The sequence below is a fragment of the Schistocerca piceifrons genome, chromosome 3 (assembly GCF_021461385.2).
Source record: "Schistocerca piceifrons isolate TAMUIC-IGC-003096 chromosome 3, iqSchPice1.1, whole genome shotgun sequence".
Lineage (NCBI taxonomy): Eukaryota > Metazoa > Arthropoda > Insecta > Orthoptera > Acrididae > Schistocerca > Schistocerca piceifrons.
In genome coordinates, this window is record NC_060140.1 from 479,275,361 (window position 1) to 480,428,793 (window position 1,153,433).

Sequence of the window (1,153,433 nt, forward strand, 5' to 3'; positions counted from 1 at the left end):
CAAGCATTCTAGAGCGACGGTATCAACAACATTGTCTCTCATTAGGAGAGACATGTTTGTCACAAGGGTGACTATGTTGAGAAATAAATAAGTAGACATTAGGAATAAAGACGTAGGGTGTAATTAACATATGTATTATTTAAAAAACATTAAGAATTTTCACATAGAAAAATTGCTAGACATTACTTTTCAGCATGTACTCGTGTACTGGCACACAGGGTGAAATAATAGATGTTTCAGCATATTTTTGGACCAAAACTTATGGCATTACAATGATCAACTATGCTTAGTATTGAGTCAAAATAATTTTTCATTTATTCCATGAACTCTGGCTAATATTATCAGGATATTGCTGAATTACACTATTCATTATTAAATGTAATCTGTATGAATAAAGACTGAATTCTCCAAGATAATTTCATTTATTCATGGAGAATGAAGAAACATTAACGTTAAATGTTCTTTAGAAGTTGAGCACAAGCTTCAGGAAGAGTTGGGATGGGGGAGGAAATTTGCCATGATTGTTTTCAAAGGAACAATCCCTGCCTTTGCCTTAATCAATTTACGAAAACAAGTTTGGAGACAATATTCTGCATCCTGTTTCCAATGTTAGCTGAGTTTTTGTACGTCCATCCTTTTGACTGATGGACTGCAGGACTTTGTCATTCACTTACATAATAAAATGAATCACCTGCAGCCCTCATTTTGATGTTATTTTATTATATTGCAACCAGTTTTTGTGAATCAGAATACTACCTTCAGACCTTAACTAATGCAGGGGTGGGGTGGGGCGGGGTGGGGTGGGGGGAGTGAACTCCAATCATTTACACGATCCCATCAGTGGCCAACATCTATGAACTGGCTTCAGTGGAATACTATAACAGTGATGTTGTGTATACAACCATCAATGACCAACTACCAGTCAGTCGGTAGTTCATAGTTGCAGACACAAAATCACTGTTACAGTATTTTACAGAAGCCAGTTCATAGATGTTGGCTACGGATGGGATCATTTAAATGATTGGAGTTCACCCTCCCAGCATTAGTTAAGGCCTGAAGATGGTATACTGAGTCACCAAAACTGGTTGCAGTATAATAAAATAGCTTCAAAATGATGGCTGCAGGTGTTTCATTTTATTATGTAATGTTAGTTAAAGTTGCAAAATGCCTTCTTAGTTCATTAGTTGTTTCACAGACCAGATTCATAGTAACTGTTATTGGTTCAAATGGCTCTGAGCACTACGGGACTTAACATCTAAGGTCATCAGTCCCCTAGAACTTAGAACTACTTAAACCTAACTAACCTAAGGACATCACACACATCCATGCTCGAGGCAGGATTCGAACCTGCAACCGTAGCGGTCGCGCGATTGAAGCGCCTAGAACCGGTCGGCCACACCGGCCAGTAACTGTTATTATGTGGAATGTGTCAACAGAACATACATATGGAAAAATGTTTATATATCTGCATTCTGGCCTTTTACATGTTCAGTCTATGAAAATAACTAGTTATTTCTATTCAATAATTCAGTTAGTTTCTCTTAAGGAGAAACATCTTTAATCTACATTTCAAAACACTTCTGCTATCTGTCAGGCATTTTACTTTACAGGGTGGATTGTCAAACAGTTTTATAGCTGCATCTTTCACCCCTTTTCCTATCTATGCCAAATTTACATTCATTAAAGAGTGATACAGCTCATTTATCCTTCAAGTGTTGTAATTGTGAATACCTCTGTTACTCTCAAACTCTGACAAATCATTTACAAATTTCATAAGCGAATAAATGTTCCACAAGACTGTGGTTATATAGCCAGCTGTGTGAAGAGATGCCTGTAAGATGTTAGTGTGGGGACCCACACAATTTTAATCACTTTCTTCTTTCTTATGAATATTTCTCACCAAAATGAAGACTTACCCAAGAATAATATATCTGTGAATGAAAACATGCAAAATATGTTGACTTGCTGACTCCTGTATTCCAAAAGCTGGCAATTATTTTTATGGCAGAAGTAGCTGTACCTAAATATTTTAGCAAAGTACACACACTTCTCCCACATGTGCCACCATTGTGGGAAGCATGCCGAAAAAGCCTATTTGGGAAGTGAGTTTAGCTCAGCTGTCACTGCTGCCATAATGTCCTCTCATCTGAAATCACACTCGTTTCAATGGCCTCTTGAGTTTCGGGAACAGCCAGAAGTTGCAGAGAGCCACATCATGAGCATAAGGAGACTGTTGATGCTCAGGAATCTTGTTTTTCACCAACAAAGTGTGAATCAAGCGCGAGGTATGTGCTGAAGCATTGTCGTGACGGAGGCACCATTTTCCTGTTGACCACAAGTCCATCTCGCCGTGCCACACAGCATCATAGAGGCAATGGAGGACACTGCTGCGGCACTCTTTGGTGATTGTTTGACTCTATGCCTCTATGGTGTCTACTTGTGGAGTACCACACTGCAGGAGTCAAAGAAAGCAGTCAGCATCACTTTGATGTTGCTGCGCACTTGGCGGGCATTCTTTGGTCTTGGTAACAAGAAATGCTTCCACTATGACGACGGGGATTTGGTTTCCAGATCATACCCATACACCTAGGATTCGTCACCAGTTCAAAATTTTCTTCAGTTGGAGACTGGGTGTGTGCTGTACTAATCATTTTTTCTCAACTTTATCTATGCCCAAGTCACTGAAGTAGAAGAAATACCGAAGCCGAAAAACTACTTGCACCAGGTGACCAAACACCGATTGGGTCTTCCAGGTGCTTGGGAATGTTGTTGTTGTGGTCTTCAGTCCTGAGACTGGTTTGACGCAGCTCTCCATGCTACTCTATCCTGTGCAAGCTTTTTCATCTCCCAGTACCTACTGCAGCCTACATCCTTCTGAATCTGCTTAGTGTATTCATCTCTTGGTCTCCCTCTACGATTTTTACCCTCCACGCTGCCCTCCAATACTAAATTGGTGATCCCTTGATGCCTCAGAACATGTCCTACCAACCGATCCCTTCTTCTGGTCAAGTTGTGCCACAAACTTCTCTTCTCCCCAATCCTATTCAATACTTCCTCATTAGTTATGTGATCTACCCATCTAATCTTCAGCATTCTTCTGTAGCACCACATTTCGAAAGCTTCTATTCTCTTCTTGTCCAAACTATTTATCGTCCATGTTTCACTTCCATACATGGCTACACTCCATACGAATACTTTCAGAAATGACTTCCTGACACTTAAATCAATACTGGATGTTAACAAATTTCTCTTCTTCAGAAACGCTTTCCTTGCCATTGCCAGCCTACATTTTATATCCTCTCTACTTCGACCATCATCAGTTATTTTGCTCCCCAAATAGCAAAACTCCTTTACTACTTTAAGTGCCTCATTTCCTAATCTAATTCCCTCAGCATCACCCGACTTAATTAGACTACATTCCATTATCCTTGTTTTGCTTTTGTTGATGTTCATCTTATATCCTCCTTTCAAGACACTGTCCATTCCATTCAACTGCTCTTCCAAGTCCTTTGCTGTCTCTGACAGAATTACAATGTCATCGGCGAACCTCAAAGTTTTTATTTCTTCTCCATGAATTTTAATACCTACTCCGAATTTTTCTTTTGTTTCCTTTACTGCTTGCTCAATATACAGATTGAACAACATCAGGGAGAGGCTACAACCCTGTCTTATTCCCTTCCCAACAACTGCTTCCCTTTCATGTCCCTCGACTCTTATAACTGCCATCTGGTTTCTGTACAAATTGTAAATAGCCTTTCGCTCCCTGTATTTTACCCCTGCCACCTTTAGAATTTGAAAGAGAGTATTCCAGTCAACATTGTCAAAAGCTTTCTCTAAGTCTACAAATGCTAGAAACGTAGGTTTGCCTTTCCTTAATCTTTCTTCTAAGATAAGTCGTAAGGTCAGTATTGCCTCACGTGTTCCAGTGTTTCTACGGAATCCAAACTGATCTTCCCTGAGGTTGGCTTCTACTAGTTTTTCCATTCGTCTGTAAAGAATTCATGTTAGTATTTTGCAGCTGTGACTTATTAAGCTGATAGTTCGGTAATTTTCACATCTGTCAACACCTGCTTTCTTTGGGATTGGAATTATTATATTCTTCTTGAAGTCTGAGGGTATTTCGCCTGTTTCATACATCTTGCTCACCAGATGGTAGAGTTTTGTCAGGACTGGCTCTCCCACGGCTGTCAGTAGTTCCAATGGAATATTGTCTACTCCGGGGGCCTTGTTTCGACTCAGGCCTTTCAGTGCTCTGTCAAACTCTTCACGCAGTATCGTATCTCCCATTTCATCTTCATCTACATCCTCTTCCATTTCCATAATATTGTCCTCAAGTACATCGCCCTTGTATAGACCCTCTATATACTCCTTCCACCTTTCTTCTTTCCCTTCTTTGCTTAGAACTGGGTTTCCATCTGAGCTCTTGATATTCATACAAGTGTTTCTCCTTTCTCCAAAGGTCTCTTTAATTTTCCTGTAGGCGGTATCTATCTTACCCCTAATGAGATAGGCCTCTACATCCTTACATTTGTCCTCTAGCCATCCCTGCTTAGCCATTTTGCACTTCCTGTCGATCTCATTTTTGAGACGTTTGTATTCCTTTTTGCCTGTTTCACTTACTGCATTTTTATATTTTCTCCTTGCATCAATCAAATTCAATATTTCTTCTGTTACCCAAGGATTTCTACTAGCCCTCGTCTTTTTACCTACTTGATCCTCTGCTGCCTTCACTACTTCATCCCTCAAAGCTACCCATTCTTCTTCTACTGTATTTATTTCCCCCATTCCTGTCAATTGCTCCCTTATGCTATCCCTGAATCTCTGTACAACCTCTGGTTCTTTTAGTTTATCCAGGTCCCATCTCCTTAAATTCCCACCTTTTTGCAGTTTCTTCAGTTTTAATCTACAGGTCATAACCAATAGATTGTGGTCAGAGTCCACATCTGCCCCTGGAAATGTCTTACAATTTAAAAGCTGGTTCCTAAATCTCTGTCTTACCATTATATAATCTATCTGATACCTTTTAGTATCTCCAGGGTTCTTCCATGTATACAACCTTCTTTCATGATTCTTAAACCAAGTGTTAGCTATGATTATGTTGTGCTCTGTGCAAAATTCTACCAGGCGGCTTCCTCTTTCATTTCTGTCCCCCAATCCATATTCACCCACTATGTTTCCTTCTCTCCCTTTTCCTACACTCGAATTCCAGTCACCCATGACTATTAAATTTTCGTCTCCCTTCACAATCTGAATAATTTCTTTTATTTCATCATACATTTCTTCAATTTCTTCGTCATCTGCAGAGCTAGTTGGCATATAAACTTGTACTACTGTAGTAGGTGTGGGCTTCGTATCTATCTTGGCCACAATAATGCGTTCACTATGCTGTTTGTAGTAGCTTACCCGCATTCCTATTTTCCTATTCATTATTAAACCTACTCCTGCACCGAGCGAGGTGGCGCAGTGGTTAGCACACTGGACTCGCATTCGGGAGGACGACGGTTCAATCCCGTCTCCGGCCATCCTGATTTAGGTTTTCCGTGATTTCCCTAAATCGCTTCAGGCAAATGCCGGGATGGTTCCTTTGAAAGGGCACGGCCGATTTCCTTCCCCATCCTTCCCTCACCCGAGCTTGCGCTCCGTCTCTAATGACTTCGTTGTCGACGGGACGTTAAACACTAATATCCTCCTCCTACTCCTGCATTACCCCTATTTGATTTTGTGTTTATAACCCTGTAGTCACCTGACCAGAAGTCTTGTTCCTCCTGCCACCGAACTTCACTAATTCCCACTATATCTAACTTCAACCTATCCATTTCCCTTTTTAAATTTTCTAACCTACCTGCCCGATTAAGGGATCTGACATTCCACGCTCCGATCCGTAGAACGCCAGTTTTCTTTCTCCTGATAACGACATCCTCTTGAGTAGTCCCCGCCCGGAGATCCGAATGGGACATCTCTATACCATTTACTAACATTTATCCCATCAAAATTTGACAGATTACATTCAGATATTACATCACTGTTATTTGTATAATACTGAAAAATTAGGATTGAAAATAGACAACTCTTAGGGTGCCAGTTTTTGAGAAATGCACTCAGTACACACACGCACACACACACACACACACACACACACACACACACACACACACACACAAAGCAAGCAAGCAAGCACACCTCACACACACATGACCATTACCTACAGCTGCTCCAGCCAGACTTTTTCAGAGTCCAGAGCTAGCAGTCACGTGCGTGTGATGTCTGCTTGCTTGCTTGCTTACTTACTTTTGTGTGTGTGTGTGTGTGTGTGTGTGTGTGTGTGTGTGTGTGTGTGTGTGTGTGTGTGCGCGCCTTCTTTTCAAAAGAATGCTTTGGCCGGATGATCAAATGCGTAATAGTCTTTTCACTGTGCTTGTCTGGAACTCAACGTGTCATCTTTACAATGAGTAGCAATCTACCCTTTTCATAGTGTTGTTGCATATACTCTCAGCCACTCCAGCCATAACAGTCAGCTCGGGATATGACAGGATATCATCTCCAATTCCCAAACTGTTTTGAAAAGTGTACATTACATGAACATTTACTTTATATATTTGAGATTGATGTAATTATACTGAATATCAATTGAAAACATAAAAACCCATCTTAATGGTACATTATGTGTGATTTGAATAACCATCAAGCAGATTTATTTAAAGTGTACGTATCTAGGTGTTGCTAAGTTTCATGCTCAATTTTGGGTAACCAGTTTTGTATCTCCACAAGGTGAAAACTGGAAAATGCAACTGTGCGCAGTTTTTCAAAAGTAACCTGTGTCCACTAAAATCAGGCAAAAACAAAACTTACATTACAGTCTGTAATTATTAATTCAATTCAACTGAAGACACAGAAATGATTTGAAATTCATCTGAAGTAAAAAGATATATGAGGATAGTAGCATACTTTCTTCTTGTATTTCTTAGTTTTCCCCTCCCTATTGCTGGAAACCTTAATCATTTCAGAAGATGTCTTCAAAGAAATGTAAATTAATGCTACCAACACAACTCAATGTCAATCACCTTTTGACACTTGGAAATGCATAACTTTGTCTGAATCAATAAAATTCAGCTTTAGTTTGTTATCACTGCACAGTGGTAGTCATGAATATTTATTGGAAGTTATAGCTCTATGCGTAATACTCCTCAGCACCTTCTACCCAAAATCATATAATGATATGATATCACAAGAACTGCTATTTATATATAACAGTTCTGCCTTGAAAACAATTCATGAACTGATGAAAAACTATGGCAGTATAATATGTGCTCACACAATGTTAATCACTGGTTTCCACAACATTTAACAAACTAACATAGTTTCATCTGTTTTAATAACTTTTCTACATTAATACTTCAATGAAGTCATATTTGTCTGTTATTTGCCAAATCCACAATAAGTACATATTTGCAACTAATTTGAAGTGCTGAAGGAAAACACTAACTTTTCACACTTACAATTAGGATTCTTATTACACCAACAGCCCTACTATTTAGCTAATACTACATGTGTCTTAAAAACAATAAACTTAATAAAATGGTATCACAAGCACTAATGGTCCTGACTTGTATCTTCAAAATTAGCTTTCACTGACTAGCATCATGAGTAAATTTTATTTATTTTGGTGCATATTGTAATATCATATAATATATCACAGAAAGATGCAGTCACAAGAAAGGACTGTTAAAATTGTACAACAGTCCATGTGCCAATAAATTACATTCATTATCACAATTTTTCATCTTGGATTCTGCTTAAAATTAACTGAATAGCCACCAGAGTTTGGATCTTTCTTGAGTTCAAAATTTTCAGTTGAAAGGTTGAATGGTCGAAGTATCATGTTACCCAAATCCTTCAGTTTTGCTGAAACAGTGACAATACTTCCGTTAGCTTGTTCTGTTACTTTTGTTCTCTCGGACAATAGGAATTAATTTTGCTTTACTTACATAGCATCTCCGTTTTCAATTTTTCATTTCTCTGTTCTATCTCATATGGTAATCTCTGCAACACAGAAAATTATTATACAGTGTGGATGTCAAAAAAGGTACTTCAAACTCTGTGAACTGAAAACAGATCTATCAATGCAATAGCTTCAATAAATATGATTGGGAATTATGTTCACAAGAGACTTTGGCCAGATGTTTTTAGCTATGACTGAAAATGAGACCATAGGTAACATCAGTTTTGGTGAATTAGTTATGTTAAGAAATAACTTTTAAAGTAAAGTTTTCATATCAACAATATGGCAAAATTTTCTTGATTATCAGCAAAAAGATAAATTCACCCCAATACAATGTTTCAATAAATATTCTACTCCTGTTCTGGTGAAGTGGAAGCTGTTATTTATAGATTCTGGATTACACCTCTGCTTTCCCAACAGAACACCAGATGGACCAGTCACACACTGCCCAATGTGGTGGTGGTGGTGGTGGTGGTGGTGGCAGTGTAATGTGGCAGGGAGTTTAATTTAGATGGAAATTTCTGTTCTGCTTCAGCAAATCACTTTTACACTTACTCCCACTGCTTCTTTTTGATCACAAGAGGCTCAGAACTAATTACTGGTAACATCTGAGCATTCAAAATAAGGTAATATCTTGACAATGAAATTACAATGCTATGTTGGCCCTATATACTGGGGTCCACATTCATACCCAGTTCTGTACACACCACACTGTCCACAATTCAAACGAATTTAAGCCAAACTTCCACACTGTGCATGGTGAAAAAGCCAGAAGCACCATGGATTGCTAGTAGTTGTTGGCTGAGGCACTCACATCATTCCAAGCCAACTCTTCCCTTGTCATTCCATAACAGCTGTCCATCAGTTGAGTGCAGCACTTATAACCATCTCCCCCTTGTTGCGCAACACAGTATTATTCATTTCCACGTTAAAGAAGATGACAAATACGATGAGACTTTAACAAGACGAAACAAAGTTTGCAGCTGCTCTATTTGGAAAGACCGAAGTGTTTGAATGGGTCAGTGATGTTTCCACTGTCATGACCATGTTGAAGACAAAGCTCACTATTGTCCTTCATGGTTGGGTATGACTAATGAAAACATTGTCACTGACCATAACAATATAGAAAATTACCAATGCTCAGCTGATGTCAACATCTCACTGAATGTGAGAGTGTTCATACTATTATCAGAAAAAGATCTTTGATATCACAAGATATCAATAAGGTGGGTCCCATGTGTCCTCAGTGAGAGGAAGTGACTTTCAAGTGACAAGATTCAGGTTTTCACTATACACCAGAAAAAATAAGACAAATTTAAAAGGGGAAAGGGTGTGGGGGATATTGGGAAAAGGTGTGGGGGATATTGCAGTCAAAGCCAGAACAAACCCGTTAGACACACAACTTCTAGCAACTGTCATTCAGGATACAAAATGTGTGTTGCACATTGATTTTCATTGTGATGGAAGGCTGATGGATGCAGAATAATATTGCAGGTAGTTGGTTAATACGGAACCTACCTACTGCAAGAAACTATACTGCCAATATTATTGAATAACAATCTTCAGCTGCACACAGCAGCTTTAACCAGCTAAAAAATCAAACCAATTCACTGATCATATCTCAAACGTTCTTTTTCGCTCGTGTAGGAGGCTCAGGTGGGCAAAACTTCAGTAATGGTAAAGTAGTCAACAATAAATGTGTAATAGGTTGCTGAAGTACTCATATTTTTATGAGGAAGCTGCCATTCTGGTAAATAAATGTGTTGAAGGACAAAAAGTATAAAAAGAAAAATATTGCTTTTGTAACATTACCTGTCACCAAAAAAGCAATTCAAATCTGAATTATCCTTGAATTTATCTACCTGGGCAGTAAGCACTTTTGCTTAAGGCTAGGAATGCCAAACCCATGTTCTTTTCATTGTCCTATTTCACCTTTTATTTGTCTAGAAAGCACAAATGATTTGGGTTTCGAAGTTTCATTCTTGTGGAGAGTTTTGTACAAGTATGTAAACTCTGTTGTCAGGTAGTTGATTGATTGATTGAGAGAGTATCGGACCAAACGGTGAGGTCATCAGTCATGCGATTCCAAAGTGGGTTATATAAGAAAGAGGGTCTCCTAAAAGTGGATGGATTCAGGTAGAGGAGTCGAATTATAAAAGAATGAACATTAAACAAACACAGTGAAAGCATAAAAGGTGAGACTAAATCTAAAAACTGGGGGAAAAAAGGGGGGTGATGATGGGGTCTCAGACTGTGAAAGCTGCAAAAGGAGTCCCAACCACAACTACCCTCTCCTGCTCCAAGACTAAAGGAGCGCCTTATATCTGGAAATAAAACCCACTTTCACGGAGTAAACCGACGACCAGGTCAACCATCCGTGGATCGTCTGCTAATATTAAACTTAAGGAAGCAGGACGACTATACTTAGCATGAAGGGTCGAAAGAAGGGGACATGCCACCAATATGTGAGATATTGTCAGTCCGACACCACAACCACATTGTGGGGGTGGGTATTACGTAGCAGGAAACAATGAGTGAGACGGGTGTGGCCAATGCGTAAACAGAATAAAACAGTGGACTCCTTCCGAGAGGGGCAGAGAGAAGTGCCCCATACTGCAGTGGACTCCTTGACTGTGTGTTGTTTATTATTATGATCAGTAGCACTCCAGATGGCATCCCACTGTTGGGCAAAGTGAGATTTGACATTGATCCCCATATCCGCAGCTGGAATCATGAAAGGAAATGGGGGTATGTATCTGCTTCTTTAGCCAAACGGTTGGCCAATTCATTCCCTGGGATGCCCACTTGACTTAGGACCCAGAGAAAGACAATGAACAGGTGGCATGCTCAATGGCAAAGAGAAGGTCATGGATAGCAGAGACCAAAGGGTGACAAGAGTAGCATTGACCAATAGCCTGCAGCTGCTCGTGGAGACTGAACAAATTAAAACACTGTGGAGGGAGGCCTGAGAAACAAAAAGGAGGGCCACGTGAATGGCTAGCTCTGCTGTGAACACACTACATGATCCTGGCAGTAAATGGTGTTCGAAGCCAGTAGAAGGCATGAAAGCATATCCCACCTTATCGATGGTCTTAGAACCATCAGTGTAAAAGATGGTGGCACCCTGAAACTCTGCAAGGATGGCACAGACAAGACGCTGGAAAACTATAGGAGTGACAGACCTTAGGACCCTGGAATAGATCAGTCCTAATCTGTGGTTTAGGCACCATCCAAGGAGGGAGGTAAGGGAGGAAAGACATGGGGTACAGTCCAGTGAGTGGAGATGGAGATTCTGAGAGAGGGAAGTGAGGAGCATGCCAACCGGCAATCCCACCCATGGGCAGGTGTTAGGAGGGAGACATCCCTCATTGGCGAAGAGCACAGCGTGTATGGGATGGTCAGGGAATTGGTGAATGGTGACTGCATAAGAAACAAGGCACCCAGCATTCCTTTTTACTTAGCTTAATAAGGTGGAGACACTTAAAAGTGAGGAGGTTGGGCTGTGAAGGTTATCGCTTCAATTGCTGCAGTGCCTGTTGGTGGTCATGGACAGTGACTGTGACATCCTTGGTGCACCGCGATACTGGTGGGTGACGAGGGGGACCTGAAGATAGGGGGACAGCAGTGCCAGCAGCATAAGGAAGAGAGGCAGAGAAGCTTTGCACAGCTACAGCAATGGAATTTGAGAAGGCAGTGTTAAAGTGGACAGCCGACATATATAAAGGCCAACTGGCCCTGCAGAATGCCCAATGTGTGGGCCTGTCTGCCTGGCAGCAGCAGGGGGAACGATAAAATCACTGGAAAGTGGTCACTGTTACGAAGGTCATCATGTGATGACCAATGTAGGGAAGCCATGAGGGCAGAGAAGGAGATCGTGAGATTGATGGCAGAAAAGGTGCCATGAGCGGCACTAAAGTCGATAGGGGAACCATCACTGAGGAGACACAAATCGAGGTCCGTGATAAGTTGATCAATTAGGATACCCCTACCCACTGCAGTGACACTCGCCCACAGTGGATGGTGGGCATTGCAGTCCCCAAGGAGGAGAAATGGGGGTCGGAGTTGCTGGATTAAGGTAGACAGTGCAACATAAACAAGTGGCCAACCTGGAGGGAGGTAGACATTGCAAATGGTGATTTCCAGAGTCGTTTGCACTTTAACCACTATCGCTTCCAAGGTGGTACATAGGGGGATCCAGTCACTAATGACATAGGAGCGAACCAAAGTGCAGACCCCGCCATATGCCACCCCAGGACCAGCACAGTTCTGACAGAATGCCCAATAACCATGAAAAGTTGGAGAGTGGTCATCATGGAAATATGTTTTTTGAAGAACGAGACAGAATGCAGAATAAGAGGAGACAAGACATTGCATTTCCTGTAGGTGACGATAGTATCCATTGCAATTCCATTGGATGATCCTGGGTCCAAGGTAGACGTGAAGAAGCCGAGGAGGTCAGGTCACTTGGTCGTAGTTGTCACCTACAGGGATGGGGTGACATCCATAAATAACATGTCAGACTCTGGTTGCGAGGGGGGAGATGGCACCTCAGGGGCCACGGGGGTGCCTTGTCTAGGGATTTATGTTTCTTCTTCTTCTCTTTCTGAGGTGGAGGGGGGCAGGGCACAGGATGAGTACAGGAACCAAAAGAGAGCAGGCAACCTTGGGGCACACAGATGGTGCACCTCATGGCCGAGTGGTGGTAACAGTCTTTTGGCCTGAGATATGCTGGGGAGAGGGGTCCTGGGAGGGAGCGCCATCACCGGCAGATGTTGAAGAAAGGGGGCGCTTCTTCGGCCGGAAAGGGGGAGCAGCTCCCTGATGGGAGGTTGTGGGAACTGCAGGGGAGGGGGAGTGGAGAGTGGGATGGGGCTGGGGTAAGGACGAGGGAGGAAGTGGAGGAAAGGAAGTAACAGAGGCAAAATTTGAAGATAGTGACACTGGATGGAGTCTCTCATACTTCCGGCGAGCCTCAGCTTAAGACAGGCAATGCAGGGACTTGTATTCTTGGATCTTCTTTTCTCTCTTGTAAGCTGGGTAATTCGGCAAGCGAGGGGATTGGCAGTCAGCAGAATTGACACACACACACAGGCGGCAGAACAAAGGGACCGCCATACAGCGGAAAGACATGTGCCTAAAACAGAAGCACCGAAAGCACAGCATAGGTGGAGGGGTGTACGGCTTCACCTCACATCTGTAGCACATAACCTTGACCTTCTCTGGGAGGGTATCACCTCGAATGCCAGAATGAAGGCACCAGTATCAGTGCAGTTGTCTTTGCAACCCTTCTGCACACATAGAACAAAATGAACGCCAGATTAGCCCAAAGTTCCTCATCAGTTTGCAGGATGAGGTCCCTATGAAAAATTACTCCCTGGACCATATTCAGGGATAGGTGAGGAGTGACAAGACACCGGGACATTGCCAAGATGATTACAGGCATGAATAGCTGTGGATTGAGTGGCAGAAGCAGCTTTGATCAACAGGGAGCCCGAGGCATCTTACACATAGACTCCACTCCACTAAGCTTGTCCTCAATATTTTCCACGAATAACAATGGCTTTGTAGTGGTGAATGTGTATCTATCCATCCTAGTACACACGAGGTAACGGGGAAAGGCTTTCAGCCCAAGATGGCGAGCTCGGCCCTCCTCCCATGGTGTAGCCAGTGAAGGGAAGGCTGCCTGATCATACGAAGCAGCAATCAAGGATCCTTCACCATTTGAAGAGACGGCCATTTGAGAGAGGCCAATTTTTTGCAGCTTGATATGCTTCATGCACCAAGTATCTGCCCTGATACCACCCACTCTGACCAGGGGCTCTCCCCTTGGATGCCACCCAGCCTCAGCAAGGGTCCTCTGGCACAATGGTCATTGCCGGGAGTTCCGATGCTCCAAGACGATAAGCAACCACTCCTTGGCATAAAAGGGGAGGGTTGGGTTGCTTGGGGAAGGAGACCAGACAGCAAGGTCATCAGTCTCATCAGACTAGGGAAGGACGGGGAAGAAGTCTGCGGCACCCTTTCAAAGGAACCATCCTGGCATTTGCCTGGAGCAACTTTGGGAAATCACAGAAAACCTAAATCAGGATGGCTGGATGGGGGATTGAACCGTCGTCCTCCTGAATGTGAGTCCAGTGTCGTACACTGGGAGGGAACAGCTCAGGTATCAGTAGTGTGATCCCTGTGTTGTCAGGAGGCTCAGCCATATGGGTACATAACAGCCCCACCACACAGACTGGCTACACATGCTGGTGACCTACCATGGTGGAAGTGGGCTACAGTGGGGAAGGGAGAGGGGAAGGAAGGTGGGTGGGTGAGGGATCCACACCTTAGATACTACGGAGGGAGTACTTCCCCATATGGCTCACACTAAAAACAGGAAATTCTGAAGTAGAGGTCAAACCTCAAGTGGTGACTTTAACACCAAAAGCACAAAAGAACAGGCAAAAGGAACAAAACTGCAACCCATACAGGAAACCAGGGGAATAGCCAGGTCGACATAAATCAGAACTCCAGGAGAGGGGAAGGAGTGGGGATAGGCAAGGAGGGGTTAGGGAGAAGGAAATGCAGCTAGGAAATGAAGAATGAGATGCAATAGCTCGGGGCCCCGTGTGCACCATGCACAAACTCAAAAAAGAACCGTCACTTTGCCATTTCCAATCCAAAGCCCAGATAAAAAAGAATGAATAGTACATACAGAAGAAGCGAAAAGAATTTGAACACGTTTGAGTAACTGACTTTGAAGATTCTCTTCAGATGAATTTCTGGGCTGAAAAACACAGACTTCATGCGTTTATGATGCAGTAATATCTGTTACGAAGTACACAAATGAAACCCAGCAAACATTTTGTCAATGAAGCACAATTGTACTTAACTGACTACTTCCAATGTGTAACTATTACTGGGGCACCAATGAAAAGGGCTCAGATACATTGATTTTTTTTAATTTTGAAGGTTACCTAGTGAAATTTTATTGGAATTATATGCTAAAAATGTAATGTTATATATTTGAAGAGTTTTTTTCTAGTACTTAGACATCTCCCTTGAAAGTTGTTTATGGAGGAGTTACTGTGATCGTGTAGTATCACCATTTTCTCTGTCTTTTTTTTTAAGAGCAAATGTTTTTGCGTAACTGTGTAAGTCATCTATACGGGTCAAAGACTCATTACAACTGTGAAAGACAGATTATCTATGACTCTTGATATAAAAACTTTGTGGATATAATGTGGAACATTACTTGTACAATGGACAGGTTGACTTCTGATTAGAATTGTGGAGAGTAGGATTGCAGTGGAACTGTAATTAGCGGCATTGTTGTAAGCTGCCATTCTGAATATGGAATGAAATTTAATTAATTATGATAACATTTCATCTCATACAAGAGGATAATGTAGCCTGAAATGTAGCTTTGAAAATCATTTATGGAAAAATATAATTTCATTAATGGAAAAGACACATTTTATTCGTTGGGTATTTTAACTTCTCCCTTGTCCGTGGCTCAGAAGAACATTATTTGATACGTCGTAACTAGTAGGGAACTTTGTATCCTAGAAAATCAGTAAAGCCTGCAACACATTCATTTATGCTCTATTTTGAGAGATTAATTTTTGGACTTTTATTGAAATTAATACACAACTTTGACACTGATTCCCATGCTGCAGAGTGAATACATCATAGCACCCAAGACGGCTTCCCCATGGCATACGATTGTGCCTCTGACTATGTTATGAATTTTCAGAGTCAATGATTGCTGGCATTCTGCAGAGCTAAAGAAATTTTATTCCAGGTGCTAACCTCGATATCGAGAGGCAGACATAGTATGATTATGAACTGTAACTGTCTAATAATTTTGGTATGTGTATGTGTGGATGGATATGTGTGTGTGTGCGAGTGTATACCTGTCCTTTTTTCCCCCTAAGGTAAGTCTTTCCGCTCCCGGGATTGGAATGACTCCTTACCCTCTCCCTTAAAACCCATATCCTTTTGTCTTTCCTTCTCCTTCCCTCTTTCCTGACGAGGCAACCATTGGTTGCGAAAGCTAGAATTTTGTTTGTATGTTTGTGTTTGTTTGTGTGTCTATCGACCTGCCAGCGCTTTTGTTTGGTAAGTTTCATCATCTTTCTTTTTAGATATGTCTAATAATTTTGTTTTATACACTTGAGAATTCAATTAGGAATTACATGTATAGCAGGAAGTGTGGCATATATCTGTGCTAAAATAATGGAGGAGCGACTTCTCTTGCCCAAAAGTTTCCACTCAAGTAACAAAATATAATTCAGTCATAATAATTTAACTTCAATTTAATGGGGAGAGAAGTTAAATTAGCACTGACGAACAGGAACTGTTTGACATTTTGGATTCTGGAGTGTTTATTTCAGATTGGATATATACATATATATATATATATATATATAAAAAAAAAAAAAAAAAAAAAAAAAAAAACAACATTAAGCATCACTGCTCAAAAGAAAGTCATTCGTAGATAGTCAACTATTTAAAGTTCACAAAAAGTAAATCAAAATTAAAATAGCATTTTGATTAGCTACTACCCAGGGCAGCAATATTTGTGCTTTACTAACACTATTTACACAGTGTACTTATTGCAGCTGGAAAATATATCCTTTGATTAAGCCCTCTGTTATAGTTTAAAGAATAAATTATACATAAAATGACAAAAAGCTCACATGAAATGTATTCAATAAACTGGAGTGAAAAAGTTTATATTGTGGTTCACAGTAAATGCTGACATCAGAGCAATACAACAGATGGTCAGTACATCCCTTCCCCTTACAATTAATGTACTATGATTTTTTCACCAACAAAAATATCCTCAAGTAAGTTGTGATTTGTTTTACTATTCCTTCAGTTAAAATAGCGAGGAATACATGGAGAGGAGCAGATGGTAAGAAACACTGGCCAAAGGTGAGTGTTGCTTTCATCATAAACTACTAAAATAGTAGTAGAAAATATTTAAGTTAAGGAAATAATTAAAATAACTCTGAGTTTTTCAATTATTTATATGCAGTGAAGTTTCAGAGTCAGAAACTTAACTGTCTGAATAACTGGCACATTCATTGTATCTATGTTGTATCGGTAATGGCTAAACTCAAAGAAAATATTCTGCATGGAGCAACATAGGTCATTCTGGGTAATTCAGGTGCAGGTAAGCTGCAGTGCAAGGCACTTGTCAAGCAGCTAGCTGGATTACTGATGACGATGCAACAGTCAAGTAGCAAGCATGTCCGCCACTTTCAAAGGGTTAAAAATAACATTCACAAATTATAAACAAAAATTCATACAGCTGTTTACAAGTTATGACTGGTTTTTATAGCCATAACAAACTCAATAACTGTTGATCAAACATTAATGATGAGATGCATATCTCTATTAATTCTTTCCAGATGACAAGTTTATTTGATAGTGACAAGCATAACTCCAACAGAATGCTTGGACATATTGAGAAAATGCACGGAAAAGTTTTTGCCTTTTTAATGACACTGACAAAATCATTACATGTAAGGTATGTCAAGCTTTAAGGAGACAGGATTACTTTTTGGTCACAGGAAATACATAAATGTGTGACACTTGAGAAATTTCTTGTGTATGGACGAGTAATGCAAACTAAGATTATGTGGGCTAGAAAAAGAACCACCTAACACTGAGATCGAAACATCTAATTTTACACTTTTTTGAGGTGAGTATGGAATATTTTGAAGAAAAAATAGCAATATCTTTTTCAGTTTTCTCTAGTTGTGGTTAATTTTTTGCAGGATAAATGGACCAATAAACCAATGTATATGATATTTTTATTTTCTTCCAATATCCATCACACATATGATAATAGTCATTTCTCTGTGGTGACTAGTTTTGGTACATCAAGTCCATTTTCAAACCATAGCACTAGATGTAAGTGTAATCATACAGTCCATCATTGTACATGTGAGTAACCAAATGTTCATTATTCATCACCAGTAATCACTATATGAAAACAAAATTTTAAACTTCATGTGAGTATACATTGCAATTCCTTGCCAATCAAACACAGCAAACCCATTACATTGGAAAGAAATCACACTGTATACTCATATGAAGCTTAAAATTTTGTAACTTGAAGGGGGAAGGGCAAAGAGGGAACGGGGAAGGGAAGGGAAGAAACTATTGATACAACTGTGTCAGGACTTTTTGCAGAATCAGCGGCAGTGAGTGAAAATGTGTGCCGGATCTACTTTGCCACCTGGACACAGTGTTTTTGTCGCAAAAGCGAGGACTATCTCGGCACACTCACTGGCTGACCCACATTCCCACCCAGCGCCACCTATCCGCAGTACTTGGACATGTCTGAAAGAACAGACACCATGCAAAATCCGCATCTGTGATACACATTATAGTATGTAACGTGATGTAGAAAGGAAATGAAAGGGAAGGAACTATTGATATCACTTGCATTGGGGCTTTATGTAGAATAAGTGGCATTGGGACTTTATGTGGAATCAGCAGCAGTGCGTGAAAATGTGTGCCAGACTGGGACTCGAACTTGGGCTCTTCTGCTTACCAGGCAGTTGCATTAACCAATGTGCCATCCAGACACAGTGTTTATCATAAATGTGTGGACTACCTTGCCATGCCCCTTGGCTGACCCACATTCCCACCTAGTGCCATCTATCCGTAGTCCCCATCCATGACCTCCTAGCTCACTAATTTTAGACTGCCACAGGAGGTTGAACGAAATGTGCATCCACCCGGGATATTGTGGACACTTTGCCCACTATGGCAAATCAGTTATATGAATGTGCAGTGTGTGTTCTTTCAGACACGTAAGAAGAACAGACACCACACATTCATATAATTTAACATTTTTAATTCATGTAATGATTACCAGTGACAAGTAATAAAAAATTGGTTACTCACATATACAAATTGGTGGACTGTACGATTACGTCTACATCTAAGACTATGGTTTGAAAACTGATGCTGTGGTTCGAAATTAGTAACCAGAAAGAAATAACTGTTATCTCAACTGTGACAGATATAAAAATAATGAATACCGAAGTTATTGGTCTTATCTTCCATCAGTAAGTTCGAACTTCATAAATGTTATTGGATTTTGTGGTTTCACATCTGTGTCTACAGCTGAGCTGTCAGTAATTGTGGCTGAGGCACAGGGGGACCAGGTTTGTTTCCCGGTTCTGCCAAACTTTTTCTTTAGAGAGAAGCCTAGACCAGAGTACAGGGTTTGTGAGAGCAGAGAGAAGTGATTTTTTTGTTGTTATATGACAGTCTCATTATTTCTAAGCCATTAATACTAGTGAAAAATGTTATATGCATTGAAAAGTTTAATCACTTGAACAGCTGCCTTTGCTTCTTTGTGGCTTGGCTCAATCTCAAGTATTTTTTTGTAATCCTCAAAGGCTTCATCAAGTTTCTCTAGTGACTCCTGTGCCTGTGCCCTACGCAAGAGTGCTTTCACGTATGTTGGATTTAGCTCAATGGCTTTACTGCAATCTTCAACAGCTTCTTTCTTCAAGTCCTGTAGAATAATGAAAAACTTATTAAAATAATGATACAACTTTTTACAACAAAATCATTAGTCAAAACTGCAGAGGTAATAGATAACATTATTAAAATATAATGCAAGTGCAGTGACGAATTACAGAAAAATGTAATTTCTATCCTAGATATTGCCAGTGACAAATGCCTCAATCATCAAGAAAAATAATTGCTTCAATCCAACACACGTAATATCATAAGTTCTTTCAAGTATATCATAAAGTTTTATGAATTTGGACAATCACAAACACCTAAGAATACGTTCTGCCAACAGTAACTTGACTAGCTCAGTCTCTAAATTGTCCCCTTAATATTTGCGTATTTTCATAAACAAAATTACCGATGTCCATCATTCACTAAGCATTTCCAGAATGTAGACACACGTTACATGCAATTACTTAAAACCCATATCAATTAACATCTATCAGGTCTGTTCACTCAAGACTGTGTCACACACACACACACACACTTGTATAGAATCTCTCTCTCTCTCTCTCTCTCTCTCTCTCTCTCTCTCTGCAAGCATGACCACTGAAAACCTATCCTATTCTTATTCTTGAAGTAATGGAAAATAAATTGCCAAATAGAAATTAAACATAAATATCCCAACAACAGCAATGCAAAATACTCATAACTATATACATTTAGTTTATACTTAACATTCAGAGAACTGTCACTGTATTTACAAATTATGAGACCAGTGCAACTTAAGTTCCAGCTAGCTAAAGTATTGGGTGGTGGAAATGATGTGACAAGCTTGAAGTCTTAATAAAGTTCAAAGTGTATACCATCACTGTACTTGGCAAGAAAGCAACTAGTATTATGTATTGTAGCCATATGACCTAGTACCCATGATAAAGCTATTTTGTACTTGAAAATAAAAGCACAACAGGAAGCCTAGCAATGTACAACACAATCCAGAATCCCATAGAGTACCGGTGAATCCTGCTTCAACAAGTGATTGTCCAATGGGAGGAGGAAAAACAAAAATGTAAAATGCATGCACAATGAAGTAGTCATGCTTGGAGTTATACTAATTTCAATCTTGAATTACTATTGCTGGTTTTGTGGGCTAATATGCAATTTGATCTGTTACTGAAACTACTGGAAAGATTTTGATACAGCATACGCAAATATTACAACCAACAACCATAACAGAGTTCAACCATGATACAGTTAGCACTTGGTACTATTGTTAATGGTTTGGTCACACTTCCTACACCAAAAAAACTGAATGATAGGACTTCTTGGTATTCTCCACATTCAGTTAAAGTTCTGTTAAATGCCACAAAAAATCCTGGAACAAATAAGGAGTGTGCTCCAAAACCTTATGATTCATAGTCAAACTTAACATGGGGAACCACGACACAACATAATATCCTTATCTAATATAAATATGAGGAGGACAGGATTAATTCACAATAAACATATGTAACTGGGAATAACACATTTGCACACTCTCAAATACAAATCTGGAGGTTTCTTCCACACACAATGAGCACAAAAAAAGAGAATAACTGCTGATTTCAAAGATACTGGCCTTCAGACAGTGTTTCATTGCATCCATGACTCTATACAAGGCAGTGTAATAGCACTACACAAATGCTTCAAAGAACACAAAATTTGAATTATGTAACAAAAAACTCTGCTCTTGTTTTCTGACACACAAAATTCTTCTGATGGATTTTATGGCTCCTATTAGAACAATTAAAGCTGATGCATAATGTCAAGTCTTGAGACAGTTAAAACTTGCCTTTCAGAAAAGAAAATGGGATGTATGTCTTTGACAAAAAACTCTGCAGCAGATCCCATCACAGAAAAACTGAGAAGAAGTCAGATTTTACAGCTCAAACTTTACATGTTTTGGTTTCACATATTCTGTAAAAATGGAAGCCTTACATGATCACTTTGTTGTCCATCTGTCTGTCTGTCCGACTGTTAAGAACTCTTTTTCTCATGAACAGGTGGATGTATCAAGCTCAAGTTTATGTTACACATTAAAGTCTATGGTCCCTTGCGGGTATAAAAATTTTAAGCTTCTAAGTCAATGCAATAAAAAATATATGGCCATTTATGTCACATACTTTGATACTCAAAAACTCGCTAATCAAAACCTATAGACTGGTTCCCGTTGACCTAGAACCTCAAAATTTGGTAAGAAGCAACATTTCACAGTACAAATGCAGGAAAAAAAAAAAATCAAAAAATTGTTAATTTGTAACTATATAACACACAAAAATATTTTTTTTTCATTTTTATCCATCTGTCTGTCTGTCTCTATCTAAGACTTCTGAAAGATATGTAAAAATCTGCCAACCGGTTCTATCTAAGACCCTTTTTTCTAGTGGCATATCAAGTTCCAATTTATGTCACATACCAAGGTCTATCGTCTCTTGGTGGCACAAACATTGTAAGCTTCTAAGTCAAAGATGTCAAACCATACCGCCAGTTATGTCGCATACTTCGACACTTGAAATACCACACATCAAAATCTATATTGTCCTTCCTGTTGACTTGGAATCGTGAAATTTGGCACAAAGCAAAGTTTCACAGTACACGTAAAGAAAAAAAATCTGAAAATTGCTAATTTGTGACTATATCACACACAAAAAATATTTCTTTGGTCTTTTTTAACCCATCTGTCTTTCTGTCCATGCGTCTGTTAAGACCCTTTGTCTCTGGAACAGTTTGGTGTATCAAGTTCAAATTTATGTCACATACTAAGGTCTATTGTCCATTAGCGACACAAAAATTATAAGTGTCTGAATCACAGCACGCAAAAGATATGGCCCTTAATGTCATGTACTTTCATACTCGAAAACTCACTCCTCAAAACCTCTAGTGTGTTTCCTATTGACCCATAATCATGAAATTTTGCAAGAAGCAAGGTTTTGCGTACAAGTAAAGGAGAAAATATGAAATTGTTAACTTGTATTTATAACAAACAGAAAAAAAATTGTCATTTTTTTATCCATCTGTCCATCCATCTTTTAAGACCCCTTTTTCTCTGGAATATGTTGTTGTATCAACTTCATTTTTATGTCAGATACTAATGTCTATAGTCCCTTGGCTGTGTAAAAAATTTAAGCTTCTAAGTCAATACACTCAAAAGATTTGGTCATTTATGTCACATATTTTGATACTCGCAAATTCACTCATCAAAACCTATAGGGTACTTCCCATTGTCCTAGAATCAGGAAATTCTCCAAGAAGCAAAGTTTCACAGTACAAGTAAAGCAAAAAATCTGAAACTTGTTAACCTGTAATTACATCAATAAAATATCTCTTTTGCCATTTGAACATACATATCATTTATCATCTGTCAAAAGCACAATAGACAAACATTACTGGATGCAAACACAAAATGTAAGTTGTAATCATGTTTTAGTGTGAAAATATTTTTTTTTTATTAAACCACCTCTCTCTGCCTGTATGAACTGAAGTACCCTATTCATTTCTTTTTGTACATCCGGGCTGGGCTGAGGAACTACTGTAAAGATTTTGATAGGATCTTTGAATTTCTGGGACCAATATCCTGCCAGTATCTATATCGATAACAGGCAAAATGCTTTGAGATACTCAATTCACAGGATGATAAAAATTTGTATGGAACCCTTAGTGCACATGTCCTATTTGCACTTGGCCAATGTTTTTTTAGTGTGACTGAAATTCATTGGATAAACAGATATGCAGGTTTGTTTCGAAGACTGTGGTTTTATAAGTGGCACTTTGTTAACAAATGTCCCAGCATAGCAAGGATGAATGTAATTAACTCAGCTGCATCACAGAATAATATTCTATGTATTTGTACATCCAGGATGAAGTCAAAGACAATGAGGTAGATTGATTGGTATGTAATTGTAAGCAAAGGTACTCATTGTACTATCGTGACAATGTAGATTCTCTGTGTCAGGTATACATGATAGCCAGTACAAGAACTTTTGAAGAGAGTATCAGACATCCAAACACAGTTTTGCAATATGTCCGTGTGAGATTCAAACTTTTGTATGATATAGGACAAAGTTTAGTTTTGATTGGAACTACAATACCTACCACACAATGGGGCACAGGCTCTTGAAATTACTCTTCTATGGATCTACAGCCTCTTCAACAATTCTTTGTCTGATATCACTGTTCAACAATCGAGTTTTCCTTGTACACTCCATTTTCTGCTGGTCCTCCCTGATTCCATCTGGTCCTTGGTTGACGCTGTCCTCTCTGACACCCCTAGATTTCCATCTACTATTATTTTCTTTACTTCCATATTACTTATCCGTGCCATGTGCTCACCCTATCTCCACTTGGCTGATTTCACTATTCTTCTAGGAGGAGGATCTTTATATATACTGTACAGCTCATGACTGTACCTCCTCCATTTTCCTCTTTCACAGATTGGGCCAACACTTATTCGAAATACCTTCTGTCAAAGGCATCTAGCATTCCAACACCTTTTAATTATAATGATGAAGTTTCTGAAGCATATGTAAACACTGTTCTCATAAGAGTTTCATTAATTGTTAACTTGATACTATGAGTTAAGAGTCTTGAGAAAAATAGTTTTTTAATGTAAAATAGGCTTTGTTGGCTGGTATTAATCTCTGTTTAATTTCATAAGAGGTGTCGCTGAAGTGCCTGACTGTTTTCCCAGATACTGAAACTGCTCAATTCTCTCAAAAGTATAATCGCCCAATGTTACTGGGGGTGGCACTTTCTTTTTGTTGATATTCAGTCCTATATTCTCACCGGCCTTCCCAAATGCTGAATGTCTTCTTCATTGCCTTTATAGTTCTTGTGACTATATCTACGTTGTCGGCATAAACTAAGTAGCTGTACTGATTTACAAAATATCATTTCCCTGAACAGTAGATTTTCTTACGTACCACATACATTGTCATTCTCACAATCCTTAATGATTTTCCAGTAGTTACAAGTTTGGCCAAAGCATAGTGCAGTTGCTATCTGTTTAGGCTACCATATGCTGACTTGTAGCTGATGCAAAGGTGATGCATGCCAATCCAGAATTCAATTCTCTTTTCTAAAATTTGTCTTAGGATGTCTACCTGATCTAGTATTGATTGCGCTGGTTAAATTCACATTGATATGAGGCAGTCTCTCTGATCAATTGGGAGGAAGTTGTCGAACAGTATGTTGGAGAATACTTTATATCCCAAGTTTAGCAGCATACTTCCTTGATAGTTGTCACATTCCAAACTATCTTCTTTCTAGTATGCAGAGCACATATTTCCTTCTCTCCACTACTGGGGGATTTTCTCCTCATTCCATACTGAAATGGCCAGTTTTAGGAGAACTTGTTCTAATCTAAGGGCGCCTTGCCTGAAAAATTCTGCCAGAATATTGTGTGTTCCTGGTAACCTATTGTTCATCAATTTCTTCAAAGCAATTCTCATCTCTTCTAGATCTGGTGGGCAAGTAATTTTGTCCAACTCATTCAAAATGAAAACAATCAATTTTTGAAAATATAATGTAACTGGACGGTTAAAAAATCTACTCAGCAAGAGGCAGCACAAGAAAACACAAATAAAAATATTGAAATTTCCAAGCTTTTGGAGCCAGTGGCTCCTCCTCCTGGCAGAAGGGTTGAGGGGGAAGGAATAGCGGTGAAGGAAAATGCTGGTGAGGTTTAGAAAATGGAGAGCACTGTAAAAGTCACCTGGAAGCCTGGGTCAGGAGAGACTCACCGGACATGATGAGAAGGGAAGACTGATTGTTGGGGACTGCACGGGACAAGCTTTGAAAACCTGTGAGCTTAAAGGTGGAAGATAGGGTAACATGCAAGAGAGAGATTAGTGACAAAACACCGTGCAAGCTAAGTATGTGGTAGAGGTGGAGGGCAGGGAAAAATAGCCAGGTCAGAAAAAAAATATATAGAAAATGAAAAGGGAGTGAAGAAAGGAATAGTTACTGAGAAAAAAAAGCTGAAAGTGTAGAAATGAATGGAAATTAAGGCTAGGTGGGACATGGTGTAAGGCCAGTTCCCACTCGTGGAGTTCTGAGAAACTGGTGTCTGATGGAAAAATCCAGATGGCACATATAGTGAAACAGGCACGAGGGTCATGACTGTCATGTTGTTGAGCATGTTCAGCAACAGGATATTGTGTGTTTCTAGTATACATCCTCTACCTATGCCTATTTATACTGATAAATTGGTGGTGGTCATGCCAATGTAAAAGACCAAACAATGTTTACACAACAGGTGGTACACAACGTGTCATTTCACAGGTAGCTAACCCTGTGAAACGACACACTTACTCCGAAAGCTTGCACATTTCAATAGCATTATGTATGTTTTCTCCTGCTGCGTGTTGAGTAGATTTTTATCCATCCAATTAAATTTCATTTAATCCTTGTACTTCACGAGATCTCTTGGAATCATTCCATGGTTTATCAAAATGTCAGCACCATCTCTCACCCGTCTCTCTCCCTTCACTTATGATTTTACCTGTTTCATCCTTTACCAAGCTAGTTTTTCCATTAAAGGATTTGCAGGCAGCATTTACCTTCCTATAAAATTTTTTCACATCATTCTCGTTATTCTGAAACTCCAGTTCTTTGATACAATATTGCTGTAGCTGTGCTGTTCAGAAGTATGATGCATCCGAAGAAACATACACAATAGCAGCACTATGAAATTCGTGAAATCTATTCACAATTGTTAATACTGACAACCATCAGGTGTATAATGGAATAATGACAATGGAAATTTGTATTGGAACCACTATTCAAACCCAGATTTCCCACTTATTGCAAGTGGTCCCTTTAGCATTAGGCTATTCAAGCATGCTCCACAGCCAGATTCAAACCTCTACATGTCATCAGCCATGTGTCTACAACCTGCACTCGTACATTCCTGTACAGGGGAGAGCATTGTATTTCTGAACAACACAAGCACTGCAATACCATATTTATCTCCCAACATTGGGCAAGTGGCTTTCAATTAAAATTCTCTGTACAGGAATATCCATAATGGATGCAAGAGTGCAGGTTGTAGCCACATGGTTGATGATATATGGAATTTTGGATCTGGCCGTGGAGCATGCTCGAATAGCCAAACGGTTAAAGGTGACCACTTGCGATAAGTGGGAAATCGGCTCGCAACAAATTTGCATTGTTGTTACCCCATTATACAGTTGATGGTTGTCCATATTTGCAAATGCAAATACATTTCACACTAGTTCTTTAATGTCTGCTTTCATAGTTCCCCCCACCCCCCACCCCCTCCAACCCCACCTCAACTTCCATTTATGCTCTTATACAATTTGACTGTAGTGTTGTTCTATATGCTACATTCTTTGCCCCTGTTGCTATCTCACACCCAGTATCAAGCCATGGACGTCTTATGCACCTTGCTTCAGTTCCCAGTGTTTCATTTCCTGACACCACTGTTACAGTCTTTATTATTTTCCATTTATCCTCAGAGTTGTCACACTCTTCAGTCCTTCCAAGTTTTCTATCCTAGCTGCGCCAATTCATCAACTGCGGGAATTATAACAACCACAAAGAACAGGTCAGAACACAAGCCAGAACGTCAACCACAAATGTAATCAAGAGATCAAAGAAAAAGAGATCCCCTAAACATGCAAACATAAATGCTGCTGAGCTACTAAACATACAGCTGACTCGAGTCAGCATACACCTTAACTTAGTATCTTGGAAACTAGAGGCTCTTTCTTGTTGATGCTTGTCCAGAAAGTAATGCACCGCATTTTTTCCTTCAACAATTCTTTATTGAACATAATGAGAATTACACACATGAAAGAATGGTGTTTTATCTACACACCCCATTTTTCCACGTAATCTACATCCCATTCCTCCAGCGCGAAACAAGTGTGTGTGTGCCCTGTCAGTACCAATTCTTATCCTGGTGGCAAAGACAGTCCTTCACTGCGTGAATCACCTCCTCATCGTTCTCAAAATGTCTTTAACGAACAGCATCCTTTAATCTGTCCTTGAGAATGACATCAGCTGACTGCAACAAGTCAAGTGTGACAACTGAGGATGATCTCCCCGACTGCTGCAAATCTTGGAGCTCCGTCAAACCACAAATATTGGAGCTCCGCCAAACCACCTTCTGATGACCTCACCCTCCATGCCCAGCGACTAACTGTACTTCTATCCACAGCAGATGCTTCACAGAATTTACACAAGGATTTGTGAATATTCCTCACAATTCTTTCTCTGCAGTGAAAAATTCAATAATGGTATGTTGCTTGTAACATACATCACCTACAGACACCTTTTTGAAACTGTCCTGCAGCTACCCTATCTGTCAGAAGTGACGGAAACTTGGCACGCTCAATCAGGAGACTTAAATATGTAACGTTTCGCATTTTTAGCATTGTTTTTGACTGAGAAAAAAATTCTGGTGCATTACTTTTTGGGCAACCCTCATACATATAGTGTGGGCACCCCCTGTCAACAGCCATCATACCCAGTTTGCTGGCTGCCAAAATTGTTGGTTCCGTGTCCTACATTATCATAGCATTATCAGCAGGTGTGGGTACCAACCCAGGGATCTGTGATTTTATTCCTGGTGCTACTTTCTAATTGTAGATGATTCTAGAGCTATTACATTGTGTTCCTGTTTGTTGGTTTTGTTTCCTTTACTCGTATTGAAAATTCCAGCCCTCACTCAGGCCCATAGTAAAAAGTGGTCTGAATCTACATGTGGGCCTCTGCGGCTCCCCAAGTCCAAAAGGTCCTACTTGCACCTTGCATCAGTCAACACATGATCAGTCTGCTTAACAATGTTCCCATTTCATGACTTTCATGTTACTTTGTGTATATCTTTGTATGGGAACAGTGAAGAACCAACAATAATATGAGCACTGTTCCATTACCACTACTTGTGATTTGTTTACTGTGGGTTCCAATCACTGGTTTAAAAATCTTCCCTTCCCATTTGAGTATTTAGATCACCAACAACTATCGTATTTACTCGAATCGAAGCCGCACTCGAATCTAAGCCGCACCTGAAAAATGAGACTCGAAATCAAGGGGAAAAAAAATTCCCGAATCCAAGCCGCACCTGAAATTTGAGACTCTAAATTCAAGGGGGGAGAAAAGTTTTAGGTCGCATCTCCAAATCGAAACAAATTTGGCCCATTGTAATATGAGACACAATTTAGGTCCAATGAATAACGATACAGCTACAGTAGTTCGGTTAGAGTCGTAAGCTTAGCAGTTAAGCTTTACCAGGTAGCCATTGCTATGCGTCAGGTGCTCCGTCCGTATTTATATGGGTACGCTTCCTTTTTCATGTGCTTCGTCTGGTTTGAATTGATTGCTTATTTTTCTTTGATCTGATAAGCGCCGTTTTCTTTGTTATAGGTGTTTACGTCACTCTAAGCTGAAAATGCATTACTGTACTGTGTCATGCATTGTTTGTCGCATTCTGATAGTGCGTGTTTACGGCCTGTCGCCGCTCGCGGCATAGCTTGCTTTTGTGCTCGCTACCGCCGCTTACGATTTAAAAAAAAAAATGAAGAGAGAGAGAGAGAGAGAGAGAGAGAGAGAGAGAGAGAGAGAGAGAGAGAGGAATCGTCTCATTAGCGAAACAATGGCAAGAGACTGCTATTTGTTGTTACTTACACTGCTGCTTTCTTTGATAACGGTCAACAAGAACCAAATACTAGACTGCGTATGATAGAAGATGTTCTGAATTAAAGTTTAGCGAAAATTTTTCTCCATTTGAAAATCTTCGCAGGCGCCTCTTTAGTGCATTACATTCTGCACAGGAATTAGATTTATCTTAGATTTAAAAATCTAGTCAATTGCCGTGCTTCATTTCTGACTGTATCACTATTAGGCATAAGAATAGTACGAATATAAACATGACATGATATGTATATTCTTCCACGTTTGCTGTTGTCTCACTCTAGTTTTGTAGTTTATTAGGCAGACAGGATTTAAATGAGATAGCAGCAAACACGAAACAATACATGGCAAAATGTTTATTTTCGTATTATTCTTATGGTGAAGAGAATACTGCATGTGATTCACAATTCATACAAGTTCCTATTAGCAACCATCTCTTCTCACAGGTAGGAAAAAACTCAGAACGCAGTTTTGGCCATATTGACAAACATCCCAGTCTTGCCAGTCGGATCTTCGTAGTATATTGAAATGCTGCTACATTCTAAGATGAACAATACGGAATTTGTATTTACTTCGTTGGATAATCTATGAAAATGCTGTTGTCGAAACTAGGGGCGGAGAAAAAAAGCTCGTCTTCCACCTTTTTTCTTTTTTAATTTATTTACTGACGCAGAGGTTTTGGTGCCAGTTTTATCTTTGTGCCTACAAAGCATGCCTGTGTAGCGCTACATATATTCGATGGCAGAAGTTAGTTTTTCAGAACTTCCGCTTGCTTTGCACTCGATTCTAAGCCGCAGGCAGTTTTTTGGATTACAAAAACCGGTAAAAAAGTGCGGCTTAGATTCGAGTAAGGTTGTACACAGGGCAGTCATCATATGTTCTTTCCAGTTCATAGAACAGATCGCTTTCTTCTTGCGCAGCTGGGGCATGAGCATTTGCTACAGAATAACTGAAAAATTTTCCACTTCATCCTGTGTGTTGAGAGCCTAGGACTTTCCAAGTGAGAATCAGACTTACAAACACAATTTTGTGATATGTTCGTGTAAGATTGAGATCTGTGTGTGGTATGGAATAGAATTTACTTTTGACTGGGTTTACAATGCCTTCCACATAAAGTATAATGGGTTCCTGAAACACTTAGAGCAAAATGCTGACGTAAAAAATGTAAAGAAAGCATTGTTGCGTGACTAGATCGTTTTAAGCATTGATCAAGTAGAAGCAGAGAAAAAGAAGTTTCTCTCTGGTTCCATAAATATCATTACTGTGAAAATGCATTTATGTTTTCTGGATGAATATTCAACACCTGAAAAAATATTCAAAACATGTCCCCTTGACCTGACAATAGGTAGGTCTCTCTTATCCTGGTATTGGAGTAACTTGCTTTTCCTTTTCAATCTTTCCCCACTCTACAGCTCTCCGCTCCTCCAGGAGTTCTGAAAGTTGGAATAGTGTGTGTACTTTTCTCTGTGTCTATCAGCAGCACTGACATTTCATCTCCTGTAGGTACGTACTGGCCAACAATTCAACCACATATCTCCAGAATGAATTTTCAGTCTTCAGTGTGCCCTGATTTGAAACTTTATGGCAGATTAAATGTGTGTCTGAGACCAGGATTGGAGTGCTGCACAAAGCAAACATCAGCAGTGACAATCTCAGGAGCAATTTTGCCCAAGTTACAAGCAATATCATACGGCTAATACCATCCTAAACTGCCGTCAGTCCCTCCCACAATTTAATCTTCCTCAAACATTGTGCTTAAACTTTCTGTCAACTGGCTGAGACCTGTGGAATGAGAATATTAGTGATTTTCAACAAAGTTTAAATTCAACAAACACGGGAATGATTCGCTTGTCGCAGCATCTCAGATAAAATGCAAGGGTGCTTAACAATCTACCTCTCTTGAGGTGTAACTTGAACTCACATATGTTCTTTGGCATCTCCTCTCCATAAGAGTACCAGATGTGACTCTTCAAGCTTTCCCAGAGGATATGTTGTAAACAGTCTACATGGGTTTACTGCCAGATGATGATGTGCAAATTTCACAATATTTTCTCAGAGCAACTGTCCGACACCTTCAGGTGGTTGAACCTTGCTCGTGGCTAGGTACGACTGACAGTATCCACATGTCAACGTGCCTATATATAGAACACATGCGCGAAAAACGCATATGCACAGTGACTGGCAGATAGATGGCGCCGTACTCAAACATGTCAATGTTGAGTGGCATATATAGGCCAGACATGTCACATAGTACAAGACCCGCTGTGATAAACATCAACTTCATACATACCTACACCAATTGGAGAAGTCGGCAATCACAGAATACTGTCTGAATATAGGAGATCGCATTATTTATGAAAAGACGGAGGTTTCACCCCCAGCATCATCTTTCAAGGATTGCGTCATTAAGGAGGCAATATTTATCTGTACAGCTGATAATCTAATCAAGAGGGATATAGGATCTCCACTGAGAACACCTGGAACCCTGCATTGGGTGCTATTAAATGATGATAAGAAAATCACAAGATTTTTCAATAACAGACCTGTCATAACAACGGTCTAGTACGGTTTTTTAGTGAGTAACGTCTGTCCGCACTGTCAGTGAACATAGCGCATGCACAGGAGGGCTGCTCCAGAATTTTCAGCAAAGGGCATTTGAGTATGGCCCCATCTATCTGCAAATCATTGTGCATGCGTGATTTCCGCACTTGGACATTCTTCGTACGCATGTTCTATATACAGGGGTTTCGACTTGCGGATACTGCCAGTCACACCTAGCCACCAACAAAGCAGCAAGGTTCAACCACTTGAAGATGTTGGACAATTGCTCCAAGGAAATATTGTGAAATTTGCACAATGTCATCCCGTGGCAAACCCTTGAAGACTATTTGCAATTTCTACTCTTGTTGACAAACACCTCCAACCAACTGCAAAAAACCCTGGCCTCCCACAGCAAATATACTAACCACTTCCTTCACTGAATTTCAACCACCCCCCAACCTTTACCTCCTGGATCCCTACTCATCACTGCTGATGCCACCTCCCTATACAACACCCCTCATGCCCATGGCCTTGCCGCTACTGGACAGTACTTCTCCCACTGTCCTTCAGACATCAATCCCACCACTTCATTCCATGTACACTTTACCAAACACATCCTGACCCACAACTACTTTTCCTTTGAAGGAAAGGTATACAAACAAATCCACACCACAGCCATGGGCATCTCCATGACATCCTCATATGGGCCATCTGAAGGAAACCTCCCAACCCCTAGTCTGGTTCAAGTTCATTGTTACCTTCATAGGGCCAAGATAACCATGCACATTCCTTCGCAAATTCAACCTCCTCTCTCCCATTCACTTCACCTGGTCCTCCTCTAAGCAACATACCACCTTCCTGGACAGTGACCCCCATGTCTCTGATATCTCCACCCATATTAAACCTACTAAACAGCAACAGCACCTGCATTGTAACAGATACCATCCTCCCCAAATGAAAAAGATCCCTTCCACCTTACCACTCACGGACAACATATCTGCAGTGACAAGAACTCCCTTGGCCAATATGCTGAAGGCCTCATGAAGGTCTTCCCAGGCAGACAATAGCCTCTACACCTAGTTTACAAATTATTTTCCCAGGCTGTATACTCACATAACCCTACCCCCACCCAAAAAATGAGAAAAAAGAACATCTACAAAGGAGGCCTCTCTCATCAACCAGTATCAACATGTACTGGAACAACTGAACCATATTCTTCGTCAGATTATCACTCACCCTGCTCTGAAATGAGGAACATCCCACGGAAGATCATTCCCACCCTTCCTTAAGGTGGTGTTCTGACACCCACTCAACCTAAACAACATCCCAGTCCATCCCTAAGGCATTTGCACTCCCAGTTCTTTGCCACAAGGATAAAATCCCTGTGGAAAACCATCCATCCAGTCCTGTCATAAGCTTATTCTAGTCATAAGTAGCCAGGCCACCCATGAGAGCAGCCTAGTCATATACCAACTCTGCTACAAACACTGCACAGCCTTTTATGTCAGTATGACAATTAACCAGCTGTCCACCAGAATGAAGGGCAGCTGTCAAACTGTTGCCAACAACAAAGTTACCGCCTGGTGGCACAACACGCAGTCGAGCCAACATGCTGAATTTCAATGGCTGCTTCACAACCCAGGCCATCTGGATCCTTCCCTGCATCATCTGGTCTCTGAACTATGCAGATAGGATGTTTTCTTACAACACATCCTCCACTCCTGTAATCATCCTGACCTCAATCTAAGGTAACACACTATCCTTGCACCCTCCATCCAACAATCTCCCATTACTCCGTACTGTCACCCCTTGCCAATCCATGTCTCCACACTGCCTTCAGCGTGTGTTGTTCCCCGCCGGCCCCTACAATTGTGCATTACATGGCTAGTTCATATACCTGCCACTTCTCCTCTTCACATTCCTAGCCAGCAAACCGACTGCCTACCTCCGAGCTGCTAGCCACCCACATCCATTCCCCCCCCCCCCCTCTCTCTCTCTCTCTCTCTCTCTCTCTCTCTCTCTCTCTCTCTCTCTCTACCCATCCCACACGACACTACCCTCACCATACCAATCCACCTACTGAGAACCAAAGCATTGGCACTGTTAGTCCAGCTGGCACCATGTAAGAGCAGGTGTGTGTGTGTGTGTGTGTGTGTGTGTGTGTGTGTGTGTGTGTGTGTGTGTGTGTGTTCACCTATCAGCAACTCATGGCACCATGTAAGGGCAGGTGTGTGTGTGTGTGTGTGTGTGTGTGTGTGTGTGTGTGTGTGTTCACTTATCAGCAACTCAACACTTCTGCTTCATGGTGAGTGGTCTTCTTTACTGCTACGGTATATGGTGAATTACAAGGATATAGTAACTTGTAGGTAATAAGTCTCATGCAACAGAGGCTATGCCTAAATGCTTAAATTCACATTTTGCAGATGGTAAAACACATAAATCACAAGCAAAACAAATCTTATTTTCAACAAACCATTTTAATTTTTGCTGCTGCTCGATTGGAGTATAAGATGGCTCTGTCGTGCTCATACTTTAGTGGACAAGTCCGTAAGGCAAGAGTGTATTTTAAAGCAGCTTCCTTGTGTTTGCCTTCTTTAAACAAATCATTTGCAGATAATTTTATTTTCTCTGCTTCATCTTTCTTTTCCTGGAAAAAAAATACCACACTTATCTTTGGTTCTAAGGGCACATTTATTTATTTATTTATTTTCCTTGGACCATTTCAAATCAAAAATACACTACAAACAATATAATTGCATGTAAAAGTAAAGTTGCACAGTTATATGAAAATATGAGGGGAAAACACACACTACAAGGATGTGAAAGTAAAACTCTGCTCTGGCATCTTCAAAGGAAATTAGGGAAAACCACAGAAAAGATTATCAATATACTTGGACAGGAATATAAAGCCCGCACATCATAATCACATTCAGTGACTGCATAGCAATATCACAACACATAGCTCCCTGCAAATCCAATCACTATCTTCTGAGTTACTCAACATGGCTAAGGAATTCCCACATGCTTTTTCAACATGTGAGCATTGTTCATCCATGACATATGACGTCAGGATGGATTATTACAATTGCAGATAATACGCCTGAATGTTTCTCTATAGCACCTCAATGTTGAAAAAGACTGTACTCTGATGGTTCATCAATTGGAGCTAAGCAGGTTGAGTCTCTTAAACATTGCAGCATATCATTACAGGTTATATCCAAATGCCTTGGATTAAACCACAAACCTCTCAACAGCAACTTAGTGAGTCGAAGCATATAATCCCTTCAATGGCGACACTAAACTTTGTTGGCTTCTTTGAGCTAATTGAGATTAGAATAATGTGTGCCAACATCTTATTTTGCTCTGTCTTCCACTGCAGCATGAATTCAACATAACATTGTCATATGCAAACTCGCAATGGAAAATTCTGCTGTACTCTAATTCAACCAAGGTGGCACTGTACCCAATTCTCACTACCATAGCTTGGAAATAACTAATATCCATAGTTGGTCCTGGCAGCCATTAAGCAGTCTAACATGCATGGCATAATGACAGTCATCACATGGTTGGAAATAACTAAATTTTAGAACCCAAAGAGGAGAGGGACAATTATGATACCAAAATAAAAATTATTCAAATAATTTAAAAGTTATAAATGATGCATCAAGCTGCCACCTGCTTATTGCATCCAGTATCTTCGCCTGCATTTAGAAGCGAGACAATGGAAACATCTTTGCAACCAGTGGCTTCTACACAGAGATCTACCGCAACACAGTGCAACAAGTTTAATTGATTTCCACTACCAATTAAGGGATCATCAACAGTTCTACTGGACGAAAACAACCATACTGCTGAAAGCTTTGAATTTTGCACCAGTACCAAGAGCATTACATAAACATGAGATCATTAGCAGCATCGAGCAAACCATTAGTGATGTCACGGAAAAAGTGAGAAGGAAGACCTGCAGGACCATTGAAAGAGCCAAGATGCCAACACCAACATCTCGGTGAGGGTGATAATGTAGTGGTACCAGCAACAGAGAGATATAGTGCCACATTTGATACGATTCACAAGCTTTTGACCAGTGTCATGGGAAACATGTGACAAATGCCATAAACAATATGCTAACTATAACTTTTATGTTTTTGGCAATTTTTCTAAACGGCATCAGCACAGATCAGTCCATCAGCATAACCAGGGTTTTTTAGTATCACATTCGTTGGCTTCACCTACTCACAACCAAACTGTCATTTCCCAAACTAATCTATATGTTGTGTTAAGCTACACACCAGTCAGTCACCACAACCATTTTATTTATTTATTGCTTTCATATTCATTGGCTTCACCAACTAATAAAACTGTGAATATACAAACCAAAAGTGATGTGGCAGCAGCCATTAAGATTACATCACTGGCCAAAGCTGACAACTAAAACTGAATATTCCCCTTGACCCACAGCAGACAAAAGAGTCATGACGGTGTTATTAAGGTCAGATGATTACTGGATGAATACAGACAATTACTACAGCATCTGGAAAACAAAGAAGTGGATAAGGATTCTACACCACCTATGATGCAGAAGACCACACCACACCTAAACAGCTCAGCTTAAGAGAAGGATAGTGTCACACTGCTTTACTCCAGAACACAGGCACCACCATGGCTTCACGATCTCCTGAAAATACGCAGTGAGAGAGTCCCACTACGTCCTATAGTGAATGCAATAAATTCACCAACATGTGGTGCAGCTGGTGATACGTCTCACAGATCATTACCCACAACAAGTCAAGAATTCGACAGAAATTGTAAAGCTGCTCCTGAAGATTCACCTGCACCTGCAACTGCACCTGAACCACCTAGTCAGCTTCAACATCACGTCCGTCTTCAGACAGGTGCCAATGAGACACTCCATGGTACTGTTCAAGGGTCACTTTGATAAGGGAACAGTTAAACTGGTCCGACATGCACTAACAACCTTTTACTTTCAATGTGGTGTGAAATCCTGTGAAGAAAGAGAACATCACAGGTTCACCATGGAGGCAGAAGAAAATGTATGCCTACTCTTACTGGTCATTATGATGAAGAAAAACCACGACGGCATGTTGGGGCAATCTTTCTACAGGAAGAAGACACACATGGACTAGCACCATAGTGCTAATAGTTGGCACCAAACAGCGCAAGAAAATTCTGAGCTCACACCTCAGTATAAGGATCAAAGGATCAAAAGAACATTTTCAACAAGAAGAGTCTGCCTGTCAAGTTACAGTATCTGCAGGAACCTTTATATAAGAATGGGTAAATGATGACCTAAATAAGGTGTGCATTCTGGCATAACAAGAGGAAAAAAGAAAAGACCGGAAGAAGAAACCACACACCTGATGCTCGTTCTGTGTGCAGAGCCACCCACACCAAAGATTAACAGGATCATGGAGAAAGACCACATACTTGCCTCAGTAAAAGATCAACTAGGACTATGAACACCTGACACTTATAGTATCAGGTGCGAGTTTGATAAGTAGCACTGCAACTCATAGTGCTGCATATAGCATGTCAGGGGAGTCTGCCTCAGCCAAACAAACAACTTCATGGTAGCAGAGCACAGCATCAACAGAGGACATATATTTGGTTTTGAACAGATGAAGGGGCTGCGCCACACCATTAGGCTCTGGAACTGTCTTCAAAGACACAATGGAGATATAAATATATGACAATCTTGTCAACTGGGACAATTGTTTTCAACTAATATGTACATGGTATCTGGCAACAGCACAAATCCATCAAGACAACTTTATTCAAAGCAGAAGAAACAGCAGACAGAATGGACAGGCTACACGAAGACTTGACGTCAAGACATCTCTGCTACCCTGGTCATGAACTCCCACCACCAGCTGTGACATACTTTTCTGGAATCTTACGTCTGACCACACCAGTTATACCCTGAGCAGAGGAATCAGTGTTACAGCAGTTAATAAATATCGCACATCATAGGAACCTGACACTTCACTTCAAAGTGCCAAGCAGGAAATTCACTGAAACTTTGTTACAAGACAACAATGCCACTCAGCTGATATAGTACAAGATGGAGCAAGATAAAGGATAGACTAAAAACTTTAAATAACACTATCAGTGCACAAAAAGACAGTACTGCAACATGTTTGAGACTTCTCACATTACATTTCATTATGAAGAGCAGCACATTCCAGACAAGACAACAGTGGTCTGTTGGCTTAAAAATCTTTAACAATGAATATACTTGTGATACAGAACACTGTCAGAACCAGTTTGTGCAGAAGTGCATTTAAACAAATGAAGAGGTATAGGCTAATGATCAACCACACGAAACTAATCTGAAAAAATTCAAGGATGATGTGAACTGATGAAATATGATGGTGATGAACGGTGCTATAGAACATCTCTGAAAAACAAAAATAATAAAAATACATTTTTTCAAAAGAATTCACACGCTAACATTCTTTCCGCAGATCCCAAGTGAGATTATGCTTAACGAAGCAGAGAATGTAAAAAATTACATGTTTAAAATGTGTGCCAAGTACAGTAAAACTAAAAACAACTCCGTCCAAACAGGCCTTGGAAGGCCCAATGGTAGAGACAAATCATCAATAGGCATCACTAGATGCAGATTCAGACAGGCATGTGGTCAACACACAGCTCTCCCAGCTGTTGTTAATTTTAATGACTGGAGCCACTACTTCTCAGTTGCGTAGCTCCTCAAATGCCCTCACAAGGGATCAGTGCGCCATGCTTGCCAACAGCACTTGGCACACCCAGATGGTCACCCATCCAACCACTAGCCAAGCCCAATAGTGCTTGACTTCGGCAATCTGGCGGGAACTGGTGTTACCACTTCCACTTTGCCAAGGAAGTTGGTGTGCCGAGTGCAGTAGTTGTGCCAATACTTGCCATTAAAGGGAAACTATGTGTGTTGGGGGGTGGGAGAGGGGAAGAGGGGGGGAGGGGTCAGTGTTCATTAGAAAAGAAGTTTTGGACTGCTGCAAGAAAAATGAATTTATTGTTCACATTCAGCATGCAACAGGACTCAGCAATATGACTATTGGTGATTGTTCAGAATCAATCGTAAAATCAGTTTAATGTTCCAACAACCACAGGGCAATGAACGTGAATAGATCAGACACAGGGGCTTCTCAAAAGAATGGAAGAAAAACTTCAGCCACTGACTAGCACATTCCTCTTTCTGCAGCTGCAATTGAAATGAAAGTTAACAGTTAGTTTGCAGATCTCACTAAAGAACAGGGGATCCATCACTTTTACATGGCAATCAGGTTGTGTAAATCATTACAAGCATTAATTTGGCTTCCCTACTATTAAACTATTAATGGAGGCAGTTGTACACGTAAACTCTGATCAAATGAACTATTAAAACTGAAGCAAATAGTGACAGAAAACCTTTACACATTGAAGCAGGTTCATTTTGAAACTAATATCTAACCATATGTGCATTGTTGTTGATGAGAAAACAGTTCCCAGATTTAAAGGCGCTAAGTTCAATTAACTTTTCGAGAAAACCATTCAGGATATTATTAATTAAAGCCTACTACACTCTACCAATTAGAAGAGGTGAGGATACTAAAGGCATTTGACAAGAATAAGTTACCCATTCTCTGAAGATCAAATAATAGATACTGGATGACATACCCAATATGGAATCACTCCTGAATGTATAAACAGTAAAAACCGATGCCTCATTCTCTATGAATAGTCAGTGAGATGTCCAGTACAACTGAAAAGGGGTCGACAGAAGCGTCCGATCCCACGCGTCGGCTTTGACCCGTGACGTAAGGGTGTTGTCGTGTGTGACGTCATGACGGCGCGGAGTTTGGTTTGAGTGTGGCTGTCTCCAGTTCTATTTTATCTTATTTTATTTACTTTTCTGATCTGTTCGTTCTATCTCGTGAGATTTTTTTAAAATTTAAAAACACTTATTACTTATTTTAATTATCTGTTTCCTCGAATTTCTGTTTTAGTTTATTATATTTATCTTTCTGATCTGTTTGTTCTATCCCATGAGATTTTTTTTTAAAAGACAAAAAACACTAATCAGCTACTGAAGCATCTTTATCTTCTATGGGTTGCAGGGGTTACGACCCCTGGGGAGGTGGGTGGGTATTCATGCATGGCTGTCTTCACTTACACGTTGTAGCTACGCAAGGCGTCTAAATTTGTTTATATTTAGTTTGCCCCCCACCCAAAACACCCCATTTCCCGCGCTTGTCCCGTTAGTGTCATTAGGCTTCTTGTGGAATGTGTGTGTGTTTGTTTTTGATTCCGCCATATTTGTGACGTCATGGGTCAAAGCAGACGGGTGGGATCGGACGCTTCCGTATTTCCCTGAAAAGCAGATTGAGCATTGAAAAACAAACTAGTTTCACGGATGTTGTCAAAGAGAACATATGAAGTTCTAAGCTCTTATCTCAATAACTGGGCAATAAGGATATAGTGGGTACTGTTGTTGTGATCTTCAGTCTAAAGACTGATTTGATGCAGCTCTCCATGCTACTCTATCCCATGTAAATCTCTCCATCTCTAAGTAACTACTGCAGCCTACATCCTTCTGAATCTGCTTACTGTATTCATCTCTACATCTCCCTCTACAACTCTTACCCCCACACTTCCCTCCAGTACTAAACTGGTGATCCCTTGATGCCTTAGATTATGTCCTACCAACCAATCACTTCTTCTAGTCATGTTGTGCCACAAATTTCTTCATTAGTTATGTGATCTATCCACCTAACGTTCAGTATTCATCTGTAGCACCACATTTCAAAAGCTTATACTCTCTTCTTGTCTGAACTGTTTATCGTCAAATGTTTTACGTCCATGCACGGCTACAGTCCATACAAACACCTTCAGAAACAACTTCCTGACACTTAAATCTATATTCGATGTTAACAAATTTCTCTTCTTCAGAAATGCTTTCCTTGCCACTGCCATTGTAGATTTTATATCCTATCTATTTTGCTGTCCAGATAGTAAAACTCATCTACTACAGTGCCTCATTTCCTGATCCAATTCCATCATCATTAGCTGATTTAATTCCACTATCCTTGTTTTGCTTTTGTTGATGTTCATTTTATATCCTCATTTCAAGACCCGACCATTCTCTTCAACTGTTCTTCCAACTCCTTTGCTGTCTTACAGAGAATTACAATGTCATCATCAAACCTCAAACTTTTTATATCTTCTCCCTGGACTTCAATTCCTACTACAAAATTTTCTGTTGTTTCTTTTACAGCTTGCTCAATGCACAGATTGAATAACATCAGGTATAGGCTACAACCCTGTCTCACTCCCTTCTCCACTGCTTCCCTTTCATGCCCTCAACCCTTATTACTGCTACCTGGTTTCTGTACAAGTTGTAAATAGCCTTTTGCTCCCTGGATTTTATCCCTGCTACATTCAGAATTTCAAAGAGTATTTCACTCAAAATTGTCAAAAGCTTTCTCGAAGTCTACGAATGCTATAAACATAGGTTTGCCTTCCCTTAACCTATCTTCTATGAGAAGTCATACCATCAGTACTGTCTTACGTGTTCCTACATTTCTCCTTAACCTAAACTGACCTCCCCCGAGGTCAGCTTCTACCAGTTTTTCCATTCTTCTGTTAAGAATTCATGTTAGTTTTTTGCAACTATACTAAACTAATAGTTCAGTAATATTCACATCTGTCAGCACCTGCTTTCTTTAGAATTGGAATTGTTATATTATTTTTTAAGTCTGAGGGATTTTGCCTGTTTCATACATCTTTCTCACCAGATGGAAGAGTTTTGTCATGGCTAGCTATCAGCAATTCTAACGGAATGCCATCTACTCCCAGGGCCTTGTTTCAACTTGGGTCTTTCAGTGCTCTGTCAAATTCCTCTCCCAGTATCATCTCTCCCATCTCATCTTCAGCTACGTCCTCTTCCATTTCAATAACATTGCCCTCCAGTACATCTCCACTGTAAAGACTCTATATACTCCTTCCATCTTTCAGCTTTCCCTCCTTTGCTTAGGACTAATTTTCCATCTCAGCTCTTGATATTCATATAAGTTGTTCTCTTTTCTCCAAAGACCTCTTTAATTTTCCTGTAGGCTGTATCTATCTTTTCCCTAGTGATACATGCTTCCAAATCCTTACATTTGTCCTCTAGCCATTCCTGCTTAAGCATTTTGCATTTCCTGTAAATCTCACTGTTTAGACGTTTGTATTACTCATCGCCAGCTTCACTTACTGAATTTTTATATTTTATCCTTCCAATAATTAAATTCAAAATATCTTACATTGCACAAGGATTTCTACTAGGTCTTGTCTTTTTACCTATTTTATCCTCTACTGACTTCACTATTTCATCTCTCAAAGCTACCCATTTGTCTTATAGTGTACTCATTTCATTTGTTCTGTTTATCATTCCCTAATGCTCCATCTAAAAATTCCAACAACATCTGGTTCTATCAGTTTATCCAGGTCCTATCTCCTTAATTTCCAACCTTTTTTGTAATTATAGGTATTATGGAAGGTAATAAGAAAGAATTACCTGAAGTTAGGGAGTTCAACCTGCAAGAAACAACAAAGACAACAAAAGCATCCTGAAAGGTAGATGCAGCAATAACAATTTCTTAAGACAATCCAGAGCTGGAGCGAAGCACTAACGTGAAGACGAAAATGGAAACACGTTCTCAAATTCCTGAAATTTCTGCGTAGCTAGACAATGAGAACTACTCAACAACTAAACTTCTTTTCCATAACTGTTTTACACTTCAACCAAACCTAGAGCACCAATTACACAACAAATGCCTCTTCTGAAAATTAATATACACGTAGCGTCAAATGTTATGTTACCAAAATTTTTAACAGTTGATCCAGAAACTATATATGTTGTGAAATGTACTACACACAGAAGAACATTTTTGTGAGAGTCATCATTAATGCAATGTTGCTTACATAAAATTTAGAGACATTTGCTAATAGGGGTATCAAAATTGTTCTTAATATGCATCTAGCATCTTAATTAAATTTTTCAATGGGATACTCAGTATAATGATAGAAGTGCCTCTTCTGCAGCTGACACGTTGGAAGCACCCTAGCATTCGATATAAATAAAAAGAGAAATTACATTCTTAATTTCTCCTGTAAGCGTCCGGCTATCTAATCTTATAGAACACTATGGTGAGAAACAGTACTGTCTGACAACAGCACATCACCACAGGCGCAGTAAATCGTTTTGTTAATGTAAATAATTTTTTTGTCATGTAAAGAGTACCATATTAATTAACATCAAATAGGCTAATAATTCGATAATATTGCTCGAAGTTATCAAAGCTGTTTCGAGGGCTTCAGTGAATCTATTAGCTGTTATTTATTAGAGCTGGTAAAGAACAAACTGTGACAGAGATTAAACTATGAACATCAAGAATTATAAAAATTATGTCGACATGCTAACAGATTTGCAACTGGTGACTGGAAGATTTCTGCTTTATAGTACATTCACATCAAGTATACTAAGTAAACCATAAATGCAAATGTGACTTCTGATGGGGTGCCGTTCTCATTTTTGAGGATACTTACATAGCACAGCAGAACATGACACGTCACAGCGTGTTTTGCCTGACGATATCAAATGCTTCGTAAAGGCACAAAGTTGTATAACACGCACCCTCTAATGAATAACTGTACCAACACGTACCTCCAGGAACTTAGGCCTAACCTTAATCTAAAATGTGAATAAGATTTTATTCTGTAAAAATGTAACAACCTTCTTCTCGTCGTCCGAATAAGTAGCTTCTGCGATTTTAAGAGCCTCTTCATCAACTGTATCATAATCGTCGTGCAGGATTGATTCATCATCGTCCGACCTATAAGCATCATCTGTTACCTTGCCTTCTTTCGCTTTCTCGTCCGAAACACTGCTGATAATTGCGCCATCACAATTTACTGGTGTAGTCAATATAGAGTCAACACTACCATGCTCTACTGTAGATGGTGTGTCACCGTTCACAGAATTCGTTTTAACTGCGCACTGTTCCAGATCTTTAGTTAATTCCGCTATAATTTCCTCGTTACTTGGCACATTACTTGAAACCTCACACGGTGCCTTTGACATTCTGCTAACAGTATTATCAAAAGTTCTCTTCAATTTACTGGCACGGAAACTACTTCTGTAGCAGATATGCCATCAAACTCCTATGCGCGCTACAAACGTTTTCCTCTACCTTTCAACAGCATTTACCACAACAAACATGATTTAACAGACCCAAAGCTCTTCAACACAAAAGATCACTCACTTCGCCAAGCCACTAGGTTTTCACGTCAAACTATTCATGTCAACAAAGTTTCTCACTATTAGACTGTGCTGCTACTATGTTATTACTATTTTTTTAATTATTTGACTATGGACGAGGCACCATTTTGCCAGAAATAATGGTCACGTATAGCTATTTACGCTACAATTATTCGTAACGTAAATTTGTTACGGAGTCATACGGACGAATAAATAAATAAAATGTTTTACATCTCTGCTCATAGTGTTAACTGCTTCGGCAACAAGTGTTCCATATTTGTGTTTACATTTGTCGCCAACATCTCTGAAACGCGCGTGTATTGTACAGTGATTCGAAGGCACTATGTTGTGTAAACAAATTATGAGTGATATAATTTACGGATGGTAGCATTAAAATCTGGCATTCAGAGTTATTCTTATATTTTGGAATGTGAGGCTAGCTTTTACGTAGACATGATTTCAATTGTTGCAAAATTATCTAGGTACTTACTAGGTTCCACAGATTCGGAATTAGAAACTTCAGAAAAAGATTTTAGTGTTGTTGATCTTCTGTCTTCATTAGAGCAGAATGCAGCCACTAATGAATCGTGTGCTCCTTCAGAAATTGAGGGTAGTGTTGTACAAGACCTTTCCAAAGACAGTTGTTGCTGTTATAGAGTGGGAGTAGTAACTCATGTACATTCGGATTATGCCCTGATTGATGATGAGGTGTATTGTGATTTAAAAGATCCTGCATACCGCAATATAAAGGTCGGAAACAAATTGGAATATCTTGCCTTCCGTTTAAGGCCGTCGGACGAATGGAGAGTTAAGAAAATTTACTCCATACAAGAAGAAAACTGGGAAAATTCTGAGCCATTAATTGAAAAGCGAGAGACCCTGTCGAGGAGTATTGTTGGACAAGTAATGAGCAGAGATGGCAGAAATGTCATTATATCAGATAAACTCAAATTTAGCTTGGATGACGTCTCTTGTGACTTCATACCAGTTGAAGGTTTGTGTATTACAAAGGATATTCCATTACATCCAATGTTAGTTTGTGTATTTTTTTAAACGCGTTTTCTTCGTGTCTGATTTCAGGAGACTGGATACTAATTGATGCTCTTGTTGAATTGGATGGTAGTATAGCAAATTTGGAAGGAGAAATTTTACATTTATTTTCCGTACGAGCGTTGCGATCACGTATTGTCACCGGACGCATAACAAATTACGAAAGTACAGGTGATGGTCTCGTGGACAAGTCGATATATTTCAGCAAGGAAGTCTGTGAACCAGGTTACGTTCCTGAGTTACGTGACGAAGTTATAGTTGAGGCGATTGAAAGTACAAAGCAGTCGGTATTGTGGCGTGCTCTTAGCGTTGTCCCATTGCATACAAGCAACACAGGACAACACAACTACAACAAAACTAAAGCAGAACAGAAGAAACCTGTTTTGGAATCAATCTCTGTAAATGGTGTCACTGTTACTCCTGCTGTTCTACAATCTGGCGAACTGAAGATAGGCGAAGAAAAAGAAATCTCAGTTACTTTGCTGAACACTGGACAAACAAAACAGGTACTGAAATTTTGTCAATTTTTAAGTCAAATGTCATGGTCACAGCTTCGTTTGAAGTCTCCGAGTATTGATAAGCTTATAGTGTTGCACCCTGGAAAAAGTTTTTCCTATTATTTTATTTGCCATGGAAGATATGCAGGTTGCCACACAGAGAAATTCAGATTTGTTTTTAAGGGCTTCAAAATAGAGATTGCAGTGGAAGTGAGGGTGAGAGATGATTCACAGAGTAATAATTTTAGAAATTCACAGTCTGGTAAAATGAAATTTGATACATTAGATGCAATCAAACGAGAGAATGATGTAAGTGGCAGATTGCTTATTACAGGTGTGAAGCCTAAGAAGGCACCTCCTTTTGTGCCTGTTCGAATAGGTCAATATGTAGTGCCAAAATATCTTTGGCAATTTGTTTATACAGTTGAAAGTCAAAGAAAAAGTGGCATTGAACGAAGTGAAAGTTTAACAAGTGTTGTTCCATATTTATCTGACATTCTCAGTTTTATAAATTACAGTGATTTTTTCCACACACTGTTGCACCTGGAAGAAATTTCAGAAACAATTAAGATGAGGCAGTATGACCTAAAAAATGTGACCTTCAGGATTACTGGCCCAGGTGCAGAATTCCTAGCACTAGAAGTTCCTGGTTTAGCTGAGAAAAGACCATCCCTTCTTGTTGGTGACAAAGCTATTGCTGGGCTAAGTTCAAACAAAGGTGAGTAATACAGTAAGTGCCTACATTCTTCTTTGTGTTAAATAATCATACTGTTAGTAAGGCCTAGTTAATTGTAAACTGTTATTGTTGTGGCAGTGATGGTGGTGGTGGTTGTGGTGGTGATCTTCAGTGTGAAGACTGGTTTGCTGTTCCTCTCCATGCTACTCTGTCCTGTGCATGGCTCTTCACCTCAATATAATGACTGCAAGCTACATTCCTTCTGAATCTGCTTATTGTATTCATCAATTGGCCTCCCTCTACAACTTTAACCCCACAAATTTCCCTCCATTACTATTTTTGTTCATGTTTCACTTCGATACATGGCTACACTTCAGAATCTTAGATCTATGTTCTATGTTAACAGATTTCTCTTCTTCAGAAAAACTTTCCTTTCCATTGCCAGTCTCTGTTTTATATTCTCTACATCATCAGCTATTTTGCTGTCCGAATAGAAAAAACTCATATAGGCCCACCACTTTTAATGTATTGTTTCCTAATCTAATAATCAGCATCACCTGATGTAATTCGACTACATTGTATTATCCTTGGTTTGCTTCTGTTTATGTTCTTCATATATCCTACTTTCAACACATTGTCCATTCCATTCAACTGCTCTCCCAAGTCCTTTGCTGTCTCTCACAGTATTACAATGTCATCGGCAAACTTCGAAGTTTTTATGAATAATATGTTACAGGATTCATTTGTGTGATGACCTAATAGATCTTAAAAAAAAAATTGTTGTAAATAGTCAATTCCTATTTCGAGATGTCAACTGTAGAGCTAGGAGTGTTGGTCACATTTTAATCTGTTTGAGTATATTCTGTTCAAATTAAAATGTGAGTTCTAACATTTATTCGGATATCTTCAACAGTCAAGTTTTTATGAATAATATGTTACAGGATTCATTTGTGTGATGACCTAATAGATCCTAAAAATAAAAAAAAACATAAAAAAATTGTTGTAAATAGTCAATTCCTATTTCGAGATGTCAACTGTAGAGCTAGGACTGTTGGTCACATTTTAATCTGTTTGAGTATATTCTGTTCAAATAAAAATGTGAGTTCTAACGTTTATTTGGATATCTTCAACAGTCAAAGCGAACTCATTTTGAGATATGCCATTCACTTTTTTCCTTGGGAAGATGAGTGTATGTAGTCGACTTCAATTTAGTGCCATTTTTTTTCCTAAGAGTGTAAAATGTGTGTATTGCCCACTAACAAATTCTTATCGAAAGTGAGATACTGATGTATCGTTGATGAATTACATTAATGCTCTGACATGAGGCATTAGCTAACTGTTCATTTCAGTTACACCCAGAATAAAAGTAATACTCTTGTTAGTAGTATGGAAGTGAGAAATTTTTTTTATTTAGCATATCCTCTTTCTTTATTTGTATTAGTTCAGTTTACATTTGGATGGGGTTAAGGACGTTAGTCACAGATACGTTGATTAATGACCTAAGCATACTGTAAAATATACACTAAAGCCCCATATACTTTACAGGTCGGTTGAACCGATCAGTATCAGATTTTAACTTTGGTAGGATCAGTTGAAATTAGCAATATTTTAATTCTTGCACTCATGCAAAAAATATGATTGTTGTTTTAGAATAACATCAAAATGGCTTAATTTTTAAGAACAATATGTTAATGTTTCTATAATGAGAAATAACAATGCTATCGAAAAATGTAGCACCATCATAAATATGAATAACACTGAAATATTGGTGAATGCTGCTTATGATATTACTTGTTTTTGGAGACAGTGTTGTCACAGCAAGCAAACTTTATCAATGTGATAAGCTTTTGTATTTATTTTTGGCATTACTTTTCATTCTTGTCTTTTCTATATAGGCTTGTTCCATCACACTGATGCCAACCTTTCTGCTGCATTTTAATTTCATTTCTTAACTTAATTTCCATCAGTGTTTCAGTTTTGGTGCTCTGGTTGGATTATTGCTACGATTGGAATGAAAAAACAGAAAAAAACCTTATTAACAGCAACTGTCAACTGTCGGTAACTTTTTCTTCAGGCTGCATTCAGCCTCTTGTTTCCATTACACAGGTTTTAGATGTATTGTTCTCATACTTCCAAATTTTACATGACACGTTGTTTGTAAACTAATGAATATAAAAATTCCAGTGCTTCAGTGGAACTGGTAGCATGTTTGCTTTCTTCATAGATTACTCAGAACTGAAGTCTTAGGTGATTCCTTGCACAATTTTTGTTTTCATCCAGGAAGCTATTATGTGTCATGTCACATATTGGTGAATGTTTTAAGTCATGTAAGATTCAACCAAAGAACCTTTATGCAGTAGTAATCTGTATTCAAAATTAAATTTGTTCAACACAGTGTTCTTTGTCAGTTGGTTTACAGAAGCTACTTTACATTGCTTCGACTGTAGCCTCTCTCTTCATGTTGAAGTTACTGTTACATCTTTTATCCATTTCCAGTATCTCAGTGAATATCTGCCCAAGTCTTTGTCTGCTGTTCTCTCCTTCCTTTGTACCATCTAGTATTATTTTCATCATGCCTCCATATTGTTGTCTACAAATCTGGTTTTATTCCATTTCGTCTCTGCACCCAGTATATATTTTGGATGTGACAATGTACTACATTTCATTGGCTTCAATCCTTTGCCTCTTCCGTGCTTCCGCTGTCCTTGTTTTGCTCCCATCAAACAACACACACTTCACAAATGTCTTCAGTAGATTCTTTTTTTATTCTTGCGTTAATACCAGACATGTTTCACATTATAGTAAGAGAGTTTTGAACACAGCACTTTCACTGCATGTAATATATTCACATTTATGTGTTGAGAACATAAAAATGTGATTATATTAATTGAGGTTAATGTGCTGTGTGCAAAAACTCAACACATACATATAGAAGATGAAGAGGGAAAGAAAAGAACACCTTGATCACTAAAGAAGCTTTAGAATAAAGTGAAATGCATCTGGTCTTAATAAGCCTTTTATTACAGTTACGAAAGACAACAATTAACCCATAAAACTTGTATTTTGTATGTTCTATTTTTCATTGTAGACTCTTTCTTGAGCAGCTTATCGTTTGATTGTCCCTTATTTTCTATCAATATTGGTATGGCATCTTAAAATCTTAACATTTTGTAGCAATCTGATTTCCTCTTGTGATTTTTGGATGTGAATGTTGAATAATATTGAGAAGCACCCATTCACGTGCCTCTCCTTGTTCTGACATACTGTTCTTGCTATATAAAAATCTCACTGCAATCATATCTCCTTCATACAATTTCTCTTAGTATCTTGAAAACGGTATTCCCATGCCTCAGTGCCAGAAGCTTTCAATATATGCAAATCCTTATTCATTCTCTTTTTTAAGAAATACCTAAGTGCTAGCACTGCTTCTGTTGTTCTCTATTTCTTCTGAAATGGATCTGATCTTCTTTATGGATAGCTCCTACTTTATCCTCCACTCTTGAAAGTATCACTGTAGGCAGAATTTTTGTTATGATGTTTTCAAATATAAGATCATTGTTCAGTATTGAGTGCATATGTTGGTAGAAACTGTCTTTTAATGGGAACTCTAATACATTTATGAAGTATGCATGTAACTGGCTGAGTGTATAAATAACACATTCCTGTTTATACATTTGATAATGTATTTCTTCTGCCATTCCATTCAGAAGTCCCGTAGTTATTTCATCAACCCCTTTTGATTTATTGTACTTCAGTTAGTCTAATTTCTTGTCAGATTCATCTATCTGTATGCTACCCACTCCTTCTTCAGAGTGCATTTCTTCCTCAGCTTGCATTATTTCATTCATATTCAGCTTCTTATTTCCAGCATATAAAAGATTACATTATATCACTTTACACATGCAAAACTAATAGAGAAAAGAAGGAGTTGTTACATATTTTAAAACAGAACACAAGTTCAGAAACATTGAGGTGAGTATATTTTGTAGTGATCAGCACATAGAAGAGTGTACTTGTGAATGAATACTTTTATTGTAACAGTATACAGGTCCCCACTGGAAAATTTTGCACTGTTTATGAGGAATCTGGATTCCTTTCTGTGCTATCTGTCAGACAGCAGCAAGCACTTACTAATCTGTGGTGACTTCAGTGTAGATTTTCTGAAGGATTCTGATAGCAAAAATTATCTGGAAACCTTATTTAGATCATACAATTCGATCTCAGTAATTAACTTTTAACTTTCCAACACAAGTGGATGAAGACAGTAGAACCAAACAACCACATAAAAAAGCATGACTCACTAGAGAGCTTAACGTATCTTGTGAAAGGAAAAGGGAATTTTATCTGTTTGCAAGAACAAGTTAAGAATCCTGCAATAGTTGCAAACTATGAAAACTACTCAAAATTACTAAGAAAGGTTAATAAAAAGTCAAGAAACACACATAATGCCAGAAAAAACATAATTCCAACAAAAGAATTAAGGTTATATGGACTGTAGTGAAATAAGAGACAGAACAACCAGCCACAGAACAAAGTAACATCACTATTGAACTGAGTTGAAGGGCTATAAATGAGGAGTAACACGAAGCAAATATATTTAATAATCATTTTTTAAATACAGTAGAAAGTATAGGGACAGGCAGTTCAAGCGAAAAAACACAGTAGTATATTGAAAAAGTAACTCTTATAATATTCAGTGATATGATTGCATCATCAACTTCTCCTTCTGAAACTAAGAAAATTATTCATTCCAGGAAATAAAAGCTCGTATGATTTAGATGGTGTTTCCAATAGAGTACTAAAGATTTGTTCCCACATAACAACCCAGGTCTTATCCAAAATGTGTAAAGAATTATTAACTCAAGGAATTTTTCCAGAGAGACTGAAATATGCCATTGTTAAACCCCTCCTTAAGAAAGGTATAGGCAAGATGTCTGTTACAATTCTGACATCATTTTCCAAAATTTTTGAGAAGGTGGTGTTTTCTAGAATATTACCTCACCTTAGCAACAATGGTATCCTTGGAAAATCACAGTTGGGGTTTCAGAAGAGTTGCTCTACAGTTAATGTCATTTACATGTTCACTCATCAAAATTTACAAGCATTAAATAATAAAATAACACCTGTTGGTACTTTCTACAACCTACACAGTATTCTCTTAGATAAATTGAAGTTTTATGGAATTGATGGCATAGTCAACCAATTGATAATGTAATATTTAACCAAAAGAATGCAGAAAGTTGTGCTTAGTAATTCATCCAATATAGATCAGAGATGTAATTCTGGCTGGGAAGAAATCACATTTGAGATTCCATAGGGATTACTCTTGCGTCCACTATTATTGCTCATGTAGGTAAATAATCTTCTGTCTAATATATAACAGGCAAAATAAGTTCTTTTTGCAGATGACACTAGTATTGTAATCAGTCCAAGCATACATACAGAAGCAGAAGAAATGGTAAACAATGTTCTTTAAAGTATCATTCTTTGATTTTCTGTGAATGGTCTCAACCTCAATTTTAAAAAGGGACAATGTATTCGGTTCTGTACATCTGGGGGCACTACACCAATGGTAAATACAACACTTAGTGAGGAAATAATAGATAGAGTGATAGCTTCGAATTGCTTGGACATCCATTTTGATGAGAAATGAAATTGGAAATATCACATTTGGGCACTCCTAAAACAGCTTAGTTCAACCATATGTGCATTAGACTCATTACAAGTTTGGAGAACAGATAAATCAGTAAGATGACATACTTTTCGTATTTTCATTCAATAATGTCGTATGGAATTATGTTCTGGGGTAACTCATCTTTAAGAAACAAAGTCTTCATAGCTCAAAAGCATGCTGTAACAATAATGTAGTGCTCACCCTTTCACCTAGTAGACATCTTTTAAACTGGACTCGCATTCAGGAGGACGACGGTTCAATCCTGCGTCCGGCCGTCCTGATTTAGGTTTTCCGTGATTTCCCTAAATCGATCCAGACAAATGCTGGGATGATTCCTTTCAAAGGGCACGGCCGACTTCCTTCCCCGTCCTTCCCTAATCCAATGAGACTGATTACCTCACTGTCTGGACTCCTCCCCCAAAACAACCAACAACAACAACATCTTTTAAAAAAGAGTTGGGCGTCCTGACTACTGCTTTACAGTATATTTATTCCCTCATGAAATTTGTGATAAATAATCCACTACAGTTCAAAAGGAACAATACTGTACATAATTACAATACCAGAAAGAAAAATGACATGTATTGAAAAAGAAGAAGAAAAAAAGACGTATTAATGTTCAGCACCTAGCCAGATTCACAGATTAATTTGCAATGGAATGGAAAATGATTTATTCGACATCATTATGACTTATCATGCAAGATAAACCATGGAACATTAAACTAACTAATTTTACACTCCACAAACCACTGTGAAGTGCATGACAGAGGGTAATTCCCAGAATGTCACATGTTCCTCACGTATATGGAACACAGGAAGAACTATTATTTCAGTGCCTCTGTGCACACTGTAAGTAGTCTAATCTTGTCTTTGCATTCCCTCCAGAAATGATAAACAAGGTGATTGTAGTATATTAGTAGATTCCTGGTTCTTGAAACTTTGTTAGTATACGTTCACAGGATAGCTAGCACCTATCTTCACTTTTCGTTGTTTGAGCATTTCTGTGACACCATTCTAAGTATCAGACAAACCCGTCAAAATTCATGCAACCCTTACTTGTATACATTCAATATCTCCAGTTACTCCTGCTTATTATGGGTCCCAAATATATCATCTGCAAAAAGTGTGATGTCACTATTATCCTCCCCCCCCCCCCCCCCTCCTCCTCCTCCTCCAGTTGTCCCACTGATTGCGCTGTTAACTGACCATCACTTCTGGTCAGCTTCTCAAAATAGGCACCAGCTCTTCCTTGCGTCAATATTTGTCTTGCCACTTGTCCCCCCCCCCCCCCCCCTCATCCCTATGTTGTGGTACAGTCATGCCCATAAACAATTTAGTCAGAGTATGCCTGGCTGTTGTACAGAATAGAGTGTGCGACCACTCCCTTTCTGATTATTTTCCGTCACTTTGTTCTTCATTAACTCTTTGTTCATGGTCAAATGTCTTGTATAAAAAAGTATATGCTTCCAGGAACAATGAAAAAAAAAGTCATCATTCTCTAGAATTTTTGCCTAAAAAGATGAGGTTCTTCAGCATTTGGTTATCAGAAAGGCCAAACACTTGTGTATATATGTAACCACAATAAATAAACCAGTTATTTGATGTCAAGAAAGCATGATAGTTGAGATATAGACATGAAAGTGGAAAAGCAGATAATATTCTGGAATATAATAGGGCCAAAGATGGAGTGGACACATTGGACAATGCGATTCATATATTGGAGCCAAAACAACAAGAAGGTGGCCCTTATCAACATTTTTCACCATTACAAATATAGCTGGAGGGAATACACAGGTGATATATGTAATTCTAAAAGGAATTGAAAGACCCATTTTATGCAGAAATTTCGTGAGTATGTGTTCCCTTGAATTAATGAAGGAACATGTCTTTAATTGTGCTTGTCTGCAACTTACCATGTCATCTTTACAGTAAGTAGCAGTCTATCTTTTCCTACATTGTTGATCTTCCAGAAGAAAAATTACCTGTCTCCCAATACACCTGGAAGCATTTCTACATCTCCAGTACCCACCATCCTCAACTTCAGTTTCATTGAGTCTTCAAGAAAAAGAGATGCATCAGTTACGCAACGTCTGTGACAGGTAGTAAAACAGCTCCACAACAATGGCATGCAGTATGTCTGGTCATTTTGTATGCAAAACTCGCTTTTAAATAAAAATTGTTTGCAATAAATGCCAGTAGTGATGATTTATGATTGTAAAAAAAATTCAGTTGTAATACAAAGAACAATAAATATTTCTTGTTTTAAATTTTTTATGTGAATAAATATAATAAAAAAGTGTAACATAATTACATATGAAAAGCACTATACTTTTAACTTAAAATGGTTACAATATGTTATTTGTTGTAACATTGTATAGACGCAATATCAGAGGTAACACCAACTATGTTTTATTCTGCTTCCACAGGAAGAGATCACAATAATGCTGAATGAAGTATAGAACCGTACAAAGTATCATAACTATATAACACATCAAAATGTAGTATTAGGTGAGCATTCTGTAAGCAAGTAAACATAAATGAGGCCGAGGTACTGGCATTCTGGGTTTATATTGGGCTGTTGCGCACATGACACAGCACTTGCTGTGCCATCTGTCCATGTTGTGAGGTAGCCTCTCTATGCTGGTTATGGAGCCACTTGAATTGCAAGGTTTGATTATGCATGCTCACACTATAGGGTTACAACACTCCTTCCCCTTTGTGGAAAAGTGTTCACTGTGGAGATATCCATCTCTTCATTGGCAGGTGATGACCGCTGGAGCAACTGTCGTGCTGTCACAAGGGAATGTGGTCTGGAGTGGTGCAGGCAAGGACAGGTACAGTGCCCACTCTGCAAGAGACCATAAGGGAGCACTGGTGAAGATGGTGCTGTATCCATGTCCACATCTGGGCAGTCACTCGCTGATGGTGACACCTTAGAAGATGGCGGTGATGACAGAGTCTGTGGAGATGGAGGCAGCCCAGCACTGAATACTCCACCCAGTGATGGCACCAGCCAGAGTGCAGACAGTGCTGGAGCCAGAGGTGGCATGAACCATACTAAGGATCAGACAGGGCATATCCACTACAGTTTTATAGGGCTTCCATGCATTTGTGGCTAGACTATGAATGCACAGTGTATAACTCAGTGAGGCCTTTTTACCTGAGGGCCATTGATGTTATCCACCATGATGGAACTATGCTGGCCATGAGTGCTTATAGGACCAACACCATAAACAGTCCCTGTGCTGAGGCTGGGGAGCCATCACTCACCATGTGGCAGCAGCTCCTCATGGTGCATCAGGCATGTAAGTTCCTCACAGCTCAGACTTCACCTGCATACTGTACTGTTGCTTGTTGACCTCTGGAATGCCTTTTTGCCTACCATCCATGAGGAATAATGAATGCCGTATGGGATCAGTATGCAGTGTGTGCTGGAATCACTTGTGGAGCAAGTTCAATCCCAAATTGAGGTTTTTAATCACCTGCCACCGTGATTACTGCATAGACCCAGAGTAATTTTAGATTTAGTGTAGTACAGGAGAGATTTCAACCCAGCATATGTTTTTAATACATGATTTTATGATATTTTCTATGAGCACCACAGCTCTGGCGGTTGGCCAGGGTTGGCCACAGCTGATGAAGCAGTGTATGGGGCTGGTGACTGTGAAACAGCTCCATCAGGCTATGGTCGCCGATTGGAGTGAACATATATGGACTCTAGAATCTATCAAGGGCTTCCTTGGAAGAAGATTGAGCAATATTATCTGGGTTTTTAGCATACGGACCAGTTGCTCCACCTCCCTGTTGGACTGAGGTCGAAATGGAGGAGCTGTAACATGCTGGATGCCATTCTTTGAACAAAAATCTTCCAAATCTTGAGGCACAAACTGTGGGCCATTGTCTGTAACAAGCATATAAGACAATCCTAAGGAAATCAAATAGTGGAAAATCGAGGATGGAATATAACAATATTATGAAAAGGTAAGTTGCTACTCACCATATAGCGGAGATGCTGAGTCGCAGATAGGCACAACAAAAAGGCTGTCGCAATTAAAGCTTTTGCCCAGTAAGGCTTTTGTCAAAAATAGATGACACTCACACACACACACACACACACACACACAGACAGAAACAAAACTCACACACACGCACACACACACACACACACACACACACACACACACACACAGAAACAAAACTCACACACACTCTGGCAGCTGAAGCCACACTGCGAGCAGCAGCACCAGTGCATGATGGGAGTGGCGACTGGGTGGGGGTAAAGAGGAAGTTTGGGGCAGGGAGGGGGAGGGATAGTAGGGTAGGGGTGGCAGAGAATGAAGTGTTGCTGGGGAGTGCTCAGGGCGAGGTGGAGAGAGGGTAAGGCAGCTATTAGCAGTCGACGGGGGCAGGGGAGAGGTGGGGGGGGGGGGGGGGGGGAGCGGAAAAGAAGTAAAAAGATTGGATACAATGGTGGAATGAGGGCTGTGTAGTGCTGGAATGGGAACAGGGAAGGGGCTGGATGGGTGAGGACAATGGCTAATGAAGGTAGAGGCCAGGAGGGTTATGAGAACATAGGATATATTGCCTGCAATATATTCCCTGCATTATGTCCTATGTTCCCATAACCCTCCTGGCCTCAGCCTTCGTTAGTCATTGTCTGCACCCATCCAGCTCCTTCCCTTGTCCCCATTCCCACACTGCACACGTGTGTGTGTGTGTGTGTGTGTGTGTGTGTGTGTGTGTGTCGTTTATTTTTGGCAAATGTCTTATTGGCTGGAAGCTTTATTTGTGACAGCCTTTTCATTGTGCCTATCTGTGATTCAGCATCCCTGTTATTTGGTGAATCCTAAGGAAATAATTTCCGAGAGGGCCATATCTGCCATGGACATGGACAGGCATCTAACCACAGAAGCAAATTTTAAAAAACATCGACTACTACAAGCCAAAAGGAGTTAAGGAATGGATCTACAAAACCGCCATGAATACTCTCCCAGGGGTGCTGGGGGTGCAGGCCATGGGAAAAGAGAGACCCTTGATGGCACATGATGGGTAGAGTACTGTCACAATGCGCAAGATCTCCTTGTCAATACCCGGCCAAAATATGTGATGGTGGGCCAGCAATTTTGTTTGTGAAACATGCCACGGTCCATGTGGAGTTGGTGCATGACACCCCATCATAATGCACATGGGATCACAACCCTGGATGCTGAATCTTCAGTAGCCAATAGTAACACACTGTCAAGAACTGAGAGATGGTGGCAGAGAGCATAATAATTATGCAAGGAATCCAATGCTCAGCCCGGTGGTTTACCCAGCCAGCTATGGTGGACAAATTGTGCAACCTGATGTAAGACAGGATTTGCTGCAGTAGTGAGGCCGAGGCTGTTATGGGCATGTCACAGCGCTTGCTGCACCGTCTGTCCAGGTTGCGAGGTGACCTCTGTAGGCCATTTGTGGAGGCACGTGTATTGTGCTCTGTTTGATCATATGCACTCACACTGTAGGGTTACAACATTATATAACACAGTTAACCTAAAGTAACACCAATAATTGAAACAAACAATGTGTTGTGCTTTGTCTAATACACTACCACTTGTACAGATATAGGTGGGACCAATGGAAGGTTAATACTGTCTACTAGGTTATTAATGTGCAACATGAACAGCAACAGTCCTGCCACAAAAATCTGGGAGGTGCCTGAAGTTCTTCTACATCTATCAATGAAACTCAAACCGAGATAACATGTTCCATCCTCCATATCAAGAAATCCTCAATCAAGTCAAAAATTTTGTTTTATACCTCATATGATCATACTTTAGTTTATATGGTTCCAAATGTTGTTCTAATGTTAAGAAATATTGCAACTACCCAGTAACTTTGATCCATGGTGTTCAGGATGTCGTGCGCGGAACGGTCAGGTTGGCTTTCGCATGACTGAAATTCTCAGAATCCATGATAGTTGACATTGAGGGGGTTATACTGACTGAGATACCTCATTATGTTTGAGTTTGTTGATCGCTTCGGTTAATGCTTCTTATAGTCAGAAATGATGTGTTCTTTCCTCCAGCTATCGGGCACAGCTTGTTGTTTGAGGGATGTATGATATATTATGATTAAAAGAACTAACTCAGTTCCAGATCCTCCGTAGAACACGATCGGGAGTCCATTGGACCCTGGGACAATGTTCAACATCAGCGATTTTAGCTGTTTCTCACTGCTGCTGACACTTTTATCAACATCTCTTATTTTGCAATAGTGTAAGAACTAAACAGGGACAGTACTGGATTTTCCTTTGTGAAAGAATACTTTAAAGCAGAGTTAAGCATTTATGTGTTTGCTTCGCTGCTCTCAGTTTTAGTTCCTATGTCATCCATGAGGGTGTGGACACTAAATGTGGTGCCACAAACAGCCTTTACTTGTAACCGGTTTCTTTTGGGTCTGTGAGAGATATATGGTAAGTTTCTGTTATGGTAGTTTCTGTTTTGACAGACAATCGTGTTTCTGTTAAAATCAGTGAGAGAGCCAAATGAGATATCGTATACTGTGTAAAGATAAACTTTCAATTCAGTCTGTCAGATAACATGATTTGGGTCTATGCAAATAGACAACAGTGTTTGGCTCTTACACATCAAGAAATTAATGAGGTGGTTTGCTACTCCCACATGCATTTTACTTTTGTTTATCTTATTGGGTCTCTCTGTCAGTTACACAGCATCACTGAAACAGGTCCAGATGTGGTGACAAACAGTTGAAGTGTGAAAAATAATAAGCAAATGATAACAATAATAATAATAATAATAATAATAATGAGCATAAGAATATACTTAATTTTACAAAGCCTAACAGTGATGCCCGAAACAAGATCTTGTTGGGAATTCCCTATCAGCAGTAATTACCCCATTATTTATACAGAGTGATTTGAGAAAATTAAGATGTTTGCATGAAGTAAACAGGTTTGAATTCTATTTGCATAAATACTACCCAACCACAGTATTATTGCATTTATTCTCCCATGGCCGTTAGCAGAAACATACAGTGACATTACAGTAAACTAATACAGTGACGGCTGAGGAAAACACAGCACATTGTGGATGATTTTAAGCCAGTTGTTCTTATACTATGAAGCAGTTCAATGTGTCCTTGTGAAATATATAGAAAGTCTTGATAAGCTGTTCTGTGTGTCCTCATTCCCAGGTGCAATAATCTTGTGGTTGACTAATAGGTATTTTATACTATAAAGTTTATTCGAATGAGTTACAATTGTCATAACTCAAACTGACCTGAAGAATTCACGTGTGAACAACATTTTCTCTTCTTTCGTAACAGAACTATGAATCTAAAGTATCCCTGCAGGAAGTAGGTGAAATTCACTGAGTGAAAAGCATTGAACTTGGGTTTGAAAATCTGCATTTTGTCACACACTGCCTTTAGTGCTTATGGAACAGATTTATGCTGCAGACAGCTCCAGTTATCTTTCAACAATAATTAAATATGTGCTCACAACAAAAAGACCATTCCTTTGTCTTGTGATCACTAATTGGTGCTGTTGTCCATTTTAAAGAAGTTCATACACCATCCTAATGGGAGATGTTAATGGAAAAGTAGGACAAAAAGTTAAGATTGAATCTTCAGCTGAAAATTTCATGTATCATACTGGGAATGACAGATGTCATTAATTAGCAGACTTCACCAGCAAGAATAACATGTTCACCCTAAACACACTCTTTGGTGTATGAAACTAGAAAACAGACTTGACAGAGACCATGTGGAATGGGATATGAAACTGACTATATTTTATCAAATACTAAGGAATTGTATTTCATGTGAGTCTTGAATTGCTTTAAAATTTAGAGTGATCATGTACTAGAAAATCTAGGATGAAAATGGACACACTGATTGAAAGTAACAAACCTATACAATAATAAATCAGAACTGTAGATGTTAATTTATCTAAGTATAAGGAGGTGTACCAGATCAGATTAAATAAGTTCAGCATTTCAGAAAATATGGAGATTGTACCAACTTGGATGAAAGAGGCAATTATTTAACAAAGGTACTTATACAAACACCTTAATACGTTACAGATACAAAATAATAAAACAAAAGAAAATCTCAAATGAAACTAAGTAACTACTAAAGATAGTACAAGAATTTTGAAGGGACTGGTTCCTGAATACCAGGGGAAACCTTGAAGAAATGGTCAGTTTTCTAAACAGTGTAACTCAAAAAATAAAATTTGTAAGACCATTTAATGCCTACCATATTTTAAGACATCTTTTTGGGAACACTTTTATGTATGAACCACAGCTTTGGCTCTCTCACTTTTTTTAATTGTAGTTTTTTGTTGCACGTGAAATAAACCATGCTAATTATTTATGTACATCATAGGTACACATTACTCAACATACAAAGAAAGTTGAAGGTATATTTTTTCCTGTAAGTTCTTTACACTATTATCTTTAAAGCAGACTATTGAAAAGATGGGGTTGTCATTAATTGTGGTGCAAAAAAATTTTAATTATGTTTATCAAAAATTTTGGAAATGAATTCAGGGTTTTTCTTCAAAAAAGCATTTTATTTTCAAAGTTAAGTCACAAGACCAGTCTGCTTATTAGTTAACCATGTTTTAAGACAATATACAAAATTCCGTTTCTCTATCTTTAATAGTTTTTAGTCAAAGTGTATCAGAACATGAAATAATTTAACTTTCAGGAAATTCAAGTTAAAGTCAAAACTTGCTTTTTCTATTAAACTTGCATGGCACTAATGCATCCCAGGTCCATATTCATCTTGTTTCCTGTGTTGTTCTTCATCCCTTCTGTTTTTCACACTTGTCCTTCTTATTCTTGCCTCTTTGGTGGCTTCCAACACTGATTTTACTGCTTCGGAGAGTCTTCTTTGGTCAATGGATACTAGAGTTCTATGCACATTTAGCCCACTAGGCACTCCCATCAGTTCCATAACGTTAAGGGGAGTAATTCTTTCGTAGGGGGCAAAATATTAATTTTTTTTCTCATAAACATTCCTTGGAGTGTATTTTACTAGAGAGATATGTTTTCTAAGGGCATTTTAGCCATTAAAGGCTTTAAATATTCTTTTACTTTAAGGGCAGCACATGTTGCCATGCCCACCTTTTGCCTTCTGTCAGCTTCTTGAACTTCAAAAACGTAATTACCTGATTTGTGAAAATATTTTGTGCTCACAGTTGGCTGCCCTGTTCGTACACTACTTTTGCTTGTTCCTTGTCCTTCCAGAACCCAAATGAATCATTTAACAGTGTCATATGGTCAAGAACTCCTAAAACAGTATTTGTAGGTAAAGATACATTGAATTTCAGAGTTTATGATGCAGTTCTTTCATTTAATGATGGCAATGTGGGGAGAGTTAGGCTGCTTCAAAAGTTAGACATATAACCTGGGGAAAATACAATGATGGCACTCTCCGAATTGGATGCTGTCCGTGTGAAGAAAGTAGATTATGATAGCTAGGAAGGCAAGAATGCACTCAAGGAATGCTAAGAGAGCCAGCGAGGATGAAGAAAATGCAGATGACCCAGGATATGGTGCAGGGAAGTTCTAAGATCAGTAACAAACTATGTTCATCTTAGAACAGTGAAACTTACACAATTTACAGAAACTGGGCTGAACATCAATGATTCATTTTTAAAAGAAGTTCAGTTTAATATTGTAGAAATTTGCAAATGGAGAGAAATTCTTCCTCCACCAGGCATTAAAATTTTATATCATTCTCATGAACCATTCACGAGATAAATGTACCTAAAATTGACAAATTTAACATTGTAAGTATATAAGGTACAATCTCCCCTTAATCCTTGATACTGCACCATCATTGAAACATAGAACAGCATCTAGCACACCTATTTTTGAAGTATTTAGTCCTAGTAGAACAGTTTATAGTATCCGTTCCCAAATACAATTGATGAAACTTTCATTTGGGTTTTGAGTTCTACTGTGTTAATGTTTCTCTAATAATCTTGTGTCACTAAGATCCCTATATATATAGATTTTACAACATCCATTACAGCAAATGGCAAAGAATGTTTGTGGTTGTAGGTCTCACCTTGAGTAGCAGCCCTCTGGTAGCCACACCATGAATCTCTGCCTGGTGGACAGAGTGCATGATATGGGTTGTCATCTGTGGAGGATTTATGAGAGATGGTAGCCCATTCGGCCTTTTTCATTCCCTCAAGGTCATTTTTACTTTGTTTATGGCTCGGCCATGACAATACTGAAACCTGGCTATTTCTTCATCTGTAAGCTGATCACGTCCACTAGTGCACTTTAGCTCCTTCTACCACTTTCTTCCTGTATCATTCAAGTTTTACTACTGACGCCACACTTCATCCCCTGCTTCGGTGTGAGTCCACATATAGTTTTCCATCCTGTGTTACATGTGTTTTGCTTAGTGTTTTATCTTTCTGTACTGGGTATTTTACTGACTCTCATCTCAATCTGTTTTTGTGTAGGCACTAAAGACCTTGCCATCATGCACCCATACCACCATCCCCATCCCCCACTAATGCACTTATCATCAGCTAATTTCTTTCCTTTCAAATTCCTCTTCAATTTCCTCAGTCTTGTACCTAACCTTTTCTGGACACGTCCAACACATCCCATTTTTTAAATTTTTGTGTTTTCATAAGGTTTGGATTCACAAACTTTTTGGTACCCTTTCGAATCTCCATCTCTTAGGTAAGATGTATACATCACACCTTATTTCTCCACTGACGTGTGAAATATCTTCACTTCACCTTCAGATTCTGTCCCTCCACTATAACCACTAGAATTGATCAATATTTATGATTTTGCTTTCCACTAGTACAACCATGATGGTACTTGGTAATACATTCCGCATCAGTGACTTTGCCATTATCCATGAAGGTAGCTGTCACTACACCTTTTAGGGAACTAGGGCATCTTTATTGCCAGGATGCATCCAGGGCTGCAGACATACACATATTGCTGTCATTCATGTCTACACTTTCCTGAACAGCATTTTTCATATAATCATTTGCTACCGCCTTCAAAGTCTTGTAACGTACCCTCTCTGTTATTGTTATTGTAGTTGTAGAGATATGAAATTATTGTAGTGGTTTGCTTAGTCAGCTGTACTTCGGAATTTTTTGACATTAAATGGAGCCTGAAACTTGCGTAATAAATACTTCGCGTGAAGCGCGATTTGCGGCATAAACAAAAATTAATTGCGGAGATGCAATCCACAGAATATTAACAGAAAAGCTTTAGAACAATGTGCACGACTGACTAGACACATTCAGAGGGCACGTACATTCGCGTACGAGTGGTTGCGATCTGATGAGAAAGATCTATCTTAAATTTTTTTGTGTAAAATAATTACTTTGTAACACACTCGGAGATTGCGAACGTACAATCAGGGTAGAGGCACGTTCTTTCTATCATTCCCTGTGGCCTGGGTAAAAGAATTGCAATTATTTAAATTTAAGAATATTTCTTTTTCAATCGGACTCCTATTTTTATACGAAAAGGAAGATTGCAGTTTCTGAATGTCTCGACAAAAACACATCAAAATTAATCTTAGCGGCCACCAAAGGAAAGTAGTGAGCACAATCACGTACCTCTATTGTTGAGCAGTGCCATCGTAAAGATCGTCGCCTCCATCTAAAATTCGCCTTCTCGAATTAACAGAATCATTTGTACTCCATTGGTATGAGATTTAGGCTTGATCTTGACAGAAATTATAAAACACATTTTTCATCATTTAACATCTTCATTTAACACACACATAGACATAAAACTATACAGTACGTCTTTACGCCAGCACATCAGAACAAAAAGGTAGTTAATACTCGAAGTAATAAAAGAATCTCGAAATTAGTCCTTTGCCTCTCAATGATAAAAAAGTTTTTTTAGAGTATTCCTCTGGTATGACAGTCGAACAAATTTTCTTCTTGTATCTTTGAGATTAAATTACAACATTTTTTAGTTCCTTTTCAGTCTGTAGAATAATTTTATTGTACCTGTCAGACCTTGTAGGAGGAGATAAGTCCATTAGAGCACAGAAAATTTGTGCATTTCTGTAACCTTTGCCTATACACTGCATAGTATAAGCATGTTTAATATTTGTGGTATACATACTCTGTTTAGTTACACCACAAGTATAACCACATTCGTTTAAATCACAAAAATTACAAACAATTCTTAATTTCGTTGTGGAACCTCTTCTAGCATGTATCTCCTCAACTACCTTCACACCACTATTGCCACATGCCTTATACTGCAAAGCTTTATTTATTAGTTCAGATAGAGCAGAGCGTTCATGAATAACACAACCTGTATCAATAGTTGGTGCCTCTTATTATCAGCATTAATACTGTCAAGCTCAATGCCCAAATATCTCAGTTTTAGCTTCGAAGCACTTGGAGTAGTTGAAGCTGTATTGTATTCCAGTATTAGCAGAATTAATCCATGTGGTGACTCAATTTCCATAAAATGTACATTATTTAACCCCAAACTTCTTAATTCTTCCCTTTGCTTTCAAGTGGAATAAGAAACTTATGCACACTATAAGAAACTCACACACACAATTACTTTGCTGTAAACAAAATATTAGTGCCAAAACAATGACTAAACTCTCTGTATAAATAAAAGATAAGCAACTGTAAAGCTTTTGCAGGTTAGCCAGCTTAAGGGACTAAAAAGTCATAAAAATGAAACAAATGAGAACAAAACTTTATTTTTAACAGAGTTGATTATATGCCTTGGGGACGTCATGGTGCGTGCAGCCACTTTTAAATTCCTTTACTTTTGGTACTTTCTGTGGTTCATTTCCCTGGAAGTAAACTTTTTCTTGTTCATAAAACTACAGAGAATTTTTTAAGACAAAAATTTTAAAAAATCCATTTTTTGACAGTTGTTCACATACAAGTCCCCTTAAGTACATGAAAAAAGAATATGCTGAACTGAACAAAAACATCCATTTGTGGCAAGTACAATTTTGTAAGCTGTTATGTTAGTGTGTGCCACTCTGTGATCATTGACAGGTGATTAGTGATATTTTTGTCTGTTTAATAAAGATACTCTAGATGTAAGGTACTGTTGGTAGCTTCATGTTGCAATGACAGTAAACTCTTCAGTACTAGAAGTAAATGATAGGACTTTCTAACTTTAAGTGTCCCGCCATCTTTTGCTTGTGAGTCTGAATGGACATAAATAAATGAAATATATTTATACTGAATACTTTCATCCCCTCTCTTCATTTGTTTGATTCTGTATTTCCTATTTTATGTGTTGTTTTGTTCTCTTTTGTCCTGATTCTCTGCCACATACTTTGCCCATTGCAATTTCAACATGTGTGAAACTTCTTGGCAGATTGAAACTATTTGTTGGACCAAGACACAAACTCAGGACCTATGCCATACACGGGCAAGTGTTCTATCAACTGAGCTACCAAAGGACAACTCACAACTCGTCTTCACAGCTTTACGTCTGCCAGTACCTCATCTACTACCTTCTAAACTTCACAGAAGTTCTCCTGTTAAATTAACAAGACTTACACTCCTGGAAGAAAGGATATTGCAGATACATAGCTTAGCCACACCCTGGGGGGTGTTTCCAGAATGAAATTTTCACTCTACAGTGGAGTGTTTGCTAATATAGAAATTCCTGGTGGATTAAAACTTTGTACCGGACCAAGGCTCGAACTCTGGACCTTTACCTTTAGCGGGCTAGTGCTCTCCCTACTGGTCATGATTCATACTTCAGTAGTTCAGTCAGTAGAGCACTCACCCACAAAAGGCAAAGGTGCCGAGTTTGAGTCTTAGTCCGATACACAGTTTCACTCTGCCAGAAAGTCTCACATCAGAGCACACTCCAATGCAAAGTGAAAAATTTTGTTCTGTTCAACATTTGTGTTTGCCTGCCCCTAACATTTACCATTTATCTTTCCTTCTGGCTCATCGAGTGCTGTTTCATTTGTGAAGATAGAGATGGGCTGACCACAACTTCTTCATGAGACAAAAATCGTAGTACAGCCATTAGAAGTGCATTAATAAATAAAATACCATTTCTCCTAGCTTCCAAATTTTCTGGGAAAGGTATTGGGAAAGATGAAAGTGGAAAAGAGGGATGAGATCAGTCAGGTCACTCGAATCCCAGATTTGCAGAGAACCTTGAGAAATAATGGAAAGAGAAACAAAAATTAAATAATCTTACTCCATTGAAGAGATCAGTAAAATATTTCACTGAACAACAAAAGTGTTTACAAATATGGTATTGAAAGTTCTTGCAGAATGTGATTAATTTAGGAGTAAAGTTAACAGCTCACGGAATAATAGAGGCATTGAGTTGTCGACAGGCACACAAACAAGACTGAAAACTTTCCTACTTTTAGGTCAAATCCTTTCTCTCTCTCTCTCTCTCTCTCTCTCTCTCTCTCTCTCTCTCACACACTCACACACACACACACACACACACACACACACACACACACACACACACACACACACACACCAGTCTATTGTGCTGGCTAAATAAACAGTCCCAGTGGTGTTTATTCAGCCATCACAATGTAGCTGTATGTGTGTGGGTAGGGGGGTGGGGGTCGGCGCACATTTATCTGTGTATTGTTGCCCAAAAGAGGATTTGCTCAACAGCTAGCAAAGTTTTCAATCTTTTTGTGAGCCTGCTGGCATCTTAATACCTCTACTATCTAACGAGTTGTTACCTTTACTTCTAAATTGATCACAAAAAATGACTGCTAAATAAGAAGGGAAGGTCACCAATCAAAGAAAAAATGATACTAACTGGAAAAGATTGTTGGAGAGAAGGAAGAGCTTGCCCGTCAGTGTTGTGAGGTGCAAATGAGGTAGAACTTAATGGAAATTAGAACATATGACAGCCATCAGTGATTAGTAACATCCTGTAGTTCATGAGCTACTACCCGCTCCAGCAATGTTCCTCCTGTTAATGGTTGCAGACCTCATGTGCTTCATTGTATATCTTTATTTTCCTTTTTTGTGCTATGTCATACTTGACATGGCATTTGTGGTGACTACCGTCTCTTGCCATTAAAGCATTCATATAGTTTTCCCTTCTTCATTTTCTTTATTTCTTTCATTGGAGGAACTTCGATTTAAAAGATATGAAATCTGTCACCATTTGGTATGTAGCTGCTGCTACCTCTTGTGCTAGCTAATTTAAAAATTGCTAAGTTTTATTTGCTTTGTGCTGAATGGTCCAAACTTGATTTTTCTATTTTCTTTTGTTTTCTTAATCCTTTTTAGGAATGGAATATGAAGGATTTGTTCATGAAGTTTACCAGAGAGAAGTTTGGTTGAAGTTCAATAAAAATTTTCACCTCGCATATAATGGAGAAGAATATGATGTAACGTTTCGAATAAGCCGTAGTGGATACATGAGATGTCATGCTGCAGTTGATCTTGCAGTTAAAAACCTTGGTTCTGACATGCTCTTCCCAACAACAGTTACTCTAAAATCACCACAGCTTCATATTGATGATGATGATGATGATGAAGGGCAGCACCAGAAGAGAACTTCCAGCACTTCTAGTACAAAGGATAAAATTGATTTTGCAAGGCGTAAAATACAGTGGTTTAATAGAAATCTAAATATTTATCAAAAGAAAGCAATAAAATGTATTTTAAAAGGAGAAGCCCGTCCCCTTCCATATGTAATATTTGGTCCACCAGGAACAGGCAAAACAGTCACACTGGTAGAAGTTATTCTTCAAATATTTCATCTGATACCTGATAGCAGGTGAGTATTGCTTAGTTAGTTTAAGTGACATATTTTCTCTCAACAAGGATTCTGTTCATTATGTATTTCTATCATGTACAAAATTTCAACTGATTTACTCAAATTATAATTTTTTTGGTTTTATTTATTTAATCTTTTTATCAACATTCTGTTGGCTGATTAGATGTAGGCTGCTGTGATTTCCTCTCCTGTGACAATATGTTCATCTCAGAGTTGCACTTATAACCAACATCCTAGATTATTTTTTGCATATATCCTTATCTCTGTCTTCACTTACAATTTCTTCCCCTCTTCTCTTGCGTCTGCATACCTTATCATTGTGCCCTTTCTTCTAGTTGGAGTTTTTCACATATCTTTTCTTTTCCAGTTCTGCAAATAACCTTCTCATTTCTTATAAGTCCTCTTAATTTTCAGCGTCCTTGTTAGTGATACCAAATCTATGTTTGAACTGAGAGAGACAAAAGGAAACTGCAACCCTATGTCCATCTTTCCTCTAATTTCTTAACATTAAAGATTCAGGTGCCTATCAACATTTATTGATATCTTCTGAGTAAAGAAATGATTTATTTCAAAATTAGTATGCCGTTCATATTACACAACTATTCATCTGTATGTTCAACTTCCATTAAACATAAAATTTCCATATTTTACGTTATAAATTTATCTCAATGCATAAAGCTGAATTCATTATGGTGTAGTAGCAAATAATGTAATTCTGTTGTGCAGATTAAACTGCCAATGTTCCAGTGCTCTTCAGGTGATATAATACATTACTTCTGGTGTTAGATCGGTTACCCCAATGAAGCATGGCTTCAATGGGACTGTAATTTTGCCATGTAATGTGTATTATGATATTGAGCTGCTTTGGATGTACTCACAGAAAACCCAAAGTTTTTTGAACTTGGTATAGGAACTGTGTACATGATAGTGACTGCTTCAAAACTTCCAGTAAATATGCAAATGATACCTATTTCATTCTCCTGTAACATCCTTCTTTCATGTTTTGAATTCCATGTATGGTCCACTGCCTTTTATGTTGGTGTTCACAGCTGAAAATCTGTGGCAGGTATTTTGATTTTGACCTATTTCTGATGCACTGCTTACTTTCAGATTGGTTGTTGCTACGCCATCAAATAGTTCTGCTAATCTTGTGGCTCAGCGATTACTGGAGTCAGGTTTGCTCCAGCCTGGCGATATGGTAAGACTTGTGGGTTATCGGTACCTGGAGGAGGGTGGAATGCCTGAGGATCTCATTCCTTACTGTCTCTGTGCTGAAGTAGAACAATCACATCTGATGGGAAGACATCGGATTACTGTAGGTACTTGTGTTGCACTTGGCCAGTTGTTCGTTGCAGGATTACCTCGTGGCCATTTCACACATGTACTGGTGGATGAGGCTGGACAAGCACTTGAACCAGAACTGCTTATTCCTGTTGGTGGGTATGGTTAACTTAGTTATTTATATTACTATGTTTATCCCTTTTACTTACTTTGAAAGTTGTGGGTGGGTTATTGTGGTAATTTTGTGCTTTGAAATCTCCTGTGTGCAATACACTTTATTCATTCTGTAGTTTGTTAGTGTGCATTGCCCACAAGTACAGGAGCTTTTATTAGGCATTGTCAAGTTGTCTAAAAGTTTTGTGTTCTCAGTATAATTTTTTGGGCATAGTCTTACTTTTTATGCACTTGTGTAGAAGAGATGTGAAGTATGACACTTCTAAGCAATGAGCTCAACTAATGTTTGTAGAAATATTTGTGTGCTGTAGATTCCAGTGAACAAGTTTGATAATTGACATGGAGATTTCAAATAAGCATATACAGGGTGTCTCTAACCTTTTGGGCATATTTATAATGTTGTACACATACACAGCATAAACCGAATAACAACAATGTAGCTTATAATAATTGTTCAAAGTGATCACCACCAGTGTCAACGCATGCATGGCAGTGGCATATGAAGTTCTGTTACATTCGCTCAAAGATTCCTGGTGTCTATTGCACCAGGAGACAGGATCCAACACCATCTCCTCAAAGGCTTGTGTTTGGACATGTGTTTGGTCGGACCATTTGTCGGCTTCTTGTAGTGTGAACACCCCGTCTCTCATAAGTTGGTATCTGCAGAGATAAACATCTTCCAGTTAGGATGATGACTTTGAGGAAAGCATTCTCTATGCATTTATGCTGGTTTACGGGCACTACATCCTGCCACAACTCACATTAAATGAATGTTTGCCAACTCTCCTGATGAGTAACGTTCAATCTTTGACTAGGCATCATGCACTGTTCAAAAGGTTTGAGACACACTGTATGATATATCTTTTTAAGCAAACAAGTTGTCAGAACAAGAGATTTTTTCTTTTAATTCTTTTAACCTACAGTTAACAAACTATGTAACATTTCAAATAATTAAACTAAACTGTAAACCCTACCCCCATGAACAATAGACCTTGCCGTTGGTGGGGAGGCTCGCGTGCCTCAGCGATACAGATGGCCGTACCATAGGTGCAACCACAATGGAGGTTTATCTGTTGAGAGGCCAGACAAACGTGTGGTTCCCGAAGAGGGGCAGCAGCCTTTTCAGTAGTTGCAGGGGCAACAGTCTGGATGATTGACTGATCTGGCCTTGCACCACTAACCAAAACGGCCTTGCTGTGCTGGTACTGCAAACGGCTGAAAGCAAGGGGAAACTACAGCCGTAATTTTTCCCGAGGGCATGCAGCTTTACTGTATGGTTAATTGATGATGGCGTCCTCTTGGGTAAAATATTTTGGAGGTAAAAATAGGCCCCCATTCGGATCTCCGGGTGGGGACTACTCAAGAGGACGTCGTTATCAAGAGAAAGAAAACTGACATTCTACGGATCGGAGCGTGGAATGTCAGATCCCTTAATCGGGCAAGTAGGTTAGAAAATTTAAAAAGGGAAATGGATAGGTTAAAGTTAGATATAGTGGGAATTAGTGAAGTTCGGTGGCAGGAGGAACAAGACTTTTGGTCAGGTGAATACAGGGTTATAAATACGAAATCAAATAGGAGTAATGCAGGAGTAGGTTTAATAATGAATAAAAAAATAGGAGTGCGGGTAAGCTACTACCAACAGCATAGTGAACGCATTATTGTCGCCAAGATAGACACGAAGCCCATGCGTACTACAGTAGTACATGTTTATATGCCAACTAGCTCTGCAGATGATGAAGAAATTGATGAAATGTATGATGAGATAAAAGAAATAATTCAGGTAGTGAAGGGAGACGAAAATTTAATAGTCATGGGTGACTGGAATTCGAGAGTAGGAAAAGGGAGAGAAGGGAATATAGTGGGTGAATATGGATTGGGGGAGAGAAATGAAAGAGGAAGCCGTCTGGTAGTATTTTGCACAGAGCATAACTTAATCATAGCTAACACTTGGTTCAAGAATCATAAAAGAAGGTTGTATACATGGAAGAACCCTGGAGATACTAGAAGGTATCAGATAGATTATATAATGGTAAGACAGAGATTTAGGAACCAGCTTTTAAATTGTAAGACATTTCCAGGGGCAGATGTGGACTCTGACCACTATCTATTGGTTATGAACTGTAGATTAAAACTGAAGAAACTGCCAAAAGGTGGGAATTTAAGGAGATGGGACCTGGATAAACTGACTAAACCAGAGGTTGTACAGAGTTTCAGGGAGAGCATAAGGGAACAATTGACAGGAATGGGGGAAAGAAATACAGTAGAAGAAGAATGGGTAGCTCTGAGGGATGAAGTAGTGAAGGCAGCAGAGGATCAAGTAGGTAAAAAGACAAGGGCTAGTAGAAATCCTTGGGTAACAGAAGAAATATTGAATTTAATTGATGAAAGGAGAAAATATAAAAACACAGTAAATGAAGCAGGCAAAAGGGAATACAAACGTCTCAAAAATGTGATCGACAGGAAGTGCAAAATGGCTAAGCAGGGATGGCTAGAGGACAAATGTAAGGATGTAGAGGCTTATCTCACTAGGGGTAAGATAGGTACTGCCTACAGGAAAATTAAAGAGACCTTTGGAGAAAAGAGAGCCACTTGTATGAATGTCAAGATCTCAGATGGAAACCCAGTTCTAAGCAAAGAAGGGAAAGTAGAAAGGTGGAAGGAGTATATAGAGGGTCTATACAAGGGCGGTGTACTTGAGGACAATATTATGGAAATGGAGGAGGATGTAGATGAAGAAGAAATGGGAGATACGATACTGCGTGAAGAGCTTGACAGAGCACTGAAAGACCTGAGTCGAAACAAGGCCCCGGGAGTAGACAACATTCCATTGGAACTACTGACAGCCTTGGGAGAGCCAGTCCTGACAAAACTCTACAATCTGGTGAGCAAGATGTATTAGACAGGCGAAATACCCTCAGACTTCAAGAAGAATATAATAATTCCAATCGCAAAGAAAGCAGGTGTTGACAGATGTGAAAATTACCGAACTATCAGTTTAATAAGTCACAGCTGCAAAATTCTAACGCGAATTCTTTACAGACGAATGGAAAAACTGGTAGAAGCCAACCTCGGTGAAGATCAGTTTGGATTCCGCAGAGATGTTGGAACACGTGAGGCAATACTGACCCTACGACTCATCTTAGAAAATAGATTAAGGAAAGGCAAACCTACATTTCTAGCATTTGTAGACTTAGAGAAAGCTTTTGACAATGTTGACTGGAATACTCTCTTTCAAATTTAAAGGTGGCAGGGGTAAAATACACCGAGCGAAAGACTATTTACAATTTGTACAGACACTAGATTGCAGTTATAAGAGTCGAGGGGTATGAAAGGGAAGCAGTGGTTGGGAAGGGAGTGAGACAGGGTTGTAGCCTCTCCCCGATGTTATTCAATCTGTATATTGAGCAAGCAGTAAAGAAAACGAAAGAAAAATTCGGAGTAGGTATTAAAGTCCATGGAGAAGAAATAAAAACGTTGAGGTTCGCCGATGACATTGTAATTCTGTCAGAGACAGCAAAGGACTTGGAAGAGCAGTTGAACGGAATGGACAGTGTCTTGAAAGGAGGATATAAGATGAACATCAACAAAAGCAAAACGAGAATAATGGAATGTAGTCGAATTAAGTCGGGTGATGTTGAGAGAATTAGATTAGGAAATGAGACACTTAAAGTAGTAAAGGAGGTTTGCTATTTGGGGAGCAAAATAACTGATGATGGTCGAAGTAGAGAGGATATAAAATGTAGACTGGCAATGGCAAGGAAAATGTTTCTGAAGGAGACAAATTTGTTAACATCGAGTATAGATTTAAGTGTCAGGAAGTCGTTTCTGAAAGTATTTGTATGGAGTGTAGCCATGTATGGAAGTGAAACATGGACAATAACTAGTTTGGACAAGAAGAGAATAGAAGCTTTCGAAATGTGGTGCTACAGAAGAATGCTGAAGATTAGATGGGTAGATCATGTAAGTAATGAGTAGGTACTGAATAGAATTGGGGAGGAGTTTGTGGCACAACTTGACAAGAAGAAGGGACCGGTTGGTAGGACATGCTCTGAGGCATGAAGGGATCACAAATTTAGCATTGGAGGGCAGCGTGGAGGGTAAAAATCGTAGAGGGAGACCAAGAGAAGAATACACTAAACAGATTCAGAAGGACGTAGGTTGCAGTAAGTACTGGGAGATGAAGAAGCTTGGACAGGGTAAAGTAGCATGGAGAGCTGCATCAAACCAGTCTCAGGACTGACGACAACGACAACAACAACCTGTAAACTTCAAAGCTTTCTTGGTGTGATTGGTAATAAACACATTTCTGGATGACTGTTTATGTTGTGGATTCAGTTTTGATATATACTGTTTCAATAGTCACTTCATTTTCACGAATCAGATTATATAAACACTGATCTTTGATGTGCTTGCTGTTGATGAACAAAAAGATTGTCATTATGACCATAATGTCATATAATTTGAAACTATTTATTTGTATGGTAATGGAAAGCCCCTTGAGGAGTGAAAATAATGGAAGGAGTAAAGGTAACAACTAACTGAGTAGTTAAGGCATTGAGTCACTTATAGGCAAACAAACAAGGCAGAGAATCTTACTGCTTTTGGATAGATCCTTCTCCAAAGCTTTAGTGTCCTCTCACGACTGTGTGGCTACATTATCCTGGCTGATTACATTGTGCTGGTACTGCAGCACAACTAGCATGAGGGTTTATGTCTGATGGAATGGGTGGTGGGTGAAATGCAGCGGGGGGGAGGGGATTCAGGAAGGCTAGTTGATGGCTGAGAGGGAGAGGCAGCAAGACACTGGATGGGAATGTGCCACCAGTGAGCTCATTCTGACCACAGGCAGAAGCAGTTGTGTGCAGCATACAATATAGAGGAGTATATTAACTATTTCAGACTTGAATTTATTCTGGAGGAAGGAAAATTGTTTATGCAGTTATGCTCTTAGGTGATTCAAAATTATTTTAAATGCAAGATTTATACAAAAATGTGTATCTGTTTTCAAAACATAGTTTGCACACTTGGGCTAAAATAACTGTTTATGAGATAGTGTCTATTGTAATAAATAGTAAAATGACCTTTTAATAATTGCCATGCAAAATAACAACAACAGTATTCAATTATACAGTGGAATATAGTGAACCAACAACATCCATGCATTCAGGTGGTCATAAGCTGTTGTGCACTGCTAGAGTGACTTGCTGATATTTTCATAGTAATGCCCAACAATTGACAGCACTTGCACACGATACAACAGTGGAACATTCACAGATGTGTACCTGACGTTTCCATTTGAGGGGGGGGGGGGGGGGGGGGAGGGGAGAAGCTTGTGTTGAGGATAAATACAATAAAAGATGTAGCCAGAGGGTGTGAAAGGGTTAGAGGAGGAGACAGAACAGAGAAACAGGAATATTCTGCAGAGGAAGTTGTGAGTGCAGGATGAGATGAGTTAGGATCATGGGGCAGGGGTGGAAGTGGGTGTGTTGTAGGGACTAATGCAGATAAGTGCCAGGAGGAGTATAGGATCGAAAGATGTGTTGCAAGGGCAGCTCCCAACTGTGTAACTCAGAGAAGCTGATGTTGAGGAGAAGGATCCAGATGCCCCGGGTTTTGAATGAGCCGGTAAAATCAAGTGTGGACTGCTCTGCAGCTTGTTGCACCATTGGGTGGTGAACTGTGCTCTTGGCCATAGTCTGTCAGTAGTTATTCAGTCAGGTGGACACCCGATTAATGGACTTGCTCACATAAAATGCTGTGCAAAAGTCGTAGCAAAACTGATATATGATATGACTGCTTTCACAAGTGGTCCTGCCTCTGGAATAGGATGTTTGGGAGAAAGGGTGAGGGGGGGGGGGGTGTATTTGCTTGCAATTAGGTCTTCCTCAGAGGTATGACCCATGTGGCAGGGGTTGAGATGTGCTGTAAGGATATTTTCTAGATTGAGTGGGGTTGGAATACCATTTTGGGAGAGGTGAGTGATGTTCCTCATTTTTGGTCATGGTGATAAGTAGTTGAAGCCATTTTGAAGGGTATGGTTAAGTTTGTTCCAGTCCAGGTTGGTATTGGGTGTGAGGGGTGGTTCTTGGAGGGTTGTCAGAGCATTAGGGACATTTGCAGATATGGCACTATTTTATTCCAGCATTCTAAAATTCTAGCTATTCTTGTATCATACACATTGGCTGCATATCCATGAATGTCTTTCTTGTCAAATGTCAGTTTAATTGAAATAAGACACTAAAGTAAACAATTCACGTTTCTTAACAAAGGAAAATACAATAATTTTCACTTCATTTTCTACATAATTACCTTGTTATTTACCTCTGTCAGATATTTTGATCCCCATTATTCTCCACCTGGTTCATTTAGCTATAGTTACTCATGGAATTTATATCCTGTTTATTCAAATCCTAAAAAGATCATACTAGTACTGTATAGGCCAGAGTACTTAGAGCCATTGGGTAGAGAGACAATGTTTGTGTTGTATGACTGACATGACTGCCTCTCTGTAGCCAAACAAAAATAAAATAAAATGATAATTGAGTGATAAGTATTGTCTTAAACTTTGTATCAGAAGTTTGCCTGTTTGTACTCCGTAAATAGATTTCCTAAATCTTCTGCATGATTTACCAAATTAATAGTCAGAGTTCCCTAAAATTCCTGTTTTTCATTTTACATCACAATACACCAGTATATGATGCATTCATAAAGAGCAGAACTGAAATATTTCTTCTGTTAGCCTGAATATTACAAGTGTTGTGATTTCGTTTTGTCTACAGCGGGATGCCTTGATAAGAAGTTGGGTCAGGTGGTTCTGGCAGGTGACCCGCAACAACTGGGCCCTATAGTATCATCAGCTGCAGCCAAGGAATATGGGCTTGGCGAGTCATATTTGTCTCGTCTCCTACACTGCCCCCCCTATTTGCGAGACACAGCTGGGTTTCCTGGCACAGGTTATAACCCCCGACTTGTAACAAAGTTACTGTACAATTATCGTTCACTGCCTGAGATTCTTGAAGTGCCTAACAAAATGTTCTACAACAGTGAGTTAATTGCTCAGGTAAGTAATGGCTTCTTTAATTAAATTGGCTAGATGTTATTCATATCTATTACTTAAATCATTGAGTTATTAATACTGGTATGTTTAATCTCAAAGTACCTTTAATTCTGAAATATATTAGAGGAATAAATGAAATATGATAATTGTAATGCATGGGTGATACCAAAAAAAAAAAATCCTTTAAAGAGGTAGTTCAGAGGTTTATACTCCCAAAAATTGCTATAACAACTATGTAGCTCGACATTTTTTCAGTGTAGTATTTGGTGTGTTGTTTACAGTACAATATAAAATTGGCTATAATAAATGAAAACTAATGCCATGTCGTTAGAAAAACAGGAGGCGCAGTACCTGGCAATAACAAAATGTTTATAAGAGATCATTACTATAACACACACACTTGATGAAAAACCCTATAAAAGTTGCACCAAAACGTGTCTTTCATAATGCTAATAAATCAAATAGACAAAACAACTACTTTGCTCAAAAAGAACAAAATATTTCATTCATCAGATAATACACGCTTTATGACAATCAAATTCTCACAGAAATGTCAGTATACAGATAAAAAGTTTCTGTCAATGTAAATTTATACTTTTGCTGTTACGTTAAGTTGAACTAAATTTGTGAAGAATACACATATTTATTATTTGATAATACCATATTTGCCTGAATATAAGCCACACAGTTTATTCTGTGTGTGTTGGGGAGGGGGGGGGGGGGTCTCATTGAAGAAAAATAGTGTCAAATTACCCTTTTACAATATCTGTACACAATGTGGTCACTCTTACACTACTTGAATGCTTTTGTGATACAATCTTGTGATATTGTGTACTATGGAGAGATAATGATAATCCACTCACATATAACTCTGACTGATGAGTTTTTAATATTGACAGATGGAGTGAGTGCATGGTCCCCATATAAAGTCAGTCAGAGTAGTCTTTTAAGAGATGGTGTTTAAATGGCGTCTTCACGATGACGTCAGGCACCTGCAGTTTTGTAGTTGTACTTGCAGCCTTTTTGTAGGCAACAAGTCACAACCTCCATTTGGGAAATATTCCTTGGGCAAATATTTACTCTTCAGAATAACGAGAAGAGGGAGAGGGGAGCTTTCATACCTCTGCAGTAACTACTAACATCATGTTTTAGAATACTGCTGCGCGGTGTGGGATCCTTACCAGGTAGGACTGATGGAGTAAGTCGAAAAAGTTCAAAGAAAGGTGGCACATTTTGTATTATCACGAAATATGGGAGAGAGTGTCACAGAAATGATACAGGATTTGGACTGGAAATCATTAAAAGAAAGGCATTTTTCGTTGCGATGGAATCTTCTCACGAAATTCCAATCACCAACTTTCTCCTCCGAATGCGAAAATATTTTGCTGACACCGACCTACATAGGGCGGAACGATCACCACGATAAAATGAGGGAAATCAGAGCTCGTACGGAAAGATATAGGTGTTCATTCTTTCCGCGCGCTATACGAGATTGGAATAATAGAGAATTGTGAAGGTGGTTCGATGAACCCTCTGCCAGGCACTTAAATGTAGCTATAGATGTAGATGTAATGCTTTCATTTTTTTCGTTCCCAGTGTTCTTAATTGTATACTTCTCACTCCTTTATAGTCCTCCGTCATGTTGCTTGGTTTGTCCCAAAAAAATGTTTGTTGCTCATCTGATATATGAGGGTAAGAGTGTCACTGCCATATTTGGACTGCCTGCATTTGAAAGTAGCTGAGATTCTTGGTAAAATCCTCTGCCATTCTCTGTGTATGTGAAATGGATAACCATGCAGCTCCAACCAATACTACCATAGCACTCTGCCCATGGTATGGTTAAGGCCTAGCTTCAAGTTTAGGATATTTCCTAGCTTTTTCCCATCTGTAGGTTTTCCTTGCTGAAACTGTGGTGTGTTGCTTTTTCTGCAATATGTTCAACACCAATCATTACATTCATCCAAACCATACTTTTTGCCAGCTTCTTAGTTAAATGTATTCTTTGCAAAACAGGAATTCTGAGCTCGAACTTTGCGTCATAACTGCACCGAGTTTGCGAAATTTGTTGATGATTTTCTCTCGATGTTCCAGATCATTGGTGCACACATAATTTTCCTTTAGTTGGAGAAAACTTTTGCTTGTTCTGTCATGTAAAATAATGGAACTGTGAAAATGATAACAGTGATTGCCTAAATGAAATGTCAATAATTGAAGATGGTTACATTGTTATCTCATACACATTGATTAATTCTGAACACTATTGATACTATTGCTCTGTTTCTAACTTAGGAATGAGTGCTACAGCGAATATTCTGTGACACAAAAATATTATCATGTGCATAAGATCATGAGGATTAACCATTATGTAATTTTTCATGGCTGAATTTTGCTGAAAAAACTTGACTTACATTTAGACAAATACAGTATGCAAAGAGTCGATATTATCTTTCAACTATCATGGTCTATTTAAATCCTGTTTTGTACGGCATCTCTAGTTAATCATGAGTAACATCAAATGGAGTACTAGAGTGTGAACAAAGTAAGATGGCTATGCACAGAAAATGTATATGCTCTCTGTGTGTTCAGCAAGTCCATCTCTGTGATATAAAGAAGTGGCCACCTTAGTTGCGTGTAGATTGTTGGCTAATGCACATAGACTATTTTCATTGTTATCTCTGTCCTATACAGAATAGGATTGCAGTTTGCAAGCACAGTAGATGCAGTGACAGCATTTTATAATGGAGGAAGTCAGGTTGTGCATACTGTCAGTTTGTCCTCTTCCCAGCACAGACCAAGGTATATCACATGAACTCTAACTAAGTAGTTATTGGTATATTTCAAAGAATAGCTACATTATTGTCTGGTGCAGAAACATTTAGTAGTGTATGTGGATACTGTCTGCAAAAAGTGTTGCATACAGACTTAGTAGTGAAGTGCCACACGATAGTATACCTTGTGCAGCCAGATAAACTTTAGAAACATTTCTGATGTTGCAAGAGGCAGGACAGAACAAGTTAATAGCCTGGTGAAATTCCAGCGAAGAAGAACCACTGAATTGCAGTGAACACAGAAGCGATTGCTACACATTAATTGAGCTGGGTGCCCAAGCCAGCAAAGCACCAGAATAACAGTGTGTTGACAGAAAGATTCTGTCACAATGGTGACCGTGCAAAGTGGAACGAGAAAGCGTAAGTTAGATGTAAGAGTAAGTAGTCAGTGTACTGACACAGCAGAAAGATTCTCTGAAAGGTAAAGTTATGAAATTCTGACCAAGCAAGGAAAGCAGACCAGTGGATGTCATTGCCACCCTACAGTAGCATGATGAATGTAGGCCATCGTCAGTTCCAGTGGAGGTAGGCTCAGTGTGCAACCAACCAGCCTGGCCGTAACACCTATGCTGGCCTGCTGTCTAGTCGTGTAGCTGTCAATGTGCTTCTGTGGAACAGCATGTCCCACTCTGGGGCTCTGACACTGCCAGTCACATTGCCGTCATCCATGCTGATACAGATGGGAAGAACTAAGATGCCTTTGACCTGTGGTCTGTATGGAGGGTTCGACTATGGCTGCTGCCGTCTTCCATACTGAGTGTCTCTGGTTCCCATCTAGAGAGATGCAGCTGTTCATCCGTCATCACAATGGGAGAGCCAGTGTGGCTGCTCCTGATGACAGACTCTATTGCCATGGCTGCCTCTCCTGTTCACAGTCTATGACAGGGTCATGGGTGGCTTGGTCATCATCTCCTGGAAACTGTTAGCACCTTGGCAGTGCAGATGATACAGCGTATGCTAACTTCTTTGGAGCAATGGCCATGTGGTGACATTGGTACTGCCACCGTGACTGCGAGGCACATCTGATTAGCACAATAAGGAGTGGGCGCCTACTGCCTGCGCACATGCCAATGCTAGCTGCCTTAACATTGATATCTCAGCTGTTGTATTTGTGTGGACAGGAAATATATGATGCTTAATATTGTTTCAGTAACTACTTTGGGCATGAGGCAGCATGTACCCTCCGAGTCTACTTTAGCAATTTCTGTGTGGTGTTACGTTGACCTGACATTGAAGCATCACAGCCAAAGTATTCACCCTGATGGCAACTCCAGTTGTAAAGAAGCAATAAATTAAAACTTCATGACTGATGTGGCAGCTCTACTGCATGAACAGCAAAAATGTAGTAAACAATATACATTTTTTCCTTCATCATCTATGGTTGGGGGTGGAGAGTCAGCTGGAAAAAGTATCGTAAAGATTTGGAGAAGAGGAAATTTTGTACATATATACATTTCTTTGGGGCAATGGCCATGTGGTGACATTGGTGCTGCCACCATGATATGGAAGAAGTAGACGATAAATTACAAGACTTTTCTATATCTTTGCATTTTTAGTGGGACTCCTGAGATCCATGGAAACTAAAAAAAAGATCAGACTTGTTTCCAATTGTTCACAACATTAGCTAGCAAATAATCCTGTATGCAGTAGTATTGCAATAGCTATTCTTGAATCCTGTATTTCATTTACCGTAGTATAAAAACACATTGGAAAATCAGTTTAGAATCTCTCAACTCTGAAGTTTTTGCCTTGCGTAATACATGGAAGTATACAAAAACAATTCTTGTGTATTCCCTTTCTTCCATTCCTTTGCAGTTTCTTTCTGTAAACAGAACATGTGGTTTTGAAAACCAGTGATTTTGTTTTTTACTCATTTGTATGTGTGTAGCCACCTGGTAAGCAGAGACTTTTACATCTGTATTGGATTGTCGTTTTATTTTGGACATTTTTTGAACATAGTCTGTTTACTAGATGTGCTAGTTCTGCTTGGTCAGCTGGAGACGTTTGTCCTACTGCATAACAGAAGAAGAGAGTTGTTCATGTATACAGAGTGAAGAAAAAATGTTACATTTGGTGGTAGGCATGTGATTCCTCATCCTAATTCAAGACAAAAGTGCATTTAAACAAAACCTAGTCCTGGCAATAGGTTTAATAGAGATGTGATTTACAAAAGAAGGCTCAAGTAATACTGTAACTCGGCTAGTCCCGGCGGAGGTTCAAGTCCTCCCTTGGGCATGGGTGTGTGTGTGTGTGTGTTTGTCCGTAGGATAATTTACCGTATTTACTTGAATCTAAGCCACACTTTTTTTCTGGTTTTTGTAATCCAAAAAACTGCCTGCGGCTTAGTATCGAGTGCAAATCAAGCAGAAGTTCTGAAAAATGTTGGTAGGTGCCGCCACAACTAACTTCTGCCGTCGAATATATGTAACGCTACACAGGCACGCTTTGTAGGCACAAAGATAAATACTGGCGCCAAAACCTCTGCATCAGTAAATCAATTAAAAAAAAAAGTTAAAGACAAGCTTTTTTCTCTGCTTCAAGTTTCAACCACTGCATTTTCATCATTATCCAACAAAGTAAATACAAATTCCGTATTGTTCATCTTCGAATGTAGCAGCATTACAATGTACTACGAAAATCCAACTGGCAAGACTGTTTGGGATGTTTGTCAATATGGCCAGCTCTACGTTCTGAATTTTTTTCTATCTGTGAGAAGGGATGGTTGCTAACAGGAACTTTTATGAACTGTGAATCACATGCAGCATTCTCTTCACCATAAGAATAATACGAATATAACCATTTTGCCATGTATTGTTTCGTGATTGCTGCTATCTCATTTAAATCCTGTCTGCCTAATAAACTACGAAACTAGAGTGAGTCATGTTTATATTCGTATTATTCTTATGCCTAATAGTGATACAGTCAGAAATGAAGCACGGCAATTGACTAGATTTTTAAATCTAAGATGACTCTAATTTCTGTGCAGAATGTAATGTACTAAAGAGGCGCCTGCAAAGATTTTCAAATGGAGAAAAATTTTCGCTAAACTCTCGTTCAGAACATCTTCTATCATACGCAGTCTATTATTTGGTTCTTGTTGATCATTTACAAAGAAAGCATCAGTGTAAATAACAACAAGTAGCAGTCTCTTGTCATTGTTTCGCTAATGAGGCGATTCCTCTCTTTTTTATTTTAATTGTAAGAGGCGGTAGCGCGCACAAAAGCAAGCCATCCCGCGAGCAGCGACAGGCCATAAACACACACTATCAGAATGCGACAAACAATGCATGACACAGCACAGTAATGCATTTTCAGCTTAGAGTGATGTGAACACCTATAACAAAGAGAACGGCACTTATCAGATCAAAGAAAAATAAGCAATCAATTCAAACCAGACGAAGCACATGAAAAAGGAAGGGTACCCGTATAAATACATACAGAGCGCCTGACGCATAGCAATGGCTACCTGGTAAAGCTTAACTGCTAAGCTTACTACTCGAACCAAACTACTGTAGCTGTATCGTCATTCATTCGACCTAAATTTTGTCTCATATTACAATGGACCAACTTTGTTTCGATTTGGAGGTGCGGCCTAAAACTTTTATCTCCCCTTGAATTTCGAGTCTCAAATTTCAAGTGCGGCTTAGATTAAGGAAATTTTTTTTCCTTGATTTTGAGTCTCATTTTTCAGGTGCGGCTTAGATTCAAGTGCAGCTTAGATTCGAGTAAATACAGTAGATTAAGTAGTGTGTAAGCTTAGGGACTGATGACCTTAGCAGTTAAGTCCCATAAGATTTCACACACACAGTACTGTAACTGTGGATAACATGTCCATGAACAAGAAGCATGAACTCTATGCTGTGCTGCAGCTGTCCCATTAGCTAGGTGAGATGAGGCAATGCCTTTGTTCACCAATGTTTGTGCCAAACTTCCCCCCCCCCCCTCCCCCCCCCCCCCCCCCCCAAAATTAAAGCATCAAATTGTATCCAATTTACACTTCGACAGTGCAGTATAATAAATGACTGCTTGGTTTTGTCCTTGACACAAATCCAGTAGGAAACAGTCATGGATACAGTGACATCATCTGTATCTAATCAGACACAAGAAACACAATAGCTAGGCTAAGCTAGACTGCACATTGTGCTACGTGCAGTAATTCCATTCGGTATGTTTGATGTCGAGGCTTATCTTAACAGAGCCTATACATACTGGCACAAGCAACATTCACTTCAGAGAAGATGTTCAAAGTGACCATTGTGCATTTGCAAACACTTCACCACTCACTAAATCATACTTTGCTGGACCCTAAGCAACATATCTGCCTCCACATTGCTGAAGTGGCATGCATGTGAGCTATTAAGTCGTATACAGCCATGAATGGAGTACAATAAACTTGTTCCTTTAAGAGTTCCAACAAATAAAAATCTAGTGAACTAAGGTCTGGGGAATGTGAAGGCCTAAACATTGGGCCTACTTGACCAATCAATCCATTTCCCTAGAAACACTTCATTTAAATAGTTACACACATTTATTCCAAAGTGTGGTGGTACACCGTCATGCTAAAGCCATAGCTGTTGATGAACACAAAGTGGAACATTTTCTAATGTGTCAAGCAAACTATTGCAAAGAAATGTACATTACAGGGCACATTCTACTTGTCTGACAATAGGTAAGGGCCCAAAAGCACTCACACAGCTCCAGCTCACAGGTTTTAGCTGAAGTATGCCTGAAAGCCACATTCACAGGTGGCATGGGTTGTGTTCCAACAAATATTGACTGTTGTGGAGACTGAAAATACCTTCATGAGTTAAGCTAGATTCATCAGTCCATATCGCATTATTTATGAAATGTTCATAATCTTCCACTTAGTGCAAAAGCCATTCACAAAACTGTAATGTCTAAAGTGATCTCGTGGCCACTGGTGCTGAGGTAACAGGTGATGACAGGGATGCAGTTCTTCATCATGCAGCACCTCAACAACCAGTCTTTCAGATATCTGGAACTTCCTTGCAATATCACAGGTACTTTGTGGAAGTGATTGGTGAATGATTTCAAGAATCACACCCTCTATTTGTGGAGCACATGCAGTCCTAGGATGACCTTTTTCCATTGCTTGTGGATGAAGATTACCAGTTTCCCAAAGACATTGCTATGGAAAATATTCTTATCAGGATGGCACCTTTGAGGATACTTAGCATCATATGCATGAGCAGCTGCCGCAGCATGGTTGTCAGATGCACCCAGCACCAAAAGCATATTGACGTGTTCATCGCTTGTGTGCTCCATCTGGAGCCGCCCTACATGGGCTTGACAGTACCATTTATATTTGGGCAAAGCATGGTTAGTAAATACAGACATGTAGATTAATGGAGTCCAGTGTCATGTGACAGGCTATTGTCATGTGGCCAAATGATGGCCTGTTTGTAAATGACGATAACTAGGGAACGCATGTCTGAAAAATGAAAAAGGAATCTGATGATGATTCAAACCATAGCTCCATGGTGGAGGAGGGTTTGATGTCCCAGCAGTGTACACAGTGAGCCACAAATGCTGGTACAGTAGTGTGGGTTGATATACATTCCTCTGTACATTCCAATGTACTACGCGATGTGACAGTGCTGCCAGCTCATCTTTTTTGTACTGATGTTTCCAAAATGCAATTGATCTGATTTTGCTAGATAAACTCTTGTCTTGAATCTGAATGAGAAATCACCTGTTGACCTCCAAATGCAGCATTTTTTTCTTCACCCCTTACATTCATGTATCCAGTGTGTGAAGTATATATTCAAATAACTATAAGGACACAATTGAAATTTCACACCTTTATCAGATTTTAAGGTATCACATTGATAACACATCACAGATCAAGGGCTTTTATATTGGAATGATTTCTTTGTACTTCAGTATTTTTTTATAAACTCTCTTTTGCTTTAGAGAGAAGAAGAGTTCCCTGGACTGTATATGTGAGGTGCAAATTTATGTGCAGTTTGTGTACTGCCGCTAAGAAAATTTTTATTTGACTTTTGAAACTGTGTGTGTGTATGTGTGTGTGTGTGTTTTTGCATAATTAGTGAAGAACTGTATGACAAAGAATCTTAAGAATCTCTAGAAAAAGATGGGAGGCATAGAAAAAATTTCCTTCAACAGTGATGCATGTTTGAAGTTTGACCTTCATTTTCTGATTGATGCTGCCTACTGTTGAAAATTAAGCACTTTATGTAAGTCAGACTACTCTACATGCTTCTTGTTTGATGTGTTTAGTTTTGGCACCCTGTGATAGTGTGGTATTGACTAAGATTGAAGAACTGTTTTTCCCCTTTTTTGAAAAAATGCTTGAGTAATTAATTTTGAATGCTGTAGAAGTCTTCATCTGGTTACAGTGAAAACCTATTTCGTTGGTTGTTATGAAAAAACTATTTAATGTCGCATTTATTATCTTAGTAGTAAAAGCACATTACATACCTCAATGCACCAATCCTGATGTACTTGTTGCAAATATTTACATATCTGCATTCACACTGTCTTAGAGCACAGCTGCACATTTTGTGTAAATAAGCATAAAAAGGGAATAATAACTATTTGCAATATGTGTACTTGCAAAGGTGGACGTAAACATGAACTGAGTCCTTTCAAAGTTTACATGATAAAACAAGCAATGGAAAATCCGGGATGGAATGTAACAATATAATGGAAAGGAACGTAGCATCTCACCATATAGCAAAGATGCTGAGTTGCAGATAGGCACAACAAAAATACTGTCACAAATAAAGCTTTCGGCCAGTATGGCCTTCACCAAGAAGAGACAACAGACACACACGCTCACACTCACTCACACAAATGCAACTCATGCACGTGATTGCAGTCTCTGGCAACTGATGCCACTCTGCAAACAGCACCAGTGAATGATGGGAGTGGTGACTGGGTGGCGGTAAGAAGGAGGTGGGGAGGAGGAGGGATAGTCAGCCACGGGTACAGACAATGACATGCTGCTGGGGAGCGCGCAGGGACGAGGTGGAGAGAGGATAGGGCAGCTGTGTGCAGTCGGGAGGTTAGATGGGGACAGGGGAGAGGTGGGGAGAGAGTGGGGGGGGGGGGGGGGGGGACAGGAAAGGAGAGAAGTAAAAATACTGAGTGTGATGGTGGAATGAGAGCAGTGTAGTGCAGGAATGGGAACAGGGAATGGTGGTAGATGAGAGAGAACAATGACTAATGAAGGTTGGGGCCATGAGGGTTATGGGAACATTATGCTCCAGGGAAAGTTCCCACCTGCACAATTCAGAAAAGCTGGTGTTCATGGGAAGGATCCATATGCCACAGGCTCTGAAGCAGTCATTGAAATGAAGGATGTCATGTTTGGCGGTGTCCTCAGGAACAGGGTGGTCCACTTGTTTCTATGCCACAGTTTGTTGGTGGCCTTTCATGCAGACAGACAGTTGGTTGTGATGCCCACATAGAATGTAACACAGTGGTTGCAGCTTCGCTTGTGGATCACATGACTGGCTTCACATACAGCCCTGCCTTTGATGGGATAGGTGGTGTTTTTGAATGAACTGGAGTAGTTTGTGGTGGGAGGAAATGTGGGACAGGTATTGCACCGAGGTATGTTACAGGGGTATGAGTCATGAGGTAAAGGGTTGGGAGCAGGGGCTGCATAGGGATGGAGTAGTTTGTGGTGGGAGGAAATGTGGGACAGGTATTGCACCGAGGTATGTTACAGGGGTATGAGTCATGAGGTAAAGGGTTGGGAGCAGGGGCTGCATAGGGATGGACGAGTATATTGTGTAGGTTCAGTGGACAACAGAATATCACTGTGGGAGGGGTGGGAAGTATAGTGAACAGGACATTTCTCATTTCAGGGCATGACAAGAGGTAGTCAAAGCCCTGTTATTCAGTTGTAATTCAGAGAATGTAATTCAGTTGCTCCAGTCCTGGGTGGTATTGAGTTACGAGGGGAATCTTCCTCTGTGGCCGGATGGTGGAACTTTGGGAGGTGATGGGAGACTGGAAAGATAAGGCTCGGCAATTGATTCTTGGGTGTACTACAAAACTAACAGTGCCATCTATTTTTTCTTTGGTGTACTGTGCTGTCACTAAGATAAACATCTGAACTACCTATAGAGCAAACTCTTAAAAATTAAAATTATGATATCTTTTTTCCTCTGTGATACAATTTTCTGTGCTCAAGTTACCTGTGAAAATACAGAGAAAATTTGTCTAGTAGTTTTGCATTAGCTTGTTCAGACATACAGACATTACAGTTTTGTTATTAATATAGATAAAATCAAAGTCAAATTTCTTTCTTTTTGCACCGTTTTCTTTTGTTGTGAGTTGTGGCACGTGAATAAGCTCCATAATGGAACAAAATATGTATTTTGCTGCAAAACCCACTATCCTAAAAATTAATAACCTATGTAAAATTGTTTTTAACTTCAATGTTTCTTAATCAGAAGTGGATAATGTGCCATGTATATTTGTGTGATATCAGGCAACAGTTGTAGGAAAAGACTTAGTGAAGAAAGATGAGTATCTGGCTAATGGGTAACAATCAGAGCAACAGTGGAGGATGCAAGTAACATTAAAACTACTTTCCGTGCTGTGTATTCCATTGTCGAATTTCACCTGTCCAATTTTACATCTAGTCGCTGCTACTACCAACCTCCCAGTTATTTGGCACACTTCTTAATAGTTATGTTTATAATTATCTGTAGAACGGTGTTTCCATAACCAGTTATGTGCTACTGTCAACTAAAACACAAAAAAAATATTTTTTTTTTTTTAACACATACATACACGTGGTGCGTTTCATAGTATGAAAATTGATTGTTGGGTTTTGTGTAGCACATTAAATGAAATTAGGGTATGACTGTTGCTTTTAACCAAGCTGTGTGTAATTGATATTTTTCAAAAGTTGTAGTTGAATGATTGCATGGAATGCTTTTTGTTTATAAAACAGATATCTGAAAAAGAAAGCAATGAGGCAAAACTTCTGGCATCAGTTGAGTCTATACTGCCATCACGTTCATCACCACCTGCAGTTGTATTTCATGGTGTTATTGGCACAAACTATCAGGATGCTGAATGTCCATCATGGTATAACCCAGAGGAAATTGTCATTGTAACTTCCTACATCCAAAAACTTTACAAATTGGGTCTGACCACTGATCAAATTGGAGTCATCACACCATATCAAAGACAGGTACTACTGTTACTATTTAGGTAATTTTTTCTTTAATGTAGAGCTACATTGTATAGTTTTTATCTGTTGTCTCATGAACTGAAACACACAATTCATTGATGTATAGCCTTGGACATGTCTTTTTTGGTTCCATCAGCCAATTGCTGTTTGATTCATAATCTGGCATTCAATGAGTATGAGGGGCTGGTGTTTTCACCAGTTTTTGGCTTTGTCACCCTTGTAACATGTGCAAGAAGAATATTTGTGGCGCCATTACTCAGACATGAGTGCGAAGTTATGGATATTCTATGGACCACATAAAATGTAACAAACCCCCTCAACTGATGAAATGATACCTTTAAAGAAGATATTCCAACCACTGTCTTAGTGCCATACATCCCCTGCATAATTAACAGAATTGGACATATACTTTGAAAATTGTTTAGACTGACTAAGAAAAGCAGTGAGTGCCCCAAATGCCCAAAAACAAATGAAACCCAATTAGAAAATCAGAAGATTACTAAATAACACCCACTTGCAACAAAGTGTGTATCACAGTAATAGGAAAAACCCATTAACATCGGGATAACAGAACACAAGCAAAATTGCAAGCTGACAGTCCAAGCCCGGGCACCCGTTGAGTGATACAGAACATTGCACACATACCAAAAAAAGTTTTTCATTGCCCCGGTTCCCTGAACTCCTGAATATAGACGTTGACTGTGTTATTGTATCACAGACACAGTCCCTTTGATTGTTCAGAGATGTCACTAAACCCGCCCAAAGATGTAAACAACCATGCATGAGCAGCACCTATTAGACGGAGGGGGTCCGACAGTCGATCAGTACCCGTCATTCCACCAGGAAGGAGGTACACGGTTCGTGTTGTCTGTAGTTCAACCATGCCTAGATGGTCAATACCGTGATTCGATCACATCCGCATTGTTACTTTGCACCAGGAAAGGCTGCTCAACAAGGGAAGTGTCCAGACGTCTCAGAGTGAGCCGAAGCACTGTTGTTCGGACATGGAGGAGATACAGAGAGACAGCAACTGTCGATGACATGCCTCGCTCAGGCCGCCCAAGGGCTACTACTGCAGTGGATGAGCACTACCTATGAATTATGGCTTGGAGGAACCCTGACAGCAATGCCACCAAGTTGAATAATGCTTTTCGTGCAGCCACAGGACGTCTTGTTATGACTCAAACTGTGTGCAATAAGCTGCATGATGCGCAACTTCACTCCCGATGTCCATGGTGAGGTCCATCTTTGCAACCATGACACCATGCAGCGCAACACAGATGGGCCCAAAAACATGCCGAATGGACGACTGAGGATTGCCATCATGTTCATCATCACCGATGAGTGTCGCATATGCCTTCAACCAGACTGTCATCGGAGACATGTTTGCAGGCAACCCGGTCAGGCTGAACACCTTGGACACACTGTCCAGCAAGTGCAGCAAGGTGGAGGTTCCTTGCTGTTTTGGGGTGGCATTATGTGGGGCCAACGTGCGCTGCTGGTGGTCATGGAAGGCACCATAATGGCTGTACAATACATGAATGCCATCCTCTGACCGATAGTGCACACCGTTTTGGCAGTATATCGGTGAAGCAATTGTCTTCATGGACGACAAACCGCATCCCCATCGTGCACATCTTGTGAATGGCATCGCTCGGCTAGAGTGGCCAGCATGTTCTCCAGACATGAACCCTATCGAACATGCCTGGGATAGATTGAAAAGGGCTGTTTATGGATGACATGAGCCACCAGCTGCTCTGAGGGAATCGCCGTTGAGGAGTGGGACAATCTGCACCAACAGTGCCTTGATGAACTTGTGGATAGTATGCCTTGACAAATATGGGCATGCATCAATTTAAGAGGACATGCTACTGCGTATTAGAGGTACCAGTGTGTACAACAATCTGGACCACCACCTCTGAAGGTCTTGCTGTATGGTGGCACAACATGCAATGTGTGATTTTCATGAGCAATAAAAGGGGCAGAAATGATGTTTATCTTGATCTTTATTCCAATTTTCTGTACAGGTTCCAGAACTCTCGGAACCACAGTGATGCAAAACTTTTTTTGATGTGTGTATAAAGTTTCCTGAAACTCAAGTTCTGTCTGTGAAAACTAATGACCTTATCCTATTCTTAGAAGTAATTGCAATCTAAAAGCACAGTAACAACTTCAACAAGAAAGAGGAAACTTTCAGGCTAATAAAAGGTTAAATTTCTATCTTACAGAGAATCATGGCGTATGGTAAGAAGACATGCCAACAATGGCCACAAGAAGGCCCTCCAACAATTTTGTCATTAGTACATACAGCTTCCACCCATGAGCTCAAGTTCAGTCCTCCATGGGTAATGGAGAATAATACTTTGAGAATGCTAGCCACTTCTTCTGGCCAAACATAAGATTATTAATGAAAGAACCATCAGCCAATGAACCCAGAACTGTTGCTTGAGGCAGTATGCCAAGAAGTGGTCACAAAAACTTCAGTGGTTATGTAACAGAACTTAATACTAATGTAAAAAAATCATCTTTTGTTTCAGGTTAAACGACTCAGGGATGTTCTTAAACAGTTGGAAACATCTATTCCTAAAATTGGCTCAGTAGAAGAGTTTCAAGGTCAAGAACGCATGGTGACTATTCTCTCAGCAGTTCGAAGTAATGCATATCATATTGAAGATGACATTAGGCGTGCACTGGGGTTTGTTTCATCACCACAGAGATTAAATGTGGCTATTACAAGGGCACGAGCTTTGCTGGTAGTTGTAGGCAATCCAGTTCTCTTAGCACGTGATCCATTCTGGCGAATTCTGGTATCATTCTGTATCAGCAGAAACTGTTATATTGGATGTGATTTGCCAGTGAGTATTCAGAACATGTGTGATAATCAGTTAGACAACACATAGTTGTTATTGAGTTCAAAAGCTTTGTTCTCCCATATGAAATGTTTGGCCAGTACTGTACAACCAGTGTGCAGGATTGTTCTTGATTTCTAACAAATATGTAAATACAGGATAAGTATATGACTTGAAGTGGCACTGTGCTGCCATATGTGGAAAATGCGTGTCAGACACATGTACTGAGAAACAGTGATGAACCATTTTTTGTTAGCATTAACAGAGAGATAATTTAAAGCTTTTTTTTGTAATTTTTATACTTTGAAGCCAGTTGCCAGACTGGAAAGATTTAACTGTCATTTTAATATAATTACAGTGATGACTTATCAATTACTGATCTGTATCTGTCCAAGTTCCTCAAATTTTCATTATTTACTTCAGTTCCTTATATACTTTGTAACTATAAGATGCAGCTTCTCATGCTTTGTCTGTGATTTGATTATTTTTGTTAGTAGTTTCATGGCATGTAAGTTGGCAACATTAATTTTACTTTACAATTCATAAACAATTTGAACTTTGTCAGTATGTTTGAAGAATATTACATAAAATAATGATTTGCTGTATTGTGTATAGGGTATCAGCAGAGTTATAAGCATTTATACTAGCAAAGTAAGTGTATAATTTGCAGTCATTCATTCATGCATATGTTCACCATGTCTCTTAGAACTGATTATAAATGAGAACCTTCTTCATGAATGTGAATCAAGTTATAGTCAATAATGGAGTAAGCAGCCATCTGTTAGCATTAACAGTTTATTTATTCCTGCCTTCATCAACACATGTATAATAGGTGATGCTTTCAAGAATTTCCATTTACTTAAATTGCCTCTCACACAAATAGCCTGAACTAAGAAGTAATTATTTACATCTCGATAAACAAATGAATAGGTAGATATTCTAAGCAAGCAAATTTCAAAATATATAAATCTTTCAGCTTCTAATTTGTCTAAGACTCTTTCATCATACCTATACTAAGAAATATGTGGATAAAAGAATCCAAAGTATGACACTCATAGTCATTAGTGCCCAGCAACTGTTACCTTCCACATTCTTAATATGTTCATTCAATTCTGGTGTAGAATCAATCATTGTTATCATCACCAGTTTTCTGCCCTGTGAGCAGCTTCGTGCTGTACTCAGTTTTTGCGACTGATTGCTTGCTTCATCAGGTTGGTATATTTACTTCCATTGAGTAGATCATCAGGATTTCAGTCCTTTCTGTATCTTCCCTTCCTCATATCCTTCTAAAATGATTTTAAAATTCCTTCACATTTTCTCAGTACATACCATATCCAGTTTCATTTTCTACATTCAGCTACATCCTGTAATTGTATGTATTCTACCACTTTCTTCAGAACTTATTCATTTATCACAGTTTCACCCATTTTATTTTTTCTATTATCCACTGTACGCGTATTTCAAAAGCATCAAGCCTCTTCCTGCCTTTCTATCTATGGTTCACGTTTCAGTGTGGTGCGTAGAATACCCTAGACAAAATATTTCCTTTTCCAATCTTTTCCTTAATCTCATTTCCATACCACTGCAGAAAATCTCGCATTTGTTAGACAGTGTCAGTATTGCTGAAGTATTCAACACTGACTTGAATGCTCTGATTTATTTACAAACTGAAGGACAGTATATAGTAAGTGAAACAGTTTGTAATCTGCCCATGTCGAGTAATTTAGTAAATAGAGTAAGTAAAGTAGTAAGTAAAGTAGTAAATAGTAATTATTATTTTAATTTTAGTTATTTAATTTCCCTACCCACCAGTTACCCACTATGTACCCTAATCCTATACCACATTATTTACACTCATTCCGGAAACATGCATTCACCGTAGCCAAACTGCAATCCCACATACTTTTCCTCCGGTCCTGCTTAACCTTTGGAATTACCCCTAAAGGACTTACCTTAAAAGTTCCCATCTCTGGGTGCAATTCCTCCTTCCACCAGTCTCTCCTGGACTTCCAGAACCTTCAATCCTTAGCCCTTACCCAACTTGTCCTGAATCTCTACACTACTTCATGTAACCACCACTCCCAACAGCTCCTATCTCTCTTCAAAGTCCTCCACCTCTCAAACCCTTGTTTGGAGAACACACTCAGGAACATCATCCTAGAAGCCTGCTGCAAGAGTTCCATGCCACACACCACCTGAAAAAACTATCCACAGTGCTAGTGCAACACCTAAGAAGTGGGGTCACTCTCCCTATCCCTCACAAACACCAGCCACAACAGAACCTTCAACAAACCCCCCTCATAGCCAACAAACCTAGCCTAGCCACCCTACTCAATCTCCCCATCCCAGCACATACCCCACACAGACCAAATCTCAACTATAACCACAGTCAAATGCCACATATCATCAGTCCCAATTCAGTTCTAAACCTCTCATCCAGATCCCTCTCTCCTCCAGAGACATCTGTTCTATCAAAAGGCTTAACCTTTAGCCCCACGCCTAAATTCAACCACACTGCCCTGGTTAAAGACCTCCTCTCATTCACCCGGAACCTCAACTGGAAATATCACTTCGCTACCCAAACACAGCCCCCAAATACTAGACCCAGTGTTGAACCCTATCTAGAACAGTTCCAACTGCCTTCTCAAAGGGATCCTCCTCCCCTCCCCCAAAACCTTCCCTTGCAGACATTTCAGGAATTCCTCACATCCAGTGTTGCCTCCCAGTCCTTCTTGAAGAACATCCCGACAACCCCCAACATCACCCCAGCTGAATCCCGTGCCATTAAGGAGCTGAAAATAGACCGCTCTATTGTCATCCTCCCGGCGGATAAAGGCTCCACAACTGTCGTACTTGACCTTGTGGAGTATGTGGCAGAAGGACTGCGCCAACTCTCCGACACCTCAACCTACAAAGCTGTTACCCAGGATCCCATTCCCTCCATCCAGACTGAGCTGCAGAAAATCCTAAAAATCCAAGGTCCCTCACAAGGCCTCACAACGGCTTCCATAGACTTACTCACTCCACCTGAGCCACATACCCCTACCTTCTACCTATTACCCAAAATCCACAAAGAGAACCATCCTGTCCATCCCATTGTAGCAGGCTTCAAAGCCCCAACAGAACGTATCTCAGCTCTGGTAGACCAACACCTCCAACCTATCATCCGCAGACTCCCATCCTACATCAAAGACACAAACCACTTCCTAGAACGCCTCAAATCCATTCCCGCTCCTCTCCCACCTGAAACCTTTCTTGTCACTATAGATGCTACATCCCTGTACACAAACATCCCATATACCCATGGTCTCTCTGCCCTTGAGCACTACCTCTCCCAACGCCCACCCGAAGATCTTCCAAAAACCTCGTTCCTTATCACACTTACCTACTTCATCCTCACCCATAATTACTTCACTTTTGAAGGCCAGACCTACAAACAAATCAGGGGAACGGCCATGGGAACCAGGATGGCTCCATCCTATACCAACCTCTTCATGGGCCACATGGAGGAGGCTTTCCTGAAGACCCAACGGCTGCTTCCCCTGGCCTGGTATAGGTTTATAGATGATATCTTTGTGGTCTGGGCTCATGGTGAAGAAACACTCCGTAATTTCCTCCATAACCTCAGCTCCTTTTCGAATCTGAAATTCACCTGGTCCTTCTCCAAAACCCAAGCCACCTTCCTGGATGTTGACCTTCATCTTGTTGAAGCTCACATCCACACCTCTGTCCATATCAAACCCACAAACAAACAACAGTACCTTCACTTTGATAGCTGCCATCCATTCCACATCAAACGCTCCCTTCCCTACAGCCTAGGTATTCATGGCAAACGTATCTGCTCCAGTGACGAATCCCTCAACAATTACACCAATAACCTGACCAGTGCTTTCCTCTCCCGCATCTGTCCTGCAGACCTTGTCCACAAACAGATCTCCCGAGCAGTACATTCCTCCCCATCCAACAACAATGTTCCTACCCCCAGACCACACAGAAGCATCCCCCTTGTCACCCAATATTATCCTGGCCTCGAAAACATCAACAAATTACTCCGCCATGGATATGACTTTCTCAAGTCAACCCCTGAAATGACATCATCCCTTGACAAAATTCTCCCCACACCACCCGGAGTTGCCTTTCGTCGCCCCCCTAACCTCCGTAACATCCTTGTTAAACCCTACAATATTCCCAGACTACCTTCTCTACCCAGCGGTTCCTACCCCTGTAACCGACCCCGCTGCAAAACCTGCCCCATGCATCCCCCCACAACCACCTACTCCAGCCCCGCTACTGGTAAAACATACACAATTCAAGGCAAGGCCACATGTGAAACTACATATGTCATTTATCAACTGACATACCTGCACTGCACAGCCTTTTACATCGGTATGACAACAACTAAACTGGCTGAGCGCATGAACGGACACAGACGAACTGTCCGCCTAGGAGATGTCCAATACCCAGTAGTGGAGCATGCCCTCCAGCATAATTCTAGGAACCTGCTACACTGTATGTGCCATTTGGCTTCTCCCACCCAACACCAGTCCCTCTAAACTGCGGAGATGGGAACTTGCACTCCAACACATCCTTTCATCCCGCCATCCCCCTGGACTGAACCTACGTTAAACAACCTCACTCCCATTTACTCTTCAGTCTTCTCCTCTTTCCCTTTCCTCTTTAGCCATTCACGCATCTTTTCATCCTACATAGTTGTTTTTTATCTTTATACTATATACCTCTTTACTTCTGTATACATCCTCTTTGGTTTGAAGCTGGCACAGTACTTACAGTAGAATATCTTTGGCTTCCCTCTGACAACCATGCCTCCATCCTTGCCACCCTCCCTGTTTTCCTTTCCCTGTTGCTTCATAACCTGGGTTGTGAGTAACTGAATCTACTTTCCCTCCTTCCCTTTCTTTCCCCTCTCCTCCCTGATGAAGGAACATTTGTTCCGAAAGCTAGGAATGTAAATTTTCGGTTCTGTTTTTTGTGTATCTATCGGCTGTACTGAGCTGAGGTAAGTACTGGCCAGCCCCTCTATCTCTTTGTTAATATTATTTATTTATCGTATGGCGATACAGACACATAAGAAAGACACAGACAAATCACTAATATAACAAATGTTAATAATTGCAAACAAACGTCACTAATATAACAAAGTTTAAGGACTACAAACAAATATCAAGTCTATTAATATAATCTATCATCTGTGGAGTTGTGAGCAGGAAGTTGTTGGGGTCCCCATTATAGGCTCTTCTGGGACACTCTTCAACAATCTGGCTGATGGTCTGATTTTCTCCACAGTCACACTGAGGGGATGGTATTTTACCCCATTTATACAGGGAGTAAGCACGTCTGCCATGACGAGTTCAAATCCTATTTAGAGTGGACCACATTTTGCATGGTAGGCCAAAACCAGGTAGCTTTTGTGTGATGCAAGGCATGTTATGACTTTGCCATGTGTTCCATTTTTCAAACCATGCGTTTGTGATACTGAAACCTTCTTGTACACAGGTCCTTGCTGTTGGTGGGTTCCTAGATCGAAGCCTATTAGTGTTTGCAGCCTCAGTGTCTTGGTGGATTGGCGGGCTTCGATTTCCCACGATGTTTTTGTATTCACGTACAAGGGCATCAGTATGTCGCAGGTGTGGTGGCAGGATGTGGCTTAATATTGGGAGCCATTGTGTCGGAGTGGGTTTAAGTACTCCAGAAATCATCCTTACAGTGTTATGCAACTGGACATCCACCTTTTCTTACATGTGAGCTGTTTAGCGAAATTGGAGCACAGTATTTGGCAGCCGAGAATACAATTGCTAAAGCAGAGGTGCGGAGAGTGGAGGCCGTTGCTCCCCAGGTAGTACCACAGAGCTTTTGAATAATGTTGTTTCTTGTCTTTAATTTTTTGGCAGTCTTTGTTAGGTGCTCTTTAAAAGATAGTGTTCTGTCCAGCGTCATGCCCAAGTACTTCAGAGTTTTTTTGTGCCTGAGAATGGTGTTTTCAAATCGAATGTTGAGTTTCTTTCCAGCGAGTTTGTTGTTGAGATGGAAGCAACTAACTTCTGTTTTGGAAGCATTTGGTTGTAGTCCACCTACAGAAATATTCTCCCATTATCTTCCAGGTCTTTTGTTAGGATGTCCTCAGATGCTTCAATTGTGCTACATCTTGTAGCAAGGGTCCAATCGTCAGCTTACCCGAACTTTCTTGATTGTGTTTGAGACAGGTCTGAAATATAGAGGCTAAACAGCAGTGGTGCGAGCACTGATCCTTGCGGTAAGCCATTCTCTAGTTTTTTGATGGAGCTGTAGTCGGTGCCCATACTTATTTGGAACACCCTATCATTGAGCATGCTGTCTATTAAGCATGCTATAGATTTGCAAGGAATTACTCGGAGAATTTTGTACATGATTCCTTCTCTCCACACAGTGTCGTAAGCTGCTGAGAGGTCATTAAAGGCCACTGATGTTTTCAATTTTCTCTGGAATCCCGCCTCAATGTAAGTAGTGAGTGACAACACCTGCTCAGTACAACTTCTTCCAGGCCGAAAGCCTGCCTGTTCAACTGGGATCATCCTGAAGTGACATATGTCTTTATTAATGACCAAGTGAATATTTAATTAATTAACCAATAAATCTACATAGTGCGCTGGAAAATAAGGTTTGGTTTTTTTGCATAATATATCTCATTCATCATGAGTGTACATATGGAAGAGTCGTCTTTCTGACACATTTGAATAATTTACAATAATTAAAACATGATATAATTCAAGCTGTATAATAGTGATGTGACATGCAGTTATGGTAGATGCATCTTCAGCTATCATCTGACACCTTGACTGTATGCTGTTCTAATTTTTTATGGGTTATTAATTTTCAAAGGTTTAACTAATATTGTTCATATTTCGTGCTGGCATAATTTTCATGATTTTTACAATATAACCATTATTAAAGCACCAATGCAAGCTCCTCATTGTCATGATCACCATTGTGTACTCAGATTTTTTATGAAATTTTTACAATTTATTATGTAATTTTGTAGTGTTTCAGGGTGGTCATTACTTATCATAATGCAAGGTCAACCATCTTTAACATGCAAACACTCTTTACCTTGCTAACTGTCACTCCTTTGCCCCAGTACTCCAGGAAATTGAAGTAACATTCTGCTTTCATGTCTGCCCTTCCTCCACCCAGGACAACTCGTATTGGCAGCTCAACAAACAGGCATTATCTCACAGCCCACACTGGAAAGTCCACAGAGTAGCTTGGGCAAGGTGGATGTGGTGATGAATGCATCTCGGTACAAAGATCTACCAAGGTATATTGTCAGTGGGTGTGGAGTATCTCTCACACTCGTGAATTGGAGTGGTGTAATACAAAGAGAGGAATCCCACCAGGAAGTCCTTCTTGTTGCTGACTTAGTCATTGGTTTTTTAAGTTGTTGTTTGAGCGTACGAATCAAGCAGTCTGCTTTGCCGTTAAAGACCTGGTGGAACAGATGTGCGAATAAGTGGCCAATGCAGGTACAGTGACCGAATGAGTTGGCATGGTGATTAGCACACTGGAATCGCATTTGGGAGTATGACAGTTCAAACATGTGTCCGGCCATCCTGATTTAGGTTTTCCATGATTTCTGTAAATTGGTTCAGGGATATATCGGGATGCTTCCATTGAAAGTGCATGGCTGACTTGCTTTCCCATCTTTCCCTCATACAATGGGACTGATGACCTTGCTGTTTGGTCCCCTTCCCCCATCCAACCAAACCAAAGCTGGTACAGTGGCAACAGGAGAGAAATTAGCAGGGGCAAATGATGCGTCATTGTCTGACAAGAGACTCCAAGGACCTTAAATGAAAAAAATACTTTGAGGACTGAGATGGTGATGCAAGTAGAAGAGTGCATATGTGCCACATAATGGAATTTTGAGTGAGCATTACTCAGTCACATATTTCCAACAGAAGGTCATGCAAAGTCCATGTGAATGAGGTTCCACAGAGCTGGTGGCCCAGGCTGCATAGCACAGTGGTAGAGTGGCATGCTGGGCGGAATAGGCTGCACAAGTGCGGGCTGTGCATACACATCTGTCTAGTCCCAGCCACTAGACATGACTGTGTGCTGTCACCTTCATGCAAATGGTGACCCTGTGATCTACATGGAGCATCTGCAGGATGAAACAGTAGAGTGATTGAACCACAACTACCTTGCATTCTTTATTAAACAAGAGGTATGCAATGACTGACATCATTGGTGACCTGTAACTGGCACTTGAGAGAATGACTTGTGTAGGTCTGGGAAGTATGTGTGCGGGCCAGCCATGAGTAATAAAATAACATACTTGATCAAGTAGGGGGTTATCGCTGGTTGTTGTAACAACAGCTCCTCCCTTGACTGAAAAACCCTGAATAGTTTCACTGATGGTGTCCTTGATTTGATAGGACATAGGCTCCAGAGAATCGAATGAGGAATCACACCCCTTGTAGAGGCAAGAGAGTGCATCAGTGTTTGCTTGTTGAGGTGGTGGACAGTAATGAATGTCACAGTGCTATTCACTTTAAAAAGACAGCTCAGTGTTTAAGTTATTGATTTAGGACTGGTATATGACAAGTTACTACATGAAATTTGGTACCCTATAAGAATGTGTGAAATTTTTAAGCACCGGAAATACTGGCAAGAGTTGCTTTCTCAATTTGACTACAGTTGACTGGTGCAGGGGCAGATTTTTAAGGGCATAAGCAATGGATTGCTTGGATCTGTCAGGATTTTTCTGGGACAGAACACCTTGATGCCATTTGGTATTGTGTCAGTGCCTAAGAGAGAAGTTTCACAGGATCAAAACTACCTAAGCAGTGAACCTGTTTAAGGGCCAATTCAAATGCCGCCTGACTGGTGCTATTCAAACATTCCGTATGCCTTTTTTCACAAATTATTCTGAGGTTTAGTAATCTTTGATGTCTGCTGTATGAATTTAGAGTAGTAATTTACTTTCTCTAAGAAAACAGATAGTTCCCTTAAGCTTGTTGGTGCAAGTAAATTAGTAATGACTTCTACATTATTTTGCATAAGTTCTAAGCTTGTACTGCTAAGGGTGTAATCTTGGTGTTCAGCTTCAGCTTTGAAGTATTCACATTTATCGAAATTGTACTGTAGACCATTTTGCTGGAGTGTGGTAGTAAAGCAGGTGCAGATTGTGAAGGTGTTGAGTTTCCGTACAGCACATCGCAATTATATCATTCAAGTTCGAAGGTCGTGCAATAAATAATCCCCCCAAATTTTTTGCAGTCATTAATTTCTTTTTACAGTTGTTCATAAACATAGGAAAATGTCCTCTTAGCTGTTTCAAATCTAATGTTTCTTCCGCACGTGTGCAAAGTTTTGAACAATTTCACTAAATGCCAGAACTGTAGTGAGGCATCAATATGGCATCTATGCATGACACTCATTACAGTCAGTATGCTATAATTTAATTCTTTGCATTGGAAAATACTACAGTCAAACTGTGTTTTCACCAGGGAAGTTGTGCGGTAGTTTTGATTCTTTCCATTCTATATGTTTTTTGGGGTTCTGAAAATGACATTTGCCCACAAAATTTCATGGCACATCTGTGAAAAAATGCAAAACAAAAGATATTAAAACCTTATTTTTTGCCAGATTTTTGCTTATAACCTGGAAACTATAAACTTAACATGAATAACCTCACTACTCTAAATGAAAGTACATAAAATTTCCTTCAAATTTCACTATTTAGGTTTTATTCTCCCACAAACCATTGGGACTCAAGTGCCAGTTGAAAACTGGCTTATTTCACCTGTCTCCACAAAAACCCTCTTTGTCCACTCCAAAACTCAATTCACTGTCTCTCCATTCTTCCGAGTTCTCTACACATACATAATTTGGATCATATATGTAAAGGTAAATGTCATTTTCTTTCTTTCAAAAATTACATAATGTTCAGATTCTTTAATTATGCGCAAAATTGTACAGATTTAATCACAAAAAAAGTTGAAATTCACATGAAAAATTGTGAAAAATTATTACATCTTTCATATTATATTACATATGTTTATATGTTACATTGTTATATGAGCAAAAATTGTGTGCGGCTTTGCCAATTGGAGGGTCATGACAGATTGAAGGCAGCAGGTGCTGGCGGAGTTGTTCTACGACAGCATCTGGTCTTCATCCAGAAAATGAAAGAGGTGGTGCGAAACAACCTGTGATTGTATCGCGAGGAAAGGTGAATGCTTATGAAATAGATTGTGAGATCTGACTTAACTTCCACATTATGTAAGAGTCTTTCTTAAATCTGTTCTCGATCTATTTCTTCACTTTCTTGTTTGTCTATGTCAGTGCTGTCTTCTGGGGTTCAACATTCGTGAATAGCCTTTCGCACAATGTGCAGGTTGTGAAGCAATGAAGGCCTGCCTTGCTGCATCCACAATTGTGTTGGCAGCCTTTTTTACATTTGTGGGAAATCTGCCAGAGTATCGAGTCCAGTATAGACTGCCTGGCACTGGCTCAAGACCACTCTTTTTCCACCCCCACTCATTCAAGTCTCTTTGTTGATCATCAAGTGTGGTTTGACTCGAGAAATCGCTACTGCATGTGAAAGTAAACTTTTAGTGAATGTTGTTGTGCAGCAGCTTTGATGAGAGGTGGTAGGGGGCAATATTGGTTTTACTTTTGTACAGTGAAGATACATATTGCCTGCATTTCAAATTTTTCAGGCTAGTCTCATGTCTTTCCCCATACAGAGCTACGAGAAATACATTTACTGCTTTGACAATCTCGTCATTGTGTGCATGAGGTTCTTTGAAAGCATCAATGATCTTGAGAAATCTCAGTTTCTCCTGATTAAACAGAGCAGGAATGGTGTCAGAACTACTTGATGCATGCAGGAACAATGTATGGTCTTACAGGGTTTTGTCAGTGGCAAAATTGATTGATTGATTGATTGATTGATTTTTATTGTTGTAGAGACCTCAGAGATCATCTGAGGCATTACAAAAGTCAATATTACATAGTATAAATGTTACACAACTAATTACAAAAGTAAGAAAAATATTACAGAATATAAATATTACACAATTTATTTATTTATTTTATTTTATTTATCTACATATTCCATAGATCCTGTTAAGCGTATGACGCTAGGATGTAGAACGACTTGAGTTATATATGTTCACAGACCATGGTAACAATTAGTTTACAAGAGCAGAACTGGACATAAATTACATAAGACTTGCAAAAATAATAATGAACTAAAATAAAGTCGTAGGAATAATACATTATGCAAAGTTTATCACATTGTAAAAGTCTATTTGTCACAGTAAGTATATGGTTACAAATAGGAACGAAAAGAACATAAACAAACAACAGTAAATATAAATACATACAAAGACTACTTTTCTCTGTTGAAGTATTCATCAAGTGAGTAAAACGTTTTCTCGATTAAATATGTCTTTAGATTGTTTTTGAATGATGCACTGTTACTGCGTAGACTTTTTATATAGCTCGGTAATAAGTTAAATATTTTGACACGGGAATAATGCACTCCTTTCTGTACCCGAGTTAAACCTTTTAGTTCAAAGTGGTGGTCAGCCTTCTTTCTTGTATTGTGATAATGGAACTCATTAGGGAAAAAATATACTGGCAGGTTGTGGAAAGTATTCCAAGTTTTTTAAAAGAGCGCACGGCAGGAGGTTCTCGGGGGTACTCTGCACATTATACGGACTACTTTTTTCTGCATGAGCAAGATTTTTTTAGATGAGGGTGAATTGCCCCAGAAGATGATGCCATAACACATAATGGAGTGGAAGTATGCAAAGTATGTGGACTTCATGACATTTATAACGGCAAAAATTGCTGAGGACAGTCTTTTTACAGTCTCGAGGACATGGTGGTCCCAGTTCAGCCTACTGTCTGTGTGGAGGCCTAGGAATTTGGTGCAGTGTACCCTTTCTATCTGATTATTGTTATTTAAAACAGTAATCTCCTGGGGGAGTTTGTGGTCAAGGCTGAAATGGATATAATTTGTGTTGCTCAGGTTTACTGTGAGCGAGTTCACTTGGAACCAGGTTAATAGTACTGTAAGTAATTTGTTGGCATCAACCTCTATATCAGTGAGCTGTTTGTTACTAATCAAAATGCTGTGTTGTCAGCAAACATGGTGAACTTGCATGTATTGCATGGAAAAAGTAGGTCATTTACGTATATCAGAAACAGCAACGGACCAAGGACGGATCCCTGGGGTACTCCATGGAGTACAGTGCTCCAGTCTGACTCTACTACCTCTCCCTCTTTATTGCTCCCAATGAGAATTACCTTCTGCTTCCTGTTTTGGAGGTAGGATTTTAGCCAGCTTCCCAGTGATCCCATAGTGGCGTGCTTTGTTGAGGAGTATTTTGTGGTCCACACAGTCGAAGGCTTTGGACAGATCACAAAATATTCCAACTGCCTTCATTTTATTATTTAGGAATTCCAGTATATCATTTGTGAAAGAAAATATGGCCTCGGTTGTGGACATACTTTTCCGGAAACCGAACTATCACTTATGATTCCAAAGTTTTCTAGGTGCCTTACCATTCTGCAATGCAGTAGTTTCTCAAGGACTTTAGCGAAAGTGGACAGGAGGGAGATTGGACGATAGTTTGAGACTTGCGTTGCGTCTCCCTTTTTGTGGAGAGGCTTCACTATAGCAAGTTTCATGCCCTCTGGGAAAACACCTGGTACATAGAGGCATTAAATACAGGGCTATTACAAATGATTGAAGCGATTTCATAAATTCACTGTAGCTCCATTCATTGACATATGCTCATGACACACTACAGATACGTAGAAAAACCCATAAAGTTTTGTTCGGCTGAAGCCGCACTTCAGGTTTCTGCCGCCAGAGCACTCGAGAGCGCAGTGAGACAAAATGGCGACAGGAGTCGAGAAAGCGTATGTCGTGCTTGAAATGCACTCACATCAGTCAGTCATAACAGTGCAATGACACTTCAGGACGAAGTTCAACAAAGATCCACCAACTGCTAACTCCATTCGGCGATGGTATGCGCAGTTTAAAGCTCCTGGATGCCACTGTAAGGGGAAATCAACGGGTCGGCCTGCAGTGAGCGAAGAAACGGTTGAACGCGTGCGGGCAAGTTTCACGCGTAGCCCACGAAAGTCGACGAATAAAGCAAGCAGGGAGCTAAACGTACCACAGCCGACGGTTTGGAAAATCTTACGGAAAAGGCTAAAGCAGAAGCCTTACCGTTTACAATTGCTACAAGCCCTGACACCAGATGACGAAGTCAAATGCGTTGAATTTTCGGCGCGGTTGCAACAGCTCATGGAAGAGGATGTGTTCAGTGCGAAACTTGTTTTCAGTGATGAAGCAACATTTATTATTAATGGTGAAGTGAACAGACACAATGTGCGAATCTGGGCGGTAGAGAATCCTCACGCATTCGTGCAGCAAATTCGCAATTCACCAAAAGTTAACGTGTTTTGTGCAATCTCACGGTTTAAAGTTTACGGCCCCTTTTTCTTCTGCGAAAAAACGTTACAGGACATGTGTATCTGGACATGCTGGAAAATTGGCTCATGCCACAACTGGAGACCGACAGCGCCGACTTCATCTCTCAACAGGATGGTGCTCCACCGCACTTCCATCATGAAGTTCGGCATTTCTTAAACAGGCGATTGGAAAACCGATGGATCGGTCGTGGTGGAGATCATGATCAGCAATTCATGTCATGGCCTCCACGCTCTCCCGACTTAACCCCATGTGATATCTTACTGTGGGGTTATGTGAAAGATTCAGTGTTTAAATCTCCTCTACCAAGAAACGTGCCAGAACTACGAGTTCGCATCAACGATGCTTTCGAACTCATTGATGGGGACGAGCTGCGCCGAGTGTGGGAGGAACTTGATTATCGGCTTGATGTCTGCCGAATCACTAAAGGGGCACATATTGAACATTTGTGAATGCCTAAAAAAACTTTTTGAGTTTTTGTATGTGTGTGCAAAGCATTGTGAAAATATCTCAAATAATAACGTTATTGTAGAGCTGTGAAATCACTTCAATCATTTGTAATAACCCTGTATATGGGCTAATACTTTGCTTAATTGGTCAGAGCAGGTTTTTAGCAGCTTGCTGGAGATATTATCTACACCAGATGATCCCTTACATTTTAATGAGGCAATGGCTTTTTTAATCTCATATCTGGTTACGGGGGATGTCCTTATCTCGCTCACTGGAATGGGAAAACTGTGCCTCAATAGATCCAAGGCACTTTCTAAGGATCCATTGCAACCTATTTGCTCTGCAGCACTTAAGAAGTAGTCATTGAATGCATTTGCAATAGTCTCTTGGTCGCTTACAGTATTGTCATCAATGTTTAGTGCAATGTCTACTAGTTTACTGGCACTGTTCGTACCAGTCTCACTCCTTATTATGTTCCAGATTGCTTTAATTTTATTACTGGATTGGTTGATTTTGGATCTAAAATATATGCTTTTTGAAAGTTTGGTTACCTTACTCAAAGTTTTACAATACTTTTTATAATGATTTATTTGACTGGGGTTTCCTGATTCTTTTGCTGTTATGTACAAAATTCTTTTTTGCTTGCAAGAAGTCTTAATCCCATTTGTTATACATGGTTTTTTTTTTGTGTTTTCTTTTGGTAAATTCCTATAAACTTTTTTTGGGAAGGAGGTTTCAAATATTGATGCAATTTCTTTACTAAACAGATTATACTTGGAATTTACATCTGTTTCGGAATATATGTGACTCCAATTTACATTATGGAGGCATGATTTGAATGTTTTGATTGTTAGTACATTTATGGGCCTGAATACCTTCCACGTTGGCTCAGTTTTATTCTGACAAACATTTATATTTTTGATGGTAAGTCTTTGACCATCATGGTCAGAAAGACCATTTATTGTTTTACTAACGCTGATACTGCCCAATTTCTCTTGGTCTACAAAAATGTTGTCAATTAGTGTGCTTGAATATGAAGTTACTCTGGTGGGAAAATTGACCACTGGCAGAAGGTTGTAGGTGTACATCAGATTTTCTAGGTCTGTCTTCCCACTACTATGTGTAAGAAAGTTGATGTTGAAATCTCAAAGTAGTACAACATCTCTTTTATAGTAGAATAAGTGCAATAAATGCAAATCGAGCTGCTTCAAAAAGAGGTCAAGATTTCCTGAAGGTGCTCTATAAATTGCCACAATTAATAGTGTGGAATTACTTACAGAAATTTCGATGGCACATGATTCAAAATGTTGCTCTAAACAAAAATTTTGACCATACATTTCTTTGCAATTGATACTGTTCTTAACAAAAATTGCAACACCACCACCTTTTCTTTGGTTTCTGCAGTATGAAGACGTCAGGTTGTAGTGAGGTATTACCAGTCTTTCCATCCCTGAGCAGGCATGATGCTCAGTGAAGCATAGTACATGGGCATGATCTATGCTTCCATTGTCTTGCACATTGACTGAGAGTTCGTTTAGCTTATTAAACAGGCCTCTAATATTTTGGTGGAAGATTGCAAGTTGATCCGTTACAGAGGCTGTTACAGGGTTTTGCCTAAAAAATTATTCTTAACTGTCGAGTTCACGAATGCACTCTTGTCCTGTATTTTTTTTTTTTAAATCCATTTGTTTATTGTAGTTTGTTTACACCAAGTGCATCTCATAGAGTTGAGTTGTTCTGTCATTGCTGCTTTTAGGAGAATACCTAGTGCTCTCTTTCCTGCCCAGTTTAGGTGCATACCATGTTTTGTAAACAACTCTCGTCTAAAACTGCTTACATCTACAACACAACTGTTATTAAAGCGATTGCAAGTCTTTGTCAATTTATAGTTTGTTTGCGACATAGCTTCATTGACACATGACTGTGGTTCCAAGTCATGTCTTTTCGGGTTGTTTACAACAAATAACTTGGAGCGATTTAGCACTGAGAAATTCTTTTCCAGCGTTTGTATCACATCGTGGCCTTCATTACAGGCTACATTGTTTGCACCACCGATTATTATCACATAGTCATTTTTAACATTCTCAGGATCGCAACCCGATAATACTTCCTCGATTTTTGCACTAGGTTTCACTATTCCACACACTTCAGCGTTGCTAAGATTGCTTTTTATGATATCTGCTAAGCCTCTACCATGACTGTCCGCAAAAATGTGTACATGTTTGATAGATTTATTTGGAGCAGAAAGTTTGTAGTTGTCAGAACTCGAACGTTCATTTGATGAAGATATAGGCTTTGGCTTATCAAATGAAACTTCCTTGTGATAACTTTCACTTTTAGGGACTTTAACATACGATCTTAGTTTTGATTCTGCGCCAGTCACTGATACACTGTTACTAGGAGCAAATTTATTTACATCCACCAAGTTTGTGTCACTTACTGTTTGTGAAGTATTAGCGCCCGGTGATCTGCGTTTGTTGTTGACTTTCCTCCATGCCGTAGATTTATCCATTTTATCTTGTTGGAGTAAAAGCACGTTTACCTTCGTTCTTAGTTGTACATTTTCAAGCTTTTGGCTGTGGTTTTCTCTTCTTAGACCATCAATAACGAAATGTAAACTTGAAATGCATTCACTAAATTTCGAGAATTCACTTTTATACTTTACACACGCTTCTTTTTTGACTGCATTACTATAATTCATTTGAGCGTTAAAGTCAGGTACACCTGTACCTGCCGCCATTTAGCTTTTAGACTAGACGATTATGGTACCTTCACACAAAAACAAAACAGAGAAACTTCTGGTACAAATTGATATTTCATAGTAAATTTAGCCAATTACAGACGTACTCATATATAGAAGCATATAAAAACTGATCACAAAGTGTAGTCATACCATATTCTTTGCCTCCCTTAAAAATTCATCAGTTTCATAAATGCTGAGCTCAAGAAGAAATTCTTTTACTTTTTTTTAATTGTTGAATTGGAAGATCCCTGATATGTTGGGGTATGATATTAAAAAATTTTATGGACTTGTATGAGAAGCACTTTTGTGTTTTTTATAATTACATCAGAGAGAAACTAGGTCTTGCTTGTTTCTTGTGTTATAAGTATGTCGCATGTCATACTGTTTATAACTTGGATAGTTTTCCTTAATATGCATTACACACTGTAGTATAAATATTGACGGCAAGGTCATAATCTGTAATTTTTTAAAGCTTGGCCTACAGTGAGCTCTGGGTGCCAAGCTACATATCAGTCTTATTGCCTTCTTTTGTAGTTTGAAGACATTAGCTGCCTTGCTTTGATGTCCCCACAGTATTGTACCATAGGAAATGTGACTGTGTATTAAAGCAAAATAAACCACTTTAAGTACTGGCACGTTTAGACAAAGACGCTGCTTCCTTAGAGCAAATATTCCTTTGCTAATGCTGCTTCCCACTTTTTCTATATGGCTACCCCAGGATAATTTTGAATCAATTGAGATTCCAAGGAAATTAACAGCATTTGAGCTCTGCTCAAGTTCAGTGTTATTATTCCACGATACATACAGGTCTTGTATTTTTTTTTCAGTTGACACAAAGGGAATTAGCTTTACACCAATTTTCAACTTTGACAGTGCACTGGTCTGCTTCATATTTCACCTTCTGTGCTGTTTCTGCAGTTATACAGACTGCAAGATTATCTGCAAATAAGTAAGTCCTAGTTGACGGCCCAACTATGTTACATGGTAAGTCATTTATATAAATAATAAATAGAATTGGGCCAAGTACAGAACCTTGTGGGACATCCATGCCCACAGGTAAGTAATCTGATTCTGCACCATTAAAAACCACCTTCTGCACTCTATTACTTAGATAAGATTTTATCAATTCCAGAGCACTTCCTGTAAAGCCATAGAATTGCAGTTTGTTCAATAAGATTTCATGAGACACAGTGTCGAAAGCTTTTGATAAATCAAAGAGTTTATTCTGAACCACTAGCTTGCTTTCTAGTTGCTTCACACACTGTGTTATAAGTGATAAGACAGATTTAACAGTTCCTAACCCTGATCTGAAGCCAAATTGACTATCAGTGAAGACTTTGTTTTCTTCAAAGTATTTTACTATTTGATTATTTAATATAGCTTCTATCACTTTAGACAAGATTGGCACAATTGAAACAGGCCTAAAATTATCACAACTTGAGAGGCTGCCTTTTTTGTGTATTGGGGTGACTTTAACAAACTTTAGTGCCTTTGGGAACTGAGCCTCCAAAATACATGTATTTACTACATGTGTTATCAATTCTGGCAGTTGGACTGAATCACACTTTAACATGGCTGAACTTAAACCATAAATGTCATTACTAAAACTGTTCTTCATTTTCCTCAGTATATTAGTAACATCCTGTACCTTGACCAGTTTAAAGCTAAATGTACTTTCAGGTTTGTGGTGTTTCTCAGGTAGTACACTGCTGGCCACCGTAAATGCAACACCCTGAAGGAAGCATCCGAATCAAGTGAAATTTACACCATGGGTTTGCAGCGATGAGATGTGCAACTGATTAGAATTTCAGCGCAGACGCACATCACGCGCGCCTGTGGCGCCACCTCATAGCGCCATTTAAGGCTTGGCGATTTCGACGAGTGTACGTTCGGCATGTGTGTTTACCTTGTGGTTGTTTCACAAGACGATCAGTTATGCCTCGTAGACAACAGCGAACATCGTTTCATCAAGTATCCGAATTCGACAGAGGAAGGATAGTGGCTTACCGAGATTGTGGATTATCATACAGAGAAATCGCTAGTCGTGTTGGACGAAACCAAACAACTGTAATGCGGATACGTGACCGTTGGATGCAGGAGGGTACAACGGAGCGACGTGGTCGATCGCATTCACCTCGGTGCACCACTGCACGTGCTGATAGGCAAATAGTGCGCATGGCAGTGACGGATCGCTCAGTGACATCCCGAACCATAGCACAGCACATTGCGTCTGTAACGCATCATCCAGTGTCTGCGCGTACCATTCGACGCCGTTTACAGCAGAGTGGTCTGTCCGCAAGGCGTCCATTGCTTCGTCTACCGTTGACGCAGAACCACAGACGTCTCCGTCGCCAATGGTGTGATGACAGACGGATGTGGACGGCAGAATGGAATGACGTCTTTACTGACGAGGCACGCTTCTGTCTGCAGCACCACGATTGTCGGATTCGAGTGTGGAGACACCGTGGAGAGAGGATGCTGGACAGCTGCATTATGCACCGCCACACTGGTCTTGCACCGGGTATTATGGTATGGGGCGGTATTGGATATTACTCTCGCACGCCTCTAGTACGCATTGCCGGTACTTTAAATAGCCGGCGCTACATATCCGAGGTGCTGGAGCCAGTTGTCCTTCCTTACCTTCAGGGCTCGGCCACAGCCATATTTCAACAGGATAATGCGCGACCACACGTGGCATGCATTGTCCAAAGGTTCTTCGTCAATAACCAGATTGAAGTGCTTCCCTGGCCGGCTCGCTCTCCGGATCTTTCGCCGATAGAAAACATGTGGTCCATGGTTGCTCAACGAGTGACCCAGATTACATCCCCAGCTGCCACACCAGATGATCTTTGGCAACGTGTGGAAGCTGCTCGGGCTGCTGTACCCCAGGAACACATCCAACGTCTCTTTGACTCAATGCCGAGACGTGTGGCAGCGGTGATCTCCAACAATGGCGGCTACTCTGGCTACTGATTCTGGCAGGAACCACATGTCACAGACGTCTGTAAACGTAATCATTTCATACTTGGTCAACATGTTATCTACAAAATAAATTTTGTTGTGCTACCTCTTGTCTTTCTTGGTGTTGCATTTACGGTGGCCAGCAGTGTATTTATGGTCAGTGGCTATATTGGAAGTGCCAATCACCTTTATTATTTCTTGCACCTTCTCAGTGAAGAATGTATTTAACTGTGCAGCATTCAGATTACTGCTTTCAGCCTGTGAAGTCATTTTCCTGTTGCACTGACTGTTAATGATATTCCACATTGCACTTGTCTTATTTTCAGATGTTAGTATTATATCTTCATTTTTTTACACCTAGCTTCCTTTAAGGCCTGTCTTAATCTTTTCTTTTTGACTGTGAGCATGTCTTTAAATACTTGAGAACCTGTACTTCTATACCAGTCATAATATTGATCACACTCCCTCTTGATCTTGAACACCTTTTCATCCTTGACCTTATTTACTCTAAGTGCCTTTTTATTCTTTAGTAACTTAATAGGAAAGGACATCTTAGCATATACAGAAAGAGTAGATATGAGTTCTTCCACCTTTCTATCTATTGCATGTTCTCGATAAAGCTGCAACCAATTGCCTTTATCAGTATGAGACTTAAACATATTTAGATTATCATAATTGACCACACATACTTTCTTTCCTGCCATGTGCACTGAGTCAGTGTTACAATTTCTTTTTATATCTGTTCTAAGAAGTAGTGGCCAGTGGTCAGATACCCAGGTCTTAATTACCTCTGACTTGAGATGCACTAACTCATTTGATACAACTATATTGTCAATATCTTTATAATGTGGCCTTGTTATTTCAGTGGTTGTAATATAAAGACCAAAAGAATTTAATAAATTATTTACATATGAGTTATAGATAGTGGACAACTGAAAATTCAAATTTAAATCTCCACAAATTAGTATCCTACACTTATACTTACAGACTGTCACACAGAAAGACACTAACTTGTTAACAAAATAATCTGTTGAATTGCCTCCAGTGTTACTTGAGTACAAAGCTACAACTATTAAATTTAAATCTGTTAACCTAACAGCTGCAATTACACATAACATTTCTAGAGATAATGCTTTAACTTTTGCTATTGGTTGATATTTAATCCCTTTTTTTAGAAATATAACACACTCACCATGATTTTTATTAGTTCTACAATCTTTGTCAGCTAGGGTGTAGCCCTCAGGGCAGTATAGATCTATTTCATCATGCTTTAACCAGTGTTCTACGAGACAGACTACATCTAAGTGATAAGTCTCTATGACATCTTCCACTACTTCCAACTTATTAGATAAACACTATACATTCCAGTGAAGGACATTAAAATTGTCTGATCTGTGCCTGAGTCTGTTTACCTTGAGATCATGTAGTTTCCTGGGCCCAGAGTGAATGGTTTGAAGATTATTTTGATCCTGCTGGAGCATATCTGTTAAAGTTTTGCCAGCAGGCTTTACAGGTTTCCCTGATCCAGCGGTATTACTGTAAAGCTGGCCATTTCTTTAGTCACGGTTTTGGTAATTAGTTTTGAGATTAATCTTCTTCCTTGGTTGTTGAGGTGGAATCCTTGTCGTGTATAGCACTCCCTGTCAAACTCGCTAGCTTTAATGATTGTGGTATTTTTGAATTTCGAACACAGGTGATATAGCCGTTTGTTTACTTCCAATACCTCGCGATTTACGCAGGATCGTTTTGTAAGATCATATCTAAATGGAACATCGACAACAAACACGTTTTTCAATGTGATACTTGGTAATGTGCTTCTTAAACCTTTTATTAAGTTCGCGCTGTTGTTTTTCGCTATGTCATTTGTTCCAGTCATAATTACGACGACATCAGCTTCAGAAGCCTTTTTGTTAGTGTTTTGCAAGACATCCTTGGCTTCTGCTGAAGGATACACATACCCCAGATACTCGAGATTTACGTTTTCATTAAGGTAACTTGAAACATAACGACCTTGGCTATCACTCAATAAGGTAATTTTACAGTTTTTACGTACTGAACTTTGACTATCACACTGTTTCACTCCTGTTTGAATTTGTTTCTGATATTTATTAGCACTATTATGTTTCACTGCATGTGTTTCCTGTTTGCTACTTTGTTCATGAAACTTGCTAACATTCACACTGCAACTACTTATGCTGTTTTTGGCATTACGCCGTTTTGCTGCGAATGGTTCTTGTTCATCACTTCGTTCACAAAAATTACTTACGTTCACTGTACAGGTTTTTACAGTGTCTTCTACCGGGCAGAACTGCGAATATTTGTTTACATCGGCGAACCTTACCCTTCTCGGTGTTTATTTACTGCTGCTAAGCTATTATTATGGCGAACCGTTTCGCAGAGCGGAGGTTCCTTTACAGTACAGGTTACCTTCGATATCTGCGATTCGTTATTTACTGCTTCTGAAGTCCCACATGCTCTCTGAGTGAGTCGCAGCTGCTGATTTTCTTTCTTCAGGTATACGATTTCTTTATGCAGGACTTCCACAGTTTTCTGCAGACTGATTATTCGTTCGTTTAGCTTCACAGTAATATCACTACAAGGCACATATTTGTTGTTTTTTACTACTGAACTATAACTTTCATACACACGCGAATTACAAACACTACCAGTTGCCGAGGATTGTAGAAGGTTTGAGACACCTTTCCTGGTCCTGCTCTCAAAAGGGAGACATTGTTTATAAAAGGACTCCACAGGCCAATCAAAATCACTAAAAGGTGTATAATATCCCCCCACCAGCACTGTTACATATTCATTTGAGGGAGCCAACATGAGAGCTGTTGTGATAGTTATGATATACCTTCCACAGCTTTCTGTGAATCAATTTTTGCACCATCTGTTTTCCATTACACAGATAAAGCATCCACAAGCTCCATCATGATACCCATCGAAAATGATAAGAGCATTTTATATATGGTACATTATTTCTGTGTTGGAGTGGACAAAGTCGGTTTTTGCAGAGACATCCGAAATAGGTCAACTTTTCAAACAGCATTTGGGCCCCAACTGTACGTGGGAGAAGAAAAAAAAAATAGTGAAATCTGTAGGAAATTTCATGTTGTTTAATTTAGACCAGAGAGGTTATTTAAGAAAAGTTGATAGGTTCTGAGTCATAAGCTAAAAAGCACCAAAGATGACTCCCCCCCTTCCTGAATTTGCATCATGAGATTTTGTTGGCACACCCCAGATTCAGATTCAGCACCCCAAAAACCAAACAGAATCGGAGAAATCAAAACTATCCCATGATCCCACAACATTCCTGCTAGTGCCCCTTCTTAACACAAATTGACTATATTGAAAGGAAACTGGTGAACATCCATAAGCATTTGTGCACAGTTTATGGTAATGATATAGTTGATAGGAGTACTTTTGGTTGGTGGGTAAAGAGGGTTACAACATCAGGAAGTGCAGAAACTGAGCTCCAGAACAGGCCATGTTTGGGACATCCTGTCACAGCCACTGCTGCCCTCAGTTGTCCCTGTTTGGGCTGCTTAAAGGTTCTCTAAATGGTACACACTATGAAGATGTTGAGAGTGTAATTCATGCATTGAAAACATGACTACATGCACAGGAGCTTTTACCAAAAGAGAATACACACAACACTGGCGTAAGACCATGGATCATTTCAAGAGATTTTGTAGAAAAATAGTACATGTGAAAGAGATAGTAATTGGTACTGTCACCATATCCAACTGTTAAGAATAAATTTTCTGAGAAAAAAATTGTGGGGCATTGTTTGTTGAACAACTCTTATAATTGCTACAACTAAGTCTCAGGTAAGTGCTTTTAGATAGTGCTGAAAATCACCATGATGCTAGGAATGCTAAAAGGCAGACGATAGCAACAAATGGTGTGTTAATGAGTGTAAATGAGGAGGAATCAGGTGGAAACTGGAGATGTGTATCGGCCAGATTGATTTTGGGTTACAACTGTGAGTTTGGTCACAAGGTCTACTGGGTGAGATATTGAATATGGATTCACCACAAATTGAGCATTGATAGTGGATTTGACTGATGACCTCAGAAGTTAAGTCGCATAGTGCTCAGAGCCATTTGATAGTGGATTTGAAATCACTTCAGAGGCGAAGTTTGCCATTAGGCTCCTTTATAGTGTCTAGAGACATATCCCATTGGTTGGATGAGAACAGTGTGAGAATATGTTGTTACTCGAGGCAAGCAAGGTCTTGTTTGAGAGGTTTGTGGAGAATGACAGAATAGGCTGAGTGGAGTAGATTTTAGGTGTCATTCTGTGTTGTGTGATATGTGCAGGATAGTCAGTTGCACAACCCAACCTGGTGTTAAAGAGAGAAGAAAATTCGTCACAGAATTCCTCTAGAGTGTCAAAGGGAATGCCTTGTAAAACATTATCGACTATATCATCAGTCTGAAAACTGAAAGCTTAAAAGCATTTAAGCTAAAAATGTTATGTGCTCAGGCAGAAGCAACAACCAAGGTGGAGAGTGGTATAAGATCTTTCTTGTACATTGCATCCAAATAGCAAATTCTAAAGAGTGGGATAATTTGTTCACTGTTAACAACAGACCTGCAGTAGATTTGATGGCAAGGGCAACAGCTTTTCGTATTTGAGTGCATCTATTAACAAGTGTGGCATCTGTATTATAATTAAATTGGACAGGAGTCTTATTAATGGTAAACTATAAGAGGTTCTAATTATGTCTTTCTGTGAACACACTGAGCTATGTAAACAACTAATTGAGATGTTTACACTGCAGTGGTCGGGGGAGTTAAGTGTGAGCTGGTCATGGCAGGCAGTGACTGGGGCTGAGCCTGCTCCATAGTTTAATTTTGCCACAGTGATCATGTTTCTTGTTCCAGATGGGACACTGGGGATGAGAATGATTAATGAAACACTTATGGAAACCTGGAAAAACCTGTACAGGTCTTGTTTGGGAATTGAATCACATGGCTCTGGTATGTGCTCTGCTTGTCTATAGTTTTTATTAACAGACAGAGGTGCTTTATTACTGCTTGTTAATGAGTTCTGAGAATTCTAACCATGTGAGGACCTGTGTGGCCAGGAATGACTGTCATGAAGGCCTATCTGGAGACTTCTTATCCCAGTGAGTTTTACGGGAGAGAGCAGTAACACTTGTTGACAAGTTGGCTTGACAACATTGTCTGCTTTACAGTACAACAGAAAACAATTCAAATATGCTTCCCACTGTTCTAGCATCCTGTCAAAGCCAGTGAGGGGGGGGGGGGGGGGGGGGGGGGAGCTGGGACAGTCACCAACAGCCTCTGCTGCTGCAACTGTGACAGTAACTCAAGCTGCCACTATTGTTTCTGCAACTGATCCAGAGTTGTTGCTGATGCATTTGTTGAAGCTACTGCTTCTGTAGCACCATAAATTTTTCCATGATGGAAGGACATGTGTAGGAACTACCTTATTGTGTCTTTCGTATCCCCATGGATGCAAACATGAATTGTTCCTTACAAAACATGCACTATTGCCTATTCCCACTCCACATGTCATGAAGTAAATTTAAAACTGGTGTGGAACATGTTCACAGATGATACAAACTGGGAAATGGTGGTGTGTGACTTTACTCAGGAAGTTTCAAGGTGATAAATTCCATAATGGATGCAAAACCCATTGTAAGCCACACATTAATAGTCTTAGTCATGTCCGGATTGAAATCCAGATCCACAGAAATGGAAACAACTCAATATATTAATGGTGTTATAACGGTAGTATGGTGATGTAAGTGCTGTTCTGTCACCTTCTCAAGGCTGCTTACAATCTCACAATTTCTACTCTTACAACTATGTTTAGTACTTCAGATGTTATTCTAGCTTTAGTAACTGAAGCACTTAAACACAACTATCTCCTTAACAACCACTAGTGACCTCAGATACCACGTAATGGATAAAGCTCAGTCAAATGTGAAGTTATCGTATAATCTTGGTTGCAGCTTTTCTATTCCATCAACTACTTCTTGCAAGTGATAATAATACTGAAAAACACGGTCGCCAGCCAAAATGATGAATCAGTTGACATTATTCAACAAATTTACCAAATTTGGTCTTTACTATATTTTGGTTCTCATTAAAACTTTTTCTCTTTTAATAATTTCTATATCACTGAAGGTACAGGCTAATGCACGTGGATTGCTGAATAATGACGGCTTTCAGAATAGGTCACACACACTTAGAAAGTTTTGGACGATGAAAACCACCAGAATGACAATAATACCTACTTATGTTTCTGAAGGTAAGATCAGCAACACTGCCTCTAAAAACATGTATTATACACAACAAATATTTTATGATGCTTCTGTAAGTATCGAAATGTTTGCAAAAGGTTTTATACTTGGTTTTTCTCAGTTTTATTGAAATAGTTACTTTACGTGATTTCTTCGACAGAAGGTCCCAATAACCAAGTTGACACACTAGGCAGAATTGTTATTTACTTTACGTACTTTCAATGCAGTCTACAATTCTCCACATTTACTTTAATTGCTGCACTTGAGTGATAATTTAAATTTACTTTGAAAGAAAACACTCAATTGCGCAATAATGTTTCACACCAATGGATTCTCGGTTTCTTTCTCTTGAGTATAGAAAAGGATCCCTACTTGGAACATTTTAGGTTAAATGAGTCATTTTGCATTTAAAAAACAATTAAATGATTATTGAATAAAACACACAAAAACTTGTCAACACAGCTCGTATACAGAACTATGGATGGTTAATTTCATTATTGTCGTCTTTAGCACAGTTGCTGGAGATTTAGGTGCTTTGAAGGCATGCACCGTTTTGCAGCAACAGAGAATATTACTTGTCTTCATGGCATCAAATTATGTGACTTATACCAGTGCAATTATGAGTTTGGCTCTCCTGGCGATCTGCATCGGTCTAAGTAATGGATGCCTTAGACCTTTCCCATCCAGGAACGAACACTCATTGCAGACATCATTTTATATCTTCTCTAAAGTGTTGCAAACATGTACCTTAGCATTTCCCCTTCACTCACGTCTATTAAGCAGTTAAATTTTTACCTTTGTTTAAACAATAGTGTGGAGTACAGCGCGCATCAACTTTCATCACCTGCCTCCACAGTGTCTTGCGCCTGTCTGACCCGCTCCGCTTCTCCCCTCTCCTACCTGCTTCCGTTAGCAGCAAAAAACATCCACCTTTTCTGACCTTCCAGAACATTGGTAGATCCCTACTGGTTTTCACCTATATTTAGCTTTAGCCCTGAGCTGTTGTTGACTTCACTTTACAAACAATTATACATAGTTAAATAAAAGATAGTTATTGTTACTTACATAACATTGCAAACATTTGTTAATTACATATGCACATTTAGCTTCACATAGTCAAAGAATATTGTCTTCTGCAGACACTCGTATACACTACACAGTGTACATATCTCATTCTTTGCTTCATTAATGCAAAGTCTCTCGAATCTCAAAAGGTTGATAGTGTTACAGTGTGCAAAGTAGTCTTCATTTACAGTATGTAGATTGGTTTCCTGGCTATGGTGCATGTTTACTTAAATTGCCCAAGAAACCATAAAGTTTTCCCATCTAAGTCACATCTCCTGGTGACCTCGAGTTCCACACAGCTCAATTTCTATGCCCCACCCCCCTATTTAGACAACTAATTGATTCCATTCCCATATCACAGTATGCTATTGGAATATCCTTGTTGTTTCTTAGCAGAGATGCAAGAAATGATTAAGTGGAATTTTTCGTTGTAGGTATACATGTGAAACTTATTAACATATTTTTCCTCATAGTTGACCCTGTATTTATCATTTAAATTTATGAAAATCGGGATGTTTTGCCCCTTTTCTCCGAATTATGTAACTTTTTTTTGGGAATTCTTTATAAATCTTACTGTACTATTTATTGAGGTGATGAGGACTGAAGATAATATTGTTTTAGAAGTTTTTGTTGCTGTGGTATAACTGAAAACGTTCAGGCATGTGCAGTGCCACAAGACATTTCTCACACTCAAACCATGTGTCACTTTTCCTCTTCCTTGCTTTTCACACTACATGATTTGGTAGGATTTGGGGGTAGGGGAACATAACAAAATGTTCCCACTTTGCTTCTAGCACTCTAATGGGAAATTCCAGATTGAGGCCACCACAACTGGGATAGTCTGGTGGTGTGATCTGCTCTATAATGTCCACTGCCAGGTGAATTCTAAACTGATTGAAACAAGATTATTTTCCTGTCACTTTGTGCATTAGGGCATATTAATTGAAAATCCCAATGGCCTCAGGTAGAAGCAAATATTCTTATATCCTTTGGCATAGCTTTTCAGGAGAGGGAAAAATGACAACCACTGGTCCTATCCGTCAACTCTTTTTATTGAATTATTATACTGTATAATTGCTCATGATTCTGGACTGCGGTTTTGATTTTCATTTCAGTTTATCTTGTTACTTTCATATTGATATCTGTATGGATAATGGATAGAATATTTACTTCTTTTTTATCCATCTACTTCAGAGTCATGAACTTGTGTGAAAATAACATGAAAGAATGTTTTATGTTCCTTTCTATACTTGTAAGGGGCATACATGCCTAAGTGGTGTGCTAGTGAAGGAAAATGATAACAAATGACAGGGTTTGCTGAAAAACCCAAGAGGACTAGTTCTAACATATTAACCTAAAAGCTAAAGACTACAGTTAAATTTAACATGCTAATACCTCTTAAGCGACAAGGACCCTCGCACAGGGTGGAGACTCTGGACTGGGTGGACCATGAATGGCTTACAGCCTTCATTTGGTGTCGTCTGGCAGCACGGGAAGACCAGCTTCAATGGCGTGCTTGGTGGCAGAAGGGTACCAAAACAGACCGGGATAGAATGGTAATAAATCCGCCCAGTACTCCTGGCATGCACTGCACTATTTGCACTACACTGCACACAGTATTGCAATTGCTGATGCCAGGAGGATAAACTAGGTGTCTGGCATCAGGCTTAGTACATGCATAGTCAATAGAACCACTTCGAGGAAACGCAGCTTGGGAAGGTGGCGTGGAAAAATTCAGTAGCACTCCTCTCGGTAAATGAACTGCGACAGAAGACTGACACTGAGAGTAGGATAAGAATTCTGCAGTTCATGCATATCCCAGCAAAATGCGACAGACATCGACATGCACCACATGGCATTGCACGGGCAAGCTGCTGAAGCAATGGTGGGGGGTGTTGCGTCGTTGGAGTGGAACGAGTGACCTCGAGTGATGGTTCAGCATGCCTCACGTCTGGAAAGCGCAGTTGCCTCCCTCCGGTAGATGTGATCACCGAGGGTATTGGGGCGTTGGTTTCCAGTCTACGTCTGCTGCTACAGATGGAGGCGATGCAAGGAGTCGCCACACAGTTCCCCCCTTTCAAGAGAAAAGCACCAGTGTCTACCGCGCAGAGTGGTGTTTGATGCTGACTGGCAATGCTTGCTGAGTGGCATACACAAGTTGTTGCTGCTGTGCTCGTGCAATGGTTTCCGGTGAGAGGCATGGGCAGCTCCTGCGTGTAGTGTTGGGAACTTGTGAAGTAGCATCGCTGCTCCAATGGTGCAGATGCTAGCAGCGGTGGTGATGACACTGCTGGGAGTGGTGGGTGCCTGTGGGGGCAGGGTTCTCCTTACATCATCTGGAGGCTGCGAAAAGGGTAGTGTGGTGGCGATATCTGGGTCCCAGGCACTATGGGGTGTGTCACTCATATAGTTGGTTGGTGGCGGACCAGAGGCAGTATCGGCTGGTGGTGTGTCAGACACGGCATCTTGGGTGGCTTCGGCTGATGGCATGTCAGGATCAGCATAGGGGACAGCGTTGGTCTGCATCATATTGGGTACGGTACTGATGTTGAGGATCACTCCAGCTTCCTGTAGGTGGGAAAAAATTTCATGTAGTTGTTGGTGATGCTCAGTAGGGCCTCTGAAGTAGATGCCATGTTTGTGCGGCATTGCAGAGGCGGATTGTTATGAATGCTCTCTTGAACAGGCCAAAAGGTGTGATTATGGCTGTTTTCTAAATGTCCTCTGGGGCGACTGGGATTTGTGTGTAGACTTTAGTGCAATCTATTTTACTGAAGATACTAGCGTCATTGTAGGTACGGAGGAATTGGACCGGATAGCAGTTAGGGATGGTGTGGGTGTTGAGTATATGGTAATCACCAGAAGGAAGCCAGGAACTGTCCTTCTTGGGGTCAAGGTGAAGAGCTGAAGCCCAAGGGCTTTTGGAAGGGCGAAGTACACTGGCAGCGAACAGCTCTTCAAACTCCTTTTGTGCAATTTTGCACTTGTGAGGGGATGGGCATGGTGGAAAACTGGGGGTAGTGGCAATGTAATGCATAATTTCATGCTGAACATTCTGAGGGTCACTGGGTGGCTGTATGAGGAGGGGGATTTCTGCAAGGAGCTGAGTGTATGGGCTTGATAGTGCCACCTGTTTCATGGCAAAGAATGTGGCAGGGCAGACAGTCCTACCAGGGGTACCATCAACTGAATGGTGCTTCACTACTTTGGCCAGTAGGCTGTAATGAGTGAGGAAGTCAGCGCGCAGAATGGGGCCGATAACATCTGCTACCATGAAGGTCCACGAGAGTTCGTGCTGGAAGCGTAGGTCAGACAAGTGGGTTTACACCCTGTAAGTAAGGATGGCTGAGTTGTTGGCAGAAATGTTTAGGAGGAGAAAAGGGGGGGGCGGGATTTAGAATATTTTGCAGAGGAATATGAATGAGTCAGAGCCGGTGTCAACGAGGTGGTGTGCAGGGGGACTAGTGTCATAAAAAAACCCGTATTAATAGGTGCTGTGAAGTGGTACAGCAACTGGGCGCACCTGCTACCAGTGGCTGCCAGGTTTTGAGATGAGTAGCACAGAGGTCTGCAGTTGGTCGCATTCTTGCCAAACCACTGGTGGTATCAGCAAGCTGTGCCTAGTTCGCAGTGGTTATTGTTGTTGAGGGGGGGGGGGGGGGGTGGTTATAATTGTGCCTGGAGGGGTGGTTGTTTACGCGTATGCCGGCATCTTGTGTTTGAGGGTAGTCAGGGGCCTGGCGATGGGTGCACAAGGTTTAGGCTGGTGACACTGGTTACAAGTGCTGCCATCTTGGAACTCAAGCATTGGAGAATGTGGTAGTGGTTGAGGGCCAGCATGCTGGGCGAAGGGTCGTTTGCAGCAGATGGCGCGGTTGACATCGTGATTTGGGGTGGGGCAGGAGAATAGTCGGCCGGAGGCGTAGAGTAGTAGCCAGCGTTCCATGCTGCAGCCACAGTGGGGAAGGAGTTCAGGATTTTGAGCAGTTTATTGGCCAAAACCATTGATCACCTAATGATAAATGGGCATGTGAGGCCAGGGCAGCCCATATGGGGGGCAGGAAGGCACATGAACCAGCAGTTTAGGAACAGGTGTTCAGCGAGTGCTCTGATGTGATGCAGCAACAGGGACAGGCACATGACGTCATATTGCTCTCATGATAACAAATTATGTGACCATTGCAGCTCCAAGGGTGCAAAGCTGGATACGATGGGTTCTTTTTTGTTTACTGTAGTTGTCGGAGGGAGGTGGGCGTAAAGTAACATCCTGGACTTGGATGGCAGCAGTTGTGTTGAGGAGGTGGCCAACAACCACCCCGAATTTCATTGTGTTGCACTTGATAGAGCAACCTGCAAAAACTGCCTTGTGCTGGGGTAACAGGGAGCTGCTGGCTAGAGAGCTTGTTGGGCATGACCAATATAGGGGTGGGAATATGCGGCAGAGGTGTTGCAACTTAACCATGCAGGCAGCGTGTCATGGTAAGTGGGATGGTGCTGGCAGGCAATGTTGCGCAGAAGACAGGTGGGAGACACACAGTGTGAACCATGAAATATAATCTCCACCATGTGTTGTTGCGGGAAGGGGTGGTCAGCTCATCGCACAGTAACATTGTAGCTTGTCAAGGTGCATGTCTTGGGCTGTTGGAGGGTCATAGTGGCGTGTGTGGTGGGACAGTGTACATGGAGGGGCATGGGGAAGGATGTGGAAGGGGAATGGCGGTGAGTGCGAATGGAGGGGTGTAGGAGAGGAGCAGTGGTGCATGTGGAGGATTGTCGTGTGTGGAGGGGTGTGGGAGGATGGAGAAGGCAACGGACGGGTGGGAGTGTGAGCGGGATGCGTCCGGCCAACCTAACAGGAACTGATTTTGCAACCACGTGGTTTCCTCTAATCAGGATAAAAAAGAAAAACCAGTGTGTTTCGGTAAGACTCAGTGCTTTGGTTTTACGGGTGGTCACTAGTGAGGGAACAATTTATGTTTACTTCTATACTCCTAAGGAGCATACATGCCTAAGCAGTGTATTAGTTAAGAAAAATGACAATAAATGACGGCATGCTGGACGAGTCGTGCAGGTTACTTCTAACGTATTAACCTAAAAGCTAATACCTCTTAATCAAGGAGCACTTCCACTCGGGGTGGAGACTCTGGACTGGGTGAACCACAGATGGCTTACAGCCTTTGTTTGGTGTCATCTGTTGATGCAGGAAAACCCGCTTCAATGGCGTGCTTGGTGCGAAGGGGGTGCCAAAATGGCCGGGGATAGAATTGTAATACAAGGGCTGGTTTTCTTTTTTTCCAGCCCCTGATAGGCTGTAAATAAGACAATAGAAAACAATTATTTTATTACCAAAAGTTTTGTACACTTATGGTTACTTTCAGCATAATCACTGAAAAGATTGAGACATTTATCATACCTGTGGACAAGCTTTGCAATACTCTCTTCAAAAAATGTTGCTGTCAATGATTGCTAATGTGCATTGACATTGTTTTGAAGATCTTTGTTGGTTTGAAAGTGCTGCCCTCCTAGCCATGTCTTCAGTCAGCATTCCTCTTCATTTGTTTTGAGTGACCAAATTTGCATTTGTCTTAAGGAATTGTGTCGGTCCATGACAACGCCCGTCCACACACTGCTGGCATAACCCAACGGCTCCTTCATCAGTTTCAATGGGACCTTTTTTGATCATCCGCTATACAATCCTGACCTGGCACCCAGCGACTTTCACCTTTTCCCTGAACTGAAGACGTGGCTAGGAGGGCAGCACTTTCAACCAACAAAGATCTTCAAAACAACGTCAATGCTTATTTGCAATCATTGGTGACAACATTTTTTGAAGAGGGTATTGCAAAGCTTGTCCTCAGGTACAATAAATGTCTCAATCTTTTCAGTGATTATGTTGAAAAGTAATCATGAATGTACAAAACTTTTGGTACTATGGTACTAAAATAATTGTTTTCTATGAACTTGTCTTTTATTTATAGCCTATCAGAGGGTGGGGGGGGGGGGGGGGGGAGGCCCCTCATAAATCGGCCTGGTACTCGTGGCATGCACTGCGCTTCACTGCATGTGCCATTGCGTGGACAAATTGCTGATACTGCAGCCAGGGCTGTTGCCTTATAGGAGCAGAACAAGAGACTGCTTGAGCGATGATTCAGTGTGCCTCGCATCCAGAAAATGTGGCCATCTAAATTCTCCCTTCAATGGAAGTAACCAGTTAAGAGTTTTTGGGAGTGCTGGTTTGCAGTCTGTCGTCTGCTGCCATAAATGGAGGCAATGGAAAGGGTCGCCACTAACACAAGAGTCTCTCCTTTTTATTACGTTAGATTTTTGGAGTTGGTCTGGCATATTTTGCCTGTCCCTGTGGCATTTGTGCTCCTTTCAGTGAGCCTTACGAACAGTGACAGGGAAGCGTACCAGTTGTCAACATATACTGTATGAAAATTGTCCAAATATGGTTGCATGAGGTCTGTAACAACAGCTTCACTAACCAGGATTTCTTTGTTGCTTGGCTCAGGTTTCTTCCTTGGGTTGATATTAAATCCTGAACAGTAGACACTATTTGGCTCACAAATTTGTAAGAACTTTATTCCAAAAAATGTCCTTTCTTGGCAATTGAATTGAATGCAGCAGAGTATACCTCTGAATTTCATGAGGCTTTCATCAGTTGCAATATCTTCTTCAGGTTAAGAAATACTTTGGAAATATTATTTGAGATGGTCAGTAACAGACTGTAACTTCTTCAGACAGTTTTCAGGATCAGCATTTCCATTACTTACAAAATGAAACAGCCTAGAAGCATGTAAGAATATTTTACCTAGCATGACATCAGAAAAGAAAGGAAAATAGTATGAACTGATTTTTTATGGAACAGATTGACTGTATTGTTGGCTTCTTTGCCCGTGCCCTAAGAATATATGAAGCAAAAATGCCAAAGCATTTCATCAGATGTAGTAGGAAATCAAGGATGATTTTCAAATAGGACATTTTTATAACAACCTGTTGCGTGTCTATTTGTTTCTATTGCAACATCCACCCAGTGTTTCTACTGCTATGTCCACCCAGAAAGACACATGAACCATTTTTTCTGTACATATCTAAGGGGGTTAGTTCTTGAGAGTATCGTCTTTGAACCCTAGGATTGATGCCACTAGAACCAGAAAATGAAATTTTGGAGCCTTGATCTTGATTTATTCCCCATTTCCATTTTTCTGTCTTCTGTTTTTTAGCAACACTCGCACTTGTTGCTGCAACATCACTGTCACTACCTGTTTCATTTGCCTCACTGTCACGACTAGTACCATTTAAGTCACTATCTTCATTACCAGAACTATTAGAAATATCACTTTCAGAAACATCACCGTTACTTTTATTCAATAGACTTTTAATTTCCTCTTCAGAGAGATACTTTTTATAGTGTGACATTGCTTGCTACTTCATAGTTGATGAAAACCCTGAAAACAATTGCTTCTTGCAAACTATCAAAAGAAATTTAGTGTATTTTAGACCACTAAATAGATTGATTTCACAACATTCCAATGGTATATAACGTCTCATACCATCTATTTACCGAGCGAGGTGGCGCAGTGGTTAGACACTGGACTCGCATTCGGGAGGTCGATGGTTCAATCCCGCATCCGGCTATCCTGATTTAGGTTTTCCATGATTTCCCTCAATCGCTCCAGACAAATGCCAGGATGGTTCCCTTGAAAGGGCACGGCTGACTTCCTTCCCTAATCCGGTGAAACCGATGACCTTGCTGTCTGGTCTCCTTCCCCAAAAACAACCCAACCCAACCATCTATTTACAGAAAAAAGGAACACTAAGAAGAAGCTATAGCTGCCTGGCTCTTCTCACAGCCAGTAATGTTATAACTAGTGTTCATATCGATATGCACTTAAAACCCACGAAATATGCCCTAAAACTCCTAGAAATATGCAGTTAAAATAAGCTCTTACTGCCAGTATATGCCTTTAAATATGTAGCTAAAAATCTTTAATTATGCATTTCTCTTAGATAAATTCTTTAAAATATGCATCGTACTTGGGAAAATTAATGAATAACCATCAAATATTTTCAATAATGGCTATAATTCAATGAATAAAATGAAGTATAATATAGGTACTTACATGATAAGTTTGGTAAATTCTAAAAATTAGAGTTAGTTTGAACTACCAACATTTTTTTTCCATATTCTCTACATGAAAACTTTTGCTGTGGTCAGATAATAACATTTTCATTCTTGAAAATGATCGTTCAACATCACATGACACTACAGGTAAAAATTTAAGAGCAGCGACATAGGACGATGTGAAATCATCTAAATTCTCGGAGTATTTCTCTTCTTCCAGTAACTGAGCAACCTTCCAATCGTAGACCAATCAGGATTTCTGTGAAGAACTGCATCCAATTTTCTCCTAAGTCTCTCACTGATTGGACCTGACCAACTCTTGCTCTGTGTCCTGAGTCCTTCAACGAAAGCCACTGCCTTCGTAACTTCCATGTTACGAGTCTCAAGTTTCTCAATTAGGTCTCGAAGGCCACCAAGTGCGCTCGGATGAAAGATAGGCTGTGTAACACACTGGAATTCTTCAGGGTGTCCTTGGCTTTTGGTACGGCTAAATTTTCGCTATCTTTAAAGCCCCCCATGAACCACGGACTGATTTTGGTGGGGAGGCTTGCGTGCCTCATCGATACACATAGCTGTACCGTAGGTGAAACCACAACAGAGGGGTATCTGTTGAGAGGCCAGACAAATGTGTGGTTCCTGAAGAGGGGCAGCAACCTTTTCAGTAGTTGCAGGGGCAACAGTCTGGATGATTGACTGATCTGGCCTTGTAACACTAACTAAAATAGCCTTGCTGTTCTGGTACTGCGAACGGCTGAAAGTAAGGGGAAACTACAGCCATAATTTTTCCCGAGGGCATGCAGCTTTACTGTATGATTAAATGATGATGGCGTCCTCTTGGGTAAAATATTCCGGAGGTAAAATAGTCCCCCATTCGGATCTCCGGGGGGGGGGGCTACTCAGGAGGACATTGTTATCAGGAGAAAGAAAACTGGCATTCTACGGATCAGAGCGTGGAATGTCAGATCCCTTAATCAGGCAGGTAGGTTAGAAAAGTTAAAAAGGGAAATGGATAGGTTAAAGTTAGATATAGTGGGAATTAGTGAAGTTCGGTGGCAGGAGGAACAAGACTTTTGGTCAGGTGAATATAGGGTTATAAATACAAAATCAAATAGGGGTAATGAAGGAGTAGATTTAATAATGAATAAAAAAATAGGAGTACGGGTAAGCTACTACAAACAGCATAGTGAACGCATTATTGTGGCCAAGATAGACACGCAGCCCATGACTACTACAGTAGTACAAGTTTATATGCCAACTAGCTCTGCAGATGACGAAGAAAATGATGAAATGTATGAGGAGATAAAAGAAATTATTCAAATAGTGAAGGGAGACGAAAATTTAGTAGTCATGGGTGATTGGAATTCAAGCGTAGGAAAAGGGAGAGAAGGAAACATAGTAGGTGAATATGGATTGGGGCTAGGAAATGAAAGAGGAAGCCGTCTGGTAGAATTTTGCGCAGAGCATAACTTAATCATAGCTAACACTTGGTTTAAGAATCATGATAGAAGGTTGTATACATGGAAGAACCCTGGAGATACTAAAAGGTATCAGATAGATTATATAATGGTAAGACAGAGATTTAGGAACCAGGTTTTAAATTGTAAGACATTTCCAGGGGCAGATGTGGACTCTGACCACAATCTATTGCTTATGAACTGTAGATTAAAACTGAAGAAACTGCAAAAAGGTGGGAATTTAAGGAGATGGGACCTGGATAAACTGAAAGAACCAGAGACTGTACAGAGTTTCAGGGAGAGCATAAGGGAACAACTGACAGGAATGGGGGAAATGAATACAGTAGAAGAAGAATGGGTAACTTTGAAGGATAAAATAGTGAAGGCAGCAGAGGATCAAATAGGTAAAAGAACAAGGGCTAGTAGAAACCCTTGGGTAACAGAAGAAATGTTGAATTTAATTGATGAAAGGAGAAAATATAAAAATGCAGTAAATGAAGCAGGCAAAAAGGAATACAAACGTCTCAAAAATGAGATCGACAGGAAGTGCAAAATGGCTAAGCAGGGATGGCTAGAGGACAAATGTAAGGATGTAGAGGTTTATCTCACTAGGGGTAAGATAGATACTGCCTACAGGAAAATTAAAGAGACCTTTGGAGAAAAGAGAACGGCTTGTATGAATATCAAGAGTTCAGATGGAAACCCAGTTCTAAGCAAAGAAGGGAAAGTAGAAAGGTGGAAGGAGTATATAGAGGGTCTATACAAGGGCAATTTACTTGAGGACAATATTATGGAAATGGAAGAGGATGTAGATGAAGTTGAAATGGGAGATATGATACTGTGTGAAGAGTTTGACAGAGCACTGAAAGACCTAAGTCGAAACAAGGCCCCCGGAGTAGACAACATTCCATTACAACTACTGACAGCCTTGGGAGAGCCACTCCTGACAAAACTCTACAATCTGGTGAGCAAGATGTATGAGACAGGTGAAATACCCTCAGACTTCAAGAAGAATATAATAATTCCAATCCCAAAGAAAGCAGGTGTTGACAGATGTGAAAATTACCGAACTATCAGTTTAATAAGTCACAGCTGCAAAATACTAACACAAATTCTTTACAGACGAATGTAAAAACCGATAGAAGCCGACCTCGGGGCAAATCAGTTTGGATTCCGTAGAAATGTTGGAACACGTGAAGCTATACTGACACTACGACTTACCTTATAACAAAGATTAAGGAAAAGCAAACCTACGTTTCTAGCATTTGTAGACTTAGAGAAAGCTTTTGATAATGTTGATTGGAATACTCTCTTTCAAATTCTGAAGGTGGCAGGGGTAAAATACAGGGAGCAAAAGGCTATTTACAATTTGTACAGAAAGCAGATGGCAGTTATAAGAGTCGAGGGGTATGAAAGGGAAGCAGTGGTTGGGAAGGGAGTGAGACAGGGTTGTAGCCTATCCCCGATGTTGTTCAATCTGTATATTGAGCAAGCAATAAAGGAAACAAAAGAAAAGTTCAGAGGAGGAATTAAAATCCATGGAGAAGAAATGAAAACTTTGAGGTTCGCCGATGGCATTGTAATTCTGTCAGAGACAGCAAAGGACTTGGAAGAGCAGTTGAACGGAGTGGACAGTGTCTTGAAAGGAGGATATAAGATGAACGTCAACAAAAGCAAAACTAGGATAATGGAATGTAGTCTAATTAAGTCGGGTGATGTTGAGGGAATTAGATTAGGAAATGAGACACTTAAAGTAGTAAAGGAGGTTTGCTATTTGGGGAGCAAAATCACTGCTGATGGTCGAAGTAGAGAGGATATAAAATGTAGACTGGCAATGGCAAGGAAAGCGTTTCTGAAGAAGAAAAATTTGTTAACATCGAGTATAGATTTAAGTGTCAGGAAGTCATTTCTGAAAGTATTTGTATGGAGTGTAGCCATGTATGGAAGTGAAACGTGGACGATAAATAGTTTAGACAAGAAGAGAATAGAAGCTTTCGAAATGTGGTGCTACAGAAGAATGCTGAAGATTAGATGGGTAGATCACATAACTAATGAGGAGGTATTGAATAGAATTGGGGAGAAGAGGAGCTTGTGGCACAACTTGACTAGAAGAAGGAATCGGTTGATAGGACATGTTCTGAGACATCGAGGGATCACCAAATTAGTATTGGAGGGCAGCGTGGAGGGTAAAAATCGTAGAGGGAGACCAAGAGATGAATACACTAAGCAGATTTAGAAGGATGTAGGCTGCAGTAGGTACTGGGAGATGAAGAGGCTTGCGCGGGATAGAGTGGTGTGGAGAGCTGCATCAAACCAGTCTCAGGACTGAAGACCACAACAACAACAACAACAACAAAGTCCTTTAGGATTTGGAACAAAACAGTAGGAATCTAGTGAATGTTGATTTCAGGCTGGAAACTACTGTACAGAGAAATAAGCTTAATATTGGAGTTCTATGTTGCGTTCGTTTTCTTTGCTTATTCAATTTATCCTGAACTACATCCGCATCCATACCTCTTCAACTTTTCTGTGGTTGTCTGCATAACAGTTTGCAGCTTGAAATCCACATTCCCCACCTCGTCAAGACTGGACGGTTTGGGTGAGCAGTCTTGAAAGCTTTCACTCAACTTGGTGCCTTGATGAAAACCTTCTTTGCTGAAGATATAAGGCTGTTGACCTCTGGCAATGCGGCTCTGACCTCTTCAGCAACTCGGTGGAACCCATGAGCCAGACACACGAGGTGAATAATTTTAGGATAAAACACCCGGAGACACTCTGCGGCCTTCAGCATATATCTACATCTATATTTATACTCCGCAAGCCACCCAACGGTGTGTGGCAGAGGGCACTTTACGTGCCACTGTCATTACCTCCCTTTTCTGTTCCAGTCGCGTATGGTTCGTGGGAAGAACGACTGTCTGAAAGCCTCCATACACGCTCAAATCTCTCTAATTTTACATTCGTGATCTCCTCGGGAGGTATAAGTAGGGGGGAGCAATATATTCGATACCTCATCCAGAAACGCACCCTCTTGAAACCTGGCAAGCAAGCTACACCGCGATGCAGAGCGCCTCTCTTGCAGAGTCTGCCACTTGAGTTTGTTAAACATCTCTGTAACGCTATCACGGTTACCAAATAACCCTGTGACGAAACGCACTGCTCTTCTTTGGATCTTCTCTGTCTCTTCCGTCAACCCGATCTGGTACGGATCCCACACTGATGAGCAATACTCAAGTATAGGTCGAATGTGTGTTTTGTAAACCACCTCCTTTGTTGATGGACTACATTTTCTAAGGACTCTCCCAATGAATCTCAACCTGGTACCTGCCTTACCAACAATTAATTTTATATGATCATTCCACTTCAAATCGTTCTGCACGCATACTCCCAGATATTTTACAGAAGTAACTGCTACCAGTGTTTGTTCCGCTATCATGTAATCATACAATAAAGGATCCTTCTTTCTATGTATTCGCAATACATTACATTTGTCTACGTTAAGGGTCAGTTGCCACTCCCTGCACCAAGTGCCTATCCGCTGCAGATCTTCCTGCATTTCGCTACAATTTTCTAATGCTGCAACTTCTCTGTATACTACTGCATCATCCGCGAAAAGCCGCATGGAACTTCCGACACTATCTACTAGGTCATTTATATATATTGTGAAAAGTAATGGTCCCATAACACTCCCCTGTGGCACGCCAGAGGTTACTTTAACGTCTGTAGACGTCTCTCCATTGATACAAACATGCTGTGTTCTGCTTGCTAAAAATTCTTCAATCCAGCCACACAGCTGGTCTGATATTCCGCAGGCTCTTACTTTGTTTATCAGGGGACAGTGCGGAACTGTATCGAACGCCTTCCGGAAGTCAAGGAAAATAGCATCTACCTGGGAGCCTGTATCTAATATTTTCTGGGTCTCATGAACAAATAAAGTGAGTTGGGTCTCACATGATCGCTGTTTCTGGAATCCATGTTGATTCCTACAGAGTAGATTCTGGGTTTCCAAAAACGACATGATACTCGAGCAAAAAACATGTCCTAAAATTCTACAACAGATCGATGTCAGAGATATAGGTCTATAGTTTTGCGCATCTGCTCGATGACCCTTCTTGATGACTGGGACTACCTGTGCTCTTTTCCAATCATTTGGAATCTTCTGCTCCTCTAGAGACTTGTGGTACACGGCTGTTAGAAGGGGGGCAAGTTCTTTCGCGTACTCTGTGTAGAATCGAATTGGTATCCCGTCAGGTCCAGTGGACTTTCCTCTGTTGAGTGATTCCAGTTGCTTTTCTATTCCTTGGACACTTATTTCGATGTCAGCCATTTTTTCGTTTGTGCAAGGATTTAGAGAAGAAACTGCAGTGCGGTCTTCCTCTGTGAAACAGCTTTGGAAAAAGGTGTTTAGTATTTCAGCTTTACACGTGTCATCCTCTGTTTCAATGCCATCATCATCCCGGAGTGTCTGGATATGGTGTTTCGAGCCACTTACTGATTTAACGTAAGACCAGAACTTCCTAGGATTTTCTGTCAAGTCGGTACATAGAATTTTACTTTGGAATTCACTGAACGCTTCACGCATAGCCCTCCTTACGCTAACTTTGACACTACTATCCGTCAAAATGGCCGAAACCTTGTTCTCCCCACGTTTTTTATCTTCACTTCTCCATAGCACGCCTGAAAGAAAATGAAAGGATTTTAAAATTTTACAATTTATTTTTTTTTTTTTTTTTTTTTTTTTTTTTTAATTGGCTCGGGACATGATGTGAAAAACTAATTATTGGTTCGGGATATGATGTGAAAAACTGCACTCTTATATTACCTATAATTTATTTTAAACTATTCAGTATTGGTGAAACTTACACAATGCTTCCTGCACTGTGCGTGCAATCGTGGCGTGTGTCGTTCGTTCCACTTCTTTGCACAGTGTGAGGTGTTCTCATCCAGCCTAGTCAGCAGAGAGTTTTACAACTATGACGTGCACCATATACCGACTGCAAGAATCAGTGGTTTCGTCAATGGATAGCCAGACTGGAGAATCACCAATGTCTTTCCTAATATTCTCCAATGTCTGTAATAGAGAAACTAAATTAAAAAATACACATAAACATGTGGACACTACATAGGAGACATACACACGAAAACAAACTATATCCGTTTTAACACCTACCTACATTTTGACAATTTTCGTATGTATACAGTGATCAAAATAGTAGTCATTTAACTCGCACAAAAAATTATATTCCTTAAAAATAAATTTACTTTCCTTTTTGCAGTGAACGCTTCAAGACAGGCTGTCTCCTTCTCAAGTCCTTTCTTCATTTGTCTTTTGCTTTCCTGAAAAACTTCACTCACTTTAAGTTTAGTTTTTTTTACGTTCAAGTAACAATGTTCGGCCCATGTATGTACCAAATTATATCCATTGACTTTCACATACCTACGTTCATAAAAATGACCGAAAAACCTTACCTTTTCGTGCAATGTGTCTACATAGTTCTTTCTGAGCGTTGACTTGTGAGGAATATCTTTTCCTGTGTATTTTTTTTTTTCAAAAAGGTCCCTAATCCTTCATTCTCCAGCTTATTCAAGGGGATGTTTGCTTTTATTAAAGCCTCGCAAAGATCGTCATTGAACTCATTTTTGTCGTCCGTATACTTTGAAAATGAGGAGATCAGTGGTTGCTGTAAAGTTTTTAACTGTGTCTTGGCTACATTGTTCTGGTGCTGACATGTCTTTTTATACTGATCCAGTTGAAATTTCTTCTCAACCCTGACCTAAAGCGTTGGAGGAGTCAATAAATATGTACAATTGTACAAAAATGTAAGTGAACAGTGTGTATCTGTGAGATGGTCACTCAAAAAAGTGAATTAAGGCTACAAATAAGTTTCTAAAAATTGGAACTTCAATCCCCTCACAACATTTTTAATTTGCAAGAACACTGAATGTAATTCCTAAAGGTTATTTTTTTTTTTTTTTTTTTTTTAGTTTCTTCCCATTCATACATAGAAAACATGCATGCAAATTTACAAATGAACTTAATAATTGTTTTAATTTCTTGGAAAAATTATCGAAAAAGAAAAAAAAAACAAAATTAAACTTACCTCTTTTTCACATAGTTGACAGAATATTATTTTACTGTTTGTTGTGAAAGCACAATTGCTCCTGATCCATTTCCGTACATTATTGGTTTTTGGCCTGGTATAGATTTTGACATTGCCATTTTCCGTAGACTCTGTTTTTTCTAATTGATTAGAGGCAGCTAATAACTAATATAGTTACTCTTGGCTTAACTTATGGATGGAAGGGGTTATGGGACTGGAGTTCTTGACCTCGTGTGGCCATTTGGAGACCACTCATCACTGCTATGACACATCAGTTACTTCTGCACTCAGCACCAATGGCAGCCATGTCATAGCATCATCATCTTTCTGCTTGTAATGTCCAAAGTCATTGAAGGTGACATCCACTGGACAGTCGCCACAGTCACAAAAAAATATGAACTTTTCTCACTTTCTGCATCACTTAATATCACCTCTTTCCATTCCGTTTACCTTTTCTATGGCTACTGACTTCACTATTTTCACAGACTACTTTCACTGTTTTTCTCGGCTGATCTGATGCACCATATGTGGGGTGGCAGAATTTTCATGGTCTTTAAGCCACAAGGTCTTGTAAATTACTCTGATGACCATCCAGAAAATAGACTGAAACTTGATACTTGTAATCTACATTCCACCTGTCCGCATTTAATCTCACCAAAACTGAAAAATAGTCATACTCATTACTGTGGAAATGAGTAAGGTAATAACAGCAAAATATTAAAAGTTCACTGTCTTCAATAATAAAGTATACTCAGAAAATATATTGTTTCACACATACTGGATCTTTTAAAAAGCATTTTAGTTTTTACTACTCTAAACAGCAACTGGCACAGTTCAGAGCTTAAATCTCCTCAGAATTCCATTTAATGTTAATTACTGTTCTGAAACAAATTGTTCTAAGAATTCAAAGTACTGTTCATTTCTTGCCAAAAAATGGTAAATTTGAATACTCCACTTACCAAGTGAATTTAGAATACTATCATTAGTGGACCGACCATATTAGACCAAAAACAACATGCATTTCAAGTATTGCAGTTCAGTTCACATTCCCAATTGTGGATAGCATCCCAACACTATTTGTAGTGCAGTTGAGCACTGCCCTGTTTGATGGAGACATACACTGTTGGCAAAATACTTTGAGTGAGTGCACCACAAGGTAGCTGTGCGGTTGCTTATATAGTCTCAGTTGAGTCTGGAGAGGACCATGAAATGGAAAGATCACTACTGAAACATCAGGGCCATTTTCTGTGTTAATAAAAAGCTTCCTTTGTGCACACTGAATTATTATTAATAACTTCTCCAATAGAGATTGTATTGCATCTGTAATTTTTCCTGTTGTAAATCTATACTTAAAAAACATTTAACTTTAATTTTATTTTCATATTGTATTAATTATAATTGTTACTATTTTTTGAATAGAATATTGAGTGGACTCTACCCTCTGAACTGTCCCTTATGTTATCCCTGTACCCTTGTAAAATCAGTCAAATCTATTGTAATTTGGTATATCTTTATCATGTCTTATGTTGAATATCGTAGTGCTGTACTTTCTGTGCTCTGGCGTATATCTAACTATTAAGTTTTTCTCTCTCTCTTATTTCAAATTCAAATTTCTATAAAAATCTTGAAAAGTATTAAAAGAGAACTTTACCAACCCTTCTGCATCCTATTATTGTGTCAAAACACATACACTGATTGTCATAAAAAGAGCTGCAGCTAGAAGGACCCGACCGATCCTCTGCAAATTGGATGAGCATTTTGCACACCATAAGCTATGCCAATGATTGCTTTCGCATGGTCAGCTGCACACTTGGGGAGTGTGGATGGGGCCATGACATTGTGCCCATTGGTTGATGTAAGAGAGCCTAAACGGTCAGACCAGACAATATGAAGGCAGGCAGAGTCACCAGAGAGAACATCATCAGAATGTTCATTATGTCCAGGCGACTTGTTAGACTGCAAGGTGCTCAGCTAGACGAATTCAGGAGGGGCTGCATCATGGGGATGTGAGAGGCTTGGTGATCCTACCAATATATTACGAGCCACCATGGTCATATGGACACCACAATTGCCCATTATTGGCAGCAGTGGTTATAGGAAGGCACACATGCATGACCTATGGGAATTGGATATCCAGCATGCACCACAAGGATGGAGGACTGGCAAACTGACAGCCATGTGTGAACAAATCCAAGGGCAATGAGGGGGGTCATTCAGCAAGCTGTCCTGTATTCTGCACTACATTCCATGAGTGCTAATGCATTTGCAGGCAGTTGCAGGACACAGGGTTCTGCCGCATCCTGACCGCTATGATGCCTGCCCTCATGCCCCCCACAACGTTGTATCTGACTCGCCTGGTATCAGCAGCAATGGACATGGGCCCCTGCAGACTGGCTGCAGGTCATTCTTAGCAACAAATCCTTTTTCTGCCATGGAAGTGACGACCACCGGTCCCTGTCCCAAGGCACAGAGGTGAGCGCCAAGAAGAGTGGTTTGTGATCTCCCATAACACATTCTGCTTGCCTGGCATGATGGTGTGGGGAGCAATACCCTATAGTGCCCATTCATCATTAGTGTTCTTAATGGTTTCCATAACTGCAGCTCAGTATGTGGAGAAGGTCCTGGGACTGATGGCTCTGCCCTTCATTAATGGTCATCCCCAAACCATATTTCAACAGGACAATGTTTGTTCTCATACCTTTTGTCTTTATACTGCTCCCACCTCCTGAGTATACTATGGATACTCTGCCATGGCTAGCCAGCCTCATTGCCCGATCTCTCTCTGATTGAGAATGAGTGGGATTCCATGGAGCATGTCATCAGGCCTCCGCCTCCCCAACAATGTGCGGATACTGTGCGCTCAGGTGCAAGTGACATGGGATGGAGTATCACAGGAAGACATCTGAGACCTGTATAACTCCATGGTGCAACATCTGGATGCTTGTATTTGTAACTATGGAGGCTCAATGCCCTACTAACACTTATTGTGTTGCCATGTAGCACTGTAAACGTTGATCCCTCAACTTTAAAAGTGTAGGGCAGTACCTTCTACTTGTCTGCCAACAGTGATCACAATCCACCTTGTCCTTCTGGGTGCAGCTCTTTTTATAATGATCACTGATATTCTCAAAGTTTCAGCACATTTAAGCCAAATGGAAGACATTTAAACTGATATGTTCATCTTCCATGGAGCAATATAGTCTATTTCCTGCACTTGGGTGGAAGTCTCACCTGTCAATAACTATGTATGAGGGCAGTGCCGATTAACACTCGTTCCTCATTAAAATGTTGTGCTGCTTGCTCCATTATTTCTGGTCTGTTGCCCACCTCAACTACATTCTTATCAACTTCTTTGCATCTGGTGTGAGATGCATGGAATCATCTTGTTTCAGCAGTAGTATTATTGGATTGTTATACTGACTGCAAGAATGTGTGATATCTTCCAGAACAATGGACTGTATCTCATTGTCTAATACCTCATGTTTTGCAAATAGAATGGAATAAGTTTGCATGGAAGAGAGCATTTCACCTCAAAATTGCGCTCATGACCTGTATGTCTCCCACACTCTGTGAGGAGACCTTTCGTGGCAAGCTGAGAGTTGTCTTAAATGCACTTGTAGTGGCCAAGGTCACCTCTACTCAGTGTAGTGCACTGTTGTGTGGTGCCGCGAGTACTTATTCACATTGTACTGTCAAAATATTTTCATGCCAGCCACCAAGGGCACTGCATTCCTCAGCAACATCTCAATTACTCTTAGACAACCTTTTTACCTTTCTTGATAATAAATAGTTCTTATTAACAGGCTAATTGTCTTGTCAGTTCTGTGTAGGGATAATTCTACCATAAAGTAAAACTTGACAATGCTGTATTCTCAGTCAACAAGATTTTTTCTACCTCTACATGGGTGAATAAAGTATTAAGAATCGTCTTGTATGAGAGTGAAACATTTCATATGCCAGCTGGCTAGATTGCAACACTTGTGGTAAATTGATCGGATGGCCTCTCATTCACAACCACTCCAAAATACTCTTTATCTGTCAATACTCCATTTTACTTTCAAGAGTGTCGGCCAAGCTTACTACCGTTAGTTTCAATTACTTGTTGGCTCATTGGATTTGAGTATCGATACATGATGCTCAGTCACTTCATTTCGTTCTGCCCAGCAACTGAAGTGAATTAATTTGTTCTGCTCAATGACTCTGATAAGGTTACTTGGACTGCATCGATTTATGCCTTGTTGCTTGTTAATCAACCTGTCCCTAGAATGACGGGTATGCCTAAACTAGATTCTGCAGTCATATTCAGTTTTAATAGCTGCCTATTGACAGCAAATTCAATCAACACCTACATTCTTATGTGCCTACATTTGGAAAGAACAGTGTTCACTAATATAATTTCTCTCAACAGCGACTTTGGCTACAGCTTCTCAGCCTCTTAACATTGCATGTGCATTTCCTGTCATTGCTTATAGCTCTCTCCCACAATTCAGGATTGCGGTGCATTCCTGATTGCCTATCCAACACTTGACACAGAATGTACTACTTCATGAATGGTTAACTCTGTCTCTTCCATTAAAGCTATTTTAACCTCATCCATGCATCACGTCCCTTTCGTCATGATTTCCTTCATCTCTTTCTGCTTCCCTTGTGTGTGCCCTTTTACATACCTTCTCACTCTGGGTTCTGCCCTTTCTCCTCTATTTTCGAATCATTGTGGTTGATTCCCATTTCCATTCTGACATTACTTCTTTGTTCTTGTGTGTGCCTCTTTTGTTACCATCATGTACTAGCATTATTTCTCTGTTCCCCTGCTTGCGTACAGTTAAGTATATTCGTAGTAGTCAAGGTGTTCTGATCCATCCACAAGACCTCCCTTATCTGACATAGATATTGTTACTAAATTTTCTTGCACATCTGTTGGGCACTTAGTGTCACTGGATCTTCCAGCTCTTACAGTTTCTGAGAAATACATATTAAGGTCCAGAACCAGGTTCTTCCATAGTGGGAACGGGGAGTGTTGCCATCAGTTATGTGTAAAAGCATCTCCAGTCCTGGGTTGAAGCTTTTGAATTGGGGTGAAGATCCATGTTGGAATGGTTGGGGGTGAGGGGAGGTTGAGCTAGGAGGGTTGCAGAGGTGAATGTCCTCCTCTACTGTTAGCACCCAGTCCAGTTTAAGCCAGTGGACAGATACAGTTGTGGATTTGTCCTTCTGAGTATTGAGAATGTTTGCTACCCCCATTGGAGTACTTTGTATGGGCCGGCGTACAGTTGCTGGAGTGCAGTGCAGACTGTGTCATCGCCTAACGTTACTTGAGAGCACTCGCTTAGCTCTTTGTGGAGAAAGATTGGTCATAACCTGTGGGAATGTGGCAGAGGTATGAGGATATTGTCAATGTTGCATCAGACGTTCTCTACTAATGCAGGTAGCTTTGCAGTTGAAAGTTGTGACAGCAGCAAGAGAAAGTCTGCTGGGAGGGTATGACATTTGCCATACAACACCACCCCCCCCCTCCCACAAGTGATGACTTGCGGTTATCCTTACATGCTGCCCAGGTGCCTTGAAGAACCCAGGGTAAAGTGCCTGTCCATTACAGATCATGGCACATTAAGAAGGCCTTCAAAATCCAGTGATATCTTTGTTGCTGTGTAGGTGGTAAGCCATTGTATAGAACAGATGCACACCACTGTACTGTTCAGCGTAGAGGGCAGATTGAAATTTCTGGTCTTGGTCAATTCAGCTGGATGGGACAACAAAAGTGGGAACTCCAAAGTCCTTGCCGTTGAATCAGCTGTTTATCATAAAGGGGTCACTTCTATCCTGCGGGTTGTGTGGTTGAAGCCAATAACACGTATTTGTAACCTCTGGACTTGGGAGAGGCTGACTAAGATCAAGTATACATATTGGAAGCATCCCTTAGGAACCGTAAAAGTGATTTGTGGAGGGGATGAGTATTGTCAAGTCTTGCTGTGCATCATGGAACACAACCCTCACCCATTTCCTGCAATCTTCTTTAATCCCCGGCCAAACAAAATGTTTTGTGGTGAGCCCCATAGTTGGGCGAACTGTGGGGTGTGACAGGTTATGAAGGCTGTCAAAAATTGATTTCCTTAGTGAGATAGTCATCTGTGGACATGGTCTTCCCTGCAATGTGTTGCACCAAACTTTGATGAGAGTGTCATGGTGGCTTATTTATTCGTGTTGCAGGCCATTGTTGGGGTTATCTAAGAGTTCATGTAACTGTTCGTCATGTAATTATGTGTTCACTAGGTCCTCGTAGTTGATTAGGATACTGATGGTGTGAATAGGGAACATGTAGTCCACCACCATGTTTTTCCTCCAGCAAATGGGTTGTACCAAAGAGTGGTGATCAGTGAAAAATGTGAGAGGGTGTCCCTCAGTGTTCTCTCTGAAATGCATTACTGACTCGTAGAGGGCACATAGTTCGCAGTTGTGTGCAAACCACAACTTTTGCAATATCTTCAATTTGTGTGAGAAGAGTTGCAAGAGTTGGTGTTTGCTGTTAGCTGTTGGCTGTAGGACAGCGCTGATGGTGGTGTCATTAATGTCAGCAGTAATTTACAGGTAGGCCATTGGTGAAAGATGGGCCAGGGTCACAGCCCTCTGTACTGACTGTTTGATTGCCTAGAAAGCGTGTGACGTTTATTCCAACCACAGAACAGGTTGGTTCTGGAAAGGGCATTGGTTATTGGTGCTTGGATTTCAACTGCTTGCAGAATGTTTCACCATTAGAAATTAGCCATTCTTAGAAATCTGCATAGCTCTTTGTTGGTAGTGGTCCTGGAAGTGACTTGTATTAGTTCCTTCCTTTCTTCTGTTGGCCTGATCCCTGCTGATGAAACAGGATAACCTAAGAATGTTAGGCTCTGCTGACACAAGTGGCATTTTTCATTGTTGATGACTACACCTAGCTATTCTAGGGTACGAAAAACCTGTCATATGTGGCCTTCGTGGTCTTGGGGCATAGGTAAACATATCAAAATGTCATCCATGCAAGGGATGGGAATTTGTGTGGATGGAATGTATGAATTGCTATTGTGTTCAAGCCATATGATTTAGTCTGAATGACATGAACAGGTACTCAAATAACCCAAAGGGGTTGATAATGGGAGTTTTAGGAATGTCTTCAGTCACTTTTGGTATTAGCATATGTGCGTTTCAGCAGTCAATGATGCTGAAAATTGTTGCACCCGATAATGCATGTGCAAAGTTGTGGATGTTAGGTAACAGGTACAGTATCAATTGAGAATTGTCAGAGTATTGAGGTTTCTATAGTCCCTGCACGTTCAAAAAATGCTATCCTTTTTGCAGGCCATATGTACAGACAAAGCCCAAGGACTGTTTGAGGATTGGATGATGCCCAAGTTAAGCAACTTGTCTACATTTGCCATGTCTTGGGGGAGAGACGGTGTGTATGGAGGAGATGGGCAGTCCCTCTATTGTTACAATTCTGTGCTCCATCCCATTAGTAATGCCATAGCAGGGAGGAGGCTGGGGTACATACGGGCAGTAGGGAGTGGGTGGATATGTCTGTCGAAGTCACTTGAACTACAAACATTTGACTGCACTGTCACTTGTTTCACTGGTTTTAACCTGTTCATTCATAGTATTTGTTGAAGGTGATTGCTTGCTGTTGGTGAGAGGTAGCGTTCATGGAGACTCAAGCAGATTGATGTGACATTGGATGGTATTCACTGTTTCGTTGCAGTGGCAGCAGTGTCCGTGGAGTCCAGGATGAGCTGCATCTGGGTCAGTGATTTGTCAAGATGATAGTGTTCGTTGTCGTCACTAAGACTGGTGGAGAATTGCTGCACTCTAGTATGGAGGTCCTCCACCATGGGCCATAAGTCCATTGATTTGTGTCCTGAGGTGGTAGTTGTTTCACAGTGGTGGTAGGTGAGGTCTGAAGACCCTAAGTTGTAATTGTGTTTCCACTAACTGATTTTGATGCTCATGCAGTAGCCTCTGAAGGAATGAGTTTTCCTCCTGTAGTGTGAGGCATTCTTTCCTTGTGTGAATGTACTGGTGGTTGGTTGGTTGCTGTCAATTGATTCTCAGTGAAGGATCGTAGAAGTTGAAGCCCATGTACCACTGAAAGGTAGGTGTCCTCATGTTGTGGTGTAGATGGGACCGGTGGTCGTCTGATGGTACCTTTGATGGTAACATTTTTTGGTCTGCAGAACAGTACTCCTTCCTGTAAATCCAGGTAGAGATGTAATTGCCATAGGAAATCAACCCCAATCAATGGTTAATTGACATTAGTGGGAAGAAATGTCCATGTGAAGTGTTGGCTGCTGCCGAGGTTAATGACAGTTCCATAAGTGGCAATGATGGATCTGTTTGTTGCTTTTAATGTGGGTTTGAGTCGGGAATGTGAGGGGGTGGGGTGGTATTTGAGATGTATTGATTTCCAACCCTGAGTCTACCAAAGAGTATTGTTTGGTGTGATGATGTTGCATGTAGATCTGAAGTTGTTGCCAATGAGTGGATGTTAACTGGGTATTACATGTGGCAAACCTTTTTGAAGCCATGGCCTCTGATGCCTAGTGAAGGTCACAGGAGATATTTTGGTATTGGCAGGGCTGGGAATACACATGTGCGGTGGTAAGTTAGTGGGTGTGAAACCAGCACTACTGCATGGTCTGTTGTTTGTTGGCCATATCCTGTGGTGTGGGTGGCACTGCATTGGCTGCTGTCATCAGCTGTGGGGGTATGGTGTGTCCAGCTGGGGATAGTAACAGGATGAGGTAGCATTGGGCATCATTGGGAAGGTCCAGTAGCAGTGGGTCTTGGCCTGCTGGGCTGGGAGGTAAGATGGCCGCCGCTGCCCCATGCGTGACATGTCGCAGAATGTTGGGTGAGATCGACACTGTCAGATAGTGGTGTCCTGGAGAGGGCAAGATGGTTGCAGCTACCGTGTACTTGGTGCATTAAGTACCTCTGGAAGAGGTCAGTGTCATTTGGAAGCCATCTACTAGCACGGTGCGCAAAAAACTGTCTGCAACATGTAGTGCCAGTGGGTGCTGGCTAGCATGGGTGGCCATTTTGTAAAACTTACGTGTGATCTGCAAACTGTAATTAATAGTCCAATGAGATTCCTTCATTGCATATTAGCACAGGTTGGATTTCATGTGACAATTTGCCCCACAGTGAAATTTCAGGCATTAATGAGGGGCACACTGTGGTCTGTAAAATATGCCACAACAGCAAAGCTGGTCATCCATTTCATTGTTCCACACGCATGGCTTCAACTACTTGTTATTTGCAGGTCTTGGCTAGTCTCGGGAGCAACGCCATCTTGCCTGGCCTGAACTTGTGTTAAATCTACATGGAGACATTATGATGTCACTAATTGTGTTGCTATGTTCACCTAAATAACACAATAAAGTCCAGTACTCCAATGCATCATCAAATGTGTTGTGTGTGGTGAACACTGATTCAGCAATAGTGAACCTGGTATGAGACTGATCTGCTAAGGATGGAGGCAGGTTAGGAGGTGTAAGCAGCACTGGTTAGGTGTTCTAGGAAAGGTACCCATAGGTGACTATTTGATTAGATCCAAGGGTAGTGGTGTGCAGAACCCTGTTTCAGCATGGTAGAGCGACCAGAAGTGTTCTGATATGACTCGGCTGGCCAAGTACCCCGCTATGTAGGAATGGATTCATTGCTGAGAGCTCAACATTGTAGCACAAGTTTCGGTCGGGATGGAGAGGGAGAGAGGGACCTGAACAAGTCTCGCATGTGATCACTGGCATCCCGCGGAATAGAATGGTGGTTTACACGTGTTGATTACAGAAGATTTTCAATGGAAGGTGGGTTGATTTGATCTGTTGTCGTAGTGGCAATGTGTGACACTTGCGGATGATGGTTTCAAGTGCACACATGGGAGAGTGGAATAAGGAGGATTTTAAGTGCACATGTGGGAGAGTGTAAGAAGGTGGTTTTTGAGTGCACACATGGGAGAGTGGAAGAAGTCACTTTTGCTAACATTTTGTTGTTTTACATGTCCCGAATCACTCATTGCACTGTGTAGTCCATGAAGAATATTGTCGAGGCCATTAAAAGATCCAATAATTCTCTGTTGGTCACTGGTTTCCATTGTCCTGATGGCGATTTGCATGTCCGTTATATATGTGGCAAATGTACTATGGGTTGGGGTCACCAGTGTGGGAATAACAGGTAGCCGGGGTTGAGCAGAATAATGTACAGATACCTTAGCAAAGTATTTCACACTTCATTGCTGTGAACATAAACGGAACATACAAGAAACATTATCGTGGTACCCACTGTTTGTGAGGCAAGTGGGAACTGACAATCAAAGATTGTGAGCTTTATGCTCCTGATAACCCATGTCCATAGTTGCTGCGGTCAATATGTTGGTGAGCGTCAATACTAGGAGTCAATGTCACCACACAAATATGAAAGCAGCCAGTGTCTTACCCTCTTCTGAGAGTGAGTAGCCATTACTCTCACTGTGCAGAACTCCTGAACTTAACACCAACTTGACAGAATGAAATCTGTGCATTGAACATGCCAGTTTTCATTCGGTTGCTACAAAATATGTCACAACAAGTATTGATGATTACCTTAATCTTTGTATTGCCTCTGTTGGACTTTGCACTGTCAAATCGAGATTATTGTCCAGTCATGGACTTCGTGGTGCAAGCCTCTTTTCCTGTTGTTGGTTTTCTTACTGTTGTATTTTGTCCTTGAATGTTCATTTTTTGGCATATCTCACATTTCCTTTTCAGTTATTTATTTATTTATTTGTTTGTTTGTTTGTTATAAGCACTTCACATATGTGGTACATTGGGCATTTAAATTAATCCAGCTGCGTGGCTGAGAAAACAAGTGCATCAAGTGTTATGTCTGTTAGTTACAAAATATATGTAAACTATACAGTCAAATGACCAGCATAACATGCAGTGCAATGGGCCGTAAAATTAGCAGTAAAATAAGCTGTACAGATAGCCAACAAAAAGGAACAATAATGTAAACAGTATGATGAACAACTGAATAAACATCAAAATCATCAATATAAACCACATTAAAATGAACAATAAAAGAAATAATAAAAAGTATAAAAAATGAATGAATGAATTTACACTAGAAAAATTGACAGTGGCTAAGAAATATGGACAGCAAGAATAATCCTTCAATATTAATGTCTACACCATGCAGCTTCGCCATTGTATACTACTGGGTCTAAATCGACGTTTATTTGGTACTGAGGCTACTACTTTAAGTGCATGAAACCTCTCCTCAGTGTAAATAACTTATAACCGATGCATTTTTGCACGTTTATTCTAGCCTTGGCAACCTCACAGTCACGATGGGTACTGAATTTGCTTTGCCGTTGTAAACTACAAGGTCTAAGTCGACGTTTATTTGGTACTGAGGCTCCTACTTTAAGTGCATGAAACCTCTCCTCAGCATAAATAACATGTAACCGATGCGTTGTTGCATGTTTATTCCAGCCTTGGCACACTTGCATTGACGATGGGTTACAGAGATTGGTCCATTGTCTGGTGCAGAGCACCATAGCCACACTGAGAACTTGATGTTTTACCCCTTTTGAACAGAAAGCATTGGCAGACTTCATGTGATGTTCAGATTCTGTTAAGAGCTTTCCATGGTCGGCAGGAAAGTTCAAGTCCAGTAGGCCTTTGTGTGGAGTCTAAAGTGGGGTAGTGAAACGTGGTGCTCCAGTCTGTCCAGCATGGCACATTGGTATTGAAGTCTGCACCTAATATTTGGTGCAATAAGGGTAGTGGTGGTTTCCTGGGCATCAAACTTCTCAGTGATATATGAGAGATGTTGCTTATGCACTGGCAGTTCTGGTTCATATTGAATTTTCTTCAATTGACCGACCAAGAAGTTCTTTAACCAGAGTGGAGACACAACAGTGTGGCTCAGCACAGGTAACCATTGTAGCAGTGTACTGATTATATGTATCATATTGTATAGTTTGGCATCTCCATTCATTACGTGGTTGTGTTCAGTGTACAGAGGAGCAGTATTCTGCAACAGAATATACGTGTCCTAGGGTTGCCTGAGTGTGGTGAAGTAGTTGTTAGCTCACTGGACCCGCATTTGGGAGAATGACAGTTCATATCTATGTACAACCAAACAGATTTATGTTTCCTATGATTTCTCCAAGTTGGTTATGCCAGATGGCTCCATTAAAGGGCAGGGCCATTTCCATCCTCATACTTCAATAATCTGAGCTTGCACTCTGTCTCTAATGACCTTGTTGTTGACAGAACGTTAAACACTATACTTTAGCTGCCTTTGCTTCCTGCCAAGATACTTAGGGAACATTAGAGGAGATAAACTTCTTTGCTGGGATCAGTAACTGGTTTCAATTATCAATGTTACCATCTTCAGATCTGTGAGCCATTTGTACAGTTGTAATATACAGTATATTAAAAAAAGAAGACAGACATACTACATACCTGGCGGACAAGTTGTTGCATATTTCTTAAAATAGCAGTAAAAGTGCTCTTTCTCATCAGTTGGCATGTACATAACAGACTATAAGACTGATGTATCATCATGTCAAAATGAAAACAACTACATACACAGTTACTCACCACAACGTCTGTCTCATGTCACTCACAACAGGGCACATCATTACAGGCAGGGCGCCACTAGACTGGCAAATGATGTCCAGTGAAGGATAGACATTGGCAGTTTTATCAACAGGTATCGCTAATGTAGCATGTACATTCTTTCTTAAAATAATTTATATGAATACATACAATGTGCTAGCTAAAAGTGGATGAAATTAATCTAACCATGTGCTTACAAAATTATTGACAGTAATTAATTAAGGCAGGCTCCAAAAATTATTCTAATTGTGTTAATTACACAGTGTGGTTGTGTAAAAGCTGACTGTATATTTGGTATAGTTAGTGCAAAATGACTTACAATAAATTACTTCTCACAGGATTTAACAGTTTACATAAACCACAGACACATTTACAGTGCCATTAAAATATTTAATTTTTTTAATTTACAAATCCTAAAAAAGCAAAAGCAAAAATTACCTCTGGGCTTCTACAATGTCGTGAAAGAAGCGGTGTAAGCTGTGGTTTCATCCAAAGTGGAATACCATAAAGTGCGGAAATATAATTATCAGCAGGGCGTACACAAAATCAGTTGCGTAATCTGGGATTCTACCATGCCATTTAAATAGAGGGTAAGCTATGGTTATGCCCAAAGTAACGACAATGTTCTCAATAGGAGTATAGCAAAAATGAGAATAAAAAAATTTAAAAAGTAAGCGGAATCACCAAGCCAGGCGCGCCATTAAGAGAAGTGTTGAAATCCTGGGAAACATCCGTAACAAAAGGTGTGAAATGTGTCATTATAGGTGGAGGAAACGACATTTATAGAAACGAAAGTATCAATGCAAGAAGAGTACTGAGGGAAACTCTAGGGAAAGCTACTCATTCTGAAGTACATGTGCTAAGCATTCCTCAAAGACATGACTTGATGGTCGAGTCCTGCGTAAATAAAGAAATTACCAGAACAAATAGGATATTTAGGAAGATATGTAGCAGCTTCCCAAATGTGACTTTCATAAATGCAACAAGCTCACAAAGAGAGCATTTCACAAGGCATGGTTTACACAGAAACAACTGCGGAAAAACTATTCTGTGCAAAGAAATTTTGGAAAAATCTGACAAACTACAAGGGCAAACACACACACCCATAATACTACCAATGAAGGAAGAGGCAGGAAAGTCTCCACTGTGCCATATAAAAGAAAAAGAAACAACCGCATCACCAACAGAAGCAGACCCACAAACCTCACCATGCCCGATAGAGGAAAAAGAAGCAACATCATCAGCAACAGAAGAGGACCCACTACCCCCACCCCCAAAAGAGGAACAGATAACGCAAACAACAGAAAAAGAAGTAAGGTCATCAGAGACCCGACAGATAAGATATGGGAGGGGAGAAAGAAAAAAGAAACCTATCAGGGATCAGAACTTCCTATATAATGAAGCCGGAAACCGGCCAACCTATAAGAGGCTGTCATCGAAGGAAACTCAGGATTTTCACGGGCCCAAGACCAGCAATGCCACAACATAGCAGACAATCTGAGAAGCACACCAGTACTAGAGTGTCAAAACCAGATGCACCCGGAGACGACAAAACCGGGAGAAAATGAAGGGAGAAAAAACATGAAGATAATGTTATGGAATGTAGAAGGATTGAAAAACGCAGCATGCATAGCTCCAACAGACTTTCTCGAAGGTTATGACTTAGCAATATTCACAGAAACTTTTCTCACAGATCATTGGCAACACCCTAAATTCTATAGCATAAATATGCTGGCAAAGCAAGGAGAAAGGGGGCGACCCCAAGGGGGAATAACAGTCCTACTGAAACCGTGGATAACACCAATTATAGCGACAACAGAACTAAATCACTCCATTCTAATAGAAGTAAAACACATCACAATATTAGCAACCTACTTCCAGCCAAGCGAATCGGCCATAGACATAATCGATGAACTGGGCCAACAAATAAGACGGAGCAAGAAAGACATCCCTTTACTTATCACAGGGGATTTAAACTGTCAGTTGGATTTACAGAATCACAAAACAAAATTAGTAATTGAATCACTACAAGAAGAAGGCCTCATCCTGCTAAACGACACAAACGTCCCTACATACTTCTGCCATAATGGCAAAAGTGCTATTGATATCGCCCTCATAAGAGGAAACATAAAAGGGGACATAAGCCCACTTTGGAATGCAAACCACACGCCTATAAGAAAATGCATCCCGATGAACATAGTCATACAAAATGATTGGAAGGCAAGAGAGAACCAAGAGAAGAGACTGCTCACAAGGAGACTGGATCCATGGAAAGTGGTAGAATACCGCGACCAGATAGAACAAATTGAGTCCTTAATCGACAACTCAAAAGTAGAGGAGGCAGCACTTGAACTGGAGAAACTCTTAAAGCAAGCAACTACCCCCAGGAAAGTGAGAAGAGCTAAACCATGGTTCGATCAAGAGTGTTATCAGCAAAGAAAAGAAGTACTCCAAGCTTTACACCGACTAAAAACGGACACAGATAATCACTCACTACTACAAACATATGCTGAGAAAAGAAGATCCTACAAAACACTAACAAGGGAGAAGAGAATGGCACACAGGGAAGAAGAGGGAAGAAGACTAGCTGAAGAAGCCAGGAGAGACCCATTCATTGCAATCCGCCCCCGAAAGCAGGCACAGTCACACTACATAAGCATGGAAGAATGGATGAGACATTTCAAAGACATTCTCAACAAAGATGGTAGAGAAGGAGCACAGGTAGCAAGTCAAGAGCTCACACCGCAAGAGATGGCAGTCTGGTCCCCACTCACTCCGAATGAGGTCCGAAACATCATTGAATCAACAAAAAGGAAGAAAGCAGCGGGACCGGACATGCTTTACAACGAATACCTTAAAGACACAGCCCATCTGCTAGCACCAACCTGGACAAAACTTTATAACAAATGCATTGAAACAGCAAAAATCCCAGGCCAGTGGAGAAAATCAATAGTAATGGTAATGTACAAAGGGAAGGGCGACCCAAAGGACACAAACAAATACAGAGGAATAGCCTTGGAAAACAACCCTTTTAAGGTATTCACAAAACTAATCACAGGAAGAATAAGACACACTTTGGAAGAGTACCTCCCAGAATCTCAATTCAAGTTCAGGGAAAAAAGATCCACTATCACAGCAGTGGAGCTGCTTTTAAAAAAAATATGGGAAACCATCGATAAGAAGCAAAAATATTATGCTGTATTCATAGACTTCACAAAGGCCTTCGACCTCCTCGACCGATCATTAGTAAAAAGGATGCTCGATGAAACCCTGGGAAGAGACAGCGTCTGGACAAGGATTATAAACTCCATAAATGAATGGAATGAGATAAGGATCTCGGACAACCTCGACCTGTCTGAACCAATAAGGCAAACAAACGGAGTACTCCAAGGAGACCCACTAAGCCCGCTCCTGTTCATTCTGGCAGCAAAGGACATTATGGAAATCACTCATGACGAAGATGTCGAAGCATATGCCTACACGGACGACATTGTGATAGGCTCAAAAAACTTAAAGAAACTACAGGAGACTATAGAAGACGTGGAAAAATGGTGCAGAAAACACAAGTTTGTAATCAACACCGGCAAAATGGAAATGATGCTATTCAGACCAGGCGGGCAAATCCCAAAAACGACAAGAATTGCACTACAAGGAAAGCAAATATCTATCACAAAAGATTACAAATATCTAGGGATAACACTCCAGCCGTCCGCAAAGTGCTTCACTAAACACACAACAGAGAAAGCGACACAGGCCATCAGAGCGATAAACGAAATAAGTTCCATCAGAACACTAAATCTAGACACAGCTATGGCAGTCTTCAAATCAAAAATAATACTGATACTGGCTTATGGGATAGAAATATATGGATGCACCTAAATGAAAAGAACTTAGAAACATTGGAAAGAGTAAAAGCAACCTATATCAAAAGAGCATTAGGGGTAGCAAAAACCACAAGATCAAAATTAGTCTACCTTCTCACCCGAGAATCTTTCCTCATCGAGGATCTAAGGACAATGTTCTTACTTCCCAACACATCAGCATCGGAAAACCTACTAAGATCACTACTCAAGAAAAGAGAGGACGTACCAACGGAATTCTATGGATCCGGGGCCATGACCGACCGCACTTGGACAGCAGCAAATTTTGAGATGAGACACGTACTTACAAGACTCGCAGTACACGGATTCCACCATGAAATTTGTGCAAATACAACATACCACGAACCGTCAAACCTTTGCAAGTGTACACTATGTGGACAGCCTTGTGAGAGATACCATATAGAAATATGCAACAAGAGGACCAGATCAATTAGAGACTATGCAATAAATGGTTCAAATGATAATCTATTATAATACCTGCACTGAATGTAATCTACAAAGAATTATGCAGACACTCAATACATCCTTGTAATTCACTCTCAAATGATTGTAATCTAATGTATAACTATAATGGCTATTTTGCTGCAATAAATTGTTTACAAAAATTTTAAAAATTATTTTTTTTAAAGATCTGAAGATATAGTTATCAGCAAGGCTTGCACATGTCTTTTGAGTGACCATCCATGCTACAGAAAAACCTGAGTGAAAACAATGTGAGCCAAAGAGGAATAATTACAGCAATAATGGTAACACACTTAGTTCATACGATATTGCAGTGCCTGCGTTATTCTGAATTATGATGCAATGTTCCTTCGAACATGCATGCATGTCCGAAGGAACAGATACTGCAACGACTACAGCTATTATGAAATATGTGAAATTTATTCACAGTTGCGAATATGGACAACCATCAGCTGTATATGTAAGGACAGATTTCCCACTTATCACAAGTGGTCGCCTTACCATTTGGCTACCAAAGAATGACTCATGGCCAGACCCAAACTTCCACATGTCGTCAGCCATGTGTCTACAACCTATACTTGTGTAAACATTATGTATATTCCTGTACAGGGCACAAATTTTACTTTCATTGTCATCATTCCATTATACAGCTGGTGGTTGCCCACATTCGCAACTATGAATACATTTCACGTATTTCATAATAGCTGTAGTCGCCACAGTGCCCATTCCTTTGGATGTGCATTCATGTCCAAAGTACCATTGTGTTGTATTGTATTTATCCATTGACATCGGGCCAGCAATTTTCAACTAAAATGTCTTTCCTGTATGGGAATATACGTAATGAATGTGTGATTACACATTGTACACACATGGTTGATGACTTAGGGAAGTTTGGATCGGGCCTAGAGTTGTGCTTGAGTAGTCAAACGGTAAGGCAATCACTCGCAATAATCAGGAAATCCGGGTTCAAGTCGTGGTCCAGCACAAATTTTAATTGTCATCATTCCATTAAGAGCTGATGGCTGTCCGTATTCGCAACATTGAATACATTTCATACACTTAGTTCAGCGTGGTAGCAGTAGATCAGTGATATGATCACCTTACTTCAGAGACACAGTCTATCAGAACACTGTAATTACATTACAGTGTGAATGCCAGTAATGCGATAGATTTCTAAAAGCATGTTTTAAACAATATTGCCAAATAACTGTTGGTTGCATAGGCTAAAAAATTATTCTTAAGTCAGTCATTACGTAAAGTACCTATATAGAAACTGGATTAATAATTGGTGCATTTACCAGAACTGATTACAATTAATTATGTAATACATGTTTAGTTATTTATAAAATCCATAGATGATTTTACAGCCATCAAAAATGTGTAAAAAAAATGTACAAATTTCTTGTAACTCCAAAAGTTACATATGAAATGTTACAAACCAGTCAGCCACAAAGTCATTTGAGCAGCATTGTATGCTGTGGTTACAGTCTGAAACTGTCCTATGTAATCACATATTAAAATAAAAAACAAAAGTTTTTAAACAGTCTCGTCATTTGTGTATTTAATTGTTCAGCATTTACACTTAGTGTAGGACAGCTGTGTAACAGTCTGTAATATGAGTGTTTATAATATAACTGTTAATCAGCAGCAACACCCCTAACCTTAAGGTTGACTAGAGACTTTACGCATGCCCATGTACTGACATGGTCTTCAATATACAACACAACTAATGGATGAGTCATAATAACAGCAACAACCTGTGTCTTAAATCCCTTTGTGCTTGTCACAGCTATTCACTCACAATCTCTTCACTCAGTAGTTAGAAGCAAGTGGCACAGTACATGTACTTGCAGCAAAACACATTCTACTCTATTCTGTTTTTTCTTCCACTATCTTTCCCCAACTTTCTTTACTTTAATTAAGAATAAATTAGGACCATTTAACATATGCAGGTAAGCTGAAAATAACTTCAGTCAGTAAATGGCAGATAAATTATCAAAGTTTGATCCTCAGTACAAGTATTTATTTCTTTTGCGTTTGACCAATACTAGAGGGAGATCACACACTCATGTATATACAAATTGTAGTAAGAAAAAAACAAGTTCTCTTTGCAACCCAGTTACATTATTGGTGTTCTTGCTTTCATGAATTAATGTCCCACACATACTGCTGTACCTCCAAAATTACTAGTGATATTTTTTTCAGTTATGTGACTATGTAGACTTCCATGGCCAGTGTCAAGATGATTAAAATTCATCAATGTGTTGAGCCATTTCATTGTATAAAATATAAAATACTTTAAAATAAATAAATTATGTAACTGACTTTTTAATCGTATTATAAAGGCTTTCCGCAGGGCAAGAATGGTTTTACGGGAGGAAAGGAGCCCCTGTTTGGTATGAACTAACAGTGCTGGTATTTCATAGATCTGGAATATAAATGGCTAGTCATGGCGAGAGGGAGGTGTAGGAAGGAAGATATTCATGGACTATCTGGCTTGTTGATGACTGGCACCTCTCTGAAAATCTGAATTTGGCTTCTGGTGGGCATGTTTTGTTTCTGGTGCACACAGAAATGCACTAACATTCCTATATATCTGTTAGTGTAGGCTGTCTCATCTGTGTCCAGTGAGCTTTCTTTCCTGCGAGTGGGAGAGCTGGCAAACAGGATGCTGAAAGTCTCTAGCTATCCTGTCTATTGGTGTTGTCAGGTTGGAACAGTTTCAGTTGCCTCTTGTATTTTGCATTTGCACATCCACAACACTTTTGCCACAGGATGGGCTTTGTACAACTTAATAAGTTGTCCACAATCACAGTTATGTTCTGCTATCTCTTGTATCACCTGTAGTGTTCATGTTCTGCCAGGCAGGTGCTGACTGGCCTCTCTGCCTCCCCTATGTAGGCAGCGCCATACTCACAACATAGCTCACATCCTCCTGTAGTATCAAGCTTTTTCACTGCATTCTCGGTGGAACCTATGATGTCATGGACACTGTGGCTGATGTGGAAAACCAGTTTGAAACCTCATCGGCAGCAGACATTGCCTAGCTGTTGTACTGGGTCCTCCTTTCTCTTGATGTGGTGATATTATGATGGTGAAATTTTATGTATGAAATTCTTGCTTTCTTTGTGAGGAGGGCGAGTTATTTACCATATTTGTGGGTGCTCTGATCTTCGTGTTGTTGGTGGAGAACTGTGAGACAAGTAGACACAGCCTGCCTTATTGTCACTTTTCACTTGGGGTGTAGCAGGAAAGGAGATACTTTAAAATGCTTGCAAATCATACAAAACCCCGCAATGCCTGATGCTAGACAACAAGCTGTGTTGATTATTATCCAAGCCTACACTAAAATGAAACAATTCATTTGTTTCCAGTTTGTTTAATAAGGTTCTGTTGAATTATCTACCCCACAAATCTAGCAATAGGCAAATTAGTGATCGTATGAAATGTAATAATGTTTGTCCCAGCTAGCTTGATTGGCAGAGAAACCAGAAATTCTAACTGTTATTCCCTTCAAAAATCACTCAGTTGAAGCCATGAGGTGCAAAATGACACAAGTGTAGTAACTATAGTTTTGATATACTCGAGATTTTTTTGGTATAGATGTAATTCTGCTCGTCCTACATTGAGGATTATTCTTTTAAATGGAGATAATGTAATTATTTGTAAGAAGGTAAAATTTTATTGGATATATTAAATGTGTTTCACAAAGTTAATTTTTGATAATCATGTTTTATGTTGTTTTGCATCTCAGAATTATTTCATTGATTTGTTTAACTGTTTCTGTAGAGTAACTTGTTTCATTATTATATATTTACATAATATTTATTGTACATGATGAGTGGTCATATAGTTTACATACACTCAGAGACAAGGGGAACATGGTCTTTGATGTAAAAGTAAATTTAAATGTAAAATTAGGAAACATGTTCTCTTTTTCTAACATGGCTTTTAAAACATTCAGGTCAACCTAAGTATGGCTACATATTATTATTTTATTATGTCCACTTCCATCCTTTAATGATTGTACAAAGCTTTATTTTGAATCGCAGACCTCACTTTCTGACTCAATATGCAAATCAGTTTCCACGTTATTTGGTGCATTTCTGTACCTCTGAATTAGATGTTCAAATTAAGGTCAGTGTTGAGGACCTAATACATACTTTTTAATATCCATACGCTTGGTAGTTTTCGATGGAAATATGCTGTCTGAAGTGATCTGAAGTCAACAGACCATTTATCTTTAAACTGAAACTTCTCAGTTACTATTCCACCTGCTGTGGTGCATATTGTTATGATGATGTGTCGATATTCCAGGAATTTGTATGTTGTTATCTGACACCTTTCCTGATGTATTGATGTTGGCACTGGAGCTTTTCCCTTGGCAAATAAAGTCTTATAAACCTTAATAATTGGTTGGTTCACATTGATACATCTTATCTTATGCTAAGTCTCTTCCATTATTTGTATCCACTGATTGGGAATGTAAACTGTGTCCTGTTTTCTCTTTTTTGGTTCAATGTGTGCAAAATCCCAGTCACAAGATAAGTAGAAATGTCCTTTCACACATGTCAAATATATTTAAATCGTCCACTTTTGGTCATATGTTACAAATATTTAACAATGTAATTGATATAAATAAAATAGAAAGAAACATTCCACATGGGAAAAATATATTAAAAACAAACATTCCATGACTTACCAAACGGGAAAGCGCTGGTAGATAGGCACAATAAAAAAACACACAAACACACACACAAAATTTCGAGCTTTCACAACCCACAGTTGCTTTATCAGGAAAGAGGGAAGGAGAGGGAAAGATGAAAAGATGTGGGTTTTTAGGGAGATGGTAAGGAGTCATTCCAATCCCGGGAGCGGAAAGACTTACCTTAGGGGGAAAAAAGGACAGGTATACACTCGCACACACACACATATCCATCCACACATATACAGACACAAGCAGACATATTTAAAGGCAAAGAGTTTGGGCAGAGATGTCAGTCGAGGCGGAAGTGAAGAGGCAAAGATGTTGTTGAATGACAGGTGAGGTATGAGTGGCGGCAACTTGAAATTAGCGGAGATTGAGGCCTGGTGGATAACAGGAAGAGAGGATATATTGAAGGGCAAGTTACCATCTCCGGAGTTCGGATAGGTTGATGTTAGTGGGAAGTATCCAGATAACCCGGCCGGTGTAACACTGTGCCAAGATGTGCTGGCCGTGCACCAAGGCATGTTTAGCCACAGAGTGATCCTCATTACCAACAAACACTGTCTGCCTGTGTCCATTCATGCGAATGGACAGTTTGTTGCTGGTCATTCCCACATAGAAAGCATCACAGTGTAGGCAGGTCAGTTGGTAAATCATGTGGGTGCTTTCACACGTGGCTCTGCCTTTGATCGTGTACACCTTCCTGGTTACAGGACTGGAGTAGGTGGTGGTGGGAGGGTGCATGGGACAGGTTTTAGACCGGGGGCGGTTACAAGGGTAGGAGCCAGAGGGTAGGGAAGGTGGTTTGGGGATTTCATAGGGATGAACCAAGAGGTTACGAAGGTTAGGTGGGCGGCGGAAAGACACTCTTGGTGGAGTGGGGAGGATTTCATGAAGGATGGATCTCATTTCGGGGCAGGATTTGAGGAAGTCGTATCCCTACTGGAGAGTCACATTCAGAGTCTGATCCAGTCCCGGGAAGTATCCTGTCACAAGTGGGGCACTTTTGGGGTTCTTCTGTCAGAGGTTCTGGGTTTGAGGGGATGAGGAAGTGGCTCTGGTTATTTGCTTCTGTACCAGGTCGGTAGGGTAGTTGCGGGATGCGAAAGCTTTTTCAGGATGTTGGTGTAATGGTTCAGGGATTCAGGACTGGAGCAGATTCGTTTGCCACGAAGGCCTAGGCTGTAGGGAAGGGACCGTTTGATATGGAATGGGTGGCAGCTGTCATATTGTAGGTACTGTTGCTTGTTGGTGGGTTTGATGTGGACGGATGTGTGAAGCTGGCCATTGGACAGATGGAGATCAATGTCAAGGAAAGTGGCATGGGATTTGGAGTAGGACCAGGTGAATCTGATGGAACCAAAGGAGTTGAGGTTGGAGAGGAAATTCTGGAGTTCTTCTTCACTGTGAGTCCAGATCATGAAGATGTCATCAATAAATCTGTACCAAACTTTGGGTTGGCAGGCTTGGGTAACCAAGAAGGCTTCCTCTAAGCGACCCATAAATAGGTTGGCATACGAGGGGGCCATCTTGGTACCCATGGCTGTTCCCTTTAATTGTTGGTATGTCTGGCCTTCAAAAGTGAAGAAGTTGTGAGTCAGGATGAAGCTGGCTAAGGTGATGAGGAAAGAGGTTTTAGGTAGGGTGGCAGGTGATCGGCGTGAAAGGAAGTGCTCCATTGCAGTGAGGCCCTGGATGTGCGGGATATTTGTGTATAGGGAAGTGGCATCAATGGTTACAAGGATGGTTTCCGGGGGTAACAGACTGGGTAAGGATTCCAGGCGTTCGAGAAAGTGGTTGGTGTCTTTGATGAAGGATAGGAGACTGCACGCAATGGGTTGAAGGTGTTGATCTACATAGGCAGAGATACATTCTGTGGGGGCTTGGTAACCAGCTACAATGGGGCGGCCGGGATGTTTGGGTTTGTGAATTTTAGGAAGTAGGTAGAAGGTAGGAGTGCGAGGTGTCGGTGGGGTCAGGAGGTTGATGGAATCAGGTGAAAGGTTTTGTAGGGGGCCTAAGGTTCTGAGGATTCCTTGAAGCTTCGCCTGGACATCAGGAATGGGATTACCTTGGCAAACTTTGTATGTAGTGTTGTCTGAAAGCTGACGCAGTCCCTCAGCCACATACTCCCGACGATCAAGTACCACGGTCGTGGAACCCTTGTCAGCCGGAAGAATGATGATGGATCGGTCAGCTTTCAGATCACGGATAGCCTGGGCTTCGGCTGTGGTGATGTTGGGAGTAGGATTAAGGTTTTTCAAGATAGATTTACCAACACTGTGATGCTTTCTATGTGGGAATGACCAGCAACAAACTGTCCATTCGCATGAATGGACACAGGCAGACAGTGTTTGTTGGTAATGAGGATCACTCTGTGGCTAAACATGCCTTGGTGCACGGCCAGCACATCTTGGCACAGTGTTACACCGGCCGGGTTATCTGGATACTTCCCACTAACACCAACCTATCCGAACTCCGGAGATGGTAACTTGCCCTTCAGTATATCCTCTCTTCCAGTTATCCACCAGGCCTCAATCTCCGCTAATTTCAAGTTGCCGCCACTCATACCTCGCCTGTCATTCAACAACATCTTTGCCTCTTCACTTCCGCCTCGACTGACATCTCTGCCCAAACTCTTTGCCTTTAAATATGTCTGCTTGTGTCTGTATATGTGTGGATGGATATGTGTGTGTGTGCGAGTGTATACCTGTCCTTTTTTCCCCCTAAGGTAAGTCTTTCTGCTCCCGGGATTGGAATGACTCCTTACTCTCTCCCTTAAAACCCACATCTTTTCATCTTTCCCTCTCCTTCCCTCTTTCCTGACAAAGCAACTGTGGGTTGTGAAAGCTCGAATTTTGTGTGTGTGTTTGTGTGTTTTTTTATTGTGCCTATCTACCAGCGCTTTCCCGTTTGGTAAGTCATGGAATCTTTGTTTTTAATATAACAATGTAATTGGGTAGATAAAAGAAATCTACTCGTCAAGCGGTGGCAGGAGAACACACACACAAACCGTTTTAACTTGTGCAAGCTTTCAGAACCAGTGGTTCCATCCTCCAGCAAAAGAGTTGCAGGGGTGAAGGAAAAGGACGGGAAAGTTTTAGGGAAAAGGGTACAGTTTGCAAAAGCCACCCAGAGACTTACCAGACGGGATAAGAAGGAAAGACTGATTGTTTGGGTCTTCTCCCAATCTTCTTTAACTGATTTATTTGCAAATTTGATAGCTATTTTCTTTCCCACCCTCCTCTTACCTTGTTTATATGCGATTCTTTCACATTTTTGTGCATTTGTGTTTTGCCAAACCGCTCCAGTCTGCTTTTACTGATGTCTCCTTCATTACTTTATTTGTCAAGCAAAGTACTTTACATTTTCTCCTGTGACTTTCTCTTTCTGTTTGCCCATTTTTAAAAATCTCTCTCATTTCACGACTTTCCCTGTCAATTTTTTTTTCTTTTCCAATCATTTTTTCGTATTATATAGACCATTCTTCTGGCGAGGAATTTCTCACCCACTCATTGCCTCTTGTTAACCATTGTCTGTTCTCACAGTTTCTGTGTGAATTTTTCTGAATTTTTTTCCTTTCTTTTCTTCAGTTTTTCTTTGTTTTTCCACCGTCTGCCTCTCGTTTTTACCTCTCGCACCATTTCTAACACTCCAAACTGTCATCTCTTGTTATGATGAATTCCATCACACATTACATCCATTCTTTTTGAAAACTTGCTTTTGCACTATCAAAATTAAGGTCCCATATTCTCTTTCTTGAAACCTTCTTGTTCCCAAAGGCCTGACATTGAAAGTCCCTGTTTCTGGATGCAGTCGTAGTCTACAACAGGCTCTATTACCGTTTCAAATACAGCAATCTCTTGCACTTACCCAACTAATCTGTGTCCTACATGCCTCATCTGCCAGTTTCCAGTCCACCAGACTTCTCTCCTTTTACAAAATCCTGCAGTTATCTGCTGCTCACATTCCCTTGAATAGTATCATCCACCAAGCCAACTTCAGGCTGCAACAACATGCCAGACTTCACCTCAAAAAGCTATCCCACCTTTTCCTAAACTTCCTGAACAGCAGTGTTTCCCTTCCTGTCCCTCTGTAGCTCCCCAAACAGCCACACATCAACCACCACTCCTCTCGTACAAACTGAGCTTGGCCAACTTCCTGAACATCCTACAGCCTTCACCACTGCCTGACAGACCAATAAAACCTCATAATCACAACTGTAGTGTTCTCAACCTCTCATCTAAAGCACTCTCCCGTTATGAATTATCTGTATTATTCGAGGGTCTCACTTTCAACACTAAACCTACATTTAATCATGCTGCTTTGGTGAATGACTTTCCTTCACATGTAATGTCAACTGGAAATATCACTTTGCCATCCAATCCCAAAACCTTTCCAACAGCAAACCTGACATTGAACCCAGCTTTGAACAGTTCTGACGATGATCCAAACTTGATCTGCCACCACTATCTCAAAATCATCCCATACAAGCCTACCAAGAATTCCTCACAGCCAGCATTGCTTCACAACCCATCCTCAGGTCCCTACAGCATGACCCTAACCTGTCCTCTGCAAAACTCCAGGCTCTATGTTCCCTAAAAGCTTATGACTCAATCATTATTGTCCCGGCAGACAAAAGATATACCTCTGTGGTACTTGTCTGACAGGAGTATGTTAGTGAAGGTCTATGCCAGCTGTCTGACACTTCTACATACAGCATCTGCCATCAAGATCACAGCCCTGCGATTCAGAGTGACTTACAGTCCATCCTAAGAACCTCAGGCCCCTCACAAGGACTTACACCTTAATCCATAGAACTTCTTACTCCACCCAAAATGCCGAGTTGGGTAGCCATGTGGTCTGAGGTGCCTTGCCATGGTTCGTGTGGCAATATCCTGTTGCAGAGCATGCTCTACAACATGACAGTTGCTACCTCAGTGCCTCTTTCACCGCACGCACTATCTGGATTCTTCCCCTAAGCAACAGTTTCTCAAAACTCCACAAGTGGAAACTAGCACTACAACATGTCCTTGGTTCTCGTCACCCACCTGGTATTAATTTACATTAATTCCTTCCATCTCAGCATTTCTTCACAGTGGTTACTCCTTTCTTCACTCCATTTTAGTTTTCTACATCTTTCATTTTCTGACCTGTCTGTTTTCTGCAGTTCCCCCATCCACCTCTGTTACGTACAATGTACTCAGTTTTTCACTCTTAGTAACATGTGCACGATGTTTTAGTAGTAATCTCTGTCTTGCATATTACCTTGTCTTCCACCTTTAAGCTCTCAGGTTTCCAAAAAAAGGCAGCACCCTACAACCAGACTTTCCTTCTCATCCCGTCCAGTAAGTCTCCCCTGACCCGGGTTCTAGGTGACTTTTCTGAACTGTACCCCTTTTCCTAAACTTCTCCAGTGATTTTTTTATCTATCCAATTATATTACACTGTCAATAATTGATTATTTTCGTTGTTAATTATTTAACAATGGTGGTGTTCTGATTCTGTGAGGTACAGGCATCTTTGAATATATGCAACCATTTTGTTGTTTCACTAACGTAATTTGTAAGACGGTTGTCCAATAAAGACACAGTTTCATTAGACATCTTCTTACCAATCAGCTCAGCATAGGAATAAATAAAAGTTTGATCATCAAAGCGTATAACCAGAGCTGTCTGGCATAGATCTTCTCTGTCATGGGATTTGCCGGATATGGAACATTTTGCAGAAAATCAAATGCAATACACTCTAATGTACGATGCTCTGTTTCTCCCTCCTTCACTAATAGTGTACATTCTTTCATATCATTGTAGAATCTTTTAGCTCCAGTTTTATGAAGTTCTTTTCGGATTGTCTCTGAGTGCTGCAATATTTTCACATTGGATGTCTAGTTCCAGTGTTTCGTATTATGAACAAATGTCAGTTCGCAGATGTCCAAAGGGATAGTTGAAGTTATCACGTTAGAAGCGAAGGTAATATTCATGGTTGATGTCTGGCGTAATATCACTTTCAGGATTTTGTAGAGACAGATATACTTCTGGTTCATGTGTTTGTAAATATAGTTTCCATGTTGTTATTACACTGGGTTCTGGGTTTAAATATCATGTCTTTTTCCCTGATTTTCCATTATGAGCTTCTCAGCATGGAAATGATTTTATATGGGCCGTCATATTTTCTTTTGCATTTTTTGGCTTGCAGCATTTTTCTTGTGTACTCCTTGTCAATCTTTGGGAGATGATACACCTTCAGCTACCAATGAAGTGACCCATCGAAGTCTTGAATTAGAAATCCCATGCATAGTAAAGGGTCAAAATATATTGTGATATTTTATTACTTATTTTATGAATACATGACTTAAATGATAATGGAAAGCAGAGGAATGATTCTTCGTAGCATCATGTAGTCATTGTCTGCGTCTAGCTGGTGGACAAAGTGATATTGAACCAGCTAAACATGTATCCTGTGTGTTCCTCAAATCCATGTTGTTAATTTGTGTAAGTAATAGCTCCTTGGCAGCATGAGATGTGTCATCCATGCATTTACGCCTTCATCTAGAAAACAATAGAAAAATGTATTATTATTATTATTATTATTATTATTAAAGGTATGTACATTAGTCATTGTTTTCTAGTGACTCTTTGAAAATAGGATAACCCTACTCTGTGGTGAATGACAAACACTAACTTCACTTAATGAAGGTTTATTCAGCACTTACACATACAAGAGTGCAGAGTGAACTGCCTCCAGCCAGAACACATACGGTATATATATATATATATATATATAGCTACAGAACATTCCGAACCGAATATAGAAATTAAAATTCTACAGTCTAGGTGAGTCTTGAACTCACGACCCTCCGTGCAACAGTTATCATAACCACTACACCACGGTTCTACTCAGCTTCTTCTGCGACAGTGTCTCGGTGTTACATCCTCCTAGTCCGGGAATGAGTCATCGGTCCTGCGTACTCCGACTCCCAATGACTGATGCTCGCCCTGGTGATGATCTTTTTAGAACTTATTTTGCCGCTACGCTGCTTGTCACCTTTCCGCTTATTGCCTGTCGCTGGAGCTTCAAATTTACTCTTGGTTGCAGGATCCTTGTAGGGCTTCATTTGAAAGACGTGGACCGTAACTCTGATCTTTCATCATCTTGTGTCGGGGCGAAATCTTCAACTTCATAAGTAACATCAGACAACTGTCTTACAACCTTATAAGGTCCAAAGTAGCATCTGAGGAGCTTCTCGGAGAGACCAACCTTCTGAACAGGAGTGAAGATCCAGACGAGGTCACCAGGCTGGTAGACAACAGGGCAGTGGTTCGCGTCATACCGTCAGCAATCATTTTCTTGAACCTGCAGCGTGCTACCTCAGCTCTGGTTAACACCTGGCCGATGTAGTCGTCGTCCACGCCATCAGGATGTAATGGAAACACAGTGTCCATCATTGTAGTCGCCTCACACCCATGCACCAGAAAAAATGGCGTAAATTCTGTGGTGCCTTGTTTGGCCATGTTGTAGGCAAACATCATGAAAGGTAGCACCTCATCCCAGTTGCTCTGCTCAACATTGACGAACATTGATAGCATGTCGACCAAGTCTTAATAAGGCATTCAGTAAGCTCGTTAGTTTGCGGATGGTAGGCTGTCATCATGTGATGAGTAAATTTGCACCAACGTTTTATCTCTGCCACAAGATTCGATTGACAAACTTTCCCTCGATCTGTAATTAACAACCTTGGGGCACCATGTTTTAATACAATGTCTTCCACAATGAATTTGCCTACCTCGGATGCTTTGGCTGTTTTCACGGCTTTTGTAATGGCATAGCATGTCAGATAATCAGTGCAAACAATAATCCATCTATTGCCACTAGCAGACATTGGAAATCGCCCGAGGAGGTTAATCTCAACACGCTGGAAAGGTGTTTCGGCTGGTGGAATTGGTATGAGACAGCCAACTGGTTTCTGAGGAACTGACTTTCTCCTCTGGCACTCTTGACAGTGCAGCACATAGTGATGGACACTTCTAAATAAACCTGGCCAGAAAAATCTCTTGCGGATTCTATCGTATGTCTTAATAAATCCTAAGTGTCCTGCCTCAGGTGTGTCATGGAATATTTGTAGAACATCTAAGCGCGTGTGTTTAGGAATCACTGGTAGCCACCTCTTTCCAAACAGATCAAAGTTTTTCTTGCAAAGGAATCCATTAACTACCTTAAATTGTCCTTTCACATCCTCTGATCAATTTAAGGCAAGCATAATTTAAGATATCTTGGCGTTCTTCTTCTGCTCAGCAGAGAGATCCTGGAGTGCAGCGAGACATTCATCAAAGTCTTGATGATCTTGCACAGGGTTTCTTGAGAGACAGTCAGCATCTTGGTGTTTTCTTCCACTTTTGTGCACTATGGTAATGTCATACTCTTGAAGATGTAGTGCCCACCTGGCGAGTCATCGTGTTGGATCCTTAAGACCTGTCAGCCAACAAAGAGAATGATGGTCTGTAACAACTGTGAGTGGCGTTCCATAGAGATACTGTCTATATTTTCACATGGCCCCGATCACAGCAAGACATTCTCTTTCTGTAATTGAGTAGTTTCTCTTGGCTTCTGTAAGTGTCTTAGAAGCATAGGCTATAACCTTCTCTTTTCCATCCGAAATTTGCACCAGAACAGCACCAATCCTATACCCACTGGCATATGTGTGTAGTTCTGTAGGTGTTCTCTCATCATACAGACCAAGTACATGGTCAGTCGTCAGAGCTTTTCGCAGCACATCAAAAGAATCTTGTTGAGCACCACACCAGATAAATTTAGCTTCAGCTTTTAACAACTCTTGGAGTGGCCTGGCTTTGATGCTGTAGTGTCGCAGACTAGTAAAGAGTTGGGAACGTGGAATATTGTCAGAGTTTCGTTGCCTATGCCGAGAGCCAGAGGCAGTAGGTTAGCCAAGAGGTAAGAGGATTGCACATGTATCGGAATGTGTCGTTACGCAGGGGCAGTGGCCTGGTTACACACAACAGGCGAGAGAGAATTGCTTAGCAGTCCTGCTGTCCGCCGCCGAGCCGGGCGCCACCAGCCACGCGCGGCCGAAGTAAGGGCATTTCACCGCTATGTCACAGCACGCGGCGCTGCACTAGCAAGACTGGTGTGGCCCGGAGCTGGTGTCATCGCTCTGAGTCAGCGAGGACTCGGGGAAGGTCGTTGATATCACCAAACTCAGCCAGCCTGTGTTACACGGGCCACATTGTACTCGGCAGGAATAAAGGTGTCATGAATTAACAATGTTTCTTTGGCATTTCTGACGTGTCCACAGTCATTTCATAGCATCCTGACAACTGGAGAGGTCACCGCTCTGCTTCCAGTCCACCATAGGTGACCGAGACCACCAGGGCACCTACAATACAAAAGTCTTTGATAAAATGGTAATAAGAATATAATCTGAGGAAGCTTCTCACATCTCTAATACTTTTAGGAATAGGAAATTCCATTATAACACTCACCTTTTCTGGGTCTGGCCGCACACCTTCGTTTGACACAAGATGTCCAAGTATTTTGATTTCTTTTGCTCCAAAGAGACACTTTCTTGGATTAAGTTTCAGTCCGCCTTGTTGGAGACACTTAAGAATGGCCCTGAGTCTTTTTATATGTTCATCAAATGTCTCTGAGAACACTATAATGTCATCTAAATAACAAAAACATATTGTCCACTTCAGGTGACACAGATTATCCATCATCCATTCAAAAGTTGCTGGTGCATTACACAAACCAAACTGCATTACCTTAAACTCAGACAGGCCCTCAGGGGTGATGAATGCAGTTTTCTCACAATCAGCCTATCTACTTCGATTTGCCAGTATCCTGAGTACATGTCCATGGTTGAGAAAAACTTAGCCCCCTTCAGACAATCTAATGTATTGTGAATTCGTGGAAGAGGGTAAACGTCCTTTTTAGTTATCTTCTTAAGCTTCCTGGAATCAACACAAAAGCGCCAACTGCCATTCTTCTTCCTGACGAGGGCCACTGGTGATGACCATGGGCTCTGTGAAGGCTGAATGATGTCATTCTTCATCATTTTCTCTACCTCGTCGCAAATTATTCGATGTTCCATTGCTGACACATGGTATGCTCTCTGGCTTATTGGTTGATGGTCTCCAGTGCTAATCCGGTGCTTCACCATCAATTTATCTAATTTGCTCTTCACCTGTGGATTGAAGCATTCAGAGAACTCTAGAATTGCAAGCAACTTCTTCTGTTGTTCCTTATTGAGATTTGGTGATAGTCGAGCTAGAAGATCGTAGTGGTAGCGCTAAGTTCGCCCACAGACTCGGCATGGAAGGTTTCTATGACGCTCAGCTGTTCTGCAATTAACAGCTCAGTGTTTGCTATCCAAATGTGTCTTGGAAGCATCTGCAGTTCTTGGTGACAGTTAACTATCCACAATTCACTGAATCCGCTCTTAAATGAGACAACAGAGGCTGGGATGATCAAGTTATTCTCCAGTGGTATGCTTCTCTTACATTCCACTACACGATCCATGGATTGATGCATGGCATGACACATGACAGTCACCTTTCTAGTACTGACTGCAGGAATTATCACTTCATCCAGCACACATAGTTTCCACATGCTCGGATGCGCATCTTTCTGTCCACAGTATCTCATCTTGTCGAGCATAATCTTCGAGCAACCACAATCTTTAATTGCCTGAGAAGCTTTCAAAAAGTCTCATTCGAGAATGGTGCTATGAGTACATTCTTATAAGACGATGAATTGTAAGGGCTGTGTATGGCCACTTATACCCACACGAATGGTACATCTTCCTGTAGGTTTTAAATATTTCCCATTAGCCACATTCAGCAGAGATGCTTTGTTGTCGACAAATACAGTTTTCTGCAACTGGCAACATTACTTCTCCAAAATGACTGAATATGATGCTCCAGAGTCCACAAGACCTTGGGCTGGTTGGCCATCCATGAGGATATCGACGTAGTTTCCTATCATATTTGTAGTGATCAATGGAGGAGGATTTTTCTCTTTGGTGGCCACATCTCCAAGGAAGGTCGCACCCTTTAGTTTTCCAGGTTGCAGCAGCTGGGTGATCGGCTGGAGCTTCTAAACGGCGATGGAGACTGGCATGTTGGGGAACGTCCTCACCAATGGCTAGCTTGCAGCGATGGTGACCTACGTCGTCCTGCACCCACATCTTCTTGTTCATCATCGTCGTCCCAAAGTTGGCATCAGCTAAGATTGGTCTGCTATCTTCTTTCTGGCACGGGCGTCATCAAATATCCGCTGCCTTTCTCGACAATAGCGCACCTCATGTCCCGGTCGTCTGCAGTGGAAACATACTGGTTGGTTATCCTGGGTCCTCCAGACGTCAGTCTTCCAGGTTCCTCATGCGGCATTGTAGGAACGTAACTCTGCCTAGGTCTCGACTTTTTCTCCGTTTTAAAGGGAAATGAAGGACGAGAGATTGCGTTCAATGTCTGTTCCATTTCTTCACTTATGACCTCTTGAAGCGTCTCGGTTTTTTGCTCGCCGTGCAATCCAAGTGCGTTCTGAACTTCCTCTCTCACTATCTGACAAAGAACACTTGTGAAATCAGTTGCTTCCTCCATCACAGACATCGATACGATGTTTGGAAGCCATTCAAACTTCTTGCGTGTAATTCTTTTTTGATGCATTGTCTCGATATACTGGCACCATTTTATGAAGTCGTCTGCTGTCAAAACCACCTTCAGGAGTAGGGCTTGATACATGTCCTCAGCAGCACCCTTCATGAGATGTGCAATCTTATCTTCCTCCTTTATTCTAGGGTCCACTATTTTACACAGCTCCAAGATGTCCTGAATGTTGGATGCTGTAGTTTCTCCTGGACGCTGTGCCCTGCACTTTAATTTATCTTCAGTCTTGCACTTCTGTTGTTGTGTGTTGCCGATGTACTTGTGCAGTTCCGCGTGGAATACTTACCAGCTTGTGAACTTCTCCTCATTGTTCTCATACCATTGCTTGGCAGTGCCCTCCAAGTATAAAAATATGTTATCCAAACATGTGGTGTCATCCCATTCATTAAATTTGGCTGTAGACTCATATACCTTCAGCCACTTGTTTGGATCTTGGCCATCATCACCAGAGAACCCGAAAGGATGTCTCATGTGGTGGCACACAGTAGTTGTCATCGTAACGTCCTCTTCTTCTTCTGTTTCTGGTAGATTGCAATCTGTTGAATATGGCTCGGGTTTCTCGCCATGTAAACGGCGACTCTGTCATGGCATGATGGGCGCCACTTGTCATCGATAATGTGCGCTATCACAAGTTTCAATACCCCGCACCTCCACCAGATTAATGTCATGTAGAAGAAGGTGTAAATAGCTGAACGACTAACACTAAATTCACTTAACGAAGGTTTATTCAGCAGTTGCACATACAGGAGCGCGGAGCGAACTGCCTCTGGCCAGAACACATACAGTATATATACAGCTACAGAACATTCCAGTACAATGATTTTGACATTTGTGGATACTTTTAGAATGTACTCAAACCGAATATAGAAATTAAAACTCTACAGTCCAGGTGAGTTTTGAACTCACGACCCTCCGTGCAACAGTTTAGTATCATAACCACTACATCACAGTTCTACTCAGCTTCTTCTGCGACACTATCATTTACCTAAGTGTGTTAATAAAACTTAACATTAGCATAAGTTTAAGCCACCTATATTTGTTTTATTCTCATAACATCAGGCTATTTATTAACTGTAGAATTAGAAAATGTTTTTTGTCAAATCATATAAAAATGTTACTACTCTTGATACTTACTTGAGTTTTCACCAGTACTCCTCCCCAGATGTGACAGTTCCGTCATTGTGTACATAAAACTTGGCAGATATGAGACTGGTTTTTTGCACATTATGATTCCATTTTGAGGGATTTGACTTTTGTTTTGGAACTGGGATATCATTATCTCTGTTGTCACCCATTTTACTATTATTGGTGGTATTAAAGTTCAGGAAAACTGTAAATAAACACTACATTTACAGAGGAATCAAACGTTAATTACTCGGACTCACTGTGCATAAATAAAATGACTGTTGCCTCAGTCATGATTCCAGGTGGGAATAAGGTGATCTATGAGCTTGTGTTGTTTTGAATCTCATTTGCTTCATTAGATGTTTCATGAATGACATACAGAACAACACATGTTACTGGACTTATGATGTTATGACTATAAGTGACTCTGTAATTGTGTAGAGAATCATCTATTTGTGCTGTTCTGACTCTCAGAAGATAGCCCTGTGTAAGACAAATGCAGTGATATCAATACCTCATATATTGCCAAAAATTGGACTTGTGCTGTTTTGCATCTCATGGCTTCAATTGAGTACTGTTAGTGTAATGCTCGCTATGTTAAAATTTCAGAAAGTAAATATCAAGTATTATCACCTCAGTGCTTTTCACTATCCATATTCTTTGTCTGTTAATAATTTAAGTCTCTCTAGCTATCTCCAAAAATAAGTCTTTCTATTTCTTTAACTGATTTATCAGAGTTGGGGAAGAAAATTCTGATCTTTGGAATCAATACTGACCATATTTCTCTTTTTGGACAAATCAGGTAAAACATAGCTTTAATAATACTGATATATTGTTTCAACTTCTAATTCATATTTACACATCACATTGAAGCAATTAGCGCTAACGGACAAGGTTTTGACAGAACAGATCTGAATACACACACAGCGTTCAATGAATATTTTCGTCTTATATATCATAAAATAAGCTATGACATTAAGCTTTAATTTCTTACAGTACCTCTACTCTTAGTTATGATCCATTTCCTATTAAATACTTTTTATTGAAGTTTATTCAAATACCTTTAAAAATGTTTTGTTAGAAAAGGGATGACTTGAAAACTGTCTGTTATTATCCACCGATATGAGCGAATAGTTACACCATTCGCTGAAGCCCTTCGCATATGGTAAATGCACTAGTAGAAATATCTCATCCTTTCCATCTTCTCTTGTTTCATTCCACTTGGCCTCGGTTGCCTTTCTTACAGTGTTGTTGTGAGACCCATTGGTGTGAAAGATGTGGTATAGCCCTCTCAATTCTTCTTTTATATTGTTAGTGTTACTTATCTGACAGGTATGGGCAGTCAGTGTATGCAGAACAGAATACCTCTGAGATAAGTGATGGTGGCTCTGTGTGTTGACACCAGTTAGTGTCTGTTGGCTTCCAGTATGCCTGTGTCCCAGTCTACCACTGATGGTTTGATGGTTCTGTACACTTCCAAGTCCACACATACTTGAATCATGCTAATTGATAGCAACAGCTGTATTGTAATTTAACGTCATTTATTCAAAACATGCTACCAGTTTTGATACCAAAAAACATCATCTTCAAGCCCCTGTATGGGGAAACACACATAACATGATAGCAAAGTATGAGTGAACTGACAACAAAAAATCACAGTTGTGGACTGAAATGGGGATTTATTAAGTAAGATGGCGGCTGCATTGTAACACATGTTAAGTTCGGCTCATGAAATTTAGTTGAATTCGAAGGTGCTCTCGCAGGTGGTGTTGTCTAGTACCAGTGGAAATTGTATAAACAACAGTGTTCTGTACAGTAGTGCTATTTTTTTACTGTTCTCCACCAATATCTACGAGAAAATGGTAAACAGAAGAGTCAACAGCAGCGGGGGAGCAGCAGGTGCGGCGGGCCTGCTCTTGGCGGAAGGTGTGGCCGCGGCTCCCGGTATAGCGGAGCTGTTCCGCTCTGAGGTAAAAGCTGCACTTCGCGATAAAGACAATCTCGATCTGATAGCAGGCACTATATCAGATACAGTAACGGCAACAGTATTGGCTAAAATGCGTGAAACTGTTGAGGCCAATACTGCCAAAATTACAGCACTAAAAAAGTCTGTGTCTGAATACTAGAAAAAGGCACGAGAGTTGGAAGTAAAACTATCTACCGCAACAGACGAGCTAGAACAGTACCAAAGGTGAAATAGTCTACGACTGTTTGGAGTAGTAGAAAATGAGGAAGAAGACACAGACAACCTGCTTATACAGGTTGCGCGTGAAAAATTAGACGTTGAAGTGACTGAGGCAGACATTGACAGGAGCCATCGGGTGGGATGAAAACTACCAGGTGCTACCAAACCTTGTCCAATAATAATTAAATTTGTCTCATACCGAAAAAGGGCAGCGATCTTTACCCAGAAGAAGAGGTTAGCAAGGGCAGGGCTTACAATAAGGGAAGATCTGACACACGAACGGCTAAAGATGTTAAACAGTGCCATATCCCATTCCGGTCTTCAGAATGTGTGGACTCAGGATGGCAGAGTAATCATTAAGACAGCAGCTGGAAAGAAGACAGTCACAAACATGACAGAACTGAATAGTATTAAGTGAAGCTACTCGAGCCAAAAGTGCAAACTTAACACCATTTGCAAATTGTAACAGCCCTATGCTCAGATATTCTGTCTTGTAACTGTATTAACTTTTTAATTATACCCATATTTGTACCTTCAACTAATTGTTTTTGTAACTGTACTAACTTTTTACTATTTCTGGTACCTGTAGCTCTAACATTTACTTAATTTTAGTTACTGCTAATACTTTTTTAATTTTTTCAGTTTATTCTCTTCCGTTCTGTAGTAGTGCCATTACAGTTATTAGTCTCTCCTTTAGTTCGTTAATCACCCATCTCTTTGGTTTAAATTATTCATAACAAAAATCAATATCAGTATCACTTTAGCAAATTTCAATCTAATTGTAGCTTCCTACGATAATCACTACCAGTAGCACTTTAGTAAATTTCAATTTAATTCTAGCTTCCTATGATAATCTATTAGTTATTAATCTTACTTCTCTCTGCTGGCAGCATCGGCCTCTTAAATCACTCCTCTTTCCCTTATTTCCACCCTAAGTTGTTTCAAGTACACTTATTACATTTCACCTCTAACAACAGAGGATACACAGTGACACACAGCCGTCACTATTTTGGTCATGTTCTCCTTGCACCGAATACCACTAATCCATTTTCTTTACTCCTGAAACCTCAGGAAATCTCTTGTGGTCGCCTTTCTTTTGGCACTCGCGGAGTCACAAACAGGTCACGCAAATTCTCAAACACCCCTGTGTTATGTCACTTGGCGGAAACAGCAGCCAGTGCCCCTCGCGGCCGGTAGTGCCTAACAAGGCACAAACCAGTCTGCTACACTACTCCAGGCTGCTCAGCATAACACATCAGAGCTTTTAGCAGCTCACCGCAACATCCAGTCTTTACCTGCACATTACGAAGAAGTTAGCCTCCTCTGCAACCAACTAAACTACCACGTAATCCTCTTATCCAAAACGTGGGAAAACCACACATATCCTCTGCATCTATTCATCTCCCAGGGTACACATTTCTTAGGGCACACAGATCAAATAATCGAGGTGGCAGGATCAGCGCATATATACGAACAGATCTCAAAGCGAAAGTCTTATGTATGTCAAACCCTGCTGAAGAAAAAGAGGCTGAATTCAAGGTCATTGAAATAAACATACAAAGTCGGAAGTTCTTGACTGGCGTGGTGTACAAGCCGCCAAAAATAAACTCAGTGAGTTCGTTTCAGTCGGAATTACATTCACTTCAGTGTCAATATGAACATGTCACTGTCACATGTCACAATGGGTGACTTGAACATAGACCTGCTAAGAGACACTCCCTCCACAATAAACCTAAGAAGATTGTTTAGTTGCAATAGCATGAACATTCTTCCATTACAACCTACACTCCATACGGCGCACAGTCATACTCTTATAGATGTAATCGCAATGAAACAGACTGACAAAGTAAGAGATGTTGGTCAAACATCGGCCCCTGGCCTCTCGCACATGATGTAATATTCCTAGCCTACTCTGTGCAGCCGCCAAGGATCAAATCGCATTACATAACTTGTAGGAACATGAAACGTATTGACCTTGATGCTCTAACAGCCGAGCTTTTGACACTGTTAACTTTGACATATTGCTCAGAAAAATGTAACAGCTTAATTTCTCAGATAGTGCAATGAAATGGTTTGAAAGCTACTTAAAAGACAGACAGCGACATGGTGTCTGCGTAAATGAAAAATCTTCCTGGAAACATGTTTCCTCAGGAGTGCCACAAGGATCAGTCTTAGGGCCACTTTTGTTTTCTTTATATGTCAACAATATATTGTCGGTTCTGTCCTCCTGTAAATATTATTTCTACGCCGGCGACCTCCAGCTCTACTTAAGTGTCAGACCTGAAGATATAAACACTGCAATTGCTCAGATGAATGATAATCTGTCTTCAGTAGTGACATGGGCGAAAAACCTGGGGCTTAAACTAAATACAAAAAAGATGCAAGTAATCTTAATAGCCCATTATAAATTAATAAGTTCAGATTTCCACGAACAGCTGCCTCCTATTCTCCTCGACGGTACTCCAATACCATATCAGAAAACAGTTAAGAACTTGGGTGTAACTTTGGATGAGCATCTCAATGGGGCGGAGAATACAGTTGCAGTGTGCCGGAAGACATCTGCTTGTCTCTATGCTCTCAAAAAGTTTCGGAACATATTTCCACAGGACTTGAAACGCCAGCTAGTGCAAGCACTCGTTCTACCGAACCTCCACTATTGTGATGTAATTCAACAAGGTATGAGTAGTGAAAACAAAAGACGGCTAGAACTAACCATGAATGCCTGTGTGCACTACACCTGCAACATTCACTGATATGATCATGTAGTGCCTCATACTCCCAGCTAGGGTGGCTGTGGCCGGACAAATTGCGTGACTACCACACTTATGTCTACTTCACCGACTCCTCGTTGCCCAAGCACCCCAGTACCTTACTTGAGAGATTAAACACCTGTCATGCCATCATAATCAAAACACGAGGTCACTCTTATTTGGTATCCTAACTGTGCCCACTCACAAAACAAAAACTTTTGCAAACTCCTTCTCAGTTGCCGCTGTCCGCCTCTGGAACAAACTGCCCCTTACCTTGCGCAAAATTCAATCCCCTGCTGCTTTTAAAAAGAAGTTGAAGAATTTTCCTACTATCATCCTCATAACGTTCTCCACAAAATTAATGTACAAGGCCAATCCTCTCCTCTGTCAAATAGCAAAGCTAGTGTCTCCTATCTTGCTCCTGAGATGCCTTCCTCTTCATCTGTCCCTATTAACCATGCAATCTTCTTTTCCTTTATATTTCCTTAATTATGTTTCATCATGTCTCTCTTCTTCTCCTCCTTTCACCATCAGCCTCCCTCATACGCCCTGCTGCTAGCACTCCTATCTAAAATCTGTCTCTTCAATAATGTCTAATTATAACAGTACTTATGATCTACGAATATAAACTCTATATGTATGTATTTTTCCTGGTGTGCCTTTGTAATTGTTTATTTCACTTTTTGCACTGGATGTAGTTTAACATGCCTATTAAAACATATGAATGTAAAATAAGTAGACTGCCTGGTTAGATGTAAGAGAGGGTCTGATGGCCCTAATCTTGCCAGGTTAAATAAATCAGTAAATAAATAAATAAATAAATACATCACAAACTGATTTTTGTTTTCAGTACCCTCATACTTTGCTGTCATGCTGTGTATGTTTCCACATACAGGGGCATGAAGATGACACTTTTTAGTGTTGAAACTGGTAGCACATTTAGAACAAAAGACGTTGGATTACAATCCAGCTGTTGGTTTCTGTTATCATCATACAACTACTTCATGTCCAGCTGTTGACATACTGCCCTCGCTGGATTACCAGAGAAGTCCAAAAGTTGTGTCATACCATTATTTTCGGTTTTGTGAGTGAACTGTATATTAGTATGCAGGTTTTTTTAAGTACAGAAGGAAATTAGCAATTAGATGAAGTGACAGTGGGCTCTCCCCAGTCACCCTGGACTTCTTCATGGAAACTTTGAGCAAATGACCATAACTTCTGCACTGTTATGCCCCTGTTGTTGGATACAGTATGTAGATGACATTCATTATCTGGTCACACAAAGAAGCAGACGCAACAGACTAAAGGAACAGCCATATAGGAACTGTTGGCGTATTTCCACACACATCAGAAAGAAAACATGCCCATCAGAAACCAAGTGCTAATTTGCAGGAAGGTGTAAATCATCGACAACCCAGATAATCTACAAGTAGCCCCCTTTGTACCCTCTCCCTCTCATCATGATTAGTCTTTTATATTCTAGAGCCAATAAAGTTCCAGAAATGACATATTGACACCAATAGTTTGCAATAAATAGTGGCACCGTTCTTCCAGTGAAACCAACCTTACCCTGAGGGATGCCATTGTAGTACAATCGAAATGCTGGTTTTATAATTTATAGATCTTAAAATATTTTATAGAATAACGTGATTTTATAGAATAACATGATGCAACTCCCTGAGGAAATTTAATCATCTTTAATCGATTATTCCATGGACTGTGATTATATTGACTGCTTTAGTTTCTCAAATCCTTCTTTTACCAAATTCTGCCCATTTGCTTCCTATCAGAACAATGACTTCAAAATCCTGTTTAGCCATTTATTGAACACTCATGATAACTGTGCAATCCACGTTACATGTAATTTTATTGTGGAACTGCATCTTTCTAGACTGTTCACATGTCATGGACTCCATATGCCCTTTCATATTTATTCATGATACCAACATTCATTAGTAATATTGTGCACTGGGCATTTTTCCCTATCCATTTATATAAACCAAAGATTGTTTAAACAGCTTTCTCTCTCAATCCAAAAACAGTTTACCAAACTGAATTACAATTAACATTTGTGCAATCAAATTTATAGTTAGTTCCTCAAAATGAAACTGTTACTTTTGTGTATAGTTATATAAAGATCATCTGTGGATGCTGATGAATCAATATTGCTGTTGGTTCCGTGTGGTGAACACTGGTATCACTTAGCTATGTAGTTGTTCTCAGACCTTTTTTTTTTTTTTTTTTTTTTTTTTTTATGCAGAATGATGATCTTGGGGCAACCATGAACCTATATCTTGCTAGGTGAACTGAGTAATTACAGCAGTGCAGTAGTTGTCCATAGAAGCATAGATGATATAGGTGAAGTAAGTATAAGATTGATTTTAGAAAAACACCTTTCACATTCACTAGAAAATATTGCAATTGCACCCAAAGGGTGATTCAGAGAAAGTAGTATATTTGGGAATTTATGTTGTTGAAGATATTTGTGGAAACCAAAAGCTGTTTCTTTTTCATTTAAGCAAAATTTGCTAGGTGGTTTCCTAATTTTGGCTTCACTAAATATCATGCTTCCCAGGATTTTCTGGCACGCATTTTCTGGAATCTAAAATTTTGCTGTATTCGAGCTAATCAATGTCATCTCCTTCAAGCAGACACGTACCAAAAAGCTTCTTTCAGACTTTTATAAAAACCAAATGAACTAATTGTAGGACTGTGTCTTTCATTTTTGTGGCATTCAATGCTTGTAACGTAATGGCCTCGTTGCTTTGAAGAGAGATACTGGTAATTTCCAAGAAGCCATGGGTACTGAAGTTGTGCCATCACTCTGAGCGATATATATTGAATGCCCAATTTTTCCAAAACATGAAGTAAGTGGAACAGTGTTTTTTAATTAAACAATGAGAGAAAGTAGCTGGATCAATGTTTATTAATAATAGAGTCACATGTTCGATATATTAACAGACATTGCCCCACCTACCTCCTCCCATGATTTAATTTAAAAAGATGACTGTTAAAAATGTTATACCACATTCCCTTTCCAATTTCTTGCCTCGACAGTCAGACGTTCATTATGTATTGCTCGCATTGAGAGTGTGACTTCTTGGAAATTACTGAACATTGTAATAGTAGTTACATTTATGTCACTTCTCGGAGCAGACGATGTCAATTGTAGTATAGGCAGCCAGGAGCATTACTTTTTTTCTGTGCCCTTCATACACTTGTGAAATGTCTCTCAGAAATATGGAGTGGGTGTCACATGGAAGAGATTTCGCTGACAAGCGTAAATTTTGGAAGTGGAAGAATTGGAAGATACATAGTTCATCTCTGTGCCCCGGTTGGCCCTCTCTCTTATTAATTGATTATTTCAGTGATTTCCACAACCATTCTGCACTCTGTGTGTGCACTGACGGATCGTCAGAAGATACAAACTCTACTGAGTGGTTGACAAATTCGTATTTGATACCCTCTTGTTTCAAATTTTGATATAATTTCCAGCAATGTGTTATCACTTTCCTACCTGATAAAATGAAATGCTTCGTTATGGGCTCATCTCTAGAGTGCACTCGAAGTATGAAACAGTTTCTTGATTCCCTTTCAGTGCTGCCAAAATCCCAAATATGTTCTACTTCATTCTCAATGAGATGTCTCTGCCATACTTATGAGTGGCAGTGTGCAGCTAATCAACTTCTACAATTTGTTATAACCACTGATAGGGAAATTTTCATTTATCACAATAACATAGCAGGCCTCATGGTGAAACCCATGACAGTCGTTCATGGTATTCACTGGGGTTTCACTTTTTGACACAGACCCTTGTAATGTCTAATCTTTTACCCGGCACAAAACGATAATTATATTCTTTTCAATGGTGTACTTTGCACTATCAAACCAAGTGTTTCTTTCTTATCAAAGTCCTTTTCTTGAATTTTTTATGGTAAAGCTTGAAAGGAAAGTCTACATCAGCAATCTTCTTGTACAATCTTACACATGTTCCACCATGACAGTCTACACAATTCCTCCGATCCTGATTTGGTAACAAGTTACATTCCCAACACAACTCTTAGCATTTCTCTTTGCTACATAATCGAGGCATTAACTTCTTCCATTTTAGAGTATCTGAAGTGGATATTGGAACAGATTCACTCATGACTATTAACAACATATACCACATTCCCTGGTAATCACACAAAACAATACCAAAACTTCAGGTCTTCAATATGTATCACTTGCAGTGAGGGCAGAACTTCATTACCCAGGTTTCTTGTAAATTAGTAAGATACTGTAGTGTGGACAAAGATTTTCAATTCTTTCTTCGAAAATCTGTGCTGTATTCTTTATCCTCCTGTACGCTTTATACAAGACATCATTTCTCTCTTGTAGACGTAGACTTAGTTCACTAAGTTCTCGTAGAGCATCACACACAAGGTCAAAATTGCGAACAAACTCACATGACTTTACTTTTGTCAAAAGATGCTTAAAGAGACAATGATCTGTTTTGCTTCTTTTACTGTCTTCTTGTACCTTCTAAAAGTGATGGACAAGACTTTCACACTCTTGCCATGCAGCGGAAATGGTATGAAAGTTAGATGCAACCCAGCAAGTGCTTAAAATTCAGGCAATTTTAAGGAGTTAAAGCTCTAGAATCATTGCAGAAACCAGGCATTTCCTGAAATTCTTAGGTGAAGCATGGTGAGTTACACAACATTTGTCCATAAGATTCCTGAAGCAGTTGGCTCCTGCCACACGGTTCACCATGTCACTAACAGACAATTCAAGGTGATTGTGAGCACAGTGCCAGAAAATAATACTATGAAACTTCTATAGCATTATCTTCTTTACACCAGTACACACACCAAATAATGCAGCTGCACCATCTCAAGTTACAGGCAATAAATACTCTTTTAAATCCATTATTTTATCCATTTTGGTTAGAGAACACAGCAACTGTTTCCATAATTTACACTGTAGGAAATATTGCAACCAGCTGCAAGGTTTTTTCTTTAAATGATTTTAGTGTACTGTTACTATTTTCAGGCCTGAGCCTACTGCATGTGGTCGTGTTAACATCTTTACAAGTTTTATATGTGTGCCCTCACAAAAATTTTGTTATATTTTAGGACACAAATGTGAAGTTTGCAATGATGTAGACACCATCATATGGCGGTGGACTCAGGTGTGAAACTGATAACAATGCAATAAAATCATTTAAAAAAAACTTGTGGCTGGTTGCAGTATTTCCTACAGTATAACTCCTTTCAGTAATTGTCACAGAGTCCTAAATTCTGAAGGTGACTAATTAAAGACTTTAGAATTCCTTTTGCAGTTGCATCTGATAATTCTATTAATTCTAGAAGACTCACTGGAGCTGAAAATTCAGGAAGAACTACACAAATAATAACAGTTTGTGTGAATCTGTTATTCATAGTTGTTGAATCCTCAGTAAGCAATGACACTTTGTTCTGGAACTGCACTAAATTGTGTATCAAAGTTTTTCTCATTTCATTTTCAAGTGGCTCAAAAAGTTAATGCATACATTTGTAGAATGAAGAATATATCCCATGCCACCACTATCAAGTTCTCGTAAATTTATTTTGCCTTCAAACTTATTAAATTTTTGTTTTATCTTTGCAACTTAATAAGTGATTCAAAAATGTTTTCTGTTACTTCTTCATTATGAGACAAAGTACTTAAGAAAACTTTCTCCAAGGTTTTATTTTTTTCCTTCAGATATTATTTTTTGGCATGTTTTGTGTCAAACACTCTGTTGCGTAATGGTATATCTTTTTTCTCAGTGACACTAATCGTTGTTCCCAGGACTCTCCAAAATGACTGATTTAACCATTTGTCTACTCCACTGAAATTTCATTCCCCTCCGCTTACCAATGGCCCAACTTTCAACATCACGGCAAAATTTACAGGCCAACATTTTATTTTTGACAGCTGCTCATTTCTGTCACAAAAGGCAGCTTTCAGCAACTGTGTCCAACATTCGGGCTGATCATAATTAGAATCTTTCTTGTCTTGACCAAGTGTAGTTTCAACTATTTCTCGTTCTTCAGCCTTCGTTTTTTTCCTAGACTGCAGAAGGGAACTACTTATTTTACTCATTTTGAAGAATGATCTCTAAACATGGCACGTGCTGAACATTTATGAGTTTGTGTTTATTTTAATTTACAGATGTGAGTTAGTAACTCCTACCCACCAACTTTTGCACATTACAATAGAAATTATTCTGTGGAGTAGAAAGAGTTGTTAATGAGAAACTACTTTAGTTTTTTTTCCAAATTTTACTTTCCTATCTGTCAGACATTTTATATCACTGGGTAAGTTATCAAAAATTTTTGTTACAGCATTGTGCACTCTTTCTTGTGCTAAAGACAACCTTAATGCAGAGTAATGAATGCCATTTTTCTTTCTGGTATTGTCGTTATGTACATTGTTGCTCCTTTTGAATTGCAATGGATTATTTACAACAAACTTCACAAGGGAATAAATATACTGTGAAGCAGTAGTCAGAATGCCTAACTCCTTAAACAGATATCTACAAGCTGATCGTGGATGAGTGCCACATATTTATTCTTATAAAACATTTTTGAGCAGTGAAGACTTCATTTCCACCCTGGAACATTATTCCATATTACATTATTGAATGAAAATATGCGGAATATGTCATCATACCAATTTGTCTCTCCCCAAGATTCGAAATTATTCAGAATGCAAATGTGTCTGAACTAAGTTGTTTTAGGGGTTCCAAAATGTACTTTTTCCAGTTTAATTTCTCATCAGTAAAGCCACACAAGAATTTTGGAATTCCCACCCTATTTGTTATTTTTTCACCATGTGTTACACTTATCATTGGTGTAGTGCACGTAGATGCACAGAACCATTCACAGAAAACCAGTCAATGATACTTTTAAGAACATTGTGTACCATTTCTTCTATCTCTGTTTGTGTGCTTCAATTGATTACAATATGAGTATCATTCTGCAAAAAGAACTAACTCTGCTTGTTTTATATCAGACAGAAGGTTTTTTACATATATAAGGGACAGTAGTGGGCTTAAGATTGAGGCTTGGGGAGCCCCATACTTGATTTCACCCCGGTCAGAATTTTGTCCCTGGTTTGTTTTGATTGAATTATAAAGTACAACTTTCTGCAGTCTTTTGGTTAGATATGTTATCCATTGGTTGGCTATACCATCAGTCCCATAAAACCTCAATTTATCTAGGAGAATACTGTGATTCACACAGTCAAATGTGCAGATAGATTGCAGAAAATACCAACTGGTGCTATTTTATTATTTAATGCTTGTAAAATTTGGTGAATGAGAATGTAAATGGCATTCTCAGTAGAGACACTCTCCTGAAACCCAAACTGAGATTTGAAGAAGACATTATTGTTGCTAAGGGGAGATACTATTCTAGAATACACCACCTTCTCAAAGATTTTGGAAAATGATGTCAGCAATGAAGCAGGTCAGCAGTTATGATATCTCACTTACCACTTTCTTAAAGAGGGGTTTAACAATGGCGTATTTCAGTCTCTCTGGAAAAATGCCTTCAGTTAATAATACTTTACGTATTTCATATAAGACCAGGCTTATTGTATGGGAACAAATCTGTAGTACTCTATTGGAAACACCATCAAAACCAGATGAGTTTTTATTTTTGAGATAATATATAATTTTCTTAATTTGAGAAGGAGGAAGTTGGTGGGACAGTCGTATGATTGTATTTGAAGAGTGATACTTTTTCCGCATACTGCTGTGATTTTTCCCTTGAATTGTTTGTTCTGATACTTTCTTCTGTTTTTAAGAAATGATTATTAAATATGTTTGCTACTTGTGACTCATCATTTATAGCCCTTCCATTCAGTTCAATAGTGATGTTATCCTGTTACGTAAGCTCATTTCACTACATTCGATATAGCTTTAAGTTTGTTGTTGGAATTACTTATCTCTACCATTATGTCCATGTTCCTTGATTTTCTGATAATCTTTCTTAGTAATTCTGAGGAGTTTTTTTAGTGTGCAGCTGCTGCAGGATATCTACTATTTATTGCCAACAGATACATTTTCCTTTCACAGTATACTTTAATCCTTCTAGTGATCCATGGTTTATTACATGGCTGTTTAATGTCCTTTCTTATTAACTTATAGGGAAAGCTAGTTTCAAATAATAAGAATTTATCATGGATTAGACTAAATTTTATTTTAGTATTTGGTTCATTATAAATTTCATCCCAGATCATATCTTGTACACTGTTCTTAGAAATATTTATCGTGGAGTCATTAATTATTCTAACTGATTTCCATTGAGTAGTATCTATACTTTAAGGTACTATGTTATTTATCATAAATAACTGTGCATCGTTATAAGAGAGTATTCAAAAAAGGATCGACAGAAGATAATGGGGAATTACTGCCCTATCTGTCTTTTGCCAGTCTTCTCTAAAGTGTTTGAAAATATTACAGCAAAGCAAATTAATAAATTTCTTACTGTAAATGATATAATTTTTAAGAACCAGTTTGTATTCCAACAGGGTAAAAGCACTGTGAATGCTATAAATGAGTTTATCCAAAAAATATGGTCCACATTAGATAAGGGTAAAAGGTCACAGGAATATTCTGTGATCTAACTAAAGCTTTCGATTCAGTGAACCATGCATTACTTCTCCACAAACTACAGATGTATGGAATCGGGGACACTGCTTTAAAATGGTTTAGCTCTTACCTGTCGGATAGGAAACAAAGAGTAATTTTAACTTCAAATGGAACCAATTATTCTTCAGACTGGAAAACAGTTCCCCAAGGAGTCCCCACAAGGTTCGATATTGGGATCCTTTCTGTTTCTTTTTTACGTAAATGACCTATGACCTACCACTTGCTATTGATATTCATTCAGTCTTATTTGCTGATGATACATCAGTTGTAATTGAAAATGAGGTATCTGAAAGTATTCCAGAAAAAGTCAAAAATACTTAAGAAAAACTCGAATCTTGGTTCCAGCAAAACGGACTAAAACTGGATGTAACTAAAACCAAAATGATGCAATTTGAAGCTAAATCAGTAGAAAGGACTGAAATAAAGATAACTTGCAATGTTCAGGATATCACAGAAGCAAACCATGTGAAGCTCTTAGGCCTAAATCTTGATAAAAATTTAAATTGGAAGGTACACATAGATACTTAGCAAATAAACTGAACAGCTTGGCATTTGCAATGTTTATTTTGTCTGGTGCCGCAAACGTGGTACCAGAAAGATAGTTTATCACTGCTACTTTGAATAGTTATTTGTTATGGCATAATGTTCTGGGGAAATTCAGCAAATGTCACTAGGCTCCTAGTATTACAAAAGAAAGTAATTAGATACGTGTGTTGCAAAAAAAAATTAAAAAATGGGAATCCTGTTGATCTCTGTTAAAAAATTTAAAAATACTATATATCCCCTCACTTTACATATACGAGGTGTTGGTGTTCTTATATAAAAATCAACATACACTAGACACTTTCCGTTTTGACCACAACTGCAGCACTCGTCGCAGAGATAATTTCAAACTTCCGACACATCGTTTAAAACTTTATGCCCAAACACCAGAGTATATGGGGTTAAAAATTTTCAATAAAATAAAAGGCAGTAACATATTTAAGATGGAGCTTGGTGTTCACGGAAAAGATTGCTCTTTACTCTTCTGGTGGAAAAGTGTTATTATCCTGTCGCAGAGTTCATTGAGGACAGCTTCACAGTCTGAACACATGCATTGTATTACATGTATTATTTTATGTACTTGTGTAGCTGTAACTTAGAAATTTAAAGTATAATGTAAACTTTTGTATTTCTCTTAAAAAAGAAAAAAAAGTTTCTTTTTGTAAACCTTGGCATGTCTCCTGTACATCAAATCAAATTATTTGAAATTTGTATGTAATGAGATGAATAAATCACATATTTGTTACTGGGCAAACACTTATTTTCTTGCTTAGAGCTTCAAGTAAGAAAACATTATCTATTAGTGTCCTAGTGTCTTTGTCCACCCATGTTGGAAAGTTAATTACTGAGATCAAATTGTAGTGTCCAAATCCAATAGCAAGTTAGTTGGCACAACTTCCTATTTCTAATACCAGCAAATGAAACAAAAAATGTTGTGCCATCTTTAAAGGAATTTCATTTACGAAGACAGTGCCATCTGCTGCGTTATTTTTAACATACGCTGTAAATGGATCGAACACTTTCTGCCCTTAATACCAGTATCGTGTACCATTGTGTACTGCCAGAAAAAAGTGTTGGTTGCTCTAGATAAAGCACAGGCGGCTCTGGCATATCTTCTCAGATGTTCTGTATTGGGCAAGGTCCCACTCCTTAAAAATATTAATTCAGCCACACTATTACAGATGGCATGGTCATGCCATTACTTCATCCTTCATGTATGCATTGGCACCTTAATATGTTACCATAAATAACGTTTTTTTGCTGAATGTTAACACAAAACTTCGTTGCGATGATTAATGAATGACTGAACCCACTCTCTTCCTGGAAAATTGTTGGAAAACGTGTAAGGTTACTGAGCTGTTTTTATTTCACTTGACAGTTAGTCTTGTTGATGTTATCTTCCTGAATTATTTGATTTAGTGACCTGATTGTTAAATGAATACACTGTAGAGGTTAACTTGATGTCTTTTTCACATTTATCGATATACAAAAACATTATGATGATCATCTTCTATTTATGGATTTATATAGTCCATGAATCACAAGCTAGTATCTGCATTTTTCATTTCTTGAGGTGGCAATGTATTTATGGAAAAATTTGTTAATATAATCAATGCATCTAGTAGCTGTACACACAAACAATTGATATGCAGTTTGCAAATTGATGATTAATTGCAGAATGAATCACAACATAGTAGTACATTTGGCTGGAATCATTTAGCTGACCGAGAATACATTTTTAGCTGGGAGAAACCATAAGATGTTAACCAGTTGATTACTTAACCGACTGAGTGAAGGATTGTACAGTACAACTATTTGTAGAAATGTGTGTGAATAAAACTCAAAATTCCTTGTTATATTTTACTTTATAACAGAAAAGCTAATAAAATTAGTGGACATTTATTTATTTATTTCATCTGTAGGCAGAATACAATGCATAGATCGGGCAAAATTGTATTACATGCATTGATAAATATACCTTGTGTACTAAGGATTTAACAAATTATGATTTTTACATTAATATTCTCGGCCTACTTCACGTTAAATTACAATTTTATTTACATTGTTTGTATTATGTGTGCTTGTACATATAATTTGCATTTCTTTTTATATAGTAATTGCATTGCAATTGCCTTAAACTTCAGTGCACATAAGATTATTCCTACTGTAGTAACAGTTTTCTATCAAAAATTTTTGAGATTTTCAAAAATATTTTTATTGTTTATCTCTCTCAACTTTGAAGACTTTTTTCTGGGTTTGTGGTACTGCATATGATAGCTTTGAGTTGTATCTCATAGTGTTGTGTATGGTCTCATGGAAGAGGTTCCATTTCCTTGTGTCTGGGTTGTGTTGTGTCTTGTTATCTTGTGTATCAGGAGCATATTTGAATTTTGTCTAACATAGGAGTTTGTATAGGTATATACTTGGGTAGTTTTAATATCTTAAGAGGTTTAAATGCTGGCCTACATGATTCTCTCGACTTAAGGTAGGCTTTTTTTTTATATATATAATTTGATACCTTTAACGTAATGTCAAATGGATTACTGCATAGTATATCATTAGCATAATGTGTATCTTTTAGTTAGTTGAATTTGTGCAACACATATGTCTTTAACTCGAGTTTCCCATTTATATATTATATGTGTTTATCCAGTCGACAGTTTCATCAATTACTATTCCAAGAAATTTTGTGTATTTGGAGTTCCTGCAATGCACTCATCTATGCAAATGTTGTTATCTTCACTGTTATAGTTTATGTAAATTGAAACTTAGACAATGTGTTTTATTATTATGCAGATTTAATTCAGTAAATCTTTGAACAGCATTATTTACTTCCATGATGGCTTTTATTCCTAGATTTTCTGTTTCTTTATCCATAAAATTTTCTGAGTTGAATAATTGACAAACTAACAAGCTTTCTTAACAAAACTAGACATTTTGGAGATGAGAAAAATCAGGGCTACAAAATTATGTACCAAATTTTAGAAGTAAACATCAGTTAAGAATCAAAAGTTCTGGAACACAAAAACTTTGATTTCAATACTTTTTGGAATAGAAAGTTTTTGAAAAAAAAGATGTTTATTAAAAAGAAGCGGGTGTGAGCTTTAAACTGAGTTATAACACTTAAGTCAGAGCCACCTATAAGCTCACTACAAATTCCGTTTCCACATGTTCATGAAGCATCTTAAATTACAAAAATTTGTTTATGCAAATTACTTTCAGCTAAACTATTAGAGAAACTATATCTTGAACAGTGATTCCTGATGAAATGCGTTGTGAATAGAAAGTTACTTAAATTTGTTTAACTGTCCCATATGTGCCCTGTAAGAAAGAGATCAAATAAAAGTGTATATATATTCATCATGAGTAATACAAGAACAAGTGGATGGTTCTACCATGCTTTGTTACAATCAGTATTTCTTTCTTGTCATGATAGTCTATGTAGGCTTCATTGATGAATCATACTTGAAAAGCTGTTGCTGTTAAAGCAAAGGTGATGTAATTATCTGACCAACAAACATTGCTTCTTCTTCTTCTTCTTCTTCTTCTTCTTAAAATGTGCATAGATCACCAATGTTCTTTCGTTCAGTTTAAGCCACAAAGTATTTCTGCAAATTCCATATGCAAAGAAAACAAAATAATGACGAAATTACACAAATAATTTCAGTCTGTACATATTCATTATGTATTTATGATGAACATTACATAAAAGTGCATCATTGATGTTCCACATGTCACAACATTATCTGATTTGATTCATTTATTGCCTCCTGAGGCAGTTTCTCTCTATAATTTCAATATTGCCAAGCCCTTAGATGGTATTTGTGAGACCATACCATCTTGGTCTGATGTCTAAGGGAAACAAGATGATGTCTAAGGAAAAATATCTTCTGTATGTGGTAACATTGCAACAGCATTTTGTACCACAAAGTTATGGAATGTGAGTTTCATAGATATGTATCAGTCGTTATAACTCACAGACATCTGTTACCCAGTCAAAAAAATGAATATGTCATATTTATAATATTTATTTTTGTTTGCAATATTGCTTTTTTACATAATGTGCAAATGAAGGTATTAACTCTATACATGATGTTGCTAGAATCAGATCTCAGCCAGAAATCGAATGAGATGGCACAGCAGCAAGACAATGGACTTACAATCAGTGGGACGACAGTTCAGATACCTGTTCAGCTGTCCAGATATAGGTCTTTGTCTTACCTTAAATTGCTTGAGGCAGATGCTGGGATAGTCCCTTTGAAAAGGACATGACCAGTTTCTATTTCCATCCTCCTCCAATGCAAGCTTGTGCTCTGTCTCTAATGACCTTGTCATCAACGCTGGCAGACGTTAGCACTAAATAATTCCACAAAATACAATAACCAATGTTCACATGCTCTTTACAAGCTTACAGATATAGATGATCTAGATATATATATACACAAAGAAAACCACCCTCTTCCTCAGCTGTCAATACATCAAATTACACACACTGGAATTGGGTTAAAACTGTTGGTTTATGTAATGGAATACAGAAACAGCCATTAATTTGTGAATGTACATTCTCCTCATGCATACTATTGATGAAAAGCTCCCAGATTTCCAGACGGTCTGTAGTGTTGGAATATTGTGCCATTTCAGTGAGCGTAATACTCATCATCTTCCGTTAAGTGTTGAGATACTTTAGATGTCCATATACTATATTTATATGCAACAGGAGCCACCCCCTCCACCTAGATGTGGGTGTCTGGGTCTTATGTGGCTGATGGATGCAATGGGGCCAGATCGGGTGCTGGGCAGTGGGCTTGGGAGTGGAGGCTGCATTCAAATCTTTGTGCATGTACTCTTGATCCATCTCACATGCTGCCCACTGCTGGTGCACACTCAGGGTTCAGCTGATAATGAAAGATTTCACATCAAACTTAGTTGATACCCTTCATCCCTGTTGACAAGATTCTTGTGGCTTTAGTGATGAAAGATTCCACATTGAACTTGATTGTACCCTTCATCCCTGTTGACAAGATTCTTGTGGCTCTTTACTTCTATAGATTTGTTTACTATGCTTTCCCGATAGTTGTAGGCTCAACACAGTATCCTTGATGTTCACAAAATCAGGCATATATTCTTCATTTAGGCTGTGCTCTGCTATTGCTGATTTCTCTGTGTATGCCAGAAGTACATGTCTAATGTGTTCCTTCCAGAATTTCAGGTTAGAGTGCTGAGTTTGTCCAATGTAGTGATAGACACATTGAACTTTTGATGTTTATATCCTTGGCATATATTTTCCAAGCAGCCTATCAATCTTTGCTGAGAGTGACCCCATATAGGAAAGAAGAGTGAGTTTGTTGTCTCCATCCTCTTCTTTCTGGTTTGATTCATCTTTTATTTCCTTGAATGCGCTTCTAATCTGAGCTTCACTGTATCCCTATGTGGTAGAACTTGCTTCAGGTGCTTTAGTTTGGCTAGGAGGTTTTCTGTGTCACAGACTATGTGGGCCGTATAAATTAGGATGGCTAGCATTGTATCCCTCTGTGCCGGAATGTGTCAGCTTGTTGCCATGTGACCCTAGCATCACTCGAGCTGCACGCACTCTCTCTTCTCTTTAGTCTCCCTACTCCTCTGTTCTATCTGTCTTTCCCAACCCACTTGTGCACATCATTGTTGTGAGCTATGCACAACTCCACTGCCTGAGGCCAGAACAAACACCTGTTGTCTTTACCTCCTCGTGGTTAGCCAATCTTCTCCATCCTTCTGTCCCACTTACCACCTCCTCCCTCCCCTGCCTCCCTCCATGTAATACAACCCCTCATCCCTCATGTTAACTGCAGTGCCAATGCAATGTAGTCAGCTGAGACAGTGTAGTGTTTTTCCATTGCCATATTACTATCTTCAAATAAGATGATCTGACAAGAGTACTGTAAACAGAACGACTAGTGTGCAAAAATAGGTAGTTTGCCATCGTAGTCAGCATCAGTTGGTGTTAGACTGTAATTACCGTCATCTCCAAATAATGGGATTGAATAAGCTGAAATGAATTCCATCTCCTCTAATATGGCTTCATTGTCCTTGCTGGCTGTATTGTGCTGCTGCTGCTGCTGCTGTGGGGTTGTGTGGAGCAGGGAGGGTTGGAAGGGAGGTAGGCTAACAGCTGAGAGGGGGTTGAATAATAATGTGATATCAGCGAGCCTGTCCTGGTGCAATCAGAAGAAGTAGTGGATTACACTCAAAGTGGAGAAATGGGTTGGAAAGTGGAGAGATATAGAAAAAGACTAAGAGGGAGACCACAGAAAGAAAAACCTATATGCTGTTGAAATGGACTGCACCAAACAGTTTTAGTAACAGAAGTAATTCAAATGAAAGATGTATGAACTATAAATTAGTTGTTAGTGCTGTTTATGACACATAGATTATTTTAAAAAACATATTGAGTTCTGTAGCACTGGAAAACAGAATTTTTTAGTCTGTTGTGACTTCACAATGAGATGCAGAACTGTCTGACTGCAGGATCCATTGAGCAGTGTTTTCAAGCACAGGTACAGGCCACCTGAAGCGTTAGTATCTACCATATAGAAAGCATCAGTTTTTCTTATGCCTGACATATAGTGTTTGCAAACTTCGGAAGTGCTAGCTAGGCTCATTAAAATTAATGAGAATTTTGAAGTGATGAAATAAAAAAATATAGTATATACTTAAAAAGTTTAATGCTTGTTTTATCTACATCTACATCTACATCCATACTCCGCAAGCCACCTGACGGTGTGTGGCGGAGGGCACCCTGAGTACCTCTATCGGTTCTCTCTTCTGTTCCAGTCTCGTATTGTTCGTGGAAAGAAGGATTGTCGGTATGCTTCTGTGTGGGCTCTAATCTCTCTGATTTTATCCTCATGGTCTCTTCGCAAGATATACGTAGGAGGGAGCAATATACTGCTTGACTCTTCGGTGAAGGTATGTTCTCGAAACTTTAACAAAAGCCTGTAACAAGCTACTGAGCATCTCTCCTGCAGAGTCTTCCACTGGAGTTTATCTATCATCTCCTTAACACTTTCGTGATTACTAAATGATCCTGTAATGAAGCACGCTGCTCTCCGTTGGATCTTCTCTATCTCTTCTATCAACCCTATCTGGTACGGATCCCACACTGCTGAGCAGTATTCAAGCAGTGGGCGAACAAGCGTACTGTAACCTGCTTCCTTTGTTATCGGATTGCATTTCCTTAGGATTCTTCCAATGAATCTCAGTCTGGCATCTGCTTTACCAACGATCAACTTTATATGATCATTCCATTTTAAATCACTCCTAATGCGTACTCCCAGATAATTTATGGAATTAACTGCTTCCAGTTGCTGACCTGCTATTTTGTAGCTAAATGATAAGGGATCTATCTTTCTATGTATTCACAGCACATTACACTTGTCTACATTGAGATTGAATTGCCAATCCCTGCACCATGCGTCAATTCGCTGCAGATGCTCCTGCATTTCAGTACAATTTTCCATTGTTACAACCTCTTGATACACCACAGCATCATCTGCAAAAAGCCTCAGTGAACTTCCGATGTCATCCACAAGGTCATTTATGTATATTGTGAATAGCAACGGTCCTATGACACTCCCCTGCAGCACACCTGAAATCACTCTTACTTCGGATGACTTCTCTCCATTGAGAATGACATGCTGCGTTCTGTTATCTAGGAACTCTTCAATCCAATCACACAATTGGTCTGATAGTCCATATGCTCTTACTTTGTTCATTAAACGACTGTGGGGAACTGTATCAATGCCTTGCGGAAGTCAAGAAACATGGCGTCTACCTGTGAACCCGTGTCTATGGCCCTCTGAGTCTCGTGGACGAATAGCGCGAGCTGGGTTTCACACGACCGTCTTTTTCGAAACCCATGCTGATTCCTACAGAGTAGATTTCTAGTCTCCAGAAAAGTCATTATATTCGAACATAACACGTGTTCCAAAATTCTACAACTGATTGACGTTAGAGATATAGGTCTATAGTTCTGCACATCTGTTCGACGTCCCTTCTTGAAAATGGGGATGACCTGTGTCCTTTTCCAATCCTTTGGAATGCTACGCTCTTCTAGAGACCTACGGTACACCGCTGCAAGAACGGGGGCAAGTTCCTTCGCGTACTCTGTGTAAAATCGAACTGGTATCCCATCAGGTCCAGCGGCCTTTCCTCTTTTGAGCGATTTTAATTGTATCTCTATCCCTCTGTCGTCTCGATATCTACCATTTTGTCATCTGTACGACAATCTAGAGAAGGAACTACAGTGCAGTCTTCCTCTGTGAAACAGCTTTGGAAAAAGACATTTAGTATTTCGGCCTTTAGTCTGTCATCCTCTGTTTCAGTACCATTTTGGTCACAGAGTGTCTGGACATTTTGTTTTGTTCCACCTACCACTTTGACATAAGACCAAAATTTCTTAGGATTTTCTGCCAAGTCAGTACATAGAACTTTACTTTCGGATTCATTGAACGCCTCTCGCATAGCCTTCCTCACACTACATTTCGCTTCGCGTAGTTTTTGTTTGTCTGCAAGGCTTTGGCTATGTTTATGTTTGCTGTGAAGTTCCCTTTGCTTCCGCAGCAGTTTTCTAACTCGGTTGTTGTACCACGGTGGCTCTTTTCCATCTCTTACGATCTTGCTTGGCACATACTCATCTAACGCATATTGTACGATGGTTTTGAACTTTGTCCACTGATCCTCAACACTATCTCTACTTGAGACAAAACTTTTGTGTTGGGCCGTCAGGTACTCTGTAATCTGCTTTTTGTCACTTTTGCTGGTGCCTCAGGTAGAGAATATGCACTTTGCATCCACTGAATACATGACACTGGCAGCACATTGCTATAAAGACTAAAAATTGTTGCATTTGTAATAACAGAGGTAAGCATTTGTCAGAGCCACACATTTATCTGTCAGCAAGTAGAGAGAAAGAATTCATCATTGTTGCCTACTCTCATTACATAAGGAGCCACTTGCTGTAGAGTTAATTCAGGGACAGCAAGCACTGTGATGCAGTTGTTTCATGTTAAACTTATGTTTGGAAGAACTAGGGAAGGGTGTTTGTTCTGCACGGAAACACAGGTTCAGTGTCTTGCCCAGATATTTCTAGTCAATGGTGTAACTGAAATGGCAACCATTCAGTTTGACAGGGAATCCACATAAATAATTGTATGTATATTTTAACATACAGAATTAACATTTGTTCTCCAATGTAAGAATACAGAACATTTGGTAATAATGAAAAATCATGGAACTTACAAGAAAATGGCAAAGATAAAAATGAATTCAGATTGGTCACATGTAAATTTCACTAATCTCATGATACAGGAGCACAAAATCGATCACAGCCGCTGCTGTCCCCCATCCATAGTGCTGAGTACCGGGAATGTCTTCATGCCAAAACTGTCAGCTGCAGCACAGGTATATCTGCAGGCTGTGAGGTGGGGTTGGTTGATCCATTAGGTGTTATCCGATGCATTTCCATGTGCATGGAGTGAGGTGGGCTGTCCATGGGAGATGCTGATGTGATGCACTGTATTGTACACCATACTGTTGCAGGATGTCTGTATCTGTAAATCAATTGATGGTTTAACTGTGTGGTTCTCAGAAGCCCTCTCTACATGAGCATTTCTGCGTCTCAAAAATTGCTATCTCAACCTTTGTCATCAGCAACTACTTACTCATGGCAGATAGATTTGCTTTCAGGCCCTGTTTTTCTCTTTAAATGTCTTCTTCCTTAATAAATCATGGCAGTCAATCACCAGTTGTCTTTGATTTTCAATAATGCATGCAGAAAAGTTACGTTCCTGGGTATGTGTGCGTGAAAGCCCTGAAGGAGCTGTGATGTGTTCCTCAAGGGCATAAGCCATGTCTGTTCCCTGTAGTGCATTATAAATACAGCGGCCCCTGGCCCCTGATACTTCACTGTTGTCAGTTGTGTTTACTAAGCACTTTCCCTGCAGGTCAACTGCTAGCACAAAGTGTGTGGGGAAGTAGTGCCTAAATAGGTTCGGAGACATCAGTCATTAGAAATGACCAAGTGAAAGGACTGGATAGACCGATGTCAAAAGCGAACACTTTATGGCTGTAAGTGTTGATCGTGGAGTTGTTAACTGCTTTCACCCGTGTCTGAACATCCTGTTTGTTGTCTGGTGCTTAGCACAGGCAGTATACTGAACTCAGAGTCAGTGTCTATGACTGCACTGCACCATGGACACACTGGCTATTTGAATGACTGTAGGGTTAAGTACACTTTGCAGAGTGTTGCCAAAAACATTTGTGGTATTGGCAAAAACCATGGTTATTGTTCCACTGCCGTCATAGTTCTCATGATGTTGGTCCCAGGTTGCACTGGTCTTGGGTTTGACTGTTGGCACCTGTTGCTGCTGCTTCACTTGTATTTGTGTTGCCAGCATTGCCATTATGCTTCATAAACTTTGTATTTTCTCGGGGCTTGGCGCAGGTGAGCTCATTAGGCATTGTTCAAGTGGCTAGTGCACCAGTGTTGTCAAGGTAATTGTTGTGGACGACTCGAGCATTATGTAGATCCTGTTGGTGACCTGCAGCAATTTGTTGGGTGATTTATTGCCATATAGTGCCAACACTGTTTGTACTTGTGCCAGTTATTTTTGCTGTCAAATACGCAAATATGTTGTGGAGAGGTCTGCTAAATCAAGTAGATATCACCAGAACTCTTGTCATTGTGCTTCTCTTGATATATTACTTGTCTGATCATGAGCCCAGTGGATTTCGTACAGCAAGGAAACAACACATCCTTTACTTTGTTGTAAGCTTAACCTGGTGGTGGTTGCACAATAATGTCCAAAACTAATGCTGTGGTTTAGTGGTCCAAATTACTAAACATTAAAGTAAATTTGTAGTGGTTGTTGGTTATTTGTTGTTGACAGAGTGTTTTCCTCTGCCACGAACCAAGTTTGTGGTTGGGTTGGTATAAATGCCAGAGCACAGTGTGGATGAACTGCTGGATCTGGTGGACGAATAGTTCATTGTTTCAAACTGCACAGGATGGATAAGGTCACCAGACTAGTAAAATTCCTGAGTCTGACATGACCACACACTCAGTCTTAGTGAGAAAATTCACTGAACTATCATATGGAACTGGTTGAGTTACTGCATTCAGAGCTCTCTTGTAGAGTTCAATGTTGCATATGGTTGTGACATGGTAGAATTTATCAGGACCAACAGAGTTTTTATGTTCAGTTTAACATCACTTTCTGCTTCGACAAAAATGTACACTGTACTGTAGTGTGGAGACTTTGCAGAATTAGTGACACTTTTGTCGCACACCATAGGGTTTATGTCCAGAATTGCCAAGAGAGCAGGTTCAAAAATCTGTATGTTGTTGCGGAATTTGTCAAGCTTGTCGACGAAAGTGTGGAATAGCCTGAGCAGTGGTTCTCTTTCTACAGCATTTTGAAACTGAAACTTTAATTATGGACACCCTTTACTGTAATATAAGGAATTAACATTTGTTTTCCAGCATAAGAACACAGGAATGTTTGGTAAAGCAAGATAACGCAAAAGCATAGAACTTGCAAGAGAACAGCGAAAATAAAAATGCGCATCAGAGAGGTCACTTGTTTGTATCACTAATCTCGCAATACACAAACACTTCCACACAGGTAGTATAGCACATAGTTGTATGGCTTTCTGCTTTTTTGTGCGAAAATTGCAAAAATGAAAGACACTTCTTAAATGCAGTGCTAGCCTTAATATTCTCTCCATACGAAGTATTTAAGTGACTGTAATGAAAATGACATAATTCATACTCATTTGCCATCTGTGCATACAACAGTGTCAATAACAGATTGTAAATAACAGTACTCATGACAAATAATAGTAAACAAACTGCAAATGACTGTGAGCATAAAATTTTTAGTAATAGTTTGGATACAAAAGTAGTGGGAGCATGGCCAAAGTAACAAACAATGGATAATAGTACTTAATTGTTGAATGTAATTAGTTCAGGTATGGCACAATACTGTATGCTAATACCCATCCTTACTAAAATGTGTCAGTGGTTTGTTTTCCGTATAATGAGACCAAACACTCATTACTATTTACATGGACACCAGGAACTGGCAGGATTCTGCTGAGCATCAATTTTTGCACAGAAAGTGCCTGGAACAGAAACTGTGTGAAAATTTGCATCCCTCAACCACCTCAGTCATAATGTAGGTAAATTTAAGATTCACAGCAATTAATAATACACATCAAACTCATATCAAATAGTTAAAACTCATATCAAATAGTTAAGCAAGAAGTTAATCAACCGAACTTGTTGCACAGAGGTAGGAAGTGGTTAACATATGGAGTGGGGGCACTTGAGGAGGATAGTGCCAGTGAATTGTGTGGCTTGTGGTATTCTAAAGAATAAGTTCACTGTCCGCACCTTTGAAGAATAGCAGCATATTATACATGATAGTGGATCTACAACTGACATCAATGAACGAATGGCAGGTGTCCTCACAGTAAATGCCCTCCTAGCTTCAATCTCTACCAGTAACTACTCCACACTCTCCAGCTTTGTCCCCAAACCTCTCACTTCACTCCATTGATCTACATACACACTCTTCGCTCCATTGATCTACGTATACACTCTTCTCTCCATTGATCTACATATACACTGTTCTCTCAATGGTTTCCCTCTTACTCTTTTCTGTCCCTCTCCCCTTTCCACCCCATTTCTCCACTTTGAGTGTAACCCACTGCTTCTTCTAACTGCACCAGGAGGGCTCACTTATATCACATTCTTATTCCACTGCCTCTCCCTCTCAGCTGTTAGCTTCCATCCCCCCACTCCTCCCTCCTACACACAACTCCCACGCAGACTCCACACTTGTATAAATGTGTATAAAGTAGCAGCAGGTCTTATTTCAATATATTTGTACCTCGATATATACAGTATTACTCTGTTTACTACAGGAGAGTGAGAAAATTTATTGATTTCACGATGTAACCACTTTTACATACTTGGTCTGATTATTCTCTGATTTACCCTTCCTGGCACAAAACAGAAGGAATCTCTTGCAAAGTGAAAGAAGTAGCTTTAATTTTAAGTAAATTATGGATTTGGTTAAAAGTTGTGCAGTGCAGACTTGTATAGTCATTCCCTATGATATTACCTACTGGAGTAATATAAAGATTACTCGCATTTCTAAAAGTTTGAAGTACCACTACCATAATAAGATTCATTGATTGAACGTCGCAGATCATAATTTTAAAAGCTATACACTGAGCCTTTGTAATTATTTTTCAGTTTTCATTCATTAAGAAACATGGTATTAGTGCAACACCAAGAACAAATATCATAAAGTTATTTAATCCATGCAGCATCTCATGAACTCCACAGCTGTTAAAGATTGTTGGTGCAAAATGCAAGTACTCACAAATACTTTTAAAAACTCTGAATTTCAATGCTATAACCAGTTCTGGGCTATTGTTCCCATCTTCAGCAACATGTCATCTGGTCATGGCTGGAAGCTCAAGAAAATTTTATTTAAATTTATATCTGTAGGCTACATTGAATGCAATAGATAGTGGTAGTCCTGTGATGTTATATGCACTCAGTGTCTGCTCAGATTTAATCAATTATAAATTTGTGTTCTATTGTGCACCAATTTTCTATTGTAAAGGAAAATGTAACGTTTTATGTAATAAGTTATGAAGGGTAACTATGTATAAATTTTGAGAACATTGGGAGAATGTGTAACATTGAAAGTACAAATTTTGTTCATGGGGTTTGTGGAAAAATTGTCATCAGATGAATTCCTGCATACATTACCTGATTCTGTCATGCCTCAGTTGAGGGAGCTGGATATACACAAAATTTCATAAGTAGTGGTAGTAGATTTTAAGTGTCATTACTTGATAAGATTTGTGAGGTATCAAGAAAATTGTGCAATAACTTTCACACCATCAATTCTCGATGATAAATTCAGAATGAAATTTTTACTCTGCAACGGAGCCTGTGCTGATGTGAAACTTTCTGGCAGATTAACACTGTGTGCCAGACTGAGACTCGAACTCGGGACCTTTGCCTCGGCAGGCAAGTGCTCTACTGACTGAGGTCCATAAGCACAACTCACGGCGGCCCATCCTCACAGCTTTACTTCTGCTAGTACCTCGTCTTCCACCTTCCAAACTTCAGAGAAAACCTGTAAACTTGCAAGACTAGCACTCCTCGAATAAAGGATACTGCAGAAACATGGCTTAGCCACAGCTTGGGGGATGTTTTCAGAATGAAATTTTCATTCTGCAGCGGAGTATGCGCTGACAAGAAACTTCCCAGTAATGAGTCATGCTTGGGGAGCTCAGTTGGTAGAACACTTACCTGTGGAAGATAAGAGTCCTGAGTTCAAATCTCAGTTTGGCACACAATTTAGCTTCATGGTAATAAATTGCCTAGCTCCATAAGTAAATTGAGAAATAGAGAAGACAAGTGTACAAATTGTGTAAAATTAGCTATATATTGTGATTGGTGTATTATGTGTTACATTGTATGAAGATAAAGTTACGAAGATGGAGGCAAATAGAACAATGAATGTTGTAGAGTGTGCAGCAAGCACATCTTCATATAACTGCTCTGATGTAGTTTTAGAAAATTTGAAGTTAGGAAATATGCTTCTGCAGAATCAGAGCAAACAAAAATATGATATCCTTTAACTCATTAAGGGTAGGTGGTACAACATGTGTATCATGATTCCCCCTAGCTTAAGTGCACGATTGGTACAAAAAAACATCCTGACTCATCAATGTGTGGTGACCATTGTTTCCCACAGTGTTGCTGGTCTTTGCCCTCTGCATCCGAGTGCATAACTGTTTCCATCTTCATGTGATATGATGTTGATTTAGCTCTTTATTACAGATAAAAATAATGACTTGGACACATTCAGAATCACTGTGGAATTCACAGTTCCACATTCTACAGGCAGTGACTAGTTCATGAATAATTCAGAGTTCATAACATGTACCACCAAGCATCAACAATTCTCCAATACGCTAGATAATGTATGGAACATTGAGTAGTGTTTACGTTTTTTGTGCAGGAAAATTGCATCGTAGGATACATGAACTTCACATTTTTAATTAGAGACAGTATCTTCCATTTCAGTTTATAATGTAGTGCTGTAGGGAAGTACTGAAAGATGAAGAGATAATGGCAACACTTCATGCTGAAATACCTTCAGCTCAGAATTCGTGAGATGAAGATGCAGATTTTAGTGGTGATGACCCAGATTACTGTGCACTTCATTCAGGAATAACCATTTCCGTAGATGAACGTTATTCCCCAGAGAAAATACACACTCAGACATTGGGTATCTCATCTTTCTGTTCTGATGAAACTGCATCCAGTTCTACTGCTGATCCAGAACAAGTACCAACTCGCAATGAAGGTGATGAAAATGTAACTCACACAAATGACATGCCATGCCCTTCTTCCTCAGTAACTGGTCCTGCTGCGCATGTGAGAGACTTACAGGATCCCACTCACTATAATTTGTTCAAATTGTTGATATTTGATGCTGTAATTCAGTGGATAGTTATGCAGACTAACTTTGTCACTGAATGGGGGTACCAGAAAAATGGGAAGCCTTACAAACCAACAACATGAGGTAAGATAAAAACGTTTCTTGAATTGAACATTCTCATGAGCATAAAACCGCGGGCAAGTTACAGGGATTACAGGACCTTAGTGCCTGATCTTCATGATAGTCACTGAAGTGTTTTAATAGAGGATTCTTGAGGGTCCGCAGCTCATGGTCATGCGGTAGCATTCTCACTTCCCGCGCCCGGGTTCGATTCCCGATGGGGTCAGAGATTTTCTCTGCCTCATGATGACTGGGTGTTGTGTGCTGTCCTTAGGTTAGTTAGGTTTAAGTAGTTCTAAGTTCTAGGGGACTGATGACCATAGCTGTTAAGTCCCATAGTGCTCAGAGCCATTTGAACCATTTTTGATTCTTGAGGTCAAACTGCTTGGAACAACTTCATGTATGGACCTGTCATCCTGATGCTGTTCATAGTAAAAGTTACATTATTCAATCTTGATAGTCGTCTTGTGTTTTCTTGATGCTGTGGTTCTGTGAAGCAGTGCCACTAATTTTGACTGCCAAACTTTGTCTCCGTCTGAGATACAGATGGTGAGTCAATAAGTAAGTCCAAGAATATTTTAAGAAGCTTCTTTTGTTCCAGTGTGAAACCATTGTTGACCAGACTTGTTCTTCTTTGGAGTCTACAGCATCCCCAAGTTGCAATGGCAAGGTGTAAACAACTTTTCTGTTGCAAGTAAAACCCCTTGCTCATCATCACATCATGTTAATGCACTGTGCTCAGTTTCTCTCTTCATGTCTGTGCATAATCCACATACAGTATGCAGTCCATTACTTAAAAGCTACTAAAATACATTTTCAACTCCCAACATCTTTCATTGGCCAAAGAGGATAATAGTGGAACATGTTATTCCAGAAAGTCTCATGTTACACTACAGATTCCCCCACTTAGACAAAAGAAGTCATGAAACTCAACTTAGACAGTTGATTACATTCTTTCATCATTGTCTACTAGGTCTGATGCAATATTATCTTTACAAAAATTAATGTCTCTTGAGATTAGATTACATTTTATTTTTCACATAAAAAAAAGTTACATTTTGGTAGAAATATTTATTATTTATATCAATCGATAAAGCAAAAGCATCACATCCTTTTAATATTCTCTATTTCATAACATAACATGTTTACCATAATTGCAAACATTTATTTCAATATGAAGCTGATTCATGTATTTCAGTCTGGTCGATGACTTCTATTATATTTTTACTAACAGCTCATTATTTTGCTCTTATGTCCATTGCATTGTTATAAAAAACTGTGTGAGTACTTACCCTAATTTATCAGGCTCAACAAGCTTTCTGCTGTCTTAAAATCCTTGTACATAACATTAGCAGGTTTTCAAATTTATTGAGCTTGAGAAAGAGGGCAAGCTTTTTTTTACAATAAAGAGTTACATGCCGACACACACACACACACACACACACACACACACACACACACACACACTCTCTCTCTCTCTCTCTCTCTCTCTCTCTCTCTCTCTCTCTCTCTTACATGATCTCAGGTTTGTGATAAGCCAGGAGATATGGAAATGAAATTTAAAGAATCCTTGAGTAGCCAGGTCATCGTCACATTGTAAATTACTATATTACTATCCTTGTAGTAGCTATATTTCACCTCTTTCTTCAAACAGATACTGTACACTTCCCCTTTCCATACATCTGCCTACTCTATACTCTCTAGCACCTACATAAAATTGAGTCCACTCCATCTCAAATCTTTGAAATTGTGTGCACAGCTTAATACCTGTTCTTATAAATATTCCTGGCAAAGTTTCTCCATACCCTACTGACTTTACCCAACTGTTATGAACATTTATTTATGCACTTCACAACACCATATGGAATACATTATTAACATATTTCATCCTAGCCATTTTCTTTTATGTTCTTATCAGTGAGGATTTGTTCAAACGGAACCTATGTGCTGCTATTGGATTATGATATTTTGTTGCATTTAATATTATTAACACAGTTACAAACCACTTACTTTCAAAAATTCGGTAGAAAGCAAGTGTTTGTTTTCTTTGATTTTCTGTGTTTTCTTTTTCAGTTATCAGGACAAATACCATGTACATGTATGAAATCCTAACTTGCTAAATCCCAGTAAGAACATTTCTTAGTTCATTATAAATTTCCTTTTTAATTTCTTTTAATAATAATCAGGAACAAAACCTTTACCTAATTATACTTTAGATCTTTTGCCGTTCCAAAAAATGTGAGAAATTACAGTATTACCATATTTTTCGTACATCTCCTTAAATCTTTTATACACTAGCACACACTTCCCATACGTGATGTGAGTTTTTAGAGTGATTTGTCACCTCACTTGCTAAGACAGCTGATAAGTTCACTTTTGTAGATAATGCTAATGCCATCTATTGTTGCAGCAGCCAAATATTTCATGTGTCATGTCTTCGCATTGCTATGTACTTGCTAGAACATCAGCTTTCAACAATTCGTGCTACCTGTTGTTTTCTCCCCTTGTCCAGTTGTTGTTACTATTTGCACTATTATATTCACTATTTACACTATTATATTCACGTATGTTTGTGCATCAAAACAACTCACTGCCTATGCTGATACGCCTAATTTGCAGGTTAGGGATTTTCTTTGCCTGGGGACTGGGTGTTTTTGTTGTCATTTCATCATCATCATCACCATTTGTGACAGTGGCTCGATTGGATTGCGTGAAAAATTGGACTGTGTAAAAATTGAGACTTTGTACGGGCGCTGGTGACTGAGCAGTTGAGTGCCCCCCAAAACAAACATCAAATGCCTAATATGTGTCACCCTGAATCATCTCTCGGCTTTACTTGGAAAACAAACAAGTTGTATTTACCACAATGTGGCATGGGTAAAGAAGAGCAACTGGTATTCCTGTTAAAGACTGAAAAGGAAAATATAGGAATTAGTGTTCTAGAACTGAAAAAAATAAAGAAGATAGTTCCCCAAGAACAGAATCTCATACCAGCCCCCAACCGAAGGTTCTCTTCATGTTGAGTAGTTAACCATGATGCCAGAGGATGGAGAGTGGTCGATGTACCCTACAGAATGAACTTTTCATAGTTTCACTTGTACAGGCCCCAAAAATTGACTAAGACACCTCTATTAATAACCATATATTGGATAACTACATGTCAGTCATCAGTATTAATCAGTCTTCGAATCATCAGTCTGTAAGCTAGTGGTCACCCACAGCATTTTACCACTATGAAATGTATATATTGGATTATAAATACCTCTTTACTTAATGACAAAATAATTTAATTGGATAGTTAAAAAAATCTACTCATGAAGCACAGCTGAAAACACACATAAAAGAAGCTTAAATGGACTGGAAAAGGGGTAGATTTCAGGAAAGTCACTGAGAACCGTGGTCAGGAATGAGTTACACTACATATTTAATACCTTATATGACCACACCTTCCCCAAACATGCAACCTTTCTTTTGCGTGTACTTTTACTCTGTAAGACAGGACATTAAAGAGAGGGATGTAAATTATAGACAACATAATAGTTAAAGAGAATGAAATTTCTCCATGGAAAGGTAAATGCAAAATAATTAAGCAGTTAACTCAGAACCTGGCAGTCATCACTGTGCCTAATCTGCAGAGGTAGCAGATTCTCCTGATGGTTTAAATCCTTTTATCACTGTTATATAGCTTAGTTTACCTTACACCTCACTGAAATGCTTTCCAGCAACTATTAATTTGATATCCCCCTACAATATAATGAATACCCTTGTATATTGTGCAGCAATGCTGCACTCCCATATAGAAAGCACCCAATTCATCACTAATATCAATCGTCAACAGTTATTATATTTATTTAGTATGTAGATCTGACACATCGACTATCTGATATGATCCACAGTAACACCTCAGTGCATGTGAAATATTTTATTGAACTTTGTGCACCTATTTTGTTGGTAACCAATGTTACTTTTAATTCCAACTTTTCCGCATCCATAGATTCAAATGAATGAGCGCATCATAACATTACTTACTTTATGTAACCTTTGTCATTTAATTGCCATTGATTCATGAACCAGTAAACAAAAAAAAACATTTAAGGCTATGTTTGCCTCAGGTAAGCAATAATAATAACGAAAGCATTCAAATCACAGTAACTGACTTACGGAGTTTTAGGAGAACTCTGCTTCCAACTATTGTACACAATTATTATAGTAGTCAATATTTTATTGGTTTTCCTCACTACACACAGGAAATTGCTACATCTCGCACAATAGAATATTAACACAGTAGTAGTCACGAAAGAACATAAAGTCATATAATCAGATACAAAAATAAATCTCATTTTCTATCACAGCTAACTCACAAATCACTGCTTGCACTCATTCCATAACGACTGTCCATGATTTATTTCCGACACATCAGCCCCCGCCCCTTTTTAGGAGAGCTTTAGCTCAGCAATTAACGTCTATAGCAGTGTAGCAAGTGCTTTCTAATCTAATTCCCTCAGCAACACATGATTTAATTTGACTACATTCCATTGCCCTCGTTTTGCAACACGATTGACTGAGATAATGCTTAGCTGTCAAAATACTACAGAATAAAGCAGCTTAAACCAAAGCCATCAAAGGAATAAGTGTGTGCTTCCCATCTGAGAAACAGGGAAACCACCCGCAAGTTAAAGATAGAAATGTCAGGGGTTAAATTGGGACACTATGACACTCCAAAATACTCAGGAATAGCACTTGACAGATCTCAAACATTCAAAAACCACTGCATGAATTTCAAATAAAAAGTCTCCGCCAGGAGCAACCTACTTAGAAAATTGGCCGGATCACAGAGGGGCAGTCAAGCTGAAACCATCCGAACTTCTGCGATGGCAATATGCTACTACACTGTAGAGTATGGCTGTCCTGTTCGGTATAAGTCAACACACACCAAACAGGTGGGTATTGCCCTAAATGATACATGCAGAATTGTAACAGGCTGAGTTGTTTTAAGTCAACTCCAGAGAAACGGCTCTATCATCTTGCAGGAATTGCACCACCTCCTGTTCAAAGAGAAAAGATTCCTCAGAAAATCCAAGAAACTAACAACCACTGATGAGGAAGCCAGGCTGCAACTATGGAGGGCTGAGATATCCCACCTACCTGGTTGGAAAAGCTTTTCAGAATCTTTACCCCCTGGTCATGATAAGAACTGGCCAGTTTGGAATTACTTGAGTAGGCTGAGGTCAGGAGTGGGCAATCACAATTTAACCTGGAAAAATGGGGAGACATTGAAGAAAACAAAACCCAGTGTGACTGTGGGAAAGAACAAACTGTTCAACATATGCTTTAGTGTTGACTGTGTCTAGCCACCTGCACAGAAGATGACCTTTACCAGGTAACAGAAAATGCACTGGAAGTGGCCAAATTTTGGTCAAATATTATATAAATTATGTTGATCTGTCAACAATACTACAAACTGTGTTTTATGTATGTTTCTGACACAAGAATAATAATAACTCACATGGTCTGTCACTTCCATCAACTGGTTTGAAATTGAAAAATGCCAGGGCCCTTGGACCATGGGTGTTGATGAAGTACTTGTCTGCCAGACCATGTAAACAAAATTGGCTTTTCAGTTTGTTAAGGGAGATAAATGTTTCTGTCCTCGTCTAAAATGTCATGGGGAATATAACAATTGGGCTCTTTTACTGAATAGTTCCTCCGGACTTGTTTTGGAGTATGCTGGCTTTAAGTCAGTCAAATGACACCCTGTCTTGTTTGCCATTTTTTTCCAAATATAAATGTTTTGTCACCCCTGTCAACAATCTTAAAGGGCCCCGTATATGGAGGTAAGATGAACATCAATAAAAGCAAAACGAGGGTGAGGGAATGTAGTCAAATTAAATCATATGTTGCTGAGAGAATTACATTAGAAAATGAGACACATAAAGTAGTAGGTGAGTTTTGCTATTTGGGCAGCAAAATAACTGATGATGGTCAAAGTAGAAAAGATACAAAAGGTAGACTGGCAATGTCCAGAAAAGCATTTCTGAAAATGAGAAATTTGTTAGGAAGTCTTTTTGGAAAATATTTGTATGGAATGTATCCATGTATGGAAGTGAAACATGGACGATAAACAGTTTAGATAAGAAGAGACTAGAGGCTTTTGAAATGTGGTGCTACAGAAGAATGCTGAAGATTAGATGGGTAGATCACGTAACTAATGAAGAGGTACTGAACAGAAATGGAGAGAAAGGAAATTTGTGGCACAAGCTAATTTGAAGAAGGGCTTCATTGGTAGGACACAATCTGAGACATCGAAGGATCGAATTTAGTACTGGTGAGAAGCATGGGGAGTAAAAATCGTAGAGGGAGAGCAAGAGATGAATACAGTTAGCTGGTTCAAAAGGATGTAGGTTGCAGTAGTTACTCGGAGATGAAGGGGCTTGCACAGGATAGAGTGGCATGGAAACCTGCATTGAACCAGTCTTCGGATTGAAGACCACAACAACAATACACAGAGAGGCCAGAGGAAGTCTACCATCATCGTCTCGTATCCATACAAAATTGCGTTGAACTACTCTTTCTGGAAGAAAATTGGTTCGTCTCCTTGTTTCGATGGACTGATAGGTTTGAGGAGTTGCATATGAGTTTGCAGGGTGTGTAAAAATATTGCATATTTCCTGGCTGACAGATTGGAAGGGGGAGAGGGTGAGAAAAATTCGCCCATTATCTTAGTTACTCTCCATAGACTAACTGGTCTGAAGAACACCCTAAGTCTTCTTTAATTACTGTGCTGAGTGCTAGAAGCTGTGCTGTCTTCAAGGATTCCACATGGCAGGCTAAAGCTGTTTTCAGGTTGCGGTGCATCTTCCTTCCCATTGCTGGTGTGATGATAGTGTGCATCTTCTGTCCCGTTACTGGTGGGATGGTAGCTTGTAGTTTGTTTGTTTTTGCACCCGTGTAGTCTTAAGAGCTCCTCTAAAGTGCATAGCACTGTCCCTGGTAATAATTTGAGGAAAGCCAATGCTGGAGAACCAAGTGGAGATCAAGGCTGAAGTGACAGAAACTGTTGAAATATCCAGCACTGGCACAGCCTTAGGCCACCTAGTGAATCTATTTACCATGGTAACTAGAAAACAGAAGCCTTCCGAGTGGGGAAGGAAACCCACAAATATCCAAATGCAAGTTGAGAATTTCCATGAAACAGACAAGAAGTTATCCACCAGAGCAAAGTTGTGGCAACAGATTCTACAACCTTGACATTGCGTGCAACATTGTGCCCATTGTTTTTAAAAAACTTTTTTTTAAAAACTTCGTAATGTCTACAACATTTCACAAATTTTTGTAAAATAATTCAACAAATAAAATTCTTTTGCAATAAGCTTTAAAATTTGTCTCGTATCCCTGTGCATGAAAGAGATACATGGAAAAGTATACATCATCTCTGCTGTACAAACACTGACAAACAGACAATCTGATCCTGTTGAGAATATGAGGGCAAGAAATTAGGCCTATATCTTAATGAAAAAACTCATTTTCGAAAATATTTCAGCATTAAAACAAAAACTACTAAAGTATGAAACATAAAGTGAATTGGTAATACATAATAAATAATAATTGTAGTAGCCTAAGCACAACTAAAGATAATGAAAGTGATCAAACAAGCCTTTTTAGGATAGGCTTGAAAAGAAAAAACTGGTACGATATGCATCTTCTTCAAAAGTCTTGTTTTAGTATTGATGTGAGAATGCACAACAGAATGTTGTTCCTGCTCATCTCCACAGATCACTATTTTGACATGTCTTTAATGACACATTATTATGAAGTATCATCAATAAAAACATAGTGAACCTCAAAAACTATTTTTCATTCAAGTATCTGACTAGCATTTATTTGCAGAGTTTATCTACAAAATCCCGCAAAGCACAGGATAAATATTTAGTTTAATCCTGCACACCACCTATTGGTTAAATTTTGTTCAATTTTTTTTTGTTCTATGATGTAGCCCCATGTCAATAATATGCTGTTTGAATTTGATGTCATTGTGAGCTGTGGTTCTCTTTCCACAGCATTTACAAACTGGAATTATGGGTCCCCATTTATTAACAACCTACCAAAGACATTCAGCAGAAATCAATAGTATTTGCAGATGACACAAACAATTTAATTAAGGGAATGGATCTAGAAGATATTACAGATGGAGTTGGAAGTGTATTATGCAGACTAAAAAACTAGTTTAGAATAAGTAATTTGATAATAAATAAATAAACTGATGAGCTTTAAAAGAAGTTAACCAAATGACAATGAGTTACTATCAAAAATGAAGGAATACAAACTTGGACAAGTAGACTGTGTAAAATTTCTGGGTCTCCATCTTGATGATAAACTGACATGGACAGAGCAGATCAATAATATAAACAGTAAATTAAATTTAGGCTGCTATGCATTACGGAAGTTAGCCAAAATTGTAAGTATTTGAGTCCTCAAAATGTTTTACTTTGCACACTTTAAATCAGTTATGTCATTTGGAATAAAACTATGGGGCAGTTCAGTTTAAAAATGTTCAAATGTGTGTAAAATCTTATGGGACTTAAACTGCTAAGGTCATCAGTCCCTAAGCTTACACACTATTTAACCTAAATTATCCTCAGGACAAACACACACACCCATGCCCGAGGGAGGACTCTAACGTCCGCCGGGATCAGCCGCACAGTCCATGACTGCAGCGCCTTAGACCACTCAGCGGAAGTTCAGTACATATGAAGAAAGTACTCGTACAGAAAAGGATTATACCACATGCATAATGCTTAACGTGAAACAATGAACAAGCTGCAGATCAAAATTTAAACTGCTATTACACACTATGAAAGACATTAGTAATTTTAAGAAAAATGAAGAGGTTCATAAATTTGAAACAAGAAACAGTTTGAAACAGAGAGTAACCCAACAAAGGACAAGTCACTGTGAGAGAAGTGTAACATACTATTCAAATTCCTTCCAAACAGTATCAGTCATATAAAGAACATCAGTATCTTTAAGCACACAGTTACAGAAATACTGGAGAAAAATCCATCTTATTCCTTAAATTAATTTACTAATTACAACGAAGAAAACCCAAAAATGTGAGAAAAGCAAGAGAGATGAAAAAACAAAAAGTAACCATCATTCAGTTAAAAAACTATATATAAACATACACATGTAAATTCAAACATAAGGTAAATAGTCGCATATTGTGAAAAAGAAGTCAATACACTGCAAAATAAATATGTATTATGGTGTAATCTGCACTATAAATGCACTAAGTTGAAGAATACAATATATAATTGTTATTGTATAATCAAAAAGTAAAGGCCTATATATAATGACACAACAGATATCAATTGAAATACATGAAACAGCTAAATTAACTGAATAAATTATGTGGGAACATTTTTATTTGAACCTGCTAAATTTTATTTTTATGTTACACCACACAAAAAATGTGACAGTGTATTAGAGGTACATAAAATTGCTTACATTTTGAGTAATTGTATTTAACATCACATAACAATAGGTGGCAAATGTTGTTATATAATTGCTTAGCGATTCATTAATTATAGTTTCATCCCATAACAAATAAGTATTTTTTTACCAGATATATCTATATGGGAAACTATATTCACAGAACCACAATTTTTGCATATTCTTTGGTTTAGACATGAACCGCATTCTAATTTTTTAAAAAGTAAAACAGTTATCTCTAGTTTTGGTGTCCTTGCACAATCCAATATGGGAAGTTTTTCCTTGGACTTTTACTACTTCTCTGTCAGCAGTCAAAATGTATGGGTCTGGAATTGCCAAGGACAAGAATTCCTGATTAGCATCACTAATTCTGCAACAGCTTTCATTAGAAAAGACTATCAGGAGGTGTCAGAATGAGTTATACAAGGTATGGGCATCGATCATAGACAGATCTAGAATGTTATAGAACACATACAGGCCAGCACCTCGTCATGGCTGTTATGCAATATTTGCGTGACATTTGATCTGCCATATCTACAGTGAATTTGGTGTTATAAAAACTAACTGTCTCTGGAGTTTCTTTTTCTCCAGCCTCATTGATTGTTACATTGTACTGTATAGAACTAAGAACAAGCACATTTTTCTTAGTCTTCCCTTGGTAAGATGTTCGAGTAATGTCATCAACCTTGTAAATAACACTTAAATAGAATATATATTGTCCTTTTATCCCAGTAAGTGGCACCTCCCTTCTACTCCTGTTCAAAATGCCAACAATGCTCATATCCCACATTTTCAGCTTTTTTGGCAGAAGTGAAGAAGCTGTCTGAAGTAACATGTCTCTCCTTTCATAAGTAAGGTTATATGAGTAGGGTAATATATTCTCCCAGGCTAGTATCTGCAACCTTGTTTCAACTTTTCCGAAATAGGGAAAACCATTCACAACATAACTTAAGTGTCTGTTAGCAGCCTATACTTTATGTTCAGCTTAAGCAAGGCCATGACTGTGATAGCAATCCACTACAGTTAGCAGTTGAACTGTTAGTGGCAGCAAGCAGATGGACAAAAACTGTGCAACATTGTAAGAAATTCATCACGTAACAGAAGTGCCAAATAAACTTAGATAAAATGCTTTTCCGTAAGAAACAGTCAATTGACCACCATTAGGATACAATGCTAAATGTGTAATTAACTTAAAAATTTAGAGTTACAAAGCAAAGCAGTTAAGACAAATTAAACCTGCTGTAAAGAAATAAAAAAAAACATAAAATCACAGGAACAGACTATTTTAAACACCAAAGTAATTTGCCTCTCAAAATAAAAAAATGGCGAAGCGATGTCCGCCAGGCATTCTAGTGTTAATTGTCAAAAATGACAAATCAGAACCCTTGCAAAGCTTCACCAATGTTGACTGAATTTATACTCTTATAGCACTACAGGAAAAAATTACCAAAGGCATCGATATCAGTGCCATCTCTCTGACAGGAAAAGAAAAATTTTCTCCTTTCCTTCACACCTTACTGTACAGTTAAAGAGTTAGAAAAAAAATATATTTGATGCTATCGTACCATCCCAGTGCGATAATTTAAAAAAATCATTTATGAATTTGCAGAGGTCTTGCTTGTAAACTAGATTCTAGAGACAGGATTCCGTACTATCCCATCTGTGGTGTTCAATAAACTAGACTGCATGAATGTTGATCAAAAATTTTCTCCTTTGATAATGTGTGGAGCATAACAGACAATGTGCTCGAAACAAATTATCTGTTCAGTCAGCCACAATCAACAATTTTGTGTGTCTCACAAAAGTAATTGGTAAATTATTTGTATGATATGACGTCTGTAACCTCTTCTAATTACTGAAGTTGTCACTTTTGTATCAGGAAATTTCATTAATCTTACACTTTAGAAATTCTTATTGTTTCTATTGTAAAAATGCACAGCATTAATAATACTGTGTGAAATTGTTTCAGACTATACCCTCGTAGATTCTTGAGGCTCCATTTTAATAGCAAGTTTAATAAATGCAGAATAGTTTAATTTTAAAAAATTATTTATTTTTGTTCTTGAATTACAGTAGACCAGCAGAGCTATTTGCTTTCCTCGGCACAAATAATTTGTACTTTACTGGAATTACTATACACCAGTCAAATGAATCTCATATCACACATTCATTTGGCGAATGTTTAATGTAAGTTGGTTGTACTTCCAACATAAAGCACTCATATTTAATAGGTTCTCCAAACATACATGAGCAATACATGGTACAAAATCTATGTACAAGAGATATTCAGAGAAATAAAGGAACAATACCAGTAAATTATTTACAAAGCATTTCATTTTAGAGTTGATCCTTTTATTGCACTTCGCCAGAAGTACCCATGCTTGTTCTCCTTAATAGCTTTCAATCACATCAGGTATACAGTTAGTTACATGTCCTACTTCTTCTTCATCAAGTTAAAAGTTACCATGAAAATTTTCTCTACCTGTAACATATGAAATATGTTTTCACTGCACCTGTTCATTTCTTTTATGAATGCTATCAGTGTTGGTCACCACTAAGGGCACAGATCTTCTGGGTATCTATTTTGTGACACAATCTGATAGATCTTGTTCTCTGAGATGTGTGAATTAATATTCTCTGACAAAAGTAAGCTGGAGTTTTTGGCAGGCAATCAGGCAATGACACTGCCCTGTAATGCTAAAGTCACAAGATATAGCTGATATCTCACAATCATAAAAATTGTTATTTTTTATGCATTTACATTTTCTCTCACATTTATGCATTTACATTTTCTCCTCACTGCTGCAGTCTGAATGTAACTTGTACAAGTCCTGTACATTTCATTTTTTTTTTAAATACACATGTACACCAACATCCTCACATAGTTAAGTAAATTCACAGCAAAAGTCATTGTCATGAACCACTACACACAAAACCATGCCTATCTCTTCTCAGGCATTAATAATAATACAGACACACTTACATATAGAATTTAATTCACAAGTGACTATTGTATAATGGATATAATGTTAAAATTTACATTTCTATTCTATTGTCAATTCCCTAAAAGCTTTCTTGGAAAGCAAATATGACAATATCTTTTGGTACTGCAAAGAGGTCTATTTTTTGCATTTCTGACAATTTTTGTGAGTATTTTTTAAAGCAATACAGTTAAAAAATACAGGTTTTTGCGTGTGCTTACAGTTTAAAAAAACTATAACTCTGTAGAGAGCATAAGAACCAGCAGACAAAAATATTGTGCAATCTAAGGAGCACAATAAATTCCATATTTAAAAAAAACTGACTTTTAAGGCAGTCAGCAAAGCTTAACTCATGCAAGGCTCTCATAACATCAAATTTAGTGCAGTGTAGAATCATAATATGTTGTAGTTGGCTTTAATATGCAAATGTACCATTTGCTCACATTTTCTTTAACCCTGACCACATAAGATGGAGGGGAGGATTAACTCCATACCACCATCTTATTGTCATGGGGAAGAGAGGAGCACGCAATACTGACAACTTAATCTAAGAAATGCTATCTGGGTTCTGTTCTTCATTCAAAGCAATTATGCATTGTATTAAACGTGCCTAAGGGTAACAAATGCTTAAATTATCCATCTAAATTGAAATATTCAAATACAATACTATGAAACAGCAGTCAACTCTTAAGGTTGTTACTGCAAAGGTTCACAAACTGGAAAGCATGTACATTATTCATCTGAAGACTTCCAACTTCTGCTGACTCTTATCTAAAGAGCTGTACAATAGAAAAGTGAACAAACACTGTGGAAACAGTTGTAACAAGAGTTGTAAGAAAGAATGGCCTCACATCTGACAGAAATAAAGTGGGACATACATTCTCAAAGTTTCTTCATTGCTGAATGAAATCAGCTAGCATGTTTCAGTAAGTTATACATTAATGAGTTGGTAAATATTCAACCAGTTGTAATAACTATTAAACACTAGTTAACAATGGTGAGTGCCATGACTTGTTCCCTGAGTCTAGACCCATACAAAAAAGTACAGCCTTTATTCATCCACTTTACGTTTTAGAAATGTCATGAGTTATAAGCATATTTGGTTGGTGGTTTTCTTCCCCACATAAATGTGACACGAAGCTCAATAAGAATACAGAAATGAATTTTTTCATACTCTTTCTTTGAGCTGCAAAATGATAGGAAACACTTGTCAAGACTCCTCCTGAACCCTCACATCCCTACTGTTACTGTGATTAGTGGTACTACACTTTGGGGTTAATAAAGGAAGACACTTTGAGGTACTGAAAAGTAAGATTTAGATCTTGGAATGCCAGTGTTCTATTTAGAACATCCTTGTAAACTTGTGAGGGGCCACTCCGAGCAGTGTGCAATAACATACCCACCATCATTCCAATACAACCAACAGAGAAAATTCATGTACTCTTGTCTCACCAAGAATGCTCACATACTTTTTGTCACTGGATTTGTTAAGCACAACACATAGCATTGGGCATTTAGAATAGTAGTAATAGTAAGTAGAGGCAGTGGGAGGAGTCAGTGGTAACACTGAGGAAAATGACTTGAGTACTATCCTCAGATTCCATGATGCAACAGTGTAAATAAAATGTTGTACACAGAATAATCTAAGAAGAAGATGTCCATACAACTTGCAAATATAAATGATGTGCAGTAATCAACAATGATGTTAAGTCACTCTAGGTACAAAAACTATTGTGTTGTATTATATTGTATGGTAACCAGGGACCAAAAAACGACTGACAGGTTCCGTCCCCGCCGCAGCTGCAGTGGTCCATAACGACTACCGCACTCCACTTCACCCCTCCGCCGCCTCACACTGAACCCAGGGTTATTGTGTGGTTCGCCCCCAGTGGACCCCCCCCCCCCCCCCCAGGGAACGTCTCACACCAGATGAGTGTAACCCCTATGTTTGCGTGGTAGAGTAATGGTGGTGTATGCGTACGTGGAGAACTTGTTTGCGCAGCAATCGCTGACATAGTGTAGCTGAGGCGGAATAAGGGGAACCAGCCCGCATTTGCCGAGGCAGATGGAAAACCGCCTAAAAACCATCCACAGACTGGCTGGCTCACCGGACCTCGACACAAGTCCGCCAGGCGGATTCATGCCGGGGACCAGGCGCTCCTTACCACTCCGGAAAGCCGTGTGTTAGACCGCTCGGCTAACCGGGTGGGCTAGAAAAAGTAAGTAATCATTTTAAGGATGATGAGTATATCCAATAACTGACAGACAACATTTTAGGAATAATCAGCTAGTGGAAAATCACCATATCTGCACATGGCTGTCTGCAGCAAGATCTATCTGAATTTGAGACCACAGTATAGAAAAACATCAATCTTTATTAAAAGTAATTTTAAACGTTATTTTATCATTCCTTAAAGAAATTTTGTTGTGGATTATCTCACATAATACCCAGTTTCATCTTTTGTGTGGAATATGGAACAGTCCTCCATAGCTGAAAATACAGTGACACGAAGTTCATCTAAACAAGGAGGGAGGAGATAAAAATAGAAGCATCTGTTTAGAATAAAATACAAGCACTAGTGAGAATCACAGAAGTGTGAAAAGTGATGCTCTGTAGCAACACATGATTGTAGTACATGAAACACAGGTAACTTTTGCAAAGAAATTCTCATGACAATTCTGGCCAGATGCTTACAATGTTGTACACTTGCAATACAATTTCTAAAATAAGTATCTACAACACCTCATAATTTATTACAGGAACCTGCACATTCACATCGTTGCTGAGGTTTGTAATGATAAAAAACTGTGTAGTTCTGACGATAATCTCTAGGCATGTCAATGCCAATAGCATCAGCTGCCAGGTATGTGGCTCCAACTGCCATACTTGTGGTAAGTTTAAGCAGAGAGAGCTCACACACTGGCTGGTCACACTCATTTTGTGGAGGTTCTTGCAGACGTGATACAAATCCATTCTTCAACAGGTCCCAGCTGAGCCACACAGATCCAACACAGACAACAGGCAAACCACTGTCTGCTAAGAACAGATCCTACAAACAAACAAACATATGGTTCCATTATTTCTTATGTGTAAGTACACTTGTAAAATTCTATAATCATTCACCCTAACTTAAAGCATCTAGGAAATAACATACACAATGATAATGAGTGCACTAAAGTGTTCCCTGGCAACATTATATTAACAGTGTTACAGATACAAGACATACAGGAAAACTGACCATGCATCTTGTGTGGCAACAGCTGCCAGTGGAATAGAGACTATCAATACGGGGTGTGAGACCCTCCCATGGCAGTGCAGGATACACAGCAGTTCTCCATACGGACACATTGTCCAACAACATTTACAATAATATCTCTCACTGCTGGACACAAGCCCACAGGAGGTCAGCAGTTGTCCATGCTGGTTGTGTTAGAGGTATATTCCTTCAGGTCAAAGTGTCCTTCAGGTCAAAGTGTTCCACATATATTGATTTGGATTTAAGATATGGGAATTAATGGGTCTTTCTAGATATATGTTTTAGGTAGCCGTCCACCAGGGCAGATCTGTGTTGTGGAGCATTATCACTCATCATTTGGAACCGAGCTCTATACACATAATTAAAAGTGTTTGCATACTGTTGCAGAAGGTCATTCCTGTACACTGTAGCCACAACAATAACCCGAAGGGAACAATGCACTTGCCTACATTTTCCTAACATGATGCTGCCCAGACAAGAACTGCACTACTATACTTTAAGGCAATATTATAGAAAGGAAAGAGGAAGTAGATGAGATGAGATGAGAGGCATGATACTGCAAGAAAAATTTTACAGAGTTCTGGAAAACCTAACTCGATACAAGACCCTCAGATCAGACAACATTCCCTCACAATTTCTGAGATACTTGGAGTAGCCAGTTTGACAAAATTATTCTCCTAGTCCACAAATTATGTGGGACAGGTGGAATACCCACAGACTTCAAGAAGAATGCAGTAATTCTATCTAAGACAGATGTTGATAAGTATGAATATTACTGAATTATCAGGATAATGAAAAGGATAGTTGCTACTCACAATATAGCAGAGATGCCAAGTCACTGAAAGGCACAGCAAAAAGACTGTTGGAAAGTTAACTTTTGGCCAACAAGGCCTTTGTCAAAAATAGATAACACACACACACACACACACACACACACACACACACACACACACACACACACACACACACACGACCACAGCCTCTGGCAGCTCGAATCAGACTGCCAGAGACTGTGGCCACATGTGTGCACATTGCATCAGTGTGTGTGTGTGTGTGTGTGTGTGTGTGTGTGTGTGTGAGAGAGAGAGAGAGAGAGAGAGAGAGAGAGATCTATTTTTCTCAAAGACCTTGTTGGCTGGAAGCTAATTTTCCGGCAGTCTTTTTACTGTACCTTTCTGCAACTCAGCATGTCTGCTATATGGTGAGTAGCAACTATCCTTTTCATTATGTTGTTATATTCCATCCTGGATTTTACTGAATTGTTAGTTTAATAAGTCTTATTTGCAAAATGCTGTTGCATATTATTTACAGAAGAATGGAAAATATGGTAGAAGTTGATAACAGGGAAGGTCAGCTGAGGTTCCTATGCTCTTTGAAATTCTGAAGGTAGCAGGGATAAAATACAAAGAACCAAAGTTTATTTGTAACTTGTACAGAAAAACAGACTGCACTGTTGCTGTAAGAGTTGAAGGATAAAAAGGGAAGCAGAAGTTGAGAAGGAAGTGAGACAGGTCTGTAGCCTGTCCCTGATGCTATTCAATTTATACGTTGAGCAAACAGTAGAGGAAAGCAAGGAGAAATTTGGGAAGAGGAATTTAAGTGAAGGAGGAAGAAATAAATGCTTTGGGGTTATTCAATAAAAATGTAATTCTGCAATGGAGAGCAAAGGACTTCAAAAAGCAGTTGAAAGGAATAGATAGTTTCTTGAAAGAGATTGTAAGATGAACCTCAAGGAAAGTAAAACAAGGATAATGGTCTATAACCGAACTAAATCAGGCAATATCAAGTGAATAAGACTTAGAAAATGAGATACTAAGAGTAATAGATTAATTTTGCCACTTGGGAAGTAAAATAACTAATCATGATCAAAGTAAAGAGCATATAAAATGCGAACTGGCTATAGGGGGAAAAAAATAAATAAATATAAAAAATAAAATAAAATGCACTTCTGGAAAACTGTTCTCGTAATCCATAAAGGAATCTCCAGATTAGTAATGAAGGGAATTGTGGTCACTAAAAGTTGTAAAGGGAGACCAAGGGGTGAATACTGTGAGTGAGTTAAAAATCAATGTAGACTGCAATAGGGATTCAGAGATGAAGAGGCTTCCACAGGATAAATTAGCATGGACTCTTAAGTTAACATAACAACCAAGGTGTCAGATTACAGTAGGTCGACCTAGCCGATACTGCTGTTGAATGTTTTCTGCTGCAATATTAATAGTCTCCACAGCTGTGTAGTGACACTAAAAGCAACATTAAACTCCCAGCCCACTTCTTGCTGGTCTTTAATCTACCAATGATCTGGTCTTGTGTGATATCATCCAAATGTGTTAACTGCACTTCAGTTGTGTTTCAGTATCATATGACGTGGCGTCAAAACCATTACAGCCAAGTCTTCTGTTCACATGGACTGTTGGTGGCACACTAAGTGGTCTCAAGTGACTATGCCTTGTATTTTACTAGGTTTCTATGTTGTCCCACCACAGTTTAGACAACACAGTGCCACTACAGCACTTTGCTTTGGAGTGAATCTGTAACAGACTGTAACTTATAAGAAACTAAATACTACAGGCTCAAATATTTATGGACTAATGCTGAAAAAAAGAGATCTATAAATGTCCTCTACACCAACAATCAATTTGCTACATATCTCTGAATTAAACAAAAAATTAATTTTAGCTTGAGTACCTTATGAGCTGCAGGCACAAGTGCTCGTACCATAGTGGCAAGAGCACGACCTGTCTGTTCAAACAGCCAAAGACACAATGGATCCCCTGCTTTAGCTTCTTCTGCCAATTTCTTGCACAGCGCCGCAAACTTTGGTTTATGAAACTTGGAGTAGCAGTGTTCCAGCAGATCAAATCTTTAAAAAATTAAATAAAAAGGAGAGCATCAGTGATATATATTTCCAAGCGCCCCCCCCCTCTCTCTCTCTCTCTCTCTCTCTCTCTCTCTCTCTCTCTCTCTCTCTCTCTCTCTGTCCCCCCCCCCCCCCCTCTCACCCTCCCTACACACACCTGTGAAAACTACAGAAATAAAAACTTTTCATTAAATGCAATAAATAACAAATATAAAAAATATTCAGTATCTATCATGTAACATGAGCCAACTGTAGATAACATCTTATTTATGGACCAAACCTCCCTCAATTATTCTACATCAGCTTTTTTATCAAGTGATTCATTGCCATAAAGTTTTGGCATTTGTTGACAATGGTCTTGGCTTTTGTGGTGGCAACACGCGCCCCTACATGGTGCCACTGGAGTCTAGCCAGCTCCGTGTGTATGTGTGTGTATACAAAAATGTAATTAGAAAAGCTTGAGTTTCATTAATTTTAATGATCCTCAGTCAATAAACAGTAAAATTATGTACAAGAATTAAAATTAAACTTCTAATATTTACAGGTTTAATACTTACATCTGCTTACATTAAATCCATCATTCACACAATAGCTAGTTACCTGGCTATTACGACCAAGTATTGTCAAAAATTAAAGTAAATTATTCATTTTAGTGATCCTCAGTTAAGAACAGTCAAATTATGTACAAGATTTAAAATTAAACTTCCACTATTTACAGACTTAAGACTTACATCTGCTTTCCATACATCCATTATTCACACAGGAGGTAGTTACTTGGCTGTTACAACCAAGTATTGTTATTAAAGTATAATAAATTTTCATTAAAATCGTCTACTGCACTACTTGTGAAATTCATGGATGAAACAGAAGGAGTTGGTCACCAAAAATTCTTTTAAATTATGTTTAAATTGTGCCTTGTCTGAAACTAAACTCTTAATGGTTGCTGGTAACTTATTGAAAATATGCGTTGCTGAATACGGGACTCCTTTCTGGGCAAGAGTAAGTGATTTTAAATCTTTATGTATATTGTTCTTATTCCTAGTATTGATACTGTGTACTAAGCAGTTAGTTGGAAAAAGAGATGTATTATTTACAACAAACTTCATTAAGGAATAAATACACCGAGAAGCTGTGGTTAGTATGCCCAATTCTTTGAATAGGTTCCGAAATGATATTCTTGGATTTACACTACACATTACTCTTATTATATGCTTCTGTACTCTAAAAATTTTTCTTGGTTTGTGGAGTTACCCAAAATATGATACCATATGACATAATGGAGTGAAAATAAGCAAAATATGCCAGTTTTTTTAATATTTATATCTCCTATGTCTGACATCATTCGCATTACAAACACAGACTTGTTCAGGTGCTTTAGCAGTTCGTTAGTATGGCACTCTCAACTGAATTTATTAAGTTGTAATACCAATAATTTAACACTCTCAACTTCTCCTATTTCCATGTAGTCATATTTTATACACACACTATAAGGAAATCTCTTGGGAGTTCTGAACTGCATATAGTGGGTCTTTTCAAAGTTTAATGTCAGTGAATTGACTATGAACCACTTATTAGTGTCAGTAAAAATTTGACTAGCTGCCCTTTCTAAATTTAATTTTATTTACTATTTATTGCAATGTTTGCATCATCTGAAAATATGACAAACTTGGCATCTGGTAATGTAACAGATGACAGGTGATTAATATACACAAGAAAAAGTAGTGGACCTAGTATGGAACCTTGGGGAACACCACATGTAATTTCTTTCCAGTCAGATGATGTCCGATTGCCTACTGCTGAAGGCATGTAAACTACCTAGCAACAAAACTTTCTTTCTCTTTGCTGACTTCCCTACATTCTTATTCAATTTTCTACTGAAAGTTTGTTGTGCCCTCTCTACACCTACCTCTGTCTGAGGCTCATTAGTTTCTAACTGAAGCAACAGGTCAAACTTATTCTTCACATTCACCACAAAGCTGTCTGACAAAATTCTAGGTCTGTTCTTCCTGTTACCACTTCCCACCTCTCTTTACCCTTCTCCCTCCTTAAACTGTTCAGATCTTCCCTATCCACCTCTAACTGTGCCTGAAGGGCAGCAATTTTTCCCTCCTGTTCCACTATTTTTCTATCTCTACTGCATATCCCACAGAACCACTAATGAGTCTGATCCACTTCCCCATTTCCCACATCGCTACAGTCATCCCAATGGAAAAAACTACTGCAGCCATCACACCAAACCCCGCAGCTAACAATTCTATGGCACGTCAGGCACTTTTCACTTACGTTAAAAATCTTACTTTAGCGAGAATAAGTCAAATTAAATTACTGAAAAACAAGAAACACATCTACGAAAGATTCGGTCTAGTTTCAGTTGTATGTAAACAAACTTACTTTAGTGACAATAAGTTAAGATTACAAAAAAACACGTTTACAAAAATTAGGCCTAGTTGCAACTGCATGTAAGCAAAGCTACTACCATACTTGCAAATTTTCCAGATACTGGAACTTAAAATTTACGGTGTGTTTTGCAAAATAAGAGTTAAGCAACAAAGGGATACACTTTTCTTAACTTGCTGGAATGGAACAGAACAATTAAATGAGATTCTATAAGTTTTACTGCGCTACAATGTTCCTTTCGCATTTTCTGGAATAATACACAAAGAGAAGTGAAACTTTTAATAGTAAGTTTGCAAAACACACTAATACATGTATTAAACTAGTTTCCTGAATTAAACTGATTTTTATTACAGTCTAAATCACGTATCTGTATGGGAGCACAAAACTCACGCATCTCGCCTGGTGCAGGCAATGATTATGGTAAGAGCAAGAGCGTGTCCACTATAACAGCAGATTGGGGAATCAACACTGTTCCATGGGACGGACCTGATCAGCTAAAATGGTTACATAATCCATGACAGTAATGCAGGCTTGTAGGATAACCATGAAGCCCACTGAATACAACAACATGGCTGCCCAAATCATCACTGAACCTCTGCCATGTTTCATTCTTCAGATGTAAACTCAGCCAGAAGTTGGAAATCGTGTGAAACAAGACTATCTGACCAAATTATTTTCATTTATTGCTCCCTAGTCCCAGTTCTATGGTTTCAGCACCATGTTTTCCTGTTACAGGCATCTGTACCTCTGACAAGTGGTTTGGGAATTCCAGCTCTCCCAGCTTACAGAGCTCCCTTCTGGTTGTTTTGGTGCTGACAGGCTCTGAGAAGGTGACACTGAGTTCTGCAGTGACTTTTGCAGCTGTCATCATCATATTCTTCGTAACAATCCTCTTCAAAGACTGTCTGCCATGATCACTCAACCTGTACTTTTGTCTACATTTTTATTTAGTGAATGATGTTTTTGTGCTTTCACTGTATGTGATATAAATTTTGATGCAGTGCCTCTTTAAACACCGAACACTTCAGCTACCTTAGTTATGGAAGCACTTACCATATGAATACCAACAATTTTCCAATGTTAAAATTCATTAGCTCCGACATAATGCACTCACTACTACACAGAAGACTGTTCTGATCATGACACATTTGAAATGTGTTGAGGACATTGCACAGGTGCCGTTCGTGGTCAAATATACAGCACCACCTACAGGCTTTGCTAGAATCTGTATTCATGTTCAAGTGTACATTTCTTGTGGTACTTTTGAATGCATTATGGGAACAGCAGTGATCAATGTCTTGTAAATAATTACTATTAAAAACAGTCTAATTATTAGAGTTGTGATTCTCCAACAGAAAGGGGTTCCTACTCAATGGTCTGAAGATGACCACAGTAGTGGTCGAAACCGGTCACCTTGTTAAATAAATCGTGATCAAGACTGTTTTTAATAGTAATTATTTCTTGTGGTGTTTCCATGTTTCTGTCCAATCCCTGTGCTTGCAAATACCATGCTACTTTTCTTCAAGATATGTTCTCGAAATGTATAGACAGGCACTGAAAAGCAAACTGTAATCTTAAGGTAACATATACTAGACAAAAACATAATGTAAAAATTAGCAAAGATCTAGTGTCCATATATTCCAAATTCAAAAGACTTATCATATATTTTCAGAAGAAATAATTTAACAAAAGCTGAACATATCACAGTAGTAGTAAAACATGTTTGTTTTTATCCAGACGTACATTATGTGAAAGTGGCAAAAGACCTTAATAATTTGGTATGACTTTTGTTGATATTCATCAGTTAGATGTGGGGAAAAATCCACATTTCTCGAGACAACAGCAGTGTAGTCACAGAAAAAACAGCAAAACTACAATTAAAGAAAACAGCTGAAAATCTTAAGAATGTTTATAATTGGTCTATATGTAATTAATTTTTGGCCATAAAGAAAACAATCTGATGAATTTTAGTTTGAAAGGGACTAATATCATTTATTTTTTTATACACATATGATAACTCCAGTAAATATGCAACAAACACAGCTTTTTAGAGATAAATATATACTTTCATGAGAAGGAGTGAACAGAAACATACTGAAAAAGATAATGCCATAAGGATGTTATTTATTTAGATTTTTGTCATCACTGTGTAACAGTTAGTGCCCTGCAGTTACATATTACTGTTTTTACCCAAGAATGAGACAAACCTGAACAAAAGATGACAACTTTTTTAATTTTTTATTTCAGAGAAAGGGGGGGGGGGTGCTTTGAGAGAACATTATATTCATTCTAAACTTATGCCATTTATTGATTGTGTACTCTTTAATACAAAGAGAAATAAAATTAAAAAAAGAAATGGTTTACATTAACTTTTACCTCCACTTTCTTGTTTGCTTACTATCTAGGCCAGTCATCTGGTGTATCACTATTTTTGGATCCAGGCTAGACCAGGGCCAGCGCCAGTCATGGCAGTGTTTCTCTACTGCTTCAAAGGCTGACTGACATCAGTTTCGCATAGCCAATGGCTGATAGTTTAACATAACCAGTGAGAGGCGACAAAAGACGCAATGAATTTCTAGCCCCCAATTTGAAACCATTTTCTTCTTCACTGTTGTCACAAAAATAATTGACAGTTTTTTCTGAATATGTCACAAATTATCAGGCTGTGGTTATGTGGGGACCAATAAACCTTATACTGCTATGAATCAAGCAAGTAGCAATTAAATTTAGAATGTTGGTTGTCACAAATATATGGTTGTTTTTCCTGAATATGTTTCAATTTATGAGGTTGTGGCTACAGTGGTATTTGTCCAAATTTAAAATAAATTCAGTTCAAACTAAAATGGATTCAGGCAAACTGCACTTTAAACGTGGTAGATGTTCATAATAAGCCAAGGTAGTCAGTATACATTCCCATGGTTAACAGGGGCACACAATCCGAAAGCCACCACACAATGCACGGTGGAGGGTACTCATACCACTGCCAGCCATTTCCTTTCTTCTTCCACTCACAAATGGAGTGAGAGAAAAACAACTGTTTATATTCTTCTGTAGAAGTGTTGATTTCTCTTGTCTTGTATTTTGGGTCCTTACATAAGATGGATGTTGGTGGCATTAGGATTGCTCTGCAGTCTGTCACAAATACTTGTTCTCTAAACTTTCTCGATAGTGTTCCACAAGAAGATCATCATCTTCGTTCCAGAATTTCACATTTGAATTTCACATAGCACATCCTTAATATACGTAAGTTGATTGTAACTGGTAACAAAGCTATCAGCTTGCCTCTACACTGCTTCACTGTCTCCCTTAATCTGACCAGGTAGGGATTCCTGACAGTGAACTACTACTCAAGAATGGATCACACATGTGTTCTGCACAAGGTCTTTATAGATCAATTTTACTTTCCTACAATTCTCCCAATGAACCAAAGTCACTATTCACCTTCTCTACAAACAATTTAACATTGTCATTCCATTTCCGAATCACTTTGCAACACTAGATATTTTATCAACGTGACTGTTTCAAGTAGCAGACCAGTAATGCTCTATGTGAACATAATACGATTGTGCTTCCTACTTATCTGTATTTGCACATTTCCAACACACACACACACACACACACACACACACAGACACACAGAGTTTTGTTATGGGTAATACCTCAGTTTTCGGTTAGTGATATTGAAAAGCTTCTAGTGAAGTCCAATTACTAAAGATAATGCACGTAAAAATATGTATGCAAAATAAAAAGCACACAAATGCAATGGTGTATCAATCCACTTGATACTCTGCCCTCATGGTTCAAAGGTCACACGTCATGTAACACAACACAGGACTCAACCATGAGACCCAGTATCTTGGGTCAAAGAAACAAGTATGTTTGTCAGCTAGCTAAAGTTCAAAAGTTGGTACAGTGCTGTGAGGTAACGGGCGAGTTGTGGCGCCCTGAAAATATTCTAAATTTGGAGTTGGCATGGCCGCACAGCCCACTCTGGCAAGCCAGGGCTCGTCAGCAACCACGTGGTGCCGAGCATTAGCCGGAACAAGAGGGGTAGCCCCAGCGTGAGGTCCAGGCCGACTGCGTGGCTAGGAATTTCATGTTGACGCTGCATCGAGGACTGTGCTTTGTGTCGATGAAGGAGATTTGTATGCAGGGAGTACCAAAGATGGCGGACTTTGTGAAACCATAATGGCAGACATTTAACAGTTCATGTAGAAATTAATAATAGCCAGAGTAATCATGATACCTTAGAAAGAAACATGTACATTACCATTATTTGCACGACAATTCTGATGGTGTAATCAGATTTTCAAAATCTTTATTAGTTTAAAGTTTAGCATCTGACTGTAAATTATGCAAATTTCCAAAATCTAAACGTTCCATCCGATTTTGTCGATCGACATGTCTTTAGAAAGCTATTAGTGTAAATCTAAATTGGTACGAATTACATGCATGTAACTTGAATAGTACACGAGTTATTGAAGGTCAAAGTGGCCGATTACAACTGATCGCATCAGGCCATAAGTACTCCACAGTTACACGAAAAAATGGCAGCAGTATGCTTATAAATATATTTATTTGTCTATGTCTTTGTTAAAGTAGGACAGAACAGGATGGTCACAGGAAATACTTGGACAGTGTGGAACAGTTTACGCATGTCTGGAGATAGAAATATTACGTAGTGCCGGCTGGTGCACTTGCGAGATTTCCGTGGCTTCTGCAGTGAAGACATAGTATGCATTTAGAAGTGAATTTCTTGTGAGCTATGTTGTTGTTCATAACTAATTACGTAAAGTAGGAATCTATTGCTTCCCTGTTATTCAACTAATATTTTATTTAATTGCTGGACCATTGACACCAATAAGTGTTTTGCAGTAATAAATAGCATTTTTAAAGGTACTTCTGCTATCGTACTCATCATTTAAAGTCGTTATAAATAGTACCTGCAGATTTTATTTAATTGCAGTCTTTCACTTATAAATTTCTATGTTACATTCAAAATTCGCAATTGCCGAGTCATAGGAACTTTTGACCATTCGATTCATGTGTATGTTCATATTGTAAACTGTAGACTCAGCAGTATTTGGCTTGTAATGTGGCAACTACGTATCCCAGACCCTAGACAACGAAACCAGCCAAAAAACTTCTAATATTTCAACTCTGAGTCTGTGGGTACGTAGTCGAGGGCCACCATTAATTTATTTTTGAAAGCCCACAGTGCAGACATTTCAGCATGGCAGCTTCAGTTACCAAGTGTTTTGAACTGAGGTTGCATCAGGTACTAGCAGAGGTCAGGCCTAAACTACCACTGCCAACATCAGCAAGTAATTGCTTCGTAGTGCTACTGAATGCTGTCTGTTGCTCATTGTTTTCTTTTCTTATTTTGAAATGAGTGAAGGAACTATTGCTGGTACATCATGGAATTCTCTTATGATAATCAAAACACCAGAAGTGCCCTACGGGCATGTGTCAAATTCTGCTTTCACATAAACACAGAATGCAGGTGTAGGCTGGTTGCCCTGTGAGAGAGCTTGTTTCCCTGTACCGCTTCTCTGTCCTTTGGTGGTCAAAATTCTAATTTGTTTATCTTCACTGCCTACTGCCGGTTTATAGTTTCTGCACTATGCACTATAGACCTATTGTGTGTCATTTCTATCAGTAGCGTTGTACGTATGGGCCACACGGCTATGAATACACATGAAAGGACGAAATCAATGCTCTGAAGATTTTGTAATTATCAAATTGAGAAGGAAAAGAAAATTAATGTTAAGAAGCACCGTAAATCAGAGGCATGAAAATGGTGTGCTTCTCAACAGAAACAATTACTTGTTGAAAACATAAATAGAGTGAAAAGAAGAAAACAAGTAAAGATCATTTCACAGAAAGCCTGCTGACGTTTTTGCAAAAGCAAACATTCCAGTCAAAAAGTTCCCAAATCAGTGCCTTTACTTTCAGTCCATTCAAAGCACTAGGGCTTTGGCTTCAGGCATGTAGTGTGATAACCTTTTAAATTTGTACTCCTAATTATTTATAAACAAAAAAATTTAGATGTGAATTTTGCCAAGAAAGCTGCAAATTTTGTCAAAAATTGATGCTACATTTTCACGTCCTTACACATCTCATTCATTACGCTGTGGCACTGTCTTAGTTTCCCAGGCAGACAAATGGGGTAGCAAGATTGTTATGATCCCAAAATTAGCAAAAAGTGTGAGTGTGTGAGGGAGGGGGGGGGGGGGGGGGAGTCTAGGGAAGGGGGCAGGGCATATGCAAGAGTGCCTCGTAAGTTATGTGAGCAGGCAGGGAAATGATGAGATTTGTATCAGTAGAGTATTATTAGCTTTGACATTATCAGTTAACTTTTTAGAAAGTATATTTGTACAAAAAAAAAACAATAACAGACACTTGCAAAGCTAAGTTTTTAAGTAGTTACACAACTGTGAGTAAGAATTAGCTAACTTTGAACTAGCTTTTTCATTGTAATAAAGTGATACAATAAACTTCATTGTAAAAATGACCTGTGAATGAGTCAACAGCTGACTGACTAAGTATACACAGTGGTGTTAGTTACATTTACATTACCATAATGACCTAAAATTCAACATAAAGACAATCTACATAAATTTTCAGATATTTATACAATTTCCCCATGAACCATGGACCTTGCCATTGGTGTGGAGGCTTGCGCGCCTCAGCGTGGTGGGGAGGCTTGCGCGCCTCAGCGATACAGATAGCCGTACCATGGATGCAACCACAACGGAGGGGTATCTGTTGAGAGGCCAGACAAACATGTGGTTCCTGAAAAGGGGCAGCTGCCTTTTCAGTAGTTGCAGGGGAAACAGTCTGGATAATTGACTGATCTGGCCTTGCTGTGCTGGTACTGCGAACGGCTGAAAGTAAGGGGAAACTACAGCCATAATTTTTCCCAAGGACATGCAGTTTTACTGTATGGTTAAATGATGAAGGCGTCCTATTGGGTAAAATATTTCGGAGGTAAAACAGTCCCCCATCCGGATCTCCAGGGGGGGAGGGGGGGGGGACTACTCAAGAGGACGTTGTTATCAGGAGAAAGAAAATGGGCATTCTATGGATCGGAGCATGGAATGTCAGATCCCTTAATTGGGCAGGTAGGTTAGAAAATTTAAAAAGGGACATGGATAGGATAAAGTTAGATATAGTGGGAATTAGTGAAGTTCGGCGGCAGGAAGAGCAAGACTTCTGATCAGGTGAATACGGGGTTATAAATAACAAACAGCATAGTGAACATATTATTGTGGCCTACCATAGTAGTTCAAGTTTATATGCCAACTAGCTCCGCAGATGACGAAGAGATTGATGAAATGTATGATGAGATAAAAGAAATTATTCAGATGGTGAAGGGAGGTAAAAATTTAATAGTCATGGGTCACTGGTACTCGATAGTAGGAAAAGGAAGAGAAGGAAACATAGTAGGTGAATATGGAATGGAGGTAAGGAATTAAAGAGGAAGCTGCCTGGTAGAATTTTGCACAAAGCATAACTTAATCAAAGCTAACACTTGGTTCAAGAATCATAAAAGAAGATTGTATACATAGAAGAAGCCTGGAGATACTGGAAGGTCTCAGATAGATTATATAATGGTAAGATAGAGATTCAGGAACCAGTTTTTAATTTGTGAGACATTTCCAGGGGCAGATGTGGACTCTGACCACAATCTACTGGTTATGATGTGTGGATTAAAACTGAAGAAACTGCAAAAAGGTGGGAATTTGAGGAGATGGGACCTGGATAAACTGAAAGAACCAGAGGTTGTAGAGAGCTTCGGGGAGAGCATTAGGGAATGATTGACAAGAATGGGGGAAAGAAATACAGTAGAAGAAGAATGGGTTGCTTCGAGAAATGAAATAGCAGAGGATCAAGTAGGCGAAAAGACAGGGGCTAATAGAAATGGCTAGAGGACAAATGTAAAGACATAGAGGAGCATATCACTAGGGGTAAGATAGATACTGTCTACAGGAAAATTAAAGAGACCTTTGGAGAAAAAAGAACCATTTGCATGAATATCAAGAGCTCAGATGGAAACCAAGTTCTAAACACAAAAGGGAAAGCAGAAAGGTGGAAGGAGGATACAGGGTGTTACAAAAAGGTACGGCGAAACTTTCAGGAAACCGCTTACTTTCCATGTTAGAGCTCATTTCATTACTTCTCTTCAAATCACATTAATCATGGAATGGAAACACGCAGCAACAGAACGTACCAGCATGACTTCAAACACTTTGTTACAAGAAATGTTCAAAATGTCCCCCGTTAGCGAGGATACATGCATCCACCCTCCGTCGCATGGAATCCCTGATGAGCTGGTGCAGCCCTGGAGAATGGCGTATTGTATCACAGCCATCCACAATACGAGCATGAAGAGTCTCTACATTTGGTACTGGGGTTACGTAGACAAGAGCTTTCAAATGCCCCCATAAATAAAAGTCAAGAGGGTTGAGGTCAGGAGAGTGTGGAGGCCATGGAACTGGTCTGCCTCTACCAATCCATCGGTCACCGAATCTGTTGTTGAGAAGCGTACGAACACTTCGACTGAAATGTGAAGGAGGTCCATCGTGCATGAACCACATGTTGTGTCGTACTTGTAAAGGCACATGTTCTAGCAGCACAGGTAGAGTATCCCGTATGAAAACATGATAACGTGCTCCATTGAGCGTAGGTGGAAGAACATGGGGCCCAATCAAGACATCACCAACAATGCCTGCCCAAACGTTCACAGAAAATCTGTGTTGATGACGTGATTGCACAATTGCGTGCGGATTCTCGTCAGCCCACACATGTTGATTGTGAAAATTTACAATTTGATCACGTTGGAATGAAGCCTCATCCGTAAAGACAACATTTGCACTGAAATGAGTGTACCCGTGGAGGCCAATCAGCTGCTGATAGTGCCTGCACATGCTGTACATGGTACGGAAACAACTGGTTCTCCCGTAGCACTCTCCATACAGTGACGTGGTCAACATTACCTTGTACAGCAGCAACTTCTCTGACGCTAACATTAGGGTTATTGTCAACTGTACAAAGAATTGCCTCGTCCACTGCAGGTGTCCTCGTCGTTCTAGGTCTTCCCGAGTCACGAGTCATAGGCTGGAATGTTCTGTGCTCCCTAAGACACCGATCAATTGCTTCGAACGTCTTCCTGTCGGGACACCTTCGTTCTGGAAATCTGTCTCGATACAAACGTACCGCGCCACGGCTATTGCCCCGTGCTAATCCATACATCAAATGGGCATCTGCCAACTCCGCATTTGTGAACATTGCACTGACTGCAAAACCACGTTCGTGATGAACACTAACCTGTTGATGCTACGTACTGATGTGCTCGATGCTAGTACTGTAGAGCAATGAGTCGCATGTCAACACAAGCACCGAAGTCAACATTACCTTCCTTCAACTGGGCCAACTGGCAGTGAATCGAGGAAGTACAATACATACTGACGAACCTAAAAGGAGCTCTAACATGGAAATTAAGCATTTCCGGACACATGTCCACATAATGTATTTTCTTTATTTGTGTGTGAGGAATGTTTCCTGATAGTTGGCCGTACCTTTTTGTAACACCCTGTATAGAGAGTCTATACAAGGGCGATGTACTTGAGGACAATATTATGGAAATGGAAGAGAATGTAGATGAAGATGAAAAAGGAGATATGATACTGCGTGAAGAGTTTGACAGAGCACTGAAAGACCTAAGTCGAAACAAGGCCCCAGGAGTAGACAACATTCCATTAGAACTACTGACAGCCTTGGGAGAGCCAAGCCTAACAAAACTCTACAATCTAGTGAGCAAGATGTATCAGACAGGTGAAATACCCTCAGACTTCAAGAAGAATATAATAATTCCAATCCCAAAGAAAGCAGGTGTTGACACATGTGAAAATTACCGATCGATCAGTTTAATAAGCTACGGATGCAAAATACTAACACGAATTCTTTACAGACGAATGGAAAAACTGGTAGAAGCCAACCTCGGGGAAGATCAGTTTGGATTCTGTAGAAATGTTGGATCACATGAGGCAATACTGTCCCTACGACGTATCTTAGAAAATAGATTAAGGAAAGACAAACCTACGTTTCTAGCATTTGTAGACTTAGAGAAAGCTTTTGACAATGTTGACTGGAATACTCTCTTTCAAATTCTAAAGGTGGCAGGGGTAAAATACAGGGAGCGAAAGGCTATTTACAATTTGCACAGAAACCAGATGGCAGTAATAAGAATCGAGGGGCATGAAAGGGAAGCAGTGGTTGGGAAGGGAGTGAGACAGGGTTGTAGCCTATCCCTGATCTTATTCAATCTGTATATTGAGCAAGCAGTAAAGGAAACAAAAGAAAAATTTGGAGTAGAATCAAAATCCATGGAGAAGAAATAAAAACTTTGGGGATTGCCGATGACATTATAATTCCGTCAGAGACAGCAAAGGATCTGGAAGAGCAGCTGAACGGAATGGACACTGTCTTCAAACGAGGATATAAGATGAACATCAACAAAAGCCAAATGAGGATAATGGAATGTAGTCGAATTAAATTGAGTGATGCTGAGGGAATTAGATTAGGAAATGAGATGCTTAAAGTAGTAAATGAGTTTTGATATTTGGGGAGCAAAATAACTGACGATGGTCGAAGTAGAGAGGATATAAAATGTAGACTGGCAATGGCAAGGAAAGCATTTCTGAAGAAGAGAAATTTGTTAACATCGAGTATAGATTTAAATGTCAGGAAGTCGTTTCTGAGGGTATTTGTATGGAGTGTAGCCATGTATGGAAGTGAAACATGGACGATAAATAGTTTAGACAAAATAAGAATAAAAGTTTTCGAAATGTGGTGCTACAGAAGAATGCAGAAGATAAGATGGTTAGATCACATAACTAATGAGGAGGTACTGAACAGAATTGGGGAGAAGAGAATTTTGTGGCACAACTTGACTAGAAGAAGGGACCGGTTGGTAGAACATGTTCTGAGGCATCAAGGGATCACCAATTTAGTATTGGAGGGCAGCGTGGAAGGTAAAAATCGTAGAGGGAGACCAAGAGATGAATACACTAAACAGATTCAGAAGGATGTACGTTGCAGTAGGTACTGGGAGATGAAGAAGCTTGCACAGGATAGATTAGCATGGAGAGCTGCATCAAACCAGTCTCTGTACTGAAGACCACAACAAAAAACATACAATTTCAACTCTAATCTTACACAAGTGCTGTCCCAACTATCCACTCCACAATTTCTGATAGAGTTTTATTTCCCAATTCCATTTGAGGCAGACTCATCCAAGGATATAAACAGGAACTAGCCATGACTTTGTAGTAAAATACAGCCAAGTAGTTACACAGAGAGATACATAGAATATGCACATACAAAGCAAAGTTAATTTGAGAAAGCTATAAAATTACACGGAGACAGAATAGGTGGTTGATTCTTACCTGACGGAGGTCAAATTCTAAGTGCTGCCAACAGACAAAGGTAAAAGTAGTACATTTCTCAGGGAGGATTGGTGAATAAATTGGGGAAGGCTACAAAGGAGCAGCAGATCACAGACTAGTTTATGAAGAATCCACCAGTTGCACGGACAAGCAGAAACAGTGGAGGGGGAGGTTTCAGAGACTGTGAGAAGTCAGAGATAGTTCACTGGTTAGCATTGTGCCAGTTTCAATCCAGAGTAATAGGAGGACACAGCGAGAAGTAAGGTGAAGATAAGAAAGCAAAATGTATCACAGAAATTAAGTGAGAAAATTTTTGGAAAGGCTAGGTACAGACCGTCCCAACAACTTACTTTTGTATGTCTTAATAGTCAATTAAGCTGGTACACAAAATCTACCTGGCACACGCTGTTTACAAATATCTTTATTCAACACAACACAAAAGAAAAATATCTAGTTAGGTGAAGCACCAAAGAGAAAAGCTTTACATGCGAGTAGAACAGTCTCTTTTTTAGGAATAATCTGTAACTATGTAACTACTGAAATCAAAGGAATTGAAAATTGTGGATGGTGAAACAGAGTGCCACAGAATTTGATAAGTTGGATGAATATATCAGATTAAAATTGGCAGCTGCTGTCTGTTGTGATGTGTAGTGGGCAAGCAAAATGAGATATCCAACTTGACACAATGGCAGAAGCTAGAATTTCTGTTGAAATGTTGTCAACTGAAACTGCTTCCGGCCAGTGAGTGAAGTGATCAATCAAGGTAGTGAGCCAACAATGTTGATAAGTATGTGGGCAAATCATGAAGTTGAGGCAGGGAAGTCTCCCACTGGTACCTCTATGTGGCAGGATACCTTGCTGTACTGACACTGGACACAACCACAAGTCCATTTGCAACGGTCTTTTTGCATTCCAGGCCAAACACACTATTTCAAGACCAGGCGAAATGATGGTCTGATGCCAGTGTAGCACAAATTATGCAACCTGTTGAAGGCGCTTTTGCGGGAAATAAATGGTAAAAAGGGATGAAGCTTTCCATTTGAGATTTCGCAGTTTAACTTAACACCCACACCAGGAACACCAACTAGTTGCAACTCTAATGTTGATGATCCATCATTGAGGAGATTCTGGGGCTCATGGTTTGTATGTTGGGCCTTGGAGAGTTCTGCGAAATCAATAGCGCTTGACACATTGGAAGACAATCAGCTACCACATTGTCAGTGCCCAAAATATGCTTGATATTGGTACTGAACTGGGCAATAAATTCCAAATGGTTTCACTGTTGTGGTGAGACTTGTTGGTGTTTTATCAAAAGGCATTGTGGGGTGGCTTGTGTTCTGTGAAGTTGGTGAACTTTCTGGCTTCTAACTGTGGATGAAAGTACTTGAATGCCTCATAGATAGTGAGAGGTTTTTCATCATACATGCTCCATTTTTGCTGTGATGGTGACAGCTTATGCAACTAGAGAGCAAGAGGCTGCCATGTGTCATTGTGTAATTGTTGCAAGACTGCACCGAAAGCAGTCTGGCTCACATTTACCACTAACACAAGGGATGCATCCATTTGAGGGTGTGCCAGGAGTGTGGCATTCACTATGCTCTGTTTTGCTGCATTGAAGGCAGAGCTCATCATGTCTGTCCACTGAATCAGAGAACTTCCTTTAGTTTTTGTACCAGCAACTGCTGCAATTACCAGCTAGCAGTTCCTGTAATATGGCTGAAAGCAGCAAATGGCGACGGTAAAAATTCACCATGTCCAAGATGTGGCATTATTCCTTAACAGTGCAATTTTCAGAATGACTTCTACTTTTTCTGGAAATGGTTTGAGCCTGAAGAGGCCTAGAAAATTAATTTGGAAGTCACCAAACATACATTTAGCATTATTCAAAACCACTCCATGCTGTTCTAAGCATTTAAAGACTTTGATTAGGTTTTGTTGGCACTGTTCCCCAGTGGCTTAAAAGGCAAGGCTGTTGTCCACATAGGAAAAACAGAACAACAGACCCTGCAGTACTAAGTCGTGGCTGTAGAATTACATAGGACAAATGTCATAAAAATATTCTCAAATAAACCAAATGGAGTGATGGTGGCTGTTTTAGGCATGTTCTCTTTGTCCACCAGAATTTGCATTAAGGGGTCCGTCTAATTAAACATTCTGAACACAGTTCTGCCACATAAAGTGTAACTGCAGTCGCACAACACAGGTACCGGATAGTGGTCTGGCACTATCTAAGCGTTAAGTGCTTGACAGTTGCTAATGGGCACCATGCGCAGCACTTCTTAGGCACAACATGGAGATAAGATGACCATGGGCTACATGATGGATGAATGATGCCTTCCTTGAGCATGGACTCAAATTCTACCTTCAAAATGGCCAGGCAGTTGGAAGCTAATCATCTAGGTCTACACGAGATATATGAGCCATGGGTAGTCTTAATATGGTGAACAGTGATACAACATACCTCTTTACAATCTCCAAGAGGTCACATCAAGGCTGGAAGCTATCACAGTAGATTTGTGTGCTCACTACTTGCCACTTGGACAAGTTCAGTGAGCTGCTCCGGAAACCCATAGCTGTCACGCCAGTGATGCTGTCGACAAGTCTTGCACTTGCCATGTCTGACAGCTGGTGGTAGTATTCCAAGAAGTCAGCTCCATTTATCAGTTCTGTGGTTTAAGCAATTTTTAAGCCCCATGTGAAGGCACAATGCAGTCCCACATCTAATTCAAAATGCTGCATATCTTATATTGATATTTAAGAACTGTTTGCCGCACATAAGCAGAACAAACTCAGTGGTCAACAGGCATGCAACAAGGTACATGGAAATATGCAAAAATCTGATCTGGTATCCACTAAGAATTTCTGACCTAACTTTCAGTCACCGATGAACAGGCACTGTGACTAAGCTTAGCAATTGGATGCACCTATGCCAAATGTCTAAGTGCAAGGTGAGGTGCACTTCCCCGCCTGATCCCCAAATTTTCTGTGATACCAAGAAGTGGACTGCTGTTCTACACCAGGTGCCAAAGAGTTTGTTGAAGAAGAGCAACATGACCTCTTGCGGCAGAAACACCTGCCACTGCTAGAGTCCTGACAAGACAACAGTTCACTGATTTTTTTTGTTAACATATCAAACTTGGCTGCAAGAGACTCATAGTTCGCATGTGTAACCACTGATGCTAATACATTGTTAAATGGCACTGTTATTGTACTGATATCAGTCGGTGTCATGGCATTTGTATTTTGTCAGTCAGGTCTGCAACTGCGCCTAAAGGCATCTCTGTCTGCGACACTATAATAGCCTTGACTTGCAGTGCTAGGCGGCTACTCCGCAAGGTACACAGCAGGTTGTCTGTTACATGCCAGGGGTGCTGAAATGGTTTCCGATCGTTTATGTCTTCCTGTGTCAAAACATGGCATATGCACTCTTCCTGTGCTGAGAGATTCTGTGAATCAGTTCTGCCTCGAGTTTTTCATAGGAGGTAGTTGCATGTGGTCCCGTTATCATGTCCACGACCTCTGCATGAAATAGTGGTCCAGTTCGCTGACCACTAAGGCACTCTCCATGGAATCTGTTGATATTCCAGCAAAATGAAAGCTTGCCTCGACTTTCGCAAACCATAGTGTGGGGTTTTGCAGCCAGAAAGGCAGCAGTCACATGGCAAGTCTGGACACAAGGTATTGTCATAGCCGGGTATGGATGTTTTTGCCTTTTCTGTGGTGCTTATGCTGGCTGGTCATGTTGGGGCCTCCAGTTTCTGAAAGGCTAGGTACTGGTGGTTGTAATATTCAGCCAGGCTGGTGCATGAAAAATATCTAGTTAACACTTAAGAGAAGCTTTATGTGTGAGAAGACCTGTCTCTTTTTAGGAATAATCCATAACTATGCAACTACTGAAATCAAAGAAAGTTGCACTCTCAAGTCAAAAAAAATTGTACATGCTGAAACACTGAAAAAGAGAGAGAGAGAGAGAGAGAGAGAGAGAGAGAGAGAGAGAGAGAGAGACCGGGAGAGAGACAGAGAGGGGGGGGGGTATACAATGGTATAGAAAGGATGGAACACGTGTAACCTCTAAAGTCAAACTTTATTGCCAGTTGTTTAATGAAAGGCAAACTTATGTTTACAGCTTTGTAAATTTAGAGAAAACTTTTGACAATGCTGACTGGAATACACTCTTCGGAATTCTGAAGGTAGCAGGGATAAAATGTAGGGAAGCTACAAGTATTTACAACTTGTATGGAAAAAGAGACTGCTGCTGTAAGAGTCAAAGGATATAAAGGGAAGCCATGGTTGAGAAGGGAGTGAGACAGGGTTGTAACCTATTCCTCGTGTTCTTCAGTATTAAAGGAAACAAAGAAGAAATTTTTGAAGGGGATTGAAGTTCAGGCAGAAGAAATAAACACTCTGAGGTTTGCGTATGACATAATTCTCACAGAGAGAGCAAAGAACTTGGAAGAGCAATTGAACTGAATGGATAGGGTCTTAAAAATGTTACAAGATGAACATTAACAAATGTAACACAAGGGCAACAGAATGTAGCCAAACTAAATCAGGCAATGCTGAGGGAATTAGACCAGGAAATAGAAACTAAGAGCAGTAGACCAGACCAGTTTTGCTACTTGGTTAGCAAAATGGTTGAAGTAAAGAGCATATGAAAACCAGACTGACTGTTATAAGAAAAATGTTTCTGAAAAAGGGGAATTTGTTAACATCAAATCGAGGGAGCCTTTTCCAAGGGCATTTTTCTTGAGTGTAGCCTTGTACAGAAATGAAACATTAACAATAAGCAATTCAGACAATTATCAAATAGAAGCTTTTGAAATGCACTACTATAAAAAATTCTTTAGACGAAATGGGTAGATCAAGTAACTAATGAAGTGGTACTAAATCAAATATGGGAAAAAAGAAATCTATGACACAACTTGAGTAAAAGAAGGGATCAGCTGAGAAGACACATCTTAAGGCGTCAATGAATCATCAGTTTGGTAATAGAGGGAAGCGTGGGTGGTAAAAATTATAGAGGAAAATCAAGGGTTGAATACAGCAAGCAAGTTCAAACAGATGTGGATAGCAGTCATTCACAAATGAAGAGGCGTAGACTACCTTAGAGAGCTGCATCAAGCCAATCTTTGCACTGAAGACCAAACAACAACAGTCAAAGTTTGAATAAACTTTTGAGGCTAGTACGGACATTGTTAGTTTCAAAAAACAAACAATTTGATTCAGTATTTGTGAAGTAAAGAACAATGACCTTCAGTCACAATGCTGACTTCCTACATGATGCATTTCAAGTGCTGAGGGCCCACCTTCAAGTGCTTTGACAGTGTACATCATTTTTTTCCAAATTCAGGTTAATTCTGGTCTGTTTCCAGCAGTGGAAACGTGTTTCAGCATAAATATCATAATAACTTATAATGACTGAAATCAGAAGTAGGAACAATGAACAGAAAATCTGCTTGATTATGTTTTTAATACAGATAGTCAATTTCTTTGTAATCATTATTACTGTCAATTAAAATCTGGATATCATCAAAAAATGTAGCGCAATTTCACAACAACAATGCTCTTTTTTTTTGTCACTGTTCCTTTTGTTACCTCAGTGTAAATATGCAACATCACTTGGCAAATAATTGCAGAATACACAGCTGAAGCAGCCTATGCCCAGTAAAGAGACAATACTCAGCCTCTTTCTATTATATATATTTTTCTATCATAAGAGAAGAGAAAAAGTATCAAAGGAAGTTGAAAGCTATTCTTATACAGTATCAGGATGCTCCTTACCTGTTACTGACTTGGAAATGGTCCTTTATAGTCTGCCAAACTATTGAGGTATCATATGGTGCCTTAGCAAGATTATCTTCATCATCAAAGTAGATTTTCACAGCTTTGTGGGACACCCAGAATGCTGCAAAACACCAATGACAAAATTCTATAGCAAAACTTTATTGGACATTAGAGCATGATGTTTTGATACAGTTTTGCCAAATTCATTAGTGACTCCAGTTCACTGTAACAGCTTAAGTAAGTCTAGCTTACAGATTACAAATGTTAGTTTTGTAGTGGTTTTAGGGGTGTTAACTTACCAGAAACCTTACTAAAGCATGTAAAATAAGTAAGAATAACAAACAGTAATGCATGCAAGTGCCCTTACAACTATAGTGGGTAATAAAATAAAGTTCTCACAATAAAATACAGGAAAAATATTCATGTGATAAACCAAGAAGAAAATGTAAGGAATGGTAGATTTAAAGACAGAAATGGAAACAGCGTCCCATGCTCTGTGATGTGCAGACATAATGATAACTTCTGTAATCTATGTGTTTGGCTGTTAAAATCTAGCCTCTGCCTCCTACATAATAGGTATTCATTCCATGTCTATTTTCCTACTACTGTTTGTCACAGACAACAATTACCACATGGCAACTGATGGCAACAAACAAATGTGTGGTTTCAGTTCCCAGAGACTGCAATCGTATGAAGGAGTTGCGTTTGCTGCCACTCATACCTCACCTGTCATTTAACAACATCTTTCCCTCTGTACTTCCGCCTCGACTGACATCTCTGCCCAACCTCTTTGCATTTACATATGTCTGCCTGTGTCTGTGTATGTGCGGATGGATATATATGTGTGTGCGCGCACGAGTGTATACCTGTCCTTTTTTCCCCCTAAGGTAAGTCTTTCCGTTCTCAGGATTGGAATGACTCCTTACCCTCTCCCTTAAAACCCACATCCTTTCATGTTTCCCTCTCCTTCACTCTTTCTTGAAATTTGTGTGTGTGTGTGTGTGTGTGTGTGTGTGTGTGTGTGTGTGTGTGTGTTTTTTTTATTGTTTTTTATTGTCTCTATCAACATACCAGCGCTTTCTCGTTCGGTAAGTTACAGCATCTTTGTTTGTGTGTGTGTGGTTTTTTTTTTTTTATAAAGGCCTTGCTGGCTGAAAGCTTATTTGTGACAGTCTTTTTGTTATGCCTATCTGCGACTCAGCATCTCCACTGTATGGTGAGCAGCAATTTTCCTTTTCATAATAGTGTTACATTCCATCCTGGATTTTCCATTGTTTGAAATGTGAAATTTCAAACTTTTGGAACCAGAGATGCCTTCTGTCCACTCAGTAAGTTGGTGTCCTCTACCTACACTGTGGAATATTTTCAGTAATTGATCACTTCCAGAGGCAGAAAATTTCACTGACATTAAATCAACAAAGCAACAAGCAAACAAGATATGCATAAACAGAATAAGACTGCCTTGTCATTCTTGATGTACTCTGAGAAGTTCTGACTGAAATCTCTCCACAATAACACTTCCGTTTTATGGCAAGGAAAGGGAAATTAATGAACAAATAATATTCACTACACATTCCAGTAATATTGGCTGCCAAAACTAAAACAGAAAATCAAATTAAAAAAATGATAGTTCATCCTCCAATGTAAACATACTGTTGCAGAACAATAAAGCAATGACATACTGTGAAGTAGTTAGAAGAGACATAGCTAGAATCAAAAACCCCTCAATGTTTGTTATTGTTGTGGTCTCCAGTCCAAAGACTGGTATGATACAGCTCTCCATGCTTCTCTATTCTGTGCAAACCTCTTCATTTCCAAATAACTACTGCAACCCACATCCATTTGAAGCTGCTTACTGTACTCGTCTCTTTGTGTCCCTCCATACAAAACTGACAATTCCCTGATATCTCTGCATGTACCCTATTAACTGGTCCCTTTTTTGACTAAAGTTGTGTCACGAATTTCTGTTCTTCCCAATTCCATATTCAATCTTCTCATCTAATCTTAAGCATTCTTCAGTAGCACCACATTTCAAAATCTTCTATTCTCTTTTTGTCTGAACTGCTTTATGTCAACATTACACTTTCATATATGGCTACACTCCACACAAATGCCTTCAGAAAAGTTATCCTAACACTTAACTTTGTATTTGGTATTAACAAATTTCTCTTCTTCAAAAACACTTTTCTTGCCATTGCCATTCAACATTTTATATCTGGTCTACTTCAGCCATCGTAAGTTATTCTACTGCTTGAATAACACAACTCCTTACCACTTTAAGTATTTCATTTCCTAATCTAATTCCCTCAGCATCACCTGATTTAATTCAACCACATTCCATTACCCTTTTTTGGCTTTTTTAAATGTTCTTCTTCTATTCTCCTTTCAAGACACTGTCAATTTCCTTCAACTACTTTTCCATCTCCTTTGCCGAGTTTGCAGTTTGCCAATGACATTGTAAGTCTGTCAAAGTATTTATTTCTTCTCCCTGAACTGTAGTCCCTTTCCCAAATTTCTGCTTGCTTTCCTTCACATCCTGCTCAATGGATAGATTGAATAACACTGGAATAGGCTACGACCCTGTCTCACGCCCTTCTAAACCATGCTTCCCTTTCACGTTCTTTGACTCCTATGACTGCCGTCTGATTTCTGTGCAAGTTGTGAATAAACTTTTGCTCCCTGTGTTTTACCTCTGTTACCTTCAGAAATTTAAAGAGTGTATTCAAGTCAGAACTTTCCAAAGCTTTCTCCAAAACTACAAATGCTATAAATGTAGGTTTGCCTTTCCTCGACCTCTCTTCTAAGGTAAGTCACAGGGTCAGTATTGCCTCACGTATCCCAAGATTTCTCTGGAACCCAAACACGTCTTCTCCAAGGTAGGTTTCTAAAACTTTCTGAATGCTTCACCATTCTTATGTACATAATCTGCATCACTATTTTGCAATGACTTATTAAGCTGATAGTTCGGTAATATTCACACCTGACAGTATTTGCTTTCTTTGAAATTGGAATTATTACATTTTCTTGAAGTGAGGGTATTTCCGCTGTCTCATATACTGCAAACCAGGTGGAATAGTTTAGTCATGGGTGGCTCTTCCAAGGGCATCAGTTCTCAGGGAATGTTGTCTACTCCAGGAGACTTGTTTTGGCTTAGGTCTATTAGGGCTCTCTCAAATTCCTTTCGCACTATTTTATCTCCCATCTCACATTCACCTACTCCCTCTTCCCTTTCTATAAAACTGCCTTCAAGTTCATTTCCCTTGTATAGCTCCTGTATATATTCCTTTCACTTTTCTGCTTTCCCTTCACTGCACAATACTGGTTTTCATCTGCTTTCTTGATATTCATACATCTGCTTCTCTTTTCTCCAAAGGCCTCTTCAACTTTCCTGTAGACAGTATGCAAATTGAGGAACAAATCTCCAAGGTCATGGAACGTGTCAGTACATAAAATTACAACATAAAAGTAATAACAGATAAAATAAAATGTTTGTGAACCCAATAAAAAGACAAGCCATAAGTTTATATAAACACAGGCAATCAACAATATAACACAGGAATCACCTTATTTTTTCAAGGAACTCCTTGACAGAATAGAAGGAGAGACTCAAGAGGAAATTCTATATTTTGATCTGAAAGTGTGCGGATTACTGCTAAGATTTTTAAATTCTTGTGGTAGCTTATTGAAAATGGATGCAGCAGTACACTGCATACCTTTCTGCACAAGAGTCAAATAAAAGTGATCCAAATCCAGATTGGTTTTCTGTTCGTTAGTAACTGAATGAAAGCTGCTAATTCTTGGGAATACACTGATATTGTTAACAAGAAACCAATATATATATTGAGAGGCCAATCTCAGGTTACCCAGACTAATGAACGGGGTTGACAAAAGGTTTGCGAACTGAACACCACGTATTGCCTGAATCCACTTGTTTCTGAGCCAAAGAGATCTTTTGAGAATGGGAAGTGTTACCCCAAAATATAATACCATGTGTCATAAGTGAATCAAAAGACGCAAAGTAGACCACTTTTCATGACAAATTATCACTTACTTCAGATACCGTTTGAACAGTAAAAACGGCAGCTTTAAGTCTTTGAACAAGATCCTGAATGTGGGCTTTCCATGACAGTGGTGTGTTGGTATGTGCTCAAAATAGAGATCACATAGCACACTGTTTATGCCATTCAATGGATGCGGCTTCAGTTAAGTGCTATTCATCCATAAGACAGTCAACAGATCCATTTGATTGCAAACAAATCAGTGATGTGTCACGCAAGTCATGTCTGAACTGTTACGATGAGTGTAACCACAAATACTGCAGGCAATGTGCAATGCTTGCAATAAGAGTGGACATCTGGTCGCTGTTTGGATGGATTCTTCAGTGGCAATGTTAGAACATACGTAGTATAACATGAGTTTCTTTGGAGTAACATGCTCCACTATTTTCCTCTTAGGCCAACAAAAGATATTAATGAGAGCAGAAAACACATTTAGGTAATTATTAAGTTGAGAATGTTCCACTGTGCATTCCCTTGTTTTACTGTAAATAATGTCAACACCAGATATCAGCAAGGCATTATGGCAAATAAAATGCTCCACTGCTACAGCAGTGCCTTGGAAGACAAGGAGCAAAAAGAGGAGCACACGAATGTCTACAGAGAAAACAAATGATGAATAGTTATTAGCACTCTCAACTGTTGGCTAATGTCAAAGCAAGATGTTCACTGAAATTGTCTGTCTGCCCAACCAAAATTGTCCCTGAAGTTGTATATAGAGAAAAAATGAACATAAAGTACAGAAGTTAACAGTACACTGTTTACATCATTTTGTAAATAGCTGGCATAGATCTGAGCTCTCCTACAGCCCTTGATCCTCTGCAAATGGAGATGAAGTAACATAGTCAGAAGTAGCGACAGTCCACAGCAGTTCCACAGCATCACGCAAACATCAAGTTCAAATATGGTAAAGGTTGGGTTGGGTTGTTTGGGGGTGGAGACCAGACAGCGAGGTCATCGATCTCATCAGATTAAGGAAGGTTGGGGAAGGATGTCGGCCGTGCCCTTTCAAAGGAACCATCCCAGCATTTGCCTGGAGCGATTTAGGGAAATCACAGAAAACCTAAATCAGGATGTCCGGACGCTGGATTGAACCGTCATCCTCCCGAATGCGAGTCCAGTATGGTAAACGTGATCATGGGAAGAAACAGCATGACAGGTCAATTGTGAACTGAGGATATAGGTACAACCTGTAACCAGTGACCCTTTTATTTCACTTCCCACAATTTTCCACTCCTCAGCGTCTGGCCAGTGCTCACCAACAGGTGTGTAAACTCCCAGCAGTTATTAATAATGTTGGACATCAATAATGACAAAGTAAGGTTCCAAGTGGACATGGATGTGGCAGTGTCTTTATCATCATAGTGGCGAGTGATGTTATGCAGCAAACAAACTAAGCTTTCAAATTATGGTGCAAGCTATGTCCAAAAACATATGTAGATCACTAACATTCTTAGTAGTAGCTTCACCTACAGCTCCTAACAATTGTGGACTTTACGTATGTTCATTGTTCTTTTTCCATTCAACAGGAATATATATCTTAGGTTGCAAAGCAAACCATTCAGTGCTTGGAAACACTGTGTTGAGATTATAAACAATGATCCGAATCTCAACTCCTCTGTGCTGAAACAAATCAGTTCACATTTCTTTAATAGCATTACAAAGAATACCACACTGCACAATTAAAACTACTTGCAAACTAAAAATGACGCACTAGATTTAATTTATTGCATGAAACAGTTACAGCTAATCACCAATCACAGTCCACTGATTACCCTGTCTGGCCCATACTCAAAGCTCCCAGAGGAAATGGCACAAACACAACAGCAACGGCCCCTGTTCCTTAGCCATTAAAAATATGAGGCACACCTCCCAACAAGCTAATGCAAATGCACTGTCTTGCCTAGCTTGGGAGATCAGATAAACAATTTGACACACAAGAAGCACAAAGTTTTCTGCTCGATGACAACACGAGAATAGGGCCAGATGAATTGCATATCATGGCTAGTGAAGTAGGCCAATCCATGAGGTGAGACACACTACTTCACAGGCTGTTGTATTTGGTTCACAAGGACAGGTAGAGCAGTTAACAGAAGGAGCAAACCTGGTACAGCACTTCTATTTCTGTCTTCTACACTATCTAAACATGCAAGATGGTGTCTCATACTGTCCAGGGAAAAAAAATAGAGTGGCGCATCATCATTCCACCCGTTCTACACACAAATCCTCCACTTGCTCCACCTTTCACAGGGGGGAGGGGGGGGGGACAATTGCCAGCACTAAGGCACTGGTACATCACCACATACATTTAAGGAAACCAGAAAAGAAGCCTTTACTAACCCCACCACATGTGCAAATTAATGATACAGACATATCAATGCATTTCTGGTGAGGACACCTGTTGCGAGAACACAGCAAATATTGCAGGCTGGTCACACGAGCTCCCTTAGTGAGCAAGTATATGGCCACCCTGTGGCAATCTTTCTCAATTGCAGCCATGTGACTTGCCTCTAACTGAGGATTCTGCACACCTTGGCTATTTACAGTATGTGTAGTGCTATGAATTATGAACTTACAGTTTCCACAACTGGTAGCCTATATGGAGCTTTGACTATGAAACATGCTTTTGTTGACCAAGTAGTGCTTGGACTTTATTAACTAATCTGGAAGTCTTCCATATTTATTTCTATGATAGCTCAGATCAACTATTTCCCCCAAGAACCATTACTGTTTTGTTTGTGGACTAACAGACAATTTTACATTACTGTGACAGATGTTACTTGTGTTCAATAGATGTTGTTGGCCCTCAGTGAGCATTATAACAAAACTTAAATCTACTTTTAGCTAGTATAAATGAGTACAATGATTTGGCCTCTGCTTTACCTCACTCAGTATACTTTTAGAATATTTCTTCTAAATGTAGTAAGAAACATTAATAAAAAGGAATAGCTTTTACTCATTCATTCATTTCATTGATTAATTACTTAGTGTGAAAAGAGCCCAAGAAGAAGAACCTACATGAAGCAACTCTTAGAAACTTAAACTGCAAGCCATATTAATATACTAATACTACGCTGCTTAATCCTGTTTGTCTTATCACTAACTAAATTTAATCAAGAAAATTACAAAAAAGGTCACTACTTTGAAAAAAGTACTACTTCCTTAGTTGTATTGATTAGCTGTTGTTTTCCTTTTAGTGGTGACCCAATATTTGCCTGAATACATTGGTATCACTCAACCAACGAAAAGCTACTCGAAATTAATTGTGAAGAAGATAAATACACAAAATTCACATGGAAAAAATGTTCCTATTTATCCCAAGCATACTACCTTTAGTGAGAGTTTCAAAGAACTTCTGGGTCTGTAATACCAATATAAAAATGGAAAGTAATTTAAAAAAAACACTGAAAACCTGTTAATTTTATATACTGCAATCACAAAGGTAACACAAGTATGTTTTAAGTGAAGCATGCATCATTAATAGTTGTAAATCAAACCAGAACAAAGTATACTAATTATAATACACTGTGAGACAGTGCAGAATATATCTGAATCTTGACTTTTAGTCTATTGCTATACCCCGTGCACTGGGTGTAGTCTAACCCAAGGATTAAAGCAAATTTTTTTAATTGTGCATTTATCTCTTCTTTCTCATATGAAAGAATTTTAGAATTGTTACAGGTTAAATTAAAATAGTATATATTAAATATAAATAAAACAAATTTTGTTCTCTATTAACCCTGCTCTGGCAGCTGGAAAGTAGATGTTCCTACTCAGTGACAGATACTAATAATACATAATATCCACTACTGCAGAGAATGCATAAACATGCAGATTTTGAAATCCAAGATAATCTTCCATTTGAAATTCTCTTGAAAATTCTGTTAAATGGGTGATATCTGACAATTTTTTAGGCCCTAATAACAATAAACAGAGAGGAAATTTTGTTTTCTTAGTCTTCAATCTTGTTTGGAAGGTGCACATTAGAGACACACACACACACACACACACACACACACACACACACACACACACACACACACACACAGAAAGAAAGAAAGAGAGAGAGAGAGAGAGAGAGAGACATTACATTTCACTTACAATACACAGAGATTAAGTAGCATATTTATATTAATTTTACTTTGAGTAATCAACATTAGGATAAGAATTTTTGTTAGCATTAACCCTATATGACTAAAAATATGTAAAGATGCTGAAGACTCACCGCTTCCTTCATCACCCAGCATGTTGCCCCAGCCACCACATCTGCTCTGAGTCCCATCTGGATTCAAGAGAAGAGCATTGGAGCCAGTTCCAGCTATCAGTACCATCCCACCTGTACCACAATGAAAAGAAACTTTTTGATGCAAACACAAATGGCAAAGCATTAGCACAAGAAAGTATTTTCCTTTTACTGATAATATTTGAAATCCAGCTGATGGTACATTCATTTAACACGTATGTATCACAAACATTAGTCGGAGACTCAATCATGGTGTTATGTTGACGACTTTCACAGCATTTTGAAAGTGTAATGGGAAATGTATGGATTGCTGTAACAAAATGGTCTGACCAAAGGTTTGAAATTGGTTTCAAGATAAGAGTCCAAAATATTGAACTATACCAATTTACATAGCAGTGAAGAATATTGTGGAGTCTGACAGAATAAAGACATACAATGGGAATAAAAGTCAAAATTTCTGTCATTTGTGAATTTTTCTTTCTTTCATTGAGAAACATATTCAGAATGAGGATGCTGTCAGAAATGGCAAGCAATACATACAAATTAACATATAATTTTAAACACTCAAAAATTACAACACATTTTGAAGGCTCTTTAAGAGAAATTAGAAGATATAATTCATGCTGAATGAAGGTTTATTTATAATCACTGCCAGTTCTGGTGAGATTAGATTAGATTAGATTCAGTTTGGTTAAATAAATTAAGATTAAACTATAAAGCACATGTGATAACAAAAATGATTTATGTAGTGGTTTTTTTAATACATGTTTAGTAATAGTAAACATAAATGGTGTGCCTTAAGGTGTCCAGCTTCATTGTCAATTTCATTTTTATGAATGACATTTCACTGCCTGGACTAGTCAAAGAGTTCACATAATAATACAAAATCACAGCACTTAAATAAGATCAATGGGCCAGTTATTGATACATCATGCAACAAATGGAATCAAAAATTTTGTTGGGTCCAAACCCACACCACGGTGAGAAAACATGAGAAATTACAGTAGTAAATCTCCAATAAAGATTATGTGTTATTTCTCAGCAAATAATAAATGTAGTTAAATTCAGATAAATCTCGGTAAAAAAAATTGAAACTACACGTATATCGACACAGCTTTCATTATCAGTAACAAGATTTTCAACTTTATTCTTAGCATGCTACTAACCATAAAATGAGCAAATATCAGCTGTTGTGAAAAAAATCTCATCAGCATATAAAGCGAAAGATGACTTTGTAGGATGTTGTAAATTTACATTAAGCACAATGGCATTAAATATCTAAATATATCAAAAGGAAAATTCACTTAGGAAGTCTATAAAGTTGATACAAAGGAGCCAAAGTTTTAGTACTGCTGACAACACATACATATAAAACTTTTAAAACTATTAATTCCATCCCCACGGAGGAAAGAGGGATAGGGTGGCAAACACTAAAAAGGAAGATAGGTCACTTAGACCAGGGCTTAACAACTGGCCGGTTTTGGGCGCGAGTACTCGCGTCTGCTCAGGCACGTGCTCGCGAGCAGATGCAGGGGGGAGGAGTAGGGAGGGAGGGGAGGGAGGGGAAATGAGCGCGCACGTTTGAATAGGGCCGCAGCGTATCTATTGAATTCGCGCCGACTGTGTAACGTTTAAAGTACTACGATCAGCTCTAACACTCGCTTCGCTGGTTAAGAATCATGTCAAGTCGCTGTTGTGTAACCCCAACCATGCTTTCGAAGTTCAACCCCCATTGGGAGGAATTGTATCTGTTTACAGAAAAAGAAGGTGTTGCAAAATGTTTAGTATGTCACAAAACGCTGAATTCTTTCAGGAAATTTAAATTGCAGCGACATTATATGTCGTACCACGCGAAAGACTACGGAAGTGGATAATGTGATGGACCAGATCGTGCACAGGAAGTTATTAAACTTAAAAGGAAGCTACCCAAAGAAGATCTGGACAATGAAGAAAAATCAACTGAGTGAGTTACAAAATTGCTTTGCTTTTAGCAAAATCCCTGCGCCCCTTCACTGATGGCGATTTAATAAAAGAATGAATGGTAGTTAAAGCGGAACATTTGTGTCCACCTCAAGTTGAACAGTTTCGGATTGTGCCATTATCTAACATGACCATTATGCGTCGCATACAGGACATGGCAGACGACATCCAGAGCCAGCTTGCAAATATCTGTAAAGATTTTATGGCGTATTCTCTAGCTCTGGACGAAAGTATTGATATCATTGGAACAGCGCAGCTTGGCATATTTATTAGAGGCGTTAATAGAGATCTTCAGGTGAGGGAGGAGCTCCTCAATGTAGTAGCCATGAGGAACACTACAACCGGAGGTGATATTTTAAGTAGTGTTGAAGAAAGTGTTGAAAATATAGGATTGTCGTGGAATCTTTTAGTTTCAGTGTCTACAGACGGTGCACCAGTGATGACAGGGGGAAAAAAAAAAAAATCAGGTTTCGTTGCACTGATGAAGGAGAAAATGCAAAAACTGACCATGCCGAATGAAATAAGGGGCGTTCACTGTGTGATCCACCAGGAAAACTTATGTGCAAAGAGTATCACTCTAAAAAATGTGATGAGTGGTGTTGTTCGTACAACCAATTATATAAGGAAGCATGGGCCACAACACAGGCAATTTAAAAGCTTTCTTGAGGATGTAGAAAGCCTGCCTTATTACAGCGAGGTCCGCTGGCTTAGTCGTAGCGAATTATTAAATCGATTTTTTTGCCTATTAGATGAGATAAATATGTTCATGGAAATAAATAACGTGTGTTCCTGAATTGAAAGAGCCTTCATGGAAATGTGATCTCACTTTCTTAGCAGATTTAACTAGCCATCTGAATGCTTTAAACATTTCCCTACAAGGTAAAGATCTGCTAATTACTCATTCCATAGATCGAATACGAGCTTTTAAAATGAAATTGACACTTTGGGTGAGTCAGCTGGAAACAGGAAATCTAGCCCATTTTCCTAAATTATCATCCATGCAAGATGTTCACAAAGACTGTGAACGTTATTCACATAGTTTAGTTGCCCTTAAGGAAGAATTTGATCAACACTTTCAAGATCTGACAGCACTAGACAGTGATTTTTATCTGTTCTCCTCTCCATATTCAGCGAATATTGAAGAGATTCGTCCTGAGCTGCAACTAGAAATTATTGACCTGCAGTGTGACAGAATACAGAGACAACTTTCAGAACAAGAAAAACATTTTGGAATTCTACAGACACTTCCCTCAGGATAGATTTCCTCGTTTGCACAAACTGGCGGCTACAATAATATCAATGTTCGGTTCCACGTATGTTTGTGAACAACTGTTCTCTGCAATGAAATGTAACAAGACGCGCCTGAGAAACGCATCGACTGATCGAAATTTAAACTGCATGCTGCACCTACAATGCACAAGAATATATACTCCGAACATAGACGCAATTGTAAAGGGCAGAAAGTACAAGATAACCGAGAATCCCACACTTCAGTGACACCTTTTATTGTGTAACAGTTCACAAATTAATACGAATGTAGAGGCATACACTAAGCTAATAAAATTATGTGGCACGTGTACATTCTCCTTTATTTGTTTCATTTGTCGCAGTAATAATCCGTGAGTGATATCTCTGCAGGTGGCCGCGGATTTACATTGACTGGCGGCAGCTGTTGTGTGCCTCACGTGACTCTCCCCACTCTCCGCTCTGGTCCGGTAGTGGGGGTAGCGTGCTCGCGCTGCTCCGTGCTCACGCCTTGCTGCTCACAGCTTGCTCCGCGAGCACTTATGTTGTGAAGCCCTGACTTAGACCCATGGATGAGACTGATCCCATCTGTTGTGAGGACAAGGGGAGACAAAGATAATGATGGAGACATCGGAAGAGGAAGTCAAAGAGTGACTGTGCCAGCTTCAGTCCATAAATGATGAGGACAGACTGAGAGGTAAAGGTAAATTAGGGGAAGAGAAAGGAAATTAATAGCACAATTAACAACTAGTCAGAAAATGAGAAGGGTGAAAAACCAATTAAAGAGAGAGGGAGGAGGGACAAGGAGAAGAATAAAGATGAAAAAGCAATAAAGAAAATAATTAAAGAAGAAATAATAAATAAAAAACATCCATAAATAACAAGAAATAATGAAACAGGGGCATGAAATGTTGGAGAGCAAATTCCCACCTCTAGAGTTCAGGAAAACTGATACTGGGTGGAAGGATCACAATAGCCTGAGTGTCGCAGCCATGCTGGAATAGATAGAACTGATGTTTGGTGCTCTTCATACACGCATGTTGCTCAAACTTTCTAGTGATATTGGCTCTGTATTTGCATATATTAATCAAGTGTCAAATACAACTTGCTCATTCATTTGCATTAATAAATGTGTATCTTAATTTTTCAAAATAAACTAATACATAAATAAATGATTGAAAACATGGTTCAGTCAAAATTTTGAACTTTTGCTCATCTTGCAATCTAGTGATGTCCATGATGGGTCTTGCCACTGTAATTTATTCTCGCAACAACAATGAGTCAATTTAATATGATTTATTCAATTTGTAAACATTTCATTCTGGACTTATTTTCTTTCTTGTTTCATCTTAATGTCACCACATCATCTAGTAAAAACTCAGTAAAGCTGGTAACATTTTTACCTGATATTCTAATATGTAAACAGTGACCAAATTTATCACTTGCACATCAATTTGGTAAATCAATACAGTCTCTCAGTATGAGAACTTTTGTTGAAAACCTGTTCAGATAAAATAAGATTTTATAAGATGATAAGAGTTTAGTGCTATTTCTTCCTGTGTTTCACAATATTGCCCAATTTTAAGCAGAGCAATAGATTGTTTTCTCGCGCACATCCCTTGCACTAGCACCATGTGAGTCAAATGTCACGTGACTGTTCGAGTAACGTCTATTCTGTACAGAGCGCTTAGTCGTATCTAGAAATCTTGACCCTGTTTATGCGCAAATAGCATTTGCTGACCCTTGCCCTTCCAAATTTTTCAAAATAAATCTCTGCATAATGTCAATAGCCAAAGCTTCATCTGTAGATGTATGGCGACTTCTGTTCACTCTATGAAACAACGTAAAAACGTTGACCTCAGCAGCAGTAATTTAATCTGCAAATATAATACGACCTTGTATTTTTTGAGTGATGAATTTGGGAAAAGACCTAGTATTATAATCAGGTAAATATGGTGCAAACAGTACACACATCATGGAGTACAGGCATATGTTTTTGCTTACAGTACACTTAAAGATTTTGGTCTAGGATACTAAATGTGGAAATAATATGATTATTTATTTGTTCCCATACAAGATGCTATTAGTTGTGTATGCTGGCAGCTTTATATCTACCATACATTTTACAGCCTATCATCTGCAAACAACAAGACGTTTTCTATTTTTCGTTCATGTGGTTAATCAGACAGACACCCATTTATCTGAACAAGAAAGCAGTCCACTTGAAAAGGGTCCTAAACATAAAACAAACACTGTGGCATCCCACAAAATAATAGATGAGTTCATAAGAGAAACCGAACACATCATAAAGCAACAGGAAAGACTGAACACACTTTAATTCAATGCAGATCTGACCAGAAAAGTAGATGCCAAAGAAGTAAAAACACATAATCAGAGACAGCAAAACAACCACAAAATACAAGGAGCGTTCAAGAACGATTTAATGTAATAGGTTCTTATACCTTTCACGACCTGCTGAACTGTGAACCACCTGAAGAAGAGCAGGAACTGGGGACTGACACAGAAGAGAGAGAGCCACGCCTTCCAACCAGGAATGAAGTCACACATGCCATAAGTAATCTAAAGAATAATAAGGTAACTCGAGAAGATTGTATAGCAGATGAGATGATAAAGTGGGGAGGCGACAAAGCAATACACAACATGACCAACATAATTCACCAGATCTGGAGAACAAAGAAGTTGCCAGAATGGTGGAAGAATGCAATTGTAGTACCAATACATAAGAAGGGGGACAAGAGAGAATATCACTACTAGAGGTCGGATACAAGGTGCTGTCAAAACTATTGCTCAAGAGAGTAGAAGAACAGGTTGAAAGTACAGTTGGCAACTGCCAAGTGGGATTCAGGAAGGGAAGAGGTTGTATAAAACAGATATTTATCCTGAAGCAACTGACAGAACATAGGGCCTTAAAAATCAAAAAGACAGTAATAACCTTAGTGGACTTCACAAAGGCATATGACTCCATCAACAGACAGACTCTCGTTAGGATCCTGAAGAACAGAGGACTTGATGGAACTTCACAAGAACTCATAAAAGAAATTCTGACAGACACAAAAGCAAGGGTGAGATTCAGAAGAGCACTGTCAGAAGAATTTTAGATCAAGACTGGTGTTAAACAGGGAGATGGATTGTCACCATTGTTGTTCAACATAGCACTGGACAAAGTGATCAGGCAGTGCAGAGCAATAAACGAGGAAATGGGGATACCAAAGACCCATGTGGTAGACAAAAAGGACAACAGGGCTCAAGTGAACTGCCTAGCCTTTACAGATGACATAGCAATAGTAAGCGAGATAGAAGAAGACGCAAAGACCCAACTCGACAACTTAAGTAAAGTAGCCAGAAAGGTGGGACTGAGGATCGCCTATAACAAGACAAAGACATTAAATACCACAGCAGACTGGGAAACACCGGAAGGCACAGTGCAAATGGTGGACAAATTTAAATACCTGGTTGATTTTATACCAGGAAGGAACAGGAGCAAGGAGGGAATAACAGAGCGGATAAAGAAGATGAGGTCAGCCTTCTGCATGATGAGAGAGATATACAATAAAAAGAATATATCCACAGAGGCAAAAATAAGCCACTACAAGGCAATGGTGAGGAATGCAGTATTATATGCTGCTGAGACGATGACACTAGGAAGAAATTGGGCAGAACAACTAGAAAAAGAAGAGAGAAAAATACTGAGAAAAATACTAGGTCCCAAAAGAGGTGGAGAGAGGTGGATGCGAAGACCTAGGGAAGAATTGTACCGGAACATGAGAACAATATCCAGGGAAATCAGACTCAAAATGGTAAAGTTTGCTGGACATGTAGTTACGATGAGTATGGATAGAATGATGGAGAGAGTGTGGGAAACAACAGGGAGGACAAGGGGGAAAACAGGAACCAAGTGGGTTGTTGAACTTTGGAAGGACTGTTTGGAATTGGGGATCAAGGTCGAAGGAAAGGAAAATTGGAGGAACAAATATACACCAACCAATATGCCGGAGATAAATGACAGAGAAGAATACAGGAAAAGATTAGAGTGTCACCAGTGGAGCCGACAGGAGAAATGGACGCTGAAGATCCCGGAAGAAGAGCGTGAGAGAAGAAGAGAAAGAATGAAGAGGTTCTGGGAGAAGAAGAGGAAAATGCAGTCCACAAAGGGGTAACCCATGTCCTACAGAGGCCGTAACGCAAGAAGAAGAAGAAGAAGGTTCTTTTACCTTCTTTATTAATGACCATGGGTCAACATACATGAGATCTTTCAATATACTACCCACCTATGTCAATACGCCACTGCCACCTTCCTGGAAACTTCACTATTGTGTTGTAGAACCACTGTTTCAGGGTACCAGGCACCCACTCATGGACAGCAGCAGCATCTAATTCTTCATGGTTGCCAAACCTCTTACTTTACAGCTAGTCCTTCATATTATCAAATGAAGTATAATAATAGGGAGTGAGATTTGGTGAATATTATGGGTGTGGCATAAAAGTGAAATCAGTGGCATTGCTGGTGTAGGACCATGCATTGTCATGCTGGAGGAGAGCTTCTTTTGGCCACTTTCCTTGTCATCTTTGCTGAATCCTATCTCCAAGTCATGTAAGGGTGTCACAGTGCACACTGCCATTGACACAACCTCAATGTTCTCCAGAGACTGTATGAAAGAAAGTGAGTACTGATCATCCATCTACATTGCAAATTCCTTCCACTATTGAACCCAGTGATCCAACTGTAAACAGTCATTTGTGCACGAGCTTCCTGACCACAAACCACAATTAAAAGTTTATAAATAGCTGATGTTTTGACTCTTTCTTTCCACAAAAACTATGCTGTCCATGGTAGTCTATCTTGTCAATAGCTTTCTCTACTTAATAGCCAACAAATACTATCCTTTCACTACACATGGTATTCACAACTGCCATCTAGCATCTGTATTGTACACTAGAATCAGTTCAACATCCTAGGAGATGGCCCATAGTTTGAGCGGTATTTATAAAGAAACACAATTTTAAGTCATTTCTGATTGTCCCTTGTAAAACACAAACACAACCGAAGAAAAGACCAACAGACGACTAGTGAAAAGCTAAAGCAGGCTGAAAGGGCAACACAGTTGGAATCAAGAAGGAGACAAAATACTTTGACAAGACATTACAATTCATCCATAGTAACAACATTACAGAACTAACAAGTGATCCAAAAAACAGATACCAAGGAAATGTGCAGAAAACTCTGAAAAACATTGAAACAATCTTCACACAGACACACACTCAAAGAATGATACATAAAAATTACAAAGCCCAACTCTGAAATCATTACATAAAATTCACAAACCGGACATCCTAAAAAGATCTATGTTCAACTTCACCGAAGCAGCAACCAACTGTTTAGTCAAACAATTACACACGTTTGCTACACACAATATATAAATACACAGAAAACAGAAGCCTAAAGAACTCAAGTGAACTAACAGATGGAATAAGAAATGGAACATAACAAACACAGTAACATTAATCTCATCTGAAAAAATTTCCATGTATATACACATTCCAACAGAAGACTCTGTCAACATTATGGGACAACATCTGCAACACTGGCAACAAACATATAAGGGATATCAGTCACAATCATGCTCATCAGAAAACAAAACTATTTTCTTCAGCAACAAGTTTTACTCTCAACAACAATGACTACCTATGAGATCCACAATCCCTCGCCTCTTTGCCGAGATATTCACGAATCACACAGAAAACCAAATCTTTGACAAAATTTTAAAACCAAAGCAGTACAAAATAAAATCCAGAATGAAATTTTCACTCTGCAGCGGAGTGTGCACTGATATGAAACTTCCTGGCAGATTAAAACTATGTGCCCGACCGAGACTCGAACTCGGGACCTTTGCCTTTCGCGAGGAAGTGCTCTACCATCTGAGCTACCGAAGCACGACTCACGCCTGGTCCTCACAGCTTTACTGGCAGAAGTATGTCTGCTTGTGTCTGTATGTGTGGATGGATATGTGCGTGTGTGCGAGTGTATACCTGTCCTTTTTTCCCCCTAAGGTAAGTCTTTCCGCTCCCGGGATTGGAATGACTCCTTACCCTCTCCCTTAAAACCCACTTCCTTTCGTCTTCCCCTCTCCTTCCCTCTTTCCTGATGAGGCAACAGTTTGTTGCGAAAGCTTGAATTTTGTGTGTATGTTTGTGTTTGTTTGTGTGTCTATCGACCTGCCAGCGCTTTCGTTCGGTAAGTCACCTCATCTTTGATTTTATATATAAAATGACAGGTAAAGACGTACAACAATAAAGTTACACTCAAGGTGGGCAACACACAAAAAAGAGGCAAAGTCTCAACACAGCATATCAAACTAACAACACAATACAGAATAGATTTTGAAGGCAAACCACCAACACTGATAAATGTACCAAATCTGGTATCTGTTAAGCAATTTGTAATTGTTGTCAATTTGTATATGTGGGCCAAACATGTAGGAATTTTAGAACCAGATACACAAAACATCTCAGAGCAATAAAAAGTAATAGCTCCCCCACAATTTTTTGTCATCACCTAATAACAGAACATAAGAAGTTATCTAAAAATTCTTAAAACTAGTAACAGCTTGAACCAAAAAATCAACAGGCCAACAAACACCACATACCTATAACAACAAGTGAAACAGCATCTGAAGCCTTGTGCTTTGCAATAAATTATATTAAATGTGTTTGTGCAACAATAATAAATGACAAAAACAGCAAAAGAAATAAGTGCTCTAATAGATCATGCAACAGATAAGCAAGGACATAAAAAAATGTAAGTAATATGCTAAATGACATGGCATATAGCGATTGTCAGACTAAAATGAACCAAAAATAGGAAAATAGGAAAAGTTTCATTGTTTACAGATAACAGGCTGTAGAATGTATTGTACATACAAGACCACCAGTATAAACGGCTAACAGTGTCAGCTGGGTATAGGAACAAATATATAATCATATTATTTCCAAATTTAGTATCCAAGACCTAAATCTTTAAGCACAGCAAACGCGAAAGACATATAATGCCTCAACTCAGTGATATAAACCTTAAGTGTGTACTGTAAGTAAACTAACATAAAATATTTGACACTTCATAATTGGTGTCTTTCTGAATGTAAATACTTTTAGCTAAAAAATTCATATAACCTACATGAGAGGTTAGCATGCAACAAATAATTTTCAGAAGAAAAAAAAAAAAACCACTGAAGGTAGCACAAAATGTTGAAACACATTTAAGTAATAACAAAATTATAGACGGTGTCTCTCATCACGAAGAACTGCTCTCCAGTTTTACACAAACCACTATCAGATATCTACATAATGCCAAAGTCAATGTCTGTTTAATATAAACATCAGGGATATGTGGAATTTACAGTCCTGAGTTTAGATATTACAATTAGAAGGAGTGGCTAATGAGATAATGATGAGCCACAGACAGCAAGCATATTTAACAACCATTTTTTAAATGTAGTAGAAATTATTGGGACAAACAGTTCAAGAGAAAAATTACAGCAGTATGCTTAAAAAGTAACTCCACAGAATTCAATCATATGAATGAATCACCAACTTCTCCATCCAAAATTAAGAAAATTAAATATTCTCTCAAAAATAAAAACTCTTCTGATTTTGATGGTGTTTCCAATAGAATACTAAAGATTTGTTCCCATATAATAAGCCCTCTCTTATCTGAAATATGCAGTGCATCACTAACTCAAAGCATTTTTCCAGGGAGACAAATGCCACTGTCAAACCAATCCATAAAAAAGGTGGTAAGAGAGAGATGTCATTAACTACCAACCTGTTTCACATTTTACAAATTTTTTGAAGGTATTCTAGAATAGCGTTCCACCCAAGAAACAATAATATTTTCAGCAAATCACAGTTTGGATTTCAGAAATGTTTTTCTACTGAGAATGCCATTTGCATGTAAACTCTCCAAATTTTACAAGCATTAAATAATAAAATAGTGTCAGTTGGTATTTTCTGTGACCTATTTAAGGCATTTGACTGTGTGAATCACACCATTCTCCAACATAAATTAAGTTTTTTTGGAATTTACGGTACACCCAACCAATGGATAATATCATGTCCGACCAAAAGAATGCAGAAACTTGAACGTAGACCAGAGACATTAAACTAATGGGAAGGAATCATGTATTGGGTACCCAAAGCTCCATTTTAGGTCTTCCATGGTTCCTCATATTGATCTTTCACTTAATATACATGAAGCAGAATTAGTTCTTTTTGCAAATGACACTAGTATCATAATTAATCTAAGCAGAAACAGGAGAAATAGTAAACAATGTTTATAAAAGTACCACTGACTGTTTTTCCACAAATGTTATTACCTTCAATTTTCAAAAGACACAGCATATTCAGTTCTGCACATGTAGGAGTACTACATCAGTGATAAGGGTAACACATGTTTAGGAAATAATAAATCGGGTAGAAACTTCAAAATTATTAGGTGCCCATGTTGATGAGAATTTAAAGTGGAAAAAGCATATTTTGGAACACCTAAAACAAATTAATTCTGCCACATTTGCACATAGAATCATTGCAAATCTTGAGGAGAGACCAGTCAGTAGGCTGATTTTGCATATTTTCACTCATTAATGTTCTGGGTAACTCATCTTCAAGAAAGAAAATCTTCATTGCTCAAAAAGTGCTGTAAGAATAACGTGTTGTGCAGACCTATGATTATCTTGTAGGCATCTGTTTAAAGAGTTGCACATTCTGACTACTGAATCACAGTGCATTTATTCCCTCATGAAGTTTGTTATAAATAATCCACTGCAGTTCAAAAGGAACAGTGAAGTATATAATTAAAATACCAGAAGGAAAAATGACATTCATTACTCTGAATTTACGTTGTCTTTAGCACAAAAAGGTGTGCACAATGCTACAACTAAAATTTTTGATAGCTTGCCCAGTGATATAACTTGTCTGACAGATAGTAAAATAAAATTTGAAAAGAAACTGAAGAAGTTTCTTCTTGACAACTCCTTTTATTCCACAGAAGAATTACTGATACTGTAATGTGTAAAATGTTATGGGTAGGAATTATTAACTCACATCTGGAAAAAACACACATTTATAAATGTTCAGCATCTAGCAACATTTAAAAATTAATTTGCAATGTGTATGTAGCATGATTCATTCTCCTTGACAACTACATCTATTCCCTCTTCCATAGAAGAATTTCTACTACTGTAATGTGTAAAATATGGTGGATAGGAATTACTAATTCACGTCTGGAAAATGCCTTTATAAATGCTCAGTAAGCAGGTATAATTAAAAATTAATTTGTGATGTGTATGTAGAATGACTTGCAAATGATCCATGGAATGTGAAACTAATTAACTAACTTGATTTTTAATATCTGGGGATTTTCAATTCCCTGCCTGATGTCTGCCAGTAAGCTGTTATAAATTTTTATACCACAATATAAAACTACATTGTGAACTCTACATAGGCACACATAGCAAATGTGGACAATGTTTTTGTGGAAATCATGTATGGTTTGGATACAATAGAAATGAGGTACAAAATGGTACATTAGACTTACACTTTACTGGACAAATGCACGCACAGGACACAAACATGGACACACATGTGGATGCTAAGAATCAACTGAAGTCTCTTACCAAGTCACAGATATTCCACTTATAGTACATCAGTAATGTGTGCTCAGTGTGCAGAGCATGGAAGGGAAAATGAGAGTGGGGTCTGCGATTGTTGACATGATGGGTACAGATGTGTATACCTTGCTGGCATTTTTGCGAGACAAAACTGGGCCTCTTTTCGAAGTGATGCTGCGCAGATGCATGTAACCAATTGTGTCAGGGCTGGTACCTTTGTGAGACATGACTGGACCATTTCTCAAAGTTGCAATGAGCATGGCATGAGCGCTGAACAGATGGTATTGTTGTAGCGGACACAGGAAGTGTCCGATGTCTCTACACGATACCAGTGGTATGAGGAATAGATGGGGGTGGGGATTTGGTGACGACTGATGTCACATGCCAGAGAGACTTTGATTTGATCAAATTGGTGGCATTTGTTGACGGGGAAGTGCAGCTGATGTGAGTGGCTAATTTATTTGCTGGAACTAACTTCGATGGACAAGGTCTCCACAGAGGTCATCCGAGGCAGAGCAGGGGCTGTTGGCAGGCAGGAACGCAGGATACCAATGTGTTTCAGATGATTGCTGAAGACGGTGTGGGTGGTGTTTCAATTGCAGCATCCCAACGTTGTGATGAATTCCTATAGTGAAGAGGCACCAAAGTTGTTAGTGACAGTTGAAGGTGAATTGCGCAATTGAATGTAGTCAAAAAGGTGTAGTGTTGTGTTCAGTTCCACCAACGTGTCCTGAATATGGCATCCTAAAGCATTTTATCAAACTATTGTAGGTGTGTAATAGTTGAACATGGAACCAGGTGAACATACGTGGTGAGGTCAGTGTTGTTATGTGAAGATTGGCAGAGAGCGAGCTGAGCTGTGTAGTGGGGAGTCACACAGAAGAGACGTGGTAACAGCGAGTTGTACAGCTGGAGGCACATGCTGGATGATGCCAGTGAGAGGCTAGTTGGGTGGCAAGCCGGGTGCAGTGTACTGTCGTGTGTGCTTCTCCATGTGTGAAGGGTCAGTGACAGCATGGATGCTGGGTGGAACGATGAATGGGCATCAGACTTTGGATGGGTGTGACTGGTTAGTGGGACCAGGGCCTACCGTGCACTCCCACTCTTGTCATCATGACGGCTGTGTGTCAAGGGTACGAGCTAGCTGCTCATGCACCATTGCAGGGACCAGAGGAAATGTTGTTATTATATTTCAGAAGCAACATGTTCTCTTTACAAAGTGTGTCAGCATAAAGCAGTCAGAGTAGTGTTGTAAACCGCCAAGAGCTTGTCATCTGAGGAAGGCACACTCCATGAGTGTGTCAATGGATATGTGTTTGTCTCCCTGTTTTTTGTCTTCAATAGCTGATGTACCAACTAGAGCTGGAGGCCCCAGGGTGAAAGGACCTGGGATGCAGCAGCCCATGAGGTAGAACTGGCATAAAAGATCCATCGCTAGGTCTGGCTTAATGATGTCCTTAACAGAGAAAGTCCATGTGAGGTGGGGAGACAGTGACCATTGTCGTGTCCAGGTCATGGATCCATGTACTGTAATCAACGAGCTGTCAGCACGTAGTTGCAGTGCCGTAGGTTTCGTGTTTGTCGATGTGCCACCAAGTAGTAGAAGATGGATGTTGGAACTGATATTTGCCAAAAGGTGGTTCATCTGAGGTGAAGAGGCAGGCAGTGTGTTTGGAAACACAGCTCTCAGAAGTGGGACCAGCAGAGTCGAAAGCTCTGTGGAACACTCATTAGAGTACAAGTCAATGAGAAGATCATGTTTATGTGTGTAATTGGTATGCGAAATCTGGTAGCAGTCATTGTCGGTAGAGTGAGTGAAGATCTGCTGCTGTACAGAACATTAAGGTGACTAGAAGTCTTCGGAACAGATGAACTTGTTGAAGATGGCAATGTGCTGAACAGGTGTGTGCACAGCATACTCTGCAGTGTCCTGCGCAGGCACGACGTGGATGGCAAGAAGTGGGGGTTTGTTGATGTCCATGAAGGTCATTGCTCCGGCTTGGCACAGTGACGTCAGAGTCAGAAGTAATCAGGCATGGTCTGTCAAGCTCAGCAGCTGATGGGAAGGAAGCAAGCTAGGCTGATTCTGTGGCACATGGCTATCGGTGTTGTTGTCAATGATATGAGTGAATTGTCAGTGTTTGGTGGAAAGTTGTCGATGTAATTGTTCATTTGTGAGTCCAGTCATTACAAATGGTTTGTTGACAATCGTCGACCAGGCTTGAGGTGGGTCGAGGTGAAACTCACTATGTTCCACATCCGTACATGGTGTGGTGCCAGTGTTCGAAATCCAGACAGCTGACGGAAGCAAAGGCGGGATGGACAAATTCATGCGTGATTTGGAAGACACAATGTCCACGGTAAATGAAAGCAAATACAGGCTGTCAGACTATTACAGTTCAGCAGCTGCAAAGTATTTTTGCAGGGTCAGAATTTTGTGTAAAAAACTGTACACAGCGGTAAGGAAAGGTGGGCTACAGAGTGGTGTGGCAACTGTCATCATAGGAAAGCTGAACAGGCGCAGAAATAATTAATGAACAAGTTAACACAACAAATAGAAGATTTACTTAATTTGTATTTCTCCAAACATACAAAGACTCATTACATATGATGCAACACGAAATAAGTCCAGCTATCGAGTCACAAGAAAGAAGCACAAACAAAGTGTTGTAGCAATGTGGCTCCAAATGCAAGTGTACTGAGCCACTGCCACCATCCCTCTTATATTGTGATAGCAGAGGGAACTTGAGGAACTGAGCCACTAGCAACTATGCTCAGTGGGTGTGCTCCATTGGGTCTGCTGGATCCCACATAACCGGTATTGGCACTGGATGGAAATTTGCAATCCTGCTGCTAAGACAACCATGGTGTGGTATCCATACTCTAAAAGGTCCCAAGGCAGACTGTTTATTGCTTTCAACTGTTTGGCATTATTTTCAAAAGTCGAAGTACACCATTGCAGCACATCACTTGCAGAATTGATCGCTGCACATGGTCGGAGAGTCGGGCGAGAACCACACACTGTCCAGAATGGAAACTATAAGCGTGATGTGCGAATTTCTGCACACAATGGTTACACGAGGGTTGCACTGTCCTTGTGTAATAGCTGTGTCGGCATGAAAATTACCTCATACATGGCTGTCATAAATTTTTGGGATCACCACTATGGGAGTCAAGTATGGTGTGGGTACAATATAAACGAGTTATGAGACAGTATGGTAGACTGTACTTTATTGAACAAATAAATACACAAATAAGACACAAAACTATTCACCATGGACACTAAGAATGAACTGAGGTCTCCAGTTGTTAGATACATTTCATTTATAGTATGTAGCAGAGAGGAATTGGGCATCATTCATCATTCATGTAATGTTGAGGACCACAAATGGGGAAATACACTAAAATGATCAACCTCGAGAAAGAGCAAATAGTATGACTCAGGGCGTGCGAACAAGCATCTCGCAATAGAAGAAGCTGTCAGCTGTTCACCTGCTATTGTTGTAAGCATCTATGGAATGTTGGTGAAGGACGGTGAAACTACAAGTAGGCAAGAAGGTGATGGACATCTGCACCTCATCACAGAACTTTTAAGTCAGAGGCTTTCTCATTCTGTAAAGCAGGGTAAGTGGCAACCTGTGGGGGATCTGATGACAGAGGATAATGCTGGTGCAGATACAATTGTTTTAGAGCACAATGTTCAGACACATTGTTGAACATGGGATACCATCCCCATGTTGGCCCAAAAACATAGTCAATATATCTGCAATGGCATTGGATCACTGAGATTGGAGTGCGGACCAAAGGAAACATTTCACATCATATAAAATTTTTGTTACACCAGGTTGAGTGTCATATCCACATGCTCAAAACATGCACATCACCACAAGACAGGACAGTGAGTGGTAGTATCATGCTGTGAGGGACATTCACCTTGGCTTTCAATTGACCTGTAGTAGTAACTGAACCAGCACAACAACGGTGGATTACATGGACACTGTTGTGGGCTACCTGCATCCCTTTGCCTTCTATGTCTTCTCTAACAGCTAAGGCATCTTTCAGCAGGATAAATGTCCATGACATAATGCCATGATCATGCTACAATGGTTGATGAGCATGATAGTGAACTCACACTGATATCTTGGCCACCAGATTCATGATTGCAAGAGGCCATCAGCTCTACACCCACAAACCACTGACCAGTAATTTATGGGAACTGTGTCACCTGTGCAGAAATATCTAGCACTGCATATGTCAGGAAATCAACCAAGGACTTGTTGAATTCATGTCATGCAGAATTGCTGCTGTGTTACATTCCAAATGTGGTTCAACATGCTATTAAGCAGGTTGTCATCATGCTGTGACTCATCTGTTCACATACATTTTTTTATTATTTTTCTTAGACTTTATTCTGTATATTCACAGGGTCAGCATGTTAATTTGTTCATACAGTAATCTTAGTGGTAGAGGGTGAACAGATATCCTTCCTGCCCCCCCCCCTTCCCCTCCAAGGATGGAATTATGGAATTTGTGTACCCCACCTGTCTGTGTCTACTGTTATCCCATGTGAAATGAACATTTAGAAAATATTTGTGAAATGTATAACTGAAGTGGGACATGCATACCAGCCTGGTGTTCAACTAATCGGGTGGGAAAACACCTACAAATAATAAGCAGGCTGGCTGGCTCACTGGCTCTCATCATTAATCTGAATCCGGGAAGTGGCACGTTAACACATGCCGCTATCCAGTGGGTTCATCTGTCCATGCATAAGTGTCAGTCTCCCTAGGTTCCTGCAAGATATTCCATAATCAGCTGTATACTATATCTCTTACAATAAATACTTTTATGACATTAGTTGAACTGCTCCAATTGATTATGCCATAGGACTGTACTAAGTGAATACATGCTGATAACCCCATCTGCAGGCTAACACAACAATGGATATTTTTAAGTGCAAAGCAGGCACAATTGAGCTGTCTGGTTAACTTATCTGGGTGCTGGTGCTCCTTAGCTTAATAACCATCTGGATGCCTTGGGACCTCAGACATGGAGACTCATCCAATGTGGGCCAAATAATCTCAACTTCCAGTATCTGCATGTCAATTTTGTCTGTTTGGAGTTGTATACTATGAGTCTCTTTAAGATTAAGGTTTATGCTGTTTGCTGTTAACCAGTTGTAAACATGTTCCATTATTGTCCTGGCTGTGTCTGATATGGCCACGTTTGGGCCCTTTATCAACAGACTAGTGTCATCAGCAAGCATTACGGTTTTTGAAAAGATCTTCAGTCTCCCAGGAAAAATCATTTATGTAGCTCAAGAACATGAGATATTTGTATTTATTGAACACATATGATAATGATAATGCATATGGCTAGGCCAGGAAACCTATCTGCACAGAGCTCAGCCACCAGGTGCACGTCATTTTAGTTATGCCACTTCAGCGACTTGCATGTCGATGCAGATGAAATGATGATGAAGACAACACAACACCCAGTCCTCGACTGGAGAAAATCTCCAATCTGGCTGGTAATTGAATCTGGGTCCCTCGCATGGCACATTACCACGATGATAGAAGTGGAAAAGATGATTCTTATGAGCTCTGTAACTATGAATAAAAAGCTCATCCTATATCCACCAAATTTAAATCAGTACTCTGTGGTTGGAGATGGCAGACAGATCAACAGAAGCAGTGTCTGCAATCTATGATACAGTGAATCACAACCAACAAATGTAAAAACTTCATCAATTGACAAAAGGATGTTTATCTTACATTGGTCTCTGTAGACTTTCTTCAGAATTGTAAGGTTTAAGATAGTCTTCTGTGGAGAGAAAATGGGGGAGAACAAATATGGAAAAAGTCAAAGAAAATGAGATGGAAGGAAAGAAAAATAGGTGCTGAATATTGAAGGTATACTCTCAAAGCAAGTGTACTCAGAATAGTCTTATATAATGTATATCCTGATGACTACCATATTAATGGACTAGCAAGGCTCCTTATTTTATTTTACGACAATGCTGCCACAGATGAACAAGATAGGAATTTCAAGGATGCGGAACAGAACATGATATCTACGCCAGGTGAACTGTCAAATACCATGAAGAACTTCTTGGAGGTTAACCTATCAAAGATCCTTGTTTACATTCCTCTTTTGAAAAATGTGAAATAGTGAAGCATATGAACTGCTGAATATATATTGTGGCATGATGAGTACCTAGAACACAATTTCTGCTCTAAATAACTTTGAGAAACCTTGGACAGATTTCTGACATTCATGATACATTGACTTAAGATGAGAAGCAAGATGAACACACAAGAATTAACTGACGATACCCTCAGTACATCAGGCTTGGCACTTTACAGCTGCCTATGCTGTTACTGTATGGTATCATCCCATAAAAAGCAAGTTGATGTAGCACTCAGCCATGTGGTATATATCATTACTGTATGTATCAAGACAAACCCTACACCTTCTTATTTCTTGCTGGCCTTAGACCAGCAATCATAATATAGAAATTCTATGACGACAGAAAGAAACACACAACTGACAGATGCAAAGCACACTTCTCATGACCATGACCAGCTGCATCAATATTCCATCCATGCCACAGTTCCTTAGTATGAACTACAAGTCAGTAAGAAAATCAAGGAGCCACAATACTTCAAAAATGGAGATTCAAGAATCAATGACATATCATACTACTTACGTAAGAACTACTGCATTGTTACTTGCCTATTCCCACAAGGAAAACTCTGAACTGACTTCACACAGGAGTCCAATGTGAATGATTGCAAGTACTGCCAGAAGGATTATATAACATATCTATTCACAACAGGTAAAAAATAAAATTCCACTGCTGTCTTGACAGGCTGGGGTGTCAAAGCTACAGTGCTAAATTTAATTTCAATCCTCCCTCTATTTCTAAAATTCATGTTGATTGTTTTCAGAAGCTGTGTAATAATTTTATTTGTCATAAATCCCATTACAGTGTGGTAATGAAACATTTTACCAAGTGTTTTGCTGGAAATAAATTTTTTTGTGCAATATGAATAAGAAAGATAAACTTAAACTAAAGGTGTAGTATTTCTCAGTCAAAAACAATGGATATACAGGTTCATATGTACCAGTTCTTACAGCTAATTCTGTTTTTCTTTCTCTCTACTCATTTTATAGCTAAAAAAAGTAGGACTGAAGATTTAATTTTGATTCCTTTATTTTTTACCATGGCGATGAGCTGCTGCAATTGAGCCAACAGTGTCACTACAGACAACATAGTGGCTGCTGAGGTTTGGATATAGTTCATGGAGCTCATCTTCCAGCTGTTTATTGGTCTCCTCTTGTTCACAACCACTGAGGCTCATTCCCTATGAAACATTAATGCTGTTAGTGTAACTCCAGAGATATTGTGAATAAATATATCCTGTATTCTCAGTGTTTATTACATTAAATAACACTACTGCCGCAGCTGTGGGTGTGTAAGTTTGGATGTCTGCATGTTTGTGTGTGTGTGAATGTGTGCACATTTGCTAAAGAAAGAGCAAGTGCTCAAAAGGCAATGTCAATACTGTCTTATTTTGTGTAAACAAATGCAGTGATAAACATATACTATCTAACACCTAAAATTTATAACCCTAATAACTGGTCACTTAGATAAGAAGAAGAGGACCTGTTAGTAAAAAAGAAAGCAGGGAATATTGTGTTGCCAACAGAGAAGCAGTAACAGCAGAATGGGCTGGTTAGGAGAAGTTGATGACTTCAAACGTGGATGTCACGTTACAGAACCATCAGGAACACTTCAAATCTTATAAATCTGCCCAAGGTGATGTTGGTGGTGTGACTGTCAAGTGGAAATGCGAAGGAACAACCACAGATAAATCAAGACCAAGCAGACCTTATGTATTGACAGTGACCACTGAGGAGGGTAGTTGTAAACAATCACATAAAATCAGAAGAAGGAATCACTCACAAGCTCCAATGTGCTAACATCAGTCCAACAAGCACAGTACCTGTGTGAAAGGAGAACAATGACACAGTTAATAAAATATTCCAGGCTATTATGCTGTGGTCTAAGGGATTTCACTTCAAAACCTGACATTTCGTCCCATCTGCGGAGGACATTTTCAAGGGGGATCATAGTTTTATTGAACATCCGATTCACACCGTAGTCACTACTGACCAATCTCCGTGGCCTCTCTGTATAGCCATTTGTAGTATCTGCTTGGGGCTGCCAGTATTTGAGTCCGGTCAAAATGAATGTGATGGTCTCCTGGCTGTAAAGCATGTTTCACAACAGCTGATCTGTCAGTCTCCCCTCTTCTGCAACTGCCCTTTTGCTCTTCGAGTCACTTTTTGACAATTCTTTTTGGGTACCCACATACACCTCCCCACAACTACACAGAATCCTATACCCACAACTACACAGAATCCTATACATTCCAGCTTTTTTCAGCAGTTGGTGAGCATCCTTGGCCAATTTTAGATGAGCTTATATCTTCCGTGGGGATGTGTAAATTACTGCGATGTTCCGCTTTCTCAAGATTTTTCCTATGCAGTCAGTCACGTCCTTAATGAATGGCAGGAAAACTTTCGATTTTGCTGGGGCTTGAGCATCACTATGATTTCTACCTGGTGGTCTTAATGCTGTTTTCACTTCAGCGAATGAATAACCATTTTTGAGCAATGCAGTGGAGAGATGTTTTAATTCTGTATCAAGCACAAGGGCAATTGCAGAAGAGGGGAGTTTGACAGATCAGCTGTTGCGCAACATGCTTTACAGCCAGGAGACCACCACATTCATTTTGACTGGACTCAAATACTGGCAGCCACAAATGGATAACACAAACGGCTATACAGAGATGCTATAGAGATTGTGAAACACCCCAGGAATTTTATTACGAAGGAGGAGGGCGTGAAATTGAATTAAATTTGGATTCCGGTGCTGAAGAAGATGTGTACCTGTCTTCCACTAAGGGATCACAGTAAAAGCGGACGACGACAATAGACAACAGCCAGTTGGGCTCGTGTATTCAAACATGTGATGTCATGCCACTGCACGGAAGCTCGCACAAGTGGAATTTTGCTGTAGACATTAGCAAGCCAGGACGTGAATCTAACATTCAATAAAGCTAGGACTCCTCTTGATAATGTCCTCCACAGATGGCAACGAAATGTCAGGTTTTGAAGCAAAATCCCTTAGACCATGGCATAACAGCCCAGAATATTTTATTAATTGTGACAACTCTAGCAGTGAAAGTTTACATTTTACAAGGAGAATGATGCTGAGAAGCCTCTCATAAGCCACAAATTTCTGTTGAGACACTTAAGATGGTGTAAAGTGCAATGCCACTGAACAGTGCATGACTGAAAATGAGTGATTTTGACTGATGAATCATTCTATACCCTGTGACAATCCAATGGAAGGGTTTGGAGAATTCCTGGAGAATGTACCTGCCACTAAGCATAGTGCTAATAGCAAAGTACAGAGGAGACAGTTTTACTGTATGGCAGTGTTTTTTGTGGTTAGTGTGTGGTCCCTTTATTGTGCTTGAGAAAATGCTAAATGCAGATGAATGTGAATGCATTTTACAGCATTGTGTACTGTGTACTACAAAGGAAAACTTCCGAAAAGATGATCATCTGTATCAGCATGACAGTGCACACTATTATAAAACAGCATCTGTGAGGCAATGGTTTGTGCACATGGACTGGCCTGCTCAGGACCACAAAGTAGACCCTACAGAACACCTTTGGGATAGTCTAGAATGCCGACTTCACTCCAGACCTCAGTGTCCAACTTCACTTCACTCTGGTATCAGTTCTTCAAGAAGAAGAACGGGTTGCCATTCCTCCACAGATATTCAGACAGCTCATTGTTAATCCACAGATTAAATGAGCAGATGTGGCTCAACAAGATGCCACATACTTTGAAAACTTGAAGCAAAGCTGTCCCATGGAAAGTTACAGGTTTTACTAATATGTAACTGTTAGTATTCACTCACTGAATTCTGTGTCACAGGACTTCTAATATTTACTGCAGTGACATACCACGTTAACATACATGTTACATTTGCAAAACGTAAACTAAGGGAAAGGCAACTACTCACCTATAGTGGATCAATGCATGGAGCACAGTACCATTTAACAAGAAAAGGTATTCACACTAACTTTCAAGCACTAACTCTTTTTCTAGCTGTAGTAGAAACATGCAAACACACACCCACACAAACACAGACTCCCTTGGCCTCAGCAAGACAAAATGTGTATGTGTGTGTGTGTGTGTGTGTGTGTGTGTGTGTGTGTGTGTGTGTGTGTGTGCGCACATACTATTGTTAGGAAAACAGATAGTACTCAAAAATGAGTGTGAATGACATTTTCTATTAAGTGCTACTGTTCTCCACACATAAATCCACTATAGGTGAGTGGTAGCCTTTATTTTACATATTGCTCCAGCCAGATTGCTACATGCAAAAGTTATAACTAATTAAATTTAACATACCTCAATGAGAATGTTAACAACTACTGCAATATTTATTAATTCATTGGTTGCTTATACTATCAGGTGATTACTGGCAATATTTTAGATTCAAATAAGAAACACATACTTCCAGTTCTCTGTTTCTATACAGCTACTTCTAAGATTTAGGGTTTGCATCTTCGATAATATGACAATCTTATAAGATGGTACACAGTAGTTCTTTCTTTTTCCTTCAGTAAAGCTTCATTGAGATGATAATATTATCTTACCAGAGATGCCAAAGGTTTATCAATAGGAAGTTTTGCAGCTGCCTTTGCTTCTTCTACCATTCCATTGATACGCTTCTCACACTCAGCCATTCCAAATAGCTGAAACAAGACATTCAAACGTTATTTGACATTTGCCCATGAATTAATAACAATTTCTTTCTTTATGTAATCACAAACATTCTATGTTAAACAAACCAACAGGATTTCCAGGCAGGAATATCAACAATGCAGTAAAAAACAGACTGCTACTCAAGAACTAGTCAAGCTGCAGACAGGCACAATTAAGGCATGTCTGCAGTGACAATAATTTCCTTGCTCAGTATGCTGAGGGTCTCACCAGGGCCTTTACAAACAGGCACTATCCACCAGACCTAGTCTGCTAACAGATCTCCCACACCATTTCCCCTCAAACCCCCAATCCTCCCACCAACCCCAAGAACCAGCCACAAAGGAGTGTCCCCTTCATCATGTAGTACCACCCCGGACTGGAACGACTGAACCACATCCTTCATCAGGCCTTTTATTACCTATCATTGTGGCCTGAAATTATGGGCATCATACCCAAGATACTTCCCACCCCTCCTAAAGTGGTGTTCTGTCATCCACTCAACCTTCACAACATACTAGTCCATCCGTATGCCAATCCCAATCCCTTGCCACACGGATCGTATCCCAGAGGAAGATCCATTGCTGAATCACATGTGAAAGCCGCCATGTCATTTACCAGCTCTGCTGCAATCACTACGCAGGCTTTTTTTTTTTTTTGGTATGACTATCAACCAGCTGTCCACCAAGATAAATGGCCTCCACCCAACAATTTCCACAACCCCTCTGTCCTATCATCTCCTCCCCATTCTCATCTCCCACCCTGTTATTTGCAGCCCTATGCCAATGCACACACCTGTCTTTCCTCACTTCTCTCTTTGTTTGCTCCTTTTTTTCCCCCACCTCACTGCCCCACAACCTCCTGATACTGTGCCTGTTGGCAGTCTAGTCCCTGCACACTCCACCAGACAGCGTTTGTCTCTCTCTCTCTCTCTCTCTCTCTCTCTCTCTCTCTCTCTCTCCACCTGTACACTGCTATCCCTTACCCTTCCCCACCCCCTCCAGCTTGCTGCTTGCCACCCATATGATGTTGCATTCTGGCCCAAGATGCTGGAGTTGGAGGTCACGTGTGTGTGAGGTGTCTTGCTTGCGTGTGTGTGTGTGTGTGTGTGTGTGTGTGTGTGTGTGTGTGTGTGTGTTTTTTTTACTGAGGAAGGCTGTGGCTGAAAGCTTATGCAAGTGTGCTTTAATTGTGCCTGTCTGCAACCTGACGTGTTCTTTACGGTAAGTAGCAATCTGTCATTTCCTACATTGTTGACATTCTACGTTAAACTTATCTCTGACTTGCAAATTTATCCACCTGACATTTTTAATTGCGCATGGCTTCAAATTTCACATATTACAACCATACCAGTGTTGGTTATCGATTCATACTGTCCAGCTACATCTCCCTTGACGTAGAGCTGAGTACAGCTTTTATGTTATCCTTGATTAGTCTTACTTCTTCCAACCTCCTCATTTATTTTGCCACACAAAAGGAAACTCTTGTTCCATAAGCTAGCATTTTAATGAGTATCTATGACAGCCTGATTTGCAATTCAGTAACTAAGATTTTTTGCAATCTGTATTTGCTTTTTGTTCCATTTTAGTGGTGTTTTTCTTGTAGATACTTGCACTGAAATTGTAGGAAGACAGGAGAGTTGTTATGTCTTTAGTGTAAATAATGAAATTTCTAAGCCTATTTTGTATCTGATCTCAGTTCACCACACTCACAAACTACCTTTACCGTTTCTTTCCTTCCTGCCATCAAAAGCAGCTCTAATTTTAGCAATATAATGAAGAAAAATCAACTCTGTTAATACATGATCTGCAATCTGTATCCTTCACTGATCTGTCAAATTTATGACCCCCAGAGCAATGTTTCAATAGTTCTGACTAATGTTTCCCTTATCTGTGACTCAACTAATAATCTACTACTTCCCCTAGCCACTCCAGCATCACTTCAGAATTCTTCATTTCTATTAGGTGTAATGACAATCAATCAGAAATAGTCCTTCCGTTGTCTATGTTCCACACAGAAATTTCTGGTAATTACTAATTTAAAGTGTATTATGGAACTGTAGAGTGATAGAACACTTCTTGTTCTCTTTCTTCAGATGGAAATTGGGCGATCAGCTCAAATACTTTCTTTACCAGACAACTGCAAGCAGAGAGATCATCTCCAACTAACCACTGGCATTTAAAATGGTATTATAAGGAATATAAAAGAAGCTGGACTAAAGTAATAAAATATGTAAAGAAAATGGACATTAAATAGGACAATAAACACAGACAACAAGGCAAAAACAGAGTGGATGACCATCAATTCAGAAACAGGAAAGGCAACATATAAAAATAATAATCCCAAAGAAATCAGATGGGAAAATTCGCTACAGTGAAACCCAGAAACTACAGCCCAAGCATTTAATGGCTACTACATAAATGTGTGTAAAAATCTGATAAAGGATATGTAAACTCCAACAACAAGTGCTATGAATAATTTAATGAAATAAAGACATCCACTATGAAATTTTAGATACCTATATCTGATGAGGGAAGATGAAATAACAATATCATAAACAATTTGAAAAACGCAAAGACCCATGACATCCACAATATCTCAAATAAGATTATTGAATTCTCATCCAAATTCATTATTAAATACTTGACCAGGATGATTCATGAAGCAATCACAGGTAGACTATCCAGATAGTTTAAAAATTGTTAGGGCTATCACTGTACAAAAAAGATGACACTACAGAACCTGAAAACTGCAGACCTGTTAGTATTATACCAGTAATACCTAAAATCTTTGAACACATTCTGTAAAACAGATTAATAAGCTTTTCCCCATCACAGAATATCACAGCCAGAAGTAAATATGAGTTTCAAAAACATATATATCCACTACCTCAGCAACACAAGAACTTGTTGACTATGTACTACAAACAGGGAGAAATCAATAATTGGACTATTCTGTGATCTATCAAAAGCTTTTGACCTAGTTAATCACAACATTCTCCTTGAAAAATTAAAATTCTGTGGGGTGAGAGGCAATTCATTCAATCTTATAAAACACTACTCAGTGAACAGATACCAAAAAGTAAAAATAACAGATGAGGAGAGAAATAAATACCACTCAGACATGGGGATGATCCAGAAAGGCATGCCACAGTGTCTTAGGCCACTGCTGTTCCTGATATATATATAATAATGACCTACTGGAGGAAACTTAATAAAGATGAATACTATTTGTGGATGATAAAAACATTTCAGTATGGGAATTCATCTAGACAAAGTTACATATGAAGCAGAAAGTGTATTATGCAAACTAGAAAACTGGTTTAGAAATAATAAACTGATAATAAGTTACAAAACGACAAACATTATGAGCTTTAAAACAATTGACCACAAGATAATAAGTTAGTATTAAAAATCGAGGGATACAAACTTGAACAAGTACCATGTCTAAATTTGCGTGTCTCCATGTTGATAATAAATAAACATGCACAGAGCACACCAACAGCATAAACAGTAAATTAAATTCCAGCTGCTATGCACTACAGAAGTCAGCCAATAACAGTAAGTATTGCAGAATTCTCAAAATATTTTACTTTGCACACTTTGAATCAATATTGTTATTTCGAACAGAACTATGGTGAAGCTCACTACATATGAAGACGATACTCATCATACTTAAAAGTGCTATACACATTATGACAAATGCGAAACAACAAAAAAAGCACCAGATCAAAATTTAAACGGCTAGACATTTTAACAGTAACAAATACTTATATACATAAAATACTGGCACACACTAAGGAAAACATTAGATATTTTAAGAAAAATGAAGAGCTGCATCAACATGGAATGAGAAACTGTTGGGAACTGAGAGCAATCCAACACAGGACAAGTTGCTACGAGAGAAGTGTAACATATATGGGGATGTACCTAATCAGCTGACTTCCAAACAGTATCAGCACAATAAATAAAATTAACATCTTTAAGAACACAGATATATACTAGGGAAAAATCCATTTCATTGTGCAAGTGAGTTTACTAAGTACTGCAAAGAAAACTAAAAAAATTGATAGGAAGTAACCATCAGTCAATTAAAAAAATCAATAAAAATGTATGTACATAATTTTAAATGTAAGGGAAATATTCATGTACTGTGATAAAGAGCTGAATACACTGTAGAATATCATATATGTACTATGCTGAAATCTGTGCTATAAATGCACTAAGTTGCAGAAAGCTGTTATTGTATAATCAAAATGTCAAGGCCTATATGTAATGTTACAACATGTATCAACTTAAATACATCATATGACTAAGTAAATAAATAAATTTCTCTTGAACTTGTGTTCTAAGTGACCTACTGCCCATCTTACCCCTCCCAAACCCAATTCACTCCCATATCTCCCTCAACTATTTGGTTTTTTTATTTCCTGAAATGAACTTAGGGAGTGTGCTATTATTTAATTATTTATGTGTGTTTCTATTGGCTGTGCTGGGAGTTGTATCTCTGAAACATAAGTAATAGCCATCCCTTCTATACCTCTGTGAATTAAATGCTTTTATCATCTTAGTAGAAAATGTCTTAGCTGAGCTTTCATCTTATGTCCACTTCTTTTTTATAAAGATGAAGGCTGAAGTTGTTACAACATAACTGTAATGAACAATAAAAAGTGTTGAATGATGAACACTACTACTCCAGTCATACGACAAAAATTATCATACAGGATATATGGAAAGGAGACATTTGAAAACATGAGCATTTTCTTTTTGTGTGATGATGGATAAGCACAACTAGAGAAAGTATGTAGCTATACAGGACCAAGGAAAGAAAAATGACTATCTTGAGAATCAGAATGTTCTTTCTCCTTTCAATTTATTAAATGCAGGAGAAGAAATTTTAGGTTTGTATAAAACAACTCATACACTCACCCAGTGGTTGACCCCTGGCCCACCGCATTCTGCCAGTTTTTCACCTTGGCCATTATATAGCACTATCTTTGAATGTGTAGCTCCCCTGAAAAATAACATAAAATGAACAGCTGTGTAACTTTTCTCAGTCTATAAAAGTTCTGAGAGAGAGAGAGACCCGCCATTGTAACAGATAATTTATCAACAAAGAAATGATCAAACAACCCTGTAGGCCATCCATAATGCTAGCTGCAACTCTTGGTTGTGCGTATATGACGAATGAGCCTTCAAACGGATGCTGAAATAGACACTGTGCCTTAAGAAGATATATAGGAGACTAAGCTACCAGCAGAGTACTTGTATTATCGGTAATAATCATTAAATTGTCAAAACTGTCCAATCAACAAATAAGAGGTATAGCATCCTATCATATGAAATTCACAGAAATACTGTAAGTCACACTGTTATGTGGACATGAAGTATGCCATCTCATGAGTATGTTTTTCTTCCTGTGGCACAACAATGCGAAAAGGACATACCTTGCACAACGTGTCTCTTCCTGGTACACCGTATTTTCCGAATTTCTCACTGAAGGAAAAGTGATTCGCTGACAAAACTGCCCAAAACCTTTCCGAACTGCTTCATCATTTCAGAAAACTAAAATACTAAGCATTAGCGTACCTTTAATGCTTTAGTTGTGTACAGGCATAGAATTATGCCCATTTCAATAATAACTGCTTCATTCCCTGTGAATGACATGCTGTTGGTGCTCTCCTACCCAATTAGAGATAGCCTGCGCAACTATGGATATTGGATAACTGGGAGCAGTATACTACCATTATCGTTTTAAATTATTCGACAATAATTCTCACTGGACAGCCCGGAACATTTTATTAATTGTGGAATTTCCAGCCGTTAGAGTTAACATTTTACAGCCTGAATTCTGTCACTCCGGCGGGCAGAGTAAGTGGACGATACAGGTAGAGCATTTGAAATTTGTAATAATAAAGCGAGTAATTCTTTGTGTTGCTAGTAAATGCAATGGGATGAAACGGTATTAAGGTGCGTGTTACAACCTACCCAACAAACATCACCGTAGAACATAAAGAATTATCTGATAACGTTGAAAAACAACACGTGCACCTTTTCCCTGCTGCGGAAACCCTTCCTCACCGATAAAACTTATTAGTCCAGAAGGGAAAAACACGGACACCTGGCCTTCTCGTTTCCATGGGGGCAGTATGATTCACAATTCTTGTTGACCAGCGACTATTCCGTCGAATAGGTACGAGGATATATTTGATAACAAACTGAAGTGGCAAATTTAACTTACTAATCAAAACATCAATCGTAGTTCTAACCCAAAGAAAGGCAACTATTATAATGTTCATATTTGCGGATAAATGTGTGTGCAAACAATTCAAGGAGCACAAAAAGTCACCAGTATTATATCCACCTGCCACACACAGGCAGACTCTCCCCTGTCAGGGGCCCCACAGCTGAACAGTTCTGTAATTCGGGTGACAAGGGATTTGGGAGAAAGGGGAAGGGGGCGTGCGATAAGCCCTTACCAGTTTCTAAATTAACATAATAATGCTGTTGATGATTATGCATTCAAAATCGTTTCAAAATATTTGAGGTAACACAACACCCACATAAAATTTCACCGGTATTTATTTTCGAATGTTTGTTGTAATTCTACCGTAGGAAATAATTTTTTTCCGATAAACATATCGGCTCAAGACTTCTATTTGTATATACTGGTCCACTGTGATTCTGTTCCACTCTGGTCTGCAGTGTTCTGTTATTAATGCGATTTAGCGGCTCCATATTGTTGACTAACGTTGTTTAATTTCAATTCATTTCGTTTCATTTTTATTGGTCTTTTTAATTATTTGTTGTACAAGGATTACAACATGATATTGGACAAATTACTGTGATCTACAATACAAATTTTTAAATCATACATGAATATTTACATTGATTAAGGCTTAATATTATTACAATTGAAAACACATGATATTTAACACAAGTAATTCAACCAGTATTTTTTACATAAAACTTTTGCTTAACGATTCATTCATTCTTTTTTTAATATTGGGGAATAAATTTTTATGTTTAAAGATATGCATCTATACTATAACACTAGCAATAAATATTTATGAACAGGTTTTTTAAATTGTGAAGTGTCTTTTACTGTTTTAAAGTTATTAGGTAGCTTATCGTATAGTCTGTCTCCTGTTTGCAGTGGCCCATTCTGTTTGTGTTGTGTATGCATGTTGAACCATATCCTGCTTTCTCCTTGGGTGAACACAGCTCGCCAAACAATTTTTTGACACACACACACTGGCGACACATGATGTACGCCATCGATTCTCAACCTGCAGGACGTGATAACTATCGAGGTAAAAAAAAAAAAAAGGAAGGGCGATCGATATCTATAGTGTCAACTATAGACTTATAGACTTCCACTGTACTTTGTGTTGAAGCCAGAGTGGGCGGGGCCTGCCGCCGTTTTAAGTAGCACTAAACTTTAGCAGACTACTGCTTACGTTTGTTTCTTGCTCATCATCTCTGGCGTGTGCAAGCAACAACTGTTTTAAATACTAAAAATTACAGTGCTTACAGGAATAATATCGTGTCAAGAAGGCAATTTCTACCGTTTTTCTGTTGCTACATGCGTATTTGCTCTAGTAATACGATACATTTGGCCTCGTTAATGTACCTTGTTGTTGTTCTTTTTTTTTTCGATGGACGTATTTCGAACAACCAAGAAGTGATGTGAAAAACAAGCTTTCGTTATCCGTTTAATTCCACATCTACTATATTTGTATCGATAGCAAATGAAGCTGGAATTCCGAAGCCAATGCTTGTTCGCTTACTGGTGCTGTTTCTTGTTCGTCACATTTTCAGCTTTCAACTCGTATGCACGACATTTTTAATGTTACCGTTTACAAGACGCTTGACATACGTGTGCTCCGTTAGCCTATAAACGTGTGCAATGAGGAAATAAGCAAGGGATGCTATTGTACCTTTTGGATGTCATAAAAATGAACAATTATTGAAATGTCAAAGAAACAGAAGTGCACAGTGGCATACCTCCATTAAATTGCCTGTGCATTTGTCTCACTGTAGTTTCCACATCTCACTTTGAAATCATGTGTCATTCTGTGTGTGGTCAAAAATTGCAGTTTAGGCCTTAAGGGTAAAAAATGATTTCATTTTTTAAACATGTTCCTGCATTGTGCAATACTATACAAGTGATTAAAGGATTGATTTCAAATGCTTAGACCACGTAAAATGCATATTTTGCTTTAAAATGTATGTGAGACATTTTGTAGTAATGGTAGCCTAACCTTTGTACAACGTAGGCCCGACCTTTCCAACAGTAGCCTATTTGCTTCTTTTCCCTGAATATCTCTCGGCAGTGGTAAAAGTAATGATATTGTGGGCAACGTTATTACTGATCTGCAAATCTTTGCACAAGTTCTTTTTGAAACTATCTCTTGTTGTCTTTGTGGTGGTTAATAAAATGTGCTGGAAGACTGACAGACAAAGTAATTGATGAATTATAGGGATATTATGGGAAGGCTATTAGAGATAACTGTGACAATTTAGAGAAGTTGAGAAGAACTGTGTTCATCAAATATCAACTGATGAAAAGCTATGTCATGCTTTGTGTCCACCTCCACCAAACACTTGCTGTAAATATAGGCAAACTGAATTTTCTGGCATCGGGCATGAATTTACACATAAACATTTTTTTTTCCTTTGGCAGTAATGGAGGCAATCAAACCTATTTCCAGAGATTTGGAAAATCCTGAGCTACTAAAGAAGTGTTTACATGGGAAGACCCAGAATGTGAATGAGTCCTTCAATAATGTTGTGTGGTGCCTAAAAATGTATTTGTTGGCCTTATGACTCTATAGTTAGCAGTGTCTGCTGGTGTAATAACTTTTACTGGCGGGAACTATGAAAGACAAGATGTGCAGAAGCAAGGGGTAAGATGTGGACAGAACACAGCTAAAGGACTGCGGGAACTGGATGAGCTTCGTGTACGTGAGTTAGCCGCTCAGCAAATGACAAAACAAGCAAGAAAGAAAAGGAGGAGGCAAGCACTAGGCTATTGTGACACTGACGAAGACACAGACTATGAGCCACGGCAATTCTAGTGTACGAAAGACGCAAAAATGTTAAGTCTGTATAAGAATTTGTAATAAAAAAAGTTTTAGACCTCAATACCTCTGAACTACATTTTTGGCAATAAATGACCTGTTTTCTAAAACAGTACTGATGGTAGAGGCATGAAATTTTCACAGCGTGTCAAGTGTGAGATTCAACACATATGAAACTAGAATAATTAACGTATCCTGGGTTGTTTTGCTTTTATGTTCATTTATTTACAAAATTCTGTCAAAAAACTGAGTGTTTCAAAAAGAAAGATAACATGCCCCATAATACAATTTTAGTAATAATCCTAGTTCACCGTATCTAGAATGGTGTATTCAGTTATTATGGAAAATTGTAAGTTGGTGTCTTAAAAAGTTTCCAAGATAATGGGTCACAAAATTCGATAATCTAACATTGGCGGCATAGGACATATAATGTACCCTTACTTGTTTTTCTCTGCTTCTGACAGTCGTCCCACAAACACATCACATGATTTACTACCTTATGTTTTCTGCATGATCGAAACTGCATTACAAAGTGGACTATGCCTGTCAGTACAGAAAATGCATTTTGTGTCCACGCACCCACACTTTAGAATCTGACCTGCTGCCCCGACAAAATAAATATTAATAGCTTGTTTATGCCATGCGTCCTTGAAAGCAGTGACCAACCTAAAAACATATCATTCGTTTAGCTATGATTATTAGTCTGCAAATGAAGTACATACTGATGAAATGTGGTTCAGTGCACTGTTCTCAGTCATCACTAGAAATACCTGCAATTATACCCTTTACACCATACATATAGCCCAAATTCCATGTTTCCCCGGCCATAATGATGGATGATGTGATAGGCTCATGCCAATGGCGCAGGTATAGGCACAGTCCGACCGGAAAAACAAAATGGTTTACGAAATAACTGGGAGAGATACGTGAGTTCGATAATACTCTTAGGGGTAGCATACTCCTAAGTGCATTTATCTTTGGCCTACACGGCGAAGGCTTTCTCGTGTCTGAAGACTGTAAATGTTCAGTGTTGTCATAGTTTATTTATTTATTATAAATTCCATTAATCCGTATTGTGATAACCACAAGGATGTGGAATGAGTCATGATTACATAACACAGATATAAAACATGTATATAAAATGACAAAAATGCACCATAAAATGATGAGTAAGCTTGACAGTAAAATACAAACCAAAAGTATAGCTCAGGTAACATAAAACAGTTACTGAAAAAGAAAATATAGTACATTTTCCAACTTAATTGTTTAAGTTATAGCAAAACACATTAAAACAAAGTTTTATGAATATAAATACCAATGGCAATACAATTTACCTTTATTGGCAGGTACTCATCAAGAGAATAGAAGGAATTTCCCATTAGGTTTTCTCTTAATTTACGTTTAAAAGTAGATAACATTAATGTGATCTTTAATATCTGAAGAAAAATTTGAAAAGTTTTGTGGCAGAATAATTATCACCCTTTTTGCACAATACTTAAATGTTTCAAATCCCTATGTAAATCATTTTTTGACGTAGTATCATGATCATGACATTCACTATTAGTTTTAAAAGAGACTGGTTATTAGAAACAAAAATCATCAAAGAAAATGTATTGAGAGGTGACTGTTATTATTTGTAACTTTCGGGACAGATTTCTGCAAGAATATCTTGGATGAACACCGCTCATGATTCTCTCAGCTCTCTTCTGTGCAGTGAATACCCTTTTTTTGTGTTAAGGGCTGGTTACCACAAAATATTGTGCCATATGACGTAACAGAATGAAAATAACCAAAGTAGGCAGCTTTGACAAGGTCCAGGTCACCAATGGGGGTGATTACATGCAGAGTATAAGTTGCCACACGGCCCCTTCTATGTATTTCTAGGATATGCACAGACCAGTTCAACTTGGCACAAATTAGAATGCCCAAGAACCTAGATGATTCACAGCATAGTATATTACCACAGTTTAAGTGGCATACTTCATTTTCCTGCTGAGATGTATGAAATTGCATAAACTGAGTTTTTTCAATATTTAGAGTTAGTCCATTGCACTTAAACCAGTGTACGATGTCAACGAGTACAGCATTATCTTTATTTTCTAGGTCATTGTTGGTTGGAGTTTCAAGCAGAATAGTGGTATCATCAGCAAAAAGAGTAAATTTACAATCGGTGTCTGTACAAAGTCGAAGATCATTGATGAAGGTAAGAAAAAGCAAAGATGAGCTTCTGTGAAGTTTGGAAGGTAGGAGAAGAGGTACTGGCGGAATTGAAGCCGTGAGGACGGGTCGTGAGTCGTGCTTGGGTAGCTTAGATGGTAGAGCACTTGCCCGCGAAGGGTCCCGAGTTCCAGTCTCGGTTCGGCACACAGTTTTAATCTTCCAGGAAATTTCTTATTAGCGCACCCCCCCCCCCCCCCCCTGCAGAGTGAAAATTTCATTCTGAAGTGAGGCGTTATTTGCAGGATACAAACTTACATCAAGCGCAAAGCAAATGTATGCGTACACCGTAACTGTCGCTGGGAAATGGCAACAATACAATCCCCGTCCATTTCTCGACCTGCGCGAACCGCCATCGTTCGTGTATCGGACAATAGTGCTTAACGATATTTTATTGTATGACGTAGTACTGTGGAGTGTGTTGCGAAATTCTGCTCCGTATTTAGGGAGCTATAGACCCTTGGACTGAAACTGTGGTTTGGCTTTAATTGGGAAAATTTTGAGATAACTAACAGCAAATATTGCATTTTAGAGGTGTATTAGAATGAACAACCTTTAACGAAGAATTTAAGGGTTATTATTTACGCTGCACTCTTGATAAACTGCGTGTAAATACGGCCCTGGCTCGCTTGCTGTAATAATCTGTAATCAATTCCCAGACAGACTGTACAAGTCAGCACCTGCAGAGGCGGGCAACTCTCAGTTCTGCTCGACGCTAATTCGAACGACAGTTAAATTATGGGTGTTTTAACGCCATATCTTGTACTGGGAAGAAGCATGAAGAATAACCGAGTCCAATGAAACACTTCCACGCCTTTGAGATACAGAGCTACATACAAACATTCAGACATTTTCGGACTATGTTACAAACTACGAAATACTCGGGAGAGTCAGAAACGTGAAGAAATTGTAAATAATATCAACAGGAGAAGGAGAACTGGTCATTTTGGTCAGGTGATGAGTCCTGACATGTAAATCCAACATTTCAAAATTGAATAGTCTACAGAAGTGGATAAGGAAAGCATAATTGCATGCCTCATGCATTTAAGAAGGAAGTTTCGGTTTCATCTAATGACCATTCCCGAAAGGCGATGGACAAAGAAGAAATTGCCACAAAGGCCGACAACATTTGGCAATAGATCGGCACATGAAGTTCCTCCCCAACAATTGAGGTATAAGTATTGTGTTGTAGTAGTTCAGGAACACGTGTTGAGATCGTTCACTGCATGTAGAAATTAAATAAGACAGAAAAGATATCTACCTGCATTTACATTCGTGACCCTCCCCCCCCCCCCCCCCCCCCTCAACGCGCGCGCGCACACACACACACACACACACACACACACACACACACACACACACACATTTATCGCAATGAACAATTTGGTGTAACTGCATGGTGAAACAAGCAGTTTGGTCAACACTGTGCGACATCGTGCCACTCTGCAACTAACTGCTTAGTACACAGTATCAATATTAGGAATAAGAATAATATACATTAATATTTAAAATCACTTACTCTTGCCCAGAAAGTAGTCCAGCATTCAGCAACGCATATTTTCAATAAGTTACCAGCAACCATTAAGAGTTTAGTTTCAGACAAGGCACAATTTAAACATAATTTAAAAGAATTTTTGGTGGCCAACTCCTATTCCATCCATGAATTTCTCAACAAGTGCAGTAGACCACTTTAATGAAAATTAATTATACTTTAATTTTTGACAATACTTGGTTGTAACAGCCAAGTGAATGATGGATGTATGGAAAGCAGATGTAAGTCTTAAGTCTTTAAATAGTGGAAGTTTAATTTTAAATCTTGTACATAATTTGACTGTTCTTAATTGAGGATCATTGAAATGAATAATTTACTTTAATTTTTGACAATACTTGGTTGTAATAGCCAAGTAACTAGTTGCTGTGTGAATGATTGATTTAATGAAAGCAGATGTAAGTATTAAACCTGTAAATATTACAAGTTTAATTTTAATTCATGTCCATAATTTTACTGTTTATTGACTGAGGATCATTAAAATTAATGAAACTCAAGTTTTTCTAATTACATTTCTGTAATGTGTTTGTCTGATATGTTCCACACCCAGAAGGATCCCCTCTTTTGTGGGTCTATGGAATGAATAATTAATCTAATCTAATCTGCAATTAAATTACTGCACTTAAACGAGACATGACAGAGAATCCGGATCAGCGACGCACACTGCAAGTACAATTCGACAACGAAAACGCAAGGTCATGTACACCAAATCTCTTGGCTTCAAGGGTGCCCACACTCGCGGGCAACGGGGGAGCGGGGCACCCTCGCTCCCTTAGCTCTTAAGGAAAGGAAAAAAAAATATTTGTGTAGTTAAAAGTTTTTCTTTCAATAAAATTGTTTAAAAGTTGGTATTACGTAGGTTTTTAACAGGGTCGGAACGGCAACTTTTTTATACCTACTTACAAGTCGCCATTCGTGTTCCAAAATATGTGATGTGTAGTACCCCCCCCCCTCTCTCTCTCTCTCTCTCTCTCTCTCTCTCTCTCACTCACACACACACACACACACACACACACACACACACACACACACACACACAAACTATCGCATGGGAGCTCTTGCTTGGCTTGAGTCATACAGTGCGATTTTTTCCATTGTGTACAAACTCTAGGGATTGATCGATGAGAGATACGTAACAAAAAAAAAAAAAGGTCTAATGAATTTATGTCCGGAAATGCGTGGTTTCCATGCTAGAGATAATTTATTCAATTATACTTTGTTACTGAGACTGCAGTCTAATATGCGCCGTACTTTGCAGCCACTGTTACAGTATGCTTGGTTTCCCCCTGGATGTGATAAAGCGTTGTACACAGTGGTTCCGCATTCGATTCGAGGGTTTGCCAACATGATGTTTATTTACGGAAAGGCAAGCGGCAACGGGCGGAGTGCAGCAGTGTTGAATCAGTAGACCTATCCCCTCCGACAACAGCCACAGCACACTGTTTGCAACAGTGTTTCAACGTTTGTCTGACACAGGGTCGTTTCAGGAAGCAGGAAATCATGAAGGACGTACCCGAAATGTTCGGACACCAGACTTGGAGGAAAATGTGATTAACACTGTGGAAGGCAACCGCCGTGTCAGTACCAGGCAGTTAGCCTTCCAGTACAGGGCATGCAGGGCTTACTAGCGACAGACTTTCCACATCGGGAGCAGTTTTGTCACTGGTTTCTTCACAAGGCAACTACGATTCCGGTATTTGTGTCATCCATCCTACTCACAGATTGGGTCACCTTTACGTGGGGTGGTATCTTCAACTTTTGTAACAGTCAACTGTGGAATAGTATGAAGAACCCCCATGGTATGGTGACAGCCAATCATCAGCATCGGTGCAGCCAGAATGTGTCGGCCGGGATAAATGGCGACCGTATTTTGGGACCAGTCTTCCTTCCATGTCGCCTAACAGGCCGGAACTATCCGCGTTCCTTGCTGGTGACTTTGCCTCCGCTGCTGGAAGAAGTGCCACTGATTATTCGAAGGGTTAAGCTGCTGATACAAGATGGTGCTCCACCCCACTTCGCCGTTAACGTCCGGACGCATTTCAATCGTGTCTCCCCTGGTCGATGAATCGGACCGGAGGATCCAGTTGCATGGCCTGCTCGTTCACCGGATCTCAGCCCGTGCAATTTCTGGCTATGGGGCATCTCACAAGTATCATCTATGCAGAGCCAATTTCTGATGTGGAGAAACAGGAGCAGCGTATTCATGCTGTCTTGGACAGTGCTCGGATGCAGCATGGCCGGCGTGAACGTGTGATGCAGGACATCCCACGGCGCATACAAGCACGCGTTGAGGCACATGGAAACCATTTCAAACACATACTGTAACTGTGGCTGGATCGTGCAGCGTATATTAGATCGCAGTCTCTGTAACAATGTATGATTGAATACATTTTTTCCAGCATGGAAAACATGCATTTCTAGAATAAGTTCCTTAGACTTTTTTTGTTCCGTATCCTCTCATCGATCAGTCCCTAGAGTTTGTACACGGTGGAAAAATCACCCTTCTACGATACTGTAATCTCAATAAGTGGCAGGACGTGTTGTGCGTGTGTTCATTTATCGCAAAATGTAGATAAACGTCAGTGAGGAGCGTTAAATCAAGTGTGCTCTACACCTACCTTCGTAGCCAATGTTTAATGCAGTTAAGAAAATTAGATCTTCGGCGAGTAACTTGATAGTGCACTTGCTTTTGAGCATATTGGTAAAGATCTTGATTACATTGCGTTAAAAACAGTCATTCTAACTCTCTTCTCTCTCACACTATCAAGTGTCATCCGTGAGCAGGAGGCATAGTTAATACAAACTAGAGGCAGTTTGTCGTAACCCCGGATTAATCCACGTAGACCATGATAGGGCCCCACAGTGGCACTGTCTATTCCATTTTTCGGGGGAAAACTAATCGGCAGCAGTTTTTAATTGGAAATAAGACTGTTCAGCATTATGTGCATATTATTGTGCAGTATTTTGAAAGCAGAGGAAATAATAGATCACTGACAAACTAAAGTCCATTCGAACATTTGAAGAACACATTCGAGATAATTCTACCTTAGAAATCACATTTTCATATTATAAATTGCCTCAGGGGTTTTATTTAAATATGCTGCTCTATGGTCTCCTGTGCAATATTATGAAATTGAGCCACGGCATTCTCGAGGGGGATTATTTACTTTACTTTGTTAGCGAAGCTCGTGTTATAATCGTGTGTTGATGTACTCTCGCACGAAATTATCAGTACGTAACAATGTATAGTGAAACAGACAATCAGTCTTTTGCGGCACACTCACACTTCAAGCCCGCGCCTCCTAAAACTGCCACTTCAAGTGTCCACGTAAAAATGCAGTGTTTCAAAACATTTCGGTTAAGTTTTCGTCCAAGCTATACCGTTTAACCCATTCAGATATCCCTGTATTACCATTCGCCCCTGCCTAATGTTGCAGTGCTAAAGGGGCTCCATGCGCTCAATGTATACTATGCAGTAATATTGACTGACTGAGAGCAGTATTGACGGTTTGTGCAACATATTGAAGGTGACAGAAGAGCTTTGAAAATATTGACACTCGCTCAATGTATTACGAAATATATTGTACCGTGTAAGGGTAATACTGTGTAATACACGGAATTTCCTGCGAAACTTCGTGATCTGTGGATATGCAAACAACTGATACAACGACACCATACGAACACGAATACACCAGGAACGACAGATGAAAGGAGTCATCAGTGGACTAGTATTCAGGGGAGTAGTTTGATTATATACACTCCTGGAAATTGAAATAAGAACACCGTGAATTCATTGTCCCAGGAAGAGGAAACTTTATTGACACATTCCTGGGGTCAGATACATCACATGATCACACTGACAGAACCACAGGCACATAGACACAGGCAACAGAGCATGCACAATGTCGGCACTAGTACAGTGTATATCCACCTTTCGCAGCAATGCAGGCTGCTATTCTCCCATGGAGACGATCGTAGAAATGCTGGATGTAGTCCTGTGGAACGGCTTGCCATGCCATTTCCACCTGGCGCCTCAGTTGGACCAGCGTTCGTGCTGGACGTGCAGACCGCGTGAGACGACGCTTCATCCAGTCCCAAACATGCTCAATGGGGGACAGATCCGGAGATCTTGCTGGCCAGGGTAGTTGACTTACACCTTCTAGAGCACGTTGGGTGGCACGGGATACATGCGGACGTGCATTGTCCTGTTGGAACAGCAAGTTCCCTTGCCGGTCTAGGAATGGTAGAACGATGGGTTCGATGACGGTTTGGATGTACCGTGCACTATTCAGTGTCCCCTCGACGATCACCAGTGGTGTACGGCCAGTGTAGGAGATCGCTCCCCACACCATGATGCCGGGTGTTGGCCCAGTGTGCCTCGGTCGTATGCAGTCCTGATTGTGACGCTCACCTGCACGGCGCCAAACACGCATACGACCATCATTGGCACCAAGGCAGAAGAGACTCTCATCGCTGAAGACGACACGTCTCCATTCGTCCCTCCATTCACGCCTGTCGCGACACCACTGGAGGCGGGCTGCACGATGTTGGGGCGTGAGCGGAAGACGGCCTAACGGTGTGCGGGACCGTAGCCCAGCTTCATGGAGACGGTTGCGAATGGTCCTCGCCGATACCCCAGGAGCAACAGTGTCCCTAATTTGCTGGGAAGTGGCGGTGCGGTCCCCTACGGCACTGTGTAGGATCCTACGGTCTTGGCGTGCATCCGTGCGTCGCTGCGGTCCGGTCCCAGGTCGACGGGCACGTGCACCTTCCGCCGACCACTGGCGACAACATCGATGTACTGTGGAGACCTCACGCCCCACGTGTTGAGCAATTCGGCGGTACGTCCACCCGGCCTCCCGCATGCCCACTATACGCCCTCGCTTAAAGTCCGTCAACTGCACATACGGTTCACGTCCACGCTGTCGCGGCATGCTACCAGTGTTAAAGACTGCAATGGAGCTCCGTATGCCACGGCAAACTGGCTGACACTGACGGCGGCGGTGCACAAATGCTGCGCAGCTAGCGCCATTCGACGGCCAACACCGCGGTTCCTGGTGTGTCCGCTGTGCCGTGCGTGTGATCATTGATTGTACAGCCCTCTCGCAGTGTCCAGAGCAAGTATGGTGGGTCTGACACACCGGTGTCAATGTGTTCTTTTTTCCATTTCCAGGAGTGTATTTAACACTTACTTCGTAATTAGCTGTAGAAGCATTCGACAAAAGTGTAACAACAGACAAATAATACTGCAACTACTTATTTGTTCTTTCTGTACGATTGAGTAATTTACTGTAGATAAACAACGGCATTACCTACCAATCCTCCATAACAATGTGTCTCGCTCTTTTTAGATTTATAAATCGCTTCTAGGTCTGTTGTACACCCGGTCCTATTACGATTGTTGGCCACAGCTCGTGGTCTCGCGGTAGCGTTCTCGCTTCCCGAGCACGGGGTCCCGGGTTCGATTCCCAGCAGGGTCAGGGATTTTTCCTGCCTCGAGATAACTGGGTGTTGTTGTGTCGTCATCATCATCATCATTCATCCCCATTACGGTTGGAGGAAGGCAATGGCAAACCATCTCCACTAGGACCTTGTCTAGTAAGGCGGCGCGGGTCTTCCGCGTTGCTCCCCTACGCTCTGTAATGAAGTATGGGACTCATCATCATCATCATCATCATCATCATCATCATTAGGATTGTTTCTTTTTTTTCCACGTATCGCTTCTTTCGCGTCTAGAAGTGATTCATAGATGTGGAAAAGTCGTTGTCTACTGTACACGACAAACGGTAGGGCTCCCTCTAAACGGTTGCGTAAGGTGGTTCAAAAGTTGGAGGAATACAGGGGTGTAACACCTCCATATAATGCTATAAGCTGTAAAACACATCATTTTTCAAACCAACCTTCATATCGAAGAGAACTGTTAAAGACTACACCGAGGTTTGTACTATTGCGCAGTGGAACAGAAAGTGCAAGAATAAAATTTTGTTCGAAACCGGGTGAGAAGCGGGTAAGCGGTGAGGAGGAGGAGGGGGGGGGGGGGGGGGGCTCTGGCGGCTACGCAGCCGTGACGTAACGGAATTTCAACATGGGAACTCGTTTCATCAAACTATTCGAGAGGGAAGCCAAGAACAACTGCTTCAGCACTTTCACAACAGTGCAGAGCAGACAGAATGTTCTGCTGTAACAAGGCTGATGTGTAACTTCACCACGAGATGTCATAAGAACGCCTTTCAAGATGCAAACTTCGCATGAAGGAACCACCTAAAACCCTGAAGTTAAACATTAGAACAATCTAGAGCGCTGACAGGCTCAGAAAACGAGATCACATTCGGTCACCAGAGTGGGGGGAATCACATCATCGACTGCTCTAAAACCTCTCCCTCCTCAAGTTCATTCTCAGACTGAGGCCATTCCATCTGTATCACGGATACCGATGGAAGACCATATCTGCTAAATTGCAGGATGCGCGGGTGAATTCAGCAAGTGTCTACAAACTGCCGCCAACTTGGAGTCCACTGCTACAAGGCCACAGCCGACTGGAGTGGAGTGGTCTTCTGGTCCACAAGCCTCAGTCCCGCCTGTCATAGTGGTGACTGACTGAGAATGGCGGACGGTTCGGTGTTCCGTGGATGAAGACCCGGTCAGTTGTTGAGCTTGGACGCTGGGCGCCTGTGTTGCCGCTACTGGGGCAGTACAAGTGCTGCCTAACCGGCCTCATGCTGTGACCGACACTCGGGCTGTCTTTTGCGTTGTTGTGGAGTCTTCCATCTTTATGCCATCTCGACAACCGACTGCAGTGTTCTGCAGTATTCTGGGAAAGAGCCTAAGAGCAGCTACACTCGTCTACAGCGCTGACGCTCCGACAGAAGCGCACTGCCGCGCTGGGCTGCGGAAACGCACGGCCGCCGCACTGACCAGTCAACGCCAGGACCTGCGCTCCCAAGTTCCTCGCCGGGCACTGATGTGCGAACTCGCACTTTTCGAGCAATGGGAACTCAGCGGGGCAGCTACTAGGCAGCGCCGGCAAGAAGACTGAGTGATTGTTAAACTCCGCCAATTAATTACTGTTAATTGAATAATGCTTGATTAGCGCTTCCCAGGATCACTTATCCCCGCTTTCGCTCAACCTCCTGATAACAACACAACTCCCGCTCGGGTCGTAACAGCACTTTCGGCTATCAAATCTCTCAGAATTCGTTTTTCTCGACGATTTAAGAACGTGTAAAGCCCGATAACAAGAAGGGTTCATTATTAAGTCCTTTTTATTAAATGGAGTATGAACGATACGACTAATAGAATGGTTCAAATGGCTCTGAGCACTATGGGACTTAACATCTGAGGTCATCAGTCCCCTAGAACTTAGAACTACTTAAACCTAACTAACCTAAGGACATCACACACATCCATGCCCGAGGCAGGATTCGAACCTGCGACCGTAGCGGTCGCGCGGCTCTAGACTGTAGCGCCTAGAACCGCTCGGCCACCAAACGACTAATAAACAATCATCCTAAAACTACATTATTCGAGTATTGAGTATCTGGACATAAGTAGATAATCAGCACTATTTCCATTAACTGCAGAGCTTGCTGACGCTAGACATCTGAGAGAATGAGGCACTTAACGAAAAACACTGACCGATCTCGACGCTGCAGACATGTTTATGATTAAACGTCATTAATGCAGACTGAAAACATCGAAAATTTTTGCGACGTGGTAAATAATGTAGTTAAAATCTCTCTACCATGAGTCGGTGGGTCATTACGTCCCAAACCGGTTGTGTCTGTCTACCGTGCGAAGGAACCGTATCTGATTACCAGTACTATCATATACACAACCTGACAAGACAGAGAAGCATCCACAAAATGTGGTCTGATGACAGTGTAACTTCGTACTTTTACACACCATTGGCAGGCACATAAATGATTGGAGTTTCAGTTCTCTGTGACATAACGGCCATAAGAGCGCATCATTGTTGTTCTCGCGTAGTGTTGTTACCAGCTATGGTATGGTATACAACAGTTAACAGCGATAGATGTTAAGTAATCACTGTTATGGACACGATGACGCTGTGCACTCGTGTGAGGTAGCCTTATCAGAAACTAACCTTGTGGGGCTCTTTATTTAGCTGGTTAGTCGAGTCGTGGAATACCCAGATTTGTGGGGCATTCGGATGTGACAGTAGCACAATGTTGTGCTGCATGGAAACATGAGGGCAGGCATACTTGTCACGGTTCCGGCCAACCACGTCTGACCACCACAACTGTATTGTTCGCCGAGTACATTATAACTCTTCTCCATCTGCACCTGCCTTCGGTGAAGAAATAGTGGGCTCCCTGCAACAATCTGTGTCATCCCAACCATTGGTCCGGGACTAGCAGCAGCCGAACTAGGGACTTATCCTCTCATACGTAGGCTGCCATAAGCACCATAACATAAACGACTGCATTTTGAGTGGTGCCATGACTGGGAAGCATGGACGGCTGAGAATGGCATCACATTGTGTTCGGCACTGAACTGCGTTTCTGCACTACCACGGATGACCATCGTCAGCGAGTATGGCGACGACCTGGTAATAGGTCCAATGTTTAGGAGAGGCACAGCGGTGTCACTCCTAGCGTCATCGTGTGGGGAGCTATCAGGCATAGTTTTGGCTCACGGCTGGTAGTGATGGAGGAAACTCTGACGTCACAATGGTACGTCACGGACATCCTGTGTCCTGATGTGTTACCTTCCATGCGACGCTATAGTGGTGCTATTTTTCAACAGGGCAGTTCTCGTCCATGATTGGCATGTGCATCTTTGAAATATCTGCGTTATATTGATGTACTCCCGTTGCCAACAAGATCCCCAGATCAGTCTTCAACAGAAGATGTGTGGGACCAGCTCGGACGTTAGCTCCATCTCAGCGACGATATCCAGGATATCAAGGACGAGTTACAATGGTGTAAGGGAGGGGAAGGGGAAGCTTGCCTCAGAAGAGGATACAACGGCCTTATGACCCCTTCCCAACCAAATCAGTGCATGCGTCTAGGCCAGATGGGATGCGACCTCATAATGATAAATGGTCTCATACTGCCAGCTCCTTTGTAAATTTGAGTCGATTTTGTACTCGCTGAAATAACGTCACATGCCCTCGCAGCCCGTGAAGATTTATTTCGTTTCCTCCTCCCGTTGTGGTTTCTTCACCTTTTCGTGAGGCAGTGCTTTTTCCTTGGTGGGAGGACTGAGACGATATTCATTCAACCTTGTGAGGCCTGTTGAGAAGTAGCGGTTTCAGAGGTCAGCTGACAACTGCTAGGAAAATGATGGGCTGACAAGATGCTGCTCCATGCCGCATCCAATGACACCGTTTAAAGAGGACGAACGGGTCTGGTGATCAGTGCTCGATCGCGGAATAAGGTTTAGCGAGCTAACATGAAATATTTATGGGTGTGATACGGTTGTTGTTGTGGTCTTCAGTCCTGAGACTGGCTTGATGCAGCTCTCCATGCTACTCTATCCTGTGCAAGCTTCTTCATCTCCCAGTACCTACTGCAACCTACATCCTTCTGAATCTGCTTAGTGTATTCATCTCTTGGTCTCCCTCTACGATTTTTACCCTCCACGCTGCCCTCCAATGCTAAATTTGTGATCCCTTGATGCCTCAAAACATGTCCTACCAACCGATCCCTTCTTCTAGTCAAGTTGTGGCACAAACTTCTCTTCTCCCCAATCCTATTCAATACCTCCTCATTAGTTACGTGACCTACCCACCTTATCTTCAGCATTCTTCTGTAGCACCACATTTCGAAAGCTTCTATTCTCTTCTTGTCCAAACTGGTTATCGTCCATGTTTCACTTCCATACATGGCTACACTCCATACAAATACTTTCAGAAACGACTTCCTGACACTTAAATCTATACTCGATGTTAACAAATTTCTCTTCTTCAGAAACGATTTCCTTGCCATTGCCAGTCTACATTTTATATCCTCTCTGCTTCGACCATCCTCAGTTATTTTACTCCCTAAATAGCAAAACTCCTTTACTACTTTAAGTGTCTCATTTCCTAATCTAATCCCCTCAGCATCACCCGATTTAATTTGACTACATTCCATTATCCTCGTTTTGCTTTTGTTGATGTTCATCTTATATCCTCCTTTCAAGACACTGTCCATTCCGTTCAACTGCTCTTCCAAGTCCTTTGCTGTCTCTGAGGTTCGCCGATGACATTGTAATTCTGTCAAAGTTTTTACTTCTTCTCCATGAATTTTAATACCTACTCCGAATTTTTCTTTTGTTTCCTTTACTGCTTGCTCAATATACAGATTGAATAACATCGGGGAGAGGCTACAACCCTGTCTCACTCCTTTCCCAACCACTGCTTCCCTTTCATGTCCCTCGACTCTTATAACTGCCATCTGGTTTCTGTACAAATTGTAAATAGCCTTTCGCTCCCTGTATTTTACCCCTGCCACCTTCAGAATTTGAAAGAGAGTATTCCAGTTAACGTTGTCAAAAGCTTTCTCTAAGTCTACAAATGCTAGAAACGTAGGTTTGCCTTTTCTTAATCTTTCTTCTAAGATAAGTCGTAAGGTTAGTAATGCCTCACGTGTTCCAACATTTCTACGGAATCCAAACTGATCTTCCCCAAGGTCCGCTTCTACCAGTTTTTCCATTCGTCTATAAAAAATTCGCGTTAGTATTTTGCAGCTGTGACTTATTAAACTGATAGTTCGGTAATTTTCACATCTGTCAACACCTGCTTTCTTTGGTATTGGAATTATTATATTCTTCTTGAAGTCTGTGGGTATTTCGCCTGTCTCATACATCTTGCTCACCAGATGGTAGAGTTTTGTCAGGACTGGCTCTCCTAAGGCCGTCAGTAGTTCTAATGGAATGTTGTCTACTCCCGGGGCCTTGTTTCGACTCAGGTCTTTCAGTGCTCTGTCAAACTCTTCACGCAGTATCTTATCTCCCATTTCATCTTCATCTACATGCTCTTCCGTTTCCATAATATTGTCCTCAAGTACATCGCCCTTGTATAAACCCTCTATATACTCCTTCCACCTTTCTGCCTTCCCTTCTTTGCTTAGAACTGGGTTGCCATCTGAGCTCTTGATATTCATACAAGTGGTTCTCTTCTCTCCAAAGGTCTCTTTAATTTTCCTGTAGGCAGTATCTATCTTACCCCTAGTGAGACAAGCCTCTACATCCTTACATTTGTCCTCTAGCCATCCCTGCTTAGCCATTTTGCACTTTCTGTCGATCTCATTTTTGAGACGTTTGTATTCCCTTTTGCCTGCTTCATTTACTGCATTTTTATATTTTCTCCTTTCATCAATTAAATTCAATATTTCTTCTGTTACCCAAGGATTTCTAGTAGCCCTCGTCTTTTTACCTACTTGATCCTCTGCTGCCTTCACTACTTCATCCCTCAGAGCTACCCATTCTTCTTCTACTGTATTTCTTTCCCCCATTCCTGTCAATTGTTCCCTTATGCTCTCCCCGAAACTCTGTACAACCTCTGGTTCTTTCAGTTTATCCAGGTCCCATCTCCTTAAATTCCCACCTTTTTGCAGTTTCTTCAGTTTCAATCTGCAGTTCATAACCAATAGATTGTGGTCAGAATCCACATCTGCCCCTGGAAATGTCTTACAATTTAAAACCTGGTTCCTAAATCTCTGTCTTACCATTATATAATCTATCTGATACCTATTAGTATCTCCAGGATTCTTCCAGGTATACAACCTTCTTTTATGATTCTTGAACCAAGTGTTAGCTATGATTAAGTTATGCTCTGTGCAAAATTCTACAAGGCGGCTTCCTCTTTCATTTCTTCCCCCCAATCCATATTCACCTACTATGTTTCCTTCTCTCCCTTTTCCTACTGAAGAATTCCAGTCACCCATGACTATTAAATTTTCGTCTCCCTTCACTACCTGAATAATTTCTTTTATCTCGTCATATATTTCATCAATTTCTTCATCATCTGCAGAGCTAGTTGGCATATAAACTTTTACTACTGTAGTACGCATGGGCTTTGTGTCTATCTTGGCCACAATAATGCGTTCACTATGCTGTTTGTAGTAGCTAACCCGCACTCCTATTTTTTTATTCATTATTAAACCTACTCCTGCATTACCCCTATTTGATTTTGTATTTATAACCCTGTAATCACCTGACCAAAAGTCTTGTTCCTCCTGCCACCGAACTTCACTAATTCCCACTATATCTAACTTTAACCTATCCATTTCCCTTTTTAAATTTTCTAACCGACCTGCCCGATTAAGGGATCTGACATTCCACGCTCCGATCCGTAGAATGCCAGTTTTCTTTCTCCTGATAACGACGTCCTCTTGAGTAGTCCCCGCCCGGAGATCCGAATGGGGGACTATTTTACCTCCGGAATATTTTACCCAAGAGGACGCCATCATCATTTAATCATACAGTAAAGCTGCATGTCCTCGGGAAAAATTACGGCTGTAGTTTCCCCTTGCTTTCAGCCGTTCGCAGTACCAGCACAGCAAGGCCGTTTTGGTTAATGTTACAAGGCCAGATCAGTCAATCATCCAGACTGTTGCCCCTGCAACTACTGAAAAGGCTGCTGCCCCTCTTCAGGAACCACATGTTTGTCTGGCCTCTCAACAGATACCCCTCCGTTGTGGTTGCACCTACGGTACGGCCATCTGTATCGCTGAGGCACGCAAGCCTCCCCACCAACGGCAAGGTCCATGGTTCATGGGGGGGTGTGATACGGTATCACACTGTAAAAGAAAAGGCGCTAAAGAAACCAATGTTTTGGCCATAGTTACAGTGGCCTTCTTCTGATGTTTAGTTAGTTGGGTTCATCTGTGATGATGCGTTGTCGTTTCCCCTGCTGTACGTGACTTTCACTTTGACAGTCAGGTGAAACGAGTGATATGTCACTGACACGAATTGTAGCTGTGGGATGGTGACGGATCCGCCTTTCTTCCCGGTACCCTCCTTTCCTTCCCCGCTACCACCATAAAGAGTTGTCCTTTATGAGTTTCCAGCCTACCTGAAACTTGCAGCAGCATCGCTCCTGCGATTCCATGTGACTGCCCAACGAACAAAATCCCCGTTTGCTACGTTGAAGCTAATGGAAACAACTCCACGCAAACTCCGTTAACACTAAGTGAATGAAATTCGAGAGCTGGTGATATTCTAAAACAGTAGTTTGAGACAGATAGTGAAGAGCTTAAGCTGTAACCAGTAGGAGGTTGTTACGAACATCACAGTGGCATGAAGCTACGGGAGGCGACTCTCGTGGCTTTTGAGCTGACTTGTCCAGGCCAGTTATGGGAGGGGGCGGGGAGGGGGCGACTTGCTGATTAACGTTGACTCGAAATCACAGTGCAGTTTGGCTTTTTTCAGATTAAAAAATCTTTGCCAGAGGCGAAAGAAGTGGCAGAAGGCAGAAAAAAATCCAATGCAAAATGAGGATTGAAATCAGGCGTTTGGGTTTATAGTTTGCCATGTTACCAACATTAAAGGTTTTATAGACTGATGTCACGCTTCCCGCCACTTTAGCACAACAAACTGTACCACAAATACGCGTTTCGCAGAGATCTTAAAGGCGTTGTGTCACTGGAAATGGAATTTTCGTAATACACAATTATAAATACGAAAACAACCAAATACGGCATATTAGCTTTGGAAAAGCTGTAAACAAGATGGCGGCTGCTCGATTTGCTGCTGTCAGCTAATAACAGCGCAGGACACGTGATCTAGTCGTTTTTGGCACGGTTTGTTGTGCTAAAGTGGCGGGAAGTGCGACTTCAGTCTGGGGTAATGGTACCCCTACTCACACAGCCAACAAAATACACAGATCACTTACGGAATAGCTTTACTGTCCTTATAGTTTCCAGCCGAGGTCATTAACTAAACAGCAATTTTGAGAAAAGTCAGACGTCTAGCACATCCTCCATTTCTGTTGACAGGCGCTGATGAACGGGTTTTGAGCTGAATTTGCTAACCATCGACTATGAAATTAACTCCAAACATTAGCAACAATCTGCCATTCCTGCAATAGCGCCCCTTTTAGTTCATGCTTCGTCTACTGTTTCTTGAGTCGGAAGAGACTCCAGAAAAGGCTGTTTCACTGTTGACTAAAACTGTTCTCTGCATGTCTGCTTTTCACAAAGTATCGATCAGATATGCACAGCAAATTCCATTTAATAGTCCTCACTCCTCGTTGCCCAATGTAACACTGAGTAAAACTGACGAGCCTGTATTCTTTAAGCAACCATTCTAGCTTTCGCTTCACTTTATTTGAGGAAACTACGGTAAATCTAAATCAAAATGGGGTAACAGGGATTGCACCCCATCCTCCTCAAATATAAAACGTATCGTAAAGTTCGATCTTGGAATAATTACTGATCTTGTTCTATGTTAATGACCCTCCGTTTTATTAGGATCAGAAAGTATAATTAGTTCTTCATGTGACAGAATCGTTGTTGAACAGCCGAACAAAAGTCACGTGCCTTATGAACAAACTTGTGGTGTACCACACCAGCATAAACATTTCTTACATTTCAAACATTTTGTAAGACTTTTTAAAAATTTATTAATAACTTTTTAACATCACCCGTAGAGCCAGCTTCAGAATGATTTTTCAACATTTAAATGTGCAACAACATGTAACCGTTAAAAACAACAACTATCACAATCATTTAACCTGAAATTAAATCAGTGACCTAATAAAATTAAAATAGATTGATTAATATGAAAGAAGATTTGAGAGCACAAATTATACTCATTCATTTACTACGAGTATATTATACTGAAAAAAGTAGGAAGTCACTTTTCCAATATTCTTATTTGTCCTCTTGCTATAACATTTTCTAAAAGTCTATTTACTTTTACGTCTTCTGTCGCTAGGAGAGTTTGAATATTTCTCGGTAATGCGTAGTCGGATGGCATTAGACACTGCATTACTTAGTTTCTCGATATCTTCTGTCGCAGCTGAAGAAAATGTAGTTAATATCTTCCTCACTGCTGCATTCACATGAAGAAGCTTCGTTCATTTTGAGAAGGTAGCGATGTTGCTGGAATCTCCCATGGTTAAATCGAAACCACACCATTATCACCACAAAATTTCTGCTGTATCTGCAATTTTGGTACCAAGGACGAGAGATGATGGTTTTCGTACCTTCGGCCCCGGTTCTAGTTCATATGGTGTGTAGGAGATCGCCAGTTGTCACTTTACTGTATTGCACTAAATCATGTACGCAGCTACCTTGGCCAGAGTATCTGCTTCTTCATATCCCTTTATTCCGCTGTGCACCGTCACCCAAATAGTCGTATGGTATACTAAATAATTTTTGGTGGTGTTGACATCTCAGTATTTAATAGCAGCAATCCTGAGCGTGAATTTTATAAAATAATGACTGTTTCTTCTTGAGCTTCTTTTGCGTACCCTCAAAACCCGTTGAAAGTTCATACAGTAAGGACGCTACTTCAGGGAGCTTGAATTAGCCCACACGATTAGTCTTGCCCGCTGCGAGTTCACTTCTCCCTCTGTCTTTCATTTGTATAATTCTGTTTTGAGGAAGGTTATGCTGCTAAATTGTCAGTGAAAATTTTCTCATTCAGTGCACCTTGGATTAATTCGTTCCTTCTCTAGCATGTAGTGGATTATTGGCTAATGAATGATTCCCGGTCCCGGCGCCATAGTCCTCTTGTGGGCTATAGCTCTATCCATTTACTACAGGGAGAAGATTCCATTTATCAGATAATGCATCTGACTGTGTACCTTGCGCTCGGCTTTGTCATGTTCTGCTGCGTCTAGGGTATGGTTGCTTACAATGCTTTCTAAATCTTCTTTGGTCGTTGATTGTACGTTTCCCGTTACTGTATTAATTGGTCTTATTCTCTTGATCTTATTACAAAAGATATTCAGGCGGATTCTGTAGAAAGGCTACTACGTACAGAATTCCCTCTTCTTATTTTTGTACACACCCTTCGTCCTTGGCTGATCCAGTTTAAATCAAGGATATTCCCTTCACGGATTGACGCTTATTAGTTTTGAATGCTCCTCTCTTCTTCTCGGCTGCCGTTTCACTTTCTGCGTCTCACCGGACCGGAAGGGGCCTAGGAAAGGTATAGAAGGGCGTGTTTTCTTGGACGGAGGTTTCGGCTGCCCTTTCAATATTACGAGGGTGAGTCAAATGAAAACCTTAAATTTGTAATAACAAATCGAAATTTCGCTTCGTTATCCTGTAAGTTGGTAAGCGTGCTACAAACAGCATGCAGAATTGCCTATAGATGTCAGCATAGTGCAGATGCACACATACTGTCGCAGTATCAGTGTAAAGATGGCCGACCCACTTGCGCCTTGCACCAGGGAAGAACAGCGTTCTTTTATTCGGTTTTGCGTAGTGAAGGTGTGAAACCTATTGAAATTCATCGACGAATGAAGGTTCAGTACGGTGATGCATGTTTGCCACATCAGCAAGTCTACGAATGGAGTAGGAAGTTCGCAAATAGTGTGACTTCAGTGGAAGATGCTTCTCGTCCAGGTCAGGCACAACGAGTTGTGATTCCACAGAATACTGCAGCAGTTGAAGCCATAGTGAAGGAAAACCGCCGAGTGGCACTGAATGACATTGCAGCAAGTTTACAGATTAGTCATGGGTCAGAGCACCACATTGTGCATGATGTGCTCCAGTTTCACAAAGTGGCTGCAAGATGGGTGCCACGGCAGCTGACTCCTGAAATGAGAGAACGACGTATTGATGTTTGTGAAGAACTTCTTCGGCTCTTTGAACGAGAAGGTGATGGCTACCTTGCAAGAATAGTTACTGGGGACGAAACTTGGGTTCACTTCCACTTCAACTTTTGAGTGTGTCCCTCATCCATCATACTCACCAGACCTTGCCCCCAAGTGATTTCCATACGTTTGGACCACTCACAGACGCAATGGCAGGAAAGAAGTTCCGTTCTGATGAAGAGATACGCCACTCGGTGCACGAGTGGTTGCGCAACTACCAAAAGAATTTTTTTCTAAAGGAGTTTATTCACTTTGTAAGCGCTGGAGGACTTTAGTTGAACGCGGGGGAGATTATGTTGAAAAGTGATATAGCTTTGTACCACTTCTGCACAATAAATAATATTTAAAAAAATATTTAAGGTTTTCATTTGACTCACCCTTGTGTGTACTACTAGGGTGGCGAAGTCAATTTTTACAGAAGGATCTTATTTCTGTACTGGGAGTATTCTGACATTTTATCAGCCTCGATAGGTGGTCAGAGCCTAGTGGTTCTTCCAATAAGAGGGAGGATCGGAAAGTAACGCACAATAATTTTTTTTCTCCCCTGATCGCAGCTGGAATGTTGAAATTTCACGACGATATAGTTTGACGTTTGCGCTACAGAGATTATTTTGTTTTCATTTGCAGCTATAGCGATGTAAGCTTAGACTACTAAACAAACATGGAGCACATGTTATTGTCAGCTTGTGAAGAGCAACGAAGTGTAGTTCGATATTTGTGGGCCAAAAGGCATAAACCTACTGAAATTCACAGGGACATGCGTGGAGTTTATGGGGAGGACTGTACTGACTGTAGCAATGTTTCCAGGTGGTGTGCATTGTTCCAAGAGGGCCGTGTGAACCTTAGTGATTCGCCACGCTCCGTGTGAACGACGACAGCTGCAACCCTGCGAAGTGTCAGCCACTGAGGCAGCACAGTTTTGAACGAGCGGCGTGAGCAGCTGCGAGCCTTACCGCAGCAGTGCAGTATTTCCTGTGGTGCATTGTAACGATATTGTTCATGACACGTTGAAATTTCGTAAAGTCAGTGCTCGCTGGCTGCCTAAGAACCTGACAGTCAACCACATGGGCCGCGTTACGCCACAGAAGGGCATCACTTCCTGAAGAGACTCGTCACTAGTGATGAGTCGTAGGCGTGCCACTACACATCCGAAACCTAGCAGGCCTCTATGGTGTGGAAGCATGCTGGTTCCCCAGTACGAAAAAAATTCAGAGTGACTCATCTGCTACGAAAGTGCTTATGACAGTGTTCTGGGATATGCATAGTGTGTTAATGGTATACTTCGCTGAACACGGGACCACTGTGAATGCTGCAGCTTACATCATTCAAACTTTGGTGAAGTTGCATCGTGTCCTTCGTGACAAAGGCCGCAACATTAAGTGCTGACGGTGTCAGCCTACTTCATGACAATGCTTGCCCCCTCGTTGCTGCTCCTGTTCTTGAGAAAATCGTCAAATTTGGATGGGAGGTGCTCCAGCATCCACCATACAGTCCGCATCTTGCACCGTCGTACTTTCATCTGTTTGGTCCCATGAAGAAATTCGTGGCTGGCCAATGCTTTGCGACAGACGCGGAAGTAAAATCAGCAGTCCGTAGATGGCTACATTCCAACCAAACTGACTTCTACGAACAGGGCATACTGAAACTGGTACCACGATGGGAGAACTTTGGTGAATATGCGGAAAAGTAGGTCAAAGATGTAAATTCATTTCCGATTTTTTTTGTTTTGTTAGCTATTAAACTTTTTCGTAATAACATTATCGAGCGTTACTTTCCGATCTTCCCTCGTACTTCGGAGGTAACTTGTAGCACAAAATTAGCCGATGCGAAACTGGCGTCTACAGCGCTGCTTCGTTGGTCATGTCTGGTAATTCCCGTTGGTGTTCCGTCGTTTAGTGCTACTAATCCATCCATTTCATCTGCAGTTTCCCTTCCAACTCCGTCTTCATAGTTTAATTCCAAGTGGTATAATGGGCTTTCATGTCCCCGATTATTATTTTTGGATGATCGACATCACAAACTATTTTTCTTATTTGTTCTCTTTTTATGAACTTCTTAGGAGTCGTATAAATCGATAACGCATTCACATGGCCATCACTAGTATACAGAATAACCCTACAGGCCTCCATCGCAATGCTTTAACGTTCCATACCATTATTATAAAGATCACGCTGTCTCCATAGCCATCCCTCCTGTCTTTGGTTGGTTGGTTTGTGGGATTGAAGGGACCAGACTACTAGGGGCATCTGTCCCTCCTCCGGTCTTTCCTCATCACACTACATGCTGAAAAATGTGATACGTTCGCCTGGGTGAATCCACTTTTCTTAAATGATACACACGGATAAATTTTACATCTTAGCAGTTCTAAGTAGACTGCCTTTGTTCGACTTTAGTGAACGAGCATTCGACAGTGTAATACTGTTAATGAATCTCGTAATTAGTATTGCTGGATGCCACAAGTGAGTCCACGAATAGGTCTTTTATAATACTGCACTGCGATGGTGGTTCTGTCTCCATGGCTATGCTGACTTGTAACACCAACAATATTATCTCTAGGATGTTTTTAACAAATTTATCATTAAACTCTTCTCTTTCAGACCTTTGATGTGTTGGCAGCGGCTAAGAATTGCAGCTGATTGGAGTCACACTGTGCTGGTTTGGTACCTAAAATTCTTATGCATGCCGTAGTGTGAAGATCCGGAAACATTCCATATGTTACGTCCCTCTGAGCGGAGTTAGTGCTGCAGATGTTCTCTCCTGTAATTTGGAGGCGTCTACTCCGTGCAACATGTTCTTCTGCATACCAATTGTGACACACTTTTTGACTTTACGTTGTTTTTTTTTTTTTAGTTTCCCATGATGTAGTCTAGACTTTTAAATACGATTTTGATTGACCTATGGAGCTGAAGGTATTCAGTACTGATGAAATGTGCCTGAAAGTTGCTCAATCTTCGTGGCATTTTTGAATATTGTTGTTGTGGTCTTCAGTCCTGAGACTGGTTTGATGCAGCTCTCCATATTACTCTATCCTGTGCAAGCTTCTTCATCTCCCAGTACTTACTAAATATGTTCACGTTAAAACGTTGAGAATGTTGCAAAAGTTCGTTTAGCGCCTTACGGCAAATAAAAATCACTTTGAGCCTCTCTTATGAATTACTCACATCTAGGTGTGTTCTAATTTTAGGACACATATTTATTAACGGTCTATTTGTTCTGATCTACAAAAACTCTTTCCAGAACATTGGACATATTAAAGGTTTCATATGTCTCCTAATCTTACCAGCAAGCACCACTTTTCTAGATACCTTAACTTTGACGCGAAAGTGTAACGGCGCACAACATACGGAATGTCGGACAAGCAGCCAGCGGTAAGAAAAAGTAAAGGTCGCGATTCCGTTGTACGTCCACTTGCTTCGATCACGCCGTATTTCAGCGATTTGTCGAGATACAAGCCGGGCTTTCCTATGAGCAGGAATTTTGCACCGCGTAATACGTAATCATCCGGCGTACTATGTCGTCCACTCAACAGTGACGAAATAGTGAAGGCGCTTTCCATCAGAGCGCAATGTGTAGTCCGCCAACGCTTTACATCAGGCGTTCCTGGCTAACTGGTTTTGGAAGAGTCTAATGCGTTACACGCTACGTTCTACAGCATGAGTGCGAAGAGAGGTGGAAGAGTACTCTTGATCACTATAAAACACAGAGAGAAGAAGAAATATGTATAGCAGGATCTGCTGAAAAAAGGAGAGAACTAGCTACTGAGACAGGCTGCGATTACTAGACTGCATGCAAGATGAAATATACACTTTCCCAAATGTTAAACGGTTCACTGAAAATATTCAATATTGCAATAAGGTGCTGGTGGGACTCAATAATGGCCTCTGCAGATACGTTGATGACAATTGTCCAGACGCAATTGAGTGTAAACTACTTTCCCCTGAATCTCAACGGACACTGAAAACACCTTTTTCAGCATATGCGGACGTCCTCCGACCAAGAAGAGGAAGGAAAGTGATGCGCTTCTCAAATATTTAAATGAGAACAAAGAAGACAGATTCTACGTAGAAACCTGTCTGGAAGAGCTGTCGAAACTACCAGACCAAGAGGATGAAATAGATATGTTCTTCAAAACTATGGCTACGACCGTGAAAAAAGATAGGCCAGATCCCATTACGCAGACCAAGACTGGAGTTTTCCGAAACGCCAGAGAGCTGGAAGTACTAAGCGAACAGCGTCGATATGGTTTTGATTCAACAACTACGAACTGCAATGAAAATTATTCGTTCTCGCAGCAAAGTTCTCCAGGCCCACCACTGACGCGCCTACGAACCTCTCAGAGCACTTACTCTAACAAATGGCATTGCCACTCAGTCGCTCGGTTTTTCACTAAATGACATTACTGATGAGCAGTTCCAATACAACAAATAATACAGAACAAGATAATGTTTTGCATAAGATTCCACACTTCATTTGTTATATAAAACTCACTGGAATCTCTGAAAATTGTGTTGTGGTTGTGTGTAGCTGACGTTGTATGTTACAGACGTGCAAAACGTTTATTTTTCATTGAATTCATTACAAACAAAAAAAACTTATTAGTAACTACAAGGAAACGGCGTTCACACAATGTACTTCCCAGACAACACGCGGGGACTGAATAATTCAAGTGTTTGTAGTTTCATTTTGTGGGGAAACACGAATAACTTTTGCGTCCCTGCCGACGCAAAACGCCGTCCTGTTCGCGTGGCGCTTAAGTTCCAGCTCGGAGGAAAAGCGAGCTATAAGCGTCGTTTGGCTTCTAAGTTACAACTTTCACAGCCTCGTGCCACCATGTCTGCGTCTCGCTTGCTACGATTGGTCGCTCGTGTGCGGCGCCCTTCACAAATGAAGAACAGACGCATGTTCAGAGTGGTCATAAGCTGATGGACAGTAATTGTAAATATAATGACGAGTACAGTATTATTATCTGCAGATTTACTAACAGTTTTCCAGAAAAAAATGGAAATGAGCGTTTCGTGCCATTGACCGGGAGGCCCCTTACGGGGCAGGTCCGGTCTCCTTGGTGCATGTCTTATTACATTCGACGCCACATTGGGCGACCTGCGCGTGGGATGGGGATGAAATGATGATGAAGACAACACAACACCCTGTCCCTGAGCGGAGAAAATCACCGACCCACCCGGGAGTCGAACCCGGCCCCTTGCTGACCATTCAGCTATCGGGGAGGACAGTTTTCCCGAGAGTTGCTTCAACTTAAGGTGTATAATTTGTTGGGTTTCGCACATTGTTAGGTGTCTCGCAAGAAGAGTTACGCCTCCTGTGAAAGAAGGCTAGAGGTATGTGAATGGAAATGTTCTTCGTAGAACCGTGCCAAAGGTATGTTACATCCTCAGCACAACTGCCAAAGCTGGCTGTTGTATACCCCCCCCCCCCCCCTTAAAACTACCTATCTGCAATAATTTTTTTCTATGCAGGCTTAGCAAATTTTGTTCTAAGCAGGTTAAAAGAAAATGAAGCATTATTGAAAAATATTACTTAAATGAAAAATGTTGATGTAAAATAGTGCGCACAACAAATTAAATGAATCATTGTAGAAAAAAATTAAAACTGCATCAATGTTCTAAGAAATGGAAAGTAAAACAAAATCTATATGTTATTGTCTACGGCAGCTATGCATTTAGAATAATGTATAATAAAGAGCAGATTTTATTTGCTCCTCATAAATTATTAATAGCATATAAATTGGAAAAAATAATCAGAAGTGAAAAACCTATAATTAAAAGTTGAGGAATTATCCTCTTACAGGAATTGTTTTTTATTATAATTTTACGCTGCATTTCCTTGCTTTGAGCGAAGCAGCATTATTGTCACTAAAGTCCAGTTTAGCCGCTCTACCGTATTCTACCGACAAGATAGCTAAATTTGACATTCCTGTTTTCACATATACTCGACATTAAGTAGTTTTTTTATCATCTTTAATTTGCTGAAACTGTGTGCAGCAACTGGCATTATCATAATTATCACCGAAGTTATTACGACGTCTGGATAAGTATCTCTTAACCAATACTTTAAAAAACATTCAAAATATGTAGACGGGAAGTTTCCTCAATGCTCATTGTCAATTCTTTCACCTGAAGCTTGAAATCAGCTATTTCGGTTACCTGCTCCGCTGTATTTGGCGCCGAAATCAGCTGCATATAAGATGTAAAGCTTTCATTTATGGCGCTTTAGGACAGGAAAGAGGGTGATATGTTTGAGATCTGTTTCTCATTTATTATTCTATCATACATTTTGATGACCTCTAGCTCGGTCAATCTAGCCCGTCCTTAGTCAGTAGAAATCGGGAAAAATATGAAGTCTTCGGTCGGTTAGCATACATGCTTCAGCACCCTTTTTCCGACATTCGAGACACTTACAAGTAACAGCAAAACTCCATTGATGAATATGAGCTAGGGTGTGGGTGGCAACTGACCGAATTTCGCAATCTCCGTTAGAATGTGGAACAAAACAGCAGACGTCTGAATGAAATCAAACGAATAGCAATGGCGAAGAGCGCCTTCCAAAATAAGAAGAACCTTCTGCTAAACAAACACATCAGCTTCCACAGTAAGAAAATATTTATAAAGATCATTGTATGGCGTTTCCTCACATACGAATGTCTGAGCCAGGTCATAAAGACCGCTAGTAGTTTCCACGTGGCATATTCACAGAATTTTAATGAAGTAACATAGAAACATACATTGGAGCTATTCAGTGTAACAGCCATAATTCTCTTTTCATAAATGTTACATTCAAGAAACAAAAACAAATTCGCTTTGGTGTCATATTGGTACTCAGTGTGAAAAATATGAATAAATTTTAATGTCTTGTCAATGTAAAATTGAATAAAACATCACTGGGTACAATTGAATGAGAGAGAGAAAGTAATATATTTTGAAAATATAGATGTGATTTACTTGTGCAAGCAAATGTTTACAATAAAAAAAGGATTATTTGTTCAAGAGAAGGAGCTTCCCAAATTGATCAAGCTACTAACTCGTTGGTCCACCTCTGGGCTTTATGCAAGCAGTTATACTGCTTGTTATTGATTAACAGAGGTGTTGGATGTCCTCCTGGGAGATATCGCGACAAATTCTGTCCAACTGACACGTTAGTTTATCAAAATCCCGAGCTGGTTGGAGGGCCCTGCCCATAATGCTCCAAATGTTCTCTATTGGGGAGAGATCCGGAGACCCTGCTGGCCAAGGTTAAGGTTTCGCAAGCACGAAGACAAGCAATAGAGACTCTCGCCGTGCTCGGGTGGACATTATCTGGCAGAAATGTAAGCCCAGGATGACTTGTCTTGAAGAACGGGGCGTAGAATATTGCCGACGTACCGCTATGCTGTAAGGGTACCGTGGATGACACCCAGATGGGTCCTGCTATGAAAAGAAACGGCAAGTCGAGCTGTATGGCGGATGACAGGTTGATATCCCACCGCTGTCCGGGGCGTCTCCAGACACGTCTTCGGCCTGGAATCTGATTGACTGAAGTAGTGTTGTCTTCAGTGAGGAGTCCCGCTTCCAAGTGAGCGCCGTTGACCAGCCTAGATGAAGAGGACTACAGACAAGAGGAATCTCCGACACCAGGTACAAATCTTAGCCTCTTGAAAGAAGCAGACGTAGTGCACGCAGCAACTGTTTGAACCAAGTACGCAGTTGCATTGCCACATTAACTGTGTCAGCAACAGACGTCTGTTGGGTGGTCGTCGTTTCCGTATTGAACGAAATGACGGTGTGGAAACAGCGAACCGAGGGAAATGCTTCTTCTCCTAAACAGGAGGCAGGAATACTTAGGGGTAGAAGAATTCACGTACCTCTCCCAGTTAATTCTTAAATCGTCTTCGTGTCTTTATTTCGGTCAGTTTTTGCGACCAGTTTGTGTCTGTTCCCTTGGCAGAGGGCCTATCTCGCCACCTCTGGACACAGCGCTGGTTGTTCGACGTTCACTGTGTTTATATGAGGCTTCTAAACCTGAATTTCACAAAGCAATTTCCCAATACTGCTCCTGGTTGGTCACTAATCACTCCTGTATCGATTATGGAAATGCGATATTTGCTGCTGGGTTTCCACTTCCAAAACCGATTTTCGCTCCCATGTAATACAAAACCGTTTCTGAAACGCGCTCGGTTCGTCAGGTTACGTTTTGTTTTTAAAAATTTACAGCTAATCTAGATGAAGTGATGTTTCGTGCAGTGAAGAAGAAGTATAAATATTAGACTGAGCATGAATATTTAATCGAAGAGAAACAGTCGTTGTGCTGTCTAAATCAGAAACCGGAACAATTGCTTTCCAGACGTCATATTTGACAGGTCTATCATAAGTCACAGTTGAAATCTGTCAACTCATACAAATACTTTCTCCTTTTCGGTACGTGTCCATACAGCCATCTCTACAGTGGAGTGTCAATCGTGACGATACGAACCCGGCCGGTAATCAAATCCGGGACCCTTCACTTAGCAATCCGCCACGCTGACCGCACAGCTGCCACTGCGAACAGCGCTTAGTTGGGACACGAAGTGGAACGATCACATAGGCTCAATTGTGGATAAAGCAGGTAGCAGACTTTCGTTTGTTGGCAGAATACTAGGCAAATGTAATCAGTCTGCAAAGGAGATTACTTACAACTCACTCGATGGCCCATTTTAGAATATTGCTCAAGTGCGTGGGACTTGTACGGAATAGGACTGGCAGGGGATACTGAACATGTACAAGGAAGGGCAGCAAGAGTGGTCACATGTTTGTTTTACCCGCGAGAGTGTGTCACTGAGACGTTGAAAGAAGTGAACTGTCAGACTCCTTGAAGGTAGACGCAGACTATTCAAAATGTTCAAATGTGCGTGAAATCTTATGGGACTTTACTGCTGTCATCAGTCCCTGAGCTTACACACTACTTAACCTAAATTATCCTAAGGACAAACACACACACCCATGCCCAAGGGAGGACTCGAACCTCCGCCGGGATCAGCGCAGACTATTCCGAGAAAGTTTACTAACAAAGTTTCAAGAACTGGGTTTAAATGATGATTCTAGGTATCTAGTACAATCCCCTACATATCGCTCTCATAGGCATCAATGAGGATAAGATTAGATTTATTACAACTAACACAATCATTTTCCCTCGCTCCATACGTGAATGGAACGGGAAAAACCCTTAATAAACGATACAAAGGGACGTACCCTCTGCCAAGCACCTCGCAGTGGTGCGCAGAGTATATAGGTAGGTAGATGTAGAAATAGACGTAGAATCGCTTCCAGCCTTAACATGTGAAACGGTTTCCGAAAGTCGATTTTCGCGTCCCGGAAGTTGTGTCGCATGTAAACGCAGGGAGTTTGTCGCGGGACTCAGCGTATACGTGGAACGAGCGAGCGGGTAATCTGACACCGCTGTAGGACCAGCAGGGTAACCCGAGTAGTAACCGTAGTGTGTGACGCGTCGAGAATGTGCCCCCCCCTCTCCCCCCTCCCAAACCCAATCCAATCCACTTCCGCCGCCAATTGACCGTTGAGCGAAGCTGTGAAAGTGGGCTGGCACGAGCTACGCCGCAGGCTGAACGCTAACGTTACGTACTGCCAAGTTTACCGTCTTGTGAAGCAGCCGCTTTCGAAACTAATCCAAAAATAGAAACTATACTTCCAGTCTGAAGACCTGTTGGCTACGTGGGCGCATTGAATGGGCGAAAACTGTGCCCGGACAGCTTCTGTAGGTCAGATAAGGAATACATTTCACAAAAACCTTATCAGTTTTCTTTTAGTTTAATAGGCTTCGTGGTGTATAGCGGATTCCAGATTGGTAGTGTCATAAAGACAAAGTGTAAGTTTCTCCTGACTGGAAAGCTTCTCTGTTTGGAAACAATACACCTGGAAATAAGCGCGATTTGAGATTATCTGTACTGACTGATACCGAAATTATTGCATTTCATTTAAAATTTAATGTCGTCATCAGACATTAACTATCCACAGCTGGTTAGTGGCCCTCCATCTTTACTTTTCCATGTATTTTGTTAAGTGTGTTGGCTTTTCACGCAGGTATCGCTCGTGGTTTCCATACTGAGGAAGGCTGCGTCACCGAGCGAGGTGGTGCAGTGGTTAGCACACCGGACTCGCATTCGGGAGGACGACAGTTCAAACCCTCGTCCTGCCATCGTGATACAAGATTTCCATGAGTTGCCTAAATCACTTCCGTCAAATGCCGGGATGGTTCCTTTGAAGGGCCACGGCCTACTTGCATCCTCATGCTTCCATAATCCGATGGGACCGATGATCTCGCTGTTTGGTCCCCAGGACCCGAATCAAGCAACCAACCAAGTCTGCATCATTTAGCGATTAGAAGTAACCTAGATCTCGGGTTATTCTACACATCGATTTGTCACCACAACCAAGATTTCGGGGAGTGCGACATCATCATACTTTAGGCAAAAGTTTACAAATAGTATCTTCATTGCGTTGCATAATCAACTACTAAATAACAAAAAAAGCTAACGTAACACGGACGCTGCAATCTGAAAGATACGGCACTTAAATCTACCGCGCTACAGCTCCTTTAGACTCCGTGAAACTTGTCGTCAGTGTCGCGAACACACCTCCAGTTGTGCGCGTTTTAAGGAGCTTTTGCGCGTGCGCAACTTGACGGGCCAAATACATACGGATTTGATGAACAACGTGCAAGAGTCACGATGTGCCACTCAGCTAGACGTTTATGCCAGTGCCACCAGGTGGTAGCACACTCCAGCAAACTTTTATCCCCATTCGCTCTGCATAAATCCTAGATGATAGCACACTCCTCAGATACGCTAATTCACACACTATATAGTAAAATTAGATCGGACGTCAGTATATGTTAAAGTTGTACTGACAGTAAACCTATTTTGTGGATTTCTGAATGACTTACAGTATATTAAATTACGAATTTTATCACACAGTAATCCATCTGAGACGTCGAGAATCATACGGCCCAAAGCAAATCACCGTCGATTGTGAGACTGTATCATTTATTTATGCTTCTAAAATCTGTTGATCTTTTATCTGTACCGTAGATCCACATTGTGTGAATGAACATTCACAAAAAGCTGTGTCACTGGTTTCTCCGATATTCACTTAAATGCGGGATCGACGGCGCTGTGATTTGGGCCCCTTATGGTTCTCAGCGCCTTATTTCTATTCCAGTGAAGTGGACATATTGATACACATTAATCCTTGAGTTTAAGCATTTCCACAAACGGCACTTTGTGTTTGGAGTGTTTACTGTGCGAGAGTGGCTTTCGTGTGCAGTGTAAACATGAACTATGTCGAATCTATTTTCAATGATAACAGAAAAAGTAGAGCTTTGAGGACGGGTCGTAAGTCAAGCTTGAGTAGTTCAGTCGGTAGAGCACTTGCCCGCTAAAGGCAAAGATCTCGAGTTCGAGTCTGGGTCCGACACACAGCTTTAATCTGCCAGGAAGTTTCATATTAGCGCACACTCCGCTGCACAGTGGAAATCTCATTCTGGGAACAGAAAAATATATTACCAGGAAAAGTTAGCCGCAAAGGAACTAGGGCCTCCGAGAACTGATCCTTTGAATGAGAGAGTGAGTCAAATAAGCATGACTACAAGCGACCATATAACAAGGAAGTGTGCAGTTAGCGTGTGGATGCAGCGTAAGAATATCTGATTTTTAGCGCAGAAGTAAAACTGTGAACTAACACATCTGTTAGGGATTTTGTACGTTTACCCAGAAAAAAGAAAAAGCACGAAAATTCCCACTTACACAAAAATGCGAAATGAAGAGTTGCGAAAACTTACACATTATTTCGATATTGCCCTAACATGTTCTTAGTTATGTACAAAACAACGAAATTCCACAAAACCAATTCTTTCTTTTGTCGGCTAAGTTATGGATATTATTATTATTACTGTTATTATTATTGGCAGTGCCTGTAATTGGTAATTTGTGGTAAGGTCTTATGGCACCAAACTGCTCAGGTCATCGGTCCCTAAGCTTATGCACTACTTAATATAACTTAAACTAACTTACGCTAAGGACAACACACACACCCATGCCCGAGGGAGGACTCGAACCTCCGACGGGGGGAGTGCCTGTAGTTATATAAATTTGTTGATAACCATAACTGTTATACAGCACACACTCAAATTTATCTGAATCTAAAATTTTGTGAACACCCAGAATGTATACTCACCAGACACCACTGCAACTATGGTATAGAATTTTTTAAGTAACATAATAAAAGGCAATAATTTTCTTTAATAATATTTCATAGCTTAACACGATATCGTTTTTTATATTCGGTCACAGATAATTGCTTTTGAGCACAGAAATACTAATGGACCTCAGTACTCTACTGATTTATAACCGCCCTTGTATGTTACCAGCGATTTTTGCGATTTACTCCACCGAATTACTTCCAATCTTTCCTTCAACTACTTTTACAGATCTTCTTTCGATTAGATCTGTAGTCCTCTTAACGCTTCTAACGAATTCGTTTCAGAAATTCTTTTGGGGTTAAAGAACAACTTTAGGACACTTATAAAGAAGCCATTCTTTTACAAGGAATGGTGTGTGCTTCACATAGTTATCTTGGAAAAATTAGAATGTACACCGAAACAGCAATTTTATGTACTCCTGTTCAAAAAAATTCGTCAGAATGTAGACAGATTCCTGCTATCGTTGTACCACTCTGACCCTTCGTCAGCGTGCTTCCTTGCTAACTGTAGACTTCTGCTTCCGTTCATTTATTTACTTTGCCCCCTTCGGTTATATCCATCTCCTGACAATCCTTTCGACAGCTGCTTCACATATTTGCGTACCACATTCTTGCAGCAGCTGGAATCGCAATTTTGGGTGCGCTTAGTGGAGGATTATGCATAATATTTATTATGTTTAATCTCCTTTGTCTTTCGTTTAGCTTTGAATGGCAGATACTATGATATATGTGATTCTTCTCTTCGCATTGTCTTATAGATCCCCGACCTTACTTGTGGGTATATGCAGCAAACTAGGAACGTCTCTGTGACTGCGATATTTTTGCATGGTGAAAGGTGACTATTAGTCGCTGTTCGAACGTTGTGTTAGTCCCCTTGCGTCTCATTGGGATCTTGTAGACCATGCAGCAGGACGGAACAAAAACAGAGAAGTAAACCGGGAGTAACAGGCCGTATCATACCACACCCAATGGGCGTTTGTACAAGGGAACTTTTGTTATGCTTTTACGTGCCAAAATATTTAAGATCTTATAGACGCGACCTAATTAATTATCTCCAAAAAACTGTTAATTAGTATTTTGCAGTGGTTCTTTTAGACGCTAACAAATTAATTATTTCTAAAAACTGGTAAATTGCATTTTTTCTAACAGCTGTATCTCTACTGGTCCGGAGCTTTTCCGTGTACGTTTGATACGTTGTCAGTTTATACCGAAAATTATTGAAAACAGTGGCTGGTCGAATATTAATGACAGCCTTCTATTTTCCATAATCCCTTCATATAAAAAATTCACCTTCGCACGTAACAGGCGAGTGGATATTGTTTTCCAAAGTAGTGTTACTAATGTTAATGCACAAATCTGACAATTTGGAAAGACATGCTACACGATTGTTCACGTAAGACTCCGTACTACCCGAAATATATCTTTCCGATCGCTGGTTCCTTATCTCACTTTTCAGTGAAGGCTCCTCTTCTGCTTCTACACTGTGTTAAAGAAACATTCCATATTTTCAGAGGTGTATGGACCAAACCAAGAAAAAAAATGTCCAATAAAAATTGGCTCTAAAATGCATACCTTAAGAGCTATGAGCAGTTGTTCGTCTTCGCTACTGTGTGATACATATCTTTCGCTTCAAACTCTTTGCATTTACGAATACCTACAGAATGCAGTAAACAAACGAGAAAACATTCTCTTACAGTGAAACAGCAAAAGAGCTTCCATTGCTACCTGCTTGCTTTCATTTGCCAGACCATAACAGAAGTTATGTCTGCTACATCCCGTGTGGAAAATGGCCTTCCATTATGCTGGTAAGTGCAAAGCTGAAACAACAATGTAAAAGCATGTCACAAACTTACCAAAACATAAACTGGTTTTATTGGAACTTACGTACGCGCTGAACTCACCCGGAACCGTGGTTAGTGTTTACAGTAACGACACCGACAGATGTTTATTACATACTGTATCAGTGGCAATAATAATGTGTCCTCATTTCTTTATTGCATTCTGTAGGTCGTTCGTAATAGCAAAGATCTTGCAGTAGACGACACGTACAGTATTTCACAGCAATGAAGACGAACAGGTGCACATAGCTCATAAGGTACGCATTTTATAGCCCACGTTTATTGGACATTTTATTCTTGTACCAGTCCACGTTAATACCTCTCAAAATACGGAAGATTTTTTAAATACCCGGTATAATTTTGATCCTAAACGTTTCGGACACTGTAAAAATTAGACAGTACCTAGGAAGTAAGTGAGTGTGTAGTTTTCAAGAGACGATATCAAATGAACTGCACTGCCTTTTACCGAGCGAGGTGGCGCAGTGGTTAGCACACTGGACTCGCATTCGGGAGGACGACGGTTCAATCCCGTCTCAGGCCATCCTGATTTAGGTTTTCCGTGATTTCCCTAAATCGTTTCAGGCAAATGCCGGGATGTTTCCTTTGAAAGGGCACGGCCGATTTCCTTCCCAATCCTTCCCTAACCCGAGCTTGCGCTCCGTCTCTAATGACCTCGTTGTCGACGGGACGTTAAACACTAACCACCACCACCATCACCACTGCCTTTTCGAAGAATAAGAACAATGAGCGCAGGCAAAACGTTTTAAGTGCTAGTGCATGCGGAAATATGCTGTGCTTTGGGCTGCTTCGTGTGCCTCAAGATAACTTTTTCTTTTCTTAAAATCCCAAAATGAAATCGTGTGTACATTACGCCAAGCACAGTGCCCATCTCTTCAGCACCGACGGAAAAATTCTCTAGTTTCAAATTATAGACATGTAAAGGTGATCCTTTAAGGTCTCAGAAATCTGCTTTCCTTTGATACTCTCAGTTCTTTGAAAGAGGAAGAGTGGGAGTGGGGAGCGGCGAGAGAGAAGGGGAGTGAGAGAGGAACCGGTACATATTCCACAGATGAAACTTTGACAGAAGACGAGTTTGGTAAGAGAAGTTTTATTCGACTGGACCAGTTACGGCGCGGTTATGCTTGCATCCAAGCGCACATAAGCAACTCCACTGGTCATGTGTGCCGCATCGGACGTACTATGTCATTCGAAAGGCTGCCCCCGCTCTTGTTGATACTTTTGTTTTCAAGTAAATGAATACAAGGGGTGAGTCACATAAGAGCTGCAACTCTTCTTTTATGAACGGTTAAAGATATCGAAACGAGGTTTTCGGCAAATTATACTAGGGAAAGAGACACGCAATTCTGTTGCTATGGGGACGAGTTTAAACTACCTTTTATTAATTAATTGCATACTTTACCTTTTACTGTTACTCCTCCCGGCCATCGTAATATGCGCATTTCTGTGGGATGGAGCTCCAGATCGTGAGTTTTCTTTGACAACATCGATGCGGGTGGCAGTTGTTTCTTGAGAAATACAAACAGATTACGGACATACGGTAAGGGATCAAAAATATCCGGATACCCTATGCAGTGCGGAATAGGTCGCGTCATGTCACGGGAGGTGGGGCCACCAGTGCAACACGAGTAATACTCGCAACTATTATATCAACCGAGCTATTGAAGCACATACGATTTCTGAAATTGAGCGATATACTTCTTTTAAGGGCGTTCTAAAACTCTAATAAAGAGGGGTACAGCACAGTGACATAGCGCGGTGGCGTGATACGGTTCGGAAAAATATCAGAGATACTTGCTAAAGTTGGAGGCAAGGCAAGTGGGCCTCTTATGACAGGCTCTGTCGTTATATGCCACAGGCAGATAGGCCTACGCTACTAAGATAAAACGTATTTCCTCTCTCGTGAAATCTTCTCGGGTTATCAGCCGAGTCTCGTCATAACCCAGGAAGATTTCGTCAACGAAGTTTACCGAGGAAGACCGCATTCCCGTTTATTTCCTCTTAGCCATCGTTATATATTATAGATACAAGGTCAGCTACGATTGCTGTAAATGGAATTTAAAAATGCAGTCAAATGGAAAAGAGACAGATGGAAAAAATTATTATTTCAAACGTAATGGTCATATTGATTGGCGACTCCATAGAATGCTGTGTGCACAACGACCATATAATAAATAAAATTAGAAGGATTTTGATGATTTATTAATAGCATAATTGCTGTTAATAAATCATTATAATTACGGCCAATACTGACCTTCCTTCTAATTTTAGTAATCGTCATAGCTATTAAAACTGAAAGATAAGACGGTTAATCCGCTCAAGGAAAAATGTATGCTGCTGCCTACGGAACCACGATTCTACCGAAGCGTGCACCTCATCGTCCCAGGCAAATCGACGGCCATTAACGTCTTCCTTCAGGACGCCAAAAATATCGAAATACTATGGAGAGACATCGAGACTGTATGGATGATGTGTTAGGGATTCCCAGCGAAACTTCTGCAGAGTTGTCGAAACAACCACGGTAACATGTGGTCGGGTATTATTGTGCAACAGTATAATACCGTCCGTCAACTTTCATGGGCGTTTGGAGATGATGACGCACTTCAATTCTTGCAGAGTCCACGCACCGTTGTAGCGTCGTGTTCCAGAAAGTCAATGAGCAGCGGGCCCTTGCAGTCAAAGAGAAAGGTCATCATAACTTTCCCGGAGCTGGCGTGTCAGTTTTATGGCTATATCGTGAAGTTTCGCTGGGAAACCCTTACATATCCTCTTTACGTTCCTGATCTCTCCCCATGCGACTTACATATTTTTGGAGCCCAAAAGAAAGACTTTGTGGCCATCGATTTGCTTTGGATGAAGAGGTGACGCCTGAGTACAGTCACAAATATTTTCCATGAAGGCACTGACAGTCTCGGAATAAATGTATTAAAGACGACACTGCAATGCCTGTGTTATTCCGAATTATTATGCATTGTTCTTTCGGACATGCATGCATGTTCGAAGGAACAGGCACTGAGCGACTACAGCCGTTACAAACTACACGAAAACGTATTCGCAGTTCCAAATATGGACATCCAGCAGCTATATAAAGGAATTATGAAAATGATAATCTTTGCCGGACCGGGACTTGAACCCGGACATCGCGCTTATCGTGAGCGATCCCCTTAACTAATAGGCTATCCGAGCGCGACTCAAGGCCTGATCCAAACTCTCATATGTCATCAACCATGTGTCTACAACCCGTACTCGTAAATTCATTATACACGGCAATCATGCTCGGATAGCCTAATGATACTGCGACCGCTCGCGATGAGTGGGAAATACCGATTCGAGTTCCGGTCTGGAACAGCTTTTCGCTGTCGTCATTCCATTATATACCTTATGGTTGTCCATAGTCGCAACTGCGAATACATTTTCGGGTATAAATGTATTAACAGTTAGGCCTGTGGCGATTTCTTTTGCAATAAAAAACAGTTTACTTACATTTTTCTATCTTTCTCGTTTTCATATGACTGCCCATTATACTAACTTATAGCTTACCAGAAGCGGCTTATATCACTATATTTCAAACGTGTGTACGTCCTTGTGTTTAGCTGAACAGTTTCCGTGGAAACAAGTAAACAGACGAAAGGCTCGACAAAACAGCAGAATTTAGCGTGAGAGCCGTACCTGAAGGTTTTTAGATCGCAGCAATGAATTTCGGCCGCCTTGTCTTTCAATGTTAGCACATTTCTCGGATATCTTTACGAAAAGTTTCAACGCCAACATTACGAAGTCTTATATCACAGTCCTCAAGTTTTCAACAGCTCCGAATGCTGTTAAAATTATACCGTTCCATTAAAGAAAACGTCCTTGCTTCAGTATCTTGCGCGATAGAAGAGCTAAGGGTATTACCCGTAGAACAAAACTACGTGCATTTCTGCCAGGTATCATTTTCCGAAAGCCGCGTTTCGATATCTTGAACTGTTCATCAACAAATAATAGGGTGCAAGTTGTTGGTGATCACCTAGTATCATGGGTTTGCGCAGAAATTTATCCGTGGAAGGGGGGCGAAAATATTCCAAAATTGCCATTTTTTTATATAAATGCGTTAGCCAGTTTCAAAACCTGTCATGCCATAAGAACAAAATTTTATAGAAGACACAAAAAACTATTATAGCGCAGAGAATTGATGAGTGTCACTCACTTCTAGAAGTGTGCAATGATTCTGTAATGAATAGAAACTCTGTGCTCCAGATTCTGTGGGATGGGGGTGGTAGGTGATCACCTCTTGTGGACGCCGGTGCCCAGTGTACTGAATAGTAACACACTGAATTATGCTTCTGTCGAAAAATTCACAGAGCTCCTACACTAGCTCGCCGCTTTCAACATGCTTTGGGGTCAACGCACTAACGACCGCTGTGCCCTGTGGCGGAATCGAAAGCCTTCCGTAATCTCACAGAGGACGACCGAAGGGTCGACAGGGTTATGTTGACAACAGTGTCTGGGATAGCGCCAAGATGGACGAATGTCGAAGGACCTTACTTGCATGTTACACTAATGCTGTTTGTCACTTAGGACAACAACAGAAACTGGACGATTAAGTAACTGTTATTCAGTAGCAAAATGGTTCAAATGGCTCTGAGCACTATGGGACGCAACTGCTGAGGTCATTAGTCCCCTAGAACTTAGAACTAGTTAAACCTAACTAACCTAAGGACATCACAAACATCCATGCCCGAGGCAGGATTCGAACCTGCGACCGTAGCGGTCTCGCGGTTCCAGACTGCAGCGCCTTTAACCGCACGGCCACTTCGGCCGGCTATTCAGTAGCAGACTCATTTATTGTAAAGTAAGATGTAACTTTGTTTAAATTCCATTATTTATTTAAATTTTCTTGGCGGAATCTATCAAGAGAATACAAATTCGAAAGGCATTGTCGCATAGCGTAGCACCTTCATCACGGGCTGATTTCAGGTACGCTACTGTCAGTACAAAGTTGCAACGGAATGAAGGGTGAGTGTTGATGACATGAAGCTAGTATAACATTCTGAGCATTGTTTCCAACTTGCATATCCAAAATTAAACTATCTGCAACGAAAAATTCTTCACAGTTTCTGTACGTCTAATAAGAGTTACTAAGTATCATTTACAAGTAGTTCCATACAAGGGAGTTATCACGATGCTTAGCATTACTGGCAAAAACTGTTTCTAGCTGCGCACACTTACACGTTTATTCTATTAGGTTAGTGCATAATTTTGTAGCGGTTTTGTTTTGCATTTTGGTATTCCGCTTGCTGTACGTTTATTTATCGGTTGTCGTTTTTTATTTGTAGTTCACAGTTGCTATTTGAGTTTACATGTTGTCATTTTGCAGTGCCAAGTGTAGACAGCGGAACATTTCCGACAAATTATTCCGTCTGACTACAGCAGATGGGTGACAGCAACTGAGGCAGCCGGCCGCGGTGGTCTAGCGGTTCTAGGCGCTCAGTCCGGAACCGCGCGACTGCTACGGTCGCAGGTTCGAATCCTGCCTCGGGCATGGATGTGTGTGATGTCCTTAGGTTAGTTAGGTTTAAGTAGTTCTAAGTTCTAGGGGACTAATGACCTCAGAAGTTGAGTCCCATAGTGCTCAGAGCCATTTGAGCAACTGAGGCAACCGGAAATTTTGCGCCGTGTGTGGGGATAATGCCATTGGTCAGAGCACGGCAAGAAAATGGATTTCTCGTTTTAAGGAGGATCGTTTTAACATTAGTGGCTCCCCACATTCAAGAAATCTTCGGGGTTTGATGAAGATCGTTTAAATGCATTAATCCACAATGTTCCATATCAGCTACTCGATAACTGGCAAATGAGACCATTCCACCATCGTGCGACATTTGCAATGGGGAAGGTTCAGAAATCGGGTGTATGAGTACTGCGTGCTCTAAGCCAAATTCACAAAACCAGCGTGTGTCCAAATGTGCATGTATGCTTGCTCATCGTCAGTTAGTTTGTGAACAGCATCGACCATTCCTATTCTGTATCGCTACAGTTGACTTGAAATGAACGAGTCCAAGCAAAGCAGGCAATCCCCGAGCAAACCCCTTTGCGCGTCCATAAAAGATAATGTTATGCATTTACTTGAACAGTAATGGTGTGGTGTGATACGAATTCCTTCCCCGAGGTGTAACCTACACTGCTGACATTTATGAAGGCTGCTTGAAATGATGCTACTCCCCGTAACGCCCTCCCCTCTCCCCCCCCTCTCCCCCCCCCCCCCACATTCTGCTAAACTGACAAACTGGGTTTGGAAGTCATTACGCTTCCACCTTATTCACCTGATCTTGCGCCCTCAGATTTTCATCTTTTCCGCTCTCTATCGCACAGCTTCAAGGAACTTCCTTTCCGGTTGAGAATGCACTCCAAACATGGCTCGACGAGTTGTTTGCCTCAAAATAACGTGATTTCTACAGTTGCGGAATCGGAAAGTTACTTCAGCGTTGGCAGACTATTGTAAATAGTGAAGGAGAATATATTACTGTTGACTATAATCTCTGTTATGTGTATCTATTGTGTTTATTAAACTTACGGAAAAACGCGACGAACTTAGGCACCAACCTAATACAATAAGCAGTGACCTCTGACCGTGACAAATGTTCAGATATTGTTGGCCGACAAGAACTATTGTTGTTTAAACTAGCTCCGAGAAACGTGTGAGATACTCAGAATAGTGATGAATTTTACATACTCTGTGACACTGTATGTCAGTTTGTGGCATTTGAACTTCTCAGGATTTTGTATGAAGCTGTAGCTTTCTGCGTCATGATTGTGTTTGTAATTACATCTTTGGCTGTGACACAGTTAATTTCAAACTGTAGTAATACATTGGACGACTTGTCATATCATATTTAGTGTAAGACTTCATTCCAGAGTGGAACCAAGTGGCACATGATCAGTGATAACAGTACAGTACACCTTAAAAGCCTGTATGCCGACTTTAACTGTGTTTTGGCGTTTTTTAAAAAAAAAGGATGTCACGCGATTATTTAGCAGACTACAGTCTCGTTCGTTATCGAAATTAACCAGCCAAATCTTCCACTAACGATATAGAAAAATAGATTTTTATTTAAGTGATAACTAGTTTAGGGCTACCTGAATCCATTTTCACATCATTCAGACAGATAAAACAGTATTTTCCGAAATATAGTATAAACCACGTCAAGATTACACATATAGGTATAACAAAATCAAGTTTAACCATGAACAGTAACAGTTATATTTTTGTTCTGTCACTGTTCCCGGTTAAACTTGTTTTTGTTATACCTATATGAGTAATCTTGGCCAGCGCCCTTGCCAAGTGGTAACATCGTTCACCGTCTGATCGTAATTTGTTAGCAACACACCAGTAAATCCCCGACTTTTTAAAGAAAGAAACTCTCTTGTGTACAGTAGCATCAAACATCTGGTTATTTTACAAGTGAGCTAATGTCGGGCTTGGCTATCACTTGGATGGGCCACCGTCCGGTTCTGCCGAGTGCTGTTGGCAAGCGGGGTCCACTCAGCCCTTGTCAGACCAATTATGGAACTTTTTGACTGAGAAGTAGCGGTACCGGTCACGAAAACTGACAACGGCCGGGAGAGCGGTGTGGTGACCACATGGCCCTTCGTATTCGATCCGGTATCGCCTACGGGCGGAAGATGAGGGCCTTCTAAAGGCCTTTTCTGACGGTGTTTCTTTTTTTGTATATGACATGGTTTCTATGCTACGTTGGAAAATGCTGATTTGTCTGTGTGGATGATTTGAAAACGGGCTGAGATGACCAATCATGAATTAAACAGAAAGTGAATCTTGGCTGTTTCTACATCGGACTCGTGAACCCAAGTGGCTGTCCTGAAATAAATACGGCATGCCTAACGGAAATAAATTCTGGGTAGGCTTCTGCAAAAGGTCAGAATTACTCAACCTTCGCTAGTACAAGGGCTAGTCATAAAATCGTAATTATAACAATGTAAAACGAAATTAATTTTTTTTTTCTGGTATGTTTTCATAAGCAGTGCAGGAACACACTGAAACTCCTTATCACAGTACTGTAGCACGGCACTAGTGGGTCCAAACCGTAACGTCGCAGCCTATCTCCACTTTGTCGTCCTGACAGCCATCTACAACCTCGCCAGGAGATTTCGGTAGTATACTCTTGTTCTGGTTTGGCCCTTACGAGCATAATTGTTAGTGACACACCACGAAAGTGCCGATTTTTTAAAGAAACAGGCTCTTGTGTATACAATGGCTTCAAACGTCTGGTTACTTTACGAGTGAGTTAATGTGTTAAATAAATTCTACGGAAAAAGAAAGTCACACCACGAAGAAATCATCAGAATTTGACGGAAATCGGTTGATATTATGTACACATACTGACAAACAAATGATTACAATTTCAGAAAAATTGGGTGATTTAGTCAAGGAGGAAAGCTTCACAATCTGAGCGAGTCAATAACGTGTTGGTCCATGTCTGGCCCTTATGCAGGCACTTATTCGGTTTGGCATTGATTGATAAAGTTTGAATGTCCTCCTGAGGGATATCGTGCCAAATTCTGTCCAGTCGGCACCTTTGATCATCAGAGTCCAGGGAAGGTTTGAGGTTCCTGTCCACAATGCACCAAACGTTCTCAATTAGGGAGAGACCCGGCGACCTGGCTGACCAAGGTAGGGTTTGTCAAACACGAAGACAAGCGGAAGAAACACTCGACGTGTGTGGCTGGTAGGTTGATTTGGGGGAGGGGACCAAAAAGCGACGTCATCGGTCCCATCTGATTAGGGAAGGATGGGGAAGGAAGTCGGCCGTGCCCTTTCAAAGGAACCATCCCGGCATGTGCCTGAGGCGATTTAGGGAAAAGAAAACCTGAGGATGGTCGGACGTGTGCGGGCCAGCAAGGGCAAAAAAACGGAGCGTTAGGATATCGTCGATGTACCAGTGTGCCGTAACAGGGCTGCGGGTGACAACTATAGGGGTCCTGCTATGAAAAGAAATGACACTCCAGATCATCATTCCTGGCTGTCGGGCTGTATGGCAGCCGACAGTCAGGCTGGTATCCCGCCGCTGTCCGGAGCGTATACGGACTCCAGATACGTCTTTGGCCTGGAATCGTATTGACTGGAGTAGAATTATCTTCAGTGATGATGCCCGCTTTGAACTGAGCAACGACAATCACCCCGGACAGCAGTGGAGTAGCAACCAGACTGTCGCCCGTAATACTAGGAGTGAAGGAGTGATGGACTGGGGTGTCATTTCTTTCCATAGCTGTAATGCCCGACCGCACACGGCAAAAGTTTCTGCTGCTTGTCTTCGTGCTTGCCAAACTTTATCTTGGATAGCAAGGTCGCCGGATCTCTCCACAGTCGATAACGCTTGGTGCGTTATGGGTAGGGTCCTACAATCAGCGCGACATTTTGAGGTACTATTATGGGTATGGTCCTACAATCAGCGCGACATTTTGAAGTACTAAAGCGCCAATTGGACAGAATTTGGCACAACATCCCTTAGGAGGACACCCAACGAACCTATCAATCAGTGCCGAGCTGAATAACTGCTTGTATACGGGTCAGAGTGGGACCAGCGTGTTATTGACTTGCTCCATTTCTAAACGTCTTTCTCTTGAACAAATCATACAATTTTTCAGAAATTTTAATCATCTGTTCTACTTTACATGTACATCCCATTTACCTGTTTCCGTCCCATTCTGCTACTTCCTTCGTACAGCGCAGTTTTTTTCTTTCTTTCTTTCTTAGAGTGTATCTAATGTCAAGCATTTAAGCGAGATAAAATTTAGAAAAGGTTTGAAATTACATCTAAAGTTTGTTGAAAGTCGCTCACTGTCAAATACTGTGTGATGTAATCTGGGTAATTTGCACGCAGTTAAGTTACACTGCCTCGCGACATGCACACAGTTTCTTACTGCAATACCTATCTTACTGTGTAGAACCGTAACATATGATTATACCTCTTACTGAGTAGATTATGATAGCATTTTAAATTCGGTCCGCAATGATATGGAGTACTGAAAAATCAAATCTGTCCGCCCCCCCCCCCCCCATCCCAGAAGTTGTTAAATAAGCGTCCTGAAAATGGGACTGTGGACCATGAACCACGGACTGGGTTATTAGACCTTTTAAAGTGTGGCAGTTCCAGAGAACACTTACAAGGGAACCTCCCCATCGCACCCCCCTCAGATTTAGTTATAAGATGGCACAGTGGATAGGCCTTGAAAAACTGAACACAGATCAATCGAGAAAACAGGAAGAAGTTGTGTGGAACTATGAAAAAAATAAGCAAAATATACAAACTGAGTAGTCCATGTTGAAGATCGTCTCCATTAAGGAGCGTGTAAGTACAGGAGCACGGTGGTCCCGTGGTTAGCGTGAGAAGCTGCGGAATGAGAGGTCCTTGGTTCAAGTCTTCCAGCGAACGAAAAGTTTAATTTTTTATTTTCAGACAATTATTATCTGTCTGTCATCACTTTTTTGAGAGTGATTATCACATCCACAAGAAAAATCGAGCAAGGTAGAAGAATCTTTTTGTCCCATTCGCCAAGTGTACATACAAGTTACGTGGGTCGACAACATATTCCTGTCATGTGACGCACATGCCGTCACCAGTGTCGTATAGAATATATCAGACGTGTTTTCCTGTGGGGGAATCGGTTGACCTATGACCTTGCGATCAAATGTTTTCGGTTCCCATTGGAGAGGCACGTCCTTTCGTCTACTAATCGCACGGTTTTGCGGTGCGGTCGCAAAACACAGACACTAAACTTATTACAGTGAACAGAGACGTCAATGAACGAACGGACAGATCATAACTTTGCGAAAATAAAGAAAGTAAACTTTTCACTCGAAGGAAGACTTGAACCAAGGACCGCTCGTTCCGCAGTTGCTCACGCTAACCACGGGACCACGGCGCTCCTGATCCTACACCGTCCTTGATGTTGCGTATCTTGCGCATGGACTACTCAGTTTGTATATTTTGCTTATTTTTTTCATAGTTCCACACAACTTCTTCCTGTTTTCTCGATTGATCTGTGTTCAGTTTTTCAAGGCCTATCCACTGTGCCAAGTTATAACTAAATCTGAGGGGGGTGCGATGAGGAGGTTCCCTTGTTACCATCACCATACTCTATGGTTGTTGGATGTACGCCTTTTTCGGTGGTGGTGAGTCCATACCTTTCTGCTGCGTTCTTTGCTCCTTTGCCTCGGGCCACAGTGATACAGCCAGCACACGTCCATGACGATTAGGTGGGTAAGGACATCACCTGGATTGACCTGACAGCGTTGCAACGTATCTCTTGCTGCGATGACCGTAGTCCTGTTCAAAATATCGTGTAAGACGATGAAAATTGATCCATGACCTGTATTAATTTTTTCTACCATCGTCTTGATTGAGATGCGCATGTCTTAGAGCATCAGGGTCTACATTTTGCTTTCGATTACTAGTTCTTCACAAGTTCTTCACACTGACATGCCCTGCCACTTCGTTTATGGTCATCCAGTCTTGTTTGACCACATTGGAAGGCCTGCGCCACAAAACTACTACGCCATTTTACTTTGTTGCCGTAGTCTTGCACCAACTCAGCATGGATGGTTGCAGCGTTGACCCTCTTCAGTTGCAGAAAACGAATAACTGCATGGTGCTCCACCTCGCAAACATGCTGCGTCATATTGTTTTGGCCACTGTAGCGGCGTGCTACGGTACTATGGCGCGAGGATACACTCAACATGAGCACCATGTGTTGCTCGAGATACATCGAAACGAAGTACATTTGCCGGCCGCTATGGCCGAGCGGTTCTAGGCGCTTCAGTTCGGAACCGCGCTGCTGCTACGGTCGCTGGTTCGAATCCTGCCTTGGGCATGGATGTGTGTGATGTCCTTAGGTTAGTTAGGTTTAAGTAGTTCTAAGTTTTAGGGGACTGATGACCTCAGATGTTAAGTCCCATAGTGCTCAGAGCCATTTGAACCATTTGAAGTACATTTCATTCCACACATGAATCCGCAGGCCCCTGTTTATTGAATTTACAGCTACAACAATTCGATTTCTTATATCTTGAAGAGTAGCAGCCATAGGTGGGACAGACACTCTGTCTTCTATATACCCCCACAGAAAAAATCGCAAGGTCTGATGTGTGGCGACCAGAGAGGCCAAAAACGAGAAACAAATTCTTGTTGTCCACCTCTTCCACTCCACCGTTGTGGGGTGGTGGTGTTAAGATAACACCACACCTCAAGGTGTCGATTCGTCCGAAAACATGAGTTGTTCAAAAAGTGTCCTCTGCTATATCCTGGTGAATCGAAATGCAAAATTCGTACTTTCTGTTATGGTCGCCGGGACGCAATTGCTGCCGTAACCGCAACTTGCAATGGTTACATGCAGGCGTCGTTTCAGAACACGCCGCACTGTTGTCTGACGAAGTTGAAGTTCCTTGCCTGCCTGTCTTGTGGACTTCCGAGGCCCCCGCGTTAACACATCTCGGGTACGCTCGACATTTTCATCAGACTTGCGTGGCCGAACAGTGCTCTTTCCTTTGCATCTGCAACCAACTACCAAGAATTTTTGATGCCAGTCATAAATCCGCTTGTGCAAAGATGGTTTCTTGCTGAACCGATGGAGAAGCGCACATGATCTTGAGCAATGCATTGAGTTCGCGCAAATTCCAAGACGCAAGATCACTTCTCTTGTGGTGTAGTCGCCACGTTGCTACAAAGAAACAACAGCGCAACTGTGTCAGAACTTTGAACCTTCCTCTATCCAGTGACATGCGCAATGTGTTTCTATCTTTTATAGTTTGCCTACAACAAACAATTGAAATCTTTCCTTTTTAATCACCCTCTATTTATGAGGCTTGCAGACACGTATCGGTAAAAAAAAGATAACTTTATTGTTTCGAATTGATAACTGAAATTAGTGGATGAGCTGACAGCGCTCGTTGAACGGCGGTGTTTTCAGAAAAAGGGCCGTGGAGGAAGGGTGAAAACTATACAGATGCTAGAAGTTCCTAAACTCAGTATTTTCAGATTATGAATTAATGGTCGACACGTTTTTTAAACATTGTTCACGCTATGTTTTGTGAAGCATCGTTCGCTACTAAAATCCTCTTTCCTACACACAGTGCAAGAGCTGCTGGCCGCTGCTATGATCCCCTGCTCGCAAGACAGCGCAAGCAGTGGTAATCGTGAACTATGAGCGCATACGTTAGCGACTACGAAAATGTTTTTCCGTCACAGTGCAGTGTCTACCTGTTGGACAATGGCACCGGTAATGCGATGTGGCGTTCAAGATCTTGCGATATCGGCCAACGACATCCGTCGTTCCTTGAATTGCTTGTGCCGCTCCTTGACTTTTACAACGGACATAAGGTGCTATTCGTACACTTGTGCCGTTCTTTGATGAATCTCCGTTTCTCACACTCTTTCCGTGCCAGAAAGCGTACTACATCCCTTTGACTCCATTTCACTGTTTTCAACACGACAGTGCAGTGGACTGCGACGCGTGCACGTGTTTGCTATTTCGTATTTGGGTGTGCGCCCATGTTCCTCCAGCGGCGAGGTATAGATACCACACCTTCTTCCGCAGCCAGTGGAATTACGATCCCTTCGGCAATTTTTATTTTACAGTCTCTGGCTCGTTTCTTTTTAAATGCTGGCTGCAGTTGTAATGGGATTGCACAACGTAACTTAGCGTGTAGTGTTACATCACATGAGTATTCCGGATGATGACTACACCAATCACAGTTAGTCGCATCGACGGCCTCCAGAAATTATGATGAGGGTCGTAAGTTTTCACTGTCTAGATAGTAAACGAAACAACAAAACGCGAATCCTCGGTTCGGTCTGGTTTTAGTTTGATACTGTCTCCTGACAGAACCAGAAAAAAAAAGTTTCTGGATCGAACTGCTGCAGCTTTCGACCCCATAGAACAGGCTGTGTGATGGTGGAGCACCAGACAGCGACCTAGACCCACAGTGAAGCCGCTGTTTGCTAACAGCCCCACGGCCGGAAGCGCGCACTCCGTATGTCGAGGGTGGCCGGGTAACCAGGCAGGTCAGCTAGAGCCGCATTCCACGCTCTCACTCAATGAAGCGGGCACGCGCGTGCGCAGAACCAGCCGCGCAGCTCCGCGGCACTAAGCTTGCACAAGGTGAAACAACGTGTCAGCACTCAGCTTGCCTTATCGCTCTCGGTTTGTGGCCGCCCAACCGGTTTAACGGCGCTGCACTTTTCCTTTCGGTTCTGCGAAGTGTCGCGTTACACCTCACGTGGCGAGCCACTATATATAATCTACTGGCAAGCAAACAAAAAGCGCGCAACTCTGCGGAATTACCGTTGTGGTCTTCAGTCTGAAGACTGGTTTGATTCAGCTACGCACGGTAGTCTATCCCGTGCAAACCTCTTCATCTCTGCACAATTACTGCGACTTACATCCATTTCAGCATGCTTACTGTAACCAAACCTTCGTCTCCCCTTAACACATTCACCCTCCACACTTCCCTCCATTACCAAATTGACGATTCCTTTCTACCTCACCATGTGCTCGGTTTCGTTCCTTTTTTTTTCAAGCTGTGCCATAAATTTCTTCTTTTTTTCCTCTTAAATTCGGTTTAGCAGCCCTTCATTTGCTATCCGATCTACCAACCCAATTTTCAGCATTCTTCTGTAGAACTACATTTCAAAAAGTTCTACTCCCTCCATGCATCAACTGTATATCGTCCACCTTTCATTTTCTGTACAAGACTACGTGAAAGACAAATACGGTACCTTCAGAAAAAGACCTCCGAACACTTCAATTTATTTTATGCCATATTATATTTATGTTTTTCATAAACACTGCTGTTTCTATTGCTACTCTGCACTTCATATCCTCTCCGCTTTGGTTATCGAAAGTTACGAGGGCTTGTTGAAAAGCAAGCCTCCGAATTTTTAATGTGAAAACTCTTAAAGCTTTTTAAGTACAACAAACGTTATTAACATTCTACATCTTTATTCTTCACGTCTATATATTTGTAGTCCTCTGCCGCTATACGGCTCCGAATTGTAACATGTACCATGGCGGTGTGTAACGTATCTTTGTCTGTGCGTGAGAAATAGAGTGATATAATCGAGATTCGAAACCGAAGAGTTCGTCCAGATATGGAGCACCTTCTACTTCCGCATGAGAATGCCAGACCACACACGAGCGCTGCGAAATCTGCAATAATCCGACGCCTTGGAATCACGGTTACTGATCATCCTCCGTACAGTTCGGACTTGCTCCCTTCCGACATTCCTCTGTTTCCGAAACTTACAGAACACTTTCGAAGACTTCACTTTGATAGTGATGAAGCGGTGTCAGCAAAGGTGAGGTTCCTCCGTCAAAGTCAAACTTTCTACAATGGTGGTATCAACAAAGTGGTCTCTCGTTAGGAGTAATTGTTCGTCGCCAGGGTGGTGGTGTTGAGGAGTAAACATGAAGACATGAAGAACAAAGCCGAAGAACGTTAGTAATGTTTCTTTTATTTATAAAGCTTTATTTAAAAAACTTTTAAGCACGCCCCCTTATTTTGCTGCCTATGTAATAAAATTCACCTATACTTTCAGTGTCCCCGTTCCCAATCTAATCTCGTCAGCATCACCTCATGTAATTCGACTACATTCCTTGTTTTACTGCTGTTGACGTCCATCTTATAGCAACTTTTCAAGAAAATATCCATTCCTTACAACTAATCTTGGCTGTCCTTTACCGCCTGTGTCAGAATTACAATGTCCATGACAGACCTTAAAGGTTTTATTTATTCTCCCTGAGCATAATTTCCTTTCGAAATATCTCCTGAGTTTCCTATCTGTACTGCTTGCTCAATGGGAACTGCATTCTTGCGCTATCTTTCACGCCTACTAAATCTTAATCCGACACTTGCTCAGCTTCCCCGTGGTATCTTGGACTTCCGCAATTGCTGAATTCCACGGTGGCATTGACATATACAGTTCACAAGTCACCTTAAGGCGCGTGGCACAAGGGTACTTCTGAAACCGCTATAATCTGCCCCACTTCCTCTTCCATTCACGACTGGAAACCTTAAATATGTGACGTTAGATTCTCAATCAGCCACTGGTAATGGTACACTAAAAAATACCTGCCGTAATTCAGAAACACGCTTGAAGTAAGTGTCGAAGATCTGGTCCTGATAGTTGGCTCCTTCCTACGAATTGATCTACCAGCACTGCCCTTTAACTTCTTCCACGATCTCTCGTCCATAGACGTCAGCAAGTTGGGAAGCAAGGGGGCAGGGGGTTTGGGTACAATCTTATTATTCATTTCAGAATACTGACACATTTCTAAGTATGATCGTCTATGATTCTACAAAGTAACAGATTTACCAATACCAAGCGCGAAGGGAAATACTGGAGATTTTATGGTCGCCTCACCGGTTCATATGATTGAGTCGTTGTTCACCAATATTGATGCAGTTTCCTTGATGCAGGGGCGTTTCAGCGCTGCCCTGATCTTTTAACTTGCAAGATTCTATGATTTTGCTAACTGTAAAAGAAATCTCAACAGCAGTTGGAAATAATTAAGACAAAGAAAGTGGTTTTTTTTACTCATGCGATGCGCATATTCGTAAGTGATGATTGAGACAATGTACAGCACTCACATCCAATGATTTTGTAAAGCTAATTGTTAATGTATAATCAGTTTATTGAGTGTGTTCATTGTGAGTATTATTACTTTTCACAGAGTCAAAACACCAGTTTTAAAGTTAGTGCCATACTGTTACTTACCCCAATTCAATACCAGTTCCCAGATCCATGTTATTTTTGGTTAACTATTTATCTCAAGGAGTTATTGTCACAGTCATATTCGATTTAATAAACATGTATGCTAAGCAACAGCCTTGCACAATAGCTCTTTGCTAACTGGTCAGACATCCAACGCACAGTCCGGTGTGAATTGCCACGACACTCAACTCTCTCATACTTTAAGAACGGCACAGAATGATGGCTGCAGCTCACCTGTCCGACATCCATCCCCAAAACCCGCAAGGACAACCACTCCCCATGTAGCACATCTTAATCTCCTAAGTATTTTACCTTTTATCCGTAGATGACTATAAAAATGACGGGTTGCAAAGGCTAAATTCTGTCTTATACGGCGCAGAAGTGTGCCCCGAAAAAAATGGTCAACTAATTATGTAGGTCTGCTCTTCTCTGCTTCATCTGATGAACCAAATCCAATAATCGAAAGATAAAATCCATTTTCTGCATTATAAAAGAGAAAAAAAGCGTGAAACGTCAAGGTCAAAAACATATTTGCCCCAGGCACCTTATCGACCTCTACAGTGTGCAACATGCAGTCATACTCGTAATGTTGCGAATATGGCAATCCAGTTGTCATGGCCACACAATAAAATGTTAAATTAGGGAGACATGGAGAGTCTTGGTACAGTCTACGGCTGTTATGTCAATTTTACAAGACAATTTAAATATAATTTTTGGAGGTTCCGAAACTTTTCCTCTAACGGAAAACATTGATAATCCTGGAACTTTCGTAGAACACTTAGTTTATTTTGAAGGTTACTAAAATTTTAAAAAATGAGAAAATTTTTTTTATTCAATGATTACTTCAAATTTTAAACCATAATTAATAACACAGAAGTCATAACAAAGTTTTTTAAAAATAATTAGTATCGTCAAAACGTTGAAATAAAACGTAATTAACAGTTTTTCGCGAAGCACTTATTCACGTTGCGTGGAACATGTCGCTGCATAGGTTGGGGACCCTGGCCTAGTAGAAACAGCTCAAAAACTTGGCGTCCGAAACACACTTGCTCAAGCTTTAATTATATCAGTCGACAGTAAAAAAAAAAAAAAACAAAAAAAAAAAAAAAAACAGAAAGCATGAACATACTGCAATAAATAAATTTACATGACTTACACTTTGCAAGCAAATAGTTGAACGACGTTTTCACTATTTTCTGAATCTCTACATTGATCAACAGGTATTTTTTATCGGTTAGATTTGCTGACATCGAACAAGACTCTCAGTTCTGAGTTTTTTTAAATATAGATTTTCAATTTTCATTGTCCATTGTCGATCAGATGTTATTGGTACCATATAAGAATAAAGATAACTTTTGCGACTATTTTCTAGCTTTATTTCCTGACTCGTCGGATATGCTGAGTTTAACCATATACAGGGTGATTCAGAATCGTTGCGACAAACTTCGGGAGGTTGTAAAGGGTGTATTGAAGAATAAAAACAAACACTCAATAACCTTTTAATTATCATAAAACCTGTAACAAAAAAGTCAAGAATGATGAGATGTTTCCACAAGCCGCATAATGGATGGGGGTGCTTTATTCGCAACTACCGGTTTCACACCACAGATGCATCTTCAGGTATATCTGCCAGGAATACTAATCAGTGTGCGAAATTTTATGAAATTGTAGAAATAAAGAATCTTAGATAGTGTAGGTATTCAACAAAAAGCAATGAGAAATGCTCACGATGGTTATGTTTACATAATGTACAGTTGATCGACATTTACAGAGTGCTAGCATTCGGGAGATTATTCACGTTAAGAGTGAAACCACATAGGTAGGTCGTCATAATAAAATAGTACTGAGTACGCCCAAAAGATAATTTTCAAAAATGTACAAAGCATTACTGCTGAATGAGCCAGGCCGTAGCCCCATAGGACATATTGTAGGATTTGGTAGACACCAGCTGTATATAACCGATGCAAGTGAACCTTAAGATCTTGTATGATGTGCGTACATCCGCCATACTGCTAACAGGCCGATGTGGTGATAGCAGCCTGTGGAGGCAACGGAGCCGAAAAGCAAAATAAACATCTGAACAGCTGCAAAGAGGTAATCATTACTAGAAAACACATCCAAAGGCTGGGAACCGCATTAGACAACTTCAAAAAATACGTCGTTTATTGTAAATATAAAATGCGATGCTCTGTTGCCTCGGTAAATGACGGTTTCGGACAAGTATTTCTATCCGCAGTTTATTTTTCTCCTGGAACCCTTTAAAATCTCCATTGTTTTTCGGTATGCACGCAGCTGCTCTCTCCTCCTTCTCCACCGACGATCTTGGCAATCAGTCGCGACCACTGAATAACAAACAACATTGTTAGACCTTCCCCTTACAGTCCTTCAGCGTTCAAAGTCACTTTTGCTGCCGAAGGGGTGACCTCGTGACAGGCGCCGGCACCTGCAACTTGGATGCTCTGTAGCGTCGTTGGGTGACTTTTCCGGATACGGGTTCCTACCCACAATTTGTTCCTCAAAATATTCTCTACAAGCCTTCGAAATTTGTCGCAACACTTCTAGGACACCCTGTGTATAGATGCAATTTAGGATCATTAACACAAAAAAAGATGGCACAAAATGAGCTTACCTATAGTGTATCAAAATATTCTAACTTCAAAAAAATACTGAGTGTACACCTGTAACTTCTTTGATATTTGGAACTCGACATGTCTTCGATCTCACCATATTATCCATGGCGACAATGGCAATTTTCGAAACCTGCCCCCTCTTGGGTAAATTTCTTTGGATGCCTATGCTCCTTCTAGTCCTAGTAATGCCTCATCCGTCTCGGCGACTTTTTTATGGAAACAGACTTCTTGTAAACTTGCAGTGGATAAATTTAACTCGACTCCAAAAACAATACGGAAAAACGAGTTGATGAGTAATGTCGAAGGGCGAAGAGATCGCCTCGTACAGTGAAAACTACGCTAGGTAGTAATATGAATGTGGCTTGACCATATTTTTTTTTGCCCAACTCGGGGAACATTTTTGAAATTACTTATCCAGTTGCCGGCCGAGGTGGCCGAGCGGTTCTAGGCGCTACAGTCTGGAACCGCGCGACCGCTACGGTCGCAGGTTCGAATCCTGCCTCGGGCAAGGATGTGTGTGATGTTCTTAGGTTAGTTAGGTTTAATTAGTTCTAAGTTCTAGGGGACTGATGACCTTAGAAGTTAAGTCCCATAGTGCTCAGAGCCATTTGAACCATTTTTGAACATGTTGTTGTTGTGGTCTTCAGTCCTGAGACTGGTTTGATGCAGCTCTCCATGCTACTCTATCCTGTGCAAGCTTCTTCATCTCCCAGCACCTACTGCAACCTACATCCTTCTGAATCTGCTTAGTGTATTCATCTCTTGGTCTCCCTCTACGATTTTTACCCTCCACGGTGCCCTCCAATGCTAAATTTGTGATTCATTGATGCCTCAAAACATGTCCTACCAACCGATCCCTTCTTCTAGTCAAGTTGTGCCACAAACTTCTCTTCTCCCCAATCCTATTCAATACCTGCTCATTAGTTACGTGATCTACCCACCTTATCTTCAGCATTCTTCTGTAGCACCACATTTCGAAAGCTTCTATTCTCTTCTTGTCCAAACTAGTTATCGTCCATGTTTCACTTCCATACATGGCTACACTCCATACAAATACTTTCAGAAACGACTTCCTGACACTTAAATCTATACTCGATGTTAACAAATTTCTCTTCTTGAGAAACGCTTTCCTTGCCATTGCCAGTCTACATTTTATATCCTCTCTACTTCGACCATCATCAGTTATTTTACTCCCTAAATAGCAAAACTCCTTTACTACTTTAAGTGTCTCATTTCCTAATCTAATTCCCTCAGCATCACCCGACTTAATTTGACTACATTCCATTATCCTCGTTTTGCTTTTGTTGATGTTCATCTTATATCCTCCTTTCAAGACATTGTCCATTCCGTTCAACTGCTCTTCCAAGTCCTTTGCTGTATCTGACAGAATTACAATGTCATCGGCGAACCTCAAAGTTTTTATTTCTTCTCCATGAATTTTAATACCTACTCCGAATTTTTCTTTTGTTTCCTTTACTGCTTGCTCAATATACAGATTGAATAACATCGGGGAGAGGCAACAACCCTGTCTCACTCCTTTCCCAACCACTGCTTCCCTTTCATGCCCCTCGACACTCATAACTGCCATCTGGTTTCTGTACATATTGTAAATAGCCTTTCGCTCCCTGTATTTTACCCCTGCCACCTTCAGAATTTGGAAGAGAGTATTCCAGTTAACATTGTCGAAAGCTTTCTCTAAGTCTACAAATGCTAGAAACGTAGGTTTGCCTTTTCTTAATCTTTCTTCTAAGATAAGTCGTAAGGTTAGTATTGCCTCACGTGTTCCAACATTTCTACGGAATCCAAACTGATCTTCCCCGAGGTCCGCTTCTACCAGTTTTTCCATTCGTCTGTAAAGAATTCGCGTTAGTATTTTGCAGCTGTGACTTATTAAACTGATAGTTCGGTAATTTTTACATCTGTCAACACCTGCTTTCTTTGGGATTGGAATTGAGACAAGCCTCTACATCCTTACATTTGTCCTCTAGCCATCCCTGCTTAGCCATTTTGCACTTCCTGTCGATATCATTTTTGAGACGTTTGTATTCCCTTTTGCCTGCTTCATTTACTGCATTTTTATATTTTCTCCTTTCATCAATTAAATTCAATATTTCTTCTGTTACCCAAGGATTTCTATTAGCCCTCGTCTTTTTACCTACTTGATCCTCTGCTGCCTTCACTACTTCATACCTCAGAGCTACCCATTCTTCTTCTACTGTATTTCTTTCCCCCATTCCTGTCAATTGTTCCCTTATGCTCTCCCTGAAACTCTCTACAACCTCTGGTTCTTTCAGTTTATGCAGGTCCCATCTCCTTCAATTCCCACCTTTTTGCAGTTTCTTCAGTTTCAATCTGCAGTTCATAACCAATAGATTGTGGTCAGAATCCACATCTGCCCCAGGAAATGTCTTACAATTTAAAACCTGGTTCCTAAATCTCTGTCTTACCATTATATAATCTATCTGATACCTTTTAGTATCTCCAGGATTCTTCCAGGTATACAACCTTCTTTCATGATTCTTAAACCAAGTGTTAGTTATGATTATGTTGTGCTCTGTGCAAAATTCGACCAGGCGGCTTCCTCTTTCATTTCTGTCCCCCAATCCATATTCACCTACTATGTTTCCTTCTCTCCCTTTTCCTACACTCGAATTCCAGTCACTCATGACTATTAAATTTTCGTCTCCCTTCACTACCTGAATAATTTCTTTTATCTCGTCATACATTTCATCAATTTCTTCATCATCTGCAGAGCTAGTTGGCATATAAACTTGTACTACTGTAGTAGGCATGGGCTTTGTGTCTATCTTGGCCACAATAATGCGTTCACTATGCTGTTTGTAGTAGCTAATCCGCACTCCTATTTTTTTTATTCATTATTAAACCTACTCCTGCATTACCCCTATTCGATTTTGTATTTATAACCCTGTAATCACCTGACCAAAAGTCTTGTTCCTCCTGCCACCGAACTTCACTAATTCCGACTATATCTAACTTTAACCTATCCATTTCCCTTTTTAAATTTTCTAACCTACCTGCCCGATTAAGGGATCTGACATTCCACGCTCCGATCCGTAGAACACCAGTTTTCTTTCTCCTGATAACGATGTCCTCCTGAGTAGTCCCCGCCCGGAGATCCGAATGGGGGACTATTTTACCTCCGGAATATTTTACCCAAGAGGAAGCCATCATCATTTAATCATACAGTAAAGCTGCATGCCCTCGGGAAAAATTACGGCTGTAGTTTCCCCTTGCTTTCAGCCGTTCGCAGTACCAGCACAGCAAGGCCGTTTTGGTTAGTGGTGCAAGGCCAGATCAGTCAATCATCCAGACTGTTGCCCTTGCAACTACTGAAAAGTCTGCTGCCCCTCTTCAGGAACCACATGTTTGTCTGGCCTCTCAACAGATACCCCTCCGTTGTGGTTGCAACTACGGTACGGCCATCTGTATCGCTGAGGCACGCAAGCCTCCCCACCAACGGCAAGGTCCATGGTTCATGGGGGGTTTTGAACTTATCCAGTAGTATTTTCCACTAGATATAACAATAATTGCTTCGATTTTGATTCTGTCAGATAAAAATTTTGGGTCATATAACTTAACGCAGTTTAGATGTTCAGGCAGATGTATGGAAACCGAGTTCATGTGAAGCAGTGTGGTACGAAAATGTAGCCTCTTTAGCACAGGGTTGTCATATCTAGCTGGGACCTCCTCTGTGTAGTCGGAGACGGCGATGTAGAAATGAAGTAAGAAATTTGTTTACTATAATTAGTAATTAGCACAAATTGAAACGTTATGATTTGCTTGAAATATTGCAGCATCATTAGTGGGTTCATGATTTTCTTGCAAGTGTGTTGGTGCACATTTCACACCTTCAAGTTTGCTTACGTAATTGTGGAGGACACAAACGGTTTTGATAACATCATACACTCTGTCAGCATTATTGCAACGTATTGGGCCATTTAAAACTTGGAACTATTCTGAAGCCATTCCAAATGCACATTCAATCGTTTTCCTTCCTCTGCTTTAGCGGTAATTGAAAATTATTTTCACATTATCGAGACACTTTTTAGAGAATGGTGTCATTAAGTAGCGTGATAAGGGGAACGCTTCATCTGCTACAAAATAATAGAGAAATGAGTTATTCTCATCGCACATTTATCTCGATGGGGATGGAATACCAAGGCCTGCATGTGTTATCCAGTGCGATTGCTGATGCGCGAAATATTCCACCGTCGCTGTTTCTTCCAGCACAACCGATCTCGATTTAAGTAAATAATCCATCAGTTTCGCAGCAGCCCATTAGCACGACAGAGTGGTATGATTTGTAACTGAAGCGAGTTGAACTGCTGTTCGCCAATGTTTCTCTTCGGATATGCTTGCCATCCTGTGCTTCACTACAGTTCGGAAGATTCCATAAATGACAAAAACGTTCGGCAGTCTTCTTAAATTCCTCGCTTTTTCGAACTAGCATATACATTTTTTTGAGAACATCTCAAAATATTTTTGTGCTTTCCGCTACTACGCGTCCAACGGTGGTCTCTTCTCGTGCAAAGTACAATGAAAGTGACAACAAATGTGCAGCCAGTAACCAAGTACCTGTAAGTAAAACACTATGTATAACTTTAGTTTATTAATTTGTTTCGCAATTCTCTACATTTTATTACCTATTTGGGTCTGAAGAGGTAGGCCTTTTTTGTTTCAGTGCCTGAATACAAAGAGAAATGAAGGAATTTACGGTCTTTGTTTGGAACCTCAAACCTTCCCAAATGGCAGTGGGGCAAAGGCAAAGGGACCTTATTATTTGATGCGAGCAATGCAGTTTGTATTAACCCTAGCATTACCAACGTATTTTTTGTTACATGTAATACCAACGGGGGGGCCTCAAAGGCCCATAAAGAATACCACAATTTATTTTATCATAAATCAAGTTTATTTACTTCTGATACCTCTAATAACAATTCAAAATGCTTAGACATTGTTTTTGTATACTGGATAATAAAAGATGTTATTATAATAGGAATAAAATGAACAAATCACGAGATTCAGTTTATATATTTTTTGGAATAATGTTTCAAAATAGTGTTTTCTTATAAAAACGACTTTTTTAATTCGATACACTACATGAAGCAAACAAAATTTACTGTCTCATTCTGCAACGCATTTTTCACACAACACTGTCTTCCTGCAGTGTTTCCCACAGACGTGTTTGTGGCACTGAGAGCAGGTAACAGTTGACTTTCCCAGCTTGTTGTACTTGATCTTTTTAGATGCAGCTTCTTGGCAGCATAGGTGGCACCGTCCACGTGTTCCTGGTTCTGCTGTTGAGGATGATGGTTCTACAGAACAGCTGAGCTTCCGTTGTGTGATGCTTTCCATTGCCATTATTACTGGCTTCTGAAGTCCATACAAATTTTGTGCCCGTTTATCTACTTGAGATCTTATTAGTTCGAGACCTAAGTTAGTGATAAAAACCTCTTCTGCGGTTTAGCAAATTCTTTTTCCAATTCGGAAAGTTGAGGAGGAAGAGTGAATATGCATTTATTGCTGCTATGTCAATGAGTGTGTAGAAGAGGGACAAAGGCCATCTTCTTGTTCCTCTCTTTGTGCTGTAGCGTCTTGCCATCTGGTCTATGGTGTCCACGCCTCCCTTTGTAGAATTATAAAAAAGATTTATGTTAGTCTTTTTTGAGTCTTCATTCAACACCCCTTCTGAGTGATAAGTTGAAAGCATCAACAGCAGTCGTTTTGGCTTCTCGCGGACTAGCGTTGATGCAAGAGTAACAGGTGGCCCCTGTGTCCGAGGGTCAGTATAAGCAAAGATGGAAGAGTGTAAACTGCGGCCAGTTGTAGTCTTCAGCTCTTCAGGTATGTGTCGTCTGTTAGACTGTAGGGTGCCAACAAGTGTGAGGTGAAAATCATTCCATAGAGTCTCAGCAAGCTCCACTGAAGTATAGTACCGATCTGTGGTAACAATACGGCCTGATTTTTCAATAGGTTTTATTAGTCTCTTTACAATTTCCATCGGTCCATTTGAATGCTGTGTATTTCCTGACTTGCCTGTATAGATGTCCATGCTGATCACATATCTAGTCTCAGAATCAGACAGCATTCGAATTAGAATGCCGTATTTTCCAGGTTTTTCTTTTAGAAACACCTTGAATGGACAGCGACCACGGAACAAAGACAACATCTCATCCACTGTTGTATGTAGACCAGGAATGAAATACAATGGAAGTGAAGAATTGAAGCTTTAAAAAATTACCTCATTGGAGCAAACTTGTCAGTCTGGCGACGAATTTCTCTTGTGTTCTTATCATCAAACCTCAATATTTTAGTCAATTCGAAAAATCGGGTCCGACTCATTGATCCAAAGTACACTTGTCGGCCCTGAAGCAAAGACCATAAATCTGGGACAGGTATCTTATTGTCATGATTTTAACCCATGATTAGCAAGAGTCCTATATAACAAAATAACTCATCTTCATCTGTGTGCTGAATACCTAGTCGAGAAGCCTCTTCATTTGAGTGTAGTTTTATTAGATTCATAATTTGAGGTGTAAAAAAGAGCTCTATAGCCTCTTTCGGAGACGCAATTCTTCCTTGTTGTCCTAGCCCCATTCTTTCTCGCACTATATTTTGTACAGAACGCCGATATTGTCGAGATGGCTTCGTAATATACTCTCGTCCACTTTTTGCAATGAATTTATCACATTCCGTATCATTATCATCTGGTGGATTGGCTTCAACCTCATCTTCATTCTCAGACGATGAATCAGTTCTAATTTCTTCCACATCATCATCCACTTCACTTTCCTCTAAATCTGATTCGTTCAAAACTTCTTCTAGCACTCTTTCAATGGAACTATCACGTAAACGATGTCTACTCATGTTGCTGGTTCAACAGCAGCAGAAACACTGAAAATAACAATGGTCCGCTTCATAATAATATGTCTGAAGGCAACAATGCCAAAATTCGTTTCATGGTAAGAATTTGAAACGAGAGACTCAACCTCGTAAATCTTTCCTTGCTATTACCAACGGGTGGGCTTCTAAGGCCCACAGAGAATTAAATCAAGTAAATGTATTTTAATTACATTTTTATTCCGAAATTCTGTAATGACTCAATAGTACATTCAATAACGAACAATTACCTTTGCTTTCAAGTTCATGTATCAAAGGGTGTGGATACAACATAGAAAAACTGAGTCAGTGGGCCTACGAGGCCCCCCCGTTGGTAATGCTAGGGTTAACGTTTGTGAAATCCTTAACCTCTGCTGCCACTGGAAATTTACCAGATATCCCCCATGTCGAAGAAAATGTACTTTATGCCGCAAACAGTAAAGAAATCTCTTCTCAGCATATCCATTATTCATCACCATAATGCTCGCAACACCAACACCTCCCGCAGAAGCACAGTTACCACCCTTACCAAACACCGCGACTAATGAAATGAATGAGGGCAGCCAATATAAACACTATCAAGTTAACAGAAATTGCCGTATGGCATCTGATTCTCGTCTACAAGCAAAAAAGCGTATAAAACGACGTTCTAGAGCTGATGAAATTGGCAATTGTTTCATCGAGTTTATTAAAGCCAAGAAGGCCGAAATTGACTCGCAGCAGTCTGATCCCAACAACCGGAGGAGAGAATATACGAAACTATTTCTTCTTACCCTGTTGTCTGAGCTGAGCTGGATGAAATGAATGAGCAACAAATAAAAATATTCAGGCGTAGAGTATTACAGCTAATCGACGAAATCATGAACCAGGCACCTACTCCCACCACTGTTGTCCCAATTGCTGTTACGCAGTCTTTGGGATCCCAATCAGTCAATGTCTACTGAATCAGGCGAAGATACAGAGAACAGTAACCAAGACAATAGTGCTGCCAGTCAGTTCTGCGGTAGTTCGCCAAGCAGTTGGTCAACAATCAAAGGAAGATTCTACTGACGGCGCAGCTTACAAGTTAGTTAAGAAAATGACTTATGAAACACAGTAATCATTACGTACTTTCAATGAAATATTATTTGTATATAAAATAAATCAGAACTCTTTCCTCAAAGTGATTAATATCCGTTTCTTCTAAATTGACCCATTCCCTCATTTTCGTATTTCGCTGTGTTATGGCGGGAGAAATGAGTTGTACGAGATCATTGTAGCAATAATTCTATAAAAAGCAATGAATTTCGAATCTGTTTTTTGCAGCTCCTTTGCTACTACAAACCGCCTGCAGTTTATGTTTCTGTGAATGTATGGATGGACCTAGAATTTCCTTCTTTTTTTCCATTCGTAAGTAATAATAATAGAGGACCACATCTTCCAGTGTGCTCGAATTTTGTTCTCGACATGTCCTGTGTAATCAAAAGATCCTCAGGTACAACAAACAGTACTACTTCTCCTCCACACTCGCAAACGACAGCTGCAATTTCTTATACCAGAGTTGTGCCGTGTGCGAAACTGCGTTCCAAGCCAGTCTGCAACCAGACATCGCCGACCCGTTGCGTTGCTTTTCAGTCGCTGCGTGTGCGGACATCGGTAAGTGACAAGTTACGGCGAAACCGGTATCTATACCTCCCAGAGACCTCAGTGCTTGCTCTAAGTTCGGCTGAGAAAGACACAGCCGTAAGAAAATGTTGTGAAAATGCGATATCGAATATATAGGTTTAAAATCATAAAAAACTCATCAATCATAAAATCCTCAAACCACAGACCTTCTTGCAATGCCAGACAGCACTATAACCACGACAGTCCGGGCTTAATCCCGGGCGTATGGTTAGCCTAAAATATTACGTACGAAAGTTACTATGTTTTCACTATTAAGGAGAATATTTTGCCACTACATGCTACAAACAGTTTGGCGAAACTCGCTTGTTAAATTGAGGGGGTTATAAGTAGACGTTGCTGCAGCTTTGGGGGAGATATTTAAGTTTCCAGATGCTACCTGATAAATAATGCTGATCTGGCAGAAGAGTTCATTAGTTTTATCATTGTCTAAATCTGAATTTGAGTATTATTAAGTGTCACGACAACAAGATCTGTAGCTTGTTCCCTCGTAGAAACAGGACTTTCACCACATAAGTTCTATTTTTCTGTACCTGCTTAGAAATTAGTAACTGCTACGAACTGTTCAAGCATGGATTTAAAGACAACTCAATAAACTACTCAAATCTTACTAGAAGTATTCAAAACGCAAGTTTTGATGCCGAAGGAAATGAAGAATATAAGCAATTTCTGAAGCCAAGCGCTTGCAACTAATGCCGTGTAAAATGTGTCCTTTTACAGCATAAAATGAAGCTACTTCTTTCTAGCGGAACGTCAAAACAGCGATTTGTACACAGATCCTTCATCTCAAAACAACAGTGGTGACTTCCGCCGTGTAGCGGAATGGAGTATTTCTCGAGCAATCTAGTTCAATACGTTGCAGATTTACTTTCTTCTAACCAAAGAGAACAGAAAAAGAAATAAATGTTCCACTAAAAACTTCATTGACATGTCCTAACGTTAATACAGGGATAACACAATATAAGGAGACAATACGCAGTATGACCGTGTGGCCTAATGGATAAGGCGTCGGACTTCGGATCCGAAGATTGCAGGTTCGAGTCCTGTCACGGTCGAAAATTTTAATTTCTTCCTTATGTTGTAGGCATAGTGCCACTAAATTTTTCACCATGAAGAAATAGTTACATGTTGGCTACGTTTTGTGATAAAGAAAATATTCACCAAACTCATAACACAAACACAAATTTTTAATAGCTGTGTCAAGATGCATTTTGAGCATAAACATATCGTAAAATGACTTAAGACCTGCAGTTACACTTTGTATGATATCTCTTCGTGTTGCACGCACGGATGGAGCATATGCGAGATGTAGTCACCCTTAACATCGCGATATGCTATACTTTGCGTGCTGTCATTTTATAGCAAGTTTTCAAGATATAAAACTCATCCTGCGAGTGTCCGTCGATTCCCATAGTTCAATATTTTATAATTCTCTAGTGTGAGTCATCACGTTTGTAACGTGCTACACTTCTTTGTGTGCAATCGGTCAACACATTAGTAAAGTGCTAGACTTATTTGTGTATGCTCTATCATCTGTTATTCAATATCTGAAAATTACACGAGACATTCAGTTTTGGGATATATCTGTGGGCTTCGGTCTTGAGTAGTAAAAGAAGACGAAATACAGTACCTATTGGAATAGAAAATGAGAGGGAATAAGTTAATGTTACTGGTTTATTAACTAAAACACAGAGTGTCTGTTAAGGAACAAATTGTAATATCTGCATAAAATTTTGTTCAAATGACATCAAAAATGCTTTGTAACAATTTCTTAAACCTGTTACCGTAAGTCAATCGCCTGTCTATCCTCCCGATATCTGTGCAGACTTAAAGAATGTCTCACGGACGTAAGGGAACATGATGTCCACTTCCTCCGTTACGTTATCGAACACCCTAGATTTACGAGAAGCTGTTTTTGAGCAAACTGTTACTAACCAGATTATTTAGTTCACCGATGATTCAGATGACAGGGAAAATATATTTCCAAATAAAACTGTTTTAAAAGCTTATAAATGCATGCAAACCCTAGTTTTTCAAACAAATATTTTCAGTCGCTGTAGATATAATAAGGAAGCAACTACATCATACAGCTGATAGCGTCAAAGGCATTCAACAAAGTCGTAAAAGTTACCGACAAAGTGTGGTAAGGCATTCTCGTGTTCTACTACATCAATATCCGAATTAGAGGTTCAGTAACCGATCATACATCTGAAACTGGGACAGTCTTCCCCCTTCCAGCCCCCCTCCACGAGGGCCACCCTTAGCAGGCGCGGGGCTCTCCTGCATCCCCCCCCCCCCCCCCCCTGCACCATCCCCGCTACAACAGGTTATACACCTTCCTCATGTTCAAAAAAATTCTATGTTTCGACATTGATATACTACCAATATATCAAAAGAGTTACTACAGCAGACCTACTGTTGTGATAGGAAAACGGTAAATACTAAAATGTTAATAATAAAAACTAACTAAGCTATGGGAATCCTCCCAATTTAATGATATTCAAAATCGAACAAGGTTCACAAGTTTTGTTCAGGATATATACTTAAATGTTTTCATCACTTGACTGTGCTCTATATTTACAAGAAATTACATGAGTTGCAGGTTATAAGCACTGAAGGTTTTCTGCTTTACACACTTTACACAAAACATTATCTCCATGCTTTTTGACAAGCAAATTCATCAATAATATCTTCAGAATTCAGTTCTGAAACCACGTCGTGTTCTATTTACAGCATGGCAAGAGAAGACTGGCGTTCTTACGAGATGCTGCTTCTGAAATGGTTCTTCATTAGCTTTGAACGTGGTAAGCTCCCTTCAGCGGAGGCGATAGTCACTGTCTCGGTCGGGAAATTGGCTTCCAGCGTCATTGGAGTATTTGAGTATTAACATAGGAGTTTTCACATCCTCGGGCACCATTTCTCTGAACACTTTAATTTCTGTCAAAATGTCTGATGCAACAATGTCTTTCGAACATTCACCATTTATGTTTACACATAGCTCTTTCTCAAGGTTTTTGCATAGCATTTTCAGTTCTTCGTCCTGTCTGTATTTTAAGCTTTCTGGAGAAAACAAAAAGCGGAATATTCCGGAATACTTAGCCACTTGGCCAAACCTTTCTTTCAAACTCTTTAACACTGTGTCAACGACAGGGTAGAAAAAATCGACTTTGTACTTCTCCTCTGTAGGTTGATCTCTGCAGACCACGTCGTCACATTCATAATCCAGTTGCTTCGTCTTCTTGCCAATTCTCTTTTCTCCAGATTTTGGTTCAACCTACAAACTTTCAGCTACCTCTTTAGCTGTTACCTGCGCATTAACAAAACAGTCTTCACGGAAATTCTCTATAAACTTCACTAGAACTTTCGAGGGATTTAGTTGCTACTGCCACGTCCATGTTTTCTCCTTGAAGTGCCTTACTTGCTGCGTTAATAGCAAAGAGAAAGTCATACCATATGACAACACAATAAACTCGGCTTTCTTATTCGTTCACAGGAAGCGAGTGTGCTTAGCTCTTTGTTTTCAGTTCAACATTGCTGCTGCTCAAGGGCATCTCTGACTTCTCTTCCCTCGTACCTTATAGCTTTGACACTCTTCACCCTAGTTTCCCGTCGTCTGCAGGTTTCTTCACTGTTAATACGATCTCCTATCTCCCAGTGGATGCACTGAAAACAACGTATATTCTTTGAATTACATCAAAAATGTGCTTTTGCTGTACCTTTTGCCGCATATGCTAACACAAGATTAAGACTATGACTGGCACATGGCATATAAAATTCTCTTGGATTGCATGGTTTTGGCTTGAACATCACTTCGATAACCTATCATATTTGCGCCATCATCGTAACTTTGGCCTCTGCAATCATGAATATAGAGTCCTACTTGATCCAGTTTCGATAAAAGGGTTTCAGTCAAACTTTCTCCTGTTGTCGAGGTGACGTTCAGAAAGTCGAGGAAGTGTTGTTCTGATAAATTTAAAAACTTAACAATCAAATTCATCTGTTCCCTGTGGCTTGTATCAGGAGTACAATTAAGTATAACAGAAAAATATTTACTTTCTTTTACAGCATTAGCAATGTTGTTTTTTATTTTGATGGCAAGAAAATTTGAGTTCATTTTGAATGTTTTTAAGATAATGGTCGATCTTGTCGCTGGTTCCCCTTAAGGCTACATTATATTGAGCTAGGTACCAGATGATGAGTGTAATTCATTTAAGAACCTGACGTCAATGTTGCTTCTCTTTTTACAGTAGTTCAAGGTCAGTTTGATCAATATTACTTTTTTGTTTCAAACGTATCTCACATTCTATCCATTTTATGGCTAAATGATTGTTCATGGTCTTTAAGCCGATTTCCTAAGTGAATCAAATCACAGAGACCATCATTTGACAGGGGTTTCGGCCTTTCCGCAATACTGTCATATTCCATTTACGCATTTACAATAAATACGCATAGAGAATGTCAGGATTAATTAAGATACTGAACAGATCATATAATAACAACTATTGTGCAGACTAATTATTGCAAACAAATCATAAACAAAGCAATCACAGTTTTTCATTCACTGATTTTACATTTTTTCCGGTGAAAGTATACCTGTCTTTTATTACTATGAACATGCACTATAAATATAAATTAGTTTTGTTTGGTATTTTATCACTAGATCTTAGATGAAAACTACTACTGATCCCAAGATAGTACTGCTGGATAGAGGGAGTGTTACATTTTTCTGGAACAAGTCTTCATTAGTTCTTCTTGCTGAATCCTTTATAACAGGAGGCGGGTAACATCAGCAACTGCTTCATTTCCGCTCTGACAATGGCGAGCATCACGATGATCAAGGCTGCGCAAATGGTTTGGAAAATACCCATGGTTTAGCCTCGTGGAGATGCTTCTTCTGTTGTTGGTTCTGCGGAACCAAGGTTTCAATAGGACAGTGGCTTGACCTGCAGCGCAGTGGCTGCCCTTAAGGAGCCTTGATATTACTTATACTGAAGACACGAAACAAGATTACTTTTTTATGTCACGCAGAAATAGGTACATTTCACTAAAAATGAAGAATAAAGTTTGTTTACGTAGATATCGTTACATCTAACATTATTTTTCATCCGTTATTAGATGTAACGATATCCACGTATCTTTTTGCATTTTTCAGTTTTCGTTAAATGTAATTATCCCCGCAATTCAGTCGTCGCCTGACGATAGCCCAAGAATCCCAAAATCAGTTCGTAACCAAACACATAACATTAAGCAAGTGTTTTCGTGTTTAATATTAATTATGTGTAGTAATTATAACAACTTCCTACATAGTAAAACCACACAAATAAGAAGTGTCGCTACAAAACTACTACTGAACCTCCTATCCGTTAACCAACTATCGATCCAATTGTTTCTACTACTGCTACTCCGATTAGCCTTCATAGCGCCTGCTTCTGCTCTAGTATCACTCTTTATGGACACCGTTACCTTGGGAAAAAGCCATTCGGGGTTGTTTGTCGCTTCTGCTCTCGCCTTGAAACTGTCCCGGTCAAAAGCCGTTGTCTGCCGGATTTCTCAAGGAAAGGGCGTCACTTCAAAAATAGTTTCCACTGCAGGATATGCTAACATAACGGTGTACCTCTGTACTGACGAGACCGGCATTGGGTACAGCCGCCGCCTGAAGACAAAACAAAAGATCATATAGACGAAGACCAAGTACATTAAAATCCACGTCCACTGGTCAAGGCGAGACTGAAATACGCGATCCTGTGTGTACCTGCTAATAGCTGAAGTCAGTGCGGCACGCGTTCTTTCCTTGAGCTAACGGGTCAGCTTCTCATTTGCAGCACTGGAGTCAGTAAACGTGAGCCAGTGAGTTGGTTTCTTTTCTTTTTCTCTGTCTTTCATGAAAGATGTCCCTGTCCTATATATCAGGGTTAGCCACATGCAGCAATCTATGTGACTGCCGGGAAGGTGTCTTTGAAAGATCCCGTCTGATTTCCTATTCCACGCTTGTTAGTCTATAAATTCGTTAGCCCTTTTGTAATGACCTCGTTGTAGACGGAAGTGAACTCCTAAACATAATCACATTTATTCTGAATGCAGTATCATACCCAACTGGCATTTTCTTTAGCGTAAGCCGATTGGTAGAAGAAGCACAGCGAGGCAGGTACTTCCGAGAAATGTTTTGGAGCTTAATGAAATACGATTCTTCCGCAAATTGTTATAAATAGTATACTGGACACTTTAACAAACTCATTAAATCACTTTCGCATAACATCTGAGATTTACCGATCAGCAAATTTGCTAATTGTAGCAAATGCTCTTCTCCTTCCTCAGACACAATTTTGTAGGAACAAGTCCCGATAGTAATCTCTAAGTGGTTACTGGCGTAAGATTGGGATGTTACCACAGTCACGGTTTGCAGTTTGTACGTATGTACACGTAGTTTGTCGGTTGTGATCAGTATAATTTTGCCTGAATCAATTTTCATATCGTCTGGTAACTTCCTGTAATTTATAAATCTCTATAACACTTTCGCAAGGGTTACTTAATGTTAGAACTAATGCGAGATGGCGAAAAGTGGTGTGTGTGTGTGTGTGTGTGTGTGTGTGTGTGTGTGTGTGTGTGTTTAAGCTCTAGGACGACGACTTTCAGTTTAATGGTATCGATCGCCGGCCGGTGTGGTCATGCGGTTCTAGGCGCTACAGTCTGGAACCGCGCGGCCGCTACGGTCGCAGGTTCGAATCCTGCCTCGGGCATGGAAGTGTGTGATGTCCTTAGGTTAGTTAGGTTTAAGTAGTTCTAAGTTCTAGGGCAATGATGACCTAAGATGTTGAGTCCCATAGTGCTCAGAGCCATTTGAACCATTTCTTGAATGGTATCGATCAGGAAATATATTAAAATGCTACTCATAATTAGACTGGTCCCTTAATTAACAATTAATAAATTGTTTTTTAGCCGCTGGACTGTTATAGCTGTATACATATGAATAACTGTAAGCTCTTTGTGCGCTAAATGTCAACAAATTAAACGAAAAAGGCAGGTGTCGAACTTTTATTGTGACAAAAATTGCTGTTCATTTATGAGTAACGTTTCGTGAACTCGTTTCTGTGTAGATTGTCTCTATCTGTAGTGATAATGAGGTCACGGAGAGCACGCAAATGCGATTTAATACGCCAAGTTCACCGCACTTTTATCTATGATCCACTTCCGTGTAGTCCGTTTCTGCTCCTAAGCTTCTTGTACCCTCATCACGTCAGAGAAGATGACATGCACACATTCGTCACGTTATTCACTTTATTGTGAGCCAAGAAGAGTCAAAATGTCATCATAATTCCTGGTTCACCGATATCAGTCAAAGGAAAACATTATTTCATATCAGATAACAACGCACCTCCGTAGTCGAGGTCGTAAACGTACGTCTGTGAAATAGAGCTCGACTCCTCTGCAAAATACAAAACTGCACCCCAAAGAGGAAATCACACAAGGACAGCAACTACAGTACACTGCATGGAGAGCACTGAATAGAATGAGGAGTCGCAAAATACAAAGTAAACATGGTTAAGTGGGGCTACTCTGAAGACGACCAGTGTGAATGCTCATGTGCCCATAGCGGAGTTTGTTTGGACAGCGGAAGAACTGCGGAGTTTTGGAGGAAAAGTGTTTAGATGTACTTGCCTAGACACAGAAAGTAAAATAAAATAAGTATAGCAATGTGCCAATTTACAGCTGTTATCGCTATTTTCTGACTAGTCGTAAGTTTTGTGATTATATTATTTTCACTTCTCTGGAGTGTGTGAAGTATGGTGCTATACATCTTACCTGATGAAAATCAATGGTTCCTACTGCAAGTGTACGCGGTATATGCAGGTAGGCGTATTGTTCAGTAGTAAACTACTTCACCGAGATCGTTTTGGTAATAGTAATAGCAGCAATAGTTGTTTTATTCATCCGTTGATCACTTTCATATTGAACAAGACGAGCTGTTACAGCATAAGAATAAAAGTACATAGTTCATGCGTAGAGAGATCTACATTTTTATGTTCTAATTTGACAAGAATGTGGCGAGTGGTCGGTCGTGGGTTTATTAGTTGGAACCATCCTAGCATTAGCCTGTAGTACTATACGGAAACCATGAAAATGTAAATCAGTATGGTCCGGTGGAGACTGATATTCCATGAGAAGGCTATTCTGTTTAACATCACAAGGCTATTATGTTTAAAACAGCGAAATCTCAGTTTATCTCTAGCATAAAGTACTGTTTTGATTATACATTCTTGCAAAGCACGTGTTAAATACTGCAAAAAAGCTTGCGTTACAATTTCTTTCATTTCTCAATCCCGATGACCGTACACACTATATACATATCATTTCTTAATGTAGTTCTACAAACAAACACACACACACACACACACACACACACACACACATACATAAGTGTGAGATGTTAAGCTCAGCATTTTGCACTGTCTGTGAACAGTCTACATCTATCTACACCTACAAATATACTCAGCAAACCACTATGAAGTGCATAGCGCAGGGTTCTTCTCTTTGCACAACATACTGGAGTTTCTTGCCGTTCCATGTGTGTATGAGGCACGGAAAGATTGGTTGTTAAAATGCTTTCGTGCGCGCTGTCATTACACTAATGTGGTCTTCAGGATCGTCAAGGTGGTGAAATGTAGGTGCTATAGTATATTTCTATATCTCTGTCTGAGCGCTGTTTCTCGTACCTTTGTAAGCAAGTTTTCCATGGTATAGTTGGTTTCTATCTTCTGTCAGTTCAGGCTTTTCAATGTCTCAGTGACGGTTTTCTGTGGCCATTCATGGCCTTATACGACCAATATCCCTAGTTAGTCCTATTTCGTATGGTTTCTATACAGCCATTCATGGCCTTATACGATCAATATCCCTAGTTAGTCCTATTTCGTATGGTTTCTATACAGCTGCGCAAATTCTCGAGCACATCTGTTAGTACATCTACACTCCTGGAAATTGAAATAAGAACACCGTGAATTCATTGTCCCAGGAAGGGGAAACTTTATTGACACATTCCTGGGGTCAGATACATCACATGATCACACTGACAGAACCACAGGCACATAGACACAGGCAACAGAGCATGCACAATGTCGGCACTAGTACAGTGTATATCCACCTTTCGCAGCAATGCAGGCTGCTATTCTCCCATGGAGACGATCGTAGAGATGCTGGATGTTATCCTGTGGAACGGCTTGCCATGCCATTTCCACCTGGCGCCTCAGTTGGACCAGCGTTCGTGCTGGACGTGCAGACCGCGTGAGACGACGCTTCATCCAGTCCCAAACATGCTCAATGGGGGACAGATCCGGAGATCTTGCTGGCCAGGGTAGTTGACTTACACCTTCTAGAGCACGTTGGGTGGCACGGGATACATGCGGACGTGCATTGTCCTGTTGGAACAGCAAGTTCCCTTGCCGGTCTAGGAATGGTAGAACGATGGGTTCGATGACGGTTTGGATGTACCGTGCACTATTCAGTGTCCCCTCGACGATCACCAGTGGTGTACGGCCAGTGTAGGAGATCGCTCCCCACACCATGATGCCGGGTGTTGGCCCTGTGTGCCTCGGTCGTATGCAGTCCTGATTGTGGCGCTCACCTGCACGGCGCCAAACACGCATACGACCATCATTGGCACCAAGGCAGAAGCGACTCTCATCGCTGAAGACGACACGTCTCCATTCGTCCCTCCATTCACGCCTGTCGCGACACCACTGGAGGCGGGCTGCACGATGTTGGGGCGTGAGCGGAAGACGGCCTAACGGTGTGCGGGACCGTGGCCCAGCTTCATGGAGACGGTTGCGAATGGTCCTCGCCGATACCCCAGGAGCAACAGTGTCCCTAATTTGCTGGCAAGTGGCGGTGCGGTCCCCTACGGCACTGCGTAGGATCCTACGGTCTTGGCGTGCATCCGTGCGTCGCTGCGGTCCGGTCCCAGGTCGACGGGCACGTGCACCTTCCGCCGACCACTGGCGACAACATCGATGTACTGTGGAGACCTCACGCCCCACGTGTTGAGCAATTCGGCGGTACGTCCACCCGGCCTCCCGCATGCCCACTATACGCCCTCGCTCAAAGTCCGTCAACTGCACATACGGTTCACGTCCACGCTGTCGCGGCATGCTACCAGTGTTAAAGACTGCGATGGAGCTCCTTATGCCACGGCAAACTGGCTGACACTGATGGCGGCGGTGCACAAATGCTGCGCAGCTAGCGCCATTCGACGGCCAACACCGCGGTTCCTGGTGTGTCCGCTGTGCCGTGCGTGTGATCATTGCTTGTACAGCCCTCTCGCAATGTCCGGAGCAAGTATGGTGGGTCTGACACACCGGTGTCAATGTGTTCTTTTTTCCATTTCCGGGAGTGTATATACATTTTGCAAGAAACAGTTTGAAAATTGGTAATTTTTAATTCGTGGTAAGTTCCCATGGGACCAAACTGCTGAGATCATCGGTCCCTAGGCATACAAACTACTTAATCTAACTTAAACTAACTTACGCTAAGGACAACGCACACACCCATGCCCGACGGAGGACTCGAACCTTTGACGTGGGGAGCCGCGAGAACCGTGGTAAGGCGCCTGAGACCACGCGGCTATCCCGCGCAGCACAATCGGAAAAACTTGTAGGGGTGTTGCAGCGTAGGTTGTGTTGAGGAACAATTATTAAGAAAAAATTCGATGCTGCGGCGTTTCCGAGTTAGTAATGAAATTAGCTACTCAGGCCATTGCGCAAGATAGTTCTAGTTGCTCGCCAGATGCAATTAGGATCAGTTGTTCACTATGTGAAGGTAGATGAAGGCAGAAGAGACTGCTCAGCCTTTAGCTCGGGTTCGATCCATACTACCGACCCATGCCCAATTTTTATATCGCGTACTTGTTTGGTCTTAGGAAAGCAACGAAGGCGTTTGAAGTGCGTCTGGCGGGCCGCTTGATTTTGTGCGCAACGGTTCATTCGCCTGACCTGAACCCGGTTGAACACTAACGGACGCCAGCTCCGCGCCCACAAACAAACGGCTGTAATTTATGGAAACTGCGTGACCTGTGCGTACTCGTATTTCCGGAAACTAACCAAGTACTTGTCGAACCCAAGGCACGCGGAATCGCTGCTGTAGTGCGTTCTGCAGGTAGACCACCACACTGTTTAGCAGCTGGTCATCATGTTTTGGCTGATCAGTTTATTTTACAATCAATGTTTGCCATTTGTGAAAAGCCAATCTACTGTGCGCTAATGAAATGCCTACCAGGCTTTAAGTAGGTATTTCAGATTATGGAGCCCAAATGCGTTGTTCTCGTTGTTCTAACTGCATATTTTCGAAAAATAAGTAGCGAACAAAAAGTCCAAAAGTTGACATTTTTTGCTCATTTATTGTTTTATTTATCATCATCATCATCATCATTTAAGACTGAGTATGCCTTTCAGCGTTCAGTCTGGAGCATAGTCACCCTTATAAAATTCCTCCATGATCCCCTATTCAGTGCTAACATTGATGCCTCTTCTGATGTTAAGCCTATTACTTCAAAATCATTCTTAACCGAATCCAGGTACCTTCTCCTTGGTCTGCCCCGACTCCTCCTACCCTCTACTGCTGAACCCATGAGTCTCTTGGGTAACCTTGCTTCTCCCATGCGTGTAACATGACCACACCATCTAAGCCTGTTCGCCCTGACTGCTACATCTATAGAGTTCATTCGCAGTTTTTCTTTGATTTCCTCATTGTGGACATCCTCCTGCCATTGTTCCCATCTACTAGTACCTGCAATCATCCTAGCAACTTTCATATCCGTAACCTCAACCTTATTGATATGATAACCTGGATCCACCCAGCTTTCGCTCCCATACAACAAAGTTGGTCGAAAGATTGAACGGTGCACAGATAACTTAGTCTTGGTACTGACTTCCTTCTTGCAGAAGAGAGTAAATCGTAGCTGAGCGCACACTGCATTAGCTTTGCTACACCTCGCTTCCAGTTCTTTCACTATGTTGCCATCCTGTGAGAATATGCATCCCAAGTACTTGAATCCGTCCACCTGTTCTAACTTTGTTCCTCCTATTTGGCACTCAATCCGTTTATATTTCTTTCCCACTGACATTGCTTTCATTTTGGAGATGCTAATCTTCATACCATAGTCCTTACATTTCTGATCTAGCTCTGAAATATTACTTTGCAAACTTTCAATCGAATCTGCCATCACAACTAAGTCATCCGCATATGCAAGACTGCTTATTTTGTGTTCACATATTTTAATCTCACCCAGCCAGTCTATTGTTTTCAACATATGATCCATAAACAATATGAACAACAGTGGAGACAGGTTGCAGCCTTGTCTTACCCCTGAAACTACTCTGAACCATGAACTCAATTTACCGTCAACTCTAACTGCTGCCTGACTATCTATGTAAAGACCTTTAATTGCTTGCAAAAGTTTGCCTCCTATTCCATAATCTCGTATAACAGACAGTAACTTCCTTCTAGGAACCCGGTCATATGCCTTTTCTAGATCTATAAAGCATAGATACAATTCCCTGTTCCACTCATAACACTTCTCCATTATTTGCCGTAAGCTAAAGATCTGGTCCTGACAACCTTTAAGAGGCCTAAACCCACACTGATTTTCATCCAATTTGTCCTCAACTAATACTCGCACTTTCCTTTCAACAATACCTGAGAAGATTTTATCCACAACGCTGATTATGGAGATACCTCTGTAGTTGTTACAATCTTTTCTGTTTCCATGTTTAAAGATTGGTGTGATTACTGCTTTTATCCAGTCTGATGGAACCTGTCCCGACTCCCAGGCCAACTCAATTATCCTGTGTAGCCATTTAAGACCTGACATTCCACTGTATTTGATAAGTTCCGACTTAATTTCATCCACCCCAGCTGCTTTATTGACCATTTTCTCCACTTCCTCAAATGTGATCCTATTTCCATCATCATTCCTATCCCACTGTACCTCGAAATCTGAAACATTACAGATCGTATTTTCACCTACATTGAGCAACTCTTCAAAATATTCCCTCCACCTGCCCAAGGAATCCACAGGATTCACCAGCAGTTTTCCTGACCTGTCCAAAATACTTGTCATTTCCTTCTTACCTCCCTTTCGAAGACTGCTAATTACACTGCAGCATGGTTTTTCAGCAGCTTGACCCAAAGTCTCCAACCTGTTTCCAAAGTCTTCCCAAGATTTCTTCTTGGATGCTGCAATTATCTGTTTGGCTTTGTTTCTTTCTTCAATATAACTTTCTCTGTCTACCTTAGTTCTAGTATGTAGCCATTTTTGATACGCCATCTTTTTCCTTTTACAGGCTGCCTTGGCTATGTCATTCCACCAAGCTGTTTGCTTCATCCTACCTCTACACACTACTGTTCCAAGACATTCTGTAGCCACTTCTAGTACTGTGTCCCTGTACCTTGTCCATTCCTTTTCCAATGACTGTAATTGACTACATTCAACTAACTGGTACCTTTCTGAGATCACTGTTATGTACTTGTGCCTGATTTCCTTATCCCGAAGTTTCTCCACACTTATCCTCCTACATATGGACCTGACCTCCTGCACTTTCGGCCTCACAATCCCAATTTCACTGCAGATTAAATAATGATCAGTGTCATCAAAGAATCCCCTGAATACACGTGTGTCCCTCACAGCCTTCGTGAATTCCTGATCTGTTATGATATAGTCAATGACAGATATGGTTCCCCTGCCTTCCCAAGTATACCGGTGAATGTTCTTATGTTTAAAAAAGGAGTTTGTGATTACTAAGCCCATACTGGCACAGAAATCCAAGAGTTGTTTCCCGTTCCTGTTGGCCTCCATATCCTCTCCAAATTTACCCATAACCTTTGTAGTGGGACGAAATTAAACGTCACCCATCCACGAAGTCAGCCCAGTTTGCAGGTGACTATAAGTTTAATTTAGTTTTTGTTTATGTGTTTTCTTATTATTTGTAATAAATGTGAATTATCTAAAAGTTTTGTATTTTTTTTTATGTGTTTCATGTACGGAGAGATCGGCGCAACGAACGGGGACAGCATCTTCGTTGCCGCGACCAGAGAGGAAATTGCTGGCCGCTATACGTCGCGGGTCGACAGCCAAGGAGCAACAGAAGATCCTGGAACCGAGTTGTTGCGTCGTGTTTCTAAAAAATTAAAAATGAATTTTTATACTCTTTTTGTACAACAATGACGTCATAATGATCTTAACCTTATTGAAAAGTTAGTCACTGTCTGTCAACGCTCAAGTTCACATCTGTATGTGTAGGAAGCTAATAAAATAGTGTATGCTACTAAAGTTGAAACACGTGTCTTGAAGATTTATTTATGAAGAGTTATGTGAACGGATTAATAATATATTTGACAAGATTATTGATTCAGACAGCGTTGGCCGAAACTTTGAATCTAAAAAGTTTATTTAATGTGTGATTCTGATATCGATTAGATCAAGATAACGTGTGTCGATATAATTTTCTGAGGAGAAACAAACGAAATTTAAATTCGGAAAAGTTACAAAAACCAATTGGCCCAAGTGATGTAATTCTCTGCACACGACTCAACTGATGTTTTACAGTTTCGTTCAAGAACCATCCTATGACAATTTAAAAGAATATGAATCATTTTTGAAAGTGGGTTGTAACTGACGTAGGTGACGAAGTCTGCACATGGTCATACATATATCAAACGAAAAACCTAATACGTCGTTACACCGCACCGTGGCGACCTTAGAAACAGGACTTGTGTGCAACTAAGGCACACAGGTACGAAACGAAACATCAAGAGTCCTTCCGAAGTCAACGCGAGTTTTCGTGGAGCCTTCACCAGCCAGCGGCGACTTCGCGGGTGTGGGCATCTGACGGAGTGCAGCCAAGCAGTACGGTCACGCAGTTGTTCCACGAGAAGGCGCGTCTGTTGGGCAGCAGCTGAACGCTGCAAACCCCGACAACCTTTTTTCTCCCTAAACTAATAGGCCCAGTACGTCAGCTGCGGGGCGTTCCTCCGGCTGATATTAGAGGTGTTGCTGAGGGCTTCGCCTGTCTACGGCGGTGCCGGGCGTGGTTGCAGCCAGCGACGTTTCCGGTGTTCGACTCAGCGTCCTGCCGGTTGCGGAAACGGGGTCGCAGCATCTCAGCGGCTGCATCGACGGCTGTTACATCTGCAGCCCATAGCAGCACACTGATCATCGAGAACTACAAATTACAATATTAGTGTCCGGTGAGTTTGTTTCAAGTTGGAAGTGGAGTGTTGTATATAGGAAGTGTTCTTTTATAGGATTGTTGATTCCAAGTCTGCGTGTGTAAATAGTTAATATTTTACAATAATGTCGGGAAGTGAAATGTCAGACGAAGAGCAATCTATGTCCGATAGGAGCATGAGATCCCTTTTTAGGGCGATCGCTAAATTAAAACAGTCTAACGAGGAATCTACTGCTAGATTAAAAGAGGAACTAAAACAGGAATTAAAACAGTCTAACGAGGAATCTACTGCTAGATTAAAAGAGGAATTAAAACAGTCTAACGAAGAATCTATGGCTAGATTAAAACAGTCTAACGAGGAATCTACTGTTAGATTAAAAGAGGAACTAAAACAGGAATTAAAACAGTCTAACGAAGAATCTACTGCTAGATTAAAACAGTCTAACGAAGAATCTATGGCTAGATTAAAACAGTCTAATGAGGAATCTACTGCTAGATTGAAACAGGAACTGAAACAGGAATTAAAACAGTCTAACGAGGAATCTACTGCTAGACTTAAAGGGGAGCTAACAAAATCAACAGACATGTTGCAGGAATATCTTAATGAAACCAGTCGAGAATTAAGTGATAAAATAGAGTCTTCTAAAGTTGAAATGCAAGAAAAATTAGTAGGACTTAGTAATAAGATTGCCGATAATTGTAAAAGGTTAGAAGAACATATCCAGGAATCGCGCGAGGAAAAAGCTCGCATGCGAAACGATATCACTGACTTAACCGAGAGACTAGATAGTGTCAATATCTTAGTTGTAAATGAAATACAGAAAAATAACGATATGTTACGAGATGAATTTTCTATGCAAACAGAAACTGTTCGCAGAGAATTATTGAAATCTATTAAAGAGGTCTCTACCAAACCTGTAGAGATTTCTTCAATAGATAATGTAGAATTAGAAACATTAACTCATCAAGTAGAAAAGGACCATGCCGAAATCGAAAACATGAAATTTTTAATTACTGAGATATGCAGTAATCTTGAGACTGCCAAAGATAATAATATTGACGAAGGTACAGAGCGTTCACATCGTGAACACAGTGAAGAATCGATATTAGCTAATCGCGTATCCAATACAGAAATGCGGATACAGGAAATTACGAAACGGTTATCGGAATTAGATAATAACGAGAACATTTCAGGTAGCAGAGGTAATAACATAATCAGAGACAACAGTCGCATCGAATTTGCTAGCACGGATGGCAACAATATGAATAAGGCAGTCACGGCAAGCCAATCCGATGCAACTCCGTCTCTGCCAGCTAAACAGAATCCGACTATTTCTCTCGCAGAAGGTCTGGATGACATAACAACAAATTCAAATGTAGCAAGTCGATTTCCTGTATTCAAACCAGGAGGCGAACTGCACCCTATAATCTTTATAAGAGCTTTTGAAACATCATTATCTCCTAAATGGAGTAATGAAAAACGCATTCAATTTGTAATAGGACATTTAGAAGCAGAAGCTGCGGAATGGGCAGTACTGCATAGAACTGAATTCAGGGATTGGGATGATTTTGTTAAGCAGTTTAAACAAAATTATTGGTCAAGACGAAAACAACAACACTTAACTTTAGAGTTGTTAGCCCCTCCTCCATATTCTAAACGGTGGAGAGGTTATAGGAATTATTTTGAATGGAATTTAAACCGTGCTAAATTAATTGAAAGTCATCTAATGCGAGTCCTAAGTAGTAGGTTACCGTATTACATAAAGGAAAGAAAAATGTTATTCTACGAATTATACAAAACCTTAATAATGGGGACGAAACAGTTAACACCCGGGGTGTGTGGTTATATTTTAACGACTTGTTGTATTGGAAAGCACAGAGGGAACACCAGAGATGGAAAATCTGCATTCCGAAAACTGTTGTGGACGAGTTAATTACTTATATTCATGAAGGTTACGGGCATTTTGGGATTCATAAATGTATTAAACATCTAATGAAGTATTATTATTTCAAAAATATGTCACGTATTGTGAGAAGTATTATTAGGGCTTGTGAAACCTGTCAAAAGGTTAAAGTTAATAACAAATCCAAGCGTTATAAATTATATGCTGTAATTCCTCGAGGTTTGTGGGATCTACTGTCATTAGATTTTTTCGGCCCTCTGCCTCGGAGTTCAGGAGGATTAACATATGTGTTTGTTGTAATGGAATGTTGGTCCAAACATGTGAAACTGTATACTTTGAAACGAGCGAATACAGCAAGCGTTATACGCTGCCTCACCCGAAATTACTTTGTTAACTGGGGCATTCCTAAACGACTTATGTCTGACAACGGTAGTGCCTTTATTAGTCAAAGATTTCAAGATATGATAAGACAATATGGAATCAAACATATCTTAATTTCGAAATATCACCCTCAAAGTAATTTAGTAGAAAGAGTCATGAAAGAATTAGGACGATTATGTAGAACTTATTGTGCACATAAACATACTCGGTGGGCCAAACTAATGCCTGAATTCGAAAAGATATTAAATGAATTGCCTCACCTAACGACGGGATTATCACCTATAGAAATTTTAGGCAAACGAATTATAGGTGAGCCTTTACTAGCTGCTTTACCTTGGCCACCAGTAAATGAGATACAACAAGATATTCCAGACGAAAAAGTTTGCGAACAGATTATAAAAAATGCCGAACGGAGAATTAAAAGTTATAATCAACAGGCTGTAGAACCCTCATTTCAGGTAGGAGATCTTGTGTTAGTACGATCTCATCCTAAAAGTTCTAAGATCGATAAGGAATGTAGAAAATTCTTCTTTATCTTTGAAGGTCCATATGTTGTACATAAGATTGTACATCCCAAAGCATTACTTCTTATGGAACCTTCATCAGGTGTAATTAAAGGATTATATAGTGTTGATCAAATGAAACTCTTCATTCCTAAATAAGTTAATATTTAGTATATGTTACACACGGAAGAGCGTTCATAGTTTATTCATGTGAAGTTTTCGTGATAGTTACGTATTATTTTAAAGAATAGGACAGAAAGCTTAAACAAGTGTTCTACAATAATCTACTGGTACTTCAAAAAGAGAAAGATAACCCAAAGGGGGATTTATATGGAGGAAACTTTGCTCTTAGGTCTAAAGGAATTTTGCGTATTTTAAATTTACTCGGATAGTAGGAACCAAAGGGGATGGTTAATAGTTTTAGGGACCATGGGCGTCCAGAGCTATATGGCTCACGAGAACATAGCAGAGTGCCTTTAATAGAGGTTTGCAATAGTGTTAATATAGAACACACCAAACGGGGCTCTCTCGCTTGTTTCTCCTAAATAAATGGCCATTACCCAACAAGGTGTCCGAAGGTAAAGAAAGCCGTGCCGAGATTCTAAAGAAAGTTTTGCTTGATTTCTTCTTGACCTCAGGCATAAATAAGGCCTTAGGGAAGAGAAGGACGTAAAGTAAATAGTACTATTAGTTATTGTGAGAAACTTATTAGTAATATACATTCTTGAAAAGAATAACTCTAGTAAATAAATGAAACTGAAATTAATCTATCACAATTTGAACGCTCTATCCTAATGTACAACGTTAAAGAACGTACTAAATTAGTATTTATTAGCAACTATTAACTGAAGAGGAGCAATCTCCCTATATTCGGTTACGAATTACCATAAGAGCACAATTAAGAGTAAATGACAAATAGTCACAACGGTATCGTGTTAAAAGGATTAAATCTATCTAATAGCAAGGACTTGAGGTTACGTAAAATGTGAGGAAAATGTATTAACAGTTAAATATTGTATATTGAACAGTTTTAATTCCGGTTAAAACCTGACAAACTGAGCTTGTGGGTGGGGTATGTAGTGGGACGAAATTAAACGTCACCCATCCACGAAGTCAGCCCAGTTTGCAGGTGACTATAAGTTTAATTTAGTTTTTGTTTATGTGTTTTCTTATTATTTGTAATAAATGTGAATTATCTAAAAGTTTTGTATTTTTTTTATGTGTTTCATGTACGGAGAGATCGGCGCAACGAACGGGGACAGCATCTTCGTTGCCGCGACCAGAGAGGAAATTGCTGGCCGCTATACGTCGCGGGTCGACAGCCAAGGAGCAACAGAAGATCCTGGAACCGAGTTGTTGCGTCGTGTTTCTAAAAAATTAAAAATGAATTTTTATACTCTTTTTGTACAACAATGACGTCATAATGATCTTAACCTAATTGAAAAGTTAGTCACTGTCTGTCAACGCTCAAGTTCACATCTGTATGTGTAGGAAGCTAATAAAATAGTGTATGCTACTAAAGTTGAAACACGTGTCTTGAAGATTTATTTATGAAGAGTTATGTGAACGGATTAATAATATATTTGACAAGATTATTGATTCAGACAGCGTTGGCCGAAACTTTGAATCTAAAAAGTTTATTTAATGTGTGATTCTGATATCGATTAGATCAAGATAACGTGTGTCGATATAATTTTCTGAGGAGAAACAAACGAAATTTAAATTCGGAAAAGTTACAAAAACCAATTGGCCCAAGTGATGTAATTCTCTGCACACGACTCAACTGATGTTTTACAGTTTCGTTCAAGAACCATCCTATGACAATTTAAAAGAATATGAATCATTTTTGAAAGTGGGTTGTAACTGACGTAGGTGACGAAGTCTGCACATGGTCATACATATATCAAACGAAAAACCTAATACGTCGTTACACCGCACCTTTTCATACCCTTCTGTTCGATTTCCAATCCTTGCATTAAAATCACCCATGAGCAGAACACTGTCCTTGTCCTTTACTCTAACAACTACATCACTGAGTGCCTCATAAAAACTATCCATCTTATCTTGATCTGTCCCTTCACAATGAGAATATACTGACACAATCCTAATTTTCTTGCTAGACACTGTCAAATCTATCCACATCAGTCGTTCGTTTACATATCTTATTGCAACTACGCTGGGTTCCATTTCTTTCCTGATGTAAAGCCCTACACCCCATTGTGCTATTCCTGCTTTGACTCCTGACAAGTAGACCTTGTATTCTCCCACTTCCTCTTCTTTCTCACCCCTTACCCGAATGTCACGAACAGCTAAAACGTCCAGCCCCATCTTACTTGCAGCCTCTGCCAGCTCTACCTTCTTCCCAGAGTAGCCCCCATTGAAATTAATAGCTCCCCATCTCATTACCATTTGTTTGCCAAGTCGTATCTTAGGAGTCCCTGGTTTGTCAGTTAGAGGTGGGACTCCGTCACCTCCAAAGGTCCGAGGCATTTTGCTCTGATTGTTGCCAGCATCATATTTAAAGTACTAGGGAAGCAAGTTGCTAGCCTTACTTGCCCCAAGTCCCATTGAGTTTTATCCCTAACGGTTGAGGGACTAACCGGTGGATTTGGTAGTCTTTGCCGTATGAGCACAAAGGTGACCACGACTCAGAATATGTCCGAGATGCCCAGCCTTATTCCAAAGTAACTGGTATCCCACTGTGGTTCATGAACTAGGACATGACTACAGGAACCCACACCTTTTTTTATAAGAAGTGAATATAAAATTTCAAATTTTTTTCAGGTTCCATAGTTGAAATTGTTATTTATATGTCTACAAGATTTCACTACATTATCTTGACCGAATACATCTGGAGAAAAACCGGACATTTCTACTACATAATATTGTATCCAAGAAATTCCTCAAAAGAGCTGCTTTTTAACGGTTTTAGTTGGTTAAAAACTTACTGTTGTATATGCTTTGTCTTCTATTGCCATTAGCGAGTGCTCCAGCTATTTTTTTTCATACACTCCTGGAAATGGAAAAAAGAACACATTGACACCGGTGTGTCAGACCCACCATACTTGCTCCGGACACTGCGAGAGGGCTGTACAAGCAATGATCACACGCACGGCACAGCGGACACACCAGGAACCGCGGTGTTGGCCGTCGAATGGCGCTAGCTGCGCAGCATTTGTGCACCGCCGCCGTCAGAGTCAGCCAGTTTGCCGTGGCATACGGAGCTCCATCGCAGTCTTTAACACTGGTAGTATGCCGCGACAGCGTGGACGTGAACCGTATGTGCAGTTGACGGACTTTGAGCGAGGGCGTATAGTGGGCATGCGGGAGGCCGGGTGGACGTACCGCCGAATTGCTCAACACGTGGGGCGTGAGGTCTCCACAGTACATCGATGTTGTCGCCAGTGGTCGGCGGAAGGTGCACGTGCCCGTCGACCTGGGACCGGACCGCAGCGACGCACGGATGCACGCCAAGACCGTAGGATCCTACGCAGTGCCGTAGGGGACCGCACCGCCACTTGCCAGCAAATTAGGGACACTGTTGCTCCTGGGGTATCGGCGAGGACCATTCGCAACCGTCTCCATGAAGCTGGGCCACGGTCCCGCACACCGTTAGGCCGTCTTCCGCTCACGCCCCACCATCGTGCAGCCCGCCTCCAGTGGTGTCGCGACAGGCGTGAATGGAGGGACGAATGGAGACGTGTCGTCTTCAGCGATGAGAGTCGCTTCTGCCTTGGTGCCAATGATGGTCGTATGCGTGTTTGGCGCCGTGCAGGTGAGCGCCACAATCAGGACTGCATACGACCGAGGCACACAGGGCCAACACCCGGCATCATGGTGTGGGGAGCGATCTCCTACACTGGCCGTACACCACTGGTGATCGTCGAGGGGACACTGAATAGTGCACGGTACATCCAAACCGTCATCGAACCCATCGTTCTACCATTCCTAGACCGGCAAGGGAACTTGCTGTTCCAACAGGACAATGCACGTCCGCATGTATCCCGTGCCACCCAACGTGCTCTAGAAGGTGTAAGTCAACTACCCTGGCCAGCAAGATCTCCGGATCTGTCCCCCATTGAGCATGTTTGGGACTGGATGAAGCGTCGTCTCACGCGGTCTGCACGTCCAGCACGAACGCTGGTCCAACTGAGGCGCCAGGTGGAAATGGCATGGCAAGCCGTTCCACAGGATAACATCCAGCATCTCTACGATCGTCTCCATGGGAGAATAGCAGCCTGCATTGCTGCGAAAGGTGGATATACACTGTACTAGTGCCGACATTGTGCATGCTCTGTTGCCTGTGTCTATGTGCCTGTGGTTCTGTCAGTGTGATCATGTGATGTATCTGACCCCAGGAATGTGTCAATAAAGTTTCCCCTTCCTGGGACAATGAATTCACGGTGTTCTTATTTCAATTTCCAGGAGTGTAGTTACAAATCTATCCATGTGTCTCGCATTTTTTTTCACGAGTGTCACATATCTTCCAGCACCCTGCACTATGCAGTTGACACAAAGGCGAATGCCCAATACCTTATTCCCGACAGGAATAATCACTATTTCAAATGGCTCTGAGCACTATGCGACTTAACTTCTGAGGTCATCAGTCGCCTAGAACTTAGAACTAATTAAACCTAACTAACCTAAGGACATCACACACATCCATGCCCGAGGCAGGATTCGAACCTGCGACCGTAGCGGTCACGCGGTTCCAGACTGAAGCGCCTAGAACCGCACGGCCACAACGGCCGGCTCACTATTTCAGGTGCTCTCCTTTGGCAAGATTTCCACAGTTCAGAGCTCCCACTCTTAATGTCTGCAAACCAACAAACACCGTTTTGGTCAGACTATTTCAAATCAAACTCTTGAATCACTCGTTTGAATTTGTGTCTGCCCCCATAAACACCATTTCAGCAGCTCAGGCTTGGCGACATCTCAAACCCGTTTTTAAATATCAGTTACAGAGGCTGCTTGTTGGAATATATTTCTAGTGGTAAAAAGACAAGGCAGCAGCTTTCAAAATGGGTAACCTTCCTACTTCCACAAAGGTCTGGAGAAATTGCTAACGCCCGAGGAAGAGTCAACTGTTGGAAGTGTAGGACTTTGTTGGTATAGGAAAACACACTTCCAAAAAATCAACATGACTGCTAATACCTACATACATAAAAGAATATTCTGCTGAAATGGAGCTACACGACACCTAGATCTGTAGCAAAAACAGTATACACAAACACACCGATTTCAGCAACAAGGAAACGAACTTCCAAAAAGTAAACACACGTGCGACAGTAGCGCACCGCAGTAGCGTCGTTACAGGTTAACCATAACTCTTGCGGGTAGAAACGAAACTCCTTAACCCTTTGAGTCCCAACAAAATGAAAAAATATACAATTTTAATTTTTTTTACAAAATTAACCATTGTTATCATGTAAAGCAACAAAAACAAGAAGAAATTGCCGGCCACTGTGACCGAGCGGTTCTAGGCGCTTCAGTCTGGAACCGCGCGACCGCTGCGGTCGTAGGTTCGAATCCTGCCTCGGGCATGGATGTGTGTGATGTCCTTAGGTTAGTTAGGTTTAAGTAGTTCCAAGTTCTAGGGAACTGATGACCTTAGATGTTAAGTCCCATAGTGCTCAGAGCCATTTGAACCATTTTGAACTCTTGCCAAGGTACAGGAAAGGTTTCTGCGTGACCGCTTACAATCGCACAGACGCCTCCTCTCCCTAACGCCCCATCAGTTCGGCTTCAAGGAAGGTTGATCAATAGAAGACGACATCAACGAAGCACTGACAGTTACAAATATCATAGACAAATACGTGGCCATCATAATAATCGACACAGATGGGGCTTTTGACAATCTGTGACGGCCGTCCTTCGCCAGGTTAAGGGAAATGAGGCTATCAGCGTCCCTCTCCAGTAGTCCCCTCGACTAGTGCGGAGTGAAGGGCTGGTACACGCAAGGTTGTCAAGAAAATAACAAAGGGATGTCCACAGGGCTCGATCTGCGGACCAATATCTTGGGATATCGCAGTCGATCCCTTGCTGAACACCCTGGACCGTGACGGCAGGATAAGACGTGTGGTGGCTTACGCAGATGACCTGCTCGTAGTGTCAGCCAACTCGAGAGCAGCACCAGTGACAAAAGGCACGCAACTGCTTCAGAAAATTAACAGTTGATGCAAAGAAAATAAATTAAAAATATCTCCCTACAAAACGGCATATTTACTGCTCAGAGCGACACTACAGAGGAATCCAATTCTAAAATTAGACAATACATGCAGAGGAAGCAAGCCACACGTTATCTAAGACTGCACCTTGACGAAAAACAGACTTTTAACTATCATATCAAATTGACGATTGACAAAGCCTCCAAAATTATGCACGAACTAGCAAGACTCAACACAACTCAGAACAAATTACCTATTAAGATAAGGACCTACCACATTGCGATACTTGAATCCATCGCATGCTGCGCCACTTTACTTGGGCCCACAGACTGAACATGCAGACTAACGAGACAATTGCAAGACGAGGTCAACGTCGAGTACTCCTCAGAATGAGCGGAGCCTTTAACCTGCCCTATAGACATAACAATATGTTATAGAGTTGCAGTTTACTGGCTTAAGCGGGACAAGCTCCATAAAGCCACCGAAATTACAGGAACCAACATTATAAACGAAACACAAGTGAAGCAATAGCGAATTGAAACATGGCAGAGAGAGTGGTACGCACTCGACAAGGGTCGCCGAGTACACTCGTTCTTTCCTGACGTACGCGGAAGTTTACAACTGAAACATGTCGACCTAAGCCGGGGGTGGTCCATTTCCTGACGAGCCACGGGCCGTACCCGGTACACTTGAACCACATGGGACGAACTAACCATGAAATATGCATTTGCAGAGAAACTGGGGCACCACAACATGTCACACTGCTAAGCAACACGCTAGCACAAGTGAGACCTATACAGAACGACAGTGGCATCGCCGGAATAATACGTAATCCCGATGATTGGAACAGAATAAATAGCGGAGCCGATACTGTATCGAAGCCCCTGCAGGAAGAATACAAGCGCCAAAACCCATATTCAAGGAGGCGTAGACAAGCACAAACAACACAACAAACCACATGGGAGGACATAACCACGACCACAGATTCCGAAACCGAGGACTGAATAAACACACAAAGTGAATATGACTCAGAAGGGATCAACGTGTAAGGGATCCAAACCAACAACACATGACACTACACGCCATGACACAGTCATAAACGACACAACAGGCAGTAACAATCATACAACAAAGAACGACAACACACAAGCAGTAATTCGTCTTATGTGTATGCAGAAGTATATCCTCTATTTAAAGCTACAATCAATGACTTTTATGTATCAAATGTATTTTCTGTATAAAGCATGTATAAAACTAAAAATGTAATGTATTAAGTTATCTAAGGAATAATGCATTCAAGTAGCAATAAACTACGTTCTGTTCTACTAACAAATTTACAACCATAAATCTATTGTTCACGTAAAGCTAAAATTCATGTATTCCATGTATCAAATGCTCAATCACTATTTAATCTGTAAAACACCTGCTCTATGTATCTAAGGCATCACATACAATATACCACAACTACCACCAATAAGACAAACAAACAACTGCTGAATATCATGTAGTGTCCTGATTTGCAATACTCCCGGTAATACACAAAAACACAATAAACGTACATAAGTGCAAACCATTTCAGATGAGAACAGGTCGACGTTCTATCGAGACCTTCTCATCTGAAGTAGGTAGAAACAGGATATTATCAACCAAAATGCTCAAATGTGTGTGAAATCTTATGGGTCCCACGCCCGGGTTCCCGGGTTCGATTCCCGGCGGGGTCAGGGATTTTTTCTGCCTCGTGATGACTGGGTGTTGTGTGATGTCCATAGGTTAGTTAGGTTTAAGTAGTTCTAAGTTCTAGGGGACTGATGACCATAGATGTTAAGTCCCATAATGCTCACAGCCATTTGAACCAAATCTTATGGGAGTTAACTACTAAGGTCATCAGTCCCTAAGCTTACACACTACTTAACCTAAATTATCCTGACGACAAACACATACACACATCCCCGAGGGAGGACTCGAACCTCCGCCGGGACCAGCCGCACAGTCCGTGACTCTGCCTTAGACCGCGTTTTTTTCCTTTTTTAATCTCATTTTGTTCTACATTGTACGTTGACTTTGTTCGTGGCGGACGTTCTATGACGCTTGTTCTGGTTGTTCGTTGATCCGTTCACACAGTTTTTTTATTACAGAGGATAGCTAAACCCTCTGACCGAACACGCTGAGCTACCGTGCCGGCTACTGCTCGGATAATCCCGCGCGGCATATTATCAAACAACAAGCTACTTAGACTATATTACGCATCCAAGTATAGTATATCACTACCCACTACAAACTGAACTTATTTGCGCCACACTCATTGTATTGCATTTTTTTAAATTTTTCTTTAACATTTGCACTGTACAAATTATATTCTCATCAACTAGGCGGAAGCAAATTATATAGAACCACTTTAACAATTCTTAAGCATTCTATTCGCTAAAATATTAGAGAATTTTTATATATTATGTTCTTGATATTATTTTTAAAAAAGCATTAACAACTGTACACCAATAAGATTGTGATAATGAGAAGTGTTTGCTATTAGATTTAGAAGCATCCGACCCACCTTACATTTCAAGGCGGTGGGTTACTCTATTGCTAATGGAATAAATAAATAAACAAAGTAAATGTGCTACTGGACAGTGAATTTTCCCCCTGGGTGCGGGGGAGAGTGGGGTGTCCAGTCCGCGCTGCTCCAGCTCGTTGCTCTTCCAGCGTGGGCGTTCTGCCGCGCTTTTCGGGCGCGCCGCACAAGGTGACCTCCGCTACCTCCGGTGGAGGGGGCGGTCGTCTCCACTTCCCTGACCTGCGTCGGTGCGTTGCTGTTGGCTGGTTGCTCTGCAGACTGTGCGCCTGGGCACGGACGCTGCGCGGAGCGACTGACCGTCTCCTCCTTCTGCGGCTTGCCAAGCATACGAGCTTCCGCGGCCTAAATGCCTCGCAGCCGCGGTACCTCGCAACGTGGTCTTGCATGTTGGAGGACGCAAATTCAGTAGTGAGCACTAGGAGCTGGCGCGTCCCCGAGTACATTTCACGCATGCATCAGGGAAGTAGGAGTGGTGCACCACGCGCCCCACCTTCTGTCAGGGGAAGCTCTGAGGCGAACGCTTCTTGTGGCTCTTGTCACCTGGAACAGCTATCTGTTCTCTGCCTTGTCTGGGGCGACAACTAGGAGAGGGGCAACTACTTGTACGTCCTGGGATAGTCAATGCACGTCACAGAGCGGGCTCCGAATCCGAGGCTTCCTTGATATGTTTGGGATCTGCGCATCTTGGGGCACTTTTGAACGCAGCCAGAAACGGCTTCTTGGGGGCTGTGGTGTGACTGTAGAACGTCAGCAAGTGTCCTGCAGCCTCATTCGTCACATTTCTGAGGATTTCGCTATTGGCGAGTTGTACTCGCACCAGATCTTTCCCCGACGACTTGACTGTGTAGACAGCAGTCGTCCACTGGTAAAGTTGCTTGCGAAATCCTTCGTTTTCGAAAGTTTTCAGTTAGGTTCGCTGGATTTGGGTACTGAAATGAATCAACGGTAACGAGTCAAAATTTGTGCCAGACTGGGACACGATCTCTCACTTAATACCAGCAGTCGCTTTCACTGTATCGGCCATACGAGCATGTTTCCTACCTGACCCAAATTCCTAGCCTGTTACATACTATTAGCGTACCGTCACTTACCCATGAACCCCTCACTCACCATTTCGGACTTTCACAAGTGATCAGGCTTGGTGTGCATCCTCACAGAAAGTATGGAACTTTGGTAATCGTACCTCACTGATACGTAAATAGATACGTGGCGTCTGTTCTTTAGGACATGTAGCCGTCTTTCACCTCGACCACGACTTGAGGTAGTCCGCGATTTGGCAGCCTGGCGGCGCACGGGCGGCCTGCGCTGGTCTCTTCTGTGCTGGGCTGCTGATGGCGGCGCAGCAGTCCTCTGCGTCTCTGCCAGCGGCTGGTATCGGTTGGCGGTATCGCTGGTAGTTGTAGGAGCAATTTTTGCAGGGCGGAGACCGCCCCCGTTAGCTGAGTGGTCGGCGCGGAGGAATGTCACGCCAAGGGGCCCGGGATCGATTCCCGGCTGAGGCAGGAGATTTTCTCTGCTCAGGGACTGGGTGTTGTGTTGTCCTCATCGTCCTTTCATCCCCATCTCTGACGCGCAAGTCGCCGAATATGGCGTCAAATGTGATAAGTACTTGCCCTCGGCGGCCGAACTTCCCCGAATGGGGGACTCCCGGCCCACAATGACGTATGCTCATTTACATTTCCATTTGCAGGGCGGACCGCACATTTAGCCAACGGTCGTCCGTTGTCTGCCCGCATCCTCAGTGGCTGCCACAGCTTGTGCCTAAGGTTCTTGCGCCTTTGCGATTTGACACCAAAAGCCTCCTTGCACGGCCAACATTGCTGGCGTTGGTCACGGCCCCCTTTTTACCTCCTGTGGTGGAGACGGTGATCACCCAGTTCTTCTGTGGGCTCGCTGGTTGCGTCACAGTTCTCGATCGGCTGCGCTGCTCATTAGCCTTCGTCTAGTAGAGCTTCAGCTCTCCCGCAGTGTATCGTGGACGTTGCGGCACGTCAGGGGTCCTTTCAGTATCGCTGGCATCTATGAAGTCCTCGCTCAAGTCCGTGTTCGTTGACAATGTCTATTTCCGTGGGTGGACCGATGGGGCCGACGGAGTTGCAAGTTCCGCCGAATATCGATCCGCCTCACCGTTCTTCTGTATGAGATCCAGCTCACCCTTCTGTCTCACCTGGACACATCCGTGACATCTCGGAACGGTAGCGGTAATCGACTTCCCGCTACGACTGTGCGGCACTGAATGAGACCCGCGCGACGCATTGTAACGGCGACCCTTGTGAAGCACCCTTTTACACGACCGACTTTTCTTATCTTCACTGACTACTCGAGACAAGTGAGTCTACTACAGCGCCCCTGGCGTTTTATTCTTGTACTAATTCTCGTCTGCCACGAAAGGTCGTTTCCGTCTACACGGCAACGCCAAAATTGCGTGCGTTGTGAGCAGTTTGGCATCAAAAGACAGCGACATTAAGACGGACTGTCCTTTTTACGAAAAATATAGTAACAGTATAGTAACAAAATGTAGGAACAACCAATGATAATAGACTTTATTAATGATCAAAGCAGAATTCAAACTGGCTGTTTTTGTCAAAGGTCGTGTGATAAATTCTCTTGAGAACTGAAAGAATGGAAAAACTGTAAGCCAAATATCTCTGAACACTACATCTATTTGCTCCAGGAAATGTGTACTTCTAAACACATCAGATAACCTCTAGAATACAGTAAATATCGCCTTTTTGCTTTATCCTTCATATCTTGTTTTCTTGCTAAGTGCCAAATAACATCGAAAATTATTTTTCCTCGTCAAACATTTCTGAAACTTTCACTGTTAAAATCATTTTTATCAATGCATGTTCATTTATTTACATTCTTATATGTGGTGCAGTCACATTAATGTGACCACCGCCTATGTTCGTCGTCAACGTGCAATTACAACTCACAGACGACCAGGTGGCAGCACTAGCAGTGGATGGTATATAAAGCGTGTCAGAGGGTCACGAAAAACAGTGTAGTCGTCGTCGTAATGAGTGAAACGAGCAATTTATCTGACGTCCAAAACAACACGATCATTGGCTTTCGGGCCAAATGTGGAAGCATTTCTGAAACGGCTAAGTTTGTAAACCGTTTGCGTGCCGCCATGGTTGAAGTGTACCGTGCATTGGAAAATGGCTCTATCCAAAACTGGCGCAGTGGCAATTGTTGTGTGCCACGGCCCATACATGATACTGTTGAGTAACTGACCGCTCAGATGAACCAACAGTGTCTCATCAACGACTGTTCAGAGAACGTTGCTGTGTCTTGGCCTCCGCAGAAAGGCGCCTGTTTCATGCACCCATGCTGACTGCTGTCCATCGGTGAAGAAAGGTGGAATTTGCACACCAGTTCCGCAACTGAGCTTCCGCAGAGTGGCGACAGGTGGCGTTTCCATATTACACACGTCCGTCGGCGTGTATGGGGTGAAACGCCGGATAGCAAACACGCTGCAACAATAGTTGGAAGATTCCAGGCAAGAGAATGGAGCGTGACGGCCTAGGGAGTGTTGAGGAATATTTTCATGGATTCCCTGGGTGATATCATCATTCTGGAAGGCACAATTCATCAACATAAGCATGCTCCTATCCATACAGTTCGTTTTTTCTCGGCACGATGGACTCCACCAGCAGAACAATGCAATGTGTGACACAGTTCGCAGTGTACGGGCGTGGTTCGAAGAGTACCAGAATGTGTTTACCCTACTTCCCTGGCCACCAAATCCAATCGAGAATCTGTGGGATCATCTCGATCGGGCCGTTCGTGCCATGGATAATCAGCCACGGAACCTAGGGCATCTGGCCACGGCACTGGAGTCGACATGGCTCCAAATCCCTGTCGGTACCATCCAGATCCTCACTAGCTCTCTTGCCGGCCGATGTGGTCGAGCGGTTCTAGGCGCTTCAGTCTGGAACCGCGCGACTGTTACGGTCGCAGGTTCGAATCCTGCCTCGGCCATGGATGTGTGTGATGTCCTTAGGTTAGTTAGGTTTAAGTAGTTCTAAGTTCTAGAGGACTGATGATCTCAGATGTTAAGTCCCATAGCGCTCAGAACCATTTGAACCATTTTTGAGCTCTTTTCCTGCACGTCTCGCAGCTGACCGCGCTTCAAAAGTTGGTTATTCAGGCTTCTGATAGGTAGTCAAATTAATGTGACTGGATAGCGAGTATGCAGATTTTAGGCTTTTTCGCCGTAAAGCGTAAATACTTTCTTGGTTCCATGTATTTAGTGTCTCTCGTAGGAGAACACTAGTAGGAAAAATTCCAGAACCTCGTTCATCCTTTTTAACTTGTCACGAAAAGAAAGCAAACAATACAACAGAGATTAAGAAGATGCGAAAGCACAAAATCCATTTCTATGATAGGAGTGAGCTCGGCTAGAATACGTTAGTTTTCGATGTCAGCACAGGTCGTAACATCCCCTGTTTCTGCGTTTGCACGGTGTGCAGCATAAACGGAAATTTAGAACTCCACACTCGGCAGAAGCTATTGATAACTGACATACAGAAACTACCGTTGGGGTGGCGAGCACAAAATGCCCGAAGAAACAATGTCGCATCGCATTGCTACGTGAAATGTCGCTCTATACACAGTAATTTGCTGGCGGTTGTCATTTTGCAGGTGCACCAGTGCCACGAGGCTTCTCTAATCGTAGCTGTGGGCCAACGCGTCCCACTTAACGGCTGGAAACGGCACCTCAATGAATCGCGGCTTCTGCGCTGGAGTTCACTGTCTGTCCTTGTAACGTTGTGCACGGCACGGATGATGGGCCGTGCAGCCACGTCGAATGCGTATGACAACGTTCTTCTACAAGAGCCCGCGGCTCCTACATCGTCGTCTGAAAACAACATTAATGGAGCTGCGAGGCAGCACCTGGCGATCAATTCAGATAACAGCTAGATACTTATGAAGAGGCAGCAGCCACTTATACTAGTTCTCTTGGGCAAGATGATTTTATGTGTGGGCATCACGTTCGCCCAATGCCAGTAGTGATAAACACATCTACGGTAACTGCGATATAAACAACCTGGTCGCCATATCAACGTACAAATAGTGCTGAACTCGTCATCATCATCATCATCATAATCATCAACACCATCATGATTTCTAATCCCTACCGAGCGAAGCGGCGCAGTAGTTAGCAAACTGGACTCGCATTCGGAAGGACGACGGTTCAAACCCGCGCCCGGGTTTATTTCCGTGATCTCCCTAAATCGCTTCAGGCAAATGCCGAGATGGTTCCCTTGAAAGGGCACGGCCGATTTCCTTCCCCATCCTTCCCTAATCCGAGCTTATGCTTCGCCTCTAATCACCTCATTTTCGAAAGGCGTTAAACACTAATCTGACTCTCCTCAGTTGTCTCTACCATCATGGTTCGATACCACTTTGCACTCTAGAAGGAATCTGTTGCTTCGGATAATATTGCCAATCCACTTATCGACTTAAGCTTTCAGAACAGAGTCCTGAAACTCGTTCTGCTTGTAGAATGCAACTCCTCAACTAGCTTGGAGCTACTGTGAGATGTCCAAAAAGTATAGCTCCTACTTGTAGCGAATGAATGTGCATTGGCACGTAAATCTTGAGAGCGTCCACTAGACAAGGAAAACAAAAAACAAAACAAAAAAAGACACTGCAGACCAGTAACAAAACAAATCGAACGACGGGGTGATAAAAGTTTCGGGTTCAGCTTGCCTTAGAGGTCTTTAGAGATTGTCCAGTCGCTCATCTCAACAAGTAGGAATGAGTAAATAGACCGTGACGTTGTTGAAAAATAAACAGATATCACACTGGCATTCGCCTACAATGATTTCGACATTTTAGAGGGACTGTGGGGAATATAGTTCAGGATCACTGTATGAGGGATCTGAACACTGCTCGAGTACAAGTGGAATGTCTTTATGACTACCTCTATAGAAGTCCTATAGTATGTATACAAAATATCCAGCACTGCATGCACAAGAGGCCTTTTTTATTTTTTTTTAATATTCTGTAGTCGTAGCAGATAATTTTCTCCACAAAAGACAGTGGCTCGTGACATACGGCGATCTGAGAGGAGTAGGAACCCATTAATTTTTATCCAGTACAACTGAAAAAAATCTCAACATCAAAATGCGAATGGGTTGGACCAACGTAAGGTCTCTTTTGAGGTTATTACCCAGACATCAGTAATAATAATTACAGTGGAACAAAAGGTACGTTTTTAGTTAAAACTTCCGGGCTGAAAGGCCGTGGTCGATGTATAAAATTTCCACCTAACGTTTCGTCTCCCGCAGATGCAGACGAAACGTTAGGAGGAAATTTTATACATAGACCACGGCCTCTCAGCCCGGAAGTTTTAACTGAAGACAACACTGGCTATGAAAGCCTACATTGTATGAAAAGGTACGTCTGTTTGTAAAATAACTAAGAAAAGAAACCGAGAAGAAAGATACTGGTAGTTAAAGCTCAATGTGAGTCTCGCGTTGAAGTCTGCGAGTTAAACGATAAACCCTAATCTTCTGTTTCCTCGTCAGTTGAGATGTCATAGGAAGGGTGAAAACGTTTTCGGATTGCACATGAATGCGAGAAGGAATCGGTCGGGTTTTGTTGAAAGTTGTATCCTAGCATTATTTATTAAAAATACAGAAAATATGTATTTGGATAGCGGGACGGGAATTTCTGACACGGTCCTTCTGCGTGGTTCAATATCTAGGAGCATCGCTTCATGAAGAGAAGAAATAATTCTTCACGATACCAGCGGTCCACATGGACTTACTTTGATAGCCACGATTGGGAATAAAAGAATAATCAGAGAATAGGCTGCCAACACGGTCCCTGAAACATAATGCTATCGAGATTAACTGAGCGTTTCATGCAAGAAACGACTGACGCGTCCATCATCCATATGATAGTTGCGAAGTGCTCTCAGATGACGCTTACTGGATTTAGCGATGCCATTTTCGGCTGGGACGCTGCGAATACGACTTAGCCAGTCGCCTCCGTGGAGGCTCGTATTTTACGGATGGGGTGCTTTAGTGACATGTTGAGATTCGGTTAATCGAGCAGCGATACACAATCAAATTTTACGTTCAACTAAATAAATCGTGGCGGTGGGTAGGATCCAGGAGGCCTTTGTGTGGATCAAGTCATATCCCAGCCATGAATTTACGAGTGGCACAAGATCTTCCGGAGGCGGGGGGGAGGAGGGGGGGGGGGCGAGAAAATATCGAAGGCAGTGTGCGTTTTTGGGCGTCTGTCTTGTCTCAAAGGGAAGAAAATGTGAAGGAAGCGCGAAAGGTTTTGAACGAGAATCAACGCCAGCGCGTAAAAATGATAACCGAGGATTGCAAAATGCCGAAATCGAGATGAGGAATGTTACGCAAAAATGATCCCAGACGTCCTGACCAATGAACAGAAGAAAATTCGTGTGCTGAAGTGTAGCGAGCTGCTGGAATGCCGCGAAGGTGACCGTACAGCCTTGACTTGGTACCACCGAACTTCTTTTTGTTTCTGAGGATAAAGTGATGCGTAAATGGACACCACCAGGGTCGTTGGAGGGGGGAGGCTTCGACGCTCTCTTAAAACATTATTCTTGGAACTTTTGGGGCAGAGCCTGGTTCGCATTCACGCATGTAATGCAATGTGGGCGCGTGGATTGCGTTGGTGCTTGAAGTGATTATTTCTCTTGTTCCACCTAAATTGTTACCGCTAAACATTTTTTATAATAATTTCTATTGCCTTCTCTGGGGATAAAATTAATAAAAAATGGTTTTTGGAGTCTCTCTCTCTCTCTCTCATACACACACACACACACACACACACACACACACACACACACACACACACACACACACAGCCTCTCAAAAACGCATAAAATGCAAGGAATATTCAGTTGTTAGCAAACCATATGCACCTACTGTACATTTTAATTTTAACTTTTCCTAAATTTACAACAAGTGCGTACGAAGATTTAAAGTTTAGACCACCCACGAAGAAGGCAGCTTACAAAATCCTCGTTAGAGGAAAACTTGAGTATTGCAGCATATTCTGGGCTCCTTACAAGGTAGGGTTGATAGAGGGAATAGAAAAGATCCAAAGATGAGCAACTAGTTTCGTCGCGACTTTGTTTAGTAACAACGAAAGTGTCTCGGAGACGCTCATCTAAGTACAGTGGCAAACGCTACAAGAGAGGCGTTGTGCATCGCGGAGAAGTTTACAGCCCAAAATTCTTCCGAGAGCGTACGTTCCTAGAGGTCAACCAAAGTACTGATTCCTCTTCTTTATGAGTCATGAAAATCTCATGAAAGTAAAATTAGACAAATTCGAAATCATACCAATGGTTCATCAATAGTATTCAATTAGCGGAGTGTACGCGACTGGAGTGGAAATGACGGTAGTACTCGAAGTACGCTCCACCACACACTGTAAGGTGGCTTGTGGGATATAGAAGCAGATATAGATGTAGATATAAATGTAAACGTAGAAAAATCTGTAAATGTAGCAGAAATTCCTAGTTCGTAGTTATGCAGCCTGGACGAAGAGAGCGTAGCGGTATACATAATAGGTAAAGTGCTGTCGCCGACTCGGGGGAGGGGGGGGGGGGGGTGGGGGGGGGGGGGAATTGTCGGTGGAGGCCAAAGGTCGATGACAGTAAAAAACTTGAAATTAATGTTGGTTGCAGCACTTGAGCACATATCAAAAGACTTGAACAAGACGGATCAGCATCAAACCAGTCTTCGGGATGAAAAAAAAAAACAACTACAACAACAACACGTCTAGCGCACAGAAAAATGTCCGACAATAAGCCTCGTACGACGTTTTCATATTATATTCACGAAGTTCCAAGTTCTTTTACAGAAAACGTGGACCTAATGAGCGTAATAAAACATCAAAGACGTAATGTCATCTGTGACTCAGGAAGGACAAAGCTCTTAAAAGCATGAGAAGCGAATACGCACTTTGTGCTTTATCTTCCGAGATAATGTGCACCTGAGCAAACTTTACACTAGGATGCATGTCCTTGGTGGCCCTTCCTGACTATCTAGAGATTTTATCTCGTTAAATTATTTCCCTAAACAGACTGCTATGGCTGTGGGTATGAGTGGTGACGGTAATGTCTCTATACGAGTGAACGTCATTGTGTAGAAACGATATATTTGGATACGGAAGATTTCAATTTCAGAATTTTTCGCTTCTAGATTACTGTATGTGAGGCATGTAAACAAATGTATATATCTACATTACTTCTAAATCCAGTGTAAAACTAAAACTTTGTACATATCATAAATGAACAACATACAGCGAAGAGCCAAAAAAACACCTGCCTAATATCGTGTAGTGCACCCGCGAGCACGCAGAAGTGCCGCAAAACGACGTGGCATGGACTCGAATAATATCTAAAGTAGTGCTGTAGGCAATTAACACCATGAACCCCGCAGGGTTCCATAAATCCGTAAGAGTACGAGCGAGTGGAGATCTCTTCTGAACAGAAAGTTGCAAGGCTTCCCAGATATGCTCAATAATGTTCATGTCTGGAGAGTTTGGTGGCCAGCAGAAGTGTTTAAACTCACTCTGTAGCAATTCTGGATGTATGGGGTGTCGCATTGTCCTGATGGAATTGCCCAAGTCCGTCGGAATGTACAATCGACATGAATGGATGCAAGTGATCAGACAGGATGCTCACGTACATGTCACTTGCCAGATTCGCACACTATGTGATCAAAAGTATCCGTACACCTGGCTGAAAATGACTTACAAGTTCTTGACGCCCTCCATCGGCAATGCTGGAATTCAGTACGGTGTTGACCCACCCGCAGCCCTGATGACAGTTTCCACTGTCGCAGGCATACGTTCAATAAGGTGCTGGAAGGTTTCTTGGGGAATGGGAGCCCATTCTCCACGGAGTGCTGCCCTGAGGAGAGGTATCGATGTCGGTCGGTGAGGCCCGCACGAAGTCGGCGTCCCAAAACATCCCGGAAGTGTTCTATAGGATTCAGGTCAGGACTCTGTGCAAGCCAGTCCACATTACAGAGATGTTATTGTCGTGTAACCACTCCGCCAGAGGCCAAGCACTGTGAACAGGTGCTCGATCTTGTCGAAAGATGCAATCGTCATCCCTGAATTGCTCTTCCACAGTGGGAAGTAAGAAGGTGCTTAAAACTTCAGTGTAAGCCTGTATTGTGATAGTGCCACGCAAAACAACAAGGGGTGCAGGCCCCCTCCATGAAAAACACGACCACACCATAATACCACCGCCTCCGAATGGCACTACACACGCTGGCAGTTGACGTTCACCGGGCATTCGCCACACCCACACCCTGCCATCCGATCGCCATATTGTGTACTGTGATTCGTCACTCCACACAACGTTTTTCCATTGTTCAATCGTCCAATGTTTACGGTTTGGCATTTACCGGTCTGAAGTGTGGCTTATGAGTAGCCGCTCGACCATGAAATCCAAGTTTTCTCACATGCCGCCTAACTGTCATAGCATTTGCAGTGGATCCTGATGCATTCTGTAATTCGTGTGTTTGGATAGGTGTCTGCCTAGTACACATTACGACCCTCTTCAACTGTCGGCGGTCTCTGTCAGTCAACAGACGAGCTCGGCCTGTACGCTTTTGTGCTGTATGTGTCCCTTCATGGTTCCACCTCACTATCACATCGGAAACAGTGTACCTAGGGATGTTTAGCAGGGTGAAAATCTCGCGTAGAGACGTATGACACAAGTGACACCTAATCACATGACCAAGTTTGAAGTCCGTGAATTCCGCGGAGCGCCCTAATCTGCTGTCTCACAACGTCTAGTGACTACTGAGGTCGCTGATATGGAGTACCTGGTAGTAAGTGGCAGGACAATGCACCTAATTTTAAAAACGTATGTTTTTGGGGGTGTCAGGATACTTTTGATCACATAGTGTATCTAGACGTATCAGGGCTCCCATATCACTCCAACTGCACGCGCCCCACACCATTACAGAGCCTCCACCAGCTTCAACAGTCCCCTGCTGACATGCGCGTTCCATGGATTCATGAGATTGTCTCCATACCCGTACACGACCATCCGCTCGATACAATTTGATACAAGACTCGTCTGACCACGCAACATGTTTCCAGTCATCAACAGTCCAATGTCGGTGATGACGGGCCCAGGCGAGGCGTAAAACTTTGTGTCGTGCGGTCATCAAGGGTACACGAGTGAGTTTCGGCTCCGAAAGCCCAAATCTGTGATATTTCGTTGAATGGTTCGCACGCTGACACTTGTTGATGACCCAGCATTGAAATCTGCAGTAGTTTGCGGAAGGGTTGCACTTCTGTCACGTTGAACGATTCTCTTCAGTCTCTCGAATCATCATAAAAGACTTTGGTTATTAATTACTTGCACTGGACATTGTTTAATGTGGACAATAGGTGGAAGGAGGGAGGAGATTACACGAGGATACTGAGACATCGGTCTGTGTCTATCCTGCTTCCTGGCGGCTGAGTATTCAAACAGAGTCCAAATGGCGTCTTCGTGGCTTCTGCACCAAGAGACAATACTCCGCTCACAATGGATGCACTGTTTGTGTTTACCTTTCGGTTACTCCGCTATTCACAGCACAGAGTACTGCTTTCCTATATAGAACGAACACGTCGGGTTCGTAAGTAAGCAGTCGTATTTACGGGGCGTTCGGTGATTATTCACCGTTTCTCTTTTCATTTTCACGTTTTCGTGATAGTGCTTAACTCTTAAGACAGTAATCTGGAACTACATCAAGTCAATCATAATCTCAATGTAGACATAATTTCATTAATGAAAATGTTTAAATTACGGCACATACTATTCTGATCTAGAGAACCCAATGAACGCCAACTCCCTGATGCATTCCTGTCCTGCGCTTTCTTCTCAGCTGTGGATAGTAGACATGGCACAGTGCACGCTGAACTAATTCAGAGATGCTTTGTTAGGACTGTAGCACATCTGCATGGTCTACAGCACGGTTTCCCAAACTGTGATCCGCGGGAGGTGAATAAGTGCTCCTCGAAAAGCTATTAACATGGCGTTTTTTCCGACATTTTGATGTTACAATTTTTTTTTAATTTTATTATGATTACTGTTATTGATTATAATTTAAAACTAAAGTAGTCATTGAATAAAACAAGTTTTTTCTCATTTTTAAAATTTCACTAACCTTCAAAATTAACAGAGCGTTAAAACAAAAAACAAAAAAAAAGAGAGAGAGAGAGAAGTGTTGGCAAAGTGTTCGGAAAAGCTTGGGCACTCATGGTGTACTGTACGTAAAGCACAGCTGGGCAACTGGCGACAGGCCCGCGATTGATTTCAATTTGACCAGAATAAGAAATTCGTGCGAGAGAGAGCGTGAAATGGAAGGAAATTAATTAATTAGCTGCAACCAATTGCTTTTATAGGCGTTTATTTTTCCATGATGACATTTCAATATGCCTGGCATCCCATCTTCTGATGCTTAAATATATATAAGTGTGGTGAAAACTGTTTCCTCACTAACGAAGTTCCAGAATTTTGCAGTATAAATTTTTAAGAGAGCTATTGTAAAACGTAAGTAAAGAACCAATTTTCACGACGCCAAAACAAAATGTAAACATCTGAAGAGCGGTGAACATGAAATGAATATACTCTCAAACAATGCGCGTTTTGGGGGATAATTTGCTGGCGTGGGATCTCACCAAAGGTGGCCATGCTTGCTGTAATCGATAACAACGTACCAAAGTGGTGTATGGAAGTCGAGACAAACAATTTGATGTAACATACTTGCTTTCAATGAAGCAGGGAAAGAACGTAAAATTGTATGAATATGAAGATGGTATCTGTTCTTTCGGACATGTCTGAAAGCACAGATACTATCTTCATATAGTTAAGGCTAACCGGCCACTGACCTTCTGTGCGGATGCTCACGTATTGTTCGAACTCTTACGGGACTCGGTAAGATTGTCTGCCGCGAGTAATGAGTGTAATGGGCAGGGGCACTAAGAATGTAGTGTGTGGACATTAAGTTGGGAATGTGAGTCTCACGGGAAACGTAAAAGGGATAAGACCCTAGTCCCTGCAGTCGCACTATCCTCTGTGCCCTCGGTGGCTCAAATGGATGCCGGCACGGTAACTAAGCGTGTTCGGTCAGAGAGCTGGTTGGCCTATGTAATAAAAAAACTGAGTGGAAGGATCAACAAAACCAACTTTACCGGATGTCATGTGACGTCCGCAACGACCAAACACATCGATCAACAACGAACAAAATGCAAAAAAAGATGGATAGAGCGTCTGCCATGTAAGCAGGAGATCCCGGGTTCGAGTCCCGGTTAGGACACACATTTTCAACTGTCCACGTTGATGTATATCAACGCCTGTCGACAACGTAGGACCTTGATTTAATTTTTTTTTGGTCATCAGTCTACTGACTGGTTTGATGCGGCCCGCCACGAATTCCTTTCCTGTGCTAACCTCTTCATCTCAGAGTAGCACTTGCAATCTACGTCCTCAATTATTTGCTTGACGTATTCCAATCTCTGTCTTCCTCTACAGTTTTTGCCCTCTACAGCTCCCTCTATACCATGGAAGTCATTCCCTCATGTCTTAGCAGATGTCCTATCATCCTGTCCCTTCTCCTTATCAGTGTTTTCCACATATTCCTTTCCTCTCCGATTCTGCGTAGAACCTCCTCATTCCTTACCTTATCAGTCCACCTAATTATTTAGATTTAATTATCATTTCGAATGTAAAATTGGCCTTCAAAGGCAACATAAACGCCCGTTCTACGTTTTGTAAGTGTATTAACAAGGGATTTTTTATATTCAAGGACGAGTTTAGCCTAAATCTCGCGCGACGCGAGTGTGCTTTAGTTTAGACGGCTTTTTGTAGGCAAATTTGAGGCTGTTTCCCAGTTTGAATGAGCACAAGTGTTCTATACTAACTTGTTCGTCTCGACTTCACATACACCATTGTGGTACGTTGTAAACAGTTATCTTTTACACACTGTACATTAAAAAGGTAACAGAGATTCTCAGGGAGCTTCTTTAGTACTCTGCAGAAGAAAGGTGGCGTTGTTCTCGCTAAAGCCTGATGGATAAATTTAGAGAGCTCGTGTTCGAGGAAGACTTTGTGACGTTTCTGCTGCCCTCATCGTATATCTTTTTTGGCGATTATGAGATTCAGATAAGTCAGGTTATGACGCTTAGACAGGCATACAGGCACCCATTAATTACCTCGAGTGGTACGTGAATGGCATAGTACGGAAAATACCCTGCACAAAACTATGTACAATGACCCGCCGAGTAGATGTAAACTGCCTTTTGCTAAACCTTAGAACAGAGAAATCTGTTTCGGAGGAACTTGACCCTACTTTTAGCATGAATCATTGATGGTTCCAATATTGTACTGATATCACACTCCCTTGAAGATTTTGTGTACTGTCGAACAAACGTGTGATGTTGCCGCTCCTTACTGGCATAATTAATCTGTTGTTCCGTAGAACCATTGCTTATTGCTAATTCTTTCATCACGTATCACTTTGACGATCTTGTTTCATATAAAAAGAAGAGATAGTAAGATTGTGTAACTCTCTAAACAGTTTTAGTTTGCCTCGTATCATCTTCTCCCATTACTAGAGGCAACTAACTAGAAATGATCGTCGATCCGCTATGTTCTGAGTCTGATTTTATTCGTGGCGTACAAGTGACGTCGTCGCAGTAACTATTGTGCAGCTTGAACTGCAAGGTGCGTAATGTCTGGAGAGCGGGGTGGCCAGGGTATTGGACTGTTCCTTCCAATCCACCGATCCGGACATTACTCCCTCTCCAGACATTAAGCCCCTTGACTTTTTTTCTGGAGCTATATCAAGGACAGAGTCTTCGTCACACCAGTTGCTGACGTCGACGTACTGAAGGCTAAGATACAAGCTGTTGTGGGTACTGTGGCAGAAGTCATGTTACGAAACACCTGCCGGAAACCGGAATACCGCCTCGACATTCTCCGAGCGATCAAGGAAGCACACGTTGAGGTTTACTAACGTAGGAGGCCCAAGAAAAAAAAAAAAAAAAAAAAAAAAAAAAGCAAACTAGTAACACTAACCTACGTAACGGCATCAAATGTAACTTATTCCGTCAAACGGTTATTCTGTTATAAATTTTTACAATTGGAGCAAGACTTTGTGCTCACCCTGTATATATATATATATATATATATATATATATATATATATATATATATATATTACTGGCCATTAAAATTGCAACACCAAGATGAAATGCAGATGATAAACGGGTATTCATTGGACACATATATTATACTAGAAATGACATGCGATTACATTTTCACGCAATTTGGGTGCATGGATCCTGAGAAATCAGTGCCCAGAACAACCACCTCTAGCCGTAATAACGGCCTTGATACGACTGGGCATTGAGTCAAGCAGAGCTTGGATGGCGTGTACAGGTATAGCTGCCCATGCAGCTTCAGCACGATACCACAGTTCATCAAGAGTAGTGACTGGCGTATTGTGACGAGCCAGTTGTTCGGCCACCATTGACCAGACGTTTCAATTGGTGAGAGATCTGGAGAATGTGCTGGCCAGGGCAGCAGTCGAACATTTTCTGTATCCATAATGGCCCGTACAGGACCTGTAACATCTGATCGTGCATTATCCTGCTGAAATATTGGGTTTCGCAGGGATCGAATGAAGGGTAGAGCCACGGGTCGTAACACATCTGAAATGTAACGTTCACTGTTCAAATTGCCGTCAATGCGAACAAGAGGTGACCGAGAAGTGTAACCAATGGCAACCCATACCATCACGCCAGGTGATACGCCAGTATGCCGATGACGAATACACGCTTCCAATGTGCGTTCACCGCGATGACGCCAAACACGGATGCGACCATCATGATTCTGTAAACAGAACCTGGATTCATCCGAAAAAATGACGATTTGCCTTTCGTGCACCCAGGTGCGTCGTTGAGCACACCATAGCAGGCGCTCCTGTCTGTGATGCAGCGTCAAGGGTAACCGCAGCCATGGTCTCCGAGCTGATAATCCACGCTGCTGCAAACGTCGCCGAACTGTCCGTGCAGATGGTTGTTGTCTTGCAAACGTCCCCATCTGTTGACTCAGGGGTCGAGACGTGGCTGTACGATCCGTTACAGCCATTCGGATAAGATGCCTGTCATCTCGACTGCTAGTGATACGAGGCCGTTGGGATCCAGCACGGCGTTCCGTATTACCCTCCTGAACCTACCGATTCCATATTGTGCTAACAGTCATTGGATCTCGACCAACGCGAGCAGCAATGTCGCGATACGATAAACCTCAATCGCGCTGAAGGGTAAATTCTGGCAAACTTTGCGTACTGTGTCACATTAACGAACCACCAAACATAAGGATCCCGATTGCGATCCATTCTATCTTCAAACAATATTCATACTCGCTTCCAGTCCAGTCATTTTTTGACCGTCACACTGAATAGTATTATTTTCATTTGTCATCCCGTTAAAGAAAATCCAAAATGTGTCGTGAGCTTAACGTGTCACAGCTGATTCAGTCTCGCCTCCTCTACCGCTCTTGTGGCAGGCACTGGAGATGAACTGCTACTGCAAGGAAGATCCTTCGTAAAATTCGAATAATGTCTTCCATCGAGCTCTGTCTGCGTCAGCAATTCCCAAATAATCAGTCTTGAATCTCGAGTCTAGAAAGGATGTCATTAAGTAATTTGGACCTTCATTTAAGTTCTTGAAACGATTTTCTCATTTAGCTTTTAATGGGACTCATGTGTGGTCATAGGTTCTTTGTGCTCTCTCATCCATATCTATATATTTATTTAATGCCGCAACATGTGGCATTACTTCGGATATGCAGGAGAGACCAGAACTTTTTTTTTCTTGAAAGGGCTTCAATAGCTTCACGCAATGCTGCATCAAATACTACTGATTGGACGTCAGATTAGCAAGCGTATCGCGATCACCCACATACAATGACATAGCCCGTTTTTTTTGTTTTTTTTTCTAACAGGTGCTCTACCATATAAAAGGTGGAATTACATCTCGTGTTGATATCGTCCACCAACTGACGCTCCGGTAAAGTCGGCTGCTTTTGAGTCGCCAACGGTTTTTCCATGAGCTATGCTGGCATAACTGAAGTGCGTTAAGGGCGAATGAAACATCCAGCAGAATCATAGCCACTCTAATACTTTTCAGCATGTTGGCGCCACTGTCGTGAATGAGTATGTATGTTGCTTCCCAGCGATCTGATATAGTATTAAGCTTTCTTGATATATTTTCCTCACTGTGAGAACCTAGAAAAAGATCTCATAGCAAGAACTCAAATGTTCCAACTGGAATGGAATTCAGCAGACATCAAATGAGCTGTGACAATGGATAATGGCTCGTTGTCTAGTGCAATCATTCCTGCTATTAAATAATGACTTTTTTTGTTTTTGCGTCGTTTATACCTCAAAGAAATTTCCTTTCAAACTGCTCTGACACAGCCAATTGCTTTTCTGTCGATGCTGAAGAGGAACTTGTACTGGGGAAGGCAAAACTCGGTGTAGGCACTGCAGCGCCTGTAATTTTACACTGAGCGCCAAAGAAACTGGTATTCAAATACAGAGATATGTACAAAGGCAGAATACTACGCTGCGGTCGGCAACGCCTATATAAAACAACAAGTGTCTGGCGTAGTTGTTAGAACGGTTACTGCTGCTACAATGGCAGGTTATCAAGATTTATGTGTGTTTGGTTCAAATGGCTCTGAGCACTATGCGACTTAACTTCTGAGGTCATCAGTCACCTAGAACTTAGAACTAATTAAACCTAACTAACCTAAGGACATCACACACATCCATGCCTGAGGCAGGATTCGAACCTGCGACTGTAGCGGTCGCTCGGCTCAAGACTGTAGCGCCTAGAACCGCACGGCCACTCCGGCCGGCTATGTGGATTTGAACGTGGTGTTATAGTCGGCACACGAGCGATGGGACACAGCATCTCCGAGGTAGCGATGAAGAGGCGATTTCCCTCGTACGACCATTTCACGAGTGTTCCGTGAATATCAGGAATCCTGTAAAACATCAAATCTCCGACATCGCTGCGACCGGAAAAAGATCCTGCAAGAACGCGGCAGAAGTGCAACATTTCCGCAAATTGCTGCAGATTTCAATGCAGGGCCATCAACAAGTGTCAGCGTGGGAACCATTCAACGAAACATCATCCATTGGGCTTTTGGAGCCGACGGCCCATTCGTGTGCCCTTGATGATTGCACGACAAAAAGTTTTACGTCTCACCTGTGCCCATCAACACCGACAGTGGACTGTTGATGACTGGAAACATGTTGCCTGGTAGGACGACGTTCGTTTCAAATTGAATCTAGCGGATGGACGTGTACGGGTATGGGCATAACCTCATGAATGCAGAGACCCTGCATGTCAGCAGGGGACAGTTCATGCTGGTGGAGGCTCTGTAATGGTGTGGGGTGTGTACAGGTGAAGTGACATGGGACCCTTGATACGTCTAGATGCGACTGACAGGTGACACGTATGTAAGCATCCTGTCTCATCACCTGCATCCATTCATGTCCATTGTACATTCCGACGGACTTGAGCAATTCCAGCAGGACAGTGCACGTCCAGAATTGCTACAGAATGGCTCCAGGAACACTCTTCTGAGTTTAAAACTCCCGCTGGCCACCGAACTCCCCAGATAGAACATTACTGAACATATCTGGGATGCCTTGCAATGTGCTGTTCAGAAGACATCTCCACCCCCTCGTACTCTTATGGATTTATGTACAGCCCTGCTGGATTAATGGTGTCAATTGCCTCCAGCACTACTTCACGCATTAGTAGAGCCCATGCCACGTCGCGTTGGGGCACTTCTGCGTGCTCGCGGGGGCCCTATACGATATTAGGCAGGTGTAACAGTTTCTTTGGCTCTTCAGTGTATTACACGCTTGGACTTTATATGGATTTTTCATAGTTAGTGTTCCTGCTGGACAAAAAATATTTTATTAGGTTTAACGTACGTAGGGTATTTTCTGTATTCACAAAAACCTCCGCACATCCCAAACATTTTTAATTGTTATGAGCATTCGACAAATAGGGGCCGCTTTAACGATATTAGTCATCATCATATCTGCGGACAAGCACCTTGTTGGATAGTCTAACAAAACAATTTAAAACAGAAGAATAGATGACTAGCTAAGGCTTTGGTGCTTATCACTTTGTTTTCGGTTTTTTTTTCCTTCTCTTCCACAAGAAATTCGAACTTGGCACAACAAATCAAACGGCAGTATTATTTATGCCACCGTGTAAATGAAAATATATTGATCAACGTGCGTTCTTCATTTTGTCGATGACATTTTTTGTAATTTGTCTTACAATAAACAAATTATTTTCAATAGTACACTCATATACAACAGGTGAAAGTAATGACAATTCGCAACAAATTAGATAGTCAAGTCAATGAAACAATATGTCACTCCAAAATGAAATTTCCACTCTCCAGCAGAGTGTGCGCTGATATGAGACTTTCTGGCAGATTAAAACCCGTGCAGGACCGTTACTCGAACTCGGGACCTGTGCCTTTCGCGGGCAAATGCTCCACCGAGTTTGTTACGCAAGCACAACTCACGATCCGCAGTCAAGTTGTGAGGACGGGTTTTAATCCGCCAGGAAGTTTCATGTGGCGTTCGCTCGCTTCACTTATCAACGACGATGCCCAAATTTATCCGAATCCGCCAGAATGTATACGTCTGATCTCTTTGGGCTCGCTGAAACCTCTGGTTACGACTTGCTTCATGGCATGGCATTTCATATTGCGCTTCCTTGGGGCACGCCCGATATTACCTTCGTTCTCGCTGACGCACTAGGTTCTTCCACTCAATTTTTTTGTACTAATCGTATATTTTTAATGTACTTCGTATGACGTACGGTCATTCGGCGAAAGCTGTAACTGGAAATACCCTCCAAAATATTTCTGATCTCTGTTCCACTCCTTGCCAAGCAGGATACTTGACTGAAAAGATCAAAATTTGTTCCACTGCATCCCGTTCAACTGAATGGAGTACTGAGTGAAAGATATATAAAAGATACTGGTTACTAGTTGAGAATGTGGACGGAATATAACGGTTCATTTGTGTCATCCACAATCTACAATATACTCTGTGTGAATAAAGTTGCCTGTGTTTCACACCAATGTTTTCTCTTGAACTGTTTGCCTCCAGGAACGTCATAATGGAAGAGCTTAAGAATTGCCTCACGACGTTGCGACAGATGGAATTTGGAGATACTGAAATTGAATGAATTCGTTTTTTTACCCCTTTAGTAGACAGGGGTAGCTTGTGTTCTTTCCAAGCCATGCGGGACTGTTCGCATGGGATCATTCCCAATAAATATTAAATGTAAAATGTAACAGGAATTCCGGCAGGGCATATTGTTGTTTGCTTTGGGTAATCTTAATTTTTTTTCCATACTGTGTTTCATTGACGTCTGCAGAAATTTGTCCAGGTAAGTGGGAAGGGAGACAAGACTCTAAAACTGCTATTTTTTATACAACTGAGTCGGTCAGTTTCGAGGCGTGTCAGACCGCAAGAATTAAATTTTATAGCTGATAAAGCCGAGTATTATCTGTGATCAGACACGTAATGCTAAAACTGACTAAACGAGAGGTTTAGCGGAATCATGGAAAAACACTTTTAGGAGTGTATGAGAATTCTGTAACGAATAAAAATGTTCCTGTGGAAAACGCGAAGAGAGAGAGGGAGAGACATGATTGTTAGAAACGGAGCAACAGCACGGATTTGGTAATAATGGAGAATGTAATCGACAGACTCGTTTTCACAGGAACCATCCCGCCATTGGCTCCAAAAGGAAACCTCGGAGAACATAAATCCGGATGGCCGAATGGAGATTTGAGAATGCGAACCCAGCATCTTAACATTCGAACGTCTCGCTCGATAAAACGCAAAGGCTGAAATGTACGGAATAATTAAAAAACCTACACAATATTTATTCAAACGAGACCATTTGTCATTTGCTTAGTGTTGGAAAGAAAGCTATTTAGAGCCAACGATCTCTAAGATTGTTTTTGTACGGCCGGAAAAATAGTCTGACGAGTTTTGTGGTAGACTGATCAAATTTTGGTGGTCGAAAGGAACGTATTCCTGCCAACGCCGTACCTTAACCGCGTCTTTCGAACGCACCACAGGCACTTGACTGCGTCTTATCTGCTACTTAGCAGGCATGTCACAAGTACTCCAGATACGGGCTTCTGAGTTGTCGTAGACAGTCTTTCGAGCTTTCGTCTTACGATTCCCACACTCCTTTCTTATCGCTTATGTCTTGCAATGGATTATAACGTAAGGAGGTCATTCTTACGCAACACTCAAGACATTCGCGAATTCTGTGAATGCTATCACGGGCAAAATTATCGTTTGGTGAAAAGTCTATCAAACTAAACAGAGTCTCCCGTGAAGCACCTAATTACACAGGGGGGGTGAAAATTTTTCTCGGCCATCTTCGGTTGAAAAAATGTGGCATTTGTTGTGTGATATAATGAAATATTCTCGTTTCAGGCACTATGCATAGTCTTCAAAATGGCGTCTGTAACGATGGTGCGATCAAAGCGGAGAGCAGTCACTGATTTTCTTTTGGCGGAAAACCAGAGCATTATTGATATTCAGAGGCACTTCAATATATCTACAGAGACCTGGCAGTGAACAAAAGCACGATGAGTCGTTGGGCGAAGATCTGTCATTATCGCAGCAAGGTTGCGCAAACTCGTCCGACCTCCCGCGTGCCGGTCGGCCGTACAGAGCTCAGACTCCTGCAATGTTCTAACGTGTGGACACTCTCATTTGAGGTGATCGAAGGATCAGAATCAAACACCTCACTGCTCAACTGGACGCTCTGTTGGTAGTGCTGACACAATCGTCCACCAGTTGGGGTACTCAAAGATATGTGCCCGTTGGGTTCCTCGCCGCCTAACAGGAGACCTGTGCGGAATTCCTTGGGCGTGATGGTGACAATTTTTTGTCCCGACAATTTTTTGCCGCACATCGTCACAGGCGATGAAACAGGGTTCATCACTTCGAGCCGGAAACAAAAAGGCAATCTATGGAGTGGCGCCACACCACCGCTCTTCCGAAGAAGAAGTTCAAATCTGCACCCGCAGCCGGTTAAGTCACAGCGACGGTCTTCTGGAACACTGAAGGAATTATTCTCTTCGATGGCCTCCCTCATAGTGAAACTATCAACTTTATAAAGTTTATTGTGCTGTCCTCAGGAAACTGACGAAGTGACTTCAGCGTGTTCGTCGCTACAAAGATGCGAACTAACTTCCCCTTCTCCGTGACAAAGCAAGGTCTCACAAAAGTCTGCCCACCCAAGAGCAGATCACAGAACTTCACTGGACTGTTCTTCCTCATCCACCTTACAGACCGGATCTCCCATCTTCTGATTTCCATCTGTTTGGCCGAATTAAGGATGCTCTCCGCCAGAAGCAGTACGTGGATTTCGTGTGACTAGGGCCTCCCGTCGGGTAGACCGTTTGTCGGGTGCAAGTCTGTCGATTTGACGCCACTTTGGCGACTTGCGCGTCGATGGGGATGAAATGATGATGATTAGGACAACACAACACCCAGTCCCTGAGCGGAGAAAATGTCCGGCCCAGCCGGGAATCGAACCCGGGCCCTTTTTTTCTCACTTTTTTTGTTCGATTTTGTTCGTTGTATTTGCTCGGTGCGGATGTCGCAGGACACCCGTTCAAGTTCAGTGTTGAGCCGTTGACTCAGTTTTTTTTGTTACAGAGGGCAGCTAACCCTCTGACCGAACACGCTGAGCTACCGTGCCGGCGGGCCCTTAGGAATGACATTCTGTCGCGCTGACCACTCAGCTACCGGGGCGGTCAGTACGTGGCTGATGGGGAGGTTATTGATGCAGCAAGACGTTGGCTCCGACGTCGACCAGTAGAGTATTACAATGAGGGCATACAGGCACTCCCAGCAAGATGGCGTAAGGCCGCCACATTGAACGGAGATTATGTTCTAAACTGGAGTTTTTGTAGCCAAAAGAGTGGGGAATAATATGATGTATTGGAATTCTGAATAAAAATAACCAGTTTCCAAAAAAAAAAAAAAAAAAAAAAAAAAAAAAAAAAAAAAAAAAGTGTACCATTACTAACTGAACGACCCTTGTAACTATGCTGGCGCAGTAACAAATATTAAGTTTCTACTTCAATTCAATCAAAAGACACGTCCATTTATGTCATATTTTGATACTCGCAAACTCACTCACCAAAAACTATACGATACTTCCCGTTGTCATAGAATCGTGAAATTAGGCATGAAGCACTGTGTAACAGTAAAAGTGAAGCAAAAAATCCGATATTTGCTAATTTGTGATTATAATACACGAAAATATATTTTTTGTCATTTGTTATCTGACTGTCCGTCACCCGCCAGGTTAGCCGAGCGCGCTAACGCGCTGCTTCCTGGACTCGGGTAGGCGCGCCGGCCCCGGATCGGTTTTCCACATCCCCCTAGGTGAATATCGGGCTGGTCCCCACGTCCTGCCTCAGTTACACGGCTCACAGACATCTGAACACTTTCGCACTATTCCATGGGTTAAACTAGTCACAGACGGTTGGGGTACACCAATTCCTTCCCGGGAGGTACGGGGTGGCGGCAGGAAGGGCATCCGGCCACCCCTTCAACTAACATTGCCACATCCGATTAACCATGCCGGCCCTCCGTATACGCGGGAAAAACGGCACAAGCAAACGAAAAAAAGTTATCTAACTGTCCGTTCGTCTGTTAGATCCCCTTTTTCTCAGGAACTGGTGGATGTCTCAAGCTAAAATTTATGTGACATATGGCCCCTTGGCGGTGTCGAAACGCTAAGGTTCAAAGTCAATCCCCTCAAAAGATATGGCCATTTATGTCACATATTTTGATACTCGCAAAATCACGCATCAAAACCCATAGGGTTCATCACTTTCACCAAGAATCATGATATTTGGCAAGAATCGAGGTTATATAACACAAGTAAAATAATAAATCCGCATATTTTTAATTTGTCATTACATTACACGAGTAGTGTTTTTTTGTCGTGTGATTCGACTGGACGTATAAAGGTGAAATTTATGTCACCAACTAAAATTGACGGCCCCTAGCAGTGCAAAAAATTTAAGCTTCTACGTCAATGCGATCAAAAGATTCTGAAATTTATGTCATATTTTGATATCCTGCCAGTATCGATATCGATATCAGGCAAAAATCGTCGAAATTCTCGATTCCCGGTATGGATGAACTATCTATATACCTCTACATCTATACTCTGCAAAGCAACGTGATGTGCATGGAAGAGGATACGTCCCATTGTACCAGTTATTAGGGTGTTTTCCTCTTCTATTCACGTACGAAGCGTGGGAAGAAAGCTTGAATGCCACTGTGCATCAGAATCTTATCCTCTCGATCCCTGTGTGTGCGATACGTATGGGGTTGTAGTATATCCTTAGAATAATCAATTAAAGCTGGTTCTTGAAACTTTGTTAAAAGACTTTCTCGGGACAGTTTACGTTTGTCTTCAACAGTCTTCCATTTCAGTTCCTTCAATATCTTTATGACACACTCCCACGGATTAAACAAACCTGTGACCATTCGTGCTGTCCTTCTCTGTCTACGTTCAATATCTCCCGTTAGTCCTATATGGAACGGGTCCCACACACTTCAGCAAAATTCTAGGATGGGTCGCATGAGTGATATGTAACCAATCTCTTTTGTACACTGATTGCACTTCCGCAGTAATCTACCAATAAACCGAGGTCTACCACCTGCTTTACCCACGACTGAACCTTTGTGATCATTCCATTTCATATCCCCATATAAGTAGGGTTCTACAGAATCGTCGGTCCATTAGTCCTACGCGCACTTTCCCGCATTTTTAACTCTTACCTCTCGAGTGGCAATACGTGTCTGTTAAACTTTCGTGACCTTGCTACAGCCTTGAGTTGCTGCAGACGAGCAAGGTATAGTCAGTAATCTAGTAAAGTGACACTAACATGATATTCATGGTTACTTTTGATGAAACTGTTGCTAATTTAAGAATTACTTTAATAATTTTAAATAATATTCATGATTACTTCTGATGAAACTGTTACTAATTTAAGAATCACTTGATTGAGTTTAATTTTGAAAAAGATTAACTGTCTTGTAACAGTTGTCAAAACTATTGCAAAGGATATGGTGATTTTCAGAAGCCTATATATTACATTACTGAGGTTATCGTCGAAACACTTTTCACTAATACTTGCCTGAGTTAACTTTTAGATTACTCTGTATTATCCAGTAAGCAACATTGCTAGTGTTTCTTGAAGTTTTCCCGGAGGATCGAATATTCCATCGTTTTTCTGGAGTGTATCCGGGGCATTATTTTTAATACACCTATAATTATTTAAGAGCTGCAGACTTCTGAGACATGTAAAGGTATCAGAGAGGTAGTTCAGACGTTGTGTTTGATACTTGAAGTATGGGGGTTAAGAAAAACCAGTCTTTTTACCCGCGGCTTCGCCCGTGTATGCATGCCATTGTTGCAGGTGTTCCTGACCTACGCTTTTGCGTGACCCTTTTTCACCCCCACTCTCTGCCATAGGGGTGTTATATAGCAAGTGATATTTGTGACAAGTTTAGTTGAAATCTATTCAGTGGTTTTGGTGGAGATGTGGAACATACGATGAATTTTATTAATACGAGCATACAGATTAAAACGGATTTGTCATCTTGAAAAAGCGTTCGACAAAGTAAAATTGTGGAACATGTTCGAAGTTCTCAGAAAAACAAGTGTAAGATAACGGTAAGACGGGTAAAATAAAAACATGTTAAATAACTAATAACCATACAAAAGAATGGAAGACCATGAACGAAGTGCTAGGATTAAACAGGATGTAAGACAGGGTTGCAGCTTTTCGCCCCTACTGTTCGATCTATACATCGAACAGGCAACGACGAAAATAATCAGGAGTGGCATCAAAATCTTTTGTGAAAGGATATCAGTGATAAGATTCGCTGATGACTTTACTATCCTCAGCGGAAGTTGGTTGTTTGGGGAAGGAGACCAGACAGCGTGGTCATCGGTCTCATCGGATTAGGGAAGGAAGTCGGCCGTGCCCTTTCAGAGGAACCATCCCGGCATTTGCCTGGAATGATTTAGGGAAATCACGGAAAACCTAAATCAGGATGGCCGGACGCGGGATTGAACCGTCGTCCTCCCGAATGCGAGTCCAGTGTCTAACCACTGCGCCACCTCGCTCGGTCTCAGCGGAAGTGGTAAAGGATCATAGGACCTGCTGAATGGAATCAAGAGTCTAATGAGCACAGAATGAAGCTTGAGAGGGAACTGAAGTTTCAAACTGAAGAAAGACAAAAGTACGGAAGGGTTAGCAGAAATGAAACTGGCATAACTACAAACTCCTGTGAGAGCTGGTTGTGAGCTTAGTTGGTAGAGCACTTGGCCGTGGAACGCCAGATTCGAGTCCCAGTTCCGCACACAGTTTTGATCTGCCAGGAAGTTTCAACTGTAGAAATAATTCGTTAACAAATCAATCAACTGTTGATGTTCGTAGCAAGAGCAAAAATACAATAAGCAATAAATACATTTCTCGTGCGAAAACGCAGAAGAGTAAAACACTCATGTCCAGCAGGATGGTTTGAACAGCGCATTTCTTTACTCGGTATGTTCAAAGCAACAGGGATGAAAGACATTTATTTCCCTAGGGGCAACGTCTAATCTCTGTTTAAAACGAAAGATGACATAAAATACAGTTAAAATTAGTCTCGCTCTCTCCCAGTTTCACTTTCACTCGAATAGTACAAATGTAAATGCAGTCTCTCTTCTATAACTCGTTAAAGACCTGGTCAGAATAACAAAGAGAAATCAAATCAAATGTGTTGAAATCTTATGGGACTTAACTGCTAAGGTCATCAGTCCCTAAGCTTACACACTAATTAACCTAAACTATCCTAAGGACAAACACACACACACACCCATGCCCGAGGGAGGACTCGAACCTCCGCCGGGACTAGCCGCACAGTCCATGACTGCAGCGCCCCAGACCGCTCGGCTTATCCCGCGCGGCAACAAAGAGAAGATTTGAATAACAACGTAGGAAAACTGTCTCGCTGATTACTTACAAAAAACTCTACTAATTTAGAAAGAGATTGGGCAGTACGCAAAATCTCAAACTATCTAGTTTTTCTTATATCCATGATGACGTAGTTTCTCAGTAGTATACTGGGAACCTTAATAACAATAATTTGTTCTCGAGTCCCTGTCTGTTGGGACATGTTATATACTGAATTATGCATTGTATCCGGAATTCGGCAGTTTCCTTTTAGGGGAACGGCGGGTATTATGGGCCATTTAAGGAAACATGTAAATTACAAAGTATATTTTTAGCTTAACTCAGTTATGAGCGAAAAAAACATTTTCAGCTTATTTCCTCTACGTGATAAAAATATCTTTAGCAATATATGAAGGGAACGTAACACAAAGTGTATTTCGAATTAACCTTGCATTTTGGGCCTTTTAAAATTTGTCGGGTAGCATGGGCCACACCAATATGATTATGTACGTAAATTAAAAACATTGCTTTGAATAAAAGTTTTATTGTTGAATACTATACACATATTATTCGCACAGAGCTCATGTGCCCAGCCTTCACACTTGTTGCACTGAATCCAGTTTTACTCAGCATTCACCACACACAATACATTTTACATCTACATCATCTTGAGAAATGCTTGGTGTAGGACTGTCATTACGAAAAATTTTAATCTGTTCATTTTTCTTCTTATTATTGATCATCGTTTGTTCTTGTTTTGAAAATTTCATTTGTCTCTTCTTCTGTTGTGGTTCAAATGGCTCTGAGCACTATGCGACTTAAATTCTGAGTTCATCAGTCGCCTAGAACTTAGAACTAATTAAACCTAACTAACCTAAGGATATCACACACATCCATGCCCGAGGCAGGATTCGAACCTGCGACCGTAGCGGTCGCTCGGCTCCAGACTGTAGCGCCTAGAACCGTACGCCACTCAGACCCGCTCTTCTGTTGTGCTTTTTCCTTTTACTCTTCTGAATTTTTCTTGTCTGTCAGCATATTTTTTATTGGAGTTGATGTCAATATTTCGCTTCTCTCTGCCTTTCTTTTCCGACATGTCAACCTCTTTCCGCTGCAGGAGGGCAAAGGCGACACCTCTTTTAAAACACTTGCAGAACCAGAATTTTCACTTGTGTGTAGTGCATTGGAGCAAGTGGTGGTCCCTTCAGAAGTGATTGTACATTCTGCCTGGGAAGCAAGCTGAGCGTTTTTTCATTAAATGTTAGCATAGTATCCTAAAAAAAAGGAAATGGGTTCCGTGGCCCATACCACCCAAATGCAGCATTGCCCATACTACCCGACTCACACAGCTATGAACACATGGTAGTAAGCAAAACATTGTTAGAGTGAACGAAATGCCATTGTCACGGTCTTATATTAATAGAGTAAACTCAATAACAGCTCTAGTTTCATAAGTATATTCTTACCCGTAATGATGCAGCGTGATGTTAAAAAGTATTCGAGGCAACAACTTGTAGAAGTACAAACTAACAATAATCACTCATAGATGATACGACGCTGGGAATTAAACAAACTCTCAGCACATGTCGAAATGGCGCTGGCGGCAAAGATTACACTGTGTATCGTGCTGCTATCTAGTAGTGAATATCGGAAATACCAACTGGCCCAAACTACCCACAGGCCCGCCGTTCCCCTAATTATCGTTTCAAAGTTTTTTTGTCACAGATTACATTATCGTCATGTAATGCCTATTAAACAGATACTACATTGTGACGTGCATATACATTAATTGTACAAAAACCCGATGAATGATGCTTGTGATTTTGTGCTTATGGCTGCACTGTAATAGTTGTAATTATGTTTCTTTTTTTTTTTAACTTAAAATTATCTTTGTGTGTGATGATTTACATCGAGTGCACATCTTTGTAGTGTTGTCTTTGGGGCTACAAGTACTTTGGCTGCTCATGCTATGTCCAGAATACATATGTCCAGCTTCCTAATGTGTCTGCATGACGTAGGTTGCTGATGGAAAATTACTGTTCTATTGTACTACTGTTCATGATCCTGACAGCTAATGCGATATTATGGTGCAACATGATCGACGTGTAACTTACACTGGCTAATTTTCGTAAGTTACGTTTTGTATTTTCGTGTCTTTATGACGTTTCGTACACTGAGGTTTTGTAGTCATTTCTGTTTTTTAACGCTGATCCAGGTGTCAGATGACGTGCGTTGACCGAAATCGGTAGGAAATTAATAAATTGTTCTAATGCAGCCAAGTGCCATGAGTTTCCTATAACATATCCGCTGCTGACAATCGCCTGAAGAAAAACTTCTTATAACTGTTGCCTGGGTATTCTCTACAAGTTGTATCAGTCCATCCAAAACGAAATGAAAGGCGCTAAAGCGACCGCAGTGCCATTGCCTGTGGAAAAATGTGTGGTACCTATAACGGTCGCTAGAGGGACATGGGCACACACCTACGCGACGATAGAGCGCCCGCCATCCATTGCATTGTAGTACTGAAAACACGGAAATGGAGGCTTCAGAGGAAGAGCAAGGGCGTGTTGTTTCCTTACACTGAGGTGACAAAAGTCATTGGATAGCCATATGCACATATACAGATGGCGGTATCATCGCGAAAACGAGGTATTAAAGGGCAGTGCATTAGCTGAGCTGTCATTTTTACTCAGGTGATCCGTTTGAAAAGATATGGCTGCACGGCGGAATTTGCACACTTTGAACGTGGAATGGTAGTGGGAGCTGGACGCATGGGACATTCCATTTCGGTAATCGCCAGGGGATTCAACATTCCGAGATCTACAGTATCAGGAGTGTGCCGAGAATACCAAATTTCAGGCATTACCTGTTACCACAGACAACGCATTGGCCGATGGCCTTCACTTAATGACCGAGAGCAGCGGCGTTGCCAGTGCTAAGAGACAAGCAAAACTGCGTTAAATAACCGCAGGAATCAGTGTGGGACGTCCGACGGACAAGACAGACGCGAGTGCCTTTGCTAAGAGCACGACATCGTCTGCAGCGCTTGTCCTGGGCTCGTGATCATACGGCTGGACCGTAGACGACTGGAAAAGCATGGCCTGGTCAGACGAGTCCCGTTACCGGTTGGTAAAAACTGATGGTAGGGTTCGAGTGCGATGCGCATCCCACAAACCAATGGGCCCAAGTTGTAAAAAAGGCACTGTGCAAGTTGGTGGTGGCTCCATAATAGGGTCGGCTGTGGTAACATGGAATGGATTTGGTCCTCTGGTCCAACTGAATCGATCATTGACTGAGAATGGTTATGTTCGGATGTTTAAAGACCATTTTCAGTCATTCATGGACTTAATCTTCCCAAACAACGATGGAATTGTTATGGATGACGGTCCACAGTCGCTTGCGACTGGTTTGAAGAACGTGCTGGAGAATTCGAACGAATGATTTGGCCACTCAGATCGCTCGACTTGAATTTCATTGAATATTTATGGTGCATAATCGAGAGGTCAGTTCGTGCACAAAATCCTGCACCAGCAACACTTTCGCAGTTATAGACGGCTATGGAGGCAGCATGGCTCAATATTTCTGTAGGGGACTTCGAAGGACTTGAGTTCATGCCACGTCAAGCTCCTACACTAAAGCGGGCAAAAGGAGGTCCGACACGATATTAGAAGGCACCCAATAACATTTGTCGCCTCAGTGTATATTCCCCACTGCCTGCTCCATTTTTTGCATTTCTATATTTTCCCCTTTCGTCTGTTAAATTCATTATCGCGTGTGTTATCCAAATGTTTCAATAGTGCCATGTCTGTTTGCCTATTTGATCCTTTGCTGCCTTCACAATTCCGTCTTTCGAAGCTACCCATCAGTCTTCTGCTGTATTCCTTTTCCCTGTTTAAGTCAATTGTTGTCTAATGCTCCTTCTGAAACTCTCAAAGACCTTTGATTCTTTCAATTTAATCAGTCCCTTCTCCTTAATCTCCTCCCATTCTCACAATTTAATAACAATATTAGCATCTGACGTTATACAACTTCTGGATTGGTATGAGCACAGTACCGCCCGAAAAACTTAAAAATAAGGGGGAAAAGTGGCGCACTTCTGTTTTTGCAGCCTCACATCGTTGTTTCTTGCGAAATAATACAATATACTACTAACAACGCTTGTATTACACAAAATTGCATAGCTAGGCAATTTTAATAGTTGGTGTAGCTCAAGCACAATCTGTTTGTGAAGAGGGAGCTAGCAAATAGGTACTCGTCTGACAACTCCAATTCATAGGGTAACATGTCGGGACTCATCCTATGTAACTTTTAATGCCAACAGCGCATTGGAAAAAAAATGTACATGTAATTATTTCCATACGAGCTCTGATTTCTCTTATTTTATTACGATGATCGTATCTCCCTACGTAGGTCGGCGTCAATAACATATTTTCGCATTTAGAGGAGAAAGTTTTTGATTGAAATTTCCTGAAAAGATCTCGCTGCAAAGAAGAATACCTTTGTTTTAATGATTGCCACCCCAATTAGTGTATCATTTCCGAGACAGTCTTTCCAGTATTTCGCAATAATAATTACGAGCTGCCCTTCTTTGTACTTTTTCGATGTCCTCCGTCAAGCTTGCCTAGTAATTACTCTACACCGCACAGCAATACCATAGCAGATGACAAGCATAGTGTAAACAGTCTTGTTACTAGGCCGATTACGTCTTCTAAGTGTTCTGCCAGTAAAATGCAGTTTTTGGTTTGTTTTCCTCACAGCATTGTCTATATGATCGTTCCAAGTAAACTCACTGACTTACTAATATTTTTTTCCTTAGTCGACCCTATAATTCCTATTTTCAGGGTGATGATTATTGAGCTATATGAAAAAAAGTAAATTAGTTACAAACTACGGCGTGCACACAATTTATTTAACATGTAAACGACACTACAGATATTCGGATCTATGTTATGACATGTTCGACATGCCTGCCATCATTGGCGATGATGTGGCGCAGACGAATAGCGAAATTCTGCACGATACGCTGAAGTGCCGGAGCATCGATGCAGTCGATGGCCTTCTGAATGGCTGTTTTCCGCTCAGCAATGGTTTTGGGGTTACTTCTGTACACCTTGTAGCCCCAGAAAAAAGGAGTCGCATGTACTCAGATTCCGAGAATATGGCGGCCAATCGAGGCCCATGCCAGTGGCCTCTGAGTACACTAGAGCCAGAATGGGGTCCCCGAAGTGCTCCTCCAGGACATCAAACACACTCCTGCTCCGATGGGGTCGAGCTCCGTCTTGAATGAACCACATTTTGTCGAAATCACACCATTACAGAGCCTCGACCAGCTTGAACAGCCCCTGCTGACATGCAGGGTCCATGGATTCATGAGGTTGTCCCCATATCTGTACACTTCCACTCGCTCGATACAATTTGAAATGAGACTCGTCCGACCGAGCAACATGTTTCCAGTTATTAACAGTCCAATGTCAGTTTTGACGGGCCCAGGCGAGGCGTAATACTTTGTGTCGTGTAGTCATCAAGGGTACACAAATGCGCCTTCGGCTCCGAAAGCCTATTTCGATGATGTTTCGTTGAATGGTTCGCACACTGGCACTTGTTGATGACCCAGCACCGAAATCTGCAGCAATTTGCGGAAGGGCTGCGGTTCTGTTACGTTGAACGATTCTCTTCAGTCGTTGTTGGCCCCGTTCTTGTTGGATCTTTTTCCGTCCGCAGCGATGTCGGAGATTTGATGTTTTACGGGACTGCTGATATTCATGGTGTACTCGTGAAATGGTCGTACGGGAAAAATCCCCACTTCATCGCTACCTAGGAGGTGCTGTGTCCCATCGCTCGATCGCCGACTACAACACCACGTTCAAAATCACTTAAATCTTGTTAACCTGTCATTGCAGCAGCAATAACCGATCTAAGAACTGCGCCAGACGCTTGTTTTGTCATATATGTGTTGCCGACCGCAGCGTCCTATTCTGCCTGGTTACACATCTCTGTATTTGAATACGTACAGTTTCTTTGGTGCTTCAATGTATAAAGCCAGTTGTTCTTCTGTGATGCCAAAAGATCGAGTAGCTAGCATTCACATACTTAGATTGCTCTTTACAATTTAAAAACTGAAAAAAGTGCATATCAGATGATAATAGGCATGAAGTGTGCTCAATCACACACTGTAAGAGAAGATAACTAAAATGAACAATATAAATGATAATTTTTTGTAAAAAGGTCTTCTATGTCACATTTTAACCATTAGTTGTGTGAAACAAATACAATATTACATTAAAAACTGCTGTTTTATGCACATTAACTAAGCTTCCAAGTTACTGTGATTGTGGAATATCATTCTTATTATATCATTGTCCTTTTTTGAAGCTATTAGTCTATAATTGCTAACACAATTGATGTGGACACTGAATTTTTATTCATACTATGTTTGTTTCAAAATAAGTATCGTTGTAAATTGTACTGAAAGTAAAAAATTGAAAAATATTTATATGTCTATTAAATACTTAACAGATTATATTTAAACCGGCGAAAAAGTAACTGTCAACAAATTAAAACTACAATTTTTACAATTTTAAGAGTATTTGGTTAGCAGCTGTGTGTGGACAAAGACTTATAGAGATTGTAGTTTCATGATAACTGTTATATAAATGAACCTATTTAGAAAATGCTATGAATACTACATGTATCACTAAATTTAAAACTTTTTTGTCTAAAATACTGCACTTTTTTGAGTTTTTAAGTATCAATCCATTGTCAAATAGCTTCTGATGCCCCCCCCCCCCCCTTAACTTTCAAGGGGAGAATGTCCTGATTTTCTCTCTCTTCCAGGCAACTGCCCCAACTGACAAAATTTCATTTATATGCCTCTTATTCGTGAAACAGTACAAGCTTTAAATAACAAAGTATCGACAGTAGGAATTTTTTGTGATCTCTGCGAGGCATTTAATTGCACAGATCACATTACTCTCTCAGAAAAGAAGTTTTATTGAATTTATACACAGCTTGTCTGAATCATACTTGATAAACAGAATACGAAAACTTGTACTGAATGAGTCAAACACAATTGGAAGGCAGAAAAGTTTAGTGAATGCAGAGAAATCACAAAGGGAGTCCAGAGGGTTCAATTTTGGGTCCACTCCTATTTTTCATATATGTGAGTGACCTTCCACTTAACATTCAACAAGGAGAATTGGTAATTGGTACTTTTTGCAGACGATATGAGTGTTGTAATAAATCCCATTGGAAAGAAACCAACAGAAGATATTGTAAATGATGTCTTCCGTAGAAAATGGACTACCCCTAAACTTTCAAAAAACTCATTATATTCAGTCCTGAACAACAAATAGAGTAGAATGCTCCAAATTTTTGGGTGTACATACTTATGTAAACTTGAATTGCAAGAGGCATACTACTAAACTTCTCAAACAGTTAAGTTCTGCTACTTTTCTCTTTGTGTAATTGCTAATCTTGGAAACAAACGATTAACCTTCTGACACATTTTGCATATTTGCACTCAATAATGTCTTACAGAAAAATTTTCTGGGATAGCTCACCACTCGGAAAGAACTATTATTTGGACAAAAGCAAGCAGTAAGAATAATATGTGGTGTTCACCCATGGAAGTTACATCTACAGGCAGCTATACATTTTAACAGCGCCATCACAATACATAGATTCAGTAATGAATTTCGTCATAAATAATCCATTACAATTTTTTAGGAGAACAGTGAGATCAATACCTACAACTCTAGAGGGAAAATTGACCTTCATTGCCCATTATCAAAGCCATCAGTGGCTCAGTTCAGTATGCAGCAGCAAAAATCTTTCATCATTTGCTGACAGATTGTACGTGGACGAGTTTCTATTTAAAAACTGATAACCCGTAAACAAAAATTAAACTAGTTTTTAAGTGTAGTTGCGTGAGTAGGAAAAAAATAATGATGTGTTAATTAATGTTAACACTAATCAAGTTTACATACCTTGTAAACTGACTCATTCCAAACTATTTTGATGAAAGAATCATTCAAACGATCTATGAAATACGCATCTAACCAAGTAATTGAAATTAGAGAAAGGAGTCTGATACATGGGTTCACATTATGTATCCAACAGCCTACCAGAGAATATTAAGTCATGTACAAAATGTAGTGGTGTATAAGACTAAATTAATGAACGTTTGTTGGCAACTCCTACTCTATTGAAGACTATCTTTATCGGAAACCCTAAATTTAATGTTTAGTATAATTTAGTAACAATTAGCACTGTAATGCAGAAGTGTAATGGCGTTCCACTACAATGCATTAAATTAAAGGTACACCTTCAACTTATTTCCACATATACGAGGCCACTCTCTGATGGGACCCATGGAATACAACTAATGTAACGTAATGTCAACCACTTACTTTATCTAAGCCAGATCTTATGTGATCATTCCACTTCATATCCCCACAATATCCAAGTATTTGTATTAATAGATTGTTTTCAATGGTGACACATTGAATGTGTACACATATATGATGTACAGTTTCCCGTTTTGTGACTTGGACAGCTTTACATTTCTGTTCATTTTAAGCAAGTTTCCAGTCTTTGCACAACTTTGAAATTTTATGAAGATATCACTGAACGTTTGTGCAGCTTTTTTCCGACATTACTGAATTTGAGGTACTGTATTATCCGCAAGACATCTGACGTTACTGTTGTTTGCCAGTCCATTAACACACAACATAAACATCAAGCGTCCCAACATACTTCCCTGGGTCACATCTGAAACTACTACTACATCTGTCGCTGTCTCTCCATCCAAGAAACCATGTTGTGTCCTCTTTAACGAGATATCTTCAATCCAACACAAATTTTGTTTGACGTCCGACGTGACTGTACTTTCGTTTGTAATTTTTGGTGTTGTACTGAGTCACATTCTTTTTGGAAATGAGGAAATACCGCCTTTATCTGATTGTCTTGATCCATGGCTTCCAGGATATCATACGAGAAAGGCGCGAATTGGTTTCGCACGTCCTATGTCATTTCATACATACAGCAAGTTTCGTTCTAACAAACAAGTCGCAACTTTTTGTAGAAAATATAGCTATCGAATACTCACAGTATGAGTGGTACGCTGCTTGACACAATGACGTCCATTACATATCTAGGCGTAACGTAGCAAAGCGTGCCACAGGGGAGTGTTATGGGAGCGCGTCGGACGTTCCATGCGGCTTTTCGCGGATGATACTGTAGTATACAGAGAAGTTGCAGCATTAGAAAATTGTAGTGAAATGCAGGAAGATCTGCAGCAGATAGGCACTTGGTGCAGGGAGTGGCAACTGACCCTTAACATAGACAAATGTAATGTATTGCGAATACATAGAAAGAAGGACCCTTTATTGTATGATTATATGATAGCGGAACAAACACTGGTAGCAGTTACTTCTGTAAAATATCTGGGAGTAAGCGTACGGAACGATTTGAAGTGGAATGATCATATAAAATTAATTGTTGGTAAGGCGGGTGCCCGGTTGAGGTTCATTGGGAGAGTCCTTAGAAAATGTAGTCCATCAACAAAGGAGGTGGCTCACAAAACACTCGTTCGACCTATACTTGAGTATTGCTTATCAGTGTGGGATCCGTACCAGGTCGGGTTGACAGGGGAGATAGAGAAGATCCAAAGAAGAGCGGCGCGTTTCGTCACAGGGTTATTTGGTAACCGTGATAGCGTTACGGAGATGTTTAACAAACTCAAGTGGCAGACTCTGCAAGAGAGGCGCTCTGCATCGCTGTGTAGCTAGCTGTCCAGGTTTCGAGAGGGCGCGTTTCTGGATGAGGTATCGAATATATTGCTTCCCCCTATTTATACCTCCCGAGGAGATCACGAATATAAAATTTGAGAGATTAGAGCGCGCACGGAGGCTTTCCGGCAGTCGTTCTTCCCGCGAACCATACGCGACTGGAACAGGAAAGGGAGGCAATGACAGCGGCACGTAAAATGCCCTCCGCCACACATCGTTCGGTGGCTTGCGGAGTATAAATGTAGATGTAGATATGGAGCAGGCGCGTACGGTCGGTTGCAGCAAAGGCATTTTATTCGGAGAATTCTAGGGAAGTATAGCTCACCTACACAGTCTAGTAACATTAATGTGACTATCGCCAATGTCCGACGTAAACGTGCAATAACTGCTCACAGAAGGCAGGTGGCAGCACTAGCAGTGGAAGGTATATAAAGCATGAGGGAGGGAGGGGGAAGGGGAGGGAGGAGGGCAGTGCAGTCGTTGTAATGCTGCAGAGCAGCGATTTATCTGACGTCCAAAAGGGGATAATCATTGGCTTTTGCGCCAAGGGTGGAAGCATTTCCGAAACGGCTAAGTTTGTAAACCGTTCACGTGCCACCGTGGTTAAAGTACACCGTGCATGGCAAAATGGTGCTATCCAAACTCGGCGCCGAGACAAGTGTGATGCACCGAGGGCTATTGATGACAGGCGTGAATGACAGCTATTGGAGATGTGCACGGGCGGATGGACGTGCAACTGTTGAGCAACTGACATCCCAAATGAACCACGGGCCTACCAACAGGATCTCCTCGACAACCGTACGGCGAAGGCTGCTGCGTATGGGCCTTTGCAGCAGGAGGCTGGTTCATCTACCCATCCAGACCGCCGTCATTGGCCATGAAGGTTGGAACTTGCACGATAGTACCGCAACTGGGCGTCCACAGAGTGGCGGCAGGTGACTTTTTCAGATGACTCACGTTTTATGCTCCAACGAGCAAATGGCCGTTGGCGTGTACGGCGTGAAGCGTATGAAACCAAACACCCTGCAATCATGTAGGAAAGTTATGGTCTGAGCAATTTTTTCGTGGCATTCCCTGTGTAATTTCGTCATTCTTGAAGGCACAATGGACCAATACGAGTATGCATATTTCCTTGGGGACCAAGTCCAATCCCACATGCAGTTGGTTTTTCCTCGGCACGATGGCATCTTCCAGCAGGACAATGCAAAGTGTCAGTTCGCAGCATACGTGCGTGGTTCGAGGAGCGCCAGGGTGATTTTATCGTACTCCCAACATTCATCTTCATCTACTTTTTGTTATAATACTATTTAATTATTTTATAGGACTATTTCCATACATAGTGGGCACCATACTCCCCGGATTTAAATCCAACCCAGAATATGTGGAACTTCCTCGACCGGGCTTTACGCGCCATGGATCCTCAACCGAGACAACTAGCGCTGCTGGCCACGGCACTGTAATCGGCATGGGTCCACATCTCTGATGGTATCGTCCAGAATCTAACTGACTCTCTTCCTGAACGTCTAGCAACGGTTCTGCAAGATGGTGACATTAATGTGACCGGATATTGTATAAAGAAGACCGAGTATAGAACACTCGTGCGATACATTCCTGAAGTAAGTACTGCTCGAATGTTTGGGATCCCCACCAGGTTGGATTAAAGGAAGACACCGTGGCAATTCAGAGGCGTGCTGCTGGATTTGTTACCGGTAGCTTCGATCAACACGTCAGTACTACGGAAATGTTCCGTCAAAATAAAAGGGAGTCCGTGGAATAATGAGGACTTTCTATTCGCGAAACACTATTGAGAAAGTTCAGAAAACTGACATTTACGACAGACTGCAGGACGATTATACCGCCACCGACATACATCTCGCGCAATGACTGCGGGTACAAGATAAAAAAAAAAATCAGAGCTGGTATGGACGTACACGGACAGCAGTTTTTCTCTCGCAGCAATAGCAGGTGAAACAAGGACGGGAATGATTAGCAGTGATACATAGTACCCTCCGCCAAGCAACTTTTGGTAGCTTACAGAGGATGTACGTGTATGTAGATCGCAACAAACTTTTTTTAAGACACATCGGTCCTCATATTATTATTATTATTATTATTATTATAGTATTGATCCGATTCTTACCTGCTCCTTGTCCTCTTCCAAAATCAACAAAGTATCTTCATTATCAACAAAATGGTAAAGATTAAGGTACTACGACTTCGCAGCGCTTTAAGCGCATCGAATTTATGCAATAAGTTGCGAACAGAATGGACATTCAGTAATGCCATTGACCTGTAAGTGTTTCTTCTCAGTCGCGACAATTCCTGTCTTGTTACACATGTTTGTTTTCGTTGCTTTCCTCTGAATGATAGAAACAAATATTGCCGAATAAGAGAAAGTAATACAGAAAAAAAGCACAGTCCTTAAGGTGGTTCTTACTGGCATAGTGCGTTCACTCGTTATTTGGCTAGGGTCATTATTAGAACTGCCATTAAAGAATAATCTGAAAACATTTAATACCATATTATCACATGAAGTCAGCATGAAAATAAAGTGCTACAAAACTGACGCGTCTAGGACCTACAATAAACGTAACGGACTTCTGGTTATACACAAGATAATGCTCATCCTATTAAAATGACAGATTAATCTGCTGAAGTTGGATGTAAAATTATATGCGCAGCTGACGATTGGATTTTATTTTGTGAAAGGAACACACACCGCAGCTGCTGAGCAACAGTTATGAACAAAATCATTATGTTCAATGCATTTTCGAGACAGCTCATCTGTCCAGATTTTAAAAACTAAACGATTGTATGATTAAATCTTTTAAATTCATTCATAGATCACAAGTTGTCAGGAGACAACAGCAGTGCGCCTGCAACAGCTCAATCAGTCGTTATATTTAAGGGCTATCGTAAGAAGCAGCTAAGGCGGGCTGATAAATTGCATTTTTTCATCAGAGGAAATCGGTATTTAGAAAAGCTGGGGTTTAGCGAACATTACTTCGTTCGCATACGATATCCACAATTGTTTACATCTGCTAAGTCTCCTGGAGTCGATGGTTGTGCGAAATGTTGCACATTTAATGGGGTTCTTTATATCGTTTTACGTGTAATACTGCTTTCTGTGAACTATCTACCTACCATCAGTCCACGGGCAAAATGCTCTGCAGTTGAAGTTGTCTGCCTCCAAGTTTCATAAGCGACGAAGTCGTGAGCGCTGTTTGACAGTGGTTTTAAATTCATATGGTTCGATTTTTGGCAATTTCAGAATGATAAATAGTAAGTATGCAGTGTTTAATTAATATTAGCACTATCGAAATGCTGCAAGACTATGATGAATGGCGTCCATTATTACTTACTACTTCTCATATGGCTAAGAAGGCAATATCTAACACAAAAAATCAGCCAGGAAAGGACTGTAACGACAAGATCGATTACGAAAGTTCTCGCGTATCAAATAACTTTATTCCCCACGCCTCTTAATCGTGGAACATTACACTGCGACAGGCTAGTGTAGAGTAATTACATTCTTTTGCCATAGCCAGCCAAAACACCCAAGTATTTCTGCTTGACTTAGACAGAATAAATATTACGAGTAAGTTGCACACACAAGCAAACTGCATACATAATAACTGCTAGAAAAGTTCGCATCATAATGTCGTCAACTTATATCTCCCAGTGTTACATATATCCTTAAGTAGGCTACATAACAATATGGAAAAATATGCACAACTGTAGGAGGATACTATTCAAACACTGAGCAGTAGAGTCAACAACCAAATTTATCATTTAACGACTGATTTGCGAACGCCTTTCTGAACAGATGCCGTGGTTTCAAATCCTTCTTCGCATGTAACCACGAACATATTGAATGACGGCTGCTGTGATTGACTACATAAAAGGTACAGGAAACTTAAGACACGGTGCATATAATACAAATGCAATGTACAGCGGTCTAAAATTTACCAGAAAGAGTAAAGTGAAGCACATGGGGTGCAGCAAATTCTATTTTTTTTTTGCGGCAGTATTGAAACGGAAAGTGTGGATGTGGAAGTTTCATCACTTACCCTTCTATTCCTCCAAGTATCACATCCATTTCGTCTTATTTCATAGGTCCAAACTAGCAGTCTGTCATCCGCGCTCTTCGTTCAGCCCGCTAGATACTATCGTTGCCACACGAGCTACAGTAAACGTTATTGTTGACGTAAACAGCTGTTACTTATATCCAATGTGATAATATACAGGGTTACCACATCAACCATAGCGTAGAACCTGCATGAACTTGATGAAGCAGTTTGCATATAGTTGTAGAACGGCCGAAGAGTTTATTAAAATTTATTAGCAAATTCATTCTTTACACAATTTTTCTGAATCTTTAAGGTGAGTGAACATTTTATGTTTCACTCACTGAAAGGTGGACCGAAATTCACAGAACAGTTGACAGATGAAATGCGCCATTTTCGTCTGCTGATAACAGTTGTAAGCTAAGTGGTTGTTTGGCAGTAGATCCTAAAGAAAACATGTCATAATTCTTTTGGGAGTGTTATTATCCGTGTGTAAATGTTTTTTTTGCTATGTTAAGTCACCGAATTACTAAATGAGAGGGCGAGTGTTCGTACAGGCGAGTGGGAGGTTGAGGTAGTTGACCGTGGAAATGCTTAGACTAAAGGGTAAGACTCAACTTATGGTCGCAACGTTGCTTATGTTAGTTACCTTACTGATTTTGTATAAAATATCATTGGCGGACACTCTGCATGATTCTCAGAGACTGAAAGATGACGAAGGATACAGCTTACATTATATAAATGAACCCATACAGCAAAATGATGCTTCGGCTTTGGTACAGAAGGTAGAGGACGTTAGACGCAGGGCTAACGACTTGTATCATTTTAATGGTATTCACAAAAATATGATTGATGAAGATAAGATTGGAAGGAGAATGATGGCTCCAGGAGCTGATGATTATCTCTCTGAGAAAAGTGATTCAAGAAATGTACGTAAGTCAAACAAAAAGCTTTTCCCTGGATACCGTTATATTCATTTAGATTTAAAAGGTGCACCGCCAAAAGTTACCTATTTTAGTGAATTATTTAAAATCTTACGTGATTTGGGAGCGACTGGTCTTCTGATAGAGTATGAAGACATGTTTCCATACAGTGGGCATCTGTTGAAAGACGTTGCAGCATACAATGCATATACAAAATCAGATGTGCAGAAGATATTAGAGATAGCAAAAGAAAACGAATTGAAAGTAATACCATTAATTCAAACTTTTGGACATATGGAATTCATCCTAAAACTTGAGAAATTTTCATATTTACGGGAAGTTCAGAGATATCCACAGGTACATCATAATAACTCGTGGGTTATTTGTACATGTATTTTAAACCTAAGCTAAAAAAAGTCGTGTGTAATTTTAGGTAATCTGTTCTTGTCACAATGATACATTTCCCTTGCTGACATCGATGATTGATGAAATCTTAGCGCTGCACCCTGATGCAGAGTATCTTCATATTGGTTGTGATGAAGTCTACTATCTTGGAGAATGTAACAGCTGCAGCACCAGTATGATGCAGCACGTTCCAACAAAGTCAGAGCTGTTCTTGAATCATGTCATTCGCCTAGCAAAGTAAGTATATGTTGACATAGTTCTACTATGTAGTAATTTGACTAATCATTATGTGAAAGGGCACTATTTACTGAATATTGATTTTTAGTTTTATTCTCTGCCTCTTTGAATCTTCATTGAAAACCATTGTACTTGAAATTTACGTTTATGCTATTGACTCATTCAAAGAGAAGAGATTAGATGACCGGGGTGTGTACTACCAATATGGGATGTTACCTTTGACGTGCAAAGTGATTATATAGTATGTGTGACATCATGCATGTACAAATCAAGAGAGAGCAGACCAGAGGCATCCATATCTCAATGACTTATTTAACTGAAAATACCAGTCTACCCAGCTCTCAGCCCTGTTGTTTTAATTTGTTTAACACACAACTAGCAGTACTGTGAGTGAATTTGGGTCAAGAAATTTGAATTTCACAATCCAGTGTATCAGAAATAGTATCTTTTAATGTTGGAAACTTTATAAACCAAAGAAGTCTTTCTGGCTGTCTAATATCTGTGTAAAACCATTGTAAAATGGTTGGAAGGGATATTATTAGTAATAGCGTGCCGATACCCAGGGGGCAAGAGCCTCCCCCCCCCCCCTCCCCACACAACTGTAGGTCTCAGGGAGAGGAAAAAATATAGTGTAGTCAGGTGTTTTTCCTTCAAGAATATGATTAACAAGTTGGTATTACCAAGGTATTTTTTTTAACGTGGTTGGAACTGAAACTTTTTATGGACCCACCCTCTCTCCCGCTACAAACTGTTGTGTGGGCCCTTTTTAATATTAGTGAATATTGTGTGCATTATGTTTGGGAGGCTGATAGGTTAATAGCTGCTCCTGTTCATTTGTTTCTTCTAAAGTAAAACAGGTAAAATTTTCCCCTGCAGACTTTCTGTAAAAGGTTTAAGAAGTTACTTTTCTATTACTTTCCCTCCAACTTTCATTGATAATTTATATTGTCTTGTCACATCTAGGCTCATTTTTTCATCATACCATGAATTTACTTCTGGAATGCCATAATTTTCATTATTAGCTGTTTGTTTTTTATTCGTGCCTTGAACTATCCAGTCATTTGTAGAAATCTGAGAATGCTGGGAGTATTCTATCTCTGAAACTTAGTGGCAGATTAAACCTGTATGCTGAACTGACATTCAACCCTAGAGCCTTTCTTTTCGTGGTTGATATTGTTTTAAATGAGTCATGACCCACCCTCACATCTTCAATTATGCTAATACTTCTCACCTTTCTACACTTTACAGAATGACAAGATTAGTTTTTTTTCCTTCTTTTTCTCGAACCACCACATAGTGTGTTCTATAATCCAGTCATGAAGAAAAGATTTGAGGGATGTGGAATAATTCGAATTACTTGTTAAACTAGACCTTTGGCTGCATTACAGAGTAGTACATCAAATTCTTCGGCTTGCCAACTCACAACCAAACTATCACATTCCACAAACTTCCAACATGCTGGAATAATTGTTGATCACCAACTTCTGTTAACCAATACATTGAAAAACCAGCAAAAGTTGCAATTTTTTTTATTCACTTGATGACTAGTTTTGGACCAGCACCCATTTTCAAATCATCCTAACAAATAGTGAAAATGGTATTTCTGAAAGTGCAAAAACCATGTCAAAAATGTATACATATTATGAAGTAATGGAATTAAAAAAAGTGAAATTTAAAACTTTGGCTGGTTTTTCGTTGTATCACATTTCAATCTAATCTAGATCTTGGCATATGCTATAGATCTACGTCTATACTCTGCAAGCCACCATTAGGTGCATAGCAAAGGGTGTGTCCCATTTTACCAGTTATTAGGCTTTCTTCCTGTTCCATTCACATAAGGCACATGGAAGAATGACTGTTTCAATGCCTCTGTGCATGCAGTAATTATTCTAATCTTATCCTCATGATCCCTATGCGAGCAATATGTAGTGGGTTGTAGTGTTTTTCTAGAGTAATCGTTTAAAAGTGGTTCTTGAAACTTTGTTAATAGACTTTCTTGATGTAGTTTATGTCTATCTTCAAGAGTCTTCCAGTTCAGTTCCTTCAGTATCTCTGTGACACTCTCCCATGGATTAAACAAACTTGTGACCACTCATGCTGCCCTTCTCTGTGTACATTCAATATCCCCTGTTATTCCTACTTTTTAAGGGTCCCACACACTTGAGCTATATTTTAGAACTGGTCACATGAGTGATTTTGTAAGCAATCTCCTCTGTAGATTGATTGAACTTCCCCAGTATTCTACCAGTAAACCGAAGTCTACCACCTGCTTTACCTATGACTGCACCTATGTGATCATTCCATTTCATATTCCTACAGTCTTACACCGAGGTATTTGTATGAGCCTATTCCAATAGTGACTCACTGATATTGCAGTCGTCGGATACTAAATTTTTTCGTTTTGTGAAGTGCAAAATTTAAAGCAAGTTGCCAATCTCTGCACCACTTTGAAATCTTACCAAGATCTGACTGGATATTTATGCAGCTTCTTTCAGGTAGTATTTCATTACAAATAATTGCAGCATCTGCAAAAAGTCTGAGTTACTATTAATACTGTCTGCAAGGTCATAAATATGCAACATGAATGACAAGGGTTCCAACACACTTCTCTGAGGTACACCCGAAGTTAATTCTACATCTGACGATGACTCTCCATTCAAGTTAACATACTGTGTCCTCCCTTCCAAAACATCCTCAATCCAGTCACAAATTTCACTTGATGCCCCATGTTATCGTGCTTTTGACAATAAGCTTACGTGCAATACTGAGTCAAATGCTTTTCGGAAATCAAGAAATACTGCATCTACCTGGTTGCCTTCATCCAAAGCTTTCAGAATGTCATGTGAAGAAAATGCGAGTTGGGTTTCACATGATGAATGTTTTTGAAATCCGTGCTGGTTGACATTGAGAAGGTCATTCTGTTCGATTCTTCATTATGTTTGAGCCCAGAATATGTTGTAAGATTCTGCAACAAATCGATGTCAGGGATGTTGGACGGTAGTTTTGTGGATCACTTCCACTACCCTTCTTGTAGACAGGTGTGACCTGTGCCCTTTTCCAAGAATTGGGCGTGGTTTTTTGTTAGAGGGATCTAAGATAAATTATAGTGAGAAGAGGGGGTAACTCCACAAATTCAGTATAGAATCTCATATTGTTCTATTGGGGCCTAGATGTTTGCTCAGTTTAAACGATTTTGGCTATTTTTCAACACCACTGGCACTAATAATTGTTTCATTAATCTTTTCAATGGTACGAGGGTTAAATTGGGCCAATTCTCCTGGGTGTTTGCTTTGTAAAGGAACATTCGAAAATGGAGTTAATCATATCAGCTTTTGATTTTCTGTTCCTGTCTCATTTGCTAGGGACTGGACACTTAACTTTTGTTGTTGTTGTTGTTATTATTGTCTTCAGTCCAGAGACTGGTTTGATGCAGCTCTCCATGTTACTCTATCCTGTGCAAGCTTCATCATCTCCCAGTACCTACTGCAACCTACATCCTTCTGAATCTGTTTAGTGTATTCATCTCTTGGTCTCCCTCTACAATTTTTATCCTCCACACTGCCCTCCAATACTAAATTGGTGATCCCTTGATGCCTCAGAATATGCCGTACCAACTGATCCCTTCTTCTGGTCAAGTTGTGCCACAAATTTCTCTTCTATGCAATTCTATTCAATACCTCCTCATTAGTTATGTGATCTACCCATCTAATCTTCAGCATTCTTCTGTAGTACCACATTTCTAAAGCTCCTATTCTCTTCTTGTCTAAACTATGTATCGTCCATGTTTCACTTCCATACGTCGCTACTCTTCATACAAATACTTTCAGAACCGACTTCCTGACATTTAAATCTATACTCGATGTTAACAAATTTCTCTTCTTCAGAAACGCTTTCCTTGCCATTGCCAGTCCACATTTTATATCCTCTCTACTTCGACCATCATCAATTATTTTGCTCCCCAAATAGCAAAACTCCTTTACTACTTTAAGCGTCTCATTTCCTAATCTAATTCCCTCAGCATCACCCGATTTAATTTGACTACATTCCATTATCCTCGTTTTGCTTTTGTTGATGTTCATCTTATATCCTCCTTTCAAGACACTGTCCATTCCATTCAGCTGCTCTTCCAGGTCCTTTGCTGTCTCTGACAGAATTACAATGTCATTGGCGAACCTCAAAGTTTTTATTTCTTCTCCATCGATTTTAATTCCTACTCCAAATTTTTCTTTTGTTTCCTTTACTGCTTGCTCAATATATTTATTTAGTAAAATTGCAGCCAAATAACCATATACAGTTACTTTGCTTAACATTTTACATTTTTGCATATTCATTTATCGATTTCACTCTTTTACTGCACAGTTCTATGTGATACCCTTCACAGGCTTCGTTACACAGTTCACATACACATGTTGTGATTGGGTCATGATAAGTTTTGTTTTTGCAGATTAGATGATGAAAGCCGTGAATAGAAAGTCTAGTTACGACATGTCGCTGTTCGAAGTTTGGTGCTGTCCATGAGCGGTTTGTCATTGCTTCGGTGCGATAGAACTCTGGCCATATTTTTTCTTGTTTGTCCTCCATGATCTTCAGTTGCTTTCTGGAAGCCCTGTTATGTGGCATCATATATCGAAGTCTGATGACTTCAATTAGGAATGTCTCTCTCGCTAGCAGGTACACTAGTCGAGATCTTGTTGTCTTTGAGAGACCTAATGCTCTTTTTAGATAGGTCAATTTTACCTTTTCTAGTGTTTCTAGATTTTTTTCTGTCAGGTAGTCCCATATGACTTCCATCCCATAGGCTAGGATTGGCAACATTTTTGTGTTGAATAATTTCATGGCTCCAGAATGAGATTTTTCACTCTGCAGCGGAGTGTGCGCTGATATGAAACTTCCTGGCAGATTAAAACTGTGTGCCCGACCGAGACTCGAACTCGGGACCTTTGCCTTTCACGGGCAAGTGCTCTGTCTTTGTTATGTTTGTGTAGTTTGTGTTCACTGCACCATCTGTCTATTTTTTCAATGATTCTCTGCAGCTTCTGTATATCTGTTGAACCTATGGCTATGTCGTCAGCGTATGCATATAGATACACATCTTCTTCATTTTCTCCAATTCGGAGTACTTCTTCAGTGGCAAGAATGTACAGCAAAGGGCTCATTGGGTCACCCTGTAAGATTCCATTCGATTGCAGAATGGGGTTAAAAAAAGAGAGGTTGTCTGATATTGTGATTAAGTTGTATACGAGGTGACTTGATTATTCTTGCCCATACACTATCTTCTCCCATTGTGTTTTCCAGTTTTCGGACTATGAGATCTCTTTCCAATAGGTCAAAGGCTTTGGTAAAGTCTATGAATACTGTATAGAACATTTGTTTCTTTTGTAGTGCTTCGTCGATGTTGTTTAGAAGAAGCCGGACTGCCGTAAGTGTTGATCTTCCAGATCTGAAACCCATTTGTCATTCTGGGAGATGATTGTCCAGAGAGGCTTGGATTTTTTGTGTTATTATCTTTGAAAACATCTTGAATTGAGTATTTTCCAGGGCTATGCCTCTGTACTTGTTTGGGTCTCCTCTACCTTTGTAGAGAACTTTTATTGTCGAGTGTCTCCATTGTGTCGGAATTCTTCCAAGTTCCAGGCATTTGTTAAATAGTTTGGTCCATATGTGTTGGAGGGCCTCTTTTGCATCTTTTATATGTTCATTATATATATTATCAGGTCCTGCTGCTTTCTTGTTCTTCAGTGCTTTTATTACTTCTTCCACGTCTTCTTCATTTAGAGGTTCCCATATATTGACTTTTTCCTTAGTTTGATGTTGTTTCTCTTTCTTTGGGGGTGTTTTGATTCCTCGTTTGTTCAGTATCTTACTGAAGTGGTCTTCCCATTCCTTCAGGTCTATATTTGGTGTATGAGCCATTTTTCGTGGTCTTGCTGCTACGTATGGGTCTTTCTCTGCTTCATCCGCTTCTCATTTTGCCTCTCTTTCTATGTATTATTTTTTTTCTCGTCTATTAGTTTTTTTGTAGGTTCTCCTCTCTTCTGCATCCAGTTTGTATGTTTCCTCATCATGCTGGTATCTTAGTTTGTGGAGCGTTCTTAGAACAGTGTTCCTTTTGCAGTAGCATTCAGCATCGAACCATCTTTTTACCATGCTTGTTTTGGGGATTGTTTGTGTCACTGAATTTTTTAGGAGGTCTTCTATTTGGTCTGTTGCTTTTTCAAGGTCTCCTTCCTCTATGAAAGTTTCTATTTGTGTCAATTGTTGTTGCTGGTTTGTTAATTTTTCTATATCAGTTTTTCTTTGTGTGATTTGTTGGGTCTTTCTTGCTGGCAGTGACGTGATGATATTTATTTTTATCTTCATTTGAATATGCTTTCGTATAGGAGTAATGGAGTCATGCCATATTGGTTGAATACTTCCTTCTATTTCTCCCCTTGTTAATGCGATATCAATGGTGCTTTTCCCATTGTGGCATATGTATGTAGGTATCTGTCTATCGTTAAGTAGGGTGAAACCATCTTCTTCTAGGGTTTCAATGACTAGTTTTGTTTTATAGTTTTCTGTGTGTATACTGAAGTTGAGATCGCCTGCAATAATGGTGGGTTTGCTGTCGCATTGTTTGATGAGTGTGACTATTTTGTCAATTGTTTCTGCAGCATTTGTGAGCAGTTTAAAATAGGCTGCAATTATATTTATGTTTGCTGCTTCTACTAGCATACTATTTTCTTGTTTTATGATTTTTTTGGTGGGCGTCATCCAGGGTTTCAGTAGGATAGATATTCCTCCCATGGGTCGTCCTCTTTCTCCCTTCTTTGCCATTAGGTGATAATTATAGAAATCTTTATGTTGCCAGCTGTCTATCAGGAAGGTTTCTGTTAGAATTGCAAGATCCGAGTTTTGCAGAATGTCTATTGGTGCTAGGTTAAGAGCACTTTTTACTCCATCTGTATTCCACAAGACTGCTTTTATTTCTTGCTCTTCTGGTTTTCTTCTTAGTTTAGTTGAGCTCTGCTCCCTCTTCCATTGATCGTCTTGGGAAATGAAATCGACGTACTTTTATGTTTTCTGGCCAGAATTCTGGTTCTTGTGTGATTTGTAGCTTTTCAAACGGAATGTCTACTTTGAAAGCTTTTTTTTTGCTCAATATACAGATTGAATAACATCAGGGAGAGGCTACAACCCTGTCTCACTCCCTTCCCAACCACTGCTTCCCTTTCATGCCCCTCGACTCTTATAACTGCCATCTGGTTTCTATACAAATTGTAAATAGCCTTTCGCTCCCTGTATTTTACGCTGCCACCTTCAGAATTTGAAAGAGAGTATTCCAGTCAACATTGTCAAAAGCTTTCTTTTAGTTTACAAATGCTAGAAACGTAGGTATGCGTTTCCTTAATCTACAGGGTGTGTCAAAAAAATGTATACACACTTTGAAGCGTCATAGAAAATTTATTTCCTGTTCTACAATGTTAAATTTCTGGAAATGGAAAGCTTAAAAGTCCAATTGGAAAAATAAATCTACTTTGCAAATGTGATTAATGTTCAAACTGGTGGCCTTCTGCATCAATACATTTCTGAATATGAGTCACCATTGATTCCGTACATTGTACCAAAGTGTCCAATGAGATTTCTGCGCACACCGCCTGAATCTCATTCCAAAGTGTGTCCAGGTTACGTGGTTTATGTTTGTACACCTCATCTTTTACTGTGCCCCATAAGAAGAAATCCAGCAGCGTGAGGTCTGGAGAACGTGCAGGAAACTCCATTGGTCCCCTGTGTCCTATCCATTTGCCTGGCACATTGTGATCCAGGTATGCTCGTACATCCCTATGATAGTGCGGTGGGGTGCCATTGTGTTGGAAATAAAACTCATCATTACCGTATAATGCATGAATGGCAGGGAATATAGAATCAGCAAGCAGTAACAGTAACAGTACGTTCAAAGCGGAAAAGCCCAATAAGTCCCCTTGTCCCCTTGCAGACAAACCACACCACACATTTACACCAGGCAAATTCACAGCCTTTTCAACTGTAATGTGAGGATTATCTTTAGCCCAGTACACACAATTGTGCCTATTGACAGTTCCATTGAGTTTGAATTGGGCTTCATCTGACCAAATTATGATACCCATAAATCCCGGTTCACGTCTCACCATCTCCTGAACCCATTCACAAAATTCTAACCTTCGATCTGGATTGTCGTCACTCAGCTGTTGCACCAGCCTTGGAATGTACACACAAAACTTGCCTTTCTTCAGAATGTGTAGCACACTACTAGCACTTACATTACTCTCACGTGCCACTTGCCTTGAAGATTTTTGAGGCGAATGCTGAAACAGTTCCAAGACTGCAGTTGTGGAATCGTCACTTGTAGCTGTATGACCTGTACGCACTGATCGACCTTTATGCACATCACACAGAGTTCCATGAATTTTGAATTTGTCTCATAAACGTGTAATTGTTAACCTTGAAGGTGGTTCTGTACCATACTCACTTCTCCTCTGTCTTCAAACCGCAGCTACATTCCCAAACTTCCAGTACCACTTAATTATCTGCTTCCATGCTTCAAAGCTCAAACGTACGTCTGCCATAATAGAACGGGAAATAAATTGTCTATGACAGTTCAAAGTGTGTGTACATTTTTTTGACACACCCTGTATATCTGCCTTAGTTTAACATCATCTGCAGCCCATAGTACAAAAACTCCCCTCCTACATTAAAAATACCAACCATTTCCTAGATGGCCTGAAATTTGACCTTGTCCCACTCCCTCCACACACCTTGCTTGTCACCATTGATGCCATTGCCCTCTGTTCCAACATCCCCCACATACTTGGTCTGTCTGCTGCTGAACATTTCCCCAGTCACCTGCCACCTGATTCCAAGACGTATGACATCTTTTCTACTCACCTCAATCAACTTTATACAGGGTCCGGCATAAAAAACTCCCCGATTACAAATTAACGTGCAGCGGACAGTAGAAGGAGCAGAGTGGTGGGGGGCGCGCCGTTAAGTAGCTGCCTACGTGCCGTTTTCAGTGTACGCCATGGCGTGGTCTGGTGAACATCGTGCCTTCGTAGTGGAAGATTTTATTCAAAATGGTGAATCGCCTATTAATACTCAACGTGCTTTTCGCGTTCGCTTTGCGCTCGGACGACGGGACCCTGTTCCCGATAAGAAAATAATTTATTCTTGGGTTGCTAACTTTTGTGAGACAGGTTCCGCATTAAAAAGGAAACCACCTGGACGACCACGGACTGCAACAGGCCCCGGAAATGTTGATGCAGTTAGAGCTTCAGTTCAACAATCTCCTCGACGATCCGCTAAAAAGCATGCGGCAGCATTACAGATATCTGATCGAAGTGTGAGAAGAATCTTGCATCGAGATCTTAAAATGCATCCTTACAAAATTGTAACTACGCAGGAACTGAGTGAACGAGACTGTGGTGTCCGTGTAAGTTTGTGCCAAGACCTTCTTCGGAACATTCGTCCCAATGATATTGTGATTTTTTCTGATGAAGCACACTTTCACCTTGCCGGAACAGTGAACAGCCAAAATTGCAGGTACTGGTGTGAACACAATCCCCAAGAACTTCATCAATGACCACTTCATAGCCCTAAAGTAACAGTATGGTGTGCTGTTTACAATTCCGGAGTGATCGGTCCTTACTTTTTCGAAGAAAATGACAGGAATTTAACCGTCAACAGTGAACGCTATTGTGCCATGCTCCGCGACTTTCTCCAACCGCAACTAAGGGAGCTTTTTGGTGAAATAGAGAACGTGTGGTTCCAGCAAGATGGTGCTACTGCCCACACAGCGCGGCAGTCACTGGCATTGGTGAAGGAAATGTTTCCTGGACATGTGATCTCGTTGCGTGGAGACATTGGCTGGCCCCCACGATCGCCGGACTTAACGCCCTGTGATTTCTTTCTTTGGGGCTATTTAAAAGCAAAAGTTTATGAACAACGTCCACAATCTTTACGAGCCCTGAAAGAAGCAATTACACAAGAGGTTGAAGCTATTCCACCTGAAATGACTCAAAGAGTAATGAATAACTTCAGGGAAAGACTCAAACAGTGTGTCGACAGTGCAGGAAGCCATTTAAGGGATGTTTTATTTAAAAAGTAAGACCATAAGAGTATTTTCTAAAATGGCATAATATGTACTTTTATTTAGTATAAATAAAATTGTTCTACCTTATTTGGTTTTGTTTTTATTAGCTTTCCTTAAAGGGGAGGTTTTTCTGCCGGACCTTGTACTTACCAATAAATACTGCTCCTTTGAGGGGCAGACATACAAACAGATCAGGGGTACGGCTATGGGAACCAGGATGGCTCCTTCCTATGCCAACCTTTTCATGGGTCACTTGGAAAGGGCTTTTATGGGATCCATAAGTCTTCAGCCCCCGGTTGGGTTTAGATACATTGACGACTTCTTTACCATCTGGACTCATGGTGAGACTGACCTACTAAAATTTCTGGAATCTCTAAATACCTTCTCCCACTTATATTTTACATGGTCTTATTCTGAATCCCCTGCCACTTTCTTGATGTTGATTTCTTCCTCACCGAAGGCCAGCTACACTCTTCCGACCACATTAAACCTACCAATAAACAACAGTACTTACACGTTGACAGTTGCCATCCTTTCCATGTCAAACGTTCCTTCCCATACAGCCTTGGCATCTGAGGCAAACCTACTTGTTCAGGTGCAGACTCTTCACAGCAATTCACCACTATTCTCACCTCAGCCCTCAATGCACATAATTACCCCACCAGCCTAGTTAAAAAGCAGATTTCCTGGGCCATCACATCCAATCCTGGTACTGCTGATCTCTCCACAAAACAGATTTGGAGCATACCATTGGTGACTCAGTATTATCCTGGTTTGCAACATGCTAATCAGCTACTTCGACAGAGCCATGACTTCCTAAAATCGTGCCCTGAAATGAGATCCATTCTGTCTGAAATTTTGCCCACCACACCTACAATAGCTTTCTGTTGCCTCCCAATCTCTGCAATATTCTTGTCAGACCCTATCACCTTCTGCACCCATCTCCCTACCTTATGGCTCCTACCCCTGTGACCATCCCTGCTGCAAGATTTACCCTACGCACCCTCCTACCACCATCTATAATAGCCCTGTAACTGGCAAAACATATACTATCAAAGGGAGAGGCACCTGCGAAACGACTCTTGTCATATACCAGGTATTATGTAAACACTGTTCAGACTTCATCGGCATGACTACCAGCAAATTATCAATTAGGATGAATGGTCATAGGCAGAGGGCATATACGGGCAGCCCGCAATATCCTGTGGCAGAGCATGTTCCACATCATGGCATTCGTCACCTCAGCAATTGTTTCACCACATGCACCATCTGGATTCTTCCCCCAGACAACAGTTTCTCAGAGCCCCGCAAGGGGAACTACCACTACAACAAGAACTCTGCAGGTGCGAACTAGCACTACAAGATGTCCTTGGTTCTCACCACCCACCTGGCATTAATTTACGTTAATTTCTCCCATTTCAGCTTTTCTTCATTGTAAATACTCTTTGCTTCACTCCATTTTAGTTTTCTACATCTTTCATTGTCTTTCCTGTCTATTTTTCACTGCCCCCTCCCGCCTCTGTTACGTACAAGGCACTTAGCTTCTCCCTGTTATTAACTCGTGCACATTGTTTTAGTAGCAATCTCTGTCTTGCTTATTACCCTGTCTTCCATCTTTAAGCTCTCAGGTTTTCAAATCTTGTCAGATACAGTCCCCAACAATCAGTCTTTCCTTCTCATCCCGTACAGAAAGTCTCCCCTGACCTGCGGTTCTGGGGGACTTTCCCAAAATCTACCCCTTTTCCTAGACCTCTCCAGTCCTTTCCCTTCACCCTTCACCCTTCTGCCTTCCCCTTCAATCCTTCTGCCTGAAGAAGGAGCCACTGGCTCAGAAAGCTTGCCAATCACAACCGTCTTTTGTATGTGTGTTCTGCCGCCGCTTGGTGAGTAGATTTTTTTATCTATCCAATTAAATAGGTATATCTGGTACTCACATTTGATTCATCATTTGCACACCGATCTGTATATGGCAAGTCATTTCCCTGTTCAAAATGTGAATAGAAGAAATAGCTATTGTTGAAGCCCAGGGACTAAATTAGAGTTGAATGATTCTAGATGCATGTACATACATACTCTGCAAGCCACCAGATAGTGGATGGTGGAGGATACCCTATACCTTTTCTAGTCATTCTCACAAAGAACAGTTCTCTAAATTTTCTCAATAGTATTTCGCAAAAAGAATGTCTTCTTCCATACAGAGATTCCCATTTAAGTTCACAAAGCATCTGCGTAATACTCGCATGTTGATCAAACCTACAGGTAATAAATGTAACAGCGTGCCTCTGAATCCAAGCTGGTGGTGATCCCAAACACTCAACGTACTCAAGGGTGGATAATACTAGTGTTCTGTATGCAATTTCCTTTATAAATGAGCTACACTTTCCCAGAATTCTACCAGTTAACAGAAGTGGACCATTCACCTTATCTGCTACTGACCTCATAAGCTTCTTCCATTTCATATCAGTTTGCAATGTTATGCCTAGATATTTAATTAACATGACTCTGTCAAGCAGCACACCATTAATACTCTATTTGAACTACTGGAATGTTTTTCCTACTCATCTGTATTAACATAAATAGTTTGACATTTAGAGCAAGCTATTATTCATCACATCAAACAGAAATTCCAAATCATCTTGTATCCTCCTGCAGTCACTTCATGAAAACACTTTCTCATACACTACCAGCATCGTTAGCCACCAGTTGCAGATTGCTGCTCACCTTACCTGTCAGATTGTTTATATATATTGCAGTGTAACATGACATTTCGTTAGGAAATGCCATGGTACCCTTTTAGGCTTTTCGAGAAATGGAAGATATTGACATGAGTGTGGAGAGAAAAACTATTATTTTAAGTAAATTGAATTAGAGTGGAGCATAACATTGTTGCTAGGCTTCTATTTATGTAGAGCCAAGAATATACGCAAGAGTTGCGTCTCCCGCCCCTGGGCATGAGCGGTGAATGGAAGTTGCATCTCCCGCCCCTGGGCGTGAGCGGTGAACGAAAGTTGTCGCATGCTGCGGTGAATGTCTTATCTCATGCAGCTGCTGATGGAAGGTGTTATGGTGGACCACCAAGAAATACCAGAGACCTGCATTAGCAATGAATGTCATGTAATACATAAATTAATGGACTTTATCTATTGAGCCTGCGGCTCATTGTAAAGTTTATTGTGTTAATGGTCAATTTGACGATATATGATTGAAATGATGGAACTCTGATTATGAATGCTTTATTTTGTTTGAGGAGAGGTGTAAGCTCTTTTTCCAGCTAATTCAAGAAATCTTTGGGGACAAGTACAGTAAAGTAGAGTTTTAGCTGGGATTGAAAAGCAGGATCAGCTCTATAAGGTAAATTTATAGGTGAAGATAGTGTCCAGAAGATATTAGGAAACAAATGAAATCTACAGAAGTTGTATGCTATTCCAGGATGACATGTGTAACTGGTTGGTTTGATGTCTTCCTGTGAGAACTAGCAAACGATAATATATAGAACAAGTGGTCCTATCACACTTCCCAGGGGCACTCCTGATGACACCCTTGTCTCTGAGGACAAATTACTGGGTTCTGTCTCTAAAAGTCTTAGAGCCACTCATGTATCTGGAAACCCATTCCATATGCTGTGACATTCGTCAACAGTCTGCAATGGGGCAAGGTGTCAAACTACATTCAGGAAATCTCGGAATATGGAATCCACCTGTTGTCCCTCATCCATGGTTCGCAGGATGTCATGTGAGAATAGAGAAAGATGTTTTTAAATCCATGCTGATTTTTGGACAGAAGATTTTCTTTCTCAAAGAACTTTAATATATTTGAACTTAGAATATACTCAAGAACTCTGCAGAAAACTGACATTAACGAAATTGGTCTGTGATTTTGTGGGTCTGTTTTTTTACCCATTGTATGTAGAAGAGACACCTGTTCTTTTTCCAGTCACTTGGGACTTTACTCTGGGAGAGAGATTCACAATAAATGCAAGCTAAGTAAGGGGCAATGCTGAAGAGCACTCTTTATAAACCAAATTGGGATTCCATCTGAACCTGACAACTTATTTTGTTTTCAACTCTTTCAGTTGCTTCTCAAATCCAAGGATGCTTATTTCCGTGGCTGCCATATGAGAGTCTGTTCGATGGTCGAACAATGATATGTCTGTATGATCCTCCTGTGTTAGTGATTTCTTAAAAATGTGGAATTTAAAACTTAAGCTTTCCTCTTGCTGTCTTCTACTGCCACCCCAGACTGCTTGATGAGTGATTTGATGGAATCCTTTGATTCACTTACTGATTTTACATAGGAGCAGAATTTCCTCGAGTTCTCAGCAAGATCTTTTGCTGCAGTATGACAGTGGAAGTTGCCTGGTTCACACATTGACTGTCTTATAAGGGCTTTAATTTCAAGTAGAAAGGAACCTACATTGAGTGCAGCTAATTGGCATATGTTTCATTTAGTGTGTCTTGCAAAATAAATACAACTTATTTTAGAATGATCACATTGACAAAGTCATTTAATTTTAACCTTTGCACTTGTGACATTTTCTTGAACCACTACATTTAAGTTTGATCTCCAGAGTTTCAATACTGAGATATTTGACATACCTGATGTTCACCTGTTGACAAACTGCCACTGCTCTCATTCGTCCCTGTAGCACTGTCAAAGCCAAATGGGTACAGAACATAGCTGAATGTTTCACAACTGAAAAGCTAGAAAACTCTTAAAACAATGGAGGAAATCAGTTGACCACAGTTGGTCGTTCTTGGATGTCAGAAGCTAGGGTGTGTCCCTCCCAGTACAACTGATTTGACAGCTGGCTGTGCAAGAGTCACCAGTCAACTTTGTTTTCATGAAAATCACACTTGCTTTTTCTTGCTGCATTTACTAACAGAGTCTCTGATTTGTCATTTAGCTTTCTCTTCCAAGCTGTAATTGTCTTCAAATCTAGCCAGATCCTTATCATTATTGGGTGTTTAGTATGCTGACCATAGCAGTGCAGCTCTTGTTTGCTTGATTATGACTGTAACTGTGAGAAGAATTTGAGTTGGTGACATTCCTTCAGAGTTACTAAACCCCTTGGGAGAGCCATCCACAACAAAACTATTCCTCCTGGTATGCAAGATATGAGAGACGTGAAATACCCACAGACTTAAAGAAGAATGTAATAATTCTAATTCTAAAGAGGTCATGTGATGAAAGGTATGAATATTACCGAATCAGCGGTTTCATAAGTAATGGCTGCAAAATGCTGACATGAATTATTTACGGAAGAATGTAAAAACTGGTAGAAGCTGACTTCTGGGAAGATCACTCTGGGTTCTCGAGAAATGTAGTACCACACAAAGCAATATTGACCCTATGACTTATTGTGCAAGGTAGTTCGAAGAAAGACAAACATATGGTTGGTTGATTTGGGGTGAAAGGGACTAAACTGCAGGTTCTTCAGTTCATTACAAACATATGCTTACACGGAGTTGGCAAGTCACGGGATAACGATATGCACATACACAGATGGCGGTAGTATCATGTACCCTAGTTATAAAAGGGCAGTGCATTGGCAGAGGTGCTATTTGTTCTCAGGTGACTCAGGTGAAAAGGTACTGATGTGATTATGGCCGCACGACTGGAATTAATGGACTTCAAATACGGAATGGTAGTTGGAGATAGATGCATAGGACAATCCATTTTGGAAGTTGTTAGGGAATTCAGTACTCCAATATACACCGTGTAAAGAGAGTGCCAAGAATACAAAATTTCAGGCATTCCCTTTCACCACAGACAATGAAGTGGCTCACAGCCTTTACTTAATAACTGAGAGTTTGCATACAGCTGTCAATCCTAACATACAACAAACACTGCAAGAAATAACAGCTGAAATCAATACGGGACATACTGCAAACCTATCTGTTAGGACAGAACAGTGAAATTTAGGTATTATTGGACTATGGCAGCAGACAACTAATGGGAATGCCTTTGCTAACAGCACTCTATTGCCTCCATTGCCTCTCTGGGCTTGTGACCATTTCAGTTGGATCCTAGATGACTGGAAATGCGTGGCCTTGTCAGATGAGACCTGATTTCAGTTAGTAAAAGTTGGTGGTGTAGGTTTAGTGTGTGGCGCGCATCCCATGAAGCCAAGGATCCAAGTTATCAACAAGACAGTGTGCAAGCTGGTGGTGGCTCCATAATGGCGTGGGCTGTGTTTACATGAAATGGACTGGGTCCACTGACCCAGCTGAAACGGTTATGTTCAGCTACTTGGAGACCATTTGCAGCCATTCCTGGGTTTCATGTTCCAAACAACAATGGAATTTTTATGGATGCCAGTGCGCCCTGTCACCAGGCCACAATTGTTCATGATTGGTTTGAAGAAACATCTGGACAGTTGGAGCAAATGATTTGGCCACCCAGATCACCCAACATGAATCCCATTGAACATTTATGGGACATAATTGAGAGGTCAATTCATGCACAAAATCCTGCACTGGCAATGCTTTCACAATTATGTATGGCTAAGAGGCAGCATGGCTCAATATTGCTAAAGGGGACTACAAACGACTTGTTGAGTTCATGCCAAGTTGAGATGCTGCACTATGCTGGGTAAAAGGGGATCTGACATGATATTAAGAGGTATTTTGTGATTTTTGTCACTTCATGTATAACATTTGTAGAACTGGAAAATTTTTGACAGTGTTGAGATTCTGAACATACTAGGAATAAAATACAAGGAGGAGGAGGACATTTAGAACTTGTACAGAAATCAGACTGCAGTCATAATGGTTGGAGGACATGAAAGGGAAGCAGTAGTAGAAAATGGAGGGAAACAGGTTTGTAGCCTATCCTCAATGTTTTTCAATCTGAGCACTGAGCAAGCCAAGAAAAAATTTAGAAAGAGAATTACAGTTCAAGGAAAAGAAGTAAAAACTGATTTTTGCTGATGACATTGTAATTCTGTCAGAGATGGTAAAAGACTTGGGAAGAATGTCTAAGATTAAGGAATGAGTCACGAAAAGTACTAGATGATGAGTTTGGATCACAAAATAAATGACAGTGATTACAGTGGGGTGGGTGTAAAATGCAATAGCAAGACAAGCATTTCTGGAAAAGAGAGACTCCATTTTAAGAGTTAGGAAGTCTTTCCTGGAAGTATTTATCTGGAGTTTATCCTTTTATGGAAGTGAAATGTGGATGATAAGTAGTTCAAACAAGCAGAGAATAGAAGCTTTTAAAATTTGGTGCTACAGAAGAATGTGGAGATTTGGTGGGTGGATTGGATAGCTGATGAGCAGGTACAGAATCAAATTGTGGAGAAAAGAAATTTAAGGCACAACTTGACTAAAAGAAGGGACAAGTTGGCAGGACACATTTGAGGCTTCAAGGAATCATTAATTTGGTAATATGAAACTCTGGATGAAAAATTCATCCCTAGAGAAATCATTCCAAGCATCATTTAATACTGAGTAATTCTGCTCCTGGACTTGATAACCACCGGATTCAGTTGGGAACCGAGTCCATAAGATTGTGCAGGTATGTTGCATCCAGGCTAAACCACTCGCCGAGGATATGATCACATAGTTCGATCAAATTGCAGGGGTGCTTATGCCAGCGTTTTACCTGCTGTTCCAACATCTCCTGCAGATTTTCTGTGTTTCAGATCTGGTGATTTTGCAGGAAAGTCAAGATCTAATAGGGTGGGGGAGTGTTGAGAAAACCAGTCACACATTCTTCCAGCACAATGAATGTTGCTGTTCTTATCTCTGATGGGCTACTGTCCCAATGCTTTATTGCTTAGACCAACAAAGACGTGCAGCTTTGTGTGATGGTGTGAGGTACCCAACTCCGAATGTCCATTGCACGCATTTTGTTTCGTAGTGTTCTCTCCAAAACTGGTTGAGATGGACCTTCATTCACTATCTGCAACAATTCCTGTTGTGTTTGGAAGTGATTTTGATTCATAAGGTGTGGAATGCGTCTGTTGTCTATCTGAGTCAGGATCTTTTTCTGACCACAGTTCTGACGATGTGTTTCATGGCCACATGTCTTACACCACTGCTTGTAGACACATTGAACAGTCTGGTGCAAACCACAAAGAAATCCAGCAACTTCATACACCATCTAGCAATGGACACGGCCAAAAACGATTGCCACATTTTGCCATGCTGTCATGTTCTTACATTTACACATGTTTACATACAGTGGGTGCTTGAAAAATGAATGTCTTACTGATTGTTGCTGCCTCATGCTCATGTAGAGGCAGTGCATGTGTGGTTGAGTATTCATCTCAATTTTTGCACTGTCTGTGAAAGCTTAATGATTCATTTGTGCGTGCACTCTGGTATGCCTAATTCTTTTGTCCTAGGAGTGTATACAAAGATAAATAATCACCACCACCACCACCACTCCCTCCATCCCCCCCCCCCCCCCCCCCCCACACACACACACTCACTCACACACATTCACTATAGCCTCCTGAAATTGCAGTTTGATTGGGGTGAGTAGTGGTCCTAATGGGAATAATGGAAGATGTATGGTGGGAAAGGGCTAGGAAATATTGTGCTGATGTAATGCATAAAGTTGTGTACTGGGAAAGGTGAGCACTTGTGCTGAGTTCAGGACAGGACCACACGAGAAGAAACATTGAGGGGAGGGAGGAAGTACAGGAGGAAGATGGAGAACCTGGGGTACACGAAAGATATGATTGGGTAGGGCGGGATACAATGGGAAAGTGAGGATGGAATGGAGAGTTAAAGAGGGGTAGTTTAAGGCTAGTGTGAGAGCAGTTGATTAGAAAGATGTGGTAAAGAGTGTGGAGGTAGCAGCAGATGGAAGGGAATTAGGAGACATGGTGGGAAAGGGGTTGTAGGAGCAAAGAATATGCTGTGGGGTGAGTTCTCACAGAATTTAGAAGAGATGTTGCGAAGGAGAATCCAGATTGTGTGGGTTGTGAAGTAGCTGTTGAAGGCTGTCATATTATATTGTGCAACATACTATGCAACTGAGTGTCTACTTAGCTTTAGCCACAATTTGGCACTTACAAGGATTGTGCTGTGTTATCCAAACAAGACACAGCCAGGACAAAAGCATCTCATGCACAAAGATGCGAGCTGGTGCCAGTGCCATAGAGACTTGCCACTTACACGAGTTCCACCAGTGCCACAGGCAGTGCTGAGGATGAAGATATTGACTTCATCTCGGCCAATTGCTGGCCAAGTACAATCCGCCAATGACCGGACGACACCAGACAGAAGCCTACTTGGAGGATAGAAGAGCAACTCTCATGAACCTGGTTACAGATCATCATCCCCTTAGACAGGGGACGTCTTTTAATGAACTCTTAGAAGTGAACAGACATTGCAAATTGCATTTCCTATGTACTGTGAAGTTTACCTATGATTATTTGCGCTTAGCCATTGAGGGCCTTTTTTTTCGTGGTATATTACAAGCAATGTTACTGACTTCATTACTCAACAAGTTACAAAGATAAATAAACCTTTTAACTCATTTGTGTGACTTACTAATTTGTTGGATTGTTGTAGAACCTTCATGCTCCTATCCTGTTACCTGAACCTGGGGCATAGCTGTGTAATAATCACAGGGAGAAATAGTGTAGCGGTGTACTGCACCTGAAGCCATTTCACGTACTATCAAACTCAGCCTACCTTAACAACAGTGGCAACTTTGCCTCCGCAGCAGTAGCTACGAGGCCTTTACAAAACTGGCAATGAGGATTTATAAAAGATTGTTTGTTGACAGTAATATCCATGTGGAAAATGCATAGTGGTTACAAAAAAGGTGGTATACAATGAAACTGCTTCCACAAGTTAGCCTTCCTTTGACAAGGTAGAAAATACTGATAGTGTTGGAATGCAAGATGGAGCACACATGCATGGAACAGCTCTCGCAACTGAGTCTTCCACCATATGAGCAGGAAGGACACTGGAATAAATTAGGATGTTGCATAGGCTGGTGGGTGACTCCTACCACTTCAGAAAGGGTGGAATGTATATTTCTGACTTCAGGACACAGTAATAAGTGTTGAAGTTCCCGACCATGCAGCATACAATGTGATATTAAAAACACACACACACACACACACACACACACTCTCTCTCTCTCTCTCTCTCTCTCTCTCTCTCTCTCTCTCTCTCACTTACACTTACACTTACAAATACAAGGTTGGAGCACGGTAAGATAAGTGGGGAAATGACAGAACAGGAAAGGGAGAAGACTAAGAGAGGAAAAGGGGCAGCCAAGGATGGGAGCAGGAGTACTTTAGGACAGGAGCATTGTGAGAAAAAGTGCTCTGTTGGAAGGACGGTTCCTACCAGTGACAATCAGAGGTGCTGCTGCTGTAGGATACAAGTGTGTCAGGTGTTGAGGCAGCTGTTGAATACACTGATGCTGTGTTTCACAGTATGTTCGGCAACTACATGGTGGAGTTCGCAGTAAGCAACAGTTTGCTGGTGGCCAGCCCTGCAAGTAAACGGTTAGGTAGTTGGCTGCTTTCATCTGCAGCCTTTCATTGTTTTGAAAGGAAATACATGATTTGACTGCAATTGGAGATGGTTGAAGGTTGTATGGGACAGGCCTTGTTCAGGTGTCAGTTGGCTGAATGCTTGACAATGATGGCCCAGTTATTACATAAACTGTGTGGCTGATGGCTTTGGGGGATGAGGCCAGGGTTTTAGAAAGGATGTCCCTCGTCCCAGGGCTTGTTGTTGAAGCCCTGGTGAAGAATGTGGTTAAGATGTACAACACTTGGGTGATATTTATTCAATGGCTGGTGCAGTTATGTCAAATTAGTTTTTTTGGTATAGGAAAAAAACTGGGTGGGAGCCCTTTCTGGACTAGATGGGCAGTAAATTGCCTGTCTGTAAAGGCTTATCCAAGGTTACCTGCACTTTTGGATAAATCCTGCTTCCCACAGAAGTGTACTGCCATTTGGTGCTAGTTGTAATGCATTCATATGAGAGATGGAAGGCCAGGAAGGCACTTTATTATGTAGTAATGAAGTGTACACGGGAGTAACTAATGAGGAAGAACAGAATTATTCTTGCCGTAGGTTCTTATCATGAACAAGTCTTCAATGAGCCTGAACTAAACAAGAGACTTCTGGTGTTTAGTAGATCAGAATGGATTTGTATTTGTGGTCCATAAACAGGTTACTACAAGAGGATGACATGTGATTACTATACTCTGGATTTTACCTAATCACATATTCTGTTCCTTTATATGCAATTGCAAGGAAAACTAAAGTGTCAATGAATTACACTGAAAAGACCCTTATTTAGAAGTTTTAGATTACATATTTTGAGGTATAATACATATTTCACACTCTGTGCTTCATAATTTTACATATTTTAATGTTATTGCTGAATTATTATACATTTTTGTTACATAGCAAGAAAGCAAAAAAATTGTTGTAGTATTACGTTTCTCATACTGTTGTCAATCCTGTAACACTCAGAGCACAAGTATAATGCAGACAACAGCTCTCAAATGCTTCACAATGTGTAACAGTCAGTTACATTTAAGTTAACCATGAAACCAGTTGCATCTTGTTGTCATCACTGGGTTCTTTTAACTGTGCTTTAACCCCTGATGGTAAAATAGTTCTCGACCGAACTTGTGATAAACGTATATGATGTATGTGAAATCTCAAATTGAACAACATTTACAAAGTATCTATGTATTAGGAATAAACAATGAATTTTCTTCAAAGAAACAGGTTCTACAAACACATTGCAGGAACAGCCTACATCATCTAATTGTGAGTTTTACAAAGAAATGTGTTTTGCATTGGTTGCAGAGAACATACTACCCTATCACAAGATTATTGCACTTTGTCTCCCATGGCAATTATTGGAAACATACGATGACTGCAGAAAATGCAACCCACTGAATGCTTTCTGGACAGTTGTGCATATAGCATCAAGTGATTCGACATGTACTTGTGAAGTATCACAATACAATCTTATGATAAGCCAACCGAAGCACCCTCACTCTCAGGTGCAATGATATTGTGATTGACTAATACTCTGGAACAAACTTCAGATATCTAAATTTAATCATTTCCTACAGAAATAATACAGCTGCAACTCTCCTGATGAGTCCTCTCTCAGGAAGAATTACCTGGAATGTTGCTACATTGACATATCAGGATAGGAAAAAATCAGGGATAACATTGGCATATCACTTATATGGATTTTCTGCTGATGAGACAATGGATACTGTAAGCCATTTCATTGCTGATCTAAGTGTGGGCAAGTTGGATCTGAGTCTGGGTCTGAACTTTGTATAGTTTATAATAAACCTTTGAGGGCAGCAAATAGTTAAACAGTTGCTAGATTGATTAATGATAGACTTAAGATACTATGGCCAGATGACATAAAAGAAGAGAGGGTCCTGTTGATGTACATAGATGCAGCTCCACACATGTTGAAAAGAGGGAAAGCACTTAATGTATTTTATCCAAACTTAGTGCATGTTACATGTACGGCTCATGCATTGCAACAACTGGCAGAGATAATTAGACATAAATTCCCAGAAGTAAATACACCAATATCAGCAACAAAGAAGTTTTTCTTGAAATGTCCTTATCATGTAAAATGCTGCAAGCAGCAGCTACCTGACGTACCTCTGCCTCTGGAACCAGTAATAACAAGTTGGGTAATAGGGATTGAAGCTGTTATTTTCTGAAGTTGTGAATTTAGTGATGGAGAACTTCTCTTCTGATCCTATAGTGTCTTTGAGTGAATCCTTGTCCAGCATTCAACAGTTCTAAAGTGCTCAGTTCAGTTTCATACATCACAACTAACTCCAGCTGGCTTCCTGAGAGTATAAGGAATTTGGAGATTTCAAGTATGCCTCTCCAAGAGGCTATGGGAATGGATGCAGTTTGGAAGGTCAGTGTTGTACCAGCTGAAATGGGTATGTAGTTTCCAGTAAACAGAAATCTGTACTGAATAAGTACTAGGATACTCAAATCTTGTGATTTTGTCTCACTTATTCAACGGCAAAATTGTAGAACAACCCCTGAGATTATTATTCCTAGCACAATCCCTCTGTATAAATATGCACCGTTGACTTCTTCCAAAGTTGAGTGATCTCTCTCTATCAGTAAAAACATATTTCAAATGGAAGACTGTGCGTGGTGACGGAACATTTGGAAAAATGTATTATAATTAATTGTGCCTCTCGTTCCAGTGCGATTCAAATACTTGAACAGGAGACACTTTTACTTCAAGAGATGCCGGCCAGTGTGGCCGTGCGGTTAAAGGCGCTTCAGTCTGGAACCGCGTGACCGCTACGGTCGCAGGTTCGAATCCTGCCTCGGGCATGGATGTGTGTGATGTCCTTAGGTTAGTTAGGTTTAATTAGTTCTAAGTTATAGGCGACTGATGACCTCAGAAGTTAAGTCGCATAGTGCTGAGAGCCATTTGAACCATTTTGAACTTCAAGAGATGAACTGATTAATAACCAATGTAGATAATTGATAGGGTACCTGTAAACTTCTACTTTCTAGTGAAAACTTAAAATTTTGGATTTTACTTACAGTTGCTTCATTACATACACTGATGAGCCAAAACATTATGACCTCTTGCTTAATAGCTTATTTGTCCATCTTTGGAATGAAATAAGTCACTGATTGTGCATATCAGAACTCTCACAGTTTGTTGGTTGGTTTGTGGAGATATGTGGCATTAGATGTCTACACACAGGTCATGTAATTTGTGTAAATAATGAGCCACTGACTTGGTTACACAGTGATGGCACCCGATAGCGACCCAGGTAGTTTCCATAGGATTTACATCAGGTGAATTTGGTCACTGAGACAGTAATGTGAGTTCATTATAATGCTCCTCAAACCACTGTAGCACAAGTCTGGCACTGAGACACACACAATTATACTGCTGAATGATGACATTACCATCAGGGAAGACTTCAATATGAAGGGATGCACGTGGTTCGCAGCTGTTAGCATGTCTTAGATTACCACCACAGGTCACATGCAAGTGCAGGAGAGTGTCTCCCATAGCATAATATTGCTCCCACCATCCTGCATCCATGGCGTGCTGCACGTTTCAAGCCACTGTTTGCCTCAATGACTGCATTTGCGGAGGCAACCATCAACCTAATGTAGCAAAAATGTGATTTACCCGAAGATCCAAAATGTTTTCATTGATCGACAGTCAAATCCAAATGGTCCTGTGCCCACTGCAATTATAATTGATGATGTCATTGGGTCAGCATGTGAACACTTAGGGGTGGCGTGTCGCTGAGATCCATGTTCAACAGCTTTGATGAACAATGTGCTTCGAAAGATTTGTGCTTTTTGACAGAGGGGCCACAGATCACCATCTATCGTACTTTACAGAACAGACAAGCCTCCAAACAACCTGTTCTGTGAAGAGCCAAGGATGTCCAACCATTTAGTGCCTAGTGGTAGTTTCACTTCCCTCTTACCCTTCCGTAGATGCTCATGAAAGTAGCCTGTGAACATTCAAAGAACTTCACCAATTTTGAGATACTCATTCACAGGCTCTGGGTTATAACTTTGCAAATTGCAACATCCCCTATACTCAGATATACTGTCTTGTAATTGTATTAACTTTTTAATTATCCACATATTTTACCTTCAACTAACTGTTTTTGTAATTGTATTAACTTTGTATTATTTTTTGTACCTATAGCTCTAACGTTTACTTAATTTTAGTTACTGCTAATACTATTTTTATTTGCTTAGTTTATTCTCTTCCATTCTGTGATAGTACCATTGCAATTATTAGTCTTTCCTTTAGTTCATTAATCACCCCTCTCTTCAGTTTCAATTGTTCATAACAAAAATCACTATCAGTATCACTTAAGTAAATTTCAATTTAATTCTAGCTTCCTATGATAGCTTACTTCTCTCTGCTGGCAGCATCGGCCTTTTAAATCACTCCCCTTTTCCTTATTTCCACCCTAGGCTGTTTCAAATACACTAATTACATTTCATCTCTTACGACAGAAGATACACAGTGACATACAACAGTCACTGTTTTGGTCATATTCTCCTTTCACTGAATACCACTACTCCATTTTCTATACCCCTGCAACCTCAGGAAATCTCTTGTGATCAGCTTTCTTTGATACACAGTGACATACAACAGTCACTGTTTTGGTCATATTCTCCTTGCACTGAATACCACTACTCCATTTTCTATACCCCTGCAACCTCAGGAAATCTCTTGTGATCAGCTTTCTTTCTGCACTCACGGAGTCACAAACAGGGTGCACAAAATCTTGAACACCTCTGTGGAGTGGAATGTCACTTGGTGGAATCAGCAGTCAGTGCCCCTCGTGGCAGGTAGTGCCTAACAAGGGGACAAACCAGTCTACCACCTTACTCCAGGCTGATCAGCAGAATGCGTCAGAGCTTTTAGTAGCGCAGTGAAACATCCAGTCTCTCTCTGCACATTACGAAGAACTTAGACTCCTCTTCAACCAACTAAACTACCACATAATTCTCTTATCTGAAACTTGGTTAAAACCACACATATCCTCTGCATCTATTCATCTACCAGGATACACATTTCTTAGGGCAGACAGATCAAAAAAGTGAGGTGGCGGTGTCGGCGCGTATATACGAACAGATCTCAAAGTGGAAGTCTTATGTATGTCAAACCCTGCTGTAGAAAAAGAGGCTGAATTCATGTTCACTGAAATAAATATACAAAGTTGGAAGTTCTTGACTGGCGTCATGTACAAGCTGCCAAAAATAAGCTCAACGAATTCCTTTCAATCGGAATTACGTTCACTTCATTGTCAATACGAACATGTCATTGTAATGAGTGACTTGAACATAGACCTGCTAAGAGACAATCCCTCCGCAATAAACCTAAGAAGATTGTTTAGTTACAATAGCATGAGCATTCTTCCATTACAACCTACACACCATACGGCGCACAGTCATACTCTTATAGACCTAATCGCAACGAAACAGACTGACAAAGTAAGAGCTGTTGGTCAAACCTCGGCCCAGGCCTCTTAGCACATGCTGTAATATTCCTGGCCTACTCTCTGCAGCCCCCAAATATCAAATCGCGTTACATAACCTGTAGGAACATAAAATGTATTGATCTTGATGCCCTAACAGCTGATTGCTCAGAAATCTCATGGCATCAAATAATCAGAGAACCTACAATCGATGGCAAAATTAATGAACTTGGTAGTAAACTCACTGCCTTCTATGACAAACATGCACCTGTACGCACAACCCATGTAAGAAAATCTCCTACTCCATGGCTGACAGCTGATTTACGTCAAATGATGAATAATAGGGATGCTGCCCACAGGCGTTTCAAGGCAGATCCAAAACCCGAGCATTTCGAAGAATATAGAAAGCTACAGAACAGAGTGAAACAATGCATTCGCAGTGCTAAAAGCAGGGACGCTCTCTCCCTTGTATGCAGCGATCTGACATCCATGACTCTATGGAAGAATCTCCGTAGCTTGGGGGTTGGAAAGCGAAAATCGGAAACTGCTTTTCATGTCTCAGCTAACGAATTAAATGATTTCTTGTCTGCACCTCTGAATACCCATACGGCTGATAATTACCATCCACAAGAATCCCCTAACTGGATAACTTCCATCTAAAACACACAACAATATATACAGCAAGAAAAGCAATAATGAGAATCTCTTCTGATGCGATAGGCAATGAAAGTATCAGTATAACCATGATTAAGAATGTTGCCGATATCTTAGTACCTGTCTTAACTGACATATTTAATTTTTCCCTCGCGAATGGAATATACCCCACTGCATGGAAAAGAGGCATAATTAGACCCATCCCTAAGTTCGAAAACTCGCAACTGCCTAGTGACTACCAAGAAATTAGCATACTGCCTGCTGTTTCCAAAGCACTGGAATATATTGTTCATGATCAAATCACTGAACACCTGCATGAATTCAGCCTATATGACAAATTTCAATCCGGTTTCCGTAAACACCACAGCACAAACACTGCACTCTCAAGGTGGGCTGTATGTTGACAAGATGGGTGGCTGTTGAGGTAGAACATACATTAATGGGCAACTTTTGGGAAACTAGCCACACCTCAGTTGTGTAAAGTGTATCCAAGTCAGCAGGATTCTATCTGGCTGGATTCTCATTTCTGTAGTTGCTCGTGAGATGTGCATGAAACCTATATCTGATTCAAATATTCACAGCAGTTCAGGTGGTTGATTGAGCACTATTAATACCCAGACACCGAAGATTTGTAGTGTGGTTAGTCCACCTGAGATGTTTGTAATTATAAGTGCAAACACTTATTGTAACTGACCATGTCCTGCCGTGGACAATGCTTTTGTTATTAAACATGTGGTAGGTTCATTTGAGATGATGTCACCTTTCTACATAAATAAAGCTGTAGAAGAACATGCAGGACAATGTAAATATGTACACTCCTGGTCAAGACAATGAAATATATTGAAGTAGGCAAGTATTTGATAGCTAAATTACTTGGAGAGCATGTCAACAGTAGGCTGCTGCACAGTGTTAAATTACTGTAGGGGACTTGTCACCTGCCAGGATACGTATATGCACTGGTGTGCAAAACTTAATGACAAAAGTGACTTTTACATGATGTATCATTACCAAGTAAAATAGCTTGATGGAACATGGATCATACATAGAAAGGACTGCCACAGTATAGCATGGAAGGAAAATGAAAGAAATATGCAATGAGACAAACAGAAATGACACTTCTTTACAAAGGCAATAATTACACAAAAGGTGGTACACAGTTCTTAATAGGGTGTATGATCATCATGGATGGCAATGCTTGCTCTGCAGCGAGCTCCCATGCTGGCCACAATGTTGGTAAGGAGTTACTGTGGTTGTGCATCTCAATTCATCCACTAGCATGGTTGAAAACTGCTGGATGGTCATTGGTGCATGTGGGTGTGCTGCAGTACATCTCCTCAATGCACCCCATAAATATTCAATGGGATTTAAGGCGAGGGAATGAGCAGGCAAGTCCATTTGCTGAATATCCTCTCATTCCAAGAGATCTTCACCTGCACATTTCCATGTGGTCATGAAGATTTGGAGGTCAGTACACCCATTCAACATTATATCTCCTCAGACCATAATACCTGGAGCATTAAATGAATCATGTTCAGAAATGCTGGACATACCTTCATTTGGCGAGAGGTAAGAGCGCATAATACGCCCATTGTTGACTAAAATAATTTTGTAAATGGACTAAAAACAGTCTTGACTGCAAGAAAAGGTACAGTTGCAAATAAATATTTTATTGTGGACTGGTTTTTTTATCAATTTTTAAGGGTTTTTTTTTAGCCACAAGACATGTTCTCAAAAATTAATGATAATTTTGCTGCTCCACTTGTTATGATGTAGGAAGGCATAATGCTGTATGGGTATAATGACCTCCAAATCTTTGAATACAGTACTCTCAGCAGTCAGCATTACTGGGCCGCTGTACTCCTTCCCCATGTGCATCTTTTTCGGAGTGCGTCCAGTTCTGGCTTCATTTTTACAGCTGACAGTGTGCAACTATGTTGAACAATGCAGTTGGGAGAACTTCTGGAATGAGAGGATATTTGGCACATGAAATGGCCTGCATGTTCTCTTGTCTTAAATCCCATCGGGCACATGAGTTGTGCATTGGAGAAATGTATTGCAGCACGCCCACGAGCACCAACGACTATCCAGCACTTGTCAACCATGCTACTGGAGGAATGGAATGCCCTAGCACAAGAACTCTTTACCAACTTTGTGTCTAGCATGGAAGGATCTGCAGAACAAATATTGCCACCCATGGTGATCACGAACCCTACAAAGAACTGCCTCCCACCTTTTGTAATGTTCAGGGCCCATAATGTATCATGGTGACTGTAGTGTCATTGTTGTTGAATATACGTGTTGTTTCTGATTGTCTCATTCCATTTTTTTTCCATTACCTACTATACTGTACTGTAGCAGTTCTGTATATGTATGGACCAAGTTTCATTAAGCTATGTCACTAGGGAGTGACACATCACGTGAAAATTACTTTTGCCCTTAAGTTTTGTACTCTAGTGTAGATTCCAAAGAACTGCAATGGGGAACAGAAAATGAAGATATCATCAAAGCTGAGAACTTTATTAAAACCCTATGGGTGCTTATAACTTTTAAGACTACATGTTTGGTGAGCAAGGTGCCCCAAACCACTGCAGTACCTTTTCCTTTCCAGTGCTGCACCCATATCCTCTTTTTATATCCTTTCTCAGACTTGGTCTTTAGGATAGTTTCCTGTTTGTAAGCTATCTTGTTTGCTGGGCACTGATCATGGCTATTCTCACTTTGTTTATCCTGCATGAATTATTTTCATCAATACCACATCCAGATTTGTCATACATTTTTGCAAAGGTTTTCACAGAAGTGCGGACCTCCCAGGGAAGATCACCCAATACTCAGAATGGTAGGCAGTCCATGTGGGGAGTCATATGGTGATAACCTTGTGACTATGCAGGGAACACACTATTGATATCTGAGCTGTCACCTCCCTATGCATCCCAAGGATTAGGTGCCTGTTCCTTTGGGGACATCGAAACTCTGGGTAATGACCATAGAGACAGATGGTCATTGCTCTGAGTGGCACACTTGGAGAGGGCCCTAATTTGGAGCAGGTGACATATGACATATATTTTGTGCAGTAGAAAGACCAAACTTAACAGTTGGTGATTGTGAGAGTCCGACAGTATCTTCAAGCACGGTTGAATGCTTCACTGTGTGTCATTATTACCCCACAAACATTCCTTCCTTGGCCACACCCTTGGAGGCAAGCAAAATCAAATGAACTGCAGAATCTAACTTCCATCAGTTTTTGGTTTGCATCTGAACAGATGGAGGGTCCTTTGTATTTACTAAGCCAATGGCGTTTCTAGACAATATCTAATATGTCCACTGAAGGCAGCACAAGAAAAATAACAAGGTATAAAACTAATGTGAAGTTTATTGTAACACTCTTCTCTGACGGGAGTTAGTTTGGAACATAATAATTGAAAACAAGTCACTTTTTGAATACTGGGAGAACAATAATAGGACTTAAAGCCTGAATGCCTGAAAATGTCACAGTAAAATGCAAGTTCCAAAGTCCATTTCCCATACACTAAGCACGCCATGACCAAAGTCTGGAAGGGACATGCAAAAATTAGTCATGAGAGGATGGATGGCATCAGTGTCATAGCTGCAGCTCCATAGTGAGATCCTGATTGTAGATATGCTTTCACAATCAGCTCAGCTCTGGAAACTCACCTGGTGTGAACTGCTAGAGTTTAGCCTGGGTGCCAAGGTAGTACAAGTACTACTTTCAGTCGTGGCCTGTGGAGGAGAGAAGGTCTGCAGGACAAGTGACCTCTGGCGGCACTTGGGCTGCCATCTGGTGGTCAGGTGGAGGGCAGGCACTCCTTGTTTGTCATCTGAAGACTTTTCCCCTGTGAAGTCCATGCAAGCATAACTCATCTGTGTTGTTGGTTGCTGGCTGAATAGGTGCAAGGCCTTGACACAGCATACCCCTGAAGGGAAGGAGAGGTGGTAACACATCTTGACATCCTTGGAAGGGGTTGCATCCCCACTGGCAGCCAACATGGCTTGGGGGCTGGGGTCCACCCTCATTGGCATTGGTGCTGCTTCGTTGTTTGGTGTAGCTGAGGGCCCCCTCACGAGGGAGCTGGCTGCAGGCTGGAGGTAGATGGGCCAGCATTGTCCATACCGGGCTTCATGGAGGGACACCTCCCCCCTTCCCGTCCCCCTTCTGGAACAAAAGATGACCTAAGTAGAGGAACACGGCAAGGCTACAATTGATAAATGTGCTTAGAGCGTACTGTGCCATCTTGAAGTGTCACCTTAGACCTAGTCCAGACCAGAAGATAGGAAACGATCCCAGGGAACCAATGCTGGTGGTCTTTGGTGAAGACAAGGGATTGGAGAGATAAATAGTGGTGCTGGACTGCTGAGAGAAGGGGTAGATGCTGGTGAGTTGGAAGATAGATAATTGCAGCCAGTGTGGTCACCCAGGAGTTTTTCTACTGTGTTGACCTGTCCTGGGGAGTGGAATGATAGGAAGTGATAGGAAGCCAGAGAGAGTGTAAGGGCCTCATTGAAAGGGTGATGATAGTAGAGCTTGAACAGCTGGGATTTAAAGGCATTTGGCTTGACCCTTAGAAGCAGGGCGGAAGGATGCAATATGTATCAGCACTGTACCACAGAGAGCAGAGAATTCCATGGAGGCAAATTGAGGGCTGTTATCAGTGATGATAATTTTTGAGAGCCCTTCAGTTGAGAAAATGCCAGGCAGTGTTTGAATGCTCTGTTTATGTGATAGACAAGTGAGAGAGGTCACTGCCAGCTTCTGTGATGATTAGTCAGGAGTACGCCAGGAAGGGATCCATGAAATCCAGATGTAGCTGCGACCAGTGGGCAGAAGTATTTGGCCAAGGAAAAACAATGTAGAGGAGGTGGCCTGCTTGCTTTGGCAGGTGGGGCAAGAAGTAACCATGTGGGTGATCACTGCATCCATGCTGTGTCAGTGGTCACGTTGGCAGGACAGGAACTTGATGGGCACAACAGGCTAGTGCCCGATGTGCAGGAGGTAAAAGATGCATTGCAGGAGGACTGCTGGGATCATGGCTGGCTGTTGTCATCCTGGAGCAGAAGCACATCGTTGAGGGTGGAGTGTCTGATCCAGCAGTACCAGTAGGCCTGGAGCTCTGGATGTCGCAGCTGCTTGCTCTCTGACAACCAACTGTGTTGTACCAAGTGGAGTACCTCTTGGAGCACTGGGTCCTCGAGGGTGTGGCGTATGACGAGTTTGGCATACGTTGTAAGGCTGGCCAAGGCTACCTCGGCGGCAATGTTTAGGTGGAAGAAGACTTTGGGATCTGTGTCAAATGCAGAGGCGAGAGGTGGTCAGCATTACCATTTCGGGTTTTTGAATGGTACTGAAAGTCAGAGCCCATCACTAAAGGCGACACACTCTTTTGTTCGATATAGTTGCTGACGCTTTGAAGGGGGGGGAGTAAGGGCTTTTGGTCTGTGAAAAGTATGAAATGGCAATCTTAGACATAGTCACAAACTTTTTTTGGACCAAATGTATTTTCTAGGGCTTCTTTTTGTATCAGACTGTAGGTGTGCTGTGCAGCAGAGTGTCTTAGACACAAATGCAATTTGTTGTGCCCCATCAATCACACGTGAAAGGACTGCCCCCAACCCATAGTCCAATGCATCAGCTGCCAAAATTAAGAACTTGGTGTGGTTGTACATTGTGTTTTAAGTGGGGCAGAGGAGGGTCTGTTTAAAGACTCAGAAGGCTTTATCACATGCTGGCATCCAGTGAACATTTTTGTGCAGGAGGTGGTGTAATCATTCTGCAATGGATGCTGCATGCAGAGTAAATTTATGATAATAATTGAGCTACCCCAACACTGATTTCAGCTGGCTGGTGTTGATGGGGGCTGAAAGTTTTTGTAATGCCTCAGTATACTGTTGGGTAGGGCAGATGGCTGATGCACTAAAGATGTGAACCAAGTATTTTACTTGGTGAATAGCACTTGTCTTTATTAAATTTGAGGTTGGCCTGTTGGAGGACCATGAACAGTGCATGCAGCTTGTTAGTCAAGTCCTGTGTGTTCCTGCCTCCAATGAGAATGTTGTCTAAATAGTTTGGTGTGGCTGGCATGCTGTGGGTGAGGTACTTGTGCTAGTGCTGGAAAATTGCCAGAGCAAATGCCAAACAGAAGACTGTTATACTGAAACAGTCCAAAAGGAGTATTGATCACCAAGAAGCATTGGGAATCCTTGGCCAACAGAAGGCGAAGATATGTACCACAGAGGTCAGTCTGGCAAACACTTTGCCGCCTGCGGGGCGGGTCATTGTGTCCTCTATCTTGGGAATAGGAGAAGTGTCTGTGATAGTTTGGGCATTAATGGTTGCCTTGAACACCCCACGGATGAGCAGTGTGCCATTTGGTTTTTCTATGATGATGTTGGGGTGGTCCATTGGCTGTTGGGAATGGGAGTGAGAATACCCTCATTCTTCAACTGCAGAAGCTCCAGCCAAAGTTCTCTCAGTGCACAGGGAACATTTCTGGCTTTGAAAAACTTCAGTGTTGCTGATGGGAGAAGAGCCACATGTGCCTTGAAATCTTTGAAACTTGTGGAGGGTTGTGTGAACACTGAGCTTAAGTTGGAAAAGAGGTCTTTTAGGTGGGGGATGGCGCCCAGTGATATGATGTTTGGTGGAGGGGGGGGGGGGGGGGGGAAAGGATGCGGAGTTGTGTGTCTCTGTAAGCCAAGAGTGTTCAACAGATCCAGGACCAAGACTGATGGCCCGGGAGTGTCAACAACCAAAATTCTGGCTGTGAGGGTGGTTGAATGGTACTGTAACTTGCACTGTAAATTGGCCATTGTATTTAATGATGACATTGCTGTAGCTGCACAGCAGAGTTTCAAAAGGTTTGGTGGGGAGGGGATCAAACAAAATAGTAAGACTGCCAATGTATAATGGTCATGGAGGACCCCATGTCTTCAGCTCGATAGGCACATTATTGATAGCTACTGGGAGCAGTAGAGGTAACTCTGAGTGGGGAAGGACAGATTGAATGTAGGAATGTCCAGCAACAGATCCACCCTGTTGTTCACCCCAGCACCTGAGGGGTCCATACGTACACCATTGGCATTCATTTTGATAGCTGCTTTTCACACTTCTGCATTTTCCACAAGAGGTCCACTTGGCGCACCCATAGTGAGACTGGTGTCTCTGGTGACTAATAAAACACTGACTTCAGGAAGGGAACTGTCTGGCCACTGAGTCTTTGCCTGCACTGTGTGAATCCAACCTGGTTGTATGGGAATGACCTGGAGCTGAATGCGACATGTTGGTGGGGTGGCAAACACTTATGATAAGTCCCACAGGGTGGCTGATGATCTTAGAGACTGTTCAAAAACTCTGATAATGGGGAGACATGTTTCTAAAAGAAGGGTCCTTCAATTTAAGGAGATCCATGTACAGTCCTTCATTGGGAGCATGTACAAGAATCATGTCCCAGATCGAGGAAGACACAAAATGCACTGAGGGTTAATACACTGTAAACAGCAGATGTGATATCAATCCTGGAGGTGGATGATCCATTTGTGGTAAAACTGTCCTTTCAGTTCCTGGAATTTAAAAAAAAAAAAAAAAAAAAAAAACTTCTGCCACACAGCTGCCACATGCACTTCGCAGTCAACAGTAATCTACCAAGCTGGATTTCAACTTTTGGGCTTCCACTTCTGGTTAAGTTGTTGCAGATGGCAGTAAACATCTGGGTCCGCATATATCAGAAAGAAGATGCACTAGTCCATATCACTTGTGATGCCATGGGCTAAGAAGTGTCTCATGCAAGCAGTGTAGTTCACCCATGGCTCGATGTTCTTGTCGAACTGCTGGAACATTGGGGACACCATCAGGAAGCCCTTGATCCTGGAGTCAACCCTGGAGAGCTCCAGAAGAGACATGGAGATGGTTACCAGCCGCTCGGTCAGGAACTCGTGGGTGTGTTGCATCTGCTGGAGCAGTAGCACCACCTGGGCAGAAACATCCACTGGTTCCATCACGCTTGAAGCAATGTGACAATAAGCATACTTGCAAGTGGAAGAATATGTGCCAAAACATTGTCTACCTGGGTCAGAGCACAGACATGAGACAATGACTTGCAAAATAATACCTCGTTGCGAACTAGTAAGTCCCCCAAAGGTGGCACAGGAAAAATACCAAGGTGTAAAATGAATGTGAAGTTTATCGTATCACTGTTAAACGGTCTTCTCCAATGGGAGCTAGTTTGGAACACAACAACTGAGGACAAGTCACTTCTTGAATACTGAAAGAATGATAATAATATCTGAAGGCAGAAGGCCTGAAAATGCCACAGTAAATTGAAAGCTACAAAGGCCAATGTCCATACACTAAGCATGCCACAAAGTCAGAAAGGGACATGCAAAAATTATAGTCCAGCATATTGACAATCCAAAAACAAAGTCCAGTTGCTGGTCATGGGGTCGAAGACCATGTCTCTTTAGTGTAGAGGCCACAAATGGTGTGGGTCCGTTAATGGCAGCTTCTGGAAGCAAAGGTCGATGTGGATGGTGCCATCACCATTATCGTAGTGGTGACTCAGAGGGAAATCCTGATTGTGGGAATGCTTTCGCAATCAGCATATGGCCCAGGAAAATTAATCAGAATGAACTGCTTCAGTGTAGCCCAAGCGCTGGCCTACACGCACCCCGAGCACCAGAATATGGCAGATGTTATTTTCGATGATAAGGCCCATGGAGGAGAAATGGTCCATGGAGCCAGTGGCCTCTAGCTGTGCCTGGGTTACTGCCTGGTAGCCAGACGTAGTGTGAAAATCCCATATCTGTCATCAGAAGAGCTGTCCACTTCAAGGTTCATGCCCACATAACACATCTGTGTCATTGTGGTTGAGTAGGTGCAAGGCCTCGACACAACAGTATCCAAAATAGGTCTTGAGTAATCTCTTCCTCCATTAAATTACAAAATGGTTCTTTCTGAATTAAAACTGTGAATCCACAAAAAAAGCACAACTCATGACACACCTGTTACCATAACACACCATCAAAGTCTGAATGTGGTAAAAGTTTTAATTTTTCAATGTGAAAACTTGGAGAAGTAAGAGGTTTGTATGTCGTGTACATTGTGACCCATCAGACAACAAGTTTGAAATCTTAGTCAGTCTTTGTTCTCACTTTTGTGAGGAAGTGATTTGGAGCTGTGTTTTCCAGTCCAAGATGTGGTGCTATAAATGTCATCCCTTTGGGCATATGTCTTCCTACTGCACAAACAGTTAAGGTTGTGGAGACTGCGTTCGGCCATTTCATGAAAAGTCACCATCTGAGCAACCACCATTCTATGTCAGTTGCGGACAATCATCCTCTTCTGCCCCCAAAGTGTGCTACTCTATTAATGAATATAAAATCCAGGAACTTAAGGTCTTTGATTGCCTCTCTTATTTTGAAGCCTGAAAAAGTACTACTGCTTTTATCACATCCAATTGAATCATGTTTTGCCACTCCCATGGCCTGGTCATTGCCAGAACTTATTTTCTGCATCCCCTTGACTTGGGATAGTCGCAAGTAAATTGTCCCATGGGGGACATACAAACTCCCATCTTGTAGTTCCTGTAGCATTATCTTTTGCAACACTGAATCCATGCACTCGGCTGGAGAAGTGTCATCCTCCTATGGCATCTTGCTGGTGTCAGGGCTCCCTTTAGAGAACTTTCTCTGTGGAAATCTGCAGACCAGTGACCCCCAACTTCAGCCAATAGCTGGATGCACCACAGACTATGAATTACAGGGCTTCCTATGTCTCTTCAGTTCCTGCCTGTACAACAAATAAGCCCTTGTAAGAGTTCCGATCCTCTAAAGCAGTTAGAGAGAAAAAGAAGAAATCTGATGACTTCAGAGACTCCTGATTCCCCCAAGCCATTGAGCTATTGGATTCAGAAACTCTGTTCCTAGATGTTGTTCCAGCCCCACAAGTGACGGGCAGTGATCCTGATGTTTGACAGTCCCTTTGGCCCTTCATATCTAACCAGGATGCTCTTAATGTGATCATTCAATGGAACTGCAGTGGATATTACTTTCACCTGCAGAATTACAACTGTTAATGCTCTTCTGTTCTGCAATCTGCCGCCTCCAAAAAACGCATTTTCCTGGTGACCATTCTCCAGCCCTTCAAGAATACCATGCCTTTGATCGGATTCATACTGCCCCTTGAGAGCACCTGGTGGTGGTGGTGGTGGTGGTGGTGGTGGTGGTGTGCGTGCGCGCGTGTGTGTGTGCATGGTGCATGTGCGTGGGTTCACGGAGACATCGTCAGTGAGTGGATATCTCTCTGTACCACACTGGAAGCAATAGCAGTGTAAGTGCGAATGACCCCAGTGATCCCCATTTGTAATGTTTATTTACCTCTGGGCAGTGCATTTACGTATGTTGAGATGACCATTTTTAATCTGACAACTTTCCCTCCCTTTTTCCTGTTTGGGTTTGCAACGAACCCCTCCCCCCTATGGTTCACCTTGACCCAGAACTGTACTTGGTTACCTAGTGCTTGGATATTGTTGCATAGTCCCGATTTTTTTTTTTTTTTTTTTTTTTTTTTTTTTTTTTTTTTTTTTTTTTTTTTTTTTACTCCTCTTTGATAAAAAGCTTACATGGTTGCCCCTTATTTGTCAACTTAAGACTAACTGAATGTGAGAGCTTAATGCTCTCTGTCTCATTGCCCAAATCTCTTGTAGTGTAGATCACGCTACTCCTTGGTCTTTTCCTGACTGGACTATTGTTACTAGGTTTATGGGTCAGTGGCACCTTTGGCTTTGAATGTATTGGACCCAGTATTGGTGCCTTCCAGACTAGTTCTATAGGCAGTGTCCTTGCTGAAGGAGTAATCTTACATCTTTAGTTCTGTTGATACCAACTCTTACTCACTTATGCAACTACCATACAATATCACTTATTGAATTCTTTTTTCATACAAGAGGCATTGACCACCTTACACTAGACCTCCCCATTTGGATTTTGCTGAGAGATGCTCGGCCGCCCACTCCTCCTTGGTTAGTGCCCATACGACAAATTACGACAGATATATTCCATGGACCAAAAGTGTCAGTAGCTCCCACAACCCTTTTAGTTCTTCAGTAGTCTCAGTATGCTGTTGGCATTTAGTCTGATAGCACTAAAACCATGGATAGGATGGGATACACTTTTACATTTCATGTCTGTCAGGAACAACATTTGCTGCGAGGAACATGTAGTGTATTTATGGTGGAGCTGATGGCCATTAACAGAGCCCTATATTATACTTAACAGACCTCTCTCAACCAAATTTTAATGTGTAGTGACTCAATGAGCATTCTCCAGGCTGTTGATTGATAATACTTTGTCACCCTGTGATATCTACTACTCACAATCTTCTTCTGACTTTAATTGTGCCCAAAGCAGTTATGTGTGCAAAATTCACTTTGATGATTCCAGGTACAGAATTGCATTTGCAGTTAAGGCATGTAGTCTCTTGGAGATGGAACAACATCTGGAGGGCTACCGCTCTCTCTAATAAACTCCACACTGTCGAGGAGACTATGGCTGCATGAGCTTCCCCTTCCACTCCTCCCAGAAGGAATCCATTGTTCTACGATGCCTCTGCGTAAGTCGCACCAGATAACCCATAGTTTTATCTTGTGTAATAGCCATCCCCACATAGTGGTTTTGGATTCATACAGACCTTACCTCACATACTGGTGGAATGCCCTCTCCTTCTCATTCTCTATGCTAATCATGGACTTCTGAATTCTTCTAAGGAAATGCAACTCATCCATGAAGGAAGTGGCTCATACGGTGGTCGTTCAACTGATTCTGGGTTATTGTTCATCAATGTGGCACGCTTACCAAGTAGGACTGATAGAAAAGGTAGAGAAGATCCAACAGGAAGTGACACATTTCATCACTGGTTTGTTTAGTTGGCATCAGGGTGTCACAGGATGCTCAACAAACTCCAGTAGCAGACATTAGAAGAGAGGCATTGTACACCACGAGAGGTGTCAGATGTGGCGGAGATACCTCTCACTGCAAATGAGTCCTTGGGGAGCCCTCACCTACTTCCTGACCTGTGCAGATCGGTCCAGCCCACGTACTTTTACCTACTTTTAAATTACTTTTCATCTCTGACATCAATATTGCTTTCAGTGCCTCCATGTTACCATACTGCCAAAATTCAGTCAAGTTTCTGACTGATGTCGCTAACTCCTGATGGACTATCTGCGGCTACATTTACACTACTCTACAACTCGTACTGAAGTGCCAGGCTGGAGGTTCATTAAATAACCTTCAAGTATTCTCCATCATTCTGCTCTCGAACAGCATGATGGAAAAACAAACACTTAAATCTTTTCGTGCACGATCTAATTTCTCTTATTTTATTATGATGATCATTTCTCAATATGTAGGTGGGTGCCAACAAAACATTTTTGCATTTGGGTGAAAAGTTGGAGATTGAAATTTTGTGGAACGGTCTCGCCGTAATGAAAACATCTTTATTTTAATGAGTGCCACCCCAGCTCGCATATTGTATCCGTGGCACTGTCTTCCCTATTCTGCAATAATACAATATGAGCTGCCCTTCTCAGAACTTTTCTACTGTCCTCAGTCAGTCCTATCTGGTAAGGATCCCATAACTCACAGCAATATCTTAGCAGAGGACAGACAAGTGTATTGTGTAGACCATCTCATTACTGAATTTGTTGCTTCTTCTGAGAGTTCTAACATATAAAATGGAGTTTGTGACTCATTTTCCCCACAACATTATCCATATGATCACTCCAAGTTAAGTTATTCATAATTGTAATCCCTAAAATTTAGTTGAATTTATGACCTTTAGATTTGTATGATTTATTGTGTAACCAAAACTTTTTATTACTTTGTCTAAATCATTTTTCAATTTGGTTTGATCTTCTGATGACTTTACACGACAGTAAATGATGTGCTTCATGTACAAAAAATGTTGGATGTCTCCTTAATCATTTATATAGATTAGGAACAGCGCAGGGCCTATAACAAATCCATGGGGAATGCTGGATATTGCTCCTTTAGTTGATAGCTCTCTGTGACAATTCTGTCAAGAAACCACAGCTCCAGTTGCCCATCTGAGATAAGACTCCATAAGTACACAATCTGATTAGAATTTGCTTGTGAGGAATAGTACCAAAAGCCTTCTGGAAATCTAGAAATACAGAATCAGTTTGAGATCCCCTGTTAATGGCACTTGTTGCTTCATGAGAATAAAGAGGTAGTTGTGCTGCACAAGAACAACATTTTCCGAAATCGTGATGACAGCAAGTCAATAGATCATTTTCTTAAAGTAATTCATAATGTTTGAACAGAGCATGTGTTCCAAAATCTTACTGCAAATCAACATCAGTGATGTTGTTGTTGTTATGGTCTTCAGTCCAGAGACTGGTTTGATGCAGCTCTCCGTGCTACTCTATCCTGTGCAAGCTTCATCTCCTCCCAGTACCTACTGCAACCTACATTCTTCTGAATTTGCTTAGTGTATTCATCTCTTGGTCACCCTCTACAATTTGTACCCTCCACGTTGCCCTCCAATACTAAATTGGTGATCCCTTGCTGCCTCAGAACATGTCCTATCAACTGATCCCTTCTTCTAGTCAAGTTGTGCCATAAATTTCTCTTCTCCCCAATTCTATTCAATACCTCCTCATTAGTTATGTGATCTACCCATCTAATCTTCAGCATTCTTCTGTAGTACTACATTTCTAAAGCTTCTATTCTCTTCTTGTTCAAACTATTTATCGTCCATGTTTCAGTTTCATACATGGCTACACTCCATACAAATACTTTTAGGAAACATTTCCTGACACTTAATGTATACTTGATGTTAACAAATTTCTCTACTTTAGAAACGCTCTCCTTGCCATTGGCAGTCTACATTTTATATTCTCTCTACTTCGACCATCATCAGTTATTTTGCTTCCCAAATTGCAAAACTCATCTACTTCTTTAAGTGTCTCATTTCCTACTCTAATTCCCACAGCATCACGCAACTTTATTTGACTACATTTCATTATCCTCATTTTGCTTTTGTTGATGTTCATCTCATATCCTCCTTTCAAGACACTGTCCATTCTGTTCAGCTGGTCTTCCAAGTCCTTTGCCACCTCTGACAGAATTAGTGTCATTGGCGAACCTAAAAGTTTCTATATCTTCTCCATGGATTTTAATACCTACTCCAAATTTTTCTTTTGTTTCCTTTACTGCTTGCTCAATATACAGAATGAATAACATCGAGGATGGGCTACAACACTGTCTCACTCCCTTCCCAACGACTGCTTCCCTTTCATGCCCCTCGACTCTTATAACTGCCAACTGGTTTCTATACAAATTGTAAATAGCCTTTCGCTCCCTGTATTTTACCCCTGCCACCTTCAGAATTTGAAAGACAGTATTCCAGTCAACATTGTCAAAAGATTTCTTTAAGTCTACAAATGCTAGAAACATAGGTTTGTCTTTCCTTAACTTATCTTCTAAGATAAGTCGTAGGGTCAGTATTGCCTCATGTGTTCCAATATTTCTACAGAATCCATATTGATCTTCCCCAAGGTCAGCTTCTACCAGTTTTTCCCTTCGACTGTAAAGAATTCGCATTAGTATTTTGCAGCCGTGACTTATTAAACTGATAGTTTGGTAATTTTCACATGTGTCAACACCTGGTTTCTTTGGGATTGGAACTATTGTATTCTTCTTGAAGTCTGAGGGTATTTCACCTGTCTCATACCTCTTGCCCACCAGATGGTAGGCTTTTGTCAGAGCTGGCTCTCCCAAGGCTGTCAGTAGTTCTAATGGAATGTTACCTACTCCCAGGGTCTTTTTTCGACTTAGGTCTTTCAGTGGTCTGTCAAACTCTTCACGCAGTATCATATCTCTCATTTCATCTTCATCTACATCCTCTTCCGTTTCCATAATATTATCCTCAAGTACATCACCCTTGTATAGACCCTCTATATACTCCTTCCACCTTTCTGCTTTCCCTTCTTTGCTTAGAACTAGTTTTCCATCTGAGCTCTTGATATTCATGCAAGTGGTTCTCTTTTCTCCAAAGGTGTCTTTAATTTTCCTGTAGGCAGTATCTATCTTACCCCTAGTGAGATAAGCCTCTACATCCTTACATTTGTCCTCTAGCCATCCCTGCTTAGCCAGTTTGCACTAACTGTTTATCTCATTTTTGAGACTTGTGTATTCCTTTTTGCCTGCCTCATTTACTGCATTTTTATATTTTCGCCTTTCATCAGTTAAATTAATTATCTCTTCTGTTACTCAAGGATTTCTGCCAACCCTCGTGTTTTTACCTACTTGATCCTCTGCTGTCTTTACTACTTCATCCCTCAAAGCTACCCATTTTCTTCTTCTACTGTATTTCTTTCCCCCATTCCTGTCAATTGTTCCCTTATGCTCTCCCTGAAACTCTGTACAACCTCTGGTTTAGTCAGTTTATCCAGTTCCCATCTCCTTAAATTCCCACCTTTTTGCAGTTTCTTCAGTTTTAATCTACAGTTCATAACCAATAGATTGTGGTCAGAGTCCACATCTGCCACTGGAAATGTCTTACAATCTAAAACCTGGTTCCTAAATCTCTGTCTTACCATTATATAATCTGTCTGAAAGCCTCCAGTGTCTCCAGACCTCTTCCATGTACACAACCTTCTTTTATGATTCTTGAACCAAGTGTTAGCTATGATTAAGTTATGCTTTGTGCAAAATTCTACCAGGCGGCTTCCTCTTTCATTTCTTACCCCCGTTCCGTATTCATCTACTACATTTCCTTCTCTTCCTTTTCCTACTATCGAATTCCAGTCACCCGTGACTATTAAATTTTTGTCTCCCTTCACCATCTGAATAATTTCTTTTATCTCATCATACGTTTCATCAATCTCTTCGTCATCCGCAGAGCTAGTCTGCATATAAACTTGTACTACTGTGATAGACATGGGCTTCATGTCTATCTTGGCCACAATAATGTGTTCATTATGCTGTTTGTAGTAGCTTACTCGCGCTCCTATTTTTTTATTCATTAATAAACTTACTCCAGCATTACCCCAATTTGATTTTGTATTTGTAACCCTGTATTCACCTGACAAGAAGTTTTGTTCCTCCTACCACTGAACTTCACTAATTTCCACTATATCTAACTTTAACTTATCCATTTCCCTTTTTAAATTTGCTAACCTACCTGCCCGATTAAGGGATCTGACATTCCACGCTCCGATCCGTAGAATGCTAGTTTTCTTTCTCTTGATAACAACGTTCTCTTGAGTAGTTCCCACCCAGAGATCCGAATGGGGGCTATTTTACCTCTGTAATATTTTACCCAAGAGGACGGCATCATTATTTAACCACACAGTAAAGCTGCATGCCCTCGGGAAAAATTACGGCTGTAGTTTCCTCTTACTTTCAGTCGTTCGCAGTACCAGCACAGCAAGGCCAGATCAGTCAATTATTCAGACTGTTGCCCCTGCACCTACTGAAAAGGCTTCTGCCCCTTTTCAGGAACCACACGTTTGTCTGGCCTCTCAACAGATACCCCTCCGTTGTGGTTGCACCTACGGTACAGCTATCTGTATCGCTGAGGCACGCAAGCCTCCCCGCCAACGCCAAGGTCCGTGGTTCATTCGTATGCTGAAAATAATATCCTTATGGTGTCCAATCCACATTTACTGCCATTTCATGCATGAGAACAATGATATTATCCATTTACGTTAACAGCACATACACTTCTACACTGTATTGCCTTGACACAGAGTTGCTCTAACCCGTTTATTTCAGTTCTGCATGGTGAAACATTCCTTTCTATTACAGGATTCATTTTGTATATTACAAATAGTCAAAAGCTTATATTTTCATATTTTAATCAATTTTACACTCAATCATATTCCAAAACTAATTCATTACCTTTCCTGTGCAACTTCTAGATGCTGAGATTTGTAGATATTGACATTGTTTAAAAATTGACACAGTTTAAAATACACACCATGTAGCTTCTTTCCTATTTCCAGTTGGCCATTGTCAAGGCCTTGAAGGTCTTCAGTAACGCTGAACCTCTTCAACAGAGAAATAAATTTCTGTTTCAAATTATGTTGCCTGGCATTTGCTGTATGATATGTGATATGGACCTGTAATTTAGCAGATTACTCCTATTTACTTTCTTGAGCACTGATGTGAACTGTGTAACTTTCCAGTCTTTAGGTATGGATCTTTCGATGAGCAACTGTTTGTACAAGTATATGATTGTTCAACACACAACTATTACATCAACTACGTGTCTTTATTAAGTGATTTGAGTTGCTTTGCTACACCAAGGATATCTGCTTCTGAGTTAAACATGTTTCCTTCAATTCTTTTTTTAATTTTGAAATATTTACTTTACCTTCTTTGATGAAGGAATGTTGGAAAACCATATTTAATGAATCTTGTTTAGTGGCACTGTCATCGTTACCATTAGTGTGCAGTGAAGGTACCATTTGTCTTGTCGCTGGTGTACTGTATGTACAACCAGAATATCTTTAGATTTTCTGCCAGATTTCAAGACAGAGTTTCATTGTGGAAACTATTAAAAGCATCTTGCATAGAAATCCATGCTAAATTTCAAATTTCTGTAAAACTTCACCTAATGTAGAGGTTTTGCATTCTTTTAAATTTGGCATGCTTTTTTCATTGCTTTTGCAATTGTCTCGAGATGTTTTGTATATTGTGGAGGATCAGTTCCGTTTCTTATTAATTTATTTGGCATAAACTTCTCAATTGCTATTGATACTCTTTCTCTGAATTAAAGCCACATGTGGTCTACATTTTCCTAGTTAGTTTGGAGGAAATGGAGACAGTCTCTTAGGAAGGCATCAAGCAAACGATTATGTGGTTTTGAAATACATTTATTTTGAGCTTATTTTTCGTTGGATTGGGTGTTACAGTATTGTCTCGCAACAACAATATTGTGGTCACTAATCCCTGTATCGCTTGTCATACTCCTCATTTATTTGGGATTATTTGTTGGTAAGAGGTCAAGCAGGTTTTGTAAAGAATTTTCACTTCCATGAGCTCCTGCACTAATTGCTCAAAACAATTTTCAGAGAAAGCAACAGTACAATTTCTGACCATGTTTTGTACCTACCACTGGCTTTGAACATGTATTTTTGCGAGCAGACATTTTTTCGTAGTATATTATCAGACAGGGCAGAATTATAGCCAGTGCTGTCAGTGACATGGTTGGTGGTTTGTAGTTCTCTTTGAAGGGCTGATTCTGATAATATAAAAAGATTTGAGGTAATGCAGCATCAAATGGAAAGCTGCATGTTTGTAGCTGTGTAGTTGCAGGGATTACTGTATCTGTAGAGGACAGCCTGCCAGTTCCATTGTAAACTGATTTTTCTTATGTTGCAAGTTTAAATGTAGTATTCATGTATCTAATTGTCTACTGCCATTGGTCCGCAAACACACCACATCCACATATCTGAACCAGTACTTAATTTTGCAGTTAATTGACTCTTTCTGTAAGAAAATTTGCTCGAAATTGTTCATGAACATTTCAGATAATACAGAACTAAAAGGTTATCACATAGCTAGGCCATCAGACTGACTTTAATACTTGTTTTGAAATTGGAAGTAAACCTCTATTTACATACTTGTGAGTAGCTTCAATTGTGTCAGTTAATTCTACAGGATTTATTTTGTATTTGCACATAAGATAAGTCAGTGAACAAATAAAAAACACCATCATATCATGTAACGGTATTATATCCAATCATCTTTTAACAGAAAACCGTTCATATGTAGTGACGTGTTAAGTTTTACATTCTGTTAAAAAAAAAAAGCAAAAAATGACCCTACTGGAAATCAACAAACACATTACACAGAATGGTTAATATTAAAGATCATACTCAGTTTTCTTTTTCCTTTTGTAAAATTAAGTTTTCACTAGAAATGTTAGGTCAGGGTGTATACGACCCGGGACAACCGGGAGATCCGGGAAAAACCCGGGATTTTTTTCATCCGGGAGAAAACCGGGAAAAATCTGGGAATTTTTTAGAATTACGGGAATTTTTCGTTGTTTTAGTTTTCAGTTAAATTTTTGTAATTTTCAGTGTAAGAACCGTTACTCTAACAAAGGATATTACTGTATCCCGCTACTGCAGAATAATACTGCAGCATTAAAACATGAGCGAGAGAAAAAAACGAAAATAAAACTTAAATTGCAAAGAAAATGCTTCATATAAAATAACATAGCGCTTTTACAAGCGTCTGCCAACAGCAAAATGTGTCAAAGGCTTTCGGAAGACTATGCAATGCTTCATAACAACAAATTACCTCCGATGAGCGTGACGTCTCAACAGTTTACATTAGATTCATTTAAGCAGTTACAAGCGGGCTCATGCACATGCGCAGTTGAGTCGCATATGAGTAGTACCTTCTCCCGCTTCTGGCTACAGAAATGTGGCTGTTGGTTGTGTAAGCAGCAGTAGCAGCAACCGGCAAACTGGGGTATCTGAACCGGGCGGCAATTTTGGGGGGAGGGCCAAATTCATATTCTTGAGGGAGGGGAGGGGGGGGGGGGACGTGTTTCATAAAGCATCCAGCGCGCATCGTTCTATCCATTATTCATATGATTTTGAAACGCTCCCCTGCTGGTTTTTTAACACATTCTAAGTTGAATTCTGAATGAATTATAAGTTGATTTTTGAATGCGTGCATAGTGTACATGATGTCTCTGCCAAGGGAATCCTCGTCACATCTAGAAATAAACTTTCCTGCAGACAAAACGGGACGGGGCTATAAGAGCTGAGTGGAATAAAGCCGAACCGGTGAATGCCAAGTGCTGCTTGTTTATGTGGTTGATTCGGTTTGCGAATGTTCAGCCTTGTTATAATTGCTAGTGAAATCCATAGATTCAGACTACCAGAGTGGAAATAAACGACTAACAGGTAAGAAAGATTACATATTATCTTCTCAGTGTATCCAAGAAAGTGAAATTTTGACAGAAATCTTTTGACCAGATCGTTACATGAGACAGGGCCAGTTGTAGTTCCCGGCTAGCAAAAAAATGGCTCTGAGCTCTATGGGACTTAACTGCTGTGGTCATCAGTCCCGTAGAACTTAGAACTACTTAAACCTAACTAACCTAAGAACATCCTACACATCCATGCCCGAGGCAGGATTTGAACCTGCGACCGTAGTGGTCGCGCAGTTCCAGACTGTAGCGCCTAGAACTGCTCGGTCACTCTGGTCGACCCCGGCTAGCAGCCGCTTAAGTTCCATTCTGAGAGTAGCGCGGAAAACGCATTGTACGGACACGTAATAGTGCCTAACCGGAGAATAATCACTGGATAACTAAACTGGTGATTGTAGCAGGGTTAGTGAAATTAACCGGAGAATGAGTTTTGACAGAGGTAGGAATAGTTACAGAATTAGTGATGACAAGGCTGTTTGTCAGAACGAGGAAGGAGAAGAAACGGGGACATCGCACAAATTATGGAAGAATATGACTATTCCAAAATATACAAAAATTTCGTTCTACTACTTTTCAATCTCGTGCATGAGAAACTGGAGCATATGAATGAAATGTGAAACTATTTCCTAACGTAAAGCTTTTTGCTTGTAGTAGGCCAAATAGGTATTTCGTATTGATACTTCATGAATTATATTCTGATGTATTATAAAAATAATCATTATTGCCAAAACAGTCTCGCTTATTTGGTGCTGAAATATTAGAAAGGCCTATTTTCTTTTCTCCAGTACACAGTGACAAAATAGACGTAATCAGATCGAGAAACCACACCAGTCTTGGGTACTATTTTTATTAACACCTTTTTCAGTGTTAGACAACCCCATTTCCATTTTTCATGTAGCAAAACGTTTGACAATTTTTGATGAGGTAATAGTCCTTTCGCAGAAAGGAAAGCACTCCATGTAAAGCTGTAGCAAGATTAGAGAGAAAAATCACTAGGACCTAGGGATTGGAGAAATGTCTACTGTCTTGCCTGTCTCTTGTCCCTACTGGTTTTAGGTGTCCTATATTTAATTTTATGTCACACAGAAGAGCAAGTTATTAGCTAATAGGCAATAAAGAGTCCAGTTTTTCTGAAGAGTTCTTGTTCTCTTGGTTACAAATAATCCTATCCAGTATTAATTGCGAGGTTTTTTGTTACAAAAAAAATGTGGGGGGTGGGCAGGATGTCAAACCGGCAGACTGGTAGCAGGAGAGGCGCTACAGAGCGAAATATAGTGACGTGCGGTATAACAATGTTGTTTGAAGATGTGTGGCACCTCACTGCATACTTTTATTTTTGAAAAGTATTTTTTCTTAGTTTTTGATGTTCTGATGCGCGGAGCAGTCTGAGTTATAGTTTGGGGGGGGGGGGGGGGGGGGGGTAGTCTCCACGTAACCCGTTTTTACACTTAGTGATTTTTCTGTTTCCTTTTCATTTACTGCTCTCACGTCAAATGAAAACAAGACGGATTTCTGTGGCTGGGAGCTATCAAGTGAATTAAAATACATTCACATAATTACGGAAGAGTAAACTATGTTACTAGTTTCAGATTTTATTTTATTTCCACCTTTCTGACAGTCAAACAGTAATCGCCTTGCACAACAATGAAGTTATTTTTTTTTTGGTTTGATAAATAAATTTGGCTTTTATTAAGCTTTCCTGCTGAGGCAGTCAATTTATTCCACACTATTGGCTAGTTTCAACTGTTCGCTGCATTTCAGGTGCACATTTTCATCTTCTAGCACTTATGGCATTATGCCATAATAAAGAACCAAACATGAGATAATACAGTACTGGTACTCCAAGAAAATTTACATCCCGAAAACCACACTGAAAAGCTTCATATCTGATCGAGGCTTATGTCATTGAGAATCTGGACGTACCAATTTGCACTGTAAGGCGAACTATGCATTTTAGTATGGTTAACGAAATTCTGACGCACTTGGAGCATCCTCTGATGTCTTGTTTCTTTTATGACATAATGTAAGCTCTTTTAATGTTTTACACGTACGATCTTATGGGCTTCCTACATCACCATAGCTACGCAAGCGCGATGACGTCTCTTATCTGGCGCTCTCAGACAAATGCTGAAATGAATCTATTTCTAACAGGTCATGGGAAAATATTGCGAATTGTTGTTAGGAAAGCATTATTTTCAGAGTAAATTCCCTTTTATGCAAGATGAACTCTGTGCGAGAATGTACAACGGATTTCTTAAATCACAGAGTGTTTGGTCTCTCTTAAAAATCAAATCTTTGATGATGAGCTATTTAGAAGAATTTCGACCCCAGAAGATCAGAGATTTATGTCGGTATTAAAAATTTTCCTGGCGTATTTGTGTGATGTATATTAAAGTGTAACATGCGCTAAACAGATAAACGTTATAAGTGAAAGCTTAGCTTTTCTTGTAGCTTATTAATCTTAGAGACAAATATATGCGAAAGATTTGCTTTGCTTTTCTTGTAGCAACACTATGTATGTTAATTTAAACCATTAACTTTTCCTGTTGATGGAATTCGAATTTATACTTTAGTAATACGAAAATATGCAGCGTACATGTTGCGTACATGTGAAATATCTTTTTTCCCCTTGAGTATCATTTTCTAAAGTGCTGGGAAATTCTACGTTTCTGTATAAAACCATATCCTATCAAAGGATAAGTTTTACAGTTCCGAGGGAAAGTATACTGTCACTTAACATGGCAATAGCGTATTTTCACCCGGGAGAAATTTATTTTTAACTGGGAGATCCGGGAAAAATCCAGGAATTTTTTCTCCTTGACCGCGTGTACACCCTCTAGGTTCAAACTGTAAATTCGTCTCATTTCTAATCAGTTGTTAAATGTATCTCCACATAAAAACTTCAACCCACCCCCACCCCCTAAGTATTTCTGTGTGACATTTTTTAATGTTCTCCTATGATTTAAACACTCTTTCCATTTTTTGTATCTTCTGTACAAATAATACGTATGTCACACATCATATTTCTCTGTATTTGTGACATTCAGTTGTCATGTATGGTAGTCAAAGAAGCCGAAATCTGGTTCATGACCAAACAAATACAATTTTGCAGAATATTAGGTGGTTTCCTTTTCCAAATGTTGGAACCAATTATTAATTTATTGTGGTTGTCAAATATGACTGCTACCCATACTAATCTTACAGGAACTGTCTGCTAAAATTTTGCTACGAGACGAACTATTTTTAAGAGCAACAAACACATCACCATCAATTGTATTTAATCTATCTTTTCTGAAAACTGTTAGGTCCTTTGTAAAAATTGTTACTGAACTTTCCTCCAGCTTCAGCCAGCTTTCAGTACCGGTAATGATTTGAGTTGCAGTGCTTTATATTAGTGATGATAAAATCTTCTCGGGTTGACAGCTGAGTCGTGTTGTTTTCCAGCAACATTTTAGCAAGTTTCTTACTTGCCATCTTCAGGCGAAGTGTTAGGGTCATGTCTCGTCTGGATCTTTATAGCTGCTGGACCACGGGCTTCTCTGCATCCTCGGCACCGGTTGGGCCAATCAGGCACGAGCGGAATTGGCGTGGCGAAGCATAGTGGGGGGGGGGGGGGGGGCTGCGGGAGTGGGATCCTGGTGCCTTTTCTCAGTGCGGTCTGTTTATTCCATCCGCCGCCACTGACCCGCCTCCATCAGTGCGCTCTCATCTCATTCTTGATAATGTTTTTTTCCACATGTTGCTGAGTTGGAAGCCACTATCCCGATTGACCAGGTTATCACAGACCCGTATCTCCACTGCCTCTTTAATAATAGAGTCCTGGAAACCTTTCGCTCTACACAGTCTCTTGGTTTCTTCGTATTGAAATGTGTGTTCATCACTGAGGTTGTGCTCTGCTACCCGGATTTTTCATTTTGTCCGAGGCCGACACTTCTCAGATGTTCAGAGATGCATTGTGTTATGCAACACTGTGTCTGTCCAATATATTGTTTCCCACATTCACAGGAAATACTGTAGACACCCGGTGTTCTTAGACCCAAGTTGTCCTTCATTGAGCCCAGCATAGTTATGATTTTTGCTGGAGGATGAAAGATAGTTTTTATCTTGTTCTTCTCCAGTATCCCGGCAATCTTGGCCATGGGCGACCCTGCATACGGAAGGAACGCCAGACCTTTGTTGTTCTCTTCTTCCTGAAGGTCTTTCTCCTTCTCCTTCTTCTTCTTCTTCTTCTTCTTGTCCATCTTGAGAGCACGTCTAATGTGCGTTTCGGTGTATCCATTCTTCTGGAAGGTTTTCTTCAGGTGCTGAATCTCAGTAGATAAACTGTCCTTGTTGCATATGTCACGAGCTCTGCGGACAAGAGTAGTGAGCATGGCTTTCTGTTGTGCTGGGTGATGGCAGCTATTGGTGTTGAGGTACAGGTCTGTGTGTAGCGGAGCACAGCCCAGTGAAGAACACACGTTTCAATTTGAAGAAACCAAGAGACTGTGTAGAGCGAAAGGTTTCTGGGACTGTATTATTAAATAGGCAGTGGAGATATGGGTCAGTGATAACCTGGTCAATCGGGAGAGTGGCTTCCAACTCAGCAGCACATGGAACACAACATTTATTAAGAATGAGACGAGAGCGCACCGATGGAGGCAGGTCGGTGGCGGCAGATGGAATAAACAGGCTGCACCGAGACGAGACGCCAGGACCCGACGCCCGTGGCTCTGAACCAATTCCGCTCATGCCTGATTGGCCTGACCGGCATCGAGGATGCAGAGAGGCCCATGGTCCAGCGGCTACAAAGATCTGGACGAGACATGAACCCGACACTTCGCCTGAAGAAGGCAAGTAAGAAACTTGCTGAAACGTTGCTGGAAAACAACATATTGACTCGGCTGTCAACTCAAGAAGATTTTATCAATGAGATTCGCCGAGAAAGCCTGCATTCTTTATATTAGTGCTTAGAGGCCTGGTGCTTTCCCAGCACAGCTAGCAATTCACTAATATAATACCTATGGTTCCTAGGCCTATCTTTGTCCTATGTTCAACCTGCACTCTTTGAAGCCCTTTTTGTACTCACCTGGTATTCAGTAACCTCCCTCCTTGAATGAGGAATTGATGTACTTGCTGTTTAGTCCATTAACTCCCCCCCCCCCCCTCCCACCCACCCCCTCCATCTCTTTCCCCCTACCAGCAACCCCACTAGTTTAACATTTCTGCTTTTGTTCTGTGCCACTGACAGCCTTAACATATGACCAAAATTTTGTGGAAGTTTGAGGTAGTTGGTGATGACATGTTTGCTGCAGTAGTTATTGATGACTTCATAAAGTGCCTTCTGCTATCAAGGGTTGCATATCTAAGAGTTTATGCTATGTATCTATTGTGCAGTTGGAAATATTTCTTAAGAAGCTTTCTGATGTCATCTGTATACCAAAGGGTATCTCTGCCATCTTCAGTTATTCTGCTATGTACATTCTTTTCTGTAACTTCGTCAATTATTTGTCTGAACTTGAACCACAGTTCCTGTGTGTTCAGTGCCGGAATCAAACTTTTTCACACCCTGCCTGAGAAGAGACAACCTTCTCCTCATCATTTTAATGAACATATTGACTTTTTCGTTTCCTTTTCTATATTTTTGTACCTTGACACCAGTTTTTCTATAACTACAATGTGATGATTGATTCCAGTCTGAGAGCTTTCTATAAGAGGATGGGTCTGTTTGTTGGTGCTAGGTCTTCTGTATTTCCATCATGTGTAGGAGGCTAAACCAGTTTTTCTAGAGAAAGCCTCTACAACTGTCTCACAGGAAGTTCTGTCTTATCAACCACTTCTAAAATTGTTATTTTCCTAATCAGTTGTGGGTAATTAAGATCTCCAACATTTATAGATGACTTGGAAGCATACATACTAGGGAATGTTATTAGTTACTTCTGCAGCTGAGTCTGGTGGCCAATAGTAGCACCCAACTAAAACTTTTATGCCATTCATAATTGTTATTTGTGCCCAAACTGTTGTGCCCACATATACTCAGTTCCTGTACCAAGACCACCGAGTGAGGTGGCACAGTGGTTAGCAAACTGGACTCGCATTCGGGAGGACGACGGTTCAATCCCGTCTCCGGCCATCCTGATTTAGGTTTTCCGTGATTTCCCTAAATCGTTTCAGGCAAATGCCGGGATGGTTCCTTTGAAAGGGCATGGCCGATTTCCTTCCCTAACGCGAGCCTGCGCTCCGTCTCTAATGACCTCGTTGTCGACGGGACGTTAAACACTAACTACCACCACCACCTCCTATACCAAGTGGTTAAAGATTCTTGTCTGTCACTACAGATACACCATCTCCCATCCTACAAGGTCTGTTTTTCTTTTCAGTGAATGCTTAAATGTGAGTCAAAGATCTCAGTACTGTCAATATCTAGCTTTAGCTAACTTGAGGCACTGGGTACTGTACAAGCCCCACGTCTTTCTAATAGGGCTTCAGTCTCTGACACTTCTTTTATGACTGCTTTTACAACTTATCACTAAATATGAGGGCATCCTTCAAAGTAATGCCTCTGAATTTCTTGTGTGAAAACTGTTACAGCTTTTTAGATGAAACAAACTTTATTAACATTCTTCATCTTTGGTCTTCATGTTTACATCTTTATCTATCAGTGTAGTCACCATCACAACAAACACTTCTCCCAATGAGATACCAGTTTGTTGATAGAATAGCCATAGATTGTGTGAGTTTGTTGATGGAATCGCAACCTCATGTGTGCTTGCACCACTTTATCACTATTGAAGTGAAGTCCTTTGTGATGTTCTCCAAGTTTTTTAAATGAATGAAAATCAGATGGGGCCAAGTCAGAACTGTGTGGAGGAAGAGCAGTTACAGTGAATGCAAGGCATTAGATTGTTGCAGATGTCACAGCACTCATGTGTGGTCTGGCATTGTCCTGCTGAAGGAGAGGGTGCTCCATGTGTGGGCAGAATCTTTGAATTTGTGCTTTCCGTTTTCTCATGCACCGACCAAGTTACACACTGCCATGTTACTTGCTGCAACTTGGAGCCCTCTAGCAGGAAGGGTTGCTATTTGCACCAGTGACGCAGGAAAGTTGACCGGGTAATATGCGTGACATGTAATACCTCAGTTGATATTGAGAACAGAATAAAACATTCAGAACATTACTTTTCAGTACACCCTTGTATATTGATATTAGTGACTGGCCAAAAGGATTAAGAAGAAAGCAGTGGGCTTGGTGTCATGAGGACACTGGGAAAGGCAATGCTCCAAGGCAGTCATTTAACTTTCTACTTATTTTAACCTTTGACGGCTTACTTTCTTTCATCACTGTGTGCTGCATAATATAACTTGACATGGAAAAAGACTGGTATCTCAATTAAGAATTAGTTAGTGTGTGTATAACCCACATATCAATCAACTGTAGGTGTGTTGTTGCTTTTCCTAATATTTGTGTATTATTTCCATCCTAGAATATGTTTAGTCCTAATTTTTATTTATTATATTCTGCTATTCTGGATTCTCCACCTTGGCCAGTTTTTATTTTCTGAATATTTCTCCCAACTGTCTGATACTGGTAAAATATTTAACACAAATAAACAATAATATTAAAACATCTGTGTTGTTTGACACAACACTTTTGCATTATAATGTTTTTTTCTTCAGTTTTTGGCAAACTTTACTCCTGAGATCTGCAATGTATAATGCTAACATCTTATCTTTCTGAGCTCAACAGCTCACTATTATGGAGGGACACCGAGTTAATTTTCAGGCTAGTAAATGGGAAATGCGGTGCACAAAATGAAAATCAAATAAAGTTGCTGTGACCTTGATATCAGCTGATGGGGTTTGAAGTGTTATATTATGATACAATGCGTGTGTACTTTGTACAGTGATTTGTAGTGAGAAATGAAGAGACATTTTAGCACTATTTTTTTTTTTTTTTTTTTTTTTTTGCTTTATTAAATAACTTCTTTACAAAACAGTAATGTGTGAACACAGTGAAACTGCCATGTTTTAACTGTTCTGGCCTTGTATTCAGAAGGATGGAGGCTCCCAGTTTCTGTGAGGCAATCCTGATTTACGTTTTCCATGCTTTTCCTAAATTACTTCAGGCGTAAGACTTTTATCCAACATTCCACTTGACCCTCTCTCACTTTTTCCAAATTTGACCTATAAACATGTAAATTCTTATATATGAATTATATTTTATTTGTTTGTTCTTAAAGTGTAACACCATAACATGTGTAGTATTTTTGCTACAGGGATCCACAGACGCATGAAACAACCACCACAACTACTACTACTACTTCTACTACTTCTACTACTGTATCCCCTTACCTTCGTAAGTAAGTGCCTGTCACCTTCGCTATGTGCATCTACATGTTTCCCAGTGACACAATCTTCCTTTCACACCCTTCCCCCTTCCAGAAAAATTAAATCTCCTCCTCCTTCCCTCGCAAATGACTGCCCCTCCCACTTCCCCGTGTGTGTGTGTGTGTGTGTGTGTGTGTGTGTGTGTGTGTGTGTGTGATTTTTCTATCAGTGTAGTAATTTAGCCATATCTATGTATTTTTAAGAGCGAAGTTATGTTCTGTTGTTAATTGAAATGGGACACTTCTCTCGATAATATTACTTACACTGAGGGGACTGATGACCTCAGATGTTAAGTCCCATAGTGCTCAGAGCCATTACTTACACTGACACTTGCAAAGTGCAGATAGGCTTAAAATCCTGGCTTGATGACAGAGAGGGTAACTTTCATTCCTGTAATATTCTAGTGCTTTATTTTCTTTCTAAAATCTTCTATTACTTTAGCATTGTGTGTGTATGTGTTTCCCTAAATGGTAGGCGTAAGAGGTACACATAATTGGTTTTTCTTCTAGATATGTGAAAACTCGGTATCCAAGCGTGACTCCTTTGACGTGGGATGATGAATTTCGCTCTCTAAGAGAGGAAGATCTTAGAAGGGCAGGTGTTGGTCGGTGGTTAGAGCCTGTCATTTGGAAATATACACCAGATATAAATGCCGCTTTACCACCAGAGTTGTGGGACAAATACAGTGCAATATTCCCTGCTGTGTGGATAGCAAGTGCCTTCAAAGGAGCTACTGGTCCTGATAAACTGCTCACAGACATTAGTAAGTTTTCTGTTATGATTTTTTTTAAGGGCAATATGTGGTTGGTTTTGTACAGTGTGATTTTTACCTCTTATATAAGACTGGATATCAAACCATTTCTTCGAGTTTCTTATTATACCGTCTAGGAAAGCTGAGTCATAATTCGCCCAGTGTGAATCTAGTTTTGTCTAAAAGCTCCTGTTGTTTACATAGCATTTGTTACAGCATCCTTGTCTTGATAATGAATTTATTTACCATTGTATTATATCAATCCTAGTGCGATGAAAAGAGAATCTGACTTACAGAAATGTGTGAGACGTGCAGGTAGGGCTTGAGAAGTGATCTCCCCTCTCTGATTTGCAAATGACAGGAAGATAAAATTTCGCATTGTTGAGTAATGTCTTTGTGCATTACTGAAATTTTTAGTGACACAATCTGTCCCACTGTTTCCCGTACTATAAGTGCACCTCAAAGTTTGTGCTTAATCATATTGACATCCAATTTCATTTATATGTTTATGTCATTTATATATTTGTGTCATTTAGTTCAAATACATATTTAAAATCTCATAAATGTGTTTTAACCCCTAATTAAATGAGAAAAGTTCCTCACTAAATTACAGTCTCTTTTCACAGCTATATTAATTACTGAGATACTGGTATCAACTTTGCTTGTTCAAATAGAAATTAGTAATTTCTGCTGCTAGTATCATAGTTCTTAGAAAAATAATTTTTTTGGGGTTTCATTCTTCAAAATCCAATTAGTAGTTCTATAGTAGTTACAATATTTACATCTTAGGATCTATCTATTTTGAATACGTCGCTGATTGAGTGTTTATATAGAACTTTTACATCAGGCTGATTGGGTGCTCCAGCTTGATGCAGCTAAGAGTGTCTACTCACAAAAGTGGAATAGTGAAGAAAAATTTAATTTGAAACTGATATCGATCAGTGATCACACGTGGCTACATATAATGGGATATTTGTGTTCTAGTGATAGTTCACAACTGACCATGTAGACATTTGCCGCCATATAGCTTAACGGGCCACATTTCAACCCAAACCATATATTCATTAAACAGATAATACCATCTGATATCTGTGGACATGAGGCAATATTTAAAAGACTCTTAGTATTCACAGGGGAAATTAGGTTCCATTGTTTCAGTACCTAATTAAATGGAACCATGGTAAGTGACAAAACAGCACAAAAGCTTTCTAATATATGCTCAGGCTGCCCGACTGCAGTATTTAATTTACTGCTGCCAAAAAAATCATGGTTGAGTAGATGGGCGAACAGATTGACGTTCCTGTTGGTGTTAACAAGTATTTTAGGCAACTTGTGTTGTCTCAGTGGCAGTTTAAATGAAAAAGAGTTCCCTCTCTTAGTGCTCAGTTCAGTTGTGGAGTTATTTATCAATTGTGTATCAGTTCAAAGAAAGGTCCTTTCCGAACTCCTCACAAATTTGTGGATCCATTAGGTTGGTAATCTTGCTGTGGTAGCTGGATATATTCAGAACTAAATTTTCTTCACAAGTGACCAGAAAATGAAGATTCCATATGCTTTCATGCATTTTATAACTTTTCTCTCAACCTTAGGTATTATACTTAGCAAATGCCTTTGATGTGCTCACTCTTTTACTCTCTCTGTGTATGGATTTCTTAAGCTTTTGCTGTGCGTATGATACAAATGGCTGCTTCTCTATTGGCTATAATTTTCTCAAAGGGTTTTCATAGATTTAGTAGATAATTCACCATTTCCATACTTGGTGAGAACCAGTTTCAAATCATCGGATAACAATATGAGAATTTTACACCGACCAGATTGTTTGCTTAGGCTGCAGCTTTTAAGACTACTTCTTATGTGTGTTTGATGTTATTGATACAGGCTTCCCCTTAGTACTGTTCCATAGTCTGTCAATTTTATAGCTGTTAGCAATACCAAATTTGTTACTGTTGTGTCTGCAGTCATAGGGGTTGGATACGAGGTAGGAACACAAAGACATACATTTGCTTGGGTAAAATTCAAACATTTTTATTTGCAACTTTTACACATAGCTGAGCTGGCAAAGGCAAATGCTTGACTCCCTTTGTTGTATGTACAGTTATTTGGCAAACTGAATTCTGTCCTTGGTTCACTGACTAGTCCCTTCTAGTTACTGATTATTGTGGTGCAGGCATCAACCACAGTCTCGACTAACTGACTTTTGTCATTGGTTCACTGGCTAGTCACATCTTGTAACATGATTGTGGTGCAGGTGTCAGTGATAGTCTTCCAAGATTCCTCATGTCTTCTCTTTGGGATCTGTGCATGTGTGACTCTTATAACAGTGTGGAAAAAATGCTGTTAGCCATGTGGTGTGCGTGACTGTTAGTGGTGCTGCTATGCATGTATGTTGGTCTTGGTGTGAGTAACAGAGATCCAATAATGAACAAAATGGTCACTGGTGGCCAGCCTGGAGTACTATACTGACTGACTTGAGAGTAGTGTGAAGACACCGTTGTGTGTGGTTAGCAAAGACATTGCCAGTGCTGCAGTACTGATAGTTGTATGAAGAGACATGAGATTACAGTTTGTGCTTGCCATATCTCAACAGGTCTGCTGTATGCAATGTTCCAATAGTGTCTGCTCTGTCTAGTTGAAAAACTGCTGTGACATGTTTGAGCAAAACAACTGCTTTATTTTCGGGTACCTCCAACCTCTCTGTTGTATGTAATAAAAGAGAGAGAACATATGAGTTAAGCTCCCTTGTCTTGGACTCTCCCATGCTCCAAACTTCCCATGATATCTTACCTCCATGGGGATACATGATCATAAATGTAATCTTCCATATCATAAAATATTAAAATTTGTAGCTGTTACACAGTAGTCAAATGGATTTTCTTGACATGACCAACTTTTTATATATACAGAGGGCTCATCGTTTCAATTCACTACACTCATTGGCTTGCTGCTGAGTAAAATGAAATTTTGTTGCAAGTTACCTTTGTGATCTGGCATTATGCCATGCGTTTTTGAGACTTGAATCATGACTCAAGAAAATCAGTTCAACCACAGAAAGAAAGAGCTGAGAAAAATTTAGTAATGGTGACATTAGTGGTTATTTGTTTAGCAACCTGGATTCGGCAAGCAGATAAAGTAGTGACCAAGAGGAAGCTAATTCATGATTTTAAAGGGTAATTAGACACTTTACAGCTAACTGGCTGTTCAGTTCAGTCACAACTGCAGTGTTTATTTAACAGTTAAAAACAATGCAAGAACAGTACAAATGAAGCACTTGACACAGCATTCCTGCAGTATTGGAACAGAATAGAAGTAGGCCATGGGTTCATTGTGAACAAATGTTATGCAAAATTTGCAAGAATAAATCAAAGAATTGACCAGAGACACTGCAAATTTTATTTATTACTAGTCTGTCAGAATAAGCAAGAGATTTTAATATTCTAGACTAAACCAAATAAGGTTGTCTTCAGCTGGGCTTGCTTTTAAATGTTTCTTACTTCCTGTTGTCAAGAGACTGATGAAATTTGGCAGGTGTAGTTGACAGTGGTGGTGGAGTCTGTAATTTTGCAAAAACTCCAACTGGTGGACATGCACCCTACACAAGGTACTGCCATCAGACTAGTTGTGGCAGTGCAGTACACAACAGTATCCAGGAATGGATGGATAATGTTATTTCACTGATCCACCAAGCTCCTGGTAAATCAGTTCCAGTGTCTGTAGGTCATCTTCAAAGACCCCCTTGGAGGAATGTCACTCTCCTGCAATAAAGAGGTAGTGAAATACACAGCTCCTCACAGATTCAGTTATTGACCAAGTGCAGATAATTTCAAAGCTTTCCAGATAATAAGGGCCAAATGCTACTGGTTTATTGAGGAGAATAAAAAGAAATTGTTTGGTGTGAGTTTCTGATCATTATATGGAAGAATTTAACAGAGAGATTATTTAATTATTGCTAACACTTGGTTTAAGAATCATAAAGAAGAGTATGTGTACATGGAGGAGACCAGAAGGCACTGGAAGTTTACAAATAGGTTACATAATTTTGGGTATTGGGCCATGTCACTGTAAATTACAATACAACTAATTTGCCAACATTTCAACTAACTTACTGCAGTGCTCTTCAGGGCAGTTCACTACTGTATACTGGTGAATGTCTTCCTTTATATACTTAAACAATGGAAAAGCCAGGATGTAATGATGACAATATAATGAAAAGGATAGATTGATACTCATCATATCGCAGAAATGCTGAGTTGCAGACAGGCACAACAAAAAGACTACTAAACACGTGAGCTTTCAACCAGGAGGCCTTCTTCTGAAACAGATATATACTGTCATTTGCTGCTGTTTGGTGGTTACTGACAGCACATATCTGTGGTATCATTGGGCAGTTTGAAGAGATTGTGATGGAGGGGTGGCTGTATGGTATGCTATAGCCTGTGCTATCCTGGTAGCCGATTAGAAGGTAGCTGTAGTAGGTGTTTGGCAGAAGGTGATGTATCAGCTGTCTGTTACCTGTGCCACCCTGGTAAGAGACTGGTAGGCAAGTTCTCATTGGTGATTGGAAGGCAATAGCTAATTGGCAGCTTGTGTCCAGGGGGTAGTGTTTTCCTGCAGTGAGGCTTTAAGGCTGCACTGCAGTTCTCCCGCAACTGCTTCTATACTGCTAAACCTGGGTCGAGTGATGCTGCTGGCTGGTAAACAGACTTGTCCCATTGGGCTGTAGTCAGTGGCAGCCTGGCCGCAGGTAACTTGTAGCCATCCTCCCTGTTCAAGTTGTTAGGGTGTTTAATTATTTCAATTGCCTCTCCTATTTTCTGTTGCTGCATCCATGGGTGCCAGCAAGCATGTGAGGTTCTTGAAAATAGATAGGATGGCGCCATTTGTGGTGGTGTTCTGATACAGCTGACATCTTGTGCTGCTCCAGTTGTACGTAACGTTCATGCTCCAAAATGCAGTTGCTAATGGGCCTCCCTATTTCACCAACATAGACTTTGCTGCATTCACTCTGAAGTTCATAGACACCTGTGGTGTGGAGGGCATTCACGGGATCCTTGGTGGGCTTCAACAAATCTCGGATCTTTTAGCCTCTCTGAAATACAGATCTGACTCCTATATGATGCAGAACCTTGCCTGTACGGTTACTGACACCTCTCACATAAGGTCTGTTTTGTCTTTGCTGACCCATAGTTCATTGTATATCTCTGTTGTATCAATTTGTACGGAATGTTGTCGTGGGCTTGTTCAGTTTCTGTTGTGTGTGGTTGGCATCACTAATCCGGTGAGCTCGGGCTGTCAGCATATGTGCCAAAGCATTCTTCTGTGATGTAGTAGTTAGACAGAGATTACCAATTCAGATTTTAAACTGCAAGAAATTTCCAGTGGTAGATGTGGATTCGGATCATAATTTATTGTTTATGAACTGCAGATTAAAACTGAAGAAATTGCGGAAAGATAGAAAATGAAGAATATGGGGCCTTGACTAAATGTAAGTACCAAAGGTTGTTGAGAGTTTCATACAGAGCATTAGGCAATGATTGATGGAAATGGAGAAAAGAAATACAATAGGAGATGACTGCATAACTTTGGGAAATGAAATAGTGAAGGCAGCAGAGGATCAGATAGCCAAAAACATTAGGCCCAATAGAAATCCTTCAGTAACACATGAGTTATTGAATTTAATTCACCAAAGTAGAAAATATAAAAATGCAGCAAATGAAGCAAGAAAAAGGGACTACAAATGTCTAAAACATAACATTGACAGAAACTGTACAGTGGATAAGTAGGAATAGCTAGAGCACAAAGTCAAGGCTGTAGAAGCATGCATAATGAGGGGAAAGATACATATTCCCTACAGGAAAACTGAAGAGTGTGTGGTATCTGGTAGAATTGAACATTTATTTCCACATAAAACGCTTCTATACAGGATAGCTTACAAGTGTGGAAGGCTGACAATTAACTGTAAAGAGAGGCATGGAATTGTCTGAATCACTATCATCAAAGAGTAACTATAATGACAAATACTAGTCACATGAAATGTTAATACACCACTGTATACACGCGTTTGCGGAGTGAGAATGAGATGCTACGTGACTCCCCCCTCCCCAGTGTTAACGATATCACAGATTAAACTTCACTCGTCACCCTACACATGTTACCACTGTTTTCTTGAAACCTGGCATTGTGTTATTGGAGCCAGTGGGTCCAGCAGGATGTGAGGTACCAGTCTTTGGCATTGTTTTCTTCTCTGAGGTGCCTGGCATCTGTAATGTCTCATGGTGGCTGTGGGGACAGGGACGTTTTCTGGTGCTACATTCTTATCTTCTCACTCGCCTCCTGTAGTCTCTGCTGTGTCCAATGCATCAAAAAATGCGGACTTGAGTCGGTATAGTTCGACAGTGGTAGGCCTACCATTTATTCTAATCTGGACTGTGTGGCCGCCTCTGCTAATCACATCATGGCATTAGAAAATGTATGTGCAGTTCTCAAGATTTGTGAACACAAACAAATGTCTCCCAGCCTGACTTCTGGGTGCCATTGGTCTAAGCTGGCATATGTGCTTTCGTAATCTTGCAGCAAAGTCTGATACGACTGTCTGTGTAAAAATTCTCCTGGCAGACGTAGTGTTTGCCCGCACACTAGCTGCTGTCGTAGCTTCTAGATCACTTTTGAAGATGCCTGTAGTCCGAGGAGCACCATAGATTGTACTTCCATCCAATTCTGCAATGTGTGACATTGCAGAGCTGCTTTCAGTTGTCGATGCAGGTGTTCAGCTATACCATTTGATGCAGGATGATAGGCTGTGATGTCTATGCGCTTCATGCCTAATAATGTAACTAATACTCTGAGAAGGTAGACTTCGAATTGTCGTCCCTGGTATATGGTAATCCATAGTGGTACGCCAAATCGGGTGAGACAACCGCAAAAAAATGTCTGTGCCACAGTTTCTGTTGTGTTATCCTTCATGGGGAGTGCTTCAGGCTACCTGGTAAATCAGTCCACAACTGTAAGACAATAATTATAGCTTTCTGAGACTGCGAGTGGGCCTACGATATCAATGTGGTGGTGGTGGTGGTGGTGGTGGTGGTGGTGGTGGTGGTGGTGGTGGTGATTGGTTTACGGGGCGCTCAACTGTGTGGTCATCAGTGCCCGACAATATCAGTGTGCACATGTTCGAAACGTTGATTCAGCAGCAGAAGTGCACCTAGCGGTGCTCTGACATACTGTGTGCTCTTGTTCCTCTAACACATAATGCATTGTTTGACAAATGTTTTGTGGTCTGCTGCATTCCAGGCCAGACAAAACTTTGTTTGACCAATCTAATAGTGCCGTGTACTCCTATATGTGCCAGATTGTGTACTGATGCAATTACTTGTGCTCGAAAGTGTTGCATCGCAAATGGACGTGCTTTCACTCCAGACTGGTCACAATACAATTCAACATTTGCTTCAGGCATTGTGAAATACATTGTAACTTCAGTCGTCCCAGTTGTTTCAACAAATCTTGTAACTCGTTATCACATTGTTGGGCCTGTGCGAGAGTACCAAAATCAGTGGTAGCTGTTACAGCTTCAACATTTGAGCGTGTGTCTGCTGTCGCGTTCACCGCCTCTACACATGATAGCGCATCCACTAGTATGTTCAGCATCCCTTGTATATAAACAATACAGGTGGTGAATTGGCTAATGTAATCTAAATGGCATAGTTGCCCCAGTGATGCTTTCTCTAGTTTTACAGCAAAGGCATATGTTAGCAGCAAGTCATCTGTATAAATAGTGAACTGTCGGCCCACTAGTAAATGCCTGAATTTCTTGAGTGTGGCATAAGCTGCATACAGTTTGTGGTCATAGGTTGCCCAACATTGCTGCGAAGGTGACAACTTGTGTCTGAAGAATGCTATGGGCTGCCAACAATGTTCAACCTGTTGTTGCAGTACAGTGCCAACAGCTGTATACAAGGCATCAATCGTAAGTGCAAGTGGAGCCTGTGCCATGGAGTGTGCTAATTGTGTAGCCTCTGCAATTGTTGTTTTTACGGCCTGAAAAGCATCATCTGCTTTGTTTGTTCAATGAAACCTGTCATTTGGCTTTGGTGTGCCATTAAGAAATTCATTCAGGGGTGCTGTTATCGATGTGTAATTGTATACAAATCTTTGTCTAAAAAATTTATGACTCCTAAAAACCGCCATAGCTCTCTGATTGTAATGGGATGAGGGTACTTGTTTGTGGCTTCCACTTTATTTTTCAGTGGTTGAATACTATGCACGTCTACCTTGGAACCCAGAAACTGCACTTCTCTTGTTCAAAAAGTACACTTTGAAGGATAAGTTACTAAGCCTTTTATGCGTAAATGATTAAATATCTCAGCCAGATGATGTAAATGTTTTTCTTCCAACGCAGACATCACCAGAATATCATCTACGTAAACATAACAGAAATATAAGTCCCTAGTAATCTCATCCATGAAACAATGAAACATCTATGATGTGTTTCACAGACCAAAAGGCATCTTAGTGAACTTGAATTGACCAAAAGGTGTTGGCACTGCTGTCTTGGGGTTATCTTCTATGGCAACGGGGTCTGATAATATGCCCAGACTAGATCAATAGAAGAAAATATAGTCTTACCATGAACGTTGGCAGAGAAGTCTTCTATATTTGGCACCGGGTACCGATCTGGAATGGTCTTCTTTGATACCACATGGGTTGGGGCTGCCCAACTGCTACTTGAAACTCTGCAAATGCTCATTGACAGTATGTTGTGGAATTCCTGCTTCACCACATGCAACTTCTTTGGCAACAAATGTCAAGGCTTGGAGTGAGATGGGGCAGGCCTGATATAGTCAAAATGTGCTGTACCGTTGTGTTTTTAACCAGTGGGAGAGTAGGCGACTGTTGTATGATTTTGGGAAATTCTTTTAGGAATCATGTGTACCGTGTATCTACTGCTACCGTACATACCATCATGGGAGTGATGCAACACACCTTCCATGGAGTATGCAGGTGTGTAGTGAAATCGAACAGCTGCTTGCGTCGGAGGTCAGGTATTAGATCATAAAAGTATAAAAAATCAGCTCCTATGATAGACTGTGGCATATCCACTACTGTGAAGTGCCACTCAAATGTATGGGGTAGGACAAGGTTAAGCTACAGTGTGATCTGACCGTATGTTTTAATCTTAGGGTTGTTACTGGCAAACAGACAAGAATTGTCACAGCTGCAGTACATGAGTTACTGGGTACACGGATACTTCTGCCCCTGTGTCCATTAGGTATTGTACTTTCATGTTGCGGTCTGTGGCAAAAAGTCGACATGCATTACCAGTGTGAGTAGTTGTTGCTGCTACGTTTTCCACTTCATGTTTCCACTTACATGGTGGTGTATACTTTCATGCATAGTTGCTGAATATCTTGTGGTACCAACACAAATTTTGTGCCGATGGCGAGTGGTTACAACTTCTTGATGACCGGCGGTGCCGTTGATGACATGCGTGTCTCGTTCGTCATGCGGCTACTTTTGTGGTAAGCTCCTCTAAAATTGCAACGGGAGCGGTGCTAGTATCATTGCAGATGTATCCTCTTGCCATGGTGTCTGTGCTGACACGTTGTTGTGGGATACATCTCGACGATCCTGTCTGCTGTTTGCGCTAGTGCATTTAAATCACCTGTGAACACTGTCAGAATTTTTTGAGTGTCGGAGGGTAATCAACCAAATACTGTGCAGCACATAGTTGCTCACTGTATTGCTTGCCAATGTATGCAAAAGTTGTGACAGGGTTCAATCGCCGAACTCTTCATTCTGTAATAGCTTCTCTAGTCACTTTGCTTCAGATTGTGATAGGTGCGTCACTAGCGCATTCTTAATTGACGCATGCCATTCAGCATTAGATGATGCAGCAAGGATATCTTGTACCTCTGCGGCTTAAGTCGTCTGTTAGTGCTGCGACTACATGGCCGTACTTTGTTTCGTCTGTTGGGTACAGACAGTCATGCAAAATACTTTTGAACATGTTTTCTGAAAATTGTAGCTACAAATAGGCCGGACCTTATTGACAGTGTCAGTTTAGAAACAAGGATTAATGATCATGATGTCATTATAGCAATTATGACTACGAAAATTAAAACATCCATCAAGAAGGTTAGGAGTGTGTTTCTGCTAGATAGAGCAGATAAGCAGTTATTAACATATTACTTATACAATGAATTGGCATCATTTAGCACCAGTAATATGGATGTGGAGGAATTATGGGCAAAGTTTAAGCAGATTGTAAATCATGGTCTGGAGAGTTATGTGCCTGGTAAGTGGACAAAGGATGGAAAAGACCCACCATGGTTTAATAACGAAATTCGTAAGATGCTGAGCAAGCAGAGGCTGTTGCACTTTGGGTTCAAAATGGATGCACAAATGATGACAAGCAAAGGTTACTAGAGATTCTTGCGTCTGTGAAAAGAGCTATACGTGAAGCATACAACTACTACCACCATCACACCTTACTAAAAATCTGGCAGAGAACCCGTGAAAATTCTCATTGTAAGTAAAATCGCTAAGTGGGTCTGAGGCTTCCATTCCGTCCCTTGTTGAACAGTCTGGTGTGACACTGAAGACAACAAAACGGAAGTCACAGTTTTAAATTTCACGTTCAAGAAATCATTCATGCAGGAGAACTGAACAAACATAATGTCATTTGACCATCAGGAAGACTCCTGTATGGATGACATAGAAATAAGCATACCTGTCATAGAGAAGCAACGTAAAGATTTGAAAACAAATAAATCACCAGGTCTGGATGGAATCCCAGTTCGGTTTTACAGAGAGTACTCTATGGCATTGATCCCTTACTAGGTTGCATTTATCAAGAATCTCTAGCCCAGGACAAAGTCCCAAGTGACTGGAAAAAAGTGCAGGTGACTCCAGTATATACGAAAGGTAAAAGAACAGACCTACAGAATTACAGACCGATATCCCTAACTTCTGTTTGCTGCAGAATCATTGAATACATTCTCAGTTCGTATACAATAAATTTTCTTCACACAGAGCAGCTTATGCCCATCAGTCAGCGTGGTTGTAGAAAGCATCACTCATTGAAACTCAGCTTGCTCTTGTCTCACATTATATACTGAGAGCTATGGATGTACACAACAGGCAGATTCCATATTTCTAGATTTCCAGAAAGCATTTGACATGGTGCCCCATTGCAGACTGTTAACGAGAAGGTATGAGTATATGGAATAAGTTCACAGATATGTGAGTGGCAGGAAGACTTCTTAAATAATAGAACCCAGTATGTTGTTCTCGATGGCGAGTGTTCATCAGAGACAAGGGTACTGTCAGGAGTGCCCCAGAGAACTATGATGGGGTCACTGTTGTTCTCTGTATACATAAATGATTTGGTGGACAGGGTGGGCAGCAGTCTGCAGTTGTTTGGTGATGATACCGTGTTGTACGGTAAGGTGTTGAAGTTGTGGCTGTAGGAAGATACAAGACAACTTAGACCAAATTTGGATGAATGGCAGCTAGCCCTAAATATGGAAAAATATAAAATAATGCAGATGATTAGGAAGAACAAACCTCTAATGTTTGGATACAGTATTACTGTTGTCCAGCTTCACACAGTCAAGTCATTGAAATATCTGGGTGTAGTGTCGAGTGTGTGAAAACTGTGGTAGGGAAGGCATGTGGTAGACTTCGGTTTATTGGGAGAATTTTAGGAAAGAGTGGTTCACCAGGAAAGGAGACTGTATATAGGATGCCGATGCGATCTATTCTTGAGTACTTCTTGAGAGTTTGGAATCCATACCAGGTCGGATTGAAGGAAGACATTGAAGCAGTTCAGAGGAGGACTGGTAGATTTGAACAACACACAGGTATTATGGAGATGCTTTGGGAACTCAAATGAAAATCTGTGGAGGGAAGGCTGCATTCTTTTTGGGAAACACTATTGAGAAAATTTAGAGAACTGGCATTTGAAGCTGACTGTTGAACGATTCTGCTCCTGCTGTCATACATTGTGCGTAAGGGCTACGAAGATAAGGTACGAGAATTAGGGCTCGTATGGAGGTGTACAGACAGTTGTTTTTCCCTTGCTCTATATGCGAGTGGAACAGGAGAGGAAATGACAAGTAGAGGTACAGGGTACCCTCCGCCACGCACCTTACAGTGGCTTGCGAAGTGTTGATATAGATCTCATGAAGTGGTCAAATTGCAAGGTCCAGTAATGTTTCATTATTTTGTATGACTTCTTGTTCTATCCACTGATTTTACATATGCATCACTGTCCTAGTGGCATTTCCTGTACAAGCCAAAAGTCATGGTTGGACAATCCACTTTTCTCAGTGGTTGATCATCCTGACCCATTCAATCTCCCTCACATACTTCCCCAATATAGAACTCTTTGACACCATGAGGGACATCAGCACTGGCTTTCATGTTTGAACTTCTTTTCTTGTGTCTTCTACATCTACATCTACGTGATTACTCTGCTATTCATGATAAAGTGCCTGGCAGAGGATTCAATGAACCACCTTCATGCTGTCCCTCTTCCGTTCCACTCTCGAACGGCACGCGGGAAAAACGAGCACTTAAATTTTTCGGTGCGAGCCCTGATTTCTCTTATTTTATCATGATGATCATTTCTCCCTATGTAGGTGGGTGCCAACAGAATGTTTTCACAATTGGAGGAGAAAACTGATGATTGAAATTTCATGAGAATATCCCGTCGCAATGAAAAAGCCTTTGTTTTAATTATTGCCACTCCAATTCACGTATCATGTCTGTGATACTATCTCCCCTATTTTGTGATAATACAAAACGAGCTGCTCTTCTTTGTACTTTTTCGATGTCATCCGTCAGTCCCACCTGATGTGGATCCCACACTGCACAGCAGTACTCCAGAATAGGGCGGACAAGCGTAGTGTAAGCAGTCTCTTCGGTAGACCTATTGCACCTTCTAAGTGTTCTGCCAATGAATCACAGTCTTTGGTTTGCTCTACCCACAATATTATGTATGTGATCGTTCCAATTTAGGTTATTTGTAATTGTAATCCCTAAGTATTTAGTTGAATTTACAGCCCTCAGATTTGTGTGACTTATCGCGTAATCAAAATTTAGCTGATTTCTTTTAGTACTCATGTGAATAGCTTCGCACTTTTCTTTGTTCAGGGTCAATTGCCACTTTTCACACTATACAGATATCTTATTTAAATCATGTTGCAAGTCGTTTTGATCATCTGGTGACTTATAAGGCGCTAAATGACAGTATCATCTGCAAACAATCTGAGACGGCTACTCAGATTGTCACCTACATCGTTAATATAGATCAGGAACAATAGAGGGCCTATAACACTTCCTTGGGGGACGCCAGATATTACTTCCGCTTTACTCGGTGACTTTCCGTCTATTACTACGAACTGTGACCTTTCTGACAGGAAATCATGAATCCAGTCGCACAACTGAGGCAATAGTCCGTAGGCATGTAGTTTGGTTAGAAGACGCTTGTGAGGAATGGTGTCGAAAGCCTTCTGGAAATCTAAAAACATGGAATCAATTTGACATCTCCTGTCGATAGCACTTATTACTTCATGAGTATAAAGAGCTGTTTGTGCTTCACAAGAACGATATTTTCTGAATCCTTGCTGACTATATGTCAATAAATCGTTTTCTTCGAGGTACTTCATAATGTTCGAATACAGTATATGTTCTAAAACGCTACTGCAAATCGACATTAATGATACAGGCCTGTAATTCAGCGGATTACTCCTACTTCCCTTTTTGGGTATTGGTGTGACTTGAGCAATTTTCCAGTCTTTAGGTACGTATCTTTCTGTGAGCGAGTGGTTGTATATAATTGCTAAATATGGAGCTATTTTATCAGTATACTCTGAGAGGAACCTGACTAGTACACAATCTGGACCAGAGGCCTTGCCTTTATTAAGTGATTTAAGCTGCTTTGTTACACCGAGGATATCTACTTCTATGTTTCTTATCTTGGCAGTTGTTCATGATTGGAATTCAGGAATATTTACTTCATCTTCTTTGGTGAAGGAGTTTCGGAAAACCATGTTTAATAACTCTGCTTTAGTGGCACTGTCATCAGTGACTTCACAGTTGTCTTCTCTGAGCATTATACTCCTCTGACCTTCCCAGTTATGCAAGAGTGGCCTTACATGTTCACTGTCTCTCTGCTGTGTTAATCAGCTATATCTGGTACATCCTTCCACACATCCTCTCAGTTCGGACTCATTCAGACCATTGTTTTGGAGCTATAATTTCTGAAAACATTAATGTCTGATCCTACTTCACATACTTGGTGCAGGGCAGAGGGGTAAATGAAGAGTTAGGAACGCAAACAGAAGTGTTCACGCAGTCATTTTCCATTGCATCGTTCTTGAATGAGATATGGAGGAGGGTTGTTGATACTGATTTCCTGTGCTCTGCTGTGTTTGTTCTTCTTATCATTAAAATACATTAAACTTCAATCAATAAGAGTTTGTGAAATGTAATTTCAAATAGAGTTCCAAGTGTATATTGCATTATATCAAAGAACTATTTTACTTTATATATCCCTTTAAGATGACCTTTCTTTCTGTCAGGTTACCATTTGGATAACCATCGTGCCTGGATTGATATATTTACAACATATTCTTCACAACTCAAATTTCGTGGCTTGATGATAACGGGATGGCAACGATATGATCATTTTTCTGTGTTGTGTGAACTATTGCCTGCTGGACTCCCATCACTAGCAACCTGTTTGACATACGTTACATCAAATGACAAAGGTAAGTAACTAACAAAAGTAGTTCCACCTCAGTCTCTAAGTGGGGATTGCCAAATAATGGTTTTCTGGAGTAAAATGTGTTAAAGTACTGTTCTGTTCATAAGAGTTTGGAATGTTAGATGTTTGTCTGATAGAAGTTAGAAAATCCTCAAAGAGGCATGGATTAGGTGAAGTTCTGTATGATCAGAAAAGTAAAATCAAAGAAGAAAGAGACTTCTGGTCCTGTGGCTGTAGTGCAAGAGGCGTGTGTTAGCAAACTTGAATAGGTGTATAAACTAACTCACTGTGTAGTAATGAACTTATTGTGTTCAGAGCTGGGAAAAAAATAATTTGCATATGTGCAACTCACAAGATCAACCACATGGAGAAAGTATAAGCAGAAATAATGACTAATAAAACAGATGGAAGAATATGAAACGTCATTATGATTGAATTTTCTCATTTTGAGAAGACCAAAGGAGTGATCTGTTTTACTTGCTAAAAACATTCAAAAGCCAAGATTGCATAAATATTTTTGTTTGAAACAACTGGTTTCGATAGACTTTGCTCTCATCTTCAGAGCTTAAAAAATCTTTTTGTTATGAAATGTGTTCATTTTACATTAGACATCACACTAAGTTGTCACGTACTGATTTTTATCCATGTGGCAACTTGGCATGAGATCCAGTGTAAAATGAACACGTTCCATACAAAAAGAGCTTTTAGGACCTGAAGATGATAGCAAAGTCTGTTGAAACCAATTGTTTTAAATAAAGAAATATTTATGCAATCTTGGCTATTGAATGTTTTGAGAAAGGTCAGTAATTTTGGGTGATAGAAATGCTTTATTTCTGGAGGAAGAAAAAGGAAGAATTACAAAGAATGTAGACTATGAGAAGGAAGTGACATAGGAGAGCAAGCTCTGAAATTTTGGTGAAAGGTGCCTCAAGTTACAGCTGATACTCTTCACAGAGCAGAACAGAAAATGCTATATTTGAAAAGGACTGAATCATGGTGGTACAGATTGTGACCGTATAATGGACTGCGAAGCATATGCATGGATCTTTACAAAACATAACCACCGAGTAGCATTAAGGCATTGGTGGAAAAAGGTGATAAAAGGAAAAAAAAAACATGTTGAGAAGTGGTAGATTGACAAAATAAGGAATGTTGAAAAATGAACTTGAAATTCTGAGGGGATAGTAAATTCTCAACTAAAGAAAAGTCCTGAAAGTAGTTGGTTAAAGGGAACAGGACTGTACTAAAGAAAAAATAATCAATATCCTACAAAGAACTTTTAAATATGGAATTCATCTGAAGAATATAACAAGGAAACGAATCAGTACATATCATACTCTGTCCCTGCGAGTATTCCTTTTGTGGTATGTACAGTTTTTTTTTCTTACACCAACAGATTACACAGGAAAATACAGTTGCAGTGACTTAGCACCAGGATTACACATATACGGGACATTAAGCAGAGGAAGAACAGTCCAGGTCAAGATTGGTAAAAGGCAAAGTTCATTATAGCAAAATTGTAGAACAGTCCTAATCAGCAAGTTGGGTCTTCATGACCATGAAAGATGCAAGAAAGAGCAGGGATGCAGTGGAGACATGCAGCCTGGCCCATTAGGGCGGCAGCAGTGCTGGCAGCAAGTGAGGCCGGCATTCTTGTTTCGATCTCTCACTGGTAGTGCCAAATACAAATTCTGTGGCTGTGGTTGGGGTGTAAGCAGACATGCTACAACACCTTTATGCAGAATAATTAAGATAACTTTATCTTGAGTAAGAGTAGATGTGCATATTGTTTTAAAAATTCTGTGAGCTAGACAAAAACAACAACATTTAAAGGAAAATATGAAGTAAAACTGCTTACTAAAGGTGAAATTATAATGCAAATAAAATATTTGAAATTTGTGTGAAATTATACTTCATAAGGGAATAATACATATCTGGATAAAACACAGACAAATTTAGAATCATTCGAAGCTCAGAAATCAGAAGAAGGAGCATACACACACACACACACACACACACACACACACACACACACACACATTTGGACGGAAATCATGTTTAAGTGCGTGGCAGAAGGTTCATCAAACCACCTTCACAGTTCTCCCTTATTCCAATAAACTTTCTTAAAACTAGACAGCCTAATGGAAATTTTCAAGGGAATGCTTGAGATATGATGACGACGACGACGACGATGATGCGGGTATTGGAAGGGAGAGACTTAAAGTGGAGTTACTTCAAGGTAGAGCAAAAATAGACAACTGAAGGTGACATCAGCTTCCACAAAGGATGTCTGGATGTAGAATACAAGTAACAGCCAGGAATTACATGTGGAAAATACATCTTTTTTGTAGGCTGATGCTTGAAGGGAAGAAGTTCAAAGAGTGAGATGATAAATCATGTCCTTGAGAAGCGATTATGTTACATAGGTCAAGTTGCAAATTATGATCACTAACAGTTTCATATTCAACAGCTCATGGGAGTAATGTAGCAAAATTATATGTATTTTACGGAATCCAAAATATTTTTTCATGTCTTGCAGACTTTTTTTCATTTTTATTTTGTATTTGCTTTATTGATCATTGTAGAACTTGTCCATAATACGATACTAAGTATTCAGAGAGATTTGGTGATTGGAAAGTAAACAGTGACTGAATTTCATGCAGTCTTTCTTAAGCGAATTTAAGCATAAATAATACATTATTAAATTTTATTATTTACCTAATAAAAGATTCATAGAAAATGAAAGATTCAATTGACCTTGCATAAACAACCTTTTTTTCCTGATTTTTAGGTCCCTGTGACACAGTCTCAATCCTGATTTAGCCCACAGCACTTAGACCTGCAACAGTCTTTCATCTCTCAGTATCTAACTACTAAGACTACAATGAGTGTGAGCAAATTACTGTTTTCAGATTCAGATCCCAGAGAACATTTGTGTGGAGGGATGAGTTTAGTGTGCAGAAGTCAGGAAAAGGCTTTTTTTCACTGTTTATTTTGTACAAGCTCCTTATTGTTATCTTCACTCTTTCACTGAACTTTCTTCTGAGCTATAGTGATCTCAAGTGTGTTCAAATTGGGTGCTTGTTCCCAAATCATGAGTTGGAGGAAAACACAAAGAAATTCTTGACCTTTTAGGAACATTGAACACCTCTAAACTCACATGACTGCTGCCAAAGCTGTATTTCTAAGCTGTAGCAATATCTCGGAAACTTTCTATCTCCTTCTTTACCTATGCTGTTTCTATATAAGGTTAATGTACAAGCTCTTTAAAATATACTTCATGGAAAAACTTGAAATTTAAAGAAGTAGTAATTTGTTGTCAGACAAACCAATTGATCAGCTTAGAGAGTGATTTTAGATGGGGCTTTCTTTATTAAGGTAGCATTGTCAGCGATTAGTAGTGTTCGAGTGTGTAAATTATGCTGGGGAGTTATTGTAGAAATAAGGCTTCATTACATAAAGTGGATAGCAATGTTTCTGGGACAGTGCAGATTAGCATGATTTATTTTGAGATTAAGAAGTATTGTTACATCTAACTCAAAAGTGTCTTGTGTAATTATCAGATCTTTCATTGTCAGTTTCCTTTCAGATATGACAAGTCCGTCATGGCATGCAATGGAGACTTTGCATTGTGAGCCCCCACTGCCTATGCAACCTGGTACTGGCAAGTCACGTTGCAGTTTCACTGGATCTGGTGTTCTGGATGTTGCAGAACGTGTATTTGCTTTAAAACAAAATCTGGAAAGAGTTGCCTCAGATCCAACAGCTGTGGGATGGTTATCACCGTACAACATTCAGAAAGAGTTTTCAAGCCCCTCACATGTAAAGTACTCGCACTGTATGAAGACTCTTTTTAGCTTTATAAGTGGAGAATTTTCCACCATAGTGCATTGTCTAGTGCGATAGTTGCATTGCATGATATACATTATGCTTTTATTGCCTTTGTTTTGTACCAGAAGATTTTCTTTCATTATAGGAAATTGTTTCCACATTGCTTACTTTTCATCAACAACAGCACACACACACACACACACACACACACACACACACCTACACCTACACCTACACCTACGTACCTACCTACTTCACCTCATCTCACCTTGGCAATACTGACTGTTTGGACTGTCTCCAGGCTGATGGATGTGATGGGAAAAGAAATAATGGAAGCAACGGGGAGGGGCAGAGGGCTGGGAGGCGGGAAATGACTCACAGTAGTTGCAAACTGTAGGTTAACTCTTTGGAAATAATTACACAACTGTGTGGGCAAACTGTAAGTAGGTGGGTGAGTGGGGGTGGGGGGTGGTGGTGGGGGGGGTGAGAGAGAGAGAGAGAGAGAGAGAGAGAGAGAGAGAGAGAGAGAGAGAGTGGGGGGGGGGGGGGGTAGTGTCAGAATAAAACAAGAAATGAATGCATGATAGCAAGGAAGTCGGAAGGAGGTTAGCTAATGTGTGATAAGGAAACTGTATCAAGTTTAGGTCAGGGATGGATGGAAGATGTGCTGCCGGCCGGGGTGGCCGAGCGGTTCTAGGAGCTACAGTCTGGAACCACGTGACTGCTATGGTCGCAGGTTCGAATCCTGCCTCGGTCATGGATGTGTGTGATGTCTTTAGGTTAGTTAGGTTTAAGTAGTTCTAAGTTCTAGGGGACTGATGACCTCAGATGTTAAGTCACATAGTGCTCAGAGCCATTTGAACCATTTTTGAAGATGTTTTGGAGTGACATTTTCCACCTTCAAATTTCAGTGGCACTTGAGCTGGAATGGTAGATTCAAATGGCACAGGGATTGAAGTTGCTGCGGAAGTTGTTGGTATTGTGGTGTGCATCGTGTTCAGTAATTGGGAGGCGAGTTTTACTGATTGATTAGCAGTGGCAATTCCTGTTGATTCACAGCTAAATGCTCAAAAAACTTTTACATCACCTGAATATCTTTGAATGTGTGTGGCTTAGATTAAATTCAAGGGAAGCAAGAAGTGAAAGCCTTATGAAATTAAAAAAGTGTTTACAGTGAAGTAATAAAACAATAACCAAAATAAAGACAGTGATATGAAAATCTGCTGCTGGGTAACTTTTCAGTCGTATGTTAACTATGTAAGTTGTGAACCAGGGTCATCCACGTACTTGCGGCATGCTGAAATTGAAGCAAGAAAGACAAAACCAGGTTGTATGAAGAAATGCCATCGTAAGGGGTGAGGGCAGGATTTTTGGTAGTATGTTATTTCCCTTAGGACATAGAATGGTGTTGTTTCAGCCACAGTGAAAGAGGAAATACTGGTTGAAATCTGTTTTGCTGTGGTGACAGGGTTTTGGTGTTATGGAAGAAATGGCACAGTGAATTTGTTTCTGAACTAGCCGGACATAATCTTTTCTGTCAGTAAAGGCTCTGGCGAGATTGTTAGCAAGGAATAGCTGGCTCATTCAGTTCTTTTGTAAGTGATAAGCTGACTTCATTGATGATTGATTTGATTTCTTACATGTCAGTTTCACAAGAACATCATCATTTGAGTAACACTAAGACACTGCATTAAGTAGGAATCAGAACAACCACAGGGTTAACCAAAGAATACATTGAAGCACAGTCTAATAGTTGAGCACAAAATTGTCACATAAACATTAGTCTGGCTGAGGGCCCAGCGCCAACTTGTATACGGCTGTTTTGCACAAGGTGCAGTGTTTGGTGTGCTGTCTGTGTGCAACCTCTTTAGGCCAGTCATTGAGGTGTTTGCTGTTTGATTAAGTGCACTTACTCTACAGGGTTACACAACTTCTTCCCCCATGGAGAAAAGTGTTTATTGTGAAGATGTTCGTGTCTTTATCGGAAGAGGATGACTGTCAGAGCAGATTTTGTGCCATCACAGGATAATGTGGTCTAAAATGTTGGAAGCAATTGTGAGGGCGGAGGGTTCTCTTGTTTGTGGTTGGTCACACATGGGCAGAGCTGGTCATAAAGTTGTGATATCCAGCCATCGGAGGTGTGCATATCACAGAGGCCGTGTCCTCGGCAGTGATGGACAACCGCTGGTATCCACTTAGGGTGCCGGCCAAATCCTCAGTCCCATAGAGCAGAGCCTGGACAGAACTGCTGTGAGGTGGGTGTCAGCAGGTGGCCAGGCATTGGCCTGAGCAGATGGAGCAGTGTATGGGGCTTGTGGCCGTGAAACTGAGCAAGGTGGCGCAGTGGTTAGCACACAGGACTCGCATTCAGGACTACGACGGTTCAATCCTGCGTCCGGCCATTCTGATTTAGGTTTTCCGTGATTTCCCTAAATCACTCAAGGTAAATGCCAGGATGGTTCCACTGAAAGGGCACGGCCGACTCCCTTCCCCGTCCTTCCCTAATCCGATGAGACGATGACCTCGCTGTTAGGTCTCTTCCCCCAAACAACCCAACTCCAATAGTAGAACTAGTAGTAGTAGTAGTAGTAGTAGTAGTAGTAGCCGTGAAGCAGCTCTGCTGGGTTACGGTTCCTAACTTGAGTGAGTGTACATGAACTCAAGAAGCTATTGAGGACTTCCTCTGGAGAAGATTGAGTGATATATTTTTTTCAACTGGTCTACCTCACCGTGGAACTGAAGATGAAAGGGAGGGGTCATAACATGCCAGATGCCACTCTTTTTTACAAAAATCTTCAAAATCTGGAGACACAAACTGTGGGTTGTTGCCTCTCACAAGCGAATATGGGTGAGGATGGGTGGTGAAGCACATAAGGAAATTTTGAGAAAGTATCAACTACTTACAAGAAGGAGTTAAGGAAGAGAACCACAAAATGAGCTTGAATACATTCCCAGGGGCACTGGAGGGCAGGCCATGGGGAAAGAGAGGCCTGTGGTGCTGCTTGATGGGTGATGCACTATGACAGGGTGACACAACACATGTGATTAGATTGTCAATACCCAGCCAAAACACGTGGTTGCGGGCCAGCAATTTTGTATAAAAAACGCCACAATGGTTTAGGTAGATAAGGTGCATGACATCTGCCACAATGCAGATGGGATCACAACCTTGAGTACCGACTCTTCAGTAGTCATCACTAACACCCCATCAAGTACTGATAAGAAGTGACGGAGAGCATAACTACACAAGGGACCAATTCTCAACACAGTTGTTTATCTGGCCAGCCGTGTTGAAGAAATTGAACAATCTGACGTAAGATAGGATCAGCCATGACAGCTGCTGAAATCCAGGAACTGGTAAGGGAAAAACAGTCCACAGTGTTTTGGGCTTCGATGTCTAAATGGTAACACAAGAGTTCATTCTGATCAAATGCTGGATCAGGGCCATTTGGTAATCAAGGAAGAGCATCCGCATTAGCATGATGTGCTGTTGGTTGGAAATGAATCTCACACCTATAGCGTGACAAAAACAGAGCCTAGTATTGCAAGCGATGGGCTGCTTTTTCCGGTAAAGATGCTGAAGGATGGAAAAGGGTGAAGTGAAGTGTTTCCCTCCATGGTTTAAGTTTTATGTAGCTGCTGGCTCGCTCCTTGCAGTTGATGCTGAGTCGGAACACTTGATGAGATCTGTCACCCAACATGATATCTGATGTATTTACCCTTTTTTTAATCGGGTCTCCATAGTTCATTCTTTTGAAGTAAAGGTCCTGCTAATCAGTGCCTCTGAAGTCCTATGGGTGGCCAAAGAAAGGCTCGACTTCTTTACATTCTGCAGCTGTTATTCAGGCAAAATAAGATAACTTCTACTCATATCACAAAAAAGCACAAGCACATCTACTACTTGTACAAACATATATTTTATTGAATGGGTGTGTAAATCATAGAGTGACTCGTGAATTAGGGTAGTACACAACTTTTCATACAACATATGCCTCCGAAGGCTGAACACGACATCAAAGATTTGTCACACACCCATCTTGTCTTTTGTTTTCATTCTTGGAGAGAGTGGTTGCTCCTTGATGGTCAAGCCACCATGAAGCTGCGACACCAAAACGAAAAAGGCTCCACCCGCAGAAGGTGAAGCTGTTTACTTGTTGTCACACCTTGCCATTTTCTCGTATGCCGCACATTCCGTTTAATCCCTGCACATATGCAAACAAACACCCATGCCCAGTACATGTTCTGCAACTTAGTTTCTACTTGATATTATTCTCTTACAATCATCTTTCCTTGTACTACATACGGAGTGTGAAATGTTGTTTACATAAATGGCAGATAACACTTCATATACCCCCACTTAAAGGAAAGGTATTGGGACCTCTCACAGTCTCAAAAAAATGATTTCTCATTAACGTACAACTATAACCAGCTAATTACTTAATAACACTTGATATGTTTCCCTTCTTTAAACAGAAATAAAACTTAATTTTTAATGATAATTTTTTTTGTTTTGTTATTTCATTTCATGTAAATTGTGCTAAACAGTGTGAGCTACTTGTGTATCTCCATCTTATTTACTTTGCTTGATGCAAGAAATTGTCCTCCAATGACCAGTTTCTATATATAGCGAGATATCACATTAATGTATACATGTATTATGATCCAACTTTAATAAACTTCTTAAACTTACTTATGATTTTTATTTTTTTTTATTTAACAATGCATTGCCTTCAAGCCAGTATACTTGAGTGTTTCTTGTTTACATCTTCTATATGTACATAGCTAGTTACCTTCTACTCTTTCTCATATTTTGTTACCTGAAGAGTTGCTTCTTGGGTATATACCTACTATTTGGTCCCTAGAGTCAAATCTCAACACAGGCTCTAGTCAACAGGCATGGAACATTACTGTTCCAACCATTTTGTCTTTTCTATCGGGTAAATCTATTCGATTATAGAACTAGTTTGGAGCAAACTTTTATATCATGACCACCAGTCATTATACAGATTCATACTTCTGTATTCACTGTACTTACACTCCTTCTAAGAGCAGTCACTGTGTAAAACCTCTGCACCATTATAGATGTGTGTGTACCATTATTTCCCTAAAGAAGTACATGGTACAGGTCATTCCCTCAGTGGATTCACCTGATCAAGTTATAGACCATCACTTCGATCGGTCAGTCGGTCTAACCTTACCTCTCTCCTACCTACGTTAAATGGTGCAGGTCATTCCTCCCATGGATTCACCTGACCAAGATATAGGCCATTCCTCCAAAGGATCCCCTACCCTTTTCCTCTCCTACACCTCATCCGCTATTTGGGTATGCCCCACCTCAACTTCATCAGTTAACATAGTGACTAGATCCCTTTTTCTATCTTTTCTTACTCTAAATGATAAGTTTCTCTCATAGTGGCTTTCTGCTGACATTACCTGGTTGCTCTCTATCTAAATATCTTAACTCCTCTCTTCTGATTGGTTATCGCTACGTACACATACTTTTCATGCTTATGTATCTTGCTTCTGCTTACTGATACTTATAGCTTATCCTTTACTTTCTTATAATTACTAGATTTAGACAATATAAGAGATTTTATTCCAGCTATTTCTTGTGAGTACACCAGCATAACGTTAGCACTTCACTCCTGTTATTAAAATTTATTCCTCATGGACTTACTCCTTGTTTAATACTAGTTACGAGCCCTTCTCGTTCTCTTGCTACCTCTTAAGCTTTTGTGTCTTATTTGGCTATGCATGTTAGCATGCCATCAGTTTGTATTGTCTTCCAACCCCTATGGACTCTTCTCCCCTGCAATGTATGGTGTGACTAACATGTCATTTACTTAAACCTTAAAAAATAAAAAAAACTGTTAGTCTATTGTTGTCATCATACGTGAAATACCCGCCAATGCAATCCTACTGTTGTAAGTTGTAAAGTCTACTATGTAGACTCAAAATTCAAGCTTTCGCAACCCACGGTTGCTTCATCAGGAAAGAGGGAAGGAGAGGGAAAGACAAAAGGATGTGGGTTTTAAGGGAGAGGGTAAGGAGTCATTCCAATCTCTGGAGTGGAAAGACTTACCTTAGGGGGGAAAAAAGGACAGGTATACACTCATGCGCGCGCGCGCGCGCACACACACACACACACACACACACACACACACACACACACACACACACACACACACACACACACATCCATCCGCACATATACAGACACAAGCAGACATATGTAAAGGCAAAGAGTTTAGGCAGAGATGTCAGTCGAGGCAGAAGTACAGAGGCAAAGATGTTGTTGAATGACAGGTGAGGTATGAGTGGCGGCAACTAGAAATTAGCGGAGGTTGAGGCCTGGTGGGTAATGGGAAGAGAGGATATATTTGCCCTTCAATATATCTAGCAGTTTTCACCATATTTCACAGTTTTCAATCTATTTCAACATGTAGGCTCTAAATTTTTTATATTTTTGTGGTGAACATAAAATGGAAGAACTCTCAAAACTGCATGTTTGAAGGTATAATTTCTGACAGTAGTATGTTGAGAAGTGGCTCAGTTAACTCGTACATCATTGACAAAAGTGACTGTCTTTTCAATTATGTACCCTACAGTATTACTAGTGGCAAAACCCACTTTTTTCCTTAATAGGTGTATTATATGACATAAAATTTTGAGATTGCTTTCTTGTTTGTTTACAGATTTGCAATTTGGTTATGTTGGTTGACATTATGAGTGTTCGTAAAATTGTTATCTAGGAGGAGAAGAATAAAATTCTCACACCAACTTTGACTTATAGCTTCTGTGCCTATTATGCTTTATAATCCACCACTTTAGGAATTTTGAATGTTCGTGGTGTGGTGGCTGTGCTGGCTGTTGAGTGACATAACAAGACTCCAGCCAATAAGAGCTCACTAGCTGGAAACGGATGTTTCTTTGATTCTGACTGAGCATATTCTTCAAGACAGTGTGTTTGAATTTAAAAGGGTGACAACTAATATTGTTTCTGAATACAGTACATCGGAAATACATGCAAAAGGCAAGACAGAGTTATAAGTAGCCTAAGAAAAAGTGGTGGCTGGGCCTGTTCATCACGTATTCGCTCAGTCCAGAACACTTTGTCTTGATTGCCCTGTTTTTCCATTGCTGCCACAACTTAGCAGTAGTTGTATCATAATTGTGCGATGATGCTAAACGTTGCAAATTTTGTTGGCAACGCTAATTGTGGATTACATCAGCATTTCCTCTGCAATGGCCTAAAATATTCCCTTAACTTCGCCACCACCCACAGTGTGAACTGTCTGTCTTTTGTGCCACTTATAACTTGTTCAGTCACATCAAATGTCAATAGGAAGAAAAGAGGACAAAGTCAAGCGAGATGTCGAGTAAGAACGTAGAATGGAGGTACAACTTTCCAGGAGGAAATGTAAAATCGGTCAATTTTTAGCATTGACCTTACAGGTGTTTTACATGGGGTATCAATTTATGACATAGAATCGAAAAAAAAACAATGTAAAGTTAGAGAACATAAAATCAAAGTTCCACGGTAACTTCTTATTCTGAATTCCAGAAAATTTAGGTGACTGGATTCAGAGCTTATGCAGAGACATTGTGGGTTAAAGCATTTCTCTGCTAGTGTCATACTGCTATAATTTCCTCCACTTTCTATTACTATCATATGATCATAGGGCTAAAATTGTTCTCATTCTTTGCTTTTTGTATACTACATGTACATTGGACACCTTCAAAATATTCCTTGAAATGTTAATTTATAATTAAGTTTATTAACTAAGCTCATGGCTATCTTCGTAAATGTACTGATGCAATTATCATTGAATAAACACTATATGCTATGTGTGCAGGTGATTGGGGTTGTATTTTTTTGCCAATAGCTCTATTTCTGGAAGAAGTGGTAGTAGAAGGTATAATATCAATAAAAAAAATAATAGAATAGTCAAAGAAGATAGAAACTGTCCTCGAGAAAACTAAGCTACAAATATGGAAACAATATAACTCGGACTAAACGGTGTGAACGTTTTTGGGGCCTTAAATTTTTTAATAATATATATATCATCCTTTATCTTTCCCTGTGTCAGGTTCTCTTAGATATACTGCTTTTATATGTGGTACATTCTGTACTTTAGAAGGTCTGCATAACTGGCGGGCCTCACATCCAACAATTTTAACTGCAAACACGGCCAATACAAGGAGCTGCAAATCAAAATGATAGATATTTAGAAGGTCTACTACAATGCTGAAAAAATTTGCATATTTCCTTCTTTAAATTTGAGCTATAATGAAAATCACATACTAATACCAAATTGTTTATTTTAAAATTTGATACAACAGTCTTATTAAAAGTTCTGTCTCTTTTTTTTGTGCCTGTGTAATCAAATTCTCTTGTACCTTGTGTCATGGTCACCAAATGAACTGTTGCTCTTGTTGATTTAGGGCTTTATGGAGCTCTTGGCTTGCACCTTGTAGGTGAAGCTGAGTCAGAACACTAAATGATATGTGTCACCCAATGTAATATCTGACATATTTACTTTTTTAAGCCAATCATCCTAGTTGATTCTCTTGAAGTAGAGGTCCTGCTAGTCAGTGCCTTTGAAATCCTGTGTGTAGCTGAGGAAAGGCTTGACTTCTTCACATTTTGCAGCTGTTATTATAGCAAAAGAAGATAACTTCTACTCATGTCATGAAAAAGTTCATCTATTATGTTTACAAACATATATTTCCTTGAGTGGGTGTACATATCATTAGAGTAACTCATGAATTAGAGTAGAATACAACTTTTCATGAGACATATACCTCAAAGGTGCAACTTGAAATCGAAGATTACAATATATTTCATTTGTCACAAACCAATCTTATCTTTTGGTTTCATTATTGGAGAGTGTTATTGCTCCTTGATGGTCAAGGCACCAAAACATAGAAGGCCTCACCCACAGTAGGTGAACTCATTTACTTCTCATCACACCTTGTCGTTCTCTCGTATTCTACACCTCCCGTTTGGTGTCTACGCATATAAAAACAAACACCCATGCTCAGTATATGTTCGGTGACTTACTCCCTACTTAATATTATTCTGTCATGATCATCTGTCTGTGTACTACACAAGGAATGTGAAATGTTGTTTGCCTAAATGGCATGTAACATTTCAAGGGGAACTAGAGGTTTGTGATCAGTGATTAAATGAAATTTAGAACTATAAAAATGTGAAATTTTTTGATTGTGTACACAAGAGCAAGGGATTCTTTTTATATCTGTAAGTAGCACTATTAGGCCTGTTTCAGAGTTATGGAAGCATACACAATAGGGCATTCAGAACCATCTGCATGTTTGTGCGCGAGAATGGCCCCAAGGCCATACTGGGAGGAGTCAGTGGCTAAAACAGGCCATTAGCCCAGTCTGAAAGTAACAAAGCACAGTACTGGATGTAATTTTGACTTTAATACAATAAAAGCACACTTGCAGTTGGGTGACTAGTGAAAAGGAACATCTTTACATAAGAGAGCATGAAGTGACTGAGCTGCTGCCTGCTGCTGCTGCTGCTGCTGCTTCAGGACGAAATTTACAGTAGTATGCATGCATTCTTGCTGAGAAAGGCCTGCTATGTTTGTCATTGGTATGATGCAGCAAAGCCGTAATGGCATCGACATACTGGTGTAAAGGTGTGATGGCAGCATGCGAGACTTCAGAAACGATAGATAATAGACAGTTGAAAAACCTGTGATTTGTCCAAGTTACATTTCAACCTGGCAGCCTGCAGCACTGTGAACAAAGTGGAAGGTTCCACAAGTGTTCGTCTGTTGAGGAACCTGTTGTTGTTGCGGTCTTCAGTCCAGAGACTGGTTTGATGCAGCTCTCCTTGCTACTATATCCTGTGCAAGCTTCATCATCTCCCACTACCTACTGCAACCTACATCCTTTTGAATCTGCTTAGTGTATTCATCTCTTGGTCTCCCTCTGCAATTTTCACCCTCCACACAGCCCTCCAGTTCTAAATGGGTGTTCTTTGATGCCTCAGAACATGTCCTACCAACCGATCCCTTCTTCTAGTCAAGTTCCTTCTTCTAGTCAAGTTGTGCCACAAACTCCTCTTCTCCCCAATTCTATTCAATACCTCGTCATTAGTTATGTGATCTACCCATCTAATCTTCAGCATTCTTCTGTAGCACCACATTTCGAAAGCTTCTATTCTCTTCTTGTCTAAACTATTTATTGTCCATGTTTCACTTCCATACATGGCTACACTCCATACAAATACTTTCAGAAAATCTATACTCAATGACACCTAAAACTATACCCAATGTTACCAAATTTCTCTTCCTCAGAAATGCTTTCCTTGCCATTGCCAGTATACATTTTATATCCTCTCTACTTCGACCATCGTCAGTTATTTTGATTCCAAAATTGTAAAACTCATCTACTACTTTAAGTGTATGATTTTCTAACCTAATTCCTTCAGCATCACCTGACTTAATTCGACTACATTCCATTATCCTCATTTTGCTTTGTTAATGTTAATCTTACATCCTTCTTTCAAGTCATTGTCCATTCCATTCAACTGCTCTTCCAGGTCCTTTGCTGTCTCTGATAGAATTACAATGTCATTGGCAAACCTCAAAGTTTTTATTTCTTCTCCATGGATTTTAATACTTACTCTGAATTTTTCTTTTGTTTTGTTTACTGCTTTCTCAATATACAGATTGAATAACATCAGAGATGGGCTACAACCCTGTCTCACTCCCTTCCCGACCACTGTTTCCCTTTCATGCCCCTCAACTCCTACAACTGCTATCTTGTTTCTGTACAAATTGTAAATAGCCTTTCGCTCCCTGTATTTTACCCCTGCCACCTTCAGAATTTGAAAGAGAGTATTCCAGTCAACAGTGTCAAAAGCTTTCTCTAATTCTACAAATGCTAGAAACGTAGGTTTGAGTTTCCTTAATCCATTTTCTAAGATAAGTCGTAGGGTCAGTATTACCTCACGTGTTCCAACATTTCTACAGAATCCAAACTGATCTTCCCCGAGGTCCGCTTCTACCAGTTTTTCCATTTGTCTGTAAAGAATTGGTGTTAGTATTTTGCAGCCGTGACTTATTAAACTGATGCTTTGGTAATTTTCACATCTGTCAACACCTGATTTCTTTGGGATTGGAATTATTATATTCTTCTTGAAGTCTGAGAGTATTTCACCTGTCTCATACATCTTGCTCACCAGATGGTAGATTTTGGTCATAGCTGGCTCTCCCAAGGCTATCAGTAGTTCTAATGGAATGTTGTCTACTCCCGGGGCCTTGTTTCGACTTAGGTCTTTCAGTGCTCTGTCAAACTCTTCACACAGTACCATATCTCCCATTTCATCTTCATCTATGTCCTCTTCCATTTCCATAATATTGCCCTCAAGTACATGACCCTTGTATAGACCCTCTGTATACTCCTTCCATCTTTCTGCTTTCCATTCTTTGCTTAGAACTGGTTTTCCATCTGAGCTCTTGATATTCATGCAAGTGGTTCTCTTTTCTCCAAAGGTCTCTTTAATTTTCCTGGAGGCAGTATCTATCTTACCCCTAGTGATATATGCATCTACATCCTCACATTTGTCCTGTAGCCATCCCTGCTTAGCCATTTTGCACTTCCTGTCGATCTCATTTTTTAGACGTTTGTATTCCTTTTCGCCTGCTTCATTTACTGCATTCTTATATTTTCTCCTTTCATCTGTTAAATTCTATATCTATTCTGTTACTCAAGGATTTCTACCAACCCTCGTCTTTTTACCTACTTGATCTGCTGCCTTCAGTGTTTCGTCTCTCAAAGTTACCCATTCTTCTTCTACTGTACTTCTTTCCCCCGTTCTTGTCAGTCGTTCCCTAATGCTCTCTCTGAAACTCTCTACAGCCTCTGGTTCTTTTAGTTTATCCAGTTCCCATCTACTTAAATTCCCACCTTTTTGTAGTTTCTTCAGTTTTAATCAACAGTTCATAACCAATTAGTTGTGGTCAGAGTGCACGTCTGCCCCTGGAAATGTCTTACAATTTGAAACCTGGTTCCTAAATCTCTGTCTTAGCATTATATAATCTATCTGAAAGCTTCCAGTGTCTCCAGACCTTTTCCATGTATACAACCTTCTTTCATGATTCTTGAACCAAGTATTGCCTATGATTAAGTTATGCTCTGTGAAAAATTCTACCAGGCAGCTTCCTCTTTCATTCCTTACCCCCATTCCACATTTACCTACTACATTTCCTTCTCTTCATTTTCCTACTATCGAATTCCAGTCTCCCATGACTATTAAATTTTCGTCCCCCTTCACTATCTGAATAATTTCTTTTATCTCATCATACATTCCTCCAATCTCTTCATCCTTTGCAGAGCAAGTTGGCGTATAAACTTGTACTACTATGGTAGGCGTGGGCTTCGTGTCTATCTTGGCTACAATAATGCATTCACTATACTGTTCGTAGTAGCTTACCCTCGCTCCTATTTTTTTTTTATTTATTATTAAACCTACTTCTGCATTACCCCTATTTGATTTTGTATTTATAACCCTGTATTCATCTGTGACTATGTGCGGTGGCCTCATGAGTGCAGCCATGGAGGCGCTCACTGTCTTATTATGTGTGCTCACTGTATAGTCTTACAACAGGAAACACTGTTCACATCCATTCTTATGTCTGATGAAGGAGATTGAGACTTGCACACAGATGCAATATGTCTCTTTTTTATAATGGTTGCATGTCACCCATTGCTTTGGGCGAGTAGCCCACACATTTTGAACAAAAAACTAAGGGTACAATGGGAGAGGTGCACTGGCTGCTGTTTTGACACTGATTGCTTTTGCTGCTTAGCCCCATGTGGCATGGAGTCTGCAGTTGCATGACCACAACCTTGCTTCCCCTCCCTCCCCCTCTCCCTTTCTTGAGCCAACTGATGGCAGCCGAGGAGGAAAGGAAGCAATGACAGTTACCTCTTCTCATGAAGCTTCTATCTGATTTTCTGCTGCCCTACATACTTCAAAAGACTGAGAATGTTCACATCTGAGAGAGAGGGATTTTCACATTGTAAAGCACTGCTCACAAGCTTTACTATCAGGGGCCAGGCGTATTAATAGCATTATGAACCATTGATTCAGCATATGAGATCTGGTTGGCCTCAGTAACAAACTGGCAATGATGAATAATCCCATGAAGTTCTGCTGCCCAAGTTCTGTATGACATTGTGGCTGCTTTTGAAAATGATAGAACCTCCTGCAAGCAGCCAAAACATGAGTACATTTTCTATGATGATTAGAAAGCAACTGACACATTTAATCAAAAGAGAGACTGGCAGGTTCCTGAAGAGGAGCTAGCTGACACAAAAAGTGATAAACACAAGGAGAAATCCATGACAGAAACAAAGTCTTAAAACACTTTAGGATTGGCGACTTCAAAAGCTTGAAAATGTTGCTGAAGGCATTTTTCATGTGCATTCCAATCTTCCGCGGAATTGTATTCCGGAGTGTGCAGCCATTCCAGTCATTCGGAAGTGGAACAATCATGTGAGTGTTGTGGTAGGGAAGGCTAATGGTCAACTGTGGTTTATTGGAAGAATGTAAGAAAAGTGTGGTTCATTTGTAAAGGAGATTCCATATAGAACACTAGTGTGATAGATTATTGCATACTGCTGTAGTGTTTGGTTTTTTCATCAGGTCAGATTAAAGGAAAACATCAAAACAGTTCAGAAGTGGGCTGCTAAATTTGTTATTTTAGGCCCTTAGGTTGGACCAACATGTATGTATTACTAATGCTTCCTGAATTCAAGTGGGAATCAATGGGAAGAAGAAGAAGAAGAAGAAGAAGAAGAAGAAGAAGAAGTTCTTTTCATGGAACACTTTAGAGAAAGTTTAGAGGACCAGAAGTTGAAGCCGACTGCAGAAAGATTCTACTGCTGACGGTGTACATTTTCCATAAGTACATGAAGATAAGAGAAATTGGGTCTCATATGGAAGTGTGTGCACAGTTGTTTTGCCCTCACTCTTTTTGCAAGTGGAACAGTAAAGGAAATGAGTAGCAGTGGTGCAAGATAACTTACACCATACACCATATGGAGTCTTGTGAAGTATGTATGTAGACGTAGTTCTTGAATTTAAATTCTGCACTAGTTTGTTTTAGATTGGAGGGGAAGTAAATATAGATTTAAACGTATTTGTTGCCATAGTAAATGAAATTGTCATCTTTGTGCATTCTGCATTTAGTTATGTAGGTTTTTCTTACATGAATAATAGTAATAATAATGCTAAATTTGTCTTAACTGATGCGTGTTTGGACTGATTAATTTTCATTTAATTTAACCTTGTTCTCTGAATCAGTTGCTGCAATTTTGTACAGATCTCCAGACTTAAAATTAAGTGGTCTGTAAGAGTACGAGGTTTTTATAACTTATTTTCAGAATCTGAATACTTTAAACTGTCTCCATATGAGTCTAAACCTAGAGATAAACAAGAAGTTAAACATTTAAACATTACATCTTAGGGAGAGAAAATTTTGGGGGCGTGAAGGGGGGGGGGTGGGATTGCGGGAGGGCGGGTGGGGGGGGGGGGGGGGCATTCGCACACATATGCATCGAAGGGTGCTCTCGCACACCTATCCCTTCTCAATGTTTTTGTTATGCTCATTCTATTAATGTCTTCCATTAGTATTTTCCATTACCATTTTAAAAATATGTACAACACGATCTAATGAAAAGGATAGTCCCTACTCACCATATGGCGGAGATGCTGAGTCGCAGAAAGGCACAACAAAAAGACTGTCAGAAAGTTATCTTTTGGCCAACAGGACCTTTGTGAAAAATATACATCTCTCTCTCTCTCTCTCTCTCTCTCTCTCTCTCTCTCTCTCTCTCTCTCTCACACACACACACACACACACACACACACATATATGACCACATTCTCTGCCAGAGACTGTGGTCGTCTGTGCATGAGTTATGTTTGCGTGTGCGTTTGTGTGTTTTATCTATTTTTGACAAAGGCCGTTTTGGCCGAAAGCTAACTTTCCAACAGTCTTTTTGTTGTGCCTTTCTGTGATGCTATATAGTGAGTAGCAGCTATCCTTTTCATTATATTGTTACATTCCATCCTGGATTTTCCATTGTCTGATTTTGTACAGCACCATCTAGTATTTTCCATTATCATTTTAAAAATATGTACAGCAGTCACTGATAAATGTCTGTCTCAAACATTTGATGACCATTAAATCATGCACACTCATCTGTAAACAACAAAATCTGATGTATTATTATTCTACAGGTGGAACATGCAACAGCAGAGGTGGACCGAATGTTGGCAGAATTAAAATATATATCTCGTGATGCTCAAAAAGCACTTTCTGAGATTTATGATGAACATACTGTTTCTGAGTGGCTGGATACATACATTAACCCTTTGCAGCAAAGACTGGTGGCAATGTCTTCAGCCCGTGAACGCCTACTGGATATGTCTCACTGGCCACGTCGTCCACTTGACGTTCGCCATTCTTCATCACTCTCACAAAGTAAGTACATGCTAAAATATGTAAATTCCTTACAAAGATAAAACATGAGGACTATGGATGAGTAATATCAGCTCGTAGTATATAAATTAGCAAATATCTCAAATATGTTATGGTGTTATTAAAAAATTCTGAGGGAGAGGGTAATTTTACTATAGTAAGCTCTATTTAAATTGGCAGAGGGCAGGTGTTTTGATTCACAGTACTGCCAAATAAATATTCTTAACAAGAGTTTCTTTTAGCAAAATTAGTGTACTCTTGAAAATTCCAGGCAGTTTTAATTGTTTGTCAGCCAGCAGGACTATGCATTTTTCCATGTTTCAAGCGGAATAGACACTAATGTGTAGTCTGTCAGGAAGTTTCACTATCACCACGTACATTCAACTGCTGAATGGAAATGTTCATTGTGAACATTGTTGTGTAACATATATGAACCTGTCTTGCAATATGTACTCTTAAAATGCCACTGTGGTAGTTGAACTGCTTGTCGAAAGAATAAGGGCTTAGACAAATAACAAAATATTTGCTACAAATTAATAGTGATATGAACGAAAGGAAAGTAAGAATCAGTTTGCTTATTTATTTGCATAATACCTCTTTTTAACTGTGGAAAATTAGTTCCCCGTTTGTTAAGTAAGTACTTGTTAAACAGAAAAACCCTGATATATTGGATCGCGATCTCTGCGTGATGACTATGTAGGGGGTCCAAAAAAAATGTTTAGTTTATGAACTGCAAGACAGTTCTTGATGTTTTCTAAGGAGGTTCTCTATTTCTTTATGGCATTTCTCTGCTATTGTCTACCAGTTGAAGATATTTTTGAAACTTCTTCCTATCTAATTTAGGTAAGATAAATACCACCTCATAATGAACAATGTGGATATGATTTGATTTGGCAGTGTAGTTTTTTATTTATAATATTTTCACCTAGGTGTCATTTATTTTACCCATCAAACGTAGTCTTCCATGTATCAAGTATAAATCAAACAATGGAAAATACAGGATGGAATGTAACAATATTATGAAAAAGAAAATTGCCACTCACCATACAGTGGAAATGCTGAGTCGCAGATAGACACAACAAAAAGACTGTCGCAAATAAAGCTTTTGGCTAGTGAGGCCATCATCAAAAATACACACACACACACACACACACACACACACACACACACACACGTGCGCATGCAAACGCAACTCTCGTGTGTGTGTGTGTGTGTGTGTGTGTGTGTGTGTGTGTGTCCAGCGTCTGCTTTTGACGAAGGCCTTACTGGCCAAAAGCTTTATTAATGACAGTCTTTTTGTTGTGCCTATCTGCAACTCAGGATCTCTGCTATATGATTAGATTAGATTAGTACTTGTCCCATAGATCATGAATATGACAATTTGTAATGATGTGGAACGTGTCAGGTTAATAAAAGGTGTCTATACAAGATAACTTCCCTTTTCATAATAATGTATCAAGTATAAACATCAAATAACTGTTATGTAAGTCTGTATAATAAGTGAAATTGTAAAAAAATTATGGGCGTGTCACATGTTGTTAATGGAGCAATCACAATGTTGTTGATGGGAAATCCTAACATCCCCCTTTTTTTTTTTTATTAAATTCTTATTCTTTTGTACTTGTCATAGTTGCTTGGGGGTAAGTTTTGTTTGGTACATCACATGTGCCTTGTGCTTTTGTTTGATAACTTTATGCCAACTTTTGCTGTTTCATATGCTGCTTCCTTTATTGCATTTTGAATGTTTGAACCAATCTCCAATATTATTAAAAATGTTTGGTTCTTAATTCCATTATTCACATGTTTTGATATAATTGCATTTAAAGGTGAAAACTATCTTGCTTGTGAAAAATTTCTGGTGGTAGTCAAATGCAAATCCGCAAATACATGGAGTGATATAAATCATCGCTCGTGAAACAACTCAGTTTTGCCATTAGAGAAGAGAGAGAAAAACTGAAGTTGTGAAAGAGCTAAAGAAATGTGAGTGGACCAAAGACAAAAACAAGCATCTCAAGGCTGAAAGTGAATTCTTCAAAATAGGTTGCTCCTTGTTTAAAAAAATGTCATCATACCAAACAGCAAAATAGATATTGAACCAAGAATCAGGACCCAACAATTACATATTAAATTTGAGAGAAAGTGCAACAGACAGCTGTAGCAGGAATCCCACAGGTGTTTCTATCCATATGGGAACATATTCCATTATAGAAAATCTTAACCACACACAGAATCTAATTCATATGGTCAGAAGCACCTACTTGACTTGGAGTGATAATCAATGGCATTGTGTGTGGAGGTCAGAGTGTGACAGCTGTGTGCATAGGGGTAAAGGCAATATTAAAGAACAAATCAATAAATTAGGAGTCTATACATTGATCCCAACAAAATTTCTAGGTGCAAAGTGTCTTCCTAAAGGTGATTTACATCATGATACAATAGGCCTAAAAAATTTAGGAAAATGCTCTCAGATCCTTGCCACATTATAAAAAATAAGTGAAACTGGTTACTACTGATGGGGCGATAAAACATGCAGCAATAAGAAAGACAAAGCCAATTATTTGGAAAGGAACGTGCTAGAGACTATAGATAAGAGTCAAACAGGATATATTATGCACTGGAATATAAATGGCTTAAGTACTGATACTTCAAGTAAGAAAAGCTCTAAAATAGATGGATTGGAAATATTCTGTCAAAATGTGTCAATATTATGAAACGGAAAGTTGCCACTCACCATACAGTGGAGATGCTGAGTTGCAGACAGGCACAACAAAAAGACTGTCACAAATAAAGCTTTCGACCAGTAAGGCCTTTGTCAAAAATACTTCTCCTTTGAAAGCATTACCTACAGACAAATCTGGGGTACAGCTATGGGCACCATCCTATGCCAACCTATTCATGGGCCATCTAGAGCAATCCTTCCTAAACACCCAGAATCCTAAACCCCTCACCTGGTTAAGATTCGTTGATGACATCTTTGCGGTCTGGATCGAGGGTGAGCACACCCTATCCACATTCCTCCAGAACCTCAACAAATTCTCCCCTATTTGCTTCACCTGTTCCTACTGAACCCAACAAGCTGCCAGCCTAACCCAATAAGCTGCCAGCCTAGATGTTGACCACCTCAAAAATGGATTCGTCAGTACCTCCATTCATATCAGACCCATTAACTACCAGCAATACCTCCACTTCAACAACTGAGTCCCTTCCATACAGCCTAGCCACTTGTGGGCATCGCATCAGTGGTGACGAGCAGTCCCTCTCAAAATATACAGAGGGTCTCACTGAAGCCTTCACGGACTGTAATTATCTTCCCAACCTTGTACAGAAACAAATCTCACATGTCTTCTCTTTCCAGTCTCCCACTGTCTGGCCACAGAAGAGCATTCCCCTCGTAACTCAGTACCACCCAGGACTGGAGCAGCTGAATTACATTCCCTGCCAGGGTTTTGTCTATCTCTCGTCGTGCCCTGAAATGAGAAATGTCCTGCCTTCTATCCTTCCCATCCCTCCCACAGTGGTATTCCGCCGTCCACTGAACCTTCACAATATACTCATCCATCCTTACACAACCCCTGTGGCCAACCCCTTATCTCATGGCTCATACCCCTGTAATAGACCTAAATGCAAGACCTGTCTCATAAATCCTCCCACCACCACCTACTCCAGTCCTGTCATACATCACCTATCCCATCAAAGGCAGGGCTACCTGTTAAACCAGTCATGTGATCTACAAGCTAAGCTGCAACCACTGTGCTGCGTTCTATGTGGACATGACAACCATCAGGCTGTCTGTCTGCTTGAATGGCCACCTACAAACTGCGGCCAAGAATCAAGTGGACCACCCTGTTGCTGAACACACTGCCAAACACAATGTCCCTCATTTCAATGAATGCTTCACAGCCTGTGCTATATGGATCCTTCCCACCAACACTAGCTTTTCTGAATTGTGTAGGTGCGAACTTTTTCCTGCAACACATCCTACATTCCCTAACCCTCCTGGCCTCGACCTTCATTAGTCATTGGCCTCACCCATATAGCCCCTTCCCAATACCCATTCCAGCACTACGCAGCCTTCATTCCACAATTGCACACCCATTTGTTTTACTTCTCTCCTTTTTCGCGCTCCCCCCTCAATCTCTCCCGTACCCTCCGTCTAACCTGTAGCACTTAACTGTCCGCCACCCTTACCTTATCCCCCCCCCCCCCCCCCCACCCCAGCCTCCTCCTAACCTCCATCCCCTCCTCCTGACTTCCACCCAGTCGCCACTCCCATCAGGCACTGGTACTGCTGCTCACAGTGTGCCTACAGTTGCTTGATATTGCTGTCGTGTGTGTTACTTTTGCGCGCATGCGTGTGTGTGTGTGTGTGTGTGTGTGTGGGTGGGTGGGTGGTCTATTTTTGATGAAGGCCATACTGGGCGAAAGCTTTATTTGTCTTCTTGTTGTGTCTATCTGCAACTCAGTATTTCCGCTATATGGTGAGTGGCAACTTTCCTTTTCATAATATTGTTACATTCCATCCTGGATTTTCCATTGTCAGAATGTGTTGGAGTTATTTGTTCAATGAGCACTGGTTCACTGAGTACACAATTAAAATTTTGAACATAATCAGGAAATGCAAGTTAGGAAGAAGCTTTTGCAGAAAGTCATGTGGAGACTCATTTATACTTCTTCATTGTGATACAAATCTAACAGACTTCTCCAAACATGTAACAATTTTTTTTCATTCCATCACCGAAAAATTCTTCAGACTTCTCTTGAAACTAGGACTTGGAAGCTACCTTCACCTTGCCACCCAGGGTGTAATGATTACCCTTAAGGTCTCTCTTGAGTATAGGGGAAAAAAATAAAAATTGAAAGGTGCAAGATTGGGGAAGTAAGGAGGGTTGGTGGAATTGGTCAGACTTCAGGCTTTGCAGAGGCTCTCCAGTTGCACATGAGGTGTGTGGATGAGCATTATTGTTCAGTAATGAAACTGACATGTTCCTTGGATGTTCCAGTATAGTTTGTGACATGCTTTTGAGCGATTTGCCACTCATTTTGAATAAAATCATCAACAAGTTTGTGATGGTTACCATCTGTGGAAGTGAACGAACATCCATTGCATGTTTCATCAATAATTGTGGCTTTTCCAGGTTCGCAACTACGAAATTTTATTATCCGTTGCTTTACAGTTGGCCTAAGCATCCTCACCATTTAACATCCTTTAAACAATGATCAATCTCACTAGAGTAACTTTTTCAGCAGTTAAAAATTCTATATTAGAACACTGTTTATCATACTTCGGTTACTCCAGATAGAATGAATGTAAATAATGCATTCAAACTGCACATGCATATGGAGGGGGAAGTTATTTTCCACATGGAGCATTTGTCAAGGTCATTTTATTCGTTTCCTACAAGTATATGTATATAATTTATCAGCCTACCCATGTATGTTTCAAGATTCCTGATGAAGCGACCTTGGGTTGCGAAAGCTCGAAATTTGTGTGTGTGTTTGTGTTTGTTATTGTTTCTATCAACGTACCAACGCTTTCGTTTGGTAAGTTACAGAATCTTTGTTTTTAGATATGCTGTGACTTACCAAATGAGAAAGCGCTGGTAGATGGACACAATAAAAACACACACAAACAAATTTCAAGTATTCGCAACCCACAGTTGCTTCAGCAGGAAAGAGGGAAGGAGAGGGAAAGGCGAAAGGATGTGGGTTTTAAAGGAGAGGGTAAGGAGTCATTCCAATCCCGGGAGCGGAAAGACTTATCTTAGGGAGAAAAAAAGGACAGGTGTATATATATAGACTCTCTCACACACACACACACACACACACACACACACACACACACACATCCATCCGCACATATACAGACACAAGCAGACATATGTAAAGGCAAAGAGTTTGGGCAGATATGTCAGTCGAGGCGGAAGTACAGAGGCAAAGATGTTGTTAAGTGACAAGTGATGTACAAGGGGCAGCAACTTGAAATTAGCGGAGGTTGAGGCCTTGTGGGTAACAGGAAGAGAGGATATATTGAAGGGCAAGTTCCCATCTCCGGAGTTCTGATAGGTTGGTGTCAGTGGGAAGTATCCGGATAACCCAGACGGTGTAACACTGTGCCAAGATGTGCCGGCCGTGCACCAAGGCATGTTTAGCCACAGGGTGATCCTCATTACCAACAAACACTGTCTGCCTGTGTCCATTCATGCGAATGGACAGTTTGTTGCTGGTCATTCCCACATAGAAGGCTTCACAGTGTAGGCAGGTCAGTTGGTAAATCATGTGGGTGCTTTCACATGTAGCTCTGCCTTTGATTGTGTACACCTTCTGAGTTACAGGATTGGAGTAGGTGGTGGTGGGAGGGTGCATAGGACAGGTTTTACACTGGGGACGGTTACAAGGATAGGAGCCAGAGGGTAGGGAAGGTGGTTTGGGGATTTCATAGGGATGAACCAAGAGGTTACGAAGGTTAGGTGGACAGCAGAAAGACACTCTTGGTGGAGTGGGGAGGATTTCACGAAGGATGGATCTCATTTGTGGGCAGGATTTGAGGAAGTCATATCCCTGCTGGAGAGCCACATTCAGTCTGACCCAGTCCCGCAAAGTATCCTGTTACAAGTGGAGCACTTTTGGGGTTCTTCTGTGGGCTGAGGAAGTGGCTCTGGTTATTTGTTTCTGTACCAGGTCGTTAGGGTAGTTGCGGGATGCGAAAGCTGTTTTCAGGTTGTTGGTGTAATGGTTCAGGGATTCAGGACTGGAGCAGATTTGTTTGCCACGAAGACCTAAGGTGTAGGGAAGGGACCTTTTGATATGGAGTAGGTGGCAGCTGTCATAATGGAGGTACTGTTGCTTGTTGGTGGGTTCGATGTGGACGGATGTGTGAAGCTGGCCATTGGACAGATGGATGGAGGTCAATGTTGAGGAAAGTGGCATGGAATTTGGAGTAGGACCAGGTGAATCTGATAGAACCAAAGGAGTTGAGGTTGGAGAGGAAATTCTGGAGTTCTTCTTCACTGTGAATCCAGATCATGAAGATGTCATCAATAAATCTGTACCAAACTTTGGGTTGGCAGGCCTGGGTAACCAAGAAGGCTTCCTCTAAGCGACCTATAAATAGGTTGGCATACGAGGGGGCCATCCTGGTATCCATGGCTGTTACTTTTAATTGTTGGTATGTCTGGCTTTCAAAAGTGAAGAAGTTGTGAGTTAGGATGAAGCTGGCTAAGGTAATGAGGAAAGATGTTTTAGGTAGGGTGGCAGGTGATCGGCGTGAAAGGAAGTGCTCCATTGCAGCGGGGCCCTGGACGTGCGGGATATTTGTGTATAGGGAAGTGGCATCAATGGTTACAAGGACGGTTTCCGGGGGTAACAGGCTGGGTAAGGATTCCAGGCGTTCAAGAAAGTGGTTGGTGTCTTCGATGAAGGATGGGAGACTGCATGTAATGGGTTGAAGATGTTGATCTATGTAGGCAGAGAGATGTTCTGTGGGGGCTTGGTAACCAGCTACAATGGGGCGGATGGGATGTTTGGGTTTGTGAATTTTAGGAAGTAGGTAGAAGGTAGAGCTGTGGGGTGTTGGTGGGGTCAGGAGGTTGATGGAGTCAGATGAAAGGTTTTGCAGGGGGCCTAAGGTTCTGAGGTTTCCTTGAAGCTCTGCCTGGACATAAGGAATGGGATTACCTTGGCAAACTTTGTATGTAGTGTTTTCTGAAAGCTGATGCAGTCCTTCAGCCACATACTCCCGACGATCAAGTACCACGGTCGTGGAACCCTTGTCAGCCAGAAGAATGACGATGGATAGGTCAGCTTTCAGATCATGGATAGCCTGGGCTTCAGCTGTGGTGATGTTGAGAGTAGGATTAAGGTTTTTCAAGAAAGATGGAGAGGCAAGGCTGGAAGTGAGAAATTCCTGGAAGGTTTGGAGATGGTGATTTTGAGGAAGAGGAGGTGGGTCCTCCTGTGATGGAGGATGGAACTGTTCCAGGCAGGTTTCAATGTGGATAGTGTCTTGGGGAGTTGGATCATTAGGAGTAGGATTAGGATTATTTTTCTTCGTGGCAATTTCTTTGAATTGCCGGAGAAAATGGCCAGTCAGAAACCTTTATCAATAAAGTTTTTACTAATTATGTACCGGTGTATCAAGACGTGGGTAAGTTTTGTGTAGATTTAGGTGTCTCATATCATTGTGCATTGTTCAATGAACTGCCACAGGCAGAGAGGAGCATTTCAGGTACAAAGCTCCATATAAGGAACTTTGGCAAAGAAATCTTTTTATGTTTAGTAATAAGCTAAAAGAGAGAGGATGAACTTCTAATCATCGTAATAAAACCTGAAAATTTTTTAAATCAATTTCTAGTTTTCTTAAATTAAAAATTTCCATCTAGAACCTCGGACAATAAAGTGAAAAATAAAGTGAATCACCCAGGACAGAAACTTTGCTGTATAAGGGAAAGGCGACTGCACGGAGAACTAAAATGTAATAGAAATACAGATTTCATTGATGAGAAAAGATTAAAACGCTTTGGCCTTGATGAAAGCTCTGAATACCTTCCAGAATTTTTAAAAGTTTCCATGAAGAATGTAGAAAATGCAGTTGCAGAATTCAAAATAAAAACTTCTGCAGATTGGGATGGAATTCCCACTAAAGTTATGAAAGCTGTATGTAATGTGCTTGCAAACCCACTAGCTCATCTAATAAATGAATGTTTTGAAGAAAGCTCCTCTCTAGAGGTACTGAAATATGCCAAAGTTAAACCACTTTTCCAAAAGGGATCAGGAGAGGTCAAGGGAAATTGTTGTTCTATCTCAATTTTTCCAGTCATATCTGAAAATGTTGCTGTTACCCAAATCTAAAACTTCATTGCAAAATATTCCACTATCCTAAATGGTCAGACTGGTTTTCAGCAGTGGAAAAATACCACAGATTCAGTAATCAGTTTTGTTGAAAAAATAAGCACATAATTAGAAATGAGCAGTAAGGGGTCAGGAATCTTCTGTGACATCATAATGGCATTTGATTGTAAACCACCATGCTCATTTACAAACTTGAGAAGTAAAGCATTACAGGACAGTGCCCTGCAAAGGCCTAACCCTTAAAAAAAAACACGGCTTTGCTATCGAGTTGTTCGAATTAAATTATGAATTTTCAGATGTATAAAATATTGTGAGGTGCCCCCCCCCCCCCCCCCCCAAGAGGGGATACAACAGTGTCCCCAAATGAGGACATTGTGTTCAAGTGGATGCAGTATAAGCTGAAAAATCAAAGTATTTTATTTGATTTTATTTCCCTAATACATAAATTACACAAAGCTTACCTAATGATTATATAGATAAACTGTTGTTTTTCATTTGTGAGAATGATAATCAAAGAAACATTTTTTTTCCTATCCACACATACGTGAATGTTACATTTTACACAATAACATTTGGTAATTTTATGGTTTACGGTTGCTGCACAACTTGGGAACCATATGGAACCCACCATTCAAAATTTGGTTTTGTCTTTGCAACCTAGTGTCTAGCACCTGTCATATAATTTTTTGTCACTGATCACCGAAAGATGCCCAACCATTGTCCAAATGAACATCAGCTTCTAGATGAACTTCCGCATTGGCTCATTTTGAAGCAGTTGGACATGGCATTGGACTCTCACCAGTGTGACCCCCCCCCCCCCCCCCCTTTCCTAGCAGCTGGCTTATCTATTTTTCTCAGTACTTTGGCCACACTTGTCCAAAAGTGAAGCAAATCGAGGGTCTTATTTTTAGGAAAATCTAATTCTGATGCATTTTTCTTGTACTCAATCCGTGCATTTACACATGCAGTATCAACTGCATGAGCAAACATGCGAAGTGCCCACTTTCACGATGTGATGAATGTGCGATAAATTGTGACCAGAAAATCCATCTTTTACACACAATTCCAATTCCCACAAAATTAGACACCGTTACCACTGGTTTATTGTTCATACCCTTTTGTTCTGTAACTTCTCCATCTTCACTTATCAGTTTCTCAGCAGAGCCTCTACCACATTTCTTCATGTCTTTGTCACTCAAAAATAGTGTGTTCTTGAAGCGATTTTGGTGCACTGTACATACTGCATACTTTTTATTATTTCTCAAGTATTGCAGGAGACTGTAATTTGGGGGATAATTATCGAAAATGAGAATCACATTTGTTTAATTGATTCTTTCTGCTAATTTCACCACTACTGATGCACCAAGACCAAAAATTTTTAACATTGCTGGATCAAGTTCTGTCGTCAAGCCTTGATATATTATAAAATAAACATTTGACTGCTTATTCCACTAAGTGCAAATATTTTTATTCCGCATAGTTTTGGTTTGCCCTTCGTATACTGTTTTACATAGAATGATCCCTTGAAAGGCACCATTTGCTCATTGACACTAAGATGTTCTAATGTTGGTAAACTCAGCAACCATTCTCTTATGGAATTGTATATTGGTCTGACTTTCCAAAATAATCATTTTAGCAAGATCACTGGTTATGTCAACACAGTGGAAGTACTGTCTCAATTTTAGGAAACGTTTAACTGACATAGGGTCTCTATTTGGCAAATACGTAATCCTGTTGTATTTCAAATTTCTCGTCAGTATGTGAATCCCTACAAGTTAAAGTATTTCTTTTTCTGTCATAGGAGCAAAAGTACATACACTTTTGTAAACTGCATAAAAATTTGTGCATTCCGCACATTTCTGCATAAGAACATCAGTGAAATATTTTTTAAAAAATTGGTAGAGACTCTCAGAGTTATCCACTGGCTCAGAGTAACATTTGTACCATTCGATAAAAGGAGATATATAAGTGAGTCCTTTTTTCCTCCACCGTATATCTCTTTTAGGTGTTGATTGTCCAAAATTGATGCCACTCCTGATCAACACTGTCCATCACATCAGTTTCAGGCACAATATCTATTTCAGGATGGTCTTTTTCATTGTCATCATGGTTTTGCGTCTCGATGATAAGGGGGTCTCCAGAACCTATAATAAAAAATACTATTACAAATATAAAAACTCAAAAAAAACTTACATTTGAGTAGCCCAGATGAAAAAAACCGCTAAATTCATTTTATGTCGATTTTCAGGTGGGCACACGGCTGTATAGATTTTTTCAGTCCTACATAATGGAATATGTTTCAGGTTGCAAAACGGGCTATAAACCATTGAAAATGGCTGTCAAAAATTGTGTTCGGTTTCAAAAGCAGTTTAATGCATGTTGTCTTCGGGTGCAAAGTGCGCCAAATGCCCAGTATGCGTGTCTGTCGCCCTGCCATGTGTGGATGCAAAGCACATGTACAGACATCAACTAACTTATCTGGACATTCAAAGCTACCGTTCAGTGTGTTACAATTAGAATGGGCATTTTTCTTATTCAGCTTTAAATAGGTTGGCTGCGCTGTAACAAATTCGTATGCAACAATAACATTCTTGCTGCCAGTGCATTGTTGTTTGGATGGGGCTAGTGTTTCATCATTATCTCAGTGTCCCTTATCATGCATTTAGCAGGCTTTGCATCTAAGCTACTCAGTGTACAATGTACCATATGATATAAAATGTCTAACAATACCTCCATCATTTTCCTCTTCTTTAAAATTGTCGCCAGGATCATCGGATAGATTATCAATTTCAGATGAATTAAGTAGTTCTATAACTTCTTCTGTAAGTGGCCTTCATCTATCTTGGACTCAGAGTATTGTGAAATCACTGTAAGATGACTAAAAAGACAGCGAAATAATGTCCTAAATTTTTATGCTATTACAACCCTTCCATCACAATATCTTCATTTGGAGACAAGTATAAAGTTATAATTGAGTCACTTACCTTTCATTCTGAAAGACACTTTTAGTTTTTACCTTCAAGAATGCTCCTTTCTATGCACAAATAAACTTTTTTACCTAAACTCAGAAGATATTAACTGCATGATGGGAATTATAAAGATTACTGAGAAATGACCATATGATTGTGCACATTCAGTTTTTTTTTTTTTTTTTTTTGTGTGTGGTACTACAGATTGACAGGATATGCCGACACTGTTCTCAAATAAACTCTCTGCTTGTGAGAATATGATGACAACAATCACAAATGATAAAATTTACCGAATTTTATACTAAGTATTTACTTATAAGGGAACCCCCCCATCGCACCCCCTTCAGATTTAGTTATAAGTTGGCACAGTGGATAGGCCTTGAAAATCTTAACACAGATCAACTGAGAAAACAGGAAGAAGTTGTGTGGAACTATGAAAAAAAATAAGCAAAATATACAAACTGAGTAGTCCATGCGCAAGACAGGCAACATCAAGGAGGGTGTGAGCTCAGAAGCGCCGTGGTCCTGTGGTTACCGTGAGCAGCTGCGGAACGAGAGGTTCTTGATTCAAGTCTTCCCTTGAGTGAAAATTTAACTTTATTTTTGCAAAGTTATGATTTCTCCGTTCGTTCATTGACGTCTCTGTTCACTGTAATAAGTTTAGTGTCTGTGTTTTGCGACCGCACCGCAAAACCGTGCGATTAGTAGACAAAAGGACTGCCTCTCCAATGGGAACCATAAACATTTGATCGCAAGGTCATAGGTCAACCGATTCCTCTCTCTTCCGTGCACTGTAGTCGACTGACATCGTGTGTTTAAATGTTTGTTTAGGTGTAGCGTCCCCATACTACGGCGCAGTTACCTCGCATCGGATGGACGGACAGACAGATAATAATTGTCTGCAAATAAAAAATTAAACTTTTCACTCAAGGAAAGACTTGAACCAATGACCTCTTGTTCCACAGCTGCTCACGCTAACCATGGGAGCACGGCGCTCCTGAGCTCACACCATCCTTGATGTTGCCTATCTTGCTCATGGACTACTCAGATTGTATATTTTTCTTATTTTTTTCATAGTTCCACACAACTTCTTCCTGTTTTCTTGATTGATCTGTGTTCAGTTTTTCAAGGCCTATCCACTGTGCCAACTTATAACTAAATCTGAGGAGGGTGCGATGGGGAGGTTCCCTTGTTAGTGTGTCCTTATATGAGGATGCCATACCAAATAGATAGAAGAGAGTTAGCATTACATTAAATAGGTTAAATTATTATTCTGACTGGAAAATAATATCTCAGGACTGGCCACAGGGCTCCACGTTACATCCCGTCCTATTTATATATCTACATACATACTCTGCAAGTCATTGTGGGGTGTACCACTACTAGTCATTTCCTTTGCTGTTCCACTTGTAGATAGAGCAAGAGGAAAAGACTGTCTTCATGCCTCCTTATGAGCCCTAATTTCTCGTATCTTATCTTCGTGGTCCTTATGCGAAATATATGTTGGTGGAAGTAAGATTGTTCTGCAGTCAGTTTCAAATGAAGGTCCCCTAAATTTTCTCAATAGCGTTCCTCAAAAAGAATATTGCTTTCCCTCCAGGAATTCCCATTTGAGTTCCCAAAGCATCTCCATAACACTTGCATGCTGTTCAAACCTACTGGTAACAAATCTAGCAGCCTGCCTCTGAATTGGTTAGATGTCTTTCTTTGATATGACCTGGTGTGGATCCCAAACACTCCAGCAGTACTCAAAAATAGGTTGCACTAGTGTCCAGTATGCTGCCGCATTTACAGATGAACTTCACATTCCTAAAACTTTTTTGCTATAAGACAACCTTTCACCTTCCCTACCACAAACAAGAGTTTGGTGGTCTCTTGGATTGATGCTAGGTTCATATACTTATGGTCTGGGTTCGATTCCAACTTCTACTACTACGGCTGAAAGCAAGGGGAAACTACAGCCGTAATTTTTTGCGAGGGCATGCAGCTTTACTGTATGATTACATGATGATGGCGTCCTCTTGGGTAAAATATTCCGGAGGTAAAATAGTCCCCCATTCGGATCTCCGGGCGGGGACTACTCAAGAGGATGTCGTTATCAGGAGAAAGAAAACTGGCGTTCTACGGATCGGAGCGTGGAATGTCAGATCCCTTAATCGGGCAGGTAGGTTAGAAAATTTAAAAAGGGAAATGGATAGGTTGAAGTTAGATATAGTGGGAATTAGTGAAGTTCGGTGGCAGGAGGAACAAGACTTCTGGTCAGGTGACTACAGGGTTAAAAACACAAAATCAAATAGGGGTAATGCAGGAGTAGGTTTAATAATGAATAGGAAAATAGGAATGCGGGTAAGCTACTACAAACAGCATAGTGAACGCATTATTGTGGCCAAGATAGATACGAAGCCCACACCTATTACAGTAGTACAAGTTTATATGCCAACTAGCTCTGCAGATGACGAAGAAATTGAAGAAATGTATGATGAAATAAAAGAAATTATTCAGATTGTGAAGGGAGACAAAAATTTAATAGTCATGGGTGACTGGAATTCGAGTATAGGAAAAGGGAGAGAAGGAAACATAGTAGGTGAATATGGATTGGGGGACAGAAATGAAAGAGGAAGCCGCCTGGTAGAATTTTGCACAGAGCACAACATAATCATAACTAACACTTGGTTTAAGAATCATGAAAGAAGGTTGTATACATGGAAGAACCCTGGAGATACTAAAAGGTATCAGATAGATTATATAATGGTAAGACAGAGATTTAGGAACCAGGTTTTAAATTGTAAGACATTTCCAGGGGCAGATGTGGACTCTGACCACAATCTACTGGTTATGACCTGTAGATTAAAACTGAAGAAACTGCAAAAAGGTGGGAAATTAAGGAGATGGGACCTGGATAAACTAAAAGAACCAGAGGTTGTACAGAGATTCAGGGAGAGCATAAGGGAGCAATTGACAGGAATGGGGGAAATAAATACAGTAGAAGAAGAATGGGTAGCTTTGAGGGATGAAGTAGTGAAGGCAGCAGAGGATCAAGTAGGTAAAAAGACAAGGGCTAGTAGAAATCCTTGGGTAACAGAAGAAATATTGAATTTAATTGATGAAAGGAGAAAATATAAAAATGCAGTAAGTGAAACAGGCAAAAAGGAATACAAACGTCTCAAAAATGAGATCGACAGGAAGTGCAAAATGGCTAAGCAGGGATGGCTAGAGGACAAATGTAAGGATGTAGAGGCCTATCTCACTAGGGGTAAGATAGATACTGCCTACAGGAAAATTAAAGAGACCTTTGGAGATACGAGAACGACTTGTATGAATATCAAGAGCTCAGATGGAAACCCAGTTCTAAGCAAAGAAGGGAAAGCAGAAAGGTGGAAGGAGTATGTAGAGGGTCTATACAAGGGCGATGTACTTGAGGACAATATTATGGAAATGGAAGAGGATGTAGATGAAGATGAAATGGGAGATACGATACTGCGTGAAGAGTTTGACAGAGCACTGAAAGACCTGAGTCGAAACAAGGCCCCTGGAGTAGACAATATTCCATTGGAACTACTGATGGCCTTGGGAGAGCCAGTCCTGACAAAACTCTACCATCTGGTGAGCAAGGTGTATGAAACAGGTGAAATACCTTCCGACTTCAAGAAGAATATAATAATTCCAATCCCAAAGAAAGCAGGTGTTGACAGATGTGAAAATTACCGAACTATCAGCTTAATAAGTCACAGCTGCAAAATACTAACACGAATTCTTTACAGACGAATGGAAAAACTAGTAGAAGTCAACCTCGGGGAAGATCAGTTTGGATTCCGTAGAAACACTGGAACATGTGAGGCAATACTGACCTTACGACTTATCTTAGAAGAAAGATTAAGGAAAGGCAAACCTACGTTTCTAGCATTTGTAGACTTAGAGAAAGCTTTTGACAATGTTGACTGGAATACTCTCTTTCAAATTCTAAAGGTGGCCGGGGTAAAATACAGGGAGCGACAGGCTATTTACAATTTGTACAGAAACCAGATGGCAGTTATGAGTGTCGAGGGGCATGAAAGGGAAGCAGTGGTTGGGAAGGGAGTAAGACAGGGTTGTAGCCTGTCCCCGATGTTGTTCAATCTGTATATTGAGCAAGCAGTAAAGGAAACAAAAGAAAAATCCAGAGTAGGTATTAAAATTCATGGAGAAGAAATAAAAACTTTGAGGTTCGCCGATGACATTGTAATTCTGTCAGAGACAGCAAAGGACTTGGAAGAGCAGTTGAATGGAATGGACAGTGTCTTGAAAGGAGGATATAAGATGAACATCAACAAAAGCAAAACAAGGATAATGGAATGTAGTCTAATTAAGTCGGGTGATGCTGAGGGAATTAGATTAGGAAATGAGGCACTTAAAGTAGTAAAGGAGTTTTGCTATTTGGGGAGCAAAATAACTGATCATGGTCAAAGTAGAGAGGATATAAAATGTAGGCTGACAATGGCAAGGAAAGCGTTTCTGAAGAAGAGAAATTTGTTAACATCCAGTATTGATTTAAGTGTCAGGAAGTCATTTCTGAAAGTATTCGTATGGAGTGTAGCCATGTATGGAAGTGAAACATGGACGATAAATAGTTTGGACAAGAAGAGAATAGAAGCTTTCGAAATGTGGTGCTACAGAAGAATGCTGAAGATTAGATGGGTAGATCACGTAACTAATGAGGAAGTATTGAATAGGATTGGGGAGAAGAGAAGTTTGTGGCACAACTTGACCAGAAGAAGGGATCGGTTGGTAGGACATGTTCTGAGGCATCAAGGGATCACCAATTTAGTATTGGAGGGCAGCGTGGAGGGTAAAAATCGTAGGGGGAGACCAAGAGATGAATACACTAAGCAGATTCAGAAGGATGTAGGTTGCAGTAGGTACTGGGAGATGAAAAAGCTTGCATAGGATAGAGTAGCATGGAGAGCTGCATCAAACCAGTCTCAGGACTGAAGACCACAACAACAACAACAACAACAACAACCACAATCCTCACATGCTTGTTCCATTTCATATTGCTTTGTAATGTTATGCCCAGATATTTAAAGGATGCGACTGTGTCACTCGGAATGGTACTAATGCTGTATCTGAACACTATGGGTTTGTTTTTCGTATTCAACTGCATGAACTTACATGTTTCTATATTGAGAGCCCAGTTGCCATTCGGCACACCAAATGGAAATTTTGTGTAAGTCGTCTTGGATCATCCTACAGTCACTCATCTTCGACACTCTCCCAAAGACCATAATTTCATCAGTGAACAACTGTGATTCTGCTCACCCTATTCGCCAGATCATTTATAACAGTGGTCCTTCCCTGAGGTGCTCCTGATGATACCCTAATCTCCGACGAACTCTGTCGAATGCTGTCGAGGCTATTATTTAAGAAGTGTTTGAGCCATTCAGATTTCTTATGCTTGTTAACAATCTGCAGTGACATACCATGTTAAACACTTTTTGGAAATCTGGAAATATTGAATCTGCCTGTTGCCCTTCATACATAGTTTGCTATATATCGTGAGAAAAGGGCAAGCTGGATTTCACACGAGTGATACTTTCTAAAATTATGCTGATTTGTGGGCCTAAGTTTTTCAGGCTTTAGAAAATTTATTATATTCGAACTCAGAGTATGTTTTAGAATTCAGCAGCAGACCGGTGTTAAGGATACTGGACTGTAATTTAGCGGGCCCCTTCTTTTACCTTTCTTATACACAGGTGTTGACTGCAGTTTTTTTACAGCTGCTAGGGACTTCACCCTGAGCAAGAGATTCATGATAAATATAAGCTCAATAAGGAGCCAGTGCTGTAAAGAACTCTTTGTAAAACTGAATTGGGATTGCAACTGGGCCTGCTGACTTAATTGTTTACTGTTCTTTCAGTTATTTCTCTATGTCAGGGATGCTTATTACTGTGTAATCCATACAGTGCTCTTGTGCAGTGGTCAAGCAGTGGTATGTATATACAATTATTCTGTTTGAATGATTTCTTAAACACAGAATTTAAAACTTTGGCTTTTGTTTTGCCATCTTCAACTATCACACCAAACTGGTCAATGAGCAACTAGACAAAAGCCTTAAACCTGCTTAGCAATTTTACATGCGAGCAGAATTTTGGTGGGTTCTTGGCCTGATCTTTTGCTGAAGTGGTATGACAGTGGTGGTAGTTCCACACTTGGTGTGTCCATGTTTTTCAGACGCATGAATTTATTCTAACTTTTGCCTGTCCTCGTTTGTGCATTTTCTTTTGAACCGAGAGTACAACAGCTGTTGGTTTCTCAGCATTTTCAGAATTTCATTTCTAAACTAGGGTGGGTCTTTTCCATTTTTAATCCACTTAGTAAGCACATTCTTGTCCAGAGCCCAATTTACAATCTGTTTAAACTTTGCTACTAATTCCTCTATTCCATCCTACCGGCACTAAATTTTGTCTAAGTGAGATGCTAACAACAACATATATGCTATTTCTAGCATAAACACTCTCTTAGTCTTCTCATCTGAATTTTTTAACTTCTATAACAATAGTTGCTGTGATGACTTCATGATTACTGATTCCTGACTCTATACTGTAGCCATTGATGAGGTCCGGCATGTTTGTAGCTATGAGGTGTAAGATATTTACATTGCATGTAGGCTGCCGAACTAGCTGCTCAAGACAGTTTTTGCACAATGTGTTCAAAAGTACTTCACAGGACTGTCTGTCTGCACACCCTGTAAAGACTCCATAGATGTCAGAGTCTGTACTAGGAGGTTAAAATCACAGTACTGACCACTGACTTTCTTTGAATGACTCTAGAACTGTCGTAGCAGAATCGAGTAGCCACTAAAAAATTATTATATGTGACCAAATAACTTCACTCTCCTCCTCAATTTCAACCTCAATAGAGACAATATTTTAGTCAACTGCAGTGAACACTTCCCCTCCTATGGTGTCTCATTTGCCCTTCTGATAAGCGTTCCATGAATCGATAAATATCTCAGAGCTGTGTACTTTGAGTTTTAGCCAGCTCTTAGTCCCAAGAATAATTTGAGTGTGAGAACTTTCCTCCTCCTCCGCCTCCTCCTCCTCCTCCTCCTCCTCCTCCTCATCATCATCATCATCATCATCATCGTCGTCATCATTATCATCATCATTGTTTTGTAGCTCAAGTTTCCCGGATGTGGTGCGCAAGGGCTTGCCATCTCCTTCTGACTTCATACACCTTCTGTTTCAGGACAGCTCCCCATTAGTGTCTTTTCTCTTCCACATCTGATCTTACAGTCTCTATCCAGTTTTTCTTTGTCTTCCTCGTGGTCTTATTCCTACGAGATTCAGGTTGAAGTACCTTTTGTCAGGTCTTTTGCTGTTCATTTCATTATGTGCCCATTGAACTGAAGCCCATGTATCTTTATGACACTGGTAACAGGAACCTCAATACCAACTACTTTTCTACTCACCTTATTCCTGATTTTGTGCTTTCTAGTTGTTTGGTTCATAGTTCTAATGAATCTCATTTCTCTTACCTGAATTCTGCTGAGGTCTTTGTTTAGTAGGGTACTTGTTTCTAAACCATATATAAGTATTGGTACGAAATATGTGTGGTACATCATCACTTTTGCTTTTCATGGCATTTTATCATCCAACAGAAGATTTCTGATTTGACTGTAAAAATTGGATGCTTTCTGTGCCCTGCTGAGTATTTTATGCCTAATGGTGTTGTCTTTCAGGATCATGCTTCCTAGGTACTTGAAATGTGAAACAGATTCTACTTTGACTCCTGTGTAATAGCTCTCTGGAACAGGGCATTTTCCCTGATAGACTGAAATATGCTATTGTTATACCTTTGCATAGAAAGGGGGATAGATCTGATGTCAACAATTACCGTCCAATCTCCCTTCTAACAGCTTTATCCAAAATTTTTGAGAAAGTAATGTATTCAAGAGTAGCTTCACATATCTGTAAAAATGAAGTACTAACAAAATGTCAGTTTGGTTTCCAGAAAGGTTTTTCAACAGAAAATGCCATATATGCTTTCACCAGTCAAATTTTGAATGATCTGAATAACTGAACACCTCCCATTGGGATTTTTGTGATCTCTCAAAGGCTTTTGATTGTGTAAATCATGAAATTCTGCTAGACAAGCTCAAGTATTGTGGCATGAGTGGGACAGTGCACAAATGGTTTAATTCGTACCTAACTGGAAGAGTGCAGAAAGTTGAAATAAGTAGTTCTCGTAATATGCAAAGATCAGCACATTCCTCAAACTGGGGAACTATCAAGAATGGGGTTCCACAAGGGTCAGTCTTGGGTCCTTTGTTGTTCTTATTATATATTAATGACTTGCCATTCTATATTCATGAAGAGGCAAAGTTAGTTCTCTTTGCTGATGATACAAGTATAGTAATCACACCTGAGAAACAAGAATTAACTGATGAAATTGTCAATACTGTCTTTCAGAAAATTACTAAGTGGTTCCTTGTAAACGGACTCTCACTGAATTTTGATAAGACACAGTACATACAGTTCCGTACAGTGAATGGTATGACGCCATTAATAAATATAGACCTTAATCAGAAGCATATAGCTAAGGTAGAATATTCCAAATTTTTAGGTATGTCCATTGATGAGAGATTAAATTGGAAGAAACACATTGATGATCTGCTGAAACGTTTGAGTTCAGCTACTTATGCAATAAGGGTCATTGAAAATTTTGGTGATAAACATCTTAGTAAATTAGCTTACTACGCCTATTTTCACTCATTGCTTTCATATGGCATCATATTTTGGGGTAATTCATCACTGAGGAATAAAGTATTTATTGCACAGAAGCGTGTAATCAGAATAATAGCTGGAGTCCACTCAAGATCATCCTGCAGACATTTATTTAAGGATCTAGGGATATTCACAGTAGCTTCTCAGTATATATACTCTCTTATGAAATTTGTTATTAACAACCAAACCCAATTCAAAAGTAATAGCAGTGTGCATAACTACAATACTAGGAGAAAGGACGATCTTCACTATTCAAGATTAAATCTAACTTTGGCACAGAAAGGGGTGAATTATACTGGCACTAAAGTCTTCGGTCACTTACCAAATAGTATCAAAAGTCTGACAGATAACCAACAAGTATTTAAGAAGAAATTAAAAGAATTTCTGAATGACAACTCCTTCTACTCCGTAAGAGGAACTTTTAGATATAAATTAAGAAAAAAAATATTAAAAAAATAAAAAAAATAAAAATAAAAAACACAAAAAAATGAAGTTGTTATATTAACTTAAGTATGTTGTTAAATTAACCTAATTATGTCATGTATTGGAAAATTCGACTCGTTCCACATCATTACGAAATATCGTATTCATGATCCATGGAACTAGTATTAATCTAATCTAATCTAATCTAATCTAATCTAATCCAATCCTTCTATAAATATATTTGAGGTTGTTCCTTACCTGTTGATGGTCATTTCTACTGTCTTTGTTTTACTTATTTTTAGTCCAAAATTTTTTAATGTCTTGTTCCAATCATTAAGTTTCTGTGCTTCAGCTTCTCTCTCTCCCTATACTATCAAATCATCAGCAAAAACCAGGACATTTGCTTTGCTGTCTATTTTCTTGATAGATTTTATGATCTTGTCCATTACTATTACAAACAGGAGAGTTTTAAACCATTCTGATCATCTATTGCCTGTCTGGACACAGTGTAACACTTTTGGTATAGCATCTTGACTTTATCAGTTAGGTACTTTGGCACCTAAAAGGTCTTCCAAATATTCCTCTATCTTGTTTCTAGAAACATTGTCATATGCTTTTTTTAATGTCCACAAATACATTCACAAGATTTCTTCCATATTCCCAGAGAACTTTCCTGGAGGGCAATAAATATGACATCTGTGTTTCGACTGGTGAGTGTTCGTCGGAGTACCTCAAACTGCTGCCTAGCCTAAAGAACACCATGTGCACTCCACAGGTATTCTGTTACCAGAGTAGCAACTTCTTTTGGTTATTGCATCCGTGACCTATCAAGGGGAGTTCCACAATTCCCCACCTGAATCCGCAGGTCTAGAAATCTGCTCTGAATCCGCAGGTCTAGAAATTTGCACCAGAGGCAGTCATTGAGTTGATGAAGCCATTGGTTGAGACCCTCCACTCAGCTCCAAACCTAAAAACCTCAATCAACTCTGGGAATAATGCTGAAAATTGCAAGCTCTGATTGCACCCTGCATGTGAGGCCAGAAGCCTTCCAGAATCCATAGATTCTGACCTTCCAGAATCCATGCCTTCAGCAGTTGTCTCCATGAACTGAGGGCAGCCTTAGAACCCAAATGACAGGCATCGTTGGTGTCACTGTGAGCCACAACTTGCAGACGACTGCACCCTGCCCACTTGATAGCCACATGCAAGGGTGCCTCAACATCTCAGATGAGGTCCTCCTGGCAGACATACTGGGTGCACATTGCTTTTTTTTTCCAGGTCTGTACGCTATCTTCCTAAGTGGCTCCATAATGCACCTAATGTTGAAACTCCCAGTAACTAACAAGCCTCTCCTCGCTTGTGCCTACACGTACCCTGCTGAAGGCATAGTCATCTGTTCACTCGAAGGGCGAATAGGTGAGGCCAGATGCCCAGCCACCACTTTGCCCTCCACCTCAAGTTATGTAAACACATTCCATCTTGCCACTTATCATGCTGTGAGGGTGGATCCACCAGCCATTTTGCTAGGTAAAGGCATTTGCCGAACATGCCTTCAGCTATACACATCAGTGTTGCTGCTGTTTATTTTCTTATGTCGTCTCCACATTTTCCAAAATTCAACTTTCTCTTGTACCAGTCTTCCATTATGCTATCTTGTTAGGCTTTTCTCATCTCTTTGAATCCAGCAAAGTAGTTCCTCAATCTGTCTAACATCCATTTGTCTAGCTGTAAGTCCTGCCCATTTCTGTTTCATTTTCATTACAATCATAATTATGTCTTCCACTTCAGTTTGCTGCCATTCCATTTATATGGTTTCCTGTCTTCTTAGTAAACACATCATCACAAAGATCTCAATTGCTCATTGAGCAGCCTTCAGTTTTTGAATACATTTTGCAGTGAAAGTTGATGCTCTACTACTATATCTCAAACCAGTAATACACATTGATCATAAAATTTTGTTTCAGACACGAGAGAAGCTTAGCTGTGAAAACTTTATTTAGTTAACCAAAAGCACTCCATTTTTACTCATCTATTTTTCTTTTGCCAATGGCCTTACCGTAGCAGTAACACTGGTTCTCCTCAGATCATCGAAGTTAAGCACTGTCAGGCTGTGCTAGCATTTCGATGGGTGACCATCCAGTCCGCCGAGCGCTGTTGGCAAGCGGGGTGCCCTCAGCCCTTGTGAGGCAAACTGAGGAGCTCCTTGAGGGAGAAGTAGTGGCTCCGGTCTTGTAAACTGCCATATGGCTGGGAGAGCAGTCTGCTGATCACATGCCCCTCCATATTAGCATCCAGTGACACCTGTGGGCTGATGATGTCATGGCGGCCAGTTGGTACTGTTGGGCCTTCATGGCCTGTTCAGGTAGAGTTTAGTTTTTTCTTTAGTTTATTTCTTTTGCTGTCCATCCCCTTTATTGTTTTCAGCTGGCTCAAATTCGAGAATTCATCAATTGAGTGTATGAATTTATTGTCAGCTGGTACTATAAATAAATTGTTGATGGTGTACAGCAACCAGCCACAAATTGGTCTTAGGTTACTTTATTGAAAAAATACCATTACCAGTTTTGAATTTATACAATTCATCATCAGGTGGCTTTCATGCTTTCGTTAAAGCATGGGTGAGTTGTCCTACAATAACCAATAATTCACAGTTACAAAGATGTAATAAAGATTATTACAGGAGCTTTGATTTTAATGGACAAGTGCTCTATCAACTGAGCTACCCAAGCATGACTTGTAACCTGCCCTCATAGCTTTACTTCCACCAGCACCGCATCTCCTACCTTCGAAACTCCATAGAAATTCTCGTGTGTGACATGTGGGACTAGCCCTCAAGGAAGAATGAATATTACAGAGACATGGCTTAACCAGAGCCTGAGAGCATTGTTTATAGAATGAATTTTCACTCTGAAGCGGGATGTGTGTTGATATGAAACTTCCAATGTCTGTGCAAATATAGGTTTAACTTTGCCTCATTTGTGGCCAATAGCTCTCTACAGTAGTCACGTGAATCTTCATGGGGGAAATTATTACCAACCCTTCTGTCATAGCTGAAAACTTTACATTGTAGGTTTTCAAAGTCCACATCCAGTAATTAGCATCCCACATGTTGCCCTGGAAAAGTGCTGTGGAGTCTGTCAGTCCACAGGAGTGCAAGTCTCACAAGTTACGCAGGAGAAATTCTGTGAAGTTTGGAAGGTAGATGATGAGGTGCCAGTGGGAGTAAAGCTGTGATGGCAGGTCATGAGTTGCATTCAGGTACCTCGATTGGTAGAGTAGTTATCTGCAAAAGGCAATGGTCCCAGTTTCAAGTCCTGGCCCGGCATATAGTTTTAATCTGCCAGGAAGATTCATGTCCGTATTAGTTGTTGTGCGCCATTCTAAACCTGAACTGAGGTGCAGATATCTATAAATATTGTGGTCATCATGGTGTCATTGTCTGTTGTGGTGTCAGCTAGATATCTTTGCTTTCTTGGTGCTGGCAAGGTACAATGTCATGATCTCCATGGCACTGTACATCAATGGTAGTTGAATGGAGATGTCTTGAGTGAACACTACAATTTCTGTAGGGACAACTGTGATTTTGATAAGCATCATGACCAATGAATTAATTGATCAGTGTTCACATGTCTGATATAATTGTATTGGATACACTCCAGATGGAAGTTCTGTATTGATATCATCACTGACAGGCGATCCTCAAGCCTATGGATGGCAGAAAAAACTTGCACCATGACCAATGTGCCACCACTGTTTTCATGAAGTGTGTATTAATTTACTCCAGATTCTGACTCTCAGTGTGATCTCAAAAATTTACATTAAGCGTAAGTATGGTCTATGTACAAAACTAAAACTTATGATAGTCAGAGTTATTGAAACAAAGGGGCGGGGGGGGGGGGGGGGGGGGGGGGGGGGGGGGGGGGGGGGGGGGGGGGGGGGGGGGAATGAAGAAGTAAAAGAGTGATCCATAATTGCAAAAACCTGAATATATTTATCTTCAAGCAAATCATCAAAGTGTTAATTCCTGAAGTCAGTTTGTTCAGTTAACTAGTTTGTCATTATTATTATTATTATTATTATTATTATTATCATTGTTTGGGAATAAGCCCATTAGGATTATGCAAAGTTCTTAGAAATGGGCATTTGCCTTCCTTTGCGCCTATATTTCTTTCATCCTCATCCTGCGAGCTCTCTCTCTCTCTCTCTCTCTCTCTCTCTCGCTCTCTCTCTCTCTCTCTCTCTCTCTCTCTCTCTCTCTCTCTCTCTCTCTCTTCAGATTATGTTGTTCCAGTCTTCCGTTTTCATGTTGGTCAGCTTTCTATCTATGAATTTTGGATCTAGATATGCGTGAATTTTGGACCTGGAGATTTGAGAATTTTGGACAGCAGTGACATAATTCCTGCCAATCTCAGATAAGCTTTAGCTTGCCAGTCCATTTAATTGTCTTCATTGTTTTCGTTTTGGCTTTACTCTGTTGTCAAAGAATGCAAATGTTTGTTTTGTGAGTCTGTGTATTGTGTTTTGGAGTGTTGCTGTGCGATGTGGGATCCACATCAGATAGGATTGATGGAAGGCATCAAAAAAGTTCAAAAAAAGGTCAGCTTACTTTGTAGTACCACAAAATGGGGGAGACAGTATCACAGATATGATACACAAGCTGGGGTGGCAATTATGAAAGCAATTGCGTTTTTTGTTATGGTGAGATCTTTTCACAAAATTTCAATCCCCAGCTTTCCCCACCGAATACGAAAATATTGTGTTGGTTCCCCCATACACAGGGAGAAATGATCATCGCAATAAAATAAGAGAAATAAGAGCTGACAGAGAAAGATGTAAGTGTTTGTTTCTCCTGCTTGCTGTTAGAGAGTGGAATGGAGAGAAATAGCTTGAAGTAGTTTGATGAACTGTCTGCCAAGCACTTACTTGTGATTGCAAAGTAGTCATGTAGATGTATATGTAAATGAGGTCATTCTTTTAATGCCTCCATAGAATATTAGCCTGCATTTTCTAATGTCACTGCAGATATTTGTGTACTGTTAGATTTCCTTTGAGCCAGCATTATTTGTCTACAAGTTTTAGGTCTGGAATTTTTCTTAAAATTTTAAATGCCATTTTCCAAGTGTTTTCAGTGTCTTTTTCTAGTTCAGAATTAGTGTTTCTGATCCATATAGGGATTCTGGTTTAATTACTGTATTGTGATGTCGTAGTTATGTGTGCTTGGAAGTATATTTCTTGTTGTCGAAATTTTGAATGTTGGTATGCAGTTTCCATTTTTTTAGCATCTAATTTCAATCGCATTTCTTTTGATTCCACTTTCCTAAATGATTTCACTGAGATATTTAAACTGCTGAGCTTGTTTAATTTTGCATGTTTCATCTCTCTGGATTTTGGTGCCTGTTTGTTGTAGCTCAGTATTGTTATAAGGATATTATATTATTGTCTGGTGTCAACATGATGAACAATAAACAATGTTTGCGGCTGAACATGTCTTGTAAGCAACATAGGAGACACTTTCACAAGTTTCCTTGACGTCACACCAGTAATACTTTATCATTTTGCTTTAACTTTTAGCGTAAAGCATTTCTGATCTTTTATTATTATTATTATTATTATTATTATTATTACTAAATTACATTACATTCCATGCGAGGCAAAGAGGAATGTGGCTTAGTCTTCATAAAATGCTGTTTTCTCAGTAGACCATTATTCTGTGTGTAACTGATACCATTCGATATCATCTTGAAGCTGATGTAACTGTTGCCTTTACTGTAAGACACATTAAAGTTCCCTTTTTACTTTTTTATTGTGCTATGCCATTGTTACATTGTTGCTGTATGTCACATGATCCATTTTATTTTTCGAGGTTGTCTAATTGTGGTCTACTGAATGAAATAACTAACAACGTTGCCACCAAGTAAATGTGATTGAGACCATTTTTCACAGTCAAGATATAGCAATCACTGTAGTTCCACAGAGATTATGCCTAAAATTATTACAATTCAGCTCCACAAATATGGGCCTAACCTTGCCTCATTTATGTCCAGTAGCTCTCTACAACAGTCTTTTCTATTCTCACCTATGGCATATTATCAACAATCCTTCTGTCATAGCTGAATGCTTTATGTTCTAGTTCATTGAAAATCCGTATCTAGAAATTAGTGTTCCACATGCCAGTCCCAGGAAAAGCACTGTGGAATAGTCAGTCCATTGGCCAAATGCAATACCAGGAACCACATAACATCTATTCATTGAATGGGAACTGTGCAGTGCTCTGGTACTGTACCCAGACCTGTCTCCAGGACATGACAAAATATGTAGTCAGATGTTCATATATGTTAACAATGACAGTGTATGGTGCATTCTGGAGATCTTCAATCTTGTAGAAAGAAGGGGAATTACCCTCCTTGTAGAAGGAGATTATCGGCATCCCCACTTTTAGACTTGGAAAGGCACCATGTACTCAGGACAGCTAGAGACAAATCTGTCTGATAAATGCACGACCTAAACTGTGTGAATAGATGGTGAACTGGTGAGTTCTCTGGTGTTTCAACTACAAGGGACATGTTTCCTGGTCCACCACTGACCACTTTGTATAATTAGGACCTACAGCTCAGATCAGTTTGATGCACCATCAGCATTTAATTGCATATTATTTGATTTACAGAATATTTACAATATTAGCTGACACCACTGCTCCCTTTTTACACTCCATGAGTGGTGATTCGAGGGTTGCCTATCAAAATTTATTCAGGTCTTATTATGTCTCCCACTGTTTCTATTTGATTCAGGACTTCCCTCAGTAACCACAACATACAGGAGACCAGAGTTCCCTGGAAAAAGTGCCAACCATTTGCTATCACGATCAATGGCTTTGTGTCCGCCATGGGTCTCTTGATCGCTCTATTGCTTTATGTAGAGGACATTCAGTTGCATTTCTGCTCCACACCAATCAGTGCTGTCAAACAGCAGTCCCGGGGAGTCATTAAGTAGTCACAATAATGATATCCAATTCTCCTTTGCAAAAAGGAATGTAGTTCACTTCATTTACTCAGGACTAACATCTGCATCCTGAATCATATCATTGTAATTGGAACTGAGTAATTCTTTTCTTATGTCTCATATTCGGCAGTAAGTTGATACAGCTACCATACATCCACCAACTGAAGGTAAAATGTATGGGAAAGCATAATGTTATGAAATTCCTTGGTAGCACTTCCTGGGGAACCAGTTATACAGTTCTGTTTCATTCTATAAATTGTTAGCATTATCATGTTCTGACTAAGGATGTGCATAGCATGTGGACCCCAGAGATGTTTGTATTTATGGCTACTACATCCTGTTTGCCACAGTGGTGTGATGCTAACAATTGGAATCCTTTGTGAAGGCCTTCTGGCAAAGGCAAGCATTCCACCACGAGTCAAATGGCAGCAGCTCATTGTGAACCATGCATAACTGTTATTGATACCTGGATATCTTCTGTAATTAGCAGTACAGACTTAATTAAGTGTCCCATTGCTACAGATGAACTGACGTACGAATGACATGCAGTTTCCCCTGTGATTGCATACACAGACCCCTTTGGAGTTCTTATTGGTATACAGATTACCCAAAGAAATATCATGATCAGTTTCATCTGCTAAAGAACCCGTACCATACTGTCTACATATGACTATTTCTCTCAGTCCTACACAAATATCTTAACTCAGAAACCATCAAGATAGGTGGTTCTAGAGCTTCTGACAGAACTGGTTATGCCTTTGTCTTTACCAGTGGCAAAGATATATGTATCTATGAAGTGCTTTTTGAATGTCCACTGCAGAGTTAACAGCTGTTGCACAAGCCTTCCAATATGTTAGAACCCAATAAACTGAGAACTTTCAATTGCAGTACAGCTCAGTGAGCTCTCTGCACATTATTAACCAGTGCCACATATTGATTTCTAACATTCAAGATCTATCTAAACTCTACTATCATGCTCATCTGTACTTCAAAGTCACCAGGAAATGAGCTTGTGGGCTGTTGTTGTTGTGGTCTTCAGTCCTGAGACTGGTTTGATGCAGCTTTCCATGCTACTCCAACCTGTGCAAGCTTCTTCATCTCCCAGTACCTACTGCAACCGACATACTTCTGAATCTGCTTGGTGTATTCAACTCTTGGTCTCCCTCTATGATTTTTACCCTCCACACTGCTCTCCAATACTAAATTGGTGATCCCTCGATGCTTCAGAACATGTCCTACCAACCAATCCCTTCTTCTAGTCAAGTTGTGCCACAAACTCCTCTTCTCCCCAATCATATTCAATATCTCCTCATTAGTTATGTGATCTACCCATCTAATCTTCCGCATTCTTCTGTAGCACCACATTTCTAAAGCTTCTATTCTCTTCTTGTCTAAACTATTTATCGTCCATGTTTCACTTCCATACATGACTACACTCTATACAAATACTTTCAGAAGCTACTTCCTGACACTTAAATCTATACTCGATGTTAATAAATTTCTCATCTTCAGAAACGCTTTCCTTACCATTGCAAGTCTACATTTTATATCTTCTCTACATCGACCATCATCAGTTATTTTGCTCCCCAAAATAGCAAAACTCCTTTACTACTTTAAGTGTCTCATTTCCTAATCTAATTCCCTCAGCATCACCTGACTTAATTCGACTACATTTCATTATCCTCTTTTTGCTTTTGTTGATGTTCATCTTATATCCGCCTTTCAAGACACTATCCATTCCATTCAACTGCTTTTCCAAGTCCTTTCAATGTCATCGGCGAACCTCAAACTTTTTATTTCTTCTCCATGGATTTTAATACCTACTCCGAATTTTTCTTTTGTTTCCTTCACTGCTTGCTCAATATACAGATTGAATAACATCAGGGAGAGGCTACAACCCTGTCTCACTCCCTTCCCAACCACTGCTTCCCTTTCATGTCCCTCGACTCTTGTAACTGCCATCTGGTTTCTGTACAAGTTGTAAATAGCCTTTCGCTCCCTGTATTTTACCCCTGCCACCTCCAGAATTTGAAAGAGAGTATTCCAGTCAACATTGTCAAAAGCTTTCTCTAAGTCTACAAATGCTAGAAACGTAGGTTTGCCTTCTTTCTTCTAAGATAAGCCGTAGGGCCAGTATTGCCTCACGTGTTCCAATACTTCTACAGAATCCAAACTGATCTTCCCCGAGGTCGGCGTCTAATAGTTTTTCAATTTGTCTGTAAAGAATTCGTATTAGTATTTTGCAGCCGTGACTTATTAAACTGATAGTTAAGTAATTTTCACATCTGTCAACACCTGCTTTCTTTGGGATTGGAATTATATTTTTCTTGAAATCTGAGGGTATTTCACCTGTCTCATACATCTTGCTCACCAGATGGTTTGAGTTTTGTCAGGACTGGCTCCCAAGGCTGTCAGTAGTTCTAATGGAATGTTGACTACTCCCGGGGCCTTGTTTCGACTCGGGTCTTTCAGTGCTCTGTCAAACTCTTCACGCAGTATCATATCTCCCATTTCATCTTCATCTACATACTCTTCCATCTCCATAATAATGTCCCCAAATACATCGCCCTTGTATAGACCCTCTATAAACTCCTTCCACCTTTCTGCTTTCCCTTCTTTGCGTAGAACTGGGTTTCCATCTGAGCTCTTGATATTCATACAAGTCGTTCTCGTATCTCCAAAGGTCTCTTTAGTTTTCCTGTAGGCAGTATCTATCTTACCCCTAGTGAGATAAGCCTCTACATCCTTACATTTGTCCTCTAGCCATCCCTGCTTAGCCATTTTGCACTTCTTGTCGATCTCATTTTTGAGACGTCTGTATTCCTTTTTGCCTGCTTCATTTACTACATTTTTATATTTTCTCCTTTCATCAATTAAATTCAATATATCTTTTGTCACCCAAGGATTTCTACTAGCCCTCGTCTTTTTACCTACTTGATCCGCTGCTGTCTTTACTACTTCATCCCTCAAAGCTACCCATTCTTCTTCTACTGTATTTCTTTCCCCTGTTCTTGTCAGTCGTTCCCTAATGCTCTCCCTGAAACCTCCGATTTAGTCAGTTTATCCAGGTCCCATCTCCTTAAATTCCCACCTTTTTGCAGTTTCTTCAGTTTTAATCTACAGTTCATAACCAATAGATTGTGGTCAGTGTCCACACCTGCCCCTGGAAATGTCTTACAATTTAAAACCTGGTTCCTAAATCTCTGTCTTACCATTATATAATCTATCTGATACCTGTCTGTATCTCCAGAATTCTTCCATGTATACAACCTTCTTTTAGCCATGATTAAGTTGTGCTCTGTGCAAAATTCTACCAGGCGGCTTCCTCTTTCATTTCTTACCCCCAATCCATATTCACCTACTACATTTCCTTCTCTTCCTTTCCCTACTGTCGAATTCCAGTCACCCATGACTATTAAATTTTCGTCTCCCTTCACTACCTGAATAATTTCTTTTATTTCATCATACATTTCTTCAATTTATTCGTCATCTGCAGAGCTAGTCTGCATATAAACTTGTACTACTGTAGTAGGCATGGACTGCGTGTCTATCTTGGCCACAATAATACGTTCACTATGCTGTTTGTGGTAGCTTACCCACACTCCTATTTTTTTATTTATTATTAAACCTACTCCTGCATTACACCAATTTGAGTTTGTATTTATAACCCTGTATTCACCTGACAAGAAGTCTTGTTCTTCCTACCACTGAACTTCACTAATTCCCACTATATCCAACTTTAACCTATCCATACCCCTTTTTAAATTTTCTAACCTACCTGCCTGATTAAGGGATCTGACAATCAAAGCTCCAATCCTTAGAATGCCAGTTTTCTTTCACCTGATAACGACGTCCTTTTGAGTGGTCCCCGGCCGGAGATCCGAATGGGGGACTATTTACCTCCGGAATATTTTACCCAAGAGTACACCATCATCATTTAACCATACAGTAAAGCTGCATGCCCTTGGGAAAAATTACGGCTGTAGTTTCCCTTGCTTTCAGCCGCTCGCAGTACCAGCACAGCAAGGACGTTTTGGTTAGTGTTACAAGGCCAGATCAGTCAATCATCCAGACTGTTGCCCCTGCAACTACTGGAAAGGCTGCTGCCCCTCTTCAGGAGGGATTAACTGACCAAAAAGTAGCGATGTAGTAGGTCGTGGACTACCTGTTACTGACTTGTAATCCCAACAAAGGCATCTAATAATGAAAGTTTGGGATATGAAATTGACAAATTGTTGTTGATTAAACAAATCATTACTGCGTAGTGGGCTTCCATCTAACTGCGTAGTGGGCTTCCATCTAACCTTCTCGTGAGGAATGCATTGTACTAGACACACTGTGAATCAGCAACACTAGACTCACTCATGATTTTGGCCTACAAGTGAGAGGACCCATATATACATTTGTGTTATCAGCCTGACATTAATCCCTATATTGACACAGTGTACCCTGGATATGATGAAACAGTTACTGAATGAGTTCTATGATGATCAGTACACCCAACAAATACTTGTAGCCTTTAAAGCACTTAACCCTTTTAATTCCTACAAATCTCTCCTCTCCTCTCCCCCCTCCCACTTTTTTTAAAGTCATAACAGAAGGAAGTTTTCCTGCCAATAAGAAAGACATCTGAAATGATTGGACACAGTACTGCTGTCAGTCATTGGACACCTTTCTCTAATGAGAATATTGGTTGGCATAGAGGGTGTATCTCTCACTGCAGTAAATAGATCTGAGGGGCCTGCTTCCTTGGCGCTCATCTCTACACCTCCAGACACTATCCCAATTTTCTCATTTCAATTACTTTTGTTTTAGTGTCCATAAACTGGCAGTTTTTTTCTTTCTTAAATACCTGTATGCTCCCCACTTATTTTTATGACCTCCTTCAAGTAGTCAAGACTGAGAACAGTAACTGATCATTGTAAATTGACCTTGGATAGCAAACAAGATCACTATTTCTTCCTCTTCCACATAACTATTGAGAGATGAGTTTTTTTATTTAAAGCACTGGTATATTGACAGACACAATAAAAAACACACAAACACACACACAGATTTCAAGCTTTGCCTGGCGAAGCAACCTCGGGTTGCGAAAGCTTGAAATTTGTGAGTTTGTGTGTGTGTGTGTGTGTGTGTGTTTTTATTGTGTCTATCAACATACCAGCTCTTTCTCGTTTGGTAAGTTACAGTATCTTTGTTTTATATATATAAACAATGATGATGTAACTTACCAAACGAAAGTGTTGGTATGTTGATAAAGACACTAACAAACACAAACACACACACAAAATTCAAGCTTTCGCGACCCACGGTTGCTTCATCAGGAAAGAGGGAAGGAGAGGGAAAGATGAAAGGATGTGGGTTTTAAGGGAGAGGGTAAGGAGTCATTCCAATCCCAGGAGCGGAAAGACTTACCTTAGGGGGAAAATGGACAGGTATACACTCGCGCACACACACACACACACACACACACACACACACACACACCCATCCGCACATATACAGACACAAGCAGACATGTCTGTATATGTGCGGATGGATATGTGTATGTGTGTGCGAGTGTATACCTGTCCCTTCCGCCCGCCCCCCCCCCCCCCCCCCCCCCCCAAGGTAAGTCTTTCCGCTCCCGGGATTGGAATGACTCCTTACCCTCTCCCTTAAAACCCACATCCTTTCGTCTTTCCCTCTTCTTCCCTCTTTCCTGATGAAGCAACCGTTGGTTGCGAAAGCTTGAATTTTGTGTGTGTGTGTTTGTGTTTGTTAGTGTCTCTATCAACATACCAACGCTTTCGTTTGGTAAGTTACATCATCTGTGTTTTTAGATATATTTTTTTCCCACGTGGAATGTTTCCCTCTATTCTATCTATATCCAAATCCCACTCCAGCTACTGCCAGGTCTGGGTGCTGATGAGTCCTCTCCATTTGGCTCGGTCCTCCCACCACTTTTCTTCCTCCACTTGCTGCCAGGTCACACCTCTCCTTTCTACAGATATTCTCACTCCCATTTTCCACCGTGTTCTTGGACGCCCTGTAGGTCTTTTCTCATCCATCTTTAGTTCTTTCATAATTTTGGTGAGTCTCTGCCCATGCATCCTCTTAACATGCCCATTCCATCTTAATCTCTTTCTTTCAATTTCTTCTCTCATACTTTCTTGTTTGAGGTCCTATCTAATCTCTACATTCCTTACTCTGTCCATTCTTGTTTTTCCCTTGTCTGCTCTGAGAAATTTCATTTCCCCTGCTTGCAGTCTGCTCCAGTCCCTTTCTGTCATTGTCCATGTTTCTCCACCATAGGCTACAATAGGGATGTAATAATTCGTATACATAAGGAGTTTTGCTCTTTCTGGAACTTCTTTATTCCAAATCAGGTATTTTATTGTTTGGTAGAAATTGCCTCCCTTCTGTAACCTCCTACTAATTTTTTTAGTTATTCTTCCATCCCTAGATATTTCATTCCTTAAATAATGAAACTTTCTACCACTTTGAGGGGTTCTCCATTCAAGCTAATATTTCCGTTGATTCCTTTCTCTCTTCCAAATACCATTACTTCACTCTTATCCTTATTTATTTTTAATCCATACCTTTTCATTATTTCCTTCCACACATCAAGCTGTAACTGTACATCTACCTCTTTATCACCCCATATTGCCATATCATCTGCAAAAATCATCTTTTTGTCTTTTTCTTTTACTATATCTTTAACTGCCCTATTCATTCCCTCCATCACAACATTAAAAAGTTCAGGAGATAGAATATTTCCTTGCTTAAGTCCTTGTCTTATTTCGAAGTATTCAGAGTTCCCCAATGGTGTTCTAATTCTACAATTGTGTCCTCTGTACATTGTCTTTATAACATTAATGTATCCATCTTCTATATCTATCTACTTCATTTCTTCCTGGAGTCTTTCCCTGTCAACTGAGTCATATGCCTTTTCTATGTCTATAAAAACCATTATCACCCTTATGTTATACTCCCAACTTTTTTCCATCAATTGACGGATAGAAAATATCAGGTCGATCGTGCTTCTTCCTTTCCTAAACCCATGCTGTTCTTCACTCAGCTCCTTTTCTGTCTTTTCACTTATTTGATTTAGTAAAATTCTTTCAAAAATCTTGGCTGTATGACTCATATGCGTTATCCCTCTGTAGTTTTTACAAAGTCTTTTATTGCCTTTCTTGAAGATGGGAACAATGTCTCCTGTTCTCCAGTCATCAGGTATTGTACTATTTCTCCACACGCTTGATAGTACTCTATACAGCCACTGCATTCCTACTGGACCTGCTGCTCTTATCATGTCCACTGATACTTCATCAGGTCCTGGAGCTTCCCCCCCCTCCCCCCCCCTTTCATCTTCTTCACAGCTTTTTCCGTTTCTTCCCGTGTAATTTGTCCTAATTCTGCTTCCCAACTTCTCTCAACCTCTCTCAATTTCTCCATTATTTGTTGTTTCCTCATGTATCTGCTCCTCAGCGTTTAACAGCTTCTTAAAATGTTCTTTTAGAGATCTTTTTGTATTCCCTGGATCTCCAATAATGTTACCATCCTCTGTTTCCATGTTTACTGATACGTCAGAAGCCTTCCTTTTATTTTTCATAATTTTATAGAACATTTTCTTATTGCTCTTCACATCTTCTTCAAGTTTTTTTGTAAACTCTTCCCATGCCTTTTTCTTTGCTGTTCCCACCATTTCTTTGCACTTCTTCTTTTCCTCTATATATCTTTTATGGTCTTTGTCATTTTTAGTTTTCCACCACTCCATTTTTTTCTTCTAACTGCTTGGATTGCGGTATCATCCCATCAACTTGTCTGTCTTGTTTTTTCCTTTCCAGATGTTCTGCCACATACTTTTTGTGCTGCTTCGACTAAAGTGTCTTTGAATAAACTCCATTCTTTTTCTACCTCACAGAAAACTACTTCTGGAAATTTTTGTGTGATTAATTCTCTGTACTTCTCAGCACATTCACTCTCCTTCAGTTTCCAATCCCGTATCTTCATCACTTTCTTCTGTTTTCTATTTTTCACACTCTGATTCATTTTCCATTGTCTGACCAGTAATCTATGGTCTCCATCTGCTCTCACACTTGGAATTACCTTCACACATGTTACTTTCTCTCCCCATGCCCTATCTACTAGAATATAATCAATTACACTCTTGGTTCTTCCATCCCAACTGTATCTGGTGATAACATGACTTTTTCTCTTCATAAACCAGCTGTTTGCTATTTTCATTCCATTCCTCTGGCACAAATCCAGGAGTCTTTCCCCTTCTTCATTTCTGCCTCCATATCCAAAACTTAGACTTAGAGAAAGCTTTTGAAAATGTTGACTGGAATACTCTCTTTCAAATTCTAAAGGTGGCAGGGGTAAAATACAGGGAGCGAAAGGCTATTTACAATTTGTACAGAAACCAGATGGTAGTTACAAGAGTCGAGGGGCATGAAAGGGAAGCAGTGGTTGGGAAGGGAGTGAGACAGGGTTGTAGCCACTCCCCGATGTTATTCAATCTGTATATTGAGCAAGCAGTAAAGGAAACAAAAGAAAAATTTGGAGTAGGTATTAAAATCCAGGGAGAAGAAATAAAAACTTTGAGGTTCGCTGATGACACTGTAATTCTGTCAGAGACAGCAAAGGACTTGGAAGACCAGCTGAATGGAATGGACAGTGTCTTGAAAGAAGGGTATAAGATGAACATCAACAAAAGCAAAACGAGGATAATGGAATGTAATCGAATTAAGTCGTGTGACGCTGAGGGAATTAGATTAGGAAATGAGACACTTAAAGTAGTAAAGGAGTTTTGCTATTTGGGGAGCAAAATAACTGATGATGGTCGAAGTAGAGAGGATATAAAATGTAGACTGGCAAAGGCAAGGAAAGCATTTCTGAAGAAGAGAAATTTGTTAACATCGAGTATAGATTTTAGTGTCAGGAAGTCGTTCCTGAAAGTATTTGTATTGAGTGTAGGTGGGTAGATCGCGTAACTAATGAGGAGGTATTGAATAGGATTGGGGAGAAGAGAAGTTTGTGGCACAACTTGACTAGAAGACGGGATCGGTTGGTAGGACATGTCCTGAGGCATCAAGGGATCACAAATTCAGCATTGGAGGGCAGCGTGGAAGGTGAAAATCATAGAGGGAGACCAAGAGATGAATACACTAAGCAGATACAGAAGGATGTAGATTGCAGTAGGTACTGGGAGATGAAGGAGCTTGCACAGGATAGATTAGCATGGAGAGCTGCATCCAACCAGTCTCAGAACTGAAGACCACAACAACAACAACAACAACAACAACAACAACAACATCCAAAACATCCCAATACTTGCTCAGATCCCTTTCTGTCTTTGCCTACCTGTGCATTAAAATCTCCCATCACTATATTAGCACTCTCTATATGGTTTTCTAACACATTTTCAAAGTCCATCTTCTCTTCTTCGCTACATCCCTCTAATATATATGAAGTGACTTACCAAACCAAAGTGCTGGCAGGTTGATAGACACACAAACAGCACACATTTGTAAAGGCAAAGAGTTAGGGCAGAGATGTCAGTTGAGTTGGAAGTACAAAGGCAAAGAGGTTGTTGAATGACAGGTGAGGTATGAGCGGCGGCTACTTGAAATTAGCAGAGGTTGAGGCCTGGCAGGTAATGAGAAGAGAGGATATACTGAAGGGCAAGTTCCCATCTCCGGAGTTCTGACAGGTTGGTGTTAGTGGGGAGTATCCAGATAAACCGGATGGTGTAACACTGTGCCAAGATGTGCTGGCCGTGCACCAAGGCATGTTTAGCCACAGGGTGATCCTCATTACCAACAAACACTGTCTGCCTGTGTCCATTCATGCGAATGGACAGTTTGTTGCTGATCATTCCCTCATAGAAGGCTTCACAGTGTAGGCAGGTCAATTGGTAAATCACATGGGTGCTTTCACACGTGGCTCTGCCTTTGATCGTGTACACCTTCTGGGCTACAGGACTGGAGTAGGTGGTGGTGGGAGGGTGCACGGGACAGGTTTTACACCGGGGGCGGTTACAAGGGTAGGAGCCAGAGGGTAGGGAAGGTGGTTTGGGGATTTCATAGGGATAAACTAAGAGGTTACGAAGGTTAGGTGGACAGCGGAAAGACACTTTTGGTGGAGTGGGGAGGATTTCATGAAGGATGGATCTCATTTCAGGGCAGGATTTGAGGAAGTTGTATCCCTGCTGGAGAGCCACATTCAGAGACTGATCCAGTCCCGGAAAGTATCCTGTCACAAGTGGGGCACTTTTGGGGTTCTTCTGTGGTAGGTTCTGGGTTTGAGGGGATGAGGAAGTGGCTCTGGTTATTTGCTTCTGTACCAGGTCGGGAGGGTGGTTGCGGGATGTGAAAGCTGTTTTCAGGTTGTTGGGATTCCGGACTGGAGCAGATTCGTTTGCCACGAAGACCTAGGCTGTAGGGAAGGGACCGTTTGATATGGAATGGGTGGCGACTGTCATAATGGAGGTACTGTTGCTTGTTGGTGGGTTTGATGTGGACGGACGTGTGAAGCTGGCCATTGGACAGATGGAGGTCAACGTCAAGGATAGTGGCATGGGATTTGGAGTAGGACCAGGTGAATCTGATGGAACCAAAGGAGTTGAGGTTGGAGAGGAAATTCTGGAGTTGTTCTTCACTGTGAGTCCAGATCATGAAGATGTCATCAATAAATCTGTACCAAACTTTGGGTTGGCGAGCCTGGGTAACCAAGAAGGCTTCCTCTAAGCGACCCATAAATAGGTTGGCGTAAGAGGGGGCCATCCTGGTACCCACGGCTGTTCCCTTTAATTGCTGGTATGTCTGGCCTTCGAAAGTGAAGTAGTTGTGGGTCAGGGTGAAGCTGGCTAAGGTAATGAGGAAAGAGGTTTTAGGTAGGGTGGCAGGTGATCGGCGTGAAAGGAAGTGCTCCATCGCAGCGAGGCCCTGGACGTGCGGAATAATTGTTCATAAGGAAGTGGCATCAATGGTTACAAGGATGGTTTCCGGGGATAACAGATTGGGTAAGGATTCCAGGCGTTCAAGGAAGTGGTTGGTGTCTTCGATGAAGGATGGGAGACTGCATGTAATGGGTTGAAGGTGTTGATCTACGTAGGCAGAGATACGTTCTGTGGGGGCTTGGTAACCAGCTACAATGGGGTGGCCGGGATGATTGGGTTTGTGAATTTTAGGAAGAAGGTAGAAGGTAGGGGTGCGGGGTGTTGGTGGGGTCAGGAGGTTGATGGAGTCAGGTGAAAGGTTTTGTAGGGGGCCTAAGGTTCTGAGGATTCCTTGAAGCTCTGCCTGGACATCAGGAATGGGATTACCTTGGCAAACTTTGTATGTAGTGTTGTCTGAAAGCTGACACAGTCCCTCAGCCACATACTCCCGACGATCAAGTACCACGGTCGTGGAACCCTTATCCGCTGGAAGAATGACGATGGATCGGTCAGCCTTCAGATCACGGATAGCCTGGGCTTCAGCAGTGGTGATGTTGGGATAGGATTAAGGTTTTTTAAGAAGGATTGAGAGGCAAGGCTGGAAGTGAGAAATTCCTGGAAGGTTTGGAGAGGGTGATTTTGAGGAAGAGGAGGTGGGTCCCACTGTGACGGAGGACGGAACTGTTCCAGGCAGGGTTCAATTTGGATAGTGTCTTGGGGAGTTGGATCATTAGGAGTAGGATTAGGATCATTTTTCTTCGTGGCAAAGTGATATTTTCAGCAGAGACTACGAGTGTAGGACAGTAAATCTTTGATGAAGGGTGTTTGGTTGAATCTGGGAGTGGGGCTGAAGGTGAGGCCTTTGGATAGGACAGAGGTTTCGGTTTGGTAGAGAGGTTTGGAGGAAAGGTTAACTACTGAATTAGGGTGTTGTGGTTCCAGATTGTGTTGATTGGAATTTTGAGGTTTTGGGGGGAGTGGAGCTGGAAGTGGGAGATTGAATAGATGGGAGAGACTGGGTCTGTGTGCAATGAGAGGAGGTTGAGGTTTGCTCGAAAGGTTGTGAAGGGTCAGTGAATTGCCTTTCCGGAGGTAGGAAACCAGGAGATTGGATAGTTTTTTGAGGTGGAGGGTGGCATGCTGTTCTAATTTGCGGTTGGCCTGTAGGAGGATGCTCTGAACAGCCGGTGTGGATGTGGGAGAGGAAAGATTGAGGGCTTTTATTAAGGATAGGAGTTGACGGGTGTGTTCATTGGCTGAGTTGATGTGTAGGTGAAGGATTAGGTGGGTGAGGGCAATGGATTGTTCAGTTTGGAACTGGTATAGGGACTGGTGGAATGAAGGGTTACAGCCAGAGATGGGAACTTTAAGTGTGAGGCCTTTGGGGGTAATGCCAAATGTCTGACAACCCTGAGAAAATAAAATATGGGAGCGTAATCTGGCTAGGGCGAAGGCATGTTTGCAGAGGGAATGTAAATAAAACTTAATGGGGTCGTTGTGGGGATGTTGTGAGGGTGACATGGTATTAGACGGTGGAAAGTGTAACATGAGGCTGAAATGAAAATAAAAATAAAAATATATGGGGAGAGATAAAGGTGAACTAGAAAGCAACTGGAGATCTGGTGTGAAAAAAGGCGAAAAAGTGGTGGTTAAAGCTGAACTACACTCCTGGAAATGGAAAAAAGAACACATTGACACCGGTGTGTCAGACCCACCATACTTGCTCCGGACACTGCGAGAGGGCTGTACAAGCAATGATCACACGCACGGCACAGCGGACACACCAGGAACCGCGGTGTTGGCCGTCGAATGGCGCTAGCTGCGCAGCATTTGTGCACCGCCGCCGTCAGTGTTAGCCAGTTTGCCGTGGCATACGGAGCTCCATCGCAGTCTTTAACACTGGTAGCATGCCGCGACAGCGTGGACGTGAACCGTATGTGCAGTTGACGGACTTTGAGCGAGGGCGTATAGTGGGCATGCGGGAGGCCGGGTGGACGTACCGCCGAATTGCTCAACACGTGGGGCGTGAGGTCTCCACAGTACATCGATGTTGTCGCCAGTGGTCGGCGGAAGGTGCACGTGCCCGTCGACCTGGGACCGGACCGCAGCGACGCACGGATGCACGCCAAGACCGTAGGATCCTACGCAGTGCCGTAGGGGACCGCACCGCCACTTCCCAGCAAATTAGGGACACTGTTGCTCCTGGGGTATCGGCGAGGACCATTCGCAACCGTCTCCATGAAACTGGGCTACGGTCCCGCACACCGTTAGGCCGTCTTCCGCTCACGCCCCAACATCGTGCAGCCCGCCTCCAGTGGTGTCGCGACAGGCGTGAATGGAGGGACGAATGGAGACGTGTCGTCTTCAGCGATGGGAGTCGCTTCTGCCATGGTGCCAATGATGGTCGTATGCGTGTTTGGCGTCATGCAGGTGAGCGCCACAATCAGGACTGCATACGACCGAGGCACACAGGGCCAACAGCCGGCATCATGGTGTGGGGAGCGATCTCCTACACTGGCCGTACACCACTGGTGATCGTCGAGGGGACACTGAATAGTGCACGGTACATCCAAACCGTCATCGAACCCATCGTTCTACCATTCCTAGGCCGGCAAGGGAACTTGTTGTTCCAACAGGACAATGCACGTCCGCATGTATCCCGTGCCACCCAACGTGCTCTAGAAGGTGTAAGTCAACTACCCTGGCCAGCAAGATCTCCGGATCTGTCCCCCATTGAGCATGTTTGGGACTGGATGAAGCGTCGTCTCACGCGGTCTGCACGTCCAGCACGAACGCTGGTCCAACTGAGGCGCCAGGTGGAAACGGCATGGCAAGCCGTTCCACAGGACTACATCTAGCATCTCTACGATCGTCTCCATGGGAGAATAGCAGCCTGCATTGCTGCGAAAGGTGGATATACACTGTACTAGTGCCGACATTGTGCATGCTCTGTTGCCTGTGTCTATGTGCCTGTGGTTCTGTCAGTGTGATCATGTGATGTATCTGACCCCAGGAATGTGTCAATAAAGTTTCCCCTTCCTGGGACAATGAATTCACGGTGTTCTTATTTCAATTTCCAGGAGTGTATGTTGATCCTGTGGTGAACTTGGGTTGGTAAACAACGAAGTCCCTGTTTCTTCAATATGTTGCATATTCCGTGGACAATTTTGGTATTGTAAGTGATTATGTGCCATTTTGTTTTGTGTGTGTGTTGTTGTACTGTTGCGTCTTGCATGTGGTAATTGTTTGTATGTTGTATTGATCTGTATAGTGTAAGGTTTTGTGTGTGTGTTGTGCTTTCGTTCCTTTTCTGTTTAAAAATATGCTGTTTTAATTTCTCTATCATATGGGGCTTGTAACCATTTTCCTCTGCTATCTGTTTAATTTTGTTTAGCTCCTGTGTGTAATTCTGTTTGTTTACGGGTGTTCTGTTCAGTTTGTGGAGCATAAATTTGAAGCTTCCTAGGTTTTGTGCCACCGGGATCACCAATTAGTGGCCTCATAGCTAACATACTAATGAACAACCTAGAGAATACGATCTTCACACGCATAACAAGACCAAAAAAATACAGTCGTATACTAGTACTATTACGTTGATACACACACATATATAGAACAGCTACTTAAGGGAATACACAACTTATATTTAAAAATTCACTTCACATTATAAACAGAGATAGACAACATTCTAAATTTCCTGGACCTCACCATTCGAAAAACAAACACCACCCATGATTTTACATTATTCAGAAAACTGAAAACCATGAGCATCACCATTCACAATCTGCCAAACTTCCTGTTGGCATCCAGGCAAGCTTCTCAGTTATAACCTAAAATGCTTTCATTTTTTACAGTTTTTTTACAGAAACCCACTGATGATGGAACAGAGTGCTGAATCATGTTTAGGTAAAAAGGAAAAATAGTGGGTTTGCAAAAGGTGGAATCCATATCCTATAATTCTGTAAATAATTTTACAAGTTACATTTATATAACGAATCTTCAGTTTTTATTGAAACACTAAAGTCTCCCCATATCTGCCTTTTCGTGATACCTCTGATGGCTTTACATATCTCAAGTGACGTTCCTTCTGGAACTCATTATTTACATTATCCATTTTTATGTTTCTGAATCATGTCTCTTAAGGTCTCCTAGTAGACAGTAACATGGATCTTAAAAACCAGATTGCTTCAACTACACATTACTTACGGACAATACATCACAGAACTTTGAGATCTGAAGATAGTGTAGTAGAGGTAGGGGAGGAGTTAAATAATTGTAAATAGGATATTAGGAAATTTGGGTGTAATCCCACAAAGACTGAGAGGGGAAAAAGCAAACTGCCCAGGTCACATGTTTTACTACAGAGCAACAGAGCAAGGAAGAAATTCGGATAAAAGCTTTGTCAACATGAAAATTAAAAATTCTGTTACAGGTCTATAAACAAACTTGAACAAAATAGCAAATTTTATTTTAAAAGTAAGCCAAAGGTATTTCATGGAAGATGACTAATGACCTGTCACCATTCCTTCATGTGTTGGTTTTCATATGTACCCTCAAGCAGAAGAGATCCTTTATGGATGTGGAACCAGTTGAAGTATAAATTAACAAAAGACTCGTAGCTAGAACAAACTTAATTTGTACACTGTATTAACAATAAAATAACTGTACTGCTAATACTGTTTGTGCTTGTGAAAGTAACTTAGTAAATAGATGGAATGCTACTTTGGCAAAAATATTAATGACCTCTGTTGGTAGCTTAAGGTTTATTTGATTACATTACTACTTGCAGAGAAATAGTTTCCTGCATATCCTACAACATAGATCTGTTTACATTACACTATTATTATTCATACAGTTTTACAATGAACACCATTATCTGCCTTGTAGATAATCAGAATTTTAAATCCGTGAATCTAGATAAACAATGTGTAGTAGTTGTTTCTATTGAGATAGGGTTTTAGTTTTTTGTTGAGTGGTATGAATTCCCATTGTTTTGCTTTGTTAGATGGGAGCTTGTTGGATACCTTTGTATCAGAGTTCATAACTACATTCTGAACTGTAGACAAAGAGGTGAGGTCTACATCAGTATTATTTTTGTATGTTATATTGTGGTTGTGCATATCACAGTTTAGTTGAACTGAACAAAAACCTTAAAGAGTAAATGTACAATGTGAAGTGAGCATACGAATCCCATGAACCTTAGCAAGATCTCTGCAAGGTGTGCAGTTATATTCTTCACAGAGTATTTGTACTGCTCACTTCTGGCAAATAAATACTTTATTTACTTTCATTGCAGTGTGCCAGAAGATAATTCCTTAAGACAACAGGGCTTGAAAATATGCAGGCTAAGCCACACCATTGAATTTAAATCCACACTGTGAAAGGCACATTTAAGAGCGAAGTATGCTGAACTGAGAATCTTGATTAATCTATCCATATGTCGATTCAGTTTTGTTCTCCAGCTGAACTGCAAGGAATTCCAAACACTGTTCAGTGTTGTGTATACCATTAAATGTCTGCATCTGGTTCCAGTATTTTTTGCTAATCTGCTATTGCATAATGTGAGACTTTGGGAGATTAGGACTTGAACTGTTTGCTGGGGACCTGTTCAGTTATCTTCTGAGCTGTTTCTAGTAAGGTTGAGTTTTGACTCTTAATTAGTCTGCTAATGTCTTCAGCAAACATTACAGTTTTTGAATAATAATTTAAATTTACTTGAAAATCATTAGTACAGATTAAGAATGAGAGCAGATCCAGTACCAATTTTTGTGGCATCCCACTTGTTATTTACTCATTGTCTGAGGTCAGTTCAATTCCTGCAACATAGTCTGATGATGGCACCATCTGCATTACCTTCAGTGCAAGATGAATGTCGGCAAGCCGTAACTTAGTAGAATTACGTGGTCCATACAATCAAAGGCCTGTGCAAGATCACAGAATACACTAACAGGAGAATTTTCCTTGTTTAGCTTTGCCAGGACTATATTTGTGACGTCTTGTTTGTTTTTTCTGTAACAAATTGCTTACAAAAGCCAAACTGGAAATAGTTAACAAATTCTGTCCAGAAAAATGAGTCAGTCTTTTATAATAGATAACTGTTGGAAAAACTGGAAAAAGTGAAACAAGTCTTTTTGGAGTCGGTTTGTGTATCTGCTGCTTTTAGAGATGTGTGTTCTTACAGCATATTTAAGTCTGCCTGGAAATAGGCCTCGAGGCTTAAGGTTAATCCTATTCAGTTGGAATAAGATTTTAACACTACTAGAAACACTATCATGTGCATTACTATTTTTAGTGACCTGATTCATTTTATAATCACATTAGTGTTTGTATTTCTTAAGCTAATGTTGATTGGTGGTTCATGCTGCAGCAATTCAACATGAACTCGAACTGTGATCCTCCTTAGCATTTTTCACATATACAGACATTGTCAGAGGTGAAAGAAGTAGTAGGTGACAGAAACATTTATAGGACCAATTGAGAATTATGTTCTGACCCTTTGGATTTGTAGTCTGACACTAAGCCACCTGTCAATAATTGATTAGTTGTGGATTTTGAAGAGAGAAACTAGTTCAGGTATTCAGTTCTCTATTTATAATGAAATACTCAGCAACCAGTTGCTTAAAAGAAACTTAATTTCTTTACCGGTTTTGGGCACTTAGTCCCCTTCTTCAGAATGTTATACGTATCACATCATTTGCGATACGTATAACCTTCTGAAGAAGGGCACTAAGTGTCTGAAGCCGGCAATGAAATGAAATTTCTTTTATGCAACTGGTTGCTGATTTTTAATTATGTACAACCACAGTTGCTGAGGATGGATAAAATACTAAATTCTTTATTTGCTGTTGACCACATGCAATGAAATAGGCTTCATTATTTCTTTTGTAGTAAGATTCTTACAAAAAAAACACTACTTTTACACAAATATTCTTAAAACTAATGTCAGGTAAAAAAATCTACTCACAAAGCAGCGGGAGAACACACACATAAGACAGTTGTAATTTGGCAAGCTTTCGGAGCCAGTGGCTCCTTCTTCAGGCAGAAGGGTTGAAGGGGAAGGAAGAGGGTGAAGGAAAAGAACTGGAGAGATTTAGGAAAAGGGGTAGATTTCCTTCTCATCCAGTATGGTAAGTTTCCCCTGACCTGAGGTTCTGGGTGACTTTCCCAGAATCTACCCCTTTTTCTAGACCTCTTCCAGTCCTTTTCCTTCACCCCTCTTCCTTCCCCTTCAACCCTTCTGCCTTAAAAAGGAGCCACTGGCTCTGAAAGCTTGCCAATTACAACCGTCTTTTATGTGTGCGTTCTGCCACTGCTTGGTGAGTAGATTTTTTTATCCATCCAATTAAATAATTTTGTCAATAATTGATTGTCTCTGTTGTTATAAAACTAATGTCAGTATTGCTCATATCATAGAATTTTCTCATTTCCTAGAATGAATGTTTCAGCAGCCAGCAATAAACCTTAACTTTAAAGTTACTAAAGGATTTGGACCAAGCAGAATGTGAGAGTTTAAATCATTATTTTGTGGAAATTACCTGTCTTCAATAGTATATGTCTCAGAATGTCTAGGCTTGCCTTACATCTGGTATTGCGGTGATGTACACTACTGGCCATCAAAATTGCTACACCATGAAGATGACGTACTACATATGCGAAATTTAACCGACAGAAAGAAGATGCTGTGTTATGCAAATGATTAGCTTTTCAGAGCATTCACACAAGGTTGGCGCCGGTGGCGACACCTGCAGCGTGCTGACATGAGGAAAGTTTCCAACCGATTTCTCATACACAAACAGCAGTTGACCGGCGTTGCCTGGTGAAACGTTGTTGTGATGCCTCGTGTAAGGAGGAGAAATGCGTACCATCACGTTTCTGACTTTGATAAAGGTCGGATTGTAGCCTACCGCAATTACGGTTTATCGTATCGCGACATTGCTGCTTGCATTGGATGAGATCCAATGACTGTTAGCAGAATGTGGAATAGGTGGGTTCAGGAGGGTAATACGGAATGCCTTGCTGGATCCCAACACCTAGTATCACTAGCAGTCGAGATGACAGGCATATTATCCACATGGCTGTAATGGATCGTGCAGCCACGTCTCAATCCCTGAGTCAATGGATGGGGACATTTGCAAGACAACAACCATCTGCACGAACAGTTCGACGACGTTTGCAGCAGCATGGACTATCAGCTTGGAGACCATGGCTGCGGTTACCCTTGACGCTGCATCACAGACAGGAGCACCTGCGATGGTGTACTCAACGACAAACCTGGGTGAACGAATGGCAAAACGTCATTTTTTCGGATGAATCCAGGTTCTGTTTACTGCATCATGATGGTCGCAATCGTGTTTGGCTACATCGCAGTGAACGCACATTGGAAGCGTGTATTCGTCTTCACCATACTGGTGTATCACCCGACGTGATGGTATGGGGTGCCATTGGTTACACATCTCGGTCACATCTTGTTCGCTTTGACGGCACTTTGAACAGTGGACATTACATTTCAGATGTGTTACAACCCGTGGCTCTACCCTTCATTCGATCCCTGTGAAACCCTACATTTCAGCAGGATAATGCACGACCGCATGTTGCAGGTCCTGTACGGGTCTTTCTGGATACAGAAAATGTTGGACTGCTGCCCTGGCCAGCACATTCTCCAGATCTCTGACCAATTGAAAACGTCTGGTCGATGGTGGCCGAGCAACTGGCTCATCACAATACGCCAGTCACTACTCTTGATGAACTGTGGTATCGTGTTGAAGCTGCATGGGCAGCTGTACCTGTACACGCCATCCAAGCTCCGTTTGACTCAATGCCCAGGCGTATCAAGGCTGTTATTACGGCCAGAGGTGGTTGTTCTGGGTACTGATTTCTCAGGGTACTGATTTCTCAGGATCTATGCACCCAAATTGTGTGAAAATGTAATCACATGTCAGTTCTAGTATAATATATTTGTCCAATGAATACCCGTTATCATCTGCATTTCTTCTTGGTGTAGCAATTTTAATGGCCTGTAGTGTATATTATCTGTGTTGCCAGACTGATGAAAGTTGCTCAACATAAAACAGTGCGATGTAAATGTAGAGGTTTGTAATTGTTTAATTATTTTCATGTTGACAGAGAGAGGGTGGCATTGTTCCATGAAATCAGCTCCACTAATGGTACTGTCCTGTTCTGTAATTTCAAAATGACTGTGACAGGGCTGTAGCGTCTCCATAGGAACAGACTGAACGAAATGAGAGACTAAAAGAAACTGAAGCAAGCCATCCTTATATACTTACCAGTGGCTGAATCTACTAGGTTATTTGTGACATGCAGTTTTCATGCAGACATTGCTAATATGTTGTCTACCAGAGAACTTAAAATGATTGAAAAGTTTTGTACATTGTAATATTATTAATCCAACTCAATTATTTTCCATCTCAATTTAGATGTGATTAATTTAAATGTAAATATTTTGCTTAGCTGGAAATACTCAAAATTGGCCAGCTGCTCTACACATTGTGTCTATGATCAAGATTAAATTTCTTCTTCCTTTTCTTTCCTTTGTTTCTCCTTGAGGATCCTCCGATGTACCAAAGTAGTCATAAACTTTACAGGAATAAGAATGTGTTAATAATGTAAGGTGTCAAAATACTTATTGACAACAACAAAGCTCCCTGTTGGAATGAATAGACTTTTTGGTTTTAGCAGCACTTGTTCCAGATAGTAGTTTTGAAATTAATCAGCCCCTTTTTGATATTATTTGAAACTTTTATTCTCGGATGGCCTGGTGGTGGTCTTCTTTCTCAGGATTCTTCTACCACAATTTTAACCGATCCATGTTCCTGTGATCACAAACTGTGATTTAATTCTTTTAGTTTTTATTTATGGTACAAAGTCAGATTCCTCAAATAGGTCTAATAGTTCTATTTTTTTTATTTTATTTATTTTATTTGACATACCTGTTTCTCCAAAAATGTAATGTAATATTTTCCTCACAAATATTGTGAAAGCTTCCTCAACTTTCTTCTCAGCATCTAAGAACTAGTTGTATAAGCGAGACAGAGATGCATATTTTGTTTTACCTAGAGACGTTTTTGCTCTTTAAAGCATTAGACAAGACATAATAATTTTTATTTACATTTTAATTTTAATTTCATACACACACCAAAAAATGTTTTGCATCACCCCGGTTCCCAGAACTTCTGCAGATAGATGTTGACTGTGGATATTGTGTCACAGGCACAGTCTCTTTGACTGTTCAGAGATGTCACTAAACCCGCCCAAAGATGTAAACAACTGTGCATGAGCAGCACCTATTAGATGGAGGGGGTCCGACAGCCGACCAGTTCCAGTCATTCTACCAAGAAGGAGGTACATGGCTTGTGTTGTCTGTAGTTCAACCATGCCTAGTCTCCCAGTATCATGGTTCAATCGCATCCGCATTGTTACCACATGCCAGGAAGGGCTCTCAACAAGGTAAGTGTCTTGGCATCTCGGAGTGAACCAAAGCGATGTTGTTCGGATGTGGAGGAGTTACAGAGAGACAGGAACTGTCAATGACATGCCTTGCTCAGGCCACCCAAGGCCTACTACTGCAGTGGGTGACTGCTACCTATGGATTATGGCTTGGAAGAACACTGACAGCAACACCACTATATTGAAGATTGCTTTTCGTGCAGCCACAGGACGTCATGTTATGGCTCAAACGGTGTGCAATAGGCTGCATGGTGCGCAACTTCACTCCCGACATCCATGGCGAGGTCCATCTTTCCAACCACGACACCATGCAGCACAGTACAGAGGGGCCCCTACACCATGCCAAATGGATCACTTAGGATTGGCATCATGTTCTCTTCACTGATGAGTATCGTCAGAGACATGTTTGAAGGCAGCCTGGTCAGACTGAACGCCTTAGACACACTCCAGCAAGTGCAGCAAGGTGGAGGTTCCCTGCTGTTTTTGGGGTGGCATTGTGTGTGGCCGACATATGCCGCTGGTGGTCATGGAAGGCGCCGTCAACGACTGTATGATACGTGAATGCCGTCCTCTCCGACCGATAGTGCAACCATATCAGCAGCATATTGGCGAGGCATTTGTCTTCATGGATGACAATTCGCACCCCCATCGTGCACATCTTGTGAATGACTTCCTTCAGGATAATGACATTGCTCAACTAGAGTGGCCAGCATGTTCTCCAGATATGAACCCTATCGAACATGCCTGGGATAGATTGAAAAGGGCTGTTTATGGACGATGTGACCCATCAACCACTCTGAGGAATTCTATGCCGAATCGCCTTTGAGGAGTGGGACAATTTGGACCAACAGTGCCTTGATGAACTTGTGGATAGTAATGCCACAAATGAATACAGGCATTGCATCAATTCAAGAGAATGTGCTACTGGGTATTAGAGGTACTGGTGTGTATAGTAATCTCGACCACCATCTCTGAAGGTCTTGCTGTATTATGGTACAACATGCAATGTGTGGTTTTCATGAGCAATAAAAAGGGCGGAAAATGATATTTATGTTGAGCTCTATTCCAGTTTTCTGTACAGGTTCTGGAACTCTCGGAACCGAGGTGATGCAAAGCTTTCTTTGATGTGTATGTGTGTATTTTATGTTATCTGCTAGTTTCTTTTCCTATCTTTGAAGTCTTATCGCAACAGGAATTTCTTGTTTCTATCATACAACATTTTGTGATGACATAAAAAAGGGAAAGGCAACCACTCACCTACAGTGATTGGTGCAAAGAGCACAGTAACACCTAACAGAAAACAGTGTTCACACTAGCTTTCGAGCAATAGCTTGTGCTTGAAAGCTAGTGTGAATGCTGTTCTCTGTTATGTGTTACTGTGCTACATACATCAATCTGATATGGGCCATTTCCTTATATTACATATTACTCGATCCAGAGATTTCCATTTTTGTACTGTATTTGGTATAGTCATGTTGTTTATAGTTCACATGTGATCAGGTACTCATTTATGTCATGCTGCTCCTGTTATCTCCTGGAATGTGTCAACTTTTCTGTAAATTTTTAGTAATTTCTACTTCTTTCAAGTTACAGTAGCATGGTTGTATATGGCTTTCACATTAGTCATTGCTCACATAAGTATTCATATTTGTGTTTTAATTGAATCATTATCAGATGATGATCAGAATCACAATCAGCACAACTCATACTTCTGATGCCTTTTATAAATCTGCTCTGACTTTTTCAATTAATACAGGGTCTGTTTGATTTACTACGTTTCCATCTCGACATATCCAAGTCTTTCTGCATATATTTTTATGTGAGAAACATGTACTTTCAATTATCAAAGTTTTTGAAAATGAAAAAAATTAATAGCTTTAGTGTCAGTCATTGTTATTGAATGTAAATTGTAGTTGCTAGTGGGTAGGTCTGCTGTATTGTTCTTTACAAATTTTTGCATTAAACCACCCAGTAGGTTTGTGACACAATTTTTTGGATGTGAGTTGGAAACTGTATCAAATGTAATGTTGAAGTCTTTTTCTGCAGTTGGTTCTTGTATTTTTATAATGTATGTTTTCATGAATTTGTTCATAATTTTGTTGTAGCTTATCATTTCAGTGACAGTATCAGGTTTTTACTGCAAACTGTAGTTTGTTGTGGATGATGAAATCTGTTCCAAATTTATGCTTTGCAGTGCTGTTCCCACCATAAAATAAATAGTGCTGTTCCCACCATAAAATAAATAGTGCTGTTCCCACCATAAAATAAGAAATGATTATTCATAGGTGTATTCCCAATAGATATATTTTACTCCCCTGTTTATTTTGTTTGTTGAATTCCTGTCACATCAATTTTCAGTGAAGTCAGTCCTAATTACATCAGTAGCTGCTCCAACTCCTCATAAAACTCATGTTGTTTATGCCAATAGTTAGCTTCCAGATTCCTTTCTTATTTATTATTATTTTACCAAGGCAGTGATCATGAAGGTCCACTTCTTATACCACATGACTCATCAGGATTGTCTACACCAACAGCAGTGTTTATGAAATTCATACTTTGTACTTGAATTTTTATTACCTGCCTGGATGTGATCCTTTTAAATAATATTCTCTTACAATCCAACAATATTTGTTTTCATGTACTTCTTTTTTTAAGTTATGCTATATCATTTTCATCCTCTTTCTCTCTTTCATTTTCTCCGTACTATGTGTTCACTTTTTAAATATCCTCTGCTCCTGCATATATATCCTGTGGGACCTGATGGTGGTGAAAAAAGTTCAAGATGAAACACCATTTATGAATGAAAAAATTGCATTGATATAACAACAGTAGACTCTTGATATTTCTTGGGGGAGGGGGTCCTTCCTGTGTTTTTGGCACTTTGTAATCAGCCATTCGCCTCATGGACAGTGTTGTGTTGCGGGCTGTAGGACCCTAACTGGTAATAGCTCTGTATGATGTGATTTTCAGAAAATCTGGAATACAGAACTAGGGTCTGTTCAATGCAATCAGTTCACTGATCTCAGTGAGCGCAGTTGGGCATAGTTGTGGAATGTTGTGAATACATTTCAGAGAGAAGAGCTCTTAGCTTAGTAGTATTAGTAGTAGTAGTAGTAATCTTTTCTTTTTGACCAGGCCCCCAGCATAGAACACATCACAATATGACACTTTATAATGAATTATTCCAGCCAAGCTGCAATTAGTTAAATTAGTAGTAGAGCTTCTTTCTTAGTGCTTTCCTCAAGTAAACCTGCAGATGTTACAGAAAGACGTCCTTATTTCATCAGTTAGTAAACTGTCGTCTGTCTGTTGCTAGGGTGTTGTAAGTAACATAATTTCTATTTGTCTACCATTTTTTTCTGTGAAATTCTTATGAGAGCAGCATTTTTGATATATTCTACTTTGTGGTTTAGGCTTTTTAGATTCAGGTAAAAGCTTTATTGATTGCTGTTGCAGTTACTTGTGTGTGCAGTAAATGTAGTGCTGATATTTTGTCCTGCTTGACTTGTATAGAATTTAGCACTGTCATCACACGTGATTTTGTGTATGCCTTTCTAGGCAAAATCAGAACTTCTGATTTTTCCAAATCAAATTTTCATCTTAAGAATGTTGTTGGTTCTGAATGCTAGTTTTATGGTTCTTTTGTAACTATTTGGTTTATTTTATTTGATGTTTGTCCCGAGTATATCATTGGTATGTATGTTGCTTTTTGTTGGGTTTTGTTTTGTTAATTTTATGTCTCTGTGTATGGTATGGTTTTTAGGTTCATGTGTTTTTCATACAGTTTGCGCACTATATTCAGGTTGAGGTTATTTTGTTGGGCTATAGATTGGAATATTGTACATTCAATTTGTATTGCTAAGTGTTAGAGTGGTAACTTAAATTATTCTATTGATCATTGAGTTGAATTAGGCATATTTTTGCAATTTTAGGTGACAAGAACTTGCATTAATTATGTTTATTAATCTGTAGATTTCAAATATTTGATGGTTGTTAATTTTGCTGATTTTAAGTCAGAGAAAGTTTATGAATCTGTTTGTTTCTCTTTCATTTGTGGGTTTAATTTCTGGATACAGTTTGTTTAGTTCTGGATGAACTGTTTGGATGTCTTCATTGTTTACATCTATTGGTACTAAAGTGTCTCTCTGTTAATACATAATTTTCCATCTATTGGTACTAAAGTGTCTCTCTGTTAATACATAATTTTCTTAAGTAATGGCCAATTTTCTTCCAGTATGTTGATACATAAGTCTGCTGTTGTGCTGGCAATGCTGTTTCTCATTGCCTCTCCATGAGCTTGTGTGTAAATTTTATGGCTGAATGCAAAATAATTTTGGTTTAGAGATAGTTTTAGGATATCATGGATTTCATAAGGTTCCTGTGATGGAGGTTTTTCTGTATCTTAGAAGGTTGTTATGATTTCTTTTGTTTACTATACTGGTATGTTTGTGTATAGGTTTGTAACACTTCTAACTGAAATATTAGGGTTGTCAGTCCCTGAAGTTTGCATCCCAATGATTATGCTTACAAAGCATACTCATAAAGTTTTAACTATTAACTCAAAAAATAAAGTTATAGAGGATTTTTTTTTGTTTTTTACTAGTATCTTATCTATGGTCTTGGTATTAAAACCCTTGCACCACAGACTGTGGCCACTGGAGGAGCCAAAATAAAATAGCTCAGCAATTTACAAAGTGGAATATTTGCAATAATTAATTTTCTCTATTTGAATGGAAACAATGCTGTGACAATCCATGCTCATTGGTGAAAGTAGAAGTGTATGATAACAGTGCTTCTTTATAAGACACAGTGTTCAAGTGGCACAGGTGGTTGCAATTGCGACCAAACAAGTCTGAATGATAAAGAACAAGCTTGAAGGCCATCCGTCTATGAAGAACTGGGAATTGCTAGAGAAGTGAAGGATCTAGTGCTCAAAGGCTGGTATATTACAATCAAAGCAATAGTGGAAAAAGTGAATATCAGTCATGGATCAGTTTTCAACATTTTGGATGATATTTTGGACATGACAATGTTGTTACCCTCGATGTTCTGTGACCTATTGCTCCCATTCAAACAGCCCACTGAAGTGAGGCAGCAGCAGAAACATTTCAGCTGTGTCAGGCTGATTGAGATGACTTCTGTATCACCCTTATCACCATTGGTGAGTACTGGATATATCACTGTGACTCTAAGATAAAATAGCAAAGCAAGCAGTGGAAATATCTGGATTTGACCACTGCTAAAAAAAGGGAAAGACTCAACCATCATTGGACAAGGTGATGTCAGGCATTTCAGGACTGGTGTGTTGTTAGCAGATTATGCAAGCCATCACATGAGCATTCTACTGAAATCTCCTGTTAGGGTTATAGGAGGCAGTAAAGACAAAGCACTCGAGAACTTGTCAGAGAGGGTGTTTCCGCTCCATGAGAATTCCCCAGATTGTGCTGCAGAGGACACTGTTATACATGCTGCTTTTTTAGGCAATTGAATTTTGACTTGCCCCATATTCTCGTGACATGGGACCCAGTGATTTCTTTCTCTTTCAGTGGGTGAAGAAATTGTTTTATAGCAGGTATTTCTAGAATGACATGTGATAATTTTTGTGCTGTAATGTTTTCTGAGCAGACAAAATGTAGACCTCTACAACCAAGGTTTCAGTCAAGTCCTTTATTTGTGTGAAAAAATATGTCCCATTCACGGGTGAATTTGTAGAGGAGAATTAACACTTTCACAAAGTTTCATGGCCACAACTTGATATTTTTCAAATTGATAATTAAACTTTATGATTACCTATCTTATTGCGAAGTCTTTTTCAGTTTTGCTGAATTAATTTGAATCTACATTTAGAATGCTGGACAGGGGTTGGTGTTACTCCATCATATTGTTTAGCCTGCCTTTCAAATTTCTCAGTTCTCCATTTCAGTGATAATTATTACAATTATTTTGGTTCTGCCTATGACCATACTCTGTAGTGTGAAATGTCCATCATCTGTAGTGTGAATAGTTTTAAGATTATTGATTTTGCCTTCAGAATTTTCTGACTTAGAAATATTCTTGTATCATTCTTTTTACTGCAGATTTGTTCCCATTATCTTTGCCACTAATATGAGCTATGCTGTGCATGCCATGATCATTTTCTTCATATCCATGATCATCAGCAAATTTTCCTTTGTTGGAGATTGTGATTTATCAAAAGCATCACTGTCAATGGAATAAGGTGTGTGTGTGTGTGTGTGTGTGTGTGTGTGTGTGTGTGTGTGTGTGTGTGTGTGTGTTGTTCTGCCAAGGTTGTGCAAGTGAAACCCACTCAGTGCATAATTTTCTCTCCATGGTTGTGCATAATTTTCTCTCCATGGCTGTAACACAGATGCATTTTGGACACAGTTTATAGATTTGACTAATTTGGAATGTCATGTCTAACAGAAAGTCAACCAAACCACTTTCTTTGATACCATGTACAAAGTTTACTCCAAGTGTTTATTTGATGATGGCTGTTGTTACAAGCAACATGATTTGTTCCTCTTAGAATTATTGCAATATCAGAAGTGTTGGTGTTTAGTACAAAACTTGCATTAGCTCAGTCACAAACATGACTTAAACATTCAGCATAGCTGACATATTCATCTGAGATATTCATCAACTGTATTTAACAATGGAAACTCCAGGTTGTAATATCAACAATATTAGGAAACAGATAGATTGTTGCTCACCATAAAGATGACACATTGAGCTGCAGGTGGGCACATTGGAAAGACTATTACACACTTAGCTTTTCGCCAAAGCCTTCTTGAGCAAAGAAAAGGAAAGAAAACAGACAAACATTCACATAGGCAAGCACACCTCAAGTTCACATGACCAGCATCTCCGACAGCTCAGACCGGAATGCAACTGTGATGTTGAGTTGCAACTGAAGTGAGGCAGGGAAGGGAGGGGGATAGGAGGGGAATGGGAGGGGGGAGGGTTGCCTGATAGTGTGCAGGGACTAGATGGAGGCATGATAAGACTGTCAGGTGCAGCAGTTGGGAAGCTTTGGTGCAAGTGTTGGGGGCAGGGAGAACGGGGAACAGAAAAGGAGAGAAGCAGGGAAGGGAAAGATGGGCAGATGTGTTGGCAGAGGGTGGCACTCGAGGACGATGAGGGGACATGAATAGGGAGGAGTGATTGGAGAGAGGGTGTGGAAACTGTTGGGTGGATGGTGTGAGGACAGTGGGTTACTGTAGATGAGGCCAAATAATTTTTGGAGTGGAGAACGTGTTGTAAGGACAACTACACTTGTGCAGTGCAGAAAAGCTGGTGGTGGAGGGGAGGATCTGGATGGCCAGAATGTGAAGCAGCTGTTGAAATAGTCTGTTATGTTCATGTGCATGTTGTGCCACAGGGTGGTCAACTGGTCAACCAAGCTCTTGGCCACAGTGTGGTGCTGGCGGCGGCTTTTCATCCTGGTTGAGGCCTGATTGGTCATCTTACCAGTACTAATGTTTGAAAGTAAGATATACAAACAAATCCATGGCAGAGTCGTGGGCACCTGCATGGCACCCTCCTATGCCAAACTGTTTATGGACCATTTAGAGGAAATCTTTGTAGACTCTCAAAGCTCAAACCCCTGGTCTGGTTCAGGTTCATCGAAATTATGCCCATTATCTGTACTCATGGCCAAGATACCCTATCCTTCTTTCATTGCACTTTCAATGCCATCTCGCCCATCTGCTTTACCTGGTCCTCCTCAACCCAGTGTGCAACATTCCTGGATGTTGACTGTCTCCTCTCTGATGACTCCTCCCCATCTCTGTCCACATTAAACCCACCAACAGTACTTGCATTTTGACAGCTGCCATCCCTTCTGTGCCAAAAAATCCCTCCCATACAGCCTGGCCACCAAGATGTGATGTATCTGGAGTGGCAAGAGCTCTCTTGCCCAGTATGCTGGAGGTCTCACCAGGGCCTTCACAGACATGCATTATCCCCCAGACCTAATCCACAAACAGATCTCCCATGCGCCCCCCCCCCCCCCCCCCTCTATCCCAGAACCCACTATGAAGGAAGGAGCTAGGGAGGAAGATTGGGTTTAATGTCTTTAATGTCCCATTGATGTGGAGGTCATTAGAGATGGAGAATAAGCTCAGATGGTGTCAAGGATGGGGAAGGAAATAAGCATAGGAACCAATCTGGCATTTGCCTGGAGTGATTTAGGGAAAATGATGGAAAACCTAAATCTGGATGGCCGGACACTGGTTTGAACTGTTGTCCTCCTGAATGAGAGTCCAGCGTGCTAACCACTGCATCACCTAGCTCGGTTAGCTACAAAGGAGTGCCCCCTTCATCACCCAATACCACTATGGACTGGAACAACTGAACCTCATGCTTCGTCAGGGCTTTGATTACATCCTACCCAAGATACTTTCCACCCCTTTTGAAGTGTGTTCCATTGCCCACACCAGCCTTCACTATACCATCACTATGCCACTCCTAATCCCAACTCCTTGCTACAGGGATCATATGCCTGTGGAAGACAAAAGTGCATGACCTGCCCAGTCTACCCACCAGCACTTTGTATTCTATTTCTGTCACAAGCTTATCCTACTCAGAGCCCGGGGCCATCTGTCAAAACTGCCATGGCATATGCCAGCTCTGGTGCAATCATTGTACTGCTTTTTATATTGTATGACTACCAACCAGCTGTCTACCAGGATGAATGGCCACTGCCCAACTATGGCCAAAAGCAACATGAATCACCCTGTGGCACAACATGCAACTGAACATAACATGCTTGATCTCAATGCGTGGGTCATGTGTTCCTCCCCTCCACCACGAGCTTTTCTGAAACTATCATGTCCTTAACCTATGATAACATATTGTCCCCACACCCTCTACCCATCAATTTCTGCCCCCCTCTGTCTTATCACTTCCTCCCTATTCATATCCCCTAACCCGCACTATGTGCCACCCTCTGCCATTGCATCTGTTTGTCTTTCCCCTTCCCTGCTCCGCTCCTTCCCTGCTCCCAGAGTACTCTGATATGTCGTTCTGAGTAGACAAGATGTGTTGCTGAAGCATCTACTTAGATCTGGTGAAGATCCTGAATGATTGAAACATGTGATCTAATTAACAAATGTGCAGCTGAGATGGCTCAATCAATGAGAAATATCTAAACATTCAAAAATATGTGTTGTTTAAGAAATTATACTGTGTAGTTACCTAAGATGATTGTCTGAAACTTTTTGCATACTGTACCAAGTAGTTACTTAAGATGATTGATTGAAACTTTTTGCCTCATGAATTTCACTTCCTGAAGAACAGAATTCAAGAAGTAACTTGAAAAGTTATTGGAAAAAGAAAATGACCTAACAAAATTAAATTTAATATAACATACCAAGAAAAAGTGCTGGAGAGAAGAAATGCGAGGAAACTATGGACTCAAGAAAGAAATAATATTACCCTGAAGGAAGGATACTGTAGCATCTGCCTTGAAGTACAACATACCCTAAGACAAGAGAAAAGAGAATACCACTAAAACATAATCAGAGATGACAATATAATAAGAGAAGCAGAGAATGATTTCAAGCACCACAGGGAAGGACAGATGTATTAAAATAGGAAAAACAGTTCTTTCATAAATTCACTGGGAGGGAATAGTTGATAAAGGATCAGCACGAGATTATATGGACCACAAAAAGTGATATATAGAAAAGATGGAAGACATAATTTTCACATCTACTCAGTTGCTGTGATCTGAAGAACCTGATACAGTTGACATACTCTTACAAGTCACCACCCCATCAGTAAATAAAATACACTAAGCCATAAAGAACTTTAAGAATAATAACGGTTATGATAAAGACCAGATACGAGCTGAGTTATTAAAAATGGAGGACCACAACAGGAATTAGAACTACAGTCTATATAGAAACAACTTGGAAGACAGAATGGAAAACCAAAATTATATATCCCCTATTTAAGAAGAATGATTCCCATGTGTATGATAACTACAGAGGAATTGCTTTACTGGATGTTGTTATAAAATCTTATCAATTTGCCCATTAACAGGCCGATTCCCATAACTAAAGAACTAATTGGGGAATACCAATGTGGTTTCCACAAAAATACAAGGCTATCCAGAAACTGGATTATGTTTTCACCTGAAGCAACAATGGCAGGGGCTAGCATGGCTATATTGTTGTCTGAGTAATTGTCCATTCAGTCTGTATATAGCCACGCCGGTGTGAAGTTCATGCCATTTTCTGTTATTTCATAACAAAATTTTCAGATGTATGCACCAATTGAAAGTCCTGTGAGTTGTGAAGTGCGGTCAGTAATAAGGTTTTTGTGGGTAAAAGACATAAGCTGATATCAGCAATTGTGTGAAGTGTACGAGAAACAATATAATCACTGAAGGTGAAGGTGGAGTGTGTCAATGGTGTCATTAGGCAAAGTGGCCAAACTAATGTTTACATTGAGGAGCGAACTACACAACTAAGCATTGTGACTTATGAATTGGCCACAGAAAGGTGTGCTTCTTGTTGATTTTCTTGAGCATGGCACAGCAATAAACTATGTGAGGTATTGTCAGACTTGGAAAACTTAAGAATGTAGACGTGGGTCACAAATCAGTGCTTTGATGACAATGTGGAGTTGTGAGGGTGTGTCTAATTTGTCGAAGTCTCAGTCAGTAGAATCCTCTGGTGGAATTTCAAAGCATGTTTGCTGCTGTGATAAGTGCCAAAATGTGTGTGGAGAGTATGTTGTGAACAGCAGCATTTAAGTGCATTTAAATGCTAAAAAAGTAAATGTTGAAATGGGCTGGCCATATAGTAAGAATGATGAAGAGTAGACTCCTAGAATAACATTCTGCTAGACGATAGGTAGCACGAGAGGAAGAGGAGGATCCAGAACTAGATGGTGACATAACATCCAGGAGACACAGCGAGGATGAAGATTGACACCAAATGGATAAATAGTGTACTCAACAGAAATACATGGAAGAGGCTCATTGAATAGTTGGTTGGTAGGGCCCTAGTCACATGTAAAGTAAAACAAGTAAAATTTTTTACCTCCTTACATGTACAGGCAATTGGTGATTGACGACTTTGAGTTTGTAGGCTTTGCTTGCATTTGACAAGGTTGTATGCTACCTTTTGTGCTGCTGCTGATACACACATTATGGCAGGACTACTTCTAGGATGTACTAGGATCATGCTCTTCATTTACTTTTACAAACTTATTGTGCTGTAATTTTTAACCATATGTGAATCACACAAACATAGGTCATAGGTAATGTGTTGATCACTTCCTGAGACAGATAGTTGTCCATTAAGTTTTTCTTTAGTTAGTGATATCTATATATATGCTCTGCAAACCACTGTGAAGTGCATGGTAGAGGGTTTTAGCACTGTACCACATATTAAGATTTCTTCTCATTTCAGTCATGTATGGAGTGCTGGAAAAATGACTGCTCAGATTCCTCTGTATACATTGTCTGAGGTTACTGTTGTTTTCTGTATCATTAATATACAGGGTGATTCAAAAAGAATACCACAACTTTAGGAATTTAAAACTCTGCAACGACAAAAGGCAGAGCTAAGCACTATCTGTCGGCGAATTAAGGGAGCTATAAAGTTTCATTTAGTTGTACATTTGTTCGCTTGAAGCGCTGTTGACTAGGCGTCAGCGTCAGTTGATGCTAAGATGGCGACCGCTCAACAGAAAGCTTTTTGTGTTATTGAGTACGGCAGAAGTGAATGGACGACAGTTGTTCAGCGTGCATTTCGAACGAAGTATGGTGTTAAACCTCCTGATAGGTGGTGTATTAAACGTTGGTATAAAAAGTTTACAGAGAATGGGTGTTTGTGCAAAGGGAAAAGTTCTGGACCGGCCGAGAACGAGTGATGAAAATGTAGTACGCATCCAGCAAGCATTTGTTCGCAGCCCAGGAAAATCGACTCGCAGAGCTAGCAGAAAGCTGCAAATTCCACAATCAACTGTATGGAGAGTCCTACGAAAAAGGGTTAGTTATGAAACCTTATCGTCTGAAATTGGTTCAAGCACTGTCTGCAGCTGATAAGATGGATCGGCCGCCAGGCAGCCCGTGACAGAGCACTTCATCACTGGCCTCCAAGAAGCCCTGATCTTACCCCCTGCGATTTTTTCTTATTGGGGTATGTTAAGGATATGGTGTTTCGGTCACCTCTCCCAGCCACCATTGATGATTTGAAACGAGAAATAACAGCAGCTATCCAAACTGTTACGCCTGATATGCTACAGAGAGTGTGGAACGAGTTGGAGTATCGGGTTGATATTGCTCGAGTGTCTGGAGGGGGCCATATTGAACATCTCTGAACTTGTTTTTGAGTGAAAAAAAAAACCTTTTTAAATACTCTTTGTAATGATGTATAACAGAAGGTTATATTATGTTTCTTTCATTAAATACACATTTTTAAAGTTGTGGTATTCTTTTTGAATCACCCTGTATATCATGAACAGTAAAGGTTCCAGTAGTAATCCCTGGGGCATGCCTGAAATTACTTCTACATCTGTAGATGACTGTCTGTATAAGATAATAAGCTGTGTATGACCTACCAGGAAACCCTCTGTCAGTCAAGCATTTTGTTTGATATCCCATTGTTCATACCTTTGTTAATAAATGTTGGTGGTATATGCTTTTTGCAAATCAAGAAATATAGCATATGTCTGATTGCCTTGATCCCTGGCATTCAAGATGTTGTGGGAAAAGTATGATTTGGGATTCATGTGATTGTTGTTTATGGTTAAGATAGAGGACATCATTCTGTGTGATTTATTGGCAAATAATTTGTACAGATCTCAGTAGTTGACAGATGGACATTATATCAATGCCAGTGGTTTACAAGTACTCATGAAGATCTGTTGGCACTCTCAAAGTATGCCAAGTACTACTGGGACTACTTTCACTGGTTTACTCCAGAGTTGCTGTAACTCTGTTTTCAAGTCCTTGTACCTAGCAAGTTTTTCCACTTGTTTCACGTCGAATCTGCTATCACTTGAGGTGGCAGTGTTAAAGATCTACCCTTTTTTTCTCTACGGCAATGATGTCCGAAATATTATAATGCAACATTTGATCTATCTGAAGTCAGAAGTAACGGAGTAGTTTGGTATTTTCATTTTTGACACCTTCTTCTGCCTTGTGCCCCCTCTAGCTTGTTGCCACTGGGAGATGGTAATTTTTATATTAGTTCTAGTGGATCATTCGTGACACAGCATTGTGCCTCTGCTTCTAATCAGTCTGAGCAATCTTTTTACCACCTCAAAATGTGGTTTCCTTGATCTTTTTCTGGAGTCTACCCTTCAGGTCTTCTGCTGATGTCTGTATTATGGGCCTTATGATAATGAGCCAAAACATTACGACCACCTGTTTGATACCTTATTGTCTATCTTTGAAATGAAATACTTCACTGACTCTGCGTATCAGGGATCTGGCAGGTTGCTGGTAGGTTTGTGGAGGTATGTGGCATTAGAAGTCTATGTACAGGTCATGTAATTTGCGTAAATAATGGGCTGCAGGTTTGCGTACACAGTGATGATACCAGATATCAACTCTGATGGGTTCCATAGGACATCTGGGACATCAACATGAGTTCACTGTAATGCTCCTCACAGCAGCATGGTTGCGGCTCTGAGACACGGACAGTCGTACTACTGAAAGATGACATTGCTGTCGAGGAAGACATCAAGCATGAAGGAATGCAGATTGATTTGCTACTGTCAACCTGCCTTCGATTACTACCATATGTCCCATGCAAGCACAGGAGAATGTCTCACACTGCATAATACTGCCCCCACCAAGCTGCACCTGTGGTGTGCTGCACGTTTTGAGCCGCCATTCTCCTTGATGTCGGCGTTTGTGGAGACAACTGTCGATCTAGTGTAGCAAAAATGTGATTCACCCAAAGATCCAATGCATTTCCATTGATCAATGGTTGAATCCAATGGTCCTGTGCCCACTGCAATCATAACTGATGATGTCATTAGGCCAACATGCGAAGACGTAGGGATGGCCTGCTGCGGAGCTCCATGTTCAACAGTGTACCATGAACTGTGTGCTCTGAAACACTTGTGCATGCACCAGCATTGTGTTCTTTTGGCAGTGATGCCACAGATAACCATCTATCCTACTTTACAGATCATACAAGCCCCCGAAACCCATATTCTGTGAAGAGTCATGGACATCCAACCATTTAGCGCCTAATGGTAGTTTCAGATTTTTCACGACAGTAGCACATGACCATACGACCAGCTTCACTGTTTCCAGATTCTCATTCACAGGCTATGCATAATAATAATCTGACATTTGTCAGATTTGATTATCTCAACAAATTTCATCATTTGCAGCCCTTATCTTTGCTGCAGTGATCCTCAGTCCGTGTCTGCTCCACATACATAATTTTGCCACCATGTCATGCACTAAGAACACCACCAAGCAGCATCCAATGCCACAGTATGCACTGGTCAAAATGTTTTGTCTTAGGAGTGCACAATATTAGTTCTGATGGTGTGTGTATGTGCATAAAAAGTCAGTCATTGTTTCCATTTTTAGGATTTCATTGGCCAGCAAAGATCATGTCTTTTCTTTATCTAGTTTGACTGCTGTGTGAATATAGATCTGCAAGCAAACACTGTTGATGGAAAGCTCTAAGGTTTCCAGCCAGGTGGAAATATTAAAGTATTGCAGTGTTTATATTCATCATCTTCTGGCGAAATAATGAGATAGTGCAGATAATGTAATGTTGATACTAGCAATATGATCCCCTCCACCTGGCTACAGCTGTCTGGGTACTGCCCAGGTGGCATGCTTTACTGTATCTTTTTTCTTCTTGAATGCCTTACTAATCTGTGCTCCACTGTGCCCAGTTTTGTGGGACACTTCCTTCAGGTTGTATAGTTTGCCTGGGAGGCTTTCTATATTACAGATGATGCGCAGCCCATGTACTAAGGTGGTCAGCACAGTCAGCAGTTGCGTTGGATGGTGGCAGATAATTGCCTGCAGGTACAGGTCTTTCCGAGTCTTCCTCCTGTACAATGAACAGCCTAGTGTGTCATCTACCTCCGCCCCTATAAGTGTGCTCAAGAAAGGGATACAACCATTCTGCTCTATTTCCATAGTGAAAGCAGTGTTTTGATGGATTCTATTAAAGTGGGGTCCAGAAACTCGTCCAAGAACTGTCTGCCATGCTCCATATCACAAAAGTATCATCTATATTGTGGAACAAGTGCTTGGGGTTGTAATGAGTGGTTTGAAGGGCTACCTCTTACAAAAGTGTCCCAAGTAGAAATTTGCAATCCCCAGTGGGTATCCCATGGCCACTTCATCCTTCTGTTCATAAAACTCCGTGTTGCACTTGAGACAGGATATTTCAGTGTATGTTCATAAAACTTAACTATTTGGGCTTGAAGTGTCGAGACGTGCCAAGGAGTCTTGGAGAGATACTTTCATGAATAGAGACGTAACGTCAAAATTCAAGAACACGTCATCTCTTTATAGTTGAATGTCCTTCAATACTTTCAGGAAATTTGAAGTGTTCTTAACGTGATGACTACAGTGTTACAAGAAAGGATTTTAGAAGCATTGCCAGATAATTTTTTGAATTAATGGTGCCTAGCATTAGCTGCAGAGGTACACCTACCTTTATGGATATTCGGCTACAGCCACTTCTTCATTGCCTCTGGTAGATCTGAGCTCTTTAGCAGAGCAACTGTTTTCCTGGTAACTGTCAAAATAGGGTCATTCTAGAGTTGCCTCTAGGCTGGATCCTGTAGCTGTGAGCCAGTTTGATAATGATAGTCATTGGTGCACATCAGCACCATTGCATTCCTTTTTTATGTCATCTCTCACTGATCAGGGAGCCCCCCCCCCTCCCCCCCCATTCCACTGCAGAGAAGTTTGCTTTCATAAATTCGGACTTGTTGATAACCTTGCAGGTTTCTCCTCTGCTTCTTTCTTTGGCAGCCTTGAATTGCTTTGTCCACACCACCAATTATGTCCCACTTCGGTATGGTCCTCAGGACAGGCACAAAATTCAGCCCTTTCATGAGAGCTGAAGTTGTAGATGAATTCATTACTTTCTCTTTTAATTTGTTTGCTTTCATAAATTCGGACTTGTTGATAACCTTGCAGGTTTCTCCTCTGCTTCTTTCTTTGGCAGCCTTGAATTGCTTTGTCCACACCACCAATTATGTCCCACTTCGGTATGGTCCTCAGGACAGGCACAAAATTCAGCCCTTTCATGAGAGCTGAAGTTGTAGATGAATTCATTACTTTCTCTTTTAATTTTACAATAGCTCTTATGTTAGTCATATGAGTTCCCAACAATCTCTCAAATTTGCCCTGCTGTTTTGCGGCAGTGAATAATTCCTGCACCTTGCTGTCTGCATAGGAGCTGCACTTCACCCACTCCCAAGTGTATGCTGCTAATGCCTTTACAATTTGCATGTGGCATGTGAGCAGAATAAGCACATTCTTGTCCAGTTCATTCCATGAAAATTGAATGTCCTCCCTCACCACAGTGATACTTGCTGGTTATAAAATCCAGTCAGTCTTCATTGATTTCACTGGGTGTCATAGTTCCGGAAACTGTGGTAGGGTGTTCTCATCTCAACACTGTCATGGGAAAGATATTGTGCTCAGAAGTTTTGCTTTACTGGTGCATTAGTTCTGCAGTTGTTTGAAGCTGCAGAGCATCTTCTTCCTATAGAGGTGTTGCATGTGTGAATGTAGACTCTCCTGCGTATTTTACCTTCAGTCTTATCCACAAACTGCCCATCCAGTGCTTTATTGCACAGGTCGAGTCTCCAGGATTGATGTACAGTTTTCCAGTATTGATTTTTGATTTGCTGTACTTCAAGAAGTCCTATGTTTTGATGTCAGTCACAATTGATTATTGGCTGTCTTCTATGTAGTCTGCCAATGCATTTTTTCTTACGAGGTGCTATCCAAAATTTTCGGGACTGGTCCTACCACCTGTTGAAAACCTTACCTTTGGACTAATGGTCACCATCAGCCTTGAAGTAGTTCCTCCACACACACACACACACACACACACACACACATACACACACACACACACACACACACACACACACACACACACACACACACACTGGTCCCAGTGCTTCTGCCACTGGTCAAACGTTTTCTGGAAGTCCTGTTCTTTGAGGGTGTCACTGCCAGCGATGCTTCTTGAATCCTCTCTAGAGTGTCAAACCGGCGGCCTTTCAACTTGAGTTTCAGCGCGAAGTCGCAAGATGCCAAATCTGGCGAGTACGGTGGGTGGTGTACAACTGCCATGTTTTTTGCCAAAAAGGTCCTGGTGAGCAAGGACGTGTGACAGGGTGCGTTGTCATGATGCAGCAGCCAGTTCCCTTGACGCCAAAGTTCGGGCCATCGTCACTGCACGTTTTCACGGAGCCATTGCAAGACATCCCAGTTGTATGACGAATTCACTGTTTGGTTGGGTGGGACAAATTCTTTGTGCACAATTCCCTTGGTATCAAAGAAAATGACAATCATGCTCTTCACTTTGCTCCTCACCTGTCTCACTTTTTTTGGGTCTTGGAAAGCCTGAGCGCTTCCACTCAAACACACACATACAGCTCATGCTCTGCCCCCAAAACACTTGTTGTATCATTGAAAGGGTCTCCGTAGCACTTTTCCCGAGATTCGCACAGAATTTGATACACACGCACTGTTCTGTTTGTGGATCCATCGTAAAATCACCACACATCAAACGCAAACTATTACAGAAATCACTATGGACATGCAACATGTCCTCCCAGCTGAATGCCACTCTGCACACTGACTTATTAGATATGCAGCTCTCGCCACCTAGCGGTGCAAAGATCTACTACTCCTACTTTCCAGATGGCAGCACCAGTCACGAAAATTTTGGATTCCACCTCTTATTCCACTATCTGCCTTGCTTAGTATAGTTTTCTGGCCCTGAATGTATGGTGAAATTGTTATAGGTTTTCTTGTTTTACTGTCCAGATTTTCCAGCTCTACTTGTGTCCTGATGACCAGTGCTGCCCAGGTATTGATTGCCTTGATGCTATTTTAGCCATTCAGCGAGCTTTTAAAATTTTTTCTGGCGATTTAAGTGTACTGTTTGCTGACCACACTTTTTACATGCAAATGCTTCATGATGTCCAACACTGTAATGCTCAGATACAAACTGGTGACACTTGATGATTTGTCCATTTGGTATTTCGATACCTTCACTTTCTTACATCTTGCCCTTCGTTAGTGCCAGTGTGGCACACCTCTCAAACCTCAATTCCGTGCTGATATTACAGCTGAAGATTTGCACTGTATTTATCAGAGACTGGATTTTGGTTTCAGATTTTCTGTAGAGTCCCCCCTGAAAAAAACCTCTATTAATGTTGAACTGTCTGTGACTTTCTTTTCTGATAAACTGTTCTGTTTTCCATCGCACTATCACATTTTCAGCAAATTTCCTGATGTTTCTACTGATTCTGGTGGTTTCCAGGCACTTTATGATCCAGCTGTGTGCCAGTGAGTCAAAGGCTCTTTTGTAGTCAATCCAGGTCATATCTAGATTTATTTTCTGGCTTTTGCAGTTTCCTGCAATCATTTTGTTGATCAGGTCTTTTGTGCTCCTGCTTCTTCAATTGTTACCTACTGGTATAATGCGGAATTCTTCCAGAAAGCCCTGAATTCTGTCAGCTATGATGTCTGTCAGCAAACATGATATTGACCTGCAAGTTCCCAATATTGCCCCTTTAACTGTGTTCTACTTTATTAAATACTTATTCCAGTTGTTAACCAGTCACTGATGTTTCCTGTCTTAGCATTTTGTTATACAGTTTGGCCATTCTCACAAGCTGACTGATAAGGTATTTGAGCCAGAGGCTGTGCAGTTGATTGGTGGCAAGAGATGCCCAGTTCATGACTGTATTCCTCTTCTTGTTTTTCTCCATTTCAGGTTTTATCTCCAGTTGTTGCATTCTGTTGCTGGAAAGTTTCTTCTCAAAGACCTGTATCTGCACATGAGTTTAGTTGTTGTCTTTTTCAGTAACCCAGAGGGCTTCCCTGAACTGGGTTGTTGCTCATTTCTCTGGTTTCTCAATGTCTGTATCTGGTAGCTGATTCAGTCTCTGGTCAAAATACCTCTGATGGGATTGGAAAGTTTGATGTTGTCTGCAGTGAATGGTCCTGGCATCATATCTTTCAGTTTTCCCGGCTGTTGTAGTTATTTGGTGCTTTGATTTGTCCTGTAAATAGGCAATATATTTTATGTGATACTCTTTGCTCTTCTGGTTATTCAGTTTATGCTCTTCAGGTTTTTCAAGTTGTTTGCATCAGATCTCAAGCTTCTGATTTTCAGTTAGTCAAACTATCTTCTTTGCTTTCACAGTTGCTTTCCTGGCAGGTTTTGAATGCAGTAACCCACGTCTTTTGTTACTGTTACGGTTGTACTGTAGCAAGCTGGTTCATTTCTTCAACTGCCATTATTTGGTCAGTTGCAAGTGTAGCATTGATGTCTTTCATCTGTGGAACCCATTTTTTCCTGCAGACAGGTTATAAAATTGGTAGCCAGCTCCTTTCTGCATTAGATAACATGGGCCATAATTTTATATTTGTTGTTTTTGACTCAGTGTAGCACAGGCATATTTTAGTGACTTCTTGTTCTTCTTCATCCTGCATTATTCCCAGGTTTGTCATGTTCATGTTGTTCAGTGATGGGAGATGTTGCAGGTTGTTTTACTTCTGTTCCACAAGTTTTTGAAATTTCTTTGAGTTCCATTTCACTGAACGCATTGTTCTTATGATAAATTTCCTCCGACAACTACCTGTAATTCTGCTGTCCTCAGGTATGGATATTCTCGCTTCCAGAGATGGTACATGCACTCGTGGCAGCAACATTTCTGATGTTCTGTTGATTAGTAGAATTTCGTGGCTTTGCGGTTCTCTGACCTAGTATATTTATGTTGCTTCTGATTTTAGCCAACTTGTTGATGGCTGTTCAGGTTCCTCTGAAATCAGCATCGTCCTTTTACCCTGAATGACGACCAAACCAGTACAGGTTTCTTTTTGGTTTGGTACTCCATTGGGTTGAATTATTGCTACCAATTTTGAATCTGTGGGTTATTATGGCTAGAATGAGAGCTGACTCAGCTGCAAATTCTATATACTGTAGAATTTAACAGGGACTGTATCGGGCCCTTGGGCCATCTTTTTAATTTTTGTGATTTAAGCTGTTTTCAGTGCTGCTAATACTGATCACTCATCTTAACAGTAGTGAGAGAGTTAATCAGCAGTAGTATTTTTCTTTGTAAAGGAACATCTGAACTGTGTCATCCATGAATGTTGGGACACTAACTTTGGTTGTCACTGACAGTTTTTACATGTGACTATTTTTATTTCTTAGAGTTCTGCTATGATAGTTATTGACGTTGACATTTACACGTACAATTTATGGACACTACTGTCAAAAGTTTTCCCCATGAGACATGTAGGAGTAGCACCACTGTGGAGGTGGCATGGAGTTGGTAGAGTACTGTGGCTTACATTGCTGCAAGTGATATGTGTCAGTTGAATTAGAATTTCTGCAAAATATTTATTGCGGTGCAAGTATTTCAGGGCTGTTTTTGCTGGTATTGTGTCATTTTATTGATATCATTGCCGTCATCCATTTATTTCATTTCAGTGAATCTAGTTCAATTGATATATATCTCTTGCGGCAGGGTAAGCCATACTCCTCCACCAACTAAACCCCCTTCCCCCTTTTCCACCTTCTTCCCATGTAATGTTGCTATACCCTCATTCCTCATGGGAAATCTCTGCCGCTCGTGTTCAGAAAACGTAAGTGACAACAACACTGGCAGTGAAAGTGAGAATAGGTCTTCAGGCATGCTCAGATAGAGTGATGGTTAAGATGACTGCTTCTGGAAAGCAGGAAATCAGTGTTCGAGTCCTGGACTGAATAGGTTTTCTTATGTCACAACATATTCATATTATTATTTTTTGTGGATGCTGGAACTGTGTCTTGTGTTTTTCTGGTTTGTCCTTCCCAGAAGTGACCCTCTTGGACAGCTCATTGTAATCTTTTATGTGGGGAAATTGTCTGAACATTATCATACACCAGGAATTATTTCATGTGGCTTAGCAGAGAGCATCATAGACACTCAGTTATCTGCCCTTAAGAATGTGCGTGTTATGTAATGGGATTTAAGAAAAGGCGCAACCCAACCAGAGTCAGACCTTTAAGCCTTTACAAAGCATGTTTTGAAATTTGTTCAGCTCTAGAGACTAACAACAAACATTTTCGTATTTGCTTACTAAGCCAATATTTCTTTACAGTGAAAGAATATCTACACTGACAGAAAAAAAATCACAACACTAAAAAATAATTAATTTAGAGTAATGAAATTTCAGGAACACATTTGCCTAGGTAACATATTTAAGTGATTAACTGTGCAAGATCACAGGTTAATGTAAGCACAAGATAAGCCGTTGCAAATTTGAAATGATGGTGCATTGATAACTGGTATAACCACCAGAATGTCAAATGCGAGCATGCAAATGTCTCGCATTGTGTTGTACAGGTGCCGGACGTCAGTTCGTGGGATGGAGTTCCATGCCTGTGCAACTTGGTCAGTCAATATAGTTAATGCTGTTCATGGGCAACACTGGAGCTATTGTCAATGGTGTCCCATATGTGCCCAATTGTAGACGGATCTGGTGGTAAAGTGGCCAAGGCAACATGACAGTATTCTGTAGAGCATGTGGGTTTATAACAGTGGTATGTTGTTGTTGTTGTTGTTGTTGTTGTTGTTGTCTTCAGTCCTGAGACTGGTTTGATGCAGCTCTCCATGCTACTCTATCCTGTGCAAGCTTCTTCATCTCCCAGTACTTACTGCAACCTACATCCTTCTGAATCTGCTTAGTGTATTCATCTCTTGGTCTCCCTCTACGATTTTTACCCTCCACGCTGCCCTCCAATGCTAAATTTGTGATCCCTTGATGCCTCAGAACATGTCCTACCAGTCGGTCCCTTCTTCTTGTCAAATTGTGCCACAAACTACTCCTCTTCCCAATTCTATTCAATACCTCTTCATTAGTTACGTGATCTACCCATCTAATCTTCAGCATTCTTCTGTAGCACCACATTTCGAAAGCTTCTATTCTCTTCTTGACTAAACTATTTATCGTCCATGTTTCACTTCCATACAAATACTTTCAGAAACGACTTCCTGACACTTAAATCTCTACTCGATGTTAACAAATTTCTCTTCTTCAGAAACGCCTTCCTTGCCATTGCCAGTCTACATTTTATATCCTCTTTACGTCGACCATCATCAGTTATTTTGCTCCCCAAATAGCAAAACTCCTTTACTACTTTAAGTGTCTCATTTCCTAATCTAATTCCCTCAGCATCACCCGACTTAATTCGACTACATTCCATTATCCTCGTTTTGCTTTTGTTGATGTTCATCTTATACCCTCCTTTCAAGACACTGTCCATTCCATTCAACAGCTCTTCCAAGTCCTTTGCTGTCTCTGACAGAATTACAATGTCATCGGCGAACCTCAACATTTTTATTTCTTCTCCGTGGACTTTAATACCTACTCCGAATTTTTCTTTCGTTTCCTTTACTGCTTGCTCAATATACAGATTGAATAACTTCGGGGACAGGGTACAACCCTGTCTCACTCCCTTGCCAACCGCTGCTTCCCTTTCATGCCCCTCGACTCTTATAACTGCCATCTGGTTTCTGTACAAATTGTAAATAGCCTTTTGCTCGCTGTATTTTACCCCTGCCACCTTTAGAATGTGAAATAGAGTATGCCAGTCAACATTGTCAAAAGCTTTCTCTAAGTCTACAAAAGCTAGAAATGTAGGTTTGCCTTTCCTTAATCTATTTTCTAAGATAAGTCGTAGGGTCAGTATTGCCTCACGTGTTCCCAACATTTCTGTGGAATCCAAACTGATCCTCCTGGAGGTCGGCTTCTACCAATTTTTCCATTCGTCTGTAAAGAATTTGCGTTAGTATTTTGCAGCTGTGACTTATTAAACTGATAGTTCGGTAATTTTCACATCTGGAGCACCTGCTTTCTTTGGGATTGGAATTATTATATTTTTCTTGAAGTCTGAGGGTATTTCGCCTGTCTCATACATCTTGCGTACCAGATGGTAGAGTTTTGTGAGGACTGGCTCTCCTAAGGCCGTCAGTAGTTCCAATGGAATGTTGTCTACTCCTAGGGCCTTGTTTCGACTCAGGTCTTTCAGTGCTCTGTCAAACTCTTCACGCAGTATCGTATCTCCCATTTCATCTTCATCTACATCCTCTTCCATTTCCATAATATTGTCCTCAAGTACATTGCCCTTGTACAGACCCTCTATGTACTTCTTCCACCTTTCTGCGTTCCCTTCTTTGCTTAGAACTGGGTTTCCATCTGAGCTCTTGATATTCAAACAAGTGGCTCTCTTTTCTCCATAGGTCTCTTTAATTTTCCTGTAGGCAGTATCTATCTTACCCCTAGTGAGATAAGCCTCTACATCCTTACATTTGTCCTCTAGCCATCCCTGCTTAGCCATTTTGCACTTCTTGTCGATCTCATTTTTGAGATGTCTGTATTCCTTTTTGCCTGCTTCACTTACTACATTTTTATATTTTCTCCTTTCATCAATTAAATTCAATATATCTTCTGTCACCAAAGGATTTCTACTAGCCCTCATCTTTTTACCTACTTGATCCTCTGCTGCCTTCACTACTTCATCCCTCAAAGCTACCCATTCTTCTTCTACTGTATTTCTTTCCCTCATTCCTGTCAATTGTTCCCTTATGCTCTCCCTGAAACTCTGTACAACCTCTGGTTTAGTCAGTTTATCCAGGTCCCATCTCCTTAAATTGCCACCTTTTTGCAGTTTCTTCAGTTTTAATCTACAGTTCATAACCAATAGATTGTGGTCAGGGTCCACATCTGTCCCTGGAAATGTCTTACAATTTAAAAGCTGGTTCCTAAATCTCTGTCTTACCATTATATAATCTATCTGATACCTTCTAGCATCTCCAGGCTTCTTCCATGTATACAACCTTCTTTTATGGTTCTTGAACCAAGTGTTAGCTATGATTAAGTTATGCTCTGTGCAAAATTCTACCAGACGGCTTCCTCTTTCATTTCTCTCCCCCAATCCATATTCACCCACTATATTTCCTTCTCTCCCTTTTCCTACTCTCGAATTCCAGTCACCCATGACTATTAAATTTTCGTCTCCCTTCACTACCTGAATAATTTCTTTTATCTCATCATACATTTCATCAATTTCTTCATCATCTGCAGTGCTAGTTGGCATATAAACTTGTACTACTGTAGTAGGCATGGGTTTCGTGTCTATCTTGGCCACAATAATGCGTTCAGTATGCTGTTGGTAGTAGCTTACCCACACTCCTATTTTTTTATTCATTATTAAACCTACTCCTGCATTACCCCTATTTGATTTTGTATTTATAACCCTGTATTCACTTGACGAGATGTCTTGTTCCTCCTGCCACCGAACTTCACTAATTCAACTGTGGTATGTGGACAATCATTATCCTGTTGAAAAACACTGTCTGGAAACCGTGAATGGCAGCACAATAGGCTAGATCACTGGACTGGCGTACAGATTTGCAGTCATGGTGCACGGGATAACCACGAGAGTGCTCCTGCTGTCATACAATATCCCACCTCAGACGATAACTCCAAGTGGAGGTCCAGTGCGTCTCACATACAGAAAATATTGGTTGCAGGCATTCAACTATTCTCCTTCTAACCAACACCCAGCCATCACTGGCACTGAGGCATAACCAGCTTTCATCAGGAAACACAACAGACCACCAGCCTGGTCTCCAGTGAGCTCTCACTTGACACCACTGAAGTCGCAAATAGCTGAGGTTTGGAGTCGGTGGAATGCATGCTACAGGTCGTCTGGCTTGGAGCTATCCTTGAAGTAACAAATTAGTAACAGTTTGTTGTCACAATGATGCCAGCTGCTGCTGATTGCTGCTCCTGCTGCAGATTTAGTAGGATGTGACAGAGCCATACACTGAACGTGATGGTCTTCCTCCTCGGTAGTGTCACCTGGCCGTCTGGAGTCTGGTCTTCTTGTGACACATTCTTGTGACCACTGCTGCCAGCAATCATGTACAGTGACTATGTTCCTGCCAAGTCTATCTGCAGTATGACAGAAAGGAACATCCAGTTTCTCATAGCCCTATTACACAACCTCATTCAAACTCAGTGAGGTGTTAATAATGGTGTCTTTGTTGCCTTAAAGGCATTCTTGATTAACATCAACTCGCCATGTCCAGTCTCAAAGGTAACTAACGCTCATGACTATTACAGAATGTATTTAAAGGAAACCTGATTTGTATCCTCGTAGTTGTGCTACTAGTGCCACTCTTATGCAACTGGTGCAAAATTGGAACAGACATAACTTTTCAGATGTAGAAACATGCCTACCAACTTTCATGTATATTGCACAACCCTTTTTGGTGTTGTGATTTCATTTTCTGTCAGTGTATTTGATGTTTTTATGTTACCTTTGTATGGTTCTAGAATACTGTTAGGATCATTTTACATATCATTTGCCCTTCAGGCAGCCCCCAACATAGACGGAAAAACCATGTTTCATTAAATTCCCATCAGTGCTTTTCTGAGCTCTAAATCTTGACAACAATTTTTTTAAGTGTACAATTCAGCTATTGCATCCTAACTCTGCCTCAGCTTCTATGTATTCTTTACTTGAACTGAACTGCACTATTGCATTATTATCTATTGATTCTTGACCTTATGTGGTCAGGGCCAGTTTTTTTAGTAACCTTTGTGCTTCTCTTTCTAGTAATTTAACTGAACCTCAACACACTCATTACTTGTGGAAGACATTCTTACCAAATCCCATAAGAGTTCGGGGAATGTGTGTGCATCCGCACAGAAGAAGGATGTCACGGCCAGTGTTGCCAGAACTATATCCTTATATGGGTATGGTGTCTGTTCTTTCGCACATGTCAGAAAGAACAGACACCATATCCATATAAGTATATAGTCTGGCAACAAGTGGGACACTACGAATGTAGTGTGTGTACACACAAGATGAGAATATGGGTCTCACAGGAGGCGTGCGTGAGATAGTCCCTGCAGTCACGCTATCCTCTATGCCCTCGGTGGCTCAGATGGATAGAGCGTCTGCCATGTAAGCAGGAGATCCCGGGTTCGAGTCCTGGTCGGGGCACACATTTTCACCTGTCCCCATTGATATATAACAATGCCTGTTAGCAGCTGAAGGTATTAATATAATTCTAATTTTGGTCTTAATGTAGGTCATAGTTGAGACTGAACCAGTTGGTTCAAAACTAGTTGCTAAACATATGTGCTGCAACTGTGAAGGGTTTGTTAATAATCACTTCATGATAAATTAAGAAAGAATGCTGGTAAAAGATTGCTGGTCCTGTGTCAACAAAACGTTGAATCTGAAATATGTTTTTTTTGAAAATAGTGGCATTGTGTTAATTATACTAAGTCTTACTGCATTAAATTTAGCTTGAGAAAGTAAAAATAGTTTGTAGAGGTTTAATGACAGTTATTTATATGAAAAGTTTGCAACAGTTGTTTCACCTTGTTAATGCCATGTTGCAACTTTATACCAATATACATACTCACAGAGGTCCAGTGTGGGCTGTAATTTTCGTACGGCAGTGAAAAATGGTAGATATTCTAATATGTTAATGCAGAACTGATTTATGCTGAGGAAAAAAAATTAGTCAATTTTGGCCACCAGATGCAAATCTGGCACTGCAAATCCAAGAAAGACATACAGAAATGTTTCCTTATCTGATGGATTAAGAACAGATGTGGGCAGAAAAGGCCAAACAAGTGAGAAAGGCGTAATGTTGATATTATTATTAACTGCCACTTATACAGTTTGCCCAATGTGGGCAGCACTGGCGATGTTGACGAGATGCTTAAAATTAATGCAGTGGTACCAGTGGAAACTGAGCAACATGTTTCTGTATACTGGCCTTCAGATCAGGTAGAGACTGAACATGTCCCTGGTAAATGCATCCTTTTGCATATCCCCAGAGCCGAAAGTCACATGGATTGAGACAGGTGATCTTGCAGGCCATGCATCTGGAAAACCTGCGGAGATAACACGTTCATGGAAGGTTGCATTAAGCAGATCTTTCACTTAGTGAGTGACATAAGGTGTTGCCCAACCTGCATGGAAACAGTGGCTTCCACACAGTTCCATTATTTCAAAGCAGGAATCACATGCTGTACAAGAAGGTCTTGATAATGTGCAGACGTCACAGTACACCTGACTCCACGTGTATTCTCTTCAGAGAAGAACGGACCAAAAATAAAGGTGCTTGTGAATGTACATTACAGAGTCACGTATGGCGAATGCAGTGGCTCTTTGTGCACAACACACAGTTTAACAGTACCCCAAATGCAGCTGTTCTGTGTATTCACTGCATCCTGTAGTGTAAATTGTGCCTCACTCCAGAGAATATTGCTCAGCCATAAACCTAAGAGCAAATTCAGAATGTTGCTGTGGATCGTGAAGTTTTATTTGCTGCACAATCTCAGTCTTGATAGGACACCTTCCTCTTCCAGGTGCCACACCAAGCTCAGCCGTGTTTTTGAATGTCTTTGTCATCGCCCATAAACCATTTAATGTCATCAGGCCTTTACTCAGACTTTCAGTCAACAGTACTCTTTCAATGCAGCACGGTAATTGTTGCCATTCACAGAAAACAGTTTCACCAACATCACATAGTCTCTCTTCTAGATAGCCATATTGTCCACTCAGGTTATGGCTTGTCAAATGACAGTGTGGATCTCATTCTGTCATAAAAACAGTCTTAGAGTCATCCAACACAATTGGTATAATCTGCCCGTCTGAACATCATGTGACCATTGGATTGGTATAGATGTATTAAGTGCTGCAGGATTTGTATGACCGAAATGGAGGATAGAGGAGTTACCACATTCATAAGGAATTGCCATAAATTTAATAAAATAGACAGTCATAAATTTTGCCTTGAGCAGCATACAAAAGCATGTACAACAGAATTTCATAATAAATCACTCATAATATTAAGCGTGTACAGAATACCAGCATGTAGTTTTAATATGTGCATAAATCACTTTGATGCTCTGTTGGCCGACTTAACACCAAAAAAGAAAGAATTAGTGGTTGCTAGTGATTTTATTGTAGATTTCCTGGAAAACTCTTCCATTAAGAACTTATTGCAGTCAGTAGCATTGTCACTCAACTTAATTCATACTGTTAACTTTTCAACTAGAATAGCTACAGGCTCAAAGATTGGCCATTGATAATAAGTTTATGGAAATGTTTAATGAACAAAATTATATTATAAAATCAATAATTAGTAGCCTCTCGGACCATGACATGCAGTTCCTTTTGCTAAATGTTAATACTGATCAGTATATAAAATCTACTAAATCTGAGTTAAATAGGGTAGGCAGTAAGCAAAAAATTGATTGTTTTAGGAAACTACTCAAAGACATGAATTAGAGCAATGTGTACAATGCTCATACTATGAGTGAGAAATACAACACCTTTATTAATGATGTCCTTAACTTATTTGAAAACCGTTTTCAATCAAAACTAACCCAGATTAGACCAGAGTCTATAAAAAAAGCCATGGATTAGTCAGGGAATAAAGGTATCCTGTAGGACGCAAAGGAAACTATATCTGTCTAAAACAGCTCTGATGTAAATGCAGTAGACCATTACAAAACATACTGCAAAATATTGTAGATAGTAATACAGATATCAAAGCAAATGCATTATCGGAAAAAGATAGTCACATCAGATAACAAAATAAAGACAATGTGGGATACAGTGAACAAAGAGACTGGTGGAATCAGAGCACATAGCATTAAGAGTAAATGATACATGGGTAACAGATGTGTACAGTGTTGCTTTGACAGGTTCAGCTGACTCTGCCATGGAATATCTCAGACCAATTACTACAAATAATTGCAGTAACATGAGTATGACTCTCACAACACCAGTAAAGTTATGTCCACCACAGTATCGTTAAAATATAAAATTCTAGTGGCTATGATAATATATCAACACAGTTAATTTTTAAGTCATTTGTGTAAACAGTTTTTCATCAGTGATGCATTTCCTGGGTAGTTGAAATATGCTGAAGTTGACTCTTTGTGCAAGAAGGGAGATGAAGAAATACCATCAAACTTGTGTGCAAATTCACTTTTGTCCACATTCTCAAAAATTTTAGAAAAGATAATAAACAGTCGTCTTGTTAAATATCTGACCACAAATGAAACATTATCCAAGTCACAATTTGGATTTCTAAAAGGTTGCGATATTGATAAGCCTTATCTGCACATACAGTGAGAATGTGCTTAATCCATTAGACATCAAATTACAGGTTACTGGTATATTTTGTGATCTGTCAAAAGCATTTGACTGTGTACATCACAATATACTTTTAAGTAAATTAGAATATTATGGTGTAATAGGAAACATTGCAAAATGGTTCAAATCCTAGATCTCTGGCAGAAAAGAAAGGGTGTCAGTAGGAAATAGATGTGTATTAAGCTATCAGGCATTATCCAACTGGGAACCAATAACATGGTGTGTCTCCCAAGGTTCCATCTTAGGGCCCCTCACTTTTTCTCGAATATATCAGTGACCTTTCATCAGCAACATCATCAGATGCCAAGTTTGTTTTGTTCACAGATGACACAAACATTGCAATAAATGGTAACTCAATTTCATGGACATACGTAAATGGTTCCTAGCCAATTCTCTGTCACTAAGCCTTGAAGAAACACACTATATGCTGTTCAGAATGTGTAAAAGGTTTCCTACCGGTATGTTGTTGTGGTCTTCAGTCCAGAGACTGGTTTGATGCAGCTCTCCATGCTGCTCTATCCTCAAGCCTTTTCATCTTCAAGTACCTACTGCAACCTACGTCCTTCTGAATCTGTTTAATATATTAATCTCTTTGCCCCCCTATACTATTTTTACCCTCCCCGCTGCCCTCCAATACTAAATTGGTGAACCCTTGGTGCCTTAGAAGATATCCTACCAACCAATCCCTTCTTCTAGTCAAATTGTGCCACAAATTCCTCTTCTCCCCAATTCTATTCAGTACCTCCTCATTAGTTACATGATCTACCCATCTAATCTTCAGCATTCTCCTACCAGTATTTACCTAAAATATGAGGACATGCAAGGCTGTTTTGGTTAGTGTTACAGGGCCAGATAAGTCAATCATCCAGGCTGTTGCCCCTGCAACTACTGAAAAGGCTGCTGCCCCTCTTCAGGAACCAACCTCTCAACAGATACCCCTCCGTTGTGGTTGCACCTACGGTACGGCTATCTGTGTCGTTGAGGCACGCAAGCCTCCCCACCAACGGCAAGGTCCATGGTTCATTGGGGGGGGGGGGGGGGGGTGGTCATTGTAATAAGTGCTGAAAAATAGTTTTTATTTTATTTTTTTATTTGGTGTTGTGTGGCTATAATAGCCTAAGAATTATCATATGTGCCTAAGTATATAGAACATTTGATATTTGGTGACAAGTTTTATATACTTTTTAATGTAATATGCTTAAGATTTTATCTTTTTTGACGGTTACTCCACATCCACTAGGGAATTTCATTTGGGATCTGTGGAAGGTACATTAGCATATCTGTTTTTATTTTCTAGATATTTATTTTGTGTTCTTGTTTATTGACATGTTCCACATCCCAGAGGATCTCCTCACTGTGGATCAATTGGAACAAAAAGTATATCTAACCTAATATGACCTACAGTGCCAGATTTGCACCTGGTGGCCAAAATTTGAACTAATTTTTTCCAGCACACATTGGTTCCGCATTAATGCATTAGCGTATCTACCAACTTTTGCTGCTGTACAATAATTACAGCCCACACTGGACCTCTGTGAATAGCTGCACTTTGATTATAACCTTCCGGTACCTAAAATGTATATGATATGCGGAGAATACCGTAACAGACAACAACTGAAAATAGAAAGGAATTAAGTGCACCTTAATTGCGGATTAAAGTTTGGTATGTGACTTTGAAAACACAGGAACTAAACAAATTGTTACTTTGCCCAAGGCCACTGATGCATTCAAAATGAAGTCGTCATACACCCAGTGGTCCCACAACTTTTTTGTGTGCATGCAAGTGGTAAATGCAGGACCCCCAAACCATTGGAGCACTTCCGCAGCTCCATTCTGTAGTACTCTTCTTTTATTATCCTTTGTCTCAGACTCGAGGACTTCTCACATCAGTGATGACCTGGCTGTCCCAAAGAACTCTGATTTTGGCTATCCCCATATTTACCCCTGGAATAAATTGTAAATGAGGTCCCCCTCTTCGTTTTAGACAATGCAGTGAATAATGCCTGACATGGTTTACTTCCCTATAGAAATACAGTTCCATCTTGAGCATTGTTTCCATAAGTGCCCAAAAAATCAATTTGTAGTCAGCCAACTGGGTGCTGAGAGGGGGGGGGGGGGGGGGGGGGGGGAGTTCATGTCCTCGCATGGTGGTAGCCCCTGACCATGCAGCAACTGCACAGTTTGTTTATGGCAAGCAGTGTCTCTGTCACATTTGGGCCACTGTAGTATGGAACTGGCTACCATGTCAAGCCAAGGTAGCAGTTGTAGTGTGGTAATGCCCATAAAGAGATCCCCCAGTTGGAGTGTGTGACACCATGGCTGATGATTCACCATGAAACATATCATGCAGGACGCTGGGAGATGCCAGGAATCTCACCCAAAAGCCAGGACAATTGCAGCGTGGAAAAATAAATCCTAATGCAAGCAAGAAAGCTAATTAAAAGACTTACAGAGGAAGTATTTGTATTTGGTTTGTATTAGGGCTAAGAAAGATACTTTTATTACTCTGAAACTGCTATTTAGTGCAGAACAGATTAAAGATGGATTTGGGGAAGTGGAAGCAATTGTTGAACATGCACAGGGGTCTTTGGCAGTCCCCACCCCATCACTTGTTGGCTGACAAACGAGCCTCCAACAGACTTTCCTCAGCAAAATAATGTGAGTTTACTGTTTTGAATTGTCCATATTTTAATTCATATTTCCCGTTCTCATCGTTTACAAAAGAAGGGCACAATTTCAAAGCCCTCCTTCCTTTATTGCCACCGAAATGTTTCGCCTTTACTGAAAAATTTATGTAACTTAATGTGACAGAGTGGATCCTGGTGGCTCATCGGTATAAAGATCCAATGGTCATGGTTTGATCCCTGGCCAGTCCTTTGATTTTTATCTGTTACTTGTCACTTATTTTGCAATGTTTGTTAATGTGAAAAATGCTGAGTTGCACCATGGCCCAGAGCCCACGTTAATCTGTATGTCCACCTATCAATGGGTGGGCAAGTCCGTTCAGAGATCAGAAGAAGGGCAACAGAATACCACATCCGCAGGACCACACCTGACAAAGTATTGAGATGTTTAATCCATCCTTCGTCTAAGACTGCATCTCCTTAATTGAGGACTTTTCTCTGTGTTACACAACTATGGACAATATTTTGGTTGACCTTTTGCACTATACCCAGTGGGAATATGAAGTTTCATAATATTTTTAACACGTTGTGGTCTCCAATGGCTTTCATTGAACTACTCATTCCATCCATATCTCTTCAGGAAATTGGAATAATTTGCGGCCCATATTTCTCCTTCTCGATGTATTTTAGGTGACAAAACAACTTGAACTGTAGTTTTATTACATGTATTCCGAACCTGTAGTAAGTGCACTCTTGATACTTACTGATGTACAGCTTATTTTTATGTATTTACTGTTACAGTTGTCAATGATATCTTTTCCTCTGTTTCTGCGTCACTTTTTTAAGCTACTCTCTTAAACTTATGTGTTGTATTTATTTTACTGAGATTGTTAATTTAATATAATTATTAGGTTGATTACCACATGAACATCATCTCTTCAGTTGAATGTAGTCCTCCTCCCCCTCCTCTTCCTCATGGTAGTGCACACCCATATGCTCTTTTTTATGTTTAGTTCTAATGTTGTTTTGGTTTGTTCTCTTTACATTTACTTTTAAGTTACTTTTTTGCACCTCTCTGCGCATAATATCTTTCTCAATGTTGCTTGCCAGTATTGTAGCTTTAATCACAATGGTGATTGTCTTTTAAGCCAAAAATCGGTTAACTAAATGAATTATTACTGTAAGGTGTTCAGTTTCATGCTTTAAATGCTGTGAAGGTTCTACACCAGTGAACGATAGTCAAATGAGTATTTTATTAGCCAATTCTTTTGTAGATAAATTACATTCTTCCAATGAATCTCAGCCTGGCATCTGCTTTTTAATGTTGTCATTTCAGTCAAGTCAAGTCTGAACGATTACTGCAAATTTACAGTTGTTACTGTTTCCATTATTTCATCACAAAAAGCACAATTAAACAGTTACAGATCTTGTAGAAATGGTTCACAGATACGATGTTGGATGTTGTGAAATACCCACAATATTTCATCGGCGCAGTTGATGGACATCTTCAGGTGTGATGAGCGCACTGCTGAACAATGAATGAAGCCTAGCATTTATGTCAGTTGAAGTAGAAAACATGCAGGTGTGAAGGCACAATATTTGGTGGCTTATAATGAAGATTTCTTGATCGGTAGTGGGAAGGACAGCTATGCAACCTGTTGGACAATGAACAAAGAGCTTCAGTGCAATTGCTATCATTCATACTGTGCACTACTGTTGGCCATTCCAGCACCCTTTGTCATGAGCCACATGTTGACATGCACATCTAAGCTGGTATGTGATCATCCTTGCCATTGTCACAAATAACTATGTCCTCAACTAAGCTTCATCCCTTGTATTACCAATCATTCCCTGTGACTTTAATAACATTGCTAGCATTGGATTCCATGCTGTGCTAAGTTGGGATCCTGTGTCTGTTCAGGAGCTCTGTTGAGCAGCGGATTCCACCACTTGTCTAAATATGTTGTCCTACTACGAAGACATCACTGAGAGAGTTATGGTATTTCTGTAGTCCATATTGTGCCCCATATTGAGATAATGTGCAGTCTCTGCAGAGTTCTCTGGCTGGTCCAGATGAGATTGTTGTTGATGTTCAATACACCTGTCTTCTATGGTGTGAAACATTTGTCCACTGTATGATTTCCTGCAGCTACAAGGAATCTTAAAGAGAGCAGGCCTCCTTAAACCAAGATTTTTTCATTGAGCCTAGAAGAACGGAATGGTGCATTTAACTTAAAATTTCTTCAGTAATCTTCCTATTTCAAAGATACACCACTGAGCCGGCCAGAGTGGCCGAGCAGTTCTAGGCGCTTCAGTCTGGAACTGAGTGACAGCTACGGTCGCAGGTTCGAATCCTGCCTAGGGCATGGATGTGTGTGTCTTCCTTAGGTTAGTTAGGTTTAAGTAGTTCTAAGTTCTAGGGGACTGATGACCTCAGATGTTAAGTCCCATAGTGCTCAGAGCCATTTTTTTTTTACTCCACTGACATATCACAAGACGACAATTCATCTTTGTTCTTCACTTTCCTCCAATTCTTCACATTGTTTAACATGTGTCAGTGTGTAAGGCGTAGTGAAACTCCCAGTAGGAATACTCTTAAGTTGTCTGTATCCAATATGCCTCTTGCTGTGTGGACCAACATTCTAAGCATGTCACTTCATGGTGAAGGATGATGATAGGTGGAGGCCTGTAAGTATGTCTGTGTGTGTAGGTTTATGGAAAACAGTGTGGCATGTGGTGACATCATACTTTCTCCGCACCAACGTGTCCAGGAACAGTAGTTCATGATTTTTCTCTATCTCCATTGTAAACTTGATATTAAAATGAAGAGAATTTAGTTGTTGTAGAAATATCGAACAATGCAGAGCCATGGGGTCGGACTGAATATATGTTACCCATATATCACCAAAAGCACCCACATTTTAACACTGGAGTACTCTCTCCTTGAAATATTCCATAAAAATGGATGACAAGGGAGTAACCATTGCAACAACAGTCTGTTCAAAGTATTAGTCACTGAATAAATAATAGATTGAGGTAAGCATGCACTTGAAACAAATCAACAAGTTTCCTTTCTAGTGGCAGTGGCACAAAAATGAAAAATTAGACCGTGTTGAAACTCTCAAGTACGACGGTTGACTGAAAAGTAATGCCTCCACCTTCTTAACTTTGCAACAATTGGCAGCATTGGTATGCAGCAACTACTGGCTTGTTCCGTAGCCTCTTCTCTACAGCTCCAGTTGGTGGGAAGCCTTAGCATTGGACAGTTGTGCTGTTACAGTGTAAAGTATGGAACCCTGCGCAGATGGTTGGTCAAGGTGATTAAAGCAATGTGCAGTCACTGAATTCTTGACAGTAGAAGGTGTCACCCCAAAGGAGATTCTGTATCCAATTGGCTGGTGATTATGTGGAAAAGTGAATATTGGTAACTAAAGATGACATTCTAAGGATTATTTATGCGTTTATTACAATATTCCCATCCAAACCCAATTAATGAAGGTGGAGGCATTACTTTTCATTCAACCCTCGTATATCTGATGGTCCAAGTATAAGTTCTCAGCTGACATTGTGGGCCTATTTGTGGATAAAGGTAACACAACTGTCATCCTCTACTTATGCTAGATGAGCCAGCTTCTGGACCACTCTGCATTATCACACACTAAGTAAGGAGCCTACAGGCCATATATGGTGAAGAACTTTAGAGCTCCACAGAAACAGCACAATCTCTGATGTTGGCACAAAGAGTTCATAAACAGGCACCCATTTCTCCCAGACTGTACAAATTGCCTAAGATTAATAAGGATAGTATGCCACTTCAACTAATTTCTAGTGATTTTGGGACACCAACACACAACTTGAGAAAACGTCTGGCAGCGCATCTGAGCCATTTGGCAGAGAAATGTGAGCACCACTTGCCCAACTCAACTCGAACCCCTTCTTTTGATGGCACAATAACTTATATCCTGTGCCATCAGATATACTCACAAGTTTTAATGTGGTCTCACTTTTCTCTCAGGCGCCAATGTAGGAGTAGCTGTAGCTCATTGGCGAGAGGCTGGATGGGGAACTTGGTGATGTATTCAAGCTTGTGCTCATCTCAACCTGTTTTTTATTCAATGATCAATACTTTTAATGGACTGATGGCCTTCGCAGTGCATAGTCCCTTGTCACCTGCTGTGACTATCGTTTCGTGGGAGATTTCGAGGAAAAAATTCTCTCCATTCGGCAGATTTAAAACATACATTTATTTGGTGATATGTGGTTGACACCTTTGTAATCTGGCCCCACAGCATTTCATTGCTGGATGCATCCCTACATCATCTGAAGCCTCTCATTTACAGTGGAGATGGAGAAAAAATGGCAAACTACAGTTCAAGGACATGTTGGTGTGAAGAAAAGATTATGGCATCTTGGGTCACACTGTGTTCCATAAACCTACACTCACAGACTTACAATTACAGGCCAAAAGCTGTCACCATCCTTTGCAATGAAGTGTCACGCTTAGTATGTTGGTTAACAGAGCATGAGGAATGTCAGATTCAGACAGCTTATCTGATAAACTATGACTACAAAATTACCAAAACTCTCTCACTGATGTTTTCATACCAAGACATAATAATTGAGGAAGTTGTGGAAATACGCAGCTTGGCACATCTGGTGAACACACACAGGATTTCCAACTTCGCATAGTACGGGATCCCAGTGCTGGCAACATTAAAGACAGTGAGCACAGAGGGGGAACTATTGGTCATATGAGGGATGAAACCTTGGTGGCGACATAGCTATACGGACAGCAGTGAAGATGGTCACTCGCCAGTACAGACGCATATATCAGCATACGGCTCCCAACAGAGGGTGCTGGAGTGGTAACAGCAGTGCACAGTATGAATGTGAACTAAAGCTTCTGATTAATTGTCAGACAGGTAGCGTAGCTGCCCTCTTCACTACCAGGCAGGAAATCTTCACTATTTGGCCACTGTATTTAGTGCCTTTATGCCTACGTATTTCCTACTCAGACTGTCATAAACAGGTGGTTTCAGCATGGTGTTCATCACAACAGATGTTGGTCAATTAAAAAACTAAAATCCGCCTGAACAGGTCATGAGGTCCCAACAGTACCGACAGGCCACCATGTCATCCTCAGTACACAGGCATACTGGATGCGGATATGGAGGGGCATGTGGTCTGCACACCGCTCTCCTAGACGTTTTGTTAGTTTACGAGACCAGAGCCGCTACTTCTCAAGAAGTTGGTCAGTTATTCTGATGAAATATTGTGGGAACTTCGTGACGACTTCCAAGTATTTCTACAACTAGTCCATCAGGAAAACCTCAAGCAACACAGTAATGTATCTCTTCGACTACTTACATGCAGCATGTTAATGGGCATGATGTCAAAGCCTGATGTTGACAGTTTTTTGAGAATACCTCTGTGGGCACGTTTAAGTGTGTGTTACTGAAGTCTTACACAAACAACCATGTTTATGTTCCCTTCAGCCAGTAGATCTTAAGTTCTAGTTGTTTAGTTGGAATATTTGTGAACGTTTGTCTTTCAGGTCTCTGGTTGATGTTTTTGACTTCTTTTTATTTCTGTCTATTCTAAAATGTTGTTCTCTTCGTGTCTCTGCGGATTTAGCACATTTAACTTTTGCTGAGAAAATAACAAGTCATCATGTTTGCAAAGGGAAAAAAATCTCTATTTGTCCTAAATCAGGTTTAGTTAATGGTGTATAAATAATTTAAGAAGAAAACATAACAGCTCGATTAACAGTTAAGGTGCTGAGTTGTTGATGGGCACATAAACAAGACTCAAATTGTTGCTAATTTTTGGAGGAATCTTTGTTCATGCTTCTACATTGTTTCAGCACTGGATCTCAACTAGAGTGGGAGGTAATGTTGGGTGGAGTGGGAGAGGCAAGAGAGCATTCTGGAAATAGGAGGGCTGGTTAGGGGAAAGGTGAGCGACAGATAGGAGGGACAGGCAACAGGCACATGGGATAGGAATGTGATACAGGTGAGATTGTCCTGGATCTAAGGAGGACAAATTGTGTGGAGCACGCTTCATGAAGGAATGGATTGGGAGGGGGAGATGGAACAGAGGAAGAGCAATATTGTGGGAAGGAGGGTGTGAATGCAGGATGAGTGAAATTATGGTAATGGGGCAACGGCAGAGGTGAGTATGGAGCAGTGCTAGTGGAGATTGAGGGCAGGAGAATTATGAGATAGAAGGATGTATTGCTAGTACATTTCCCATCCGATTCAGAAACGCTGATGTTGGGAGAAACCTGATGGCACAATTTGTGAAGCGGCATTGAAACTGAGCATGTTGTGCTCAGCAGTGTGCCCTGCTGGTGTGGTCAACTTTGCTCTTGCCCACAGTTTAGCAGTGGCCAATCATATGGGTGGCCAGCTCTTTGAAGGTCATGCCAATGTAAAATGGTGTGCGGAAATTCCTCTGTTCTCTCTCCCCCTCTCAACTCACTCATCCGTAAAAATATGTATGGCACACAACTCCACTCTTACAGCAGACAGAATGAGCTCACCACAACATTCCTATCCTTTGCCCCTGCTGCCTAACCCTCCCTCCTGCTCTCTGCCACATCCCCCACCCACACAACCCTGTTGCTTATCTCAGCTGACACAGCCTATCTCCCCAGTCAAATTGCAGTACCACCACAACGTGTGCGTGTGTGAAGACAAATTGAAAAGTGTCACTTCTTGATCATGAAATGGCTATACTTAGGATTCGACCAACTTGATTGCATCATTGGCATTTGTCTTCCTGCAGTTCAAGCAGAAAGTTAGAAATAATTGGTTTTGAGTGGTATTTTTGAACACTCCAGTTTTCTACGAAAATACCTATACAGTTACTCCGCAAGCCACCGTAAGGTGTGTGGGGAGGGTACCCTGTAACACTAATTGTCATTTCCTTTCCTGTTATACTCACAGTGAGGCAAAAACAGCTGTCCACATGCCTCCACATGATCCCTAATTTCTTGTATTCTCATTGTCCTTATGCACAGTTTGTGTTGGCAGAAGTAGCAATGTTCGTCAGTCAGCTTCAAATGCTGCTTCCCTAAATTTTCTCAATTGTGTTTCTCAAAAAGAATCTCACCTTCCCTACAGAGATTCTCAAAGCATCTCCATTAACACTTATGTGTTGTTCGAACCTGCCCGTAGCAAAACTAGCAGCCCACCTTTGAATTGCTTTGATGTCTTCTTTCAATCCAACCTGGTAGGGATCCCAAACACTTGAGCAGTACTCTAGGTCACACCAGCATCCTATATGTGGTCTCCTTTACAGATGAACCACTGTTTCGTAAAATTCTCCCAATAAACCGAAGCTGACCATTCGCCTTCCCTAACACAGGTCTCACATGCTCATTCCATCTCGTATTGCTTTGCAACGTTATGCCCAGATATTTACATGACTTGACTGTGTCAAGCAGGACACTAGTAATGCTGTATTCGAACAGTACTCGTTTGATCTTCCAGCTTATTCTGAACTTTCATTTTTCCAAATTTAGGGCTAGCTGTCATTCATCACACCAACTGGAAATTTTTTCCAAGTCGTCTTGTATCTTCCTACTGTCACTCAACTTCGACAGCTTACTGTACACCACAGCATCATCAGCAAACAACTGCATATTGCTGCCCACCATGTCTGCCAAATCATTTATGTATACAGAGAACAACAGCGGTCCTGTCATACTTCCTGGGGCTCTCCTGATGATATCCTTGTCTCTGATGAACACTGGCTATCGAGGACAACATAGTGGGTTCTATTATTTGAGAACACATTGAGCCACTCACATATCTGTGAACTTATTCCATATGATCGTACCTCTGTTAACAGCCAGCAATGGGGCACCATGTCAAATGCTGTCTGGAAATCTAGAAATATGGAATTTGCCTGTTGCCCTTCATCCACAGTTCTCAATATATCATGTGAGAAAAGGGCAAACTGAGTTTCGCCCGAGCGATGCTTTCTGAAACTGTGCTGATATATGGATATAAGCTTCTCAGTCTCAAGAAAGTTTATTTAATTCATACTGGGAATATGTTCAAGGATTCTGCCAGCAAACAGAAGTTAGGGATATTTTCTGTACTGGAGTTAACTGCACTTTTTTCCAGTTGCTTGGGACTTTGTCCTGGGCAAGAGATTCACGGTAAATGCAAGCAAGCTTTGCTTTTAAATCTTTCTCTTGTTTCTTTATGCCAGGTATGCTTATTACTATGTCGTCCATAAGGGAGTCTGTCCGATGGCAGTATGTTTGTAAGATTCTCCTGTGTGAGCGATTTCTTGAACACGAAATTTAAAACTTCAGCTTTAGTTTTGCTATCTTCAACTGCCACACCAGACTGGTCAATAAGGGAATAAATGGAAGCCTTAGACCTGCTTAGCGATTTTACTTAAGACCAGAATTTTTGTGGGGTTCCTCTGCCAGATCTTTTGCTATGGAGTGACGGTGGTTGTTGTCGTATGCTTCACGCACTGATCTTTTCACAGACAAACAAATCTCTACTAACCTTTGCTCGTTATCATTTCTCTAGTAACCTTCGCTTGTCGTCGTTTGTGATTCTCTTTTGAACTGAGATTGAATCAGCATCTGCCAGATATCGTTATTAAACCATGGTGGGTCTTTTCCATCCTTTATCCACTTACTAGCACATAGCTCTCCAGACCATGATTTACAATCTGCTTAAACTTTGCCTATAATTCCCATACATCCATCTTACTGGAACTAAGTGATGCGAGTACCCTAAGTGAGACACTAATAACTGCTCCTCTCCTAACCTTCTTGACTGACTTATTAACTTTTTTAATCATAGTTGCTATGGCATCATGATCGTTAATCTCCATTTCTATACTGACACTGTCAATAAGGTCTTGACCTATTTGTAACAACAAAGTCCAAGATATTTTCATTGCATATGGGCTGCTGAGCCAGCTGCTCAAGACAATTTTCATGTTGTTGTTGTGGTCTTCAGTCCTGAGACTGGTTTGATGCAGCTCTCCATGCTACTCTATCCTGTGCAAGCTTCTTCATCTCCCAGTACCTACTGCAACCTACATCCTTCTGAATCTGCTTAGTGTATTGATCTCTTGGTCTCCCTCTACGATTTTTACCCTCCACGCTGCCCTCCAATGCTAAATTTGTGATCCCTTGATGCCTCAGAACATGTCCTACCAACCGATCCCTTCTTCTAGTCAAGTTGTGCCACAAACTTCTCTTCTCCCCAATCCTATTCAATACCACCTCATTAGTTACGTGATCTACCCACCTTATCTTCAGCATTCTTCTGTAGCACCACATTTCGAAAGCTTCTATTCTCTTCTTGTCCAAACTGGTTATCGTCCATGTTTCACTTCCATACATGGATACACTCCATACAAATACTTTCAGAAACGACTTCCTGACACTTAAATCTATACTCGATGTTAACAAATTTCTCTTCTTCAGAAACGATTTCCTTGCCATTGCCAGTCTACATTTTATATCCTCTCTACTTCGACCATCATCAGTTATTTTACTCCCTAAATAGCAAAACTCCTTTACTACTTTAAGTGTCTCATTTCCTAATCTAATCCCCTCAGCATCTCCCGATTTAATTAGACTACATTCCATTATCCTCGTTTTGCTTTTGTTGATATTCATCTTATATCCTCCTTTCAAGACACTGTCCATTCCGTTCAACTGCTCTTCCAAGTCCATTGCTGTCTCTGACAGAATTACAATGTCATCGGCGAACCTCAAAGTTTTTACTTGTTCTCCATGAATTTTAATACCTACTCCGAATTTTTCCTTTGTTTCCTTTACTGCTTGCTCAATATACAGATTGAATAACATCGGGGAGAGGCTACAACCCTGTCTCACTCCTTTCCCAACCACTGCTTCCCTTTCATGCCCCTCGACTCTTATAACTGCCATCTGGTTTCTGTACAAATTGTAAATAGCCTTTCGCTCCCTGTATTTTACCCCTGCCACCTTCAGAATTTGAAATAGAGTATTCCAGTTAACGTTGTCAAAAGCTTTCTCTAAGTCTACAAATGCTAGAAACGTAGGTTTGCCTTTCCTTAATCTTTCTTCTAAGATAAGTCGTAAGGTTAGTATTGCCTCACGTGTTCCAACATTTCTACGGAATCCAAACTGATCTTCCCCGAGGTCCGCTTCTACCAGTTTTTCCATTCGTCTGTAAAGAATTCGCGTTAGTATTTTGCAGCTGTGACTTATTAAACTGATAGTTCGGTAATTTTCACATCTGACAATTGATATGCAGCAAGGGAAGTCAAACTGCATTCAGAAGAAAGGCACTTCGACTGTCACAATTTTATCAGTGAACTGTCGAAGTATTCATAATAAAGTTCCAGGAAAGTTCTTGGTGTCAAATTATTCTTGGGACAATTTTCATAACGTGTCCAAAAGTATTTCGCCTGTCTGTCTGAACGCCCCTGTAGTGAATCCATATACGCTTTGTTGACCGTAGACTTTCTTTGAATGACTCTACAACTGTCACAGCAGAATCGGGTGGCTGGTAAAAACATACAAGAATTAGCTTGATTTCACCCGCCCCTGTTATACGCAACCAGATGACTTCACTGTCACACTCAATTTTGGCCTTAATAGAGACAATATTTTTGTCAACTGCTATGAACATTCCTTCTTCTATGGCCTATAATCTGTCTTTCCGATATACGTTCCATGACTTGCTAAATACTTCAGAGCTTTCCACTTCGGGTTTTAGCCAGCTCTCTGTCCCAAGAATAATTTGACACCAAGAACTTTCCTGGAATTTTATTATGAATACTTCGACAGTTCACTGATAAAATTGTGACAGTCGAAGTGCCTTTCTTCTGAATGCAGTTTGACTTCCCTTGCTGCATATCAATTGATGAGTGTTCATCAGAGCACTTCAAACTAATGCCTAGTCTAAAAAAAAAGTCATGTTCACTCCACAAGTACTCTGCTACCTGGGTAGCTGCTTCCTTTGTGCAGTGCACCCCTGACCTATCAAGAGGAGTCCTACAAATCCCATACAATAGTGCAGGTCTAGAAATCTGCAACCAAGACCATCACAAAGTTGACAAAGCCTTTGGCTGAGACCCTCCACTCAGCTTCTAACCAAAGGACCCCGATCAACCCTGGGAACAACGCTGCAAATTGCGAGGTCTGCTTGCACCCCGCGCATGAGGCTAGGTCTTCCCCAGCTCCGCCAGCCACCTGTACAAACGTTGGATCGCCTGAGAACCCATGCGACAGGCATCGTTGGTGCCAACAGGAGCCACAACATGCAGGCGACTGCACCCTGCACACTTGATAGCCACAGGCAAGGCCCCCGGGAGTGCACATTGGCTTTATTCCCAGTCCTCAACGCTATATGCATAAAGGGCTCCATAATGAGCATAACATTTTCCACCCACCATTCACCCTGCTGTGAGGTGGATCCATTGCATCGGGTGCATTAGGAGGTGCCTTGGAAGCAGAGCCTGTGGGCAAAACACGTGACAACTGAGGTGTCACATGCGATGTCTCTCATTCTCTGCTACCGCTGCACCTAAAGGCAGCAACCTGGAGCTGACCGACCACAGCCAAAAGGACATTCAGCTGTTCGTGAACTGCAGCCAGCTTCTCTTGCATCCACACTCATCCTAGCAAGACTAACTGAAGAAGTGAACTACAGAAGCAGAAAGTTCTAGATATACAACTAGCTACCCTCCTGATTGGTCACCCATGGATGCCGATGTGTTAATGAGCTATGTAGATGGATGTTCAGTGAGCAACTATTGCCCTACACACTGAATGAATTTACACTTACAAAAACGCAATTTCCCTGGCTTCAAAACTGTGGAACCATTGCATGCAGTACTATCTGTTGTAACGGGTGAAATAAACTGATGTGCTTTTGACAGCAAAGCCATGGGACATGAGAAGTGTGGGTGATGCCAGCCTGCAGCTCCTGAGATAAGCTTGAGATAGAAGGAGCTGGCAGAAAGACTGTTTAAATAAAATTAATGACATACAGCTGAGCTGTATCAGATCTGTGTGTAGGATTTTAGGATGATACAGAAAATTTTCCTTTCACATTCTGAACCTGTGCATTTTAATTTCTCATACTCATCACCGAGCATAACAAAGTGAAATAGTTGAGTTCCATTTAACTATGGTAACAGAACTTGTTGGAACTTGCGTGAAAAAAAGCAGCTTATAAAGAAGCTAAAGTTATGAGACTCTTGTACTATTTATTGGGAACCATACATCAGATGTTTTTGTAAGAAACATGTGCTAATGCATAGGTGCACAATTAGTTTGATACAAAGTGTAATAAGAAGCAAGTTACGAATGTAAAACATGTAACCTGCCATAACCTGTTTCATAACTTGCCACACAAGAAAGTTACTAACCATTATTAACTGTACAGGAAAGAGGACAAAAAATTATTTAAAACACAGTACTGTACATGAAAAAAGCTAAATATAAATATGCTTCTAATTCTGCAACTGTGTCTGAAAGACCTAACAAAAAGAGAGATGGAAAATACTTATTAGTTAGTGAACAGTATTCAAGCATGTAGTTTTTCTTTTGTATTTGATTTGGTCTGAGGCTTGCTTGATTATTGAAAGCAAAGAGATTATCCACTGCTGGCTTGCTGGGCCTATTGTAACTTTACCAGCTGACAGTCACTTTTCAGAGTTTTTATAGGACTTCACAACTATTGTAGCAGTCGTAGGGTACACATAGTCCAACTCCCGGCTGTACTCCACCCTTACAAAAAGTGAAGGATGTAAGTTGTAATGGGAAAATTGTAGACCAGCCTGCTGGTTTGGTTTGCTGCAAAATTCATGAGCATATTCTCAGTTCCAATATAATAAAATTCCTTGAGACAGAAGAGGTTTTGTCCGTAAATCACCATGGATTTAGAAAGCACTGTGTGCGACTCAGCTTCACTTTTCCTCACATGATATTCTTTGAACCATGGATGAAGGACAACAGGCAGATTCTGCACACAATCTGCATCAAAGCCCTTCTGGACACTTATGCTTGACAGACAATGGAATCTATGGGGTTGATTATGATTTCTCCAATCTAGGCTTTTGTTACAGTTGACATGGTGCTCCTCTCAACACAAACTAACGGTGGTAGTTTTCATTAAGATGGTTCCCAACAACCCTGCCTCTCATAGAATCCAAAAGCTCAGTCGTAACAAAGTTTTATCAGTGTTAGTTACGGACTGATGTAGGTACATTCTTCACCACTGCTTGAACTGCTTAAACACCATAAGGTAGAAAGGGGTATGACAGGTGTTTATTTTATTTTGTCCTACACCTTTACTTCTATTGGTAATTTATGCTTCCATGATATAATCTATGGGGTTGATCATTTTTAAGTACAATATTTTGACATAACCATCTTAATGAGATGCAGAACTTCACTGTACATGATGAAGATGACCTACTCAAAAATATGTGCACTAGGAATTTTTGTGGTTGCTATGTAATACAAATGATTATCCAAGAGGTTACATATACAGGGATGGAGAAAACAAAAATAACTGACACTGTTGAAAAAATGTTTGATGTGTATGAAAAATCTTTTGCATCCAAATTTGTAGAAGCATATCACCGATAAAAATACTACATTTTAAGGTGGCAGTACACACACACAAATGCTGTAACTTACCAAACGAAAGTGTTGGTATGTTGATAGAGACAATAAACAAAACACACACACAAATTTCAAGCTTCCGCAACCCAAGGTTGCTTCATCAGGAAAGAGGGGAGAGGGAAAGACGAAAGGATGTGGGTTTTAAGGGAGAGGGTAAGGAGTCATTCCAATACCGGGAGCAGAAAGACTTACCTTAGGTGGAAAAAAAGGACAGGTATACACTCGAGGTACGAGGGGCGGCAACTTGAAATTAGCGCTAATTTCAAGTTGCCGCCCCTCGTATCTCACCTGTCATTCAACAACATCTTTGCCTCTGTACATCCACCTCGACTGACATCTCTGCCCAACCTCTTTGTATTTACATATGTCTGCCCATGTGTGTGTGTGTGTGTGTGTGTGTGTGTGTGTGTGTGTGTGTGTGTGTATACCTGTCCCTTTCTTCCCCCTAAGGTAAGTCTTTCCGCTCCCGGGATTGGAATGTCTCCTTACCCTCTCCCTTAAAACCCACATCCTTTCATCTTTCCCTCTCCTTCCCTCTTTCCTGATGAAGCAACCTTGGGTTGCGAAAGCTTGAAATTTGTGTGTGTGTCAACCATCTCTGCACAGGGAAGTGTAAAATGCTGTAAAATGCTATGTTGTTGTTCATTGGGTGATGTCTTTTTGCTATGTGGAATTTTATTTAATACAAGCTTATGTGCTTATTTTTGCAAAACATCAAAAGTAATACAAATTACAAATGAGTGCTGTCAAGGAAAGGCAGTACGTTGTGCTTGTGGAAACACATTACAAGTATAGTCTTTGATGCACAATCTTGTCATGACTGTTAGTGGAATTGAAAAGTTTGTGGCAACCAGTCTAGTGCTGGACACAAATAAACTGCCAAACACGATAACAGTGGAACATAATAAAACTTTCATGGTAGTTTACCATTTAGAAACTAATTTTTTCTTTCTTAATTTCTAGATGACAAATGTAATTTTCTTTTAATTTTATTTGCAGGAAGCAACTATTTGTGATGTAGGTGTTACAGTTTACCAGCATGGTAAAGTGATGATATTTTGAAGACTGATTTATTGTACAAAGGTGACAGTGTACTGTAAGATAAGTATAGCTTCATAAGATACCAGAGCCTGAAAATGTATTGACATTTGACAATGTATTACGCAAATTTTCCGCAAGAGTTGTTGTTAACATCTTTGGTTTACACTTCAGTAATTGGAAAGAATAAAGAAACTCATTGGAAGGAAAATTAAAAAAATAACCAATAATCTGGTTCTTATTGTTAACAAATTTATTGGAGCCTAGATGATAGCTCGACATGCTGGCTACTTAGAGTGAGAGATTTCCTCAAATATTACATACTAGCTTGGCGCTCGCTGCTTTGCTTGCATAGACTGTACTGTCTGTACAGATTTCTCTTGTTTCTCCTTAATGGAAATTTTATGTTGTTCATAAATTGCAGTATCTAAACTTTTCACACTAAGGCCAAATTAGGGTGGTATTTTCCGAAAGTACTTCTGACCAAAAAGTGGTTCTGGTAGCAGGAGTCCAAAGTTTTTGTTAACCATGCCTTGAGTTCTTACGGCGACAGAAATTTTCATCCCCTAACATACAAATCTTTATATCTACCTGAGAAATGAAATACTAATTTTCATAGATTTAGCTTAATATTTTTTAAATATAACAAAATATTTTACTAAAATTTTCATACCCTTAGGGATAGAATTTCCAAAAATAGTGAAACAAATATTTTTTTTAAATTCCTAACAGATAAGGCATAAACAAATTTTCATAGATTTAGCTTTGAAAATACTTCCATAATAATTTCATAAACCTTCTCATCCCCCGTTTCACTTCCATAGTGTGCTGAATTTCCAAAAACATTGAAACACTTCTTTTTTTTATTTCTAACAGAAAGAAGTAACAATTTTCATAGATGTACACTATGTGATCAAAAGTATCCAAAACATGTTTTTCGTATTAGGCGCATTGTGCTGCCACCTACTGCCAAGTACTCCGTATCAGCAACCTCAGTAGTCATTAGACATCTTGAGAGAGCAAAATGGGGCACCCCGCGGAACTCACAGACTTCGAACATGATCAGGTGATGGGGTGTCACTTGTGTCATACATCTGTACGCAAGACTTCCACACTCCAAAACATCCCTAGGTCCACTGTTTCTGATGTGATAGCGGAGTGGAAAGGTGAAGGGACACGTACAGCACAAAAGCGTACACGCTGTCCTCATCTGTTGACTGACAGAGACCACCGACAGTTGAAGAGGGTCGTAATGTGTAATAGGCAGACATCTACCCAGACCAATACACAGGAATTCCAAAGTGCAATCAGGATCCACTGCAAGTTTTGACAGTTAGGCGGGAGGTGAGGAAACTTGGATTTCATGGTCAAGCGGCTGCTCATAAGCAACACATCATGTCGGTAAATGCCAAACGACACCTCGCTTGGTGTAAGGAGCATAAACATTGGACGATCGAACAGTGGAAAAATGTTGTGTGGAGTGATGAATCGGGGTACAAAATGTGACAATCCGATGGCAGGTTGTGGGTATGGTGAAAATGCCCTGTGAACATCATCTGCCAGCGTGTGTTGTGCCAACAGTAAAATTTGGAGGCAGTGGTGTTATGGTGTGGTTGTGTTTTTCATGGAGGGGGCTTGCACCCCTTGTTTTGCATGGCATTATCACAGCAGAGGCCTGCATTGATGTTTTAAGTGCCTTCTCGCTTCCCACTGTTGAAGAGGAATTCAAGGATGGCAACTGCATCTTTCAACATGATCGAGCACCTGTTCATAATGCACGGCCTATGGTGGAGTGGTTACGTGTCAACATCTCTGTAATGGAGTGGCCTGCACAGTCCTGACCTGAATCCTATAGAACACTTTTGGGATGCCGACTTGGTGCCAGGCCTCACTGAGTGACATTGATACCTCTCCTCAGCATAGCACTCCGTGAAGAATGGGCTGCCATTCCCCAAGAAACCTTCCAGCACCTGACTGAATGTATGCCTGCGAGAGTGGAAGCTGTCATCGGTATATTGAATTCCAGTATTACCAATGGAGGGCGCCTTGAACTTGTAGTCATTTTCAGCCACATGTCCGGATACTTTTGATCAAATAGTGTACCTCTAACAATGCTTTAGTTATTCTTCAGTGAAGATTTATTAAAAAACAAACGTTCAGCCATTATTTTACCCCCTTAGTGATTGAATTTCCAAAAATGTTGAAATACATGTTTTTTTAATTGCAGACTGAGAAGGCAAATACCAGTCTTTGTAGTTTTAGCTTCAAAACAATCTTAATAGTGACATATTTTCAAGAAACCTATCACCCCTCTTAAAAGTGGAATTCTGAACACTCCCTTCTTAAACATTCTTCAGTGTAAGATCAACCACCTCTCCAAATCTTAAGTTTTTATCCTTAGCAGTTTGGGCTGGACGACCATGAGTCAGGACTTTGAGAGAGATATTAGTTGTGGAAACATACCATGTTAAGATGGAAGGAATTAAGAGCACAGCCTTACATTTTTAAATGTTTCTTTAGAGATACCTAAGGCCAACATTGTCAACCTGTGGGAATCCTATCACTTGATCACTCATATTGCAGAGGTAATTGGCATCTTAGAGGCTTTAGTCTTAGTATTTCCCCCAAAGAGTAAGGTGTAAAGCAACTGCTGGGGACCAAGATGGAGCCTTTTAAGATGTCAGCACTGAGAATCCGTCCATGACAGCTGTAGTAGTTTATTGATCCAGTCTGCACAGTGAAGCATTTGGTTCCTGGAAAACCATTCCAATGACCAGCCACTTTTAAGAACTATTTATTGTTAAAACCATTGTTAGGTTAATATCCTCATCTGCAGGTGGTACTAAAAATTTAAAACGATGTTCTATTATTACAACTATGCCTTCATAAAAAAAAGGTTCTATGCTAGCTTTTAGCTTCTAAGTTAATGCGGGTTGGGTCTACAGCCTTCATGCAGTCATTAAACATGGTTGTTTCCACTTATGGATGTCAAATAACATGACAGTCATAAGTGGAAAACATCATGTTTTATACTTTTAACTTTAAAAGCCAGTTTCTGATAAAAGTCTATGAGTACAAAAGATTACCCAATCCCATGTTAGTAGAATTTCAGATTGATCACGTAGCGACCACCAGCCTGAAGGAAATAATGAATGTCAAAGTGCGGAAAGAATTTTGATTCCGACCATTATCTGACAAGGGTCAAAGTGAAACCAATACCTGGCAATCGGAGAAGGAAAACCCTCAGAATACAGAATGGAAGAACTGAAAACCAGTGAAAAAATAGTTATGAGGTATCAGCATGAACTTGCCACGTTAAACTCAGAGTGGGACAAAATGGCTCAAGAGATTCAGGAAGCAGCGAAACAAACAATTTTCCTTGCTAAGAAAAAGAAACAAACATGAATGTGAAGATGCCTAATGGAAACGTTCTGAAGCTTGGAACAAGTGGAATTCTATCGCTCAGAACTTCAAAGAATTTAAAACCCAAAGTAGGACGACAGCAAAAATATTTAGGAACACCAAACAAAGGTTTGAAAGAGATCAATTAAAGGAGCTAGAAGAGAATTTCCGGAAGACCACTACCAGAAGCTTCTATCTGGCATTTAAATCAAAACTTAGGGGTTACTCACCACCCAACATCTGTTTAAAAAATGATCAGGACAAACTGATTATGAACAACAAACATAATTGTGAACTCTTGGCGAGATACTTCAAAGAGCTGCTCAACTGACCCCCACCAGAAAAATTAACCTTCCAGAAATCACAAAACAAACTTCCTGATTACAACCCACCAGATAAAAAGGAAGTATGAGGGGTCATATCAGGGGGCTTGAAAAACAACGAAGTGTCTGGCAAAGATCCAATTGTTGCAGAACTTTTGAAGTACACAGGAGACAATTTCCTGGAATTACTTGAAAGACTTTTTCAAAAAATCTGGCTCATGGAGAGATCCCAGAAGACTGGAGAGATGCTCTCATCCACCCATTGCACAAGAAAGGAGACAACTCCAATGTCAATAATTACAGAGGAATATCACTTCTACTAGTAGCATACAAGATCCTTGCCATTGCTCACAAACATAGAATAGAACAACACATAGATCAACAACTATGTGAATATCAAGCCGGCTTTAGGACAGGAAGATCATGTGCGGGGCAGATCTTTACCATCAAAACCTTAATCAAAACAGCTGATAAGAAAGTGATCATGACATTTGTGGACTTTAAAAAGAAGTATGACTCTGTAGATAGACACACGTTAATAGACGTGCTCAAAGAATTTGGAACAGATGATAAGACAACAAGGCTTATTCAGCAAAGCACTAACAAATAACCGATCACAAATTACATTTTTAGGAGAACGAGTTAGTTCAACTTTCCAAATGGAATCAGGCTAGGCCGCAAACAGTCTGGGCTTACATTTGAATGCCTCGTGCTTGCAGATGATATAGTGTTTTTTGCAGAGAATCTGCAAATTTCAACTAAATAGATTGAAGTCCTCAAGGAAACAGCAGTGAAAGCAGAATTGCAAATATCTTTTGAGAAGACACAATATATGAACATAAATGCCACTGATCCAGTCTGGACGATGAGGACCAAGTATGGCGACATCAAAAGATTTCAGAAGTTCAAGTACCTAGGAGATATTTTGACTCCAGACAACAATGAAAAGGCAGTAATTTAAGAATGGGCAAGAAAAATGGAAATAGCATTCAGATTGAGTCAGAACACATACAAATGTAAATCACTCTCATACCAGGCCAAATTCCAACTCTACAGCACAGTTGTCAAACACGAATGTTTATATGCATTGGAGACAAAAAGCCAGGAAGGGACTTTCAGACTTGGAAAAGAAAGGAAAGTCCTTAGAAAGATTCTTGGGCCCAGAAAAATATCTAACGAATTTATGTTCCGCCTAAGATCAAATCAAGAACTTTCTCAACGATTTGAAAATATCACCACTAAAATGAAGAAAAGAAGACATATTAAAAAAATGGAATCAGAAAGGCTCACCAACAAGATTCTTCTCTTCCAGGAGAACAGGAAGACACAAGTTCCATGGGTGAAAGTAGTGCACTGGGATCTAGAAAAATGCAGAATCACAGCAGAAGAAATTGTGAACAGGCAGATCTTTAGGAAAAAGGTTGCGCAGAGGTGAAGGATTTCTTCAAGGAGAAAACGAGGAAGAACAGAGTATTCTCGGCAGAAGAATGTGCTAGAATGAGCCATTGGATGAAGGAGTACTGGCGAAACATCCCCCATAGATGGCTATAATGAAAAATACACTCCTGGAAATTGAAATAAGAACACCGTGAATTCATTGTCCCAGGAAGGAGAAACTTTATTGACACATTCCTGGGGTCAGATACATCACATGATCACACTGACAGAACCACAGGCACATAGACACAGGCAACAGAGCATGCACAATGTTGGCACTAGTGCAGTGTATATCCACCTTTCGCAGCAATGCAGGCTGCTATTCTCCCATGGAGACGATCGTAGAGATGCTGGATGTAGTCCTGTGGAACGGCTTACCATGCCATTTCCACCTGGCGCCTCAGTTGGACCAGCGTTCGTGCTGGACGTGCAGACCGCGTGAGACGACGCTTCATCCAGTCCCAAACATGCTCAATGGGGGACAGATCCGGAGATCTTGCTGGCCAGGGTAGTTGACTTACACCTTCTAGAGCACGTTGGGTGGCACGGGATACATGCAGACGTGCATTGTCCTGTTGGAACAGCAAGTTCCCTTGCCGGTCTAGGAATGGTAGAACGATGGGTTTGATGACGGTTTGGATGTACTGTGCACTATTCAGTGTCCCCTCGACGATCACCAGTGGTGTACGGCCAGTGTAGGAGATCGCTCCCCACACCATGATGCTGGGTGTTGGCCCTGTGTGCATCGGTCGTATGCAGTCCTGATTGTGGCGCTCACCTGCACGGCGCCAAACACGCATACGACCATCATTGGCACCAAGGCAGAAGCGACTCTCATCGCTGAAGACGACACGTCTCCATTCGTCCCTCCATTCACGCCTGTCGCGACACCACTGGAGGCGGGCTGCACGATGTTGGGGCGTGAGCGGAAGGCGGCCTAACGGTGTGCGGGACCGTAGCCCAGCTTCATGGCGACGGTTGCGAATGGTCCTCGCCGATACCCCAGGAGCAACAGTGTCCCTAATTTGCTGGGAAGTGGCGGTGCGGTCCCCTACGGCACTGCGTAGGATCCTACGGTCTTGGCATGCATCCGTGCGTCGCTGCGGTCCGGTCCCAGGTCGACGGGCACGTGCACCTTCCGCCGACCACTGGCGACAACATCGATGTACTGTGGAGACCTCACGCCCCACGTGTTGAGCAATTTGGCGGTACATCCACCCGGCCTCCAGCATGCCCACTATACGCCCTCGCTCAAAGTCCGTCAACTGCACATACGGTTCACGTCCACGCTGTCGCGGCATGCTACCAGTGTTAAAGACTGCGATGGAGCTCCGTATGCCACAGCAAACTGGCTGACACTGACGGCGGCGGTGCACAAATGCTGCGCAGCTAGCGCCATTCGATGGCCAACACCGCGGTTCGTGGTGTGTCCGCTGTGCCGTGCGTGTGATCGTTGCTTGTACAGCCCTCTCGCAGTGTCCGGAGCAAGTATGGTGGGTCTGACACACCGGTGTCAATGTGTTCTTTTTTCCATTTCCAGGAGTGTAAATAAAAGAAGGTTATGTTAAATTATAATCATGATTTCTAGACAATATGTGAGAGACCTATTTGGAAAACTAGCAGTCCACATAATTGCAAATTGCGTGTATTATATGTGGGGGCACTTACTGATAAACCATCTTTTGCTCACACTCGGAAATTAGGAATCTTGATCCAGTGCCAAAGTAATAGCCAGCTGTTTAACATGTTTATAGAATTGTGCATTTTGTATTTGTATCTCATGATCAAAGGGCCACCTGCCATTATGTAAGCCAAGTACAGTTAAGAATTTGGCACGTTTCCCACACAGCCATGACGTGCTGTTTGAGCTCGAAGAGGAGATAAGTGTGAAAGAGCTGCATTAAATGACAATGCAATCACAGAGCATGAATCTTGATTTCATATTTCTCAACAACAAATACCACAAACAAAACAAATTTTCATTATTTTTTAATTATGTTCGGCGAGTCGAAGAAGTAATTTTTATCTGGTACAAATTGTTGTCGTACTGACAGAAGCAGACAATTTTCCAAGTTTTCACACTCATTGCCATGTAACCATGGCTTATTTTTAGTTTCACAATAAAGAAAAGCTTTTCACATACATGTTAATATTTCAATCATCATTATGGAGATGTGGAAACTATTTCCATTGCAGCTCAATTGATTCCATCTCAACTGAAAAGGCCTTGAAATCAGATGCAAGATTGGCAGTGTCCACAAAATGTTTAGAAAACTATCCTTGTAATTCTTTCCAGGCCACAATGAATTCTTCAAAGCCAGTGGCCATTGTGGAACTGAAGTGTTTTGTCTGAATTTGCCACTTTGACAGTGTCATTTTCTTTTTAAATGAATCCCCCTTAATCAGAAATAAGTTATTTTCCTCACCTTGCAATGTCTTACTGTGTACAGTGTGTGCAGTCAAGCCCACTGAAAACGTGAATTCTGTAATTGATTCCCGAAGTTCCACTTTTCATTCCTCCTCTCCTTTTTCCTTCATAAAATCACTATCAGGTTTTAAATCAAAAAATTGTTTCAGTCACGCCTCTTGACTTATCAACATACTTCACAGTAATATATAGTCTCCATACTCTCCATTCAGTTCCATCAAAAACTGTTGCAACTGACAGTGGAATAATGAATGTGACTTCTGAAAACTTGCTATTTGTACCAACAATTTCATCACTAGCTGTATGCCTCAAAATTTAGCAAAAAGATCTTCCTTATTACGGAACAATGAATCCTGTCTGTTGATTGTTGTAATCTTTTGCTCTTTCATTGTCAACTACATATTTAAATTTTTTCTGTGCATGGTATTGAAATGTCATTCCATAACAAATTTGTATGTCACATGAGATCTTATCCTTCTTTTCTATCATTTCCATTCATAAAGGTCTGTGATAACAGATCACTAGAGTGCTTCTTTTTGTGCAAACAGCAATTGGAAAACTAGTTTTATACTTAAAAAGAAAGAGGTAAACAACACTGACAGCACGATTCTGCTTAACTGAGAAGTACCACAATGCAATGCTAAATGAAGTGTTGCGCTGTACCAAGTACCTCCGAGAAGTACAGAGCAAAGCTAAGACAGACAAAGCCTGCCGGTGCTGGTCGGCACATCATGCTGCTCGCATGCAGTTTGGCCCTGATGTGAGCTTTAAGAAAAGGATGCACACGACAATTCACCAAGGCAGACACTGTTATAGCAAGACAAATTGTTGTTCCTCACCATAACAATGTGGCTGTACACTGAATTTTGTGCCAAAAGCTTTGTGTGTGTCCTTTCTCAGCCACAGTACTCCGCAGAACTTGCTCAGTGTCTTACTGGGTCCAAAATTAAAAACCAGCACTGAAAAAAAGCTACATTTCAACATGGGCACTGAATGGTAGTCTGAGGGAAGCTCTCATGGTCAGCACAATGAAGAGAAAACATAATGTGTGAATAGAGGATGAAGAACTTTGATAAAGTCAGGGACTTAGCATCTGTAACCTGCAACTTCTTTTTTAAAGGCTAATTGTTTTGTGAACAGACTTCAGAGACTTTATAACACTGGTCACTGTAGGGTTCTTTTTCTGAGGATTTCATAAGTTGCACCATATTTTATCCAAAAGCATCTTCCACATTAGCCCCCCCCCCCCCCCCCCCCCTCGCATGATATACATGCTCCCAGCTTGTGTTGGTGATAGCCATATTTAAAGGTTGTTTATGGTTGCACTACATAGCATGTGTTGTAAAGTTGTAAAGGCTATTTCTGGATGGGGAGAAATAGTTGCCTAGTGCTAAATTCTTCTTATAATGCAGCCTGACTGGAGCGAACACTGAAGAAAGAAGTGAGTTGAAACGCTACAGATTAGTGGACTGTAGAAGCTGGTGGTTTTTGTGAGGAACAGCATGCATGCACACAACAACAAAAAAAGTAAATAGTTTCTATAAATAATAATAATAATAATATTACAATGATTGTTTCATATAATAGTCAAGTCCTTTGTCTACAACCATGAGTGAGAGCCGTGTGTGAAAACAATTAAGAAGATTAATCAGCGACAAAGACATTATAAATAACAAACCAAAAATGCGGGAGGACGATGGTTCAATCCCGCGTCCGGCCATCCTGATTTAAGTTTTCCGTGATTTCCGTAAATCGCTCCAGGCAAATGCTGTGATAGTTCCTCTGCATGAGCACGGCCGACTTCCTTCTCTAATCCAACGAAACCGAGGACCTCGCTGTTTGGTCTCTTCACCCAAACAACCCAAAAATCTGGGAGTATATGTAGATGCCTCTTATAAGAGCATCTTTTTAATGATTTAGGTGGAACCACAAGAGTGTTAACTTTTTTATGTAATTTTCAACAATGTGTTTTGGGATTACGTTGTATCAGTAAGCACAACTAACAAAAAAATAGAAGAAAGAAACTGATGGGACATGGACCCTGTCAGTTATAATGAACTTAAAATACTTTGCGTTATGCATAACAATAGATAGCAAAAACAAAAATTCAAATTTACTGGTCTAAAAGAGGCACCACAGAAATACCGATATTCAGGAAAACCATGCCCTGAAAATCTCTGTGCAATTAGTAGGTTTTTATATTTTACAAACAACAACATGACTGACATGGTCGAAAAATATGTAGTCACATGTGTTATTTAATTGGATAGATAAAGAATCTACTCGCCAAGCGGTGGCAGAACACACTCATAAAAGACTGTTGTGATTGGCAAGCTTTCGGAGCCAGTGGCTCCTCCTTCAGGCAGAAGGGTGAAGGAAAAGGACGGGAGAGGTCTAGGAAAAGGCGTAGACATACCGGGCAGTAAGTCTCCCCTGACCCACAGTTCTGGGTGATTTTCACAAAATCTACAGCCTTTCATAGATCTCTACAGTCCTGTTCCTTCACACCTTGAATTTTTTTTATTGAAATAGTGTATATAATGGAAGAGAACGTCATGATCAATGAAATTTAATGGGCACATATCTTATAAACAATTTTGTCCCTCAAGGAGGCAGGATTAAGGATAAAATTTTATAAACTTGTGTGCCAGCATCAGGCCAAGGCTTTGATTTTAAAATATATTCAGAAAATGATATAACAGATCTTGATTACGACGACACCACCATCAAACAGTTTCCGTCAGTACTAAATAAAGGACACACTTGGTATATGTATAATAGGTATTCTTTACTGAAACTGTTCGTAACTTAAGTTCAAAATGGAACAGATAATGTAGGACAGTAAGTTTTAGAAAAAAATAAAATGCTGGGAGATTTTATTAAAGCAAAACTAAAAAAAAAATGGAATGCATATTGAGAACCTACAATGGCATATTAGTGTTGAACTTGAAGGATAAACATGAAAGTATGCACGTACCTTGTTTAGAAAATTATTGAAGTGTTCACAGTACATAATTTAACTAAGTATTAATTTACAGAATGTTACTGATACATTAACTACTTGAAACTAATAAACTATTTTTGTTCATTGATGAACTAATCATTCACACAATGACTGTGCCCAAACATTGTTAATAATTTCACAGTTCCTTTTGCTGCACCGAAATATGTCACATGAAACATACATTTTGTGCATGTTAGCGCACATGGCTAAACAGTTCAATGGCTCGATATGTGACTCACCTTCTAGCTTCCTATGACCCAAGAAATTAAGAACTCCAAAACTGGCCTACAGTCAGTGGCTTGATGGAAATAATGATCCTTCCATTCTGTCAATTAATGCCAACCAAAATTCAGAACTTTTGATACTGTTCTGCATTATCATCCAAAACAGTTGTGCAGACAAAGACATTTGTGGCAAAACAATTAATTACTGACATTCTGTAACTTGTTTGCAAAGTTTCGGCCAAAAACAATAATGTAATAATCCCCTGGCCTCCATGTGACCTCCCCCCAGCATATACGAAATAAAAATACATTGCCAAGACCTAAAAGTTATCCCCAAGATTGAGTTCCAGCAGTGTTTTGGGGAATGCTAAATGTACTGACGCAAGTGTATAATTTCTAATGGGAACTATTTTGAAGCAGATAATACAGATGTACACAAATAAATAAAATACTTTCTGATGTTAAAAAATAACTTGCATGCTATTTGCTGTGGCCACCCCTTCATTTATGACAGTCTATTGGCTCATTCCAAAAGAGTCAAGGTGCTGCTGAATCAGGTTTACATTCCTGAAAGTATCATGAAGCATGCTTTATTAGAAATGCACTTTCATTTCCCAAACTTCTATATAAATTGTTGTTATCTCCTGAAAATGATAACTGTCTTCCACGCAGAACGTATCAGTGTATTGCCTCACTGACATGTATCCATCAGGTTTTCTTCAGCTTAAGGAGTGTAATAGCTCCTGGATGCCTCAAGTCAATCCTCTTCAATTTAGATCAACATCTCCCCCCCCCCCCCCCCCCTGTCACCCCAGCTAATGCTTAGCTCTGGCAAGAGTGGGTGAGAGAGAATTACAAGGAAAATTAGCATTACCTCTGCAAAATAAGTTTATTTTACAACTTTATAAACATAATTACTGGACTCTATTTCTAATACATCATAATCTCAGATATTAAAAATCAAACAATGAAAATTAAACACTTTATGAATTACAGATTTTAATGGCAGTCAAAAATAACTTCAACAGATAATAAAATTCAATATCATATCTTAAAATCAACATATGACAATGATCATGTGTTCATATATATATAAACACACAAAAGCAATAGATATACATTAAGAATGAACACCAGTTGATGAAATTTTGTACTGTCTGATATTTACTATGAACACACTATGTCTGGAATGAGCATACAGAGTATTTCAATAAATGGAACAGCATCATCATGTCACATAATTTGAGGGTGCAAGGGGGCCAATGCCTCTCCTAATGAATGGTTGAGAGACAGCTGAGTCATGGTTATAACAACAATTACTGGACACAAAAACTTAAGTTAAAGGAATCACTGCAGAATTATATTCTATCAACTAAATAGTCACATATCTGTGTACGCAAGAATTTACTGCAACATCAAGTTCTTTATGAAAACAACAAAATCTAGACATGAAAACTAGATGTATTTAGAATTGACAGCGTATTGAAAGCAAAGAATATTTAAAAAGTGATACTAAATTAGCATACTACTAAACCAAATGACTTTGTGAACACACTGACCATAGTGTACAAGAATATAAGGCAGCAACAGATACAACTGATCCAATTAGAGTTGGAGTATTCTACGACAGCATCATAGCAAATTTATTCTTGAAGTGTTTCAGCGACTGTTAGCAATTACAAACAAGGCGCAACTTTAAATGATGACCGTTGTTGAAATACCACCAGTGACAAGCAACACATGCATATCAATTTAAAAAAAATCCAGTATACCACACAATTCAGTCAAAAACAAAACTTTGCACTAGAAAATTCACTCAGGAAACAACCATTGATTAAATGTAGCTTGGGAGTAGTGATTCAAGAACGATCGTGTGATTAGATATACCTGTTGCCTAAGAGAAACGAGTCCTGGAACAAGAACTGCACATTTCCATCAACAAGCCTTTGAAGTACTAATACTAGAAGAAGAAGAAGAAGAAGAAAGGAAGATATTGTTCCCTGGATAGTTGTACTATTTTTAGTCAGCATTAAATTGCTTAAAATGTGAGACACACCTAACAATTTACAAAAATTCGTACTGACATAGTGCAATCTGCCTCTTATTACAAGTATTGGAAGACCACTATATGAAAACCAATAACTTGTACCAATAATACTGCTTTTGTTGAATTCTCCAAAAAGAGCCATGTACAAAAGATTTTTACATTTGCCAATGTCTTTCTTTTAAAAACATGAATACAGATAAAGACAATAAAAAGTTGTAAAGGTTTTCTACAATATTAGTCTTATATACTTGGAGTTTTCTTCCTACAAAAACTACTCAACATTACAAGCTTTGGCCATTTGTTTCATTCTTACAATAAGGATGACTACAGTCTACATAGAAATTGTTTTCTGTCATGCACTACAGTCATTTCAACTTATGTTTGAACCCTACAGGCCAAGGGGCATCACATAGAAATCAAGGGCAATCAAAGTTCCCTACACTTGCTTGATAACTTTTACACCACGATTCACATAATAGAACACCACTTACGAGACACAGGCTCACAAACGGGTTCTGGGACAGGTGCCCCCTTCTCGAACGACAGAGATTGCTCAGAAATATTATCTTGTGCTTTTTCATATGCCACACTCTCATCAGTGATACTCTCTTCTGAGAGCTCCATATGCACAGTTTCACAACATTCCACCACCTTCAGTGGTGTACTGCTACTCACAGGTTCTGGCTTTTGAGTTAACAACTGCAATGGAGATGAAACAGCAGAAATAACTGAGGAGCTTTGCTCAGATTTTACAGTACATTTCTTTTTATGATCTTGGTCTTTTTCTGCAGTTTCTAAAGTAGAGGCCTTCCTTTTTCCTATGTTATCTCTTGAGACAGGTGATTCATCTGATTCGGTGGTCACATCGATACTTTTCTCAGTAGATACATCAAGTTTACTATCTGATAAATATTCTTTAGTAGTTTTCTTAACTGTTACCTGCTGCTTAGTAATTCTCTGTTTCTGGAAAGAATCATTTATTTTTGAAACATAGGGAGAGTCCCGAATTGATCGACGGCATGAAATTGACCTTATTGAAGCTGCAAAGCTGTCACCTGTCTCCCTTTGCTCTGCTGGTTGCTGAATATGAATTGGTGTTCTTGAATGATCTCTGTGTGGTGTTCTGCATGGCAGCTGGATCTCTTCCTTATCTATTTTCACTCTGCTTGTACCTCGTCTTGAACTACGTCTTGGAGAATCCTTAATTTCACCAATGTCACTGGATGCTGCAAATGTATTTGTTCCTTTTTCAGGGCTTGGTTCTAGATGCTTATCAATTTGTGACAATATTAATCTGGGTGATTTATTACCTACAATATGCTTCACATTTTGCAATACTGTTGAGGCCTCTTTATCATTTCTTGTCACTAACTCTTCAGACTTCACAGTTTCTTTTTCCTGTTGATCTGTTTCTAGAGCAGCCTCTGAGGTCAAATCCTCACTTACCTGGCAAGAATCTTCCAAATGATCCTGGGTATGTGTTTTCTTTACAGTATCAACCAAAGAAAGAACCTCAGTTTCCTGCCGATTCACGCTTTCTGTGTCACCTTCCGTGCCTGGCACTGTAGTTTTTGTATCTTTCTTCACCTTTCTTGTCTTTGATATGTTACCTCCTTCTTCTTGCTGTTCAGGTTCATCACTAACATCAGGCTTCACTTTTGTAGCTGATCGGGTGTTATGGCCAGTAACTCTTTCTTCAGTGAGATGGGCTGCTTCTGTACTACTGCTTTTATCATCATTTCTTACTTTACTATTTCCTCTGGTAGTACGGATTATTTTATTATCACCATCCTCATTTTCACTCTTGTCTGGGACTATCATCTCTTCTGACTTACTTCTGACTTTGGCAGAAGATCGTGTTTGTGGAGTTGAGGACTGACTCATTCCCTTCCCATCCTCAGCTTCACCTTTATTTGAACTTATGTTTTCATCAGATTTATTCTGTTGGGCTTTGGTGCTCGACCTTGTTTGTGGAACTGAGGCCTGAACTGCATTTGAAGAATGATCTTCCTCCGTATGCTGACCTTCAGAGCTGGGCTCATTTTCATTTTTAACGGCATCTGTTGATTGTTCACGGCTTTTTGTAGCTGCTTCAGAGTCCCCTGGTGGGTGCATGTCTCTTCTTGTGCGTTTTCTCTGTGGTGGTAGTCTTTTCTGTATCAATGGAGAGCGAACACGGGCTGTCGAGTAAGGTCGGTTGTGGAATGACCTACCCTATGTACAGAAACAAAAAGAAATATACAATTGTATAAACTTGAAAAAGAGTATACCTTAGTGTCAAATATCAATAATACAGTTAACATGTACAGATAAACCAAAAGCAGAAGTTGAAGTCTAATCTTAATATATAAGCAAGTCGCTGTGCAAAAATATATGGTCAGAATTCCAACATGCAAATAAACAGAACAAGTATTTTAACATAATGTTGTAAGTTTTGTGTGTGCAGGCCATCGTGTATAATAGAACATGGCAATGTTACTTGTCACCACAAACAAAAGAGTCATAAAAAGGTGATGTATTCAAACAACTTTGAGATATGACTGTAGGAAAGTAATGTTTATTTGTTGTACATGTTCAAGTGAATCGAAATATCAGTGTATGCTAAAAATATTTAATTTCACTGTAACTAATGTCCATTATGTACAGTTTACAGAAATCAGTTGCCACTGCTACTCTATTTACGTAACTAGCTAGCGCAATGTTTCTTAAAGGTGATTCACACAGAGCTCTGGTTATTGTTACGATGGTTAAGATCACGAATTCCTACATAAATTCGGAATAAACTAACGAACACAGCAATGCTTCACAATTGCTAAATACGTATGGGAAATTGATAAATGTCCTAATCTCCATCCCCCCCCCCTCCCCAAAAAAAAAAAATCTATCTATCTATCTCCTGCCCTCATCTCTGTCTATCGTCTTCCTCCCAATCTCTGTACATCTCTTGTGCCCTCTCACTCTTTCCATAATCTCCTTCCTTTTCTTTACATCCATTCCTCCCCCCTGACCTTATGCACTGTTATTGCAATTGAAACCTTGAATGGGAACAGAAGCTCAAAATGAATGTGTGCGCTTGAAATAATTAGCACGTGGGGTATGAAAACGACCTTTCCAGCTGCTACATCTGTTAGGATAGTAGCTTTATTGATAGTTTTTCATACAGTCGTAATCTACTAACAGTTAGGTTTATAAAGCTAGCCATAAACATAGCTTTCCTGTTCTGTACTAAAAATGACTGTTGTTGTCTTCGGTCCAAAGACTGGGTTGATGCAGCTCCCCGCGCTACTCTATCCTGCACAAGTCTCTTCATCTTTGAGCAACTACTGCCTCCAGCTGCGGTTTTTACCCCCCACGCTTCCCTGCAGTACTAAACTGGTGATCCCACGATGCCTCAGAATTAGTCCTACCAACTGATCCCTTCTTCTAGTCAGTTTCTTCTTACCCCAATTCTATTCAATACTCCTCATTAGTTATGTGATCTGCCCATCTAATCTTGAGCATTCTGCTGTAGCGCCACATTTCAAAAGCTTCTATTCTATTCTTGTCCTAACTGTTTATCATCCATGTTTCACTTCCACACACAGCTACACTCCATACAAATACTGTCAGAAAGCACTTCCTACCCTAAAATCTATACTCAATGTCAACAAATTTCTCTTCTTCCGAAATGCTTTCTTTAACATTGTCAGTCCACATTTCATATCCTCCCTACTTCAACCATCATCAGTTATTTTGATTCCAAAATACCAAAACTCATCTACTACTTTATAATAAGTGTCTCGTTTCTTAATCTAATTCCCTCAGCATCACCCGATTTAATTCGACTACATTCCATTACCCTTGTTTTGTTCACAATAAAGGATGGCAGCCAAAAACAGTTGCAGGATAGAATCTTGAGACCCTTGTTTTGCTTTTGATGTTCATCTTGTATTCTCTTTTTAAGACACTGTCCATTCCTTTCAACTGCTCTTCTAAGTTCTTTGCCATCTGACAGAATTACAATGTCACTGGCAAACCTCAGGGGTTTTATTTCTTCTCTCTGAATTTTAATTCCTACTCCACAGTTTTCTTCCATTTCCTTTACTGCTTCCTCAATATACAGACTGAATAACATCCCTGACTTAAAACTGCCATTCGGTTTCTGTACAAATTGTAAATAGTCCTTCACTCCCTGTATTTTACCACTGCCACCTTTAGAATTTGAAAGACGGCATTCCAGTCGACATTGTCAAAAGCCTTTTCCAAGTCGACAACTGCTATAAATGTAGGTTTGACTTTCCTTAGCCTATCTTCTAAGATAAATTGTAGAGTCAATACTGCCTCATGTGTTCCTACATTCCTACGGAATCCAAATGTCCGTCTCCATGATCAGCTTCTACCAGTTTCACCATTTGTACGTAAAGAATCTGTGTTAGTATTTTGCAACCGTGATTTATTTAACTGATAGTTCGGTAATTTTCATACTGCCAGCATCTGCTTTCTTTGGAACTGAAATTATTATATTCTTCTTGAAGTCTGAGGGTATTTCGCCTGTCTCATACCCTTGCTCACCAGATGGAAGACTTTTGTCATGGCTGGCTCTCCCAAGGCAAGCAGTAGCTCTAAGGGAAGGTTGTCTACTCCTGGGGCCTTGTTTTGACTTAAGTCTTTCAGTATTTTGTCAGATTCTTCAGGCAGTATCATATCTCCCATCTTGTCTCTGTCTTCATTCCCTTCCATTTTGATAATGTTACCCTGAAGTACATCTCCCTTGTATAGACCATTTAAGTACTGTTTCCACCTTACTGCTTTCCCTTGTTTGCTTGGGACCGATTTTCCATCCAAGCTCTTGCTATTGATAAAGGTGGGTCCCTTTTCTCCAAAGGTCTCTCTAATTTTCTTGCAGGCAGCACCTACCTTACCCCTAGTGCCCTAGTGACTTATGCTTCTCCATCCTTACATTTGTCCTCTAGCCATTCCGGCTTAGCCATTTTGCACTTCCTGTCGATCTCATTTTTTAGACGTTTGTATTCCCTTTCACCTGCTTCATTTTTTTTTATTTTCTCCTTTCATCCATTAAATTCAGTTTCTTTTGTGTTAGCCAAGGATTCCTACCAGCCCTCGTCTTTTTACCTAACTGATCCTCTGCTGCCTTCACTATTTCATCTGTCAACAAAGCTACCCACACTACTTCTACTGTATTCGTTTCTCCTGTTCCTGTCAATCGTTCCATAATGCTCCCTTTGAAACTGTACAACCTCTGGTTCCTTTTTTTAATCCAGGTCCCATCTCCTTAAATTCCTACCTTTTTGCAGTTTCTTCAGTTTCAATCTGCAAATCATAACCAATAAACTGTTGTCAGAGTCCACATCTCCCCATCTGGTTCTGAACACTCTGTCTTACCATTATTTAATCAATCTGAAGCCTTCTGGTGTCTCCGTGTCTCTTTCACGTATTCAACCTTGTACTACTGTGGTGGATGTGGGCTTTGTGTCAATCTTGGCTACAATAATGTGTTCACTACACTGTTCATAGTAGCTTATCTGTGTTCCTACTTTATTTTATTTTTTATTATTTTTTCATTATTAAACCTACTCGATTTTGTATTTATAACCCTGTGTTCACCTGACCAGGAGTCCTGTTCCTACTGCCACTGAACTTCACTAATTCCCACGCTAACTAACTTTAATCTATTAACTCCCATTTTTAAATTTTCTAACCTATTTGTCTGATTAAGGGATCTGACCACATTCCAAATTGTAGACCACCACTTTTGTTTCTCCTGATAACGCCGTCCTCCGGAGAAGCACCCCCTCGCCCCTCCTCAGGGATCCGAATGGGGACTATTTTACCTCCGGAATATTTTAACCATATAGTAGAGCTGCACTCTCTCGGGACAAGAATAGGAAGTGTTTCTCACTAGCATTTCTATATCCCCAATGGTTTCGGCTGTGCATTGCTTCCAGTCAGTCAGTCAGTCACTCAAGAAGGAATTCATCCAATGGAATCCTTCATTGAATTTGTAGAATTGAAAGAGAACACTTTCAGTATGATCATGAATTCACTGAAATGAAATAAATAGGATTTCATTGTTTTGACAATAATTTTTTTATGTTCTTAATGCATTCATCGCAACACTAGGTGATATTTTTTGTCTTTCTGTCCAGAAAGAAAACTAATAATAACGCACTTCTAACGACTGGCCTTGTGATTTATTAATCGTAATTGCGAAAACAAGGCAAGTCAATATTCATGGAATTAGAAGACCCTTGCCTTTGAACTTTCATATGATTATCGTTTGCTTTTTATCACGTTAGTTAATCAGCTTCTTAACAGAGGACACCGAGCGAGGTGGCGCAGTGGTTAGCACACTGGACTCGTATTCGGGAGGACGATGGTTCAATCCTGCGTCCGGCCATCCTGATTTAGGTTTTCCGTGATTTCCCTAGATCACTCCAGGCAAATGCCTGAAAGGGCACGGCCGACTTCCTTCCCCATCCTTCCCTAATCCAAGCTTGTGCTCCGTCTCTAATGACCTCGTTGTCGACGGGACGTTAAACACCAATATCCTCCTCCTCCTCCGCTTAACAGAAAGTCTTGTTCCATTGTATAATTGCAGTTGGTTCAGACTGCATAACGCTACTATTACTAAGCTGACCATAAGCTGCAAATTATTGTGTGTGGTGGCATTCCTGGCAAATTCAATAGGGTAACTGATGATTTCATCTGGGATGGATTGAACTGAATGAATGCAATGGCCACCAATTTAGCTCTGAATTTTTACGATCAAATAGTCTACGTCCTTATTTTTTGCTGCCAAAATGGCTCATTCACTCAACCAAACAGGGATTTTGTAGCACTATTCAGGAACATTCTTCTTTCAATGTTGTGGAAACAAAATGTGGCCAATGGAAACATCAACCGGAATTTTTCCACAGCCAATGTCTAATAACTGCTTGGAAAACACTTATGCTACTTGCGTATTTGTTGTTACCTTGAAGAGTTTTTACATATATCTACAAAGTCAATCACTTCAAGCAAGCGTTTATTTCATCAACAGCTGTTGATCTTGGAATGACTGACAGTGTTTGGCGAAAACCTTAGGCCAGCAGAATCACTGGATCTCCAAATAGGCTCAGATTACTGTGCAACAATGTTCCAAATTATTTTGTGCGTCAGCTCTAACAAACTCTATTGTATACGTCATAATTGATTGTGCTTGAGAAATTCCTATTCGGTTTGCCCCCAAATGCTGTCTACACTCTTCATCAGTCTCACTGATTCGATCATTCACATACGGCACTTGATATTTTGATGCACCACTGGTGGCATTTTTTCCAAAGAAACAAACCAGGAACTGAAATCAATTAAATGTTTGCACAACACCAAATTATCATGAACTGATCTCAATTCAATCTTTGCCACATACCAAAGATATGATCACCACCAATAACACATTGCAATATTACTTTCAATGGTATTCTTGTTCACACAATATCAAGTCAGTGCAGAATTTTGTTGTTATGAAAATATGTGACAGCAGAACTGTCCAACTGAACATCACATTTCTTTCACTGAGATTTTCATACTAAAATACCATCGAAATTTCAGACTCTTCTGGTGGATTTTCCAAAAATTGTCTTTCATTAAAACATTGTCCTGACATTTAAGAACACACACAAAAAGCCAAATCTGTCAAGCCATCCTCAAGTGATGATCTTTCATACATGCAGCAACTGTTTTTTTTATTTATATAGATTGGATTCAGAAGAGTACTGCTAGTGTTAACCAACCAAGATGCAGAATTCCAAGTGACGACCATTTCTTAAAGCTAACCATATATTGCAAGAGAGTGATAAACTTTCAGGTGATTGCCTGTTATCTGAATAACAAAATCAACTTGACGAGGAGGAAAAAGAATGTTGTAACACTATAGCAAGAACACAAATACACATACAATAAACACTGTTTGATAAACTACTACATGTCATTTGTCTCAAATGAGAACAAAATCAGTAATAACTTCAATGCACTTCTATGATCTGTTATAGTTAGTGGTAACTGTTAGCTTCATTTATTATTAATTAATTAGTGTCCCTTGTGGATAAATGGATAACATGCTTTATTTAAACTGAGTAAAGGAGGTGGTTCACCAAACAGCAGAAGTGTTGAGTTGTTGACAGCACACAAAAGAGAATGGCAATTATGCCAACTTCCAGAAGAAATCCTTTGATGAGCTAAGAGAGCACACGAGTGCACCCCTCCCCCTCCCCACATGCACCTACACTGTACTGGATGGAGAGAGATTGCTGGGATTGCAGGATGGGGGTTGTGTCTGATGATGTGGGTAGATGGGGTAAGAGGCAGGAGGAGGAAGGCATCAAGTGTGAGGGTTGGGAATGCAGGAGGGAGGGGTGGCAGGTGCACTGGCTTGAAATGTGGCACACAGATATCAGAGCTGGTGAGGTGCAGTGTCCCTTGTGGGTAAATAGATAACATGCTTTATATAAACTGGGTAAAGGACACAGTTCACCAAACAGCAGAAGTGTTGAGTTGTTGACAGGCACACATAAAAGAGAATGGCAACTATGCCAACTTTCAGAAGAAATCCTTTGATGAGCTAAGAGAGCACACGAGTGCACCCCTCCCCCTCCCCACATGCACCTACACTGTACTGGATGGAGAGAGATTGCTGGGATTGCAGGATGGGGGTTGTGTCTGATGATGTGGGTAGATGGGGTAAGAGGCAGGAGGAGGAAGGCATCAAGTGTGAGGGTTGGGAATGCAGGAGGGAGGGGTGGCAGGTGCACTGGCTTGAAATGTGGCACACAGATATCAGAGCTGGTGAGGTGCAGTGTCCCTTGTGGGTAAATAGATAACATGCTTTATATAAACTGGGTAAAGGACACAGTTCACCAAACAGCAGAAGTGTTGAGTTGTTGACAGGCACACATAAAAGAGAATGGCAACTATGCCAACTTTCAGAAGAAATCCTTTGATGAGCTAAGAGAGCACACGAGTGATGGAGAACTGTGAATTGGGACGGAGTGACAGGTCAGAGGACAAGAGTGTAGGGACGGTGGGTTTGCGGATAATTATTATTGGTGGTGTGCAACTGAAGAGAAACTCTTTTCAAAAAGTCAAGTGTTCAATTTGATGGGAAAAGTGCAAATATCCTGACCTGGGAAGAGACTTGCTCGATTTTGCAGTTCAAAACAAGAAATGTGAATATGCTGTTACAACTGATACGACTCAAACTGAAGGTTGCAAAATAGTACATAAAGCAGCATTTTGCCAATGGAATTTGAAGTTATACATGGGTGGGTTCGGCAATTTAAGCTATGAAATTTTTTTTTCTGCATGTTGCAGAACTACAATGGCACATTAACTGTCTCAAGCTTATGAAAACAGTTTGATACCTCATCAGCATTAGGTGATCCTATTTTGAACGGGACAAAAATTGCAACCGTTAGCGGTTTTTAATCAGAAAACCGTCGCCAAGGGAGAAAGCTTCCCAGCTGGTATTCACGTATGCATAAATAAAAATTACAGTAATGGTGGGTGGATAACGGGAACTGGTCCTAGACTGGATTTCAGCAACGTAAGGTAAGTGGTCAGGGTCTCTTCTTCATTTAAAATCAATGCTTCTGTTAGTTTTTGTGGTTGGTACCTTTAATTCCAACAATTAACCAAAGTGTGAGGTGATCAATCTCTTCATCCTCGGAAGGAGGATACAAAAGGCAATTCCTGGGAAGAATGATTATATGCAAGATACAATTAGACAGCAATAAAATCAAGGAAAAATAGGAGGGGAGTGAGAGGGGGGGAAAGATGGGTGAGTGTCCCTGTCCACAATGCAGCTGGAGGTCCCCCGCAGCAGGGTACATGGGAGATGCGCCCCACCAGCATCACCTCACCGTTCGTTACCCCAAGAAAACGAGCAGCAGAGACGATAAAATTTTAGGAAAGATACAACATTACAAATGACAAACATAAAAGAAGAAGAGAATAAAAAGGTGGGATGGGTAGTGGCCCCACCAGACTGCTGAGCAAGGCCTGCCATGGGTCCCCTGGTGCCTCTCCAATCTCTCAGGCAGTCAATGTGGCCAAAGTGTCCAACCTCACAGAGGTGAGTAGAAACCACACTCGAGGGTGAAATGTAAAAACTGGTAAGTCACGTTGGCATAGTCCACTAGCACCAGAGGTAGCTTGCCTTGCAGGTTAAGATATTGCTGCAAAGCAGCCAAATTTGGGCAGTCTAGTAGGATGTGGGCCACTGTCAGGCGGACATCACATGGGTCCTCATGTCGGAGGATGTGTCCATGGGTCAGCCAAGAGTGGCAAAGGCATAGCCAACGAAGGATGGTGGACAAGCTGGCAATCAATAGAAATAAAAAGTGAAGGAAGGAAATAGTGACCTAGTGATTATTCCTGCCAGTACAAAAGTATGTTGTACCCACTGGAAGCGTTATCAACCAACCATTCACACCTAGTTTGAATTCCACAGAAACTACTGGATGGTTATGATTAATGTGCAGCTACTCACAGAGGTCCAGTGTCAGCTATAATTATCACATGGCAGTGAAATATGGTAGATATGCTAACGTAGAACCAATTTATGGGGAAGAGGGGGGGGGAATAAAACAACAACCAAGAACAATGTTGGTTTCACTTGTGGCCACCAGATGCATATCTGGTGCTATACACTGTACAGCAGTGTGGCATCCACAGTGTCATTTCACAAGCCATAATGTGAGAGAATGGTATACATATTGAGAAGAGAGACTCTGTGCTGTTGGTGAAACAGTTTTCTGTGAAAAATAGTTGTTATAGTGCTGTACTGAGTGAGTAGAGCCTACTGAAAGATCTAAGTAGAGGCCCTATGTCATTAAATGGTTTAAAGATGATAATGAAATTCAAAAACACACGAACTTGGTGTAGCACCTGGATGAGGAAGGTGTAGTTATTGATGAGGCTGCTATTGCTGTTGCTGAAACTGACCAAGCAGCACATCTCTCGAACAGTGCTTGTGCAATGTCATCAGAATTGTCCATTGCATAAGTACAGAAAGTTTTATGGCCTACTTTACACTGGTACCTATACAAGATCCAGATGGTGCAGCAACTGAAACCTTATGATCTGCAGCAGCACTCTGAATTTGCTTTTCAGTTTCACCCACGGACCTAAGTTGGTGACATGTGAGCAAGATACACTGCAGGGTTCAGTGAATACACACTGTTGTGGACGAAGAGCCATTGCATTCGTTGTATGTGATTATAGGGTGTGAATTAATGAACACCTTTTTCTTTGAAGACAATTAACCCAGAGGACCTCTTAGGTGCACTGTGAAGTCTATATGTTATCAAGACCTCCTTGTAGAGCATGTAATTCCTGCTTTGGAAAGATGCAACTGTTTGGAAAGTTCGGTTTTCATGCATGGTGGGGCATCACCTCACATTGCTCGCACAGTGAAAGATGTGTTTAACACACTGAACGTCAAGGTAACTAACTAGCCCCTACTGTTAGAGTGCTGATTCATTGGTACAATGTTAACTATCACTCAGCTTATAAAATTTGCCTCTAGATGTAGTTGGCATGCTCAATATTGATGCTTAACACTTCGATTTATGCATAGGTAAATAGTTATAGACTTTTGACTGTTGCTGCAGTGAAATACCGATGACTGATAACTCTGCTACTGTGTTGTTCATTCGCTGACACTGTGCTGTGCTTCGTAATAGTTTTTTACATTTTGTTATTTAATACTATTTCTGTGCTATTTTTTAATGTTCGCAGTTTCCAAATTTTTTTTATATAAAAATGTGCCCCGACAAAAAAATTCTTGAGTTATTGGAAAATGTTAATGATAATATTTTAGTGAAAGTAGCAGCAGTTCAGAAAGCGACAATGATGTTCTTGCTGGTACATTGACTGAAAGTGACAACAGTGTGATATGGTCACACCAGACATACTACAGCTGCTACCACATCCATTTCACAATGTGCCTGAAGCACAGCATATGCCAAAAGTGGGATCTCTAAATTGCATATTTCACTTTCAGGCGATACAGAATGGCATACATCGGGCAGAAAATAATGCACAATTATAATAATTACTATATCTGTAAATAATATTAAAAATTTAATTTTTCTTGTTCTCAGAAGAAATTTGTATAGATTTATGTATATTATTGGGCTTTCTTTAAATTGAGTGTAGTGTTATGTTAATTATACTGAAACAATATCAAGTTGCACATAGGCGCAACAAAAAGAATCCCACAATTATAGCTTTCGTCAACAATTATAGCATTTGTCAATAATAGACAGACAAATAGTGTGTGTGTGTGTAATTCTGATAAAGTCCTTTCTGGCTGAAAGCTTACTTGTTTAACAGTCTTTCTGTTGTGCCTATCAGCAACTCTGCTACATGGTGAGTAGCAATCTATCCTTTTCATAATCCTGGATTTTCCATTGTTTAAAGTAAAGAATTATGACAGACTGGATAAGTGTTATTTTTTATATATGGCAATTTAAATAGAACATTGCATTCAAACTGGCTGACTGCAAAAGTGTTCATGCAACCTTTCACAAATGTGTTGCCTCCAGAGGTTTCCCAGATGCAGGGCCTTCAAGATCACCTGATCTCAATCCATGTGTCTTTGGCTGTGGGGATATCTAAAAGAATGTGTTTACCAGGGACACTTTCAGTCTCCACCTGATCTGAAGGAAACATGTTGCTCCTATTCCACTGGAACTGTTATGAGAAACTTTTGATCACATCATTTTACAGATGCATCTCATCGACATCTCCGGCGCTGATTTTGAACAAACTGTGTAAGAAGCATTTAATAATGAAATCAACACTATGCCTTTCTCACTTGTTTGACTTTTTTTCCCACATCCCGTTCCTAATAGATTATACATGGGAACATTTCTATTTGACTTTCTTCCATTCACAGCACCACATTTACACTTGTGGCAAAAAATACAACCCCCCCCCCCCCCCACCCCCGTGGAAACTGGTTTCACATTAATTCCAGCCCATACTGGACGTGTGTAAGTAGCTGCACTTTAATAATTATAACCACGCTGCACATGCTGAACAAAACAACTCATGGTAGGAGACTATTTGCAGTGTGTATACCACTGAAGTTCGCTGCTTGGCGGTCAATATCGGAAGGGGGGGGGGGGGGGGGGAGAAAGAAAGAAGAAGAAACTGGAATTTCCAATAGTCGTGATGGGACTGAAGATGACTTCCTTTGTGGTACTGACTGAGCAGTACTTTGGATTGTCTAGAGACCGTGAAGAATTAGATGTTGGTAATGCTGAGATGGTGGGAAGTGAAAGTGCTTGATTTGGGTATGTACAAACTAGTTCATGCAGTTTTCTGAAATTAAGTGGGGTATCTTTCTTCAATAACCACTACTGAACTTGTACCTACCCTACACAGTAGCTTACAAATACATGATGAAATTAACTACCACAGCAAGTTAAATGTATCTTTAATACACCTTTGCTACATTCTAAGTTTCAACAACTTACATACAACATCAGACCATACAAACATATATAATACACAAATTACTGGCACTACTTCAGAAAGCAACAGTAACTTTACAATTTCTGTGTTGGCAACAATCCAACATCGGAGCTATGTGATGCAGCTCTTACAATGAAGTTTGGTTTCCTGGCCCAGGGAAGTTGTGAAATTACATCACTGACAACATTAAGCAGTATCACAATACATGTAGTTTGGGCTAAGTGAATATATGTTGGAGAAAGACAGTCCAAAACTAAAGTGGAGGGGAAAAGTCAATAAAAATCTTGCTCTGACCAATTTAGTATGTCTTGTTTTAAAATAATAATAATAATAATAATTTTGTTGCACCTCACAAGCACTACTATCAGGACCTGTGGGTCCTCTCACTAGAGAAGTTTTGACAACTCTTCAAAACATCTGAGGAGCATCATTTAAAGTTTTACTATGTCGAAAAAACAAAATTTTACAGGAGAAACAAGAAACTGATTACTCTTGACCCAGGAAAATTTTTACAAATTGTGAAATACACTGGGGTAACAAAGGTCATGGGATTGTGTCGGACCTCCATTTGCCCAGTACAATGTAGCAACTCAACAACTTGCTGAAAGTCCCCCTGCAGAAATATTGAGCCATGCTGCCTCTCTGGCCATCCATAATTGCAAAAATGTTGTCAGTGCAGGATTTTATGCATGAACTGACCTCTTGATTACGTTCCATAAATGTTCAGTGGGGTTCATGTCGGGCAATCTGGGTGGCCAAATCATTCACTCGAATTGTCCAGAATACTCTTCAAACCAATCACGAACAACTGTGGCCTGGTGACGTTGTTTGGGAACATAAAGTCCACGAATGGCTGAGGACTCAGTACACACGGCCTACATAACTATGGAGCCACAACTAGCATGCACAGTGCCTTGTTGAAAACTTGGCTTTGTGGGGTCTATGCCACACTCTAACCCTACCATCAGCTCTTACCAACTGAAATTGGGACCCTTCTGACCAGGCCACACTTTTCCAGTCATCTAAGGTCCAACCAATAAGGTCATGAGCCCAAGAGAGGTGCTGCAGGTGATGTCGTGCTGTTAGCAAAGACATACTATTAAAGTCAATTGGCAACAAGAAGGATGTTCATTGTGGAAAATTTAACTTTGTATTAAAAGATAATGTTTTTCTATAATAACAGCAAAAAATAATTAGTTAGTTGTATATGTATCATATTAATCATTTTTATTTAATCTTAAGTTATTGGATCAAAGCATGTGTTAAGTCCAACACTCTTTATTTAAATTTGAAGAACACAGCTGCAGATTTCGTTCACTTTTTCATGTTTCTAGAAATGAGCTTTAAACACCGCAACATATGCTATACTGTCACCTGCTGCCATAGCCCATTAACGCCAAATTTCACTGCACTGTCCTAATGGATACATTCATCGTACGCCCCACATTGATTTCCATGGTTATTGCATGCACTGTTGCTTGTCTGTTAGCACTGGCAACTCTACGCAAGTGCTGCTGCCTTGGTCATTAAGTGAAGGCCACTGGCCACTGCCTGCCTGAAATTTGGTATTCTCAGCATACTCTTAACACTGTGGATCTCGGAATGTTGAATTTTCTCACTATTTCTGCAATGAAATTTTCCACGCACCTAGCTGAAATTACCATTCTGTGCTCAAAGTCTGTTAGTTCCCATTGTGCAGTGATAATCATGTTGAACACCTTCTCATATGAATCACTTGGTACAAATTACAAATGTGTGAATTCCTAAGGGACCAAACTGCTGCAGTCATCTGTCCTGCAAATTACAGCTCTGCCAATGTACTGTACTTTTATACCCTGTGAATGCAACACTAACACCATCTGCATATGTGCATATCACTAGCCTACGACTTTTCCCACCTAAGTGTATGTTGCTGTGTTTAAAGCTATTTCTAGAAACATGAAAAAGTGAAACAAATCTGCAACTGTGTTCTTCAAATTTAAATAAAGAGTGTTGGGCTTAACACATGATTTGATCCAATAACTTAAGATTAAATAAAAATGATTAATATGGTACATACACAACTAACCAATTATTTTTGCTGTTATTACAGAAAAACATTATCTTTTAATACAAAGTTAAATTTTCCACAATGAACATCCTTCTTGTTGCCAATTGACTTTAATAGTATTTATGCCGCACTGATGATATTATTGAAAACTATGTTATTACACAATGAAAGTATTCCCATTAACCATTTTGATATAAAATTCACAATGTCTTTTTGCTATAATTCTTTAATGGTATACTGTTTGTGTTATAGGAACTATTTATCCAAAATCTGTATCTTCTGGTTAAACATGGTGATTTATAGAATCTTCAGAACGGGCACCCTATTGGTTTCTCTCCAAATTTGGTTCAATCCTACCCTCCTTCTAAGCAACCATGCATTGACATACTAATGTCTTCCTCATTGCCAGTTATCACAGCAATTGAATTGATGATGTCAGCACAGAAATTTTTATCTCCTCTGGTTCTCTAATCATCCCCACAACGTTTATGTAGCGAATAACTCACACCAATATTCTTCGCTTCACTCACTCTAATGTATGGTGAATTAAGTTGTTCTACTTATGTTGGCTGGTATGTTCTTCCTGTCCAGGTGCTCAGTCAAGGTTCAGCTCCATACAGCAATCGCGTGATTTTTGAGGGCATCATCAGTGAAACTGTTTTTCTGTTGTATGTTACGAAAATGGAATGGCAGAATTTAGAGCAACGTTAGGCAATGACATTTTGTGTTAAACTTGGGGAATCTGTGGATGTCACCTTTGAAAAACTGATACAGGTCCATTGGGAAGGGGAACATTCCTTACCAAGAACGTAAGTTTTTCGCTGGCACAAATAATCTTTTTGCAAGCCCAAGAACACATTGAAGTTCGAAATGAGCAAATCACAGATCCAAACAATGCTGATCTGGATTTTTGATGGTGTGGATATTGTGCTTAAAGAGTTTGTTCCTTCACGACAAACTGTCAACTAAGTGTTTTACAAATACGTCCTTGAAAGGCTACGGAAAAGGGCAAATCAAGTGAGTTCAGACATTGCAGATAAGTGGGTGCTGCATCATGACAATGCCCCACTTCCATCACGGAATTTTTGACCTCAAAACGCATTCCTCTTGTTTCACAGCCCCCCTATTCACCTGATCAGAGTCCTTGAGACTTTTTTCTTTTCCCAACATTGAACAAGGTTTTAAAAGGACATTATTTTGAGACTCTTGAGAAAATTCAAAAGAATGTGGCCGACATGTTAAAGATCTTACCAGCTGAAGGATTTCAGCTCTGCTACCAAGTCTGGTGTATAATTGCCGAAGAGAACAATATTGATGTTAATAAATAAATAAATAAAAACTTTAGTAGCTAAATTTTTACATGTTGTGTGATAAATAACCTTTTAAATGGAAATATATATAAGACTCTTAGACCCATTCCACATCCACAAGGACCATCTGACTCGGGATCTGTAGAACATAAATTAGCGTATCTGCTTTTCTTTGCAAATATTTGTTGTGTTCTTTCTAACTACACGTCAATCAGAATGAAAAGTACATCTAATCTATCCTAATATAGGAAAGGTTCAAAGGAAAATTGTCTGATGAACAAGCCCCAAGGATATGTCTAAGACATTGAACGTGAGAACTCACAGGAGGTCCACCAGATCCTCAGGGTATTTTTTTTTTTAGTAAATTAGCAAATTCCATTTGGGCCAAGAACCTCATGCTGCTCAGAACAAGGCCAACACAACTGGGCTACAGCAAATGCCCCAGAGCTGTTCAATAATGATTGTTTTCTCACCTATAGCCTTCACCCAGTTAGTGCACAGAGCCCCTCGAGGCAGATTTATTTATTCATTTTTTAAACAGAAGTCTGTTCTATTCTTTCAAATATATTTCATTAAGTAAAGATCCCCAATAATGAAGATGCACAATTTTTCATTGTGAAACTACAAAAATGCAGTAAGTGAAGCAGTAAAAAAGGAATACAAACGTCTCAAAAATGAGATTGACAGGAAGTGCAAAATAGCTAAGCAGGGATGGCTAGAGGATAAATGTAAGGATGTAGAGGCTTATCTCACTAGGGGTAAGATACATACGCCTACTGGAAAATTAACGAGACCTTTGGAGAAAAGAGAACCACTTGCATGAATATCAAGAGCTCAGATGGAAAACTAGTTCTAAGCAAAGAAGGGAAAGCAGAAAGGTGGAGGGAGTATATAGAGGGTCTATACAGGGGCGATGTTCTTGAGGACAATATTACGGAAATAGAAGAGGTGGTAGATGAAGATGAAATGGGAGGTACGATACTGCGTGAAGAGTTTGACAGAGCACTGAAAGACCTAAGTCGAAACAAGGCCCTGGGAGTAGACATCATTCAATTAGAACTACTGACAGCCTTGGGAGAGGCAGTCCTGACAAAACACTACCATCTGGTGAGCAAGATGTATGAGACAGGCGAAATACCCTCAGACTTCAAGAAGAATATAATAATTCCAATCCCAAAGAAAGCAGGTGTTGACAGATGTGAAAATTACCGAACTATCAGTTTAATAAGTCACAGCTGCAAAATACTAACGCGAATTCTTTACAGACAAATGGAAAAACTGGTAGAAGCCGACCTCGAGGGAGATTAGTTCGGATTCTGTAGAAATATTGGAACACGTGACGCAATACTGACCTTACGACTTATCTTAGAAGAAAGAAGGCAAACCTACGTTTCTAGCATTTGTAGACTTAGAGAAAGCTTTTGACAATGTTGACTGGAATACTCTCTTTCAAATTCTAAAGGTGGCAGGGGTAAAATACAGGGAGCGAAAGGCTATTTACAATTTGTACAGAAACCAGATGGCAGTTATAAGAGTCGAGAGGCATGAAAGGGAAGCTGTGGTTGGGAAGGGAGTGAGACAGGGTTGTAGCCTCTCCCCGATGTTATTCAATCTGTATATTGAGCAAGCAGTAAAGGAAACAAAAGAAAAATCCAGGGAGAAGAAATAAAAACTATGAGGTTTGCAGATGACATTGTAATTCTATCAGAGACAGCAAAGGACTTGGAAGAGCAGTTGAATGGAATGGACAATGTCTTGAAAGGAGGATATAAGATGAACATCTACAAAAGCAAAACGAGGATAATGGAATGTAGTCGAATTAAGTCGGGTGATGCTGAGGTAATTAGATTAGGAAATGAGGCACTTAAAGTAGTAAAGGAGTTTTGTTATTTGGGGAGCAAAATAACTGATGATGGTCGAAGTAGAGAAGATATAAAATGTAGACCGGCAATGGCAAGGAAAGCGTTTCTGAAGAAGAGAAATTTGTTAACATCGAGTATAGATTTTAGTGTCAGGAAGTAGTTTCTAAAAGTATTTGGATGGAGTGTAGCCATGCATGGAAGTGAATAGTGGACAATAAATAGTTTGGACAAGAAGAGAATAGAAGCTTTCGAAATGTGGTGGTACAGAAGAATGCTGAAGATTAGATGGGTAGATCACATAACTAATGATGAAGTATTGAATAGAATTGGGGAGAACAGGAGTATGTGGCACAACTTGACAAAACGAAGGGACTGGTTAGTAGGACATATTATGAGGCATCAAGGGATCACAAATTTAGCATTGGAGGGCAGCGTGGAGGGTAAAAATCAAAGAGGGAGACCAAGAGATGAATACACTAAGCAGATTCAGAAGGATGTAGGTTGCAGTAAGTACTGGGAGATGAAGAAACTTGCAAGAGATAGGGTAGCATGGAGAGCTGCATCAAACCAGTCTCAGGACTGAAGACCACAACAACATATTATTTCCACGTTATTAGCAATCAACCATTAATGTCTTAACGGAGCTATTTCTGTCAGTTTTGTAGAGAAATTTGCTTCTATTAATTGTTGCACTGAGGCAGTTAGTTTATTTGAAACAAAGTGTTTCATTCCGCACTACTTTCAGCTTTGTTTAATTTCAAGTGCAAATTTTCATTTTCTGGGACGAATGACATTATATCATAATAAAGAACCAAACATGAGAATACAGTACTGGACCTCCAAGAAAATTGGTATCACGAAAATCTCATAGAACAGCTGAATATCAGGACATAGAAATGTGCAATCAGAGCGGAATGAAGCATTTTAGTATGGTTTATGAAATTCCGATGCTGCTGGAGTAGTCTCTGATGTCCTGTTCCTTTTAATACACTGTAAAATTGCTTAATGACACACACACACACACACACACACACACACACACATATATATATATATATATATATATATATATATATAATGGAAGGAAACATTCCACGTGGGAAAAATTATATATAAAAACAAAGATGAGGTGACTTACCGAACAAAAACGCTGGCAGGTCGATAGACACACAAACAAACACAAACATACACACAAAATTCAAGCTTTCGCAACAAATTGTTGCCTCATCAGGAAAGAGGGAAGGAGAGGGGAAGACGAAAGGAAGTGGGTTTTAAAGGAGAGGGTAAGGAGTCATTCCAATCCCGGGAGCGGAAAGACTTACCTTAGGGGGAAAAAAGGACAGGTATACACTCGCACACACGCACATATCCCTCCACACATACAGACACAAGCAGACATATTTAAAGACAAAGAGTTTGGGCAGAGATGTCAGTCGAGGCAGAAGTGTAGAGGCAAAGAAGTTGTTGAAAGACAGGTGAGGTATGAGTGGCGGCAACTTGAAATTAGCGGAGATTGAGGCCTGGCGGATGACGAGAAGAGAGGATGTACCGAAGGGCAAGTTCCCATCTCCGGAGTTCGGATAGGTTGGTGTTGGTGGGAAGTATCCAGATAACCCGGACGGTGTAACACTGTGCCAAGATGTGCTGGCCGTGCACCAAGGCATGTTTAGCCACAGGGTGATCCTCATTACCAACAAACACTGTCTGCCTGTGTCCATTCATGCGAATGGACAGTTTGTTGCTGGTCATTCCCACATAGAATGCGTCACAGTGTAGGCAGGTCAGTTGGTAAATCACGTGGGTGCTTTCACACGTGGCTCTGCCTTTGATCGTGTACACCTTCCGGGTTACAGGACTGGAGTAGGTGGTGGTGGGAGGGTGCATGGGACAGGTTTTGCATCGGGGGCGGTTACAAGGATAGGAGCCAGAGGGTAGGGAAGGTGGTTTGGGGATTTCATAGGGATGAACTAACAGGTTACGAAGGTTAGGTGGACGGCGGAATGACACTCTTGGCGGAGTGGGGAGGATTTCATGAAGGATGGATCTCATTTCAGGGCAGGATTTGAGGAAGTCGTATCCCTGCTGGAGAGCCACATTCAGAGTCTGGTCCAGTCCCGGAAAGTATCCTGTCACAAGTGGGGCACTTTTGTGGTTCTTCTGTGGGGGATTCTGGGTTTGAGGGGACGAGGAAGTGGCTCTGGTTATTTGCTTCTGTACCAGGTTGGGAGGGTAGTTGCGGGATGCGAAAGCTGTTTTCAGGTTGTTGGTGTAATGATTCAGGGATTCCGGACTGGAGCAGATTCGTTTGCCACGAAGACCTAGGCTGTAGGGAAGGGACCGTTTGATGTGGAATGGGTGGCAGCTGTCATAATGGAGGTACTGTTGCTTGTTGGTGGGTTTGATGTGGACGGACGTGTGAAGTTGGCCATTGGACAGGTGGAGGTCAACGTCAAGGAAAGTGGCATGGGATTTGGAGTAGGACCAGGTGAAACTGATGGAACCAAAGGAGTTGAGGTTGGAGAGGAAATTCTGGAGTTCTTCTTCACTGTGAGTCCAGATCATGAAGATGTCATCAATAAATCTGTACCAAACTTTGGGTTGGCAGACTTGGGTAACCAAGAAGGCTTCCTCTAAGCGACCCATGAATAGGTTGGCGTACGAGGGGGCCATCCTGGTACCCATGGCTGTTCCCTTTAATTGTTGGTATGTCTGGCCTTCAAAAGTGAAGAAGTTGTGGGTCAGGATGAAGCTGGCTAAGGTGATGAGGAAAGAGGTTTTAGGTAGGGTGTCAGGTGATGATCCGACTCCTCAAGACACCATCCAAATTGAACCCTGCCTGGAACAGTTCCGTCCTCCGTCACAGCGGGACCCACCTCCTCTTCCTCAAAATCACCCTCTCCAAACCTTCCAGGAATTTCTGACTTCCAGCCTTGCATCTCAATCCTTCTTAAAAAACCTTAATCCTACACCCAACATCACCACTGCTGAAGCCCAGGCTATCCGTGATCTGAAGGCTGACCGATCCATCGTCATTCTTCCGGCGGACAAGGGTTCCACGACCGTGGTACTTGATCGTCGGGAGTATGTGGCTGAGGGACTGCGTCAGCCTTCAGACAACACCACATACAAAGTTTGCCAAGGTAACCCCATTCCCGATGTCCAGGCGGAGCTTCAAGGAATCCTCAGAACCTTAGGCCCCCTGCAAAACCTTTCACCTGACTCCATCAACCTCCTGACCCCACCGACACCCCGCACCCCTACCTTCTACCTTCTTCCTAAAATCCACAAACCCAATCATCCCGGCCGCCCCATTGTAGCTGGTTACCAAGCCCCCACAGAACGTATCTCTGCCTACGTAGATCAACACCTTCAACCCATTACATGCAGTCTCCCATCCTTCATCAAGGACACCAACCACTTCCTTGAACGCCTGGAATCCTTACCCAATCTGTTACCCCCGGAAACCATCCTTGTAACCATTGATGCCACGTCCTTATACACAAATATTCCGCATGTCCAGGGCCTCGCTGCGATGGAGCATTTCCTTTCACGCCGAGCACCCTACCTAAAACCTCTTTCCTCATCACCTTAGCCAGCTTCATCCTGACCCACAACTTCTTCACTTTTGAAGGCCAGACATACCAACAATTAAAGGGAACAGCCATGGGTACCAGGATGGCCCCCTCGTACGCCAACCTATTCATGGGTCGCTTAGAGGAAGCCTTCTTGGTTACCCAAGTCTGCCAACCCAAAGTTTGGTACAGATTTATTGATGACATCTTCATGATCTGGACTCACAGTGAAGAAGAACTCCAGAATTTCCTCTCCAACCTCAACTCCTTTGGTTCCATCAGTTTCACCTGGTCCTACTCCAAATCCCATGCCACTTTCCTTGACGTTGACCTCCACCTGTCCAATGGCCAACTTCACACGTCCGTCCACATCAAACCCACCAACAAGCAACAGTACCTCCATTATGACAGCTGCCACCCATTCCACATCAAACGGTCCCTTCCCTACAGCCTAGGTCTTCGTGGCAAACGAATCTGCTCCAGTCCGGAATCCCTGAATCATTACACCAACAACCTGAAAACAGCTTTCGCATCCCGCAACTACCCTCCCAACCTGGTACAGAAGCAAATAACCAGAGCCACTTCCTCGTCCCCTCAAACCCAGAATCCCCCACAGAAGAACCACAAAAGTGCCCCACTTGTGACAGGATACTTTCCGGGACTGGACCAGACTCTGAATGTGGCTCTCCAGTAGGGATACGACTTCCTCAAATCCTGCCCTGAAATGAGATCCATCCTTCATGAAATCCTCCCCACTCCGCCAAGAGTGTCATTCCGCCGTCCACCTAACCTTCGTAACCTGTTAGTTCATCCCTATGAAATCCCCAAACCACCTTCCCTACCCTCTGGCTCCTATCCTTGTAACCGCCCCCGATGCAAAACCTGTCCCATGCACCCTCCCACCACCACCTACTCCAGTCCTGTAACCCGGAAGGTGTACACGATCAAAGGCAGAGCCACGTGTGAAAGCACCCACGTGATTTACCAACTGACCTGCCTACACTGTGACGCATTCTATGTGGGAATGACCAGCAACAAACTGTCCATTCGCATGAATGGACACAGGCAGACAGTGTTTGTTGGTAATGAGGATCACCCTGTGGCTAAACATGCCTTGGTGCACGGCCAGCACATCTTGGCACAGTGTTACACCGTCCGGGTTATCTGGATACTTCCCACCAACACCAACCTATCCGAACTCCGGAGATGGGAACTTGCCCTTCAGTACATCCTCTCTTCTCGTCATCCGCCAGGCCTCAATCTCCGCTAATTTCAAGTTGCCGCCACTCATACCTCACCTGTCTTTCAACAACTTCTTTGCCTCTACACTTCTGCCTCGACTGACATCTCTGCCCAAACTCTTTGTCTTTAAATATGTCTGCTTGTGTCTGTATGTGTGGATGGATATGTGCGTGTGTGCGAGTGTATACCTGTCCTTTTTTCCCCCTAAGGTAAGTCTTTCCGCTCCCGGGATTGGAATGACTCCTTACCCTCTCCTTTAAAACCCACTTCCTTTCGTCTTCCCCTCTCCTTCCCTCTTTCCTGATGAGGCAACAATTTGTTGCGAAAGCTTGAATTTTGTGTGTATGTTTGTGTTTGTTTGTGTGTCTATCGACCTGCCAGCGTTTTTGTTCGGTAAGTCACCTCATCTTTGTTTTTATATATATATATATATATATATATATATATATATATATATATATATATATATATGGAAGATGCCTGGAGATAATGGAAGGTCTCAGATTATATAATGGTAAGACAGAGATTCAGGAACCAGGTTTTAAATTGTAAACCATTTCCAAGGGCAGATGTGGACTCTGACTTAAGGAATTGCAAAAAGGTGGGAATTTGAGGAGATGGGACCTGGATAAACTGAAAGAACCAGAGGTTGTAGAGAGCTTCAGGAAGAGCATTAGGGAACGATTGACAAGAACGGCGGAAAGAAATACAGTAGAACAAGAATGGGTAGCTTTGACGGATGAAATAGTGAAGGTAGCAGTGGATCAAGAAGGTAAAAAGACAAGGGCTAGTAGAAATCCTTGCGTAACAGAAGAGATATTGAATTTAATTGATGAAAGGGGAAAATATATAAATGCAGTAAATGAAGCAGGCAAAAAAGGAATACAAACTTCTCAAAAATGAGATCGACATGAAGTGCAAAATGGCTAAGCAGGGATGGCTTGAGGACAAATTTAAGGATGTAGAGGCGCATATCACTAGGGGTAAGATAGATACTGCCTACAGGGAAATTAAGAGAGACATTTAGAGAAAGGAGAACCACTTGCATGAATATCAAGAGCTCAGATGGAAAACCAGTTCTAAGCAAAGAATATAAAGCAGAAAGATGGAAGGAGTATATAGAGGGTCTATACAAGGATGATGTACTTGAGGGCAATATTATGGAAATGGAAGAGAATGTAGAAGAAGATGAAAGAGGAGATATGATACTGCATGAAGAGTTTGACAGAGCACTGAAAGACCTAAGTCGAAACAAGGCCCCGGGAGTAGACAACATTCCATTAGAACTACTGATAGCCTTAGGAAAGCCAGCTATGACAAAAATCTACCATCTGCGGAGCAAGATGTATGAGACAGGTGAAATACCCTCAGATTTCAAGAAGAATATAATAATTCCAATCCCAAAGAAAGCAGGTGTTGACAGATGTGAAAATTACCATACTATCAGGTTAATAAGTCACGGCTGCAAAATACTAACACCAATTCTTTACAGGCGAATGGAAAAACTGGTAGATGCGGACCTCGGGGGAAGATAAGTTTGGATTCTGTAGAAATGTTGGAATACGTGAGGTAATACTGACCCTACGACTTATCTTAGAAAATAGATTAAGGAAAGGCAAACCTACGTTTCTAGCATTTGTAGAATTAGAGAAAGCTTTTGACAATATCGACTGGAATACTCTCTTTCGAATTCCGAAGACGGCAGAGGTCAAATACAGGGAGCGAAAGGCTATTTACAATTTGTACAGAAAGCAGATGGCAGTTATAAGAGTCGAGGGGTATAAAAGGGAAGCAGAGGTTGGAAAGGGAGTGAGACAGGGTTGTAGCCTATCCCCGATGTTATTCAATCTGTATATTGAGAAAGCAGTAAAGGAAACAAAAGAAAAATTTGGAGCAGGAATTAAAATCCATGGAGAAGAAATAAAAACTTTGAGGTTTGCCAATGACATTGTAATTCTGTCAAAAACAGCAAAGGACCTGGAAGAGCAGCTGAACGGAATGGACAGTGTCTTGAAAGGAGGATATAAGATGAACATTAACAGAAACAAAACAAGGATAATGGAATGTAGTCGAAGTAAATCGGACGATGACTGAGGGAATTAGATTAGGAAATGAGACGCTTAAAGTAGAAAGTGAGTTTTGCTATTTGGGGAGCAAAATAACTGATGATGGTCGAAGTAGAGAGGATGTAAAATGTAGACTGGCAATTGCAAGGAAAGTGTTACCAAGGAAGAGAAATTTGTTGACGTCAGTATAGATTTAAGTGTCAGGAAGTCGTTTCTGAAAGTATTTGTATGGAGTGTAGCCAGCCGTGTATGGAAGTGAAACGTGGATGATAAATAGTTTAGACAAGAAGAAAATAGAAGCTTTACAAAATTGGTGCTACAGAAGAATGCTGAAGACTAGATGGGTAGATCACATAACTAATGAGGAGGTACTGAACAGAATTGAGGAGGAGTTTGTGGCACAACTTGACCAGAAGAAGGGATCGGTTGGTATGGCATATTCTGAGGCATCAAGGGATCACCAATTTAGTATTGGAGGGCAGTGTGGAGGGTAAAAATCGTGGAGGTAGACCAAGAGATGAATACACTAAACAGATTCAGAAGGATGTAGGTTGCAGTAGGTACTGGGAGATGAAGCTTGCACAGGATAGAGTAGCATGGAGAGCTGCATCAAGCCAGTCTCAGGACTGAAGACCACGACAACGAAATACATATATATATTTTTAAAAAATGCTGTGACTTACCACACGAGACAGCGCTGGTAGATAGACACAATAAAAAAACACACAAACACACACACAAATGTGTGTGTGTGTGTGTGTGTGTGTGTGTGTGTGTGGGGGGGGGGGGGGGCACGCACGTGAGAGAGTGTATGCCTGTCCCTAAGGTATGTCTTTCCGCTCCTGGGATTGGAATGACTTCTTACCCTCTCCCTTAAAACCCACATCCTTTCGTCTTTCCCTCTCCTACCCTCTTTCCTGACGAAGCAACCTTGGGTTGCGAAAGCTTGAAATTTGTGTGTGTTTTTTATTGCGTCTATCTACCAGCGCTTTCCCGTTCACACACACACACACACACACACACACACACACACACACACACTGACTTGAAGCTGACTAATTAAGTAAATTTGGTCAGTAGTTTTGAAAATATATATACATATTTTTCCCACATGGAATGTTTCCCCTCTTAGCACCAAGCACGGGCATTCCTCTATATCCAAAATGGCCAAATTAACCAACTACATGAAGGCAAAAACTAAACACAACTACATTGTGTTTCACCATTCACTGCATAGAATGAATTGCACCCAAATGGTTTCATATATGACTGTAGACATGATGACACCAGTATACACTTCAGTTTTATTGTTTTGTGGGTGACTAAGTTGTGTCTGAAATGAAAGTTTTGGCAGGTGCACAAGTTGTGGTGAAGTTAATGCTTGTTTGCATGGAATTGTTGCATAAGTAAAAGATAAGAAACGTGTTTTGAATTGCGACTGAATAAAGAAAAGTTATCAGGTTGGGTGCTCAGCGACCTTGCTGAAAGCATTTATAATGGAGGACCCAAGAAGTTTTTTTAATCATCTTAGAATGTCACCAGAACTGTTCATGTTTAGTTGGTAATAACACTTTTTCAGTAACACTAATAATTATTAACATTAACAGCAATAAACCCTCTACCATGCGCCTCAGGGTGGTTTGCAGAGTATATGTGTAGATGCAGATTTTCAAAGCAGGTCGCATTAAGAAGAGAATGGTTTGCAAACTATTCTCTTCAATATGGATCTGTACCATGCCAATATTTCATAGCTTAAACACATGTACTACAATTTGTGAAAGGGGTGCACGACTGTGACTTAAATAGGTGAATATTGCATGAATAATGCAGCTTCCAGTGTGTAACCTCTCCTCCTGTCAACTCTATTCCTTAAAAAAGAACACGCCAACTCAAACCCTGGTTGGGTTGGGTTGTTTAGGGGACGAGACCAGACAGCGAGGTCATCGGTCTCATTGGATTAGGGAAGGGCGGGAAAGGAAGTCAGCCGTGCCCTTTCAAAGGAACCATCCCGGCATTTGCCTGGAGCGATTTAGGGAAATCACGGAAAACCTCAATCAGGATGGCCGGACGCGGGATTGAACCATCGTCCTCCCAAATGCGAGTCCAGTGTGCTAGCCACTGCACCACCTCGCTTGGTCCAAATCCTCGTATTTAAGTCTTTTAGATTAGTGCGGTTCCACAGCCAAATTTTGACTTGCTTGGATATTTCCTAAATCGTTTGTCTATGTGCTCCTAATTTAATCAATTTTGCCCTGCACCCAAGACATTGTTAAAACATCTACGCCCTGATTGCATATGACGGTCTCCAGCTCAGAAACATATTGCTGCTAGTTTCTGTATTCAACAACACTGAAATCCCACTAATACCTATGCAAAGCATAGATATTCAAGAAGTGAACATTATCCTCCATTTCATATTTCAGTTTGTTTACAATCTATGAACACCCCCAACCTCAAAACTCACGCAACTAGTGTTGCCAAAGCTAGAACAAGCCGAAGGTGCTTTGGTTTCACCAATGAGTTGTGCAAACGTGTGGCATGCACGTGCAGTGGCCGGTAGCACAGTTGTGTGCAACCCAGTGTCATCATATAAACTAGGCATAAGAAAAGATATTACTCAAATATTAAGTTCTTTTGAGATACCATTGCAACCACGAGTGTGCATTCGACGCAGGCATTCTCCCAGTTCCCACGGTTTGTTACTGGGTGCAAGCTGTTTGAGTTGGGGCCAATGGACGATTCTAACCAGTTTTGAATGATCAGAGAAAATTCTTCTGACTGGCTCCAAAGCATTTAATAAGCCTACCCCAAAGAGATCTGAACATGCATGTGCAGAGCTGTTTGTGTTCAGTGTCTTAGCATTCTTGTTGAAGATAAGAAGTTCTAGGTTGTTGCTAGCCTTTCAAAGGAACTGTGTATCAAAAACTTGTGATAATTTCATACATCCTAGTGTAATTTTGTTCCCTTAAGGGGTTTTTCTGTAGAAATGTGTTGCATATATATACACACACACAGGGTGTTACAAAAAGGTACGGCCAAACTTTCAGGAAACATTCCTCACACACAAAGAAAGACAATATGTTATGTGGACATGTGTCTGGAAATGCTTACTTTCCATGTTAGAGCTCACTTTATTTCTTCTCTTCAAATCACATTAATCATGGAATGGAAACACACAGCAATAGAACGTACCAGCGTGATTTCAAACACTTTGTTACAGTAAATATTCAAAATGTCCTCCGTTGGCGAGGATACATGCATCCACCCTCCGTCGCATGGAATCCCTGATGCGCTGATGCAGCCCTGGAGAATGGCGTATTGTATCACAGCCGCCCACAATACGAGCACGAAGAGTCTCTACATTTAGTACCGGGGTTGTGTAGACAAGAGCTTTCAAATGCCCCCATAAATGAAAGTCAAGAGGGTTGAGGTCAGGAGAGCGTGGAGGCCATGGAATTGGTCCGCCTCTACCAATCCATCGGTCACCGAATCTGTTGTTGAGAAGCGTACGAACACTCCGACTGAAATGTGCAGGAGCTCCATCGCGCATGAACCCCATGTTGTGTCGTACTTGTAAAGGCACATGTTCTAGCAGGACAGGTAGAATATCCCGTATGAAATCATGATAACGTGCTCCATTGAGCGTAGGTGGACGAAACTAAAATGAGCTCTAACATGGAAATTAATCGTTTCCGGACACATGTCCACATAACATCTTTTCTTTATTTGTGTATGAGGAATGTTTCCTGAAAGTTTGGCCATACCTTTTTGTAACACTATATATAAAATAGAGAGAAACATTCCACGTGGGAAAAATATATCTAAAAACGAAGATGATGTGACTTACCAAACGAAAGTGCTGGCAGGTCGATAGAAACACAAACATACACATGAAATTCAAGCTTTCGCAACAAACTGTTGCCTCATCAGGAAAGAGGGAAGGAGAGGGAAAGACGAAAGCATGTGGGTTTTAAGGGAGAGGGTAAGGAGTCATTCCAATCCCGGGAGCGGAAAGACTTACCTTAGGGGGAAAAAAGGACAAGTATACAATCGCGCGCGCGAGGCGGAAGTACAGAGGCAAAGAAGTTGTTGAAAGACAGGTGAAGAATGAGCGGCGGCAAATTGAAATTAGCGGAGATTGAGGCCTGGCGGATAACGAGAAGAGAGGATATACTGAAGGGCAAGTTCCCATCTCCGGAGTTCTGACAGGTTGGTGTTAGTGGGAAGCATCCAGATAACCCGGATGGTGTAACGCTGTGCCAAGATGTGCTGGCCGTGCACCAACGCATGTTTAGCCACAGGGTGATCCTCATTACCAACAAACACTGTCTGCCTGTGTCCATTCATGCGAATGAACAGTTTGTTGCTGGTCATTCCCACATAGAAAGCTTCACAGTGTAGACAGGTCAGTTGGTAAATCACATGGGTGCTTTCACACGTGGCTCTGCCTTTGATCGTGTACACCTTCCGGGTTACAGGACTGGAGTAGGTGGTGGTGGTGGGAGGGTGCATGGGACAGGTTTTACACCGGGGGCGGTTACAAGGGTAGGAGAGCCAGAGGGTAGGGGAGGTGGTTTGGGGATTTCATAGGAATGAACTAAGAGGTTACAAAGGTTAGGTGGACGGTGGAAAGACACTCTTGGTGGAGTGGGGAGGATTTCATGAAGGATGGATCTCATTTCAGGGCAGGATTTGAGGAAGTCGTATCCCTGCTGGAGAGCCACATTCAGAGTCTGATCCAGTCCCGGAAAGTATCCTGTCACAAGTGGGGCACTTTTGGGGTTCTTCTGTGGGAGGTTCTGGGTTTGAGGAGATGAGGAAGTGGCTCTGGTTATTTGCTTCTGTACCAGGTCGGGAGGATAGTTGCGGGATGCGAAAGCTGTTTTCAGGTTGTTGGTGTAATGGTTCAGGGATTCCGGACTGGAGCAGATTCGTTTGCCACGAAGACCTAGGCTGTAGGGAAGGGACCGTTTGATATGGAATGGGTGGCGACTGTCATAATGGAGGTACTGTTGCTTGTTGGTGGGTTTGATGTGGACGGACGTGTGAAGCTGGCCATTGGACAGGTGGAGGTCAACGTCAAGGAAAGTGGCATGGGATTTGGAGTAGGACCAGGTGAATCTGATGGAACCAAAGGAGTTGAGGTTGGAGAGGAAATTCTGGAGTTCTTCACTGTGAGTCCAGATCATGAAGATGTCATCAATAAATCTGTACCAAACTTTGGGTTGGCAGGCTTGGGTAACCAAGAAGGCTTCCTCTAAGCGACCCATGAATAGGTTGGCGTACGAGGGGGCCATCCTGGTACCCATGACTGTTCCCTTTAATTGTTGGTATGTCTGGCCTTCGAAAGTGAAGAAGTTGTGGGTCAGGATGAAGCTGGCTAAGGTAATGAGGAAAGAGGTTTTAGGTAGGGTGGCAGGTGATCGGCGTGAAAGGAAGTGCTCCATCCCAGCGAGGCCCTGGACGTACGGAATATTTATGAAGTGGTATCAATGGTTACAAAGATGGTTTCTGGGGGTAACAGATTGGGTAAGGATTCCAGGCGTTCGAGAAAGTGGTTGGTGTCTTTGATGAAGGATGGGAGACTGCATGTAATGGGTTGAAGGTGTTGATCTACGTAGGCAGTGATATGTTCTGTGGGGGCCTGCTAACCAGCTACAATGGGGCGGCCGGGATGATTGGGTTTGTGAATTTTAGGAAGAAGGTAGAAGGTAGGGGTGCGGGGTGTCGGTGGGGTCAGGAGGTTGATGGAGTCAGGTGAAAGGTTTTGTAGGGGGCCTAAGGTTCTGAGGATTCCTTGAAGCTCTGCCTGGACATCAGGAATGGGATTTACCTTGGCAAACTTTGTATGTAGTGTTGTCTGAAAGCTGACGCAGTCCCTCAGCCACATACTCCCGACGATCAAGTACCACGATCGTGGAACCCTTGTCTGCCGGAAGAATGTCGATGAATCAGTCAGCGTTCAGATCACGGATAGCCTGGGCTTCAGCAGTGATGATGTTGGGAGTAGGATTAAGGTTTTTTTTAAGAAGGACTGAGAGGCAAGGTTGGAAGTCAGAAATTCCTGGAAGGTTTGGAGAGGGTGATTTTGAGGAAGAGGAGGTGGGTCCCACTGTGACGGAGGACGGAACTGTTCCAGGCAGGGTTCAATTTGGATAGTGTCTTGGGGAGTTGGATCATTAGGAGTAGGATTAGGATCATTTTTCTTCGTGGCAAAGTGATATTTTCAGCAGGGACTACGAGTGTAGGACAGTAAATCTTTGATGAAGGGTGTTTGGTTGAATCTGGGAGTGGGGCTGAAGGTGAGGCCTTTGGATAGGACAGAGGTTTCGGATTTGGAGAGAGGTTTGGAGGAAAGGTTAACTACTGAATTAGGGTGTTGTGGTTCCAGATTGTGTTGATTGGAATTTTGAGGGTTTGGAGGGAGTGGAGCTGGAAGTGGGAGATTGAGTAGATGGGAGAGACTGGGTCTGTGTGCAATGAGAGGAGGTTGAGGTTTGCTCGAAAGGTTGTGAAGGGTGAGTGAGTTGCCTTTCCGGAGGTGGGAAACCAGGAGATTGGATAGTTTTTTGAGGTGGAGGGTGGCATGCTGTTCTAATTTGCGGCTGGCCTGTAGGAGGATGCTGTGAACAGCCGGTGTGGATGTTGGAGAGGAAAGATTGAGGACTTTTATTAAGGATAGGAGTTGACGGGTGTGTTCATTGGCTGAGTTGATGTGTAGGTGAAGGATTAGGTGGGTGAGGGCAATGGATTGTTCAGTTTGGAACTGGTATAGGGACTGGTGGAATGAAGGGTTACAGCCAGAGATGGGAACTTTAAGTGTGAGGCCTTTGGGGGCAATGCCAAATGTCTGACAACCCTGAGAAAATAAAATACGGGAGTGTAATCTGGCTAGGGCGAAGGCATGTTTGGGGAGGGAATGTAAATAAAACTTAATGGGGTCGTTGTGAGGGTGACATGGTATTAGAAGGTGGAAAGTGTAACATGGGGCTGAAGTGAAAATGAAAATATATGGGGAGAGATAAAGGTGAACTAGAAAGCAACTGGAGATCTGGTGTGAAAAAAGGCGAAAAAGTGTTGGTAATAGCTGGGCTATGTTGATCCTGTGGTGAACTTGGGTTGGTAGACAATGATGTGCACAAAGGTTAGGTGGTTGTGTTGCCGCCAAAATACGTTAAAGGGTGGAGAAATTTGGGAAAATTTCGAAAAAACTGTGTGTAAATGTATTAAAAGGAGTGGTTTTGTGGTGGCAGATTATGAAAATGAGGCCAACAACTGTCTGACGAAGAAATAATGACGTTAAAACCTGTGGGAAGCGGCTAAAAATGATCAGTGATGTGGTAAAAACGGAAATAAACCGAAAGTTATTAGAACTAGCCGAAATGGCTGTTAAATTGGTGAAAGGAACTGTTTGTGGACTGGAAACGGTGGATTTAATAGCAGCGGTTGTGTTGAAAGTGGTGGTGGTGGTGGGGGGGATAATAATAATTTTTTTCGGTTGTGGTTTGGAAGTGGGTTACGTATTATTGAGTATATATAGGTGGGATAAAATTGAATGGTAGATTATGGTAAAAAGGAGAAAGGAGAAGGTGAATACAAAGTGAAACTACTTGCAAAAACAGAAAGAGAAAATAAGATGACAGAAAAGATTTCGAAATGCAACAGTGACAATAAGAAATGTAATTGTTGGGTTGGATCTCACTGTCCTTTAACTTCACTTTCAAAATGAATAAATTTCTCTCTTCCATACAAAGATCTAATCACACGCACCAATAACTGGGAGCCACATACAATATTCATTGCTACAAATGTCATGGGTACAGTAAGTTGACCCACTTTACAGGTGAGGCGGCATAGCATAAATAAACATCCTACACTGTTACACATATAGTAGTGAAATTAAGCTGCATGTCATATTCTTAACCAGCGGACTCATTGTGGCCACTCCCTACCATCTAAACCAACAATAATTTTTCTTCAAGATGTAATGTTTGGGCATTTACTGCCTTGTTGTTTATTAACATTGGTACTAATCATCTGTACTGTATTGTCAATCAGCAACAAAATTTATGCTATCAAAATCAATGAGACAAACTGACCAATTTTTTTTCCATCATATGCACGTAATCAAAATATGTAAAAGAAAACAGGATGCCGATGAGGAAAGTGATGTCAGAAATGATTATGAATGTCTTCAGTCAACATTTTATATCACCGGTTCTCCAAGAAGTGCCGACCCGAAATGGGAAGCAGAAACATTTGACTCAATTTCATAATTTCATTCATCATAATCTATGTTTCAGGAAAGCCTGCAACTGTCATTCATTCTTTAAATACAATAATGACACTGCAGCACTTATTTTTTCCATGATTCGCTTGACATATTACGAGAAGTTCTAATCATCATGATCAAATATTTGCATTCATGTTTCTGTGTTCTGCTGTCTGTCTTGCACTGTAGCCATCTATTTGTGGCTATAAGATACTTTGCCTTCTACATTATGCAGAAAATAATGTGCCTTCTACATAATGCAGAAAATAAGACACACGCAAAACATCACTCATTGTTTCTGAAATTTCAGTCTGTGGTTTTTTTTCTGCATAATGTAGTAGGCATAGTACGGTACCTTAACCTAAAAAAGACAACACAATACAGTGAAAGAGAGGCACAACACACATAATACTTGAGTAAATATTTTCACTTGACAAGCACAGAAAAAAGGGGTAGGGGGGGAACGTACCCAGTACACTTAATGATTATTTAACCCAGAAACTTTTGTGAAATGCAAAGATAGTAGAGGTATCAACTAACACCACAGGCAATCAGACAATGAATTACGCTAAATATGAGTTCGAGTAAACCCACATAGTTCTGACAGTTGAAACTATTACAAAGCTGCACATGCGCAGTAGAGACAGTTTAAATACGATTGTGACACTTTGACTCGAATGAACCTATTATTTTCTTCCAAACATATTTTAGAGGCTTTGTAAATAGCAGCCCAACAAACACAGCATTGGTTACTAGTGACAGGATATTACCCAGAAACTAATATGTTAGTTGCCTTATGCAAACATCTTTCAACTCATCTATGCCACAAATAGGTGATCCTTATTTCACCGAAAATTACTAGCAGGTTTGCTTTTGTAGTGCCTTCATACAGTAATTCAAAGTCTTGTCAGAACTGTGATAAAAGTTTCATTATTCCATACTGAGTGGATGTAAAAATTAGGCTTCACTACTGATCAGTTTGTTACCACAACCAAATTGCCTACTTTCACGTCTGTTGGCTTTGTCACTTCACAGCCAAAGTGTCAACTTTCAACCTAGCCTTCACCTCAGCCATGCTGCAGATCAGACTGTCATTACAACCAAGATTTTATATAACTGTAACCATAACTGTTGACAAGAACACAAAACAAACTAAGGCAACCTATTCTGCCAGTTAATCAAGGTTCTACAAAATGTAAGCAACTACTGATCAGTAGATTCAATGAAATAAAAAGACAGTGATGATAGCACCAATATGCTGAAACCCACTTGTGGATGATATTACCAAGTGAACACAGTTCATAGGTAGTAGGCCTACAAAGACTTTCAGCGGAGAGTGAAACTGATTGTGAGGAAAATGGGCAAACAAACTGGTTCATTGAATTAGATGATATCTGATAGTTTGTTTGGCAAATGCAGCAGAATAAAACAGACTTTCAATTCAACATTCTTTTCTCATACACTACAAGTGTTCGAGGAAAGGCACTTCCATCACAGTTGTCTGTCTTTTCATAGTATTTACTAAAAACAAACAAAATAATCAGAATAGAAATTTCCTAACCCCTGTAGGTAAAGACAATGGGATGATACAGCAGTGCAACAGAAATAATTATTCATGCCTGCCAATTTGTTTTGTGCTAAGAGACATAATTTTACCGAGTTGTTTACGTAAAAGGGAAAGCAGAACGCTGCACATTATTACTCATGTACATCGAAAATAAACGCTGACTCAACATGTTCTTTCTATATGCAATTCAAAATGAGCTTCGAGATAAATTTATCTGTAACAGAAAATACAAATGTCACAACTAAGATTACCGTCAAATATTGCTGGCTTGTTCCTGGGCCTCTCTGTTGACTACCCCTGCGATACGATGGCAGCTGTCTGTAAATGAACGTAAACACTTCATATTGAAAACAATAATAAAATATCTAGTAAAGCACACATTTACACGAAACTGGATATGAGAGAGCAGGCATAACTTTCGCTATAGGTAAGGATTGAAGTCTTCGCTATGCACGCTAATACCTTAGGAAACGATCTGGTGTATAAATGTAGTTCGCTGGCGCGAATCCTTGATTTTCCGGTCTCCGATTTCGAGACTGACTGTTCCGAGAATAGTTATGGTGCCTGCTTCTCTCATGTCCGTGATATGCCATCGGCGATTTCCCCATTACTGAAACAACAAAAATATGAAATGGAAAACTACCATATCCTTGGTTTGGGATGATAGACAAAATATCAACTATTTATCACAAATTCTACATCAACAAATCATACTTCAACCGGTTACTCCTCCGATACAGGAATGGCGTCTACTTCACAATCACACAACCAATATATGCATGAAAAATATACCTAAAGAGGTAGAATAATACTTATTTACAGTGAAGAATGCTCTATTTTGTCAATATTTTACCGTAATACAATTAAACTGTATATTTTAATTTCAATAAGGGTATAAATATTGACACATTCGTTTATTTGTAGCAAAATTACTCTTCCATTATTTCAATTTTCATATTGTTTTCTGGTATTTTTTGTTTGAATTCAGTTTATTTTGTGTATATACAGAGAAATACGAAATAATAAGACGAAATTCTGTCGATGAAATCAAAAGTTCGGAAACAAAATTAATTGTAACATTTTTAGTTCAAGTACGAAGAAATGTGGATGTTGGTATTCTGTATATCCTTTACGTTGCCGCGCAAAGTTATGAAAAGATCTAACCAATCACAAGTCTCGTATTCAAAATTAAATGTTGTTTGAAAACACTACGCGTCCTGTAGTAATCATAAATGTTGCTAATTATGGGATAAAAGCTTTCTTAACTTAAGTCTTATCATGTTGCAGACAAAGTTATGAACTTCACTCTACAGTGTGCAAAAATATAAACTTGATTACACAGTTGTATTTGCGTACTATTTCTTGTGTCGCAGTCACATAGATGCTTAAGTTTTCAAATGTAACGTACACTTTGTTCGAAGTTGTCTAGGTCGTTATGATCGTTATGTTAGTTTGTGGATAAGGAGATGTGAGTTCCATAATTACCACGTTGTGCGGTTGTCAAGTAAGTGTAATTTGTAACTGTTTCTTTCGACGTGTGTGAAAATGATTTGTATGTATAAATATATACATTGCGGAGGTCTGTGGGACCCTAATGACAATATGCGCGATGCACAGTTTAATATAGAACTATCTGCTTTGGCTTACAGTATATCTGAAAGTAAATACTCATTTTTAGCTAGGTTAGATTCAGTTCATAACGATTATTTTCGTAATACAGTCGACTTTTTTGTGAAGAGATTCGGAATTTGTGATGTGCTGGACTTAAGGCACTGAATTTTGAAGTACTAAACATGAACTTAAACTAAGTTAAAATTAGGGTTCGAGTGTAAAACTCCAGCTTAAAAGTTGGAGTAAAGATGTTATTTATTATCCACTGTTAATTTATAAGGAAGGAGAGAAAGTACTTCATTTGCCTGTTTAAGCTACATTAAGTTATTTCATTAAAAGGATAACAGTATTATGCACCAGAAACTTTTGTATAAGAAATCCGTATTAATTGTTCTCCCAGTAACATATAATCCAGCACCTTAGAAGATTAATATCGATTTTAGCCCTCACCAACTTCCACTTTTGTTATACAGTGATTAATAAATATTGTATTAGATTTCCGTGTGCAGCTCTCTCAATAATGCGCATTAAATGTTGTCAGTTCTTTGTTTTATTTGAAGTTTGCAGCAGATATTGATATCTAACTGAAGTTTTTGACATGGAGCTTCAGTCAAATAAGGAAAAGGATGGCCGCATAATTACTTGGTGGAAAATTTGTGGTATAAGAAGTAATATAATGAAATGAAATTAGGCCTGCATGGAAAAGCTTGAGTTATTGGGTTGTGTGATGTCATAGAGGCATTACATCTGCTGTTTACAACAGTGTGAAATTAATATGAGGGGTAGTATGTGGGATAGTTGCTTCATGAAGGCCAGATTTGGACACATATTCTATAGTCATAAGCATACATGCATTTTGAGCTATTGCTTTCTTTGTATTACAATTCCAATATCATTGTGTGATGAGCCTTGGATGAATGAAAGTAGGTAAATAAATATTATGCCATGGAACTGTTTGGCCTGCTGATAAGTGGGTTCAGTGTGGTACTATATGACCTGTTGCTTATTCCAGTTTATCAAGAACACAACCAATTTTACTTTGTACTAATCTTGTTGATAAAGAAACCCAATTTCTGTTGAAAAATGTGATGCAGCTTGGTTAGCAAACACGACCCTCATTTGGAAGGACGATAGTTCAAATCTGCATCCAGCCATCCAGATGTAGGTTTACTGTGTTTATCATAAGTCACATCAGGCTAATGCTGGTAAGATTCCTTTGAAAGGGCACTGCCGAAAACATTCAGAGCTTGTGCTATGTCTCTAATGATCTCAATGCCGGTGGGATGTAAAACACTGTAGTTGGGATGGCGTACGAAGATCTGACAGCTCACAGTGCTGTTGGCAGCTTTAAAGTGTGAAATGCTAACAGCTGTAGGCGAAAATGGTAGTTGTGTGCAGAGCTGTGACCACACTGAGGTGTTGTCATAGAGGGGTTAACAAAACCGCGTTACGTTATTGGTCAAGCTAGGACTGTGAAGCTGCTGTGCCCAGCCCACTGCAGCTGACAGGATCAACTTCTGCCGGTTCAACTATAGTTTCCTGTCCTTTCGGAAGAAAGTGATAAAACATGGTCACATGATGGTGATGATTTGCCACACTTATGGAGTGTCTACATGCCTTCCATGGCCCATGCGAATGTGGTTCCAGGTGGTCTAGATTGCCTGATGCTGGTCAAATCCACAAGATTTCTTCTGGATGCAGGGCAGTTTCACATTGTGGATGACAGTAGTGTGAATTGAAAATTTTTTTGTCTGAGTTGACATTATTTTCGTCCCTTACTTGGTATTATGTGAACTTAGAAATGCTTAACGAAGAGCAGAGGTGGGGGAAGAAGCCCTGCCTCACACTTGCAGGGCTGTGAGTGTACACCAGAGATCTGTGATTTTATGCAAGTCTGATACATGGTCATAGGGATCACCAATCTTCCTGCTGTCATGGTCCCTCACTCTGTAAACCCAGGTTACTCTCTTTACCCTTTTCAAAATGAGATGATGTGTAATGCAAAGCAGAGTATATGAAACAGTAGGTAATGGCTGTTGTAAAATTACTTTTTGAGGCTGGCTGTGTTATATAAACGGTAATACAGGCCAAACTTGGCACAACCATGATTCAAACCATCAGTCACCTGAAACAGCCACGTGAAATTCTCTGCAGAGTGTGTGTTTCTTATAATGGGCAATTTATTGTGATGTGTCCAGAGTAAGCATTGTGCGGTATATCAATGTTTTTTTAGTTATGTGGGTAGGTGTGTTTTAGTTCTACAGTAAAGAAATTGAATTATGTGCAAATTTCATGTTGTATGTTGATTTTAATGCATTTCATTTTGAAATGAGGATGGTTACAAATTTGGAAATTGCTGTTAACTATAGGCTGGTGGACAGAAGTGTCAGGTAGAGCTTTTATGTGTGCTTATCGGAACAATGACAGTGATTTTTGTTAAAACAGCTATATAATTGTGCCTTTTGAAGTTACAGAATTTTGACATTTTATAAATTTTGTGTCCTTCCACAAAATTTTCCTTGTGAATGTTTGCTTGTTATTTGGCCACTTAATAAGAATCACGTGAAAAACATATGTGCAGAAGAAATAAGGCCCTGATTTTCTGTAGATTCACAGTAATGAAGACATGATTTTTTTTTATTTTGGTCATTGTGTTTAGGTAATGGGCGTGTTTGTGTAAAATGTCTTTATAATGTGGCTGTACCACCACCTCCCTAGTCCTTAGTTGGAAGAGTTTGGGCCATTAAGTTATTGCTTGTTGTTTACATTCTTTTGATTACTTGAAATTAGTAAGAATTTGTCACCCTCCCTCCCTCACTGCCTCTGATGGGGAGCCTTCACCCCTTTTTTTTTATAGTTATTCCCCTCTCCCTGACTTAAGTGAAGTATGTAGGATGCTGCTCTAAGTTCAGTGTATGACTGTTAAGAATTACTTTCAGTTGTTTCAGTTTCTATTGTTAGATGTCATTTCTTTAACGTATCACTTACACAATCCAAAAGAGTTTGTATTCTTTCATGTATTGTACAGCTTAAGCTGATTACCTTGTAAGGGAAGTGGTTATGATTTAATACTCTGTGAAGCTGTTTTGGAGGGCAAAATTAAATATTAATGCCTATGATTTGTCATCTGTTTTGGAGCCATCATTGAAAAACAGTGGGCAGACAAGTTTTATAATTTTTCATAAAACCAAATCTCTGTAGGGCTTTTCCCTGTCCAACTTAATTTGAAGAGCTTAGCTATGAATCATGGAAATGGGTGACTATAACGGGTCTTTTTTTTATTATTGAAATTGTTAATGTAGCTCATTGGGGTGTGACACTGTATCTCCTACAGAGCAATTTCCTGCAATTTTGGTATTTATACTTTAATACATTTTGCTGTGGTTTTCAGCAGTCTTCTGTTGTCTAGGCATGTAATGCTGTTTCATTAATTTTTCACACACAAATTCATGCCATGTAGCAGTTATGTATATTGTGACACACACTGTGACTGCCTCAAAATGGAAATAATTCTCCTGAAGGTTGGTGTTCCACAATGGCTTCCAGAAAAGACTGCAAACAATAAGTGGGGGCAGCAGGAATGATGTGTAAAGCAAATCTTCATGCAAATAAAGAAAGACTGTGAGTGGTTCATTGCCATGTAGTGTAGAGGTTCATGCATGACCTTGGATTCTGACCAAATTTTTTTATGATCATTAATTCATTACTGGTTTTGCAGTGTGAGCATATAAGGTCGTCAAAAAGAATGGGACAATGGAGGTGCATTGAAAATGGGCACAAATTCTGCTGGTACTCAAATCTGACATCTTTTGTTATGCTCTACTATTGGGAATACAATCAAAAGCCTTGATGGCTAGCAAATGAGACAGCCAGGATAACTAACAAATTGAAAAAAGATGTATCTTTTGTCACAACTAAATGTGATATTCCATTCTGTTTCTCTGCTATAACAGAATCAAACTGGTTGTAAACTTCAAAGTTTAACTTTCATTACCAAAGCGGTGGAGATCATGGTAGTAAAATTGTTGCATATCAGCTGCAGCACACGTCATATAAATAGCGTACAGGTTTTACAGCACTGCCACATTGTTTAAATTTTGGAGAAGCTCACAGGAATCTTCCTGACATTTTTTTGAAATGGATTCATGTTATAGGAAGTTATTTATGTATTTTTTATTTTACAATGCTAGTGTTAGCTATATTGTTGAATTCTGCTTTAAGGTATATTGTACTTTATGTTGGCATAGTTTGCGGTTAATGTAGAACATTTTTGTACATGTGAATAATTGTATAAATGTGTTGGTATGGTCTGTGGTGGTTTAACCACTGACAGGTCCTTTCGAAAGTGAGAAAAACAGCATCCCCATCGCCATAGGGGCCATGTCCAATAGCTGTGCAACAGTAGCATGGGTGAATTTCTTTACTACATGTTACCAAACATAAGGTTTTCTTTAACCAGGATCGCAAGCTGATGACACATTTGTGTAAGTCAGAGGTCAAAGTTAGAAGAGGTCTCTTTTAGGATCCTAAACTTAAGTGTGCATCAAACTACTTGAATTTTTTACATGTGTCTTTAATTTGCTGTAGAATGCTGAAATTTTGATAAGACAGAACTCAAAAAAATTACATTTTAAAATGTGATTACCTCAAATTATTAGAGCCAAAAAAGAGAAAACTATTATTTTTATTTTATTCCGTGTCCCCTTTCATTAAAAGAAATTGTAAAGCTGGATATTGTAGAGATTCTTTGCAGTTTTTATGGCTATAGTTAATTTCTTTGTCATTAGGACGTTTTATATTATCTTTCACAGTGTCTGCTAAACAGTTGTAAAACAGAATGAAAGGTGACAGATTTGAGTACTAGCAGTGTATGAGCCCATTTTCAATGCACCTCCATATTATAGTTATTTTATTTTATTATATTTTAGGGCCATAAATGCTTGCATTGCAAAACGAAATAAAATTTTTATAGGTGGTTTAGAACATTGTCTTTCTAATGAAAATGGTTTAAAGGAGCTAGCAGAAGACTGTAACTGGGGTGAAAATAGCCATTTTTGGCATTTTTAGAAAAAACTTCATTTTTGCCCTCTAGTTCGTAAACTATTTGAAAGCAGTGGGAGAACAAAATTTTATATTTGAAGACCTTGTACTGGTAAGTTGTTATGAGCAAAGTTTCAGGTTTATCTTGCAAATACTACCTGAGATAAACAGTTAAACTTCACCTTTATTTCGAATGTCTATTTTTTGGCTAACTTCGCATCAAATTACCCATATGCAAATTGCTTAGGAAATAGGTTTTTCTTACTTTACTTAAGAGAGTGCATAATGTTATAAAAGATGATCTGTTTTGGTTCTTTCAAGAAAATATAACTGGAGATGTTATGCCTCTAAGTTGCCAAAAACTCATGGATGCACTATTGAGAGCTACACTATGTGGTCAAACAAATTACTACCTCTCTGTTAGTGTTAAATTGACGAAAGTAAAATGTGCAAACATTCACACACAATTTGGGGATATCCATTGTAGTCATGTGGGACCTTTTTTGAAATTGGACTACTTGGCATGGAATGGCCCAGATGCTATTTTATCAAACAGTGGAAACTCCAGGTAGGGATATCTACAATGCTGGAAAGGATAGATTGCTACTTACCATAAAGAAGACACACAAAGTTGCAGACAGGCACAATTAAGACATTCGGCGCGTGCCCCCCCCCCCCCCCCCCCCCCCCCACACACACACACACACACACACACACAGAGAAGCAAGCACACCTTATGCACACATGACTGCCAACTCCAGAATCTCAGGCTGGAATGCAACATCGTGTGGGATGCAAGCAGCAATCTGGAGGGGATGGGGAAGATAGTAGTGTGGATGGCAAGAGAGACAAATGCTGTCCGTGGAATGTGCAGGGACTAGACAGCCAACAGGCCCAGTGTCAGAAAGTTTTGGGGCAGAAAGGTGGGGAGAACAGGAACTAGAAAAGAGAGGAGCAGGGAGAGGTGGGTGGATGTGTTGGCAGATGGCTGCAAATAAACAGGGTGGGGAATGAGAATGGTGAAGAGATGATAGGACAGAGAGGGGTGGAAACTGTTGGGTGGAGGATGTGGGGACAGTGTGTTACCAGAACAGAGAAGGGTAGAAACTGTTGGGTGGAGGATGTGGGACAGTATGTTACCGTAGGTTGAGGCCAGGATAATTACAAGAGTGGAGGATGCAGATTTCAGAAAAGCTGGTGGTGGAGGGAAGGATAGAGATGACTCTGGTATTGAAGCAGCTGAGCTGTATGTTGCGCCACAGGGTGCTCTACTTTGCTCTTGGCCACATTTGGCAGTGGGTGTTGGTCTTGGTGGACAGCTGACTGGTAGTCCTACCAATACAAAAAGCTGCACATCATAGCTGGTAAATGACATGGCTGCTTTCGCAGGTGACCCAGCCCCTGATGTGTAAGATAAATCTGTGATAGAACTGGAGTAGGAAGTGCTTTGTGGGTGGATTGGGCAGGTTTCGCACCTGCGTCTTCCACAAGGCTATGATCCTTGTGGCAAAGGGTTGGGATTGAGAGTGGCATAGGGATGGACTAGGAAGTTGTGGAGGTTGGGTGCATGATGGAACACAACTTAAAATAGGAGAGATGGGAAGTATCTCTGGTAGGATGACCATCATTTCGGGGCATGATGATAGGTAATAAAAGCTGTGGTAAAGGATGTGGTTCTGTTGTTCCAGTCCGGGATGGTACTGGATGGTGAAGGGGACATTCTTTTGTGGCTGGTTCTTGAGGTGGTTGGAGGACTGGGGGTGTGAGGGGGAAATGGTACAGGAGATCTGTTTGCAGGCTAGGTCTGGGGTAGTGCCTGTCTGTGAAGGCCATGGTGACACCCTCAGCATAGTGAGCAAGGGAGATTTTTTTTGGCACTACAGGTATGCCATCTCCAGGTGGCCAAGCTATATGGGAGGTATTTTTTGATGTGAGATGTATGACAGTTGTCAAAATGGAGGTACTGTTGGTGGTTGGTAGGTTTAATGTAGACAGAGGTACAGATGGAGCCATGAGAGAGGAGGAGGTCAACATCTAGGACAGTGGCATGCTGGGTTGAGGAGGGCCACATGAAGTGTATCGGAGAGAAGGTGTTGAGGTTATGAAGGAACAAAGTAGGGAATCTTCGCTGTGGGTCTAGATTATCGAGATATCAATGAACCTGAATCAGATTAGGGGGTTTGGTGTGTCGGGAGGCTGAGAAGGTCTGTTTTTTAGATGGCCCATAAAAAGTTTAGTATAAGAGTGTCATGCGGATGCCCATGGCTGTGCCACAGATTTGTTTGTACACCTGATACTGCAAAAGCACATCTCCATGACAGACATCCCAGAAGCACTTCTCCTTGCACAAGATACTACTAGCTTGCAATCTCTACCCTGTGCATCACATCTCTGAAATTGAATCCCTTGCTCTCTAGCACCTGGAGGAGCTTTCTAGACACCATATTCATAAATTATCCCATCTGCTGACATCCTACTGCCACCTTGGGGCACCACTGTCCAACCCCTATTGTAGCCACAGTGTTCTTCCTTGTCCACCCCTCATAGCAGCTACACCCTGCCTAGCTGACCTTCTCAACTTGCCACATCCCTCAGAACTCCCTCTACCAAATCCATAGCCAAAACATTCCCATAACATTGTTGTTGACCAAACCAAAACCCTTGGCTCCATAGAAGTTATAGTCCTATCCAAAGGCTTCACCTTCAGCCCTGCACTGAAATTTAACCATGCTGGTCATATCAAAGAGTGGATAGTGAAGGTTTGAAAAAGGTGTTACTTGAGACGATTAAAAGCAAGAGGAAGAATGGTATAACAGATTATGCTCGAATGATGAACAAAAGTGGACAAGATATAGAGAATGAGGAGGAACTCAAGGATATGTGGAAGTAGTATTTTGAAGAACTCCTGAACATGAATGGAGACATGGATGAGGAGGAACAAGCTGAGGAGAAAAAAAGAGAAGGAACAGCAAATAAAAAAATACCTTACATGGGGAGAAGTGGAAGAGGCATTGGGGAAGGTGAAGGGAAGGAAGTCACCAGGTCTGGATGAGCTAAGTGTAGAGATGGTTAGAGCAGCAGGAGAGGTGGGGATACGTCCCCATCTTTTAAGAAGGGCAATAGAAAAGAGTGCAAGAACTATCGGGGGATAACATTCATGAGTCATTGTGCAAAGATTTTTGAGAAAGTTTTGGAAGCACGAATTCGAGCAAAATTGGGAGGAGGAATGAGAGAAGAGCAACATTGCTTCAGAACAGGAAGGTCCACAGTGGATCTAATTTTTGCTGTAAGACAATTGCAGGAACAGCACTGTGAATATGGAATAGATCTACTACCTAGCTTCCTGGACATTGAAAAAGTATATGATAGTGTACATAGAATCAGTGTGGAAAGCCCTGAAGAACAGAGGAGTAGCAAAACAGATTATTTGGAGGATAAGGAAAATGTGCCATGGAAGTGTGAGCTGTGTTATAGTGAGGGGGGGGGGGGGGAGAGAGATCAGCTGGGATTGAACAGAAGAATGGCTTGAGGCAGGGAAGTGTACTTTCACCATTACTCTTCATTGTATTGATGGATGATATAATGAATACAGTAGCACAATTAATTGGTGAAAGGAATATGAAAGCTATGGTGTTTGCAGATGATCTGATGGTTTGGGGGAACGAGGAGGAGGGAAGTACAAGAGCAGTTGGACATATGGGAATGAACAGTACAAGAATATGGGATGAAATTTAGTATAAGTAAGAGTGAGATAATTATCACAAGAAAGGAGAGAGGAACAATGTGAACAACAATTGGTAGGGAACGATTGAGGAGAGAGGAGAGTTTAAAGTACCTAAGAAGCCTGATGCAGGAAGGTGGAAAAAAGACAGAGAAATAAATGAGCGGGGGAGAAAAGCAGAAGCATTTCGGAAGTGTCAGAAGCCCGATATCGAGCAAGGATGTACCCCACATAAGTAAAAAGGTTGTATACCAGTCATACTATGTCTCTATCGTGACCTATGTATCAGAAACGTGGGTTATGAAAGGAAGAGAGAAAATCAAAGTACAAGCTAGTGAGATGAAATTCTTGAGAAACAGTATTGGAGTGACAAAGATGGACAGGTTAAGAAATGATAGGATCAGAAAGTTAATGAAAGTGGAACCATTGCAGGAGGAGATAGAGAAATCAGTGCTGAGATAGTATGGACACGTTACAAGAGAATGGAGGAGAAGAGGATTAGGAGCATACACGAGATGAAACTGGAAGGAAAGAGACCAAGAGGAAGACTGAGAGACAGGTGGCTGAAAGGAGTAGAGGAATGTGTCCAGAAGAAAGAAGACTGGACCAAGGTGAAGATGGAGAGGCATATGTTCCATACAGACCCGTCCAGAGGCTGGAAACTGTCAAAGGTGGTGGTGGTGGTGTCAAAGAGCTATTCTCCTTCTCCCAGTCCCTGCAGGGGAAGCACTTTGCCGCCAATTGCTCCAACCAAAACCATTCGTAATTCCAACATTGAACCCTGCCTCTTTCGGTTCATGCCACCATTCAACTGTGATCCTCACCCTCCCGCTACCTAGCCATCTGTTAGTCACATTTAGAAATACCTTATGCTGGTATTACACTATCAAATTTCTTTGTCAAAGATGTGATCAAATATATTTGACAAAGATCTTTGACATAGCCTTTGAAGGGATATTAAACTGTCATATTTTTCGTCAAAGTTCAAAATAGGCTGACAACTACTACTTGTTATTAACTGCAGCAGTTGCATGTACCACAGTTGCACTGTGTGCACACGCGGAAGAGAAGTGGGGGGAAAAAAGGAAACATACCTGGGTGAAGCTGTGGGTTTTACGACGACGTGATAAAAGCATTCAACAAAACTTGTTACGTGAGCTTATAGTGGAGGATGTCAAGTCGTGCATCAGTTACTTAAGAATGGATGAGCATACATTTCTGTATGTGCTCAATGAAGTGTATCCTCATATCACAAAGCACAATATTCACTTAAGAACTGCTACATCTGCAGGAAACAGGCTCACTGTAACACTCAGATTCCTTGCTACAGGAGAGGGTCGCGTTGGGTCGCGTTGGGTCGCGTTGGGTCGCGTTGGGTCGCGTTGGGTCGCGTTGGGTCGCGTTGGGTCGCGTTGGGTCGGGTCGGGTCGCGTTGGGTCGGGTCGGGTCGCGTTGGGTCGGGTCGGGTCGGGTCGGGTCGGGTCGGGTCGGGTCGGGTCGGGTCGGGTCGGGTCGGGTCGGGTCGGGTCGGGTCGGGTCGGGTCGGGTCGGGTCGGGTCGGGTCGGGTCGGGTCGGGTCGGGTCGGGTCGGGTCGGGTCGGGTCGGGTCGGGTCGGGTCGGGTCGGGTCGGGTCGGGTCGGGTCGGGTCGGGTCGGGTCGGGTCGGGTCGGGTCGGGTCGGGTCGGGTCGGGTCGGGTCGGGTCGGGTCGGGTCGGGTCGGGTCGGGTCGGGTCGGGTCGGGTCGGGTCGGGTCGGGTCGGGTCGGGTCGGGTCGGGTCGGGTCGGGTCGGGTCGGGTCGGGTCGGGTCGGGTCGGGTCGGGTCGGGTCTCCAATCTTCTTAATCTATTTTTGTATTCAGTGTGCCTCACGTTGTAAAGCGCCTCATCAGCTTCATACATCTCTATTAATTTTGTTGTTGTCGGCACTCACCAGTTGTATTTACCGGCAATGTTTATAAAAACATTACAGACGACAGAATGCTGCAGCAATGCTAGCGCTCCATGTGGTAACATGTCACATTGTACTGAACAGAAGACAAGCGACTTCTTTGATCAAATCTACAGCGAGGCCCTAGATTTGATCAAATATTGGATGACATTTGACAAAGTTCCCTATTACACCATCAAATATCTTTGACAAAGATTTTTGACAGTGTAATACCGGCCTTACCTCGAACTTACCCTCACCATCCTTCCTCAGGTCCATTCCTGAGAACACCAACCTTTCAGTCGAAAAAAGAATAGCCATACACAACCTCGAAACAAATCCTAACCTAATCATCTTACCTGCAGACAAAGGTTCCACTATTGTTATGAACTGTAGTGACTACATGGCAGAAGGCCTCCACCAATTATCTGACTCCTCCACATATAAACTTGGCCAGAGTGAGCCCATCTCAGAAGTTCAACACAAGTTCCAGTCCCTGCTTAAAGCCTTAAGCCCTTCCCTGAATCCATTTCCCTCTTAACCTCTGACACCCCACACGCCCTCTCTACATGCTCCCCAAAATCCACAAACCAAACAACCATAGACGCCCTATTGTGGCTGGTTAGTGTGCCCTCACTGAAAGAATTTCGGCACTCGATTGACTAATACTTCCAACCAGTTGTCCGTCAAAGACACTGCCCACTTCTGTCACCAACTCCCCACCATCCCAAGCCCTTTACCTCCTTGATCCTGCTGGCCCCACTTTCTTCAACAACAAGAGACTTCATGCCCATGGTCTTGCCACTATTGAACACGATCTTTCTCAATGTTCTTCAGACTCCAAATCCACTACCTCATTCCTCGTATACAGGGTGTGTCAAAAAAATGTATACACACTTTGAAGCATCATAGAAAATTCATTTGCCATTCTACAATGTTAAATTTCTGGAAATAGAAAGCTTAAAGTCCAATTGGAGAAATAAATGGACTTTGCAAATGTGATTAGTGTTCAAACTGGTGGCCTTCAGAAGCACTACATTTCAGAGTACGAGTCACCACTGATTCTGTACATCGTACCAAAGTGTCCAATGAGATTTCTGCACACACCACCTAAATCTCATTCCAAAGTGTGTCCAGGTTACGTGATTTATGTTTGAACACCTCATCTTTTACTGTGCCCCATAAGAAGAAATTTAGCGGTGTGAGATCTGGAGAGCGTGCAGGAAACTAGATTGGTCCCCTGTGTCCTATCCACTGGCCTGGCACATTCTGATCCAGGTATGCTCGTACGCACCTATGATAGTGTGGCGGGGTGCCATCTTGTTGGAAATAAAACTCATCATTACCGTATAATGCACGAATGACAGGGAATATGGAGTCAGCAAACATTGTTGGGTACGTTTCTCCAGTAACAGTACCTTCAAAGCAGAAAGGCCCAATGAGTCCCCTTGCAGACAAACCACACCACACATTTACACCAGGCAAATTCACAGCCTTTTCAACTGTAATGTGAGGATTATCTTCAGGCCAGAACACACAATTGTGCCTATTGACAGTTCCATTGAGTTTGAATTGGGCTTCATCCGACCAAATTATGCTACCCATAAATCCTGGTTCACATCTCACCTTCTCCTGAACCCATTCATAAAATTCTAACCTTCGATCTGGATCGTTGTCACTAAGCTGTTGCACCAGCCTTGGAATGTACACACGAAACTTGCCTTTCTTCAGAATGCGTAGCACACTACTAGCACTTACGTTACTCTCACGTGCCGCTTACCTTGAAGATTTTTGAGGCGAACGCTGAAACAGCTCCAAGACCGCTGTTGTGGAATCATCACTTGTAGCTGTACGAGGTTGCACTGATCAACCTTTATGCACATCACACAATGTTCCATGAATTTTGAATTTGTCTCGTAAATGTGTAATAGTTAACCTTGAAGGTGGTTCTGTACCATACTCAGTTATCCACTGTCTTCGAACCGCAGCTACATTCTCAAACTTCCAGTACCCCTTAATTATCTGCTTCCGTGCTTCAAAGCTCAAACGCACGTCCGCCACATTGCAGTTACTTCCTTGCCACTGCTGCCATCTGTTGAAGAAACATAACATTACTTTCTCACAGATATTTAACCTTGTAGAACGAGAAGTAAATTGTCTGTGACAGTTCAAAGTGTGTATACATTTTTTTGACGCACCCTGTACTTTATCAACTTTATCCTAACCCACAACTACTTCTCATTTGAAGAGAATATACATAAACAAATCCATGGCACAGATGTGGGCACCCACATGGCACCCTCCGATGCCAACCTTTTTATGGGCCATTTAGAAGAGACATTCCTAGCCTCGCGAAACACCAAACACCTAGCTTGATTCGGGTTCATTGATATCTTCATAATTTCGACCAGTGCCAAGACACCCTATCTTTGTTGCTTCACAACCTCAACACCTCTCCCACTTCCTTCATGTGGACATCCTCAACCCCGCATGCCACTTGCTTCTCACTGATGGTTCCGTCTGCACCTCTGTCCATGTTAAAACCACCAACGGTACCTGCGTTTTGACAACTGTTCATGCCTTTCACACCAAAAAATTCCTCCCTTATAGCCTGGCTACACAGGAATGGCATATCTGCAGTGGCAAAAACTCCCTGGCTCAGTATTCTGAGTCTCTAAACCAAGGCATTCACTGATAGGCACTATCCCCCTGAACTAGTCTGCAAACAGATCTCCTGTACCATGTCCCCTCACAGTTCCTATCCTCCCACCACCCCCAAAAATCAGCCACAAAGGAGTGTCCCCTGAGTCACTCAGAACCATACTGGACAGGGACAATTGAAGCACATCCTTTGCCAGAGCTTTGATTACCTGTCATTATGAACTGAAATGAGGGACATCCTACCAGAGATACATCCCATCCCTCCTAAAGTGGTGTTCCATCACTCCCCTCCATCTCAGTCCATCCCTATGCCACTCACAATCCCAACCCCTTGCGACAAGGATCATGTCTTGTGGAAGACCCAGATGAAAAACCTGCCCCATTCACCCAGCCAGCACGTCCTATTCCAGTCTTGTCATAGGTTTATCATATCCCATCAGAGCCTGGGACACTTGTGAAAGCAGCTATATGATTTACCAGCTCTGCTGCAATCATTGCACAGCTTTTTATATTCATGTAGCCACCAACCAGTTGTCCGCCGGGATGAAAGGCCACCGCAAAGCTGTGCGCCACCCTATGGCACAACATGCAGCAAAACATAACACACTTAATTTGGATGGCTGCTTCACTACCTGAGCCATCTCGATCCTTCCCTCCACCACCAGCTTTTCTGAACTGCACCGATAGGAATTATCCTTAAAATAGATTCTCCGCTCCTGTAATTGTCTCTCAACTTGTGTGGTCCCCCCTGCAGGTGCGGGGGTTAGAATAGGCCCGAGGTATGCCTGCCTGTCGTAAGAGGCGACTAAAAGGAGTCCCACACCTTTCGGCCTTTATGTGATGGTCCCCTGTAGGGTTTGACCTCCATTTTTCAAAATTTTCCCAAAGAGTGAGCCAATTGGGGAAGGGTCCCTTACATGGTGCATAGTGTCCACGTGCATTGAGATCTTTAGCCCACTTTCTCGTCATAGCATTGCAGTCCCTCTCATCCTCCATCTCTTGAGCGAGGACACCTTCCTGGGTGTGTTTTCCTCCATCCACTATGCAGTGTCGTTTTCTGTGCTGACGAGCACAGTAGCCAGTCTGTTGTGGTGGAGCCACTATGTACCCTCTTGGTTGTAGCCCCCTGGCACACAGGGATTTCTCTGCTTTGCCTGTGCCGTTAACTCCCACATATGCCAAGGAGTAGGTGGCTGTCGCCCAGCGGCATTGGGTCTCCCAGAAATGGCAGCAGATGACCCTGAGGAATAGACTACCTCGTTGAGTGTTTCATGCCTTCCCGGTCTCACAATCAGATCATCCCCCAGTGGAATTGTGGCGTCTTTTTCCACCACCTGGCTGAGCTACGGCAATTACAAGAACTGTGGCGAATATAATAGTGTCGGGCAGAGTTATTTATGTCCTGAACTTGGTATGTTGTGAACCTGTGCCCCTTCAAACTCCTCTCAAAGCTGTGGCTGTCAGGATACAGACGATTCAGGAAATAACTGTCTGCAAATTTCTCTCGTTAACTACACGTCACAGTGAACCCAATAATGCCCCATTTATAAAATGGGATCTTCCCCCTGCGGGTTCGGGGGTAAGAATAGGCCCGCGGTATTCCTGCCTGTCGTAAGAGGCGACTAAAAGGAGTCTCAAACGTTTCGGCCTTCTGTGATGGTCCCCTCTTGGGTTTGACCTCCTTTTTTCTTCCAAATTTCCGTCGTCAGTGCGTGCCATTTGGGGAAGGACACCTTACGTGGTGTTTTTGTATTGGTCCATCATGCTCCACCATCTTGCATGTTACCTATTGTTGTGTGGGGGGGACTTCGCCCAACATCTTCTGGGTGGTCTCCTTCTCGCCTTGTGCGCACTCTTCTTCTTAGCGCCTACGACAACTGTGGACCCTTTAAACACCTAAAATCCAGCACGGTAGCCAGTCCTTTGTGGTGGGGTCGTCATGTACCCTCTTGGTGGTAGCCCCCTGACCACGCAGGGATCGCACTACAGATGCCTGAGCTGTTTCCTCCCCATGCATGCCAAGGAGTATGTGCCCATCTTGTCTGGGGCACGGGGACTCCGGGCAACGGGATATCGGCCAGGTACCCGTTGCTTTGGCTGGGTGGCGCCCTTGGGGAGAGCCCTCGTTCGGAGTAGGTGGCATCTAGGCGGATGTGGCGCAATGAAGCGCAATAAATCACATCAAGCTGGTGGTCGCACGGCCACCAGCGTCTCTAAGCGAGGTAGAGTCGACTTCGATGCTGCGCAGTATGACCCTCAGACGTTCCCCTCGTTGGCTGCGCCATGGGAGGGACGCCGATCTAGTGCCAAGCGGGAGCCTTACGTACCGCAATACCTTGTCTGCAGCAGGACTGATGGTGACTCCTTTCTTCCGACGAAGCCTATGTTTTTTGTGGAACACCTGGAGGATAAGTTTGGGGAAGTGGCGGGGTTGTCAAAAATGAGGAATGGGTCCATCCTCCTCAAGACGTCCTCCCCAGCCCAGTCACGAGCGTTGCTCTTGTGTGATAAGCTGGGTGACGTCCCTGTTACCGTCACTCCCCACAGTAGCTTAAATATGGTCCAGGGGATTATTTACCATCGTGACCTCTTGTTGCAATCCGATGACGAGCTGAGAGCCGACTTGGAACGACGTGGTGTGCATTTTGTCCGTCGTGTCCATCGAGGACCCAAGACAAACAGGGTGGCCACCGGTGCCTTTATCTTGGCCTTTGAGGGTGATGTCTTGCCCGAGAAGGTCAAGGTGATGGTTTACCGTTGCGACGTCAAGCCATACGTGCCTCCCCCGATGCGGTGCTTCCAGTGCTGGAAGTTTGGGCATATGTCCTCCCGTTGCCCATCCAGCGCTACATGTCGAGATTGCGGACGCTCCTCTCATCCTGATTCTCCATGTGCACCTCCGCCTGTATGTGTCAACTGTGGGGAGCACCACTCTCCATGCTCGCCGGATTGCCCCGTTCTTCATAAGGAGCGGAAGATCATGGAATTTAAGACCCTGGACCGGCTTACTTATCGAGAGGCTAAACAGAAATATGAAAGGTTGTATCCTGCTTCCCTTCGAACATCTTATGCTGCAGCCACGTTATCGTCGCCCGCACGAGCGACGGTTGTCGCTTCATCAGTGCCGCCTTCAGTGGGCCCTCGGGGCCATGTATCTCTGTCTGCCCCCCTCGTGCCTGGGGGCAAGCCTTCCTCTCTTGCCCCCTTAGCAGTTGGGGGCAAACCCTCTTCTGTCGCTCCCCCCAAGCTTGCTTCGGGAGTGACATCTGCTCCACAACCGGGAGGCTCGATTCCTCCCCCTCCTTCTCCGGCGGCGTTGCCTCCGCCTGTTCCTCTCTCGCGGAAGGGGTCCCTCGGGGCTCTCCCTTCCTCCGTTTCTTCTCCTTCCCAGCCAGATGTCAGCCAGTGGCTGAAGGTTCCGCCACCTGCTGGTCGTAGGGCTTCTGCGTTGTCGTCAGCCTCCGACGCTCCTTCAGAGAAGCTCTCCCAGCCCTCTCACCCTAAGGGCAGACGCGAGAAGAAGGAACGGAATGTGTCCAAGAAGAAGGACGTTCCGGCGGTTTCAGCACCGCCTGCTGTACATAGTCCTGGCTCCGGGGATGAGGTGGAGATCCTCGCCTCTGCCGCGGATCTCGCCCTCACGGAACCCTTGGGGGCCTCTCCTATGGACTCAGCTGACACTCCCCCAGTGGCGGCGGTTGGCTCTGAAGCGCTGTCTGCCTCTTAGTCGCATTCACGCCCTCCCAGTCCCTTCCTGCTTCCATTCTCCAATGGAACTGCGGCGGTTATTTCCGCCACCTGCCAGAGCTCCGGATGCTTCTGAGTGATTCCCCTGTTCTCTGCATTGCTTTGCAGGAAACTTGGTTTCCTGCACTGCGGACCCCCGCCCTTCGCGGTTATCGGGGATACTATAAGAACCGTGCTGCCTGTCAACGAGCGTCAGGTGGGGTTTGCCTCTTTGTTCACCACTCTGTCTGTAGCTCGCCAGTACCCCTTCAGACGCCTTTAGAGGCAGTTGCTGCCAGGGTTGAGCTCTCGCCGGCTGTTACTGTTTGCTCTGTTTACATTCCTCCGGATGGGGAGCTCCCCCGCCATGTCTTGGCTGCGCTGCTGGCTCAACTCCCGCCACCATTGCTGCTTCTGGGCGATTTCAATGCCCACAATCCTCTATGGGGTGGGACTGTCTCCGGTGATCGCGGTCGGGCCGTGGAGCATGTGTTGGCTCAGCTCGACCTTAGCCTCTTGAACACCGGTGCTCCCACGCATTTCAGTGTGGCCCATGGCTCGTTCTCGGCCATCGATCTCTCTATTTGCAGCCCTGGACTTGTCCCATCCCTCCACTGGAGGGTGCATCCTGACCTGTGTGGCAGTGACCATTTTCCCATCTATTTGTCACTGCCACAGTGTCATTCTTCTGGGCGCTTGCCCCGCTGGGGTCTCCACAGGGCTGACTGGCCAGCTTTTACTTCCGCTGTAACCATTGCGTCTCCCCCACAGGGTGACATTGACGAGGTGGTCCGTGTTTTCACCACGTCCATCATTTCGGCGGCCGAGGCTGCCATCCCCCGTTCCTCTGGCCTCCCTCGGCGGAAGGCTGTCCCCTGGTGGTCGCCGGAGATTGCTGAGGCTATTCGCGACCGTAGGCGGGCTCTCCAGCGTCATAGGCGGCACCCGTCTCTGGAGACCCTCATCGCCTTTAAGAGGCTCCGTGCCTTCGCCCGTCGTCTTATTGCACGGCGTAAGCAGGAGTGCTGGGAGAGGTACGTCTCCTCCCTGGGCTCCCGTGTCTCGTCCTCGCAGGTGTGGTCCCGGATCCGGCGGATTTATGGCTCCCAGACCCCTATGGGTGTCCCTGGGCTCTCCTTGGACGGCGCTGTCTGCACGGACGCTGCCGCCATTGCTGAACGGCTAGCCGCGCACTTTGCTCAGAGCTCTGCGACTGCATCCTATCCCCCCGCCTTTCGCTCTCTCAAGGAGCGAGCCGAGCGGACGCCGTTCTCATTCCACACGCGTCGTTCTGAAACATACAATGCTCCTTTCAGCGAGAGGGAATTCCTCGCTGCCCTCGCCGATTGCCCTGATACAGCACCAGGACCGGACTGCATCCACGCACAGATGCTGAAGCATCTCTCCAGGGACTGCCAGAGACACATTCTCGCGATATTTAATCGCATTTGGAGCGAAGGCGTGTTCCCGTCGCAATGGCGGGAGGGTGTTATTGTCCCCATTTTGAAACCCGGTGCGGACCCACTGGCGGTGGACAGCTATCGTCCCATTACCCTCACCAACGTTTTGTGCAAATTGCTCGAACGTATGGTGGGGCGACGTTTGTGTTGGGTCCTTGAGTCGCGCGGTCTCCTCGCTCCATCCCAGGGTGGCTTCCGTCGGGGCCGTTCTGCAGTGGACAATTTGGTGCGGCTGGAATCTGCTGTCCGTACGGCCTTTGCCCGACGTCAGCATCTCGTTGCTGTATTTTTCGATCTGCGGAAGGCGTATGACACCACATGGAGGCATCACATCCTCGCCACGTTGCATGGGTGGGGTCTTCGTGGTCGGCTCCCGGCTTTTCTTCAAAGCTTTTTATTGCGCCGCTCTTTCCGGGTGCAAGTCGGTGCCACCTCTAGTTCCTCTTATATACAGGAAAATGGGGTCCCGCAGGGCTCGGTGTTGAGCGTCTCGTTATTTCTAGTGGCCATTAATGGTCTGGCTGCAGCAGTGGGGTCGTCGGTGTCTCCTTCTTTGTATGCCGACGACTTCTGCATCTCATTTAGCTCCACAACTACGGGAGTCGCCGAACGCAGGTTGCAAGTCGCCGTTCGCAAGGCAGCATCATGGGCTCTGGCTCATGGTTTTCAGTTCTCTGCTGCCAAGACTCTGGTTATGCACTTCTGCAGGCGTCGGACGGTCCACCCTCATCCTGACCTTTACCTCGACGGCCACCTGCTTGAAGTGGTGGACACTTGCCGCTTCTTGGGACTCGTGTTTGATGCCCGGCTCACATGGGTTCCTCATGTTACTCAGCTGAAGCAAAAATGCTGGCGGCACCTCAACGCCCTCCGCTGCCTTAGCCACACGTCTTGGGGTGCAGATCGCTGCACGCTGCTGCGGTTGTACAGAGCCCTTGTGCAGTCCCGGCTTGATTATGGGAGCCTGGCCTATGGGTCTGCGTCCCCCTCAGTGTTAAAGTTGTTAGACCCCATACACCACTGTGGGGTTAGGCTTGCCACTGGCGCTTTTCGCACCAGCCCCGTGGATAGTCTACTGGTGGAGGCCGGGGTTCCCCCACTGCGGATTCGCCGCCATCGTCTGCTTGTCGACTATGCTGTCCACGTTCATTGCTCGCCAGATCATCCCAATCGTCGCCTGCTTTTCCCTGCTATGGTCCTCCATCTGCCCGAACGGCGCCCTAGGTCTGGGCTTTCCATAGCTGTCCGTGTCCAGTCCCTGCTGTCAGAACTGGGGTCATTCCCTCTTCTGCCTCCCTTCCGGGTCCGTACACCTACGCCTCCCTGGTGTTTGTCCCGGCCGTCCGTCCGTCTGGACTTGGCACAGGGACCCAAGGACTCGGTTCCACCTGTGGCCCTCCGTCGTCGTTTTCTTGCGCTCCTCGAATCATTTCCGGGCTGTGAGCCTGTCTACACGGATGGTTCCCTGGTTGATGGTCGCACTGCCTACGCTTTTGCTCACGCTGCCCATGTTGAGCAACGCTCCTTGCTGGCTGGCTGCAGTATTTTTACTGCAGAGCTGGTGGCAATCATGCGCGCTCTTGAGCATCTGCGTTTCTGCTCAGGTGGGTCCATCGTCATCTGCAGTGACTCCCTGAGCAGCCTTCAGGCCATCGACCGCTGCTATCCCTCCTCTCCTCTGGTGTCCTCCATTCAGGAGTCTGTTTCCGCCATTGCCCGTTCTGGTCGTTCGGTGGTCTTCGTTTGGACGCCCGGTCATGTTGGCATCCCAGGGAACGAACGTGTAGACAGGCTGGCCAAAGGGGCGATCGACGCCCCGGCTTTGGAGGTCGGCCTTACGGCTCGCGACCAGCAGATGGTGTTGCGCCGTAAGGTACTTCGGATGTGGGCTGCTGAGTGGCGTGGCATGACAGCCCCGAATAAACTACGGGCTGTCAAGGGGACGACCGATGTGTGGCGTTCCTCCCTGCGGGCTTCTCGCAGGGACTCGGTAGTCCTGTGTCGGCTGCGCATCGGCCATACCTACCTGACGCACGGCCATCTGTTACGTCAGGAGGATCCCCCCTTGTGTCAGTGTGGGTCCCGGCTGACGGTCGGCCACATTTTGCTGGAGTGTCCTCGACTGCGCACACTCCGGCAATCTTTTAATCTCCCGGGCACTTTGGCTTTGGTTTTATCCGACGATGCCTCCATGGCTGATACCGTTTTAAATTTTATCCGTGGTAGTCCGTTTTATGGTTCGATTTAGGGAGGTCCTGCGCCTTTCCCTTTCTGTGTCTTTTGTCCTTGTGTCTGTTGCTGTTCTGGTGTGCCGTGAGATGGTTGACTCTTTCCCATTTTTGATCTCGTGGTCAGTCAACCAGTCTCCGGCCATCTTCCTTTCTTCTGTTTCTTTCTGTCTGGTGTTCCTCTGTCCTGTTCTTGTCTGTAGTGTTTGTTGCTGAATTTGTGTGCTTTTAGCGCCTGGGGGGACGTCTCCTCCCCCTTTGGATTTTATCTGCTTCGTAGATTTTCGGCTCGCCTGATTTTGGAATGGGGGACTGATGACCTTCGCTGTTTAGTCCCCCTTAAACATCCAACAACCACCACCATAAAATGGGATCTCCTGAGCGCCCTTGCACATTGCCCCGACTCAGCTCCTGGGCCGGATCGGCTCCACAGTCGGATGATTAAACATCTCTCGTCTGACTCCAAACGATATCTCATCATCTTCAACTGGATCTTTTGCAATGGCGTATTTGTATCGCAGTGGCGGGAGACTACCATCACTCTGGTGTTACAACCTGGTAAAAATCCAGTTGATTTGGTTACCCTCACCAACGTTCTCTATAAGCTGGTGGAACATATGGTGTGTCGGTGGTTGGTTTGGGTCTTGTAGTCACGTGGCCTACTGGTTCCACGTCAAGGCAGCTTCTGCCAGGGTCGCTCTACCACTGATAGTCTTGTGCCCCTCGAGTCTGCCATCTGAAAAGTCTTTTCCAGGCGCCAACATCTGGTTGCTGTCTTTTTTTGACTCGCGTAAAGAATACATGACCTGGTGACATATCCTTGCCACTCTGGGGTGTGCTCTCGATTTATATCCAAAACTTCCTCTCACTTCATTCTTTCTGTGTCCAAGTTGGTGCCTCCCATAGTGCCCCTCCCCCGTATTCATGAGAATGACATTCCACAGGGTTCAGTATTGAGTGTATCTATATTTTTAGTGGCCATTAACGGTCTAGCAGTCTAGCAGCAGCTGTAGGGCTGTTGATGTTCCCATCTCTGTATGCGAATGACTTCTGCCTTTCGTACCTCTCCTCCAGTACTGTTGTTGCTGAGCAGTGCCTACAGGGAGCCATCCACAAGGCACAGTCATTGGTTCTAGTCCATGGTTTCCACCTTTCAGCTGTGAAGTTGTCATGCTCTTCTGTCTGCATCGTACCGTTCATTCGGAACCAGAACTTTACCTTGATGACAATCCAGTCATGGTAGTGCAGACATATTGATTCTTAGGACTGGTTTCCGTCAGCTTAAACGAAGTGCTGCAGCACCTAAATGCTCCCTGCTGCTACAGCTCTACAGAGCCCTTGTTCAATTCCGTCTTGAATGTGGGAGTGCAGTTATTTTTCGGTGGCGCCCTCAACATTGGGTTTGCTCTACTCAGCACACCACTGTGACGTTTGACTAGCGACGGGAGCTTTTAGAACGAGTCCGGTGACCAGCGTCCTGTTGGAGGCTGGGGTTCCTTCGTTTAAGGTTAGGCGTGCACAACTGCTAGCCAGTTCCATTGCACACGTTCGCAGTTGTCCTGCACATCCGTATTACTATCTCCTTTTCTCACCTATGGTGGTTCATCTCCCGCGTTAGCAGCCCAGGTCAGGGCTTACAATTGCAGTGTGCGTCTGATACCTTTTATCCGAACTGGAGTTCTTGTGTTTACCACCTATACTTGAGGTCCATTCACGTACACCTCCATGGTGTACACCCAGGCTGCGTCTTCACCTGGACCTATCACATGGCCCTAAGCACTCAATTAACCCCATGTTTCTCCGCTGTCACTTCCTGTCAATTTTTGACATGTACCGAGGCCATGAAGTGGTTTACACTGACTGCTCGATGGCTGATGGTGACATTGGCTTCTCGTATGTCCATGGAGGACATATTGAACTGCATTCCTTGTTCGGTGGCTGCAGTGTTTTCACTGCAGAGCTGGTGCTTATATCTCGTGCTTTTGAGCACATGTGTTCATGCCCTGGGAAGTTGTTTCTTGTGTGTACTGACGCCTTGAGTGGCCTACAAGCTGTCGACCAAGCTATTCGTCATCCTTTGGTAACGACCATACAAGAGTCTATCTATGCCCTGGAACGGCCCTGTCGTTCAGTGGTGTTTGTCTGGACCCCAGATCATGTCGGAATCCCAGGCAATGAACTTTGCTGACAGGCTGGCCAAAAAGGGTACATGGAAACCGCTTACAGAGATTGGTTTCTCTGAACCTGACCTGCGCTCTGTCGTAAGCCGTAAGGTTTTTCGGTTTTGGGAGACAGAATGGCATAACAGTATGCACGACTAACTGCGTGTCATTAAGGAGACTACGAATGTGTGGATGTATTCCATGTGGGCATCTCGCTGGGAATCAGTTGTCCTCTGCCAGATCCATATTGGCCATATGTGGCTAAAGCATGGTTACCTTCTCCGTCGCGAGGACCCACCTCGGTGTCCTACCTTCGGTGTTGGGCGACAGTGCCCCAAGAGTAGCTTTAGTTTTTTATGTTTTATTCGTGAAGGTGGGTTCTATCATTTGATCTGAGTTTTCACGCATGTCCTTTGTCCCTCAGTGTCCTCCACCCTACCGCTTTTAGGGTGGAGGGTTTAATGTGTTGCAGTGTGGCTGGCTTCTTTTTTTTGTTGCATTGTGGCTGGCTTCTCCTTTTTATTCTCATGGTAGGCCAGCCACTGTAATCTGCTGTCGTGTTTTACTCTCTTCTAACTGTTTCTTGCGTCTCTCTTAATGTTTTCTTGAACCCTTTTGTTCCTTTTAGTGTTTCTTACCTTTCCTTCATTCTTTTTCTTTTTTTCTGGTTTTTGTTGTATGTCTAGTTTGCTTTATTCTCCCCCTTGTGGAATTGTTTTATTTGGAACAAGGGACTGAGGACCAAGCAGTTTGGTCCCTTGCCCCCTCTTTTAAACCAACCAACCACCCTGTGGTAACATACTGTCCCTACCCCCTCTGCGGTGTCATCTCCTCTCCATTATCATCTCCCACCCTGTTTATTTGCAGCCCTCTGCTAACGCATCTGCCTGTCTTTCTGCACTTCTGTTCTGTTCCTTATTTCCCCCACCTCTGTGCCACACAACTTCCTGACACTGGGCCTGTTAGCTATCTAGTCCCTAAACACTCCACCAGACAGTGTTCGTCTCTCTCCCCACCCATACACTACTATCCCTGCCCCCGCCCCATCCCCTCCAAATTGCTGTTTGCGTCCCATGAGTTGTAGCATTCCAGCCTGAGATGTTGGAGTTGGCAGTAGAGTGTGTGCGTGCATGTGTGTGAAATCTATATGCGAGTGTGTATTAATCGTGCCTGTCTGCAAGTTGACGTGTTCCATTGACCGTATGTAGTAATCGGTCTTCTTCATTGTTGATATTCAATATGATATGAAGTATTGTATAGTTATGTATGCTGCAAATAGTGATTTGTCTTCATTTTTAACAGGTGTTATGTAAACAATGGCTGCAACTATTGGATATGTGAACGTAATCAAAAGATCAGGGAAGGAAGGATCACGTTTCCCAGTTACTGAAGATTGCCTAATTGGTAGTGGACTTCATTGTGAAATTAGAATTCATTTGGCTGATGTTGCTGTAGAGCATTGTTTAATTCAGTGCCAGGAAGGGGGAAAGGTAAGTAGTATCTCATACTTGTTAAAATTATTTCATAAATCTTATATTTCAGAAATGCCCACATTCATTTGGTCCTGCAGCATGTAATGAAACAAAATAATTTTAAAAAATCATTTTTAATTTGGGATGTTGAACTATTAACATTTGTATTAATGACACTACAGTGTGTTGTTACAAGAATGGAAGAAAATGCTTAGTTAGTGACCAGTAAAGTACTGTGACATCCCTGTTCCCCTTTTTGATGTCACTGTTGATGTTGAGCTGCTACTGCCACAGCTCGGTCGGTGGAATGGAGACACGACGCACGGATAACGTGGAACAGCACCTGAAAATCTCTAAAGAAAATTGTTCCTCACATAATGTATGAAAGTCTGTTTGCGAGACCGCACAGTCTTCTCAATGATGTGAATTCCTGATTTCAATTGTCTTATGGTTTTATGATTTCTTATGCCCGGTTAGTTAGTTATTGCAGTATTGAGTGAATCATTCATCATCGGTGTTGTTTCATACCACTGAAGTGAGGAAAAATTCATTTGCGGTTCAGTATCAGTAGTTGTTGTTACGTTGCTAGGTAGAATCGTTCACTACGGCACGACTGAATTCAAGAGATAATCTATAACGCTATCTCGCTTTCATGCGTCGTAATATTATTTTGGCAAAATGCTCCTTTCAATGCTCAATGTTCATCGAGTCACTCTTTCAATTAAAATGTTCACAGTTAATTAATTTTGATCAACTATCACACAGTTCAATTAATGATGGAGCCAACATGTGAGATTTCCATTACTGATGAACAATTTTTATTGTTCCTTCGTAGCATTTAGTTTAATCATCACACCACTTGCACACCGCTGGATCAGATCAATTAAGATTCATTTAAGTTCGGTGATCATGACAATTACGACAACTTTTACAATTGGCGTATTTGTATTATCTTCATGTGGTCGTATTAATGATTCCTACTTCAGGCTACTCAGGTATTGCAGTCTTAGATACTATGTCAATTCTCTTTTGTCACTGTTCACTTTGATGAAGGTTGAGTCCAACAGTATTATCTCCAATAATTAAGGTTCATTTACTCGTTGTGCACTTATCAGAATATCGCTTCAGTTCAAGTTATCAAGTCAGAATAACTGAGAACAAAGTCCGAACATCTCTGTCACGCAATAGTACTTTTTTTTAAATAGAAACAACCTCGTAGCGTTCTGTTTGTAGTACTATAACGAACGGTGCTCTCTCATGACTTGATAGCTAGCAAGCGACTAACTTTTCCATAATCAAGCATTGTAGACAAAATGTTATCTCTGATCGACATATTACGTTGGACTTAACTTTTGGCGGACTGATTTTCAGTTATTACTGAGATGTTTGATAGGTAATTAAAAATAACCTTTCTTTCTTTCTTTCTACCTTTATATCATGACATTCTCAGTAATTACTGAAATTGGTGTTCACCGAACTTTAAGGTGTTATATTATTGTCAAAGTTGTCGTACCTGTCAGGATAACACTGTTCCCTACTTTAAATTATCATGACATTCTTATTTGGGTTTCTTGGGGTGTTACAGTACACGTTGTGCTACTGAAGGGAATGTCAGTATGCTGTGAAGTATGTAAAGTGGCTGTTTGTAGCAAAAGCTTATAGCACATGTTCTATTTGGGAGATTCCCAAGATCCTCTTGTTAATGTTTATGGGTGTGATGAGATAATTTGATTTTGTCTGTTAGTTGATTGTTGACAAGTTACAAATCCTTAAACAGTCACATAAGTTACCAGCAGTTTAGTAAATTTTTGAGGAGTCCACCTTAGCTGCGGCTAACCTTTTTGCCCAATAGAACTGTTACATTCCTAATAACATTGTTTATTTAATGTTCCGTTGTGAGGCCAACAGTATTGGTGGTGTGGCACTGAAGTTCTGTACTTTCTTCTGTGCACTTCAGGGTATAAAGAGTAGCAGAGGAAAATTGCAGCCAGTCACTTTGATAAAGCGCGGATAAAAATGAAATACAATGTGCTATTCTTCCAGATCACATTAAAAAGATGGAGGAGAAACTATATCTTGCAATATTACACATAATTGGGTCTTTCCATATTCTAGGCCCATTCTAGGAGGACAGAAAAGCTGTTTCACAAATAAAATGTGCTGTTATTAACTATAAACATGATTCGGTGCATGTGTAAACAAGCAATGCTATGATCTTGAGCTCTCAAATTCTGATAATTTTACTGTGCATTAGTAGTAGGTGGTGGTGGTTAGTTGCATGAAAAATCCCAGGTTATAATTTTTTTGGGCCTTTCATTTTTGAGTCATAAATTTTAAAACCTCCAAAATTGTGATTTTTGTTACATTTTTAAATCTTATAATCAACAAATCTCAAACTGTTTTACTTACAGGCCTAAAATTTGGACCATTTTGTTCAGTTTCTTATAAGCTTTAAAAATATGTGGTAATTGACAGTATTAATAGCAAAGCTGAATTTTCCCAAATTAAATTAGTTAGAAAATGTCAAAATTGGATTTTTTGTTTGGAAAAAAAGTATGTTACTCATACATTGTTTGTTAATGTGTGTGCCAAATTTCAGTATGGTGTTGTTGTGGGAACATACTAAAATAAAATTTTATATTACTGACATGTGCAGTACCAAGTACATACTGTAGTATGTAGCGTTTTGGACTTCTGACTAAGGAGTAATACATCAAAAACCAGATAATGCTGTCAAATTATTGTTGTTCATTTGGTGACAATTTATTAAATTATTGTAATTATACATTTAAATTTACATTTGGCTTTCCCATGTCAACTGTGAATACATTTTCACATAATGCCATAACAATGTCTTTAAAAGAATATTAATAATTTAATTACACCTTCATTTTACAGATATATTACTGTTAATCAGTATTATTAATTAAATGGTGGTGTAGCTGTTACTATTTAATAATGTTAAATTTGAGTGCATTACAAAGATATATTTCTTACTTATCTTCAACAACAAAAATATCATGGATATCCACTGTTGTTGTTGTGGTCTTCAGTCCTGAGACTGGTTTGATGCAGCTCTCCATGCTACTCTATCCTATGCAAGCTTCTTGACAGTTTCATTATGGTCTATGATTGTCTTCTACCAGATTCTGAGGCTTTTTTTTATTGCAGTCAATTTATAATAATCATCTTGGTTATGAAAAAGAAACACCTAGTCTACAGAGGTGTATAAATAAAAGGTTTACTTCTGCTTTGTCATGTCTTCATAGCACAAAGGCTAGCTACCATTTGTTGTCAATGGCATAAGCAACAAATGCTCTAATCTGTTCAGGTGCTGGAGGATCTGGACCCACTTGAATTTTTATGTACAATAGAGCCCTAAAATTGAGACAATTTTTGCTGGTCCTCTGACTCCCCATGAGTATAATTTTGTTATAAACTCTTTTGACCAAGCTACTATTTATGCTGCATGGTCATTTGTCACACATAAAAGGTGACTCATGGCCTATATGCTTTAGCCCATTCAAACAAGTGGAGGGGAGGTAATTTTGCAATATTAAGCCATGCTGTGCATCCACAAATAATATGAAAGTTGAGGAAACCACTTTCACTTTCATTTTATTTGCATTTATTAAGCCATTGGTTTCATTCTGTGTGAACTTCCTCAAATGACAGTGGCACAAATGTGCCAGTGTCATGATTTAAAACACTTAACTTCCTAATGAACTGTTGAGATGCACTTGTTGGAATATGGCAAGTACAATATCCCCCTTCTTTGGCTGTATTTGGTATTTGTATTCAAACAGGTGCCTTTCAACATTTTACTGGGCGACCAAACGGGGGAGGGGGGGATACACAGTGGTTGGAAAGGAAATTCCTCTCGTTCACTACACACGTCACAGAGAACCCTATAATGCTCCATTTACAGAAAGGGATCTCCTCAGTGCCATTGAACATTACCCCGACTCAGCTCCTCGGCCAAATCGGCTCCACAGTCAGATGATTAAACATCTCTCGTCTGACTCCAAACTATATCTCCTTGTCATCTTCAACTGGATCTTACGTGATGGCGTCTTTGCATCGCAATGGCAGGAGACTACCATCACTCTGGTGTTAAAACCCGGTAAAAATGCAGTTGATTTGGTTAGGTATCTGCCCATCAGCCTCACCAACGTTCTTTATAAGCTGGTGGAACGTATGGTGTGTCGGTGGTTGGTTTGGGTCCTGTAGTTATGTGGCCTACTGGCTCCATGTCAGGGCAGCTTTCGCCAGGGTCGCTCTACCACTGATGGTCTTGTGTCCCTCGAGTCTGCCATCTGAAAAGTATTTTTCCAGACGCCAACATCTGATTGCTGTCTTTTTTGACTTACGTAAAGCATACAACATGACCTGGTGACATCATATCCTTGCCACATTGTATGAATGGGGTCTCTGGAGTGTGCTCTCGATTTATATCCAAAGCTTCCTCTCCCTTCATACTTTGTGTCCAAGTTGGTGCCTCCCATAGTTCTGATGTGCACAGCTGCTCGCCAGTTATGTTGCACACATTCATAGTTCTCCTGAGAATACGAATTGTCTCCTTTTCCCACCCATGGCATTTCATCTCCTGCATCGGTGGCGCAGGTCGGGGCTCATGATCGCGGTTTACGTGCTATCCCTTCTCTCAGAACTGTCGTCCTTACCTTTGCCCCTCTACTTGAGGTCCATTTATGTACACCACTTCCAAAGCTTCGTCTGGATCTTTTGTATCACCCTAAGGACTCCGTTAATGCCGCCGTTCTCCGCTGTCACTTCCTCTCGATTCTTGGCGTGTTCCGGGGCTCTGAAGTTGTTTACACTGACGGCTCAATGGCTGACGGTAATGTTGTCTTTGCCTATGTCTGCAGAGGCCATATTGAACAGCATTCCTTGCCCGCTGGCTGCAGTGTATTCACTGCAGACCTTGTGGCCGTATCTCGTGCACTTTAATATATCTGTTCCTGTTCTGGGGGAGTCGTTTCTTCTCTGTTCTGACTCTCTGAGCAGAAGTATCGACCAGTGCTACCCTCACCATCCTTTGGTAGCGAACATCCAGGAGTGCATCTCTGCCCTGGAACGGTCCAGTTGTTCAGTGGTGTTTGTCTGGACCCCAGGACACGTCGGTGTCCCAGGCAATGAACTTGCTGACAGGCTGGCCAAACAGGCTACGCGGAAACCACTCCTGGAGATTTCCATCTCTGAAACATACCTGCGATCTGTCTTATGCCGCAGGGTTTTTCGGCTTAGGGAGGCGGAATGGCATAACAGTATGCACAACAAACTGCATGTCGTTAAGGAGACTTCAAATGTCTGGAAGTCTTCCCTGCGGTCAGGAATCAGTTGTCCTTTGTCAACTCTGCATTGTCCGTATGGGGCTCACACATGGTTACCTCCACAGTCTCGAGGACCCACCTCAGTGTCTCTGTGGCTCCCAAATGACAGTCGTCCACCTCTTGCTGGACTTCCCACTTTTACCTGCTCTGCGTTGGACTTTTAACTTTCCCAGCACCCTACCTTTGGTGTTGGGCAACAATGCCTCAACAGCAGCTTTAGTTTTACGTTTTATTGGTGAGGGTGGGTTTTACCATTTTAGTGCAAGTCCTTTGTCCCTCAGTGTCCTCCACCCTAGGGCTTTTAGGGTGGAGGTTTTAATGTGTTGCAGAGTGGCTGTCTTCTCTTTTTTTATTCTCATGGTCAGCCAGCCATGGTAATCTTCTTTCTTGTTTTTAATGTCCTCTCTCTATTTCTTGTGCCTCTGTGTGGTTTTCTTGTCCTGTTTTGTCTACTGTAGTGTTTGTTGTTCTTCTGTCGTTCTTCTGGTTCTTCATTTCTCCTGTTTATTGTGCCAAATGTCTTCTTTGTTATCTTCTTTCCCTTGCGTAATTGTTCTACTGGGAACAAGGAACCAATGACCTCGCAGTTTGGTCCCTTTCCCCCCGTTTCAAACCACTTTTTGAGATATGGCCATTTAAAATTTTGGAATGTTGGAAAAAAATCAGTGAACTTCGCAAACATTAAAAATTAATAACTAAAAATGAAATGTCAAAAAATCTTCAATTTTGGATTTTGTCTTGTTTTGATAGGTAACATAACATGACTACAAACTAGAAAATTTTAAATCGTAAAGGTTCACATTTATTATTTTATTACTTAATTTCACATGGAATGATTGATACATATCTTAGACAATTAACAGGGAAGCTTCTTCGGGTCATCACTTTAACTGAAAGGTCAGTCTGTAGACTTTACCATGTAAGGGGGCAAAAGTCCCCCCCCTTATAATTATCCACAATATATGTAGCATTTCTTAAACTGTAAGTCAGTGAAGTTCATATGTAGGGGCAAGCAGACAGTATGAATGCTGGAAAATATTTTCTGTTAGTCCATCTGTGCTATATGGCTCAGGTTATTACAAGAAGTGGGTGATACCCAGCCAGTAGCAGCAGCACAAAAGCAAGTTTCTTTTATATACTTATATTAATGAATACTGGCAAAGAGTGTCAACTCCTGATGGCCCAACAATTTCAACACACTTTAACACACTGATTGAGACTGCTCAGAAGTAAGCCTTGTGAAAGGGTTTGGGTCAGTAGGCCTCAGTTTTTGAAATAATAAATTGTACCATGGATTGTTTTACATTATTCTTCTGGCAGTGTCTCCCTAAACTTCGTCCTGACAATGCATAATATATTCTAATTTTTCACTACTTGTTCATCAAAATATACACTGAAGAGCCAAAGAAGCTGGTACATTTACCTAATACCGTGTAGGACCCCTGTGAGTGCGCAGAACTCAACACGATGTGGCATGGACTAGACTAATGTCTGAAGTAGTGCTAGAGGGAATTGACAACTTGAATCCTGTAGGGCTGTCCATAATTCCATAAGAGTACGAGGGGATGGAGATCTCTTCCCAACAGCATGTTGCAAGGCATCGCAGATATGCCCAATAATGTTTATGTCTGGGGAGTTTGGTGGCCAGCGGAAGTGTTCACTCAGAAGTGTTCCTGGAGCCACTCTGTAGCAATTCAGGACACAGGGTGTCGCATTGTCCTGCTGGAATTGCTCAAGTCCATCTGAATACACAATGGACACGAATGGATGCAGGTGATCAGACAGGATGCTTACGTATGTGTTACCTGTCAGTCGTATCTAGACATACTAGGGGTCCCATATCACTCCAACTGCACATGCCCCACACCATTACAGAGCCTCCACCAGCTTGAACAGTCCTCAGTTGACATGCAGGGTCCATGGATTCATAAGGTTGTCTCCATACCTCTACACTTCCATCTGCTCGATAAATTTTGAAATTAGACTTGTGTGACGACGCAGTGTTTTTCCAGTCATCAGCAGATCAATGCGGTGTTGACAGGTACAGATGAGGTGTACTGTCACGTTGAACGATTCTCTTCAGTCGTCAATGGTCCCATTCCTGCAGGGTCTTTTTCCAGCCGCAGTGATGTTGGAGATTTGATGTTATACCGGATTCCTGATATTCACAGTACACTTGTGAAATGGTCGTACGGGAAAATCTCCACTTCATCGCTCATGCACCTGATATAAAATTACATTCAAATTAAAATCTTGATTGCCATTGTAGCAGCAGTAATTGATCTAACAACTACACCAGACACTTGTTGTCTTATGTAGGTGTTGCCAGCAGTAGTGCTGTATTATGCCTGCTTACATATCTCTGTATTAGAATATGTATGCTTATACCAGTTTCTTTGGTACTTCAGTGTGTAATTGTCTTCATTCTTTCTGCTCGTTTTGTGTGTGTGTGTGTGTGTGTGTGTGTGTGTGTGTGTGTGTGTGTGTGTGTGTGTGTGTGTGTGATAGGTAATCAATTTGTGTAAAAGTATTTAGCCTTCAATTTCCGTTTCCCACTCAAAGGACAGTAGTGTAATTAAACCTTTCATAAATTGGTGTAGTTCTTTCACTGTAAGCCATCACTCAGCCTATTGCATAATTTTCATTTTGAAAGTCGTAGTAGTGGCTGAAGTAAATCAGAAGATATTTAGATAATTTGTAAAGTATTGACCACTAGCATGCAGTTACTATGAGTTTTTGAACACAGTTTTGTTAACCTGTAAAAGTTCGTAGCCTTCCACAGTCAGTGTTATCTTGGGTGAACCCACTGCATTGGTTAACTTGAAAACACCCATATAACTTGCTAGCTGTGCTGTTGAGGTATCTGTCCCACCTTCTTGCAAGAAATATCTGCCATAATAAACAGGTAGCATCCCGTAGAGAACAATTTAGGTGGATGCAAATTCCATTATTCTTATTTTTGTCAATTTTTTCTGCTTCATGTGACTGAAATTACAGAATATAGAAAGAGAATTTTCATTGTCTTAATGTGTTTTGTGTTGTTTCCTGTTCATTTCTCAGTATTGTTCCTTTGTGTCATTGCTTTAATTTTGCTGAAGTTTGACTTAGTATTACGCTGTTCATTTTCACAAGAGTAAGATTGCTTCACATACCTACATCAGACACTTACTACCATCTATTTTTATTCTGTTGCAGATTTTTTATTCATGGTTGTAAATAATGTTATTTTTTGATTATAGAAATTTCTTGTAGAATAACATGTTTTTCATCCTCAGGTAATCCATATCGTGGAGTGTTGCGAGGCTTCTATTTTGCATGTTTGTAGATCCAGTTGTGTGTTCATATCATGTTCTGATCTTTTTTAGATCTCTTGCACTTTAAATCTGCTAGTGAATAATTATCCCATTTTTATATGTTGTATGTATTTTTTTCCCAATAACATGTTATTGTAGAATGAAATGCTGTAATTTTAAAGTAGAAAAATTCAGTTGTGATCATTGCTTAATATTCTTCCTTACAGTGCTCACTAAAGAACTTATGTAAACAAATGCCAACTAAACTAAATGGTACTGATGTTACTGAAGTTGCAATACTGCACCACGGAGACACTATCAGCGTATCTGACCGTTTGTTCCGTTGGGAATATGAAGAACTACCACAAATTTCTTCTGTTATGAAGCCAACTGTGGCACTGCTGCCACGTAATGTGACAGGTAATCCTTTCTGTTAAGTGTTTGCATTGAATTTGTCATAGTGCCCTACAGAAATTGTTGTGAATGTAAGTGGTAGGTATTTTGTCTGTGACATTGTTTGTGGAACTGGTGCTTTTGAAGTATAATCCAACACCTGGCTGCGTGAAGTTAAAGCTTTCTGCCAAATTGGAGTCCAGTTTTGTTTTCAAATTGTGAAATACCAAATGTTGCCAAGTCATAACCCCATTCAAAATAAACACAGAGATGTGATATCATGACCTTGTCTTTCCTGAGTACGCAGTTTTGAAAAAGTTTAAGAATAGAAGAAGCCGCAAGTAGTAATTGCAAAGACTTCGTTAGATGAGGTGTTGTCTTCTTTGAATTGAGGAAAGAACATCATAATTGGTACATGGCATTCCAGCTCAAATGATTGGCAGTGTAGTGGAACATTTGAATATCCCAACTAAGAGCCTGAGTAAGGCATAATTCATCCCATTTAGTTCCCTTCCCGTGTCACTGTCCTATATTTGCTGCTTTTATCTACGTATTATCTGTTTCTGTCACAGTCTGTCTAGTAATTTTTTACTTTCGCTTTGCCTGTTAAAAATTTCCATCTTTTTGATCACGGGCATTTCCTCCTGTTGCTTATTTTGAATGGGTGTTGAGATCTGTAAAGCTAAGGTGTATGTGTTAAATGATGCTAATTGAATTTCAAATAAAATTTTACTTTCCCTTAAATTGTTAGTGGTAGAATTGGCATGTGCTGTCATGCCTGGCAAGAGTTCAGTACTTCTGACACCTTTTCACCTAAAAAATAAGAATGCGGTATACTTAACCTTGTACTTCATATTGTAGAAATCAAAACTGTGCAGTTCGTATCTCCAGGTTCGTCATCACAGCCATGCAGAAATTTCTGCAGTTAATTTTTTGATGTTAAATGTCCTATTCCTTACCTGTTGCAATTGTTTCAGTAATCTTTATGGTTTAGTTATTGCTTTTTGCTCTACTTTTGTATCAAATGATTTTTGCTTCACTTTTGTATCACACATGAGTTTCAGCATGGGCACAAACATTGAACCACACTTTAACGTAGCTGAGTAAAATTGTCATCAATCTGAAGATTGTTTTGAACACCAGTGCTTTGTCAGGCACAGTCCTGTTGTAGGTGGTATGCATTGGCCTTCCTCCAACTTGTGAACTGACTTACCGAGCCAGGTATAAAGGACCTTCAGTTTAGCCAGAATCCGAACTACGTTGTAACTAGGCGTTTTTTCATATCACCAAAAATTGCCAAAGGTGAAAGGCAGTGATGATTGACAGATCAAAATATTGAGGGGGCCACACTGTGGTTCAGGTAAAAAAAAAAAAATAGATTTTTGGTTTTCATCATATTTCGATAGATACAGGTTTTATTTAAGTACTCTGAACAGGATTTTGCTAAAAAAATGTTTATTAGAGCATTTATAGATCATTTTCCTGCCACATGTGTTTGTGCTATGCCCACTTTTCTGCATATATTTTAGATCTTTATATTCCCTATATTGCACGTAACTCCAGAGTGTGTTGGCTATTGTTGGAATGCAACGGTCAGTATTCTTTTGTTTCTGCTGTTTGTAAACAACACGCGGTTAGGTTTGTTAAAGTGTGATTGCGAGTAGTTGTTAGTTGCGTTTGCAATGCTTGTTTACATGTGTTTTGTTGTGTTTATTGAAGATGACGAAACATAAAGGCATTTTCAAGAAACGACGATTTAGAGGAAACAAGTTTAGAAAGCTTTCTGTACAAGAGGTTGTGTCGTCTGGCAATGATGTTTCTAATTGTGATTCAACAAGTGCATCATCAAAGAAGTTATCACCATTTCAAGGGAGTTTAAATGAATTTACTGTTAGTGACAAGGGGTGCAGTAACATTATTATAAATTTGAGAATATTATCAGATGTAATTTCTAAATTTGTACAATGTAGACAGTGTGGTGAGCCACAGTGTGTGAAAATTTGTGAGTGTGCCAGTGGGAGAAAAGGCCTAGAAATTGCTTTGGATTTAATTTGCGGTAAATGCTCAGCTGTGATTACTTTTATGAGTTCTTCAAAACCATATGCAAGTGGCCCTTATGAAATCAATTCTAGATTAGTTTGTGTTACAGTCCATTGGCAAGGGCATGGCTGCAGAGAGAACATTTTGTTCAGTGATGAATTTACATCAGCCACCAAATAAATTTGAAAAACTGACTGCAATATTAGAGAAAACTGTATGTGAGGTAGGTGAGGAAAGCATGAAACTGGCTGCTGGGGAAGCAGTGGAAGAAAATGATGGATGTTTGGATAGTGCAGTAGCACTTGATGGAAGTTTGCAGAAAAGAGGACATACTTCTCTGAATGGAATAGTGACTGCCACGAGTGTAGACACCGGTAAAGTGTTAGATGTGGAGATAATGTCTAAATATTGCAAACGTTGTAAAGTCTGCAACTGTGGCTAATTTTAGAGGACAAGTGGTGGTATAGAAGTTCAGCGAATACAACAAATATTTCATTGCTCCATAGAAACAAGAGGCATACGGTACACCAAATATTTGGGCGATGGTGACAGTAAGGCATACAACAATGTGGTGAACTCTAAGCCACATGGAAATGCCATTATTAGCAAAATAGAATGTGTAGGCCATGTTCAAAAACGTTTGGGAACAAGGCTGAGAAAACTGTTGATATGAGAGGAAAAAAATTTAGAGATAGAAAATTGTTGACCAGACAGGGTCAGTTAACTAAAACTGAAATAGAAAACTTGCAGGTATACTATGGACAGGCAATTAGGAGAAATAAAGAAAATCTGGAGGCAATGCAGAGAGATGTTTGGGCCATATTCTTCCATAAGTCCTCTGCTGATGTTAAGCCATGTCATGGATTGTGTCCATTAGGAGAAAATTCATGGTGCAAATACCATAGGACTCAGGCAACTTGAGAATCTTATTCTCACCAGCGTTCTCTTCCTGCTGCTGTTATTACAGCAATTAAACCTAGTTTCAGAGACTTGGCTCATCCTGACCTAAGGAAATGTCTGCATTGGCAGACACAGAACCCAAATGAATGAATGAATGTTTCAACAGCACAATTTGGAACCACCTTCCTAAAACTGTATTTGTAGGCTTGCATACAATGAAACTAAGAGTTCATGATGCTGTTATTACATTCAATTGCGGTAATATTAGAAAGTATTTGGTACTGAAAAAGCTGAGAATTAATCCTGGTGAAAATATGATCACTGGGCTACAACATTGTGATAAATGGAGGATAGCCGATGCAGACAGGTCTGCATCTAATATGGCCATGAAAGCAAGACAAACATCCAGGAAGGTGAAAAAGGAGCTGGAAAACCTGGTAGTCCAAAGGTGGGCCATCATATGCAGCAGGACAGTTTTAATTAACTGTACAAATTTCAAAAGTTTTTTGTTTAAAGTCAATTTCCTGCAAACTAAAATTTTCAGTACATATGCCCCATTATATCAGAAACTATCATAGATAAATGAATGAAATTTTCAGAGACTGTGCATAACATAAAAAGCCACCTCTGGTACTACATTCATTAATATTCCCCATTAGGAAGTTCACAAAAAATATTGTCTGTAGAAAAACTTAAATATTTTTTGTTAATAAATTTAAAAAAAGTATTTCTTAAAAACTATAAAATGGATAAAATAGATTTTAGTACAGTTTATTCTATGATCATGATGTAACATACAGTAAAAATATTAAGGTCCTGAATCAAATAGTTTTTTTTTTTTTGCCCTCTCTCCAGAAATGGGTCAAATACTTGCCTAAATAAACATTGGTTAGATAGGCAGGGTGTGGTCCCCTTAAGATTGACCAAGAATTGAATCTCATACCTATGGATTTGTAGTCTGGCATATTATCACTGAGTCACTTCAAAGAAATTATATAACACTTCTCATAACATACCTTTCACTGTATTTCTGTGTCGAACGTAACACCTCTCCAAAGTTGACGTTATTTCTTTTATATTGACTTCTTCATGTGGGTCACAGATGATTATTCAGATTTAGCTTCAATGATAACTTAAATGTAGTATGTCCACTTTTTCGTGGAATGCAGTTTAGTGTTCATGTTTTAACAGTTCAAGGAACTTGATTGTGCTGGTTGTTGTAGATACTTGTAAAGATAAAATTAGAATTTAATGTTTTCTCTCTTCTCAGCATGACTTTTAAAGTTTTAAATCATGTTTCATTGTTAATAAAAATACAATTCATGTTAGTACCAACATTTGTGTCAGCGAAGCGTGTTTAGGAATTTAGGTTTCAGACTTGATCTCTGGCTGTGTCAGAAAAATGCCTGTCAGTCATTCTGTAAACAAATCATTCATCCAAGCACTTCTCTGAGCTTTGTAATCAACAAGAAGTGCTGACGTATTTATGTTTTTGAACGGTCTTGGTTTCTTAGATTCGCCAATTACGAGCAAGGGCAATTTTTGGCTACCACGTGTGTTGCTGCATGTTGCAATGGTCGGCCTTTCCTTTGCTAGTTCTGTGCCTTTGACTTTGATTCTTTGAGGCAAGAGACTTTTGAGGGAGAATTTTATAGTTCAGTTACTGTTGTGTGATTGATCAGATACCAGTTTATCTTCTGAAGTTATTTTTTCAAAATGTTCAATAAACGCTCTACCTGCATCGTCATCGGCAGAAAGTTTTTCACCTGAAATAGCGACTTGCCTAATGCCGTGACAGTTTTACCACCAGTGAAGCCGATCTTCACTTATTTGGAACTTCCTTCGTCACCTCCCAGTTTTCAATTCAATTGAAAATTTTATTTATGTATTGTTTAGAGGACCTGAAAGTGGGGTTCCTTTACATATTCCCCAACAAAACCAAGCCCACTCAGTGTCATCCAAGAGCTCAAGATTCGCCCCCCCCCCCCCACCCCAATGCTTTTCTAGTTCTTCAAGCATTTTCACATCTACAGTTAATAAAAAAAATTAAAGATCTCTTTGTTCTTTTTCCAGTCTTTTATGGTTATCACTCCAGCATCCATTTCACAAGCTAATTTAGTGGGAAGAGCATGGTGGTGCAGTGGTTAACACACTGGACTTTTCTGGAGGATGACAGTTCAAACCCACGTCCGGTCGTTCAGACTTAAGTTATACATAATTTCCCTAAATTACCACAAGCAGATGTCGAAATGGTTCCTTTGAAAGCGCAGGGCCAATCTCCTTCCCAACCTTTGACACATTCCACTCTTGCGTTGTCTCTAATGACCTTGATGTCGATGGGACGTTAACACTAACCACCACCACCTCTTCCTAATTTAGTAAGTACCTCACCTTTGAACACAACGTTTCATTTTCAGATTTGTAGCCATTTTTAGTCTTCCAGTATTCCTCATACTTCTTAATCACAAGTCAGTAAACTGTATAAAACTGCACTCCAACTTTAAAATGAACAGGAATACAGTAATAAACATAAAAAGTATACAGATAAAACTGCAGATTAGAGTAAAGAGAACAGCCTAACGGTCCAGCAGTCTGTCAGCTGAGCATGTGGGAGGAGCATGACTCAGGACACGTGCTTTGATGAGTAAAATCAATTGATACTGCTGGCACTGTTCAGCATGGAGCACAGACAGATGGTTGGACACATGGGCAGATTGTCTGAAGAGTCGGTTAGTTAAAGGCTGGATAATAAACATTCTATTGTACTTACAATATGTGAAGTGTCACCGCATAATTCCGGTAATGGCCACAGGAAACTTAAGTGCAATAATATTGTGATCGGGTGATACCAACTATGTAATAGGGGTGATGGATGCATGGCTGTTTATGATGTGGTGTTTGAAGTCAGATGGATTTTTGTAACAAAATGGGTTGTCAGAAAGGAAGGTGTTGAATGTGACTAAGCAGTATATATGTAGTTTTGTCCTAAGTAAAATTCAACATGATGATGAAAACAGTTGGTTACAAAAGATGTTTATTTTATGTCCAATTTTTACTCACATCAGGAAATGCAGTGTGCTTTGCATGTTTTCAAGCTATTACTTTGTTTGGCAGTGTTGATTCTGGCCTAGTCCTACACTGTTTTGTAGAACTATACCTTTTTATGTGAAACACTACACAGTGCAGTACCACAAAGCAGTGCGGTTGTAGGCTGGAATCAACAGTGCAAAAACAAAGGAGTGTCTCAAAAAGTGTAAGAAAATGGCATTTTCTGGTGTGAGTGAAAATCTGACATAAAATTCCATAAGTGAAATCAGCAGCTTTTGTAACAAACAGTTTTTAATGTCTAAAGCAATCCAGATTGTAAAAATCTTTCATTGTAGACCACAGATGATTCATTTCATTAAAATGAAACATGCATATTCATGGCCACAGAAATTAAGTTAATGTCTCAGATTTATATGCGTGCAGTCTTCTAAAAAGCAAAGCTATGCTGTCACAAATTGTTGTTGGGCAGGAACGTAATAGCACAGCTTGTGAGCAGTGACTACATACTCCTGCTTGTCAAAAATATGTAGTAGTTTATTTCCGATATGTTGCAGTTTCCATTACTCACATTTGGGGCCCTTAAAGCTACCACGACCCTACAGTACTGTTGTAAGATTTCTGCCAATTATGCTGTAGGTGGCTAAGAGGACACCATATTGTCATTCAGTGTGCTTTTGTCTGTGCTGTAAGAACTGTAATTTGTAGCTATAAATAATAGATGCAAATTGCTCATGACAGTTGAGAAACATAGTCTGAGTTTGCAGTTCCCATTTAGTTCACACAGCCAATACTGCACTAATTTTAAGTGAACGGTGATACATGAAACAAAGGCCACACACAACAGTGCAGCAGAGAAGAAAAAAAAAAGAGTGAATGTTTGTAGGTAACGTCTGGAGGAGGATAAATTAAAGAACAGCAATTCTACATGCCAAACTTCCGAGGGATCAAAGTAGAAAAGGCAGCAGATTGTTCAGTACATGCAAGGGAAACACAGCGAAGACTTCCCAATTACTGGAGAAATTATCAAAATGAAGGCAATTGAGATGAAGAAATCTGCCTATAAAGTTAACATTATATCTGTTCTGAACTTGGGCCCTTTGACTGCTTAAATTTCAACAATACAAGGAGAAATAAAATAAACAGATGGAATTGGTTTACATTAATTTTTATCTACACTTTCTCTATGGTATCGCTGTTTTAAATCATCACCTGGGATGCTAGTTTTACCTAACCAATGAGAGGGGACAAGAGGCGTTGAATTTGAACATATATGAGCAGCAGTGAGATTTATAATCTTGGTTACCACAAATGTTTGTGTTCCGAACTGAGAACATTAGTACGATGACCTCATCAGCAATAGTTTAGTGTAAAAGTATAAAACAACCTTGTATTTTTTGAATAATGAATTTGGGGGAAACCTACTCTTCATGTGGAAAAATGGTACTTAGGTAAAAGTGTTCTCTTACACTATTGAATGGACATTCGGTTCCCGATAGTTTGTTAGTTGACTGTGTTGAGTTGGCTTATTGTGCTATTTAATGAGGACACGTTGAACCCCTTGGTACTGTAAGCATAGCAGTCTCGAAATCATTCACAATGTGATATATTTGTCACCACTGTACATGCTTAAAGTAATGTGACCGCGTAATTCCGGTATACTTACAGTAATGTGACCGCGTAATTCCGGTAATGGCCACAGGAAACTTAAGTGCAATAATATTGTGATCGGGTGATACCAACTATGTAATATAGTAGTGATGGATGCATGGTTGTTTATGATGTGTTGTTTGAAGTCAGATGGATTTTGTAACAAAATAGATTGTCAGAAAGGAAGATGTTGAATGTGACTAAGCAGTATATATGTAGTTTTGTCCTAAGTAAAATTCTACATCATGATGAAAGCTCAGCAAAAATTCTCAGTGATTGAAAAAAATAAAGTCCCCCCACCCTGGCTAAGACTCGTACTGTACTTATTACTTTTGAGTTTGACACTACATGTATTTTTTTTAAATAATCCAAAATTATTATTGGTTATTATTTGACATAAAAACTTACTCCCTCAATTATGAACTTAGTTTCATAATGTAATGCGTGTTCTCATTTTATTCACAGATGATATGGGATCTTCAAAGCGACTGGTGGCTGTTGTATCACCACAGATCAGAGAAAGACAGGTAAGCTCACATTGAAAATGAGCTTAGGTTGTTAGGTTGTTTTAGTCTGTAAGACAATGCTTTGTTTTTTGTATTTTATGAAAAAAATGTTGCATATGTATGCTAGTGGAAAGTGCCAAAATTTAATTCCAATGCTTCAGTCCTTTGTCATTCTCAGTTAATACAAGCTGTCTTTGTAATAGTACAATGTTATAATAAATTAATCGGTGTTTTAAGCAACATCATAAAGAGTTGCTGTAGCTATTTTATTTGACATTATATTGTGTGTGTGTGTGTGTGTGTGTGTGTGTTGTGTGTGTGTGTGTGTGTGCGCCCCCTTACTGATTCTACAGATATAAATTAATTTATAAAGTTCTTCCCACATTTGGCTTGGTATGTTCCTGTCAATCTGTTCAAAATCACTGTTGATTTGCAGTTCTGGTAGGTTTGTTGCTAGAGGACACACACACACACGACAATCCCACAGAGAAAACTTGAATAGGGCTAGGTCAGGAGGGCATAGAGGCCATAACATGATGCTGATCATCAACCCCATCACAACCAATCCATCAGTTTCTCAGTCTTCTGTTTAAGAATTCTCGAACATCGTGATGGAAGAGGGTTGGAGCACCATCCTGTTGGTTGATGAAATCCAAACTGTTGGTCTGCAGTTGCAGCATAATCCAATTTTCCAGCATGTGTAGAGGTGTATCCTGTAATGGTCTTTTTGCAGAAGTAAGGGACAGTAAACTTTTAATTGTGAAATTGCCAAGAACACCTTAACTTTTGGTGAATCTTGAGTGTATCATTGTACGCGCAAACAAAAATGACATTCGGCGCAGTGGCTGTTGGGAGCGACTGCAAAGGCATTTCCCATTTACTGTCACTCCCATCGGCCAGTGCTCGGAGTGTCAACTTTGTTTGCGCGTTTAATGCACCATAGCATGGGGATTCTCTGCCCCCACCCCCCTCCGGGATTCATATATTGTGCGTGTTCCCTGTGCCAGTAACAATTAATGTTGCTTTATCACTAAAGCTGAGTTTGTCATAAAACCCATTCTCTTCCAAAAGCTGTTGCAACATGGCGAGGGTCTGACTTTGTCTTCAGGGGTCAAGGCTTGTAGCAGTTGCAAAGGGTAAGGCTTCAGCTTCTGTTTCCTTAAGCTCTTCCAGGCGGTCAGTTGCAGTATGTTCACATGTTTGCATGCTCTGTTCGTTGACTTCAATGGACTACATTAGCAACTTATCTCCATGCGGTCAACCGTTTCTTCACCCAGTGAAGGCTGACCCATTGATTTCCGCTTGCAGAGCCATCCTGAAGTTTTAAAACTGTGCATACAGTCACCAAATTGAGATGAAAGTGCGGCTGCTATGACACAAAACTTTTTCTAATTCTCCTGTATAAGTGTTGAATTTTGTGACAATATGTTAGTTTATGTAGGTACAGTGAATAAATGAAATTGCTTGTCATTGAAAATAACCATGTATTATACTGGTTCTAGTTTTAAAGTGACTAATTAATTTTATGGTAAGGACAAACTTTTCAGTGAAGATAGTTTATTTTCCTTTGTTGCAGTTTTGATTACTCTGAGGAAGTGACCCTGCTATTTGTGTAATTGTGGGGAGGGGAATGAGTGTGTTGACACCATTGTAAAAAAAGTTAAATTACTGTAAGAGTGTGGATCATAAACTATATGTTTGGAACAGTATGCAGTGTAAATATGAAATTGAAGCCTCAAGTAAGTCATTAATCACCTCCACAAAGTTAAGAAAAATGACAGCCAGTGGACTGTGATTCAGGGAAGAACTGAAGGACATTGGAAGTATGACACTAAGAGGAGAATGGATTTTTGTAGAAACGCTCTAAGAGTTGAATTGCTTGTCTGTAATTAGTTTGTGATTTCCAGTCATAAATTGGTATTGGGTGATTTTGTCATATGTCTATGGTGAGTTTTAATGTAATAACAACTCACTATTACGAAGGTTAGTAGAATCAGCAACATTAATCTCCTAGATTTTGCTATTCTGCAATTGATGTCACAGAAAGGATAGCAAATTGAGATTTTTTTTCTATTTGCATTAATCCCTTAACAAAAAGCCCTGGGTTATCTTCATGTTATTATTGTCACTGAATCTTAAAGTCCCGAATGTAATCGGGTAATTTAAGAGCTGCTAGAGAGCATCCATTCCTCTATTTGTAACATGGCTGCCACGTTTTGATTGAGGTGGATGTCCTTACTGTATGAAGCTTAGGATAGTTGAAATCAAATTATATGCTTTCAGTCTCTATTTTGTATTATTGTTTGGGCCATTCTTTGGGAAATGGATAGCCATATTAATCGTGAGGGTGACACATTGAATTTAGCAGCTCAGAAAATGGAGGGTGTGATTTTACTTTTGATGACAGTTTATCAGGTGACTGACAGGTGCTTGCCAGTAGTAATAGATAAATATGTCCACTGTGCACCACCCAGCTCTTCTAAAATTTCCATTAACAGAAAATTGTTGTGAAATACATGTATACATGTTTTCAGTTGATATGTATACAGAAGCTTAAAAAAAAAGATAAAAATGTCTCAGGATATGATCAAAGTTTAGTGCCCAAGTACACTCTGGATTTTATTTTTAATGTGTAACTGCCGGAGATTCCATTGTTGTATGTCTGTTAGTTATTGTTCAGCGCTGTATTGAGTAGAATGTTGTACAGTTTGTGAATTTAGAGCTAACTGAATTAGAGGAGCAATGTGTCTGCATTAAATTTTGGGTGAAACTCAAGAAAATCTTTACAGAGACACATAGATAGTGCAAGAAGCGTATCATAATGGGTGCTTAAACCCTACTCCGTGTTACCAATGGTTCATATGGTTTAAAAATGGCTGAACGGAAGATAACTATGATCGTTGTTCAGGATGCCCTTAGATGTCTAGTGATGTTTGCCGGGAATGTCAATGAAATTGTGTGTGCCAATTGGAGACTGAATGACAGATTGGAGAAGAATGTAACATTTCAGTTGGATTATGTCATGAAATCTTGGAATATGTAAATGAAACAGATAGATTGCTACTCACCATATAATGGAGATGTTGAGTCACACTGACGCAACAAAAAGAATGCTAAACAAGTAAGCTTTCAGCGGAAAGACATAACTTGGGGGGAAAAAGACAGGTATACACACACACACACACACACACACACACACACACACACACACACACGTGTAAGTGCAAAGAGGTTGGGCAGAGATGTCAGTCGAGGCGGAAGTACAGAGGCAAAGATGTTGTTGAGACAGGTGAAGTATGAGCGGCAGCAACTTGAAATTAGAAATTAGCGGAGATTGAGGCCTGGCGGATAACGAGAAGAGAGGATATACTGAAGGGCAAGTTCCCATCTCCGGAGTTCAGACAGGTTGGTGTTAGTGGGAAGTATCCAGATAACCCGGACGGTGTAACACTGTGCCAAGATGTGCTGGCTGTGCACCAAGGCATGTTTAGCCACAGGGTGATCCTCATTACCAACAAACACTGTCTGCCTGTGTCCATTCATGTGAATGGACAGTTTGTTGCTGGTCATTCCCACATAGAAAGCTTCACAGTGTAGGCAGGTTAGTTGGTAAATCACGTGGGTGCCTTCACACGTGGCTCGGCCTTTGATCGAGTACACCTTCCGGGTTACAGGACTGGAGTAGGTGGTGGTGGGACGGTGCATGGGACAGGTTTTATACCAGGGGCGGTCAGAAGGTAAGGAGCCAGAGGGTAGGGAAGGTGGTTTGGGGATTTCATAGGGATGAACTAAGAGGTTACGAAGGTTAGGTGGATGGCAGAAAGACACTCTTGATGGAGTGGGGAGGATTTCATGAAGGATGGATCTCATTTCAGGGCAGGATTTGAGGAAGTCGTATCCCTGCTGGAGAGCCACATTCAGTCTGATTCAGTCCCGGAAAGTGTCCTGTCACAAGTGGGGCACTTTTGTGGTTCTTCTGTGGGAGGTTCTGGGTTTGAGGGGATGAGGAAGTGGCTCTGGTTATTTGCTTCTGTACCAGGTCGGGAGGGTAGTTGCGGGATGCGAAAGCTGTTTTCAGGTTGTTGGTGTAATGGTTCAGGGATTCCGGACTGGAGCAGATTCGTTTGCCATGAAGACCTAGGCTGTAGGGAAGGGACCGTTTGATGTGGAATGGGTGGCAGCTGTCATAATGGAGGTACTGTTGCTTGTTGGTGGGTTTAATGTGGACGGACGTTTGAAGCTGGCTGTTGGACAGATGGAGGTCAACGTCAAGTAAAGTGGCATGGGATTTGGAGTAGGACCAGGTGAATCTTATGGAACCAAAGGAGTTGAGGTTGGAGAGGAAATTCTGGAGTTGTTCTTCACTGTGAGTCCAGATCATGAAGATGTCATCAATAAATTTGTACCAAACTTTGGGTTGGCAGGCCTGGGTAACCAAGGTGGCTTCCTCTAAGCGACCCATGAATAGGTTGGCGTCCGAGGGGGCCATCCTGGTACCCACGACTGTTTCCTTTAATTGTTGGTATGTCTGGCCTTCGAAAGTGAAGAAGTTGTGGGTCAGGATGAAGCTGGCTAAGGTAATGAGGAAAGAGGTTTTAGGTAGGGTGGCAGGTGATCGGCTTGAAAGGAAGTGCTCCATCCTCGCGAGGCCCTGGATGTGCGGAATATTTGTGTATAAAGAAGTGGCATCAATGGTAACAAGGATGGTTTCCGGGGGTAACGGACCGGGTAAGGATTCCAGGCATTCGAGAAAGTGGTTGGTGTCTTTGATGAAGGATGGGAGACTGCGTGTAATGGGTTGAAGATGTTGATCTCCGTAGGCAGAAATACATTGTGTGGGGGCTTGGTGACCAGCTACATTGGGACAGCCGGGATGATTGGGTTTGTGAATTTTAGGAAGAAGGTACAAGGTGTGGGGTGTCGGTGGGGTCAGGAGGTTGATGGAGTCAGGTGAAAGGTTTTGTAGGCGGCCTAAGGTTCTGAGGATTCCTTGAAGCTCCGCCTGGACATCAAGAATGGGATTACCTTGGCAAACTTTGTATGTGGTGATGTCTGAAAGCTGACGCAGTCCCTCAGTCACATACTCCCGACGATCAAGTACCACGGTCGTGGAACCCTTGTCCGCCGGAAGAATGACGATGGAACGGTGAGCCTTCAGATCACGGATAGCTTGGGCTTCAGCAGTGGAGATGTTGGGAGTAGGATTAAGGTTTTTTAAGGAGGATTGAGAGGCAAGGCTAGAAGTGAGAAATTCCTGGAAGGTTTGGAGAGGGTGATTTTGAGGAAGACGAGGTGGGTCCCGCTGTGACGGAGGACGGAACTTTTCCAGGCAGGGTTCAATTTGAATAGTGTGTTGGGGAGTTGGATCATTAGGAGTAGGATTAGGATCACTTTTCTTTGTGGCAAAGTGATATTTCCAGCAGAGACTATGAGTGTAGGACAATAAATCTTTGACGAGGGGTGTTTGGTTGAATCTAGGAGTGGGGCTGAAGGTGAGGCCTTTGGATAGGACAGAGGTTTCGGATTGGGAGAGAGGTTTCGGATTGGGAGAGAGGTTTGAAGGAAAGGTTAACTACTGAATTAGGGTGTTGTGGTTCCAGATTGTGTTGATTGGAATTTTGAGGTTTTGGAGTGAGTGGAGCTGGAAGTGGGAGATTGAGTAGATGGGAGAGACTGGGTCTGTGTGCAATGAGAGGAGGTTGAGGTTTGCTCGAAAGGTTGTGAAGGATGAGTGAGTTGCCTTTCCGGAGGTGGGAAACGAGGAGATTGGATAGTTTAAGGTGGAGGGTGGCATGCTGTTCTAATTTGCGGCTGGCCTGTAGGAGGATGCTCTGGTTTGGATGTGGGAGAGGAAAGATTGAGGACTTTCATTAAGGATAGGAGTTGACAGGTGCGTTCATTGGCTGAGTTGATGTGTAGGTGAAGGATTAGGTGGGTGAGGGCAATGGATTGTTCAGTTTGGAACTGGTATAGGGACTGGTGGAATGAAGGGTTACAGCCAGAGATGGGAACTTTAAGTGTGAGGCCTTTGGGGGGTAATGCTAAGTGTCAGACAAGCCTGAGAAAATAAAATATGGGAGCGTAATCTTGCTAGGGCGAAGGCATGTTTGCGGAGGGAATGTAAATAAAACTTAATGGGGTTGTTGTGGGGGTGTTTTGAGGGTGACATGGTATTAGAAGGTGGAAAGTGTAACATGGGGCTGAAGTGAAAATGAAAATATATGGGGAGAGATAAAGGTGAACTAGAAAGCAACTGGAGATCTGGTGTGAAAAAAGGCGAAAAAGTGTTGGTTAAAGCTGGGCTATGTTGATCCTGTGGTGAACTTGGGTTGGTAGACAAAGATGTGCATAAAGGTCAGGTGGTTGTGTTGCCGCCAAAACACGTTAAAGGGTGGAGAAATTTGGGAAAATTTCGAAAAAACTGTGTGTAAATGTATTAAAAGGAGTGGTTTTGTGGTGGCAGATTATGAAAATGAGGTTAACAATTGTCTGACGAAGAAATAATGACGTTAAATTCTGTGGGAAGCGGCTAAAAATGATCAGTGATGTGAGAAAAACGGAAATGGAAATAAAGCGAAAGTTATTAGAACTAGCCGAAATGGTTGTTTAATAGGTGAAGGGAACTGTTTGTGAACTAGAAACGGTGGATTTTATAGCAACGGTAGTGTTGAAAGCGGATTTTTGGTTATCGTTTGGAAGTGGGTTACGTATTATTACGTATTACGTATTATTGAGTATATATCGGCTGGATAAACCTTAATCCTACTCCCAACAACACCACTGCTGAAGCCCAAGCTATCCGTGATTTGAAGGCTGACCGTTCCATCGTCATTCTTCCGGCGGACAAGGGTTCCACGACCGTGGTACTTGATCGTCGGGAGTTTGTGACTGAGGGTCTGCGTCAGCTTTCAGACATCACCACATACAAAGTTTGCCAAGGTAATCCCATTCTTGATGTCCAGGCGGAGCTTCAAGGAATCCTCAGAACCTTAGGCCCCCTACAAAACCTTTCACCTGACTCCATCAACCTCCTGACCCCACCGACACCCCACACCTAGTACCTTCTTCCTAAAATTCACAAACCCAATCATCCCGGCCGTCCCATTGTAGCTGGTCACCAAGCCCCCACAGAACGTATTTCTGCCTACGGAGATCAACATCTTCAACCCATTACATGCAGTCTCCCATCCTTCATCAAAGACACCAACCACTTTCTCGAACGCCTGGAATCCTTACCCAGCCTGTTACCCCCGGAAACCATCCTTGTTACCATTGATGCCACTTCTTTATACACAAATATTCCGCACATCCAGGGCCTCGCGGCGATGGAGCACTTCCTTTCACGCCGATCACCTGCCACCCTACCTAAAACCTCTTTCCTCATTACCTTAGCCAGCTTCATCCTGACCCACAACTTCTTCACTTTCGAAGGCCAGACATACCAACAATTAAAGGAAACAGTCGTGGGTACCAGGATGGCCCCCTCGGACGCCAACCTATTCATGGGTCGCTTAGAGGAAGCCACCTTGGTTACCCAGGCCTGCCAACCCAAAGTTTGGTACAAATTTATTGATGACATCTTCATGATCTGGACTCACAGTGAAGAACAACTCCAGAATTTCCTCTCCAACCTCAACTCCTTTGGCTCCATAAGATTCACCTGGTTCTACTCCAAATCCCATGCCACTTTACTTGACGTTGACCTCCATCTGTCCAACAGCCAGCTTCAAACGTCCGTCCACATTAAACCCACCAACAAGCAACAGTACCTCCATTATGACAGCTGCCACCCATTCCACATCAAACGGTCCCTTCCCTACAGCCTAGGTCTTCGTGGCAAACGAATCTGCTCCAGTCCGGAATTCCTGAACCATTACACCAACAACCTGAAAACTGCTTTCGCATCCTGCAACTACCCTCCCGACCTGGTACAGAAGCAAATAACCAGAGCCACTTCCTCATCCCCTCAAACCCAGAACCTCCCACAGAAGAACCACAAAAGTGCCCCACTTGTGACAGGATACTTTCCGGGACTGAATCAGACTGTGAATGTGGCTCTCCAGCAGGGATACGACTTCCTCAAATCCTGCCCTGAAATGAGATCCATCCTTCATGAAATCCTCCCCACTCCATCAAGAGTGTCTTTCTGCCATCCACCTAACCTTCGTAACCTCCAAACCACCTTCCCTACCCTCTGGCTCCTTACCTTGTAACTGCCCCTGGTATAAAACCTGTCCCATGCACCGTCCCACCACCACCTACTCCAGTCCTGTAACCTGGAAGGTGTACTCGATCAAAGGCAGAGCCACGTGTGAAAGCACCCACGTGATTTACCAACTAACCTGCCTACACTGTGAAGCTTTCTATGTGGGAATGACCAGCAACAAACTGTCCATTCGCATGAATGGACACAGGCAGACAGTGTTTGTTGGTAATGAGGATCACCCTGTGGCTAAACATGCCTTGGTGCACGGCCAGCATATCTTACCGCACATACAGACACAAGGGGTGTTGGGGGCAGGGTAGGGGTGGGGGATGGTGAAATGCTGCTTGTGGGAGCATACGGGGATGAGATGGAGAGGGGGTAGGGCATCTAGGTGCAGTCGAGAGGCTAGACAGAGGGAGGGGGGCAGTAAAGGAGAGAAGTAAGACTGGGTTTGTTGGTGGGGTAGAAGGCTATGTAGTGTTAGGTCGAGTGAGAACAGGGATGAGGATAGGTGGGTGAACAACAGTGACTAACAAAAGTTGAAGTCGGGAGGGTTATGGGAATGTAGGAAATACGGCAGAGAGAGTTCCCACCTGTGGAATTTAGTAAAGCTGGTATTGGGAGAGGGTAGGAAAGATCCAGATGCCGCAGACTATGAAGCAGTCATTGAAATGAAGAACATTGTGTTGGGCAGGATATGCAGCAACTGGGTGGTCCAGTTGTAGCTGTTCCTTGGCCACGGTTTGTTGGTGACCATTCATACGACCAGGCGGCTTATTGGTTGTCATGCCCACATAGGACATAGCACAGTGGTTGCACCCTAGCTTGTAGATCGCATCCACTTTCACAGGTAGCCCTGTTGTGATGGGATAGGTGGCGCTTGTGGAGTAGATGGGGGTTGGGAGGATGTATAGGACAGGGATATGGTGCAAGGAGATGGGAGTAGGAATTGAGTAGGGATGGACGAGGATATTGTGTAGGTTTGGTGGGCAGCAGAACACCACTTTGGTAGGTGTGGGAAGGATAGTGGGCAGGACATTCCTTATTTCAGGGGATGATGAGAGGTAGTTGAAACGCTGGTGGAGAATGCAATTAATTTGCTCCTATCATGGGTGGTGCTGAGTCGAGAGGAATGCAGCCAGACACGAAAGTCATGTGTGTGAGTTGAGTATGCGCGCACACGTGTGTGTGTGTGTGTGTGTGTGTGTGTGTGTGTGTGTGTGTGTGTGTGTGTGTGGTTTTTTTTTTCCAGTTCAGAAGACAACCTGGCCGAAAGTGTGCTTGTTTAGCAGTCTTTTTGTTGTGCCTGTCTGTATTCAGTATCATCACTATGAGCTGGACAGCAATCTATCCTTTTCATAATATTGTTATTATTTCAGCCTGGATATACCATCATTTGATTTTGTGTAATGCTAATTGATAAATAATGTGGTATTTCTGTTTTCTACTCTAACTTTAAATTCGTTTATTGTTGTGTATACATGCAATTACTCCCATGGTTTTTCCTTTACATTTAACTTTTTTCACCACATACCATGGAGGGCAACTTGTTTGAATTTCCTGTTCAAATATATTTTCCCCACCTTAAGCAATTTTTAGCACTGAACAAGAGTTCCAATAGCCTGAGATAATTTGTCTGCTGCAAATTGCATAATATTTATGTGTGTGATTGCTTCTTCAGGCATATTAATTTTTCTGCAGATATCATTCTGTAGAGTGGGTTAACAAAAGGTCATGACTTTCATTGTAGTCTTTTGCACTATATGAAATGTTTAGCATTTCAATTAATTCAGTAGTTGCTGCGGTATTTTCTTGAGCTTAGATGACCACAGAAGTATCTTGTTCTTGATTTCCGAACCCCACTTTGTTGAAGCACTTGATAAGTTTTGGGGCTTTACTTCCCTTACTACAAAGTTAATCCAATTTATTGCATCCTGGACAGAAACTGACCGTGCAAGAGCAAAAGCACTTTTGGCTTCTTCAACACTAAGAGACTGAATCAGTAATCGCCTTTAATATGACTTGAATGAGTAAATAATCCCCCACAGGTTGTTGTACTTGATGAGAACCAAGCCAATTTCACGTTAAATAACTTGAGTTTCAGGTGGCAGGTTCCATTGTCTGGGAAAAGGAGAATTACCACTCGCCATCCAAGCTTTTTTATTGCTTTTTTATGTGAGTGGAAGCTTACTGACGTCTATGCTTAAGAAAAAAGAAGTTTTTGGCTCCTTTCTAATCACCAGTATCTTTTCCATTTCCTCTAATGTGTTGCCAAACATTACTACAGTGTTTCTTTCTGTGGCTAGTTTTTCACCAGTACACTGTTCACTTTTCACTTCGAATTGCTAGAGATTTTGAAGGCAGTACACATAATAAACAGTTCCATTTCATTTGCATTGAACATGTCTTCTGGATCGTAATATGCAATTAGGTTCTACAGTATTGTCTTCCATTCTGTTGCTACAGTTTTATGCACATCCTTAGCTTTCCCACACACTTCATTCCACACAATGTTGTGCCTAGATTTGAAACTGTCTGGCCGTCCTGTGGATCCCTTAAACTCAATTTTTCAGTGACTTTTAGAGCCTAAATCTGCAACATGGGCTCATACAAAGGTAAGCTTTCTACCTGGGCACTTCACAAACCATTCCCAGTCTCTCATTAGTTTCTTCATTTCCCATGTTCTTCACCTTAGTTTGCATTTGGTCGTTCCCTTTCATCCATTCATCCCATATCCCATCTTTGTTTCTGAAAGTATCCTAAATTTGTGTTTTAGCGCATTTACAATGCAACTTTATTTTGTGCTCAGAGAATATGTCTTTGTCACTCACCTTTATTACCTTTGGCTTTTCGATAAGTGTTAGCAACACACAGTCGTGGTTTGTAATCATGCTTTTTAACTTAAAGCACCTACTAGTCAACCGAAAGTAGCAGAAAGTAATGCAGGTAGTGCATTTCTTTGAAATACTTGACCTTGCCAGGCAAAACTATTGTTTAACTGAACACCACCCACCTTTCCACTGCACAGATTGCAGCAGAGTATTTGTAGGTGCACAGCAATATTCTAGTGTTCGCCCATAGCGTCGATAATAATGGAAGACTAAAAATGCCGACATAAACCTTTTTCTTTGATTTATTGACACTGCACCCAAGCTTTTTGTTGTTGCACAGAGCACCGCAGTTTGATGTCCACACCCACAGCACAGTGCTGCACCAAACTTTTGTTTTGCAGCGCTTAATGGCAATGTTAGGGCTGTACAGTTTGTGTTAAAAGTAGCATCCTGATAGTCGTTAATAGCTAATGTATATTATACTACAGTATAAGCGCTTTTCCCCATTAGACATATTTTGCTTTATACAAAAACAATTGGCATGTAAAGGTGTATACTTTTACAGTTTGGGCAGATTTCCAAATTATACGCGTTCTGCCTTGATGAAGTTTTACTGTATAAAAATTGTGGTTCCATTTATTGTGCCCATGCTTCTTTACATGTGCAGCATTTCTTTATGTTTTGTTGTTTTTGTAATAAATGGATTCTGTGTTAATTACTTGTCACTGTTAAGTTTAATGAGACAGTATATTTTTTGTTTTTTAGTAGTAACTATGTGCTTCTTAATTTATAGGAAACATCACAGTCTCTTAGGACGTGGGTACTACGTAGGTCAGTAGGGAACAGCTTGTCAAGTCGCACCCGGCATCCTGCTAAGACGGTGGAAGGAAGGCGGAGTACTTCTTTGGTATATTTTGAACTATTTATGTGTATTAATTGTTGTAACTGTTAAGTTGTATTTTAACTCTCTTATGAAAAGTATAGCTACTATTCACCATGTTGCAGAGATGCTGAGTCACAGATAGGCACGAGAAAAAGACAGAAGGTGAGTTTTCAGCCAACAAGGCCTTCATAACCAGCCCGCTCACAACCTGGCCTCAGCGGTCAGACACTGGTTTTGTGCATGTGTTTTGTCTATTTCCAATGAAGGCCGTATTGGCCAAAACCTCTTTTCTGACAGTCTTTTTGTTGTGCCTATCTGCAACGCAGCATCTCCATTATATGGTGAGTAGTGACCATCCTTCACAGAATATTGTGACATTCCATTGTTGAAGTTGTATATTGTTTAATGGGGAAAGTAGTTTTGTGGACTGCATTGTGCCTGATATGAGTATTAATGGTTTCAGTCTGAATGTGTTTGATGTTGGGTCAGGGAAATGTCGTCATGTCTTTACAATTTTTCTCTTATTTGTGCAGCACGATGTGATTCAGCAATGGAGGAATATATTTATTTATTTATTTATTTATTTTTTTTAAATATCAAATGTAGTTATTGCTAGGTTTCGAATTAGTTCAGCTAATGTATTGTGCATTCTGGTATTTTATTGAAGTCTGTCATAGCTATTATTAAATTGTTGAGTGCTCAATTATAGTATGGTGAACGATCTTTACTCGTGCACCTCTGCCACAGTAGTAAAATCCCCTATCACATTGCCATCAACACAGTACTAAAGAGATTTGAGAACGTACATAGTGCTCGTGTTTCTGCTGCAGCTTCCAGTATTCTGTGGAAAGAGGGTCTCCTAAAATTACTACAGTCAGATTCACAAATGGCAATGGTCTGCATGCAGGTCGAAGCATTGACAGGGTTTGCAGTGTTTATGCCGTTCTGGCCGAGCTGTTGTAGGCGCTTCAGCCACAGGTTCGAATCCCGCCTCGGGCATGGATGTGTGTGAAATCCTTAGGTTAGATATCTTCAAGTAGTTTCTAAGTCTAGGGGACTGATGACCTCAGATGTTAAATCCCATAGTGCTTAGAGCCATTTGAACCATTTGCAGTGTTGCCATTTCAAAGCACCAGTTCGGTTATGTGCATAGAGGGGCTTCGCAGTTGAAGAGAGTTTTCTGCAGATTATGTCTCTTGATGACCACCGGCAGCCATTAAAACTCGTAACAAATTGAATAAAAATTCACTAAATACTTCGCTATGATCATGTTTCCCACACTATGACTTTCACAGCACTGTGCTAAGAACACTACCGAACACTTATTGGTTGTAGGACAGTGCGTGATGTCAGGTGCACAGCGAGAGTCTAAACTCTACCACCCTTGTTTGTGGTTCCATCTATGAATGAGAGACTCTTCAACTCTGTCAGCTCTTAAATAATATCCTGTGTGATAAGTAGTTCAAAAGTTATCCTGGATAAGGAAGAACTGAAGAATTGAATTCCACAGGAATCTGTACTTGCATCATTTACTTTCAACCTATATATTGCAGATATTCTTCTAATAGCAGAGTGCACGCACAAATTTATATCCCAGATTTCTATCTTGAGCAAAGAAATGATGTGAAATAAAGTAGAGGCTAAGGCCCACGCCGGCCGTTGTGGCCGAGCGGTTCTAGGCGCTTTAGTCCGGAACCGCGCTGCTGCTACGGTCGCAGGTTAGAATCCTGCCTCGGGCGTGGATGTGTGTGATGTCCTTGGGTTAGATATGTTTAAGTACTTTCTGAGTCTGGGGGACTGATGACCTCAGATGTTAAGTCCCATAGTGCTTAGAGCCATCAGCTAAGGCCCACTACTGTTGGGAATAAGGTACATCACTCATATGTTTCAAAACCAAGTCAGGATGTCATCCAGTTTGTAAATTTGTTAAAATTGTTCTAATATCTGTTGTTATTTTCAGGTTAAATTTGGTCCCCAGGATTCTGATCAGTCTGCAGTATCAGATGACAAGACTCCGCGCTTAGTAAATGTCTCCCGCCGTACCAGTGTTACAAGTTCAGTGAAAAAATCACTGCTAAAAGTAACACCACATGTAAGAAAATCTGGTGGTGCCTCTACTGTACAACCAATTCCTTTTGAAACACCTCACACTGTTACATCTGTTATGAGTGACAGTGTTTCTGATTTGGTGGAAACACCAGTGTCAAAAACATCACGTGTAAAGAGATCAAGTATATCTTACAGTGTCACCCCTCGCTCGCGAAAATCAGTGCAAATGGGAAGACTCTCTCACAGTGTGCCATCTTTAAAAAAGACTCCTAATGCAGAGGAAACAGTTGCAGTTTCTTCACCAAGAAGGTCCTACAGGAAGGACCCCTTAGGAGTTTCGTCAAGTGTTAAATCTGCAAATGCTACACCAGATGGAAAGTTTATTGGAGGGGAGACTCCAGGTGTCTCACAGGTACAATTATTGCATTGTAAAACGTCACAAGCAGCAAAAAGTTCCTGCTGCAGATACTTCTAATATATGTTGTTGTTTTCAGGTTAAAATTGGTGCCCAGGATTCTTACCAGTCTGCAGTACTGGATAACAAGACGCCGCACTCAGTAAATGTCTCCCGCCGTACTAGTATTAAAAGTTCAGTTAAAAAATCGCTGCTGAAAGTAACACCAAATCCGCGAAAATCTGGTGGTACAGAACCAATAGCTTGTGAAACACCTCACACGTTTAACTCGGATATGCGTGATAGTGTTTCCGATTCAGTTGAAACACCAGTGTCAAAAACATCACGTGTAAAGAAGTCAAGCATATCTTACAGTGTCACCCCTCGCTCGCGAAAATCAGTGCAAATGGGAAGACTCTCTCACAGTGTGCCATCTCTAAAAAAGGCTCCTGCTGCAGAGGAAACAGTTGCAGTTTCTTCACCAAGAAAGTCCTATAGGAAGGACACCTTAGGAGTTTCGTCAAGTGTTAAATCTGCAAATGCTACACCAGATGGGAAGTTTATTGGAGGGGAGACTCCAGGTGTCTCACAGGTACAACCATTGCATTGTAAAACGTCACAAACAGCAAAAAGTTCCTGCTGCAGATACTTCTAATATATGTTGTTGTTTTCAGGTGAAAATTGGTGCCCAGGATTCTTATCAGTCTGCAGTACTGGATAGCAAGACGCCGCACTCAGTAAATGTCTCCCGCCGTACTAGTATTAAAAGTTCAGTTAAAAAATCGCTGCTGAAAGTAACACCAAATCCGCGAAAATCTGGTGGTGCAGAACCAATAGCTAGTGAAACACCTCACACGTTTAACTCGGATATGCGTGATAGTGTTTCCGATTCAGTTGAAACACCAGTGTCAAAAACATCACGTGTAAAGAAATCAAGCATATCTTACAGTGTCACCCCTCGCTCGCGAAAATCAGTGCAAATTGGAAGACTCTCTCACAGTGTGCCATCTCTAAAAAAGGCTCCTGCTGCAGAGGAAACAGTTGCAGTTTCTTCACCAAGAAAGTCCTATAGGAAGGAGTCCTTAGGAGAGTCCTCAAGCGTTAAATATGCAAATGCTACACCAGATGGGATGTTTATTGGAGGGGAGACTCCAGATATCTCACAGGTACAATCGTTGGGCAAAAGATCACAAAGGTATAGCCAAAAAGTTCCTGCTGCAGATAATTCAGCAACCATAGTACAGTCTCCAGATTTATTCTCGTCAGATCAGATGCCCTCCAATGGAGAAGTGGCACAGCTAAAAGAATTGCAGAAATCGTCTACATCTGCTGTGGCTGAGAGACCCAAAAGAAAATCAGCTGGACTGCTGCTTGCGCACATTCGTGAAAGTCAGGAATTGTTTTCTCGTAGCCGTAGAAACTCTACTCCTTCAGCAAATACTGACAAAATAAACACTAGGTCAGCAAGAGCTTCAATGATTGTGCCTAAGAAAAGTAAACTTTCTTTCACGCCCATATCACAGTCAAAGACACCTCGCAAGCTTAAATCCCTTCGGGCAATGTCAGCAAAAGCAGCCAAGCGAAGATTGACTGATGTAGACCTCTCGGAGATTGCTGCTAATAAGCTAAAAGCTAAATCACCTAAAACTCCAGGTGTGTATAGTATGTTGTTTTTATTAATTTTCTGAATTTTTTTTTACAGTAGTAAGGATTGTATATGCCGACTTGAGTGTGTGCAATTGCACCTTATGAATTTTGTATGATGGCAACTTATTGCTGTAAATTACCTCCTCAGTTCAGTATTTAGGTAGAAACACTGATTGTGAATAGTTGTAATAGAATACATTTTAGTTTGAAAGCTTGCCTGTCAATTTGAAATATGATTAAAAAAAAATAGATTTTAGGTTTCCTTGTCACTGTTAATGGCAGTTCATAATACCAGATATCCAAATAGTATGTGAAGTTTCTAGTAGTGTTATTAAGTGTAGTTTTCAGGGCTTACACATTCTAGTAATAGTTATATGGTTATATGTCCATCAAATTTTTCTTGACTCTCAGATCAAAATTGCAATTCTAGGGCACTAGCAAGTATCACAGATTTGACATCCAACAATTATGTTAAGGAAAGTTGCTACTGACACTATAGCGGAGATGCTGGTCTGCAACTCAGCATCTCCGCTATATGGTGAGATTTGACATCCAATATTTTAGCTGCACAAGTGGCATTACCAAAGAATAAAGTGAGTTATACTACTTTGCATTAGTGAAATAAACTCGGAGAGCTGGAATGATTGTCATTAACATTAGACCCAATGAGAAATAAGCTATAGACATTGTCATTGAAACTGTGTCTAAATGTACATTCCATCAGATGTTTGATAATTTTGAGTGTGTGTTACGTTAAATAATCAGCAGTCCATTATGACATTGTATATGTACTCTAGGAACTACATTGAACTTGTACATTGATGATGCATTTTTGTTGCAGATAAGAAGAAAATGGCAGCTTTGCTTCAGTGTCATAAGCCTCGAATGCTCTTTTCAGAAGTTGTGAAGAAAACTCCAGTGAAGAAGAACATTGTTGCCAAGCTACCATCAGTGCCAATAAATCGACGTAGAAAGGTGCCCAAGAAACCCAAGGTTCATACTCCAAGAAAGGTGAGTGGAGCAAAAAAAAAAAAAAAAAAAAAAATATGGACTGCGTATACAGTTTGTCATGAATTAGTTTTGATTGTTAAATCATAGATTTCAAAAAAATATTGGTGTCGCATATGCTGAACAAACCTGTCATCCAACCCCTTGTTAATAACATGAATGGCATTGCTTGCCCGTTGCAGGGCAGCTACTGCAAAAGGTAGGTAGTACCTACTCTACTCACTTTTCGGTAAACAGGGTGATGGCATATATAACGCACCCCGTTCATGCAGTTCTGCATTAGTCCCAATTCACAAAGCACTGTTATCACGTACAGCTCCGTATATCTTCCACACTACTTTGTGTTTCCATGTGTCCAAGGCATTTCTAATTTGTATTATTGTCCACGCTTCTGAGCCACATATAACACCCCCTTCAGTGTCGGGCTAGTGTAGACCCGTGGTTATTCCTAGGTGTCTTCTTACCTAGTGAAGCTTTTATGTTTGGCAGGACCATTGTTAGAACACCCATCAGTTTTTGCTCATTTCAGTCTTTCTTTGAATCTTTTGGCATAATTGTAGTCTCCTTCAGGGTTTATCTTTAACTTTCGTAGATTTTACAGAAGTATGGACCATTTGAGGAACAATATCTTACATGATGCTTAATCTACCCATTGCACACTGTGATCCTTTGCACCAGTTAGCTGATGGCAGAGCTGTAACATCGCCATGTATGCTAGGGAGTAGGTGCCTGTCCAATCTGGGACTCCGGGCAACAACTACAATGCCAGGTAGCCTTAGCCTCGCTTTTGCCTTTGCAGTGCCCGTGTGGCGCACACGGAGGGAGAGTATCCAATTGGAGTAAGGGGCATTGGGGCAGGTGATAGGCAGTGAAATTGATCAGACTCACTCATATCAGTGGCCATGCCGACACAGCTGTGTCAGTTGATAGAAAGCAAGACTTTAATGCAAAGGCTTACAACCATGTGGTGCTGCAACTGTTCGTCACACCATGAGACGAGTCAGGCAAGGAGATACAGAGGTGGATAGTTCACCCCAGTTCTTTGTATGCTGAAGAACTGTTGGAGAACCTTTTGCAACAGTGCAGCAACTGTTTTCGTTGGAAATATGGAGGATTGGTTCAGAGAACTTAATACAATACAGAAGTCGAGGAATGGATCTTTGTTTATCAAAACATTGAATGCTAACTGATCACAGGTACTTCAGGTCTGTGACAAAATCAGGGATGTACTAATTACCATCTCTCCTCGTAACAAGCTCAATAGGATTAAAGATGTCATCTTCCATCAGGATGTGACACTAAAAACAAATAATCTTGATTACCTAGCGTGGAGTAGAATCCATTTCTTTTCACATTCAGAGAGGAACGAAGGATAATGGGGGAGATACGAGCTTTTGTCCTAGTCTTCAGTGGAAATATTTTACCTGCAAAAGTTAATGATGTATTTCATAGCAATGATGTTGGGCCATATTTTCCTCCTGTAATAAGATACTTTAGATCCCAGAGGTAGACACTCTTCCTCCCACTCCATTAATAAGGCTACTTGTGGGACGTGTGGAAGGACAACGCATGAGGGCAGCCCTTGAGAACAACGTCCTGTATTTTAAATCTGCCCAGACTTTAAACTGCCTTGTTTGCCAACAAGTTCATTGCTAACACACAAAATACCTGGCTGTAACACTTTGTAGGCATATGAAATGGAATGATCACATAGGTTCAGTCATAGGGAAAGCAGGTGGTAGACTTCGGTTTAATGGTAGAATACTGAGGAGTAGCAATCAATTTACAAAGCAGATAACTTACAAATCGCCCGTGTGACTGGTTCTCAAATATTGCTCAAGTGTGTGGGACCTGTACCAGATAGGCCTGACAGGGGATATTGAACATAACCAGAGAAAGGCAGCATAAATGGTCACAGGTTTGTTTCATCTGTGGGATAGTGTCAAGAAAGCCTGAAGGAACTGAACTGGAAGACTCTTGACAATGTAATCTGTCCTGAGACAGTCTATTAACAAAGTTAAAGAACTGGGTTTAAATGATTACTCTAGGAATTGCTGCAACCCCTATGTGTCGCTAGCATGGAGATCATAAAGATAAGATTAGAATTATTACTGTACGCACAGAGGCATTCATTCAGTCTGTGGTCTTTCCGTGCTCTATACATGAATGGAATGAGAAGAAACTCTAATAACTGGTACAATAGGACGTATCTTCTATCATGCACCTCACAGTGGTTTGCCAGGTATAGACATATACACCTCTCAGAATCCATAATCAAATGCGTAACTGCCTTAGTAATGACAGTGTAACACGTTGTTCTCTCTAATGTTTTCTCTGTGAGATTGATTAATAGTGACCTTCTGGTTGTTCAGCGGAACTGTCGTTTCCATTTTCTGCACAATATTTCCCAACCAACCCAGCCATCTTCTTCAGAAACTGCATGTTTTGCTATTATCTTTACTTGTTGCCTGGAATCAGACTCCGAGCTATTGTTGGTCCTTCAGCAGTATATATAGTAGTTTGAGATTCCTGACTTGCACTGTCGTCTTCACATCCACTGTCGCTATCAAAATAAAGACATTGGAAAATCTGATAAACAGTGGTCAAGGATTAGATTTAAATAACACTTCAGGTCTTTCACTCAATTTATTAAAATGTCACCAACCATCACATCCATGGAAAATGGTGAAGGACTTTGCGTTTTATGATGTTTCAGTGCATACTCCGTAAAATGAGAGCATCATAGGGCGCATTGAACATTGGGAATGTAACCTGGCTATAAGTAGCCACATGAGACCAACAATAGCTCACAGTCTGGTCAATGTCAGATGGTGAGTACAGATACTAGCAAAACTTGCAGTACATGAAGAAGACAGCCTGGTCAGACTTTGAAATATTGTGCAGAAAATGGAAACAGCTCAGGTGAACACTCAGTTCACTATTAAACTTACCACATTGTACAATGGAGGAAGAACGAAGTTATTCCTATATTGAAACCAGGAAGAGACCCTTAAATTTAGACTATTTGACAATGAAACCTATGACAAATGGGCTGTGTAAATTATTTGGAGGAATAATCAGCCAACAACTGAGTTTCGTGCTGGGAAGCCAGAGGGCATTTGCCCCAATTTCAAAATGGGTTTAGGGCATTCCGGAATCAGCAGTGTGCAAACTTTAGAGCATCACCAGCACCAAATTGCTTTTATTTTTTATTTATTTTTTATTTTTTTAGAAGGCATACGATACCACTTGACACTCACACATTCATCTGCTCTGTAAAAGTGTGGCGTCCAACTCCGCTTACCCATTTTTACCCAGAATTTCCTATCCCTCCAACTGTTTTGGGTGCAGATAGATTCAGCCCTCTGCAGTCAATATGTACAGGAAACTGCGGTCCCTCAGGGATCAAGGGGGTAAGAATAGGCCTGCAGTATTCCTGCCTGTCGTAAGAGGCGACTAAAAGGAGTCTCAAACGTTTCGGCCTCTCAGGTTTGACCTCCATCTTTCCGCCATGTACCTTGTTGCTTGTAGCCCCCTGACAACACAGGGATTGCTCTACTGGTGCCGGCGCCGTTAACTCCCCACGTATGCCAAGGAGTAGATGCCCATCTCCCTGGGGCATCGGGACTCCCGGCAATGGCCATCCTGCCAGGTGGCCATTGCTATGGCTGGGTGGCACCAGTGGGGAGGGACCTTGGTCGGAGTAGGTGGCATCAGGGTGGTTGACATGCAATGAAGTGGGGCAAATCATCTCTTGCTGGTGACCAGCCACCAGCAGTCTCTAACCATTCGAGGGCTCACTTTAAAGATAACGTGTATGACCCCAAATCGTTCCCCTCGCTGGCCACACCATGGTAGGAACAAAAGGTTATGAATGACAGAGAAAGGTATTTACCCCAGTATCTCATCTGTACCAAAGCTGACAGGGAATCCTTTGTGTCCGTGAAGCATCAGTTCTTTGTCGGCCATTGAGAGGACAAGTTTGGGGAGGTGGAGGGCTTGTCCAAAATGCGGTCAGGGTCAGTCGTGATAAAAACAGCATCCTCTGCCCAGTCACGAGCCTTGCTCACTTGTATGAAGCTGGGGGATGTTTCTGTTACTATCACCTGCCATAAAAGCTTAAATATGGTCCAGGGCATTATTTTCCACAGAGATCTTCTTTTACAGTCCGATGACAAGCTGCGCGCCAACTTAGAGCGATGAGGTGTCCATTTCGTCCGGCGCGTCCAGCGGGGTCTGAGAGCTCAAGTTACTACCGGTGCCCTCATCTTGGCCTTTGAGGGTGACACATTACCTGAGAAGGTCAAGGTGATGGTCTACCGTTGTGATGTCAAGTCATATATCCCTCCCCTGATGCGGTGCTTCAAGTGGTGGAAGTTTGGCCATATGTCTTCCCACTGTGCTTGCAGCCTCATATGTCGCGATTGTGGTTGTCCATCCCATCCTAATACTCCATGTGCCCCACCTCCCAGATGTGTCAACTGCGGAGAGCACTATCCTCCCTTGCTCATTCGACTGTAAGATTGTACAGAAGGAACAGAAAATAATGGAATACAGGACCTTGGATCAACTAACCTACACTGAGGCTAAGCGGAAATTTGAAAGACTTCATCCAGTATGCATGATGTCATCTTACGCTGTCACTGTCACTCCTGCTACAGTTCCCAAGCTGCACCACATACCATCAGCTGTCAGAGCCAGAGAACCACACCTGCCTCCATGATGGTGGGGGCCATTTCTCTCTGTCGCTCCTGCACCAACTACCTCGGGAGCAGCACCCCCTCACCCAACGGGGACACCGGTCCCCACTTCTAAGCCGGAGAAGCGTCAGTCTTATTCAGCTTCTCTCGCTCGGAAGGGATCCCTTGGGTCCCTCCCTTCCCAGGTTCCTACCAGCAGCACAGCACACACCCACCAGTGGCTGAAGAAGCCACAGGTCGCTGGTCGTCGAGCTTCATGATCCTCTTTGGTCCGGGAGACTGACTCAAAAAAGCCCTACCAGCAAGGGCAACCAAAGGAACAGCACGAGAAAGTGAAATGGAAGACCCCTAAGACCATGACACCTGCGGTGGCACCTACTCCACCGCTACCTACAAGCTCTGCGTCTGAGGATGAGGTGGAGATTCTTGCGTCCGCAGAGGACCTCGATCTCGCCGGGCCCTCGGACGCAATGGATGCCATTCGGGCGGGTACTCAGTCGGTGGCAGCAAGTGACCCAGCCGTGTAATCTGCCTCCCCAGTCCCTTCACGCCTTTTTCAGCCATGGACAATGTCATCCTCCAGTGGAACTGCAGCGGTTTCTTCCACCATCTTGCTGGGCTCCGACAACTTCTCAGCCTTCACCCTTTCCTCTACATTGCTCCTCAAAAAACTGTTTCCGGCAATGCGAACCCCCGCCCTCCGTGGCTATCAGGGTTATTATAGGAACCGGGCAGCTTAATAAAGGGTATATGGTGGTGTCTGCATCTACATCATTCACTCCCTTCACAGCGAGTCTGTCCCTCTACAAACACCTTTAGAGGCTGTCGCTGTTTGGGTGTGGACACCACAGGCTGTTACTGTGTGCAGTCTGTATCTTCCACTGGATGCAGCATGTCCTGGCTGCGCTGATAGCCCAATTGCCGCAACCTTTTCTGTTACTGGGCGACTTCAACGCCCATAACCCTCTGTGGGGTGGAACAGTGGCAACAGGCCGAGGCAGCACCGTTGAGCATGTACGAGGTGCATTCAAGTTCTAAGGCCTCCAATTTTTTTTTTTCTTATTAACTACTCACCCGAAATTGATGAAACTGGCGTTACTTCTCGACGTAATCGCCCTGCAGACGTACACATTTTTCACAATGCTGACGCCATGATTCCATGGCAGCGGCGAAGGCTTCTTTAGGAGTCTGTTTTGACCACTGGAAAATCGCTGAGGCAATAGCAGCACGGCTGGTGAAAGTGCGGCCACGGAGAGTGTCTTTCATTGTTGGAAAAAGCCAAAAGTCACTAGGAGCCAGGTCAGGTGAGTAGGGAGCATGAGGAATCAGTTCAAAGTTGTTATCACGAAGAAACTGTTGCGTAATGTTAGCTCGATGAGTGGGTGTGTTGTCTTGGTGAAACAGCACACGCGCAGCCCTTCCCGGACGTTTTTGTTGCAGTGCAGGAAGGAATTTGTTCTTCAAAACATTTTTGTAGGATGCACCTGTTACCGTAGTGCCCTTTGGAACGCAATGGATAAGGATTACGCCCTTGCTGTCCCAGAACATGAACACCATCATTTTTTCAGCACTGGCGGTTACCCGAATTTTTTTTTATGGCGGTGAATCTGTGTGCTTCCATTGAGCTAACTGGCGCTTTGTTTCTGGATTGAAAAATGGCATCCACGTCTCATCCATTGTCACAACCGACGAAAAGAAACTCCCATTCATGCTGTCGTTGCGCGTCAGCATTGCTTGGCAACATGCCACACGGGCAGCCATGTGGTCGTCCGTCAGCATTCGTGGCACCCACCTGGATGACACTTTTCGCATTTTCAGGTCGTCATGCAGGATTGTGTCCACAGAACGCACAGAAATGCCAACTCTGGAGGCGATCTGTTCAACAGTCATTCGGCGATCCCCCCAAAACAATTCTCTCCATTTTCTCGATCATGTCGTCAGACTGGCTTGTGCGAGCCCGAGGTTGTTTCGGTTTGTTGTCAAACGATGTTCTGCCTTCATTAAACTGTCGCATCCACGAACGCACTTTCGACACATCCATAACTCCATCACCACATGTCTCCTTCAACTGTCGATGTATTTCAATTGGTTTCATACCACGCAAATTCAGAAAACGAATGATTGCACGCTGTTCAAGTAAGGAAAACGTCGCCATTTTAAGTATTTAAAACAGTTCTCATTCTCGCCGCTGGCGGTAAAATTCCATCTGCCGTACAGTGCTGCCATCTCTGGGACGTATTGACAATGAACGCGGCCTCATTTTAAAACAATGAGCATGTTTCTATGTCTTTCCAGTCCAGAGAAAAAAAATCGGAGGCCTTAGAACTTGAATGCACCTCATATTGGCACAGCTTGACCTTTCCCTTTTAAATGATGGTGCCTTCACACATTTCAGTGTGGCGCGTGGCACGTACTCAGCCATCGACCTTTCGATCTGCAGCCCTAGCCTCGTACCGTCTGTCCAATGGAGTGTGCATGACGACTTGGGTGGTAGTGACCACTTTTCGATCTTTCTGTCACTGCCACAGCATCACTCTTCTGGGTGCCCTTGCAGATAGCCTATGAACAGGGCTAACTGGGACTTGTTCTCCTCCATTGCCACTATTCAGCCTCTTTTGAATGACGCCCTTTGTGTAGTGGTTCACTCGGTCACCACCGGCATCGTTGCTGCCGCAGAATCTGCCATTCCCTGTTCTTCTGGGTCCCCTCGGCGGAGGACTGTGCCTTGGTGGTCGCCTGAGATTGCTGAGGTGATTAAAGATCGCTGGCGGGCGCTCCAGCGTCACAAGCGACATCCTTAATTAGCACACCTCATCGCCTTTAAACGGCTTCGTGTGCGGGCCCGCCGCATCATTCGCCAACACAGGCAGGAGTGTTGGGAATGCTAAATCTCCACCATTGGCCTCCATACCTCTCCATCGCAGGTTTGGGCCAAGATTAGGCGACTATGGCTATCGGACACCCGTCAGTGTCCCTGCGCTTTCAATGAATGGAGCAGTTGGTACTGACCCCGACAGAATTGCCAACCGTTTAGAACATTTTGCTCAGAGTTCCGCCTCTTGAATTATCCCATGGGTAATCCATTAAAGAGCAGTTGGAGCCTTTCATTTCACACGCGCCACCTTGAGTCCTAAGATGTTCCGTTCAGTGAGTGGGAATTCCAAAGTGCCCTAGCCACTTGCCCTGTGGCTCCGTAAGGGGCCACTCTGCCGCCGATAATCTGGTGAGCCTGGAGCCTGCCATCCGTATGGCCTTTGCCTGCCGTCGGCACCTCGTCGTTGTCCTTTTTGACAAGCGGAAGGCATACGATACGACACGGCGACATCACATCCTCTCTATGCTTCGTGGTTGGGGTCTTCGGGGTCCGCTGCCGATTTTCATACAGAAAATTCTCTGTCACATTGTACCTTCCGCGTGCAAGCCCCTCCCCCGCCTTAAGTGTCTGCCTGTTTTTAATTGCAATTAATGGGCTCGCTGCGGCGGTGGGAACATCTGTCTCAGCTTCCATGTATGCTGACGACTTCTCAGATTCAGATTCTTTATTAGTCATTCAGCATTGTTACATGCAATAGACTTCGTCAGTTCACTTAACTTATTAATTTTACAAAAAAAATTTTTTACACATTTAAGTTGATATTAGGCATTTCTAAAAATTCTTCTAATGAATAGAATGGATTGGTTAACAAGAAGTTATGAACATTGTCTTTAAATAATTTGTCAGGTTTTATTGACCCATTTTTAGACAATTTGTTATATATTTTAATTGCCATATACTTATGACTATTGTTAGTTTTGGCTAATCTATTTTGTGGCAACAGCAGAGAAGTACACGTTCTTGTATAGTAGCCATGTCTTTCATTTGTTACACTTAAATTAGGTAGTTCAGCAAGTATGTAGTTAACACTGTCAAGAATATATAAATTAATTACTGTTAAAATTCTATATTTAGTGAACAATGGTTTACAATGTGTTCTATTATCTACCTTAGCCATTACTCTGATTGCTTTCTTCTGGATCACCATAATTTCATTTATTTTTCTGCTGTTTCCCCAGAGTATTAACCCATATCTTAAAACAGATTGAAAAAAGGCAAAGTATGCTGTCCTTACATACTCAAATGTCACACAACACATCAGTCTCTTCAACAAATATATAACTCTTGACAACCTAACCACTATGTGATCTACATGAGAGTTCCATGTTAGACTGTTGTCAAGTACAATACCTAAAAACTTTGCCTTTTGTTTTTCTATTTTTGTAGACTTTGATAGACTGAACCACATATTCTGGGTCTTTTCCTCATTTAATAGCAGACCATTGGCATTAAACCATGATGTTGCATTTTCTTTTGCCAATTTCATATCACTTACAAGGTTATCAAGTACATGGTTTACAGATAGAAAAGTTGTGTCATCTGCATACATATATGTCTTTACATCTATATTTCCTGGTAAGTCATTTATGTGTACAAGGAAAAGAAGTGGTCCCAATTTAGATCCCTGTGGCACTCCATGTTGAACCTCGAGTATGTTTGACAGATGACTTCCTGAACTCACCACCTGGTTCCTTTTATTGAGGTATGATTTGATGAGTTTTAAACTTTTATCACATATTCCATAGTACTCAAGTTTAGAGAGCAGAAGTGAGTGGTCAACACAGTCAAAAGCTTTGCTCAGATCACATAAGGTTACCTGTGCGTGCGCATGGTCCTCAAATGCTGCTAGAATGTCTCTGACTAAGAGCTCTATGGCATGTATAGCTGACCTTCCTTTTCTGTAACCAAACTGTGATGCACTTAACATACCATTTAGTTCTAGGTACTCATACATCTGCTTATATATTATGCCTTCAAAGACTTTTCCTAGTACTGGAATTAGTGAAATTGGTCTGTAGTTTGCAGGATCTGATTTGACACCCTTCTTAAAGACTGGAGTTACCTTGGATAGTTTGAGAGGATCAGGAAAAAACCCTTCTATGAGACACAGGTTTATAGAATACGTTAATGGTGCTGCAATGTAATGTATGATTTCTTTCAATAGATTGTTTGACATATTAAAAATATCTGTACTGTATGAATTTTTCATTTCTTTGACTATTTTAAGAACTTCATGTTGGCATACCTCTCTGAAGTGTTTCAATGATGATCCGGCCCTATTATGATTTGGGTTTGCTCTCTTCAGATAATCTATATATGTTACATTCGGTTTACTGATCAGCTTTTTGATATCATCAGCACAGCTTACAAAATATTTATTGAATGTATCTGCTGGTATTGGGACTGTCTTGTCGAAGTTTCTGACTTCACCTTTAACAGTATTAATTACTGACCAGGCTGTTTTGCATTGGTTTTTACTATTTTTTATGAAATTTGTGTTGTATCTTAGTTTCGCTAATTGCAACTCTTTCTTATACAGTTTCTTAGTGATTTTTTCAAGATCCTTAATTTCATTAGAATTGTTTACTTTGGCAAGGCGCTTCAACAGCAGTAGCTTATTTTTTAGATTCTCCAGTTCTTTGGTGTACCAAAATTTACCTTTTCTTGTTTTATGGTATTTCTTTTGAACAAGATGGGCTTTTAAAATACCTGTTAAGTAATTGTGGAATGTTTCATAAACTGTTTGGGCACTGGAATCACAGTTTTGAAATAATTTGTCCCAGTTTGTTATGCTCAACTGGTTTGTTAGTTTTATGAGATTGTGTTTTGTTAATATTAAGGTATTAGATTTTGTTAACTTTTGTCCAGCCTTGCTCTCATCTCCTTTTATAAAATGTCTTAACTTTACTGTTAACATGGAGTGGTCTGAGAAAACAAACTCCTTTACCTTGGTGGAGTACATATCACGAGCACAGTTGACAAAAGCTGCCTGTACTATAGCTCCATTGGCATTGCAGCTGCTGAATATCAGCTGCAGGGCGCTATCCGCAAGGCGCAGTCTTGGGTTGTAGCGCATGGCTTCCAGTTTTCGGCTGCCAAGTCCTGCGTTATGCATTTCTGCCGGCGATGCACTGTTCACCCTGAGCCACGGCTTTATCTTGACGGCGAACCTCCTGCTGTGGTGGAGACACATCGGTTTTTGGGTGTGGTTTTTGATGCCTGGTTGACTTGGCTCCCTCATATTCAGCAGCTTAAATAGATGTGTTGGCGGCATCTTAATGCTCCGCATTGCTTGAGCCACACCAGCTGGGGTGCTGACCGGTCTACCCTCTCATGGCTCTACCAGGTGTTGATTCAGTCCCGTCTGGATTTTGGGAGCCTGGCTTATGGTTCAGCATCCCATTCTGCATTGTGGGTGCTGGACCCAATACTTCACAGCGGGATCCAACTTGCCACTGGAGCTTTCCGGACCTGCCCTGTGAACAGCATACTTGTGGAGGCAGGTGTCCCTCCACTGCGGTTACGGCGCCATTGTTTACAGGCCACTTATGCTACACACGTTTGTAGCTTTCCTGGGCATCCCAATTATCATCTCCTGTTCCATCAGTCTGTCGTCCATCTCCCAGAACGCCGGCCCCGGTCGTGTTGTAAGATTGCAGTTCGCGTCAGAGCTTCTCCCCAGGCTTGGGGTTTTCCCTCTTCCACCTCTTTTCTGGGACCCTCTGTGTACACCCCCCTGGTGTGTGCCCTGCCCAGGCCTTCGGCTCGAATTGGCACAGGGCTCCAAAGGACTCTGTCCCTCCTGAGGTCTTCCACCGCCACTTTCTTTCCATCCTTGCCACGTATCAGGGCTCTGGCGTTGTGTACACTGACGGTTCGATGGTTGCTGGTCATGTCGGTTATGCTCTCACTCTAGGGGACCATTACGAACAACACTCATTGCCGCCTGGCTGCAGCGTTTTCACTGCTGAGCTGGTCGCCACCTCTCGTGCCCTAGAGTATATCTGCTCCTGCTCAGGTGATTCCTTCGTTATAGCGACTCCCTGAGCAGTTTACGAGCTATCTACCAGTGTTTCCCTAGCCCTTGTCTGGTGATGGCTATTCAGGAGTTCCTCCATACTCTTGCCCGTTGCGGCCGCTCTGTGGTCTTTTTTATGGGCCCCTGGTCATGTCGGCATCCCAGGCAATGAATGTGTTGACATGCTGGCCAAACAAGCTATAGGTGCTCCAGCCTTATCGATTGGGCTTTTGGAGAGTGACCTCAGGGCAGTTATGCGGCAGAATGTACTTCACACCTGGGGTGAAGAATAGCGCACCCTGCCTTCCCCAAACTAACTTTGGGCCATCAAGGAAACTACTGGTGCGTGGCGCTCCTCCTTGCGGGTCTTTCACAAGGAGTCCGTTGTCTTCTGCCAGCTGCACATTGGGCACACCCGGATGACGCACAGCCACTTATTGCGCCGTGAGGACCCACCTCTATGTCTCTCTGCGGATCTGCTGTGACGGTGGACCACGTTTTGTTGGCCTGTCCCCTTTTAGCTGTGCTTAGGCAGACGTTTGCGCTGCCTGATACGCTCCCTGCCCTTTTAACAGATGACACTGCCATGGCAGGCTTAGTTTTGCGTTTTATTTGTGCAGGGGGCTTTTATCACTTCATCTGAGTGTCTTTTATTGTGGCCTGTGGCCTATGATTTTAGACTTTTTTTTTTTTTTTTTTTTTTTTTTTTTTTTTTTTTTTTTTTTTTTTTTTTTTTTTGTGGTTGGCTTTTCCTTTTTCGGCTCTATGGTCGGCCAACCACTGTCACACTGTGATATTTTAATTCCTTTTGTCTGGTCTCTGTCTGAGTCTGTCTTGTCCTGTATCGTCTGTTATCTCCATTGTTCGTTTTTATTCTGTGTGGGTGTTTGAAGTTTTGTAAAAAGGGACCGATGACCATAGCAGTCTGGTCCATTCAATCCCACCAACCAACCAGGGATCAGTTTTGAGTGTAACCCTCTTCGCCATCAGAATCAATAGTATCGTGACTGCAGTGGGACCCATGGTCTCACAATCATCACATGTTGATGATCTTTGCATGTGTTAAAACTAAACATTATTGACCCATACCAAAAGTACATCAGCAGACCTTGAAACATCAGTATTAGTTTTTTCCCATGAAAACGCAGGGTGTGCATTTGTGTAGACTGAGAACTATGCACTCCCACCCAGAAATATAAATTGGTAACCAGTTACTTGAAGTTGTTGAAACTTCCAAAGTCCTAGGCCTCTTATTTGACAATAAGATAATGTGGTTACTCTGTGGATGCCAACTCAAGGTAAATTTCATGAGAAAAGTTAATACCCTCTGATTTCTCAGCAGTATCTCCTGGTGCACAGGCAGCATGGATCCTCTGTGAGTCTACAAAGTTTAGATTTTTATACCATCTGGACTGGATATGTTGCTTACGGATCAACAGCACTATTAGTACTTTGTTTTCTGCTGTCCACTACAGTGATATGCGGTTGGCACCTGTAGCTTTCTGTATGAACACCAAGGACAATCTGTTTGTGGAAACTTGCATCCCACTACTGAGGATCAGATGTCAAAAACTCTTGACAATCTGTGACCAGTCTGTCAAATGCTTACTCATCACATCAGAAAAATCATTAGATGAACGTCGGCCGAAGAACCCGAGACAGAAGCCAGTAGGCAGTTTGTCAACAAGTGGCCACGAAAGCCTTATCAATTTTGTATTACGCCTCTACGGGGAGGAGATTTGCAGATTGTACCGACGCCTTGACCAACGACGGAAGAAGAAAGCGCGACTGATGTCCTCTCTCGCCTTCCTGTCACGGTGCCGAGATGAATGTGCTACACTGAAGTTCTTGAGATGCTAGCGCATATTCACCACCGCCTAAGCACATCGTATCTACGACAGAATGGAACGAGCTTTTCTTCGTGAGCGAATACATACAACACGGAGAGACTTGGCAAGAACGGATCAGGAACTTCTGGACATTTTCTATCAACTAAGTAGCAGAATGCATCGAGACTGGGACAAGATCGACAGCATCACTCACGGGAGCATGCCGAACGAACTCGAGCGCTGCACCGAGCGGCAAAAGAAAAAGTTTGAAAGATGCCGGAAGCAGACCGACAAGGCGGTTCCTGACATGTCACACACAGTGGTCAACCTCACTGAACGACAATTGACCGAAGAGGAAGTGTCTGTTCTTCAAAAAGGAGGGGATTTCGCTATCATCCCGAGAACCATACCTATGGAGGACATCATTGCCAACACCGAAGCAGCCATTGGGACCCTTCCTTGTGAAAGGGCAGAGGAAATACGCACTGCGCCGAGCAAAACCACCAGTTTGCAACCTGAAGAAAGAAGAGGTACAAGCCATTAAGAATCTCAACGCCGACAAGAGTATATTGGTACTGCCTGCCGATAAGGGGAATGCGACTGTCGTAATGAAGACCGAAGATTGAGCAAAAGATCAGAGACCTATTAGATCCGACGACGTACCGAAAACAAAGCGCAGATCCGACGCAGCGTATCACTCGGAATACGAATCGATTAATCAAGGCGTCTTCTCTGCCGGCGGACATACAGAGAAACCTGCGCAACACAGAAGCCTTACCGCCTCGGCTGTATGGATTACCCAAGATCCATAAGAACAACATTCCACTGAGACCGATCGTTAGCGCTTCTGGCTCACCAACGTATAAACTGGCGAAACACTTGGCCTCTCTGCTCCAGCCACACGTGGGGAAGACCGACACATACATTAAGGACTCAGGACATTTCATTGAGAAGCTGAAGAAACTGAAACTTGAGCCAAACGACATGCTGGTCAGTTTTGATGTTGTTTCGTTATTTACGAAAGTGCCACTCAGTGACGCTCTGGAGCACATCGGTTCCATGTTCCCGCAAGACATCAAAAAGCTCTTCCATGCATGTCTCACCACGAGCTATTTCACGTGGAATGGCGATTTCTATGAACAGCTGGAAGGTGTCGCCATGGGTAGTCCTCTCAGACCGGTGGTGGCCAACTTCTTCATGGAACAATTCGAAGCACAGGCACTGGACTCGGCGGCTTGCAGACCTAAGGTGTGGTACAGGTACGTCGATGATACTTTCGTGGTGTGGAGCCATGGTGAAGAACAGCTCGGTGACTTCCTAAGACACTTGAACAGCCTCCATGCCAACATAACATTTATCATGGAAGTAGAAAAGGACAAGAAACTGCCATTTCTAGATGTGCTGGTCACAAGGGATGTCGAAAACCTGGGACACAGTATGTATTGGAAACCGACATACACGGACCGATACCTGCACAATCTGACAAACCACCACCCGAGCCAGAAAAGAGGCATGATTAGTACTCTCGTAACGAGAGCAGGACGAATATGTGAGCCTCAACACCTCAAATGAGAAATGCAACACCTGGAAACCGTTGTGCGGAGCATTGGGTACGCCACAAATTACGTTAGAAGTGTAACAGACCCAAACACTCGGCGAAGTAAGGAACCAGAAAAAGAAATGTCGGGTACGGCCTTTCTGCCATACATTCCCAGAGTGACAGACAGAATCGGCCGTATATTGCGCAAACACGGCGTAAGACGATTTTCAAACCGACAAGGAAGATCAAAGAGTGTCTTAGATCGGCGAAGGAGAAAAGAGACCCACTTGAAATGTCGGGAATATACCGTATACCATGCACGTGCGGAAAGGTTTATGTCGGAATGACTGGACGATCAATTAACACCAGGATCAAAGAGCATAAGCGACATTGCAGGTTGAGGCAGGTGGAGAAATCGGCCGTGGCAGAGCACGCACTGAATGAGACCGACCATGTAATAAAATTCGCCGACACGGAAATTCTGGCTGTAGAGAAGCACTATCACATGCGCTTGTTCAGAGAAGCTGTAGAAATCCAAAAACACGCGAACAGTTTCAACAAGAAAGAGGAAAGCCTTAAGGTAAACGGATCCTGGCTGCCCGTACTGCAGCGAACGACCGTCGCAGGTAGCAAGAGGAGAACCGCACCGGAAATGACCGCGGAGAAGCCCTCGGATGTTGGCGCGCCAGGTACATATAGTCTGCGGCCGCGAGCTCGCCTCCAGTTCACCACCGGCAATGGAGGGTGAAGCTTTGACAATGCCAGCCACTCGTGCTGGCGAAACGTCAGAAAAATCATTAGATGAACGTCGGACGAAGAACCCGAGACAGAAGCCAATGGGCAGTTTGTTACTCATCTGTGTTGACACTGTTAAGTCATCAGTTCAAACTGTTTACAAAGTGTCCAAAACTAGGTAGAGCAGCTGGGGTGTGATTGTAAGCTTAGTGCAAGGACTTCCAACTGCCCCATTCATGTTCCCTTGCAGCATCCCCCGTTTTATGTAACTGTCTTATGATTTGGGTGGGCCTCTTTTTGTGGTACTAAGGAAAGTGCCAATTTTACCATTCGCAGACAACTGTTCCATTCAGTTCTCTATAACTACGCATATTAGAGATGAATCTACACAGGTGTAGCAAAAGTCAATGATAGGGTTGCCTTGCAGTTGAACACAAGAGGGAGTGTGAGAAGTATTCTTGGCTGAGTGTATGGAATGTATGCAGTGCAGTGTTGGTTGCCATGTTAAAGGCCCTCATGCACTCTCATCAAGAGACTTGATTGTTTGTGGCGATACCATGAGTAGATGACAAGGGATATGTCAGTGTTATCCCCAAAAAATCAGTTGCTAACAGCCATCTGTTAGTTGACCTTCCCAGCTCTGGTACAACAGTAACACTCATTTAGACAGAGAGCCACCTGGTATTCTGAGAAATGAATTATCTGATAAGTAAGCTAAAGAATCAACCACAGGAGACAATCTTAATACTGATTACTGGCTACTTAAGATTAAAAGTGCAGCGTCACATTTTGAAACATGTAATATGGAATTGCAGGCAACCGACCTTCGAAAGCTAAAAAAGATTGTCACCACCAAGGAAGGGCTTACTTCTTGAGGCCTTTCCAAAATATACCATCATATGATGCTGACTGTGTGTTGGCCATACCAGACTTAATTTTGTGTCAATGACTCCCCTCAATACAGCTATGGTAATCATCTTACAATTGCCCATATTCTTTCTGAGTATCCCCTGTTCGCTGATCTGAGATAACAATCCAACCGACTACCTCATTACCTCAGATACTTGAGGACAATGGGTTAGCAGCTACTGAAGTCCTATGTTTCCTGAGGGAAAGTTCATTTTATAACAGTGTAATGCACCTCCACATTTGGTTTCTGCAGTGGTTGTGGGCGGAGTAAATCTTGCTGAAGCTTGAACTCCTAGTGACCTCGACTTGCTTTCTCCATCCGCAAAGTTGTGCTTTTATCTAAATTTAGAAGCTAATTTCCTGGCCCACTTTACTCACTCTATTTTACTTGTACTGACATCTTACCGTATCCTTCTGTGACCAGCCACAGTTTTTAATCTGACGGGGCTTCTCATTTTTAAGTATCCTTCTAAAGCTCTTGTCACGTTAATTTTCAGTCATGATGACATGGTCACAGACACTGGACCTGAAATTGTAAGGAAATGATAGATTATTACTTCCTGTAAAGGTGAAATGTTAAGTTGCTGACAGGCACAATTAAGAGGTGTACACATTAGCTTTTGGTCACAGCCTTTTGGAAAGAGAAAAATGCACACCACTCATTCACACAAGCAAGTACACCTCATGCACACATGACCGCCAACTCCGGCAGTGCAGATCAGAATGCTTTCTGGTCTAAGATGCCAGAGTTGGTGGTCATGTGTGGGTGAGTTGTGCTTGCTTACAAATCATCTTCATGATAAGCAGCAATCTATCCTTTCCTTACATCGTTGACATTACAACTTGGAGTTTCATATCTCCTTTTGTTGGTTTTTCTGTGGGTTGAGGGACACAAACTGATTCACTCTTTCAGACACTTCATATAGGTAAATGCCTCTCCACTTTGTTTTGTTTTTCGTGTTGATCATATATTTAGTTTTTTCTTTGCTTATAACCAAGTTGAGTGCAGCTGCTTCGTGTTCTGAAACTGTGTACCTCTCATCATACACAATTTCTCCCAAGCATGGCTGTGTTATCTGCAAATGCCATATTCTGAATTGTCCTGTAGAAGATTAAACCATTTGTTTTGTTTGGTGTTTTCACGTAACAACCTCGATAGCAAAGTTAGATCTTCTCTCCAATTCTGTTCAATACCTCCTAATCTTAAGCATTCTTCTGTAGCACCACATTTCGAAAACTTCTATTCTCTTCTTGTCTAAACTATTTATCGTCCACGTTTCACTTCCATACATGGCTACACTCCATACAAATACTTTCAGAAACAACTTCCTGACACTTAAATCTATTTCTCTTCTTCAGAAACGCTTTCCTTGCCATTGCCAGTCTACATTTTATATCTTCTCTGTTTCAACCATCATCAGTTATTTTTCTCCCAAAATAACAAAACTCTTTTACTACTTTAAGCGTTTCATTTCCTAATCTAATTGCCGCAGCATCACCCGATTTAATTCAACTACATTCCATTATCCTGGTTTTGCTTCTGTTGATAATCTTATACTCTCCTTTGAAGACACTGTCCATTCTGTTCAACTGCTCTTCCAAGTCCTTTGCTGTCTCTGACAGAATTACAATGTCATCAGCGAACCTCAAAGTTTTTATTTCTCCAAGGATTTTAATTCCTATTCCACATCTTTCTTTTGTTTCCTTTACTGCTTGCTCAATAAACCGGTTGAATAACATCGGGGATAGGCTACAACCATGTCTCACTCCCTTCCCAACCACTGCTTCCCTTTCATGCCCCTCGACACTCATAACTGCTATCTGCTTTCTGTACAAATTGTAAATAGCCTTTCGCTCCCTGTATTTTACTCCTGCCACCTTTAGGATTTGAAAGAGAGTATTCCAGTCAACATTGTCAAAAGCTTTCTCTAATTCTACAAGTGCTAGAAACGTAGGTTTGCCTTTCCTTAATCTATTTTCTAAGATAAGTCGTAGAGTCAGTATTGTCTCACGTGTTCCAACATTTCTACAGAATCCAAACTGATCTTCCCTGAGGTCGGCTTGAAATATGCTCACTATTTTTATTCACACGAATTTAGCATATTTCGTGACAGTACTCACTTTTCCGTGGATGTTTATAAGATGATATTTGACTTTCTTGTGTTGGCTTTAATCGTCTAGTGAAAGTATGATTCCATAATGCTGTTTCGTTGGCTGCGGAAATGTCCTGGTTCAATGCGTTTGCCTCATTTTTGGTGCTTCAAATACCATTTTTCTGAATGTGCTTCCTTCTTGATGTTTATATAAAAAAGTAGTAGAATAACTCAGTTTTGCTGGTCACTTGCAAATTATTATAACAGGGACCTGTACATTGTTCCACCGTCACACACTAAGTGTTCACTGCCGACTGACTACAGTCAAAGACAACTTCAGCGTCAAAGACATTTCACACAACACACAAGCTTCCACTTTTAACCAGTCTCTTTGATATTATTTGTCACATCTACTAATATTAATCAATATTCTGTCACTCTTGAACATATAAGCAAATTAGCATAAAATGAGGCAAATTACAATTCACAAAAATATTCTGACAAAAATATAAGAAAACATTTACAACCTCCCTCATTAGATTTGGTATCGACAAATCTGGTAGAAAATAACACATCTCCCAGATCCATTACAGGCCTCTACCAGTTTTTCCATTCGTCTGTAAAGAATTGGTGTTAGTATTTTGCAGCCATGACTTATTAAACTGATAGTTTGGTAATTTTCACATCTGCCAACACCTACTTTCTTTGGCATTAGAATTATTATATTCTTCTTGAAGTCTGAGGGTATTTCACCTGTCTGATACATCTTGCTCACTAGATTGTAGAGTTTTGTTAGGCTTGGCTCTCCCAAGGCTGTCAGTAGTTCTAATGGAATGTTGTCTACTCCTGGGGCCTTGTTTAGACCTACGTCTCAGTGCTATGTCAAACTCTTCACGCAGTATCATATCTCTTATTTCATCTTCATCTACATTCTCTTCCATTTCCATAATATTGCCCTCAAGTACACCACCCTTGTATAGACCCTCTGTATACTCCTTCCACCTTTCTGCTTTATATTCTTTGCTTAAAACTGGTTTTCCATTTGAGCTCTTGATATTGGTTCTCCTTTCTGCAAAGGTGTGTCTTAATTTTCCTGTAGGCAGTATCTATCTTACCCTTAGAGAAATGCACCTCTACATCCTTAAATTTTTCATCTAGCCATCCCTGCTTAGCCCTTTTGCACTTTCTGTCGATCTCATTTTTGAGGCGTTTGTATTCCTTTTTTGCCTGCTTCATATATAAAGGGTGGTCTGTTGATCGTGACCGGGCCAAATATCTCACGAAATAAGTGTCAAATGAAAAACTACAAAGAACGAAACTTGTCTAGCTTGAGGGGCACTATGGTTGGCTCGCTAGATGACACTGCCATAGGTCAAATGGATATCAGCCTCCTTTTTTTTTAAATCGAAACTCCCATTTTTTTATTACATATTCGTGTAGTACGTGAAGAAATATGAATGTTTTAGTTGGACCATTTTTTTTCGCTTTGTGATAGATGGCACCAGTGCAGACGGTATTTGCTTCGTGATACATTACCTGTGTTAAAATGTACCGTTTACCAATTGCGGAAAAGGTCGATATCTTGTTGATGTATGGCTATTGTGATCAAAATGCCCAATGGGCGTGTGCTATGTATGTTGCTTGGTATCCTGGACGAAGACATCCAAATGTCTGGACCATTCGCTGGATAGTTAAGCTATTTAAGGAAACGGGAAGTGTTCAGTCGCATGTGAACGTCAACCATGACCTGCAATAAATGGTGATGCCCAAGTAGGTGTTTTAGCTTCTGTCGTGGCTAGTCCGCACGTCAGTAGCAGACAAATTGCGCGAGAATCGGGAATCTCAAAAACGTTGGTGTTGAGAATGTTACATCAACATCGATTGCACCTGTACCATATTTCTATGCACCAGGAATTGCTTGGTGACGACTTTTAACATCATGTACAGTTCTGTCACTGGGCACAAGAGAAATTATGGGACGATGACAGATTTTTTGCACGTGTTGTATTTAGTGATGAAGCGTCATTCACCAACAGCGGTAACGTTGACCGGCATAATATGCACTATGGGGCAATGGAAAATCCACGTTGGCTGCGACAAGTGGCCTTTGGCGGGTTAATGTGTGGTGTGCCATTATGGGAGGAAGGCTGTAGACTGGACCAAAGGAAGCGAATAGGAAAGAAAAGCAGGAGCAGCTGTCACAAGTAAGTTCAAGTAATGCTGGCCATAGCCAAGGCCCTGTGTAGTTGCAACCCACATACTTTCAAGGAGGGAGTCGCCTTGGGGACTACGCTTTGTCTGGAATCTCAGCAACTGACCAGTTTTGCATTGGTGACCCTACCAGGAGCTTTTTCTCATTTTTATTATTTTGACAGAAAGTCCTGGGTATTCTTGAGCAACTGAAGAACAGGCTTTTTAAAAAATAAAACTGCGGTTACATCTGTTTCACCACTGATAATTATATGATGGCCATTAGAGAGCATCTGGTACTACATTTGTAGCCTGGTTGTAGTGTTTTCGTTGAGGTGGTTGCCACTAGATATTGTTTTTACTGTGAGCAGCTTTGGACACTCATTGACAAAACATGAGCTTTGACTCTCATCTGTATTGTTTAGCAATGCTTTCAAAAAAGGATTGTTATAGTGATTCTGAGTTAGACATTGAATTTAGCAGTTCAGGGAATGAAGAATATGATATTTCATTATGAACTGAAAATGACAACAGTTTGTCGGTGGAGCAACAAGCGTCTCGCCAGTAGTAAGAAATAAATATATCCACTGTGTTGCACTGGGCCACCTTCTCCAAGATTTATGTTCACAGGAAACTGTTCTGAAACACGTGGTTAGATTTCACAGGTACACACAAACTGAAAAGTGACTTAAAGCTTCAGGATATTGTAGTCAAAGTCCAGTGCATGAGAGAAACTTGGGTTTTTACCATCGGTGGTTCTAAGAAATTTTTAACTCATTATTTTGAACTTTAAAAAACTGTCTTCATATGCCGATATGTAATCTAATTTATTAAAAGATGTTTCTCATTAATTAAAAAATATTATTCTTTGGAAATAATTTTGAAAAAATTGTCTAATTATGAGGTTAATAAGTTACTAGAAGGATTCTCTTTCAGAAACAAATGAAGCTTTGGGAATTAAGTGCACGTGCAGATTTATTTTGAAGAATTCGGGAAGATTGCAGGTGAAACAGTGACATCAGCTTGGCTGAGAACTAGGACAAAGGTGGGAGTGGGAGGAGTGAGCAGCAGAGTTAAGTGTACTGCCAACAGTGGGAATTTGTACTGCCTACCTTGACTCTTCTTATGAAGATTTATCACTTGTAAACTTGAATTGACATAAAAATTGGTCAAATACTAAACTGTATTATGTGTCTGTGAGAGAATGTATTGTCTGGATACGGGCCAGTGGTGTTCTTAAACATTTTTGTGTAACAGTGTTGCAACACTAGCTGTGAATATGATAGAAACGAAAGGTGGTGAGTCACCTGCTGGTTATATGCAGCCAGTGACAGCAGTGAACGGATGACACGTTTGGAAGCAAGAGAAGGAATGTCGTCACATTAAAATCTTCTCTTTCTCACCTCTCTAATGATCAGGTGAAACTGTTATGCTAGATAATTATAAAAACAGCGATATCACGTGGGAAATGAAGATAAAAATTAATTAAAACAGTTCTATTTGTTTATTTCTTCTTGTATTCTCAGAATGTAAGCAGGTAATATAGGTCATAAATGTAGATTAGATATACTTTAGATCAGAAAAACTATTGGTAACTTTGCTTGGTCAGAATAAGAATGTTAAAAGTAATATTAACACAAGGAGCCTCTTAGAAAAAGAGGGTAATCTTATCTCTTAAACACCAAATTCATTAGCGGCATTTTTGAACAATTTTGCTTTATGCATGCTTGCAGTGCTTCTGACTTTTTGCACATAGACATACCACCTTCTTTCTATTTTGTCGCTTAACATTTGAGGCAGACACTGGCAATACAGCACTGTACTGGTCCATGTAAGCATGTTAATCGAAACCTTGTCAGGGTCAGTGTATGGCAGTTGACGGAATTCAAATTTAACAATCCTCGTAAAATATATTTTGCTGCTCTTACATGTGGAGTATCAAGTAGTGTACCTAAAAGAAAGAAAAATAAATATAAATATGATCCAAATGAACTGGAGATTTGGATTGAGGGCTTGCTAGAGATAACAGCCTTTATTGACTTCAGATAATCCTGGACAGCCAACTAAACATAGATATTGTATTTCTGGGAAATGCAGTGTGATCTTGACTGTAATTCGAGGGCTCAGTTCAAATCTGTTTTTAGGTCTGCCCATCGGCTATAGTTTACTGGGAATAATAATTTAGCTTGTACTTTTGATTCTGAAATAGCTCAAGGCACATTAACTGGCATTCAGGCAACAGCTCAGCTATTTATTGTATTATTATATCATTTGAAGTGAGTTGAGAAGATTTTAATATTATCTTTGTAACATTTGTTCCAAATTTACCAAAACAGCATTAACAGTGAAATTCCGTATTTAAATTTCTGGTGGAAAATTTGTAGAGAACATCCATTTTAATAACAGAAATAAGGCAGTTGTAAGATAGAGAATTTGAGTTGCGACAACTCTCATGAAAATTATTGCTACATTCCAAATTTCAAAAAAATTGCTTGAAAATATTGCCTATTAAAAGTAATACCAAGTAAGATATTTACAAGTTATAACAGTCTGAACAAGAATCTTAAAAACATGAGTAACCTGTAATTGTTGCTTGTTCCCTTTGTTGATCCTGCCTAACAATGACTCATTCTGTCCCTGAAAACTACCATTGTTTAACTTTGTTACCTAATGGTTCCCAACAATTGCTGCAGCTTTATCTGAAACAAGCAGTCTGCATCATCACTATTACTTGCTAAATCATGTTAAAAGAAACATAACCAAATACATCTGTCAGCTTCTACTGTACACAAATGCCTAGCAATAACATTCTGAAATTTATGTATCATTGTGGTCTACTTATGCAGTGTTTGAAATTTGGCTTGTATATCACTTGTCCCTTTTGTGCTACCACACTTAGAAAATCCATGTTTTTCAGGTAATTTTTCAAATTTTTGTATTTTCGTGTGCATGTAACTCAGTTTTTGTGACTGATATGGGCATGATGAGATCAGTGTGTATTCAGGCCACATTAAGCTTACCACAAAAAAATTTATACCCTTTCTGAGTGAATTATATTTGGCATAGAGGGCACCTACAATATGTACCTTTTAACATATTTCATTTTTAATCACATTTTGGAATTTATTTTCCCTCAGAAATATGTTGTTTGTGTTTTGATTCATAGTGTGTGTTCTCTAAATGGATGTTACTGGGTTGTAAAAATTTCACTGGACTGTGCAGAATAGTTCCAAAGTCATTAAGACCTGAAGTTGGGTCTGAAGATAGTCAGATGCGGGTTGCAATTTCCGGCTCACGCCACCTTCTTTCACAAGCTATAATTCTGGAACTAATTGGCAGGGGAAGTTAAAATTTTGTACATGAGTGTTCCACACTCGGTAGCATTGGTGTGCTAAATTTCAGCCAAATCTGAGACTATCAGCTGGAACTTTTTCTCAAATTGGTTGAATTGACACGAAATGACCCGTATATGAAAAACCAGCTTCTGCTTAAAACGATGTGCAAATTACCCAGACTACATTCATCCAGTGTTTAACGAGGGCGTAATTTTTATCCTTGATTGTAGTTTCCATAGTTATGGGAACTCACAGGACAATGAGAACTTATAAGAAAAAAAATTTTTCACCAAACGTACGTGGCATACCATCAACACAAACATCATCTGCCATCTGGTCAAAGTCTCCATCAATCAGAATTTCTCGTAAACACATCAAACATGATCTATGCTGGACAAACACATCAAACAGCGCTGTGTACAGTCAAACATTTGGGAAACTTACTTAAGTTTGACAGAATGTTTGATCATGTACGGAGCCTTTAGAAAAGGGGAAATTTTTTATATTTGTGGCAATACATTTATTTTGAATAACTCCTAGTTCCTTTTGTGCCTCAAAATTGAGCCCTATTCAAATCTTCCGAGATCCTCGTCTCATGTTTTCAACCACAGAATATCATCGTCTTGTTGCCAAAGTTGGTTTTGTAATGAGAACAGTGGAATGATATTGGGCATTGTCCATGACAATCACTGATGTTATCAGATTTGCCACAAGCTAACTTTTGAACCACATAGTCTGTAAAACTACACTGTTCATATCTTCACGATAGTCACCTGTCCTTTTTGAATGAAATGTTAACAAGCAGTTTTGCACAAATTGGATGTATCTGCACGTAAAACAGTATCTTTCCCGCCCTTTTTTGAATAGGCACTGCTGTCGCCCCTCAGGCCTTTCATCACTATAGGGTATGTATGTAATGAATGGCTGGCATCAATCTAGCTAGTCACGCTATACTTTCAAATGTCACACACATGATTCTGTACAGGAACCTGCACTGACATGCAAAATCATGTGGCCTCTGCATTAATATTTTACTTCTATTAAAAACTGAATAGCTGAAGCCTATGTCTTTGAGCACTAAATGCAATGAAAATAGCAATGTAGACAATGTATGGTCGTCCCTTCCCTTATAATAACATTATAACATCCTGGACTTTCCATTGTCTGATCTTCTTGTGCGATAGATCTATATAAGGTGACAAATTGTGTGTATCTGGAAATTGTCTAAAGCCATCACTTGCACAACAAGACTGTAAACACCAGGAAAAAGTGACAGAGGAATAAGGCACTCTCATAAAAATCTATATTGTGCTGTTGTTTCTCTATCATTACAACAGTATTTTTGATTTCTTTCAAAGCTGTTGCAGTCATTTTGATGTAAGTAACAGGAAATAAGGTCTCTTCTTTTTTCTTTTCTTTTTCAAAGTAGTCTCTTACGGAGTATATGAATTTATAAGCCTGGCTGTGTAGAATGCGTTCTGTTCTCCATTTCTGTGTGTGTTGGGCTTGCACCACGTGTCACACTGGACATGGTTTAAAATGAAACTGAAGTGAATAAACAATAAATAAGAAATTAACTACAGTTCATCGTTAGACAGGTGATGACAGCTCCAGTTACACTTAAGACACTTGCTGATACGTTGCAGGCATACATGCCTGTTTGTTTTACAATGCGGCAAAGTGACTAGTGCTATGTGCTCAAACGAAGTCCCTTGCTAGGCAATGAAACAACATTATTAATCTGTCATTACCAAAGATTTTGCTCCCAGATCATAGAGCATTGAATTTGTTTGGTAGGAGTGGAAACCAAATCCCTGTTAGGCATTCTAATTTTTTTTAAGTATGTGGTTTCCATAAATCTAAGAAAAGTGCAAAGTTATATACTTCATAAAGGACACTGCCAATTTCCATCCACTTGTCTCCATTTGGAGCTAGAGCTGTCTAATGATTTTGATAGCTCTCATTTCCGGTTTGGAACGGAATTGTTTATTATTCTGTCCAGTCTAGGCTCTGTGCTCACTTTGGTTGATATTTGTTGCCTGAAAATGTATACAGCATTCATTATAGTTTTTGTGAGTGTTAATTGTTTTCATTTGTCATGTTTCTTGCAGCTGAATTTTATTTTCTTCCCTCTGATACTTACAGTTGGAATAAATTCTATGGTGCTTTGAAAAAGGTCCTGTTTTGCTTAATATTTCCCATTTTTTTGTGTTTCAGGCTTCTGTGAAAGGAATAAATTCCACTGGGCATGTTGATTCACCGGAGACAATAATAATCCATGGCAAACAAAGTATGGCCTTGAAAAGAACAATTCAAAAAATTAAGGAAGAAAGTGAATCTCAGAAAATTACAGCCACAGCTCCTAAGTTTGAAGACACAAAAGATGTTGAAACTTCAGTTTCAGCCAAAGAGTCATCTCGTGAAATGAACACCAGGAAAAGTGTCAGCTTCTCACCAGCACCACAAGTGGTGGCATTTGCAGCTTCAAGACGAATAAGTACACGTAAATCCATGAAAATTCCTAATATCACAGAAGAGAATTGTGGCTTACTTTCGCCAAACGAGTCGAATTTGTTGGAGACACTGCCTAACCGAAAGACTAGTATATTAAAAAAATCATCTTCAGTAGAAACACGCCCAGAACTAATGGAAATCGATGATAATTCTTCTGCAATAACTAATTTGGAAAGTGTTCGTAATAGTTCTGTTGTATCAAGTACTCCTGTCAGAGTTTCAGAAAGGCAGAAAGGTAGAACACCTTCACAGTCACCAAGCACTCCCAAGATGAAGGTTACGGTGGGAAAATCTTCAAAGTGTGTGTCAGTAACCAACCAGAGTCCGGAAGCATTAAATACAAGCATTGTGTCGCAGGCAAGCAGTACGTTTGATTTTGACGCTGTCACTACTCCCTGTATATCAGTTGAAAAACTAGTTTCACCCTTAAATACCACCAGTTCAAAAAAACAAATAAACAGCGATTCAGCTAAAAGTAATGTTAACATTTCTGCACAAAAAATATTCAAAGATCTTGTAGCAGATAAAGTTATCGACACTAGTAAATGGCATTACCATGATACGAACGCAGCAACCAGTGCAACTGATGCCAGCAATTGGACAGGTTCGGAGCCCTTGGCCATGTCATCAAGCAGGAAAAGTGATCGAAGATCAGTGTCATTTCCTGTAAATCGTTACTCCACAAGGAAATCACAAGGTAAAAGAAGTTCTGAAGAGGTGCATGCATCCTCAAACACAACTGCTTCTGAGCTCAATCAGCATGATGTGGCCTCACCGTCCAAAAAAAGAAAAGTATCAGTTAACACACAAGAAGAGTCATTTATTTCTAAAGATGCAGGTGGCTTTCTTGTAAACAAACTTGAGCAGCTTCCGGGTGTAGCAGTAGCATCATCGCCAAAGATCGACAGAAATAGTGGAAGGGTTCATAGAATATCTCGGCAGCCAGTGATTGTTGACTCAAATGATATTGAAGATGCCAAGAAAGATTTAAGATCTTCTAAGACATCTTTACCTGATGCTTCGCTCAGCAAAGGATATGTTAAACAGCAGTCTCCCTCTGTTAGACAAAGAAAGTCTACAATTAATGATTTAAGAGATGTTACAGGTGTCAGAAGACTATTTGACACTACAAAGAAACAAGGATCTCCTGCAAATGATCTTACTGATGTGAGAGGTGTAAAACAGCTTTTAAAAACTCCAAAGCAGCAGAAACTGCCAAAGAATGATTTGACAGATGTTAGAGGTGTAAAACAGCTGTTGAAAACTCCAAGAACACAGAAATCACCACGAAATGACCTTACTGATGTAAGAGGTGTGAAAAGACTACTCCGGTCTCCATTACATCATCAGAAATCACCACAGAATGATCTTACAGATGTGAGGGGGGTGAAAAAGCTTTTCAGATCTTCCAAAAAACAAATATCTCCCAAGAATGATCTAACTGATGTAAGAGGTGTGAAAAAATTGCTTCAGTCTCCGAGGCGACAGAAATCTCCACAGAATGATCTCACTGATGTGAGAGGTGTGAAAAAATTGCTTCAGTCTCCGAGGCGACAGAAATCTCCACAGAATGATCTCACTGATGTGAGAGGTGTGAAAAAATTGCTTCAGTCTCCGAGGCGACAGAAATCTCCACAGAATGATCTCACTGATATGAGAGGTGTGAAAAAATTGCTTCAGTCTCCAAGGCAACAGAAATCTCCAAGGAATGATCTCGCTGATGTGAGAGGTGTGAAAAGGTTACTCCAGTCTCCTAGGCAACAGAAGTCTCCACAGAATGATCTCACTGATGTGAGAGGTGTGAAAAGGCTACTCCAGTCTCCTAGGCAACAGAAATCCCCACAGAATGATCTCACCGATGTGAGAGGTGTGAAAAGGTTACTTCAGTCTCCTAGGCAACAGAAATCTCCGCAAAATGATCTAACTGGTATGGAAGGTGTGAAAAGATTACTTCAATCGCCTAGGCAACAGAAATCTCTGCAGAATGATCTCACTTATGCAGGAGATGTGAAAAGGTTAGTTGAACCTGAGTCCCATAAAAATACTAACCCACCTCGAACTCGCAGGGGTAAAGTGCAAGTTACTGGTGGAGATACTATGGTCTCAGATGAAAAGCAGCAGAAATCTGAAACAGCAAACAACTTGGAGCAGAGAGACTTACTTATTATGTCTAGTGCTGGGCACACATCACCTAATGTTACGAATGTACCTCAGACACGCAGGACTAGAAAACAAGCTGTCGCTAAGGAAATGATTAATAGTAATCTTCAGGCTTCGGCTGAGAGTACATCATCACCTAGGACCCTCAGGGGAAAGAAGGTTACTGTTACAGTTTCAAAGTCAAGTGAAGAGGTAAAATCTCAATCTGTTGTGGAAACTGACATTTCCGTAGAAGTATGTGAACAAAACGACTTGTTTGTTCATCCCACCAAGCTTGCTTCATTAGACACTGCCTCTTCACCTAGAACTCGCAGGGGCAGAAAACAAATCATGAATAATAAAAAAGTTGAGGTGGAATTAGAGCAATTTCGTGATGTGTTGCAGAAGCATGAAGAGGATGTTTTAATTAAAACTAGTCAGCTTGTTTCAACTGCCGCTGTTTCTCCACTTAAAACTCGAAGGGGTAAAAAATATATTGAAAAAAGTAAAGAGCAGGATGAAGATCTGAAGTCAGTTTCTCATAGCAGCAAACTTAAACCTGAAGTAGAAACGCACAAATTGACACAAAATCAACAAGAAATGCAGTCTGTTAATGACGGTGAAACTGCTTCACTAAAAATACGTGGTGGTAACAGAGGAGATGTTTCCAAGCAGCAGAGGAACAAAGCTGTAACTTCACTGAGTGGTAATAACAGTGCAGAATCGAGAGAGAGTGACACTTTGTCACCCAAGCCTCAACAGAAAAGAGTAATTTTTGCAGATGTATTACATGCATCTTCACCAAGTAACAGTCCTTCATCAAGGACACGCCGAGCTAAAAAGCAGGTAGTTAATGAGGAATCTGAAAAAAAAGGTGGTTTAAAAGCTGGTGACCAGTTATTGTCAGATGAGTGTGACAAACCAGTGGGTAAGCGTCACCAGAGAAAATTAGTGAATGCAGATAGTGTGGAATGCAGCCCCTCAACTATTTCTGGCCAGTCCAGAACCCGAAAGGGAAGAAAATTTCATGCTGCTACTGTGAGTGAGGAGTTGAAATTACCTTTCAAAACTCCAAGCCCCCGTAATTATAAAACAGATGGCACAACAGCTATAGCAGAATCGGAACAAAGTAAAGTAAGTGACTGTGTATTCATGGATTCTAATACTATCAGCCCACTGAAACCAAGGAGAGGTAGGAAAGCTGGAACTGTAACAGTTTCTTCCACTGCGGAAATGAGAGAGAGAACAGAAATAAATAGGAATCTTGATAAAAACATTGCAACATCTGTTGCTCACACGTTAGACACAGGTCTTGCTGACAACAGCACATGTGAGGTACCTGTCGTGGCTTCCTCAAAGAGAACATTACGTGGAAAAAAAGAAAATGTTACTCAGCTTGCTGTAACCACTATACCTTCATCAGATAAAAGTGAAACTGAAGAGAGGAACAGTGTAAAACGTACAAGAGGAGGTAGAAAACGTGCAGTAAATCTAGAGAATGGTTCTTCAGCTGTGAGTATACAAATAGGTTCTAGCAAAGATACAGCTATTATTGACAGTCCTCCACCTAAGAGGTCGCGGAGGGTCAGAATTCGTGGTGACATGGAAGAAGGGAAGCCATCTTCTCGTTCAGAGTTGATTGAGCTAAACAGTACACAGACAGAAACAGAATCCACAGACGACAGCATTGAAAAGCGGTTACATGGTCTTACTCACAGAACAAGGCAGGCTACAGTCTGTGATGCATCCAAAATTGTTGATCAACCAGATGAAGCTAGTGAAGAGAGAACTTCAAGCAGGAGACGTGGGGTGAGGCAGCACAAGAAAGACACAAATAAAAATGAACTTGGAAATGGGCAAAGTACAGATGAAGCAGAGCAGAGAAGTACACGGAGTAAAAGGAAGCTTGTTCAGGAGACTGGTGAAAGATCTCCGAGAAAGAAGAAAAACACACAATCTGATAGGTGAGTGCATGGCAGTAGCAAGTAATATAATTTGTAACCCCCATTTCATTATTACCTCTGTGGTGGAATTGTTTTCTTTTTTTAAATAATAAAGCGTTATATATCCTTACTGTCTTCAGAATTAAACAATTTGTCATGTGGCACCACCTCGTTAAATTGAAAACGCGATCATAAGCTAGAGAAACTAGGGTAAACCACACATTTATTGGCACTTTAGGATGATATTTGCAGGATAAATTATATATCCTCAACACTTAGCTTGCTTGAAGTATAATTCTAACACACACCATTCTAGCATCTAAAGTAACATTGTACGACAACTACAAAAGTTTTATAATTTTTTCCATATGAAATAAATTACTTAAATATGTAAAATTTTACCAGTTATTGTCTCAATTTTCCAGTAGTTGGCATCCACATTATACCAGTCATTGTCTCCCCCAATTTATATCGATCTTTATTATTATTTCTTTCTTTTCTCAGACGTTATGTCTGGTCAAAAATGGAAAGTGACGCGGACCTTGATCAAGCGTGACTTCCTTTTAACTGTACGGTATATGTTATATTGCATTTAGGAACTTTCGGGTAATTGAACATGTATCAATAATTACGGATTTCTGTAGTTGTATATACAAGTTTGGATGTAGCTGTATTGCATTGATGTAGTGGTGGATATTGTATGGTATGACTCCTATAGTTAATAGTATAATTGGTATAATGTCAACTTCATCCTGATGCCACATGTCCTTGACTTCCTCAGCCAGTTGGATGTATTTTTCAATTTTTTCTCCTGTTTTCTTTTGTATATTTGTTGTATTGGGTATGGATATTTCGTTTAGTTGTGTTAATTTCTTCTTTTTATTGGTGAGTATGATGTCAGGTTTGTTATGTGGTGTTGTTTTATCTGTTATAATGGTTCTGTTCCAGTATAATTTGTATTCATCATTCTCCAGTACATTTTGTGGTGCATGCTTGTATGTGGGAACGTGTTGTTTTATAAGTTTATGTTGTAAAGCAAGCTGTTGATGTATTATTTTTGCTACATTGTCATGTCTTCTGGGGTATTCTGTATTTGCTAGTATTGTACATCCGCTTGTGATGTGATCTACTGTTTCTATTTGTTGTTTGCAAAGTCTGCATTTATCTGTTGTGGTATTGGGATCTTTAATAATATGCTTGCTGTAATATCTGGTGTTTATTGTTTGATCCTGTATTGCAATCATGAATCCTTCCGTCTCACTGTATATATTGCCTTTTCTTAGCCATGTGTTGGATGCGTCTTGATCGATGTGTGGCTGTGTTAGATGATATGGGTGCTTGCCATGTAGTGTTTTCTTTTTCCAATTTACTTTCTTCGTATCTGTTGATGTTATGTGGTCTAAAGGGTTGTAGAAGTGGTTATGAAATTGCAGTGGTGTAGCCGATATATTTATATGAGTGATTGCTTTGTGTATTTTGCTAGTTTCTGCTCGTTCTATAAAGAATTTTCTTAAATTGTCTACCTGTCCATAATGTAGGTTTTTTATATGTCGATAAATCCCCTTCCTCCTTCCTTTCTGCTTAATGTGAATCTTTCAGTTGCTGAATGTACGTGATGTATTCTATATTTGTGGCATTGTGATCGTGTAAGTGTATTGAGTGCTTCTAGGTCTGTGTTACTCCATTTCACTACTCCAAATGAGTAGGTCAGTATTGGTATAGCATAAGTATTTACAGCTTTTGTCTTGTTTCTTGCTGTCAATTCTGTTTTCAGTATTTTTGTTAGTTTTTGTCTATATTTTTCTTTTAGTTCTTCTTTAATATTTGTATTATCTATTCCTATTTTTTGTCTGTATCCTAGATATTTATAGGCATCTGTTTTTTCCATCGCTTCTATGCAGTCGCTGTGGCTATCCAATATGTAATCTTCTTGTTTAGTGTGTTTTCTCTTGACTATGCTATTTTTCTTACATTTGTCTGTTCCAAAAGCCATATTTATATCATTGCTGAATACTTCTGTTATCTGTAGTAATTGGTTGAGTTGTTGATTTGTTGCTGCCAGTAGTTTTAGATCATCCATGTATAGCAAATGTGTGATTTTGTGTGGGTATGTTCCAGTAATATTGTATCCATAATTTGTATTATTTAGCATGTTGGATAGTGGATTCAGAGCAAGGCAGAACCAGAAAGGTCTTAATGAGTCTCCTTGGTATATTCCACGCTTTATCTGTATTGGCTGTAAACCATTACTCAATGATACATCCCTTACCTATTTTTACTTATATTTCAATTATTTAAATATATAATGTTATCAATCACTTATTTATATGTTAATGAACAAAAACAATAATATTATGTATACCATGTATCCAAAAATGTTGTGTACAATAAATAAAATAAAGATGTCAACCTCTGGCTGATGAAGGGGACTGAGATAAGCCTTAAAACAGCCCGCCTTCTCCCCTCAGGAGAAGGAACGAAACTTGCTTAATGAAAAAAATAAATTTAAAAAAATTCCTCCTCTGTGCTCAGGATAGGCACTAGCGTTTGGGATGTTTTGGTATATTTATTACTCTTGATCCTGGAATCCCATACATTCTGGACACTGCTTTAACTCTTTGACTGAGAGGTCTTACTTTTCATCTTGGAGTGCTTTCTGAATGCTTTCTTCGCTGTACGAATCTTTTCACCTAGGACCCTTATTTCATTCAGTTTACTTATGTAATGAAGAAAAAGATGCAGAAAAATGTTAAAATCATTGCCCATTATTGGTTAATAATTTTCCAGTTATTGGCACACAATTTTCTAGTTGTTGGCACTGTGCCATTTACTGGTTACAGTTATCATTTGAAGTTGCTGTTTATACAGATAATTTATTTCCCATTCTTATCAAGATTAAAATGAATTTCACTGTGAAAGCTAATCAGTGCAAAATGCCAGTTGCTGGCACCTGGTGCCAATTATTAAGATTTACAGGCTTTGCAAAATCCAGTTATTGGCACTGCTTAAACTTTTACACTTCTGAAGTTAGAATGTTTGAATTTATTCTAGTAACTCCACATTGATGGAAATTGATGTCCATGGTATCATAATTTTGAAATATGAGATGTTCACACAGTTACAGCCCTTAATATACGGCAATATTTCTAAACTTCCTCTTAGAAAATCCTTTCTAGTACAGGGAAAATTCTAATAACCTTCATAGAAATGTCCTTGGAGAGAAAGCCACAAGATGATGACCATAAGAGAATGAAAATTACCTTAGAAGTGAAACATAAGATCATTGAAAAATGCAAATGCGGTGTGAGTGTTGCTGATTTAGCACACATGTGCAATCGGTCTACATAAACTATTAACACTATGCCCAAGAACAAGGACAAGATAAGAACGTAGAGGCTTCAAAGGTAGTGACAAGAGTATCTAAACAGTGGTTTTATATTCTGGATGATGTCGAAAGGTTGCTCCTTGTATGGATAAATAAAAGCAATTTCAAGGTGACACTATTAACGAGAACATCATTTGGGAGAAGGTGAGAATAAGTTTTGCTGACCTTGTTACAAAGACACCAGAATCAACAGCAGCCGAAGAAGTGTTTAAGGGAAGCTGTGGGTGATTCAAGAAGTTCAGAAAAACTGGTATCCACAGCATTGTGAAGTACAGCAAAGCAACAAAAAATTTAAGATTCAAAGTATTGGCAATTGCTGGCCAGTGCTTTCTCCCAGCTTAAGGACGACATACTAATCCCGCAGTGTATAAACTAGGGATCTTTTGAGGAGGCGGGTGGCATGAATTGATCCAATTTTGCAATTGTTCATATGACTGTAAGTGCTAGTCAGCTAGGTCGTGTCATAGATTGAGAAAGGTGGCGGTCAGAGGGAGGAATATTTGGAGAATACAGCAGGTGGGGTAGAACTTCCCATTTCCAAGTATGTTTTGATGGGATTTTCGATATGGGGCTATGCACTATCATGCTGCAAAACCATCTTTTCATGTCTATCACTGTATTGTGGTAGTTTGTCTTTAAGTGCTCGGCTCAAACACATCAATTGCTTTCGATAACAATCTCCTGTGATTGTTCCCGTCGGTTGCAAAGCATCGAAAGCTTCCTCTCTTTCACAACCATGCCGATCTTAAATGTCAGAATCGCCGTTCTTGAAGAATGGAAACCATTTTCTGCAAAGTTCTGTCACTAACAGGTGTCTCATCATAGGTCTTACCCAGCTTCTTAGAAGCCTCAGCCACAGATTTCTTCATACCAAAGCAGAAAATTAAAGCCTCCCGCAGATGACTAGAATTGGGCTTGTAAGTTGACATATTCAGTCGAGAATAACTTTAAGATGCAATCAAAAATCTTCTAATATTTTGTTTGCATTATGTTCTCAAATGCCTAAACTTACTGTATGACACGACCTATGACTTGTACCACTACTTTCCACTAATGCCATCTACTGCAAAACGGCGGAAGCAGTCGCAAATAAATTTGTAGACACAATAAATTTATCAAGATACAATTTCTGCCTCCAAACACCACTCATTTATTCTCGAGCATTGCTTTGAGTTGACTCTGGGAGAGTTTTGTAAATATCACTTAAATGTCTTTGTCTGCATTAAAATGTTTGCAAAGGCAAGGGAAAGGGTTAGCAACTCTCTGAGTTGTCGAATGTGACTCTGAGGCATTTGAGTCATCACTTGTGGAGCCTGTAGGAGATTGTGTGTCTTTGGCCAAGAGCACGGGTCTGAGAGATAACAGTATTGATGAGCTTGTAGATCATCTCAGCCAAGAAATGACCACAGAAGAACTTACGGAGTTGCAGTATGTCTCACAGCAGGATGTTGTGGAGAGGAGTTCTGAGGAGGAGACAGTAACAGCAAAGCAGGAATCTTCTGGCTCAATAATAAAAATGCTGAAAGCATGGGTCTCTGTTGCTTCGTTCGTTGAAAAATCATCATCCCAATAAAGTAGTGGTGACACGCACAACAAATTCATATGACTATACTGCTGTGTTGCATTTTTGTCAAGTGTTGAACCATTGGTAGAAACAAGTATATATAGGTAGCTCCCTAGTAAGAGTTACTTACGTATCATGAACAATAAAGTACATAATACTGTATGTATAATTTTCTTTGAATAAATGGCATCAATAAGAGAGAACGTTTAGGGCTTTTTTGCATGGAATGCATTATTGTATTATACATTAATTTATATGGGATAAATTGTTTCACTTAACGAGTATTTTGCACTAAGAGTGAGAGTCCGGAATGACGTGCTTGCTATGCGAGGTTCCACTGTAAATGGTATTTAAGGATCTTAGTTATTAGTTTTGATAGTTGGTGTGAAATAAATGCATAAAGTAATTGGTATCAAATTAATGACTAAATTATTAATTTTGAAATTCATCATTATTTTATTGCAAGTTTCAGTTGAAGGATATTAATTAATGAACTACATTGATCTATCTCAGCAGTTGACAGTAGGTATGTGCCTAAATTCAATGATACAGGTTTCATGCTGTCAGACATATTGCGACTTATGTAATTAATTGATTGATTAATAATTTAAGAACATCTGATAAATCATTTGGCGGTAATTGTTGAGTGCGTGGTGTTTTCTGTCTTAAGATATTTGATTTATTACAGTGACAACATTGGTTATTTTTTGTATGTGTGGATGTTAAAATTCGTATTTGTAAAAGAAATTTCACATCACTAACATGTACACATGTTGTGTTGCAGATTATTGGATGTCTCTTCAGAACCCAGAGTTGTCTCACCTAGAGCAACAAGACAACGTAGAAATCGTCGCACGTGACCTTCCTTGGCCTTCTGTTCCAGTACAAATATACATGAGTGACCTAACCTCTATGGTGTTTTTTTTTTTTTAATTGTCAATTCAGATTATATTTTAAATACGACAATAGGTTTATTTCTGTGTAACAGATGTAGTTATATTACAAACTGTACATATATTAGTAGGTTGTAGCTAGTATTGTGGAATTTTTGTTTTAATAATAAGACCTAGACCATTGGGGTATTATTTTTACTTCCCATGGATTATTGTACTCTTGTAATGACTGTCGTGTGTAATTAACCCTCAATAGTCATCCATTTTAAGTATTAGTCGAGGCTAAATACCTCTAGCGTACTTCAGCTGACTTTAAATTTTATTTGAAAAGTTATTGGATTTGAATATAGTTTTAAGTGTTAAAGACCTCACCCAAAACATATATTTCTTTAGCGCGTTGAAGTTTGAACTGAACGGAGACTACATGTTCAGATTGTATGCAAGCTAGAGAGAAGATACCCACCAATACAGCTAATATTTTGTCATGGAGTATAGCCTTTTCCAAACTAAATATTGCATAGTAGTTCTTAAATTGTAATAAGGTTTTTAATATTACTTTAATATATAAGAACCATAGATGATTTAGAGAATTGTAATATTTTAAAGTGAAATAAGAACTTCTGTTTTCACTTATTTTTAAAAACACTGTAGCTGTTTCTTCTTCTTAATCATATTCTCTCATTGTTAATAGGCGCTGTCTTGGAGATCTAATTTAAACTGACTGTTCTGTTGTTGTCACCTGTCCTCACACCATTGTAGAATTCAAAAGTAATATTTCAGTTTTATTCACAATTTCTTCTATAATGTAAGCATTGTATAAAAGACTTAATTGTCTTTCCACTTTGGTTTATTCACATTTTGTAATGACTGTAATCACGTGTAAACTAATTGTTATTAATTTTTATTTCCTCCATGTTTCCAAATTTTTCTGTTTAGAATTGTGTGTGTACTTTGCTACTTTCAGTGGCAGATATTTTAACTATTACAGTTGGCATATGCTATGCTGTGTGTCCAGCTCCTACTCCCATGTTTTTGTTTCATCTATCTTCACTGGTTCATTATTATACATAACAAATATTTAAGCCAAATTTGGCATCTTGGAAGAGGTTTTGCCATTCTTGGGAAATGTGAACTCTTTAGTCAACCAGAGATATTAGATTTCTTTTATCAGCAGATCATCACTTATAAAGGGAACATATTAATTGAAGATTGAGCAGAGTATTGCATACCATTTTCATATTACATGTAGTGTTTTTAGAAATGTGGATGGGTGAGAAGATCCTTACACACCACACCACACAATTTAAAACTGTACTTCATTGAAGTATGTACTTACGTTTGATGTTGGGTGTATCACACAGTCTTGTATGGTGCAATGTCTTTTTATATAACAACATTGTAATGTATTGGTTTTGTATCTCCGGCATAAATCAGTGTTAATGAATTAATGATGCACTACTTCCAAGAATTTAAAAGTAGTTGTAAGTTTACATATAGCATTGTTAAATTTAAAAATCCAAAAGGGTGTAAATATTGTAGGTATTTATTGCCACAGTGAGACATTAGTTTCACTATCATTTTAAAGTAAAGTGCAGACATATTGTGTTTATGTGGAAATAGGTGCAAGGTATTTTATGAGAAAATTTTGAAACACAATAACTTGGTTGCTTGCACAGTTACATACGTGAAGGGATCGGAGAGATAGTCTTAAGCCACATGTAACTAGTTTTGATATACAGCAACAGTCCATGTTCCCTGGACAGCTATAAATGTTCAGTACAAAATAGAAATCTTCTTGGTTTTGTACATAATAGTTTATTACCTCGCCAGGTGTGTAGTAAAATACTCGACTCTATGCATTGTAATTATATTGAATCATTTTACTTAAGATATAGTCAGTAGTGGCTTATTACTTTCTCCCAGAAAAGAATGTAGAATGCAAAATATGAATTTGTAAGGAATTATTTTGAACTACACTAAAAACAGTGACCAGTGTATATAATTTTTACATATTTATATATGTGCAAAGGTCCTTCAGATTAATAAATTATTTTAGTGACTTAGCTACATCAAGAGAGTTCCTCTAACTCATAATTGTTCACATTATTTCCAATAGATGACTGAAAGAAGTGTTAGTTTGCTGCAGATATGTACGCCATGAGAGATAGTACACCATAATTTTTTTCCTGCATAATCAGAAGTGGCTTTCGGCTTTCTATATTTTACTGGCAGCTGAAATGGGTATGGTTCAGTAAGCCTTCATTTCTTTTCCTCATAATATGGATATCCACTGATGCAAGGGCTCCTTCGTCAGAATAGCAGTGCTCCACACTTTGGTTGAATAGCTTCACTGAAATGAATGAGATCTACGAATGTGAGTAAGGTGTGTTTAGAGATTGCCTTAAGATTATCCAACACCCAGACGTCTTAGATTTGGCACTTTGGTCAGAATGAAATTTTTTATTGTATTTTACTACCATAACTTCATTGCAGACACAATCACAATTCCAAAGGACAGTAATGTTGGGCAGATTTAAATCTTTTGGTAACAACGAGAGAGACTTCCAAAGCACAAAAGACCAAATTCTTTCTCTACTCCTTGCTGTTACCTGATTATGTGGAAAGGTTTTGTTAGAGGATTAGTTAACTTCAAATATTTTATCAAGCAGCTCTGAACTTCATCTGAACCCCTTTATCTTTCTCACTCCATAGAAATACATATCCCTTTCTGATCCACAGTTGTGGATACTGCAATCTCTCCATACTATAATCTTGTCAAATGGTAGATCAACTGTTTGGATGTGGGGAACATTTATTGTTTAACTGTAAAACCCATCGTAATTTAGACATTACATTCTTCAATCTTCTTGCCTGTTCTGTAACCCAAGAACCCTTGAGAAAGCTTCCTTGCAAATCATGCCTTTCATTCCATATGTCTTAATGTTATTTAAAAATGTAAGAACTGTAGATTACACTTTGTGGGTAATCCTTTTTGGAATAGCTATGAAAGAAAGATAAAATAGAATGAAATAAAATTACTCGTAAGATACTAGTCAATTTATCTTTATAAAACAAACGTTCACATTTGATACCATATTTATGCAACTTGTCAGGTAAGTATTCTGGGCGTTAAAATTTTCTGTATCCAAAAAGAATAAAAAAATATTTTCTTCTTTCCCATGTAGTTTTATGTAGCACTTGGTCCAGCAGGTACACGAACTTCCGAAAGAGGTTCCATGGACAGTCTTATTTTGAAAACCCACACCACTGACCAGTTTGAGATTTGACTGCCCCCCCCCCCCCCCCCCTTTCAAAACAAATACTTCAGTGTTTAGCTTTTCCTGAATATTTAGGTTTGTGACATGATTCTTTGTTCACAGTACTTATTCCATGCTGTAAAAAGAACAAAATAGTCTCAGAACTTGGTTGAGATAGGTGTAAGGCACACAAAATACTGCTAAAATGGCATCCATGAAAAATATTTGTGTTATTAAAACTATATTATTACAGCATTAAGTAGTCTTTGAAGTATGCCCATAAAATTTTCCCACTACCACAAAAAACACATTCAAATGTGTGAACAACATTAGAACAACGATGATTACCAGTAAATACTAGTACATACAGAAATGTTATGAGCTGGAACTGTAGCTCAATGGATGCCGGGATTCATCACTGTCAGTATCAAAATGTCCACGTTAGTTTCCACTACTCTCATTGGCAACTATTCGTTAAATATGTGAACAAGGTTCAGATGCTCCTGAGCTAGCTGCCATTTTGCTGTGATACGTCTGTCTTCTAAAAATACCACCAGATGGCAAAGTACAAAACTTCACTGCCATTTCCTGCCATCTGTTGCAAAAAGACTGAGCTTTATTGAGAAAATATGAGGGTATTTTTAAAAATGTCATTGCATGGAAAAACTCAATTTCGAAAAAATTGTGGCTTAAGACAGTCTCTTTGACCCCTTCATATTTTTGATTGGTGTGTGTACTAGTAACGTGTAGTGCAATCTGAAAATGCTCACAAATTGTGTAAATAAAAAAATTTAATAGTTATTTTATTCATTAAAATTTGTCTTGTTAAGATGTGTGTTAACGATTTCATGGCACCCTGTTTTATTTACATAAAAATAAATTTTATTAAATCGGTCATTAATTGCAACATGTTCCATTAGTTCAATAACTGGCAGAGCAGATAAGCATGTTACCAAATCAAGAATTCATTGGTCAACACATTTGATCATTCTGCAGTTGGTCTATAGACAGTGATATTGCAGTAGCTGTAGAAATTTACATTTTGCGGGGTTACATTGATAGCATGTTACTAGTATTGTATCAAATGCTTCCTTAGAAAATACTATGTAGTCTTAAAAAATTTTTAAGAGTTGAAGTCACATTCTAACAAAATCTTAATGTGTGTGTTCTGTACTTAAATAATACTGACATCCCTAGCCAGAACCCAGTCCTGCATACTGTTCCTGCGTTGTTGCTTGGCTCATGTAATCCCCCACAATGGCCTTACCATCAAATTACCTATCTCTAGCTGCCATCCCTCCTTCTGTAATGACCTCCACCTGTTCAGATTGTGCCAATCCTTAGCCCTCATCAACAGTCCTGCAGTACTGTATCAACCAAGCCCAAACCTCCTTGCAGTACCTTCTCTCCAGCCAAAAAATTCTTCTGCTATGCAATCCCAAATTCCTGGAACCCATAACACACATTGAAACTCTTGCCTTCCAGGAACTAGAGTAACATGCACACCACCACCTCAAAAAGTTCTCCACCCTGTTTCCTATTCCCACCTTGGAGTACTGCTGTCTGCCCCCTCTACAACCACCTCCAAACCTCCCCCACATCCCTTCATAGCCAACAAACCATTTCTTGCAGACCAACTACATTTATGCCACCCTCCAAAACTCCTCTTGCCACCACACAATCTAGAATCTAAACAGACCTGACACACAGTCATGAACCTTACTCCCAGAAGCCTTAGCCCCACATAAATATCAGTCCTTTCCAAAGGCCTCACTTTTTGCCCCATTTCCAGATTCAATCCTGCAGGACTTGTTAAAGACCTCCCAGTCTCTACAGTGGATACACTTTTTTGTCACCAACCCTACAAATCAGACTCAACCAAAGACAAATGTGGAGCCCTGCCTAACTCAGTTCATTCCTCCATTCAAATGTGATCAACCCCCATTGCCCCGAAATCACCCCATGTTAATCTTCCTTGATCTCGAACCTTGCCTCACCATCATGCCCCAAATCCCTAAACATGCAACCTAACCTTACATCCGCAGAAGAAACTGCAGTCCATCTTAAAACTGATCCTGATCTTATAATACTACCTGCAGATAAAGGCTCCACCACTGTTGTTTTGAACCACAAGGGTTATCTGGCAGGACTGTCAATTCTCAGATACATCCACCTACAAACCTTGACCCCATTCCAGCAGGATCTCCAGTTACTCCTCAAATCCATAGGCACTTCCAAAACCTCTCCCTGGTGTCCATCTCTCTACTCACCCCTACCACTCCTCACCTTCTACATGCTTCCTAAAATCCATAAACCCAACCACCCAGGATGTCCCATTGTGGCTGGTTACAGTGCCCCCACTGAGAGAATCTCTGCTGTTGTCGACCAACATTAACATCCCTAATGTCCATGGCCTTACTTCTGTTAAACACTACCTTTCCAAACCCCTGACAGATTTCAAACCAACTACCCCATTCCTAGTCACGATGACCAACTATATCCTCACCCTCAATTACTTCTCCTTTGAAGGCATTACCTACAAACAAATCCACAGCACAGCTGCGGGCACCTGCATGGCACCATCTTATGCCAACCTTTTCATAGGACATCTGAAAGAATCCTTCATAAATACCCAGAATCCTAAACTCCTCACCTGATTCAGGTTCATTGATGACATAATTTCAATTTGGATGGAGGGTGCGGACACCCTATCCACATTCCACCAGACCTTCAACTACTTCTCCATTTGCTTCACGCGGTTCTGTTCAACCCAACAAGCCACCCTCCTAGATGTTGACCTTCACCTCAAGGATTGCTACACCATTACCTCCATCCATATCGAAACTACTAACCACCAATACTACCTCCACTTTCATAGCTGCCCCCCATTCCATACCAAGAAGTCCCTTCCACACAGCCTACCGCTCTATGGTCGTCATCTGCAGTGATGAGCAGTCCCCCTCGAAATAGACTGAGGATCTTGCTGAAGCCTTCACAAACTGTAATTATCGTTCCAACCTTGTACAAAAACAAATCTGTGCGTAATCCTTCCAGTCTCCCCCCACCTCATGAAGTTGTACTGTCTGGCCACAAAGGAGCATTCCCCTCATAACTCGGTACCACCCAGGACTGGAGCAGCTGAATTACATTCTCCGGCAGGGTTTCAACTACCTCTCATATTGCCCTGAAATGAAAAATGTCCTGCCCACTATCCTTCCCACCCCTCCCACAGTGGTACTCCGCAGTCAACCAAACCTACAATATATACTTGTCCATCCCTACACAACACTTGCTCCCAACCCCGTACCTCAAGGCTCTTACCCCTGTAATAGAGCTAGACTCAAGATCTGTACATCCTCCCACTGCCACCTACTCCAATCCAGTCTTTAAACATCACGTATCCCATCAATGATGGCTACCTGTGAAACCAGCTAAGCTGCAACTGCTGTGCTGCATTCTATGTGGGCATGACAACCAGCAAGCTATCTGTACACATGAATGACCACCAAAACACTGGCCAAGAAACAAGTGGACCACCTTGTTGCTTAGTGCACAGCCAAACATGACATTCTTCATTTCCCTCCCACCCCCACCTTTTGTTAGTCATTCTCGTCACACATCCAATCCCTTCCTGTTCCCATTCCAGCACTAAACAGCCCTCATTCCTCCATCACACACAGTGTTTTTATTTCTCTCTTTTTCTGCTAACACCCTCTCCCCACCTCTGCTCCTTCTGTCTGCACATAACTGCCCTACCCTCCTTCCACCTCATCTTTGTGCTTCCCAACAGCATGTCACTGTCTGCCACACCTACCCTACTATCCCTCCCCATCCCAGCCTCCTCCTCACACGCACCCAGTTGCCACTCCCATCGTTCACTGATGCTGCTACTTGCAGTGTGGCCTCAGTTGCCCGAGACTGCGCTTGTGTGTGTGTCTCTCTCTCATCTGATTCCTTGAGTCATTTTGTAGCCATTATCATTCTTTGATTTTCTGCATTTCCTTAGAATTATCCCATGACTGCAATTACCTCTTACACATCATCATTGGCATTGAACACCAAACATGAAAGTAGGTCAGGTGCTTACGGCATTTGTAAGAGGTCTATTGCTGGAAATAGTGTCACAACATTGACATTATATTCCTCCCAGCTTGGAGGACTGCTATCTATTGCTGTGGCTATGTTGCGATTTGACTTCAGCCTAGGTGGTTGTGGTTTATAGATTAATTTATTAAGTTCCAAGACTAAAGGAATATTTTACTAAGCTGCTCTTTGTAGCTTCATGGTGCTGTTAGGTATTTTTTCACTCTTTGAGAACCAAACCTATGCCAAATGCTTTTGTGTGATGTAGACTGTGTAACACTTCTCTGTTCAGTCTGTGGGGTTACAAGAAGACCACACTGTGCAACTAGAAGCTGGGGGAGCAGTTTGCCACTGCTGTGGACCTGTTACAACACTGTACAAACACCTTTACAATTCATCAAAATGAGAGGTGTGATGTGCAGTTTCTGGTGTATGTTAAGTATAGTGTTGAAGACTTTGATTCTGCCTTGCTCTAGTATATTCTTGACGTGTGGTATGCCTGCATACAACACATTGTGAAGAATATGTAATATTACTGCTAGTCAGTGTCTTTTGCAATTCCACTTGCATAGGGAACAATGGGAGGATGAATATATACTTCTGTCATGAAATGATAATTAATGGACACCCTAGCTGCAAAGAGGTGTTGATATACTTTGTTGGGGACATGTTGAAAATGTGTGCCCCGACCGGGATCTCCTGCTTACATGGCAGATGCTCTATCCATCTGAGCCACCGAGGGCGCAGAGGATAGTGCGCATGTTAGGCGCACTACGAATGTAGCGGTGTGGACATGTTGGGAATGTGGGTCTCACGGGGAGCTTGCAAGGGATAAGTCCCTGCAGGAGCACTATCGTCTGTGCCCGCGGTGGCTCAGATGGATAGAGCGTCTGCCATGTAAGCAGGAGAACCCGGCTCCGACTCCCGGTTGGGCACACATTTTCAACATGTCCCCAACGAAGTATATCAACGCCTCTTTGCAGCTAGGGTGTCCATTTATTTCATTGTAACGAAAGCTGCATGGTCATCAACAGTAACTGTTCATTAGGGAACAGATACTACTTTCATATATACTTCTGTCAAGTAACTTTAAAGGTTCAAGCGTGGTAAATCTGTGTGACTTGTAGTCTGCAATGTGGTGAGTCAGCACTGTGGACATCCATTGAACTACTCTTTGATTATGTTGTCAAGTATTTGTTGGGTTAGCATTCCTGACTTCTGGTTGGTGTTAAATAGAGGGTGTGCTGTGTGGGAATCTTGGCACAGTTTTTGTTTTGTTAAATAAACATTTCTGCCCCATTCTATCCTACGACGTACTGACCAGTGGTCCTTGGGGTCATGCCTCCTCTTAGTGTAGTCAGTGTCTAACATCTTTGTGTAAAGATATATAAAACTCAGCATCCAACACATGTGCAGTGAGGTGTGGCATATGTGATGTGGGATGGTGCTGTGATGCCACTGATGTTCGGAATGGTATGGATATACTGGTGTTTAAATAAAGATGCAAGTGAAAACGTCTCCTTTTCATATTCTCCAACTACATATGACACTGATGGGTGTTTGACAACCAAACAGACAGCATCAATGGGCTATTCAGTTTTAAAATTAGGATGAGTGCTCTATAGTCTGACAGCCAGCAAACTAGAACTTACGGTAGCTGCTTTGTGTTATGTCTTCCTTTGCACACTGTGTCGTTCTTTAGTGGGTAGGGGAGTGAAGAACAGGTGAATTTCATGAACAGAGAATTCAGATATTTATACTACATATATCAAATGGTAAAAATAATACGTGACTTAGTTGCTGAAATGGCAGTGTCTGTTGCGAACAGTAGAATTGAATGTAGAAACATGTATAGATATGAGAGATTTATAAACCTGTCACTTTTCAATACAATTTCTATTCAGAAGACATCAAGCCCTGGCCCCTAGGAAATTCTGTGTGGGCTATACAACTGGCAAACACAAAATGGGGCTTAGTGCATGAATGAATTTAAGTATACCTACCGCTTGAGGTCTGGAAAAGGAATGATAGCCTCTCGTTGGCAGCAATGTAATCATTCTTGGCAGTATACTCATGCCATGGTGACAGCCATAGGGAACGTGGTGGTGTAATTGGCAGTGCATGTATGTGAAAATGTGGCTGACTGGACAGTGGCCAATACCTCACTGCTGCCTGCTCAGCTTGGAAGGTATGGGGGCAGGCTTGTGCCATGGATACTGATGAGGCTGGTTGCTTGGCTAGGGGCAGAGCAGCCTAACTTACATTCCAACACTGTGTCTTTGTGAGCACCAGGGAAACACCTCCAGAAAACCAGGTGCAGGTCGCATCCAATGCCACAGGCGGGGCATGGAAGGGGTTGCAGAAGGTGCTGGTGACTAGTCGATGGTGGTGGCGTTTGTGGGGTCTTGTCCAATTCTGCACACCATTGGCTGACGTTTCCTCAGTGCCTTCTCTGGTCTTCCGTTCGTCCTCATTGTTCCGGCACTTGCAGTTACACCAGAACCTTCCTCCCCTGCAAAACGACAGACCGTCGTCGTGTATGGAGTGCGACCACGTCAGGGATGCAGGAGTGTGGGCACCTCGATGGGCTGGAAGCTGTGGCTGCAGGGGACATCAAGCTTCAGGCCATACCCCCCCAACCGGCCTGCACTCTGGCGGAAACGCCCCCGGAAAACGACCAGAAGGGTATGCGTCCACCTCCTGCTGTTATGAACCAGATGAAGAAGGCGGCAAGTTGCTGTGGTGCAGGCAGGTCCAGCTCCATCGGTAGGTCGAGTGGAGGCGACTCCGTCTTCATGGGGTCATCCCATGGTGTTGTGATAACACCCTCTCATGGCAGCTGTGGCTGTGTTGTCCTCTGGACGCGTGGATCTGGGGGAAGAGAGACTGAAAGATTATCGTATACATGACAGAGGCGAAGTTGATTTTGATGGCAGTGCTGTAAACCATAGAGACCTGAAAGAAGATACATGCAAGCGCCAAGTTGACAGATGATCACGCCTTGCGCCTACTGTCTGCTGCCGCTAAAAACCCTGTAAAAGTCAATATCGTGCGGTGCGAAGCGATACTTGCGCCCTTCCTATGGCGCCGGATGCTGAGGAGGGTGGAGCAGAGTGCGATGGCGGCAGCCGTGATGCAATTCCGCCTGCGATGGTCTATCTCGTGGGTGCGAACGATACGAGGTGAGAAACAGTTGCAATGCTTGATCCCTGGTTGGTGCAGAGCGAAGTTTGGCCATCTGCTGCTTGGATGTTCTGAAAAAAACGTTCCACTTCGCCGTTTGACTGTCGATGGAACGGTGCACTAGTTAGATGCTGTATGCCATTGCATTCATAGAATGCTTCAAATTCATTTGACGTGAACTGAGGTCCATTGTCTGACACTATTACTTAAGGTAAACCTTCTAGGCAAAAAATCGATGACAACACCTGAATTGTGCTATGGGACGTTGTCGAATTTATTGGCACAGCAAAAGGAAATTTGCTACAAGAGTCAACCACAATCAGCCAGTGGGTGTTCCAAAGAGGTCATGCAGAGAGTATGTGCATACGTTGCCATGGCGATTGCGACTTTGGCCGAGCAGAGAATTTCTGTGGCCAAGTGGACAGATTTTCCATACATGTGTGACACTGTGAAGTCATCTGTTCTATTTTATTTGGGCGTCAATACCCTGCCAAGTTCAGTGTCTATGCGCTAATTGTTTCGTACGAACAATTCCCCGGTGTCCTTGGTAAAGTAACTGCAACACTTCTTTTTGCAGAGGTTTAGGGATCAACACACGTGACTGTTCAAATGGCTCTAAGCACTATGGGACTAGACATCTGAGGTCATCAGTCCCCGTGACAGTCCACTGTCATGTTGTACAAGAATTGCATCTTTCTGTACAGCGAGACTATGCCAACATGCAAAATATCGGTGCACTATATAGTTCTTCACGCCATGCAATGAATGAGGCCAAGATGTGCGAATGTATTTGAGCCAAACGTTCAAATCTGGATCAGCGTCCGTGCCCTGTGCAATTTTCTTATAGTTCAGCGGAAAAGATTGAAGCAATTCAGAATCTAGAGCATCGATGTGACAGCCAGATGCAGCAGAAGCGCGTAGTCTGTGTCAGGGCCAATCGGAAGACATGAAAGTGCGTGCGTCCGCATTACCATGTTGAGGTGTCAGACGATACACAATCTCGTACTGGTATTGAGATAACAACAAAGCCCATCTTTTCAATTTTTGGGCAGCTCGTACAGGAACTAGTTTCGTCGGATGAAACGAAGAATGCAAAGGCTTGTGGTCCCTTACTGAGTAGAATTTTCTGCCATACAAATAGTGGTGAAATTTGGTGACACTATACACAATAGCCAAAGTGTCTTTTTCAATTTGTGACTAGTTACACTGAGCTTTGGTCAACTCTTTTGATGCGAAAGCAATAGGTCTGTCTTTATCACCAATTCTGTACAAAAGTATTGCACCGATTCCGTAAGAGGAAGTGTCAACTTGCAATACAAGTGGTTTGACAGGATCCAAGAGAACTAAGCATCGAACACTGTGCACTGCATCTTTAAGTTTTTGAGAAGCTACTTGGCACTCGTCTGTCCAAACAAAGGGGACATTTTTGCGATGCAATGGAGCTGCGATTTGTGCAGCATTCGGTATGAACCGAATGTAATAGTTAATTTTCCCGAAAACTGACTGCAATTCTGTGATATTGCGAGGAACTTCCAAGTCCCGTATGGCTAACAAATGCGTCTGAAGAGGATGTAAGCCTTGCTGTTTATGATATGGCCGAAGTACTGCAATTCAGGTTTAAAAAAAATCACACTTCGTCCAGTCTACACTTTAGTCCTGCATCAGATAACACACGAAACAAAGCACGTAAATCTGCAATATATTCGTCAGGTGTACGACCTGCTACTACAATATCGTCCAAATAGTTTGAACAGTTTGGCTTTTGCAGTCAGCTGTTCTAAATACCGCTGGAATATGGCGTGTGCGGAAGCACTGGCAAAAGGCAAACGCGAACATTTGAACAAACCCAAATGAGTATTTACTTCATACACTTTCTGAGATTCTTCATCAAACAATATTTGAAGCTATGCGTCAATTTTTGAAAAGTAGCATCCAGCGCATAATTTGGCCATGAGATCTACTGAGCGTGGCAATTGATAAGTATCAAGGCAGTTTGGGAGTTGACTGTAGACACAAAGGCAAATGCGACATGAAGGTTTGATTAGCCCATTGACTAGCTGATAGGTGCAATAACTCTGTGATCTTGCAATTCTTTTCAGCAGCGACTTTGTCCCGTAACGAAATGGGAACAGTCGTGTCCGTTATAAGCTGTTAGTTGTGTGCTAGGTTTAGACAGACGCAGAAAGCCTAACAGTTCATATTTGTGACGATTTAGCAATATGGCAGAGGCACCCTTGTTCTTCTGAAATTTCACGCTTTTCCCACAAATAACTAAATGAACAAAAAGCTTGTTTGACTGACGAAACTGCACGCTTTCTGGTTGCAGACTTGGAATATACTGCATTAATGACATGGGCCTTGTGATTAGATTTTTGTGAGTGGGCCGAATTCTCATTTCCGCTGCAAACACACGGATTCCAGATGTCCTTTCCTACCACAAGCATAACATTGAGCTTGTCGGGAGGAGCGGTATTGGCGTTTGTGCCGTGTATAACAGCGAGGGCAAGACTTAATTCTGTTCGCCTGTTTAGCGAACTGCATAGGCGGCGTGGAAAGCTGTTTACTCAGCTTGGCTAGCGCAAGCGGCCGTTGCGGAGTCGAGCGATCGCAACTAAGGGACTCAACCTGGCAAACAGGTGGCTGATCAAATGTATGAGCCGACAAGGCATTGTACTGATCTAGTATTTGCACTACCTTCTGAAATGATGGATCGGTCTGTTTCAAAATTTTTTCTCTGATTTCGATATCAGGCACATTGTACGCTACACATCACGCAACATAATATCTGAAGATAAAGAACAAGCACATTTGAATGTGCATTTCCTTGTCGTCTTCTGCAAATCTGTTACCCACTCGCTATACGTTTGTTGTGACCGTTTTTTGCAATTAAAAAATTGCTACCTAGCTGCTACCACATTCACTTGTTGGTCATAAGTTTGTTAGTGACTGTACTTATTTATTCATTCTTTGCCCATGGACTCCAGCTGAAAGTATTGGGTGTGTCATACAGTAGGCTATTAACATCAGACTTGATTTCATTGTATAAAAATGAAACAAATAATTAAACAGAAATAGTCTATAAGCATACAAAGGTACTACATGTCTCACATTATATATACACACACAAATCCAAACAACATACAGAAATGACAATTTTAAAGGTACATTTCAATAATGATATAACATGTTTAAACACCATCTTAGTATTCACTCAAACTGTATATACATTTCTCTGTGAGATATAGTTTCAAATGATTTTTAAAACATTTTAGGTCTGTTTCTTTTTTCATGATTTTGGGGAGTTTATTAAAAAATCTTTTGCCTGTTTCTTCAGGGGCAGTCATAGTTTTAGATTTCTGTTTATCATGTAGTAATTTTCATTTCCTCTTGTACTGTGTTTGTGTACATCTTTATTTAGGAGGTGTTTATTGCTTGACCTTACCGCCATTATGCTTTGGTATATGTACAGTGAATATACTGTCATAATATTATAGTGTACAGAAGCTTGCCTACAGGTCTGTCTTGGTGGTATTTTTGCAATGCATCTCACTGCCCTTTTGTGAATTGTGAATATTCCTTTTAAGTAGCCAGCTTGTGCACTTCCCCATATATCAACTGAATAAGACAAATGTGGGAAGACAAGTACCTAATACATTGATCTGAGGACTTTATCATCCACACACAGTCCTAGCTGTTTTATGCATGATGATCTGTTTGTTTATCTTTTTACACAGTACATCTATGTGCTCCCCCCATGCCAAATGTTTGTCTATTATAGTCCCTAGAAAGTTTGTGCTGGTTACTTCTTTAATAGTCTTTATATTACAATTTTCACTATGCTTGGTCTGAAATACTACATTCATTGTTTTAGACTGATTCATAAACACGTTGTTTTGTGTTACATATTTATTTGCTTCCTTGTCAAGCTCCTCCTTTGTGTCAGCTGTGCAAATGATTGTTGTGTCATCAGCATACATTATAAGTTTCTGATTTATATAGCTAGGGAAGTCATTTACATAGAGTATAAATAGTATTGGTCCAAGAAATGACCCGTGCGGCACACCGTGTTTAACTGTTTGCAATTCTGATCTGTAGTTTGTTATATTTCCCCCACTAGTATGGCTGATTTCTGTGCATTGTTCCCTATTTGTAATCTGATTTAAGTATGTCATAGCATTTTCCTCTAATTCCATACTGATATAATTTCATCATTAAATTTGAGTGGTTCACACAATCAAATGCCTTAGATAGGTCCATAAAAATCCCACAAGTTTTTTGTTGCCTGTCAAGTAAATTAAGAATGAGCTCAATTATATCTGTTGATACTGTGTTTGTTGACTCCAAGTTCACTTGGAGTGGCATTAGGAAATAGTTTTTGAATTAATCTGAACACTGCACTTCCTACTGTGGATAATAGATAGGGGAGTTCGACAGTACCTGCAACATTGTGGGCGAGTAAATGTGCCTCAAACTGTTGTAACCACTCGAACCATTCTTCTTATTGTTAACAAAATTGTCAAAAAGGTGGTATAGCGGACGTAGTAGGTGGTGCTTGTTCTGTAGTGTGCACAGTGTTAGCGAGTAGCTGCTGCACTGTGTTGAGCAGGGTAGAAGTCTGCTGTGTCTGAAACTGAAGCATCTGCATTAGCTGTGTGGCATCCAATGCTTGCAGCTGCGGCGCCTGAGCAGGGGCGGGACAGGATTGGTGGCCATGTTGGAAGAGACAAGTGCAACAAATAGACAAAAATAATGACGAAAGCAAAGGAATTGCCTGTTACGTCCACCTGTAAACAATGATTAGCAAAAACGACAAGATACTGTTAAGGAGAGACAGTGGAAGAAATAATGAAAAATTTACAAATTATTTTTATTTGCTTATTTGATAGTACATATAATTGAGATTATTATCCCAAATTTTTTCCTTGAAATTCGAACTACAAATGGCATAAAATAATTAAAACCCTAAGCAGTGTAATGCGCCAAGCCCGCTTTTCAATGTAGCAAATGGAGAAAAAATTTTATTGCGGAATTTGACCTGTGAACCTATAAAATATAGCTTTAGAAGGCTGTGATTTTTTGGTATACATAACAGCAGTGTTGTAAAGAAGGCTGTGGAGCCATTTTATGGTTCAATCAGTGTGGTATAGAAGGCTGTGGAGTGTTGTAAACAAGTTTTGTGCTGTTCAGTGGAATTCAAGTGACGCTTGATTTATTGTGCCATTCTTTGTGCAAGGTAGAATCTGTTGATCCCTTTTTACAATGCCTAGGCCTGGTTAAGTATTTAAAAAATATAGTAAGTCCCATATTCCCAATATAAAGCGAAAAACTGACATTGAGGTTAGGGCCGGGCCTGCAGGTGCAAACATTAGCTTGTCTCCAAGTGCATCTAAAATAAAACTTGGGACAGATCATGATTAAATCATGACAGAAACACAGGTTTCAGAATTGTGGATCTGGAATTGGTGGAAGAAGCACTTAGAAAACCCTGCAAGTGCTCTGTCTGTGGAGGAAATGTGGATTTGGTTTATGATGGAAAGAGAGAAGATTTAGTTTGCACATTGCACATTTTGTGTAGAAACTGTGATGCTGACAGATCATTCAAGACATCAAAGGTCAGTAATAGAATCTATGAAGCCAATATGAGATTTGCTTATGGACTAAGATGTATAGGGATTGGAAGAGATGGTGGAAACCTTTTATGTGGTATTATGAACATGCCTGGTCCTCCCCTAAAATTTTCTGCAATGAATACTGCTCTCCTCAATGCATTTGCGGAAGTGAAGACTGCATGAAAATGGCAGTCTGGGGGCAATTCAAGAAAATTGTGAAGCAACTAATACCAATGATATAGCAGTTTCCTTTGACAGTTCCTGGATGAAGAGGGGGCATATTTCACTGCATGGAGTTTCAACAATCATTAGTGTTGACAATGGAAAAGTATTAGAGGTGATGTGTAAATATTGTTCTGCAGGTATGAAATTCATTTTCCATTCAATAGTGTAGTTGAAAGTCAGCCCTACGCAAAAGATTGCACTATTAAGAAACTGGAGTGCTTAGGCCATATTCAGAAGAGGATGGGTGGACGACCCCAAAGACTTGTTGTAGGCAATAAAGGCAAGCTACTAGAGGATGGGGAGCCACTGGGAGGTAAAAACAAATTAACAAAGAAGAGAATTGACAGCCTGCAAGTCTATTATGGTGCTGGAATTAGAAGTAACCTCACAAGCTTGGACAGTATGAGGAAAGCAGTATGGGCTATTTGATTTTATTACTTGTTGACAGACACTACACCTCAACATGGCCTCTGTTCTAAGGAATGGTGCAAATTTTTGAAAAGTAAAGAAAGTGGAGAAGCTTATACCCATAAAAATAACCTTCCTTATGAGGTTTCAATGGCCATTAAACCAACTTTGAGCACTGGCTTCACCAGAACTGCTAGAAAAATGTCTGCATGAGAAAACACAGAACCCAAATGAAAGTTTCAATGCCCTTATTTGGAAAAGATGTCCAAAGACTGTGTTTGTTTCCAATTTGGTGGTGAAGATTTCTTCTTTGGAAGCTGCAGCAGTGTTTAATGATGGGAATGTGGCAAGACTTCACATCCTCAGTAAGTTGGGCTTTACACCTGGAGTCTTCACTGAGCAGATACTGCAGATCATCGATAAGCAAAGATTCGTGAAGGCAGAGTCTCCAGTTCAGAACATACAAAAAAAGTGCTAGGCAAAGGAGCAGAGAAGCTAAAAGAGATGTAGAGGATGATGAGGAAGAAATGGAATATTGATATGGGCAGTTTTAGCTAAGGTATGTTTTTTACATTTCATCCAAACTTTAAAATGATTTTTCTGCAACTTAAGGTTTCTGCTTTCAGAAACACATATATTAGAAACTACTGGAAGGATTGCAATGAAATTTGGCACACCTATTCTTTCACTTTGAAGCAATATTTAAGTGGGACAAAATTTTAATCGAGATATTATACACAGTTTTGTGGTTGATAATATATTGAAAAATTTGCTTGTAAAAAAATGTTCGAATCCAAAATATCACAGAAAATAATACATTAATTTACCTAAAAGTTACTGCACTTAATTGTACACCTATTAGTATAGATTATTTTACTATTAAAAAAATTTGCCTAATTTGCCTCGAAATTATGAAAAAGTGTACCTTAAAATAATAATGAAATAAAAAATTCAAAATTATCTCACTGCGTTAGATTGTTATAAAAAATTCTGATTTTTTTAAAAAAATCATATTAGATCTCTATACATAAGTGTGCAAAATTTCAATGAGATTGAACAAAAAATGGCAAAGATATGGATTTACAAAAATATCAGTGCAAGACTGCCAAAGTCTCCCATTAAAGCAAAGCGAGCCCGCGCTCCCCCTCACGCCGCAAATTAAAGACAAGATAGAATTAAGGCGCTGGCACAATATCACAAAAATGTCGGTGACCGTCAGGCACAGGGATTGTTTCTAACACCTCGTCAGCAGTTGTGGGGTCTTGCCCACTTGTGACTAATAGGGTGACTAAGGAATCCAGCGTCCTCGGAATGCTATACAACAATTCAAACAAAAAAAAAAACATTAGTATTTTTATTTCTGTAAAGCAATTAACAATACTTAACTTTGGAGATACATGGATGTCACAAGTAACATGCAAACAGTAATAATCCTCGCTATTGGCAAAGTCGGGGCAAGTAACTGATAAGGATCGCAACTAGTTGTTCTGTAGCACGCTCTGCAAAAATGTTCCACTAATGTCTGTACACTGAGACGATCGGAGCCCCAAGGCTGGCAGGAGCGGCGCTTATGTTTACTTCTTTCAGATGTCGCTCCCGACGCGGCACAGTCCAATTTCGCGCACCATTGGTCGCCTTCTGTGGTCTTCCATCCGTCTTCGGCGTTCCGACGCTTGTGGTTACGCCAGAACAGCATTGATGCCCATGGAAGAGATGGCTTGCAGCATTGGCAGCAGCTGTGTCGCAGATGGGCAGGTGGAGAATTCTATTGGTGAGACAGCTGCAGGAGGAGGCACTGCGGTAGATGAATATGACCGCAACTTGGCGGCTGGACGCCATGCAGTGAAGAAATTTTAAACAGTGTGGTTTATGGCAAGATCACTGAATTCACAGAACCATAACTGATTTTGGTGGTGCTGATGCGTGCCAGCTCTGTGGCCAATAGTATACTGCGCTCTGCCTCTGATCTGAGAACAACGCTGGATTCCCATAAATGTGGCTTGTTGTACACTCGATATTGAACTCTGATGTTCAGTTGAAACTTCATGGTGAAGTCGGAAGCTGGCGTAGAGTACTACGGATGAAGCAAATGCAGCAAAGTCTGATGGTGTGTCCCATGCAAATGTTCTACCAGCGAAATGTCAGGAGCAGGCAAAGTATGATACGAACTCAGAAAGGGATCTTCACGTGAATGTTAAGCTCAAAGTTTTGACATTTGCGTCTTGAACATTGGAAAGAAACGTTTGGCCTTATTGTTAGACTGTCGTGAGAATGGTGATGTTCTGACATGCTGTATTTCACTGAGTTTGCAAAATTGTGCAAATTCCTTGGAAGAAAAAGGAGGTCCATTGTCAGAAACAACTATTTGTGGCAGTCCCTTGAAAGAAACCACGGAATCGAGTGCTTTGATAATGCTAGTGGCATTCATGGAATGCACTGGGATAACAAAAGGGTATTTGCTGTAGGCATCGATGATAATCAACCAATATATTTGTCAAAAGGGCCAGCAAAGTTAATATAGAAGTATTGCCATTTAGTATTAGAATGTGGCGAGGAAAAGATTATTGGTGCGGAGTGGTCTGATTGTCTGCATAAGCATGACATCGTACCATCACATATTCTACTTGCTTATCTAAACTAAGTCATGTACAATGTTGGTGTGCCAGCTGCTTAGTGCGAACTGTTCCCCAGTAACATATACATAGTGGACTTGACATCTGCTATTGCAATGAGGCAGAGATTAACTTTCTTGTCTGTTCGAATGTTAGCAGCATGAAGTAAAATTACATCATTCAGGAGAGATAAACTGTTGTAGTGCACAAAGTATCTTCACGCCAAGGATTGGGAATACTTGTCTCAGGGAGAGGCCAACTTTTCCAAATGTAACATTTTGGCAATGACAATGATTGGTCATGTTCCATGGCTTGTGTGATCTGCCATGAATCAATAGGAAAAGATCCCAGTGCTATTGAATCAGAAGAATCAATATGTAAACAAGAGTTGTGTTGGGTTGTTTGGGGGAGTAGACTAGACAGCGAGGTCATCAGTCTCATCGGATTAGGGAAGGATGGGGAAGGAAGACAGTCGTGCCCTTTCAAAGAAACCATTCTGGCATTTGCCTGGAGCGATTTAGGGAAATCACGGAGAACCTGAATCAGGATGGCCAGACGTGGGATTGACCCGTTGTCCTCCCGAATGCGGGTCTAGTGTGCCAACCACTGCGTCACCTTGCTTGGTCTATGTAAACAAGAAGCGTCGAATGCTGAATCTGTGCTGACGGGTAAATGAGACAATGTGTCGGCATTTGCTTGTTGTGCTGTCGGGTGATACAGAATTTCATGTTGGTAATTTAACAATAATAGTGACCAATGTTGAAGCTTTTGTGCCATGTAGACAGGAACTTGTTTCGATGGATGAAATAGTGCAGTCAAAGGCTGCTCTGTGACCAGGAAAAATTTTCTGCCACACTGACTGTTATTAATCTGGCCACTGTTCAAAGTTTTGGAGGCAAATGGGATAGGGCATTACGTTTTGCCAATTTTGTGAGATAAAACCACCCCGATGCCATCAGATGAGGCATTGACTGCAAGCATAAGGCGTTTAGCAGAGGCAGCTTAGAGGCACAGAAATTTGGACCGCATTAGGAATGAACTTTATGTAGTAAGTCAATTTTTCACGAGCAGGTTGCAGTTCATGTAAATTCTTAGGAGTAGGCAATTGCCAAATTGTTTGAAAATGTTTAGTTGAAGGACGAGCACCACTGGCGTCGATGATATGTCCTAGTGTTCAATTTTTGTATTGAAAAAGAACATTTCTGCAAGTTACATTTGAAGCCCAACTAAGTTAAAACTTGAAAGAGACATCCCAATTTTTAAGATGTTTGTCTGGTGACGGTTATGTCACCAAGATAATTAAGACAGGAAGGCACCTTGGACTTTACTTGTTCGAGAAATTTTTGAAACAACACAGGCACGGAAAGGTAGGTGCTGATATTCACACAAGCTGACGTGAGTATTCACAACAAAATTTTTCTTTGTCCCTTTGTCCAATGGTAGTTCAAGATAGGCTTTTGCAAGATCAATTTTTGCGAAGAACTGTCCTCCCGCTAGGTGATTCAGAATTTCCTCTATACATGGGAGTGGGTAGGAATCAATGACTGCAATTGAATTTACAAAGCATTTGAAATCCGCACAAAGACAAATCTTCCCGTTTGGCTTACGCATAATGACTAAGGGTAATTTCATTTGCCAGGTCGTTGCATAATGCATGTGGCATAGGGCATGTGTGGCAAAGTTTGGGTTGCAAATTAGCTTTCAGCGTAATGTGAACGTGAAAATCTTTTGCACATCCTAGAGTACCATTGAACAATTGCTGATACTTGTCAGAGTTGTTGAATTGCAGCATGGGACTCTTCTGTGTCAATGGCGTGTACGTTGTCCTGTATGTCTAATCCAAACGTATCAAATACACCCATGCCAAAAATATTTGGGCTCGTGCGTGTGCGGATGAAAGGGACTTCTTTAGTTGTGTTGTTGTGTTTTGCACGTAAGCGGCGTGTTCGAAGCACTGAAATAGTGCTGCAGTTACAGGCAGTGAGATGCAGATATGATATCTGCAAATATGGTTGTCAAATTTTTTCATATGTATCTGGGTTAAGCAACATGACAGAAGCTCCGGTATCCAGTTAAAAGGCGCTGACTGATTACAAATTTGCAGCGTAATCCACAGTTTGACGTGTATTGTCTGAATAGAACTGTCCATTCCGTGTTGTGAAAAATTGTTCTCTGTTTCCACCTGCGCACTAAAGTGCTTTCGTGAATTTCGAGATTGGGAGAGTCTTTTTGAAGTGTGTAGTATTCGCATTAAACGTACGCACGTCTTCTGCATCTTTGCTTGGCATGTTTATGAGCGGTAGGTGGCTCAGAATCTGAACATGAAATAACATTGATTTCCATCCGTTCCTGCTTTGCATTAGTCCCGCATGAAACAGAAAAGCGCTATCTTGTTCTTTGTAGGCAGACTGGTTTTGTATGTCTCAAGTCATGAGAAGGTTTGTATTCAGCTTGAATGAAGAAACAGTTCTTCCGACCATGGGTGACATAGCATTCCACTCGTCACTTCCCTTTGTGCGGAGTTGGGGCAGTGTAATCAGCCGTGCGACGGCGCGGCAAGCACTGTATAATATAATGTGCCTCGCCTTGTTTACACGGTGCTGACTAGCGAGTGCTGGGGCCAGGGGTGTGGATGGGGCTGGGGCACAGATTGTTTGCCTCAAGTGAAGTTATAACTGGTAGACAGAAATCTTGCTCAGCTAAATCTCGAATTTCGCGTTCATTGATAACTTTAAGCAGTTTATTGAGGCTAGGGTTGCGATGCTTTAGGATTTCGGCCCTCAATCCCTGATCTGATAGTTTCTGAACGATACCATTGCGAAGCTCAAAAATGCTCAAATGTGTGTGAAATCTTATGGGACTTAACCGCTAAGGTCATCAGTCCCTAAGCTTACACACTACTTAACCTAAATTATCCTAAGGACACACACACACACACACACACACAAATACACCCATGCCTGAGGGAGGACTCGAACCTCCGCCGGGACCATTGCGAAGCATTTCATCCTGATAAGTTGCGCCAAATACAGAATTCAATTTACAGTGTCAAGTCTCACCTTGCAATGCCGCAGCGCCTTCTTTGTAGGACTAGTCTCTACAACAACACAAAATTAGTTCGTGCAGCAGCAACGTGTATTTGACTCTCAAAAAATTCGTGCAGTCTTGCATTTATGACCACGTAGGGCTAGGTTTGGAGCTCATTGAGAGGAAAGGATTTCACTAGGAGGTGGTAGGTGCACACTCACTGCTACACATGAAAAAAAAAAAAAAAGCGTAACGTGAGTCTCCTGTGATTTTGTAGGCGTCAAAATGTTGAAGCAGCTGTAGTACGTATTTTTTCCGTATTTCCTTCGCCTTAACAAACTAGGAGGGGGGGGGGGGGGGGCGGAGGGGGTAGCTGAATTCCTTCTTCATCTCTTGGTGCCTTTTGCTGCGGGGCTGCTTGCGCCTGTATGAGGCAAGAAACCGCTGATAGCAGTTCTTTGTTGACTCGAAAACCTTACAAGAGATGGTATACGCTGCCTAGCACTTAAATGTTGCTTTCCCTGGCTTTCCATGACTCCTTAAATATAGCAACTTGAAATATTTCAGATTATGTGTTTTAACTTAATATATGCACACACAAAAAATAATTCAATAGAAAGAAAAAGAAAATTCTTCAGCTCCGGTGTCCACAGCTCCTTTCCCACTACCTAATCCTCGTCACCAGTCTGTTACGTCTTTCTGAGCATGCTGTGTGGTTCTCTAGTGGGTACAGGTGCGAGGAACAGATGAAGTTCATGAACAGAGAATACAGATATTTATTTCTTCTATATATAATATCAAATAGTAAAAATAATACATAACTTTGTTGCTGAAGTGGCAATGTCTGTTGCTAACAGTAGATCTGAATGTAGAAACATATACAGATACGAGAGATTTATAAACCTTTCACTTTTCAATAGAATTTCTATGAAATCCTGTATATGTTATACAATTGGCGAACACACAAAATAGGGCTTAGTTCATGAATGTTTGAACTTAAGTACACCTGCTACTGGAGCTCTGGAGAAGAGATGACAGCCTCTCAATGGTAGTTGTGTAGTCATTCTTGGCAGTGTTCTCATTCCATAGTGACGACTGTAGGAAACACGGTGGTGTAACTGGCAGGGTATCTGAAAGTGCAACCTACCAGATAGTGGCCGATACCATAGTGTGGAAGGGTAAACTGTTTAAACTTAATGTTGGAGGGGGTGTGGAGGGTTTACGGAGAATAGCACAAGCGAACTTGGGGTGGGTGAAGCGAACTGGCAAGGGGTAGAGGGCCTTTTCCCCAGTGTTTAAGATGTAAAATCGAGATATGCAAACTGAAGAATTAGGAGAAGCAATATGCAGCCACAATACACCTCTGAGGGGCTAGTACGCTGGAATTTTACAGTGTTATAAAGAGCCCGACGAGCTGGATTGTGATGGCATAGAGCCGGAGCCAGTATTCGAAGCCTTGGATCTGACGTCATACGACAGCGCCAGTACGGCTTCGGTCGCCATGTTCGATCGCCATCTTGTATTCTGACGTCACAGAGCCTGTCCCAGTACTCCGAGTCTTGGATTCTATCATCATAGGGCTAGTATTCCAGGTCAGTGTTCCTGCGTTGCCCTCTTCGATTCTGACGTCGTAGATCCAGTGGAAACGTTTGATGTCATTATACTTTGTGTAAAACCTACCAAACCATGGAGTAACGATACTTTATTGAGGTCCTTAAGTGAGATATGAATCAGTCACTGCATGGTATTCTCGTTTTCGATGTATATTTTTACCGCCCTTGGATGGTTCTTACACGCTGTAATCCAGTAACAATATCCGCTTTTGAGAGCTGCATATTACCGTTACTTGTGCTGGATTCTGATCCTGACCTAGTTCGTCCTACAACAAACACATGCACACCAACATCGCTAATGACATGGTCTGTAAAGGAAGACACAATTACGATCAATTTTAAAGTGCACGACAAACAGGTATCGAATTAAATCATAGACATCCTTTTAGGGTCATAATATTTATGTATAGTCCAGACGAAAGTGTAGTGGTATGATGTGGAATTCACTTCTTTCGGGAAAATTTTCATTGATTTAAAGACAAAGTTGGATGATTTGGTTTGGTTTTTGCTGGACAGGCTGTGTTCTTGCTTCCTGCGTTGATGTTATTGGTCAGTTTATAATCGTGGCAAATGTGAGACATCATTACTTGTGGGTAGCTGTCGATTGTAACAATTTAATATCTTATCGTTTTCAATAACGTCTCACAAAAAGAACGCCTGCACACACGCTCAAAAAATTGTTTCGATCCCTTCCTAGCTGATATGAGGTGGAGCACTGTTGTGTACTAAAGTGAATAGTATAGAAGACGCTGGTGTGATCAGATTTAGACTCTGGTGTTTCAAATTTCGCTGCTGAGGGCTGAACATTATGTTTAACTTCCCACCTTTCCCTCAATATATGAGGGTCGTTCAATAAGTATGCCCCACATTTTTTTCTCAGAACATATTTATTGTTAAGAGTCAGAATTTGGTGACAGTATACATCAACATATCTTGTCCATGTCCTATTTTTCTATGTAGTCTCCATCACGTTCTATGGCCATGCCCATTGTTGTGGAAGAGAAAGTATTCCCTGCTGATAAAAGCTCTTGTCCTCTAGGCATAGCTATGTTTTCACTGCATGACTGACACTGCCGTCATCTTGAAAGTGTGTTCCCCGTAGAGAATCTTTAAGCAGACCAAAGAGATGGAAGTCTGAGGGTGCCAGGTCTGGACTGTAGGGTGGATGAGGCAACATGGTAAAAATACCACTACTGCTCTCACTGAAGTTGTTAACCAGGTGTTAACTGCATTCGAAAATAAGGATCTGGTATTAGCTGTACTTTGTGATCTTAGCAAAGCCTTCGACTGCATGCCATTTAACGCCCTACTTGCAAAACTGGAATTTTATGGCATACACAAACCATCTCTAGATGTAATCGAATCATACTTGAGTAACAGGAGACAGTTTGTATCAAATAAAAATAGATGCTCCTCGATGAAGGAAGTTCGGACTGGAGTGCCTCAGGGCTCGGTCCTAGGTCCTTTTCTGTTCATCATTGCAATTAATGACTTACCGTACCATGTAGGAGCAAATTCAATTGTGTGTTATGCAGATGACACAACACTGTTCAATACACACCATGACACAACAGAACTGCATCAGGCAACACAGGAAAAACTAGAACTAGTAATGAATTGGTTTTCTTCCAATGAACTCGTATGTAATCCTGATAAAACCCAATAACTAATTCTGGGTTTAACTACAGCTGTTGAAAGCAAATTAGTAAAATTGTTAGGATTCCACATTGATTCAAAATTAAACTGGGATGTACATATTAGCCATATCTGCAAGAGAATAGCAAGAGTGTGTTATCTCATCTGGAGACTGACAGATGTAGTCACTGATGAGTATCTAAAGGTGGTATATTTTGGCCTGTTTCAATCACACATTTCCTACAGCATATTGTTATGGGGACATTCTTGCTTTGTCAGTGAAATTGTGAAAATTCAAAAAAATGTAATCAGAATAATGAGCAAAGTTAAGCCCAAGGGACACTGCCGCCCCCACTTCATCAAGCACACAATATTAACTGTTGTGAATCTATACATCTACACAGCATTGCTTTATGTCAAAAAAAACTTAGATGAGTTCGAGACCAGGGAGATCATACAGCCCCACAACATCAGAGGCAAACTGGACTTCGGCATACCAACATACAGACTCTCAAAGACTGCAAACTCACACAAAATAATGAGTTTAAAACTCTTCAATAAACTTCCAGCATCTGCTCGGTGACTGATCAGTAATATTTTCAAATGTAAGATTTATGACTGGTTACTCAAACACCCATTTTATAAGATAACAGAATATTTTGAAATAATCATTGTCATTAGTATATAAGAATATTCCTAAAATAAGTGGAACTGGATTGTAAAAACTTTACTGTAAAGCTATTGTTAATTGTATATTTAATGTTCAGACCTATTCCGCTGTAAGTGGTCAATGGTAAATAAACTGAATACTGAAATACTGAATGATGTCCAGCCCAATCTGGCGATGTGTTCCTGGGTTCTCAGACTTGGGTGTCGCCGTGCATTATCATGTTGAAGGAAGATTTCTGCTGGATTCTTGCCTGATCGAACACGTCAGAAACAGTTCTTGAGTTTATTTAGAGTCTTCACGTATGCCTCTGAAATGATCATTGGCTATCTTGGCATCACATTCATGTGAATGACGCCATCACAATCCCAGAACTATCATCATGACTTTTCTGGCAGAGGGTGTTGTCTTGAAATTCTTCTTTTGTGGTGAATGAGGATGATGCCACTCCATGGACTGCCTTTTTGTTTCGGGCTCGAAGTGGTGCAACCAACTGTCGTCCCCATAGCGATCTGTGACAGAAATGCCTCTCCGTCGGCGTCAAAACACTCCAAACATTCAGATGAAACGGCCTTTCTATAAATCTTGTGGTCCGCTGTGAGCGTTCATGGAACCCATCGTGAGCACCTCTTTGAATATTCGAGAGTCTCGATCTTTGCAGACGCACTTCCATTGCTGACCGCCAACTGTAGAGCCAATTGTTGAGTTGTGATGCGCTAGTCGACACGAACAATAGCATTCGCACGATTCAGCGTGTGACAGGACGTCTTGAGCCTATAACTTTCTTTACCCATTGCCCAATTGTACTCTGTCGACTGCAGCATCGCCAAACACTGCACACAAACGTTTATGGATGTACACCACAGTTTCTTTTTCTGCACACAGGAATTCAATAATAGCACGCTGCTTTTAACGAATCGTATGTTGACGCCATTTTGAGGCTGTACCTTGGCTCTGCCTTCTGCCAGAATGGTTCGAACCTTCACCGGCGCACAGAACAAACATCAAATGTGAAGCAACAACACGGACTTTTGTCTGTATATATTAATGACTTTTTTTTAGAAGGAGAGGGGCATTACTTATGGAACGAAATTCGTAGTTTGAAGCAAACGTGCAACACTCGCACTCTCACATTTCCCTAGCATTTTAATTTAGGTTACACAGGGCTGTAACTGTAACGCCATCACAGACATTTACTAGTGGTATTGGAATGATGTACCCCTTCAGAAACCTATTAATGATTTGTGTCAGACAAAACAAATGTTGTAAGTGATGTACAAAGTACTAGTTTCATCCTCAAAGTCTGCAAGCATAATATTTAGAGCTCTGTACAGGAGAAACTTGGTAGTTAAAGTACACTGATGCTCCAAAGGAACTGGTATAGATAAATGTATTCAAATACAGAGATATGTATACAGACAGAATACGGCGCTGCGGTCGGCAACGCCTATGTAAGACAACAAGTGTCTGTCGCAGTTGTTAGATCAGTTACTGCTGCAGCAATGGCAGGTTATCAAGATTTAAGTGTGTTTGAACGTGGAGTTATAGTCGGCGCACAACAGATGGGACACAACACCTCCAAGGTAGCGATGAAGCGGAGAGTTTCCCGTACGACCAATTCACGAGTGTACCGTGAATATCAGGAATCCGGTAAAACATCAGATCTCCGACATCGCTGCGGCTGGAAAAAGATCGTGCAAGAACGGGACTAACGACGACTGAAGAGAATCGTTCAACGTGACAGAAGTGCAATCTTTCCCCAAATTACTGCAGATTTCAATGCTGGGCCATCAACAAGTGTCAGTCAACCTGCGAACCATTCAATGAAACATCATTGATACGGGCTTTTGGAGCTAATGGCCCACTCGTGTACCCTTGATGACTGCACAACACAAAACTTTACGCCTCATCTGGATATGTCAGTGGTGACACTGGACTGCTTGTGACTGGAAACATGTTGCCTGGTCGGACGAGTCTCATTTCAAATTGTATTGAGCGGATGTACATGTACGAATTTGGAGACAGCCTCATGAATCCATGAACCCTGCATGTCAGCAGGGGACTGTTGAAGCTAGCGAAGGCTCTGTAATGGTGTGCAGCGTGTGCGCTTGGAGTGATATGAGGTCCCTAATACGTCTAGACATGACAGTGACAGGTGACACATACATAAGCATGCATTCCGACAGACAATGCGACACCCCACAGATCCAGAATTGGCTACAGAGTGGCTCCAGGAACACTCTTCTGAGTTTAAACACTTCTGCTGGCCACCAAACTCCCCAGACATGAACATTATTAAGCATATCTGGCATGTCTTGCAACGTGCTGTTCAGAAGAGATCTCTACCCCCTCGTACTCTTACAGATTTATGGACAGCCCTGCAGCAATCAAAGTGTCAATTCCCTCCAGCACTACTTCAGACATTAGTTGAGACCATGCCACGTCATGATGCGGCACTTCTGCATGCTTGCAGAACACACAATATTTGGCAGGTGTACCAGTTTCTTTGGCTCTTCAGTATATTTCAGGTGCTGGGCATGGACTTCCTCCTATAATGCAGCACACCAGTTGTGGCGGTGCACACAGCCCGTATTGGGTGAAAGGCGTGAGTTGTGATCCTCACTGCATAAAGTGGGTCATGCTGCTCCAGAATCGTACTAGTGGCTGGATACATACAAGACCATGCAATCTGCTGGAGTGTTTAATGGTCAGCTTCAAATACGAAATACACAGTGTAACTGTGTGAGGTCTGCGGCAGTGGACTCCATCTCTTGGTGGATAGGGATGTGATGCAGAGCTGGCGAGGTGGCAATGGCAGCAGAGTGTGGAGGCCATGTAGTCTATTCGAGCTGTGGAATGTCAGAACCATTCCATCGCATTCCTCTAACACAACAGGATGTAGTCCTGTTCTATAATTAGACTTTTCTGAAGTGTAAAATCTTGTAGTATGAATATGTCAGAAAGAACGCAGACTGCGGTGTGGACACAGTGCCTTAGTGGACAACAGGCCTGGTGCTGACTGGTTCATTTGTACCTTTTGCACATGAAAGCAGGCCCTGGTCAATTTGGGGGCCATGTGACATCATGCTGTGTGCTCTGAGCAATACTGGTGCTGAGTTACACGTGATCTGTCGATCTGAGAGGATGTCTCCAGTGCAACATGTGACCCGATGACCTGGCCTGGCATGGCAAGATACTGCACAGTCAGATGCAGCACAGTTGATGCGAGTCTGAATCCACGACTTGTCTGACGTTTGGTATGATGTGTTAGGAGGGCAGCGGTGTTGATGCAAGTGAATACCTCTCCTATTCCTTTCCCACCAGCTAAATACAATAATTGTGACTGTTTGAAGATCATACAGGCTGAAAGGGTAGGCTATTCAATTTTAAAGTTAGGATAAGTGCTTTATAGTTTGACAGCCAGCAGCTCTCCCATCACTTTAAATTTGGGGAAAGTAAACTTTTACTTTTGACTCCCTGTCATTTAAGGTACAAGTGTGGTACCCGCATTCTTCTTGTTTCTCATCGTTTTAATTCTAGTCACATAGGCTGTAGCTGCAGTGTTGTCACAACAGCATACTAGTGTCGGGAATCGAAACTACTTTACTTCGTTGCTTCATAGGTTACCGAATTGGTAGCATGCATGTGGTGTCTCTATGAATGGAGCTGCGACTGGCGCACTGTGGCACAACTAGAGGGCAACTTAGCTCTTAGCTGCAGGTACCATGGAGCGATCGGTGGCTGACTTCTCGACTGGTCTGGTGACAATGAACTTTGCAGTCATGGAATAGGGAGTTCTCCCTGGCAAGTGTGCATACTACACAGCGTACAGTTTGGAGTGTAACTTAGGGGAACAAGTCAGGGTTGGTACCTGGCTATGGCCGTGGCTCAAACAGGGCGGCTGCTGTGTTACCCGCATGTTACAGACCAGCGTGGGTGGTGGGTTGGCGTGGACACTTGGGGGCAGCGGCATGAGAGTGGCACAGATGGGGGCAGCATCAGTGCATGGGGGTGGAGAGCCCTGTCCCTTCCCTCACCAGTGTGTGTTTCAATAAAGATACAAGTGGAGAGACCCAAACTTGAGTTAGGAGAAGCAGTGATCATACCCATCTGAGTGAATAGTACCTTATAGTAGAACTGAGCCAGTATCTCAAGTCTGGGCCAGTATGCTGGAATTCTACACTGTTAAAAAAAAGCCTGACAGGTCAGAGCTGGATTGTAACGTCACAGAACTGCTTCAGTATGCCCCAGTCGCCATGATTTATCGCCAATTTGTATTCCAGGTCAGCCTGTCCCAGTATTCCAAGTTAGCCAGCATCACAATGCACCATCGTGCGTTTCTTGCCAGTTTATAATTAAAACAACAGCCCTGCTTCTATAGGAAACATACTAGCATAACTGGGCTTTTTTTTTAATTTTCCGCCAAAATTAGAATTTCCTATCATTTTATACGTAGGACAATTGATTTTTGTCAGATGTAGGAGGTGGTGGGGATGGAGAAATTCCATACTCATCAATGACGTCATTGATGATCTCATTGACGACATTATCAGTGACACACACTGCACTCGTCCTCTCCTTACTATACTACTAACAGTGTGTACTTACTAACAGTGTGTACTTCTGAACAGAAATAAAATGTTTCTTTATTTGTCCTCCTCAATGTCCTGATAATTCATTCCTACTGACACAGGTGATTGTTCATTCACAGGTGGTGCGACGGGACTGCCGCGTATACGGCAAAGTCTGTCTGTTAATTCAGGCAATTCCTCCTCTTCCTTTCACATATCTTCTTCACTCATTAATGTATATCTGATCTGGGCGCTGTTTGCTGACCCGGTACTATGTTGTTTGTCTCTAAACAATTTCACTAGTGCTTCCTAATTGCAATGGTTAAAGTCGGCATTTATGCCTTTAAATTGAAACAACGCTTTCATTTCCTCCTGATCTTTTAAGTTTACGCTATCCGAACTTGCATCATTATGTAATATCAGTTTCTGTACCTGTTTCTTAACTTGAGATATGTCGTCCACGACTTCGTCTTTCCATTCTTTAATGACATAAATTTAATTTCGTAATTCATCGGTTGCACCCTTCACTGCTTGAGTTTCTGTCCCTAATTTATCTTTGGCCCTCGTCTTCTCTTCAGATTTCTTAACTTCTTCCCTGATATTTCTGACTAATTTGCCCAACTGTTCATCACACCCATGTAAATTGACTGCTGTGGTAACCTCTTAAACTGATCATTAATTTTTTTGAATTGTTTTCAGTCTTATTGAACCACACATCAATTTTCTCGTTTAATTTTTTGAAATTTTCGTCTTCTTTTAACGCTCATCAGACATTCTGTTATGATCTTCTGCCTTTTTGTGTCACTCATCCATCTTTCTGTTTTCTCTTCTTTGGTGCTTTGTGGACTGGTTATGACACAGTTCATTCTTATTTATTTACTCGTCAAGATCCGTAGGACCAAATTGAGGAGCAAATCTCCAATGTCATGGAACGTGTCAGTACATGAAATTACAATATAAACGTAATAAAAGTTAAAAATAAATGTTCATCAACCTTAAAAAAGTCAGTCCATAAGTTTAAGTAAACGCTATCAGCAATACAATAAAAGTCAGCTTTATTTTTCAAGGAACTCCTCGACAGAATAGAAGGAGTGACCCATCAGGAAACTCTTCAGTTTCGGTTTGAAAGCGCGTGGATTACTGCTAAGATTTTTGAATTCGAGTGGCAGCTTATTGAAAATGAATGCAGCAGTGTACTGCACATCTTTTTGCACAAGAGTTAAGGAAGTCCAATCCAAATGCAGGTTAGATTTCTGCCGAGTATTAACCGAGTGAAAGCTGCTTATTCTTGGGAATAAACTAATATTAAGGAATATACGTTCTGAGAGGCCAATGTCAAAATACCCAGACTCGTGAACAGAGGTCGACAAGAGGTTCGTGAACTAACACCACTCACTGCCCGAACCGCCCGTTTCTGAGCCAAAAATATGCTTTTAGAATGAGAAGAGTTACCCCAATATATATATAACATACGACAATAGCGAATGAAAATAAGCATAGTAGACTAATTTTTGTGTCGAACGATCATTCGCTTCTGATACCGTTCGAATAGTAAAAATGGCAGTAGTAAGTCTTTGAACAAGATCCTGAACGTGTGCTCTCCACGACAGTGTACCATCTATCTGAACACCTAGAAATTTGAACTGTTCAGTTTCACTAATCATATGCCCATTCTGTGAAATTAAAACGTAAGGTTTTGTTGAATTGTGTGTTAGAAACTGTAAAAACTAAGTCTTACTGTGATTTAGCCTTAGTTTATTTTCTACAAGCCATGAACTGAGGTCATGTACTGCATTATTTGAAACCGAGCCAATGTTGCACACAACATCCTTTGCTACCAAGCTAGTGTCATCAGCAAACAGAAATATTTTAGAATTACCCATAATACTAGAGGGCATATCATTATATAAACAAGGAACAGGAGTGGCCCCAACACTGATCCCTGGGGCACCCCCCACTTGACAGTACCCCACTCAGACCCCACGTCACAGCCGTTATCAACATTGTGAATAATGACCTTTTGCTGCCTGTTGCTAAAGTAAGAGGTGAACCAATTGTGAGTTACTCCCCGTATTCCGTAATGGTCCAACTTCTGGAGCAATATTTTGTGATCAGCACAATCAGATGCCTTAGTTAAATCAAAAAATATGCCAAGCGTTCGAAACCTTTTGTTTAACCCATCCAGTAACTCACAGAGAAAAGAGAATATAGCATTTTCAGTTGTTAAAGGACTTCTAAAGCCGAACTGTACATTTGATGGCAAATCGTGTGATATAAAATGATCAATTATCCTTTCAATAACTTTTGCAAACACTGATGGCATAGAAATAGGTCTAAAATTATCTACTTTATCCCTTTCTCCCTTTTTATGAAGCGGCTTTACTACTGAATACTTTAATCGTTCAGGATACTGACCATTCCTAAAGGAAAAATTACAAATATGGCTAAATACAAGGCTAAAATGTGCAGCACAGTACTTTAATATTCTGCTAGACACTCCATCATAACCATGAGAGTCCTTAGTCTTCAGTGATTTAATTTTTGACTCAATCTCCCTCTTGTCTGTATCACAGAGGAGTATTTCAGACATCAATCTCGGAAAGGCATTTGCCAAGAAAGTTATATGATTTCCTGTAGAAACTAAATTTTTATTTAATTCACCAGCAATGGTCAGAAAATAATTGTTAAATGCTGTACATATATCTGATTTATCAGTAACAGAAATATTTTTACTGCAAATTGACTTTATATCGTCGAACTTGTGCTGCTGACCAGACACTTCCTTTACAACTGACCGCATGGTTTTAATTTTATCCTGTGAATTAGCTATTGTATTTGCATACCACATACTCTTTGCCTTCCTGATAACGTTTTTAAGCACCTTACAATACTGTCTGTAATGGGCTACTGTAGCTTGATTGTGACTCCTTATAACATTTTGATATAATTCCCGCTTTCTTCTACATGATATCCTTATCCCACTAGTCATCCACCCGGGCTGCCCATTACTGCTAGTACCCTGTTTAGAATGTTCTAATGGATAGCAAATCTCAAAGAGCATGAGAAATGTGTTTTAATACAGATGCTTATTTTCTAATGCCATCTCAAGTACGGAAGGCCACAGATAAAGTGGTGTCTCATTCTCATCACCAGCGGCTACGGAATCTTCCACTGCCTGTGAGAATGTCACATTCTCTTCACATAGCAACTCAGTTTCGGATTGTTCCATGTTATTCTGCATGTTGTTTGATTTGCTGTCTGTAGTTAAGGACTCGTCCAAGTTACTTCCACGACTTTCTTTCATCTCAGAACTGTGCAAACTGCCTTGTTCGATGTCCATGTTGAGTTCGCCGTTAACAGACGCAGATTGACTCGATTCTTCCCTGTCAATGGTAGTTATTTTCTCTCAACTTTATACACGAGGATGGGTTAACCTTGGTATAAGCAAATACTGACAGAAAAATTCCAATGCTTCCCCCTAATGAGCAAATTCCAAACCAACAAGCCACAATACACAATAAAATCCTAACAAAACACAAGCACATAAAATATTTCCCCCCAAAATTGCAACGATCAAAATCAGGACGACGATGGCCTTTTACGCACCAACCATACCCGTAAAGAAACACAAATAAATTAAGTGCAAGCAACTTACCATTAGTTTAAATTAATGTCGTCCTTTTATTATTAAGGTGTCCATCTCTACCTTTCCGTTTAAAATTCGATCAATGAAAAATTTGACTACATAAATCTGGAAACTGCAGGATTTCGAAACTTGATTCTGGGCAGTAGAGGCCAAATTCCTGTGCGGGGTGCCAGTTGGGCTGCTTAGCATACTGCTAAGATGCTGTAAGATCGGTCCCTGGTGACCTACTGAGAAGGGAAGCTCTTCATAATATCATGAAAATAAAAATAAAAATACTATGTCATGCAACTGAAACAGCTTACTAAAGGAGAAGTAATAGGGAAGGCCAAGTGAAGCATGAAAATACAGCCACCACACCACTCACGTTTTTTGTCAACGAAGGGCACATCCATCTACAACAGACAGAAGTGTTCACTGTAACAATTTGGTTTATTTGTTAGTACCATAAAGCATTAAAGTATGAATTACCCGCTAAGATAAGCATGTGAACATTTAGTAAATGTATAACGGAATGCGGTTGTGAAATGTAACCATGGGACAGGTGGATGAACATAATAAAAACATAATCGTGAAACTAAGACACGGATTTGACCAATGACTGTAACAAAGATTAGTGGTTTATGGAAAGAACATGGAAAAACAAGTAAGGACACCGGTAGAATCGCAAAAGTACACAATGGAAGCAACTAACTGGCTGCAACTTAAAACTGTGCAGTTAGCTCCTGATGAAAGTTATCTACCGTCGCGTCTTCCTCGAGTCGGTGATTGCATCGGCGGTTCATTTTTACCAGTCTTGTACGGTAAAATGCTTATACGGTGTAAAATGCTGGCAGTAACGGAAGTCCAGTTCGCCTTCTGTACTCAGTACTAATATAGAGACGTTCTTCTATATGACAGCAAATTTCGTCTCATCCGTTGTCTGGCAAGAAGTCTTTACTTTTCCATCTCTCAGCAGCAGAGCTCTCCCTGTGATCGTCTTTCTTAACTTTCTGGAACTCGGTTGTTCTTGCCAGTATGAGAACCTTGTCAGCCAAGCAGCAGAGATTGCGCGTTACGAACAACAATAATTTTATAAATAAGATAAACTCCTATTCTCGCAGATTTTTTTGTGACAAACCAATCATGTACTGGTGTGGGGAGAAAGGCAGAAAATGTCTCTCACTACTTGCCAGGTTTCTAACCTTGGCTTATTGAACGGCGTGCACACAGGCTCACACAGGAAAGTGTGCGTCCTACAGAAATAGTAACTATAAGCCAGTCAGTGAGCTTGTCGCATGGATTTTAAACTAACATTCGTTCGTGTCAAGACTGCAGAATAATGGCGGATCCTACGCTCCTCCAGTGCTGGCGTCTGCACCTGGTTACACGGATTATCTTTCCAGAAGGATTTCTCTAGGCGTCGTACAATGGAGTTTTGGGATGCAAAGACCGGCCCTTCGGCCTCACGGTGTGCGGAGATGAGCCGAAGTGAATTCTGCATTGACTACCCGCTCTAAAATATAATTCTGTGCTCTGAACACGTTTATAGCCCCTCCTGGTCGTTTCAAGTAAACATTTATAACGCTTTCAAGGCAGTAGAAAATGACAGATGTCTCACCGTAATAAGAGAAAGGGATGAGAAGAAGTAATTAGCTGGGCAGTCACTGGTAGTGCTGAATACTGTTTGCATTTATGATGCAGTGTAAACGGATCGAGTACATTGGCCATGGGGATGTGGATGTAACATTATTATGAAGTGTGTTGCATGACAGTTTGGGAATAAGCTGCCTTGTAGCACAGGTATGGCAGTGACCTGGTCAGAGGCACAGTGGTGTTATTCCTGGTATCATGATGAGGGGAGACATCAGGTATGATTTCTTGTCACGACTGGTTCCGATTAAGGGAACTCTGATGGTACAATAGCATATCATAGACATCCTGCATCCTCTCAAGCGACAGCATTGTGGTGCCACTTTTCAACAGGACAATGCTTGTACACATGTGACACATGTCTCTATGAACTGTCTTCATCATGTTGAGGTACTCCCGTGGCCAGCAATATCCCAACATCTGTCTCCGAAAGCACGCGTGTGTGACCAGCTTGCATGCTTCAGTGCTCAGGATATCAACAGGTGTGGGACAGCTTGCCACGTGAGAAGATACAATGACTTTATGACATACTTCCGAACCGAAGCAGTGCGTATATCCAGGTCAGAGGGGTGCAACGCCATACTGTTAAGTGGGCTCGTACGATCAAGTTCTTTGTAAATTTGGCTCGATTACCCAAACCCAGTGTCTCTTCTGGAATTTTTCAATCTCAAAGCTCTATGTAACTGCATACACGTAAGTCGCATCGAAAAACTATTCCATCTTCTAAAGGAGAGCTTACTCAGATTTAATCCTAAAACATTTTCGATGAACGTTCGTCAGCATTCCATAAACGTTTCAGCAAACTTCAGATTAACGTCTGGTGATGTTAGTTGTTATCCACCAGAATTCTTGCTTCGTTCGCTGAGTTTATAGAAGTTCAAACATGAACGAATTGCCTAATTATATTGAGCGTTCCTGCATGGGTGGACATATTTAATAACGTAATATGTTGAACGGATTACAGTGAAGAACTTTGTGTGTGACATATGATTATTGTTTTTAATTGGTGTTACGATGAAAATGAGATAAACGCTGTTTATGTGAGAATAACTGGAAAAGAATTTTAGTTATCTAGGCAAAGAATAAACAATGTGCTGTAATGTCTGTGAATAGAACCTCGCGTAATAAACTCTGAGACTGGACAGAGTACTTGTTCTCTGGATGTAGCGGGAAGTTGACGATTGTTACTTACAGTATTGTATACAGAACTGTACTGTGAGAAATGAGAAACTTTTATGTATTAAGCATTACATTTGTGGTTGTCTACGTAATAATAATAATAATAATAAAATTTCAGCTGAAAAAACAAAATTTATGACAAATATAAAAAATGCACCAAAATACATAGAAACAAAAATAGGTAAAATAGAGCAAGTAAATAAATTTAAATATCTTGGAGAAACTATACAACAGAATGGACTAGAAAAATCTGCAATAGATGTAAGAATTAACAAAATGGAAAGAATAATAGGATTAAAAACAGCCGACCAGTTGCAAAGGATAAAGTAATCTTTACCTAGGTTTCGATAGATTTAAATCTATCTTCTTCAGAAGGCGGCCTGAGGACAATGAACATCGTCCACAATTTTTAATTTGATGTCCATACACCTGGATGCAGCTTTTGATGCCTCGGCAGGCAAGAATTTCAGTATATGGTTTGACCAAAAATATTTACAACAAGAAATGTATATCTAGAAAAACAAAACTAAAACAGTACACCACAATGGTACGACCAGAATGTTTATATGGGTCTGAATGCCTAACGATGAACTGTAAGATGGACAAACTAGAGGTACTGTAAAGAAGGATTATTAGAAAAATAATGGGTGCAATGAAAACTGCAGATGGTTGGAAAATAAGAACTAATGTGGAGATCTACAAAAAGATAGAGAAAATATCTGAAGTAATGGCCAAACGAAGATTAACCTTTTTTGGACATATCTACCGAATGGATGGAAATAGACTAACAAAACAAATACTCCTATATTTCTGGAAGAAGAAATTGACAATAGCATGGATTACAGAAGTAAGGAAAGATCTTGAAAGAAACAACATCAAAGAATCAGAAATAGCAGAGAGAAACCGTTTTAAAAACAAAATACTAAATTTGGAAGGCTTTCAAAGCAGAAGAAATAAAAAATCGGGAACAACATGGACAGAAAAAAGGAAGAGACTTCATGGGGAGAAAATGAGGGAATACTGGAAAAATAGGAAACAACAACAAAGGAATAAGAGGAACTGAAGTTGTTAACGTGATCCTAGTTGGTCAATACGATTGTAAAAAAAAAACAGCCTCCTTGTCAAATATTTAAGCATTTTCAGACTTTACTTAAGATTGCAGCTTTCAGAAATAAGGAGTGGGAGTTTGACCTGAGCCAGCGCGAGGCGTGGGCGTCGCTACCGCTGCGTGCTACGCTTGCTGGGTCGAACAGGAGTCAACTTTGCGTTGACAAGAGACTTTACCAGTTGGCGAATATGTTTGTGCATTTATTATGACGTACTCTGAATGTGATCTGGCTGCTGTCTTAAGCCATGGCGTGTGATGTTTCTCGTATTTATATCAATTTTTTACGAGGCTAAATCAATTATTATCCGCAATTTAGTTATCTTTTTGTTTATTTTGGCAGTACTGTCGTTTTACGTTGATGACGCATGCTTTGTTTATTTGTTGTTATATCTTTGCAATTTTCAAGCTGCTAGGTTAGTTTCGTTATTGCTACCGTGCTATTAATTACGGCTGCTCCGCTGTCTATTTGCACCGAAGAAGAGCAACGTGCAGTGCCACGTTTGTTTGCGGTCGGAAGGCGTATCAGGGGGCCAAAATTCATCGAAGACTTTCGGTGCAGTACGGGAATAGTGTTTTGCAATAGCGGAGTGTCTACGATTGGATTGACAAATTCCGAAATGGTCGCACAAGTGTTACGCACGATGAAGGAGCCGGACGACCGTTTGAAGAAACCATTGAGCGTTCACGTGAAATGATTCTCTTAGGCAGACGATTAACAATTGACGAAGTGGCACATCGTCTGCAAATTAATCACTGTTCTGCCTACGAAATCATCCACAACAGACTTGGGTTTCATTAAGTTTGTGCAATATGGGTCCCAAAACAACTCACACAGTTGCATAAACAAACGCGCTTGAACATCTGCAAAAAACATTTGGATCACTATGGTAACGAAGGGGACTAAGACAGGATCATCACTGGTGATGAAATAGGGATCCATCATTACGAACCGGAGAGTAAACGGCAGAGTATGGAATGAAAACATCCAAATTCTCCGTGTAAGAATAAGTTCAAATCCCTTTATTCGCAGGAAAACTGATGCTTTCGGTTTTTTGGGACGCACAGGGTCCAGTACTGGAACATTGTAGGGAAAGGGGCACAACAATAAACAGTGTACGTTACAGTGAGATGCTTACTGCCAGACTAAAGCCTGCAATTTGAAGCAAACGCCGAGGATTGCTGCCAAAAGGTGTTGTGTTGTTGCACGAAAATGTTCGTCCGCATACTGCTGTCCACACTGCTGAAACGCTCCAGAAACTCAAATTTGAAGTACTGGATCATCCTGCATATAATCCCGATCTTGCCCTTTTCTATCACTTGTTTGGTCCACTCAAACAGGCATTTTTTAAGGGGCCGTCGATTTGCCTCGGACGAAACAGTGAAAAAGCGGTGCATTCCTGGCTCGCAGCTCAACCGAGAACCTTCTTTCATGAGGGCTTCAGGAAGCTTGTACAACGATGGGCCAAGTGCGTTGAAACGCAAGGAGACTATGTCGAAAAATGATGTTCTTGTAAGTTTACTATTTGATTACAGTAAAATTTTATAGCTAGTTTGCGGATAATAATTGACTTACCCTCGCATAAGGCAAGAGACGCTCGGCTTCAGCTAATATAATTTATCACCATGTGATGTAACAAGGCCCACTCCTTCGGAAGAAGACATTTTTAGACACATCGAAACCTAGGTCAAGGGCTCAATAAACCTTTGGTTTGCAACTGGTTGCCTGATTTTTTTACCAACCTGTTCAGATTTATACAGTTGCTGATTCGCAGCCATATTTATGATTTTGACACACGCATATTTTACGATTTAATAGTGCATGGAATTCCAGGCTTGGTTATCATAGTATTACAAGTAGGTAATTAGGTTTTGATCGTAAGGGTGTGTGTGTGTCGGGGGGGGGGGGGGGGGAGCAGATACAGGGCACAGGGCACAGTCGGCTCTGACGAATTCAAGCAGCCTGCTGCAAAAATCTTTCAGTAACGAACGAAATACACAATGTGCTGCCATCATACACCCCTTTCATTCCGTACAAACCCCTCCCCATCATTCCGGATCGTAAATGGTTTTTCGTTACTCACCCGTGATATACTTTGCCTTTTGGGGCATTAATGATAGTATTTTGAGCAAATTTTTTTTAAAGAAGTGCAATCATCGCCGTCGCGCGATAATTTGTTGATCGACGTGATTTTTGGACGGCACAGACGAATCCAGATCGATTTTGACACATTGATTTTAATTTAATGTTATTCCTAATGATGTTTAGCGCTCCGCTGCCTTGTGAAATACTAAAATATTACAACCCGAGGGTTCTGCCAGTCACCAAATGAAGACTGCAGTGCTGTTCCACACACGTCGAAAAAAGTTTTGCATCGCTTCGGTTCCTGGAGTTCCGGAACCTGTACAGAAAATTGGAATAGACATCAACATAAACATCATTTCTGCCTTTTTTATTGCACATGAAACTCACACATTGCATGTTGTACCACCATACAGCGAGACCTTCAGAGGTGGTGGTCCAGATTGCTGTACACACCGGTACCTCTAATACCCAGTAGCACGTCCTATTGCATTGATACATGCCGGTATTCCTCGTGGCATACTATCCGCAAGTTCATCAAGGCACTGTTTTTCCAGATTATCCCACTACTGACGGCGATTCAGCGTAGATCCCTCACAGTGATTGGTGGGTCGCGTCGTCCATAAACAGCCCTTTTCAATTTCTCCCAGGCATGTTCGATAAGATTCATGTCTGGAGAACATGCTGGCCACTCTAGTCGAGCGATGTCATTATCCTGAAGGAAGTCATTCACAAGATGTGCACGATGGGGACGCGAATTTTCGTCCATGAAGACGAATGCCTCGCCAATATGCTGCCGATATGGTTGCATTGTCGGTCGGAGGATGGTATTCACCTATCGTACAGCCGTTACGGCGCATTCCATGACCACCAGCGACATACGTCGGCCCCCCATAGTGCCACCCCAAAACAGCAGGGAACCTCTACCTTGCTGCGCTCGCTGGACAGTGAGTCTAAGGCGTTCATCCTGACCAGGTTGCCTCCAAACACGTCTCCGACGATTGTCTGGTTGAAGGCATATCGGGCGAAGAGAACGTGATGACAATCCTGAGCGGTCCATTCGGCATGTTGTTGGGCCCATCTGTACTGCGCTGCATGATGCCGTGGTTGCAAAACGATGGACCTCGCCATCGATGTTGGGAGTGAAGTTGCGCATGATGCAGTCTATTGCACACAGTTTGAGCCGTAACACGACGTCCTGTGGCTGCACGAAAAGCATTATTCAACATGATGGCGTTGCTGTCAGGGTTCTCCGAGCCATAATCCGCAGGTAGCGGTCATCCACTGCAGCAGTAGCCCTTGGGCGGCTTGAGCGAGGCATGTGAGCGACAGTTCCGGTCTCTCTGTATTTCCTCCATATCCGAACAACATCGCTTTGGTTCACTCCGAGACGCCTGGACACTTCCCTTGTTGAGAGCTCTTCGTGGCACAAAGTAACAAGGCGGACGGGATCGAACCGCGGTACTGACCGTCTAGGCATGGTTGAACTACAGACAACACGAGCCGTGTACCTTCTTCCTGGTGGAATGACTGGAACTGATCGGCTGTCGGACCCCATCCGTCTAATAGGCGCTGCTCATGCATGGTTGTTTACATCTCTGGGCGGGTTTCAAAACGTTCAAATGTGTGTGAAATCTTATGGGACTTAACTGCTAAGGTCATCCGTCCCTAAGCTTACACACTACTTAACCTAAATTATCCTAAGGACAAACACACACACACACACACACACACACACCCATGCCCAAGGGAGGACTCGAAACTCCCTCGGGATCAGCCGCATAGTCCATGACTGCAGCGCCTGAGACCGCTCGGCTAATCCCGCGCGACTGGGTGGGTTTAGTGACATCTCTGAACAGTCAAAGGGACTGCGTCTGTGATACAATATCGACAGTCAACGTCTATCTTCAGGAGTCTGGGTACCGGGGTGATGCAAAACTTTTTTTGATGTTTGTAGTAGTATGTCCAAATTTTTCAGTTACTGTAACGCTGGTGTACGAATCAGAACTTATAGACAATTAGAAAGTGTCACAACACCACACAGCGTAAAAACAATAAACGCCAGCACATTTTTGAACTGAGCTGATCGATGCACTTGTTATCGATAGCGCGTATCCCGTTTTCATCGTATGACAAAATCCAAACATCTTTCAATTTCACTACAGGGCAGCTAGGTCGTGTGTAATTTCATTTGGGTGATAGGGGGTCCAGATATCCCCCTCCCCTGCCATTGGTTAAGTCCTTGCGTAAGGCTGAGAAAGATCTCACGGCAGTGGTGACTGTTACAGGAAATGTGCACATCTGCTGACACAAGACATTAGTATCTGGCAGCACCGTTGCTTTTCTATAGGCCTCTACTGGAGACGCTGGGATATTTTCGTTCGCCTGCTGACAAATTTGTAGCTCTTCTTTTCAAAGCTACAAAACAATGGAGATCGTCTTTGTATGCTTCAGCACTTTGTAAAGCATGCTCTACATCTTTATCTACATCATATTCCGCAAGCCGCCTAATGGAGTGTAGCGGACGTACTTTTTGTACCACCAACTGAGCCCTCCAACCCTGTTGCGAACAGCGAGTGGGAAGAATGTCGGTAAGCCTCTGTATTGGCTCTAATTTCTCGAATTTTCTCCTCATGGTCGTTACGCTAGAGATGTGTGTGTGTGTGAGGGGGGGGGGGGGGAGTGATACGTTGTCCGACTCATCCCGGAAAGTACTCTCGCGAAATTTCAATAGCAAATCTCTGTGATGCACGACGCCTCTCTCGTAACGTCTGCCAACGGAATTTGTTGAGTACTTCCGTAACGCTGTTGTGCCGACTAAACGATCCCGTGACGAAACGTGCCGCTCGTCGTTGGATCTTCTCTATCTCTTCTATCAGCCCTATCTGGTAAGGATCCCAGATAGATGAACAATACTCAAGATTCGGTCGAACAAGCACCATATAAGCCACTTTCTTCGTGAAAGAGTTACAGTTCCTTAAGATTCTTCCTATGAATCTGAGGCTGGTATCTTTTCCACTATCTGTTTTACGTGGTCATTCCACTTAAGGTCGCTCTGGATAGTTACTCCTAGATATTTTACGGCAGATACTGTTTACGGCGGTTTGTCATCAATACGAGCGCTCTAAAGCGCTGCAGTCATGGACTGTGCGGCTGGTCCCGGCGGAGGTTCGAGTCCTCCCTCGGACATGGGTATGTGTGTTTGTCCTTAGGATAATTTAGGTTAAGTAGTGTGTAAGCTTAGGGACGGATGACCTTAGCAGTTAAGTCCCATAAGATTTCACACAGATTTGAACATTTTGTCATCAATAGTGTACGGGCTAAACAGTAGTGGATTTCTTTCGCTATGTATGCACAATAGTTACATTTATTTACTTTCAGGGTCAACTGTCTGGGCCGGCCGGTGTGGCCAAGCGGTTCTAGGCGCTTCAGTCCGGAACCGCGCGACTGCTACGGTCGCAGGTTCGAATCCTGCCTCGGGCATGGATGTGTGTGATGTCCTTAGGTTAGTTAGGTTTAAGTAGTTCTAAGTTCTAGGGGACTGATGACCGCAGATGTTAAGTCCCATAGTGCTCAGAGCCATTTGAACCAACTGTCTGGCCTGCACCATTCATCATTTCTCTGGAGGCCATTCTGCAAATCGTTACTATCTTCTGGCGTTGCTACTTTGTTACAGACAACCGCAATCATCTGCGAACAGCCTTAGCATACGACGCTTTCTACTAGATCATTCATATATATCATAAACAGTAACGGTCCTTTCACACTTCCTTGGGGTACTCCAGAAATTATCTATACATCTATTGATTTTATTCCGTTGAGAGCAACGTGTTGCGTTTCGTCTGCAAGGAAGTCTTGAATCCAATCTACTTCGATAGTCGATAAGCTCGCATTTTTTCACTAAACGGCAGTGCGGGACGGTATGAAATGCCTTCCCGAAGTCATGGAACACGGCATCAGCGTGAGCGCCATTGTTTATGGAGCTGGGGATTTCATGAAGGAACAGAGCGAGCTGAGTTTCGAAGGAAATCTGTTTGCGGAATCCATGTTGATTTTTATAAAGGAGATTTTCATTCTCCAAGAACGTCATAATTCTTGAGCATAAAACATGTTCCATAATTCTACAACAGATTGACGTCAACGATATACGTCGATAATTATGTGAATCTGCCCTGCTGCCCCTCTTAAAAACGGAATGACCTGCGCTTTCTTCCAGTCACTAGGTGTCCTTCATTGCTCAAATGATCTACGATAAATTACTGCTACAAGGGGAGAAAGTTTTTTCGCATAATCTTTGTAGAGTCTTGTAGGTATCTCATCCGGCCCTGACGGCTATCCACTACTAAGCGATTGTGGCTGTTTTTCTATTCCGCCATCGGTTATCTCAATATCTGACATTCGTACGACGATCTAAAGGAGGAACTGTGTTACAATATTCCGCAAGACCGATTTCAGTTTTTCGCAAGACCGATTTTAGTTTTTCGGCCTTCTCTCTGTTATCTTCCTTTTCGATGCCAGAGTAGTCACTGAGTGAATGAATAGATGATTTTGACCCACTTACTGATTTTACATACGACCAAAATCTCTTTACTCAGGTCGGTTGACAACGTCTTACTTTCCAAATCATTGAACGCATCTCTCATTGCTCTCCTTACGCTCATTTTCGTTTCGTTCAGCTTTTCTTTGTCAGCTAGGTTTTAACTTCTCTTGAATATGAGATGAAGTGCTCTTTGTTTACGTAGCGCTTTTCTAACACGGCTATTAAACCGTGGAGGATCTTTCCCATCTCTTAAAACCTTACTCGGAACATACTTGTCTAGGGAATATTGAACGATGAATTTGAATTTTTTCCATTTGTTCTTCACGTCTTCGTCCTCTTCACCGAATATTTGATGCTGACTGCTGAGATATTCTGAAATTTTTATCCTGTCACCCTTGCTGAGCAAATATATCTTCCTACCTTTCTTAACATTTCTTGTAGGACCCATCGTCATAGATGCTGTCACAGCCTTATGATCACTGATACTTTCCTCTACGTTAATTGATTCGGTAAGCTCTGGTCTGTTTGTTGCCAGGAGGTCTAAGACGTTACCCTCACGAGTTGGTTCTCTAACTATCTGCTCAAGGTAATTTTCGGACAAGACATCCAGAACAATGTCACAGGTATCCCTGCCTATTTCACCAGTTCTGACAGCATGACACCCCCAATCTACTCCTGGCAAGTTGATGCTACCCACTATTACAACAGCACGATCAGGAAAATTATTTATCACGTAAGTTCTCCGACAGCATTTTTGTAGGTGTCCGCTTCTTTGTAGCTGAGTTGTAGGGAATCTTTCATTTAATAAATGATCGAGGAAAGGCATGAACACTGATAGACGGCAACACTCTTCTACAGACTGTGTTTGGAAAATGGGTCTGTCGGTTGACAATTTGCCAACACGCGGACTGTGATTTCGGTGCCAGTCTCATTCGCTAGGCTTTGAGTTCCATTGAAAATTACCTGCGCTAATTTTGCGTTGTTTTTGGGAACTTTTTGTGGTTGTGTTGGCAAGTTTCATTGTCGAAAGTATATCAGTTTCAATGAACGATGACGATCGAGATAAAGGAAGAGGTATTTCAAAAACGTCAGCGACTGTGACAAAGCGCCCTATGAATTCCGACGAGTTTATTGCTTTGGAGCAGCGAAAATGCAGGTCTAGCACGTTTGTCTCCTTTTTCAGTCATTTTTTTCCAAAATTGGAGAGAGGCATGGGAAGACGTCTAAAGATGTCAAAATCGCGTCATGTCTTTCCCTCCATCTTGTCTCACACATTTTTTTAGTGTAATTCGTTCTTCCGTGGGCAAACGAATCTGAATTTTTTCTATGAAGATAGGCAATCTCCCCGCTGGCTCACGGACAAAGAATGCCACGGCTAGACTAACTCCCACAGCATTATGGCAGGTACAGTACAGGCGGTATTGATGGCTAAGTCAAGTCAGTGACTAGCACAATGAGTATAAAACGCTACACCCTGAATATTGGATATGCACATCTGGACACTTTTTATTTTACCTCTCATACTGGTTCCTCCATAGTATGCTTGTCCCCGGCACAGTGAAACGTCTAGGTTCAGTGTTCCAAATCTCCAGTGTATTGCGAACCATGTTTTCAGCGCTAAGATCCGCAGTGTTGACGAACTTGAGGAAATCATCTTTGATTTCATTCGTATCCACATCGAAACAGCGAATACAAATGGATAGTTGCTCAGTAATAGAAACATCTGTAATCTCATCATCTATAATAGAAAAATATTTACGTATTTTAATTTTCGCTACTAATTTGCCCACAGCTCTCAATTACTGTAATTCATTTTGCGCCGATTTTCTCACGTAGGAAGCTTTTTAGCGTATGTCTTCACGTGGTTGAGTAGTATCTCATCTCCACCATCTACTCGGAACTTCAAAGAAACTCTGAATTGCCTTCTCCGGGAGAACTTTCCGATTTTAAATCACTGTCACCTCTGTGGCCTCTTAATGGAATGTTTTGATTCCCAGTAATATAATCGTTTTTATAATGGGTATAATTTTTTTATGATTCTCTTCTAAAACCCTGCTTTCCTGGAATTTCGTTCGAGCATCGTCAGGAAATTGTGAGAGGCCACCATATTAATCTGGTGGTATTTCCTGTTTTCGGGGTGTGAGAGAATTTCAACGGGTTTCTTATACAATTTCAGCGGTTCTGCTACTAGCTTTCCCAGTTTCACATCGTTTATAACCGCCTCACCCTGTCCAAAAATAATATACACCTTGCATAATCCGCCACCGGCAATTTTACTGTATACAAGCCTTTCACATCACTTTAACCAATGGATGATTATTTGATCAGTGTAAGAATATATAGCATTTTTTGTTGAAAAATCTTTCTGAAAACTAAACTGACATTTTGTTAGTACTTCATTTTTACAAGTATGTTGGTTCAAATGGCTCTGAGCACTATGGGACTCAACTGCTGAAGTCATTAGTCCCCTAGAACTTAGAACTAGTTAAACCTAACTAACCTAAGGACATCACAAACATCCATGCCCGAGGCAGGATTCGAACCTGCGACCGTAGGGTCTTGCGGTTCCAGACTGCAGCGCCTTTAACCGCACGGCCACTTCGGCCGGCTACAAGTATGTGAAGCTACTCTTCAATACATTACTTTTTTCAAGAATTTTGGATACAGCTGTCAGAAGTGAGGTTGGGCGGTAGTTGTTAGCATCCCTTTTTCATACAATGATTTAACAATAGCATATTTCAATCTATCCAGAAAAATGCTCTGTTTCGATGCGCTACTATATATGTGGCCGAGAATCCTATTTATCTCTTGGGAACAAGCTTTTAGTATTGTATTGGAAATGCCATCAATTCCATGTGAGCTTTTATCTTTGAGTGAATTTATTATTTTCCTAATTTCAGTAGGAGAGATGGGTCGAATTTCAGTTTTATTAAATTGTTTAGGTACTGCCTTTTCCATATACTGCCTTGCTTTTTCTAATGAATAGCTGGATTCTATTTTCTCTACAACAGTTAAAAATGATTATTAAAATATTTTCTACTTCTGACTATTTGTTTAGAAACTTTTCATTGAGTGTGATAGAAATACAGTCTTCCTGTGCTCTTGGTTGCCATATTTCCCTTTCACCAATATTCCAAATTGTTTTAATTTTATTATGAGAGGTGCTAATCTTAGATATAAGGCACATACTTCTGGACTTTTTATTAACTTTTCGTAATACAATGAAGTGGTTTTATCAAAATTTTTTGCGTGTACTGTTTACAGGATATGCAACAACTATCCAATGGAAGTCCATGTCATGATAATTAAGAGATTACACAGCAATAATATCGCCCATGTATGCTAGGATTTGGTGAACTAAAAAGCAGAGGTAATATGGACAAATATGCAAATATGACAAATAGATGATAGACAAAGCTTCGCAAACTTTAATGAGTGCTATTAGAAAAATTTCAAGTTTTAGCCTATCCAAAAAGTTGAAGGATACTTAGAGCTTGAGAGGTGGCATGAGCCCCCTCTCATATTTCTATCTTACTCTGAGTAATTCGATTTTCCTCTCTAATTGAATGCAGTGAAAAGTTGCTATTCCTTCACACGCGGACTTGCCACGCAGTATCTCTCGCCACCCGGGTGGTCCGGTGACAGGCAGGTTCTGCTGAGCTCGAAAGGGTTAAGCCGATGGGTGTGAGGGAGTCGAGTGGATGCTTTCCAGACGCCAACGTTGTCATAAGAGCGGGAGCGACACGCCCACAGGGGCCTGAAGGAGTCGGCTCTCGCCTTTCGGTTGGGGTAGGTTACAAGACTGGGCTCTCACTGCTCTGGACAGTCTGCCTTCCATTACCTGTCTAATATACTTCCATTTAATTGTAACTGTTTGACGAAGTTGCTGAAGTTTCGACTTCAACGTAACTTTCTGAGTACAGTTGGCAATTGAGCGTTCTGCGTACAAGCGGCCTATGTTGTCCGTCTTGAGCAGTTTTGGCTTAAGTTTACTGTATCAGAGTTACTGTGTGACTTCGCTTGTTAAAATCAATCACTGTACCGTCAGTGATGGTGTGGCAAGCCTTCTTCATCTCCCTCAGAGGTGCGTTTGTATTGATAGGAAGTCATTAGTTGGAACAACCAGACCAGGACAATTTGTTTCGGGCTATACTCGCGACATTATCATCACCATGATGGGACGTCGAAGCAACCAGCCATCGCTTCCAGTACTCCAGATCGTGTCCTTGCAGTTAAGAAGACAGCTTGGTAATGTATGTCCGCCGCACCGGCAGTTTAGGGAATTTGCTCTATTATAATCAGAGCTCAGCAGAGCGCGCCTGTTCCCGTCTTTTCTTACGTGGTTCTGTCTTGGATGTTCATTGCCTGAGTTCTCACTACTGTAGCAGCAATTAATGTTGGGTTGGCTGGGTGTTTCTCTTAAGATTTGAGTTTCAATGAATTGGCTCCACATACCACTTGGTCATAAATGTCGCAATCTAGTTTATGGACAACCTCACCTTCACAGCATTTATTTGAGTATCCAGTTTTGATGTATTGTAAATGTTTCATGTGTTTTGTTTACTGTTTTGAGTTTAGTCATAATAAATCAAATTGTTATTTTGGACAGAACTTTCATTCTGTTAATCGGTAGAGCAACCCTTTCATTTCTCACTACATTAATGAAACTTTCCTTTATCTAATTAATTTCTATCAAATTAAATTATTGCAGGTGCCAAACTGTTTTCTACTCCACTTGCAGGGTCGATTGCAGTCAGTTCGCGTTTCTTCTTAATCCATGTTCAGCAGCAAAAGTCGGAGTTAGAAAATTGGGGGCTTAGAGCATCATTTCCATATGAAGATTCTAGAAGAATTTAGTGTTAAATACACTGCTAGCCCCGGCACCTCGCAAGTTAGAATACAGCAATGTATTAATAACAGTGTAAGTTTGTATTGTTTATTACTAAAGTTTAATTAGATCCACCCACGAGTAGAGAATTCTCTGCGCTTTGCATGCCATGCAGTTTAACGATTCACTGGAGGCTTCTAGAAATAGCCTCATGTTTCCATGTGGTTGCTGTAGGGTGGCAAGCAGCCACGTGTGTCGTTGAAGCGTAGCATTGAGGCTTGCCTCGACTGTCAGACTGTGTATCATTTTGCGAACTGTGGTTTAACAAAACATGTTTTAGTACTATAATTCGTGATTGTATGTGATTAACTGCTTATGTTATGACTTGTGCAGAGGGAACTCTTGTCTTTATTTCACGAATTAGATGACAAACTATTTTTTTGAACTGGACTTACGAAACAAAGTAGCTTACAGAAGATAAGGAATTCACAACTGGCCTTATGTTATGACTTGTACAGAGGGAACTCTTGTGTCTATTTCACGAATTAGATGACAAACTATTTTTAAACTGGACTTACGAAACAAAGTACCCTTATAAAGACACGGAATTCACAACACGCTTAGACACTGCTCTAGCTGATGGGGAAACAAAAGAGAAAATTTCAATTTTCTTGGTATAAAAAGTATCCTTGGCGCACAGGTGTTGTACCATCGTTCGCACATTTTGCGGTTCTTTAGTGGATACGGGAGTGAGGAAAAGATGCGGTTCATGGACAAAGAATTGAAATATTAATTTATTCTACATCTAATATCAAATAATAAAAGTAATACATAACTTCGTTTGCTCTAATGGCAGCGTCAGATGCTAACAGTAGATTTGAATGTTTAAATATATACACATACTAAGGTTTACAATTCAGTCAGTCTTCGGCACAATGATTATTCCGTAGATAACGATCCCTGACGGCTATGAAAGTCTGTATGTGTTATGAAATGGCAAACACACAAAACGGGCACAATGTATAGATGTTTGAACTTAAGCAGAGCCGCCGCTGGAGCTCCGGAGAGGGGATGCTTGTATATCATTGGCAGCAGCTTAAGCGTTCGTAGCAGCGCCCTCGTGTTGCGATGGCGGCTGTAGGAAGCTCGGTGGCGTGGCTAACGGCGCGCGCGCTTTAAAGTGCGGTCGATACTGCAACAGGTTGCTCTGTAACAAACATGCCTAAATTGTATTGTTACGCATGTATTTTGTTTGGTGGGTCTGGGATTGAAAGAAACAGCTAGTCAGCCTCTTGTGTGACAAAAAATTCTGACAGAAAAGCCGAGGAACACCAGAATTCAAGAAGGGGCCTTCAGAATCTAGAGAGTTTTCAGTTCCTGGATCAAGAACGAACTGAACATTCCGTTTCTGAAGGAGCGATACTTCTAACCCTAAAACATAATGTGAGTGTTAATTAAAACAGATCAGTAATCAAAAGACTTCTTGACGCTTTGAAGATGAAAGTTACAGCAACAAATGGAATTACCTCGAATTATTGGAACTTTTGTATACACAGGAACAGTTTATTCGAGATCACTTGCAGAGCACTTCTGGGTTCATAGGAACAGTAAGCACAATTGAAAACAAATTAACTGAATCAGTCACCGATGTCATTAATGATAGAATTAAAGAAAAGTTACAGTCATGTGAGTTTGTTGGAGTACAAGCAGATGAGACCTTAGGTGTTTCTTGTAGGTCATAAAAAAGTATCATCCTCAGCTTTTGTACCAAAGACGGCCCCATAAAAAGATTTATTGGTTTTCACAATATTTCTAGCGACAAAACTGCTCAGTTTGTGTCAGAAATTGTATACAATGCCTTGATGTTTGGCGAGTCACTGACTAAATAGGAACCAAACATGTATGGAGCCTCAGTAAGGACAGGAAAATATGGAGGTGTCCAAAATTTTGTTAAACAAAAATGTCTGCAAGCTATATTTTTTGCACTGTTATTCTCATAAACTTAATCTAGTGCTGTCACATAATAGTATATGAGTATAGTTGATGTTGACCTCCTCATCGGCGCTGAACTTTTTTCCACGTATTACTTCCTTGAGTGGACCAAACAAATGACATTCCGAGGGAACCAAATCTGGATTGTAGGGAAGATGAGGCAGTATCTCCCAACCCATTTTTTCAGTGATTTCTTGGGTTGGTTGGGCGGTGTCAGGGCGAGCATTGTCGTGCAGCAGTATCATACCTTTTCTTTAAGATCCACGTGTTTTTCTCAGATTGTTACCTTTTTTTGATGTCTGAGTAGTAGACACAGTTGATTGTACGCTCATCTTCCAAATAATCACGGAAGACGACACCTAGGGCAGCCTAAAAGTTGATGAACATGACTTTTCCCGCTGTTCCTTGCGTTCTGAATTTCTTTCGAACAGGCGCTTGGGTGTACTTCTATTCTAAGCTTTATCTTTTGGACAGATAGATATTCAGCGATCACAGGCCCTGCAGACCACGCGCTGCCTCCACAAACTGCCTGCATTCCTTCCTGTTTTGAGCCAGGTGTCTTCAGTTCCCGAGGCTGCTAGGTCTCTCGCCAGGTCGTCCATCCAGCGCTGCCTTGGTCGCCCAATACGGCGTTTGGTGTTTGGTTTCCCCGCTAGTGCCATCTTCGCCTGTCTTCCATATGCACACGGGCTACATGGCCCACCCATTGTATTCTTTTGCTCTTTATCTTCTGTAGGATAGTGGGTTGTCGCTTCAGAAGGTAGATTTCCTCGTTTTTCCTTCTCCTCTATTCTCCTTTATCTAAAACTGGTCTCCATATCTTCCTCATTACTCTTCTTACAAATATTAATAGCTTTTCCCTTTCTCGCTTAGTCATGCTCCATGTTTCTGAACCGTACATTATTGCTGGGCATATCATTGTGTTGTAGATTTTCATCTTAGTGTTCACTGAGATCGATTTGGAGCCGAGCGTCTCTCTGAGGAAATGCATGCATTTCATTCCCACTGCTATTCTTTCCTTGATATCCATTTTTATATCGTTGTCCGTGGTAAACCAAGATCCCAAGTATCTGAACTGGTGTATTCTCTTGAGCCCCTTGCCATCTATCTAAAAAAATTCTCCCTGCTCTTGTCTTCTTCCTAATTGCATGAACTCTGTTTTTTCTCGATTCACTTTGAGCCCTACCTTCTGTGCATAATTGTCCACTTTCACTTCCATATGCCGTCAACACAGGCACTGCAATATCGTCAGAGAACTTACTAATCGGTTGGAGGCCACTTCTTTCAACTCAGGCTTTGATTCAGTTGGTAGTACTATGTCATCTGCATGTGCGAGACAATTGAAGTTACCGTCCATCTCTATTCCAGCCAACTCCTGTTGCCTACGCTCATTTATTACTTTCTCTAAGATGACATTGAACAGAACACATGAGAGAGCATCCCCTTGTCGGAGGCCTGTCTCAACCTCAAATGTTTCTGATGTGGCTCCTTGTAAACGCATTGCTGCGTTTGACCCTTCCATACAAGCTTGCGCCATTCTCCCTAGCTTCTCAGGGATTCTGAAGTCACGCATTGCATTGTATAGGTTATTCCTATGTATGCTGTCTTATGCACTTTGAAAATCGACGAACAGGCTGTAGATATCTTTATCATATTCCCAATGTTTTCAAACAATTGTCTTAGTGTGAAAATGTGATCTATTGCCGATCGGTTTGGTCGAAAGCCAGCTTAGTACTGTAGTGTAACGACGTACAGATTTGTTTAAATGATTTTCTTTTGACATATGACCATGTGCAGACTTCGTCACCTACGTCAGTTACAACCCACTTCAAAATTATTTATATTCTTTTTGAATTGTCTCAGAATGGTTCTTGAACGAAACTGTAAAACATCATTTGAGTCGTATGCACAGAATTACGTCACTCGTGCCAATTGGTTTTCGTAAACTTTTTCAGTTTTAGATGTCGTTTGTTCCTCCTCAGAAATTATATTGATACACGTTATCTGATTTAATCGATATTAGAACCACACTGAATAAACTTTTGAGATTCAAAGTCGCGATGAACGCTGTCAAAATTCAATAATCTTGTCAAATATATTATTAATTCATTCACATAATTCTTCATAAATAAATCCTCGGAACACGTATTTCAACTTTAATAGCATCCACTAGTTTATTATCTTCCTGCCTACAGACGTGAGCCTGAGCCCTGACAAGACAAAACTAACAGTATCAATAAAATTAAACTCTCTACGACGTCATTGTTGTACAAACATTACAAATTATTCATTTTCAATTTTTAGAAGCACGACGCAACAAATCGGTTTCAGAATCTTCTGTCGCTCTTTGGCTGTCGACCCGCGACGTATAGTGGCCAGCAATTTTCTCTCCGGTCCCGGCAACGAAGATGCTGTCTCCGTTCGTTGCGCCGCCCTCTCCGTACATAAAACATAAAAAAAATACAAAACTTTTGACACTTCACAACCATTACAAATATTACAAAAACACATAAACAAAACTAAATTAAACTTATATTCATCTGCAAACTGGGCTGACACTGGTGGATGGTTGACGCTTCAATTTCGTCCCACTACAGTACTCCTGTATGCTGTTCTCTGTGAATGGTTGCAATTTTCTGAGGATAATGATGGGCAGCACCTTAAGCGTTACATTCAACAAGCTGATTCCTCTGTAGTTACTGCATTCCATTTTGCTTCCCTTCTTGTATATTGGGCATATAGCCCATTTCCATTCTTCTGGCAGTGTCTCCTTCTCCCATATCAACTGGATCAGTTTACGTATCTCTAAGTGTAAGCTCTCACCTCCCTCCTTGATTAATTCTGATGTTATTCTGTCCTTCCCTGGGGCTTTGTTGCTTCTGAGTCCTTTGATTGCGATCTTCACGTTTTCTTCACTAACTTCCCATTCTTCTTCATTTTTCCTTTCCTCCGTAGTGTTTGCAGGTAATATCTCATCTTGGTCTGGGGATTCAACAAATCTGAGAAGTATTCTCTTTATACAATTCTTTCCTTGTCATTTATCAAGTTGCCATTCTTATCTCTGATGAAAAAAGATGGGTTCTGAAATCTACGTTTCCGATTTTTTATCTATTGGAAGAATTGCTTTGAGTTTTTGTATTGGCTCTTTGCCTCAACTTGTTGTAGCAAACTGGATAGATATATTCTTTTCTCTGCTCTTAGGATTCGCTTTGTCTCCCTTCTGATGTTGATAAAATGTTTCCTTTTCTGATCATTCTCCCGGGACTCTGGTTCAAAGCAGTGAACTCTAGCTTCATCAGAAGTTAAAATCTAAACTGCTACCTTCCGTTTCATAGCGTTATTTCAAGCCTGAGCACACTTTGGGTCTTGGTTCTTTGTGTCGTTGCACTTGTTTTCTGTACTTGAGGTTGTTCCTGATAACGTAACGAACTTTGCCAACGCTGATTGTAAATATTTTTGCCATATCTTCACCTATAACACGTCTGTATTCAATAATAATGCCGACAATGCGGGTTTCAGGTGAAGGAGTTGACACTTCAACTGGCCGCCTAGGACGCTGCTCATCAGTCACTTAGGTACAACAGTTTTTGAGCTGTTGTACCAATTTACAAAAATGTCCACAGTTCATACAACTTTTAGCATATTATGAAATCATTCAAGAACCCAGCTCAGCGTTGGTGTCACCTGCCACTCCTGTGTAGCCAGTCACTGCAGACATTCTACTGCTTGTGCTCTGAGAATAAGACAGAGGGAATGAACATAATTGTTTGAACAAATATTAAAAACGCCACAGCATAATTGTTCATGAAAACATCTCCATCACACTCACACAGGTGGCCTAGATCCATCATCTTGAACTGCACTAGCACTGTGGTGGGCGAGGACACAGCATAACTGTTTAAATAAACAATGAAACATCTCCACATGATTGATTAAATAAGTAATAATAGCGCACGGAGCTCCAGCTTGTGTAGAGGCATGGGTGGGGATATTTTTAAGCAGATAAGTGGGCTATTTCCGTCATTCTAACTTGGGACAAGTAGGCGTGTTTCTCTCTCTCTGTTGTGGTCTTCAGTCCTGAGACTGGTTTGATGCAGCTCTCCATGCTACTCTATCCTGTGCAAGCTTCTTCATCTCCCAGTACCTACTGCAACCTACATCCTTCTGAATCTGCTTAGTGTATTCATCTCTTGGTCTCCCTCTACGATTTTTACCCTCCACGTTGCCCTCTAGTACTAAATTGGTGATCTCTTGATGCCTCAGAACATGTCCTACCAATCGATCCCTTCTTCTAATCAAGTTGTGCCACAAATTCCTCTTCTCCCTGATTCTATTCAATAACTTCTCATTGGTTATGCGATCTGCCCATCTAATCTTCAGCATTCTTCTGTAGCACCACATTTCAAAGGCTTCTATCCTCTTTTTGTCTTAACTATTTCTCGTCCATGTTTCACTTCCATACATGGCTACACTCCATACAAATACTTTGAGAAACGACTTCCTGACACTTAAATCAATACTCGATGTTAACAAATTTCTCTTCTTCAGAAACGCTTTCCTTGCCATTGCCAGTCTACATTTTATAACCTCTCTACTTCGATCATCATCAGTTATTTTGCTCCCCAAATAGCAAAACTCCTTTACTACTTTAAGCGTCTCATTTCCTAATCTAATTCCCTCAGCATCACCCAACTTAATTCGACTACATTCCATTATCCTCGTTTTGCTTTTGTTGATGTTCATCTTATACCCTCCTTTCAAGTCACTGTCCATTCCGTTCAATTGCTCTTCCAAGTCCTTTGGTGTCTCTGACAGAATTACAATGTCTTATATATATATATATATATATATATAGGACCTTTAATTATGGGCTCCCTATATATATATATATATATATATATGATTCCAATATGTTTCAAAGCGCTGTAAAAAGAGAACCACTGCCCAGAATGACATCAAATTTGAACAGCATATTATTGACGCAGAGGGAAACATCATGGAACAAAAAATTTAACGAAAATTTTACCAATAGATGGCGCTGTAAGCGTCAGAATATGCGCACCCCCACATGCAGCACTCGGTTGTTCCTCAGTTTGCACCCAAGATGCCCAACATGACTATCTCTATGAGGGACTCCACGCTGCTGGTGAGTTTCTTTTACAAGAAGAGTGATTGTGGACAAATAGCCCTGAAAAAGTGCCAGACACTGAACGGTACGAGAAAAGGCATCACTCTGATGTCTGCTAAGGGTCTGGAGTAAACGATTATAAAATTCGTAAAGACAGGATCTTTTCAAGTGGAATGTGGTAGAGGGAGGACGTCTGTCGAAGATGTGGCCTAAGCTTAGCACGAGGGGTTGAATGATGGTATGCAAACACGCAGTGCATGGGGAACTGCACGAACGCTGGGCGTGCTGGCGAGCGCTGTGCATAAAATCTTACGACACATCCTGCATTGTAATCCATACAAAGGTTTTCTTTCCTGCTGACCTGCCAGCAAGACAAACATTCACTCTGGAATTTCTTCCTGTCATAGAAGTGGACAATGAATGACGATGAAACATTCTGTGGATAGACGATGCTCATTTCCAAGGACATGTAATACACAAAACTGCAGAAAATGATGGACAATGGAAAACCCGCACGCACAACAACTAGTATCACTTCTTTCTGCAAAGGTGACTGTGTTGTACAGGTTGACAGCATAGGGCTGTATGTTTTCGAGGAGACGAGCCCTATGGGTCCTGTTACCTGTATCGTCACTGGTAAACGCTATGAGAGTCTTTCGCGCACCAACGTCATTCCCACTTTAAAATAGCGTGAATGTGTGAGTAGGATTATTTTTATGCACGATGGCGCACCTCTGCACATTACACACCCAGTGAAGTGGCTGCTGCAGATGCATTTCGGACGTGCTAGAATTATCAGCCATCATTTTTCTACAGCCTAGCTGTTCAAACCACTTGATCTTAATTCGTGTGACTTCTGGCTGTGGGTTACTTGAAAGATGTGTTCAGTGCTCCACTTATGAATATAGTTGGATTGAGGTCAGGCACTGCACAACACATTCTGAACGTGACTCCTGAAACACACCGATCTGTTGTGGAACATGTTGTTTCTCAATTTCAACTTGTGGCAGAAAACGGTGGACAGCATATTGAACATACAATAAAATGAAGCACCTAGAGCTCTTTTTCTGATTTTATTTTATTATACTCCAACCAGTTTCGGTGACTCAATGCACCATCTTCAGGCCTTAAGTGACGCGGAGAGGGTGAACTCCAGTCATATACACAAACCCATCAGTGGCATGCTCTATGAACTTGCTTCTGTAGAATACAGTAAAAGTGATCCAGAATGAAAGTTTCACTCTGCGACGGAATGTTCGCTAGTACGAAACTTCCTGGCAGATTAAAACTGTGTGCCAGACCGAGACTCGTACTCGGGATCCGGTTCGAGTCTCGATCCAGAACACAGTTTTAAACTGCCAGGAAGTTTCACATCAGCGCACACCCCGCTGCAGAGTGAAAATTTCATTCTGGAAACATCTCCCAGGCTGTGGCAAAGCCTTGTCTCTGCAGTATCCTTTCTTCCAGGAGTGCTAGTTCTGCAAGGTTCGCAATAGAGCTTCGTTTGGAAGGTAGGAGACGAGGTACTGGCGGAATTGAAGCTGTGAGGACTGATCGTGAGTCGTGCTTGGGTAGCTCAGATGGTAGAGCACTTGTCCACGAAAGGCAAAGGTCTCAAGTTCGAGTCTCGGCCCGGCAAATAATTTTAACGTGTCAGGAAGTTTCAGTAAAAGTGATGTGTCTGCAACCAACAACTATCAAGTAGTAGTAGTTGAGTAGTAGTGGTTGATGGTTGCGGAGACAACATCGCTTAGACTGCTGATAGGATCATATGAATGACTGGAGTTCACCACCTCAGCGTAAGTTAAGGACTGGAGTGGTGTTCTGAGGCACTAAAACTGGTTGCAATATAATAAACTAATATCAGAACGATGGCTGTAGGTGTTTCCATTTTATTACGTAAGCGAATGGCGAAAGTCCCGCAGGCTGTTAATCCCAAGGATGGGCGTACAAAAACATACTGAACATGCCTTGCGGCAGTCTCACGACAATTAGAAATCAGTCATTTTGCTTTTTGTGCGGTTTTTAACCCAAGAACAATTAGAAACCGATGTCATTTTGCTTTTTGTGCAGTTTTTGGTCTCAGGGCAGTTAAAAACCTTCTTTTCCCATCTGATGTGGTTGGACCTTGCCGTGGTGGATGGGCTTACTTAACTAACAGCGCCACAACTGTTGATTGCCCAACCTCTGTAGCCGTGCACATTGAACAGTACAGATGGTGTACTGCCGATCTCAAACGACAGCCATTGTTTTGGGAGTCATCTGTTCTTTGTAGCCGAACCCATTTATGTTAAGACTCTTACAGCGACATATATTGGTCAAATTTTCGTTTGTTTTTTGTTCCATGAAGTTTCCCCGTGCGTCCATAATATGCTGTTTAAAATATGACATCATTCTGAGCAGTGGTTCTCTTTCTACAGCGTTTTGAAACCGGAGCTTTCATTATGGAGATCCTGTATATAGGGCCATAACCTCCATGGAAGAGCCACCCACTGCGCAGGCGGTCTCCCAGAGTGACTGCCAGGCATGGCAGGCTCTCAGCCCCCTGAAGCAGCCATAGACGATAATGTGTGTGTGTATTCAATTCACAAGGCAGACGTCCCAGGCATTTCCACTTTTTTAAAGTTATGCTAGACTATGTGCTCTGTAGCACAAATAATAATATTCATTAACAACTAGCGAACTCGGCAGTGCTTTGCAATTGCTAAATATGTATGGGGATTTGATGTGCACTGATCAGCCAGATCATTACGACCACCTACCTAATAGCCGGTATATCCGTCTTCGGCATGGATAACAGCGGTGACACGTCGTGGCATGGAAGCAGTGAGGCCTTGGTAGGTCGCTGGAGGGAGCTGGTACCACATCTGCACACGCAGGTCGCCTAATTTCCGTAAATTCCAGGGAGAGGGACGATGAGTTCTGACGCCAAGTTGTCACATCCCAGATGTGTTCGATCTGGTTCAGATTTGGTGATTTTTTTGGAGGGGGGGAAGGGGGGGGGCAGCACACTGTGATCTTCGAACCGAACCACTTCATCACACTCCTGGCATTGTGACATAGCGTATTATCTTGCTCAAAAATTCACATCAGTTGGGAAACATCTGTAGGGTGGCCGCCCAACCCCACGACGCTTGGACGTGGTTTCACCTTCGTTTCGCAACGGATGGCACGCTCACTGATAGACATGCATTATGCGTGTGTCTGACTAGCAGTCATTTCTCGCCAAGTGACGCTGCTATCGTCTGAACGGACTTATATCGATGGTAGGTCGGTGGTCATAACGTTTTGGCTGATCAGTGTACGTGCTAATCTCCTTTCCCCTCTCTCTAGCCCTCTCCTCCTCCACCCTCCCTCCTTCTTATCCCACGCTCTCTGCCGGCCGAAGTGGCCGTGCGGTTAAAGGCGCTGCAGTCTGGAACCGCAAGACCGCTACGGTCGCGGGTTCGAATCCTGCCTCGGGCATGGATGTTTGTGATGTCCTTAGGTTAGTTAGGTTTAACTAGTTCTAAGTTCTAGGGGACTAATGACCTCAGCAGTTGAGTCCCATAGTGCTCAGAGCCATTTGAACCATTTGAACCACACTCTCTCTTCATCACCTACTTTCCGCTTCCTGTACATCCCTTATCCCACACTCTCTCTGTCCATCTCGTCCCCCTACCCCCTCTCCCTGCTCTTATTTATTGTTATTGCAAACGGAACCTTGACCGGGAATGGAAGTATTATTGAATGGGTAAATCGGTTGGAATCACTAGTACAATGGGTACGAAAGAGACATTTCCAACAGCTGGATTTGTGAGGATAATAGCTTTAATGACAGTATTTCGCATGGTTTTAATCTTCGAACAGGTAGGATTATAAAGTTGGCCATAAACACAACTTTCCCATTTTCTATTAAAAAAAGAGTGCGAAATGGAACACATAACAATACATTTTCACAACACAGCTTGACATGTTTTTTCTCAAAGCCGTTTTAACAGAATGTGTTTATTGTATAATTCTTATCCAGTTTGTCTACGATCATGTAGTTGGCCTACGTTGCGAGTATACCGACCAATATTTCGGCGCTTCACTGGTGACATTTTTACCAAAGAAGTAAATCACGAATAGAAACCAACTGAATGTTGGCAGCACACAAAATCAATACGAACCAAGATCAATTCAGTCTTTGCAACACACCGAAGATACGATCATTTCGCTTCCAATTGTATTCTTTTTCGCAAAATATCAATATTCAATGATGAATTTGTTGGTGTTATGAAAAACTGCAATAGCAGAACTATCAAACTGAGAGTAACCTTTTTTACGCAAACATGAGAGCAGAACTGTCAAACCGACTGTCTTTCATTGACATTTTCATACAAAGATACCATCCAAATTTCCGTTTTTTCCGGTGGATTTTCCAAACCCGTAAGACAAGAAATGTCTGGCGCAGTTGTTAGATCGATTACTGCTGCTACAACGGCAGGCTATAAAGATTTAAGTGAACTTTAACGTGATGTTATAGTCGGCGCAAGAGTGATGGGGCACAGCATCTCCGAGGTAGCGATGAATTGGGGATTTTCCCGTACGACCATTTCAGAAGTGTACCGTGAATATCAGGAATCCGGTAAAACATCAAATCTCTGACGTCGCTGCGGCCGGAATAAGATGCTGCAAGAACGACACCAACGATGACTGAAGAGAATCGTTTACTGTGACAGAAGTACAACCATTTCACAAATTGCTGCAGATTTCAATGCTGGGACATCAACAAGGGTCAGCGTGCGAACCATTCAACGAAACATCATCAATATGGGCTTTCGGAGCTGAAGGTCCACTCTTGTACCCTGCACGTCACATAGCTTTACGCCTCGTCTGGGCCCATCAACACCGACATTGAAATGTTGATGACTGGAAGCGTGTTGCCTGGTAGGACGAATCTCGTTTCATATTATATAGAACGGATGCACGTGTACGGGTATGGAGACAACCTCATGAATCCATGAACCCAGCATGTCAGCAGGGGACTGTTCAAGCTGGTGGAGGCTCTGTAGTGGTGTGGGGCGTGTGCAGTTGGAGTGATATGGGACACCTGATACGTCTAGATACGACTCTGATAGACGACACGTACTTAAGTATCGTGTCTGATCACCTGCATTCATTCATGCCCATTGTGCATTCCGACGTACTTTGGCAATTCCAACACACACATACACACACACACACACACACACACACACACACACACACATGTGATATTGTTTTTCTGGCCACTACTTCGTGGTTATTTCATTGAGAGTACTGTGTACGTCTGCTAGGGAGGAAGTTTAGCGTATTTCTTGCTGGGAAGGTGCGCTACTGGAGTGGTCTAAAGTTCTTGCATGTCACCAAAAGCCAGCCAGTTAACCTCAAGAAGTACGGGAAGCGTCCTCCGGGGAGCTGAATAGCTTTCGCAGAACTGGAGCTGCGGCCTCATTCTGCGCTTTCGTTGGCGAGAGGCTACACCTTCCCTCGCTGTGGGCTGCGTGTAGCTTGTCAGTCTGGTGCAAGTCTTTGAATTGGCCGTCACTGCGGCAACTTGCGTGTGGCTAATCTACCCCCACTTGTCTATCCGGGGAAAGGGGATCTACAATTTAACATGGAATCCGAAGCACGTGTCGTTCCTGGCGATTCTTTATATCGTTAAGAGGTGAAGATCAAATTAAAGACGGACGGAGAATTTCCGTAATTCGACAGGGATTCAAATCCACGATCTCTCGGTGTCCAGTCACGCGTTACCTTTACTTTAGTCCACGAGACCCGACAACAAATTGATGGTTCAGTATTATTCACACCTGTCAGTGAACTCTTTGAAATTAGAGCTGGAGAACAGTACCAATTTAAATCATCATCTTCCGCCTGGGAACGCACCGTAGCATCTCTTCAGTTCGATCACTAACTAGCTGCGACATTAACTGCAATAAATGAACTGTTGCTGATGATCCGAGTTCCTGTGGAGGTGATGCTTCTCATGAGTCACATCCCCTCACATATATTACGAAACTCGAGTGTAGCTACTGGACTATGACGCTGCATAACCTGAGTGTGAGGTCACGCCATTGACTCAGCGGGTTGCATGCGTCAGTGGAGCTTCCTCGTTGAGGAGATCCTTACCGAAAGCGTCCATCACTGGGCTATGTGGGGAACCGATGTCCAACTGATAAACACAGTGTCTTCTGTAAAGTGGAACCATGTATTAGTGGGTGCATTTTAAAAAAAATCTACTCCTTTCGGACTTTTAGTAAATATTTCAGCTTTATATTTATGGATATCGAGAAGTATGCTGTTTTACAAACCTTCACAGCAGTCACTGGAATATCAGCAAAGAGAGTACTATTGTGTCCATCGACGCTGTGTTATACTTTCAGATCATTTTGAGGCTTATTACTAGTTGTCGAAGGAACCCGTCACGAAAGGAACACTGAATTAACAGTAACGTAAATAAAAGACATGAAATCGCAACATAAAAACATAACTTTTTGCAGTCTTGGATGCTCAGACAGTGGCGTAGAGGAATTACAAGCGTCGTTACACAGCGTCGTTGGTATATCGCAGAGGAATGTAGGCCTTATATCACTTGATTCTATAGTGTTTGGCGAGTGAACTGTATATACATACGAGACATCGAATTGGAATCAGGACAGTACTCTGTCGCAAATGCTGATCCTCTAAACGTCTTCTAAAGGATCGTCTGCCAAGAATTTCTATTTAAGTTCAAGGGGTGTTTCGCAAAGTTCTCGTAGTAATCGAACCGACTGGTAACAAACCTAACAGTACGCCTCTTGTATTACTTATTTACACACATCAAAAAAAGTTTCGCATCACCCCAGTTCCCAGAACTTATGAAGACAGACGTTAACTGTGGATATTGTATCACAGACACAGTCCCTTTGACTGTTCAGAGATGTCACTAAACCCGGCCAAAAACGTAAACAACCATGCATGAGCAGCTCCTTTTAGAAGGAGGGGGTCCGACAGGCGATCAGTTCCAGTCATTCCACCAGAAAGGAGGTACACGGCTCGTGTTGTCTGTAGTTCTACCATGCCTAAACGGTGAATACCGCGGTTCGATCGCGTCCGCATTACTCTGTGCCAGGAAGGGCTCTCAACAAGGGAAGTGTCCAGGCGTCTCGGAGTGAACCAAAGTGATGTTGTTCGGACGTGGAGGAGATACTGAGACACAAGAACAGTCGATGACACGCTACCCTCAGGCCTCACAAGGGCTACTACTACAGTGGATAACTGCTGCCTACGGATTATGGCTCGGAGGAACCCTAACAGCAACGAGACTATGTTGAATAATGCTTTTCGTGCAGCCACAGGACGTCGTGTTACGACTCAAACTGTGCGCAATAAGCTGCATGATGCGCAACTTCACTCCCGACGTCCAAGGCGAGGTCCATCGTTTTGCAAGCACGACACCATGCAGCGTGGTACAGATGGGCCATTCAACATGCTGAATTGCTAAATGGATCGCTCAGGAGTGGCATCACGTCTTCACCGATGAGTGTCGCAAATGCCTTCAACCAGACAATCGTCAGGAACGATTTTGGAGACAACCCGGTCAGGCTGAACACCTTAGGCACACCGTCCAGCGGGTGCAGCAAGATGAAGGTTCCCTGCTGTTTTGAGGTGGCATTATGTTGGGCCGACGTACGCCGCTGGTGGTCATGGAAGGCGCCGTAACGGCTGTACGGTACGTGAACGCCATCTTCCGCCCGACAGTGCAACCATATCGGCAGCATATTGGCGAAGCGTTCGCCTTCATAGACGAGAATTCGTCTCCCTCCCTCCCCTATCGTGCACATTTCACGTTTTGTGAATGTCTTACTTCAGTATGTCAACATCGCTCGACTAGAGTGGCAGACATGAACCCTATCGAACATGCCTGGGATAGATTGAAAAGGGCTGTTTATGGACAACGTGATCCACCAACCAATCTGAGGGATCTACGCCGAATCGCCGTTGAGGAGAGGGATAACCTGGACCAACAGTGCCTTGATGAACTTGTGGATAGTATGCCACGACGAATACCGGCATGTATCAATGCAAGAGGACGTGCTACTGGGTATTAGAGGTACCGGTGTGTACAGCAATCTGGACCACAACCTCTGAGGGTGTCGCTGTATTGTGGTACAACATGCAATGTGGGGTTTTCATGAGCAATAAAAAGTGCAGAATTGATGTTTATGTTGATCTCTATTCCAATTTTCTGTACAGGTTCCGGAACACTCATGACCGAGGTGATGCAAAACTTTTTCGTTGTGTGTATATTCGAGTTCCATATGTCCTTGACGCTAGTGGATCCCTAGGGTGTAGAACGTCTCAGATTATTTCAGTATTAACCATATTTAAATTGTCATAAGGCTTACAATCTAAATCAAGCATAAACAGATACATGACTGTTGAAGTATAAGGGCTCAGACGATAGCTTAAAGAATTGAAGCAAACATAACCTCACAAAACGAATTTAAAGGCTTGTACTTGAATTCATATAGAAAGTGTCAATAAGTGCTGTCCCAGTGCTACCTAGGAGAACTGAAATTAAACACAGTTCACAGAGTATTACACAGTGTCAAAATATTCCCGTAAAGAATAGAAAGAGCTATTCAGAAGATAAAGTATTGCTCTTTTTTTAAATTTAGGCAGGTTCCTAATGACTGATTTGATGCGAGCTGGAATTTTACTGAATAGTTTTATGTTTGAATAACGTACTTCTTTCTGTACCATGTTGATATTTATTATATTCACCTTCTGCTTTTCCTTCCCTTCCTTTTCGTAATATCGATCTCCAGTCTCCCATCATAATCAAATTTTCGTCTCCTTTAACTATCTGAATAATTTCTTTTACCTCAGCATACACTTCTTCAATCTCTTCATCACCTGCGGAGCTAGTTGGCATTTAAACTTCTACTAATGTGATAGGCGTGTCTATTTTGGCTTTGATAATGTGTTCACTATGCTGTTCATATTAGCTTACCCGCGTTCCTATTTAAATACTATTATTAAACCCACTCCGGCATTACCCTTATCTCACTTGATATAGACTGGGACACTCAGATGTTTAGGACGGGTGGTAGGGACAGAGCATCGAGTGACATTATACTGAGTGCACTATCCGAAAATTACCTCGAGCAATTAAACAGAGAACCGACTCGTGGAGATAACATCTTGGACCTACTGATAACAAACAGACCCGAACTTTTCGACTCTGTAAGTGCAGAACAGGGAATCAGCGATCATAAGGCCGTTGCAGCATCCCTGAATATGGAAGTTAATAGGAATATAAAAAAAGGGAGGAAGGTTTATCTGTTTAACAAGAGTAATAGAAGGCAGATTTCAGACTACCTAACAGATCAAAACGAAAATTTCTGGTCCGACACTGACAATGTTGAGTGTTTATGGAAAAAGTTCAAGGCAATCGTAAAATGCGTTTTAGACAGGTACGTGCCGAGTAAAACTGTGAGGGTCGGGAAAACCCCACCGTGGTTCAACAACGAAGTTAGGAAACTACTGCCAAAGCAAAGAGAGCTTCACTCCAAGTGTAAACGCAGCCAAAACCTCTCAGACAAACAGAAGCGTAAGGAGGGCTATGCGTGAAGCGTTCAGTGAATTCGAAAGTAAAATTCTATTTGCCGACTTGACAGAAAATCCTAGTAAGTTCTGGTCTTACGTTAAATCAGTAAGTGGCTCGAAACAGCATATCCAGACACTCCGGGATGATGATGGCATTGAAACAGAGGATGACACGCGTAAAGCTGAAATACTAAACACCTTTTTCCAAAGCTGTTTCACAGAGGAAGACCGCACTGCAGTTCCTTCTCTAAATCCTCGCACGAACGAAAAAACGGCTGACATCGAAATAAGTGTCCAAGGAATAGAAAAGCAACTGGAATCACTCAACAGAGGAAAGTCCACTGGACCTGACGGGATACCAATTCGATTCTACACAGAGTAGGTGAAGAACTTGCCCCCCTTCTAACAGCCGTGTACCGCAAGTCTCTAGAGGAACGGAAGGTTCCAAATGATTGGAAAAGAGCACAGGTAGTCCCAGTCTTCAAGAAGGGTCGTCGAGCAGATGCGCAAAACTATAGACAAATATCTCTGACGTCAATCGGTTGTAGAATTTTAGAACATGTTTTTTGCTCGCGTATTATGTCGTTTTTGGAAACCCAGAATCTACTCTGTAGGAATCAACATGGATTGCGGAAACAGCGATCGTGTGAGACCCAACTCGCTTTATTTGTTCATGAGACCCCGAAAATATTAGATACAGGTTCCCAGGTAGATGCTATTTTCCTTGACTTCCGGAAGGCGTTCGATACAGTTCCGCACTGTCGCCTGATAAACAAAGTAAGAGCCTACGGAACATCAGACCAGCTGTTGTTATCAATGGAGAGACGTCTACAGACGTTAAAGTAACCTCTGGCGTGCTACAGGGGAGTGTTATGGGACCATTACTTTTCACAATATATATAAATGACCTAGTAGATAGTGTCAGAAGTTCCATGCGGCTTTTCGTGGATGATGCTGTAGTATACAGGGAAGTTGCAGCATTAGAAAATTGTAGCGAAATGCAGGAAGATCTGCAGCGGATAGGCACTTGGTGCAGGGAGTGGCAACTGACCCTTAACATAGATAAATGTAATGTATTGCGAATACATAGAAAGAAGGATCCTTTATTGTATGATTATATGATAGCGGAACAAACACTGCTAGCAGTTACTTCCGTAAAATATCTGGCAGTATGCGTGCGGAACGATTTGAAGTGGAATGATCATATAAAATTAATTGTTGGTAAGGTGGGTACCAGGTTGAGATTCATTGGGAGAGTCCTCAGAAAATGTAGTCCATCAACAAAGGAGGTGGCTTTCAAAACACTCGTTCGACCTATACTTGAGTATTGCTCATCAGTGTGGGATCCGTACCAGATCGGGTTGACGGAGGAGATAGAGAAGATCCAAAGAAGAGCGGCGCGTTTCGTCACAGGGTTATTTGGTAACCGTGATAGCGTTACGGAGATGTTTAGTAAACTCAAGTGGCAGACTCTGCAAGAGAGGCGCTCTGCATCGCGGTGTAGCTTGCTCGCCAGGTTTCGAGAGGGTGCGTTTCTGGATGAGGTATCGAATATATTGCTTTCCCCTACTTATACCTCCCGAGGAGATCACGAATGTAAAATTAGAGAGATTCGAGAGCGCACGGAGGCTTTCAGACAGTCGTTCTTCCCGCGAACCATACGCGACTGGAACAGGAAAGAGAGGTAATGACAGTGGCACGTAAAGTGCCCTCCGCCACACACCGTTGGGTGGCTTGCGGAGTATAAATGTAGATGTAGATGTATTTATAACCCTGTATTCGCCTGACCAGAGGTCCTGTTCCTCCTGCCACCCAGCTTCACTAATACCCACCATATCTAACTCCAACCTATCCATTTCCTTTTTAAATTTTTTAACGTACCTGCCCGATTAAGGTATCTAACATTCCACGCTCCAGTTCGTAGAATGCCAGTTTTGTTTCTCCTGATGACGACATCCTCCTTAGTTGTCTGCCCAGAGATCCGAATGGGAACTATTTTACTTTCGGAATATTTTACCGAAGAGGATGCCATCATCGTTTAACCATACAATAGAGGTGCATGTTCTCGGGAAAAATTACGGCTTTAGTTTCTGCTTGCTTTCAGCCGTTCGCAGTACCAGGGCAGCAAGGTCATTTTGGTTGATGTTTCAGTGCCGATCAGTCAGCCATCCAACATGTTGCCCCTGCAACTATTGAAGATTCTGATGACCCTCTTCAGGAATCACCTTTGTCTGGCCTCTCAACAGATACCCCTCTGCTGTTGTGGTTGTACCTATGGTACAGCTATCTGTATCGTTGATGAGCGCAAGCCACCCCGCCAATCGCAAGGTCCTTGGATAATTAGGGGGAGGGGGAGGGGGAGGGGGCAGGGTGGAGGGGGCAGGGGGGAGGGGGGAGGAATGGCCTAAGGGTATGGAATGGTTGGAGCTAGATGGAGCATCACACTGATAAACAGCACAACTTGTGACATTTTTGGGCTAGCTTTTCATCTTCCAGCTACCATAATATTAGCTGCAATTTTAAACATAACACATTGTCTACTATACTGGTCTAACAAGACTTTGGTATCCTACCTGCCCAAAACGTACCCTACCTAAACAGTACCATACAAAGTCCGTAACTCAGGGCGAGTTAATTGCAGCACAGAAGGACATATTAGTGCAGAGCAAATGCTTCAGCATGTGCAACAATACTGCGCTGAATATCACCACAAAGTAATGGCGATAGGCATTTCAACTTCGGGTACAATTGTTATTATGACTCTCATTCTTGCAGCCAATAGCTGTTCATGATGGAAAACTGCCCATCTTCCTCAACTCCTTGTACACCAAGAACCAACCAGGTGGCTCAGCCTTAGCAGGTAATTACTGATTAAGCATACCAGACAGTGAACATTGTAATTCAGGCAGGGAAGTGTAAGATAAAAGCTGAATAGAGTGTACAGAAATGTAAAAATGTGAGATGTATTGTTAAGTAATTCAAAAGTACTATCAGACTCCGTTCCTGTGGACCACGTCTTCAAAAGAGGACAGGCATGTTCGGCCGCTACCCTCCAGCTTTGTGGCTATAACCCATGGCCAATCAAATAGAATGCTGCCACTTTGTTCTGACGCAAGAAGTTATAGAAGACCCGCACAGACATACCAGAAGTCTCCACCCTAGGCATAGAATGAAATTAGTTACCACACATCCAGCCCCTACTGCTGCTGTGAGGCTGGAACATTGTTGACACAGCGTAGTACAGTAGCCAGAGTCTCGCAGTGGTGACCTGGATTACACCACAACCAAACCTGGCAGTGCATCGCTTGTAGGACCTGCATGATCAGAAACGATGTTCTCACACACCTGGATGGTGTCAAGCGACTATTAGTATCGCCCGCCCAGGCTATGCAGTGTCTGTCATCAGCTGGACAGAGCACTAAGAGATACACGATAACAGTCATCGATCTGATATGAGTCATCAGGCCTGCTAGTAGACACCAGCTCCACTAGCCGTCGGTGGCTAGTCTTCATGCTCCTGGGTGCTCAACTGAAGTCTTCCAGCAGGGGGCCAACTGTTGGCTGACTTCAGTCGATTTCAGGGCTCCTTCGTGGGGGTCCACGGTTCACACCTGCACCTTAATTGTGGCTGAGCTGCCGCCTGCCCTGTGTGTGCACATGCTGTTACTGTAGATTTGCGTCCGTGGGATGCTGACTTTGTATCCTGTGCTGGAGTCCTCCGTTCGCCTCTGTGCTGATGTGTTCCCTGCACGAGGCCGACCCCAGGCTGTTAGCTGGCCATGCATGTGCACCAACTAGTGGGACCAACATACTATGGGGGCTGTGGTCAGTGCATGCCTGCTGCCGGCCTGGGCTGACGCAGCCTTACACTCGGTAATATGCTGACTTCACTTCGTCACTGCTGCCACCTGCTCAGCTTGCCATTCGGTGAGCCACTCACCTCCTGAGACCGCATGCCAAACTAAGCATTCACCTCTATCAAGGGGTAGCCTGGACTGCTCGGCATTACCACAGCAAGACGACGTTTCGACTGCTGCAGAGAGTCAAACGAATAAATTGGCTACTGTTTTCTCATTCTGGCGACAGTCCACTTGGCTCTTTGTACCTCCTTCCCTGCCGAATATCCTGGATGGTCATAGCTATCTACAACGAGTCAATACACCCTCAAACCATCCTGACACGTTTGCAAGGCATTTCCTTTAGCTGTTTTTGAATGCAAAGCTATCTGTCTCTCGAGACATGCAAATCATCACAGTCGCTTCATAATGGACAGTTTTTTGGTTAAATACTGGGACTAAATTCGACAAATGTGAGAAGTATTTCGTGAAGTAGATGTGGATGTAAACTGACAAAATGTTACCTCTGAGTGAATAGGCGTACCAATGGCTCCTTAAAAAAAATCCGGTAGTAATGTTGTACCGAGTCTTATAATGTCGTAACATGATGAAGAGAATATCATTCTCACTTCACACCGATGCGTGTAATTCACTCAGCTAGCGATCCAAGTAGCTGCAGGCCGGCGACCAGCAAACATCGTTGTATCAGCAGCGCGATTGCAGCATAAACGTACCATAAGCCTGTTTTTCACGAGCGAGGTTCTGGTCAACATCAGCTGAGCCATTCGTGCCTGCGTCTAAATCAGAATCCATCCAAGTCGCGAGTATGTCTGTGACGTCACTGATCTATAGATTGAACCGAGCGTGGAGTTGTAAGTTTCCAAGTATGCTGCATATGCGCAGAAACGCTGTTGGCGTCTGCTAACATGGAAGTTAACCTTTCCTGGCCGAGATAACTCCTATTACAGAAATGGATTTTGTGCTTTCGTGTCTTCTTAATGTCTACTGTGTTGCTCACTTTCGTTTTGTTGGTCGATAGCTCGTGGTCTAGTGGCTAACGTTGCTGCCTCTGGATCACGGGGTCCCGGGTTCGATTGCCGGCCGCGTTGGGGATTTTCTCTACTCTGGGACTGGGTGTTTCTGTTGTCTTCACCATTTCATCATTCGTGACAGTGGCTTGATTGGATGCGTAAAAAATTGGAGTGTGAAAAAACTGGGATTTTGCACAGTCGCTGATGACCGCGCAGTTCAGCGCCCCACAAACCAAACATCATCACTTTGTTTTTTTGAATAGGTTTCTTGAGATCCTAGTATTTTTCTTACGAGTACTCTCCTACAGGAGAGAGCAACGAGGCTTGGTAGTGTCAAACGCTTTGTTCAAGTGGTTCAAATGGCTCTAAGCACTATGGGACTTAACATCTGTCATCAGTTCCCTAACTTAGAACTACCTAAACCTAACTAACCTAAGGACATCTCACACATCAGTGCCGGGGGCAGGATTCGAACCTGCGACCGTAGCAGCAGCGCGGTTCTGGACTGAAGCGCCTAGAACCGCTCGGCTACAGCGGCCGGCTAAACGCTTTGTTGTTGAGCAAGATAATGTGTTAGATTTTTGTGGTTGTGTATCTTACTTTGCGATATTTTGTATTCAATAAGGAACTTACAAACTAGTAATACAATAAATAATACTTTTCACAGTCTTTATGAACACTTGCCATGCCATCGATTCTTCACCTTCTTTCTTACGCAGAAGGAATTTTGCAGATAACGTACAGCTGGGATAAAACCGGGTAAAACAAGAACTACCAGATATTTCCTTATAACTTCTTTACGTATAACTTCCATGTGTGACATAAGAAGTATACGCTTTTAACCTTACGCTACTTGTGTGAACACGTTTTAATAAATACAATTTAATAATTACATGTAGAATTTACAATTATCTTGAGCCAATTTTTTGATTATTTTTCTCGCTAATAACGTGATTAATTATGTCTTATTGAGTAGGTATATTTTCATTTGAGATGGGACCATTAAGCGCTCCATATGCTCAGAAAATTCAGACATTGGTTAACATCCTCTGGTCCGGGAAAAGTGGCAACCCAGTACCAAATAGCTCACTTGTTCGGACATGAATGTACTATAACGGCGACAATGTAAAACGACCTATATGGGTTTAAACAGACGGATATTTTCCTGCTCAATTCAAATGCATTTAGCCAAGAGGAATTTACACTGTTAGATACAACAGAAAGAATAATGCCAGATTCCCAGAACACAACAGAGTCAGTTACTGCGTCTTCTCCACATCCTGGTCCATTGACTGATGTACAAACGCTGTCTTCATTCACTGTGTTACCGGAGAGTGTAAAGCTAGTTCCTCATAATGAGACACCGTCATCAAACAGGTGAAGAGGAAAATGGGCCGTGAGCATGGCGTCTCCATACAAAAATGAACTCAGTGCAACAGATGCGTCTTCCCGGTACGTTAAAAAAATTGTTGAAGGCCTTCGGGTCTAGATTATAACAAAGTCAGAAGAGCCGAAGACGTGTGAGGCAAGAAGCTCTTCTAAAGATGAGAATGAAACGTCTTGCCTTCTTTGCAAAGAAACATACTCGTCAGCAATAAAATCAGATGAGCGAATGAAGCATTAAAATTGTGAGAAGTGAGCCCATGAGGATTATATAGGGTGGAGAGAAGATGATTTGAATGAGTTCGGCGTGTCCCATGCCTCACATGGAAAATGTAACACTGCCAGTGTTACCCCACAGAGAATCTGCTTTTACCATAAGATATGGGATATAACCGTGTTTTGCACAGGGCTAAGTTATATTAAATATTATTTAAACCATCAAAATTTAGTCCTCATAGTTCATGCATTTTGTTCAAGCCTTGTTTATCTTTCACTGACATAAATTTTAAGTCCCAACAGTGAAAATTGTCATTGATATATAGCTTTTCAGTAGCTACCCGGTTATAAGAGAATTTACCCTACATGTGTACGCTTTGTCATTAAGTCGAAACACAAAGCTGTTAACCTATTTTTGTGCAGGATGTACTGACAGTCTCTCTTCGGAGTAGTGTACCGACTGCGTAGCAACGTCGGTTGACGGGTGAAGAGTTGCTTTCAGGTTAAGTGTTGTGTTATTGTACATGATTATGAAAGCGAAAGGAAGCAAGGAAGGAGTTTAGAAGCTAGCACGTATAGTACGTCTCCCATACGGCAGCAGTAGGGTCGCTTAATATTCCCTACAGGCGAAGGGATAATCACAATAGTGTTATATTCCCTCATTTCATGAAGCTGTGCGGACCGTATGCAGATCTTTGAATTTTGTCCCTTAGCGACGACAACGGCCAAAATGACCCCAAATGATACCAAGCGACGCAGCTGACCCTCCGTTGTGATTAGTTTCCACAGTTCACGTGCACAAATGCCCTCTATCTTGTGCATTGATAGCGTTAACAATTGTTGTTGTTGTGGTATTCAGTCCTGAGACTGGTTTGATGCAGCTCTCCATGCTACTCTATCCTGTGCAAGCTTCTTCATCTCCCAGTACCTACTGCAACCTACATCCTTCTGAATCTGCTTAGTGTATTCATCTCTTGGTCTCCCTCTACGATTTTTACCCTCCACGCTGCCCTCCAATGCTAAATTTGTGATCCCTTGATGCCTCAAAACATGTCCTACCAACCGATCCCTTCTTCTAGTCAAGTTGTGCCACAAACTTCTCTTCTCCCCAATCCTATTCAATATCTCCTCATTAGTTATGTGATCTACCCACCTTATCTTCAGCATTCTTCTGTAGCACCACATTTCGAAAGCTTCTATTCTCTTCTTGTCCAAACTGGTTATCGTCCATGTTTCACTTCCATACATGGCCACACTCCATACAAATACTTTCAGAAACGACTTCCTGACACTTAAATCTATACTCGATGTTAACAAATTTCTCTTCTTCAGAAACGATTTCCTTGCCATTGCCAGTCTGCATTTTATATCCTCTCTACTTCGACCATCATCAGTTATTTTGCTCCCCAAATAGCAAAACTCCTTTACTACTTTAAGTGTCTCATTTCCTAATCTAATTCCCTCAGCATCACCCGATTTAATTCGACTACATTCCATTATCCTCATTTTGCTTTTGTAGATGTTCATCTTATATCCTCCTTTCAAGACACTGTCCATTCCGTTCAACTGCTCTTCCAAGTCCTTTGCTGTCTCTGACAGAATTACAATGTCAGCGGCGAGCCTCAAAGTTTTTACTTCTTCTCCATGAATTTTAATACCTACTCCGAATTTTTCTTTTGTTTCCTTTACTGCTTGCTCAATATACAGATTGAATAACATCGGGGAGAGGCTACAACCCTGTCTCACTCCTTTCCCAACCACTGCTTCCCTTTCATGCCCCTCGACTCTTATAACTGCCATCTGGTTTCTGTACAAATTGTAAATAGCCTTTCGCTCCCTGTATTTTACCCCTGCCACCTTTAGAATGTGAAAGAGAGTATTCGAGTCAACATTGTCAAAAGCTTTCTCTAAGTCTACAAATGCTAGAAACGTAGGTTTGCCTTTTCTTAATCTTTCTTCTAAGATAAGTCGTAAGGTTAGTATTGCCTCACGTGTTCCAACATTTCTACGGAATCCAAACTGATCTTCCCCGAGGTCCGCTTCTACCAGTTTTTCCATTCGTCTGTAAAGAATTCGCGTTAGTGTTTTGCAGCTGTGACTTATTAAACTGATAGTTCGGTAATTATCCATCTGTCAACACCTGCTTCTTCACATATTCAAAGGTCGGTATCCATGGACGGTTGTGAATATGAAAAGAAAGCCAATTATTTCCATGATAGCTTCATTTTCTCTTCAGAAGCGACAGCCGAAGGAGTGCAGACACACGTCGTTTATTTGATGTAAAAAAACCAAGAACTGGTTAACGTTTTGCGCAGTAACAAAGCAGTGTCCCATATGTACGAATTTAAATCCCGAGGGAGGCCGCTTTCAGTACAGTTAACACAGTTAACCCTGTGGTCTCCTACAGCCGCTTCCGGAAAAATGAAAAAAAACCGTGATTTGGCGTGATAGTGACTTGTTAATGTACACAAGGATTCTGTTTAATTTGTACATACAGTGGCAGAGGAATATAAGGTCTTGTACTTTCGTTAGTAAACTGTTATGCAGGTCTCATTTGCAGTACGACTCATGTAATAGCGGCATTCCGTTGCATTTAGCTATTATCATGTCGGACACGACCGAAACAAGATCTTCCACCTGATTCATGACGTAAATAATGTCCTACAAATACTGCCAGCAAAAAATCAAAAGCGTGGAACCTGAATTTGACAATTCTATGCAGTTTTTAAACGCTTTTTGCACTTCAGAAGTGAAATACAATGGTGCGCCGTTCTGTTGCAAAAAACATCCTATTTCGATTGTGGGTAAAGGAACAAGAACAGCTTGTCTACATATAAACTACACGTAGCGATATTCCAACAAATAAAATGGGTTCTAAAATATTTTTTCACTTAATTTCAGGAAATTTACGGATAAATTCAGCAGCCTCATTTGATTGATCCAAAGGGCAAAAATGGTAGATGTGGTGATTTACAATTCTGTCGCCGCGAAAGGCAGAATCTGTGAAAATCAGATTCATTATGAAAGTTTCGCCCCTATTACTCTTCCAGATCCAAACATTTGCAAATGCTATATGTTTAGAACAACAAGATTCTTTGAGTTAGTATTTTTTTAAATTCTGAATGCGTGTAGTCACAATTTCTTTCGCATAACTTCACGGGCAGCTAATTTCGGGAAACCAGTTTTTAAATTAATGACTGTCACTCTCTTCAACAATGTCGTGTGTCTGTCCTTAAATTCACTAATTATTTCTTTGTTATGTCTCGGATAGGTACTACTGTACCAAAACTTACGCCGACTTCAAACAACATTCACATCTACTTCAAACAAACCAGAGACACGATACGACTTTTTTTACGGGCACTGTACTGTAACATCCTACAAGCGTCACTAGCACAGCCAACAAAAATTTCACAATATCTCCTCATAACACGAAAGTACACATACTCCTATACACATCGCACCACAAGTTATTACCGCCCCGAATGTTTTGTTTTTCGGAAACCATGTACAAATTTACCACAATATGTTTCGATATATAATTGTTTAATTCCTTGTCTGTTATGCAGTGAGCATGTGCCGCTGTGTTGTTCATTATATTCGCTTCGAACAGAGTCGGCAGTCTTATTTATATACCAGATGGTGCTGGGAGGGGCCCGAAATCCTATTTCCAGGACGTGAACTACCTCGTCGTCAGCATTTAGAATACAGCTCATGACCTGTGTCCTTTTCCCCTCGGATAAACGACCGAGAAGGTTCGTCCAATCCAGATTACCAACAGTCAATGAGTTGCAGAATGCAGCTGACACATTTTGACCAAAGTCCCACTGCAGTTGGTACTAGAATCTCACGGTTTATTCTAGGAGAGTATAAACTTTGCCGACAGTGCTAATGCGCACGTTAAACTTTAGTTTTGTGTATAGTTACATTACGTTACCAACACCTTAATCGAACGCTAAAAAGGTGATCCCCAAGTATTCTCAAGCATGTGGTATATGTTGATTAAAATTTAATCCTTTTGCAAGTTTATTCTGAGCGCAGAAAAAAAAACATTCCTGTAGTCGAAAATGTTAATACGTGACGATTATTGGATTTGTCTGACATTACTGGAGCTTTTCAGGTGGAGATCGCAACACGTATTCGCAAAGGACGTGCACTTGCAGCTTATCACTATCTCGAACTTCGAGAAATGTCGTATCTTTGGCATGAGGGAGATAGGAATATTATATCGACAGATCGAACAGACAATGAGCTGCAGGGCGCTGAATACAGAACGGATGGCGACGAGATGGACTCAGGACAACAGAATGACAAGAAGAGCAGGCACATATAATTTCAGTAAGGCATCACCACGATCACGGGACAATTGGAGATTGTTCGACTGGTTATGGTGAACAGACGAAGGCCAACAGTTGAAATCCGTGAGAGATTGCAGGCAGGGTGGCATCACGAACTGTCGGGAACACTTTACCGGAAGCTAGTTTGAGATGTCGAGGTGCCACGCGCCGTTTACCTCTGACACAATACCATAGATTACAGTGACTTGCGTGATACAGAACCATGGAGAACTGGCTGTGGTGTTCAGCGATTGGTCTTGTTCTGTACGTGGATAATGCAAGACCCAACATTACTGTTCACACGACAGATTCCTTGAAGAACATACGGATCCTTGACTAGGCAGCACTGTCCCTGGTTTGTTACATCCTAGAGCCTGTCTAGAATGCGATGGGAGGGCATATATTGTGAGCTCTTAGATTTGCTCGGCGTGAATGATTAATGGTGAACTTCTGGTTTTGTGTACACATAAGAGCGAAACTAGCAGCATCTGAAGAAGACGACCGGGTCGGTCCTCAAAATATTGAGCACAAAATAGAAGCAACGACTCGACTGAATATCCAGAAGACCACGATTAAGACGTATACCTCTAATGCCAGCTTCAGCTAGCAGCCTTCATGATTACAGCGCCTGTGTCATATATGACAAGATTACGTTTAGAGGCAGCTTGCTTCCGTGTTGGAATGAATGCAAGTGTGTACTCCTAAATCTAAAGGTTTTTTTGTGGTGTGTTTCTGGGTGATGATATCAGGCAACGTACATGAAACGTTCAAACACGTGCAGTTTCGACAAAGACTGAGAATATCTGCCACGTAGGCAAAATGCAGCTATTTAATCATCATAATAACGTCAGTATTGCACTGTGATGTTTTGCAGGGTTACCTGCTGTAACTCTCACGATGAAAAAAGAGAGAGTAGCTAAAAAGGTTTTTGAATTTTGGAGAATTTAGAAAATTGCTGATGTAGCATCTTTCCGAAACCTAAACGTCTGGAAGCTGGAATGCGTCATAATGTCCACCGTAGGAATTAAATATGAAAAGCATTGTTGAACAGAGTAGCTACAATGTATTACAACTTCCACTCTGAATGGTTTGATAAAATTAATTAGATTACCTGCTTCCCTGTTTGTCAGGCCCCGACTGATAATGGCGCGCAGATAAGTTTGGTGACGGCGGAGCATGGTCGTTTTAAATACAACGCAACTGATAATTTGTATTGCGTTGACTTACATGAATGGGACTTCATATAATGAATTTAGACTACAAACGTTCGACTTTTCTGTGGTGTACAAACCTGCATGTAATGGCGCGTGGTCGGCGCACAAATTGACACGTCACCAAACTGATCTCCTTCCAGCGTCAATTATACTGAAACAGACAAACTTTTTCATATTATTATTGACAAAAAGTAACAACAGTGACGTCAAATGAGACATAGTCAAACGTAGTAATTACGATTATCATTACCAAGACTCTTAGGTGTAATTATAAGCATGCTTACATGCTAAGCTGCTACAAGAGAGAGAGAACCGTAAGAGAAGTGACAAAAGATAGAACGCAAATCGTGACTCTCTTATTTACAAAGGTATATTGTAATTCAGTGTCTTGAAAGAAGGATATAAGATGAACATCAACAAAAGCAAAACGAGGATAATGGAATGTAGTGGAATTAAGTCGGTGATGCTGAGGAAATTAGATTAGGAAATGAGACACTTAAAGTAGTAAAGGAGTTTTACTATTTGGGGAGCAAAATAACTGATGATGGTCGAAGTAGAGAGGATATAAAATGTAGACTGGCAATGGCAAGGAAAGCATTTCTGAAGAAGAGAAATTTGTTAACATCGAGTATAGATTTATGTGTCAGGAAGTCGTTTCTGAAAGTATTTGTATGGAGTGTAGCCATGTATGGAAGTGAAACATGGACGATAAATAGTTTGGACAAGAAGAGAATAGAAGGTTTCGAAATGTGGTGCTACAGAAGAATGCTGAAGATTAGATGGGTAGAACACATAAATAATGAAGAGGTATTGAATAGAATTGGGGAGAAGAGAAATTTGTGGCACAACTTGATTAGAAGAAGGGATCGGTTGATAGGACATATTCGGAGGCATCAAGGGATCACCAATTTAGTATTGGAGGGCAGCGTGGAGGGTAAAAATCGCAGAGGGAGACCAAGAGATGAATACACTAAGCAGACTCAGAAGGAAGTTGTTTGTAGTAGGTACTGGGAGATGAAGGAGCTTGCACAGGATAGAGCAGCATGGAGAGCTGCATCAAACCAGTCTCAGGACTGAAGACCACAACAACAACAACATTGTAATTCACATGAGTGATAGCTGTATTAATTTGTAGCAACATCTTAGGTTCACTTTGATATCGAAATTTTTGGTACACCATTCGAAAAAGTTGTTTTGTTTCATGGTCTGTAATACAGATACTTCCCTATGGGACAGTCGTGCTAATGAAGAGTAGAAAATATGGCCAAGTAGTACGCCTAATTTTGGAGGGAGAAACGTACTACCTGATTATCTGATGGCTTCCAAATGAAATATTACTGTTTCCACTTCACGTAACACTTGGAATGATGAAACAATTTATTAATGTCTACCAAAAGATGGTGATATCTACAAGTATGTAACAAATACGTTTCCGAGACTTTTCGTCGGCGCCGACAGTCGGAAACTAATGAAAGACGAAACATCTGAAGATAAAATTAAACACATCAAAAGATTAACTTGGATACCTTTTACTGAAGTTCATATGTTTCTCTGTAGCTAAAAAGGCATTGATTAAAGGAATAGTGTAAAAAACGTACTGTATAACTTCAAAGTGTGCGTCTGTGAGCTTGAAGCTGCACTTCTTTCTCTGACTCCCATGCCAGCTATTCTTCAGAAAATCTATATGAGTGAGTGAGAATCAGAGAGAAAGGTCCCAGCAACAAATTAAACAAACGGTTAAGTAGGCATCACGGTCGACGAGATGTCAGCATGACAGTTGACTTTCGCTGGACAATGCGCAGCGCATCACGCAATAAACGAAAGAAAAATTTCGAAATGGAGTATTGAGGGGGAAAAGAAGAGCCACGAAGGTTTGTATTAGTACTGTAGAACTTGATTATAATGTTTGGTGCACTTTAATTCAGAATTTTTTTTTTAAGTTTTTAAGTACAAGTGATAAGTATGGATTTTCTGAATCTTTAGCATTTCTTTGTGAAAAGATTTACGTGACAGAGAGAAACTCTAGACGTTTCTGAACTTAGCATACAGAAACACCTTAGAATCGCCTAAGGTGATTTTAAAAATTTGCAAAGTATAAATTTGTAAGCCTTAGTAATTTAATACTTTGTATTTCCTTCAGTGTATTATCAATCCGCTTCTCATAGCTAAATTTGTTGCATCATAATTGCCCATAGATCATCAAACTTGTCGGAAATATTCATCAGGGAATTGCTATCTAATTACATTCTCTACAAAGTAATTAAAATGAGTATACTCGAGTTTGCAATACTCCAAGCTTGAACAGTTCGTAGTTGATCAGGACGTAGGACAGCAGCTCTGTGCGATGCAACTGGAACTCAATCTTCAGCGGCTATTTTGGTCGGTGCAAATGCTTCTCTGCTTTCGTTATCAGCTGCTGCAAGCAGAGCTGAACTGGCCTGGAATAGACGCGCACGTGCTCACTTTCAAATGACGAGGGGAAATGCCAAATGTTCTGAGTGACATTTTTTGACAAAACGCGTTTTCTGTGCTATTGTCTCAGTACCCTTTTGCACTTCCCTAAACTGCCGTATTTCTGTACTTGTATTAACACAAATGAAACGTAGTGCCCCCGTATTAATAGCAATTGAACCTTTTATACAGTTATGGGATGAGGAGGATAATTCTGTGGTATCAGAATATCTTCTCAATTTTTTCGATGTTATTGCTGTTGTGGAGTGGTCCGAAGACTGGTTTGATGCAGTTCTTCATGCCACTTTATCCGGTGCAAGCCTCTTCATCTCAGAATAACTAGAGCAACCTACATCATCTGAATCTGCTTACTGTATTCATCTCTTGGTATCTCTCCTCAATTTTTACCTCCAAAACTTCCCTCGAATACTAAACTGGTGATCCCTTGATGTCCCAGAGTGTGTCCTACCATCTGATCCCTTCTTATAGTCAAGATGGGCCACAAATTTCTTGGCTCTCCAGTTCTGCTCAGTACTTTCTCATTAGTTACAGAAAATACTTCCTAACACTAAACCTGTTTTCGATGTTAACGGATTTTCCTTTTTCAGAAACGCTTTTCTTGCCTGTGCCAGTCTACATTTTATATCCTCTCTACTTCGGCCATCACCGGTTATTTTACTGCCCAAATAGCAAAATTCATCTACTACTTTTAGTGTCTCGTTTCATTTCTAACTCCCTCAGCATTACCTGATTTAATTTGACTAAATTACATTCCCCTTGGTTGGATTTTATTCATATTCATCTTATATCCTCCTTTCAAGACTCTGTCATTCCGTTCATCTGCTTTTAAGTTCTTTGCTGTGTCTGAAAGAATACAATGTCATCGCGAAATTTCAAAATTTTTGCTTTCTCTCCATGAACTTCACTTCGATTTCCAAATTTACCCTTCGTTTCCTTTACTGCCTGTATAATGTGCAGATCGAATAACATCTGGGGTAGGCTACTAACTTCCCTTCTAGACCACTGATTCCCTTTCATTCCCTTCGACTCGTATAACTGCTGTTTGGTTTCTGTACAAAATGTAAATAACCTTTCACTATCTGAAGTTTAACCCTGCTACCTTCGGAATTCAAACAGAGAATTCCAGCAAACCTTCTCAAATGCTTTCTCTCAGTCTACAAATGCTATAAACGTATTTGACAGGTAACAGTAGATGTACTATCGGGTACTGAACCAATATTTTGGTGACAAACAAACCTGTTGGTATAACATCCGCAACTGAGTATCGTACTTGACATGAAGATCACCGCTTCAGATGTAAGGCATTCTTTTTTTCTATTCACGACCAATTTCGGGCTAACAAATGCCTATCTTCAGATGCAATTAGTCGCGTGCTGCGACCCTGAGAGCCACGAGACTGGGTATAGCGGAGGTGACCACCACAAGCGAGCGCAGAGCATTCTTCTGTTGTAAGGCTAGTTTTCTGTTCGTTTTGGAACCGGTCGTGACTTTATAAAATAAAAACTTTACAAATGAAGCGGTGATTTATCATGTCCATTAAAATGTTACGGTGTCTGTAAAGTACAGCTGTGGTTACGTAAATCAGAAATGATCGCTAGCGTAAGTAGGCAAAGTGATTCTAGTAAATACAGGTCGAGTCAGAATGAAAGGTAGCTTTTAGGGGTGATAGTATTAGTGATCATGAATGAAAAATGTCATGTGGACATATGTCCTGTTCCGAATGGTTTCCCAATAAAACACATTGAATTTACGTTGTTATTTATTATCAATAGTATTCAGACACTACCATTGCTTATAAAGCTCGACAGTAGTGTAGAGGAAGTTGAGACGAACAATTTGATACAGGACACTTGTCTATCATGTCGGGAAACAACCTCATATTGGTCTACAAAAACTATCTAACCTACAGCGCACGAACGTCGCGCGAGATTTTTAATGTTCTCTCGCTCTCTTCGCGCAAACTACTAGTCCCAGAGAAAAAATGAACAGCACTTTTTTGCGAAAAACAGCACACGATAATGGATTCCTTCCTGAAAGATTATTAAGATATTATGAATCCCCTTGTTACTGTACTCAAAAATCGTCAGCCTAAGGGCCTGATACGAGAAATCGTTGACTTCCCTCCAAGCACCCGAGAGCAGCACAAAAAGATAGTAGTGGATGCATTGTGCAAGATAAAGATGGCGGGAATAACAAGGAAAGAACGCTCTGACAGGAAAACTCCAGAATGAGAATTTTTCATTGGACAAAAAGTTTTGCTTAAAATGTTTCGTCTCTCCTACAAACAGAATCATCTGCGTCTCAAATCCTTTACTGTCTACGGTGGACCAGTACGCGTCAAAAGAATTGCCCACCACAATGCTGGTACCGATCGAGGTGACGCTGCGGTTAGCACACTGGACTCGCATTCGGGAGGACGACGGTTCAAACCCGCGTCCGGCCATCCTAATTTAGGTTTTTCGTGATTTACCTAAATCGCTTCAGGCAAATTCAAGGATGGTTCCTTTGAAAGGGCACGGCCTACTTCCTTCCCCATACTGCCCTAATCCGACGGGACCGATGATCTCGCTGTTTGGTCCCCTCCGCCAAATCAACCAACCAACCAACAATGCTGTTGAACTTGAAACATTAAAATCTAGGAAGTCAATCGGCGTCCAACATGTCAGCCCCATAAAACATTTCATAGAGAGAGAGTGAAGGTATTAGATTGTATTTTTTGCTGTTATGGTAGACTGAGTAGTTTTAAGGTACGTTGTAGCGTAAGTTAGTGTTCAACAAACTTGTATGGGATCATAAAATTTGTTTTTGAGGTTTCTTCTTAGAGCATTATGGATGAGCGTGTGTAAAGGTGCCATTAATAAATTGCGTATTTGTCCAGTGTATTAAATTCAGCACAGTAGTTATGAACTGGGGCTTACTAGGTTGTCCATTGTGCATAGAGAAAAGAAACAGTCATGTCGCAGAAATCAGAATCAGACGTCATTGTTGTTACTTTTCTGGAAAGATGACTCAGGAAAGTGAGCTGGACCGTTACATTCTACTCACATTGCGTGTTACATGAGGGAATTTGTTGCTCTGTTCCACGTTCCGTATTCCAAACTGTTTAGGTCCAACACTTCGCAGTATGTGTACAAGGCGATTGCTCCGTCGCTCTCTCTCTCTCGCTATACACGTCGTTTGTCACACACTGAGTGAAGGGCGCCATTAGTTCTGATTCCACGAAACGAAGGGCGAAGAAATAGGCCGACCAAGAGGAGGAATACGGCAGTTTGGTTCCCATGGAAGGAGCAGCATTAATGTAGTGCACAAATGAAATCCGTAATGCATGTAATGTCGGATCAGTGTATTTTATCTTATTGAATTAGAAATGTGAAGCATTTTGTTGAAGTAGCTTTGTGAGTTTTAGAGAAAAAAGGGAGGAAGCTATGATGAGGAAATCGTCAACTTATAGAATGTTCATATGTGTGTGAAATCTTATGGGGCTTAACTGCTAAAGTCATCAGTCCCTAACCTTACACACTACTTAACCTAAATTATCCTAAGGACAAACACACACACCCGTGCCCGAGGGAGGACTGGAACCTCCGTCGGGACCAGCCACACAGTCCATGACTGCAGCGCCTCAGACCGCTCGGCTAATCCCGCACGGCGTCAACTTATAGACAAATGGACACTTCAGTGAGGTAATTTCAGGACAGTCAACTCAACGCACAACATACATCCACTTTAGTCGGTAACTATGCACTGAAAGATAAGAGGTAGGGGTAGAATGTAGACCAGAGCCTTCGAGACAGCATGACGTGTGTGTCTACAATTTTTTTTTGTGCCCTATCTTGTTCGCAGAAGGACTAAGCCAATCATCCAGGCATCCCCAAGGAACATAACGATGAGTTGGCGAACAGAGGAGAAACCTGTGTAATTGGGATCCCAGCTAGTACACTGCTGGCCATTAAAATTGCTACACCAAGAAGAAATGCGGATGATAAACGGTTATTCATTGGACAAATATATTATACTAGAACTGACATGTGATTACATTTTCACGCACTTTGGGTGCATAGATCCTGAGAAATCAGTACCCAGAACAACCACCTCTGGCCATAATAACGGCCTTGATACACCTGGGCATTGAGTCAAACAGAGCTTGGATGGCGTGTACAGGTACAGCTGCCCATGCAGCTTCAACACGATACCACAGTTCATCAAGAGTAGCCAGTTGCTCGGCCACCATTGAGCATACGTTTTCAATTGGTGAGAGATCTGGAGAATGTGCTGGCCAGGGCAGCAGTCCAACATTTTCTGTATCCAGAAAGGCCCGTACAGGACCTGCATCATGCGGTCGTGCATTATCCTGCTGAAAAGTAGGGGTTCGCAGGGATCGAATGAAGGGTAGAGCCACGGGTCGTAACACATCTCAAATGTAGCGGCCACTGTTCAAAGTGCCGTCAATGCGAACAAGAGGTGACGGAGACGTGTAACCAATGGCACCCTATACCATCACGCCGGGTGATACGCCAGTATGGCGATGACGAATACACGCTTCCAATGTGCGTTCACTGTGATGTAGCCAAACACGAATGCGACCATCATGATGCTGTAAACAGAACCTGGATTCGTCCGAAAAAATGACGTTTTGCCATTCGTGCACCCAGGTTCGTCACTGAGTACACCATCGCAGGCGCTCCTGTCTGTGATGCAGCATCAAGGGTAACCGCAGCCAAGGTCTCCGAGCTGATAGTCCATACTGCTGCAAACGTCGTCGAACTGTTCGTGCAGATGGTTGTTGTCTTGCAAACGTCCCCATCTGTTGACTCAGGAATCGAGACGTGACTGCACGATCCGTTACAGCCATGCGGATAAGATGCCTGTCATCTCGACTGCTAGTGATACGAGGCCGTTGGGATCCAGCACGGCGTTCCGTATTACCCTCCTGAACACACTGATTCCATATTCTGCTAAAAGACATTGGGTCTCGACCAACGGGAGCAGCAGTGTCGCGATACGATAAACCGGAATCGCGATAGGCTACAATCCGACCTTTATCAAAGTCGGAAACGTGATGGTACGCATTTCTCCTCCTTACACGAGGCATCGCAACAACGCCAACTGCTGTTTGTCATGTCAGCACGTTGTAGGTGTCGCCGTCGGTGCCAACCTTGTGTGAATGCTCTGAGAAGCTAATCATTTGCATATCACAGCACCTTCTTCCTGTCGGTTAAATTTCGCGTCTGTAGCACGTCATCTTCGAGGTGTAGCAATTTTAATGGCCAGTAGTGTAGTATGTTTTGTTGATTTTGTGCATATTAGGCTAAGTTGTCATGCTTAATCGTCAGAGGAGCTACATTTTTTATTCATGGTGAAGGCACAATGTTTCAGTGGTGATGGGTAGGCTGTTGACATGTAAGACTAGGATCATTCTGAGTCATTTTGGGCTAGTAGATAGCATAGTTAGAACTAAACGATTAATGGGCTCTAACACCACACACAGTTACTTCCACGTCACAGTTTACTTGTAGTATTATTATTTGTGTGACGTAAATCTTTCACTTGTGCACCAGTTTAATACTATAGTGTAAAACTAGGAATAATTTAAATCATGGAAGTATGTATTTGATTCTCCCTTAAGGAATTTATTTGTCAGTATTCGACATGTGATCGTCTATGTTATGGATACAAGTTGTAAGAGACTGATCCCTCATGCTGCACGCACACGATGTGTCCAGGCGGCGCCCAGGGGATTGGTGATACGAGAAGTCAACAGGCGACCGGTTTCCAGGCGAGCGCAGAGAGGCTCGCATACCACAGGGCGCGGGTGCGGTGGCACGCTAAGGCCTCTGCAACAAGCGGCCCTCGTAAAGGGCGGACAGCCGCCGTACTACCTGGCCGGGCTACTGAGGGACGTCTGCAGCCACGTGCCGAACCGGCTCACCGGCAGATCTTTATCTACAGCTAAGACGGTGGGAGATGGACTGGCACGTGTGAGGTTGGCGAGACACGCGTCAACCCCTTTCACCACGAGAGCGAACGGGGAGCAACAACAAGGCAGGGCTCTAATGTAGACCAGTTTCTCCACTAAAGGCACGCTGTAGAAACAACAGTTAGGCTGAGATGAAGAGAGACATGGTATTACATCATTACACTAGGAACGTAGGTCTGTGACTGTTACACAGATCTGTGCTAGGAATAGAATTACCATACTATCCAATTTTCTCCCTGGGGGGAAACAACACCTTACTGTCAGCCGTAATGATATTCTTTTTGATCACCACTAGAGATGGGCAAACTCGTTCATCCTTGGGAACTAGTTCACTGCTGAACGTTCTCTTTTGGGAACCGTTCATTTTTACTCGTTCACCGTTGATTTGTGTTTGGTATATGGTTCTTATGAAAAACTGAAAGCTACTAGTGCAGGTGACTGAAGGATGGGGAGCACCAAGAGGGGGCACTTGCCTCCCCCCTGTATTATAGAGTTTTTATCCATTACAGAATTCTTACACACTTTTAGAAGTAATTTATGTGATTCTGCAGAACCTTTCGTTTAGCTAACTGTAGCGTTGTGTGGCTGATCGCAGGGAAATAATATAGGGTGGTGCACGGAAAACCGGTCCCGAGTACAGACTGCTCGCCAATCACGGACGATATGTTGCCCGTTACGAGCAGATACAACAAACAGACAACCATGTAATAATTAGGCAGTGAAGAAATAACATACTAATGCAAGCAAAAATTGCAAAACAATCGATGACGATGTGTAGAGAGCTGGAGAAGAGAACATGAAAATCTCACGTGTCGCGCATGGGCTATAGCTCATGTAGTCTTGTAAACCTGTTGGTGGCTGAAAAAAAAATGGCTCTGAGCACTATGGGACTTAACTTCTGAGGTCATCAGTCCCCTAGAACTTAGAACTACTTAAACCTAACCAACCTAATGACATCCATGCCCGAGGCAGGATTCGAACCTGCGACTGTAGCGGTCTCGCGGTTCCAGACTGAAGCGCCTAGAACCCCAAGGCCACTCCGGCCGTGTTGGTGGCTGATCCCAACTTAATAGACCACAAGTGTTTTGTATAAAATTCATCATTTCGACTTCCACTACATAGCTATGCTACGTTGTAAACAATAATCGTTTACACCCTATACCATGTATACTTCACGTTGTCTCTGAGTTCGTAGGCGAAGTAGAGACTTTATGGAAGCATAAAATAAAATGTGGTTTTCTCATCATACTTGCGTCACACGCTTAGTAAAAATTAGGTTTTTATGTTGCATTATTAAAGTTAATGCAGCAATAATAATAATAATTAAGTTCGCAGTAATAAAGTTTTTGGTTTGAAAGCTCCTTCTGAACAAATGTTTTTGAGATAATAAGTAAATACGATTTTATGGCAATTTATATCTTTTCAAATGGAGAGGCACCGCTTTTCCTACTGAGCCAAAATGACCCACAACCCACTTTTTTTTTTTTCAAAGAAACCAAACTAGCAGGTAATGCAAATTGGAAACAACCAAGATTAAAAATAATTAGAGCCTTCCTAAATCTAAATGTAATGTTTTGTATATGAAAGATACACGAAAATCGTTTTATATGAGTTTTCTTACACTAAAAATTAAGCAAATTATTGAAAGTTAGTTTCTAAATCAAGTCGATGAAACCAAAAAATATATGAATAACAAAAAAAAAAAAAAACCTTGCCTTGTATGTCTTCTGCTGTTCATCGATATAATGAAGTGAGCTGATATGCCCTTTTGTTACCTGATAAGACGTACCTATTACATACAACGTAATTTTTATGTAATTTACGTAACTATAAAATTCTTTTTGATTACCGGACGTGGATGCTGAATAGCCAGAACCAAGTGCAAGAACAGTTTGGAAGACATGTAAAATGGGCAAGCGCAGTGAACTAAACGAACAACTGGATACTGAACTAACTAGGAGCATTCGGCAGTGGAACTGAGACAGGTGGTCATGCGAAGAATGACGAGTGCGACCGAGGGAGACCGAGACTGAGACGAGCACGCGACCGAGGCTGGAACGAGAATTGCCGAAGTGACCGCCGCGACCGAAGTGAACTAGTGAACTATGAACCGATCGTTCCTCGTTCCCGGGAACTATAAGTAGACCGCCGCGACCGAAGTGAACTATGAACCGATCGTTCCTTGGAATTCGTTCCTCGGTCCTTTCGTTCATCTTGGTGAACTGTTCCTTTGCACCCGTTCGTTCGCGAACTACCCATCTGTAATCACCACTATCAATACATCCATCAAATTGTATGTAGTATCCCGACACCTCAAGAACTATTCCAGCCACCTACTGGCTATCTGCTCCTGCAAGAGACATTCCTTCTCACTGTCATCTGGCTGTTGAAATGCCAATCTCCCAGTCAAGACCAGTGACGTCATAGTGAAATAACAGACCCTCTGTCGTACCACTGCCAAAGAGCTTATGCTGAGCCTTCCGTGCTACCTCTCAAATCGTCGGCCTCACTGTTTACTGACGTCATGTGCCATTCCGCCTGCACCGAGAGCCACACGGTCAAGTCGAGCTAACTCCCACGTCTGAAGGAAGGATATCCGGAATCCCCTTACGAATGAATCACACTTAGTGGTACAACCGCAGATAATCCTGCCTCTGCCTGTGAGATCTGCACTCTGCTTTCGACACCACACCCAGGCGCAGCTTTCTAAGACAGCTGGATGTAAGTGAAATACGAAAAAAGTGTCGTGTATCATGTGAATGAGTGACGAAAATCTAGTGTGCCTGTAACATTTAGTTGTATGCCTAGGACACTGATGTGACAGCGATCGACGAGTGTCAATTTTTTGAATAGTCCGTATTAATTAGGATGTAACCATGGTGTCTCTTATGTAAATCTTGTTGTTTACCTGTCGCGTCTATGGTTTCCTTCTCAAAAAAAAAAAAAAAAAAAGAAACGGTTCAAATGGCTCTGAGCACTATGGGACTTAACTTCTGAGGTCATCAGTCCCCTAGAACTTGGAACTACTTAAACCTAACCAACCTAAGGACATCACATACATCTATGCCCGAGGCAGGATTCGAACCTGCGACCGTAGCGGTCGCGTGGTTCCAGACTGTACCGCCTAGAACCGCTCGGCCACACCGGCCGGCTTTCCTTCTCAGATATGACACAGTGACAGATGATGTCCACGTGTAATATTCACTATTCTTTGCACTGTTTGTCAACCTATTCTTCGTTAGTTTATTGTAAGATATTTGTATGTGTGTGAATGTGAGGTGAATGAAGTTACGATAGTGCCTCTGTGTAAAGTATCTGGTATGAAAGGACCTTCAGTCAAGGACAAATTTTGTACTGATTTGGATTCTTCAGGGAGATCACTGTCAAAACGGTTCAGCACTTTTGTAAACGTAATATGTCATATTGTACTGGAATGATTATAACACTGACCTCAATAAGTGAGTGAGTGTTGCCTTGCTGGAAGCCTTTGTGTTCCCAGGATAATTTTGACTGTCAACAAAGAAGTCTGTTAAAAATACGTACTGTGGGCAGAAGGTCCATGAATTAATTCATTGCAGATTCCTACGTGGCCTACAGCCCGTGTGTTAAGGGGATAAGTGTGAAAGTGATGGGTGGATTGATCTCCTTGCTTATGTATCTGGGTTGTATGATATTTAGCTATTAGTAGAATCAGATGATTGACAAAGCACTCCCTGCTTGTTATGAAATTTAATTTTTTCCCTTTTCTGTGTCACAATACTGTAATCTGTGTGTGACGCTTCCTAAGTGAAAAATATTTCTGCCAGTGAGAGGTAGCGAAAGGTAGCGACCCTCTGAGCACGCCGTATTTCACCCTTGTTAATTATGTAGCCCCTGCAATGGCATAGCAGCCATCTCAGCTACGTAGTGAACCATCAAGACTAGTAATTGTAGGTATGACAGGCAATAACAGAGTTTATTTGCCACAAGCAGTAAGAGTTGTGGCACTAGATATTTTTCTGTGTCGGCAAGGACGGCAGGGAGACGTGGCCAGGGCGGCAGAGGTCAAAGAAACAGCCGCAGGCTCCTCCAGGAAAGCATCCAGTCTCATACAATAGCATGACCACTTTGCTTGTGAGCGCAGGCGGTGGCATCTCGCCATAAAGTCGGCCCACGAGAGCAGCCCAGTCTTCAGCAGGACAATTGCCAGTGGCCTGCATTCTGCAGGCATATTGTCAGCCTCGGGCGTGCTACTGACAGACGGATGCCACGCTTTATACCAAATCCCGAGAGATAATTGCTCCACGGGGCCGTAAGTCCAGCTTAGAACCAACAATTATCGAAAAATACTTTGGAACTTTGATTTTCTTAACAATCTCCTTCTTTACTCGATCAGTGATGAGCTACGAGTATGTACGGCGAACATCGCATATGTATATTAAATACGCCATCGCCACAGTACATGACGTAAACTGAAATTCGTTAATGCGTAGGCCTTGAAAAGCCACAGGTTTACTAGTCAACCTTATTATTTACAAATGGCTAATCCTTGCACACTATTAAACATGACATAAAATGATAAATGTTTAACAAATCTAATTACACTTCCTAACCTCAGTTATTCTGTGCATTGTCCTCAGAGTCACCATCTTGAGGCTGATTCAAATCCATTTAACCTTAGGCATGGGATACAAATGAGAGTTTTTTGGTCACAGACAAACGCTAAATTGTTAACGCTAGGGCCGAATTTTCGCTGATAGTTATTGCGTGATAGTTCGCTTCGAGTACTTTCTATGTCTGAGAGTCTTGCGAGAGCGTTTTCACACAGCAGCGTGAGACTCTCTGTGTGAGATGATAGATCACTTTCCGAGATTTTTCTGTCGTAGTTCCGTGTGTGAAAGAAGAGGTTGAGATGAAAGAGCATCGCGCTGCATCTGCACTTTTAATACTTTTAGTGGCAAAGAAAACACGTAAACGACCTTGTTCGTGTTGGATAAGAGAATGTGTCTGGCGGCGGGTTAATTTCGGAGCACACAAGAATCTTATTGCACAGCTTGTGAAGGAAGTTTTACGAGAATGACTGCGATGGAGATCAAGAAACATAGCTTGTGACACTAATATCTTTAGCATCAGCTGAGGTATATTCGTACTCTTTAGTGTTTGGTGAAGTAACAATTAAAATAACAGTACACCAATTCCATCCAGATACCCATAGACGTTCAAAAGCCAAATAGGGAGGATATCTGATAAAAGAAGTATTTGCGGACATACATTTATTTCAACATTTTTACTTGTATTGACTTAAGGAACAACTCGTGAATTCCTGAAGTTCTGTTCTTCAACACTCAGTATAACAATATAATCGCCGGCCGGTGTGGCCGAGCGGTTCTAGGCGCTTCAGTCTGGAACCACGCGACCGCTACGGTCGCATGTTCGAATCCTGCCTCGGGCTTGGATGCGTGTGATGTCCTTAGGTTAGTTAGGTTTAAGTATTTCTAAGTTCTAGGGGACTGATGACCTCAGATGTTAAGTCCCATAGTGCTCAGAGCCATTTGAACCATTTGGACAATATAATCAATAAATAGAACGTCGTATAAAATTATAGATACAGTTGTATTACTTGAAGTTAAATGGCAATTTTCCGAGTTCCGAAATGACTGATTTCAAACAGAGCTTCACTTATTTCTCTATGTTAATCAATCTACGTATAAAACTACTTTGCCTGATTCCTTGAATTGTGGATATTCTAGAAAATTTCTTCTGTGGAGGTGTTACAAACTGTAGCTGTTTCACCAAGCAAACTTTGGTTTCTGTCTCAGCTCCTGTAGTCCAGTTGTCACGTCCAGCTAGCGGTCTAGATGCTCATTGACGTTGGAGACTGGAGAAATTCTGTCCGGTCAGCTAACATGGAGACGGCTAACTGGAAGTTTAAAAGAGTTGTGGAGTTCGATCAGGAAATAAGAAATAATCGAACAAGTCAAGACTTGAATAACTGCAATCTTTAATTGCTCATCTGAGCAAGAATTGTATAATGATCTGAATGAAGGTACACTACACCTGATTGTAAAATCCCATGGTGGGAGGTACGCAGCTAAGTATTAGCGCGAACAGAGCCAGAGCGAATACAAGTCCATGTCCCAGGGTCTATCCTGCGCAGACGTCCCTCCTGGATCAGTGTACGCACTGAACTCTGCCATAGGGTACTCCACATCCGCCCCTTCCGCGCCGCCCCTTCCACGTTGGCGCTTCAGGGTACAGACCAGGGAGGCCTCGTGACCGACCATATATGGCCACCGTCAACGCACTGCCATGCCTCACGTCTCGACACATGAGCTCATGTGATACCTCTTGAGTCTAACATTTCTGGTCAGAGCCCAAACCAATACTCTTCCTGTGGCGTCTCCTTTGAACTCTGAGTACTTTCTAGAAAACTTATTCGTTCTGGCTGCTGTTCTGTTGCCTTTCAGGAGTTGCATTTTTTAAATATGCGACATAGTATCTGCACGTTCCATAATGTTGGTCTTCCCTCGTACGAACTCATTAAGTACACAACTTCGTCGAGCGTCCACTTCGTGGCACGTTTCTTCATTACTTTTTTTTTTTTTTTGCCGAAACCCGCTGTCGTTCACTTACAATGCACATCCATAGAGACATTAGCGTCAATTGTCGCGACAATGATGGTATAAGTTTATAGAGCAATTAGTTGCACTGTTGATGTGACGCAGTGGGTAGCGGACTAGTCTTTCGTTCAGATTTTCATATAAACTGGGGCCTCCTGGGACAAAGGGTGGCGCAGAAGGATGCTTCACTGCCATCCTCACCCCCACCACTGCCACCAGGGCGCATGCGAACAGCTGTCATTGCCACCACTGCGTTCAGAACCCTCACCTGTATGCCACAGCTGCACGCACTGCACCTAGCCGACAACGCGCCGCTTACAGCGCTGGACAGGTGTTAATGATTTCTCTTCAGCGACAAATTTTTTCGATTGTTAATTCTGCATACTACGTCTATGATGTTTTAGTAAGTTAGTTGCTGCGTAGCATTGTTGAAGTCAAGAACTTTGGAAACAGGTTCACTGCTCGCGTTGCTCGTTTGGGAGGTAAAACTGGCGGCTTCTTCGCTCAGAAACGTGCCACGGCCACGTATTATGTTTCAAAACTCCAGTTTAGATGGCACTCTTATTTAATGTGTGGATGAGTACGGCAAAATACATTCTAAGACCAAGAAAAAACCGCACCACAAAGGACTGATCCGAATGGGACGGAGATCGGTAGATGTGTTGTGCATGAACAGACAAACAAACGATTACAGTTGCAGAAAGATTGGATGATTTATTCAAGAGAAAGATCTCCAAAACTGAGCAAGTCAGTAAACCGTTAGTCCACCTCTGGCCCTTATGCAATCAGTTATTTGGATTGACATTGATTGAAAGAGTTGTTGGATGTCCTCCTGTGGGATACTGCGCCAAATTCTGTCCAATTGACTCGTTAGATGATCAAAATCCCGAGGTGGTTGGAGGGCCCTATCCATAATGCTCCAAACATTCTCAATTTGGGAGAAATACGATGACCTTGCTGGCCAAGGTACGGTTTGCCGAACAGGAAGACAAGCAATAGAAATCTTCGGCGTGTGAGGACTGACACTATCTTGCTGAAACGTAAACTCAGGATTGCCTACCATGAAGGGCCTACCATGAAGGGGCGTAGAATATCGTCGACATACTGCTGACCTGTAAGGTTGCCGCGGATGACAACCAAAGCGGTCCTGCTATGAAAAGAAATGACACGCCAGACCATCTCTCCTGTTTGTCGGGTCATATGGCAGGCGATAGTGAGGTGTTTCCAGACACGTCTTCACTAGTCGTCGGGGCTCAATTCGAGGCGGTAGTCATCAATGGAGACAATTCTCTTCCAGTCAATGAGATTCCAGGCCGATGACGTGTCTGGAGACGCCCTGGACAGCGATGGGTACAAACCTTTCTGTTTCTCCCACCACCTTCCCGTCACACTTTTCACTCATTCAAAATCATGAGTTACAAATAGGTGTATCTCAGAAACTGTTGAGTCTAAGGGATATGTTTCTATGATTTTTGTACTTCAGAACTCTCTGTTCTGTGATCTTTTACCGTATGTAAAATCACTCCTGAAACACCGACATGCCGTACTCTCTACCGCTGTTATGTTCCGCGATGTAAGATGTCGATGCACTTGAGAGGATGACTTTATGAAAAGGCGGTTTTCATATTCCCAGGTCTGGCGCGACTTATTTGAACAAGTTTTCGACGGCTGACTTGACGCAGCCGCAAGAAACACGACATGCTCGACATAGGAGTCTGAAAATACTGGCCTATTGGTCATGTTCAGCGCTTGCTGGGCGTCTCCAACGTTACGAGCATTCCTAGCGCGGCACATCCTGAGTCTCTAAATTTTTGAGGAGCCTTTCACGTTGTGGCACGCTGTAATGTGATGACATGAGATATTGGCCAATATTGGTTTAAGAAGTGATTGTTCCGAAGAATGTTCACGTGGTGGAATGTAGTACGTTGTAAAGGACGGTGAAAGCCCATCAGAAGCAGAGATAACGTCGGATACGCCCACAGGAAGCGTAGCTCTTGTCTCAAAATACGCGGTGTCGCATGAACAGTGGAGAAACCCATTCTTTCGAAACGATTCAAGATAACGAAATAAATTTATATGCTAGTGATTATGTTCAAAAGGCTAAATATTTCACTACTTAGTTAATAAGTGCAAGTTTAGCATCTCCCGAAATACAGAAGCAACTATGTTATTCTCCTTTTTGTTGTTGTGTGCGCTATTTATTGGCATTTAATGCCTGTCGAAGAACAAAGTGCTGTATTTAGCACACGAGAATGTTCAGAAAGTACTTTCCATAAAATAACTGGAAAGCTGTATAAATTGAAACCAAACAGTGTCGATAAGCGCTGTTTTATACTCATATTGCAGTGTGAGATCAAATTAAACGAATTGTACTGCATCATTCTATTAACAAAAATCGTAGGATACAAAATAGTTACTTATGTTAACTTTATACAACAATACCTGTTTCTTTGGGTACTATTTATAGCTCACCGAAAACCGGCAAAGCGTGCTCAACGAAGTCAAAATTTTTGTTGAAGTTGTTACTAAATATACGAAAATCAATATGGTTTATTCCCTTGGTACAATGAATCGCAATTAATCCTAGATGTGACCAAACACAAGGTAATACGCTTCGTTAAAAGAAAAACAGTTCAGTAGCATTTGAATATCGCACTGGGGTAACGCCAATGGACGCAGTGAACTCCGTCTAATATCTAGCGGTAAAGTTGCGAGGCAGTACAAAGTATGAGAAGAAAAAAAACGTTAACTTGAAAATACAACGTAACAAACTAGGTACAATAAAAGACATATGGAAAGTAAGTCCAAATAACGAATTACTTAATCCAAGGACTGTTCGTCCTGGGACAACATAGGTGATTTGCGCATTATCGTTGCCTTAGCTACTGAGCCATGCCTACATCAACGGAGAGCCCTTTTCACTAGCTACTTTCTTCCCTCAATCGACTACTCCAGGCAAGTGACGTATTATTCCTGTATGAAACCTCACCTGTCACGAGTAGTCATTCTTGTTTAGACGTCGGCCAAAAACCGTGTGTGTCGTGAGTGCCGCCTGCTGTTCTGTTTGACAAGTGAATTGTGGAAGTGAGGTCTTGAGAGAGCGTTGAAAGTAAAATACAGTAACAGAATTAAAGAACTAGCAATGATACCAGAATTTATTAATGAGCAAACCAAAATTTTTAGTGGCTGTACTTGATAAAAGTTGTGTGGTGAAGTCTCCACATTGCTGAAAATGGAAAGAAAGGGAAAAGTGCTGTCCAAGCACTTCAGAAATTCAGTATTTATTTCCTCGAGAAAAAATGGGATGTTTCAGAGTGTCCGCTCACATCACAGGGAATAACTTTCATTCGAGACAAAACCTGCGCTGAGGCTTCCTGGCGATACTATCTTCATGGATCGTTATGCCCCTGACAGACGGCGAGGCGTAGGCGGTCTGCAGTGTTCGTATGAAATGGGTGTTGCCTGTCATCCAGTAGCCTGTTTCAAGCGAAAGGCGGTAGATCGAACAAAATGAAGCGCCCGATTCGCTTCTGAAATATCTTTCTCCGCTTAGATACGCTCAGTCTTCCGGTTTTTCGCTGAAAATCGCTCAATCAAATTACTGGGGTAGGTAGTAGGTTGCACACCTGATTAGAAGACCTTCCTAGTTCGGTGAAATCTCACCGTTCCAGGGCCGGCGAATACTAAAGGACGCTTAACATCACTAGGAAGTCTCAGTACACACTTTGTCTCTGACAAAAGTCATTGCCTATGGCGTGATCTGTCACTCCTCGACGTTTGTGGCAAAGACTTTGAAACACCCCGTACATGAAAACGAGGGCTGTTTGGAAAGTAAGATCCAATCGGGCGGAGAATGGAAACAGCAGTGAACATCCGATGGAGCTTTCAACGGATGTGTTGGGCAGTCTGTAGTATGCTCATCGATCGCGTTACGTCGCTCTTTTCAGTTCTGAGCGCACACTGAGCACGTAAAGATGCCTAGAAAATAGTGTCTCCCATCAAGTATGTGTTCCTAGTGAGAGATTTCTCCTATGACATGTAGCCCACATAACATAACTTCTATGAAAATTCTAGGCCGCACTCTGCAGGGGCAATGAATTTCGTCTGCTACCTGCATTTTTGTTCGGCCAGTGCTCGCGTTCTGCATAGCCTTGGCATTGGGAATTTCGATGATAGCGATGTCTTCAATACATTGGCAGAAGAAATCCGAGTTCCCAATTCAGGAGGTGAAGTTCATTAGTTTGATATTGATCTAAATTTCTGTGTGGCTGAATGTTCAGGTGAGTAATAAATAATAGAAAATAAGTTTGAAATATTGTGACGCCTGAATGAACATTTGTAAAATATTTCCGTTAATAAAAAAACATATTAATAAACAACAGCCAACACATGTCTACAAAGCGTGTTCTTATGCTAATAAGAGCCAGAAGGGAATAACGTGAGGAAAGGAAACATCTCAGTAGTCTCCGTATTGTGATGTAGCTCTTTGTGTGCCTGAATCGTTCTAAACGTGCTCTTTGTATGCCTGATAGGTTCACAGCATACCACACTCAGGCATATTATGTTTAAGAACGATGTGTACAAATTTTTCTTCCGAATAAAGACTTGATTCAGTTGGCATGTCTGCTAAGTTTAATATTTCATTATTAGATTTTTGCCATTAAATAAACCAACCTTCATCATTTCAGATGAAGCATTACACACATTTATTGAATTCATAGTTACGAGGCAACGATTTTCGAAAAAGTGCTAAAAATAGCAGTACAGCTACTGCATTCAGTGTGTCTGAGGCGAGCCTCGAATGTGTTAAGACTCGAAAGCTTCGGTGCAGGATGTGAAGGCTCATTATTCCACTGCGAAACTGAGTAGTTGGAGTCGGATGTGGCAATTTTCAGCCATGTGCTCGACCAGTAAAGTGACAGTCTGACGAATCACATAACCGGCCAGATAAGCTTGAAGTACGACTGTTGATATTTTTAAAAATATAGAGAATCCTATACATCGATATTTTAAAAAATCATTAAAAACCCTCGACATATTGAAAAAAGTATCACTATATCGATATATCGACGGGAAAGTTATCGACGTACCAGATCGGTTTGACGGAGGAGATAGAGTAGATCCAAAGAAGAGCGGCGCGTTTCGTCACAGGGTTATTTGGTAACCGTGATAGCGTTACGGAGATGTTTAATAAACTCAAGTGGCAGACTCTGCAAGAGAGGCGCTCTGCATCGCGGTGTAGCTTGCTCGCCAGGATTCGAGAGGGTGCGTTTCTGGATGAGGTATCGAATATATTGCTTCCCCCTACTTATACCTCCCGAGGAGATCACGAATGTAAAGTTAGAGAGATTCGAGAGCGCACGGAGGCTTTCAGACAGTCGTTCTTCCCGCGAACCATACGCGACTGGAACAGGAAAGGGAGGTAATGACAGTGGCACGTAAAGTGCCCTCCGCCACATACCGTTGGGTGGCTTGCGGAGTATAAATGTAGATGTAGATGTAGATGTAGTAGATGACGTGCCTGCCTATAAAAACATCGGCTGCAGGTTATAAGTATACTGCCAGTTTTAGAGCTGTATATTTAAGTACTGATTATTTATTAGATATTCCATACATCAAAAGGCTAGTAGCGTGCCTATCCTCCGTAGAGCCAGAATTGAAAGGAAAACGATGCACGTTCACGCTTGGCGATATCCACTTTGCTAGTAATGGTAACTGCGCGTAAGTGGCACAATAAAAGGTGTCCGATGGGTCAGTCGCTTGGTTTCGTCACATATCGGATTCAAGTCGACTTCCCCATTTTGTCATTTCCGACAACGTCAGTGACCTCATAGTTGTAGTGCTGAATCGAATGACGAAGCTAAAGTTACAGTTTCTGTTGCAGCGCCGAGCGCCGATTACGTCAACATTTCCCCTCACGCGTCTCAACCCACAACAAAGACCAATCTTGTCATTTATATTGTGGTTCATCATTTTCAGCAGCTGCTTCCGAAGAATGCCGATGTGAAGAAATAGCACACTAGTTGCGTTAAAAATTATTTTTTAATGCCACTGGTGCACTATTACTTCCCTTTTAGGCCCGTCTTGATTTGGGGGAAAAGGAAAAAGTCACTTGGAGCCAAATCGGGGCTGTAGGGTGGCTGCGGCAGTGTTGTCACGTTGAACTTTAGCAAAACTTCGGCGGCGGCGCGCGGGCGACGTGTGAGCGGGCGCGTTGTCGTGGTGGAGAATCCAGGCGCCCTTGATCGCCGGGCGTACACGGCGAGCTCGATTCCTCAAGTGGCAGAGTACTCCAGCGTAAAAGTCACCTGTGACAGTCTGTCCACGAGCAACAAACTCTTTGTGAATCACTCCTTTACCATAAAAAAAAAACAATCAGCATGCACTTCACACACGACTTGTTCACGCGAACTTCCTTGGGCTTCGGCGAGGAAGCAGTGTGCCATCCCGAGCTTTGACGCTTCGAATCAGGATCGTATTTGTAGACCCAGGTCTACTCACCATTAACCACTTTCTCCAGAAGGTTCGGATCAACATTCAACCGTCGGAGAATTTCCTGGCAAAAAGTCATGCGCCGTTTCTTCTGATCCACCGACAAAACTTTTGGCACCAGTTTGGCACACACTTTTTGCGTCATCAAATTCTCCATCACAATCCTCCACGCCATGCTCTGACTGAGTCCCAGTTCATTGGCAATTAATCTAGTACTAAGACGACGGTCACTGTTTAAAAGTTCCCGCATTCTCTCCACATTTTGATCCGCTCGGCTTGATGATGGCCTCCCAGAGCTGTCATCGTCTTCAACATTCCCGCGGCCATCTTTGAAACGTTTGTGCCACATGAAAACCCTTGCAAGGGACATGGCTTCTTCGTAAAGGCCTCTTGAATCATACCAAGAGTCTCCATGGCGGTTTTGTTCACACACAAAACTTAATCGCATAACGCTGCTCCATTTTCGACCGAGGTCAACGACACGCACTCACTCCGCAAGCGATGTGCACTCTTCAGGGTTCCAGAGGCAACTGCCGCAGCGTCAGTTCGTTCCCTGAGACCCCCCACTACTTACCCCACCCTCCGGAACCGGACCGCGCGGGCTCCCCTACACAGAAATGAATCAATCTTTAAACTTCTGAATCACACCTTCTATATCAGTAGTTTATCAATAGCGACAGCTCGGAGCACATTCACACAAGGGATGATCCTTGTGGTTAATGGAACCATGGAGACAGGTTTTTTAGGTTAAAGCGAAAGTACAGACAGACAGCTATCAAGTAAAATAGAAGGAAAGAAGCTTCATGTGCAGTAAATAGGGGATAAAGCTAAGGGTGGTATCAACTTACTTCATCAAAATGTTACGGGAATAAAAAATTAAGTAGATGAGCTATTAGTGTGTTTAGATTATCTCAAGAATAAGAATGAGATTGATATACTTTGTCTGTCTGAACATATACAAATGGGAGATAGGAAGTGCCAGTACAGATTAACATAATTTAGCATCTTACACTTGCAGATCTAGCATGGACAGAGGAGGAGTTGCCATTTACACAAAACAAGGGTACAAATGAAACAACTGTAGATGTAAGCAAACTTTGTATCGATCAGCACTTTGCAGTTTGCACGTGTAAACTATAGTTAGATAATGTATCGATATTAGCTACAGTGTACAGGTCTCCATTAGGAGATTGTCAGCTATTTATAAAAAATGTTTGACTCCCTATTATGCTGTCTGTCAGACAAAAAGAGGAGGTTATTAATCTGTGATTATTTCAATGTAATCTTTCTAAGCAATTCTGATAGGAAAAGTGAACTGGAAGTGTTATTAATGACATATAACTTAGGATCCGTGATCAATTTCCCTTCACATGCAACTCAAGACAATAGCACTGTAATAGATAATGTATTTGTACAGCAAGAGGATGTAAAACTAACACATGCTTTCCCTGTGATAAATGGATTATCAGACCATGACGTGCAATTGATTAACGTACAAAACCTAGCAGGGTGTAAAATTCAGAAACCGTTAAGTAAATGTGTACAGTTGCTCAATCTCGTATCTGTAGAGCACTTCAGACAAATTTTAAGAAATGTTAATTGGGGAGGTGTATATAATAGGCCAAATGCTAATGATAAATGCAACATATTTCTTGACAAATTTATATTTCTTTTTGAACACTGTTGCCCAAAAAAAAATCAGTAAATGTAACACCAAACAGTTTTCAAAGAAAACTTGGATTACTACAGGTATTAAAGTGTCTTCAGTAAGAAAAAGAAAACTGCATGAGACAGCAAGAATTAGTAAAGACCCAAAAGTCATTTTACTCTATAAAAATTATTGTAACATACTGAGAAAAGTTGTAAAAAAAATCAAGAAATATATATGTCAGAGATGAAGTCAACAGCTCAGGCGTTGAAATCAAATCAATATGGAATGTTGTTAGAAGGGAGACAGGAAAAGTAATTATTGGGGTAGGTAGTATTACTATTAAAGAGAATGAGACCATCTTAACCAACAGCACACAAGTAGCTAATGTATTTAACAATTATTTCTTAAAGCTAGATGAAAAGAATTAGTGAGAATAGTTCAAAAGAAAAGTCAAGCAGTACTTGGAAGAGTCTGTTTTGAGGAATCTTAGATTAATTTTCACCTAACAACCTTTTGTGAAATAAGGAAAATCATTAAATCTTTGAAAAATAAATGTTCTGCTGGAGTAGATGACATCTCTAACAAGATATTAAAACAATGTGGAGCAGTTATAGCTGATGTTCTGAGTCACATATGTAATGCATCACTGACTCAAGGTATTTTCCTAGACAGGTTAAAATATGCCATTGTCAAGCCTCTCTACAAAAAAAGGGGATTAATAATTACCGGCCCGTATCCTTGCTCACAGCAATTGTTGAGAAAGTAATGTACTCAAGAGCGGTTAGCCATCTCAACAGTAATGGGACACTTTGTAAGTCACAGTTCGGATTTCAAAAATGCTGTTTCACTGAGACAGCAATATACAATTTCACTGCCCACATAATACAGCCCTTAAATAGTAAAATGTCGCCAATAGGAATTTTCTGTGTCTTATCCAAAGCATTTGATAGTGTGAGCCATGACATTACGTTACAGAAATTACGATTCTATGGTATAAATGGAACAGCTTATGAGTGGTTTTTGTCATATCTATAGAACAGGAAGCAAAAAGTTTCTTTATATGGTTTAAGTGATTTACGGAAGTTTACCACTTCATCTAACTGGGGTGAAATTACATTAGGTGTTCCACAGGTTTTGATCATGGGTCCCCTTCTTTTCTTGATATATGTGAATGGCCTTCCTTCTTATCTGAAACAAGAAGCTAAACTGACTCTGTTTGATGATGATAAAAGCATCATTATTAATCCAGTAAAAGAAACTCCAATAGAAAATGATACAAACAATGTCTTTGAAAAGGTTATTTATTGGTTTTCTGCGAATGAACTTGCTCTGAACTTTGAAAAAACACAGTACATCCACTTTTCTACTGCAAGGAGCACAGTTCCTTCAATAAATATAACACATCAACAGAAATAGGTAGCCATTGTAGAGCATACTAAGTTTCTGAGCGTACATATAGATGAGAATCTTAACTGGGAAATTCATATTTTGGATCTCCTAAAGCTACTAGGTTCAGCAACTTTTGCAATCAGAATAACTGCCAATTTTGAGGATACAGAAATTAGTAAGCTAACATACTTTGCATACTTTCACTCTCTGATGTCATACGGAATAATATTTTGGGGTAACTCAACACTTTGGCAAAACGTATTCACTTCTCAAAAGAAAGTGGCTCATAGTCGCACATCTTGTAGACATCTGTTTAAAAGGTAAGGAATTCTTACAACAGACCCACAGTACATTTACTCAGTAATGAAATTTATTCCCAACAACATGAACCAGTTTAAAGACAACAGTGACAGTCATGATTATAAAACCAGAAGAAAGAAAGATTTACGCTATCGTCTACTTAACCTATGTTTGGCACAGAAAGGGGTAAAATATGCTGCTGTAAAACTTTTCGATAAATTACCAGATAAAATAAAATGTCTGACACACAGCAGTAATAGTTTCAAAAATAAACTGATATCATATCTCCTTCTACGTCATAGATGAATTCTTGACTAGGAATAAATAAATCTATAGATATAATATATGCATTTTGTGCCATTTAAGGGAATGGGGTAGGTAATAAAAATATTTTAAGCTTAAAAAAATGGACCTTGATTTATACCTGCATTACGCATACAGTTGACACGTTCCACATCATAGCGGTTACCGTGAGATTGATCAATGGAATATGTAACTAATAAACTAACTAGTATATCAAAGAAACAATAGATGTCTCTATTAGTATTTTTACCTCGGTGAGAGAACGGTTTTCGGAAGTTTACGTCAGTGACAAGAGTTGTGCGCCACTATCGTTTTTGCATGAATACAAATTATGATTGAACTTCCTTGACTCGGATAAATGGATAAACTGATTTCGTTCTGTATATTAAAAATTTAACAAAATTGCTTTGCTTCTTTCTATAGGTTTTATTTATTTCTGACTTCTTGACTAGGAAAAACTAATTTATTGACAAAGTGATTCTATAATGGTTTCGTTTTTACCGATTGAGATACGGCAACCTAAAAGGCGACGGCATGCAAGAACCGTCCCTTAACCTCCGTTGCGAAGCAAGGGCATATAGCTACTACGTAATGAGACTAAAGACACTTGACTAGGAGTTCGGGAGGATGGCAGTTCAAATCCTCATCCGAGCATCCAGAGTTAGAATTTTCGCAATTTCCCTACAGAGTTTATGGAGAAAGTGAAGACGAAAGGGAAGGGGAACAGGATGGTTCCTTTGAAAAGGCACTACCGATTAGCAGCCCCAGCCTTCCAAATTTCGAGCCACTGCTCCGCCGTTAATGACCTCGTCGTCGACGAGACGTTACAGCTTAACTCTTCTTTTTTGCATTGCTCCAGTGCGGAAGTGTAGAAAACCTTGTTTTCACCATGCACATCATCCCTCCGCGACAGTGCTCCAATGCAGAAGTTTATACTAAAAATTAAACTCCATTCACAAGCCCTGATGGGCACGCTGGTACCTTCCGACTGCAGTGTCGTCCTCTGCCAATGGCGTCACTCACCACGGTACGTAGGGGCTTGAGGTCAGCACATCGCTCCCTCGGCTGCTGTCAATTTTCGTGACCTGGAGCCGTTACTACTCACTCTAGTAGCTCTTCAATCGGCATCACGAAGCTGGGTGCAGCCCGTTCCAGACTTCCCACAAGGAAAAAAAAAATTCCTGGCACAACTGGTAATCGAACCCGGGTCCTACGAATGTAAGTCACTCGCGCTGGTCACTCAGTAAAGAGGCGGACGGAAGTTTGCAAAATCTTTATTTAATGCCCTAGGTCTTCCCTTTATGACATCGAGAATCGTTTCACTGAAATACTCTGAAATCCTTACAATTTCCTCGCTTTGTTACTTCGTCCTTGATGTCTCTTTCTTTCCCTTCATTTCTGCCAACTACTCTAAGCCAATTTTCAAATTTTGTAGTACTGTTTGTAGGATTAACCGGTTTAATACTAGCAGTTTCAGGTGAAGTCCAGCACATATAAGCAACAGTGAGAAATTGACCTTTCTGGTGGTGTGAAGCGGTCGGAGTCGGCGACCTTAAGAGGTTCCCTCAGAAACTTACTGGTGAATCCTTCCTCTGAACTCTGAAAAGTCTTTCTCGTTCTTAGTAATAAATCTCCAGGCATTCAATTTGTCGTCCGGGGCCACAGAAACCCCGTTGTGTAGCGGTCCTTTTTCCGTGGGCGATTCTCGTCTAGCCGGCCTCTGTGACCGAGCGGTTCTAGGCGCTTCAGTCCGGAACCGCGCTGCTGCTACGGCAGCAGGTTCGAATCCTGCCTCGGGCATACATGTGTGTGATGTCCTTAAGTTAGTTAGCTTCAAGTAGTTCTAAGTCTATGGGACTGATGACCTCAGATGTTAAGTCCCATAGTGCTCAGAGCCATTTGAACCATTTCTGATTCTTGTCTCTGGTAGGCGTGCCTCACCCGCTGGCCTGGCTACGGTGGGTGAGAACTACGACGTACCTTGCACGTAAATCAAGGAGACACAGGGGTGTGTGATGTCCATTATCCGCACTCACTACAAGTGAGAAGAATTTATTAAATGCTTGGTATCGAGGTCCATGGATGACTTCATTTGCTTGGAAGAATTCTTGAAATTTTTAGTGCATCCACAAGGGAGCTGTAGTTTTTACTGGCTGATTCAAACGCTGCAAGAATCTTATGGTCAAGAATCTTACATGAAAATCTTTGGAAGAAGGAAGGAAGAAGAAAGACTGGGTTTAACGTACCGCCGACATTGAGGTTATTAGAGACGGAGCACAAGATCGGATTTTGTCAAGGATGGTAACGCAAGTCAGTCGTGCCCTTTCAAAGGAACTTTCCCGACGTTTGTTTGGAGCGGTTTAGGGAAATCACAGAAAATCTAAATTTAGATGGCCAGACGCGACTTTGAACTGTCGTCCTTCCGAAAGCGAGTCCAGTGTCTAACCACGCCACCACCTCGCTCGGTGCTTCGGAAGAAAGACGACACTCTTTTAGCGAAAGTTTAAAAAACTAGCAGTACAATCAGGGTGTCGGGCGATTAGTTAGGTCCATTCTACACTTCGTATTAGAAATGTATATGAGAGACTAAGGTGCAGCCGCGTGGGGTAGCCGCGTGGTCTTGGGCGCCTTGCCACGGTTCACGCGGCTGGCCCCGTCGGAGGTTCAAGTCCTCCCTCATGGATGGGTGTTCTTAGCGTAAGCTAGTTTAAGTTAGATTAAGTACTGTGTAAGCCTAGGGAGCGATGACCACAGCAGTTTGGTCCCATAGGAACTTACCACAAATTTCAAAATTTTACTAGGGTGCGTATGGAGGGACACACAAATTAGTTTCTACTAGTACTCTCTTTCAATCGTCAGAAGAACAGACTGACTAATTCCAGTACGAAATAACCTCCTTCATCCACTGCAGAGAGGGCTTGCGGAATGTACAGGAAACATCAAAAACAATTTTTGTAAAAGTTAGGAACAGATTCCTCACGCCAAAACAAGAAGAAATATTCACTTAAAAGTTCATTCGAAAATCCTTCGTTTCTGAATTGCAGACGAAAGCTTATGTTGAATGTGTTTCGAGTTGAAATCCGATAGTTAATTTCGTAAACTATCACATTTGATTTTATTTATGGCTAAATTCATTTTGTTAGATAGCACAGTGAAATGATCGGCGTTAACTCATACTGCTGACGAATTCATTGTATCTTCGATATTTGTATTTTGTTTTGGAGGCAGGTTTGTCTTTGACAATTATGTGCATTTGAGGTTAGTCTTCAGCGTTTCACATGCGTAGTCAGAGTTACGTGATAACCTCTGTTAATCGAAACAGGATATTCATTTCGTGAACTGGCAGATTTGAATTCTGTATGGAGATACGCGAAAGGTAATGCACCCGACGATACATAGCTATGTCAAAATGCGTTTGGAGACAGATGGCAGCTGAGCCATTCAGCCTTTTTTACGATGTATCATTGCGTTAGTCAAATACGTAGCCGGAGTTACTAATGCATGCTTGTATGCTGGCGTTCGACCCGTGTTGTTCGATTCTGCTGGTGAAGAAAAAATAAATCACCGGTGTTTGCCCGGCGAGGGGAGGCGTGTTGGTGGACTGCAGTTCCTGACTGGCAGGCTCTGCGATAGTGCACCGTGTGAAGTTCCGATCCTCTCCGCAATGTCTCGTGGAGTGAGGGCCTGTGCTTCGGATAAGAACCCGTCACCTTGGTGGTTTTCGGACGAGTGGGCTATGTGCCTGCACCAAGTTTCATCTATTCTTTCTCTCTTTCTCTATCTCTCTCTGTTATCGCCATCAACAACACAAACATGATGCTAAAATCTACACGCACTCATCACGGCCACCTGCAATGGATAGATTTGCTTCAGAGACGACAGACACACATCACGAAGAAAAGGTTCCACCGTACGCGAAGAAAGATAACTTTTCTGGTTTGGAGTCTGAATCCTTGGGGTCTCCCATCTGGCAATGCCAAACTTTTTGACTTTATCGTCTCATTGCTGAGACAGGATCCGTAGCATCACAAATGGTGGATCGCGGTAGTCCTAGGTTCGCACGTGCGTCTGACCAGGAAGAATCCATGCTGGAAGCTGTCGAAGAAGAATAATTTATCATCACACTACAAGTCGCCGTAGCAGCAGTTAATGTACTCAGTTCATCTTCAATGTATTTGCATCATTGGGTTGGGTTGTTTTGTGGAAAGAGACCTGACAGCGAGGTCATCGGTGTCATCGATTTAGGGAAGGATGGGGAAGGAAGTCGGCCGTGCCCTTTCAAAGGAACCATCCCGGCATTTGCCTGGAGTGATTTAGGGAAATCACGGAAAACCTAAATCAGGATGGCCGGACGCGGGATTGAACCGTCGTCCTCCCGAATGCGAGTCCAGTGTCTAACCACTGTACCACCTCGCTCGGTTTTGCATCATTCACTCATCACTGATCACGAGAGAGCTTTTGCGGATGATCTGTTGCACAAATTACAATAGCGAAATCCGAAGTCCAATATTTGTGCGTGGGTACAACTGAGACTAGCCACGAGCAGTAACGAAATGTGTCGCCTCGAACAGTAGGTGACTGCTTGGTATGCGTTTCCGCACGTCACCACCCTCGCTCCCCTTTGACCTAAATCAGCATGTCTGACGGGTGCTGTCTACAACGACTACATTCAGAATACTCTTCGAAATTCGCTTGAGCATATGAGGAACCAAGACGTTTATACTCAATGACTCTCCAGTACATTTCAGTCTCATTGTTCGACTTACGCTGGATGATATATACCGTAACAGATGGATTAGTAGGGGTAGTTCAGTTCGAGGCCTGCATACTCCAACGATTATGAGTCTTTGGAATGTAATATGAAGGGCCACCTAAAACAGCTAGCTGTCGGAGCGGATATTCCTCATTCATAGATGCTCCATTAGCGTGTCATGAGTGTCTGCGAAACCATTTGACACCGTCTGTGAGTTTGTAAAAGGGTGTGACTATCCACGATAGAACCATTGTATATTTACAGAGGCACCTGGAGGACATTCATGAACACTGGTTATGAGCTTCCGACTTGAGTACTTAGTGAAATATTTGTAGTCCACAGTAGAAAACGAAAGGAATTTAGTTCTTTTCTTTATTTGGTATTTTTTATTTGTTTTCCTGTGAGACTTTCGCACTTAAGGCATGTAAAAGTAAATTTGTATGTGTAGGCCGGCATAGTAGTACTAAAAGTCTTGTTCTGCACGTTGGAGCCACCTTCGATAAATTGGCTACTTTTAGGTTTAGTTATATAGCAAACCTCGACATTTACTAGTAATTTTTCATGATTATCAAATCCGCTCCAGCTATACTTGACAAATCCCTTATGTAGGTAAAATCGTGCATACGAACCGGATTTCAGGATTAAAATTCCATCTTCAGACGTTTGATAGCGTACGAGCGCCTGAGGGTAGAATTTACATTTTGAAACCCAGGTCGTGTGTATGATTTTACCTAAGTAAAGAATTTGTCAAGTACAACTGGAGTGGATTTATTCATCATGAAAAACTTTAGCAACAGTTGTGGATGTCCACTAAAAAGAGTATTTACTAGCAGACCTGCTGGCATGTCCTATACCCCACATTTGCACAGCGCTGTCCTAAAGCCCCTACTACTCTCCTACCGCGCTGAGAGTGCGTGAAATTGCACAAGCATACGATTACTCTTTGCCTGCATAGGCGTATTCTTCCACGTTTCTATGGGCAGCTCTGTTCGCTTCGCTGGCAGTATCGGATTTACTTTCTAGACATTTGTCTTAAAATAAATTTAATTCAACGGGAGCATTCCCGGGGGGGGGGGGGGGGGGGGGGGGGTGACGGAAACTGGATAAGTAAAAAAGGAAGGATAGAATTTATCTCTCTGAGTGTGTGTGCGGGTGTGTATGTGTGTGTGAGAGAGAGAGAGAGACAGAGACAGAGAGAGAGAGAGAGAGAGAGAGAGAGAGAGAGAAAGGGGGAAGGCCGTACAGGCAACAGAAGGAATATGGAAAGAGCGAAAAACGGTGACAAAGATCTCTAGGGTCTTGAAATAAATTTCGAGGTGAGACATTCTAATTCATCTACGGGAAAATGCTCGCGACACGTAGAGCTCCCCGGAACATCATTTTCCGCTGATTCAAGCTCGGCGTAGGCGACTCGCCTCCTGGAGTCGTGAAATCATACATGACGCACTTCCGTCATCCTTTTTTCTGGTTCTGACGGACAGACAGCGCCGAAATAGTACGTCCGCTTCAGACTGCTTGTTGGATGAGCGTGACGAAGAGAGAACGTGGCGCGGAGACTGGGGCTGGGTGCAGAGGAGATTACGAAATGAATCTAATCCATTTATTTAATGATTAATGCTTGGCATAGATGGAATTTCACGTTATATCCAGCTAGTCAGCTTGGATGTGTGTTGTCTACCATTCATGGAATGTTGTATCTGTGAAGTGTCACATTGATACTTCTGACTCAACTTGACCTTGCCTCGGAAGGTGCGTAAATATACATTGAATTACTATCGCTTTAACTGAAATTCAACGAATCAGTCCAGCATTCTATCTACAGTTCAGTGTCGATTAAATAAAGGTTATGTAAACCATCCACCTAAACGACTTGCTAGAAAATTGTCTTCCAAAAGTAGGAAGATATCGACCTCATCTGTAATTAAATCTACGTTTGTTTTTACTTAAATGTTTGTATTAGATGATGCACAGCATTTGTTTTCTATTTACTATGTGTTTTTCACGCGATCCAGCAGAGTCTCCTATAAATTCTCGTTTTCACTAGTTGCTGAGATATTTATAGGCAGTTAAACTCCTCCCTAACTTGCCACGAAGGCCCAACGGTACCGACCGGTCTCTGTGTCGTCCTCAGCTCATGGACGTCACTGGATGCGGTTATGATGGGGCATGTGGTCAGCACACCACTCTCCCGGTCGTATGTCAGTTTCTGAGAGCGGAGCCGCTACTCTCAATCAAGTAGCTTCTCAGTTTGCCTCACAAGGGCTGAGTGCAGCCCGCTTGCCAACAGCTCTCGGCAGACCGGATGGTCATCCATCCAAGTGCTAGCCCAGCCAGACAGCGCTTCGGTGATCTGACGGGAACCGGTGTTACCACTGCGGCAAGGCAAGGGAGAGTTATACAGAATATCACATCTCTTGAAAAATCCATGTGCGCGTCCTGGGCAGGGAATCAAATTCACAAACATTCAAAGAGTTGGAATAGGCCAATACGACTGTTGTAACTGTCAACCCAAAAATACCAAGCTGTGACGATGAAGCTTTGAAGCTTGGTGTTAGTCCCTATCTTCATATCCGCTCTTCAATGCGGCATATATTTTTCAACAAGGGATCTTTTCTCGGTGACCCTGATTGTAGAAATCTAATTTTAGCTGTTGAGGAAATGTTCCACCTCGAATGTCACTTCGTCATAATTCTGGAAAATTCTGCCGCACAGTGGTTTCTTCATCCGCGAAAACAGGAAGAAGTCATAGGGTGCATTTGTCAGGAGAAAACGGGGAGTTTAGGCAAAATTTTATAGTGCAAAGACGAAGCGTGTGTGACTCTTCGGTGCAGAATGAGATGGGACGTTGTTGAGGAAACAATACCCCTTGGAAAACTTTCTGAGACGCTTCGTCTAAACCATGTGCGGGCAGTCAGCGGTCCGCGGGCCTGAATGCTCCCGACATTGATTTCAATCTGGCACGCGAAAGAAATTTGTAGTAGAGAGAGCGACGTGTTAGAACACTGCAAATTACCTGCAAAAACACTGAAAAATCGAGGCAGTTTATAATAAACTAGCTGAAAACCCGGCATCATACCGGGTACTCATTTTACCAATTTTCTATTAGATACGAAAACAAAAAAATGAACTGTGTTTGTAGTGTGGTATCCCGGACTGTTTCTGTACACTGGGCGGCGCTTCTTCGCGTGTCTACAACGCTATTTTGTAAACGCCTCTGTGGCAACGCCTCTTCGTAATTCTGTAGATGGCGACTGTATTCGTCTACAGCCGTTTTTGCTTCGCAGTTGAAAGCTGTCCAAAGCGTGCAACGTGTCGGGATTCCGTTAAGCTGACTCGACGGTACGCGTGTGTTATTAGTGAAGAATAAATATACACACATCAAAAAAAGTTGTGCATCGCCTCGGTTCCGAGAGTTCCGGAACCTGTACAGAAAATTGGAGTACAGATCAACATAAACATCATTTCCGCCTATTTTATTGCTCATGAACACCACACATTGCATGTTGTACCACCATACAGCCAGACCTTCAGAGATGGTGGTTCAGATTGCTGTACATACCGGTCCTCTTGCGTTGATGCATGCCTGTATTCGTCGTGGCATACTATCCACAAGTTCATTAAGGCACTGTTGGTCCAGATTGTCCCACTCCTCAACGGCGATTCGGAGTAGACCCCTTAGAGTCGTCCATAAACAGCCCTTTTCAACCTATCCTAGGCATATTCGATAGGGTTCATGTCTGGAGAACATGTTGGCCACTCTAGTCGTTATCCTGAAATAAGTCATTCACAAAATGTGCACAATGGGGGCGCGAATTGTCGTCCATGAAGACGAATGCCTCGCCAAAATGCTGCCGATATGGTTGCACTATCGGTCAGAGGATGGCATTTGCTCGTGTTCCTCTGGTGCCTGTCGGGACTATCAACAGATGGGGTTTCACCAGGCATGGCCTACACCTAAACAAGATTTGGAAGGGAAGATTGGTACAGCTGATTCATGAACGTATAGGGGACGGATCTCGGGGCACACATGATCAAATACCCGTTGTCATCAGTAGGAAAAGTAGTTGTTTTTTAGGATAAATCCAGATAACAGATTCCCGTGCCTAAAGAGGATCTCCAGCAGTTTAAAAAATACTGAAACAATCACTCACAAGACAGATTTTAACACTTCAAATATCACACATATCAGATGCCACAAAGAAAATCAAACCATTGTGCATTTCATAGACTTAACAATCCTCCATCAAAACATGCAATTAATAAGAAATAAAATACAACTATTAGAAGTTAAGCTCCAATCTTTGAACTGTACAGTAGTTTGTGTTACTGAGCACCCCACTGCCAGCTGTCGGTGAGAGATAGAAATCCAACATTATCATTGTATGAGAGGAGAAACTCTTACTGCAGAACTGCTTCAAGGGGCGGAGGATCATGCATTTATATCAGAAAAGGAACACAGTTCAAATCAAGACAAGACCTCACTACAGTAAGTGAAGACAAACACTTTGAAATATCAGCTATTGAATTAGCAGGGCTTGATATCACCAAGAGATTAATCATTTTGTGTGTGTATAGATCTTCCAGTGGTAATGTGGACACTTTTTTCAGTAAATTAATACAAGTACTAGATATAGTCTAAAGTACAAAGGTCAACATAATTCTGCGTGGGGACATTAGCATCAACACTAATATCATAAATGAATCCAGCAGCACCGTCATAAATATCCTTCAAAGTTTTGACATGTCCCTATTGGTCAATAGTGCAACAACGATTGCTACAATGAGTGCATCAGTAATTGACCATGTGGCCACAAATATGGACAGGGGAAAATGTGATGTAGTTGTAAAAGATCTCGGACTATCAGACCATCTCTGTCAAATAACAACAGTAAAATCAGGCATCGAATCGTTCCCTAAACTACAAGCCTTCGAACGACATCTATCAGAAATCAAAATATAACATTTTTCGGAAAAACTAGCAAAACAAAGCTGGGATGAAGTGTATAAGGAAACCAATGTGAATATGAAATTCTCTAAACTCTCCATATTATTTAAATTGAACTTTGAAAAGGAATTTCCAAAAGTATGCAAGTCTGTATCAACATCTCACAAAAACCGATGGATAATAGCAGGTATTAAGAAGTCCTCCCAAACACTTAAACACCTCAGTTACATAAAAAAGAGCTGCAATGATCCAGAATCCTTAAATTTCTATCATAGATACAAGAAGATCTGTAGGAAGTTGCTGACTGCTGCAAAAAAGTCATTTAATGACAAAATAATATATAACGCAGAGAATAAAAGCAGAGCAGTCTGGGATGTTATAAAAAAGGAAACGGGGAGAGGAAAACAAATGCAGAATAACCTACTGGTAAGGGAGGGGGATAAGGTAATAAATGATCCACAACACTTAGCAGACTATGTAAATGAGCATTTTCCATGTACCGCAGAGAAGTTACAGCAAACATTCACCAAAACAAATATAACATCGGTAAATAATGTTGCACTAAATACAATGATGCTACTTCCAACCACAGAGAATGAAGTCAATATAACTGTTCAAAACCTAAAAAACAAAAAGTCAGTAGGCTTAGATGAAGCATCAACGCGTGTACTGAAACAATGCATAGAGAATCATACAAGGCCCCCTAACAGATATAATAAATGAATTCTTCATATCAGAGACATTTCCAGAGCACTTAAAACAGACAAGTGGTTCAAATGGTTCAAATGGCTCTGAGCACTATGGGACTTAACAGCTGTGGTCATCAGTCCCCTAGAACTTAGAACTACTTAAACCTAACTAACCTAAGGACATCACACACATCCATGCCCGAGGCAGGATTCGAACCTGCGACCGTAGCAGTCACACGGTTCCGGACTGCGCGCCTAGAACCGCGAGACCACCGCGGCCGGCAACAGACAAGTGTAGTATCTTTGCTTAAGAAAGGTAATACAGAAGACTTGGAAATTACCGGTCCATTTCCCTGCTGTCACCATCCACAAAAATAATAGAAGCAATTACGAAAGATTAATGAAGCACCTGAATAAGTACAATCTCATCAGGGAATCACAGTTTGGCTTCCAAAGTGACAAAAATACAGAGTCAGCCATAGTAGAATTCACAAAAATTGTACTTGTTGATCTTGACAAAGATGAGTGTGTCACAGGTATATTTTTGGGTCTTTCTAAGGCCTTTGATACAGTCGACCGCAAGATTCAGTTAAATAAATTAGAAGCATTAGGAATAAGAGGAGTAGCTAATGACTGGTTTCGATTATACCTAACATATAGCGTACAAAGAGTAGACATAACACGTGTGTGCGTGTTCGAGGTTTACGGGCGCTAAACAGCAGGGTCATCAGCGCCCATCACCATAACACATACTTCAAATAGATCTAAACATTTAGTAAAACACTTATCAGAACCAAAATACATTAATATGGGGTTCCACAACGTGGCATATTAGGGCCAATGCTATTCCTGATATACATCAATGACTTTCCGAGTAGTGTTACTCATGGTGAAAAAATTCTCTTTGCCGATGACAGCAATATTAAAGTCACTAAGAAAACAAGAGAACTCCTTGCAGAGAAGGAAAATGAAACTTTATGACTGGTCAATAAGCAATAAAGTGACACTGAACGTAAAGAAAACTAATGCCATGAATTTCAGTTTGAAGATGGAAAATGGCAATGTTAAATTAAATGTGGATGGCACCTCTATAGACTGTGTAACAAATGCAAAATTCCTAGGAATGGATATTGATTCTCAGTTGAAGTGGTGTGAACGCACAAAGGTAGCTGCGAACAGTATGTCACCAGTGTGTTAACATGCACTGTCTTTTGGTTACATACTATTCATATGTACACTCTGTTCTCAGCTATGGCATTCTTTTTTGGGGAACAAATGCACGAAATATGAACACAATTTTCAAACTCCAGAAAAGAGTCATAAGAATAATAACCAAAAATAGTAGTTGAGATCATTGTAAAGATCTGTTCAAAACACTGGTGATTTTAACTGCTTCATGCGAATACAATTACCAGTCAGCTGTATACATCAAAAATAAAATTGGTAATTTTTGCACAAATAGCTCTGTCCATGACAATGGAACAAGAGCTAGACTCAATTTATATTTACCAAGAAAAAATAAACATAAAACTCAAAACAGTTTTTTCTACCAAGGAATAAAACTGTACAATAAATTACCAAATGAGATTAAAGAAATAACAAAAATACACTCATTTTAAAAGGCAGCAAAAAAGTACCTGTTATGCTATACATATTATACATTGAATGATTACTTAGATAAAACAGAGTAGGGTTTGGTAAAAAAAAATATTATAAAAATAAATATTAATAATGGTTATAAAACACCCAACATTCCACATAACACCTTCACACTACGTTTTTTTCCTTCTTTTTTCCTTTTCTATAAATACTTTCCCCCAAGTTACGCATAGCACAATACTAACACCTCTTCTTCTTTCTGAGTTCAACATCACACTCACTATAGAGGGATACTGACTCAGTTTTTCACTATAGCAAATGGGAAGTTGCGGTACAGAAAATGGCCCAGAGAAGCGTTACGAAACAATGTGTGTATAGTGTGTACAGTGATTGATAGTGAGATATGAGTGAATAGTGTGCCATTACATTATTTAGTAAGTTATTTGTAAAAAGAGTATTCTATACCAGGAGAAAATCTAATGATTATCTTTAACTAGAAGTCTGATTTTAAATTCGTCTAAACTTGCAAATACTTTGAGATGTCCTATATCCTTGTAAAAAGAGATCTACGGATGAATAAAGCTACTACTACTACTGCTACTACGTATCGTACAGCCGTTATTGCGCCTTCCATTACCACCAGCGGCGTACGTCGGCTCAACATAATGCCACCCCAAAACAGCAGGAAACCTTCACCTTGCTGCACTCGCTGGACAGTGTGTCTAAGGCGTTCAGTCTGACCGCATTGCCTCCAAACACGTCTCTGACAGTCTGGTTTAAGGCATATGCGACACTCATCAGTTAAGAGAACGTGATGCCAATCGTGAGCGGTCCAATACGCTTGTTGTTGGGCCCATCTGTACCGCGCTGTATGGTGTCGTGGTTGCAAAGATGGACCTCGCCATGGACATCGGACGTGACGTGGCGCAACATGCAACCTATTGCGCACAGTTTGAGTCGTAACACGACGTCTTTTGGCTGCACGAAAAGCATTATTCAACATGGTGGCGCTGCTGTCAGGGTTCCTCCGAGCCATAATCCGTAGGTAGCGGTCATCCACTGCAGTAGTAGCCTGAGCGAGGCAAGTCATCGACAGTTCCTGTCTCTCTGTATCTACTCCATGTCCGAACAACGTCAGTTTGGTTCACCTGGAGATGCCTGGACACTTCCCTTGTTGAGAGCCCTTCCTGGCACAAAGTAACAATGCGGACGTGATCGAACCGCAGTATTGACCAAAAAAAATATAGGCATGCTTGAACTACAGACAACACGAGCCGTGTACCTCCTTCCTGGTGGAATGACGGGAACTGATCGACTATCGGATCCCCTTCGTCTAATAGGCGCTGCTCATGCGTGGTTGTTTACATCTTTGGGCGGGTTTAGTGACATCTCTGACCAGTCAAAGAGACTGTATATGTGATACAATATCGACAGTCAATATCTATCTTCAGGAGTTCTGGGAACTGGGGTGATGCAAAACATTTTTTGATGTGCGTATTAAAACTTCATGTATGAAGGGGCATTTTTCGGCGCATCTCAGTGTTTACGACGTCATATTTATTGAACTATGTATAGTAAATGCTATATTTGTGCACGTACATTCAGCGTCATATGCGAATACTGTCTTCAAAGTGTGTTACGAATAGAGTTGGCTGCAAATAACTAATAAATGTAATCCTCATACACAATGTGGCAGTTTCTTATGCAATCATTGTTTATGACGTCATGTCTCCTGAACTATGGTAGACTGGTGGTTCTTACCCCAGCAGCACGTGTTGCCAGACAGTAAGGGATATGTGTACCAAGTTTGGTTCAAATCGGTACAGAGGTATGGTAGGAGATGCAGAACGTACACAAATACTCACAAATTTGAAATGAAAACAAAAAACGAAATGTGTTCGTAGTGTAATATATATAAAAAAATCAGTTTCATGTACTCACCTTTCAAATTATGAACCATTCGAACAAAGAAATACCCATAATGTACAGTTGTAAGAAGTACACTATCCCGAACAGTTTCTGTACACTTGGTTGCATCTATTTCATGAGCTTATAAAGCGGTTTTGTAAACGTCTCCATCGCAAAGGCTCTTCATAGCATATAGATCGCTACTTTTTTCGACTGCAGCTGTTTGCGCTTCGTAGTTAAAACTTGTCAAAATCACTGCCACGTATCACTGATTTTCTTAAACTGACTCGACTGTAGGTAGTAGTGAGGAATATATGTATTAAAATGTCATGCATGATAGTGCATTTTTTACGTATGTCAGTGTTTATACTGTCTGCGAAGAAATAATAAATTTAAACGTCATGCACGATGTGGCAGTTTTTCATGCATCTTTGTCTTATTCCCACAGCGATTTTTGCCATACAGTAAGGTATGTGTTTACTAAGTTTGGTTGAAGTCCATCTAGTGGGAGGAGGAGATGTGGAAAACACACACACGCACACACACACACACACACACACACACACACACACACACACACACACACACACACACACACAAGCACGTACGCACACGTTCATACATTTTTATAATACCTATGGATTTATGAAATGTCTGCAACCAGTTGCTTTCGTAGGTGTTTATTTTACCATGGTGACATTTCAAGATTCCTGGCATTCCACCATCAGATGTTTACATTTATTTACGTGTAGTGAACATTGTTTCTTTACTAACGGTGTTACGGAATTTTGCAAAGGAAGTTTTTAAGACAGCTATTGTAAAACGTGGTAAGGAAAGACACAATGCTCACTATGCGGAAATAAATATAAATATCTGAAAACTGGATGGATATAAGTGTACTACCGAAACATGTGGAGTGTAGGGAAAGGGTTATCATTTACATCGGTGCATTACCCCATTAACGTTATCGTGGGCACTATAGTTTTGACTTTATGCGCTAGGAGTGCTGCTGTCGCGTTACGTACGAGGTGGCCGGTAACTTAAGTAAGTACTCATACGTGATTCACGCCCGAGGGTCACCAATGGCTGTTCATGTCTGGTATAAACAGTCTCCTTTAACCTCTCCAGAAAATTTCGGTATTATGCTCCTATAATGATTTGTCTCTTACGAGCATAATCTTTTATCACCACACTATGGAAGCTCCAAAAAAACAATCACCACCATCTTACCCGAAAATGGTTGGGTCTTCCCCTCTTTCGGTTGCAGTGAATCCACATACTTTTATTGCTTGCTTTGTTCCTTTGTCTGGTGGACTTTTTAATAAATCCGTAGTGAACAGGCGGCTAAAATTTATCTATACTAGCCTGGTAGACCTCCAACATTTCCTTCACGTCCTCGGTTCGGAGTGCTTTTTGAATGAGTGTGAGCAGTCTCATTTTACGGGTGGCGACCTTTCTCATATTCGGAATGCCCTGAAAGATGTCGGAAACGGATCTACAACTCATTTTCACTTTTTCCACAGTCACTTCAATTGCAATACGTCGGTCTTCGAGAGAGATGGTCTGCCATTTGTTATTCGTCATTCAGACTTGTTTGATCACACTGAAAGGGTCGTCGTCACCTATGATTCTTGCAGGAAACGAATTACCGCACGATATTCCACCTAATCTGTGGTATCATTCGAAGAGTGTGGTCCCTGGGTAGAGCTGGTGCCTCCCAACGTTATCAAAAGCTGAAGACAGTTGCTGCCAGATGCAGCAACAAATGCCAAACGTCTTTGTAGACATACCCTCAAGAGCTTCCATACTCTGCCACTGCCGGAAGTTCACTTACTTCACAGAGCAGTGCCGCTCACCCCAGTCTCGCCCACGACGACAGCATCGTCTTAGCCATATTCGGCTGCGGCCTGATAGAACTGTTAGTCAGTAGTGTGTATCAATGTTTATACTCAATTGAACTGTGGGATGTGACTATCACTCTGTATTGTACGAGGTGCATTCAAGTTCTAAGGCCTCCGATTTTTTTTCTCCGGGCTGGAAAGAGATAGAAACATGCGCATTGTTTTAAAATGAGGCCGCGTTCATTGTCAATACGTCCCAGAGATGGCAGCACCATTCGGCAGATGGAATTTTACCGCCAGCGGCGAGAATGAGAACTGTTTTAAATACTTAAAATGGCGACGTTTTCCTTACTTGAACAGCGTGCAATCATTCTTTTTCTGAATTTGCGTGGTGTGAAACCAATTGAAATTCATCGACAGTTGAAGGAGACATGTGATGATGAAGTTATGAATGTGTCGAAAGTGCGTTCGTGGGTGCGACAGTTTAATGAAGGCAGAACATCGTGTGACAACAAACCAAAACAACCTCGGGCTCGCACAAGTCGCTCTGACAACATGATCGAGAAAGTGGAGAGAATTGTTTTGGGGGACTGCTGAATGACTGTTGAACAGATCGCCTCCAGAGTTGGCATTTCTGTGGGTTCTGTGGACACAATCCTGCATGACGACCTGAAAATGCGAAAAGTGTCATCCAGGTGGGTGCCACAAATGCTGACGGACGACCACATGGCTGCTCATGTGGCATGTTGCTAAGCAAGGTTGACGCGCAACGACAGCATGAATGGGACTTTCTTTTCGTCGGTTGTGACAATGGATGAAACGTGGATGCCATTTTTCAGTCCAGAAACAAAGCGCCAGTCAGCTCAATGGAAGCACACAGATTCACCGCCACCAAAAAAATTTCGGGTAGCCGCCAGTGCTGAAAAAATGATGGCGTCCATGTTCTGGGACAGCGAGGGCGTAATCCTTACCTATTGCGTTTCAAAGGGCACTACGGTAACAGGTACATCCTACGAAAATGTTTTGAAGAACAAATTCCTTCCTGCACTGCAACAAAAACGTCCGGGAAGGGCTGCGCGTGTGCTGTTTCACCAAGACAACGCACCCGCACATCGAGCTAACGTTACGCAACAGTTTCTTCGTGATAACAACTTTGAAGTGATTCGTCATGCTCCCTACTCACCTGACCTGGCTCGTAGTGACTTTTGGCTTTTTCCAACAATGAAAGACACTCTCCGTGGCCGCACGTTCACCAGCCGTGCAGCTATTGCCTCAGCGATTTTCCAGTGGTCAAAACAGACTCCTAAAGAAGCCTTCGCCGCTGCCATGGAATCATGGCGTCAGCGTTGTGAAAAAGTGTACGTGTGCAGGGCAATTACGTCGAGAAGTAACGCCAGTTTCATCGATTTCGGGTGAGTAGTTAATTAGAAAAAAAATCGGAGGCCTTAGAACTTGAATGCACCTCGTATCAAGTGGTATTATATAAAGTTGTCAACAAGGCACTGTGCAGGCTGGTGTTGGCTCCATAATGGTGTGGCTTGTGTTTACATGGAATGGACGGGGACCTCTGAATCAACTGTAATGATCATTCACTGGAAATCATTATGTTCGGCTAGTTGGAGGCCATTTGCAGCCATTCATGAATTTCATGTTCCCAAACAACGATAAAATTTTTATGGATGACAATATGCCATGTCACCGGCCACAATTGTTAGTGTTTCGTTTGAAGAACATTCTGGACAATTCGAGCGAATGATTTGGCCATGCAGAGCGTCTGACATGAATCCAATCGAACATTTATGGTATATAACTGAGAGGGTAGTTCGTGCACAAAATGCTGCACCGGCAACACTTTCGCAATTATGGACGGCTATAGAGGCAGCACGGGTCAATATTTCTACAGGGGACTTCCAACGACTTGTTGAGCCCACACCATTTCCAGTTGCTGCAGTACGCTGGGTAAAAGGCGATCCGACACGATATTTGGAGGTATCTCATCACTTTTGTTCAAAATGGTTCAAATGGCTCTGTGCACTATGGGACTTCATCTGAGGTCATCAGTCTCCTAGAACTTAGAACTACTTAAACCTAACTAACCTAAGGACATCACACACATCCACGCCCGAGGCAGGATTCGAACCTGCGACTATAGCAGTAGCACGGTTTCGGACTGAAGCGCCTAGAACCGCTCGGCCACATCGGCCGCCCAATTTTGTTCCTCTGGCAGAACTGGAGGGCAGGGATTTCAGTATGCTCATGGATTGGAGAAATTCACCTGCAAACAAACAAAAAATTAAGCACGTAACATTTGTTTTACTTTCAAGGTATTAATGAAATCCTTATGAATATACATCTTATGGGCGAGGAGCCAGACTCAGCATCAAAGCAGTTTCCGACAGAATTCTAATTTCATAAAATCTTCTTTAAATTAAGCTCTGCTGCTTCGATTTGTTGTGTGAAACATTTCTTATGATATCAAAAATGCTATTAAATAATACTTGCTTCTGGTGCGACGTAAGTACGCTTCACTCCGCAGTGCTATATTCGCAGTTAAAGTACAATGTAATTATGGGCACGTGGTTTATACCATCGAGAACTAACGTCTGCCAGATAATGACACTATGTCGAAGCTAACCTCTGCAGAATAAAGTGTTATTTAGTATCAGCTATTGATGGTATAAAGAAGTCTTTCATACGATTATGTCGTCAATATTCCATTAGTAGCTAACTGTTCGAGGCACTGTTAGGATGTAACCAAATCATGCGTGGCATCGAAGCGGTGGATGTCAGTACGTATCGATATCTGTTTGCTGAATCGTGTTGAAATCCTTTAATTGTGGAATCTGAGGATATAGTATAAATAATCTGGTAATGTTGGGTTTGGAAAAAGGTTCTAGTCGTTGGAGCTACAGGTACGTTAGCTGTAGCAAAATATGGTGACAATTCTATTGACATGGATTGCTTACAAGTTTAGTATTCTAGATTTTTCAAATTTTAATAAAGCGATTTAATATTTTTTATGTGTTGCAGTATCCGCACGACCTCCGCCACAAGTAAATCTAGGCTTGCTACGACACACTACATTACAAGTGGGCTTCCCGCTCGTTGGAGACAAGGGCAGCGATAATATATCAGAGAATGGTGGATATCGAAGCGTGAGATAAAGACGTCAGCTAAAAATAACAGCAAACTGCGCTATGGCGAAAGGCTGCTGAGGTAACCGCTGTCGGCCAACCGTCTGGTACGAGTAGCGACGAACGGCTGTTCACAGTGAAAGGCGATGTTACGTTCACCGGGGTGGTACCTCTCCGTGACTTCCCTATGTAGTATCCGTGTAGACTTTCGATCGTTAGGGACTATATCGATTTTCGTAGTCGTATCGAGTCTGAGATTCTGAGCGCGGTGAGCCTCCTGTGGTACGAAGTGCAGATCTTGTTTATTTGCTCCCGTAACTAAATGAGCTAGTTTCTGTGTCCAGCACCTAATGATTTTCAAGGATGAAAAAAAAATGTTTAGCGAAATAGGTTATATTCATTTCAGTAATGCTGTTCACAATCATTGTGTATGGCTCATCAGTACTGATTGATAAATGGAAACTTATTTCTAGGTTGCGCACCAGTGGATAAGTCACATCTTGCCTCGTCTTATTCGATCTAAAGTGTTTATTAGCTTCGTTTCTACTGATCTGTTTATTTATTTGATTAACTTATATATAACGTAATGTCGTTTAGCTTCGTATAGCAGATTATACTTGTTTTGCACACCAGAACAATAAATATAGTGATGTCGTATCACTCTTCTGAAACCATAAAAAGACTATAAATACGGAGTATTCACTGTCTGAATCGATGGCGGCAGCCGCTCTTACTCGTCGCTGAAAGAGGCAGGTTCACTGTCTAATCAGAGGAATTTTTTTTTCACCTGAAAAGTGAAGGCACTTGATGTACGACATTTGTGTGCAAATTATGTTTGTATATGCAAAAGTGCGCAAACTACTTTAGAAATACCACTTGATGTTCGGCTTGAGACAATCTAATCGTTGTTTAGGGGCTGACTACAGATTCCTTGCAGCTTTTGGGCAGCGAACAGCTACTTCTTGTTGTTGTTGTCGTCTTCAGTCCGAAGACTGGTTTGATGCAGATCTCCAAGTTATTCTATCCTGTGCAAGCCTTTTGATCTCCGAGTATCTTCTACGACCTATATCCTTCTGAACCTGCTTACTGTATAAATCCCCTGTCTCCCTCTATGACTTCCCCCCCCCCCCCCCCCACACTTCCCTTTAGTATTAAGTTGATGATCCCTTGATATCTCGGAATATCTCCTACCAACCGATCCCTTCTTCTACTCAGGTTGTGCGACACATTTCTTTGCTCCCCAGTTCTGTTCAGTGCTTTCTCATTAGTTACGTGATGTACCCACCTGATCTTCAGCATTCTTCTGTAATACCACATTTCCAATCCTCCAATTCTCTTCTTGTCTAAACTGTTTATCGCCCACGTTTCACTTCCATATATGGCTCCATTCCATACAAATAATTTCAGAAATTTCTTCCTGATACTTAAATGTATACTCGATGTTATCAAGTTTCTCTTCTTCAGAAACGCTTTTCTTGCCGTTGTCAATCTACATTTTATAACCTCTTTACTTCGGCCATCAAGAATTATTTTCTGCCAAAATTGCAAAACTCATCTACCATTTTAAGAGTCTCGTTTCCTAATCTTATTCCCTCATCATCACCTGATTTAATTCTACTGCATTCCATTATCCTTATTTTGGTCTGTTGATGTACACCATATATCCTCCTTTCAGGACGCTATCAATTCCGTTCAACTGCTCTTCCAAGTCCTTTACTGTGTCTGAGAGAACTACAATGTCATCGGCAAACCTCAAAATTTTTATATCTTCTCCCTGCATTGTAATTCGTACAACAAATTTTTATTATGTTTCCTTTGCTGCTTGCTCAATGTAAAATTAAATAATGTCAGGGATAGGCTACAACCCTGTCCCACTCCCTTCTCAAGCACTGCTTCTCTTTCATGCCCCTCGATTCTTATATCTGGCGTCTGTTTTCTGTACAACTTGTAAATAGCCTTACACTCCCCATATTTCACCCCCGCCACCTTTGGAATTTGAAAGAGAATATTCCAGTCATCATTGTCAAAAGTTTTGTCTAAGTCTACCAATGCTATAAACGTGGGTTTGCCTTTCCTTAATCTATCTTCTATGAGAAGTCGTAGGGTCAGTATTGCCTCGCACGTTCCTACATTTCTTTTGAATCCAAACTGATTTCCCTCGAGGTTGGCTTCTACCAGTTTTTCCATTCTTCTGTAACGAATACTTGTTAGTATTACTTATTAAACTAATAGTTCGGTAATATTCGCATCTGTCAGCATCTGATTTCTTTGGAATTATAATATTGTTTTTGATATCAGAGGGTATTTCGCCTTTTTCATACTTCTTGCTCACCAGATGGTAGAGTTTTGTCAGGACTGGCTCTCCCAAGGCTATTAAGTAGTTCTAACGGAAATGTAGTCTACTCTCGGGGCCTTGTTTCGACTTATGTGTTGCAGAGGTCAAATTCTTCTTGCGGTATCATATCTCCCCTCTCATCTTCATCTATGCCCTCTTCCATTCCTGTAGTACTCCCTCAAGTAAATCTCCTTTGTACAGACTTTCTAAATACTCCTTCCACTGTTAACAGCTTAACAGTGGAAGGAGTATTTAGAAAGTCTATACAAAGGAGATTTACTTGAATCTGCGCTGCAGAAACGGGCACAGGCTACACTGTATTGTCAAAGGTATTAGCGTGCACTCATCAGCATGGTCATAGAGACCGAAGCAGCTACACTACAGATATCTGCAGTTCATGTGCCTGTACCTACGATCTTTTTCTCTTAATATATGCAGTCGACCTACTACTAATCGCTAAACACAGAACTCTCTTCTAAATGTAACGCGATGTCACTGCATTTCTTTGGTAGCACGCATAAGGGAAATGAAATTTGATCTTACCTGTTTTTTCTGTACTTCTGTTTCGGCTAATCCAAAACTGATAGTGGATGTGCCGACCTACTACGCCACTGCAGTTTTCTACGAGTAGTCCTCTGAAAATGTCACAATGGACTAATTGTACTGTAATTGTGTTTGTCTGCATGATACGAATGCACAATCGTAAAATTCTTGAGGCTGGTCGTTTCACTGCCTTTATGAACACGTCTTCAACTTTTCATGTGTGTGGCATGCGGAGTAGCCCCTCGGCGTCCCTTGTGTTTACTCTCGCTCCTCTATCCTCTAAGAAATGCTGTATTTTACAGGGCAATTGATTTCATGTGCTCCATTACAAAGACTGTGTGTGGCCTATTAGTCAGAAGATAAAAAAAAATAAAATTTGAGGAAAACGTTGGGGAGTACCAGTTCGAATCCAGGAAACGTAAAGGAATACGAGGTGCTATTGGATATTTGAGGATGATAAGACACAGAATTTGAGAAGTTAAATGGGACGTGTACATCTGTTTAGAACAGGCGTTTGAAAGAATTGACTGGAGCACTCTTCTTAAGACCTTGAGATATGTTGGCGTAGACAGAAAGGGCAGAAGACCCATGAAGGAACTTTACATAATACAACAAGTTATACTAAACATAACGATGAGGAAAAAGATGAAACGGGTATTGGAAGAGATTTTACACAAAGGTGTTGTTTATTATCAACGCTTTTCAATATTTATTCTGAGAAACTAACAGAGACAGCATTAGAACAAGCAAGAGGTATAATCGTAGCAAGAGGAGAAAGAATAAAGATAAGTCTGCAAATGATCAGGCAGTTCTGGCTGAATAAGACGAAGAATTACGTTTGATGATGAATAGGATCGTAGAAGTCGGAAAAGAGCAAGCAATGAAGATATGATTAGCAAGTTTCAGGGTTGAATGGAACAAGTTCGTTTCCAAACAAAATACACAGCACGCACCACCGACATCTGCACTGTTGTGCGGGTATTTTTAATGCAATATAGAAAGAGAGACAAAGGCAGGTGAGAAATCAACCAAATTGTAACTGCACTGTAACAAACCGAGTTCCTTATATCAACATATTCCGAAAATTTCTTTTGAATAACCGCTGGCATGTTGTCGGCGGTCAAGAAAATATTTCGTCAGTCATGCGAACGATACTCGTAAAATCCAAGTAAATACTTTCCGTAATAACTGAAAACAAAGAATACAAAGTAATCATAGTCGCAGTTGACTGCGTCATCAGTACCAAAAGTTGTCCATGCTGTAATCATTGTCGAAAGGAGAGGAAATAAGAATTTGATTTGCTTTAGAGGATTCTACACAGTACTGAACGTAAATTTCCAGAAGAGATCTCCTAGACAGTGAAGTGATATTTTTCACCCATGTTTCTCCATTAAAGGCTGTATCGCATTTTAATTGCTAAGTGGTTACTGTGTTACAATATAAGTGTTCGATCTACAAAAGAAGAGCTGTGTAGCTGCGCGCAGGCTACCGATGCGTTTTATGCGGCACAGCTGGGGCTCCACTGGACAGACTCCGTCTGTTTCCCCGAGAGATCGTCAAGGACGACTTGTACTAACACGCCGTGCTGCAGCCGACTCGCTCGCGAGCAGTGCACGGGGCTTCGGAATCTGCGGGCAACAGTTGCCGCATCCAAATATACCATCTAATCAAAAGTATTTGCCCGTCCTATGTAATGATGAGTCAGTCACTATATATCACGTGAAGCGGACCCGCCAATAAAATGGGAAGCGGGATGGTATGGTACTGTTACTGCAGAAGTTGTAATAGCAGAATGGGTCGATCGGGAGAGCTCAGTGACTTCGAATATGGACTAGGCCTTGGATGTCAGCAAAGTAACAAATCCATCATGTTTCGAATCTTCTAAAGCTCCGCTTCAACCACTTCATTTCATAGTATCAGCTGCATCCTGCGTCCTCAGTTATTTGCTGGATGTATTTCAGTCTGTGTCTTTCTCTACAGCTTTTACCCTCGACAGTCCCCTCTAGTACTATGGAGGTTTTTCTGTGACGTCTTATCACATCTACATAGATACTCCCCAAGCCAACATACGGTGCATGGCGGAGGGTACCCTGTACCACTATTAATCATTTCCTTTCCTGTTCCACTCGCAAACAGAGCGAAGGAAAAACGACTGTCTATATACCTCTGTATGACCTCTAATTTCTCATATCTTCATAGTCCTTACGCATAATGTATGTTGGCGGCAGTTGAATCGTTCTGGAGTCAGCCTCAAATGCCGGATCTCTAAATTTTCTCAAGAGTGTTTCTCGAAAAGAACGTCGCCTTCCTTCCAGGAATTCCCATTTGAGTTCCCGAAGCATCTCCGCAACACTCACGTGTTGTTCAAATCTACCGGTAACAGATCTAATAGCCCGTCTCTGAATTGCTTCGATATCTTCCTTCAATTCGACCCTGGTACGAATCCCAAACACTCGAGTAGTACTTAAGAATATGTCGCATCAGCGTCCTATATGCGGACTGCTTTACAGATGAACCACTCTTTCCTCAAGTTCTCTCAATAAACCGAAGTCGACCATTCGCCTTCTCTACCACAATTCTCAAATGGTTCACATGGCTCTGAGTACTATGGGACTTAACATCTGAGATCATCAGTCCCCTGGACTTAGAAACTTAAAGTTAAATAACCTAAGGACATCATACACATCCATGCCCGAGGCAGAATTCGAACCTGCGACCGCAGTAGCAGCGCGGTTCCGGACTGAAGCGCCTAGAACAGCTCGGTCACAACGGCCGGCCCACATTTCTCACACGCTCTTTCCCTCTCATATCGCTTTGCAACGTTACGCCCAGATATTTAAGCGACTTGTCTGCGTCACGCAGGACGTTACTAATTCTGTATCCGAACATTACAGGTTTGTTCTTCCTACTTACCCACATCAACTTACATTTTTCCACATTTAGTGCTAGCTGCCATGTCATGTCATTCTGTCCCTTCACCTTGTCAGTGTTTTCCATACACCCCTTCCTCGCCGATTCCTTATGTTATCAGTTCACCTAATTTTCAACAATCTTCTGTAGCATCACATCTCAAATGCATTGATTCTCTTCTGCTCCGTTTTTTCCACTGTCCGTGATTCACTACCATCAACGCTGTGCTCTAAACATACATTCTCAGAAAAATTTCTTCCTCAAATTAAGGCCAACGTGTCATACTTGTAGACTTCTTGCCTTTGCTGGTCTGCTTTTTATGTCTTCCTCGTTTCGTGCGTCATGGTTTATTTTGATTCCAAGGTAGCAGAATTTCTTAACTTCATTTACATCGTGACCACTAATTTTGATGTTAAGGTTCTCGCTATTATCATTTGTGCTATTTATTATTTTCTCTTTACCGGTTAACTTTCAATCTATATTCTGAATTCATTAGACTGTTCATTCCGTACAAAAGATCCCGTAGTTCTTCTTCGCTTTCCCCCAGGATAGCAATGTCATCAAAAAATCTTACCGTTGATACCTTTCACTGTGAGTTCCAGTCCCAGTCTTGAACCTTTCTTTTATTTCTGTCATTGCTTCTTCGAACAGTAGGGACGAAAGACTGCTCTCTTCTTACAAACTTTTGTAATGGGACACCTCGTTCTTGGTCTTCCAATCTTATTGTTCCCTTTTGGTTCTTGTACACATTATAGATCACTCCTCTCTCCATCTATCTTAATTTTTCTCAGAGTTTCGAACGTCTTGCACCATTTCACCTTGTCGAACGCTTTTTCTAGATCGACAAATCCCATTAGCGTATCTTAACTATTCTTCGGTTGGATTCCATTATCAAGTTCAGTGTCAGAACTGATCTCGGGTACCTTTACCTTTCCTAATGCCAAACTGATCGTCAGCGAACAGATCCTCAACTTTCTTTTCCATTCTTCTCTATATCACTCTTGTCAGCAGGTTGGATGCTTGAGATGTTAAACTTATTGTACGACAGTTTCGCGCTGCCCTTGCTATCTTGGGAATTGTGTGGGCGATATTTTTCTGAAAGTCTGAAGGTACGTCACCAGTCTTATAGATTATACACGTCAACATGAATATTTGTTTGGTTATCACTTCTTCCAATGATTTTACGAATTCCGATGGAATATTATCTATCCCTTCTGTTTCATTTGACCTCAAATCTTCTGAAGCTTTTTTAAATTCTGACTCTTATGCTGGATACCGTTGTCTTCCTTATGGACTCCAGCTTTTTTCTATCAAGTAGTCGTTAGACAAGTCCTCCCCTTCATACAGGTTTTCAGTGTACTCTTGCCACCTATCCACTCATTTCCTGCATTTAACACTGGAGTTCCCAAGACAATCTTAATATTACCTCCCTTGCTTTTCATTTCAACGAAGATTGTTTTGCCTTTTTTATTTGCTGATTCAGTCCTTCCAACAACAATTTCTTTTTAGATTTCTTAGCATTTTCCCTTCAGCCATTTCGTCTTGGCTGCTCTACACTTCCTATTTATTTCATCCCTGAGTGATTTATCTATCTTGATTGCTGTCTTTCCCTGAATATTTTTGTACTTTCTCCTTTCGTCGATCAATTGAAGTATTTCACCTTTCACTCAAGGTTTCTTCGAAGTTACCTTCCTTGAATCTAGGTCTGACTGTCCAACATCTGTGATTGCCATTTTTACAGATGTCCACTATTCTTCAACTGAACTGCCTACTGTGATGTTCGTTATAGCATCATCCTAAACATTAGCGAAATTCAAACGCGTATCATCATTCCACAATACTTCAATATCCACTGATTCTTCCGTACGATTCTCTTAAACTTCATTATTAAATTATGGTGAGATTCTGTATCTGCTCCTGCGTACGCCTTACAATCCAATACCTGATTTAGAAACCTCTGTCTGATCATGATTTAATCCAGCTGGAATCTTCACGAGTCTTTTCCAAGTATACCTCCTCCTATTATGATTCTTGAAGAGAGAGTTTGCTATTACCATCTGAATTTCATTGCAGGATTCAATTAGTCTTTCTCCTCTCCCTAGTATCAAGATCACACTCTCCAGTAACCCTTTCTTCTTCTCCTTCCCCCGCAACCGCATTCCAGTCCCACAAGATTATCAGATTTTCATCACCCTTTCCATACTGAATTATCCGCTCAAATCCTCATATACATTATGTACCTCTTCATCTTCTGATTGCGACGTCGGCACGTGTACCTAAACTATCGTTCTTGGTGTTGGTTTGCTGTCCAGTCTGCTGAGAACCCTGTCACTGAACGTTCACAATGCCTTACTTTCTGCCTTAGTTTCCTATTTATAACGAATGCTGCTCCCGTTATACCAATTTTTGCTGCTGTTTATATTACCCTACATTTATCTGACCAGAAAACCTTATCTTCTTTCCATTTCAATTCCTGACACCCACTATATTTAGCCTAAGCTCTTGTATTTCCCGTATTAGATTTTCTAATTGTCCTACTATGTCCAGAATTCTGACAGTCGATGCTCCTTCTGTAGAATGTTATGCCTTCCCTGGTTATTCCATCTTTTTCGCATGGTCACCTCTTCCTTGGTAGTTGCCTCCAGAAGATCCGAATGGGGGACTAATCGGGAATCTTTTGCCAATGGCGACATCATCATGGCACTTTCGTCACTTACAGCCTACATGTCCTGTGGAAAAATATTGTGTGTCTTTAGCGCAGTGGTTTCTATTGCCTTCTTCATCGTCATGCCTCTGGTCATTGCTGATTGTTCCGCTGTGGCCGAGCGGTTCTAAGCCCTTCAGTCCGGAACCGCGCTGCTGCTACGGCCTCTGGTTCGAATCCTGCCTCTGGTATGGATGTGTGTGATGTCCTTAGGTTAGTTAGGTTTAAGTAGTTCTAAGTCTAGGGGACTGATGACCTCAGATATTAAGTCTTACAGTACTTAGAGCCATTAGAACCATTTTGAACTCGTTTCGTTTCGTGCAGATCGTGTAAGGACCACGACATCCAACTTTCTGTTCGTTCAGTAGTTCCGCATCCTTTGGCAGCGTTGTTCCTTCATGTCCTTTGTCCAGGGTGCGTCTGTTTTCCTTTATTGAGGGTTTGTCCTAGACCCTTACCTGCCTAGGACTTCTCCTGAGAAGTCTGGTCTTTTAAGTCTCTTTCCAGGTCTCCCAGTTCCTGCAGATCTTTTATCACCACCATCAGCCATGCTTACTTGGTATTCCTCCTTTGCCGGTATGCGAGAAGCTGACTGGTCAGCCTGCTAGTGTACATCCTGCAGACGTATCCACACAAGGCTAGGTGTCTCTTCCTAGCCATGTCATGATTTTCTCACAGCATTTGTAGAGCTCTTGGTTTGGTCGTCTTTCATATTCTTTACCTTCCTTGACTAGTTTCACTATCTTCCTCATTATATTTCTCTACTGGTTTTCAAGTTCATCTTGCAGACCGTTCTTATTGAGTACTAGACATTCAGAACATACAGGGCTTCAGCGTGGGTGACTCTCTGGTAGTGCTTCATTTTTATGTTACGGGAGACACTTTTCGTTATAAGTGCTTTTGGTACGTTCCAGCTCGTTTATTCGAGTTAATAATGCTATTCTTTCAAAAAGATTGGTTTCTTGCCGTTCTTATAGGTATTTACACTATGTTGGTTTTGTTGATTTGTCTATGTTTCAAGGAGAATCACTGGTGTGCCTGATGTATTATTTTGGCACTTGGTCACACCGACTGTACACAAAATAAGATACTGTACACTCATCTGTGTATTAGAAGATTTTGTAACACATATATATTAAACAATTTTCCTTTCATGCTTATACTAAAGTTAATATTAGGTAAATGTGTTACATTCACAAAAAAATCTAGCTAATATTTTCTACACTCTTGTAGTTTTTGTTGGTAACAATATGGTTTCACTTAAGGAAACTATCAAAATTTTAATGACACATAAAGTTCTTTTCATGTGCATGACATGGCCTGCTGTAGCAGTGGAAAGAAGGGAACAAGAGGAAAAATGCTTCTTGTTTTTTAGTCATCAATCTTCTCACTGGTTTGATGCATCTCAGAGAAACACTTGCAAGCCACATCCTTAATTATTTGCTGAATGTATTCCAGTCTTCTAATCTCTGTCTGCCTCTACAGGTTTTACCCTTTACAGCTCCCTCTAGTATCATGCAAGTCATTCGCTCATCGTCTTGTCACTTTTGCTTGTCAGTGTATTCCAAGCATTCCTTTCCTCTCCTATTCTGCGCAGAACCTCCTCATTCCTTACCTTATCAGTCCATCTAATTTTCGACATTAGTCTGTTGCACCACATCTCAATTGCTTCGATTCTTTTCTGTTCCGGTTTTCCCATAGTCCATATTTCACTACCATATAACGCTGTGCTCCAAACGTACATTCTTAGAAATTTCTTCCTCAAATTAAGGCCTATGTTTGACACTAGTTGACATCTCTTGGTCCGGAATGCTCTATTTGCCAGTCCTAGACTGCTTTCAATGGCCTCCTTGCTCCGTCTCTCATGGGTTATTTTGCTCCCTGGTAACAGAATTTCGTAACTTTTTCTACTTCTTGACCACTAATTTTGATGTTAAGTCTCTCACTGTTCTAATTTCCGCTACTTCTCGTTATTTTCGTCTTTCTTTGATTTATTCTCAATCCATATTCAGGACACATTAGACCGTTCATTTAATTCAACAGATCCTATAATTCTTTTTCAGTTTCACCGAGGACAGCAACGTTATTCTTTCACCATGGATTTTAATCCCACTCTTGAATCTTTCTTTTATTTCCGTCATACTTCTTCTACGTATAGACTGAAGAGTGTGGACGAAATACTACATCCCTGTCTTACGCCCATTTTAATCTGGGCACTTCTTGCTGGTCTTCCAATCTCATTCTTCCCGCTTCGTTCTTGTAGGTATTGCGCATAATCCGTCTTTCTCAATAGCTTACCCCTATTTCCTCAGACATTCGAATACCTTGCACCATTTTACTGTCGAATGCTTTTTCTATGTCGACAAATCCTATGTAAATGTCTTGATTTTTCTTCAGTCTTGCTTTAATTATCAGCCGCATCGTCAAAACTGCCTGTCTGTTGCCTTTACCTTTTATAAAGCCAAACTGATCGTCATCTAACACATTCTCAATTTTCTTTCCACTCTTCCTATTCTTATCAGCAACTTGGATGCATGAAATGTTAAGCTGCTTGTGCGATAGTTCTCGCACATGCCAGTCTTGGAATCTTCTGAATTGCGTAGATGATGCTTTTTTCTGGAAGTCTGATGGTACATCGCTTGTCTCATGCATTCTACATATCAACGTGAAAAGGAGTTTCCTTGTCACTTATCCAATGATTTTAGGAATTCCGGTGGAATGTTACCTGTCCCTGACACTTATCCAATGATTTTAGGAATTCCGGTGGAATGTTACCTGTCCCTGACACTCATCCAATGATTTTAGGAATTCCGGTGGAATGTTACCTGTCTCTTCTGCTTTATTTGATCTTAAGTCTTACAGAGCTCATTTAAATTCTGATTTTAATACTGGATCCCTCATCCCTTTCCTGTCGACTCCTGTTTCTGTTTCTGTCAAATCATCAGACGAGTCCTCCTCCTCATATAGGCGTTCTGTGTACTCTTCTCACCTAACCGCTCTCTCCTCTGAATTTAACAGTGGAATTCTCTTTGCACTCTTAACGTTACCAATCTTGCTTTTAATTTCCCCGAAGCTTGTTTTGAATTTTCGATATGCTGAGTCAGTTACTCTGACAATCATTTTTTTCAGTTTATTCACATTTTTCGTGCAGCATTTCGCTTTAGTTTCCCTGCTATTCCTATTTATTTCATTCCTGAGTGTCTTGTATTTCTATGTTCCTGAATTTCCTTGAACATTTTTGTACTTCGTTCTTTCGTCGATCAGCTGACATACAGGGTGTTACAAAAAGGTACGGTCAAACTTTCAGGAAACATTCCTCACACACAAAGAAAGAAAATATGTTATATGGACATGTGTCCGGAAACGCATACTTTCCATGTTAGAGCTCATTTTATTACTTCTCTTCAAATCACATCATGGAATGGTAACACACAGCAACAGAACGTACCAGCGTGACTTCAAACACTTCGTTACAGGAAATGTACAAAACGTCCTCCGTTAGCGAGGATACATGCATCCACCCTCCGTCGCATGGAATCCCTGATGCGCTGATGCAGCCCTGGAGAATGGCGTATTGTATCACAGCTGTCCGCAATACGAGCACGAAGAGTCTCTACATTTGGTACCGGGGTTGCGTAGACAAGAGCTTTCAAATGCCCCCATAAATGAAAGTCAAGAGGGTTCAGGTTAGGAGATCGTGGAGGCCATGGAATTGGTCCGCCTCTACCAATCCATCGGTCACCGAATCTGTTGTTGAGAAGCGTACGAACACTTCGACTGAAATGTGCAGGAGCTCCATCGTGCATGAACCACATGTTGTGTCGTACTTGTAAAGGCACATGTTCTAGCAGCACAGTATCCCGTATGAAATCATGATAACGTGCTCCATTGAGCGTAGGTGGAAGAACGTGGGGCCCAGTCAAGACATCACCAACAGTGCCTGCCCAAACGTTCACAGAAAATCTGTGTTGATGACGTGATTGCACAATTGCGTGCGGATTCTCGTCAGCCCACACACGTTGATTGTGAAAATTTACAATTTGATCACGTTGGAATGAAGCCTCATCCGTAAAGAGACCATTTGCACTGAAATGAGAATTGACACATTGTTGAATGAACCATTCGCAGAAGTGTACCCGTGGAGGCCAATCAGCTGCTGATAGTGCCTGCACACGCTGTACATGGTACGGAAACAACTGGTTCTCCCGTAGCACTCTCCATACAGTGACGTGGTCAACGTTACCTTGTACAGCAGCAACTTCTCTGACGCTGACATTAGGGTTATCGTCAACTGCACGAAGAATTGCCTCGTCCATTGCTGGTGTCCTCGTCGTTCTAGGTCTTCCCCAGTCGCGAGTCATAGGCTGGAATGTTCCGTGCTCCCTAAGACGCCGATCAATTGCTTCCTTCGGGACACCTTCGTTCTGGAAATCTGTCTCGATACAAACGTACCGCGCCACGGCTATTGCCCAGTGTTAATCCATACACCAAATGGGCATCTGCCAACTCCGCATTTGTAAACATTGCACTGACTGCAAAACCACGTTCGTGATGAACACTAACCTGTTGATGCTACGTACTGATGTGCTTGATGCTAGTACTGTAGAGCAATGAGTCGCGTGTCAACACAAGCACCGAAGTCAACATTACCTTCCTTCATTTGGGCCAACTGGCGGTGAATCGAGGAAGTACAGTACATACTGACGAAAATAAAATGAGCTTTAATATGGAAATTAAGCGTTTCCGGACAGGTGTCCACATAACATCTTTTCTTTATTTGTGTGTGAGGAATGTTTCCGAAAAGTTTGGCCGTACCTTTTTGTTACACCCTGTATTTCTTCTATTATCCATGGCCTCTTCGCAGTTATTTTCCTTGTACTTATCTTTCTCTTTACAACTTCTGCGAATGCCCCTTTAGAGATGTCGATTCCTCTTCAACTGAACTGTCTATTGAGCTATTCATTATCGCAGTACCTACAGCTTCAGAGAACCCCAAGGGTCTCTCTCTTCATTTCTTAGTATTCCCGTATTCCGCATTGTCGCGCACTGACTAGTCTCTTAAACTTCAATCTGTTCTTCACCATTACTAAATTGTGATCCAAGTCTATATCTGGTCCTGAATGTGCCTTACAATCGTATATATGATTTTAGAATCTCTTCCTGACGACAATGTAACCTAAGTGAAATCTTCCCGTATCTTCCAAGTGTACTTCCTCTTCTTGTGGTTCTTAAACAGAGTATTCGCTTTTACTAGCCCAAATTTATTGCAAAACAGAAATAATCTTTTTCCTGTCTCATTCTTACTATAAAGCCTATATTATTCTATAACGTTTTCTTGTTATTCTAGAACCGCATTCGAATCCTCCGTGATTATTAGAGTTTCCTCTGCTTTTATGTACTAAATTATCAGTTCAGTGTCCTCCTCATATACTTTCTTTTCATCTTCTGTTTGCGACGTTCGCTTGTATATCTGAGTTATCGTTGTCGGTATTGGTTTGCTTTCGATTCTGATCAGAAGAACCCTGTCACTGAACTGTTCACAGTAACTGATGCTTTTCCGTACCGTCCTATACATAACGAATCCTGCTCCCAGTTACTCTATTTTCTGCTCTTGTTGATATTACTCCACATGCATCTGATTAGAAATTTTTGTCTTCTTTCCATTTCACTTCAGCGACCCCCGCTATATCTAGAACGAGCCTATTTCTCTTTTCAGATTTTCTAGCTTTCCTAATACGTTCAAACTTCTGACATCTCGTGCACCGACTCGTAGAATGTTATCGCTTCGTTGGTTATTCTATCTTTTCCGCATGGTCACCTCCTCGTTGGCAGTCACCTCCCGGAGATCCGAGTGGGGGACTGATCGGGAATCTTTTGCCAGTGTCGAGATCATCGAGGCACCTCTTCAGGCTACAGGCCACATGTCCTGTGGATACACATCATGTGTCTTTAATGCCCTCTGCATCCTCAAACCGTTGATCATTGCTGGTTCTTCCGCGTTTTAGGACAAGAGAGTGCCCCAAACCTTAGTCCGCTCATACGCCCTCTTTGGCAGGACGAGGGTGACTCCTTATGCCGGAAGTCTTCGGTCGCCATTGCTGCTGATTTTTATTCAAGATTTAATACGGGCGGTGTTCGAACCACAGTCCGATTACTAGTCAGAGACGATACCCCTACACCCCAGGTTATTGGCTCCTGCTGGAGCACAGTAAACGCGAAAACGCTCCTGTTAAAAGACTCTGACTGAACAGTGGGATATCAGCTGCCTCATTCTACCTTCTTCCACACCATCTTTAAAAATTTTCACAAATATTTTGGCACGCGATGCGAACATATTCGCGCTTCTTTATGCTGAGAGAGAAGGGGAAAGTTGCAGTGCGAAAGAGATACAATAGTAATAAATACTGAAGATAGTAGACAGTGGTTGTGGTGTAGAAAGAGCGAAGGAGAGAATGGCGGTGTCAGAGTGGAACAAGTGTGAAGGAGACACTGCTAGTGGGATAGGAATAAAGAGAAGGAGAAAGTGGAAGTGGGTGAGAGGCAGTCATAATGAGACATAGAGTCTATGACAATGACTATAAGTAAGAGGGAGTAGATGACAGTGCAAAAAGAAGCAGCAGTGGGAAGGAGTGAGTGAGATAGTAGCAGCAACTGAGAGCAAGAGGGAGACAGTGATAGTGAGAGGATACACTAGTAGTAGGACAGAGCGAAGGAGACAGTGGCTTAGAGACAGGAGGCAGTGACAGTTAGGAGACACAAAGTGGTAATGAGAATGAGCTGGATTGAATGACAATGAGAATCGGCAGCTGGGAGTGGGTGGTCACGAGCGACGTACAGCAATGAACTCGTTACAGTTAGGGAAGCTTGTGGGAGTGAGGGGTGAATCACGGGTTAAAAAGAGCGCGAGTATGTTCATGTGCCAAAATTTTTGGAAAAAGTTTTAAAGGTGCTGAGGAAGGTAGAATGACACAGTTGGTACCCCACTCATCATTTGGAATCTTTTAAACAGGAGCACATTGGCCTTCTTTTGTGCTCCGATACGAGCGTTTTTTCTCTGGTGTTACATTAGGAGCAACTTTAATTTCACGAAAATTTAGACCATCTACCTGAAGCAACCAATTAAGTTTATATCGAGTACTCAACAATCGATATTTAGTTTATGAAAAGAGCGGAGAACTAAATAGAATTATATATGTGGTGTCTGTTATTTCGGACATTTCCGAAAGAACACACACACTTTTTGATCCTGCAGTCATTGTGAATCAAGACTCAAAGGAATTAATGACATTAGCTGCTAGTGCCATAGATTTAAATCAATGGAGAAAGTTGAAAATTTGTGTTAGACCGGGATTAGAACCCGGGGCTTCTGTTTACTAGGCAGATGCACTGACCGCTGCATCATGTGGACACGCTAACTGTCCGAACAGGCCTCGAAAGGCTAAACGGTACCGACTGACCACCGTTGCTCTCACGCCCGTTGTCAGTTTTCGTGAGCAGAGCCGCTACTTTTCCATCAAGTAGCTCTTCAATTTGCCTCACAAGGGCTGAGTGTATCCCGCTTGCCAAGAGCCCTCGGCGTACCCAGACAGTGACCCAGTCAACTGCTAGTATATTTATTCTCTCATGAAGTTTGTTGTAAATATTCCACTAAAATTCAAAAGGAAAAATGAGGTACATAATTACAATACTAGAAGAAATAATGGCATTCATTACTCAACGTTAAGATTGTGTTTAGCACAGAAAGGGGTACAAAACGCTGCAACAAAAATTTTTGACCACTTAACGAGTGATATAAAATGTCTAACAGACAGCAAGGTAAAAATTGAAAATAAATCGAAAAAGTTTCTCCTTGACTACTCCTTCTATTCCGTAGAAGAATTTCTGTAATATGTAAAAGGTGGTGGGTAGGAATTGATAACTCAAGTTGTATATCTTGTTTTCATTTCAGAGGGAACAAAATATTTGGTGATGTTTAGAGTACAAATAGATGATAGATGTACAAATTAATTTCCAATATGAATGTAAAATGACTCGTTCCACATCATGATGATTTATAGTGCAAAATGATGCATGGAACATGAAAGTAACTAACCAATTAACCAAGATCGACAGCTCTTAACTTCGGTGATCTGACAAGAACCGGTGACCGGCGTTACCAGTGCGACAAGGCCGTTGGCTAGCGCGCCTCCCTTCAGACCCAAATTCACAACTTATCCACACATTGCGGATGTACTGCCCCTTGACCATTATCCTCATTGAGCGCGGCATTTCGGCGATTCCCATAACAATTCGAGCGTCGTGTGCATCTGCACTAAAGTAATCAATCTGGAAAATTTGGAAATTTGAGGTAAGTTCCTATGGGACCAAACTGCACATTACTTAATCTAACTTAAACTAACTTAAGCTAAGGACGACACACACACCTATGCCCGAGGGAGGACTCGAAGCTCCGAGGGGGTAGCCACGCGTCTTTGACCGCGCGGCTATCCCGCGCAGCGTAATCAATTTGTGCGTTCTCAGGAAAACAATGTGTTTGCGGTGTCTGTTGATTCAGACATGTATAATGACGAGCAATATGTTCATTGTGGATGAAGACCCGGCTCGAACTCTCACGGGAATCGGCGAAATGCCGCGAGTAATGAGGGTAATGAGCATGGTGGAGTACATGAGTAGTGTCTGGATAAATTGAGAATTTTTGTCTGACGGGAGTCGTGCTGGGGTAGTCCGTGTAGTTGCAATGAGCACTGTGTCCAGGTGGCTCAGGGATCAGCGCATCTGACTAGTAACCAGGAGACCTGGGTTCGTACCACAGTCCAACACAAACTGTCAACTTCATCCAATGATTTAAATCAATGCCCACTCACAGTCAGTGTCTGTAATTACATTGTGTCTTAAACTGAATTATATCGCAAGACGACTGCTTATTATAAACAGGGGATATGGGTTCGTTTCCTCGTCAGGCACGACAAATGAGGTTATTTTTAGTGTTCACTACGCTTCTTATCTGGAGACAGTTTTGGTTGAATGTCCAGATTAGTCAAAGGTATCGGCGTGTTTGAATTCAGAATGTGTATTAACTGCCTTCGATCTGGCTGCCAGTCGCCGAGGACAGAGTTGCTATTGTTGCGGAAGGCTCAGAAGCGAACGGTGAAGTGACGCCTGAGGCGCGGTAGTGGGAGGCGTTGGCGGCGAGCCTTCCCCTCCGCTCCCCTCCCAGCCACACACTTCTAGCGAGCCTGGACGCACGCGGCTCGACAGTCAGCGTCGGCGCGGCTCTGCGCAACCACGGCAGCCACCATGTCCTCCACAGCGGCCATCGCCCCGGAACCTGGCACGCCGGTAAGCCAAACACTTTGCTGTTTGGACGTCTGGCGCACTTTCCGCGCAGCAGCGGCTCTGATCGCACGAGCAGGTTTGCACGCCGAGCTTCAGCTGTCGCATGGTCACACGCGCCGGAAAACACGCTGCGTTCAGCAAGACTTGTATTCGACGACGCGATGTGTGTGCATGGCGTTGACGTGCAGCACCTACTTTACTGTACTTAAGAAAACAACAGATGGAGCTATTTGCGAGTCTAAGGCAAATCAAAAATCGAAAGCTCTGTAAGACACTTTACGGTTATTATTATTATTGTCCTCTCTGAAGGAAGAATGCAGAAACGTGCGGAATAAAAACAATCTGACTGTGAGACCACTACGCATCGGGTATCGCCTAAATACGCCTTAGTTCTCCATGAGTACGTTTCGCGGATCGATTTATCATCAGGAATTGTGTCTCATTTGTGAACAAAATAGGATTTTCTTTTTTTTTCGAGAAACTGATGGGTCTTAAAGTACAATAATACTCGTAGACAATGGAGAATTTTAAAATAGACAGGAAGGTGTAGTATTACGTGTTCACAGGATACACGGAGATCAAATTGCACTTTTGATTGTCACTACAAGTCCAAATGTTATTTTGGCTTCAACTGTGGGAGTGAAGTGCGAGTGATTTAAATAGCAAAATTCCCTAGCATCCAATTTTAAAGTCTATTTACAATCTCATTTATGTTACTATGCCCATGATCAAACCAAGAATCTTCTTCACAAGATTCTATCACTATGACGTGGAACAGGTCATGTTAGAGGCTATGTATTAATTACGTGCTCTTGTGTATTGACTACGTGCATACCATATATACAGGGTGTTACAAAAAGGTACGGCCAAACTCTCAGGAAACATTCCTTACACACAAATAAAATATGCTATGTGGACAAGTGTCCGGAAACGCTTAATTTCCATGTTAGAGCTCATTTTAGTTTCGTCCACCTACGCTCAATGAAGCACGTTATCATGATTTCATACGGGATACTCTACCTGTGCTGCTAGAACATGTGCCTTTACAAGTACGACACAACATGTGGTTCATGCGCGATGGAGCTCCTGCACATTTCAGTCGAAGTGTTCGTACGCTTCTCAACAACAGATTCGGTGATCGATGGATTGGTAGAGGCGGACCAATTTCATGGCCTCCACGCTCTCCTGACCTCAACCCTCTTGACTTTCATTTGTGGGGGCATTTGAAAGCTCTTGTCTACGCAACCCCAGTATCAAATGTAGAGACTCTTCGTGCTCGTATTGCGGACAGCTGTGATACAATACGCCATTCTCCAGGGCTGCATCAGCGCATCAGGGATTCCATGCGACGGAGGGTGGATGCATGTATCCTCGCTAACGCAGGTCATTTTGAACATTTCCTATAACAAAGTGTTTGAAGTCACGCTGGTACGTTCTGTTGCTGCGTGTTTCCATTCCATGATTAATGTGATTTGAAGAGAAGTAATAAAATGAGCTCTAACATGGAAAGTATGCGTTTCCGGACAAATGTCCACATAACATATTTTCTTTCTTTGTGTGTGAGGAATGTTTCCTGAAAGTTTGGCCGTACCTTTTTGTAACAGCCTGTAGAATACCAAATGGAAAAAATTAGCTTTAATAGCAAAACTTTCTCCTCGGTTTCGCAGTCTTATTTTACGCTATGGTTAACAAAACACAAAAATTTGAATTTTAAACTTACTCTGAAAAGTTAACTAAGTACCAATTGTACGAGGTTCACTCAGAAAGTAAGGTGCGAAATGGTAACCACTGTGAAAATCCAATGGAACTACGCACAGCCATGTTGGGCAGTGTCTTTAGTGTGTCTGTCGATTGCTTCACGTCGCTCTTTTCAGTTCAGAGCGCAAAGTGATCACGTAGAAATGCCTAAAACAACAGTATCTCCCAAGTATGCGGATCTGGTGAGAGATTTCGCCTGAAGCTATGCATACCATATAACATAAATGTCATGCGTTTATTTCTTCAAGACAATTTTCAGGCGCATTCTGCAAGGGCAATGAAGACGCTCCTGCAGCGTTGTCTATGGGAAGTGTTTGATCACCCACAATACAGCCGTTAATTGACTCCCTCCGTTGTTCATCTCTGCTCACATGAACCGCTGGCTACGAAGACATTTTGACACAACCAACGAAAGGCAGACCAGCTTAGAGAATTGGCAGAATGCACAGGCGGGCCGGCCGGGTTGGCCGAGCGGTTCTAGGCGCTACAGTCTGGAAACGCGCGACCGCTACGGTCGCAGGCTTGAATCCTGCCTCGGGCATGGATGTGTGTGATGTCATAAGGTTAGTTAGGTTTAAGTAGTTCTAAGTTCTAGGGGACTAATGACCTCAGAAGTTAAGTTCCATAGTACTCAGAGCCATTTGAACCATTTTTTTTTTTTTTTTTTTTTGCACAGGCGGCTGTTTTCTGTAACGAGGGTACTGGAAAGTTTGTACAACGCCACAACAAATGTCTTAAGTCGGAGCGGCGACTATTTAGATAGGTAGCTGGAAGGTGTGACTAAGCGTTGAGAATAAAAAATTTTTGATTTTCGCAGTTGTTTTCATTTCGCGACCGATCGGACCTTACTTTCCGAACAGCCCTCATAAATACAGACTAAAAAACATACATCAGAAACCTTGAGGATGTAGTCTTTATATTAAAACACTTTAAAAACTCATATGAGCATGGGTCCGAAGGTTCTTCTTTTGCGAGGATGAAACGATTTATTATTTATGGCACAAAAACTACCTGCTTCCATGCATCCTCTCTGAGTCTGCGTTGTATGTTTTTCTGTACGTTGTGCAACACTCCTGCTGTGTTTCGTATTTGGTCGACTCCAATTTGGATACGCTCCGTCAGAACACCGACGGGAGCTGAGTACACCACGGTTTTTATGTGTCCCTAAAGAAAAAAAAATCACTGGATTGAAATCTGAAGATCCGGAAGGCCATGGATCCCCCTCGACCAATCCCACTGTTAGGAAAAATGTTATCGAGATAACGGCGAACTATCGATGTAAAGTGAGGTGGAGCACCATCGTGTATAAATCACATTCGTTGTATGACGTCTGGAGGTCCATCATCAAGTAAATGAAGGTAGACATCGAATATATCGTTGTGGTGTGATGGGTGTTACTATGAAACAGAACAGACAACACTTAAACGGAACAAAGCAAATGCTGTTACCAACTGCAAACAAGAAATTGAGTAAAAATGCACATTTGAGGTAAATTACACAACCGGGAAACATTACAGCGAATTTCTCTCATATCCCCCTAATGAAGAATTTTCGGACTCATGTTCATATGACCTTTTTGTAATGTTTTGAAATCTAGAATAAATCTCTAAAGTTTCTGAGACATGTTTTTCTATATTCTGTATTATTCATACTCTTCGAATATAAAAAGGCATTTGTACGTGCATTTTCCGACATTGTCACTGGCAAATGGACGAGATAAAAGAATGACATGCCTCGCGAAAGTTATCGTGACAATTTTTTTAGAAGTTTATCTAGGAAAGTGGCTGGTAACTGCAGTTTTAATATGAGAATAGGTGGACGAGTTGGAAAGTAATGGCTCCGAATTTTTATGTGAAAATTCTTAAGGTTTTTTAAATGAAACAAACGTTATTAACACCCTACATCATTATCCTTCAAGTCTACGTATTTGCAGCTCCTGTCCCTAGAGAGCTTCGATTTGTAGCGTGTAACATTGCGGTGTGTAACTACGTCAGTGTGTGTGAGAAAAAGCGTGCTGCAATTGAGTTTCGAATTCAAAGAGTTCGTCCACAAGTGGAGCAGCCTCTTCTTCAGTACGACGATGCCAGGCCACACCGGAGCGCTGTGACATCTGCAGCAATACGACGCCTTGGGTTCACTGCCATCGACATTCTTCCATACAATCCCGACTTGGTCCCACGCGATTTTCATCTGTTTCCAGAACTTAAAGAACATCTTCGAGGATTTCCCTGTAACAGTGATGAAGCGATTTAGATGGGGGGAGGCTGTGGTTCCATCAATAAATCCAAAAATTCAATAGCGACGGCATCAACAAACTGATCTTTCGCTGGGAGAAATGTTTTCGTTCCAGGGTGACTGTTGAGAAATAACTTTGTAGACTATTAATAAAGTTCGTTTTGTTCACAAAGCTTCGAGAGTTTTCACGTGAAAGATTCGGAAGCGGTACTTTTCAGTACAACCTCTTAATTTTCTTTTAGTTATTGTGAAGGAGGGCGATTTTCTTTTTACTGATAGCTTGCGGCGTAGCTATGCTTGCTATGGCACCGGCATTTCTTTTTCGTGCTTATGTCTTCCACGCTTATCATAGTTCCATACGATCATTTCATATCACAGCTACTGCAGCAGCTGATAGGGAAATTGTATTCTTATTCAGCCAAATTACATTCTTGACTAATCCGAACTGTGCACAGTCCACTGCTGTTCCCCCTACTCTTGTGACAGTGAGCCGTTCGGCTTCACAGGCACCCTGAAAAAAAAAGACGTTCATATATCAGTAAACTAAAATTATAAGCCAGTAAATTACCTAGAGACTCGGTCTTCGTTAAAAGAGTTTCTTTGATGTGCTGAATGAAACTGCCCGATGTAGTTCATGTGTACACAAACAGTTTGCAATATGAATTTCTCCCGAGATCCTCCTTTCCTACAACTGAAAAATGGAACATCTAAAGTGCCTTTCGCTATTTTATCTTTTGGAACGCACATAGTGCCGCTTTAGCCTATTCCTGCTGCATATGATGGGAAATGGCAAAAACTTATTCTTTTACAAGATTTACGACGGGAAATTAAAAATAGATAATTGACGCATCTAATACACCTTAGAAACGCCCTTACTGAAGGCTATGATGACATCTGTTGGCGTTCTAATAACAGACATAGAGAAATGACACTTAACTAATGCCTGAAAGGGTTACTTTCGTCCCTAAGGTTGCAAATGATGTGGAACCATATTGCACACTAAATAAAGTTCCTAAATATTCGTGGTAGTACACTAAATCGAGCGTCTTAATAGCTGTGACGGTAAACAATTCATTTAAGTGGTCCCCCTTAACAATGGCGCTTGTATTTTTTGCAGATGACGGATAGCATTAAAATGTAAGTAACTGAATGCATACATTAATACAAGAGGAGACGTGAATGACTCGCAGACAATTCGGGAATGTGCATATTATCCAGCTGTCATTGAGTCAAAGATATCGCTTAATATCAATTCATGGGTCTTAACACTGCGAGAAGATTTTCTTAAAGGCGCATCTAAATCCCCCCTCGCTCCCCCTCTCCCCCCAAAAAATCATGAAGATAATTTCAAACAATTAACTGGTGCTCGTTGAATGATGCTTGTGTTAATCACTGATTGTTACCGCAATTGTCTATCATTTTCAGTTTCAGATGCTTCATATGTCACGGTGTATCTTGAGAGTAAACTTTTCTGTACACTGTTATTTATTTCCGAAGAAGGTATCAACTTAATTCAGATAAGATTGTTAAATGTATCAAAATCCGCTCTCTTTACATAAAACATACCTGCACTATTTTTGTGTCGATGTACTTACTTTATTTCTTTATGTCTGGATAGAAAGACGGGTAAACAGTGGTTGCAACACAGTTCTATTAACGTAATTTGTGCATCTATCTATACTATCTCAGTCCGAAGTTGCGCTCCCCCCTCTGATGCCTTTTCCATAGCTGGTCGTAGTAACCTTGTTAAATCGTCGCGTAAGAAACAGATCAGTTTCGTTTTTAAATCGTAAAAAGCGAAAAAAGGTGGAAAAAGAAACATAAAATCTTGGTGAAAAGGAGCACACAACATGTTTCCTCGTTGGCTAACCGTTTCTCGCATTATATTCGCAAATAAATAATAACCTTACACCACAAAGTTATTGCACTGCGTCTCACACTATGCACAACAACGAACCGATGTTTCTTAACGGTCTGGCACTACGACGAATACTGAACCTTTACTAAGAGATGCAAGTATTAGTTTAATTGAAATAAAGCAATTTTTGGGCAATTTTATGGAAACTTAATGCAGTTCGAGATTACATGCATAGATCAACGACCCCTTTCTGTCACTTTAACATGCAGATATCTGTAGTTCACTTGAAGGATAAAGAGTGAAATACGTGATGTATTCAGCCGGCAATGGGAGTTGCTGGTTCCGCCCGTGTGAATAACCCATACCGTTAATGGTATGCGCGGGAGGCGCCCGACGTAGTCGTGTCGTAATAGCTGTTGTTGAATGGTTGCTATGGTTACAGGTCACCGAAAGTGGGCCGCGAATCGCTTGTGTGTCACGATTCCTTCGCCGACCTTATTTATGGTCCACGCCTGAATCAAAAACAGTACGACGATGAAAATTTCTTGTGTCCTCTACTAGAGAGTTGTGTTTATAAAGTAATCACACTTAAATAGTCGTAGCTTCTTCCATATTGGCAGCTCAGAAACAATTCGATGACCTCCATCTCCTTGTGTGTACCAGTTGCATATGTAACTTCTCACGCGTGTATCTGTCGACGCAAATTATTTTACTGGAAAGTTATAAGCCAGGCAGTGAATATAGTGTCAAGCTATCAAGCTAGGCAATAACTACAATCAAACTCACTTAACTCAGGATACTCTGTCACATGGTACTGAAAAAAAAGACACTGTACAGTGTGCACTGTGGAAGATTTTGCACTCATATTGCTCTGATTGGTTGTAGCAGAGAGTTCATTTGCTTCACAACACAGTTATGTGAGACAATGCTTCATAATAGAACAAATTTAATTATCGCTGGCATCTCACTCACCTGGAGGATGTATCCTTTTTTAATATTCACTTTTTAAGTGACGTGTACCGCTCTTGAAGTCCGAGTTGTCGAACTAGAATCTCCGTGCTCTTAGGAACGTCTAGAGATTATGATTAGAAAACCACTAGAGCTCACCACCCAGCAACATACGAATTCTGGGTTCGCCTGCCCTGTAGCTTGCCAACGGAGGCCGAGTTTTCTGACATAATATGTTAAAAATTTAAGTGGTTCGTAACTAACAGCATACAGATTGAAATTTTGCTCCCGCTTGTAGAAAGCTACGTAAGTTTGCATAGCAGTGCAGTAATTGCAAGTAAAAGCATTTAGCTGCTTTTCGGCGGGTTGGAGGGCATAAAGGGGGTCACGCTGCGACTTTCAAACACGGTGATTCAAGTATTCACGCCGCAGTGAACTCTGATGATCAACGTGGATGCGAGTAATGTAATGTAAGATTACCGAATATCATCGAATAACAGTGTTCCCTTGCTAGTACATTCACAGTTTTATGACTGTAAGATAGCACGATATTGCCACCATGCTTCCAATATTCTGTAAATTCTTTTTGATTTATATTTACATTAGCTCACAATTGGACTATTAATCATTTCATTGGCTGATACTGGCCAGCACCACATAGTAACAATTTCTGAAGTGCTGCATGCCTCGGTGTTGGGGTTGAGCACAGACAGAAAGGGCGAGGCCCGTTACACGTTTCTCAAAAGCCACTATCGACTAGGAAGGGGCGAGGAAGAATGTTGAAGTGTTCAGCAGGGGTGGACAATTACTGTCCTGAGAGAGAGGGCAGAGCGAGGAGGCGGCGGTTTACAGTGGTGGAGACCGCAGAATCCCTGGCAGCGCGGTCGGTGTAGGTGAGAGATTGCACTCCAGTCATACATATATATATGCCACAAGAGCGTCAGGAGGCGGAACAAGAAAAAACACAAAAACACAGTCTTTTAGTGTGTGTGGGTTCACAAAAGATCGACACGAGCTGACGTCCACGAAATCTTTTCATGGGAAGTGCTGAGGCACGCTTCCTACTATAAAACAGAGATGTGTATTTGGTTGGCGGAGTGCTATAAATATGTAGGAGGGGAAATGGAAACTCACAAAAAAGGTTCTGAATGGAGTGTGAGGTTCAAGTGATTGGCTGGCAGATCCATGACCAATGTAGTTGGAGGTCATGTTTTTGTATTGGCTGCTGGGTTTCGTCGCCTGAGCGCAAATGCAGACACTGCGTGTCCTAGAGGGAGCGGGCATTTGGCGCGGAGAGGCACTTCTCTCTGGGGATCGACCTAGTGACTTTACTGGCGACAGACACTGTGGAAAATCCAGCAGTTGGATTTCTAGAAGTGATACTTTCGACGCAAAGAGTGCGGGGTTTCTCCGTGGAGAGAGTTGGGCTTCTGCTTACTCGAGTGACGATTCTTTACCCATCTGTGGAACCTAGTACACATTGAAATCTGTTTTTACGGAAGAATATTTGAGTCGAATCTCTGTTCCTGGCTAGTGAGCAAACAGAAATCTTGACTCGTGTTCTGTCTTGTACTGAGTTCATATCAGCCCTAGGAGTTTTATGATGGCATATTGCCTCCCCTATGTACGTAGAGAATTGCAGGTATGGCACATACATCATCTGCACGGTGGTCAACGCCCCAACGAGCACATCAGCAGTTACAGTACAATTGCTGTTCGTACTTCAGTAGGTGATATGTGTACTCCGGTTCGGTGGTTAGGGCAACGCTTACAGTAAATGTGTTGAGTTCCATTTGCTTGTCCACTGAGCTTTTTTTGAGAGTGCCAGTCAGGGTGTAGGTCTTCTGTTTCTCACCGTCAACATGTATCAGCCAACTTTGTATCCATATAAGGGGGGTGTGGTATAAAGAAAGACAAACATATATTCTGCCAATCTCGAAATTACATTTAAAGTAGAATCCGACATTGTGTACTTCATATTTATTCAATTTTTTTTACTCTACTTTTTTTTAAGAATAAATAATTTACTTTATTCAATTTGTGATCCATTCTGGTAGCACTCTAATAGGAATGCGTGGTTTTAAGTGCTGAACTGAAGTGAAATAAAACCACAATGATACTTCACTTTATGCAAATACGTAGATGTAGGCTGTCAATGACAGGGTCATTTTCGAGCGAGGTGGCGCAGTGATTAGCACACTGGACTCGCATTCTGGAGGACGACTGTTCATATCCGGAAGAGGACCAGTCCGATTACCAGAAAGTCACGTGCAGGTTTTGTTTACTTTCTTGTCCATGAGGTGGCTCCCTTGCATCGTATTTAGATTGTCCCAAGACAGAACGCATTATGAACCAACGACAGACCCTATTACTCAGTGCTGTTCAGAGACGAACAGTAAAACATGATGGAGCAGTACCGGTACTGTATTTCCTGGTCGCTGGATTGGAAGGGGAGGTCCTATTCCATGGCCTGCGAGGTCACCTGACCAGAATCCCAATGATTATTTCCTATTGGGATATCTAAAAAATACTTGCGTATGAGACCCCAGTGGAAACGGAGAAGAAATTAGTTGCCAGAATAGTATCTGCCTGTTGTGTGATTCGAAACACACCAGGGATATTTGTCAGGGTGCATCAGAATCTTGTTCGCCGATGTCATGCTTGCTTTGAGGTTGATGGCCGTCAGTTTCAGCACATTTTGTAAGATACAATACAAATGGTACGTTCACTGGGTCGGTGATGGCATTTGCAGTTAACTAATGTAAATAAACAAGTACACAGTGATATGATTTTATTCCTGTTATCTCCTTAAGCTGGCTTCTCCGACCTCTGTGTGATGTTAAATTTTTGCACGCTCTTACAGAAACACCCTCTATGTTACCAACACCAAGGATGTTTACAGAGACATGTACACAAAACAGATGACAGGATTACTAATGCTAATGCCTAAGCAGAAAGCACAAAAGGGGTTTCAACGAGGTATCTTAGTTCGTCCCATATGCCCGATAAAATCTGTGTTAAGAATTATTCCACAACGAAACATGTAACCATCGACTGCAAGTAACCTAGCTCGTTGAAAACAAAGAAGGTTACAGTAGTTCTGTGTGTGGAGAAAATTATTGTAATTTCAATCTTCAACCAGAGCGGAATAGTTTATGAACAAGAGGTCTCCACACATCACTCTTACTGGAAACTATCCTCTATTAAGTTTGAAGATATTGTCAAAACGGATTTAAAACATCGTGTACTGAGGCCATCTGGCTACACGACTATACTACATACCTCCCTTTTCTGCCAATGTACAGCAGTAAATAAACAAATGATGTTTGAATTGTGTGCCCAATGAGTTCTTAATGTCTTACGATGGAAGTGTAGGTGTATCAAATGCATTGTGTGACCTTTCACAGCTATTTTATGCATCTATTCTCTTCCCAGACAAAGACGATCCGATGGATTCATTCTGAGCCTTTAAAGTTCATGGCTATCTTTCATGCCTTGTTTCAAAAGAACAATCTCCTACGGAAGTTATCACTCGCGATGGCTTCACTTTACTTTTTTTGTCGACACAAAAGATTACAGATCTTTTCACACAGTCGATAGCAACTATCATGTGGACAAAGCACCTGTCAAAATCCGTGACCCTGAACCGTATCTCACGATAACCCATGAGAATCGAGATAGGGTGCATAAAGCTACTTACAGATTGTAAATCTGTTAAGTGCGTCACATCTTCTGATTACGCCTTTTCAGCGAATTCTATGGGTTAGAGAGACTGTTTGGCCGATAGCCTACTGTTATTAATACCCGCGCTTATCTTCGTCAGTAAGAATGACAATGAGTTATTAATCCGATGTACGACAGTTCAGACACAGTGAAATGGAATTATACGCTGCACTGCTAAGCACAAAATATTGTGAGAATGGTTCTGTGCAGTTCGTGAGATATCTGTGACACCTTGACAACCGGCACTTCTCTCGAGATTCTAATAGATCTGATGCGTTATGTAGAAACCAACGCGTTTGAAGATGAACCTGCAAGGTGCTGCAGGTCACGAAAGGGTTATTTGTGGTGGAAAGCGAAATATGTACCGCACTGGCCCGAAGAGAGAAGAGGGAAGGAGAGAAACTCAGTGTAGTTTTATATTTTTATTCGAGGAAAAGCTCACAAACAGTCAAATCAGTTGCTATAGTAAAAAGGTTTATTAAAATCCTTTGACCTAGGTTTCAAGTCTTTGAAAACGTCTTCTTCGAATCAGTGACTGACGTTGGTTATATGGGCAACATTATGTAACCACTGTCAATCATTGATCCTTCCGAAGAAGACGTTTTCAAAGGCGTTGAAGCCTAGGTCAAGGGGTTCTAATAAACATTTTTACTAGATAGGTTCCTGAATGGTGCGAAAATTGGCAATTGATCGTAAGTAACGAAAAGTCTGAGGTCATCCACATGAATGCTAAAAGCAATCTAGTAAACTTCGGTTACACGATAAATCCATCAAATCTAAAGGTCGTAAATTCAACTAAATACCTAGGTATTACAATTACGAATGATTTAAATTTGGAAAGAACACGTAGAAAATACTGTGGGGAAGGAGAAGGAAAGGCTGATTTACTGTCAGAACACTTAGAAGATGTGAAGGTATACTAAAGAAATTGCCTACACTACGATTACCTGTCCTCTTTTGGAGTACTGTTGCACGGTGTGGTTCCTTACCAGATATGATTAACGGAGTACATCGAGAAAGTTCAAAGAAGAGCAGCACGTTTTGTATTATCGGAAAATAGGGGAGAGAGTGTCACGGACATGATATAGGATTTGTGGTAGTCATCATTTCAAAACAAAGGCGTTTCTCATTGCGGCGGGATCTTCTCGTGAAATTTAAATCACCAATATTTCAATCACCAACTTTCTCCTCTGAATGCGAAAATATTTTTTTGAAGCCGACCTACATAGGGAGAAACGATCATCGTAATAAAATAAGAGAAGTCAGAGCTCGCACGGAAAGATACAAGTTTAGATTTTTCCTGGCTCTGTTCGAGAGTGGAATAATAGAGAATTAGTGTGAAGGTGGTTCGATGAACCCTGTTCCAGGCACTTAAGTGTGATTTGCAGAGTATCCATGAAGATGTACATGTAGATTCACTATCAAACCCTCTCACAAATCATAAAAAAATCCGTCATACGAGTATATCGTACTTAAAACTACATGGAAGAGGACAGTAAATGCAGTGACAATTAATACAGTGACAATGGAGGCCAGATTACCAATCCTACTTTGATTCAGAAACAGGTAGTTCTCACAATTTTCTGTTATCCTCTTTTCTGAACCACATTCGTTCTGTTATTTCCTAGTTACAGTCAGTCGTCTTAACAAAGTCGTGCATGCTAGTGCTGCTAACTAGACAAGTTATATTGCTCAGTGAATGGCTACGGCCAGTGATCTTTAATGGAAGATTTTCGTCTCTTGGAATGCACTCCCATTGAGCCAGAGCGCTGCCTTGACACCGCGGCAGCTGTTTGTTCAATAACTGTATTCGACACGCAACGCCTTCCCAGAACGGGTCGATGGGAGATCCGCCCAGACACTGCTGTAATGGACACCTCTGCGCGACGTGGTCAGCTCAGGTCACGATCACGCTACGAAAGAATAGTGCTGTCCCACTATATGTGGAGACGCAGATAAGAGGCCACATAAAATACACTGCCCAACAAAAAATGTGAAACACTCAGAAGGGGAGGAGGAACGAAAATGAAACTTCTTGGTTTGAGAGGGTATGTATGTTATATATGTGATCACGGAATCGACTTGCCAGAATGAGCCCTCCTATATGACGCTGCATGCCTTCTGGCTTGGATGTATGGACTGATATTGTTCCACGTCCAGCCATCCTGATTTAGGTTTTCCGTGATTTCCCTAAATCGCTCCAAGCAAATGGCAGTATGGTTCTTTTGAAAGGGCACGACCGACTTCCTTCCCCGTCCTTTCATAATCCGATGAGACCGATGACCTCGTAGTTTGGTCTCTTCCTCCAAAACAACCCAACCCAACCCAACTGATACTGTTGGGAAGGGAGTCATAAAGCCCTTGTATCCTTTCCTGAGGCAAGCTTCCCCATAACAGTTGTAACTGGTCCTAGAAATCCTGGATACTGACGCTGGGACATGTTCTATCGATGACAGATCTGAACACGGGAGTACCTCATCACCAAGTAGACAGTTCATAGAGGCATATGTCATGTGTGGACGAGCACTGTCCAGTTTAAAAATTGCATTACGATACTGTCACATGAGGGGTAACATATAGGAAGCAGGGTCTTCATGCTGTCAGATTTCCCTCAGTCACTGCCAACAATAACTTGAATTCATATCCAGTGGGTTTTCACACCATGGCGCAGGGAATAACACCGCTGTACCTCTCTAAAACATTGGAAGAATGTAAACCTCTGCTCAGAACGCCGCCGTACATGCCATCGATGGTCATGCTGGGTAGTGTGCAACCACGATCATCTATCATCAATAGTCCATAGACCCCACCATGGCACCACTCCAAACGAAGCTGTTTGTGTTCTGATGCTGACGGCAGCCTAAGTGTGGGACCTTAACTCCCTAGCCAGTTGTTGGTAGCCTGGACCAATGGTGCTGAATGACAGAGTATGTTGCGCGGAGTCCATTACTTGTTCTCGGATGGCAGGCGCGGATGTGAAAGAGTTACGATGTACTTCGCGTTCATTACGGTGATCCCGCCTTGTGGTTGTCAGATGTACTCGGCCGGAACACGACTACGATTATACCTACCCTCACATTCTTATGCAGTCCAACATCGGGCCATTGTTACATCCCAATGACCCTCATTTCTGGATATTGCACGACTCGGCCAGCAGACCAAATGGAGACCCACGACGAGCTATTTTCCGTCAGGTGCTGATAATACTATCTGATTCAAGTACACATCTCTTCGTACTGACCGCTCAAAAGCTGACGCTGTTCACGTCCCTTATATGTCACACCAGGCCTGATAACAATACTAAACTTAAACAACTCCAGTGCAGTCTGGTGGCCATGCTGCCTGTCACAGAGCATTTCAAGTCTAATTGTTTACATGCCAGCCGACTGTGTGCTTGTACGAAGTCCATTAACATCCTACCACGCCTTGTGGGCGTTTCACCTCGTATTGTTAGGCAGAGTATATGCAGAACAAGTAAGTATGTCGAGGTGCGGTTTTCTCTACGTTACAGCGGAAAAGTGGCAAGTTTTCTGGCCGTACACAAGTATTTTTAACATTTTTTATGTCGCTTTCTTATCTGTTTGTTCGGAACAAATTCTGCAGTTGATGTTAAACTAATTTCCGATAAGCTACGGACAGGAAGCTTTCAACATAGTGCTCTACTGTATGAAAACGAAATTTTAACTAGCCTTTTGTGTCTGGTGTGTGGCGGAGGGTACTATATAATTCTGTTCGGCACAGATTTTGCAGTTGATTTCAGACTATGTTCCCGATGAGCTAGAGCCTTGAATCTTTCAACATACCTCATGAAAATGCAATATTAAATCGCTTTCTTGTCTGGAGTGTGACGGAGAGTAGTTTGTGCAGTCCTACTATATATCCCTTTTCCTGTTTCAGTTGTGAATGTTTCACATTAGGAACGATTGCTAGTAAGCCTCTGTGTGAGCTCGTTTCTCTCTAATTTTTACGTTCACGGTGTTTTCGCGGGATACACGTAGGAGGAGGCGATATCCTCGTCGAGTCAAGTAAATAGAAACTAGAAGTGAGGTTTACCACATGTCTATTGCAATCTCTTCATAATATTTCAAACCGACCGAAAAATTTCAGGCTTGCAAGACTAAAAAACAGAAATAATACTTTAAAGAAAAAACTTGTTAACATAACACGTTTTTAAAACTGACTAAAACGTGTGAAATAACTTCTCCTTGCTCCATAGAGGTTCCTAATCCCATACAGACTGTCCTGAAAAATTTGTGCTTGTGAATTTTTTATAGATACGACGAGACTTGTAAAATCTAAAACGTAAAACGTGGGGTACATGCAGCGGTAATAGTAAGCAGTGTAGAGAGTAGTTGTCGTTGATAAAAATCACACAACATTTCTTAACACTTCCAGTGCCACAAAATCGTTAGTAACTTAGGTAAAATAATCGCGCATCAGTTATCTATTGCATGTGCTCCACGTTTTTCGTTTTAAATTTTACAGGTCTTGTCATAGCTGTTCACAAGCACAGATTTTCATGACTATCAGTGTGGGTTTAGGAATATCTATGGGGCTAGGAAAAATTATTTTATACTTTTTAGTCCGATTTAAAAATGTGTCATATTAAAAAGTTTATTTAAATTATTGTTAACGTTACAGCTGCCGAATGATGACATCAACTATATGCTTGTTTCTAACACATTAAAATGAGACTTCAAAGAGGATTTCAGTGACATTACACGCTTAGTACTTGATCAAATGCTAACGTGACAACGGCGCCACGAACCACTGTACCACCGTCAGGAGAAGAGGTTGTAACGGGACATCCTCCTCTAGCATTACTTTTCCTCAACAGTAGTTGTCGATACCATTATTATTTTTCGAGTTTTGGACAGGTCAATATTATCTCAGTTGCTTTTCTGAAAACTTTCATATAATTTTATACACAGTACGTTATATTGCAAGTTAAAAGTTATGAAAATGAATTACCTTACAAAATGTCTTAGTCTCGATGTTATAATCGATAAGTACTAGTTCTGAATATACAGTTAAAATTTTTTTTTTTTTTAGAAACGTTTGAAATTACGAACTATTGACACACTTAAAATTTCTGTTATTAATTACGCAATACTGTGCTAGTTACTATGTTTATTTCTGGATTCATTTATGAAATAATAATCGAAAGTAATGCTGTAACAGAACCAAGTAGAAATTCATTTGTTAAGAAAAACTGTACACCCTTTGAAATATGGTTATTTCCGCAGAGTGTGAGAGTCGTAAGCATGCCTCTGATGTGATCTGACGTAGTTTTGTATTTTGTGCGAACAATGTGATTTCGGCTTTGTTTATGTGAAAAATCAAAAGATTATATGGTATAATAAATGTGAAATAATATATTTACTTAAAAACAAAAAATCTGCAATAACAATATTCAAATTTACTTAGATCAATTCAACCCTGAGGACCTAAAATGTGTCATTTTCAGCTTCAAAAATCAGACCCCAAGACAAGAAAAACTGGGGCCAACTCTACATGACCAGCTAAGTAAACTAGAAAGTTTATTGTAGTCTTCGCTCCTCTCAAATCTTCATAAAAGACTAATGTGGACAACAGATGGAATTAGGAAGGAGGAGGGAGATTACAAGGTCCCATAATGGTATGCCTTAGTGTGCAAAATGAGAGCAAACACGTAACTCAGGAACCGTTCTTGAGTTTACCTGTGCGCGTCATGCCCACCAGTCTGCACTGCTGTTGCAGCGATCAGGGAACTCAGTCGTGCAACTACTCAAACTTCCACAGTGTCTACGACAGTCGTTAACGTGGATATGATTTTCGCATATGGCGAGCGAACATGGCCAAACTTTTAGAGCAGCGGTTCAGTTGTATACTGAAAGGTATCCTCATTGTACCAAGCCCTCAGGCTCTATTTTTCATATGATATAAAGATATTCAAGAGTGGCGGCCAGCCCCGGCTACGCATGTGTAGCACGAACTCTTTTCTACGTCCGGACGACTTGTCTGGCGCAGCGGTAATAAATTATACACACAAACCTTCCTTGTGAACCAACCTGTATTTTAGTGTAAACCATATTAGAATCGATAGGGTAGTTCCTGAGATTACCCCTAACGTACAGGCAGAAAAATGGATCAGTTGTTTGAATTTGTTATACGTATAGATATTGGAAGTGTGGAGACAGAATACATCAGCGAAAAAGTACAGTAACTGATGACAGAAATCCAGCTAACCTTCAAGCAGCGGTACATACATGTCACTAACAGACAGCCTGAATGTGCGAGCGGGATTGTTCAAAGAAATGTTCTGAGAAATCTACACGGTCCAGTCACATTAATGTGAACACGGCCTATGTTCGACTTCAACGTGCAATAACCACTCATAGACGGTAAGTGGCAGCTCTAACAGTTGGAGGGTATATAAAGCATATCCGAGAGCCGGGAAAAACAGTGCAGTCGTCGTCGTATCGCCGTTGTCCTATTGCGGAAACGAAACGTCTATATTTGTAAACTGTACATGTGCTGCCGTGTTAAAGTATACCGTGCATGACGAAACAGCGCTATCCTAAACAGACGCCGAGGCAGCTGTAGTCCACCACGGGTAATACACAACTGGCCATTAAAATTGCTACATCAAGAAGAAATGCAGGTATTCATTGGACAAATATATTATATTAGAACTGACATGTGATTACATTTTCACGCAATTTGGGTGCATAGATCCTGGGAAATCAGTACCCAGAACAACCACCTCTGACCATAATTACGGCATTGATACGCCTGGGCATTGAGTGAAACAGAGCTTGGATGGCGTGTACAGGTACAGCTGCTCATGCAGCTTCAACACGATACCATAGTTCTTCAAGAGTAGTGGCTGGCATATTGTGACGTGCCAGTTGCTCGTCCACCATTGACCAAACGTTTTCAATTGGTGAGAGATCTGGAGAATGTGCTGACCAGGGCAGCAGTCGAACATTTTCTGTATCCAGAAAGGCCCGTACAGGACCTGCAACATGCGGTCGTGCATTATCTTCCTGAAATGTAGGGTTTCGCAGGAATCGAATGAAGGGTAGAGCCACGGGTCGCAACACATCTGAAATGTAACGTCCACTGTTCAAAGTGCCGTCAATGTGAACAAGAGGTGACCGAGACGTGTAACCAAAGGCAACCCATACCATCACGCCGGGTGATACGCCAGTATGGCGATGACGAATACACGCTTCCAATTTGCGTTCACCGCGATGTCGCCAAACACGGATGCGACCATCATGATGCTGTAAACAGAACCTGGATTCATCCGAAAAAATGACGTTTTGCCATTCGTGCACCCAGGTTCGTTGTTGAGTACACCATCGCAGGCGCTCTTGTCTGTGATGCAGCGTCAAGGGTAATCGCAGCCATAGTCACCGAGCTGATAGTCCGTGCTACTGCAAACGTCGTCGAACTGTTCGTGCAGATGGTTGTTGTCTTGCAAACGTCCCCATCTGTTGACTCAGGGATCGAGACGTGGCTGCACGATCCGTTACAGCCATGCGGATAAGATGCCTGTCATCTCAACTGCTAGTGATACGAGGCCGTTGGGATCCAGCACGGCGTTCCGTATTACCCTCCTGAACCCATCGATTCCATATTCTGCTAACAGCCATTGGGTCTCGACCAACGCGAGCAGCAATTTCGCGATACGATAAACCGCAATCGCGATAGGCTACAATCCGACATTTATCAAACTCGGAAAAGTGATGGTACGCATTTCTCCTCCTTACACGAGGCATCAAACAACGTTTCACCAGGCAACGCCGGTCAACTGCTGTCTGTGTATGAGAAATCGTTTGGAACCTTTCCTCGTGTCAGCACGTTGTACGTGTCGCGACCGGCGCCAACCTTGTGTGAATGATCTGAAAAGCTAATCATTTGCATATCACAGCATCTTCTTGCTGTCGGTTAAATTTCGCGTCTGTAGCACGTCATCTTCGTGGTGTAGCAATTTTAATGGCCAGTAGAGTAGATGACGAGGACAAACGACGGCTGCGGAGAAGTGTACGGGCGAATAGACGTGCAACTGTTGGACAGCTGACCGCCGAGACGAACGAAGGGACTACCACCGTTCTCTCTCCAATGATCGCTCAACGAATATTGTGGTTTATGGGCCTCTGTAGGAGGAACCTGGCTCAGGCAGCCATGCTCTCTGCTGTTCATCGGCGACGAAGCGTGGAATTTGCACGCCGATATCCCAGCTGGACGTCAGCCGAGTAGCGACACGTGGCCTTTTCAGATGAATCACTTTTTATGCTCTATTGGACTAAAAGAAAACATCCTGCGACAATCGTCGTAATGGTCCAGGCCGGAAGAGTAATCGTTATGATCTGGAGAATGTTCTTGTGGTATTGCCTGGGTCACCTGGTCATTCTGGAAGACAAAATGGATCAACATAAATATATATTTATCCTTGGGGACTATATCCACCTCTACATTCAGTTCGTTTTTTCCTCTGGACGATAGCATCCACCAGCAGGACAACGTAACGTGTCACACAGCTCGCAGTGTATAAATGGCTCTGAGCACTATGGGACTCAACTGCTGTGGTCATTAGTCCCCTAGAACTTAGAACTACTGAAACCTAACTAACCTAAAGACATCACACACATCCATGCCCGAGGCAGGATTCGAACCTGCGACCGTAGCAGTCCCACGGTTCCGGACTGTGCGCCTAGAACCGCGAGACCACCGCGGCCGGCCCTCGCAGTGTACAGTATACAGGGTGATTCACAAAGATATGTAAAGGTCTTAATATGTTATTCTAAAAGTAATACTAAAGAAAAAAGTTCGTATAAACATAGGTCGGCAAAAGTTTAATTACGGAGTTACGGCTAATAAAAGATTTTCCCTGAAATTTAGCAACTTTGCTAATATGAGGCCATCGCAGAATTGTACGAAGTTAAAGTAAAGCGCGATTTCCATTTATTTTGTTGTTATTGGTCTGGTGAATCTAATAAAACATGTCCCACATGTGTATCTGCAGTAGTGTTCCAGATCATCCAGAGAAGTAAAGGCGAAATTAAGAACAATCCTTTGAAACTGAAACGAACAACAAAATCTGTCCACACACGTGCTTCTAAATGCACTGAATTCGGTGGTGACATTTCTGAACATTTATTATGAATGTATTGTGGAATTGTATGTACATTGTGCAACTTCCTTAACACTGAGCTTTTTTTCCGGTTTAACATAAATTCCGTGTGGTATAATATTAATAAAAGCAGATTACCTGACATATTTATACAGTTTCAGTTAACGTTATTACCATCATTTTTCCAAAATTAAATTCTCTACAACTTCTGTTGAAAACTTTGTGCAATTGTCTGGAATTTAAAAAACAAATTGGGCCAAGCAGTTCATAAATTGAAAATTTTAGGAAATTTCACCTTTGCTTCTGTAGATGTTCAGAAAACCTTTGCAGATACGCATCTGGGACATGTTTTATTAGTTACCCCAGACCAATAACAACAAAATAAATGGAAATCGTGCTTTAATTTAACCTCGTACGGTTTTGCGATGGCTTCATATTAGCGAAGTTGCTAAATTTCAGTAAAATCTTTTATTAGCCGTAACTAAACGTTTGCGGGCCAATGTTTATATGAACTTTTCCCTTTACTTTTGCTTGTAGAATAACATATTAAAATATTTGCATATCTTCGTAAATCACCCCGTATACGTGGTGCGAAGAGCACCAGGATGAATTTACCTCACTCCCCTGATCAAAAACTCCCCAGATTTAAACCCAGTCGAGAATCTGTGGGACTACTTGATCCGACTGTTCACGCCATGGCTCCTCAATCTACACTCATGCTCATAAATTAAGGATAATTGCAGAATGTGGTGCCACACAACTGGCACTACACAAAACTGGCGCTAATAGCATAGGAACACAGGGAACACACACAACACAGATCTGTAAGTCCACGGTATTGGTGATAAGTTGAGAAAACCGTAGAGAAACACACGTGCTACCAAACGCGACTGTTTCCTGCACATGTACCCCGACATGAATATGGGATATGATCACCATGCACACGTACACAGGGCGCGTAACGGGTTGGCATACTCTGGATTAGTTGGTCGAGCAGCTGCTGGGGTATAGCGTCCCATTCTTGCACGAGTGCCTGTCGGAACTCCTGAAGAGTCCTAGGGGTGTGAAGACGTGCAGCGATACATCGACCGAGAGCATCCCAAACGTGCTCGATGGGATTTAGGTCTGGAGAACAGGCAGGCCACTCCATTCTCCTTATATCTTCGGTTTCAAAGTACTCCTCCATGATGGCAGTTCGGTGGGGCCGTGCATTATCATCCATCAGAAGGAAGTGAGACCCACTGCACCCCTGAAAAGACGGACATACTTATGCAAAATGACGTTCCGATACACCTGACCTGTTACAGTTCGTCTGTCAAAGACATGTAGGGGTGTACGTGCACCAACCATAATCCCACCCCACACCACCAAACCACGACCTCCATACAGATCCCTTTCGAGGACATTAAGGAGTTGGTATCTGGTTCCTGGTTCACGCCAGATGAAAACTCGGCAAGAATCACTGTTCAGACTGTACCTGGACTCGTCTGTGAACATAACCTGGCACCACTGTTCCAATGACCATGTACTGTGTTCTTGACACCGGGCTTTACGGGCTTTCCTGTGACCAAGGGTCAGTAGAATGCACTTTGCAGGTCTCTGGGCGAATAAACCATGTCTGTTTAGTCGTCTGTAGACTGTGTGTCTGGAGACAACCGTTCCAGTGGCTGCGGTAAGGTACCGAGCAAGGCTACCTGCAGTAATCCGTGGCCGTCTGAGGACACTGATGGTGATACATCGGTCTTGTTGTGGTGTTATACTCTGTGGACGTCCCGTACTGTAGCGCCTGGACACGTTTCCTGTCTGCTGGAATCGTTGCCATAATCCTGAGATCACACTTTGTGGCACACGGAGGGCCCGTGCTGTGTTTGACCAGCCTCCAATCGCCCTGGTATTCTACCCCTCATAGCGTCATCAATATTTCTTTGAGCCATTTTCAACACACAGTCACCATTAGCACGTCTGAAAACGTCTACGCACTTACTCGCTGCACCGTATTCTGACATGCACCAACACACCTCTGCGTATGTGGGCTGCTGCCAGCGCCACCGTGCGACGACCGCAGATCAAATGCACCGCACGGTCATACCCCGAGGTGATTTAACCCCGCCCAACAGAGCGTTGTTTCGCCATGTATCAGCATTATCCTTAATTTATGAGCATGCGTGTATATATCTAGCGCAGGTGGCCCCGGCACTGGAGTCACCGTGGCTCCACACCCCTGCCGGTACCTTCCAGAACCTCTCAGACTCTCTTCCTGCACGTCTCGCAGGGGTCCGCCCTGCAGAAGCTGGTTATTCAGGTTCCTCATCGTTGTTGACATTAATATGACTGGACACTGTATATTACCAGAGAGTTGAGGGTCTGCTGGAAGAAAGTGCTGAACCTAAATTTAGAAAGGATTAGTCTAACCACGTCACCTGTTGTATATTCGAGTGGATCATAGGCTGGTAAAGCATATTCCCGCCTGTATCGCTGTTTAAGAACTGTCCTGTATGTAAACTGTTTCGTTCTATTGTACTTAATCTTGTTTTCGAAATTAACCGTGTTTATAACATGCAGTAACTCAAAATACCGTTTTTTGCGTTGGTACTGTCTTCGGCGGACCCTTTTCATTTCATTCTTTCCTCATTTCTCTCCGTCAACATCCCTTAAAAGTCGGCTACACTTCCCTGAATACTGTCTACGAAAACTACAGACTGATGCTGCGTTTCTAAGGGAGAATATTTTAAGCACGAATCGACTTTTACAAAACCTTGGACAAATAATTCTTAGGAACATGCAATGTTAATGAGTTGATAATCCAGCCTAGCTGAGACAGATGGATAAACAGCGGCCTTGGTCTGTCAATGCGTGGTGATGGATTTACAAGAATCACTTGATTGGTCCGTGTTTTATTGATGGGATTACAATAAGCCACATGTGTCTGCCTTTCCTAGCAGCTATGCTGCCGCAGTTATTAGAACACATGCCACTAGACATCAGTCAATCCATGAGGAGCAACATGACGGAAGTCCTGCTCTTTCCGGATGGCGAACACGGGAACACTCTTTCGGAAAACGTAAAGTGGCTTACTCACTCACCAGAATTAACACGTCGCGATATTTCCGTATCTGTGGCGATAATTAAAACAAGGGAACACCCATGTCCCCCCGAAGACACGAAACGCCGTTTTGCATGGGCCTGTGCTGCGGTAAGTCCAGATGAAATTCAACGTGACGTTTTTTCTGGACGGAATATCTTTACAGCATGTGTCAATACTCAACGTCAGCCAGAATAATAAACATACGAACCGTACCCGTGTTACGTGTTTGTTAATACCTGGTACAGATGGGCAGACGTTTGTGGAGCCTCTTATCGTGACTGTGGGACAGAGGTTTGCGGTGCTGTTATATTTATACTACTTGATCAAATTTCATACATGTTATCTCACTGATATCCTCTTCTAAGGAGGTATCCATTACCACAGAAAAATTATATTCTATTAAAAAAGAGCTGTGTCCTTAATTCGGTATCTACAAACGTTAAAAATTATGCTTGTACGTCAGACAATCCGCTGTATATTAACCCTTACCAACACAGTTGTCTCGTGGTAAGGAGGCAAGAGAAACAAATGACTAATTGTTAATGTTACGCTGTTAAAATTTCAAAACTGTGAGGTTTAACTGACACAGACGTCAATTTTACGGTTTGTAAATTCACCACTAAGCTACTGGCGTAAGACGGTGTGACGGTATTAAAAATCTCGCGCGGAGCGCATCTGCTATAGATTAGATGGTTTTTATAGCCTCATATGAGGTTGTTTCCCGGCGTGATAGACCGCAAGTGTCCGATATCAAATTGTTCGTCTTGATTCTCCCAATATCACTGTGGTACGCAGTGAACAGTTATTGTTTACTCCCCGTACACATCGAACGTACACTTTATGCGCGCGTGCGCGCGCGCGCACGCACGCACGCACACACACACACACACACACACACACACACACACACACACAGAGCCGGCCGGGGTGGCCGAGCGGTTCTAGGCGCTATAGTCTGGAGCCGCGCGACCGCTACGGTCGCAGGTTCGAATCCTGCCTTGGGCATGGATGTGTGCGATGTCCTTAGGTTAGTTAGGTTTAAGTAGTTCTAAGTTCTAGGGGACTGATGACCTTAGAAGTTAAGTCCCATAGTGCTCGGAGCCATTTGAACCATTTTGAACACACACACACAAACATGATATCCACTGCTGACACTATTCAAAGCGACATAAATTGACAGGCACGTGTCACATACTCCGAGAGGCGTCCTCAACAGTACATTCAATCATAAATAAATAATATTCAACAGGTTGTTCCAGCCATTTGCTGACACAGCATCACTAGAAACATGGATAGTGATCTCGCACAGTTCGCGCCGGATATGAAGGGATAAGTGTTCCTACCAGTAGAAAATAGGCCTGAAGCAAGTGTGCGAAGTATTGGAGCCGTTGGAGACATAAACCACGCTCTTCAATGATGAGTTTTGTGCAGACAGTTTCTTTGTTTATGCAGGTTGTCCACCTAACATTGTCAGCTCATATATTGCCGAAACTAAATGCGAAACCTGCAATTGGTCAGTGATACACATGCGAGAGGGACTCACACAAAGGACAAGAACGCACAATCCCTACAGGCAAACAAACATCACTTTCAACATAAAGTTACGTTTTTTTATACCGAATTGAAAAATAGAAGAACAATTAGTAATGGCAGACTTGGTTTGACTACTCTAAACCTTATACGTTCTGGAATACTTAGGCTTCAAATAATGGAAACGGTGCCACAGTTTCTGCTGTAATGCTGTAATGCCGTGATGCAGGTTGCCTGCACTGTCCTGAACCCTTGCTCTGCACGTTACTATAGAAACTGCGGCGCCATTGCCATCCTTTAAAATCATCGTGTTTCAGAAGATTTGAGGCTTAGAACGGTGGAAACAAGTTTGCCGTCAGCAACTGTACCTCTGGTCTTGATTTCAGTAAAATAAAATCATATATGAGCCATTTAAAAAAATGTAACTTGTGTTGAAAGTGATTTTTTTTGCATTTATGGATTCGGCATTCCTGCCCATTGTGTGAGCCTCTGACGCAGGTACATCCCTGGTCAACGTCTCACATTTTCTTTCGTTTCGAAAATATATGAGGTGGCAAAGTGTGTGAGGTCTCAGACCATAAGAATACCTCGCCAAATTTAGTTCTGCCAATAGATTCTCATGCGAACTGCTCAAGATCCACAGATCACACTTGCGTCTTATGCACGATTGAGGCGGGATTCACTCAGAGTAGGATAATAAATTATAGCAACAACCGCGTGTTGGGAAATGCAAATCCGTGAGCGATCATGAATGAAAGGTATCAGGTCCGCATCAGTATCAATGTGTGAGCAGGAACTGTAGGTGACAGACTAATAGGGTCATACAGTTTACTGTACAAAATAGCGGATGCTGTTTATAACCAGCTATTTCGCGGCAAATTACCTGCGTTGTTGGAGAACATCACCCTTGAACGAAGACAACAGGTGTAGACAATGTACCACAGGATACACCAATTTCTATGCCAAGTACAACAGCATCTAACACAAACGTTTACTGAGCAATGGGTTAGTCGAGGAGGTCCAGCAGCATGGCCATTCCATTCTGGTGACCTTAATCCCTTAAACCATTAAAATACATTACCGAAAAAGAACTGTAACGATTGAGAAAAAATGCAACTGATGAAGGAAATGCCCTTCTGGCGAAGGTGACCCTGAAAGGCAATGTAATCCACACCTATCGTCAACGTGCACACATCACAAGAGTGTGTGTCCCATGGATGTATTAAATACGAAGGCAGCCAGGTGTGGTTGGATGAGTTTGTTGTTTTTTGAGAAGTCCAGAAGGATGTGTAAGAATGACTGGTGACTACATAGAGCTGTTACTGTTTTGTCAACGGGCAAGCGGCTGTCATAGGACAAAATGGCCCCTATCTCAAGAAGTATTTGTTTCCAATCTTTATAGTGCCTTTTTCTTGTTTTTACCAATAACAGCTCCAGTAAGCATATGGGAGACTATTTTGAAACACTGCTTATATAAGAGATTCAGTGATTCCAAGGCAGATTAAAGATAGAACATAAGATCATATTGTACAAGCCTTTCGAAAGCAACCATCCACCTGATTAATTCTATCACTTGTACACTTTGTCAGTTCGTACGTTTACGACGAATTCAGATGAACACTCGAGCTACACCATGTATGCCGGTGTGTTCCAGTCCTCAATAGGTGCTTCTCATACACATTTAGTTTGCTTCTGTTTCAGTAGACCTTATGTCATCTACTGATTATCGGTTGTTGTACAATCATATCACCCTTTACTTAGGATGGCAGTATCTGAACATTGTAGATCTGACGAGGTAGACAACTGGCGGAGATAAAATGTGAAGGATATCACACGTCGAACTGCTTGTTAATGTCATCCTGATTTAGCTTCGCGTGTTTCGTTTCTTCTGCGTTTTAATTGCGCTGACGCGTATTTCTTGGCAAGAAGAACTGTAGGACCCAGACACCAACATATCGCAGCAACCACAGGCGACTCACAAGGACGACATAATAGATAAAAGAAGCAACCTTTGAATGAATATTTGTAGTTCTGGAATAGCTGGTAATTCTTTGTTTTAATTTACGGGCTCTTTCACCTCTTCCACAGATATGTTCCAAGGGAATTGCGAAACTATTGTGGAGGGGACGGATTTCAACTGATTACGTAATCAAAATAAGAAAATAAAAAGACTGTCTGAGAGACTCCTCCATAGTGATTGTGTTCTAACAACTTCTAACAACATCCATAGCAGCTAAGAATTAGGGGCAATTTCCACAGTATCTCGTTAATTTCTTCATTTCCCATCTTCTTCGACTTCCTTTTCGTTTGCCCGTTCCCTTTCAGCCAGTCCTTAAAGTATCGTAAATTTGTGTTTTACCGCATTTGAAACGCAACATTTTTTTCGCGCACAGAGAATTTATCTTTCTCACTCGCGTCGATTACCTTAATTTTTATATTAATTGTATGCGACATATACTTCTTGTTCGACGTCATGTTCTCACCTAGAGTTTACTAGTCAACCGAAATGGCAGAAAATAATGCAGGCTGTGCATTTCTTTGCAAAGCTTGAGCTTGCCGCGTAAAACCGTTGTTTAAAAACGACACCCACCTCTTTCACTGCGCAGATTGCAGCAGAGAGTTCGTAGGTGCGCAGTAATGTTGCATTGCCTTCCCCCGCGCTTCGGAAATACTGGAAAACGAGAATCGCGGACAGACAGAGCGCTCACGAAGGAACCATTTCCTTTGATGTACTGAGACTGCGCGTAACTTGTTCGTTGTTGCACAGAGCAGCGCGGTTTGATGAAGTCCACACGCTCAGGGCCGCGCTGCGCCGAACTTCTTTTCTTGTGTTTGCTCCGCGTATTCGCATTGTCAGAGCTGTGCATTGTGTTAAAAGTAAAGTTCTTGTACAGTTGTGAATAACTAATGTATACTGTAATACAGTGATACTGTATAAGCTCTTTTCCGCATAGACTATACAATGAATTATTAATTATGCTCTAAAATTTGCATTCCATTTACGCGTTAGGCACGGTCCGATTTGCATAAAAATTTAGCCTATACAAGTGTATTGAATGCGTCAAGACTGAAATACATGTACCCTTTGGGCAGAGTTCCGAATTATACACGATCCGCTTTGATCAAGTTTTACAGTGTACTGTTATTACTATATGTGCGTGCGTTCCTACGATCAGCTGCAATGCATATTGAAGATATCTGGTTTGTTAACAGGCTCTAAGGTGAGAAACAACCCTATAACGGTATAGTTCTTATAACTTTTATTTATGCCCTCACCTGGCATCGAATATCTGAAAGTACGTGCTTGCTAACAGATTCTCGAGATTTTTGTTCGCACTGTCGTTGGCTTTCCTTTATACAGGCTGTCTCGGGAGGAATAGTCAATATTCAGGGAGATGGCAGGAACGATCATTCGAAGCAAAAAAGTCCAGTAAACGTGGACTCTAAAATGCGTATCTTAAGAATTATGAACACTTGTTTATCTTCGCTACTTTCTACTAAACAAGTACTCACAGCTCTTGAGGTATGCATTTTAGAGCGCTTATTTAATAGACAATTTTTTCTTGTTTTGGTCCATACTATCTCCTCGCAAAATATAGAAACGAAAGAGCTTGCAAAGTGGTTCAAATGGCTCTGAGCACTGTGGGACTCAGCATCCGAGGTCATCAGTCCCCTAGACTTATAACTACTTTAACCTAACTAACTAAGGACATCACACACATCCATGCCCGAGGCAGGATTCGAACCTGCGACCGTAGCGGTCGCGCAGTTCCAGACTGAAGCGCCTAGAACCGCTAGGCCACAGGGGCCGGTAAGAGCTTGCAGTAAAAGGAATTTGTTTCACAGTATGGAAGATGAATAAGTGCTCATAAAGTATGCATTTTAGAGCCTTTGTTTTCGAGACTGTTTTGTTCCGAACGATCGTTCGTATCATCTACATCTGCAATACACAGATACTCTGTAAGCCACCGTAAAGTGCATGGTGGAGGGTACTCAACCACTGCTAGTCAGTTCCTTTGCGTTCTACTTGCAAATAGAGCGATGAAAAAACGACTATCTACATGCCTCCGTAAGAGCATTAATTTCTCCTATCTTATCTCCGTGATCCTTACGCTCAATATATGTTGGCGGCAGTAGAATCATTCGGCAATCAGCTTCAAAAGCCGGTTCTCTAAATTTTCTCAATAGTATTTCTCGAAAAGAAAGTCGCCTTCCCTCCAGGGATTCCCATTTGAGTTCCCGAAGCATCATATCCCTGAATATTGACGACTCATCCTTAGACACAACGTATTTCCAAGATACGTTGTATTAGCCTATTTTTGTAGATGAGTGACAATAGCGTAACTGCAATAACAGAACAGAAACTTCTGCAAAATGGTTCAAATGGCTCTGAGCACTATGGGACTAAACTGCTGTGGTCATCAGTCCCCTAGAACTTAGAACTACTTAAACCTAACTAACCTAAGGACATCACACACATCCATGCCCGAGGCAGGATTCGAACCTGCGACCGTAGCAGTCGCGCGGTTCCGGACTGAGCACCTTAACCGCGAGACCACCGCGGCCGGCAAACTTCTGCACAATAAGCGGAATATGAGGCCTTTACACACTGAAGCACCAAAGAAACTGGTATAGGCATGCTTATTCAAATACAGATATATGTAAACAGGCAGAATATGGTGCTGCATGGGTGCTGCGGTCGGCAAAGCCTATATAAGGCAAATGACTGGCGCAGTTGTTAGATCGATTATTGCTGCTACAATGGCAGGTTATCAAGATTTAAGTGAGTTTGAATGTGGTGTTACTGTCGGCGCGCGAGCGATGGGACACAGCATCTCCGAGGTAGCGATGAAGTGGGGATCCTCCCGTACAATCGTTTCACTAGAGTTCCGTGAGTATCAGGAATCCGGTAAAACATCAAATCTCCGACATCGCTGCAGCCGGAAAAAGATCCTGCAAGAACGGGACCAACGACGACTGAAGAGAATCGTTCAACGTGAGAGAAGTGCAACCCTTCCTCAAGTTGCTGCAGATTTCAATGCTGGGCCATCAAGTGTCAGGGTGCGAACCATTCAACGAAACATCTTCGATATGGGCTTTCTGAGCCGAAGAGCCAGTCGTGTACTCTTGATGACTGCACGACACAAAGCTTTACGCCTCGCCTAGGCCCGTCAACGCCGACATTGGACTGTTGATGACTGGAAACATGTTGTTTGGTCGTTTCAAATTGTGTCGAGCGTATGGAAGTGTACGGGTATGGAGACAACCTCATGAATCCATAGACCCTGCATGTCAGCAGGGGACTGTTCAAGCTGGTGTAGGCTCTGTAATGGTGTGGAGCGTGTGCTGTTGGAGTGATATGGGATTCCTGATATGTCTAGATTCGACTCTGACAGGTGACACTTACGTAAGAAAACTGTCTGATCAGCTGCATCCATTCATGTCCATTGTGCATTCCGATGGGCTTGGGCAATTGCAACAAGACAATGCGAAACCCCACACGTCCAGAATTGCACTCTTCTGATTTTAAACACTTTCACTGGCCACGAAACTCCCCAACATGAACATTATTGAGCATATCTGAGATCCCTTGCAACGAGCAGTTCTTACTCTTACGGGCTTATGGACAGCCCTGCAGGATTCACGGTGTCAATTCTCTAGCGCTACTTCAGACGTTAGTCGAGCCCATGCCACGTCGTGTTGCTGAATTTCTGTTTGCTAGCGGGGGGCCTACAAGATGTTAGTCAGGTGTACTAGTTTGTTTGGCTCTTCAGTGTACATTTCCATGTTACTTCCTCTTTGCTCTACAAGCAGTCTATCGGCCTTGCTGACTAATCACTGAGTAGACGACGTCGCATCCAACACGTCTCACGTCTGCCTGAAGGATAACTCGCCTCTATGAGCCTATGTGCGATGTGAGCTTAGACTCAGATGTCTGTTAGTGTAGCTACCTCAACGGGTGACGAAAGAGGGGGCCAGGCGGGTGGTGCACGGTGGGGGAGCGAGTGCGTTCACCGGAACGTCGCGGTCCGCCGGCCTGGTGTGACGCCTCCTTAGAACAGACAGCCCACCTGGAGAAGTTGCTGACTGAGTTTCACTTCTTGGGTCACTTGCGTAGCCTCCGGATTTCGCACGGCCGTCGTGCTGCTATTTTGCCATTTCTTTTGCGCCTTGTCCTTCGAGGTAATCGTGTAACGGGGCTGTCGCAAACTAATGACGTAACACTTTACAGACTTTCGTCCATGAATTTGAGACATCAAAGCTAAGAAACTATGTATAAAAACGACTGTTTTGGAAAAAGTGACAAGCGTATCACGTATAATCCAACTACGTTTCGTATTTCCTTGTCATTTCCTAGTATAATTGACATATTGTAATACCGTAAACAGCTGTTTAATATATTCTTTAACGTGGGACCAGTTTCGGTCAAAGACCACTATCTAGCATCTGTTGTACACACGTCATGAATGCAGGAAAATTTCAGGTAAAAAGGATGTTTTAAAATAATAGTTAAAATAAAACAAATATTTAGATTTTTTCTTGACAGGAAGAGTATCGTATGTACATAAAAAATAACAAAATTTTCAACAATATAATATTTGTTAATGAAGATTAGTCATTCAGAGTCAGAAGCACGCAGCGCCAACTGTAGACAATCATCCAAGAAACATACATAATAAAACGGTAAAGAACAATAGCATAAAACATCGCTAACCTGTAAACCTGTAGATTTAGAGAAAGTTTTTGACAATTTTGACTGGAATGCACTCTTACAAATTCTGAAGGTGGCAGGAAAAAAATACAGAGGGCGAAAGGCTATACGCAACTTGTGCAGAAACCAAATAGCTGTTATTAGGGCCGAAGGGCATGAAATGGAAGAAATTGGTGATAGGAGAGTGAGGACTGTAGCCTATTCCCAAAGTTATTCAATATGCACACTGAGAAAGCAGTAAGGGAAGCCCAATAAAAAGTTTCAGAAAGATTTAAAGTGCAGGCAGAAGAAATAAAAAAATTCGTGGTTCGCCGATGACGCTGAAGCCGGCCGAAGTGGCCGTGCGGTTAAAGGCGCTGCAGTCTGGAACCGCAAGACCGCTACGGTCGCAGGTTCGAATCCTGCTTCGGGCATGGATGTTTGTGATGTCCTTAGGTTAGTTAGGTTTAACTAGTTCTAAGTTCTAGGGGACTAATGACCTCAGCAGTTGAGTCCCATAGTGCTCAGAGCCATTTGATGACGCTGAAATTCTGCCAGACACTGCAAAAGACCTTGAAGTGCTTTTGAACGGATTAGACAGTGTCTTGAAAGGAAGATATAAGACGAATAGCAACAAAAGCAAAACAAAGGTAATTGAAATAGTCAAATTAAATCAGGTGATTCTGAACGAATTACATTAGGAGCTGAGTCACTAAAAGTAGTAGAAGACTTTTGCTATTTAGGCAGAAAACAGACAAGAAGAGAATAGAGACTGTTGAAACATGCTACCACAGAAGAACACTGAAGATTAGGTGGGTAGATCGTAACTGATGAGTAGGTAATGATTACAGTTGGGGAGAAAAATATTTTGTGGTATAACTTGACTAAAAGAAGGAATCGGATAATAGGACACATTCAGAGACATCAAGGTATCGTCAATTAAGTATTACAAGTAGGAGTGGGTGGTTGAAACTGCAGAGGAAGATCAAGAGATGAGTACAGGAAGTACGTTCGAAGATGAAGAGGCTGGTACGGGATAGTGTATTGCGGAGAGCTGTAACAAACCAGTCTTCGGACTGAAGGCCACACAGGAACACAACCTGTAAGTGCCGTACTCTTATTTCCAATGAACTGGCCCTCTTGACTAGTATTATCATTATTAAAAAGATATCCCGAAAATTTTCAATATATTCTTTGTTTTTCAATTCAATTTGTTCGTTCAAAATGGTATTTGGTTCTTTAGTATAATGTGAACAAATTTCTAGTTCTTCAACGAGATCCATTTATGTACCTCTCTGATTATGCAAAATAGTAACACTATTTCCCTTTCCTAAATGCGTAGCAAATTCCGACGGATTTATTTTTCTTGCCTGATCTTTGTGTCGTATACATATTTTTCTACGGGTTTGTCCAATAAATTACTTACCACAATCCTTGCACTGTACTTTATAAGCCCAATTGTCGGTAGTTGGTTACCGGATTAGATCCATGCCCCATATTGAACTGAATCGTATTTTCAGTCCGAAAACGATATTTTGCTCCTGTTTTGCGAAATATCCAGCTAATCTTGTTGGATAATTGCCCGATATATACTAACTCCACTTATTTTGGTTTCTGTATTTTATCTTCATTGCTTCTCTTCGTTGCTTCTCTCTTATTAAAACAGCAGTTTCTACAACTTATCGACGCTGTGAAACACAATCAGCAAAAAACATTTCACATGAAATATTACCATCTTGTTTTCAAACTGATTAAATGCTGGTAACTTATTTAGCCGCTATACTAACATGTGAGCAAGGATCGGTATGCAAATTTTGCCACTTTGCAAATCACGGTAGGCTCTAATAACCAAATAAAATCTTATACTGGGTTCAGAGGCAAGTAATATTTCTTAAAATATAATATTTTTGGCTTTGTCTGTTATATTTGCTAAATGTTTAGCTATCCATACATACTTTATGAGAATTCTTGTTGGGGTGCCATTCGATTTCATATGTGGACCCCTTGGGTTGTCATCCGCCGCACCCGTGCAGCACAGCGGTACGTCGACGGTATTCTGGTCACCACTTTGTTGCCCTGCACGGCAAGCCACCCTGAGCTTACACTGGAACAAGATCATGCCCTCCCGCACACGGCGCGAGTTTCTACTGCTTGTCTTTGTGCTTGCCAAACATCACCTTGGTCAGCAAGGCCGCCGGATCTCTCCCAAATTGAAAACGTTTGGAGCATTAAGGACAGGGCCTCCAACCAAATCGGTATTTTGATGAACTAAGACGACAGTTAGACAGAATTTGGCACTATATCCCAGACGTAGACATAAAACAACTCTGTCAATCAATGCCATACCGAATAACTGCTTGCATAAAGGCCAGAGGTGGACAAACATGGTACTGACTTGTTCAATTTCTGAAGCTCTTTCCCTTGAATGTATCATCCAATTGTTCTGAAATCGAAATCACTTGTAGTTCTGGTCACGTCCAGCGCACCCACCAATTTCCGTCCCATTCGGATAATCCCTTCGTGGTGCATCCTTTTTTTGTTTTAGAGTGTACTAAAAACGACCATAAATGTTGAGTTATCCGCACGTACTGTATGAGAACTCTTATTGCATTTTTTTTTTCTAAAATATAACAGGAGTTTGTACGTGATAGAATCTATTGTCATTTCCTCCTGCGTTTACCCAAACTGTCAAATATTAAGCAGAAAAAAGCCTGTTTTCGATTACTTTGCAGTTTCTCCCGAATCACAATGACTCGCGTCGCTCTAGTCAAATGTTACGTGATAGTTCGAGCAGCACTCGACATCGTATCGAGCTCTGCTCTGGGACGAATCAAGGGATCACGGACGTGTTCGGCCAACAGTATTTGCCCAGAGCTAATCCTAACCACTGGTCCACGTGGCTTGGTAATTTAGAAGAGAATGACACCAGGGTGGCCAGCGAGAGATTCCTTATATGACTACCACCATGGCACATTATCCTTGAGTATGGGTGCATCTGCTGAGCACACATCAAGCTGAGATCTGTATGGACTATAATGTAACTGCCGGCCTGTGTGGCCGACCGGTTCTTGGCGCTTTGTCCGGAACCACGAGGCTGCTACGGTCGCAGGTTCGAATCCTGCCTCGGGCATGGATATCTGTGATGTCCTTAGGTTGGTTAGCTTTACGTAGTTCTAAGTCTAGGGGCTGATGACCTCAGATTTTAAGTCCCAGAGTGCTTAGAGCCATGTATGAATGATGTAACCCGTTGATAGCAGATAATACTAAAAGTGTCAGAACAGGAAGGATAGACCAATTTCGGTAAACCCATCGACGTCTCCATCCCTCAGTATTCTACTTCTTATCCATTTGCATTAAAGAGACTGATGGCCCATACATCAAGGTGATGGAGAGTAACTGCGCTGGCGGGTAAGCGCAAGTAGTTGGTTTTTATTTTCAGCCTTTAGCAACACTGAAAACAGCTGAATCTTTAGAGTTGTAGTGTGAAGAGAAGGTATAATCGTATAACTGTTTTACTTATGCCTTTATTGTAGTGATACAAATGAGAAATTATTTTTCAATATCTTTACTGTGATTTTACAACGACGTTAGATAGGCTATCAAAGTCGCCACATTAAATGAATAAAAGAACTTTAAGTGTGACAGTAAACAGCCTGGATTCCGAAATGGTTGTAGTGGGACGGCTGATTGCAAGTGGCGCACATAGCTACTATCGTCCCCCCTGCCCCTGCTTTGCACGACGTGCACTAATTGTAAGCATCTACAGCAAAAGAACTTGTCCGGCGTACCGGACTAGCCGTAACAAATTATATGCATAAATATTCCTCGTGTATCAGCTTATCTACTACTAAAAACTGTATCAAAATGCCTACAGTAGTTCCTGAGATTAGGCAGACCATACAGACAGAAAACACAGCAAACGACTTTAATTTATAATACACTAGCAAACATGGGAAAAATTCATAATTTCTAAGCATATATGGGAGGCGGATAAACGTCCTAATGTCTTTCTCTCCCCTCTCTCTGCCCATCTCCTCCTCCTCTCCCCTCTTTCAGTCAATCTCCTCCTTCCCCCTGTATGTATCCATCCCCCCCTCCCCTCTCTGTTCGTCTCCCTCTCCCTTTGTCTCTGACCTTTAGCCTTATGAAATATTATTTTAACGAAACATTGACCGGGATCTGAAGTCGCTTAAAGTGGATGGGAAGACAGGCTGGGTTCATTGGTAAATGGGGTATGAGGGACCTCTCCTGCTCCTGGACCTGTAAGGATAGTAGTTTCAATTACAGTATTTCGCATGATTTGATTCTGAAAACGGGTTGGATTACAAAGTTTCTGATGGTTCAGATTCCGTGGTAGTATTCTTATCATAAACCGATAAACCATAAGTACAACTTTCCTAATTTATGTTGAAGCAGTTTGCAAAGACGAGAACAAACCAATACGTAGTTGTGTACACAATTTTGTTTAAAATTATATTAATAAGAAAGAACACATATGGAAGAAACAATTTTTCTGATGTTTGAATGTGCTGCAACTATCTGCATGTTTATTAGACTATTGCGTATAAATTTCATGCAAGCCTGTCAAGAACTTCCCGAGATCTTTGCTTACAATGTTTCCTTTTTGTATACTATATACATTTTCATATATTGTATATCTTAGAACAAGTATAGCCAATGTCCGTCCAAATTTTTATTAGAGTATCGTGTAAAATTTGAAGTAAATCGGTCAAGAACTTTTCAAGATGTTTGCTAACAACGTTTCCATTTTATATAGTATATACATATCTATATATAATACATGTTTAAAAATTTGTAACCTATGTCCGACCAATCGTTTGTTAGAGGTTTGCGTAAATATTTGAAATAAATCGGTCAATAACTTTTCGAGGTTTTTGGTAACAACGTTAAAGAACGACTTGTCTGCATATAGCAGTAAGATTTATAGCACCAGAATTACTCAGTTGCTTAGAAGTTCCTTACAACATTTTAATCACAACTGGAATAATTAATTATTTAAGATTTTTAGTCGTTAAGTAGGTTCTGAATCTGTACACTTACAACAAACCTAAACGACGAGTTAACCTGAAACTGCTACTTTAAAATATAACATGTCTAAAGCAAACGACTGTAAACTAAGTTCAGACTGAAGACTGTTGAAGATGCTTAAAACAGTCAAGCAAAACATACTTAGTTAAGAAACAACAAATTAGAGAATAAGACGAGTAGCAGTTATTCGAATCTAGAAGTGAAAAGCATAAACCTTTCATAATCGATCATTTATTTTGTAATAAGCCGAACAGTAACTCTTTATAAAGATTTATTCAGTTATTTACCTGGCGACCATCATTGCTGCAAGTGTCAGATGGGCGCTCTGAGGTGGAGTGAAAGCGTCGTGACGCACTGTTAGCGAAGCGTGAAGTCTTCATGAAAGTGAAAACCAAGCTTAGCTGTATGGTTGCTGCATGATACAGTATGAAGGAATTGTGTCAGAAATTAAGGATTTCCAAATAGGCAAAATAGCTTGAAAGATATACCCTGTTGATAGCGGCCCGTTTGGTGTGTTGGGTCAACGAGATGTAGTTTCCAAAACAATAATTACGAAATTCACAGATGATTACCGCCTATAGTAGCTGAGCTGTCTTTAGCTACATTTGTTAATAATTCGTATAAGTATGTGTCTGCACAAGGCTTCACCTGTGTTGAAAACGAATGCTTCTGCTCACAGACGACATGATGTGAAGAATTACAGGCGTGGAAAATAGCAGAGTTAAGCTCTAACTCACCCTAGAGGAATATAAACTTTAAAAATGTGGCATGAAGTATGTGCTGTTCGTAAATTCAGAAATGTCAGATGTTGGTATAGGCCAGTGACAGAATCTTTAACTGATATTCTATTGTCCTACGTTTGATTCTCAAGTCATGTAACTACTTTTTGCGAATTCTGTAGTCCTCACGTTTACTAGACGTTTTACTCGTGATACTCTAGTTTGTTTATCGAAAGATTCGTCTTTTCTTCTCTAACTTTGAGATTTAAGGAACTGTATCTTAATTTTTACCAACGAATACAAATGTCTTTTAAGAATATTTTATTTTCAATTTTCGTGGTTCATCATTGAGGGAAAGGAGTAGAAGTATGAGTTGTTACCTAATAGTGTGCGTGTTGTCTTTCAGATCGTATAATGTACATAGATTTTTCGCATAAAGAAAATGGCGTGGTTGTAAATCGATCGGCAGGGACCGTTGGCACTTTTGAAAGCATAACAGCGAGAGAAATTTCGAAAAAGGGAATAACCTCAGGACTGCAAAATTTTTTAATCCGGCATTTATGATTAATTTTTGTATGTAAAAAGTAAAACTGACAAGATGATATTAAAATCAACAGTGACTTTGATACTCATTAATTATACTCATTAATTATTAGTTCATGTATGATCTTCATTTTTGAACGAAAGGAAATAAGAAAGGAGAAGGAGTATAAGTAATTATGTTTCCCTAGATTTCCGAAAGACGGTCGACACTGTACGGTATTGTCGACAGAGGACAAAGACACACCTTTAAGAACCACCATGACACTAAACGAGTTGTTCAATGTGAATCACTAATGGGAGAGTGAAATAGCGCTGCCCATTTGGAAACTGTAGGATCCGTAGATCTCCACACTGGAGTCCTTAAATACGAAGTCTACGTAGACTCGAGCTAGATGCCGCATTCGGGAGGACAGCTGATGAAATACTTGTAAGACCATCCAGATTTAGGTTTCTTGTGATTTCTTTATATCGGTTGAGGCAAATACTGGGAGGGTTCCTTAGGAAGGATACGGCCCATTTCCTTCCCTCTCCTCTCGCTCCTTACCAAAAGAACGCCGTAATGCTAACATAAACCTTGCACTGAGTTGACAAAGTCATGAGAAAGCCATAAGCCTTTATACAAATGGCAGCAGTATCGCGTACAAAAGGTATAAAAGGACAGTGCGTTGGCAAAGTTGTCCTTTGTATTCAGGTGATTCATGCAAAATCATTTTCGACGTCATTATGGCCGTAAGACGGGAATTAATAGACGTTGAATGCGAAATGGTATTTTCAGCTAGACACATGGGACATTCCATTTCGTAAATCGTTAGGAAATACAATTTTTCCGAGATCCACGGTGTCAAGAGTACCAAATTTCAGGCATTATCTCTCACCATGGACAATGCAGTGACAGACGGCCTTCGCTTAACGACCGAGAGGAGCGGCTTTTGCATAGAGATGTTAGTGCTTACAGACAAGCAACACTCCGTGAAATAACTGCAGAAATCAAAGTGGGATGTGCGACGAACGTATCTGTTAGAACAGTGCTGCGAAATTTGGCGTTAATGTCACTTGTACTCAAGTGGTTCATGTGAAAAGGTTTAGGATGTGATGATGGCCACACGACGGGGATTTACAGACTTTGAATGCGTGTTGGTAGTTCGAGCTAGCTAGATCCATGGGACTGTCAATTTCGAAAAGCTTTAGGAATTCAGTACTCCGAGATCCACAGTGTCAAGAGAGTACCGAGAATACCAAATTTCGGGTATTACCTCTCATCACGACAACGCAATGGCCGACGGCCTTCACTTAACGACCGAGAGCAACAGCGTTTGCTTAGAGTTGTCACTGCTAACAGACAAGCAACACTGCATGAAAAACCGCGGGAATCAATGTGGGATGTGCGACGAACGTATCTGTTAGGACAGTGCTGCGAAATTGGGCGTTAATGAGCTATGGCAGCAGACAACCGACGCGAGTGCGTTTGCTAATAACACGACATCGCATGGAGCGCCTCTCCTGGGTACGTGACCATGTCGGCTGGACCCTAGACGACTGGAACACCGTGGGCTGGTCAGAGGAATGCCGATTGCAGTTGGTAAGAGCTGATGGTAGAGTTCGAGAGTGGCTCAGACCCCACGAAGCCATGGACCCAGGTTGTCAACAAGGCACTGTGCAAGCTGGTGGTAGCTTCATAATGGTGTCGGCTGTGCTTATATGGAATGGACTGAGCACTGTCTGGAAATGGTTATGTTCGGCTACTTGGATAGCATTTGCAGCCATTCATGGACTTCATCTTCCCAAACAACGATGCAATTTTTATGGACAACAGTGCACCGTGTCAGCGGGCCACAGTTGTTAGAGATTGGTTTGAAGAACATTCTGGATAATTTGAGCTACTGATCTGGTCACTCAGATCGCCCGACATGAATCCTTTCGAACACCTATGGGGCATAATCGAGAGGTCAGTTCCTGAAACAAAATCCTGCTCCAGCAACAGTTTCGCAATTATGGTCTGCTATATAGGCAGCTTGGATTAATAATAGTGCAAGGTACTTCCAACGACTTGTTGACTACGCCGGGTAAAGGAGGACCGACCGATTTTGGGAGGTATCCTCAATGCATTTTGAGAAGGAGATTTTCGAGAATATGTGACAGTGTATCATGGTCTGTAGAGACCCGAAGAATAGCAGAATCGAAGCGTCTGAGAGGTGATGTTACAGAAGGATGCTGAAAATAAGGTAAACTGATGAAATGGGAAATGAGGAGAGAATCCGCAGAATCGTCGAGAAAACGGATGTGAGGAAAACAATAACTAGACGTGCAGGTAGGTTGACAGGGCCATCGTTAATACACAGGCGAATAACTTCTATGGTATTAGAGGGAGCTGTATAAACCAACAATTGTATAGAACAAGTAATTTGGACAGGATGATAGGACATGTAGGAATCGGGGAATATGTTTCTTGTTACTCGCGGGAGCCGTAGCTTACAAAAATTAGTGGGAAAGGTAGAGATTAGAATATACACAACAAATTATTTAGGGAGCTGACTGAAAGTGCTACTCTGAGGAGATAACATTGCCACAGAAGAGGAAATCGTGGTGGTCCGCATCAACCACATCGTAAGATTGACGAATCTCCTCTGTCCCTTCCTCTTCTCCAGGGAAAAATAAATTAATTACAATATGAGTAAATACTCGAGATAAAATACGTTATGCTGTAGTTCGAAGTAGTGGAAAGAAACAGTTCCAAACTTAATCTTTGACTTAGAGTAAGAATAAAAACATGAATGTTTTCTCTGTACGATAAGCTAATGGGTATGTCAGAGTACATCTGGGAAACAATCATCAAAATCACCTGCGAGAGCGCCATTGATCGGTAAATGAGGCCTTCCACGAAGTAACAGTCCAAGAGTTCTCGCAGAGCGGAGCAGGTAAGCGCTGTTGCGGAGCTCTTGTTCCGATCGGTCAGCAGCTGCTGCACAGCCAAGGACGGCAGCCGTAAGGCAGGTCCAAGTCCGGGTCGCGGAATTCGTGACTGCGGCTAGGTGAGAGAGAGGAGGATCACTTTCCTTTCGAGAGCGCTGGACTTGAAGGTTACGCCACACAAAAAGTCTGCAGACAAACAGATAACAACAAAATTACTGACCTTGTCGCTGCAAATTTTATCATTTCATCTTTAATCTCAGATCAGATATAAACTATCTGATCTAAAGTATCCGGACACCCTTATGTAGTACGCAATTGACAATCAGATGTCGCCAAAGGCGGACCCGCCAGTATAAAAGGCGGCAGGAAATACAACGTTGTCAGCAGAAAAACAGTAACAGAAGATGGCTCAGTCAGGAGAGCTCAGTCACTTCGAACGTGGACTAGGCATTAGATGTCACATGAGTAACTAATCCATCTGGGTGATTGCAACACTGCTCAAGCTGCCCAGTCGACTGCTGCCGATAGGATTATCAGGTGGAAATGCGAAAGGACAACCAATGCTAAAACAAGACCAGGCAGGCAGACGTCGGGTGCTGGTGGTTGTAAAAAGTCGCATGAAATCAGCGAAAGAACCACTCGTCAGTTCCAAAATACTACCTGCGGTCCAGCTATCAAAATGAAATCAGAAAGGTCTACAGCGGTTCAGCAGTTCCTCATAAGAAGCACATTTTCGTAGTCAGTGATGAGAACGTTTGAGGTGGTGTAAAGCGAGACGCAACTGGTCAGTAGATGGCTGGAAACGAATAATTTGGAGTGATGAAACACACTATATACTGTGGCAATCAAATGGAAGGGTTTGAGTTTTGCGAATTCCTGGAGAACATTACCTGCCATCACTAGTAGTGCCAAAAGTGAAGTAGGGAGGAAGTGGTGTTACGGTGAGGGGGCGTTTATCGTGGTTACACTTAAGTAAACGCTAAAAGCGGAAGAATGTGAACACATTTTACAACAGCGTACACTGCGGACTATAGGGGAATAGATCGGAGACGCTTGGCAATGCACCGTGTCATAAAACAGTATGTGTGAGGCAATGATTTCTGGGCAATATAATTCCTGAAATGGACGCCTGTCCAGAGTTCCGACCTGATCCTAAGGGAACATAATTGGGATAAGTTTGGGATTAGTTAGAATGTCGACTTCGCTCCAGAATTCAGCGTCCAAAATCACTCCCTCCTCTCGTATCGTCTCTTGATGAAGAACGGGCTGCAATTTCTCCAGATATTCCGACACCTCACTGAAAGTGTCCCCAGGATTGTCCAAGCCGTCGTAAAGTCAAAGGGTGGACGCACCCCATATTAATGTCCATCAACAGGTATCCACTAAACCACTAATAGGTGTCCGTGTGCTATTGTCAGTTAACAAACCATCCTTTTGCTTCTTGACGTTATCCTCAGATTTTAAGCACCTAATTGTGAAGCGTAAACGCTGTTCAAATGGCTCTGAGCACTATGGGACTTAACATCTGAGATCATCAGTCCCCTAGACTTAGAACTACGTAAACCTAACTAACCTAAGGACATCACACACATCCTTGCCCGAGGCAGGATTCGAACCTGCGACCGCAGCAGCCGCATGATTCCGGACTGAAACGCGTAGAACCGCTCGGCCACCGCTGCCGGCTCCGTCCAGTCTCAAAGGTAACTAACTCACGGTATAACATGTATTTAAAGCAAACCTGATTTGGATCCTCATTCTGGCGCTACTAGTGCCACTCTTATGTCACTGACTCAAAATCTGAATGGACATCGTGTTTCAGATGTAGAAACACTCCTGTCAACTTTCGTTTATGTCGTACGGCTCCTTCTTGGCGTTGCAGTGTTTTTCCGTCATTGTATTTCGATTTTTCATCTGTATATACTACATATGTTTTTCTGTTTGTTCAGTCTTCCATTTGATGACTGAAACAACCGAATCCGGTCAAGAATAAATTTAAATATAAAAAACAGTTGATGGTGAAACACATATTTATAATATATTTAACTAGGTTCTTTAGTTCGGTTCGTGTCTGGTATTCTTTAGTGCGGTCTGTGTCTGGGACTCTCTGGGACAGACAGAGATGGTTCAAAGAAGAGCTACTAGTTTCGTCACGAATTCCTTTAGTAAGCTCGAGAGTGTTACGTAGACGATCAACCAACTCGAGGAGCAAGAGCTAGAAGAGAGACATTGTTCATATGGAGACATAGTACTGTTACAGTTCCGAGAGTGTACGTTCGGAGTACTCAAGCGACACATTGCTTCCTCCGATATACAACAAATAAATGACTACAGCCGTAAAATCGGAGAAATTCAAGCTTATATGGCGCACCGTTTGCAAGTGAAACAGAAAAGGGTGAAGTGACGATGGTGCTCAAGTACCTTCCATTACTTATCGTGAGGTAGCTTGCATAGTTTAAAAGGAAGGAAGCAACAAAGTTAAGGTGTAACATCACGTCGACGACGTAGGCATAAAAGATGGAGCAGCTGTTCCGACCGAGGAAAGGACGCAAAAAGAAATAGCTCGTGTTCTTCAGAAATGAGCCGGCCGCTGTGACCGAGAGGTTCTAGGCGCTTCAGTCTGGAACCGCGCGACCGCTACGGTTGCAGGTTCGAATCCTGCCTAGGGCATGGATATATGTGATGTCCTTAGGTTAGTTAGTTTAAGTAGTTCTAAGTTCTAGGGGACTGATGACTTCAGACGTTAAGTCCCAAAGTGCTCAAAGCCATTTGAACCATTTTCTTCAGAAACGAACCATTTCGACATTTGGTACGACCGATGTAGGAAAACCAGGGAAAATGTAAATCCGTATGGCCGGATACGGACCTGAACCACTGTCCTCACGAACAAGCGTCCACATGTGCTAACCACTAAGACACTTCACTTGGTACCGAGTATTGGTGTTAAGTAAAATTATAAAAATTATAAGAGGCTGTTTGGGGACAAAAGTTTTTAAGATCTGTAACATTTTATTGTTAGTTGAAGTCTCAGGGAGCAATTTTTGAAAGTAAGTCCTATTGCATAAATGGATTTAAACAATTTTTGCTTTTAGAAACAGAGGTTAACTTTATAACTTACACTGACGGAGAAAAATCGCAGAACCAAGGAGAAGTTGTGCAATATAAACGAGAGTTGGTAGGAGTATTTCTACATCTGAAAGGTGATGTCTATTCAAATTTGGCGCCTGTCGCTTAAGAGTGGCGTTAGTAGTGCCACTATGGGGGCACGAATCAGGTTTGCTTTAAACACACTCTGAAAGTTCGTGAGAGTTAGTTACTTTTGAGACTGGATTTGGTGAACTGATGTAGTTTAAGGATGCCAGCTCGACAAAGTCGCCATTATCAGCGTCTCACAGAGTTCAGACGACGTCGTGTAATAGGGCTACGAGAAACTGGATGTTCCTTCTGTGATAACGCAGAAAGACTTGGTAGAAATATAGCCACTGCACATGATTGCTGCAGCAATGGTCACGAGAATGTACGCTCGCAAGACCGGTCTCCGGACGTCCACGTGGCGCATTGTATTGTATCTCTAACAGTAACTTGAGCAACAGTTGGCACCAAAGTGACACAACGAATTGTTACAAATCGGTTACTTTAAGTACAGTTCCGAGGCAGACGCCCTGTAGCGTGCATTCCACTGACCCCAAACCACCGCTAGTTGCGACTTCATTGGTGTCAAACAAGAGCTTACTGGAAGACAGGGTAAAGATCTGTTGCCTTTACTGATGAAAGGTGGTTCTGCCTCGGTGCCAGTGAGGGCCGTGTCTTGGTTAGGAGGCGGCCAGTTGAGGGCCTGCAACCAGCCTTCCTGCGTGCGAGACACACTGGACCTACACCTGAAATTATGGTCCAGGGTGAGACATCGTATGACAGCAGGAGCACTCTCGTTGTTATCCTACGCATCGTGACTACAAGTCTGTTAATATGGTGATTCGACCTGTTGTGCTGCTAATCACGAACAGCAAAAATGGTTCAAGTGGCTCTGAGCACTATGTGACTTAACATCTGTGGTCATCAGTCCCCTAGAACTTAAAACTACTTAAACCTAACTAAACTAAGGACATCACACACATCCACGCCCGAGGCAGGATTCGAACCTGCGACCGTAGCGGTTGCGTGGTTCCAGACCGAACCGCCAAGAACCGCTCGGCCACTGCGGCCGGCTCACGAACAGCATTCCAGAGAGTGTTTTCCAAAAGAATAACGCTCGCCCACATACCACTGTTGTAATCCAAGATGCTCTACAGAGTGCCGACATGTTGGTTTGACCTGTTCGATTACCAGATCCGTCTCCAACCGAGGATATATGAGACATCATCGGTCGGTAAATCCAGCGCCATCCTCAAACAGCGTTAACCGTCCCTGTATTGATAGATCAAGTGCAACAGGCATTTAACTCCATCCCAGAAATTGACGTCTTCCAACTGTACAACACAATGCATGCACATTTGATTGCTTGCGTTCAGCATTCCGGCAGTTACACCGGTTATTAAAGTACCAGCATTTCATATTTTCAATGGCATATCTCGCGCTTACATTAACCTGTGAATTTGCAATATTAATCACCTACGCATGTTACCTAGACAAAGTATTCCCGAAATTACATTACTCTAAATTAATTATTTATTAGAGTTGCGATTTTTTTGCGTCAGTGTATTTGGTTCAAAACCCATTTTTCCCCAGTGACAGTACCGACTAAATACGCAGCACGACTTGGCATGTAGAGTCGCAGAACTCCCCATAGCCGCAGCGGTCGCCCCCTCCCGTTTCTGGGAAAGAAACACGACACACGACACTGCGCAGGCGCACAGACGACCCACATGCCGGCTCGGGGATAAACACGGGCGCCGGCCACACAGCGGAAGCTGCTCCAATTAAGCGCCGCGCGCTTTTTGTGCCCGGTGCGCCAAGAGCGGGTGTTGCGAAGGCGCGTCCAGCTAGTCAAGTCTACCAGTCTTACTTTACTCGGAGGCTCGTATGTTCTATCGATATGTTTCCCGTTCCTAGTTTCTGTTAGTGTCACCACAATGAGCTGTGGAAAATTCCATGAAATAGCGAGCGCACAGCAGGTCTACAGGATTCCTACAGGTTGAACTGGAAACAATGGAATGCGTCTATGTTTGCGACAACGTGGAAATCATAAACTATTAAAATCCTCTCAGCACATTACATCGCTCTTACTCATTCAAGCTCCAGCAGTATTAATATCGCACCAGACATCCACTACACTTAATTTCATACAGGAATAGGTACACACACCCTAACTAAAATCACTAATTTTTTACTGTTGTCCAATCACTTGCACTCGCATTCCTTAGCCGTCGGTCAAATGCCGCATCGCCTCCCGCATGTTCCAGACTGCGACGAAGTGCGCATAGGATTCGTGCTCTCATGGAACTGTATAAACTTAATAAAACTTGATCAAAACGGAATCGTCTGGGACTAAAATAATTTTCCAAATTGCAGAAGTTTCCGGATTACACGAAACTCACTGAGTTACGTACAATTTGTCTGGTATCATGCACTAAAGTACAGTAAAAAATTTTAATTATGCATATACTGTCTTTACTTACCTTTTCCCCAGCACAGGAGATTTCATTCACTGTACATTGGACAATAGAACACTGGACTAACACTAACTGATAAATAAGACGGCATTACTATATTTTCACTCGAACTTTAAATTCGTTTATTATTGTATGTGCATACATATTATTCCCATGTTTATTTGCTTCAAATATCATTTTTTTCGCCACATATCAAGGACGGAAACTCGTTTTCATTTCCTGTTCAAAATTTTTTTCCTAGGCAATTTTTTGCACCATACAATAGTTCCAACAAGTTGGGAGAATTTGTGAGTGCTTCAAATTGCATAACATCATTTATGCGTGCAATGTCCTCTTCAGGCGTATTAATTTTTCTAGGAACATCGTTTTGCTCTTCTTCTTCTTCCGTTGTTTCTTCTTCATTATCCTCTGTGTTGCGAATTAGAGAAAGGTTACATTCCTTTAAAAAATACGTAATTAGTTCTGAATTTAATATACAGTTTTGATGAAGGAAAGCAGCTATATTAGTTTGTACTGGTTGACAACATCTGATAAACTGTCGTTCTTCCAACCATTCCAGTGCCACCATTTCAGCCAATGCCGGGCCGAATCTAGTTTTGTGGGGAACTAACAGCGTTCTGTATATAGGCTATTACTATGATGGGGTCGCCACTTCCAAATGTATTTTTAAGCTACAGGGAGCCCTCCCCCGGGGATGAATCCGTGTACTCCTTCAGCCTGCATGTAGCGAACGTTGGTGGGTCAAAGGTGACATCGTTCTTCAAAGTGTTGTGTAATTGAGGCAATTAGGGCGGTTCTTAGCAACCAGCCCAGTGTGAACTTAAATGTACGTGGAAGACCGCTTAAAAACCGCCCGTCGTTAATGAGCAAGGTACATCTCGCTGTATCCCGGAAGTGGACGCTTTAACGCACTCCGCTATCCGTGCGCGTCTGGTGAAGTGTCGTATGAAATCGACTTGCTCGCTTGCATACAGTTTATATTCGAAAAAAAAATGTGCTTGGTTTTTTCGCAATAAGTATTATATCGAATAGTAATTTTTGAGAACAATTCTCGTTTAGAGTAGCGTTTTCTTTTTTAAGTACTTTGAAGTGAACATAAAGTCTCGACCGCAAGAAATCTTCACTGATCATATTCAGATCTCATACTATGGCGATATGAGTAGTTGAGGTTCGTGGACTTCGTAACACCCGCTTCGTCTTCAGCCATCGGCTTCCATCATGGTATGATGTCTGAAGATGGTCAGTAACTGACCGAAACCGGTGACCACAATAAAAAAGGTTTCTTGCGGTCGAGAATGTTGATGTTCATATTAAAGTATTGCCGTGAACGTGTATTCGGTGAAGATGGTTTGAGAATGATCCATGATTAAATCCCACACGGACTGCAAAACTTATAAATTTTTGTTTGCCATAATTGTGATGAATCAAAAGTTTCATAGAAAATTGATTTCTAAGTTCGTTTTTCGCTCACTAAGGACTGTTGAAGTTAGTTCAAAATCTCGATCGATGGAAACAATCGACGTCATCTAATCATATATTCTCCAACCAAGAGTCATGGGTGAAATGTGGATCCAGATTTAATAGAAAAATGTACATTTCAAGTACACTTATACTAACTAGGGCATTATTTCGTACTGAATTCAGTAGTAACGGCTCGTAACTGTGTATCCGAAATTATCTCACCATCGGCTCATTTGCGGACCCTTGTTTACTGGGAAGTTTTTACTTCTATTGCCGTACATTTTTACCCATGTGAGTTTTCGATATTAATTGTGACACAACCAATGTAAATTGAAAAGAAATTGTTAGACATTACTCTGCCACTAGCTTACTCTGTAAACTAATAACCAGTTCACGTAGGCGTTCCAGTGCCGACAAATGGCAATAATGCTGTACACCTCTGTACTGCAATACGTATGTTGTGGTTGATACCTGTTTGTTAAGGACGAACTACTATTCTCGATGTTTGACGGAAGAGGAATTAAATATTGCAGTCAACGTCAAAGTCCTCAGAGATGGAATACTATTTAAATATACAAGAACAAGGGAGCGAATGTACCGTAGGCTTGCTGACCGAGCCCTCCTAACGTTTGCCTGAAGTGATTTATTGAAATGTCAAAAAATTTAAATCAGGATGGACAGGAGGGGATTTCTATCCTGTCGACCAATATACGAATTATATGTCTTAGTCTATTGCTTCACTACACTTCATTCCATGTTTCAGAAATGCTCACGTTTCCACAAAGTCACGACGAAAACTGTAAATCCACAGTAACTTCGTTGTTACTACTACACTTCTATGGCTGTAGATAAACAACCGAAACAGACACGTGCGCGAACTGCTCAGCAATAAGCGTTTCTGCTGTGCGGTCGGTCGTAAACGTGGTACACAAAAAAGCGAAACTGTAACAAGGACATGAGAAAACGCAAAACTCCACCCTGAAGAAAAACGCAACGGTATACAACGATATTGGTGTACACCGATAGAACAGTTGCCCGAATGTGATATTATGTGGCTCTTCTTTTGTCTTCTGTACATTTATTTTGAGCATATTTTCCATTGCACAGATCGACAACGTTTACTAGATATCATGCTTTGCGTTCATTAAAATAAATACCGCTTGTACCACAAAAATGTGTACCAAAATACATCTTATGAGTTGTTTGAGCTTTGACATAATCGTCACGAAAGATGCATGCGACCATTTCATAGATATGGAGTTGTTTTTTTATACACTGCTGTTATGGTCGCCTGAGAAAAATTTAGTCAACTGATGTCCAACAACTCAACTCTACTGACGCACAGATTTCTTTTTATATAAAAAAACTCTGTTCCTCATGGCTTGTGTGACCTTTCTGCAAATAATCTGAAGATGAGTTTACTCAAAACGCTTTGATAGGATTGAGTTGCTGAACATCAAGTGACTAAATTTTTCTCCAGCGACAACAGCAAAATATAAAAAAATCTTCGTAGCAGAAAGATGACTGGATTTTCCCTACTCAGAAGATCGTTAAGCAAATGTAAAGTCATAAATTGCTATTTGTGAACATTTTCTTAAACAAAAGAATGGAAGAAACGAAATTGTAAATATTGTAGGAATGGAATTACGGCTATATCGCTATTGCTGCACAGAGAAAACATTACTAAATTCAAGTAATACACATATGTGATTCGTTCGTTCAGATACAAAGAAATAACTTCAATTTCCCGTTAAAATTTCAAAATCTACACCACCGACTTCAGTATACTATTTGACTCCACTAATAAGATCTTTTGAAGTCATTTTGACGTTTGTTTTCTCAAGGCCAGCAATATGTAAACCGTGAGTTACCGTTTGGTCTCGAATATTTAATTTTGCAGATTTCTCTTTTAACCCAGCTGTTCAAAATTCAAACTGAAAATGAATCGTGGACGTAGGAGTGAAATAAAAACGACTCATGTGAACTTTCGAATGGTAGCGAAATTCTTGGTGTCATCTTACAACTTTAATGATCATTTTAATCTAGATATAGGATCCATGTAAGACGATTCTCAGAGCCAATAGTGCCAGCATCACTAAGTTTCAATCGGGATTGTCAGCAACAGCAGTTGCTGACATTATGGACAACAAATGTAGAACAACAAAGGAACATAATCGACGTCGGGAGAAATCAAAGATGAAAAAATTGCAGTTCATTTTTTATTTGTAATTAACTATCAGTTCTATGTCCGTCCTGACTTTCTTAACAGAACATATTTCTACAAACAACACTTTTTGTTTTGACCACAAAATCTTTCTCTCTCTGTCTTTTTTCCCTCAGCCACGCTTGTTCATGGGGGACGTTTTAAGCTCTCGTGTATATCAGATAGGTACTTGAAAGGGAACAGAGGTCGTTCTATAGCCAAGTGAGTGCGTATCGCTGTGCTGGCGGCGTCTTTTATGTTGATGACAGATCGCAAACACGCGTCACGCACGGATGCGTGGTATGCGTCTTAGACCACAAGGTCAGGAGTATGCATCAGACCGCAAAGGCACCGCTACCGCCTACTGGTCAAAGGAAGACTCATTCCGTGACTCATTCATCCACTACGGAGCAGCCACTGCGGCCGACGTAGTACAGTAAAGCACGTCCCATAATTATGCATTTGTGGACCTACAGATGCGCAGTCATCCATTTTTCTGAATTAAGGTCGTTGAGGTCACGAGAATAATACAAGATTGTAGAACACTTCAGCAGGCGTTCATTTGTAATGAAACGTTTTGATTTTGTTTACTAACGCAAACTCTTCCTCTCTATCTCTTCTCAGCGATCACAGGCCCTGTAGACCACGCGCTCCATCAACGAGCTGCTTCCACCGCCTTCTCTCTCGCAGCCTCTCTCCACCCAGCGGAAATATTCCTAATGCTGCGATGTCCTTCTTTATGTCATCTTTCCACCTTGTACGAGGTCGACCCAATGGTCTTGTTGCCTGGAGAGTTCCTTCAAATGCTTTCTTGGTAGCCGGCCGGGGTGGCCGAGCGGTTCTAGGCGCTACAGTCTGGAACCGCGCGACCGTTTCGGTCGCAGGTCCAAATCCTGCCTCGGGCATGGATGTGTGTGATGTTCTTAGGTTAGTTAGGTTTAAGTAGTTCTAAGTTCTAGGGGACTGATGACCACAGCAGTTAAGTCCCATAGTGCTCAGAGCCATTTGAACCATTTTTGCTTTCTTGGTGATTCTGTTGTTTTCCATTCTAGCCACATGTCCAGCCCATTGCAGTCTCCTACTTTTTAATTTCTGGATGATAGTAGGTTGCTTCATTAAAGGATAAATTCTACATACGCCATTCTCCAACACAGGTCCCCAGATTTTTGTCCTCACGTTTCTTTCCAAAACATTCAGTTTTTCTCTTTTATTCTTTGTAAACGTCCAGCTTTCTGAACCGTACAGTACTATGGGGCAGATGATAGTGTTGTGTATCTTCATCTTTGTGGTGATTGATACCCTTGAGTAATGTTGTAATATCGTTTCTGCTCTAAATGAGTAACGTTTGTCAGGTATGACTCGTGTTTACATCGAGTAAATCTCAACAGCTTGGTCTTGTAAGTCCCCAAAATAGTATAAGAAGATGGAATGAAAACGACACTTTCGTCTGGCTTCAACTTTACAAAACAGAGGAACCAGGCGTAGAACACATAGCTATCGCTTTTAATAATGTCAGGCAGTACAGAGTATATACAGGGTGAACATTAGCAAAACCGACAAACTGTAGGGACGGATTCCTGATTGAAAATTGAGGAAAAAAAGGTCCTATGAACATGGTTCCGGAAATTCATCGTTGCCGCGGTAGGTGGCGCTGACGAATGACAGTTCTCATGACGCCGTGCCGTGTGTTCCTTACGAGTCGCAGCGTACTGTAAGCAGCAACATGGTCCGATATTCATGTCGGGAACAAACCGAGATGGTGTTCGTGTACGACCAAACAGATGGAAACGGGTGAGAGGCAACACAGCTATAACAATAAAAGTACCCTCGCATGCGCCAACCACATCACACTACATTTCAAGCCCTCTTTCGCCGTTTGTGTGACGGGTCGTTTGACTCAGAACTTCGTGTACTCCAGATTTGGAGGATCGAGTTCTACAGGATAGTGAGACGAATCTCAGTACAAGCTGCAGGCAAGTGGCCCGCCAACATGGTGTAAGCCAAAGTACGATTATGTGTATCCTGCACGACAACGGCTACTATCCCTATCACCTGCGACGAGTGCAAGGAATATCAGCGGCGGAGCCGGCCGCTATGGGCGAGCGGTTCTAGGCACTTCAGTCCGGAACCGCGCTGCTGCTACGGTAGCAGGTTCGAATCCTGCCTCGGGCATGGATGTGTGTGATGTCCTTAGGTTAGTTAGGTTTAAGTAGTTCTAAGTCTAGGGGACTGATGACCTCAGACGTTAAGTCCCATAGTGCTTAGGGCCATTTGAACCATCAGCGGCGGATTTCCCCCTACGAGAAGTATTTTGTCGATGGTTTCTCCAACAGACCATCACAATTACGGGACTTCTGTCATCAGTCATATTTACCGACGAAGCTACTTTTACCAGAACTGGGTTCATTATTCTGCATAATGGTCATCGGCGCGCGACAGACACGGCATATGGTCAGAGAAGCTTTCACTCGTCGGCGCCATCTACCGTGGCAAAGACGCGTTTCCGGACACAGGTTCACAGAATCTTTTTGCTCCATTTCCAGTCAACGATCCATCCCTGCAGTTTGTCAATTTTATTAATGTAAATTCGTATTTTTTTGTAATGACTTACACTGACCATGAAAGATTCCTATCGTGCCATTGATGAAATAGATATCATTTTAGGCGTACAACGGATATTTACAAATCATATATGAAGATGGTATCTGTTCATTTGGACATGGCCGAAAGAACAGATACCATCTTCATATATAGTTAATGCTAACCGGCCATTGACCTTCTGTGCTGGATGCACACGCATTGGCCGAACTCTTACGGGACTCGGTAAGATTGTCTGCCGCGAGTAATCAGCGTAATGGGCAGGGACACTACGAATGTAGTGTGTGGACATTAAGTTGGGAATATGGGACTCACGGGGAGCGTGCAAGGGATAAATCTCCGTAGCTGCACTATGCTCTGTGCCCTCGGTGGCTCAGATGGATAGAACGTCTGCCGTGTAAGCAGGAGATCCCGGCTTCGAGTCCCGGATGTATATCAACGTCTGTCGACAGCTTAGGGTGTTGATTTAATTGTCATTTCATTAACACATCATGCCAACTGGAACTAAGATATCGTTAACGTCAAAGAAAAATGTTGTTTGTTACCGCCCATATCGGCGATTCGCCTGTAAATGGCGAAGTCCATTGACATAAATGACTTCGACACAGGGGAAATTGTTATGGACCGGCTCGGGTGGGAACGAACATTCCGCAAATAGCGAAGCTGGTCGGCTGTTTGCGTGCTACTGTCGTCAGCATCTATGGTTGAAAGGCATCCACGCCACATCACATAACGCAGAGCGCTCTGTAAAGCAGGATAGGCGGCGTTCCGTGGCAGGTCGCATTACTACATGAAATGTATTCTCATTAGTGAATATGGACAGCCATCTGCAGTATAATGGAATAATGACGATCAAAATTTGTGCCGGACCGGTACTCGAACCCAGATTTCCCGCTTATCGCGAGCGCTCGCCTCGCCATTTGGCTTTCTGAGCACGACTCACGGCCAGGCCCAAATTACCATAAGCCGTCAACCATGTGTCTACATCCTCTACTCGTATGCCCATTATGTATATTCCCGTACAAGGGAGACATTTTACTTGAAAATCGCATGCCAGTGTCGGCAGATAAACACAATAGTGCAACGCCTGCATAATTCCGAATTATGTGCAAAGTTTCTTCGGATATGGTTGTTTATATTCGCAGCTGCGAATACGTTTAATGTGTTTCGTAACGGCTGTAGTCGCCGCAGTGCCTGTTCCTTCGGGTATGCATGCATCTGAAAAAAGAATTGTGTAATTTGTCCCTATTAATCTTTTGGATGAAAATGCTCTGCAGTGGATTCGACCTCTGTCTTGTCACATATTATCTTGTTGGCTTCTTTATTTGAGTCAGTTTGTCTGTCTTGTTTAGAAATTTCAACGTCTTGCGCTTTCTTGAACGATGCTTCCTTCAGTCTAGCCATTACTGGAATACTTTTTTTTTTTTTTTTTTTGCGGGGTGCTATATCACTATCGAAGTTCGTAGGTCACAGTGCAATACTTAGCATAGCGACCATCACTGCACTTTTGTCTTCCATTCACAAGGAGCTTTTCTGGTTTTTTCGCAAGTTTTCTTTCCTTCTTAGCGATATTGTGAAGGAATAAAGAGAGATTAACACTCTTTGTCACGCGTGTCGCAAATAGAGAAATCATCAAGAAAATCTGAATGACTCAGATTGTTGCTAATGTTAAGTACGACCGTGCATCTAACGGCGTAACGCCACACGGTGCTAATGAACGTACGAGGAAACCGCATCCTATTTGCGAGCAGTCGCCCCGTGAGACGGGGTGAACAAACGCGTTTCAAAGATAAGAGATAATTGCTGTTTTCGTGAAGGAAAGGCCTTTTGAATACTTTCAGACAGGTTTAGTCATTGTGCTGAAGCCCAAAGTTAGTCTGAGAAGATGGAGTGTTTTCATAGGACTTCGGACACTGAAGTATGAATCGTCGGCATTTGACACTTATCAAAATGAAAATTAAGACTGTCTGAACTCAAAGTGATTAGTAATTAACTGAGTAGATGGTATTATGTTTTAAAAGTGGTCTTAGATGTCTGTTATTAACAGCGTCTTGTAGTACGATTTCATTACGACGGCCACTGTCACAATTTAGGTTGTTGGGATGTGGCTAATTTTGCTTGAAATTTGTTTTCGCAACACCCATCCAACCGGCGACTATTTTGTCGTGACAACAATCTACTGCCGGGTCCCAATATAATTATCTTTAATTCTAAAAGTAGTCACTACACTAATATACAACCATCCATGTGAGCTGTTTTTCTTTGGAGAGAATGTGTTTGACACGTCTGCATTGATTTAATATTTGCAAATGGAGAACCTCATATTTCTGGTATTTAAAAATGGTTTCAAACAGCCGATAAAAATGCTAACGATAGTATTATACACGACAAGGAGCAATTTCATTTCGGAAACACGTCAACAAACACAGGGAGAGTGGAATAGCGAATGGAACACATATCAAAAAGGAAGGGGAGTTACTGTATACAATCTAACCTAACCAGGAAATGGTGGTTTAAAGAACTAGGAATGAGTGAACGACACCTACTGCAATTAGGATATCCTTGTTATTCCTGGAAACTTTACCAAAACAGAATTTTCGCTTTCACCATGAGCTATAACCACAGTGATGGAGAAGCTGCATAAAACCACATAATGTTGGCACACACAAACTATCACAAAAGAGGAATAACACTGTACTTCAAGTTAAACTAGTTAAATGTTCCATTACCAACATCCAAGATAGTCCTCTTTTCACGAAACATATGAGGATTCATTACATTATAGGAAACTACTTGATAGCTCCAACATCAAGAAACATTATTATTATTATTATTCTGCGAATGTATTTTCATTTGTGTACGTGTGAACGTTTGTGCAATACGTAATGTATTAATTTAAAACATAGGTACAGAATCATAATGTTGCTGATGAAACCAGATAAAAAATAAAAAACACTCCCCATCCATTAAGCTGTTGCGATTATAGTCATATACGAGTGTATTTCTTGGCAACCCGCATACTAGGCGGCCATTACACGTCTAGCTGTCGATTTGACTCCATCTGTGTAGAGTTTTGAGTTTTGCTCATCTGATTAATACTAAATTTCTGTTAACGTGGAATTTAGTGTAACGTATTTCAAAAGTTAGGAGAGATGTGCGTCAGGAGACTCATCATCCGAAGAATACACAAGAAAGTCGGGGTGCTCGGCAAGAAAAGAAATCAAAAGATGAAACAGAAAGTGCTACAAAAACCGCGCGGAAGTTAGGAAACCAGTGTTTATGCAAATTCTGACTTGAAGTTTTCTGTAACACAACAGTTCATACCTACTACTGACAAAGCTCAACTGTAACCTCCTTTTTCCAGCACATCTTCTCTCTGATTCTACGCACAATAAGTATAATCAACCTCCACATTCATTGTCTACATTCTCTACTCAATACTAATCTCAAGCTTCTCCATCGTCTTCAACTCTTCACAATACAAACTAATGATAATGATACAAGGGAATGTAGCCTCTCTGTGGAGTGACCAAGCAAAGCTCTGTGACTCAAAATGTTGCGAAGTACGAGCGTTCATGTAACGGCCTAGCGCGAGACAGTGCTAATGAAACTATGAGGATATCGCATCTCTTTGCATCTCCGCACCTGAGGATTTCTTGATGTTCTCTTAAGAAGGTGGCATGTTCGCCATCCGAACGATCAATTCATCCCTTGTGGGTACTACTTCTTTCTAGACGTTGAGTTTCAACCATTATCACAGGCAAAAAACTGAAGTGGAAAGGTCGGGGGACCTTGGTGGCGAAGAAACGTGACTGTTTCTGATGGCTCTAAGCACTATGGGACTTAACATCTGAGTTCATCAGTCCCCTAGACGTAGAACTACTTAAACCTATCTAGCCTAAGGACATCACACACATCCAAGCCCGAGACAGGAATCGAACCTGCGACTGTAGCAGCTGCGCGGTTCCGGACTGAAGCGCCTAGAACCGTTCGACTGTTTCTGACTGTTGGACATTACACCAGTCTCGCACAGAAAACGCAAGTAAACATTCTTGAATCTTAAGTAAATTGAAGGTGAAGAGGGGAGAAAGGAAAGGAAATATTCATTTACATCTATATGGCTACTCTGAAATCACACTTAAGTGCCTAGCAGAAGGTTCATGGAATCACCTTCACAATAATTCTCTATTATTCCATTCTAGAACAGCGCACGGAGAAAACGAACACCTATATCGTTTCGTGCGAGCTCTGATTTCCCTTATTTTATTATGATGATCATTTCTTCCTATGTAGTTCAGTGTCAACAACATATTTTCACATTCGGAGGAGAAAGTTGGTGATTGAAATTTCGTGAGAAGATCCTGCCGCAACGAGAAACGCCTTTTTTAAACTATATCCACCTCAGATCCTGTATCATGACCGTGACACTCTCTGCCCTATTTCTCGATAGTACAAAACGTGCTGCCCTTCTTTCAACTTTCTCGATGTACTCCGTTAATCCTCTTTGGTGAAGATGCCACATCGCGCAGCAGTACTTCAAAAGAGGACGGACAAGCGTAGTGTAGGCAGTAGTTTTGGTAGATCTGTTGCACCTTCTAAGCGTTTTGCCAATAAATCACAGTCTTTGGTTCGCCCTCCCAATAAAATTTTCTGTGTTCTTTCTAATTTCATTTTTTTCGTAATTGTAATTTCTACGTATTTAGTTGAATTTAATGACTTTAGATTTTACTGATTTTTCGCGTGACCGAAGTTTAACGGATTCCTTTCACAGCTCACGTTAATGATCTCACACTTTTCATTATATAGAGTTCTCTATTGATGCCAGCTGTATTGGGACTAAGTGCGGAGTCAGCTGTGACGAGTGAAAATGTGTGCCGGACGGTGATTCGAACCTAGGATCTCCTGACTACTAGGCAGTTGCGTTAAAACTACCCCATCTGGACACAGTGTTTGTCGTAATTGCGCGGACTACCGCGGCATGCCTCCCAGCCGAGCCACATTCACACCTAGGGCGACCTATCCACAGTCTCCGTCAAGTCCTCCACGCTCGCTACTTTGAGATTCCCGCAGGAGATCGAGCGTAATTGTGCATCCGCACTGGAGGCGGTCATTTCATTGCTCATCAAAGCAAATCAATTACGTGAATAAGTGGCGTCCGTTCTTTCGGACACCTCCGAAAGAACAGACAGCTTACGTTCATATAACTCTTGAATCTGATATTCTGTAGTTAGGAAACCGTTTACCGTTCCCACTGCAAAACCAGTATACAAATACAATATCGGCATATTCAGTATATGAAAATGCGAGCGGTATGTTCAAAGGATGCAGGAAGATTGGCGACAAATTATACAATACTAAAGTTCAGTTATGTAAACAGAAGCACCATTTCACAACTTGGATTTCAAAACAAAAATGACGAACGATAAATAAACCCATAGCATCTAGAATACAAACATGTGAAACGAGACCTTTGCTCTGTAACTTAAAAAAGCTGCACACATGTTATTTAGAATGCGTTATTGGAAATTGTCTATACTATCACCTTCCAAAATTGTTTACTGTTCCTTCCAAAACGTTCTGCATTTGTTTTGAACGACTTGCCACGTTCAATGTGGGCAATGCAGAAATAGTTACGTGCTCGTTGGGGGCACATCCTTAATTACTCTTCCGAAAAGAGCGCAGTTCTACGAAACATCTGCTGTATTATTAGCTAGCTGCTCCAGGAGCCCGAAGTTGCCGCTGGTAAATAACAGTATTCTCAGTTACACTTCCACTTCCTACTGAAAACGCTGAATAATTCTAGACGCCTTAGTTTTTTGTGTGGCAACCGAGCGAGATGGCGCAATGGTCAAGACACCGGACTCGCAAAAAGCAGGAATGGGCTTCGAACCCCTGCAATGCTATCCAGATTTAATTTTTTTGTGGTTTTGCTATATCGAGTACGGCAAATATCAACATCGGTATTTCGGAACGCGAACAAGCCAATGTATTTCCCCCTCCTTGGTCTATGCGAGCTTGGGCTCCGTCTCTAATGATCCTCATCGTCTAAGGCACGTCACCATTAGTAACGCAACCGGAAATCCAGGAATGCTGGACTCGTTATCACGAACACATGGTGTTGCTACCTGTTCGATTATTCTGGTTTCTGTTGTCAACGGATTCCTGACTCACTGAAAGCGAATACTATTGTAGTTCCTCAAGTGAAGTCATTGGCAGCACATTTCTCATTCTTTTGGCGTAATTACTCGTCATTTAACATTTTTAATTTCTGGACGGTTCTCAGATTTATTTATTTGTGGAATTTACGAGAACATTCTACGTATATAAAAAAACACTCTTTGTTGAGGGAGGCAATTCAGCTTCGTCTGTACTTTCAGTGTTGAAGTGTTCGTTCTTCTTGACAATCCTGCTATCGGAACTGGTGCTTGATTCCTTGTTATATGTGGCAATGTTATTGGTATAAAAACATTATAATGGTTGGTTGGTTGTCCTCTGATGGAAACAGCGTAACCATTCCATTCAAATAGGCCAATGGGAAATATGCGAAGTAATTAAAGGAAGAATAAGCACATAAAAATCGGGGCAAATCTAATTTTACTAGGGGAGTTCTTGCTCACGTCATCTGTCCTCCAATGCGACACTTCACATAAATCTTATAACCAATGTTATTAAACTGCGTTCAATCGTATGAGGTTCCAATGAGGACAGACTGACTGTGAAGGAAGTTCAATCATACGCTACGAGCCGGCCGCTGTGGCCGAGCGGTTCTAGGCGCTTCAGTCCGGAACCGCGCTGCTGCTACGGTCGCAGGTTCGAATCCTGCCTCGGGCATGGATGTGTGTGATGTCCTTAGGTCAGTTAGGTTTAGCTAGTTTTAAGTCTAGGGGACTGATGAGCTCAGATGTTAAGTCCCATAGTGCTCAGAGCCATTTTAACCATACGCTACGCATTTAGCACCGTAATGGAACGAAGAACAACAATCTTATGTAGCGGAGACTACCAGTTGATGGTCCCGAGACTGTGTCACCAAGGCAGTCTGACGGAACTTTCCGTATTATACTGTACAAAGACTGATGACCATAGATGTTAAGTCCCATAGTGCTCAGAGCCATACTGTACAAAAGTGTGCTTACTGATCGTAACAATAAACTTAAGTCGTTCGCTTTTTAAATTTTTTCGTATTCACTCAAGAATGAGTTCCGAGAGGGACTGTGAGCGACGCTGTTACTTAGCAGTTACCACCATGTGCGGATTATTTAGATGAAGACTGCGTACTTACATCTACAGGTACTTACGGCCACATAGAACTAACCGTAGGAAAGGCTCGTGTCACGTTACAACGCACTGGTAGAATCTTCGGGAAATGTAGTCCACCCTGAAACAGGTAGGGGAGACCAGGGCAAAACGACCCCTGTCAGGTGTTCGGACCTATGTTCTGCTTAACACAGTATTCAAAATGTATTGTAGTCTATTGAGCATGTATTGAAGCCTATTGAGCACAGTTTTTGTACATATCATAGCTGTAATTTAAGTTACTTTTAAAATTTATAAAGGTAACTGTATTCTGAACAAATATAAAGGATCATTCTGCTGCTGGTCTTTGGGCAAAATGATCCCCTAACTAAAGTTTAAATGGAATTTTCTTTCATATCACAAAGCGAAAAAAAGAACTAATTTAGGCCTATTATTGAAAAGGACAAATTAAATAAGAAGAATACAAGGCTCTTTACATATTCAGCTTCCTTCGACTTGCCGGAATATTTCTGCCCTTACAGAAACTGTAAATGTACTTATTATCATTATCCTTCACTCCAGCACATTCGACATGGGTTCAGTTTTCACAATACTGACACACACACATCAAAAAAAGGTTGCATTACCCCGTTTCCCAGAACTTCTGAAGATAAACGTTGATTGTGGATACTGCATCACAGACACAGTCCCTTTGACTGTTCAGAGATGTGACTAAAACTCGCCCAAAGATGTAAACAACCATGCATGAGCAGCGCCTATTAGACGGAGGGGGTCCGACAGCCGATCAGTTCCAGTCATTCCACCAGGAAGGAGGTACACGGCTCGTGTTGCCAGTAGTTCAACCATGTCTAGACGGTCAACACCGCGGCTCGATCACGTCCGCATTGTTACTTTGTGCCAGGAAGGGCTCTCAACAAGAGAAGTGTCCAGCCGGCCGCTGGTGGCCAAGCGGTTCTAGGCGCTTCAGTCCGGAACCGCGCGACTGCTACGGTCGCAGGTTCGAATCCTGTCTCGGGCATGGATGTGTGTGATGTCCTTAGGTTAGTTAGGTTTAAGTAGTTCTAAGTTCTAGGGGACTGATGACCTCAAATGTTAAGTCCCATAGTGCTCAGAGCCATTTGAACCATTTAGAAGTGTCCAGACGTCTCTGAGTGAACCAAGGTGCTGATGTTCTGACACGGAGGAGATACAGGGAGACAGGAACTGTCGATGACATGCTTCGCTCAGGCCGCTCAAGGGCTACTAATGCAGTGGATGACAGCTACCTACGGATTATGGCTCGGAGGAATCCTGACAGCAACGCCACCATGTTGAATAATACTTTTCGTGCAGCCACAGGAAGTCGTGTTACGACTCAAACTGTGCGCAAAGGCAGCAAGATGCGCAACTTCACTCCCGACGTCCATGGCGAGGTCCGTCTTTGCAACCACAACACCATGCAGCGTGGTGCAGATGGGCGCAACAACATGCCGAATGGACCGCTCAGGATTGGCGTCACGTTCTCTTCACCGATGACGTCGCATATGCCTTCAACCAGACAATCGTCGAGACGTGTTTGGAGGCAACCCGGCCAGCGAGTACAGCAGGGTGGATGTACCCTGATGTTTTGGGGTGGCATTATGTGGGGGCGACGTATGCCGTCGGTGCTCATAGAAGGCGTCGTAACGTCTGTACGATACCTGAATGTCATCCTCCGACTGATAGTGCAACGATATCGGCAGCATATTGGTCAGGCATTCCTCTTCATGGTTGACAATTTGCGCCCCCATTGTGCACATCTTGTGAATGACTTCCTTCATGGTAACGACATTGTCGACTAGAGTGGTCAGCATGTTCCCCAGAGATGAACCCTATCGAACATGCCTGGGATAAAATGAAAAGGGCTGTTTATGGACGATGTGAACCACCAACCACTCTGAGGGATCTACGTCGAATCGCCGTTGAGGCGTGGGACAATCTGGACCAACAGTTCTTTGATGTGGGTAGTACACCATGACAAGTACAGGCATGCATCAATGCAAGAAGACGTGCTACTGGGTATTAGAGGCACCGGTGTGTACAGCAATCTGGACCACCATCTCTGAAGATCTTGCTGTGTGGTGGTACAATATTCAATGTGTGGTTTTCATGAGCAATAAAACGGGCGGAAATGATTTTTATATTGATCTCTATTCCAATTTTCTGTACAGGTTCCGGAACTCTCGGAACCGAGGTGACGCAAAACTTTTTTGGTGTGTGTATAAACCAACCGTGCCGCTTACAGAACGCAAATATGATTGCATACGGTAAATACACTCTGTGTTACCATCGTCATCATCGTCATCACCATCGTCACTCTGAGAACTCTTCTGCACACATGAGCGTCTCATCTTCTTTGGTTCCCCTTCTTTTCTGCAAAGACCCATAAGATTTGTTTGCACGTCATCGCCTATTGTTACGTCTAGGTTGCTTTTTCTGTTGATCCTCCTCCTTTATTTTTTCCTCCACTGAAGTATTTTTATATGGACTGCTAGTCCGAGGCCGGCCAAAGTGGCCGAGTGGTTCTAGGCGCTTCAGTCTGGAACTGCGCGACCGCTACGTCGCAGGTTCGAATCCTGCCTTGGGCATGGATGTGTGTTATGTCCTTAGGTTAGTTAGGTTTAAGTAGTTGTAAGTTCTAGGGGACTGATGACCTCAGATATTAAGGCCCATAGTGCTCACAGCCATATGAACCATTTTTTGCTAGTCCTACTGTAGCACACCTCATCCTCTTCGTAACACATACGTCGTTTCATTTTGGGAATACATCTACATGATTACTGTGCAATTCACAATTAATTGCCTGGCAGAAGTTTCATCAAACTATCTTCAAGCTATTTCTCTACCGTTCCACACTGAAACAGCACGCGGAGAAAGAATACTTAAATCTTTTCGTGCGAGCTCTGATTTCTCTTATTTTATCAGCATGATCATATCTCTTTTTGTAGGTGGGCGCCAAAAAAACCTTTTTCACTCTCTATGGAGAAGGTTTGTGACTGAAATTTCATTAGAAGATCCTGCCGCAACGAAAATCAGCATCCCAATTCGCGCCTCATATCCATAGCACTCTCTTCCCTATTTCGCGATAATGCAAAATGAGCTGCCCCTCTTTGAACTTCTTCGATGTCTTCTATCTGTCCTATCTGATGCGGATCCCACACCGCACAGCAATATTCCAGAAGAGCACGGACAAGCGTAGTATAATTAGTGTCTTTAGAAGACCTGTTGCATTTTTAAGTGGTCCGCCAATAAATCGCAGTATTTGGTTTGCTTCCTCCATAATGCTGGATAGCGCAGATCTCTTGTAGTCAGACCATAAAATCCTGTTTCCATATCCAAGATACGGTTAAGGAAAGCATTACGTTTGTCATCTATGTTATCGGCGTCTAGCAACACCACCACTTGCAAAGTAGGTTACAAATCAGATTAATAATGTTGCTCACGCTGCATATGTTCACTTTATCGGGCAACAACAAAGTTATTGACTGTGGATGGTATCATCAGAATGGAAATTATAAGTCACTGTAAAAAAAAGTCATTAATTTTGGCACTTATCTTGAATGGATTCCCAAGTAGATTTCGTCGAAGTTGTTATGGCTCATCTTGTTGATTCTAGGGTGATTCCACTTTGACTGCTAGAAGGTCCAGATCTGTATTTTAGCAATATTTAAAGAACTAACAAATGCGTTTTTCAGGAAATTCTTAATGATCAAACAATCCCAGATCAGAACAATGGTATGGTAGAAATAATTTTTGACTTGGTGTTCAGGATCCACATTTTTATTAAACTTCTTGTAAATTCACATATACTTCTTCTTAATTGTCACATCATCAAGAAAACAGTTTTTATCAATCTTCATATATTTGATTTCCACTTTAACCAAACACAAGACTTGTCTGTTCTTTTACAAAGTGAAATAACAGCTTTACTTCTGCAAAGTGAAACAAAGACTGCTCTGTGCGCATTCGCGCCAAAACGGTTACTAGTAAGTACAGAAATGAATAGACACAAGAACCATATCACTGTAATATATCGATACATCGGAGTACCTATACATTAATAAAACCAAATGTGAATATTGTCACAAAAATATGTCTGTTACTTCGCAGAAAAGTAGTACGATATTACTGGTATCGAGAACTGGGGTTGGAGTGCTGTAATGGTCACGTAAATAAAGAACCATTACAGGCGCTATAAACATCCTGCTACTCTTGTTCCTTAACGAGGTTTAGAAAACACTCTATTGCCGATGGATAATCTTTCCTACATAGTTTGGAATTATATGTGACATTTGTTTAAGTACAAAAGCCTTTTAGTGTTAAAATTTGTGCATCATGATCTGAAAGGTCATTCACCCTTTTACTAACAGAATGCCCATCTAATAATGAAGAATGAATAAAAATATTGTCTATGGCTGTGCTACTGTTCCTCTACACCCTGGTTGGAAAAAACACATTCTGCATCAGATCATATGAGTTTAGGAGATCTACCAACATCCTTTTTCTTGCACAATCACATACAAAATTAATATTGAAGTCACCACATATAACTAATTTTTGGTACTTCCTATAAAGTGAACCAAGAACTCTCTCTAGCTTGAGCAGAAACACTCTTGAAGCCCGAGTCAGACGTTCTATAAACGACAACAATTAGAAGTTTAGTTTCACTAAATTCAACTGCCACTACGCAACATTCAAATATCTGTTCAGTGCTGTGACGTGATAATGGACTCAAACGGAATACTTTCTTTTATGTACATGACCACTCCCCCACTCCTAAAGGAACTCCTTGAAAAACAGCTAGCTAATCTGCATCTTGGTAAAGGAAGCCTCTGAGTTTAAAATTATTTAAGTGGTGCTCTGATATACCAATAATGTCACAGTCAACATCTATAAGCAGTTCACTAACTTTATCTATAATACCTCTTATATTCTGATGAAATATTCTAATTCCTTCTCTAATTGGATACCTGACCTCCTCTGAAGGTGATTTCTTAGTTAGAAAGACGCCATTTAAGCGGGTATACCTGTCAGATGACGTCATTCAAACCCTGCACTTGGTTCCACAATGCTGGTGACCTGGTACTCACTTCCCAACACTTCCTGCAACTACTGGCCCGCACCTCTACCATGTGAACCACCTAGCAGCAGAACCTTCTTCTTTCTGTTAGACTTTGCAAGCTAACTCAGACATCCAAACTGCTGAGGACTGTTGCATGTTTCCTACACCTACAGCTACAAGAGGCTCCTCTCCACTCAACCCTGACAGTTGGTCAAATCTATTGCATATACGCAAACTACAACTGTCTGAATCCCTCCTCCTCCTCGTTGCCTTCTTGCCAACTGACGGTTCCGATTCCCCAGCTACCTTCACCCTCCTCAAACTATCTAGTTCCTCCTTCGTGCGTTGTAACTGCACCGAAGGGCACAGGTATGTGGATAGCATTTGTCACTGTTAATAGAAATGCTAGATAGTGCAGATCTCTTGTAGTTAGACCATAAAATCCTGTTTCCATATCTAAGATATGGTTAATTAGTTCTTCCTCTTGCCATTGTGTCAACACAGGTTTATAATTTCGCAAAACTTTTTTGTCAAGCATAGCAGATGTAATATTTCCCGTTACTCTTCTTTTCAGCGCCGTTCTAGAGAAACCAAAATTTCTGCTTGTTGTTTTTACGGGAATTCAGTTTTGAACTGCTTTAATGGCGTTGTTCATATTTTCAGTGGACCAGCTTTGACAATCAGTTTTCAGAACGTTGAATCTGAAACGCTTAAGTAAGTCATTTCACACAACTGAATATGCAAATAAATATATCAATAAAATAACAACAATAATTTTTAGGAGAAAATTAACAAGTATACCTTACAATTCAGTAACGAGTCCGGTGCAACTGAATAAATATAAATATATAAATAAATAGTCAAACCAATATATGTACATACCGGTAAATGAACTAAAATAAATAAAAATACGTAAGTATAATTAAGTAATAACTTAGTAACAGGGTAAGACGAGGCATGTCCGAAAAGTAAGTACCCTTTCGTTCCACCGCCTCCGCAGCACTAGTGTAGCAGTTCCACACATTCGCGCTCATCTGACTGGTTCATTGTCTTCCCACTGACGCCACTACAGCCGTGCTGTGTTGTGTTTAACTTAGTTAGCGATCATTCAAAATGCGTAAGACAGTATCTGAGCCCACCGACTGTGAAGTGTGTTCTGTAACACAGTTTTTGAAGAATGTTAAGTCAGCTGAAATTCATCATCAACTTGTAGAGACTTATGGTGAAAATGTAATGACTAATGGAATGGTTGGAAAGTGGGTGAGACAATTCAGTGATGGACGAAGTACGGAGTGGGTGGCTTTCTGTTGTCAGTGATGGTTTGGTTGAGGTAGAGAATGAGATAATTCGTGAAAACAGACGGTTCACAATAAGAATGCTTTGTGATAAGTTTCTACAAATTTCAAGAACTGTTTTGCCCGAGATTGTCTCAAATCGCATAAATTTTCGCAAATTGCTTTCCCGTTGGGTGAAGAAAATGCTTACGGATGTTCATAAAACGAAGTTTGACATTTATTACCCAATACAGTGACGAAGAAGATGAATTATTAGACAGATTTGTGACCGATGATGAAACGGATTTGTCATTTCACTCCAGAATCAAAACAACAGTCAATGGAGGGGAGACGCTCACGATCCCCCCAAAAACAAATTTGAAAACATCGTTGTCAGCCCAAAAGTCATGTGCACTGTGTTGTGAGAAAGACGGGGCATTCAGTTTGTTGAGTTCCTTCCTAAAGGTGAAACCGGCAATGCGTCACAATAGTGTGAAACACTGAAAAACAATTCGGCGCGCTATTCAAATCTAAATGCGTGGAATGCCCAATTAAGGCATTGTGTTGTTTCATGACAACGCACGTCCTTGTTTTGCTGATGCCATCCTACCCTTTTTCAATAATTCGGCTGGGAGCCCTACTGTCTCGATCTCGTTCATTTTGACTATCGCTGGTTTTTGAAACTGAAGAGTGATTTTGGAAGAAGCCGCTTTGACAGCGATGATAACGCAAAAACCGCTGCTCAGCAGTGACTGTCTTCACTGGCGGCATGATTCTATGAAGAGAGCATAGAAAATTTGATTTTAGAGAATGAAAAATGTGTGAACAGTGTTGGAAACTATGTAGGAAAATAGTGTAAGGAATAACCTTTCTTGGAAAAAAATTTTGGTTTGAAAAAAATCTTTTTGTGCGTATTTTCCAATACGGTAATTACTTTTCGGGCATGCCTCGGATGATCCCTAAGGCGTGTAATGATCCATCCTACGTCATATTTTGCTCCAGGTCCACATCCTACAGGAAACACAGTGGTACGGGAGACCGCCATCTTTAATGTTCGTAATAAAGAGGATGTAACTGCCCTGTTTAATGCCTTAAACTCCAATTGTGACTGACTTCAGGGACATAAAATGTGTCATAGACGATTATAGATTTAGAAATTAGATCGACAATGCATAAAACGACGTTTGCTCCTGTAAATCTTGTGGCAGAACACGCTGCGAAACTAAATCATAACTTTGAACATAGCCTCATGTGAAGACTTAAAACGCGAATTCTCCACTGGATGGCACTAGTAGCTGGCCAGTAATTAAGCACGATCGTTCTGCCCCAATGGACGTTTTGTCCTGGTCTCCCCTTCGACCGGCACTTGAGTATTCCTTCTCAGTCTGGGATTGTTACGTGGCAGGACTGATAGAGAAAACAGAGCAAATCAAAAGAAGAGCACCGCGTTTCCTCGGGATTTCCATTGGTAAGCGCAAAAGTGGCCTGCACGCTACAGGCGTTGTGCATGAAGATCGGGTTTACAGTTGTAATTCTGAGAGCGTTCGTTCGTCGAAAGGACAATCAAAATTTTGTTTCCTCCTACATAAGTCTCGCGTAAAGGCTGCGAAAATGAAATGAGAGAGACTCGAGATCACATGAAACGTTACCAGCAGTATATCTTCTCCCGCACCATTCGCGATTGTAACAGTAAAGAAGTGCATTACGTGCAGTGTCCTCCTTCATACTCCATAAGCCGGACTGCGGAGTATAGATATAAATGTAGATGATGAAATGAAATAGAAATTCTGTCATTGCCCGCAGTCGGGCATTGAAATGAATTAAGTGGTGACAAGTGAAATTTTGTACCGTGAAACCTTCCCGTCTCCTCTATATCTCTTTTGTTACGCAATCTTCCCTTCTACAATAACCTATGAAACCTTCCCTTAGGATTTCTACCTCTTGCTTAGTAATAACAAATGAAATCTTCCCTTTGAAATTAATTCTCTTTCTCAATCTTCGCATACAAATTTAATTGCTGCTTAGTAAAAGTGATTTTCTGATTATTTCGACGAAACATAGAATGTGTCGTCATCGTGGCCCTCAGTCTTTACCTGCAACAACCCAAAACTGTTCCTTACCTTTCTTACTGTTACTGGATCGCCATCTGACTGCTACATCGAACTGCGACATGAATTTACTTACTCTGTTTTACTATACTCTATTAACTGCTGGTGGGCCGTCATAATAAGTGGCTGTATTTATTACCAAAGCTGACGTTATTCTTTAATAGCAAAACTGACGTTATTCTTTAATTAATTTGACTGACGTTAAGTAATTCATAGTTAAACTTTTTCTTGACAACAATAAAATTTTTCAAAGTTTTACGTTGATGGTTTTTGGGATGGATTATAATCAGTGATGCAATATTGCTGGCAAAAATTAATTATATTCTGAGTGAAATGATTTTACAAACGTTCAAATGGGACTTACTTTTTACAATAATCTTACAACAAGCATTGCGCAAACATACCTTCACTAGTCTTGAGTTTCTCAAAAAAATATTTCAATAATATTAGTTCCTCTTATGATAACAGTTAGCTGATGTCTCTGTACATCCGTTTATAATCTTTTGCAAATCATAGCAGGTAGTTGGCAGACACACCGCTCCTCTCATCCTCTCGCTTCAGACCTGCTACCGACTCGCTTCACATCTCGCTTACTACTGACTTCCTCCGAACGCTAAAGTGCGGTCTCTCCTGCCAACAATGCTTTCTGGTGCAGACAATCCCTACTACCATTACAAAATATTTACCGCTCTTTTCTTAAAATGTACCCATACGCTGTCTCTCCCGCCCTTTTTAATATTATATCAATGTGCGGTCTTTCTTGCCAACAATACTTTGGTGCAGACATTCCCTGCTGCCACAATTATTTCCAACATAATATTAATTATTCCTACTTAATCCTATTAATAAAATATAAACCTCTTTCATAAATTGTGGCTTGACAATAGACAATAGAAATATACGCGTCTTACAACCGTATCGGAACTCGGTCCCGGATTTGCCACTTTACGTGAGCGGTAACCTTAATCGCTTCGGCTACCTGAGCAGCCCTCCCGTCAAACCAAAATTCCCAACTTGTTGCACACTACTTACGCATCACCCACTTTCCACCAAACTGATTGCTCGCAACCTCACGCCAGTTACCACGAGAGTTCGCGAAACAGAGTGCATTTGCACAGAAATGATATTAATGGCCGTCAAGTCATCTATATTTACATAACGGCGTCGAAAGAACAGGCACCATTCTTGATACTACAGCCATGCATATACATGACGAAATGAAGTAGAAATTCTAACATCGACCGCAATCGGGCGTTGTGCTAGACTATTAGTTGAACTTGGGTTTGCTGTCTTTATGTGGGGCATTTCCGAGAGGACATGTCCGAAACACCAGAGACCACACATATGCAAATAAATGTAGATATTGCTTGCGTGTACGTTCAGGGAAGCAAAAATATCACTTCCACATGCAGCTCTAGAAAATACCGTCCATGTACCCGGGTACTCCATTTATCAGGTGTCACAATTTTCTAGACGTTTCTGCAACATGAGAATAGAGCGCTCTTTTTGGTGCACCCTGTTCAAAGTACGCGCTGTAAGCTGGCAACTTTAATTTACAGTTTCCTGTATGGGGAAGTGGCGGCTTATCTGCTGAGGTTCCATGCAAATGCGCCCCACAGAGCGGCCATTGTATGGTGCTCGGAAAGAGTTTGCTTCTCCGGCAGCTCCTCCTGCGCTAGCCAGATCCGCCTCTGGGGAGTCTTCGGTAGTCACTCGCGTGCCCCTAATGATCACTCCACGACCATATGAAACTTAGCTTGCTGTTGTCGATAAGAAGGCTACAGAAAGTGGAGCCAAGGCACACTCCTTGACTTTTGGAGATCACTAAATCATAATAGGAGCCTATACAGTGTCGGTTCTGGTATGCGATTGGCTGAAAATCTTCACAGCTAAGGGAACCCAGTACGTAGATCTTAACGAGGAGATGCCGCCAGAATTTAAGGAAGAGTCCAATGTAGTTCTAGAAGCCAGTTGTGCCCACGTTATACAGCGTGAAAAATTTGTCTGTCGCAGTGTAGGTTGTGTTGAGAAAGAATTGTTAATAAAAAAAAAAATTCGATACGTTACGCCGTTTCCGTGTCAATTAGCATTGAAGTTAGCCAATAACGCCGTTGCGCGCGCAAATTCAAGCGCCCTGCTATGCACATTTAGTATCAGTTGTAGAGCGTAGATGATAGCCCATAGACTGCTTAGCCTTTGGCTCGGCTTCGGCCCTTACTCTCCCCTATGTCCGATTTTTGTATCGCTGTTTTATTCAGTTTTAGGAAACCAAACGAGGAACACATTGGGCGACAGCGTCTCTGGCGGACCGCTTGTATTTGCTCGCCCAGCGGCCTAACTGGCTAACCTCAACGTTAATAAGCTCGAAAACAGCGCAACGAATCGAGTTTTTTCCTCCTTAACTACTATTACTCAGCTCAACCTACTCTCCAACACCCTTACAAGCTTTCCAGATTGTTCCTGGCTGCCTTGTGGGTGAATTGGAACTGCAACTACAAAGTTTTGGATGTTGTTGTGGGACATTTTCTGAGTATTTTGCTGTATGGTACCCATGGACTCCGGTGGCTCGTTACAGAGTAATTTTATTTCGTTTGATTTCATACCAATTTTTATCTTGTAATCTGTATTCCACTGTGCAGGGTGTCTGTTCGGAAACAAACTTGTTTCATTCTCCCACCGTACTTCATGTTGACAGCAATAATGCCCACTTTACGATTGCATTCAGCACTCTCTATTCTGCCTCGCCCCTAAAAATATTTCAAGGTGTAATAAACTGCAAATTTTTCGTGTGTAACAGTTTCAAATTTGTTGTTATGGTTCCGTGCCTCAGTATGAAAAACGGAACCCTTGTGGGATCACTTTGCTGTCTGGCAGACTGACTGTTCAAAATCCTATTTTCGCATGAACCGGTAGACATATCACATTGAAATTTATGTCACGTATTAAGGTATGTGGTCCCTTGGCGATGTAAAATGTGAAGCTTCTAAGTCAGTGCAATCAAAAGGTTCGGCCATTTATGTCACATATTTAGACACTCGCAAACTCACTCATAGAAATCTACAGCGTACTTCCAGTTGACCTAGAATCATGAAATTTGGCAAGAAGCAAGATTTCACACTACATCCAAAAAAGCTTCACACTGAATATGTTGATGCTACAGAGCACTGTCTGTAGAATATTTTTAAAAAAGTTATGTGTCGCAGTGCCGATACGTGAACTCGTGTGCTGACCGTTTCTGAGGCAGATATGCTGTCGGTATACTCAAACAAGCGAAATTTATTTTGTTTGCATGTGTTTCTATAGCTGTTCCCTTAAACTCGATGAAAAGTTAACTGAGGTACCTTTTTTTCCACTACGATGTGTGACTATAGAACATCGGGACTGATGCTGTCACAAAACAAACATGCGCCAAAGATGAACGAGCAATAGCTGTGAAGCGTGAAATTTCTCAATCGAATGCAGCATCTCTGGTTCAAATGGCTCTGAGCACTATGGGACTTAACATCTTAGGTCATCAGTCCCCTAGGACATTAGACACATCCACGCCCGAGGCAGGATTCGAACCTGCGACCGAAGCAGTCGCGCGGTTCCGGACTAAAGCGCCTAGAAGCGCTCGGCCACCGCGGCCGGCCGCATCTCTGGTGTCTGTAGCAAATCATTATAGTCCTGACCTTGGTTTGTGTAAGAGGTGTTATTTTGTTTTGCCGCAAAAATGATAACTATAGTAATACAGCAACGAACTGTTGTGAAATTTTGCCGGCCAGAGTGGCCGAGCGGTTCTAGGCGCTACAGTCTGGAACCGCGCGACCGCTACGGTCGCAGGTTCGAATCCTGCCTCGGGCATGGATGTGTGTGATGTCCTTAGGTTAGTTAGGTTTAAGTAGTTCTAAGTTCTAGGTGACTGATGACCTCAGAAGTTAAGTCCCATAGTGTTGAGAGCCATTTTTTTTTATCGTGAAATTTTACATGAAACTTGGAAAAAAAGCTGCTATTGAAACCTATCGTTTACTAAAACGAGTGTATGGCAAAGACTGTTAATCACGTACGCGACTTTTTGAGTAGTTTTTCCAAGATAACTGAGAAGACGTTGAAGATGACTCACTCCCGGGACGCCCTTCAACATAAAACGTGGATGAAAATATCGAAAAAGTGTGTAATCTGATTCGACGTGGATGAGTAACCTATCGAGTGCTGAAATTGACAAAGAAAGCGCAAAGTAAATTTTGCGTAACCAATTTAACATGAGGAAAGTGTTTGCGACACTGCTGCCGAAAACTCTCAAAAATGGTTCAAATGGCTCCGAGCACTATGGGACTTAACAGCTGAGGTCATCAGTCCCCTAAGACTTAGAACTACTTTAACCTAACTAACCTAAGGACATCACACACATCCATGCCCAAGGCAGGATTCGAACCTGCGACCGTAGCGGTCGCGCAGTTCCAGACTGTAGCACCTAGAACGCTCGGCCACTCCGGCCGGCGAAAACTCTCACGATCGGAGAAAAAGGAGCTCGTGAAAATGTTTGAACTGACACTTTGACTTCCTACCCATCCTTTCCCTTTCCTCCCCTTTCGCACATTTCATGTTCACTTTGAATACCATTGAAAATGATCCTAATTTCTTGGGAAGAGTGATAACATTATACAAATCTTGGTTTTTCACTTATTAACAGATAGCGAAAAAAGCTCGAATGATCTAATCAAGATTCAAAGCGAGGATGATTGTTTTCTTCGATATTGATGGAATTGTTTACTTTATTGGACTGCTGAAGGTCGAACTATCAATCAACATTGCTACCTTGGGATTCTTGCTCAACTCCGTGGGAAAAAAAACCAATTCGAACTGTGGAAAAACAAGTCACCGGTTCTGCATGAAGACAACGTACCAGCTCATATAGCATTATCTGTTAAGAAGTTCCTAGTGAAGTACAGCATCTCAGTGCTAGACCACCCGTCTCCTTCGCCTGACCTAGCACCATGTGACTTTTGTATATTCTCCAAGATCAAATCTACATTAAAAGGTACAAGTTTTCAGTCTGTTGAAGCAGTGAAAAGAAAAGCAACACGCATAGTCAGAGAGCTCGCGGAGGAAGACTTCCAGCAGTTTCCAACAATGGAAAATTCGTGTGGACAGTTCTGGGGATAGACGAGTGATGTATATTGAGGATGAAAAAAACTAAATATGTATTTTTTTTTTTTTTTGTAGTCACACCTCGGTTGTTTAGGTTTCTTTCCGTTTCAGTTACAGGTGAGGAGCGTGGGAAGAATGACTGGTTACCTGCAACAACGACGACACTACTCTCTACTGATACCACAGTCACAATAAACAAATAAACTTCACACAGCTGACACAAAGCCAACTGAAACAGCGTCCGCCAGAAAGGCTTGCACTAAATTTATATGATCCATCACAGACGTAGACCTGGGACTGCGGCTGGTAATAAACTTGGAGGAATTAGGAATACCAACAGCCATGCTTCTTATAAAATATATTAATTGTGCGACCAGTTTCGACACTGCGTTAGTGCCATCTTCAGGGCCGTACGCAAACTGAATGGCGACATCCATCCCTCAGTACATTAGGACAAGTTCATACTGGTCTCATGGATTTCTGTTTTCATGATGTGCGCACTCCAGCAATCGAACAACTGATTGGAGTACAGACATCGCTAAATAAAAATCAATGAGGTCAGCGAACAGACATAGCACATGTCCTAATGCACCGAGGGTTGAGTATCACGTTTCAATTTGAATAAGGGCCCCAAGTTTATACTGATATAGTGCCGAAACTGGTCTCGTAATTAACATACTTTATAAAAAGTACGGCTGCTGTTGGTATTTCTTATTTCTACAAGGCTTGCACTAGGTTGCAAGTCACGCTGAACGTAGCGAGTGTGCTGGTTTCTGTGTTGCAGAAAACGCTGGACGCCAACCGGTATGCGACGAAGAAGACGATCGCGCAGGGCATGCTGGACATCGCTCTGCTGACTGCCAATGCCAGCCAGCTGAAGTACGTCCTGCAGGCGGGGAGCAAGCACGAGTTCTACTCGCTCATGGTCGGGCTCATCTCCACCTCCATCGTCCTCCAGGTGAGCACCGTGTCCCAACGTTTCCACGTGGCTTCTGTAGAGAGCACCTGTTCCTGAGTAGTTCTTAGCGTCTCTCTCACACACGCTATTCGTTTTGTAACGATTCTATTTTTTCTTCTTCCTTTGTGCTTCTCATGCCAGGCAGTTCAGTGATTCTCCAGCAGCCGTGCGCTCGATTCAGGTGTCGACACTAATTTTCAATATCAATAGGATGCGTGGCAGGTTAATTCCTTTCGATGCATCAAACTAAAGACAGCAAAACATAACTGTTGCATTACCAAGTGTGAGAAAACTGTGATACTGATTTTTCATCTACCAAAGTTTTTATTTTTTCCAAGCAGTGGTGTTGTCCCCTTCAAAGCAATTCCCTCCAGCAGCTATACAGCGGCAAGTCGTTGTTCCAAGTCTTGGTAGCAGCGTTGAGGACTTCAAGTGTTGGGGCCTTTAACATGTCGGTCTCATTCTTTTGAACGTTCTCCAGAGTATGAAAATGCTGTCCTTTTAAGTCACTTTTCAGTTTAGGGAAAAAAAAGCCACAGGGACTCGGATCAGGTGAACACGAGGACTATGGAACAATAGGAATACCTTTTGAGGTCAAAAATTCCGCGATGGACGTGAGCATGTGACATGGGACGTTGTCATGATGCAGTATCCACTTGTCCATTATGTCCGGTCTGAGTCGATTCATCCTTTCCCGAGCCTTGCAGGGAAATCTTTGTAAAACACTTGTTTGGCATTTCGTCCTGGAGGAACAAATTCTTTATGCACGATATAAATCACCGTTATTTTGATCTCTGGTTAGCTCATTCGAGCTTTTTTCGGTCGAGGAGGTGTCTCAGTGCGTCACTCCTCACTTCGCCTCGCTTTGTCTCAGGATCGTACTAAAAAAATACGGGATTCATCACCTGTTATCACACGACTGAACCATTCGAGATCATTGGCAATCGTCTTAAGAAAATCAACACACACCTTTCTTCGACTGTCCTTTTCGGCACCATTTTGGCACGAACCTTCCGCATGTGCAAATCTTCGGTCAAAATTTGATGTGCGGCGAAAGTGTTTAACGGATCACCCATCATCCTTATTGTTAAACATCGATATGATTTCACAAGAGCATGCGCACTTTCAACGTTTTCGTCGGTTTGTGAAGTTGAAGGTCTCTCGGAACGATGTTTAACGTGTTCTCGGCTTTCCAAGAATGATTTGTGCCAGCGAAAAATTTGTTCTCTTGATAAGGAATCATAGGCCAGCATCAACTTCTCAAAATTCATACTCACAGTTTCCCCAAGTTTAACAAAAACATGGCATAACGTTGCTTTAAATCACGCTGTTCCATTTTCTTAATACACACTGAGGGTCCCCACAAAAATTACGTGATGGCTGTACTGAGCTCAAATTCGGATTCAGCATCTGGAAGGGATGAAGACACTGGTTTACTCAAATAGAGCAACACAGCGTGGCCAGTTCTCCCGCAGTATTGTCAGTCTCATTACTTTTCTCTTTTTGTTGACGACGACACTTCTGGCTAAAACTCATCACTCATTCCACTAAATGCTTCAGCCGGCAGACAACTACAGTGTACGTTGTCCTCGTGATCTGTCATACCACATTCACTGCAATATGAAGCTCTCAGGCGTTGTCATGGAAGTGCGTCATTTGGTTAGAATGTCGTTTCTGAAAGTATTTGTATGGAGTGTAGCCATGTATGGAAGTGAAACATGGACGATAAATAGTTTGGACAAGAAGAGAATAGAAGCTTTCGAAATGTGGTGCTACAGAAGAATACTGAAGATTAGATGGGTAGATCACATAACTAATGAGGATGTATTGAATAGAATTGGGGAGAAGAGGAGTTTGTGGCACAACTTGACAAGAAGAAGGGACTGGTTGGTAGGACATGTTCTGAGGCATCAGGGATCACAAATTTAGCATTGGAGAGCAGCGTGGAGGGTAAAAATCGTAGAGGGAGACCAAGAGATGAATACACTAAGCAGATTCAGAAGGATATAGGTTGCAGTAAGTACTGGGAGATGAAGAAGCTTGCACAGGATAGAGTAGCATGGAGAGCTGCATCAAACCAATCTCAGGACTGAAGATCAAAACAACAACAACGGATCTCTCTCTATGTAGGTAGGCTCTGAGCGCTATGGGACTTAACATCTATGGTCATCAGTCCCCTAGAACTTAGAACTACTTAAACCTAACTAACCTAAGGACACCACACACATCCATGCCCGAGGCAGGATTCGAACCTGCGACCGTAGCAGTCGCGCGGTTCCGGACTGAGCGCCTAGAACTGCGAGACCACCGCGGCCGGCAACAACGGATCTCTTATGCTGGTATTGTTTGTTTATGCAGCAGTAGTCTCTGAAGACGACTTATTTTATTTGGTATGAAACACGTTGACAACACTGCATGTAATCAGGAGGAAAGTTACCATTGTGTCTTTCAGGTGATAAACTGTGCATTAAATGTTATAGTCATCTACAATGCAAACAATAAAGTGGAATTTACAGTCATTTCTGCAAAGTGTCCTGCTAGCTTACAAGCTAAGATCATTCGATTCTTAATGGGACCTCGTTATCTGAGGTTATGAGATTGACATATGTTGATCTGCAAAGAGCAAGCCGAGAAACAAAGATAACAATCCTGATACCCGCTGGAATATTGACACATTGTCACAACTATAAAGCTAAGACATCCTTGTATACGGTCGTTGACGGGCATACGGGTTAAATTCTGATTTCTGATCGGGTGTAAGGTGGGTTAAAAGCCATTTATGCCATCTAACTCTGTACTTACGTATTACGGGACTTAGTGATATTCAGCCGGGTGGAAACGTAGAGATCAAAAGCACGAATCAATCGACGTGTGGTAGCGTGCTGTGCGTCGATCGTTATATACAGGAGATTTGATGGTGCGAGAAGAATATCATAGCATGCTGGAAGACCGAAAAAGGTGCCCGAACTAACCGACATAATTTTAGAATTAGACCGTTGGGAGAACATATCATGACAAAAATTCTTCACCTGGTACGAGACAGGCGAAATAGTCTCCGACGTCAAGCAGAATATTATATTTCCAGTTCCTGAGAAGGCAGGTGCTGACAGACGTAAATATTACATAACTATGAGATTCAGATACCAGGCTGCAAAATACTGACACAAATTATGTACAATTGAATGGAGAAACTGGTGTCATGAGACCTCTGGAGAGATCAGTCCGGATTCCGAAGAATTTTAGGAACACGTAATACAGGTGCGATAGTAGGACTTATCTTAGAAGATAAACTGAAGACGAATCAACGTTTATAGCATTTGTAGATTTAGAGGGATATTTTGAAAATGTTGTCTTGAACACACACTTCAAAATTCTGCCTCGTACTCTTACCGATTCATGGACAGCCCAGCAAGATTCATGGTGTCATTTCCCTCCAGCACTACTTCAGACGTTAGTCGAGTGCATGTCATGTCGTGTTGCGGCACTTCTGCCTGCTCGCGGGAGCCCTGCACGATATGAGGCAGGTCTACCAGTTTCTTTGGCTCTTCAGTGTAATATTTCCACAGACAATAGACGTCTGGACGTGAATTACTAGTGGGCGAATGTGTTGCTTTGGAAAACCGTTCTACGTGGCATGGTCTGCAATGACTCCAAAGAGAGGCAGCTAGAATCACAGATATTTTTGTAGACTTGTGGGACGAATATCCTACCAGAATTCTCTCTAACAACCAGATACTAGGTTGCACGGTTTTCTGTCCTTCATTAATGACCATCAGCTCGCCTTGGTTAATTTATCTTGTTTTGTTACGTGGTACTGCTTAATATGTTCGACCACCCAGATTCACGGATTTCAGTTTTTTTCTGGTTTCTCAGAGTAGCCTACAAAATAACATAAGAAGTTATTTGTTTGTGTGTTACAAAAGTTTGTACGTCGTAACTACATATTGTGTGCAGCTTACTGAAAATCTTCGTGACTTTATCACATTACTCTACATCAGTGGCATTTCTGAACAACATGATAGACACAATAGCAGTTTCATTGCTTAAATAAGTCTACCACACACGACTAACTGCATGCATGAAAAAACTGCAACCTCAAAATGAGAGAGTAAAATCTCGTGACGTATTGCGGACGTTAGCAAAAAAGGAACTGCCATCGATAATTTTCTTGTATTGTGTTGTGTCCTAAACAATCTAAAATGGTCAAAATAACATTTTCAACAGATTGTTTCGCTTAGCAGTTTTACACAGACTATGGAGACGAAAAAGAATTATCGCTGGCCCATATGACAGCAAAATCAATTATTAATGGTTTACCTGAATGTCAATTTTTTCTTGCAAAGCCTCGTGTTAGTGGACTATTAAACTGACGTAGGGTTTAATGACAGTTCGTGTAATCAGTAATAAATACCACACACAGTATGACAAAAATAAACTGAAAAGATGTTAGAAACCCGTCAGCGAAAGGTAGCGAATAACGCGTTGGGAGCTGCGTTTCTTGTTACTGAAATTTGTGAGTTCATATCTTTAAGTTATATGTACTTCCTTCAAATATTTTGATGTCGGAGAGATGTTGAGCACAGTTTTACCCTTCGTTTTTCATGGTAGAGGGAAACTGCTTTTCAGTAGCTACGCGCTTGTAATTTTTTTTCCCCTAGTTGTTAGAGCAGCAGTCTGAAAGATGAGTTACGTGATTGTTATGTTGCGGCAGAGGGTAAGCATGGAGCTTAATTGCACGCATAGATGACGTTTCCTCTTACAATTCAACTTCCCGTCGATAATAAAGGGTAATAGTGGTTACAGTCGTACCTACAAGTGGGCGACGTCAGTGGCATAAATTAATGAAACGAGACGCTTCCTATTAAACGAATTTTTATCACAGAAAGAGAAAATTTAGCGTGCAGGTACCGGGATGATGCTACAACTACCATCCCTATGGATGTTTTCTTGTTTACTACACTACTAGCCATTAAAATTGCTACATCACGAAGATGACGTGCTACAGACGCGAAATTTAACCGACAGGACGAATATGCGAGTGATTAGCTTTTCAGACCATTCACACAAGGTTGGCGCCGGTGGCGACACCTACAACGTGCTGACATGAGGAAAGTTTCCAACCGATTTCTCATACACAAACAGCAGTTGTCCGGCGTTGCCTGGTGAAACGTTGCTGTGATGCGTCGTGTAAGGAGGAGAAATGCGTACCATCACTTTTCCGACTTTGATAAAGGTCGGACTGTAGCCTATCGCGATTGCGGTTTATCGTATCGCGACATTGCTGCTCCCGTTGGTCGAGATCCAATGCTTGCAGAATATGGAATTGGTGGGTTCAGGAGGGTAATACGGAACGCCGTGCTGGATCCCAACGGCCTCGTATTACTAGCAGTCGAGTTGACAGGCATCTTATCCGCATGGCTGTAACGAATCGTGCAGCCACGTCTCGATCCCTGAGTCAACAGATAGGGACGTTTGCAAGACAACAACCATCTGCACGAACAGTTTGACGACGTTTGCAGAAGCTCAGAGACCACGGCTGCGGTTACCCTTGACGCTGCATCACAGACAGGAGCGCCTGCGATGGTGTACTCAACGACGAACCTGGGTGCACGAATGGCAAAACGTCATTTTTTTTTCAGATGAATCTAGGTTCTGTTTACAGCATCATGATGGTCGCATTCGTGTTTGGTGACATCGCGGTGAACACACATTGGAAGCGCGTATTCGTCATCGCCATACTGGCTTATCACCTGGCGTGATGGTATGGGGTGCCATTGGCTACACGTCTCGGTCACTTCTTAGAAAGAAGAAAGGAGTATATGGGATGTGGTTGGGCAACTGTTGTCACAAGTGTATTAATGGCGAGAGAAATAATAACTGGCTGCTGCTACTTTAGTAAGTGTGATTAGTGGAACAGTGTTTCGTCATTAAGGACCAGGTCAGGATTCTTTGACTGGTGTTTATTAGTGGTCAGAATTTCGAATAATGTTGCTAGTTTTCTGCTTTTAGTTCTTCTATGGAGAACATCACATTTAATATTATGTAATGTGTGTAATCGTCTGGCTTGGACGGTCGGGCAGACCGTTTGCCGGGTGCCGGTCTTTCAATTTGGCGCCACTTCGGCGACCTGCAGTCAATGAGGATGATAGGATGATGATGAGGACAGCACAACACCCAGTCCCTGGGCGGAGAAAATTCTCCGACCCTGCCGGGAATCGAACACGAGCCCAGACGATAGACAATCCGTCACGCTGACCATTCAGCTATCGGGGGCGGACTTTAATATTATAAGAATGACAGTCATTAAGCGCATTTTCAGCAAAGATGGAATCTTCCTTTTCCAGTCTTCAACGCCTTTCATGCATAGTCAGGCTAGTATTTATAGCTCTGCCTAACTGACCTATATATAATCTGCCACGCAAACGCTTCTGTAGTTTTCATTAATTTAAAATATATGTTACTGTTCGCCTTTGGATCATTTTAGCACAAAACATCGTACTAGGGCTTTCACAATATTAGGCTTTCTTTTGAAAATGTCAATATTTTTTTATCAAGGAGAGAACGAAGAGCCTCTGTGAGTTGACAGACTCGCTGAGGTGTACAACTGTTAACTGTTTGTTTCTCGACAGTAAAATTCTTTTTAACCATATAATCTTGTTTTTAGTCTTATATCCATCGTTGCGTTCAAGTAAAGCTGAAGAGCATGAAGCGAAGTGACACAGCAGTTAAGACACTGCACTGATAGTCGGAGGACTAGGATCTAAATCTTGACTGGAAGTTTTCTGTGGGGTTCTTGGATTAGCTCAGACTAATAACGCCTTATTTCATTCGAATAGTCGTGACTGAGTTCCACCCCGTCCTCTTGCGCAATTGTCAAGGCACGTCGGATGACAGCTCAAATCCAGGCATACGTTATGATACAGTATTTTCATTCTTAACTTGAAACTGTTCAGTCAAGAACCTGGAATATCTTCCTGAGACACGGCTTGGCAGTACGCGTCGCCACTATTTCGTTGATTACGGAGACGTTCCCAACACCCGACCTGTTGCGGCAAGACTTCGAATGCTAATCAGCGGTAAGGAACTAGAACATGCGTATTCTTTGTAATCATTTAAAATTATAAGAATAACAGTCATTCATAGCATTTCCAGCAAAGGTGGAACCTTTCTTTCGCAGTCTTCAGCGCCCCTCAGGCTTATTCAGTCTATCATTTATAGCTCTGTGATTTGCACTGCAACATTCCTCAAATGGACTGGCCTGTCCTGAGTCTCGACCTTAACCCAGTGGAGCACCTTTGGGATGAGTTAGAATGCCGACTTCCCTCCAGATCCCAGCGTTCAACTCACTACCCTCTCTGCTTTCGGCTCTTGAGGAAACTGGGCTGCCATGCTCCACAGGCAGTCAGACAGCTCATTGAACGCATTCTCAGCAGACTTCGAGCCACCGTAAAGGTACATTGTGGAATCACTCCGCAATTAAGTCCATTAATAAGTGTCTGGATGCATTCGATTAGTTTATACCCAAGTGAGACTGTCTTGCCTCAGCCTTAGGTAAATGGGATATGACTGAACATTTCCAGTTTCCGGGAGCAGTACAACCGCTCTCCTTGTACACCGCGGAAAAAGACTGTCGACGGGAAGTTGAACTCCAGACACTGGTGCATGTGTATCACGGAGTCGCACCAGCTTGTAGACTTACTGCTTGAGCTTGCTTCTGTGTGCTGGGTTAGTAGCCGGCTGTGCCGAGCTGTGGCGCGTGGCTGGCGGAGTGCCTGGCAGTGGGTGGCGGTGGTGCGCAGGGCGTGATGGGCGTGCTCTTCCTGTCGCTGAACCTGCTGCGCGACTGCCGCCTGCACCAGCAGAGCTACCGCGCCTCGGCGCTCGTCATCAACTACGTCGCGCTCGCCCTCTCCGTGGTCGTCACCGCGCTCAACCTGCTCATCTCCGCCTTTGACCCCAGCCTCGGGCACTTCCTCAAGGGCACCGACCTCGCCTAGCTGCCCGCAGCGGGACACACGTGCACTACCCCGCCACACCGCTGTCGGTCGCAGGTAAGACGAACTGGTCAGGGACAGAACTAACGGTAACACACTGAGGTCACAACAGTCTGGAATATAGATACGTTCATATACAGATGGCGGTAGTATCGCGTACACCAAGTATTAAAGAGCAATGCATTAGCGGAGCTGTCATTTGTACTCAGATGATATACGAGGGCAGTTCAATAAGTAATGCAACACATTTTTTTTCTCGGCCGATTTTGGTTGAAAAAACCGGAAATTTCTTGTGGAATATTTTCAAACATTCCCGCTTCGTCTCGTATAGTTTCATTGACTTCCGACAGGTGGCAGCGCTGTACGGAGCTGTTAAAATGGCGTCTGTAACGGATGTGCGTTGCAAACAACGGGCAGTGATCGAGTTTCTTTTGGCGGAAAACCAGGGCATCTCAGATATTCATAGGCGCTTGCAGAATGTCTACGGTGATCTGGCAGTGGACAAAAGCACGGTGAGTCGTTGGTCAAAGCGTGTGTCATCATCGCCGCAAGGTCAAGCAAGACTGTCTGATCTCCCGCGTGCGGTCCGGCCGTGCACAGCTGTGACTCCTGCAATGGCGGAGCGTGCGAACACACTCGTTCGAGATGATCGACGGATCACCATCAAACAATTCAGTGCTCAACTTGACATCTCTGTTGGTAGTGCTGTCACAATTGTTCACCAATTGGGATATTCAAAGGTTTGTTCCCGCTGGGTCCCTCGTTGTCTAACCGAACACCACAAAGAGCAAAGGAGAACAATCTGTGCGGAATTGCTTGCTCGTCATGTGGCTGAGGGTGACAATTTCTTGTCAAAGATTGTTACAGGCGATGAAACATGGGTTCATCACTTCGAACCTGAAACAAAACGGCAATCAATGGAGTGGCGCCACACCCACTCCCCTACCAAGAAAAAGTTTAAAGCCATACCCTCAGCCGGTAAAGTCATGGTTACAGTCTTCTGGGACGCTGAAGGGGTTATTCTGTTCGATGTCCTTCCCCATGGTCAAACGATCAACTCTGAAGTGTATTGTGCTACTCTTCAGAAATTGAAGAAACGACTTCAGCGTGTTCGTAGGCACAAAAATCTGAACGAACTTCTCCTTCTTCATGACAACGTAAGATCTCACACAAGTCTTCGCACCCGAGAGGAGCTCACAAAACTTCAGTGGACTCTTCTTCCTCATGCACCCTACAGACCCGATCTCGCACCGTCGGATTTCCATATGTTTGGCCCAATGAAGGACGCAATCCGTGGGAGGCACTACGCGGATGATGAAGAAGTTATTGATGCAGTACGACGTTGGCTCTGACATCGACCAGTAGAATGGTACCGTGCAGGCATACAGGCCCTCATTTCAAGGTGGCGTAAGGCCGTAGCATTGAATGGAGATTACGTTGAACAATAGTGTTGTGTAGCTAAAAGATTGGGGAATAACCTGGTGTATTTCAATGCTGAATAAAACAACCCCTGTTTCAGAAAAAAAATGTGTTGCATTACTTATTGAACTGCCCTCGTATTGAAAAGGTTTCCGTCGTTATTATGGCCGCACTACGGGAGTTAACAGACTTTGAACGCGGAATGGTAGTTGGAGCTAGATACATGGTATATTCCATTTAAGAAATCTGTAGGGCAGGGGTTCCCAACAAAATTTTCTCGAGGACTCCCTCATCGAGCATGATTGGTACCTTTTCATATCACAGTATCAGGTACCTAAAAAGCCAAATTAACAGTCTGATTATACGTTTTCTATTTTTGATACTTAGAAAAAAATATTGACATATTCATTATTGAAAAAATATTGAGCGGCCAAAACAAAAAAATCTATTATCATACGAAATATATTTAATATATTTTCTATTCTAATAGCATCTTGCGGACCCCTCTGGCATAGCTCGCGGACCCCAGGGGGTCTGTGGACCACCTGTTGGGAACCACTGCCGTAGGGTATTAAATACTCCGAGATTCACTGTTTAAGAGTGTGTCGAGAATACCAAATTTCAGGCATTACCTCTCACCATGAACGATGCAGTGGCTGGCCGATGGCTTTCGCTTAACGACCGAGAGCAGCGGCGTTTGCGTAGAGTTGCCGGTGCTAAGAGACAAGAAACACTGCGTGAAATAACTGCAGAAATCAAGGTGGGACCTACTGCGAAAATATCTATTGGGGCAGTGCGGTTGGGTGGTCGGTCGGTTTGATGTTTAAAGGGACCAGACTACATGGTCATCGACCGCACCACAGTTATTCGCAACTGTTGATGGTGTTAGGACAGCAACCAGCCACAAATTTACTTTCAGTTCCTTTATTCAAAGGGTACCGTTACCGGTTTTGAATCGTTGTGATTCATCACAGACGGTTTACACGCTTTCCTTATGACATGTGGTGTGTTGTTTACTGATTAATTGTCCTAAAATACAAATAATACATAATTATAATATATATAAATTATATTATAATATAATTATAATATATATAAATATGTCCTTATAATAATATGTTATTTATATTTTAGGAAAATTAATATGTAAAAAACACACCACATGTCATAAGGAAAGCGTGTAAACCGTCTGAACATGAATCACGACGATTCGAAACCAGTAACGGTACCCTTTGAATAAAGGAACTGAAAGTAAATTTGTGGCTGGTTGCTGTCTTAACACCATCAACATTTGTCTTCAAATAACAGCCACTGTCTCCATCATGTCATCATATGACAAAATTTCATATTCGCAACTGGTGTGAAGAACATTCCGGACAGTTCGAGCGATTCATTTGGCCACCAAGACCGCTCGACATGAATCCCATCGAATATTTACGGGACATAATCGTGCACAAAAACCTGCACCGGCAACAGTTTCGCTATTATCTACGACTGTAGGGGTAGCATGGCTCGATATTTCTGCAGGAGACTTCCAATGATTTGTTGAGTTCATTTAACGCCGAGTTGCTGTACTCCTTAGTCAAGAGGAGAGCCGACACGATATTAGGAGGTATCACATGACCGTTGTCATCTCAGTGTACGATGATGGCTTTCACGGCCGGTGTTTACTTCGCGTTGATCTTCCGGGTTGTAGAGACAGTGATGAAACCATCACTTGAGGTGTCTGGAAAGATGAGTAATTCGTGTGAAGTTTTATAGACTGATAGGGCACAGCATATCATCTTAAACGGAGAGTCCTAGTTAATATGGTGCTTGGTGCCTCTCGACAAACAGCATAAACATACGGTGCAAACCATAAGTCACCGCCAGGAGACCTGAAGCCAATACCGCTCAACACCACCTCTAGCCTTGACAGTGTTCTCAATTCGTCAAGGAATGCAGCACACAAGTTTTCTCGCCTATTCCGTATCCAGCAGAAACCACTCATTAGAGATTAGATGTGAGAATGTTAATTGTTACGTTTCGCCCACTGTTCAAAATAATCCAAGACATTTTGTGTGGGATTAAGATCAGCTGATACAACAGGCCAATCGATGTGCATTGAAATACCCCAACGTACAGCAGATCAAAGAACGCATGAGTGCATTCTGTGAATACTGCTGTTGTCATCTTGGAAAACGGGAGTGCCCACAGCATACTCATCACGAAGCTGTAAAAGGAAGGTCAATAATTGATCGCCAAGAATGTTAAAGTATACGTCGTGTTCATGTTCACGGTAATCTGACTGAGTGAGTGCAAGTCGTGGTATTCAAGCCACCCTCAAAAGATCCCATAGCCGCTTCCGGCCTGAACTACATCCTTTGGAACTGATGACCTCACTGTGTGGTCCCCTTCCCCAAATCAACCAACCAGCCAACCAACATCCTCAACGTAGTGCTGCTTAAATGCCTCATAGAACCGTCCGTGCACTCGACGCCCTAGATAAACTGAAAAAGAGGGAAAATCGGATTGGTCAGATCACACTACGCGCCTGCAGCCAGATTACTGCCCAGGTTCTGTGTTGTTTGGTCCGCTGAAGCTGTGCAGCTTTACAGGACGCTGTGAGAACTACCTTTTTGCCAGGTACCAGATGTCTGTGGCATGCAATTCCATTCGCAATGTTCGCTACGAATCTGGTTGAAAGCAGCAATTATTGTCGGATTTGAAACTGATTGTCTTTCAAAAGGCGTGACACCTACCTCTGGTCCCTGTCAGTTAAGATTTTTTACGACTACTGTTCTTACGTCGTGCTACATCATTACGAGTGGCACACCATCCCTTGTACACACGTTGGACAGTTCACCTTACACACTAAAATTCGGGCAATTTTTTCACGGTTTGGTCATGACACCTCCGAAGGTGACGTCTCCATTCTGTCGTTCTGTCAAGTTTGCACATCGACCAATCTTAATGCGCTGATCCCATGCACCCGACTGGAAAAGAAACGCCACTTCACTGCCATAACTTACATCGGTGGTGGGGTGTCACATAGCCATCTGATACCAATTGTACACCATCTACAGCGCTCCAAGGTGACCAGTGTGGTATTTTAAGAAAGCAGGTTCGGTGTTCTGGTCTAGACGGGCCAATCTGGACCTACCGACCGGTAGGTATGAAGCGGCATGGGATAAGCACACCGCTCTCCATTCTTTCTTGACGTTGGAGCCGCTACTTCTCACTCAAATGGCTCCACAATTGGCATCACAAGGCTGAGTGTACCCCATACCAGTCCTCCCGCCATGGAAAAATCGCTATCAGTACCGGGATTCGAACCTAGGTCCACACCTAGCAGGGAGACATGCTGAGCACTCAGCTACGGAGGCGGACTGTTTTAAGACGGCTTAGCAAGAATCATACTGAGAGCCAGTGCATTTCTTGACATTATGGGGAAGAGTAAAGGCCACGACTGGTGTGAGTGACTTACTGATGATCATATGATAATTTTCTTATTTAGTTACTTGACTTACACTGGTCATACAACCACAGCCAGTCCTTGGCCTCACTCATTCCAGCTTTCCACACCTTCCTGTCAGCCGCATCTTCATCTTCCAGACCTAGTATCTGCGTATCTCCCATGCAATTATCTTTCCATCTCGTTCTCGGCCTTCCTAATAGTCTCCATCCTTTGGCTTTTCCATCCATTACTGCCTTTATTACCGGGTTCTCTCCTCTCCTCCTCTCACGTCTGTGCCACCTGAGCCTTTTAAGATTCACACGCGCTACGATGTCATGTAGTGTGTGTAATTGGCTGAGTTATCTCTCTGTTTTTCCTTATTCTCCACTGCTTCAAAAAAATGGTTCAAATGGCTTTGAGCACTATGGGACTTAACATCTGTGGTCATCAGTCCCCTAGAACTTAAAACTACTTGAACCTAATTAACCTAAGGACATCACACACATCCATGCCTGAAGCAGGATTCGAACCTGCGACCGTAGCGGTCACGCGGTTTCAAACTGAAGCGCCTAGAACCGCACGGCCACACCGGTCGGCCTCCACTGCTTCATTTTCTTTCAGTGGTTTCTCAGTACTTTATTTTCAAAAGTGATTTTTTTTTATTTGAAAGGAACCATATCTGCCTTGCGTAGCACACTACTGGTTTGATGGTGGCCTGATATGGTCTGATATATTCTTATTTTTATTTTTGCATGCCTGGATAGTACCTTGGATCTTACGATGTTATGTACAGCTCCTACACATCTTACCCCTGCTTGAATTCTCGTTACCTCCTCTTGTTCTATGAGGTTTTGTTGGTTGATACTGACACCGAGGTACGTGAAAGCGTCTGTCTTCTGTATTGTTAGGTTCCTGATTGTTAGATGGTTTTGTGCTAACTGACCTCTTCTTCCGATTACCGTGAACTTTTGTTTTGTACTTAGACCTGCTTCCTTAGCTTCCTCCATCTGTACAGTTCCCATTTTCTCCAGGTCTTTCATGCTCTTTCCTATCACCAGAATGTCATTCGCAAAAGCCAAAGAAGTTTATCTTTTTCCTTACGGTGACTCTTGCACTTCTTGTGTTACTCTGCTCAGGGTGTTGTTGAATCCCAAACCGAACAGGGTTGGTGATTATTTCCTCCCTGTCTCAATCCTGTTTTTATCTCAAATGTTTGTGAGAACTCCCCCTGTACTTTCACTCTACACTTTGATTCGAACACAAAAATTTTAGTTCGCTTTATCAGCTTGTCCGATATCCCACACTCTGCCATATCCTCCTCATCTTCTCTCTCACTATGCTGTCATATGCTTTGCTGAAGTCTAGAAATATAAGTTGATAATGTACAGGATCGATTATGATAAAATTAACATAATAAGAAGATCTTTCCGCTATACTTGCAAGTGTGTTGAAGTATCAATTAGCACTGATTTCTTCGTCATAAGCTTGCTGCAATTAATTAAAGAGAATTTTACACCAGTCGCATTTCGATATTATTTACAAAGCATCTTCTGTGGTCATTAGTGTTTTGCGTCTTATTCACATATTTGCAAACTACTGCTTTTTCCTTATTTATTAACAAAACTGATATCGAAAACTTCGTTACACGTGTACATTGGCACTTTTCACCTTTCTGTGCTTCCCCTTTGCGCTGCATTGGCGTTATTTACACTTCACCTCACTTTTGGAAATGAACTGCAGTTATTTGTGTTCTCACTCAGCACAGTATTACATTGTAGTGGATTTCTTTTTCTATGCATGCGCGTTATGTTTCATTTATTCACGTTCAGGGACACTGCCAGAGCCTGCACCGTTCATCAATCCTCTGCACGTCATGCTCAAATTCGATACTGTCTTCTGGCGTTGCTACTTTGTTGCAGACAACCGCATTATCTATGAACAATCTTAAAAAGCTTCCGACGCTTCCTTCTAGATCATTTATGTACGATGTGAACAGTAACAGTCCTATCACACTTCCATGGGCTACTCCAGAAATTAACTTTACATTTGAAGATTTTATTCATACAGCTCCTCATTTGCCCTTTAAAATGCTGAGTGGATCCTGTATGGCACTTCGCTATGGCAGAAAAAATTGAGGAGGTTCTGGGAATCGAGAACTGGCCCTTCCGCACCAAAGCCAGAGACGCCCCCCCCCCCCTCCCCCCGTCGCCCCGAGGAGATAGGTTCTGTGCGATCGTTGTATGACCTCTTCTCAACGGCCATCGATGGAAACTTTACTCAACTTTTTTTCACTTCTTTAAATCAAAACTACAGCACCAGCAAGCGTTCGTCTATTAAGGTGGTTGCGTCGGTTACTCTAGTATTTATTCTTGTCTCTGAAAAAAGTGGATACGAAATAATAAGGAACGAAGACACCCTGACTATACCATATCTCATGAAGTCCGGTAATGTAACGTTGTCCTTTCAGACACACTGCGAGAACTGTAGCTGTGGTGAACTGGCGCGGCCGCGAGGGATTAGCTCAGCGGTCTAGGGCGCTGCGGTCATGGACTGTGCGGCTGGTCCCGGCGGAGGTTCGAGTCCTCCCTCGGGCATGGCTGTGTGTGTTTGTCCTTAGGATGATTTAGGTTAAGTAGTGTGTAAGCTTAGGGGCTGATGACCTTAGTAGTTAAGTCCCATAAGATTTCACACACATTTGAACATTTGGACTGGCGCGGTGTTAAGATACTACACTCGCTTTCGTGAGAATAGGGTTCAAATCTTCCTACAGCCATCGAGATTTAGATTTACCTAAATCGCTTATGGCAAATGCTGGGATGGTTACTTTGAAAAAGGACACTGTCGATTTCCTTCTCCGATCTGAGACTTTGCTCAGTCTATAAAGGCCTTATCGTCAACGTGATGGAGAGTTAACCTCTAATCTTCCTGCCTACTCGTATAGTAAATGAAGCACTCAGAACACGTGGTCGGATCTTAGTGTAACGTCGTACACATAACACCTTTGGCGGGTATGTTTGTGGCCTGAGTTGCAAATCTCTGCGAGAGGTATAACGACCACAAGAGTGCATTAATGTTGTTATCAAGCCTGGGAGTATATATTCGGGGCGCGAACAGCGTCATATGCTGAGTGGAGGCTGTGAAGGACACGTACAGGATGACAATTATTGAACTGTATGAAATAAAATCGTCATAACTTCTGAACGGTTTGCGACAGGACGTTCAGATTGCACTGTTGCCGCGGGGCATGATGGGAATTAGTATGTGTTTGGTTTAGCGATGAAGCCCACTTTTATTTGGACGGGTTCGCCAATAAGCAAAATTGACTCATTGGGGGGACTGAGAATCAGCATTTCGCGATCAAGAAGTCTCTTCACCCTCAACGGGTGACTGTGTGGTGTGCAGTGTCCAGTCACGGAATAATCGGTGCGAAGTTCCTTGATGGCACGGTGACTACCGAACAGTACGTGAAGGTTTTGGAAGATTTCATCCCCATTATCCCAAGTGACTCTGATCTGAAGAAGATGTGGCTCAAGGCAGGCGGAGCTCGATCCCATCGAATCAGGAGCGTGTCTGATGTCCTGGAGGAGCACTTTGGGGATCGCATTCTGGCTGTGGGGTATCCAGAGGCAACTGGCATGGGCTCCTATTGGCCGCCATATTCTCCGGATCTGAACACATGCGACTCCTTTTCGTGGGGCTGTTTTAAAGACAAGGTGTGTATCAATAGCTATAAAACCATTGCTGAGCTGAAAACAGCCATTTAGGAGGTCATCGACAACATCGATGCTCCAACGCTTCAGCGGGTCATGCGGAATTTCGCTATTCGTCTGCGCCACATCATCTTCAGTGATGGCAGGCATATCTAATGTGTCATAACCTAAATCAGAATATCTGTAGTGACGTTTACATGTTGAATAAAGTGTGTGCACGCCGTAGTTTGTAACTAATTTACCTTCTCTTTTCACATAGTTCAATAATTATCGCCCCGTAGATGCCGCGTACATGTGCCCGTTAGCGTTATCAGCTCCTGGCAGAGTTTGAAAGGGCCCTCATTGCAGGTCTCCATTTTGCCAGCTGATAGAATCATGTTATATGTGTATTTGTGGGGCATTCGGGCGTGACAGTGATCCGAAGCTGGACTGTATGGGAACGTCTGGGCAGTCATAGTGGGCGTCAGGGTTCCGATGGACCACGTCTGACCTCCTCAAGGGAGGATCGCCGTATTGTGCACGAGGCACGTCGAGACCCCTTGACATCTGCGCCTGTCATATCTGTACAAGTAATGGACTCCCTTCAACATACCGTGTCGTCCTGAGCCATTGACGGACCAGGGAATTACGGCCTGATGCATAGATTGTCGTTTACACCGCAGCACAAACGGCTTCATTTGGAGTGTTGCAGTGAGCAGTAAGTGTAGACTGCTGGTTAATGGCGTCCTACTGTGGTCATTGATGAATCACGGAACTCTACTATGTTAGATGACCGTCGTCGGAAAGCATGAGGCCGACCTGGGGAAAGGTCCCTTCTTCCTATGATTAGGAGAGGTACAGCGGATTTACTCCTGGTGTGGGGAGCCATCAGGTATACTTTGAGTTCGCAGCTGGCAGCGATTGAAGGAACTCTGGCGGCACAACGGCGCATCACGGTCGTCCTGAGTACTCAAGTGTTACCTCTCATGCGACAGCACTGTGGTGCCGTGAGACAGTGGTCGTCCACACGTGCCACGTGTCCCTGTGTGATGTTGAGGTACTCCTATTGCCATCAAGATCCCCAGATCTGTCCCCTGTAGAACATATGTGGGATCAACTAGGACGACAGCTCTTTCACACCGCCAGTATATCAACGACCAGTTGCAACAGTTGCGAACAAGGTTGCTTCGCGAGAGGATTAGAGGGCTTTACGAGACCCCTCCCAACTGAATCAGGGAATGCATGCAGGCCAGAGGAGGCATAACTTCATGTGGATAAGCGTGCATCTACTACCAAGTTCTTCGAAAATGTGACGCGGTTTTGCTATCACTGACCCTCCAATAATGGACGACGTACTCCCTGCGGAGCGAAAAAGACTAAAATCAAGACATACCACTCTCATCACATCCAGGGCTCTCATGCAAACTGAATTCAATCCCATCGATGAATGGAAACGCAGCTGCCAACAAAACTGTTCCCCACAACGCCCGAAGTTGCGTTGCATTCAGAACAAACCCCCTGGATTCGACCGCCTCGGACAATTTGGACTACCTTGAACCGCACCCGAACGGGCCATGGGCGATGTGCAGACACTCTCTACAAGCGGGGCAAATCTTCACTACCATCCTGCGACTGTGGTGCGGAAGGACAGTCAGTTGCTCATGTTGTATCGACATGTCCCGCACTTGCCTACTAGGGCCCTTTCGAGGATTTCCTCACAGCGACGACTGATAAGACCTTGATATCCATCTATATCTGTTGTTATTCGTATTATTTTATGTTGGATAGCCGTGCTTAAATGTTGACGTGTGGTAGTTTTGTAATCTTTGTATATTTATTACCATACGATAAATAAATAATCGCTGAAACAACATCACACATCTTCTCAAACGAAGAGTTTTTCCTTTTGTTTCCTCTGCTCCTTCTGGGCATTTTACTTCTTACGTCAAACTGTGTATGTCCGTATGTGAAATGAAGCGCTTGTTATTATCATCAGAGAAACATGGTCAGCCGGACGTCTAAGGCTCCTGTTTTGCACACAGAAAGCGTTCTAGTTCACATGCCCTGATACGCTGGACAAGTGCGTGTCAGTTAGTTAAAACAGACGCTCGCGGCTCAGGAGTCGCTGTTTTTAGACTGCGATGCGTGACAGTTGGCAGGAGGCTTCCGCGTGGGGCGACGCCGCCTTTCCAGCTCGTCTGCTTGCTTCTTGTCGTTGCCAGCGGCCTGTAACAGCAGCGACAAGTGTGTCAGCTGATGCACATAAACGCGTCCTGCTCCACATTGCTGGGAATATGTCTGACGGTTGTGTGTACTGCTATGCTGGATCCAGACGAGATTCGCTCTACTTTGCAGTCATTTGCCATAAAGTGCATGCATAAACACTTCATGAACACGGTCACGAGACCGCCATAAGCAGTTGCTGCCTCGTAGGGCAAACATCACGAGTTTAATCCATGCCTCGGTCGTCGGTCTGGTTTTAAATATGGCCTTACTACTTGTTAGTGTGCGTCCAAAAAAATGGCTCTGAGCGCTATGGGACTTAACTTCTGAGGTCATCACTCCCCTAGAACTTAGAACTACTTAAACATAACTAACTTAAGGACATCACACACATCCATGCCCGAGGCAGGATTCGAACCTGCGACCGTAGCGGTCGCGCGGTTCAATACTTAGCGCCTAGAACCGCTCGGCCACCCGGGCCGGCAGTGTGCGCCCACACCGACGCACAGTGGGCATAGCTCTGGAAACTTTTTCCCAAGTCAGCACTCATTTCCGGAACTAACTACAAACAGGGTGACTTAAAAAGACTCGATTTCATAAACTACATCTTTTACGCGAATGAAGATAGAAATTTGACGTGAATTTTAAACTTATATATGTTTTACATGCATGCATATACAACTTTGGAGTACTTTTTAATTACGTTTAGGACCCATGTTGTACTGTATCTCTAACGTCGATCAGTTGTAGAATTTTGGAACACGTATTATGTTCCAGTGTAATGACTTTTCTGGACACTATAAATCTACTCTGTAGGAATATGCATGGGTTTAGAAAAAGACGATCGTCTGAAACCCAGCTCGCGCTATTCGTCCACGAGACTCAGAGGGCCATAGACACGGGTTCCCAGGTAGATGCCGTGTTTCTTGACTTCCGCAAGGCGTTCGATACAGTTCTCCACAGCCGTTTAATGAACAAAGTAAGAGCATATGGACTATCAGACCAATTGTGTGATTGGATTGAAGAGTTCCTAGATAACAGAACGCAGCACGTCATTCTCAATGGAGAGAAGTCTTCCGAAGTAAGAGTGATTGCGCGTGTGCCGCAGGGGAATGTCGTAGGACCGTTGCTATTCACAATATACATAAATGACCTTGTGGACAACATCGGAAGATCACTGAGGCTTTTTGCGGATTATGCTGTAGTATATCGAGAGTTTGTAAGAATGGAAAATTTTACTGAAATGCAGGAGGATCTGCAACGAATTGACGCATGCTGCAGGGAATGGCAATTGAATCTCAATGTGGACAAGTGTAATGTGCTGCGAATACATAGGAAGAAAGATCCTTACCATTTACCTACAATATAGCAGGTCACAACTGGAAGCAGTTAATTCCATAAATTATCTGGGATTAGGCATTAGGAGTGATTTAAAATGGAATGATCATATAAAGGTGATCGTCGGTAAAGCAGATGCCAGACTGAGATTCATTGGAAGAATCCTAAGGAAATGCAGTCCGAAAACAAAGGAAGTAGATTACAGTACACTTGTTCGCCCACTGCTTGAATATTGCTCACCAGTGTGGGATCCGCACCAGATAGGGTTGATAGAAGAGGTAGAGAAGATCCAACGGAGAGCAGCGCGCTTCGTTACAGGATCATTTAGTAATCGCGAAAGCGTTACGGAGATGATAGATAAGCTCCAGTGGAATACTCTGCAGGACAGACGCTCAGTAGCTCGGTACGGGCTTTTGTTGAAGTTTCGAGAACATACCTTCACCGAGGAGTCAAGCAGTATATCGCTCCATCCTACGCATATCTCGCGAAGAGACCATGAGTATAAAATCAGAGAGATTAGAGCCCACACAGAGGCATACCGACAATCTTACTTTCCACGAACAATACGAGACTGGAATAGAAGGGAGAACCGATAGAGGTACTCAAAGTACCCTCCGCCACACACCGTCAGGTAGCTTGCGGAGGATGGATGTAGATGTAGATGTGGATCTTTGACAAACTTTCAATATGTCCTCTGCTTGGCAGACTGCTGTCCTCCAGACAATAGTGGAACTTGCGCCATACTTTCGCGAGCGTGTCTGGAGTTAATGCACTCACTGTCGTTGCTATGCAGCGTCGCCTTTCATCTACATCTACATCTACATCTACATTGATACTCCGCAAGCCACCCAACGGTGTGTGGCGGAGGGCACTTTACGTGCCACTGTCATTACCTCCCTTTCCTGTTCCAGTCGCGTATGGTTCGCGCGAAGAACGACTGTCTGAAAGCCTCCGTGCGCGCTCTAATCTCTCTAATTTTACATTCGTGATCTCCTCGGGAGGTATAAGTAGGGGGAAGCAATATATTCGATACCTCATCCAGAAACACACCCTCTCGAAACCTGGCGAGCAAGCTACACCGCGATGCAGAGCGTCTCTCTTGCAGAGTCTGCCACTTGAGTTTATTAAACATCTCCGTAACGCTATCACGGTTACCAAATAACCCTGTGACGAAACGCGCCGCTCTTCTTTGGATCTTCTCTATCTCCTTCGTCAAACCGATCTGGTACGGATCCCACACTGATGAGCAATACTCAAGTATAGGTCGAACGAGTGTTTTGTAAGCCACCTCCTTTGTTGATGGACTACATTTTCTAAGCACTCTCCCAATGAATCTCAACCTGGTACCCGCCTTACCAACAATTAATTTTATATGATCATTCCACTTCAAATCGTTCCGCACGCATACTCCCAGATATTTTACAGAAGTAACTGCTACCAGTGTTTGTTCCGCTATCATATAATCGTACAATAAAGGATCCTTCTTTCTATGTATTCGCAATACATTACATTTGTCTATGTTAAGGGTCAGTTGCCACTCCCTGCACCAAGTGTCTATCCGCTGCAGATCTTCCTGCATTTCGCTACAATTTTCTAATGCTGCAACTTCTCTGATACTACAGCATCATCCGCGAAAAGCCGCATGGAACTTCCGACACTATCTACATCCATAGTTGTTGGAAGGAGAGGCACACTAATTAAATTTTTCGTAAAAAAAAACGTTACTACCGTGAAGTCAGGCGACCCTGGAGGTCAATGGTGCAATGTCAGATCCGCAAGCCCCTTATCCTATTGGAAGTCCATAGTCTTCCGAAATCGAATAAATCTTTTTCAGATATCTTGTACATTAATCAGGAGAAACATACTAGAACAGAACGTACCAAATTACAAAACTAAATTTCTTCTTGCACCAAGTATTCAAAATTGTCTTGGTTACGTCTCGTTAAATTGTAACTCGCAAGTTGGCCACGAAGCAGTGCGCAATCAGCACACCCAGGGCTTACTGCTATTACATATATCATTGTTGACGGAGGGCTTTCTATATATGTCCAATCACGTTAATGTGACCTCCTGTGAAAGACCTGAATTATGACCTTTGCAGTGCGACACGCGCAGGAAGAGAGTCAGTGAGCTTCTGGAAGGTACCGACAGGGGTGTGGAGCTATGCTGACGCCAGTGCTGTGACCAGCTGTGCTAGGTTTCTTGGTTGAGGATCAATGACGCCAACATTTCGATCGAGGTGGTCCCAGATATAGTTGAGTGGGTTTAAACCTGGGGCGTTTGGTGGCTAGGGGAGTACGGTAAACTCATTCGGGTGCTCTTCGAAACATGCACGTACACTGCGAGCCGTGTGACACGATGCATTTTCCTGCTGGTAGATGTCGTCATGCCGAGGAAAAGCAAGCTGCATTAGGGTGGACATGGTTCCGAAGGATAGATCCATAATTGTATTGATCCATTGTGTCTTCCAGAATGACGAGATCATCCAGCGAACGCCACGAAAACATTCTTCAGAGCATAAGGCACCCTATTGTGGCCTGGACCCCTCCGACCATTGTTGCAGTGTTGCTTTCATACGTTTCATGCGGTACACGCGAACTGTTATCTGTCCGATGGAGCATAAAACATGATTAATCTGAAAATGCGACCTGTCGCCATTCAGTGGACGTCCAGTTGCACTCTGAGTAAGTTCCAGGCTTTGTCGCCGATGAACAGCAGGTAGCCTGCGTGCATGAACCTGGCGCCAGATGCAGAGGCCGTTACGCAGTAACGTTCGCTAAACGGTCGTTTAGAAGACACTGTTAGTCGCCCCTTGGGTGACCTGAGCGGTCAGTTACTCAACAATTGCACGTCTATTCACCGGTAGACATCTCTGCATACGTCGATCATCTGTGTCTTCTATGGCCCATAGTGCACCATAATTGCCTCACAGCCGGTTTTGGATAGCGCACGGTACACTTTACCCAAGGAGGTACGCAATAGTTTACAAACTTGGCAGTTTCGGAAATGCATTCACTTTTCTCCCTTGGCCAATCATCGTGCCCATTTGAACGTCAGACAAATCGCTCCGCTTCCGCCTTATGAAAACTGCACTTTTTTCCGTGTCTCCCTGGCACGCTTTGCATACCCTCCACAGCCAGTGCTGCCACCTGTCCTCTGCGAGCGGTTATTGCACGTTCACGACGAACATAGGCGATGGTCACAATGATGTGACTGGTCCTTGTAGCAAGATGAGACACAACGGTTTCTCCTGCTTTGGTGCTGATTTCGCAATTTTATCTCGCTAAAGTGTCCGAAAAAACACAAATGTATTTTCTTTTTGCCATGTCAACTTTATTTTTTCCAAATTTTTCATTCCTTGGTTATTAGAGCTGGATATGCTGTTGTAGAACTTCGTTTCACCTAAATACTGCAGTTGGCTAGGTATGGGGTAAAGGATTTTCCAACTATGGAGTATTGTGGAAGTATTTTCCAGTTCCGGCATTAAGCTGATAAGCAAAGGGAAACCTCCCGCAAACCTCTGCCACAGCTGGCAAGGCTTCCCTGTCCGTGAGAGAACACTGCTGTTATTAGAAAGCTACTCAAGGACTCTCCACCTTTGCTTACTGCCTATATGCCTATCAAAATGCTGACGTGGCAAAGCGTAGCAGAGAAATAACACATCGTTACTTTCATTTTAACCATGGAAAATTTAGTTTAGGAGAATGCAAACAATTCGGGTGAAAGTCGCCAAACGGAGTCTGCAAAGCGAAACGCCTAGTTAGTATCTCAAAAATGTGCGGCACTTATGTATTCAATTCTTCTTTTCGTTCCACTCGACAAAAATGTCAGGCGCTAACGTTTATCTTTTCATGACATCTACTTGTCAGAGACAGATGTAAAACTAATCTCAATCACTAGTCTTGCGCAATAAGTTGAACAGCCACAGCACTCAGGAGATAAGCACTTGCCTTACTTTGAAGTCACCTTTTCGACATAAATACTTGATTATTTCATGTGAAACTACGCCCAGACTGCTTAATAGCGGAAATTCATTTCAGTGTCACTCGTTCCAGAACACCTGTTTTCTTTCATAAAGTAACCTTCTTAGGAAAACTCTGGCTTTTGTTCTACTTGAAGCTGATTTTCAGAATTATTAATAACACTACAGCGTAGAAATCGTGTAATCGATTCGTTAAATATGTCGAAATTAGGTTTTTAGACAAAGACTGAGTATCATGTATTTTCACGAGTTACTTACATATTTTGTTAACAACGAACAGAGTACCACCAATAGTGTTACATTCTCGCTGGTTTGCCCTTATGGCTACATAGTCATAGCAAGAAAGAAAAATGGGGTGAGGGGTTTTTGGATATAGAGAGATGCTAGTGAAATAGTGCTCGACGCAGAGTTGCTCTGTTCCATGAAATGTTTGTTTGAAGGGAAGCGTCAACTTTCAGTTTCTGATCATCACACTTTGCGCCAATATCCTAGTTTAAACTTCATGCTTTTCTGCAATGTCACATGCGGGGAAGGAATGTGAAACTATGGACTATCAGTAATACGTTGCATGATGACACTGAGCTACATAGATCCTTTCGTGATCTTCGGTAGGAATTTCCTAAATAACCCATAACACAAAAAAACCAAACTTTTGCTTGCACAAGCACTCATTACAGTCATGATTGCGACACTTGAAAGCAGCTCATTCAGTTGCGATTATTTTAGGCGTTTCATGTGGTGCTATTATCGGTCTTCGTTTTTTATTGCCAGTTGCATGTGCTGATCTTATATTAATTCACCCGGGATACATGCGGACGTGCATTGTCCTGTTGGAACAGCAAGTTCCCTTGCCGGTCTAGGAATGGTAGAACGATGGGTTCGATGACGGTTTGGATGTACCGTGCACTATTCAGTGTCCCCTCGACGATCACTAGTGGTGTACGGCCAGTGTAGGAGATCGCTCCCCACACCATAATGCCGGGTGTTGGCCCTGTGTGCCTCGGTCGTATGCAGTCCTGATTGTGGCGCTCACCTGCACGGCGCCAAACACGCATACGACCATCATTGGCACCAAGGCAGAAGCGACTCTCATCGCTGAAGACGACACGTCTCCATTCGTCCCTCCATTCACGCCTGTCGCGACACCACTGGAGGCGGGCTGCACGATGTTGGGGCGTGAGCGGAAGACGGCCTAACGGTGTGCGGGACCGTAGCCCAGCTTCATGGAGACGGTTGCGAATGGTCCTCGCCGATACCCCAGGAGCAACAGTGTCCCTAATTTGCTGGGAAGTGGCGGTGCGGTCCCCTACGGCACTGCGTAGGATCCTACGGTTTTGGCGTGCATCCGTGCGTCGCTGCGGTCCGGTCCCAGGTCGACGGGCACGTGCACCTTCCGCCGACCACTGGCGACAACATCGATGTACTGTGGAGACCTCACGCCCCACGTGTTGAGCAATTCGGCGGTACGTCCACCCGGCCTCCCGCATGCCCACTATACGCCCTCGCTCAAAGTCCGTCAACTGCACATACGGTTCACGTCCACGCTGTCGCGGCATGCTACCAGTGTTAAAGACTGCGATGGAGCTCCGTATGCCACGGCAAACTGGCTGACACTGACGGCGGCGGTGCACAAATGCTGCGCAGCTAGCGCCATTCGACGGCCAACACCGCGGTTCCTGGTGTGTCCGCTGTGCCGTGCGTGTGATCATTGCTTGTACAGCCCTCTCGCAGTGTCCGGAGCAAGTATGGTGGGTCTGACACACCGGTGTCAATGTGTTCTTTTTTCCATTTCCAGGAGTGTATTTTGTGACTAAAGCCCTTCTGGCCTGTTAATTATTTTATATGTGACATGTAAGTACTGCCTCTGTCTTTTATTGTTAGTACTTACACTTTTTATATATAAATGTCTTTTCCTATAAATTTGTAACTATGTTATAGACCATTTTAATTGTTTTAATTCTTATGAAGACACTCTTAGAAGTGTTGAAACCCAGTCAATAAGACTAAAAATAAGTTACCGATGTTATGCTGGAACGAATGTAGCCCCTGAGGGTCGGCAACCCATATTACACCGCAGAGGACTTGGTTGTCTATATCCAAGGTGTACCAAAAGCACCATGGTAAACATCGGCTATTTACATACAAGATATTGGAAACAGACATTCCAAGCACTACTTTCTGCTGAGAGAGTTCGAGCCACGGCCTCCAGGAAGTATCACCACGCCAAAACCTGATTGGCTGGAGACAGCTATTTAGGGGATAGAAGCAGCCTGGAAGCCAAGCTCACTCCTGATGGCGACCTCGTGGACTTCGACCGCTGAAGATTACGTCTTTGTCTCTGAACTGGACTTTTACTAGTGTGTGTGTTACCATGAACGTTTGTGGAAAATTAGAAGTGAACTTTTGTTTGCTTCAATTAGGAGACTTTTACTGGCATCGTTATTGTTAATTTTCTTTTGTTGTTCAGTCATCAACCTGATAAACTTACATAAATAAAAGTTGTATTTGTGAAAAATTGCGAATTGTCAGTCACAGCAATCGAGGGCTCATTTGTTTTAATTTCCACATAGCAAAATTTAAACACGCAACTACAAATGTCACCTAATTCAAAAATAGGAACTGACCAATCCTCAGCCAAGTGATCTACCAATCTGAAAAGATAAGTGGCAAAACAAGGAAAGTATAAATTTTACAAAAGTAGCGTGAACTGTCTCATGCAACATTTCCTACTGCTGCAGCCGCTACTGACGGGAGAAATCTTGTGGCTGAGTTTTGTCAATATTTTCCCTTTCTGCTTCTTAATAAAATATAAAATGATTAATTGGTTTAATGGATTAATGTTGTCCACACCAACGTTTGTAGCATTACCGACTTATTGAACGGATATAGTATACAGAATCGAGTGCGCCTCTCTTTGCATCCGGTCTATTCCTCAAATAAAGGAGAAGACAAATTACGTCACCATTTCTTTCACTGTGAAAATGAGACACCAGCAGAGATAAAATTGCCCAAGCAAGCGAATAATCGATAATGAAGAACACTTTATACGGAAAAATAACACGGAAACGATATCTAAAACCACGAAAATAAACAGAAAGAGTTATTTCGCAGCCAGGCAAATGAGCGAAGCAAAGCTCGGCGATCTGGCCCCGATGGTCCAATCGGTATCGACCGACCACCGTGTCACCCTGTGCCACTGGCGTCATTGGATGCGGTATGGGTGGACGTGGGGTCAGCACAGCGCTCTCCCGGCGGTTGTCGATTTTCTTGACCTTGTAGCCGCTATTTTTCATTCAAGTAGCGCCTCAGTTGTCACCACCCCACACCAGTTCTCCCACGAAGGAAATATTTCTCACAGTCCCTGGAACCAAATCTGCGTCCACCGCATAGCAGCTAGCCGTGGTAGCCACAGAAGGTGTGATATATTACAGGTGCCTAGATAGATTTAAATTACATCATGCCACATGAACGGGAGAAACTGTACGCCAAGAATGCATTACTGCACATGGATTTGTCGCTCTCTTGTATTATTTGGTCTTGATCGTTTCCAAATTGACATTCATGTAACGCCTGCTTTTCCAGTTTAATAAAAGATAGAAAATTCGACTGAATAAAAATTATATTGCAGTATGACCGACTGGAAACAACAAAACGGACTAGCTTTCTGCGCGATACTTTCCAGTCCACAGCAGTCCGCAGCTTTGGATGCTGCCTCTACCCAACACCGCAAACGAATGCCAGCACGCCAAGCTACCCAAGAACTTAATATTGGAAGACATCCCAACAAAGGTAACCTTCCTACTGGGAAAAACTTTCGTGTCAACGAACTTAGTATGCCAGTGCATCAACGATGTTGTTCGCAAAAGCATAAGAGGCTGAAATTTATCGAACTTCGTGTATAATGACGTGAGCGATAATAAAAGGAAGGAAGATACAACAGATTCGTTTCACAGTGAGCGAAAGAGATGGAAACCATACCGTAGGATTTCAGTGTGCCCCACCAACATTCAGTAAAACGAGTCACTGGATTCGACCTCGATTTTGTAACTAAACATGTATACCTGGAAATGCCCACGTATAGCAATTATCACGATTATTTATTGCAGTAATTGTTTACCTCTTAGCGCCTTTCTCAGTGTCGCCTTCTTTAGTGACGTAACTGCTCTGTAATTTGCGCAGTATTAATGCATTTTTCACTTTATGACCTTCAACCCTTCCTTACAAAAGGTAGCTGAATTGTTTCTCACTGTCACGATATACTATTATTTCTTTATTCATTACTTACTTCCTCCTTTTTCAAGTAAGCTGTCCGAATTTTTTATTTCACTTGCTATTTCATTATATCGACTTCTACAGCTTCTTTTTCATTTAAAAATATGTTCCTCAAGCCAGTTTATAATGTGTGATAGGTACTCTCGTTTCTACATCTTCATCAATACTTCGTAATTCGGGCAGTGAGCACGTTATCTCGAATTATTCTGATGTTATCTTCATGCTCATTTCGCGAGACATATGTGATAGAACGTAAAGTTACACTCTCTGTACAACATACGTACCTGGAATTTTAACAGTAAACCATGTTAGCCAATCATGTAATAATACAGGGAGACAGACGATTTTTAATGAAATAATACTCAGCCGACTTTAAAATTACGCATGTTTATTTACACAAAATCAAAACTCATTATTTTCCATTTTAGCTAACAAAGTTATTTGTGAAAAATAATGTCGTCAAGGTGATGTCTACCATTTCGAATGCAGGACTCAAGTCTCCTCTCAAAATCCTCCATCACACGGACTAAAATCTCTACAGTGATGGCAGCAATTTCTTGAATGATTGCATTCTTCAACTCGTCAAAATTTCGTGGTTTGTGGTTATAGACAAGATTCCTAAGGTACCCTCACAGAAAAAAAGTCACATACTGACAAGTCGAGAGACCTGGGAGGCCAAAGAACATTGCCAAAACGTGAGATAATCCGGCCAGGTAACATGCGTCTAAGAACTGTCATTGAAGTGTTTGCAGTGTGCGATGTTGCCCCATCCTGCTGGAACCAAACGTGTTTTAACGGGATTTGTTGTCTTCTTAGTTCTGGTTTCAAGAATGTTTCAAGCATAACAATGTAACGAACTGAATTAACAGTAACTGTGGCCCCGTTCTCTTCAAAAAAAATAAGGTCCAATAATGCCAACAGAGCTGAGAGCACATCAGACTATTACTTTTTCTGAGAGTAGAGGACGCTGGTGGATAAGGTGTGGAAGCTCTGGAGCCCAGTAACGTAGGTTCTGCTTATTAACGGTCCCGTTTAAATGAAAATAAGCTTCATCACTCATCGATAAAATTTCATTTTAATTTGATCCCAAAATCACTTGCATTCTGTAAGCGAATTCTTCTCGTACAGCAAAATCAGTTTCCTTAGGTTGTTGGACAATGAGCTTTTTGTAGGGATGGAATTTTAATTCTTTATGCAAAATTCGTCGAACCGATTCACGATTGATTCGTAACTCACTAGCATGACGCCTAGCTGACCGTCCTGGGCTTCTGACTGCCGGTTGCCTTACCCTTTCAACATTTTCTGGTGTCGTTACTCTGCGTCTCGGGCCAGGATGCTTCTTATCCAGTATATTTCCAGTTGATCTGAAGTTTTCCACCCATCTGAGGATTGTGTTACGGCTCGGAACAGCTCCATGTCGACCGACATTAAACCGCGCACGAAACAATCGCTGCGTAGCAATAATAGACTCACCACTTTTCATGAAACTGTCATAGACAAAAAACACTCGACGTTGCAAGTCCCACTGCTACATAGTGACTGAGTAAATGAAATGGGGTCTTGTGTGGATCAGAACTATCCCCATTACGACCACCTCCCACCACCGCGCCCTTAGTACTACGCAGTTCAAAACTGTCCGTCTCCCGTGTGTCACCCTGTACATTAATGGTTTGTTTTCGCCGTTGTATACGCAATATGTTTTATTTATTTACGTTGAGAGCCATCTTGGAAGACAGGTTTGATCACAGTATGCTCATCGTAAATATGGTTGCAGAAAGAGTAGCGTTTGGTCATCGAGATTGTAGAAATAAACATCTTTGTTCATGTTCACAGTAGCCTGAAAGGATGGGTAAGAAAAATACTCCAAAAACATCAGTTAATTACACCTTCCACACAGTGCAGATTAAACGCCTCTTTTGGAAGTCACCGGGTGAGTTGGCGCAGTGGTTAGCACACTGGACTTGCATTCAGGAGGTCGGTGGTTCAAACCCGTGTCCGGCTATCCTGATTTCCGTGCTTTCCCTAAATCGCTTCAGGTAAATTCCGGGATGGTTCCTCTAACAAAATGCACGACCGATTTCTTTCCCAATCGTTGCCTAATCCAAGTTCGTGCTTCGTCTCTAATGACCTCGCTGTCGACGGGACGTTAAACACTAATCTCTTCCTGCTCCTTCATTGGGAAGTCAGTGCACTCTGCGGCTTGCACCATTTGTAACGAGATAAACTGGCGACTCGTCGGACCACACTACATGCCTCCTGTTAGCTAATGCGTAGTTCTAGGTTGTTTGACTCATCGAAACGATCAGCTTCATGTACCGCTGCTAGCAATGACGTTTTGCGAGGTCCTCGATACCAAATGTGAATTTCTTACACTTCGCAATTTTCGCCCGTAAACTGCATGAGATGGACTTGCGTTTACTGACAGCAATAAATGGTTCAAATGGTTCAAATGGCTCTGAGCACTATGGGACTTAACATCTGTGGTCATCAGTCCCCTAGAGCTTAGAACTACTTAAACCTAACTAACCTAAGGACATCACACTCATCCATGCCCGAAGCAGGATTCGAACCTGCGACCGTAGCGGTCACGCGGTTCCAGACTGAAGCTCCTAGAACCGCACGGCCACACCGGTCGGCTACAGCAATAATTACTGACGAATTTGAAATCGATTGTCATTGACAAGGCGCGACTATTCGTGTGTGGTCCCCGTCTGTTAGGATATTTTTATGTCCACTGTTCTTATGTCCTTTTATGTGGCTGCGAGTGGTACACCATACCTTGTAGACACATTGGACAACTTGCATCGATACACACAAAAAAAGAAAAAAAAATAGCGCATCTTTATTCACGGTATGGTCATGACACCTTCAAAAGTGAAGTTCCTTTGTACTGTTCCATCACGTCTCCACGTCGACATACTGCATGTGCCACAACACATACAGTTAATTTTCGGCAAGTATTAGGCAGACAGTTGACGGTCGAAATTGCGTAACTGTACATGTGCAATCTTCTTGGAATCGTGTAATATTGAGTATTCTAGCAAGAAAGAAGTGGTAAGTATAGGTTCCATCCTCTGTACAGTACATATCGATCCCAGGCATATGCTGTATAATTAATGTGCCAGCTTCTACACCGGGAAGGGTCACACGGCACGTGACGTGTGACGACATATATCTTGGTGTTGTCTGAACTGTGGTATTGATCCCATAACAAACGAGAGAATGTCACAGAACAGATGAGTGGAGTGGTAGCATTGAGACAAGAAAGAATACGTGTCGTTGTGCATAGCAGTGACAAAGTAAGAGCATTAACGAATAATGACCGTGGATTAATTAAACTCAATATGAGGTGCGTCCGTTAAATAAAACCCCTTCAATTCGATGAAGACATTTGGTAAGGCAAAGAGATCTATACACTATTTATTAATCTCTACACACTGTTGAATAGCATAGAAGATGAATTTCGGAGATATTTAACATTTTAGGTTTAACTCAAATCAATTAAAGTTAAATAATAATTATTTAACTTTTCAGTATCCTCTTCGCTGTTTCCTGCCGTAGTTTACCCCCTTTGACCCCATAAAATCGTTTTAGTTGTACAGGGTCGCTCCAATACAAATGAACTTTTTGGCTGAAGATATAAAATTGGTTTTAAAGAGGATGAGTGGAGGGCTTAGATGTGTAAAGTGTTCTTAAAGGAAAGCAGATGCAAACCCTTTGTACGCGATATTCCTTAGTACCGACTCCTAGTTCAGTGCCCTCGACAAGGATAAGTAATTCAGATTTGCTTCTAGAATTGTAACTGGCCTTACGAAATTCATGCGGACATACACAGAGCTATCGTCTCGCGAAACATTTTAAGGGAGCTAGATTTACACTGTTCAGCCACATTAATGTGACCGCCTGTCAACAGCCTGATAATGATTCCCAAGGATAGATGCATAATTATGTTGGTACATTGTGCCTTCCAGAATGACAAGATCTCCCAGAGAATGCCACAAAAATGTCCCCCAGAGCATAACGCTCCATTCCACCCCCCCCCCCCCCCACCCCCTCCCCTGCCGTCCAAGACCTTTCCGACGATAGTTGTGAAAGATATTGTGTTTTCGTTTCTTTATTGTTTTATTTTGTAAATGTTTTGAGAATTATTTACTGATTTACGTCATAACTGAATAGCGTCTGCTGATATTATTTCACGGACCTGAGAAATAATAAAAAATAACAAATACAGCAAATGTTTCAGTTTTGTGAACAAATTGTGTGTGTTCAGTACGGAATAAATAATTAGTGTGAGAATAAGCATTTCATATCTAGTCGAGTGAAAAAAAAAGCAGCGACCGTAAATGGTCTCGCGTTATTGTGCAAAATGGAAGCAAGAACATTCAAGAAGCTCCCCTTGAACTTTAATATTTAACTGTTTCTTTTCTAACAGCCATCTCCGATTTTGTGCCATGATTGTTTAACACATTAGTAGTTTTGAACGAATACGATTGTAGACTTGTCTGATCCACAACTGATGTGGCAGTCCAATCAAAATACTCTAAAGCACCGTCCATCCAAAGTGGTCGAAACTTTTTTAGGCATGATACGTTTCTGGTACACACTGCATCGCTGCTGACCGTCGAAGTGTTGCTCCGTCACTACCGCGAACAAAACGCTAACGGTAGGCGTCTGTTCATAGCTATTTTCACTGCACTAGCCTGCAACGGATAATATTGCTTTGACCGTGAGTCAGACCATTACCGAGGTTGACCTCATCCACCAAAATATGCGATCCAGTTATGCACTTTACCTGAGTTTACTGAATAAATACACACGAACAGCTTCTCCATGTCAACGAACTTAATCAGCTGAAGGAGCTTAATTTCAGAGACAGCAGTCAGGTTTTCTTGTACTAGTTAAAGTCAGTCAATTCTGTATATTGGAAAGGAGCGTTTTTTGGGACAGACGTGGGAGTCTCGCATTGACGTCCTGGGTAAGGTCCTAGACTAGATCCTAGTGGAGAGGGTTCACTGTTGCCTTCCTTCGGCCTGTTGTGAAGTGTAAGAAGTGAATCCGTGACCTATGACGATTTCTTATGAAGTGTAGTGGCCTTACGGATGAAAAACGGAGAGGGTGAAGCCTGATGATTACACGTAGACTGCTTCTGCCAAAGAGCACCAAAAGTGGCGGCAGTGCTTAACGACCCAGTGCGATGGATGGATCAACGTCATCGACGTTACCTGCTCTCACTTCATGAGTCAACATGGGAATTTAACTCATTACATTTGTACAAAGTCTGGTTATCAAGGCCTTTACATTGCCACGTATTCTTCGTTTGCTGGTCAAATACTGGTACTGGCACTGAAAATTTCGTGTTGGGTTCTGCCTCGGCCGACGTTTTTTTGATAATTTTTCTGACGCTTCACCAGTACGATAACTGGCGTTGCCAAAGATTCTCCTTCCATTGATATTGGCTGACCAGCGATGGAAGGCGAAGCTTTGAGAATGCCAGCCATCGTACTGGCGGAACGTCAGAAAATTATCAAACGAACACCGACCGAAGAATCCAAGGCATAAGCCATTAGGCAGTTTGTCAACATGTGGCCACGAAAGTCTTACCGATTTTGTACTGAAAATTTCTACTCACCACCAACATTAAGTCAAGAAATAGTTACAAATCTGTTGGTCACGAACTTTAGCCCTCATGTTCTTCCTTTGCCTGCCAACTATTAGTACAAATTTCCATTGCCTTGGGGAATATTATTGCGCCTTTCGGCATTTACGTGAAGAAGCATTGTCTCTACTATAGTTCTTGTTAGGCTCTAGCACTCAATAATTCTGTAATGCTATGAAATAATGTAAGCTGTTAATCTTAAAAAATACTAAATGCGTCGAGGAATTACGTTTTTGTTGAATTTTTCGCCTTGTTATCTATGAGACTGGTCTGAAAAGTTCTTGGCCTCGCTCATAGATCGCAGCACTAGGAACATGATTATTTTCTCCAGAAGTTTGTGTAATTTTCAACAATTTTTCTGTCCAATAGTTGACTGTATGCAGCTGTCTGAACAAGGTGCACTGCGTGCATTCTCGTAAACAGAGAAAAATCGAGTATCGTATAGTGAAAAAACTATTATCATTTTTTTAAAAGATGTCAATCGAAATTCATTCGAGGTTAACAAATGTGGTGACTGTTCTTCAGTTTCCGCTATGAAGAAACGGACTGCCGAATTTAAATGGGGTCGTGGGAGTGACACAGATGATGTGCGACAAGGACGTCCAAAAAGCGCAAGCACATCAGAAACCGTCGAGAAAGTGTACGGTAAAATCTTGCAAGGTCGACGTACGAAGGTACATGATGTTAAAAAAGATTGTAGGGATTTCAAAAGAACGTGTCGGTTATATTTGGCATAAAGAATTAATCATGAGAAAGGTTTGTGCACAATGGGTGTCGCACTTGCTCATGGAGGATCAGAATCGAATTCACACGACAATATACGAACGATGTCTGGCGTCTTTTCGTAAAAACAAATGTGATTTTCTTCTTTAGTATATCATAATGGATGAAACATGGATTCACTCCTACTCACCAGAATCGAAACAACAATCGGAACAGTGGACAGAAGCACGTTCCTCAGCTCCAAAATAGGCGAAGGCGATGTAATCATCGGACGTGAAAGGAATTCCGTTAATTGGTTATCTTCAAAAAGCTAAAATAAAACCGAGGAATATTCTTCTGACCTTCTGGCGGATAAGGATCCAAAACTTTAGAAACAAATCTGCTCTGCAGAAGAAAAAAAGTCGTCATTTATGAACTCAATGTCCTTGTATACAAAAGTGGGGCTTCCAGCCAAGAAGCCAATCAATGCAGCTGTAGAGTATTTTGCTGCACTTCCGCAGGAACACTACAGATGTGGAATAATGTCACTGAAACGCTGCTCGTTGAAGTTAATTAACGATATAGGAGGTTATGTTGAAATACAAAAGGTTTTGAAAACATTAATTCTCGTTTTGAAAAGCAAAAGTTTTCGTACTACCTCCATACTATCAATATGACACGCTTTCGAAGTGAATTATACGCTTGTCTCTCCACCTCTGTCAAACCAAGAGACCTACAAAGTTAATAGATTTCGCTAGTGGCGCGGCAAGAAAACGCTGCAGCGAATGTGGTTCTACGAATATGCATGTAGGGTAACGCACGCAGTGTGAATGCAAATTGCTCCTCACTGCACGCGGTACAACGTGACGATGCGGGTCCTCTATCACAGCACAGGCAGCACCGCCAGCTGCTTGTGCTTAGACGCTGTAATGTACACCGTATAACGGCCTACTGGTTACCTTTGTGCGTGCAAGACTGCGGAACAGTGATGGGCTTGCAGCTAATAATTTCGTTTAAGTGTTTGATGTCCAGCTGCTGATGCGATCTCAGGCTACTCTGTATGCTGAATGGGCGTCGGATGGCGTCACGTTGCCAAGCATGAATGCCTGTATTTAAGTAGACATGTACTGGTCGCAGAATATAACGCGTTGTGTGCTGCACGAAGCACTGCTAGGAGAAGCAACCCCTTTGGGAGTGTAACCAAAACAGATGCGGGTGCAGAGTCTGATTCCAGGGGTCACAATTTGTTCATGACTTCGGATGATTATCAAAATGTACTCTATCATCGTCATCCCTGTTTTGTTATCATTATATACACTCAGGTGACAAAAGTCATGGGACAGCGATAAGCACATATACAGATGGCGGTAGTATCGCTTACACTAAGTATAAAAGGGTAATGCGTTGGCGGAGCTGTCATTTGTAGTCAAGTAACTCATATGAAAAGGTATCTGACATGATAGTGGACGCACGACGTGAATCAACAGACTTTGAACGCGAAATCGTAGTTTGAGTTAGACGCGTGGGACATTTCCTTTCGGAAATCGCTAGGGAAATCAGTATTTCGAGATCCACACTGTTAAAGAGTGTGTCGAGAACACCAAATTTCAGACATGACCCCTCAACCGTGTACAACGAAGTGGGCGACGGCCTTCAGTTAACGATCGGGAGCAGCGGCGTTTGTGTCGAGTTATCAGTACTAACAGACAATCAACACTGTGTGAAATATCCGCAGAAATCAATGTGGGGCGTACGACGAACGTATCTGCTAGGATAGTGTGGCGAGCCGGCCAGAGTGGCCGAGCGGTTCTAGGCGCTACAGTCTGGAACCGCGCGACCGCTACGGTCGCAGGTTCGACTCCTGCCTAGGGTTTGGATGTGTGTGATGTCCTTGGGTTAGTTAGGTTTAAGTAGTTGTAAGTTCTAGGGGACTGATGACCTCAGAAGTTAAGTCCCATAGTGCTCAGAGCCATTTGAACCATTTGATAGTGCGGCGAAATGTGGCGTTAATGGGCCAGACAGCGGACGATCAACGCGAGTGCCTTTGCTAACAGCACGACATCGCTTACAGCGCCTCTCCTGGGCTCGTGACCATATCGGTTAGACACTATACGAATGGAAAATCGTGGCCGGGTCAGATCGGTTCCGGTTTCAGTTGGTAAGAGCTGACGGTAGAGTTCGGGTGTAGCGCAGACACCGTAAAGGCATAGACCTAAGTTGTCAACAAGGCACCGTGCAAACTGTTGGTGGCTCCATAACGGTGTGGGCTGTGTTTACATGGAATTCTCTGGTTCCTCTGATCAAGTGAACCGACCATTGACTGGAAACGGTTATGTTTGGCTGCTTGGAGATAGTTTGCAGCCATTCACGGACTTCTCGTGTTCCCAAGCAACGATGGAACTTGATGGATGACAATGCGCCATGCCACCGCGCCACAGTTGTTCGCGACTGGTTTGAAGAACATTCTGGACAGTTGGCCCGACTTGAACCCTCATCGAAAATTTATGGAACATAATCGAGAGGTCAGTTCGTATACAAAATCCTGCACCGGCAACACTTTCGTATTATTATGGACGGCTATAGAGGCAGCATGGTTCAAAATCAAATGGCTCTGAGCACTATGGGACTCAACTGCTGTGGTCATAAGTCCCCTCGAACTTAGAACTACTTAAACCTAACTAACCTAAGTACATCACACACATCCATGTCCGAGGCAGGATTCGAACCTGCGACCGTAGCGGTCGTGCGGTTCCAGACTGTAGCGCCTAGAACCGCTCGTCCACTCCGGCCGGCGAGGCAGCATGGCTCAGTATTTCTGCAGGGGACTTCCAACGACTTGGTGAGTCCATGCCACGTCGAGATGCTGCACAACGCCGAGCAAAAGATGCTCCGACACGATATTAAGAGGTACCCCATGACTTTTGTCATCTCAGTGTAGGTTATTTTCATTACAGATAATTCATATCCATTTACTGCCCTCCCCCCGCTCCCCCCCCCCCCTCCTCCCCCACGCCTGGCGCGTGGCACGTGTAACTTAGCGTGACCCCGTTTTTAGCTTTCCACATATAACTGGACATTCAGTAGTAATAAGAATACTAATAAAATGATTTAGCATGTTAATATGTACAGCTTACACGACAAACTCAAGTCGCGTCTTGTTACTCTTTACAGATTTTGGAAACTTCGTCACTATAAATTTCAATGTCCCGGTGGATATTCTTTAAACCAGTGAATCGTTCTTCCATGTTTGCTCTAAGCCAAGTCTTGATGAAACGAAGGGTTTGGAATGTATCTTCTGCTGTGACAACATCAGCTGATCGTGTGGTTAGAATTTTCAGAATAATTTTAGTGCAAGGACACAGATCACTGCCGGATATGTCGATTATCTCAAGCAGAGATTAAGGAATCTTAAAACCAGCCTTGATGTGAAGCTTCCATCTGGCCACCAGTAAAAAGGAGACGACAGGAGCATCCCAGGAGTTGCTTGTATATCTCCGTCTCTTCGCGCACAGTTATGCCTTCTTCGCCAAAAGAAGTACGTAGCATATGAAAAAAAGCCTTAAATCGAAAAAGAAATTAATTGCGTCTGAACCCTGTCGAGCCGGATCGCATACTCACGGCAGCAACTGAAAGTATCCTTTGTCAAAGAAAGTTTGTAATGTTCAATTATTTCATTGCCAGTTTCGAAGCCCTTAGTTTTCATGCTGACTTATCCTTCGAGACTTCGCTGAACATTTAGAAATTAATGTGTGGAAAAATACAAATATTTGTTAAAACTGTTCTTTGCAGAAGGGGAGCGTAGTCATCATCCGCTAGTCATCACTCGCTCCCATCTCGTGCAATCCTTGTTACCATGACTTTCACGCATCTTCCTTCTTTATCGATTCTGCTTCTGAGATACACAATTCGTCCACTCTCTTAAAATTAAATGCCAAGCTTCCACACACACAATTACCTCAATTTACTTAATGTGATATTACAGTCATATGCTAACACTCGTTCCATTTCAATAAGCCGCTGCCTCAATTCCGGTTCACTTTCGGCGACCACTGCTACGTCATCAGCGAACCTTTTCATGTTGATTTTTCTGTCCGTGACAAACAATTTCTACATCGAGTCGGTGTTTTACATCCCTCATTGACTCTCCCTGATAAAAATAACATATCAGTGGAGACAATGACCAACCCCACATCCCACTTTTCCTGGTGTTGACTTCTTGTATCGCCCCCTCAGTGCTGATTACCCTAATCTGTTTCCCAAAAATGGAGTATGATGATTACCGCAACCTGTTTCATATAAACTGACTGGGTTACTCTTCTACCCGTGTAGTTGGTTCCACACCGCCTAATAATGGAAAACATTTTATTCCGTTCCACATTGTCAAAAGCCTTCTCTAAATCTAGGAACGCAATGCATGTTTCCTATTATTCACTGTAGTGCTAAAATTGCTTCTCGGCTTCTCTAGTATCCCTCCTTCTCAAAAAGTTAAACTGTTCCTTTCCTAACATACTTTCTACCCGTGCCATTCTTGGATAAGGTAATAACTTCAACACTTCGCCACTTGTAATTCTTTCAAATCTGCTTATTTAATTCAACAGCATCAATTATGGATAAAATTCACTATTGCGAATATTTTTATGTGCATTATACCAGACTGATTGTGTTGTAATTATGACTTTAATCCGTTCTTGCTTTCTTCAGAAGCATAACAATGAGGCTATATTGCTTTTTCAAAAATTGGCGGAACTTCATCAGATACATGAAATACATTCACGAGTTTGGTTAGTTCTTGGTCCTTTGACTTGCTGGCCGTGAAGCAATTTCCTACACAAGGTGCAAGTGTGCTCCGCCCCACTTGAAGGATGGAAAAGAGGAGTTCAGCGCAAGTGCGTAACGAAGATCTGGGATAGAGGGGAGACAACTCATTCTAATTTCTCGGTGAAAGGCTAAATAATTTTTCACATTTCACGACAAATGGTTCTAGGTTACACTTCCTAATGTCCATTACATCTTATGGCCTTCTTCAAACTGATAGTGAATTGATACTTCTGCCCTTGGGACGGGACACAAGGATCATAATTCTTTTTTTCGAAGACTCGCGATACGCCATTGGTCTATTATCTTGTTGGCGTCCAGACCATTAGAGGCGGCACACGAGCTCGAGTAGAAAGTTACTTCGAAATACAAACACAATGTGTGGATTTAGCTCGCAGGTAATGTTGCAAGGACAAAATCGCCACATATGATTACTTAGTAAAATTTGCTAACTTCAGTGTACTGTAGTTTGTTGAGCCTGTCAGTTTTGAGATACATTTTCTCGGTACCCTCTAGTCAGTGACCAAGCTCCTGCACATCACTGCAGTGACAGCTGTAACCTGAAATTAAAGTGTTGCGAAAAACGGAGCGAAGCGTTGAAGCAGACGTGTGGCTGTCGCCAGGTGTTGGTGGGCGTGGTCTTCCTGGTGATCGGAGGCCTCAACATCAACAAGGAGAGGGACAGGCGCGCCGCGGACGTCCTCAACGACATCAGCCTTGTGCTCGTCTTCATCGTCAGCGTCATCAACGTCATCATCTCCGGTTTCGGCATGGAGGACTCTTCCCAGTTGTTCGCCGAGGGGATGGTCTAGCGCTGAAGTAAGAAATACGCGTGCTACGCGATGCCTAACGACAGTATCTGGAATACGTGCACGCTTTTAATGCATCGCTTTGAACGGAGCTCACTGATGCTGCATGGGCGTCCGTGCTACATGTGATTCATGTTAAGGCGCGTGGCAGAGGCTGTATGTCTACATATCTGAAAAAAAATGGCTCTGAGCACTATGGGACTCAACTGCTGAGGTCATTAGTCCCCTAGAACTTAGAACTAGTTAAACCTAACTAACCTAAGGGCATCACAAACATCCATGCCCGAGGCAGGATTCGAACCTGCGACCGTAGCGGTCTCGCGGTTCCAGACTGCAGCGCCTTTAACCGCACGGCCACTTCGGCCGGCCTACATATCTGATATATCATCCAGAGGGTGTAGGAAGACTACGAAAAGTCATCTTCTCTAGGACGTCGCCAACAGAACAATGAGGCACATTCCGTATTGCCACCAAGCTCAGTAATGAATAGAAGGATGCAGTAATAATCACAGCTAACGCTCTTTCAACATAACTTTTTTTTACGAAAAGAGATAAAATTTTCTGCTCCACCTTTGAGTTTACGAGAAGAGAATTTTTCATCTAGAAAGGATAGCGATCTCTTCCGAAACCTGGACTCTGAAGGACAAGCTTTTCTTTCCACGAGTCGCAAAAATCGCCCTCTCTCTCCACCGTCAATTCCACTCCTGAAGGAATGCGATTCCCAGATACTAAGACAAGTGCATGGGAGGAGGGTTTGGCGGAAGATTTGTTAATCAGGAGAGCAGAGGCATTTCCCAAGGATCTGACCCGTTACAAAGATAACTTCAGCATAGTTTACGAATGGAAAAGCAAGACTGATCGTTTTGAGCAGACAGTAGTGTCAAATCTGCGATTAAAATAACGACGAATACGAAGAACTAACTGGTTCTAGTGAACAGAAAAGGAGTTTCTAGAAGCTTGAAGAACTTTATATCAACATAGTTTACGAATGGAAAAGTAAGACTGATCGTTTTGAACAGGAAGTAGTTCCAAATCTATGGTTAAAATAATGATGAATACGATGAACTAGTTGGTTCTAGTAAACACAAAAAGAGTTTCTAGAAGCTTGAAGAGCTTTATTTGGCACTCCAGGTCGTGAAGCATTCACTTACTAAGAAGCTACATATACAGTATCAAACAGTAAGACAGGAGAGACGCACTTACCTCAAACCGCAAATAGTAGCATTCAGGTAACTCTTAGCGTCGAATGAGCACAGAGATATTAACCAATGAGTATCAGAGGGCTTCGAGTATAAACTTGCCACACTCATTTCTCTTGGTGAAGAATTATTGTGCTAAGCGATGGTTGCACTCAGAAGCGAAAGCAAAAGGATTATTTCCTTATCTGTATCGTCAGCATTGTTCCGTGGCGATAGGACTCGCATTGTGTTTCAACGTCCGCTGATTGTTTCCATCCAGTGCATCTTCAAGATGTATGACTGTGATACCGGTACTCGCATTTTTATCGAGTTCATCCGTCCATCGTTTCTTTGGTCATTTCATGGTATTCACCCATTGGTACTGAGCTGTTATGCGAACTTGATCACTGTGCTCTGTGCTGCTCTATGTACTCGTACACGCCCACACCATCTTAGGCGGTAGTCTCGCATTTTTTTCCATTGTTGGTTTCACATTTAACTGCTGTTTGATGGTGCTTTTAAATGTCAAAGTCATTCCTCGATTCATGCAAAAATACATGGGAAGCTGCCTGTCGCATGCAATGTCAAAAACTCACTATAAAAATGTAACATTTCTCCCGTTCCTGATACCAATGTTAACCATATGACGCAATAGATTGCAATCAGATTGCCTCCAGACCATGATAGGAAAATGCCAGCATTTAATCGAATGTTGACGTATAATTATTACAAGAAACATTCGTAATGTGTAAGCAAGGTTTGAATTACATTAGGTCAATCGATCTGACCTGGGACCTTGACAGAAGACTATCTAATAATGTACGAAGAAATGGATGTCAGATGAGTTATATATATATCACATAACGTATAACATTCGACTACTGAGGAACCAAACATTCTGGAGCTATAAGGCTTTTCAGGTTTGGCTCAAATGGCTCTGAGCACTATGGGACTCAACTGCTGAGGTCATTAGTCCCCTAGAACGTAGAACTAGTTAAACCTAACTAACCTAAGGACATCACAAACATCCATGCCCGAGGCAGGATTCGAACCTGCGACCGTAGCGGTCTTGCGGTTCCAGACTGCAGCGCCTTTAACCGCACAGCCACTTCGGCCGGCTACTTTTCAGGTTTAACAACTCAAATATCACAATCGAAAAAACATTTGTTGTGAACTGGAATCGGATTAAATACTTGAAAAATATTTTTGCTTTTAGCTCCACGAATTCATAAATGTTATCAGACTTTATCCTATGTAAGGTAAACAGTAAAGCGCGCTGTACAGTAGCGCTCATTCATATTTGACGGTGTTACTTTATTACAGCTTAAATCACAAGACTTTTCTAGGTAGCAAATTTCAGCGAGTACAGGGTGCATACGACTGTTGGTGCTGTCTGTGGCATTTCTCCCTTCCCAGAGATTTAAGTTAAGTGTTGTGCAGTCACTGTAGTGAATAGGTGTGAATGCCCTTGTGCCCGGCGATATGCGTAACTGTGTCCAGGACTAGCACTCAACAGACAACTAACATCAAAGGAATAATTTTCACGCATGCGCTAGAACTCGAAATCGTCAATCTTTTGTTACCATCCACTCACATTCTCGAGCGTGTCTAAACACGCACCTGCCTTCTATTGTTAGTATTTCGATAAATAATTATCTGCATAAAAAACCTTTACCATTCCCGATGTGTATCTGAAGAGGGCAGTATTTGTGTCATTTCGGCGCTCAGTCCTCCTCTTGTCTGTGATCGTAAATAGGTACTTCACGTCTTCCGCAATCCATTGTGCTGGCTTGGACTGGATTTTGCGGCGGTGAGTGTCTTAATTAGGTTTGTATTATGCAGTAAAAGAGCTTTGTCAAAGATTTTCAGGAAAAGTGGCGAACTGGTGTCCTTTCGTAATACTGGAGTATTATACAGTTTCCTTGGCAAGCACGGAAAAAAGAACTGCAACATTCACAAGATGATTATTTCGTAATACGTTTTACGGACGCCGGAGTATGGCCCTGGATTTTACAAAAGATTTGTCAAATATTTTGACGGCATAATGCCAGCCAGCCTTTATGTTCTGTGGACGCTGTTAGTACTAAAGCACTAGTTTGCTGGTATTTGACGGAACAGCTGGTCGCTGAAGCTGCGCCACTGTTCAGATTTCAGCCACGGCAGTCTAAACTCCGCATCATCGCTCGAGGCGCAAACCGGATCGGTCGGCTGCTTTGTTTGCTGTGTAACTCGCTCACATTGCGTGCGCGTCGGCTTAAGTCAGTCAGGGTAGGGTCGAGCCCCCCGCTGCCGCTCACATCCGGAAGGCACACCGCCGTTCCAAGGCAAACTGGTCGGCCCTGCCCTGTGACTAACTGCAACTTGTCGGATAGTTCCGCCAGCACAGACCGAAGCGCCGTGGCATTGCACCCGCGTCCAGTCTGACTCACAGCCAGTCTTGCAACTGAGTTGGTGGATGTCCTGAGTCATCCCTACTATAGATCATTTTGCAACCTCAGCAGCTAGGCGTCATGAGTAGCTGCACCCCCTGAAAACAAACAGTAATTCTTAAATTGTCATTTTTTTCCTTAGTCACTTTTTGTGCCCCCAAGATGCCTGTGTCCTCAGTACTGTTGTGATCACAACCAGTGTTGCAACAGCTGCAGCTGAGTTGCTACCACGTAAATACCCTGAGCCATCTCTATACGAGTAGATCATTTTGAAACCTCAGTAGTTATGTGACGTCATGAACAGAACACATTACAATGCTGTGATGATGACATCAGAGTAAGTATATGGCTATTTTCCAAGGGAGCTAATGATAACAATGCAAACCTTAAACAGACACACAACAACATAATTTTCCTGTTAATGTTGCTGCTGTGATCTTCAGTATGTATACACGTTTGTTGAAGCTCCTCATGCTAACATACCTTCTACAAGTCCTTATCTGTGCATTACTGCTGCAACCTGCATCTTTTTGAACTTGTTTATTGTATTTGAACCTTAATCTCCCTCTACAATTCCCCCCCCCTTCCATCCCCTCCCATTCTTTTCCACACTTACCTCCATTACAAAATTGAAGATTCCTTGGTGTCTCAGGGTTTGCCCTGTCAACTGTTCCCTTCTATTAGCCAAGTTATCTCATAAATATCTTTTCTCCACAGTTTTATTTGCTGTCTCTTCAATAGTCCTCTGACAAACCCATCCAAGTTTCAGCATTCTTCTGTAGCACTATATTTCAAAAATCTTTATTTTCCTCTCATCATAACTGTTTTTCATCTATGTTTCACTTCAATACAAGGCTATGCTCCAGACAGATGCCTTTAAAAATGACTTTCCAACACTTAAATTCATATTCCATATTAATAAATTTCTCTTTCTCTGAAATGCTGTTTTCGCTGTTGACAGTCTGGAATTTTTTCTTCTCTGCTTTGAACACCATCATTTATTTTGCTGTTCAAATAACAAAACTCATCTACTACTTTTAATGTCTCATTTCCTAATCTAATTCCCTCAGTATCACCTGATTTAATTCATCTACATTCCATTACCCTCACTTTATGTTTGTTGAGCTCATCTTATAAACTCTTTTCAATATGCTATCCATTTCATTCAACTATGTTTCTAAGTTCTTTACTATTTATATGATGATTACAATGGCATCAAACCTGAACTAACACAATTTTCGAATTACCCTCTGGTTTCCTTCATAGGTTGATAATGCAGAAATTGAATAACATCGGCAGTAGGCCACAACCCTGTCTCACTACTTTCTCAACTATTGCTTCTCATTCATGTCCTCTGATTCTTATAACAACAGTCTTGTTTCTGTACAAATCATACAAAAACTTTCACTTCTTGCATTTTATCCATTCTACCTTCAGAGTTTCAAAGAGGGTTTTCCAATAAACATTTTCAAAATTAAAACCAAAGTAAATTCTCCATAAACTAAATCCTCCCTAGTTATAATGTGTTCCAATTGCGGTGCTTTGTACTTTTCAAAAACAGAAATTAGCAAGGAGAATTTCCAGGTGAACATGTTAAATGAATTTGTTGTAGTCACATGTTTCACCTGATAAACATCAAGCAATGTAAGAATTTGTAAGAAATACTTTGGACTCAAAGGGAAGATCTGTTTGGTCATCAAGCAAGAAAATGTCAGCTGTTCAAGAGATTAAACTGTGTATCCCTTCCCAAAAATGCTGTGTTGCTCAGATTAAGAAAATTTATCCACATCTTTAATGATAAATATGCTATTGCTTTTTACCTGTTGTATGCTGAAGTATGGCTATTAAGTAAACTTAATTATGTTTACTCACTTACAACATGCTGGATGGTAGCAGGCAGCAGCTTACTATGATTCAATGAAATTACAAGCTATCAAAGTTGCACAGAAGTTTGTTTTTATTTAAATGGCAACCACTTTTAGACCTTAGTAAATTATCAAGCCATCCTGTAGAACAGAATGTATTGTGTTACAGTCAACATGTACAATACTTAAGGTCAATCAAAGTACAAGTACATATGCCAATATGATTACACATTACATAAGGGCTACCGTAATGTGCGCACTGTGGCCACATTGCTTGTATGAGTGGCTAAGTGTAAGGTAATATTTGCATATGACAGTCCACTGCTGTGTGCGACAAAACAATGTTACATGAGCATTGAACATCATTAGGTAAACTGAGTTAGAGGGTGCTGGAGGGAGTGCACCATGTTTTAACATCAAGCTAAGATAGATATTATGTGTGATTATATGTAGCCTTAATTTTGTAACTCCCTAAAATAAAACAAACAACCTTCTCATGACACATTCCCTTCAGTGCCCCCTACCTCAGTTTACCTAACAATGTTCAATGCTCACATAACATTGTCTTGCAGCACACAGCATTGGACTGTCATATCTCTTAGACACTCACACAAGCAATGTGGCCAGTGTGCACACACTATGGTAGTACTTATGTGGTACGTAGTCATCTTGGCAAACATACTTGTACTTTGACTGACCTTATGTATTGTACATATTAATTATAATATGATACACTCTGTTCTACAGGATGGCTTGGTAATGGACTAAAGGCAAAACTGGTTGTCATTTAAATAAAAACAAACTTCTCTGCAGCTTTAATGGGTTTGTAATGTCATTGAATTATTATATTTGACTATAGAGAAGGGAAAAGGTGAAAAGTCAATGTCTCACATTAATTTTGCAAAATTGAGATGTATCATTGGAAAATTGCAAAGCATTCATGAATTTACACCTGTCATGGAAGGAAGTAGAAACAAAATTTCGGCATATGTTCATATCCATAGATAGTATATACACATGTCACAAGAAAACAAATTTTCATATTTTGAACTACTTTGCTTTATGGAATAAGTGTGATGAGCTTAACATTTCATTTTTACTGACTCTTGCTGCAACAGTGAATCTGAATACAGTTTAAAGGTAATTGAAATATTTTAGCAATTATACTGAGAAGGACAACATTTCCTGATGTTTTACAAAGTTATGTTTATCAGGTCACGAATCAATTGGTTGGTTTGTTGATTTGGGGGTGAGGACCAAACAGTGATGTTGTCAGTCCCATCGGATTAGCGGAGAATGGTGAAGGAAGTCAGCCATACCCTTTCAAAGGAACCATCCCAGTAATTGCCTGAAGAAATTTAGGGAAATCACAGAAAACCTACATCAGGATGGCCAGATGTGAGTTTGAAGCATTGTCCTCCCGAATGAGAGTTCAATGTGCTAACTGCTGCGCCATCTTGCTCAGTTCACAAATCAGCTTTCAGCTTTTCATGCTTCCTTCAGATGACAACTGCATGTCACAAACACAGAAAAATGTGATGTGTGACTTACACAGATATTATTTACATTCTTTGTACAGAAGATACAAAAAAGCTAATGTGCTTGCAAAGGAAAACCATCCATTTTGTGACATAGAAATAATTACATTTACTAAAAAGGGGAGTACCCAGAGTTGTTATGTGGAGATACATTTAACAACAGATGATAAATAAGATGAATTTTCAGTTTCAATCTAGTATTTGCAACAAGAACTTATTTTAACAATGGGGAAAATGGAAACTGAATCTGATCATTTAATACTAAGCTGCCATTCTGTGTTACATGTTTGTTGATTTCCAGTAATTCATTGCCAGAAGGGTCATATTTCTGCTTTTCATAACAGAATGTAAAACTTCACATTCTAGATCATGTAAATGGTTTTCTGCTAAACAACGCCCAGTCTTTCTTCCTTAATATTAAGCTTCTCTTATGTCCACAAAGTCTAATTGCCATAGGTCTGCCTGATTGACCAATATACACTTTCTCACTCAGCTTGCAAGTGATTTTTATATACAACATTCTGTGCCAAGGATTGCAGTTTGTCTTCACTATAGAATAAAAATTTTGATATTCTATTGGGAGTATAAGATGCAGAGCTTTAGTTGCAAGGCTTTTAACTTTTTTGCAAGATTGTCTGAAATGTTGCCAATATATGAGATTTTGCACCGACCTGTAACTCCTGAGTGATTGCTATTGGCCAGTGTACAGAAGTGGTGAAATTTTATGCATTTTTTGTAGTATATTATCAATCAGGGCAGAGGTTTAGTCATTTCTGGAAGCAATATGTTTGATGATCGGCAGCTCTGTTTTAAAGACTGATTCATATAAGTGAACAGATATCAGGCAATGTACCATCAAATGGAAAGCTGCATGTTTGTGGCTGCAATAACTTCCTTAAGGTAGATTGGTTCGTAACAGTCCTCGATTAAAACTTCAAAAATAGTTTTGCATCTTGTTCATGGCTTACATAGTTTGTGGTTCTTCTCCATTAGATTTTTCATTAACATTTTCACTACAGTAATAAATACATACAAAGAGCAGTATAATGAAGGAAAAAGTAAACCCCCATTTTCAGTGGAGTTCAGTAAAATGCAGTACAATACCTCTTCAGCCATGAATGGGATAATGCAACTTGTGTATACTGTTCAGCTTATCAACATGCATCAAGGTTTAGACCACACATGTCACACTATTGCAAAAGTTATTGTCAGCACAGGAAGTTGTCCCCTGAATTAGCATATATGACAGTGAGATCAATCAAATATTCAGTCACTATATTGAGACATAAAACAGAAGTTCTGGCTTACAGTGGTCAACAGCAGTTAACAACATAAGATACAAACACTACCTACAAATTGTGGCTTGTAGGAACTCTGAGGGGAATGCAATGGAACTACACAGTGCCTTTTTGGAGACATCTAGTAGGTCTGTATCAATCCAAACAGTACACAATCATCTTCCACTGATAAATGTGGTGTTAGGCATCCATTTTGAATCATACTGTGAAGGGAACACATGGAACGGAACCTGTGTCAATCATGTTGGGATCTTTTTACTGACAAGTGTAGGATATGCTGGTCACTTGATGATAATTATAGAAGAGTGTGTTGGAGGGCTGGTACCAATACACATTACAGTCATGCAATTCCATGGGTGTAGCAGTGCAGTACATTAGTCATGTTTTGGATCAGTATCATTATGAATGCTGGACACCACTCATTGCTACCCAGACTAATCTGAGGACTGCTTGGTATGGATGGGATGTTACAGCCTATACTCCAAATATTGAGTCAACATTTTGGCAATGACTTCATCATTCAAGGTTGTAATGCAAAAGCATACTGCCCTTAACTCATTGATGTCTTTTTTCTTTGATTTACTTCACAATCAAAAGTGTTTGGCTTCCGTCAATGATATTTTCTGAAGCTGGACAGATAAAGAAACGTTGTGGCTTTTCTTCTTTCTTTTTAGTTTTGCCAGTAAATGTTGGTGTATCTATTCACAGAGAATTTGGTTGAAGAAATAACACAAGTAGTTTATGGTACACTGTTTGGAAATAAGACAAACTCCACTTCAGGCCTTACTTCGGATTTGATTATAGAGACTAAGTCTGAAAGGCATGACTAAGAATTATGGACTTTGGAGGAAGTAATACTAAATGTGAAGGCAGATAATTAGTCAGCAGAGAAATCAGCTGAAAATTCTCTGATTTAATACTCCCCTTCATATTGTAGTTATGAAGCATAAAAATTCAAATTAGGATAGCTTGTTGTTTGAGCAAAACTGCATTTACCTTCTACAGGATCTGATGGACATAGACAGTTGCAAACATCTATACCATTATGATTGTCACTGGTACATACAATCTAAAAATCTTACCCTACCTCAAACTCTTTTTAAGTTGCTATCTGTCTCTGTGAAGTTGTAATTAAAAACACAAGAAAGTCCCAAAAAACTATTTACTTTGATGTCTGGCTGAATGCAATAGTAATATGACATTCTCTTGTCCCTTCCTGCCAACAAAATAAGTGTCTGGAATACATGTCAATTGTGTTTGTACTGTCTTTGATAATTCTATGTGTCTGAGGGAGAACATGCCCATCCCACTCAAGGCATGGATGAAAACTCTTTCTCTTCCTTTATTATAGCATTATACTAATGGCTCAACCCCCATTATACCACTGGCTCAACCCCCCCTCCAAACCCCCCCCCCCCCCTTTCTATAGCCAAGGACACTAATGTACACGAGAGCAGAGCTTCAAATGCCAGAGGGAAAAATAGAAAAAGCTCAAGAGCCTGTCATAAATATTTTCCCAACAATGGAAGGACAGTGATAACTGTTATAAGGCAGCTTTTCCATTATCACATGCTTTAGTGGACACCAGTTAAGTACAAATAAACCACAGAAAACAACAGATCCTGATTCTTCTCGAACCAAACAGAAATGAAGGCTTCTATAGGTGGACTCCTCTTGGCAATTAAAGTACTCTGGAGATTTACAGAATAATTCCAGACTTTGTGCTCAAGAACACAGTGTCTTTGTCAGGCTAGGAATCACTCTAATGTGAACCTCCTTTCGTTGCATATACTTGCCATTTCTGGACTTGAGGCAAGTACAACATGTAGTCAAACAGAGAATGAAGACTTCACTGCATCAGGAAAGCAGACATATCCATGTGCAAGCCAAATGTTAACAACTGGGAATAACAGAGTGCAAATCAATATCCAGTATATAGTACACACAGCCAGCTGAGACAACTGAAGCTGAGACAGTCTCCTGTAGTCCTTAAATCTACTGCTGTTGTTTATCCATGTGATCTGGTACTGATAATTTGTCACACAATGACAAGCAACCTTGCTGTATGTATGCATAATTACATCAATTCATCCATTAATATGTCTGCCAGTATTATAAAAGTAGCATGAACTTCCCATCTACTGAATCATGAAACACATTTTTTGTTGATATCCGAAGCATTACAAGAAAGAAACACAATATAAATTGTGGGAATCAATTATGGGAATAGAATAGAAAAATACAACTACAGCGATATTGATGGTAGCATGCATTACCTACAGGGGAAACAGTGATAGTTGAAATTAAGTTTTTCAAGACAGCTACAAGTCACAGTATGTAAAACAAAATTGTTTAAGTATTGAATGTAGCCCAGAAGTAATCAGTGCCAAATGGGTTAGAGATTACTGACTGGTGGGATAATCTGGGCAGCAGTACATGTTTTGATTCACCTGCATTTGAGTCAGATCTCCCACTACTATTTTGTAAAGTAAGGGCATGTGACACTGTTGATGGATGTTCATCCATTGGGTGGGGTCATTATCCTTAGTGACTTGCTTGTTGATATTTATAAGAAGTTTAGTACATGCTGATCACGTCATCTTCTCATTTCCTTTCTTTTCTGTTACCATTCTTTAAAACACAGAAATAACATTTACACTGTACAATCATTTATTATTGACATTTACCATACACAAATACACAATTAAGGCCTTACACTGTAAAAAAGAGAAGTGATTACACCTCACTATTTCCATGAAAAGCCTTGACAATAGTCCAGAAGGTTTGGATTCATAGTAATAATTGGTTAGGTAGCCTGATTAGTAACTGAACTATTCCTCTTGCCTGCCAGGCACACTTACACATATCTACATCAATCAGACATGATTCTTGAAATTTTCCTTGTGTATTGAATATTCTATGACGCTTCAGGATTGCAACCAGATCATGTAACTTCTTGCCACAACATTTCAACTGGGTGGTTGCTAACCAAAATATTGTGGCAAAAGTCAACATGATCCGGGTGCAATCCCAAGACCTCACAGAACATCAATCAGATATTCTGAAATGCACGTCCACTGTGTGGGTGCAGATGCTGTCTTGTCCAATTTCAAATTTTCAATATAAATATTGGTATTGCTGTAAGTGGAGCACAAAATCTGCCTGAGGCTGTCTGCTAATATTTGTATAATTGTTTTCAAATATTTCATACAATTTTTTTTTTTCCACACGTCTCCTTCCATTTTTGGGATTTTAAGTTTTCTGGAAAGTTCAAATGTTTTCCTTTTTGAGAACATTTTGTGTATATCTACAATTTAGTAGCATTGGATAGGTGGTATTTTAACTTTATAATTTGGCTCAAATAATCTAAGGTCAGAAGTGCAGGCACAATAAAATCTACCAAAGTCTAATATGGTAACTATTAAATGCCAAATTTCAGTTTATGAAACAGATTAGTATATTGTAAGATTTATGAGGACAGTATAGTCTTGTTTTCTGTGTCTTTGACATGATCAAAATTACATTCTCGAGAAGATTAAGAGCTATGTTTTGCTTCTTACAAAATATTTACTTCAGTTGAATATTAATCTTATTTACTCAAACACACATTCTCTAATTATGGGAAACCACAAAATATATTTCCTCAGAAAAATAAAAAAACAAAAACATGTTTCACTGTAAATGAATCTTTTGTTTATATAACAACTGCCAAGTCCATTTTTACCTTAGGGATTACAGTACTACATCTAATTTTAGAGTCTGTCCTGGAACCATGAAAAGAAAACTTGCTACCAGTAGCACAAAAGTCTTCTTTTTAAGTTTCTGCAGTATGTTTTCTTAATACAGATCTGCCATCAAAAACAGCCCATAGAACTAATCAGAATTTAACAGCGATTCTACATGGCAATAAAGCCTTGTTCATGTTGAAAGGTTTTATATGATATTAGTCATCAGTGTTCTGTAGAGGTGTGTACATTTACATTTACATCTACAGCTATACTTTGCAAACCACGATAAGGTGCATTGCCTCTGTGAACTTGGTGAACATTTGGTAACAGAGATTAGTAGTATACTGTTTTGTTTTCTAATGTATTGTTTTGCTATGTAGCACACTTTACATTCCCAAAAGTTTCATAACTTGTTTTTGGTCTCCACTCATCAGTTTTTCTTGTAGTACAATGAAGAGGCTGTAATTTTTACCTCCTTTCTTCCTTATTTTTGAAGAATTCCCTTTAATCTGGATCCAGAGTGCCTTTGTCCCACCCTTCCAAGTTCTCTTATTTCTCCTCTGAGAAAGAGACTAGTTTTAAGAAACTTGGTAGTATTTCTTTGTTTACCTATTTAACTATACGTTTCTCTACCACATGTATCTCTGAGTGTATACCCCCTTCCTTTTCAGTTCATCTCAGGATAATAGTTGTCACAGTATTCTGTGCTATTTGCTTACAATTACTGGTGCTTTGTTTAGTATGGGAACAAGAATGTAGTTCTGATAGTGTTTAGATAGCACAACAGTTTCTTAAATATACCTAAACAATATGCAAATTATTCCTGATACTTTCTCTTGATGCCTTTACCAAAATGATTATAAGCACTTTTCTGTGCTTAAACGTGTGAACAACCCCTTCAGGCCCTTTCTTCAGAATGGTCTCTTGTAAGCCTATCTATATTACAATCCACAAATATTTTTTCCATGGTAGCAGCTTGGTCTTTACTTCTTTTGACTACCACAAAATATTCACCTAGATTAGATTAAATACTTGTTGAGTCCACAGGCTTATAGTGAGGTGAACATTAAGAAAATGGAACATAATTTAGGAGTAAAGGTAACAACTCACTGAACAGTGTGTGTGTGTGTGTGTGTGTGTGTGTGTACAAACAATCTGTACAGCTACATTGTGCAACATGAATACACTGTTTGGCACAGTGTATTCAGCTGACACAATATAACTGTACAGGGGTATGTGCATACTCTATTTAAGTAAAGGATTCATCCAAAAGCTAGCAAAAGTTCCAACCTTATTTAAATGCCCTTTGATGATTCTGTGACTCTAGTATTCAGTAAGTTGTTATCTCTACTTTCAAATGATTCACATTCAGTGAATATTACATAATGTATACTATACAATGTATACATATAATAGAGAGAAACATTCCACGTGGGAAAAATATATCTAAAAACACAGATGATGTGACTTACCGAACGAAAGTGCTGGCAGGTCGATAGACACACAAACAAACACAAACATACACACGAAATTCAAGCTTTCGTAACAAACTGTTGCCTCATCAGGAAAGAGGGAAGGAGAGGGAAAGACGAAACCCTCTTTCCTGATGAGGCAACAGTTTGTTGCAAAAGCTTGAATTTCATGTGTATGTTTGTGTTTGTTTGTGTGTCTATCGACCTGCCAGCACTTTCGTTTGGTAAGTCACATCATCTGTGTTTTTAGATATACAATGTATACAATATTACGTAATGTATACTAACAAAGGAACCCATATGCTAATGTTCTTTCACAGATCCTAAGTGAAATAGTCACCAAGGATGGGAAAAAAAAAAACTTTTCCCATACGGAGATTAATTAAAAGCTTCCCACGAACATTCAAATGTATACGTACTAAAATGCCCCTGTTGCCTTTTTTGATGGTCCTTGTAATGACACTGCCCCAGTATTTTGAAGTTTGTGTTAAAATCCCAGTGCTTCAATGTCTTATCCACTGGCACAGAATCTGGTATAACTCAGCCTTCCATAAACTGAAGTCCTCTTCCATGCTCCCCAGTAATGGCTGTTTTATTGGACATACAGAAGACAGGTTTTGGCCAGTGCTGTTTTTTTCTTTTTTTAAAAATAAGCACTCAGTTTTACTGATATGCAATATAAAAGGTGTGGCTGGAACTTTTTTGTAACTTCATCTTCTCCACAGGTTGTATTATGGTTTAAGGGCATGGAGCATGCCCAATCTGCCATTAAAAGTAATTATTTTCTGGAATACTGTTCTGGTATTTCAGTTTCCAGAGCAGACTCTCCACATCTGAGATGGTGCACACCTTGTGTAACTAGAGTTTCTAGCTCCACATTCCTCTGCATATGGTGCTGGCAACTGTCTGTGTACAGGTACGAATGTAGTAAAAACTCTCTTGTGACCACCCAAATAAAACACAGAAATTACTGGGCAGCATGGAAGATGACCTCAATTTTCAGAAGACTTGGGTATATCAGATTCCATGCCTTTGTGACAGGACATATATTGGACAAACAGTGCTTAGCATAGAAGATCGCTGCTGAGAACACAGTGGCACACTCAACTGATGTACCCTAACAAGTCAGCAATCACAAGGCACTGTTTGTCCAAGACTCAAGTTATGGAATATTCTAATGGCTTTGGATGACAATTTAAGTGTGAAGTAGATATACTAACTTCCACTTCTTTTGCAAGATGACTTATGTGAGATGTTCAGCTGAACTCCTTTCCTGGCTAGCCTGCTGCAGCAAACTTTCTTTTCTCGTCTTCTCCGAAGTATGTTACTAGGTACAGGAATTTCTTAAGACACTTTCTACTTATAAAAATAGGTAGACATACAAATTTTCATTTCCTTCAATTAAAGACATGTATTAAACTTCAGACATATTACAAATCTCATGCTTCACATGAACATATATTGTTTCATAAGTATCTCGCGTCTCCAAACATCAGAAGCAAACTAATATACATATAAGAGAAAGTGGGCTTAACACCCTGCCCATTCTCAACATGAATCTTAGTGTGCGTCTTCCCTTTAACAGGGTTACGACAAGAGTTTTTCTCAAGAGTACCTTCTCAACTGTCCTCATTATTATAACAATGGTCACTGACAAAATTAACATAGAATAACATAGAAGCTGCATGGTTCTTATGAACACTTTCACTAAAACTTCCATGGATCACCCAAGAAGTACTTGTTGTTGCCGTTTGACCAACGTATCTACATTCTTCTTGCGACTGAATATCAAACCTGCACACACAAACATGTGACGTACAGTAGGTAGGATTCTATCATCCCACACTCACTTCTAAAATATCATGTGTTCCAGATGGTAGAAGGCTGAGTGGTTCTAGGATTTATGCAGAAATTCTTGAAACACTAAAATATGAACATACCAGAATTTTAGCACAAATGACAAAATACTGGTTTCAAAAACACATGCTGTAAGCAGACTAAAAAATTAAACTAAAAGGTAGTAATTCTGTTGTCTATGATGGACTCAATCAACAACTCAGGGCATATTTACTGACAAACTTAAGAACATTCATCTGTAAAACTGGAGATAAGTAAACCAGCTCTGATTACGGAAGTATTTAACTCCTATCAGTCTTTCCAGTATTTTTTGAGAAAGTTACCTATGATAAAATAGTGATTCATTTAACTGAGCAGAACATTTTGTGACCTTGCTGAAGCCTTTGATTGTGTGGCTCACAGAACTCTACTTGATAAACTAAAGTGTTATGGCATCCCTTTTGTATGGATGGAGTCTTACTTTCAGAGCAGAAAGTAGAGAGTCTCGTTGACAGATTGTGCCACAGGCACAATGCTAACTTTAAAATGGGGGAATATCAAGTGCGATTTTGATACTGGGTCCATTCTTGTTCTTCACCTACATAAATAATCTACCAAAGACTTTAAAGGATAGTGCAAAAAACTTTACTGGTGTTGCAACTATGCTAACCAAGGAAGCAAGGGCAACCTTGGCAAACACAGTTCACATGATAGCTGAATAGGCCTACAAGTAGTTCATAGGAAATGTTTCAAGTCTTAATCTCACAAAGACTCATATTATGTAACAATATTATATATATTAACAAGGATCGTTATATTACGAATAGCAACTGAGATCCTGAGTCGCAGATAGGCACAACAAGAAGACTTTCAGAAAATGAGTGTCTGGCCAACAAAGCCTTCATGAGAAATAGACACCACACACACACACACACACACACACACACACACACACACACACACACACACACACATGCAAATGCAACTCACACACACATACCACAGTCTCTGGCTGCTGAGGTTTCTAGTAAACTTAACTAGGATAAATATGAGCATTATTTTGTAGTGTAGTGATGGTTTATTTTTAATTAGTATAGAGATTGTGCACCATTTACTTGTCTTATGTTAATCTATGCATTGATTTGTTCCACACTCCTGAAGGTTCTTCTTCTTAATGGAGTCTACAGAAGAAAATGAATGAATGATTTGTATTTATATTTATTTTGTTGAGTAAATCGTACATGTACAGTACAGCGCATTAGATATTGGACAGGTCAGTGCAAATATATCTTCTTGTTTACATTAATGAATATTTTTTTAGCTCTGCCTTACAGTTAAACCATTTCAACTAGAAAATTACAACTGAAAATATGAATAAACTAATATTAATGATTACAGTCTGTACGTGCTACAAACAGGTAGTCATAATACTTTTGTAAGTGATAAAGAATGTTGCATATCATGTAACATTAATTTTCTTTGGGTCTCGAAGATTTTGGAGGAACGTCCAGACTATGGAAACAATGCATTAACAGACATTATTTTAATTCTGCTTTAAATTTTTTTAAGATCATTGATTACTTTAATTTATATTGGCAACTTATTGTAAATAATACTGCCATAGTGTGAAGTTCCTTTTTGACACAAAGAGCTTTTTATTTGAAGCATGTGAAAATCTGTTTACTGTGTTGCGTTATGTTGACACAGGTTTTCATTTTTGAGGATGATACTAGGATTTGTTACTGAAAATTTTCCTTAATGTACATTGCACTTTCAAAGGTGTAAATATATGGAAGAGGAAGAATTCCCATCCTTTTAAATAGTGGTTTGCAGACTTTATTCCTTTCTTTTCCAGGCCTGATTCCCAATATCCTTTTTTGCATGAAGAGCTTTAGGCAGGATGGTGAGTTACCCCAGAAAGTGTTCCCATGCTTCAGAATAGACTGTATACTAGTATAAAAAAATTTCATTAGACAGTGCTTATAACAACAGTTTCCAAGATTCTCATTAAACAATAAATCGTACTTTGCTTCTTAAATATGCTATCAAAGTGAGTATCCCATCAAAAGTTATCTTGCAGACAGACCTCCAGAAAGTTTTTATTAGCTACACTTGCAATATCTGTGTCTGATACCTGCATTTTTATATCCTCTTCACTGTTTGTCCTGACATTATGAAAATTTAATGCTACTGTTTTACTTTTATTTATTATTAGTTTATTTGGGCTGAACCAGTTCACAACACAAGCTCATGTAATCGACAGTGTTGTCTGTACATTTATAGTGTATTCTTACTGAATAAAATTGTTGTGTCATCTGCAAAATGGATAGTGCTATGATACTGTTCTGTTAATGCTAGGTCATTTACATATATCAAAATAGGATGGAACCAAGTACTGAATCCTGCAGTGCACCATGCTTTACTTCTTTATCATCAGAATAGTGTCTGGTGGGTTTATTACCTTTTTGAAACTATTTCTACTACTTGCTTGCAGCCAGTAAGATATGATCTAACCCAGTTGTTAGATGTACTTCTGATACCAATACTATCAAGTTGCTTCTGCAATAAAGTGTGGTCTATGATGTCAAAAGCATTAGACAGATCAAGGCATATGCCAGTTACTTTTTTGTCACTATCAAATTTTTGGAGCACTTCTCTCAGAAATTCAAATATTGCTGTTTCTGTTGAGTGGCCTTTCCAGGGACCTTGTTGGACTGTGGATTCACTCTGGTGATGATTACCTACACCAATAAATAAAACACCAGCTTTATATTTTATCCTGTGATGTTGTTACATACCAAAAAATTAATTGTATAAGTATCAGACCATGAAAACTTACACTCATATAATACTCCTACCTGTTGACTGTAGCAGAAGTCGGGCACTGATGACCACACAGTTGAGTGCCCCATAAACCAAACATTATCTTAGCAGAAGTGACTGTGTGAATTAGGGTTTACTGTTTTATACATTACGGTACTGCAGACTCATGTAATATCAAAATGTTATTAACTGAATATAATTACATTTAAAATAATATTATAAAGTCTAAAATGTTCTCAGACATATGTAACAATTAAACAATTATGAGTAAGGTGTTGGACCAGAATTCCAAAGTTTTGCATTTTGAAGTCCGGGCACTAACAGTTGTGCTTTTTGAATATGTCTCAAGAATGAACTTGATCTAAACTTGTCACGTGTTTCCCTCAATTCACTATTGTTTGGTAAAATGCCATTTTGAAATCATGCATGATAATACACACATCAAAAAAAATTTTGCATCACCTCGGTTCTGAGTGTTCTGGAACCTGTACAGAAAATTGGAATAGAAATCAACATAAACATCATTCTGCCCTTTTTATTGCTGATGAAAACCACACATTGCATGTTGTATCACCATAAACTGAGACCATTAAAGGTGGTGGTCCAGATTGCTGTACACACTGGTACCTCTAATACCCAGTAACATGTCCTCTTGCATTGATGCATGCCTGTATTCATGATGGCATACTATCCACAAGTTCATCAAGGCATTGTTGGTCCAGATTGTCCCACTCCTCAATGGCAATTCGGCATAGATCCCTCAGAGTGCTTAGTGGGTCACATCATCCATAGACAGCCCTTTCCACTATATCCCAGGCATGTTTGGTAGGGTTCATGTCTGGAGAACATGCTGACCACTCTAGTCAAGTGATGTCATTATCCTGATGGAAGTAATTCACAGGATGTGCACAATGAGGGTGCAAATTGTCGTCCATGAAGATGAATGCCTCGTCACTATGCTGCCAATATAGTTCCATTATTGGTCAGAGGATGGCATTCACTTATCATACAGCTACTATGGCACCTCCGTGACTACCAGCTGCTTACATTGGCCCCACATAATACCACCCCAAAACAGAAGGGAACCTCCACCTTGCTGCATTCACTGGACAATGTGTGTAAGGTGTTCAGCCTGACCGTGTTGCCTCTGAACACGTCTCCGACAATTGTGTGGTTGAAGGCATATCCAACACTTATCGGTGAAGAGAATGTGATACCAATCCTGAGTGGTCCATTTGGCTTGTTGTTGGGCCCATCTGTAACACACTGCATGGTGTCGTGATTTCAAAGATGGACCTCGCCGTGGATGTTGGGAGTGAAGTTGAACATCATGCAGCCTATTGCTCATAGTTTGAGTCATAACATGATGTCCTGTGGCTGCACAAAAAGTATTATTCAACATGGTGGCATTGATGTTAGGGATCCTCCAAGCCATAATCAATAGGTAGCGGTCATCCACTGCAGTAGTAGCCCTTGGGCGGCCTGAGTTAGGCAAGTCATCAACAGTTACTGTCTCTTTGTATCTCCTCCATGTTTGAACAACATTGCTTCGGTTCACTCCGAGATGCCTGGACTCTTCCCTTGTTGAGAGCCCTTCCTGAACCACAGTATTGACTGTCTAGGCATGGTTGAACTACTGACAACATGAGACATGTACCTACTTCCTGGCAGACTGACTGGAACTGATCGACTTCCATCTTCCATCTTTGGGCGGGTTTAGTGACATCTCTGAACATTCAAAGGGACTGTGTCTGTGATACAATATCCACAGTCAATGTCTATCTCTGGATTTCTGGGAACTGGGATGATGCAAAACTTTTTTTGATGTGCGTATAAAGTACTGGCAGCATTTTAAGAAATGTGTTAAAGAATGCGATTGCAGGTATTACAGAGATCTGTTTTTCTGGGGACTGGAATATCACAATTACTTGTTTCATTGCTATGGTACATATTTGTGTGGTATAATCTGTACCAACTAAGCAGCTTTGCTTTACTACAGGTGCTTGCTGGCTCACTCACAATCGTTCTGCTGAGACTTAACATCAATGATCCTGGCAGGCACTACACTGCTGCTGTAATTAACCACATTTGCTTGGCATTTGTTATGGGTTCCTGTGTAACAAATACAATAAAAATGAGCTTTGGACTAGATCCAACCGTACAAAGAAACAACTCTGTTTAAAGTGATCAAGAATTGTCAAAATTGCATCAAAATACTGACACCATAAACGTGAAGTGTGAAATTGTGGAATTTTACAAATGATATGTACAAAAGAATGATTTTGATTCAGTGTTGTTGCTTTTTAAATTATTTAATGTTATTAAATATATATGGAATTATATGTATGATGTAATTTGGTCATAACAGAAGTGAAACATGTGGCATATTTAGCACTCACCTAATTTTTCTAATGTTGCAGTGAACAGATGAAACATTTTATGGGATAATTAAAAATATCCTCTTCCCTTCTAGTGTTCATATAACATGATGTATCAATTTGTACAAAACTATGTTTGACTGTGAAAGATAACTAAAATGATCCATGCAAGATCTCAGTTCCATTTTGAATATTAAACCTTATTTATACTTCCCATAACTATGCTTAAAGGGGAAACTGAACAACCAGTAATGAAAATTTACTAACTGGGTATGATTGTTACAACAATGCAGGATGTATTACTTGAAGCAAAGAACATTATTTACTCAAAGATAAAACATGGGATTTGGTCTGATTTCTCTAGACTGTCAGAGAGCTGATTAAACTTAGAAACTAATAGACATTTTTTGAAAGTGACTGTGTATTAGATTTTGTGTTTTATTGATAGCTGCACTAACTCTGATAAAAGACTTGCATATAAAATATGTATCAACCTGACAACTTTGCTACTTCACTTCCCTTCCTATTCCTCTAATTTTATCAAGGGGAAATAACTAAACTGATTTCAAATGATAAACATAAATGACAGCTGGCTGTGGTAATAAAGGGCATTTCCACATTGTCCATCAAATGGAATGGGGTATTCAGATGCAATATAAATTAATAAATGAAATTGTTATAGTAGGTTATTCATTATAAGATGGTAAATAGAAACAAAGGTAAGGTGTTCATATGTTGGAAGTGAGAAAATATTATTACAAATCTTGTATAATATGACATACCAAGATGTACGGCTATTGTTTACAACAGGTATAAGTTTATATTTTCCTTTATGACAGAGTATGAAAAAAGACCTCTCTGCAGTACACATCTACAGACTATCTTAGTTACTTGCAGTCTGTAATTCAGTTACCTGAATTTCTGGTACCTTAATAGAGTGTATTGATTATCATTTGCAGTGCCAGAAACTTGAATAATCCTCATCTGAAACAAGCTGACTTTAATGTTTTTACTCTGTTTGTTAACAAGTTTTCAAGGGTTGTTATATATTTTAGTTGATGCAGCAGATGAATTTCCTAGCACGTACTTTGGCAGACCAAACATTTACAATTAATAATGACTGTTTTATTACTGAGTTGCTGTTTTTCATTTACGTTACATAGTATTCCTTTTTTGGGCTTTATATACTTTCTCCTATTTGTTATAGTAGAGTACAAAACATATGCCTTAAAATATTTTCCTGCTGTTCCAAGAATAACCAACAGACATATTGGAAGTAAGAATAGATTAATTACAATATTTATGAAAGGATACAAGCCACCATATTCCACCAACTGTTATGTCTTCACAATTACTTGAGTGATATTGATGGGGAAGTAAACAGTTGCCATTCTCTAGTATATTTCCTTCAATATTCACATTTGCAGATACTTACAGCATAGGCCTATGCTCTTTATATACAAGTTTACCACCCATCATTTAACATACTTCTACATGAAAAAATCTACAGCTTGTAATTATCCTTTGGTGATTTTCTTTTCAAGTTCAGAAATAATTCTCCCACTTTCAAGTTGTCATAACTGAACCATCCAAATAATTTCTTCTTCTTTCTCAGTGTTAACTGGATGTTAAGTTTTTTCCTTTCATTCATCCTTTATTTAATGTAATATTTCTGTTATAACTTCTCTATTCAGAAAGAAATAGGAGTCATTTCTTTCATTATATAACTACAGCATTTCACAGAGTTTTAGCTTTTGTTCAATGTTATTTTAATTTTCAATTTTGTTTTGTTATTTATTTATTTTATTTTCGTTCTTTACAGGCAACACAAGCTATAATTTATGTTGTCTTAACTGCAACCTATAGTATCAACACTGGCTGCCAGCAAAGAAGGTGCAGAATCTGGAACAATATAGCACTTTCTTTAAATATATTGACCACAATAGTCAATGTTATTATCAGAGGATTTGATGCACCACTGATTAGCAGTAATGGGACTTCCGGGACAGGAAATTTCACTATGTAGTTGAAACACTTTTCAGCATTTCAACATAATATGGCAATATGGAAATTTGTAAAGTCAGTGTTTCATTCTGAAAAACTTTGTGATGTGTGAAGAATGTGTATGTGGAAACCGTACTTTAAAAGGATGGAACATTGAAGGATGGTTCTTAGCACTCCACAAAACATTAAATTTTTGCTAAGAACAATGACTACATGATCAGTAGACTACTTTTACCAGTTGTTAATAAAGTTATTTACAAATATTTATTTTTATTGAACTATTTTCAAATGTAAAAGTAAGATAAGCACCTTGTATCATATATGTTTTCATGAAGAAAATATATGGATTCTGCCACTAAAAGCAAGTTATATGAGAATAATATTTTATAGTGTTTAATTTGCAATGTTACCAGAGGTTTCTTGTGTAGATATGGGATAAAATTTGTGTCTTTAAATTTTTATCTCTGTAAGAAACACTTTTGATCCAACACCACACTTACACTTTCAAATTTTGTAGCTGACAATTGACCATATAGTATAAAAAACAAAATAAATTTAAACATATTTTTTGTATGGTGTGTGTTCTTTATTTTTTTCAGTAAGATCAGGACTTATTGACAATTTAAAATACTAAAAATTTCTGAAAATGCTATAGTTATGTCATCTTTATTGAAATGTTATGATCTCAAATATGTGGTAGAATTCAGATTAAAGTAACATCCATGAATGTTTTGGAGAAAATGGCCATTTACTTCTCTCAGTGTATTCTAAATAGGCACATGGAGGTCAAAATGGCACAATATTTCAGTATCATATCAAGGTAACATCGTGAGTTATTCTGAATGTAGTGGACAAAATCATATATTAAATTATCTGTAATTTTTTTGCCTTAAATGGGCCTTAGGAAATAAATTGCAAAGTTCATACTATCTATAACACCAAATGCAATAGCCTCATTCTGCTGTATATATGCAGAGAGGTTTGAACACCTTATGATGCAGAGAGTGATATACAGAAAAGATGACACTGAGGCAGGAGCTATCAGTTCCAAAAGCTGGGAAATACGTTACTTTTACTTTTATTTGTGTCTGTCAGCAGTCCTGCACAATTTGCTTCTTGAAGGTAAGTTCTGGTCACCAATTTTATACCTCAATTTTTTGACAAAATAAAGTGCACTTCTCCATTGCTAAAACTCTACAAAATGTACAAGCCCTCTACAGCGTCTACCTCCTTACTACCAGGCTTCCAGGTTGGCAATATTATCCACACTCATAACTTCGTCACCACTAAACTTCAACATGAGACTCACTTCAAATATAAGTAAGGCCTTGCAATCTGACCATGATGGCCTAATCATAAAACTGTCTGGAGTTGGAAATATTCACAAATGTGAGGCTTAATCCAGGACAATGAGACTGTGCATGACATACACATAACAAATCTTAGATATGATCTGGAGCTCCATTATCAATGGGAATATTAAAATTGCTTACATGCTGTGATAGCCACATTCTACCTCAAATACCAAGAGGCCATGTTCAAAGAATAACAGGAAAGGATACATGGCTAATTGGTACACTCCTCATCTGTCAAAGCTTTGAACACTGCTAAAGTCTTACTAGGAAATGTCATGTGAGTTGCTCATTTCCAAAACCCATTAAATTCATTTTTTACAGTATTAACTTTTATATGTGTTGAAAGAGTGCACTTTGAGCTACACAGTTTAGAACATAATACAAGTTCCAGTAGTTGCAATTTCTGTTATAAAAGGGACTTTGAAATGTGTCTGAAGTTCCAGACTTCATTATATTCATGATGACCACAGTTCCAGTAGATGTTAAATCCCACCAACTAAAACAAGAGCAACTGAAACAGATTTGAGATCTCAAGGAGAAAGACAAGTCAAAGACCAAGCTTGTACATGAACTGAAAGCAGATGTTTTTTTACAAACCACTTTGCATTGAATAGAAATGGAGAGAATAATGAGCTTTGATTGCTAAAAGAATTTGATTCTCCTTAAGCTTCCTGATCAGTCTTCATATTACTTAAGACAACTTTATTTTTACAATTTCACTGTTTGTGATTAACCCTCCCATGGTTCCCAAAACAAGGAAAACATGTTTTGTTATACACAGTTAGAAAATGAATTCTCCAAATGTCTGTGTCAAATTTCATTATCAATTTTTCATGGGCTGTGCAATAAAAATCCAGAAAGTATCCATATTCATAAGCTGATGGTTGTTGAGGTCGAAATAAAAATCACGTTATAATTGGCATGCTACACATTTGGTTTGCTCAAAATTGTCCACTAAACATCAAACATGTCAACCTTATTTTTCCAGTTGTCAGCCATTCATCTATTCACCGCAATCACATATTTGGCCAGACTGAAAAGGAAGTAAATTCAAAAAGTATTATCTTTAATGCCAATAATTATTATGACATTACCAGAAATTTTGGAACTAGCTACAAACTTTGATCAGATGTACATGTTGCTGGCTGGAAGAGATCTCTTAAAGATGCCATGAAACCCCCCCCTCTGCATGGCACTTTCAGTTCATGCATTCAAAAAAGATATTAATATAAAAGAAGGGTCAGAGCACTATTACTATTTATGGGGAACAAAACTATAACACTCATGTAGGATGGGATAAAAGTATCTGCAAGAAGGGTAAATTCTGGATGGGACTAAAACCAGTAGAGATACTCAAAGTGTTATTTTTTTTAAGGACATAAACAAACTTTAATTCTACAACAGCAGTCTGGAGCTGAACTGGATGAAGATTCTGATGTCTGAGAGCAACCTAATCAGGCTCTAGAGAAGATCAGTATTTGGTGTAAAAAGTAATGACCACATAACGATGTACTATTTTAATATAAAGTTGATGGCAATTATTCAAAAAAATTAATTAGCGAGTGTGTACTATGATATTCTTTCTAGTGGTCACTACATTTTAAAACCGAAACATTTCCACAAACCTAGATTACAGTTGCAAAGTGCAAAGTAAAATATTTATTTTCAATAAAAATATTATGGTGTTATTTGTGGGAAGCATAAATATAAAGCCAGAATATAAATGAAAATTGTAATAAATAAAGAATGTCTATAAAGAACAAATGACAAGTGAGTGACAGTTTTTCTCATTTCCAAAAAGTTTGTTACAAGGAAATAACGGACTCCGGAAATGGTCGACTAATGTAGCAATAGTATGTACAAGCTAGTGTGTGTGAAACTGAAGTGATATTACAGAATGGGAATAAGTATGCCTAAAACAGCACAATGATAACTACACAGTCAAGTAACAAATACAAAGACAGTGTGAATGACAATAAAATCAAAATCGTGACTCTCTGCAAGGAAAGCTACCTATTTCCATTAGCCCTAGTCAATTTAATCTCAGCTCTGTAATCACAAAAATGCACTGTAAATAATGATCAGACAAGAGCCAATAATGATGCTGGAATGTGATACATTTACACTGTATAGATAGGACCAACAGTGTTGAGAGGGCTCTCAACAATGAGTGTATTTTTATGTACAACAGTCAGTGAGCTCCATGTTGTGAATGTGTTCACTGTGTAAAGAGAGATGTAAATTGTATTTAGCTTGTTGTTAATAAATATTCCTAACATAATAGCAGTTTTCAGTTATTAAGTAAAAAGAAAAGTGTTAATGGAAAATTAGTGATTGATTATGAGCTGAAAAGAAGACCGTTATTTAAAAAGTGTTGTTTGTAAAATTGGACATGGCTGACAATAAGATACCAGTGTTTGATGGATAAAACTTTGGAAACTGGAAAATTTGAATGTAAATATATGTAACAACGAATAAATACTATACAGTGGCCTAAAGAGCAAAAACGAGCATGGACAATGAGGATATTTAACAAAAAGAGAATCTGACCACAATGACCTATATACAGGGTGGTCCACTGATTGTGACTGGGCCAAATGTCTCATGAAATAAGCATCAAACGAAAAAACTACAAAGACGAAACTTGTCTAGCTTGAAGGGGGAAACCAGATGGTGGTATGGTTGGCCCACTAGATGGCACTGCCATAGGTCAAATGGATATCAACTGCGTTTTCTTAAATAGGAACCCCCATTTTTTATTACATATTCATGTAGTACATAAAGAAATATGAATGATTTAGTTGGACCACTTTTTTCGCTTTGTGATAGATGGTGCTGTAATAGTCACAAACATATGGCTCACAATTTTAGATGTACAGTTGGTAACAGGTAGGTTTTTTAAATTAAAATTCAAAATGTAGGTACGTTTGAACATTTTATTTCGGTTGTTCCAATGTGATACGTGTACCTTTGTGAACTTATCATTTCTGAGAATGCATGCTGTTACAGCGTGATTACCTGTAAATACCACATTAATGCAATAAATGCTCAAAATGATGTCCGTCAACCTCAATGCATTTGGCAATATGTGTAGCGACATTCCTCTCAACAGTGAATAGTTCGCCTTCTGTAATGTTCGCACATGCATTGACAATGCGTTGACGCATATTGTTAGGCGTTGTCGGTGGATCACGACAGCAAATATCCTTCAACTTTCCCTGCAGAAAGAAATCTGGGGACATCAGATCTGGTGAACGTGTGGGCCATGGTATGGTGCTTCAACGACCAGTCCACCTGTCATGAAATATGCTATTCAATACCGCTTCAACAGCATGTGAGCTATCCATCATGTTGGAAGTATATTGCCATTCTGTGATGCAGTGAAACATCTTGTAGTAACATTGGTAGAACATTACGTAGGAAATCAGCATACATTGCACCATTTAGATTGCCATCGATAAAGTGGGGGCCAATTATCCGTCCTCCCATAATGCCACACCATACATTAACCCACCAAGGCCGCTGATGTTTCACTTGTCGCAGCCATTGCGGATTTTCCATTGCCCAAGAGTGCATATTATGCCGGTTTATGTTACCGCTGTTGGTGAATGATGCTTCATCACTAAATAGAACGCGTGCAAAAAATCTGTCATCGTCCCATAATTTCTATTGTGCCCAGTGGCAGAAGTGTACACGACGTTCAAAGTCGTCGCCTTGAAATTCCTGGTGCATAGAAATATGGTATGGGTGCAATCGATGTTGATGTAGCATTCTCAACACCAACATTTTTGAGATTCTCAGTTCTCGCACAATTTGTCTGCTACCAATTTGTGGATTAGCTGCGACAGCAGTTAAAACGCCTACTTGGGCATCATCATTTGTTGCAGGTTGTGGTTGACATTTCACATATGGCTGAACACTTCCTGTTTCCCTAAATAACGTAACTAACCGGTGAATGGTCCAGACACATGGATGATGTTATCCAGCATACCAAGCAGTATACATAGCACACGCCCGTTGGGCATTTTGATCACAATAGCCATACATCAACATGATATCGACCTTTTCTGCAGTTTGTAAATGGTCCATTTTAACATGGGTAATGTATCACGAAGCAAATACCGTCTGCACGGGCGGAATGTTACGTGATACCACGTACTTATACGTTTGTGACTATTACAGCGCCATCTATCACAAAGCGAAAAAAGTGGTACAACTAAAACTTTCATATTTCTTTATGCACTGCATGAATATGTAATAAAAAATGGAGGTTCCTATTTTAAAAAATGCAGTTGATATCCGTTTGACCTATGGCAGCGCCATCTAGTGGGTCAACCATAGTGCCATCTGATTTCCCCTTTCAAGCTAGATGAGTTTTGTTCTTTATAGTTTTTTCGTTTGATGGTTATTTCGTGAGATATTTGGCCCAGTCACTATCAATGGACCACCATGCATATGGAGCAATTTCAAACAAGCAGCTGAAATTAGTGAGTGATAAGGAAAGAAGTGAAATTCAAATGATGGATTTGAAGACAAGGATGGAAGTGAAGTAGCAAAATCCATTAAATTTCATGCCAAAAGGACAACCATTATGTGCTACCTCTTCTATATCTACATCTACATGGATAATCTGCAAATCACATTTAAGTGCCTGGCCACCTTCACAATTCTCTATTATTCCAATCTCGTATAGCGCGCAGAAAGAATGAACACGTATATCTTTCCGTCTGAGCTCTGATTTCCCTTATTTTATCATGGTGATCATTCCTCCCTATGTAGCTTGGTGTCAACAAAATATTTTCGCATTCGGAGGAGAAAGTTGGTGATTTGAATTTCGTGAGAAGATTCTGCCACAACGAAAAATGCCTTTCTTTTAATGGTGTCCAGCCCAAATCCTGTATCATTTCTGTGACACTCTCTCCCATATTTTGCGACAGTACAAAATGTACTGCCTTTCGTTGAACTTTTTCGATGTACGCCATCAGTCCTATCTGGTAAGGATCACACACGGCACAGCAGTATTCTAAAAGAGGATGGATAAGCATAGTGTAGGCAGTCTCCTTAGTAGGTCTGTTACATTTTCTAAGTGTCCTGCCAATAAAATGCGGTCTTTGGTTAACCTTCCCCACAACATTTTCTATGTGTTCCTTCCAATTTAAGTTGTTTGTAATTGTAATACCCAGGTATTTAGTTGAATTTACGGCTTTTAGATTAGACTGATTTATTGTGTAACCGAAGTTTAATGTGTTCCTTTTAGCACTCATGTGGATGACCTCACACTTTTAATTATTTAGGGTCAACTGTCATGACAGTGTCATCTGCAAACAACCAAAGACAGTCGCTAAGATTGTCTCCCAAATCATTTATATAGATAAGGAACAGCAAAGGGCCTAAAACACTACCTTGGGGGATTCCCAGAAATCACTTTTGTTTTACTCGATGACTTTCTGACAATTACTACAAACTGTGACCTCTCTGACAGGAAATCACAAATCCAGTCAGCATGCAATTTCACTACAAGCCGCTTGTGTGGTACAGTGTCAAAAGCCCTCTGGAAATCCAGAAATATGGAATCGATCTGAAATCCCTTGTCAATAGCACTCAACACTTCATGTTAATAAAGAGCTATTTGTGTTTCACATGAATAATGTTTTCTAAACCCATATTGACTGTGTGTCAATAGACTGTTTTCTCTGAGGTAATTCATAATGTTTGAACACAATATATGTTCCAAAATCCTGTTGCATATCGACGTTAATGATATGGGCCTGTAATTTATTGGATTACTCCTACTACCTTTCTTGAATATTGGTGTGACCTGTGCAACTTTCCAGTTTTTGGGTACGGATCTTTCATCGAGCGAATGGTTGTATATGATTGTTAAGTACGGAGCTAATGCATCGGCATACTCCAAAAGGAACCTAATTGGTATACAGTGTGGACCAGAAGACTTGCTTTTATTAAGTAATTTAAGTTGCTTCACTACTCTGAGGATATTTACTTCTACGTTACTCATGTTGGCAGCTGTTCTCAATTCGAATTCTGGAATAGTTACTTCATCTTCTTTTGTGAAGGCATTTTGGAAGGCTGTGTTTAGTAACTCTGCTTTTGCAACGCTGTCTTTGATAATATCTCCATTGCTATCATGCAGAGAAGGCATTGATTATTTCTTACCGCTAACATACTTCACATATGACCAGAATCTCTTTGGATTTTCTGCCAGGTTTTGAGACAAGGTTTCATTGTGGAAACTGTTATAAGCATCTCACATTGAAGTCTGCACTAAATTTCAAGCTTCTGTAAAAGATCACCAATCTTGGGGATTTTTCGTCTGTTTAAATTTGGGATGTTTGTTTTGTTGTTTCTGCAACAGTGTTATAACCTGTTTCATGTACTAAGGAGGATTTTATTTTTATTTATTTAGTTATTTATTTATTTTCTGCCCATATAACAAAAAGTTTTTGGACATTGTCAGGAAAATTTAGCTTACATTACACATATACAGTATAATATTTACATTCTTTCATAACATCATATGGATCAGACACATGTCTGTACACACTGTTTTTCAAAAGGGCACTACAAGTAGATTCCTCTATAGTGTAACACAATTTAGCTTATATTTATAATAGTACAGTACACATAATACAGTGTATAATTACATTCTTTCATACCATTGATAGATTGAAGACATTGTCTATATATGCTGTTTTCCAAGATGGCACTACAACTTAAAGTCCTCTATAGAGTAACAACACTTCTCTATTAATAATTGCTTCAGTCTACTCTTTAGCATATTTAGATTTGCTTTATTGAGTTCACAGGGTAGTGCATTGTAGAAAGTTGCTCCCATTCTATGTGGGCTGTGGTCCATTGCTTTTTTATTGGTCACAATTATATGAAAATTTTCCCTTCCCCATGTATCATAGTTGTGCACATTACTGTTTGTCATATTAAATTCAGGATTTTGTTTCACGAACATGACTCTCTGCAGTATATACATGGAATACACCATAGGAATTTTATATTTTCCAAAGATGTCTCTACAAGGCTCTCTCTTCTTTACCTTGGCTACCATTCTCAATGGATTTTTTTGTAATCTAAAAAGTCTATCTATATGAACTGCTGATGCCCTACCCCATATCTCAGTACCATACTGAAGGTGCAGATGAATCAACCCAAAATATATTTGCCTTAAAGTATCATGGTCCAAGAAGGCTGAGACCCGTTTCAGTAGATACACATTTCTACTGATTTTCTTCCAAATATTATCTATATGTTCTTTCCATGATAAGTATTCATCAACAATGATGTCCAAAAATTTATGTGAATTTGCATATGCAGGACCCAATGGGGATGTAAATACAGTATCGGTTATGGCAGTATTATAACTGAGGATGAACGTCATTATTCCCATTTTGTCTTTATTTACAAGAAGCTTGTTTGCTATGAGGTATGCGGACAGAGTATTGAAACTGATCTTGGTACTGTTAGCTGCAGACTGCATATCACTGCCACAGCTGATGAAGGATATGTCATCAGCATAGCTTACAACCATGCAATTTTGGGGTTCAAATAAGTTATTTACATATAAAAGGAACAGAAAAGGCCCTAGTATGCTTCCTTGAGGCAAGCCACATTGAAGTGTCCTGAAGGTTGATTTGGTTATTAGGAGCTGCTCATTATTTTTATAAGTTAGCTTTACACACTGTTTACTGTCTTTCAAATAGGAGGTAAGTAGTTTCAAGGCTAGTCTTCTCAACGCCTGCTATTCTAACTTACACAGAAGAATGGATCAGCTCTGTCGCTTGTTAATTTATTTGGTAGAAATCTCTCAATTGCTGCTGCTGATACTATTTCTTTGAATTTAAGCCACTTCATGTCTACACTTATATTATTAATTTGGAATGAGTGGAGATTGTCTCTCAGGAAGATGTCAAGTGAGTTTTTATCTACTTTTTTGAATAGGTATATTTTTCGCTTATTTTTTTAGGATTTGGCGATTACAATATTCAATCTTGTTGCGACAACCCTATGTTCCCTAATCGCTGAATTGGTTTTGATGCCCGTTATTAACTCAGGATTATTTGTTGCTAAGAGGTCAAGTGTATTTTCACAACCGTTTACTATTTGTGTGGGCTCATGAACTAACTACTCGAAATAATTTTCAGAGAATGCATTTAGCACAATTTCAGATGATATTTTATGCTTACCTCTGGAATTAAACATGTATTTTTTCCAACATATCAAGGGTAAACTAAAGCCACCACTGAGTATTATTGTATGAGTTGGGTACGTGTTTGAAATCAAACTCAAGTTATCTTTGAATCTTTCAGCAACTGTTACATTTGAATTGGGAGGTCGGTAAAAGGATACAATTATTATTTTATTCTGGTTGCCAACAATTACCTCTGCCCATACTAACTCACAGGAAGTATCTACTTCAATTTTGTGAGAAATTAAATGACTTCTAACAGCAACAAACACGCCACCACCAACCGTGTTTAGCCTATACTTTCAGAACACTGTTAGGGTGCTCACAAAAATTTCAGCTGAGCTTATATCCAGCTTTAGCCAGCTTTCAGTGCCTATAATGATTTGAACATCAGTGCTTTCTATTAATGCTTGGAGCTCTGGTACTTCCCCAACACAGCTATGACAATTTACAACTGTTATACCAATGGTTCCTGTAACTACATTCTTCCTGTGTTCAGTCCGCATCCTTTGTGACTGGAGCACTTCTTGTGTTTTCCCGATACCCTCTAACCTAAAAAACTGCCCAGTACACACCACACAGCCCCTGCTACCCATGTAGCCGCCTCCTGCGTATAGTGGACACCTGACCTATTCAGCGGAACCTGAATCCCAACCACCCTTTGGCGCAAGAGGAGGAATCTGCAGCCTACACGGTCGCAGAACTGTCTGAGCCTCTGATTCAGACCCTCCAATTGGCTCTGTACCAGAGGTCCACAATCGGTCCTGTTGACTATGCTGCAAATGGTCAGCTCTGCTTTCTTCTTGGAAGCAAGACTGGCAGCCTTTACCACTTCTGTTAGCCGCTCGAAACCAGAGAGAATCTCTTCTGATCCAAAGTGACACACATCATTGGTATCAAGAGTAGTTCTGTTACTAGTGCTACAAACCAGAACAATTCAAGGGAACTGTTGCCTGTCAAGAACAAGCAGAGATTTGTGGACACGTGGTGGACATTTCTGAGGAGGCAGTTGTTGCAGTTGGCAACACAGGCAAAACAAACAGCATAGTGGTGGTAACAACAGCTGATCATGTGGTCAAGATGAGCAGTAAAGTACTGTTGTTCAAGAGGCAGTCATCATCCAGGAAGTGAAGGATATTGACAGAATGAAAGTGGTATGAGCAGCAGCTTTGTAATGGAGGCGCAAGCCATGATGGCAAGTAATATTATTATTACCAGGTAATTGGTTATTAAACAGTGGTTTCAGATATCATATTGTTAATAAAGACAAGTATGTTTCTGAGTACATATTAAAAGATTCTGTGAGTGTAAAATCTGCACACAATAAAGTTCTTTAAGCTACAAATATAGGAAATATGATTAGTTATATTTTCCAGTTTATGATGACATGATTTTGACTGAAATAAAAAATTATTTTACATCAAATAAATGGATAGTAATATGATTAGTTATGCTAAAGTGACAGAAAAACATAAAATTGTATCTGAAGGCAACTTTTTCATAAAGATAATAACTTACTTGCAACTGCTGTGAAAGAAGATAGACTGTACAAAACAACAAGTAGAATTTACAAGAAAGAGATTAATGTAGATAGTAAGAACAGTAAGTCTGTCAGTAAAGGAGAAATTTCATCATACACTTGAACACGTAAATTTTAACAATTTGAATACACTGTGGAAAGATCAGTTAGCAGATGGATTGCCAACAAATTTAGAATCAGAGTTTATGAAGCGTAAAGTTTGTACTGAAAATAAATTGCAAAATTTGCCTTTAGAAGAATAGAAGCAAAGCAAAGAAACATTAGAGATTATTCATTCTAATTTGAATGAGCCTCACTCAACTCACAATTTGCATAGGGAAAGATAATTTTTCAGTTTTATTGATGACTGCAGTAAAGCAGCTAGACTAGCAAATCTAAATATTAAGTTTATCACTGTTTTGAGGAATATGTTAATGAAACTGAAAATACAACTGGTAAACCTACAAAGAAACTGAGATGTGACAACTGGTAGGAATACTGAACACACTGACTGCCACATGGTTGTTTCATGGCCAGACCAGGCACACAGCATTAGGCATGAGGCATGAGGCACTTGCATTAGGCACATGGTGCAGTTCTTCTGTGGCCAGCAGTGGCCACATGGCAGTCAAAATGCTAAATTCAGATGTTTATCAATTTATAAGACAGAAAGGCAACATCTTAAATGCATGTCCTCCATATTTACATGAAGCAAATGGTACAGCTGTAAGATACAACCAAATAATTTCAAGATGCTGAAGCAGGAGTAGATTGAAGTACTTTATACATTGCCCAATGTTGATATTGTTCAAGAGGACATCAGATGTATAACTATTCATTCAGATCTTGATAAGATTTCAAAGTGGTGCAAACTTACTTTAACACTCGCGCGCCTGTGTATAAAGTGCGCCAACCACAAATAAAACAGTTTTGCAAGGTTCCATCGTTCTTTTGTAGTTGCAAGCCTATACCTGTTCCTTCCTTATTGCTTCAGCTAACACAGTGATAAATTGTCTTGTTATACACACATCAAAAAAGTTTTGCATCACCCTGGTTCCTAGAACTCCTGAGATAGACGTTGACTGTGGATATTGTATCACACACGCAGTCCCTTCGACTGTTCAGAGATGTCACTAAAACCAACCAAAGACGCAAACAACCATGCATGAGCAGTGCCTATTGTATGGAGGGGGTCTGACAGCCAGCAGTTGTTCCACCAGGAAGGAGGTACATGGCTCGTGTTTTCTGTAGTTCAATCATGCCTAGATGGTCAATACCATGGTTTGATCGCAACCACATTGTTATTTGTGCCAGGAAGGGCTCTCAACAAGGGAAGAGTCCAGGCATCTCAGAGTGACCCAAAGCGATGTTGTTCGGACATGGAGGAGATACAGAGAGACAGGAACTGTCGATGACATGCCTCGCTCAGGCTGCCCAAGGGCTACTACTGCAGTGGATGACCACTACCTATGGGTTATGGCTTGGAGGATCCCTGACAGCAACACCACCATGTTGAATAATACTTTTCGTTGCTGCCACAGCATGTTGTGTTATGACTCAAACTGTGCACAGTAGGCTGCATAATATACAACTTCACTCCCACCTTCATAGCGAGGTCCATCTTTGCAACCACTACACCATGCAGTGCAGTACAGATTGGCCCAACAACATGCCGAATGGACCACTCAGAATTGGCATCACGTTCTCTTCACCGATGAGTGTCACATATGCCTTCAATCAGACAATTGTCGGAGACATGTTTGGAGGCAACCCGGTCAGGCTGAACACCTTAGACACACTGTGCAGTGAGTGTAGCAAGGTGGAGGTTCCCTGCTGTTTCAGGGTGGCATTATGTGGACCAATGTGTGCTGCTGATGGTCATGGAAGGCACCGTAGCTGCTGTACAATACATGAATGCCATCCTCTGACTGATAGAGCAACCATATCAGCAGCATATTGGCGAGGCATTCGTCTTCATGGATGACAATTCATGCTCGTATCGTGCACATCTTGCCTGACTTCCTTCAGGATAATGACATTGCTCGACTAGAGTGGTCAGCATGTTCTCCAGACATGAACCCTATCAAACATGCCTGGGATGGACCAAAAAAGGGCTGTTTATGGACAATGTGACCCACCAACCACTCTGAGGGAACTACATTGAATCGCCATTGAGGAGTGGGACAATCTTCACTAACAGTGCCTTGATGAATTTGTGGATAGTATGCCATGACGAATACAAGCATGTATCAATGCAAGAGGACATGCTACTGGGTATTAGAGGTACGAGTGTGTACACCAATCTGGAGCACCACCTCTGAAGGTCTTGCAGTATGGTGGTACAACATGCAATGTCTGGTTTCCATGAAAAAAAAAAAGTTTATTTCATTATTGTTTGATAAAACAATGCTTCAGCACATATTATGTAAGTTTAGATTATTACTGTGTAATTAAACTAAGATTAAATTGTGATTTTGCTCTCACATGTTTATGTGGTAAAATAAAGACAGCTATTCTTCACATGTGTACAAAGTGCACCATGCGCCTGCTCGTCTTATGGGAAATTGTGTGCCCGCTTGAGGGTTAAATGCTCAGAAATGTAAAACTGTGCACTTCTCAAAACAAAGAAACATGCTATCCTATGACTACAATATCAATGAGTGACTGTAGGAATTAACCAACTCATACAAATATCTGGGTGTAACGCTTTGTAGGGTTATGAAGTGGAATGATCACATAGGCTCAGTTGTGGGTACAGCAGGTGGTAGACTTTGATTTATTGGTAGAATACCAAGGAAGTTTAATTAGTCTACAAAGGAGGTTGTCTTCAAATCACTCATGTGGCTGGTTCTACAAAGGAGGTTGCCTTCAAATCACTCATGTGGCTGGTTCTACAATATTGATCAAGTGTGTGGGACCCATACTAAATAGGACTAACAGGGGATATTGAATGAATACAGATAATGGCAGGACGAATGGTCACAGGTTTGTATGACCCATGGGAGATTTTCACAGAGTTGCTGAAGGAACTGAACTGGAAGACTTTTGGTGGTAGACATAAACTATTCTGAGAAAGTCTGTTAATGAAATTCCAAGAACTGGCTTTAAATGATGACTCTAGGAATGCAGTACAACCCCCTACATATTTCTCACATAGGGTCATGAATATAAGACTGAGAAGCATTCAAACAGTCACTTCTCCTGTGCCCCATACATGAATGGAAGAGGAAGAAACCCTAATAACTGGTACAGTGAGACATACCCTCTGCCATGTAACTCATGCTGATTTGAAGAGTATTGATGTAGGTGTAGATGTAGATGTCTAAAGAGCTCTGAATTATGAGGTGAACATTTTTGGATTCAGAGTGGAAAAGCACAGAAAATGAACCCATATGTGACCAAACTGTCTGCCTCCACAGCTGAGTGGCCAGCATAGATGGTTGCTGTATGGGGTTCCGGATTCAATTACCGGTACTGCTGAGGATTTTCCCTTGGTGGTAGGACTGGTACAGGGCGCACTCAGCCTTGTGATGCCAATTGAGGAGCTACTTGGCTGAGTAGTAGCAGCTACACAGTCTGGAATGTCTGGAAAACAGCCAGAGCATGATAAAATGGATGAAAATGGCATAGAAGGATGTTCAGGGAATCATAAACAAGAACAAGAATATAAGCTGAGAAGGTCAACTAGAGAAAATACAATATCTGATAGATTTTATGATTATGGCATGAGAAAATTAATTTATGTAAATTTCTATGGTGGTGACAGTCCAGAAAATTTTGAGGAGGTGATGAATAGTAATGAAGCCAAATGTTGAAAGCAAGCAATGGAAAAGGAAATTGAATGCATAAATAAAAATAAAACTTGGAAACTACTAGTGAAATTAGTGAATGTAAATCTTCTTAATATGAAGTGGGTTTTTATATGAAAATCAGATAACACATCTAAAGCATGATTAGTTGTAATTGGCTTTCAGAAAAAAGTAAATGTGGATGATATTTATTCACCAGTTGCTAATAGGCAAACACTGAAAATTTTGTTGTCATACTGTTGTCAAAAGGGCTTGATTGTAGAACAAATTGATGTGTAGGCTGCATTTCTGAATGGTAAAGGTTATTCCTAGAAATTTGTGTAAAGCAGTTTCTAGGATATGAGGATGAAAGTGGCAGACTTTGTAAGATATGTAAGGCATTATATAGTTTGCGAGGAATTCCTAGAGTATGATTTGATTATTTTGATGAGTTTTTAAAAAGTCAAGGTTTGAAAGAAGTAAATATGATTACTGCATTTCTGTATTGATAACTGCAAATAATGTGATCTATGTAACTGTGTTTATTGATGATTCTCTAATTTCAGGTAAAAGAAAAATCAAGAAACTAAGAATCTATTATCCAAGCGATTTCAAATGAAAGACTTTGATGAAGTGAAGAATTATCTACAGATAAATATTGACTATAATTACACAGAGAATCTAATGGCTCTTAGTCATGGAAGCTGTATTGAATCTCTAGCTAAGAAATATCAGATCAAACATTCAAAATTGTACAGTGCACCAATGGAAGTTAATTTGAAATTAGAACCAGCACAAGATGCAAATTTGATATTAAGTGTAGGAACTTGATTGATGCTCTCCAGTATATTGTCTCAGGAACATTACCAGATATAACTTACAGTGTGAGCAATTTAAATAGATTTCAAAATTGTTACTGTGATACTTTATAAGTATGCTTTTTGAGTACTGAAATACTTGTATCAAACAAAAGACATGAAGTTAACATATGCAGTGACTAAAAATATTGATCTCTTAGACTGCTTTGTAGGTGCAGATTGGGTAGGATATTATGTATATCATAAGTCTACATCAAGGCATATAAATAGACAATTTGGAAATGTAATATTTTGGAAATATAAGAAACAAAGAAGTGTTACAAAATCTTCTACTTTTGCAAAGAATGTAGCATTGTTAGAAGCTGTTACAGAGATTAAGATAATGGACATTTTGAATTTTTTTGATACAAAGTCTGTTAAGTTTGTTAATGAATTTGAAGACAACTCAGTGGCAGACAGTATTACTAGATATGGAAACTTTACAAAAATTTAAAGTATAGTGAATAATGTTACAGGAATGAAGTTGAAGACATTTGTAAAGTAGATTCAGAAAATAATGTACTAGACATTTTTACCAAATCTTTCACCAAGGATAGATTTGTAAAATTTTAAGAAATGTTGAGTGTATTTGATTATGATATAAATGTAAGTAGGCATGGTGGAAAGTGTTACATTTGTATCGAAAGTACTGATAGTGTTGAGATGACTCTCAACAATGTGTGTGTATCAATCAGTCATTTCTGCACTGTGAGTGTGCTCATTTGGTAAGGAGTGATGTGAATTGTGTTTAACTTGTCATTAATAAATATTCTTAACAAATGACACTGAACCACCTTGTTACCTCAATGGGTGCAGAAGACTACTAGGTTCACTCCAACTTTACCATAAAACAAATTACAGAAATAATAGACCATCTCCTGTGCTATCTTATAAATTGGATGTTTGAGAAAAGTGCTCTTTCTGACTGTTTAAAGTTACCTAATAATAACTGTGCATAAAACTGGAGATAGGGGGTTACTAGAAATGTATAGAACCATTGCCATAGTTTCAATTTTATCTAAACTAATTGAGATAATTGTGATAAAGCAACTAAATGAATAGTTTGAGAACTATCACATCTTAAATCAGGTTCAGAATGGATTTCATGAAGGTCAGTCCATGGTCAAGGCAATGCAAAATATTGTTTTATCTGTCTCAAAGCAAGCTGAATGTGAGCAATATACTTGAGCCACATTTGTTGATCTAACAAAGGTGTTTGACATAATGTTGTATTATATACTTTTCAATAAGCTTAATCAGTGTGGGATAACATAGGTTGGCAATACTAAAGTCATACTTGTTCAATAGGAAGCAAATAGTCCTATTTATTTATTTATTTTTATTTACTTATTTCATGTTCTGTAGATCCAGTTAGTGAGTCAGTCACAAGGATATGGAACGTGTCAAATTGTACAGATTTCAATTTAAACGTACAATAAATATAAGGGCAATTCAATGCCAAATTGTATATAGTTTAAGTAAGACATACTATAAATACAGTAATAGATACAATGTCAGCTAGATAACATAACAACTATTTAACAGAAAAAAGAGTTTCAAATAAAGGTTATAAATAAGAGCATAAAGTTAAATCAGATATTAGGCCTACAAGAGTAAATACAGGTGCAGCCAATCTGTTGTTACAAAAAGTGTGATAATGCTCAAATGCTCAATAAAATCAATTGAAATAGTTCTAGACACAATAAGTTTAGTGATGGTATACATTTTCTTTCAAATATTCATCCACAGTATAAAAAGATTTCTCTGCCAAGTAATCTTTGAGCACTTGTTTAAATTTTGGCAGTTCTGTACGAACACATTTGATATGTAGTGGGAGAGCATTGAACAACTTAATGCTGGAGTAGTTAACTCCTTTTTGTACCAGAGTGAGATGTTTCATTTTGACATGTAGATTGTTTTTGTTTCTGGTGTTATAGCCATGTTATTTACTGTTGTCTTGGTAGATAGAATAATTTTTGCACACAAAGGTCAGCAAGGAAAAAATATGCTGTTAGGTAGTTGTTAGGATATCTACCTTTCGAAACAAGTACCTGCAAGAGTGTCTTTGATGGACACCACACATTATTCTGATTGCTTTTTTTTCGACGGTGAAAACTTTTTTTGCAAGTGGTTGGTTCCCCCAGAATATGATAGCATATGACATCAATGAGTGGAAGTAGCCAAAGTAGGCAACCATAATGGCATCAACTTCAGCCACTGAAGAAATTACCCATAATGCAAATGTTGCTGAGCAAAGTTTTTTACATAGATGAAGAATGTGAACTGACCAATTACATTTGCTGTCAATATAAGCACCCAGGAATTTTGTATCTTCAACTTTCTGTATTCAATATAATAGAAGGAAACATTCCACGTGGGAAAAATTATATATAAAAACAAAGATGAGGTGACTTACCGAACGAAAGAGCTGGCAGGTCGATAGACACACAAACAAACACAAACATACACACAAAATTCAAGCTTTCGCAACAAACTGTTGCCTCATCAGGAAAGAGGGAAGGAGAGGGGAAGACGAAAGGAAGTGGGTTTTAAGGGAGAGGGTAAGGAGTCATTCCAATCCCGGGAGCGGAAAGACTTACCTTAGGGGGAAAAAAGGACAGGTATACACTCGCACACATGCACATATCCATCCACACATACAGACACAAGCAGACATATTTATATGTCTTACATTTCCAAGCAGACATATTTATTTATTATATTATTTATATTTATTTAAAGTAGTAAAGGAATTTTGCTGTTTGGGGAGCAAAATAACTGATGATGGTCAAAGTAGAGAGGATATAAAATGTAGACTGGCAATGGCAAGGAAAACATTTCTGAAGAAGAGAAATTTGTTAAGATCGAGTATAGATTTAAGTGTCAGGAAGTCGTTCCTGAAAGTATTTGTATGAAGTGTCGCCATATATGGAAGTGAAACATGGACGATGTATAGTTTGGACAAGAAAAGAATAGAAGCTTTTGAAATGTGGTGCTACAGAAGAATGCTGAAGATTAGATGGGTAGATCACATAACTAATGAGGAGGTATTGGATAGAATGGGGGAGAAGAGGAGTTTGTGGCACAACTTGACTAGAAGAAGGGAGCAGTTGGTAGGACATGTTCTGAGGCATCAAGGGATCATCAATTTAGTATTGGAGGGCAGTGTGGAAGGTAAAAATCGTAGAGGGAGACCAAGAGATGAATATACTAAACAGATTCAGAAGGATGTAGGCTGCAGTACATACTGGGAGATGAATCACCTTGCACAGGATAGAGTAGCATGGAGAGCTGCATCAAACCAGTCTCAGGACTGAAGACCACAACAACAGCAACAACTGTGGAAGTTGAGATGATCTACAATCCTTCTGTACATGAGTTTTTCAAGAATTTTTGAGAAGATAGTTAATAGGGATATTGGGCGATAGTTTGCAACAATGCTTTTGTCACCTTTTTTAAAGAGAAGAATCACTTCTGCCAATTTTAGTCTGTCGGGGACAATCCCTTCTTGCAGGGATGTATTGTGTATGTTGCATAGTACGGGACTAACAAATTTATAACCGTGTTTCAGTATTTTACTAGAAATATTGTCCACACCAGCAGAATTTTTATTTTTTAATCATCTAATTACTCTTATGACTTCACTTACAGTAACTGCGGGATTTGGTTGCTAATAGCTTTCTGTAGGAGGGACAATGATTCTTCCATAGAACCATTACAGCCTGTCCTCTCTGCTGCTCTCAAGAAGTGGTTATTAAATATTTCTGCAACCAACTGAGATTTCTTTATGATACTGTCCCCTGTTTTAATCTCTACCTGTTCCCTGTTTTCCTGCCAGTTTCCCTCTTTATTACATTCCATATTGTTTTAATTTTATTTTCTGAGCTTCCAATTTCTGATTTTATGCACATACTTTTAGATTTATTTATAAACTTCTTGAGAATGCCACAGTAACTAATTCAAACAAAAGTCTGGCTTTGTGAATGTCATTAGGGTAATGCATCAGGGATTGGTGCTCGGACAATTTTTGTCATTGCTTATGTTAATGATCTGCCTAGCTTGCTATCTTTCAAAACACAATGCATGCAGATGATATCACATTTATTACTTTCTATAATGATGAAAGTGCTACAGAGTAAGTGAATAAACATATTATGGACAAGGCATGTTGCTAGTTTTGGGCAAATGAATTAAAATTAAACATTACAAAATGCATTCACGTTTTTCCAAATCCAGAAGGATGTCAGCTTTTTGTAACACATGAAAATTTGTGGCAGACTGTGATATGAACCCTGTACCAGATCTATAATCATCACAACAGTGTCTGCTCCTTCAGACATGCATGCATGTCTGACTGGTCCAACTAGTTGTGACCCTTACCAACATTCCTTAATGGCTGTGGAATTCATAAGCTTCAGCATGGGTAGAATAACATAATATAAAATACTTCAATTAGCAAAAAGTGGAAAGTGATGTTATTAAATAATGTGAAGTTTCTTTAGGGTCACGTATTATCACATCATCACAAAGTCCCTCTTGATTCTGTCCCACTGGGGTACCAGGAAAGTGCATCATATACATTTGTGTTAGCCATACTTTTCTAAGAAAAAGGATACAATAATAAAATACCAAGTTTAACATTAGCAATAGAACACTGTTCCAGATGCATCTGTTGCTGGTATTCAGACTATTGGTGGTGGACTGGAACAATGGTGAAAGAATAATGCACAAGTAAATCTATATGGGAAAAACACTGGCAGCCAGCCACTAGTACAAGACTTTTCAGTTGCTAACAAGCAAGACAAGGTGTGTGAAGAGGACTGGAGACACTGGTAACCACTGTAAACTTCCCATCTCTAACAATTAGTGAGGTAGTGATTACAGTGCTGTCCAAGGGACTAAGTTTTACGTTTATACTTACAATGATCCCTTGGATAAATTATTCAGTATGCTGAAGTTGTTCTCCAACTGATCCCAACAAATCAAAGATAAAACGAAAAGGCAGTAAACTGTCAGAATTCTACAAAGGGTGAAAAAAAAAAAGCCAATAACAGTGTGGTACATGAAAGTTGCTGTAAAGAAGTCTGAGGAAATGAGGACATTGTGGTTCTCAAAGTATATAAAATAAGTGTACATTTCTTATAGATATTGCATAGTATGTATTGAAAATGAGTTTGCTGATTGGTCCCATTTGCAGAGAAACTGGGAGTGATCTAACAATGAAAATAATTAAGAAGATATAAATATTTACTAAAGACACTAGACTAGCTATGGCACAGCCAAGGGAGAGACTACCAGAGTCCCAGTACCACAAAGAAGTGCCTAAGCTCCATATGTAAGGCTTCTCCTGAAGCTTATAGTCAATGGGATCAACTTGCTCACTAACAATCTGATCAAATATCTGGTCCTGAAATCACATTACCTAGTCAGAGACATAGAATTTTATGTAAAAGATTTGACACTCTCTGCCAGCTAATACAGCAGCAGCACATACAGGCCTCAGGCATTATGATGCACTTTGACTTTAGATCTCTGTAGAGACATATACCAGCAAACAATATTTATTGTTCAGAAATAAATACCATATGTTATATATGAACTGGCACAGATATGTTTGTCAGCAATGTATTTCATCTGTCATGATGTATATTATTAATAGTTGCATGGAGTATGTAACTTCTAATCCCATGATTAACTTACAAAAGCTGAAGAACTGAAATTGTTGTACAGAAACTGGTACTTGCATGCATATGATCATTCTCAGTGTGAGGTTACATGTGAAAACTGAAGAGACAAAAGTTCCTTCAGCATCTCAATAATTTGCACAAAAACATGTAGTTTATGAAGGAAAATAATGTAACAAGGGAGTTACTATGAAATGAAAGCAAAAATAAAATTATCGCATTTCCCAGAACAGCCTCTCAAATAAATATTATTACTTACTTACTTATTATTATTACTACTGAAAATTCTGGCACTGTTATATCTAGATACAACTTCAGATTTGGTGATAAGTTTCTAACTGGTGCAAATCTCATACTTGAATATCTTAAGGCAGATATCCTGATGCATAAATGAATAATCAATTTGGTAAAAGAGAGAAGTGTGAGAAGTAAAAATTGGAGAAGCCAAGGCTTGGGTACTGTGAGCAGGTGCAAATTGATGTAAGTGGTTGTAGTTACGCAGAGTTGAAGAGGCTTGCATGGGTTATACTAGTGTTAAGAGTTGCATAAAACTAGTATTAAAACTGAAGACTGCGGCAACAATGACAACAGCAACAACAAAAACAGTGTTGTAATTTAAATAAAGATTTGATTAAACAGCTGCATTGAGTAAGACATTGTCTTTATTTACTTAAATGTATTTCATGCTTACACTTACCACCACCAATTTCAAATCAAAACTGACTGTACACTCTCAAAAGTTGTTATGAAATTACTCATGACACCAATTGCGTGTAAAGGTAGATGAATAAATAAGTAATTAATGCAATTCTTCAGGCTTTCCCATCAATCTGTTGACACCTTGAGGTGTTGAGTATTCTGCTGGATATTGACATCACTCACACACCATATTTCAACAATGTGGCTCTTTATCTTTATCAGGTTCTAATTGACACTTCTTGTTGAATGAAATATGAAATGGGTCCAATATTTATTTTTATGGCCTTCCCCTCCTTTCAAACCATGGAAAGGGGGGGGGGGGGAGGCTGTAGATATGAAAACTGGACACATTCCACTTGATGAACAGTCAGCACCTGATGAAGATGAGGACTCACGCTGTCAAAATATGGCAGAATACACAACAGCTCAAGCTGTCAAATAATAAACATATTGCTGCTTCACATTTAGTTCAACTATCAACTGCCTTACTCTAATGAAGCAGTGTACTGGAACAAACATGCAGTATGTTACTATACAATGAAATATTTTTCAATTCTATTACATATATTTTACATCATGGGATGTTTGCAAGCTAAAAAGTGGTTTTGTGTTTACACAGTATTCAGTAACAGGCTTTAAAAGGTTGAGGATTTACATACAACACAAAATTGTAAAAAGCAATTTTCATTTAGGAAGCTTGGTGTGAGAGAAAGTGAAAATTCAAACTAGTAACATGCATGTGACATTAACAAATTATGGAAAAGGACTATTTAATATTATAAATGGCATCAAAGTATTACAATTTGTCCTCAAATACATATTTTTCATATTCACTTACATACACAAATAAAATTCATACTAACACAAAGATGTCTGGTCTCCTATTAACACCGAACTTAAATACATAAACGAGTTTATAGCATAATTACCCCACAAAATCTATAAGCAGATGATAACATTTCCAAATTTACTGTAACAGTTCATGCAGCAATATTACTTAAATTTTCCTTTCTGAAATTCAGAACTGACTTAGCTGAATATTGTAGTTTTGAAATTGAAATGTGTTTCTGAAATATGTAGTTTTGAAACCAAACATATTGAGAAAATGCTCTCATAAAATAAAGTACTGATTATTTGCAGTGTTAACAGTTGTTTATACTATTATGCTGACTTTTAATGCTGAAGTGTTAAATCCTACTAGGCAGTCTCACCAAAAAAGTGTCTTGACATCTGCAACAAATATGCTTAATACACTTATCTCAATTCATTTCCAAATGTACCATTAAGAAGTAATGATTTTTTGTAACTTGCTCTAGGGAAGCTTCTTTGCCATTAGTATGTGTTCCCAGTTCATCAGCTGACTCGGTCATCTAAGGTACAGAGTAGCAAAATCCACATTGAAAGTAAAGGTAAGTAGTGCTGCAGGTAGAACCAGTTCAGATGATAGCTGCATACTGAGAATCTAACAAGATAATGTTCAGCCCATATATATTGAAAGCAGATTTTAGTCTCTTACCAGAAAGTGAACTTTCAAATTTGTCAGTCATATATCTCTCTGAACACTTTCTTCAGGCTGACCCAATACAAGTTGTTTCTTTGGCTATCTGTTTATTGGCTGACTTTTACTGCAGATCTTCCAGTCAACATGGAGGTGTAACCTTTATGTTGGATCAGATGTTGTCTACATTGCTATGACAAATATTACTGAACACAGTATTGAGAATCACTTAGAGATAGCTGTCACAAAACTACCAAAGTTCATAGTAATAATTGCCACAGTTTACTGTTCCCCATCTTGTAGTCTTAGCTCATGTATTGGTAGGCTAGACTGGTTCCTCAACAAAACTACAGCAATGACATACAATGTAATTTTAAATACAGACTTCAGCATTGGTCTTTTAAGGGATAATAGAAATAGGAGTTAACTGCTAGATCTGTTGGAACCACATAACTTAAGTTCCAAAGTGGATGTTCCAACTGCAACTAATCTGACAGGACTGGACCAGTTTATGGACACAAAAGACAAACATACTGCAGAAGTAAAAGTTGGTGGTGTAGACTTCATTGACTACCTGAATTGGATATTAAGCACTGATGTCAAACAAAGTCACTGAAAAAAATGGGATAAAAATGAAGCATTGATATCTCAATCATGAAAAATAGTCTTCTTCAATACATTTAAAAAGAAGGAAAAGTTGTGTGAATTGCATGGTGTTATAAGTAAGGACAGAAAAATTAGTTTGTTTATTGACATTCCATTTAACCACTTAGAAACTATATTTCCAAGAAAGATTGCAAAATGTAGGGGAGGCATTTCAAATAGAAATTGGACTACAAGTGGAGTAAAGATATTTAATTTCTGAAATTTTTTTGGTGAAACTGATTAATGATGTACTTTCATATGTTCTGTCAACTTGCTGTTTATTGGAGTCCAGGCAGTGAATACACTGACAGCAAAACTCACAGCACTTGAAGAAGATGGCTGGGTTGCACATCAAAATATTGTGCCTAAAATGGAAACAACTCAGCAGAACACCCAGAAGCACACCATAAAAAGATATCTGGTGAGAAGGTGATAAAGAAGGAAAGTGGGCCAAAACAAGTAAATAATATCATAATGTCACAAAACAACAAAGCTATTATAAATATGAAATAAAGTGCAAATATGTTTTGTGAGTATTTCACTGAAATAGCTTCTTAGGTCACTGAATTGCTTCTTAGGTACATTGATCCAAAAGTACATCAAATATAAGAATCATGTTGAATCCATGAACTCAAGATCGAGTAAAAAATACCATGCTTTAAGAATTGTACAGAAATGCACAAATGACCTTACAGCAAAGATTGCATACTATGCATATTTTCAGAGTTGCCTGATATATGGGGAAATATAATAAGTATCCTGGAAATACAGAAGAGAGGTATTAGAATAATAACTAGCAAAAACAATAGGGAATCGTGTTACTTCAAACAGCTTCTACAAGATCTGCATAAGAAGAAAAACAACATACTGGAGAACTTCTATGCAACATCTGCTATGCAAGACAGGACCTGGATGGAAGCTAACCATGAAATGTGACACGTGATGATGAGACAGGCAATCCATGGTTTTCACCACAAGGTGTGTTGCAACAAACTATTTCACAAACCGAATGACGAGTGTGTGTGTGAGTGGTGCTCGGAATTTTGTGACTGATATCATATTGTCAAATGCAGAAATAGACAGAAATCCATCGTAACTTATAGCAAAGACAAGTAATGTGAACATAAAATGTAATGTGAATATAATCCTTTGCGTGGCATGTGTGCATTCCCAATAAATACAAGTAATTCATTATACATAACTGCATAATCTGTGAAAAGTCTGAGGTTATTATTAATATTTTTTGGAAGGTGATTAATATATGAAATGAACAGCAAGGAAGAGCCTCAACAAATTTCACCGGTGAGCACCTGATGTTACATGAACAACTGTCGATGATTCTCCATCCAATATAACATGCTGCATCCTCTCCACCAAGAAATCCTCAATCCTATCACAAATTTTACTTATGCTCCACAATAAGCTAAGGTGTGGTATTAAGTCAAATTCTTTTGAGAAGTCAAAAACTACAGCATCTAAATGAGTGCCTAGATCCATCACTATCAGGATATCACGTGAGATAAGTGTAAGTTAGTTTTCAAATGATCAGTGTTTTCAGAATCTGTGCTGGCTGACATGGAGGTCATTCTGTTCAAGATACTTCATAATGTTTGGTGCAAGATGTGATCTTAGATTCTACAACAAATGAATGTCACAGTGGTTTAGTGGACCAGTTCTGGTGCCCTTCTTGTAGACAGGTGTGATCATTGCCTTCTTCCAACCCATGCCACAAATTTTTGTTGAAGTTATCTATGGTAAAGATGGGATTAAGTCACCTGTAAATTTGATGTAGAATCTGATATAGATTCTAGGAGGCCCCGGAACTTTGTTCACTTTTAATGATGTTAACTGTTTCCCATTGCCAATGACACTAACATCTATTTCATTTATCTCTGAAACAGCACAAGGATTAAATTAGAGCTATAATGCTGGATTTTCCTTTGTAAAGGTAGCAGTAGTAGTAGCAGCTTTATTCAATGGTACATCTCTTTCTACAAGGATATAGGACATGTCAAAGTATTTACAAATTTATGGTATGAAACAAATTTATATGAAACATTTATGAAATGAAACTCTTTGCCTTCACAAATGTCTGCTTGTGTCTGTATATGTGTGGATGGATATGTGTGTGTGTGCGAATGTATACCTGTCCATTTTCCCCCTAAGGTAAGTCTTTCCGCTCCCGGGATTGGAATGACTCCTTACCCTCTCCCTTAAAACCCACATCCTTTCGACTTTCCCTCTCCTTCCCTCTTTTCTGATGAAGCAACCGTGGGTTGTGAAAGCTTGAATTTTGTGTGTGTGTTTGTGTTTATTTGTGTGTCTATCAACACACCAACACTTTCGTTTGGTAAGTCACATCATCTTTGTTTTTAGATACATTTACAAATTTAGATCAATTTAAAATAAGCTAACTCATATACACATATATTTACAGACTTCTAGTTAGAGACAATCACTAGATTTACTCCTGGTATACAATACTTTTTTTACAAATAACTTATTAAATAATGTAATGCCACATAACTCATTATCAGTCACTGCACACACTATACACACATTGTTTCATAACACTTCACACACACACACACACACACACACACACACACATACACACACACACACACACACACACACACACACTGGTGATCTCTGGGCCATTTTATGTACCGCAGCTTCCCATTTGCTATCCTGAAAAACTGAGGCAGCATCCCTCCATAATGAGTGAGATGTTGAGCTCAGAAAGAGGAAGAGGTGTCAGTATTGTGCTATGCATAGCTTGGGGGTAAGTATTTATAGAAAGGAAAGAAAGAAGGAAAAAACATAAAGTGAAGGTGTTATGTGGAATGTTGGATATTTTATAATCATTATTATTATTATTTATTTGTATAACATTTTTTATTGAACCCCTACTCTGTTTTAGCTAAGTAATCCTTCAATGGATAAAATGTATTGCATAACAGGTACTTTTTAGCTACCTTTTTAAATAAGTGTATTTTGGCAATTTCTTTTATCTCTTTTGGTAATTTATTGTACAGTTTTATTCCTTGGTGGAAAATGCTGTTTTGAGTTTTATGTTTATTTTTTCTCGGTAAATGTAAGTGGAGTCTATCTCTTGCTGCATGGTCATGGACAGAGCTGTTTGTGCAGTAATTACCAATGTTATTTTTGATGTGTACAACTGACTGGTAAATGTATTCACATGGAGCAGTTAAAATCCCCAGTGTTCTGAGCAGATCTTTACAATGAGCTCGACTAGTGTTTTTGATTATTATTCTTATGCCTCTTTTCTGGAGTTTGAAAATTGTGTTCATATTTTGTGCATTTGTTCCCCAAAAAAGAATTCCATAGCTAAGAATTGAGTGTACATATGATTAACATGTAACTAAAAGACACTGTATGTTACACACTGATGATAGGATTCTAAGGGCATAACATGCTAATGACATTCTGTTTGCAAGCACCTTTGTGTGTTCACACCACTTCAACTGAGAATCAATATTCATTCCTAGAAATTTTACATTTGTTACACAATCTATAGAGGTGCCATCTACATTTAATTTAACATTGTGATTTTTCCTCTTCAAACTGAAATTCATGGCATTAGTTTTCTTTACATTTAGTCTCATTTTACTACTTATTGACCAATCATAAACTTCCTTGAGAGTTTCATTTGCTTCCTCGGCAAGGAGTTCTCTTGTTTTCTCAGTGACTATAATATTGCTGTCATCAGCAAAGAGGATTTTTTCACCGTGAGTAACACCACTGGGAAAGTCATTGAAGTATATCAGGAACAGTATTGGTCATAATATGCTACCAGTATATTAATGTATTTTGGTCCTGATAAGTGTTTTACTAAATGTTTAGATCTTTTTGAAGTATGTGTTGTCTCTGCTCTTTGTGCCCTATCTGTTAGCTATGATCAAAACCACTCATTAGCTACCCCTCTTATTCCTAATGCTTCTAATTTATTTAATAGAATCTTGTGGTCGACTGTATCAAACGCCTTATAAAGATCCAAAAATGTGCCTGTGACACACTTATCTTTATCAAGAGCATCAAATACAACTTTTGTGAATTCTACTATGGCTGACTCCGTATTTTTGCCACTTTGGAAACCAAACTGTGATTCACTTAAATGATAGTATTTATTCAGGTAATTCATTAATCTGTCTTTCATAATTGCTTCTATTATTTTTGAGAATGCTGACAGCAGGGAAATGGGCCAGTAATTTTCTATGTCTTCTGCATCACCTTTCTTAAGCAAAGGTACAACTCTTGCTTGTTTTAGCTGCTCTGGAAATGTCCCTGATATTAAGGATTCATTTCTTCTATTTGTTAAGGGGCTTTGTATAACCCCTATGAATTGTTTCGTACACACATTGGTGCTTCATCTAAGCCTACTGACTTTTTATTTTTTAGTTTTTGAATTGTTTTACTGACTTCATTCTCTGTGGTTGGAAGTAACATCATTGTATTTAGTGCAACATTATTTACAGGTGTTATATTTGTTTGGGGGAATTTTTGCTGCAACTTCTCTGCAATACTTGAAAAATGCTCGTTTACATAGTTTGCTAAGTGCTGTGGATCATTTATTACTTTATCCCCCTCCTTTAGCAGTTTGTTATACTGCATTTGTTTGCCTCTCCCTGTTTCCTTTTTTATAACACCCCAGACTGCTTTGCTCTTATTCTCTGCATTATATATTATTTTGTCATTAAATGACTTTTTTGCAGCAATCAGCACCTTCCTATAGATCTTTTTGTATCTATGATAGAAATTTAAGAATTCTGGGTGGAGAATTCAGATGGTTTCATATTCACACAGGTTTCCTTATACACTTCATCCCAGCTTTGTTTTTTAGTTCTTTTGAAAAATCTTTTATTTTGATTTCTGATAGATGTCGTTTGTAAGCTTGAAGTTTAGGGAATGATTCGATGCCTGACTTTACTGTTGTTATTTGACAGAGATGGTCTGATAGTCCGAGATCTTTTACAGCTACATCACAGTTTTCCCTGTCCATATTTGTGACCACATGGTCAATTACTGATGAAGTTGTTGTGGTAACCCTTGTTGCACTATTGACCAATAGGGACATGCCAAAACTTTGAAGGATGTTTATGAAGGTGCTGCTGGATTCATTTATAATGTTAGTGGTGATGTTAATGTCCCCACACAGAATTATGTTGGCCTTTGTACTTGAGACTTTATCTAGAACTTCTGTTAACTTATTGAAAATGGAGTTCAGTATGTCTGATACAGCTTTGTTATCCCCCATTTCAGTTCATTTCTTGTTCATGAGTGTCTGATGTAATGTAAGAGAGTCCATCTGTAATTTTTTAGTAATGGTCTTGTATTCGGACACCCTCCTTTAGCGTTGCCTTTTCTCATAGAAGTAGCCGATACCAGGAATAATTTTAAATCTTGTGTAGGTAAACATTACCTCAGCTGTTGAACTAAATGAATTTCATATGATTTTACATACAATGCATTATATTTCAGGCTAAAATGTATAAAAAGAAATTAATTTGTTACAATTGTTATGTACAAAATCTGTATGTATGGTTAAAATTACTATTCTTTTAGAAATATTTGTAATTATGAAATGTTTGGCATACTTAAAATTCATATTATTAATTGCACAATCTAATGTCAATTATTAAATTTATTTCTGGACTCATTTATAAAATAATGATATAACTTGGTGAGGATTCTTTGTTTGACAAGAAGGTTTGTAAGCTCTTTTGTTTTGTAAACTCTCTGGATTATTGTTAGTACCGCATAATGAGTTTAGTGATAGTGGGAATGCCTCAGATGGAATTGGAAGTGTTTTTATATCTGACAATAACAATGTAATTTGTGGTGTTATAGAAGTAGAAATTGTAAAGTCAGTGCAAAATTGAAAAAATTGTGACAAAAAATAAAATTCAAGATTAAGACAGGCAAATCTTCAAGCATTATTATGTCAGCTGAAACCCATAAAGTTAAAAAAAAAATCAGCCTCAAGGATCTACCCCTAGACATGACTGCAGCCAACAACGAGAAAATGAAGATAAGTAAAAAAGTTTTTTTGTGTATCTTCTGTCTCTTGAAGCTTTTGAAATGAATGATGAGACTGAAAATTTAGCAGTGATTTATGGGAGGCTAAGATTACAGTCTGTAAATGTCAACTACTACAAGAGCCATTTATCTGTTACGTATGATGTTTTCATGAATCCTCTGCATGTATAACTTTTTACTAATTTTCAATTTTGGTCTTGGTTCTGGTTCCTCCTTATATCACTGATCACTGCAAAATTTCTTTATCCTCCTCAATATCTTTAGGTACATTACTTTGTGTTCTCAAAGTAGGAAAAAACAGATTACTGCTTACCATAAAGAAGACAAGTTAAGTTGCAGAAAGGCACAATTAAAAGACACTCTGTGATGAAGCAAGCTGGGATCTCCTGACTTCCTCTCTTTTTTTTGCCATCTGCTTTCTTAAATTCATTTTATTTTCATTTTTGCCTAATTACCATTAACTTTCATGAGTACAATCTGCATTTCCATAAAAGAGAAAGGTTGGTCCTCAGTCTTAAGGGTTATAGCACCAGGTCTAATTTTGTGCTTAGTTTTGTGTATGTAATCAGTTACCTAATTTATTTTGACTATTCCTAGTTAATATCTGTTGCTATAGGGTGAAAACAGTAATTGTTTCGTGACTTAGATTCTATTCTTGACATATAAACAAATATAAATTCTGGATTAATTATTAACATTTGGAAGAAGAACTACTAGAATTCTTAAAGTATTTATTTAGCCCTATTTGAAAACATATTAGCAAAGCCAGCCCTTAATTAATACCAAAATAATTACGAGGTTTGTCAAAAGTATTGTTTGTATAACTATATTTGTTAATTTAATTATTTAAACAAATAATTCAGTCTAACCTTTGTGGCAGAAGGAACTGTTGAAAAGAAGGAATTTTTCGATGTATTCAGCTAATTGAATTAATTATATTTTAATTGTAATTTATGTAATTTGAACATTGAACAATGTATAGTTTCAGTGCCTATTATTGTAAGGACATACAAAGGACTGAGTTCTGGTCCTGAGGCAGCCAGTCCATGGCCGATTTTCAGACAGGAAATATGTATTGGATTAACAAATAGGCCATGTCTTAGAAAATTAATGACAATGTCTATTTAATTTATTTGAAAAATAGTGTTACACATACTGTATTATTCTGCAAGAACTGTGAACTATGTGGTTAGGTATTTACTGCTCATAGATATATGACAGCAGACTATTGTAGCAGTGTGCTGATGTTGCCTGCAATTTATTAATGATGTTTTTCAACATTTATCAATAGTTAACTGGTCATATGATTGTGTAGTATTGGGGGTTTGTGAACAGTGAAAGTAAAGAACTGTGAACACAATTGTGCAACTGTTGGTTACATCATTTACTTCCACCACCCATTCTTCAGCCGGTATAACAATGCAGTATGTTGACACTGATGTCTATCAATGAAGAAATAATGCAGGCGAATGTCACAACTCACATAAAACTTTTGGCCACAACCTTCACCAGTAAAACACACACACACACACACACACACACACACACACACACACACAAAAAAAAAAAAAGCATGCACACCTCATGCACGCATGACTGCCAACTCCAGCAGCTGAGCCCCAGATGCTGGAGTTGGTGGCATGTGTGCATGACATGTGATTGCTTGTGTGTGTGTGTGTGTGTGTGTGTGTGTGTGTGTGTGTGTGTGTGTGGTAAATAGCAATCTGTCTTTTCCTACATTGTTGATATCCCTACCTGGGGTTTTCATTGTTGGTTATTTTGTATTCCTTTTCACTGATCCCATTACTACCTTCTAAATCTCCCCATACTGGTAATCTCAACAGAGCATTTGGCAGCTAAATTTCCTTCCCTTAATGATTTGTGATCAGAGTAAACTATGACATTGTCACTAAAAAATAATTCTTAAATTTGTTGATTAGCCAGTGTTTAGCTCAGAGTCCCTTTCCTGTAACAGTACATATTTTTTCATGTTTCCTACTGGCAAAAGCTATTGTTTTGTGGACACTATTTACATAGTCAAGCAGCCCAGAAAAAAAATTAAACATTGAAAGAGGGAGGAGGAACTGAACTGGAACTTCATGGGTTGAGATTATTGGAGTGATTACAAAATCAAGTCAAACTCATGAAGAACTTGGCAATTTGAGTCTACTTATATATAATATGTTGCATCCTCTGGTGTACATGTATGCTCTTAAGCAGTTGAGAATTGTGGCATACAGCCATTGTACCCTCTCCCAAGGCAAGTTGGCCCACAACTGTTGTAACTGGTCCTTGATATTCTGGATACTGGCACTGGATCAGAAATGAAGTCCAAGCTGGTCCCTCAGATTTTATATTAGGGACAGATCGGGGTATCTTGCTGGACGTGGGAATACTGCAGCATCATGCCAACAGTTTACAGAGTCATGTGCCATTTTCGGATGAGCAAGTCCTGCAGAAAAGTGGCACCATGATACTGTTGCTTGAGAGGTAACACATTAGGATGCAGGAGATCATTGATGTACAATTTTGGCATCAGATTTGCCTCAATTAATACCAACCATGACCAGAAGTCATACATGATTGCTCCCCACACCACGACACCAGGGGTAACACTGCTGAGCCTCTCCAAAACACTGGAAGTATGCTTCACCTCTGCACACTCCACAATGACAGTTATCTGAAGTATTTCAGGACCACAATGTATTCTGAACACAATGCAATGCCACTGATCAGCTATCAATGGTTGCTGGTCTGGCACTACTCCAAATGCAGCCATTTGTGTTTTGGTGTTAACGGCTAATTCTAGTCCTTGACCAATGGTGTGAGATGACACAGAATGTTGCTGGAAATCAATTACATGTTCTTGGATGGCAGACACAGATGTGAAGGATTCCATTGAGTTTAATGTCAATATAGCTATTGTCCCACGTGCTGGTCAGACATGGCGAACTGGAAACACGATGACAAGTATGTCTGCTCTCACATTCTGATACAGTCCTACATCAGACCATTGTTACTGAAACATCCCACAAATCTGGATGCTGCACAATTTAACCAGCTGGCCAAATAGAGATCTGCAATGAGCTCCCTTTAAAACTCTGTCGGTGATAATGCGATACCTCTTTGTCCTTCATGTGGCACCAGCAGTAATGCACCCTGATGGTTGTTCTACTTGCCACAGAGATTTTCAACTCTAATCATTTACATATCCACCTATGATGTGTGCATGTACAAAAGTACATTGCTATACAACCATATTTTCTGGGTGCTTCACTGTTTTTGCAGCAGCGCTTTTTTTCCTTAAATAAATTTGATCCCGACCCCTTGTCACTATTATTCATCATAAGATGTTGGAAGAGCTCCTGAGAGTCAAGTACCTGTGATACCTGTACCAGAGGTACCTCAAGTACTATTCTCTACCATGGATCCTATTTCCTTTGCAGTAAGTACAGCATCTGTCATGACCCATTCACTTACCTGTGAGTGGCATGTCAATGATAGGTTTAGACATCCTGTACAGGATGGGCAGGGCTGGGGAGGACTCTTGGTGTTGTACCAATTCCCCTGGCCAACAGGTTTGAGGTGTTGTCTTTCACTGGAACTGACCCAATGGGCCTCACTTCACCTGTTTTGATGAAACCTATTTTGCCTGTTGTAAGGAACAGATAAACACAAATGGATAGGGATCTACTAGTCACTGACAGTTCAAATGTCTGGTGTATGATGGTATCTCTTAGGGAAATGGCAGCAAGGGACAGGAAAGAACACCAGGTCCACTTAATGTTTACACCTGGGGACCTCATTCAACATGTTGAAGAGGCTGTTCCAGCAGCCATTGAGTGCACAGGATACAACCAACTACAGATTAGAACAAATGATGCCTGTTATCTGGGCTCTGAGATCATACTTGGGTCACTCCAGCAACTAGCACAGAAGGTTGAAAAGACTAGCCTTGTGCATGGAGATTCAATGAAGCTCACATTTTGGATCATTGTCCCCAGAACTGATCTCGGCCCTTTGGTTCTGAGTTGAGTGGAAGGCCTGAACCAGAGACTTCAAAAGTTCTATGACTAGCTAGGCTCCTACCTCCTGGTCTTGCACCATAAAGAGAAGAATTGTAGGGTCCCCTAAATAGGTCAGGATACACTACACATCAGAGGCTGCTACTCTGGTAGTTGACTCTATGTGGGGTGTATATAAGGTTTTTTCGATTAGGCAACTGTCCATCCAATACAGATAATGTCAGCTGTAGAAAACCTAGAAATATCAGTGTAAGATGGAAAGAAATGCCTCACATAGATGAGAGTATTAAAATCCTAATATGATATTGCAGTGCCAGTGTTATTCTGATAACGATGCACTGCGGTGACCACAGCCAGTACTAAACACATCAGATGAATTCACAATTTCGAATGATTACTACCATTAGCTGTAGAATGGAATGACAACAATGAAAATTTGTGCTGGACCAGTACTCGAACCCGGATTTCCTGCTTATTGCAAGTGGTCGCCATACTATTTAGCTCTCAGTGCATGACTCACAGCCAGACCCAAACTTCCATATCTCGTAAACCATATATCTATGATCTGTACTCACACATCCAAACATCCAATATGTGTATTCCCATACAGATCAGACATTGTGCTTGAAAGTTGCTTGCTCAATATTGGCAAATAAACACGATATTTCAGTGCTGGTGTTATTTGATGACAACGCACTGCGGCGACCACAGCTATCACTAACAGTGAATAATCAATATCATCAGCTGTAGAATGGAATGATGCCAATGAAAATTTGTGCCAGACTGGGACTCGAACCCCAATATCGCGAGCAGTTGCCTTACCATCTGGCTATCCGTGCACAAGTCACAGCCAGACCCAAATTTCCATACGTCGTCAATCATATATCTACAATCTGTACTCACACATCCATTATGTGTATTCCTGTACAGATAAGATGTTGTGCTTGAATGCCTGGTTTTGGGAGATAAATATGATATTGCAGTGCCGATAAGCAGGAAATACAGGTTTGAGTTCCGGTTTGGCACAAATTTTCATTGTTGTCATTCCATTCTACATCTGATGGTACTTGTAGTCATTATTCGCAACTGCAAATTCATCTGATCTGTTTACTAATGGCAGTGGTCGCCATAGTGCATCATCATCAGAATAACACCAGCACTGCAATATCATATTTATCTGCCAATACCGGGCATGCGACTTTCAAGCACAACATTTGATCTGTACAGGAGTACACATAATGGATGTGCAAGTACAGATCATTGACATATGGTTGACCAGATATGGAAGTTTGTGTCTGGTCATGACTCGTGCACGGATAGCCAAATAGTAAGGCAACCACTCGTAATAAGCAGGAAATCCGGATTCGAGCACTGGTCCCGCACAAATTTTCATTGTCATCATTCCATTCTACAGGTGACAGTAGTAATTACTTGCTAGTGCAAATTCATCTGATATGTAATAATCCTAATGGTTAACTGTTGAAGCATTTGCAACAAAGTGCCAGAGTTTGAAGCACTCATGAAAGGTAGTGAAGCTGACGTAATATTAGGTACAGAATGCTGGTTGAAACCTGAAACTGATAGCAGTGAGATTTTTGGGTAAGTGTATATCAAAAGGATAGCCAAATGGGAAATGGAGGTTGTGTATTTGTCACAACAGACAAAAAACTCAAATCCACCAAGATAGATATTGAAGCTGCACGTGAGATTGTTTGGGCAACATTCAGTATCAGGGGTGGGTATAAAGTGATAATTAGGTCCTATCAGCCACCAGACTCATCTCCTGATGTAACTGAAAACTTTAGAGAAAACTTCAGTTCACTTGTACGAAAGTTCCCAAATCATGGGGAAATGATAATTTTGTTAGTGATGGGCATAATAAACTTTACTTTGAAATTTTGCTAAACGCCTACTCTGAAAACTACCTAGGGCAGATACACTCCTGGAAATGGAAAAAAGAACACATTGACACCGGTGTGTCAGGCCCACCATACTTGCTCCGGACACTGCGAGAGGGCTGTACAAGCAATGATCACACGCACGGCACAGCGGACACACCAGGAACCGCGGTGCTGGCCGTCGAATGGCGCTAGCTGCGCAGCATTTGTGCACCGCTGCCGTCAGTGTCAGCCAGTTTGCCGTGGCATACGGAGCTCCATCGCAGTCTTTAACACTGGTAGCATGCCACGACAGCGTGGACGTGAACCGTATGTGCAGTTGATGGACTTTGAGCGAGGGCTTATAGTGGGCATGCGGGAGGCCGGGTGGACGTACCGCCGAATTGCTCAACACGTGGGGCGTGAGGTCTCCACAGTACATCGATGTTGTCGCCAGTGGTCGGCGGAAGGTGCACGTGCCCGTCGACCTGGGACCGGACCGCAGCGACGCACGGATGCACGCCAAGACCGTAGGATCCTACGCAGTGCCGTAGGGGACCGCACCGCCACTTCCCAGCAAATTAGGGACACTGTTGCTCCTGGGGTATCGGCGAGGACCATTCGCAACCATCTCCATGAAGCTGGGCTACGGTCCCGCACACCATTAGGCCGTCTTCCGCTCATGCCCCAACATCGTGCAGCCCGCCTCCAGTGGTGTCGCGACAGACGTGAATGGAGGGACGAATGGAGACGTGTCGTCTTCAGCGATGAGAGTCGCTTCTGCCTTGGTGCCAATGATGGTCGTATGCGTGTTTGGCGCCATGCAGGTGAGTGCCACAATCAGGACTGCATACGACCGAGGCACACAGGGCCAACACCCGGCAGTATGGTGTGGGTAGCGATCTCCTACACTGGCCGTACACCACTGGTGATCGTCGAGGGGACACTGAATAGTGCACGGTACATCCAAACCGTCATCAAACCCATCGTTCTACCATTCCTAGACCGGCAAGGGAACTTGCTGTTCCAACAGGACAATGCACGTCCGCATGTATCCCGTGCCACCCAACGTGCTCTAGAAGGTGTAAGTCAACTACCCTGGCCAGCAAGATCTCCGGATCTGTCCCCCATTGAGCATGTTCGGGACTGGATGAAGCGTCGTCTCACGCGGTCTGCACGTCCAGCATGAACGCTGGTCCAACTGAGGCGCCAGGTGGAAATGGCATGGCAAGCCGTTCCACAGGACTACATCCAGCATCTCTACGATCGTCTCCATGGGAGAATAGCAGCCTGCATTGCTGCGAAAGGTGGATATACACTGTACTAGTGCCGACATTGTGCATGCTCTGTTGCCTGTGTCTATGTGCCTGTGGTTCTGTCAGTGTGATCATGTGATGTATCTGACCCCAGGAATGTGTCAATAAAGTTTCCCCTTCCTGGGACAATGAATTCACGGTGTTCTTATTTCAATTTCCAGGAGTGTAGTTAGGAAACCCATTCATGGCAGAAATATATTGGACCTAATGGCAACAAACAGACCTGACCTCTTTCAGGATGTCCATGTCAAAACTGGTATCAGTGGCCACCAAAAACAACAACTAAAACAAGCAGAAAAATATGTATGTTCAGTAAACTTGATTAAAAAAATCAGTAATTTCATATCTCAATGAGAAACTTGAAACTTTCAGCACAGCTCAGGAGCATGTAGAGGAACTCTGGCTCAAGTTTAAAATAATGGTTGACTACACTTTGGGTAGATATGTACCCAATAGAACAGTTCATAGTGGGAGGGAACCTCCATGATACACAGACACTGTAAAGAATCGTCTAAAGAAAGAGAGATTACTGCATAATCAGTGTAAAACAAAGTGTAGCACTATAGACAGAGAGAGACTGAATGAAATGCATTTGGCTGCTAAGAGAGAAATGCATGATGTCTTCAGTGACTACCGTAGCAGAGTATTATCAAATGACATTTCACAAAATCCAAAGAAATTCTGGTCATATGTTAAGGTTTTTGGTTGTGCCAAAGTCAGTGTCCAGCCCACAGTGAATGAGGCAGGAACTGAAATCGATGGTAACAAAGTGAAAGCTGAAATGCTTAACTCCATTTTCAAATGTTCCTTTACAAAGGAAAACCCAGAGGAATTGCCCCAATTTAATTCCTGTACCACAGTAAATCTGAATAAATTATTAGTGTCAGTGGTATTGAGAAGCAGCTGAAATTGTTGGAATTGGAAAAAGCTTGCGGCCCTAATGGAATACCTGTCATATTCTGTATTGAATTTGCAGTGGAGTTAGCACCTCTTCTAACTGTAATCTATCATAGATCCCTCAGACAATAACCCATGCTCAGTTTTTGGGAAAAGGCAGAGGTCACACCCATCTATGAGAAGGGTGGTAGAGGCGAGGTTTCTGCTTGCTCTAAATGTCAGAAATGTAAAATTATGCACTTTAAAAACAAAAAAAGTGTAGTATCCTGTGACTATAATATCAATACGTCACTGTTGGAATCAGTCAACTCATACAAATACGAGGGCTATCCACAAAGTACATTACGTTTTGGAATTAAAAATAAATAAAGTATTGGAAATTTTTTTATTATATACAGATGAAAGCCACACTTAAATACTACTTTCCTACATAGTTGCCATTTAAATTAAGGCACTTATCATAGTGATGGACAACCTTGGAAATTCCTTCGTCATAAAATTTGGCCTCCTGCGCCTTCAACCACGTGGTTAATCAGTAACCCGGTAGAAATATGATTTTTGTGGATTTCCTGGAAAGAGGCACTACAATAAACTCTCAAATGTATTGCCAAACTCTCCACAACCTCAGAAGAGCAATACAAAACAAGCACAGGGGAAAGTTGGGCTCAAAGATCTTGCTGATTCACAACAACGCCCGGGCCCACATGGCAAATGCCACTCGTGAAGTTCTCGAATCTTTTAAGTGGGAGTTGTTTCCTCATCCGCCGTACAGTCCCAACCTGGCACCAAGCGATTCCCAGCAATGAAGAAGTGGTTGGCTATGCAGCGTTTTGATGATGACGCACAGCTTCAAGAAGAGGTAACCACGTGGTTGAAGGCACAGGCGGCCGAATTTTACGACGAAGGAATTTCCAAGCTCGTCCATCACTACAATAAGTGCCTTAACTTAAATGGCAACTATGTATAAAAGTAGTATTGAAGTGTGGCTTTCATCTGTATATAATAAAAAAAATTTCCAATATTTTATTTATTTTTAATTCCAAAACATAATGTACTTTGTGGATAGCCCTCGTACCTGGGTGTAGCTCTTTACAGGGATATGAAATGGGATGATCACATAGGTTCAGTCGTGGGTGAAGCACATGGTAGACTTCGGTTTACTGGTAGAATACAAGTACTAGGGAAGTGCAATCAGTCTACAAAAGAGATTGCTTAACCAGATAGGACTAACAGGGGATTGAACATATACAGAAAATGGCAGCAAGAATGGTCACAGGTTTGTTTAAACCATGGGAGAGTTGCACAGAGTTACTGAAGGGACTGAAATGACAGTCTCTTGAAGACAGACATAAATTATCCCAAGAAAGTCTAATAACAAAGTTTCAAGAACCAGCTTTAAATGATGACTCTAGGGATATACTACAACTCCCTATGTATCTCTCACACAGGGACGTGAGGATAAGATTAAAATAATTACTGCCTGCACAGAGGCATTCAAACAATCATTCTTAACACGCTCCATACATGAATGGAATCGGAAGAAACCCTAATGATGGGTACAATGGGACATACCCTCTGCTATCCACTGTATGGTGGTTTGCAGAATATAGATGTAGTTGTAGACGTAGAAGACAAAAAGCTAATGACAAAACCAATCAGTATAAAATTCTGTTTTCACATAGTTGTTTCTTTATCTCCATAAGGGCTTCTTGGCACTTTACACAGAAATTTTAAGAGACCATGAATTCCAAAAGTAAGTGATTTTTTCATGCAATGGGGGAAGGGTGTGGCAAGTTTGCATGAGATTTCATTATACTTACACATCGAGTTGTCGAAGTTTTGTTATGGTTTTGTATTTATAGTTTTTTGATTGTTTGCATCACTGGGTTAGCATACCACAGCAGGCATATCGTTCTGTAACAATAATGGAGTGTTCATCAACAATATTGCACAGGGCTGGTGAGAGACTAGTGGCACCTTGCAATAGAAAACATCACATTTTTGTTAGTGGATTTTAAATTCAAACAAAACAAATCCTACTTATGTACAGTCCTAAAAAGAAGTGTCTCCATAATGTACTGTGAGCAGAGTAATGTTGGTTACCTGTAAAAGCGAAGAAATTAATGTGTTACTGTTCAGCTTGTAATGTAGGCAGGTAGCAGTATATATAGTACTACAATGTGTGACTCCTGAACCTGACTATTGTCTGGTAATTCGCCTTTTAATTACTGAGATGGAACATAAGTATCTTATCATTAATAGGTATACAGTTGATGTAGATACAAGGTAATAATGATTTGATTCTCTTCCTGGACATACATCTTCAAAACTGCTGTGAAATGCACAGCAGAGGGTACTTCCCCTTATACCAAATATTAGGGGTTTGTCCTACATCATTTGCACATAGACGGTGTGAAAATTGATTAATTAAACACCTCTGTGTGTATAGCAGTTATAGTGAAGCCACTGGAAGATGTCGACAACAGGCAGTGTGCCCTCTGAAACCTGTTTGAATGGTGCAATTGACTGGAATGCCATTTGTCTCTTTCATATTTGCCAAAAAACAACCTTGAACAGTTCTATTATTTTTGTTTCAGAATATTGTTTGTATGAGCATGCTTACAGAATTCTTGGTGGGCTATTGTAACAGAACTGCTTAACATACCTTTTTTCCATGTGGTGTAGAAGAACATGATACAAAAAGAGTTAAAATTATGAATCTTGTGATTCAGTACTACAATCACTCTTATCATTTTCCATAATTACTCAGAAAGATTAAATCGATATAAATGTTTTAGTTTATGAAATATTAACTGGCTGCATGTTTGGTGAAGAAATATCGACAATATACTCATATCTTTGTATGTGAACTTTGTATATCTCTGCAATAATCTGTCTGTTATGCACTGTACAGTTATGGAGTAACATGTAATATGTAGTCATTTTTCTGTCATGGGGTAGCTAGATGGAAGTAGGCATGAAAAGTGCTGGACTGTAAATTCACTTTGTAAATGGTATTATTGAATTGTGAACATGTGCTCTGACTCTTCTGCAGTGAAGGATTTGATGTCATATGAAGAAAGTAACTTGCATCATTATATTGTTTCAGTGATTATATTTCTAAGCAACAACACAAATATCTTGCAGAATCCACTATCTAGACAATCAGCTGAACAAGAAGTTCAACACTAATGAGCAAATATATTTCTAAGCAACAACACATATATCTTGCAGAATCCACTATCCAGACAATCAGCTGAACAAGAAGTTCAACACTAATGAGCAAAATGTTAAGTACAAATAATGAACGTTAACTATTCTACCTGCACTTGCTCTTACTATATGTATTTACTCTGCCAACACATGCACAGTGAGTAATTTGTGCAGTTTCCTAATTTCTGTAGTACTCCAATTATTAAAGTCAACAGGGCAAGGAGTAGATCAGAATAGGGACAAATTGTTATGTTGGAAACAAAATTATTTTTTGAAATATGGCTAGGTTGCATTTTTCTACTCGGAATGGATTATATGCTAAGATAGTAATGTTTTCTATGAAATACACTGAAGATTAATGAATTATAAAAATACTCAGAACCATTTTATGTATCCACATTGGGAATACTGTACTTATGACTTTGGCAGCCATTTTTAAATTTGTCGTTATTAATGTAAGTTTATGGAAATTTTTAAATTAGTGATGGGTGTCATAGGATTCATAAAAATTAGAGTGACAAAAGTACAGTGCCAAAGTTCAGAATCTAGCAAGCACAGAAGCAAAATTTACCACAGAGAATATGACAGTACAGAACCTTAAGTATTAATTATCTCATAGGTTAGCTAATTTTGTGAAAACTGAAATATGTTACTGTGACATTGGAATGCCAGTATTTTTAATGGAATAAGCCAATTTACCAAAATATGCTGAATAGCTCATCAAATACTGTACATGACAAACTTAACTAGTAATATCTTTTAATTAATGATGTTCTGATGAAAATTGTAATGAAAATTAGAAAGCTCAGTTAATTATTTGAAACATTTATGTGACTGTCACATAGCATGTAGGTTACTGCGTTGAAAATAAAATTGAGAAAAAAAATTATTGATGGACTTGCAAAAATGTAACAGATTGTAATACTGCACCTTTCAGTGTCAAATGTGATGCCTCAATAATGATTTGTTCCATCTCTTTTAAACACTCTTAATTTTTAGCGTAGACTGTTTGATCAAATGCATGATATCATTAGATGCTTCTTTACTTTCAGTAATTTATTACACCATGCTTTGGAATGGTTCTCCCTTCTTAAACTGAGGTGGCAAAAGTCATGGGATAGCAATATGCAGATATACACATGGGAGCAGTACCATGCACACAATGCATACAAGGTCAGTGCAATGTAGAGTTGTCATTTGTACTCAGGTGATTCACATGAAAAGATTTCTGATGTGATTATGACCACACAATGGGAATTAACAGACTTTGAATGCAGAATGGTAGCAGGAGCTAGAAGGCATGGGACATTCCATTTCAGACATCATTAGAGAATTCAGTATTTCAAGATTCACAGTGTCAAGAGTGTGCCGAGAATACAACATTTTTGGCATTACCTCTCACCATGGACAATGCAGTGGCCAATGACCTTCACTTAACAACTGAGAGCAACAGCATTTGCATAGAGTTGGCGGTGCTAACAGATAAGCAACACTCCATGAAATAGCCACAGAATTCAATGTGGGATGTACGACAAATGTATCCATTAGGACAGTGCAGTGAAATTTGACGTTAATGCGTTATGGCAGCAGACAATTGATGTGAGTGCCTTTTCTAACAGCATGACATTTCCTGCAGTGCCTCTCATGGGCACAAGACCATATCATTGGGACCCTAAGTGACTGGAAAGAAATGTGATATGAGTCCTGATTTCAATTGGTAAGAGCTGATGTTAGGGTTTGAGTATAGTGCAGACCCCATGAAGCCATGGGTCCAAGATATTAATAAGGCACTGTGCAAGCTAGTGGTGTCTCCATAATGTTGTGGGCTGTGTTTAAATGGAATGGACTGGGTCCTCTGGTCCAACTGAACTAATCATAGACTGGCAGCTACTTGGAGACCATTTGCAGCCAGTCAAGGACTTCATGTTCCCAAACAATGATGGAAGTTTTATGGATGGCAATGTGGCATGTCACCAGGCAACAATTGTTCATGATTTGTTTGAAGACCATTCTGGACAGTTCGACTGATTAATTTGGCAAACCATCGAAAATTTATGGGACATAATTGAAAGGTCAGCTCAACACATTTGCAATTATGGATGGCTATAAAGGCACCATGGCTCCATATTTCTGCAGGGTATTTCCAACGACTTTTATAGTAGAAAGTTTTCCAAGACTTGTTTCACCCCAGTATATGCATGCCGATTTTCATAACATGCGCAGGTGCACAGCATACTTTATACACATGTAAAGGACAGCTGTGTTTATATTAGCTACCGAGGTCAACAAGTATGAGCAAAATCACAGTTTAGTCTTAGTTTGATTAAAAAATGTTAAAATGAACTTATATTATATGAATTAAATCACTGTTTAAACATTAATAAAATAAACTTTCATTATATATCTTTGTTGCTGTACACAAGTTTCACTGCACAGTAGTGATCCATTTGGAGCATTATACAGCACAGTTGCATCAGAACCCCACCAGACACTTATTTGATTACTAATTATTGATTAGGAAACTGCCTCATTAATGTATTTATAAAACTCCATGCAAGTCAGCTTGTAGTTAAATTGGCACTGTAAGATTGATTCCACAGTCCCTGGCAGCAGTCAATTTCTTTCATCAGTCCAGTGGGCCGACATAGTGAAAATACTCTTGTGATGTTGCGTGCAGAATAGAAAATAAATACTCACTTAATTTTAGCAGTTGGTAGTTGCATTCAGGATTTTTGGTTTCCTTACAAAAGTAAATCCACCTTTCTTCCATGGAGTGTTTAGACTTCCATTCTTCCGAGTCACGCTCAGTTTCTAAAAAGCTCTTCAGATACATATATTCCTGAAATAAATTGTCTGAAATCTTCATACCATTTTTAGTCAGATATATAATTGTGTTTTCAGTCATCATCCAATCTGGAGTTTTCTATAACATCATGCAATCAAGTAATTGATATTTATTAAAGGAAGTAGCCCATTTCTCTAAGTAAGCAAACGCTATGGTATAGAAAGCCATTGTATTTCCCTCAAATTTCAGAATCAAATTAATTATTTCTTGGCTAGGGTTCTCATTCTATAACGTGTCTAAAATCATTTTGGTTTGTAAACCAGGAGAATTGACAATATCTCTTTTGTTGAGACGTCTTTGAGTGTAGGTAAATGTATTTCTTATTTCAATTGTTTAGACTTTATTCTTCCCCATGCATTTTATATTCTTTTTCAAACAGAACCAGGTTTGACTGCAGAAACATGAAGTAAATTTCACTGATTGGACTACTGAAAAAATCTGAAATTACTTTAGGGGACCTGTCTTGGGCATCAAAAAAATTTTTAATGAATCCAAAACTTAAGAATTCTCTCAACTGTAGGCATTAATGACAGCCATCTTGTTTCTGAGTGAGATAGAAGAGTCTGGTGATTGCCATCAGTATACAAGCAGAACTCTTTCAGCTTCTCTGTCCTTACCACATATATTGAAAAATAGTTAAATATTTTCATGATGATTATTTCAATGTTGGCAGTTAAGACTCCAGCAGTGCTTAATATAATATTGTGGAGAATATGGGCAGGGCATCCAATTCCTTCTAAATTTTTTCCTAGTTCTTCATTCCTTTGGTGAAACACATTCTGCTGAACATGTCAGCGAAGCCTTCCAAAGCTGATGTCGATATTGTCTCCACAAAAAGAGATTAATTTTTCTAATAGAATCTGCAGTTTTCTTAAAGTGTCTAAACAAGACTTTGCAATTGTCTCTGGTGTTTCATTATACAGCAAATTAACCTTCAACAACTTCTGCTGGATTCCATCAGTTTCAGTAAAGTATTGAACAACTAAACAAAACCTCTTTTCAGCCTCATGGTTCAATGTTTTGGTGCCTGTGCTGTAAAATCAAACTTCTTGCAATTGTTTTATGCATCTGGATACAGAGAGTGTTGCAAGAATATTTTTAACAATCAGTGTAGCTTTATTCGTGGTGGTAGACTGCTTTGGGTTGACTTCGGAGCAGTGGAAGATACAGAAGAACCTCAAGGAGGGGCCGCTAAAGATGTCTTGAGCTACCTTTACTTTTACCATGATAAAAAATAATCAAGTCACACACAAAGTTTAAGAAAGTTTTATTTAAATTGACTATACACATGTACGAGACAATGCCATCTTATGATATAAAAAAGTTGCAATTTTATTTATAACACCACGTATCGAAGTTCCTCTGTACAAGAAAATAGTAGAATATTTATGACTTTTCTCAAACAAATGATACACAGAATAACGTATCAAGATCACTAGAATGTCCGCAACTATTCTCCTAGGTATGTGTTAGCTATCTATGTGCCAGACAGAAACGTATAAAATACGATGACGCGGACACGCATGCTACATAGGAAAGTACAACTACTCGATAAATCGATTCAGTCAAGTCAACTGACGAAAGAAATGAACAAATAGTGTGCAGGCTGACTGGTGGTATGGCACAGGTGGCAAAGCAGGCGACCTCACAAGAGGGTGCACAAGTCCCGCAAAATCAGAAAATCTATAACTAACATTTAAATGCACATAAAGTAGAAGCTATTATTAATTACAAATGAATATGTTTAAGTGGACAAGCTGTATCAAATAAATGAGAGTGGCTGATTTATCCTTTAAGCAACCAGTCTGAACTAATTTTAAGCAAGAATGATAATTTTACTTTGCTCTCATTTTGCAAACACAATGTACTCTGAATAAATTCAAATGATTCAAACAGATAGAATCATAGTGTGAAATACCACAACATTAACAAATGAATGCATTATAAAATTTAAAATTTGCAATGGCACAAATACCTACTGGTAAAGCTTGAGTGATAACATGAATGAACTTTCAAGACCTGCATGATAATCTGACATTTTAAATCACCAACAACATCACAGTAAAAAAAAAAGCATCAATAATATCATAAAAATGAAAGAGGTTGAAATACCTTATGAGTACCAATTAATATCAAATTATGTTTCCTTTACAAATATTAGTAATTCCAGGGTAAAAAATGAGTGACACACAAAAGTAGATGTCAATGACACATGATAAATCCTAGCACACTACACTTGTAGATGGCAACAATTTAGCAATACTTATGTTGTAGATATGAATAATTTTCAAAGGGAGTTGTTTACCCAACACGACATGCACCTTAACAGGTCAGGTAAACAAGCATTAGGTACTCTTTTACATGCAGCAATCATGGATGAAATCAACAAAATATCTCCCCACTCCGAACCTATTCCCTTTAAGTGGCTCCAGCAATCCCATCAGACTAATTTTCAAGTTCAGAATTTCAGTGAAGCAATTAACAATGAGCCTATTGTTTCTAAGCCCACAAGTACTTTTTTTAGGTGAAAGCAACCGCTCTCAGCAAATACCAAAGCTATGACAATTTTTCACCAAAATGTAGGAGGACTTACAAACAAAGTTAACGAAATTTCTGTTCTTTTAGATGACCCATAAGAGATAAAGGATGCTGATGTTCTATGCTTTAGCGAACACGACATGTGAAATGTTGAAATGTTACAGCTCAGTGGTTACTGTCTAGTAGCACATTACTGTAGATCTATCATGAAGAATGGTGGAGTAGCAATATACTTAAAAAATAACATATCGTATACCACATTAGATTTAAAGAGTCATTGTATTGAACAAGATATTGAAATATGTGGTGTAGAAATTACTATAAGTGACTGTACAGCTGTAGTGTTAGCACTATACAGAGCTCCCTCAGGGAACACTAATGTGTTCCTGAGGATTCTGTCTTATCCCAAGTGTACTCAAAATCTAAGGATCTAATAATTACACATGATTTCAATGTAGATTTCCTAAATGAAAGCAATGCTAAAACAGATTTAGAACATCTAGTTGATTCTTATAATCTGATGACAGTAGTAAATTTTCCAACTAGAGTTACCGAGAACTGTCAAAGTCTGATTGACAATATATTTATAGATAAGTCAAGAGTCGACAATATCAGTGTACATCCAATTCTTGGCCTTTCTGGTCATGGAGGTCAGTTGCTTACTTTCACTGATATCAATCTGTGCAACAGTTCTGAGAATTCTTGGATATCTTGTAGGATAATAAATGATAAAAAATTTCAACAGCAGCCTGCAAGAGATAGATTGGAGTCCAGTTTTCAATGAAGCAGATGTGAACAAAAAGTATAATACATTTCTAAATGAATTTATGTCTATTTTTGGAGCTACTTTTCCTAAAAAAAATAATTAGAAACAGTCATGTAAGTACTATCAGTAAGTCATGGGTCACTGCAGGGTAAAAACATCCTGCAGAACAAAGAGGGTGCTAAAGAATTACCTCAGAACTTTAATGATCCAAAAAAAGTCAGCACTACAAAATTTACTGCAGCATCCTAAAGAAGGTAACAAATAAGTCAAAAAATATGCGCATTAAGTCTGAAATTGATAAGTCCGACAACAAAATAAAAACAATTTGGAATGTAATAAAGTGGGAAACTGGCAAAAAATGGGGAACAGGACACCCATAGAACTTAAACAAGGTACCAATATTGTAAAGAAACCTGAAATGGTTGCAGAAATCTTCAACAGGCACTTTTTGTCAGCAGCAGAGAAGACAGGCTGTAAAGGTTCTGTGGATGAATCATTGGATCATCTACAGAAAGCTATCAGTAATAGACCACACAGGTATCCTTATCTCATGTTACAGTAAAAGAGATTGAAAGAATTACTACCTCATTAAAAAATAAAAAGTCTGTAGGTGTGGACAATATTTCCTGTAAAATATTGAAATGTTGCTATAAATATGTAAGTCCAGACTTATACAACATATTCAATGCTTCGGTGCAAGAAGGAATTGTCCCTTACAGACTAAAACTTGCTGTAGTGATACCACTCTTTAAAAAAGGTGAGAAAGACAATGTTACAAATTATCGCCCAATCTCCCTTCTAACTATCTTTTCAAAAATTCTTGAAGACCTGATGCACAGGTTGATTGTCAATCATCTCAGCTTCCACAATATCCTAAACAAAAGTCAGTTTGGTTTTCGTGCCAAGCAATATTCTCCTTCACCAACCAAGTTCTGGAAGCCATGAACAAAAGATGTCTCCAGTAGGTATTTTTTGTGACCTCTCTAAAGCCTTTGATTGTGTAAACCATCTAATTCTTTTGAAAAAAGCAGAATATTATGGTTTGGGTGGTACCATTGGTTCGTGGCTCCAGTCATACCTAAAGGACCGAAAGCAGACTGTAATGCTGAATGGCACATCCGGAGAACCTGCCTCATCTGAGTGGGGCACAGTAAGTTGTGGTGTGCCACAAGGCTCTGTTTTGGGTCCACTGCTGTTTCTCATCTTCATCAATGATCTCCCACTTTGTTCTGATGTTAGGAGTAAATTTACTCTTTTTGCAGATGACACTACAATTCTAATTGATGATTTAACAGACAATAATCTTGAACAAACTACAAACAAAGTTTTCAATGATATAATAAATTGGTTTTCTTCAAATGGTCTCTCACTCAATACAGATAAAACCCTTTATATGAGATTCCATACTCCGCAAAGGAATCTGGAAGAAATTAACATTAAGTGTAGAGATCATGCAATACAAAGAAGTTGAGGTTACGAAATTCCTGGGTTCAAATGCAATTGGTCGACACACATTCTTCATCTTTACAAAACACCAAGTTCAGCAATATTTGCACTATGGGTTATTGCTTCAGTGGCTGACGTAGATACCATTAAGGCTTCTTACTTTGGCTATATTCATTCATTAATGTCATATGCTATTCTATTCTATGGGAACCAACCTCTCACAAAGAAAATTTTCACTGCACAAAAAGTCCATCAGAATAATGAGTGGTGTCCATCACAGACACTCTTGTAGATGCTTGTTTCAAAAGATGGGGATCCTTACCCCCGCCTCACAGTATATCTTTTCTTTGTTCACCTTTATCTGTAATAACCCTTGTATCTACAAAGATAACAGCCAATTTCATGACTATAACACAAGGACCAAAAACAGTCTGCATATTGAATTGAAAAGTCTCACTATGGTTCAAAAAGGAGCTTACTACTCCAGTATTAAGCTGTTTAATGCTCTCCCACCACACATCAAATGCCTTAACAATAGACTGCCAGCATTCAAACAAACTCTCAAGGAGTACCTGATAGAGAAATCTTTTTATACAATTGATGAATATGTGAAAGAAAATGTATATAATCACTAAACTTACAAGTGTTGTATAAATAGTGTAATTAATTTTGTTTTGAATAGGCATATGAAAACTGTTTATTGGTATTTCTGTATTTCCCTTGGAATAGTGAACTTATCTTGATTCCTGTATATATTACTCATCCTTAAGATGTGAAACAAAAACTTAATGTTAGTTGAATGTGCTGTTGTTTAGTTGGTATCTTATTTACATTGAACCTTTTTGTTGCATTTATGTAAGATATGTTTCAGGTGTGAACAATCAGACACTTGCCGTATCATATACAGGGTGAGTCACCTAACGTTACCGCTGGATTTCGTAAACCACATCAAATACTGACGAACTGATTCCACAGACCAAACGTGAGGAGAGGGGCTAGTGTAATTGTTTAATACAAACCATACAAAAATGCACAGAAGTATGTTTTTTAACACAAACCTACCTTTTTTTAAATGGAACCACCTTAGTTTTGTTAACACATCTGAACATATAAACAAATACATAATCAGTGCCATTTGTTGCATTGTAAAATGTTAATTACATCCGGAGATATTGTATCCTAAAGTTGACGCTTGAAACCTCCAACGTTCAGTTGCGTGTTGTAACAAACACGGGCCACGGTCGGCGAGCAGCATCTACAGGGACATGTTTACGATGACGACCGTGTTTACGAGTGTGGCTGTAGTGCACTGTTGTGGTTTGATCTAGCTGTCACAGTGTCCGCATGTAGCGCTTGCTGCTATTGTTATTCTGCATTCATCTCTGCATGCAGACCAACTGTAGTACACCGTGTTACCAGATGTCTGTGATAGTGTAGTGTTGTAGGAACTGTGACCATGGTGTATTCGAACTCTGAAAAGGCGGAGATGATACTCATCTATGGCGAGTGTCGATGAAATGCAGCTGAAGCCTGCAGGGTGTGTGCAGAACGGTACCTGGACAGAGAGCATCCAACGTGCCGCACATTGCAAAACATCTACTGCCAACTGTATGCAACAGGTATGGTCATAGCACGCAAACAGGTCCGTAACAGGCCCGTCACAGGAGAAGCAGGTGTAGTTGGTGTGTTAGCTGCTGTTGCCATGAACCCACACATGAGTACACGGGACATTGCGAGAGCCGGTGGACTGAGTCAAAGTAGTGTCATGCACATACTGCATCATCACCGCTTTTACCCGTTTCATGTGTCGCTACATCGGCAATTACATGGTGATGACTTTAATCATTGAGTACAATTCTGTCAATGGGAATTAACAGAGAATGTGTTGCAGTTCTACCTGTTTACCGATGAAGCGGGTTTCACAAACCATAGGGCAGTGAATCTATGGAATGTGCATTACTGGTCCATGGACAATCCTCATTGGCTCAGACAGGTAGAGCGACAGCGACCATGGACTGTAAATGTATGGCGCGGAATCATTGGCGACCACTTCATTGGTCCTCACTTCATTGCAGGGGCCCAAACAGCTGCAAAATACATCGCGTTTCTACAGAATGATCTGCCAACGTTGCTCGAAAATGTCCCACTGGAAACGCGTCGACGTATGTGGTTTCAGCATGATGGTGCACCTGCACATTCTGCAATTAACACTAGGCTGACCCTTGACAGGATGTTCGACGGGCGTTTCATAGGACGTGGAGGACACATAAATTGGCCAGCCCGTTCTCCTGATCTTACACCTCTGGACTTCTTTCTGTGGAGTACGTTAAAGGAGAATGTGTACTGTGATGTGCCTACAACCCCAGAGGATATGAAACAACGTATTGTGGCAGCCTGCGGCAACATTACACAAGATGTACTGCGGCGTGTACGACATTCATTATGCCATAGATTGCAATTGTGTGCAGCAAATGATGGCCACCACATTGAACATCTATTGGCCTGACGTGTCGGGACACACTCTATTCCACTCCGTAATTGAAATCAGAAACCACATGTGTACATGTACCTCACCCCTCGTGGTAATGTACATGTGTGTCAGTGAAAAAGACCAATAAAAAGGTGTTAACATGTGGACGTAATGTGCTGTTCCAGTCTCTTCTAGACCTAAGGTCCATCACCGTTCCCTTTGGATCCCTACGTAATTCGGTGCTCTCCGATACACATGATCGAACAGCGGAGGAGTGGTACTTAAGTAAAAGGAGAATGTTCACTGTGATGTGCCTACAACCCCAGAGGATATGAAGCAACGTATTGTGGCAGCCTGCGGTGACATTACACAAGATGTACTGCGGCGTGTACGACATTCATTACACCAGAGATTGCAATTGTGTGCAGCAAATGATGGCCACCACATTGAACATCTACTGGCCTGACGTGTCGGGACACACTCTATTCCACTCCGTAATTGAAAACAGAAACCACATGTTTACGTGTACCTCACCCCTCGTGGTAATGTACATGTGTGTCAGTGAAAAAGACCAATAAAAAGGTGTTAGCATGTGGACGTAATGTGCTGTTCCAGTCTCTTCTGTACCTAAGGTCTATCACCGTTCCCTTTGGATCCCTACGTAATTCGGTGCTCTCCGATACACATGATCGAACAGCGGAGGAGTGGTACTTAAGCGTCAACTTTAGGTTACAATATCTCCGGATGTAATCAACATTTTACAATGCAACAAACGGCACTGATTACGTATTTATTTAATGTTCAGATGTGCTAACAAAACTAATGGGGTTCCATTTAAAAAAACGTAGGTTTGTGTTAAAAAACATACTTCCGTGCATTTTTGAATGGTTTGTATTAACCAATTACACTAGCCCCTCTCCTCACGTTCGGTCTGTGGAATCAATTTGTCAGTATTTGATGTGGTTTACGAAATATATCCAGCAGTAATGTTATGTGACTCACCCTGTATATATTACTTATCCTTAATATGTGAAAAATAAATTTCTGTTTATTGATTGTGCTGTTGTCTATTGATTTTATTTGCATTGTATCTTTATTGTATGTATTTATACAAGTTATGCTTGAACTATGAACAGTTTGACACATTCCATATCCTTGCGATTCACTCGCTTCCAGGATCTATGGAACATGAAATAAATAAATAAATAAATAAACAAACAATCAAAAACACAGCTAAATATGTCACATGAGAAATGTTCCCAGCATGTTGAGAATGAAGACAGTGGCTACTGTTATGACAGTATCATAGGAGAGTGTCTGGGAGCTAATGTGGCATGATAACTGTGCAGAGAGAGTGGCAGCATAGGTTGGCAATGTTCTATCATAAAGGTGGCTGGCACTGACACATCACAGTAACAGTGCTCCCAGAATGCCAGAGTTGCTGGTAATGGCCATTGGTACTGAGGGGGAAGTACAGGTCGGTTACACCAAACAACACTCCTATTTTGCAGTAGTTCGTTTATTCACCTACACACATAAAAGGCTTACAAAGAACTGACATGGCGGAACTGCTCAAAGATAATCCTTAGCTTAGTTCAAAGACGATACTCAGATCAATGCTGGTGTCGACCTCATCGGTGCCACATAATCCTCCTCCTCCCCGCCCCATCCCCCCCCCCCCCCCACTCTGTAGTACGGAGTACACTGGAGTGGCCGGGTGGGGCGGGGCGGTGGGGGGGGGGGGTGGGGGGGGGTTGGCTAAGGCGTCGGCAGGGGTGGTTTGCGGGAGCCAACAGTGTCATCAGGGAGCTGCGTAGGTAGATGTTGAGAAGGAAGGTTCGGCCACCGTACCTGGAAGCGCACCGGGCGTCGTACTGGGCGTGCTGGTCATGCGGCGACAGGTAGGCTGGCGGTTTGCGGGTGGTATGGAGCGATGATGATGATGTCTCTGTTGGGTGTGACGAACGCACGAAGTATGTCCAGGTCGACGTCGGGCGAGAGGGGAACACATTTCAGGTGGCAGGGAATGGTGGAGGTTGTGTCATGAGCACTGAATGAAGAGAAACACACGAAGAACAGTGCATCATCATGCAGTATTATTGAGATGTCATGGATTATGTCCGGGGGGACAGGCACAAACACCTCAAGTGAGGGCACGTTCAAGATGGGGGGGGGGGGGGCATGAGAAACCTTGACAAGGCGATGCAGGCGACGGGGGAGAGGTCGAAGGGACCGTCGAAGGGCCCAGCGCCGAGGGCGTTATCGCAGGTAAGCTCGACGTGGGGAGCATGTGATCACTCGACGGAGTGCGTAAGACCAGAGTAGGGGGCAAGGTCGGAGGAGAGCACGACGATTGCAGCTGGAAGTCACTCGATTGAGTGTGTAAGTCCGACGTGGAGTGGTGTGGTCGTGGCCTGAAGGGGGGCTCGGAGCATTACGTACTTGCAATTGTCCAGAAATTTCAGGACGTGAACCTTAGCGCAGGAGTGGTTGATGGGCTGAGGGATACAAAGAACTAACATGGTGGAACTGCTCAGAGATAATCCTTAGCTTAGTTCAAAGATGATACTCAGATCGATGCTGGTGTCGACCTCATCAGCGCCACAGTACCACAACATTGCAAAGTCTGATGGGAAAATCACATGATGTGATTTTCTATACCTCTCATAAATCACCTGTGTACACGTGTGATGTATGCAATCCACTCCCCTTCTCCATTGTATACATGACACCTGGAATGAAAATCAAATACTCAGTAGTATCTTTAACAGGACCAAAGACAAGTGGCAAACATGCTGCAGGAAACTGCCTAATAAACTACACATGCTGAAAATTGGTCACCCACTTTTTCATAAATAAATATGCACTGCCAATCTGCCAATGTGTCTCTCCACAAACTACTACCGCTACCACTATTGCTACTACTACTACTACTACTACTACTACTACTAATAATAATAATAATGTAGAACAGATATACACACATGTATAAATTAACAAACAATGTATATCTAAAAACAAAGATGATGTGACTTACCAAACGAAAGTGCTGGCAGGTTGATAGACACACAAACAAACACAAACATACACACAAAATTCAAGCTTTCGCAACCAATGGTTGCTTCATCAGGAAAGAGGGAAGGAGAGGGAAAGACGAAAGGATGTGGGTTTTAAGGGAGAGGGTAAGGAGTCATTCCAATCCCGGGAGCGGAAAGACTAACCTTAGGGGGAAAAAAGGACAGGTATACACTTGCACACACACACACACACACACACACACACACACACAGACACACACACACACACACACACACACACACATATCCATCCGCACATACACAGATAGAAGCAGACATTTGTAAAGGCCTTGCCAGCACTTTCGTTTGGTAAGTCACATCATCTTTGTTTTTAGATATATTTTTCCCACGTGGAATGTTTCCCTCTATTATATTCATACCATTAACAAACAATGTGGTATATTAGGGAACAGTGAAAGTGGTGGAACCCCATACACTCTTTCTGCAAGCTTTTGCTGCATGTGTTCTCATCATACATTTCAGTCACCACAAGATGGAAGCCTTCAGTCCCTGTGTGTTGAGATGAACCTGGCAAACAATTCCATCAGACAATGCTGTCTGATGCGTGTATGCACAACACATTACAAAAGTTACAAGATACTCACTTGAAAATGATATGATACCTGAAATCAGAAGCTAGCACACTGCAATAAAGGTTTTATAATCAGAATTGGCCAATGACTCTTTTTAAACAATTTATTATGGCTACAAAACCATATGTCAAGAAAATACTGTAGTTAAATAGCAGCCTCTCCATATTAATGTATTCCTGTGTGCTTGAAATACAGCAAAATACATTATTACTACTCATTTGTTAAATTAGAGAGCTATTTCAATTTTGGCTCTCTGTACATTTTGCACTGATTAGCTTTGCATGTTAGTTTTAATCTTGGAACAAAGCAGAAACACCAGTCTTCTGTTCCCCTCAAGCAACATTGACGAACTTGCTAGTTGAGGCAGTGTTTGCTTGATGGCTGTTCTAATATTTATAGATAAATTTTTGGGGGGGAGAGAGAAAAGGGAAGATGATATGTAAAACAGGGCTAGTTTGAGAACATTTTTCTACATTAGAAATAGATGGGGAAATGATTACAAACTCCAGACATACTTGTGAAGAATTCAACAGGTATCTCATAAATTCTAACAAAATTGCAAACTCCCTCCTCCACACATAAGTACCAATATAATCTAGCACAGATCAGTAGAATTCAAATTCACCCATGTATCCTGCTATGAAGATTAGATGGGTAGATCACATAACTAATGAGCAGGTATTGAATAGAATTGGGGAGAAGAGGAGTTTGTGGCACAACTTGACAAGAAAAAGGGACCGGTTGGTAGGACATGTTCTGAGGCATCAAGGGATCACAAATTTAGCTTTGGAGGGCAGTGTGGAGGGTAAAAATCATAGAGGGAGACCAAGAGATGAATACACTAAGCAGATTCAGAAGGATGTAGGTTGCAGTAAGTACTGGGAGATGAAGAAGCTTGCACAGGATAGAGTAGCACGGAGAGTTGCATCAAACCAGTCTCAGGACTGAAGACAACAACAACAACAACAACATCCTGCTATGAGGTGGCTAACATTATAAAATCCCTAAAAAATCTCGAATCTGTGGGCTGGGATGAAGTCCCAACAAACATAATAAAGGCAGGCTGTGAAAATATTGCACCCCAACTCTGTCACATAGTAAATCAATCATTTGATGACGGTTGATTTCTGGATAGGTTGAAGTATGCAGAAGTTTGACCTATTCACAAAAAGGGCAGAAAGAGGAGATGGGAAATTTTCGCCCAGTATCAATACTACAAATTATTTCTAAAATATTTGAGCGAGTAGTGTGTAACCAACTAGAAAAATATTACAAAAAAAACATAACATTATTCTTAATAATCAGTATGAATTTAGGAAGGGCTGAAGCACTGTGCATGCCATTAATGAACTAATCACTAAAATAAGGAAATGCCTCAATAACAAGGAGAGCATATCTGGTATCTTCTGTGACCTCAGTAAGGCATTTGATATGATAAACCATAAGCAGCTGCTCCTCAAATTAGCTTCTTATGGCTTCCATGAAAAATCTTTAAATTGGTTCAAGTCATATCTCAAAAATAGGAAAGAGAGGGTAGTTATACAACATAAGGGCGAGAAAGCTAGGTCTAGATGGAAGGAAATACAAGCAGGTGTACGCCAGGAGTCCATACTAGGCCCATTACTATTTCTATATTATATAAATGACATGCCAGGTAAGGTAACTTCAGATACGATTCTGTATACAGATGACTCACCAGCAGTACTCTGCCACAAAAAACACTGAAGAATTAGCACAGAAAACAAAACAGACTCTTCAAAAACTAGAAAATTGGATAAATAATAGCGCTATGAAACTAAACTTAACAAAAACACAAATTGTACACTTCAGGGCCAAACAAACTGTTGAATATGTAATAGAGTTAAGGTATAAAGTCAGAGAACTGATAACTGGACATTCTGTCAAATTTCTGGGGGTAGCCATGAACAAAAACTTGTCATGGACTGATCATGTGGATTGCCTACTGAAGCAGTTAAATAGTTTTGCTTACGCAATGAGGTTTCTGAATAAATTAACTGACTTAGCTGTTAGGAAAATTTTGTATCATGCATATTTTATATCAGATGTAAGATATGGCATAACTTTTTGGGGAGTTAAAAAAGGAAGCCGCCTCAGAGGGTTCAAGCTACAGAAAAAAATTATCAGAGCTACAACTGGTAGAAACAATAGACAGTCATGGAAACTGTTATTTGTAAGCTTTGACTTACTGAAAATCCTTCCATGAAACAATTATCTTTGAGTTAAAAAAAAAAACCCACATCTCTTTGAGGGAAATTCATTTACACATACTTATGAAACAAGGCACAAACAAGATTACATGTTACCTTGCCACAGACTAACATTATTTGAAAATACACCATGTTACATGGCTTTGAAGCTCAGCAATAAAATCCATTCAAAGGTGAAGGACTGCAAGCTAGAATCCATCTGCACAAACATTGAAAAATATTTAAAAAGCAGATGCTACTACAGTGTGGATGATTTTATAAACGAGGAAGACAAGTAGGAGATGTTACATTTGTTTTGTTTTCCTGTTTTTTCTACATTATGTTCTATGTGTATGCTTATATTCCCTTTCAGTGGAGGTATATGTTCTTTTTATATGTGTCCATACTTATAAACTATGAATCATGTGAACCATGTATCTAAATACTAGATGTAAACATATATACTATTTTTATGAAAGTATGTCAATATTTATAAACTACAGAAACAAAAATACTTTAAAAGAATGATTTCAAACCACTGAGGAAATTTTAAGAAAAAGGAAGAAATATAACATGTAATTACCTTTTTATGTTGTAATGTGCTTTGGGGAGCATCCATATGCATTATTTTAATGTATCTTGTTTTAGGTATACTTACGCAGGCATAGAATTATTCATTGATGAGTCACCAATGTTTCAATCAAATGATTGTATATAACATGTTATGTGACAATATTCTATTCACATAACCGACTTACCATTTGCATTTTTCCATTGTACACTTTCACTCGTGTCTGTTTTTGATACTAATTGTCATATGCAATGTACACAATCTTGCACCTGGTTGCCCCTGCCACCATTCTGATCTTGGTGCCTTAAGTGGCTGCTACTAATTGTGCTACATCAGCTTGGTGCCCCAAGTGGCAGCTTGTGCCACTTGTGCCTTAAACTGACCCTGAGGAAAATAAGTGGAGAGAGCAACAGCTGTCACAGCCTTTGGGAAAAGAAGCAACAGGGAATATAACATTTAATGCAATTTATTGCTGTTTAACTGTCTGATGCATCTCAGGCTTAAAACTACACAAGGAGCAGAACAAGTGGCTGGACCAAGAAAACGTGCAAAGGCACTGGCATCCATAGTTACATACACTTACATTATTTAAATCAGATTACAATTAACAAACAACCTTTCCAATTGATTAGAAAGCAGATTAAAGCAATAATATTTTTATCTCAGAGACAATGAAACTTCAACTAAAGGTATCCAACCTCAAAAAATTAGTAACAAGGAACTGAGACAGTCAGCCCTTCTAGATAGCCAAATGTTGTCTCCACAGTAAATAGTTAGTGATTCTATCCCACAACAATAAAAGACAAACCTTATTCACAACATTAGATTTCAAACAATTAAAAAAAATTATCCTAGAAAAATAATAATGATAAAACTGCACTTAAACAGTGGGGCTCAAATGATCAATAATTGTACCCCACACAATAATAATGACAAAAGATATGCAACATCAGTTTTTAATAAGCTAGAAATTTTTATCTCAGGACTGTAATAACGATAAAGCTGCACTGGATCAGCAGGACCCAAATAATTAATAATTTTACCCCACAGTGGCCAAACCTTAGGCAGATCAGTTCTTAAACAGTAAAAGATAAGTATCCCATAATAATAATAATAATAATAATAATAATAACAAAACTGCACATAAACAGCAGAGCTCAAATAATTAATGGTCTCACCAACACTATAATAACAGTAAGAGCTTATGCAAATCAGTTTTAAATAGTTAAAAATTGAAATAGTAAATTAACTGATCATGGAAATTAGAATAGGTGAGTATAAATACATCCTGTGCCCCCACAAATGGCATGCCAAGGCATCTTCAGATGAAATACATACCACAGCACAACTATACAGGCTATTGGCCTGAAATCCCAAATGGAGCCGCATCTATAACACACTAAGACTGGCCATGAGTGACCAATAAAGGAACAGATACAATTCAAACATAAATGGTCATATACAGGACACTGCATCAAGTACTTCCCCTTCCCTTCTTTTCTTTTTCTTTAGACACTGCATGGAAACAGAAAAGATACAGAACAGGCTGGACACAACCTTCAGCGAGTGCAGCCATGCCATAAACAAACATTAGAGCAACTAGGATGATACTAATAACAGTAGAGCACACAGTATGGCACAGGGGTCTCACTATGCCATACAGACCAGTCAACAGGAACTGGTATTATACATAGAGCTATCAGCAAGCTATTGCATGAACCTAGCCCCCCCCCTTCCCCTCTCCCAGACAAAATTTATAAATTATGGCAAGAATAATGCCAACACAATGTACTCCAAATTTAGACTTCAAGCCAACACTATAAAACAGATTAATGAGGCACTAGCCAGATAAAATTTAACCTTGCAAGGCAGACACTTGAAACACCAATGAGAAATAACTGCTCTTAAATCTATACAAAACATTCAAATCCCCAATGTTAAAGAACATTAAAACCAGCTTTAATAAATGACATTAACAAAATCTGAGAGCCTTGCTTGTGTTGCATAGTGCAACTTTACAACACATTTCCCCATAAATCCAAACCATTGTGCCAGAACAGGCAACCAATAGCCAGATCACCCAGGAATGGCCAGGTAAATAATAAATTAAATTCCCATAATTGGGGCAGCTAACCCACCACCAGTATTTAACATGGTGGGTTCACTTTCCATTAGGGAACTGAATCACCAAATAGCCACCAGCAGCAGTGTTCAAGGTAACAATCATAGTGAAAACATTCTTAAAAGATGAGACAGTACATCAGACAGGCATTGCACAACCACCATGAGTTCTCTCACCCACTCTCACTTGAAAGAAACAGCCATCAGCAAATCCAGGGGTAAGAAAATACTGTACCAGTGGAACAAAATAACCACTCTCCCAGGAAACACTCGGAGAGGTAATACCAGCCCAAATAACTCAGCTGCACAAGAGCCCATCCTGACTCTAGTTGTCCCCATTTCCACCCATGCAGAATCAACAAACAGCAATGTCCAGAAGAAGGAAGCATCCACTGCTCACCAGTGTCCATTCCTCATTCCTTGCAACATCATGGGGCCACACCACCCAGCTGTATGAGAGATGACCAGCAGATGGCACTATGGTCAAAGCCAAACATGCAATGGAAAGATAGCACAAAGGGCTTGCATCAAGATATTTCATGTGAGACACAAGGCTCATCCTCCCCTACAGAAAACCAATAGACCTCCTGCCTCACCTTTCAGCAAGAAGGAAGCTAGCACCCCCACCCCCCCTCCCCCTCCCCCTCCTCATTCACTTGATATGAATTGACTCTAGAAGTCTTCCCAGTCTGTATATTCCAGACCAACAGACAGACCAGATTCAGATTAAGGACACTTAAAACAACACAGGAATCCCCAAAACAGGAGATTATTTGTTAGAAATAACCTTATTACCCTGTCTCTTGATAGCAAAATTGTAAACAAGAATGTATCTCCTGGCCCAGACTTAAAAGAGCAATGACCCTCATTTAATGATGCATCTGTTTCTGGTGTGTGAGTTCTATATTCCTAAGGGCACATTTAATTACTTCACTTGTTACCTTTTTGGAAAGAAGCTCATTAATTGACCACAAATTGGCCAACAGAGAGGTAAGTGGATAACTCAACATCAAGGAATCTTGAGGAGCCTTAATTGCTTAATCTTCCAAATGGTTTTGCCTACTCCCAAATGATAGCCTACTACAGAATTATGAAAGTAATGGAAAACAGCTGGAATTAGCTCTCTGGGTGAGCAAATCTTGAAGCACTTATTGCCCCTGGTTTGGTAGCAAACACTGCCTTTCTTCAAAGTGTAACCTGCCTACCATCCAGAAGCTGGTGTTTAATCTCCTTCAAGGAGGGGTCCTAGCTCTGCTTTTCCTTCAAATTACTAAATGACTCAGCGACATCTGAGAGGGCCCTCTTTATGCTGCTGGAGGTCTCCACGTGGCAACTATTCTGAAAATTCTGCTTACCCTCATCAAATATCTGATTTACAGCATCATCTACTGAATTATCAGTGCCCTTGTGTATTTGGCAATGAAATGAAGGGCCAATATGCAGGTTGCCCATCAGGCAATATGTCTGGGCTGTGTGAAAACCCAAATTAAAACTTGGTTGTCAGTTTCAAGGTCAAAATGCTGATGCTCAAGATAAAAGCAGAATCTCTCCAGAGCTAACATCATGGCCAGGGTCTCTCACACATACTTGGAATTTTTTAACTGGAGGGACTGTTCTAGACATGTAATCTATAGGGCACCAATTGCCTTCATCTTCCTGAAGCAGCATGGCATGGCAGCCACGCCTATATTAGAAGCATCCATCTGTACAATAAAATGTTTTTGAAAATCAGGGGCAGCCAGAACTGTGGGTTAGCCAAGGTTGTCTTAATGGCATGAAAGGCTGACTGTTGAGACTCTCTCCACTTGAACTCCTTGTTCTTATTACATAGGTGCTTCAATGGAGCTGCCAACTGAGCAAAATGGGATATGAATTTGCTAAAAAAGTTGGTCATGCCAATAAACTGAGAGACTCCCTTCTTTGTCTTAGATGGGGGAATCTTATGTAAATCCCTTGTCCTTTCTTGATTGATCCTTATGCCATTGGCTGGCACTAAATGCTCCAGGAAGGAAATTTCCTTGTGTGCAAGACTTTTTTGCAATTGGTTTGCCAGTGAGATCAAGCAATACAAAAAATTGAGTAACACTTGCTCAAGATGTTGAAGGTGTTCTTCAAATGTGGCACTATAAACTACCACATTGTCAAGGTATTTATAAACTGATTTATATTTCAGATTACCCAAGATGGCTTCTCCTATGGGCAGGTCACACAGAACTCTGTTAAATTCATATAGATTTCAATCACTACAAAAAGCGGTCACCAGCTTGGAATCTCCCTCCTTCAGCATTCTGTCCACTATCCATCATAACGCCTCCATCTTGATTGGTGAAAGCTGATAGGGAGCTTGCCAAATGAGAACATCATTGGTCAACTGTATTTTACAATAGATTCTATTGGTAATATCTAACATATCAGGTGAAACGTCTGGAAACTGATTAAGAATTTTCAACAGGGCCTCTGTCTCCCGACTGGATAAATGAGTCTCACCAAACTCAGAACTCTCCACAGATACATTATTAACTCCAGCTGCAATTTGATATGGAAACAATCTAAATTTCCTGGTGTGACAAAACCTAAAGGAATTGGCTTTACCAGTACAATCTAAAACTAACCACATCCACTGGACCCAGTAACAGCCCAATAACAAAGTAACAAAAAGGTCATTAATGACCAGTATTTAAATCGGCCATGAAAACACGTGTATAGACAAATTCCCTCTACAATAACCTATCAGGGGCAACACCTGCTCATTAACAGCATGACATCCCTGTGACATAGCTTGCAGAGGAGAAAGGCTACAAATGGGACAGTTGTTAAGGTGCTACTTGTAATTGAACTAGGAAACATTACTTCTAGAGTCAACCAAAGTACAGACAGGTCCATGGTTCATAGCACCACAGACAAATGGCAGGGACAGATTATGTACCAACCTGATGCAATTTCATTGCTTAGTCAGCAGTTTCTGCCTAACTGTGCTTCCTTTCTTTGAGCATAATCTGTTCAGCTGAGGCTTCTGGTGTGCTGCACAGTCACGGAGAAATGTTTGGCACTCCCACAGTGGAAACACCGATTGTCTCCCACCCTAAATCTCTCCTCATTTGTAACATTGGACACAAAGTTTTGGACACAAAGTTCTCACTTCTTTATGCTTACAATCAGTAAAATGCAGCCTCACAGTGCTGAGGACTAATTTATCAAGATCAGTTGATCTACAGGTCAACATAATCCACAATCAGTCCTCAGCATAATATCCTCCAATGGCCTCCCCCTCTGTAATATCTAAGTCAAGGGGTTAGCTGACAATCTGAATCTCCTCGATATACTGCTGAAGAGTCTCTGTAGGGCTCTGAACTTGTCACGAGCAATACTATTTATTACATTGTAGAAATTGGATACCTTATCGCCCCAGGTCTTATGCTTCTTGCTGTAGAAGTCTCCTGAGATCTCTCATGGTTTGTTCTTCTGGTTTTGAAGCTAGCCAGGAAATAGATACATGAATGCTCTGAATCAGTTGGAGTTCAATAAAACAATTCCAGCACTTCTACCAAAACTGCAGATTATTATCTGACAAAATTGCCTCTGGGTGTATTGTGTTAACAAAGTAGTTGTCCTCCAATTTTTGATAATTTTTCTGCCACTGGCTATACACAAGGAAAATGTAGGAACATATTTTGAAAAGTGTTCAACCACAACAAGAATTTGAGAGAAGTTTCTTTTCAATTTTGGAAGAGAGCCAAAAGGATCCAAAGACAAAAAGTTGCCAATATTTTGTGATATAACGTGATGTATGTATTGTCTTTGCTGGACCACTGAGGCACATTTCAAATAATTCACTTTTCTGACAATTCAAAGTTACATTAGCTTCTGTGATGATTTTCAGGACCTGTGCTAATAAATTCATATGTTCTTCACAGGGCTTTAAGGCTAACAGAATATATGAAACATATACTATAACAATTTTTAAAAGATCTTCATCAAGAATTTCATCCAACGCCTGTAAGAAGGTTGTTGAAGAGATGTTAAGTCTAAACAACATTTGTTTAAAGTGATAACAGTGACCATTGTGAAGAAAGACTATGCGTTTTTGACTTGTCTCTTGCAAGTCCAGCTGCCATTGCCCACTTGTTAAATGTAATCTATTCAAATACTTTAATAAATGCTGAAGCCAATAGAATGCTGCTGATTTAATTTTTTGAGTAGTTGAATACTATGCAGAAAAATTATGGTGAGGTATTTATATATGTATTTATCTTTAGTATTTTACCCATCCTCAGCAACTGTAGACACATATAATGAAATATTAAGCAACTAGTTGCAGAAGGTTATACCTATCACATTATTTGTGAATGTCAACAACAAGATGCATACAGCAAATGGTCATGTGGTTCATAGTGGCTGTACAAAATTAGTATGTCTTTATCTGCTTCAACACTGGACAAGAGATAGTGGAAGAGTTTGACAGGAGTTAAAGATAGATTTTTCTTTAGTTCACAGCTTTACTGGAAGCGACACCACTAATACTTCTGAGAATTCTTGTGGAAGATGGTCCATGCCTATAGTTTTTGGCTGCTAAAGGCAAAGTTCTATTGCTTTGGTGGTAGCCTTGTGGTAGAGATCAATCACTGTGGTTGCCCCTGCTCAACTTCTACAAATACTTTCTGCTCTCATGTGGCAAAGCCTCAAATCTGCTGTCTCCCCTGACAGCTAATTTTGAATAGAGATCAAAAAGTGTCATCATACCATTGCGAGTGCCTCAGTTCTGTAACAGCATTGAGTATCAATGCAACATTGCAAGCATCAAATTTTGGAAGAGGACTACAAAAAGATTAAGGGGGAGGGGGAGGGAGAGGAGAGAAAACGAGAGAGAGAGAGAGAGAGAGAGAGAGAGAGAGAGAGAGAGAGAGAGAGAGAGAGCCCAGCAGGCTGTCTTCCCTGGCCTCTGCTGCCACCACCACTGCTCCTGCTGCTGCAGCCACATTGCCATCCCTGGTCACTGCCTTGGCTACAGCTGATGCAGACCCTATTTGCTGCCACTGCCATTGTATTGTCTGCCAGAGCCAATAAATGGTCATATGAACAGTGAGTTGTTCTGTGATTAAGTGGTGTGTGACAGAGATGTGTTGATGTTGTAATAAACTCTTTACTCTACTTGTGGAAAAAGACAGAGATTGTTTATAGTAATATAAACATGAACAGATTTAGATCCTGACTTTAAGAGATTTTCTATACAGTATTTCAAAATGGAGAAAGTGAAGATGCTTTGATAAAATTTCTGCAGAATTTTGAACAAAAAAATGATCAGCAGAAGACCGATTTAGATAGTAGATGTAGCAATTTAGACTGTAAGTTTGATAGGCAGAAGATTGTGTTACATCATAAATTTGAACTACATGATAAGAGATTGTAGAAGACTGGAAACAGAATATTGTGGTCTAAATGTATTGGGGAAATGGGAACTTGTGGTCAATAAGTTTAAAGGCTTGGTGGGTTATATGGGAGCCATTAAGAAAAACAATAAATTTAGTCACCAACAGGGTGTGTTCTTTGAGAGTGATAGGAAAAGACCTCCTTCACTTCAGAACTTTGGGCTCTCCCCAAGAGGGTGAAAAGAGTTGACAATATTAGTATGTGAGACTGGTATGGAAGATAAGGAAGACAGAGTATAAGGTGTAGTGCCCACCATGATAACGGAAGTAATGGATGGGAGAACTTAGTATCAGGTAATGAAAGAACAACCTCACAATCTACCTGTGAATGGTGGGAGGAATTCTGGTTTGGGGGTGCCCACAGTATGCCAAACAAATTTCAAAGTTTGTACCTTGGAGTTAACTGCATCCCACATTCTTTTTCAAAGCATTTGATGGAACTTTTCCCAGAACCTGGGAGATAGTCAAAAGATTAGATATGCCATAGCATACTTAAAAGGTGAAGCATTGGAATGGGGGTACTGAACAAGCATCAATTTAAAAATTTGGAAGACTTTTGCAGAGCATTTAAAGAAAATTACTGTTCAGAAGGTGAACAACAGAAATTAGCTATGAAAGTTATAAATTCAAAACCATACAATTTAAGGTGGGGCGGCTACCATGGTTATTTTGAATGGCACCTCAACAAGGCAAAATTTTTAGACAAACTGATAGTAAAGTGTTTTCCCTCTTTCCTGATGAGGCAACAGTTTGTTGCAAAAGCTTGAATTTTGTGTGTATGTTTGTGTTTGTTTGTGTGTCTTTCGACCTGCCAGGGCTTTCGTTTGGTAAGTCACATCATCTTTGTTTTTTGATAAATTTTTCCCACGTGGAATGTTTCCCTCTATTATATTGATAGTAGAGTGTCATTTTCTTGAAGTTTTGAGAGGTCAAATACCTTTTCACATTAAGGAAAAGCTAACTGGTAAAGAGTGGAAGACAGTAAATGCTTTACTGAATTTTTCAAACGGATCTAATGAATCAATGTCGGGAAAAGAGTGCCCAAGAATGGAAATAATGCAAGTAATTTTCAAAAAGAGTCCAATAGGTATAGTGCACAATATTATAAGGCCAGGAGACAACCAAGTAATCAAAACGAAGCTAGGAATGGAAGTCAGTACACAAGAGGAATAGCAAACAATGACAAGCAGATAACTGACAGTGAGATTAATAACAATGACACAATGCTGAGAATGGAAAATGAAAGAGGTGTCATGATGTGGTTGGTTGATTGGGGGGAGGGGACCAAACAGCAAGGTCATTGCTCCTATCAGTTTAAAGAAGGATGGCAAAGGAAATTGGCCATGTCCTTTCAAAGGAATGATCACAGTGTTTGCCTGGAGTGATTTAGGGAAATCACAGAAAACCTAAATCAGGATGGCTGCATGCGGGTTTGAACAGTTGTCCTCCTACAGTGTGGACCTTCCCACCAGATCAATGAACATAATTAAATGGCTCCAAAACTACTGGGATTGTAGACATTCAGCAACAGCAAATGCTCAGGGAGGAGTTGTCAGTGGAGCCACAGTTAAATAAATCTGTTATGTTAATTTGACTGCTTGCATTCAGATGGATTTGGAAACAACATCTTGATTTTGTTTTGATTCAGGAATTAAAACAAATGTGGCAGATCAGTCCTTTTTTAAGGGAAAAGATAAAAATGGAAGTTATCCTACTGTCGGTAATGGGAATCAATAATTTGTTGTAACCAATATTAAGGAAAAAGTGATAAAAGTGGAAACAAGGATTGATTTTTTTCTAGACCATTGTTTTTTAGTTGCAACTGATTTAAAGGCACCAGTATTGTTGGGATTGCAGTGGATGGGAGAACACCAACTAATTTTAGATTCTTAGAGCAGGAAGGTCAGACTAACTAACTATAAGCCATCCACTGACATCCCTTTTCAGGAAGTAGGGAAGTCAAATGTTTCCACTGGAGCTAGTTTACAACTGTGTGCTAATACAGAATTGGTATGTGTGGTGCCGTGAACTGAAAGAATAGTTATCACCCAAACTGGCAAAGGGAGTTCTGAGGAACTAATTGACAAAAAGCAGAGGGGAGTTGACCATTATTGACAAAGAAGGGGAACAAAAATCATGGCAAATATTATTGCATAATAGAATGTTATTTTCAGATAAAACTGTATTTACTAAATGATATGAACGTACATTGAAAGTCAAAGACAACTAGCCAATTTTAACAGTGCACAAATGAAATTCTAAGGATAACAAATTATAATCCTGAAAGTGGATGTTGACTCTGCTGATGAAATCTTCTTGGGCTTCCATCTAGGTGGCTGAATCAAAATTCTGTGACATTTTTGTGATGAGAATGACACTCATTGAAAAATCACGGAATTTTGAAGGGAATTATCTGACTGGAAGCCCAAGAAGATTTCATGAATGATAAAAGTTTTCCCATAAATTTGCTTGACCAAATGAGAGTGCAGAGCAAGAAATCAGTCAGATTAAAACTCCTGGACAGGGAACATGAAAGGGCTGTATAACACAGATCACATGTGGGAGTATCATGTCTTCCACATACAGAGAAAGGCAAGGAAGGCACAGGGTCACAAGAGCAGGTATCATGTGTTCCGGTGCGTAAGAAAGAGTAAGGTTGGATTTTTAAAATAATTTTTATGTCTTTTACCAACTATAGGTTTAAATGTAAGAAGGGTGTAATAAGTCTGCACAATATGCAATGGTTATATGTTTGTATGGATTTATTACTGTATTGTCTCAGATTTGTTAAACTGTTATGCTTAAGTTGATTGCCTAAGCAGAATGCTAGAACAAATTACAGATACAGTGACTGTATCAGCAGGAAATATAATTTTCTATGGCAACCTGTTTGAGGAGAAAGCGTTTCATAATGTAGATGTGGTGCCAAAAAGGAATCTAAAATGGGACAATAAAGTAAGACTGGTTCACAATATGTTTTACTATCAAAGCACAGCACTTTGATCTTACTGTTATGAGACGGAATGGTAATTAACCTGGGTGGCAAACCCATTTGGGGACATTCTTGGGAGCCAAGTGAGATTTTGTGTGTCTGTGCCCTGAATGATGTGACAGGAAAAGTATTAACAACCTTTTGTGTGGACAATGTAAGTGGTGATTAACTTTCCTGTAAGATACTAAATGAGAAATGGCTAGGTGCAGATAATTGGATTATGATAATAAAATAAGAGGAGGAAACTTTGCATTTTGATTTACCTTAAAAGACAAAATTGAAAAATCAAGACTGAGTAGGATATAATGGAGTAATAAATGAAAGAATCAAGATGGAAGATTTTGATTATAAGAACTGAGGTTTGTGGAAGCACTTTAGAAATTTAAATTTTCTGATGACAATGAATAATGATGTTTCAAATAAAAGTTAAATAAGCAATTTGTTAGAGTACCAGTGGTTTGAAGTATGTACATTGGCTGGAAAAGGTAGGAAGATGTAGTATTTTAAATTTGTTGGCCACATTCATTTCTGCGTGGCTGCCAATTCAATACATGCGCAAAGTACTGATTTTATCATTTAATGTGTTGTGAATTAGGGTATGAACTGAATTCTTGTGGTAACTATAAAAAAGCTGATGTTTTGTTTCATGTCACAACTGAGTACCAGGAGAGAGGGTGATACATTAGCCGCCTGAACCATGCCCATGCATGCGTAGGTGGCTGGTGCTCCAAGATAAGCATTCACCCTTTCTCCTGGGATGTTCCAAGAATTTTAAAACTGAAAAGGATGAAACTATTCCGTGATTTTTGCTATCAACATGAAATTGTTATTTTGTTTAATGTAATCAGATTTGAGATATCAAGCAATTATGTAAGATTGAATAGATAGTGAAGACAACAGAAAGTCATCAGTTTCATTCTTTTGATTGCTAAACATTATACAGAAAAATTATGATAAGGGATTTATATATGGTTTCATCTATTTCAACATTGGAGAAGAGCCATCAGAAGAGTTTGATGGGAGTTAAAGACAGATTTTTCTTCAGTTGACATATCAGATCATAGTTTTACTGGAAGAGAAGCTATTAACACTTTTGAGAATTTTTGTGGAAGTTGGTCTGTGCTTACAGTTTGTGGCTGCTAGTGGCAAAGTTCTGTTGCATTGATGGCAATATTACATCAGAATTAGTCACTATGGTTACCCACAGAACAAGAAAAAAGAGAAACACAACTCCCGTATTACAAGTGGGAAACACAGGCTGACAGCAGTGCCTCAAGTGGTATGGACATGAACTAAAATATGAAAACATTGCGGGTTGCATCCCCCGCCCCTCCCCCCCCCCCCCCCCCTAGTTTACTTACAGACACCTGTGTCTGTATATGTGCGGATGGATATGTGTGTGTGTGCGAGTGTATACTTGTCCCTTTTTTCCCCTAAGGTAAGTCTTTCTGCTCCCAACCGTGGGTTGCGAAAGCTTGAAATTTGCGTGTGTGTTTGTGTGTTTTTTATTGTGTCTGCGTACCAGCTCTTTCTTGTTTGGTAAGTCACAGCATCTTTGTTTTTTGAGAATTAATTGTGTTTCATGAGAGTGATATTTTCTGAATCCGTGCTGCCTGTGTGTCAACAGATAATTTTCGTCAAGGTAATTCATAATATTTGAATACAGTATACATTCTGAAACCTTGCTGCAAATCGATGTCCAGTGATATGGGTCTGTAATTTCTCCACTTTCTATCTTGAGGACTGGTGTAACCTGTGCAGCTTTCCAGTCATTAGTTATGAATATTTTGTCAAGTAAGTGGCTGCAAATGATTATTATGAATGGAGCTTTTATAACAGCTTCTTTAAAACTTTGTCAGTCTTGGAGATTTTGTGTGCTTCTATATTTGGATGATTTTCTCATTGCTTCTGCAAGAGTTTACTGACCTGTTTTGTGTACCATGGGGGGTTAGTTCCATCTCTTATTAGTTTATTTGCTATAAATCTCTCCACTGCTGCCAATTATATTTCTCTGACTTTAAACCACATCTGGTCTACACTTTCATACTTAGTTCAGAAGGAATGGAGGCTATCTCTTAGAAAGGTATCAACCAAATTGTATCTGTTTTTAAGTAAATATATTTTGCTTTTATTTTTGGTGGGTTTGAATATTATGGCATTCAGTCTCACTGCAATGGCCTTTTGGTCACTAGACCCTGTATTCATCATAACCTCCCTATTTTCTTGGGATTACTTTTTGCTAAGGTTTTGAATAGGTTCCTCAACCAGTTATTCAAAAAATTTCTAAGTACCAAAACAAAGAACTTCAAATTTTCTGAATATTATACCAACAAAATACAGGAAAGTTCTCAATAACTGGTCCAAGTGAAACAGTCATTAAGAGTGGAAGTCACAGACAAAGTAGTTTTCTTCTTTCTCAGTATTGGAATATTGTCCATGAACTCAGCCATGACAAGATACACACCAGATCCATCCCTCCTTCAATAATGAGTCTGAACTCAGCTTATTAAAAATATGCTTGCTTTATCTGGGTCTTTTTTACCCAATGAAATCAAAGAATCTTAATTTTTCAATTTTTTGATATGGTCTAGTCTTTCTAGCTGTCATTTTCTGCTTCTTTATTTTCTTCATGGCTTGGCTGTTCTGGTTCTTCCCCAGAAAAACTTTTTGTTTCAAGTTTTTTTCTTGTTTCTCTTTCGTGCTTTTTCTTCAGCTTACAAATAATTTTTGTGTGGAGAGGAGGTCAGTACTAGTTTTCTGTCCTTTTTCCTGTTAGTGGTTTTCTTTGCACTTTCTACTAATTAATTCCTTGGAGCAGCCATTAGAGGCTTCAATGTCACAGTGAATAATGATGGTGTACCAGAAGTTCCAGCAACTGCAACCAATCCATCCAAAGTTATTTCTAAGCTCACAGGAACTACTACCAATTCATCTTGTAATTCTATAAATTTTTCAGTTGTATAAGACTGAGAAACTTTGTCCTGGAGCACATTGACTTGATGGACGCCATCTTGAAATGCCTCAGTTACTGATACTTCCGTTGGCTTCTGGTTCTCTTTTTTTTCTGGTATACCAGAACAAAACTTGGTGTCAGAAAGTTATCATTCACATTATGCTCATTATAAAGACATCAAAATAAACTGAAAACATGCTTAATCAAATTAATTGGGAATCTAATTCTTTTCAGGAAATTTTTGTCTTCAAAACACTTTTCCAAGAAGTGTCAACATCAGAAAAAATTTCAGCAAAGACATTAAAAATATATAGAAGAAAAGAAACAGGCATCCACGACTGATGATTAGCTAAAAATCCCCAAAATGGTGGCTGCTAGTAGTTCTGAGCACTCTCAGACGAATGTCAGCAATACTCATAAAGATCTGGAGGTACACAGTTTGACCCACACACCTGGCTTTACCTAGTTCTCACCTACTGAATAGCTACATGGTTGGGCCAAATGTGTGTGCTGGAACTCAAGTGATGTAAGCAGTAGTCAGCTATTTTGTCTTCCAATTGCATGTAAGCAGAAGCAACTTCGAATTATTTCATGAAATATATGGAATGGGGATGGTTACTATGATGAAATCCTTTGAATTAACCGTTCCTGGTAATATTATCGAGAACAATATTTGTCCTCAAATTCAGTTCACAACTTTTGTGACTAAGTATCAAAAGTTGTCCCAGTTTTTAAAAAAGGAGACAAACATCTCCCCCAAAGCTACAGACCAGTCTCCATTGTTCCAATATTCTCAAAGGTATTTGAGGCGCTGATACACACACAAATAAGCAACTTCTTTGAAAAACACAATATCCTATGTAACAATCAGTTTGGCTTTCGAAAGGGAAAGAACACAACAGGGGCCATCTTGGAAATCATTGACCAAACCTTAACAGCTTTTGAAAATAATAACATGGTATCACTGATATTATGTGACCTAAGCAAAGCTTTCGATTGCATTCCTGTTGACATACTACTGGGGAAACTAGAGTTTTATGGGGTGAGAGGGAGCACTTTATCTGTGATAAATTCTTATTTAAGTAACCGAAAACAATTCGTTTCAGTCAGAAATTTAAATTCTTCCATCATGGAAATCAGCACAGGTGTACCACAAGGGTCTATCCTTGTCCCTTCTTCTTCATTGTCGCTATTAATGATTTACCTAAAAATATAGCTCACCCTGTTGTGTGTTATGCTGACGATACAACACTACTTACCACACATCAGAACATTTCAGATCTGAATAACCTAACAAAAGAAACACTAGATAAGGCCCTGGACTGGTTTGCAGCCAATAAGCTCCTATGCAACCCTGACAAAACACAACTACTTTTAATGGGAACATCAAATGAAGTAGGCAATAAGTCAGTAAAACTCTTAGGTATTCACATTGACTCAAAACTATATTGGGAGGAACATGTCAATCATGTATGTGAAAAAATATCTCGGGTGGCATATATTCTCTTGAAACTAAGGGAGGTAGTGAGCTTGGAGTACCTCAGGGTGACATACTTTGGGCTATTCCAGTCACATATTTCATATGGTCTTATTATATGGGGGCACTCCCCTCACATCAAAAACGTATTGAAATTACAAAAAAAAGTCATACGTATAATATGTAAAAGAGGTCATAGGGAGCACTGTCGTCCTCTTTTCTCCAGACTCAGAATACTTACAATTACAAATTTATACATCTATGTGTCTGTATTCTATATTAAAAATAATATTTCAGAATTTATTGCCAGAAAGGAAATACACAAACACAACACCAGGGCGAACGGAGATTTAGACATACCACACCACAGATTAGCGAGAAAAGGAAATTCCCACAAAGTTAACCCACTCAAAATGTTCAATAAACTGCCAATTCATGTTCAGTCTATGGATACAAATTCTTTTAAAATTAAGTGGTATAGCTGGCTGTCAGATCATCCACTCTATGACATTAAAGAATTCTTTGAGATGCCTGAGGAGAATATAAGCATTTAAAAGTTGTCTGTAGTTAAACGTATTTTGTGCTGTGGTTAATCATGTGTAATTACAAAGTTTATACTATAAACAATAAAATACCTTATTATATTAGATTATAAGATAGCTTGTTGCGTTAGCTTTTAAAAGCTATCCTTTGTAATTTGGTACACTGCCATGCTTCAAATGTATTTATAATGTATTGACAGAAGTTTATTTTGTTATTCTGTATGTACTAGTACATCTTGTATGATGAAGCCAATATCATTGTAAAATGATCTATGGTGAATAAAATTCTTGAAAAATTCTTGAAAATTCTTGAAAATTGTTTTTTGATTTACTCAGAAATCAATTTTTTTGTCTATTACAGGTTGGGTATATACTTCACTTTGGTAGCTTAGTACAGTTGATTGACTGTGGCTTACACTGAGAACAGTGTTGTTAAATGCTCAAAAGTAACTTCACTATGAATTCTTATTTTCTTCACTTGTGGTCTAAGTATTAGTAAGACCAACATTCATTTGATTTATTTCAATGTTGAGCTTGTGAACATCTTGTTTTCCTACAATGATGAGAGCAAACACATTATGACTACCTGCTTAATAGCTTGTTTGTCCATCATTGGAACAAAATACATCACTGATTCTGCATAGCAGGGATCTGACAGTTTGTTGGTAGGTTTGTGTAGATAGGTACCATTAGATGTCTATGCAAAGGTTATGTTATCCACATAAATAACAGGCCGCCTATTTGTGTATGTGGTGATGGCGCCAAGCAGCAATCCAGATGTGTTCCACAGGATTTACATTGGGCAAATTTGGTAATCGAGACATCAGTGTCAGTTCACTATAATGCTTCTCAAAGTCAGTGGCAGTCCATTGGCGATGCAAGCTTAGTTTGGTAGCATTGAATGTATTACAAAATTTGTCAGTAATTCATATATTTCACTAGACATTATATTGAACAAAATGTATAGGGAAATAGAAATAAAGACCTATTAAAACAGTGCCCTTTTATGCATAGTAAGAGATTGATATATTTCTGGAGAGCTTGATAGCATGCGTTTGTATAAAAGAGAGAGAGAGAGAGAGAGAGAGAGAGAGAGAGAGAGAGAGAGAGAGGGGGGGGGGGGGGGTGCTTTAGCTATCTTTTTTGCATGTCTGCACAAGATATATAATATGACACAAAGTTCGAAAATCTCTCTCGCACACACAAACGCACGTGCGCGAACACATATCAGCAGCACAATTCTTCACTACTCACAGGGTATGTGTGGACACTTTTATGTGGCAGTTGTAAGTACAGGGTGTTTTGATGTATGGTTACTTTAGATACCATTGGAGATAGGGCCTGAACTACCACATTAACGACACTGCCAAACTCAGCTAACAATTGCACTCTAGCCGTTACCAAATGATTTGCGTGCTCCACTTTGCTTTGAGTTATGCTTGTTGGTTGTTTTCTATTCTTATTTTGAACACATGTACATACACAGACATACAGAAAACAGAGCAGGTGCTCTGCAAATGTGGAATATGCGGGGTGGAGGCGACTGGATACAATTGAGTATAGTGCTATACTATGCCTCCCGATCATTGCATTTGCGCTAGGTGTTGGCATCGGTACTACATTTACAAGCAATTTTAGAACATGGAACGAGAGGTTATGTCATGATAGCATGGGTAGAATTGACATTAAAAAAATCAGTAGAATGGTGGAAAATACGTATAAACTGAGGGAATATACACCGAAATGTGGGGAAACTGAGGAAGTACTTGTGTGTCTTCTGGTTGGTGCAGAACAATTTTTGTACGTGGGAACAAGTATATGACAGCTAGAGGAATCTGAGAAAACGTCGATATGGAAATGAAGGAATCCAGGAAAACACTTTATTCCATCGAGGCAACATTCTACTGTAGACCCTATGTCTATTGAGGTAACAGTGATACACGCGAGTTGACTACTGTATTTGATGCTTTTCAGGAAGACAGAGAACTGTCTGCCTCTAAAATTACATGTATCTGTGTTAAAGGATGACATTGAGTGGATGGAGTGATTGGTTGAGATGGAGTTGTACCGAGGTATGATTTAATGGTAGATTGATGATGCATTCTAGAGAGACAGAGGAGGAAGTTGCTGCAGGTCATTTGACAATTTTTTTCCTGATGTTGTCAGGATGCATCAGTTGTGTGACATAGCCTGCCTTCGACTCGTATACAACCACGTGTTCTGTGTGGGTCTTAGAGCAGTGTCTACTTGCAATCATTAACAGTGAACCTCTCGGTCATCAGAGAAGTTCCATCACATGTGTGATGAAATCTGACACATTCCTCTAAACAAACAAAGATTTATGTGGTGTACTCCATCCCCTTGTGTTATCTTGGGTGTAAAATCGATAATTCAGTTTTATAACTAAGTTAGCGATAGGTGTTTGTGAGACACTGCAATAGCCCTGTGTATACATCTGCTTGACAGATGTGGTGTTTACAGAGTTAGTAGTGGCATGACTTGTAATTTCACATGTCGGACATTGCTGCTATGTATTTATCTGTTTCCTTGTAAGAGGTATTCTCTGTTACTAACGATCATTTTATATAGGACTGATATGGGTATAGCATCATTTATGAACTGTGATCGGGTGTGAACAGTGGACACTATACGTCTCTGGAAAGCTATATTGTGCATCACAAAAAGCCACTGTTTTAAGGAAGTATTTTTGTTTGTTTTACAGTTTGTTACCATAATGTATGATAGAGAAACCTGCAAAAAGGATGTATTTCATGCACTGAAAATATATTTCTTACATTGGAATATTAACAGGGCTGCATTCCACACTACTGATAATTCGGAAACTCTAGTGATCTAACATTATAGCCAGTTTTAAGTGCAGAATCGTGTAGCCTTAGGAGTGTGTGTGTGTTATGCTCTCTCTTACCAATACCCTCCTGGTCCTGATCCCAGACACTGAACAATACTTTAAAATTGATAGGGTAATTGATTTATGTAAAATGCTTTGAACTCCATCTGTCTGGAGCTCCATCAGGCATAAAAATTACCCATTTCTTGTTTTTCTTAACCGTCTGATATTACATTACAACACTTTCAAATCTCTTACTATACATCGATATGGAGTGCGAACTTTCTCTACATGGGTTCACCTGGAGAAATGTTGTGCACTTGGATGAGCGAGGTTTTGGAAACCTCCATTCATTCACGAGACATGGAATGTTGCAGTCTACTTCTAGTCAGCTGCAGTTTAAATCGGTAATGGTGCTGCAGGGCGGGTTGGTCAAAGACAGTGTGAGGGGGTCTTTCAGTCTCTAATTTTATCCTAAGACTGTGAGAAAGCCGGCCGGTATGGCTGAGATGTTCTTGGCACTTCAGTCCGGAACCGCACGACCACTACGGTCGCAGGTTCGATTCCTGCCTCAGGCATGGATGTGTGTGATGTCCTTAGGTTAGTTAGGTTTAAGTAGTTCTAAGTTCTAGGGGACTGATGACCTCAGATGTTAAGTCACATAGTGCTTAGAGCCATTTGAACCATTTGAACTGTGAGAATGCTCTGTGAGTCCCATACGCATAGAGATATATAATAAATTAAGCACTATGCTTGAGGTGCTAGAGATATGTAGAGTGCTGTCTGGTATACTTTGATGATGTACGTTTTTGAGAGTTAACAATGAATGGATGTACTGCACAGTCATCTATCTACATTCGCAATGATACTCACAAAGTATGGAAGGGGTGGTTTTGCTATGATACTGAAACTGGGAAACATGCTGTTGCATCATTGATTGGTGTTGAAATTACTGTAAAATTGTTTGTACAATCAACTGTGATACTTATTATTACAGTACATCCACGGTGTCTTTTCCATCCCATCTGTCCACTGGTACGCTGTTGATTACCACATAATGACTGACTGAGTTTGAGTTGGAGCAAGAGTTTTGGTGGAGGGGCAACATCTTCTGGGGATGGCTAGCACCGAAACAGTGATTGCATTCATGACTTTAAGATGAGGAATCAGTCGAACTGGAATGCAGGACCATCAAGTTTAAATGTAGAGGTCGTCAATCACCTTCAGACAGCAGTTTGGAAACTCTCCACAGTACTGCTAAACCCTTCCAGTTTCCTTATGTTGTAATTGTCTTTTATTTAAAATCATCCATTGTGTGCAGTGTGTTATGGCAGCAGCCATAAGAACACGACTCATACCGTGCAACGTCTAGTTTTCTGTGAGAAGCAATGGATCAGAATGTATTAACCTGACACAGACCTCATAGTCATGACTTTCACCTGCCATCGCAAAGGCGTGACAGTGCTGTCTTGTGTCCGGCTGGCCCTGCAAAGTGCATGCGTATGTTGGAACAGTTCACCGATATCTTGCGTTTTTTACGTTCACTGAGTCTTTGTGCACACTACATTATTTTTGCGTGTTTAAGCGTTGTGAGAGTGCTTGAAAAGCGTTACACATGCATTATTTTTTGACAATTTACGAGTTGTTTGCGTGTCTGTTGCATTATTTTGCGAGCAGGTCTGCAGGCTGTGCAATGCATGATTTCGACAATTGATGACCAGCAAGCGTGTATGCAGAGCGTTTTACATGCATTATTTTGACAATTTAGGCGTTGTTTGCGTCTCTGCACATCAGTGTAATGCATTATTTCGGTGAATTTCGAGTAGTTTGCATGTCTGTAGACTATTTACTGTGACCTGAAGCACATGAGAGTGAGTGTTTTGTACCAGTGTAAATTACGTGAAATCCATCCCTAAATAAATTGTATGCATTATTTCGACGTTTTATAATTAGTGAGTGTGTCTGCACATCAATGCACTGCATTATTTCGGTAATTTAGGAGTTGTTTGCGCGTCTGTATGCTGTGTATTGTGACCCCAAGCGTGTGAGGGCGAGTGTTTTGTATCAGTGTAACAAATATACTATATCAAATCTGTCCCTAAATAAATTGCTCGAAAATAAGTGAAGTACACTTCTCCCTCTTTCTAGCAGCCGGGCACAGGCCAAGTCATTTTCCCACCATCCCCCCCCCCCCCCCCCCCCCCGACATCCATCTCGGATTATGTCATGGAACGGACAAAGTGCCCTCTGTTGGCAGTACTGTGTACTAGGTCAGTTGAACTCCAGATTTCATGGTGAACACACTGGATGGAGCTACTGTCTCAAATTGTTTAAATAAAGACTGTTTAAATAAAGGCATATGTCCATCCTATCCAGCACAGGCTGAGTCCTTTTCCTGCCAATTACTAGGAAGACGTGGCGGTCAGATGACTTAGGTTAGTGGAGGTAGCCTAAGTGATCTATTTTCCCGCCATTTTCTTAGGTTAGTGCAGGTAGCTGTGGTGTGTTGCATTGTCCTGCTGGAATTTGAAATTACCACCATTTTATGGGGAAGGGAGGGGAGGGGGTTAGGTTAGTGGAGGTAGCCCAGTTGACCTATTTTCTCACCAAAATTTGAACTTCTGCCACGGCATCATTGTGGCATTGTCACATCTATCGCCGCCATCTTGCAGCCGCTCTCTTGCAGCCGCCATCTTGAATAAATTTGGCAACAATGCAATGTGGGGTGGTGCTCTCTTTGTTCTACTAATGAATCCAAACCATCTACAAGGAAACACTGATAATAATTATCCAACTGAGTAACATCGAGTAATTTAAGGAAGAGAAGGTCTTGTTTCTGTCTTTGTTACGATAATATCCAATGCCTCGAAGTACATTTGTTTGTACTCTAACATCAGTCTATTGCAATGCATTCATCCATCATTTCACGTTGCGAAGTAGACGAGTATTTCGTGGAATTTAAAATGTCGATCAATTCATCTTCATTTCTTAAGTATTTCATGTAAGTTATGCGTTCTGAGACAGCACTGTTTCAAAACTTTGCATCATTGTTTTTTTTATGCTGAAGAAGTTGAAAAGCAGTTCAATCTTTAAAAACATGCTTTGAAAAACCAAGAGAAGAAAAACAAAGTCAAAGTCTAGGAGGCTATTATCGAAGAAACAGACTTTTCTTGCCCGCGAAAGGCATAGGTCCCGAGTTCGAGTCACACGGTTGGGCACACAGTTTTAATCTGCCAGGAAGTTTCATATCAGCGCACACTTCACTGCAGAGTGAAAATCTCATTCTGGAAACATCCCCCAGGCTGTGGCTAAGTCATGTCTCCGCTTATCCTTTCTTTCAGAAGTGCTAGTTCTGGAAGGTTCGCAGGAGAGCTTCTGTAAAGTTTGGAAGGTAGGAGATGAGATACTGGCAGAAGTAAAGCTGTGAGGAACCGGGTGTGAGTCGTGCTTCGGTAGCTCAGTTGGTAGAGCACTTGCCTGCGAAAGGCAAAGGTCCCGAGTTCGAGTCTCGGTCGGGTGCACAGTTTTAATCTGCCAGGAAGTTTCATATCAGTGCACACTCTGCTGCAGAGTGAAAATCTCATTCCAGGGCTGAATTTGCTTGCTGGGCTGGTGCAAGTCAGTGGGACGAGGATGTCGTGTGACATCCCCAGGTGAGCTCAGGTATAGAGACAGAGACAAGGAGTGCGTTGCCGGAAATGGGTAAATCCCAAAGCTGGGAATTGGGATGGCTATGGGTCTCCATTGCCTTTGTGCAGAAGATACATCAAAAATGGCAGAGTACCAGACAAATGGAAAGATGGATTTTCACTGCTCTTTGAGAATCTATAGTAATTTACAAGTATTAAAGTAAATCTGAATAAATTTGCAATCTCAGAAAAATGAGTCACTTCCAATGAGACAACAATATTTTCAATATCTTTAAAGTCACAGTAGTTAATATTTTGCAGTTAAAAATGTTTTCACAATGAACCTTTGAACTAACAACTTTTAAACGCTTCATTCCACTTCAACACACGATACCTCAGATGATAGCATTGCAGTACAGCTCCAATCTCTGAAAGTTACGTATCTGCATCTATTTTATTTCTTGTTATTACGATTTTTATATCTCTTCATTATGCAAGTGTTTGTTAGAACATCATATACTCCACAATTACACAGCAAATAAGTACAATATAGATACCTAGCATATTGTCATACTTGTGTAGTTATTTAATGAAAAGTTTACTATTTTTCTAGTAACTTCATTCAAATGTTTATTGCAAATGCTGCTAAAAAATGGTACGAATTTAAAAGTAATCAATAGCATATGTCAGCAGACATCGCAATTTGGAAGAGAACCAAAATAACTTATTGACAAGCAGGCCTAAATAATTGTTTAAACCATATTTAACGACAATCTTTGGTCTTTTATCATGAGAACACTTCCGCAAGAATGCTGGCTTATTTATTTATTAACCAACTATTACTTATATTTACTGTAAACGATCTGCATGTAAACAAATATTTATTATATTTCTTTATTGAAATATTGTTGTAATGTGTTAGTTTAGTTCAAGAAGTGGTCATGTTGAGTCAAATCATGTCTGTAGAGCTTTCAGCCAATGGAAAAGCAGACAGGGGCTGAAAACCACAGGAGTCAAGTGGAGTTTGGGACTTTTCGAGTGAAGAGCTCAAGGGAGTGAATATGGGCACTTTATGTCGAGTGCTGGAAGAAGGCAGACCTGTTTATGGTAACGTGCGTGATTTTGTTGTGTAGATGATTGATTCTGGGCACGAACAGGAGCTAGAGTACAATAACTTTTGAAGGGACTTTATATTTCGAGAGGTCTGAATGTTCTCCAAAATAGGACTAATGTTTTCCGACTGTGTAACAAAACTGAGGATAGACAGAATATGAGTTACTACTCTTTGTATCGTTTGTGTCAGTCTGTGAATCATCATGTTGAGATGTAGGTAGAAATGATCATCATAATAAAATAAGAGAAATCAGAGCTCGAACGGAAAGATTTAGGTGTTCCTTTTTCCCACGCGCCATTAGAGAGTGGAATGGTAGAGAAGTAGTATGAAAATGGTTCGATGAACCCTCTGCCAGGGACTTAAGTGTGAATTGCAGAGTAACCATGTAGATGTAGATGTTTTGAGCTGGTGAATATTTTGTGTACTGTGATTACGAAATGGAGTTAGTTTTCGTGTATCTTTGATTACAATATACGCAGTTTGGGGACTTTGCTACCATAGTCATAACGCTCTCAACGCAGGTTTACTGCATTTAATAGTGGTATTTTCTATCCCTATGTTAAATGAACATCATGGACAATTTCCAGTTTTTTTGAAACGTCTTTTCTCGAACAAACATTATTTAACATAATTCTCTCTGTCTACATCAGCTACAGAAGTCAGAATAGAACCCTTGTTATTCAATTATTCGTTTAACTTTTGTTTTATACTTCTGCTTGTTTTATTAACTCTCAGTTCTAGCCGATGGATAGACTATTTGGCTCCAGGATCACAGTTGCAGGTTGTTGTTTGCAGCGAATTAGCTGTGAGGCATGGAAGCAGACGTGCGCGGGTCTACTCTATGACTAATCGAGCTATTATTTTTAAAAAGAGACATGCATAGCCGAAGTATCTAAAATACATGTAAACTTCAGGTAAAGATGCAACTGATTTACTCGAATGGGATGCTGCTTGGAAGAGCAACTGCACAGTAGTAACTGTGAGGTATCGTCACGTTTTGTTGACCGGGGACTCACGGCGGCGCTCTTCAAAGGTCTGACGTTTTAACATGACAGCTTTTCTGGGCGCTCTTTCCAAGGCTGCGTATGGAGCCAGCGCCTCTGACTTGACTGGCCATCGACTGACAAGATTCTTTTTGAGCGCAATATATTTAATATCTATATACACCAACGAATAAACCAATGTTCTCTGAAAATGAAAGAGAAAACAAAAATAAGTATAGCACATAATAATAAAGGTGGGAATTTAAGGAGATGGGACCTGGATAAACTGACTAAACCAGAGGTTGTACAGAGTTTCAGGGAGAGCATAAGGGAACAATTGACAGGAATGGGGGAAAGAAATACAGTAGAAGAAGAATGGGTAGCTCTGAGGGATGAAGTACTGAAGGCAGCAGAGGATCAAGTAGGTAAAAAGACGAGGGCTAGTAGAAATCCTTGGGTAACAGAAGAAATATTGAATTTAATTGATGAAAGGAGAAAATATAAAAACGCAGTAAATGAAGCAGGCAAAAGGGAATACAAACGTCTCAAAAATGAGATCGGCAGGAAGTGCAAAATGGCTAAGCAGGGATGGCTAGAGGATAAATGTAAGGATGTAGAGGCTTATCTCACTAGGGGTAAGATAGATACTGCCTACAGGAAAATTAAAGAGACCTTTGGAAAAAAGAGAGCCACTTGTATGATTATCAAGAGCTCAAATGGAAACCCAGCTCTGAGCAAAGAAGGGAAAGCAGAAAGGTGGAAGGAGTATATAGAGGGTCTATACAAGGGCGATGTACTTGAGGACAATATTATGGAAATGGAAGAGGATGTAGATGAAGATGAAATGGGAGATACGATACTGCGTGAAGAGTTTGACAGAGCACTGAAAGACCTGAGTCGAAACAAGGCCCCGGGAGTAGACAACATTCCATTAGAACTACTGACGGCCTTGGGAAAGCCAGTCCTGACAAAACTCTATTATCTGGTGAGCAAGATGTATGAGACAGGCGAAATATCCTCAGACTTCAAGAAGAATTTAATAATTGCAATCCCAAAGAAAGCAGTGTTGACAGATGTGAAAATTACCAAACTATAAGTTTAATAAGCCTCGGCTGCAAAATACTAACGCGTATTCTTTACAGACGAATGGAAAACTTGGTAGAAGCCGACCTCAGCGAAGATCAGTTTGAATTCCGTAGAAATGTTGGAACACGTGAGGCAATACCTACCCTACGACTTATCTTAGAAAATAGATTAACGAAAGGCAAACCTACATTTCTAGCATTTGTAGACTTAGAGAAAGCTTTTGACAATGTTGACTGGAATACTCTCTTTCAAATTCTGAAGGTGGCAGGGGTAAAATACAGGGAGCGAAAGGCTATTTACAATTTGTACAGGAAGCAGATGGCAGTTATATGAGTCGAGGGACATGAAAGGGAAGCAGTGGTTGGGAATGGAGTGAGACAGGGTTGTAGCCTCTCCCCGATGTTATTCAATCTGTATATTGAGCAAGCAGTGAAGGAAACAAAAGAAAAATTCGGAGTAGGTATTAAAGTCCATGGAGAAGAAATAAAAACATTGAGGTTCGCCGATGACATTGTAATTCTGTCAGAGACAGCAAAGGACTTGGAAGAGCAGTTGAACGGAATGTACAGTGTCTTGAAAGGAGGATATAAGATGAACATCAACAGAAGCAAAACGAGGATAATGGAATGTAGTCGAATTAAGTCGGGTGATGCTGAGGGAATTAGATTAGGAAATGAGACACTTCAAGTAGTAAATGAGTTTTGCTATTTGGGGAGCAAAATAACTGATGATGGTCAAAGTAGAGAGGATATAAAGTGTAGACTGGCAATGGCAAGGAAAGCGTTTCTGAAGAAGAGAAATTTGTTAACATCGAGTATAGATTTAAGTGTCAGGAAGTCGTTTCTGAAAGTATTTGTATGGAGTGTAGCCATGTTTGGAAGTGAAACATGGACAATAAATAGTTTGGACAGGAAGAGAATAGAAGCTTTCGAAATGTGGTGCTACAGAAGAATGCTGATGATTAGATGGGTAGATTACACATCTAATGAGGAGGTATTGAATAGAATTGGGGAGAAGAGGATTTTGTGGCACAACTTGACAAGAAGAAGGGACCGGTTGGTAGGACATGTTCTGAGGAATCAAGGGATCACAAATTTAGCATTGGAGGGCAGCGTGGAGGGTAAAAATCGTAGAGGGAGACCAAGAGAAGAATACACTAAGCAGATTCAGAAGGATGTAGGTTGCAGTAAGTACTGGGAGATGAAGAAGCTTGCACAGGATAGAGTAGCATGGAGAGCTGCATCAAACCAGTCTCAGGACTGAAGACAACAGCAACACGTAATAATATCCACAAAATTCATATACATACAAAATTCCATTTTTGATATTTTCACAGGTTCTAAATACCATATTTTCGGCGTTGAATACTTTATTTAAATTCAGCTATTCCAGTTTCAGCCCTAGAGGCGTTTACAAGTAATCATATGCTGAAAATCAGGATTTGTCGGAGAACTATAAGTATTAAACACACACGAGCTTAAATATTTCTTGTCCACCTTCATTATGGAAACTAATAAAATTATCTCCTTACAACCGAGCAAGAGTAATTTCATTAGACTGAGTCTGCACGTGCCTATGATGCACAAAAGACTGGCTCACACATCGCAACAGTAATTTTTACAACTGTCATAATTATTATCTTCAGTGTGAATATTTGCAGCTGGTGCATATATCCTTGGTGACAATGGCTTTATAGGCATTAGTGCTGTGGCGCCCCAGACATCAGGCGTTGACAGCCCCATGCACAACTTACTCATCATGCGTGTTGCAAGCTCAGTCTCCGCAATGCAGATGGTGGAACTGGAGACAGATCTGGTGGTCGAACGGATCGGGGCAAACATGCCAACGCTCTGTAGAGCATGTTGGCTTACAACAGCGGTATGTGAGTAATCGTTATCCTGTTGGAAAACACAGTCTGGAAACTGATCGTGAGTGGCAGCACAATACGCCACATCAGCAGACTGACCTGACGTACAAATTCGCAGTCGGGGTGCCTGGGATAACCACGAGAGTTCTCCTGCTGTCATACGATTTCGCATCCCAAACCATAACTCCAGCTGTAGGTTCGGTGTGTCTTCCATGCATACTGCTTTCAGGTCCACAACCGGTCTCCACTGACACCGAGACAGTACCAGCTTTCATCAGAAAACACAACAGACCTCCACCCTGCGCTTCAATGAACTCTCGCTTGACATCACTGAAGTCGCAAATGGCGGTGGTTTGGGATCTATGGAATGCACGCTACAGGGCGTCTGGCTCGGAGCTCTCCTTGAAGTAACCTATTTGTTACAGTTCATTGCATCACTGTGGTGCCACCTGCTGCTCAGATTACTGCTGCAGATGCAGTACGATGAGTCACAGTATACGCCGAACACGATGGTCTTGCCTCTTGGTATTGCCACGTAGATGTTCGGGGGCCTATCTTGTTCCGACCGTACAATCCTGAGACTACCCCTGCCAGTAATTATGTACAGTGGCTATATTCTCGTCAAGTCTTTCTGCAATATTGCAGAAGATCATCCAGGTTCTCGTAGTCCTATTACACGACCTTGTTCAAACTCAGTGAGGTACTGATGATGGTGTCTTAGTCACCTTAAAGGCATTCTTGTCTAACATCAGCTCACCACGTCCAATCCCAAAGTTAAATAACGCTCACGGCAGTTACAGCGTGTCATTGAAGCAAACCTGATTTGCATCCCCATAGTGGCGCTACAGTGGTGTAGAAGTCGTGTGTCCTCTGAGGCAGAGGTCATCATTCCACTTAGTGAATCTCTGAAGCCGGCAGTAGGTTTTCTTTAATGATCAATCAAGTTACGAGGGTTGCCCAGAAAGTAATGCACTGCATATTTTCTTCAACAATTCTTCATTGAACATAATGAGAATTACACACACGACAGAATGGTGTTTTATCTACACACCCTATTTTTCCACGTAATCTCCATACCGTTCTATGGCCTTACTCCAGTGTCAAACAAGGGTGTTTATGTCCTGTCAGTACCAATCCTTGTCCTGGTGGCGGAGCCAGTGCTTCACTATCTGAACCTCCTTTGCTGATTGACAAATGCAGCGCCAACTACCGAGTCGTAATGCGTCTGTCCTCGCGAATGACATCATGACATCATCAGCTCGCTGCAACGTGTCAGGTGTGACAGCTGTGGATGGTCTCTTCGACCACTTTAAATCGTGGAGCTCCGCCGAACCGGCTTCTGATGACCTCACCCTTCGTGCCCAGACATCAGATGCTCCATAGACGGGCGCACGCGTTTGTGAATATTCCCCCCATTTTCTTTCTCTGCATGAGAAATTCAATGACGGCGCGTTGCCTGTAACGTACATATCCTACAGACGCCATTTTGAAACTGTCCTGCAGCTACGCTATCTGTCGGAAGTGACGGAAACTTGGCGCGCTCACTCAGGAGACTTCAAATAATGTATACATAACGCTTCGCATTCGTAGCATTGTTTTCGGCTGAGAAAAAAAATGCGGTGCGTTACTTCCTGGGAAATACTCGCATTTTTTGCAATACAGTGCTTTCCCACACGCTTCCGTAGAGTTCTTCTTTCGCTCATACTTTTCAAGGTGTACGTTGCTGTTTTAGCGAGTACACACACACACACACACACACACATACACACACACACACTGTAAACAAAGACTTCAAATTAAGTTGTGGAACCAAGTAGCTAGATGGACAGTGGCATTTAGTGAACGAAACACACTTTCTCATATTTAAATGAAGCCAATAAATTGTATTTGTTTCCGTGGGAATGTGAATGAGGAGGTTTCGTCTAACATGTTCCCTATTAATTTTAAACTGTGTTCTACCTTTGCTGTTGTGGATAAGCGTCGGAAGTAGCTAGGACCCAGTAGGAGGCAGGTTACGAACTGTTACCGATTGGAGCTCGGAATCTTCCTGAAAGTAATTAGATAGCTACAGGGCTTCAATTTAGTAAAATGCTCAACTCTGTTTCCTGTCTCAAAGCGAGAATGGCAAATCTGATTTAGACTGATTTTATAGGTGGTGTGGTGCAGAGAATTAATACTGGTCCGTCAGCAATCGTCTCCTATTAACTTATGGAGCAATACATCCCGTAATGCACTGTCCAGTCACATTAATGTGACAACGTTTTATGTTCGACGTTAGAGTGCAGTAACCACGCACAGACGACAGGTGGAAGCACTAGCAGTGGAGGTTATATAATGCACGTTGAGAGGAAGCAGGAAACAGTGTAGGCGTTGTCATAATGCGGAAGCAGAGCTATTTATCTGACGTCCAAAAGGACATGATCATTGGCTTTCGGGACAAGGCTGGAAGCATTTCTGAAATGACTAAGATTGTAAACTGTTCGCGTGCCGCCGCGGTTAAAGCGTACAGTGCATGGCAAAATGGCACTATCCTAAACTGGTACCGAGGCAACTGTGATTCACCATGGGCGGTAGGTGACATGGGTGAACAATGGCTGTGGGGATGTGTACGGGCGAGTAGACGTACAACTATTGAGCAACTGACCACCCGGATGAACCAAGCGGCTACGAACAGTATCTCCTGAACGATCGTTCAGCGGAGGTTCCTGCGGATAGGCCTCCTTAGCAGATGCCTGGTTCATGCGCGATGAAAGCTGGAATTTTCACAGCAGTACCGTAGCCGGACGTCCGCACAGTGAAGGAATATGGCATTTTCGGATGAATCACATTGAATGTTCCATCGGCTGGCGTGTATGTCGCTGCAAAAAACGTCAGAAGCATCAAGGCCTGAGGAGGGAGCCTTATGGTCTGGGAAATGTTTTCGTGGCATTTCTTGAATGGTCTCGTTATTCTGGAAGGCACAATGGAATAACACAAGTATTCATCGGTCCTTGTATACCATGTATACCCTACATGTACTTCATGCATTCCTTGGGACGATGGCATCTATCAACAGAACAATGCAATGTGTCACACAGTGGTTCAAAGACCACTAAACTTCACGGAACTGAATCCAGCCGAGAATCTGTGGTACGATCTCGATCAGGCTGTTTTGTGTCATTGATCCTCAACCCGAAACTTAATGCAGCTGGCCACATCACTAGAGTAAGAATGGCTCCACATCCTGTCGGTGCCTTTCAGAACCACGCTGACGCTCTCCGCACATCCGCGCTCCAAAAGGTGGTTATTCAGGCTTCTGAGAGGTCATCACATTAATGTCACTGGGTAGTGCATGTCTAGCGTGTCACAAAGTGAGTGTGCGGATTCCAGTTACGGCACAGGCTATAAAGACGCAGTTACTTAAGTGTGCATCGAGGCGGCATTCTCGCGATCGGGTGCCACTCCTGAAACGAGAGGCAGCCCTGGCGGTGCACCGAAGGTAGCGGATGGAGCTACAAAGGCGCTGATCACCGGTTCAGATGCCGTCTCAGGAACCGCCAGCTGATGCGAAGCCAGAAGAGCATCCTCGCCAGGCTGTCATGGCGTCATGAGATACCAAGCCATCAAATCCATAAGGTGGGATTGCGCCTGCAAACAGTCGTATGGTAAGGAGAAAATGGGCTCCTCTTCCGCCACAGAAACATATCAGAGTAGATACACGATGCACAAAAACCAATAACAAACGCTAGTATCCATAAATAAAGTCAGAGAGACGAAAAGACACACGCCGAAATTGTTAACTGCGTACAAAGGAACCACGTCGACAACAGTATGAGACGCAAAAGCCACAAGACAACAAAGAAAGTGAAATGACACAAAAGCTATTAGAGACACTGGCGAGAAACACACTGAAGATCCACAAAGTCTTGGTTCTCGTCGCCAAATGATGTGTGCCGGACGAGAACAGAAAATAAATGGCACAAGAGCCACAAAAGTCTGTATGTCCCTATCGCCAGTCACTTAAGATTCCCAGCTGAGGAGGTGGAGTGCTGTCCACAAGTCAATGGCCCAGCCCTTGGGGTAGCATAGTGGAGGTCTTCAGGTTGCTGGCTGTGATGGAACAGTTTTCCATAGCTCGTGGTCTGGCCTAAACAGTCGCCTCACAGATAGGAACTATTTTCAGCACATGACGTGGCGGATGCATGAAGAGGTGACGTTTACCGACAATCTGTACCTCTACGATCTGTAGCTCTACCTTCGCCATATACGCCACCTGGCTGAAAAGCTGTTGATGCCCTCTGCTGATCTGGTCATGGAGTTCTGAGTCAAGCGAGAGTTCATTGAAGGGCAGGGTGGAGGTCTGTTGTGTTTTCTGATGAAAGCTGGTCCTGTCTCGGTGTCAGTGGATACCGGTTGTGGACCTGAAAGCAGTATGCATGGAAGACACACCGAACCTACAGCTGGAGTTATGGTTTGGGATGCGAAATCGTATGACAGCAGGAGAACTCTCGTGGTTATCCCAGGCACCCCGACTGCGAATTTGTACGTCAGGTCAGTCTGCTGATGTGGCGTATTGTGCTGCCACTCACGATCAGTTTCCAGACTGTGTTTTCCAACAGGATAACGATTACTCACATACCGCTGTTGTAAGCCAACATGCTCTACAGAGCGTTGGCATGTTTGCCTTGATCTGCTCGACCACCAGGTCTGTTTCCAGTCGAACACAAGTGGGATGTCATCTGACGATTAGTCCAGTGTCATCCACAACGAGCATTAGCTGTCCCCGTGTTGGCCAATTAGGTGCAACAGGCTTGTAACTCCATCCCACAAACTGACTTCCGGCACCTGTATAACGTCATGCATTCACAAACTGCCTATTGGCTTCTGTCTCAGGTTCTTCTGCCGACGTTCGTCTGATGATTTTACTGACGTTCCTCTGCATGTCCGCCGGCAGAGAAGACGCCTTGATTAACCGATTCGTATTCCGTGTGATACGTTGCATCGGATCTGCTCTTAGTTTTCGGTACGTCGTCGGATCTAATAGGTCCCGGATCGTTTGCTCATAGTCTTCGGTCTTCATTACGACGGTCGCATTTTCCTTATCGGCAGGCAGTACCAATATACTCTTGTCGGCGTTTAGATTCTTAATAGTTTGTACCTCTTCTTTCTTCAGATTGCAAGCTGATGGTTTTGCTTGGATCACTATCCTTGTTGTTTCAGTGCGTATTTCCTCTGCTCTTCCACAAGGAAGGGTCCGTATGTCCTCCATGGGTATAGTTCACGGAATGATAGCGAAATTCCCTCATTTTTGAAGAACAGACACTTCCTCTTCGGCGAAGCGACGAATCAGAAAAAGAAATGTCGGGTACTGCCTTTCTGCCATACATTCCCAAAGTGACGGACAGGATAGGCCGTATATTGCGCAAACACGGTGTAAAGACGATTTTCAAACCAACAAAGAAGATCAAAGAGTGTTTAGATCGGGAAAGGAGAAAAGGGACCCACTTGCAATGTCGGGAATACACCGCATACCATGCACATGGGGAAAAGTTGATGTCGGAATGAATGGACAATCCATCAACACCAGGATCAAAAACTATAAGCGACATTGCAGGTTGGGGCAGGTGGAGAAATTGGCTGTGGCACAGCACGCGCTGTGTGACACCGACCACGTTGTAAAATTCGCCGATACGGCAGTTCTGGCTGTAGAGAAGTACTATCACACCCGCTTGGTCAGAGAGGCTATGGAAATACAAAAACACGGGAATAACTTCAAAGCCAGCCGGCGTGGCCGAGCGGTTCTAGGTGCTACAGTCTGGAACCGCGCGTCCGCTACGGTCGCAGGTTCGAATCCTGCCTCGGGCATGGATGTGTGTGATGTCCTTAGGTTAGTTAGGTTTAAGTGGTCCTAAGTTCTAGGGGACTGATGACCTCAGAAGATAAGTCCCATAGTGCTCAGAGCCATTTGAACCATTTGAATAGCTTCAATAACAAAGAAGAAAGTCTTAAGGTAAACGGATCCTGGCTTGCTGTGCTGCAGCGAACGACCGTCGCAGGTGGCAAGAGGAGAACCGCACACGAAATGACCGCGGAGAAGCCATCGGACGTTGGCGCGCCAGGTACACATAGTCTGCGGCCACGAGCTCGGCTCCAGCTCACCACCAGCAATGGAGGGTGAAGGTTTGACAATGCCAGCTACTCGTGCTGGCGAAACGACAGTAAAATCATCAGACTAACATCGGCAAAAGAATCCGAGACAGAAGCCAATAGGCAGTTTGTCAATAAGTGGCCGCGAAAGCCTTAATAACTAGTAAAATGCATTCAAGTTTGCATGCTTGCATTCAGAGTTCTGGCTGTTGCACTGGTTACTAGCGTTTTATATTTGCAGAGGTTTATCAAGCTCTTACATTAACCTGTGATCTTGGAAAGTCAATCACTTAAATGTGTTATATAGACGAATGTATTTCCGAAATTTCATTACTCTACATTAATTATTTTTTGAGTTTGCCTTACCTTTTCCCGCCAGTATATTTTACTAACACTATCCACACATGTCACTGACTGTACATTCACAAATATATTGTTGTATGACATACAGTTCAAGGGATACCTCTTAGTCCGGCGAATCCCCCCTTTCACTTCGAGACTGCAATTTTCAGTGAGACTTGCACTTGGAATCACAAGTAGCAAGTCACAGGGGTAGTCTGTTAAATACTACGGAGTGGATTTGCTATCTCCATGTGTTTTTCATGGACTACTTTATTTGCTCAGCACTGTAATCACCCAAGAATTTATTCATGGCTTCTGGACATATAATTAGAAATATTGTTTATAATCCGCTCTGAGTTACATAAACATTACAGGAAATTTGTATTTTGCATACTAAGTTTCTTAAGTTGCATTCTATACTTATATATTTGCATGATATAGACATTTCTTTGTGTGACTGTTCCATAATTTCAAAGGTGTTTTCGCGAATACCCGGAAATGAATTCTTTTCGATATTATACTTCAAACACAGCTCATTTTTGTTTTCGTTTCTAGTAGAAAATTGTCAAAATGAATGCCTTGGAAATGGCTGGTTTGTAGTTCTAGGTTAAGGTGGATTGCGTGCGTTCTGAAGAACAAACAACATCCAACGTTATCAAACCCTGTTTCTTCTGCAGACGTGATGCTAAAATTCAGCTGCACAGCCTGCAGGCGCGACCATTGGTTCATAAAGTGACAGTGGGACAGTTTAAAACTAAAACGATGACGTCGAGAAAAACGCTTTCACACGCCACTGCACCGCAGTGCTTTGTAACCAGCAGTTGATAAACTCCGTTTCAGACTTCATATGCGATCTTAAAATTCAGCTACACAACATGCAGGCGTGATCAGCGGCACTGCGACAGTTTCAAACGGATGACAGCGAGGAAAAGGCTTTCACGCGTCACGCTGCGTCATTTTGCTCTGTAGACCGTATCTGACAGACTTCATTTCCTCCGCGCCGTTGGCAGCGTTGACACCTGTGAGCGCAGCAGGCAGCCGGCATTGACAGCCAGCGGTGCGTATCACTTTGTGCTTTACGTGCGTGTTGAGCTCAGGTGCTATTGCACTGCTGCGTACGTGATTAATTGCGTCGCCTGTTCTCCGTGCTACTGGTGTTTCTCTGCGGAGGTGGTCACGGGAACAATGCGACAGTCCGGTTACAAACCTCGTGTCACGTAGAATTACGGTCGGAGGGTTCGCTGCGCTGTTTCGGATAAAATTCGTAATATCCCAAGACGTATTGCAACGAGTGATAGGACGTCCCGTTTTTAGGTCACTCCATAGCAGTGCGTGAAACATCGTCCGCCATTTTTAATGGTAAGATATATCTTGACCTGTAATTTTCTGACAAAATAGAATTGTGTCCCCGAAAAGGGATTTTGACTTTTATCTACGATCTGAGGCTGAGCCCAATGGAGTATATTTGCTGATGCCTGCTGTACGGTAGTTATTTGTCATCATCTGCTGTGTTGGTAAGGTGTACCTCCGAACTACGGCAAAAGAGTAATCCCACGGCACATACTGAGATTTATAAGACTCCGCGAATACAACAAAAACATGGCGCTCTTGAACCCTGTCAGGTTTTCATCTACATCTGCGTCTTCATGGCTGCTTTGCAAATCACACTTAAGTGCTTGGCAGAGGGGTCATCGAACCATCTTCACAATAACTCTCTATTATTCCACTCTCGAAAAGAGCGCAAAAAAAACGAACACCTATATCTTTCCGTGTGAGCCCTGATTTTCCTTATTTCATCATGATGATCGCTTCTCCCTATGTGGGTCAGTGTCAAAAAATTATTTTCACATTCGGAGCAGAAATTTGGTGATAGAAATTTCGTGAGAAGGTCCAGCCGCAAAACGATATGCCTTCTTTTTAATGATGTCCACCGCAAATCCTGTACCATGGTTCTCGGATGACTGTCTTTTACACAGAAAGTATCTTTTGGCGATTTGTTTGTATGTATTAGTTTTCATTATTTCGCAAAGTCTCATAAGTGTTTTGGAAAATATTAAGTTTAGTTATACGCATTAGTTACAAAGATGGATAATAGCAACACTCATGTTATTCCAAACATTGCTTCAAGTATTTTATCCGACAAAAAGTAAAGGAGCGATATGGTAAAAACAGAATACGACAATTTCCGATGTTCTTACCAGTTGTCCGTGGTTGACTAGTTTGATATATTCGTATTTCATAATCATTTACATATTAAAACATTCACAAGGTAGATATTACTGGTTCTGACGTAACGAATATCTTGCTAGTTGGAACCTGGGGTATAACTTTCTCTCAATGAACCGAGAGTTGTGGTACCGATCTGTTAAAAATGCTTTCCAAACTCGGCTGTTAAGTTTCATATTGCAATTTTATCCAGGAGTGAAACAAAGACAAAGAAATTCCACATCGACAGAAGGAGATCGCTAAGAGTTTGCGCAAGCACTGGCACGATTGTTCGGTGAAAACTTCGTTTCACGGTAGAATACGCTGCTTACCCTGCTGTCAAAGAAATACGCCAAGGAACTTGGTTCGTTCATCCGAAGGCTAACAACAGCAGAGTGAAGATGGTTGAACTATTCACCTAGAGATGGCTGCTTCCAGTCGAATGGTGTCTACTAAAGGCTTTCTCGATAACGCAGAGTATCGCAGACTAGAAGTGGAATATGCCAGTAGGGTAAAAAGAAGAGCGACTACTCTACTCCATTCTTTCCAAAGGCGCGACATGATAGTGCAGTCTGAAGAACAGAAATCGTATGCATCTCGAGCTCTCACTTTAAGGACACCTACGTGCTATCTCCTTCAAAAGCTAATGATGATTCTAAGGTGTTAACAGTGGTCTAAGGGTCGTGGTCCAGCGAAAGTTCCGCTTCAAGCGCCGAGCGGGAAGGTTCTTCTTTATTTCACTTGCCGCAGCGTTGCTTGTGTGAAGTTTTCCTCGTTAGTTTTGTTCTGTCTGCCGAGTGAGTCCTAGCGCCTCCACTACACCTTACTGTCTGTGTTCGTCTACTTGCAGCGGGGTCGGCCGCACCGCTATAGCTACCATGGTTTCCACGTGTATTCCACGAAAAGGTACTGTGAGTTTTACTTTCGATAAAACTACGCGACACATACAGCCCGTGTCTCTAGAAATTCACGATTGACTAGTCGATACAATTCATGTGACCTCTGATCAGGTCCACACTGCTTATTTTGATGCAGACGAGTACGTCTTTTACGTGAAATCCCCTTCACGTTGAAAGATTACTGTCACGACATGGTCCTCAAGTCCCGTTCAAGCACCGCGATAATTCCGTTAGTATGGTGTCACTCGCAGATTCTGAAATTAACTATATCAATGTTCTAGTGTTCGACCTTCCGCCGGAAGTTGGTGACAACTTTCTAAAGGACATATTGACTCTTAATGGGAACGTGAAAAACGTCCGTATCGAACGCTGGTCTACTCAACACAGATTACAGTGTTTTAGTGGAATTCGTTCCGTGGAAATGCAATATTCCATCACATTTACGGGTGCGTGGATACCTCGTTCGTGCCATATGGATCAAGAGGGAATCTGCTTCCTATGTAATGAAAGTGGACCTGTTTGGTCTAATTGTCCGCGGAGGGTTTTTGTATTAAAGCCGTCATTAGTGCAGCGTCGCAAATTGACGGTTGCTGATCTTGTTCCTTCCACTCTTGCCGTCGAACCTACTTCTGCTCAGGATCATAAAGAACAAAAAGTCAAGTCTGATAATCATGTCGATGAATTTCCGCCTTTACCTCTTCGACATGTTCAGAATCCTATTCCTCCGAGGACAGCACCAGTAACGGTGACATCAAGCAACGTCGCACTGAAGATGGTGATGGTGAGGATTTGGCTGTGCCTTCTGCGCCTGCCTCCTCCGCGTCAAGTGTGTCCCCTGCTCCTCTCCTTGCTACGTCACCTCCCGTCCGTGATACTGTGAGTGGCGAAGAAGTTATCTCCAGCATCACTCCTGCTCTCGAAGTGGCACCTTCTGAGCTGCTTGTGTGTGGAGAGGGAGCGGAATCCCCCCCCCCCCCCTTTTCGTCTTTGTGTCCTCCGTTACAGTTTGAGACGATGCAAAGTCCTCCTGCTCCTTCGTCTTCAGCCGGCGAAAGTTTCCTGAATTTGCCGTCTACAGCAACTCCCGAGGAGAGTAAAATTAGCGCCCAAGTATTACCTGTCGCAATGGCAGTACCACAGAATGCTTCCGCCTTAGTGACTGAAACTGCATTATATGTCCCTTGCTCTGAGGGGCAGGAAACTGTGCCTTTGACCCTCCCACACCTTCATCTGCAGAGGCCGCCCTGCCACGTAGCCGACAGAAACAGCTATACAGCCTGACCGTGCGGTGGCACGTAAAAAAAAAAAAAAAAAAAAAAAAAAAAAAAAAAAAAAAAAAAAAAAAAAAGAGGTAGCGATGACGGGGGTTCTGGTCCCCCGATGTCTAATTCCTCGTGGTTAGCACACTGGACTCGCATTCGGGAGATCGACGGTTCAATCCCACATCCGGCCATCCTGATTTAGGTTTTCCGTGATTTCCCTACATCACTTCAGGCAAATGCCGGGATGGTTCCTTTGAAAGGGCATGGCCGATTTCCTCCCCATCCTTCCCTAATCCGAGCTTGTGCCCCGTCTCTAATGACCACGTTGTCGACGGGACGTTAAACACTAATTTCCTCCTCCTCTAATTCCTCTGTGGATTCCGCAGTGGACCTTGACCTCGGCTGTCTACCTAATTCTGCTCGGACGTTCCGTACATCCCTGAATAGTTGTGATCAATGATCCAAGACTACACGTTACTTTTTTTAGATGTTAATCGTGTGGAATAAGAATTGCGATTGGCTTCACTGCGTCAGTTCATTTATGATACATGTGCGGACATAGTCTTCTTACAGGAGTTGTTATTTAGGAATTTCTCCTTACCTGGTTTTCGTGTGATCTTTAATGTAGCACCCGAATTTCATATGGGGACCGCCTCATTCTTTCGCGAAGGCATTCCTATTGCTGAGGTGGAAATGTTGGATTCTGTCAAGGGCATAGGTTGTCAACTTTTTTATCTTACCTTGGTTATTTTATAGGCTCCTTCTGGCACTGGTCACGCAGTGGATCGTTCGCGTTTCTATAAAGAGGATATTGTTTATCTGTTGCATAAGAGTCCTCCGGGTATTCTGTTGGGTGGTGGTTTCAACTGTGTCTTGCGTCGTGCAGATCAATCCCCAAATTTCAATTTCTGTCGCGAATTACATGAATTAGTCCGCTCCTTACGCCTGCAAGACATCTGGATATGTAAATACCCGACGTTAGTTAAGTTTACCCACTTTACTGCGACTCTTAGTAGCAGGTTAGATAGATTTTACTTATCAGACTGCCTACGCGATTGTATTATTAATGTTGAAATCATCCCAGCTTCCTTTACGGATCAGTGTGCTGTGACTACACCCCTTAATCTAGAACGGCAACCACTCAAATTGTTTCGCACTTCGTGGATGTTAAACGTCGCTCATCTAGCTGACCCCTCTCTCGATGACGTGATGCGAGCCGTGTGGGAGCGTACTCTACGGTCTATTGGGAAGTAATCTTCCAAACCTTGACTGGTGTACATAGCTAGCAAAACCGAGTCTCAGGCAAACTTTGATAATTTTCTGTGCTGCCAAAGCGCGAGGCTTTCGGAAAACTTATGAATATTACTATTCCCTCTGCGAATTGCGGATGTTAAGCGTGTAAAGGCAAAATTGCTGACCTTGAATACAAATGGAAGGGTTGGAAATGCGAGCCAAGCCACGATCATTGGTGACAGAAGAACTGACTTCCTTATATCATCTGATTCGGCATCAGACCCATCGCCGACGTGCTTGTATTCACTCTCTCTCGACAAATAATGGACTTATCGCATCGGTGCAAACTGATATAATGCGTGTCTTACACCAATACTATGTAGACATCTACGACATCGTTGAGTCCAGTGAAACCTTTTACGACCCGCTAGTCAGCGTCTTGGATACAGCAATTACACCTGATTATAATGAAACGTTCTTAGCTGCATTTCAGCCTGAGGAAGTTTACAAACTTATTGTGGGATCGCCTTCTCAAATGTCTCCGGGTCTGGATGGACTTCCCAAGGAATATTACATGCGCTTTTGGCCGTTGTTGGGTGCTACCTTTACGTCCCTTTTGAATGAAGTGTTAGAGGGTAGAGTAGTGCCGACCTCTTTCAAAGTGGGAAAAATTCTTTTAATCCCGAAACGCCCTGGACCGGCTTCCCCTGATAGCATTCTCGCAATTTTTTTGTTTAACTTTGATTATAAGAGTGCGGTGAGGCAGTTAATAGTAGGATGTTGGCTCTAATGGAGATGATTGTTGCCAAACATCAAAGCTACGTGCTTGGTCGCACCATTCTTACCTCAATAGGCGAGTGTCGTGGCGTGGTTTCGGTTGCTGCTATAACGTCTGTCGATAGTGCCCTTGCTTTCCTAGACTCTGATAAGGCTTTTGATTGTCTTAATCACGCCTTTTTGGTTTGGATGCTGGAGGCCGTTGGTTTTACTGTTGAGACACGGAAAGTGCTCTCAAATCTGTTTACGGGGTATTTCAGCTTCGTTGATTATTAATGGTCAACTGACGCCCCCGATAAATATCCGTTGGGGAGTGCCTCAAGGAATCCCGCTGTCAGTGACTTTGTTTGTGTTGTCTCTGGAGCCCCTCTTCGGATGTTGAAAGGTTGGACGCTTTCCAAGGGACTATAGCTGTTCCTTCATACGCGGATGTTGTAATGGTTCTACTCCGCAATTCTGCGGAGATACCTCAACTGAAGGCTGTAATCGATGATTATCGTCGGAGTACAGGTGCGCTACTTAATGAAGGTAAATGCAGGGTTCTTACTTTGCGAGGTTTTAATGACGCCATTGTTCCATGGGTTACTGGAGTGGATCGGCATATGTCTGTCGGTACCATCATTCATCGTTGTCCACTCAAAATGGCGACGCTCAACTGTAAGTCTGTTACGGAAAAAAATCAGGGAGCGATACTGGAACAGGAAAGGAATTCTCTTACTCTGCTCCAGAAAGTCCGAATACTGGATTCATATGTCTTCTGTAAAGCTTATTGCGTGGTCCAAGTTTATCCGCTTCCCTCGATGATGGTGAAGAAACTACAGCAATGTTCTGGTCGTTTCTTATGGGAAAGCCATAGCTTTCGCTTACGGTATGAAGTGGTCACGAAGCCTCGTTCCTTTGGGGAGTTGGGCCTGGCTGATATACGAAGGAAGACGCAGATGCTGTATGTGCGTCGTACTGTTTCGACTATGACTCAAGAAACTCACACATTCACGTCTCGTTTATTTCTCTCTGTCCGTCCTGCTAGTCTTGAGCCCCCTACTGACGTTGGCCGCATAAATTATAAAACACATTCGTGACTTCTATCCTGCGGTGAGCAATTTAGGGGCTGACATTTTATGGAGACCCGTCCTCACCATGAAATTCCTTCAGACTCGTTGGAGAACAGTTCGTTGCCCGAACTTCGTTGAAAGAGGATCACCGCAAACAAACTGGACGATAGTTTGGTGCGTCCTCTTGGTATAAGGTAGCAAATAACTTAATTCCAACGAACGAGCGACTTTTCCGTATTGGACTTAGCGACACGGGTACATGTAGTCGTTGTACGTCTACAGATACGATACGACATCGCTTTACTTCTGGAGGTCATATGGCAAATTGGTCTTGGATTAGGACGCAGTTGGCCTTCCTTAGTCGATCTTCTGAGACTATACACTACGGACATCATATTGCGCTCAGATTGCTGATTCTTTCCACGGTCGAGAAACCATGTGGTTTCTGGGACACTTTGCTCATTATATTGTAGAAGACGAGGGGCAGATCGCGTGAACTTCATGCAGTACATGATCACGACTTATCAGACAAGCTTGCGAATGCCGCGATATAGAGACCTCTTCGCCAACATGTTGAATCTTGTTTTCCGTCGGCAAGGTATTCGTTAATTTCATTTTACTGATGATAGGTGTTTTCTTTGTAGTGTATCACATCTGATTTGGTTGGCTTGTTCTTTCCTACTTTATCTCCTAATTTTGGTTTTGTGTTTTGACTCAGTATCTCTCCAGTTCTATTGTAAACTGTGCACAGATCAAGTATATTTACACATGAGCGTATATAGTCCTTGAAATCAGATTGGAATTTTTGTTAATTTGTTATTTCCAATATAATCTGATCTAAAAAACTATATAAAACATTGTTTACACATATCATGAGAGCTTGGTGATGGTTTTCGGCTATGTTCTCGGTTTTTTCCTTTCTTCTTTTATTATTGTTTTGTTATCATAATTAATTTTTTCTCCGATTTGCAACTTATGTTGTTGTTGTTGTGGTCTTCAGTCCTGAGACTGGTTTGATGCAGCTCTCCATGCTACTCTATCCTGTGCAAGCTTCTTCATCTCCCAGTACCTACTGCAACCTACATCCTTCTGAATCTGCTTCGTGTATTCATCTCTTGGTCTCCCTCTACGATTTTGACCCTCCACGCTGCCCTCCAATGCTAAATTTGTGATCCCTTGATGCCTCAGAACATGTCCTACCAACCGGTCCCTTCTTCTCGTCAAGTTGTGCCACAAACTCCTCCTCTCCCCAATTCTATTCAATACCTTCTCATTAGTTATGTGATCTACCCATCTAATCTTCAGCATTCTTCTGTAGCACCACATTTCGAAAGCTTCTATTCTCTTCTTGTCCAAACTATTTATCCTCCATGTTTCACTTCCATACATGGCTACACTCCATACAAATACTTTCAGAAACGACTTCCTGACACTTAAATCTATACTCGATGTTAACAAATTTCTCTTCTTCAGAAACGCTTTCCTTGCCATTGCCAGTGTACGTTTTATATCGTCTCTACTTCGACCATCATCAGTTATTTTGCTCCCCAAATAGCAAAACTCCTTTACTGCTTTAAGTGTCTCATTTCCTAATCTAATTCCCTCAGCATCACCCAACTTAATTCGACTGCATTCCATTATCCTCGTTTTGCTTTTGTTGATATTCATCTTATATCCTCCTTTCAAGACAATGTCCATTCCGTTCAACTGCTCTTCCAAGTCCTTTGTTGTCTCTGACAGAATTACAGTGTCATCGGCGAACCTCAATGTTTTTATTTCTTCTCCATGGACTTTAATACCTACTCCGAATTTTTCTTTTGTTTCCTTTACTGCTTGCTCAATATACAGATTGAATAACATGGGGGAGAGGCTACAACCCTGTCTCACTCCCTTCCCAACCACTGCTTCCCTTTCATGCCCCTCGACTCTTATAACTGCCATCTGGTTTCTGTACAAATTGTAAATAGCCTTTCGCTCCCTGTATTTTACCCCTGTCACCTTTAGAATTTGAAAGAGAGTATTCCAATCAACATTGTCAAAAGCTTTCTATAAGTCTACAAATGCTAGAAATGTAGGTTTGCCTTTCCTTAATCTTTCTTCTAAGATAAGTCGTAAGGTCAGTATTGCCTCACGTGTTCCAATATTTCTACGGAATCCAAACTGATCTTCCCCGAGGTCCGCTTCTACCAGTTTTTCCATTCGTCTTTACATAATTCGCATTAGTATTTTGCAGCTGTGACTTATTAAACTGATAGTTCGGTAACTTTCACATCTGTCAACACCTGCTTTCTTTGGGATTGGAATTATTATATTCTTCTTGAAGTCTGAGGGTACTTCGCCTGTCTCATACATCTTCCTCACCAGATGGTGGAGTTTTGTCAGGACTGGCTCTTCCAAGGCCGTCAGTAGTTCTAATGGAATGTTGTCTACTCCCGGGGCCTTGTTTCGGCTCAGGTCTTTCAATGCTCTGTCAAACTCTTCACGCAGTATCGCATCTCCCATTTCATCTTCATCTACATTCTCTTCCATTTCTATAATATTGCCCTCAAGTACCTCACCCTTGTATAGACCCTCTATATACTCCCTCCATCTTTCTGCTTTCCCTTCTTTGGTTAGAACTGGGTTTCCTTCTGAGCTCTTGATATTCATACAAGTGGTTCTCTTTTCTCCAGAGGTCTCTTTAATTTTCCTGTAGGCAGTATCTGTCTCACCCCTAGTGAGATAAGCCTCTACATCCTTACATTTGTCCTCTAGCCATCGCTGCTTAGCCATTTTGCACTTCCTGTCGATCTCATTTTTGAGACGATTGTATTCCCTTTTGCCTGCTTCATTTACTGCGGTTTTATATTTTCTCCTTTCATCGATTAAATTCAATATTTCTTCTGTTACCCAAGGATTTCTACTAGCCCTCGTCTTCTTACCTACTTGATCCTCTGCTGCCTTCACTACTTCATCCCTCAGGGCTACCCATTCTTCTTCTACTGTACTTCTTTCCCCCAAACATGTCAATTGTTCCCTTATGCTCTCCCTGAAACTCTGTACAACCTCTGGTTTAGTCAGCTTATCCAGGTCCCATCTCCTTAAATTCCCACCTTTTTGCAGTTTCTTCAATTTTAATCTGCAGTTCATAACCAATAGATTGTGGTCAGCGTCCACATCTGCCCCTGGAAATGTCTTACAATTTAAAAACCTGGTTCCTAAATCTCTGTCTTACCATTATATAATCTATCTGATACCTTTTAGTACCTCCGGAATTCTTCCATGTATACAACCTTCTTTTATGATTCTTGAACCAAGTGTTAGCTATGATTAAGTTATGCTCTGTGCAAAATTCTAACAGACGGCTTCCTCTTTCATTTCTTAGCCCCAATCCATATTAACCTACTATGTTTCCTTCTCTCCCTTTTCCTACACTCGAATTCCAGTCACCCATGACTATTAAATTTTCGTCTTCCTTCACTATCTGAATAATTTCTTTTATCTCATCATACATTTCATCAATTTCTTCATCATCTGCAGAGCTAGTTGGCATATAAACTTGTACTACTGTAGTAGGCGTGGGCTTCGTGTCTATCTTGGCCACAATAATGCGTTCACTATGTTGTTTGTAGTAGCTTACCCGCACGCCTATTTTTTTATTCATTATTATACCTACTCCTGCATTACCTCTATTTGATTTTGTATTTATAACCCTGTATTCACCTGACCAAAAGTCTTGTTCCTCCTGCCACCGAACTTCACTAATTTCCACTATATGTATCTGTAACCTATCCATTTCCCCTTTTAAATTTTCTAACCTACCTGCTCGATTAAGCGATCTGACATTCCACGCTCCGATCCGTAGAACGCCAGTTTTCTTTCTCCTGATAACAATGTCCTCTTGAGTAGTCCCCCCCCCCCCCCCCCGTAACTTATATTACATAATAATTTGACTACGGTCTACTGAAGTTTCATGATAGTGCCAAGTCACTCTGATAATCAAAGGAAAAAAAGGGTAGCGTCTTTGATTAGTAATCGAAAGGTCGTTATTCCTGCGTCCGAACCCAATCACTGCTCAATTTTTGGAACAAAAAAAAAAAAAAAAAGAAAAAAAAAGAAGGAAAATCATAAGCAACGGCAGCCGAAGACTTCCGTCATAAGAAGTCATCCAGATTCTGCCAACAGCCTTCTCAAAGAGGGCAGAGCAGCAGACAAAGGTTTAGGCCATTCCCTTGCCCTTGGGGTCGGAAACTGCCAATAAGAGGAGGAAGAAGCAGCTATGATCAAAGGCATGAGGATCCAAAAGGCAATAGAAACCATGTGCAGCCTCAGTACATGTGGATTGTAACTAAGAAAGTGTCATGATGATCTCTCCATTGACAAAAGATTCCGAACTAGTCCCCCATTCGGATTTCTGGGAGGGCACTGCCAGCGGGGAGGTGATCATAAAAAGATTGAATAACCAACGAATGGATGAAGTTCTATGAGTCAGGGTGTGGAATGTCAGAAGCTTGACCGTGGTAGGGAAGCTAGAAAATCTGAAAAGGGAAATGCCAAGGCTCAGTCTAGGTGTATTAGGGGTCAGTAAAGTGAAATGGAAATAAGGATTTCTGGTCAGATGAGTATAGGGTACTATCAACAGCAGCAGAAAATGCTATAACGGGAGAAGGATTTATTATGAACAGGAATGTATGGCAGAGAGTGTGTTACTGTGAACAGTTGATTGATAGGGTTGTTCTTATCAGAACAGACACCAAGCTAACACCAACAACAGTAGTTCAGGTATACATGCCTACATCCCAAGCTAAAGATGAAGAAATAGAGAAAGTATATGAGGATATTGAAAGGATAATACAGTGTGTAAAGGGAGATGAAAATCTAATAGTTATGGAGCAGTAAGGCAATGGAAACCATGTGCATCCACAAGACACGTGGCCTGTAACTGAAAAAGTGTCGTGATAATCTCTCCATTGGCAAAAGATTCCAGACTAGTCCGCCATTCGGATTTCCGGGAGGGGACTGCCAGTGGGGAGACGATCATGAGAAAGATGGAAGGCAGTTGTAGTGGAAGGAGTAGAAGAAAGGGCGATAATGAGAAAAAGACTGAATAACCAACGAAAGAATAAGATTCTACTTGTTGGGACATGGAATGTCAGCTGTCTGAATGTGGTGGGGAAACTAGAAAATATGAAAAGAGCAATGCTAGCAATCTAGATATAGTTGACGTCAGTGGAGTGAAATGGATAGTAGACAAGGATTTATGGTTAGAGGAGCATAGTGTAACATCAATAGCAGCAGAAAATAGTGTAATGGTCATAGTTTGCCTTCAGTGATGGAGCAGCAAGGACGTGTGCATAGGCATCGCGCTGGTCTAGTGGCGTGTGCGACCTTGTTTACTTCCTGCATGCAGGAATCGATTACTACAAGTTAGTAGTGGGGTAATGGCACCTGAGCACAATTTGTTTTTGTGGGTTGCGTACATTCAGGAGCAAGCATGCACTCAGGTACAAAGCTATTGTTATGCTAATTGATTTATGACACACAGGATGTGATTTATGACCTCCTGGCGATAATCTGTACTGAAACTCCCCCCCCCCCCCCACTCCTGCTGTCCAGCTCCTCCCTCATACCTCTGGGAAATCCCCATGTCACCTCCTTCCCCTCGGTGATATAAGCACATGTTTGATGTCAAAGTAATTGACTAATTAAATTGGTCAATTAATTACCCTGTCGCCTTCCTTCTGTAAAATACCCAGTCCTCCTCACCCCCTCCTACTCCTCCTCCCCTCCCTATCTGGAAATTGGTGGGAAATTTACTCAGTAAGTGCTGAGTTGTTGGAGAGAAAGGACAAAGGATAGTTGGTTTTCATTATTTTGCGTGATACCCTGTTGGAAATTGGAGGGGAAAGCTCAGCCCCTCCTCACCCCTCTCATCCAGTCCCTAGCCCCCTACTGAAGAAATGGCAGGAAACGCTCAGTCTGTGCTGAGCTATTGGACTGGAATGTACAAGTATTACCTAGTCCAGTGCTGCATGCTCTGCTTGCGTAATAACACACTCATGCCTAATGGAGGTGTTGCCTTGTTGGAAAATTTTCATGTGTGTGCTCACCTTGATGTGCAGGAACCGACTAAGCAAGTGACCAATACCACCATCAGAGGACATTCCCCAATCCCCACCCCTTCTCTCCCCGCCCCACACAAGAAAAATTGTCTTGTAAAATCACTGAGCTGGTAGATTGGAAGTGTCCCACAACAGGAAATTCAGTTACATTTAAGAGGACATAATAAATAATGACAACAATAATAATATATTGCTTATCTATAAAATTCAATTTTGGGTCTGGATCTATTTTTTATTTGGTGGGGTAAACTCATCATTCTCTCTTGTTATTTAATTTTGGAACATGCAGGCTTTGTAAAACACATAAATAGATCTTTTTTCTGATCATGCAAGGAATACTATCACGAAATCGACGTCAGTATAAGTCAGTACACGTAATTACACTGTTACAGATCGCGCTATGGCAAATAAACAACTTTCTGATTGCACACACTTGCTTCTTCATATAAGCTGTCAGCAGACTACTGGATGGTGACAAGGTCATGGCCGCATGTGTGTTGAACAGTAGCAGCACCTGGTCGTCTGCATTAGGTGCCAGCGTCCCTTTCACGCCAGATTAACTACTTGTTTTGCTCCCAAACCCACACCTTGTGCACCAGGTCAATGGAAGCAGTTGCTCTATGTGCTCGCTTTACTGTGCACAAACTGACTGAGTTAGTTCACAATACCACTGGCAGAGGACACTGGGAGAGGCAACCTCCCCAACTCTACTGCCTCCAATCGCCTCCTCCCCTCCCCCTCACCCCTCCAGTTACTTCATGTCAGGCAAAGCATCATACCTGGTAAAATTCCTGTTCTCTCTCTCCATCGCTCTCTCTCTCTCTTCCTGTCTTTCTGTCTCCCTCGCCCCACTCTCTCTCTCTCTCACTCAAGAGGCTACTTCCTGACCAGCAAGTGTCTGTCGTGTGACTGCACTAACCCCTATTTTGTCCTGAACAAATTAACAGATACATGGCAAATCCCCAGATGTGTTTGTCTTGGAAATAGAGCCCCCATTCTATTAAATTTATTGACTTTTTGAGTATATTGATACCCTCTCTGCGGAGCAGTTTTTCCTTGATTCCTACCAAGTGAGGTGGTGCAGTAGTTAGCACGCATTCAGGAGGATGATGGTCCAAACCTGCGTCCAGTCATCCTGGTTCAGGTTTTCTGTGATATCCCTATATTGCTTCAGGCTAGTGTTGGGATTGTTCCTTTGAAAGGGCATTGTCAGTTTCCTTCCTCAACCTCCTCTAATCCGATGGAGCCAATGATCTTGCTGTTTGGTCCCCTCCCCCAAAACAACCAACATTGATTCCTATTGGCGGATACTAGGCCTGAAATATCTGGCAGAAAAGTTCTCGGATTCGATTCCACAACTGCCCAGTTTTTAAACCCTACTCTACCTCCTTCCAGATTTTTTCCTTGAATCCTGTTGGTGGACACTGAGGCAGTCAGGTCATTTGGCAAAAAGTCCGTTACACTGGCGGTAGCTAAAAATTTTGAATTTCATCTCAGTTGCATGCAATGTCCTTAAAAAATCTCCAGGGGATGGAGAAGGGGTTGGGATAATGTGTGTTCTTGCAATACCACTATCAGAAACAAAAAATTGATCAGACAGGAATTTGACGTTGCTATTCGTTTGTAAATAAATATATAATCCCTAAGTTGGTTCTCTCAGGTACACCAGGACGAATAGTGACGACGAGGGGGAGGAGGAGAAGGAGGAGGAGGAGAAGGAGAAGGAGGCAGGGTCTACTACATGACAGGATGGAGAAAACAACAAATACCATTGCAAGACAGTGTCCTGTACACTCGACTGTACTGAGAAGCAATAAACAAACACACTTAAACCAAATTCAATTCCATAGTAGTAGCTGGACAGTTAGAGGTCAGAGATTGTGGAAACTTCCATGGGCTACCTCTGCATGTTGTCCATGCCAGCAACTGTACGCTGATCTCCCAGCAGCCACGTGCTGTCCGTTCCAGACATTCAGAGGCCGTAGAAATTGTCTCTGCGACTATCAAGCAGTCAACCGGTCAATTTGCATGGGGGAGAATAATCAACCAGGACAAACACCTATCTTATTGAATCTTCTCACACAAGACACATATCCACATATACACATCTGTCGCCACTAATCCAGCATATTGATTACTTTGCTGGTCAGTCTCCAGAGACTGCCACCACCAGGACTTTTTGTAATTACCACCCATCACAGGCTAAGCTAAGATACAACTTCCAGGCGACCAAAGTTCCATGCCCATTCGTGCTGCTGCACGCAGCACACTATGAGACAAGCAGGCATGGCTTGGACAGACAGTACTCATTGCAATTCTACCCTGATATACTCCCCAGTTTAAAAAATCGACTTTCCTTAAACGGAGACAGTGATGTTGTTGACCATACACTTCAAATTTCTCACATTAAATGTAGATTTGTCCCCATTGTACAAGATATTTTCGAAGACAGAAGAAATCAGGACATACACACGTTCCTACATCGCCAAAGTATCGTTACTTGTTGCGAAAATCCCCTAACAGCATGGCATAGGCTACGTTTCCTGTAAGTATTCTCACATCAGGTAAAAAATTCTGTTCTAATGAGCTCTGTTACGTCACACATTACAGTATAAGAATATAACTCTTTTTGGCTCATGACGGAGTGCTAAGAGCATGATTTCTTGGTGTGGAATCGAAACACTACAATACTGCAGAACTGGTAGCACAAGTAAGCCTCATCATGCGTAAACCATACGTTTCTTTTTCTTCTTAATCGCCTGTTATATCACCACAACACTCTCAAAAGTACCACGCTTGTATCTACTGCACGCCAATAAGGAGTGCTAACCTCCTCAGCATGCATGTATACAGAGAGAAAATGTGTAATTGGATGGGTGATATGAGTAAGACTGGTACAGATCAGTCCTCGTGGGATGGTATTTATAGCACTGGGATGAGAATACCGTTCTATGTCACAGGCGTCAGTTAGTTGTGCAAGTTTGGAACATGTGTTATGCTCTTTTCGAAAGCAAAATGTTGAAGTGTATTAATGATGTGAAACTCAGCAAGTTGTGTGACATCAAATGCAATGGTTATAGTGCTCGCCTACTTCCGGTCAGTTAAAAATTAAATTGGAGACAAAACTGCAGAGAAGGTAGGTTAAAAAGAGAGGAACAGTTACAAGATGCATAGAGAGAAAATCTAGAATTTTATTCAGGATCCATAAATGCAAGTATACTTTGTGACTCCCAAATAGGGAGAGATGCCCAATCGTAATAAAAACTTAACGAATTTATAAAGTGTTTCGGCTAATTAATGTAATTTTTTTTAAACTTCCTCTCTGTTGACAGTTTTTGCACTTTCTCTTTGTTGATGGCTATCCTCTACTCTAATAAATCGTGGGGGTTAGGGAGGGGAGGGGTGGAAAGGGGCTGAGCTTTTATTGCCAATTTCCAACAGTGTGGCACCCAAAATAAAAAAATAAATAAACTACCCTATGCCCTTCCTCTCCAGCAGCTCAGCACAGACTGATTCATTTTCCCACCAATTTCCAGGTGGGGAGGGGAGGGGGAGTGGGGGAAGGTGAGGGCTGTAGGATGTCACAGAGGAAGAGAGGATAATTGATTGGACAATTTAATTATTTAGTCAATTAATTTGATATGAAAAGTGTGCTTTTAATGGCAAGGAGAAGAGGGGAGGGTTGAGAATTTCGCAGTGGGGTGGGGATGAGGAGGGGAGGGGAAGGTTGGAGATTTCTAAGAAGGACACATTATTTCCAGGGGTCATCATCATTGCCCAGGAGGGCGTAAATAAATTATCATAACAGTGGGTTTGCTCCTGAATGTATGCTTGTCCCTGAATATACGCAACCCACATAAGCGAAATGTGCCTTTGCCACCATTACCCCAGTTTTCAAGTTCAGTGAAGTAACATGACGCACTCCTACAGGAAGAACACTGTGGAGATCATGTGCAAGGGCAAATATCCACGAAATCGAGAATATGAAGGAGGAAACTTCTTGTGTGATGAACTACATCTAGATCAGCACAATTTCACTGGTAGCTATTCACTTTTCGACGACTGCCTGCGTGGTCAATGTTAAGATTATCAACAAAGAAGCGGTCATGGAGGTGGTTACCAGCACTGCTGTTCCATTTCCGGCATTCAGATGGACCTATTGACGCCGTTGCCCTTGAAGATTCAGGCCTAGGCATGAGGACCTACTGTTTTTCAGGTACATTTTGAGGTAGCCACCAATTGTGTTAGCTCCGTTCTTAAGTCATATGGTACTAGCATTAGCCATGTGGCTGAGAAGTACAGACTTTTACAACATATCCCATACTCGTTGGAGTAAGACAGATCAAACTTGAAGTCACAAAGCATGTTACTTCACACTTAAACATCTCTAGTTGTCATGAAATTATCATGTACGATGGACAGCTGCTCACATACTCAGGATGTGGACAGGAGGGTCATGTCCACTCCAATTGTTTTCTACGGCCGATCACCCAGGTCCATCAGGTGAAGCGATACGCCGTGTTACTCCTTCTTTTCTGTTAGTTACTTAAGCACGAATGACGACGCCTACGGTGTCTGGCATGGGTATTGGGATTGTTACCGTCGGACACTGACACGTTACTGACGAGTCACATGCCAGCCGCTCGCTGCAGATGGTGTCAACACATAGTCCTGAACAGGACGTGTCACTGCAGGGAGATGGCTCCGAGCAAAATGAATGGGCGGATGTTGATCCACGAATCGTGCCAGCCCAAGCTTTCTTGTCGGAAGCTGCAGAGTAGTCAGGTCTCTACATACACATGCAGACACGGTGACGCACGACCGGAAGCAGTGTTCGCTCCGCAAGCGCAAGAAACGCCGAACGGACGCTGTCTGACGATTGTCTCTTACGGACAGATACAGACAATCGTACTGATCTCAGTCGTGTCGTGGACGCGTCTGCTATGGAGGCATCGATAGACACTGCACCCCCTGTCGAAGCTGAGACGACGGATTCTTCTTCTCCTGGACATCCGTTCGGATCTGGAGGAGGCGATGGAACACCGTCGCATCCGCGAGGAAACACCACAAGGTCCTCTTTGGTAGCCACTGTAACGCACCGGCAGTCTCTCTACAGTGACTCGTGAACGAATGAACTGGAAGACGACTCTTTGGTAGGCGCAGCACTTCTTGTAAAAGAGAGGAGTTAGACCCCCCTCCCTCATCTCCCGCGGACGACATGATAATAGAGTCTACAGGGTAGCACTGGGGTGACAACTCGTTGCTACTGCTCGCACTGACAACTGCCACTGCCTTAGAGCGCGAACGACAACCATCGATTTGTGGCTGTCACCATCTGGTCGTGCGCGAAGCTGTCATTGTCAGGCGTCTCACTCTATGCCTCCGACATTGGTCGTATTGCAAGAGGTATACATTCTTAGCTTCTTGGACATCTCTGGATACACGATATGCATATCTCATGCGTCGGATACGGGCAGTGGCGTCGCAGTTCTCCTAGAAGATTTAGAAGGCACAGATGTACGCTACTTACCGAACGCACTTGACGTGGCGCTTAAGGGACAAGGAATACACCTTGTCAGTGTTTACACACCGCCGGTTACAAGCAAGAGGCGTGCACGCTCACTATTCTTTGATGAGGAATTGACGCAACTATGCCAATTCAGGACAGATGATGTGGTGATAGGAGGTGATTTCAGTTATACACAATCTTCCAAGGACCAAACCTATCAGTCACCATGTCCTGAACTTCACGCTGTCAGTCGTGAGCTTGATAGAAACTTAGGAAATCATTTATGCCGATAGACTAGGTTTCATGCACTTCTTGGAATATTCGTGTAGCAGAATTGAAAGGATGCATGCCCCCCACTCTCTCAGGGATGTGATCACGGCAGCCGATTTGTGGCCAGCAGCATTTACCAACCACACTGCTTACATCCTTACCATCATACTTGGGGGCCATCGGGTGTGGCCCAGACGCAGCACGTGAAAATTTGACACAGCTTACGCGACCTCACCAGGATGTCAGGCAGTGGTGGCGACACGTGGAGGCTGTGCCTACAAGGACGAGGAGCGTATACGTTAGCGTTACAGGGGTGGCTAGACTGTCCCAAGCTGAGCCTTGGCTGCAGCTTGAAGACGTTTGGTAGGAAAACTGCGGCGTGGAGAGGCAGCACTACGGAATTCTACTATGCCACCTCAGGGAGTTTTCCGTTATGCTTCCATCACCGGACCGCCAGGTGATTGTCAACTGAGCGAAAGCGATCATTGTGACGTTGATGTGTCAATACTTTGGACGATCATTCGTACATGTCATCATACAGGCATGGAACGAAAGGGCAGGCACAGAACTTTGGTTCATGTGGAGACGACCGTAGATGGTGTATGCCACTTCACACGAATATATATAAGTATCATATACTTTACCCATCACTCTGACCTGTACACGGAGAGGATATCTGATCCATAGATAATTGCTGCTGTCGCTGGTTTGACGCACGCCACGATTACTTCGGAACTCCAATGGAAACTGCTAGATCCGTTGACTGAAGAAGAAGTGTTTGATGCTGTAGGAAAAGGGGCAACCAATAAGACAGCAGGACCGGATGGGTTACCCCTGGAATTGTATAGGACGTTCTGGAGGCTGTTGATCCTATTGGAAGACTATATGTCAAGAGCTCATGACACAAGAGATGCAACTTCCGACTGCCTTTGTGGAAGATGCCATCATCCAAATCCGTTTACCTGGCGGAGGATCACATATTACGGACTACCGACCACTAACGTTTTTGAACTGTGATATAAAAATTGTCGTACACCTATTGGCAGCTCGAATTCGGCGTCCTATCAATGGATCAGACATCGATGGGTGGGATGCATAACATCCGCGCTGCTCTATTTCGTCACGGGGACCTGATTGCCTTTGCTAAGGTGCGTCGAGTACCGGGAGCGCTTGCGGCAGTAGACTTTAGTCAAGCATTTGATCGCATCAGTCATGTGTACCTGACACAGTCTGTCCTTCAGAATTTGGACTACGTGCACCCTTTTGTCGAGGTGGTACTCCGTCTCCAACGTGGCATGTATTTGTCAATGGGCTAGCCGCTGTGGCCGAGCGGTTCTAGGCGCTTCAGCCTGGAACCTCACGACCGCTACGGTCGCAGGTTCGAATCCTGCCTCGGGTATGGATGTCCTTAGGTTAGTTAGATTTAAGTAGTTCTAAGTTCTAGGGGAGTGATGACCTCAGATGTTAAGTCCCATAATGCTCAGAGCTATTTGAACAAATTTTTTGTCAATGGTTGACCGTCGAACAGCTTGCAGATTCGCATCTCTGTTAGACAAGGATACCCCTTCATACTGTGTGCTTTAGCACTAGAACTGTTGTTGTGCGATCTACGGCACCACCCCGCGGGATTGTCTCTCGATGAGATCATTTTTAGGTGCACTGCGTATGTAGACTGTCTGATGTTATTTCTTTGTGACGGACATTATGTCCCCAGAGACATGGATTGGTTATCCGCTTATGGTGAAGCTTCGAGGAGCCGTGTAAATGTATGTAAACCGGTGGCCTTGACTGCTGGTACTTGGACGACACGTACAACAGTCGGTGGTCTTGAATGTTGGCACTGGGATGACACTTTCAAGCGTGGCCTCACACGCACTGTGCGATACAATCCACTGTTTTGGTATCGACTTCATGGACGACATCTCAAGCACAACGCCCCATAATTATCGAAGCCTTTTGCAACATATCCATGCTGGACTTGTGGTTCCTCGTCTCCGTGCTTTGGACCTTCATCAATGGACCGAATTTATTAACTTCCATCAGGCATAACGAATTCCGCATGTAATGCAGACGCTGCTAATGCCTAAACAAATAGCCTGGAGTCTCATGGCTGCAATCGTTTGGGATGACATTTAAGGTACTATACGACTCCGTCACTCTTCCTAAGGAACGCAGCGGACTAGACCGTGTCAGTGTCCATGATTGAGCAGTGTGTCTGTACGTTAATATCCACCTCAAGCTTTGGCGGCGATGCCTTACCAGTCTTATGGTCTTACTGATGGAAGCTCTAGCGCCATCTTCCCTTGAATGACCGGTGGCGTTTACTGAGATACCAGTGCCATTTTCTTGTTTTTGGAGGTTTTATCTGGAGTATAGCTACATACGGGACGTTATTGCTATCTCTCGCTTATCAATGGCCAGCGACATATACGGTACCCTACTTCGCCACCAGTCGCCTAATGCCGCCGATCTGACGTATTCCAACGTGCATTGGAGGGTAGTATGGCGCACTGTCAACGCGGTAACGCTAGATTCAGACGTACATTCGACTTAGTACGTGAAGGTGAACAAAAACAATTAATCGAAAGAGACTCCATAACACCAGTCTTGCCGATTCGCGTTCAAGATACACACGGACACCAGCTATATTGTGGGCCGGCAGAAGAGATCTGGTATTTTGTGCGTCAAATTTTGGCTCTCTTTTTACGGGTGTCGCCCACTTATGTCGATTCACGGACTCTGCAATGCCACTTCCTCGGACGAAAAATGAAAAAAGAAAAAATAGCAACCAATCTTTCCCCAAAACAAGTTCCAAATTCCATGAAAAGTGAACAAGTAACCGAAGTTCCATTTAACACTATTATTTGGATAATAACCAGTAATTGAAACAATAACCTTATACTTAGTAATTTATCAACTTACAAAAGAAAGATAGAATCTCAATGAACTCAAACTCAAAATCGTAGTAAATCACAAAATCATTATAATTAAAATTAGCAAAGTAGAACCAACGATCTCGAAGAATACTTTGTGTGAGTACTCTTTGAGAATCGTGAGTAATGGCTAAGGAAATTTTGATCTATTGTCACTACGTTACGAGAGTTAGCCTAAGCTGGTCAGAGTTGTTTGAATACTCGTACATGTAGGCGCGTTTAGATTGTTTTTCGAGGATTGATAATTGTGGTCTACTATGACGCAGTGAAACGAAACATTGACTTCAACTATAACATCGTTTAGAATTCAGATAGAGGACTACCTTATATTAGACTTAAGTGAACTTTTCAATTAGATAACTCACACGTCGAGAGTTCAGTTCAGCACTGTTTTTTGTAACGTCGTCTTTGCCTGATAACAGTATTATCGCTCTACCGACTTCGCCGTGTTTTACCCAGCGCCGATCAATACTAATCTATCAACTACCAACTAGAAAAATCGGTGACATTACAACTCTCTTCTATCCAGATGCTATTTATCACCCGAGAACGGAACACAAGACCGTCACATAGATCAGAAGTCACGCGATTCATTATTTGTTTGGAGATGGTGTAACAGGTCTCAAGGATTTTTGGAACTGTTTAAACGATTGTCATTATGCTATTGTGAGGAACCCTAAGTACAGCCAACTATTCAGACTTTTTAAGGAACATCTTCCTCCATCCATCCCACAGCAGGATTATTCATAGTAGGAGATGAATTTGATACATCCACACATAGAAGATTGAATAGATGACTGTATCTATACGATATTACAAGAAAACGTGCCTTGAAAATGGGACGGCGGAGTTCGAGGAGTATTGACCTCGCATTTGTGTGTTCCAGAAGTGTTACTTTGTGTATGTTTTCTTTTTCTTTCACACGATTAATACGTATCTTTCCTTCTTTTAAAATCTTGACGACGGAGACACGTCATGGAAAAGGCAGATGTATTTTTTGTCAATAAATAAATGAATTATCTCCTGTGGCTATCTAACCCATCCGTTTCTTCTTGTTTGGCGACGGAGTGGCCAGACCACGTAAATTAAATGACTCCTGCCGACTCTGCCCACAGAACCTCCCCCCCCCCCCCCCCCCCCCCCCCCCACGGCCACGTAAGTTGTAGGTCAGATGTAGCTTAAATTAGAGGTAATAGTATCGACAACGACTGAGATATTTGTACCAAATAATCTAATAAGATTAAGATATGACGCTGTTCCTCAATTCTACACAAAACAGGTCAGAAGTAACGAAAAAAGAATGCTAAATTTCAAGGAACGCAAAACCTCCAAGATTGGCAAAGTTTTGCAGAAGCTCGAAACTTAGCGCGAACTTCAGTGCGAGGTGCTTTTAATAGTTTCCACAACGAAACTCTGTATCGAAATCTGGTACAAAATCGAATCAGACTGTGGTCGTATGTAAGGTACACAATCAATAACTTTACTGCGCGATGACAATGGTGATGACTATACCACGAAAGCAGAGTTACGAATTCCTTCACCAAATAAGTCGAAATAAATATTTCTGAATTCGACTCAAGAACAACTGGCAACATAAGTAACTTAGAAGTAGATATACTCGATGTAGCGAAGCAGCTTAAATTACTTAACAAGGGCAGGGCCTCCAGTCCAAAGTATACCACTCACGTTCCTTTCAGAGTATGCTGGTACAACAGCTCCACACTTATTAATAATGTACAACTGCCCACTCGTCGAAAGATCGGTACCTAAAGAGTGGGAAGTCGCTGAAGTCACACCAATACTCAGAAAGAAAATAGGAGTAATCCGCTGAATTACAGACCCATGTTGCTAACATCAATTTGCATACGATTTTTGAACATATGCTGCGTTCGAACATGATGGCTTTCCTCGAAGGATACGATTTATTGACAGATACCTAACACGGATTCAGAAAATTCCATAGATGCTTTGATCAGACTACAAATTACTAAGTGAATTTTACAGGTAATAAACTCCATTAATTATACTTTTTACAGCTGTATTTGGGGTACGTTACATCTATATTAAAGCTATCAATTATTTCTCTGTCTGATTAAGACATCAGAAGCGACTTTATTATTTATTTTATTTAGAAAAACATGTAATAGCTGGATGAAGACTTTATATTATCCACAGAATAGGCAACAAGGAGCCGCTATTGTCGCACTAACAGAACCCTCGTTCAATCAACTGTTGAGTATTGGCTGCGAGTTTAATATGTTGGGTTAACAAGAAAGAAGAGAGAGAGAGAGAGAGAGAGAGAGAGAGAGAGAGAGAACTTGCACTCCTCACGTGTGTGTTAAGTATGCACGAGAGTGGGGAAGAAATGTTGAGTAGTCTCCAGTGCAAGAAGAAATTAAATTGTCTCCTGGTTGTAGGGATATGATGTCCAGCTATTTCGACGATCAGTTTCAGCGCGTGTGACATTCTCAAGGGCTTTTGAAGCGCATTTGCACTTCATAATATTGAGTTGAACCACAACGAGCCAGTTGTCGGTTTCAGATTATGGTACGCTTTCAAAACCACAAGAGTATCCTGCTGTAACGCTCAGTCCATAGAACAAAGAGGCAATGATGTAAATAAGTGATAGGTTAATAAGTGGGATAAAAATTCAGTTTGAAAGAATGCCAGTGACAAGATTCACTGGTGACATTTCTATTTATTTATTTACCAGGTTACGAGGGGCACATGAGCCACAGCTACTTGGTCATGGAACGCATCAGTACATAGTTACAGAATGGAGAGTATAAAATTTGTAAACGAAATAATTAGTTAAATATCAAAAACTTATAAGAGAGTACATGAATAAATAACGCATTTTAGAGAGACGTCCACATCTACAATGAGGAATTCCTGTACAATGGAGAAGGTGTGAGCCACAAGGAAGCTGTTCAACTCGTATCTGAAAACATGGTATTTCTAAGTCAACCTTTTCAGTTCTGTTGAAAGCTATAGGAGAGGACGTCTGGTGAATAGTGCACATCTTTCTCCATAATGATTAAAGAAGTATTATCCAAATATATCGTTTTACGGTCTGGCATTCCACCTATCGACTGTTGTAGTGAAAGTTAACCCTGTGTGGACTATACAAAATGATTGAGAGTGTACGCAGAAATTTTGTTTAATAACAACATTTATTTTCCCAAAAGAGGACAGACATAAATTATGCAAAACAAGTTATTGATTGAATACTGAAAACAACTTACAGTCAGTTTAAAAGTACAATGGACAAGGATCCTGGGTGGCAGAAGTGAGTCAAGTACTCTGGCCCTGAATTGATGTGATGCTGAGCAGACTTTGAATGATTAAATCTACGGTGATTTCACTACAAAGGTGCAGCTAAGGGCAAGTGGTGGTTGAGATCTGTACGCCCTGACAGCGCCGGAGCAGCAGTACGTTACACTGTTTGCTTCGTGCGGCGATGTAACTTGCAGCTCGCGAGATGGGTGCTGCAGAGGTAAGACGTGAGGCCGCACCTGTGAATCGATTACGGCCACGAAAGATATGCAAAACTCTCACGGTCTAGCGATCAGGCAGCTGGATCGCAATTTACTCTCTACCAGAGCCTTGAAATCATGGTAGATTTCAGTGTGTGACACATCCATTCACTGGTCATACCAAGGACCAATTTGGCTCACTTATACGACAGAGCGCACAACGATACCAAACGTCAAGACTGGTAAACCAAAAACGAATAAGTGTGCCCTCGGCAAACGAGAAGTCCAAGACATTTGAAGTCACAATGTCGGTACCGTAATAACTTCACCACAGACGCTCCAGTCTATTCACAAGTGAAGTCAGTCTCAGGACAGGTCACAAGCATCAACCACATGTGCCAGAGTTTTGACAAGAAGTCTTCTGACCAGACCAAAGTCCAGCATCCGAGTGCCTCGCACCTCTTCAGAAATAATTCCGTTTTCCCACGAAATGCATGGACGACACCGCCTTCATGCCATCTTGAGCCAATCATAGGGCTCTAGAGGCGCTAAATCTCCCCTCCCGCATGACAGCACAAACTCATGTCGAATTAGGGCAAGAGTTACAAAATCTGCGTCTCTGGAAGAAAAGGAAACTGCCAATTACTGTCTTTTTTTTTAAGTTTTCGTGTTGCTTCCCACGGCTACAAGTGAACTGATACAATTTTAAAGGTCTTTATCTAAATCGCCTGTGCCTTGGAGCTTGTTAGCCCTAGCTATAAGATGTAATAAAGATTCTACCTCCAAACGTTTCTCAGATGCCAGAGTTTCTTATACAACCGAGGCTGCCAATTGAAGTGGGTCACAGGCCTATTTGCAATATCATTGAACACGAAAACCTGTGAATTTTTATTATGCCTGGCTCTGCACACTATGCCCAGTTTATGGCTCCACTGTGTAGATGCGTTCATTCAGTCTGTCGCCTCCAGTCCAGGCTTCGGCTGGCGCCAATGCAGGTATTGTGGCATTGTTCTGCTGGATACCTGCCTCAATGAGGGACTGCTATGTCTGCCCTGTACAGCTGTGGGCCTGTCTGGCAAGATTTACTGAGGGATGGGCTCGCCGCCAATTGCTTCCAACTCCCAACATGCCGTTTCTACAAGCTAAGAACCATAAAAATGCCTCATGCTTTTAGTGCCCTACCAGGCTCCATCAATGTATACTCAGGCCATTAACTTTCTAGAGTTTCGCTCAATCTGCATCAGGTTGTAATAAAATCTTTAATAATTTAATGTACACGAAAAATAGGTGAGAGAGTAACTTGTCCTCTCTCAGTAGTTGTCAACAACGAATCCCATGATGGAATGTTGTCAGGGTCAACGACCTAGATGTAGTTAGGCAACTGTCAGTGCAGATGAGGCAGACCGCCCTTTTCTGAGCCAAGAATGATCTTAATGAGTACATAGAGTAGCCTAAAAAAAAGAATAACTTTCCTGTCACATCAATGTGAAAGCAGTCAGGCACATGAAGAACCATCTTTCGCTGTGTGCGCCACTGCGAGACGCGCAGGAAGTGTGTCAGTGAGGTTCAGGAAGGTACCAATGGGGATGTGAAGCCATGCCGACTTCAGTGCTGTGGACAGCTGCACTAGACTGCACTAGACTGATGGTCCATGGCGCGAACGGCCCAATCAAGGTGGTCCTGAGGCCCACCACGTGGCGTTCATAGAGACAAGGCGCTCGCTGGAGCTTCAGTGAAGTCTTGGTGGTGATTTAGTACCTATGTACCGCATTTTTAAAATGTAACTATGCCTATTCAGGCTGTTTTAGTTTTATTTCTAGACCATGCCCTCGTAGACATATTATAGTATCAGGTATATCTTCTGAAGAAGGCTCAATTACTTGGGCTGAAACCTAGGTAAAGGTTGGTTTCTTTGCCGCAATCGAGGCTAACAGTTTCTTATATATTAAATCACGGAAAACCTAAATCAGGATGAACCATCGTCCTCCCGAGTGCGAGTCCAGTGTGCTAAGTATGGCGCCACCTCGCTTGGTGTGGGGCTGGAGATTGTCCCCAAGAATAGAGGGATACTTGTGTTGATCCATTGTGATTTCCAGAATGAAGAAGGAAGAATGAAGAAGGAATGTCTTCGCCCGGGATCCTTCCTACGATTGTTACAGGATGTTTGCTTTAAGTCGTTTGACGCCATACAAGCCAACGGTCACCTATACAATGGAGCATAAAAAGTGATTAATCTGAAAAGCCACCTGTCGCCACTCAGTGATGCCTTAGCATGGGTGTATAAATCAGTGCTGCTCCAGTGGCTTCACATCTGGAATGGGCTCTGCATACACGATGCTTTTGAGGCGGCCCTATAACCAGAAATCATACGGGTTCAGATCCAGTGAACGAGCACGCCATACAACTGGACCCCCTAGTCCGATCCATTGACCAGGCAAGACACAACTGAGATGCGTCCGGTCTTTAACGGCGATGTGGGCTGGAGTACAATCATATAGGAGCCAGATAACCCTTCGAATCATCAATGGAACTTCTTCCTGCAGGAGTAGCAAAGTCAACAGCAAGAAACGTCGATAGTTCCGACCGTTAAGGCGACGTGGCAGGAAGACTGGTCCCAAAATACGGTCGCCAATCATCCTGGCCCACACATTCCGCCGGCCGTTGTGGCCGAGCGGTTCTACGCGCTTCAGTCCGGAACCGCGCTGCTGCTAAGGTCGCAGGTTCGAATCCCGCCCAGGGCATGGACGTGTGTGCTGTCCTTAGGTTAGTTAGGTTTGAGTAGTTCTAAGTCTAGGGGACTTATGACCTCAGATATTAAGTCCCATAGTGCTCAGAGAAATTTTGAACCACACACTCCGGCTGCACTGATACTGATGATTCACTGTCACCATACCGTGGGGGCTCTACAATCTATTTCACATATGATTATTATGAAAGCTGAAGATACCTTTCCGCATAAAGGTGGTCAAATCCCGGAATCGTGGTTGCCTGATGAAGAAACCAGTGATAAAACTGCTCCTGACATGGAAAGTCTATCGCTAGTAACCCCTGCACACGCTGTGAGTAATAAGTATAGTAACAGTTGTCATGGAGAATGTTCAACAAGGTCGCCTGGCTTACCCTGTACTGGCGGGCCAACTGCCTGGTGCTGACACGGCGGTCGCCTTACACAATGTTAATCACATTTTCTTCCGAGTATGGTGGCCGAACATTTCGGGTACGTCCTTTATGATTTCCTGGTTCCTGAAACGACTCTGTCTCTGATAAACGGCGAAAAACTGTTGCAAACACTTAATGCTGTGGTTGGTTTTGGCGAAAATAGATCTCATAATACAACCTTGATGCCCGCCGCCCGTTGCCATTTGCCTTTCCGTAAGTAAACACCACGTTGGCAAGCTCTGGATTCGAATATGGAACTATTGCGTACAACGCTGTATCACATCTACTAACCGAGCGAGGTGGCGCAGTGGTTAGCACACTGGACTCGCATTCTGGAGGACGACGGTTCAATCACGTCTCCAGCCATCCTGATTTAGGTTTTCCGTGATTTCCCTAAATCGTTTCAGGCAAATGCCGGGATGGTTCCTTTGAAAGGGCACGGCCGATTTCCTTCCCAATCCTTCCCTAACCCGAGCTTGCGCTCCGTCTCTAATGACCTCGTTGTCGACGGGACGTTAAACACTAACCACCACCGCCACCAAATCTACTACACGGTCAATCAGAAAGAGAACGAATCGAAGACAACACTACCAATTACTATGGCAGGAGAGGATGCTGGGGCATGGCGTATGAGGAACAGTACCACCATCTAGGAGGAAACCATCCATACTGTACCTGTGAAATCACGGTATAGCGCGTATTAGACCGCAGTCTCCGTAACAAAGTATGATTGAATAAACAATGGTCCCTAGCATGGAAACCATGCACCTGAGTTCATAAGTTCATTAGACTTTTTTGTTCCGTATCATCTCATCGATCAATCCCTAGAGTTTGTTCACGGTGGAAAAAATCACTTTGTGTAAGCATCGTCTCTCTTCTACTATTATAAAAACAGAAAATCTATGTCCATCACGCTATGTGTTAACATTTGGCAGTTTCAGATACACTTGATAATGACCTGATACAAAGGCCGAAACCGGTCGTGTCAACTTAATAAAGCTCTAAAAAAGCAACTGGGAGGGAGGAGGGGGGGGGGCATTTCATTAATTAAACAGCAATTTGTTATCAGCAGGTTCATATGGGGAGAAACTAATAATTATAATTTGATCTTTCGTTTCGAATGTACACTTTTCTGCAGAAAGTGATTAGTGAAGGCTTTACTGCTATATACATTACTGGCTTTCAAAATTGCAGCAACAGGTAGGAAAGCAAACAGCGAGTTTACTTATCACGTATATATACTTTAGTAGGAAAACTAATGATTAAACGTAACAGGCGACATAGTGAAATTCAATATACACAGCTGTCACCTCTGACAACAGTAGTTATCCATGCTGTGCAGCAGATTGAAGTGGGCTTGGATGCTGCTTACTCTGGGTGCCAAAGCTCATCAGTAGCAGCTGCTGGTGAGTGGTGGCGCGCCAGTCTACTGGCGACCCGTCACCACGTGTCTCCACTGGATGAGCGATCTGGAGAACGCACTGACCACGCCAACAGTCCGGCACCGTGGGTACCGAGGTAGGTCAGATCAGCACTGATAACGGGAGGCCTTACTCTGTCTTGTTGAAAGATAGCGCCATGGAGCACAGACCCTGGCCTTAACACATTATGAATCTAAGGTATGCTTTCTAATATATGAACCAGAGATGATCATGTTTTGTTTACAATGGCACACCGGGGTGGTCGGGGGGGGGGGGGGGGGGCTGTATGACAATGACAAATACAGTTTGATAGCGGCTGATCTCCTCGAACTCCCATATATGGATATATGGATGGTGATGCTGTACGCATAAATAAGAGTCGTCTTAAAGACAACGCGGTACCACTCTTGTGTCCAGTTTTCTGTATGTATGTACCACTGACAGCGGTCCTCTCTTCGCAGCTATGGCGCACTGTCCATGTGGGTACTTGTCAAACTGCAAACTAACCCTTTTCCTCATTCCAGGATTGCGACATGGCTGTAGGGTCCTGCATGAACGAATGGACAATATGCATTTTTCTCGGCTGCTAGTAGCATAAGACCATTGCAATGGTGACCTGTGCTAAATTTTACCAATGTGCTACAGTGTGATGACCTTATGACTTAAGAAGTGTAGTAACTGAAAATAAATTATGTATTAGTTTTATATATATATATATATATATATATATATATATATATATATATATATATATTCATAATTAAACGTTTAATATAGCGAGTAATAAAGTGAAATGAGAAAAAAAGGAGCAGCAGGACTCGAACCTCATCTGGCGAATGGCCAGTCAATGTCCTTGACCACTTGAACACGTGCTGGTACTGCTGTATCAAACATAGTGAGATGCTTAAGAGACAACGCATTCCATATTAACAAGAGAAAGGTTTATTAACGAAACAGAACACTGACAAAACAAAAACTTTTTCTCAAAAAGCTCTCTAAGTCTTCTATCATGCGTGCATCTGTAAAACAACAAAGTGAATGAAGATGACGGGACGTAGAGACTAATCCAATGACGTTTACCGCGGGAGGGAAGTAGAGTGAATTCAGCTGAAGACTCTTCTCGCAGGCAATGTTGGAGAGGACCAAAGTCCCACTGTGATGACTCCTACTGGGCTCTGCAGAGCTAGGATAAGCCGGCACATGAGCTGGTTCAGAACGTTGGTGGAGAACTGCTGACGAGTGGAAATGCGCCGCTGTAAATAGTAGGAGCGCGGAGTTACCCTTGTGGATCCATTTCCGCACACGTGAATCATCGGGGGCAAGTAGGTTCCGAGCGAGGAAGAGTTCTGGTGACGTTTGCCGCGCTGTGTACCGGTTTCGATGACTGTCGCCGGCGGCCGAATTCTGAGAGGCGACGCATTGGAGGTATGTAGGTATGCGATGCCTGCACGTCCGAAGGGTTGCCGATCCTCCGGGCGTGCTGCTTGTACATAACAGTTACAACTGCTCCTCAAGAATCTCTCTTACTCTACTCTTGCACAATGCGTTAGAAGTACTTTCAAAGAAAAATAGTGTGCTGGTGCTGTGAGCAACGTAGCACTAGTAGTACCGGAAGAAACGACGTCACATCAGAGCATGCACAGAGGAAAACAGATAACTACATCCATTTTCGGAGTTGATCATAGCATGGCTGACCTCTTTTCAGCACTCGACAGTAGTTTCTAGTTATTGTGATGGGAGTACTGCAAAATTTGTCATTTTTATTTGTGTGCCATTATGCATTCGAAGAGAAACGGCGTGATTTTAGTACGATTCTCGGTTCGCATTCGAAGAGAATTGCATAATTTCAGTGTGATATTTACAGTGTTCTGCAGCACATTGTCACATGATAACTGGCCGCCGCTGGACCATTGAAGTCATACATGGCGTTGAGTATGGCCCTCCTAAACTTATCGATTCCATATTCGCAGGACAGACATGGGATTCTTACCAACACAAGCAACTATACTGCTGAACAATTGGCCACAGCCCTGACACTGTTTGATTTGGACATGCGCTGAAAGACGATTGTCTTTCTCACTTAATCTTCTCACAAACAAACATTCACCCGGGATATCTGAATCAGAAATCTGCTCCGTAATTTTTCGTTACATACAGAATGCAGATGGCGCTACTGCTGCAGGCTCTGAGTATGTAGTTGTGCTGCTATGCCAATCGTTTGTGTATACGAGCACATAGTATAATTCATCATAATTTAGCGTTTGTTCCCTACTGCTTTCACGGTGTTGTAGTTTTATTGGCCAGCAATGTATGCGGTAGGTAAGTGAAGCTGGAATTAAATTGCATATGAAGAGGTAAGACGGACGCAAAAACAGAAACTGCAAGCAGGGAATAAGTAAATAATTATCAAAAATTGCTCTAGAGTATCAGTGTAGCCTACTAAGGTGGAACAGTGGAAGATTGGTTTGCAAAATGCAGCCTGTAAAGCGGAGAATTTGTCTGTGAAACATGTGATATCCTCTATATACAAACAGATATAAATATGTAAGTGAAAATGACGCAATTAATTTTATTCTGTTAAGATCAGCACTTTTATACAGTTACAGTCTTCGCTTATGTTTCATTACAATTAGAGAAACACTGCTCTCAAGTGCAAGGCTCTCAAGCAGATTTCGTCAGACAACAGTGTAAGTAGGCTGTTTATGTTTTCTTATTGGCAACGTTACGTAGCGCTCTGTATGAAAATCACTGGCTGTGCTGTGTGCAGTCTGTGGCTAGTTTGCATTGTTGTCTGCCATTGTAGTGTTGGGCAGCTGGATGTGAACAGCGCGTAGCGTTGCGCAGTTGGAGGTGAGCCGCCAGCAGTGGTGGATGTGGGGAGAGAGATGGAGGAGTTTTGAAATTTGTAAGACTGGATGTCATGAACTGCTATGTACATTATGACTTTTGAACACTATTGAGGTAAATACATTGTCTGTTCTCTATCAAAATCTTTCATTTGCTAACTATGCCTATTAGTAGTTAGTGCCTTCAGTAGTTTGAATCTTTTATTTAGCTGGCAGTAGTGGCGCTCGCTGTATTGCAGTAGTTCGAGTAACGAAGATTTTTGGTCAGGTAAGTGATTTGTGAAAGGTATAGGTTAATGTTAGTCAGGGCCATTCTTTTGTAAAGATTTTTGAAAGTCAGATTGCGTTGCGCTAAAAAAAATATTGTGTGTCAGTTTAAGCACAGTCATGTACAATTGTTCAAAGAGGACGTTTCAACAGGAATAATACGTTTCACATTAATACCTTAGGCGATACGTCAGTTGGACTGTTCTTGTCACAGGATTATGATACACCTTTCGCATGTAAGAGGTTCACGTGCCTGCCGCAAGAGCTTTTGACTGTTCAGCGAACTAGGAGCGACTAGGAAGATTAATGTATCCGCTTCTAATGTGGTTAGTAGCGCTTGGCGTCAGCAAGTGACAGTAATGCATTTATTCGCTAAGTGCTCTCTGGCGGCACTCATCGTCAGTGTCATGAATAATGCAGCTGCCAAGAGCTGCTGGCGATCAGTGTCTAAGGACATTTGTTTATTTATGGTCTTCGTGCTTCCCATCTGATGCCATTGCGTGAAATTATCATATTTTGTTCGGACCTGTAGCCATCTCTGCCGGTGACTAAGTCTCGATCACAGTAATGATATTTCGTTATCGGTTATCGATGTAAGCGATATGGTAATATTAAGTCACAAATGATCATCAGAACGTTGGATGCGATATTGATTTGTTGCAGTTTACCTATAAAAATTAATACAGCTGTGTATGTTATAGACATTAATTGTTTTGTGTGATGTGAAGAATAATAGAGTGGGCTCGTTAGAGTACTTCCACGGAATGGTGGAGTCTCAGGATGGAATGTGACCAGAACCATTACAGTAAGATAGGTTTAGCTTTACACAGAATGTCCAAGCTAGGCTGTTGAAGTGAGGATGAGAGGAAGATTTAGGGCTACAGACAATAAGTACGTATTTTACACACGAGCAGTTCATTCAGATAGGAATATACGTAATCAAATAGGCGGGGGCACAATGGGAAACTTCAGTGTCTTCAGTTTAGATTGGTCCTTCACAGACCGGGACCAGTAACAGAGAGAGCGAGTAGTCTTCCAAGCCCGCTATAGATAAACCTCATATGATTAAAATGGCCGAGCTGATTGGTCGCCTCTTTAACTCCACACCATCAGCGCTGACACCGCAGCATCAGCGCTTCGGTACGTTACAGAGGACCCTTCTTCCCTGACACTGGCCCGGTCGGAAGAATCGGAAGGTATCGAGACTCACACAATTTTATTATAAATAATTAGACATTCAACAGCTGTTTTGTTATTTACATCTTCCGTAGGTAGCGAATTAAGTAGCTGGTCTTATATACTTCAGAACAGGTGGAAATGAAGTCTGTAGTCATTAATACATGGTCCAGTCATATTAATCTCAACACCGCCTATGAACGATGTCAACGTGCAATAACCACTCACAGAGTGCACGAACGAAAAAATGGCTGACATCAAAACAAGTGTCCAAGGAATAGAAAGCAACTGAAATCACTCAACAGAGCACAGGTAGTCCCAGTTTTCAAGAAGGGTCGTCGAGCAGATGCGCAAAACTATAGATCTCTGACATCGATCTGTTGTAGAATTTTAGAACATGTTTTTTGGTCGCGTATCATGACATTTCTGGAAACCCAGAATCTACTCTGTAGGAATCAACATGGATTCCGGAAACTCGCTTTATTTGTTCATGAGACCCAGAAAATATTAGATACAGGCTCCCAGATTTTCCTTGACTTCCGGAAGGCGTTCGATACAGTTCCGCACTGTCGCCTGATAAAGAAAGTAAGAGTCTACGGAATATCAGACCAGCTGTGTGGCTGGATTGAAGAGTTTTTAGCAAACAGAACACAGCATGTTGTTCTCAATGGAGAGACGTCTACAGACGTTAAAGTAACCTCTGGCGTGCCACAGGGGAGTGTTACGGGATCATTGCTTTTTACAATGTATATATAAATGACCTAGTAGAGAGTGTCGGAAGTTCCATGCGGCTTTTCGCAGATGATGCTGTAGTATACAGAGAAGTTGCAGCATTATAAAATTGCAGTGAAATGCAGGAAGATCTGCAGCGGTTAGGCACGTGGTGCAGGGAGTGGCAACTGACCCTTAACATAGATAAATGTAATGTATTGCGAATACATAGAAAGAAGGATCCTTTATTGTATGATTATATGATAGCGGTACAAACACTGGTAGCAGTTGCTTCTGTAAAATATCTGGGAGTATGCGTATGGAACGATTTGAAGTGGAATGATCATATAAAATTAACTGTTGGTAAGGCGGGTGCCAGGTTGAGATTCATTGGGAGAGTCCTTAGAAAATGTAGTCCATCACCAAAGGAGGTGGCTTACAAAACACTTGTTCGACCTATACTTGAGTATTGCTCATCAGTGTGGGATCCGTACGAGGTCGGATTGACGGAGGAGAAGAAGAGCGGTGCGTTTCGGCACAGGGTTATTTGGTAAGCGTGATAGCGTTACGGAGATGTTTAGCAAACTCAAGTGGCAGACTCTGCAAGAAAGGCGCTCTGCATCGCGGTGTAGCTTGCTGTCCAGGTTTCGAGAGGGTGCGTTTCTGGATGAGGTATCGAATATATTGCTTCTCCCTACTTATACCTCCCGAGGAGATCATGAATGCAAAATTAGATAAATTCGAGCGCTCACGGAGGCTTTCCAGCAGTCGTTATTCCCGCGAACCATACGCGACTGCAACAGGAAGGGAGGTAATGACAGTGGCACGTAAAGTGCCCTCCGCCACACACCGTTGGGTGGCTTGCGGAGTATAAATGTAGATGTAGAGGTAGGTGGCAGCACTAGCGATGGGGGGGGGGGGGGGGTGTAGAGAGGGCGAGGAACAGGGGAAAGAGGAACTCAGTGCAGTCATTGTCATAATGCAGAAACGCAGTGATTTATCTGACGTCCAAAAAGTCATCATCATTGGTTTTCAGGCCGAGGGTGGAAGGATTTCCGTAACGGCTAAGTTCTTAAACTGTTTGTTTGCCGCCTTGGTTAAAGTATGCTGTGGATGGCAAAACTGCCGTATCTAAAACGGGGGTCGAGGGAAGTGTGCTGCACCACAGGCCATGGATGACACTGGTTGATGGTGGCTGTAGAGACGCATACGGACGAACAGACGTGTAACCGACCACCCAGGTGAACCAAGGGGCTATGAACAGCGTCTCCTCAACAGCCGTTCAGCGAATGTTGCTACGCATGGGCCTCCGCTAAAGGTATCTGGTTTATGTAGCCATGATGACTGCTGTTCATCGGCGACAGAGGCAGGAAATTGCACGTCAGTACCGAAACTGTACGTCCACTGAGTGGCGACAGGTGACCGTTTTATACGAATCCATCGGACTGATTGTAGTTGGCTTGTGTGTCCCTGCAACAATCTCCGGAAGAGTCCAGTCCGGAGGAAGGGGTGTTATAGCCTGGGGAACGTTTTCGTGGCATTCCTTGGGTGATCTTATGATTCTGGACTGCACAATTTATCAACACAGGTATGCATCTATCTTTGGCGACCATGTTCACACCTACATGCAGTTTGTTTTTTCCTCGGCGTGATAGCAAGGTGTCCCACAGCTCGTGGTGTCCGTGTGTGACTCGAAGAGCACCAGGATGAGTTTGCCGGCCTGCCCTGGCCAACAAACGCCACGCACTTAAACCCAATCGAGAACCTGTTGGACCACCTCGATCGGGCTGTTCCCGCCACGGGTCTTCAACCGAGAAACCTAGCACAGCTGGCACCGACACTGCAGTCGGTATGGCTCTACACCCCTTCCGATACCTTCCATAACCTCTCTGACTCTCTTACTGTACATTCGCGCTGCCAAAGGTGGTTATTCAGGCAGTTGACAAGTGGCCACATAAATGCAATTGGGCCGTGCAGATATAGTGAAGGAAAATCAAAAATGTAAATTCATATCTTTATGGTTTCCAGTTGCGAATGAAGCTTTTATTTTCAACATGTTTTGAGGTCAAATCCAAGAATTTAATGACTAAATTAATTTCATCAGACAGCCGAGTTATATTAATTCAAGAAGTCCATTTTCCGATGGGCTATTTGAATCCTGTATAGTGATTTAATAGTATGTTGCATTTGTTTGTTTTGATGCAGCTGCAAAAAACTTCAGGGGAATCATGTTTCCAAAGCTACGTTTACTGACGTAACTGAATGTCTTTCCCTGTTTCAGAACAAGTAGATCCTTCAGGGAACGTATTTGGAAGAAAAGAGAATAGCTTTTGGGTCAAAGTGATTTTAGATGTAAATTACTGCCTCGAACACTTTTGGATTTATACTGAAATACAGTTTTGCAAAATTTCTGTTACTATGCATTGTCATTATACATGTGTATCTTACATGTTCAGGTAACCAAAAGCAAATATTACGTTATTTGTACGTCAGCACCATTTACGCGACAACTGTACGCCTAGAAAAATATTATTTATAACATTAAATGAAGTTTGTAATGTTAATGCCATCACGTAAGCTAAGACCTGTTGGCAGTAGCGGTTACTTTTTCGCTTATTAGTTTTCTTTCCCCCAGGAGGGAGCTGGCGTATTATGAGGTCTAAACTTATTTAAAGATTCTTTGCATTGCTTGGCCATCATACATCAGATACAACTTCTGGCTTCTCAATTAATTAAACACGTAGTCCGAAAACTGCCCTTTATAATCACAACGTATGATTGTGACCTCAAAACTCATTCATGGAAAACACACAAGGACCAGAACAGAACTGTACAGAATTCTGCTGTATTGTACTAGACCGCCACTTCATAGTATGATCTGGTTACGTTTATCTTGCAGTAACCAGCACTTTAATCGCAGCGAGTCTTTGTCGGTAGCGGCCGATTGTGTCTGGTCTCAGGCGCTACCTTCGGTTACTTTCTATCAATGTTGACGCCCTTTCTTTGTTTGCTACCATTCCATGACTAGCCATGCTGGCAGCAGCATTATGGTTACTCTTCGGTATTACGCATTTTGAAGTAAAAAGGTTAAAAAACTAACTGAAAGATGAAAAAAGCCATATTAATGCATTAAAACAGGTATTGTTGATATGGTGATAATGAAGTACACCCCTTTCAAACGTCCCTCAGTTCAAAGACGCAGGAAAAAAACTACAGTAGATATGATAATGAAATTTCACAGTGTACTAGAGCTTATCAAAGAATTTATAATTTCCGCATCAGACGTGCCAGGTATTGTCGCCGGAGTGCAGCATGATCGAATGGAGTGAAAATGGCGAGTCGACTAGCAGTAATGTCGTTTGCAGAGACAAAACTGCCGGTTACTGTGGAAACAAATTATCGTAGGTGGTGTGGATTTGATTTACCTGACGTGAAGACAATTAAGGAATGATATCATAAATATTTTACAACTAGAAGTTTTTTGAAACGCCCTGGCGGTGCGCGTCGTAATGTTTCGCAAGAGACAGTGTAGGAAATAAGACAAGCGTTTCACAAAAGCTCACGTAAGTCAATTCAGCAGGCAACTTAATGTGCTCCTAGTAACACTGCATCGTGTAGTACTTTAGTGTCTTTATATGTATGCTTACAAAGCGCAAATTCTTCAGAATCTGATGCCGAACGACAAACAATGTCGATAACAATTTGTTACGGATATCTTGTAGTGTACTGACATGATTGACAGCTTCCTAGAAATACACTTATTTTCAGATGAACTAACCTATCAGATATCGGGAACGATTAATCGGCATAATGTTCGGATTTGGGGCTCGCAGCCTGTGCATAAGATAGTTGAACATGTTCGTGACAGCCCTAAACTGAACGTCTGTTGTGGGCCAACCCACGAAAGGATTTTTTGACCACTCCTCTTTGCAGAAAACACAGTAGATTTGTCAGTGTATCTGGACATGTTGGATTAGTTTGTATATCCTTAGATATACGCATCATCTTTCAAGAAGATGGGGCTCCACCGCATTTTTCAACTGCTGTTCGCAAGTTCCTGGATACGAAATTTGCCAATCGATAGATTGGTCGCGGAGGACCCATTACATGGCTCCATGTTCCCTCAATATTACCCCACTGAATTTCTTCTTGTGAGGATTCGAGAAGGACCGCATGTATGCAACCAAAATGGATAATATTCCTATTTTAAGACGTTGAATCACTGATGCGATTGCAACAATGACAGAGAATATGTTACGAAGAATAACGCAAGAAACTGAATTGAGAAACGACGTTCTTGGTGCTACAAACGGTTCACATGTAGAAATGTATTAATGATTGTTAAATAAATTCTTTGAGATGCTCAAGTATGTGGTGCAATTTCATTATCATATCTACTGTAGTTCTCTTCCTGAGCCTTTGAAATGTGGGAGTCTCAAGGGGGCACCATGTATAATGGTGATCCAATTGCTGTCGTTGTGTTACTAAGGATTTTGATGTTCGAGCTACTATGATTCTATTGGAGGTGATCGTCTCGGGCTTGGTGTTGAGCTTTGGGTACATAGTTGGATGAGGAGGAAAGTGAAAGTGGGCTATAGATGGGGAGCTATTGAGGGGATGTGTATTGTTCGAGGGAAATCGGCAGGGAGTGTTGCAAGCGTTGAGCTAATGGAACAGAATCTTTCTTTTCTTGCAGTGGGAGAGGAGTACGTATGGTAGAATCGCTGTTGCTGTGTAGAACAGGGAAAGGAAGGGTGGAAGGTAAAAGTTTAAAATTCCATTGTCGACGAAGTTTTTAGCAACAGAGTTTAAGGTCAGAGTGGAGCAAGGATGTGGAGAGAAATTGGCCATGTCCTTTCCAAGGATCCATCTAGCCATTTAGCTTAAACGACTTGTTGAAGTTATTGAAAACCTAAATCTGGATGGCAGAGCGGGGGTTTGAACCGCGACCCTCCCGAATACGTATCCATTGTGTAAAGCATTACACCACCTCACTCGACATGGCAGAAAGGAGTAGGTTTGGTGTTATAGAAGGGTATCAAGGGGCAAGAAATGCGATCTCAGTGGTTCTGGGAAGTAAGGAACATTCAGATTTAACGTTTCGTCAACGACGAAGTCATTAGAGAAAACGAACAGGCTTGAGTTGGGGAAGACGGGCAAGGAGAGCAGTCATGTCGTTTTAGAAGGAATTAGCCCGGTATGTACAAACTGAGCGATTTAGACACCACGGGAAATCTCTATCTGGATGAGGAGCAGAACTCTAGTCCTCCAGATAGTGAGTCTAGAGTTCTAACCACTGCACCACCTCACTTTCGCTTTGTGGTTCTGGGAGCAGATGCTGGATGCGCTTAGGTGAAATATAAAATGGGCATGTTTGAGAATATGAAGCCCTTCAGTGAGATGGAGATTTTGTAAGTTAGTAAAGATAAAACGGTTTATACTCCGCAGGCATCCCAACGGTTTGAAGAATGTTGTTTGGGGCACTGTTTCAAGAAGTTGTTGGGTTTGCAGTAGAGACAATTAGGGGTAATATAACAGATCTAGATTCACCAACTGAAGTAAATGATACCTCTTTTCAACAAACATACCGACATACTGTAACTTCGTTGCATGTACATCTGCAGCTACACCTATACTCTCCAGGTAACATTACGGTGTTCCAGACGCGGTAAGAGCATATACTTGAATATATATTTGAGATCATGTCTTGAATTTCAACTTACGCTAATCGTTGTACGGCGAAACTGTGAATAATAATCTACCTACAGAAGAAGTATCGCTCTGAGCACTATGGGACTTAACATCTTAGGTCATCAGTCCCCTAGAACTTAGAACTACTTAAACCTAACTAAGCTAAGGACATCACACACATCCATGCCAGAAGCAGGCTTCGAATCTGCGGCCGTAGCGGTCGCTCGGCTCCAGACTGAAGCGCCTAGAACCGCTCGGCCACTCCGGCCGGCCACAGAAGAAGTATGTTAACAAAATTTCGTAAGATGGTGGAACAGTATGAACTTCATACATTTTGTTAGTGCCCACCCACATAGGGAGGAATGATCTTCATGATAAAGTAAGAGAAATTAGGATGTATTAATTGTCAAAGGGATTAAATTTATCTAACTTATCATAGAAAAGATTTCTCCTTTAGATAAAAATTGGTTTAAAATTTGATTACGTTTTCACATTTAAATTAATTTGACAAACTAATTATCATTGTAAATGATGAAAAATTGTAATTGTAATAATGTTGTTTGTAGATGACGCTGGAGTTGTCATCCGATGATGTGCCATATGTATTCTATTGGAGACAGATCTGGTGATCGATTATTCCATAGAGCATGTAGGGTTGCAACAGCAGTATGTGGGGGAGCGTTATCCTATTGGACCCCTTGCAATGCTATTCACGAATGGTAGCACAACAGGTCGAATCACTAGATTAGCGCACAAATTTGCAGTCAGAGTGAGTGGAATAATCACGAGAGTGCTCTTGCTGTCATACGAAATCGCACTCCAGGCCATATCTCCAGGTGTAGTCCAGTGTGTCCAGCCCGCAGACAGGTTGGTTGCTGGCCTTTTTCTAATGACGCACGGCCATCACTGGCACCGAGATAGAACCAGCTTTCATCGGAAAACACAACAGACCTCCAGCCTGCCCTCAAACGAGCTCACGCTTGACACTACTGAAGTCACAGATGGCGGTGGTTGGGGGTCAGTGGAATGTACGCTCTACAGGGCGTCTGTCACGGACTTTTCGTTGAAGTAACTGATTTGTAACAGTTCATAGCGTCAGTGTCGTGCCAACTGCTGCTCAAATTGCTGTTGCAGATTCAGTACGATGTTCTAGAGCCATACGCCGAACACAGTAATCTTCCCACTCGGTAGTGCCATATGGCCGTCCGGAGCTCGGTCTTCTTGCGATCGTACATTCTCTTGACCCCGCTGACCACCGTGACCGGCAGTCATGTACAGTGGCCACGTTCCTGCCAAGCAACATTCAGCTTCTCGTAGCCCTATTGCTCGACGTCGTTCAAACTCAGTGAGGTATTGATAATGTTGTCTTTGTTGTCTTAAAGACATTCTTGACTAATATCAACTCACCACGTCAAATCTCAAAGGTAATTATTGCCCACGACCTTTATAGCGTGTATTTAAAGAAAGCCTCTTTTGCATCCTCATTGTGGCACTACTAGCGCCACTATTATGGGACTGGAGCGAAATCGGAACAAACATCATCTTTCATATGTAGAAACACAAGCCTACCAACTTTCGTTTATGTCTCACAGCTCCTTCTTGGTGTTGCAATTTTGTTTCCAGGCAGTGTATGTAGGAAGCAGGAGCGTTACAGATTTTTTGCATTCCCTGGTTAGATTGTCGTTGTTTATAAAGTATTTTTTTGTCTACAGTATGCTTCAGATTGGGAAGCTAGTACACGGTATGTGCCGAGACAAATAGGGTTGACATCAATATTGATGTAATAGACAGACAAGGACCGTGGATCCAAAATTGGCGGTATAGATAGCTTTCTGAATGTAGAATTCAAGATTGGAGCTAAGTTACGACTCTACCTCCTCAACTTCTGGTTCAAGATCTGAGTCCGTGGTCTCATCAGTATGAGTCGGATGGTATTTTTGGATTTGGGGTTGTTTATGGCAGGGTGGGCGAAGAGGAACAGCGAGACATGTTGACAAGGGACTGCAGTGGGTAGTTTGCGCAGCAGGGTGGAATGGAAATCGTGAACTGAAGTTTTTATAATCACATAAACTTAGTGTAGTATGAGTCTTGTTGTTGCTAGGCTGCAAGATAAACTGCTGGAATCTCAGTGGAACGTTTCAAGTACAACTGAGAACGAGGCGATATCTAACGATTTAGTTTCTTATCTCCAGAAAATTTGTTTATTTTTGGTAATATTTCTTAGCGCAAATTCAGTTCTCACTGTTTTCCTCAGCCGGATTAATGTTTTACAATAGTACATGACGTTAAAGGTGTAAGCCCGCCCGGCTAGCCGAGCGGTCTAACGCGCTGCTTCCCGAGCGGGAAGGCGTGCCGGTCCCCAGCACGAATCCGCCCGGCGGATTAGTGTCGAGGTCCGGTGTGCCGGCCTGCCTGTGGATGATTTTTAAGGCGGTTTCCCATCTACCTCTGCGGTTGCGGGCTGGTTACACTTATTCCGCCTCAGTCACACTGTGTCGGCGGTTGCTGCGCAAACACCATTTCCACATACGCGTACACCGTAATTACTCTACCACGCAAACATTTGGGATTACAATCGTCTGGTATGACACATTCCCGGGGGGTCCACTGGGGGCGGAACCGCACAATAACCCTGGGTTCGGTGTGGGGCGGCGATGAAGTGGGTGGACTGCTGTGGCCCCTTGTGGGGTAGGGAACCGCTGAGGGCTACGGCGGGACGAAGCCTCTCCGTCGTTTCTATGTTCCCGGTTTAATACAATACAATATAGGATGTAGGAAGATATTTTTATAAGAATAGTAGAACTCACGATAGCATGTAAAATTTTTGGTGTGTTTCAGAAAGTGTATGTGTTGGGAAGATGAACTGGTTCATCCCTATTTTTTATCAGAATCAGTGATAATGTTGAATATTTTTCTCGTTTTCTTGTCAATGCCATAAAGGCCAATGATAGAAATAAACGATTAATGAAGCGTATTACACGCGTTTCTAGAAAACGATCATGCTTGTTTCA

The 1,153,433-nt window shown here is 41.0% G+C and overlaps 7 protein-coding genes and 3 non-coding genes across 20 annotated transcripts; 7 read left to right on the forward strand and 3 right to left on the reverse strand.

Moving 5' to 3' along the window:
- Positions 1 to 7,640: 7,640 nt before the first annotated feature.
- On the reverse strand, positions 7,641 to 43,993 carry LOC124788302 (tetratricopeptide repeat protein 1-like). The gene is made up of 5 exons (XM_047255532.1): positions 43,473 to 43,993; positions 34,176 to 34,349; positions 19,341 to 19,526; positions 7,986 to 8,040; positions 7,641 to 7,902 (listed from the first exon to the last, which is right to left on the reverse strand). The coding sequence occupies exons 1-5, from the start codon at positions 43,818 to 43,820 to the stop codon at positions 7,778 to 7,780; spliced, it is 888 nt and encodes a 295-aa protein (XP_047111488.1). The 5' UTR covers positions 43,821 to 43,993; the 3' UTR covers positions 7,641 to 7,777.
- Positions 43,994 to 44,305: 312 nt separating this feature from the next.
- LOC124787931 (probable RNA helicase armi) lies at positions 44,306 to 91,427 on the forward strand. The gene is made up of 7 exons (XM_047254921.1): positions 44,306 to 44,991; positions 45,078 to 46,262; positions 67,175 to 67,667; positions 68,778 to 69,103; positions 75,902 to 76,182; positions 87,961 to 88,203; positions 90,741 to 91,427. The coding sequence occupies exons 1-7, from the start codon at positions 44,379 to 44,381 to the stop codon at positions 91,101 to 91,103; spliced, it is 3,504 nt and encodes a 1,167-aa protein (XP_047110877.1). The 5' UTR covers positions 44,306 to 44,378; the 3' UTR covers positions 91,104 to 91,427.
- A 121,155-nt stretch (positions 91,428 to 212,582) lies between these two features.
- Positions 212,583 to 407,816, reverse strand: LOC124789700 (N-acetyl-D-glucosamine kinase). 3 transcript variants are annotated; one of them, XM_047257148.1, is made up of 8 exons: positions 407,669 to 407,816; positions 273,207 to 273,291; positions 268,173 to 268,271; positions 264,652 to 264,793; positions 244,501 to 244,611; positions 236,218 to 236,341; positions 216,418 to 216,592; positions 212,583 to 213,522 (listed from the first exon to the last, which is right to left on the reverse strand). In XM_047257148.1, the coding sequence occupies exons 1-8, from the start codon at positions 407,695 to 407,697 to the stop codon at positions 213,217 to 213,219; spliced, it is 1,071 nt and encodes a 356-aa protein (XP_047113104.1). In that variant the 5' UTR covers positions 407,698 to 407,816; the 3' UTR covers positions 212,583 to 213,216. The 3 variants fall into 3 exon arrangements, with proteins under 3 accessions (XP_047113104.1, XP_047113106.1, XP_047113105.1); XM_047257150.1 differs by lacking the exon at positions 407,669 to 407,816 and adding an exon at positions 274,519 to 274,649; XM_047257149.1 differs by lacking the exon at positions 407,669 to 407,816 and adding an exon at positions 274,266 to 274,347.
- Positions 340,933 to 341,005, forward strand: Trnar-ucg. The gene has a single exon. It is a non-coding gene; the product is annotated as a tRNA-Arg (tRNA).
- A 229-nt stretch (positions 407,817 to 408,045) lies between the features above and the next one.
- Positions 408,046 to 595,554, forward strand: LOC124790054 (hexosaminidase D-like). Its single transcript, XM_047257613.1, has 7 exons — positions 408,046 to 408,945; positions 409,022 to 409,230; positions 464,819 to 465,072; positions 479,640 to 479,828; positions 483,414 to 483,646; positions 498,942 to 499,185; positions 595,298 to 595,554. The coding sequence occupies exons 1-7, from the start codon at positions 408,256 to 408,258 to the stop codon at positions 595,312 to 595,314; spliced, it is 1,836 nt and encodes a 611-aa protein (XP_047113569.1). The 5' UTR covers positions 408,046 to 408,255; the 3' UTR covers positions 595,315 to 595,554.
- Trnat-ugu lies at positions 574,757 to 574,831 on the forward strand. The gene has a single exon. It is a non-coding gene; the product is annotated as a tRNA-Thr (tRNA).
- Positions 595,555 to 607,024: 11,470 nt separating the features above from the next.
- Positions 607,025 to 644,426, reverse strand: LOC124790055 (microtubule-associated protein futsch-like). Of its 3 annotated transcripts, XM_047257615.1 has the most exons (4): positions 644,375 to 644,426; positions 644,123 to 644,270; positions 643,912 to 643,978; positions 607,025 to 610,415 (listed from the first exon to the last, which is right to left on the reverse strand). In XM_047257615.1, the coding sequence occupies exons 2-4, from the start codon at positions 644,266 to 644,268 to the stop codon at positions 608,670 to 608,672; spliced, it is 1,959 nt and encodes a 652-aa protein (XP_047113571.1). In that variant the 5' UTR covers positions 644,269 to 644,270; positions 644,375 to 644,426; the 3' UTR covers positions 607,025 to 608,669. The 3 variants fall into 3 exon arrangements, with proteins under 3 accessions (XP_047113571.1, XP_047113573.1, XP_047113572.1); XM_047257617.1 differs by lacking the exon at positions 644,123 to 644,270 and having other exon boundaries at positions 644,375 to 644,420; XM_047257616.1 differs by lacking the exon at positions 644,123 to 644,270 and having other exon boundaries at positions 644,304 to 644,408.
- A 647-nt stretch (positions 644,427 to 645,073) lies between these two features.
- LOC124790075 (proliferation marker protein Ki-67-like) lies at positions 645,074 to 744,613 on the forward strand. The gene is made up of 11 exons (XM_047257641.1): positions 645,074 to 645,164; positions 669,500 to 669,687; positions 678,541 to 678,733; positions 686,807 to 686,868; positions 698,678 to 698,791; positions 700,728 to 701,228; positions 701,311 to 701,802; positions 701,885 to 702,863; positions 703,699 to 703,868; positions 730,307 to 734,706; positions 740,419 to 744,613. The coding sequence occupies exons 2-11, from the start codon at positions 669,514 to 669,516 to the stop codon at positions 740,492 to 740,494; spliced, it is 7,161 nt and encodes a 2,386-aa protein (XP_047113597.1). The 5' UTR covers positions 645,074 to 645,164; positions 669,500 to 669,513; the 3' UTR covers positions 740,495 to 744,613.
- A 136,333-nt stretch (positions 744,614 to 880,946) lies between these two features.
- On the forward strand, positions 880,947 to 1,018,030 carry LOC124788645 (ninjurin-2-like). 7 transcript variants are annotated; one of them, XM_047255918.1, is made up of 4 exons: positions 880,947 to 881,044; positions 954,710 to 954,883; positions 995,033 to 995,228; positions 1,017,586 to 1,017,717. In XM_047255918.1, exons 1-3 carry the CDS (start codon positions 881,003 to 881,005, stop codon positions 995,219 to 995,221), a joined length of 405 nt encoding a protein of 134 aa, XP_047111874.1. In that variant the 5' UTR covers positions 880,947 to 881,002; the 3' UTR covers positions 995,222 to 995,228; positions 1,017,586 to 1,017,717. The 7 variants fall into 7 exon arrangements, with proteins under 7 accessions (XP_047111874.1, XP_047111877.1, XP_047111872.1 ...); XM_047255921.1 differs by lacking the exon at positions 995,033 to 995,228 and adding an exon at positions 1,015,385 to 1,015,651 and having other exon boundaries at positions 1,017,586 to 1,017,714; XM_047255916.1 differs by lacking the exon at positions 995,033 to 995,228 and adding an exon at positions 962,683 to 962,934 and having other exon boundaries at positions 1,017,586 to 1,017,682.
- A 79,703-nt stretch (positions 1,018,031 to 1,097,733) lies between these two features.
- Positions 1,097,734 to 1,097,808, forward strand: Trnas-cga. Its single transcript has one exon. It is a non-coding gene; the product is annotated as a tRNA-Ser (tRNA).
- The last annotated feature ends 55,625 nt before the right edge of the window (positions 1,097,809 to 1,153,433 follow it).

Excerpts from the sequence above, each read along its gene's own strand:
- LOC124788302 (XM_047255532.1), bottom strand. The coding sequence starts at position 43,820 with ATGTCAAAGGCACCGTGTGAGGTTTCAAGTAATGTGCCAAGTAACGAG. Across the intron at positions 19,527-34,175 it reads CAGCAGCAAAAATTAAAATG|GACTTGAAGAAAGAAGCTGT; the intron begins GTTTGTTGAAAA and ends ATTATTCTACAG. Across the intron at positions 8,041-19,340 it reads AAGCAAAGGCAGCTGTTCAA|AGATTACCATATGAGATAGA; the intron begins GTGATTAAACTT and ends TCTGTGTTGCAG.
- LOC124787931 (XM_047254921.1), top strand. The coding sequence starts at position 44,379 with ATGGTAGCATTAAAATCTGGCATTCAGAGTTATTCTTATATTTTGGAA. Across the intron at positions 69,104-75,901 it reads AGAACTGCTTATTCCTGTTG|CGGGATGCCTTGATAAGAAG; the intron begins GTGGGTATGGTT and ends TTTTGTCTACAG. Across the intron at positions 76,183-87,960 it reads ACAGTGAGTTAATTGCTCAG|ATATCTGAAAAAGAAAGCAA; the intron begins GTAAGTAATGGC and ends TTTATAAAACAG.
- LOC124789700 (XM_047257148.1), bottom strand. The coding sequence starts at position 407,697 with ATGGATGTGATACTTGGAGGAATAGAAGG. Across the intron at positions 264,794-268,172 it reads ATAAACCTTTGGCATCTCTG|GGAATGAGCCTCAGTGGTTG; the intron begins GTAAGATAATAT and ends AATGTTTCATAG. Across the intron at positions 213,523-216,417 it reads TTGTGCCTGCAGCTCATAAG|GATCTGTTCTTAGCAGACAG; the intron begins GTACTCAAGCTA and ends GTTTGTTTGTAG.
- LOC124790054 (XM_047257613.1), top strand. The coding sequence starts at position 408,256 with ATGCTTAGACTAAAGGGTAAGACTCAACTTATGGTCGCAACGTTGCTT. Across the intron at positions 409,231-464,818 it reads CATGTCATTCGCCTAGCAAA|ATATGTGAAAACTCGGTATC; the intron begins GTAAGTATATGT and ends TTTTTCTTCTAG. Across the intron at positions 465,073-479,639 it reads TAAACTGCTCACAGACATTA|GTTACCATTTGGATAACCAT; the intron begins GTAAGTTTTCTG and ends TCTTTCTGTCAG.
- LOC124790055 (XM_047257615.1), bottom strand. The coding sequence starts at position 644,268 with ATGGGGAAATCGCCGATGGCATATCACGGACATGAGAGAAGCAGGCAC. Across the intron at positions 643,979-644,122 it reads ACACCAGATCGTTTCCTAAG|ACAGCTGCCATCGTATCGCA; the intron begins GTATTAGCGTGC and ends GTTCATTTACAG. Across the intron at positions 610,416-643,911 it reads CAAGCCAGCAATATTTGACG|GGTAGGTCATTCCACAACCG; the intron begins GTAATCTTAGTT and ends TTCTGTACATAG.
- LOC124790075 (XM_047257641.1), top strand. The coding sequence starts at position 669,514 with ATGGCTGCAACTATTGGATATGTGAACGTAATCAAAAGATCAGGGAAG. Across the intron at positions 669,688-678,540 it reads AGTGCCAGGAAGGGGGAAAG|TGCTCACTAAAGAACTTATG; the intron begins GTAAGTAGTATC and ends TCTTCCTTACAG. Across the intron at positions 701,229-701,310 it reads AGACTCCAGGTGTCTCACAG|GTTAAAATTGGTGCCCAGGA; the intron begins GTACAATTATTG and ends TGTTGTTTTCAG.
- LOC124788645 (XM_047255915.1), top strand. The coding sequence starts at position 881,003 with ATGTCCTCCACAGCGGCCATCGCCCCGGAACCTGGCACGCCG. Across the intron at positions 881,045-954,709 it reads CCCCGGAACCTGGCACGCCG|AAAACGCTGGACGCCAACCG; the intron begins GTAAGCCAAACA and ends TCTGTGTTGCAG. Across the intron at positions 954,884-1,017,585 it reads CCACCTCCATCGTCCTCCAG|GCAACACAAGCTATAATTTA; the intron begins GTGAGCACCGTG and ends CGTTCTTTACAG.